The 1,153,433-nt window shown below is 43.6% G+C and overlaps 5 protein-coding genes, 2 long non-coding RNA genes, 1 other non-coding gene and 1 pseudogene across 36 annotated transcripts; 3 read left to right on the forward strand and 6 right to left on the reverse strand.

Moving 5' to 3' along the window:
* Nucleotides 1-50,562: 50,562 nt before the first annotated feature.
* Nucleotides 50,563-718,491, reverse strand: AFF3 (ALF transcription elongation factor 3). Of its 7 annotated transcripts, XM_064268477.1 has the most exons (24): nt 718,331-718,490; nt 673,811-673,927; nt 562,731-562,805; nt 560,390-560,510; nt 559,053-559,365; nt 558,572-558,957; nt 382,779-382,826; nt 291,248-291,328; nt 279,685-279,721; nt 269,923-269,974; nt 203,695-203,746; nt 177,563-177,603; nt 117,554-117,740; nt 110,802-111,908; nt 104,552-104,676; nt 90,236-90,437; nt 86,132-86,259; nt 73,227-73,290; nt 69,371-69,507; nt 64,834-64,905; nt 63,058-63,151; nt 57,733-57,782; nt 57,362-57,585; nt 50,563-54,421 (listed from the first exon to the last, which is right to left on the reverse strand). In XM_064268477.1, the coding sequence occupies exons 2-24, from the start codon at nt 673,861-673,863 to the stop codon at nt 54,300-54,302; spliced, it is 3,771 nt and encodes a 1,256-aa protein (XP_064124547.1). In that variant the 5' UTR covers nt 673,864-673,927; nt 718,331-718,490; the 3' UTR covers nt 50,563-54,299. The 7 variants fall into 7 exon arrangements, with proteins under 7 accessions (XP_064124547.1, XP_064124548.1, XP_064124544.1 ...); XM_064268478.1 differs by lacking the exon at nt 562,731-562,805 and having other exon boundaries at nt 718,331-718,489; XM_064268474.1 differs by lacking the exons at nt 673,811-673,927; nt 718,331-718,490 and adding an exon at nt 566,512-566,770 and having other exon boundaries at nt 177,563-177,600.
* Nucleotides 695,030-695,131, forward strand: LOC111751585 (U6 spliceosomal RNA). Its single transcript, XR_002786719.1, has one exon. It is a non-coding gene; the product is annotated as a U6 spliceosomal RNA (small nuclear RNA).
* A 46,063-nt stretch (nt 718,492-764,554) lies between the features above and the next one.
* LOC135227763 (uncharacterized) lies at nt 764,555-777,420 on the reverse strand. The gene is made up of 3 exons (XR_010317891.1): nt 776,716-777,420; nt 774,015-775,915; nt 764,555-770,745 (listed from the first exon to the last, which is right to left on the reverse strand). It is a non-coding gene; the product is annotated as an uncharacterized LOC135227763 (long non-coding RNA).
* Nucleotides 777,421-788,399: 10,979 nt separating this feature from the next.
* On the reverse strand, nt 788,400-790,220 carry LOC135227729 (uncharacterized). The gene is made up of 2 exons (XR_010317854.1): nt 790,106-790,220; nt 788,400-789,473 (listed from the first exon to the last, which is right to left on the reverse strand). It is a non-coding gene; the product is annotated as an uncharacterized LOC135227729 (long non-coding RNA).
* A 56,585-nt stretch (nt 790,221-846,805) lies between these two features.
* LONRF2 (LON peptidase N-terminal domain and ring finger 2) lies at nt 846,806-893,224 on the reverse strand. The gene is made up of 12 exons (XM_064269064.1): nt 892,510-893,224; nt 886,492-886,610; nt 871,591-871,713; nt 869,117-869,295; nt 867,194-867,480; nt 864,760-864,853; nt 864,369-864,483; nt 859,746-859,864; nt 858,484-858,642; nt 854,760-854,922; nt 850,458-850,607; nt 846,806-850,134 (listed from the first exon to the last, which is right to left on the reverse strand). The coding sequence occupies exons 1-12, from the start codon at nt 893,222-893,224 to the stop codon at nt 849,943-849,945; spliced, it is 2,415 nt and encodes an 804-aa protein (XP_064125134.1). The 3' UTR covers nt 846,806-849,942.
* Nucleotides 893,225-894,046: 822 nt separating this feature from the next.
* On the reverse strand, nt 894,047-895,305 carry LOC135227764 (cytochrome c oxidase subunit 2-like; annotated as a pseudogene).
* Nucleotides 895,306-915,797: 20,492 nt separating this feature from the next.
* CHST10 (carbohydrate sulfotransferase 10) lies at nt 915,798-946,934 on the reverse strand. 21 transcript variants are annotated; one of them, XM_064268482.1, is made up of 10 exons: nt 946,798-946,933; nt 944,770-944,839; nt 938,740-938,827; nt 934,709-934,861; nt 933,424-933,555; nt 927,179-927,270; nt 923,194-923,428; nt 922,895-922,978; nt 919,452-919,557; nt 915,798-918,048 (listed from the first exon to the last, which is right to left on the reverse strand). In XM_064268482.1, the coding sequence occupies exons 4-10, from the start codon at nt 934,749-934,751 to the stop codon at nt 917,511-917,513; spliced, it is 1,230 nt and encodes a 409-aa protein (XP_064124552.1). In that variant the 5' UTR covers nt 934,752-934,861; nt 938,740-938,827; nt 944,770-944,839; nt 946,798-946,933; the 3' UTR covers nt 915,798-917,510. The 21 variants fall into 21 exon arrangements, with proteins under 21 accessions (XP_064124552.1, XP_064124550.1, XP_023408344.2 ...); XM_064268480.1 differs by having other exon boundaries at nt 944,752-944,839; XM_023552576.2 differs by lacking the exon at nt 946,798-946,933 and adding an exon at nt 946,271-946,539.
* Nucleotides 946,935-979,847: 32,913 nt separating this feature from the next.
* NMS (neuromedin S) lies at nt 979,848-990,640 on the forward strand. The gene is made up of 6 exons (XM_023552579.2): nt 979,848-979,923; nt 982,260-982,315; nt 982,617-982,667; nt 987,893-987,916; nt 988,018-988,071; nt 990,469-990,640. Exons 1-6 carry the CDS (start codon nt 979,848-979,850, stop codon nt 990,589-990,591), a joined length of 384 nt encoding a protein of 127 aa, XP_023408347.1. The 3' UTR covers nt 990,592-990,640.
* A 17,323-nt stretch (nt 990,641-1,007,963) lies between these two features.
* Nucleotides 1,007,964-1,018,743, forward strand: PDCL3 (phosducin like 3). Of its 3 annotated transcripts, none has more exons than XM_003413603.4 (6): nt 1,007,964-1,008,092; nt 1,009,895-1,010,024; nt 1,012,282-1,012,372; nt 1,012,777-1,012,920; nt 1,014,791-1,014,999; nt 1,018,361-1,018,743. In XM_003413603.4, the coding sequence occupies exons 1-6, from the start codon at nt 1,008,087-1,008,089 to the stop codon at nt 1,018,501-1,018,503; spliced, it is 723 nt and encodes a 240-aa protein (XP_003413651.1). In that variant the 5' UTR covers nt 1,007,964-1,008,086; the 3' UTR covers nt 1,018,504-1,018,743. The 3 variants fall into 3 exon arrangements, with proteins under 3 accessions (XP_003413651.1, XP_023408348.1, XP_010591855.1); XM_010593553.3 differs by lacking the exon at nt 1,007,964-1,008,092 and adding an exon at nt 1,008,264-1,008,532; XM_023552580.2 differs by lacking the exons at nt 1,007,964-1,008,092; nt 1,012,777-1,012,920 and adding an exon at nt 1,008,263-1,008,532.
* Nucleotides 1,018,744-1,153,433: the final 134,690 nt, after the last annotated feature.

A 1,153,433-nucleotide genomic window follows, 5' to 3' on the forward strand; every position in this document is an offset into this window, starting at 1 on the left:
CACAGTGACCCCATGGGACAGAGAGGAACTGTCCCACGGGGTTTTCTTGGCTGTAATCTTTACAGAAGCAGATCACCAGGTCTTTTACCAGGATCACTAGGAGCCTCTGGGTAATTTCAAACCACCAACCTTTCACTTAGTAGCTGAGTGCTTAACCATTGCATCACCAGGATTCCTTAGAGCATAGACTCATAGCGATGTATAGGACAGAGTAGAACTACTCCCATAGGGTTTCCAAGGATCATCTGGTGGATTTGAACTGCCGACCTATCAGTTAGCTTCCAAACACTTAACCAATGTGCCACCAGGGCTCCAGAGCATAGACTATGGGAAGTCTATTTGAAGAAACACTGAAATAGGCTTTAGCCCTAATCCTACGTGTGTCCTTGGGAACTTCACTTTCCTCTCTGAACCTGTGTTCTTATCTACAAAGCAGTAACAATAATAGCTACCTTACAAGGTAAAGTGAAAATTAGATGAAGATTTCTGTTTCTGGCAATATGGCAGAATAGATACCTTGACCAATTCTCTTGCTGCAAGCAACTGAAAAGGCTGCATTAAGTATAAAAACCATCTTCCTAAGTGTATTGTTGCACTGTTGAGTTGGCAAGGAATACTTAGAGGCCAAAACTGACGGAAGGGGGAAACCAGGGAGGAACGCAGAGTCTAATGCATGGTTCCTGTCACGCACTCATCACTGGTCCAGGCATGGCCCTTGTTTGTTTGTTTCTGTAACCTCCTGGAATGTAACCAAAAGGATTGAACTGTTCTCCATCCTCTCATCACACCCCAGGTCTGTGAGTTCCTGATGAGGTATTCTGTGTAGCAGCCCAAGACCACCTCACTGCTCCTCTGCTCAAGGCCGCTTCACTCCCTGCCCACTTCCATTCGGACATGGGCAATAAGCCACAATGCTGTCCTTAGATGAACTTCATGGGTCATACCCCCCAAAAAACAGTCCCCTAGCAGCCATATTGCATACCCACGCACATGTTAATTAGTTCCTGGGATTGCCCGCCTATTCTCAGAAGCTTCGTGAACTATGCATAAGTTCAGTATCCCCAGTTGTTTAACTGCCCTAGAATCCCCAGCCTCCACCCACCCATTGCCATCAAGTCCATTCGGACTCACAGTGATGCTGTAGGACACAGTAGAACTGCCCCCATAGAGTTGCCAAGGAGTGCCTGGTGAATTTGAACCACTGACCTTTTGGTTAGCAGCTATAGCATTTAACCACTAGCCACCAGGGCTTCCATCCTCAGGGAGCTTGATTTGAGACTTAGTCTCCAACCGCCTTGCTTGACCAGCTTACAATAAAGTCCACTTTCTCTTTCTTAAAGGCCTGGTTTCGTACAATTGACTTGAGGGGTTGCGCGCCAGGCAGGACCCACCCTCACCAGGTTACATTTCTGTTTTAAGTGATATTATTAATGCTGGAAAGCCCACAAAAATAACTTCCATCTGTATATGTACCCTTCCCCACTCTGTCCTGATTTATTTAGCAGCAAAGGAGAGAGAGAAAGAATCTGTAGACTAAAGGCTATCAACCACCTGCAATGCATAGAACTGATGCCGTCCTGATTCAAACAAACTGTCAAGAAAACATTTAAGATTATATGTCTGAGGCTTGATTCAAAATAATCTGAAGGGTGGGTGGAACATGGGTAAAGGCACGGATGAAAGATTTATCATGAGTCGATTTTTGAAGCAGGATTATAAGCACATGATTTTTCATTTTAGCATTCTTTCTGCTTTTGCATATTTTTAAACATTTCCATAATAATTTTTTTAAGTGTATTAGACATTTGGGGAAATTTGAATACCGACTGCTTAATAATACAGGTAGTCCCCTGATTATGACATATTCTAGTTACAAAGAACTGCACTTAGCACTGTCCTTTTTTTGTACATCTTATTGTTGGTAATATGTACTACATACAATATTGCAGCATGTAATTTGCTGATGTTATCCTATCTGTACATTTTTATGTAATGTTTCCGTCCCCCAAAGACAAATGAAGGTCAGTTTTATAAAGATACTGATAATAAAAATCAACAGTAAAACTAAAAAAAAAAGGGGGGGGTATTTGACTTACATTAGAACTGACTTACAATGGAGTCATCAGAATGGAGCCCTGCTGTAAGTCGGGGACTGCCTGTGTTAAGAAATTATCGTTATTCTTATGTCAAGGAGTAGCCCTGGTGACGAAGTAGTTAAGTGTTTGGCTGTTAACCAAAAGGTCAGGGGTTCGAATCCACTAGTTGCTCCTTGGAAACCCTATGAGTCAGCAGCTGTACTGTGTCCTATAGGGTTGCTATGAGTCAGAAACAACTCGATGGCAGTGTGTTTGGTTTTATGTTGAGGACCAGACACAAAGGGCCCACATATTGTGTGACTCATTTTTATGAAATGTCCAAATAAGCAAATCTAGAAAGTAGATTAGTGGCTGTCAGAGGCAGGCTGAAGAGGGCAATGGGGAGTGATTGTTCAGTGGGCATGGGTTTCTTTTTGGGGTGGTAAAAATGTTCAGGAATTAGTGTAATGACTGCATAACATTATGAATATACTAAAAACCACTGAATTATACACTTTAAGATGGTAAAAAATGGTGGATTTTATGTTATGTGCATTTTCTCTCAAAAAAATATTTTTAAGAGAATTTAACATTTTAAATAATTTTTAAAGTTGAGTGATATGTACACAGTGGCTTATTATCCTAGTTTCTCCTTTCATATATATTTGAAATTTTCCATAATAAACAAGTTAACAAAAAACATCAATGAACAAGTTTAATAGGATATTGAATATGGTTGAAGAAAGAATTAGGGATATGAAGAAATTATACAGAATAGTATGTAGTTCCAAAGGACCTACTTCAGGGAGAATGAAGGTCTGAGATACAAGAAGGCCTGATGAGCAAAACCCATAGAAAATATACGGCTAAATCTAAATAAACATTGACTGTTTAAATCAGTAATAATGTCCTGTGGGGTCCAAAAAAAAAGTATACAACAATAATAATATTGGGAGGCGGATGATAGAAATTAAGGACCATTCTGGAAACGGTGGCATAGCGGTTAAGAGCTATGGCTGCAAACCAAAAGGTTGGCAGTTCGAATCCACCAGGTGCTTCTTGGAAACTCTATGAGGCACTTCTACTCTGTCCTATAGGGTCGCTATGAGTAGGAATTGACTTGATGGCAACAGGTTTTTTTTTTCTTTTTTAAGACCATTCTGATGTCATTTTGATTCCCAGTTCTTTGTATGTGATTTATTTCTTGTCTCTAGAACTGTTTATTTCTGATGTTTTAGAATTTCACAGTGATATGCTGTGGTGTGGCCCTTTTTCTGTTCATTATGTTGGGTACTTAGTGGACCTTTTAGTGTGGAAGCATGTGTTCATCTATTTTGTAAATTTTTCTTGTACTTTTTTTTTTAGTAATTTCTTTCTTTTAAAATTTCTCTCCAGTTTTCTATTTGTATTGCTTTTTGAGAGATTGCCTCAACTTTATCTTCTAAAACTTCCATCAACTAAAAAAATTCCTACCATCAGGTTTTACATTTCTAAAAACACCTTTTTTTTTTTGTACCATGAATTTTTTTTTTTTTTTTTAATGCCATTCTATCCCTATTAGAGATTGTCTCTTATCCCTCCATGTCTATTATTTTGGAAAAAAGGTTTCTTCTGTTCCTTGTATGGCTCTCTCTCTTTTTTTCCCCCACTGTTTGTTTGATTCCAATCTTCCATACTGGTTACCTTGACTATCTGTTCATATTTAAGCGTGAGGTCCTAAAAGCATGGGGTGGTATAGTGGTTAAGTGTTCAGCTGCTCACCAAAAGGTCAGAAGTTAGAATCCATTAGCTGCTCCTTGGAAACCCTATGGGTCAGGGTTAGTTCTACTCTGTCCTATAGGGTCACTATGAGTCAGAAATGACTTGATGGCAATGGATTTGATGAGTAGGGGTTTTCATTTCCAGGCAATCAAGAGACCAGCTGGCTTTTTTGTTTGGTAACCCTGAGTATCAGTAACTGTAAGTCTTTTGGGAAGGATGGTTCATTTTCTCTAAAATGCTGGGAGTAGGGGAGAGACTAAGTCTGGCTCCTGCCACTATGGAACCATCGGAGTGGGAGTAGGGATGGGAAGGAACCTGGTCATCTCAATATCTGTGTGTAGGTTTCATACAATCCCCGGTTTTCATCCAGCCATCCCCACCTTCAACTCTGCTTTGTGCCTCCGAATTCCTCGTATCTACAGCCTATCTAGATCACTACTCCAGATAGTAAACTTCTACTCTGATGCTGGGATCCGGGAACTGGCACCATCTCTGATGCAATCATAGATGTGAGGCAATCTAAGGGAGTTAACTACTTCTTGGTTCATTCATTCAATTTCTGTTCTGAGAGCTAGAGACTTTCAACAGTCAACAAACTAGGCGAAGTATCTGCTCTTGTGAAGTTCACTTTCTAGAGAGTGAAGGTAATCAAGAAGTAAAAAAAAAAAAAAAAAAGAAGCTATGTAAGTTAAAACAACAATGAGTTACTACTACATACCTATTCCCAAAAACCCACTGCCATCAGGTCGATTCTGACTCATAGGGACCCTACAGGAAAGGGGAGAACTGCCCCATAGAGTTTCCAAAGAGCACCTGGTGGATTCGAACTGCCGATCGTTTGGTCAGCAGCCATAGCTTTTAACCACTGTGCCACGAGGGCTCCAATAGAACATTAGAGGAGAGGAAGTAGATGGATCCAGGAAGCACCTGATGGTGTCTTGATCTAGGTTGGCTCTGGTGGAGGTGGTGAGAAGTGGTCAGACTTTGGAGATGGTGTTGAGATTGAATCAATAAGATTTGCTGATGGAGTGCGTGTGGGGGGTGTAAGGTGTGAAAGATGGCTGCAGGTGTTTGGTCTGAACAACCGGAAGAATGGACCTGCCATGTATAGAGATGGGGAGGATAGAGAGGAGCAGACTTCTAACCAAGTGTCCTGTTTCCAATCTTACCCTCATCCCTGCCTTTGGAGGGACTTGGTGTTCCAGATTCCTGAGATTTGGGATATTCTACCACCCAGATGAGATTGCTTCTCCCCTTGATCCACTGAAGACACTTAGCTTTCAGCTTCTCTTGATCTGTCACATATCCTTCTGATTTCCAGATTCCAAACTTTTGCTGACATCTTGTTATAGATTGAATTGTATTCTCCCAAGAATATGTGTTGGAATCCTAATCCCTATTCCTATGGATGTAATCTAACCTAATGCAATGTAATTACCTTCTATAATGCAATCTAATCTAATTAATCAATCAATTGAGGTCATACCAGTGTAGGGTGGATCTAAACCTAATCTCTTCTGAGTTCTATAAAGAGCATCATAGACACAGGGATGGGCATATACACACTGGGGAATGCCATATGATGATCACCAAGAAACCAAGGTACCAAGGGATGCCTGGGCTACCAATAAGGATGGAATCGACATGGCCAAGACCTTGATTTGGACTTTTAGCCTCAGAACTGTGAGAAAATAAACTTCTGTTCTTTAAAGCCACCTACTTCTGTGTGGTATTTGTGTTACAGCAGCACTAGATAACTAACACACATCTCCTTTCATCTCTTATTCTCTTTATCTTTGTGACTTTAAGTCCTTTTTATCTAAAAAGAATTCCTTTATAGTCATTTTTATGAGATTTGGGAAGGGGTAGGGAAAATAGTATGTGTTCAATCCACTGAGTTTAATAGGAAGCCTCTTTGTCGGAATTTTTTTTTTTTTAATTAACAAATTATTATTTCCCTAGTTTGATCAAGTCAGTTTGTCTTTCATGATGCTTATATCAAATGCTCCTGAGCCTGTGTTTTCTGGGTGAGATAGATCAATAATCTTTTCTGAGTGATAGCTTTAATTCCCACCTTCCTCCTCTCTCTTTCTTTTAATTTTTCTCCTCTTGCATAAAGCAATGTATTTTATTTACAAGCTGCATGGGAACACTACCATCAGTCCCCAATCTGGAAAAAAGCCACAGTATGCCACAACCATTTAAAAGTATAAGAAGAATTTATATAGGTGAAGGAAATGTGAACATGTGTGAGTGTGTGTGGGTCTGTGCTTATGTTTGGATCTGAGGCTATGCCCTTGTGAATATTTATTCTTAGAGTAGACAGTCACAGAGAACCCTGAGACATTTAATTGCACCATACCTCAATTTATCGCGGGACTCAGCTGGTGGGTACAGGACCCACATAGGACTCTCTTCAGGGAATTTGGAGTCTGAACAGAGAGAGAGAAAAAATCTCCATGTGGTGTGTAATCTTGGGAGCTCTGAGTGAATTTATAGGCTGGGGGCCACCAAGCCTGTCTGTAGACAAAGGGAATGTGAAACGAAGCTGTGAGAGGTAAACAGAAGCCCACTGGGCTCCCTCCCAGGGGTTTTCCAGGCTCTACCGCCATGCTTTCTTAGCCCAGTCCCATTCTGCCCTGAGCTCTGTGGCACAGGCCTTTGTTCTTGGAGTGAATTTCCCTTTCCAGCTTGAACTGACTCAAGTTGGTTTCAATTACTCATGGTCAAGGAGTACTTATTAAGGTTAAAGATCTTGCGTTTCACTGATCTAGAAGACTGGTCAAATTTTCCACAGAGACTTAAAGCAGTTCATTGTTCCCTGTTGCTGTGTGCCGTCGAGTTGTTTCCAATTCACAGCGACTCTATCTATAGGACAGAAAAATAGAACCTCCCCAAAGGGTTTCCTAGGCTGTAGTCTTTACAGAGGAAACCCTGGTGGCATAGTGGTTAAGAGATATGACTGTTAACCAAAAGGTCGGCAGTTCGAATCCACCAGGTGCTCCTTGGAAACTCTATAGGGCAGTTCTACTCTATCCTATAGGGTCACTATGAGTTGAAACCAACTCGATGGCAATGGGTTTGGTTTTTTTTTTTTTTTTTTAATCTTTACAGAAGCAGATTGCCAGGTCCTTTCTCCCATGGAGCCACGGGTAGGTTTGAACTGTTGTCCTTTTGGCTAGCAGCCGAGTGCTTAACCATTGTGCCATCAGAGCTCCTTCATCTCTTTCTACTGGCATCATAAAGAACCAACTCTTTTCTCAACAAGTTTGAGCACGTCAAGGAAATTCCCATGACCTTGGACCATCTGTGGGGCTTTAGTGAGCTTGATCGCAGGAACTAGCATGTTCCACCATGTTCCTTATGTAGGGGCTAGCTGCATAAAGACATAGACCTAGTTTATCAGTACTACCCTTTTCTATCTTCATCAGAACAAGTAAGCAAACAAAAAGAAAATTCTAAATTGTACTAAATCCCGGGCTTAGTGTGAGAGGCTTAGAAATGTGCTCTTAACTAGCACAAGAGAGATGAGGATCAAATTTCTGTATTAAAAGTAAGTGTACTTCCCACCATTCAGCCAAAGGTTAGACAAGCCCATAAAACAAAAGAAAACTAGATGGGCACACCAGCCCAGGAGCAAAGGTGAGAAGGCAGGAGGGGACAGGAAAGCTGGTAATGCGGAAGCCAAGGTGGAGAAGGGGAGAGCATTGACATGTTGTGAGGATGGCAACCAAGGTCACAAAACAATATGTATGTTAATTGTTTTAACGAGAAACTAATTTGCTCTGTAAACCCTCATCTAAAGCACAATAATAATAATGGTCTAACCACATGATGCCAAGCATCTGGCAATACGGACTTATGTGTGTTTCTAAAGACTATATATGTTTTTTCTACAGGTATTCTGTCTTGTGTGGACAGTTATGGTGTCAGATTTTGAACTACATGTTTTATTTGTGGAATAATAAAAATATATGTGCAAAGGTAAAAAAACTAACAAAAAATAAGTGTACTTCCCCAAATTCAGTGTCTTAAATGATGCCGTATATCTTGTTTTTAGACTGTCTTTAGACAAGGTCTTTTATAGGGTCTGACTATAACTGGAATCCAACACATTAGGGAAGCCCAAGGGAAAAATATTCTCAAAGTTATAGACCAAATCAACAGGAGAACTGAAAATAAAGCCCAGAGATTTTCAATGCCCACTATATCAATAACAAGCCTGGGGGCCTGCAGGGACATTGAAGAATGGAGTCTGATTCTGGATTTTATTGAAATAATTCTCTTTTGTGGGAGTTCGAAGTCCAAATACTGAAAGAAAGCAGATTAATACACATGGTGTGAAAATAATGACTTCAACTGATGGCATTCAAACGTAAATGACACAAAACGGAGACATAGTTCTGTGGTAGGAACAGCATTGAACGGGAATTTGGGGACCACGTCTCTGGTTCTGATTTCACCACTAATGAGCTGCTCAATTTTTGGCAAATTGTTTAACTTCTCTGGACCTTAAAGTCCTGGTCTGTAAAATGAAAAGATTGTAATAAACAGCTTCTAATGTCTTCCTTAGCTCTGAAATTCTTGAAAACCTTTATTTTAAAGGTTTAAAAATGAAACAGAATGAATTGGAATGACAATTTTATCATGTAGCACTGAAATATTCAAAATGGTGCAATTCATTTAACACAATTTTAAAAAGCTAAAGTGGTCACAAAAAATATACTCACTTAAAGATAGAGAGAACGATATGAAGAAAGAGCTCTTGTTTGTGCCTTTTTTTAAAAGATACTAGGAAGCCAGAATAAAGATGAGGGAATTGTAAAAGACAAGCAATATTAATCATCATATGAGTTTAATCAGGGAAAGGTTAAAAAAAAAAAATCAGGAGGCTCAACACTGCAAGCAGCCTTCATAATCATCAGCTTTTAAACCACATATACAAGACATCAAATGTCATCCCTGAATGAAAAAAAAAAAAGGATTCAGAGTACAAAAGCAATAAAGAAAGACTAGGTCCCGAAAAGACAATTTCATTACTCACAGAGGGAGACGGTGGAGAATTGCCAAAACGTAGTCCTGTATCTCAGAACCATGGCTGATGTTCAGGAAACTGAGTTAGAAGGTAGGAATAGTAGAAATTCTTATTAACAGGCAGAATGCACTTCAGCTGAGCAAGGCACCAAGCTCAAATATTATTGTCTCAAGGTGTTCAGCAAATAAGCAGAGATATAAGTGAACCTTGAAAAAAAAATATGAAAAAATAAAACACAACGACTGTGATGGAAGATTCCAAAGTAGGAAGAAGCACAATTGTCTTGAAGAAAACAACAACAATAACAAAAACACCAAAAGATGTACGCAGAATAGACAATAGCTCAGGCAAATGAAAAATCTGTTGTGGAAAAAAGGCCAACAAGAAAGCTATGGGAAAGTAACGGGAATTTTTAAAAGCACAATTTGGTCTTACTTCTAGGGGCAAGCTAGTCACACTTAACCACACTTCATGTGTTCCTCGAGGTCATTGCTATGATTATGAAGGAAAGCTGGTGGCTGGGCTATTTTGCACACACTGCTTTTTTAGTAAGCATTATTTGCAACTTCCAGAGTTGAGTATTAATTTAACAATGCTGAGTTAGAAGCTAGGAAGTTGCCCAGTTTAGGAGCCAGGAAGAGAGAGGAAGGTGGCTCATCTGTAACCTGGATTAGACACCACTGCACAGAAAGCCCAGACATCAAGAGGGGACCTCGGGTAGGGCAGCAGGAGAGGAGACAGTAGTGAGGAAAGGGCTTTTGAAATGAATGACCTGAACCCACCAATCTGGTTCCCTACTCAGCAAAATTTTTATCTTGACATTCAGGACTCTGTGATATCTATCCCTGCTTCCTCTCCACCTTCATTTTATTCCACTCTCACTTTGTCTTACCACCGTTCAACTAAACCTTGTGCCTTTTCTTGACTTTGCCTCAGGGCCTTTACCTTTCGAGTGCCCTCTGGAATGCTCTTTCTTGGCTCTTTGCTTGATCAGCTCATGCTTCTCATTTAGGTCTCAGTGCAGTGACCTTCCCTGACCAACCTGTCTAAAGAAAAACACAACCCTTTATTCACTTCCCATCACATAGACTTTTCTGTTTCCCTCTTATCATGTGCCCAGATGGTCTTTGTCATCACCCTCTCTCGTTGGAACACGAAAAGAAGCACTTGGTTATCTTGTTCAGCATTGTTCCCCAACACCTGGCATGATCTGGTTATATGATTGAATTGATAATCATTAATCAATTCCTACTAATTCTTCTTCCAAAATGTCTCTTGGGATTTTCCCTCCTCTCCATTCTCATAGCCTTAGTCCCTCATCTGTTTTTTTCTAGATAGGCACAAATCAAACCCGCTTCCGTTGAGTCTATTCTGACTCATAGCAACCCTCTAGGACAGAGTGGAACTGCCCACAGGGTTTCCAAGGCTGTAATCTTTATGGAAGCAGACTGCCACATCTTTCTCCCACAGAGAGGCTGCTGGGCTCTAACCATTGACCTTCAGTTAGCAGCTGAGCACTTTACTGTGCCACTAGGCCTCCAGATAAGCACAACCACTTCCTAAATTGCTATCCTGCCTCTTTCTTTGGCCCTTCTCACACATTACTTTCAGGTGATTCTTTCTAAAACGCCATCTTTGTTGTGACTCTTTCTTTGATGGATTTGTCAATGTCCTTCAGCCAAAGGTCACTAAGAACACACTTGTAGCTGAACAAGTTGAGTATATTACTCATTGCAGTGAGTAATGGGGAATCATGGGGTGTCTCAGTCAGAGGGCGTTAGAAAGAACCTGCTACATGATTTTGCCTTTCTTTGGATGATTTGGGAGAGGCTCTAAGGAAGCGGGGATTCATTGTAGATTGAATGTTGTCAGAACACAGCGGCAATTCTATTATTGGGTATTTCAATGAGTCTTATCTGTAGTGAGAGGAGACTAGAACAAGAATAAAGTTGTAATTGGTAGAAAACAGAAAAGAAAAGAAAAACTGCAGCCACCCATTTGCCTGAGAGAGGAGGTATTTGGTACTTTGTGAGTGGCGTAGTGACCTTGTTTTTCTCTGTGCCCGGACAAAATTATGAAGTGGCTTTTCTCTGTGTCTTAGTTATCTAGTGCTGCTATAACAAAAATACCAAAATGGGTAGCTTTAATGAAGAGAAATTTATTTTTTCAAGTTAGGAGGCTAGAAGTCTGAGATTAGGGTACCAGATACAGGGGAGGGCTTTCTCTCTGTTGGCTCTGGGGGAAGATTTTTTTTTTTTTGGTTTTTTTTTCAATTGTACTTTACATGAGAGTTTACAGAGCAAATTAGATTCTCATTAAACAATTAATACACATATTGTTTTGTGACAATGGTTACCAACCCCATGACATGTCAACACTCTCCCCTTCTTGACCTTGGGTTCCCCATTACCAGCTTTCCTGTCCCCTCCTGCCTTCTCATCCTTGCCCCTGGGCTGGTCTGCCCATTTAGTCTCATTTTGTTTTATGGGCCTGTCTAATCTATGGCTGAAGGGTGAACCTCAGGACTGACTTCAGTACTGAATTACAAGGGTGTCCGGGGGCCATACTCTTAGGGTTTCTCCAGTCTCTGTAGGACTAGTAAGTTCGGTCTTCTATTTTTGTGTGAGTTAGAATTTTGTTCTACATTTTTCCAGCTCTGCCCAAGACCCTCTATTGTGATCCCTGTCAGAGCAGCTGGTGGTGGTAGCCAGACACAGTCTAGTTGTGCTGGACTCAGTCTGGTGGAGGCTGTGGTAGTTGTGGTCCATTAGTTCTCTGGACTAATCTTTCCCTTGTGTCTTTGGTGTTCCTCATTTTTCCTTGCTCTAGATGGGGTGAGACCAGTGGAGTATCATAGATGGCTGCTTACAAGGTTTTATGATCTGGGGGAAAGTTCTTATCTCTTCAGTGTCTATCCCTTGGCTCTTGGTGATCTTCATGTGGCATGACACCTCTCCTCCCTCTTCTCTGCTTCTCACTTACATGGACTGGATGGCAATGGGTTTGGTTTGGCTTATATCTCAAAAGAGCTTGACTTAAGACACAACCTATGCTAATACTGTGTCATTAACATAACAAAGAAAATCCATTCACAAATGAGATTATTACATTGGTGTAAAAAAAAAAAACATTGCTGTCAAGTCAGTTCTGACTCATAGTGACCCTATAGGACAGAGTAGAACTGTCCCATAGAGTTTCCAAGGGGCACTTGGTGGATTTGAACTGCAGACCTTTTGGTTAGCAGCCATAGCACTTAACCACTACACCACCAGGGTTTCCAACACAGGTATAGGGATTTAGAGTTACAACACATATTTTTGGGGGGACACAATTCAACCCATAACATTGTTTCATTTCTTCATGGTCTCAGAATTACCTTGTCTGAGGTTAGTGTTCTGTGAGATTATTTACATCTATGGCCTAATATGGCCTAGCTGTGAGCGTTGGGCCAGCTTTTGAATGTCAGGGGCTTATTTTTTCTTTCTTTCTTAGTCCTCCCTTTTGGCCAAGGGCAAATGAAGTCAGGCTGCAGGACATTAATGCATGATGTTCAAATTTTCACCAATACCAAGAATTTGTTGTTAGAGATCAGAAGACTGTTCATTGATTGCAGTCTTCGGTTGATCCAGGATTAATCTTTCCTTCTCTTTCTGTTGTAGGATGAGTTGTTGAACCTCTGATGTGGCAATGGCTGTGCAGAAGCATTTAAGACTCCAGACAGGATACAACAGTCAATTGTAATGTAGGCAATTATCAGAAACAAAATAACAATTAGTTTTTGTAATAGGTTTTGAAGCCAAAGGACTGCGTTATGACACCCAGATGATGAAAATATGTCCAAAAAATTCACCTGAATCTGCTTTAGAGAGCCAAATGGTTTTTTCTTTTAGCTTAGTTATAGATTGTTCTGTTTACCTTGTAGTGTTTAACATAGGTAAAACAAAAGTTATTTGCTATAGCACAAACTCCCCCTTGGCTGGCTAAGTGGAAATCAAAGACTACATGATTGTCCACAACAACTCTAACTAACAAATTTAGACTTGTGTGTTGGGTTTTCAGAGTAGAATTAGTTTTATTTATGACTTTTGTTGAAGTCAGAGACAAGTTATGAACCACCTTTTAAAAAAAAAATTTTTTTTTTCTAACTGTAATATTCCCCTTATGGGAATTGTAGTGTGCAGAGTATGCATGAAGAGGAAATTAGTTATCCTTCCCTTTTATTGTCCCTTCCTCCAAATAATTTGCACTTGCCTCATTTTGGAGGCTTCTGGGCATCCTTCTCAAGGGAATAGGATTCAATGGAGGGTTAGTACTTTTAAATATCTGAAAATCTCTAACAATTACTCCAATACACAGGATCAGTGTGTGGTAAAGTAGTATAAGCCTGTTGTCCAGTAGCATCCTAGTCAAGCACCAATGGAAATGGGAGTATAAGTATCATTTGTTATAATAGGAGTGATCAATGTGGTGTCTATCAGGATGAACAAATTCCTTGAGTGGAATTAAACAGTTCATGCAAAGTAGGCTGAAGTAGCTTTGAAGAGAACAAACTGACATGACTATCATAGCCAGAACAGCCTCAGTATGAGTTTCTAGTCCTGACTGGGAAACCCTGATGATGTAGTGGTTAAGAGCTACAGCTCCTAACCAAAAGTTTGGCCGTTCAAATCCAGCAGGTGCTCCTTGAAAATCCTATGGGTCAGTTCTACTCTGTCCTATAGGGTCACTATGAGCCAGAACTGACTTAACAGCAGTGGGTTTGGTTTGGTTTTTGAAGTCCTGATTGACTAGGCTTATCTGATAGGATCGTAATGATCTCCTGGAAGAAAAAAAAAAAAAAATCCATTCCTGCAGAGTCAATTCGGACTCATAGGGATCCTATAGGACAAAGTAAAACTGCCCCATGGTGTTTGCACAGAGTGCCTGGTGGAAGCATTTTGTTGATGTAAGGTCAAAGTACAATTTTTGCAAGATTGAGGTTGAGATTAGCGATGTGAGGGAAGCCTAAGTACCAGAAAGGAGTGAGTTTTCCTTCTTACGTATTTAAAGGAAGAGCTATTAAATTTTTGTCAATGGGATCATTTAAGGGTTTACAGATTCAGCAATTCATGAGATGTAAAACAGTAGCTATGGTCTAGGAAAAAACATATAGGAGAGTTTTGTTTTTCCTAAAAGGGTAGAAGGAGATCATGCTGTTAGTTGCCATTGATTTGGCTCCAACTTGTGGTGACCTTACACAAGACAGAATGAAATGTTACCTAGTCCTATGCCACATTCATGATCGCTGATATGTTTGAGCCCATTATTACGGCCATTGTGTCAATCCGTCTCTTTGACCCTCCTACTTTACCAAACATCGTGTCCTTTTCTAGGGACTGGTCTTTCCCAATGATGTGTCCAAACCAAGCAAGAAAAATTTTACCATCCTTGTTTCTCAGGAGCATTCTGGTTTTATTTCTTCTAAGACTGATTTGTTTGTTCTTCTAGCAGTCCACAATACGTTCAATATTCTTTGCCAACACCGCAATTAAAATTCATCAATTATTCTATCTTCTTTTTTCATTATCCAGCTTTCCTGTGCCTCTGAGGCTCTTGAAGATACCATGGCTTGGTGAGGTACACCTTAATCAGCAAAATGATATCTTTGCTTCTTATAACATTAAAGAGAACTTTTGCAGCAGATTTGACCAATGTAATACCTCGTATGATTTTCTAACTGATACTTTTATGGCATTGATTGATGATCCAAGCTGAATGGAATCCTTGACGACTTCAAGATTTTCTCCACTTATCATGATGTTGTTTATTGGTACAGTTGTGAGGATTTTCATTTTCTTTATGTTTAGGTGTAAGGCAGTAATCTTTTACCTTCTTCAGCAAGTGCTTTAAGTCATCTTCGTTTTTGGCAAGTAAGATTGTGTCATCTGCATATCACAGGTTGTTAATGAGTCTTCCTTTAATCCTGATGTCACATTCTTCCTCATATAGCCCAGCTTCTTGGAGTATTTGTTCAGCATACAGATTGAGTAAATAAGGTGAAAGGATACAAACCTGCTGCACACCTTTTCCAGGAGCTATGGGAGCCAGAAACAATAGGATGGAGATAGAAGAGGTTAAAGTGGAATAATAGGCAACATTTTGTTGTAGAGTGCAGAGACAGGAAAGAGTGTTGCAGAATCGGAAAATCAGCCTTATTTTTTATATTAGGTGAAAGTTGTCCATCTCTGAAGTTGGAGATTTCTGGAGAATTCCTAAAAATCCTCAGTTTAAGGTCTCAGATGGAATAGATGTCCAATAGTTGGGAGGAAGCGATGTATATCCTTTGTGCTGGAAAACACAAATCCAAGGATCGATAGCTTGGCATTTTACTGGTGTGCTGTTTATTAACAATATCTGATAAGGCTCCTTCCACTGAGGCTTAAGGGCCGTTTTTCTATGGTATCTTTTCCAGAAGACTAAGTCTCCAAGTTGCTGATCATGCATAGACTGTTTAGGTGGGTGTTTTAGAAATGTAGCTCTTACCCGATGATGTTAAATCTAGAAGTATTGTACGTGTTCTTTGCATTAATTAATCATATTTGCTTGTAACAGGGGTAGAATCTACAATTGGGTGTGAGATTCCTAAATGCATGAGCAGCCTGTTATTAATTCATGAAGGGATAACCTGTGGGTTTCAGAGTGGGTTAATGTTATAGACATAAGAGCTAATTGTAATACTTTAGACCATGGAGTTCAAAGGTTTCTGAGAGCTTTACTGATTTTATTTTAGAATCCATTAGTTCTCTCTATATTTTTCTAAGAATTGTGGATGATAAAGATAGTGAAGTTTCTGAGTAAAAGGCAAAAACTTCACAGTTCTTTAATAGCAATACTAGTAAAATAAACGTCCCTGTCATTAGAGAGATAATTGAGAATTCCCCAAGCTGGAAGAACAAAAGCAAGCAACTTTTTTTGGTCACAGTTAGGGGCATAGCTATCTGGCCATTAAAAGATTCAACCTACCCTGAGAATAAGTAGACAATAAGCAGAACATATTCATAGCCTAGTACAGAAGGTATTTGCGTAAAGCCTAACTGTAAGTATTCAAAGGGCCTTTGAAGTTTGGCTCCTGTCCATATTTTGTCTTTACAGTTTTACCAGAATTGCACCATTGGCAGGTAGGACTATTTTGGAAACATCCTTGGCAATATCTCTAAAATTATCCCACCAATGTTGGCTGGTCTAACACTGTTGCCAATTTATTTTTTCTATTATGTGCAAAATCATGAAGCACTTTTGCTAAACTCCATTTTAAATTTTTTGGCACTAACAGTTAACCATCATGAGAGCACCAAATACTATCTTTTGCAATGTGAGTATCCTAATTTTTCCCGTTTGCCTTTTTTATGAACCAGGAGCTTGTCTCTGACAGTTGATAACAACCTCTTTGAATTCCTCCAAAATCTCTCTTTTCTGTGTGATTACAGAAGCAATCATCTCGGTTAATGCTGCCTTTTCTAGCGTAATGGTCAGCTAAAGCATTACTATGCGATTCATGGTCTTTGCGTTTTGAATGACCTTCATCTTTTATTATAGCTATTTCCTTAGGTAAAAACAAAGCATTTAAAAGTTCTTTGTCTTTCAGCTTTTATTGGGAATCCTTTCAAGATAAGGAAACCTCTTTGTTTCCAAAGCATCATAGTCATAGACTACCTCAAAAACATATCCACTACTAGTACAAATGTTTGCTCTTTTATTCTTTTCCAGTTCATAGACAGGGGTGAGGGCAATTGATTCAGCCATCTGAGCTGATTTGATATCTAGGTGTGGTTTATATTCCAAAGGTGAACTCAGTTTGTGGCAGCTTAACCTGCTGCATAATTTCAAGTTTCTGTTTTTAAATAGGAGCCATGCACAAATAAAATTAGGTTGAGATCATCCAGGGGAATCTCTGACAGATCTATATGTTACTGTTGTTAGTTGCTGTCAAGTTAATTCCAACTCACGGTTACCCCAAGTGTGCAAAGTAGAACTGCTCCAAAGGGTTTCCAAGGCTGTGGCCTTTTGAAAGCAGATCACAAGGCCTGTCATCCAGAGAACCTCTGGGTGGTTTTGAACCTCCAACCTTTTGGCTAGTAGTTGAGAGATTAGTCATTTTTGCCACATAGGGACTCCAGATCTATATGGAGGATAGATAATTGTCTAGCAGAGACTAAACAAACATGAGGTTCTTCTTCTTCAGGAAAAGGAATTGGTGTGGCTAGATTTAATGTGTTGCGGTGATGGGTAGCGATATTTAATAGGGAAAGCATAAGATTTCATAGGATGTCAGGCGACTAGCCAAAAAAGCTGAATATTTTTCATCTTGCCTGTACACCACGGAGAACCATTAATTTTAGTGAAGAACCTAGAACTAAGTCAGGAGAGACTTCCATAAGCTTTGCTGCTGCAGCTACAGCTCATAGACAGAGTGAATATGCTTTAGCTGCTGGATTTAATGAAAGGCCGAAATAAGCCATGTGCCTCTGACGACTCCTGATTGAGTCAGTACTTCTAGTGTTCGTTCAGATCGTGAACAAAAAGGAAAAGCAGTTTATGATAGTAAAACACAGGGTTTGGGGTTATTGCAGGGGTTTTTTTGGGGGGGGAGGAGCATTTAAAAGCCTTGTTCATGTTTGTCTTCCCAGGTAGAAGTTCAAGGACTGAGGATGCAGTTCACAAAAAAAGGAGAATTGAAGTCAAAAACTTTGGCACGCTGTATCTGCCACATTCCATCAGCCCTAGGAATTCTCAGCGTTCTCTTGTAACAATTGGTCTTGGAAAATTCTGAGGAGTTTATAATATTTACATAGCAAAAGCATTGCCTTTTTGTGACACTTTAAATTATGAACTTTTTGTTGTTGCAGAATTGTAATTTCTCTTTGAAAGTTTTATGTCCCTTCTGAGATAAGGTCTTTAATAAATACAAAGAATCAATCTTAGAGATTTTCTCATTTTTTGAACAGGGTAAAATATCATCTACATACTATGTTAGAACAGAATGACAAGAAAATCTCAAATCCTTAAGGTCCCAATTAAGAATTGGTGAGAGATAAGAGAGAAGCTTCAGTAAATCTCTGGGGCAAAACAGTCCAGGTATGTTGTTGATCTTCCCATGAGAAGGCGAATAAATAATGATTGCCTGGATCTAATGGGATGCTAAAGAAGGCAGAACGTAAGTCCGTCTCAGTGAAGTGGGTGGCTTTATATAGTATAGAAGGCAAAATAGAATTTGAGTTAAGAACCTTTGGGAAATGAGGAATCATGATCTTATTTATGCCTTTACAGTCTTGCATAAATCAACATCTATGCCCATGAGTCATTTTAACAGGCAACTCTGGAGTGATTACAAGGATTAGTGCAAGGAACAGTGAGTCCCTGTTTTACAAAATCTTCTGAAATGGGTCTTAACCCTTCCCTACCTTCAGGCTTTAAAGAATATTGAGCAAGTACAGGTCAGGGTTTAGCAAAGTCAGTTTCTGTTTTGGTGGCTTTGCCTGCTAGAATCCTTCTTATATCAGTAGAACTGTTGTCCCAGAGAGAATTAGGGACCTCACTTGAATCCTCAGGTTGAGACTGGGTCAAATTTTTAGGATAGGCAAAATGAGGAGCCCTGGTGGCATAGCACTTAAGAGCTCAGCTGCTAACCAAAAGGTCATCAGTTCAAATCCACCAGCTGTTCCTTGGAAACCCTATGGGGAAGTTCTACTCTGTCCTATAGGGTTGCTATGAGTCAGAATCAACTCAGTGGCACACAACAACAGCAGGCAAGAAGATAACTAATTGCACTACTAAAGGATAGCCTCACATGGGAGAGTCTTCAGATGTTTCCACAAATAGTCCCTTTGAGGAACATTTGAATTAGTAGTTCCATTTACATAAAATATCTCTCCCAATAAAATTTACTGGTGGATCCCTAGTGATGCAGTGGTTAAAGTGCTCAGCTACTAACTGAAAAGTCAGCAGTTTGAACCCGCCAGCCACTCTACAGGGGAAAGATGTGGCAATCTGTTTCTATAAAGCTTTACAGCCTTGGAAAGCCTATGGGGCAGTTCTACTCTGTCCTATAGGGTCACTATGAGTGGAAACTGACTCTATGGCAGTGAGATGGGTTGGTTTGGTATCACAGAGAAGAAATGCATGTTGACCAGTGAGGTGATTGAGAGTTACAGTCATAGGGTGTGTGATGGGAAGAGTTTGAGGACTGTTTGAAATTTCTACCACCCAAATAGTTTAATGGCTCCACGGAAGTTGGGTAGAAACCGTGGTAGGATTTACAGTTGACAGAGTAGTACCTGTGTCTCTTGGAAAGATTTGTTTTTATCCTGAGTTGGAACTGATTCAATGGCAATGGGTTTGGCTTTTTTTTATTATTAAAGATAATTCTCCTTGTTGACTTAAGAAAAGCGTTGAAAATTGGGTACTACAATCCATTTGGAGTCCCTTCTTCCTGTTTCGAGTGACTGTTTCTTTTCAGTTAAGATGGGACAGTTATTTTCCAGTGTTCTCTCCCCCCCCCTTTTTTTTTTTTACAATATTGGCAAATGTCTTTGTCAAAGGCAAAGTTTTTATTGTCTTTTAAGGGAAAAGAGGATTGATTAAATTGTAATGCAATGTGCTTAGTTTTTTGTTGTTGTTGTTTTGTTTTTGGTGTCTAAAGCCTCTTCAAAATATTCAGCCAAACGCATTCAGCCTTTCACCGTTAATATGATATTAGCTGTAGGATTTTATCCATGCTCTTTATCGAGATGGGGCAATTCTGCTTTACTCCTAACTTATTCTTTCCTCTTTTGAGAGTTCTCCTTTGGTTACTTTTTGCATTGTTTCCAGTGTTTATAGTTGTATTTAGCTGGGAGGAGCAGGGAAAGATGTGTCTACAGCATCTAGTCTAAACCAGAAGACTATTCTAACTTAATTTTAACAAAATTAGGTAAAATAGAAGATCCACAATGTGTATATTACAAGAAAATGCAACTTTCAGTCAGAAGATTGGAGAGAATTATTTTCATTAGGAATTAACGAAAAGTAACTTTTTTTTTAACTAAAAACATTCTAGACTCCCACCACCCAACACTTTTTATCCATAGTGCTGCTCCCAAATGCAAGAAATGAAAGTTCAAATGCATTACATAAATAACAGAGAAATAATAAAACACTTTGAGCGTTGGTTCTAAGCTTAAAAGACTACTACTGGAGACACACAGATGAAGGAGAACATTACTGAACATCTGAAAGTCCTTCCCTTTATCCTTTTCTCTAGAATAGCACAAAAAAAAAAAAAAAAAAAAAAAAAACATTACTGTCACATCAATTCTGACTCATAGTGAACCAATAGGACAGAGTAGAACTTCCCCATAGGGTTTCCAAGTAGTGGCTGCTGGATTTGAACTGCTGACCTTTTGGTTAGCAGCCATAGCTCTTAACCACTGTGCCACCAGAATAGCACTGTCCAGTGGAAAAACAATTGAAGCCATATATATAAAGTTTTCTAGAAGTGACATTAAAAAAGTAGAAAGAAGCAAGTGGAATTCTTTTTTTAAATAATATTTTAACTCAATATATCTGAAATATTGTCATTTCAACATGTAATCAATAATGAAAGTTGTTAATGAGATTTTTTTCTCTTTATTTTTTCATACTAGGTCCTTCAAGTCTGGAGTGTATGTTATACTTACAGCATTATCTAAATTCAAGTTAGCCACATTTGAAGTGCTTGGCCAGTGGCTCCTGAATTGGACAGTACGGTTCCGGAGTAATATATTAAGGCAGGACTGAAGATCTGTTGTTTGCTTCTCTTCAAATCTTAGTTTCAAGGATGGTACATGGTTTGTTCTCTTCCAGCCAAAGTTTCTACCAACTGCTAACCACATCATGTAGGACAATTTAGGGTAAAAGGTGACCTATATAATCACATGATTTAAGTATGAAATGGCATATGAAGTGTGGATGCATAACTTGGGCTGCGTCTGTTTACGAGTTAGCTTGAATGATTACTACAACACAAAGAATCTGTTTGCCCATCTTCTTTTTTTTTTTTTTTTGGTAAAATAATTCTTAGTATTTTTTTCTTATTACAGAAGAAAAGCACCATCATTATGGGAAATTTGAAAACAGTGGGTAAGCAAAAGGGGAGAAAGAGAGAACAAATAATCACCCATGATTTCATCACCCAGAGATGGATTAAATTTTCAGTGTCTGTTCTATTCTTTCTATTCCCCCCTTCTTTAAAACAGCAATGCTTTTTCCAGCCTTGATACATATTTACTGACTTGACTTAAAAAGATGAACATCCAAATTAAGCTTCCAAATTTCTATTCCTTCAATTTACCACTTCAGATTAAATATAAAGCTTTGGCCAAATACTAGATTCTGCTAAAATGCATTTAATTTAAGTGATAAGTTATTAAGAAAAGACAAATGGAAAAGTTCTGGCCAGTTATTACAAGATAAGTAGAAGCACCTAATTAAAAGTAGGGAAGTATAAATTGAGGCACATAATCAAGAACAGTCTACAATTTGTCTTAGTAGTCTAGGAAATAGCTGGACCTCAAGAACCCAGTAAAAATCAAGAACAGTCTACAATTTGTCTTAGTAGCCTAGGAAATAGCTGGACCTCAAGAACCCAGTAGGTTGAGGTATTAAAGATCTCTTTCTTCCACCAGAAAAGGGCAAGAAGGATTTCCATGGCCCCAGGTTAATTAATACATATGTGTACATTCTGTTGACTTTTGCTGAGACCTACTGGTGTACTGATTTATGCAGGGCTCAGTACCAGGTTGGCTGCTGCCCCATGTGGTTCTGAACTCTGGGCGTTTACCATGAAATGCCCCCACACCTTGCCATATGGAGTGGTGCAGCCCCACTCTCACACAGCCAGCTGTGGGCTCCTTGTGCCCCCCCCCACCCTCCATCACTACTGCTATCCCCACCTCCAGGAATGGGCCCTTGTGACCAGGGGATATTCCTGGCTTCAAGCTGAATGGCTCAGTGGAACCAGTTGAGAACCGAGTGTTAAGTCATTTGGCTTCACTGTTTCCTGAACGTCTCCCTTTTATATGCATCAGATCAAATTTCTCAGATCCCATAAAATATCTCAGATCGCAAACTTTAAAATAAGTAAAGATATGATTATTTCTTTTTCCATGACTGATTGGATGTTTCCAATTTGGACTTTAGAAAGAGTTTATATCATAAGAGAGGAGCTCTGGTGGTGCAGTGGTTAAGTACACTGGCTGCCAACCAAAAGGTTGGTGGTTTGAACGCCCTAGCCCCTCTGTGGGAGAAAGATGTGGCGGTCTGCTTCTGTAGAGATTTACAGCCTTGGAAACCCTATGGGGTCACTATAAGTTGCTATGAGTTGGAATGGACTCAGTGGCAGTGGATTTGGTTTTTTTTATATCATAAGATTAGAATAACATCCAACTTAGAAGCCCTCTTCTCTGAGCTTCCAAGTTCCCTGTTCCCCCCTGCAAATCTGCCTTAGGCACTACACCATACTACAATTATTCTTGTCTGCCTTCTCCAATATCTGTAAGTCCCTTAAAGACAGGGACTGAGTTATATTCGGCTTTATATTCTGCACACTTAGTACAGCTCTTGGCATTTAAATGTTTGTTGGATGAATATATAATTGAGTTGCACTTTGTATTTGTATTGGGCAAATATGCTGCAAAAGAACTTTTTAAAGTGTTAAAAAGGAAAGATATCACTTTAAGGACTAAGGTGTACCTGACCCAAACCATGGTGTTTTCAACTGTCTCATATACATGTGAAAGCTGGACAATGAATAAGGAAGACTGGAGAAGAATTGATAACTTCGAAACGTTGTTGGTGAAGAATATTGAATACACCATGGACTCCCAGAAGAATGAATAAGTTTGTCTTGGAAGAAGTAAGGCAGAGTACTTCTTGGAAGCTAGGATGGCAAGACTTCATCTCAAGTACTTTGGACATGTTATCAGGAGGGACCAGACCCTGGAGAAGTGAAAAAGAAGAAGACCCTCAATGAGACAGACTGACACAGTGGCTGTGATGGTGGACTCAAGCATAGCAATGATTGTGAGGAGGTGCAGGACCGGGCAGTGTTTCATCCTTTTATACATGGGATCACTATGAGTTGGAACTGACTCGATGACACCTAACAACAACACTTTCTAAATGCTTGTTGAATGTATATATTTATGTATACATACCCGAGTTGGGTAGATAAGACATAGAATAGTAGCCTTCAATGATTTCATGCTTTTTTTTTCCTAGTCATATACTTTCAAATACTGGAAAGTTTTAAATGGATTCAGAAACTTAAAAGAACACTGAACAAGCAGCAGTGATTGCAAGTCAATCCCTGCTACAAGGTAAATGATGTCCCCATGCTGACAGATGCATTCACTGTTATCTTACTCATCACAAGACCACCTCTAGCACTGCACTGCTAATGGATCAGACCTGCTTGATGTCCTGAACCATCCTACCTAGTCAGGAGGCCAAGTTCTAACCTGTTCTCAAAGGACATCTTTTTGGTACTGGCTTGGAGTCAAGCCAAGCTTCTCATGTCTCACTCTAAGCACGCTGTACCTGGTTTTAGGCTGTGTGGCTGGACCTGTTCCTCTCAATGCTTCATCCAACAGAGTGTGTGCAACTGAATATGTACATTCGGATGAACCAAAAATAAATTTGAGCTCAGCTGCTAACCAAGAGATGGGCAGTTCAAATCCACCAGCCGCTGTTTGGAAACTCTCTGGGGTAGTTCTACTCTGTCGTATAAGGGTCACTATGAGTCAGAATCAACTTGATGGCAATGGATTTTTTTTTTTTTTTTTTTAACGTGGATCAGAACTGTGAAGGGTCCGTGGCACTCCTAGGGGCTGTGGCATATTCACTGAGAACTCCAACACGGGAAACTGAAAGGCTTTCCAGCACTACATGCCAAGAGTCAGTTGAGTGGAATAAAGTGGCAGAGGCTCAGAAGTGGCAACCAGAATTACTTTCTGAAAGCTAATGTCTCTGGAGAGAGAAACTCAGTCCGTCCACAACTCGTGAGTAAAAAAAAAAATCACTGTCTTTAGTTCCTCTAGATCAGCATACTTTCATCTCCAAGTACCCATCTTGCAAGGCTGGTGGGAAATTCCTCCTCAGTCCTTACTGGGAAACCTTTCCTTTGTCAGAGTTACACAAGACTCCAAGGCTTCCATGCTCAGAAAACTGGGAAAGGAGCTCTAATCCTGGCTGCAGCCCTGAGGGCCCTTGACCCCTATTGCTGTCTGTTTCCATGTCTGGTCTGAGACCTACTCTAAGGTTGGATGAACAGATCTCAATTCCAGAAAAATGGACATCCTGACATTACCACACTGTTAAAATAAATAAATAAATAAAACCAGTTTCGTATCTGCATGGCAAAGGAGAACAGTTTGAGCTTTCTGTTGACCACTGTGCTGGGCTCTGCCCAGCATGGCAACTTGGAGGACTATGTCTCCCAGCCTCCCTTGCAGCTAGATGTAGCTACGTGATTAAGTCTGGCCAGTGCCATTGAGTTGGTTTTCTATTCATAGTGGCCCCAGATGACAGAGTAGAACTTCCCTGTAGGGCTTTCTAGGCTGTAATCTTTACGGGAGCAGATCACCAGGTCTTTTCTCCCGAGGAGTTGCTGGGTGGGCTCAAACCACCAACTTTCTGGTTTGCAGGTAAGCACTTAACCATTGCCCCACTAGGGCTCCGTAGAGGAGTAGTTACAGAACCTTAAAAAAAAAAAGAGTGTGTGCTGTCTTTGCAGCTAGAATGACTGATAAGATGGAAACCACATGTTAAAGATAGCAGACCAACAAGACAGACACTTAGGTCCTCATGGCTTTGCCCAGGAGGGCCAGATACCTGCCTATCACGGGATAGAAGAGGAGCCAGCTGCACAATCAAGACTTCTTTCTTGTTTAAACCATTGTTAATTTTTGAATTTCTGTTACAGTAGCCAAAACAATATCCTTGCTAATTTAAGTTTTGCATCACCTTTCCCTTGGGGGGACAGAATTTCCATCTCAGTCAACTTGCTTTCCCTTGGTTTTGTCTCAGTTCTGGAAGTTTCCATGGAGCCAGACATTTCAGGGGCCTTGATAGCATCCTTTCACACAAGGTGAATCAGCCATCATCCCATCCTGACCACCAGCCCTCCATGTCATCCCCATGCCTGCACACCACTATGCTTTTCCTCTCTGGAGTGTGCTGCCTCCCAGATGCCCTGCCTAGAAGCAAGGCACAGCTATGCTCTGCTTTTCACTCCCACACATCTGTTTGGAGCTTTCACTGACTGCAAGGCTCTGACCTAAAGCCAGGTTGCAGGACCCTCTCTCTGGAATCCACTTAAGCTAACAACCATAATTTCTTCTCAGTCATACTTCACTGAGATAGACTGGGATAACTTCCTACTCTCCAGTAAAAGCAATCACTTAAATTCCACCTGTTTCTCTGGCTCTTCTTAGGGCTATGCCCTAAGTCTTCTCTATTCCCCTGGGGAATTTCGCTTTTTTTTCCCCACCTCTTTTGTCTGATAAAAAGACGAGGAGCACAGAACAGTTTAGAGTGCTTGAATTCTATCTAGACTTGGGGCATGTCTTGGGCTGGGTTCTCTAGAGAGAAGCAAAACCAGCAAAACATATGCGTGTATATATATATATACAGAGAGAGAGATTTATATCAAGGAAATGGCTCACACGGTTGTAGAGGCTGAAACATCCCAAGTCTTGGCTCAGGATAGAGACTCCTGGTTCATGTAGCTGCAGGGGCTGGTGAACCCAAGATCAGCAGGTTGGAGAGCAGGGCTCTTGCTCACAGGCTGCGAAGATCAACGAATCCCAAGATTGGCAGGCAAGACCAAGGTAAACTGCTAGCTCAAGTCCCGAGAACCAGCAGTCAGATGAACAGGAGCCAGCTGCAGGATCCAGAGCAAGCAAAAGCCATGATCCTTGCCACAAAGTTTACCCGTATTTGATGCAGACCACACGCATATGGAAAACTCTCTTTCAACTGATTGACTGCTCACAGCAGATCCCATCAGAGAGATGATCACATTATACCAAATCTCATCATGAAAGTGACCACAACATTATACAACTGCCAACAAGTTAACACACAACTTTAACCATCACAAGGTAGGTGACAAGGAAAAAAGGTGGGAAAACAACTGGCAAATATCCCAAAAAGTATTATTCTAGCAGAAAAGGGGACAGTTATTCATTTTAGGCCCTCTGCTGATTTTCTGTATACTCTTTGCCTTTTTTTTTTTTTTTTACTTATCTATGTTGACTTTTCCATCCTAAGTACAGGGCCTGAATTTATTTTCATTAGGCTTTGTACTACTTTGCTTCCAGGAGGAAGATGGACCCAGGATTCAGGGAAGCTGGGGATCCAGTGCTTGTTTTCTGCTCAGAAATGCATCAGCTCAGCCACTCTGGAGCCGCCTCTGCAGTTCTCCTGGCAGGATCTGGTGTGCAGGGTAGAGGAGGAGGAACTCTTTGCAGTGTTCAAGGAGTCTTAGTCATCTAGCACTGCTATAACAAATACCACTAGTGGATGGCTGTGGCAGGGCACTAATGGGCCCCACTCCCAACCCAAACTCAGAGACAGCTACAAGGCTCGTCACTGCTGGGAGTGCATCAGGCAAGAAAGGACACCCAAGCAAGGCCAGGGTTTGAGCAGGGGCCATCTGAAATAAGCTGAAATTACCTAAGAAAGGGTAAAGTACTTAGCCAGGGACCAAAACACAAAACAAACAAAAAAACAAGATCCAGCAATTGATCTAAGTATTAAGGACCTCTAGTCGCTTTATTGCCATATATTGCTTTTATGAGCAACCAGCATTTATTTTTATGGCTGAGTTAGGAGACTTCTAGAAATAAAAATTGAATATAGAGAGCGGCATTTACTACTCATGTAATATTAGAAAAATCTCATAGTCTTTCTTCTCCCTTTCCTTCCCCTTGCCTTCCCTCACTCCTTCCCTCTCTCTCCCCTCTTTTCTTCCTTCCACATTCATTTACTGAGAATCTGCTGTGGGCCAGACACTGTAACACCCACTGCCATAGAGTTGATTCCAACTCACAGAAACCCCATAGGGTTTCCAAGGCTGTAAATCTCTGTGGAAGCAAACTGCCACATCCTTCTCCCATGGAGCTGCTGGTAGTTTCCATTTGCTGACCTTTTGGTTTAACTGGACATCCTATACTTTTATTTGCTAAATCTGGCAATCCTACTTCTGTGTTGTAATTTTCAGCATAAGCAGTTGGTTAATAAAGGAAAGTAACAGGAATAAGGAAGTATATGTTAGGGTTTCTTGGTAGTTTGCGTTTCTTAGTATACCATTGCCTCCTTTCTGCATTCAAAACAAGTTCTGGGTAGAATGGAAAGCCTCTTGTGGCTGTCAGAGCAGCAGACTTTATGAGCTTCTCTTGTTCTTGCTTTGGTTCTCACTGAGCTCCCATACATTGTGGGTTGTTATGGATTGAATTGTGTCCCCCTCAAAATGTGTGCCAACTTGGCCAGGTTATGATTCCCAGTATTGTGTGATTGTCCACCATTTTGTCATTTGATGGGATTTTCCTATGTGTCGTAAATCATATCTCTATGGTGTTAATGAAGCAGGATTAGAGGCAGTTATGTTAATGAGGCAGGACTCAATCTACAAGATTAGGCTGTATCTTGAGTCAATCTCTTTTGAGATATAATAGAGAGAAGGGAGCAGAGAGACAGGGGACCTCATGTCACCAAGAAAGTAGAGCCAGGAGCAGACTGTGTCCTTTCGACCTGGGGTCCCTGTGCTGAGACACTCATAGGCCAGGGGAAGATTGATGACAAGGACCTTCCTCCAGAGCTGACAGAGAGAAAAAGCCTTCGCCTGGAGCTGGCACCCTGAATTCAGACTTCTAGCCTCCTAGACTGTGAAAGAATAAGTTTCTGCTTGTTAAAGCCATCCACTTGTCGTATTTCTGTTATAGCAGACTAGATAACTAAGACATGGGTCCACTGGAATGCTGTGCTCATGAGCTATCAGGAACACCATAGAGAATGGGCAGCAAGGACTGATGGATGTGCACACTGCATATATCTGCTCTGTTCACGCACATATTCCAATGTCCCATTGGATTTTAGTTACAAAACACAAGTTTAAAGATCCAATTATTAAGAATTTCAAGATGGTGACTGCAGAGCATTAAACCAAAACAAAACCCAGTGCCGTTGAGTTGATTCTGACTCATAGCGATCCTATAGGACAGAGTAGAACCGCCCCATAGAGTTTCCAAGGAACACCTGGCAGATTCGAACTGCTGACCTTTTGGTTAGCAGCCATAGCACTTAACCACTATACCACCAGGGTTTCCGCAGAGCATTAAGCCAACCTTGATTTGAGTAGTCAAAACTCCTCCATCTTCCTCTTTGAACACTTCTCTCTCATGGTTTCCATCTTGCTCTTAGCTAGTCACCAATTCCCATGTGGTGGGCAGAGTTCTAAAATGGCCCCTCAAGATTTCCCACCTTACTCACTGAGATCTTGAATATGATGAGATAATCTGCCCAGGATTATTATGGTATGTTTCACGGCAAAAGAGATTTTGAAGACGTAATTAGGTTAATAATCAGTTGACTTTGAGTCAATCCAAAGGGAGATGATCCACGCCGACCTAATCTAATCATATGAACCATTTAAAAGCAGAGAGGTTTCTCTGGTTAGTGGAAAAAGAGGAAGTCAGATTTAATCCAAGAGAAGGCTTGGTGAGCCCTTGCTAGCTTTGAAGAGAGATAGAACCCCATGCAAGGACTGGAGAGCAGCCTCTCGGAATTGGAATGGCTCCCAGCAAGGGCCTCAGTGCTACAGCTGTAAGGAATAAATTCAGCCAACAACCTTGAACTAGCTTGAAGGTAGTTTCCTCTCCAGAGCCTCCAGGTAAGAGCCCAGCCTGGCTGACACACTGATTTCAGCCTTGTGAGACCCTAAACAGAGAAGCTGGGATTTCTGCCCTACAGAGCTCTGAGGTAATAAACGGGTGTTATTTTTTTATTTTAAGTCGGCAAGAATATACCCCATTAAGAGGCCCATTAGTCATTCCCTAAGTCTTCTTCATTTTAATTAAGGAGCTCTGGTGGTGCAATGGTTAAAGTACTCGGTTGCCAACCGCAAGGTGGGCGGTTTGAACCCACCAGCCACTCTGTGGGAGAAAGGCGTGGCAGTCTGCTTCCATAAATATTTACAGCCTTGGCAACCCTGTGGGGCAGTTCAACTCTGTCCTACAGGGTGGCTATGAGTTAGAATCGACTTGATGGCAATGGGTTTGGTTTTTTTGGTTTAGCTCAAGAGGGATGAGGGAGATATTTTGGGTTGAGGGGTATGTCTACCCACAAAGCTGGGACTAATGATCTGGGAGGGTCACACATCTCATATGCATGTGAAAAGAGTAAGACCCTCTTCAAAATTGTTTGGTTTGGTTTCTAATAATTGCCAAAGCTTTTAAGATCATCTTTGTTTGCTGTATTCACAAGCCCTGGAAATTCACCTGCTTGCAATGAAATATGTAAGAAACGTCTTAAATCATGGAAGTCAATTACAACCAGCTCTGCGAATAGGTGCATGTAACCCTGATACATGAAGGGGTCTGATAGAAAAGAGGCCAATGAAAAATTTGTCATGAGCTGCTCAGTGACCCTCTTAGAGGCCAAATGTGGCATTAGAAGCTGAATAACTTAAATCTTTATAAAATACATATTTTCAAGCAATGTATTTTAGATGTGTACAAAGATAGTTTTTTGTTTTTTTTTTTAATGTAAAGGGAGAGAGAAATATATTTTTATTACAGCACTTGCAGTACCAGATTCTCCCCATGAGGGTTTGCGTTTCTCTTTACCTGAGTCTATAGGCAGAATACACGAGTATCACAAAGAGGAGTGTTGAGCCCTCTCCTGGTCAAACGCTGCTCTGAGAGGAAGTGTGTTGCCCAGTTACACGTTTAAATGAGCCCCCAACAGCATGTACAAAGTTATTATCAGGGCCTCAAGAAGCTGGAAAAGGTAGCTTTTGACCTGACACACTCTGATCAGGATTGCTTTTGCTCCTGAATGTATCAATGACCAATTATTTGTCTTTATTTGCTTCTTGTACATTTCCCCCCTTTAATGTTTGTATTATTAACTTACAAGGCAGCAAGTGGAGCCTTTTCAAAAGTCTCATTTTTCTGTACTGTTTCCATGAACCAAGAAAGCTAGAACAGCTCATTGTGGCAAGAAAAAAATGTTATTTCTCTAGGTATTAAGAAAACGAAGGGTGGGAATATCTACAAAGTCATTCCATCATTTATTCATCAAAGAGCAACAGACGCCTGCACACTTTGCAGACCATCAATCCAACGCACCACAGACCTTAACGTTGGCTTGGAGGTCAGAGTGGTTCGTGGTAGTCTCTGGATCACCGTTCCTCATCTGTGAGTTCATTTTTCTGGCAAATCTTGTTTCTTTTCAGAACCTTCCCTGCATCTCACCTTTATGCATTCTGGGTGTACAGCTATTGCCTCTTTTTTCTTCCTAATTATTGACCTCAGAGACAGAATTTCAATCCATGGCAACTATTTGGAGATTCTCAGACCAAATCTGTACATTCTCAGAATGAGTGTCTCATAGAAAGATGCTATGATTGACGGGCAGAGGCAAGGGAGAGGCGTGACTGGCAAGGACTCAGGCTCTGCTGCCCTGTCAATGTCGTCAGGCTAGTACAACAGGTGGGAGGGGATCCTTGAAAGCTGGAAATAGCTTTTCTGACATTATATCCTCTGATATTCATTTTAGCATTGCCGGTGTCCCTTCCCCAAGTCTTAATGAATCTATATGGACTGAAAGAAATTCGGCAGATGTAAAGACTTCATTTAACTCTCCCTCTCTTCCTCTCCTCTCCTCCTTCATCTAGGAATCAGGTGTGCAGGACAGTCTTCAGATCTCTCCTTCTGTTACCCCAAGTTGTAGGCAAAGAGGCTGGGACCACAAAGAGGGAGAAATGGGAACAGGTCACTGAAAATCTCTTCCAGCCCTCATATATACTGCACCAGTTTGAGGCTGGGTTTTGTGACTATAGAGCAGTGAGGAGAATGAGTAGAACCCAGAACCGCTTTTCTTAGATTTTTGTTTATTGTGTTCTGGAGCCATTTGGCACCACTGTGAGATGAGTAGAAGCATGTGGCTGAGAAGACAGACTGTCACTCTCCACCTAGGCTGCCACGGAGAAGTTGTGCAGCCCTGATTTCCCCATAGGTCTCTGGGTGGTGCAAATGGTTCGCACTGGACTTCTAACCTGAAGTTGGGCAGTTTGAACCCATCCGCCATCACTGTGGAAGGAAGACCTGGAGACCTGCTTCTGTAAAGATTACAGCCAAGAAAACTCTACAGGGCACAGTTCTACCCTGGAACACATGGGGATCACCATGAGTAGGAATTGACTTGGAGGCAATGGGTTTGTTTATTTTAGTTTAAACCAACCTCAAACAAGGTGCAGAGCCCTTAGCTCCGCGTCCCACAGGTGGTGAGGGCTCAGTAAATGGTAGGTGTGTGCACAGGAGTATTACAGGAAGTGCCAACCCTGGAAGGGATTGTGGGGATCATCTAGTCCAACTTACTGGTCTTCAAGATGTGGAGACCACAGCCCCAAGAAGCTAAGTACTTATTCAAGGTCCCCGGTGTTATTTAGTGGCACCACACCAAAGTCATCGGATGTCTCAGCTGGAGTTCTTAGTGCCTTCTAAACCCCTCTTGAAGTGAATAAATCAAAACTATTAAAAATACCTGCATTCACTTCTTTCATGCTTTCTTTGGCATGTGTACTGGTCATTGCTGAATACAGGGTTTGAAATGATCATTTTCCCACCAAAAGAAAACAAGCCATTCAAGATGATTTACAAATTGAAGGCAGCTCGTAATAACACCTTGCATTTCTGGAGAGCTTTTTATCTGCAGAGTGCTGCCCAGACAGTAGCTAATGCATTCCCCAGCTCCCCTTAGGAATGTAGACACACGCGTTCCCACATGCACCAGGAACTTAATTTACATGAAATGAAGAAAAAGACATTACGGAGCAGCATTGCACTAAATCATAGTTACAACCTCAAACACAAGATAAACGTGTTGAACTCTTCCAGGGAAGATGCCACTCTTACCCATTGGGGAGTTTCCCCTTAGGTTTTAGCGCTGTATGTGTGTGAAGGACAGACCAAGAGTGTTCATATAGAGTCGACAGTGTCTATGGTCAAGGTCCCATTTTAAAGGTAAACAACTTCAGGCAAATGAGTTGTTAGGGACCAAGTGCCAGAGCAGAGGTTGGATTTGACTGTGGCCTTCCCCTCTGCTGGGCCTCTCCCCTTCTCTCAGGAAGATCGTCCTCTCTTTCTGTGGTCTCCTCCTGCAGGTCAACGAGGCCCAGCAAAACCCAGCAGCAGAGCAGAAGCCTCAGGAGATGTGCAGGCCCTCGCCGCAACAGCACGAAGCTGGAGGCAGGGGCCACCTGAACACAGCTTCTGACCTGAGCCATGGTGCGCTTGCCCAGCGACATCAGAATAAAACCAAACCAAACCCATTTCCGTCCAGTGGATTCCAACTCACAGTGACCTTACAGGACACAGTAGAACTGGCCCATCGGGCTCCCAGAGCTGTAAATCTTTACGGAAGCAGACTGCCACATCCCCGTCTTCCTCCCGGGGAGCAGCTGGTGGGTTCGAACTGCTGAACTTCTGGTTAGCAGCTGAGCACTTAACAATTGCACCACGACAGCTCCATATTCTGGAAACTAGACTTTCACGAGATATACGATATGCAATTATTTGCTCCCATTCTGTAGGCTGTCTTTTTACTTTCTAGATGGTGTCCTTTGAAGCATAAAGGTTTTTAATTTTGATGAAGTGTGATGTATCTATTTTTTCTTTGATTATATGTGCTTTTTTTTAGGTATCATATCTAAGAAACCATCATCTAATACAAGGCCACGAAGATTTACACCTATGTTTTCTTCTGAGAGTTTTATAGTTTTAGCACTTCCATTTAGGTATTTGACCCATTTTGAGTTAACTTTGGTCTATGTTGTGAGGTAGGGGTCAAAATTCATTCTTTTGCATGTGAATATCCAGTTGTCCCTGTACTATTTGTTAAAATATTGATTAGGTTTTTTAAAAAAGTCAATCTGGTACTAAAAATTCCAAAACCATACCTAAATGAGAGGTTGAGATGGAATAGCCCAGTGAATTAAGGTTTGTTTGTTTTTTTTTCTTTTTGGGGATTTAGATATTGATTGTAGAAATCAACAGAAAAATGTACATATATGTTTTGATGTTAAGATGTAAGGGCAACAACTTAGAAGAAACCCCTTAGAGGAAAAAGTGGAATAAATAAATAAAACTTGATCAATCAAAAAAAAAAAAAAAACTGAAAAGGAAAAAAGAGAAAGCAACTATAAGAAACTGTGGCAACAATGGCAAAAGATGGAAACAACCCAGCTGCCTATTAACAGATGAATGGATAAACAGACTATGGTACATATGCACAGTGGAGTACTACACAACGATAAAGAACAAGGATGAATCTGCAAAGCATCTCATAACATGGATAAGTCTGAAGAGCATTATGCTGAGTGAGATAAGTCAATCACAAAAGGGCAACTATTGTATGAGACCTCTACTGTAAAAACTCAGGAAAATTTTTACACACAAAAAGAAACAATCTTTGATGCTTATGAGGGAGGGGAGGGGTGAGTATGGAAAAACACTAAATAGACAATAGATAAGTGGTAACTGTGGTAAAGGGTAAGACAGTACACAATACTGGGGAAGCCAGCAAAATTTGTGCAAGGCAAGGTCATGGAAGGTCCATAGACACATCCAAACCTCCGAGGGACTGAATTGCTGAGCTAAGAGCTGTGGGGACTGTGGTCCCAGGGAACATCTAGCTCAATTGGCATAACATTGTTGATAAAGAAAATGTTCTACATTCTACTTTGGTGAGTAGTGTCTATGGTCTTAAAAGCCTGTGAACAGCCATCTAAGATACTCCACTGGTCTCACCCCTTTGGGAGCAAGGAAGAATGAAGAAAACTAAATATATAAGAGAAATGTTAGTCCAAAGGACTAATGGACCATATCTACGATGGCCTCCACCAGACTGAGTCCAGTACAGCTAGAAGGTGCCCTACTACCACCACTGACTGCTCTGACAGGCATCACAATAGAGGGTCTGGGTCAGAGCTGGAGAAAAAGGTAGAACAAAATTCTGACTCACAAAAAAAGAACAGACTTACTGGCCTGACAGAGACTGCAGAAATCCTGAAAGTATGGCCTCCGGACACCCTATTATCTCAGTAATGAAGTCACTCTTGAGGTTCACCCCTCAGCCAAAGATAAGACAGGCCCATAAAACAAAACAAGACTAAAGGGGCATACCAGCCCAGGGGCAAGGACTAGAAGGCAGGAGGGGACAGGAAGGGAGAGTGCTGACATATTGTGGAGCTGTTAACCAATGTCTTAAAACAATATGTGTACTAACTGTTTGATAAGGCTAGTTTGTTCTATAAACCGTCATCTAAAGAAGAATAAAAAAAAAAAAGTGCGGCAAACTAACATGTGATAAGATAGCAGGACAAGTCAAACATATCCGTAATGATAATAAGTGTGGCTCTGTTAAATTCATCTATTAAAAATACAGAGATCCTCAAAGTGGGGAAAATCCCAACTCTAAGCCAATGCTAATTGTAACCATACGTAAGAGACAAACCTAAAGCAAAACCAGATAGGGAAGTAGATGTAGGGATGGAAAAAGATACAGGCAAACTAATGAAGGAAGCAGGCATAGCAATTTAACATGGGACAAAATAGAATTTAAGGCAAAAAGCTTTAAGAGGGTAATGGAGCACATTTCGTGTAGATAAAAGAAATGAACTCTTAAGAAGATATTTAACAACTCTGGGTCCCATACATCTAAAACATGGCTTAAAAATAGGTCAGCAAAACTACAGAAAATCAAGGAGAAATCAACCAGTTCACAATTGTGGGACAGGTTTTCATATACCTCTGAAGTTGGAAGATCAAACAGACAAAACCATGTAGGAGTTCCATCAACGGAGATGGTACCTTAGGAGTGTTTGTTGGTGAAAGACTAGTTTGGCAGGATTCCACCCCCTGAATGCTTGGTCTCCAGGTCTGCTGCTGCGGCTGCTGCTGTCCCTTCTCAGGTGCCCATCTGATGCTCCAGGTAAGAGTATAACAAGTGCATAACCCATGCCACTGTCAGAAGGTTCTCATTTTGACGTAGGCGAGTTGGCAGTCTCCACAGGTGTTTGGTTTTAGAAGACTCTTCCTGTTTCCTCTCTGTTGCCATAGGCTTATCACAGACCAGATTTCTGTTGGCTATTGGGCCACAAAGGCTGGGCATGTATCTTACCCTACCAGACCAGTTGGAGGAGTGGCTCTGAGGGGCACAGTCTCAGATTCTGAAAAAAGAAGGCAGTAAATACGAGGTTGATAAGACAGGCTTCATTAGGGAACTTATATCCAAAACCCAAACCTCTTGCTGTTGAGTCCATCTTGACTCATAGCTACCCTACAGGACAGAGCAGAACTGCCCCATAGGGTTTCCAAGGAGCAGCTGATGGATTCGAACTGCTGACCTTTTGGTTGGCAGCAGAGCTCTTAACCACTGTACCACCAGGGCTCTGGGAACTTAAAAAAAAAATTGTTTTTTTTTTCATACCCCAAAACCCAAAGTCGTTGAGTCGATTCTGACTCATAGGGACCACACAGGACAGAGTAGAACAGCCCCATAGAGTTTCCAAGGAGCGGCTGGCGGATTTGAACTTACAGACTTTATGGTTAGCAGCTGTAGCTCTTAACCACCGTGCCAGCTCGGTTTCCGGGAACTTACATAGGAACGAGAAATCTCGCGATGGACAGCCAGGCACCAAGAGTCCTGTGGGCAGAAGCAGGTGCGCGATAGTGAGGATTGGGTGTTTATATCCCCAATCATCTAACGCTAACGTGTGGGGGAGGAATGTGTCTCCATGAACAGGGGAGTCTAAACACTGATTAATGGGGCTGTTTCTGTACTAGCAATGCGCTTCAACTGACGTTACTACGGAGTCAGGTGTTGGTTGGTTGTTTTCCTGGCTCAGGTCACTGCTCCATCAGGTACCCTGGTTCTTCCCCAGAGTCCTTTGTAGGCAGGATCCATCAGGTATTGTTCAGGGCCCTCTCAGCATGGCAGGGAGTGGAAGGGGAAGTGGGAAGGGGGCAGGTCCAGGCGGCAAAGGCTAAGGAGGTAAGGGCGGTGAAGACCCAACCACAGATTCCTGGGCTCAGAGCCAGGGGTCTCACATGGAAGAGCATAGAGAGATAGGTTGGGATTTGGCCCAGGAGCTGGAAAGTGAAGTCACACCTGGGAAGTTAAAAAATACTGTGGCCTGTTTCTACCTCAGAGATTCTGACTGGAGTTGAAAATGGAATTCTAAAAGCTCCACAGATGATTCCAACAGACAGCCAAAGTCCAGAACCACAGACAGAAAGAAGTTAGAAATTAGGGAGTGAAATTCCACTGTTACAGATTCATTTTTTTTGGGTGAAGCTTTGACTTTTCTAATTTGTCTATAAAATAAATTGCTTTTTTTATAAAACAAATTCACAATAAAAAAATCTAGAATGTTATTAAATTAAATGAGATAAAACAAAACAAAACATTTCTTCTTTCCCACCTCTCTTCCTGCTCCACACACTCAGCCCTACTCCTTTCCTTTTTTACTTGTTCAGATGTCCAGCATCATAGCTCTAAATAATGGGCGTATGCCTTATTTATGGATTCATTAATTCTGGACATTATCTTTTGTTTCCTTCTATGGAAGATGGAGAATTGAGCACTTATATTTATTCTCCCTTTCCTTGGCTTCTGATCAGTTTTGTTGGTTATGTTATTTTTACAAATTATTTTATTGGTTACCTTCATATTTTAAATACTACTAAACCTTTATTTTGGTTTCAACAGCCTTAGAATGTGTCTGCTCCATAGATGAGGAAACTGGGGTCTCCTCCATTAACTCCCACCTCTCCTTTCCTACCTTCCCCCTCCCAGCTTCTTAGTTTATGTTTCCATTGTGTTTCCATTGGTAGGAAGTAGCCCTTTAAGGAACCTGTAACTGAAGAAACAATGTTTCTATATTGTATCTAAAGTATTTTGCATGCAGAGAAGGAAATGGAATGCTTTGTCACCAAATATGTGCTTCTCAAAGGACAGTGATCCATGTGAGTGTGTATGTGAGTGTGTATGTGTGTGTGTGTGTGTGTGTGTGTGAGTGTGTGTGCAGGGAGAGGAAAAGTCTCATTGATCATATGCCAGGAATTGTTTTAACAATATGAAACATTTTAGTTTGCTTCATATATGAGTCTTAAGTTTCTTGAACAGCTTTGGGTTTTTTTTCTGGGGTTTTTAATTGCTTCTGCTCCTTCTTGTTAACAGAGGACACATACTTCTCCCTACCACCAAGTTACCCAGCTTCATCATTATCTTATTGATTGTAGATTACAGCCCGGGAGGACTGCTTTCTCAGCCTTCTGCACACTCTCACTGTGGGGGCTGTTCTCTTCACGTTTTCATCCATGGCTCCCCTCCCCCCCAAGCCAGATCTCCTACTTCCCTAATTTCTTTCTATTTTTTTGGAGTATACTTTGAAGCACATTTTTTCCAGAAAGGGTGCATGGAGAGTGTTCTTCACAGGTTTTAAAATCCCTTTGTTTTGCCCTCACGTCTTATGGATAACTTGAGTACAAAATTATATTCCCTCCAAATATCAGTTTCTTCTAGCACCTGGTGTTGCTGATGAAAAAGTCAGGTTCCAGGTCTGCTTTTCATCCTTTTGTGGATATCCTGATCTCCCTGGCAGTTTAAAATTTCACCAGGAAGTTTGTAGGCATGAATCTTCCTGCCAATATTCTGCTTGTCACCTCGTGGGCACTTTCATTCTGAAGACATAGCCTTCTTCGTTCCTAGGATATTCTTTCTTTCTTAAAGGAAATAATCATTTTTTTCTCCCCTTCATTTTTTCTATCCTCTCTTTTTGAAGGTTTTACTACAGGAATGTTGGATCTCCTTTTTTAATTATGTTTTCTACCTTTTTGATTCTTCCTCAAGAACTTTCCTCAACTTTCTAACAGCCCTTCAATTGAACTTTTTTTTTGGCAATCATAATTTTAATTTGCAAAACATCTTATTCTCTGATTGCTGCTTTTCCTATCAGCTTGTTATTGTCTTTGAATTCAACCTTCTGAGGTCTCTCACATGTACTTATTAGAATTCATTTAAAGTTCTACATTGTTCCCTTAATTACCTCTGTTTCCTTCAGGATCAGTAATTCTGTTTGTCTTGGTCCTTCTCCTTCTCACTGCTGGTTTTCCTTCATTGCCTAGTGATCCTTGGTAGTTTGGTTTTACTTATGAAATTAAGCCTGATTTGAGGCAGTAGGTGCTGTTGGTGTCCCCTCCCCCACCACCATGGCACAACATATGGATGACCTCAACCAGCAGCACCTGTATTTCTCACTTGAAGAGCTTCCTCTGGCCCCGGAGCCTGCTCTGCATACAGGTGGGGTGGGGGCGGCCACCTCAGAGGCCTTGGGAATTAATGCCCTCCAGGAAGAATGGGAATTCCAGAACACTTAATTGTGCTCATGAGGAATCTTTACATAGATCAAGAGGCAGTTTAGACAGAACAAGGAGATACTGATTGGTTTAAAGTCAGGAAAGGTGTGCATCAGGGTTCTATTCTTTCACTATACCTATTCAATCTGAGTGCTGAGCAAATAATCTGAGAAGCTGGACTATATGAAGAAGAATGGGGCATCAGGACCGGAGGAAGACTCATTAAGAACCTGCGTTATGCAGGTGACACAACATTTCTTGCCGAAAGTGAAGGGGACTTGAAGCACTTACTAATGAAGATCTAAGACCACGGCCTTCAGTATGGATTGCCCCTCAAAATAAAGAAAACAAAAATCCTCACAACTGGACCAATGAGCAACATCATGATAAATGGAGAAAAGATCGAAGTTGTCAAGGATTTCATTTTCCTTGGATTCACAATCAACAGCCATGGAAGCAGCAGTCAAGAAATCAAAAGACACATTGCATTGGGTAAATCTGCTGCAAAGGACCTCTTCAAAGTGTTGAAGAGAAAAGATGTCACCTTGAAGACTAAGGTGCGCCTGACCCAAGCCATGGTATTTCCAATCGCATCATATGCATGTGAAAGCTGGACAGTGAATAAGGAAGACCGAAGAAGAATTGACGCCTTTGAATTGTGGTGTTGGCGAAGAATATTGAATATACCATGGCCTGCCAAAAGAACGAACAAATCTGTCTTAGAAGAAGTACAACCAGAATGCTCCTTAGAAGCAAGGATGGTGAGACTGCGTCTTACATACTTTGGACATGTTGTCAGGAGGGATCAGTCCCTGGAGAAGGACATCATGCTTGGCAAAGTACAGGGTCAGCAGAGAAGAGGAAGACCCTCAATGAGGTGGATTGACACAGTGGCTGCAACAGCGCGCTCAAGCATAACAACGATTGTAAGGATGGCTCAGGACCTGGCAGTGTTTCGTTCTGTTGTGCAGAGGGTCACTATGAGTTGGAGCTGACGGCACCTAACAACAACAACAAGAACAATCCTTGGGCAGAATAACTCTGAGGTGTTCTACATTGGCTCCCAGAGTTGCCCAGAGGATTTAAGGTCTCCTTGTCCACAGTGGTTACTTGTTTGCTAATTAACTCCTCATTGGCTGTTTCCCTGCTGCATTTCCTCTTTCCCAACTGGAGATTCCTGGGAAAACCAAGTAAACCACGTGTACTCAAAAACCTTGTATTATGGTCTGATCCTGGGGGAGCTTAAGCAAACACAGAGAAGAGAAGTTAAGGGGGGCAGTGAGTCTATATTAATGGGAGTGAAACAACTAGAGCAGAAATAAGGTGAACGTTGACAGGATGTAAAGAATGTTAACAATGTCACTGAACAAAACGTGCAGACATTTTTGAATGGAAGCATGTGCATATTTCCACCAAAAATTAAATTCAACTAAAAAAAAAGGACCTGAAGAGTAGGTCAGAGAGATGTGATGGCAGAAGAAGAGGCAAGAGACAGACACAGACACACAGAGAAACAGACAGAGAGAAAGAGAGATTTGAACCCTTGTTGCTGACTCTGAGATGTGGGACGCTGTGTGAAAGGACCTGAGAAATGCCTCTAGGAGTTGAAGTGGCCACCTGCTGATAGCCAGCATGGAAACAGAGACCTGGAACTGAACCTCGCCAATAGGTGACAGAGTCTGGAGGTGGAGTCTCCCCTAGAGGTTACAGAAAAGCACACAGCCCTGCTGGTCCTTGAACCCTGACTTCCGACCTACAGAGCCCTAAGATAATAAAAGTGAATTGTTTTAAGCCAATATGTATGTTTTTCATCACCATGGGTTGTTTTCTGTCATTAGGTAGGTCCATTTCCCCAGTGGTTCTTCCCCTTGAGTGCAGGATGGGGCACTGACTGAGGGTCTGTACAGTGGCTGGAGCCAGTCCAAAGGAGACTTTATGGTGCATGGTTAGGGACAATTCTATCTTAGTCATCTAGTGCTGCTGTAACAGAAATACTACAAGTGGATGGCTTTAACAAAGAAATTTATTTTCTCACAGTCTAGGAGGCTTAAAGTCCAAATTTAGGGCATCATCTCCAGGGGAAGTCTTTCTCTCTCCGTTGGCTCTGGAGGAAGGTCATTGCTATCAATCTTCCCTTGGTCTGGGAGCTTCTCAATGCAGGAACCTTAGTTCCAAATGACGCGCTCTGCTCTCAGCACTGCTTTCTCGTGGTTTGAGGTCCCCCTGCCTCTCTGCTTGCTTCTGTCTTTCATATCTCCAAAGAGATTGGCTTAAGACAGAGTCCAGTCTTGTAGACTGAGTCCTGTCTCATTAACATAACTGCCAATAATCCCGCCTCATTAACATCATAGAGGTAGAATTGACAACACATAGGAAAACCACATCCGATGACAAAATGGTGGATAATCACACAATACTTGGAATCACAGCCTAGCCAAATTGATTCACATATTTTTGGGGGACACAGTTCAATCCATGACACCCTCCCTCCCAAAATCTCCCAGGAAAGGAGGGCTTCTCCCTGAGGCACCCCTGAAGCCCCAGCCCTTCTACAAACAACTTCTTTAAAAAGCAAAGTTGCTTTTAGGCTGGGGCAAATGGTTGTTGATTTTCTTTATCTGCAGGGGTGGAGTATAGGAGCAATGAGCTCAGCTTTTAATAAACAGTCACTTAATTAAATACCCCTACTACCACCTCACAACTAGGAGACTTTCCCTCACCTCTGCCTCAGTTTCTCCAGTAGTGTGGGAACAGCAGGGGTTCTTCCTCCATTTGAATTTATCCATTCCTGTGATTCTCTCTCCACTTCCCAGAAATTGGGTCTGATGTGCTGGTGACTGTCTTTAGTTCTCTGTATTTCTGTAACTTCTATAGAATTCAGGGATGGGTGGGATTTGTATTGGCTCAATCCACCACCTTGAACCAGAAGCCAGTCCTCCCTCTTAAAATGTTCCTGGGAAGTCTCTTATATCTTTGTTAAAAATTAGATTTTTGAATTAGTTTCTTCCAAAGTAGCATGTGAATAAGAGATTGGAATAAAAAGATGGCAAGAAAAAGAGAAAACAAAGAAAGAAGGTGTGCAGGGTAATGAAATCCAACTCTGCCTGCTGTAGGATTTCAGATAAGAGAAGCCCCATCATGCTGACTTAACAGCACTGGCTGTAAGATCCCATGGCCCTTGAGTTGATTCTGACTCATGGCGACCCCATGTGTTGCAGAAGTAGTACTGCTCCATAGGATTTTCTTGGCTGTAATCTTTATGGAGGCAGGTCTCCAGGCTTTTCTTCTGTCATGCCACTGGGTGGGTTTGAACCACCAACTTTATTATTTTTTTTAGGTTAGTAGCTGAACACACACAATTTGTGCCACCCAGGGACCCGTGGCGAGGTTTCTCACAAAGGCAGGTGCGGAGGTCAAAGCTGCCTGCAGCAGCAGAGAAGGGGGCCACTGTCCTGCTGTCATCCCTGGATCAAAGATGTGTTATGTGGACCGATGAGGCCACTTGAAAGAGAAAGCCATCCTGACCTTGTCTTAGAGCCTGGCTGCTAGTTGTGTGCAGGACATCTCATGGAGGGATGTGGAGCCTCCACAGAGAGAGGGTGGGAGTGCCCCGTCAGCCACTCAGGTACTCAGAAGGCTTTGCAACTCCTTTGATGTGTGTCCTCTAGAGGGACCTCTGGTGAGAGACCTCGGTGATGGGAGTCGGGGAGGCAGAGCTGGGAGAGGAGTGTTCTTCCAAAAAACCCTCACGCACGTCCCAAGGCAGAGTCAGCACCAGGCAGAGGAAACCAAGACCAGGGACAGGAGGGCCAGTAAAGGAAGAGCCTCTGCCCCCCTGCTTCAGGCTGGGTGTGTTGGAAATCACGATGGCCCTGCCAGGTGGGAAACTGAGAAGAGACTGACCACACCCTCTGCCAACTGCCCACTTTCCACCTAGAGCTGAGCAGGGAAAGCCTTAACTTCAAAGGGCACCCAGAATCTGATTGCTACATTAACTGGGCTGTTTAATGACTAAAACGAGAGAGCTCTTGTGACAGGATGAGAAGATGTTTTCTGAGGGTGCCTGGAAAAGTTATGGGATTAAGCATAGGCAAGGGTCCCAGAAGAACAGGCCCTGTAGAGGTACTTGAATGAGCAATGGGAGAGGGGAGGTAGAGCTCACAAGAGACTGTAAAGAAAGCAAACCATATACTTATAAGGGTCTGCTGTGTTAGTGTTGTTGCTGGGTGCTGTTGAGTTGATTCCGACTCAGAGTGACCCCATTTGATAGAGTAGAGCTGCCCCAGAGGGCCTTCTAGGCTGTTACCTTTATAGAAGCAGATCACCAGGTCTTCCTCCCGTGGAGCTCCTGAGTGGGTTTGAACTACCAACCTTTCAGTTAGTGGCCCAGCACTTCATTGTTGTGCCACCAGGGCTCCTTCGTAAAGGTCTGGTATCCAGAATATGTAAAGAAATCTTACAACGATAAAAAGACAAACAACACAGTTTAAAAGTGGGCAAAGGATTTGAATAGACATTTCTCCAAAGAAGTTACATAAATGGTCAATAAGCACATGGAAAGATGTTGAATGTCATTAGGGAAACGCAAATCAAAACTCCGGTGAGCTCACGTCATACCCACTAGGATGGCTACAATAAAAAGGCTGGACAATAGCAAGTGTTGGCCAGCACGTGGAGAAATTGGAACCCTTGTACATTGCTGTGGGAAAGCAAGATGGCACCGCTGCTTTGGAAAACAGTTTAGAGGTTCCTAAAAGTGAAACAGAATTACCATATGACCTAGCAATTCCACTGCTGTGTATATACCCAAGACAATTGGAAACATAGTTACGTAAAAACGTGTACCCAAATATTCATAGCAGCAATACTCATAATAGCTAAAAAGTGGATACAACCCAAAAGTCCATTAACTGATGAATGGATAAACAAAACGTGGTATAGCCATACAGTGGGCTATTACTCAGCTGTAAAAAGGAGTGATGTACTGATACATGATGAAACATTATGCTAAATGAAAGAAAACCAAAAACTAAACCCACTGCCCTTGAGTCGATTCCGACTGAGAGCTACCCTATAGGACAGAGTAGAACTGCCCCATAAAGTTTCCAAGGAGCGCCTGGTGGATTTGAACTGCTGACCTCTTGGTTAGCAGCCATAACACTTAACCACTATGCCACTAGGGTTTTCAGATGAAAGAAGCCAGACACAAAAAGCCATGTTGTGTAATTTCATTTATATGACATGTCCAGAACAGGCAAATCTATAGAGGACTAAGGTGCGCCTGACCCAAGCCATGGTGTTTTCAATCGCCTCATGTGCATGTGAAAGCTGGACAATGAATAAGGAAGAAGAATTGATGCCTTTGAATTGTGGTGTTGGCAAAGAACCTTGAATATACCACGGACTGCCAGAAGAATGGACAAATCTGTCTTGGAAGAAGTACAGCAGAAGCAAGGATGGCGAGACTTTGTCTCACATACTTTGGACGTGTTGTCAGGAGGGATCAGTCCCTGGAGAAGGACATCATGCTTGGTAAAGTATAGGGTGAACGATGGGCTCCAATACAGCAACGATTGTGAGGATGGCACAGAACCTGGCAGAGTTTTGTTCTGTTGTTGGAACTGACTCGACGGCACCCAACAATAACAACACTTTGTTAGATTATACTATGGAAATGCAGTGAAGGTGTTAAAAAAAAAATGAGGTAGATCTTTATGTACTGATGGGAAAAGATGCCCAAGAAAAGCAAGTTATAGAACACTGACAGCTTGTACAATGTGATCCTATTTGTGTTAAATGTGTGTGCACGTGTACATACACACACACACACTCACAAATAAAGTGAGTATGGACGGCCACCTATTACATTGACAAGAGTGGCTCCCTCTGGATGGAACTGGGTGGAAATGAAGGGGAACTTTTGGCTTATTTGTATTGTATACATTTTTAACGGCAAGAAAGTATTCCTGTATTACTTGTTTGATCGAAAATAAATTTTTCAACGAGGCGAAAATAAAAGCAGTGAACAAAAAAGGGCTTAAGTTAGTGTTTAGCACTGAATATATTAAATGGTTGCCTGCTTTTGAGTTTGAACTCTGTCATAGTGTAACAACTTACATTGTGTATTGCTCTACAGTAAACAAAGCTTTGACATGCAAAAAAACCAAAAAAACACAACCCTTAAAAACGCTCTTAGCAAGAACATCCCAGACTCTATCAGAGGTTGTTGTTTCATGTCTTTTTCATTTTAAAATGACATTAACATTTTATGCCAAGAGCATTCTCAGATTGATACTCATTTCTTTAAAACGCTGTCTTTCGTTCTAGCAGTTGAGATGGATTCACACTTTTGTAGAGGAAAAGAGTTTAGCTTATGACTAGTTGGTTATGTTTATAACAAAATATGGAAACACGAGAAAAAACAACGTATTACTCGGAAAGGAATTCAAGAAAGAGACAGTGGGACATTTCTGAGACAGTGATGTTGATCTCAAGGTTTATTAAGACCTTAAAAAAGTAATCTCACTGTGATGAATTAATATTTACCTTTAAATATAAAAGTGCTTATTCTCACAAACCCTTAAGGCTTATTCTGTTACAGTCTAGTAGGGTGTTTCCCCATTCCAGAAACTGTGCTGGGTGGGTTTCATAGGAATTATAGAGGCAGCAAAATCTCCAAACAGGAAAACAAGTAGTCGATGATTCCATCATCTTTGTACACGTAAATTTTACCCTCAGACAAAATTCCACCATCCCCTCAAACAAATCCTTAGTATCAGATGTACTCTCCACTCCTCCCCTAACATCTTCCCAAAACAATTCACAGTTGAATTAGTCACAGTTGGCACGTGGAGTTCTGTCTATCTGCAGTCTATCTCTTATTCTTATACAAGATAGAGAAGGAAGCGAAAGGGGACCAGCACTGCACTTCCCTGAGCAGGTATGAGCACCCGTGAGGGTGAGGCACACTGGGTTCCAGCCTCGAAGACCTGGTAGATGACCTGGGAGATAAGAGCCCTACGGGAGTAAGAGAGCTGAGTGCTTAGTGGGGAGCCATTGGAACGTCCTTGGAAAAAGGGTTCATGAGTTTTGAGAAGGAAAGCTGGAGGAAGGGATCCTCAGTGAAGTCACTGGTCTTTATTAATTTTCTTGGGTTAAGATTTTCATTGCATATTTAAATATACTGATATTGTTAGGTGCCATTGAGTAGGTTCCGATTCATAGTGACCCTACGGGACAGAGTAGAACTGCCCCATAGGGTTTCCAAAGAGCTGCTCGTGGATTCGAACCGCTGACCTTTTGGTTAGCAGCTGAGCTCTTAATCACTGTACCACCAGGGCGCCAAATATACTGATAAGAGCACACAGCGTCATCATTGGTAGTGTTAATAATTTCGATGCTTAATAGAACCAGTCCAACTACTTTGATTAAAATAGTGCCTGTTTGCACAGCTTCTGGCCTTTGACCATAACCATCTGAATGCGTTAACAAGAAGCCCAAAATGAATATCATATAACAAAAATGAACTTAACCTATTTTGATACAGAATAACTAGACAAAAAAAACAGAACAAAACGAAACTGGTAGCAGGCCTCATAAATACAGCACTTTGCTCAATCCTACAGTATGTACATTTTTATAGCATAAATTGCCATACAGAGTTGTCCTACTTAAAATACTTTTCAATTCATGAGATAATCCTAAAACCACTTCCTGTAAGAGGAGAAGAAGGCCCTACAATTTGCCTTGGTGGTAGCTAAAACTGGATCAGAGGAAAATCCTGGTGGGAGATAAGCAGGGTCCTGAGTCGCTGGCAGCCTTCCGAAGACCAAGGCGCAGACTCTGAAATGGTGCTGGACGGGAGTTACCAGGCCTTTGATGTTGGATGTTGAGTTGAAGTCGCCGGCTTCATGAATAAACATCCAAGATGATACAGAGTAACAGGAACGGCGGGATTTTAAGTACCTGCACTGATTGATGCTAACTACCTGGAAGTGACTTTAAACTTGACCCCACAGAACCACAGGACGAGGCCCTATGACACCGTGACACCGTGCCAGGAGCATTGGTTTCTTTCACATCCTGCCTGAGAAAAAGTGAAATCCAAGCGTTGAGCTGGATGGAGTCTTCCCTCCTCATTCTAATGGGCCTCATGCTGCCACTGCAGAAATGTTACCTAAATACCAGGGTCTTTTGCTCCGGTGTGGGTTGAAATCTGGCTGGATGTCTCACGATCTCTGGCTATCGCTCCTTGTCAACAGAGAACGATCAGGAAAGCGATTCACAGTGAGTGTGAAAAGAAAGGGTTCTTTTGAATGAGTATTTCACAATTATTTTGATTAAAGGCCAAAGCACTGGCTTTGGGGACACAAGGAATCCTGACTGACCCTGCGTCTAAATAACGCAAATATTAGATGAAGCCTAAACATGTCAGTACATCACTTAGGGCTTGATCTCAGTGGTCTAAAACAGCCACATCGTTGTTTGAATTTTTGGTCTTTGGGGGTTTAGGGCTAGAATGTTGAGTCTCTGGATGGGCATTACAGAAGTCACTGAGTTCTTACATTAATTTTCCTCACTTCTGATACACTGGCTAAAGTTTATTCTACAATTAAGTGATCAGGTTGAGGCAACCACCTAACCCACTAGAAAAAAAATTCATCCATTTTCTCAAGAGAGGTTTCCTCTTTCCCGAAGCTCATGATCTACCCAAGTCCCTGATGGCAGATCTCCTTTCTCAGGGACAAACCTCCCAGAGCAGCTGGCCTCCACCTCCCCCCGCCACCCACACACACACAAATTATCATCAGAGGCACAAGGTTCACAAGAAGAAAACTCAGCCTCATGGCGTTCAAAACTGCAGGCAGAAAGACCATGAGAGCTCAGGAAATGAGACTGTGTGTGGTCCTCTGGCTCTATGATGATGTCTAAAGCATGGAGTTCAGTAGGCAAGTTATTTTCTCATAGAAGATAGGAGACATTGGAAGCTTGGACTCAACGTTGCTTTTTCCTCTTTCCATACGCATATTCCTTGATTTCTTAAGTCCAAGGATGGAGAAGAAAGTGGAAGGTGGGATTATACTACCAAATGTGGGGGCAATTAGCAGCCTTGTTGCTCCTGGTGAGGATGGAACCCTGGCCTTTAGAGCTCTGCCTATAGTCAGGATGGACTCAAAGTAGTGACAGCCAAGGCGAGATGCTCCCTGGCCATCGTCTGCCCTTGCTGTCCCTGTCACCCTGCCCTCCCACGGAGGGGCCTGTGGCTGCCCTGCTCTTAGCTTCTTGGTCCTCCAGATCTTAGTCAGGGCTGGAGAAAGCACTGTTCCCCGCACTGCACACCTTTGCACCTTGGTACCTGCAGATGCAGTGTATTTCCTCTGCCACTGCTCTCACCCGCGAAGCTGAACCCATGTTGAGTAGCTGGCAATTGAGAATCTCAAAATGCTTGCCCAAATCTGCTAATCCTCACACTCTCTTAGCAAGGTAGTCGGTGTTCTGAGTTACATTTCACGTACAGGAAACTGAGACATGGAGAGGAGCTTTATTCAAGGAACAGGTGAAGCAATGAAAAGAGGGGGAGTATGAGGGCACCCCAGTTATTGTCCTGGCTGCTCATCCCCACCATCAATGAGTTCTTATTCAAAGCTTTGCTTCCTTAAGGCCTTCACTGTCTCTAATAACTCTTCTACCAAGAAGTCAAGGTACTAAATTGCATATATCGAACTTACAAAGAAAAAACACCAAAGGAACGCAAAATTGACACAGCTCGCAGAGAAGGACGTTTTGGGTTGAGCGGGAAGCCCTGGGAACTTCAGAGAATTGATACCCAGTTTGCAAATCACGTGAAGTGTTAATATTGCTTTTTCACCACACAAACAGGTCTCAGTGATACTTGCTGAAGCTACAGAAAGAAGTATCTACAACTAAGGATAAGTGTGTTATATGCTTCGCATCATTGGCATCTCAGCTACACAGCTATGCACGAGGCTTTATAATCGCTCATGCTGTAGGACTAAGGTAATAAATGAGGCTCAAAGGATGTCCTCAGGGAGCCCTGGTGGCGCAGTGGTTAAGAGCTTGGCTGCTAACCAAAAGGTCAGTCCTAGAGGGTTGCTATAAGTCGGAACCAACTTGATGGCACCTAACAACAATGACAGTGGACAGAACGCTGCTGAGTCCAGTAATGCACGTTCCTCTGTGTTAATGACTTTCTCTCTGCTATTTGGGCACCTAGAAATAAAGACCATAAATACTGGGGGAAAATCAGTTTTGTTTTATGAAAAACTGAAAAGGTGTTGGGGAACATTAAGGAAACTAGAGAATCATAATTATTTTTATAACCGAGGAGCACTGAGGTTTAGGAAGATCCTACTTTAATGCAATTTCACATCATGTCTGGATATAAATATTTCTTCGTGAGCTTTTCCTATTTTAAAAAGGAGTCGAAAACAAGTACTTCATTCAGTTTTTCAGGTCTTATCAATACTTCCTGATGCTTAAAGACAAACGCTGATCCCTGTGATGACTCACAGCCAGTACCTTGTGCTCACCTCCCAGATTGATGGCTCTAAGAGGTGGGTTTTCAGGCTAACGCAGAGGGATTCAATCCCCTGATTCCCATTACTGCAAGAGCTGTGGGTCTAAACCCCTCGCAGCAGACCCAAATCCACCCCTGCTGCCCCAGAGTGCCAATTAAATAATAAAAACCCAAACTGCGGTTAGGTGTAATTAGTTTGAGAATGGAGTTTTATAATTTTCCTCATGCCAAACAAACAAGTGTCCCCCTGTCCCCCGATGACATATACAGAAGAATTCAGTGTGGACAAAGAGAACCCAAATCTCAAGGTGAACATTTCTTGTGCTATGAGGAAATAAATTCTGGTTCTAAATTGTTGAAAATGCAGTTTTTTTTTTTTCATTGAAAAAAATGTTTTTCAAGACTCCATTTGATTCAGGTTTCAGCAAAAACGTATTACTTCTTAAAAATACGATTCTGTGTAGCTGGCAAAACTGCATACAGAAAGACAGTTCTTGAAAGACTGCTGGGTGTGTCTTAGCCCAAACTAGCTCAGAAAGGGCATCAGGCTCAGTGGTGCCTGGTGCAGGGGAGACACATCCCCTCTCCTGGCCACTTGTGGGTGAGGCGGCCTCCATGGTGACCTGGAGCCAGGGCCCTGCTATGTCCCTCCATGTGGTTGATGGGGACTCAGCTGAATTGCACGTCTGAATTGAATCCTCTCTGCAGTTTCTCTCTAGACATGCATGAATGTGTAAGACGGTGCTGTGGGAAAAGAACAGGGGGTATTTGAGTCTGAGGATAAAGTGAAGTCATAGTTTTTTGTTTTGCCGTCGTTTGTTTCTTTGTTTAGTTTAGGGAGAGAGGGAAGTGAAAAGTGTGGGAGAAGAGAGTAAAAATGAGGTTAACAAAAAAGCCACCCACATGGAGGGACATATGATGTCAAGCCACCGGCCTAATATCGGCATCTACCTCATTTCAGAATTCCCCGAATCAGCCAAATATTGCAAACATTATTGCATGTTGGCTTGAGTTGGAATGGACAGTACACATAAGTCAGGGAACTTGTTTCATCAAGACATGCTGAGTAAAAACGTAACCCACGGCTAGCTTGTTGAATAGGTGTCAACGTAGCCATCAACGTGAACTTCTCAAGCTTCCCGTTCAGCACTTTCTGGGACACTGATGTGTGTGTGTGTGTGTGTGTGTGTGCTGGGAAACTGGACAGACAAGGAGTAACTATAATTGTAATGAAGAAGAACATGCTTCTTTTCCATGAAAAAAAAACCAGACTTAATGATAATCTGTGGGAAATACATAAAAAAAAAAAAAAAAAAAACTCGTGAACCAACATGGTTGCTTCTGAAGAGATGGTGAATTGGGAGCCCGGATACGGGTCTGAATGTATTTGATCATGAGGTGCCCTTGTAAGAACAGTCACAGAAAATAGTGGACATTTTTTACGTACAACTCCATCTCTCTCATTTACAACATAAATCATTTAATGTAACATTTGCAACCTTAGAAAGGCAGACATATTTAATCCAAGTCCGTTTATAAATTCCAATTCCGCATGGATTAAAAACTGCAGATAAATTAAGTCACAACAGGATCCTGTACATGCATTAAGGCTGGTGACTGCTGAGTCTCTGGGTATCTACAGACGGAGAAACCACACACAGATTACTGGGTCTGAAGAGTGTCTACATCGTTAAAAAAATCTTGCCTTTTTTTTTTTTTTTTTTTGGTGATACAGGTTTCAACAGTAACTCTGGAAAACTGTGAAAAATGTTATTTAAAAATATATATGTATATACTACTGCACAGCTTCAAAGATGTGACTCATAAATAATGGTTGGCTGCACGGATAAGTTTTATAACAATTACTGCACACCCAAGGTGATATGAACACGCAGCGACTTACACTCCATATTAGGCACTAGAAATATCCTTCAGGCTTACTACAGTCTTATGTTCGCTGTATTGTACATATATATTTTTAAATGTATGCATTTATACAAACTGTGTATATCATGGGTGGGGTGTCAGAAATGTACACGTCACATCATATATTACACGTATCATTGTTGTACACCGCATGATCGGTTTTAGTGCAGCAAGTCTCACTGCATTGTATTCCATGTGTGCCATCTGGTACACAATTTATCAGCTCTTCAAATGACCTTTCCAGTACACTCCTCTTTAGAGAGTGGGTCTGAGTTTTCCGTTTGCAATTTGAAATTTTCCAGAAATATTTGTTTTAACCAAATCTCTCTCTCCAGGCATAACTCTGCGTATGAGTCTGATCTGTGTAGCAATAACCAATGCCAAAATTCTGATCTGGAATATAGTGGGGTAACTCTCCTTCCCCAGCCAATTCTAGCATTGTGACAAAGGGAGACATCCATTCCAGTCATGGAAGGACAAGGTCAGTTAAGGTCATGTGGAACTTCTGAGGAAAGAATATGTCTTCACATAGAAAGAAACGATAATAAAAGTGACAGGTTTCAAGGGAAACATCTTTGGAAGGATAGACATCAAACTGCAAGCAGAGGTTGTCTATCTAGGGGGATGGGACCACCGGGGACTTACACTTTCTACTTTATACATTTCTGTATTGTTTGAATCTCTACAATGAGCCTGTTTCTTTTATAATCAGAAAACACAAGGAAGATGTTTCTACTTTGAACAAAACTAAACGAAAGGGGCAAGTTATGAATGACTTTCACGAGCAGCAATCAGAAGGCGGTTCCTTGCCAAAATCACCTGTATTAAAACCTAGCAAAAACTTCTGTCCCCACCCGTTCCACAGATGAAGCCAGAGATGGTGACAGGTGATAGGAAGCCAGGGGTGGTGACAAGATGCTCTGATCATCCCCCCAAATGTCCAGTTTCAAGAAGCTTGGTTGGGAAACACCAACAACAAAACACTGCTGGGACAGTTGGCCGAGACCACCAGGTGTTTAAGTGGGTGTCGTAGGTAAGCACGCCACATAGATGCTAAAACAAAGCCTTCGACTTTAACGATGGGCAAGACCAAAACAGCACCCAGGGATGCGTGACGGACCCCGAGGTCACTCCTTGATGAGAGTTTGAATACATCATCATCAGATTTCACCAAGTAAACAGAACTAAGCCTCAGTCCTTCAAAAAAAAAAAATTTAAAAGAATTTGATTCAAATTTCTAAAATAGGAATGGATTATGAAATCCATCAACAACTAGTGAAAGCACCTCAGTTGGATAAATATAAACTAGAAAACTGCTAGTATTTCCAGAATTCTTGAAGGCCAAAGCCAAATGCAAATTTAACAAGCGCTTCACTTGCTCATTTTAAATCAACAAACTAGTTTGGTCATTTGCAGTTCTGAGTCAGTGCTTAGCGTTAGGGGATTACAGCAATCTCATTGTCCGCACCTCGAGATCAGGCTGACAAAGTGTGAACGCTGCAACCAGACCAAGAGAGCATCAGACAGAACGTGCACCAACACCTGTTATGAATACCTTGTGCCACGATCACCGTGAAAACGGGATAGCCCCACATATCGCACCGCCTGTCTTTTCAGACCGTCCTGATGCAATTTTGTCAAGTGAGAGGCCTCGAGGGCATTCCTATTATTATTTTTAAGGTGTGACAAGGTAAATTTTCTTTTTTAGGAGTTTTTTTGCCTTCTCAATATTCTCATATCCACACATATTTAGCAAAGAGACTAAATCTAGGACATGACACGACACTAGAAATAAGTTTCAGACAGAAACTAAAAAAATGAAAATGTAAGGTTCAGGAAAAGAAAAGAGCCAAGGACAAGAAGTAAACACATCGGATGTACAGGATTTACTCAGGATGCTCGGGTCGTTGCTGCCCCAGACAGAATTGGGACCAGTGCGGGAACAGTGCTGCCCTGTGCCGTAAGCAGCTTGGGAATCAAAGCCGGAAAAATCAATCAAAATGCACAAAGGGCCGGCAAGGGCACCCCCCGCATGAAGAGTGAGAACATTGCACAGTAATACGATGGCAAACAGTTCTCAGCCTGATAAGCAATGGGCACTGACTCTTAGTGAAGGGACATTTTAGGCAATGTCCTAATTTGGCCAAGGAAACTTGTGAGAAAACTACTGTGGAAAGAAAACCAAAACCAAAAACCAAACCTGCTGCCGTCAAGTCGATTCCGACTCATAGCGACCCTACAGGACAGGGTAGAACTGCCTAACAGAGTTTTCAAGGAGCACCTGGTGGATTCGGACTGCCAACCTTTTGGTTAGCAGCCGTAGCTCTTAACTGCTATGCCACCAGGGTTTCCGTGGAAAGAAAAGACTTGAAAAATGTTGGCTGACAAATGCCACATGGCTCTAATGCCACTGCGTCATGGGGGCAGGAAGAAGAAACTGGCTGGGTCTGTGGTCACGTATGCAAACGATTTCAATTTTTAACTGAGCTCCAAAACACAATCATCCCTTGAGTGTTTGTTAACTTTCAGAGACACCGGTTTTTACCAACTCTTAGTGCCATTTTCACGCTAATCTGGGGGTGGGTCAGGCAAGGCTTGTGGGAATGGATCCATTTGCTTGTTATGTATTTAGTTGATAACCAAGTTGGATGGAATGGGGCGGGTATTAGAAGGAGGACAGGGTATTTGATAACATGCAACCTATTAAACTCCTGGCACAAAAATAACTGACTTATTTCCATTATTCAATTATCCATTAATACACACCAATCAAAAACATAATTGGGAAATAGTATATTAATACTGAAAGAGATCAATAGTCTAAAAGCTAGGTTCATCTTAACTGGCAGTCAAGCTTTTGGTGTGCTGTATTACACCTGGTTAACCAACTCACGAGATTTTCGTTGAATTTTCTAACAAGTCATGGTTTAGCATTGGAATAGAAAATGTGTGTGTGTGATTTTGTGTGTGTGTGTGTAACTCTTCTAACCAGAAACCTCTGATCACTTTGTCTAGTTTAAGATTATGGAAACCAGACAAAGGAAACATGTCCTGAAGAGCTGCATATCTTGAATGTACATAAACAGGCAGCTTCTTATACACCCACACATACAAACACACGTGCTCTGGGGGAAAGGCCATCGTTTGATGCTGAGGAAACATTCGCCGCAGTTGGACAAATGCTGTGGCTGGGAATTTCAGAGGTACAGTGTCCAGTAACATTGAGCTGTCCATGGAGATGAGAGCGCAATCTGGCAGGGGTGAGGTCCCTACGACAGGTGGGTGCTGTTCCGTAGCCAGTGCAGGCCCTGCTGGGAGTACTGGACCAGGTGTTCCATGCTGCTGTGCAGGGTGACAGGCCCCATCAGCAGATCCAGGTCGTTGAAGAATTCTAGAGGACAGAGAGAGGTGTTAGAGTGGCCCGTATGCTAATTACGCTACCTTGAGAGACTGACTAGAGAACAAATTCCACCCGTGGCTTCTATCTAATCAAGCATTCTCTGTCCCACTGTGTGGCTTCAGAATCAAATTGCAAAAATGAAACCCAAAGGTGGCCAACTCATCCTATATACAAATAAATCATTCTATCGGCCATTTCCAATTTAAATAGCATTTACTTAAATGAAGCCTGGTGGTGCAGTAGTTAAGAGCTACGGCTGCTAACCAAAAGGTCTTCAGTTTGAATCCATCAGCCGGTCCTTGGAAACCCTATGGGGCAGTTCTACTCTGTCCTTAGGGTCTCTATGAGTTGGAATCGACTTGATGGCAATTGGCTTTTGATGAGTCAGAATCGACTCGAGGGTACTGGGTCTGGGTACCAAATGGCAAAGAAAATCGATTTCCTCAGATGTCATTGTCCCAGTGCAGGGGAGCTTCCCACCCTGAGTGCGGAATGCGGCTCTGTCATCCGGTAAGCTGTAATCAAGTGCAGCCACGTACGGAGCCCCTGGAATGAGCCCAAGTGGGGAGGCTCCAGGTTCCTGGGGCAAATCAGAGATGGATCCTGAAACATCTCCACTGTCGTCACCTTCTAGTCTCTGGGCACTGTCTGGGTTTCCTGGTGGGCATGCTGACCTTCCAATAACCATTTATTACACACGGCAAGACACTCCTGGGTGCAGAGGGGTAGTGGGAGGGTAAGATACAAAGATCCCAGGTCAATGGCTGACGGGAACGCACTCTCGACTGCAGCAATCTGGTTGCTATGCTGTCAAGATGTATCACTGAGAAATGGTCCTTGAAAGTAAGTGTCTGGGAGAGGGCTTTCAAAGGTGCTCCTAGGAAATGTCAAACAAAGTCCTGCTGGGAAGGGAGGGGAAGAGTCAGGAATACTCCAAGTTCCAGGTGCCATGGCAGGAATCCAGGAACAGAACAGGAGAAGCGGAGCAGGCCTGGGGAGAGCAATGCTGAATTTGCCCTCGACATGTGACACTGAGACCTTGGGCAGCGGGCAGCTGACAGCTGGCAGTGCAGCCTGGAGCCAGACCTGCTCAGTGTCTCCCAAGCTGGCCGCGTACATTTTAATACATTTGTCCCTTCTGTTTCATCTACGTGGGACACCACTCTACTTATTTTAGCCGTTCAATTGCTATTTACTCTTCAAAGCCTTGTGTAATGCCAGCTTATCTGGCAGACCCCGCCTAGTGGCCTCGGTCCCCTGGCATCTGACTTCCCTGGAATTCCTGTTAGACTCAGAGTGTGCGCAAGCTCTCTGTTGCATATTATGTACTATCTGTTGCTATTAACAACCCGTGTACTCAGGGTTCGTCTGCCTATTGGTGCCGTAATTCCTTATCTCACTGTAGGCTCCCTAATACCCTCAGAGGTTTCTGCTGTGATGGGGATGTAATTTGCTTTTAATAGTCAGAAAGTAAATGCACTTATTGCTGGAGGGAAAATAGTAAATTGGTATAATGCTTCCGGAGAAAACAATATGTATCAAAAGTCTTAAAAGAATCTGCACCCTTTGACCCCAAAATTCTACCTCTACAACACCCTTCTAAGAAAATAGTCAGAAATGTGAATAGTGGTTTATAAAGGATAATTACTGCAATGTTATCTGTAGAAGAAAATTGGAAGTAACTTAAATGTCCAAAAACAGGGGAATGGTTTGAGAACTCAGGATATTTTATGGTGATAGAATAATTACACGACCACTTATGATAATATTATAGAGGGCTACAATGGAATAACATCGTAGACGCTGTCTGTGAACTAGTTAGTGACATGAGAAAATGCCTGAGATCACGTTGAATGAAAAAAGCCGGGATAGAAAACTCTATCTGCAGTGTGATCTTAATTTGGTAAAACTAATGTATTCAGACAAGAAAGACCAGAAGAAGCTTCTGTAGACTGTTCACAGTGGTTATTTCTTGGTGATGAGGTTACTGATGATTTAAAATCTTTGTCTTTATATTTTTCTGTACTTGACAAATTTACCACAATAAGCATGCATTACCTTTATAATCAGTAAAAACAAACATTATTTAAAAAGAAATATAGCTTACTGCTGCAGGTAAAGCTCTCTTTCCAGGTGTAAGCAGCTCACACTTAGACTCATTTACTTATTCATTTGATGTTTCAGAGTACCAGCTATGTCTAGGCACCACGTCAGGTCGTAGGAATACAACAATAAATAAAATATAACCCCTACCTTTAAGGAGCGCACTGTTTAGAGGGAAAATATATAGGTGTATATCTGTATCTATTTAGTTTTATCTATAAAAAGCCCATTGCTGTCAAGTCAATTCTGACTCATGGTGACCCCATCTGTGTCAGAGTAGAACTGCACTCCCCAGGGTTTTCGGTGGCTGCAATCTTAACCGAAGTAAATCACCGGGTCTTTTACTCATGATGTGGCTGGGTGGAGCCCTGGTGGCGCACTGATTAAGAGCTCGGCTGCTAACCAAAAGATCGGCAGTTCGAATCTTCCAGCTCTCCTTGGAAACCCTATGGGGCAGTTCTATTCTGCCCTGTAGGGTGGCTATGAATCGGAATCAACATGATGGCAACAGGTTTGGTTTTTTCAGTGGGTGGCTGGGTGGATTCGAAGTGTCAACCTTTCGGTTAGTACCCGAGCACAGGCTGTTTGCAGCACCCAGGGACCTATGTCTATATCATCTTTACCTATACGGATCTCACATAGAGCGCCACAGTAAGGATAAAAGTAAGTAAAGCCACAGGAGGTCCCGAGTGAGAGAGAGGCCAGGGAAGCTTCACACAGGAGGTGACCACTACTGCTACTCTTCTCAGACACAACGATGGCCAGCGGCCAGGCTTTCTCCCAGAGCCGTGTCTCGCCATGCTCGCCGCTCCCCGGTGGCACACACACCTCTGTTCTCCTTGGCCAGGTTGTCGGCCATCTCCCAGTAGTCGTAACTGTGGAGGATGCTGTTGGTGATGCTGACGTGATTGGCTGCCATCTGATGGATGCGCTGGGGTATGCTGACGATGGGTGACGGGGACAGGGCGCTGCTGGTGGAGAGGCTCCCCTGGGATCCCACGGAGCTGGTGGGAGAGGGGTTGGGAGATATGGGGGATGGGGTCCCAGTGCTCCTGGAAGGGGGGAGCGCAGAAAAACAAGAGTAGAGAGGTTGGCACCAGGCAAAGTGGGCAGCCCCTCGGCACGGAAGCAAAGCATCGCGTCGCCCAGCGTCATGCAGGGTCCCACTTACTGCGTTGACCTTGGAGAAGGGAACTTACTTTCCACTGGCCCCCCACGGAGATGGGGCCTGGGCAGCTTTGGAAGAGTTCTGCAGGAAAGGAAAACATCGCCCATGAGTGCCATCTGCTCAAGGCCCAAGGACCGACAATAACACGCTCTCAGGTGACTTGCAGACATTGCAAATAAGATGCGGGTCCGCAGGAACTGGGTCAGGGAAGTTACAGTTATTGGGCTGTCTGCTCTCTCCCCCACAGCAGGCTAAACTGAAGGGCTCGCCCCACACCCTTGGTTTTTATATACTAAAATAAATCGTAGTCCCCATCTGGTCTAATTTTTCGATCTTAAACTAGGCTGATTCTTCTGAAAGGAAAAAGGAACGGGAACCCTCTCTCTGCCGGCCTTATATATTTACTGTAGGACATATTCGCAGAAGTCTTTGACACACATTTCATGCCTGGGAATACCAAGTTCTATTGTTTTAACTTACGAAGTTTAAACATATTTTTCTTATAGGAAGTTGCTCTTGAATATTTTGGAAAAAAAAAAAGATTTAAACACATTGCCTTAACAGAATATTCAAACATTCTTAATCTGGCTGAGGAGGTTATGTTGTGTGAGCCAGATGTTTCCACCAGGTGTTTAAAAGTTTTGCGTTTCCCAAGGTTGCTGGAGAGCCTCTCTGACAGCCCAATAATGCTTTTTTAGACAGAAGTCTAAAGGATTGTTATAGAAACAAACAAACAAAACAGGGACAAAAACCAGTCTTTGTGATGCAGATGCGAACGTTCCCTTCCAGAGACAAAAAGCAGCCTCAGCTTGCTTCCCCAGGACCAAGTCTTTCTTTTGATTAACAAGCACTTTATGAGGTGGCAACTGATTTCTTCTGTTTTTAATGGGAGTGTTATGCAAAATGGTAAGAAACAGCTGGCCCTGTCAGGACTCAGGCGGTCCAGCCACTTCAGTGTGTAAATACAAGGAAAGAGTTGCAAACTGTGCCAACTTTTACTGAGGTCAGGGGATGGAATGATTCCAGAAACCCTTCCTAATGGGTGAGCTGTTCTTCCCTTTCCTGGCTGCAGGCTACTGACCCTCTCCTCCATCTGGAACCACCCCACTGATCAGCCTGCTGCCACAGCTTCGTGAACTGGCTCTACAAATGTGACCTCTATTGTGGGTGCCTGTGTACAAGAAGAGCACTAAGAAGGGGCAGGGAGAGGGGAGTTGGGGTTCTGGAAACAGTCCAGAAAAGGGTGATGAAGGGAGAGAGAAGTCTTCAGGCCTCTTCCCCTACCAGTAAGCTCCGTGACTATAAAGAGACATAGGCACAATGAAGTTCCTGCTTCAGAGAAAACTCTGTACTGCTAAAACCCATGGTCGGTAACTAAACTGTTGTTGGTACCTGCAGGTTTCAGAGTCTCTGAGCTTTCAGCACCGTTTAAACAGGCTTTACTTTAGGGTTAATCATTGTTGTTGAGTCAGTACAAACTCATAGGGACCCTATAGCGCAGGGGTTAAGAGCTACGGCTGCTAACCAAAAGGTTGGCAGTTCAAATCCACCAGCCACTCCTTGGAAACCCTGTGGGGCAGTTCCACTCTGTTCTATAGGGTTGCCATGAGTCGGAATCGACCCAATGGTAACGGTTTTTTTTTTTTTTTTTTGGCTTAGGGGTAACAGATCACAACTCCTGGAGGAGACATTCTTGTTAGCTAGGCTGTGTCCTCTCCCTGCTCTGTGCATACTCATGGACTGACGGCATACGTGCTTCAAGAAATTCTCGATCCCTTAAAAGTTCTGTTGTGAATTTCAAATTCTCATGGAATCCAGACCTTCTGGAACCATGGAGGCTGGATGAACCACCGATACTACTGCCTTGAGATAATCTTTAAACCTTAAGTCAAAAATATCCCAGTCTTCTTTGAACCAAACAATAGTTGAGCTTATTTGGTAAAGAATGTCTGCCTTGAGCATTGTATTCTTTGAAGGAACTGTCTACATGGTTTAAAATCGACAGCATCAACTCAAAAGGTTAGACAGAAAGCTTGGGGCCAGTGAGTTTAGGTTAACGAGGGAGGAACAATTTGGAAAAGGAGGGTGAGAATGGCTGCATGACTTGAAGAATGTAATTAGTGTCACTGAATCGTACATGCAGAAATTGTTGAATTGGTTATGGTTTACTGTGTATATTTTCAACAACAAAATTTAAAAAACAGATGGGAGGTGAAAAAAGAAACTTCTATTGTAATTCCTTGTGGCTTAAAGAATTCAACTGTCTTCTCTATTCAAGCATTTTTTTCTTGACTCTAATAACTCTCCTTAGTATTAGCTCTTGTTGTTGTTAGGTGCTCTCGAGTCGGTTCCGGATCATAGCGACCCTATGCACAACAGAACGAAACACTGCCAGGTCCTGAGCCATCCTTACAATCGTTGTTATGCTTGAGCGCGCTGTTGCAGCCACTGTGTCAATACACCTCGTTGAGGGTCTTCCTCTTTTCCGCTGACCCTGTACTGTGCCAAGCATGATGTCCTTCTCTAGGGACTGATCCCTCCTGACAACATGTCCAAAGTATGTAAGACGCAGTCTCGCCATCCTTGCCTCTAAGGAGCATTCTGGCTGTATTTCTTCTAAGACAGATTTGTTCGTTCTTTTGGCAGTCCATGGTATATTCAATATTCGTAAATTCTTCTTCGGTCTTTCTTATTCATTGTCCAGCTTTCACACGCATATGATGCGACTGAAAATTCCGTGGCTTGGGTCAGGCGCACCTTAGTCTTCAGGGTGACATCTTTTCTCTTCGACACTTTGAAGAGGTCCTTTGCAGCAGATTTACCCAATGCAATGCGTCTTTTGATTTCTTGACTGCTGCTTCCATGGCTGTTGATTGTGGATCCAAGTAAAATGAAATCCTTGACAACGTCAATCTTTTCTTCGTTTATCATGATGTTGCTCATTGGTCCAGTTGTAAGGATTTTTTGTTTTCTTTATGTTGAGGTGCAATCCATACTGAAGGCTGTGGTCTTTGATCTTCATTAGTAAGTGCTTCAAGTCCTCTTCATTTTCAACAAGCAAGGTTGTGTCACCTGCATAATGCAGGTTCTTAATGAGTCTTCCTCCAATCCTGATGCCCCATTCTTCGTCACATAGTCCAGCTTCTCAGATTATTTGCTCAGCATACAGATTGAATAGGTATGGTGAAAGAATACAACCCTGATACACACCTTTCCTGACTTTAAACCGATCAGTATCCCCTTGTTCTGTCTGAAAAAAATGCCTCTTGATTTACGTAAAGGTTCCTCATGAGCACAATTAAGTGTTCTGGAATTCCCATTCTTCACAGTGTTATTCATAGTTTGTTATGATCCACACAGTCAAATGCCTTTGCGTAGTCAATAAAACATAGGTAAATATCCTTCTCGTATTCTCTGCTTTCAGCCAGGATCCATCTGACATCAGCAATGACATCCCTGATTCCACGTCCTCTTCTGAAACCGGCCTGAATTTCTGGCAGCTCCCTGTCAATACACTGCTGCAGCAGTTTTTGAATGATCTTCAGGAAAATTTTGCTTGCCTGTGATATTAATGGTATTGTTCTATAATTTCCACATTCAGTTGGATCCCCTTTCTTGGGAATAGGCATAAATATGGATCTCTTCCAGTCAGTTGGCCAGGAAGCTGTCTTCCATATTTCTTAGATTCTGAATTTCTGAAAATGTTGGATCTTGACCATAAGGGCTCAAAGTGCAGAGAAAGACTCAGTGCCAGTTCTTGTCATTAAGACACACAATGGCTGTGATGGTGAATTTTATATGTCAACTTGGCTAGGCTATGGGGCACAGCTGTTTGGTCAAAGACAAGTTACCATGAAGGTATTTATTTTGGTGATGTGATTAACATTTAAAATTATTTGACTCAGGGTAAAGGAGATTACCATCCATAATATCAGAAGCCTTGGTGGTACAGTGGTTAAGAGTTCACGCTGATAACCAAAAGGTTGGCAGTTCGAATCTACCAGCCACTCCTTGGAAACCCTATGGGGCAGTTCTACTCTGTCCTACAGGGTTGTTATGAGTTGGAATTAACTCAATGGCAATGTGTTTTATTATTATTTTTTAAATACAGGTGGCCCTGATCCCATCAGTTGAAGCAAAGCCTAAGGTTTCCAAGAGAAGAAGGATTCTGCCCAAGACTGTAACACAGATATCTTTCCGGAGTCTCCAGCCTGCCTGGCCTATAGATTTTGGACTTGCTGGCTCCCACAACTGCATGAACCAATTCCTTTAAGTCTCCTTCTCTCTAATCTGTATGTGTGTACGTCTTGTTGGCTCTTCTTCTCTGGAGAACCCTCGCTTGCACAATGACCGATGGGCCATGAAAATTATCCTTGGCTTGGCACCTGGTTACTCTACATGTGTGACTAGGAGGCAGAATGCTGGACAAACCCAAGGGACTCCCAACAGTTTGGTCATCAGGGGTCACCTCCAAGAAGTGGAGGTTGAGGATTAAAGGAATTAAAATGATGAGTGTCTATCTGACAAAGGGCTGGTGGAGGTAGAGATGCTAAAATTGTATCGCTTCTATAGATAAATAGCAAAGAGGCCCAGAATTCTTATTTCATGTCCACTTCACGACAGTACATCAGAGAAGGTTTTCTTTTTTAAATTTTCTTGGTGGCATAAATGCCTAACTGCTTGACCACTAGCTGGAAGTGCCTCAGAAGACAGGCCTGGTGATCTGGTTCTGAAAGGTCACAGCCTTTGAAACCTTATGGAGCAGTTCTACTCTGCATACCTGGGGTCGCCAGGAGTCGGGGTTGACTTGGCAACTAACTACAACAACAACAACAATTAAACATTAAGTTTGCTACTAAAAAAAGAGCTCCAAGTAGCTACTTCTAAGAGGAAGAAACTTTAAGTAAACATGAAGACTTTATGTTAGCTGGAAGATGACCTTCCTAAGACACCGGAATGAGTAACTGGATCTCTGGTCTCTTGATGCCTTAAAAGCATTTGGACGACAAGGTAGCAGGACAAATCAGGTGGGCTCCCTGCTCCCCAAAGTACACAGAAACCCAGAAAAACCCCAAACTGTTGCCGTCAAGTCGATTTTAATTCTGACCCTATAGACAGGGTAGAACTGCCCCATAGTGTTTCCAAGGAGCTGCTGGTGAATTTGAATTGCCGACCGTTTGGTTAGCAGCCGTAGCTCTTAACCATTACGCCACCAGGGGTGCCATAAATGGGGTTAGTCCCAGAGGAGTCCTGGATTAGCCCCCAAACATTAGATTCTACCAGACTCCTCAAGAATGTCCTTGGCAGAGAGACGTCTGAGTACCAGGAACAATGCTACCCATTAGCCAGACAGTACCTTGAAATAGTCGATAAGTGCTTTTGAATACTTTACAGCGTGGTCCCTTTTGAGCCGAAACATCCGCCAGTACAAGAGAGCCAGGCATCGGTAACTGCAGCAGAAAAGAGAAAGGGCCGTGAGGACCATGAGTGGATCCCTCACAAACGAGGCTTTAAAAAAATCTTGTGGTTTCAAGGCATTCATATTTATACCATGATTAATATAACACACACATACACACGCACACAAATCTTCCTCTATGAATGTCTTTTTGTGTGTATCTGACCTTCCCTTTGTTCCAAAATACATAATTCAAAATCCCAAGGAGTTACTCTGCAAAGAAATTCACGCTAAGTCATTTTCTAGTACTAACTTTATAGCTGCTTCGTTGGGCAGTGGGGCTGGCCATTTTCTTCTCCGGCCATTAGAGGGCAGTGTCTCTCCATGACAGAAGTGAGGCCGCACCACACAGGGTGCTGGCTGCCTGCACAGGTGAGCCGCAGAGCAGCGCCAGCTTCCTCTACCTACCCTCTGACACCTGGGCGTCCCGCTGGGCAGGGTCAGCATTGCTGAAAGAAGGGCCTGTGCATCTGTTTTCGTTCCCTTCACTGTTTAATTACTTCACTGGTCTATAATCAGTGGGAATAAAGTAGCATATATGACCGTGCTTTATGAACAATAAAAATCGATGGTGAGAATGGTGACTTTATGATTTTATATAACATGTATTTATTATTCACACGTTACATGTGATATATTATCACATATTTACTAATCCCAATAGAAAACTTAAAAAAAGCTGGAAAAGAACACAGAAAGCGTTTCCTGAGACTCACTCCCTCTTCCCTTGGTGTTTTTCACTCATAATTATTTGCTAACTCAGGTCTGCTGCTGACAGGCTACAATACCACCGTAAACACGACACAAACAACGAAAACACAATTTAACTGTCTGTTCTTAGCATGCCAAACTCCAGGTGATGCAATGCTCCACTGAGACCCTCTCTTTGATGTCTAGTGCTCAGTTTTTTTTTTTTTTTTGGAGACCCGATTCTCTGATTTGCAGACCAGGTTCTAGAGCAGAAATGTGGCAATGAGCCTTCGGAGGAAAGGAGCCTTTGGTAGTGAATGTGAACATAAAATCTTGAATCTCCTTCTCAAGAAGAACCAACACAGAACGTTCCCTCTTTGTGATTTTGGCGAGGGGGGTGAGGTGCCCCGAAGAGATACGACGGGGCAAATTATTATTACAACCACATCATCATTACTGTAATCATCATCAATATAAAAAAATCTATTACACATCGGTTCACATTCGGAAAATAAATTATTTTATTATCAAAGTATAACGGATTGATCCTCGGTTTAATGTGTGGAGAACTTAAGTGCGTCACTGTGATTCAGTTGGGCTAATCTCGCATTTCACGCAATAGATGATTTATTTTGATTGCACCTAAAATGTTAAACATGAGAGAAATTACATTTGGCATAATTAGTATTCAAATTACTAAAACAGACTTACCTGATTTTAAAACACACAGACACACACACACACACACACACACACGAAGAAAACATATCCTCGGGTAACGGACCCATCCACGTTCATTTGCTGGGAATTCCCAGCGTGCACCATCCAGCAGCAAGGAACAGCCTGGGCCCCCCTTGCCGGAGAACTGCGTTCGGCTTTGTACGTTAGAAGACACGGGGAAACGTGACACATTTCAGCACCTGCTTTGCCGGTGAAGACACACGGTGGCAGGGATATTTCTTCCAGCTGCTGTCACACACTCACCATAATGCAGCCAGTTGTTTGTCTTCTGGTGTGGCATTGGGGCCTGAGTGGGTTTTTAGTCTCATGGCGTACCTACAGAACACAACAAAAACAACAAAACAAAAATGAGAAAGGAAAACAAAGGAAATATAAAAAAAAAGTGACCTTATTAACAACAAGCATTTTCTATGATGACACCTCTTTCTGCTCGACACTCCGTTGTTAATAGTGCTTGCTGATAGTTCTCTCCTAAAAAGCTAGCTGAAGCTGCCCCATTTTCCCCAGCTTCACATTATTGTGATGTCTAGACTAACATGACTTTAATGACCATCTAGCTACTTTCTGCTTTTAACAACACCAGTTCAAACGCTACAGACAGCCTGGAGTGCTACCAGTTCACGAATTATCCATGTGTATGGTAACATATCCATTTTTACAAGTTCTGATTTACGGCTGAGCGGCAGACAAGTGGGAGGCAAAGTTCAATCCTTGCAGGGCCACCTCCAGGAGCATTTTTCATCTCTCGCACGCTGATGAATGCTTGGCTTCACCCCTTTTTCTTTGTTACGGAACTCTCACTTTGACAGCAGCATGAGTGTCCTGGATACGTTTTTAATCTATAGTTGCTTCTATAGACATGTGTTATGAGAAACTAGAGGCTTTTATGACTACACTTCATTCCATTTATTCTTCTGAACCAGGGAGGCTGTGGCCATTCTTTTGGCTCAGTAACATACCAAGTTACACACAGACTTTTTGAAAGAGCTGAGGTGGTATGTGTAACGGCCAGAGTCGTGGGTTCAAACCCACTCACGAGTTGTGAGATCTTAGACACAAATATTGACATCTTTAAGCCTCCATTTCCTTGTTGATAAAATGAGTCTAATCCTGCTGGTTACACAGCACTGCTGTAAGGGGGAACAAGACAGTGTTTGTAAAGCTCTTGGCACAGCAGGCTAGCTCACTGCAGACCACCCAAGAAACAAGGTGTCATTGTGACATTATCTCCATAGCCGCAGACCTGTAGTGCTCGGAGTGCATCCCTCTGGATAGTTTTTATAGTGGTTACTCTGAGTGCTGCAATATACATACGCAACTCACCACAATTTACTGGTGTCAACGTTTCATCACTTGGAGCAAAATGCAGAAACCTTACTTCCATTTAGGTCCCCACTATTAAATACATGTTGTTTTGAGCACCAGCAAAAACAAAAAAAAACAAAACACCCGCTGCTGCTGAGTGGATTCCGATTCATAGCGACCCTATAGGACAGAGTAGAACTGCCCCACCGGGTTTCCAAGGAGCGGCCGGTGGATTCAAACTGCCTTCGCTTTGGTTAGCAGCCAAGCTCTTAACCACTGTGCCACCAGGGCTCCATCAGATGGTGGTATAATTTTTGTTTTAACCATCAAGTATGATCTACAGAACTCAGGATGAGGGTAGTTTATTCTGTATACATCCATATCTCTGTTCTTCCTGGTGTTCTTCCTTCCTGATGCTCTGAGGGGTCTTCTTTTGCCATTTCCTTTCTGTTTGAAGAGTTTCCTGTAGACAGTCTTTAATGGTAGGTCTACCAGCAACACATTCTTTTAGTTTTTATTTGTCTGAGAATATTTTCATCTCCCCTTCATTCCTGAAGGATAGTTTGGCTCAATATAGAATTCAAGGTTGACAGCTCTTTTCTTTCAGCATTTGAAAAATGTGTGCCACTTCCTTCTGGCCTCTGTGGTTCCAGATGAGAAATCCACTGTCATCTGAATTGGTGCCCCTGTAGCTAATGTGTTGTTTCTCTCTGGCTGCTTTCAAGATTCTTTTTGTCTTTAGTGTTCAGAAATTTACTTACGATATGTCTTGGCGTTGATTTCATTGGGTTCATCTTATGTGGGCTTTTCTTAGCTTCTAGAATCTACAGGCTTACATCTTTGGCCGTATTTTGGAAGCTTCAGCTTTTATTTCGCTTTCTCCTCTGTGTCTGTGACTCTTGATGACATAAATGTTGGCTCTTTAGTTATTGTCTTTGAGGCTCTGTTCATGTTTTTCCCCCAGTCTGTTTTCTCTTTCTTGCTCAGATTAAGTTCTATATTCTGCTCTCAAGTTCATTGGTTCTATCCTCTAAAAGATTAAAAAAAACATTTCTGCTATATTTTTTAAGTTCTATAATTTCCAAAAGCAAACCAAACCCAATGCCACCAAATCAATTCTGACTCATCGTGGCCCTGTAGGACAGAGTAAAACTACCCCATAGGATTTTCAAGGCTGTAACCCTTACAGAAGCAGACTGCCATATCTTTCTCCCTCGGAGTGGCAGGTGGGTTTGAATCGCTGATCTTTTGGTTAGCAGCTGAGCACTTAACCACTGTGCCACCAGGGCTCCTTCTGTAACTTTGAGTTGGTTCTTTTTAAAAACTTTTAACTGCTGAGATTAAAAAAAATGTTTTATTTGTTCTGAGAGAATCTGAAATTCTTTGTTGAAGCATTTTTATGATGGCTGCTTTAAAATTCTTGTCAGGTAATTCCTGTGATGGTTAAGATTGTGTGTCAACTTGACTAGGCCATGATTCTCAGTGTTTCGGCAGTAGTATAATGTTGTGATCACTTTCCTGTTAAAATCTGATATGTAATCACCCCCATGATGGAATCTGCTGCGTGGTACCGGCAGGGGTGGGGCCTGTGGCAGCTCACCACCCCCTCAGCCTTCATCTCTGCATCTTCCGCTGTCTACTTCCTTTTTCCTGCTTGCCTTGCCAAGGTTGTTGGCTTGTTCTAGATCCAGTAGCTGTCTCTTGTCTGACCTCTGGTTCTTGGGACTTGAGCTAGCAGCTTACCTGTCCATCTTGGGATTTGCTCATCTTCACAGCCTGTGAGCAAGAGTCCTGCTCCCCGACCTGCCTGTCTTGGGTTCACCAGCCCCTGCAGCTACATGAATCAGGAGAAACCTTGTGGTCTTGCCTGCCGACCCTGGGGATTCCTCAACCGTCACAACCTGTGAGCGGGAGCCCTGCTCTCCAACCTGCGCATCTTGGGTTCATCAGGTTCTGCGGCTCCGTGAATTGGGAGAGGACTCTATCCTGATCCAAGGACTTCAGACGATGTTCCAACTCCTACAATCGCATGAGCTGTTTCCTTAATATAAATCTCTATATATTTATATGCGTTACTGGTTTTGCTTCCCTAGAGAACCCAGCCTAAGGCAATTCCAACATCTGATTCATCTTGGTATTGCTGTCAGCTGATTGTCTTTTTTGTTTAGGTTGTGATTTTCCTGATTCTTGGTGCGACCAAACCAAAACACCAAACCCGTTACCGTCAAGTGGATTCCAACTCATAGCAACCCTACAGGACAGAGGAGAACTTCCCCATGGGGTTTTCAAGGAGCACCTGGTAGATTCAAACAACCAACCTTTCAGTTAGCAGCCAAGCTCGTAAACACTACAACACCAGGGCTCCCTTGTATGACCAGTGATTTTACATTGCATCTCCGACATTTTATCTGTTACATGAAGAGATGTTGGGTCCTATTTAAACCTTTTCTTTTCTTCAGGCAGTTACCCTATATAGATTTAGTATGCAGATCCTGGTGGGGAAGGGAGACTCAGGCCCAGCAGACAACAAATAGATTTAAGTGACAAAGTGTTGTTTTCTAAATTAAGTAAGAAAAACTTTTGTCTCAATTTTCTGGGTAGTTAAAGGGATCTATTGAGTCTAAATTATCTGGAAGATGGAGTGAGTTCCCCATCCATGAAAGGCTACCTGTGAGTCCCCCACTCATGCAGGGCTACCTGTGAGTCCTCCACTCATGCAAGGTTACCTGTGAGTCTTCCACTCACACAAGGTTACCTGTGAGTTCCCACCCACACAAGGTTACCTGTGAGTTTCCCACCCATGCAAGGTTACCTGTGAGTTCACCACCCACAAGGTTACCTGTGAATTTCCTACCCATGCAAGGTTACCTGTGAGTTCCCCACCCACGCAAGGTTACCTGTGAGTTCCCCACCCACGCAAGGTTACCTGTGAGTTCCCCACCCACTCAGGGTTTCCTGCATCAGTGGGCCAACCAGAGTCATAGCTCTGGTGCAGAGCAAGAGTAAGCACCCCCGCACCTCACTTGTATTTAGCTGATACAACACTTTTTTTGTTGTTAGGGGTTTTTCGTTTGTTTGCTTTTTTTGAATGCCTTTAAGCCAGCCATGTGTGTGCCAGTTCACCACATATCTCCTGAATAATTTACTGATAGAAGTAAGATTTAGATTATACCAGCTTGAACCACAGTGAAAAAGCAACTCAGAGGTGGAATGAGTTAAACATGAGTAGGCAAGTGTTGGCATCCTGAAGCAGTCAGGGTTATAGCAGTTGCCCTGTCTTGCTCACAAAGAGACCAAAGGAGGCAGGGTGTGTGAGAAAGTGCCTTTCAAAATCTCAAGTGCCTGGATTTTGGGATGCACGCTGGTTAGTGGTGGCTGATGGTGCAGGTTTACATTCTCCGTATTCTCTGTACTTACACATATCCCTTGCCTGCTCCCCCACTCCCGAGTCCCAGCAAGAGGACACAATGCTTACCTGATGAGTTCTACTGTTTCTGAATACATAGTATAAGGAGACTTGGATTCCATTGGACCTTGTTCCATTGCATTTCCACACTCAATGAATGACAAGGCTGCTTCAGCGTAGTTCAAAGCTTTTCCAAACTTTTCCACCTGATCAACAGAGTTAATACAGTGTTTTCCTTAAGAATTGCTTTTTTTGTTAAACAGCATTTTCACAAAGGTTATACACTTTATTTGAGAAACCCAACTTTTGAGTTCCAAAATCCTGAGAGAAGCAAGAAATGGAATACTTGCTTCTCAGTTTTTTTCACAAAGTGCTACTGGTTTGGAGTGAGTGAGTGATTACACATAGGACTGTACCAAATTCATGTAACAACTGCCACTTGAAGCGAGTAACACTTCATGGGTGCCCTAATGTCTGTTTCCATCTGTCTCATCTCAGATAGTTTGGGAACTTCACTCTTCATCCCTTGATGCTACGCCAACCGTGCACCGAAGTTGATAGGTCTGGTCCCATGTAAGAGTTTTCATCCTTTTTTGCATGTAGCCCAACTTCGATGGTTTAAGACCTCGATGTTTATCTTTGATATCATTATTATTTTATAATTTTTATTGTTGTTGAGAATATACACAGCAGAACATATACCAATTCAATAATTTCTACATGTACAACTCAGTGACATTGATTACTTTCATCAAGTTGTGCAACCATTCTCACCCTCCTTTTCTGAGTTGTTCTTCCCCCACTAACATAAACTCACTGTTCCCTAAGTTTCCTATCTAATCTTTTGAGTTGCTGTTGTCAATTTGATGCCATATAGACATTAAAAGCATCTTTTATGTTATTTGTGACATTTACATCTTCACACCTTCCTCTTTTCACATGTGTTTGGTTATTCTCTGGATAGTGAGGACCTCACTTAAAGGTAAGAGTGAGGAGGGGTGAGGAGAGGAGGTGAAACTCGAGGTATCAGCTTTGCTCTTCCAGCTTGGCTAATACGGGACACCAAATTGAAAATAAAAAATAAATGGTTTTTGTTTGGATTATCTGTAGCTGTCTAAACTTACATTAAAATGTCCCCGCATCAGAAGGGTAACCAAGAGTAAGTTTTATATTTTTAAGTTCTCATAAATCTAAACTTATACATCAAGTTTTTGATTCCAGATACTGCTACTCTCTATGGATAATTACATATGGTGACTTCGGATTGCACAATCTCTTCAATTTTCGAACGACTCATTCATCAATCAGAAGTGACAGAAATACTCTAACCACGACTCTAAGCCTTGTCATTTAAAGCCCCGAGACCCAAATCTTCATAGCAGTGACATATTAGAAGACGGACACGAAGAGCAAAGCTCCCGCCTCATCAGCACACAGGAATATTAGAGCATGTGCAACCCCAACAGGCTACAAAGCAATATTTCTTGATAGTGCTTTTGTCACCAAATTTTTATTTTTTAAGAAAAAATTTTGATGACATGTGTTTTCAGTATTGGAATGCATGCTTATTAATTAAAATAAAAATTTTGGTTGGTAATATAGATTTTGATAAATATGAGCTTGTAAAGCAAGCCACCAATAAGGTGAGTGGCATTCTGGTGCCACCGATCTGCGGTATGACAATATGCCAGTGAGAACTAAATACAGAATTTATTGAATTTAGGTTACATGGGGAACCTCTGGTTTTCCAAATACGACACAGAAAGACCAAAACCAACCCAACAGGGCTCCCTAACTATCACACAAGAAAACAATAACTATGCATGCAAGCCTTATCTCGCAGACATAAAGGAAAAAAAAAGGCAAAAGTTCACAAAAATTTACAGAACTAACATATCCAGGGAGCATCATCTAAGAGAATGCTCAACCCACACAACAGTAAGGCTCCAACTCCTGTCTGCTGAGCTTCACACATTTCAAAAGGGACCTGTCTAGATGCTAAATGTATGAACCAGAGCCTGGTGGTGCAGTGGTTAGGCGCTTGGCTGCTAACCAAAAGGTCGGCAGTTGCAGTCCACCAGCTGCTCCTTGGAAACCCTATGGGGCAGTTCTACTCTATCCTATAGGGTCGCTGTGGGTCGGACAATGGGTTTTACGAGGTCCAGAGGCATAACAAGTAGCTGGCACACCGTTAAGCCAATAGTAACTAAAGCATTAAAGAAGCCATTTCATTCAGCAAGTACTTTCTGAAGCACTTGCTTGGGTGCTATGTGTGCTCCACACACAACAGCTTCTTTCAAGATGTGATACATTTGGAGAAAGGAAACGTGTACCCACGAGGTAGTTCAAAGTGCAGGGCAATATGTGCTTGAATGACAAGATAAAAAACAAGTCAAATGCAAATGAGATGGGAGGAAAGGAGGAAGTGATGTCCTGCGGTACTGGGAAGGAATGGTGTAACTTGTCCGGATTTGGGAGGGTGCTGAAGGTCTGTGTGTGTGAGCAGTTGTGAGTTTGTGTGTGAGTGTGCGAAGCTCTGTGGGGCAATGACCTGCTGGCTGTAGAAGCACAGTGTGTTTAGGGGCTGGTAGGGGACCAGCCTGCCTACAGCACCATGTATTCCTCTTGGGGAATAATTGGTAGAAAGGTAGTGTTGGTTTACGTGACAGTGAATGAATAATCCCGTAAACTGTGGACGACAGATGCAGGCAGAACACTTCATTCTGCTTTAAATCTCAATGCTCTTCTCCAAAAATGGCCCCGCGCTGTGCTCCACAGAAGACCACAACGCTCCATTAGACTGTGGGATTGTGAGGATAGGGACCATGCTTTCCGTTTCCCTTCTCTATTCTCTGATACATACGCCACACACTGGTTGCCATCAAGTTGATCCCGACTCATGGTGACCCCATGTGTGTCTGAGTACCTCTGTGTTCCATAGGGTTTTCAGTGGCTGATTTTTCAAAAGTAGATCATCAGGCCTCTTGTTGGGTGCACTCAGACTTCCAACCATTAGGCTGCAGCTGAGTGTGTTAACCATGTGCATCACTGAGGGACTCCTAGTCTTTGGTCCTCAGTGGTTATTTCCTCCTGTCTCCTCATGTACCGAGACAGTGATCTTCAGACAAAATAAATGCTCGAACAGTGAGATCTGAACGATTGGGAGGGGGGCACTGTTGTGGTTTAAGCATCTCCAGGGCTGTAATGAGGTCGTTTGAAACGCCTTATTCATCTCAGCATCCTGATCTCAGTTATGAATGCTGGAGGGGACCAGAGCTGGAATTACTAGGTGGGAAGGAGCCCTTTGGAAGAGACCTAAAGATGGAAGCACTATATGATCTCTTTTGGAAAAAAAAAACAAAAACAGAAAACCCAAAAGTTTTCTATCTCTTGTCTGAGAGCTTCAAGCTTTCCAAAACAGGAGATTATCCGAATAAGAAAAGTTACTCTTTGAAAACATCCAATCCTGTGCAGTATAATAGTTTCTGTGGTCATGCAGTTTCAGATGAAGTACTCCTTTTGGCAGATACACATGAAGAACACTACAGTCTTTATGAAAAGGATTTGACCCTGGGACCAAGCCAAGGGTCGGCCAGGGTAACAAGAGAGAAAAATGCAAACCTAGATTTTTTATAAAGGAAAAATATACTACCTCCCACTGACTCCATTGGTTCTGGTTACTATTCAAACCTCACAACGAAATAGAAATATCCATTTACCGAGGGCTTTCTCCCAGTCAGACATTATTGTTGAAGTCATAATTTACTGGGCTACGAGCACTTGATTATATAAACATTTCTCCATTTCACAGGCCCAGCCATCCTTGTAATAGATTTTATAATTACCCCAGCTATATTGCCCCGGTGATGAAGCTGCAGTACAAATGTAATTGGGAAGAACATATCTGGAAAGAAAAGGGTCTTACCATTGCATCGGCTTTATGCTTCATCCGTTTAGCTTCTTGCATAAAATAATCCGCACTGCGTGGCCTACAAGGAGAGAATGATATTAAATGTCATTATTGCTTAAGTGCAAAATCTTGTGAAAATATTCTTTCCTTTTGCTGAAATGTGAAGCATGATTTTATAACCTTGCTTACTACGGCATCAGGCATTTTTTGCATTTCCAAATTACTGCCTGTATGTAAAACAGCAGTTGCTTTTCTCCTAAGTTATCAATTCAAAACACACCACATACATGCAGATAGTCTGCACTAACAGTGGCCCTCACGGGGGCCCCCATGAGTAATTTGTGAATCAGATTTTTATTGCATGCTTAAGAAAGCAAGTGAAAAAAATCTTATTTCACACAATATTTACACAAGCCCTTTTTGGTGTAAAGATTGTAATCATACCTCAGAATAATTGCACGGATATGCACGGGGGAGTATATTTATGTCTCCTTAGGAAAATAAGTGTTATTTCTATGCAGAAAAGGCACCTATAGTTGAAGGTATATACATTTAATTATTTGAAAGGCTCACAGTGAAGAATGAAAAGAGGTGGTGCTGTCTGATTACATCCCGGTTGTAATGAAGCTAATTGTAAAGTGATATCTACCTTGTAACAATGCAAACGTGGCATGCATTCTGGAGAGTGATGATCAGCTAGCTGGTAAACATTAACGACAGACGTGCACATTATTAAAGCAATAACGCTGGCCAGCACCAGCTCTGCCGGGAGATAAAGGTAATTCATCCGCAGACTGATCAGAGCAGGTGTAATGGCCCCAAGCTCCACTAAGCCGCTCACCAGGCAGCACCTTTAAATGCTTAGTCTGATAGATTTTTTTTTTTAATCTACATACTTTAAGTGCCATCTGCATAAACTTTTTTTGTATTATGGTTTTTTTGGTAAGCAATACACCTGACCTATCCATGAATATCAACTCCAGATCAGGATATATTTGATGTATCTCCCATCCTGAACGGGAGAGAGGATGTGGGCAGTGATGCTAACCACGGACGGTTTAACCTACTGTTTTACAAGCTCATTTTCCACTGCCTTATTTTAGATTCTCATGGGTCTCTTCCCTTACTTTACTACTTGGTAGTCAGAGCATGTCTTTATCCAAAGAGGTCAAAATGCTTAGGGAAAAAAAGATGCCCGCCATGACAATGGTACTGTAATCCAGAACGATTACCCTCACTTTAACGGTTTTAATGAAGCAAGTAAACAAACCAGAATCGCAGTACATAATTACTCTTGGTTCACAAGTCACTAAAGCAAGAAAAGGACCTTGGTTTTCTGCCTCTTACTTCTCCATTAAGTATTGTCAGTGCCATGGAAACACGCTGAGAACATTTCACTTTTCCAAGGAAGAAGCGAGGAACACAGCTGTGGCATTTCCTTCATGTCTATAATTAACCCCCGTCTTTGGCTCCTCACTCCCTCACCATTCTTCCTACCACTCAGGGCCCCCCGTCTTTGGCTCCTCACTCCCTCACCATTCTTCCTACCACTCAGGGCCCCCCGTCTTTGGCTCCTCACTCCCTCACCGTTCTTCCTACCACTCAGGCCCCCCCGTCTTTGGCTCCTCACTCCCTCACCGTTCTTCCTACCACTCAGGGCCCCCCGTCTTTGGCTCCTCACTCCCTCACCGTTCTTCCTACCACTCAGGGCCCCCCGTCTTTGGCTCCTCACTCCCTCACCGTTCTTCCTACCACTCAGGGCCCCCCGTCTTTGGCTCCTCACTCCCTCACCATTCTTCCTACCACTCAGGCCCCCCCGTCTTTGGCTCCTCACTCCCTCACCATTCTTCCTACCACTCAGGGCCCCCCGTCTTTGGCTCCTCACTCCCTCACCGTTCTTCCTACCACTCAGGCCCCCCGTCTTTGGCTCCTCACTCCCTCACCATTCTTCCTACCACTCAGGGCCCCCCGTCTTTGGCTCCTCACTCCCTCACCGTTCTTCCTACCACTCAGGCCCCCCCGTCTTTGGCTCCTCACTCCCTCACCGTTCTTCCTACCACTCAGGCCCCCCCAATCTTTGGCTCCTCACTCCCTCACCGTTCTTCCTACCACTCAGGCCCCCCCGTCTTTGGCTCCTCACTCCCTCACCGTTCTTCCTACCACTCAGGCCCCCCCGTCTTTGGCTCCTCACTCCCTCACCGTTCTTCCTACCACTCAGGCCCCCCCGTCTTTGGCTCCTCACTCCCTCACCGTTCTTCCTACCACTCAGGCCTGCCACCTTCCATTCGTCTTTCACTGGTGGGTGAGGCCTGAGGTCTCCTTCACAGGCAGACCCTCCTCCTCCCAGGTCTGCTTCCCCGAGTTCATCTTCTGGGTACCCACGGTTCCTCCATTTGAGTGTCTTCTTAGTCACCTTTCCATGGTGGGTTTTCCTTCTTTGTCCACGTATTGACCTTTGTCCACACGTATTTTCTATTTGCTCTGATTTAAACTCTGGCAATTTACACTATTTACACTTTTGCTTCATACCCAAAAGTGGAAGACCAGACCCCATCTCTAGCTCAAGCCCAGATTTGCCCCTAAACTGTGGTTTGGGTCCAGGGGCTAATTTGTGTAGGAGAGGAGCTCAGGTACCTTCATCTGTTCTTAACCCCCGTTATCAATGTTATGAAAGCTTCCTTCCAAAGATTCTCCTCTTCTTTCTCAATGACCACGTCTACCACCCAAATCTAGGCTTTCCTCACTATTCATGACCCTTCTCTAGTTCCCTGGCCTCCAGTTTACTGCCCCCTCCAATCTGCACGGAGCTTTACCTGTTGACCAATGTTTATAAAACATGACTTTCATTACATCATCATCCTGCTCAAAGGCCTAAAACCAATCTCTAGGGCCTATGAGATCAAATCTCAGCTCAAGGCTCCCAGTAATCTGGCCTGATCCTCTTAACCTCATCAGTTGCTCACCAAGAGCTTCCACCACGATCCGGGAGGCGTCCTCACTGTCTTAGTAACATGCTATCCCTCTCTGAGGAGGTCTCCTTACCCTTTTCCTCCAGCCTGGAACACTCTCCTGTCTGCTCCTTTATTAAAACCAGTTGCCGTGGACTCAACTCCACCCCACGGTGACCCCATGTGTGTCAGAGTAGAATTGTGCTCTAAAGGGTTTTCAATGGCTGAGTTTTTTGGAAGTAGATCGCCAGGACATTCTTCAGAGGTGCACATGCAGAAAGGGTAACGTGCACATTATTAAATGGGTGAACCCGAACCTCCAACCCTTCTGATAGCAGCCAAGCATGTTAACTGTTTGTACTATCCAGGGACTCCGCTCATTCATTAATTGAACATATAGTTATTGAGTGTGTCTTAGTCATCTAGTGCTGCTATAACAGAAATACCACAAGTGGTTGGTTTTAACAAACAGAAGTCTATTTTCTAACAGTCTAGTAGGCTGAAGTCCAAATTCAGGGCATCAGCTCCACGGGAAGGCTTCCTCTCTCTGTCGGCTCTGGAGGAAGGTCCTTCTCATCGATCTTCACCTGGACTAGGAGATTCTCCTCACAGGAACCCTGCATCCAAAGGATGCACTCTGCTCCTGGTGCTGCTTTCTTGGCGGTATGAGGTCCCCAACTCTTCGCTTGCTTCCCTTTCCTTTTATCTTTTGTAATATAAAAGGGGGTGCAGGCCACACTGCAGGGAAACCCCCTTTACATTGGATCAGGAATGTAACCTTAGTAAGGGTGTTACAATCCCACCCTAGTCCTCTTTAACATAAAATTACAATCACAAAATGGAGGATGACCACACAATACTGGAAATCGTGGCCTAACCCAGTTGACACAATTTTTTGGGGGGACACAATTCGATCCATGATAGAGTGCCTACTATGACCCAAATGTTACCCATCCTTCAAACTCTATCACCATGAGCCCTTCCTGGTAATGTTGGTTCATGCTCCTCTCTGTTCTCCCTAATCTCACATAGCACTTCTCGTTTACAATACACTTCGGGGCATTTAATCACCTTCTGAGCTGTACAGAGCTACAGTCATTGCATGTGTGCAACTCTCCCAACCATACTTTTTCAGCAGGGACCATGTTCTAGACCTCTTTGATCTTCCTCACCCTGTAGTTTCAGGTGAATGGTAGAAGGTAAACAAATCCGCCTTTAATGGCACTGAATTCATTTTGGGCTTAGGGAGGAATGGTGGCTTCTGATGGGATGCAGCATCACAGCCAATGAGCCAGAGAACGTCTCCATGGCAACTTGAAATTCTCCACATCATTATCTGTTCCACACTCCAGTATATGAGTTGGGTCATTTTCTTCTCTTGTCCTGTTTCACGGACCTAGTCACTAACAGGTCACCACTTCAAACGCATTTCATTTTCGTGCACGGATTCTCCTGGCAATAAGCGTTGGCATCGTAGGTTTTACTAGCCCTTCTAAGTTAGCCTTATAGGTGGTAAACCCCGCCCCCTCAAACCAAACCCGTTTCTGTCAAGTCAATTCCGACTCATAGTGACCTTATAAGACAGAGTAGAACTGCTGCATAGGGTTTCCAAGGAGTGGCTGGTGGATTCGAACCGCCAACTTTTTGGTTAGCAGCTAAGCTCCTAAACACTGCACCACCAGGGCTCCTTATAGATGGTACCCGTTGCTGTCAATTCTGAGTCATAGCGACCCTAGAGGACAGAGTAAAACTACCCCATAGGGTTTCCACGGAGCAGCTGGTGGGTAATATAGATTCCTTAATTAATATTGTTTTTATCTGCAGCATATGAGTGTATCTTTGAAAGCCTGACATGGAGGATGAGTCACGCATTCTCATACATGGATAAATATCACATGGTTTTCTGACTGTACCACAGTAGCTACAATAATAACCTGAGAAGTTGGGGAAAAAAAGAAAAGGTACCATCCAGACACCTATCACGGACACATAGTCAGAGTTCTCCTCTCTGCGTATACCGGCTGGATATCTCTTTAGACTGAGTCGCTGCAGACTCCTCCATGATGACTGGTCTGTGTTTTCCTTTCAGGTGATTTCTACCGCCACTGTCCTAGGCAAGGACAAGGAGACATGCCCAGATTGTCCAACAGTGCAGGCGACACTTACTACCGTGAAGCCATTGTTTCCCACAGCAATATCTAAGTCAGTAAACCAGTTGCCATGGAGTTGATTCTGACTCACGGTGACCTCATGTGCGTCAGGGTAGATCTGTGCTCCACAGGGTTTTCCGTGGCTGATTTTTTGGAAGTAGATCACCAGGCTTTCCTCCGAGGTGCCTCTGGGTGGACTTGAGCCTCTGACCTTTTGGTTAGCAGCTGAGGGCATTAACTTTGCGCCATCTAGGGTCTCCATACAAGCAGAAGGAAGGTAAAATTATTGTTGCCATTGTGGCGGTTATGGAATATCACACAGCAAAGCTACTAAAACAAAATCGAATTCCCTGTTTTCAGATATTTTCATCTAACCTGCTACATATATATATATATATATATATATATATTTTTTTTTTTTTAATAGGGAAAACCTTGAGTTTTTGTTTCATTTACACAATAGAATTCTTCACACTGTTTCTCACAACATGGTGCTTTGGGATGATATATGCACAAACTTAAAGTTCTATTAAATATCCTAAGTGTAACTAACTGTGTATCTTGGGCTCTTCAGAAACTGAGCTTCCTGAATGATCTAAAAGCCAGAGCGCATCCACGTCTGCCTTTGTTATCAGAATTCTCGGCAACAAAAACAATCTTGAGCACTTGATCCAAGCGGAATGTTCTCTTGTCTTCTCCTCACCCTCCCACCTACCACCCCCACCTACAAACACATGGCCTTGGCTCTCAGTAGCAGCAGCCTTTCGTTACCTCAGAATTTCTTCTGGCATGGGAGGATTAAAGCAACCTTTCTTTTTATTCTCCTTTGTGGCTGAGCTAGAGTTGAATGGTCTCCCACAGAGAGGCTGGCAGACTTCTTTCTGTAATTCCTACCTTTGTGAAATGCCGCCCCTCAGCAGAGCCACCCCGCTTTGTGAAAACTGGCAGGGATGAGGGCTCAGTGCGTTTGAACAGGGTCCTCGGCACAGCAGACGTCTGGGTCATTTTCTTAGGGAAGTTGAAATCCAGATCAGAGAAATACACAGCTACAGACAACTGGATCCATCATCTGATATCCCGTCAGCTTGTCATTTGATAAGCCCCAGAGGTGTTACTGTGTCCCAAGCCTCGAGGTACTTTTTTTTCCACAAAGGATTATTGTAAGAAGTTAAGGGATTATTTTTAATACCCCGAGTAAGTGATCACAATTGATGAGGGCCCTCTGGGTCAGGGACTAGAGGACTGGTGTTGACTTTATGTCACCTCCTGGGCGCTTCCTGAGGGAAGAAGGCAGGTGGCATGAGGCAGCCAGGATTCAGACGCAGCTTTCCTTTGTGCAACCTTGATGTTGGCTGGGGCCCCGGAGTCCCTGGAACCTGGTTTCTCAGACGTGCACACGCTCATTCATTGCTTCTTTAGGCCTTCAGCCCCTGCAGACGGCTGCTTCTCTCCTGGCCAGAGAAGGCAGCGTGTGCTTTTCAGGACACACAGGTGCAAAGTGGCAGATTTCTGCCCTTCAGTCCAAAGCAACTTTCTTTCAAAACAGAAAATTATCATTTTGATTATTGTTCTTGTCCGGGTGTGATGTTTAGAAGAAAACAGTTTTATGAAGCCCTTAAAATGATCAGAGGTCAGGAAGATCTGAAAAGCCTTGTTCCCCACCCCCCCAAAATAAAAACACACTCATTGCCATTGAGTCGATTCTGACTAATAGCGACCCTGTAGGACAGAGCAGAACTGCCCCTCCACGTTCCCAAAGCTGTAAATCTTTACGGAAGCAGACCGCCACATCTTTCTCCCTCAGAGCGGTTGGTAGGTTCAAACCACCCATCCTTCAGTTAGCAGCCAAGCTCTTAAGCACTGTGCTTAAGCATGGTACCAGTTGCCATCAAGTTGATTCTGACTCATAGCGACCCTATAAGACAGCGTAGAACTGCCCCATAGAGTTTCCAAGGAGCGCCTGATGGATTTGAACTTTTAGGTTAGCAGCCAAAGTCTTAACCACTGCACCACCAGGGGTCCTTTTTGTCCCTCACCTCTCTCACATCTCCAAGCCTAATACTTCTCTCTCTCTTCCTGCTGTAGTTAGAACAAAATAAGGACCTGGTTGAGAGAGGGATTTCATAGTGGAAAAAAAATCCATATAAAGACCAATAAAAGCACCACCGATGGCTTGTCAGGAAAACAAAAAGTGGGGTCCAGCTTTGAAGCGACTGCGAAGGGTGACCATCAGGAGAAGGCAATGACATGACAAGCCCTCCATGGGGGCATCCTGCTGTAATATCAAGGATTTCAACGTTGTCCTTTGTCTCCATCACGCTGCACGAGAGCCGACCTTTTACATACGGGAATCTTCCAGTCCTCCATAAAATTAAAATCCTTTTAGCTACGAGACTGCTGAGCGTAATTACATTACAAATGTCAAGTCCCTCTTTCTTCCTCCCGTCACATTTTACATGCTGTGGCCGTCAGCTCCGAGGGCGTCTTTCCTCAATGTCAGGAAGTTTAGGTGGCTTGGCTCCTGTTATCTGGGCCAGAGGGACAGATGGGAGGTTTGGTGATTTGGCTGTGTGTGATGATCGTGACCGACTCTTCCGTGTGAAATGTGGCCAGGAGACAGCACGGTCTTCAGGGAGCAGCAGGGAGTTCTGGCACTCGGGGCTCACTGGCTTCCCAACATGGCAATATGGCTGGCAGAAACGAGTGGCTTGATTCCCAGCCAAGCATCTCACCACTTAGTTCTGTTCAGGACTTCTGGACCGAAGCTTTCACAACACAGTTGTTCTCTTTAGATTTTCTCTGGCCCAGACTCTCGTGTGACTAACTATGACACCAACCAGTGAACAGCTCATGGCTCTGCACTCAGAAGATGAGTTTCCAGCTTCAAGCTGCATTAAGTCCTGCCACTAGCTGACTTACATCCTTACAGGTTTGTTTTTTTTTTTCATCCGAAGTTGGGTAATCATATCAAGCCCTTACCATCGAGTTGATCCTGACTCATAGTGACCCCACAGAACAGAAAAGAACTGCCTCATAGGGTTCCCAAGGAGTAGCTGGTGGATTCGAACTGCCAACCTTTTGGTTAGCAGCTGGGCTCTTAACCACTGTGCCACTAGGGCTCCAGTAACCACACCAGTGTCACCTTAAAACTGTGGGTGTCAAGGCAGGAGTGCTGTGCACTGCCAAATGTCAGAGGAGGAGATGAAGTCACGTTACCAGCCACCTGAGCCGGCAGCTTACGGAAAACAAGTTCTGCCTGCGCCCTGAAGACATGAACTGGGTGCTTATTTAACTGGTTTTTCTGGTGGCATGGTGGTTAAGAGCTCAGGCTACTAACTAAAAGGTTGGCAGTTCAAATCCGCCAGCCACTCCTTGGAAACCCTATGGGACAGTTCTACTCTGTCCTATAGAATCACTATGAGCCGAAATCAGGTTTTTGAGGTTGGGAAGCCCAAGAATTTACATTTACCTACTTGCAGATTCTTTACATTCATGGAAGAGGAAAGAAAAAGTGCAAGCATCACCCTCTGGGAATGTTATTTTAATTGAGCTGGGTTCATTCAGCACTTCATATGGGGCGCCCACTATATTCGGCTGTTGTCTGCATTGTGTGTTTATTCAACCATCAACGAGTATTTACAATACAAAAAGACGAGTTTATTTTTTTACAAATTAAATGACAGCAAGGCACATCTGTTACTTGTTGGGCCGCGATTGAGGGATTTCAATCAACGCTAAATGACTTGGGTGTGAACGGCCTGGTTGTGGCTTCTGCTAGGCCCTTCTTGTCTCCTACCTGTGACCCTTCTTTGGTCATTTCACTGCTATGGACACCCTCAGTGAGGAGAAGTCAGGGTTAGGGATGAGAGTTGAGCTCCTCATCTGTCCAGGGAATTGCTGGTGGGGAAGATGGCAGAGAACTGATAAGGAGGAAGAAGAGGAGCAGGAGGGGGAGGGGAAGGAGGAAGGAGCTGAAACAGTGGGCACGATGGACTTTTCTGGGGAGTCCATCCATGTGCCCACCTCTGAAGAACTGCAAATTGTTATACTCCTAGCTCCAGCCATTGTGCCTGGCACCTAGTAGGTGCTCAATGTTTACCGAGTGAAACTGGGGGATATTTTACACAATTTTAGGTGGCTCCTGGGCTAGGCGTTTTGGTTCCCGACCCAGTGATATCTTGAGGGACGTTTATTTTTACTGTTTGAAGGAAGAGACAATACCTCTTTTTGCTTTTCAAGCTTGAAGCATCTTCCTACAACTTTCTTAGTTTAAGTGGTTGAATGGCTGTTTGTGTTGCATGTTAATTTTACTGTTATGGATTTGAAATCCATCGGGACACATGGCAGTTGGAACGCGACATCTCTCTCTCCGTATGATGGATATGTAAGCGTGCCTTTTTATTTTATCTATATCCATAAAGGAAAAACAGTCTCATTGTAGCTGTCAGCCGGAAAAATTATACATCTTGCTAATGGGAAGAAGCAATGATAACAGCCTCTTGGTTGACACAGATAGTGACAAAATTATATTAGCCACAGACTCAACAGATTGAGAAACGTTTCCCCTTGTAAACAGTCCAAGAAACTGCAGTTGGAAGTACAACCATTTAGTGGTTGCTGTATCTGACTTAGTTTCCTGGTCCACACGTTGGAAAACTCCTTGCATTTTAATTTTCCATCCACACTTACATGTACATTTAAATACTAGCCTCTTAAAACAACCCAATGGAAGCGCCCAGTGTTTCGAGCACCTTAGTGTCTGCTACTCTTTATGTATGATCATGTTGGTTGGTTATGACCTCTGAATGCAAATTTCCACCTTATCCTTAAACCCAGTTCTAATCTCCCGCTTTTAGACATGGCTAAAGTTCATGTGGGGGGGCCCCGGTGGCCCAGTGGTTAAGAGTTAGGCTGCTAATCAAGAGGTTGGCAGTTCCAATCCATCAGCTGTTCCTTGGAAACCCTACGGGGCAGTTCTACTCTGTCCTATAGGGTTGCTATGAGTCGGAATCGGCTTGATGGCAGCAGGTAAAGCTCATGCAAACAGTTTACACTGCTCAACCCTAACTATGAGTTTTGTTGACCAACTGATTGTAGTGCATTGAATGCTCTCCTAGGGGATGGATTACGACCAGGTGGCGAGGGCCAGGAGGAGCTTGTGAGTGGGGCTGAACGGAGTTGCAACAGCCATGGAAAGAAGAGAAAAACATGCGTCCTCCTGCGTCACCCTTAAACTTTTGTACCTCCAATTACCATGGAATGTGTCCATCAAACAAAACAAAACAAAATCATGGATTGGCTCTCAGCTCCAAAATTCTATGCCCTCATTAATTTACCAAAATCCAAGCAGTACTTGAGGACTACAACTTAGTATTCTCATTTCTCAGAGAAGTCTATACAAGTGAACACACAGACCACGTCTGTACTCTGGGTGAAAGTCAGGAATGGAGAAAAGGATGGTAAGAGGGTGATGATCGGATAGTAATCTCTCCTGCACAGTGCTCTAAATTCTCCAGATGCCTGAAGAGATATCATCACATTGGATTGTAGAAGAGCCCCATGAGGCAGGTAGGACAGGTGTCATTATCATTATTTTCTGATAAGGAAGCAGGGACTCAGAGACATTTGTTGTTAGCTGTAGTTGAGTCAGCCCCATGGCGACCCCACGCACAACAGAAGGAAACACTGCCCAGACCTGCACCATCCCCGTGTGATTGGTTGTGAAACAGATCCTTGTGATCCATAGGGTTTTCAGTGGCTGACTTCCAGAAGTGGATTGCCTAGATTGCCAGGCCTTTCTTCCTAGCTTTTCTTAGTCTGGAAGCTCTGCTGAAACCTGTTCAGCATCATAGCAACACACAAGCCTCCACTCACAGACGCGTGGTGGCTACGCTTGAGGTGCATCGGCCGGGAACTGAACCTTGGTTTCCTGCATGAAGGCAAGGGTGTTATCACTAAACCACTACTGCCTCATCAGAGACATTTAACAGCCTTTTATTTTCCGTCTTTCAGTAGAGACAGTAGTGTAGAGTCCTGTTTCCTCAGCTGGACTGTAAGCAACTCAGGGCAAATGAGGCAGGAGACAAACTCCGTTCTGCACATTGCTCTACCCTCCGACTTAACACACTGTGCCCAAACAGGTGTGCACTGGATGCTAGTCAAACAGCTCAAGTGAAAAACAGGATTCAAGCTGAAGTCTTGAAACCGTATCTTTTGCCTTCCAGGCTTGTCCTTGCCACATCTATTTTCCCCTAAGAGTTTTGTCTTAGCTTTCTAGTGCTGCTGTAATGAGATCGCACAAGGTGGTGGCTTTAAAGCACAGAAATCCTTGTCTCACAGTTTTGGAGGCCAGAAGTCCAAGTCAGGGCGTTGGCTTTATGGGAGGTTCCGTCCTTGTTGGTAGCCCTGGGCAGTCCTTGGCGTTCCTTGGCTTGTAGGAAGTTCCTCAGGTGGTCTCTTCCCCCCTGTGTCTGTCTGTCTGTGTCTGTCTGTCTATGTCTGTACTACCCTTTATAAGGCACCACTCAGAAAAGATTAGGGTTAGGGCCCGACCTACCCCTGCATGACCTCAATAACATAACAAAAGAAAAACCTGATTTTCAAAGATCAGAAAGGGATTAGGACTTCAACATGTATGTCCGAAGGACATAATTCCATCGACAACAAATCTAAATACTTTTCAGTGCCAATTTATCATTCATCATTTGTCATTCTCAGCCTCTCAGGAGTATTCCAGGATGTTATTTTTATTCACCTTCTTCTCTTGTTTCTTCTCCTTTTAAACTGACGTTGGGAATGGAAGTAATATTTGGGTTTCAGGTCTAGGATTGGATAAAGGATGACGGGATTTTTTTTCCTATATAAGAACTGCATATACTGTTACATAGACTATGACATTTTTGTGGGGGGAAGGCTTTCAGGAGTGAATCACTATTATTCTTTGTCGGTTATAATTTACCAAAACAGGAATACTTCACTTTCGGTGGCATAAAACTGCCAACAGCCCAGAATACAGGTGTTTAGATACGTCAGGCTCAGTAAAGCCATTTGCTTTCTGACTAAATTTCCTGGATGCCAACTCCATTCACACTGGCTGGTCTACTTGCTGTATTAGACCAGCCCCACCAGGACTCAGAGCTGCATTCAATGTTAGGGCTCCAGTTCCCTCAGAGAGGGGAACATTTAACTTACTGAGTCTTTTGGATTGAATTGTGTCCCCCAAATTTTGTGGCCATGATTTCCAGTATTGTGTGGCTGTCCTCCATTTTGTAATCTGATATAATTATCCTACAGGTTGTCCTAACCTCTATGATGTTAATGAGGCAGGATTAGAAGCAGTTACATTAATGAGGCAGGACACCACCTACAGGATTAGGTTGTATCTTGAGTCAATCTCTTTTGAAATATAAGAGAAAAGCAAGCAGAGGGAGAGGGACCTCATTACCACCAAGCAAGAAGAGCCAGGAGCAGAGTGCATCCTTTGGACCTGGGGTCTCTGCAGTGAGAATCTCCTAGACCAAGGGAAGGTTGATGACAAAGACCTTCCCCCAGAACCCATAGAGGGAGAAAGCTTTCCCCTGGAGCTGGCACCCTGAATTCGAGCTTCTAGCCTCCTAGATGGTGAGAGAATAAATTTCTCTTTATTAAAGCCACCCACTCGTGGTTTTTCTGCTACAGCAGCACTGGATGACTAAGACACCAAGCACGTGATAGGACATGGGCCTCCTACCTGTGGAGTTTTAATTTTATCTTGTCCTTCAACATGTTAACAAAGACTCCATACTTACTTTTTTCAACATGTTAACAAAGACTCCATACTTACATATCATCGAAGACTAGCTTCTGCCTCTTGCAGTCCCTGTGTCCGTTGGAGACGGGAGACCATGGCTCCGTTTGTAGCCGTGACTTGTTGTGAAGGAGAACGTTGTCAGAATTGTTGTGTGCAGCTTTCTAAACAACAAATAACACATGGGTCTTTGAGAAACTGGCCACCTGGCTGACAGATCAGCTCACTGAACAGAATATCTTTTGTTCTATATTATAATCGATGGTGCTTTTTTTGATTAAATAAAGAAAAGTAAATGCATGCATGTTAGGTCTCAACCTGAGGGGTTTTAGGTATGTGGTCCAATAGCATCTTCACACAGTATCAAAAAGGAAGTCTTATTATGCCAACTCTCACAGATGCAGAAACTGAGGCTTGGTAAAGTTAAGTAACTTGCCCAAGCTCAACTAGCTACTGCAGGGGGAGGCTTGAGGTTAGGATTCAGGCCCCTGCTTTTCCCAGTCTGATAGACCATTGGTTCTCCAATGTCACTGGGGATCAGAGTTACTCAAAGGGCTTGTTCAGATACTGATTGCTGGGACCCTCCCTCAGAGTTTCCTGTCCAATAGGTCTGGGTTGGGGCCTGAGAGTCTACATTTCTAACAAGTTCAGGAACCAAGCTTTTGAAAACACTGCACTATATACTCTTCCTTCTCAAAAGAGGCGTCATTCAAGTCACAAATTAACTGGCTCTCATTAGCTGTCTGGGAAGAACATGAAAAACCAAAGGGAAATTAGTAGGAATTATTTAAAATGTGTTAAAAAAAATAAGGAAGACCATTGATCTTTGGAAAAATTAAAAAATCGTATTCCCTGGGGATATTTATTCCTTCTGCAAATATTTACAGAGCACCTATTGTGTTATATTTGGTTAAGAAATGAAAAGTAGCCCTTGTCTCTCAGCCACTCCCCTGTGCTTTCTGTGCTTCTCCTTCATGGGACGGTCTTCAGCTCTCCCTCGGGACCTTCACACATGCTGTTTCCTCTTCCTGTAACACCCTTGATGCCTTACATGACCGCTACTTAGAGATATCTTAGATCAAGAGTCAGCAACCTACAGCCTGCGAGCTGGACCTGGCCCTTTTTATAAATAAGGTTTTATTGGAAACCAGTCACGTCCATTCATTCATGTATTCTATGGATGCTTTCATGCCACCATCACAGAGCTGAGTAGTTGTGACAGAGATCGTGTGGCCTGCAAAGCCTGAAACATTATCTGACCCTTTACAGCAGCAGTTCCTACCAGGGGCAATTCAGCAATGTCTAGAGGCATTTTGGGGAGCCCTGGTGGCACAGTGGTTAAAAGCTCAGCTGTTAACCAAAAGGTTTGTGGTTCGAATCCACCAGCTGCTCTTTGGAAACCCTATGGGGCAGATCTACTTTGTCCTACAAGGTTGCTATGAGTCAAAATCAACTCAACCGCAGCTGGTTTTTTTGGTTTAGAGGCATTTTGGGTTGTCATCATGACTTACATGTATGTGGCGGGGGTTTGCTACTGGCATCTAGTGGGTAGAGGCTAGGGATCCTACTAACCATCCTACAATGCACAGGACAGTTTCCCACCACAAAGAATCACCTGGTGCCAAATGCCAATAGTGTTGAGACAGCCCGGTTTACAGAAAAAGTTTGCCAACCCCTGTCTTAGACCAAGACTGTATATTATCCTGCCTTAGATCAAGACTCTACATTATGAGAGCACCTTGTCTTTGGTGCATTCCTTTTTGGCGATTTTTAATTATGGACGTGTGTGCTCCTTTGTCTGAGTCTCTCTCCCTGACTAGACTGTAAGCTTCACGAGAGCACAGAGATCATCGCAGTACCACCGGTGCTTACAATGCCTGGCACATAGTAAGTAGTTGCTCAATAAATATCTATTTAGTGGAAGAAAAAGACTACCTAAAATCTGTAACTGGTTTACAGTTCTCTGTATCATAAATGCTTGTGCTATAAGGATCTAGAACAAAAAATTAAAAAAAAATTGCAACTGTTAGCTTCTCATTCCATGTTTTTCTAATATGGACTTCTCAGATTCTTTCAGGGTGGTGATGTTGTTAGCTGCTGTCGAGTTGGCCCCTGACTCGTGGCAGAGAGGGTTAATTTCCTGATGATGTAGCAGGCACTAGGCACCTGCAGAGTCTTCCATCAACATTTACATCTTTAACTCATGAAATCAGGCATTGAATACTGCCTGTCCCTTCTTTCTCTGCATGGACTTTCCCCATACCTTGGACTCCTCTCACTTCCTGGTATCACAAGGCCCCACTGGTGGTGGTGGCACAGTGTGACCTGGGAGAGGAACTCAGTGGAGAGTGTGGACTGAAGTAATATTGTCCAGAGGATGAGGGGTGTGAGCCAGTAGCTGTTGGAGAAGAGGGTGGCAGCGAGGAGGAAATGCCGTACACTGACAGTTCCACAGGGGGTGGGTTCTTCAGATATTGTCTCATTTAAATCTTTTTTTTAAATTAATTTTTATTGTGCTTTAAGTGAAAGTTTACAAATCAAGTCAGTTTCTCTTACAAAAACTTATATACACCTTGCTATATATTCCTAATTGCTCTCTCCCTAATGAGAAAGCCCACTTCTTCCCTCCACTCTCTCTTTTCGTGTCCATTCCACCAGCTTCTGACCTCCTCTGCCCTCCCATCTCCCCTCCAGACAGGAGATGCCAACATAGTCTACTTGATCCAAGAAGCCCATTCTTCACCAGGATCATTTTCTATCCCATTGTCCAGTCCAATCCCTGTCTGAAGAATTGGCTTTGGTAATGGTTCCCATTTTGGGCTAACAGAAGGTCTGGGGACCATGACCACCTCATTTAAATCTTATTATCACCATTCTCCAGGCCAAGAAACAGGCTCAGTGAGATTAAGAAACTGGCTCGGAGGTCACATGGTGGCCAAGGTGATGTTCATTAGCGGCTGGGACCACAAAGAGGGGGACATGGGATTGGAACGGATGAAAATCTCCACCAGCAAGGAGAACGAGTAGAACCCAGAACTGCTTTACTTAGATTTTTGTTCCTTGTGTTCTGAAACCATCTGGCACCACAGTGAGAGGGGCAGAAGAGGGTGGCTGAGAACATAGACTGCAGCTCCCTAGCTAGGCTGCCATGAAGAAGTTAAGCCAATTGTTGTCGAGTTGATTCTGACTGATGGCGATCCCATGTCTACAGAGTAGAGCTGCTCCATAGTGTTTTCAAGGTTGTGGCCTTTCAGAAGCAGACTGCCAGGCCTGTCCTCTGCAGTACCGCTGGGTGGGTTCAAACAACCAACCTTTAGGTTAGCAGTGGAGCACAAATGCCACCTAGGGACCTGGTGGTTAAGGTAGGAGGCCAGATGGGAACCCAAGTTGGCTGTCTTTCCACAGGGGAGTCCAGGGCCCCTGGGCATCACTCCTCAGACCCCAGAAAGAAGGAGTGGTGGTGGGGAGCTGCATGTGACCACGTTCCTGGTCAACAAGGGCAGAGGGGGAGCCCCACGGATTTGGGCTGGGGATTCAATCCCAGGTATAACCAGGTATAACTCTGCCCTAGGGCATGGACTCTCCAAATAAAGGGCTTGGTTGGTTCAAAACTTCCAGTTTACTTTATCCCAAGATGGTATTACATTGAGTCCTTTTCTTTTCAGGAGGGGAAATAAAATCCTGCAAAAAGGCCTCTGCTGAAAAGCAGAAGAGACTTAAAAAACAGCCCGTCCAATTTCTTCTTCCTCAGGCCCTCTGTGGGGAGGGTGAGGGCGCTCTCTTTGCCAGGCCTCCCCAGAAGCAGCACTTAGGGATTCTTTGTGAGACCCCAAGCATATGTTTAAACTGTGCTAAGCTAGAGACAAGGAGCCCTGGTAGTGCAACGGTTAAGCTTTCGACTGCTAACTGAAAGGTTGGCAGTTCGAACCCACCCACTGGCTCCTCAGGAGAGAGACCAGAGACCTGCTTCCATAAAGATTACAGCCTAGAAGACCCTATGGGTCGTTCTACTCTGTCACATGGGGTCACTATGAGTGACTTGAGGGCACCCAATAACAATAAGACACTGGAGGTGAATGAAGTAGAGGTGTGTCTCAATGTCATTTTAACTTTGATTGGGAAGGAAGAATATAAACGTACCGCGAGGTCTCCAGCGTGAGAGAGCAGCTGGTTCTCGGCCTTATGCTTTTTGGTGGAGGAGGCAGAAGTAAACAGCCCATTGCCGTTAGGCCTGCTGGATGAGTTTAAGTCCTCGTTGGAGTATTTGTGTTTAGAGGCATCGGAGAGGGGTGAGATGGGTGACCGGAGCATTTTTTCATTTTTATTTATTGGTATTGCCAAGCTGAAAAAGGAAATCACAGTAATGGAACGTCACATGATCGGCACAAAGAAAGCACAATGTATTATTTATGACCCAAGCCTCCCACTGAAAGCCTGCTGGTAGGACAGAGCTTACTGGGAATTATTATACCAGGAAACCACTTCATGGCATTAGCACCACAGCAACAATAAACAAATCGCACTCACTGTTTCTTTTCTCTTCCTATCAGGATGAAAGGTAATTCTGGAGTCAGCACCAAAGTAAATAACTAAGAACAACAATACTTACACTGAATTTTCATCCAAGGATCTGAAAATACCTAACAAACCACTTCTGTTTTCCTAACAAAGCATAAGCAGGAAATAATGGGAAAAAAACCACTTAATGACGATGAACAGGTTCTTCACTTCTAGAAAGACTCTTGGTAACATTTGAGCTTGTACTAATTACACAGAAAATAACAGAATCGCAAAATAAGCTGCAAAACATGACGCCAACTTTTAATTGTTTTGTTTCTGAGTTAACCAGATCGAAATAAATACACAATAGAAAAACTGTCATTAGAAGCTGTATTTTCTGATTCTTAGTTGCTTCTTTTATCTTCCAAGTTACCATATGTGCCTGAATACAATGCTCCCAAAAATGAACCATCAGAGAAGGGGAAGTATTTACATTTGAGTCTTTATAATATACAGCGTATTGTTAGAGCTCCCTCAATTCTTTCGGGGGGAAAGAAGTATCATTTGAGGAAGACACATTAGTTTTAAATAAACTCAATGACTGCTAATTTGGGATGCTTCCTTTTTTTATTTTTATTTTATGGGGGTCACCAGGAGCCCTGGTGGCACAGTGGTTAAGCGTTCAGCTGCTATCCAAAAGGTCAGCAGTTCGAATCTACCAGCTTCTCCTTCGAAACCTTATGGGGCAGTTCTACTCTGTCCTATAGGGTCACTATGAGTAAAAATTCACCCCACAGGAAGGGATTTTTTTTTTTTTTTTAATAGAGGTCACCTGGTAGAGTCAGTTAGAAAAGGTAAAGACATTTAATAAAGATTTACTCATTCCTAGGGTTATGATCTCTTAATTGCACTGTTGGTTATCACTGCAAACAAACCATTAAAAGTCACTTCAAAAAGCAATTTTCTCAGTTGGTGGTCACAGTGCAGAAATCACAAACACAGGCCTCTAGAACAAATGGTAAAACCAAGGTTTTATTATTTTTTAAAATTTTTATTGTGTTTTAAGTGAAAGTTTACAAATCAAGTCAGTCTGTCTTACAAAAACTTATATACACCTTGCTACATATTCCCAATTGCTCTCCCCCTAATGAGACAACCCACTCCCTCCCTCCACTCTCTCTTTTCATGTCCATTTTACGAGCTTCTAACCCCCTCTACCCTCTCAACTCCCTTCCAAGGAGGAGATGCCAACATAGTCTCAAGTGTCCACGTGATCCAAGAAGCTCACTCCTCACCAGCATCCCTCTCCAACCCATTGTCCAGTCCAATCCTTGTCTGAAGAGTTGGCTTTGGGAATGGTTCCTGTCCTGGACCAACAGAAGGCCTCAGGGCCATGACCACTGGGGTCTTTCTAGTCTCAGTCAGACCATTAAGTCTGGTTTTTTTACGAGAATTTGGGGTCTGCATCCCACGGCTCTCCTGCTCCCTCAGGGGTTCTCTGATGCGTTTCCTGTCAGGGCAGTCATCGGTTGTAGCCGGGCATCATCTAGCTCTTCTGGTCTCAGGCTGATGTAGTCTCTGGTTTGTGTGGCCCTTTCTGTCTCTTGGGCTCGTAATTACCTTGTGTCCTTGGTGTTCTTCATTCTCCTTTGATCCAGGTGGGTTGAGAACAATTGTTGCATCTTAGATGGCCACTTGCTAGTGTTTGAGACCCCAGATGCCTCTCTCCAAGGTGGGATGCAGAATGTTTTTTTTTTTTAAATTAATTTTTATTAAGCTTCAAGTGAACATTTACCATTCCAATCAGTCTGTCACATGTAGGTTTACATACATCTTACTCCCTTCTCCCACTTGCTCTCCCCCTATTGAGTCAACCCTTTCAGTCTCTCGTTTCGTGCCAATTTTGCCATCTTCCCTCTCTCTCTATCTTCCCATCCCCCCTCCAGTCAAGAGTTGCCAACACACACTCCACCGTCCACCTAATTTAATTGGCTCACTCTTCATCAGTGTCTCTCTCCCCCCCGCTGACCAGTCCTTTTCATGCCTGATGAGTTGTCTTTGGGGATGGTTCCTGTCCTGTGCCATCAGAAGTTCTGGGGAGCATTGTCTCTGGGATTCCTCTAGTTGCATTCATATCATTAGGTATGGTCTTTTTATGAGAATCTGGGGTCTGTATCCCATTGGCCTCCTGCTCCCTCAGGAGTTGTCTGTTGTGCTCCCTAGCAGGGCAGACATCGGTTGTGGCCAGGCACCAACTAGTTCTTCTGGTCTCAGGATAATGTAGGTCTCTGGTTCATGTGGCCCTTTCTGTCTCTTGGGTTCTTAGTTGTCGTGTGGCCTTGGTGTTCTTCCTTTGCCTTTGCTCCAGGTGGGTTGAGACCAATTGATGTATCTTAGATGGCCGCTTGTTGGCATTTAGGACCCCAGGTGTCACAATTCAAAGTGGGATGCACAATGTTTTCATAATAGAATTATTTTGCCCGTTGACTTAGAAGTCTCCTCAAACCATGTTCCCCAGACCCCAGCCCCTGCTCCGCTGACCTTTGAAGCTTTCATTTTATCCCGGAAACCTCTTTGCTTTTAGTCCAGTCGAATTAGGCTGACCTTCCTTGTATTGTATGTTGTCTTTCCCTTCACCCAAAGCAGTTCTTATCTACTGATCGATCAATAAAAAACCCTCTCCCTCTCTCCCTCCCTTTGTAACCACAAAAGTATGTGTTCTTCTCCATTTTTTCTATTTCTCAAGATCTTATAATAGTGGTCTTATTACAATATTTGTCCTTTTGCCTCTGACTAATTTCGCTCAGCATAATGTCTTCCAGATTCCTCCATGTTATGAAATGTTTCAGAGATTCGTCACTGTTCTTTATCGATGCGTAGTATTCCATTGTGTGAATATACCACAATTTATTTACCCGTTCATCCGTTGACGGACATCTTGGTTGCTTCCAGCTTTTTGCTATTGTAAACAGAGCTGCAATAAACATGGGTGTGCATATGTCTGTTTGTGTGAAGGCTCTTGTATCTCTAGGGTATATTCCGAGGAGTGGGATTTCTGGGTTGTATGGTAGTTCTATTTCTAACTGTTTAAGATAACGCCAGATGGATTTCCAAAGTGGTTGTACCATTTTACAATCCCACCAGCAGTGTATGAGAGTTCCAATCTCTCCGCAGCCTCTCCAACATTTATTATTTTGTGTTTTTTGGATTAATGCCAGTCTAGTTGGTGTGAGATGGAATCTCATCGTAGTTTTAATTTGCATTTCTCTAATGGCTAATGATCGGGAGCATTTTCTCATGTATCTGTTGGCTGCCTGAATATCTTCTTTAGTGAAATGTGTGTTCATATCCTTTGCCCACTTCTTGATTGGGTTGTTTGTCTTTTTGTGGTGGAGTTTTGACAGAATCATGTAGATTTTAGAGATCAGGCGCTGGTCGGAGATGTCATAGCTGGATATTCTTTCCCAGTCTGTAGGTGGTCTTTTTACTCTTTTGGTGAAGTCTTTAGATGAGCATAGGTGTTTGAATTTTAGGAGCTCCCAGTTATCGGGTTTCTCTTCATCATTTTTGGTAATGTTTTGTATTCTGTTTATGCCCTGTATTAGGGCTCCTAGGGTTGTCCCTATTTTTTCTTCCATGATCTTTATCGTTTTAGTCTTTATGTTTAGGTCTTTGATCCACTTGGAGTTAGTTTTTGTGCATGGTGTGAGGTATGGGTCCTGTTTCATTCTTTTGCAAATGGATATCCAGTTATGCCAGCACCATTTGTTAAAAAGACTATCATTTCCCCAATTGACTGACACTGGTCCTTTGTCAAATATCAGCTGCTCATACGTGGATGGATTTATATCTGGGTTCTCAATTCTGTTCCATTGGTCTATGTGCCTGTTGTTGTACCAGTACCAGGCTGTTTTGACTACTGTAGCTGTATAACAGGTTCTGAAATCAGGTAGAGTGAGGCCTCCCACTTTCTTCTTCTTTTTCAGTAATGCTTTGCTTATCCGGGGGTTCTTTCCCTTCCACATGAAATTAGTGATTTGTTTCTCTATCCCCTTAAAATATGACATTGGTATTTGGATTGGAAGTGCGTTATATGTATAGATGGCTTTTGGTAGAATAGACATTTTTACTATATTAAGTCTTCCTATCCATGAGCAGGGTATGTTCTTCCACTTAAGTATGTCCTTTTGAATTTCTTGTAGCAGAGTTTTATAGTTTTCTTTGTATAGGTCTTTTACATCCTTGGTAAGATTTATTCCTAAGTATTTTATCTTCTTCGGGGCTACTGTGAATGGTATTGATTTGGTTATTTCCTCTTCGGTGTTCTTTTTGTTGATGTAGAGGAATCCAAGTGATTTTTGTATGTTTATTTTATAACCTGAGACTCTGCCAAACTCTTCTACTAGTTTCAGTAGTTTTCTGGAGGATTCCTTAGGGTTTTTCATGTATACGATCATGTCATCTACAAATAGTGATAGCTTTACCTCCTCCTTGCCAATCTGGATACCCTTTATTTCTTTGTCTAGCCTAATTGCCCTGGCTAGGACTTCAAGTACGATGTTGAATAAGAGTGGTGATAAAGGGCATCCTTGTCTGGTTCCTGTTCTCAGGGGAAATGCTTTCAGGTTCTCTCCATTTAGAGTGATATTGGCTGTTGGCTTTGCATAGATGCCCTTTATTATGTTGAGGAATTTTCCTTCGATTCCTATTTTGGTAAAAGTTTTTATCATAAATGGGTGTTGAACTTTGTCAAATGCCTTTTCTGCATCTATTGATAAGATCACGTGGTTTTTATCTTTTGTTTTATTTATGTGATGGATTACATTAATGGTTTTTCTGATATTAAACCAGCCTTGCATACCTGGTATAAATCCCACTTGATCAGGGTGAATTATTTTTTTGATGTGTTGTTGGATTCTATTGGCTAGAATTTTGTTGAGGATTTTTGCATCTATGTTCATGAGGGATATAGGTCTAAAATTTTCTTTTTTTGTAATGTCTTTACCTGGTTTTGGTATCAGGGAGATGGTGGCTTCATAGAATGAGTTGGGTAGTATTCCGTCATTTTCTATGCTTTGGAATACCTTCAGAAGTAGTGGTGTTAACTTTTTTCTGAAAGTTTGGTAGAACTCTGCAGTGAAGCCGTCTGGGCCAGGACTTTTTTTGTTGGAAGTTTTTTGATTACCGTTTCAATCTCTTTTTTTGTTATGGGTCTATTTAGTTGTTCTACTTCTGAATGTGTTAGTTTAGGTAGGTAGTATTTTTCCAAGAATTTATCCATTTCTTCTAGGTTTTCAAATTTGTTAGAGTACATTTTTATGTAGTAATCTGAAATGATTCTTTTAATTTCATTTGGCTCTGTTGTGATGTGGTCCTTCTCGTTTCTTATTTGGGTTATTTGTTTCCTTTCCTGTTTTTCTTTAGTCAGTCTAGCCAATGGTTTATCAATTTTGTTAATTTTTTCAAAAAACCAGCTTTTGGCTTTGTTAATTTTTTCAATTGTTTTTCTGTTCTCTAATTCATTTACTTCAGCTCTAATTTTTATTATTTGTTTTCTTCTGGTGCCTGATGGGTTCTTTTGTTGCTCACTTTCTATTTGTTCAAGTTGTGGGGACAGTTCTCTGATTTTGGCTCTTTCTTCTTTTTGCATGTGTGCATTTATCGATATAAATTGGCCTCTGAGCACTGCTTTTGCTGTGTCCCAGAGGTTTTGATAGGAAGTATTTTCATTCTCGTTGCTTTCTAAGAATTTCCTTATTCCCTCCTTGATGTCTTCTATAAGCCAGTCTTTTTTCAGGAGGGTATTGTTCATTTTCCAAGTATTTGATTTCTTTTCCCTAGTTTTTCTGTTATTGATTTCTAGTTTTATTGCCTTGTGGTCTGAGAAGATGCTTTGTAATATTTCGATGTTTTGGATTCTACCAAGATTTGTTTTGTGACCTAATATGTGGTCTATTCTAGAGAATGTTCCATGTGCACTAAAAAAAAAAGTATATTTTGCAGCAGTTGGGTGGAGAGTTCTGTATAAGTCTATGAGGTCAAGTTGGTTGATTGTTGTAAGTAGGTCTTCCGTGTCTCTATTGAGCTTCTTACTGGATGTCCTGTCCTTCTCTGAAAGTGGTGTGTTGAAGTTCCCTACTATGAATGTGGAGGTGTCTATCTCGTTTTTCGATTCTGTTAAAATTTGATTTATGTATCCTGCAGCCCTGTCACTGGGTGCGTAAATATTTAATATGGTTATATCTTCCTGATCAATTGTCCCTTTTATCATTATATAGTGTCCTTCTTTACCCTTTGTGGCGGATTTAAGTCTAAAGTCTATTTTGTCAGAAATTAATATTGCTACTCCTCTTCTTTTTTGCTTATTATTTGCTTGATATATTTTTTTCCATCCTTTGAGTTTTAGTTTGTTTGTGTCTCTAAGTCTAAGGTGTGTCTCTTGTAGGCAGCATATAGATGGATCGTGTTTCTTTATCCAGTCCGTGACTCTCTCTTTATTGGTGCATTTAGTCCATTTACATTCAGCGTAATTATAGATAAATAAGTTTTTAGTGCTGTCATTTTGATGCCTTTTCATGTGTGTTGTTGGCCTTTTCATTTTTCCACGTACTTTTGTGTGCTGAGACGTTTTTCTTAGTAGATTGTGAGATCCTCATTTTCATAATGTTTAACTTTATGTTTGTTGAATTGTTACGTTTTCCTTGAGTTATGGAGTTGATATTCCTTTTTGTGGTTACCTTATTATTTACCCCTATTTTTCTAAGGAAAAACCTAACTTGTATCGTTCTATATCGCCTTGTATCACTCTCCATCTGGCAGTTCAGTGCCTCGTATATTTAGTCCCTCTTTTTGATTATTGTGATCGTTTATCTATTGATTTCCATGATTTCCTGTTATGTGTATTATTTTGTTTATTTATTTATTTTTTAGAATTAATCTTACTTTGTTTGTTTTTGTGCTTTCCCTATTTGAGTTGCGTTGATATCAGGACGTTCTGTTTTGTGACCTTGTATTGTGCTGGTACCTGATATTATTGGTCATCAGGCCAAACAGTCTCCTTAAGCATTTCTTACAGTCTTGGTTTAGTTTTTGCAAATTCTCTAAACTTGTGTTTATCTGTAAATATCTTAATTTCTCCTTCATATTTCAGAGAGAGTTTTGCTGGATATATGATCCTTGGCTGGCAGTTTTTCTCCTTCAGTGCTCTGTATACGTCGTCCCATTCCCTTCTTGCTTGCATGGTTTCTGCTGAGTAGTCTGAACTTATTCTTATTGATTCTCCCTTGAAGGAAAACCTTTGTTTTCTCCCTGGCTGCTTTTAAAATTTTCTGTTTGTCTTTGGTTTTGGCAAGTTTGATGATAATATGTCTTGGTGTTTTTCTTTTTGGATCAATCTTAAATGGGGTTCGATGAGCATCTTGGATAGATATCTTTTCGTCTTTCATGATGTCAGGGAAGTTTTGTGTCAGGAGTTCTTCAACTATTTTCTCTGTGTTTTCTGTCCCTCCTCCCTGTTCTGGGACTCCAATCACTCGCAAGTTATCCTTCTTGATAGAGTCCCACATGATTCTTAGGGTTTCTTCATTTTTTTTAATTCTTTTATCTGATTTTTTTTCAGCTATGTTGGTGTTGATTCCCTGGTCCTCCAGAAGTCCCAGTCTACATTCTAATTGCTCGAGTCTGCTCCTCTGACTTTCTATTTCGTTGTCTAATTCTGTAATTTTATTGTTAATCTTTTGGATTTCTACATGCTGTCTCTCTATGGATTCTTGCAACTTATTAATTTTTCCACTATGTTCTTGAATAATCTTTTTGAGTTCTTCAACAGTTTTATCAGTGTGTTCCTTGGCTTTTTCTGCACTTTGCCTTATTTCGTTTCTGATGTCTTGAAGCATTCTGTAAGTTAGTTTTTTATATTCTGTATCTGATAATTCCAGGATTGTATCTTCATTTGGGAAAGATTTTGATTCTTTTGTTTGGGGGGTTGGAGAAGCTGTCATGGTCTGTTTCTTTATGTGGTTTGATATGGACTGCTGTCTCCGAGCCATCACTGGGAAACTAGATTTTCCAGGTAATCAGCTAAAAAAAAATGCAGTCAGATCCCTATCTGAATTCTCCTTCTGGCTCAGGGTATTCGGATGTTAATGGAGCCGCCTGGGGAGGGTCAGGGAGGGATCAGAGAGCTAGGCGTGTAGCACCACAGAATATAGAGCTGATCCCCGCGTTCACGCTCCACCTCCGTCCACCAGAATCCCGGCAGGACGGCTCCCTTGCTGGGACGCTACTCTCCCCGCTCCAAGATCAGTCACTTCCTCCCGGGGATTTCTCCCTCCGGTGCGCCGCACCGCTCGCGCGAACTGAGTGGGGGTGGCCCTCACGAACAGCTGGGCCCGCCCCCGGGGTCTATTCAGGGGAATGCGCTCACACCCCGCCCGCTCTCGCCAAGATCCCAGCGGGACGGCTCCCCGGCTGGGACGCTGCTCTCCCTGCTCCAAGACCAGTCACTTCCTCCCGGGGGTTTCTCCCTCCGGTGCGCCCCACTGCTGGCGCGAACTGGGTGGGCGTGGCCCTCACAAACGTCTAGGCGCCCCCCCGGGGTCGCTTTAGGGAAATATAGGTGATCCCCACACTCGCGCCTCGCCCGCCTCCCGCCAAACTCCCGGCGGGACGGCTCCCCGGCTGGGACGCTGCTCTCCCCGCTCCAAGATCAGTCACTGCCTCCAGGGTATTTCTCCCACCAGCTGCGCCGCTACGCCGCCCGCGCCAACCGGCTAGGCTCTCTCCCGGGATGAGTTTGGGGGGTAGGGCTGGGCCCTTTGTCTGTGCCGTCTGCCCCCCTGGGCTCTGCCCCAGCCCGGGCTCCGAAGGTCACCTGCCTGGTACTCTGGCTCTTAGTTCTGAAAACGATCGCTGTCTGCCTGTATTTGTTCATTCTCCGTCTCTAAGTCTGTGTTTGTTGTTCAGAGTTCGTAGATTGTTATATATGTGATCGATTCACTTGTTTTTCCGAGTCTTTGTTGCAAGAGGGATCCGGCGGTAGCGTCCACCTAGTCCGCCATCTTGGCCCCGCCTCAGAATATTTTCTTAATAGATTTTATTATGCCAATTGACTTAGATGGCCCCTGAAACCATGGTCCCCAAACCCCCGCCCCCGCTATGTTGGCCTTCAAAGCATTCAGTTTATTGAAGAAACTTCTTTGCTTTTGGTTTAGTCCAATTGTGCTGACCTCCTCTGTATTGTGAACTGTTTTTCCCTTCACCTAAAGCAGTTCCTATCTACTATCTAATTAGTGAATGCTCCTCTCCCACCCTTCCCCCTCTCATAACCATCAAAGAATATTTTCTTCTCTGTTTAAACTATTTCTCGAGTTCTTATAATAGTGGTCTTATACAATATTTGTCCTTTTGCAACTGACTAATTTCACTCAGCATAATGCCTTCCAGATTCCTCCACGTTATGAAATGTTTCACAGATTCATCACTGTTCTTTATCGATGCGTAGTATTCCATTGTGTGAATATAGCATAATTTGTTTATCCATTCATCCGTTGATGGGCACCTTGGTTGCTTCTGTCTTTTTGCTATTGTAAACAGTGCTGCAATGAACATGGGTGTGCATATATCTGTTCGTGTAAAGGCTCTTACTTCTCTAGGATATATTCTAAAGTGTGGGATTGCTGGATCATGTGGTAGCCCTATTTCTAGCTTTTTAAGGAAGCGCCAAATTGATTTCTAAAGTGGTTGTACCATTTGACATCCCCACCAGCAGTGTATAAGTGTTTCAATCTTTCCACAGCCTCTCCAACATTTATTTATTTATTTAGGTTGGCGTGAGATGAAATCTCATTGTAGTTTTGATCTGCATTTCTCTAATGGCTAATGATCGTGAGCATTTCCTCATGTATCTGTTAGCCACTTGAATGTCTTCTTTAGTGAAGTGTCTGTTCTTATCTTTTGCCCATTTTTTAATTGGGCTATTTGTCTTTTTGCAGTTGAGTTTTTGTAGTATCATGTAGCTTTTAGAGATCAGGCGCTGATCAGAAATGTCATAGCTAAAAACTTTTTCCCACTCTGTAGGTAGTGTTTTTACTCTTTTGGTGAAGTCTTTGGATGAGCATAGGTGTTTGATTTTTAGGAGCTCCCACTTATTTAGTTTTTCTTCTGCATTGTTAGTAATGTTTTGTACACTGTTTATGCCATGTATTAGAGCTCTTAACATTTTCCCTATTTTTTCTTCCATGGTCTTTATCATTTTAGATTTTATATTTAGGTCTTTGATTCATTTTGAGTTAGTTTTTGTGCATGGAGTGAGGTATGGGTCTTGTTTCATTTTTTTGCAGATGGATATCCAGTTATGCCAGTACCATTTGTTAAAAAGATTGCCTTTGCCCCATTTAACTGTTTTGGGGCCTTTGTCAAATATCGACTGCTCATATGTGGATGGATTTATGTCTGGATTCTCAATTCTGTTCCATTGGCCTATGTATCTGTTATTGTACCAGTACCAGGCTGTTTTCACTACTGTGGCAGTATAATAGGTTCTAAAATCAGGTAGAGTAAGGCCTCCCACTTTGTTCTTCTTTTTCAGTAATGCTTTACTTATCCGGGGCCTCTTTCCTTTCCATATGAAGTTGGTGATTTGTTTCTCTATCTCATTAAAGAATGTCATTGGAATTGCATAAAATGTATAGATCGCTTTTGGTAGAATAGACATTTTTATAATGTTAAGTCTTCCTATCCAGGAGCAAGGTATGTTCTTCCACTTAGGTAGGTCTCTTTTGGTTTCTTGTAGAAGTGTACTGTAGTTTTCTTTGTATAAGTCTGTTACATCTGTGGTAAGATTTATTCCTAAGTATTTTATCTTCTTGGGGGCTCCTGTAAATGGTACTCGTTTGGTGATTTCCTCTTTCATGTTCTTTTTGTTAAAACCAAGGTTCTTAATGCTACTCAAATAGATACACGTAGGAATGGAACTTTTGGTGCAAAACGCACTGTGCATCTGACAACTTAGGAAGAACTGAGAAGACAAGCTCTGGAAAACTGCCCGAGGCGAATCAGAAAGCGATGACGAAGTTGCCGAAACTGAAGATGGATGTGAACAGTCTGAATATGACCGTTTCTTAATATGTGAGTGAAAAAAGCAGTATCTCTAAGTCTGTATTGTTTTACATGCCATGTGATTTTAAATGTGCATGTAACACTAAATTATTAAATTAAATATTGTAGTAGATATATGGGCGTCCCTGGGCAGCACAAATGGTGAAGCATTCAACTGCTAACCAAAAGGTTGGCGGTTCAAACCCACTCAGAGGCACTTGGGAAGAAAGGCCTGGTGATCTGCTTCTAGAAGGCTACAGCCTTGAAAACCCCACGGAGAGTAGTTCTACTCTGCACACACAGGTTCTCCATGAGTTGGAATTGTCTTAATGGCAACTAGTTTGGTTTTCTGGTTAGTAGCCATGATTGGAGCCCTGGTGGCGCAGTGCTTAAGAGCTTGGCTGCCAACCAAAAGCTTGGCAGTTTGAATCCACCAGCCACTCCGTGGAAACCCAATGGGGCAGTTCTACGTTGTCCTATAGGGTCGCTATGAGTCAGAATCAACTGAATGGCAACAGGTCTGGTTTGGTTTTAGGCGTATGACTACCCCATCACTAAGCCCACCGCCGTCATCTATATATTCAGGTGGACAAAGAGCTTTATTTGGATCTTCTCTCTGGGATGGGACTGGGCTTGTGTTATCACCCTGGTAAAACCTGGCTAGTAGTAACCACAATTCCAGGTATACACAGCTCACCTTTCCTAGAAAGAACTCAAAGCACCTTTGCGTGCATTGCGTCATCACCTAACCTACGTAAAAAAATCAGGGTACAAGGTGCTGCCAGACAAAGGCTCTAGAGCAGGAGTTTGTAACCTGGGGTCTGTGAACTTGGGTGGATAAAGTTCCTTCTTCATGGTTACTAACCTCTAACTGAAGTTTAACATTTCCCTCAATCGTGAATGGAGGCAAGAACCCAGGGCAGTGGTTCCGCAGTAAAAATATTGGCATCACCTGTGACTATGTCACTAACAGAAATCAGACATTTTCTTTTCATATTACAGTGGTTGCAGACATCTTGAAATATTTTTTACATTCTTCACTACTTAGACATTACGGTAGCTACTAGATCTGCTGGAAATACTGTTTAAGGAGGCTTGGTGGTGCAATGCCAAACTGCTCGGCTGCTAACATAAAGGTTGGTGGTTTGAATCAGCCCAGTGGCCCTGCAGGAGAAGACCTGGCGATGTGAACAAAACCTGTGGCCGTTGAGTGGACTCTGACTTGTAGCGACCCTACAGGGCAGAGCAGAACTGCCCCACAGGGTTTCCAAGGAGGAGCTGGTGGATCCAAACTGCTGAACTTTTGGTTAGCAGCCGAGCTCCTAACCACTGCGCCACCAGGGCTCCCCTGTAAAGATTACAGCCTAGAACACCCTAGGGGGCAGTTCTACTCCGTCGTATGGGGTTGCTATGAGTTGGAATCGACTCAATGGCATCTAACAACAGCAGAAATACTGGTTGATGCATTCACAAAGAAACACATATATTTCTACGTCACACACTTCAAAATATCTGGGCACCACCCCTTCCCATTCACAGAAGGGCCTGCTGCTGGCACGTTGTCACTCTGCACAGAGGGTCTGGTGCGGGGGTGCTGGTCCGGTGCGGGGGTGCTGGTCCGGTGCGGGGGTGCTGGTCCGGTGCGGGGGTGCTGGTCTGGTGCGGGGGTGCTGTGCGCGTGCCTGGCTCTCCCGTGCAGACCTTCTGGAGCCCTCGCCCCACTTCAGAAGGTGACTGCCGGCAGCGCGGGGGGTCCCTGCCTGTGCGCCCTCACTTTCCAATTTCCTCTCTGAGTTTTAGGACGGTTCTACATCTCTTCCTAACCTTTCCGCTTACATTTTTATGTGTTGTGCTGAGCATTAATCTCCTCTTAAAAATTCTTACGCGTACAGTCAGTGAGACCGAGGAGCGCCTTCGCAGAGGAAAAGAGGCTTCCAGGCCGTGGTATTTCTAAATGGAAGGAACACCTATGACTGATGAGAAGCTACCAGCTTATAATAAATACCTGGGACCTTGCCTTGCTGTAAAGCCATTTATCACATCGGGGATTCAGTGCCACGTGAGGCCATCTGAACCCCTTTAGAGGAGGGGCTAGAAGACCTTGCGGCGTGGCAGTTTAACCCTGGATGTGCAGACTGTCTGGCATCACAATTCTAGTCCATATCCAAGAACTCTGGATGGGTGCACCCACGGCCACTCCTCTCACGGTACCTTTTTCTTCAGTTGTATCATGAGTTTTCTGTTCTTATGGGTTTTGCTGTGTTGCTGGATGCCGCAGAATCAGCCTCACAGCGATCCCACGCACAACGGGACAAAACGCTGCCCAGTCCTGTGCCATCCCAGGATCAGTTGTGGATGGGACTACTGCAATCCATAGGGGCTTCACTGGCTGATTTTGGGCAGTAGATTGCCAGACCTTTCTTCCTAGTCTGTCTTAGTCTGGAAGCTCTGCTGAAACGCACAAGCCTGTACTGACAGGTGGTGGCTGCACGTGGGGTGCACAGGCCAGGAACTGAACTCGGGGACATTGAGAATTCTACTGCTGGACCACCAATGTCCCCCTTAAAATTAGCTGCTACTGTTAAAAGAATAGTTTGAAAATTCAAGTTTTTTGGGGAAAGGGTGTGTCCTTAGGGAGTGCAAAACTATGTGTTTAAAATAATGCTTTTCGGGCAACAAAACCGGTCTTTGATTACAAAGGAAAAACTTATCCAGTGACGTGGGGCTATGACGGGAGCTGCACCCCCAGGCATAATTCTAACCCTTTGATTAAACCGAGAGAAGCAAGTCTGGAGATCTGGATTGAGGCCACTCATTAAAACCTTACGGATCACCTCCACCTGCGAGGGCACCATGTACCTGCTGACGCTCGTGTTGCAGTGATTTGCAGACACAATATTGTTGGTGGAAGTGGTCAGGCGGGAGGTGGTCTCCTTCTCTGCCTGGGCCTTCTTGATCTCCCGGTAGTCATCTTCGTTGTCACACTGTGTGGAGATAAGAGAACACCGGTCAGCTTGGGCTTCAAGGGGTCATAACACGCTCAGGGTTACTGACTTCCCCAGAGAAAGGCCTCCCAGAAGACTCGCTCATCAACTTCTCCCCAGAAGTCAATGCAATCCAGCACTCCTGCCCGGGAGGTTCTGGTCAGCTCCTCAGAGGAGGCTGACGTTCTGTCAGCTTGACTACTGACAGCTTATGGAGAAGAAAGCCTGGCTCCATGATCAAATTCCAGAGGGAACACTCTCAACTAGGAAAACTGCCCTGCCATCAAGAGGCCCAGGGTTCAACCCTCTAAAGACCTGTCCTGGAGTCACGCTGTAGATTCAGCGCCACCCATTTCGGCATCTCCTGGTATCAGAATATGGTGTGATGAGCTGAACGGGGGTAACGCTAGTGACAAGCATGGGACTTTCTTTTGAAATTCATGTCTTTTGTAAATTTCAAGCCGAGGTTGTCCACGGCTAGTGCCTCATGCCTAGTTAACAATCACTGTCCCATGACACCCGAGAAGCCTTCAAGTGCTTTTGCAGAAAACTATACTTTGGATTCTCATTTTGAAGATTATGTTTAGCGTCAGGTGTGTACAAGTGCACTGCAAATACGTTCCATAAAATTCCATTTTCCGTGAGACAACAGGAGCCCGGCAACAGCCTGGCCAGGCGCTCTGAGGCCTTTTCCAGGATACGAGCCCAGCATCCAAGATAGGAGACGCTGACCTTCTCTCTCTAGATGGATCGTATGACCACACCATCTGTCACAGGGGTCCCCGATGCTCACAACGGAACAGGGATCTGGTGGAGGGCCCGCCCCAAAGCTCTGAATCCCCCACTCCTTGGCTCCACAGCTCCCGCAGGGTGGACTCTGCCTGTCTCCCAGCCGGTACTGTGGTCTTAGCACCCACGATGCCCAGTAAAGAATGCTACAAAAATGTCCTCTCACTTCCCTTGTGTCTGTGTTTGCTGATGAGTCGTTAGATTTTATGAGTGGAGCTGGGTGTCAGGCTTACAATGAAGCTTCATAAGTTAGAATAACGAAGGCCATGGATCAAATTTTTCAAATACAGAATATTATGGGATTTATATGTATGCTTGTCTGCATTTCTCTCAATATGTACATGTCCATACAGCTGTATTTCCAATCTACATGTTTACCAATTTCTATCTTTGTCTACATCCCTTATTTCTACATGTATGTGTACATACAGATGTGTATGTGTGTATGTACACAGATATTTCCATTAGCCTATCCATTTATCCGGAGCCCTGGTGGCGCAGTGGTTAAGAACTCAGCTGCTAACCAAGGAGCTCAGCTGCTCCTTGGAAACCCTGCAGGGCAGACCTACCTTGTCCTATGGGGTCACTAGGAGTCAGAATTGACTTGATGGCAAAAGATTTTGCTGGTTTATCCATCAATTCCATAGGGAATATCTGGACTCATTCCCAAGTGATTGATGGATTGATTCATTGAAGTACTTACTAAGTGCCAGGTAACGTATTAGGTTCTGGGGAGAATTTAAAAATCTGGTAACATCCAGTTTTGGCCTTTAAGGAGGTCGAGATCACGTAAGCGATTACAGCAGGAAAAGCAAAGATGGAGAGACAGCACAGATACTGCGGAGACGGGGAGGAAGCAGCTGTAAGCTCTGACGAGAATTCGAATGGCTTCCAAAAGTATCTGCCATGTTTCTACAGCTTCACCATCTCCAAGCAACATCTCTTGATGGGCATGAAGCTCTGGCCAGGGGCTGTCCTGGGGCAGCACACCAATGGCTGACCTAGCTGCCAGGCCAGGGAAGAAACAGATCCTGGCCAGGTCATCAAATATTCATGCAACAAACACTTATTGAGTGCCTACTTTGTGCCAGGCACCCTTCTAGGTACTAGCATTATATCAGCAAACAGCCAACCAACCAACCAATCCACTGCTGTTGAGTCAATTCCAACTCACAGTGACCCAATAGGGCAGAGTAGAATTGCCCCATAGGGTTTCCAAGAAGTGGCTGGTGGATTTGAATTGCCAACCTTTTGGTTAGCAGCTGAGCTCTTAACCACTGTGCCACCAGGGCTCCATCAGTGCACAAAGGACATAAAGCCCTACTCTTAAGAAGCTTGTATTCTGGTGGTCCATTTGCCTCCTTGACCCCTCCTCCTCAACAGGGGTTTCTCTGGGAATCTCAAATTTTGCTGTGGTGTTCCTGTGTGTCTTAATCTGATAATAAGTCCAGACATGGAGACCTGATGTGGATTTCATCACCATGCAGGGAAAGGAGGCACCCTCCAAATGCCACCAGAAAGGACACTTTACTCCTTTCTTTACACTCCCTTTCTATAGTTAAATTTAATTAGTATTTCAAGGCCTGCAGGCTCCCTTAGTGGTAAGTGGGTGTGGAAGAGGCCACTCTCAGGGAGTGGGACGGTGTGCTCTCCTCCCTCTTCCTGTTTTAAAATCCCCTTCCCTCCCATTAGGCTACCCCTGCTTTGATCTGATTCTCTGAACACTGACCTATGGCCTGAGTGGTTTTAAAACCACAGAGCTCTGGGGGAGTCGCTGGCGATGCTAAGAGACTAAGGAGATTCTATGCACAGGTCACTGGCAGACGGCTGCACCTTCTACCCATTCAACGTTTCTACACACATGGAAAACAGACCCTGAGAGTCAACACAAGACTTAGTCCCCGTAAGGGTGTGTCTGGAGTCCCAGATGGGACAAAGTTTGTGGGCACGTCTGATGTGGAAGGCAGGACATGGAGCTCACCCATCTCAGCAGACGAGGGCCATCAGCAAGTAATGAGGGTAGGGCGCCTAGAACAGCAGAGGAAGGATGGGTAGGGAGCAGGTGGGCTACGATGGGTGACTACTCCATTACACTGGCTGAAGGTGCCGTCTAACCTACAGCACTGCTGCAAGGATGTCACCATTACAGATGAAGAGACTGAAGTTCAGAGAAGCTAAGTAGCTGATGAAGGCCAGGGCTGACTATAGAGTTTGCGGGGTCCAGCATAAAATGAACATGTGGGGTCCCTTGTTCAAAAAGCAAGAAAAGAATGACGTTATAAAGTACCAAAATAGGAAACATTTTCCTTTCTTTTGCAATTTCTCTCTTGACTTGTCATGGGGCTTTTTATTTGCTAATTAATATGGTTCTCCCCGGGGCATGAGGATATTGTGGGGTGAGGGTAGACTCCCTCAAACACCTGGGGCCCTTCCCTGGACTTGGTTCACGTACATGACCCCACCAGTTGCTGGGTTTCCCCTTCTGCCAGTTGTTAGACCCACGTGGCTTGCCTCGATGGGCGGAAAGTTCATTTGGGCATCTCCCCTTCCCATTGCCCAACTCTTGCTGAACAGGTGACCCCAAATAACGGCAACCTCCATGCCTGGATGCCTCAGTACCTGGATGGCTGTTGGGTGAGCCACTGACCCCAACCCTGACCCTCCCTGTGTCTATTTGTAGGCTTCTGTTGGGGGCATGAAGTACCTACCATTGGTCGCTGGGTGGAGATGGGGCGGGAGAGGCCCAGTGAGGCCTGGGGTCACAGGGGGCAGAAGAAGGGGGAGCAAAGAGCCACCCGTCCTGCCAAATCAGGGAGGAGGTAGGAGATGGGGCACATATGAGTCAAAAAAAACCCTCCCTCATGCTCTATTGTGCTATCAGCCTTCACTCACAGAACAGAAGTTCAAAGGTAAGGTTCAGAATGTCAAGGCCACGACGACCACGTGTACTGAACTCCAAGCATCCAGCCCTCTGGGCACAGGGTCCCGCGTGGCTGCACTGATGGCATGGAACCCATGAAACTGGCCTCGCAGGAGGTAAATGGTAAAGTCGGGAATTCAAAGTCAGGTCTGACTGGTGTCACCATTCACCCTCCTTCCACTATATGCAAGCACTCTGAGCAGCCATGGGGAATTCAGCCACGGGGGCCACTAGAGGTTAACAACTAATGGGAGTGGAAAACCACCCTGGAGCCTCCTTGTAAGACTGTCTTTGCACATACACCACGAGGAAACGCCAACACCTGACCTTGGAAGCTATTTCATGAATTTGCTTGCAAGGGATTTGAATTCTACTCTACAGGGATAGGTTTTCTAAGGCTATAATGTGAAGAAACACATTCCTTGGTACTTTAGAATACATTCCCTCGAGATGGGTGCCCTCCATTTGCCCTTGAGGTCACTAAGATGACTGACTGTCACAGGAAGGAGATGGTATCCTCGCTCTCTAAAAAAAAAAAATTTTTTTTTTTTTACACACTTGCAAAATGAGGAACATATTAGTCTCGGCCAGGAGAAGGCAATATGCCTGTTCCTCAACCCTCCTCTAACTCAAGAGTCTGAAACAGCTGTAAAACTCTTGTGTCCAGTCCAGTGTTTCTGCAGACAGACCAGACTGCCCTTGGAAAGCTGGAAAGCGCCACGTGCAACTTGGGCTGAATTCTTATTGAGAGGCTCTGGGGCCAGACAGCTGGGCTCATTCTTGGCTTTGTCTCTTATGACCTGCATGACCTTGGATGAGTCACATTAGCCTCTCTGAACCTCAGTTTCCTCACCTGTAAAGTGGGCATGATGATAACATTTGCCTCAGAGAGTTGTAAGGACTAAATGACTTAACACAAATGAAGTACTCAGGATGGCATCCTGCCTGGGGAAACACTGTATCCCACCTGGGGAAACACTGTATCCCGCCTAGGGAAACACTGAGGCATTAACTGGTGTTGTTAATGACTTTGTCCTAAATTTGGAACCATCTATGATTATTGCAATCTTTGGTTTGCCCCCCATTGTGTTTTCACTGTGTCCAAATTACTTCTGAAGATGCAGTAACACCCCAAAACCAAACCTGCTGTTGTCGAGTCAGTTCTGGCTCATAGTGACCCTACAGGGCAGGGTAGAACTGCCCCATAGAGTTTCCAAGGAGCATCTGTTGGATTCGAACTGCCAACCTTTTGGTTAGCAGCCATAGCTCTTAACCACTATGCCACCAGGATTTCCATGCAGTAATAGGAGGGGATACAACTCCTCAAAATTGGCTTTAGTTTATAATTAAGTTATTCCTCTGCTCAAAAACCTTTAAAAATTGGCTGGGCTCTCAGCGTCTACTTCCAGACTCATCCCCAGCTCTTCCTGCACCTGAGCTGCCTTTCTCACACCCAGGTATCCACTCACCTAGGTGTGACTTCCTCCCTGAGCCTCTACTTACTCCAGCACTCCTCCTCAGTGCCCGTTCTCAGCCCCTCCCCACTGCAAAGCCCCCCCCCCCATCGACACTACTGGATGCTGTGGGCCAAGGTTACCCTTACCTGGCCCTGCTCACCCACTGCCTGGGGTTGGGGGTTTCTGTATTCATATTTCACCCCAGTCACAGGCCTCTTCGAGGCTTCGAATTCTTAGGTCCATGACGGATCCCTGCCATCTACGTCACCCCACACCTCCCAGCAAAGAATGGGGTGCAACACAGGTTCAGCTTTTTTTCACACACCCAGCATCCAGCTTGCATCTGAACACACTCAGTAAGTATCTTCCGTGACTATTTACACAGGCAGTGGAACAGGGCTTCATTATCTAAAATCATAAAGTGGGAATAATAATAGTAGTACTTACCTCATTAGGCAGCTCTAAGGATTTAAGTGAGCTAATCCATAGGGTTTCCAAGGAGTGGCTGGTGGATTCGAACTGCTGAACTTTTGGTTAGCAGGCAAGGACTTAACCACTGCGCCACCAGGGCTCCAATACATGTAAAGTACTTAGGACATTACCTGGGATTTTGGTATAAGACTGCTGTAGTCCCTGGATGATGCAAACAGTTAATGTACTTGGCTGTTAACTGAACGAGTGGAGGTTCAAGTCCACCCAGAGGTACCTCAGAAGAGAGGCCTGGTGATCTACTTCTGAAAAAAACCAGCCGTTGAAAACCCTGTGGAGCCCAGTTCTCTGACACACGTGGGGTTGCCACGAGTCCGGCTGACTCCCTGGCAGCTGTTACATCAGCCTCCAGTAAGGTAAATGAACTGCCTGCTGCCACGGACAACACAGACCGAGCCCACCTGTGTTCTACCACTTCGTCCATAAATTCAAGTCCTTCCTTCCCTCCATGCCCCCAGCCCCAGGCCTACCTTGCGTTTCCTCTTGGATTTTGGCAGAGTCTTTTCGGGGGGTGTGTCTGACAAGAGGCTGGTGGGAGGTGCGCTCTCTGCGTCCTTGGCTGCAGGTGTGCTCAGGACCACTGGCTCCTGGGGCAGGTGCTCTGGGATCCTGGACAGAAGGGTCAGGTCAATTTTGACCCAGAGAGACCTGACCTCATCACTGTCCTTCAGGGGGGAAAGAAGTTCGTTCCGGCCGAAGGGAACCAACGTGTAGAACTGCTCCTCCAGCTCCTTGGCAATGTCACTGGTGGTCCTGGCGTTGATGGAGCCAACGGGGGCCCGGGGGCCGCCCCCACCGCTGATGCTGTTTGCAGCCTCCTTCAGTCTCTGGTCACCGCCAGAGGACAAGGATGAGGGGGGCCCGGCCTGAGGCTTGGACAGAGGGTATTCCTCTTGCTCGGACTCGAGGTCAGAGTCTGAGGAGGATGAGGAAGACGAAGACTCTGTCTCAATGAACTCCTTGGATTTGGGGACGATCCTGCTCAGCCCCCGTGTACGTCGCTTCTCACAGGTCACCGAGGAGCGGAGCTCCTTCCTGTGGCCTGTCCTGCTGTTCCCGCAGGGCCTGCTTTTGGTGGGCTCTGGGGGGACCACCACGCTGGCTCCCAGAGCATCCCCGGCCGGGGGCTCCTCGGGCCGGTGGCAGTTGGCACTGTCGCCCGCCGAGGTCCTCTCTGTGCGCCGCGTGGGCTTCTTGCCTGCTGCCCTCCGAGCTGGTGCAGGCGTGCTCTCTGCAGGCGCACTGGGCACTGCGGGCAGAGGGGCGGTTGCGGTCACGGCCACAGCAACTGCCGCAGGTGGGGACTTCTGCTTCACTCCCTTACTCCCCGGGGCCTTGTTGGCTGTCCGGGGCCTCTGCTCCTCCTTGCAGGCGCTCTTGATTTCCTTGTCTCTCAGGCTGGTTTGGCAAAGATCCGGGAGTTTTCCACACTCCTGTGTGTCGTCTTTCACTGGAGTGTAGTATTGATTACCCTCTGGCCCCTGGCTCTCATTCTGGATCAGAATAGCAGGCTTGTGGGGATTGACCTTGTTCAGCCATTTATCCAGCTGCCACTTGTTAGAGGATGCTGGTTCAGCCTGAAAGCAGAAAACCAGCGACAAACAAAACATCTTTTATTAAAGGCTCACTTAAAAGGGGCCTGACTGTTTTTATCTTGACTTACTCCTCTGGGTGTATGCACAGAAAACTAAATGGGCTTGAAGCAAAAGACACACAGAAGCAGCAGATGTGTGTACCAGCTCTGCACCCACGTTTCAGGGAGGCAGGATGGCGCTCCCTTACTGGCCGACTGCATCTTTCAGTATCGGTGAGTTCGTTTTCAGGTCTATTTGGAAACATAAGTGAGGTGGCACTTTGCCCCATTACAATCCATTTTGAACACTTTGAAGTTGTATACAATGTATATACAATGTATGTATACTCTAAATAACTACACATAGATACATAAACTTGAGCTTCTGTGAAGCTTAACTAGACAGTATTTTGGCAGCCCTGGTGGAGCTCGGCTGATAACCAAAAGGCTGGCAGTTCAAATCCACCAGCCGCTCCTTGGAAACCATATGGGGCAGTCCTACTCTGTCCTATATCTTACAGCAAATCGTGTCCATCATGGGTTCTTAAACACTGGTCCAGAGATGGGCTCCAGGGGATTACTGCACCCCGAACCAAGACTCGAGGTGTCGTAGAGGTACCTGTAGCCTTCGGTAGAGTCTCTAAGGATCTACGTCTCATAAAAGGTTAGGAACGTTTTGATTTTACAGGAAGTAAATACTGATTCCTAATAAAGGTCCATTTATCCACCATCAATGATTATCAATAAAAAAGAGGTACATTGGTAAGTGTCGAACTTCAACCAGAGTATTTTTCAATTTGAGACTAACATGAAATGGGGAAAATATTTTAAGTGATCAAGGTTTTTTTCTTCCCTATGGTCTCTGACCCACTGAACTCATGGTTTCCATTGTTTCGGGGTAGACCAGAGACCAGCCTAAAGCAAAGCAATCAGGCTTGGCTCTGCATTTTTAATGTGTTGCATTTCTCATACCAAGTGGCCACTGGCACGTCAGTGACATCTGGGCTTTCAATTTCCTGAAACAAACGAGACATACTGAGTATAAATGGATGCTGCAGGGGCCCCTTGCAGAAAGCTGACCCATATTGGCAGAGCCCACCATCCACACCGGCCCTCCCGCTACGACAAACGCTAGCTATCGCTCAATCCCCACCATCCTGAGCCTTCGCAGCTCACGTCTCGTTTGAGAGAACACAGAAGTCAGCCTGTAGCCGAAACATGGCTGCACACATGGAGATTCATGTAGCTTAACAGTGGGAGTGTTACCAGTGAAGGGCAGTATTTAATAAATTTAGCCTGGGCCCGTTGCCTGATGTGATCAGGCTCATTTTTTGCACTTCATCGCTGAAGAAATCAGTCTGAAGTACCATTTCAACATGTCACTAAATCACTCCCTCTCCCAAGGATCTACAATGACTCCTACTGCCTCTCAAATGAAATCCAAATTCCCAGAGTGGTGTTCAAGGCATCCATCATCTTACAATCATCTTTCATAGATGGAACACCTCCAGTATGCCTCCCACTTTACGTCTATTATCTCGTTTAGTCCTCAAAGATAATAAGTATTATCAGCCTTATTTGTAGAAGAGGCTCAGACAGGTTAGCAGGTATAGCCAAAGCTAAAGGTCGGCGGTTCGAAGCCACCATAAGCAACTTGGGAGAAAGATGTGGCAGTCTGCTTCTGTAGAGCTTCATAGCCTTGGAAACCCTAGGGGGCAGCTCTACTCTGTCCTTTGGAGTCTCTCTGTCCTTTGGGGTCACTCTGTCCTTCGGGGTCACTATGAGTCAGAATTGAGTTGATGGCAGTGGGTTTGGCAGCTACAAGACACCACATCAAGACTAAACTCACGCTGGTCTAGATTTAAAGACCAAATTCTCTCTACTGCTGTTTTACCACCTCTCCCACTGCCCTCTGGCAACGCCTCATGAAAAAACCAAACCAAACCAAATCCAGTGCCATCGAGTCGATTCCGACTCATAGCGACCCCATAGGACAGAGTAGAACTGCCCCATGGGGTTTCCAAGGAGCACCTGACAGATTTGAACTGCTGACCCTTTGGTTAGCAGCCATAGCACTTAACCACTCCACCACCAGGGTTTCCAACGCCTCATGAAAGTAGGATCTTAATCCTTTGTAAAATGTCAGTCTTCAACCTAGAAAGACAGAATCACAGCTCATCTTGGGTTACACTGACTTTATCCCAGCACTCCGTAAACTGACATGACTGGACTCTTTTTTCCCGTTTAAGACTTATTATTTGGAGGGAAACAGTGATCTAGGCAACTCTGTGCTAGTGTAAACGTGCTAGCCGAGTGGGGGGCAGCTCTTGCCACCTATGAAGCTCTGGCGTGAGAATTCACAAAGCCAGCAAGGAAGATAAACTCTAGAGAGGAAAATGAGGCTGCGAACAACTGAGCAAACATCAGGTGTCAGAGGGAATTTGTTGCCCTGGAAGTCACGTTACAGTGGATCTCCGTGTTAGCGTGCGTACGTGATATGATTACATATCACTGTGCTTCAAGCGAAGTGAGGTACCTTTTAACAGCCACAGCCGTGAAGAACAGTGCACGTGAAACTTAGGTGAGGCCAGTGGGTTTGCCAAGTGCTGGCCCTCGGCAGTGAAATGCAGGTGCCTTGGAACACAGGGAGCATCTCCTTTCCCTCACGCATCAGGATGCTGCCGGGAGGGGAAGTGAGGGAAGTGAGGGCCAAACAGGTTCTCCTTCAGAGCGGCATAAACCAGTCTGCGCAGCGGCATGTCAGGTGTGTGACTATAAAGCAAAGAGCCCCGTCGTGTGTGGGGTTCATTGCTCTTTGTCAGGGGATCTGGGCCAGCTCGGTCAGAACTCAGCAGAGGTGCCATGGAGCAGGGACGAGCAGGCTCATGCTAGCTTCTGTTGTTGTTGTTACTGGGTGCCATCAAGTCAATTTTCAACTCATATTGACTCAATGTGACAGAGTAGAAGTGCCCCATAGGGCTTTTTTTTTGGCTGTAATTGTTACAGGAGCAGATTGCCAGGTCTTTCTCCAGCAGTGCTGCCAGGTGGGTTCAAACTGACAACCTTTTGGTTAGCAGCTGAGCACTTAACCATTGTGCCATTGGCCTGCGAACTCATTTTATTTCTAAAGGATGTATGTCTACATTAACCTGGTGGAAAATTAAGAGGAACCTTATTTTAGTTCCAACTAACATAGTATTTTCCAGCAGAAAGAAAGAACATGCAGTTTGGTTAACACGGCAGTTGCCACTTCTGCATTTCCTATGTGTAGAGAAGCAAGGAACTGAAGATGTGGGTGGCCTCGGGGGGCTTAAACAGTTAGGCCTCCTTTAGTCAACTTAAGAGTCCTGGTGGCTCGGTGGGTAAGCGTTCGGCTTCTAACCAAAAGCTCGGCAGTTTGAACCCACCAGCTGCTCCCTGGCAATCCTATGGGGCAGTTCTACTCGGTCCTATAGGGTTGCTACGAGTCGGAATTAACTCGGTGGCAGTGGGTTTGGTTTTTGGTGTTTAGCTGACTTACGGTCTTTCTCCGTAGCTAGAGCCTCTTTGATAGCTGCTGGGAGAAATGACAAGAGCCTTCTTTCATTAGCGAGGACTGTAAGTCTTTTTAATTATCTCAGTGACATTTAGAAGGAATTTGCTGAAAGCGTCTTATAACTGTACTTCTTTTAGGCCAGGTTTCAGCCTCACTCAAGAGCTCTGGGATTCACATTTCGTCATGAAAATAAGATTCAACATTCATGAATTTAACACGAAAAGTCACAAAGAAAAGCCTGGACGTGTGGCCTTCACAGGGTACTAACACCTCACCTACCCCGCCCCCACCAGACCCTGCACTGCCGCTGGGACTCAGCTCTTCCAACTGAATATTCTAGAACCTCTCTACAGATCGCAGCAAGAAGCAGGCTTCGAAGACGCCTGCTTAACTCCTCTGCTTTACTTTATGTAACGCCCGTGTTTTTTTTTTTTCTTTGTTTCAAATTATCCCCATTAGAATGTCAGCTCTATGAAAACAAACACAGGGGCTTTTCCTGTCTATATGCTGTATCCCAGAGCCAAGCACAGCGCCTGTGGCAGATACTCAAGAAATGTTGGTTGAACAAACACTGACTGACCAAAATGATGAAGAAGGAGTGATAATTTCCTGGTAATAGCCAGGGCTCCATCAACCTATGGCTTTTATAGGTTAATGATGCTGAGGGCTTCCCCCCTACCCCGCTGCCTGACGGAGGGAGAAAAAGAGAGAGACACAGAGAGAGACAGAGAGAGTGGAGAGACAGAGAGACACAGAGAGAGAGAGAAAGAGAAGGAGGAGGAGGAAGAGGGGAGAGAGGAAGAGAAGGGGGAGGGATGGAGGAGGAGAGGGAAGGAGAGGAGGAGGGAGGGCGAAGGAGGGACGAGCAGGAGAAGAGAGCAGAATCACGTGAACAGCACAGCCAAAGGCAGGAGCAGTGGTTCAGGAGGGAAGAGTGGTAGGTGCAGAGCAGAGAGGTGCTGAAGAGGAAACCAGGGCTGTGGGAACAGAACTTCCCTGGATTTCTCAGCGCTCTTGCAAAAACTCTTAGCCTCCTGGGAGGAGAGGCGAGTGGAGAAAACCTGAGGGGAATTTAAGAGTCATTCCATGAACCTGAGATAAAACACAGTCACTCTTTGCTGGAGGCACAGGTACAAATGGCTGGAAGTTAAGTGTTGTGCCAGCCACTAACAGTGGTGCTCTCTCACCGCTGTGCGTGCATGCAGACGTGGGTGGGCGTGGGTCCCTTTCAGAATCTATTTACAAATCCGGTCCCTAAAGTGATGGAGAGGGTTGTAAGTACAAAATTAAAACCCGCCATCCATGGCAACCCCAAATGTTCATATGCTCGAGAAGAAAGTGCATTTTATCCCTCTAGAAATCAAAGCCTACCCTTGCAGCCCCACAGACTTGAGAAGTTTATTCTCAGTCCTCTCCCAAGAACCTTCATGACTATTTAATTCTCCCTTTTCCACATGAAAGCAGAAAAAGCAATGGCTTTTATTGGTTCCTTAGAATGTTTACATGACAGACACCTAAATCCTTCACCCAGATGCTCCACATGGCTGTAAAAAGTCTATTATTCGTATTTTTTTGTAATTTTTCTGTTCATATTTTCACAAAGGAAACACCACTAAGATGGTTTTATTAATATTTATAGCCTTTGTCCTTCTAACCCATGACAAACTGCAAAAAAGCTAAGTTTCTAACCATGTCAAACCCCTAAAACTCCTTCCCCTGTGATTTGTGGGCGCTCGCACTTCCCAGGTGGTGAACTTCCCTGTCTAGTTATGGCTTTGGCTGACCCCTAGGGAGACCTGATCTGCAGGTTATTCCCCGTCAGTGATGTTTACGGCACGCCTGGAAATTTCTGGAAGTCAACATAGAGATTTCTGGACAATGAAAGACGATGTCTCTGCAACCTCCAGGGAAGCCAGGTGATTAGGAGAACTGCAAGGAGGAGACACGGGGAACGAGGCGTCCAGACGGCCTGCAGTGAGTCTGATGTCACAGGACTGTGGTTTGGGGGACCCTGGGAGGAAGGGGTGTGGGCCTGCGAGGGACTTGGCCCCAGGTCTTACGACACTTGCAGAGAGAGGAGCCCAGCAGAGGGGGGACACCGGTGCCGCTCTTACCTCGGGGCTGGGATAGTGCGGAGGCTTGCTGCCCTCGCTCTCGCTGGAACTGCTCTCGGTCTCCGAGTCGGAGCCAGAGCTGCTCTCGGAGTCGCTGGAGGAGCTGCTGCTGCCGCTGCTGCTGCCGCTGCTGCTGCCCTTGCTGGACGGCACGGAGGCTCTGCAGTTGCTCTGCTGGACCACGGTGCTGCTGGCCCACGAGGCCCCGGAAGGAAAGGGCAGGAAAACCCAGTGAGCAAACACCAACACACCAGCAAGCTCCCATTCAACCAGGGCCAAGAGGAGGCACGCAGTCCACACATCCACTGTTGACCATGAACCAGAACAAGGAGAGCAAGAGCCAGGGTCAAAGGCATCCTAATGGTTTTTTAAAAAAAATTACAAAATTGGGAATGAAAGTTGGTGTCCCTTGGTTGTCGGGCATGCGTTGTGTGGCCACTTTAGAAGGGAAGGTGGTGTTACTTCTGAGTGACTGCTTCTCTTTTGCTGCTGCTCTGGGGATGGCTGTTTAAACGCATCCCCAAATCCAGTCATCTACAAAAACGCAAGGAAATCCGAAAAGTTTAAAACAGTTTTCAAAGTGTGAAAGTGACTGTTTGGCTTCATTTCTGCCCCCGAGGAAAATGCAGAGAGACGGCAGGGATTAGGATCGGGGCTGCTAGGAGGGACGCTGCATTCTACTCCGTGTTTTTGGGGCTGCTTGAAGGTTCTGGAGACCACAGAGCATTTGAAGTTACAGCCTCGCTTACCCCCCTTTCCTGCCCATACAGTCGAGTGCTGCAGACTTTACAGGAGCTTGTCTTTTTTGCTTGCTACAGAAAGGCTAACCTTCTTTTCAGCCCTTACCGAAGTTGATCACTCACTCACACTTTTTACATATTCCAAACTTTACACTTCAACCCCAGCGCAGTGGCTTACAGAGACAGCCTTTAAAATACACCCAACGTTCACATCTATGCTGGAATTTGCCAGAAAGTAATTACACACTCAAAGACAACAGGAAAGATTGATGCTTTCCAATGGCAATTAATTAACTATAAAAATCCAGATAGCACACATCCAGCCAGAGTGTTCGAGCCAAGAGGGAAACTTCAGCACTTACACAACATTCACACCTCCAGCGTCCTTTATTGACTGAACTGCTACGTGCGTTCTTTTGAGCGCAAGTTTTAAATCCCGGAAACGGAGTGATCACTTTAAAAAAAATGTTGAGTCAGCAAATACCTGCTTGCCACTTCTTTTGGGACAACTGCTTTGATGGGCCTGAGCATCATTGAAGATCAGGGGCCGGGGAGCTATTCAGGGCTTATGGTCTAAAGTGCAAAGCAGCCTGAACAAGGGAAAGGACCCTTTTCGCCCCCCCCCCCTTAAATCTTCCACAAATGCTTTCCCCAAGGACAGATTCTCATAAGTCAGTGGTGTGTTGGAGGAGGAGAGGGAGGGAGACTTACACTGATTGGAGCCTTGCTTCTCCTCTAAGTATGATAAGACAAGAAGCTATCCTGCAGGAAATTTGAAAATAAAAGCGCCTTTTTGAACTGCAAGGTTAGGGGGAACCAGAGCTTGAGCGTACCCTCCCCTAGTGGTTTTGATTTCTTCCACCAATGTCACGGTCAATACCTACTGTCTGACCAAATTCTTCAGCATCAGACAACATCTGCACAGTCATGCCCTGCCCGGGCTGCAGCGGGCTCTTTTGCAACCTATCATTTGTGTCTAGTGTTGAGTGAGGAATCCTGGATCCTGAGACAGTGGAGGGGAAGGGAAGGTGGGTGATAAAGGGGCTGTAATATTTCTCTCCTCCCTTCTGAACTACAATCCATTTTTCCTGTTGGCTGAACAGAAACAGCTACTATCAATGGAGTCATGAAGAAAAAAAAAAAAAAAAGCCTCTTGGACTCTGACTGAACATGAATATCCAGGGTCTGTGTGAAGAGTTGGGTGGGTGGGCCCTTAAGCCCTGGGAATAAAAACACATGGCTCAAAGGCGTCCTGTTAGAAGGACGGTGGGGATAGAAGTGTAGGGGAAAGATGTGTCTCCCTGCCACACGCTGGAAAGACATTTGCTGAAAACTGGACAACTAGGATGAATCAAGAGCATTTGGACTGGTTTTGTATGATAGTCACTGGCTTTGACCACCGATCAGTACATTCTACCTGCTTTAATGCAGACAAAAAAGAACACGAGATGCTGGTTCCCTGTGTACACAGGCTTTGAACGCATAGCAGGAGCAGCAGTGTGGAGGAATTCCCCGGGGCTTATACCACAGAGCCATTCACGGTCTTTTGGAAAGCGGCGCTTTAATTTCTGGGAAAATGTTCATTAAATGGTTACCACGCCACCTTTCTTTTATGCCACCTTTCTTTTATGACTGCCATCCTTTCGTAACGAGACACACTAGCCCGAGGAGAAAGAACCTCAAATCAGAGTTAGATTGGCAGAAAAGCCTCACGCTTTTATGTTTTCCTTCCTCGAATTAGGAAACTCACTTAAAATGACAGTTTTACAGGCACAATTATTATTTGTTTTTAAAATGGTTAAGAAAGTCAAGAATCTGAGGTTGTTCTTCATGTTTTGCTTGTAAGGGCTGTGAGGCTCAAGATGCATCTGGGATAAGAATTGAGTATATTCACGTTTCAGTAGTCTGGGCAGAGGATATACAGGCAGGAAAAAATCCGTTTCAGGCATGGGGACAAGCTTGCATGGGAGGGCTCTGGTCGCTCCAGTGTGGGCTCAGGGTCGCTATCCTGATCTCCTGTGAAGGCAACACTCCATAAACTAGGCTTTGTGCAGATCCTTGGGGACAACTGTCATTCTGGCCTCAGCATATGGGTGCACACAGCTGCTCTGCCCTTGTTGGGAAGCTGCGGCAGTAAGAGGGCAGAATACAGAGAGAAGACAATGAAGCCAGTAACAGGATGGGCTCAGTGAAGTCAGGAAGGCTCTCTGGAGTCAGAGAATCAAGAAGATAGGAAAAGATATACCAGAAACACCTTTAAAATAACACTTTAGGCCTTATGTATTTAAAATTTGTTGTTGTTTTGTTAGCTGCCATTGAATCCACCCCAGAGTCATGGCAACCCTGTGCCCAATGGGGTTGTGATCCATAGGGCTTTCACTGGCTGACTTTTGGAAGTAGATAGCCAGGCCTTTCTTCCTAGTCTGTCTTAGTCTGGAAACTCCAGTGACACTTGATCAGCATCATGGCAACATGTAAGTCTCCACAGGTGTCAGACAGGTGGTAGCTGCACTCAAGGCACACTGGCCGAGAATCGAACCTACATTTTCCACGTGGCAGGTGAGAATTCTATCACTAAATCACCACTGCCCCCATATTTAAAATTACAAACTGAAAATTTTAATGTGCGAACTGATTGCCATGTTTACACAGCAAAGATAACTTAAAAAAAATTGAGTTAGCAGATTCTTTTCCCGAAATGATAACACGGACCAGTTGACATGATGGCACAGCCTTGGACAATTTTTAGGAGACTGCCTACTAAGTTCTTGGCACCTAGGACGTTTTACGAACATGGTGCTATCAACTCTGCAGGCATTAAAACAGCACTGAGATCATGGAATAAAAGTCTTTCGGTCATCAAAGCCTAGGACCGTGACTGGCATGTTAATAGGCACTGACATATAATTATTTAATTTAAAAAATGAAAAAAAATAATCCATTGTTGGATTCATGAGCTTAAAAAAAACGGACTTAACCTTTCAAAGAGGTTATAATCTCTCTCTTCCAATCATATACATATGTATTTATTTATGGGTACTTCAGCACCTCTTGTGGTGACCTGTTCCAATATTAACAATTCTTCCTTTCGGAGAATATTTCCTTAAATGTGCTCTAAATTTCATCTGCTATAATTTAAGCAGAGTTCCCTCCTGGGTGGAGTGAAGATTAAGGTTATGCATCAACTTGGCTAGGCCATGATTCTCAGGGGTTTGGCAGATCTTACGTAATCACCCTCCATTTTGTGATCTGATGTGAGCCGCCAATCAGTGAAAAGGCCAATCAGCTGAAAGTCAGTCAGTTTCCTGGCAGGGGTGGCCTGCACCCAACATACATGGAGGTTCTGGCAAAGCTCCCTCTGGATCCTGCATCTGACTCATCATCCTCTGACCTCTGGTTCTTCCGACGTGAGCCAGTAGCCCGACACCAGACCTGCCGACTTTGGGTTTGGCAGCTCCCGCAACCCTGTGAGTCAGGAAAAGCCTCCAGCCTGACAGCCGACCCATGGATTTGGGACTTGCCAAGCTCCACGACTGCATAAGCCATTTTCCTTCAGATAATCTCTGTGTGTGTGTGTGTGTGTGTGTGTGTGTGTGTGTGTATACGGAGCTCTGGTGACACAGTGATTAACGGCTCAGCTCTAACCAAAAGGTCGGCAGTTTGAATCCATCAGCTGCTCCTTGGGAGTCCTAGGGGGCTGTTCTACTCTGTCCTATAGGGTTGCTATGAGTTGGAATCAACTCGATGGCAATGGGTTTGGCTTTATCATCAAGTCCACTGATGCTTTCCACTGTTCTCTCCGCTCCACTGTGCAGCTCATCCACTGAGCTTTATCATTTTGGTTATTAAATTTTTCAGGTCTCAAATTTCCATTTGGTTTTTCTCTGTATCTTCTACTTCTTTGCTGAGACTCTTTTTTTTTCATTTTATGACGGATCCTTTAAAATCCTTGCTAGATAATTCTGACATCGGGGTCGTCTCAATGCTGGCATCTGTTCGTTGTCTTGACATTTTCCTGGTTCTTGGTATTTTTTACTGTATCTTGGACATTTTTGGCATTACGTTATGAGACTCTGAGTTTTAAAAAATGGTCTGTTTTAGCAAGCCTTCACTGACACTACTCCAGTGGGATGGTGGAGGGTTGCCTCAATATAGCTGGGTGAGAGTGGAAGTCTAGGCTCCCTATTTGGCCTTTCCTGATGAGGCTTGGGGATGGTACCAGTTTTTTTTTCCCTGTAAGTTTTGGTTGGAGTAGAGCAGTTATTTCTAAAGCTTTTCTTCCTAGCTAGGTAAACCATTTTCTGGTCCTTTGGATAGACAGAACAAGCTTTACTGAGGCTTATTTTTATCTGTGCTTGTTGGCATTTCTGGGTTGCTGGCTTCTCAGGAATATACGATGCAAAAAGAACAAAACAATGAACTCACTGCTTTCCTTGGGCCTGAAGTCCTTCGCAAATCTGCCTTCTCTCCACCTTTCGCCCTTCTAATGTTCGTTTTATACATGATGTCCACGGATTTCAACTGTACTCAGCAGGAGGAAGACAGAGAAGTGGACCTACATCGTGTCTCAGAAACAGAACCATCCACGCGATATTTAACAAGTGAAAAGAAAACCCCTCTCAATACTTCTGTTCTTCAGCCCTGGTTAGCTGCATCAAAAGATGATGAATGAAATTAACCACACGCCTCTGCTACAGTTCCTACCCATTTTATCAGCCATCCATTCATTCCTTCACCATAAAAACAGGGAATTAAGCTTAAATTTTAAAAGAATGTGTACCAAAATGGAAAGAGCAAGTCACCAAGGATGTTTACAGCTTTGTGAGACAGTGCCTCAAATAAAATGAGATTTATCAGATATGTGAAGGACGAAAGTGTGGTTACTTTAAATGTTCAGAGTAAATGTCATGGGGGTAAGCGATGGTATTGATAGTACATTTGTTGAGAGTTCACACTGTGCCAGGTACATCAGCCATAGAACATGTGTGTGAGAGTGTGTGTGAGTGTGTGTGTGTGTATTTGGGTGTGGAGAGAGCTCTCTGTTGCAGCCTGACAGACAGCCTGTACCAGAGGAATTAGAGCTACTCCCAATTCTCAGAAGAAAAAACTGTGACTGCCAGAAACAGTATAGAATCACGAAAAGCAGACGAAATCAGCTATGCAAACTGTGTAACAAGTTACAACACTTTTTGTCGGCAATGTAAAAACTGCAGATATCTCCTTAAGCCGGAAAAGAAAACTCTACGAGTAAGCCAGAATGAGCAGCCAGCATCCAGTGTGCAGGAAACGGTGGCTCAGGAGGTGGGCAACACCTCCTCCAGACCTCACCTAGCACTTTACCTTTTCAGTTCGTCCTGGAAAAGTTTTAAATAGTATAATGATTATCTGTTCCTTAAAAGTTTGAAACAGCTTACCACCAGGAAAATCATCTGGTCCTAAAGTCTTTTAGGATGACAGTTCTTTGATATCTTCTATAATTTATTCCTTGGTTTTTGTCCATTTTTTCTTCTGTCAATTATTTTTTTTCCAAAAAGTCTATTTAATGACATTTTCAAGTTTATTACCCTAAAATTTATATAATATCATCTTAAAATACAAAACATAATATCTACTGTATCACTGATTCCAAATTGTTTTCTCTTCTTTTCTTCTGCATTAAATTGGCCAAAGGGCTGCCTGTTTTATTTTCAAACAAACAGCTCTTGATCTCGATAGGAATTTGAGTATTTATTTCCTTCTGCACTTTCCAGGTTTATGTTATAGTTCTTTCACAAGCCTCTTCAGTTGGTGGCTTATTTCAGCTCTTTGTCTTCTTTTTTAATAATGGAAGCATCTGGGACTCCCACTTGGTGTCTGTGGTTGTGGGGATCATCCTTGTTAGCCTGTTCTCGTTTTCTTCACTTTCTAAGCCGATCGTTGTAGTCGTTTTAAACCCTCCTTTGAACAAACCGATTTTAGAAATTGCTTTTTAATACAAGATGATATTTAAGAGGCATAAGCATTACACTTAGGTCCAAAAACAAACAGGATGGGACTATAGCTTAGCATATGTGAAAACCTCAGGCAGGATGGGGGCTAGCCTGCAGGGAGAGCCTGATGGCTCAGGTAAGGCAACCTAGAGAAAGACAGAAGAAAGGGCCAGCACACCTCATTTATACTGAACTAGGAATGGTATGGAGCCCTGGTGGCACAGTGGTTAAAGCGATCAGATGCTAACCAAATGGTTGGTGGTTTGAACCCACCAGTCACTCTGCAGGAGAAAGACGTGACAGTCCACTTCTGTAAAGATTACAGCCTTGGAAACCCTATGGGGCAGTTCTACTCTGTTCTATAGGATTGCTATGAGCTGGAATCGACTCGATGGCAGTGGGCTTGGTTTTTGGTTTAGGAATGGGATAGATCCCTGGGTGATGCAAATGGTTTCGCTCAACTGTGCACCTAAAGGTTGGAGGTTCAAACCCACCCAGCAGTACCACAGAAGAAAAGCCCTGGAAATCTGTTTCCATAAAGAGTCCTTATATAGGGCCAAGAAAACCCTATGGAACAGTTCTACTCTGTAACACATAGGGTCGTCATGAACCAGAATGAACTCAATGGCGACTAACAACAACAGGGATGGGCTGTGAGTAGGGAATGATCTAGGGAAGAGACTAAGACCATACAGAAGACACATGCAGCACTGCATACATCCCGAAGGTCCCAGGCACCTTCTGCTGACGTCACTGTTGTTGTGTGTCATCACTGAACTGATTCTGACTCACAGTGACCCTATAAGACACAGCAGAACTGTCCCATAGGGCTCCTTGGCTGTAATATTTACAGGAGCAGATGGCCAGGTTCGAATCGCCAAGCTTTCAATTAGCAGCCGAGTCCTTAACCATTGCACTGACACTGACATTAGGGAAGGAAAAAAGTCAACAATATTTAGCAGAACAGGAATTCAGTAATATAGTATGTCCATAAACTTGGACATAAATTACGCTTCTTATTTCATGGCTGGTGCTGTTCATAACATCTGGAATTCTTTCTGTTGCCAACCAAAGAATCTAGAGATCCTTGTGATCAGCCAATTGGACCATTTACATGGCAGTGGTTCCGAGCTAGAATTCTCGCCTTGCACGTGGGATACCCGAGTTTGATTCCTGGCCAATATGCCTCACGCACAGCTACAACCCTTCTGTCTGTGGAGACTTGTGTGTTGCTATGATGCCGAATAGGTTCCAGGGGATCTTCCAGACTAAGACAGACTAGGAGTAAAGACCCGGTGGTCTACTTCTGAAAATCAGCCAGCGAAGGCCCTATAGATCACAACAATATGAAACGCAACTGATCACGGGGATAGCTCAGGACAGGGTAGCATTTCTTTCTGTTTTCATGGGATCACCATGAGTTGGGGGACACCCAGGGAGTAAGTAGCTGATGCTAAAATTCCAATTTTATGAGGAGCTTTGGGCCACAAAGCTTGGTCACCAATCTCAGTCACCAGAAAGCACTTGGTGTGGCCCTTGCCATTTCCTGGGCTTCCACCCTTTATGACCCTGAATGTCAGTGATGACGACAGCCATTGATTCCTACCCAGTGGTCTGATGCATTGCTCCCTACCCTCGATGGGTGCCATGGCCTGGGGAACCTGCTCAAACAGCACCAAACAATCTGGACTTTCAGATTCCCGAGCTCACAGCATGGCCACCTGAGTAATGATATTTGCTAGGGTACATAAGGGCTTTCGTCCTGGGGCCAGCCCTGCTCTTGAATTTACCAGATTTTCTTTTTTTGGATGGGTGAACAATGTTCTCTTCTACATGGGACCAGAGAAAAGGGTCATTGCTTGGAGCTGCAGGAGGTATCTGGACCAACTTTCAGTTGGATAAAGTACCAGATATGAACCAAGGAAAAAGACATTTAACAAAGGAAAAATATAATAATGTGCAAATATTCATTTGTTCCCAAATATTCCTGGGCTTGTTGACAGTTTTTTTCCCTTGTTTCTTTGTTATATATATATACATATATTTTTTGTGATTCAATACATTGAATCACAAATAATTTTTTGTTTTTTCTCTTTTCTTTTTTAAATAAGGCCATCAGGGAACAGTTCCCACTCAGCTGATTTCACTGGACTGAAGACTTAGGAGCCCTCTGATCCTAATGGAAGAGTTCTTGAGGGTCTATAAATATCACTGGGAACAGAGAAGTGTTTCCACATCTTGTTTGTGTCATGGACGTGCTTTAAGCTGGGAACCCTGATGGGTGAGGCCCTGGAGGAGGTTGGGTTTGTCCTCATGTATAAAGCTTCTCTGAAAGCCCGCATTGGCTTGGCCATGCCATCTCTGTACCGCACAGCTGACCCCTTATGTCTATCCTGTCCGTGGCACCGTGTGAAGGCCCGTGCCCAGGGGCAGCTGCCTTTGGTAACACAAACTCGCTTTCCTTGCAGAGTTGGAAGGGTGGTCCCACCAGTGACAATAAGGTGAAAACTCCTTCTTGGCCCAAAGAGCACTTCAAAGCAGGAAGTCTAACACTGTTCTCCTGACGATGGGGATGGGAGCTGCAATGGAGCACCAGCTCTGTAGAGCCTGAGCCCCACTCTTCGAAGGCTAGAAAACCCACTAGTACAACCACTCCCATTGCCAGAGACAGCTAGAAACACGGACTGGGGTGAAGGCCACCCAGGTCTTAATGGAGCTCTGGGTGGGAGTGTGGGGAGTCAGGTTCTGTGAGAGGGAGAAGCGCTGGCCTGGGCTTGTGGCGGAAGGGGCAGGCTGACGGGTGGGAGGGCCTGTGCCAGGTGTTGCTGGCCATGTTCCAGTTGCCGTGGGCGTGCTGGCCCCCAGATAACTAACAGCCTCAGCAGTGCTTCATTTGACCCGCTCACAAGACAACGCAGCCCTGCTGGTTTCCTCAGCATGCCTGGCCCTGGCCTCGCAGCTGCTGATGTGGTGGGCGGGGCTGGTTAGCATGGAGTGCCTGGCTCTGACGTTACTGCAAAGATGCAGTGCCATGAGCTTTCATGATACTCGACTGCTTGTCAGCCACCTGGCGCTGCAATGAGAGATCGTGGGCTGCAATAATTTAATGCCACCCCGAGCTTCTCCCTAACCCTGTCCTTGGGGTCTATATCCCCAGGGACTGCTTTTAGAGGGGAAATCATGTTGTGAGCTAGTCTGCAAAGCTGTTCTCCACCGAGTTCCTTGGTTCAGTATGGCAGTCCTGGAAGAAAGAGCTTCTTTCACTGTGTAGGGCACCTCTTATAACTTCAAGAAATTTGAGTGTTTTAAAGCATTAATCCCAGAAAACATTAGAGATCCTGTCACCCACACACTTACTTATGAAGTTCCTGCATTTATTTATACATATTCACTTAGAGTCCTTTAGACTGTGCAGCCCCAAACTGCTGCCGTCATGGGAGCTCTACAACCTTTGTGGCAATAAAAATATACTTGTGTGGCTTGATGACATTTAAAAAAAAAAATGGCTTTACTGAGACTTAATTCGATACCCTAAATTCATCCATTTCAAGCGCACGATTAAATGATTTTTGTATATCCATGGAGCTGCGCAACTGTTAGCACAACTTAATTTCAGAACAATTTTGTCTACTTAAAAAAAAAACAACCCATAACCATTACCCTGACTTTCCTCACCCAGCCCTCAGCAACCGCTCATCTACTTTTTGTCTATAAATTTGACTATTCTGAACATTTCATATAAATAGAATCATATAATATATAGTCTTTTGTAACTGATTCTTTCACTTAACATAATGTTTTCATGGTTCATCCATGTTGTAGCATGTACCTCATCTCTTTTAATCATTCCTTTCTGTTGATGAATAATATTTCATTGCATGGCTATACCACATTTTATTTATCTATTATCAGTTGATGGCCATTGGGTTGTTTCTACTTTCTGGCCACTATGATTTTTATGATGTTATTTGTACTGCTATGAACATTCATGTACAAGTCTTCGGGTGGCTGTATGTTTTCATTTCTGTTGGGGTATATACACAGGAATGGAATTGTTGGCTCATTTGGTAACTCTACGTTTAAACTTTTGAGGAACTGCCAGACTGCTCTTCAAAGTGGCTGCACCATTTTACAGTCTCACCAGCAATGTATGAGGGTTCTATTTCTCCACATCCTCTCCAACACTTGTTATGGTCTATTTTTATTATAGCCATCCTAGGGGGTATGAGCGGTCCCTGCGTGGTGCTAGTGGTTAACACACTCGGTTGCTAACTGAAAGGTTGGAGGTTTCAGCCTGCTCAGAGGTGCCTCAGAAGAAAGGCCTCGCGATTCTGAAACAGCAGCCCCTGAGAGCCCAAGGGAGCACAGTTCTGCTCTGACACGCACGGGGCTGCCATGAGTTGTAAGCAACTTGACAGCGATCAGTTTTTTTTTTTTTTCCAGTACGTGTTAGGAGGTATTCCTTTTCTTCCTTATAGCAGTTTTGTTTATAAAAGCCAAAAATCAGAAACAACCCAAATGTCATCAAGGGTAGAATGGACAAATAGATTGTGACACATTTGTGCGGTGGAATATCATGCAGCCATTTAAAAAGAACGAATTTTAGCTACACTGAACAATGTGTGTCAGTCTCATGAACGGTACTGGGCAAAAGGAGCCAGGTACAAAGGAGTAAATATTGTGTGCTTCCTTTTTAAAAAAAAAAAAAAAATTTATTGTTGTTTAGCTGACAGTTGACAGAGAAAATTAATTTTCCATTCAACAATGTAGGTGGTTCTGATTTGCATTTCCCTAGTAACTCGCGATGTTCTGCACATTTCACTTGCTTATTGGCCATTTGTGCATCTTCTTTGGGGAAACATCTATTAAAATCCTTTGCCCTTTAAAAAAGTTTTTATTACTGAGTTATAAGAATTCTTTATACACTCTGGATACAAATCCCTTATCAGACATCTGACTTGCAAACATTGCCTCCCACTCTGTGAGTTCTCTTTTCACTTTCTTGGTCTCCTTTGTAGCACAGAAGTTTTTAATTTGGATGGAGTCCAAGTTACCTATTTTTCCTTTTGTTGGTGTTTACTTTTAATAGGAATAGATATTTGGCTTTATATGGTTCTTTAAAAATTTTCAAAGCAATTTCTTTTCAAGGGCCTCCTCTGAGCCTCACAATAAACCTATGAAGCAGGAAAGCCAGGTGTAGGTGTCTCCACTTTACAGAGGGGTTACCTGACCTACTCAAGGCTGCATGCCTAGTTAGTGGAAGAGGGAGGCGGGAACCCAGGTCTCTGGCTGCAAGCTCTTTGGGAGCAGAACTTGCCCAGTGTGCGGGACAAATTATCAGTGTTCTGGGACCTCAGTCAGGCACATCCACAGAGTTTTGCCACGTGAGGCAGACAGTGTGCAGGCTTTAGAATCAGATAGGCACGGATGGACAATTTACCTCTTCTACTTGATGGCTGTGTGACTGCAGGGAAGTTACTTAATCTCTCTGAGCTCAGCTGCCTCATTGTTATTAAGCAGGTAACCTCATACGGTTGCTGGGAGAAAACCCCTGTAATGCTCTTAGCACAATGCCTGGGATATAATAAGTGCTCAATAAATATTAGCTAATATTATTCTTTGATTTTTAGTAACTGTAATGTAGGGTTTTGAACCAGTTCTTCCCGGTTCAGTCATGGCTGAGGAAGTGATGCTGGATCAGATCCAAATATTTAGAATTTGGATGAATTAGTACAGTAATTTGAATGGGAAAAATTACAGGTTGAAGCCCTGCTAGAAACTTAATCTCCCTTTTAGGAAGCAAGGGCAGCATACGTGTTGCATAGCAACCAAATCTCTTACCCAGCAGATTTTGAGCGGAGTGGGAGCCGTGACCTGCTCAAAGACGGCGGCCAACCATGCTGCTTTGGATGTGGGTCACTCTCCACAGTCCTGTCAATAATCCAGTCTCATGCCTCAGGTTCCCGAAAGGGCTTACTACGCCTCTTCCAAATCTCCCATTCCAGGGCTTTGACCCATAATTTTTCCTAATGATGGTTACTGTTTGGGATCACCCAAATTGTAAAAATTTGGATCTGTTCCAGTTTTGCTTTGTTGGCCATGACTGAACCAGTTCACGCTGGTTCGCAGCCCTGCTGTAATACTTCTTCTTCTAACGTAGTAGCCCAACCAAGTAGGAATTCCTCCAGTTTACCCGCATTCTTACCTTGTGTTACTCATTTGGTCATTTTATAGAATCATAAAATATTTGATTAGGAAGGAACCTTAGGGATCAGGGTGTCTGACTTCCCAGAAAAAGCAAATGGCATGTTGTGTCCAAGATCACCCAGCTGATGAAATTTCCAACACTACCTCTCTTCCCATAAACTTGGCTTCTTTAGTGCAAGCTCCAGACAGCTATGATCTTGAACAAGGTCAAAGGAAGCTTCTGAGAGAGACTGAAGGGACCCAGAGAGACGGCAATGTCTGATCTTAGCCTGGGATCATGTTTGGCTCCTGAAAACCCTTCTCCTCACCTGATCTCTGTCTGAATAAAGCGATTCTATTTCTCTCCTGTGTTTAGAGCAAATAAAGCGAGCTTCTGAATGTCAGCACATGCGGTGTTTAATATGCATCTCACCAAGGAATACATGCCTTAAGGATGATGAGCGAAAGGGGCTTTTATGGAAACCAAATTATAGCATCAGAGACACAGAGTTGTGGCCATCTCGGCTCAAGCTGTGATCTTGTCAGCCTCCATAAACCAAGCTGGGTTTCTTCCTTGGTTAAGGACTCTTAGGGCAGATGTGTAAAATAGTATTCCAGTGTTTCTGTGGGAAGTGCCGTTCGCAAGGGCCTTTTAAGAAGCCTGCGTAATACAGCAGATCTAAGAGACTGTGTCTAGCTAGGAAACGGGTCCACAACTAAAATAAGCACAAACACAAAGGACGTGCATGTTTCATAATGAGAAGTCCCACGGAGGGGCGTCTCCTGGACTGGCTCATTCGGAGGATCAGTGGTCTCTGATATCAAAGGCTCAGGTTCTTTGCATCTTTTCCTGCTGCCATCATGGCTTGTCTTTCATGCTCACCTTCCTCACTGTCCTTAGATGGCTGCTACAGTCCTCGCGTGCAGATGACAACGTCCACAGAAGGGGTATTCCCATCTGGTCTTCCATGTTAAGACCACCCCTCATGTGTCACTGCCTTGAATTGCAACACATGCCCAAGGCCAAACCAGTCCCATAGCAAGGGTCATAAAACCACTGAGACTGGCTTAGCCCAATCAATAGTCAGTCCTTGTGGATGGAGAGAGACCAACCTCCCTTAAAGAACATGGACACTCAAGCTAGGATGAATGGAATAGAGGTTCAGCTTGCAAGGAAGTAGAGGGTTCTGTCTGTTGGTCAGGCAATCAGTGGTGTCTTCCACATGCAGAAAACCTGCTCTGTTAATGAGATCCTGGGCATATGTGACAAGCCAAATTAACCAGATATCTGCTACCTGGCCAACAAAGTTAGCTGGATAGGTCATTTCAGCTAAGATTTAAGGAGTGAGTCCTTGAGTCTAGGACCCTGGACACCTGGGTTCTGCTCATGGCTGTGCTAGTAACTTTACGGTGGGTCTCAGCCTCGTTAATTATTATACAATAGGCTTGCTCTAGATGAGTACTAAGGTCCCTCTCACCTCTGATATCTTTTGATAAATTATAGATAATTAAAAAATAAACAACCTATGACCCTCATTTTAGTGATGCATCGGTAGTGGAATTCTCACCTTCCACGTGGGAGACCTGGGTTTGATTCCTGGCCGAAGCATCTCATGTGTTGCAGCCACCTGTCTGTCCGTGGAGGCTTGCGTGTTGCTATGATGCTGAACAGGTTTCAGCAGAGCTTCCAGACTAAGACGAACTAGGAAGAAAGGCCTGGTGACCGACTTCTGAAAATCAGTCAGTGAAAACCCCATGGGTCACGACGGTCCAATTCCATTGTGCATGGGGCTACCAGGAGTCGGAGGTGGACTCTGTGGCAGCTGACAACGACATCCCTAGAAATGCCTCACACCAGAATTTCTAACTGGGGGCTACATTCATCTCAATTTTAATTCTCTTCATTTTCCCCTTTCAGACTGATGTGAAGTGGGGAAGCCAAGACAAGATTACAGAATGCTGGGACCAGAAGCCACAGATGAGTCATTGACTACTGGGTAGTTAACTATAACATGGGGTCTTGCACTTTCTTTCCAAATCACATACAGGGTTGCTGTTTCACAGTGGAGAATGTGCCAGGTTCATACCTTGTGTCCCTGCAGGAGTCTAGGCAACCACAAGCTTCACTCAGTTACGATGTGCCCAGCTCCTGCCTCTGATGGGCCTGGTGCTGTGCTGGGGGCTGGGGATGTCTGTTCTTGCCCTGTGGAAAGCCAGTCCAAGGGTGAGCCAAGGAATACCATCTTCCTGAAGCCAGTCATATCCACAGCACTTCTGAGTTTGGCTTCAGGTCAATGAGGATTTTTCTACCAAGAATTTTTGGTGCCACTTGTCTTGTACTGTTCTCGGGGGTGGTGGGGGCACAAAGCACAAGCTTAGTGCCTGTCATCCTAGTAGGAGGGCCTAGAATAACATTCAAGGGAAAACCGTATGTCTGAAGTGTTAAATTCTGTGATAAAATCCTCAGTCCTAAGAGTTTAGAGGCCCACGAAATAACGAGGGCTAGAATTTTCAAGCAGGGGTCTCTGGAGGAGGTGGCCTGAGCAGGGTCCTGCCTTCAGGTAGTATTCAGATAGGAGGAGTAACAAGGGAGCAAGCTCCAGGTAAAGGGGGCCGGATAACGTGTGGAGAGGCCCAGAGGCTGGCTAGGAGGCTGGGGCTCACAGGGGATGGGTGTGGAGGGTGAAGTGAGAATAGGCTCAGACCAGAGGGTGGATCCATGTATCCCTACTTTCATTTTGGAAAGGAGTCCCTGGGCGGTGCAAAGGGTTCAGTGTTCAACCATTAACTGAGAGGTTGGTGGTTCGAACCCACCCACAGGCGCCTTGGCAGAGGGGCCTGGTGATCTGCTTCCAAAATATCACAGCCTTGAAAACCCTGCAGAGCACAGCTCTGCTCTGCAACACATGGGGTCGTTATAAGTGGGAACTGACTCAAAGGCAATTGGTTTGTTTATTGTTTGTTTCCAGTTTGTAGAGTCCAGCACCAAACAGCCCTTCCATTTAGATATGTGGGTGAAAAGTCAGAAGAGTAGACCAGGATTAACTGATTTCCTATATTTGTATGAAATTGAAATACTAGAAGCAAACATACATAATTTAAAGTAATAAAACTATTCTGAGTGGGCTGCTCTGAGAAAAACGCTGGACCAGAGGTCTCCGGCCACATGGTGATGCAGCCCAGCTGGTCACAGTGCTGCTGGGAAGTGGGGGAGGTGAGGCTGGGCTGGGGGGCTCTCTTCCAACCACTGCTGGCCCACTTTGTAATACTCCCCCGAGGCTGTGTCCCCAAAAGAATATTCAGGGAGATGTTTGTGATTGAAAACGACATTCACACACAAAGCTGAGAATGAGCTGAATCTGTGAGGGGCCAATTTTACTTAAGAAACTTTAAGCCAGGCCTTTGTTTCTTTAAGGCTTGCTGAAAATAGCACGGCTGGTTTATGGGCAGGCTGAGGAAGAGGGAGACAGAAAGAGCAGGGGTGGTAAGGAAGGGAAGGGGGAAATGAAGCTACAATGTGGTCAATATAATTTTATTTGCTTTATTATTCCTGAGTGTGGAGCCAACAAGTCTGGGTCCTGTGATTTCCCTGGCTCCGCTGTCACAGAGAACAGGAGCCATCCCACTCCTAGAAATGAGCTGCCCACTAAAAGGACAGACAGCACCAGCATCAGACAACAGGTCGACAGAAATCTCAGCCGCAGGCCTGACACACTTTGATGGAGTTTCCCTGGCAGCGTCTAAATGGCTCGGTGCATCAAGCCTGGTGACAAGCCGGGCCTGCCTGTGGCACACGGTTCTCCCATGCGACACACACACAGCTGGGATCAGGAGAGGAAGGGCCCTGACAGAGCTCTGGGGGACAGTGGGGAGGGTGCGAACACGAGCCCGAGATCGGCTTTGCTCTAGGATCTCCCGGTCCAGACTTAGGCTTCGGTCGGCCCTTCTGAACAGAATTGGTGGCCGCTATGGGGTCTCTTCCAACTTACGGTGACACCACGCTTGCTCCAGAGGATTTTCAAGGCTGTGCCCTTTTGGAAGCAGACCACGAGGACTTTCTTCCAAGGCACTCCTGGTTGGTCTGAACTGCCAACATTTCAGCTCAGGAGTCGAGAACGTAAGCCCCTATGCCGCCGATTACTCTGATTCAAATGAAGGTACTAAACGAAAACAAAGAAACTCATTGCCCTGGAGTCCATTCTGACTCACAGTGACCCCACGGGTAGTCCCAGTTTTTTTCCAATGAGGAGAGAATTAGGAAGTTTATAGGAGATTTGACGGCAGGAGGAAGAGAGGGCAGGAGGAGAGGATTCAGTAAGACTCCAGAATACGCCTGGCAGTGCGTGCAGCCATTAGTGGCAAGTGGTCCAATGCATCTGGGGCCTCAGAGTGTCACATGAGGGGTGGATTTTAAGGAGAAGCCCCCAATAGGACCTTAAAAACTTAAAGGTGGGCCTTTCCTGATAGCTGGGTAGTGACCATCTCCCCCGGACCCTGGAGCCAAGACCTGCCACATAAATTGCCGGGCCCAAAGCCAAGGCCTGCCACTTAAATTGCTGGGCCCATATAAAATGACGATGTGGGCCCCTTGGTCAAAAAGCAGAAAAATGGTGCCATTATAGGTACCAAATTATTAAGCTTTTTCCTTTCTTCCACAGTCTTTCCATTCATCACTGCATGTTGTTATTTGCTATTTAATGTCCTGCTCCCTGGGAATAGGGTGTTCGTGGGGTAATGGACCCTCACAGGCACCTGAGGGTCTTGTCCTGTAACTCAGGCGCCTGTGCTGCTGGGTTTCCCATCCTGCCAGCCCCTTCCTGGGGGTAGTGAAATCCAGCCAGGCATCTCCCCTTCCTACAGCCTGCCACTCCAACTAACAGAGGTGGAAAAACGACCCCACGGATATTGTAATCTCTGTGTTGGGATGTGCAGGGTGCCTGGATCAGGGTGGGTGAGAGGCTGGACCATGCTGAGTAGCCTACTGAACATGCCAGGGTGCTGCCAACTCGGGGCGGGGGGGGGGGAACAGCCATGGTCATGCCCCACCCCCAGATGCTGCAGGCATGGGTGCCCTACTCTGACCCTACCTGTGCCCATGCTCTGCCGGGGGTGAGGATAGCGGTGGAGAGAGGGAGGCTGGCTGGTGCCAGGGGGCAGGGGAACAGGTGGCTGACAACCCATCCAGGGAGGCGGGATCACACTTGAGCCAAGGCCCCAAGCTGAGGCGGAATGCTCCACTGTCATATTAGACTTCCTGGGTTGCTGTTAGGTGCCATGGAGTCAGCCTCGAACTCCTAACAGCCTTGGACTCATGGCGACCCCATGCACAATGGGATCAGACTGTCGTGGCCCACAGTGTTTTCACTGGCTGATTTTCAGGAGTGGCTTGCCAGTCTGTCTTAGTCTGGGAGGTCCGCTGAAACCTGATCAGCATCTTGCAAACAGTGACTGCCCCTGAGATGCACTGGCCAGGAACTGAAGCTGGGTCTCCCACGTGGAAGGTGAGCATTGTGCAATTGGTGACCGCCCCTGAGGTGCACTGGCCAGGAACTGAAGCCGGGTCTCCCATGTGGAAGGTGAGCATCATGCAAATGGTGATCGCCTGAGGTGTACTGGCCAGGAACTGAAGCTGGGTCTCCCACGTGGAAGGTGAGCATCGTGTAAATGGTGACCACCGTGTAAATGGTGACCACACCTGACATGCATTGACCAGGAACTGAAGCCGGGTCTCCCATGTGGAAGGTGAGAATTCTACCACTGAATTACCTCTGCCCTCTAGACTTCACTTACAAAAGCCAAATTCAAAGATAAAATTGTTAAGACTTTCAAGATGTTCACTGCAGATTATTAAACCAAGCATGGGCCTGTCTAAGGATGGGACCTATGAGACTGTACAGGTTGATTGCCCATGAACTAGGTCCTGCCCGGACACCCAAGACTCTTCTACCTTGGTCCTCCTTAAAAAGAAAATGCCCAATCAGAGGTATCTTCCATGGCCCTGGGATGGAGGTCTTCTGATGTGGCCCTGGGACACAGGTCCTGCCTACAATCTACCCAGCTGCCTATTTGCATGAACTCCCCTACTTGCTCACTAATGTAAAGGTGGAAGAAAATTTCGAGAACTATCTCTGGGAAGCCAAGGTAGGGACAGTCTTGGAAGCTCGCAGAGGCTCTGTGGAGACAGGATTTTAAATAAGTTGGAGTCCCATGTAATTAAAATAATGTTGAACTAAAACTGTCACTTCAGTAATAGCTTTTATATTTACTATCACTGACATTTGTGTGACTTATCACATTAATTACTGTTGGAAAAGAAAAGTCAGGCAATGAATAATTAATATGATTTGATAACCAAGGGAGTCCTAGTGCATAAGAAACAGAGCTTGAAAGGAAGCGTCAGCCACACGCAGACCTGTTAACGTCTCGCAGCCAACAGCCATGTGCTGGGTGGGAATGTCCTTGGCCTATCACCTGCTGCGACTAGGGCTCAACAGGAAAATCTCTTTGGCTGTGCCACAGATGTGGGAACAGGTCAGGAATTTTTCTCAGTGGCAGCAAGAAAAAGCTTTCACTTTATCAAAAGAAACAGTCCTTGGCACAAATAACTTGGCAAAATACAAACTGGAAACAGCACCAAAAGGTCAGCAAAGTGTGGGCAGCAGCCCAGGCTTCCCAGAAAGTGGAAGCTGATGTTTTCCATCAGGACACAAACTAACGGAGGGGAGGGGTCAGGGGCTCGGCCAAACGCCTGCAACCTGCCAATGGCATTATCCCCACCCAGATGTCCACACAGGCCGGACACCTGGAGCAAGTAGGACACACACTATACTCTGCACACACAAACACACACCAAAAAGCCTATTGCCTTTGAGTTGAGCCCTAGAGGTTTCCAAGGACAGCTGGTGGATTCGAACTGCCGACCTTTTTGGTTAGCAGCAGGACTCTTAACCACTGAGCCCCCAGGGCTCCCAAAGACACGCAGGCCTGGAAAATCGAGAGGGATGGCTGAGCACTGCCTGTACTGGATGGGAGAGGGCTACACTTTACCATTTGAATAGAGAGAAGATTAGTTTTCAAAGATGCTCTTTTCAAGAGTGAGGGTGAATTTTGATTTGAGTTGTATAGTAATTTTTATCCTAATGGCCCTCCAAGCTCTTGATGTTTCCTTACGTTAATTTCCAACAAAGATAAAATACTTTTAGAGAACGCTTTTCTTAATAGTCTTACAACAGAAAAATGCAGTGTGTGTAGGGTTGCCAAGTAAAATAGAGGGAACCCAGTTAAATTTGAATTTCAGCTAAATGACGAATGAAATGCCATATTGGGGACATACTTGTACTAAGGAATTATTTAGTATTCTTGCATGTTTATTTACTGTATTTGACAACATCAGGTTTGTGACCTTTCTTATCCATCCGACATAAAAATGCATGGTGCCAAGCACAGAGGCAGCACTGCTAAGTGTTCGTGGCTGAATGTCTTAAGGAAGATGAATGAAACCTAGCAAAAGAGCATCACTATTAAATAACCTGCAGGTGATTTCCTGCTTGAAATTCTGCAAAGTGTCTTCTGGGTTCTATGACAGGATCCTAGATGAGATGACAAGTGAGAGAATTAATTATAATTAATCACAGATTGGGAGGTTTAGAAACCTGGGGATTCATATTTCAAGACACTAATGCTATATTTTAAAAGCAATGTAATACAGCGTAATACAACAGACACAATGATGGAGGAACAGTGGAAAGATAAAAGCCGAACGGATGATACAGCACCATCTGAGTTTGCTACAAAGTCACAAAATCCAGGGCTACAATGTTGCCTTTTTGGCCTTTTGAGTAAGAGGAAAGGGATAAAAGGCAAGCCTTATGTAATCATTTTACCCAAGAAACACACCTGTCTACATCTCAGCAAATGAAACACCCCCCAGCTAGTTTAAAATCCTAGAGTTGCCCAGTGAAGAGACTGGAATTTCTGTAAAAAGACAGGAGTTGCCTCCAGAGCAGGAGCAGACAGTGCGGTCACCGAAGGCCCTCAGCGCGGCAAGCGGCCGAGTTCCACCCACCCGAAGCTGCGCTCTGCAGCCTTTAGAGGACAGAATATTGAAGGCGGTATTTTACCCTATTTAATTCAACAGAACAGGCTTGGCAAGAACGGAGTTAATAATGGCATGCCCCCCTCGCAGTGTGTCACTGAAAGACAGCAGCATCTGCAAATCTGGAGTCCAATTTCCAGGCTCACTGTCGTTTGTGTTGTTGCCGGTTTTATTCTCATCTACAGAACAGGTATAAAGTTCCACTGGGAAGCAATTCTCCTCCTTCAGACCATATTATTTAGACCTCCTTGCTGCGCACAGGAAACCCTGGTGGCGTAGTGGTTAAGTGCTACAGTTGCTAACCAAGAGATCGGCAGTTCGAATCCGCCAGGCGCTCCTTGGAAGCTCTACGGGGCAGCTCTACGCCGTCCCATAGGGTTGCTGTGAGCTGGAACCGACTCGACGGCAGTGGGTTGGGCTGGCGGGTGTGGCACGTGTGGTCGCCCTGAGTCGCAGACGACTGATGGCAACGAGTTTGTTTTTTTTAATTAGTTGCACTAGATGCAGCTTACTCTTTCCAGAACATTAGGGTAGGAAGAGAAGGGGCCCTGGTGACGCAATGGTTAAGCGCTCAGCTGCTAGCCGAAAGGTTGGTGGTTCAAACCCACCCAGTGGCTCTGCAGGAGAAAGACCTGGCAATACGCTTCCAGAAAGATTACAGCAAAGAAAACCCTATGTGGCAACTCGACTCTGTCACACAGGGTTGCTTTAAGCTGAAATCGACTCGACGGCATCCAGCAAAAACAAAGGTAGCATGCAGAGATGGATGAGTTTGGCCACATGAGCCAAGTTTGAGTTTAGGCTTCTGTTTGGGGGCTGCTCACTAGAGCAAGGGACCCCAAGACTTCAGAAGTTAGATCATCACAGAAGGGAGAGCTTAGAGGAGGCGGGGCCAAGACGGCGGACTAGGTGGACGCTACCGCGGATCCCTCTTGCAACAAAGACTCGGAAAAACAAGTGAATCAATCACATACATAACAATCTACGAACCCTGAACAACAAACACAGATTTAGAGACGGAGAACGAACAAATACGGGGAGGCAGCGACTGTTTTCAGAGCCTGGAGCCAGCGTACCAGTCAGCGGATTTTCTGGAAAAACTAGTTTTCCAGTGATGGCTCGGAGACAGCAGTCCATATCAAACCACTTAAAGAAGCAGACCATGACAGCTTCTCCAACCCCCCAAACAAAAGAATCAAAATCTTTCCCAAATGAAGATACAATCCTGGAATTATCAGATACAGAATATAAAAAACTAATTTACACAATGCTTCAAGACATCAGAAACGAAATAAGGCAAACTGCAGAAAAAGCCAAGGAACACACTGATAAAACTGTTGAAGAACTCAAAAAGATTATTCAAGAACATAGTGGAAAAATTAATAAGTTGCAAGAATCCATAGAGAGACAGCATGTAGAAATCCAAAAGATTAACAATAAAATTACAGAATTAGACAACGAAATAGAAAGTCAGAGGAGCAGACTCGAGCAATTAGAATGCAGACTGGGACATCTAGAGGACCAGGGAATCAACACCAACATAGCTGAAAAAAAATCAGATAAAAGAATTAAAAAAAATGAAGAAACCCTAAGAATCATGTGGGACTCTATCAAGAAGGATAACTTGCGGGTGATTGGAGTCCCAGAACAGGGAGGGGGGACAGAAAATACAGAGAAAATAGTTGAAGAAATCCTGACACAAAACTTCCCTGACATCATGAAAGACGAAAGGATATCTATCCAAGATGCTCATCGAACCCCATTTAAGATTGATTCAAAAAGAAAAACACCAAGACATATTATCATCAAACTCGCCAAAACCAAAGACAAACAGAAAATTTTAAAAGCAGCCAGGGAGAAAAGAAAGGTTTTCCTTCAAGGGAGAATCAATAAGAATAAGTTCAGACTACTCAGCAGAAACCATGCAGGCAAGAAGGGAATGGGACGACATATACAGAGCACTGAAGGAGAAAAACTGCCAGCCAAGGATCATATATCCAGAAATATGAAGGAGAAATTAAGATATTTACAGATAAACACAAGTTTAGAGAATTTGCAAAAACCAAACCAAAGCTACAAGAAATACTAAAGGATATTGTTTGGTCAGAAAACCAATAATATCAGATACCAGCACAATACAAGGTCACAAAACAGAATGTCCTGATATCAACTCAAATAGGGCAATCACAAAAACAAATTAAGATTAATTAAAAAATAATAATAATAATACACATAAAAGGGAATCATGGAAGTCAATAGGTAAAAGATCACAATAATCAAAAAGAGGGACTAAATACAGGAAGCATTGAACTGCCATATGGAGAGTGATACAAGGTGATATAGAACGATACAAGTTAGGTTTTTACTTAGAAAAATAGGGGTAAATAATAAGGTAACCACAAAAAGGTATAACAACTCCATAACTCAAGATAAAAGCCAAGAAAAACGTAACGACTCAACTAACATAAAGTCAAACACTATGAAAATGAGGATCTCACAATTTACTAAGAAAAACGTCTCAGCACAAAAAAGTATGTGGAAAAATGAAATTGCCAACAACACACATGAAAAGGCATCAAAATGACAACACTAAAAACTTATTTATCTATAATTACGCTGAATGTAAATGGACTAAATGCACCAATAAAGAGACAGAGAGTCACAGACTGGATAAAGAAACACGATCCATCTATATGCTGCCTACAAGAGACACACCTTAGACTTAGAGACACAAACAAACTAAAACTCAAAGGATGGAAAAAAATATATCAAGCAAACAATAAGCAAAAAAGAAGAGGGGTAGCAATATTAATTTCTGACAAAATAGACTTTAGACTTAAATCCGCCACAAAGGATAAAGAAGGACACTATATAATGATAAAAGGGACAACTGATCAGGAAGACATAACCATATTAAATATTTATGCACCCAATGACAGGGCTGCAAGATACATAAATCAAATTTTAACAGAATTGAAAAGCGAGATAGACACCTCCACAATTATAGTAGGAGACTTCAACACACCACTTTCGGAGAAGGACAGGACATCCAGTAAGAAGCTCAATAGAGACACGGAAGACCTACTTACAACAATCAACCAACTTGACCTCATTGACTTATACAGAACTCTCCACCCAACTGCTGCAAAGTATACTTTTTTTTCTAGCGCACATGGAACATTCTATAGAATAGACCACATATTAGGTCATAAAACAAACCTTTGCAGAGTCCAAAACATCGAAATATTACAAAGCATCTTCTCAGACCACAAGGCAATAAAACTAGAGATCAATAACAGAAAAACTAGGGAAAAGAAATCAAATACTTGGAAAATGAACAATACCCTCCTGAAAAAAGACTGGGTTATAGAAGACATCAAGGAGGGAATAAGGAAATTCATAGAATGCAACGAGAATGAAAATACTTCCTATCAAAACCTCTGGGACACAGCAAAAGCAGTGCTCAGAGGCCAATTTATATCGATAAATGTACACATACAAAAAGAAGAAAGAGCCAAAAGCAGAGAACTGTCCCTACAACTTGAACAACTAGAAAGTGAGCAACAAAAGAACCCATCAGGCACCAGAAGAAAACAAATAATAAAAATTAGAGCTGAACTAAATGAATTAGAGAACACACAAACAATTGAAAGAATTAACAAAGCCAAAAGCTGGTTCTTCGAAAAAATTAACAAAATTGATAAACCATTGGCTAGACTGACTAAAGAAATACAGGAAAGGAAACAAATAACCCGAATAAGAAACGAGAAGGACCACATCACAACAGAACCAAATGAAATTAAAAGAATTATTTCAGATTACTATGAAAAAGTGTACTCTAACAAATTTGAAAACCTAGAAGAAATGGATGAATTCTTGGAAAAACACTACCTACCTAAACTAACACATTCAGAAGTAGAACAACTAAATAGACCCATAACAAAAAAAGAGATTGAAACGGTAATCAAAAAACTTCCAACAAAAAAAAGCCCTGGCCCGGATGGCTTCACTGCAGAGTTCTACCAAACTTTCAGAGAAGAGTTAACACCACTACTACTGAAGGTATTTCAAAGCATAGAAGATGACGGAATACTACCCAACTCATTCTATGAAGCCACCATCTCCCTGATACCAAAACCAGGTAAAGACATTACAAAAAAAGAAAATTATAGACCTATATCCCTCATGAACATAGATGCAAAAATCCTCAACAAAATTCTAGCCAATAGAATCCAACAACACATCAAAAAAATAATTCACCCTGATCAAGTGGGATTTATACCAGGTATGCAAGGCTGGTTTAATATCAGAAAAACCATTAATGTAATCCATCACATAAAGAAAACAAAAGATAAAAACCACATGATCTTATCAATTGATGCAGAAAAGGCATTTGACAAAGTCCAACACCCATTTATGATAAAAACTCTTACCAAAATAGGAATTGAAGGAAAATTCCTCAACATAATAAAGGGCATCTATGCAAAGCCAACAGCCAATATCACTCTAAATGGAAAGAACCTGAAAGCATTTCCCTTGAGAACGGGAACCAGACAAGGATGCCCTTTATCACCGCTCTTATTCAACATTGTACTTGAAGTCCTAGCCAGGGCAATTAGGCTAGACAAAGAAATAAAGGGTATCCGGATTGGCAAGGAGGAAGTAAAGTTATCACTATTTGCAGATGACATGATCTTATACGCAGAAATCCCTAAGGAATCCTCCAGAAAACTACTGAAACTAATAGAAGAGTTTGGAAGAGTCTCAGGTTATAAAATAAACACACAAAAATCACTTGGATTCCTCTACATCAACAATAAGAACACCGAAGAGGAAATAACCAAATCAATACCATTCACAGTAGCCCCGAAGAAGATAAAATACTTAGGAATAAATCTTACCAAGGATGTAAAAGACCTTTACAAAGAAAACTACAAAGCTCTACTACAAGAAATTCAAAAGGACATACTTAAGTGGAAAAACATACCCTGCTCATGGATAGGAAGACTTAACATAGTAAAAATGTCTATTCTACCAAAAGCCATCTATACATATAACGCACTTCCAATCCAAATTCCAATGTCATATTTTAAGGGGATAGAGAAACAAATCACCAGTTTCATATGGAAGGGAAAGAAGCCCCGGATAAGCAAAGCATTACTGAAAAAGAAGAAGAAAGTGGGAGGCCTCACTCTACCTGATTTCAGAACCTATTATACAGCCACAGTAGTCAAAACAGCCTGGTACTGGTACAACAACAGGCACATAGACCAATGGAACAGAATTGAGAACCTAGATATAAATCCATCCACGTATGAGCAGCTGATATTTGACAAAGGACCAGTGTCAGTTAATTGGAGAAAAGATAGTCTTTTTAACAAATGGTGCTGGCATAACTGGATATCCATTTGCAAAAGAATGAAACAGGACCCATACCTCACACCATGCACAAAAACTAACTCCAAGTGGATCAGAGACCTAAACATAAAGACTAAAACGATAAAGATCATGGAAGAAAAAATAGGGACGACCCTAGGAGCCCTAATACAGGGCATAAACAGAATACAAACATTACCAAAAATGATGAAGAGAAACCCGATAACTGGGAGCTCCTAAAATTCAAACACCTATGCTCATCTAAAGACTTCACCAAAAGAGTAAGAAGACCACCGACAGACTGGGAAAGAATTTTCAGCTATGACATCTCAGATCAGCGCCTGATCTCTAAAATCTACATGATTCTGTCAAAACTCCACCACAAAAAGACAAACAACCCAATCAAGAAGTGGGCAAAGGATATGAACACACATTTCACTAAAGAAGATATTCAGGCAGCCAACAGATACATGAGAAAATGCTCTCGATCATTAACCGTTAGAGAAATGCAAATTAAAACTACGATGAGATCCCATCTCACACCAACAAGGCTGGCATTAATCCAAAAAACACAAAATAATAAATGTTGGAGAGGCTGCAGAGAGATTGGAACTCTTATACACTGCTAGTGGGAATGTAAAATGGTACAACCACTTTGGAAATCTATCTGGCGTTATCTTAAACAGAAATAGAACTACCATACAACCCAGAAATCCCACTCCTAGGAATATACCCTAGAGATACAAGAGCCTTCACACAAACAGATATATGCACACCCATGTTTATTGCAGCTCTGTTTACAATAGCAAAAAGCTGGAAGCAACCAAGGTGTCCATCAACAGATGAATGGGTAAATAAATTGTGGTATATTCACACAATGGAATACTACGCATCAATAAAGAACAGTGACGAATCTGTGAAGCATTTCATAACATGGAGGAACCTGGAAGGCATTATGCTGAACGAAATCAGTCAGAGGCAAAAGGACAAATATTGTATAAGACCACTATTATAAGATCTTGAGAAATAGTAAAAACTGAGAAGAACACATACTTTTGTGGTTACGGGGGGGAGGGAGGGAGGGAGGGAGAGGGTTTTTTATTGATTAATCAGTAGATAAGAACTGCTTTAGGTGAAGGGAAAGACAACACTCAATACATGGAAGGTCAGCTCAATTGGACTGGACCAAAAGCAAAGAAGTTTCCGGGATAAAATGAATGCTTCAAAGGTCAGCGGAGCAAGGGCGGGGGTCTGGGGAACATGGTTTGAGGGGACTTCTAAGTCAATTGGCAAAATAATTCTATTATGAAAACATTCTGCATCCCACTTTGAAATGTGGCGTCTGGGGTCTTAAATGCTAACAAGCGGCCATCTAAGATGCATCAATTGGTCTCAACCCACCTGGAGCAAAGGAAAATGAAGAACACCAAGGTCACACGACAACTAGGAGCCCAAGAGACAGAAAGGGCCACATGAACCAGAGACCTACATCATCCTGAGACCAGAAGAACTAGTTGGTGCCCGGCCACAATCGATGACTGCCCTGACAGGGAGCACAGCAGAGGACCCCTGAGGGAACAGGAGATCAGTGGGATGCAGACCCCAAATTCTCATAAAAAGACCATACTTAATGGTCTGACTGAGACTAGAGGAATCCCGGCGGCCATGCTCCCCAGACCTTCTGTCGGCACAGGACAGGAACCATCCCCGAAGACAACTCATCAGACATGAAAGGGACTGGTCAGCGGGTGGGAGAGAGATGCTGATGAAGAGTGAGCTAATTATATCAGGTGGACACTTGAGAGTGTGTTGGCAACTCTTGTCTGGAGGGGGTATGGGAGGATAGAGAGAAAGGGAAGCTGGCAAAATTGTCAGAAAAGGAGAGACTGAAAGGGCTGACTCAATAGGGAAAGAGCAGGTGGGAGTACGGAGTAAGATGTATGTAAACTTATATGTGACAGACTGATTGGATTTGTAAACGTTCACTTGAAGCTTAATAAAAATTAATAAAAAAAAAAAAGAAGGGAGAGCTTAAAAGGGCCCACGTTTCCTTTCGGGGCTTTACCTCTATTAGGGTTTTAGCACTAAGAATCCAATGGATTGATTGTCATGGTATCCTCATTACCAACAGGAAAGATAACATAGGAGACATGAGGATACATTACATTTTTCATGAAGTTTGAAAAGGGGCCAGAGTACCAAGGATTCCAGTCCTGGGGTGGTGGTTGGGGGGCGGTGGGAATCCATAGGGGAGCTTTCACATGGTTGGGATAAGGAAAGAGAGAGACCCGCTGCATCCTGGGCTCACCTCATAGAGGAGCTGGCCTTTTTCAGAACACAGGGTTTTTTTTTTTTTTTTTAATTTTTATTAAGCTTCAAGTGAACATTTACCATTCCAATCAGTCTGTCACATGTAGGTTTACATACATCTTACTCCCTTCGCCCACTTGCTCTCCCCCTATTGAGTCAGCCCTTACAGTCTCTCGTTTCGTGCCAATTTTACCATCTTCCCTCTCTCTCTATCTTCCCATCCCCCCTCCAGTCAAGAGTTGCCAACACACTCTCCCGTGTCCACCTGATTTAATTAGCTCACTCTTCATCAGTATCTCCCCCCCCCCCCCCCCCCACTGACCAGTCCTTTTCATGCCTGATGATTTGTCTTCGGGGATGGTTCCTGTCCTGTGCCATCAGAAGTTCTGGGGAGCATTGTCTCTGGGATTCCTCTAGTCGCAATCATACCATTAGGTGTGGTCTTTTAATGAGAATTTGGGGTCTGTATCCCATTGGTCTCCTGCTCCCTCAGGAGTTGTCTGTTGAGAACACAGGGTTTTGACAATGCAGGGAGAATTGGGGGCTGAGATGGAGTGTATGTCAGAAGGAAACAGCTATTAGCTAAGGCTTGAGGACAGGAAAGTACCATGGGCTGCCACATGAAAGCCGGCCAGAACAGGAGACTGCCACCTGCATTCGGACTGGACATGGAAGAGGGTTCCATGCAGGTGTGGTGGCACAGGGAGGGCTCCTGCTCCTGGGAGCGGTCTTTATGCGTCATCTTCCCCTAGTGACCTCCAAAGTCCTGGGAGGGACTGGTGCCCTAGAAATGGCACTGATCCCTTCTGCCCCCCAAACCCCAGCTCCAAGTCAAAAAAGGCTTAAATTGGATTTCCCGTCTCTGGTAGCCTGATTCTTGTGGGAACCGCCATCATGGCACCCGATCTGAATAATAGGTTAGACTTCCATGAGAAGAAAGGCTTACAGTGAAAACGTTTTCTTGAGTAACACGCTGGCTGGCATCAGTTCAGCATTAGTTATGACCAGGGTGACCATGTAATTTATGGTGTAAACCAGGACACTTTGAGGAAGGGAGAAAGCACTACTCCTAATCACGCTGGAGCACAGGTATAACTCAGATGCACAGCGACTACAACTGTAATCAGCCAGTCACACGGGGGAATGCTGATGCTGTGGGATCCCAGTTCTGCTGGGGGTGGGACACTGAATCCGAGAGTAGCCCAGGGTCATCAGCCATGACAAAAATGGGGGTAAAGAGTTAAGGCTAAAAGAACGGTGACAAGGGTTGAATTGTGTCCCCCCCAAATATCTGTCGACTTGGCTAGGTCATGATTCTCAGGATTGTACGACCGTCTACCATTTTGTCATCTGATGTGATTTCCCTACGTGTTGTAAATCCTATCACTCTGATGTAATGAGATGGATTAGTGGCAGTTATATTGATGAGATCTACAAGATTAGACAGTGACTTAAGCCAATCTCTTTTATGAATTTTTTTTATTGTGCTTTAAGTGAAAGTTTACAAATCAAGTCAGTCTCTCGTGTAAAAATTCATAAACACCTTGCTATGTGCTCCTAGTTGCTCTCCCCCAGTGAGACAGCACACTCCTCTCCACCCTGCATTCCCCATGTCCATTCAGCCAGCTTCTGTCCCCCTGTGCCTTCTCATCTCCCCTCCAGACAGGAGCTGTCCACCCAGTCTCATGTGTCTACCTGAGCCAAGAAGCTCCCTCCTCACCAGTTAAGCCAATCTCTTTTGAGATATAAAAGAGAAGAGAGCAGAGAGACAAGGGGACCTCATACCATCAAGAAAGCAGTGCTGGGAGCAGAGTGTGTCCTTTGGACCTGAGGTTCCAGTGCAGAAAAGCTCCTACACCAAGGCAAGATTGATGACTCGGACCTTCCTCTAGGGCTGACAGAGAAAGCCCTCCCCTGGGGCTGACGCCCTGAATTTGGACTTGTAACCTACTATACGGTGAGAGAATAAATTTCTCTTTGTTAAAGCCATCTGCTTGTGGTATTTCTGTTATAGCAGCACTAGATGACCAAGACAAATGGAGAGAGGCATTTTGACTTTACCCTTTATCACTCATCAAGGGTACAAAACGGGTAATAGGTATCAAATTGCTTTTTGTTGTTTTTTTTAGTTAGCAACTGTTGTTGCTTGCCATTAACTTGATTCTGACTCATGGCAACCCCACCTGTGCAGAGTGGAACTGTTCTGTAGGGGTTCCAAGGCTGTGACCGTGTGTAAGCAAATCACCAAACCTGTCTTCTGTGATGCCCCTGGTTGGGTTCCAACCAACAACCTTTTGGCTAGTGGTTGAGTGCTGAACCATCTGCTCCACCAACGGATTCCAGTACCAAGGGTACTACTAAGAAATAAGTACTATTTGTAATCAGCTTTAAAAATTTTTAAATTTGTTGCTGTTGTTGAGAATATACACTGCAAAACATACACCAATCCAACAGTTTCTACATGTACCATTTAGTGGCATTGACGACATTCTTCAAGTTGTGCGACCATTCTCACCTTTTCTAAGCTGTTTCTCCCTCATTAACAGAAATTCACTGCCACATAAGGTCCCTATCTAATCTTCTGAGTTGCCATTATCAATTTGATCCCATATAGATAGTTCTTAAAAGAGCACAATGCTCAAGGCAGACATTCTTTACTAAAAAAAAAAAAACCCAAAAACCAAACCCACTGCCGTCGAGTTGAGTCTGACTCATAGCCACCCTATAGGACACAGTAAAACTGCCCAATAGAGTTTCATTCTTTACTAGTTAAGCTAAACTACTGTTTGGTTTAAGACGACTTCAGGGGATATTTTTGGTTTAAGGTTTAAAGACTATTTCTGGGCAATAGTTTCGGGGTTTATCCAACCTTCATGGTTCCAGGAAGTCTGGAGTCCATGAGAATTTGAAATTCTGTTCTGTATTTTTCCGTTTTTGATCAGAATTCTTCTATACAATTTTAGATCAAAGTGTTCGGTAATGGTAGCCGGGCACCATCCAGTTCTTCTGGTCTCCTGGCAAAGGAGTCAGTTGTTCATGGAGGCAGTTAGCCACACATTCCATATCCTCCTCCCATTCCTGACTCTCCTTCTTCTCTGTTGCTCCAGGTGAAGAGACCAATTGTTGTGCCTTGGATGGTCACTTACCAGCTGTTAAGACCCCAGGCCCTGTGCAGTGAACTAGGAGGTAGAACAGAAGCACTAAATATGTTATTAGGCCTATTAATTGGGATGTTCCATGAAACTATGACCGTAAACCTCCAACCCAAGGAACCAAATCCCATGAGGTTTTTGGTTGTACATAAGCAGCCTCGGCAGCAGCTCTTTTTTTTGTTGTTGTTGTAAATACGAGGGTAAGTCAAAAAGTATTACTCTAGAGTTCCAGTTTATACGTAAACGTGTACGAGCTTATTCCAAACAAAATGTGTTTAAACATGTCTCCGCCATCAGTGGATGGCTGCAGACCAGTTCTTTCAGTAATACAGTTGTCTTAGTCTCTTTGGGATGCCTTCAAAAAAATGATTTTGAGGTCAGGGCTAATAACAAACTTTTAACAAAACAAAAGTGGGCATTTCCCCAAATCAGTGAAACTTTGCCGCAAGTTTATGGGAAGGCTGCCCCACATAAAACAACAGTTTTGAGATGGATTGAGCATCTTAAGGAAGATCAGGAAGACCTCAAAGATGAGCCAAGAGAGGGAAGGCCACTCAGAAGGCTATGGTGACTGTTTTGGGGACTTCAAAGGGGGTAATCTCGATAGCAAGGGACACAGGATGATCATGGAGGCCTGTAATGAAGATGTTTTAAGAAAACTGAAAACCGCATTGGTGAGGAAAAGGCCAGGAAAGTTGTGCCAAGGAATTGTTTTCCATCACAACAACTCGCCTGCTCATTCTTCGAGGGTAGCAAGGGCTGTCCTATGAGAATTTCCTCAGGAAACCTTACCCCTTCCACCCTAACGCCTTGATCTTGCCCCTTCAGACTTCTTTTTTTCCCCAAAACTCAAAGAACATTTGAAAGGAACACGTTTTGAGTCCCTTGAGGATGCCAAAACCGCCGTTTGGATGTGGTATAAATCAAAGAGCGCAGAATTCTTCGAGGAAGGGTCAGAGAGATGGAAACACTGCCTTCAGAAATGTATAGACCTAGATGGAGGATGTGCCAAGAAACAATAGCTTCATATCTTGATATTTTTGTTTAATAAAGGCTTTTTTTTTATGATTTTGTAACAATACTTTTTGACTTACCCTTGTATATCTATCACAGAACTTCTGCCAATTCAACTTTTTACAGGTGCACAACCTATTGACAGCAATAACAATAATCGGCTGTGCAACCCTACCCTTAACTAATGCAATTTTTCCATCAAACCCCCCTTTCCCTCTTCCTCCTGCCCCTGCCCCTGGTACCTACTAATAAATTAGTAATAAACTTTGTTCTCTATACACTTGCCCTTTCATATAAGTGAGGTTATATAATATTTGTCCTTCTGTGATTGACTTAATTTCACTTAGCATCATGTCTTCCAGCCCCATCCATACTGTAGCATGGATCAAGACTTCATTTCTCCTGCTGGCTGAGTAGTATTCCATTGTATGTATCTACCACATTTTATTTATCCATTCATCTGCTGATGGGCATTTAGGTTTTTCCACCTTTTGGCTATTGTGAATTGTGCTGCAAAGAACATTGGTGTACAAGACTCTGGTTTCAGGTCTTTTGGGTATATACCTCGGAGTGGAATCGCTGGGTCATATGGTAGTTCTATTTTTAGTATTTTGAGGAACCGCCACACTGTTTTCCACAACGGCTGTACGTTTGTCATTCCCACTAGTAATGGATAAGTGTTCCAATTTCTCCACATCCTTACCGACATTTGTTATTTTCAATTTTTTTTTTTTTTTAATCTTAGCCATCCTAGTGGGAGTGAGATGGTATCTCATTATGGTTTTGATTTGTATCTCTCTGATGCCTAATGACACTGACCATCTTTTCATGATGGCCATCTGAATGTCCTCTTTGGTGAAATGTCTATTCAAGTCCTTTGACCATTTCATGACTGGGTTGTCTTTTTGTTAAGTTGTTGAAGTTTTATATATATTTTGGCTATTAGATTATTGTCAGATACATGGTTTCTGAAGATATTCTCCCAGTCATACCTTGTCTTTTCATTTTTTTTGGTAAAGACGATGAACAAAAGTTTTTAACTTTTATGAGGTCCCATTTGTTTTGTCTTTTGCTGTTTGTGCGTTTGTTATTATATTACACAATCCATTGTTAAAAGCTAGGCCTGATAGCACTGCTCCTGCATTTTCTTCTAAGGATTTTATGGTTTTAGTTTACACATTTAGGTCCGTAATCCATTTTGAATCTGTTTTTGTGTATGGTGTGAGGCATGGATCCTGTTTCACTTTTCTACATGCGGAAACTCAATTTTCCCAGCACCATTTATTGAAGAGAATCTTCTCTCCCCATTGAATGGACTTAGCATCCTTGTTGAAAATCAGTTGACCATAGATATATGGGTTTATTTCTAGACTCTCGATTCCATTCCTCTGGCCTATGTGTCTACTGTTACACCAGGACGAGGCTGTTTTGATTATGGTAGCTGTACAGTACGTTTTGAAATCAGCAAGTGTGAGTCATCCTACTTTTTTTTTTTTTCTCTTTCAACACCGCTTTAGCTATTCGAGGCCTCTTGCCATTTCATATAAAGTTGAGAATTGGTTTTTCTGTTTTTGTAAACAAGGATGTTGGAATTTTGATTGAGATTGTGTTCAATCTATAGATCGCTTTGGGTAGTATTGACATCTTAACAATATTGTCTTCCAATCTATGAACATGGAACATCTTTCCATTTATTTAAGCCTTCTTTAATCTCTTCCAGCAGTGTTTTATAGTTTTCATTGTATGAGTCCTTCACATCTCTGGTCAGATTTATTCCTAGTTATTTTATTCTCTTAGATGCCATTGTAAATTGAATTGTTTCCCTAATTTCCCTTTCAGACTTCTCATTGCTGGTGTATAGAAACCTAGCTGATTTTTGTTTGTTGACCTTGTACCCTGCAACTTTGCTAAATTCCTCTATTAGCTCTAGATATTTTCTTGTGGACTCTTTGGGATTTTCTATATATATAGGATCATATCATTTGCAAATAGAGATAATTTTACTTTTTCTTTTCTAATCTGGATACCTTTTATTTCTTTTTCCTGTTTAATTGCTCTGGCTAGGAATTCTAATACATTACTGAATAGAAGTGATGACAGCAGGCACCCTTGTCTTGCTCCCAATTTCAAGGGGAAAGCTTTCAGTATTTCTCCATTAAGTTGGCTGTTGGCTTTTCATATATATCCTGAATCACACTGTAGAATTTCCCTCTGTTCCAATCCTATTTAGCGTTTTCATCAAGAAAGGGTGTTGGATCTTATCAAATGCTTTTTCTGCATCGAGAGATGATCATGTGGTTCTTTTCCTTTGTTATATTGACATGGTGTATTACGTTGATTGATTATGTAATCGACTTTTTATTTTACATAGCACTTTCACAAAAATTATCTCCTAAGGCCTGACAATGATGCTGTGGGGTGAGTATTATTGTCTTCACTTGACAGATAATGAGGTCAGTTCAGTAAATATTAAGGTCATGTACTGCACACTGTACTAGACACCAAGATTTGACAGGAACAACCTGAAGCTTGTCTTCATGAAAAGCCTGAAGTTAAGCTGATCATTACAATCATTACGATAGTGATGTCACCAAGAGGAAACTGGGGGTGGTATGAGAAGGTATGGCCTCCTGAGGGACAGGACATATAAGCTGTGCCTTGACGTATGGCTCACAGGCTGCAGAGGCCAATGAGTCCTGAGATGGCCAGGTAAGGTGGCAGGCCGCTGGCTCATAGGCTGTGGAGGCTGATAAATTCCAAGATCAGTAGGTAAGATAGCAGGCCGCTGGCTCACAGGCTGCAGAGGCTGACGAATCCTGAGATCGGCAGGTAAGATGGCAGGCCATTGGCTCACAGGCTGCGGAGGCTGATAAATTCCAAGATCAGTAGGTAAGACAGCAGGCTGCTGGCTCACAGGCTGTGGAGGCCAATGAACCCCAAGATCGGCAGGTAAGTTGCTAGCTCAAGTCCCAAGAACCAAAAGTCAAATGACAAGCCAGAAGCAGGGTCCAGATTGAGCAAAAGCCAGGCAGCTTTGCCAGAAAATCTACATACATTGGATACAGGCCACACCCCCAAGGAAACTCCCTTTCAACTGACTGGCTGCTCATAGCAGATCTCATCATCGAAGCGATTACATTATATCAGATGTCATCATGGAGGTGATTACATCATAACATAGCTGCCAAACTACGTCATAACTGCCAAACCACAGGGAATCACGGCCCAGCCAAGTTGACACACAACCATAACCATCTCAGGTACACAACTGCTGTAGAGATGTAAGCAAAATCTGGCTTTCATTTCCAAATGTTAGTGAATCTCTTACGCTTCTCCAGCCAGTTAGAAGGGAGAAAAGCCTTCAAGAAATATAAATCTTTGGAAATAACATTGGCTTCCCTCTCCCCGCCTAATCATATAAATCTGTCTGAACATGACCATTGCAGTTTTCAAGTTTTTTTTTTTTTTTTTTTCTACTTTAAGTACCAAACACAGAAGGAGGGGTTGGAAATCCCTAGATCTACTTCCTTGGATAGAACAGAATTTACTAGAAGAAGAATGTTCTACCAAGCAGGGCCCCAGCAGAATCCTTCCAGGATGCATATTCATTCCCGTTTTATGTTCAAATGTGTAACGAATGAAGAGCGCTCCATCTGAATAAATGTGATTATGCTCTGACAAACGGGCCAGGGAAACGAGCAGCCTCTGGCCTAGTGGTGTTCAAGCCTACACTGAGAATGTGAGCCTCAGGCAGAGGTGGAATTCAGCATGAGAGATTGAACAGGCCTCTGGCAACCAGGGGCCACCAGTTCCATCTGCCAGGCCCTTCCTGCCCAGGGCCACACTGCCACCAGCAACCCTGTGCTCTAGCTCAGCTCTGCCCCTACCTGTGTCCATCAGCCTTGAGCAAGTGACTCTGATGCTCTAAGCTACAGTTTCTCTATGTGTAATATGGAATCCCTGGCTGGTGTAGACAGTTAACGTGCTTTGCTGCCAACCAAAGGGTTGGAGGCTTGAGTCCACTTAGAGGTGCCTTGGAAGAAAGGCCTGGCAACCTACTTCTGAAAAACCAGCCATTGAAAGCCATGTTCCATGCGGAGCACAGTTCTACTCTGACATGCATGGGGTTGCAGGTGTCAGAGTTAACTTGAAAACAACTGGTTACAATGGAGATAACGACACTTACCCAAGGGGGTGCTGTGCGGGTGAAATGAGGTCATGACATAAAGCTCCCAGCATAGGGTCTAGCATAGCAGGTACTCCACCAGGAGGCCACAGTGGTGACAAAAGGCCAAGACGACCAGGATGCCTTTGTCAGAGAGGGGCCTTTGTGGTTATCTTCCAACAACGGCAAAGGCGCACGCCTATATTCCTTTTAGAATTACATTAAATAGTTCAGGGCCTGGGGCAACGACTCAAAGAAAATAGGGACTTCCTTCACATAACCGTCAGATGACTAACGGTGGAACTCACTGTGTTTGCACAGTACCCATAACCTGCTGCCGTCGAGTCGATTCCAACTCATAGTGACCCTATAGGACAGAGTAGAACTGTCCCACAGGGTTTCCAAGGAGCGCCTGGTGGATTTAAACGGCTGACCTTAACCACTATGCCACCAGGGTTTCCTTTTGCACCATACTCATGGATAAACACCTTTGCAGGTAGGATTTCTTTCTCTCCTCCCAGCACCAGGGTTAGGCAGGCTGAATAGAGTTATGTTACGGTCTCAGTAAGAGCCCTGGTTTCGCAGTGGTTAAAGAGTTCAGCTGCTAACCAAAAGTCAGCAGTTCGAATCCACCAGCCACTCCTTGGAAACCCTATGGTGCAGTTCTACTCTGTCCAGTAGGGTCACTGTGAGTCAGAATCAACTTGACGGCAGTGGGTCTCTAATTAGGGTGAAGAGTTGTGGCCTGAAGTGTCTTCCTGACTCACTGGCTGCTAACAGGGCAAACAGGGCCAGTGCTGGGTGAGTAGGGAGCGGCTGAGTGGGAACTGCCGGGCTTCAGACACTTGGCCCAGGCTGGGCTTCCTCGAGGCCTTGTCTAATTATCCAGATTGGGTCAGACAGGCCTGGTCTGTGAAATGGAAAAGGGGCCACGGATTTTCCCTTCACAAGTAGTTGGTTTGGCTTCAAACTTCTAACTGTAGTGCCCCATGACTCATGACAAGGGGACCCAGAATGCTGTCTCTCCGGAGGACAGCAGCAGTGAGTAGACTGTAGCATGAAAACTCGAACCCAGGGCTGTGGAGAACCACAAAGGAGAGGAATAAGGCTGAGGACTCACCTGCTCAGAATTCAGGCTTGAAGGGCTGTCTGTCCCCCACTCACAGGCTTGCAGATGGCAGCGTCTGCTGCTGGCCGGGGGGCTGGGGTCTGAGTGGGTCTGTGGCTACCGGGGAGGGACGCAGGGACGTGGCGTGGCCGTTGGCCCGCCTGTCACTTGCCTGGGTGCCAGCACAGGGGAAGGAGCTGGATGCCAGACGGAGTCGGCCAAGGTCAGGCTTTTCCAGTTAATACTGAGCATGTTAACCTTTCAGCAGCAGCCGGGGAGCTGGCTCTTCCTGCTCCAAAACGTGGTCACCAAAGGCCACCTGCCTGGCACAGCGCAGCCGATACTTACCCAAGGCTGCCTCGGGGAGCAGGCATGGAAGTGGGTCACAGGGAGTGGGGGAGAGGCGGAGGCCGGCCCCTGACCAGAGTCAGCATCTGGAGGGCGGCTCTCCAGCTGGCTCTGCAAGCTGGGAATGGCCTGGGTCGGGGTGAGTGGGAGGCAGTTTACCAAGGGGGGGTGGGAATGGGTCGGGAGTGGAGGTGAAAGGCAGGGGGTAGAGGAGAGAGCTGGCCCGAAAGGCCCTCAAAGTGAGAGAAAGCAAGTTCCCTGGGCTGTGGGCAGTTTTCTCCACCAAAAGGAGATGAAAACAAAACAGAAAAGCATGGATGTCACAATTTAAATAAACTTCCATCAAAAGTAGCCAAGTGGTTTGGTTTAACAAAACAAAACCCAAAAAACTCAGTCTATCCATTGGCTTTAAAAACCTCCCACCAACGTGTTTTTCCAGCTGGGCCTTCCCTTCTAAGGGGGCAGACGGAGAGACATTTAGGGATACGGAGCGCTGAGACACACGCTTGTGCGTTAGAAACACAGCCTTTTCAATCTTTTTTTTTTTTTTTTCTTCTTTAACATATGTATCTGTTGCCTTCGGCTTTCTTTTAGGTTCAATTCAATTTCCTGGGTCTGGATCAGTAAGAATGGTGATCACATTTGTAAATTTAAAAAATGGATAAAAGGGAGCTACAGATGGTATCTTCATATGCAATCAGTTGAAATGTTTTACCAGAATTGACCCTCAGTCAGTCAGTCATTGGCACGTTCACCGTGGGGCCAGCCAGTTGCTTAATTTAATATAAGCAGTTATTCAGGAAGGTACAGGTCTACTCCTGCTTCAGAAATACGTATTTTTAGAAGGAAGAGGGTAGACAGCTGCCACAAATATTGAAAATGCTAACTACACAGTATTTTTATTTCTCTTAATTTCAATTTCAAGATGTCTTGTGCATTGGATACTTACATAAAAAAAAAAAAACTTACATATATACACAGAAAAAAAACCTTTTGGATGCAAATTTAAATCAAAATTCAGTGAACAACAAGCACTGGGTATACAGTATATAGTTGTCTGTGGCCTAGAAGGGACAGAAAACCAAACCTGGTGCCATCAAGTCGATTCTGATTCATAGTGGCCCTATAGGACAGAGTAGAACTGCCCCATAGGGTTTTCAAGGAGCAGCTGATGGATTCAAACTGCCCATCTTTTGGTTAGCAGACAAGCTCTTAACCACTGCACTACCAGGCCTCCAGAAGGGACAAAAGCATTCAAAAAGAGTACAGCATAGTAACAAAGGCTTCAAGTAAAAATAACTAAGTTTTGTCATTTAGATATTTTACCTTCTGTAATTTTTTTTCTGCTTAGTTTGAAAGAATGAGTTCAGAAGAGAGGGAGCACGGTGTAGAAGGATAAACTAGTAACGCAGAAGGCAAACTAGTAACATACAGTGTAGGCCCTTAATTTCTGTGCCGCTCCATCTACAGGGAAGTTTGGTTTGGCTTTGTCTGGCCTCTTTCCTGATTGAGCAGACCAGAGTGAGGCTGGTTAATTCATGGGTAAAGGGCTAATGGTGCCAGGCAACACAAACGGGGGTGCATGCAATTTGCAAGGAGCTTCTGGGTGGCCCAAGCGGGCTGAGTGCTCAACTACCAACTGAAAGGTTGCTGGTTTGAATCTACTCAGAGGTACCTCGGAAAACCCACTGATCTGCTTCCAAAAGGCCATAGCCTTGAAAACCCTGTGCAGTTCTGCCCTGACACACATGGGGTCGCCACGAGTCGGAGTGGACGTGATGGCAACTGGTGGTTTTTCCAGGGTCGCAGACGCTCGGGCTATAGGAGTGTGGGGGGATGGTGAACCGGCTGTGCCACTTGTCCCAGCACAGGGGACCAGGGTCATCTGCAGGAGGCATTCCCCAATAGCAGAGAAGGTAGGGAAGAAGGAAGGCCTCTTCAGGCTAGAACTTCAGCACCTCAAACCTGAGCAAGAGAGAGAGAATGGCTTCCTGCTCTCAGCATATGAGAAAGGGGACCATCCTGAGGAGCCTGAAATACTAGTACGTGCAGAGATGCATATTAGTTTGTTAAAAGGTCAAAAGTCTTCTAAATACGCCCTAGCTCAAGTCAGCCGGCTGTTCCATAGGCTTAGGCGACTGGGGTCAGGATTAACTACAAGAGGCCTCTCCCAGCGCGTGCTCCTCTGCCAGACGCCCCGCATCAGCCCAGGTTAATCCTCAGATATTCCCCCAAACCACTAAACCCTCTTACAGGCCAATTAGTGGCTTTACACAACTCATGATTTATTTACTCAAAAGACTGTAACAGTTTCTTCTGGGCTCCTATCTTCCACTGTGTGAAATACATGTTTGGGACCTTTTCAAATCTGTGTGATTTACCCGATAGAACTCAATGGCTTCTCTGGAGCTACAGTTTTACTGTGGACATTAGTACTGGGAGGCCTTTTAAAAAGCTGAGTTTTAGACCTGACAGCCTGTGTTTGCTCATGTTGTTCACGTGGCCGACTGAATGAACAGCCAGCAAAGGGCTTCTTACGTGACCTCCACAGAGGGTCAGTGAAGCCCAGATTCAGTGAAGACCGATGGGTGTTGCAGGGCCTCATCAGAGACAAGGGTGGGCCCGTGCGTGTCAGAGCAGAGCTGGACTCCATAAGGGTTTTAATGGCTGACCTTTCAGAAGTAGATCACCAGGCCTTTCTCCTGTGGCACCTCCAGGTAAACTAGAACCCCCCAGAGTGTTAGCCATTTGCACCACCCAGGGACTACTAAACCTAACAAAAAACCAAAAACCAAACCCAGTGCCGTCGAGTTGATTCCGACTCATGGCGACCCCATGGGACAGAGTAGAACTGCCCCATAGAGTTTCCAAGGAGCACCTGGCGGATTCGAACTGCCGACCCTTTGGTTATCAGCCATAGCACTTAACCACTACGCCACCAGGGTTTCTGAAACCTAACAAGGAAGGCATATTGTCATCTTCTTTATGCAACTGAGAAAATTCAGCCTGAGATTCCAGCCCAAGTTCACGGATTCAAAATCCCACTGGAGAGGAAGGTGCCCTTAGAACAATCAATTTTATGAGATCAAAAGGGCACCGTCTGCCCAAAAGCAAAGTGAGAAGGCAGGAAGGGTAATCCAGGACGGACCCGGCGGGAGGGGAGGCACACTGGGGGGAACGGAACCAACATCACGGAGCACTGTGTACAAACTATCGAACGGGAAACTAATTTGTTCTGTAAATTTTCACCTAAAGCACAATAAAAAAATTAAAAAAGAAAAAAAACCAACAAAAAACCAAAACGTATGCTTCCTGCACTTTGTTTTGCAGGAAGACGACAGATTAGGGAAAACTGGGCTGCAGGGTTTTTTCTCCTTATGCCTGCAAAGGTGAGCGGCATCATTTGCGCTCTTGGTCCGTCTCATTGAGTGAGTCATGATTGTGGAGTCATTTTGTATGAAGTGCTACCTAATATTCAAAAGAGGAGACAGATGTGGTTCCTGCTCTCAAGTCAGCTGTTGAGACCACAGTACAGTAAATACACCAAGTAAGCCGGGAACAGAAGCAGGCCTGTGCCGGCAATCACAGGGGGTGCTCATGGAACAGGTGCTGTGCACGTTGACACGTTGGTTCTTCTTTAAGCCTTCTGTGGGAGATGAGGCTTGGTCCTAGGTCTGAAGGAAGCAAGTCCAAACCTCCTTGCACTGGGGCAGCTACAGCTGGCTCCCAGACACCTTTCCCATGAGACGGGCACCCCAGCAGACCGAAGCACTGGTTGCTCCCTCCCACCGACACAGCTTGTCCTTACACATGCCATCTTCCCACGGAGAATGCTGTTCCTTCCCATCTCTGTCTCTGGGTCATCTGATTCTCCCCAACCTTCAGATGCTCCCTCCCTGCTCCCCTTTCTTTGTGGACTCAGAGGTGTTATTGTTGTTAGCTGCTGTCAAGTTGACGCCAACTCATAGTGACCCCAAGCACAAGGGAGTGAAATGCTGCCCAGTCCTGTGCGGTCCCCATCATCTGCGGTGGACTGGACCCTTGGGATCCATAGGGTTTTCAACGGCTGATTTTTGGAATTAGACTGTCAGGCCTCTCTTCTCACTCTGTCTTAGTCTAGAAGCTTCCCTGAAACCTGTTCAGCATCACAGCAACACACAAGCCTCCACCGACAGACGGGTGGTGCCTGTGCTTGAGGTACGCTGGTCAGGAATGGAAACTGGGTCTCCCTCGTGGCGATTTCCTTGTAACCTTCCAATGAAGTGCTACTGGAAACCCTATAGGTGTAGTGGTTAACCGCTACGGCTGCTAACCGAAAGGTTGACAGTTCGAATCCACCAGGCACTCCTTGGAAACTCTATGGGGCAGTTCTACTCTGCCCTGTAGGGTCACTATGAGTTGGAATCCACTCGATGGCAATGGGTCTTACAGGAGGCTACGGAAGCAGCTAAGAGCATTGGCTGTGGAGTCAGACAGACCACTCCGGGACTTCATGGCTGTGAGATTTTGGGTAAGTTATGAGAGTCTGGAAATGGAGACTCACTAGTATTTACAGGAGAGTAGTTTAGATCATGAAACGAAACAAAACTTTACCAAAAGTACGGTCTCTTTAAGGACCTAATGGTGAATCCTTTTTTCCTAGCTGAGGGGACTGCCGTGAGGAGTAAATGAAGTAATCCATGTGAAGAGCTCGGCACAGTGCTTGGCAAGTGATTGTTCTAATCAGACCTACAGTTACTCATGTATATGTCTAGACTTTAATATACCCATTATTTATGCACATGCCTACATTTTCTCCTTTACACTGTAAACTCCTGGAGCCTAGAATCCACGTGCAATGAATTTTTGTGTCTTCCATAGAGACCAACCCAGCGCCTTACGCATTGTCAGGGCTCAGTACCATCAACATTGACAGAATGAATGAAGGGCTAGGTGTTTAGGGACTGCTGGTTCTCTGGCTTTCAAAAACTGATATTTAATGTTATGATTAGTTAAATGATACATAATCTTTAATTTATAATTCAGTAATAGCCTGAACAAATGATCAAGTGATATTTTATAACCTGTGTAGTAAGAAACATTAAACTCTAACCCTTCAACGGACTCTGTATTAGCCCTTTCAGGCCCGGCAGTATATACAGTCACCACTTTCTGTACCTCTGGGGTTCGCCGGGAAGCTCCTGTCCCACTGGCAGGACGTGCTGCTGGGAGGCGGGGCCCTCTATAATAGCTTGAAATGGAAAAAACATGCGTGTGGTACAAATCACTGTTTTTACAAGGTTATTGTATGAGGTGCTGCTGAATCATTGAACTTTTGGTAGGAAAAACGTGAATTTTGAAATTTTAAAAAATTTGGTACACTTATGTACTTCTGGACTCTGAGGGTATGATTTGTGGGATGAGGTATAAAACAAAAACCATGTTACCTACCAAAGATTTAGACACGCTCAGTGATTCAGCATGCCTCCCACATCTGCACACACATAACCTGTTACCGGCAAGTTGACTCTTGACGCGGACTCACAGCAACCCCGCAGGATACAGTAGAACCGCCCCATAGGGTTTCCAAGGAGCGCCTGGTGAATTCAGACTGCCGACCTTCTGGTTAGCAGCTGAGCTCTCAACCACTGTGCTGCGAGGCCTCCGAAAACACATAGTATCAACAAAAAATAAAAAGGAAAAGACAATTGGGTCACGAAGTGTAGACTCTGCCAGGATATACAGAAGGGAATATCTTAGCCTGGGGAAGAAGGCCAGAAAAAGTGGAGAGGTAGTGGTCGCCTCATCTGGCCTAACCCTCACTGGGTACAGAAAACTCCTCTACGGCATCATATCACCCATTTCTGTCACTGATTTCTAATTTAATTGCACGGGGTGATTTCAATCCTGTGATCTTTGTTGAGTCTTTCTTGCTTGCTTTTGGACATTTTTTTTTTTTTTAAATCATCCTATTTTTTCTCTCCCCACTAGTGTGGCAGATAATAGTGGATTTTGGTTCTGTAGCATCTTTACAGGCAGGTGTGGACACCTGTTTGGACCTCTTAGTGAGGAGCCCCTGGCCACCTGTGCTTTCTGAGGTCACCTGCTGCAATGGTTTCAGAAAATTATTTTCTATTTTAAGTCCAAGGTTGCCATCGTTGAACCATGAAACATTGGTCCTAGTTCATTCATTTTTTTCTTTCACTCATCACATACTTATTGTGTATGCTAATTGCCAGGCACTGTGCTAGGTGTTACAGATAAAAAGGTAAACAGGCCAGAAATAATGCAGTTGGCCTCATGTGCTGTCAAGTCAATTCCAACTCATAGTGACCTTATAGGAGAGAGTAGAACTGCCCTATAGGGTTTCCTTAAAATTTTCAAAGCTCAAAATTTAAAACTTTCTTAACCCCTTCCCCCCCTTTTTTTTCTTTTTTTTACCCTTAAAATAAGAAGGAACCAGGCGGAGCCAAGATGGTGGAATAGATAGACGCATCCGGCGAGCCCTCTTTACAACAAAGACCCCAAAAAACAAGTGAAACGAGTATACTGGTGACAAGCTGGGAGCCCTGAGCATCAAAGGCAAGCTTAGACAACGAACTGAGGGCCAGGGGGAGGAAGAGACCGTTTAGAAGTGGAGAGGACTTACTGGACCTGAATCGCGGGGAGCACTCAGGCACCATTCCTGGAGTGGTGGCAGTGGCAGCAGTGGACTGGTACTAGCGTTTGGCCGCAGTTTCCTCAGGGAGAAGCAGCCAGCCACACAGCCCACTCACACCTCCAGAACCTGAGGAGAACGGTGCTCTCGGCAAAAGCTAAGTACTTGTGTATACTTTACTGTGTTCCCCCACCCCCAAGCTGGCCTCAGTGGCTGAATCCCGGGGGCTGACACAGGCCCTGTTGAGCACCTAGAGGCATCCTCCCAGCCTTGGGGAAGGAAAAGATTTGCAACGGGGGCGGGGTGGGGGGAAGATAATTTGCTAGCTCCAATAACCGGGAGAGCTCAGGACAGAAGCGGCTCCTGTCCAGGCATAAACCGTCCGTGGACCTTGAGCACCTGTCCCTTCTGCATGGACCTGTATGGGCCTATTTCGGGAGAATAGGCCCTTGTTGGCAGACTCTAACCATTTCAGCTGTGTGGTGGAGAGGTGGGTGTTTGATATTTGACGTTGTTTTGCCTAGTAAACAAGGTCCTCACCTACCCACGTCAGGGATCTAAGGACTGGCAGCTCCACTCAGGTTACCCAGCCACCCGCAACAGGGGTCCAAAGATAACTGGTACCTCCCAGTCCTTACAGCCAAAAACTTTGCGTGCCCATGGTCTGTCTGCAGAACCCACCCACCAGTACGCTCTAGGGAACAGGGACACGTTTTCCTCGGAGACACTCAGGGGTTGGTTCTCAGCCCCCTGCCTTGTTCAGAGCATGACCCCCTGCTGCAATCAGATACTGGTATATACGCCAATCACCCCTGCCCCTCTAAGACTGTAGGACAGAGCCTGTACCACACACTTGATGATCAGCTACCTGGAAACCTGAGCTGAATTCATACAAGAAAACTGAATGGACTCCTAGACTGATATACCGTATAACAGCTATAGTCATCTGGGGACAGGACATCAGAGCTCTAAAGGCAAAAATAATCAAGCTAGCTCACTTAAGCAACCCACTGGGTCATACCAAAACAAAACGAAGCAAGAAGCTATGACACAGTAAGCAAGCATAAACTAATACAATAACTTATAGATGGCTTGGAGACAACAGCCAAAATCAAGTCACATAAACTGACCATGATCACCTCAACAGGCTCTCAAAACAAAGAATCCAGGGATCTTCTAGATGAAAGTGCATTCCTGGAATTACCAGAGCCAGAATACAAAAGTTTAATATACAGAACCCTTCAAGACATCAGGAAGGAAATGAGGCAATACGCAGAACAAGCCAAGGAACACACAGATAAAGCAGTTGAAGAAATTAGGAAGATTATTCAGGAACATAATGAAAAGTTTAATAAGCTGGAAAAATCCATAGACAGGCAGCAATCAGAAATTCAGATGATTAACAATAAAATTACAGAATTAGACAGCTCAATAGAAAGTCCCAACCCAAGACCCAGTGCCATCGAGTCAGTTCCGACTTACAGTGACCCTATGGGACAGAGTAGAACTGTGCCATAGAGTTTCCAAGGAGCGCCTGGTGGATTCAAACTGCTGACTCTTTGGTTAGCAGCTGTAGCACTTAACCACTATGCCACCAGGGTTTCCAATAGAAAGTCAGAGGAGCAGAATTGAGCAAGTAGAAGCTAGAATTTCTAAACTCGAAAATAAATCATTTCGCACTAATATATCTGAAGAAAAATCAGATAAAAGAATTAAAAAAAATGAAGAAACCTTAAGAATCATGTGGGACTCTATCAAGAGAAATAACCTACGAGTGATTGGAGTACCAGAACAGGGAGGGATAACAGAAAATACAGAGAAAATTGTTCAAGATTTGTTGGCAGAAAACTTCCCTGATGTTGTGAAAGATGAGAAAATATCTATCCAAGATGCTCAACGAACTCCACATAAGGTAGATCTGAAAAGAAAGTCACCAAGGCATATTATAATCAAACTTGCCAAAACCAAAGACAAAGAGAGAATTATAAGAGCAGCTAGGGATAAACAAAAAGTCACCTACAAAGGAGAGCCAATAAGAATAAGCTCGGACTACTTGGCAGAAACCATGCAGGTCAAGAAGGTAATGGGATGACATATTTAAAAAACTGAAGGAAAATAACTGCCTGCCAAGAATCATACATCCAGCAAAACTGTCTCTTAAATATGAAGGTGAAATTAAGACATTTCCAGATAAACACAAGTTTAGGGAATTCGTAAAAACCAAACCAAAGCTACGAGAAATATTAAAGGGAGTTCTTTGGCTAGAAAATCAATAATATCAGGTATCAACCCAAGACTAGAACACTGGGCAGAGCAACCAAATGTCAACCCAGACAGGGAAATCCAAAAAAAACAAAGCAAGATTATTAAAAAAAAAAAAGCCCAAAACAGGGTAACAGCGATGTTATTATATAAAAGAAGACGACATTAAAATAGTAAAGAGGGACTAAGAAATGTAATCATACACCTTCCATATGGAGAGGAAGATACGGAGATACAAAGAAATAAAAGTTAGGTTTAAATTTAGAAAAATAGGGGTAAATAATAAGGTAACCACAAAGGAGCCAAACTATCCTACTCATCAAAATAAAATACAAGGGAAAAATAGAGACTCAGCGGAAACAAAATCAACAACAGCAAATATGAGGAAAGGACAGTATATAAAGAAAATCTCAGCACCTAAAATCAAGTGAGAAAAAGAAACTCAACAACACACAAAAAAAGACATTAAAATAATAGCACTAAATTCATACCTATCCATAATTACCCTGAACGTAAATGGACTAAATGCACCAGTAAAGAGACAGAGAGTGGCAGAATGGATTAAAAAACAAAATCCATCAATATGCTGCCTACAAGAGACACACCTTAGACTTAGAGGCACAAACAAAAACTCAAAGGATGGAAAAAAACATATCAAACAAACAACAATCAAAAAAGAGCAGGAATGGCAATATTAATTTCTGACAAAACAGACTTAAAGGTTAAATCCATTACAAAGGATAAGGAAGGACACTATATAATGATTAAAGGGAAAATATACCAAGAAGACATAACCATATTAAATATTTATGCACCCAATGACAGGGCTGCAAGATACATAAAACAAACTCTATCAGCATTGAAAAGTGAGATAGACAGCTCCACAATAATGGTAGGAGACTTCAACACACCATTGTCAGTGAAGGACAGGACATCCAGAAAGAAGCTCAATAAAGACACGGAAGATCTACATGCCACAATCAACCAACTTGACCTCGTAGACATAGACAGAACACTCCATCCAACAGCAACCAACTATACTTTCTTTTCTAGTGCACATGGAACATTCTCTAAATAGACCACATATTAGGTCATAAAGCAAGCCTTAGCAGAATCCAAAACACTGAAATATTACAAAGCATCTTCTCTGACCATAAGGCCATAAAAGTGAAAATCAATAACAGGAAAAGCAGGAAAAAGAAATCACACTTGGGAACTGAACAATACCCTGCTCAAAAAAGACTGGATTCTAGAAGACATTAAGGATGGAATAAAGAAATTCACAGAATCCAATGAGAATGAAAACACTTCCTATCAGAACCTTTGGGACACAGCAAAACAGGTGCTCAGAGGCCAATTTATATCAATAAATGCACACATCCAAAAAGAAGAAAGGGCCAAAAGCAAAGAATTATCCCTACAACTTGAACAAACAGAAAGAGAGCAACAAAAGAAACCCACAGGCACCAGAAGAAACAAATAATAAAAATCAGAGCTGAACTAAATGAAATAGAAAACAGAAAAACAATTGAAAGAATTAACAAGACCAAAAGCTGGTTTTTGGAAAAAAATCAACAAAATTGATAAACCACTGGCCAAACTGACAAAAGATAAACAGGAGAGGAAGCAAATAACCCGAATAAGAAATGAGATGGGCGATATTACAACAGACCCAACTGAAATTAAAAGAATCATATCAGATTACTATGAAAAACTGTACTCCAACAAATTTGAAAACCTAGAAGAAATAGATGAATTCCTAGAAACACACTACCTACCTAAACTAACACAAACAGAGGTAGAACAACTAAATAGACTCATAACAAAAGAAGAGATTGAAAAGGTAATCAAAAAACTCCCAACAAAAAAAAGCCCTGGTCCGGACGGCTTCACTGCAGAGTTCTACCAAACATTCAGAGAAGAGTTAATACCACTTCTACTAAACGTATTTCAGAGCATAGAAGAGGACGGAATACTACCAAACTCATTCTATGAAGCGACCATACCCCTCATACCAAAACCAGGTAAAGGCACCACAAGAAAGGAAAATTATAGACCTATATCCCTCATAAATGTAGATGCAAAAATCCTCAACAAGATTCTAGCCGATAGAATTCAACAACATATCAAAAAAAAAAAAAAAAAAAATTCACCATGACCAAGTGGGATTCATACCAGGTATGCAGGGATGGTTCAACGTTAGAAAAACAATTAATGTAATCCATCACATAAATAAAACGAAAGACAACAATCACATGATTTTATCAATTGATACAGAAAAGGCATTTGACAAAGTTCAACACTGATTCATGATAAAAACTCTCAGCAAAATAGGAATAGAAGGAAAATGCCTCAACATAATAAAGGGCATTTATACAAAAGCCAACAGCCAACATCAGCCTAAATGGAGAGAGCCTGAAACCATTCCCATGGAGATCCGGAACCAGACAAGGATGTTCTTTATCACCGCTCTTATTCAACATTGTGTTGGAGGTCCTAGCCAGAGCAATTAGGCTAGATAAAGAAATAAAGGGCATCCAGATTGGCAAGGAAGGAGTCAAAGTATCTCTATTTGCAGATGACATGATCTTATACACAGAAATCCCTAAGGAATCCTCCAGAAAACTACTGAAACTAATAGAAGAGTTCAGCAGAGTATTGGGGTACAAGATAAACATACAAAAATCAGTTGGATTTCTCTACACCAACAAAAAGAACATCGAAGAGGAAATCGCCAAATCAATGCCATTTACAGTAGCCCCAAGAAGATAACATACTTAGGAATAAATCTTACCACAGATGTAAAAGACTTATACAAAGAAAACTACAGTACACTTCTGCAAGAAACCAAAAAAGACTTACATAAGTGGAAAAACGTACCTTGCTCATGGATAGGAAGGCTTAACATTATAAAAATGTCTATTCTACCAAAAGCAATCTATACATTTAATGCAATTCCAATCCAAATCCCAACGACATTCTTTAATGAGATGGAGAAACAAATCACCAACTTGATATGGAAGGGAAAGAGGCCCTGGATAAACAAGGCATTACTGAAAAAGAAGAACAAAGTGGGAGGCCTTACTTTACTTGATTTTAGAGCCTATTATACTGCCACAGTAGTCAAAACAGCCTGGTACTGGCACAACAACAGATACATGGCCCAATGGAACAGAATTGAGAATCCAGACATAAATCCATCCACATATGAGCAGCTGATATTTGACGAAGGCCCCAAAACAGTTAAACGAGAGAAAAGACAGTCTTTTTAACAAATGGTGCTGGCATAACTGGATATCCATCTACAAAAAAATGAAACAAGACCCATATCTCACTCCATGCACAAAAACTAACTCAAAATGGATCAAAGACCTAAATATAAAATCTAAAATGATAAAGATCATGGAAGAAAAAATAGGGACAATGTTAGGAGCCCTAATATATGACACAAACAGTATACAAAACATTATTAAGAATGTAGAAGAAAAACTAGATAACTGGAGCTCCTATAAATCAAACACCTACACTCACTGAAAGACTTCACCAAAAGAGTAAAAAGACTACCTACAGACTGGGAAAATGTTTTTAGCTATGACATTCCTGATCAGCGTCTGATCTGTAAAATCTACATGATACTGCAAAAACTCAACTACAAAAAGACAAATAACCCAATTAAAAAGTGGGCAAAAGATATGAACAGACACTTCACTAACAAAGACATTCGGGTGGCTAACAGATACATGAGGAAATGTTCACGATCATTAGCCATTAGAGAAATGCAGATCAAAACTACAATGAGATTTCATCTCACTCCAACAACGCTGGCATTAATCCAAAGAACACAAAATAATAAAGTTTGGAGAGGCTGTGGAGAGATTGGAACACTTCTACACTGCTGGTGGGAACGTCAAATAGTACAACCACTTTGGAAATCGATTTGGCGCTTCCTTAAAAAGCTAGAAACAGAACTACCATACGATCCAGCAATCCCACTCCTTGGAATATATCCTAGAGAATTAAGAGCCTTTACACGAACAGATATGCACACCCATGTTCACTGCAGCACTGTTTACAATAGCAAAAAGACGGAAGCAACCAAGGTGCCCATCAACGGATGAATGGATAAAGAAATCATGCTATATTCACACAATGGAATACACGCATCGATAAAGAACAGTGAGGAATCTGTGAAACATTTCATAACATGGAGGAACCTGGAAGGCATTATGCTGAGTGAAATTAGTCAGTTGCAAAAGGACAAATATTATATAAGACCGCTATTATAAGAACTTGAGAAATAGTTTAAACTGAGAAGAAAACATTCTTCTGTGGTTACGAGAAGGGGGAGGGAGGGAGGGTGGGAGAGGAGCACTTACTAATTAGATAGTAGATAGGAACTACTTTAGGTGAAGGGAAAAACAGTTCACAATACAGGGGAGGTCAGCACAATTGGACTCAACCAAAAGCAAAGAAGTTTCTGGAATAAACTGAATGCTTCAAAGGCCAGTGTAGCAGGGCAGGGATCTGGGGACCATGGTTTGAGGGGACATCTAAGTCAATTGGCATAATAAAATCTATTAAGAAAACATTCCGCATCCCACCTTGGAGAGAGGCATCTGGGGTCTTAGATGCTAGCAAGCAGCCATCTAAGATGCATCGATTGGTCTCAACCCACCTGGATCAAAAGAGAATGAAGAACACCAAGGACACAAGGCAAATTACAAGCCCAAGAGTTAGAAGGGCTCCAGGAACCAGAGACTACATCATCCTGAGACCAGAAGAACTAGATGGTGCCCGGCTACAGCCGATGACTGCCCTGACAGGGAACACAACAGAGAACCCCTGAGGGAGCAGGAGAGCAGTGGGATGTGGACCCCAACATCTCATAAGGCCAGACTTAATGGTCTGACTGAGACTAGAAGGACCTGGTGGTCATGGCTCCCAGACCTTCTGTTGCCCCAGGACAGGAACCATTCCTGAGGCCAACTCTTCAGACGTGGATTGGACTGGACAATGGGGTGGAGAGGGATGCTGGTGAGGAGTGAGCTTCTTGGATCAGGTGGACGCTTGAGACTATGTTGGCATCTCCTCCCTGGAGGGGAGATGAGAGGGTGGAGCGGGTTAGAAGCTGGCAAAACAGACATGAAAAGAGAGAGTGGAGGGAGAGAGCGGGCTGTCTCATTAGGGGGAAAGTAATTGGGAGTATGTAGCAAGGTGTATATTGGTTTTTGTGTGAGAGACTGACTTGATTTGGAAACTTTCACTTAAAGCACAATAAAAAGTATATATATATAAAAAAAGGAACCAACTATTAGTGGTGAATGGCAACTGAGACTTTCTGCGAACTCAAGGACTGGGTTAAAACATTGTCTAGAAAACTACACTATGTGGTAGTGTTATCGTTAGCTGCTGTCTAGTCGGCTTCCACTCATGGCAACTCCATGTACAACAGAACAAAACACTGCCAGGTCCTTCGTCATTTTCACAATCATTGCTATGGTGGAATTTATTGTGGCAACCACTGTGTGTTTTGAGTACCTTCCAACTGAGGGGGTCATCTTCTAGCACTTTATCTGACAATGTTTTGTTGTGATCCATAGGATTTTCATTGGCTAATATTTGGAAGTAGATCAACAGGCCTTTGTTCTTAGTCTGTCTTAGTCTGGAAGCTCTGCTGAAACCTGCCCACCATGGGTGACCCTGCTGGTATATGAAATACCAGTTGTTATGGATTGAATTGTGTCGCTCCCAATAACGTGTGTCAACTTGGCTAGTCCATGATTTCCAGTATTGTGGGACTGACCACTATTTTGTCATTTGATGTGACTTTCCTATGTGTTGTAAATCCTACCCCCATGACATTAATGAGGTGGGATTAGCAGCAGTTATGTTAATGAGAAAGGACTCAATCTAGGTTGTGTCTTAAACCAATCTCTTTTGAGATGTAAAAGACAGAAACAAGCAGAGAGACAGGGGGACCTCATGCCACCAAGAAACCAGTGCCGGGAGCAGAGTGTGTTCTTTGGACCCAGAGTTCCTGTGCTGAGAAGCTCCTAGACCAGAGGAAGATTGATGACAAGGACCTTCCCCCAGAACCGACTGAGAGAAAGCCTTTCCCTGGAGCTGACACCCTGAATTTGGACATCTAGCCTCCTAGACTGTGAGAGGATAAATTTCTCTTTGTTAAAGCCATCCACTTGTGATATTTATGTTATAGCAGCACTAGATGACTAAGACACCAGTGGTATAGCTTCCAGCATCATAGCGACACACAAGCCACCACACACAGACAAACTGACAGATGGGCAGTGGCTGTACTGGTAGCTCCTTCCAACACACTCTCCTCCGCTCTGCTGACCTCGGGCCACATAAAGGCGACTGCTGAAGTCTGCCCACGTTGCGGCCTCTGCTGACGTCGGCCGACGTTTTGGCATCTGTTGACGTCAGCCCACGTAATGGCGTCTCCTGACGTCGGCCCACGTAATGGAGTCTCAGGAGGACGAAGCTGCAGAAAGCCCCACCCCGCCCCTCAGCCGCCGGCCCTGCGCCCCCCTCTTCCTCCGGGGCCGCTTCCAGGCCCACCTTATGGCACAGACCACCTCCCACTCTTCCGCCTGCGTGGAAGTGAAACCCTCTTCATTTCAGGCGCTTCCTCGTTTGCTTAGTTTCGTGACATGCACCCGAAAGAGATTTGACACGTGAGATTTATTTGAGAGCAGGCCAGACCGAGGGCCCGACCTACAAGCCGGCGACGCCTTTGTGCCTGCAAAGCCGACGCCCCGGGGCTGGGAAGCCAGAGCCGAGGCACCTGCTGCCTTTGCTCCAGGTTGTACCCCCGCCACAGCGCCTGCCCGAGCACGCCGCGTGTGCTCAATAAATATTTGTGGAATAAGTGAATAAATCAATGCCAGTTGTTTGGATTTCAGTACAAATGGATCTTGGCCTGAGAGATTGCCAGATGGGCAGACAGGCTACAGTCTGATCCCGCCTCTCAAAGGCCATAAAAACGCAGGCTTTTGGCGTGGCGGGCTGACGTTTCATGAGACGATTACACGCGCGATTTAACCACACGGCTATTCGTGCCCGCGACTGTCATCGCTCTAACGACTGTTTTCATGTGGCCATGCTTGCTGGTCCTTTTTTTTTTTTTTTTTAATCAGGCAGAGTTTTTTCCAGCCTCTCATATTTCTAGGGGAATGTGATTTATTCATACAAAATTATGCTCCATTTTTGTAAAACCCAAGTTACAGCAAATGAGGCCTGAGGTTTCACAGAAAATATTAATTCCTGATCTGCTGCTATAAAGCATGCCTGCTGGCTTGGCTGCAGCTCTGTCGCTGAGACAGATGGGAGCAGTCCAAGGGTATGATTAACTTCCTAGGCCTGGCAATTTCCTGGAGCTTCTCTTGCCCTAGATTTCAAGATTGACCTCCAGCTTCTCTGCAGATGCAGTTGCCCAGCTTGATAAATCACACGAATCCTTTCTTTGATCACCGTTATGTCCTACCCCCGTAAAGATTACGGCCTAGGAATCCCTATGGGGCAGTTCTACTCTGTCCTGTAGAGTCACTGTGAGTTGGAATCAACCTGATTGCACGCAACAACAATCTACTATTTACTACTTATGATGGAAGTTAATTGTATTCAGAGGCGTGCCGCACACAGATCCTTCCTCCTTCCTAACAGCACTCTGCATATTTCCCCATTACTGGAGAAGCGGCAGCTTTCCCAGCACGTCTACAACGGACACACCTTTAGAAATGAACCTCAGGCCCATTTTTTCCTATTCTTCCCCTGCCTCTCTCTCTCTACTCACATCCAAAACAATAAGCTGTAAGAAGAAAAACATTGGAGAGGCACATTTCAGGGATGAAAACGTAAGAAGGATCATGCCCTTTTGCAAACTGAGATTTTCTTGTAGTTGGCTTGTGTGCCTTACTGTCATGGATTGAATTGTGTTCCCCCAAAACATTTGTCAACTTGGTTAGGCCATGATTCCCAGTATTGTTGGCTGTCCTGCATTTTGTGATTTTCGTATGTGTTATAAATCATAATCTCTGCCTGTGGTTAAAGAGGATTAGGGTGGGACATAACACCCTTGCTCAGGCCACATCCCTAATCCAAAGTAAAGGGAGTTTCCCGGGGGTGTGGCCTGTACCACCTTTTATCTCACAAGAGATAAAAGGAAAGGGAAGCAAGCAGAGAGTTGGGGACCTCATACCACCAAGAAAGAAGCACCAGGAGCAGAACGTGTCCTTTGGATCCAGGGTTCCTGTGTGGAGAAGCTCCTAGTCCAAGGACCTTACTCCAGAGCCAACAGAGAGAAAGCCTTCCCTGGAGCTGATGCCCTGAATTGAACTTCTAGCCTACTAGACTGTGAGAAAATAAATTTCTCTTTGCTAAAGCCATCCACTTATGATATTGCTGTTATAGCTGCACTAGATGACTAAGACACTTGCCAAGAATGTGGCCATCTCCTCCTGCCCTGGTCTTCTGTTTTTTTTGGGGGGGGTGGGGGGGGGAGCATTAGCAGGCCTCTGGTAGGTTAGCTCACTCTCAAAGCCAAAACCCATTACAGTTGAGTCGATTCCACCTCATAGCGACCCTATAGTGGACAGAGTAGAACTGCCCCATAGGGTTTCCAAGTCTGTAAATCTTTACAGAAGCAGACTGCCACATTTTCTCGCGTAGAGTGGCTCTGAGTTGGAACCACCAACCTTTTAGCCAGCAGCCGAATGCTTAACCACTGTGCCATTAAGGCTCTTGAATAGATGGACGCAAAAATTTTAACAATCAGGAGGAGAAAAGAACAAAAAAGTGCCCTTCCCATCCTCAAACAACACTTCTCCAATCATCGTAGGGCACTCTATTCTTCAGCAAAACCAACTGGTACAAGTTAGCCTGGTTGAAGCCCACAGTCTCACTTTGCCTTGCCACTGTGATGCAGTTTTGATCTGAGATACACTTTTTTTTGCCCTGAACCATAAAATAATCCCATTTGTCAGGCAAAACCAAACAAGACAAGAAGTTTTCCTTGGTTGTGACCAAAGATGATTAGTTTAATTTAGGTAACGGAAATAACTGGTTTTAATTTACCAAGATGGTGCACTGAGTACAGAAGACTCACTGAGATTTCTAAAAGCATACAGTCTTAACTGTCAAGACACGGGATTTCCACTGTAATATCTAATTAGAAATAAACAAGGAAATTCTGGGGAAATGAAAAGATAGTCAAGATTGACCTTAAAAAGATTGCTAGACATTTCCAACCTCTGATACCCCGGAAGGATGAGATTTCCATCTGCCCTCTAAAAGGGAGCAGGAAACGCGATTCCTTTTTCTTATAATGGTTTCATCAGGTCAGGTCTCAAGGCCTTTAAGGTAGAATTTCTTATGGAAAAACAGACAACAGCTGGCTTTCAACAATGTAAACTCACATCCTCCCACAAACCACCAAGTCAGCAAACTCCTGTCTCATCAAGTCATACATCCTGAAACAAAACAGCTCTATCCTTGAATAGAACGTTCTTGTGATCACGGGGTATTCAAGGCAGTTTTGAGGCTAAATGGAAGTGACATGGACCCACAGATGAGCAAACTTGGAGGATACTGAAGCTGTGAAGGACGGTACCCAAGAGGGGGCACGCTCTGATCAAGGAACCCGTAGTGGTATGGCTAGGGTGAACACAGGATTTTCCACCCAACTCCAGATTTGTGGAACCCAGGAGCATGCTTTGAGGTCTGAAAAATGCCTCCCCCACCCCTCAGGATAAAAATGAAAATCCTGCTTAATCTTTATGGAATTTTTTTTTTTTTAATCAAGGGTTAATAATAGGCTGAAAATAAAAATAGTTTAGGAAACCAGGATAGTTTATATAAATGAATGTGTAATAGATTAATATCAGGCTATAAGAAGCCAGAGATATTGGGGTGAGGTTCCCACCTTGGGAAGGTCATAATATGGGGGAATCTTTACTTGCGTCCATTCCTACCCGTGAGCTTCCACTGACAGACAGAATATCGGACTGGTCATGCAGTGGTCTGATACAGACAATCACTGATCATTTTTTTGGAAAATATTGGGTTATTCATAGGAAGAAGTTATCTGATATAAAATGGCATCTGTTGCTTGATAAGTTAGCATTCTCTAATTTAAAAAAATTAGAAAATGGGAGTTCAATTTTTAGAGCTCTTTATTTTGAAGAACAGGGCTCTAAATCGTATCTCCCAATGATAACAAATGCTTCTCATTTACAGAAAATACCCCTGTGGCCCAAATTAGTGTAAAGTGGAAAATGTAGAATTGAAAAAACCCAGAGAAAGTAGATTTACACAACTGAATTACTAAAATAGTACGACAAAATAAACTCATTACTTTGAAAACTCTTTGTGGAAAAAATCCCCACAGTTCTGAACAGAAAGACGATTAGATTTAAGAGGAAGTGCCCTATTACATGTGATGATGAGTGATGTATAAGCAGAGTAGTGACAATGGGAACTTTGGTGTCTGGGTAGGGAATGGACTTTTTTTTTTTCTCACAGTATTCACCACTTAAACCCACTGCCATCAAGTCCATTCCAACTCATAGCAACCCTACAGGACAGAGTAGAACTGCCCCATAGGGTTTCCAAGGCTGTAATCTTTATGGAAGCAGACTGCCACGTCTTTATCTCTTGGAGCAGCTGGTGGGTTTGAACTCCTGACCTTTCGGTTAGCAGCCAAGCACTTTAACCATTTTGCCACCAGAGCTCATTATTCTGAACTTAGCAGTTATATAATCAGCAGGTGTTACAATGCTAATTTACTAGACAACTAACTAATTGGACTTGGAATTTTGGAGACAACATTAGAGAAAAGTCACAGGGACAGTATTGCTCATCATTAAAATCCATCCACATTTCCTACTCAGGACAGAACTATGCATTTTTTGGGAGGAAGCCTTAGAATATATAAGTCCTAGTTTAAGATGACTTGTCTTTGTGTTTGCAATCATATCTTCAAGCAGAGTCTATATTTTCCTAAAATAGGTTTTGATCCATTCTACTATAGACATAATGACTACACATATATGACGTTATATATATATGTATATGTGACGGCACAGGGTTGTTTGGGTACACATATACATATATATTTAAACAGATTTATTTAAATATAATTTATATACCACAAAGTTCACCCACTTAAAGTGTACAATTCAAAGGCTTTTTAGTATACTTGCAGAGTTGTGCAACCATCACCATCATCTAATTTTAATACATTTTCCTCACTGCAAAAAGAAATCTTGTACGCACTAGCAACGACATAATATTTTAAAGCAAGGGCTTTCCCTCGCTTCTCAGTACATTTTGTTGAGGGAATCACTTACTGAAGAGCAGGCAAAGGGGAAAAAGAAATATGTATGTGAAAGGAATTACTGTGTCAGATTCTGAATGTGTTTTGATCCAGAGTCTCTCCTCCTTCTACCAACAGACTCAGAAGCAGCACTGTTACCAGCTTTTGTGAAAATCCCAGAAGCAATTCCAGAAGATCACGTGGCAGCCCATCTCAGAGTGTGCAGACTTGTGTGGTTGTCACGGGGAAGGCTTCTCAATTGAAATAAAAATACTCAGGCTCAGCCTGTTGCCATAGAGAACAGGCTCTTCACCCATGCACACCTGATAATTCCTCTTAAGTGACAAGTTTTACCTTGGAGAAGCACTGAACTGAGCTGGTTTACACAGTCAATTACTGCTCATTGCACAAAGAAAGGACTGAGGAGGAAGGGAGGAGGTGAAGGTTAGCTAGACAGTAGTGAGGTGGCTTCCAGCCAGGCACGGGGAACGTTTCCCCCAGCTGTTTCTAACACTGTAAATACCTATTTGTAGAGAGAAACTGTGGCTTCTGACAGTTCTTCAACACACACGCACATGCCTATACACGCATGCATGTGTGCGCGTGTGCACACCACACACACCCCCCCCCAACCTTAGTATGTGAAAAAACGAATACCAAACCAAAACAAATAAGGGTCTGTTCTATTCTACAAAGTTAACATTATCTCTCCCTGTTCAACTATCTTCGTACAACCTTTTAGGCAAAACAGGATATGAAATACAGTTTGACGTCTGTGTTCAGTGATTAGGCTTATGCATCTCATTCAGTTACACAAGTCAGAAGAAACAAGCCAAAGCAAAGAGCAAAAAGTCAGGCATGCAGGGCCCTGAATTGATGGGTTATGTGCATAAAGTATTTCAAGAGAGAATCTCATCAAAAGAGAGATAGCTCCCAGTGAAATGATATGGAAAAAGGGTGAAGAAAACTCCTCAAAATAAATGAAGTATTTATTGCTGAAAAATGAGCTCAGATCTCAACCAATTCTAAAGTTCAGAATTTACTGTACCACTCAGGCCTTTTCCTCCAAGTTTCTTGTGTCTTATTTCATTGCACAACAAGGGATTCTTCATACTTTATGCGAAACACAACAAGGCGATTTTTGCAGTAATAAACCCCACACATGCATGACAAATCCAAGCATGCAAAATGTTTAACATCCCAGTTCACAGATACTTTAGGAACAAAATCTGATTATGAATTATATGCCACAATAAATAGGGCTCAACGTTTCATAAAGCAATTTATAGTTCATAAAAATGACAAAATGTACCTGTCAGATAGAGTGCGGAGAGCAGTTCTCTGTGCTGCCTGCTGGAAGAAAAGGCAGAGATGTTTATTTAATATTCTGACTTTTAAATTATGTGCTCAATCAACACTTTAAAGGAACCTGTGTTACACATAGTTTTGTCATGTGGCCAAATTTTAAACTACTAGCAACATAGTAAAGCACATGTCATGCTAGGAAATGAACATTCTGGACAAGTTAACTGAAGACTTGGTGCACACCTGCCTCCAGCGGGCAAGCCTGGGGAGGCCCCAAGTACGTGACAGGTGAGACACAGGTGATGCTTAACAAGTCTCAGGAAACCCAGCAAAGATCAGAGCTATTTTGTTTTAATCCCTCAAATACATTTTACTATTGCTTTATTCTATTTTCTTGTATGAAAAAAAAAAAATCTGATTCCCTTGTAGCTTTTTTCCCATTGAAGGTGTAATTGGTTTTCTTGGTTTTCAGATTTATTGAAAAAGTCTCCACAACTGGAAATACGAACAGTGACCAAGAATCTGGAGATATTTCAGAATTACTGATTTGTTTTAGGTATACTAATGATCGATAGCTCCAAACCCTTGCTAAAGGTACTCCAATATGCCCTACAAACAGAGACAAAGGAGGGACTCGCTCCAATCATACAGGGCTTCCTGGCTATCGGGCTCTTCATTCCATGTACTATCCCTTGTAACACTACTATTTTTCCAGTATGGAAGGCAAACAACAGAGGTTGGAGATCTGTTCAAGATGTGTGGGAAATTTACCACATTGTAGTCCCTATATTCCCAGTTGTTCCTAATTCCTCTTTGCTTTTACCTAATGCCCCCTTGACAGTGATCTATTTTACTCTAGTAGATCTATGCAGCACTTTCTTTAGCATCCCAGTGTATCCAGATAGTCAGTATTTTTTTTTTGCTTTCATTTGGTGAGACCACCAACACAATTGGACGGTCACGCCCCAAGGGTTCACCAAAAGCCCCAACTACTTCTCTCAAATTTTACATGCTGATTTGCAATCCCTGCAATTCACCCATGGTTCTACCTTGCTTCAATATGTAGGCAATCTACTTGTATGTTCCCTGACTGAGGAAGTCTGCCTAAAGGATAGCATTATCTTTTTAACTCATTGGCTAATGGAGGTCACAAGACTGCTAAGGAAAAGCTCCAACTGGCCCCACCCTCTGTTAAATACTTGGGCCATATCATATCAGCATATGGTATCTCAAAAGATCCAAAGCAAAAGGAGGCTTTTCCAATGCCACAGAGAAAAAGACAATTGAGAGAGTTTTTGGGTCTTTGTGGATATTCCTGTACTTGGATACATAATTTTTCTCTGATAGCCCAACCCCTATGTAAATATTTGAAAAACTCAGAAACAAAGCCCTTTCAATTGTCAGACAAAGGGGAGGATGCTGTCCCCAAATTAAGAGAATCATTACTGCATGTCCCTGTACTGGGTTTCCCTAATTATGCACTTGACTCTTCCCTTTTTGTTCATGAAGTGGATGGCAATGCCTTGGGATTCCTTACCCAAAAACAAGAGGGACAAAAGAGGCCAGCTGGATATTACCGTGTCCAGTTGGACCCCATAGCCAGAGGGTATCCATCTTGCAGTTGCAGCCGCTGCCCAATTGGTGGAAACTACTGCTGATATCGTATTGGGTAACAAACTGGATGTGTATGTCCCTCATGCAGTTTCTGTCATCCTTAACTCTTGCTTAACCCAACATCTTTCCGCCAACAGAATGACTTCTTAAAAGGCTTCCCTGCTGGCTGCTCCTTACATACGTCTACGCACTGCTCTGGCATTAAATCTTGCTACCTTTTGCCTTTGCCTGATGAGGAGGGAGGACCACCTCATGACTGCATTGATTCAACAGATCATTTTCTAACTATCAGGCCTGACTTACAGGAAACTTGACAATGCAGATTTACATTTGTTTGTTGATGGTTCCTATTTAAAAACTAATTATCATTAAAAAAAAAAAAAAAAAAAAAAAACTAGTGCCAGGGTGGATATGCCATGACTACCTCTACTGAAGTCTTTGAGAGCTGCCCCCTCCCTGAGGTCACTTCTGCCCAACAGGCTGAATTGATCGTGCTTGCTCAAGCCTGCAAGTTGGCTTCTGGACAGTCAGTAACTGTTTATACAGATTTGAGGTATGCCCACGGAGATGTGCATGACTTTGGAATGCTTTGGAAACACAGGGGCTTTCTCACCTCGTCTGGGACCCAAATCAAAAACGGTCCCTTAGTGGGCAATCTCTTGGAAGCTTTGTTGCTTCCTTCTGCAGTCACGGCAATTAAAATACAGGCCCATCAATCAAAAGGAGTCTCTCGGACAAAGGAAATAGTTTAGCTGATAAAGTCATCAAACAGGTGTCCTCCACCCATTTCCATGCTGTGTCTATGTCTGATGATGGTCATGAATGCCACAGTACAGATTTAAGGGAGGAGGGTGACACTTTTGTACAAGACAATACTGTTAATACGGCTATGTGGCATAACCTTGTAAGTCATCAAAACGTGGCCCTTGAGGAGGAAAATGACCATTGGGAAAAGGAGAGATGACATTTAAATTGGGATATCAAGATTTGGGAAGAGCGATTTGGGTCATATCATATCAGGGTTTTGGACACCATATCTACAAGCCGGTCCTCCCAAAATCTTTGCATGTTCCCTTGGCTTGAACTCTCCATGCAAACCATCATTGCGAAGAGACAAACTAATTGACATTTTATCAAAACATTGGTGGGGACATTTTTGGAGCGTTGCCAATCATGTTACAAAGCATTGCTCAATCTGCTTCAAATTTAATTCCAGCAGAGCATATAAACCGCTTCCTGGAAGGTTCCCTCTGCCTGTTGGACCTGTGCTGGAACAGCAAGTTGGTTTTATACAGCTTCCCCCTCCAAATGGCTATAAATATGTTCTTATGGAGCCCTGGTGGTGCAGTGGTTAAGAGCCTGGCTGCTAACTAAAAGGTCGGCTGTTAAAATCCACCAGCTGCTCCTCGGAAACCCTATGGGGCAGTTCTACTCTGTCCTATAGGGTCTCTGTGAGTTGGAATTGACTTGACAATTTTTTTTTTTTTTTTGTGATGATTTGCTGTTTTTCACATTGGGTAGAAACTTTCCCTAGTTGAAATGCAACTGCCTCCTTTGTGGCTAAGAAATCAATGGTGGATATGAATCCTATTGGGGTGCTCCAAAGGTTTTTGCAGTGGTCGAGGTGCTCATTTAACAGGACAGATTATAAAAGACCTATGCAAGGTTTTTCCTATTTTTCAGAGACTTCATTGCCCACATCATCCCCAATTGTCTGATCTAGTTGAGAGGACAAATGGAGTGATTAAAGGCCAATTAGCTAAATTGTCCTCCTCTTTACATTTGTCTTGGACCCAAGTGCTTCCATTAGTGTTACTGAACTTAAGGTCCATACCATTTGGCCCACATAAACTTACCCCCTATGAAATTATTACTGGACAGCTTTTGGCTCTCCATTATTGGTCTGCTTGGACTAATTCCAACTTTTTACAAAGCAGTTTTCTCAAATATTGTTGAGCTTTAATACATCATGCCAAAATTTATAACTTTTTAGTCAAGGAGGCTTTTGACTTAGACAAGCCCATAGAAGCTGCTGAAGCAGCCGTTCAGCCTGGATACTATATATATAGGAAAAGACATCAACTTAAAAACTCTCTTGAGCCTCGATGGAAAGGACTAAACCAGATGGTTCTCACTAATTCTTGTGCTGCAAAATTACAGGGAATTAAGGCTTAGATCTACTTGTCACAGCTCAAGAAAGCAAAGGAACCTAATTGGACCATCCAACCAACTGAAAGACTCAAATTAAAATTAAACATCACCAGGATCAGAAGCAGACAGCGTCTGGCACAGTTGTTCTCAAGATCCCAGGACCAGGCCTGTATGTAATCTTTGCTAATGTGAACTTCGGAAATCATTGGACTTGTCTCTAATAGTTTGTAGAATTGCTATTTAATTCAGATATTTTATATGTGTTTTATTCCTTTTTTAAAAAATCTTTTAGTCTTCTTCTCTTAGACAAAAGTTACTTTGACATCATTGCCTTTCTGTTCATATTACAGCGGTTTGGATATTAGCTGTTCTAATACTTTATTGTCTTATGATTCCCTGCTTTCCCATGCAAATAACAGTAGTTTTGATAGTAACACTTACCTGTCTCTAAGATAACTTTATTTAAGCAATCTAGGTATATCATTTTTATTTGAAATAGCCTTGCTTTATATACTTAATAGCAATTACTTAGATATTTTACTAACAGAATATAATCATTATACTTGTCAACCAACTCCCATAGACATAAAAGCCAACATTGCTGCTATCTACTAGGGTCACTATGTGTCGGAATCAACTTGACGGCACTGGGTTTTTTTTTGTTGTTGTTGTTTTACTGACTAGTAAGAACTTTCCATGCATACTATTCATATCGTTACAATTTGCTTCATACTTTTTGCCATTCTCATTTTGGTGGCAATATTGTCTCATGGTGGTATTATTCCTTGCTTTAACATTTTTTTTTCTTAAAGTTTTATTTTTTATTGTGAAACTAAACCCCTTGTTTTTAATGCAAGTTATTGAAATTATCACTCTTTGCATAATCCTTATTGTCTTTGAGGTAGTTTTGTTATATCAATTAGATTTCTTTCCCTGGAAACCAAGTTTTGCATTATGAAATTCTTTTTAAGTTCTATATTTCTGCTTTCAATGCTTCGTATTAACACTTGGGCAAACAATGCATTTGTTAAGTTGGCTCAATCAGTAGCCAGTACCGGAAATCTTACTAACGGTTGCGTTTGTCATCCTTCTCCAACATCTTTTCTTGAGAATTCAGATCCATTAGCTTCTCCCATACTAAACTATAGCTCTGTACTCCATATTATCATTAACTCCAAAATCACCTTTAAGTGAGCCATAGGTGTCAGATTATGGCATCCTCTTGAATTATTAACCCAACCTCAAGTAAAAACAAACAAACAAACAAACAAGTACCATGCTTTAATTTAATCCAACCCATAACAGTCAACCCGGTTTTAGAAAGCTTGAAGGCTTGCCTCATGCAGCTCCAAGGAGTAAGATGCACAGGAACTCCACCTCCCATTACTTGTTTAACACCATCCCTTCACCAAGCCTAAAAACACCAAAGCCAGTCAGCACTCAGGCTATGTACAGAAGTTCAGCTTCCCCTTACCTGTCAAACTCGCTATTACCATCATAGAAAATTCCCTGGATATTTCCCTACTCTTTGTTGTCTGTCAAGGAATGACGCAGGATACCCCATTTGTGGTAGAGTCCTAAAACCTTTAAAGGTGGGACAATTGTCCATTCGTAATAACTCTTTAACAGAACAATGGCTTGAAAAGGCTAATCAAAGAATTCCTTTTTCTTCATTTAATTCACATAATTATGCAAGGGATAACATGATTTGTCCCCCTCATGGAGATGTATTCTTATGTGGAGGATTGGATTGTCCCACAAAAAAGGAACCAAAGCGTAATGATGAGTTTTACACCTGGGCATTACCCTGTTTAAATGAATGGTACATGATGGGTGAATGCACCCTAGGCCTTCTAAAAGTCCCTTTAGACATGCATTCTTATGATGAAGACCAACATTAGACTAATGATCTAAATATCCTGGTTAGAAATTGCAGAGGAATCAAAGGCACTTATGGATATTACAACCCCATAGGGAAACACGCTAGCTTTGAATATGGATTTCTAAGATCGTTTTTCTCTTTCATTGGAGTAGTCCAATTAGAAACAGCTGTCCGAAACATGTCAGCCACTATAGAACAGTTAGCTAATGACATCTCAGGTAATCTCTAAGCACAGCAAATATCTTTAGCATCTTTAACTGATTAGTCCTGGACAATGGGATCGGTCTTGACTTTATATTAGCACAAGGTGCTAAGCACAACAATGTGCCATTGCTAACACCTCTTGCTGCAGCTGGATAAATATCACTGGAAATGTAGGACAGGGCATAAGGAAGATTCACCAGAAGGATTCTTGGCTCCACATAGAAGACATAAGAGCCCTAATGATTGGTTTGACATTTTTAGTTGATTTTTTTTTTTTTTACCAAATGGCAACAAATCCTGGTTTATTTCTCTTGTAAAAATTGGTTTAGTCATCCTCCTTTTTATTGCCACTTTCCTCTGCCTAACCAAATGTTTTTTCTTGTGCCACCTGGCTTTGTGCTCAAGCAGCCACCCCTACTTACAAACAACATGTCATGTACTTTGAAGAGATTGTCAAGATCTCTGTGGACTCACCTGAACCCTGACTTGAGCCCTTGCACAGGTCAAATAATTCCCCTCTAACCTGGCCTTTCTTCTGTCCAACCCTCTAGGTTTCAACAGTCATAGCATGGTGTGCGGTTACCCCTTTAGCTATACGGCAAACTGTGTACCTTGCCTACCCAGGGAGTTTTTTTTTTTAATTAACTTTTATTAAGCTTCAAGTGAACGTTTACAAATCCAATCAGTCTGTCACATATAAGTTTACATACATCTCATTCCCTACTCCCACTTGCTCTCCCCCTCTTGAGTCAGCCCTTTCAGTCTCTCCTTTCGTGACAATTTTGCCGGCTTCACTCTCTCTCTATCCTCCCATCCCCCCTCCAGACAAGAGTTGGTAATACAGTCTCAAGTATCCACCTGATATAATTAGCTCACTCTTCATCAGCGTCTCTCTCCCACCCGCTGACCAGTCCCTTTCATGTCTGATGAGTTTCTTCGTGGATGGTTCCTGTCCTGTGCCAACAGAAGGTCTGGGCCCAGGGAGTTTTTGACCTTGGGTTTTAGTTAGAAACCTTTTGTCTATCAAGTTGTTCCTTCCAATTTGGCCTTGCTCTGTTCATGTCCGCAATACAAAGGATCACTGAAGCAGACTGAGCCATGGCATGGTGAAGAGGAATAATTAGATGATGTCCAACTATAGTGTCTAGGGTTTTAAAGGCCTGAGAAAGGCCATCTAAACCACCCCCCAAAAAAAGTCCTTGCAGAAGACAAGTTACTTCTTTGTGGGCAACATGAGACCTGCTCACCCTGAAGATGAGCCTCCACATATAGCAAGGAGGAGAACTGGTAAGTCCACAGAGGAAGGCACGCTCATAATGGTGATCAACAAATTTCTATGGGATTCTTGATCAAAAAGGAGGAATGACAAAGAGCATTCTAATATTTAAGGCATTTGACATGACTGAGGCTTCTGGCTGCTAAACGTAGGCCTGCCCCCCATTTTGTCAGCTTGACTATTTCTCAGATTTGCTTCTGCTTGTAATTCTCAGAAAGTTTGCTAATTAGGTGGTAGGTTAGTAATCACAATAAGAATCATTTAGCTTGCACAGGTGTTAGACATGTGATTTTAGTGTTTAAGCTGATTCTCAAAAGATGCCCCCTTTGCTCCCTCTCAATAATGTTTTTCTGACCCCCTTACAATACTTTGTACTTTTCCTTAACCTTGTTCAGCCTAAACCCAAGGGGGATCTAACCCCCTAAGACTTGTGGTCAGCCAGCTGCCAACTCAGTAAAGTGTCCAGCAATCAAACACTGTACCCTTTCTATTGGTTCCTTTGTGGTATTTACCTTTATAAGCTTTTGTAAACAAACTACTCCTTGGAGCACTGGGTCAGGAGTTTCGTGACTCTGTTTCTCCACAGTTTGAAAATTGTCCTCTCACTCAATAAAACTTTTGCTTTTACTTCAAGCAGAATTTTGATTGTTTTTTGCTGCAACAAGTACGTGCTCAATAAATATCCACGGAACAAATGTTAAATGAATGAATCACTTAGAAAATACTTCCCATGAAATATGAGCAGAATTTTAAGGACAAGGAGGAATATGGTCAGGAGAGAAGGGGTGTTGGTAGTGTTAGAGTAGATGGTAAAGCATGAGCCTATCCAAGCCTCTAGCAGCGGTTCTCAACTGGGGCATGATTGCACCCCTCACCCTTTACTCCCAACTGCAGGAATGTTGGAACTGAGTAGCAGCATTTCTGGGTGTTCTTATCATAAAGGGGGATTGTTATTGGCATTTAGTGCCTGGGGCCATGGGTGCAAAGAGCAAGATGATCCCTTCATGACACGAAACTCTTTCCTTAAAATGCCAATAGTGCCTCTGCGGAGGAATGCTGCAGAAAAGCATGAATGAAAGGCAGATCTGAAAGGAGTGACACAGGGAATATGAGCTTCTGGGTCTGGCAAAAGGAAATAATATGTAGACTTAGACAATTTCCACTTAGATAATCAGTGACAACCACACTAATTTAGGAAAACACATAAAATCTATTGAACTGGGAATTGAGTCTTACATTCCGGGACACGTTTGCCATTAATTTATTACAAACCTTGAGTCTGTCCCTCAACCTCCATCGCAGTTTCCAAACTGCTCCTTACTTCTTTGAATGGGATGATGAGGAAGCCACTCGGTCCATGTACAGGCTATTTTGGATAATCTAAGGGTTAAAGTCCCTTCCTTGTTCCCTGGATTCTAGTGAAGTAAGGCTCCAATGTTTTGGTATTCCTGTGTTACATAATTACTTCTAGAGAGGAAAGAATAATCTCTATAGGTCCTTCTGTTGGTGAAGACACCTGAAGGAGTAGAATGAGGCAGGCAAAAAAAGGTGAGAAGCCTGAAGAAGACATGATGACCAGGAGCCTATGGAACACCTCAGAAAAAACAACGCAAGCCAGTCGCCATCGAGTCAATGACTCATGGTGACCATATGCGTGCAGAGTAAAACTGCACCGTAGGGTTTTCATGTCTCTGACTTTTCAGAAGCAGATCACTAGGCCTGTCTTCCAAGGTGCTTCCGTGTGGGTTCAAATGACCAATCATTGGGTTAGTAGCCCTGCGTTTAACTGTTTGCACCCCCAGGGACTCCTCAGTACCTCAGAGGGCTCAGTATTTCCCTCTCTTCTTTTATTTCTTTCCTGTGCTCTCCGGGAGAGCAGACCAGGAGCCCCTTTACAAAAAGCACTCAGCAGGTGACAGGCAGCCATGATTCCTCCGGGTTTGTCTTCTAAACGGTTCTCTTAGCACTCAGCAAGATGGCTTTCACGTGTGGCAGATATACTTGAACTTTAACTCTCTACTCCTGACTCTGGCTGAATATACAAGAAGTGTTTCCAGCTACCCAAAAGAAAGGTGGAATATATTATTATGTTCTCTTAATATCATCTCAGCGGAAAACATTTCTTCCTGGAATAAAAAACATCTTAAAAGAAGTGACTAAAATTTAAATAGAATCTTCTAACAACCACTTCTGAATTTTTCCCAAGCCATGAACAAAGACTGAGACTGTCAATATTTAAAAGGCCTGTTGACTCTTTTCTCTCCTGCCTCCAAATACTTCCTGCTGACTTTTGTGATAGGAAAACGTAATGCTTGTTGATGTGTAGTTTGTAAGAAAATGATTTAAAAAACAAAGCAAAACAAACTAACAAACAAGAAACTCAGCCTTTCAGCCATCACTGGGGTGCCTACAAATTCATGCATTCCGGGTGGCAGGACCTGTCGAAAACAACTTGATAAGTTAATGTATGCCAAGTCCTCTAAGCTGGGTCTGATGCTTGGTGTAGGCGTTGCTTTCCTTTAACAGACTACTGTGATGCTGGGAGAAAAAGGTCTTTCTCAGCTCAGAGACTGGCAGCCCACCAATCACCAAGCAATGTCCTTCTGTGGTCCATGTCACCACACACTCCACACCAGGGTACTCAGCACCATCGACTGACCATTCCATTATTTTTTAATGACTGATTTTGACTGTGTTATTTAATTTGCATTATTCCACATCATTAAAATCTTTACAGAGGACAACTCACTGATCATCAAGAAAGAAGATGAGAATGTGTTAAATATTCTAAATAATTCCTTGAAATAAAAAATAAAAAAGCTTATGGCATTAGATTAAAATTATACATCATATACCAAAGCAAAGACCCCCAAATTTTCAATTGTTTCTCTTCTAAAAGACAAAAACAAACAAAAAACCTTTGGCTTTTGTACATTATTTTACGTTACTGTCGGAAAGTAGTAAAATAAACATTGGAATTAAATAGCAAAGAAAAATTACTTTGGTGACTCATGAAGTGAAAGCTGAAAAACCACTCATAGTAAACTAGATGAATTGTCCAATTTCATTCTTTCAAGTGTTGTACATTACAGCAACCAAATTTTTCTCCTAAACCTCTCATCATGCTCGCCTCTCAAGTTTCCTTTTATTCATTTCTCAGCAAAATAGGCTGAGAGGGCTAAGAGAATGCGGTATTGATCTGTCCTGAGTTCATTCCTCATTCATGAATGATGCTGAAGGCCAAGCCTAGAAGACAAAGCACCTTTTCAGCCAGAAATAGTCATTTTCTACGTTCACCTCAAGAGATGATATCTTTTTTCTTTGTCTCTATTGTAACAGGTTTGGTGCTTGGGAACGCAATAAAATATTCAGGCTTCAGTGTATGCTAAGTGAACAACCAAAATGCTGTGTGATACAGTCACCATCTGCTCTTGAAGGGAAATCAACAAGGAAATGAAATGCCCCGAGTATAATTAGATCAAGCAGCATAGAACAAGCTCATAGACATTGGAGTGGGGAGGAAAATGAAGGGAAGAGGCTAAAATTCAGAGGGGTCCTGGACCAATCCAATTTCTTACTTGATAAAAACAGAGGTAACACCTGGGCCACTCTGTAACTCAGCCTACGTATCTACTGTGTGCCTGGCACTGGGCTTGGCTTGAGCCACAGCCAAAACAAACAAAGCCGTTGTCATAATTGTGCTTAGTGTTTAGAAGGTGAGGCAGACATGGCAAGTTAAACACACATAAAACATTCTAGATTGTAAGTGCTACGTCTGAAGAGAAGAGGGTCTATGAAATGCAGTAATGAGGGGGCCCTTATGGAATGAGTGCTCCAGGAAGGCCTAAGTAAGAGCTCACAAAGCTGAAGGATCCATGAGACTCAGCGGGTCAGAGAGATGGAGGGTGGGGAGGAGAAGGAAAGGCTCCAGGCATGGAAGCAGTTTCTGGAACAAAGGCTCTCAGAAGGCCCAGAGGTCAGCTCAGTAGAAGAACTAAAAGGAGGTGCTGTGGCTGCAGTTCAAGAGTGGTGGGGAGAGTGGTTGACCATGCTGAGGCCGTGGCAGGAAGGCCAATGCCACAGGGCTTTGGGGGCCAAGTTGAGAATTTTGGATTTTGTTCTGAGGGCTGGAAGAAGTCACTGAAGGGTTTACATTACGGGAAGCTGGGCACACGGTGCGTGGGCTCTCCTGGTACATTCATTGCAGCTCCCTGTGAATCTATAATTATTTCAAAATTTTTAAAAAGGAGTCAAGAGTAAGGTGCTATGACATATTTTTCAAATACAACTCTGGCTTTTGTGTGGTGAATGGATTTGGGTAGTAAGGGACAAGGTTAGAGATTATTGCAGGAATTCAGGCAAGAGAAGACCTGTGGTGGCAGTGGAGAGATTTTGCATTATAGCTGAGAGCTAGAATTGACAGAAATTGGTGACTGGAGATGGCAGTCCGGAGAAGGTGTCTGGAATGAGTCCCAGGTTTCTCTGGCTTGAGCACCTGGTATGGGTGGAGATCCACTGAGATGGGCAAGGCAGCTGCAGGAGCAGGGGTCAAAGATAGAGTTAGTTTTGGCCATGTTAGGTTCAAGTTGCCCACAGGATGTGCAAGTAGAGACATTGAGTAGACAGCTGGATATATGGGAGTGAAGCTATTACGTGCCAGTTAAATACAAAACATCAATATATTTTTGGCAAATAAAAGTAATAAAGAAGAGGTATATGACTTGAGGTTTCTGGATCTGTATTTTGTTATTTTTCTTCCTTTTTAAAAATTTTATTTATTTTGTTGTTATACCAATTTAACAGTTTCTACATGTACCCTTTAGTGACACTGATTACATTCTTCGAGTTGTGCAACTATTCTTACCCTCCTTTTCTGAGTTGTTCCTCCCGCATTAGCATAAATTCATTGCCTCCCTAAATTTCCTTTCTAATCTTTTGAGTTGCTGTTATCAACTTGATCCCATATAGGTAATTCTTTTTCTTTTTTTTTTAACATTTTACTGCTTATTAGGTGAAAGTTTACACAGCAGATCAGTTTCCTATTCAATAATTCATACACAAATTGTTTCCTGACATTGATTGTGGTCCCTGCAATGTGTCAGCACTCTCCTCATTTCCACTCTGGCTTCCCTGTTTCCATCCCTCCAGTGTCCTTGTCCTTCTTTGCCTTCTCATCTTTGCTTTTGAGCAAATGTTGCCCGTTTGGTCTTGTACAGTTGATTGTTCTAATGAGCACATTCCTTACAGGTATTGTTAATTATTTTATACGCCAATTATTATTTGGCTGAAAGGTGACCTCTGAGAGTGGCTTCAGTTCCAGCTTAAAAGGGTTTCTTAGGGCTAGAGTCTCGGGGGTTCCTCAAGTCTCTACCATTCTGTAAGTCTGGTCTTTTTTATAAATTTGATTTTTGTTTTATATTTTTTCTTCCATTCTAACTGGGACCTTCTATTGTGTCCCTGCTCAGAGTGGTCAGTAGTGGCATCTGGGCACCATCTAGCTCTTCTGGGCTCAGGCTAGATGAGGCTGCGGTTCATTAGTCTTCTGGACTAATTGCTTTCTGGAGTCTTTGGTTTCCTTCACTCTCTTTTGCTCCAGATGAGAAGAGACCAATACTTGTATCTTAGATGGCTGCTCACAAGCTTTTAACGCCCCAGATGCTACTTGCCACACTAGGATGTAGAACATTATCTTTATGAACTATGTAATGCCAGTCAATCTAGATGTTCCCCGAGACTATGGTCCTTAGCCTTCATAGCCAGTAACTCAGTCCTACAAGGTGTTTGGATATGTTAAGAAGTTTCCATTATAGATAGTTCTTAAAAGAGCATAATGTTCAAGACAGACACTTTTTACTAGTTAAGCTAAACTACTGTCTGGTTTTAGGAAGGCTTCAGGGGATTTTTTTTTTTTTTTTTTTACTGTACTTTAGATGAAAATTTACAGAACAAACTAGTTTCTCATTAAACAGTTAGTGCACATATTGTTTTATAACATTGGCTAACAACCCCACGATATGTCAACACTCTCCCTTCTCAATCCTGGGTTCCCTATTACCAGCTTTCCTGTTCCCTCCTGCCTTCTAGTCCTTGCCCCTGGGCCGGTGTGCCCCTTCAGTCTCATTTTGTTTTATGGGCCTGTCCAATAAAAGGGTGAACCTCAGGAATGGCCTTATTAATGAGCTGAAAGTATGTCTGGGGGCCATACTCTCAGGGTTTCTCCAATCTCTGTCAGGCCAGCAAGTCTGTTCTTTCTTTTTGAGTTAGAATTTTGTTCTACATTTTTCTCCAGCTCTGTCTGGGACCCTCTATTGTGATCCTTGTCAGAGCAGTCAGCGGTGGTAGCCAGGTACTATCTAGTTGTACTGGACTCAGTCTGGTGGAGGTCGTGGTAGATGTGGTCAGTTAGTCCTTTGGACTAATCTTTCCCTTGTCTCTTTAGTTTTCTTTATTCTTCCTTGCTCCCAAAAGGGTGAGACCAGTGGAGTATCCTAGATGGCTGCTCACAGGCTTTTAAGAACCCAGATGCTACTCACCAAAGTAGAATGTAGAACATTTTCTTTATAAACTATGTTATACCAGTTGAGCTAGATGTTCCCAGAGACCATGGTCCCCACAGTCCTCAGCCCAGCAATTTGGTCCCTCAAGGAGTTTGGATGTGTCTATAGAGCTTCCATGACCTTGCCTTGTACAAGTTGTGCTGGCTTCCCCAATACTGTGTACTGTCTTACCCTTCACTAAAGTTACCACTTATCTATTGTCTGTTTAGTGTTTTTCCATTCCCACCTCAGGGGATATTTTTGGTTTAAGGTTTAAAGATTATCTCAGGGCAATAGTTTCAGGGGTTCATCCAACCTTCATGCTCCACAAAGTCTGGAGTCCATGAGAATTTAAATTCTGTTCTGCATTTTCTCCCTTTTGTTCAGGATTTTTTCTATGGAATCTTTGACCAAAATGTTCAGTAATGGTAGCCAGGCACCATTCAGTTCTTCTGGTCTCATGGCAAAGGAGGCAGTTGTTCATGGAGGCTGTTAGCCACACATTCCATATCCTCCTCCTATTCCTGACTCTCCTTCTTCCTCTGTTCCTTCAGGCAAATGGTGACCAACTGCTGTGCCTCGGATGGCTGCTTGCTAGCTTTTAAGACCCCAGACACTACGAAGTGAACTAGGAGGTAGAACAGAAGCACTGAACATGTTATTAGGCCAATTAACTGGTATGTTCCATGAAACCATGACCCTAAACCTCCAAACCAAGGAAACAAGTCCCACGAGGCTTTAGTTGTACATAAGCAGCCTCAGCAGCTACTCTCCTTCTTCTTTTTTTTTTGTTGTTGTTATAAATATATCTATCACACAACTTTTGCCAATTCAACTTTTTACAGGTGTACAACTTATTGACAGCAATTACAATAATTGGCTGTGTAACGCTATCCTTAATCAATTCAATATTCCATCACCATTAACCCCCTTTCCCCTCCCTACCACCCCTGGTAACTGCTAATAAACTTTGTTCTCTATACATTTGTCTTTTGTCTTTTTATGTAAGTGAGGTTATACAATATTTGTCCTTTTATGATTGACTTATTTCATTCAGCTTCATGTCTTCCAGCCCCATCCATACTGTAGCATGTATCAAGACTTCATTTCTCCTACTGGCTGAGTAGTATTCCATTGTATGGATGTATCACATTTTGTTTATCTATTCATCTGTTGATGGACATTTAGGTTGTTTCTACCTTTTGGCTATTGTGAATAGTACTGCAATGAACGCTGGTATTCAAGTCTCTATTTGAGTCTCTGCTTTCAAGTCTTTTGTGTATATACCTAGGAGTGGAATTGCTGGATCACATGTTCTACTTTGCTATTTTTCTAAAAGAAGTATATTCGGGATTCAATTAGTTAGTATTTGGAGTCCCTGGGTGGTGCAACGGTCAGTGTGCTTGGCTGTTAACCAAAGGGTTGGAGGTTCTAGTCTACCCAGGAGCACACTGGAATCTCACAGGACAATTTTAGTGCAGGCAAGACCTTGAGCAAGAGATGTGATGTAAAGGGTTCGCTCAGCAGGTCTAGGGTGTGCAAATCCTGCACATTCCAAGGAAAAGTCTAGAGCTGGCCCAGATCCTAGGAGATAACCTCTAAGCCCTTGAAATATCCTGCCTAATAACAGTGTCTGGGGTCTTGGGACATGCCAGATACTTTATGCTAGTGATGTGGTTTATGGTAGAGGCCTTGAGCCAAGCTGTATTAATTTGACCTCTGGGAAGGGGTTGTAGACTGAGTAACTAAGGTTAGCCACGCGAGTGCTCCATGCCCACATGACTGATCTCCCAAAAAAACCTTGGACACCAAGGCTCAGGTGAGCTTCCCAGGTTGGCAATACTCTGTGTACATTGTCACATATCTTTGCCGAGCAAGTTAAGCACTGTCTGTACAACTTCTCTGGGAGAGGACAACTGGCAGCTTGTGTCTGGTCTCTCCTGGATTCTGCCTGATGTGACTTCTACCTCTGCTGATTTTACTCTGTATCCTTTCACTGTTATAAACCATAACCGTGAGCATAACACCATTTGACTTCTGTGAGTCCTTCTAGCAAATCACTGAATTTCACGGAGGTCTCCAAGACCCCAGCTCAGAGGCAACAATGATGATGGCCCATTTGTGACTCTTATGTTTGGCATAGCAAGTGAATAGTGAGACTAGTCACTTCCCACTTTGTTGGGTTTGCCAAATGTCTTTTTTGGAGCTTTTAAAAAAGCCCTTATACTGCCTCGGTGTGATGGTTTGGTGGAATCCCATACAGTTTTCCACTTGCCTTAGGAACCAAAAACACACCACACCCATTGCCATTGAGTCAATCTCAGCTCATAGTGACCCTATAGGACAGAGTAGAACTGCCCCATAAGGTTTTCAAGTCTGTAAATCTTTACGGAAATAGGCAGCTACATCTTTCTTTCATGCAGTGGCTGGTGGGTTCAAACCACCGACTTTTTGGTTAGCAGCTGAGCACTTAACCACTGCACCAAATGTTACTTTGTTCTTGTATAAAGAAAATATGAAAGTAACATACACGCTTTGTCAATTTTGTTAAACGCAACCTATGTTTGAAGAACCAAATTCGAAGTCTGGCTTTCTGTCTCATTTATGCCTCTATTTAGTCAAACAAAATAGCCATATTTAAAGGTAAAATAGATTTGTAATGGCTAGGAATGATTCTCAGAATTGTACTTTGCAAACAAATGATACAGTGTAAGGAAGAGCCGAACCAATTCCGATGGCGTTATTATTGGTGTGAGTATTTTCACCTCTCAAGTGAACCCTGCTTTATAGTTTGTATGTGAAACTGCTTTCACATATAGCATTTAATTGCCACACACTCTTTCTTGAATTGCCTTGGACTTTTAAGAACAAAGTTCAGGTTGAAGGACAAGGTACACAGACCTCCCTGGAGAGACGTTCTGGCTAACCTTTACTCCTGCACTTTGCCCGTGTGGAGAGGACCATTTGTGGTGGCCTGACATTTTGAAAACTGTGTGGTCTGCTTCTTAAAGATGGTCTTGTTTCACTGGACATAACCTGTTGGCTGCAGATCTGGTTAGGATGTAAAGGGGAAGTGCCCGGGCCATTGAATTATCACAGATGATTTCGTTCCGTGTAGAAACAACAGGCTAAGAAAGTCTCCTGAGAAACACTGTGCTTATGAGATAACCAAACCCGTTTAAAGAATAAAAAAAGAATACGGGAGGAAAAAACTCAAACAACTTTCCAAGCACATATCTGGACTGAACGCCTGAATGATTTTACGTAAACCCATTACTGTATGAAACCTCCCAAGCCTGGATATGAGTGATAGTATATACTCCCAGGAGTAACCACTCTTGAGTGATTACACCTCTGAAGAAGCCATTGAAGAAAACACCATTAAAGTCACAGGACAAAGGGGTATTCCTCTGAGCTAAACTAGGGCTGTCCTCTGGAGGGAGAAGCCTGTGTCCGCTGCCAAGCAGCAGGCCTGCCGAAGCTGGAGGCTGCATTTGAGAAGAGCACATACCAGCTAACGATGCGTGGCCCCTCTTCTGTGTGCATAACGGAGCTTCTATTTTGCTGGTATTGATATCCACCATTAATAAAAACTTGGCTTCATTTCAGAAAAGCAGCTCCCTCTATGAATGCTTTGACTTAACAAAGGGATGGTTCTCTGCTTTTGTGTTAACTGTATGTTTGCCCCAGTTTAAGGGACCATCTTTTCATTTTTATATAATATTCTCATTTTCCAGCTTGACATTCAGGGCCCGCAGACTGAAATTCGGCACTTTGTATGGCCTGGGTGGTTGGACACAGCTAAATGTATATAAATCTCAGCTGGGACTCTACAGGAGGTCTGAGGAAATATTTTAGGAAACAAGAGTTATGGGCCTTTGTACGTCTGTGCTCAGCGACATTTAAGTCGGCTGACTAGCTGAATTTTGGAAATTACAGTCAGTTAACATGAGGAAAAGGCGATTACATTTTAATGTATCTGCACCTACGGCTGCGCTTTTTCATAAAGAGTGGCAGATACTGGAAAACTGGCCATCTTAGAAGAAGTTTGCATTTGTTCCTGGTGATGGTGAAATTTTCCTTAGGAAATATGATTACTTGACTAAGCTTTGTGTTGTTGTTGTGCCACTGAGTTGATTCCGACTCACAGTGACCTTACATGACAGAGTAGAACTGCCCCATTAGGTTTCCAAGGCTGTAATCTTTACGGAAACAGGCTGCCACATCTTTCTCCTGCAGAGTGGCTGGTGGGTTTGAACTGCCAACCTTTTGGTTAGGAACTGAGTGCTTAACCACTGTGCCACCAGGGCTCCTAGATTAAACTTTAGGACTGTTAAAAAACAAACAAAAAACCCTCCTGCAGAGACATTCGAGGTTCGCCGACTGTAACCGAAGTCTCGAATATATGATGACTTCATATACAGAGATGAGAAAGCTCTGAAAGGCAGTAGTTTTCTATGAAAGTTATTGCCCTTTTGCCATATTAAGAAGAAACCAATTCGGCAGGATGACCAAACTAGGTATTTAGCTTAGGTACGACACTAACGCAAGGCTAAAAATAAAAACAAACCACTCTTTTTGTTCGTTTGTTTCTCTTTTGCTACTAGGTTTAACATACGTAAAATATGCTTATTTTTGGTAGTCTTTAGAACAGAACAACTCCTGACACTTAAAATATACTTTAAAGGCTTCTCGAGTGGATTCTCGGAGTCAATGAGCACACTGAAATATTACTAATATGCAATTCATCAAGGAGCTCGTGTCTCACACTGTTTGGTGCTTAGTAGGCATTCAAGACTTTGGGGATGACGTTTATATAAAAATTTTCTAGCTCCTGTTTGACTGTAAATAACATTGACAAAGCAGATTGTTTCTAACGCAGGAGGTATTTGATTTTGGAGCCTCTCCCCCCAAAGCTGGTCCTGATTACTGAGTCAATTCCTGTTTATATAATTCTACACAATTTTGGCAGAATTCAAGAGCACATACCAGGGCGTGGGCTTTTATGAATCTCCCGGGATGTGAATGTCAAGCTGACTGGATGAACTCTGGCCACAAATCCCAGACAAGCACAATGACTCTATTTATTCGGACTTGGCCGCCTGAATGCAGATTGATTCTGTTGAGTAATAAATTTTCACAGGCCAAGAACTTCAGCACCAACCAGGCTGATCCTGAGAAGAAAAATGCACCCAGGGAAGTGAAGCTGGACTGCAAACATCTCCTCTGTTATTACTCCACATCGGCGGGTCATTCATCAAATTTATTTGGTCACTGATTGACATGCACTGCCAATGACTCCAGAGGTTCTTGTCCAAAGCACTGTTTTCTGTGATACAATTGTCACATTAAAAAGGAACAAGGGAAAAAATGAACAGCTGCCATTACAATTGGCAATCTGCTTTTAATATGACACCCCAAACTGATGTGAGTTATCCAGTGACCTCTGCAGAGAAGAACAGAGAACCCGGATGGGAATGCTTCCTGTGCCAAGCTACGAGAAACCCAAGGGACCAAAAAGCAATAAAAACTGCGATTCAGGGTTCAGAGGAATCTTACTTACAGGCTGGGCATCTTGATGCAATGAGGCTTCAGATTTTTTCTGAGAGAACTGATTATTACCTTATGCATTATAAATAAGAAAAGAATTGGCTCTTTAACTTGCAGATTTATGTTAACTACCTAGATATCTGTTAAATTAATTGTGTGCTCTCCAAATATTGATTGGAGATTAAAAGGTAATTCTTCTTCAATGTGTGAGAAGTAAATTATGCTGATAGGAAAATTTCTCTCTACAGATTATATCCAATGATCATTGCTGTAAAATTAAAATTGTCAGCCTTAAGTGGATAAACCATGCTCATTTACAGAGAAAAATGCAGTTATATGATTAAAATGAAAAGACTGCCTAATATGTGTGGATAACGTAATTACTGGAAGCTGCAAGCACGTACGAACCCATTCAGTTCTGATCCCTGCTCCTTTGCTCTCCCCAAGCCTCCATATTTTTCATCTCTGAAGCACCATCTGCAGATGACATGATCTTCGCTGCTCCTTGCTGGAAGTTTTAATCATGTGTCTGTCCCTGTCCTTCTGCCTTGGCCACAATAATTTCATCTAGATATTTGTTTGTGTCCAACCTCCCAAGGCAGAGCCCATCTTTTTACCAAACAGGAAGATGGGCAATATAATTCATCTCTCCCTTCCAATCCATTTAAACACTCCTGTAGAATTTAGTGCTTTTAGGAACAATCTTCACTTAAATCCTCTAGTTCCTTCACATTCTTCCATGGAAACACTGGCCTTGGAAACTGTTAAAACCAAGAGTACGATCCCACAAATTGCTATGTGTATCACTTATCCTTGATTTACCCGGACAAACAAGGAATCAGATTCTCGAATGATCTGCCCCGTTTCTAGTTTGATCCTCATCCAGAATTAAAACTATTGGAGCAACCAAGATAATGTGCTTCCATATCAATTATCTCCTCAAGTTTTCTAAAGGCTGGCCTGAGTGACCCTGTCACAACTTCAGCTTTAGATCCCAGGGTCGAAATTTCGTTATCCTTGAAACAGAAGGGTATGGAGAAACCCATTTCCTTGGTTTTGGAGGCTTCTGTTTGAGATAACTATGAAAACTTGTAATCTCAACATGGCTTGATGTTAAGTCTCTTTAAGATGTGGCTATAGACATATCTATGGAAATTGGACAGATTGGTTATTTGTACTTTAAATGGTAGCCAATTTAAGATCTTGGTCTTAAATTTTTGTAATTTCCGTCAAACCTTTGGTCTCTGGATAAGGCTAAATTGAAAAATTCTAGCGTTCAGTGTAAAAAATAAAGGTAGAGCAAAGGTCATCTTTGATACTGGACAATGAATTCAGCTCAACATTATGCATTTATTCATGCATCCATTCAACAAATATTTAGCACCTTTGCTGTGCCAGACCCAATCCCTGATCTCAGAAAACTTCCAATCTAGTTGGTAGGGACAGATATTTAAAAAATAAGCATATGAATACGTAATTAAATTTAGGATATGACTTAAGAAGAAAGATTAAGGTTGCTGTGAGGAAGACGAATGGGCTAGGTTAGACAAAGGTGAGGCCCCTCTGAGGAGGTGAAAGTTACGGTGCACGTACAAGGTGAACAGGTGTTCGCCAGGCAAACAATGAGAGACAGTAGGGGCCTACAGAGGTCCTGAGGCATCTGAGCTTGGTTTGCTAGAGGGGCTGAAAAGGGTCCCATGGGGATGAAGTGCAATGAATGAGCTCAAAATGAAATGAAGAGGAAGAAACAGGAAGCCTGACTATGCAGGGTAGTGGCTGCCATGTTATAGGCTCTGAATTTCATCCAAAGTGTAATGGGAAACCCATTTAAGATCTTAGGTCAAGGAAAGACTTGATCTGATTTATGTTTTTAAGAGATCACTGTGAAGAGTGAACAACTAGACAGAGAATCAGCAGGTATATAGAAGAAGTCCACAACAATATCTAACAACGGAATCTAATTGACATTGACAGAACCCTCCACCCAGCAGCACCCTGTGAGGAGGTTATGTCATGGGGAGAGGGCGGAGTGGGAATATGGGCATTTATACGAGAGTGGTTTAGACTAGCCATGATGGAAAGAAGGGGATGGACTCATATTTAATTTTAGAGGTTGAACTTATAGGATTTGGAGATAGAATGAGTATTTGTGTAAAGAATAAGGAGTCATCAAGGATCAGTCTGATGTTCCTAATTGAAATGCTTGTGAGATACTCAAGTGGAAAAGTCAAGTAGACCTGTAGTTCAGAAAAGAGTTCTGAGTCGAGGATATAACTTTAGAAACTGCCAGTATATAGAAATTGAAAGTCATGGAAATGGTAAGATCACTGAGAAAGAGTGGAAGAGGAGAAAATCCAGGACCAAATGCTGAAAGACCCAACATTAGAGATTGGGTAAGAAAGAGACGTTAGCAACGGAGCCTGAGAAGAAACTGCCAGAGAGGCAGGACGTAAACTAGGAGCGTGGCGTTAGACATCTCAAGAGAAGGGCATGTTTCAAGAAGAGAGTGAGCAACCGTTTTCAATGCTGTACGTCTTATGGTAAGATGAGGGACGGCAAAAAGCCAACACATGTGGTTTCATGGAGGTCACTGGGGACCCAATGAGTAGCAGGAGTGGTGAGGGAGAAAAGAGTCAAAGGAGCAAGTCCCCAAGAAACTCAGCTGAAATGGGATTTAGAGAGCCCCAGCTAGGGATGGTCCCTTGACAGTAGGAGGGCAGCTCTTGTAACAGGAGGGAAGAAGGATGGGTGAAGACAAAGACAGTGGCATTGATCTGGTGGTGAGAAGATGAGGCTTTCCTATTAGATGCTGGTAAGCCACAGTATGCACTAGGGAAACAAAGACAAATAAGATACAAACTAAGCTTTGGATTCTCACTTGAGAAGTTGGAAGGACAGAAAACTAAATCCCACATTATCCACATGTTTTCAGTTCTGTGATGGAGGTAATTATGGGATATTAAGGGATCCCTGGTGACTCGACAATGGGCAATGGGTTTGGTTTGGCTTTTTTATCCCCAACAACAGCAGAATACATATTCTTTTAAGTGACCATAGAACATACACCAATACAGACCACATTTTGGGCCATCACAAATACCCAATACATTTACAATGAGTGAAATCAAACAGTGTGTGTTCTCTGACCACAATGAAATCAAGCCAGAAACCAGTGAAAGTATTATCATGATATCAAAACCGGAAAAGGACAGTATAAGAAAAAAAAAAAGAAAACTTCAGACTAATAGCCCCCATGAACATAAACAGGCAAAGGTGTGGTGAGGATGTAAGCAACTGGAATGCACTTACATTGTTGGTGGGAATGTCAATTGGCACCACCATTTTGGAAAATGGCTTGGGATAATCTACTAAAATTGAACATGCACATACCCTATGGCTCAGCATTTCTGCTCCTAGTCATCCATCCATTTCCACTGAGTAAATTCTGACTCATAGAGACCCTACAGGACAGAGTAGAACTGCTCTATAGGGCTTCCAAGGCTATAATCTTTTCAGAAGCAGACTACCACAGCTTTTTCTCACACAGCAGCTGGTGGGTTCGAACCACTGACCTTTCAGTAAGCAGCTGAGTGCATAACTACTTCTCCACCAGGGCTCCTTGCTCCTATGCACAGACTCGAAGGAAAGGTTCCCATTTGTTCACTAAAAGATCTGCACAAGGACGTTAATGATGGCACTATCCCATTAGCCCTATATATCCACAAGCTTAACAGCAGTAGAATCGCTAAGTATGTTATATTCTCATAATGGAATATAACACAGCATTGAAAATAATCAAATTTCAATTACATGCAACAACATGGATGGATCTCACGATCATAATGTTGGGTGAAAGAAGCCTGACACTAAAGAGTATATGCTGCATGATTCCGTTGACATGAAGTCCAAAAACAAGCAAAATTACTCTATGTGGTTAGAAGACAGGTGAATGGGTTCTCTTCTGGGGATGGCTGGAAGAGCACGTGGAAGTAGCTGGACAGCTGGTCTGTTTCTTGATCAGGGTGTTTGATCTGGTTACCTGGGTGTGCTTGGTTTGTGGGTATTCATCAAGTCGTCCACTTGGGATACATGCATTTGTCTCTATGTATTTTTTTTTTTTTTATGCTGTATTCAGTTATAAGTTGACTAAAAAAGGCCAAAACAAAATAGAAAATGCCCTTTGGATCTGGCAGCATGAAAATGATGAATGTCACAGATGGAACTGTGTCCCCCAAAATGTGTGTCAACTTGCCTTGGCCATGATTCCCAATATTGTGTGATTGTCCACCATTTTGACACCTGATGTGATTATCCTATTATGCTCTTGTAGACATCACTTTGTTACAGTGCCCATACAGCATAGCAAGTAATAGTCACAAGAAAACTGGGCATAGTGTAAGAAAAGTTAAAGATTTTAGTATATCATGTCTGCTGAGCCAGGGATAGGTACCACACCTGTACCAGCGACATTTTTTGAAATATTTTGGGTTAACGGAAAACTGTTAATAATACCTGGAAAAATCACTTATTTTAAACATTTAATTACAGTAAAACCTGCAAAAGCCAAAAACTGTGTAAGGTGGAAACCTGTCAGAGAAGGAAAACTCAAATATTTTCCACTAATAAAGAGTGACAGAAAAGCGGTAAGACTGCACCCAGTCAAAGGTGGAAAACAAGACAGTGCCTCTGAGTTCGGCTCTTATAGGCTCCACTGTATCTCACAACGCCAGAGAAATGGAGTGTGTGTGTGTGTGTGTCTGTGTGATGCATGTGTGGACAAGCTCTACTCTTTTAGGACAAAATCATATTTTGGTCTTGGAGAGAAAAAATACCATGTCATTAGTCTTTTTTAAAAACATGGGAATTACCATTTTGTGATTAGGCTAGGGTATAATTACAGGCCAAAGCAGGATAACTTAATATAATTAGTGTTGAAGCAATAACTTAGACTACCATATACAAAACCATGTCTGGAGCCTTAATTAGGTGCAAGGGATTACTGTATAAAAATCTTTCATTCTGTCAGCTCCTTTAATTGCAAAAGATAGGGAGGTATGGTGCGTGCCCAGAGGAACCAAATGCGAGAAGAATCTGACCTAAATATTCACAACACAGTATTACCAACGGCCACAGCTGAAAAAGAACAGCTAATAAGGCAAAAAAAAGAAGTCAAATAAAAGTTCTTACTGCCTTAGACAGCATGTTTATCTTTAATAATACATTTTTTTCTTGAATTTTTGGTGAAATATTTCCTGGAAATAACTCAGGAAATTCTTTCCAAATTAAGAAAGGCTTGCTGAACGAAAAAGTCTATGAAATCTTTTTCAAATATAAAGTACACACAGTTTACAAAGTTGATATGATTAAATCCACAATGTCCCTATATGAGCCTCTCAATGGGAAAAAAGTCACAAAGAATTAGATCATTTGCTTATAGTCACATACAGGAACCCGACAACCATTTGCTGTTGAGTCGATTCTGACTCATGATGACCCCATATGTGTGTCAGAGTAGAACTGTGCTCCATAGGGTTTTCACGGGCTGATATTTTGGGAAGTAGATTGCCAGGCCTTACTTCTGAGGTGTCTCTGGGTGGACTTGAACTTTCAACCTGTTGGTTAGCAGCTGAGCACATAACTGTTTGCACTACCCAGGGACTCCAGTCGCATGCATGAGGAATCAAAATTAGGAGTGAAGTTGTACACTTCTGCTAAGGTTGCTGGGTTAGAGACATCTGACTGCCGTCATGTGTACACTTAGAAGAAAATTAATCATTCTCTAAAAAACTGGAAGCACAAGAGGCCACCCCTTGCTAAAATAACCTCCCTGCGCTTGGGGTTTCTCCGCTTGCCAACCTAGCTCCTAGATTCCTTGGTTCTGTTTCACACCCAGCTCCTTCTGTGGTGCCTTGCCTTCTCTCAAGAGACAAACACCTCCTTCTGCAACCTCACGGCCACATCTGCTCAGATGCTCTTCCTGAAAAATGTCCCTTGCCTTTTACTTACCTCTGCACTCGCTCCCTACGTTATTCGTATTTGCATGTCTAGACGGCAGAATCGCCTTCATAGCATTTCGCCATACCTTCCTATAAAACACATTACTCCAAAATCAGTTGGATCCTAAAGTATTTTGGACTGCATGTAAAAATGACTAATAAAAAAGCTCTCTGAACTGTCTTTGTACCTATCACATTCATATCAAGTTCACAAAATACAATACAGGTAACGAGAACAAAGAAAGAGAAGTGTAAGAAAAATCTGTCTTTAGTGTTTTCAAACTTGTCTTAAAATACAAACATTTCCTGAAATGCAGATGGGAAAGTGATGAATACTAAGTGGATTTTTTTTCATGTTAAATGACTGATCAGAAGACTATTTATAAACCCCTGACTGTTGTCTCGAGCTGATAAATCAACACCAGGGGAGAACATTTCAAGCACATTTATCGTTTAAGACAAACAGCCTAGACAGAGTGTGATTATTTTTTATTCATCATCCTAGCTCACCTCTACGTTGGCTTCTTCTCAGTGTTAATAGTGTCTGTGTAGGGCTTCTCAATATTTAATGTTCCAGCTTGCCTGTTGCATGCTGATGCGGTTAAGGTCACACGTGTGAGCTGGCCCGTCAGCTTCGCAAAGAAGACAGGCTCTGTTTCACAGTCAAGCCTGACCCTCATCTACTTCCTCATAAACACCTGTGGTTGGTCTCAATGTCATAAAGAATTACAGTTTTAAGGGAAATTAAATCCAAGGTATTTTAACAGACTGGCCCAAAGAAACAGAAGCTAGTAATTAGCAGAGGACAACCCAGCATCCTGGGCCACCACGACTCTGAGTTTTCCTGACACAGGTAACACCCAGCAGAGCCCGTGACGCCAGCAGCAAGCATGTCACATTCAAAGATGGCTGAATAAAAGAATGTCCTACCTGTTCATTCTCCTCCTCGTCACTACTTAGCTTGAGGTCATCTTCCAGCATTCTGAAAGAAGGAACAGATAGGTACAGATAATTAGTCGGACCAAAATAACTTAGCAACTAAATACAGTGAGACCCGTGAGAACCGGAACTTGGTGGGACTGCCTTGTTTTTCTGGGTCTCGAAAGCTGTCCACCTTTGACCAGGTGCAGTTTACCACTTTTCTGTTGCCCTCCGTTTAGTGGAAAATATCTGAGCTGTCCTTCTCTGACAGGTTTCCGCCTCGCACAGGTTCTGCCTTTCGCAGGTTGTACTGCGTCATCTTCATTGGAGCAGTGCTTCAGGGATAAGTTATTCGATTCCCTAACACCTGTTTTCTTTTCCTTCTAGGTGATTTTCCTCTGATGCCCGTGGAAACAACGGTTATATGATAAGATAGGTTGGTTCAAGAATATGTTTTTTTAAACTAACAGAACCAAATTGGGCCTTTTCCCTGTAAAGTTTTAATTGTACGATCAGATCATTTGTTCAGTGTCTTCCGCGTGTCGGGTGCTGAGCTATATACCCTTGCTGACCTGGGGGGCCTTCACGGTAAAGAGAAGGAGAGAACAAACAGAATTCTGTGGAGGGCCTAAAACAATAAACTTGAGTTGTGAGCAATAGCTGCTTATGTCTTCCATCAGCCAAAGCCTGGAGAAGACATCTGCCCGGAGAGCCTACTGTGTGAGCAGCCTTCACGGTTAGCAGAAAACCAAACAGGAGGGAGCTTTCTCGGAAGACTGTGAAGGTAGTTCCCCAGGTGACCCTCGACAGGTATAAAAGGAAAAGGAAAACAAAACAAAAACCCAATCTTTAATCCCTACTATTTCCGATGATGATAAAATTGTATTCTTAGCAGAATTGCTAAACTGCTTCTTTACAGAATAGGAGTTTTCAGATTAATTCATTTCAAAAGAAATCTTACTCAGAGTCACAATGCATCACACAGACAGAAGGAGAACAGGGGGGCAGTCTGCTTCCGGTGAACTTTGGGGCTCCACAGATCAGTGTGGAAACGGCTGAGTCAGAGCTAGGAGACTTCACTGTCTTTCCTGAAGTCAACTTCCAAAGCTTATCTCCTACGATGTGCCTGGTTTCCTTAAAAAGCCAGTTACAGGCCTATCATCAATATATTCCTCTGACTATTTTTATAAGTAATTTCAGTGACTTCTGGGGTGAACTGAGGGTAAAGACCTAGCAGGGAGGTCATGGCCCCAGTTCTGCCCCAATTGTCTGTGTGTTTCAGGCGAGGCACTTAAGCCCCCACCCCATTACCCTATCTGTAAAATGAGGGGTTATGCTGGGCAATCCCACAGAACTGTTCCCTACTTTAGATTCAATGAGTCTGTAAAATACCCCCCACCCTTAATTTCGTAAAGTAGAAAAACTCTTCTATTTGCGCCAGAGAACACCACTGAGAAATTTCTAACTAATTTTTGGCATATCATTTAAGGCATTATCACAAGGACACCAAAGCTGGTTCCTCATGGGTTACTGCTATTCTGTCAGTAGTGTCAAGGACCACTCTCCTCTTGTTTAAACCATAAACAAACAAATTTAAAAAAATCAACAAAATGGCGGAGCTTCGCTCCCAGTTGCTCTCTACATCTGGCTTGCTATTCATTTCCCTTAAACTCAGAAACTGTAACACTTGGCTTCAAAGAGAAGAGATACCCTAGTGATTTATTCCAGCATTGTTTGGGAATAACCTAGGGCAGCGGACCCTGTTTTCTCTGTCTCTGCCTCCACAGTCACCTGTGCGGTGATGACACAAAATATGACACCAGTTTGTGAATTAAGCTGAGGCACCTTCCCTAAGACTGTGTTCCTCCCCAAAGGCACAAATGCCTTTCTGATGAAAAGGATCAGAAAAGCAGGACAGTGTCTTGCCTCCACCCCTCACTCCTTTCAGGGTAAACAGCCAGCTGCAATTTGGTTTAATGGCAGGGACTGCCCTGCCAGCATTTGGGTGGTCCTGCCGGTGGGTGGGAAAAGACATACATAATCATGTTGAACAACCCCTTGCTGTTAGATCAAAGTCATGTCAAGGGTGACCGGGAAGTTTCATCTTTACACAGGCAACAGTATGCACAGATTTGACAGCCACTGTCAGTCAGGGCGAGAAACCCCAACACCCCCTAAAATAAAGCATCTCATCTTGGCTGCAAACCAGCCTTGTGAGTTGGTCACCACATGAGGCTGGAGTTACTGAAGGTACCACGATAGAAAAAACGGCGTGTGAAGCTGTCTTCTAAGGTAGGAGTACAGCTTATTTTTGTTTATTTTAAGCATGTGCTAAATGTGGGTGATAGAAACGGTTAACGTGCTCAGCCTACTAACTGAAAGGCTGGAAGTTTGAATCTGCCCAGCGGTACCTTGGAAGAAAGGCCTGGCAATCTACTTTGAAAAGTTAGCTATTGAAAACCTTCTGGAGCACAGTTCTATTCTGACGTATACGGGGTCTCCATGAGTTGGAACTGACTCAACAGCAACCGGTCCTCGAGATGTGGAAAGGGGTGTCTGTGTGAACTCACGCTGCCTTGCCCACTTCCTGATCCTGGGCAGGTCACGCCTTTGGTTCTTGGCTTTGTCATTTCTAAGACGGGACTCATCTTGCCATCATTTACAGAAAAAAGGCAGTCAGAGACCCACCTTGCTTTGTGAATAATAATTATTCTATTACTGAAATTACCTCTCTTGTATTTAAAAAAGTGAATTTGTGGTACTTCTGTCTGAGGGCTAAAAACAAAGGATCGGATGTAAAAATTCACTGCATTCAAGACAGATATCAAGAGAAGTTAAAATCCAGTGAAACTTCAGAATATCTTGGAAAAGGGGAACACGGTCCTTACCCCTTGTGGCAATGGAAACACTGTTAGAAGCCAGCTTAGACACATCTGCACAGCAATCCTGGGGTGCTCCTATTACCAAAACGTAAATCCACAGGTCCAGAACAATCGCTGTTACACTGCACCCCCAGCCGCCAACAGACACCTGAGCATACTGGGGTAACCAAGGCTCAAAGCCAGCAAGGAACAAGCACCCCACCTTCTCCTTTGTTCTGAGGGTCACAAGCAGAAGCCCCGAGACTCAACTTCCAAAGCAGAGTGCTGCTTCCTTTCACAGCATGCTGGTGTCTGCCAACTTCACACCTGGTTTAACATTCAAAACATGCTCCATTTTTAATGCTGGAAATATCTGAGTGGACTCTTAGATAGTCTGAGGAGTAGCTGAAGAATGTTTGAGATTATACCTGAACAATGAAACGTGGTTAAAGAAAACTTATGATGCCCTCAAGGGCCTAAGAACTGTCAGTATTTGGCACGTGGTAAGCAAATGCCTCCATCTAAACACACAAATGGCAAAGCTATCGTCCCAGCCCCACTCTAGCCCACTTCAAACATTTTTATCATTTGTCTGTTTCCAAAAGGAAATAGATTGGTATACAAAAAAAAGGTACTGGTATATTAAACAAAAATAAACAAAAGCATTAAACCAAGAGTAAGACGATGAATGGTATAAACAGTTAACACGCTCAGCTGCTATCCAAAAGGCTGGCAGTTCCAGTCCATCCAGGGGCACCTCGGAAGAAAGAGCTGGTAATCCACTTCTGAAAACTCAGTCATTGAAAACCCTACGGAGCACAGTTCTACTCTGACACACATGGGGTCACCAGGAGTTGGAGCTGACTGACAGCAAACAGTTAGTATGAAAGGATAAATGCAAGGGGCCTTGGAGAAGGACCTCCTTCCACTTTGCTTTGGGAAAAAAAAAAAAGGCAAAGACTGATGCCCTAAAGGGATGCAAACAGAGTTTGGGATTGGTCATCTGCATGTAAGTCCAGGACCTCTGTTGTGGCACCACACTTGGCTTGGTACCATGTGCCCGCCACACCCCTATACCCTGAGCACCACGAAGCCCTCCCAGAGCCACACCCAAGAAACTCCCCTTTCGTGTGCCCTCAGCAATCCCCCTTCCCATCTCCCAAGAGCCCTAGTAGGTGACTAACGCCCAGGTGATAATGGCAGCCCCCCCGGGCTGGATAGATGTTAACATCCAGCATGCTGAGCGCTTTCCCAACGATGTTACCTCATTCAGTCTCCACAGCCCTTCCTCTGAGGTGGGCACTGCTGGCAGGCAGCGGGCTGAGGGAGTCAGACAGCCCAGGGTGAAGCCTAGCTCTGCCACCCAATGGCTGAGTGACCCGATACCTGCCTCCGAGGGTTTTCCAGAGAAATAATCACAGAATCCTTGGAAAGTGCTCAGCAAAGTCCTGGCACAGAATGCACATTGAATCAAAGCTCGTCTTTATTAATAATCCCCTTTTACCTAGGAGGGAACTGGGTCTTAGACACTCATGCAGGTAAACAATTGGGGAGATAAAGATGTTTCTGTAACAACGGCTTAAAACTAAGCCATTCGCTCCACTGATCAGTCCATTTTTGAAAAGAGAAGATGACATTCTCTAAAGACTGTGGAGGTTGGAATGTGCTTCAGGTTATAACTGCAACCGCGGTTGAGTCTGACGTGGCTTTACGCCTCACAGAGGGCAGAAAACATGCCCCTCAGCCTCAGCACGCCTTCCTCGGTGAGCCAGGGCCTGATAACAATGGGAACACGGAAGGACAATCAGATAGACCTTTGTGAATTAAGGCCAGAGAGCAGAGGTGCAGCCAGCGGGACAGAGAAACCTGTACTTTATGGCCTCACCACCCCAGGAAGGGCTGTTAAAAAAATGCTGTCGGGGTGCTCCCAGTTAGTACCTAATCACGACTTCGCAGCAGAGTCTGAACCAGATAATTGAGAACTGCAACGTGTAAAGGACTCAAAGAAGATTTTAAAAAATGCAATTAAGTGACTGAAAGTCTGTCTTTTTTTTTTTTTTTGCTTAGGAATTGTGCTAGACACCAGCTTCTTAAAACCACTGTCCCAGGCATGGTGTAATGCACTCTCTGAAGACCGGCAGAAGGGGTCAGAAGGCTTTGTGCCACCTGCTGAATGGCACCAGGCTTTCATCCTGGCAGAAGGGACCTTACCAGAATGAACAGAGGAAAGGGGGTGATGCGAGTTTAGCTCAAAACCCAGAAGAGGGAACCAAGTGCAACTGCTTCCCTTTGCAGTTTGCCAGCTATTACCCCCAGTGAACCCTTCATTTTCTGAAAGTGAAAGACAAATGGAAACGTTGCCTCACCACTAACCGTAAAAATCGGTAGCCGAATTCCAATCATTTATTTACTCATTCACTGACTCACACACTCACTGCCTGGAGAGGCCCTATCAGAGGAAAGCATGCTGTCTCCCAGGGCTGGCTCCTTCATACATAGCACTCTCATTTTAACCATGTTTAAAGTGCTTTAAAATTGTGACGCTCTGGAATCTTTAACTCTAACAGAACCCCACTGCCTCATTTCAAAGGATCTTTAGCAGCTCTCAGAAAAGGAGGTATTCAATACAACCCATGCGACTTTAAGATTTGGTTATGGTAACTTCCCTGTATATTTATATTTAAGTTGAGTGGGAGACCAATTCACTTTATAGCTGGTGCCGACATTTTTGAGGCCCCAAATTCATCAGGAAGTAGAAACAGCAGCCTACCCTTAACAGATGGTCAGCGGCTTCTCCGGCTCGTCTGTATCTTCCGCAGGTATGCAAACGGCCACATTAACCACCACCAAGTGGAACGGCAGCCATTTCACAGAGCAGTGGTTTTTAATTAATAGGATTTCCCCAGAATTACTCGTCATTTGGGGCCCTTAACAGACCCAAATCCTTTAGTCCTTTAAAGTTCATTTCATTCATTATGTCTTAATGGGTTTTTAAAAATCTGAGTTTTAATTGAGCTATATGATTTTCAGATTTGTTTCCACAGCCAGTGCCTCTACTATCTCCATCTATTGGAGATTTAAAGCCAAAGGCAAATGTTTATGAATCCCATTAAACATATTCATATATGCAAATATCTATTCTAGCAATTAGCACTGAGTGATAGTCTATTCATTATGCAAGCGCACACCTTTGCAGGTATTCCCCCAGCCGTCATCTCTGCGGCTCAGAACACTGTGGGGAAAGTCCTAAAACTCATTTCTTTCTTTGTGAAGTCCACTGCTGGTTCAGGGTCAGTGCTGCCACCTGCCTGAGGTTATTTTCCTAAACAAGTGACCACCTTCCTCTCCACATTTGTTCAGAAGAATTTAGCTCATGCCATTCCAGTTCTCTGCAGTGTTTGAGAGCTACGGCTCCTAACCAAAAGGTCAGCAGTTCGAATCCACCAGCCACTCCTTGGAAACCCTTTGGGGCAGTTCTACTCTATCCTATAGGGTCACTATGAGTTGGAATCGGCTCGACGGCAACGGGTTTGGTTTTTATTCCAGTTCTCGGGAAACCACAGGCTCACGCTGGGGTTGGGTAGTTTGGTGCATCCAAGGCACAGGAGAAGTAACTTAGCCTGGAAACAAATGGAGGAAATCAGGATCCAGAAAGGGTGGTCGAGATGAACTAAGAGTTCTTCCAACTCGGATGCTCTAATATCCGGGGGTCCCTACATCTTTCGAAGCAATTTTGCTTCATGGGGAGATGATGTTTCCTCACACGTATCCTCTTCCTGGACTCTCTTCTTCCCAGGAATTGTTCTGGTTGTCAGTGAAACCACAAATGCTCTTCTGATTCTGCCATGTTCAACCTGAGGTCATGGTGCATTTCACCTGACTTTTTCTTAAAGATAACTACTTCCAAAGGCCCTTTACTCCCACTTACATGCTGAGCCCCCCTGCCACCTTCTACACAAGCCTGTCTTCCCTGATGGACATTGTCTCATCTCCTACATTTTAGACCCTCAAAGAAGTCCCTGGGTGGTACAAAAGTTTAACATGCTTGGCTGCTAACCCAGAAGCACTTTGGGAGAAAAGCCTGGGGATCTACTTGTGAAAAATCAGCCACTGAAAACCCCATGGAGCACAGTTCTACTCTAACACATACGGGGTCATCATGAACTGGAATTGACTCAACAGCACCTGGTTGCTTTGAAGACCCTCATAAAAGCCAACCTCATTAGGAAACCTGGCAAATCTTGGTGAGATGTGTGATGAATGTCTTCAAAATCTCAATTAACCAACTGCCTTTCCTGGTAATATCCACATTTAATAAATTAGTATAGAATAAACCAAAATCAAAGAAAAATGAAAGTGAACACTAATAAGAGTTGGTGACAATGGGGTATGGTGTGATAGAATGAATCCTGAAATGGCACCTGGCAGGCAGGTCACCATTTTACTCTGAATTCTGTCCCCAACTAGCACTGAGATCTTGGGCAAATTATTTCATCTCTCTGGGCATCATTCCCACATCTCTAAAAGGAGACTTGGATCCAGTGGCCTCTATATTACCTTGTTGCTCTGAATCTCATGGTTCTGTGTCATTGCCCTGGTGGCAGAGCGGTTAAAGTGATCGACTGCTAACCGAAAGGTTGGTGGTTCAAAACCACCAGTGGCTCCTCAGGAGAAATGCGTGACAGCCTGCTTCCATAGAGATTTACAGCCTGGGAAAGCCTATAGGGTCGCTACGAGTCAGAATAGACTTGGTGGCACTGGTTTTCTTTTGGTGTCATTGTACCAGTGGATATAAAATCCAGGAAGACTGTTGAGAACTAGAAGGGACCCTGGAGATGATCTGATATGACTTAGTTAAATGTAAAACTAACACGTTGGAATTTGAGTAGATGGCCCAAGGTCCAACACTGGAAGCCAGGAGCCCGGGATGAAGTCCAGTTACTTCTTCAAGGGCTCATTTCCTCATATGTAAGGTGAGAACTTTCAAATGGCTGTTTTAAGAATTAAACAGAAAATGGATGTGGTGGTGCTTTTAGACAGTGGAGTATTAAATATAGGATGTTTGACTACTTTATGGAAAACGTTTCCATGGAATACAGGGTGAAGGATAAAGCCTCACCCTCAGGTTTTAGTCCCATAAATATTGAAATGCCAAAGAGGTTTCCCTGAGGCCAGGAACAAAGACAATAAGACAATTACCATACTGTACCCCATTTTTTTTTTACCCCAGTGCTACCTCACTGTGGGGGGTTGATGACTGTCTTAGTTATCCAGTGCTGCTATAACAGAAATACCACAAGTGGACAGCTTTAACAAACAAAAGTTTATTCTCTCACAGTCCAGTAGGCTAGAAGTCCAGATTCAGGGCATCAGCTCCAGGGGAAGGCTTTCTCTCTCTGTCGGCTCTGGAGGAAGGTCCTTGTCATTAATCTTCCCCTGGTCTAGGAGCTTCTCAGCACAGGGGCTCTGGGTCCAATGGATGTACTATTCTCCTGGCTCTTATTTCTTGGTGGTATGAGGTCCCTCTGTCTCTCTGCTCACTTCTGTCTTATATCTCAAACAAGATTGGCTTAAGACACAATCTAATCTTGTAGATTGAGTCCTGCCTCATAACTACCACTAATCCCATCTCATTAACATCATAGAGACATTATTTGCAACACATAGGAAAATCACATCAGATGGCAAAAGGGTAGACAGTCACACAATACTGAGAATCATGGCCTAGTCAAATTGATACACATATTTTTTGGGGACACAACTCAATCCATGACAATAACTGAATTGGAAGATGGTGCTAGTTTCTCAACTGTTCTTGAGACCTATAAGTTTTCCTTCCTCTGTTATAAACCAACCAAATGGCCTTAGATACTCTTTAGACTCTTCCCCTCAAGCACACATCTAAAATCTTTTGGGTAGCTTAAAAAAAACTATATATGTTTTTTTCCTTAAGAGGATCTACAAATAACATCACATGGCATATAAGAAAATGATGAACAGACCAAGGGAGTAATTGCCAAGGCCCTCAAGGAGCTTTTTCAGAGTTCTCTAGGCTCTGTTCCACATATCACCAGAAGTATGTGTCCTCTCAAAAATTCTATTTCTACATGCACCTTCAGCTCTTTCAAGAGCAACCATTTGTTCCAGAACTCTACCATGAAGACACATTTAGAAAGGCAAGAAGTCACAAAAAACTGCTGGCACTAATTGAAACAATAAGTTGGGTAGGCTGGAAACAAAAATGAAGTCACCCAGTATGAACATATTCAGCATTTCTGAGGAATGCACAGAACTCACCAATTAGACACAGAAATTACCAAAAAGAGATGTTCCCCGCAAAACTACATGGCAACAGCTTGGACAATTTTAAAGAGAGGTGACTGCCCTAAAAAATGAGGAATTCTCTTTTGATTTAATCTTCTGAAAATAGTCCATGCTTCTTTGTCTTTTTCCAAATCAATTCAGTTGATTAAATGTATTGATACGTTTCTCACCAGAGCAGTCCTCTGGGAAGTAAAGACTCAGGGTGGTGTGGGGACAATGTTTACAATGGAACAAATCCTCAGGAGGTGAGCTGTGCTGACTGCTAGTTATTGGGGTGAGTAGAAAGCTCCCCAGGAGCTTCAAACATAAAAGCTAGGCCAGTGGTTCTCAAACTGAAGCATACATCAGGGTCATCTGGAGGGCTTGTTAAAACACAGGCTGCTGGGCCCACCACCAGAGTTTTGATTCATTACACTGCTGAGGCCAAAATTTTGCATTTTTAACACACTGCCACATGCTGCTGATGCTGCTGGTCCAGGATCACATTTTGAGAACCACTGGCTAGGTCATAACCTCCTACCCAGAAGAGGTGATTACATCTGGGGTCATCAACTGGAATCTGAGAGCCTGTGGGATGTCTTATGCCACCTCTGAGGGCTATTAGGGCTTATAGTATGGTGGGGGAACTAGGGCCTCCTGACTCTCAGGCACTACTTTGGTATATTCCTAATCAGATCACTGACACAATGTTCACCAGGCCCACAGGGTAAGATCCCAAAGAGAATCAGGGGGCCCTCCTCCTACCTCCACATCTACTAAGGAAAACTGCTATTTCTTTAATCAACTGAGCCTGAGCCATTGGAACACAAGTTCCAAAAAGGAGATGTACCTGCCTTCAAAGGGCTTCAGGGTTAGCAGACAAACAACCCATGATTTTAACATGGCAGGATAAGCACTATCGTAGAGAGATGCTCTTGGAGACCACGGGGCCGCCTGGAAGAGGTAGTACCTGGGCTGTCTTCAGGGCCATGGAGGAGTCAGATGAAGTCAGGGACATCCTACCAAAGGACTACAGCCCTAGAAAGGAAGGGGGACTGCCAAGTGTAGAGTGCTCGGGGAACAGAAATAGGTTATTTCCTTCACTCCCATATAGTCTTTCTTCTTCTTTCTTTCATACATATGGCTCAAAACTCCCCAAGGAGAAGGTCTCCAGTGAAATGTCTCCCTCCCATCCTTGTCCCCATCTGCTCACTTCCTACTCTTGCCCTCCAAAGTCACCACTGCTTGTAACTTCTGACGTATCATTTCAGTTTTTTTTATGCATGAACAGGCAATCATGAATGCAGCACATCAGACCCATGAGAATAAGAACATGATATTAAAGAGCAACCATGTGGTGGATGAATTCAATATTAATTTTACTCTCATTATCCGCTTATGGTAGGCAGCTTCAGAGATGTTGCCCAGTGACCCCTGACTCCCAGTGTTCATACGCTTGCATAATCCTCTCTCCCGAGTGTGGGCCGGACGCAGTGACTTGCTTCTATAGAATAAGGCAAAGGTGAAGGCAGGTCACTTATGAGGTTAAATGACTTCCGTTTGCTGGCACACGTTGACGAACAAGCCACCATGTTGTGAGCTGCCCAACAGAGAAGCCCATGTGACAAGGAATGAGGGAGGCCAAGAGACAACAATCACGGCGGATCTGAGGCCTTCAGTTCAACACCCTGGAAAGAAGTGAATCCTGCCAACACTACGCCAGTGAGTTTGGAAGCAGGTCTTTCCCCAGTCAGGCCTTGAGACGACTATAGTCCCCGTGACACCTTGATTTCAGCCTTGTGAGAGACCCTGAGCCAGGGGACCCACCTAAGCCATATCCAGATTCTTGACCCAGAGAAACTGAGATAGTAAATGTGGTTCTTTTAAACCACCAAGGTTTGTGGTAATTTGTTAAGCATCAATAAGTAATCAATAAGCTGGTGGGTGGTGTTAAACATGTAGTGTGTCTCTTCCTCAAGATGGCTTCTGCTTGAGCCAAAGCATCAGTAGCCACTGTCTAAGGTGTCCAACAGACATATAATGTGAGCCATATAAGTAATTTTAAATTTTCTAGTAAACCAAACCAATTGCCGTTGAGTTGATTCCAGCTCATGGCCAACTCATGTGTCACAGAGCAGAGCTGTGCTCCACAGGGGTTTCAAGGCTGTAAGATTTCAGAAGCAGATTGCCAAGTCAGTCTTCTGAGGTGCCCCTGGGTGGGTTCAAACCGCCAAGCTTTTAGTTAGCAGCCGGGCACTTAACTGTTTGCACCACCAGAGAGGCCAAATTTTCTAATAGTTTCTTTAAAAAAGTAAAAAGAAACAGGTGAAATGAGTCTTAATCATACATTTCATTTAACCCAATAGGTCATTTGAACATAATATACACATTTCAAGTGCTCAACAACCATGTGTGGCTGCAGCTACGTCGTTGGATGGTGCAGGTCCAAACATGTGTTAGAAGGTGAGGGGTGTTCAAATCTCCAGGAAGTTTACCGACGCGCATCACCCAACCCCTCTTTGCTCTTTTTTTTTTTTTTATTGTGCTTTAGACGGAGGTTTACAGAGCAAATTAATTTCTCGTTAAACAATTAGTACGCAATGTTTTGCAACATTGGTTGTCAACCCCACAGCATGTCAATGCTCTACCCTTCTCGACCTTGGGTTCCCATTACCAGCTTTCCTGTCCCCTCCTGCCTTCTCGCCCTTGCCCCTGGGCTGGTGTGCCTCTTTAGACTCATATTCATGGTTGAACTATGTGTGTTCTTGTCTGTTTCATGGGTCTGTCCAATATTTGGCTGAAGGGTGAACCTCAGGAGTGACTTCAGCACTGAGTTAAAAGGGTGTCTGGGGGCCATTTTGCTCCTTTTTCAGGTGTCAATCTTCTCTGTCCTTATTCCCTAATCCAATGCACTGGACGAGCCTGTGAAAGTAGGAGACCCTGGGAACTTGGAGCGCGGAGGAGGCTCAGAGGGAGGGAGAAAGGGCAGGCTTTGGTCAGAACTGATGTGAGTACATACCCCTCACTGACAGTTCTTGGTGAGGACTGGGATCCTAAAGGTTCATTTGGTCCCAATAAATTTGTCAGTGACTGATCTCGCTCCTGGAGCCCTGGCAGCACAGTAGTTAAGAGCCTGGCTGCTAAGCAAAAGGTCGGCAGTTTGAATCCACCAGCCATTCCTTGGAAATCCTATGGGGCAGTTCTACTCTGTCCTACAGGGCCACTGTCAGTCAGAACGGACTCAACGGCTACGGGTTTTATTTTTTGGTTAATCTTGCTGCTGATTCTGATGCTGCTATTTACTCATGGTGTGGCACTCGCCATGCACCCGTGAGCTTCCGGCTTCACAGAGGAGCTGGAAGACATGAGCTGACACATAGAAAACGGGGCATGCTCAGGGCAACGCGTCTAGGAGCCACGTCCTAGGAAAAGTGAACAGCAGGCAGCCCTGTCAATGCACCTCATAAAACTGACCATCTGGCAAGAGGAGACTGTAACAGAGAGTACTTTGATTTACCTCCTCCCCACTTCTCTTTGATGTTGTGAAGGCTCATCTCACTAAATTTATCTGAAATTTCCTAGGTTTTTTTTTTTTTTTTTCTTAAATTGTGTATTTTGAAAAGTGTGCTGGCTGCTCTTTTCACTTGGAATTGCAATTCTAGCTAGGGCAATGGAGTGACCGGGAGGGAGCTCTTTGTCTAAGAGAACTGGAATGCTGGACCCCCTTGCCTTGAACAACCTATGACTCTTTCCACCCAGAAAGCAGTAAGTGCCACACACAGCTCGTGTGACTGTGAAAATACGAAATCGCTCCATCTTGTCCATTTAGGGCCACGTAGGCCATGGTTATAAAGTACCATCCTCTGAACATACTAGACATTAAAATTGCTTCCTCCTGGAAGAATTACAGGGAAAGAGGGCCACGTGTACTCTATCATTTCTACCAAAAAAACAACTGAGGCTTTAGAAAGAGCACTTTAATGGGGAATGCTTCCTCCCCAAAGATGGTTTTAAAACCCTTGTCTTTCTTTGTTACGATGATGTCTAGAAAACTAGTTTCTGAACCTGATATTCTTGGTATTGAAGGATGTAGTTTTTAAGGCTGAATAAGTTCAACAGCAAAGAAGTACAGTGTGTGAAAGAACACGGCCCTTTCCTGGTCGACGCCAGAAGAGAGGTCAGAAGATCCTGCCTGGGAGCAGAAAGCTTTCTCGGTGACACAGATCCGAGAGGCATCTCTTTACGGGGACCTCTTTGAGGGGGAGTTTGCCCCTAACAGAAGGAGAAAAGAGACGTGTGTATTTGACCCAAGTCTAGGGTGCCAAATATTAATCAGCTGTCAGTAGCTTAGTAAACTGGTTGCCTATTCTGTTAGCAAACTAATGGTTTACTTATTTAACCAGTAACTCCTGACCTCAAAGACGTATCGAATCTAGGAGGGTCATACATGTATGAGGTTAAGATGTGTTCTTTGGTGCTCAACACCAATTTCTGCATTTTCATGGCTGTTGTTATCGACAAGCTAGTTGCTAATAGACAAGTTAGTTATAAGACAGCTCCTAGGATAAAATGCGGGGATTAGAAAAGAGAATAAAACATCATCTCCTATGTAGCAAATTTGTGCCCTTTAAGCTACAGCAACCTTCACGAGCGTGCTTGAATGTGGTATATCAGAGGTTTCCAAACTTTGCCGCATACTGGAATCACTTGGGGATCTTTAAAAAATATGGGCTCCTGCACCCCCCTGTACTCCCAAATTCTGATGCAGTGGGTTTGGGGTGTGACCTGGGCATCTGGATTTTAGTGAGCAGCAAAGTTCGGAGACCTTTGCATAACAGAAAGAGAAGAGCTGAATGTCCTGAATAGCTCTGGGCCTTGGATAAAATCCCAGACCCTGAGTTTCTGTTTGTCTATTAAATGGGATGATAGGTGTGAATCAAACGAAACGATAAAGGTGAAAGCACACTACAAGCTGTAAAGCCTCATGGGGTTCTCAGCCATGGGGTTAGCATCACCCAAAGTACTTTTACTGATCCCTGGGCCTCATCCCTAGAGATTCTGATTTAACTGGTCCTGGGTTGGGCCCAGGCATCGGTATTTAATCAGTATTTCTGAACGCTACTCTAGACGAATCTACTATGAGGCAGGGGTTGAGAGCCACTGCCTTAAATCCAGTCACCTTTTCATTAAAACCACCTCTAATCCACAGGGCAGAATTAGCCACTTTTCACCTCATTTTGTCCATGATTAGTGCATCATATTAGGATTACCTATGAACTAGTCTGGCTCCAGCGGTTATTGACTAAGAACGCTTCAAGGGATGGGATGCGTTTCTTCAATACCGAGGATAAGGCATAACCGTATCACCGCCAGAAACGAAGCTGCCTTCGGGTTGATTTCAACTCACGAAGACCCAGGTGTGTCAGGGCGGACCTGGGCTCCACAGATGAAGACCCAGGTGTGTCAGGGCGGACCTGGGCTCCACAGATGAAGACCCAGGTGTGTCAGGGCGGACCTGGGCTCCACAGATGAAGACCCAGGTGTGTCAGGGCGGACCTGGGCTCCACAGATGAAGACCCAGGTGTGTCAGGGCGGACCTGGGCTCCACAGATGAAGACCCAGGTGTGTCAGGGCGGACCTGGGCTCCACAGATGAAGACCCAGGTGTGTCAGGGCGGACCTGGGCTCCACAGATGAAGACCCAGGTGTGTCAGGGCGGACCTGGGCTCCACAGATGAAGACCCAGGTGTGTCAGGGCGGACCTGGGCTCCACAGGGTTTTCAGTGGCTCATTTTTCAGAAGTAAATCACCAGGCCTTTCTTCTGAGGCTCCCCTGGGTGGACTTGAACTTCCAGTTTTTTGGTTGGCGGTCAAGCACATTAGTTGTTTGCACCACCCAGGGACTTCTCATTACTAATAAAAACCAAACCAAACCCAGTGCCATCGAGTCGATTCCGACTCATAGCGACCCTGTAGGACAGAGTAGAACTGCCCCACAGAGTTTCCAAGGAGCGCCTGGTGGATTCGAACTGCCCACCCTTTGGTTAGCAGCTGTAGCACTTAATCACTGCACCCCCAGGGTTCCCTCATTACTAATACTTTAAGGAATCATCATTACGCCTTTTCAAATTATTCAACAGTTGTTTTCAGAAAGCCTGGGCAGTGCTGGGGGATCTGAGATCCTTTCCTGGTCTCCAGCCTCTGGGAGGAAATACAGAAGATTATATAGATTACCTGGCCTTTAAAGCTCTTTGAGGAGCCCTGGAGGCACAGTGGTTAAAGAGCTCGGCTGCTAACCAAAAGGTCGGCAGTTGGAATCCACCAGCCGTTCCTTGGAAAACCTGTGGAGCAGTTCTACTCTGTCCAGTAGGATCGCGATGAGTTGGAATCGACTCGAAACAGGGGGTTTGGTTTGGTTTTCGGTGTAGCTCTCCAGAGAAGTCCCCAAACTTCCTTCAAGACAGTAGAGCGCAGTAGGCTGGCTTATCTACCAGTGAACTCAGAACCACGCCCCCTCTAAAGCGCTCTCCTGCATCACAGGGGCTAGAGGCCTAGTCTCTAGGATCCCTGCCAGCAGGAGTTTGGTTAGACGTCACCACTGAGAGGCACTTACATGGGATTTGGAACGTGGATGGGTAATAGAAGCCATTGTTGCTCCCAGGGCACTGAAAGCAGGTGTGTGAGCTTTAGCAGACGGCAGATGGAAGGTGCTGGCCAGGGGCTTCTAGGCTTCCTCCTGTGACTAACACCTGGTGCTGCAGACATCTGAGATCACTGCTAGCGGTCTTCTGCAATTCTTGTACTTATTGATTTCCTGAACTGATTACTGATTCCTGATGGCTCCCCCGACCTTAGCTTCCCTTGGCCTTCTAATGATTGGGGAGCCGCTAATTCCCTGGGTTAATTGTCTTTGAGCTTGAGATACCTAGAATGGTTTCTCTTTTCAGATCAAACCCTGACTGTACATACAGTGACTAAGAACATGGGCTCTGGAGTCATAAACCAGGCTCTTCCATATGCTAGCTGTGTGTCCCTGTGCAAAGAACTTAAAGTAACTCTGCCTCGCTTTCCTCATGTGCAAAATGGAAAAATATGAACATTTATTTCCTCAGGTTGGTGAAGAATCATGTAGGGAAAATGCATAAAATCTATTGTACAGTGTGTGGTATACAGTAATGATTCAATAAATATCCAGTGTTGTTATTATCATTACCCTTTCTGTCTTGGAACAGTCACTACGCTATAATTTTTGTCTATTTCACTTTTGATAACAGAGAACATAAACTTCTTAATTAATTTGCCACCTGCAATGAGCCAGGTCCACTCTAGGTGCTACAGATATGAAGTTGAAAAAGGCTTTGCCCTTGAGTAATTCACTGTTTATTGGGGGCGAGGCAGGAAAGTTAACCTAGTGAGGTGATAAACATGACGGGAGAAGAAGTCACCAGCTTTTTTCCTTGTCAGACAATCCTGGCCCCTTTTATCTTTCCTTACAGATTTTATTCTTCGGTCTTTTAAATATCACAGTAGTTTTCTTTTATATCTACTACACGTTCTTCTCAATTTATAGGGTCTTATGAGATGGCAATGGGTTTGTTTGTTTGTTTTTGGTACGTGGGACACAGTTCACTAATAGGCTGTATCAGTATTAACTGTTGTGGGAAATTACCTTTTTCTGTTTTTTGTTGGAACTCAACAGTTCTGAGAATTAAGGCCCAAGTTTCACAAAATAAAACCTTCTCCACTGTAGCTCATTTAGTTGCTTCCGGCCATCCACAAGGTCATTTCCTGTGCCGTACGGACTAAGACGACCATCCCGGGCTCTGCAACTGTGGCTGGGATTGAGCTGGAACTGGCCATTCTGGTAACTATTCAGCCACCCCTCCATCCCTAAACTCTCCCTGCAACACATGGCCTCAGGACCTAGGCTGCTTGTGACTAGGTGGAGGTGTTTATACTAATCCCCTAACCCGCTCCGCCACAAACATAACAAGCTGATCATTTGAATGTAAAGAGGAGGAAAAGACTTGTATGTCCCATGTTAAAGAAAAAGCATCCAATTAGCCATTCATCGGACTGGGGAGACGGCTACATTATCCTCGAACCAAGGCATTTCCATGAATTCAGCTTCAATGCTACCGTCTTTATAGCGCTTAGCATATCATCTCTGATACTGCCAGAATTTTCATTACGAAACTAATGCGGGTTGGTTGACTATGTAAATCAGATAACTCTAATCTCAAAAGTAAAATCTCATACATACCAGGACTAATTCCCCACCTTTTTGAGAAAATGGGGTGGGGGGTGGGGTGGGTTAGGCCAAACATATTAACTATTCTAAACCCGTTTTCAGGTGTACCCAACTGGCTTTTGCAATAGAAAACATGATTACCCAGCCAACATGCATCCTTATCCATCCATTACATACTTTGGGAGTTGCTCTGCTCACGGCAACACAGAATATTGTCAAACAATTTATGTGAATCAAACCCTCTCATATCCATAGCCAAGGAAGGCTCCAGTTATATGACTGGAAACAGTACCACCTGCACTGTTAGGGCTACTCCTCAAGAAAACGTCAGCATTTCCTTACGGTGTTACATCAGGTGTATTTGTGCTTAAGAAGAATAAAGCTGCAGAATCAAGTTATTTGCTGCTTATCCAACTTTTTACATATTCATCTATTTGACTTCCAGGTGTCAGAAAGGAATCTCAGTGCAAAGTAAATAATTCATGTGAAAGATTTTAAAATGGGAGCGCATACTTCTGCAATGAATCTCACTGCAGAATAGTGCTTCTTGTACTCACTGCTTAAGAAAATAATCAAGACAATCAAGGCAGATTTAGCTAATATCATGGAATTCATGGCTGTAAATCCTGTCTGTGCGGGTCTATTCATTGTGGAGGGCAGGAGAGTAGGGATGAAAAGAGACAGGATCCCACTTCGATGCAGATATTTGGATTTTCCAATTTTAGATGGGTTAAGAGTCCTGGTGCACAGTTTTAAATTAAAATGACAGAAAATCAACTGACTTCAGGGCCAACACTGTAAAGCTGGCGAAGTTTATCTTTGAACACCCTCGAAGTTTATCTTTGAACACCCTACAATTTCTGTTGTGCCCACTCCCACTCCAAGGTTCATCCCTCCATTCACACTTCTCCTTTCTCATCCAACAAGAAGCTTCTCCCCATGGTCTGGAATGGTACCTGCCCATCTAAAATGATCCTCCTCTATATTTCACACCCTTGGGACTGGTTATAAGCTAGACACATTGAATGGTGAAGGGTTAATATGTTATTCCTTCTAGTGGGTTCGCAAGTCCTTGCAACCTGTAATGACTTCTCTCAGTTATGTGTTTTATCGACTATTCAAAGATATTCGATTGTGTGGATCATAACAAATTACAGACTACATTGTGAAGAACAGGAATTCCAGAACACTTAACCGTGCTCACGAGGAATGTGCACACAGATCAAGAGGCAGCTGTGCGAACAGAAGAAGAAACTATTGACTGGCTGGTTTAAAACTGGAAACAGTATGCAGCTGGGTTGTATCCTTTCACCATACCTATTCAGTCTGCATGCTGAGCAAATCTGAGAAGCTCAACTATTTGAAGAAGAACATGACATCAGGATTGGAGGAAGACTCATTAACAACCTGTGATATGCAGGTGACACAACCTTGCTTGCTGAAGATGAAGATGGCTTGAAGCACTTACTGATGATGATAAAAGACTACAGCCTTCAGTATGCATTACACCTGAATGTGAAGAAAACAAAAATCCACACAACTGGGCCTAGAAACAACAACATGATAAACGGTGGAGAAATTGAAGTTGTCAAGGATTTCATTCTACTTGGATTAACAATCAACGCCCACAGAAGTGGCAATCAAGAAATCAAATGATGTATTGCACTGGGCAAATCTGTAGCAAAAGACCTCTTTAAAATCTTAAAAAGCAAAGGTCACCTTACCCAAGCTATAGTCTTTTCAATTACCTAATATGCATTTGAAACCTGTACAACGAAAAAGGAAGACCGAAGAAGAACTGACACATTCAAATTATAGTGCTAGTGAATAATATTGAATGTATCGCGGACTGCCAGAAGAATGAACAAATCTATTTTGAGGAAGTACAGCCAAAATGCTCCTTAGAAGCGAGAATGGCAAGACTTTGTCTTGCTTACTTTGGACATGTCATCAGGAGGGACCAATCACTAGAGATGGACATCATATTTGGTAAAGTAGAGGGTCAAGGAAAAAGAGGGAGCCCCTCAATGAGATGGATTGCCACAGCCATGATTGTGAGGGCAGTGCAGGACTGGGCAGTGTTTTGTTCTATTACACATACGGTTGCTATGAGCCAGAGCTGACTATATGGCACCTAACAACGACCACCACCACCACAATAAAAATGACCCTTAATGAGTGACATTAATGGTAGAAAATTTTAGGTACTATGGCAGGCCACTGAAGACAGTTTTTCCCCCTCAGATGGACCACTTTGCCTTTATCAAATCTTTGTGTTTTCAGCTGTCATTGAGTTGGTCTCCGACTCACGGTGACCACATGTACAACGGAATGAACTGCTGTCCAGTACTGCACCATTCCCACGACTGGTTGCAGATCAGAACTTTGTGATCCATAGATTTTTCTCATTGGCTGATTTTCAGAAGCAGATCACTAGGCCTTTCTTCCCAGTCTACCTTAGCCTGGATGTTCTGCTGAAGCCTCTTCAGCCTCATGGCAACATGCAAGCTTCCGGTGATGGACGGGTGGTGGGTGTGCATGAAGTGCTTCGGCCAGGAACCGAACCCAGGTCTCCCACATGGAAGGTGAGAATTCTACCACGGAGCCACCACTGGACAAAAGCAGGCATTCCTCACTAAGACCGCTGGTGAGGGCCTGATAGAATCACGGAGGTGAGACAGTGTCTAGTCTACACCAGGTAGCATTGCCCTTAATGTACCCCCCACAACTGAAGACCTCCCCCCCACCTTTTCTGGAGTAACAGCACAGCAGTAGCCTCTATAATCTATATTAAATATATTAATTTTTAAATCATATTTCACTTATTGTGGATATGTGCCAGGCACTCTGCGAGCCAATGGGGCGTCAATGATGAATAAGAAAAGGACTTTGTTCTCATGAAGCTCCTGTCTGGTAAAGGATCTCAGGCTTATGGAATTTTCTTATCCAGCCAACAAATGGTCACAGTATCTTTTACGAAGTCCCCCAAGAGTCCCTGGAGTGCAGTAGGTGACATGAAACTTAGGACATTAACAGAAAGATGCAACTTTCTATTTGATCGAGAGATGTGTTCCTACCACAAACTTATCCCTCGATTCTGCTGCATGTTTACCATTGTAGCCCACAAAGCCATTTTTATACCAAATAGATAAATATACAGAGATAGGTACTTTAAGGGGCGGTGGTGTTCAGTGGTAGAATTCTTGCCTTCCATGAGGGAGACTGGGGTTCAATTCCCGGCCAATGCACCTGAGGTGCAGCTACCCCCCACCTGCCAGTGTAGGCTTGAGTGTTGCTATGATGCTGAACAGGTTTCAGCAGAGCTTCCAGACTAAGATGGACTGGGAACAAAGGCCTGGCAATCTACTTCCAAAAACCAGCCAATGAAAACCCTATGGATCACAATGGTCCAGGACACAACCCATCATGGGGATGGCGCAGGACCAGGCAGAGTTTCCTTTCACTGTGCGTGGGGTCTCATGTGCACGGGGTTAACAACAACAACAAGGAATTCTGCAAGTATTTGTTGATTTGATTTGGCCAGTCTCAGGGTTGGAAAATGCTACCTCCACCGCAACAGCGGAAGAGGCGTGCTGCAGGACAGCAAGGGGCTGTGAGGAGGATCGGTGTCATCAGGTCAACTAGGTGGGCACTGAGAGGGAGCACAGACTTCAAGCCATGAGGTGACAGACAAGTTAGAAGGATAGTTCAGAGTTCCCATATAACCACAGCCAGTTCCCCCTATTGTTAATGTCTTACATCAGTATGGTACATTTGTCATGACTAATGATATTGATACTTTATTATTAACTAACGCTCATGCTTTATTCAGATTTCCTTAGTTTTCACCTAATGTTCTCTTTCTGTCCCAGGATCCCATCCAAGATATCATATTTAGTCATTGTAAATAGCTATGGAGTGAATAAATAATCTCCACTTGGTTGTGTCTCTACCTTGATATGCCCCAAACCAGAGCTCATTATCTCCTCACCAAACACCAATGCTCATTCCTGAATTCTGTATCCAGGTCAGCAGCACTGCCACCCAGCTGGTCATCTGACAAGGTCTCTGACTTCCTCTTTCTCCTCCTTCTCCCTGTTATGCCCATCTTATATCTTAAGCTTTCTTTTGAACCCATCTCTTTTTCTATCCCTGTGACACTGCTTTAATTCACACCTTCCATTCCCACTGTACTAGCTTGCTAACTCCCTGCCTCCAGCCGTTTCTCAGATTCTTTCTACCATCTTGCTGCAGTCCATCTAACATTTAAATTCACAGGCATACTCACTGAAGTTGCTACTGCTGCCCTTTCCCTTGAACTTCAGACTGTTATCAATGCAAACTATTGTTGTTGTCGTCAGGCGCTGTTGAGTCAGCTGACTCATGAGACGTGAGGTATAACCGAATGAAACGTTGCCTGGTCCTGTGCCACCTTCATGACCATTGGCCTGTTTGAGTCCACTGTTGTGACTGTTGTGTCAATCTGCCTCACTGAAGGTTTTCCTCATTTTTGCTGCCCCTCTAATTTTTTTTTTTCTACTTTACCAAACATGATGTCCTTTTCTAGCGACTGGTCTTTCCTGATTACGTGTCCAAACTAAGGGAGCCCAAGTCTCACCATCCTTGCCTCTAAGGAGAATTCTCGTTGTATTTCTTCTAAGACTGATTTGTTCATTCTTCTGGAAGTCTATGGTATATTCGATATTCTTTGCCAACACCACAACTGGAATGCATCGATTCTTCTTCTGTTTTCCTTTTCTAGCTTCCACATGCATATAAGGCAACTGAAGACCATTGCTTGGGTCAGGTGCACCTTAGTTATATAGTTCCTTGAATATTCTGAGCAGTTTCATTTCTCTGAATCTTGCCCTGGGTAATTCCTTCTGTCTGAAATGCCCTTCTCTCTGCTCCTTGTCTTCATCTATTACTCACCCTTCAAAGACCACCCCAAAGGGTACATCATTCTCATGCTCAGTGACCTTAAATTATCACCCTCCTCTGTGCACATTTCCATTACCACATTCACCATCCTATGCTATAATTATTTGTGTTCAAGTCTGTGTTGCCCTTACGAATGAAGACCAAAGACCACAGCCTTCAGTATGGATTACACCTCAACATAAACAACTGGACCAATAACCAACATCATACTAAATGGAGAAAAGATTGAAGTTGTAAAGGATTTCATTTTACTTGGATACACAATCAACGCCCATGGAAGAAGGAGTCAAGAAATCAAACAACATATTACATTAGGCAAATCTGCTGCAAAAGACCTCTTTAAAGTGCTGAAAAGCAAAGACGTCACTTAGAGGACTAAGGTGCACCTGACCCAAGCCATGGTATTTTCAATCCCCTCATATGCATGCTAAAGCTGGACAATGAATAAGGAAGACTGAAGAATGAATGCCTCTGAATTATGGTGTTGGCGAAGAATATCGAATATACCATGGACTTCCAGAAGAACGAACAAGTTTGTCTTGGTAGAAGTATGTTCAGAGTGCTCCTTGGAAGTGAGGATGGAGAGAGCTTGTCTCACATACTTTGGACATGTTATCAGGAGGGACCCGTCCCTAGAGAAGAACATCATGCTTGGCAAAGTAGTGGGTCAGCGAAAAAGAGGAAGACCTTCTATGAGATGGACTGACACAGTGGCTGCAACAACGGGCTCACACATAGCAACGATCGTGAGGATGGTGCAGGACTGGGCAGTGCTTAGTTCTGCTGTACATAAGGTAGCTATGAATTGGAACTGACTACACAGTACCTAACAACAACAACCAAGTCTGTGTCATCTACTTGACTAATGGGCTCCTTCAGGGAAGTATCTGGGGTCTCACTGCATTTTGTGTCCCCAGTGCCTTGGGTATGTGGGTACCTATTTAATTGATAAAAAAGAAGTACATACCCCTACCAAGTAGGACACAAGACCTGCCGCAAGGCGCAGAAAAGCTTGATTCATGACCCCAAGTGGAATGGAATACATTTAAAACAATTGGCTCTTTTAATCCTAAAAATAACCTGAAGAACTTTAGAAGTGAAGAGGCTTTGGTGATAATCAAGACCAGTGGCGTATAAACTTCTTGCTGACACCTAACTTTTCCTCCAAAGGAAACTTGTGCTAGAAGGAGGTATCTCAGGTCAAATCTCACCAGCTACTTATCTCCGCCATGGGGAAAGAGCCCCGTGGACAGAGCAAGTCATCACACTGCCTGGGAGGCAAAGGACACGGGTGGGGGGGCACCCCGCAGAGCCCAGGCATATTCGCTAGGATCAGGAGAAACATTAATTTAAGAAAAAAAGTTTCCCCAATAGGGGAGCCGTTGCGTAGAAGGCAGAAATTCATCCTGAGGAAGGTCTTGTTTCAGAAGGATATTCAATTAATGGCTAAGATCCTAGGTGGTGCAAACGTTCAACATGCTTGGCTGCTAGCTAAATGGTTGGAGGTTCCAGTCCACCCAGAGGCACCTCAGAAGAAAGGCCTGGCAATCTACTTCTGAAAAATCAGCCACCGAAAACCCTAGGGAGCACAGTTCTACTCTGACACACGTGGGGTCACCAAGAGTAGGAAATGACTTGCCAGCAACTGGTGGTGGTAATGCTCAAGGAAGGACAAGGTTCATGTAATTAGCTAATGTGATCTAAAATATGTAAGGCTTTCGGGACATTTCTGAACAGCCTTCTCACCCTCCTTGCAGGGACCGGTAGTCGCCTCTAAGGTGTGGGCAGGTGCAGTGAGCCCAGGAAAGTGTTGGTTAAGCACAGGGAGGGCGTGGCTGAAGCTCCCTGGCTACACCCTTGGTCTGGAACAGGCCTACATCCTCCCAGTCTGGCCTGAGGTGCTCCTCCTGTCCAAATCCCGAAAGGACTGTAAAGCTTCCCCTGCACAACTAAGCCCCAAGACACAGGACAAGAAAAAGTCACAGCCACTAATTTGGCTGTGGTCCTCCCTGAGGGTCTCCTTTGGGCCTGGGTGGCCCCTGCGGGCCAAGAGAGGACAACGTATTCTGCTTGTTCCTTGGGCTTGCCTCTTCTTCACTAGCACTATTCTTTATTCTTGCTTTTCCATCTTATTATACAGAACCCTGGTGATGCAGTGGTTAAGAGCTCAGCTCCTAACCAAAAGATTGGCAGTTCGAATCCACCAGCTGCTCCTTGGAAACCCTATGGGGCAGTTCTACTCTGTCCTACAGGGCTGCCATGAGTTGGAATTGACTTGATGGCAATGTGTTTGGTTTTTTTTTTTTGGTGGACTAATGGGTAAGTCCCCCATGTATGCTGGGAATGACAACTTGAAGAGGAATGGTGTTACATTCATTGTCAAAAAGAACGTTTCAAGATCTATCCTGAAGTACGATGCTGTCAGTGATAGGATAATATCTGTACGCCTACAAGGAAGACCAGTTAATACGACTATTATTCAAATTTACGCACCAACCATTAGGGCCGAAGATGAAGAAACAGAAGATTTTTATCAGCTGCTGCAGTCTGAAATTGATCGAACATGCAATCAAGATGCATTGATAATTACCGGCAATTGGAATGTGAAAGTTGGAAATAAAGAAGAAGGATCAGTAGTTGGAAAATATGGCCTTGGTGACAGAAATAATGCCAGAGATCAAATGATAGAAGTTTGCAAGACTAATGACTTCTTCATTGCAAATACCTTCTTTCACCAACATAAACGGTGACTATACACATGGATCTCACCAGATGGAACACACAGAAATCAAATTGACTACATCTGTGGAAAGAGACGATGGAAAAGCTCAATATCATCAGTCAGAACAAGGCCAGGGGCTGACTGCTCATATACAAGTTCAAGCTGAAACTGAAGAAAATCAGAGCAAGTCCACGAGAGCCAAAATATGACCTTGAGTATATCCCACCTGAATTTAGAGACCATCTGAAGAATAGATTTGATGCACTGAACACTAGTGACCTAAGACCAGACGAGTTGTGGAATGACATCAAGGACATCATACATGAAGAAAGCAAGAGGTCGCTGAAAAGAAAGGAAAGAAAAGACCAAGATGGATGTCAGAGGAGACTCTGAAACTTGCTCTCGAAAGTCAAGCAGCTAAAACAAAAGGAAGAATCGATGAAGTAAAAGAACTGAAAAGAAGATTTCAAAGGGTGGCTCTAGAAGACAAAGTAAAGTATTATAATGACATGTGCAAAGAGTTGGAGATGGAAAACCAAAAGGGAAGAATGCACTCGGCATTTCTCAAGCTGAAAGAACTGAAGAAAAAATTCAAGCCTCGAGTTGCAATAGTCAAGGATTCTATGGGGAAAATGTTAAACGACGCAGGAAGCATCAAAAGAAGATGGAAGGAATACACAGAGTCATTATACCAAAAAGAGTTAGTCAATGTTCAGCCATTTCAAGAAGCAGCATACGATCAGGAACCAATGGTACTGAAGGAAGAAGTCCAAGCTGCTCTGAAGGCATTGGTGAAAAACAAGGCTCCAGGAATTGATGGAATATCAATTGAGATGTTTCAACAAACAGATGCTGCGCTGGAGGTGCTCAGTCATCTATGCCAAGAAATATGCAAGACAGCTTCCTAGCCAACTGACTGGAAGAGATCCATATTTATGCCTATTCCCAAGAAAGGTGATCCAACTGAATGTGGAAATTATAGAACAACATCATTAATATCACACGCAAGCAAAATTTTGCTGAAGATCATTCAAAAACTGCTGCAGCAGTATATCGACAGGGAACTGCCAGATTCAGGCCGGTTTCAGAAGAGGACGTGGAACCAGCGATATCATTGCTGATGTCAGATGGATCCTGGCTGAAAGCAGAGAATACCAGAAGGATGTTTACCTGTGTTTTATTGACTGTGCAAAGGCATTCGACTGTGTGGATCATAACAAACTATGGATAACATTGCGAAGAGTGGGAATTCCAGAACATTTAATTGTGCTCATGAGGAACCTTTACATAGATCAAGAGGCAGCTGTTCGGACAGAATAAAGTTTAAAGTCAGGAAAGGTGTGCATCAGGGTTGTGTTCTTTCACCATACCTATTCAGCCTGTATGCTGAGCAAATAATATGAGAAGCCAGACTATATAAAGAAGAACGGGGCATCAGGATTGGCGGAAGACTCATTAACAACCTGTGTTATGAGGACGACGCAACCTTGCTTGCTGAAAGTGAAGAGGACTTGAACCATTTACCAATGAAGATCAAAGACCACAGCCTTCAGTATGGATTGCACCTCAACATAAAGAAAACAAAAATCCTCAAAACTGGACCAGTGAGCAATATCATGATAAACGGAGAAAAGATTGAAGTTGTCAAGGATTTCATTTTACTTGGATCCACAATCAACAGCCATGGAAGCAGCAGTCAAGAAATCAAAAGACGCATTGCATTGGGTAAATCTGCTGCAAAGGACCTCTTTAAAGTGTTGAAGAGCAAAGATGTCACCTTGAAGACTAAGGTGCACCTCACCCAAGCCACGGTATATTCAATGGCATCACTGAATGTGAAAGCTGGACAAAGAATAAGGAAGACCGAAGAAGAATTGATGTCTTTGAATTGTGGTGTTGGCGAAGGACATTGAATATACTATGTACTACCAAAAGAATGAACAAATCTGTCTTGGAGAAAGTACAGCCAGAATGCTCCTTAGAGGCAAGGATGGCGAGACTGCGTCTTCCATGCTTTGGACATGTTGTCAGGAGGGATCAGTCCCTGGAGAAGGACGTCATGCCTGGCACAGCACAGGGTCAGTGGAAAAGAGGAAGACCCTCAACGAGGTGGATTAACACAGTGGCCACAACAATGAGCTCAAGCATAACAAGGATTGTGAGGATGGCTCAGGACAGGGTGGTGTTTTGTTCTGTTGTGCATAGGGTCGCTATGAGTCGGAACCGACTCGACGGCATCTAACAACGACAATGGTTAAGTGCTTGACTGCTAACCAAATGTTTGGGGGTTGCAACCCACCAGCAGCCCTGCAGAAGAAAAGAGCTGATGATCTGCTCACATAAAAGATTATAGCCTAGGAAACCGTATGGGGGCATTTCTACTCTGTCGTAGGGGGTTGCTATGAGTTGAAATTGACAGCACCCAGCAACAACAATGGAGCTCCCACCATCTTATACTGAATTCCTTACTCATGAGCCAGCCTCGTTCTCTGCTAGGTGAAATTCTTTTGAGCAGGGACTGTTTGGTTACGGTCATAAATTATTTGTTGCTGTCACTGCTCCATTCTGCCTTTTTAAATACCGTGGTCAATATTTTCTTCACAAGGCTTGGATTGGGGTATGGTTCAGATTTTTAGTTTAGCTGGTAAGATTTATTTTGGCAAGTCGCTGAGACCAGCAAGAAAGATATATTTCTGGGCCATTGCATCCATACCTCTTCAACGACCTTCCCATGCTGACTCACTGACCTGAGAAAAAGCTCTGAACCCCTCAAGTTACAGTCAGACAGGACGTAGCTGGCTCCTATAATGGAAAATATGCTGAATGTGGAGTTAATTTTTGACTTTTTGCTTTTTCACTTACTAGCTCTATGACATAAGTAATTGATCAGCCTTTTTAGGCCACTACTACTGAATCTGTAAATTGGGAGTGACACGGTGGTTAAGAGCTATGTCTACTTAACCAAAAGGTCGGCAGTTCGAATCCATCAGCTACTCCTTGGAAGCCCTATGGGGCAGTTCTACTCTGTCCTATAGGGTTGCTACGAGTCAGAATCAACTTGACAGCAACGGGTTTGGTTTTTTTCAACTTCGAAGGACTGCTGGGGAACCGAACAAGATGATGCATACAAAAGTATTTTGCTAATTTTAAAGCACAGGACAGATCTGAGCCGTTAGTAACAGTGCCGACTCAGCCCTGCATACTACACCTACTCGATAAATGGAAACTGAATCAAGGTCCTACCAAATGAACAGATTAAAAAAAAAAACAAAAACTCGTTGCCGTCGAGTCGATTTCGACTCATAGCAACCCTATAGGTCAGAAAAGAACTGCCCCGTAGAGTTGCCAAGGAGCAAGTGGGAGGCTTGAACTGCTGACCTTTTGGTTAGCAGCTGAGCTCTTAACCACAGCGCCACCAGGGCTCCAAACAGCCATCACTAATCCCACTGGCAACCTGACATCTCACATGCACAGCGTGATCCAGGTGGGAAGTGGGAAGCAGAGCTGGCAGACTGTATTTGGGCCACAGCACTCCCCCGTCAGCGTTCCTAACTGACGCAGGGATCAAAACAACAAACTTCAACATCTGGCTATGTGGCTCTAAGGAATCAGTTCAAATGACAAAGCAAACTGCCCTCTGATGGGGAACACATTTCATTCTAGAAGGAGGTATCCATCAGGTGTTCCCTGGGCTCACTGGGAAGACAGGCAACAGGTCAACCCTTGTCGACTATCTGGAGAAGGCCGGGCATCCAGCAGTGAGAAGCAGGCCACTGCATCCAGCTTTCCTTCCTGCTCCTGGCCCTGCGCTGGCTCATCCCGCCATCTCCTCAGCACGCCTCCGTCTCCAGGTTGGGAGCCCACACTGCTCTGTGCTCTTGCGTCTCTTTCTGCTGGACCTTGGAGCCAATTTCACTCACTTTTGCACTCTCGTAATCCTTGCATTGCTCACTGCGGTGCCTGGTGTTACATCTCCCTGTCTTTGAGTTCAGAGGTCATATTTCAAGCATCTACTGAGTTCTCCTGAAGCATCCACCTGAGTGCTGAGCCCACCACGGTGATAAATAGTTGCTGATAGGGAGCCTGGACACGTTCAGGGGCTTGAACTTGATCTTGTAGGCTGTTGGAGAATCCTTCAGAAGCTTGAACACAGCCCAATCATTTGATCTAATCTGTCTTTCAGAAAGACGATTTCTGAGGCAGCATAGATGAAAGGCTGACTGAAAGAAAGCAAGATTTTTCAGGGAGGGAAAAATTGCTTCAGGTTCAGTCACAATGCCATATCTAAAACACCTGAGTTTGGGTGTGTTTCAGAATTCAAAATTTCTTTTGTAGTTTGGAAAGGCAAACTCAAACTGACGCCTGTACCATACATTATACGACACTCTCAGCAGGGTCTGTTAACTGCTGCTGTTAGATGCCGTTGAGTCAGTTCTGACTCATAGCGACCCCATGGACAACAGAATGAAACACTGCCCAGTCCTGCACCATTCTCACAATTGTTGCTGTGTCGGAGCCCATTGTTGCAGCTACTGTGTCAATCCATCTCATTGAAGGTCTTCCTCTTTTTTGCTGACCCTCTACTTTACCAAGTATGATGCCCTTCTCCAGGGACTGACCCCTCCTGATAACATATCCAAAGTATGTGAGACAAAGTCTCACCATCCTCGTTTCCAAGGAGCATTCTGGCTCTGCTTCTTCCAAGACAGACCTGCTCGTTCTTCTGGCAGTCCATGGTATATTCAATATTCTAACACCATAATTGAAAGGCGTCAATTCTTCTTCAGTCTTCTTTATTTATTGTCCAGCTTTCACATGCATATGAGGCAACTGAAAATACCATGGCTTAGGTCAGGTGCACCTTAGTCCTCAAAGTAACATCTGAAAGAAATTTTTTTTGCAGCAGATTTGCCCACTGCAATATGTCATTTGATTTCTTGATTGCTACCCTGGTGGTGCAGTGGTTAAGAGATCAGCTGCCAACCAAAAGGTGGGCAGTGTGAATCCACCAGCTGCTCCTTGGAAACCCTATGGGACAGTTCTGCTCTGTTCTATAGGGTTGCTATGAGTCGGCATCCACTTGCTGGCACTGGGTTTACTCACAGTAAGTGGGATCAAAGCTACGAATAGCCTCAAGTCAGCTTCAGTCAGGTCAAGCTTAGCTGCCAAAGGAGTTTTGAAAAACTTCAGGTGTTTGTAGGTTTAAAAATTTCTGAATTGAGAGAGATTGTGGGTCAGTATCTTAAAGGCAAGCCTTCTAAGGAGGACCAGTCTTGTTAACCGAAGACTCTTCTGCTGAGCACCTGGCAGGACTAGGTGGAGGGGGAGGGAAGAGGCGACCCCAGGTATGTCACCATACAACTGTGCTCCATAGGGTTATCAGTGGCTGAGTTTTGGAAAGTAGATTGCCAGGTCTTTCCTTTGAGGTGTCCCTGAATATACTCAAGCCTCCAACCTTTTGGTAGACAGCTGAGTGCTTAACTGTTGGCACCACCCAGGGGTTTTTGGCAACGAGGATATCGAATAATCATTTTGAAAACACTTGCATTTTGTTGATGTAAATCCCCTCCCTGATCACCTCACGTGCTGACTGATTCTCTAGGACAGCTAACAGAAATGGAAGGTGAGTCACACATGTAATTTTCAATTTTCTAGTAAACAGGTTAAAAAAGTAAAAAGAAGCAGTCAAATTCATTTTAGTAATATAATTTAACCCACTATGTCCAATATTATCATTTCAACATGTAATCAATACAAAATTATTAATGAGACGTTTTATTTTATTTTTTTTACTGAGTGATCAACATCTGACATATATTTGATACTTAACAGGATGTCTCAATTCAGACTCACTACATTTGGGGTGCCCAGTAGCCGCATGGGTCCGGCAGTGCCTGTGCTGGACAGCGCACTCTAGACTTCTCGGCTGGGCTAGTCTTTCATGCCTCAGATGGCTTGGTCCCCACTCTCAAATCACTGGGTGAGTCTCCCAGGGTGGGGCCTTCGTAATGCTTTTAACTGTGTTCAGCTTGATTCATTTAATTTGTTACCTTTCTAACAACTATGGCATTTACTGCTACGTATCTACATCTCAGAGCCCTGGTGGCGCAGTGGTTAAGAGCTCAGCAGCTAACCAAAAGACCGGTAGTTCGAATTCACCAGCCGCTTCTTGGAAGCCCTATGAAGCAGTTCTGTTCTTTCCTAAAGGATCGCCATGGGTGGGAATCGACTCGATGGCCATGGGTTTTTGGTTTACCTCTATCTATAATGTAAATGGTTAACGTGCTCGGCTGCTAAGCAAAGGCTGGAGCTTGGAGGCCACCTAAGAAAAACGCCTGGTGATTACTTCTGAAAAATCAGCCACTGAAAACCCCGTGGAGCACAGTTCTAGTCGGACGCGCATGGGGGTGCACTGGGGTTGACTTGATAGCAACTGGTGCTGGTCACCTACACCTACGAGCAGAGACTTCATCTTCTTTTCAGTCAGATCTCTTGAGATACCCAGGAAGCGTGCTCTTAAGCTGCAAGGACAAAAATCCCAGGAGGTGCATCTTCCATCAAAGCTGTCACTTCATAAGTGTGCCCAGAGTCCCCACCACGGCCGCCTCACAGGATGCAGGCTGTGGGGGGCTACTTACCCCTCCTCACTTTTTCTCATTCTAGATGAATACGTTTAGCCCCAACGGCTGTAATAAACAGAAGGTTTCTCAAGCTAAAAACACAGCCACAGCATAACATTTCCACTTTCTGGTAAATAGATAGGACTTCATCTGTAATGTATAATTCCAAGTACTCATGGGTACTTGTAAGCGCTGTGATGCCATAAAGTGAGGAGCTGATTAAGAAGCTGAAATAAAGCGTCTATAGAGACAAAGATGATCAATCACAGAGTTTTCCCTAACCAAAGGACTCTCTAGAATCTACGAAAAGATTACTGGAGAGGGGGAAAAAAAAAACCCCAAAAAACAAAACCCAACCCCAACCCCAACCCCACACCAACAGGGCACGTACTGCACATTAGTTACCACCTTCCCAGTGACAGCACGCTCTCTTCCCAGCCTCGGACAACAGTTAAGCATGCAAATTCATTCAAACAAAATTGATTCTGTGTGTGTATGTGTGTGTTGGGGGGGTCGCAGATAAAAATTTCAAATGAATTGCCTGAGCAGTCCATTTGACATAATATCACATAAAATTTTAGCCTCTTGGAAGAACTGTAAAAAAGTTTCATTAGAGAGCTTCATTCCTTCAGCTCTGCACGCCAATGTTCCGACATATTACAGCATCCGGCTCCGGTGATTTACACACAGAAATATAAAATCATTGCCTCCCTGCGGAATAATTTCCAATTTTAAGCCGGTTTATCTTACACTTCTATTATTTAAATGTTGTGTTGCATGGAGTATTTGCAAAGTTCTTGTCTAGGCTATGCAACCTATGTGGTTATATCTGCCCTCAGTTTTCAACAAAATGAAGAGAATCAAGGTATACTTATTATCATATTATATTTACTGCTCTTTCTTCCTCTTTCTCCACTTGATATACAGTCTCTGGAAGCTCAGAGCATAGACTAATGAAGGCTTTGTGTATCTTATAACACACTATATTCTCTCTATTTAATGATGAAATTCTTGATGGCCATGGACAAGCGGCCAGCCAGCCCTGTTTTTCCCTTTGCTCTCCTTTTCTGCTATCTAGGAGTCCCTGGGTGGTACGAATGGTTAACACATTTGACTTGTAACTGAGAGGTTAGAGGTTTGAATCCACCCAGAGGCACTGGGGAAGAAAGGCCTGGTGATCTACTACTGAAATATCAGCCATTGACAACCCTGTGGAGCACAGTTCTATTCTGACACACATGAGGTTGCCATGAGTTGGAGCTGACTTGATGGACACTAGTTTCTACCATCTATTTCTCTGAAAGGAGTTAGGCCCTTGCCACTGCTGTGAAGTTTTGAAGTCATCAGATCTCTCAACCCAACTTCTCTTTCTACTGAGGACTTCAGACAAGGGAAAAGATCTACCTGGTTCTTCATAAGCAGAGACTAGAGAAAGGAGGCAAAAGCCGGCAAGACAGCGTTTTGCAAGAGTTGGATCAGGTTTCCTGCCTGCCTTCAGCCCATCCCTGCTCTGGGTATGTGAGGCTGTTGTGTGGGGGAGGGTGGGATGTTGCAGAGGTGAAATCAAGGCTATCCTACCTTGAAAAAGCCTTTCCAACTCAAAGACTGACTGATAAGAGCCCACGGTTTTTGCAGAGAAAAGAAATAATGCAAGTTTCAGGTCTACCAAGCAAATGTAGCAATAAAGAACAACTAGTAAAATGATGACTTAGGATTTTGTACACACTTCAGTTGTTAAGTCTAATTCTTTGTTTCAAGTAAGCAAGGCATTTTGCTGTTGTTGAAAGGCCCTTGGGATCAGAACAAGAGAAAAATAGGTCATAGCAAGGACCCAAACCAAACCCATTGCCATTGAGTTGATTCTGACTCATAGCAACCCTACAGGGTTTCCAAGGCTGTAAATCTCTGTGGAAGCAGATTGCCACATCTTTCTCCCTCAGAGCTGTTGGTGGTTTTGAACTGGCAACCTTTTGGCTAGTAGTCAGTCACTTTAACCACCGAGCTACCGGGGCTCCTCTAGTAAGGACCCAGGTTCCAACACCACATTTCAGGGTCTGACAGCTCTGCCAGGTGTTAAGAGCTGAGAATCCGCAGATCTGTTCTGATTCTGATGTTAACTATGTAGCCATAGTCTTCCTTGTAGTTTCTCTAAAACAGGAATAATAAGACCTCTCCCTTCTTCACAGGTTGTTATGGAAGACAGAGTGATATGATAGAATTAAAAGTGCCTTGAAAAACATTGTTTTATGAACGAAATAGGGTAGTAAATAAATACCTGACTTTATGAATTTGCATGCTGCCAATATATTTATTGTCTGCCTGTATCACAAAGTCTTGAATAGGGTCACTATGAGTTGGAACTGACTCGATGACACCTAACAACAACAACAACAACAGTGATGTCAATGGAACCCTGGTGGTGCAGTGGTTAAGAGCTTAGCTGCTAACCAAAACGTCAGCAGTTGGAATTCTCCAACCAATCCTTGGAAATGCTATGGGGGCAGTTCTACCCTGTCCCACAGGGTTGCTATGAGTTGGAATTGACTCACTGGCAACAGGTTTGGTTTGGTTTTTTAATGATGTCTATAGGTCCCTGGGTGGCACAAACAGTTTGCGACTGGCTGCTAACCTAGAGGTTCAGCTCCACAGAATAAGGGCCTTGAGATCTACTTTCATAAAAATTATAGCCAAGAAAACCCCCTGGAGCAGTTCTACCCTGTAACACATAGGGTCACTATGAGTCAGTCAACTTGACAGCATCTGCTTTTTATGATGTCCATGTCTCCCCGCCCCCCGTGCCCCCAAACCTCCCTGTATACTCCCAGGCTGTTCAAAAGATAATTCTCAATTCACATCATCTGTAGGACTAGGCAGAGGCTGGATGCTATATTGTTCCTGGACCTAACTCAAAGTTCCAAGAACTAGCTGATTTCTAAACTTCCTTCCAGTTCGAGAATTCTAATCCAAGCTGTGCAACCACCATGGTTAGCCAGGCATCTCTCATCCTCGCCTTTAGACTATGGTTTTAACAGTTTTATTTGTGTCTTATAAGTCCATTCCTCCACCCCTGGACAGCTACACTTCTTCCAATACCACAGACTATGGAATGCTGAGGACAAGCTGGGCATCTCTGTCCAAGAGACTCCACTGATGACTCACACTGTGGACTGCCCAACTTTAGGGTGCTGTGTTGTTGTTGCCATAAAGTTGGCAGAACTTAGAAATTCTACCCCAAGCTGGACTCCGAGGGTGTTGATCCTGGCCGATGACTTTTATGCAAAACAATCCAAGCACTCTGACTCACTTCGGGAATCTGGCATTCTTGAGCCTTTGATATTGAGACAGTGGAAAACTTGTATATCAATATGGGTACAGCCAATAATTTTTATCCACTTAAGCACTTGATCTTTTTACATATTTACCTAGCAATTTACAAGGCTCACCATGAATCAGAGTAGCCACTCTTCTGCAAAAAGAGAGACCGCTCCACAGGGCTGACAGACATGCATTCCAAACCAAAACACCACTGCCACTGAGTCGATTCTGACTCATGGAGATCCTCTACGACACAGCAGAATTGCCCCGTAGGGTTTCCAAGGCTGTAACCTTCAGGGAAGCGGACTGCGACATCTTCTCGCAGAGTGGCCGGTGGGTTCGGTTAGCTGCCAAGCTCTTAACTGTTTTGCCACCAGGGCTCCTTAGATATGTATTAACAGGTGGCAAATGAGAACATTTTAGGCATAAATTTCATTTTTTTTTTTTTGCACATTATAGAAATCTTATATTTTTGAGTTAATTACAGCTGATTATTAGTTAATCAAAGTAAACATAAACATAACCAAATAATAACCCAAATATTATACTTTAATTGTACTGAATACTACAGAAATATGATTACCCTGTCTGGCTTTATTATTCTGTGGTTAATATTTATATTTAAATACAAAAATAATAATGGAAAAAGCCTCAGTGTAAGAAAGGTATATGGTCTCATCAGAAAATACAACACACTTTGGTAAACAGGGATTTTTTAAAAAACTCTAATACCCTTAAAAAACCGATTTTTAAAACTCTAATTCTTTAAAACACTAATGGAAATTTCTTATAGGGCTGCAGACCTAAGCAATAACACATGTTGCTTCTGTGAATGAAACATTTAAATGATGCAATAAGTTCTGAATATTAATTATGGGGTATAAAGATCTCACATGGATGTGGCTACTCGTGTTCGCCAAGTTTCCCTACCAAGGCAGCCCTATTTGCAGGTGCTCTGAGCCATGCCTCATCAGTGGGCTCCCCTCATCCCTCTCACTTAAGGCTCCCACTGGTTTCTAAGGAGTGCCCTTTGGTGCTTTGATCACCTCCGTTTGCTGGACCATGGAGTCATGGACAGGGCACAGAATGTGATGTGAGAAGAGGGGTCATGTGGCTTACTTAAATAAAGTTCATTTACCAACAACACCAAAATCCCTGGTGTGTGATGACCTGTCTCCTGGGAAGAGGGGAGAGCAAGTCTCTCATCTACGATTGTATTTAACAATCTTTGCCTAAAGCCGCCTGGGTTATCCAGTCAGTTTCTAGGGAAAAAGCAAACTCTGGGAGAATTTATACTATGCTTACATCGGGCTCTCACATCGTAATGCCCACGGAGGTGGGCAACAATGACAGAGTCTTCCTGGAGCCTGGGTTCCAGGTTTAAAGGCGAACTCTTCTCCCATACATACATGTGAAAAGGGGGATTATGGCCACAGAGAAAGGGGGGATTTTCATTCACAGCAGTGCTGACCTCTTTGCCTCACCATTTGGCGTCACCATGACGCATTCTTTCTATTCAGAGCCATAATGGGTCTTGTTTCTAAGTTATTCATGGACAACTGCTGAAAAGGACTCACCAGGGATAAGTAAGATTCTAACCACTCCCATCCTGTGGTGATCACAGGCTTTCTAAGACATGGAGAACCTTCCAGAGTCTAGCCTTGTGGAACTGGATTGCCACCAAGAGCTCCTGCTCACCATTTGGCATGCAAGAACCTGGCTTTCCAAGTAACTTTCAGTATCTTATTTGATCATGAGGCGAGTGAGGAGTTCAAGATGGATCGCTCAGCAGTCGTGACTTGAGGGGCATCAAAAGGCCCTTTGCTCCAAAGCATCTTACTCATTGACCCTTCTTTGGTGTTCAAAATCACTATACTTTTTTGGGTTGAGACAGTCATTAAAAACTCCAGTTGAGACACAAATGGTGAGGAGGTGGAGGTAGAGAGAAAGAGTAGGACTAAGAAATTATATCTTTAAATGTCATCGCCACTTCATCAGTTATTAAAACCTCAGTTAAATTAGTTTGTCAATTCAGTTTACCAAGAAGTGCCCTGAGGGAACAGGGCACTGGAAAAGAAGCTTGGAGAAAAAACAAAGTACCAGGAGTTGGGAAGTTCCAGAACCTGAGACAATGTCCAAAAGACAGACTTGCAATAATGGTGGAGAAAGGTAAATGGCTGCCTGGGGGTGGAAGACCAGGGAAGCGGAAAGAAGCTAGCATAGAAAGAGGGACAGACAGGAAGTCTGTCTGCTTTGCAGGTTAGCTGGGGGCTGGCCTCAGTCTCACCAAGAGTGGGTTGTCTGAATAGCCATGAGGCATCCATGTGAACTCTCAGAGCTTGAGTCACGGCAGTGCATTTCACACTCCTGAAAACTCTCCTGGCTGATTTCAGGAGAGCAAACAGACAACAGGGTGCTGACTGGCAGTGTCTCCAGTACCAGAGACTGCCCAACTTCAGCGCCAGTGGGAAGCTTTCACTCAGGCTTCCATAGCAGCCATGGGGCAAAGCTGGCCTGCCCAACAGCTTGGCAAAGGGCGGAGAGTTTGACTACTGCAGAGAAAGGAGGTGTGAGTGCATGGGTGGGTGGGTGGCGTGGGGCAGGGATAATTTTAACACTCATTATGTGCTCCAGTGCATTTTCAACTCAGGCTGCAAATGAAAAATGGCACACCAAAAAGGGGAGTGGTCACGCAAGCAGAGAGAGCACAGACTTGACAACGCCAGGAAACAGAAAGAAAGCCCAACACCTCTAGCACCTAGGAACTCTCTATAACCAATGCTTGAAATCTCTGCAGTGTAACTGGTGCTCTGGCAACTGTTTGTATTCTCAGCAGAAATTTTGTTTCGTTAACAAACTAAGACTGGAAGAAAAGGCACAAAAATATAATAATAGCGGTCTCTTTGGTGGTTGTGGTATTTTTAAACTTTTTACTTTGAAATAATTATAGATTCATAGGAAGGTGCAAAGAAATGTACAAGAAGGTTCTGTGTACCCTTCACCCAGCTTCCCCCAATGCTAATGTTTTCCATAACTATAGGACAATATCAAAACCGGTAAACTGACATTGATACAATCCACAGAGCTTATTCAGATTTCACCGGTTATATGTGCACTTGTGTGTGTGTGTGTGTGTATGTGTGTGTGTGTAGGTGTTGTTGTTGTTAGATGCCATTGAGTTGGTTCCGACTCATAGTGACCCCACATACAACAGAATGAAACACTGCCTGGTCCTGCGCCACCCTCACAATGGTTGTTATGCTTAAGCCCATTGTTGCAGACACTGTGTCAATCCATCTTGTTGAGGGTCTTCCTCTTCTTCGCTGCCCCTCTACTTTACCAAGTGTGATGTCCTTCTCCAGGAATTGGTCCCTCCTGATAACATGTTCAAAGTATGTGAGATGTATCCTGCCATCCTTGCTTCTAAGGAGCATTGTGGTTGTACTTCTTCCAAGACAAATTTGTTCATTCTTTTGGTGGTGTATGGTAGATTCAATATTCTTTGCAACACCATAATCCAAAGGCATCAATTCTTCTTCATCTTGTGTATGTGTAGCTTTATGCAATTTTATTACATGGGTAGTCATGTAACCACCACCACAATCAAGATACTTAATTGTTCTATCACCACATGGCTCTTCTGTTACCCTTTAATAGCCACCCCTCAAAACCCATCCCTAATCCCTAGTAACCACTAATCTGCTCTCCATTTCTGTAACATTATTTCATGAATATACATTATATTCACATACATAAATATAAACTATGTATCTTTTTGAAATGTTTTTTTTTTTTTAACTCAGCATAATTTCTTTGAGGTTCATCCAAGTTATTGCATGTATAAATAGTTCATTCCTCTTTTTTTTATTGCTGAGTAATATTCCATTATTCCATGGTATGGATGCACCAGTTTGATTATATTCATGCATTGAAGGAGATGAGGTAATTTCTAGTTTTTCGCTATTATGAATAAAGTTGCTATGACCATCATGTACAAATTTCTATGTGAAAATAAATTTTCATTTCTCAGGGATATACGACAAAGAGTGGCAAATCTATTTTTTAGTTATAAAAGGATTTGCCAAACAATTTTCTGAAGTGGTTTGACCATATTACATTCTCACCAGCAATATATCAGTGACCCAGTTTCTCCACATCCTCACCAACATTTTGTGTTACCATTATCCTTTAGCCTTTTTGATAGCTGTGTAGCAATAGCTATCTCACCATGGCTTAAATTTGCATTTATCTAATGGCTAATGATGTTGACCATCTTCTCACATCCTTAATGGGCTACCTGTATATCCTCTTTGGTGAAATGTCTGTACATGTCTTTTGTCTATTTTCGAACTGGATTGTTTGCTTCTTTAATGTTGAGGCTGAGAAATTGTTTATATATTCTAGATACAAATCATTGGTTGAATAGTGATTTACAAATATTTTCTCTCATTGTGTAACTTCTCTTTTTAACAGGTCTTTCATAGAGCAAATGTTTTCAATTTTGATGAGGCCCAATTTATCAATTTTTCATTTTATGGATTATGCTTTTGGTGGCAAGTTTAAGAACTCTTTGCAATGCTCCAGGTCCTAAAGATTTTTTGTGTGTGTATTAATTTCCTATTGCTGCTATAGGGCTTAAAACAACACAAATTTATTATCTTATAGTTCTGAAAGCCAGAAGTCCAAAATCAGTCTTACTGGGCTAAAATCAAGGTGTAGACAGGGCTGTATTCCTTCTGGAGGCTCTCGGGGAGAACTAGTTTTCTCGCCTTTTCTAACTTCTAGAGGCCAGTTAGAGACCTTGGGTGGTGCGAATGGTTAAGCACTCAGCTACTAACCAAAAGGCTGGTGGTTTGAATCCACCCAGAAGGTCCTCAGAAGAAAGGTCTGGAGGTCTACTGCCAACAGATCCAGTCATTGAAAACCCTATCGAGCAGTTCTACTCTGACGCACATGGGGTCTCCGCGAGTCTGAACTGATTTGATGGCAACTGGGTTTTTGTTTTTTTTGATTAGAGGCCAACCACATTCCTTGGCTCATGGCCTGTTCTTCCATCTTTAAAGTCGGCAGCGCACCATCTTTAAGTTTCTCTCTGATTTTGAAAAGTCCTTTTCGCTATGTAGTAACACATTCACAGGTTTTGGGGATTAGGACATGGATATCTTTTAGGGGTCATAATCCTGCCTACCACTGTTTTTTTTTTAAGTTCCTGATACATTTTGAGATAACTTTTGTATAGGGTGTGTGAGGTTTAGGTTGAGGTTCATCATGGATGTCTAATTATTCCAGCTATGAGTCGGAATCAATTCAACGGCACACAACATACATACAATTATTCCAGCATAATTTATTTGAAAAATCTAACCCTCCTCCATTGGATTGCTTTTGCTCCTTTGTCAAAAGTTAATTGGGCAGATTTTTGTGGGTCTATTTCTGGGTTATCTGTTCTGTTCCACTGGTCCATGTGTCTATGCCTCCATTGTCATGATTACTGTAGCTATATAATAAGCTTTAACACCAGGAAGAGCGATTCATCCCACTTAATTTTTCTTTAAAATTTTTTTTGGCTGTTATAGGGCCTTTCTCTTTCCATATAAATTTTAGAATAGCTTGTCTATGTCTATAAAAATTCTCACTGAGACTTGGAAAAGAATTGCATTAAATGTACAGATAATTTAGGGGAGAATTGACGTATTTACTAGGTTGAGTCTTCCAATCCATGAAACAGTATGTCTTTCAACATATTCAGGTATTCGTTCTTTCATCAGTATTTTGTAATTTTTATCAGATAGATACTATACATATTTTTTAAATTTATGCCTAAGTATTTCATAACCTTTGGAGAAAATGTAAACAGTATTCCATTTTTATTTTGGTTTCCTCTTGTCAGTATAGGGAGCTGCAATTGATTTTTGTTAGTTGATCTTATATCCTGTGATCCTCAGAACTCATTTATTTAGTTCTAGGAGTTTTCTGTAAATTCTCTAGGATTTTCTAAGTAAACAATCATGTTGTCTCCAAATAGACACAATTTGATACCTTCTTTTCCAATATTTATTTTTCTTCCCTTATTTTGGTAGCTTAAAGGTCCAGCATGATGTTGAGGAAGAGTAATGAGAGTGAGCATTCCTGTCTTGTTTTTGATCTTAGAGGGAAAGTGTTAAGTCTCTCACCACTAAGTGTGATATCAATGGTCTTTTTTTTTTTTTCTTTTTTAGATGCTTTTCATGAGGTAGAGGAAGTTCTTCTCTATTCCTAATGTACTGAGAGTTTTCATAATGAATGAGCCTTGACCTTTGTTAAATGCTTTTTCTGACGGCACTAGGTTGGTTTTCTTCGTTAGGCTGCTGATATCATGGATTACGTTGCTTAATTTCCAAGTATTGAACCAGTCTTGCATACCTGGAATAAATTTCACTTGGTCATGGTACATTTTTTTTTTTTTTTAAATACATTGTTGGATTTGATAAAATTTTCTTGAGGATTTTAGTTTCTAAGTTTATGAGAAACATTGATCTGTCATTTTTTTTTTTTTTTTTTTGCTATGTCTTTGATTGTGACATCAGGGTAATGTTGGTTTTACAAAACTGGATTAGGAAGCGTTCCCTGCTCCCCTACGTCCTTTGCTTTCTGGACGTGAGTGTGTAAATCGCTGTTAATTCTTCTTTAAATATTTGGCAAAATTCTCCAGTGAAACCACCTGGGCCTGGAAATTTCTTTTTTAAGGACCTTTTAAAATACAAAATCAATTTCTTGAATAGTTATAGGGTTAACTATTTCAACTTGGCTGAGCTTTGGTAGTTTGTGATTTTCAAGGAATTGATTGAATTTGTGAGTGTAAAGTTGTTAATATTCCGTTCTCATCTTTTAAATGGCTCGAGGGTCTGTAGTGATATCCCATTTCATCCCCCATATCAGTTATTTCTGGTTTCTCTCTTATTATGTTTAATCTCGCTAGAAGTTTATCAATTTTTTTTGAAGAACCAGCTTTTTGTTTCATTAATTTTACCTGCTGTTTTTCTGCTTAAATTTCATTGACTTTTGTTCTTATCTTTACTATTTCTGTTCTGCTTTCTTTTTATTTTGCTCTTCTTTTTCTAGTTTATTGAGGTAAGAACTTTGATATGATCTGAGAACTTAAAAATCGATTTAAGATCTTTTCCTATTTCCAATGTCAGCATTTAGTGGTACAAACTTCCGTATCGGTGTTGCTTTAGCCGCATCCTACATACTTTGACACGTTATGTTTTAACTTTCACTCAGTTCTATGGATTTGGCCATGGATTATTTAGAAATGTATTGTTTAATTTCCAAGTCTTTGGAAATTTTCCTGTTGTCTTTTGCCACTGATTTACAACTTGATTCTGTTATGGTCAGAGCGCATACTGCATATGATTTAAATTTGTTAAGGTTTATTTTATGACCCAAGATATGGCCTATCTTGTTGAGTATTCCACATGATCTTGAAAATAATGAGTATTCCGATGTTGTTGGGCGAAGCGTTCTGTAATATCAATTAGATCCTGTTGTTTGACGATATTGTCCAGTTCCTCCACATCATTGCTGATTTTCTGTTTAGTAGTTCTATTTTTTTAGTTCTATTAATTACTGGGGCGTCGAGGTCCCCAACTATAATTGTGGATTTTTCTATTTCTCTTTCCAGCATTATTAGTTTTTGCTTCATGTATTTTGACATGCTGACATTTGTGCATGCATATTTTAAATTATTATATATTCTTGGTGGACTGATCCTTATATCAATACATAATTTCCCTCTGTCCCCATAATTTTTTGGCTCTGAAATTTCCTTTGCCTAATATTAATATAGCTATCTTTGCCTTTTTTTTTTTTTGGTTAATGTTTGAATGATTTATCTTTTGTTATCCTTTTATTTTCATCCTACCAGTGTCATTATGTTTGAAGTGAATTATTAAATTTGGGTCATGTTTTTTACCTTTAATTTTAATCCATTCTGTCAATTTTTGTCTTTAACTGGCATATTTTGACCTTTTGCATTTAGCCATCATTGATATTTATGGTTTAAGTCTGCCATTTTTTATCTGCCCTCCCCTCTCCTCCTGATTTCTTTTGCCTTTTTGTTGGTTACATGGACATTTTTTAGAATTCCATTGTAGTTTTAATGTTTTTGAGTACATTGCTTTGTATAATCTTAGAGGTTGTTCTAAGTGATACTACATACATACAACATATATCCACCTACTCACACACGCACACATCACAGCCGACTGGTGCTGATATTTCACCACACGGAGGGAAGCGTAAGAGCTTTATCTGCATTTAGGTCCTTTGTCCCTCCCATATATCGAATACCACATCAGATGGGGTTATAATTCTTGATTCAATCGTAAAATATGCTTAAAGAAATGCATGAGGGGAAGCATAGTTTAGCATGTTCACTTCTATTTTTATGTTTTATTGCTCTTCTCCTTTTTCCGGAAGTCCCAGCTTTCTTCTGCTAGGAACGCAGTCTTTTAGTTTTTCTGCAGCTGTGCTGGGGAGTTACATGCCTTCAGTGCTGGATGGCTGAGCCTATTGGATAAGTCCCAGCACGTAGCAGGTGGTAGGAACTAGTATGAAATACTTCAACTCCTGATATCCCTTAGTGCTGGCTTCAAGCCAGGTGGCCAGGCCCAGGCTAAGCTCCTGTAGTCCACGTGTGGTCATGGGTTCAGGGAGGTGAAAGCAGTTCCCAGGAAGAATTCTGGACTCTCTTCTGGTCTGGAAGAAACTCTTGTTTCTGAGTATCCTGTGGTGGATAAGCTAGTTTCTCCTATTTACCGGGGTTTTTGTAAGTACAGAAGGAGAGAATCAGAGCTCAGGTATATTCTAGAGAAAGACAGAGCCCTTAGGAGATAAGTCAAGGTCAAGAGAGCTGTGGAAATTATCTTCAATAGCCACCTGGGATCAGAAGAGTTTTAGAAGGTTGAGTGGCTTGAGGTCTCAGAGCCACTCCTCCATCCAGTAAGTAATACACTATTGGCACAGGCACCAGGCCACAGGGGACCCCACACCACACACCCTCCATTATGCCCATGAGCGTACCTTAAAGGAACATAGGAATATAACCACAGAGCTTGGATATAAGACAAAAGCCCTAGGCAGAAAGTCAACATCAATATATTGTATCATATCTGTGGCCACCACTGGGCAAAATGAAGTACTGAGTACAGGAAGGTGTGGACTCCATCATGGAGAGGCATTCAACTTTCAAGACTTGGTTTCTATATGACCTCTGAATTCTGGGCATTAAAACCAACAAGCAACTGTGGCCCTGTTTCCTGTCTTTTATTTGCTTTTCTAGCTTTCATTCATTATGTTACTGGATTAAAGGACATAGTTCTGGATCCAGGGAGGTATTATGTTTCTGGGTCAGTGTTCTAATACCTGGCTAACCTGAATTTCAAAAGGTTCAGACTAAGGTGAGCTTCCATTTTGTAGAGATTTTATATGCCTGCTATATATGTGTTACGAATGCACTCATTATGAGTAAATACAATAGGGGAAAATCAGGTCTTCAATATGTTTGATATAACGTTAAGAGGCAGAAGCTAAACTGGGAAAACTGGGTAGGGTTCTCATAGGAGGACCAGAGGGACCAGTAGAGAGTCTCATGGAAGAACGAGGAGAAAGCACTCTGAACAGAAAGAATGACATGAACAAAGGTGTACAGGAGAAAAATCTCAGGGCATGCTAGAGAAATAGTAAGTTTATCAGTTTGGCTGGTGCTTTGGGTATGCGGGAGTAGGTAGCGGGAGATGAGGCTAGAAAAATAAATAGGGGCAGATTGCAAAAGATCCTAAAGGTCGGGCTGGGGATTTGAACTTGGTTCAAATATTTGATACCAAACTTATCAAATATTTTTTGAGCAGAGAAGCAGTATGATCAGAACTATCCTTTGAAGAAATCAATATGGCATCATAGATGGAATGAAGAAACTGGAGGCAGGGAGATCAGGTCTCTATAGAGGGCAGGGGATGAAGCAGGGAAGCCCTAAAGTAAAATGTGGTCATAGACAATTAAAGGGAATTATCTAAGAGAAGCCATGCAAATAGACATTGATAGGGCACATCAATTGATTCAATTTTGGAGCAATGGAAGGGGAAATATCCTACAGTTAGCAAAAGTGGGCAATGTAAGAGGAAGAGCTACAGCAGGAGTGAAAAAGTATGTTATATTTTGAACATGTAGGGTTTGAGGTCTCAACGGATGGCTGAGAAGGCTAGTTAGGAGCTCAAGGAAGAGGACAGAGTTAGAGATCTGGACTCGGGAGGCATCTGAACGGATATGAGACTTAAAGCTATGAAAATAGATGAGATCACCATGAGAGAATGTAGAGAAAAATGAAAGAAATGGACCAAAGACTGAATTTGATAAAACAAACAAACAAACAAAAAAAAACCCAAGAGGATGTGTAGGGTGGCAGCTAAGGATAGGTTTGCACAGGGCATGATCAATGGGGTCGCATGCTGCAAAGAGAACAAGGATGTTAAGGAGTACGTAAAGCCACAGATTCGGTCCAGTAGGTCATGGTGGTCCACAAAATGCAAATCCTAGAAACCAGCTGTGGTGGACAGGTGGTGAAGAAGGAGAACCTATGAAAGGTTAAAAGGCTGTAAGCAAGAAAGAGGAATCAAGTAGTTACTATGGTTGATGAATGTGGCTGTTTTGTTTTGTTTGGGAAAATACAAACACGTAGGGGGCAGTGATGGTTCAGTGGTAGAATTTTTGCCTTCCATGCAGGAGATCAGGGTTTGATTCCCGGCCAACCTACCTAAGGTACAGCCACCACCCAACTGTCAGTGGAGGCTTGCATGTTGCTATGGTGCTGAACAGGTTTCAGTGGAACTTCCAGGCTAAGATGGTCTAGGAAGAAAGGCCTGGCAATTTACTTCTGAAATCAGCCAGTGAAAGCCCTATGGATCATAACTGTTCGATCTGCAGCCATTCATGCAGATGGTGCAGAACTGGGCAGCGTTTTGGTCCGTTGAGCATGGGATCCCCATGATTGGGGCGACTCGATGGCAACTAAAACAACAAACGGCTGAGGAGGGAAGAACAACTAAGAAAAGAACAAGAGGGGCTTGGAGAGGGAGGGAACGGGTGGCGCCAAGAGCACCAGAGAAGAAGGATCAGGCATCTTCCCTCTCAGCTGGGAGAAACTAGAAAGCACTTTAAGGTCAAACAAACAAACAACCGGAAATTGAGGCTGTTGCTCCAAATGCGCTGTACCTACGATGACATCATTATTATTTTAATCAAAAAAACCTTTTTTTTTTCTTTGCTGAAAATAATGTGATTCAGTAAGGGCAATGGTTTCCAAATCTTACTCACCATCAAAATGAGTTGGGAAACTTTTTAAAAATACAGATTCCTAGGCCCAAACCTAGCAATGCTGAATCAGAATCTTTGGCTGAGGGGCCCAGGAATCTGTGTTTTAAAGTCTCTTCAGTGACTCTGATGAGAAGCCACGCCAGGCTCCCCCTGAGCTATGGTGTTTAACTAAGAACGTAGGTCATAACCATGAGGGCAGGCATTTTTTGACCAAGACTCCCCAGAGCACATGTGTTAATATTTTATAAAGCTCCTCAGTTGATACAATGTGCACCCTGGTTAAGAACCACAGTTAGGAGACTGGAATGAAAAAAAATAAACAATTTGGATACCAAAAAAAACACAAAAACAAACCAAACCAGTTGCCATCGAGTCGATTCCATCTCATAGCGACCCTAAAGACAGAGTAGAACTGCCCCCAACAGGTTTTCAAGGCTGTAATCTTTACAAAAGCAGACTGCCCCATCTTTCTCCTGCAGAGCAGCTGGTGGGTTCAAACTGCCAGCCTTTGGGTTAGCAGCCGAGCACTGAACCAGTGTACCACCCCGTAAAAAGGGCTCCTTTACTATTTGGATCAAAAAAACAAACAAACAAACAAACAAACCTGTTGCTGTCAAGTTGAGCAGAACTGCCCTATCGAGTTTTTATGAAGTGGATGGTGGATTTGAACTGCCAACTCTTTGGCTAGCAGCCATAGTTCTTAGCCACTGTGCCACCAGGGCTCCTCTACTATTTGGATAGTTTACTTCAATCTACAGTAGCAACGGACGCTGTGTTCTCTATGTCACATGAGAATTTCCTTCGGTCATTTCTCCTATCTCACCTGTCTGTCACGGGTGACATGATGGGGTTCTCTGTGGCTGCAGAGTGCAAACCCACAGGTAGTCAGCCCTGTGAGGACAACAACTCTGGCTCCTTGGAAAAAGACTGGCTTTGGAATTTTTTGAAGACTCTTTAAGGAGAAGCACACAGAACAGCCTTTTTCTTTATCTGAGGTGACCACACAGTGTATCCCACAACAGACACAGTAAGTTGTAGAATGGAGGGAAGAAGACAGAATGAGCAGCGAGTTCTGTAATTCAGTAATTTTCAACAAAACATTATCGAGCAGATTCATAATTAATTTGGCCAGGTAACTTCTTGCACCACTAAGTTGAATTTTTCTTTTTTTTTTTTGAAGCAACAACACAACAATAGCAACTACAAAAACGACTGTGAGGGGAGCTGTTAAGTCTAGCACTTCAAGTGCCTCTCACAGAAATAAAAAAAAATTTTATTTTATCCAAAATGATGGCGGGATCTATGTCCTGCTCCTGCAGCCCCAAACCCTCACCTGCTGGAATCTTTAAGGTAACAGCACAGACAGAAACAGCACAGATGGAAACTGTCAGTTTCTGCCTCCTTTATAGGACATTCGCATTTGCATACTCGACAGCACAAACCTCAAAGGCCATACTTCCCAAAACGTAATAATCCTACTCTGGAAATACGAAATGATATAATAACAACATGAAAATATTCTTACCCCGATGAAGGCTGGCTCCAGCTGTGGCTTAGCAAGTCAAAAAGTAGTGAACTTGCTTGCAATACCATCCTACAAACCCCAGGAGTTATTTTTCCCCATCCACGGTTAGAGTCGTCTCTTGCAGAATAGTGCCACGTCTGTGACGTGTCCAGTATTAAGGCAAGAGGCTTCTTGCTTATAGTAACTTGTCTGCTTAGAGATTAAAATAAAAATTTGTCTTGAAGCTCTCAGTTAAATATTAAAAAAATTTTTTTTTTTAAAAATTTTTCAAAGAGCTATTTTCACTCTTCATAGCAGAACACTGTAAATTCTCCATAGCAGGTATCTGGTTTTTTTTTTTTTCCTTTCAGCACAACACAAACAAAAGGTTACCACACTATTTCAAATGCGTTTTAGTAATCTAAACTGAAATTAGCTAGCTTTCTTTGATATTGAGCCACTCATGTATCTCACTGAAAAAAAAAAAAAAAACCTCCTTGCAATGAATAAACCACCGTGGCATTCTAACAATATTCTAACAGAGTTGAAAGCTAGGAATCTTCAAATTCCAAATCTTTCCATTCCTGGATGAACTCTGGAATTCAGATGTTAATAGGATGCCTGCATCAAAAAAAAAAAAAAAAAAGAAGAAAAGAAAAGAAACTGGCCAGTGGTCGGCTACAGTCTGTGAAGTGGACTTTTTCCATCCAATGACCTCAGCTTTAGAGCTTCTTCCTTGCAAGCCGTTGGTTATTTTACATGGCAGATTGCCAGAATTCATCCTTGCTTTTCTCTCTTTCTCCTGTCATTTCTTCTCTCTCTTTCTCCTTTTTTCTCTCCCTCGTTCACTTTATTTTCTATTCTTCTACAAATTATAGATTTAAATTAAAGTCCACTTGAACCTACATTTGTGGTGTTGGGTAGGGTTGCCAGAATTAGCAAATAAAAATACAGGATGCCCAGTTAAATCTGAATTTCAGATAAGCAAAGAATTTTTTTTTTTTTTTTTAGTCTAATCATGTCCTGAGTATCGCACGGGACATTAGACAAAAAAAATTATACTGTCTTCATCTGGAATTCAAGTTGAACTGGGCGTCTCGTATTTTATCTGCCGATTCTAGTTTGGAGGTTAAACTGAGGGGATAAAAAAATAACAAAGGCATCAGTTTCCAACCCCTCGAAGAAGAGAATTTCTATTCCTACCCTAAATGCTTTTGGTCTCCATGTAACGTTCTCTATGGCCTTGCTTTAGTTTACTTTTTTTTTTTCCCACCTTTGTTATACATATAATTAAAAAAATATTTTATTGTGTCTTAGGTGAAAGTCTACAGGGCAGATTCATTTCCCATTCAGTGAATTGTACACAAAGTGTTCCATGCCACCTGGTGCAATCTACAAACTGTGTTAGCACTCTCCCCATTTCTACCCTGGGGTCCCCATCTTCTTTCATCTGGTTTTCCTATCCCTTCCTGTCTTCTCACCTTTACTTTTGGACAAATGCTGCCCTTTTGGTCTCGTACAATTGTTTGTTCTATGGAACACGTTCTTTTTGGGTGTTATTTTATTGCTTGGGTAGAAGGTGGTTTCTGGGAATGGCTGTAGTTACGAATCAGAGGGGTGTCTTAGGGCCATAGTCTCGGGGGTTTCTCTAGTCTCTATCAAGCCAGTAAGTCTGGTCTTTTTTTTTTTTTTTAAAGAATTTGATTCTTGTTCTATGTTTCTCTCCCGCTCTGTGTGAGACCCTCTATTGTGATTCTGGCCAGAGTGGTCGGTAGTGGTAGCCGGGCACCATCTAGCTCTTCGGGTCTCAGGGTTGTGTCGTCTGTGGTACATGTGGTTTATTAGTTCTTTGGACTAATTGCTCCACTGAGTCTTTGGTTTTCTTCACTCTCCTTTACCCAATATGGGAAGAGTTCACCAGTTGTATCTCAGATGGCTGCTCGAAAGCTTTTAAGGCCCCAGACGCTACTCACCAGAGTAGGATGTAGAACGTTGTTTTTACACACTATGTTATGCCAATTGACGTAGATGTCCCAAGTCTATGGTCCTTAGCCTTCAAGCCTAGTATCTTCCTCATGGGGGTTGTTTGGGTGTACATAAGAAGTTTCCATGACTGTGCCCTTTGTGTGCTCTATTGTCTGTATTAGTAGACATCCACAACCTAACCTATATCTGCAGGTGGGTGCCTGATCCCTTACACTCTCCCACAACTCTTTTGCATACCTATCTACTTGTGTATCCCTTTGTAAATTATTGCTTGTTAATACTGTTGTTGCAGGATTGTCTATGTTAGACTAATTGCTGTAGTTGCCCTTTGTTCTTGTGTTCCTCTTAGTGTCTTCCTTTTACCTTTGTCATGTTGTGCTGATTACCCCATATAGTGTATTGCCTTTCCCTTCACCAGTATTACCACATGTCTTCTATTTAGTAATTTACCCTCTCTTCCCCTCCCTTCCTTGGTATCCATCAAAGAATGTTTTTTATTGTTTGTAAACCTTGTTTTTTTATAATAGTGGTTGCATACAATGTTTGTCCTTTTGTGATTGGCTTATTTCACTCGGCATAATGTCCTCCAAATTCATCCATGTTGTGAGCTATTTCGTGGATTTGTCATTATTCTTTATCATTGTGTAGTATTCCATTGTGTGTAAGTACCAGAGTTTGTTTATTATCCATTCACCTGTTGATGGGCACTTAGGTCGTTTCCATCCTTTTGCTATTGTGATTAATGCTGCAATGACCATGGGAGTGCATATGTCTATATGTGTGACAGTTCTTATTTTTCTACAGTGTATACCTACATGTGGGACTGCTAGATCATATGGTATTTCTAGATTTTTAAGGTAGTGCCATATCATTTTCCATAGTGGTTGTACCATTTTACATTCCCATCAGCAGTGTTTAAGAGTTCCAGTCTTCCCACAACCTCTCCAGCATTTGTTTTCTTTTTCTTTTTTTTTGATTAGTGCCATTCATGTTAGGGGAGATGGTATTTCACAGTAGTTTTAATTTGCATCTCTCTAATGTCTAATGATAGCAAGCATTTCTTCATGTGTTTGTTAGCCATGTGAATGTTTTCTTTGGAAAAGTGTCTGTTCATGTCCTTTACCCATTTTTCAATTGGATTGTTTGTTTTTTTATCGTTGAGGTGTTGAAGTTTTCTATATATTTTAGATATTTTCGAGATTAACTCCTTGTCGGTTATGTCATGGACAACATTTTTTTCTCCCAATCTGTAGGTTCTCTTTTTACTCTTTTGGAGAAATCTTTTGACAGGCATAAGTACTCAATTTTTAGGAGGTCCCATTCATCTAGTTTATCTAGATGAATTGTTGGTATATATTTTTAGTTAGACCATGTACTAGGGGGCCTAGGGTTTTCTTCCATGTTCTCTATAGTTGTAGGTTTTATACTTAGTTCTTTGATCCATTTTGACTTAGTTTTTGTGTATGGTGTAAGATATGGGTCCTGTTTCCTTTCTATAGAAAGATAGCTCCATTTGTTAAAGAGACTGTCTCTTCCTCATTTAATGGACTTTGGCCCTTTGCTGAAGATCTGCTGTCCATAGGTGGATGGATTTATTCCTCAGTTTTCAATTCTGTTCCATTGGTCTATGTGTCTGTCATTGTACATATACCAGGCTATTTTTACTACTGTGGCTGTATAGTAGATTCTGACATCAGGAAGTGTGACTCCTTCTACTTTGTTCTTCTTCAGTAAAGCTTTACTTATGGATGGCCTCTTTCCTTTCCATATAAAATTTGTGATTAGTTTTTCCATCTCGTTAAAGAATGTGTTGGAATTTGGATTGGGGTTGCATTATATTTATAGATTGCTTTCGGTAGTACTGACATTTTCACAATGTTGAGTCTTCCTCTCCATGAGCATGCTATGTTTTTCCATTTATGTAGGTCTCTTTTGGTTTCTTGCAGTAGTGTTTTGTAGTTTTCTTTGTATAAGTCTTTAATGTCCCTGGTTAGATTTATTTCCAAGTAATGTATTTTTGGGGCGAGGGGGCTATTATAAATGACACAGTGGCTGCAACAATGGGATCAAGCATAACAATGATCATAAGGATGGCACAGGACCAGGCAGTGTTTCATTCCATTGTACAAAGAGTCACTATGAGTCAGAATTGACTTGATGGCACCTAACAACAACAATTATAAATGGTATTGTTTTCCTCATTTCCTTTTTGAAGTTCCCCTTGTTGGTGTACAGGAATCTGACTGATTTTTGTATGCTGATCTTGTGGTTCGAACCATCAACCTTTAGGTTAGCAGCCAACGGCAAACTGCGCGTAGTAAAGGCTCAGGAAAATCTGGGGTGAGGGTTATACGACTTAGCCCAATCTGTCACTGGCAAAACAAAACTCACAAAGCCGAGAATGTTTTCAATTTTACAATTGGCTCATGAGAGAAAAGATTTTTTTCCCCCTGTTAAAACAGATGATAGATATTTTTCGAATTACAAATAACAATGTATTTTTATGTATTGACCAAGTGTTTAAAAGCATCTCTTCATTTTCCAGAGTCTATAACTTCCAGGGTTGTATGAAATTAGCATCAGGCTGTTCCAAGAAGTGCAGCTATGTGGTTATCAGCTCTCTCCAACTATTGTTCATTTTCATTGTCTCACTCAGCTTTTGGGTTCACTAGGCTTATTATTCTGTTTACTCTTCAAAACTCCAGAAAGAAAATGAGTAACACTCTTTCTCTCCTCCACTCCCAAAAGCCCATAAATCTAACCCAATCTTTTAGCTTTAGTGTTTAACCAGACTTTCAGATGAAACAGTTCTGAGTCACTGGGTTTCCTGCCATCTGGACACTTTGAACTTCACTTGTTTATTTATGCTTTTAACCAGCAATGGAGCCCACTGGTGTCCGAGCAACACAGTGGCCCAGCTCAGGTCTCTGCAGTCTGAGAAAGGACCAGAGCGTGCCTTACAGTCAGACACCTCTATGCTAAAACCCCAGCTCTACCACAACTGTCTGCACAGTGTCTCTAAGCCTCAGTTTCTTTACCAATAAAATGGGGGATTCTAATGCTGTCCGGAGCCCTGGTGGCACAGTGGTTAAGAGCTTGGCTGTTAACCAAAAGGTCAGCAGTTCGAATTCACCAGCAGTTCCATGGAAACCCTATGGGGCAGTTCTACTCTGCCCTATAGGGTTGCTATGAGTCGTAATCGACTTGACAGCAACGTGTTTAATGGTGTCTGGGAGTCCGTGGGTTGTACAACTGGTTAACATGCCCAGCTGCTAAGTGAATGGTTGGACGTTTGAGTCCACCCAGAGGCACCTTGGAAGAAAGCCCTGGCAATCTACTTCTGGAAAGTCAGCCATTAAAAACTGTCCCCCATGGAGGACGGTTCTACTCTGAACTACATGGGGTCACCATCAGTCTAAACAGACTTGACAGTAGCTGGCAGTAGAACTGGTAATGCTATCTGCTTTTTTGAGTTGCTATGAGGATTTAAGGAGCTGATTCACCCATTGGGTGAGCCTGTGTTTCACTTTACGCCTGTTATTCCTGCATCAACCTTATCTCAGATTATGTAGCTATCCTATTTATAGACAGCACTTAGTACAGAGGTTACACTCAGTATTCAGGGTCTGTTATATTTTGATTAAGAACTACTAACACCTGTACCACGCTACCTAAATGCTTTAAATCCCACCAAGTCCTCAGTTTGAAAGCAGCATCGCCTTTTTGACATCAAAGGTGACTGCACGCCTGTGTGTGAAAGCTTGGACATCTGTCTGCTATCCCTTCATTCCCTGTCTCTCTGTATTTGTCAGCAAAGAAGTTAAAAGTGGAGCTAGAATGCTCTGTGGGAGAACCTTGGAGGCAGAGGCTAAAGTGTTTTACATGCTTTGGTGGGATTATGTGAACGGTCCTTTACCGCAATGTGCTCTGACACCGTCGGGAGGCCTTCTGAGCTGTCATCTGACTTCTGCCAGTGCCTTGGTTTGCTGGATGAAAACCAGACTCCACCTAGGCTACTTCCAAGACCTCCATCACCGTGTAGAAATACCACGTTCGTTCACTGTCCACCACCAGGCTTTCTCTTGCTTCCTTCTCCCCTCCTCTCCCCGAAGCCTCCTCGCAGGCTCTGTGAGACACGATTCTCTTGACAATATGGAACACATTACCCATTGCTGTCGAGTCGATTCTGACTCATGTGGAAGGAGGCCAGATACTAAAAGCCTTTAGGAAAAGACCATGGGTGGCACAAATGTTCGTGTTCGGCTACTAACCGAAAGGTTGGCAGTTCAAAGCCACCCAGGGGCACCTCTGAAGAAAGGCCTGCTGACCTGCTATGAGAGCTCCCAGCCTTAAAAACCCTATGAAGAAGAGTTCTCCTCTCCCCACATGGGGTTGCCGTGAGTCAGGATCCACTCCAGAGCAATTTTTTTTTAGGGAAATAGTGGCCCCTTTGTTCAGAAAGAAGGATTTCTTCCTTACATATCTCCTCCATTTCAAATGCCCTCTGGGCCACGTCGTCACAGACGTGTGCTTCGAAGGGACTTTGGAGGCAGGCAGACTCAGCCAGAATCCTCTCAGCTCTCTGACTGCCAGCTATGAAGCCTCTGTGAGCCAATTCCCGTCCCTGAGGCCTCATTTTTCTCTCCTGTAATATGAGGATAATAATACATGTCACTGGAACTCTCATGAAGGTTAAATAAGACAATATGTCCAATGGAATGACTGGCCCCAAAAAGACATCTAAGGCTTAGAAAGCATCATTAGAGTACCAGGCTGCTGGGGAGGCAACCAGTTAGTGCCTTAGGGGTGTGAGGAGAACCTGTGGCCTGGGGAGGAATTTTTGTTGCTAAATACAAGCTCTGCATGTTGGAGGTTTATATCTTAATTAGGGGTCCTTGGGGGGCGCAATGGTTAAGCACCGGACTATTAAACAAAAGTAAGGGGTTCAGACCCACCCAGGAGTACCTCAGAAGACAGGCCTGGTGACCTGCTCCGGAAAGGTCACAGCCTTGAAAACCCTATGGAGCAGTTCTACTCCACACAACACGGGGTCGCCATGAGTCAGGATCAACCCCGCAGCAACAACAACAGAGTAATTGGAATCAGTAGAGAAGGAACAGGAGCGCCAGGGTACAGTGGTTAAGAGCTCGGCGGCTGACCCAGCGCTGTCACTAGGCTTATGTCACCCAGTGCAGTACCCAGTGGTATCACCCCTCTTCCCTCCCCTGCACCACATCATACAGAATCCTTGGTAATGTTTCTTGTGCTAATATCACCTGTAAATCATAAACCTCGGCAGCAACGAAAACAACCGTGCATGCTTGTGGTACACGCAGATGAAGCCACATGACTCAAGGTGTCACTGTAATTGGGTAATAACGACAGCTCCGACTGGAGGGCATTAAACTAAACAACTCATGGCCGTCAAGTTGGTTCCAACTCCTAGTGACCCTACAGGACAGAGTAGAACTGCCCCATAGGGTTTCCAAGTAGCAGCTGGTAGGTTCGAACTGCCGACCTTTAGGTTAGCAGCTGTAGCTTGCTATAGCTCTTAATCACTTCGCCACCATGGTCTGGACCTTAGAAGGTTCAAAAGTAAGTGAGCATAGGGTTTTAGCCTTGTAGGTATATCGATATATGTAGACTGGACTTAGGAAAAAGTTTTTATTATAACTAACTACAGCAATATTTTTATACAAAATAATAAATATCTGCTGAAAGACTGCACAAAAATTTTATAGACAATCATCCTGGTGTCACTCCCTCTGACAGTGTCACCTGGTGCGATCTGTACCCCCCGAGCCCCCCGGTAATACCATTGTGCTAACTAAAAGTTGGCAGTTCAAACTCACCAGCCACTCCATGGGAGAAAAGACCTGGTAACCCGCTCCTACAAAGATTGCTGTTGTGTGCTGTCGAGTTGATTCCAACTCACGGTGACCCCCTAAGTTACAGAGTAGAACTGCCCCAGAGGAATTTCTTGGCTGTAATCTTTACAGAAGGAGCCCTGGTGGTGCAATGGTTGAGCATTTGACTGCTAGCTGAAAGGTCAGTGGTTTGAACTCACCAGCAGCTCTGCAGGAGAAAGACTGGTGATCTGTTCCTGTAAAGACTGGAGCCTAGGAAACCCTATGGGGCAGCTGTGCTCTGTCCTGTAGGGTTCCTATGAGTTGGAATCGCCTCAACGGCATACAACAACCACAAAGAACAAACCAGCTGGCGGTATTTCTTCAGGAGATGCAGAAAATGCGCAGCAAATGCATTCTAAGCACCCTTGGTGTTATTCTCATTCGTTTATTCACACAAAGTTTTTTATGGAATAAACATTACGCTCTAAATGCTGAGCAAGGCTTTAGCAAAAGGACAGGGAGAAGCTTCATGAAAGATGGTATTTGGAGGAAGTATCATCAGCCTGTTAATGTCAGGCAATACTTATTGATTGCCCACTGCAGTCAGTAAAGCTGGCGATGTGAACCACACCCCCTCGTGGCCTGCGTGACTGCTCACAGAACTTCGCCATCTGCTAAAGCCGCAGTGAATATACAGTAGTGGCTCAGCGAGTCTCTGGGTGGTGCAAAGGAGCCCTGGTGGTGCAGTGGTTAAGCACTTGGCTGCTAATCGAAAGGTTGGTGGTTCAAACCCACCAGCAGCTCCATGGGAGAAAGATGTGGCAATCTGTTTCTGTAAAGATTACAGCTTTGGAAACACTATGGCACAGTCCTACTCTGTCCTATACGGTATCCGTGAGACAGAATAGACTCGAAGACAATGGGTTTTTGGTTGGGTGGTGCAAACTGTTAACATGCTTGCTGCTAACTGAAAGCTTGGAGGTTTGAGTTCACCCAGAGGCACCTCAGAAGAAAGGCCTGGCATTCTACTTTTGAAAAACCAGCCATTTAAAACCTTAAGGGCACAGTTCTACTCTGACACACATGGGGTCACCATAAATTGGAACTGACTCGATAGTAACTGGTTTTTAAGGTTTATGAATTTATATCTCTGTGGACTGGAAGAGGTAACTTCAAAGGTACTAAACTTACTTCTGGGGACTGGGTCCACCTTAACCATCAGTGAACTATGCAGCTGTTTACGCGGTTCAGTGAGGAGTCACTGAGAAATGTCTCCCTTCTGCCCGAACATACACTCCAAGCCTCTACTTCTTGAGCCTGTGAATGGGCCGTAACATTTTCAGAGTTGTCAGTCCTTTGGGTTAAAGTGTTTCTAGGCCCTATTAGAATGCTCAGGAGCCCTTGTGGTGCAGTGGTTAAGCACCTGGCTGCTAACTGAAAGGTCGGCAGTTTGAATTCAGCAGCCACTCCAAGGGAGAAAGATGTGGCAGTGTGCTTCCATAAAGATTATAGCCATGGAAACCGTATGGTGCAGTTCTACTCTGTCCTATAGGGTCCCTATGAGTGAGAACCGACTAGACGGTGCCAGGTTATTAGAACCCCCTCAGGCAGGAAGTGGAATGCGTTAGTCAAGTTCTGGCAGTGTGGCCAGAGAGAGAACACACGGCAGAGTCAAAGAGCAGACCTAAGTGAGAACACTCATGGTTGCAGATCTTTGGGTGAGTTTCTGAAACAATTTGAGCCTTGGTTTCCTCACCTGTAAAATGTGGAAAGAAAGCCCCACCTTTCAAGGTCATTGGGAGGACTGAGGAGATCATTGACATAAAGCAACCGGTCTGGGAATGAAACATGGCAGCGCCCGTTACGGTCATTGTCTTTTCTTTTCCCAATGCTCTGGTACACACCTATCTGTTTATTGGTCAGCGTTACGGGTTAAACCGTGTCCTCCCCAAAATGGGTGTTGGAATGCTAACCCCTATACTTGTGGATGCAGCCCAATTTGGAAGCAGGCGTTCTCTGTTATGCTAATTAGATCATACCCAAGGAGGTGGGTTCTAAATCTAATCACTTCTGAGTTATCAAAAGAGCAGATTAGATAAAGAAGTGTGGGCGCACACACACACCGGGAAAGACAGACGCTATGTGACGGTTGTCAAGGAACCAAAGAATGCCTGGAGCTATCTACAAGGAAAGAATTGACATGGCTGACACCCTGATTTGGTCCTTCGGCCTCCAGAACAGTGAGACAATAGATGTCTGCTCTTTAAAGCAACCCATATATGGTATTTCTGACATACCAGTACTAGGAAACTGAGATGGTCAGTGCTTTGTTGACAGTGGCAGAAAAAAGTAGATTGGTGAGGTTGTACCTGCATTTAAAAATCTGAAATCTGAACAGAAAATATCACAGTAATGTTAGGTAATGCTCTGTGGCACTTTTGTTTCCGGGCACACGTTCTCACAGGTTAAGTCGTAAAATGTATTTCTGACTGTGTCGGTTTTGTTAAACATGTTTGAGAAACTCTGACTTAGAAAACATGGAAAGGAGAGGAAAATTTGGATGAAGAATGGGCACAGAGGAAAGAGAGCGTGAGAACCTGGGACCCAAGCAGAGGACAGGAAACAAACCCTTATTTTCATCTTAGAACCCTTCTGCACTCATTCTGGACTACAGGCCTTCGAGCAGGGAAGACAAGGAAGACAAGGTTTCCGGTCTCAATCTGTGATGGCCTAATTTCTGACCCACATTCCTGGGTTAACTTTGTGTTTTCATCTGACAGTACAACCAAACAGCAGTAACTTCTAATCTCCCTCAGGCAGTCTGACACAGCCTCTTCATAACCTCTTCTTCACCAACGCCGCTCAGTCCAAAGCTGATTCGCTGGTCCCTGAGCACTGGGTGAAGGTCCTCCTTTCGTGCTTTGGCTAAACCATGCTCTTCTGCTTCAGTCGAGCTTCTGCATCTCCTATTGGGGGCCCCAAGGATCCCCAAGTGCCTTTCTTTTTATTCTTGGTGTCTAAGAGTTGAAGTGACAAGGTCTGGCAGCCTCTCTCTAGGGAAAGGCTATGTTCTAGGTTTCTCATTTTCTTAACAGACACAATCCTGGCAAATCACTTCAACAGATATGGAAAAGAGGTCTCTGGGGACAGACACCTCATAGACTAAAAGATCAGCCACAGTTCATCATTTTAGACACAGATCACTATGGCGAAAATAAATTTCAGGAAAGTTTCAAGTTTCTTTGGAAAAAAAAAATCGACATCTTTCAGAAGAATTCTTAAATCAACTTTGATCTCTCAATTTCCAGAACCTTATATGCTCAGGCTGTGTAACCTGCTTATTAAACGCACATGTGCAGATGATAAATATCTTTATGTATTTAACATATGCTTGTTCCTCTGTATGTTTTTTTCTCCATGTTTAATGTTTTCTAAGACAGCTCTACACGGGCATAAGATATTTTTAATGAAGTTTTTTTTATCAGTGTGAACAGGTGACACCTTTTGCCTTTACAAATGCACATTATACACCTGGAAAGGACCTCTCTTCCTGCAATCAACACTCCCATCTTCCAAGACTATCTCATTTTAAAACAGAAGTCAGTAAAGCAGGTGAGTTCTTTAGCCTCCTTCAAGCAATGCGGAGTCTGCTGTGGAGCGAGGTAAAGCTGCCCACCCCTTCCATGGTTCTATCCCGAGAACGTGGAGCAGAGCGTGTGCCGGCTGACCTCTTCGAAGCAACTGACCGCTCAGACTTTCTTTCTCACAGTCCCAGGCTTTTACTAGAAGACCCTCTCAAACTTTCTAATCACATTTATTTTTACCACCCTTAACTCTTTCTAGGAGCCCTGGAGGCGCAATGGTTAAGAGCTCGGCTGCTAATCAAAAGGTCGGCAGTTTGAGTTCACCAGCCACTCCTTGAAAACTCTATTGGGCAGTTCTACTCCGTCCTATAGGGTCGCTATGAGTCCAAACTGACTGAATGGCAAGGGATCAATAGTGCCAAAAGGAGCCCTGGTGACACAATGGCTAAAGCGCTCAGCCGCTAACCCTAAATTTGGAAATTAGAACTCACCGGCTGGCGATTGCTCCCATAAAGATTACAGCTTTGCAAACCCTGTGGGGCAGTTCTTCTCTGCACTATAGGGCTGCTATGGGTCAGAATAGACGCGACGGCAAAGAACAACTTATTATGCACAGATATATATAAATACTAAGTCCTGGTGGTGCAGAGGTTAAAACACTCAGCTGTTAACCAACATGTCGGTGGCTCGAACACACCAGCCACTCGGTGGGAGAAAGATGTGGCAGTCTGCTTCGGGAAAGATTTACAGCCTTAGAAACCCTAAGGGGCAGTTCTATTGTGTCCTATATGGTCGCAATAAGTCGGAATCAACTCTTCAGCAATGGGTTTTCTTTAACCCTTTCTGAATTTTTTTTTTTAAAGGAGAGGTTAAAAATCTGATAAAGTGCCGATCACTACCAACCACAGAGACAGGGTTGTTTTCTAGCTATTACAAGTCACCAATCCTGATAACAACTATTTACGGAGTGTCTACTAGGGAACAGGCCCTTCACAGGTACTAATTCCAATGACTGTATTAACTTTCGAAGGAAGAATATTTCACAGGTTGTTCTAATTCGGTTTGGGTTCGTAATGATTCCCAAGTCTCTTATTGTTCCATGTAGACACCTGACCGAACATCTTCCTTTTGACTCTTTTTTGCTGTTGTTATTCTTAAAAGTAGAATTTTTGTGTTCGATCTCATTTCTTTAATTTAAGATCATCACTTCAGACCTTCATCTATTCTTTAGGGTGACACTTAAACTTTGCTCAGTTGAGGCTCATGTACAAATTCAGAAGAGTACTCCCTTGGGGTCTTTCTACAAGCCTGTGCTGTAGGGATCTGACCTCAGTGGTGGGCAAACCTAGACCGAACAAGCACTGACTCTTCCCAACTGTGTCTTTCACAGAATCTCAGAAATCTCCAATTGCGCATTATTCCTAGAATTTTTCTAGTGTAGGTGACAATCTGGCAGGATTTGGGCCTAGTCCTCCACTTCAGGCATTACCTTCATTATTTGCTCTTTTTGGGGTGGCTCTTGTCTCCAAGGGAAACCACAAAGAGATCTGAGGTAGCAGCAGAATGGGGCTGTGGTTAAGAGCTTGGGGCTTCCAGGGTCTGATTCTGGGTTCAAATCTCAACTTTGCTACTTCAAGGTATATAAATGTCATTTTTTCTCTGGCCACTTCCAAGGTTTTCTCTTTATCTTTAGTTTTCATCGATGATAAATATGAATATTAATGGTTTTCACCAAGTTTGGGAAGTTTTCAGCAATTATTTCTTTTTTTTCTCTCTCTTCTCCTTTAGGGACCCCGATTACATGTATTGCTTTATATTGTCCCAGTGAGGCCCTGCTCATTATTTTTTAATTTTTGTTCCCACTGTTCTTTACACTGCATAAATCTTATTGATCTGGCTTTAAGTTCACTGATCCTTTCTTTGGGTATCTCCACTATTCATTTAAGGCCACTCAATCAGTTTTTCATTCCAAATATTGTAAATGTCAGTTCCAGAAATTTTATTTAGTTCTTCTTAATAGTTTCCGTTTTCCTGCTGACATTCCTCTTCTGTTTAGACATTACGAACATTTTCTTTTTAACATCCTTGAACATATTACAATTAACTGGTTTAAAGTTCTTGTCTGCAAATTCTAACACTTAGTCACCCTGGGTGTGCAGTGGTTAAGCGACAGACTACCTAAATGGGTTGGCGGTTCAAACCCACCCAGAGGCATCTCAGAAGACAGGCCTGGTGATCTGCATATGAAAGGTAACAGCCTTGAAAACCCTATGGAGTGGCTCTACTCTGCTCTATGGGGTCACCATGAGTCAAAATCAACAGCAAGGCAGCCAACAACGACAGCAATGACAGGTCACCTCAGGGTCTTCCATGGTGAATACTTTTTCTCTTGACTGTGGGTCTCACTGGGTCTGGGTGGGTCTCATTTTCCTATTTCTTCATGTCTTTTAGTTTTTTATTAGATAATGGACATTATGGATAATGTTATAGAAACTCCAGATTTTTTTTTTCTCCTTTAAATGGTGTTGACTTTTTTTTTTTGGTCCTATCAGGGAATTAAATTACCAGCTGATCACCTTGAGCTTATGTATACTTAACATTACACTATTTAGGGAGTGGAAACTCTGGTGGCGCAGTGGTTAAGAGCTACAGCTGCTAAGCAAAAGGTCGGCAGTTCGAATCCACCAGGCGCTCCTTGGTAACCCTATGGGGCAGTTCTACCCTGCCCTATAGGGTCACTATGAGTCGAAATCAACTCAACAGCAATGGGTGTTTTTTTTTTTTTTTTTTTTGGTGCCACCGTGGTTAAAGTGTCTGGCTTTGAACTGAAAGATTGGCAGTTTGAACCCACCAGCTGCTCTGCGGGAGAAACATGTGGCAGTCTGCTTCCATAAAGATTACAGCCGTGGAAACTCTATGGGGCAGTTCTACTTTATCCTACAGGGTTGCTGTGAGCTGGAATCGATTAAATGGCAACGGGTTTGGTTTGGTTTATTTGGTTTTGCCCTTAGTTTTAGAGTGAATTTTCAATGCTGGGGCAGTCTTTACTCCTAAAGCATTGCTCTTCTGGGTTTTCAATGGAAAACCCAAGGCATTTACCAAGCCCCTCTAACTTGGGTGGGATTCAAACTCCAAACTCTTTCCCCTTCAGTAGGCAGCGTTTAAAATCTCCAACAAGCTTTTTTAGCTTTCTAGCTATTGCTTTCCTCTGGGCTTACTGATACCTCCCCCTCTACATGTGCAGTTTAGGGATCATCCAAGGATTGAGGGGAATTTATACACAGAATGAGGGTTTCCTTGCTATCGTCCTCTCCTTTCTTGTATTTCCTCCCTTAGTTCCCAGCCACTCTGGCAGCCCTGAACCCCATCCTCTGATACCTCATGCCAATAAGACTGTGGCTTTCTTCATGAGTTCTAGTTGCTCTTTCTGGACTGGGTAGTATCTCCATGGGGGAAGCTGTATAAACATAGATCTTACCCAGTCTAGTTCTCTTCTTTCAAGGATCAAATTCCCTATAGTCTATGCCTTCTTTTAGTCAGCCTCTAATGCCTTCAAAGAATTAAAAAAAAAAAAATTGTTCAGCGTTTATAAGTTATTTGCAGGAGAGTTACCCTAATAAGTGCTATCCTGTCATTATTAGTGCTGAAACTGTCATAGAAATGTAAATTTATGGGTTTTCTTTTGTGTGTATATGTATTAAGAATAAATTTCACCTTTCATCTTTATGAATACTTATGAAATTATGAAATAATATATCCTGAAGAGTTCTTCAGGTGTTATCTAGAACATTGGTCAATGATGTCTAAAACCTATAAAGATTAATCTCCTTCTTTTAAAGGAAGCTAGTGAAGGAATCTCCTTTTAAAGGAAGTTAGCTGGCCTTCTTCGGGAAATGATTTTCTCTCTGGAGACTCTCTCAACTTTGTATTACAACTTAAGCCCGTATTGTGTTTTTAAACGATTCAGTGATTCATGGAATTACAAAGATAGAAGGGCTATATAGGCATTACTGAAGCCACGTGTATCCCACCAAAGCCATGAGTACGAATCTTTCTGAGTGTCTATTGTATGTTATCTCTTGTGTTTGCTCTGTCTCACCCCTTCAGCTTCCAAGGACCCCATAATTTTTGGTCTGTTTTACTTAGGCTCTCCCCCTTATTTCATTTTCTGGCATCTGGGTACTCCTGGTTCCACCCACATGGTTCCGGAATCATGCCGATCGCGCTGACCCTTACCACTTAAGAAATAACCTCAGCCCAGGTTTTCTGCTTGATTCTGACTCATGACTTTGTTTTATTTCCTGCAACTTGCTCACCTCTCAGAATGATAAATGGGGAAACAGCAAAATCTCAGAACATTTATGTCCTAATTTTATCCCTTAAGCTGATCCATTCAGCTTTCTTATCTGTAAAATGGAGATGCCGTCTCTGCTCTACATATCTGTCTACCTAAACTACGTTAAAATGAGGTGTTGTATATAAGAATGTAAGATGCTAGGAAAATCTAAGGTATCCTGAATCCTTGTTCTGTACTCGTAACATGCTGTTGCTCTTGCTGAATTATAACAGAGGCACGGTTAGAGGGCTCTTCAAGTCTTCCTTCTCTTAGTCTTCAAGAGGCTCGGGTTTAGAACTCCATTTTTAACAGAGTCCTCAAAACCTCAAATATTCTTTATTTCTCTGTTCTTTCTAGTTCAAGAGGCAGGAAGTCAGGCAGATGACTAAGGATCTGCTTTCCTCAAAGGCAGGAACATTAGGCGATGCCCAAGCTCCCACTGTTCTTATCTAGAAGTATTTCCTCATACAACTTATTTATTTTTATATACGCCATATGAAATAAGGAGCCCTGGTGGCGCAGTGGCTAAGAGCTCTGCAGCTAACCAAAAGGTCAGCAGTTCAAATCCACCAGCCACTCCTTGGAAGCCCCGTGGGGCACTTCTATTCTGTCCTATAGGGTCACTATGAGTCAGAATTGACTCGACAGCATTAGTTGCTTTTGGCTTTATAGGAAGTAAGGAACTGAATTATGAAAAGCAATTCTTTTTTGGGGGGGAAGGACCTTTTAGAAAACTTTAATGGCACATCGAATCTCATGAACAAAACTGGTATCTACTGAAAGTGATTTCAAAACATGTAAAATTCAATGTAGGATGCTAGTAGTTTTCCAACATATTTTGTATATTCCTTTGTGTGTCTTCAAAATAATTTTATTATTAAGAATTTGAAAAAAGAGAAGCTACAACAATTAACAGTTTCAAAAAATAATTTGTAAAAAAATATAACAAACCCTTAAATAGTTTACATTCTAGGAGCATCAATTCTTATCCAGTCTCACAAGTTACTCAAAAGAACTGAATTTTTCAGATTCTACCCTTTTCAGTTCTCTAGGATGCCTCCAGATGGCATTAAAACTCTTTTCCCATTATAGTTTGCAACAAAAAATTAAAAAAAACTAGCAATTATTTTAGCCATTTAACACTAGTCACATTCATTATATCATCAGAAACCATGACAATCAAACTATTTAGTTTTAGGATATTAGGTCATATCCTAAAAAAGACAAACATGTTATTTTTATGTTCATTATGAAATATCTAAGGAGCCCTGGTGGCACAGCAGTTAAGCGCCCCACTGCTAACCAAAAGGTTGGCGGTTCGAACCTACCAGCTGGTCCACGGGAGAAAGATGTGGAAGCATGCTTCTGAAGAAATCACAGCCTTGGAAATCCTTTGGGACAGTTCTACTCTGTCTGGAAAGGTCACTAAGAGAATCAACTCCACGGCAATGAGTTTGTTTTTTTTCTGGTTTTATGAAGTATCTAGCCATCCTGTGCAAACCAAAGGATCTTCCTAGGCTAAAAAATAGACCTTTGACAAAGTAAGACACTTAGTAATATTTTACCACAGTGACTTCTGATGAATAGCACTTTCAATGCCTGATAATAAGAGCCCTAGTCTGCATGTAGATAGATTCACAAATCTCTCCTATGATGAGAAAGCATACCTCACCCCTGAGAAGAGAGAAAAATAAAAGATTTTAGAGGCACAAACCAGTTGCTGATTCCTGCAGAACTAAAATAAAGTAATTTGTTAGCATGCGAATGATTTTATTTAAACCTTGGTATTTTTTTTTTTTATAACAACTTAGCATCATTTTCATCCTTAAAAAACATATATGGATTCTTTGAATATTGAGAACCCAAACCAAGCCAAACTCATTGCTGTTGAGTCGATTTGGACTTACAGCAACCCTATAATAAAAAAAATTAAAGTACCCCACAGGGTTTCCAAGGAGCAGCTGATAGATTCGAACTGCTGGCTTTTTGGTTAGTGGCCAAGCCCTTACTCACTGTGCCGCCATAAACATTAAGAGGAAAAAGATAAAATGCAGAGTGAGAAACACATGCTTTACAAGTGTTTTTTCTTATCTTTGTCAAACAGATTTTGTTAATTCAAAGATACCAGTCAAGTCTAGAGACTCTGGAGATACCAATCACTGTATTTTTCATGTAATTGAGAGGTAAGGGTGCAGATGGCAGGCTTTTAAATGACCTGAGCCCTTCACAGGTGTGTGGGACAGACTATCTCCCAGGACTTGTGAAAAGGTCTGCGTTTATGACGACAGGACTGAAAGTCTCCAACCAGACTCTGAAGAGTTTCCTTCTTCCCTCCGCCCGCCCTATGCATACCCTCGAATTTCATTACGCCTCTACCTTTAAAAAGAAGAGCATTTGCGTTTCCAAGATCACTGTCACTCAGGAGGCTAAAGCAGAAGAAAGAACAGAAAATGCGACGGCATCCAAGAGCATTTAAAAGACATCATCGTGAGCAAGGAGAGCCGCAGCTCTCTTCAGTTATCAGTACTGCAGTTGTCACAAGACACTCACAGGTCTGCACCTTACAAAGCATAGTAAACAACAGTTGTCTGACGGAAACACAAAAGGGACTTACGATGTACTTGCTGGACCATTGTCTGGGCTCTGTGGTTCAGCATCGCTTTTCTCTTAAAAAAGAAGAAGAAAAATACCAACATGTGAGTGTTACGGTCTGTAAGATTTGAGAGAGATTAAATAAATTTCCATGCTCGTAGTAACAATCTTTTGCAATGTGCAACAGGAGGCTTTTAAAACATCTTTTATTGTCTGAGAACCTGATTTGCAAAATAATTTCTTCTGTGCAACACAACTGCCTGGCACGGGTCTATGTGTGCGGACGAAAGAGCTGTTTACCGAGAACCAGAGGCTGGGAGTGAAGGCCGTGCCAAGAGATGAGCATCTCACAGTGGAACTTGTTCCCTTCTACTGTATGTTACAGAAAATTTACAGAAAGAAACTCTATTAGCATTCTACCTCCAAGGGACTTTGAACTTTGATCCCATCTGCTAACACAAGCTAAACCAGGTCAGGCTGAATCAGAACTTGGAGGACAGAATATTACAGAGCACTGAGGTCACACCACATGTCATGAGGTCCCCAGGAATGACACCCATGGACCCCTGTGTTAATGGAGAATAAGATGTAAACCAGAAATCCTCCCTGACTGCCTGAAAGGCTTGTTAAAGAGATGTTCTCTGGTCTGTAGACATCAAGGATTTAATGAGTTTTAGCTAAGGGAACCTGGAGCCAGTTCACTTTCTAGAGTTTTAAAGGGCAAATCCCTCTTGCAATAGGCACAGTGTAATTCTTAGATCATCATTTAAGCATGGTTTGAACCAGGCACCCTTCCTCTGTAAGGAGCTTCTTTTCATTCCCTCGACCTAGGGGCTGGAGGAAGGGCCATCACTGAGAACGTGAGTTGGCTGGGATTGCTCATGGCTGCGCAGTGCTAACAGCTGAATAAGGTCCTCTAGTGGCGCAAATGGTTAAGTGCTCCGCTACTAGCTAAAAGGCTGGCAGTTTGAACCCACCCAAAGGCATCTCAGAAGATGGGCCTGGCGACCTGCGTCCGAGAGGTCACAGCCTTGAAACCCTATGGAGCAGTTCTACTGTGCACACGTGGGGTCGCCATAAGTCAGAGGCGACTCGATGACAACTGACAGTAACAACAGCTGAATAAACTCCAGCGAAGGTTGAGTGGTAAGAAATGGACCTGATGGTGGCAACTGACCTCCTTCAAGTCAGGCCTTGTGGTCCCACAGAATCCCCAGGTTTACCGTTTAGGGCCTCAGGCCCACGCCCTGTACCACAGCCACTTCTATTAGCTGCCGACATGAGCTTGTGGCCCTTATTCTCAAGAACAACCCCCTTGCTCACAAAATGAATGCATTCCTACGATAATTTCCAAACTGAACTCAAAAGAAACTTTGTAGTTTCTTCTCTTTTTCCTATTGGAAATTGAAGCATTATGAAAAAAAGAAGACACTCAAATCTATCTCAGACATATCTCTAAGCCTAAGGGGTGTCTACACAGTGCCAGAACAATCACGAGAGACAGCCACTTTGTCAGAGAGTGGGCCAGTTTAGTGAAAAACAGAAAGCCACAGAATCAATTCTAACTGCCTTGATAACCAAAAACCAAACTCGCTGCTGACGAGTCCATTCCGACTCATAGTGACCCTAGAGGACAAAGTAGAACTGCCCCATAGGGTTTCTAAGGAGCAGCTGGTGAATTCCAACTACTGACCTTTTGGTTAACAGCTGAGTTCTTAACCACTGCACCCCCCGGGCTCCAACTGCCTTGATCAAACCAAAAAAACCAAACCTGCTGCAGACGAGTCTATTCCGACTCATAGTGACCCTACAGGAGAGAGCAAGACTGCCCCATGGGGTTTCCAAGGAGCAGCTGGTGAATTTGAACTGCTGACCTTTTGGTTAACAGATGAATTCTTAACCACGGCATCACCAGGGCTCCAACTGCCTTGATCAAACCCAAAGAACCAAACCCGTTGCCGTCAAGTCCATTCTGACTCACAGTGACCCTACAGGACAGAGCAGAATCGCTCTATAGGGTTTCCAAGGAGCGCCTGGTAGATTCAAACTGCAGCCAAGCTTCTTAACCATTATGCGGCCAGGCTTGCTAATCAGGCAGAAAAAATCAGGCAGAGAGAGCCCAAATACACATGAAACCATGCTGAAATAAAAGCTAAGGAGGCAACTGAATACATGTTCTTTTTAATCATACTCTTATATTTTATCTTCCAGACCAGCTCTGTGGTGGCCTCATTTCGGAGATGCATAAGGCCTGGTCAACTGACTTCCGTGCTGGAAAATGACCCAATTTACTACTTTCCAGAACCATTTCACTACCGAGCAATCACAATTCCTGCCATAATCCCAAGAGAGGGAGTTGTAACATCTGTGTTAAAATAACACAAAACTATGAGGAGGTTTAATTTTTCTCAAACAAATCAATCATTTCTCCCCCCTTTAACTTGGGGAAATTGGTCCTCTGCCCCAGTCGCCAGCCTTCGGCTGTCATCCCTCGTGCAGCCATAGTCGCCGGCTTTCCATAGTCACCCCACATGCAGTCATAGTCACCAGCCTTCCACAGTCACCCCACGTGCAATCGTAATCAGAAAAGTAGGTGAAACAGGACACTCGGCAGCAGCAGGCAGGATTGAACATTTCCAAACAACTTATGTCAGAAAGCAGGAAATCCATAATAAAGATGAAGATACCTTGCCCAGTAATTCTGTCCCATAACCCGTAGGTGGAGAGCAGGCAGGCCTGGCTGCGCGTGGGATCTGGGGTCTGTGTGACCCGCTGGCTGGACTCAGCGCAGGGACTAGGCTGCAGCTGACTATCTCTGCTCTTAGCAGCACTTATGTTGTGGCAACATGGAAAACAGAATAGGTCCTGGCACTCAGGAGAGGTAGAGTGGGCCCAAGCAGGACGTTTATGAGCAGTCTGGCCGCGAGGGGGCGCAGCACCTTCAGGGCTGATAAGGAACTAACTTTTCCAGGGAAAAGTCAGCTCAGAATGGGGGTGGGATTATTTCTGTCCCACACAAAGACTACACACAAAATTCCTCCGAACATCTTGGAAGTTTCGGTGATGCAATTTCTGAAGTTAGTGTGAAACATTTATATGCATAAGCCGTTGAGAGTTACAGTCTCTGTCACTAGGACCCAAGGGAAAATGGTGGATGCAAGCTAGAAAATTCTCAGTCAGGGATTTTTAGTTGGGAGCTCAAGAGCTGTCTCACTAAAGAGGACGTTGGGGTTTGGGGTTGTTCTGGTTATTTCCGCCTGGTGGTACAGTGCTTAAGCACTCAGCTGCTAACTGGAAGGTCAGCAGTTTGAACCTACCAGTCGTTCCACAGGAGAGAGATGGTGGCTTTCTGCTTCCGTAAAGATTAAAAAACAATAACAAACCTGCTGCCATCGAGTTGTTTCTGACTCATAGACACCGTATAAGGCATAGAAGAACTGCCCTGTATGGTTTCGAAGGAGCGGCTGATAGATTTGCACTGCAGATCGTTTGGTTAGCAGCCGAGCTCTTAACTACTGGGCTACCAGGGCTGCCGTCTGTAAGAATTACAGCCTTGGAAACCCTATGGGGCAGTTCTACCCTGCCCTACAGGGTTACTGTGAGTCAGAATTGACTCGATGGTGGGTTTGGTTTTTCATGATGGATACCACACTGATCTTTTTTCAGGGGAATCTGTACTGATCATTAAGAGGCTGGAAACAGACTGGCTAGGGTCATATTGCTTGTGGAACTACAATTACAGAGAGAAACCAGGGAAAAAATGAGCCATGGTCCGTGTGTGCTGGCCACGGTGCCTGCACTAGGCGCTCACTGTGTTTCTTCTCTTCTGACTAACATCGATGCCAATGCCGTAGCGGAAAAAGAAAGGTAAGGTCCACTTACCACCGAGATGAACGTACAATATGAGGAATGCCATTACTTGATGGCTCCAGCAGGTGACTTTTAAAAAATTACAACCGTCTCATTTTTAATTTAACAAACATACTCAGCACTTGGATGTCCTCTGTGTGGTGTTAATTCCTGCCCTTTAAACCCTCACGGTGACTGAAGAGCTGGAGTCCATGCTTCCCATCAACAGTGTTATGATACGTACGAAAGAAGATCTTTGAAAAGGGAATCAAACTGGACCTGCGTTATGCTGAATTCTGCTGCAGGGACAAGTTTTTGCTGTACTACAACATTTTTATAATTTATATTAAAATAACCCATGTACACAGTCAACAGATTTGAGCAGCAGAGAAGAGGTAATGACTTTTCACTGCTTCTGTTTTGAATTCTGTTAGCTCTTCAACCATTGTTGCTGTTGTTGTTAGGTGCCATCAAGTCAGTTCCAACTCATAGTAACCCTATGTACAAAGAACCATTACTCTAAATGATATGGTTATGTTTTTATTTCTAAAAACACAAATCCATTGCCATCAAGTCAATTCCAACTCATAGCAACCTTACAGAACAGAGTAGAACTGCCCCATAAGGTTTCCAAGGAACAGTTGGTGGATTTGAACTGCCGGCCTTTTGGTTAGCAGCCTGAGCTCTTACACATTTGGCCACCAGAAGATTTATCAATATTAAACAACAACAAAAAACCCCAAACCCGCCACCAAATCAGTTGCCATTGAGTTGGCTCTGACCCAGGGTGACCCCATGTGTGTCAGAGTAGAACTGTGCTCCACAGGGTTTTCAATGGCTGATTTTTTGGAAGTAGATTGCCAGGTCTTTCTTCTGAGGTGCCTCTGGGTGGACTCAAAACTCCAACCTTCCAGTTAGCAGTTGAGTGTGTTAACTGTTTGCACCACCATGGACTCCTCATCAATATTAGATGGTGCCTAATGATTTTTAATATGAAAGGTATAATAGAAGGTATTCAATGTACTCCCATTACCACTGTCCCTCACCCTTTCAGTTATTAGTTTTTAAAAAATTTCTTTTAGTGCTTCTAGCAGGTATTTATAACTTTAAATATATTTAATCTTTTATTTCTTCATTAATCAACCTCTGACAGTCTCTTCTTTTCTAGACTATGCAGAATGAGAATTCACTCATCATTCTTCCCTTCTGCCTTTTCTCCTCCCTCCCCGTCACCTACATCTGTAGAGCTACACCTTTTCTTTTATGTAGCCAAGATCTAAGATGTTTACATTCTGTTAGTAATTCTTAATGAGTCCTCTTCATTAACAGTAATTTAATTAACAATTTAATTTTTAGATATGTCTACTAGAAAAATTATAATCAGAATTTACAATATTATAGCAATACAAGTACTAAACACTAGAGAATAAAGTAGTGTGACTTGACTTGTACAGAAGTGTTATGGAAGAACTGTGTCCCCCAAAAACTACGTGCTGAATTCCTGGCCTTTGTACTTGTGGATGTGATTCTGTTCAGAAATAGGGTTTTTCTTTCGTTATGTTAATAAGGTCATACAGTGAAGGTTCGAACACATCTGTCTTGGAAGAAGTACCACCAGAATGCTCCTTAGAAGCAAGGATGGCGAGACTTCGTCTCACATACTTTGAACATGTTATCAGGAGGGATTAGTCCCTGGAGAAGGACATCAAGCTTGGTAAAGTGCAGTCAACGAAAAAGAGGAAGACCCTCAGCGAGATGGATTGACACAGTGTCTCCAACAATGGGCTCAAACATAGCAATGATTGTGAGCATGGCTAAGGACCAGGCAGTGTTTCGTTCGGTGGTACACAGGGTTACTATGAGTCAGAAGCGACTCGATGACACCTAACAATGTAACAGTGTAGGGTAGATCCTAAACCTAATCAATTCTTGCTTATAAAAAGACCAGGACACACACACACACACACACACACACGTGGGAAGACAGACACCACCTAAGGATCTTCTACAAGCCAAGGAAGCAAGGAAGCAAGGAACGCCCAGGACTCCCAACAAGGAAGAAATCAACATGCCAAGACTCTGATTTGAACTTTTAGTTTCCAGTAATGTGAGAAAATAAATTTCTGGTCTTTAAAGCCACCCACTTGTGGTATTTGTGTCACAGCAGCACTGGGTAACAGACAAGAAGTAAATGCCATCAAACCTGAACGAAGGTAAACGTCCCCTTTGTTTATATCTGATGGATTCTCATTCTCATAATTCACCGTGCTGCAGTGCAGTTTATTTAAAATAAGAGCTATGCCTTTCCTAAAAAATTGTTAAATGGAAGGACATACCCATAATATATATAAAAAGGTACATGCATATGGATGAACACACACACACACACACACACAGCTTTAAGAGAAGTAAAATGCGTAACTGTGGAAACACCTCCCAGGCCAAGAGCTGGAGCTCTGTTGACAAGCACCCCAGTAGCTCCTCCTTGCCTCCGCCAGGGAGCATCCTCTCCCAGCCTTTCCCACCAGCTACCAGTACACAGCATTTTGTGTTCATTGTTCCTTTCTCGATAGTTTTCACTATCCACGTGTGTATTAGTATACAAAAGTGTTCTTTAGTTTTTCATGTTTTGAGCTTTATACGAATGAACCAGGCTCTATACATTCTTCTGAGACTGACTTCTGTCACTCAATATTGTGATCTTTTGATTCAGCTAATGGGGCACGTAGCTTTGGTCCGTTCGCCCTCACTGTGTGGTACCCCAATGCATGCATGCGCCACAACTGTCTTATTCACTCTACTCCTGATGGGCGTTTAGTTTTTCCACCACAAACCATGCTATTACAGACATTCATGAACATCCTCCCTCCTACGCTTGTGTAGGAGTTTCTGGGTCTTAGGGTCTGCGTGTGTCCAACTTAATATTTAAATTTCTCAATGCTTAATAAGCTTCCATTTTATAATAGTAAATTAAATTGACCAATGATTCAGCAAACTGACCAAAGTATCTACCTTGTAAGATAACTGGATTGAAAATCACTTCCTGTTTAATTTACACACTCTTTTCCCTTAGTATCTAAATACTATAGTTTTTCTAATTTCAAAAAGAGACCAAAAAAAAGCAATGACCTGAAGTACTGAGGGCTGGTCAATCAATCCACACACACTCTACAGAGCACATGTGAACAGACAGGGTTGGGTTTTCTGGAAGTTCAATCTTTCTCTATTCCCTACATGTTTACTGGCGTCGTGGCTTAATGAATGCAAACCAAGCACAAGAGACAGCGTGGGAAATACCAGCAGGATCAGCTCTCCTAAAGCTTCAAATGTGCTATCATCTACAGAGAAGTTTCAGATTTTTAAAGAGTAATATTACCTTTTTATATATGTGTTTGCTTTGGGGGAAGATTTATTTGAAGAAAAGACCAAAATAAATAAATAGATAAAAGAAAATCCCACACCCAGGATGGAGAAAGCCAGTCAAAACTTGCCCTAGACAATGAGATGCCAGAGATTTTTGTACCAAACAAAGCAGGTATAACTTCATATTCCACAGAAGATGGGCCTACTAAATTGCAGTTTGAGCATATGAATATTACGACATGCTATGAAAACACTCCAGATGCATACAAAAATTGCAGTACATAACTCTTAGTCAAGGATTCAATCTCTGAGTGGAATGATAGAAGCAACCTTCTTGGGAATCAAGGTAGTGGAATGGAAAGTTTGTTGGCTTTGGGGCAGAGACCCCTGAGTTTAAATCTGAGCTGCAATTTTTTTTAGCCACATCACTATAAGCTAGTTACTTAACCTCAGAATTGCATTTTTTTTCATGTGTAAAATTGGGATAATAATGCCTACCTCCCATAGCTATTTCGAGGATTCACTGAAGTAACATAGGCCAAGGCACTGGCACATGGTAGAGATCAAACAACTCTTTCTTTTGCTCTTCTTTCTGTCAAAAACTCCAAGCAAAGAGAAGGTGATCTATTAAATCCTCCTTCTACCCTGAGCTATTTAAATTCAAATGGAAATGGTGAGCAAAGAAATGGCAAGTCTTTAGTATCTGTCTTAGTCATCTAGTGCTGCTGTAACAGAAATTCCACAGTGGATGGCTCTAACGAACAGGAATTTATTCTCTCACAGTTTAGGAGGCTAGAACTCCAAATTCAGGGTACCAGCTCTGGGGGAAAGTTCCTGTCTCCCGTCAACATCTGTAGGCTCAGCATTTCTTGGAGATCTCCATGTGTCTTGGCACCAATTTCTCCTGGGTCTAGGAGTTTCTCAGTGCAGGGACCTTGGGTCCAAAGGGTGCACTCTGCTCCTGGCTCTTCTTTCTTGTTGGTAGGAGGTCCTTCTCTCTCTGCTCACTTCTCTCTCATCTCTTGTAATATAAAAGGTGACGCAGGCCACATCCAGGGAAACTTCTTATATTGTATCAGGGCTCTGACCTGAGTAAGGGTGTTGCATCCCACCCTAATCCTCTTTAACATAACCTAATCTTGCCTCATTAATCACAGGCAGAGATTAGGATTTACAATACATAGGATGATTACATCAGATCACAACTGGAGGACAAACACACAATACTGGAAATCATGGCCTAGCCGAGCTGACACATATTTTGGGGGCACACAATTCAATCCATGACAGCACCCTCTAGTCTTTGGCATAGGATGCTGATGTCTGCACATCTCGTGGACTTAACCATGCACTTTTTCTGATTCCATTTCTTGTTACTGCATTTATTATTTCCCCCAGGTTTCATCTCCCTTGGCATTTCACCTCTTTGCTGGTGCCTGTGCTCACAGCAAATTCCAGCAGAGGGTGGGATAATTAACACTGCCCATGCACCCTTACAGCATCGTTTCCCTACACTGACTGCTCTCTAGCTGTGCATTAAAAGCCTGCGGCTTCCTAATGTCAGCATTTGCTTTGGATGTCTTTTCTCCCCAGCCCTTCCACCCTCACAGATGCCCAGTGGGTGAACACTTAATTCTAAAGACAGGTCTACTAGCTCACAGGGATTTTCATCCTCAAATACAGCTTTGTAATTGACAAGGGGTGCTCTCAGCTGACTGGCCACGAAACTAAGAAAAGACAGTCTTATGGCTGTGCCTATGTGACATGAGCGGGGCAGGTCATGCATTTTTAATGCCCGAGACAACATTTGTACCAGTTATGCCAAAGAAGTGAACTGCAACACTACTTCACGGAATGGTAACCTCCTCTCTCTGACAAAAAAGCCCACATGTTTTATTAGACACTTGGTCCAATAAGAAGCCCTGGTGGCACAGTGATTAAGAGCTTGGCTGCTAACCAAAAGGTTGGCAGTTCAAATGTACCAGCTGCTCCCTGGAAACCCTATGGGGTAATCCTACTCTGTCCTATAGAGTCACTATGAGTTGGAATTGACTTGTCAGTAACAGGTTTGAGTTTTTTTGGTTAAATGCAATAAGGTTACTCCTTCCTCAGTGCCCATTTCTAGAAGAGGGTAAGGTATACATACTCAGCAAGGTGTGACTTTTTTTCATGGATTATATGCTCATTTGTCTTGATGTCTTTTCTTTGGTTGGTTTTCTTTTGGGGGAGTCATTCTTTTCTTTTTTTTTTTTTTTTTTAATTTAGACCATGCATTAGCTGCTGAATTTTTTTTTCTTCCACATACACTAAATCCTGCTGCTCCTTTCTCCTAGGACTGTTTTCAAAATTCACCATTCTATGTTTTGGTCCTTCTTCCTTTGAATAAAGACACATGAGCACTCAAGGTCCCCATGAATCTGATTATCCGTTTGGGCAGTATTTGAACAAATGGCCTTCTTTTCCCACTTGATTTTAGCTTTTTTTTTTCATTTTAACATACTGTCTCTTGCATGTTCATCTCCCCTCCCCATGCTCTGCGCCATATACAGCTATAGAGAGAAGCCTTTCTTACTTGGATTATTGTGTCCGGAGGATACAAGTTGAGAGTCCTAAAAGAACAAGAAATATCAGTTAATTTTCTTATTTTGACTTCAAAACCTAGGTTGAACATGAGCTACATTAGTGGTCATTCAGAACCTAATCACTGATCATGCTCTCTACCAGCTATTGTAATGAGAAACACTTACATAGATGCGCTTGTTAAGCAGTCCAGGGAATACAGTCCAGGAAGACTTCTATTTTGTATCACTGACTTTTAGTTGAACCCACTTCCCATTGAATATACCTTGATTCCAACCACCTTTCTGCAGATAAGGCTGGTAACCAGCCCACCAGGGACACTCTACTGAACAAGTGTTATCCATCTCACATTGGTAGAAACATAGATTATTCCAGATTTCCACTTAGCTGAAATGGCAGAAAGCCATGCTACACAGTATTTGGAGTTTAGTTACTGCTCAGGTAAATGGAGATTGAACTTGATTTATCCACATTAAAATGAAATGCAAAGTTTTGTCTGGAGAATTCACCTCCTCTTGCCTTCCCAAATTCCCATTTAATGTGAAACATAAGGGAGATTTATAAAACAATGAATTAATTGAAACGGTAAGTACATAAAAAGAGAAATACTGACATATCCAATCTGGCAAAACTCCTTTATAATTCTGGTGTGTAGAACAAAAATCCAGTGGAATGGAATTAACTCCTGTTAGACGGCTTAATGTATTTTACCAGATTTTTCCTACGTGAAGTATAGTTGTTATGGGAGGGGAGTGTCATTCAATGTGGTGTCTTGGAGTCCCTGTAATAATGTCTGTTTTTAAAAGGAATTCTAGTAGAATTAGCATATAATGAGCCAACCTGGTATGTAGAAGGTTGGGTGGGAAGGGGAAGGGGGGAGGGGGAGGGGGAGGGAGGGAGGGAGGGAGGGAGGGAGGGAGGGAGGAAGGGAGGGAGGGAGGGAGGGAGGAAGGGAGGAAGGGAGGAAGGGAGGGATCCTATACTGTTTTAAGCACAAAGATTCACACACAGATGCCTAATCAACTTCCTTCATGTTGGTAAGGATGAGCGACTCACCTGGAGAAAAGAAACGAACTCCACTATAACCCTAAGATTCAGCTTTTTGAAATGGTATATGAAAATAAAATATTGTTCCTAAAAAGATGGGCTAAAACACAATCTTCAAAACTTACTTTGGCTGATTTTGAATAAATGCTGTTACCAAGCAGGTGTGCACAGGTAAAGCTTCAAGTAGATTAGTATTGTTCTTCTTGTTTCTAAATAATTCATGTTTTTATACTGTTGGCCCTCCGAATCCTTGGGTTGCACATCCTTGGATTCAACCAACCGTGGATCAGAAAATGTTCGGAAGACAAACTTCTTTTTCTTGTCATTATTCCCTAAATAATACGGTATAATGACATTTCCATTGTATTAGGTATTGCAAATAATCTAGAGATGATTCATCCCAGAAGGTGTGCACAGATTATATGCAAATTAAGCACCATTTTATATAAGGGACTTGAGTATTTGCAGATTTTGCTCTCCTCGGGGGCCCTGGACCCATCCTCCAAGGATACCGAGGGACAACTGCATCAGCACATAAATTACGTTTAGCTTTGATACATGGAAAACACTTTTAGAGCCCTATTTAGCTGACTGCTGTGTGCCATCTGTAGGTTTTGGCCCTTTGGAGGTATCCTGGACTAGAGTGGTGAAGACTGGGTCATCATCAAACAGACAAGAATGGTAACTGGGACAGTTTTCAGTACTAAGTTCATTCTGAAAACATCAACATTGAAAACCTATGGAGCACAGTTCTACTGTGACACACACGGGATCGCCAGGAGTCAGAATCCATGCGAAGGCAGGTGGTAGATGCCTTCGTGGTAGAGTGGTTGGTTCTAAACCAAACCAAACCTGTTGCCATTGAGTACATTCTGGTGGTCACATGCACAGGTTTATCTGGAGTAAAAAAGAGGAGGACCACTCCAGGTTACTTAAAAGAAAATCTAGAGGGAAATTTATTCTTCTCCATCTTTAAATGCTGAAGTCCCAGCACCTAAACTATTCTTTGGTTCACGGGGCTCCTAACAGCTGAGAAGTAGAGCTCATACAAACCATTTTGCTGAAGACAGAAATGACCAGCAGTCTATTATGTGAGAAAACCCTTCAGTGAAACACTGCCATAAATACCATATTTTATCAGGTGTATTTTTTTAACATATCATCAAAATTGTAGGAGGCCCCAATATTTTATGTAATACTATGAAAGAAAAACACTGCTCATTAATTGTAAGGTGCCATCAACTATAAAACAAATTCTGATTTTAGGGAACTTCAAATGTGAAAAATTGAGATGCCCTGGTGGTGCGGTGGTTAACAGCTCGGCTACTAACCAAAAGTGGGCAGTTAAAATCCACCAGCTGCCCCTTGGAAACGCTGCAGGGCAGTTCTACTCTGTTCTATAGGGTCGCTAAGAGTCGGAATTGACTCAATGGATTTGGGTTTGGTTTTGGTTTAGAACCAATGAAATACCAGTATTTTTAAGCCATATCTCTGGTGGAGGGCCATATTCGTACTGTGAGGGCACTATTTAAAAATGGCTTTTTGGGACCAGGTAGGACCGTTCTACTCATTTATTTCATTGCTTGTCTATCGGCCTATCATTAGGACGACAAAAGGCACAAAATAGAGGTACAGCTCCCGTACCTTCAGGCCCCAGGTAAGGCTGCAGGAAAAGGAACCTCCTGACTTGGTTGGGCCTCCCCTCACCCCACCAACGATTTCCTATCACTTTTATTCTTCAAAGCTTAAAAAAGCTGAAAAGTAGTTTATAATTAATTTAAATGTTTACTTTGAGATAGTGCTTAATATGAAGTTTTATTCCAAACATTTTGTGATAGTTTTTGAAGCGTGCTGGCAAACCAAAGAGGAAGAGTTACAGTAAACTTTCCAACTTCAAGGTAGCTATTTCACACTTGCTGGCTTTTGTTCTTATTCTTGTGTATAAAGAGAAAGGCAATCGGATTCTCATTTCTGTAATGATGTTAGGATCCTTCTGTATGATGCATTAAAAATCAATCAGCAAGAATCTTTTCAGGCCAGGTCTGATCCCACCCAATGCAGCATCTGTCGCCACGTGAAATGCTTGTGAAATGCCATTAGGTTTGGAGGTCTGTCTTCTGCGGATGGAAAAAAGCTCTACAATTTTGAGTTCTTTATTTGCATTTTAAAACTTATGAGATTGCTGCAGAAATGAAAGGAAAAGGGCAAAGCAAATTCATTTTCGTCTCTCTTGGCTGAAACACCTGATAATGGCAGCCAATTTAAAGGAGTCATGCATTCTTTTCTTTCCCAAATTCAATTACTTTTGAGAGTTGAAGAATGAGGCAGTTTGTCTAAGGAATTACGGCTCCAAATGAAGTCCTCAGAGAATAGGAAAAAATCCAAGCTCAGTATCAATCGGCTTTACTATATATTATGCCCTTCAATACCCAGACAAAATGGGGGAAGTTCTCGGAAGTACTTAGCTAATTAACTTCGTGGTTCTGGTAACTCAAATGCATGGTTAACTCGACTTTCCTTGGGAGGTCAAACTGCTCCCTTAATCTTAATGAGGGCTTCATTTCATTGTTTATTAGCCTTTGTGGAGATTTTGCCCCTCAAATTCCGTAAATAACTCTAGCTCTTACACACTAGTAGTAGTGACAGTCTGAAACATTAATAGCTTAATTAATAAATTGCAAGTCTCCAGCTATCAGGGCACTAATTAGTTAAGACAGAGGTGAAAAGAGACGCACTATGTGAAAATTAACAAGAGTCTGGGTGGAAGGCAGGATAAGGCGCCTCCCAAGTATCCATGTCCTAATCTCTGGAATTTGTATGTCACCTTACACGCCAAAAGGGACTTTGCAGCTGTGATTAAGTTAAGATCTTGAGATGGGGAGATTATTCTGGATCGTCTGGGTGGGCTCAATGTAATCACCCATAAAATCCATTGCCATTGAGTTGATTCCGACTCATAGTGACCCTAGGGGACAGAGCAGAACTACACCATAGGGTTTCCAAGGAGGGGCTGGTGGATTCAAACCGCCAACCTTTTGGCTGATAGCCAGGTTCCTAACCATTGCACCATCCTTATAACAGGGAGGCAGGGGTGTCCGAGAAGGAGACGTGGGGCTGGAAGCAGAGGTGAGAGTGATGCAGGACCCCGAGCCAAGGAATGCAGGCAGCTTCTGAAAGCTGGGAAAGGCAGGGAAACAAATCTTCCCTTAGCGCCTCCAGGAGGAACATGGCCCTGGCGGCATCTTGATCTCAGCCCAACAAAACTAATTTCAGATTCCTGACTTCCAGGATTGTAAGATAATAAACTTGTGTTGTCTTAAGACAGCAAGTTTATGGTAATTTGTAACAATAGTAACAGGGAATTAATGCAGTCTTATTTCATTTGTACAGGATAAATTAACAGTATATATTTACTGTGAGTTTTTTTTTTTTTAAAGAAAGGCATTATTTAAAAAACGCAATGTTCCTATACTTTGTAAAACCCTTATTCTTTTTCTCTTGGACAAGGTAAAATGATCTCGAGGTGAAATAGTGCCATAAAAATTCTATGGTACTCTTCAGTAAGACATTTTTTCTTTTAATATAAATTTCAAATCCTGTGCTCTACACAACAGCTAATAATACATCTTTCTGAGCTACTTTTAACCTTCTTTGAAAGACGAATTTTTGCACTAATGATTTGAGGTCTTAATTTCATGTCAAGACTTAAACGTAAGTATCTACATTAAAAACAACACAAATTTGCACAATCCTTTTGGACAAGTCAAACATGCTTTGGTGTGTGCTCAGTTATATCAGAAATTGTGCTTCTACCACAGACATGTTTATATAACAAAAATGTTTATTTGATTGTATTTTGGGCCAAGTCATTATTTTGGCTAGATTGTATGTAAGGATTGCAAAGATTTTGCATTTTATTCTAAGTGTGGCAGGATGCCATTGAAAAGTTTTGACTATAAAAGAGATGGGATGTGCTTTACGTTTTAAAAGTACTGCTGAGGCTACTGTACAGGAAGAGACGGTGTGTTGGGGGCAAGGGTGAATGGTTGGAGAATTGTAATAGTCCAAGCTAGACGCCGTGGGCCTTGGAAAGACGTGTTAGGTTTGGGCACCAGGAGATCAGTTAGGACACTGTTGGAAGCGATGGTGGTTTTGACCTTGGTGGTAGCTGTGGGGGTGGGAAGTGTTTGGATTCAGGATATATTTTGGTGGAAGTATGGTGACTATGATTTAATGAAGGGCCAGATGTGCACTATGGGAGTAAGAAAATAGTCATTGATGGCTCCAAAGCTTTGGCCTGAGCCAACTAAAAGAACAGAAATACCACTCATTGAGTAACAGTCCTTAGAAGAAGGATTGTGGGGGGTGGTGGGGAATTAAAATTTCAGTTTTACATATGTCAAGCTTGAGATGTTTGCTAGATATTAAAGCTAAATATTACCAGTTGTCATTAAGTCAATTCCTATTCATGGTGACCCCATGTGTATCAGAGTAGAACTGTGCTCCATAGGGGGTGTTCGATGGCTAGTTTTTCAACAGTAGATTGCCAGGCCTTTCTTCCAAGGTGCCTCTGGGTGGCCTCAGACCACCAACCTCTCAGTTTGCAGCCGAGCATGTTAACCATTTCTACTACCCAGGGAGTCCTAAATCAAAGCGAACAACGCAAAAAGCCAATTCAAGGTACAAGTATGAGATGAGCCAAAGAGGGGTGTTCCACGTTGATAAAGATTCTACTTTCCAAAAAAATCTTAATTCAGTGAACTGTCCCAGAGTTCAGAAAAAGATAGAAAGCTAATGCATTCCTTATAAGAGACTATCGTCCTCCTGATATTCCTGAATCCTGATATCAAAACTGAACAATACACAAAACTGAGCCGAAGAGTTAACTAGCCCAAGCTTACTTGTGAACGTAGGAGTTGTTGCGTGCTGTTGAATCGGTTTCCAACTCACAGCACCTCGTGTGACAGAGCAGACTGCCCCACAGGGTTCTTTAGGCTGTAATCTCTGCGGGAGCAGATCACCTGGTCTTTCTCCCACGGAGCTACTGGATGGGTTTGAACTGCCAACCTTTCGGTTAGCAGCCGAGAACTTAACCATTGTGCCACCATATTAAGTCCAAAAATGAATTAAATGAGCAATATATCATAATCAATGAAATTAATAATAGGAATGTACACATGATTAAAAAATAAGACAATCTATTAATGTAATATTCTGCATTAACAGATTTTAAAAAAGCCATGAACATGAGAATACATACTGAATAAACTATTTGATTACCCTCTAACTTATTCCATTTATATGATATTATGAAAAACAGACCAATGATTGTTAGGGTCTGGGGGCGGGGTGATAGAGTACATTATCTAACATGTATATTTTACTGCTATTCACTCTTTTTTCCTCCCACTTGGAAAATGTAAGTCCACTAAAAACTCTGTCAAAACCAAAAAGGGTTCAGTAAGTAGATATATAAAAGTCAGCAGCACTGTATATAAAACCCAGCAACCCTTCACACTACCAATAACTAATTAGAAAACATAAAAACTAAAAAAGAGCAGATTCAAAACAAAAAACAAAGCTAATACCAACAGATTCCAAGAATAAACTAAACAAGCAAAGTGAGAGACCAATAAGTAGATAAAAATGTATGTTTATAAAAGGACATGAAAGAAGACTTGAAAAAAATGAAGAGCTATTATAAATTCCTGAACAAGAAGACTCTTATAAGATGGAAATTCTCCCTTAAATTAAGCTAGAAATTCAATTAAATTCCAATCAGAATTCTGAGAGGATTGTTTGAAAGAGCAACATGTAGTTGAAATGACCCTTAAATTGATCCAGGAGAGCGCAAGTGCAACAGGCAGGAATTCCTGAAAAATAGAGAGGGACGTGCCTGGCCACACATATAAACATGCTAAAAATCAACAATAATTTAAATTAGGAGTTGGCCAACCATGGCTCACAGGCCAAATCGAGCCCACCACTTTAAAAAAAAAAAAACAACAACAAAAAAAGATTTTTAGTATATTCACAGAGTTTATCACTGTGATCGGTTTTTGTAACATTTTCATCACCTCAATATGATATCCCACATTTTGGACACATTATCAGAAGGGACCAGTCCCTGGAGAAGGACATCATGCTTGGTAAAGTAAAGGGTCAGTGGAAAAGAGGAAGACCCTTGACGATATGGCTTGGCACAGTGGCTGCAACAATGGGTTTACGCATAACAACGATCATGAGGATGGCGCAGGAATGGGCAGTGTTTCCTTCTACTGTACATAGGGTCGCTATGAGTTAGGACCGACTTGATGGCACCTAACAACAACAACCCTTTAATGATTACCCCTCAATGTGGTAAAAACCACTAGTCTACTTTCCCAGATCCTAAAAACAAACAAACATTGCCGTTGAGTCGATTTCGACTCATAGCAACCCTGTAGGACAGAGTACTCTAGCAAACACTAATCTACTTTCTGTCTCTGTAGATTTGCCTTTTCTGACATTCCATAGAAATGGAAATATATAATATGTAGTCTTCTGTGGTTGGCTTCTTTCAGTTTTAACGTTTTAAAGGGTCATCCATATTGTAGCTTGTATCAGTACTTCATTTTTTTTTTATGGTCAAATAATATTCTATCATGTGGAATCAGGGCCACGATACATGGAGCTCGATAAAACCAGAGAAAAACATGAAACAGAACTCAAATTCTTAAAAAGCTCAGATTTACTGGACGAGCTGAGACTGGAGGACTCCCTGAGACTATCGTCCTGAGATAACTCTTTAAACCTTGAACTGAAACTATCCCCTGAGGTCACTTTTTAGTGAAATAATAGATAAGTACACAAAATAAAGGATATTACCCGTGAGTATGGGGCTCCATTTAAAAAAAAAAAAATCTGCAGGAGACTAAAAGTTCAACAATTACTCTGAAGCTAAGATGAGAAGACAAGGGAGGCAGGGAAACCAGAGTACTGGAAACAGAATAACCAGAGGGCAACTAAAGAGAATGCTGACACATTGTGAAAAATGTAACTAATGTCACTGAACAACTTGTGTAGAAATTGTCAAATGGGAATCTAATATTCTGTGTAAATTTTCAGCGAAAACACAATAAAATATTATTAAAAAATTCTATGGTATGAATAGACTATATTTTATTTATCTGTTCATCAGGTAAAGAGCCCTGGTGGTGCAGTGGTTAAGGGCTCGACTGCTAACCAAAAGGTTGGTGGTTCGAATCCAACAGCTGTTCCACGGGAGAAAGATGTGGCATTCTGATCCTGTAAAGATTACAGCCTTGGAAACCCTATGTGGCAGTTCTACCCTGTCCTATAGGGTCGCTATGAGTTGGAATCAACTCAAAGGCAAAGGTTTGGTTTTGGTTTATTTATCGGTTGATGGGCTTTTGGGTTATTTCCACCTTTTGGCTATTACGACTAATGCTTTTTATAACATTTATGTACAAATTTTTGTGTGGACGTATGTTTTCATTTCTCTTGGTTACATACCTAGGAGTGGAATTCCTGGGTCATATGGTAATTCTCTGTTAAAATTCTACGTTTAACCTTTTGAGGAACTGCCAAGCTGTTTTTCAAAGCACTGTATCATTTTACAATCCCATCAGCAATATATGAGGATTCTGATTTCTGCACATCCTTGTCAACACTTGTTATTGCTTGTCTTTTGATTTTTGCCATTCTAGTTGTGGGATGTGGTATCTCATTTGGTTTTGATGTGCATTTCCCTAATGATTAAGGATCATGAACATGTTTTCATGTGCTTATTGGCCAATCGTAGATCTTCTTTAGAGAAATGTCCATTCAACTCCTTTGTCCACTTTTAAATTGGGTTATTTGTCTTGTAATTGTTGAGTTGTACGAGTTCTTTATATATTGTGCTACTACCCATTTTTGCAAATAAAGTTTTATTGGAACACAACCTCATTCATTTGTCTATGTATTGTCTGCAAAGCCTAAACTATTTACTATCTGATCTTCTACAGAAAAAAAATTTGCTGACTCCTGATTTAAACAATGAGCTATTGAGAAAGAAATAAATAAATCGGGGGTCCTGAAAGAAATCCATGTATTTACAGAAATTCATGTAAATAAATTGTCTATACAAGGTGTAAACCGAAAAATGAAACCCACTGCTGTCGAGTCAAGTCCAACTCATAGTGACCCTACAGGACAGGGTAGAACTGCCTGATAGAGTTTCCAAGGAGCGCCTGGCAGATTCAAACTGCCAACCTCTTGGTTAGCAGCTGTAGCACTTAACCACTCTGCAACCAGGGTTTCCATACGATAACCAGTATAAAAAATATGTTATTAAGTTGATAGTGCTATAATAATTTACTATTGGAAAGAATAAAAGTAGAATCCTGTGTTATATAATACATGTAAAATTTTTATAAGATAAAAACAAAAACTATAAAAGAATTAGGATAAAATAGAGAAGAATTGCTAGAATGTTGGGGCAGGGAAGACTTTTTCCCTCTGACAGGTTTGATTACGTAAGAATTAAACACTTCATTAGTACAAAAGCTTCATGAATAGAGTTACAAGCAAATAATTGCAACATATATAATAGACAAATGAATAATATATAAGAAGTTCCTAGGAATTATTTTTAAACAGTAGCAATGAATATGAATGGGCAATTTGCAAAAAGGAAAACAGTCAATGCTTGAATTCAACAGTAATTGGGGAAATACAAACTAAAACAATGAGATATCAATTTATCACCCATCAGACAGGCACAAGGATAAAACAACAGATAATATTAAACGCTGGCAAAGATACAAGAAAAAAGCACTCTTGAAACAGAGTTATGGGTAAACGTGGCTTCAGATGCTTCCAAAGGGACAATTCCTGTTCTAGAGACATTCACGAGCACGCTTACAAAGAGGTGTTGACAAAAAAAAAAATGGTTTGTAATAACAATTCATAAACAAAGGGCACCAAAAGGAGTTTTATCAAATAAACTGTGGCAAATTCATACTGTGAAATGCTTTGCTGCCACAAAGAAGCATGGATAAAACCTCTAGATAGTTACGTGGAGGAGCTCTGGTGGTGGAAACAATTAAGTACTCAGCTGCTAACCAGAAGGTTGGCTGTTCGAACCCACCCATTGTCTCCATGGGAGAAAAGACCTGAAGATCTGCTCCCATAAAGATTACGGTCTAGGAAACCCTATGGGGCAGTTCCGCTTTGTCACATGGGGTCACTAGGAGTTAAAATCGACTCGACAGCACCCAACAACAACAACATATTTGCTTGGAAAGAACTTCAATACACCATGTTAAGGGAAATAAAAACGAACTCTTAGAAAAATGCTTTTATTTTTATGCCATTTATAGTTTTAAGAAATGGAATAAGCATATATATTTACATAAATGCACAGGAGAAATGACTGAGATGATATATACCGAACTCTTGAGAGTAATCTCTGGGTAGGAAAATGAGATCTGGACAAGGATACCCAGGGCTTTTACATTCTGCTCTTTCATTTGCATAGTTTGATCTTTTATAGTGGTTTTTTTTTTTTAATGTAGTTGTGTGGTGTTGTAGCTGATTTTTTGGTGTGCTTTTCCTTAGAAAATATGGAAGTACTTTTCATTAAAGTCCTAGAAAATACTTTCAGTGTTTAAAACAATATCAAGGAGGAATAAGTATCATATTTCCTCAATTCTAAGGCACATTTTAGAATTCATAATTACTTTAATAATAATTTTCCAGGAAAAAAACAAAACATACCATCACACTGATGTATACAATGATTGTAAGATGCACATCAATTTCACAAATGTTAAACTGTTAAAAGTGTGCATTTTCGAGTCTAGGAAATACAATGTATACATTGTATATATACAAATATGTATGTATATATACAAATACACATACACACATGCATATGATATATAGCTATATAGCTACATAGATGTAAAATAAAACATGGTATAAAATTAAAACAGAAAATAAAATTACTAAATACCCTCAAATCATTTCTATATGTCTCTCTTTAGCAAAACTTAAGTAAGTTCTAATATTTATATATATTTATATATTAGCACAGGTAATTTTTATTAATACAAATGTCTCATATACAAGTAGAGAAAAACCAAATTTAAATATTAAGATTAATGCACAGTGCATGTAAACATTTACATGAGACTCTAGATTATCAAGTTTTTCTAAAAATATCAGTTTACTTCTAAGAAGTGTTTCTTTAAATAATATTTGAGATTAACTTTTTATATTTAATGATAATCATGGTATGTATCACATTTTGCAGAGAGTGTAGGTAATCAGGGTTCCAAGCTTGGTCCCTGCCCCCCACCCCAAGACGAATAAATACGTGTTTGCGAATTGTTGAAGATCAGGTCCATGTGCCTCTGGCAAGAATATTCACAGAGAAAAAGACAATCAAGGATAAACCTACTGTCCATTATAAATGTCTGTACTCGTAAAGCATATTCCTCCAGACATATGCAAGGTCTCACCTTATTTAGAAATGGAAATTTGCTTGGTTCCACTTTCCCAGGTGGCTGAATGGCAGAAAGTGGTGGAAGCCAGGTCATCTCCTGAAGGGGAGACGAAAATCAATATTGTGATACAGACAGTATTTAAAGTCAGCACATACAGAGCTTTACGAGCATGCCTCATGTTGGATAAGGAATGAAAGGAATGTCTTTAAAAGATGTGACACCTACTTTTATGATCTTGTTCCCTAATTTTACCAATTTTGGTTCCACACCCACCCTCACTCCCCCCAAAATTCACAAGCTAACAAATTCAACCTTTATACCTTAGTGAGATCTACAAGGCTGTCCTATTTTCCCTTGATTTAAGCTCCTGAGCAAAGGGACAACTCAGTAGTAAAAGCTCTATTGAAAATGCCACACAAAGAGAGCTGCTTCTTTTGGACTCCATCCCGTAAAATTCACAGGGTGTTTTTAAAGGAATGCACACCATACTTTCAACTGTAAGAATCTTTATTAGAGGAGTTATCTACACTCTTAGAGATAAAGTATGAGCTTCCAGTAAGCTCTACACTCTACTTTGGTCTTCATAAAAATGTCATTCATGGAGAAGACAAAAAACAAATCACACGTATGAAATAGAGAGAGAGAAATGGTGTCATTGTTACGACACAGTATTAGGATACAATTTTAGCTCAACGTGCAATCATTCGTCATATCCTTTTTGACATACATTTTCACTAAGCTGTGAGAATGAGGAGGAGGGAGGGGTTGTTTTATTCACTTCCAGTATTATTCTTCAGTTCCATCACCTGGAATATATGTAGTTACATTCTACGAACGACTGTGGAATTACACTGATTGACCAGGGGACTCCTGCTTTACAAATAGGTTCTGAATCTTATTTCTTGGTTTCCTTCCACTTCCAAACCTAAGCAGGCATAGAAGCAGTGGTTGATCCATTTTAAGAAAGTGAGAAATTCTCTCTTTTTAGGTGAAGACATTTCCTCGTCTCCCTTTATGAGGAAGGGGAGGATGTTGAAAAGGGATTCCGAAGTGACACAGTTTCTTAAGGATAGTCTTGTGTCTTCTCTCCTTGAATAAAACTCCTCCTCCAGCACCTCAGATGGTACAGAACCCACCATCTGGTTCTCCCAGAACTCAGATGGAACAGGGAGCTGAGGGAAGAGGCGCGTGTTCAAACCCACCCTGGAAGGATTACTGATTTGGCATTTTCTCTCCCCACCGTGACACATGTGCTGTAGGTGGGTTAAGCAGCCTATGCATTGGCTGTGGCCCGTCTCTATTCTTCTGTTACTGAAGTTTTCCTACTGGGAAGCAAAGAAGGATTCAGTGACCTCTCATATCCCTCTCTCCTCCCACTTCTGCTCCTCATGCATTGGTATCTGCCAGTGATCAATTGTCCCTTTGGAGGAGTTTCTTAAGCAACACTTTTGAGTTTGTCTCAAGCATGGTAGCTACCACTCGTTATTCTCAGAGTTGGGCCATCCTTGTCTAGGAACTGGTCAGGTCCTACCTAGATTGTTGCTACCCTATTCTGAAGTCTACTGGTACTATACTGGTTGCTGTCAAGTCTATCCCAACTCATAGTGACCCTGTAGACAGAGTAGAACTGCCCATAGGGTTTCCAAGGAGCGGCTGGTGGATTTGAACTGCTAACCTTTTGGTTAGCAGCTGCAGCTCTTAACCACTGTGCCACCAGGGCTCCACATTAAGAAGGCTATGAAGACATAAATGGTTTTTCTTTGGTTTCCTAACCCTTTTCTACAACTTGGCTCACCCATAGAGCTCTCTCTTCCATTTCCTCCATAGTTTCTGATTTTCCTCTTTGCATTATATTACTGGCTAGTATATACGTGTGTTTTTACTATAAGTGGCCTTAAATCTTATGTAGAAGGAAGTTAGTCATCAGCTATCAACAAGCGAACTGATTGTTCTTCTCCTCCTTCGTCGATTGTCTGTGTGTCCCTTCCTTGTCCATGGTATCCCACCAATCACCCACGCAGTGGCTTCCTCTGCAATCAGTCTGTGGCTCACACAATTCAGACTATATGATCCAAAAAAACAACTGAACCCGTTACCACTGAGTTGATACCGACACATAGCGACCCTACAGGACAGAGTAGACAGCAGTTGGTGGATTCGAACCGCTGACCTTTTGGTTAGCAGCTGATCTTTCAAACACTGCACCACCAGGGCTCCATCCTTAGGGGCCAAAATTGATAAACACAACTAATTACTCAAGATTAGACATCAGACTTGCACATACGACCTCAACCTATCAATGTTAACTTTGCATATATTATATTAGTGATTCCATCAGAATATTGGAATGCCTTATATACGCAGCATTTTGTGCTTGATTTTGTAAAAAAAATTTTTTAAATGTACAGTTTCTGTGTGTCCTACAGCTACTCAAGAACAAATAAAAAGTCCACAAAAATGTAAATAAGAGAACTTAAAAAAATCACTTCTTAGAACAACATCTTCTTATAATGAACACTTTTAGGCTAAATGTGTTTAATATACAATTTATCCAAGAGTGGTAAATTAGTAGACAAGTTTATGCAGATTCCAGTCCACTCACTCTCAGCACAAACATTTCCTGAAGACTCACCATTAGCCAGGCCCCCCGGCTGCCTTATACACACCAGAGGCTCAAGTGAGTATCAACTGAATCGAAAGTTAGGATAACAGTGCTGGCTGTGTCCACTATACATTTTTCTTCTTTAATCCTAGTTATATCCTCAATGCTTATAGTCTCATTTTTTTCTTTCCTTGCTTCCTTCTTTCTTTCCTTCCGTCGTTTCTTCCTTTCCTCCCTCCCTCCGATCTATCCATCTATTTATCATCCACTCAACCTCAGAAGCAATATGACAGAGGCAGATGCCACATTCCTTTAGTTCCCCATCCTCATGCAAATACCCCTTCTTCTTTGAGGCTTTTGCCATGAGGTTTTGGATTCTCAGCTCCTTTCCTCATCTCATTAAAAGATGCACTATCTGTGAGGCATCTTTCTCTCTGGCTCTTTCTCTCTGGCAACCAGCCAACCAACAACCAACCAACAACCAACCAACCAACCAACCAACCAACCACCCAGCCACCCACCCACCCACCAACCACTTGCTGTCAAGTTGATTCCTAGTCATGGTGACCTCATGTGTTTCAGAGCAGAAATGTGCTCCATAGAGTTTTCAGTGGCTGAAAGTAGATTGCTAGGCCTCTTGTGAGCCACTTCACCCCTTTAAACCGGTCTAATGGCTCCCTTCCAATCCTCACTCTCTCCACACACATTATTCCCCCACTGACTTTTAAGGGGATGTTGTAGATATCCCAAGCAATTCACTAGGCCTTCCTGACCTGTTCTTCTGACCTACCTTTGCTCCACCTTCTTGACCTGTTTTTCTGATCCATCTTTGTGTCACTGTGAATCTTTGGCTCCACAACCCTGACTTTAACTTTGGCCTCTGGACTACTGACTTGAAGAATCAGAATTTGGGCTCTCCTCAATCTACTCTGAGATGGCTCACTCTTTGGGGTCTCCAAGCCCTATTTCTCTCAGGTAAAAACTGGCATACTAAATCACTTTTGATATCCAACTCCCAACTCTAACCACCGAACAGACATCTTAACTGGGCTTACCCAAGGCCCTCCACATAATGGGAATCAGATACTCTTAGGTCCTCTACAAATCCCCTTAAAGTTTTCTCCACTTTTGGAGCAAACTCTCATTGTAGTTTCTCTGATCCTATGGTTGGGCTGCTTAGGAAAAGCTGTGCCCATTGGTGAAAATACAGAATTAAGACACTGGATTCTCCCAGCATTGCTTGGGCAACCCTAAGTCTCTAGTCTGTTCCCCTGCCAGGTCTCTCAGACATTATTCCCACATTTTGTCACCTTTCTTGAGCCTCACTTTGGTTCTCACCCCATCACAAAAGGGAAACTTGACTCCTATGTCTTCAAAAACAGCAAAGGTTATTAGGTTTAATGGTCCCCAGGGACAAATCTGTATTTATGCCCACCCTTCTTTCTTTCCTGCTGGTCTGTCTGGAAGAGGCTTATTTCACACTAGCCCAGACTGCTCTCCCGTCTATGCCCTCTATCTTGTTTCTTTCTCTGTCCTTAGGGAGCTAGTTCCATCGATATCTCTCCTTCTCCATTGGCTTCTCCCGAAAACTATAAACAGTCTCAAGCTTCAAAGCCTCCCTGACCCTGCATCCCTCCATCAAAAAAAAAAAAAACCAAACACATTGTTTTGAGTTGATTTCGACTCATAGCGACCCTATAGGATAGAACAGAACTGCCCCATAGGGTTTCCAAGGAGTGGCTGGTGGATTTGAACTGCCGAACTTTTTGGTTAGCAGCCATAGCTTGCTGTAGCTCATAACCACTGCACCACCAGGGCTAACCACCAGGGCTGGCTACTCTTTATTTCTCTATTTCAATTGCAATAACCAACTTTCTCAAAGAAGTCCCTGTATTTACAATTTTGACATTGTTACCCATCATTCACATTTTTGACTTACCATTAATGTTTGTGTGTGAATTATAAGTACCAAAAAAACAAACCCACTGCCATCGAGTCAATTCTGACTCATAGCAACCTTATAGGATAGTACAGAGCTGCCCCATAGAGTTTCCAATGAGCGCCTGGCAGATTCAAACTGCCGACCCTTTGGTTAGCAGCTGTAGCATTTAACCACTACGCCACCAGGGTTTCTGAATTATACATACAGGGATGCATATAATTTGTGTAGGTAAAGGCCTGGAGATCTGCTTCTGAAAAGTCACAGCCATGAGAAACCCATGAGGCAGTTCTACTCTGTAACGCATGGGGTCACCATGAGTCAGAATCGATATGACCACGATAGGTGTTTTCTTTTTTTTTAATTTAGTTGTAAGAATAATAAAGAGTAATAAAATGGATACCTGTTGACTCACTACCCACCTTCACATTACCAATAATTTATCATCCGCTATTCAACAGAACCACTAGTTTTTTTTTTTTTTTTTTTTTTTATTCAACAGAACCAGCTCTGACAAAGGTGCTTCTAACTGACAAGTTTGCTGGAGTCTATTGAATGTTTGTTTCTTCCTGAAACCCTCTACTACCCAGGCTCCTATGTTGTCGTGCCCCCCCAGATCATCTCTCTGAGATTTCCTACTCATTCTTTTTTTGCCAAACAGTCTTTCTCTCACCGTTGCTTTAACATTTAATGTTCAGTCTTCTACTCACCACCTCCCTTCCCTGGGTGATCTTGGGTATTCCCAGGGCTTTAAAAACCATCTGGTATGTGGGTGATGCCCAGATGCATATCTGGCTCTTAACTTTCCACTCTAAAGTGTCTCCTGAACCTTTCCACCTGGGTGTTCTACAGTCAATTCAAACCTAACACGTTTAAAATGGAATTTCCCCACAAAACCTTTTCCTTTTCTTGTATTTTATACCTCGATTAATGTCATCAATATCTATTAAGTTGTCAAGTTAGGGACCTTGGAGTCATACTGGTTTCCTTCTCTTTCATCTCCCTCCCAATAATAACAGTAACTTATGGGTACTGGGTTTTATATTTATTAAGTGCTTAAGATGTACCCTACGCTGTTTTAAATGTTTTATTTAACGTAATTCTCCTAACAATCCTGAAAGCTAGGATTTATTATTTCCTTATTTTATACATGTCACTTAGAGGTTAAATAGCTTGGTAGAGGCCACCCAACAGTCTGATCTACCATATCCTGGGCTGCCTCTAAACATTTTGGAAGTGCATTCAAGACCTTGTATGTCCTAGCCAAGGCCTCCTGCCTCACGGCTATCCCAAGCTGAGGTCCCCTGAATGCATCACGCTTTTCACACGCAGTTAACCTCCCCGACCCTCTGCTCACTTGCTGGGTTCTTTATTCCCCTGTCAAGGCCCAGTTCCATTTCCTCCTCTTCCATGAAACCTTCTTTAGCCAACTCCTTTGGCTTAATCAAGCCACTGTTGATCAGACCTTCCTTTATGCCACATTTCCCTTGGAAAACCAAAACCAAACCTGTTCCCATCGGAAAAACAAAACCGAACCTGTTCCGTTGAGTCGATTCCGACTCATAGTGACCCTATACAACAAAATAGAACTGCCGCATAGGGTTTCCAAGGAGTGCCTGGTAGATTCAAACCGCTGACCTTTTGGTTAGCAGCCACAGCTCTTAACCACTACGCCACCAGGGTTTTCTTTCCCTCCATACATATACCTATTAGAATACTTGTCTCCTGTGTTGCGGTTACTTGTTGTCTTAGTTATTCAGTGTTGCTGTAACAGAAATACCACAAGTGGATGGCTTCAACAAAGATAAATTTATTCTCTTACAGTCTAGGAGGCTAGAAGTCCAAATTCAGGCTGCCAGCTCCAGGTGGAGACTTTCTTTCCTGTCAGCTCTGGGGGAAGGCCCTTGTTATCAATCTTCCCTAGATGAGGAGCTTCTTGGTGCAGGGACCCCAGGTCCACAGGACAAGCTATACTTCTTGCTCTTGATTCTTGGTGGTATGAGATCCCCATGTCTCTGCTTGCTTCTCTCTTTTATATCTCAAAAGAGGTTGGCTTAAAACACAACCTAATCTTGTAGATTAAGCCCTGCCTCATTAACATAACTGCCTCTAATCCTGTCTCGTTAACATCATAGAGGTGGGATTTATAACACATAGGAAGATCACATCAGATGACAAAATGGTGGATGGCCACACAATACTGGGAATCATGGTCTAGCCAAGCTGAGAGATATTTCTGGGGGATACCATTTGATCCATTATACTTATTGACATATCTATGCCTCCTCTGTAGACTATGATGAGACCTTCAGGACTGAGACTCTCACACTTTGCCTGGCGGCCCCAGCAGCTAGCACAGAGCCTGGCACAGAGGGGATGCTCAGTACATTGTTGAATAAATGCTGACCTAAACAGCTTCTCTGCAATGCCTCTACCTTTCCTTCCTGTTATCTGAAATATCTTCCTAATCACATCCGTAGTACTTCCAATCCAGATTACTTTGATAGCTTCCTAATTGGCCCTTTTTCTTCCATTATTATCAATCTATCCTCCAAACTGCTGCCAACTTAATTTACCCAAATGAAAAGCTTTGCTGCTCCAAAATCTACATCTATAGATGTATAAATAAAGATAAATACACATATTAACAACTACAACAATGGTGATGATGGTGACGGTGATGCCTCCTTTTGTGCTTTACAGTTTTTAGACTGTATTTTCTCATTTACACCCGACCTTTAAAGTAATTATATTGCCTCCATTTTACAGGTGCAGAACAAGAAGTTCAGAAAGTTTAAGTGATTTGCCCAAGGTCACTCAGTTCATAAATCCTATAGCTGAAATTTGCACATATATCTTCTTACTCCCAGTCCAGTATTTTTTTTTTTTTCTATTCTATTGCATTTATCTTCCCCTGGTATTTGAGACTTCTACAATAAGGTCCTCCCCTAATACGCAAGGTCTTCTACAATAAAGTCCCAGTTATCGGTCTCACCTCCTTCTATTGCTCTACAAATGCCCTAGCTGCCAGAAAACCACTGTCTCTGCTTTTGCTTACGCTTGCTTACCTTTTGGGTATGAATGTTCTCCCTCCATATGCTTTTTGGAACTTTATCCATGAAGGCTCATCTCAAACATAATTTATGTCTTGAGGCTTTGCTAATTCCTGTCTATTCCCTTCTCATGTTTCTCCAAAGCACTTACTTATAATTATTTTCTCATACAGTAACTTCTATATTCTGTTTGGTTATAGTTTGAATGAGTATGCAACTTAGCCTATACCCAAAACATCCCTCCCTCTTGTGATGCCCTCCCCCAATACAGAATAAAAATCATACTTAGAAATACTGATTATCTCTTTTGAGAGAATACAGTTGTACTAGATACAATCCCCTAAGGGACTCCACAGTTCTTCCGAGAGGGATAGTTCTACTCATCTTTGTGTAGACTGGAGCACCTTGGACGCAGTAAGTGCTCAATATTTATTTGTTGAATTGAACCAAACACCTACACTTCAATGCAAAATGACTTCCTTACATTGCTCTAATACTAGCTATGCATTTCTATGTGATTTTTCCATCTAATGAGTCCTGCTAACTACGTGAAGGAATAGTAAAGGCCATATGGTTGCTTAAAACATTCAAGTCAATTAGAATTTCTAAAAATATAAGAATAATAATTTATGTAGACTGTTCTAATATATTTGTTTTTTAATGAATATGCAATGACTATACAAGATTTTATACAAGATAGATTATCCAAACCCAAAACAAAACAAAATAAACCCATTGCTGTCAAGTCAATTCCAACTCATAGTTACACTACAGGACAGAGTAGAACTGCCTTATAGGGTTTCCAAGGAGCGGCTGGTGGATTTGAACTGCCGACCTTTTGGTTAGCAGCTGAGCTCTTAATCACTGTGCCACCAGGGCTCCATCAATTATCCATTATATTAAAATTTCCCACTGCGGTTGTGTGGGAAAATTAAGGGCAGATAGACTATCTCCATTTCTTCTCTGTCATTTGCTTAGCCAAGTCACAACCTCAGTTAACTGTAGTGATTTCAAGCTGTAGACTTTGGAGTCACTCAGATTTCAGCTTGTGGCATCTTAGAGCGGGAGGAAATAAGGATGTTAAGATTAAATCAGGTGATACATATAAAGAGGGTGGCCTGGTTCTTTCCATCCTTAAGCATTCAACAAAAGACAGCAGTGATTAGTATCAAGCTGCCTTACCATATTCTTGTCTCTAAAATGAGAAATACAACATCTCTCTGAGCTTCAGTTGTTGGGAGTCTGAGATGAAAGGCTGTATGGGAAAGCACTTTCATAAAAGAATAAAATATTATACAAATGTAAGCCATAATTATGCTGGAAATTATTAATACAAACTACATATTACTAAAACAGAAAGTTATCTGAAGAGATTATCATGATTCCCAGGTATGATCTGTACTCAATATTGGAGAAAATGTCTCCAATTTTTCTCATGGGAACAGACAGACCTCTGACTAATAATAGTAGTCAAGCAAATAAGGCTTGACAAAAATGTATTTCATTCATAGTTTACTTTTGGTAATGATTTAAGATGTAAACAAAGGCAAATTTTGTCAGGTCTGCTCAAACTTCAGTGAGCTTGCCTTGCAATATTTTCTTCGTAAAAAAGAATGCTATTTTGTTACAAGGTCCTCAGTCGCTGGCCACTGTATCCACTGTCTGCTATCCCTGCCCTTGCTTCTGACATGCCTCTCTGGCCTTGACTGTTCCTCCATCTCTGCTTTGCTTCGATCTGCCCCAACCTGGCCATCTCTGACCACTTCCTAGACCACACGTAAAGACAGGAAGAGAAATATGAGGTTTAAAGCCATTTATTCCAAAATCTAGTTAGCTATATCCTGAACTAACAAACTCCTCTGCCACTTCTTTGATCTGTCTGCCTTCCTTCCGTTTGGATTTTCTTATCATTTAGGAATAAGGTCACACTCTGTCCCCAGCACTGAGAGGTTTAAAAGGTCTGTCAGTCTTGAGCTCCTTAGTCTTTTAGATGTTTCAACTAACGGGGTTAAGAATCATCATAGCTGTTTTAAGATAGCCTTGCCAGTCCCATCTCATTAAGCAGATGTCTAGTTATCCAATGAACATATTTGAGGGTGACTTTCTACTTCTTGGATGGGCTTAAAATACCGAAATCTCTTAATAGCAAATACATTCACGTTGCACTTAAAACCAAAGAAAAGATGATCAAATGATAAAGGTATAGAATACTGCATTCATTAATGGTCTAATCTTTTTCTCTGCCTTCCATATACCAATTTTGGGGAGGCCTTGGGGACCTGTGGGCTGCTTTCAATTCTGATGTCTATCGTACACAGCAAGAATGCTCACAGTCCCACGAGACTTACTGGCCTGACAGAGACTGAAGAAACCCCGAGAGTATGGCCTCTGGACACCCTTATATAGCTCAGTAATGAAGTCACTCCTGAGATTCACCCTTCGGCCAAAGATTAGACAGGTCCATAAAACAAAAAGAGATTAAATGGGCACACCAATCCAGGGCAAGGAATAGAAGGCAGGAGGGGACAGGAAAGCTGGTAACGGGGAACACAAAAGTCGAGAAGGGAGAGTGTTGACACATTGTGGGGTTGGCAACCAATGTCGCAAAACAAGATGTGTATTAATTGTTTAATGAGAAACTTGTTTGTTCTGTAAACCTTCATCTAAAGTACAAAAAAAAAAAAAAAGTAATACAAAAGGCTTCAATAAAAAAAAGGATGCGCAGTGTCCCAAGATGTGATGTGACCCTGAGTAGACTTTCATGCTCTCGTTCTGCACGGCCCCCTTTCCCTCCATGTAGCTGCCCACTGGCTCCCACGTCACCTGCACCAGCCCGTCCCAGGACAAACGGTGGGAGGTTTAGGTCATTCACTGATTCATCAGTATAGCTCTTTGTTATGAAAGGAGGGAAGAAACAAATGAAACCTCCCCACAAAAAAGGTTTTTAGCCTGAATTCTAATCTTAAGAGTTAAAAATATATAACCTATAAAGACCTGAAAAGTATGTTTTATTTACAAATAAGCTAAACTAAAAAATTTAAAACAGAATAATTTTCCTCTTAAAATAAGTGAAGAGAAAACCATTTTCCTCAGTCTCCCTCCCTGCTACTGTCTCCCCACTGCAATCTACCTCGGTAGTTGCCACAAAAGTGTTTTGTCTAAAACGGCCACAGGTGCTGTGGCTCAAAAGCCTCAAATGACTCCCAACCACGCAGAGAGTTGAGTCCCAACACTCAACATGCCCTGTCATACGGATCCACTGAGAACTTCACACTATTACTGCCTGCGAGTTGTGGTGCAACAGTTGAGCGCTCGGCTGCTAACCGAAAGGCTGGCAGTTTAGAACCCACCCAGCGACTCTATGGGGGAAAGACCTGATGATCTGCTTCCGGAAAGATCACAGCCCAGGAAACCCCATGGGCAGCTCTACTCAGTCACATAGGGTTGCTGTGAGGCGAAACTCAACTCGACGGCACCTAAAGACAACAATACGTTTCTGGAGAATCCATCCACACGCTAGCTGGGTTTACCTCCTGTCCTGCCCTAGGGTTTGCTGCCCCCTACATTTTTGCTTTTCCTTTCACGTTATTCCACATTTACTTACCTCTTGGTTCTTTCTCATCCTGGCCCTCTCCATGAAGCTGACCACGGCTATCCTCCACAGCTATAGCCTCTCACTTCCATGGACAAATTCAACAATTTCACTTATTTAGAGTCACTTACTTAACGTTTACAACCTGCCTGGTGTTGTGAGTTTTCATTTCTTGGGTTGCCACTAGGTTATAACACAGCAGCCCTGGTGGCATAGTGGTTAAGAGCTCAGCTGCTAACCAAAAGTTGGCAGTTCAAATCCACCAGGTGCTCCTTGGAAATTCTATGAGGCCATTCTACTCTGTCCTATAGGGTCACTACAAGCCAGAACTGACTTGACAGCACCTAACAACAGGTTATAACACAGAAGCCCTGGTTATACCATGGTTAAGCACTTGACTGCTAACCAAAAGGTTGGTGATTCAAACCTGCCAGCAGCTTCTTTGGAGAAAAGACCTGGTGATCTGCTCCCATAAGGATCGTAGCTTAGGAACCCTACGGTGCAGTTTTACTCTGTGGTATAGGGTCTCTGCAAGTCTGAATCGACTTGGTGGCACCTAACAACGACAACAGGTTATAACCCAGGGTCTCTGGGTGGTGCAAACAGTTAATGCGCTCGGCTGCTAATTAAAAGGTTGAGAGTTTGCATCCACCTAGACATACCTCGGAGGAAAGGCCTGGTGATCTACTTCTGAAAACTCAGTCACTGAAAATCCGATGAACACAATTCTACGCTGACACTCATGGGGTCCCCAGGAGCAACTGGTTAGAGTATAGCCCACCACCTAGCTGCCACTTCTGTCACATTGTGGTGGCTTACGTATTGTTATGATGCTGGAAGATATGCCAATGGGTATTTCAAATACCAGAGGGGTCACCCGTGGTCGATAGGTTTCAGCAGAGCTTCCAGATTAAGATAGATTAGAAAGGAAGGCCTGGTAATCTACTTTCAAAAATTAGCAAATGAAAACCCTGTGGATCAGAGACTATTATTGGAGACTTTGACTCACTTACTTTGGACATGTCACCAGGAGGAACCGATGGCTGCAGAAGGACATCATGCTTGGTAAACTGGAGGGCCAGCAAAGGCAAAGGAGACCCTCAATGAGATGGACTGGCACATCGGCCACAACAATGGGCCCAAACATAACAACGATCACCAAGATGGCGCAGGACCGGGCAACACTTTGTTCTGTTATACATAAGGCCTCCGTGAGTCAGAGCTGACTGGATGACAACTAACAACAATGGCAACAAGATTCTAACGTCTTTGAGGAAAGGGATCATGTCTTATAACTCCCTGTAACTCCCCAAAGGCTGAGCACAATGGATAAAGTGAGAGGAATTCATTTAACCTCCCTGGCACTCTCTTTTCTCTCCTGTGAAATGATGGGAATGATAAATTATACCTGTCCTACCAAGCACACAGAACTGTTGTCAGGACACAGAGAGATTAAATTACTTCCTTCTCCTTCAGCAATGTCTCAGCATTCTCTGCCAACCAAGAGGTCTGCTGGAAAGGGCTGTCTGTCTCCAAGGGCCTGGGAAGTGACCACAGTTAACTCCAGAATTCTTTGTGTTGAGAAACTTACTCTTTTCAAAACAGAACACTGGACTAATTCTGTCACTCGGGAATAGAAACGTAAAATGTCAGCGCTGGTTTTTATGTGTGCCAGTGGCTGCCGCAGATCACAGTATTATTTCGTTTTCAGCTTCCATATCAGAAGAATCACTCAGCTTTTCAGTTCTTTTGCAAGTATTATTTGTGTCATGACACTCTTATCAGACAAGCACCACCGACAACAGAACAGGGTAATTTTCCTACGCTGCATGTCCCTTAGATGTCAGCCGTGCACAGAAGCGCTGTGTCTGGAGGGGAATCACTGAGGCAGTCCTGGGCTCGGGAGGCCGAGCGCTTTCAGGAGAGACCAGCCTTTGAATAAGATGAAGTGGGAAAACACACTCCTTGGGGTTGCTATGAGTCGGAGTCGATGGCAATGTTCTTTTTTCCCCCCTAATGTTTTTTTGGAATGGGTGGATATGTTATTGGGACTAAGAGTAACTCCTAATTGTCAACCCATCCCTGGTATCCGTAGGGAAAGACCCTAGATCAGCCTTTAAACTGGCCAGATTTTGGTTCAGAACAAGGAAATCACAGCCAAAATCTAAATTGGAGGATTCCCTAAATCAACAAAAATGCAAGAACATCCTTATTCTTCTGTTCTCCAGTAGAAGGCCACACGCGTCTGTCAGTTTGTCACACAGTGGTGGCTGGCATGTTGTTACAATGCTGGAAACTATGCCACCGGTATTTCAAATACTAGCAGGGTCACCCATGGTGGACAGGTTTCAGTGGACCTTCCAGACTAAGACAGACTACGAACAAAGGCCTGGTGATCTAATTCTGAAAATTAGCAAATGAAAACCCTGTGGGTCAAAACAGAACACTGTCCGACTAGATTCAAACAGGGGCTCTGGTGGCACAGTGGTTAAGTGTTCAGCTGCTAACCAAAAGGTCGGCAGTTTGAATCCACCAGGTGCTCCTTGGAAACCCCATGGGGCAATCCTACTCTGTCCTATAGGGTTGCTATGAGTCAGAATTGACTCGATGGCAACTGGTTTTGGTTTGGACTCAAACATGTCAATGATTGTGAAGATGATGCAGGACCAGGGCACATTTTGTTCTGTTATACACAGGGTCACATGAGTTGGAGCTGACTTGACAGCAGCTAACAATAACAACAGTAGAAGGACCTATAGTTCAAAAAATAATATGAAATACAGTGCATTCATGCCCATTCATAACAACTATTATTTTGATGGAGATACTGCTCACGAAAACCTTTTGGAAAAACAGCAGCTGCTGGGGGAAAAAAAAAAAAAGATGACTTCTCATTGTATAGCATCATCTTCTAAAATGCCAGAAACCAAAATTACAACTAATTCAAACACAGATACAAATAGGCAAATAACCAACGCTGTTGCTACGTACCGTCAAGCCAGTTGTGACTCACAGCAACCCCACATACAACAGAATGAGACGCTGCCCGGTCCTGCGCCATCCTAACCATCGTTGTTACGCTTGAGCCCATAGTTGTAGCCACTGTGTCAATTCATCTCATTGAGGGTCTTCCTCTTTTTTGCTCACTCTCTATTTTACCTAGCATGATGTCCTTCTCATGAAATAACCAATAAAAATCTGTAAAAACAGGGTCACCCAAAAGCACAGTGAAATCTCATTTCTTTAAACTGAAAACCCAGGAACATGTCCAATGTGAGCCAAAGTTGGCCTGAAAAGGGGATTCCCAGGAGCGAACATGTATTTTCAGCTAAGAAAGCTGATCTGGGTCTCATATGCATCCCCCGGATGGAAGGGTCTCAGACTAATTCACGACAACACCAGAGCTTTCTAACTTAGTGCTGCTCTCTGTTCTCAATGAGGTTAACTGTGAAAAGGTAAAATGAAGGGGTGCCCCACATGAATACAGATGGACAGAATCAGTTAGACAGCAGCCTTCAATTCAGGGTTCATGGGCCAAATAAGACAAGGACAACACTTGCACCAAGTACATGCATTAGATAACAATATGACCCTGTTAGTCTATGGCAGGAAAGCAAATATTTGGTGTTGACAAATACAAAAACAGACCCTCAAACTGGAAATGCAGATGGTGCCTTAGACTGTGCATCAAACTTTCTCTGTAGTCCTTAAGATGCATATTTATCAAAAAGCTGAAGCCATGGTACCTGGCTACCATGACCAAGGGATGGATCCTGAGCAAAAGGAGGAAAACTGTGGAACAGAACTGTAAATTTACATGGAAAACAGACTTGCTGGACCCATTCAGGCTGTGGGACCCACCAAATCTATTGTCTGGAAATAACCTTTAAGCCTTGAACCAAAACTATTCCACAAAGCCATCATTAAAAAACTGTTTAGCTCAATTAATAATGTCTGTCTTGAGCACTGTACGCTTAGCAAGGAGTATCTATCTATATGAGTTCAAACTGACAACAGTTAATCTAAAGCACAGATGAGAATTTTAAGGGGCAGACAGTCTATGGTTATGAAACAACACAGGGACAGAATGATGACACAATGTGAAGTATGTAACCATTGTCAAGGAATGCTACGCGTAGAAATGATAAATGGATATATGTTTGGTTGTGTGTACTGCCAATAAAAACTAAAAAACAAAACAAAAGGCTGAGGCCCCATGGCATCTGGCCTTTCATTCCTTCTTTCTCAGAGTAAAGAATGTTTCTCAACTTTAAGGAAATCAATCCCCTGTCACAGAGACCCCACCTCTGACCTCCTGACTTCAGCTGTCCCTGCAAACCTTGGATACTCTGTCGAGAGGATAAGAACATCGACTAAGCCAATATGCAGCCCCCACCATTTAAAATATTTTCACAGTACAGAAAACCAAAACCAAACTCACTGCTGTCGAGTTGATCACGACACATAGTGTCCCTATAGGACACAGTAGAAGTGCCCCATAGAGTTTCCAAGGCTGTAAATCTTTATAGAAGTAGACTCGCCCATCTTTCTCCCACAGGGCAGCTGGTGAGTTTGAACCACAGACCTTTTCGTTAGAAGCTGAGCACTTTAACCACCGCACCACCAGGTAGATCCCTTAATTTTAGATTTCTCTGAAGATTTTTTTTTTTTTTGAAGATTTTTTGTTCTAGGTTCAGTTTTGTTGCTTTACAGTATTCTTTTGGGGCAGGGTAATGGAGTGAACTGTCTTATATTCTTGACCCTTTGGGTTACTTGGAACCTTGTAGAACAGTAAACACTATACATTTCTAAAACTTATTTTCAGACTTACTTGGCTTTCAATGTTCATTTTATTACTGTGTTTAAACCCATTGTCATCGAGTTGATTCTGACTCATAGAGGGCCCTATAGGACAGAGTAGAGCTGTCCCATAGGGTTTCCAAGGAGTGGCTGGTGGATTTGAACTGCTGACCTTTTGCTTAGCAGCTGTAGCTCTTAACCACTGCGCCACCCGGGTGTTTAAAATGTACCGTCATTCTCATTCTTTGAGGATTTTCTTTTCTAGAAGCTAATACTGCATTAAATACCAAAAGTAGGAAAACCTATACTGAATTTTCAGAGTTGAAGAAGATGATCCTGACGTTGGGTGTCCTGAGCAGCTGTAACGACTCTTGTTATGTGCAGACGACGACAGCTTCACACTGAGCTCCTGCTGCAGCACACACAGATAAATACCTGATACTTTCTGGCACTCCTGCAAATTGTGGGCTCCTAAAGATGTCTACTCTTCACTTAAAACAAACAAACAAAAAAACAACCTTTTTTTTTTTTTTTTAAAGAATAAAGCTTTTGAGGGGAGTAAGAGGATTTTAAAAATTCTGAATCTCGCACCTTCCGCTATCATTTCTGTGATCAAATCACATTACATCTATGTTTGTAAGAAGTGAGCTAAATTCCAGGCCAGCTGGTGAGAACAGGTCATGTTCTTTTTTTTTTTTTATTGTGCTTTAAGTGAAAGTTTACAAATCAAGTCAGTCTCTCACAAAAATTTACATACATCTTGCTATATACTCCTAGTTGCTCTCCCCCTAATTAGACAGCATATTCCTCCTCTCTACCCTGTATTCCCCCTGTCCATTCAGCCAGCTCCTGTCCCCCTCTGCCTTCTCATCTCCCCTCCAGACAGGAGCTGCCCACATAGTCTCATGTGTCTACTTGAGCCAAGAAACTCACTCCTTACCAGTATCATTTTCTGTCTTATAGTCCAGTCTGATCCCTGTCTGAAGAGTTGGCTTTGGGAATGGCTCCTGTCTTGGGCTAACAGAAGGTCTGGGATCCATGACCTCTAGGGTCCTTCTAGTCTCAGTCAGACCGTTAAGTCTAGTCTTTTACGAGAATTTGAGGTCTGCATCCCACTGTTCTCCTGCTCCCTCAGGGATTCTCTGTTGTGTTCCCAGTCAGGGCAGTCATCGGTGGTAGCGGGGCATCATCTAGTTCTTCTGGTCTCAGGCTGATGTAGTCTCTGCTTTATGTGGCCCTTTCTGTCTCTTGGGCTCATAATGACCTTAAGGTCATGTTCTTAATTATGCTGCTGTCAATCTATTTTGCACTCACACGATGTGTTTCAGCAGTAGCACAGACACCCAGAAATCAGCCTTCCTAATAAACATACAGATTATAATTAATCTTTGAACTAACTGGTGTGCAATATTCAAACTGTTCTCTCACATGCACCTAAAGGTAAAGATGGCATTATTTGGGACAGAGAGGAAGACTGCGGAGGCTGAGGGGGTGGTATGATAATTATATCCTTGGCCAGGTTCTCCACAACATGTTTCTGAAACACTTTCTACAGATGGATAAGCTGGAAACGTGCGTTAGACAACACTCACGCCTCAGTTACAGAAAAGCAGGATGGTATATACCAGAACGGGCTTGGAGCTGGCATCAGAGAAATCGTGCTTCATACTGGCTCTGCCATAAACCAGCAGAACAACCTTGGGCAAGGGTACTTTTCTGAGCATCAGTGTCCTCGTCTGTGAATTGGCAGACAACTCTATCTTGAAGGATTACGGAAAGGGTTAGAGAGAAACATACAAACGTACATATTAGGTGCTCAAAAAAGGTAATTCTTGCTATATTATTACCTTTATAATCAGTATTGGCAGCTTTTGGCTTGGACCTAGTGATGGGAGGGGATGAATACAGAAGACATTTATGAGTTTATTTTTTAATCTGTTTCATTCAGTTAATTATTTAACTGGTTAATTATTCCTATTCAAATAGAAGGCATAATAAATGCATGGTTGTTAAACAGTAACTTGCTTCCCTGACTCGCCCTGCCACTAGAGCACCATGCGCATAAAGGGAAGATGGGATACTCTCTCGATGCCTGATATTTTTCAGAAGAGACAATTACTTGTAATCAAGATCCATCCTCTTTCCAAAAGCTGGTTTGGGGTTCCTAAGCTCTTAGAAACCTGCCTTCACACACAGATTCCTCCAGGTTTTTCCCATCAGATGACCTGAAGGAAGCCATGGGGTAGATGCCAACGCAGAGGCCAAAAGCTACTCTGCGAAGCTGTCAGGGTTTACCAGCTAGGCAGGAAGCAGAGCAAGAACGGCAAGCCAAGGCAACAAGAAGCCCTGGGAGCCACAGGGCCAGGCATAAAATCCTGGTGTGGTGAGACCCATGGTTCACCAGCGGGAAGGCAAGCCTCAGCTGCTGTGGAGTCGTTAGGCCTGCTGAAGGGACATGTCTCTCCCTTTCAAGCCCTTTCCCAGTTAACCTCTTCTGAATATGCAGGTTTCTGCCTATTAACTTCACCCAAATATGTCTTCGCCATTTGAGAGGCAATTTATAAACCCCTGAATGGCATTACTCAGGCCCAGCAGGGATGCTTTGGAATCTTAGAGACCAAGCGAAAAGCAAGAGGAATTCACAGGAAACAGGAAATGCCTACTGAATTAGCCTACTGAATTATCCCAAGTGCTAACAGCCAAGTCCAGTGCCCCAGCCCCCGCTTTTTTTTTTTTTTTTTTTATAACCATGAGGTTAAAGTAATCTTAAAAAGGAGAAGTCAAAGATCAAAATGTTCCAGGGATAAATTCATAGGTCTGCAAGAAAAAAGAAGTTAGGGCCAAAACACAAACAGGATGACAACTATTTTTACTAGAAGGAAAAAAAAAAAAGCAGAAAAGAAGACTGGGTAAACATAGCCCGATAAAGAGCTTAGCCCTTGGTGAGAACAAAGAAATAAAGATAAAAGGGGCAGACACCAAATTAATGATGTCTAAAGAAGATTAAAAAAAAAAAAAAATTTTTTTTTTTCTAAAGAAGATGAAATTCTAAACTCAGCACTAAATGTGTCTTTAAATGGGGAAAGAAAGAAAAGAACTTAAAGAAAAAAAAAAAATCAGAAAGCAATGGTGACCTTGCCAACGTCTCTATGAGAAGAGGTGAGAAGGAAGATTCAGCATACCTGAGGGCAAATGATTGGCTGTTAATCAAGAGGTCAGCAGTTCGAATCCACCATCTGCTCCTTGGAGATCCTGTGGGGCAGTTCTACTCTGTCTGTAGCACTTGATCACTGCGCCGCCAGGGTTCCAATGTCCAGTGTGACTCAGTGTAACGCCATATGATGTAACAAATAACCATTAAAGCTGTCCATCAACAAAGTGGTCATTTCTTAAAATGGTCAGCTTCTTTTCACAGGAAGCATTCTCGATCACAAGCAGGAGTGGTGGGGGATACCTAAGAAGTCCAAGTCTAGAGCAGCTGCTTCCTTGTGACTTTGGTGAAGCCACTTTGGGAGTCCAGGGCAACCCCTGCCCTCTCTTTATTCTTGACTCAGTGAAGTTCTTAACTGTACAGAGTTTCTTTTCTTTTTTGTTATATAAATTAAAAAAAAAATTGTACTTTAGATGACGGTTTACAGTACTAGTTTCTCGTTAAACAATTAGTACACATATTATTTTATGACATCGGTTGACAACCCCACGACATGTCAACACTCTCCCTTCTCAACCTTGCGTTTCCCATTACCAGCTCTCCTGTTCCCTCCTGCCTTCTTGTCCTTGCCCCTGGGTTGGTGTGCCATTTAGTCTCATTTTGTTTTATGGGCCTGTCTAATCTTTGGATGAAGGGTAAACCTCAGGAGTGACTTCATTACTGAGCTAAAAGGGTGTCTGGGAGCCATACTCTTGGGGTTTCTCTAGTCTGTCAGGCCAGTAAGTCTGCTCTTTCTTTCGGAGCAAGAATTTTGTTCTACATTTTTTTGCAGCTCTGTCCAGGACCCTCTATTGTGACCCCTGTCAGAGCAGTCAATGATGGTAGCCAGGCACCACCTAGATGTACCAGACTCAGTCTGGTGGAGGCTGTGGTAGTTGTGGTTTTCATCAGTCCTTTGGACTAATCTTTCCCTTGTATCTTTAGTTTTCTTTCTCCCTTGCTCTGGAAGGGGTGAGACCAGTGGAATATCTGGGGACACGGTTTCATTTTAATTTTTAATTTAGTAATTGAACAAGTCTCTTTTTTTTCCTTTTTCCTCACATAAATAATACATGCTTCTTGCTCACAAGTCAACCATTACAAAAATACAAAATGAAAGCAAGTGTCCCAGGGTCCTAACACCTACAGATAATGCCCACAGTGAACAATATTAAGCACCGGCACGTACCCAGTTTTTATACACATACAATAACATGAGGTTACACAGATATTTGTAATGAGATTATAGCTTTTTTTTTTTTACTGAACACTTTTTCCAACATAACACGTGTATTTATCTTCTTTTTTTATTTTAATTTTTTTTGTGGTGAAAATCTACACAACATTCACCAATTTAATAGTTTTTACATGTACAATTCAATGACATTGATTATACTTTCTGTTGTACACCTCCTATCACTCTTTTTCCTAATTATTCCACCACTATTTTTTTTTTTTTTTTTATTAACATAAACCCAAGGACCCCCAAGCAACCTCCTCCTTTTCCCCTCCTTCCCAGCCCTGGTAACCACTAATAACCTTTGGTCTCCGTAAAACCAAAACCAAACCCGTTGTGGTCAAGTTTATGATTCATAGTGACTCTATAGGACAGAGCAGAACTGCCCCACAGGGTTTCCAATGAGCAGCTGGCGGATCTGAACTGCCAACCTTTGGTTAGCAGCCAAGCTCTTATATATTTTCTTATTTCATATAAGTAGAGATCATACGATATTTGTCCCTTCACGACTGACTTATTTTGCTCGGCATAATGTTTTCAAGGTTCATCCATATTGTTGCATGTATCAGGACTTCATTTTTTTTATGTCTAAGTAATATTCTAGTGTATGCATATACCACATTTTCTTTATCCATTCATCTGTTGATGTACATTTGGGTTGTTTCCACCTTTCAGCTATTGCGAAAAGTGCTGCAACGAACATCGGTGTACAGGTTTCTGTTTGCATTCCTGTTTTCACTTCTGTGGGGTATATGGCTAGGATTGGGATTACTGGGTCATATGGTAGTTCTGTGTTCAACCTTCTGAGAAACTGTCAAACTTTTCGCGAGAAGCTGTACCACTTAGCATTCCCAGAAGCAATGGATGAGGGTTCCAATTTCTCCAAGCCTTCCAACACCTATTGTTTTCCATTTCTTTGATCACTGCGATTCTAACAGGTGTGAGGTAGTATCTCCTTGTGGTTTTGATTTGCATCAGCTGCTCACTGACAGGTAGGCAATTTGAACCCAAAAGCCACTACATAGGAGAAAGATGTAGCAGTCTGTTCCCGTAAATATTTACAGCCTTGGAAACCCTATTGGGCAGCTCTACTCTGTCCTTTAAGGTTGCTATGCGTCAGAATTGACTTGAGGGCAGTGGGTTTGGTTATTTGGTTTTTAATGGTTAATGGCATTGAGCATCTTTTCACATGCTCTTTGGCCATTTAATATGCTCTTTGTTGAACTGCCTGTTCAAGTCCTTTGTCCATTTTTTGATTGGATTGTTTGTCTTTTTGTTGTTGAGTTGTAGAAGTTTTTTTTTTTTATATATATATTTTGGATATTAGATCTTTATCAGATATATGATTCCTGAAAATTTTCTCCCAATTTGTAGGCTGTCTTTTCCCTTTGTTAATAAATTCCTTGGATGAACAAAAGTAATTCATTCTTATGAGGTCCCAATTATCTATATCATCTTTTGCTGCTTGTGCTTTTGTGGTCATACGGTTTATCTTCTCTTTAAGGACTGCATAGAATATCTCACTGTCTGGAGGTACTATGGTTTATGTAATCATATGATAAGAGATTTAAATTGTTTCCATTCTCGCATTACCATAGCCATGCTCTAGCAAAAATCCTTGTACCTTGATCTCTTCACACTTCTGTATTTCTACAGGGTTCGCTCCTTGAATAAAATTTCTAGGTCAAATGACATGAATACTTTAAATTTAAATATACTGTCAAATTGATCTCCAAAACAATTCTATCAATTTATATCTTCTCCAACAGTATGACGCACCCCTACGAGAGGACCTTAATACTGCTTTTTCAAATTATTTTTTATATCCTTGCCAATCATATAGGTAAAAAAATGACTTGTTTTAATTGCATTCCTCAATTATTAGGGGAGTGTATTTATTAAGGGGCCCTGGTGGTGCAATGGTAAAGAGGTTCAGTTGCTAACCAAAAGGTCAGCAGTTCGAATCCACCAGCTGCTCCTTGCAAATCCTATGTGGCAGTTCTACTGTGCCCTATAGGGTCCCTGTGAGTTGGAACTGACTTGATGGCAACAGGATATTTATTAAAGAAGAGCCTGGGTTGTGCAAATGGTTAAGCTCTCAACTCTAGCCAAAAGGCTGGTGGTTCAAACCCACCTAGAGGAGCCTGGAAGACAGGGCTGGCAATCTGCTTCTGAAAAGTCACAGTCTAGGAGATCCTATGGGGCAGTTCTACTTTGCACACGTGGGTTTGCCAGAGTTGGAATGGACTCAATGACAATTAACAACAACAAGAACAAATTTATTAAATGTATTAATTTCCTATTCGTGAAATACCCATTCACATGCTTTGCCCATTTCTTTATCAGAATATTTATCTTTCATATTATTGTTTGAAGAGTGCTTCGGTATTTAGAAAATTAGCTCTGTTTCACCTGTTAGCTTGTCACATAAATATATTTTCCATTTACACATATTATGGAAAGAATTCCATATATAAAAATGGGCAATAAAACTTGGAAGAAAAAGGAACTCTGGAGAAGAAAAGGTGATCAATAAAATTTTACCACTGAAAAATATGCGACATAATTATCAATGTATGTGGTATGCAAAAAAAATTTTTTTTAATGGGAAAAAACTTCTTTAAAGCTTGAACCAAAGAAACCTGATTGTTAAAAATATTTGTTATAATAAAAGCCTATGTAATAATATTACTGGATGGTCTAATGTTCCAGTTGAACCAAAAGGTGTGTGTGTATGTAATGCACACAATTATTTTTTATGGACTCAGCACTGTGTTAACCATCAAAAGAGATAAAAACATCAAAGATGTGATTCCTATACCCAGGCTAGCTATTCACAGATGGGAAGCAAGAAAGATCGAAAAGCAGAACCAAATCAAGAGTGATGTACGTACGGGCCATGAGGGTTCTTACTGGAGTGAAGAAAATGTTCCCTTGTACATTTTATATTGCAGTGATGACCGCATAACTTCATAAATTTACTAAAAAAAAAAAAAATCAATGGATTGTATACTTGAAATGGGTTAAGTTTTGATAGGTAAACTGTACCTTGGTATAGCTGATGGGTTCGAATCTCCAATCTTTCAGTTAGCAGCTGAGCACTTAACCAGTGCACCACCAGGACTTCATAACTAGCACATAGTAGAAACTAAGCTGATACCCCTTGACGTGCTTTTATTTCTGTTTGTGGCAGACCACTAGTGTGGTCTGTACAAAAACATTTTAAGATAAATTTGATGTTTCAGAAATACCAAACTTAAAAAAAAAAAAAAAACAGTAAAATCATACAACAGTGGGAGACACGTGAAAAGGCATGGCTGCCTCTCAGGGGAAGCAAAGTGTGGGGAACTTTAAAAACACAGTTCTCAGAGGGGTTTCAAATAACACGGGGGAAGAAAGGAACGTACTAGATGTTTCTGGAGCTCTTTATAATTGTGTCCTTTTGGCTCCTAACAAAGAACCTGCAGCAGAGTCAGCATTATTTTGGGCAAATTTCAAGAAATTAAAACAAAGATTAAAAAAGAAAAAAGAATAAGGGTCAGGCTGTTTACCTAGCACAGACAGATGGTTATATTTATGTAGTCAAAAGAGTAATACAGAAAGCCTTCCAAAGTTCCACATGAGGTGTATTTGCCAAGAAAATGCTTCAGGTTGGCAGAAGGTAGAAATCCCGTATTGGGTAAATATTTAGCAACATTTAAGAATTTTTATACTAATATCTCATTTGTAGTAGAATATGCTTTATGTTCTGAAATCTCCTTCTCTACTCTGTTTTATATGTGATGATAAAATCAAAACACAATCACCTGTCAAGGATGAATTCTGCACCTGTGAAACTATATTTCAAATGAGCTGACTTCCTAATTACAGTGCAGGGTGGGGACTGGCAGGAGGAAGCCAGCTGTCTCCATCAGTATGGTCTCCAGCAACGGACTCCAGGCTCTCAAACAGAGTATGGTCGGTACAACCACAAAAAACCGCTAAAATGATCTCGCATTATTCCTGTCTGCACGATAAATAGCTCAGTCTGAGGCTCGATGGTAGACTCCAGCAAAAATTTGAGAGTGTTCAGCTCTGAGGCATCCTGTACCAGCCCTGCCTAAGGCAGAAAGGCAGACCACCATCAGTATCACTGTTACCATCTACAGATGTCCATGGAGAGCTTACTTTGTGCAGGGCACTAGGCTAAGCATGTTAAGGGACACAGAAAATATAAATCCTGAACTTAAAGGAGCTTACAGTGCAGCTGGGGAGGTGGGAATTTACAAATACACAAGCGCAGAAACAAAACAGTCCCTGGGTCACGCGTACAAACTGCAGATGAGCGGGACAGACAGCGGGCAGTGCTCTGAATTGAGGCAGGGGAGCACCTACTGTGAGCAGAAGTCCTCAGGGCTACACAAAGCCATGGACTTGAGCAAGTAGGTTAAGGAAGGTGAGATTTAGATAATCCCAGGAAAGGGCTGGTGGAGTAATGTGAGCTGCAGGGGCAAGGGGCCGAGAGTAAGTTAGTTTGCTCAAGGGGAGAGTTGTTATGGATTGAATTGTGTCCCCCCAAAATTTGTGTGTTGACTTGGCTAGTCCATGATTCCCGGTATTATGTGATTGTCCACCATTTTGCCAGCTGAGGTGATTTTCCCATGCGTTGTAAATCCTGCCTCTGTGATTTTAATGAGGTGGGATTGGCAGCAGTTGTGTTGGTGGGGTAGGATTCAATCTACAAGATGGTGTTGTAACTTTGAGTCAGTCTCTTTTGGGATATAGGAGACGGGGGTGAGCAGAGGGATGGGGGTGGGGACCTCATAACACCAAGAAATTAGTGCCAGGAACAAAGTGTATCCTTTGGACTGAGGGTCCTTGCACTGAGAAGCTCCTAGACAACGGGAAGATTAATGACAAGGACCTTCCTCCAGAGCCGTCAGAAAGAGAAAGACTTCCCCTGAAGCTGACCTGAACTTGGACTTCTAGCCTCCTAGACTGTGAGAGAATAAATTTCTGTTTGTTAAAGCCACCTATTTGTAGTATTTCTGTTATAGCAGCACTTGGTAACTATGACAAAAGTTGAGGAGAGTAGTGAGCATGGTGGGTGTGGAGCTATGAATGCTGCACTCAGAAGCCTGAAGGGTATGAGTTGGCAGTGGGAGGCCATTGAGGGTTTGAAGGTGGGGAGTCACACACACCAGGTGGTGTTTTAGGTGGAGCGACTTGTCAATACCGAGTGGGACAGTTTGGATGGAGGAACTGAAGGGAAGGTGGCTTTCTGGGCAGAAAAAAGCTTTTTAAAAAAGGTTAAAAATTGACTACCTACAGACTGGGAAAAAGTTTTTAGCTATGACATTTCTGATCAGCGCCTGATCTCCAAAATCTACATGATACTGCAAAAACTCAACCACAAAAAGACAAATGACCCAATTAAAAAATGGGCAAAAGATATGAACAGACACTTCACTAAAGAAGACATTCAGGTAGCTAACAGATGTCTGAGGAAATGTTCACAATCATTAGCCATTAGAGAAATGCAGATCAAAACTACAATGAGATTTCATCTCACTCCAACAAGGCTGGCATTAATCCAAAAAAACACAAAATAATAAACATTGGAGAGGCTGTGGAGAGATTGGAACACTTCTACACTGCTGGTGGGAATGTCAAATGGTACAACCACTTTGGAAATCGATTTGGCACTTCCTTAAAAAGCTAGAAATAGAACTACCATACGATCCAGCAATCCCATTCCTTGGAATATATCCTAGAGAAATAAGAGCCTTTACACGAACACATATATGCACACCCATGTTCATTGCAGCACTGTTTACAATAGCAAAAAGACGGAAGCAACCAAGGTGCCCATCAACAGATGAATGGATAAATAAAGTATGGTATATTCACACAATGGAATACTACGCATCGATAAAGAACAATGAGGAATCTGTGAAACATTTCATAACATGGAGGAACCTGGAAGGCATTATGCTGAGTGAAATTAGTTGCAAAAGGACAAATATTGTATAAGACCACTATTATAAGAACTTGAGAAATAGTTTAAACTGAGAAGAAAACATTCTTTTGTGGTTACGAGAGGGGGGAGGGAGGGAGGCTGGGAGAGGGGCATTCACTAATTAGGTAGTAGATAGGAACTACTTTAGGTGAAGGGAAAGACAGCACACAATACAGGGGAGGTCAGCACAATTGGACTAAACCAAAAGCAAAGAAGTTTCCTGAATAAACTGAGTGCTTCGAAGGTTAGCGTAGCAGGGGCAGGGATCTGGGGACCATGGTTTCAGGGGCCATCTAAGTCAATTGGCATAATAAAATCTATTAAGAAAACATTCTGCATCCCACTTTGAAGAGTGGAGTCTGGGGTCTTAAATGCTAGCAAGCAGCCATCTGAGATGCATCAATTGGTCTCAACCCACCTGGATCAAGGGAGAATGAAGAACACCAAGGACACAAGGCAATTACGAGCCCAAAGAGACAGAAAGGGCCACATGAACCAGCAACTATATCATCCTAAGACCAGAAGAACTAGATGGTGCCCAGCTACAGCTGATGACTGCCCTGACAGGGAACACAAAAGAGAACCCCTGAGGGAGTAGGAGAGCAGTGGGATGCAGACCCCAAATTCTCATAAGACCTGACTTAATGGTCTGACTGAGACTTGAAGGACCCCGGTGGTCATGGCCCCTAGACCTTTTGCTGGCCCAGGACAGGAACCATTCCCAAAGCCAACTCTTCAGACATGGATTAGACTGGACAACGGGTTGGAGAGGGATGCTGGTGAGGCGTGAGCTTCTTGGATCAGGTGGATACTTGACACTATGCTGGCATCTCCTGCCTGGAGGGGAGACGAGAGGGTGGAGGGGGTTAGAAGCTGGCAAAATGGACATGAAAAGAGAGAGTGGAGGGAGAGAGCGGGCTGTCTCATTAGGGGGAGAGTAATTGGGAGTGTGTAGCAAGGTGTATATGGGTTTTCGTGTGATAGACTAAGTTGATTTGTAAACTTTCACTTAAGGCACAATAAAAAATACAAAAAAAGGTTAAAATTGTAATTACGATAGACTGCAAATGAGGGGGTGGCAGGATATAGGAAAAATCTGGGAGATATTTCAGTGTGAGAATGAGGAATTCTTCGCAGAGGGTAGAGGGTCTACAGGACAGTTTTAAGACCATACTATGCCCCAGGTTCCGACAGGCAACTGCGGTAGAACCCTTCCCCCAGCCCCGCCAATTCCGAGACCCCTGCTCAGCCCTGCCCAGGCACTGGAGGGCAGCAAGAGCTCCTCTTTACTCTCCTGTGTCTCCTTTTCATCACTGGGAATAGGAAAGGACCTAGCCATTTGGCACTTCAGTTACACAAAAAAATATAAACCAACCTATGTGAGTTTTTTCAACTCCATTTAGGGGCGCAGTATGCTCTTTGGCTGGCTTTTGCCCGTGCAAAAGAAATATAAACCGTAGTCTTTCCCCTTAGGGGATTCACATTTCAAATCTGGAGACACAAAGATACATCAGTTAGTGAGCATCACAAAATGATATGTGATTTAGGGTAACATTATGGATGGTAGATCATAGGAATTCAGAGACATTTAGAATCAAAGGTCAAATAGCTAGAAAAAAAAATAAATGGCCTAAAACAAGCATCTTTTTGCTTAAAAGACTCTTCTCTTTCCTTATTAAAGATAAGACTTTAAAACAGAGGAAGAGTTGGGCTTTAAGAAAGAGGGAAAACATCCAAGTTGATGTATGAAGGGTAAACACAATAAGAAGAACCACCAGTACACTCACTGAAAGTTGTTCGTAGGTGCTATCAAGTCAGTTCCCACTCATAGAGACCCTGTGTGCAACAGAACAAAACACTGCCTGGTCCTGTGCCATCCTCACATTCATTGTTATGTTCAAGCCCATTGTGGCAGCCTCTGTGTCAGTCCATCTCATTGAGGGTCTCCCTCTTCTTCACTGACTCTCTACTTTATCTAGCATGATGTCCTTCTCCAGGAACTGGTCCCTCCTGCTAACATGTCCAAAGCATGTGAGATGAAGTCTTGCCATCCTCACTTCTAAGGAGCATTCTGGCTGTACTTCTTCCAAGACAGATTTGTTTGTTCTTCTGGTAGTCCATGGTATAGACTTTTGGGGGATTACTGAACACTGGCTCTGAACTGACACTAATTCCAGGAGACCCAAAACATCACTGTGGCCCACCAGTCAGAATGGGGTTGTAGAGAGGTCAGGTAACTAATGGAGTCTCAGCTGAGTCCATCTCACAGTGGGTCCAGTGGGTTTCCAAACCCATCCTGTAGTGATTTGGTCAATTCCAGGATGCGTGATTGGAATGGACATACTCAACAACTGGCAGAAGCCCCAAATGGATCCCTGACAAGTGGATTAAGGGCTATTATGGTACGAAAAGCCAAGTGGAAGCCGTTAAAACTGCCCCTGCCTAGGGAAATAGTAAACCAAAAGCAATACTGCATTCCTGGAGGGACTGTAAAGATTACTGCTGCCATCAAGGACTTGAAGGATGCAAGGGTGGTGAGTCCCACCACATCCCCATTCAGCTCGCCTATTTGGCCTGTGCAAAAAGCAGATAGATCTTGGAGAACGTTAAGATCATTGCAAACTTAACCAGGTGGTGACTCCAATTGCAGCTGCTGTTCCAGGAGTGGTTTCATTGCTTGAGCAAATTGATACATCTCCTGGTGCCTGGTGTGCACCTCTTGACCTGGCCAATGCCTTTTTCTTGATTCCAGTTTTGAAGGACCACCAGAAGCAGTTTGCCTTCAGCTAGCAAGGCCAGCAATACACCTTCACTGTCCTATCTCTGGAGTATATCAACTCTGCAGCCCTATGTCATAATTTAGTTCGCAGGGACCTTGATCACCTTTCCCTTCCACACGTCACCACACAGGTCCATTACACTGATGACGTTATGATGACTGGGCCTAGTAAGGAAGAAGTGTCAATGACTCCGATCTTATCGGCAATACATTTGCGCACTACAGGTGGAAAATTAATCCCACAAAAACTCAGGCACCTTCCACCTCAGTGAAATTTCTAGGGGTCTAGTGGTGTGGAACATGTCAAGATATTCCTTCTAGAGTGAAGGATAACTTATTGCATCTGGCCCTTCCCACAAGTAAAAAGAAGGCAAAATGCCTAGTGAACCTCTTTAGGTTTTGGAGGCAACATACCTCTCCATTTGAGTGTGCTACGTCAGCCTATTTATCAAGTCACTTGAAAATTGGCTAGTTCTGAGTGGGACCCAGAACAAGAGAAGGCTTTGCAATGGGCTCAGACTGCCATGAAAACCACTTTGCCACTTGGGCCATATGATCTGGCTGATTCAATGGTGCTTGAAGTGTCAGTGGCAGATAGAGATGCTGTTTGGAGTCTTTGGTAGGCCCTAATGGTGAATTACAGCACAGACCCTTAGCATTTTGCAACAAAGCCCTGCCATCCTCTGCAGATAACTACCATCCTTTTGAAAAACAGCTTTTGGCTTGTTACTGGGCCTTAGTAGAGACTGAACGCTTAACCATGGGACACCAAATAACGACGTGGCCTGAGCTGCCGATCATGAACTGGGTGTTGTCTGACCCACAGAGGAAGAGTCACCTTTAATTGGAAATTCTACAGATAAAATCATTATTCAAGGGAGGGCCTAGTAGGTTCAGCTCCTTGGGCTACCACTGATCATAACATGGATATAGGCTATTTTTTTAAAGGTACCATACGATGAACACTCACTGTGTGTAAAGAGCAATGCCAAGCAACTTCTCATACTTTAGCTCATGTAACCCTGGAAATGACTGTGAGATAAGGATTACTGTTCCCATGGTAAAGACAAGGAGACCAAGGATTTGAGAGGTTAAAAAGAACTTGCCCAGGATCATGCAGCTAGAAAGTAAAGGAATGACTCCTACCCTAGCTCCTGTCTCAGCCACACTGTCTCTGTGCTGACCTGCCCATTTCCTCCTGAGCTCCACTTCTAGTGGTTGATGGGATTGCCCAGGTCCCCACCTGGAGACAGTGTCCTATGAAGCTGTCCCCACTGCCCCGACAGATGGCTTCCGCTTCTGACAGGTGCCCTGGATGCAGCCGCAGAGCAGTGGGGTGGGGAGGGTTTAAGTAGAGGCCCCCATAGCAACCCCCTCCAGAGCCCTGTGCTGCCAGCCATCCTTTAGAAAACAGAGAATTTGACTTTCCAGAGAAAATCTACTTTTCTTTACTAAATGTACAAGCATGGTTAATTGCAGAAAACTAGGTCCTTTTGGATACAGACTGTTGGTAAGGGGGTCTGTGAAGGCTGAATCCCTGTGCATAAATTCACCTTTGGGCCGAAGCAATGGATTACTTGAGACAATTTTTCTTTGAAAAAACAAGTAGGCCCTTCAGAGTAAGGTGTAGCTTGAGTGCTTCTGTTATGAAGCTATACATTTATGGAGAACCTCCTAGGTGTGAGGGACCACGCTAAATTCTTTCACACATCATTTCATTTACTTTCTTTCTTCCCAGAAATATCTCAGCAGACGGTTACTGGGAGTCCCCAGTTCTTCCCTTACAGAGGAAGCCTTCTATTCTTTCGCAAGCATTGTCTTGGTCCGGCGTGACTCCAGATCCAACACTCGGGTCGCTGGCCCACTGGCTTTACAACAGCTGACACCCAACAGAGGCTGGCACAACTCTGAGGGGTGGACGTTCAAAGCATGAAGTCTCCACTCCATGGGCAACTGAGGTCTGAACGCTGCTGTGTCCAGAGCCTCGGATGCTGAGTCCTGGGTCCCAGCCTGGCAGCTCTCCTTAGAGGAGGGAAGATGCAGCACCAGGTACCTGTGTCAGGCCAAAGTTCCCATCTGCCAGGCCTCGTAAATTCTTCCATCTGGCTCCTCATTCACAACTCTTAAACTACCGCAGGTAAGGAGTCCTAGCTCTACGCCTGCCTCTTTTGGAAACAGGCTTTACCATGACTTTCAGCCAGCTTGGCCAGCATCCGACAGGCTTCCACTCAATTCCTTTCCTTTCTGCACCCATAGGATGCCCTGAAGAACTGGTACAGGGCAGCCTCCCTGCAGGCCCTGCCTTCATGCACACAGACCAGTCAGCAGCCTTTTACCAGCTCCCCGTGGCCCCATGGAGCAGGTCTGCCTGCAGGCTATGTCCTGCTGGGGCCTGGGCCTGGGAGCACTGGCCAGGCTCCACAGCATTACTTAAGCAGGCCCTGGCCACTTGAATAATAACAATAAAACCTGGGAAAATTAGTTCCAGCACCTCCAGTTCGAATGGGCAGCCTGCATGTCCATACGGCCTGCCCTGCAGGTCTGACTGTAATAAAGCCAGGTCTCAGCTGGTGAGCTCCAAGACTGAGAGCCAGAAGGCCGAGCTGCCTCTGAAGTACCAACGCCAGAGTGATCACCGCTCTTGGGCCCTTTGTCAGGCGGCTGGCGTTCTCTCTGCCTGCAGCACACTCTCCTTCCTCTTCCTCTGGTTCCCTCCTGCTAATCCTCAGGTCTCACCACCCCCCGCCCCTCCCCAGAGGTCTGGGTTGGCCCCCAGCACTTCCAGTACCAACACGGAATGAAGCTTGACAAGTATTTGCTCAATGGATAAAAGAATGCACAACTGACCAAAGGCATGAATAAAGCAGAGACCGGACTGAGGATGAAGGAACCAGAGGCAATTAACAGCAGACTAGCAAGCAATCCAAACATCCACGTTCATATAATCCCACATGGTGACACCCGACTCACAGAACAACTGGCTAGAACAAGGACTGAAAGCCTATCTGTCTCCTATTCCCGTCTCCATCTTCTTGTTTATGTCAAAGTTTATGTATCTGTGGAGCCCTGGGGGTGCAGTGGTTAAGAGCTCAGCTGCTAATCAAAAGGTCGCCAGTTTGAATCTACCAGCTGCTCCCTGGAAACCTTACCGGGCAGTTCTCCTCTGTGCTCTCTGAGTCAGAATTGACTTGATGGCAACAGATTTTTTTTGTTTTAAATCTATTAGGAGCCCTGGTGGTGCGCCGGTTAATAGTTATGGCTGCTAACCAAGAGGCTGGCAGTTCAAATCTACCAGCTTCTCCTTGGAAACCTTATGGGGCAGTTCTACTCTGTCCTATAGGGTCGCTATGAGTCAGAATCAACTCGACAGGAAAGGGTTTTTTTTTTTTTTTTTGGTATGTATATATACGCACACACATATACATATAGAATGGTGCTCAGCTGCTAACTGAGAGGTTGGTGGTCCGAATCCAGCCAACACTTCCACCAGAGAAGCGAGCTGCTTTCATAAAGGTTACAGCCAAGAAAACCCTACGGGGTAGTTCTACTCTGTCACATCACATGTAGCTGCTATGAGTCTGAATCAACTCAACAGCACACAACAACAACAACGTGTGTGTGTGTGTGTGTATACACATGGAGGATATATGTATGAATTGACCTCTAACGACACACACGTACACACACAGACATCATGGAGCAAGTGGGAGATTAGAAAAGCCATCACAATTTGAGCAGGTTCTTTCTGTCTCAGTAACAGGCTGCCTTTCCGAGGTCGGAAATTTGCAGACCTGCAGTTTTAGAAGTTGTTGACCAGGAAACGACTAAAAAATTACATTAAATTCAGTGGCGCCTTTAAATGAACATTCTACGTTCAGTAATTAAGGGAAAAGAATACATTTAAAAACAGTCTATCCCTTCTTTAGCGGTCACCTGGAATTTAGTGACAAGAAGAAGCAGCACTGAGACAAATTCTCACTGGGTCTCATCTATGAAACAGTGAGCTGAACTATCAACTGACAGCTAAATTCAGATGTCCAGTAGTGGCGATATTAAGAATTTCAGTCATTTTCAATTCTAATTGCTACAGAAAAACACGTTGACTCATGACTCCCAGAGTCTGAAATTTAAATAGGCTTTGGGGAAAAAATGACGATAATGAGACGCTGAGACTAAACTCACCACACATGGTTGAGGCAACTGGCACCTAGTACAGAGCTCCCCTTTACTCCCAATGTTAAAGGTCTCTGTTTTTTTTTTTTTTTTGAACTTGTATAGACTGTCTACCTTCACAATTAGAAGGAGACAGTAGGAAAGAAAGGACTTCTGGGGTTTGTGTGTGTATGTCTATCAGAATGCTGGCATTTAGGAGAGGCCTATCCTGGAGAACTGGGCTACAGACTAATGAAGAATACGCTGCAGTTGTATTTTTCTGGCACCTCAGATCCTGAAATCTCTATTGTGTTCTTTTTACTGGGAACTAAAAAATAACATTTTTTATTATTGAGATAAAATTCACGTAATATCAAATTCACCATTTTAAACACAATGTTGTACAACCATCACAAGTATCCAGTTCCAGAATATTTCCATCACTCCAAAAAGAAACTCTTACCCATTAACAGTCATTTCCCACTTCCCGTTTCTCTCAGCCCCTAACCAAAAAACCAAACGTGTTGCCATCAAGTTGATTCCAACTCATATCGACTTTGTAGGACAGAGTAGAAGTGCCCCATAAGGTTTCCAAAGAGTGGCTGATGGATTCCAACTGCCGACCTTTTGGTTAGCAGCTGAGCTCTTAACCACGGCATCACCAGGGCTCCTCTCTCAGCCCCTCCCCAGAGCTCTCAGCCCCTCGCCACCGCTAATCTGCTTTCTGTCTACAGCTTTGCCTAGGTTGGGTGTTATATATAAATGGAATCACACAATATGAGGTCTTTTATGACTGACTTCATTCACTTAGCATATTGTTTTCAAATTTCATCCACGTTGTGGCATTTATCAGTCCTTCATGCCTTGTTATTGTTGAATCGTATGGATCTACCACTTTTGTTCATCCATTCATCAGCTGATGGACATTTGGGTTGTTTCTACTTTGTGGTTATTATCAATAAAGCTGCTATGATAATTCCAGTTTTTTTTTGTGAACATATACTTTCAAATCCCTTGGGTATATACCTAGGAGTGGGATTGCTGGGTCATATGATAACTCAAGTTTAACTTTTTGAGGAACTGCCAAACTGTCTTCCACACTGACTGTATCATCGTATATTCCCACCAGCAATGCATGAGGGTTCCACAGTTTCTCCACATTCTTGTCAACGTTCATTATCTTCCTTTAACTCACTGTGGTTTTGAATTGCATTTTCCTAATGACTAATAATCGTCAGTGTTTTTTCATGTGATTATTGCCATTTCTAGATCTTCTTTAGAGCAATGTCTATTCATAGCCTTTGTCCGTTTTTTAACTGGATTTTCTTTTTGCGTTGTGAGAGTTCTTTATATATGGTGGATGCTAGGCTCTTATTGGTATGATTTCCAAATATTTTCTCCTATTCTGTGGGCTGTCTTTTCACTTTCTTGAGAGTATCCTTTGAAGCACAGAAGTTTTTAATTTTAATCAAGTCCAATTTACCTTTTTTTTTCTTTTTTGCTTGTGCTTTTGGTGTCATATTTAAGAAATCACTGCTTACTCTAAGGTCATGAAGACTCACCCCTATGTTTTCTTCTAAGAGTTTTAGTTTTGGCTCTTACATTGAGGTCTTTGGTCCATTTTGAGTAAATTTTTACGTACAGTGTGTAGTATACTGCCATGTAGCTAGTCAGTTGTTGCAGTACTATTTGTTGAAAAGTCTACTATTTCCCAACTGAATGGCCTTATGACCCTTGTAAAAAAATCAACTGATAAAAAAAAAAAGACATGGGTGTATTTCCGAACTCTCAATTCCACTCCATTGACCTATATGCTTATCCTAACGCCAGTACCACAGTACCTTGATTACTGTTGCTTTGTAGTAAGTTTTGAAATCAGGAAGCATGAGTCCTTCAACTTTTTTCTTCTTTTTCAAGGTTCTTTTGGTTATTTGGGGTCCCTTACATTTCCACATCAGTTTAGGATCAGCTTGTCCATTTCTACAAAAAGGGAGTTGGAATTTTGATAGGGATTGCATTGAATCTATATGCCAATTCAGATAATGTTGACATCTAAATAATATTAATCTCCTAATCTATGAATTCAGATGCTTTTCCATTTATTTTAGGTCTTTATTTCTTTCAACAATATTTTGTAGTTTTCAGCACACAAGTCTTACATATTATTGGTTAAATTTATTCCTAAGTATTTTATTCTTGTTGATGCTATTATAAATGGGACTGTTTTCGTAATTTCATTTTCAGATTGTTCATTGCTCGTGTACAGAAATACAACTGATTTTTGTATACTGAGCTTGTTTCATGCAACTCTGCTAAGCTCGTTTATTACCTTTAATAATTTTTTGTGGATTGTTTAGGGCTTTCTATCAAAGATTGTGCCATCTGTGAGTAGATAAAGTTTTACTTCTTCCTTTCCAATCTGGATGCCTTTTATTTCCTATTTTTGCTTAATTACTCAGGTTAGAGCTTCCAGTGCAATGTTGAACAGAAAGGGTGAGAGCAGAAATTCTTGTCTTCTTCCTGATCTTAGGGAGAAAACTTTGTTTTTCACCATTGAGTATGACGTTAATTGTGGGTTTTCATAGATGTCCTTTACCAGCTTAAGAAAGTTTCCTTTTATTCCTGGTTTGTTGAATGTTTTTTTATGAAAGGGTGTTGAATTTTGTCAAATGCTTTTTCTGCATCTATTGAGAGGATCATGTGTTTTTTTCCTTTATTAATATAGTGTATTACACTAATTTTCATATACTGAATCAAACTTGCATTCTTGGAATAAATTCCTCCCCACCCACCCCCCCCTCAAAAAAAACCTCTTAAAAGAACTGGAAAGATGATCAATATGCTAATGTTATCACACACTAACTTGGTGATTCAGTTTCCAGGGAACATTCACAAATAATAACCCCAGGAAGGTGACCACACAGTTATTATTAATTTTCATTTACAAATGAATAAACTGAAGCTCAGAAACTTGCTCAAGGATACAACATTGGCCAATGGTGGAGCCAGGACCAGGATTCAGGTCTCCATTTTCGGTCTATACATTAAGTGATGCATAGATGGAAAAACGTCTTTTAATCATACTAAAGCGATAGCCACAGCATCATTAAAAAAAAAAAAAAAAAGTAACACATCTTGTCCAGAACTAGAACCGCAGTGTCTAAGTTCCACTGAAGCCACTGAAACATTTAATTATCATTTCTTAACGACCATTCTCAAGAGGTCATTCCTATCGTTATAGGAACAGCAGAAATATCTACCACGTCCCAAACCCTCATTTTACCTCACCTCACACTTGAGCAACTGTCCCATTTCTCTGCTCTCCTTTATGGCAAAACTCCTTGAAAAAGCCGTCTATACCCTCCAATTCAGCTTTCTCTCCTCCTTCTCCTAACTCCAGTCAGCGCCACTGCGTTGGCCCTCTCTGGCATTCCCAGTGCGCATTCTTAGTCTTCATCCTTCTGGAATTCTTAGCACTCTTTGGTTCGATGGATAATTCTCTCCTTAAACTTCCCCCTTTGGCTACTGAATCACCTTCTCTTGATTATCTTTCTGCTTCAATCACTGCTTCTACCCAGACCTTTAAAATATCCTCTCACCTTAAATGACTGTGTAACCCCAGGCTCAGTTCTATAACCATTTCTCTTTTTCAAATATAATTACGTCCTGGGTGATCTCATCCTCTCCAAATGTATACTGCTCACCTGTACCTTTCCCTGAATTCCAAACATGTGTATCTAACTACTTCCCATTGCCTCCACCTTGCTGTCTGGCTAGCATTCCAAATTTAACACATTTAAAACTGAACTTAATTTCATTTTCAAATTGTCCATTGCTGGTTTATAGATTTTCCCTACAAGCCTGCTTTCCATGGTCTTCCCTATTTTAGTTAATGGAAGCTTCATTCTTCTAGTTGTTCATATCAAAATCTAGCATCATTTTGATTCTTCTTTCTCTCACATTGCATATCTGGTCTATTAGCAAATCCTATTGGCCCAACATTCAAAATACATTCTGAATCTGTTATAATCTCCAGTGGTATAAACCACTCTCCACATCTTTTATTTCACTTTTACTAAGGTCTCTCTGCTTCAACCCTATCCCCTGAAAAACTGCCAGAGTGATCTTTTAACAACACAAATCAGATCATGTCAGTCCTGTGCTCAAAAGCTTCCAATAGCTTCCCATCTTCAGGAAAATTGAACCTAAAGTCCTTACTATATACCTATTAGGTCCTACCGGCTCTGACGACAGCTTCCTCTGTGATGTAGCTGTTACCAGGCTCCCCTCTTACCATGTAACTGTTGTTACAATGGCTTCCTTCTCCACACATGGCAAACAGGCACCTGCCTCAGGGCCTTTGCACTTACTGTTCCCTCAGCTGTCTATCTACTTCAAGAGAGCTATACTGCCCACTCTCTCATTTGTCAGGTCTCTGCTTTAATAGATGGGTCATCTCCGTCCATCCTACTAAAAATAACACTTTCCCAATCACTCTCTCTCACCTCAATCTGCCTTATTTTTCTTCGTAGCACTTACCACCTGACATTTATATATCTGTTTACATGTTTATCATCTCCCTCTACTAATATGTAAACATCATGAGAATAGAGACCATTGTCTGTTTTGTTTGTTGCTATATCTTAGGACAAGGGTTGGCAAACAATGACCTGTGGGCCAATTGGTCTGCCACCTTGTTTTTTTAAATTAAAGTTTTATTGGAAAACAGCTATACCCATTTGTTTACTATCATTGTCTATGGATATTTTTATATTACAAAGGCAGATTTAAGTAGTCATGATAGACTGTATGGCCCACAAAACCTAAAATATCTACCATCTGGCTCTCTACAGAAAAAGGTTTGCTGATTTTTGTTTTAGGGCCTAGAAAACAGTGCCTGGCATGTGGTGGAAGCACTGAGCACACTTGTTCAGTGAATGAATGAAGGGGAGGGAGGAAGAAACAAAGAAGTGGGGTTAGGAATAAAACGCATTGCCGTCAAGTTGATTCTGACTCATAGTGACCCTGCAGGACAAGGTCAAACTCCCCACAGGGTTTGCAAGTGGCGGATTTGACCTGCTGAGCTTTTGGTTAGCAGCTGAGCTCTTAGCCACTGTGTCACCAGAGCACTGGAACAGTACATCAAAAGGACACTTGAATTTGTTGCTAGATTGATCAAGTATAGTAAAATATTAATAGAGTGATTTGGACTCAATAAAATCCAAATATAGGTAAAAGATGCTTCATAATTCTATTTTCTGCAGAGTTGGGCATATATTTTCTTTGATGTGATGGAAATGCTGAGATGACAATCGCTGACATATGTGACATTTCAGTCCACAGAGAACTTTAATATCTGGGGGACCGCCGTCCAAACACACCCCCCCCAAAAACGGTTGCTTCAGAAACCGGAAAGGAGAGTTGCTCTTTTTCTTCTTTAAGTTATTCAAGCACTTGTTTTGATTTGCCATTTCCCCTTCTACATGAAGACAGCCCTCTTTGAATAGAAGGTACTCACGTTGTAATAATTGTAAACAGAGTGCACTTGAAAGGCTCCACGCAGACGTTACCAAAAGTCCTTTGGCCCAAACATCTGTAAACGCTAGTGAATATTATAAAAAGAAAGAAAGAAACAGGATTCCCTTTTCATGATCTAACTTTTTTATAGGCACTAATTCTGCCAGCATGAGAGGGAGAGAGAGATACAGAGGTAGAAACAGGACTCAAAAAGGGTCAGGGTTAGAATTGTAAAAGGTGGTCTAAAACCAGCCGCCGGAGACTGAAGAGGTACACTGCCTTGGCCCTCACCTTTGCTGCTGCTGTAGGACAAGGGTCCTACACCAAACCTGCAAATGTGTTCCAGAGTAATCCGTTTGAAGCTGCTCTTGAAATTTTTTTAACCTTGATCTCCAATACTGGTTCTCAAGAGATCCAACTTGAAAAGCATTTGCTCAATTCCTTCTGTGCTTCAATTTTTAGTGTAACTTCAAAGGGTCAGGTCTCTCATGATGTCTGACCATTAAAACTGGTAATTAGGTTTGGGGAAGAACACCCCACCACCACCACACACACACACACACACACACACAATACACACACCATTCGTGGCGAATGCAGAGAGAAGACTTCTGAAGATAAAATTCATGTTCCAAAGCCCATAACACAGACTCAAAATATTTTAAACTCATGATATTTAGATATCCAGACGCAAAAAAGACACAAATGCTTATTTTGGCCCATGAGTGTACAGAAGGATCTGTTTTCTAAGTTTGCATATTTTCCAGACGAATCATTTAAACATTCAACGAGTCTGTCTTGTCTTGCTGTTTTACCAAAGCTGCTATAATTTCAGAGACTTTAATAGGGAACGGGGACAGTGAATTGTTATTTATTTAATTTGTTTTTGGTTTTGCTTGGAACCTCAGGCCCGGGTTGGCCTCCTCTTCTCTCAGTATCATTTTTGCAGAGGACAGTGGTAGATAAAATCCCTCACTCCCAGAAGGAAGATAAATAATAAGCAGAGATTTAAATTAGAAAGTTTTATTATTCACCCAAATTCAACGTCGCAATAAAACCTTTGCTCTACCCCAGAGCTTGATAATTGCCATGCCTTGCCAACCTGTATTTGGCAAATTCTCTTTAATGTCCTCTTCCAAGCAGGAGGGGATGGAAATACACACCTCCAACCCTGCAACCCTGCAACCCTGGAGATTCTGAAAAGCTGTTGCAAACCATTTCCTTCTCTGGAGGTGGCATGCTCTGAGGTGGCTTGTGTGCTGTCAGTGGGTAGCAATGTGAAAGTGGAGGGCATTATGGATTGAACTGCATCCCCCCAAAATATGTGCTGGAATTCTAATACCTATACCTATGGATGTAATGTAATGTAATACAATTACCTTCCATAATTTCATCAGATATGATGTAATTGCCTCCCATAATACAATCTAATGTAATTTAATCAATCGGTTTCTTGAGGTCATACTAGTATAGGATGGATTCTAAACCTAGTCACTTCTGAGTTATATAAAAAGCGTGAACACAGAGAAACGCACACACACAGGAGAAGACAGAGGACTCGTGAGGACCCTCCACAAGCCAAGGAACCAAGAAATACCCAGGGCTACCGGCATGGAAGTCATCGACATGGCAGAGATCCTGATTTGAACTTTCATCCTCTAGAACTGTGAGGAAATAAATGTCTGTTTTCTAAAGCCACCCACGTGCAGTATGTCTGTTAGATCAGCACTAGGAATCTAAGTCGGGGGAGTACAAACTCTGAGATTTCTGTCATACAGCCATGCTGCTCACGGTGGGAGAGAGCCCACCCTACTCTCAGGATGTGTGCCCAGGCCTGTCTCCTGAGAGCACTTGAGGTCTACTGACAAGAGATGCCACGTGGGGGCAAGCATCGAATAACACAAGAGGAATGACTGAATCGCGCACTGTCTTAAGGACCATGTGAAGCTTAATCACTGATAGATAACAATATTTGTTCTTTTCTCAGCTAAACAACATCTTTATCTATGTTGAATCCACCCACAGTGTATCATTTAACCCAACTGCCCTTCTAGAGTCCAGATCAGAAGGGAGAGGACAGATGCGCTGCAGGGGCCATGAACAAAGTCAGAGCAGAGGATTGACCAAAAGCAAATGGGCTGGCAAACAAAACTGCACATACTAGAAAATGACGGACACCCTGGTGGCGTAGTGGTTCAGAGCTACAGCTGCTAACCAAAAGGTCGGTAGTTCGGATCTACCAGGCGCTCCTTGGAAACTCTTATGGGGCAGTTCTTCTCTGTCCTATAGGGTCGCAGTGAGTTGTAATCGACTTGATGGCAACAGGTTTGGTTTGTTTTTAGAAAATTATCGTATCATAAAGCTTTGTGCAGTTTTCAAATACTCTGCTTCTAAACTTTAAAATCTTAGACTGTCGGCATGCGGGGAAGAAGCTCTACATGGTATTGAAACACAAGAGCAATTGCCGTCTATTGAATGACGTGGACATAAGTTGTTAACCACCTTTTATTTCAGGATCCCAGGTAAGGATATTCTAAACATAATCATTTTGCCCTAAAATTCAGTTGTCCATACCCTTTAAATTTCATTTACAGGCTGTTTCTGTCACGAGACATCCTCAGTTATTAGGGTTTAAAATTCATAATGATCCGATAAGGAGGCGGTATTAGCTTTCCTCTTTGCCGGTATGTTCTCACGGTTCTTTTGCATGTTTTCTTACCTCTTCACTTCAGCGCTGAAATTATCTACTGAGGGAGTCCTAACTGTAGTTTACCCTGACACAGCTTGTACCTTGTTTAGCACTTAGGCACCATGGAGGTTGGGACCCTCTGAGATTTTATTCACTTTATCCTTTCTCATTTACACACCTGCTTGTGTCTTGACAGTCAAGAACAGAGGTGGGAAGAGCAGAAGAGCGAGTTAGTACTGCCCTGAACTGGTTTGTCCACTCTAATCAAACTTGGGCCAAGTCATTCCAAGTCCTAATCTGTGTGCATCTCTGTAACGGGAAGACAGTAAAGTAGAGAACAATTAAGTAATGGTGTCTATGAGTAATGAAATTATGTATCACTACCTCAGTACTGGAGCCCTGGAGGCGCAGTGGTTAAGAGCTTGGCTGCCCACCAAAAGGTGGGAAGTTCACATCCACCAGTCACTCCTTAAAAACCCTATATGGCAGTTCTACTCCATCCTGTAGGTTTGCTATGAACTGGAATTGACTCGATGGCAACACTTTTTTTTTCCCTTTACTTCAGTGCTACCTGCGCATTAAGCGGCCATTTTTAAATCTAAATTGATGGCACAGAGTCGATTCTACGTGCCTATAGAAGGACAGCGCTAATTCAAAAATTATATCCAAATCTCAAAAAATTACCTGTAAAGGTTAGAACTACCAAAGACTGGAAGACTAGCTTAGAAAGAATAAAACTTCACTCTTTTCCTATTCTTTTTGTTTTTACAACTGAATCCCATCAGAAGTGGTAAAAGGGCAATAAAAGGACTTTTTTATTTTACTTCAGATTCCTGGTAGATGTTTAAAACAAAGGTTCTAAAACATAGATCAAAGGCTTTTCTGCTGCCCCTTCTTCCACTGAATATTTGGAAGAGATTAGAACTCTTCAAAGAACTTCCACTGATTTCATATATATACTCAAGATATTCTGGCAGTTAGAGTCAGTATAAATTTTTAAGTTATTTAAGAAGAAAATGTGAACTCTAATTTACTTACCCATTGCCATTAAGTCAATTCCGACTCATAGCGACCCTACAGGACAGAGTAGAACTGCCCCATAGGGTTTCCAAGGCTGTAATCTTTTACAGAAGTAGACTGCCACATCTTTCTCCCATGGAGCAGCTGGTGGGTTTGAACCACAGACCTTCTGGCTAGCAGTCAAGAGCTTTAACCACTGACCCACCAGGGCTCCCCTAACTCGCCTAGCTCTGTGCAGTACATCTCTCACTTACATAGTCCCTGTACTACATTCCACGTGTACTCACTGAGAGCATACTCTGTGCCTACTCTGAAATTTGCTCTCATCTGGCACAATGCCTGCTGCGTCACACCAAAGAACCGCACAGAGGTGAAGAGTCTGGGCTCTGAAATCTGAAAGGCTGGGCTTGAATTCCAGCTTTGCCATTTTTGGGATGCGCCCTTGGGAAAGTTATTTAATCTCTCTCAGGCTCTGTTTCCTCATTTGTAAACGGAGACTGGTAATCATAACTGACTCAGGGCCAAGGAAGCTCAAAGGAGATGCTAGAGCTATACCCACTGTCTAAGTCGTCTATGCTGCTGTAACAGAAATACCACAACTGAATGGCTTAGCAATGAGAAATTTATTGTCTCACAGTCTAGTAGGTTAAAGTCCAAATTCAAGGTGTCAGCTCCAGGGGAAGGCTTTCTTTCTTTTGGCTCTGGAGGAAGATTCCTCGTCATCAATCTTCCCCTGGTCGAGGAGCTTCTAAGGCGCAGGGACCCCAGGTCCAAAGGACACACTCTGCGCCTGGTGCTGCTTTCTTGGTGGTATGAGGTCCCCAACTTTCTGCTTACTTCCTTTTCCAGGGAAACTCCCTTTATAGTGGCTCAGGGGTGTGACCTGGTAAGGGTGTTATAATCCTACCCTAATCTTCTTTAACATAAAATTACAATCACAAAATGGAGGACAACTACAGAATCCTGTGAATCATGGCCTAACCAAGTTAATACACACTTTTTTGAGGGGACATAATTCAATTCATGACAGCCATCATCAGCACAGTAACTAGCTCATTAAACCCTATTTAAAACAAACCTGTTGCCTTCCAGTCGATTCCAACTTACAGCAATGCTATAGGATAGAGCAGAACTGCCCCCCCATAGGGTTTCCAAGGAGTGGCTGGTGGATTTGAACTGCCGACCTTTTGATCAGCAGCCAAGCTCTTAACCACTGCACAGTTAGGGCTCTCACTGCATGTCCTTAAATGTTAGCTACACCTATTATATTTATCATTAAAGATCAACATCGTCTCACCATGAAGGGTATGATACTGAGTAACCAAAACCGAACCCACTGCCATTGAGTCGATTCTGCCTCATAGCGCGACCCCGTAGGGTTTCCAAGGCTGTAAATCTTTATGGAAGCAGACTGCCACACATTTCTTCCACGGACACACTTTCAAACCGCCGACCTTTCTGGTAGCAGCTGAATGCTTTAACCACTGCGCCAGCAGGGCTCCTAAATAATAATACTGGGTATTCGGATAGAATAATGTTTCACCTTCAAAATGACAAATATTTTTTAAAATCAAGATTTTCTACACTCTGTTTCTTGGCCAAGAGCGATAAAAAACCCGAGTATAACTCAGAATGAGGTTTGGAATCAGGCAGGTAAGTATCTCTCAGCTGACAATAGCAACTCGGTCCAGAAATCAGGGAGCCAGTAAATAGGACAGATACCAAAAAACATTTGTGGTTTCTATGCCACAGTGCTATAAAGGAAGAGAGTAAAAAATAAACTATAACTTCGGATTAATCCTTCTGTGCCAACTTTCTGTAGACATTTAGAGGATTTGGGCTGGCTTTAGTGATAGATTCAATGTGCCATGCAGGGCTGTCCTTTCCCATATTTCACCTCCAATGGCTGGATTCCCAGCTTGCCATCTGCTTCTGACACGTGGTCTCATTAGGACGACTATTTTTATTGATACACCCAGTAATGTCTCTCATACCATCTTAGCTAAGCATTATTTATTGTATCTATATATACAACAATATTAACACAGTCAAGCACCAGGCTCAGGACTTGAGGGCATCGTTAAAATCAGCCCGTGTTCAGCGACAGATTTAATGATGGATTTAATAGCATTAAATGGGAAAAAATGCCCTTGGCCTTTACATTCTCATTTAAAAACATATAAAAGAGCAGTAATTCAGGCACTTATATTTCTCTCAAAGATTTTGCTTTAAATCACAGATGGCAACAGGGAGGCCATGGTCGTGTGCTGGCTTGCACTCCGCTCTCTGACCGCAGCCAGAAGAGCTTCATTGGGTCATAATCAGCAAGCAGCCGGCAAACCCAGCATCTCTCAATCAGGAGCCAGTGAGCACTAGGCTAAATACAGACGGTAGAAAACAAGCAAGAATGACAATCTAGGCCTTCTCTGATGGCTGCGTTCTCTGAAGACTGTAACCCCCACGTGTCAATGCCATTACACAGTGTAACGCCTCCACATGCTATCTGAAGCACTGTATGTACTTTGCTTCCTGAGAAAGGCTCATGGTTTGGCTCTCTGGTTCACAGGGCATTAAGGCAACACGTGTACCCACCAGCCCCGGCCCCTGGCCAGCTCCTGCCTGCCCCTACTCCTTACCACAGGTCCCGCTGCCGCTGAGTTGATTCCAACTCCTGGTGACCCTATAGGACAGAGTAGAACTGCCCCATAGGGTTTCCAAGGAGCAGCTGGTGGATTTGAGCTGCTGACCTTTTGGTTAGGAGCCGAGCTCTTAACCCCTGCACCACCAGGGCTCCTTGTCACAAGTAGATCGGAAATTCATTTTTTCCAAAACACATCATTTAGCTAACTATCAATGCCCTATGATGTATATCCTGAAGAGATCTGAGCAGGGGCTGCTGGTCTGAATGTTTACGCATTTCTGACTGGAGACCATCTGGTTGGATTTCAAATTTAGATTGAGGTCGTTTTTGGTAGAGCAGAAAAATTCTGGACCTTAGTCAAAGGCTTGGCTTTGACCTTGCTCTGTGACCTTGGGCCAGCCATCTTCTGTATCTGTTTCTTCATCTGCATAATACTTGCCTCCTAGTCATGAGAATTAAATTAGACAACATGTATAAAGTGCTTATTAGTACAAAGCCTGGCATTAATCATTTTAATAAGAAGTTGTTTAGGACTTGGAGCACTATTACTGCCTTTTCTAGATTTTCCACATTCTGTTTCTTGGTCATGAACAATAAAATCACGAGTGACCAGAATGACAATATGGCTGCTCTCTCTCTGAACTTCCTCCAGGCCTCTCTTGATTCCAGTGGGGATTACACGCAGTGGGGGACAGTGTCTTCTTCCCTCCGGCATCAAGAGAGACCTTCGTTTTGGAAATGCCAAAAATCAGTTCTGAGAGAGTCACATCAGGAAGAAGCTGGTTAGAGGTATTTTGCTCAAGGTCTCTGACGCTATTTCCACAAGGAAGCAACAGCGCCAACTGAGACCTTCCACACTTTTTTTGGTCTTGTCAGGAAAAATAAACATCAGTGGCAGAAGTACAAGCTCTGCAAATGAAAAGATAGCTACAGAATGATTTTCTTTGCATTTAAAGCAAATTACGGAATCATTCAACTAATTTCAACAATGAAATGAACGAGAATCCAGTCAAAATTACACGAACCCGGATGCTGGTGATGACACCTAAAATTAGATCCTCGGTGGCAGCTTGGGCGAAAAGAAATGCGAAGTGATTGCTCATCAGAAAATACATACGTTACGTCTGAAACCCTTGTGTCTGTGATAAATTCTTCCAACAAAATGACTACTCAAGCATTTACCAACCTGCCTTAGAAAATATTGCAAGCTAATGCTTCTTGTCCAAAAATGTGTATCTAGCATAGGCAGGGGAAAAATGTGCAGCAACATAGAGTCTTAACTGTCTGAAAAGCCTCTACAATAAATGAAGTGCCACAAGAACTGCCTAAAAACATGATTAAAATCCTGGTAAATGTGGCAACTACAGTATCTAGACAGGAGCACTGATGGTACAGTGGTTAAGAGCATGGCTGCTAACGAAAAGGTCGCCAGTTCAAATCCAACCGCTGCTCCTTGGAAACGCTACAGGTCAGTTCTACTCTGTCCTATAGGGTCACTATGAGTTGGAACTGACTCAACCACACCTAACAACAACATAGTGTCTAGACACCCACTGCACTCACTGCCATTGAGTTAATTCTGACTCATAGTGACCCTATAGGACAGAGCAGAACTGCCTCATAGAGTTTCCAAGGAGTGCCTGGTGGATTTGAACTGCCGACCTTTGGTTAGCAGCTGTAGCTTTTAATCACTACGCCACCCGGGTTTCCAGTGCCCAGACAGTAGCACCAAGACCAAAACAACCGAAATTTGTTTAAAAAAAAAACTACCTTAAACGCTTTCCAACATCTAGATACAATGCACCTAATGCTTTGGAATTTTTGAATAAAATTCACTAACTAGAACCTTCCATGAACGAACAAGAGATGTAATTTTGTTTCTCCCTGGTAAAGGGACTCTAACAAGTACTCATGCATGTGAGGATAGAACGTTTGCTTTATTGAGAATAACTTGTTTTTACAATTTTATTATCAGCATCCACTAAGTGGCTGCCCGATTCTATGGTGATTCTCAACCAGAGGTAAAGTCTAGAGACATCTGTAGTTGTTACCACTGACAACAACCATTGAGGTGATTCCAACTCACACTGACCCAGCGGGACAGGGGAGAACTGCCCCATAGGGCTCCCAAGGAGTGGTTGGTGAATTCAAACTGCTGACCTTTTGGTTAAGAACTGAGCTCTTAACCACTGTGCCACCAGGGCTCCTGAAAAGGCCAGGGGTGCTGCTAAATATCCTACAATGCACAGGACAGTCCCCCCATAACAAAGAATTATCTGGCTCACAATGTCAATAGCACTAAGTTTGAGAAACCCTGATAAACACACAACCCAGCAATTCCACTTCTAGGTATTTGCCCAAGATAAATGAAAACATGTGTCCACACAAAACCTTGCACACAATAGCAGCTTTATTTATTATAGAAAAAAAAAAAAACCTAGAAAGGCAACTATCCATTGACAAATGAATAACAGATAAACAAATGATGCTACAACTATTCAATGAAAAAAAAATTAACTGAGATACACAAACATGGACGAAGCTCAAAAACGCTTTGACGGGTGAAAGGTGCCATGTGCCAAGAATGCATACCGTTGGATTCCATATATGTAATATTCTAGAACTGCCTAAGTAAAACTAACCAACGGTGATTAAAAACCACAGCAGCGATGGCCTTGGGCTGGGGCTGGGGGGTAAGGGTAAGATTCCTGTTTTTCATATGGGTATCCAGGTGTTCCAGCATCATTTTCTGAAAAGACTACCCTTTCCCCCCATTAAGTTACCTTGGGAAACACATCGGCAATCAGTCGATCACGTACATGTGGGTCTTTTTTTTTTTTTTATTCCACTTGCTTCCCTAAGTGCCACAGTATCTCTCTCCCTTTATTTAGGTCTTTATCTCAGGAATATTTTATAGTTTTCAGTGCATAATTCTTACACATGTTTTGCTGAATTTATCACTAAGTACTGACACTATTCTATTTTTGGATTGGACCTGGCTTATACGGAAACTGGCAAGCATGTAGATCCTTACCTTGTTCAGTATCTTAGGAGAAAAGCGTTTGTTCCTTTATCACTAAAGTATAATGTCACCAGAGGGTTTAGGTGGATGCCTTTGATCAAGCTGAGGATGTCCCCTTATATTCCTCGTTTGTTGAGTTAATATACATTAAATTTTGTCTAGTGCTTTTTTCTGCATCTAGTGTAATGATCATGTGTTCTCTTTATTTTGTTAATACAGAAAATTAAAACAATTGATGTCTGTATGTTAAACCTTCCTTGTATTCCTAGCATAGTTTCTGCTTGGTCATGGTATAACCCTGTCTTAGTCATCTACTGCTGCTGTAACAGAAATACCACAAGTAGATGGCTTTAACAAAGAGAAATTTATTCTCTCACAGTAAAGTAGGCTAAAAGTCCAAATCTAGGCCATCAGCTCTAGGCGAAGGTTTTCCCTCTCTGTCAGCTCGGGAGGAAGGTCCTTGTCCTCAGTCTTTCCCTGGTTGAGGATTTTCTCAGGCACAGGGACCCAGGTCCAAAGGATGCACTCTGCTCCTGGTGCTGCCTTCTTGGTGGTAGGAAGTAACCTGTCTCTCTGCTTGCTTCTATCTTTTATATCTCACGAGATTGCCTCAAGACACAATCCAATCCTGTAGGCTGAGTCCTGCCTCACTAACACCACTGCTACCCATACTCCCTCATTAACATCATAGAGGCAGGATTTCCAACATACAGGAAAATGACACAACACCGGGAATCACGGCCCAGTCCAATTGATACACACATTTTTGGGGGGACATGATTCAATCCATGACAGACCCTTCTTAAGTATTTCTGGATTTGATTAGCAAAAATTTTTTTTCTGGTGATGCGGTGGTTAAGAGCTCGGCTACTAACCAAAAGGTCGGCAGTTTGACTCCACCAGGTGCTCCTTAGAAACTCTATGGGACAGGTCTACTTTTGTTTTCTGGATAATTTTTTATATGATTAATATTACTCCTTCCTTAATTAATTGGTTGACAAAATTTACCAGTGAAGCTATCTGAGTTATCAATCACTTGTTTTAGTGGGAGATGTTTGAGTTTTCCCTCCCTGACAGGTTTTTGCCTTACACAGATTCTGGCTTTAACAGGTTTTACTGTAGAAGTTTAACTAGTAGAGCCTGGGAAAGGTGCAGTGTTAATTAGGCTAAGTTGGCTGATAGTGTTTTAACATCTTCAAAATTGACTCAACGGCAATGGGTTTGGTTTTTTTTTTGGTTTTATAAACCTATCAGAACTCTGGTGGCACAATGGTTAAAAGCTCGGCTGCTAACCAAGAGGTCAGCAGTTCAACTCCAACAGGTACTCCTTGGAAACTATGTGGCAGTTCTACTCTGTCCTGTAGGGTTGCTACAAGTCATCGACTCCACAGCAACGAGTTTTTTTTTTTAAATAATCCTACCTATTTTTGTCTTTTAGTTTTTTTTTATTTTTGTCTACTTGTTCTACCAAATGGTAAGAGAGGAACATGAGAGTCTCCCATTAAAACTGTGAATTTGTCTGTTTCCCTGTTTTTGCTTCATGTAGTGTCAAGCTTTCATTACATGCATGTGTATTTAGGATCATTGTGCATTTTTGATGGCTTGACCTTTTTATCATCATAAAACATACCTCTACATTCCTGGCAGTATTATTTGTCCTGAATTCTACTTTGTCTGATATTAATAAAGCTCCTCAACCTTTCTTGAGGTTATTTGCATGTATTTTCCATCCTTTTACTTTACCCATCTCTGTCTTTATACTTAAAATAAATTTCTTATAGACAGTACTTAGTTGATTTCTGCTTTTCTTGTATCAACCATCACTGTCTTTTAATTGAGTGTTTAAACCATTTACATTTAAAGTAATATGCCATATATTAATATGGTTGGATTTATATCTACCCTTGATAGCTCTTTTCTATTTGTCCTGCCTGCTCTTTGTTCCTTTTCTTCTCTATTCCTGCCTTCTTTTGTATTAAATGAATCTTCTTTGTATTTAATTTTTCTCTCTGTTTAATTTTTAAATGGTTGCACTCCAGTTCACAACATGCATCTTAGTTTACCAATGGTCTGTCATCAAGTAATATTATATCACTCCCCTTATACGGTAAGACATTTACAACTGTGACTTCTCTTTCCCACTCTAGTCTTTTGTACTATCATTCCTTTTAATTCTATCCATGTTATAAAACTTTCGATAAAATATTTTTGTTTTAGAGTGCTAGTTATCTTTAAAATAAAATTGAAAATAAGAAAATTATTTTATTCATTAATATATTTATCATTCCTGCAGTTTTTCATTCTTTTCTGTAGCCCCAAGTTTACATCTGGCATTATTTCTTGGAGCCTAAAGAACTTTCTTTAACATTTTGTTGGTGCAATTTGCTGGCAATTAATTCTCTCACCTTTTGTTTGGAAAAATCTTTGCTTTTATGTTTGAAAGATAATTTGCTGGATATAGAGTTCTATGCTGGCAGCTTCTTTTTCTTTTAACACATTAAATATCGTCATTCCACTGTCTCCTTGATTTCACTGTTTCTTATAATAAGGGTGTAATTTTTATGTTTATTCCCATGTATGTATTTATTGTCCTTCTTTCTTTCTTTTCCTGTAGCTGCTTTTAAAATTTCCTTCTTGTCCTCATTTTTGGCATTTTGAGTATGATATGCTTTGCTGGGATATTCTCTGCGTTTACCCTGCTTGGGGTTTGTTGAACTTTCTGGATCTGTGGGCTTATAGTTTTCACAAAATATGGAACACTTTTGGCCATTCTTCAAAAAAAAAAAATTTTTTTTTTTAACTTCTTCCTCTTTCTTCTCCTTCTGGGATACCAATCACATATATGATGGACCCTAAGATATTGTTCCACAGATTCTGTCCTTTTTATTTTTTAATTCTCTATATTTCATTTTGAATAGTTTCTATGGCTATGTCTTCAACTTCACTCACTTTTTTCTATAGTGTCCAATTTGCTCTTAAGTCTATACAGTAAACTTTAAATTTCACATAGTATACTTTCCAGCTCTAGAAGTTCCATTTTTATGTCGTCAATTTCTTCATTGTGATCATCTTTGCCTCTAATCTTTAAGCTCATTTATATTACCTGTTGTAAAGCCTTTGTCTGATAATTCCATCATCTCTTTAATTTCTATGTCTGCTTTTATTGACCAATTTTTTAGTTGTTGTTTTTATGGGTAACATTTTGCTGCTTCTTTCTACATCTTTTTTTTTTTTTTCTACATCTAATAACTTTGGATTGGGTGCTTGACATTAGGAATGCTATGCTGTTAGTTCTCTTAATTGGTTTTCTTCCTTCAAAGAATGACAAGTTTGTTCTGTCAAGCAAGTGAGGTTATTTGTGGGTCAGGTTTATCCTTCTAAGGCTTATTTTGAAAGTTTGTTATGGTGGGTCTAAAGCAGCCTTTACTTTAGGGATATTTTAGCTTTTTTACTAAGGCATAATCCTTCTGTTATCTCTACTTGATGCTCTGGGTTGTTAATGAGGTCTTTCCACTATGACTTGTGAGAATTCAAATATACCCCCACCCTACATGAGCTCTGGGAATTGTTCACCTAATAGTTTCACGGCAATTTTTACTTGCCTGGCATTGTGCGGTTTCACATTATGCATGCAAAGATTAGTATTCAGTCAAAGACTCCAGGGGGCCCCCTCTTCAGATTTCTGGAGATCCTTCTTTGAATATTTCCACTTCTGTATTCTGCCTTGCAAATTCCAGCTACCTAGAGCAACATCATGATAAACAGAGAAAAGACTGAAGTTGTCGAGGATTTCATTTTACTTGGATCCACAATTAACAGCCACAGAAGCAGCAGTCAAGAAATCAAAAGACATGTTGCATTGGGTAAATCTGCTGCAAAGGACCTCTTCAAAGTGTTGAAGAGCAAAGATGTCACCTTGAAGACTAAGGTGCGCCTGACCCAAGCCATGGTATTTTCAATTGCGTCATATGCATGTGAAAGCTGGACAATGAATAAGGAAGACCAAAGAAGAGTTGATGCCTTTGAATTGTGGTGTTGGCGAAGAATATTGAACATACCATGGACTGCCAAAAGAACAAACAAATCTGTCTTGGAAGAAGTGCAGCCAGAATGCTCCTTTGAGGCAAGGATAGCGAGACTGAGTCTTACATACTTTGGACATGTTGTCAGGAGGGATCAATCCCTGGAGAAGGACATCATGCTTGGCAAAGTACAGGGTCAGAGAAAAAGAGGAAGACCCTCAATGAGGTGGATTGACACAGTGGCTATAATAATGAGCTCAAGCATAACAACGATTGTAAGAATGGCTCAGGACCGGGCAGTGTTTCGTTCTGTTGTGTGTAGGGTCGCTATGAGTTGGAACTGACTCAATGGCACCTAACAACAACAACAACAACAGGCACCTCTAAACTTTGATCTCTTTCCGCACAACTCCATGAGACTTCTAGGTTCTGTTTAAATTCCCCTTTCCGCATTGTAGTCTAAAAAGCACCTCTGAGTGTAAACATGAGGTAATTGCAGGAGCCATCTAATTTATTTTTCTTCTCACAATTCTGTACTGACAATTCTATGTTTTCCAAGATCTGAAAACAGGTTTTTCCCTCTATATATTTTGTTTAGTTGTCCAGGAAAGCAAATTTTATGCCATTTTATTTCTTCATCATAGGAACCAGATTAAGTATTCAAAAGTGCACACTGGATGATGTCACTCCCCAGCTTAAAATCCTTCAAAGCTGGCCATCTAATTTATTGTCTATACCAGGGTATTTTTGAAGTGCTCAGATGCTAATCAGAAAGGGTGCCGACAATCCCAGTAAAACTGGAATCCCTGCCAATGCCAAATTCCATATTTATTTGTAATCGTCAAAACTGGAAGCTACTCACATGTCCTTAGGTGAATGAGTAAACACATTGTGGCCTAACCATGCAATGGAATATTATTCAACAATAAAAATGAATGAACTATTGATAGATGCAACAGCATGGATGAATCTCAATAAAATTATGCAAAGTGAAACAAGACAGTCAAGAAAGAGTACATACTGTATAATTTCATTTCTATAAAACTCTTAAAAATGTGAAATAATCTATAGTGATAGAAAGCAGAGCAGTGGTGGCGTGCAGACAGGTAAGGCACACAGAGGGCAGGAGGGATGAGTTACAGAGGGGTATGAGAAAAATTGTGAAAGTGATGGAAATGGTCACGATCTCGATTGTGGTGATTATGCCACAGGTACATACATACGTCAAAGCTTATCAAGATGTCGCTGTAAATATGTGCAGTTTATTGTATGTCAACTATACCTCAACAAAGCTGTTAATAAAAGAAATGTAAAGATAATGTTTGCTATTGTTATGAACTGAATTGTATCCCCTAAAATATGTATTGAAGTCCTGATCCCTATGTACCTCTGGACGTGATCCTATTTGGAAATAGGGTTTTTCTTATGCTCTGTTAATGAGTAGGGTGGGTCCGAAACCTCATCACTTTCGAGTTATTAGAAAAGCACACTAGACATGGAGACCCACACAGGGGGAAGAAAGATGCCAACGAACGCCAAAGAACACCAAAGATTGATGGAAATCACCAGAAACTAGGAGAGAGGCCCATGGAAGGAATCAACATGGCGGAGACCTTGATTTGGACTTTTATTTAGCCTTTGTGACTGTGAGAAAATAAATTCCTGGTCTTTAAAGAAATTTATTAAAAATTTCTTAAAATAAATTCCTGTTATGGCAGCACTAGGTAACTAAGACACCTCTTAACTCCTGATTCCTTGAAATTTAAGCCTCATACATGTACTACTTTCAGTAAGCTCCCACCCATTACCCATTGCCGTCACAGCAATGTAATATCTCTTTCATCAAAATCAGCTAGTTTTTTTTTTTTTTTTTTTGGAGAAATTTCTAAGTATGCAAACTTCAATCACTTGTAATTTTGTTGGTTAACTTTCTTCTCTAAACTTCATGCAAACGTGCCCCAGGACATTTTGTCATGTTTTCATTAACGCAGTCTTCAATGTTGTAGATTTTGGTAATTGTGGATATTTATAGAGTCAAAAAGTTAAATCAATAGCATTGCTAATAGGAAGGGCAGGGGTGGAAACATAAGCAAGTTAACCAGGAACCAGCAAGAGGCTGTCCTGTGTAGACATGTCCCCATTCTAGAGGGAGTGGGCAGTTCCTGCCACTGAAACACATAAACTGTTCTTCCAAGGAAAATCTGGGTTGGAGGTGCCTGGTCTGCTAAGAGGTTTTCAGAAATAATTTTGCTACTTTTAACTTCTAGTTATAGGACCTACATTCTTAGTCGGAATCCTGAATTTCGGCTCCTCAGCTCATGCATTAAACTCTGACCAGAAAACCTAAACAGAAACTGTGAACACAATTGTTATAGCCTTAGTACTTACATTTAATTGTATGTGGGGTTCTGTAACATTTCAAGTCATTAATTAATGAGCTGAGTTCCTTTATTCTTTTGTTGCTCTTTTCATAACCACCTCCCTCAGAACTCTTTTCTTTGTTAAATACATGCTTGTGCAGGTTTTTACATGTGTATTATGTATCAATTATCATATAATTGCATAATTACTGTAATTGGATTTAACTACATAATTAGAATGTGTAATTACATAATTAAAACATGTAATTACCAAGTTTAAAAAGTTAGGGAAATTATTTTTTTAAATGAATAATGTATGCATGAGTAGGCAACCTTTGAAGTTCACTATTTAGGCCTTTTAAAAATCATTTTAACAGGAAACACAACTTAAAATCCAGTAAGCCAGCTATTTCACTTGGTGTGCTAAATATCTTCAAAAATTTTAATGGCTTTTTATTTTGCTAAAATATTAAAAATCTCCAAAAGCTCTGCATCTGGATGCAGGAGAAAGAGAAAAAAGGCAGATCTCCTTAAACGCACGTGAGGTCGGGCTGCACAGTCCATCTGGTTCCATTGTTGTTACTGTCGTTAGGTGCTGTCGAGTCGGTTCTGACTCATAGCGACCCTGTGCACAACAGAACAAAACACCGCCCGGTCCTGCGCCATCCTTACAATCGTTGCTATGCTTGAGCTCATTGTAGCCACTGTGTCAACCCACCTCGTTGAGGGTCTTCCTCTTTTCCGCTGACCCTGTACTCTGCCAAGCATGATGTCCTTCTCCAGGGACTGATCCCCCCTGACAACATGTTCAAAGTATGTAAGACGCAGTCTCGCCATCCTTGCCTCTAAGGAGCATTCTGGCTGCACTTCTTCCAAGACAGATGTGTTTGTTCTTCTGGCAGTCCATGGCATATTCAATATTCTTCACCAACACCACAATTCAAAGGCATCAATTCTTCTTCAGTCTTCCTTATTCATTGCCCAGCTTTCACATGCATCTGGTTCCATACATGTATTAAAAGTTGTCCTAATAAGACCGCCTGTAACTAATAAGTCGTGATGACAGGTATAACAGTCTGGTGTTTTGGTAAATTCAGAAACATTACAACCAATTCTTCCAAAAACATCGAGGCTTGGCCTTAAAGGCATGATGTTAACTTTAAAAACAAATAATAAATGTTGATTATATTTACTTCCTAATAAGAAAAATGCTGTCTCTATTAATTTCATTTCAATTTAAATATTAAAAAAAAATTTTAAGTTAAAAGTGCATTAGCTCAGGGGTAAGGTTACAGTAATAGTACAAACGTGCTGGATGCTAGAGATCAAAAAAAGGAATCAGACGTTCTCTGGCCTTAGGTTGCTCAGACAGAAACGTGTGCCAATAAATAAAACATAGGAAGGATTTAGGCAGTGGTGACTCTTGAAAAAGTTTTTCTTTTTTTTTGTTTAAGAAGTCATTATAATCTGCACCTGAGGCAACAGCTCTCATTGTCTATGCCAGCAATCAATTATTTGTTTTTTCTGACCACAGTCAATATAACAGCTGATTACTCTCTACGCAGGATAATCCCTGCTCTTTGGGAGCCGCACGACGCTTCGTACGTACTTACTAATACAGCACGTGTCACATTGTCTCATAATCACGCATCTCCTCCTTCTCTAGAATGGGAGCTCTGGGAGGGCGATTTCTCAGTGCTTGAAACTTTCCTCACATGAGCTAAACACCTGAAGGAATCTTTTATGTCCACACTCACACTGATGCACACACACACAGACTCACACTGACATAGACTCACACTGACACACACACAGACTCACACTGACATAGACTCACACTGACACACACATGCTGACGCACATGCTGATACACACACTGACACAGGCACACTGATACACATGCTGACACATTCACGCTGATACACACAGACTCACACTGACACCCACGCACCCACACTGACACACACACTTTCACACTAACACACACACCTACACACTCACGTTGACACACGCTCATATTAACACACACAGAGACATTGACACACATGCTGACACACAGACAGACACACACTGACACACACACTCTCACACGGACACTGACACGCACACGCTGACACACTGACACACATACAGATGCACACTGACACACATTGGCACACAGACTCACGCTGACATACACACATTGACACAGACTCACACTGACACACAGAGACTCACACTGACACACTCACACTGACACACACAGACTCACACTGACATACACAAACTCACACCGACACACTCACAGACACACTGACACACAGGCTCACACTGACACACAGGCTCACACTGACACACACATACACATTGAAGGAATATTTCTCTGCCCTTTGCACACATTACCAGCACATCTTTGAAAAGTCAACAGTTGAACTTGCAAATACTCATAAAGATCATTCCGAAATTACAGCCTATTCTTGGACCAAGTAAGAAATACACACAGAATGACAGAATAATATGCCCCACAGGGATGGCAGAAAAAACACACACAGAACAGTTATGATCAACTGCAGGCTAAATCCTCAAATCATGCATCACACCAGCCATGACAAATAAGGCCTGCATCTGTCAGGGCCAACCAGCCTGCTCTCAGGGGTGGCCCAGTTTCAGCAGACTGGGCCAGCAGGAATCTTCTCGTGAACTCGTCTGCAGTAGGTTAATTTTCAAGTCATTAACTAACCACCTCCATCAACATTTACTGAGCTTCTGTGTACTATATGCGAAGCAGGGCACTGGGCATGGAAGATACAACAAAGAGTGGGAGACGGTCCCTGCCCTCAGGGAGTTTATGCTCCAGGGATAGGGCAGACACAGAAACAAACATCACAGCACTGCTAGCACTGTGGCAAGAGTGTGTGCCAACTTCTTAGACGCTTGGAGGAGGAAGGCGACCACGTGACAAACCCAGTTGATTGCTCCATTTTTTTTCCTTTGGGTAACCACTCCAGACTTGAAGGGGAAATTCCAGCTGAACCTCCTATGATAGAGCGAGTAACTGTAAACGACTCTAAAGCCCCAGAACCTAGAGTAGCACCCCAATGAGTCTCAGGAGTCTTCGTCCCCTCAACACACACCAGTTCCCACTCACCCCACTCTCATTCCAGATAAAAGTTCACCAGCATTATTCTTATTGCTTCTTTGCTAAGAAATGACTTGGTAGCCCAGCATCAAACAAAAAAGCCAAACCCGTTCCTGTCGAGTAAATTCTGACCTGTAGTGACCCTATAGGACAGAGTAGAACTGCCCCATAAGGTTTCCAAGGAGCAGCTGGTAGATTTGAATTGCCGACCTTTTGGCTGCAGCTGAGCTCTTAACCACTGCGCTACCAGGGCTCCGAAGTTAGTGCTTTCTACATGCCAGGTACTGGGCCCAGCACGGTGCCTGGCAAACAGTAGGCACTAGATGTCGAATGCTGAATCCTTACATGATGGTCACATGTAATCAGTGGTGTTAGTATTTAGCTTTGTCTGCTGCAAAAGACGTTGTTAAAGTGTTTAAAAAGCAGCAACGTCACTTTGATGGCTAAGGTGTACCTGACTCAAGCTATGGTCTTTTTAATCTCTTCGTATGCGTGTCAAAGTTAATAATGAAAAAGGAAGACAGGAGAAGGATTGATATGTTTGAACCACGGTGTCGGTGAGGAATATTGAATATACTGGCGAATGCCAAAAGGATGAACAAATTTATCTTAGAAGAAACACAACCAGAATGTTCCTTAGAAAAGTGGATGGTAAGTAAGACTGACTTACTTTGGACACATCACCAGGAAAGACCAACCACTAGAAAAGGACATTCTGTTTGGTAAAGCAGTCATCCAGTGAAAACAAAGGAAGCCCTCAGTGAGATGGATTGATGCAACAGCCAGAACAATGGACTCAAACTGACCAAGAAGCATGACGATGCCAGGACCTGGCAAAGTCTCCTTCTGTTGTACGTAAGGTCATCGTCAGTGGGAGATGACTTGACAGCCACAAACAACGTAATACATTTGGGTGTCCCGTCGTTTCCCCCCCACCCCCCGCTGCTGCAATACATTTTCATCATTCCATTTCTAATGGAATGTGGTAGTACATGGAAACTTCATGATTCATCTGGAGTTTATCATGACCTCAGGAGTTTATCGACGCCACGTTTATGGCCTCAGTGCTTAGCTAAACCTTTTGGAGAACTGAGAAGGGTAGCGCAAATCTTAGGCCAACCCTCAAGAATTCCCTGTCTTGCTTGCGTGGTATTACCTTGCATAACTCAGCACATACTGATCGAAAACCACAGTCAGCTTGTGTATGAAATAAGTTAGTCATCCATGAACACGAATTTGGTTCTTCAGATTAGCTGGAAGGGGATGGAGTGTAGGAAAAGGGAAGTGAAAATGTCCTGGTGTATGGGTTGCTACCTGGTCTGTTGGTTCTTGAAGCCCTGTAAGACCACAGACTCTTTGGTCTGGGAAGGACCCTGGACTAACCATGTGCCTAATGCATGAATCCCTTCCAACACACCCAGTTTTTCTTCCTCCCAGGATGGCGATTTGTTAAGTCTGCAAATAAATCATTGCGTTTTCTGTTATCTCCGCTGGTAGAAAGGTCTTCTTGATATTGAGCTCCTCCCTGGTCCTGGTCTTTGCCCCGAGGTCAGAAGAATCAGTCTAACTGTCTGCTGCATATTAGTAGAAGGACCTGCCAGCCTGGGAGGAGTGGGTCAAAGAGAGGCCAGAAGATCTCTGATACTTGGCGAGAATTTAAAATTCATATGTCCTCACTCTTTCCACCTCTTCCAAACATCACTACTAAGCTTTCTAAGGACTGTAGGTATGGCTGCTGATGTAGCATAATGGCAGGAAACAAAGGCAAATGAAAAGAGGCAGAAATAAAAGACTCACACTTCAGGAAAAAGAAAACAAATATTCTGGGGTCTCGAGGCCGTAGGGAGGAACAGGAAGTTTATTCTAGAAAAAATGTATAATTATTCATCTACTCATCAGCAGACTGCCCACACTGTACTCTGATCTTTGGCTCTCGCATCCCAGCATCCCAGGGGACCACAACTCTACCTGTCTGTATGGAAACAGAGAGTGTGAACAAGACAACTAACGATTAGTACTAATGCATGTATATTCTAGTTACAAACGCAAATCTGCGCCCCCTCCCCCAAGCTAATGGATGAACCTCTATCAATACACTCTGGAAAGACCACAAAATCAATAACAGGGCTAATTTAACAGGATTAAGAAGTTGTTTTTCTCTTTTTCCTTGAACGAGAGAGCAGACACATTTGCAACAACCACATCCTTAAATGTTGCCTAGCAACGAGATATAAAAATGACGTACAACGTCAGTAACTTATCTCGCAGACAAAACAGTCCCCTGCCTTGGCATTGCTATAGTGCACCTTTTCCCAACTAGAACTCCACGGGGACTATTAATGCGGCCATTTCCCATAATACACTCTGTTAAACACTCATGTGTTTTGTTAGTGGACTGAAACACTGAACTTACTGAATGACTACCCAGTGATGCAGGCGCTACAGGGAAGGGAAGAGTTTCTCTATTTCTGTTTTAAGCCCCCAGGTTCACTACTGGGGCGGAGAAGTCAACAGGCAGCAGTGGTAATGAACCCAGCCATGGGAATCCAGGTAGGAAAGGTGAGTGGATGGGGAAGAAGTGGTTCTGCGTGTGTTTAAAGGAAAGGCAAAGAATGGAGTTAAAGGGCAACATTAGCGCTTCTTGATGATTTTAAAATTTTTTCTTTAGAAGATTCAAGATGTTTCCAAAAGGAAGAAAGCCTTAGAGAGGCTAAAGTATGTCCTTAGGCAAGGAAGGAAGGTTTGCCGAAGGGAAAACGAGAGCAGAGAGCTTTAGCCGAGGGGCTGACAGAGAACAAGGGAAAGCAGTGAGGCTCCAGGGGCAAGGGGCAAGCCTTCCCCATGACCCTGAGTTTTCATGCAGGCTGCTGCTGGGGCAGGTGGGAAGGAGGCAGGGTGGCCCGTGCTAGGGGCTCTGCACACATCTCATCTCATCCTCATATGACTTTGTCATTGTTGTTGAATGTCATCGAGTGGACTTTGACTCCTAGCCACCCCAAGTCACACTGCACAACTAGAAACTCATATAGGGTCGCTACGAGTCAGAATCAACTCTATGGCAACGGGTTTGGTTTTGGTTTTGGTTTAATCTTTATGGGGGCAGATCACCAGGTCTTTTTTCCTATGCAGGTACTGAGCCACCGACCATTGGGTTAGCAGATGAGCTCTTAATCACTGGACCACCAGGGCTTCCTTTTAGTCTAAGGCCATGTATATTACATTAAAGAAACAAATAAACAGTTTTCTGCTGGATAGAGCATTTCATTCAGGAGGCCTTCAGGAAGTATCGATGGACAACTTACAAGGCAAAGGACACTCAGGTTTATGAAATCCTTGGGGGAGTGGATCTGTCTTATTCATAGTGCTATCTTCGATACCTGTGTTGGAATACAGGACATGCTTGGTAAGTATTAAGATCAATTTTAAGGAGGCCTGGTGGCGAAACGGTTAAGCTGTCAGCTGCTAATCAAAAGGTTGGCAGTTCAAACCCACCCAGAGGCTCCTTGGGAGAAAGACCTGTCGACATGTTCCTGTAAAGATTACAGCCTATAAAACCCTACGGGGCAGTTCTATTCTGTCACATGAGGTCACTATGAGTCAAAACCAACTTGATAGCACCTAACAACAACAAGATCAACTTTATGCGCTTAGGAACTTCTAGGTTTCCCTAGTAGGCTGACTGATTAGTGGTTTTTACTCAGGATCCTTTGGGACTTGAATCAATGTCGGTACCTGTAAAACAGCCTAACCAAGATGAGCAAAAGGACAGATCCATTCCTATTTGATGCTAGTCTGAAGTGGAGTGTGTCGTTTAGCAGTAAGTGCAGGGGGTTACAGACGAAGACTACTCGATGGCAGCTGAGCAGTCTCCTGGTTGCTATGCAACCCCAGACAAGTTCCCTCATCTTACCCTGGCCCTCTAACCTCGCCACACCTGTTTTCTCATCTAGGAAATAATTACAACCCTTACACTGTCAGGCAGTCAACAAGTATTTATGGAATACCCACAGGGCACAAAACAATAAATGTATTGCTTATTTAAGTCGGGAAATAAAGCTAGAGCAAAGCAGAGGATTACGTGGGTAAATACTTGGGCAAACCAGACGCAAATAGAAGCATTAAACAACAACAACAAAAAAAACACTCGTTGCTGTTGAGTCGATTCCAACTCATGGCAACACTATAGGACAGAGGAGAACAGCCCCATAGCGTTCCCAAGGAGTGGCTGGGTGATTCAAACTGCCGACCTTTTGGTTAGCAGCCGTAGCTCTTAACCACTGTGCCAACAGATGCATTATGCCCTTAAAATCTCCAAGTGTGGCCATATGCAGTCTTGACTGCTGTATATTTTTTAAAGTAGTATCTGAAAAATATGGTCAACTGCCACACAGTTATCTGAAAAATACAGTCTACCCACTTCAGTGAAAATGTGTATTGGTTTTCTATTGCTGTTGTAACAAATTACCATAAAGTTAATGGCTTAAAACAACACAAATTTATTATCTTACACTTATGTAGTTTAGAAGCCTGAACTGGTTGAAAATCAAGTGTGGGCAGGGCTGCCTTCCATTCTGGAAGCTCTAGGCAAGAAGCCCTTACTTGCCCCTTCCAGCTTCTAGAGGCTGCCCACATCCTTCACTTGTGGCCCCTTCTTCCATCTTCAGAGCCAGCAATGCAGGGCAAACTTTTCTCACCTGCCATCTCTCTGGTTCTTTCTCTTCTGCCGTCCTCTTCCATGTATAAAGGCTTCTAGGATTATCCTAGATCATCTCCTCATTCTCAAGGTAAACTGATAAGCGACCTTAGTTCCATCTGCAATCTTAGTTCCTCTTTGCCTTGCAACCTAACTTACTCTGGGGATTAGAACATGGCTGTTTTCTGAGCCTTTTTTCTGTCTATCATAGTGTGTGTCTGTGAGCAATTATGTATCTACAGAGAGCAAAGATGGGTCGTGATGTCTATGGGTACATCCAGTGACCTGTGTAAGACTGTCTATTGCCTTTAAGACTTTATGTTCTAAGGAAGATAAAAAACCGAAGATGTTGCTGTCAAGTTGATTCTAACTCACAGAGACCCTACAGGACAGAGTGGAACTGCCCCATATGGTTTTCAGGGAGCACCTGGTGGATATGAACTGCTGACCATTTGGTTACCAGCTGTAGCACTTAACCACCACACCACCAGGGTTTCCAAAGAAGGTAACATATGCATGAAATTAACTACGACCAGAAACAGCCCTGACATTTATAACGTGACTTACAGTTTGCAAAGCACTGCAACATCCATTCTTTTCATTAGACTCTCATACCCACTTTGCAAGACAGGTTAGGAAAGTATTAGCTCTGGTTTATAAATGAATAAACTGAGGCTCCGAGAGATTTTCTTATGGCCACAAAGACAGCAGATTCAAACTGAAGTATGTAAACTAGTCTGGTGCTCTTGCCACTGCCCGCACTGCACAAACCTTACAATGTGTGTCCTGTCAATAAATACATATATCGCCAAAAGAAGCAGGAAGAGATCTTGTTTCTCTTCCATGAAAGGAAAAACAGATGTGAGGTTGCTCAGAAACTTCATAAAGAACGTAAAGCCGGCCCCTTGCAGGCCGAGCAGAGGCCGCGGGTCCCTCCCCGTCAGCCGAGTGCTCACCGGCGCGTCAGCCCAGCGCTCACCGGCGCAGGCTGTGGGCCCAGGCAGGGAGAAGGGACCCTGCGGGCAGAGTCGCGGTGTGGCTGAGGAAGGACACAGCGAGGTGCGCACTGCACACGCACAGCTAAAAGACGCTGCCACTTTCGTGTCTCAGTTGTCTTTATAGTAATAAAAGAACGCAGCTGTGGCATGACCTGACCCTGTGTGCACGCTGGGAAATATGCACATAAACACAGAGAAGGTCGGTAATTTTGTTAAAATATTTCACTTGTGTTGGTTATGGAGCCTTTTTTCTTTTTAATTCTCTAAAAAGCAGCATCATTTTAATGGGGAATCCACGATCAGAAATTTGTTCATTCTGACCCCGATCTCATAGATTTGTCCTGATGTCTTACCTTAAAAAAAAGGCAACAATTCTTGTGTTCAACCCAAAGAGATGTCCTGATGGCTGGGCTGGACCTCCAGAGCGACCAGACCAGTGAGACAGGGGCTGCGTGTCCCTGCTCCTTCCATCCTCTCCTTTCCCCTGACTGCAGGTCACAGGAAAACACCACTGCCTTCCTCCCAGTGACCAGCTGCTATTGAGTCCATTCCAGCTCATGGCGACCTCATGTGTGTCAGGGTACAACTGTGCTCCACAGGGTTTACAGTGGCTGATTTTCTCAGAAGTAGCCTATCGGTGAGCAGCCGAGTGTGTTACAATCTGTATTGCCCAGGGGCTCTACTTTCCTCCCAGTGGCTTCTAAGGAAACCTCTGAAGGGGAAATGCTAAGCAAGAGAAGCTGAAAAGCCATGATCACACGCTGTTGATGCACCACAAAGGCACAAGGGACACGATGAGCAGCATCTCTGGAGGTAAGGCACCTTCCAGGCCCCAGAACCCCCAGAGGCTCGCTGTACAAGACACCCGGATGGGACTGGGTGCTTCGGTCGGTGAAAGACAAGGAAGGAGACAGTCACTGGAGTAATTGCAGAACACACACACACACACACACACGTAAATGCATAAAGGGAAGTCAAGTGTGACTCCCGTTCCTAATTGCCTGACACCGTTCCCACTAGATGCATAAATTACAGACCTTATTAACAGCGCTACGAATAATAATCGGTTTACTTTCTGACTTGTATCTAAATATACTTTCTATATGATTTCATCTTTTATTCAGCTGTTTAAAAGCAGAACATCTAATTACAGTTCCTATTAGTCAACATTAATTTTTTCTTTTTTGCCATAGAGTATGTGTGATGACTGATTTTCTAAAAACAGAATTCTTTAGCATACGGAACAAACTGCGTTGTTATTAACGCGTTCCCAGATGACTCTGCATTTCAATTCCCTTAATTATTTAGTCATTGCTGATTACGTCTTTTTACAATTCATTATCCCATTTCTTGCAACATGGGCATTTTATTCATTAAGTGTCAAAATGAAGGGCTTGACCTCCCCCCCATCTCCCTGCAAAAGACAATCAGGAAATACTAACATATTTCTAAAAGTCTGTGTTTACCTTATGGGGTCATTCTTTGATATGTGATAACACGTACTAAACAATGAGTTTTTCAGGACATTGTTAAGGACCAATGTTAATCTGTATGTTGTGACAGTCACTGCTGGCAGAAGTTGGAAGAGTGTCAACAAGGACAGGTAGTGTGGACTCACAGGAGACACAGCTAAAGGTGAGACTGTACCAGCTCCAACTCCGGCTCAATGACTCGGTGAGGTTCCCGTTTTAAACAAAAATACCATTAGGTAGGAGACTGCTGTACTAGCATTATTCAAAGCGGAAACAATCTTTTAAAAATAAAATACGGTAGATCTTTAAGTAGTGCTGGGAAACAAAGGATAAGAAACATTTACTAAATTAAAACAGAACTAGTTCTCAATAAGGGTTCATTTTGGTCCTCCGGCTGAGCCAACTGGAGTTATACAGTCAGATTCTGACCAAGAATGTTTAATAAGGCCTGGATACTACCATTTTTATGCAGATGTTGGCTCATTATTTCAGTGAGGTCTGTGTACCTTATCTGAGATCATATTTATTGTAAAAATTAAAAAAGCAAAGAAAAAATATAAAAAGATTTAAAAGGTTGAGAATGTGAGGAAATTATTGTTGTTGCTAGGTGCCATTGAGTTGGTTCCGACACATAGTAATCCTGCGTATGACAGAACGAAACTCTGCCCGGGGTCCTGTGTCATCCTCACAATTGTTGCTAGGCTTAAGACCATTGTTGTTGCCACTGTGTCAGTTCACCTTCTTGAGGGTTTTCCTCTCTTTCACTGATACTGTACCACGCATGATGTCCTTCTTCAGGGACTTCTCCCTCCTGACAAAGTACATGAGTTCAAACTACATGAGACGGAGTCTCACCATCATTACTTCTAAAAATAATTTTGGCTGTACTTCTTCCAAGATTTTGTTCATTCTTAAATCACTTGGAGTGATTTAATACTTTTGGGATAATGTGATGGGGTGAATGTGTTTTGCGTATGGGAAGTGACATACATGGTATATTTAATATTCTTTGCCAACACCAAAATCTAAAGGCAGCCAATTCTTTGGTCTTCCTTTTTCATTGTCCAGTTATCACATGCATATTATGTCTGCCACTAATTTTGGAAATTCTCAGCAATCATTTCTTCTGCTCTGTTCTCTTTTTTTCTCTTTCTGGGATTCCAATTACGTGAATGCTAGTATCTTAGTTATCTAGTGCTGCTATAACAGAAATAACATAAATGAGTGGCTTTAACAAACAAATTTATTTTCTCACGATTTAGGAGGCTAGAAGTCTGAATTCAGGGTGCTGTACCTAGGAGAAGGCTTTCTCTCTCTGTCAGGTCTGGATGAAGGTCCTTGTTTCTTTGAGTTTCTGCTCCTGGACCATCTTCATGTGATTTGGCATCTCTCTTCCTCCATCTTTGCTTCTAGCTTGCATTTAACCTCTTTTATATCACAAAAGAAATTGATTCAAGATACACCCTACACTAGTCTTGTCTCATTAACACAACAAACACAACCCTTTCCCAAATGGATTAAAATCACAGGCATAGAGATTAGGATTTACAACACATATTTTGGGGGTATACAATTCAATCCATAATATTCGTTCTTTTGGACTCCCAAAATCCAAATCCTTCCCACATGCAAAACACATTTACCCCATCACATTATCCCAAAAGTATTAAATCACTCCAAGTCCAAATCTCATCTTCTGAATCACCTAAATCCAATATGGGTGAGATTTTGGAGATATTCCATCCTGGGGAAAAATTCGTCTTCATCTGTGAACCTCTGAAATCTAGAATACAAGTTATCTGCTTCAAAAATACGATGAGGGAACAGGCACAAGAGAGCCATTTCTATTATAGATGGGAGAAATTTTAGGGAAAGAGGGATTAGGAGCACCAAACAAATCTAAAACCCAGCAGAACAATTAACATTAGCTCTCCAGTCTTGAAAATAATTCTCTGTGCTTTGGAACCCTCTAGACAATGGTTCTACCCTCCAGATTCTGGAAGTTGGCCACATTCTGTGGATTCTGGGTAGAAGCCCCTTAGCCCTTGGCTTCAGTTCTGCCTTCTAGGCCCACTGGGACAGCAACTCTGCTCCCTTTTGGATGGGCCCATTCTCCTAGTCCATCTGATTGGTGACTCCACCACCTTGACCCCAGTAGGCCCCATTCTTCTGCCCCTTGAGCATGATAGCCCCACCCCCTCAAGCTTTGGGCAGTGGCTGTATTCCCCTGGCACACCTTAATGGTAGTCCCACGCTCCAGAACCAAGTGGGCAAAGATCCAGTTCTTTGAAACCTAGGAGACTGTGGCCTATCCATTGAGATCCAGGAGACCATGGCCCCACCCACTGAAACTAAGAAGGCCCTGCTTCCTGAGCTCCGTCCAACAGTTTTGCTGATCTCTGAGCTGCTCCAGGGATGGCCCTTTTCTTTTCTTGGAGGACAACAGATGTAGCTCCTTTGGCCTGTTTCCTGCCTGTACAATTCCAAGAGGCAGAGAGCATTCCATACTTTCATTCTTTCTCTGTCCCCTTCAGTCTAAGCTGACGAGTTTTCTGCTGTGGTAGTTGGTTAGATCCATCAGTCACAGGCTTAATCTCTTTAACAAAAGATTGTGTAGCCACACCCTTGGTGAACATTTTAGGACATGTGTCCTTAATTTCTACAAAAGAATTTCCCAAATCTTTAAGTTTTGTTTTCATTTTGCAAAGTTCATTTTTAATTCCATCTCTTTCCTCTCGCATTTATCATAAGCAGCAAGGAGAAACCATATGACCCCTTTAAGATCTTACTCAGAAATCTCCTCAGGCAGATATCCAAGTTCATCACTTACAAGTTCTACCTTCCACCAAACATTTGAACATAATTCAGACAAGCTCTTTGCGTCTGCACAAAAAGTGTCATCTTTCCTCCATTGTCCAATCAAGTGTGCATCATTTCCTTTTAAAGCCTCAGCAGAAGCACATTTAATGTCCACATTTCTAGCAACATTCTGTTGCTTGTGCCATAAGTATTCTCTAAGGCGACAGAGACTTTCTCTTTAGCTCTCCTCACTTCCTTCTGAGCTCTTACCAGAATTGCCTTTGACGTCCATAATTCTTACCAAGAGTCTCTTCAAGGCAATCTAAGCTTTTACTATTAAGCACCTTAAAACTCTCCCAGCTTCTACCCATTCCCTAATTCCAAAACCACTTCCAAATTGTATGTATTGTTAGAGCAGCATCCCACTTTTCTGGTACCAAATTCTGTCTTAGTTATCTAATGATGCTACAACATAAATATGACAAGTGAATGGCTTTAACTTCAGTTCTCTTGTGGGGTTAATAAATGTAGTTAATTTGCTGCCTGTTCGCCTTTTTTCCTGCTGTAAGAGTGATGTTCTTTCCAGCTTTCTACCTCCTCTATCTCTGAGCTGAAATGTTGCTGTTTTGAACATCACTTCATCAAGTTGTGTGAAATTCTTAATCTCTTATGAGCTATACAACCAGCTTGGGTCTGCCACAGGCAGAGAATAAAATCGGTTAGAAAGTTTACTATTTATTATGCTGAATACGTATGCCCAATTCTTCATTTTCCAATTATCGTAGCTATCATTATACACTCCTAGTTTAGTCAAGAATGAATTCCTGTCAGAAGTAAAAACAAAGTTTGTAATTTCAGACGCCTTTGGGTTCCCACAAAGACGAATCTTCTGCATGTGAAATTCCAGCTTTCACTCATTTCTAGACCCTAGAAATCCTGGCTTTTTTTTTTTTTTTTTACCAGTAATAACTCAAGGCATGGAACACAATTTAACAAGCAATATGTCCCACACTTGAATGTATATGAAATGTATTTAAATGCTGAATGGGACAGTTTTTTCATGAAGTTGTATTTTTAATAAATCATCTAAGCACTGACGGAGACTATTAGCTGGGTGCCACAAAAACATACAGAAATTTAGGCAATATCACTCTCACTGAAATTAAATCTGGACATCAAAGAAAAATACAATATGAAAGGAAAGAGACAATAATACCCACATGGTACAGGAACGTCAAACCATTTCACTTCTGTGTCTTCTCTTAAGGGTCTACATGAAGATTGCAGGTTTCTGGAACCTACTTCTTTGATAACTTCGACTATTTTAATTCATAGTCCTTTTCAAGTTCAAATAGAACTTCTTATTGCTCTTCTCAGTTGGATAAGTCTTTATGTAGAAAGGACTTATATTTAAGCAGGAGAGTCTATGTCACTTGCCCACAAGTGGGACAGCTGTTCCAAGCAATCTATCTACATAGTTTATTTCAACACGGAAGTACTGCTATCAGTTAGAAATTATGCAGGATTTTTAATCCTTGGTGAGCTCTCAGAAGGAATCTTTAGAAACACAGTAGACTAGAACATATAAAAATTACTTTGCCTGGGTTATCTGATTCCTAATATGGTATACTTAGTATAACCATATACTTATAAAAGCAACTTATAGGCAAGCTCTGACATAAATGAACATAGTTTTACAGTCAACCAAGAAGGCACAGTCATTTAACTAGGCATTTTAACTGTACTTAAAGAGATAAAAAGCTATCAAACACCTATCAAACAAATGTTCCACCAGGTCGTGTAGTCTGTATTTCCATCCTTTGCAGCCACTTTACATAGTGCACGTACTTGAACAACTATACAGTAAGCTATGTTTTTGTAAAGTCATTTGTAATGTCCCACTGGTTTTCATTTTTATTCCAAGGAAGCTTTGCCATTATACCTTGTTGTTTGTCAATCAAATTCAAAGTGATTTCTAACAATCTTGTTTTTCTATTAATGTCATATTATAAATAAAGTGTAAGCAAATATCTAGATTTTCTTAGGCGAGCATGCTATTAACCTTGGTTAATCTCTTCCTAGAACCAAGAATCCTTTGGCAAAACAATTGTTTCTTAGCAATAAAGACAACCTCACAAATACCCTACACCTGGATTTTATAAACTGAGGTTTCTTTAAGTGAACCTCATCTCTAACGAATTTGAAAATACTCGATTATCCTAACAATGAGAATAATAGCAGCCAATAGTTATCAGTTCCAAGATAAATGTTTATTTTAATCACAGATTTACAAAATTGGTTTACCTCCAGAACGGCATTTGATGAACGAAAACATTTTGTTAGACATGTTGATTCACTAAGACGTCTGTATTTAAAAACTTATTCAGCAGTAGGTGTTAAAGCCTATAAAATAATGCGTGAGAACAACAGCACTGTTCCTTGCAAAAGGTGAACTGTCCTGAGACTGACATTGGTTCAGGGTCACCCAGCCACGAAAAGGCAGAGTGTTGCTGTTGGTGAACCCAGGAGTGTACGCTGTGCAGGCACAAGCTCCAGGGAATACTCACGCCTGTACATTCAGGGATACGGGAGCTTCCGCCACCAGCAACTTATGGTGCTCCCTGACTCTCCGTCTTTATGGAACCCCTCTCCAAGAGGGGGGCAGCTTGGACTGTTGTTGGCTTTTCTTAGCTGCCATCAAGTTGGCCCCCGACTCATGGTGACCCCGTGCACAGCGGAACAAAACTCTGCCCAGTCCTGAGCCATCCCCATCATAGGTTGGGGATCAGACCAATGTGATCCACAGGGTTTTTACTGGGTGACTTTCAGAAGTAGATTGTCATGCCTTTCTTCCTAGTCCATCTTAGTCTGGAAGCTCTGCTGAAACCTGTTCAGCTTCCTAACAACACACAAGTTTCCAATGAGGTGCAGCGGCTGGGATTTGAACCTGGGTCTCTAACTTGGAAGATGAGAATTGTACCACTGAACCACCACTGCCTCCCTGCTGCTGCCTTTATTGGGGGTAATGTGGGCAAGAGCCTCCATCAGGAGGTGCGAGTCAACACAAAGCTCCATAGGAGGCAGCATAACACAGGCTGATAAAAAGAGAATCTAACATCTGAAGAATGCACTACTTATCCTTACGTACGTACACGTGAATACGTACTCCAAATCAATGTGTACGGAGCTATCAGAAGTGTTTTTAGCTCACAATGCACCCTTCATGTCACAGGTAGCAGGCATCAGTCCTCAGTCAATTCCTCACGAACCCTTTGCAGCTTCTTACCATTGCAGTGACAGATGCAGCCAAACACATCCCTCAAGGCTACAAGAAAAAAGTGGTACAAACACAATATTCTTTTTTGTTGTTGTTGTTTTTTAAAATAATTTTTATTGTGCTTTAAGTGAAAGTTTACAAATCAAGTCAGTCTCTCACACAAAAACCCATATACACCTTGCTACACTCTCCCAATTACTCTCCGCCTAATGAGACAGCCTGCTCTCTCCCTCCACTCTCTCTTTTCGTGTCCATTTCCCCAGCTTCTAAACCCCTCCACCCTCTCATCTCCCCTCCAGGCAGGAGATGCCAACATAGTCTCAAGTGTCCACCTGATCCAAGAAACTCAATCCTCACCAGCATCCCTCTCCAACCCATTGTCCAGTCCAATCCATGTCTAAAGAGTTGGCTTTGGGAATGGTTCCTGTCCTGGGCCAACAGGAGGTCTGGGGGCCATGACCACCAGCGTCCTTCTAGTCTCAGTCAGACCATTAAGTCTGGTCTTCTTATGAGAATTTGGGGTCTGCATCCCACTGCTCTCCTAGTCCCTCAGGGGTTCTCTGTTGTGTTCCCTGTCAGGGCAGTCATCGGTTGTAGCCAGGGACCATCTAGTTCTTCTGGTCTCAGGATGATGTAGTCACTGCTTCATGCGGCCCTTTCTGTCTCTTGGGCTTGTAATCGCCTTGTGTCCTTGGTGTTCTTTATTCTCCTTTGATCCAGGTGGGTTGAGACCAATTGATGCATCTTAGGTGGCTGCTTGGTAGCGTTTAAGACTCCAGACGCCACTCTTCAAAGTGGGATGCAGAATGTTTTCTTAATAGATTTTATTATGCCAATTGACTTAGATGGCCCCTGAAACCATGGTCCCCAGACCCCTGCCCCAGTACGCTGGCCTTCAAAGCATTCAGTTTATTCAGGAAACTTCTGTGCTTTTGGTTTAGTCCAGTTGTGCTGACCTCCCCTGTACTGTGTGCTGTCTTTTCCTTCATCTAAAGCAGTTCTTATCTACTATCTAATTAGTGTTTTTTTTTTTTCCTCTTCCAGCCTCCCTCCCTCCCCCCTCTCGTAACCACAAAAGAATGTTTTCTTCTCAGTTTAAACTATTTCTCAAGTTCTTATAATAGTGGTCTTATACAATATTTGTCCTTTTGCAACTGACTAATTTCACTCAGCATAACGCCTTCCAGGTTCCTCCATGTTATGAAATGTTTCACAGATTCCTCATTGTTCTTTATTGATGTGTAGTATTCCATTGCGTGAATACACCATACTTTATTTATCCATTCATCCATTGATGGGCACCTTGGTTACTTCCATCTTTTTGCTATTGTAAACAGTGCTGCAATAAACATGGGTGTGCATATATGTGTTCGTGTAAAGTCTCTTATTTCTCTAGGATATATTCCAAGGAGTGGGATTGCTGGATCATATGATAGTTCTATTTCTAGCTTTTTAAGGAAGCGCCAAATCGATTTCCAAAGTGGTTGTACCATTTGACATTCCCACCAGCAGTGTATAAGTGTTCCAATCTCTCCACAGCCTCTCCAATGTTTATTATTTTGTGTTTTTTGGATTAATGCCAGCCTTGTTGGAGTGAGATGAAATCTCATTGTAGTTTTGATCTGCATTTCTCTAATGGCTAATGATCTTGAACATTTCCTCATATATCTGTTAGCTACTTGAATGTCTTCTTTAGTGAAATGTCTATTCATATCTTTTGCCCATTTTTTAATTGGATCATTTGTCTTTTTGTAGTTGAGTTTTTGCAGTATCATGTAGATTTTAGAGATCAGGCGCTGATCAGAAATGTCATAACTGAAAACTTTTTCCCAGTCTGTAGGTAGTGTTTTTACTCTTTTGGTGAAGTCTTTGGATGAGCATAGGTGTTTGATTTTTAGGAGCTCCCAGTTATCTAGTTTTCCTTCTACGTTCTTTATAATGTTTTGTATACTGTTTATGCCATGTATTAGGGCTCCTAACATTGTCCCTATTTTTTCTTCCATGATCTTTATCGTTTTAGATTTTATGTTTAGGTCTTTGATCCGTTCTGAGTTAGTTTTTGTGCATGGAGAGAGGTATGGGTCTTGTTTCATTTTTTTGCAGATGGATATCCAGTTACGTCAGCACCATTTGTTAAAAAGACTGTCTTTTCCCCCATTTAACTGTTGTGGGGCCTTTGTCAAATATCAGCTGCTCCTATGTGGATGGATTTATGTCTGGATTCTCAATTCTGTTCCATTGGGCCATGTATCTGTTGTTGTACCAGTACCAGGCTGTTCTGACTACTGTGGTGGTATAATAGGTTCTAAAATCAGGTAAAGTAAGGCCTCCCACTTTGTTCTTCTTTTTCAGTAATGTCTTATTTATCCAGGGCCTCTTTCCCTTCCATAAGAAGTTGGTGATTTGTTTCTCCATCTCATTAAAGAATGTCGTTGGGATTTTGATTGGAATTGCATTAAATGTATAGATCGCTTTTGGTAGAATAGACATTTTTATAATGTTAGGTCTTCCTATCCATGAGCAAGGTACGTTTTTCCACTTATGTAAGTCTTTTTTTGGTTTCTTGCAGAAGTGTACTGTAGTTTTCTTTGTATAAGTCTTTTACATCTCTGGTAAGATTTATTCCTAAGTATTTTATCTTCTTGGGGGCTACTGTAAATGGCATTGATTTGGTGATTTCCTCTTTGATGTTCTTTTTGTTGGTGTAGAGGAATCCAACTGATTTTTGCATGTTTATCTTGTATCCTGATACTCTGCTGAACTCTTCTGTTAGTTTCAGTAGTTTTCTGGAAGATTCCTTAGGGTTTTCTGTGTATAAGATCATGTCATCTGCAAATAGAGATACTTTGACTTCTTCCTTGCCAATCTGGATGCCCTTTATTTCTTTACCTAGCCTAATTGCTCTGGCTAGGACTTCCAGCACAATATTGAATAAGAGAAAACACAATATTCTTGACACATCCCGACAGAAAGAGTTTGCTTAGTAAACAAAACTTACGTTATGAAAATATTCATATTTTTAAAAATTAGTCTGTAAGAAGCTTAAGAACTTGTGCTCTGGAGTTTGGGGGACCTAACTCCCAACTCCCAAGAGAAACAGTTAAGGTTTAGATAGAGTTTAAACCCTATTTCTCTTACTTATTGTATTCACCTCTGTAATCTCAGTCTTCTCCTCTGTAGGATGGGGATGATATCACAGGGGGTTGTCGTGAGGATTAAAGGAGATAATAGATGGTAAGGGCATAGTTAGTGACCAGTACACAGTAGTCAGTGATGTCGTTGTTATTGTTTCCATTGCGTTAACTCACAGAGCTTGCTGTAGTCTAAGGAAGCTATTCAGATCCCTACACTTCAAAGGAAAAGGCTATCACGCAATAGTGATTTCACTGGTGTTCTTATCATTTTAATGTTGACAAGGTCCACCACATATCCTGCCTGGGACTCCAAGGTTTCCCAGGGCTGCGAAGACACTGGGGTGGGGGTGCTGATGAGGGTGGAGGCATGCATTCAAAAATGCTCAAGCCAGAAGGATGGCTGATCTGATTTCCTCAACATTTGTTCTAGTTTCCCAAATACTCTGCTCCCTGCTTTTCTGTCTGATTTTCCTTCAGTTGCATGTGTTTGGCTTTTGATGTTGCAGACACTTTAAAAATACATTATTAGACAGACAGTCCCATCACCCCTGGGGCTGGTACTCTGTGCCCCGCTCACTCTTAACAAATCTCCTTTTGTGCTGAAGAGATTAATCATTTCAAATATCTAAGGGCTGCTGACGAGCTTTCTAGAGGACTCCAGCTACCATGACCCGCCATCTGCACCGCTTTTCCATGCTAGGGATCTGCTCCTGGGCCTTTATGTCATTTCACGGTGGGCTCTCTGTGTTTCAGACAAGAAAAACTAGCTCACGTCCAAAAAAGACTTGGTTTTCATTTCTTGCCTTTTTTTGGAGTTCAGGGTTCGGTACATATATGAAGGGGGTAGTGACAGGCTTCAATGAAGAAACAAAGAAATGGAAAGTCAGAAAGTCAAAATGATAAATGCTAATTTTGCAGACCAAAGGAGAGTGTTTTTTATCTCACAGTCTGGAGAGAACTTGTTGCATCTCGTTTTTCTTTGCAACATCACCTTCTTCAGTGCACCTTAGCTGGCTTTTCTCTCTCTCCTTTTCTCTGCAATGGAGTTCCCAAATAGATTTCCTATCTGCAGCCCAGTCTGCCTCACCAGGGTTTTAATCTGTAGCTTGCTTACCAGAGAAGCTGCCTGGGTAGCTTTTGGGGGTTGATCATTTTTTTTTTTTTTTTAATAAGCCAAAACTAACATTTTTAGCTAACCTTAAAGGTCCTATTTTTCAAAGGCTAATCTTCTTCTCCCCTCTCCCCCCTCCCCATGGATATACTCTGCTAAATTGAATTCAAAAACACATTTGCAAATGGACCAAAAATACTATTAGGCCACAAGCGATTGCTAGTGAAAGGAAAGCTAAAATGGTTCCTAAAGAAAGTATGCAGATACGAAGACCTTGATAATGTTAAATTAATATAGAATCCCAGGGTTTTTTTTTTTTAATAGAAAATATGTACTTTATATTCATAAATAAAACCATATTTAAAACTATTTAAAAATATATTTATAAGTAGCTTAGGAATAGTGTTTTAAATTAATGCATAATAAGTCAGTAATCGGCATGTTGACCTTAAGATTCTCAATCAGGCTACAGAAGCCTAATCAATATTCATAGTTAGATACTAATTCAAAAATGAGGAGTAGAACATAAAATCCTCAGTATTTTTAATTCCATAGGACCAAGAGACTCTGTTTAGAATTGCAATGATAATAAAAAAACAAACAAACAAAAAAAGCTGGGCCCTAAAATGAAAACAAAGTTGTAATAAACAACGCACCGTCCATAGGGTACGACCTTTAGAATTTTCTAGGAAATCCAAGAGAGAGAAAAAGATATACATTCTCACAAATAGGCACACCTTTTAAGGGGGAGAAAGCTATAATAAATTAATTAGCCACTGTTAGCATATGACAGTTATTTTCAAACCCCAAATCCAGAGACACAGGAACGAGGCCACACTTCCCAGTTTATCGATGGGAACTCTAAGTATTTAGGAAAACAGTACTTGGCAGAGGTATGGTCTCCAGAGAGCAGAGGTGCTGGGCTAGGGTACTAAGCAGACCATTTCTTTAGTACTTCTCAGGCCGGGGGGCCCAGGGATAGAACTATGCACAAATAAAAAACTCATGTTCAAAAAACAGCCAATCTGGGAGGCTAAACACCCTGATAAGGCAGCAGTGGTTCGGTGGTGGAATTCTCGCCTCTTATGCAGGAGAGAAGTTAGGAGGTTGGCTGCTAACCAAAAGGTTGGCAGTTTGAATCCTCCAGCTGCTCCTTGGAAACCCAATGGGGCAGTTCTTCTCTATCCTATAGGGTCACTATGAGTTGAAATCGAATGGTACTGGTTTTTTTTTTTTTTTATGTGGGAGACCTGGATTCCATTCCCGGTCGGTGTACCTAAGTGCAGTCACTACCCATCTGCCAGCGCAGGCTTGTGGGTTGCTATGATGCTGAACAGGTTTCAGCGGAGCTTCCAGGTGAAGACCAACTAGGAAGTAAAGCCTGATGATAGACTTCTGAAAACCAGGCGGTGAAAACCCTGTGTGTGGATCACGAGGTCCTGTCCACACTGACCATAGGGATGGCACAGAACTGGGCAGCATTTCATTCCATTGTGTGTGGGCTCACCACGGGTTGGGGCCAACTCCACAGCAGCCAACACCGCCATCACCACCAGGAAAGAGCCCTTGGCACGGGGCTACCTATCCTGAAGTTACAGCCCGTGCGGGCAGCCTTCCAAATCGGAGCCCGTGCGGGCAGCCTTCCAAATCGGAGCCCGTGCGGGTAGCCTTCCAAATCAGAGCAAAACCTCACCCGCAAAGGAAACTAAGAAGAAACAACCCCAAATTAGAAATAAACTCAGAAGGACGTGGTGTGAGAGACGGCAAAGGCATGAGTGTTTTAAAATGGAGTATGTGGTCATCAGAATCAAATGCTCCCCAGGAGATCAGATGAGGAACACGAATAAACACAGAAGCAGGTTAGGAAACTCTGGAGAACGTCTGAGTCCAACCCCTGTATTTTTTAAACGCCTAAATTTCATCGTATCCAACAAGCGTAAAAACACAGGGGTTGTACACCTGTGAAGCAAATTTATCAGAACGTATACAACAACATATAAATGCAATAGCAATAATAATTCAATTTACGATAATCTAAACAAACTAGTCGTAATCATGTCTGATTCAAAATACATGATTATTTTCCAGATGTTCTAATTTTTCAAGGCTTATATCTCCTCAATACGCAAATTATCATATTCTAACTTAGAAGTTATTTCAGTTTCCTGTGTGTGTATCATAGTCATTTGTAGAAAATCAGCGTCATTTCCTAACCCTCAATTTGGAAAAAAAAAACAATGGAGAACATTGTGTGTGGTTTTCATGATAATAAATACAATTTTAAAATGTGTGTCTTGAGTTGATCACTTTGGATAGATTTAATTGTTTCAAGAACTGTTCTATACAGAACATATTAGCGATGGGAATAGCTTTGACTTCCAGCCCTTGATGCTACAAGCAGCAATGTGGTAATTAACCAAATTAGCCCTGCAAATTTATTATCTTGATTTCTTCAACTTGTACATCACATTCATTATCTATCAACAAAATGAAAAGCTCAGCTCGTGAAAGATAAGAACACAAGTGGCAGATACGAAAGGTGTGAGCTTTCCTGAAGCGACACCAGCAGTAGCTACTGGACTCCTCACTTCTAGCCCGCAGGCGTTAATAGGTAAATGTTCAGTTATCTTGTGCTTGTGCTAACTGTAGAACGTGCACAAATGGTCCAAGGGAACACAACAGTCTGGGCAGTACTTAGAAAGCTGGCGTGTTAGGGGGATGGTACCTTGACTTTTTTCTTACAGGACTAAAAGGATAACAGAGTAGAGAACAAGAGCAAACACTGAGCAAAAGGTCATTCACTCCTTACTCTTTATCCATTCATTATTCAGTATTTAAGCACTCAGCTGCTAACCAAAAGGTCGGCGGTTCAAACCACCAGCCCCTCTGTGGGAGAAAGACATGGCAGTTTGCTTCTGTAAAGATTACAGCCTTGGAAACTCTACGGGACAGTTGTACTCTGACCTGTAGGGTCGCTATGAGTTGGAATTGATTCCACATCAACGGGTTTGGTTTTGGTTTTTTATTCAGTATTAATTGAACCTCCATTACAGGCTAATGGAGGTTCAATTAATTGTGCTAGCCCCTGGAGATGGACGGTAACAGCCTAATGGGGGATACGACCATTATGACTCAGCATACTAACTGTTCCAACAAGAATAAAGGGTGCCTGGGGAACACAGAATAAGAGCATCTCAGACTCAGGGAATCAGGAAGCCTTCCTGGAGGGAGTGGCATCTCAATGAGACTTGGAAGATTAACAGGAGTCAGTCAGCTGAATTTGTGGTCGGGGGTTGGCAAGGCATGTTGCAGGGGCAGGAGAGGACAGCATAAGTTCAGAAGCCAAGGAGAAAGCAGGGGTAACACCTTGCAGAATCGGCGTACAGATTGTGAGGTGAGAGTGGAGACAGATGGAACTGGAGCCATCAGCAGGGCTGGGGCATCTGGGCCTCTGCAGATCTTGTCCAGGAATCCGACTCCGTCCTGAGCACTGTGGGGAGCCACTGAAATGCTGGAAGCAAAGTGGTGCTTTGGAAAGCTGATTCTGCCAGTACTGTGGAGGGCAGGCTGGAGGCGTGAGGCTAGCGAGGAGGTCTCTAATACAATCTAGGTGGGAAATGCCGGTGGGCTGAAGAGGGTGGTCACGTGGGAATGGAGAGAGGCGGACCAGTTTGAGAGAGGTTCTGGAGACAGAGCTGACAGGTTTGGTAAGCAATTGAATATGGAGAACGTGAGGGAGAAAAACTCAACAGCCTGGGCACCCAGGTCAATGACAAAATCCATACTGGAGGAAAAGCAGATGGTGGCTCGAGATGAGGTTAGGAAGCCATGAGACTTCCAAGTGGAGACATTTTGGGCAGTTAGACATGTGAGTATAAAACTGAGGAAACAAAGCAGGGTTTTATTTTCTTAATGCTCTTCATTTTTTCACATGGACTGTTTTTTTTTTCTTTCTTAATTTAATTGTTGTAGATACACATGCACACATAACACAACATTTGCCAGTCCAACGTTTTTCATGCGTACCATTTAGTGACACTAATTATACTAAGCACGCTGTGCAACCATCAGGAATATCCACTGCCAAATTTTCCATCACCACAAATAGAAACTCAGCACTTCCTATACAATGGCTTTCCTCCCACCCGCAAGGCAGGGCTTGAGACATATTCTTGACAGCCATCTCCACACAGATGTTAACAGAATCATGGGGGTAGATGGCAATCCCCAGGGAAAGTATAGCATGTGGGAATAGAACAGAGCCAGGACAGAACCCTGAGGAACACCAGGACTTAAGGGATAGTTATAGAAAGAAATGACCACAAAGAAATGACCAAAAAGGTCAGGAACAAACCCAGGAGGGCGTGGTGTGAGAGACGCTGAGGGCCTGAACATCTTGGAATGGAATGCGTGGTCATCAGAACCAATGCTCACCAGGGGAGGAAGTGAGCAGGGGCCTTTGCATTTAGTGACAGCAGGCTTGGGGTGGTGAGCTTGGGGACCGTAGTCTCAGACAGCAGCGGGCTGAAGGGAAAACAAGGTGTGAGTGTGCAGAGACTCTGGTCAGAGAAGTCTGCCTAGAAGGAATGTGGCGCTGGAGAAAAAACTAAAACGTTTCAAGATGTGAATAACTTGTACACCAGGCAGTGGGGGTTTGGTGGTAGAAATTCTCGCCTTCCATGCAGGAGACCTGGGTTTAATTCCTGGCCAGTGCACCTCGTGTGTAGCCCCCTCCCACCTGTCTGGCAGTGGAGGCTTGCATGTTATTACGATGCTGAACAGGTCTCAGGGGACTTCCAGGCTAAGACAGATTAGGAAGAAAGGCCTGGGGATCTACTTGCAAACATTAGCCAGTGAAAACCCTATAGATCACAACAGTCCAACCCCTCTCACGGGGATGGCATAGGACCGTGCAGTGTTTCTGTTGTGCATGGCAGTGTCATGAGTCTGGGGCCCAACTCAATGGCAGCTAACAGCAACAATCTGTACATGTTCACCTCTGAGGACAAGAAGCTAGTAGAGAGATTGAGGTTAGAAGAGACCTAAGAGAGAGGTAGGTATTTACTAGCTCCTGAGAAACCCTGGTGGCGTAGTGGTTAAGTGCTACGGCTGCTAACCAAGAGGTCAGCAGTTGGAATCCACCAGGCGCTCCGTGGAAACTCTATGGGGCAGTTCCACTCTGTCCTGTAGGGTTGCTGTGACTATGAGTCGGAATCGACTTGATGGCACTGGGTTTTTTTGGTTTTGGAGGAGGCTGTAATTTTTTTTGTAATTAATAGTGGCTGCGATTCCAAAGACCAGGAAGAGGAATTCACCCGAAGCAGGTTTTTTTAGAGGACGAATGCTTCTTTTCTTTTAGGAAAGGGGGCGGGGGTGAGGTGAGAGCCAGGTAAGTTTCTGTGTCAGCAGACTGGAAGGTAAGAGCCCCTGGAGGCAGAATCCATGCAGTTCTGTTCACTGCTGTATTTCTAGAACAGTGAGTAGCACACTGAATGAGTGAAGCCAGCAGGCTGAGGGGCTTCCCACTGGATAGCACCTATCTCCTCGGTAACAATGTGGGTGAAGCTCTTTCCTGAGAGTGAGAAGGAGGTGCTGGCGCTGAGGTTTGAGGCCAGTGGAGATGTTTGACTCAGCGTGCATTCTCAATGGGGGCTCTAACACTCTTGGAGGCATGAAACACTCTTACTCTGTCTACAGACAAAGCACAGATGTACATACAGCACAGACATGGGATCACTGCCTATCTGTGTCACTGAAATGTCAGGGGGGTGGTTAGAAAAAAAAATCTACAAGAGCTCTGTGGGGGTTGGTAATGAAAATGGCTGAGAGACAGCAGACTCGGCAAAGGAGAGGCCAGCAGGACACACTACAGTCAGAGTGCCTGCTGAGGTCAGTAATGAGCTCTTAAGGGGAGGAAGTCCCTTTTTAAGGAAGATAGTACAGTCTGCCCACTGAGATCCTGCCCTGGAAGTGGGGTCTCCAAGAGCCTGGAGTGGTCCCTGACCCAGCCAGCCTTCCAGCCTGGGCTGCAGGGGAGGAGACAGCCCTGGTACATCCCGGGAACTCCTGGGATAACACAGGAGTGGGGTGGACTCTGAGCTGAGTAGTATGGCACTGAGCATGGATGCGTTACGGCTGGAGAAAGCAAGCAAAGATAACTCCAACAGAGGGACCCAGCGCAGAGGCTGGCAATGCCTCAGGCCCCGCTGTGCCAGCCACAGGTTAAACCTGGACACAGTTTCTAGGAAGGAAGATGGGGGTGCCCTTAGGGAATCTGATAGGGCCAGTAATGGTACTGTGAAGTCTTTGGTGACCTGTACTCGATGAGCTGCTTGCAAGGAGAGATCTCTCAACTGCCTGATAGAATTCCTAGGTCAGGGTGAGAACCAAACAAGACCAAAAGAAAAAACATGTAGAGGTAAAGAAGGTCAGTGGCCCATTCATGCTAGAAATTTTGTGAAATGAGGGTCACACACACACTCACACACATACTCACAGGCTCAAAAACACACACACTCACATACAAGCGCACACACACATACACTCGCATGCACTCACACTCACAACTCACACTAACACTCTCATGCACACTCACAATACACTCACACGCACTCACACACATACACACACACTCACACACACATATACTCATAGTCCAAAAATACTTTTGAGAACAAGTCGACTCTTACTTGCCTTCAGATAATATCTTAATGTCTACATGCATCTTGGAAACCTTAAGGGCTACAGCTGCTAACCTAAAGGTTGGCAGTTCAGATCCACCAGGCACTCCTTGGAAACCTATGGAGCAGTTCTACTCTGTCCTATAGGGTCACTATGAGTAGGAATCAACTTGATGGCAATGGGTTTGGTTTTTGGTTTTTTTAATATGCTTCTTAATTCCTGTTGCCGTTGAGTTGATTCCAACTCATAACGACCCTATAGGTCTGAATAGAACTGCTCCATAGGGTTTCCAAGGAGCGGCTGGTGGATTAAAACTGACAACCTTCTGTTTAGCAGCCAAATGCTTAACCACTGTGCCACAGGGCTCCGCTTCTTAATTGGCACTCCAAAAATTCCTTATTAAATGACTTAAAATATAGTAATCCCATAAATAATTCTCACTTCTCATCTTCAGTAAGCTCTTCAAAGTCTGATGAATATATAGCTTATATTATAATTATATTATATTATAATTAAGTAGAGGAAGAGGAAAGAAAAAGTAAAATGGCACTGGTTCTATTAAATAAATTTAGTTGAGGACACAAAGCAAGTTGATTGGCTAATGCTAAACACTAGTGTTTCACTGTTGGAAGACAGCATTCAAATGAAACCCAGATGAAAAATAAGTATGTCCTTGGGAGTTTACACATTTGAAAGTATTATCAGATAATATATTACTACCTGCATTAATATTTTCAAGTCTATACAGTATTAAAAAAAAATGCAATGGCAAACCTTATTCATTGATAAAGATAAGAATTAGCACTTTTCTACATGATTCAAGTTTAAGCCCTTATTTTTCTGAAAATGGAGACTCGCTCAAACATACAGGAAGGGAAAAAGAAAAGGTAAAGCAGGAATGAATGGAATATAGATGACAACCTGTAGTCCAGGGGAGCACACACAGTGCCAGCCACCTTGGCTTCAATCCCCCCTTCTTTTTTTGTGTGGCTGGGACCGGACTCTGCAAACCACCTTTCAAGGAAGTCATGGCATCAGAAGGAGCACGTCTATCTTGTTTTTTCCCCTCCATTCTTCCTCCAAATCACTTATCCGGTAGCATCAGCCGAGCCCCTCCTGCATGCCTGGCAGGCGTCTAAGGCATTGAGTAAACCTACCTCTTTGTCTCAGTCACCTAGTGCTGCTGTAACAGAAATACCACAGTGGACGGCTTTAACAAAGAGAAATTTATTCTCTCATAGTCTAGTAGGTTACAAGTCCGAATTCAGGGTGTCGGCTCCAGGGGAAGGCTTTCTCTCTCTGTCGCTCTGGAGGAAAGTCCTTGTCCTCAATCTTCCCCTGACTGAGAAGCTTCTCGGGCTCAGGGACCTTGGGTCCAAAGGATGCGCTCTGCTCCTGGTGCTGCTTTCTTGGTGGTATGAGGTCCCAACTCTCTGCTTGCCTCCCTTTCCTTTTATCTCTTGAGAGATAAAAGGTGGTGCAGGCCACACCCCAGGAAAACTCCCTTTACTTTGGGCCAGGGATGTGAGCTGGGTAAAGGTGGTGTTACAATCCCGCCCTAATCCTCTTTAACATAAAATGACAATCACAAAATGGAGGACAACCACACAATACTGGGAATCATGGCCTAACCAAGTTGATACACATATTTTTTGGGGGACATAATTCGATCCACGATACTCTTTTTGAATTATTTTCAGTCATACCATTTCTTAGTTCTGTTGATGTACTTCAGGCGGCGAGAACAAGAAAAAACATTCAAAAATCAAATATCTTAATACCTTCATCCTCTAATGCAGTACTGAATTTTCCAACTATCTTCACGAGAAAGTGTGAAATCTCTGTCTTGAGACAGTCAGAAACCCAGCGCATCACACCATCTGGCTAGTGGACACGTTTTCCTTGCATCTCTCCTAGTCTCCACTAGCAAGGCTGCAGCTGGAGGCATAGAGCACCATTCACGTCCACAGCATCCAGTGACAGCTCACTTTTGTTAACACTCATCTGTGTAACTCTTCCTTTCTTCTGGAGCCCTTGTGGCACAGTTGTTAAGAGCTTGGCTGCTAACCAAAAAGTCAGCAGTTTCAATCCACCAGCCGCTCCTTGGAAGCCTTACGGGGCAGTTTTACTCTGTGCAGTAGGGTCGCCGGAAACCCTGGTAGCATAGTGGTTAAGAGCTATGGCTGCTAACCAAAAGGTCAATCCAACAGGCGCTCCTTGGAAACCATATGGGGCAGTTCTATAGGGTCGCTATAAGTCGGAATCGACTTGACGGCAATGGGTTTGGCTTTTTTTTTTTTTTTTAATAGGGTCACTATGAGTCAAAATCGACGACTTCCAGCCAGCACCTTCACGGCAAAATATTGATGAACAGCCATGAAAAGATGTTGACTGAGGTCTCAGAACTCATCCATTACTATTAGGGCAGAAAATACATTACATGAGCTTCAGATACTTGGGCTGCTAACATTCCCTTGGTCTTGTCCCCACAGTTCTGTAAACACCTTTGTGATTTCTAACCGTGTGTGTCAGAAGGAGACAGGGAAGGGTACAAAGCCATTCACAACAACAGAAGCCTCCAGATCTCTGGTGTTTCTCTGGCCATCATCCCAAAGCCTCTGGGTCTAGGACAGACTCTGAATTAGAGTGGGTCTCTTGCCCCACCGCTGTTAGACCTGAACACCTGGAGAGTCATCACAGAAATCTCTAGAGTGTAGACCACACCCCTGAAACGTCAGAGCAGGCTGTGGGCTTCACCTCACAGGCACCTGGCAGGCAGGGTGGACCCATCCAGGCAGGGCTCTCGGTTTCATCCAGAAGAACAAACAGTTTCCATTAAAACGCATCTACAGATCCAAACCCCAAACCCAACCCAACCCACTGCCGTCAAGTCGATTCCAACTCACAGCGACCCCACAGGTTTCCAAGGCTGTGAATCTCTAGGAAAGCAGACTGCCACATCTTTCTCCCACCGAGCGGCTGGTGGTTGCCAACCGCCCTTCAGTTAGTCACTGCACCACTAGGGCTCCTTACAGATGCAAAATAAGATAAAAAACTGTGGTTATCTTTGTCTCTAAACATCCAGATGGCCCCATGCAAACAGAAAAAAACAAAACTAAGCAGAACACTGCCCAACAAAGCTAATTTATCTCGGATAAGTCTTGTAGGTTTTGCTTGGTGAATTTCTCCAGGCCTACATCAGGTTTACATTGGTTTTGATCTTATTTTACTACAATGAGTAATGGGGATGGGGTTTTTCTATGGTTATGCCTGGATTAACTTTGCCATATGTGGGCTTATTTTTGTCATTACTAAAACTTTGCAGTTTAAAACAAATGAAGTAATTTATACTGGAAACTGTGTGAGCTGAAAAAGCCTGTCTAGTCTGAAGCACTGGAGACCTGACCTATGGCCAGCTCTGCAAATGACCCAAGTGGGTCACATAAAACAGGTCACCTCGTTGTTCTCTGTGTTCTAGTGGGAAGGAGCGACTAAGCTATTCTCATCCGGGTTAAGGTGCATGGGGACAGGTAAGCACCAGGTTCTCTTGTCCCACCAGCTGCAGGTGTGAGGGAGCCTAACATACCGCATTTCATCTGTCTGTGCTTTCAGCTCGCTTCTCGCTTACACATCTCCCAGCACCACACGCGGAAATCCTGTCGAAGAGGCTACTTAATTTCTGGAAAACCAAGGAAAAAGGAGTTCCCTTTATCTCCTAGAAGTCTGCTCAATTACAGTGTCAGGAAACTGGTTTGGGTCTCCAGAATTTAAACAAACACCACTCATTCCCTTCACATAAATAGAAACACAACTCCATGTAAATATTCACTGTAAATATTTCACAGGAAATTGGAATTAAATTAATGAGGCAAGATGAAAGCCAAGAAGGTAATCTGCTCAGACGTTACACTGAGAAACGGTCTTTCAATTCATCCCTTAAATTCAGACCAGAATCTCAAAGACTGGTCTCTGATTACAAAGGCTCACTATGTTATGAGTAGCGTCCCTCAACAACAAAGCTGTTGCACAAAACTTGTGCATCTTAGAGTCCAGTCCTGCACAACCCCATTAAATTGTAACCAGATTTTATTTGCCGAGCAAATGCTAATGCCGTTTTATGTTAATGGATAGTACCACGAAAAGCACGTAGGTATTACAATGCTGGAACATTTAAAGATGAAATATAGGGTAACTTACAAAACTGTCTGTTGCAAACATGTCAGCCATGAGGGCTTCCAGCTCTTACCGCCCATCTTCACAGAACTCAGTTATAATTTCTCCCTTGGTTAAGTGAATTTTGCAACAACACACAGATTTATTAGGTCCCAAGATTAAAATGCTCTGAGTCGGAATAAAAAAATAATTACACTTTAGAACAGTGCAATATTCAAATGATTTGAAAGTTGTCACCTCAGCAAAAATGAGAGGGGAGAAAAAGAAGGTAAGGATGAAGCTGAGTAACTGCAGACATAAAACCGCTATGAGTTCAAGTACATAAATGCATGACCAGGCACTTCCAAATCATAAACACATGGGAACAGGAAACCTCCCTTTCACAGCAAAATGCCTGAGTGGTTCCATTAATGAGCCAGAGGGACTTCATTTAATAAGACTGCCTTGTGGTTATGAGAGACGGCTCTGGTACCACAGTGCCTTCATTAAAACTCCAGCTCTAACACTATCTGTGTGACCTTGGACGAGTTGGATTGAAGGTCTCTGTGCCTCAGTTTCTTTATTTGTGAAATGGGGATGATAGCAGTGCCTACCTCGTGGGGACCTGTGAAGGGTCAATGAGTAAACACATACAAGGAACTGTGAATAGTTCCTCACACACAGTAAGTATTCAATAAACATCAGCTTTTCATTATTTGGTAGTTGCTATTACATACATGGAAACCCTGGTGGCGTACTGGTTAAGAGCTACGGCTGCTAACCAAAAGCTTAGCAGTTCGAATCTACCAGGCGCTCCTTGGAAGCTCTATGGGGCAGTTCTACTCTGTCCTACAGGGTCACTATGAGTTGGAATCAACTCGACAGCAACGGGTTTGGTTTTTTTGGTACTGTTTTTTTTTATATACAGATAGCCCTGGTGGCACAGTGGCTGAAGTGCTTGGCTACTAACCAAAAGGTTGGCAATTTGAACCCACCAACCACTCCTTTGGAGAAAGATGTCGAGGTCTGCTTCTGTAAAGATTTACAGCCTTGGAAACCCTATGGGGCAGTTCTACTCTGTCCTACAGGGTCACTGTGAGCTGGGGTAGTGGGTTTCGTTTTTGGTTTGTTGTATATAGAATTTATCGTAAATGAAACAGGAATTGAATGGAAACCCTAGCCTTTCCTCACAAGAGGTCTTTAAACTCACTGACTCGTTTTCTCATCTGGATTCTGCCCCCACCCCTTCACAGAAATAGCACTTACTAGTTGACCTACAGCCTTTGTGTTCCAAATCCATTGGGTGGTTTTCATTCTCATCTTCCTTGTCCTCTCAGAAACATACAACACTGTTGACCTTGCAACTCTCTTTCCTTAGATCCTAGGACCTTTCGTTTTCATGATTTTCCCTCAACTTCTCTGGCCACGCCCTCTCACTTTAATTTGTCAGTGGATCTTCCTCTCCCTGACCTTTAAAAAATGTTGGAATTTAGGATCTCATTGCTGCTTGGTCTCTAGTCTGGCCCCAGGCCAGTTTACCCATTTCCATGGTTTTATTACCAATTACATGTTGATTAATCCAAAATGTTGGTCTGTATCTGAGCTTCAGACCCATGTACTTAGCCACACTTTTCATATTTACTTGAACGTCTCAAAAGCACTTCAAACTCGACATGTCCAAAAACTGATTTATGATTTCCTCCCTCCCTCCCAAATCTAGCATCTCCCCCAGTGTCCCCCATCTCGGCAAGGGGACCACCACTCACCTCTCACGCAGGCTTCTCCAACAGCCTTTCACCCATTCTGGCCTCTTCCATTCTTCCTCTCTCCCATCCCCTGCCCCCTCCATCTCCACCCCCCATCCCTTTTCCATAACAGCCAGAGTGGTCACTCCCTCCTCAAAATCCTTCACTGGTCCCCAGTGCTTATAGGATCTTGAACATGGCTTAGAAGGCACACCATTAACTGGCTCCTTCTTACCTCTCCCGTCTGCCTGCTTCTGCCGGTTCTCTAGCCACTCTGGCCTTCACTGTCCTCCCTTTGGGGCTTTCAACAGGCCAGACTTTCTCACATCCTCTGCTCAGAACTCTCGCCATTCTTCTCCTTTACCTGGTTGATTCCTATTCATCCTCCAACTATCAGTTCAAATGTCACTTCCTCAGAGAAGCTGTTCTTAACCCAAAACTAGGTCACGTGTCCTATCGTAAGCGCTCATAACATCCTGAGTACTTATACCGTTAACACGGTACATTTATTTCTTATTTTTCAAAATCTACTATCTATCTCTTCCAGCAGACTGTCTGTTCCAATACAGCAAGGGACCATGTTTGTGGGGCCCACCATAGTACTCCTAATACCTCCCACACAGAAAGGGCATTCTAATACTTGTTAAGTGAACACCTAAGTTTTAACCCTTTTAAGGCATTTTTTCATGACCCTCCTCTTCCTCTACAACAAGAGAGAATCATACCTTCAACACGATGGCTGCATGTAGCAAGTCCCTCTGGTGACCCTGACAGCATTGTATTTCCCCGGACTCGTCACAAGGGGAGAGAAACTGACAAAGAAAATCCGGTTCCATGAAGACTACCCATGGAACCCTGGCACTAAAATGGCCAATACATGATTTGTAGCAAATGGAATTTGTTTGTGAGTCATCTAAATGATATTCACCAACTTCCTTTAGAGGATCTTTCTCTCTCATTCATTTATTCATTTAACGAAATTACCAACTTCTAAATTCCAGATACTGGGGCCACAGTCTGGGAGGAATACTGACGTGTGACAGATACACGATGAATACAACAGAAAAGGAGCACTGTGCTTGTGTTTTGAGGAAAAGACACGCTGAGGATAAGAGGGGAAGGTGATCTTGGAGACGGCTGATGTAAGTCAGAGAATAGCCATAAACATTCCAGGCAAAGTTTGGAACTCTAGAAGCTCCCCAAATATCAACTATTAATAATAACACCTTAGGCTGAGAAGACAGAAGAATTGATGCCTTTGAGTTGTGGTGTTGGCAAAGAATGTTGAATATACCAGGGACTGCTAGAAGAATGAACAAATCTGTCTTGGAAGAAGTACAGCTAGAATGCTCCTTAGAAGCCAGAATGGAGAGACTTTGTCTCATGTACTTTGGACATGTTATCAGGAAGGAACAGTCCCTGGAGAAGGACATCATGCTTGGTAAAGTAGAGGGTAAGTGAAAGAGAGGAAGACCCTCAATGAGATAGACTGACACAATGGCTGCAACAATGGGCTCTAACATGGCAACAATTGTGAGGATGGCGCAGGACCGGGCAGTGTTCCATTCTGTTGTACACAGGATTGCTATGAATCGGAACTGACTCAACAGCACCTAACAACAAGCTGAGACATGGGGAGAGGGAGTAAAAGGCTCAATTTGACACTAATAGTACCACCACGATCACTACTTCCTCCAAGGGTTTCCTAGCTCCGCTCCTGGACCACCTCCTCCAGGACTGTAAGAAGACTGGATAGTGAAGAGCTCAGATGTTTGATAACAGCATCTCCACTGCCATCTGGCACGTGGGTGGGAACTTCAACTTTGCATATGCATCTAAATCATTGATCTTCTCGGTCCCGGTCTTCCCTTCATCCCATGCCTGCCCCACCTGAGTTTTAATTTGAGGTGGGTTGTGATGGTGGAAGTACCAGTGGTGCAGGGTTGTGGTCACTGTTGTTACTGTTGTTGGGTTATTAGGAGTCAAGATTGTGGGAAGGTAGGAGTGGGCTGAGGAGTTTGAGCCTGAAGAGCAAGACAGTTCTGATCACATAAGTAGAAGCCTGGTAGTTCCACAGTTCTCAAGGCCTAGATTCACTGGCTTGGTGGGAAGAAAACAGAAAGAACAAAAGAACAAACAGCTTCTATAAGTTCATCCTGTGTCCTGGGTATCATACTCTGGGGCTCTTTTTTTTTTTTCTTTTTAAATAAATAAAGCTATAAAGTCTTGACTGGAGCATTCAGTTTTCTTTTCATAGAATTTCACTTTACCTAAATAAACTATATCCTTTTGGTGAGGATATTACTCAACCCCTCATTCAAACTTCAAGCCCCGCTTGGAGAATGGAAAAGAAAAAAAGATTCTTCCATGTTCTTAGAAGGGCCAAGAAACGAAAAGACAGAGCAGGATTTTTCTAAGTATCAAAACCAAAGAAAGGGATTTGATACACTCTAGTATTGTCATTTTGCAGACAAAACACCATTAGCAATTAAAGGAAGATGGCTTAAAAATGGAATATTTGGAGCACTAACACAAAAGAATGTGGAAAGAGAAAAAAAAAGATTATATCAGCATCTTAACCCTATCTGTTGCATAATCTAAAGCAAAACCCTAGAACAGAGATGATACAGCTATAAAACACAATATGTATTTATTTAGCATAAACTTAAATGCCAGAAATGAAGCAACCTGCTTTGACAATTGTTTTCTATGTAAATCTCTGCCAGAAAAAAAAAAAAATCATTATGGATTTAACAAATCAAGCTTCAATTAATTATTATGGTCAACTTGAGAGTTAAAAGATTTATTTAATAAAATAATACTTCCTGGGGGTGGGGGAGGGGAAGACCCTGCCTTTGAGAAAAGCTTGATTGTTAATGTAGAATTTTCAGCCAAATAATGATATTACTATAATTCACTAGCAATTCAAGAAAAAATGTATGGGGTGTTCAAAAGTTAGGAACATATGTAAATAAAGTTTTTGTTTTTTCAGTTTTACAAGGAATTGACATGCCATCTGGTCTAATTTGTTTTGGTGTTTTGCCCAGTGTAATATCAACTTTCTGATCAATGTAAATTATTAGAAAAATATGAGTGAAGAGGAAATATGAGTTAAAGATGACACCCTGATTATAAGTTTGAATACTCAAGAAAACACCAATGTGGCAGAGAAGCCCACCCTAAATTAATCTGGGCATGAGACTGGTTCACAGAGGAAATCCAGGTAAGAAATGCCAGTGATGAAAAGAGCAGGCAATAAAGAGAGTAATAGGGAAAATAATAATATGCAAAACAATACAGAAATAAATTTTCAGACACTGAGCATTCTCTCCTTGCCAGAGTGCTTCTGATCCTAATTAAGTTTAGGAGAAAAATAACAAGGCAACCCCTGCCTGACTTACAAAGTACGGACCATTAAAGGATGCTTTTAAATCCATGGGTGATAAATGGGGACATCCACATGTGAACACGGCCATATTTTTCATCTAAATTCTCTTCTCCATCTTCCAACAGATCGCTTTAATACAGAGGCGTCTCAGCCTCTACAAAGACCCCAGCATGGGCCGCGGCTCAACCGGCTGTCTCCAGGATCTCTCAAAGAAGCAGTTTTGTCAAGTGCCACTTAGGCAACTTATGTGATTATCCTCAGAAAAGGTAAACATCAAGCAACGAACAATGGTTCACGTTTATAATGCATTCACAGGTGAAATGGATACGCCCAATGAACTGATAAGTTAAAAAGAATATCCTTACCCGGATTATTTCTTCAACACAGCTGTTGCTTTCTCCAGCTCTACTCTCCTGAAAGCAAAGAAAAAACAAATTGAGCCTAACAGCATAGATTAGTGGTTACAGAGAGAACAGGCAGGGATGGCAATAGGTGAGCTTCCAAGTTAGTGAGGAACAGCTTGGTGCAGTTCTAGACTGATGGAATGCTAAACGGGAACTTATTAATAGCCTCTTTTTCCCTTAATGGAATCTGAGGACTCTGGCTCACTGCTGGGACAGTCTTGGGATTCAGGCTCCCACTGTGGCTATCATCGTGACTACCGCTCCTTCTTACCCCACCATTGCAGCACTTTGGACAGGCCAGCCTGAACCCACACATGCCCCCAGATGCTCTGCTCTGGGGTCCCCCAGCCACACGGACTCTAAGCACAGACCGTGGCCTGCAGGTGTGAGTTCCATCAAAATATGGCAACCATGGCCTCTGCTGCAAAAGTGGACCCGGCTTCGCGTTCCAGTTGACCCACAGAATATGTACAGCGGCCTGAAGAGTGAAACAGTTGTGATTGCTTAAGCCAACGCCTGGTAATTCCACAGCCCTAGAAGCCTAGATTCACTGGTTTGCTGGGACAAAAACAGAAAAAAGGGCAACATCCTCCAAAAGTTCATACAACGTCCTGGGTATCATACTCCAGGGCCACTTCATCTGTCACTCACACGGCAACCCAATTCTGTGGAGACGTAAAGGAACATAGAGGTTTGGTGGCCTCAGGCCACAGCCCACTCTGGGGAGCACTTTCAGTTCCAGAGATGCTGTTTAGTAGTTGCTCGTTTTGTAGCCCAGAGCTCAGGCGGTGGTTTTGTGGGGACACAAAAGCATTGTTGGCAGGCAGAGATTTTTATCTGTGGTCTCCCAAAGATAACTTTTCTTGGCCCTGTAATTCGAGGTCATTGACCACAACTCTGTGACGTCCCAGAACGAGGGTTCCTTCACCAGGTCTTTTCAAACCGACATTGCTTTCTTCCTCCTAATTCCCCAATAACCAGGAATGCTCTCTGTACCTGTCTTAGTCATCTAGTGCTGCTGTAACAGAAATACCACAAGTGGGTGGCTTTAACAAAGAGAAGTTTATCGTCTCACAGTCCAGCGAGCTAGAAATCCAAATTCGGGGTGTCAGCTCCAGGGGAAGGCTTTCTCTCTCTGTCAGCTCTGGAGGAAGGTCCTTATCATCAGCCTTCCCTTGATCCGGGAGCATCTCAGTGCAGGAACCTCAGGTCCAAAGGACGTACTCTGCTCCTGGCGCTGCTTTCTTGGTGGTACGAGGTCCCCATGTCTCTCTGCTTGCTTCTCTCTTTTATATCTCAAAAGAGATTGGCTTAAGATACTATCTGATCTTATAGATCTCATCAGTATAACTGCCACTAATCCAACTCATTACATCATAATGATAGGATTTACAACATACAGGGAAATCACATCAGATGACAAAATTGTAGACAATCATACAATACTGGGAATCATGACATAGCCAAGTTGACAGATATTTTGGGGGGACAGAATTCAATCCATGACAGCACCTTTCCCGGCTTTCCTAGTTAATCCCAAGTCATCCTTCAGATCACAACGTGAGCATTACTTCCTTGGAGCAGCTTTCCTTGGCCCTGCAGTGCTCTCTCCCAGCACCCTTTCCTTCTTCAAGGCACTCGCCACAACTGTAATTCAATAATTAACTCTTCAACAATACCTCCGCCCTGTAGAGCATTGACTCCATGAATTCCAAAGCTCCGTGTCTTTCAGCACTGTGTTGCACACAGTACTGAGTGTATGCAATAAATACTTGTTGGTGCATAATGCATGAAGAAATGAATGAGTCCATTGCCTGTAGTTCTCAGGAATGTGAAGCCTAGCAGAATCAACTCTGGGGCTTTTAAATAGTGAAAGGCTGTACCTTCTCCACCCTTTAGTTTACGCCACTCCTATTACTCCTTTTTCTGCTAGTAGAACATTCTGCTTGAAATATTCTACAGGATGAAGGAAGGTGAGACCTGAAAAGATCCCACATATGACTGAGACCTTCCCATACCTAGAAATAGGGGATTTGTCCAAGTCTGCCTACTGGGCCCAGAAAATATACATGACTTGTTACTTTTATACAATAACAGAGCCAAGACCAAACACAAGTCTCATTCCTGTACATTTTCTGTCCTAGAAGCGTTCCCCAGTCCTCTCAAGGGCTATGCTCGAGATATATCCGCTCATTTAGCAAACATGAGCTTTTCTGTTTGTCAAAGGTATTTCATTACCAGGGTTTCTGTAAGTTTTATATAATTTGGGAACTTTGTGTATATGGGGGGGGGAGGTAAAATCCATATAACATAAAATTGACTATTTTCAAGTATACTTGAAAATACTTTAGTGACATTAAGTATGTGTACAACATTGTGCAAACATGACTATTTATTCCAGAAATTTTTCATTACCCCAAATGGAAATCATGTATACATTAAGCTGCCACCCCCATTATTCCCTATCCCCAACCTCTGGCAACCACTGATCGGCTTTCTGTCTCTATGGATTGCCTCTTCTGGATATTTACATAAGTGAAATCATACAGTATGTGGTGTCTTATCTCTGGCTTCTTGCACTTAGCCTAATGTTTCCGTGTTGTGGCATGTATCAGCACATTATCCCTTTATATGGCTGAATAATACTTCCTTGTGTGGATATACCACCTTTTGCTTATCCATTCATTGGTTGAGGGACATCTGGGTTGTTTCCATCTTTCGCTGTTGTGATAGTGCTTCTAGGAAGCGTATAAGTTTTTGTTTGAACACCTGTTTTCAATTCTTTTGGGTCTATGCCTGGGACTAGGATTGCTGAGTTATACGGTGATTCTATTTTTAACTTATGGAGGAACTGCCAAACTGTTTTTCATAGTAGCTGAACCATTGTACGTTCCCATCAGTAATGTACGAAGGTTATAATTTCTTCGCATCCTCACCAACACTTGTTATTATGGCCATTCCGTGGGTGTGAAGTGGTGTGACAGTGTGGTTTTGATTTGCATTTTCCTACGGAATCAACTTGATGGCAATGGGTTTGGTTTGTTTGTTTTTAGTGACTAATGGCACGATCATCTTTTCATGTGCTTGTTGGCCATTTGTATATCCTCTTTGGAGAAATGTCTATTTGAATCCTTTGCCCATTTTTAAATTCGTTTGTTTGACTTTTTGTTGTTAAGTTGTAAGAGTTTTTGGCATAGTCTGGATACTAGACCCTTATCAGATACACAGTTTGCAAACTTTTTTCCATTTTGTGGGTTATCTTTTCACTTTCTTGCTAGTGTCCTTTTATGGACCGAACATTTTAATTTTGATTAAGTCCGACTTATCTATTATTCCTTCTGTTGCTTACGCTTTTGGTGTCATATCTAAGAAACCACTGCCAAATTCAAGATCATAAAGATTTACCCTTATGCTTTCTTCTAAAAATTTTTAAGTTTTTATCTCTTATATTTAGGTCTTTGATACAATAATTTGGGAACTTTTAAGTGAAGTTTATTTTCTTATCAATTATTCGATAACTTATAGTTAAAATATGAATATTTATCTTTGTGTAACTTATTCCATTCTAGTTTCATTATTAAAAGATGAAAAACAAAGCATTAGGCATGGCCACTGTTGCTAATAGTGCTTGAACATAACATACGTGTCTCTCCTTACAAATCAAGGAAAAGAGTGGTAAATAACAGTATCAGGAGATACAAATGCTGTTGCTAATATTTCAGTGCCCTTTTTCATACACTCATCCCTCCTCCTGTTTTCCTAATAGACGCTCTAGTTTGGCAACACACAACTTATACGCCCCAACTCCCATTCCCAGTGTCTTACTCCAGGATTGCTCTGGAAACTTCACCATGCTGACACTCCAATTCAGCTGAATCTGAGAGCTCTTCTGGAACCTAACCCCACACCTGTGCCCTTTCAAGGGCAGCCTAGAACCATCACGACGGCTGTATGATAAAGCCTTGGTCAGTCCAGGGTTTGATGGTCCCTTGGAATGAACTCCTTCAGCTTTCAGTGTTCAGCAGAATGTGTGGTTTCAACTGGAAAATATATCCTCAAACCCACGACAATTTCTCTTACCCTACATCCAATTCCCAACCCATCCCTACTGTATAACATGCTGACAGAGCACGTGCTAAATTCTTGATGTATTTTCTTTTTTCCATCTTAAAAAAAATTAATCAATAAAAACTTGACCTCATATTTTCATGGTGGAATTACCCAGGTACAGCTACATACTAGATTCTGTAAATTAAACCTTGGGGTTTGATTCTTAAAGCTAAACTCCTCTCAATATTAATTCATTTGAAGTGATTTATACAAATGACAGGTTCCCTTTATGACTACCTCTCCCTATAACCCTATACATTTCTAATACCCTATCCTGATAAGGGGGTGCATTGAAGGAGAAAAGCAGGCTAGATTCTCTGTTAAATACTTCCCTTGTTAGTACAGATGGGGTACATAGGATTACTAAGTTGGGTCATCCTGACCGCAGCACCAATCATGAGCCTTGAGGTCTGGGCACAACTAGGTCATTCCCTATTATGAAGGCCCCTTCTAAAGCTGATGAAGTTCCGGAAGTGAGGCCAAGACAAGGGACTTCCAACAATAGGCTCAGGAAGTCCCGGCCTTATATTACAGCACAAGTAGTCTCTGGCGGAAGAAAATCTTGGGTCTGCTCCGGAACATTTCTGACTCCTAGAAACCCAAGATGGGTACTACCCTGATTTAAGTCTCCAAGATCCCATCTGGATGGGGGTTGATCCATGGGGCACAGTATCACAGAATGTTTCAATTGGAAGGAACTTGGAGGTCATTTCAAGCCAACCGAATGACTTTAACAGACAGAGAAACCATGGCCCATAGAGGTAGAAAGGCTTTGTCCAAAATCGCTCTGGCCACAAGAGGCAGTCAAGTCAAAACTCACATTTCTTCAGCACCAGTTCAGTGAAACTCCTACTATCTCGTGCAGTCTCCCTACACTCAATGCTGTTACCCTAAGCTCAACGCTAGGAATGGCTCAGGCTGAGGTGACTTTAATGCTTAAAGAGGAAAAATAAAAGAATTCAGATAATATTTGTGAAAGTTTCCTCCTTCACTCCCATGCTGCCAATTATCTAACACTTAGTCACTCTGTCTTTCATTCACTAACCTCTAACGTTCCCTGCGCAGACCAAAGGGGGTGGAGATGGGAGAAGAAGTGGGAAGAGCGGGTCAAAGCTACCATCCCTCCAGGGTATTAACAAGAAAGAAAGAAGGATTTGTGACCTCAAAAACTGGAGAATGGAATTCCCCCTCGACTTATCTAAATACACAAAAGGTGATGGATGGGTAGGCAGGGTGCTGAGGACAGTGGTGGCTCAGTAGTAGAATTCTAGCCTTCCACGTGGGAGACCCAGGTTCGGTTCCCAGCCAATATACCTTGTGTGTAGCCATCACCCGTCTGTCAGTGGGGGCTTGTGTGTTGCTATGACGCTGAACAGGTTTCAGCAGAGCTTCCAGTCTGAGATGGACTAAGAAGAAAGGCCGGGCAATCTAGTTCCAAAAATCACCAATGAAAACCCTCTGGACCACAAATCGATAATGGTGATGGCATAGGACCGGGCAGTGTTTTGTTCTACTGTTCCACAGGGTCACCATAAGTCAGGGCCACCTTGAGGGCAGGGAACAATAACAACAAAGTGGGTAGGGCACGGGGGGACTGGAGGGTCTTTGGCCTCCTTGAGCTCTTTTCAAATCTGGTTTCGGCTGCAGTCGTATACGCTCTGATTATATTTACGTTTTAAAAACTGTCAATGTTTATGAACAAGGTTTGAAACATGCCTGTAATTTATATCTCCAAATTTGTGTTTGTATTTTTCACAATAAAGTTATTGGTTTCCTTGGAAAGGCACCTACCGAGAAGGAAGTCTGAACAATGTAAATTTTAATTACTCTGTATTTTTTTGAAGGTTTGTAGCTGTTGTTTCATGCTGAGTTGCTGAGCTGTTGTTCCGTATTTACCCGGCTTTGATGAACCCACCTCGTTTTCCTATCGCTGCATTTTGAAATCTGTCTTAACAGTCTCACCTCATTGAACTTCCAACTAAACTTCAATTAAAAGCTAGCAACCCCAGCTGTTTCCACCTCTGCACAGCCTTGCCTCTCACTGTCTCTTCTCGCGTAACTGCTTTCCCCAAATCCTACCACTTAAATATCCACACCACACACTCCGCCAGAGAAACCTAAGGAGCTAAGCTGTGGGGAAGGACAGCTCAAGGAAGAGCCAGCAGCAACCTATCAGTGAAAGCAAAGGCCCTAATTATCATGCCAAGCACAGAGCAGTGGAGGCAGCAAGGCTTAGGAAAAAGGCTGTATCAAAATCAGAGGGAAATGGCACCTCACTGCAGAGGAAACGAAGCTACACACTTCTATTCTTCAAAAATAGTTTAAGTCTTCATCAGACATTTCATTCTCAAATATTACTAGTTTAAAGTACAATGCTTTGTTTGATCGCAAACACTCAAAGGGCCCACAAGCATTTATAAATTGTTTTTCACATAGACACTTAAATACATCCATGTCGCTGTTGTCGTTGGGTGCCATCAAGTTGATTCCGACTCATAGCGACCTTACAGGACAGAGTAGAACTGCCCCATAGGATTTCCAAGGAGCGCCTGGTGGATTCAAACTGCTCACCTTTTGCTTAGCTCTTAACCACTGCATCACCAGAGCTCCAATGCACCACCAAGGCTCCTTAAATATTTCCATAGAAGTATTTAAAAATAAATCATACTATTCTTGATTTACAGGGAAAAAAACTGAGATACAAAGAAATTAGGTGTGACATTCAAAGCCACAGAAGCAGATCCTTAGATTAAGGATCTAGGCCCAAATTCAGGGAACAATGTAATTTATATGAAGTCTCATCCCTACAACTGTGTTCCCCAGCCTCTCCTTTGGGGGCAGGGCCATCCTTGTGGACAAGGAGACAGGCAGCCAGTTCTATCTCAAATTCTGCCTGTCTTACATCTAACCTAATGTCTTGGTCATCTAGTGCTGCTATAACAGAAATACAAGTGGATGGCTTTAAGGAAGAGAAATTCATTCTCTCACTGTCTAATAGGCTACAAGTCCAGACTCAGGGCATCGCCTCCAGGGGAAGGCTTTCTCTCTCTGTGGCTCTGGAGGAAGGTCCTTGTCATCAGTCTTCCCTTGGTCTGGGAGCATCTCAGTGCAGGAACCTCAGGTCCAAATGATGCGCTCTGCTCCCAGCACTGCTTTCTTGGTGGTATGAGGTTCCCATGTCTCTCCGCTTGCTTCTCTCTTTTACATCTCAAAAGAGACTGGCTTAAGACACTATCTAGTCTTGTAGACCTCATCAATGTAACTGCCGCTAATCCATCTCATTCCATCATAGTGATGGAATTTACAGCACACAGGGAAATCACAGCAGATGATAAAATGGTGGACAGTCATACAAGGGAATCATGACCCAGCCAAGTTGACAGGTATTTTGGGGGGACACAATTCAGTCCATGACACCTAACACCTCCCCTTCCAAGGGCCACACTCTGCTCCCGATCACCCAAGCTGGACATCCAGCATCAACGCTGGCCAGTCCCTCTCCTCATCCCTCGAGTCTGCAAAGCCCGTGTTCACCTTTTACTGTGCCTCTCATACCACTGTTTCCTTTCTGCTCCTACTGCCAACCAACATTATCTAGACATAAAAATACTGAGAGGAACAAATAAGCAAAAAGAATTTTTAGAAGCATGAGTAAAGGTATATTATAAAAGTACAAACAAAATGCTGATGGTGGCAGTATTAATATCAAATAAAGGACACTTCATAACAAGAATATTATATGAATTGGAGAGTGTGGGCATTAATAGAGCATCAAAATATGGCACGCCAGGAAAAAGACAGAAGAATAGAATTACTATGGTTGGAAATCTTTAATCCACCCCTATTTTTTCTAAGCAATAATATACATATACACAAAACACTATAACAGAGATAAGACTTTCAACAACAAAATTAAATAAGGCTAAATTAGTAGAGATATTAAACTGAAAAAATCTCTACTTTTCAGTAGAGACAGTTACTAAAGTCATCATATACTGGGTAGCAAAAAAACTTCAAAAAATGCCAAAAAGTAGTTATGATACATCCCAGACTCTTTAACCACAAAGCATTCAAAACTATTAAAGTATGAATTAAACATAGTGTAGAACATAAAAATTCCTTAGAAATTTTGGAATAAGCAAAACCACACGTTTACAAATTACTCTTTGTATTTACAAAGATATATGATTAAAATACTGCCAAACATTTTTTGAAATATGAAAAAAACACTCAAAATATCAAGAAAAATAAATGAGGAATAATTTTTTTTTAAATGAGGAATAATCTTAACAAGAAATGTTTAAGACTTACATAAAAAAAAAAAACAGAATTCTACTAAAAGACACAAAAAGTAATGAAAGGGATGTGGCTAGATGTTTCAAACACCTCCTAACACTACTATCGTATAACATAAAGTCAAATAAATATATAGAGAGGAACAAACCACAAGCAACATTAACTTTTTAATATGATTTTACTGTATTAACAAATACTATGCTAATTTGAAAAGTACAAGTTGAGAAAAATGTTGATGGCTACTATTTACTTGTATTAGTAGATTTTAGAAGTCTTTACAGTAGATACACTATCTCTCATTTATGTGTTTTCTTAACAGTTCCTAGCAGAGTACTTGGTACAACATAGTAGGCACTTGTTATGGATTGAATTATGTCCCCCAAATATGTGTGTCAACTTGCTTAGGCCATGATTCCCAGTATTGTGTGACTTGTCCACCATTTTGTCATCTGATGTGATTTTCCTATGCGTTTTAAATCCTACCTCTATGATGTTAATGAGGCAGGATTAGAGGCAGTTATGTTAATGAGGGAAGACTCAAATCTATACGATTAGGTTGTTTCTTGAGTCAATCTCTTTTGAGATATGAAAGAGAAGAGCCAACAGAGAGGCTGAGGGACCTCATACTACCAAGAAATATGTGCCTGGAGAACAGCGCATCCTTTGGACCTGGGGTCCCTGTCCCGAGAAGCTCCTAGGCCAGGGGAAGATTGACGACAAGGACCTTTTCCCCAGGGCTGACAGAGAGAGAAAGCCTTCCTCTGGAAGTGGGCCCCTGAATGTGGACTTCTAGCCTCCTAAACTATGAGAGAATAAACTTCTGTTTGTTAAAGCCCTCCCCTTGTGGTATTTCTGTTATAGCAGCACTAGATGACTAACACAGCACTCAGTGAAGTTTATTGAATGAATGAATAAATAAACGGTCAACGTACTAAAAAAAAGATTTTATAAGCAATGAGGCTGCTCATCTATATAACAAAGGAAAAAAAAAATTCACCGGAGCTACCTTAAAGGCAAATTCTAGAAAATCAAAATTTATTTACTTAATTAAAATTAAGCTTATAGACACTACTACAGAGACTATTAGCTAGTAACCTGTCATCTCTAATCCCAACCTTGGAAGCTATGAATTATAGAACAAGTATTCACCTTCTATCAACACGCAATATTATTACGGAGTTAATACTCAATTTTCTATCAGATTCTTAGACACAGAACAAGGTCTTTCAATTATGATTACTATTTTATAACAAAAATTAGTGATCTCAATCAGAGCTTGTAATTAAAAGTGCATTTGTTCTTCAGAAAATTAAGTAGTCATGCACTGACCTTGTCAAAAGCCTATCGATGCCATACAGAGATTAGAATCTTACATAATACTGATCACTAATTGACAGTGAGTGCTTTTCCACAGGATCATGTCCCAGTAAAGTGCCCCCGTACTGTCTGCTGGGGTCATCTCCCACACTGTCCAGTCAATGCTGCATAATGTTACTACACAACAGTGATAATGAACACGCGCTTCCCGCCTGTAATCTGACATTGATAAGAACACTCCAAAACCTCCACGTTCTCTCATCCTAACTGTGCGGACTTTGTTTTTGGCACCAAGGAGATCACGTGGGCTCAGGCAGGAGTAACGATGTGACGTTATTTAACCCTCACAAGACAGGCTGGTTTCACTGACACTTCTGAAATGTGGCATTTCCTTTTTAACATTTTCCTGAGTCTTACCCACCCCTCCACCATCTATTTCTGGTATGTTATCATAGCAAGGAGCCCTGGTGGCACAGTGGTTAAGCGTTCACCTGCTAACCAAAAGGTCGGCCACTGGAATTCACCATTCACTCCTTGCAAATTCTAACGGGCAGTTCTACTCTGTCCTTTAAGGTCGCTATGAATCGGAATCGACTTGACAGCAATGGGTACTTACATGGCTTGCTAATAGGACGTCACCCATAACATTTCCTTTTTCTCCTAAGTGATGGAGTAAACATACAGGAAAACCTCATTTGATTATCATTTATAGGCAGGAACATGGTTTTCTCTTTGAATTCTTTGGAAGCTCAAAAGCTTCCAAAAATGGGGAGAGTAATCCAATGTGGCTGAAGAAATTAACCAATTAAAGACGCTCTGAACACCTGTAATTTGTAGGGAAGATAATTTGTTTTTAAACCTGGGGAGAAATGAAAAAGTGGTGTTATGTACTTGATAATACTCTATTTGGCACATTCTATTAATTTTACTCCAGCATTTTGCTAAAAGACATAAAGGGCATTCACAAATACCCCTTTATACATCAGATTTTTCAAGGATGGTTTACCTCCATTTATCATCTGACCCCCGCCCCCAGCAGGAACTCAGGTCTGCCTGACCCCAGAACAGAGCTTATTTTGGGTACCCAACATCAACTGTTTCTAGGTTTGCTTTCTGCGGAGTTATACTATAAACAGATGCTGAAAAGATAAATCCAGCTGTAATCAGCTGGAGGAGAAAGTTTACCTGGGAGGTGGGAGTAAGTAGTCCTGGAAAATGTGGATGAGAAACTGGTACATATTTTTCTTGGCTTGTGAGACTTTTTTAAGCTTCAGCATTTTATATTTTTATGTCTACCTACAAAGGCATATTTAAAGGGATTCTCTCCACCACCCCTCCACCCTTTGTTTTTTTTTTTTTAATTTGTGAACATTTGCAGCACTTTTATTCTTGACTCTGCCAGTGTGGCTCTACCATTACTCCTATAAAATATTTACAAAATATCGAGAGAAGAGCTGTTACAGCTGTAATGGATTTTACCTTTTCCTTTATATTCCTATAAAATTATCAGTTCCTTCAAAAAAACAGCCTCTGCGACCCAGTGCAAGGCAGAGGGAGTTTGTTTGCTTGTTGAACTTGGGGTACCTGGGGTTGAACCTGGCTATTAATCCAAGCATTAATCAGGACAAGCCTCTCCTATCAGGACAAGTCTCCAATGCCCTTGGTAGTGCCTCCTGGCACTGAATTCCCATGTAAAACGTCATCAAATTAAGCAATCCTCTAAAGATCTTCGCCAGGCAACTCAGGAAGGGAAGAAACACTTCAGCTCCCTATGTCCCTTCTGTTAAGAGACCAGAACTGTTTCCCACAGCTCTTCCTCCAGGTAGAGTGGAGCAACCTCAATGCCTCTGGGGGGCCTGATGAGAAAAAAAATCCTATCATTTTTATCTGTTATGTATGCTTTCTGTGATGCTTTCAAATCATCTATGTAGAAGTCACTATTATGTTTGCTACTATAATACTTTTTACACTGTTATAATGCTTTCTAAGGAGCCCTGGTAGCAGTGGTTAAGTGCTCGGCTGCTGACCGAAAGGTCAACGGTTTGAACCCACCAGCTGCCCCGTGGGAGAAAGATGTGGCGGTCTGCTTCTGTAAAGATTACAGCCTTGGAAACCCTATGGGGAAGTTCCACTCTGTCCTATAGGGTCAGCATGAGCTGGAATCGACGCAAAAGCAACAGGTGTATGATGATTTCTATAATACTTTTAAACAACTACATATAAGTCACTTATAATGTGAGGCTTTCAGTAGAAAATCTCTGAACTTAGAAACAGAAACATGTATACTTCTTTGATGCTCTCTAACCATTAACTGTAAGTTGTTAGAAACTATAAGTCATTAGAAAGTTGTTCTACCCTTGGGAACAGGTAATGGAACTATGATAAACAACCTTCCTAAGATAGCTGTGCACCTGCACACTGTGATAAAGAATTGTAACATTAATCAAACCTCTGTAATTAGCCTTGAGACATAAATATGCCATACAACAATTCCCTTAATTGGCAATAAAACGTACTTATCTTGATTAAACACGGCAGCACCTAATCTCTATCTTGTGAAGTGAAGATAAAGAAATTGTATATAAACCCTCGATTTCTGCTCACTTGTTGGAGAACAAGACAGTGGCGGCAAGAGTTCTCTCTGACTCACTCCCTCTGAAGACTGAAAGGCTGCTGAGATACTACCCACCACAACTGACCTCAAACCCTAGTAACGAGAACCTACTCTGAGTTCCAGAGGTGGTCAAGTCCTCCTGAGACCACTAGTTAAAGGTAAAAGCCAAGTCTAAAGATTTGAACTCTAATCATTGAACTAACATTGTATTGATTCTCCCATGCTAAATGAATGTCTTGAAGTCTTACTTGCATGCCTTGCCATGACTACCTTGCAATAAACTAGTTTATGCATGAAAAATCTGAGCATTTATTTATTTTTAAAATAAAATCCTCTAGGACAGTATCACAAAACTCATGGAGTTGCAATCCAAAGGGAAAAAAGAAGTTCTATAAAATCAAAAGGTTGATAAAAATAACACATTTTAAATATGCTGAGATTATTATGGTTAAGATTCTATTTGGACAGAATGTAGACCTTTTCTCTAGAATGCTGTCAAACACCATGTGTAAGATATTCCAAACACGGGGAACAATTGGGAGGAAACCATTTGTGTAGGTAACTTTTGGGTTTTACAACCTTGGGCTTACTTGGCTTTTCGCAAGAGATTGTTTTATTACAGAATTGATGATAAGACAAATTTGTTGTCAAGAATACCCCTTTCCAGGGTAACACATTCTAACTGTATTTCTTGAAAAAAAATTAAAAGCTTGAAATTTAATTAAAACACACCCAATATTAAATGCTGTTTATATTATCATTTGATGAAAAATGGCCATTCTGGGATAAATATCAACAAGAAGTCAAATTAAGTCAGAAAGTGTGAATGAAAATTAGTCAAGGTTATTTTCTATCTAATACCATAGCAGAAAAGCCTAAAGGAAAAGCAAAAAACATTAAAAATAGAAAAATCATTTATCTCTCAACCTTCGTTCCAAAATAATACCAAATAACATGCTATGTTTGATTATGGACACAATTTCTAGCAGTGAAAATAGATGATTCTTAGAAATGACTTCCTTTAGGCTGTAGAAAAAAAGACACCCAGAAACTCACCAGGAATAACAGAATAAATGATACAGAGCTTTTAATAATGTAACATGCAACAAAAGGGAGTACATAAAAAATCCAGGCGGTAGTCTAAAGAGTAAGACTAGGAGGAGGCTGCCCACTGCCTAGGTAGATGGTATCATGTGGAATTGTACAAAATCAACAGATGACAGAAAAAAAAAAAAAGCACGATTTGCCTTCTATCTTTACACCAAGAACCGTCTTTCAAGTTAGAAGGAGTAGAACAAAAGTGGGTAGGTGGGAATTCAAACCCCAGTTAGGCGGCAATACTGAGAGAATGCTTTTAACCACAACATGTTGTACTTAATATCATTGAAAGAACTTGCTGATGTGATCACGGAACCAGTATCTTAAAGAAACCATAGAGAGGCCAGGAAAACGCAAACGCTCTAACTTTTTCTAAAGTAGAACCCAAAACTACAGACATCTAAGTTTGTTGCAGGTCCTAACAATCTTGCCCAGTGCTGCCATTTGTCACACGTGTCCCCCCGGGGAAAGTTACCTAAATTCTCTGAACCTCAGCTTTCTCATTTGTAAAGTAGGTATAAGAAAAAATAAATAAATAAAATCCATTGCCGTTGAGTCGATTCCGACTCATAGCAACCTTCTAGGACAGAGAAGAATTGCCCTATAGGGTTTCCAAGCAGCAGCTGGTGGATTTGAGCTGCCAACCTTTTGGTTAGCAGGCAAACGCTTAATCACTGTGCCACCAGGGCTCCTCGCTATAAGTAACGTACCAGACCTCTATAACTCTGTATAATGTTTTGTATTTGGGTACTTTATTAAACTTAGCAGCTAACACAGAGACCACTGACATTAGCAAAGGAACTTAAGTTCTTCCAATCTGCTTCTGTTAAGATTACAGCCAAAAAAGCCCTATGGAGCAGCTCTACTGTGACATGTGGCATCACCATGAGGAGTCAGAGTCGACTCAATAGTTTTGTTTTCTTTTTTGGTATGAGTTATTTGTGAAGAAAATCTCTACAAAGAATAAAAAGAACGCTCTAAAAGTACCAATATTACAGTATGAAAATAAGTTATTACAGCATTCTATAAATTAAGTAGATTAACTGGGTAGATTTGAGAGCTTTTAATGAACTATGATAAATCAATAAAAGTCTTCAACATGAAAATCTATTACAACCCTGTTTACATTATTTAACTTCAAGCATTTCAGTTCTGTGTACTTCTAATTAGCAAGCTAGGAAAGATGCCACCCACAGGAACCGAACGAGAACTGTGTATAATGATAATATGTAGGCATTCTCTCAGAGAGAAAGATTTACAGGGCTACAGGTCACAGCAAACCCAGGGTTAAACTCATTATTGATGAAAATAGTACACTTAGGCAGTATCTGTTTTACTTTTAACCCTGCAATGAAAAGACTTCCCTTAGAAGATACATCATAAATGATGCTTCATACGAAAACAAGAAAGATTTTCCGAAGCAAGATAGCAAGTACAGGGAGTCTATGACATTCCATAAATACGCCAGACATGACGAATCCCACTTCTACTGGTAATAATGAAACTCCAGCTGCCGGCTTTCATGTCCTCTTCTTTCTGGTTTCTAAATCATGCTCGGTAGAGGGTCAGCGAAAAAGAGGAAGACCCTCAACAAGATGGATTGACACAGTGGCTGCCACAATGGGCTCAACCATAATAGTGATTGTGAAGATGGTAAAGGACTGGGCAGTGTTTTGTTCGGTTGTACACAGGGTCTTGATCAGTCGGAACTGACTCAACGGCACGTAACAACAACAGCAAACTTTACTCACACAGATGTTTTACAAAAAATATTTTATGCATTGTGAAGGCCATGAAATTTTTTTACTTCTCATTCCTCCTTTGTACATTGTGAAGGCCAGGAAAACATTCTTTTTCATTCCTGCCTTTGGGCTGGAGTTTGCTTCTACAGAACTTTATCATCTACTCTGAGCGCTGCTGGAGGCTCCCATCAGCTTGCCAGAGGCAAAATCTAGGCTCAGAGGTGGGAAATATAAAGACTTTTGCTTTTTAGGTCTTTTTGTTATTCTGGCTTCAGAAAATCAAAGATTTCATTCAACAGAGATGAAGCTCCTGCCCCCTTCCACTGAAGCTTTAATCTCTATAAAGACCTACTCAGTGAAGCTTAAAATGTGTTCTAGACACATGGTTGTAGCAACACAAGTGTGTTTTCACCTCCCACTGTACCTCTAAGCTGATAGATGTAACTTAGGTTACTGTACCAACAAATATGGAGCCCTGGTGGTGCAGTGCTTAAGAGCTCAGGCTGCTAACCAAAAGGTCACCAGTTCAAATCCACCAGCTGCTGCTCCTTGGAAACCCGATGAGGCAGTTCTACTCTGTCCTATAGGGTCACTGTGAGTAGGAATCGACTCGACAGCAACGGGATTTTGTTCTATGTAGACGCTTAAGACTCAACAAATCTTAAACATTAGTCTGAGGTCATGGAAGCACTTAACACAGGTCACAGGCAGGGAGCAGCAATGATCAAGGGTAAACCCCAATAAACACAGACCAGGATCCCAGCAATCGGGCATGATCTAGACTGTAAACCACCCACCTTTTGCACCAAGCAGGTACCCGACAAGTCCTCATAAAAAAAAAAAAAAAAAAAGAATCTTAATAGAGGTATTTCATCATCACGTGCCTTTAAAAGGAAAGGCCCATGGTCAGCTTTGATCAATACAGCCTCTCCTGCTTCCTGGGTCTTTTCAATCTGTTAAGCAAGAAAATGTCTTTCTCGTTGGCACTAATCCCATCACGCCCCAAATAAAAAACGAAGTCTCCAAGGGACTCCCTGTTTAATAGTCACACAGACAGTTTTTAGAAAAAAAAAAAAAAATCCAAAGACATGAGGATTCTCAGGAGAATACCCCTGGAGAAACTACCTTGAATACATACCTGGCACAGTCAGTAAGATCCTCTCACAGTAGCATTATATCATTGTATCTGTATCACAAAGGTATAGCGTGTACTTTCAGTCCTTTGGGTAAGAGGGGCTGTTTGAGATAAGACCGTATACTAATAATAAAAAATAATAATAATAATAGTAGGTATAAAAAAAAAAACCAAAAAACCCACTGCTGTCGAGTCGATTTCGACTCATAGCAACCCTATAGGAAAGAGCAGAACTGCCCCATAGAGTTTCCAAGGAGCGCCTGGTAGATTCGAACTGCTGACCTTTTGCTTGGCAGCCACAGCACTTAACCACTACGCCACCAGGGTTTCCAATAGTAGGTATAAAAACTAAAAATATCACAACGTAAAATTGAAACGCAGCAGCAGTGTGCAATCGCAATCTCTATCCCAGGCCCAGGACCCTGGAGAGAGCCGATTCACGCTTTCATACGGCCATTCTGAAAAGGTAGAGAAAAAATCACAGGTTTCTGAGAAGGAATTTTGCAAATAACATGGCAGTATCGCAGAATGCAAATGTAAGTGCTGCCGAACCATCTGTTAAATATTACAGCAACATGGGGGAAAGGCTCTGAAAGAAATGATGTTTGAAATCATTAAAAAAATAACATGTCAAGTTTAAAATACTCAAGAATCTTAAAGCCAGCATCAACACATTCAGCAACCATATGGCCCTACAGCAGGTTAAAAAAAAAAAATTCACCCTGCTTGCATTTTCTCCTTCAACCTGATGGTTTCTAAAACATATTTCCTTTTCTCATTTGAGTACTCTTTTTTCTTAGTGGATCCCTTGGTGTTTACAGCTTCTTCAATTATACCAATAATCATAATACTCATTTACCTGTTTCTGAAGTAAGGGACATGGGAGTGTAGACGATTAAGGGTCAACTGTTCCAGAAAAAGGAACACAGAAGCGACATATATAACTTGCTGAACACATCTTTCAGGTGTGCTGATTTATCTGTACTGATCTCACAGCCTCAGTAATAACAGCTAACTCCACTGAGTCTCATAATTTTCCAGGAACTCTGCTAAGTGCTTTCCATTCATCGTATCAATTAATCTTCACAATTTTACCAAGTAGATGCCGTTATCATCCACATTTTTTAGATGAGGAATGCCTCAAGGTTGTACAGCTAGCATGTGACAGGGCCAGACATAATCCAAACCCAACCGCATGGGACCACGTCTGCGTTCTTATGTGTTAAAACATGTAACAGCTCAGTGTTCAGATGTTCGTGTGGACAAATCTGAGTGACTTCTCAAGGTAAGAAATGGGCAGCGTATGCTTGTGAGCAGAGCCAGCTCCCTGTCTCCTTAAGAACATCGTGGAGAAGGGGCTTAAACTCAATTCTAAAGAACAGAGATAGTAACCAAAAGAAAAACTCTGCCAGAAACAGAACACAGAACTCACAGAGCTGAGAAGCCAGGAAGAAACTGGGGAAATTGAACGAGTTCATACCTTCAGTAAGGTTTTAGAAAAAAGGAATTAAAGAGGATTAAGATCTTTTTTTTTTTAAGATCAGAAAAACTCACTCTTCCCCCCATAAATTAGATTTTTCAAAACCCAAAAATCGAAAACCACTGCCACTGAGTCGATTCCAACTCATAGTGGCCCCATAGGGTTTCCAAGGCTGCACTTCTTTGTGGAAGCAGACCGCCACATCTTTTGCCCTCAGAGCTGCTGGTGGTTTCGAACCACCAAACTTTCAGTTAGCAGTCGATCACTTTAACCCCCAGGGCTTCTTAGACTTCTCAAACTTAAGCCTAATTTTTAAAATGACATTTTGAAAGTCCGCATTACATTACCATTAACACATGATACGCCCTACTGCATAACCAAAAAGAAACCAAGGAGAAACTACTTTTTCTCAATCATAGAAACAGTTTCTGTTGACATCCCTTTTCAGCAACCGTCCAAGAATAGGCGAATTGCACCTAACACAGTGGCTGAAAGGTACTGCAGAGATGGGTGTCTGGCAAATCAAGTAAAGAAGTTGCGATTAATATTTCGAACTGTGAAATAGAGAAGCAACCTGAAGCCCACTGGTCATGTTATACAGGCAGTCCCTGGGTTACGAATGTCCGTACTAACCTGTAGTTATAAGCCAATCCCCGTAAAACCTATTAAAAACTGGAGGTATATACAATGATTCATAATAACAAACGGACGCTACTTTGTGTTGCTCACCAAAACACATTATTATTATTATTACTGTCTCATTATGTTAAACATGTTTTAGTGTATCTGGAAACATTTCTTTAATGTTTTTTATGCATAGAAAGGTACACTATATAATAAATACTAACATAAGCACTTGACTAATTGATGTTAGATACGTATAGAGTCACTATGAGTTGAAATCGACCCGACAGCCATGGGTTACGGGTACCTAACTGTTTTACTTATAAATTCAACTTAAAGACAGATTTAGGAAGAGAACTCATTTGTAATCCAGGACCGCTGGCTGTTCATAACTCATCTCATGAGCCAATCCCAACGTCTGACAAAAATTTATAAAGGTCTAGATAATTACGAATTGATAATGGAAATCCCTGGGGTTTCAAATGAATTAAAAACCTAGTTTCATTTGACTTAACGTCCCACAGTGTCCTGTGGATACAGTGGGAACATAATACATGCTTATTGATTAGCAGTATGAATTCATATCTAAAAATCAATATTACCTCAAACGTTCACAGTCTGGCACATAAATTTTAAATGCTAAAGTTGTTTTTGTATCTTGACCATAAAGAGACTTTCTAAAATAAAGCTTATCTCAGCAACTTGATGAATAGTTTAGGACGAACCTGTAGGAAGTTAGGCAATAAGAACATCTGCCCAACACTCAAGTTCTCTAAGTGTAGAGATATAAATGAAATTATATGGGTGACATCTAGCTCAAGTGGCATAACACAGTTTAAAAAGAAAATGTCCTACATCCTACTTTGGTGAGTAGCGTCTGGAGTCTTAAAAGCTTGAGAGCAGCCATCTAAGGTACTCCACTGGTCCCAAGCCGTCTGGAGCAAGGGAGAATGAAGAAAATAAAAAACACAAGGGAAAGATTAGTCCAGAGGATTAATGAACCACAACTACCATAGCCTCGACCAGCCTGAGTCCAACACAACTAGATGGTGCTTGGCTACCACCACTGACTGCTCTGACAGGGATCACAACAGAAGGTCCTGGACAGAGCTGGAGAAAAACGGAGAACAAAATTCTAACTCACAAAAAAAGACCAGACTTACTGGTCTGACAGCGAAACCCTGAGAGTGTGGCCCCTGGACATCCTTATAATTCAGTACTGAAGTGAAGCCTGAGGTTCGCCCTTTAGCCAAAGATTAGACGGTCCCATAAAACAAAACAAGACTAAAAGGGCACCCTAGCCCAGGGGCAAGGACAAGAAAGCAGGTAGGGACAGGGAAGCTGGTAATGGGGAACCCAAGGTCAAGAAGGGGAGAGTGTAGACATGTTGTGGGGTTGGCAGCCAATGTCACAAAACAATATGTATATTGTTTAATAAGAAATTAATTTGCTCTGTAAATCTTCATCCAAAGCACAATAAAAAATAAAATCATAACTGTAACCATATCAAATGCAAAACCATAGAGGGAGTAGAAGTGCACTGTAGCCACTGATTTCCAAAAATCTGCAAAGCTACATTGCTCTTTGGTTGCGTCTACAAATCAGCCAGCAAAGGAGCTACGGACACATATGGCCACGGGCATGGGTCTCAGCGCTGGAAGCTACCTGGTCTTCTAAAGCACCTTACCAAAGCTTTTATTTCACGTTCACCTGTCTATTGCTTCTAAGCATTGATTTTTACCTCCTGACTGGCCCGCAATTTTGAGTGTCTTAAGAAAACCTTCAAATTCCTCATGGTCAAACAACAAAAGAGAAGAATAAATGAAAAGAACAACAACAAAATTTGGGTGAAATGATTCAGCATGACACGCAGTTGTGGAGTTACAAACCTACTACCGAAAAAAATCCATATAAGCAAATCCACGTGTACACATAAATGTTAACGACGCTTACAGCCTTCTATCACTGTTCCCTTTTGTTCCCTAATTCAAGACCTTGGTAAATCCCTGGCCTATAGTGGCATTTTACTTTTGCAGATGTCAAAGATTAGTAATTAGAGTGTAGTTGCCTGTTGCTAGAACTTGGTCCATTCCGTCTCCCATCAGTGGGGAGTTCTTACGAGCAGGATGCTGAGGCTTAGGGATCCAGAAATGAAACTCAACAAGGCATTTTACAATATTACAAAGAAATTTAAATGAAAGTTAGGAAATAGACCTGCATATATGTGGTCAATTGCTTTTTGATGGAGGTAATTTGTCAAAAAGTAATTCAGTGAGGAAACGATAATCTTTTCAACAAATGGTGCTGGAACAACTGAATAGCCACATTCAAACAGATACACACTGACCCCTGCCTCACACCGCATACACAAATCATCTCAGTGTGGATTGCAGACCTACACGAGAGCTAAAACACAAAATCTCAAGAAGAGAACATAGGAGAAACTCACAATGATCTTGGTTTATGCAAATATCTCTCAAATACAGCACAAAAAGCACAAACTACACTAGAAACAACATAAATTAGGCTTAGCTGAAATTAAAAACTTTTCTCTTCAAAAGGCCCTGCTGAATTGAAGATATCAAGGACCCAGAGTTTACTTCTGAGGTGAAAAAAGTGTTCTAAAACTGGTTGTAGGGATGGGTGCCCAACTCTGAATATACTAAAAGCCATTGAATTGCACATGTTAAATGAGCGAACTACATGTTATATGAGTTATATCTCAATAAAGCTGTTACAAAAAAATGAAGAGAAGCAACAGTCTTGGAGATAATATTTGCAAGACATGTATTTGACAGTAGACATATAACTGAAATAAAAAGAACTCTCTATTAATAATAAACAAACAGTTCAAAAAATGGGCAAAAACACAATGATGGGGTATGTCAGAGGGATACAGGAGACAACTGACAGAGCTCCTAAAAGCCAAAGCTGAAGAATTTGGGCAAGAGAATAAAGTAGTACTGGATGATAACTCAAGTATAAAATAAATATTTACAAGTCCATACAAATATAAAACTAATTTTTTTTTTTAATGGGCAAAGATTTGAAGAACTATCAACATTTAGGAATATTTTAAATTTTAGGAATATGACATTGGAACACACACATACGCACAAATCCCCGCTTGGACTAGATCAACTGTCTCAAGAGGATGGGGCAAACTCCCATGTACCATTGCAGGAAATACATGGAAGAGTAAGACAAATAAAGTCACAGCTTTCTGGCTGCAGGTCTAAGAAGAGGAGCCCCAGGAAACCAGAAAGTAGCAGGGAGATTGTGGAGATAAAGGAGGAGATTGGCAAATTGGCCCCATAAACTTCGTTATGATCTCCTGGACTCACCTCTGAACTGCACGTGCTTAGATCTAACTCTAAACAGCATACCACAGACTTTGCGATCTGAAAGTCCGTAGGATAGACTACTACTCACATACCGGTCTGGATCCTGGAAGGTGCACATAAGGAGCCGATCTGAACTGCATGCAAAGGATTTGAAAAAAAAATGACCTTGAAACTAGAACCCCCAGAATCTGAAGCCTAAATCCAGCCAGGTCAATTGCTTGCTAAAATAAAAATACCAACATTCTCCACAGATTTAAACAAGATGTAGTGTCTCATTTACATAATATTCAAAATGTCCAAAATACAATCCAAAATTACTAAGTACCCCCCCAAAAAAACCAGAAAACCTCAAATCACATGGGGGAAGGTCAATCAACAGATGCCAACAGCAAGATGACACAGATGTTAGAATTATCAAAATTCACTGACTCGTCCATTTAAAACTTGTGTATTTTATTATAAATTGTCTCAATAAAAAGTGAATAAAAAAAAAAAACCATAATAAAAATGTTAAAAGGAGGTCACATTACAGTAGCATTACTTTGGCTGTAGTGTGAGCTAAACTGATTCTTCTGGGCTGTTGTGGAACTAAACCACTATTTATAACATTCTTTGATAAGTTACATTCTTTGAGAAATTATGTTTTATGTCTCAAACAATCAGCTTACAAAAAGTCTTCAAGCACCTGGTCCTTCCATAAGTTGATGACCAAGCACTTTAGAAAATACGGTACTATACAGACCTCATCTTAAACACAGGAATATGAAACTTCTGACTACTTGGATATCAAATTACAGATAAACATGTCTTAATGCTATTAACATCTCTCAAAGAATTCTGGAGATTTGGCGGGAGGGTAGATTTTAGAAAAGTCTCCAAATGATGGCTCAGCTGTGGTGCAGACATGGGGCAGGTAGGAGAGAACTATTAAACTCAGTCCCTTTCTCTGGCATTTAAATGACTGTTAGTAATTAATGAGCTCTCTGTTTATGTTCTTGTTGTTAGGTGCCGTCGAGTCGGTTCCAACTCATAGCAACCCTATGCACAACAGAACGAAACACTGCCTGGTCCTGAGCCATCTCTACAATCCTTGTTATGCTTGAGCTCATTGTTGCAGCCACTGTGTCAATCCACCTTGTTGAGGGTCTTCCTCTTTTCCGCTGACCCTGTACTCTGCCAAGCCTGATGTCCTTCTCCAGGGACTGATCCTTCCTGACAACATGTCCAAAGTATGTAAGACGTAGTCTCGCCATCCTTGCTTCTAAGGAGCATTCTGGTTGTACTTCTTCTAAGACAGATTTGTTCGTTCTTCTGGCAGTCCATGGTATATTCAATATTCTTCGCCAAAACCACAATTCAAAGGCATCAATTCTTCCTCAGTCTTCCTTATTCTTTGTCCAGCTTTCACATGCACATGATGCGATTGAAAAAACCATGGCTTGGGTCAGGCGCACCTTAGTCTTCAAGGTGACATCTTTGCTCTTCAACACTTTGAAGAGGTCCTTTGCAGCAGATTTACCCAACGCAGTGTGTCTTTTGATTTCTTGACTGCTGCTTCCATGGCTGTTGATTGTGGGTCCAAGTAAAATGAAATCCTTGACAACTTCAATCTTTTCTCCGTTTATCATGATGTTGCTCATTGGTCCAGTTGTGAGGATTTTTGTTTTCTTTATGTTGAGGTGCAATCCATACTGAAGGCTGCCGTCTTTAATCTTCATTAGTAAGTGCTTCAAGTCCTCTTCACTTTCAGCAAGCAAGGTTGTGTCATCTGCATAACGCAGGTTGTTTATAGTCTCATTAAATTATTCAGTCTTTTCCTAGAAAGAGCCATGGAGACAAATGGGGCACTAATTTCTATCTTTACACGTTGCTAACTATTTGCAGAGAGGTCTTTGCACACATAGGAACAGAGGTTTCAAGATGATTGTCTAGGACGAATATTTATTTTCCAAAGGGTAAAATCTGTGAAATTAATCACTGTTCGCTTTAAATAAATGAAGAATCATAATTGGTATCTATGCTTGGGAGCTCATTTATAACCCTTCCTGTAATTGAGCCACTCATTTTCAGGCACAGTAGAGTCAATCAGAACATAACACAGCACCGAACTCATCTGCATTAATTGTGATCGACTGTCAGGGTTTGTTTATGAGACTGAATAATTTTTAATCCTAAAATAATTATGCTGATTATCAAAGGATTCTGAATTACTTAGTTTTTAGAAAACGTTTAATATAATCATTGCATTCTCCTATGTTGAACTACAAAGGCTTCTTATCTCACTGCTTGCTATTTTTTTCTGAGAATTTAGGGTTTCCCCAAGTTATTCTGTCAAAAACCCACTATAAAAATAAACCATGATTTTTATGCATAATAAATGTTAAGTTATATGTAGGAAGATAAAACTGGAACACATCCACACGCAAATCCCAATTTGGATCAAATCGACTTTCTGATTCTGATAGTGAAAGAGCACAGTTTCCACAAATCCTACTCAATTCAACCTTCCTGGATGGTCCGAAAAATAATCAACTATTTTCTTTTATGTCCTTCCAGAGTTCTTTATCTGTATCTCCATTACCGCATTCCTCTACCTTTAGCTAGAGACTTGGGCAAATCTTTCTCCTCAACTTGACGTTGAACCCATGAAATTCAAGATCTCATCAATGGATTTCTTCCCGACACAAATTATCTTACTGTGCTAGTTTGGATTATTGCTCAGAAAACATTCCTCTCCCCTGCCCACTGTGGGTGAAATATTCTTCCCTGCCCCTGGACTTCTACTACCCGCCTGTCAGTTTGTCATACTGCAGTGGCTTGCATGTTGCTCTGATGTTAGAAAGTATGCCACCGGTATTTTGAATACCAGCGGGGTCACCCATGGTGGACAGGTTTCAGTGGAGCTTCCTGACTAAGACAGACTAGAAAGAAAGGCCTCACCATCTTCTTCTGAAAATCAGACAATGAAAAATTTATGGAACACAACAGAACATTGTCCAGCTCGCTTGCATCGGACACATCATCAGGAAAGAGCAATTGCTGGAAGGGGGCATTATGTTTGGTGAAGCAGAGGGCCAGTGAGGGTGACAAAGACCCTAGGTGAGATGGATTGGCACAATGGCCACAAAGATGGACTCGAACATGCCAGCGACTGTGAGAGTGACACAGAACCGAGTATCGTTTTGTTCTATTGTACATAAGGTCTCCACCACGAGTTCGAGTCAACTTGATAGCAACTAACGATAACAACCCCTTGACTTTGGCTTGGCCATAGGACTTGCTTTGGCCAATGGGATGTTGGTGATATGCTGTGAGCAACAGTTTAAAATGGGCTCTCCTGAAATCCTGCCATCACCATGAAAATGACACATCCCAGGTAATATATAGTTGAAGGAGGATTAACATGTAGAAGAGATCTCCATTCTTCAGCTTGGAGCCAAGCCCAGCCAATTCCAGCCTAGACTGCAGGCGCAGGTGTAGTGGCAAGGATAAATGACGGTCGCGTTAAGGCACTGAGTTTTGGGGGGTGGTTTGTTCCTCAATGACAGCTGACTCATACACTTAGCTTATTAATGTGGGTTTTCATCTTCCATGGATATAACCCAAAACCCACAGCCGTCAAGTCGATTCCGACTCATTGTGACCCTACAGGACAGAGCAGAACTGCCCCCATAGAGTTTCCAAGGAGCGCCTGGTAGATTTGAACTGCCGGCCTCTTAGTTAGCAGCTGTAGCTCTTAACCACTACGCCGCCAGGGTTTCCTCCATGGGTGGAATCTAACTAGGTTAAATTACATCCTGAAGTAACCCCAAAATAAAACAGCTCTGCTTTTCGTATGTCCTAAATACACGGCTAAATCGAGTTCGGACTGCTCTCCTCTAATTGCGTTATCTCCCACTTGCCTACATTAAAGCACTATTTCTGTTTTCTAACCACTCAGTCTTTCAAGATTTTCCTGTGATTTACCCTTACGACTTGGTACACTGTAGTGCTTTTTAGAAGAGTTGGAATTACCTGAAAACATATCACTCTGAGCCCTGTCTTCTAGAATAATGTCACTATTAATATAGACTTCTTTAAAAAACATTTTATTGGGTTTTTGGTGAAAGTTTACAGAGCAGATTCGGTTCCTATTTAACAATTTCTACATTTTCTTTTAGCAATATTGGTTACATTTTCCATGTTGTGTCAACATTCTTATTATTTCTGTTCTGGTTGTCATGTCTCCATTATTCTTGCTTCCCTGAGCCCCACCCCGATGTTCTCATCTTTACTTTAGGGTAAATGTTGACCATTTGGTCTCATATAGATGAATGTCTGTTTTTAAAGAAACGCAGTACTCACAGGTGATACTGTTTATCTTATGAACCGATCTGTTATATAGCTGAAAGGTGAGCCCTGGGAATAGTTTTGGTTTAAAGGATACGTCAGGGTGAGAGTCTCAGGGGTTTGTCTACTCTCTGCTGGTCCAGTAAGCCTGGCATTTGTATAAGGAGTTTTTGTTTTGTTTGTGATTCAGGACCACTGCAGCACAATGACCTAGAACTCCTGCTGAAAATATAAATTGCTGGGCCCACTCCAGACCTAGTGGATAGAATCTCTGGGTTGGGGTCCAGGAATTTGCATTTTAACAAGTTCCCTAGGAAATTCTTATACTACAACAAATTATACAAAACATGGATTTGTGAATATGTTAACTAGCCAGATCCTAAGCCAATACCTAGTCCTGGAGGATTTAAATGATTATTTATTACCATCCAGAAATATATCTGCTTATCCCTTACTTTGTTTTCTATATGTTCATTTCCTCCTCACTTAAATACATTATTATTGCACCCTCTGCTTTCAATCATGACAGCGCAATTTTTTTTAGCAACCCTGGTATAGAATGTTTTCAAAGGCATTTTGATAATCTACATAAGGTATTTACATGCCTTCTCTTTATGAACAAATGTATATATTCTCTCAAAAATGTGGTACTTAGATTAGCCAGGTGTTTTCCCTACAGAAACACTCTCTCCAGTCCTCAAAGGATTGTCCTTGCACTTTGTATTCAGTGGCTCCCTCTCCCTCCTTTTTGATGGAGTTCAGGTCTTGCCTCACATGGGGAGTGACTTACAAATCTTAACTCATTGGGCTTCTTAACGGAAAGACATCTTCTGATGGCAGGCCAGGTTTTCAGCAGTGTTGTCATTTAAATGCCGGGTTTTGGCCAATAGCTCTGACTACATTGGATCGGAGGCTGCCAACCTCTCTGATTCAAAAGACAATCTGATCTTTTCTATGTAAGAGCTAAGGAGCCTGGTGGCACAGTGCATAAGCACTCGGCTGCTAACCTAAAGGTCCAGTGGTTCGAGCAGACCAGCTGCTCTGCGGGAGAAAGACGCGGCAGTCTGCTTCCATAAAGATTACGGCCTTGGAACCCTACGGGGCAGTTCTACTCTGTCCTGCAGGGTTTCTATGAGTTGGAATCGACTCGATGGCAATGGGTTATGTAAGAACCAATGCTAGTTTTACTTAGTTTCTTTATTACTATATGGGTAATACAGAAAAGTGGCCAGGAGCACGGGCTTTGGAGTCAAGCTGGCTGGATTTGTGCCCTGGTCATACACCATCATGTTTCTTCTACTGCATAAATGGGAATGACAACAACCTTTTGCACAGGCCTATGTATTAGGTGAGTTATTACACAAAAATGTGCTTAGAACAGTGCAGCGCCTGATTTATTAGAAGTAGGCAAGATTTGCTAGTTATTATTATTACTATTAAGGAGCCCTCGTGGTGCAGTGGTTAAAGAACTTGGCAGCCAGTCAAAAGGTCAGCGATTTGAACCCACCAGCTGCTCCGTGGGAGAAGAATCTGGCACCTTGCTTCCATAAGGACTGTCAGCCTTGGAAACCCTACAGGGCAGCTCTACTCTGTCCTGTAGGATCGCTACAAATCGGAATCGACTCAGTGGCAGTGGGACGTTATTATTACCTTGAAATCCTTGGAGTCCTGGGGTGGCATCAACAGTTAAGTGCTCGATTCTAGCTGAAAGGTTGGTGGTTCAAATGCACCCAGAGGCACCTTGGAAGACAGGCGTGCCGATCTGCTTCCGAAAGGTCACAGCCTTGAAAGCCCAATGGAGCAATTCTACTCTGCAAACGTGAGGTTGCCAGGAGGTGGAATCGACTTGACAGCAACTAACAGCAACAACGCTCTTTGCACTGTGGTAAATCCTCCGTTGGGATCTTTTTCTTTAATCACTTCCTATTTCTGTTTTCTTAAGGTATCATATATACAAAAGTGTACATAATATATGTGGACATTTTAAAGAATAGTGGTAAAATAAACGTTTGTGTGCTCAAAAAGCTAGCATCCCATTGGCTAAAACAAATCACAGGGCCAAGCCAAAGTCGAGGGAGGAGGGAAGACGGGGGTGTAACAAACCCTTCAGTTACTCCATCTCCCCACCTCTGCTATCCTAAATGGTGTATCTGTCATTCCCTTGCTTTTCTACTTCTACTATACATTTGTTTATTGCTATTTTTAAAGATACTTGCAAGTCGCTCATAAATTCTTTTATGACCATACCGTTAACCCTTCCCATCTGCCACCTTTTTGTCTCAGCTTTTCCTGTTCTCTTCAGTTACAGAACTGTCCCCAGATTCTGAAAGATGTTCTCACTCCCCATGCTCATTTGTTTTTTCTTCTTAACTGTCAAGTTAAGAAGAACTGCTCAGGTTTTGAAGGTGTCCACCCCTCCCCCCCCAATACCTGCCCTTGGCAGCTGGTGGTGGTTTTAATGTTTTCAGACTTTCTTTTAATTTTTACACTTTTTATTTCCTTCCGGAAACCCTGGTGGCATAGTGGTTAAGCACTACAGCTGCTAACCAAAGGGACAGCAGTTCGAATCCACCAGGTGCTCCTTGGAAACTCTATGGGGCAGTTCTACTCTGTCCTATAGGGTCGCTATGAGTCGGAATCGACTTGACGGCAATGGGTTTGGTTTTGGTTTTGGATTTCCTTCCATTTTCTTTTCCAAGTTGAGCTGTATTACATTGCTTGTTTAAACCATCCCACCAGGTGATAGGCTCCTTTGGTTTCGCTGAGCCGACCAGAATGCACAGTGTTTCACCCACACAGCCTGCAGCGGTACTGTCTACGGCTGGGTCAATGTCTGCCAGTCTTTATGGGCTCTAAATTTCACGTGCAGTCATATGACTACCTGAACACCTTACACCAGGTGACAGCACTTTTCTCAACCCCCGGATAACTGAAACACTCCATTTTTACAGCCTTATCTAATTTTCAGTGTCTGCAGTCATGTTTAAAGACAATACTCAGCATCATTAGTCCAGCCAGGTGTTCCCAGGTGTGGTTCTAACACAGGTGTGCACTACTTAGACAGGAAATTTTCACAGTCCTATCCTGTTCCCCTGGTGGTGTAGTGGTTAGGAGCTACAGCTGCTGACCACAAGGTCGGCAGTTCAAATCCAGCAGGTGCTCCTTGGAAACCCTATGGGGCAGTTCTGTTCTGTCCTACAGGATCACTATGACTCGTAATTGACTCAATGGCAATGGGTTTTTGTTTTTTTGCTTGTTTTTCATTCTGTTCTTTATGCTTTTTACCCTGTGCAAAAGCTAAGTAGAAAATAATGAATATTTTAAAGACATAAAAGGGATCTTTGAAACCTATTTGATGTGTCAGTATGCCAGAGGCTATGGTGTCACAGAAGGGACCAAATGAGGTTGTGATTAAACTCATTCAGTTTGCTCTTCTAAATTAAAACCGAGTACCAGGCACTAAAAGGTTTCCTCTTTCTGTCCTTCTCCTGTCCTTATGACAGCAATTATAAAGCCCCCTCTGGTCATTTTACACTATTCTGTCTTCCAACTACCTCCCAGCGTCTCGCAATACCACTCTGACAAGCTACTATTAAAGAGTTTTTTATTTTTTATTAAAATAAGTATAGTTTTAAATGGAACCAGTCAATAAAATCTCTCGACAATTTTTTTCCCCCTGCAAGGGCAACGACACCACAGAAATTCAAAACTAATTCATCCTTGTAGAGGGCTGCCCGCCTTGTTCAATAAAGACTCCCCTGGCCACACGGCAGCCACTGACTTCGGCAGGTGACAAGGAGAGTTGAGAAGAAGGCAAGCGCGCGCCGTTTACAGGGTGGTTGTTTCTGTCGTTCACCAAGGAGCTTCTGCGGTGTCTATTTCAGACACAAAAGCAAAACTTTCTCTTGTGTAACAAGGATAACTATTAAAAGTAAAACTTTTGAGTTATAAGGATAAATATTTCAGTGTAAACAAACACGTTCTTCTGGGTTATGAAGTCAGAGGATGACTGATTTAAACCATACAAACATCAGGAGTTAGGCTGTTCTGTTTATTTTAAACCTTGTCTTTAAAAATAAAGAATTCACAGAAGAGTTCACCAAACCCCAACCCTAATCCTTTCGTCACTAAATAAACTATCTTAAAGTATGACTTAGAGACGCCAGAAAATAATTGGATTTATTTACCATTTATATTTTTTACATGCAATGATATAGAAGACACTTTTGAAAGTTAGCTACTAGTGTGCACTTTATGCTTTTGATCCCAAGATACAACAGTTGCTATTTAATGGAGACTGATTTATCCACACGTCCGACTTTATTCTTAAAAGGTTATCCTAAAGTTATTGCAAAGAGTATGGCAAAAGCATGAGTTAACAGTTAACGTCCTGCCCGAACAGCCCTGAGCCGGATTAGAGTGGACGCTCGGAAGGAAGGAACATGGCAGGCTCACGATCCATTTTCACTTGAAATCCATCTGGCACAAGGACGTTGCTTCTCTAACAACGGTGGAGTGAACACTCTGAGTTGGAAGTCACAAAAAAAGGAGCAAAAGGCAGATACTATGAGGACCTTCTAAGCCATCGGAGTATCAGGGAAGTGAAGTAGATATCAACTATCTACTTGGTGCTTTAATTCCACAGGATCACCTTCTAGAGGGAAGCTGAGAAAGCCAGTTGTTACCCTGGGCCTGACAGGCAGCTCACTACTTCCTACTGCCAACATCTCACTAAATTAGCTGCCTCCAAACCTCGCCCACTGGGGCCGGTGGTGGTTCACCACAGAATTCTCACCTTTCACGTGGAAGACCCTGGTTTAATTCCTGGCCAGTGCACCTCACGTGAAACCACCACCCATCTGCTCAGTGGAAGCTCGCATGTTGCTGTGATGCTGAATGGGTTTCAGCAGAGCTTCTTGACTAAGACTAGGAAGAAAGGCCTGGCAATCCACTTCCAAAAACCCTGTTTATCACAATAGTCCAAACTGCAACCAATCATGGGGACAATGAAAGACTGGAGTTGCCATGAGTTGGGGACTAACTTGATGGCAAGTAACGATACCCTCATCCACTGTGGTCTTAGAGAATTACAGTTCACAAGGCTTTTCCTTGCTTTATGATACAAGAATCTCGATGGATGGCTGCACAATACAGACCAGAAACAGATGGGGGAAAGAACCCAAGTCTCTACTCTGGCCCTGTCACCTCTTACATAGAAGGTCCATGTTATGGACTGAACTGTGTCCTCCAAAAGATATGTCGAAGTCCTAAACCCTCGTACCTGTAAATGGAGCCCTGGCAGCACAGTGGTCAAGAACTCGGCTGCTAACCAAAAGGTCGGCAATTTGAATCCACCAGCTGCTCCATGGAAACCCTATGGTGTAGTTCTGCTCTGTCTTAAAGGGATGCTCTGAGTCAGAATTGACTCCACGGCAACCAAACACCAAAACTGAACAAAACCCATTGCCGTCGGGTCAATTCCGACTCATAGCGACCCTGTAGTAAATATGACCCTGTCTGGAAATATAGTTTTTCTTTTGTTATGTTAATGAGCAGAGTATGCACTAAATCTAATCTCTTCTGAGCAGTCTCTTACAAAAACGGAAAACAGGCCTGGAGAGACACACACAGAGGGAAGAAGCCATGTTATGAGACAGGCAGATGCATCTACAAGTCCAGGAACGCCAAGGACTTCTGGGAGTCACAAGAAGCTGAAAGAAACAAAGAAAGCCCTTCCCCTGGTGCCAATGCCCTGAATTTGGACTTTTGGCCTCCTGAACTCTGTGACAACAGATTCCTGTTTTCTAAAGTCGTCATCCACTTGTGGTATTTTGTTAAGGCAGCACTAGGAAATGAAGACAGTCCTTTGCCAAAGGTCTGATAACTACCAGTGGACTGGGACTCTGGACCTCTGATAAGTTTGTATGCTGATAAAAGTCCACACAAGTACCACCTAATCCCTTTCCATGACAATAAGCCCAGGAGTGGCAGAAAGGTCTGAACAAATACTGTCCCCATTGTGACAGGAGTGAAGTAGAGTTCCATATGGCTTCTGTTTTGTTCAATCTATTTTACACAGTCACTTTTATAAACACAAAAACAGATCTGTAGACTGGTATAACTATATATCCAGTCCTTTGGGAAAGGCTCTCGAGTTAATAGGAAGTTAATAAACTTCCATAAGGTTTCAGGAAACATCGTGAAAAGCCCTTAAGGCCAGCCATTCAGGAATGGCTTCCTGCCCGTGGCCATTCTGAATGAAGCCTGCCTTCCAGACACCACGGCCGCTCTGCTACGAATGCACTTTCTGAACTAGGAAAGAGCATCAAGAAGCCTGAGGTTAATACATTAGCCACCATCAGAGAACACTACAAGCAACCAAAGAGTTTTTTCAATGAACAAGAACTGAAAGCTTTGCTGAATTCTACTTCACAGTCCAAGGTGTTTACCGGGTTCCCTGCTCAAGATATGAAATATTAATAATAAATAATATTAACTAAGGGCTAAAATCTGTTCTTGGGGATTATGGTCGAGACAGTTGAGCACCAGCAAGGCAGCACAACTCCAGATCAAACAAAAGGGCAAAGAGTCATGCCTTATTTGCAACACGGAACTTGGAGGTGACATGGATGTCGCATGTTGCTTCTTGGGCCGTTTAATTAGTATCCCCCATGAACCTTCCGTAAGCGCCCTGGTGGTGCTATGGTTAAACGTTTGGCTGCTAACCAAAAGGTCAGCAGTTCAAATCCACCAGCCGCTCCTTGGAAACCCTATGGAGAGGTTCTACTCCGTCCTACAGGGTCGCTATGAGTTGGAACCGACTTGATGGCAACGAGTTTGGTTTGTTTGGTTTCTGAACCTTCCTTAGCATTACACAGAAACTACAGAGATTCTGGAACAGAGCCAGTCTGACAACACAGGAACAATGTTTGCGGAGACCACTCAGCTGAGAACACATTGTGGATGCATGGAAATTAGACAGTTAAGCAAAGCTATGTGAGATGCTGAACAGAAGCAAATGTAAGCTGAGTAGACAGAAATCTCTAAGGGAACAAAAGTATGGCTCCAATTGTAGAGGATCAGCCACCAAGCACCAGGGGGGCAGCAACAGCAGACCATTCTGGCCAGCGGAAATGGGAGACTTTTTTGGAGCAGACTCTTTGGAAGCTTTCAAAGAAAAATATAGGCAGCTGTAGCGATAGGCCCTGGAAACAGAGTGCAAAAGAGTAAACCAAAGAATAATCCACCTGAACAGAGAAGGGCCTGTCAAACTGCTTATTTTAGTCACAAATGGTTAATATGCTTGGTGATAGAATTAGACTCAGAAAGGTCTCATTAGGCTGGATGGGCCAAATCCAACAAGATGGAATTTAATAGAGATAAATGAGTATTATATGTAGCTCCAATGACACAACTCCAAGAACAAAGGGGCTGGAGCTTTGCAGCACCATGTGCGGGACTGAGGTGGTGTAGTTGGGAGTCAACAATGAAGTGTCGCTGACCAAAAAAAAAATTAATCTGCTTAATGATCCGGAACAGAGAAGGGGAGAACCCTGTTTACAGACCAGACAGTGCACTGTGCTGGATTCTGGACGCCATCTATTAGAAGGTGTCCAAAAAACAGGAACACATATAGACCATAAAAATACTCACTCTGAGGATGTGAGGACTCAAGGACATCATAAAGCCCTCACATTTCTGAAGGGTTATCATGTGACAAGAGATTAGAGTTATTCCATGAAGCTGCAGGGCAAACAAAACAAACCAAAACCAAAACCCAGTGCCGTTGAGTCGATTCTGACTCATAGCGACCCTACAGGACAGAGTAGAACTGCCCCATGGAGTTCCCAAGGAGCACCTGGCAGATTTGAACTGCCAACCCTTTGGTTAGCAGCTGTAGCACTTAACCAGTATGCGCAAAGTCAGAGCCAAATCACGGCCACTAGAGTTCAATGATTCATTCAACAAGTATTTGTTGAGCTCCTACTATCCATTAGGCACTGTGCCAGGCAGTAGAACTGCAAGAGAAAGGAACCTTTCCCAGTGCTCAAGAGATTTCCAGCGCTGCCTTCTGGAGACAGTGAGTGCAAGGTTGCTGAAGTTATTAAGCAAAGGTTGGAAGCCATATTCAGTCTTAGACTGGATGGGAATGGAACAGATGGACTTTTGCTCTCTGCCTCCAAGTGGTTTACGATCATCCATGAGTTACACTGCTTACCTCTTTTTCAGTTCCCAACACTGTCAGGAAGATGCTAACTAGCTCAACAGGGTTTTTCAGTAGAAAGCAACGGAAACCAACACTGGCGAAGCTAAATAGAAATGACATCTATGAAAGAGGATGCTGGCCAGTTTCTAACAGACTCTCTAGAAGACCCGCAAAGCTAGGATTAAAGATGGTGGTACGCTGAAAAGATGCTGAGCCAGTACATGGCGGAGCAGCTCTGGGCAAGACACCTCTGCTGTGAATCATGAAAGCACATTACTAGCAATGGACTCTGGGTGGTGCTGCAGGAAAACAGCAGCCTGGAAACTGGGGGAAACTGATGCCACTGTCACCATACTCACGGGATGGATTCCATGCTTTCCCTGTGTCTTTCTATCATGAGCCTCGAATTTAAAGTCTGGAGGGAGTGAACTGGACTGGCAGAGCCTGGATCGTGGGCCTGAGTTGTAGCTTTATGAAAAATCAAGGGTCTGGCATTTTCAGCTTCTACAGATGGGTTCTCCTTCATAAGGCAGGGGATTTTACATGAGTGTTCAGATGCTGAGAATTCCACCGCAAAGCTAACAAAAACATAAAAATATTCAACAGAAGTTTTGGCAATTCTCCCAATAACAATTTGACTAAGCACCATAACTGAAACACAAGGTACAAGGTGAGAAAAATGAAAGTTGGCAAAATAACTTTCCTAATATCACAGACAGATGGGTAGTGAGTCCCAGATGATAACCAAAAGATTGGAGGTTTGAGTTCATGCACAGGTGCCTTGGGAAAAAGGCCTGGTCATCTATTCCCCCCAAAAATCAACCACTGAAAACCATATGGCACACACAGCTCTACTCTGGCACACATGGGGTCACCAGGAGTCAAAGTCGACTGAACAGCCACTGGCATTTGCTTCTATGAATTGCTTTTAAGAAGCATCCTGACAGTCATCGTCCCTCCCAAACGTGGTTAACATTCACTGGGAATTGCCAGAGCGGGTTTGAGGTGAGGCCATACTCTCCACTGAAGGGTACTGATAGCAGGGGAAAAGAAGAGGAACCAGGGAGTTTCAGGTCATATTACAGCAGATGAGTCGTTAAATCTGCCTGTTGGGAAACAAATCACCCCAGCAGTGACCATGAATAACTTAACTAGTATCACCGGGCTGGAAGAAATCTCCAGCAGTCAAGTAATCCATCATCCCATCTCCCCAGGGCCTGCAGTTTCAAAAAGATGGCTGGCCACCCTCTTCCTTCAAAAGCCTCTAGAGAAGGTCATTTGATGACCTCCCCAGATCAGGGAGGGCTGCAGCTGTTTTACTCCTATCGTCAGAGTGTTCTTCCACAAAGTCTTCCTTCAGCCCTTCATGTCTCCCTCCCCTAGCAGTGAGAACAGAGGAGGGGCTCACCATCTCTTCCACCAAGTTCACTGGGGTTTCCAGAGCACGTTGCTGGGGGGTCAGAGCCAGAGTCACCTCAGACGCCAGGCGGTAATGCGCCCACTGGGGCATTCTGGGCTCTGGTGACACTTGGGGATGTCAGACTTCCTTCAGGAAGTGTGAGCAGGCTAATGGTGCCCCGGGACAGGTGGGCACGATGGAGACAGAGCTTGGCTTCTCCCGCAGCTGTCACACAGTACCCTCTCATTAACACGCACGTCTCTGCTTTTTTTTTTTTTTTTTTAGGTCCTTTCACTGCAGCTTGTGTACTTGAAGTTTGTCATTGAAAACGGCACAGATGGGATCTACCAGAACCGGAGAACGCTTTTGCAGCTTTTCTAAGTGTGCTGGGCTTCTTCAGCAGAAGAAGAAAAAAACAAAAATCCTGTATTCTAATTTCTAACCATTTCCCACTCCCTACCTTCTTTAGGAATAAACACTTACAGACACCAATGTTCCAAGTAGTGACCACCACAGGGCAATAATTAAAATCTAGCTCTTCTGATATATGTTTCTTTGTTTGTTTTCAATCCTAAAGCAGATAATTGTGTCTGCTAATCACGCCTTCCATAGTTCACGGAGAGGGCGCAGCACCTGAAATACACTCGACAGTAGCTGCCACCGACTGAAATTCAATGTTGGGCCAGAAGGGGAGACAGCCCGGCAGACCAGAGAGGAGCCTGTCAGGGGCTGCCTTGAGGGAGGATGTGACCTGAGGCAGGAGGAAGTGGTTTCAGGGAGGACTCCTTTATCTTGTTACGGAAGTTCTAGAGAAGAGGCTGGGGGTTTTGAGTGGAAGCAGCAAGGCTATGAGAAATGGAGACAGGTTGCCCACAACTGTGACTCTGTCTTAGAAGACCATGTAGCTGACTGGACATTTTATCAGTATCATCTCTGGTCCTCTCTTAGCAATATCCAAGAGGCAACAGGGCACAGTTAGCATTCTTCACACTGTGGTCTTTGTATGAAGTCATCTCTTTACATGAAGAAGAAAGGAGCCGTGCAAGGTCCAACAGTCCTATTTTTAATATAAGTCCCTAGCTCTGCATTCCAGGTGGCCCCTGCCACACCCTGCTGACCCCAATCTTCATACTTAACTCACACACAAATGGATATCAAGCAAAGCTGGCCCAGGTAGTCTGGATACAGAGCGGGTGTGGACTATATATTTCACACATGCCTGGGAAGTCGGAATTGACTCCATGGCAACGGGTTTGGTTTTTCAAGATTAACAGTATTCCCAGAGAAGAATCAACAGAACTTACTCGTAATGAATGACTTTGCTGATAATATTATGAAAACCTGTTGCTGTCGAGTCAATTCTGACTCATAGTGACTCTATAGGGCAGAGAAGAACTGCCCCACAGAGTTTCCAAGGAGTGCGTGATGGATTCGAACTGCCAGACCTTTTGGTTAGCAGGCGAGCTCTTAACCACTATGCCACCAGGGCTCTGATAATATTATAGTGCTTCTTAAGTCTCATCAAGGGCTTTCCATATCTAGAAGGCTGATTAAGAATTTCTTCAGTATTTACTGTGCTTATACGTCAAGTACAGGGCCAGGTGGTGAGGGTGGGAGAGAGGAAGAGACTCAAAGATGACAAAGACATACTTTTTACTGTGCAACAATAACAACCAGGCACCGTCCAGTTGATTCTGACTCATCAAATCCCCACGCATGTGAGAGTAGAACTGTGCTCCACAGGGTCTGCAATGGCTGATTTTTCAGAATTAGACCACCAGGCCTTTCTCCCAAGGTACCTCTGGGTGGACTCAAACCTCCCACCTTTCAGTCAGCAGCCGAGCACTTCAACTCTGCGCCACCCAGGGACTATTCCTACTGTACAGAATCCCACAATCTAAAATGTCACTTCCATAATCTTGGAATTTATAACATCTGTCCTGGGGGAGGGTTGGAAACGACACAGGACTTTGTTGATTAGTAAGAACTGTTGAAAAAGCAGCATTCAAATGTGTCAGTTTATCTCCAGCCCTGCAGGGCCACCAACGAGCGTCCTTTCAAAGGCCTGGATGCAGCATTGTAACATAGCTTATTACCACCGGTCTCATCAGAAAAGCCACTCAGTGTTTAAGGGACAGTCATTGTCAGGCTCCTGGTGGCAAGTCTAAGTTTTCCTAAAATTCTAATTTTTGGCTTAAAAGCTCAAATTTAACATTAGCAACCAACACTGTCCACTGTTTTCATTGACGTGACGACAGTTTCACTTCATCCGTTATTGAGAAAAGGCCTGTCAAATACCCCAGTGTGAAAACCATAGTTTGTCTGTCAACCATCGTTTCAAGTACAAACAAAATTCCACGGAAAAAAAAGGCTAGACCAGCCCACAACTCCAGCAAGACAACCGTCCTATCTGAGCTGGCAGTAGAAGTGCCTTAGATACATTTCTCATTTACCCAGTATTAGAAAGACATGTGCTTAACTTGCGAGATCTAATAAAAAGATAATTTTTATGGCTTCATTGGGACATCCTGGTATTTATTTTTCAGCTGCAAGTACGTGGAAAAGAGAAAGCAATGACCACTAATACAGTTGGGTGGCACTGCTTTCAGCCATGCTAAGGTGCCTACAGTTTTTGTCTCCACTGCTTTTACACCTGGTGTAATGCCAACACTGAGAATAAACACAAATAGTATCTTCGTATTGTTATAAACTAAGAAGGAGCAGAACAGTCTTAGAAGAGATACAGCCAGAATGTTCCTTAAAAGCAAGGATGGCGAGACTTTGACTCGTTTACTTTGGACACATCATCAGGAAAGGCCAATCCCTGGAAAAAGACGCCATGTTTGGTAATGGAGACGGTCAGCAAAGGAGAGGAAAACCCTCAGTGAGATAGAGTGACACAGTAGCTGAAGCAACGGACTCAAACATACCGATGGTCATGAAGGTGCAGGACCAGGTGACAGTTCATTCTGTTAAACACAGGTCACCGTGAGTCAGAGCTGCTTTACAGCAAATAACACACTGACATCGTCGTGAAGATGTCGTCTTGCGTACCCACTGTAAGGGTCTCGAGACCTTCAGAGACTACACTTTGAGAATTGTTCCTTAGATAAATTCCTTCACCTCCCTGGCCCTCAGTGATGCTGTCTATAAAACGGAGGTAACTCATAGTAAATATCTCATAAGGTTGTCATGAGACTAAACGGAATAGCTCACATAAAGAATGAAGAACAAAGCTGGCCTACAGCAAGTGCCGTGTGAGGGTTAGCTAAGCAGGGGTTCTGGGTCACTAGAGACTCTTCTTGGTTCACTCACGTGTGATAAAAGTTGCCATCTTAGTGATTTTGTTTTGCTTTGTTTTAAACGGTGAGCACTTATCAGTCATCTTCATTGAAAGCGTTCTCGCTTGAGTATGTTCCTGAGATCAGGAGAGGGAACGACAGGTCAGAGACTCCTGCAGGTCACCAGATGACCCACCAGATGACCCACAGCTACAGCCGTCTTGAAGAAGCTCCTATCCCCGTAACTTGCCCTGACGGCGGCCTGAGAACCCTACCCACCCGGCACAGCGCTCCGAGTGTCTCTTCCGAGGCATTGCTTAGGAATCACTCAAAACACTGGAGGAAAAAAGTTTACATTTATATTCATGTATTTGTGTGAGTCCGGGTTCCAAAAATGCAGTGACACCAGGACAGAGACAAGAAATTGCCTGGACCCTGAGCCCGATGTGCAATGTCAGCTCTTGTCAGTTGAGCGTGGTTTTCAAAACTGACAGACTTGGGACAAAAAATGGCTGTCCCTGTAGCCAAACAGACAGCGAACTGATGTTGGGGCTGTTCTTCCCGATGGTGCTAACTTGAAATTTTCTCTTTTTTAGTTAAAGCAGACTTGGATGTATTGTGTAGTAAAATACAAATCTGCAGGATTTTCTAAGATTATGTGCTTTTTGCTTTTGTTTTGAGCACTTACTGATGACATTGCTGAAGTTTGTCTCTCCAGCCCCATCTTGTATCGTCTCCCCTTGGGCTCACTGGGCTCCAGCCACGGTGCTCTCTCCCCTGATCCTCAAACATGCCCAGATGATTCCTGCCAGAGGTCTGCTGCTCTGGATGTTCTCTAGGTCAGAAACAGCCCCCCAGGCTCTACTCTGCCCTCTGCTGTGCCTCCTCAGGAGCAGGACTCAGCTGGGGTACCGCACCCTCAGAAGGCTTTTCTGACCATCTTACTTAAAGAAGCCCCCTCACCTCCACTGCAAGACACTCTCTCTATCCATTTCCCTCCCTTGTAGTCACAAACCTTATCACTTATCTGCAATTATTCTATTTTCTTATAGTTATCTATCTTCCTCCACTGGTGTGACCATGGTGGTGCAGAGGTAGAATTCTCGCCTTCTATGCAGGAGACCCGGGTTCAATTTCCAGCCAACGAACATCAAGCACAGCCACCAGCCATGGTGGAGGTTTGTGTGTTGATATAATGCTAAAAAGGCTTCAGCAGAGCTCCCAGGCTAAAATGGGCTAGGAAGAAATGCCTGGGGATCTACTTTGAAAACCAGCCAATGAAGAGCCTGTGGATCACAGCGGTCTGATCTGCACCCAATCATGGGGATTGCACAGGACTGGGCAGCTTTTTGTTCTGTTGTGCGTGGGGTTGCCATGAGTTGGGCACCAACTTGTCAGCAGCTAACAACAGAAACATCTTCCTCTGCTAGAATTTTCTTCCATGACGGTGGAGACCTTGGCTTTATGGCCACTATTATTTCTCCAGGTCCTAGGATAGTGCCTGGAACATTGTAGGTACTCACTAAATATTTGTTGGCTGAATAAATAAACAGATGCCCCCAAGACCTTCTGGCAATTGACATTCAAATTCTCCCACCACTGGGGTATTGGACTTGGTAAGTACCTGGTATATACTTGTTGGCTGAATGAATAAATAGCGCATCTGACTCAAACAAGGACTAGATTCTGGAAGGCTGTGACCTTACTAATTATACACAGAAACCCACACGCAGCTCTACTGGATACAGTCTGCCAGGCACTCTGTGACATTTACTTTTCAAACAACTCCAGTCTGAATTTTTCCCCATCTTTCCACAAAAGTTATTCATGCTAAGGTCACTCATAACCTCCATGTTGCCAAAACCAACGAGCTTTTTCGATCTTCATCTCTAGAAGCAGCATTTGAAAGCATGAGTCCACGCTCCTTAAATGACTCTCTTCTTTTGGCTTCCATGGCATCAGTAACTTCAGGTTTTTCTCAAACTTTTGTTTTCCTTTGCCAGCTCCTCCTCAGTCAGTGAATATCAGTAGGGGTTACCAAAGACTCAGTCCTGGGCCTTCTTCACCTCTCACTTCACACTCATTCCCTAGGCAATGCCATGTACTCATGTGGCTTCAAACATCATTTATCTGTTGATTACTACATTTCTGTCTCCAGCCCAGATCTGTTGCTGAACTCCAGGCTTACTTATCCAACTGCCTAGTTGACGCATCCACCTGGATATCTCACAGAAAGCTCAAAATGTCTAACACTGAACTCTTGATCTTTGCTGCTAACCTTCTCTTCTTTCCATCCTTCTCACTTTAATGACTGGCCACCCTGTAGACCTACTTGTTCTCTTATTACCACATCCACTTAGTAAGTCATGTCCACAGCACCTCCAAAACGATCCACCTCCAATGCCACCATCTCAGCTTGAAGTATCGTGATCTCTCCCTTCTCACCAGTTTTCAGCTTCCATTCTCACCCAAGCCATTCTTCACATAGAAGCTAGTGTATTCTTTGTAAAAGAGGAATCAGATTACCCTGCCTAAAACCCTTCAACGCCTTCACCTACAGGAAAAAAACAAAATTCATAAAACACAGCCTTCTTGTTGTTGTGGTTAGTTTCCGGCAAGTCATCTACAACATGTGGCAACCTTATGTGTAACAGGATGAAATGTCACCTGGTCTTGCATTATCTCTATGGTCTTTGATATGGTTTAGCCCATTGTTGAGCCCATTGTGTCAATCCATCTCATTGAGGACGTTCCTTGTTTTTGTTGACCCTCGACTTTATCAAACACAGCCTAGTTGGTCCTGTATGATCTAGTTCCTCCCTACCTCTCCACTCTCATTGCAAAACATTCTCCCCTCGGCTCACTAAGCACTAGTTAAACTGGGTTTCCTTCAGTTTCTCTAAAGTATAGAGATATTTCCCATCCTAAGGCCTCTGCATGGGTCCCTGGGTGGAACAGTTTGCACTCAACTACTAACCTAAAGAAGCCCTGGTGGCACAGTGGTTAAGAACTACAGCCGCTAACCAAAAGGTCAGCAGTTCAAGTCCACCATCTGCTCTTTGGAAGCTCTCTAACCTAAATGCTGGCCATCAAACCGTAAAGATTACAGCCAAGAAAACCCTATGGAGCGCAGTTCTACTCTGTTGCACATGGGGTTGCCATGAGTCGGAATCAAGTTGACAGTGTTGGTGAGAGCTTTACACATGCTGTTTCTCAGTCTGCAACATTTTTCCTCCAACTTTTCATCTAAGTCATCATGGGGCCTCAGTTACAATGGGCATTTGCTGAAAGACTGCAGCAGGAAAAGCGCTTAAAATCAAACTTGGATTTTATAGTGACCACCCCAGCAAGAGAACAGAAGATAACTTGGGGTGGTGTAAGATACAACAGCAAGCCAGCAGAGCAGCAGGGGTATACTAACGTTGTTCAAGAGAGATGGGATAATGGCAGCCTAAACTAACAGCATTTCTGGGATAGTGAGGAATAAACGTGTTCTTGAGAGGATTAAAAAAAAAAAAGATAATGAGAACCAAGAAGACTCGATGGCAGAGAGGAAATACTACAGACGTCCTGTGGGTTTCTAGTTTGGATGAGTGACTGGTTGGACAGTGACGCTTTGAGATGGGGCGTTTAGGAGGAGATGCAATTTAGACACGAGGTCGGAGGAAGATAATGAGCTGTTTGGGGCATGTATTTGGGATGTAAGTGGGACATCAGGTGAAAATGTCCATCACCTGCAGTGACAGGGGCTTTGAAAAACATGAAGAGGCTGGAATCGTCAATCACCAAGGAGAAAGGGAAATGACTAGCAACGTGAAGGAAGAGACACGGTGAGCCCATGGGTGGCAGAAGCCATTACACAGGCAGGGGACCTCCTTCATGGTACAGTTGTCACAGGCGCTTTATTAAAGACCATTATTCCATAGGCACACTTTCCATGCCATGTTCACAAAATACATGAAGCCTAAATACTATTTTTGGAATGCAATAAAAATATTAAGTGAACACACAAAATTATTCTATGAGCATATTACTTTGTTTAGAAGCAAACTATAACTTTTGCTTGTCCCTTAATATGGACATTGCTGTGGCGCAGTGGTTAAGAGCTTGGCAGCTAACCAAAAGGTTGGCAGTTCAAACCCACCAGCTGCTCCTTGGAAACCCAATGGGGCAGCTCTACTCTCTCCTATAGGGTCACTATGAATCAGAATAGACTCAATGGCAAAGCGTTTTTTTTTTTTTTTTTTAAAACAAATACGAGACACTAACATCCAGGTGCTAGGTATTAATTTTCTTCCATTCAAAACAATACTCTTCACTCTTCATTCATTCCACAAATACTAAGCATCACTGTGAGTGCCTGGGTGGTGTAAATGGTTAAGCGCTTTGCCTAACCAAACGGTTAAGTGATCAACTGTTAACTGAAAGACTGGAGATTCACCCAGAAATGCCTCGGAAGAAAGGTCTGGTGATCTATGTCTGAAAAATCAGGCATTGAAAACCCTATGGGTCACATGTCTCCTCTGACACACATGGAGTCATCATGAGTCAGAATCAACTTCACAGAAACTAGTTTGGTTTTTACCATTATGTGCCAAACACTATTCTAGGTGCTGAAGATAAAATGGTTCAAAAGACATACAGAAGGCACTTAAAAAATGTATGTTGACTGACTGAATGAATCAACCAATCAATCAAATCTAATCACACTATCATTGTATCACACCCTCGCACTGCTTCCCAACTCCACAGATGTGATACTGTAGGCCATTTTAACCCCTGCCGTTGAGTCAATTCTGACTCATAGAGACCCTATAGGACAGAGCAGAACTGCCCTATGCAGTTTCCAAGGCTGTTATCTTTACGGAAGCTGACTGCCACTTCCTTCTCCCAAAAAGCAGCTGACGGACCTACCTTTTTAGTTAGCAAACAATCACTGCGCCACCAAGGCTCCTTGTAGGTCAACTTACTTCAATCAGTTACCATTTAACATTGTAAAAGTACCTAACAGTTAAATTCTGTGTTGAAATAGACATCCTATAAAATGCATTTTTATAGCAAGATGTAGGAGGAAACAAGATGGCGGGAGAGGAAGTTTGCACATCCTTGAGGGCAACATTCTATTCTCCAGGTCAACAGTGAGTTTTGCTTGAGTTGAGAAGAAAAATCAAGGCAGGGCAATTTGGCCTTGGAACTAAATTCTTTCAATTGAATGCTAAGTGGCTAAATTACAACTTTTGGGAGAAATAGGTCTGCTCTGGAAGGCTCAGCCCTGTGTGATTTGGCTTAATCGGATTTTTTTATACTTCAGAGTCAGAGGAAAATTTCAACCTATAATCACCTACTTATTGGGAAATCCTAAGGAGTGGTTTTACCCATTCACGATGGAGTTTGAAACACCCAGAGCCTTCCTGGTTGAACCAAATTCTCAGGATTTCTCCTTTATGTTTTACTTTACAAAAAGTGGATTTTACTAAAAATTAAGGAAAAAACGCCCTGGAGTTCTGTCAGTGGGCACCAGCTTGCTTCTTCCTATTCCCACGCTCTTTAAGGCAATACTAATATGAAGATTGATAAAATCTAAAAAGAATAAGTGATGAGTGTAAATTTAAGATCAAACAAAGCATTTCAATGAATTAGTTAAGACAGCTATCACTAACCTCTCGGTTTGGAAGAGCTTAAGTCTCCCAAATAAAGGGATGCTGAATGGGAGACTCCCAGTACCTGTGACTAAAGCTTGTTTTAGAACTCCTATGTAAACAGCATCCTAGTCAATAAATAGATTCCTTGGGTGGTGCAAACGTTTAACGTGCTTAGCTGCCAACCAAACGGTTGCAGGTTCAAGTCCACCCAGAGGTGCCTGGGAAGAAAAGCCTGGGAATCTCCTTATGGAAAACCGGCCATTGAAAACCCTGTGGAGCCCTACTGTTCTACTCTGACACACATAGGGTCAGCAGGAGTCAGAATCGACTAGACAGCCACTGGTACTGGTTAGTCAAAAAACGCCACACAGATTTAAAGGAAAATTCTTTTTACATACCTCAATTCTTTATATCTGTGGGATATTTTTCAAACATCTGAATTAAACAAAAAAACCTAAATGGTCCTAAGGCCACCAAGTTAGGTCACTTCACAGTAAAGACATCCATTTTCTTTGTGTGCACAGGGTTATAGTCACCGGCACCCCAGGAATTTGCTGGGAAAAGGCAATGAAGTGGTAGCTCAGCGGGATGAAAAAAAAATCCCAGAGCTGGTCACGGTGACAGAAACGTAAAACACGAGTAGGCATTCGAAAGCTGTTTTCCAGATTGTATTCCTTAACAAAGATACCTATTATTTATGCTTTTGAAAAAGTCTGTGATATCCCTACACGGCCCGTAATGAGTTCTGCAGGTTCATAGAATTCCATTCTTGAAATCATTTCCTTTCCCTGACTTTTTATGTTTATATTTCCATCTCCAAGCTTATTTAAATTCAGATTGTGAACAGGGATTATGCTTAAATCTTCGGAACCACACTCATCAACTTCACAGAAGCTCCGTAAGTGTGGAAAACAATGACATTTATAACATTCATGACACACTCCATAAACACCACAGGCTACGGATCAGCTTTTCCTCCGCGTCCTCGATGAACAGCCTTTGTATGAATTCTGTATCACTTGGCGGTAAGGGAGTGGTCACGGGTTCCTTGTGAAGGTAATTCTGAACTTCCGGAGAGTTGACTCAAAGTCAGCTAGATAGAAACAAGTGATCTTTATTCTCTCTTGTTCACGTCAAAGGCAGCCAAAGAAAGTGATCATCGTTTCACATGGGGCCAGGTTCACAGGTCACTGGGGCTTGCCCTTGTTCCCAGGGACCACGCCGGTGCTCTGTGCCCCAAATACGGAAGCTCTGGCCTTAACGTCTTCACCTCTTTCTTAAGTATTTATGTATTTTTTAATTACTAATGTCCTTGGGAACTTCTTTGGGAAAAAGCACAGCCAGGATGCTCCTTAGAAGGGAGGATGGTGAGATTTCATCTCATGTACTTTGGACATGTTACCAGGAAGGATCAGTCCCTGGAGAAGGACATCATGCTTGGTAAAGTAGGGGGTCAGCAAAAAAAAGGTAGACCCTCACTGAGATGGACTGACGCAGTGGCTGCAGCAATGGGCTCAAGCATAACAACGATTGTGAGGATGGCGCAGGACCGGGCAATGTTCTGTTCAGTTGTACAAAGGGTCACTATGAGTTGGAACCAAATCGACAGCACCTAACAACAACAACAACGTGGGAACAGATAAAGCAGCTAAGTACTCCGGTGGTGTAGTGGTTAAGAGCTACAGCTGCTAACCAAAAGGTTGGCAGTTCAAATTCACCAAGTGCTCCTTGGACACCCTATGAGACAGTTCTACTCTGTCCCCATGGGGTCGCTATGAGTCCAAATCGACACAAGGGGTTTGGTTTTTTTTTTTTTTTTACTCCATCATCAACTCTCATTGTAACTTTCATTAATATAAAAGTAGTTAAGGACAAAATAGAAATAGTATCACTCGCTAATATTTTAAATAACAATGAATGTGGTAAGGTGGTCTTATGTTCACTGAATTGCTAATGAAGCCAGACCAATAACTCAAAGTTGGATTTCCTCCAGAATATCAATTTAAAGTATTAGCAGCAAAGATCGTCTGATAAGAGAGATTTAAAATTAATATCCGGATTTTTACTTTCATAGAATTCACTCTTGTGTTACTGGGTCCACCCTGGCCCCCGTGCGCCACCCTGCTAAAAAGTAACATCACTTAAGCAAGTAGGAGTGACTCTGGAATGAGGAGAGAAATGACGATGAAACACTTGGACATCCTATTAAAGTGAACGGAACCAAGCCACGTCGTCTGGTTTTTGTCATGTGCCCTCGGGAAGCCCTACTGCGCTGTGGGACCTGCTGAGGTGACCCGCTCCCTCTGAGCCTCTGACTCAGTGCCTGAGCTGTTTTTCTCCTCAAGAAAGAGCAGACAGACACTTGCCCTTTTATGAAACCTCCAGAATGAGTCACAAGTAAAATTAGTTGGCATTCTGAGGTGGGGGGTGGAAAATAAGGCTGGAAAGGAGACCATGTGATGGGCAGGATGGTCCCATGGGCTGCTTCCCGGCAGCGTGGGCTGGGTGTGCTGCTATGCCACATGGAGCACCCCTCGCTCTAGGATTCCTGGTCTGCATTGCATCACGCATACAGAACTCCCACGCGATTTCAAAAGGGTGCTACCCGCCCTGGGAAAAAAAAACCTAACCCACTGCGTGGATGCGAAAATACACAGCCCAGGAACCAGCCAGCCAGGGCAGAAGCAATCTGGGATAATGGGGGGGTGTGGCAGCCGGCACGTAGGTTTGGTGAGGGGCACAGAGGGAAGGAGTGGGCATGAGGGTGTGGGGACAGACGAGCGTCGTTTGGGGTGAGTAGGCAGGGGAAGCTCGGGAAGTGGAAGTGCTGCACTTATTTATAAGGGCTGTACCATAATTAGGAAAATTCCCCTTCTGCCTACTCTGGGAGCCCGCTCGTTCAGACAGAGGCCGTCAGCAGCCAGCCAGCCCTGGCTTTGCCGAGGAGGCAGAGGTTGCACGCTATCCCAACAGGCTTTCCATTTCTGATGGAAACAAATCCAAACTGAGCTGATTTGTGTACAGCTGCAGGCATACAAACATGGCTGGACAAGTCTTCACAGAGTACAGGCCTTGGTACTACATCATGCTTCACGGAAGTTAATAAGTAGGTGTCAAACTCTGAATTAAAATGCCCAGAAGAGGACACAGCATAAAGGACAATGAGAATGATTTCTAAATAATCATAGGGATAAATACCACTCACTTCTGACAAATGGAAATGCTGGTATAAAATGTTATTAGAGCACAGAGCTTGTCTTTTGTTCAGGAAGTAGGTTTTATTCTCCAGTCTCGTCATGCATCATCCTAATGAGCCCTCAAAATGTAAATTAAATAGCAAAGATGGATTCATTCGAAAAGCATCTCTGTGCTAGGTGTTGAACCATTTTTCTATTTTTATTCTTAAATATGCTTTGTTTTTACTGGAAAAAAAAAAAGCCCTTAGTACTTGAACGCTTTATGGGGGTAAGTCTCTGCAATTCATATTTTTAGTAAACAGTTCATTGATTCTCCAGTACTTACAGAATCTATGATTTAAAAAAAAAAGAAAATGAAAGCCACAAAAAAAATCTTATTTGAAAACGATGTGCCCTGTAAATTATGTCTGAGCCAGAAAATCTCAGAAACCTGTCCAGGCATTTGCTTTTCTGTTTGACTCAGGAGTGATCTGGTCCAGGGAAACCCTCAGTGGGAAAGGCTTAGTGAAAAGTCCAGACAGCTTCAGTTTACTGAACTGAATGCATTAACGGCAAAGCAAACGCTATTTCAACCATTAATGATATAGGAATAAGGTCATGAGCCAAATGAGCTGCGATTTCGTGTTAGGTATTGATAAGCAGGTTACTCGCTCCTATGACGAATAGAGAAATCAGGGTTTTGTACTTGACCTGAATTTATGCACGAGCACACACACCACAGCAGGAGGGAAGCAGGCACCCAGGAAAAACACACCAAGAAAGGAAAATAGCAGCAAATCGCGTCTCATTTTGGCATGATTGGTCCTCAGTTGCTCTTCTCCCTCTCTCTTCCTCTCCCCCGCCCCCCTCTCCTTCTCCCTCTCCCTCTCTTCCTGTTGACCATAAATCATTCTGTGGCTGGCCCTTCCTATGTGAGAGCTCAGCTCACCCATGTGTTTCCCTAGCTCTAAGCTCAGTGTCAGTGAGCAGCCATAAAATGAAGATACAAATAATTGCAGTATTGAGGTTTGCCTGATGTCCAGGGAATAGCCATTAATCTGAGCAAGGGTTTTTTTTTTTTAAGCCCCAATCTGCAGAATAAATTATCATGAACAAATCTAGGCATTCTAAAGACATTATATTTTTTATGAGGTCCAAATGGAGAAATATCACAGAGAGAAGGCTAAACCACCCAGCAGTGTGAGCAGCATCACACCTGAGCTCTTATAATCACTAGAAACCAAGTGCTGACCTGGCTCTAGGTAAACCTCAATAAACCCCCTGCCGCTGAATGGATTCCAACTCACAGCAACCCTATAGGACAGAGCAGAACTGCCCCATAGGGTTTCCAAGGAGCGGCTGGTGGATTCGAACTGCCGACCTTTTGGTTAGCAGCAGAGCCCTTAACCATTGTGCCACCCTAACGGTCTGTCTGATTCACTGGGATAGTTTGATTTGGGAAGCACCAGGCCCTGGGTGGCAGTGACCAGTGAGGGTCCACACTCAGATGAGTGGCATCTCTCCTGGAAGGTTTGGCTGAAAACAAATGGGAGCTCCCAGCCTGTACTTCCCACTGGCTGTCCTGTCCCAGTTTATTTTTAATGGAGAATCTTCTTTTCAAACATGATCAAGTTGAACTAATGAAGGCTCAGTGCTGTCATCATCACAGCTGGTCACATCAAGAAACTCTGTGATCTGAACCCAAGCCACGGCCACTTCACTTCTCCCTATCAAGGTCCCCGGGTGGGGCAAACATTTTGGACTCAGCTACAAACCTAAAGGTTGGTGGTTTGAACCCACCCAGTGGTGCAGCAGAAGAAAAGGCCTGGCAAGCTGCTTCCATAAAGATTACAGCCAAGAAGACCCTATGGAACAGATCTACTCTGCACACATGGGGTCGCCATGAGTCAGAATCAACTCGACGGCAACGAACAACAACATTTCCTGATGATGCACATTTTCACAGGCACAGTGACTGTTTTATTGTTTAATTAGAACAAATCTACTTGGAGAAGCCAATGTCACGTGCGGATGGGCCTTTGCCGTGTACTGGTGAAAAGGGGGCAAGAAGGCAGGGAAGGGGCGGGGTTCAAGTGATGAAGTCAATGTCAACATGGACAAAGAAAATCAAGGTATTGCTGTTCCATACAAACCAACTCTGAAGAAGCCTCATACAACGAGAAACATACTATTTTAAAGTGGAATTTAAGACTCATCCAGCATCTGGGGAGAGAATTGGTTAGGATATCAATAAATCATTTTACATTTGGCCCCAAGCAGGAACAACAACGTACAATCCAGGGATGGTTAGTGCCCTACTGTGAAGAATGTGCGTTTTAACCTCTGCAATATGTTAATAATTAATAAAGAATTCACACCAACATCGTAGAGTCATAAAAACACAGAACGCTCATACATAAAATCTTCCGAGTATAAAAGAAATACGCTACCCCCTAAAGGTATTCTGAGCAAATTCCCAATGAAGAAGGATCTCACAGTTTGACTGTACAGACTTTGAACCAGATCTAAAATTCCTGCAAACAGGCCCCATGCCAGATGGCTGACAGTGCCACCAGAAACTACACAAAGTAAAATACACGCTTCGTTAGTCTCCCAGCTGAACCCAGGATCCTCTGGCTCAGAATAAATCTCATTCTTTAAAAATAAATTCTCTCCTGAATTAACATCTCAGGATCATTAATCTTTGGAGTGACCCTTCAATTTTACTTGGAAGAGAACTACTGCATTTCACAAAGGTCTTTCTTCTTTTGGTGAACCACCATTTCACAGGGGGAAGGAAAACAACGTGCTCTGTCTTTAATCATCCCTCCCCATTCTCACCCAAAAGGTGATTTCTTTTTCCTTCTCAACTGAAACATCCTAAATGTAAAATCAACAGCCAGCCAGCTACTGAGTCAAGAAGGAACTAAAATTCAGCTTTATATGAAACTAAAAACAAGGGTAGGCTGAATTATTATACATTTCAAGAAAAGAGGAAGCATCCTAGTTAATAAAATTTTGCCCAACTAAAAATGGTCAGGACTTTATTATTCAGAGCACGGGCCTTGTTGTTCAAGAAGACACAAAAGTCAGCTTTATTACCCCAGAAAGTAATCATCAAACATTAATAATGTAGATTCGATTAATCAACCAAATGAAGAGATAAAGTCTGACACAGTCAAGATACATGTTGCCTTGTCTTACCCAATGTGGGTGTTACCGAAGTACAGACATCATGTTTTAAATAATCAGAACTGCTTGATCTATAAAGTCATTCTATTGCAATTCTTTATTAAGAAGACAACCATTTTGAAAAGCAAAAATTATTGCAAAATGGTATTATTTACTAACCTGATTTTCAAAATTAGATTCTTACTTAAAGCAAACTGTGTCAATAAAGTCAATCAATTTTCACCATGAAGAACACAAAAGCCAGTGGCCAGAGGAGACCCATCCTGGCTCAGAGGGGGGTTCTTCAGTCAGTAATGGCCCCCTAAACCACCCTTTCCAAATAACTCTACACTATACTACCAGGTTCAAAAAACCAAAGAAAACCCATTGTCATGAGTCGATTCTGACTTATGGCAACTGTATAGCGCAGAGTAGAAGGGCCCCATAGGTTTCCAAGGAACCGCTGGTGGATTTGAACTGCTGACCTCTTGGTTAGAAGCTGAGCTCTGAACCACTGTACCACCAGGGCTCCACTACTAATATATACTAGCTTTACCATTCAGTTCTCCATGCTCACCAGCCTTTTAAGAATGACTCCCCGTCATCTATAGGATAAATCTAAACTCCACAGAGCCAAGTCCTGCCCCCAACAAAGCCTTCCTGTCTGGCTTATTTGGACATTTCCTTCTGAACATTCTATGGGAGTTCTGCTGTGGGCTCTGCTCATTCCACCCCCCAACCTGTGAGTCTCTCTCCCCTCCTTTCCTACCATTCAAATTCTTCCTCTCAGCATCTACTCAGACCTCTCCTCACAAAGGCTTTCCCTCACCTTTCTCCTCAAAATCCAGGATACTACTCCCTTCTGTATTACCAAGCTATCCAATGTTTCACTTTTTACGTTTTACCAATATCCTTCAGATAGCAGGAATTATACTCTCATATACATAGACTGCATAGGACATACTGCCCTATCCATGGTAAGGACTAAAAAAAAAAAAAAAATACTAAACATTCAGAAGATGTTTTCTGGCTTCTGTTTTCAATTTAAGGAAGTATGAGCCTGAGGAAGATCCCCCCAGTCCTTTAAATGTGTGTTTGTGCCCAGTAGTTGCTTGTGTCAAGGGCGGGAGCTATGGGGAGAGGGTGCAGGGACACCGTATTTTAAGCCCTAAGAATTCCACCCTTGACCCCCTGGAAGTTTTGGAGGCAGTAAAAGATGCTGAGCCCTCCAGAGCCTCTTTCAACAACCACAGACTTGTTTGTAGTGGATCCATCCGTTCATTGTATCACACTTCTGGTTGGGAGGGGAAGTCACTTGGGCCTTCTGAACAAGCTCATTTAGATGGTAGACCTCACTTTTTGGACAGATCGAACTCACAGGGAGAGCTTTGGTACTGCTGTGTGAGGGAGCTTCTCCATCTAACCTCTCTGGCTACCTTATAGATAAGGAGAGCTTGCCTGTTATCAACTAAAATGTATTTCAGCCCCTCCTGTCCAGTGACTACCAGGAGCCACTGGAACAAGAAGCATGTAGACAGTGAAAGTTTATTGAGCCAATTCACTCTTGGTGATGGATCAGGAGGAAGGGGGAATAATCCCTGAACTAGGTGTGCAATTCTTTCTTAAATCCCCAAAGTACATTATTAACAAATCTTTTTTAAAGATACCTCTTCTGTATGTTCAGCGGGATACTCAACCCTGTTCAGAATTTTTAACTGCCTTTCAGTTTTATTGTATCTTCCCTATTTCAAAAGGGCTGACCTGACCCTAGGGTGGGTACCAAGCCTCACCACCACTTTTCACCCAGATATTCCAAAATGGGTGAGACACTCATCCCGTCCCTGCCCAGCTCCTGCTGTGGCACCTTTCTTCCGATTGGCCCTTAGTCTACCCCAACACACGGGTGCCCTGAGATGCTCCTGCCAAATTAAAATTAACACACGGGAGTCATTACCAAAAAAAAAGATCGAGAACAAAGGAGGTCCAGGCAAGGTCAGACAGCCCCGTGAGGCAGGCTGGACACGTCTGTGTGAGGTCAGGCCTGGACATGGAGCTAAAAGTGTCAGCAGTCCCCTGCTACCTCCCCTCCCTGATGGAAAAATGCAGAAAAGGCAAGTTTGCCATCAGGAACAACCCTCTTGCCTTTTGGACTATTTTAACTTCAAGTGCATTGGATTAAAGCCATTTAAAAAGGCTCCGTATACCATGCTTCGTGGAGAAGATTGTATTAACCAAATGAAAAAATTCATGACCATAAGGCAGGCATGTATCACGTCAAAATGACCGCTGCTAGAGAAACTCCATTGTAACATCTGATTTGTAGGTTTCTTGAATGGATACGAAGGAGCCCTGGCAGTGCGGTGGTTAAAGCACTCCGCTGCTATCCCAAAGGTCAGCAGTTTGAACCCACCAGCCGCTCCATAGGAGAAAGAGGTGGTGGTCTGCTTCCATAAAGATTTACAGCCTTGGAAGCCCTACAGGGCAGTTCTACTTTGTCCTGTAGGGTCACTACGAGACACAATCGACTCAATGGCAGTGGGTTAGGTTTTGAAAGGATATGAAAGAACAAGTGTATTAATAAAAAATGTGTTTTAAGTATTTATTTGGGTTTTTTTTTTTTTTTAAGTTTTAAATTTTAGAACACTTCAACTTAGAAAAGCCATCTTTAAAATATCCTCGACTTTAACTTGTACCTGGTGGTATAGGGGGAACGCTGGTGGTATAGTGGTTAAGAGCTATGGCTGCTAACCAAAAGGTCGGCAGTTTGAATCCACCAGGCGCTCCTTGGAAATCCTATGGGGTAGTTCTACTCTGTCCTACAGGGTCGCCATGAGTTGGAATCAACTTGACAGCAGCGGGTTTGGTTTGGATTTTTTAATAATATAGAAAAAAAATCTATCTTAAAGTTCCGGTTACTCCTGGTTTTTTAAAAATATTCCATCACTTATCATCTTTCAACTTCCCTGAATGGAATGTCTGAGCTATCTCATTTACCTGAATCCAAACACTAGTCAGTGTTTGAAATGAAATGGAGAAACACTGGTTAGCCCTCACAAGTCTCTGCCACCTGCTGGCTCTGGCGGGGAGCAGGGCTTCCAGAGGCGTCAAATGCACTCATGGGAGACCACTGAGCTCACCGGCTCATCCGCACCTCCCAGTCACGTTCAATTTAGCCTCCGTCTCTAGAAACACAATCTATGATGTGCAAAACCACCAGCAACTAGCAAACACAGTCTGAAGTCAAAGAACCTCTCCTTGGATCTGATGGAAATATAAAAATACAGTGCTTGTTGCCTGCCAATTCTCCTTTTGAAAGCACAAAAGTAGAAACAAAAATCCACCCTCACTGGGATCATCTTTAGGTAAGAAAGACAATGAATTTTTCCAGAAGCCTGGGCCTTTTTCTAACTGATGATTCAGGGTAGTGTTAGCCATGAATTTGTTAATTCAGAATCTGTTTAGCTTATGAAGTTAACTTTTTCTGAAGCGACATACTATCCTTGCTCACAGAATATCATAGGATGAATTACTAATAGTGTGTAACAAAAAACCATAGTGTGGTTACTATCTTATCATTATCACTTAAATACATGTGCCCTTACCAATGGCAGGGATAATGATCTTTTCTATTGTTTTTAATCCCAATCTACAATATAGTACCTGGTACGTGGTTAACACTCAGCAGATATTTATTTTTTATTACTGTCGTGGTTATGATTAAATGATTTTAACAGTTATCAATTACTGAGTGCTTTTTTATTGTAAAAGGCACTGTGCTGCACTCTTGCCATACCTCACCTGATTAAATCCTTGACTGCAGCCCTCTGAGACAGGTATTACTACTCTCTCTTCACAGATAGGAGCCCTGGGGGCACAGAGGTTAAGAGCTATGGCTGTAAACGAAAAGGTCGGCAGTTTGAATCCACCAGGCACTCCTTGGAAACCCTAATCTGTCCTATAGGGTCATTATGAGTAGGAATCAACTCCATGGCAACGGCTTCTGTCCACAGATAACTAAACAAGGTTTAGAAAGGTAAGTAACCTGCTCCAGATCACCCAGCCTTACGGGGAACACTCAGGCTTCAATCGGGGTTCACTCAACTCCAAGCAGGCATGTCGCAACTGCCGCAACTAAGAATCAATGAACGCCACAATTCTAAGAGCTAGCTCTCTGCACTTGCTATCTGTAATCAAATTCAGCAAGTGTCACATCAATAGCTTCACAAGTACTGTCATACACAATTAAAACGTTGCATCCAATGCTGCAGTAAGGAAACCTGATATTCAGAGTACTACTTTAGACAATTCCAAAACAAGGGAAGAAAACATAGTCATACTACTAGAGAACATTAAAAATTCCCTGTAAAACACTGGGATGGGAAGGCGTAACTCTAAAAATAACTTACAGTAAAACTTCACCATAATTTGAGTCTCTAAGCAGGAAACCCTGGTGGCACAGTGGTTAAGAGCGATGGCTGTGAACCAAGAGGTTGGCAGTTCAAATCCACCAGTTGCTCCTTGGAAACTCAATGGGGCGGTTCTACTCTGTCGTATGGGGTCGCTATGAGTTGGAATCAACTTGACGGCAAAATAGGCTTGGTTTTTGGTTTTTTAAAGAGTAAACTTAGGCACAAGCTAGATCTTTGCTAGGGAATAAAAAGAGAATAGAAGATGGAGTATTGGGATGAGTTAAAGAGATCACACCTGTATACAAAGCACAGCCATCCAGAACTCCAGAACAGCCTTACATCTAATTTCAAGTGGATAAAAATGATCAGTTAAACAGAAGCTGTAGCATTTGTATAAGTTTTGAAATATGCCATTTTAAAATAGCATTTTATTTTCTGTATCATATTAAAAATATATTTTACACACATTCAGGATTTCACTGGTACAAGACTGGGAAATGTTCACTCAAATGAAACATTATCACTCTAGTGTCTGTAAATATATTATCTGTCCCTTTTATTTTTTCCCTACTTCAGCAATTTCTTCTTAAAAATTGTTTAAGTCGTGCCATCTTTGACAATCACCATCTTAACACTGATTTTTACTCAAGTACCTCAGATAGACATTTAAGCCAACATCACTTTAAGAAGTCTTTCACATATTTCAGTCAATCACTCCTACTTCTGAAAAGACTAAAGCACGCACATCAAAACTGTATTTTTTTTTAAGGCACGCAGCTGTCTTTGTCAAAGCATTGCATCTTTTCAAGAAAATGTCAGCAATGTTTTTCTTGGGCATCCCTCTGCCCAAGGGGCCAATGAGGGCTGAACAATGAAACCAATAGGCTGGTTAATCAATAGCAGTCACAGCAGTCTTTCATCCTCCAAAATCTTCGCTTTCAATGAGGCTTCCATCATTAGAGACAGACGACAGGAAGCCACCGTCCACCTCCGCTGGTTTCAAGTGGTAAAAGAAAGAATTAATTTGACTGTCATAACGATAATGATGCAACTACTTGCCTCAAACCATCAAGAATTAGTTTTTTGGTTTAAAACCTAGGAGGAGGACAAACATATCACCTAGAAATAAAAGCAGCAATATACCAATTCCTTTTTTCTCACAGCCAAATAGATTCCTAACAGAGCTGAATCTTGTAAAGAAAAAAAAAAACAAAAAAAGATTTCAATACAAGTCCTCAAGGTGTCATGAATAATACGTTTGAAATATATTTATTAGTACTGGTACCAGCGCCATCGTTTCTGAGTGATGTTGACACATGTCCCCTCGACATGTGTTCTCAACATGACAGATTTATAGGAAAGGAGTAAAAACATCACATGAAATCCACACAGCCCCTTCCCAGGGCAGAGGCCGTTTTTGTGGGGCCTGAAGGCTAGAGAGTTTAACGGGTTCTCCTTTTAAAAAAGAATACAAAATTTGAGTACAAAATTAGAGCAGGGCCTTGGAAGAGGACCATGGGAGTAAGGGGCCTCAGAATTTAAGCCTGATTAACCTAACGGCCAATCTGCCCCTGCCTCATTCACTGAAGAACTTCAGTATGGTTTTCTCTGTGCTCGGGCGATTCTGCGTGACTGGGGCCTTCTGTTTTCATGTTCTTGTGTTCTGCAGCGGCCGCACTAATGTGCACAGATACTCCATGTTCGTGAAGCACAGGCGCCAGAACCAGCAAGGGCCGGCGGCTCAGCCCACTAGTGTCCTGTGAACACACTGGGAAACCGCAGTTGTGACTTCCGCTCAGTAAAGCGGAAGTGAGGGAGATGTCAAGTCAGGTGAATGACTGCCTTCTGTTTTTACACAATTTAAGGAAATGACGGGACTGTTATTAGGTGTATGTTCTAAGTCCCTTGGTAGTGCTAATGTGCTCAGCTAACAGAAAGGTTGGAGGTTCAAGCTCCCCCAGAGGCTCCTTGGAAGAAAAGCCTGGAGACCTACTTCCAAAAAAACCAGCCACTGAACACCCTACGGAGCAGAGTTCTATCGTGACGCAGGTGGGTTTGCCATGAGCTGGAACTGACTCCATGGCAGATGGTACTGGATATGTCCTAGGTTTTAATAACGAGCTTTATACATTTAAACGTTTCGCTTTGACTCTTATTTTTAGTTGTAATTTTCAATTGAGAATTTATCAGAAATGTAATAAAGAATGGAGGCATGAAGGAGGCAGAAGAAATAACAGACTTTTAAACAGTCTGTGAAGAGAAATATTGAGGAAAAAAACAAGCCCTGTCCAGGACAGCCCTGATGCCTGGCCAAGCAAACTCAATGCTCACGGGTCGAAGTGAACAGAAGACCTTGAACGGGAGGAGGCACCTGACGTTTATCGGTGCAGCACTTTCTCACAATCACGTTCTGATACTATACAGGAGCCACCCCCTCCCCCACCCGCTGTCTGTCAAACAGCATGGTGCCGGAGGACAGGCTTTGGTGCACCCTGATTCTGCCTGGGTAGCAGTGACCTCTGAGCGCCCTGGCCTGCCTGGTGCAGGATCAAGGGCCCATTGCCCATCTTCTCCACGTCCATCACTGGGACCCAAGCGGATGGCAGAGTTAGTTTTTTTGCCTGTTCCCACCTGCTTTCCCCAGGGCTGGTGGGTATCTTTCTGATAGCCAAACTGAGGGGTGGGAAGAAAGAGCAGAAGGCAGATAAGTGTGTCATATCCTACAGCAGAGACAGCCCCAAAGTCACACCCAGTTTCCTTGGGACGCTGAGGCAGGGGAAGAAAGACCTCTTTCCCTATCCCCTGCGTCAGGTGACAGGTACCAGGAAGAGGTGTTGAGAGCTACCAAAACTTCTGCCCTGGCCAACATGACAAATGAGGACAGTTGTAGGTAGGTGGATGCCTCACCCAACACCAAGACAGCAAGCACGGCCTCGTTGGGACAGACCCCCATTTTACAGATGAAGAAACTAAGGTTCAGTTTTTCCCAGTGTTGCACACAGAACTAGCAGGTGGTAGAGCCAGGGTTTTGTACTGGTGCTTCGAACTGGTTCATTCCAGTTTGAATCCTTGCATTTCCACCCCCAGATATACTGAATCAGAATCTACATGTTAAGAAGTATATGTGATTCTTTCACATACCTAGGGTGGAAATGCAAATTCTTATCAGGGGTTTGAAACCAAATGAGCTGGTTTGATGCCCTGGTTCGTACCCAGGTGCACAGTCATTTTATCTCAAGACTTAGAGCCTGCCAACTTTGTTTGTTTTTAACACTTTATTTTTTACGGTTTGGGTGAGGTTTGGGTGAATGTCTACAGGGCAAATGAGTTTCCCATTCAACAATCTATACACATTTTGTTTCGTGACATTAGTTGCAACCCCTCAATGTGACTTGCTTCCTGAGTTCCCCATTTCCAGTCGCCTATCTTTCCTGCCCCTTCCTGCCTTTCTCAACTTTGCTTTTGGGCACATCTGCCCTTTTGGTCTCACGTGATTGATTGTTCTGAGAAGCACGTTCCTCACAGGTGTTACTGTTCACTTTATAGGCCTGTTTATTGTTTGGCTGAAAGGTGATCTCCAATAGTGGGTTCAGTTCCAGGTTTGAAGGATCTCTAAGGGCCTAAGTCTCAGGGGTTCCACCAGTCTCTATCAGATCAGTAAGTATGGTCTTTTTTATGACTTTGAATTTGGTTCTGCATTCTTCTCCCACTCTGTCTAGGACCTTTTACTGTGCTCCCACTCAGCGCAGTCAGTAGTGGTAGCTGGGCACCATCTAGTTCTTCTGGTCTCAGGCTAGTGGAAGCTGTGTTTTCTGTGGTCCATTTGTCTTACGGACTAATTGTTTCCTTGAGACTTTTCACTATTCTTTGCTCCATGTGGCAAGAGACCAATAGTTGTATCTTAGATGGCCACTCACAAGCTTTTAAGACTCCTATCATCACTCACCAAATTAGTATGTAGAACATTGTCTTTGTGGGCTATGTTTTGCCAGTTGATGCAGATACCTCTCCAAGACCATGGTCCTAAGCCCTCGTGCCCACTGACTCAGTGCCTCAAAGTGTTTGGTTACGGCTAAAGTTTTCATAACTGTGCCCCCTGTGTGCTCTGCTATATACCTGGATATATTTGCAGCACATACAAACACCTATGTAGAAATATCCTCTGCCAAACCTATATACAGAGCCTGCCAACTTTTTAAGGTTTCACAAAGATGTGTAAGACTTGAGTAGGAAAAACAATATGGGCTCCAAAATCAAAAGAAAAAGCTATAATGTCAAAATTAATAAATGTTTAATTAAATGTCTGAAAACCATATTGTCATTTTTACTAATTGTTACATTTAGCATTCATACAAAAATGCATCATATTCAATAACATGTAGGTTAGATTTTTTTCACATTCTAAGAATTCCTGAGTATGCCTGATGATTACAGAGAAACCAATTATAAATTAAATGAATTATTCATAGCCAAATAACTTCATAGGCAAAATTAAAAAAGCAGTTTCAAAAGTTTCGTAGCCTAAAAACCTAAAATCCTAAATGGTACATTGAATGTGCTCAGCTACTAACCAAGAGGTTGGAGGTTCAAGTCCACCCAGAGGTACTTCAGAAGAAAGGGCTGGCAATCTACTTCCAAAAAATTAGCCATTGAAAACCCTACTGAGCACAATTCTACTCTGATACACATGGGGTTGCCATAAGTCGGAGTTGACTCTATGGTAAACGCTTTGGTTTATGGGTGTATTTTAATATGTACGTTTGAAAGAAGGGGGTGGAGGCTCTATAAGGAAGCAGACCTATTGCCTTGGAGATCTTAAAATGGCTCTCCCCTAGTGGGCCACTCCAGAATCCAGGCTCCTTCTACATGCAGTAGGAGCAATGGCTTTTTAATAGTCCACGGGGAAATGAACACCCTGAGGGGAATGCATTTTGTTCTAACACAGCCACACTCATTCATTCACTCACCAGGCTTCACTCACTGTGGCATTTAACCTACAGTGCTGCAGTACGTAACCTCCACTGCTATAAGGGGGTGAGATGAAGCAAACACAGGGAGATTTCAGATAGAGTGTTTAGGGTGTCTGTCAAGAGTGCCTGCATGGTCTGGGAGTCAAAAGACCAAGTCGTCCTGTTAATGCCATTACTCCCTGGCTACCTGGGCAAGTCCCTGTACTTTGCCGGCTCTTATTTTCCTTATTTATGAATTATAGGACTTGATTTATATGAGACTGAATGATACTTGGCCTTTAAAGTTCTTTTATTCTATACTAAAAACAGACACACCTCTTTTTGAAAGGGCATGATTCTCAGAACCAAATGGTGAGCTTCAATAAGCTGATGATAACAGTATCTTAAGGTTCAATTTAAAAATAAAGAGGCCGTAGTGGGTAGCCATTAAGAGCAGACTCGAGCCAGACCGTTGTTTTGAATACTAGTAACTGAGACTTTTGGGTGACTCACTTAACTTCACCTTCTTTGCCTGTAAAATGGGAATAACAGCTCCTATCACTGAGAGTTGCTGCTATAATTAATTTGAAACATTTACGGTAATACCTGGCACATAGTAAACTTATAGTAAAGGCTGATGTTACTGTTTTTTTAACTTTTAAAATCTGTGTGAAAATTTCAGAAGTTCACTTTCCTCCAATAAGGCCTCGTGTCACTGAACAAAAGATATAAGCTAAAGTTTAAATCCAAAGACTTTTTGAATCTGAAGGCTTTGTGATTGAAATCGTTCCTGGATTTCAAATAACTATAAATTAAAACTCCCTGGTCAGATCTGGCAACTAAATCAGTGTCTCCAAAATGTAGTAATATTCTTATAAGTTTTTAGAACATCGTATCATCTACCTGGAGTCAGGGAAATGCTCAACTCTGCCATGGTAGAGTAGGGGGAAAACAGCCATAGACAATATATAAATGAATGAGTGTGGCTGTTCTAATAAAACTTTATTTACAAAAACCAGCAGCAGGCCTGATGTGGTCCATGAGCTGTAGTTTGCTGATATAGAAGACTAGTTAAAAGAGTGAAGTAACAGGATTTTTTCAATTTCTTAGTCTCTTAACCATTTGAGATTATGATAGACATCATAACGTATATAGTTCTGTGAGTTTGTTCCATGGTTTTATATTTCCCTGACTCCATGTTAATTAGATCATACCAAGAAAAAAAAAAATTATGTAGAGTCAGTTCTGACTTAGCAACCCTGCAGAGTGGGTTCTCAATCTGATCACTTCTGAGTTAGAAAATAAGCAGATGAGACACAAAGATATGCACACCCAGGGGGAAACAAACATCTGGGGGGACTGCCAGGTGAACGCCTGGGCTACCGAGGAAAAGGAATTGACATGGCCAAGACTCTGATTTGGACTTTCAGCCTTCAAAACGGTGAGAAAACTAATTTCTGTTCTTTAAAGCCACCCATTTGTGGTATTTCTGTTACAGGACCACTAGGAAACTAAGACAGGATACAAGTGACCAAGGAAAGGCTGCTCCGGTCATGGAGACAACATGTTCCCTTGCTTCTTGCCATCCTAAGGCTTCCACAAACTGCCTGTGACCCATGAGGAGGACAAACGCTGCCACCTAGATACACATCACAGGTTCACCCATGACTACGACCAGCTTTGCAAAAAACAAAAAAAATCTATATAAAACAGCTTTGGGACCCCTGGTTGGGCCTGCCTGCTGCCTGGGCGGCTGAGGTCTTCCATGCAGGACTACAGTGGTCACACCTTCTCGACACCTTCCACAACAGGAATAATTTCTCTTATGAAAATGTCTAAGTGCTCCACCGAGTACGCCAGCAGAGCAAGCATTTAATAATGCAGTAAGTGTTCCCGGCCACTAGAAGTTTGGCAGTTTCTATTTAGACACTTTTATGGGCTGAGGACCACCACCCGTCTGTCTGTCAGTTTGTGCGCTCTGGTGGCTTGTGTGTCGCTGTGACACTGGTATTTCAAATACCAGCCAGGTCGCCCATGGTGGCAGGTTTCAGTGGACCTTCCAAACTAAGTCAGACTAGGAAGAAAGGCCTGGCAATCTACCTTTGAAAATTTACCAGTGAAAGCCTTATGGATCACAACAGAACACTGTCTGACTCCCTTGCTTTGGACCTGTCATCAGAAGGGATCAATCACTAGAGAAGGACATCACATTTGGTGAAGCAGCAGGCCAGTGAAGGTAAGAGACCTCCGTGGTGAGATGGACTGGCACAGTAGTCACATGATGGTCTCAAACACGATGGCGATGGTGACGATAATGATAGCGAGGCGGCATTTCATCCTGTCGAACGTTAGGTCACCAGGTACATCAGGTGACTCGAGGGCGACAACAGCAACATGGGCTAAGGAAGCGCACTAATCACCAGTATCCAATTTTATAAATTCAGACAGAGGTTCTACGCAGAAGATACAAAACTGCTAAACATCTTTACCATCATCCCCAGAATATCTGACACTTTTCCTGGTCGGTGCGACTCGATAAGTAAGAGATTCAGAAGCTAAGAATCTGGCTTCAGGCTACCTGAGCTCGTATCTTGTTCGGCCACTTTCTACCGTTTAAGCCTCACCTCTCTGAACTGCAGTCTCTTCATCTGCAAAACGGGGCTAGTCACAGTACTTCCCTCATGACATTGTTGTGAGGGTTAAACGCGGTAGTCCGTATCAAGCGCTTAGAGAAGTGATTGAGCCCGTGCGTTGAAATACAATGCAGCTGCAGAAACGATCAGGCAGCTTCTAGAAAGAGATCTCCAAGATAAATTGTCAAGAGAAAAACAGACAAAAACAAGGAAGGGAATAATAAAATGAGATGGTGCCTTTTTGTATAAAACAGGGGTGGCGGGATGAGGGTATATTTATTCCTATGGTGGTGTAGTGGCTAACAGCTATGGCTGCTAACCAAAAGGTCAGCAGTTCAAATCTACCAGGCACTCCTTGGAAACCCTATGGGGCAGTTATATTCTGTCCTACAGGGTCGCTATGAGTCAGAATTGACTTGACGGCAGCTGGTTTGGTTTTTTTGGTTTACTTGCATTTGCCTAAAGAAAATCCTGGAAGGATACCTGCCAAACCCCGTTGCCGTCGGGTCAATTCCAACTCATAGCAACCCTATAAAACAGAGTAGAACGGCTCCATAGGGCTTCCAAGGAGCAGCTGGTGGATTCGAACGGCTGACCTCTTGGTTAGCAGCCATAGTTCTTAATCGCTACACCACCAGGGCTCCTGGAAGGATACACAAGATATAATAAATGTGGCTATCTCTGGTGAATTGAGAGTTGGAGCCCCGGTGGCGCAGTGGTTAAGAGCTCAGCTGCTAACCAAAAGGTGGCAGTTGTAATTCACCAGCTGCTCCATGGAAAACCTATGAAGCAGTTCTACTCTGTCCTATAGGGTCACTATGAGTCAGAATCGACTCAACAGCGATGGGTGTAGAGTGGGACAAAGAGAATGAATGGGGTAGGGGTGCAAGTGAAATTTCATTGCACAGTTTTAAAATATTGTTTTAATTTGAAACCTTACTTTTCCTGGAAGGAAGAGAGGGAGGGCACGAGGAAGGGAGGCAGTCAGGGGAAGGACGACCACATCTGTCTGGTACTCTGTAAGCATTCCATGATGCAAATTACTAATTTGGTCACTTGACATTTTTTCTGATGAATGTCAGGAAAACGTTTAAAGAAAACAAAACAATTATATAATATATAAGAACATGCTTTGAAAACCTTTACACAGTACAAGAGTGTGTAGATTTAAAAATAAAAATCCCTCTCTGCACCAGTGTATTCCTCCTTCAAAATTAACCAATTATTAATAGTTTTATGTGTAATTATTTAAAAATAAAAATGGGATCATATTATATATTGGGTGTGCAACTGCTTTTCATTTAAAATTTCTTGATGCTCTTTCAGCATTTGCACACCTACGTTTCCCTTATTTTGTGTAGTGGATACCCGGTAACCTGGAATATGATCACACCACAATTTATTTAACTTCATCCCTATTGGCGGCCATTCGGGTTGTTGATTGTCTTTCTCTTTGTGTGTATGGGTGGGTATTTCTATCGGGGATGTTCTTAGAAGTGGATCTGCCAGCTTGAAGGGTACATACTTTAAATGTTCACTTTGTTGTTGTTGTTAGGTGCCATCAAATTGGTTCTGACTCATAGCAACCCTATGCACAACAGAATGAAACACACTGTTCATACCAAAAAAAACCCAAAAAAACAAAACCCCAAACCCACCGCTGTAGAGTCCATTCCGACTCATAGCAACCCTATAGGACAGAGTAGGATTGCCCCATAGGGTTTCCACAGTTTGCAGACACTACCAAATTGCACCTGAAGATATTAGTTTACAATCTCCCCAATAAAGTATTTCCCATACTTCAGAAGAGAAATAATATAAAAATCGATTTAAAATTTTTAAATGTGTTTCCAAAGTTAAATCACATTTCAGGAACACAGTATAGAAACATGCCTTTGATTTTAAAAAGATGACATGTTGAAATTCATATACACTGAAGTGCCAAGATGCTCTTGTGGAATGGGGATCGGAGCCCTCAGTTATATATTACTTAACTGCATCTTTGCATGTAAACTTTGAAGTCAGTTTTATAAAGAGGTCACAGTACTCACTGCAGAGGGGGTCCTTAAACACGGATAAACCCTGGCCCCTAACAAAGGCACACGGCACCTCCCAGTTGTGATGCCAGCCATAACGAATGTGTGGACTCTGCACTGCAGACATGGTGACGAAATGGAAACGGGAGTGTGTCAATGATTTCGTGTCAATTATTTAAGGTGAAATGATTAAAGTAACAAGGCAATGAACCATATTTCTATATCCTCAGTAGCAGCTTCTACAGTTTTTCCTTCTCTTCTCTGTTTCTCTCTTCTAAATCCAGTTGAGAAATTATCTGGCAATACTAAACTCAAGAAAACTCTATTCATCTTAAGTTTTTGAATAAACAACTAGGGAGACCTAAGTTGGTTGTATAATATTGTTGTTGCTGTGTGCTGTCAAATCAATTACAACTCACAGTGACCCTATACGACAGAGTAGAACTGCCCCACAGGATTTCCTAGGCTGTAGTCTTCATGGGAGCAGACTGCCAGGTCTTTCTCCCATGGAGAAATGTTTTCTACTGCATTGAATCATTAAATCATTACCCCAACTCAAAAAGGAAGACTGCAAGATTGATGCATTCAAATTGTGGTGTTGGCAAAGAATACTGAATATGCCATGGACTTCCAGAAGAATGAACATGTCTGTCTTGGAAGAAGTACAGCCAGAATGCTTCCCAGAAGTGAGGAAGGCGAGTCTTAGTTTCCCTTACTTTGGACACATCATCAGGAGGGACTAGTCCCTGGAGAAGGACATCATGTTCGGTAGAAGATCAGGGAAAAAGAGGGAGACCCTCCATGAGATGGACTCACAGTGGCTGTAACAATGGGCTCAAACATAGCAACAATTGTGAGGATGGCACAGGACTGGGAAACGCTTTGTTCAGTTATCCATAAGGTCTCCATGAGTCAGAGCCAACTCTCTTAACAATAACAAGAGACAGGTACTCATATGAGGATGCTGAGGTACAGAGACGGTGAGTACCTTGGTGGTACCTCTCCCACTGTCTCCTTCACTCCTATGCTTCCACCAGCAGCCTTCCCTCACTTCCTGCTCTCCTCAAAAAAAAAAAAAAAGAAAGAAAAAGGTTGCTGTCAAGTCAACTAATTCATGGAGTCCCTGGTGGTGCAAATGATTAACATGCTTGGCTGCTCACCAAAAGGTGGGGGGTTCGAGTTCACCCAGATGTACCTCAGAAGAAAGGCCTGGCAATTAACCATTGAAAACCCTATGAAGCACAATTCTCCCCCCTCTCCAAGCCTCTGCTTATGCGAACCCCATCTCCAAAACCATGACCAATTCAAGCGCCATCTGTGGCCTTCTCCCAGGGCCAGGCACACAGAACGTCGTTTGTGAGTACTTCAGAATCTGACATCCATGGATTTGGCAACACAAAAAATGATGCATAACACTGAATACTTAAGAAAACAAACAAACAAAAAAATCTCACTTCTGGGAGAAAAAGACATACCCTCTTCTTGTTTTGTTTTCCTTCTTTCAACCCACATTCGCAAATACATACAATCCTTCCAACACCCCCAATCTTGGCAAGTTTAAACTGCAGTTCTCTGAGACAAAGGTCACTTGCTCAGCTACAGATAAATAAAAATTCACAAGCATCTCCAGGAAAATCAATACAGGTACTAAAAATCTAAGTTGATAATAAATTTTGGTTCCCTTTTGCACATAGCTCAGGAATGTCACTATTTACTGGAATCACTGTAATACCAGCCATTTCAGAAGGGTATTGATTTTGCCACTGAAGTGTGACTAAAGAGATAAATAAACTGCTCTTGGGGTCAATCGATCCATTTATCTTCACTGTTATTTTATAAAAAGTCAAAGTAGCATAAACTTTGATAAATAAACGTTATCATGAAAGAAACACTGCTGATGTAAGGATTTGAAGGAAAAAAGAAGAGACAATTCTGCTACCTGAAAGCCTCATAGCTGGTTTAAAAATTGAACACTTTTTTTTAACATAATTTTTTTTAATTGTGCTTTAGGTGAAAGTTTACAGAGCAAATTTGTCTCTCATTCAACAATTTATACACAAATTGTTTTGTAACATTGGCTCCAATCCCTGCGATGTGACAGCATTCTCCCCCTTCCCACCTCGGGTTCCCCGTTTCCATCCGTCCAGTTTTCCCGTCCCTTTTCACCCTCTCCTCTTCGCTTTTGGTCAGGTGTTGCCCATTTGGTCTCGTATATGCGACTAAGAAGCAATTCCTTGCATGTGTTATTGTTTGTTATCTAATTTTTGGCTGAAGGGTGAACTTTGGGAAACGTTTGAGCACTTTTAATAATTTTACCAAAGTAAAAACATTCTTTTTTCCCCTGCTCTACGTAATTCACAGGGGCCTAAGTACAATTCTGAGTCAGGAAAATCAGGAGCATAAGTCGTTGTGAAACAGAAATTTAATCTGTTTAATCTATTTAATCTGAAAGTAACTGCTAAAGTCCCTAAGGCAGACAAATGTCCTCTGATATTCTGAAGGTGTGTTTGGAAACTACAGGGCTATTTGTTGTTGTTAGGTGCCATCGAGGTGGTTCCAACTCATAGCGACCCTATGGACAACAGACGGAAACACTGCCTGGTCCTGCACCGTCCTCATAATCGTTGGTATGTTTCAGCCCATTGTTGCAACCACTGTGTTAATCCATCTCTTTGAGGGTCTTCTTTTTCACTGACCTCTGGTGGCACAGTTGTTAAGAGCTTGGCTGCTAACCAAAAGGCCAGCAGTTCGAATCCACCAGTCGCTCCTTGGAAACCCCATGGAGCAGTTCTACTCTGTCCCGTAGGGTCACTATGAGTCAGAATCCACTCGATGGCAACGGTTTTGTTTTGGTCTGTCTACTTTACCAAGCATGACGTCCTTCTCTAGGGACTGGTCCCTCCTGATAACATGCCCAAAGTACTTGAGATGAAGTCTCGCCATCCTTGTTTCCCAGGAGCACTCTGGCTGTACTTCTTCCAAGATAGAGCTAGTTAGACTTTAAAAATCAGAATGGGTATGCCCTGAGGCAGTTTTTAAAGCTTTATTGTTAAACCATGCTACACCAGTAACCACTTAACTGCATCACAATGATCCTGCAAAGATTTCAGTGCAAAGCCACAGAAAACCGGCGACGTGGTGACTGCACTGGGGTCTGCAGGCTTCAGAGGGATTTTGATTCGAGTGGAGGAAAACTGGGAACCTGGGAAGACGCTTTAACTCCCCACGAGGACTGTGTCACAGTCGTGTGGAGGCTGTATTGCCACCTCATGACGAGACAGAACAACGGTGAGGAAAGCTCAGGGACTGAGCCAGGAATTTCAGGACAGTACCGACTTCACATAAATGACCAGACCCAGGGACACACACAGCTCTTGCGATGCTGAGCCTGATGACAGACTGGAGATTCGGTTTAGGTGATCTCTGAAAGGGCTGCCAAACTTTAAAAAAAAAATTTCTAATCCAAATCTGCAGCTCCTAGACACCAGCCCCTTCCTCTCCTCTTTGGGATGAACTACCAAGGGCCCATTCAGGAGCTCCGTCTTCTTCCTCTTTGCTTCATACAGACCACTGCTGCCTTCAAAGACCCCTGCCCAGAGAGAGTCTTTGCAGGGTCCAGTTGGAGAAAAGCCTGCTCGCATTTGGTGAGGCAGCAGAAAGAGTGGCTCTCCTACTGGCCAGTGCAGCGCCCAGCAGGTCACAGCAGGCACTTGATACAATGTTATTTATCGAATGAAAGCGTCTGGGTGGCCAGACCAGGCTTGGGATTCACTGAAGGTCACAGGATGTTGGCAACGCGGTTCTAAGCTGCTAAAGCGACCCTGGGCAGGCAGAGAGTGGTAGCCAAGAGTACAGTCAAAGGCTGTCTGGGAGGCTTGGACAAAGCCCATGGAATAGGCCTGGCACAGTCTTGTGGTGCCAGGTCACTAGAAAAGCCCGTGGAATTTACAATGCTACTTATTTTATTCCTTCTCTTAAAGACCTAAAAGTGCCGGATTCATCACAGACTGACACAAACGTGTGCCCCCTTCTGTGGGCAACGTCCCTGCATTTCATTTGAAGAACCAGAACTTGAGTGTATGCGTGTGTGTGCACGCATACGTGTGTGCTCGCATGCAATCCAGCTCTGAATTTACTGCAGTAAGTCTCCCTGGTATTATGACACTGAAGAAATCAGGGATTATCTCTGATGGGTTTTTCGCCTCTGTTTCCTTCTGGGTACCGTAGAATTGTCCTCCCAGTGCACTGGCTCTGATTATTTCAGCCCCTCATTCTTCCACCTTGGATCTCATCTACGTGTGGGCTCCAGAGCACGCCTAGAGGAATTCTAAACAAACCCAGCAGACAGGGGCTTCGTCTGGACGGCCGAGCGGCAATCTCTGCTCCTCCGTTATGCTTGTGGTGTTGTCAGCTGCCATGAAGTCGGCTCTGACTCCTAGTGACCTTATGTATAACAGAACGAAACGCTGACCAGTCCTGTACCATCTTCATGATTGTTGGTGTGTTTGAGTCCATTGTTACAGCAACTGTGTAGTGCTTTCCAACCTCAGAAGCCCATCTTCCAGCACTATATTGAACAGTATTCTGTGATGACCCATAATGTTTTCCCTGGCTAATTTTCAGAAGCAGATCACCAGGCCTTTCTTCCCAGTCTATCTTAATCTGGAAGCTCTGCTGAAACCTAGCTACCATGGTGAGTCTGTTGGTATTTGAAATACCGGTGGGACAGCTTCCGGCACCATAGCAACATCCAAGGCACCAGACTACAACGAACTCACAGATGGGTGGTAGCCGACTTTCCAATAGGATCTGCCAAACCTTGTTGGCTCTGCTAGACCCTTGACTCCACCCTCTACCCCTGGCCAATGGGACATCTCCACTTGGATGCACAGTAGGTGTTTCAAACTCAACAAACACAAAAATGAACTCATTGACTTGACGTGTGTAGATCTGCAGTAATTCTCCTTGGTATCTACCCTGCTTTTCTTCAAATGCTCCCTACTTCAGGAATGGAACCACCATGCCGGAAATCTGGGAGTCAACCTCAACTCTCCCTCACTCCACCTCCCCATCCAATTCATTGCCAAGTCTTTCCAGATGCCTTTTTTCTCTGGATACCCCTCTCCTTTCCTGCAGTATCTAGTCTAGCTCACGATTCCCTTATTTCTCAACTCATCGCGGCAGGCCCTGCCAACATGGCTGCCTGCACCCAGTCCTCCTCCAGTGGATTCTCTTACTGCAGCCATAGTGATCTTTCTAAAACACCCATCTGATCACGTCACTCCCCTGCTTGAGACATCTGGGCGGATCCAACTGTTTGCTACTGCCAAAGCATTTCACGATCTGCCCTGATTTATCTCTCTAACCTGCATAACAACGCCACGTCCCAGCATCTTTCAGTTCTCACCGACACTTCCAGGTTCTGCACATTTTTCCCTCTGCTCCCTCTCATCCTTTAAAGTCTCCGCTTGGATATAATTTTCTCCTCAAGTCTGAACAGAAGTTCCTCCTACGTGCTCCTCTCTGTGTTGGTCATTAATACTGTTGGTGTGTTTGGAGGTATAGTTGTTTAAACTGGAAGCTCATGTACTAAAAGAAGTATGAACTTTAATAAACAGTATAAATAATTTATGGCCCTATAAATTTTTAAAATCTGGAAATCATATGCTACAATTCCTACTGAGTTGTAATATAATGGAGGAACTATCTTTTCTCTTTTTTAGACATAGAACTTGATCACTGGCTTAAAATCAATGAATGGTAAATTTTAATTCCCAGCTGGTCACTCTTCCCAGTGATAAAACACATTTTAAACTCATCGCTATTAAATGGCTTCTTAAATATGTGCAGCTTGCTACTTACTTGAGTATGTTCCACTCAATTGTTGAGTCAGCTCAGCAATGCAGGTGTATCTCATTTTGCATGACAGGCATATTTTTTAAACTGCATGCAAACTGAATTTTTTGTGAATCGAAGTTGATTTTAAATGTCCCATTTGAGGAAATTCTACAGTAATTCCATGTTCAAAGGGAAGAATCACCTCCTAATTTAACTTGCTTGAATAATCCAGACTTTCATAGTTGGATTTAGTTATAGTGATATTATAAAGTAATTAAATTGACTTTAGTCGTAAAATAAAACAGGGAAGAAAACTGTGATATAAAATGTGTACATACACGTTGCCACCATCCTATCTCATGTAAATACTGAGACAATTAAGCTGTCGGCAAAGCCTCTTGTGCATAATGAGGGAGAAATTTAGGAAAGTTTAGTATTTTTATTCTTCTCAATCCCATTTTATCTACTAATCCCATTTTTTTTTTAACTCTCAATTTACAACTCCTAAGGATATACAGTACATTCTATATTAAGGACTAGTTTTAGAGGCACAAAAATGAGTTTCTTGGAAAAAGATAATCGTAATTTCCCTGAATAAACATGAATAAGTAGGAAGTTGCTACGGCACGTCAGCATATGTTGCTGCTGTGTGATATCCAGTCGGTTCTGACTCAAAGCGACTATATATATACATACATATATATGTTTTTACAAACTTTCATTAAATAGGTAACTATCAGGTTTAAGACATGCAAATAAAATCATGAACAAATTTGATGAGATATTCTTTTAAAACTAGATTTTAATATATATATTAATATTACACATATATGTATTTTATATATCATAACACCAAACCCATTGCCATCAAGGTGATTCCTACTTATAGCAACCCTATAGGACAGAGTAGAACTGCCCCATGGGGTTTCCAAGGAGCTGCTAGTGGGTTCGAACTGCTGACCTTTTGCTCAGTGACCAAGCTCTTAACCACTGGGCCACCAGGGATCCATATGTATATATGTGTATATATATATAAAACTGTATGTGTATTTCAGCCTATTTCAATGACTCTAAGATGCTATCAATTGTAAGATGAATCACTATTTTGTATACTAAAAGAAAATATTCTGCCAATTAAATCATGACACATAAGAGACTTTAAGACATGTTTCAGAGATGATAAAATACGGGGGAATATGCGTCTTGGCTGTTTTCTGCTGTATTCCCAGCATTCGACACTTGACAAGAGTAAACACAATAAATATTTTTGGGTGGATGAAAGAAGAATTACTAAATATATGAAATATAATGAAGAAATCTAAATATATTAAATATATTAAAATAAAAAAATTTAAAAAATATATTACATATGGAAAATTATGAAAACAGTGGGAAGAAAAATAGTGGTTGCTTTTTTTATATATATATACCAAATTATCTCTTCTTTTAAATTACTGCTCAGGAAATTAGAATCTAAATATTAATAACCTTTTTACAAACTTCCATTAAATACGTAACTATCAGGTTTAAGACATGCAAATAAAATCAAGCACAAATTTGATGAGATTATTCTTCTTTTAGAACTAGATTTTATAGCCACTGTGCCTTCACGCCATTCTCACACAGCTTGTAGTAGATTTCCCCTCGAGTTTCACATGAAGCACATTACTCACATCAGACTTTTGTCACAGATTTGGGGCATTTTAATCTGACTGAACAAACATCCCTTAGGCTTATATCTTGAGTCATGTCATTTGAATGGGAAAATGCCCTGTTTTACAACTGCTAACAAGCTGCTGATGCTGCCAATTACAAATCTGCTCTCTAAATATATTCTATGAGCAGTTTTTCCTCATTATATTTATCTTCTCTAGCTGACATCATTTCAAGATACTCTCAACAGAGAATACTTTTACAAACAGAGAAAGAACTCAGTAACGTCTGGTGCTTAAATTTGCTAAGTTTTAGTCATCGTTTTACATAGCGTCTTTGCTAATTTTATCCTTCATTTGAAAACTCTCCCCTTTCGTTCCTCACTCGGGCTGCCTTCCTGCGCTCGTGATTACAAAACTGGAGGTTGGTTATGTCGTCTCTGACAGTCTTTACCACCTGACCTACTGGGAATGGAAGCTACAAGCTTCCCCAAGCTTTGATCTGCGTGCACGAATATCGGGACTGAGATAAATCTGTATCTTCTCTGTATGCTCAAACCACCCATTGCCGTCAAGTCAACTGCAACTCATAGCGACCCTATGGGACAGAGAGATACTACCCCATAGGGCTTCCAAGGCTGTATCTTTACAGAAGCAGACTGCCACATCTTACTCCTGTGGAGCGGCTGGGGGCTTCCAACCATTGACCTTTTGGTTAGCAGCCAAGCGCTGTAACCACTGGTCACCAGTGCACCTTGTATGCTCAGTGCACAACGCAAAATAGGACCTGCACCTTTGGAGCGTAACTAAGCCAGGACATCGTGTCCTGTCCTTACAATAAAATGCTCATCTCCCATGAAACGGCAAATCCTTCATTTCCAAAGGCTGAAAGAGGACAGGTGCTTGTAAATGGATTCCACTTGGTTGAATTTAGACTGCAGGGAAAAGTCCTACCCTAAACACGCTCCAGCTCCGGTGTCTTCTCATCTAATTTTGAATTAATTTATTTTATACTCTTTCCTCTCAGTAGCCTGTGAGACAAGCACCAGTCGATATGATGATCTCAAATCTAGAAAATCCGAATGATCTAACTCGGTTGTCTCTTGTGGTAGTTAACTGAAGGAGGGCTTTCCGTTTATGGACACACTCTCAGTGCAAGCAATGTTGATAGCCCTGTTTTGACACCTTTGGTCATTGTTTCTTCAAGAATCAACTCTGCCTTTGCCTCTTTCCCCAGACTCCCCTGGAGTCCCTCCCCACCTTTGGGGAGGGAAAGAAGGTCCCAAATGAGCACAGCCAATTCTAGGAGCTTGTCACTTCTAAGACTCTGTCTGGGATGCCAACACATTCTGCTTGGTCCCCTTTTTCAGGTGGCTTTTAGGTCTTGGTCACAGCCCTTCCCACACAGCCAGTGCTCCCCAGTGTCACTCCCTGGGTCTGGGCTCTGACTTGCTTCAGGACAATCGATGCCTCAGTGCCTGGAGCCCTGCTGTCCTGCCTCCCTTTGCTCTGCTCCCCCTCTGCTGCTGAGCTGGGTTCTTCCCTCTCTCTCACAACCTCCTGGGGTCCCAACTGGGGGCCATCACTCTCCTTCATTTCCCCCTCCCACATCTCTGCCCCCTCGGTGGAGCTGTGGCAACCCAGAACCACACTACCCAGTGAGCAGGATTCAAGGGAGGAAGCTGTGTTGCCTTCAACTTAGTGGGACATCCAATGACAAATGAGAAAAGCTTCCCACGGCAACTTACCTAACAGCTTCTGGGTAGTGGTGACCTTCCACACACCTGTCACCTATGTCAGCTTCCCATTCTCCGCCCAACAGCTCTCGCCTGCCCCTCCCAGCCTCCCTTCCTCTCTCTCAGAAATTAAGAACATACCATCAGTTTCAGTCTGCCATCTTCGATGCTGATTATTACAGAACGCGAAGAGGGAACCACATTGGCTTCTTGACCCTTCGCTCGCCTGTATTGACCCCTAGCTTCAGGCCACACAGAGGGTTGGCCCGTGCATTTCAGTGTACTGGTACAAACAATAATGCAGAGCTTTTGTTTTGATTTCAAATTTTAAAAACTATAACTGATATTCATGAGTTTAATTTAACTGTCTACTTACGAGCAGCCTTGCTTGTTAAAGGCTGCAATAAACCAACTGAAAAATTAAGCACTCCACTTCCTCACATCCTAAGTAATACATTATTTTAAGAGCCCCGTCACTAGAATCCGGCCGGTACTCCTGCCCGCAGCGCTGTCCCTGATGAATCCATTTGGTAGTCGCACAGATGTTCTAACACAGCATGCCCTCCGCTGCCATGGCACCCATTCGCATTGAGTGTATTTGTTATTGCCTGCATTTGATTAATAAACTGGTAATCTCTGCTCTTTGAAATAGAAGAATATTAAAATGAATAAATAAAGAATCGAAACCCTGGTGGCATAGTGGTTGAGAGTTATGGCTGCTAACCAAAAGGTCGGCAGTTCAAGTCCACCAGGCACTCCTTGGAAACCCTATGGGGCAGTTCTACTCTGTCCTACAGGGTTGCTAAGAGTCGGAATTGACTTGATGGCAACGGGTTTTGGACCAGCAGTTGCACTCCTAGGTGTATACCCAAAAGAATTGAAAGCAGGAAACTCAAGCAGATATTTGTACATCGGTGTTCGTTGCAGCACTACTCGAAATAGCCAAAAGGTAGAAACAACCCAAACGTCCATCAAAAGATGAATGGATAAACAAAATGTGGTACATACATACAATGGAATACTACTCAGCCGTAAGGAGAAATGAAGTTTGAAACAGGCTACAGGTTAAGCAGAGGGCTTAACCATTTGTACGACCCAGGGAATCCTGGCTAGGCTATGTTGCTGTTGTGTGCTGTCGAGTCAGTTCTGACTCATAGCAACCCTACAGGACAGAGTAGAACTACCCCATAGGGTTTCCTAAGCTGTAATCTTTATGGGAATCTTTTAGGTCTTTTCTCCATGGAGACGCTGTGGGTTCAAACAACTGACCTTGCAGTTAGCAGCTGAGCACTTAACCATTGGGCTAGTAGGACTCCTGGCTAGGCTATAATACCCAGTTAGTTATTCAATCAAACACTAATCTAGGTGTTGCTAAGGAAGTATTTTGTAGGTGTGGTTAACATAGAAGCTTTGACTGCATATAAAGGAGTTTATCCTGGCCACTCTGGGTGGGCCTGACCCAATCATTGGAAAGGCATTCAGAACAAAACTGAAGTTTCCCCAAAAGAGAAATTCCACTTGTGGACTGCACCGTCAGCTCCCGGCCAAGAGCTTCGGGGTGTCCTTCCTGATGGCCAGTCCTACGGCTCTTGGACTTGCCTAGACAGTCCCACAATTGTGTAAGCCAATTCTTTGGAATAAAGCTCTCTCTCTCTCTCTCATGTGCGTGTGTATCTCCTACTGGTTCTGTTTCTCTGGTGGAACCCAAACAGACACACGATTTAACAACTGATGAGCCTGCGTCACATGGCAATACAATGCCAAGCGCACTCAGCTGTCAGTCGACAGCAAGTCAGTAACACACTGCACGCCAGGCAGGCACTGGACGCTCAATGTCTTTCAAATCAGCCTTGTTCAATTGAACTCTAACAATACTCTCAACTACACCCTCATATCCTGCCTTTCTTTTTTTGTAACTCAGGCCTCCTTTTATCCTTAACCCTTGCAGGACCAGTGATATACATAGCTATCACTTTCTGTTTGTACCTCTGGGGTTCAACAGGAAGCCACTGTTCCACTGACAGTGCTGCCAGCAGGCAGGGTCCTATATACCAGTTTGAAATGGAAAAAAAAATGTATATGCCACAAATTACTGTTTTTACAGGGTATTATAGGAGGTGGTACTGAATCACTGAATTTTGGGTAAGAAAAACATAAATTCTCAAAATTTTTATTTGATACATACATGTACCTCTGGACTCTGAGGGTACAATCTGTAGAATGAGGCATAAAACAAAAATTATATTACCGACCAAAAATTGAGACACACTCAGTGATTCAGCATGACCTTCACTCCTGAAAACACAGAGCATCAACAAAAAATTAAAAGGAAAAAATAACTGGGTTACGACAGGTAAAACAACCTTCTTCCCTCCCCATACATTTGAAGTCACTCATATATTTATCACGTCACTGATAAAAGGGTGTTAACACACCGTGTAAGATCTGTGTAAGCTGCCTCACGCCTGCCCAACTCTGTCGCACTGGATATGATTTCATTATTTTACATACTTACAATTTTATCATTTTACGTAATTAACAAGTTTATGCAAATCCCAGTCATTCTATGTATAAGATTAAAGTGAAGTATTTTGAGTAGGACCAAAGTATTATTCCTTAGATACTAGTTTACAAATGTCTATTCTTCTATTCAGGTTAAATAACTCAAGCTCCCTGAGTGCTTCACCGTAAATCATGTACCCAGTGCTGCAATGACTTCACTTGCCTGCCTGTGGGGCTTTTGCTATTTACTCATTTTTCTTACCCTCAGTTGCTAAAAATTGGTGTTATGGATTGAATTGTGTTCCCCAAAAATGTGTGTCAACTTGGCTAGTCCATGATTCTCAGTATTGTGTAACTGTTCACCATTTTGTCATCTGATGTGATTTTCCCATGTGTTGTAAATCCTACCTCTATGATGTCAATGAGGTGGGGTTAGCAGCAGTTATGTTAACGAGGCAGGACTCAATCTACAAGATTAGGGTGCGTTTTAAGTCAATTTCTTTTGACACATAAAAGAGAGAAGCGAGCAAAGAGACATGGGGACCTCATACCACCAAGAAACAAGAGCCAGGAAAATAGTGTGTCCTTTGGACCCAGGGTCCCTGCGCTGAGAAGCTCCTTGACCGGGGAAGATCGATGACAAGGACCTTCCTCCATAGCGGACAGAGAGAGAAAGACTTCTTCTGGAGCTGCAGCCCTGAATCCGACTTCTAGCTTCCTAGACTGTGAGAAAATAAACTTCTCTTTGTTAAAGCCATCCACTTGTGGTATTTCTGTTATAGCAGCACTAGGTGACTAAGACAATTGGGTTCAGTCCTCTAATATGAAATTCTGAAATGCTGAGGAAAGCTGCTCTTAATACGAAAAAAATACTACTTCTTACCAACTACATTCAGTCTTGGGCTCAATATACCATCCTTACACCCCTTACAGTCCACGCCCTCATTGTCCTTCCAGCCAGAGGGAATGTGGTTCTTCACTGTCAGTGCTGATCTGAGTGGGTGAGTACTTGCTTTGTGACTATGCAATGCTTACAGCTTATCTTAGGTCTTTTACAAAACTGTCTTGTTTCTACTCAAGTTGCTTTCTTATGCTTTCCCATTTTCTCCCCTTTTCCACAAGAATTTTGAATCTGCTTTGGCTATTTTACCTCCTGCCTACTGGCCTACCACCAATAATAGGTCACCTGTGTGCTACGGAGCACTTTTCGACCTTCACTCACGTCACTGATCAAAAGATGCTTAAATTTTTTCATTCATGCATGGTAGCCATTTGAGGTGGACTTGGAAATACAAAATTGTGATTTGGATTGAAAAGAGCATAACTACACGCTACGCCCTGCCACAGAAAGGACTCAGTAAATGCCAGTTACATTACAATGACCACTCAGGAGGAAAAGCTCTCCTAATGCCTGGCTGGAAACAAATATGCATCTGTTCAGGCAATGATAGAAGACTCACTGGTAGTTAACATTTTTATTCTTCATTTGTTTTCATTCCCAGGTAGATTTTTTAAAACCAGACTTGATTAATAATTTAATATACTGCACGATGTAGTCGCATTTTAATATTGCATTAAAGAAAGGTCTAGAGGGGATAGGTAACCTAGCAGTGTGTTCCCCCTTCCCTGTCACTGCACTGTACTGCAGCATTTTGATCACTGTGTGCGCAACAGGAGGCAACAAAACACCTGGGTGAACCTTGCTAGTTATTGCAGGAGCACAGTAAACAATTTTGTCTTGTTCATCACTGTCTATGGGGACCAGCAGGAGTAATGTCTCTTGAACCACAGTGTGAGGAAAATTATTGCTTCTCCTAAGCAGCTGATAAGTTTATACCTGAGGACAACATGACTCTTGAAGCCCTTTAAGTTTCCCTTTTTACTCTGGCTGCCAGGAAGTTCAGAGTCTATTTACAGACTACTTTTAACTACTATATAATAAATGTATGAATTTTGATAGGTCAGTTTATATCTTTTCCAAACAAGAAATAGATGAGTAGCAGTGTGGCTTGGTGGACTAAGTTAAATGTGGTCATTTTAGGAGCGGCAGCTCTGCTTGATTGGACAAACCACTTAATTAGAGTTAATATCACATAGTTCTTCACATACTGGGTTAGGGATTCCACAATTCCTTCCTCCTTAGCCAAGGTTACTCTGATGATTTTTGAAGTTTAACTAAAGAATCATAAAAGAAAGCTTTTACATAAATGCTACCCAACAAAAAACCCAGTGCCATCGAGTCGATTCCGACTCATAGTGACCCTATAGGAGAGAGTAGAACCGCAGCATAACAAATGCTCTTGATTTGTACATACAGTATAACAGCACAGCGCAGTGTCTGAGTCAAAGCTGCCGGGTGTGGACTTTCTGAGGTGGAACACAGCAGCTCACTTATTCTGCCTGCTGTCAGAAGCTTTGTCTCTGACAGTGGACCTGCCTGTATTCCAGGAGGCATGGCATCAAGGGTCTATGTGGTTTTATGTGTCTTTTTCATTATTTGATTTGTTATTTGTACATGCAATGTTTGTAAGACTAAGTGTGTACCAAGATTTAGAAACCCTGGTGGCACAGTGGTTAAGAGCTATGGATGCTAACCAAAAGGTGGGCAATTCAAATTCACCAGGCTCTCCTTAGAAACCCTATGTGGTAGTTCTACTCTGCCTGATGGGGTCGCTATGAGTCGAGATTGACTTGATGGTAATGGGTTTGGTTTTTTGTTTTTTGTTTTTAATGCCAAGATTTAGTACAAAAAGAAAATTTTTATAAGACAATGATTCTTCTCAAAAATTCAGTAAAAAAATAAAATTCAGTAGAACCTGGAAATTAAGGACTAGCTGCCTCAATAGATTCAACTCATTTTGCCAAACTTTTACACCCATTTAAAGAGTTTCACTTTCTATGTTTGCAGGCAGGCAGGGCAAAGGCTCAGGATGTGGGTCTGGTTGGACGGTACCGGCCTCTCTAATACGACAAAATTCTAGATAGGCAGGTTAGTCTCGTTAGGGGCTTACTGAAGACCAGGCCCAGGGTTGATACCAAATATTATTGATCAATGCCTGAACGATGTATCAAAGCCGACTGTAAATATGGCTTTTAGGTATTATTTGCAAGCTATTCCTCTAAAAACATAAGCCCCTGTAACAGCAACAGCTGCCATCCTCCGACTGAAACAATGCTCGTGGTGACTGAACCGGGGGTCTGAGTTTTGGCAGCTGCGGGGCTGGAAGGAAAGGCCTGTGTGCCTGGGCAATGTGCACGCACCACGGAGAGAAAAACTCAGTATCTGGGCCAGTCTATTAAAGAACCCGGTGCTATTTCTGCTGAGATGCCAACTTCCAAGAAGAACTTGGTGTTAGAAAGCAACTCAGCATTTTAAAAGCTCTGATGATTCCTCAGGACAGTCTTACTGAGAGTGGCACAAAGCAGAATTTACAGGCACAAAATATTAACTGGCAGGGAAAGTGTCCCGATGAAGAAGGAAGAGGAGCAGAATCCATCGACAAGCAGGAACCAAGCCTCAGAACAGGATTCTTTGGCAAGTGGAAGTTGTTCAGAGATCAACGGGTATGGCGCGCTGCTCCTTAGCCCACTTTACCGAGGAAGAGTCCTGATTTCTTCCAGTAATTAGCCCATAAAAGGAAGACCTCTGTTTATTACTGACAGGACCTGGCATTCTAACAGGCTCAGGGCAAAAATCCACTGTGACCCATGGGAAAATATTTGCCCATGAAACTAACGATCAATAGTTGTCCATTTAGCTAAAGTTTTATGCTTGATGACAAACACAGTCCATAAATGTCACTTGGTAATTTGCATGGGTAAAAATTATTAGCCAAAAGTCACACGTAGGGCATATGTGCTTCCTAATACCACATAACTTGTTACAGCATGTCCTCAAATTTATAACTATGCTGTGTGTTCCCATTAAGACCCAATAAATAACTTCTCTGCACCATTGATTATGAAGATTTTTCTTCATTAGGGTGCCTTCCAATCACACAGGGCTTTCAAAAGCTCATATTTTTAACCCAAATAAATGTAGCCATATTTCTCACCCAATGAGCCCTTCAGATCAGAAATCACTAGGGTACGAGAGAGATGCATATTCAAGCAGAACACCATAAATTTAATGATTTCACAGGGTCAGGCATTCCCAAAAGGTAACAGAAAACAAAACAAAAAAAAATAACTGTTGCCATCAAGACACTCCCAACTCATAGCAACCCTACAGGACAGAGTAGAACTGCCCCATAGAGTTTCCAAGGACTGCCTGGTGGATTCGAACCGCTGACCTTTAACACTTAACCACTGTGCCACCAGGGCTCCAAAAGATAACATAGGGAAACAAATTCTTAGCTTACTGTTTCTGTATCAGTACTAGATTTTTGCATATTCGTGAGGAAAATAAATTATGGTTGTTTTAAACCACTATGTCTTGGGGTGCTTTGTTATGTAGCAATAGCTTCCGTAAACACCCCCTAAAAGGAAAGTAAAAAGATGGGCCTGAGGGGCTGTCTTCTTTGCAGAGATAAATAATCACTAGTACCAAAACAGGGAAGAGACAAAAGAAAGCTCCATCAGCGCTCTCAACACCTAATCCCCCCAACCCTGCTCGTCATCCTCATCATGACAGCCTATCTCTCTAGGCCTCTACTACGTTCTGATTAGATGCTGGGCCAAAACCACTTCCTCTCACTCCTTGGAAACCCTGGTGGCACACTGGTTGAGAGCTACAGCTGCTAACCAAAGCGTTGGCAGTCTGAATCCACCAGGCGCTCCTTGGAAACCTTATGGGGCAATTCTACTCTGTCCTATAGGGTTACTATGAGTCGGAATTGAGTCAGTGGTAACGGGTTTGTTTTTTTTCCTTACTCCTTCAGCTCACAGGAAGGAGAAGACAGAGGAAGATTTTAAATAATTTAGTGAAAACAGCAGTGTCTTATTCAGCTATACCCAATACTGTGCCTTACATACAGTAGCAAGCTTATATAAATCAAACCTAAACCACTGCCGTCAAGTCAATCCTGACTCTAAGCGACCCTACAGAACACAGGAGAACTGCCCCACAGGGTTTCTGAGGCTGTAGTCTTTACAGAAGCAGACTGCCACACAGAGCAGCTGACGGGTTCAAACTGCTGACCTTTCGGTTAGCAGGTGAGTGCTTAACCACTACGCCAGCAGGACTCTTTAACCGTAAAGTACAAAGAATTACATTAGACAAATATTGAATTCCAGGCAATAGATCTGCTTTTCACAGCTGTATGTATTAGTAATATGAATCTACTTTTTGTGTTTTCTAATATTAAGACAGACTAGGAAGAAAAGCCTGGTGATCTACTTCTGAAAGTTCACAGCCAGTGAAAACCCTTTTTCCCATGTGCCAGCCTTGTTTCCCTCAGCTAGACACTAAGTTCTTCAGGCAAAGCAACCATTTTTTAATCATCAGTATTAATTTGTATCCCTTAATGAGCTTATTAGGAGTAATTATCCCTGGACGGTACAAATGGTTGGCAACGGTTTTGGTTTTTTGTTTTAAAGAGCTTATCATGTGTACCTCAATAATTAGAGGTTATATGAGACTACTAAACAGTCTGTCTGATATTAAAAATGTCTGAAAAGTATAAAAATTTACAATACTATGACTGTTTGTGATAGAAATGAGTTTCTGGCTCATTAATAGGAGCTGAGTTTGTATACCAACTAATTTACATGTCTATACAAGACACTGCGTTGCCTCAGAAAAGTAAATGATGAAAGCAGTTTGCCATCTGACAAGGAAACTGCATTATCCATCCCACAAAAAGCACACAAAAAATTCCTGTGGGGTATTTATTACCGAGTCATTCTATGAAAATATTACAGAAATAAAAACCTTAGCAAGAGTAAAAAATCCTAACAAATCCTTATAGGACCGAATGATAATACGCTAACGTAAAATCAATTCTGATACCAAAAAAAAAAAAAAAAAGAAAGAAAGAAAGAAAAAAACAACTTTCCATTTCAGTGTAGTTTTCTAAAGGGAATAAATAATTTACACTTCCTTCTCCTATTATTCAAAAAATATATCCTGGTTGCAGTCACAAAACAAAATACAGTCCATTTTTTTTTCCTGGCTTACCCTTTACATTGCTGTCTATCTTTTGATAATGAGCATGAGAGCACAGAAGTCATAAAGAAAAGTTTTTTAAAAGCACCATCCTGCTCTGGAGACTCTGAAGAAAGAGCCATCAGTCAAAAATCGACAATCCTGTGAATATGTTGAGTCATTTAAAATAATGTGAAATAATTTAAAATTAGACTACTTTTACATCGTATTTCATATTATTAAAGTTTTTGATAATAAACATCCCCATTCCTAGGTCCTGGTTTGTCTTGGAAGTCTGAATCCCCAGCAAAGTTCCACTCCCACCTTCCACAAAGATGGCAACGCAAACAGAAACATGTCTGTTCCGAGGTCAGCGTCTGTGACATTCATGGCTCCAATACTTCACTCATTAACAGTCTGAGCTATTGCATACTTTTACCGCATTCATTCTTCTGATAGCAAATATTTATGAGACAAGGTTTACAGACAAAACACAAATACTGTACTTTTACACAGATAATGTGTGTCTTCTATGTTTGTTTGCCAACTGTGCCCTCCCCCCATGAGGTCTTTTCATAAGTGCCACTGTGCCAGTTTTTTTTACACGTTAGTACTAAAAAAAAAAAAAAAAAAAATTAACATGGTATGCTTACGAAAATACCTCATAGGGAGAGGGCGCAGCTGGCAAACAAACATAGAAAGAAGGTACGTGTTATTTGCGTAAAAATACGGTAAGTACTAAATAAGTGTCATAACCAGTGATCAGGGGCCATCAAGTCAGCTCCAACTCATGGAAACCCCATGTGTGTCAGGGTAGGACTGAGCTCCATAGGCTTTTTGGTGGCTGATTTTTTCAGAAAGAGATCGCCATACCTTTCTTCTGAGGTGCCTCTGGGCGGACTCAAACCTCCAACCTTTTGGTTAGCAGTCGAGCATGTTAACCATTTGCACCACCCAGGGACTCCAAATAACTGTCACAGTAACTGCTAACTTAAAGGTTACCTCACAAAGTAGTATTTAAGTGCAATATGAAGGACGAGTACAAGCAGTTACTTGAAATCAAAACCTAAAAGCAGCAGCCTCTAATGGCAAACCTTCTACATTTTTAGCCTCATTTTCAAAGATCATTGTGAAAAAGAACAACCACAACAACAATACAACACGATAATACAATCTAAAGACAGTAGAAAAATTTTACTATGAAGAATAAATTTTGATACCTTAATCCCTTTTTTGGAGCCCTGGTGGTGCAGGGGTTTAAGCGTTTGACTGCTAACCAAAATGTCGGCAGTTTGAATCCACCAGCCGCTCCTTGGAAACCCTATGGGGCAGATCTACTCTGTATTATAGGGTCGCTATGAGTTGGAATTGATCCAAGAGCAATGGGTTTGAGTTTTTGATTAACCTCTTTTTTTATCATTCAAACCCACCTTGCACGAAGCCATTGTATCCCCTTTTGGCTCTACAGCAAAACTGATTTTCACCTGGGGCATGAAAATGCCTGTCCATCATGCCTTGAAAGGCAGGAGGTACTGTTAATCCTAATTATTATTATTATTGCTTTATGGTACATGCTAGGTTACTGTCTGGTTTTTATGAATATAGACAATAATAATTAATTCCCCTGAGTGGTGGTATAGAATCATTTCCCTTCACTGTAATGTTCTCTCTCATAAAGGACATGAATGGAAAACATTGGGTGCAGCTAATTTTTCTTTTATGGATGATCCATGAGCATGAAACTATTAATGTTTATCTCTTAAGTGTCATTAGCATATTTCCCACATCAATGCCCATGGCTGAATACATCCATTAAAACTAGATGCATAATTTTCACATTTCAAATGAATCTAATTGTGTGAAGAGGATTTGCTGTATGCCCTCTTGTATATAAGTATATATCTGGAGGTGTTCCTTTGCCATTGCTAGAATGGGTTGTGAAATATGGGCTGATTCTTCCTAGGAACTATGAACTAATCTAATTCTAGGTATCTGCCATCAAGACAAGGGCAGTCATGCACATCCCGGTTATCTTAGGTCTAATAGGTGAACTTCATTCATATTTAGAAAACTGAAATCAAGTTCTACCTACCTACAATATTTTCTATAAAAAATTATTGCTTATTAAAAAGTATATCATACTAATTAATCTTTTTCCTTACTAACCAACTAGCAGCCCCTATAAGGCATAAGGTGAAGTACTACAGGTCCACAAATTATGCCCAAAGTAGAAGAAAGAAAATAATAAAAATAAGTGAGCCGATCAGTGAAATAGAAGACTGACAAATAATAGGAACAATATCAACAAAGATTAAACTTATCAACAAAGATTAATAAAATTGTTAATCACCTAATGAGAGTGATCAAGATAAAAAGAGAGAAAAACATAAATTAGCAATATCAAGAATAAAACAGTGGACTTGACTACAGATTAAACAGAAATTAAGAGCACAGTGGGGATATTATGAAAAGCTTTATGCCAATAAATTTGATAATGTAGATGAAATAGACCAATTCCTTGAAAGATAAAGCTTACCAAAACTGACATGAGAAGAAATAGAAAATCTAAGTAACTTCAGATCTGTTAAAAAAAATTGAAGTTATAATTGAACAACTTCCCACAAGAAAAAGTCCAGGGCCAAATGTAAATTTGGTAAATTGTTCCAAGAATGAATAAAAGAAATAATACCAATCACACGCTCTTTCAGAAAATAAAGGAAAGAACACATCCCAGCTCATCCTATAAACCATTATAATCCTGATACCAAAACCAGTGGTTAAGGGCTTACCTACTAACCAAAAAGTTGTCACTTCAAACTCACCCAGTGTCTCTAAGGGAGAAAGGCCTGGCAATCTGCTTTCCTACAGCCTAGAAAACCCTATGCGGCAAGTCTGCTCTGTTACATGGGGTTACCATGAGTTGGATATAGACTCAACGGCACCTAACAACGCCACCCAAACCAAAGACATTATAAGAAAATTATAAACCAAAATCCCTCATGAACATAGATGTAAAAATCTTTAACAAAATACTAGCAAATCACCTAGAAATATATAAAGTGGATAGTATAATATAATCAAGTAGAGTTTATTCCAGGAATTAAAGGTCAGTAATCAATTAATATAACTCACTGTATTAACAGATTAAGGGGGAAAACTCATATGATCATTTCAGTAGCCACAGAGAAAGCATTTGACAACACTCACTTATGCTAAATACATAACCCGTTTAAGTTAAAAGACTCTCCGCAAACTAGGAATAGGAGAGAAATTCCTGCGATGGCATCAACAGAAAATACACAAATAGCAACACTGAACACTGAAATATTAAAAGTTTCCCCCCGAGGTCGGGAATAAGAAAAAATGTCTGCTCTCATCACTTTTATTCAACACTGTACTGGAGATTCCAACCAGTGCAACCAGACAAGCAAAAATAAATAAAGGGCAAAAGTTTGCAAAGAGAGAAGTAAGCTCTATCTGCAGATGACATGATTGTGTATGTAAAAAAAACCTGAAGAAATCTCTAAGAAAATAGGTTTAACAAGTAAACTAAGTAATGTTACAGTATAAGAAAGGCAATATACTAGCAATAAAAATTTAGAAAAGTACTATTTAAAAGAGTAACAAACAATTGGGAATCCACCAGCCGCTTCTTGGAAACCCTATGGCGCAGTTCTACTCTGTTCTATAGAGTTCCTATGACTTGGAATCGACTCCATGGCAACGAGTGAGTTCTCTCCAAACTGATCTAAAGATTCAATACAATCCCAGTCGAACTCCCAGCAGATTTTTTTTTCTAGAAATTAACAAAGGTGATTTAAAATTTTAGGTGGAAAAGCAAAGATCCTAAAAAAGCTGCAACATCCTTAGAAAAGAAAAACCAAGTTGGAGAACTTACCCCACTGGATTCAAGACTTAAAACAAAGCTAAAGTAATTAAGACAGTGTGGCTCTGGTACAAGGAGAGAAAACAAATCAAATGAACAAAATAGAGTCCAAGAATAGATCCACAGATATACAAGGATTTTCAATAAAGATTTCAAAGAAATTTCATGGGGAAAAGAAAAATACATTCAATAAATGGTGCTGAAACAATTGGACATCCATATTGGATGGAGTGGGGGAGAAATCTTTACACTATACACAAAAATCCATTTAAGACGATCATAAACCTAAACATAAAAGCTAAAACCAAAAGGCTATTAGAAACAAGGGCAGAAGCATGTCACTTCAATAGCATTAGTTCTTCCCATAAATCCACAGCCTCAGTTTAATCCTGGGAAAACTTTCAGACTCACCCATTCTGAGGGCTATTCTACACAATTTCTGGACTGTTCTTCAAAAGTCTCAAGGTCATGAGAGAGAAGGAAAGACTGAGGCACTATCACAGACTGAAGAAAACAAGGAATCACAACAACTAAACGCAATGGGGTATCCTGGCCTGGATCCTGGAACTGGCAAGGACACGAGAGCAAAAGCGAGTAAAATCCAAAGAGTGCCTGTAGTTGCTTAAGATACCAATGCTCATTTCCTAGTTTTGATCATGGTACCATGGTTATAGAAGATGTCAGCATGGGGGGACAGGGTGAAGGCTACACAAGTACTCTCTGTGCTGGCTTTACAACACCTCTTTAAATCTTAAATTATTTCAAAATAAAAAGGCTTTTAAAACAATATTAAAAGAAAGCATAGGAGATACATTCAATATGAAGGTGCAGTTGGCAACGCTTTCTCAAAGAGAACACAGAAATAAGCAGAGATTTGAAGGCAGTTGCTAACTTAACTCTAAAAGCACCATCAAGAGAATGACCAGGTAAGCCACAACTGGGAGAAAATATTTGCAATGCATGTATCTTACAACTAACTTGCACCCAGAAAAGAAAAAGTACTCTGATACTCGACTAGATGTGCTCACACACTCGCACAATAAAAATGGGCAAAAGACTTGAACAGACACTTCGTAAATGAAAATGTACAAATGGTCAAAGCATATGAAAAAGTGCTCAGCATCGTTTCCATCCAGGAAATGCAAATTAGACCCACAGTGAGATACCAATTCTCACCCACTAGAACCAACAAATGGAAAAGACTGGCGAACTGAACACTGAAGAAAAGACTGGCAAACTGAACACTGAAGAAAAGACTGGCGAACTGAACACTGAAGAAAAGACTGGGGAACTGAACACTGAAGAAAAGACTGGGGAACTGAACACTGAAGAAAAGACTGGGGAACTGAACACTGAAGAAAAGACTGGCGAACTGAACACTGAAGAAAAGACTGGCAAACTGAACACTGAAGAAAAGACTGGCGAACTGAACACTGAAGAAAAGACTGGGGAACTGAACACTGAAGAAAAGACTGGGGAACTGAACACTGAAGAAAAGACTGGGGAACTGAACACTGAAGAAAAGACTGGCGAACTGAACACTGAAGAAAAGACTGGCAAACTGAACACTGAAGAAAAGACTGGCGAACTGAACACTGAAGAAAAGACTGGGGAACTGAACACTGAAGAAAAGACTGGGGAACTGAACACTGAAGAAAAGACTGGGGAACTGAACACTGAAGAAAAGACTGGCGAACTGAACACTGAAGAAAAGACTGGCGAACTGAACACTGAAGAGGCTGGGAGTAACCAGAGCTCTTACATACAGTACAACATGGGACAATCACTTTGAAAAACTTTGTGTCTTAAAAATTTACACACACAAGTCCCCTATGGCCCAGCAATTCAACTCCTAGGTATTTATCCAAAAGAAATGAAACCTTATGTCCACACACACACACACACACACACACACAAACCACTGTACTATAATAGCCAAAGTTGTTTTATTCCTAATAACCAAAAAACTAGAAATAGCCCAGATTTCCATCAACAGGAGACTGAATCAACAAACTGTGGTACGTTTGTGAAACGGATTACTACTCAGCATTTTTTTCAAAAGGAACTACTGATACAGGCAACAATATGGAAGAATCTGAAAAATATTATGATGAATGAAAAGAGGCCAGAAAGAAGAAGTTCACACGGTATGATCCCATTTCCACGAAACTCCAGGGCAGGCACAGCTAACCTGTGGGGACGGAAACAGACCAGTGCTTGCTTCTGGGGCAGGAGAGACTGAAAGAGGCACAGGGGAGCTTTCGGGGGTGACGGCAATGCCCCGTATGTTGACAGGCATCATCAAAAGGTACACTTCATATCTGAACATCCCATTGTATGTGAATGACATCTCAGTTAAGGAAAAGGTAATACAAAAAATCCAAAACCAAGCCCGTTGCCGTCGAGTCGATTGCGACTCATAGCTACCCTACAGGACAGAGTAGAACGGCCCCATAGAGTTTTCAAGGAGCACCTGATGGATTTGAACTGCCGACCTTTTGGTTAGCAGCGTTTGCTCTTAACCACTATGCCACCAAAGTTTCCAAGGAAAAGGTAATATAGTATCTAAGAATTAAAATGAGGCAATGGTGTTTTGGTAGTAGAATTCTCGCCTTCCATGCGGGAGACCCGGGTTCGATTCCCAGCCAGTGTACCTCATGCACGGCCACCATTCATCTGTCAGCGGAGGTCTGCGTGTTGCTATGATGCTGAACAGGTTTCAGTGGAGCTTCCAGGCTAAGACAGACTAGGAAGAAAGGTCTGGCAATCTACTTCCCAAAATCAATGAAAACCTGAAAGTCCTATGGACCTCACAGATCACTGGGATGGTGCAAGACTGGGCAATACTTCATTCAGTTGTGCGTGGGGTCACCGTTTATTGGGGCCCACTCAACAGCAGCTAACAACAACAATTAAAAAATCCTTCTAAGTTCTCAAGTTAACATGTATTTTCCTTTAAACCTGGAATCTAACCTACCTTTGGGACAGATGGGAGCCTTTTTCACAGTCTTTTGGCTACCTTTTTTTTCTTCACCCAGCCAGTTGGAGCTCTCAGTCAGGGCAGGCTAGTGCTCTGTCACATGGTCCTGAAATGCTTCCCAAAATACTGTATACAACATGGATGCTGTGCGTTCATTCCCAACGTACCCGTCCAGGGCACCAACCTCATAAATGTTTCTCACTTTATAAACTTTAAAGAAGAACAGAGATGCCGCAACCTTTGGAAGAGTTTAAAAAGGCCACACGAAATACAATGTGTTTGAAGCAAACTCTCTTCTCCACCCCGTGGGACGCAAGGCAGTAAGCAAGCTCCATTCTAGACAAGGTAACACAGGGGAAAGGTGACGATAAGACAGTGCTGGGGTTCTGTTTAACTTTGATCCACAGGGATCTTCTCACAACCGCCCTCTCTTCAGACCAAATGCCAAGTTGCTCAAAGGTAAATAAATGGCTCCTTGGAGGCTACTGGATTGTGTGCACAGACAGCTGGTAAGGACTGTGGTCTGAACCACAGTTGTGACAGTTGTGAGAGCACAGACTGACAGTTTCTAGATAGAAGCTTTCAACGTTGAGACACACGGAGTAGCTGGAAAGAAACACGCCTTGGGCTTAAGAATCAGCCACTACTGTGTTCCACATACTATCCAAGTGTTCTCATGAGTGCCAATTACAAGTTCCATAAACTTAAGAGATAATTTGTATTTTTGCAAAAGGAACAATGAAAGATGACTAGGATCTTCTGAATTCTAGCTGGGTGGAGTCTGAGGTCCAGTGAATTCATTCAGATGAACTAAAGCACGGGTGACAATGGCTCCTCAATGGTCTATGGGCATACCTACGATGCTGACTGTGCACATCACCTGAATCAGATATTATAAAAAAGACTTGTTCCATAGCTACTATGCAATAAAATTTCAATTTTTCTTTGCGGCAAATAAAAACCCAAATAGAATATTTCTGCTTCCTTGGTTTCTGACATTTATATGGTTTTAAAAAAAACAGCACAGAGAATGTGCTATGGCCTACCCTAGAATGCATGTAGGCACTGAACATATGAAATGTGTTTGCTGCTCTGTGCAGTCACATCACAGAATTCATTTTTACCTTGTAATTCGTACAACGGTTAAACCAAGGCAAAGAATATGAAATCTATAGCAGCTACGGGCAGTCCCTCAACTTAAAACATACTCGAGTTACAACGACCAGCACTAAGGAACCACGCTCCATTTTTTTTATTTTGTACACCAAGCCTTCAAGGATTTTGAAGAGGAGAGAAATCCTGAAGAATAAAGAAATAATGAGGAAGAAAGAGAGAAGTTTTCAAAAAATTTTATAGTGAAAGGATTAGCTGAAGTTTCTTCTAAACTAAACCAGGGGCTTCAGTTGCTTGAAAACATGGACCCAAACCCTGATCGCTTTGCTAAAGACTAGGCAGATTCAGGAAGCAGCGAGATGTTACTGCGAAATACGTGAAGAAAAAAATAAAAGGACCATGTAGACAACTCTCCCTAATTTTCTGACTAGAAGCGCCTCCCCCATTCCCATGGATAACCCACATGATCCAGAATCTTCCACAAGTAGAGTTATTACCACAACTGACAAAATGCCAACATCGTTCAACTCTTCTTCGTCAGAGAAAATTGTTATATATGTATACGCGTATTTAGGAGCCCTGGTAGCATAGTGGTTAAGAATTCAGCTGCTAATCTAAAGGTCAGCAGTTTGAATCCACCAGCCGCTCCTTGGAAACCCTATGGGGCAGTTCTACTGTGTCCTATACGGTTGCTATGAGTCAGAATCGACTCGATGGCAATGGGTTTGGTCTTGATATACATGTATTAAAATATATCTGTAAGTTTATATGTAGTATTTCAAACCCCCAAAAGACAAATAAAGATTGGATTTATAAAGATACTGATAATAAAAGGCAATAATAATGAAAACTAAAAAAAAAAAAAAAAAATGAGGTATTCGACTTACATCAGAACTGACTTACAACAGAGTCATCAGAAGGGAATCTCTCATAAGTCGAGGACTACCTATATATAAGGAGCCCTGGTGGCACAGTGGTTAAAAGCTTGGATGCTAACCAAAAATACGGCAGTTTGAATCCACTAGCCACTCCTTAGAAACCCTATGGGTCTGTTCTACTCTGTCATAAAGGGTTGCTATGAGTTGAAATTGACTCACCTGCAATGGGTACCTGTATATATAAAGGATAGGAAAGTCCCACTTTAAGAAACATCTCTGCTTTCTGACAATGGGATGGGCCAGGGAGGACTGGAACAGATGGCTTGGTGCAGGTCTGCTGGGAGTAAGCCTACCTATGAATCAGTCCACCAGGTGTGACTCTCATGAGAAGCATCAGACGTTTATCTAACTTCAGCTACTTCCTGTAAGTTTGTTGTAAAAATTTTTCCCCCTTGAGCTTCCCTGCCCTGTCCTTCTTCCAACAACTTCCACTGCTCTCCATTAAGCTGGGTGTTGAGGGCATTTTCCCCCCAAAAGATATGGTCCCTGCCCTAGGGGTTTCAGCTCTTTGGGAAAACACACACACACACACAAAGACAACAATGTATTTCCTCTCTTCTCAGCTAACAAAAATCTAGATTGCATGCCATCTCCTTTGAGTTACTTCCCCAGAGTCCTCAAAGGAGTTGATTCTGCTACTCACATCAATGAATGGACAAAGAATAAGGAAGACCGAAGAAGAACTGACGCCTCTGAATTGTGCTGTTGGTGAAGAATATTGAATATACCATGGACTGCCAGAAGAACAAACAATCTGCCTTGGAAGAAGTGCAGCCAGAATGCTCCTTAGAAGCAAGGATGGCGAGACTATGTCTCACATACTTTGGACATATCATCAGAAGGGATCAGTCCTGTAAGGAGGACATCATGCTCGGTAAAGTGGAGGGTCAGCGAAAAAGAGGAAGACCCTCAACGAGATGGATTGACACAGTGGCTGCAACAACGGGCTCAAGCACGGCAACAACTGTTGAGGACGGTGCAGGACGGGGCCGCGTTTTCTTCTGTGGTACAGAGTCCCTGCGAGTTGGAACCAAATCAACGGCACTCGACAACAACAATTCACATCCCAATTTGCATCTCTATCATGGCTCTTATTTGACTCTGGTTGTTGCGACTACTAGTCACTAGTTATGACTACTAGTCCAAGTAGTTTAGTTCCAGGAAGCAGCAGACAACTAGCTGGGAATGTAAATAGCAGAACATCAGGGCCACGAGGAAATACCACATGAGTGAAACCACTTCAGAACCGAGCACGTCTTCCTCAGCATTGCTTAAAGGGCCGATTCACAAGAGTCACAGCTCAACGCTGCGAAGTGACTACAGACGATCAAGAAGAAAGCTGCCCAGAAGAAACTCAAGGAGAAACGTGGCCAAATAGCTTTTTATATCATCTCTTAACCTAAAGGCGAATGTTGTTGAGAGTGCAGTCTGCCTCTGCGCCTCCCATCCAGGCTGCCTGATAAAGGCCTCGGGTGAAGGGCATTTTCTGATAAATCAGCTGGTATCTGAACTCTCTCTCTCTCAGTTCCTCTCCTTACTGGAGAAACCTTCCCCATTCTGGGCACACAGTAACTTTCTCTGTCTCTTGCACACGCACAGGCCCCATATGGCACCTGGCCAACCCCGCTTCTATGTCTGTTCCCGGAGGGAAGGAATGGGATCTCTAGACCACGGCACAAGAAGGATGAATGTAGACATCTGCCCTGCACCCGCCACACGTGGGGTGGTCCTGCTGTACACAGGAGACTGGTGCCTACTGGTGGAGCTGACCTCACTCTGTTTCTTCTCTGTGTGAGTAGAGCATTTACGCAGGCACTGTGTGTGTGTGTGTGTGGGTGGGTGGGTGTGTGTGTGTGGTCTTTTGTTGGTGACCTCAACCCTTGGTATGACAAAAATCTTATTAGGACAAAAACTGTAATGTACTGTAATTCAATAAAAATATTCATTATATATATAAAAAGAAGTGAAGACAGTATGCAAAAATCCAAAGCTTCCAGTACTTGTAAGCTGCCTTCATCAGAGGTCAAATCACGGAGATGGTCAAGGTGGAGCCAACAGTTTAGAATTCAGGCACAGAAGAAGGGGTACGGGTGGTACACACAGGGGGCATGGCTGCAGACCTCAGGCCCTAACATCACACGGGGGGCATGGCTGCAGACTCCAGCCCCTCACATCACACAGGGACATGGCTGCAGACCCCAGCTCCTAACATCACACAGGGGCATGGCTGCAGACCCCAGGCCCTAACATCACACAGTGGGCATGGCTGCAGACCCCAAGCCCTAACATCACACAGGGACATGGCTGTAGACCCTAGGCCCTAACATCACACAGGGGCATGGCTGCAGACCTCAGCCCTAACATCACACAGGGACATGGCTGCAGAACCCAGGCCCTAACATCACACGGTGGGCATGGCTGCAGACCTCAGTCTTAACATCACACAGGGGCATGGCTGTAGACCCCAGGCCCTAACATCACACGGTGGACATGGCTGCAGACCTCAGTCTTAACATCACACAGGGGCATGGCTGTAGACCCCAGGCCCTAACATCACACAGGGGCATGGCTGCAGACCTCAGGCCCTAACATCACACAGGGGGCATGGCTGTAGACCTCAGCCCTAACATCACACAGGGACATGGCTGCAGACCCCAGGCCCTAACATCACACAGGGGCATGGCTGCAGACCTCAGGCCCTGACATCACATGCGGGGCATGGCTGCAGACCCAGCCCCTAACATCACACAGGGGACATGGCTGCAGACCTCAGTCTTAACATCACACAAGGACATGGCTGCAGACCTCAGTCTTAACATCACACAGGGACATGGCTGCAGACCCCAGGCCCTAACATCACACAGGGGCATGGCTGCAGACCTCAGGCCCTGACATCACATGCGGGGCATGGCTGCAGACCCAGCCCCTAACATCACACAGGGGACATGGCCGCAGACCTCAGTCTTAACATCACACAGGGGACATGGCTGCAGACCTCAGTCTTAACATCGCACAGGGACATGGCTGCAGACCTCAGCCCTAACATCACACAGGGGCATGGCTGCAGACCTCAGCCCCTAACATCACACAGGGGGCATGGCTGCAGACCCCAGGCCCTAACATCACAAAGGGGGCATGGCTGCAGACCTCAGCCCCTAACATCACACAGGGGGCATAGCTGCAGACCTCAGTCCTAACATCACATGGGGGCATGGCTGCAGACCCAGCCCCTAACATCACACAGGGGGCATGGCTGCAGACCCCAGGCCCTAACATCACACACATCCAAACTCCCTGAGGGACCAAATTGCTGGGCCAGGGGCTGTGGGTACCATGGTCTCAGAGAACATCTAGCTCAATTGGCACAATAGAAGTCAGGATGACAATGTTCTACATTCTACTTTGGTGAGTAGTGTCTGGGGTCTTAAACCCTGTGATTGGCCATCTAGGATACTCCATGGGTCTCATCCCTTTGGGAGCAAGGAATAATGAAGAAAACTAAAGATACGAGGGAAAGATTAGTCCAAAGGACTAATGGACCACATCTACCACGGCCTCCACCAGCCTGAGTCCAGTACAACTGGATGGTGCCCATCTACCACCACTGATTGCTCTGACAGGGATCACAACAGAAGGTCCTAGACAGAGCTGGAGAAAAATGTAGAATAAAATTTTAACTCAAAAAGAAAGACCAGACTTGCTGGCCTGACACAGACTGGAGAAACCCTGAGAACATGGCCTCTGGACACACTCTCAGCTTAGTAATGAGGCTACTCCTGAGGTTCACCCTTCAGCCAAAGATTGAACAGGCCCATGTATCAAAACAAGACTAAAGGGGCGCACCAGCCCTGGGCCAGGGACTGGAAGGTAGGAGGGAGCAAGAAAGCGGGTAACAAGGAATCCAGGGTTGAGAAGGGAGAGTGTTGACATGTCCTGGGGTTGTTAACCGATGTCATACAACAATGTGCGTACTGTTTGATGAGAAACTAGTTTGTTCTGTAAACCTCCATCTAAAGTTCAAAAACAAAAAAAAATCTAAATATACAGGCCTGAGAACAAAACAGAGCTCCTGAGAGCAAGAGAGGAGATCGCAGGAGTGCGAGAGACCTGCCGTCTCTACCGCAAGCACGTATGCCCAGGAGTGAGTCTGGGATGGAGCCGGGAATCTGCCGTTCCCACAGCAGGCTCAGGCTCCTCACGCTTCTCATTTCCCAAGCTAAGTTGGATTCTACTGTTCAACAAAGCCCCGACACCCAACCCACCTATTTCCCACATTGTTAATTTGTACATATATGAGTATACAGAACCAGACATGTAAGAACGTGCACAAAGTGTTATTTATGGGAGATTGAGGGCATCTCAAGCGTAATTTTGACTAAGTGCAATTTTCGCCTCATATAACAACTTTGAACCTAATGGCTCCATTGAATGTATGAAGTGCTTCAGACGTCCAGGACCTGGACAAGGAGACAAGACTGCGGCACCTGCAGGGCTGCCGGGGATTGAGGATGATGCACGCTTTACTAGAAGGCAGTTGGGGTTCACTGGCAGAATTCTCGCCTTCCATGTGGAAGACCCAGGCTAATAATGTACAGCCAGTCTCCAGGTTACTGATAGGATCTGTTCCCGTGTCTTGGAGTTGCATTCACAGGTAAGTTGGGACAGGTGCACACGGTTCTTATTAGCCTTACTTTATGCAAGAAACCAAAGCCTGGGTGGCACAGAGGTTAAGAGCTCAGCTGCTAGCCAGAAGATGGGCAGTTCAAATCGCCAGCTGCTCCTCGGAAACCCTATGGGTCAGTTCTCCTCTGTCCTATAGGGTCACTATGAGTCGGAATTGACGCGATGGCAATGGGTTTGGTTTTTTTGGTTTAGTTCAAGAAAAGGATCAAAGCCTTTTCAACGATTTAAAACCTGCACGTGCAGCAAGTGAAGGTGAGAGTGATGAGGACCTTGTTGGGGGCAGAGGTCAGTCCAGTCCCTTCAAAGTGCGGGCACATTGATACGACATTAAAGGGCAAGCACAAGCCGTCCATGACTCAGGGACCTACTGCACCTTCTGCATGAGCACCACCCATCCGTCCGGGGGGCGCCACACATGGCTACGATGCTGAACAGGTTTCAGCTGAGCTTCCACACTCAGACAGACTAGAAAGAAAGGCCTGCCAATCTACTTCCAAAAACCTGCCAGTGAAAACCCTAAGGATCACAATGGTCCGATCCCACTGTGCACACAGTCACCACGAGTCATTGTGCAGGGGGTTGGCACGAGCCGGGCAGACTCAACGGCAGATAACAACACCAACAGACTTTTATTATCCAATGGCGTCTTCAAAAACGCCGTACACACTTAACGATTCCTCCATCGGCCTCCTTCTAGAATCCTGGTTTCTTTCCTCTGCTTATATTATTTTTTTTAAAAATTTTTTCTCAAGTCAAACATAATCAGGATTTTGCCTATGAATGTATAATCTCTAAGAAAAAAAAACATATATATATACACACACACACACACACATATATGTATGAACAGAAGCACCATGACTAGGGGATGCCAACCCTGGTCAATTTCTGCTGGGTCTGCTACCCAGTCCTGTGGCCCCACACAGGCTCAGGGCACGAGTTCATGTGCAAGGTGGTACTAGAACCCTTCAGGAGCGGACTCAGATCTCCTTGAAGGAAAAAAACAAAAAACAAAACCCATTCCTGTCGAATCCAATCCAACTCATAACAACCCTTACAGGACAGAGTAGAACTGCCCCACAGGGTTTCCAAGGAGCGGATGGTTAATTTGAACTACTGACCTTTTGGTTAGCAGCTGGGCTCTTAACACTACGCCACCAGGGTTCCTCCTTGAAGGAAAGGACGTGAAAACTCTACACCTCTCCAATGATCGTTTCATGCTTCAGAGTCCATAAGGCTGCCATGGGACAGATATACTAATATGCGACAGGAAATGAAAATTTAAGGTGAAGTAACTTCACGCAAACTTCAAAATGGCAGGTACAGCGCATTATGTGAGTCTTTTTAATACATACCACAGGAAGCCAGGGATCTCCCCTTGAACACAAGTTGCCTAAATCTCCTTCTCCTTACAGACATTCACAAAGTGGAGGCTGATGCTCACAGGTCATGCACACAGCACAGATTCACCTGATTATACTTACACAACTAGAACAAATTGGACATTGCTTGCCAGTATCAGGCAGAACTTGAAAGCTACTGAAAACTCTTCCTTTAAAGCTCAGTAACTGTATCTACATAAACTAAGTTGGGTTCCTCTTTTTTTATCCTATCACTTCAGGTAAATAAGGCCAGTTCTACTCATTCTGCAACGGGAAACACAGACAGAAGCCAGAAAACAAGACGCAGTTCTTCAGACAGCTCTTGACAATCTGCTGGGCAAAATGATACCTCCACCATGGTTTGTGATGGCCTCAACCTCAATTCACTTTAACCAAGAATCTTATCATCTCAAATCTAAGGAATCTGTGAAATTAGTCCAGAGTAGTCCAGCCCATCTCTCCTGGAGTTCAACAGTCTTTGACTGTAAGAACTCTGATCGCGAAGCAACTGTGCCACAGGTAAGTGATGGAGTTTGCTGCAGGAGCCAACTTTACCATCTTCGATTAAATGTGGCACATGAAAGCTACATTTTAAAAAAGTACAGAAAACTTCAGGTTATGATTTAAGAAATGTCACGGGTAAATGAAGGCGAAAAAAAGCCTGTGATTATGAGAAAACTCATAATTAATAAAACCTACGGAGCAACTTGGAGCCCTGGTGGCGCAGTGGTTAAAAGCTCAGCTGCTAACCAAAAGTCAGCAGTTTGAATCCACCAGCCGCTCCTTGGAAACCCCATGGGGCAGTTCTAGTCTGTCCTATAGGGTCAGTATGAGTCGGAAGTGACCGTACAACTCAGTCCAAGGAGATGTCTGAATGGCTGCCTTCTTCAGCTTCATTTTATGTTGACTTCCATTTTTTGTTTTAGTTTTTTTTAAGGAATCTCCTTTCTCACTTCCCTGGACCACTTGTATCACTGAAAACATTATCTTCTTACAGAAAAATGCCTTCTTGGAACAAGCGCATCCTGACATCACACTGACTTGTCGTCACTTGACTCAGAATCAAGTTAACAGGGCAATAAAGTAAGAAGCAACTCAGAGATTTTAAAATAAATGTGTTTTGGGTACAACACTTTACAATCAAAATAGCATCCCTAAACGTCTGAAGAGGCCAGAATGCCAACAAATATCTGAGAATGAGTACCATTTTACAACACCATTTGTAAAACCAGGGGCAAAGGGACTGTTATACATTTAAAATTTTTATATATTTTTAAATGGGCACCTGGCTTCTTTCTATGTTTTCAAATTCAGAAAAGCAGAAGACCTCAGGATATTAAAATAGATAAAGTATTTTAGGATTAAAAAGAGGTTGCCACAGCCTTGCACGCTAGCATCTCTCTAAGCTTAGAGTAAAAAAAGAAAAACTGACTCCTGGGTGCAGAGAGCATTAACTGCACGGGGGAGGTTTACAGGATAAACTCGGTTCACCCAAATCCTGCGCCTTCCAGCCAAGAAATAAAAGAATGGTTCATACGTGAAGAATGAAACAAAAATCCATATTTCTTTTTCCAAGGATTGCAGCCTGTTAACAAGAAAGACAAGCTGAGCTGGAACAAACAGCTGGCCCCCCAGGAAAGGGCTGGCTGTGCTTGCAATAACATGGATTCAAAGGACAAGATGGGCCTGAAACCTCTACGCCATACGCTTCTGAGTGTCTTCACCATGTTCCCTGTGGGTTGGTCTCCTTAGTCCCCAAATCCAGACTGTGCCCTGATGTCAGCCTTAGACACCACGTGGTCATCTGAATGTGTCAGCAACTTATGTTTGAAAAGAAAGAAGAGGATTCTCTGGCAGGTGAAATAGACCTCCCTCCCTCCATCTCTGGCTCTCTTCATCTTTCTCTCCTCCTTCCCTCCATCTCTACCCCTCCCTCCCTCTTTCAGGGAACTGTAACTGCTACATTTCTGCATTTGGTGACAAACCAAGCTTCTGATCAAAGGTGATGTGTGACTGGGCTTCAAAAGCTTGGATTAATTCTTGCAGTCGCTAGGGGATGCAGATCCACGTGGAGGGAGAGGGGCTAGCCCAAAGGCTTTTCTAGATCTTTAAAACATCAGCCCCTAATGGGCTAAGTTTACCCCGGGAATGAGAAGCTTGCCCTAAGCACATGCTCAAATGTATTTATTTTCCAATCTATGGTTTTCAGGGACGTGTACCATCCTAAGGTTTGTGGTGTGCCCTCTTCTGCCCACGGAGCCCTAAAGAACAAGACATTAAACAGCCCAGTCTTTCTAACAATAAAAATTTAGGGGCATTTATATTCCTTCATTTTGCCCTACAATCAGAGGCTCCATGGAACAGCTCACACTGTTCATCTTTCTCTGAGAAAGAGCACTTCACAAGGCATTCCTCCTCACTTCAGCTTTATGCTGACTAAAAAAACAAGACTGGCAAACAGAGCATCCTCCAGTTATCTGAGGTGAATAACAGTCATCACCAAGGGAATTTTCTACTCCACAGGCATCACCTGTGTGAACAGCCTTTCCCTACACTACATCCACCACAGCACAGCTGGCAAACTGAGCCAGGGACCAGTCAGGCAGCGCTGTCTTTGCTGGCTCTCAGATGGCACTGTACTGGATACACGCCATCACCATGCAATCTTCACTGCAATTCTGTGTATCTTTGTCTGCCTTGGAGGATAGGGACTGCATCTTTAATTCATCTGTCTGCACAAAACACTCTTCAGTGTTACTTCCCTACTCTTAGCTGCATCTGCAAGGGCTTAAAAGGCACAGAGAGGCAGCAAAATAAATCATTTCCATGTGACCCTGTGGACTTGCTGGTTAATCACAGTTTCCAGTAAACTTCTTCAGCCCCTGATCACAATGTACTGTCTCACTAATGTGGCCTTTCTTTTAATTGATGTTAAATACTCTCCTGGAAGTCGTATGGCAATGAAGTAATTTCATAGACAGGCAAGCTGGATCTACTTGTCAGATAATAAATAAGTACGCTCATAATAAAAGCTGATTTATATTTCCAGAAAGCATAGTATATTTCTGCATAATGGAATGAGGAAGGTGGGCAGAAATTCTGAGCCCTAACCACCCACTGGTGACACATTTCACCCAAGATCTCTTTTTGCCAAATACAACATTACAAAAATTTTAAGGCTCAGGGACCACTTTTTAGAAGTTCCTTTGCAAACCGGTTTAAATAATGAGCTTAAACTAGAGGTGGTGGTATTTAGGGTTAGGAATTTGAAAGAATCTCTTAAACAGGAGACCCGATAGCTGGTCAACAAACAAACAAACAAAAAACACAAAACAAAATTGTAGCTGTTGAGTAGATTCTGACTTCATGGCAACTCTATGTGTTACAGAGTAGAACTGCTCCATAGGGTTTTTCTTGGCTGTGATCTTTACGGAACCGGATCACCAGGCCTTTCTTCTGTAGGGCAGCTGGGTAGGTTCAAGCTGCCAACCTTTAGGTTAGCAGTTGAATGCAAACCATTTGTGCCACCCAGGGACTTTCTTCGATAGCTGGTAGGACAGATAATTAGAGGAGACTAAAGATATTTAGAAGCCCTAGTGGCGCAGTAATTAAAAGCTTGGCTGCTAACCAAAAGGTGGTCAGTTCAAATCTACCAGCTGTTAAGAATAAGCTAGGCCAGGGACGGAAAACAGGCTTCAGTTCTAGTGCCCAGCCCCACTACCTGCCTGGAGTCTGGACCTGAGCAGAGTCCTGTGGCTCCCTCTGCATAATGCCTGTCCTCCACTACAGATCAGAGGCGCACCGTCCACATCACTAGGTCGGCTAGTCATCTGTCTGGAACGGGTTAGCCTGATGGCACAAGGAACTGGAAGGGGCCTTAATACCACACGATACGGCAAGAGAGGAGCAGAATCTTGCCCAAAGTCGCCACAACAGAAGCAAAGCTGGGCATGAACTCAGGTCCTGATACCTGGCCCACCACACCACTGGAGGGGATAGTTTTTCCACGGTGATGTCTAGGTCGAGTGTGAGATCTCTTTTAGTCCTGGGATTTTACATTTGACACTGACGTACCAATCGGGCATTTTCAAGTTCAGAAGGTGAATATGTTATGTGAGTTTTCAGAAAGTTCTGAAGAGCCAACATATAAATAGCAACAAGGGTGATTCCCTAATACAACAGACCGAGGTAAAGGGCTTTGATGGTGCTGCACAGGCTTCCTTTTGTGTATCAAAGACAGCTAGTAATGATCAAAGCCGATCACCTCTCTGGGAGGTAGAGGTGTGGGATAAGAAAAAGAGAAAGAATGTCCTACAAAACCCCAACTACAAGATGGGGAGACGGATCCTAGGGCTTAATCCCAACAGGGAGGGGTGCATTGGACCTAGAGAGAACGAGAGAACGGACACAGATGACATTCGAAACAACTTGCCTTAGAACAGATATTTACATGTACCTGGTTACTGTTTCAGTAGTCTCTTCTCATTTTAGCCAGAGGGAGGAACGCTGCACTCCATGCCAAAGGGGCCAGTTGGGAAGGAGTCCTCAGCCCTCTCACTCACAACTCCTCCCCTGGGCAGGAGGGAGCTTAGGGAGAAGGACTGGGTGCGCCTGGCACAGCCTCATCCCGTGGATCTTCCCAAGCAGAAAGCGGGTTCTTGTCTGCCCTCCTATCACACAGGAAGCATAGCTGGGCAGATATGCCCCTCAAGGGGAGCCGCAGTTGTACAGCATCACCTGAGACCACAGGGACGAGCATATTTACTTCTGGGAAGAAGAAAACAGATCAAAGGGCACTTTCCCTACTCTGCTCCAGAAGTAATAAAGCCAAGATTCCTGTCTACATTTGGCTGTCACTTATGTCTTATTTCTCAGTTTCCGTAGTTCTAAATTCAGGATGGAAGAAAGGGTTGTACGTATAAGCCATAACACCCAATACTGCTGTACGTGTGAAAAGGGAGCCCACCTGAGCTTTAGAGTCAGTGCGTGGACAGAGAACTCTAGGTCAAGTGTGAGGCCCTCCTCCGGCACCAGCATCACCCTGTCCCCTGGAGCCATGTGTCACCTTAGAATCCCTGTCAGCATGGTGCCCCTGGCAGCCACCACCAGTCAACTGTCATCGCAACATGAACTACAACCTACTGGCTATCCCTGGGCATTGCATATTGGACACTGGCTTGTGTTACTTCCTAAACAATTCTTTCTTACTCTGTTTAGCCAAAGGGGTTATTGTGGCCATTATTCTCATTCACTCATTCTACAAATATTTAATAAGCAGTTTATAACTTTAATGAAGGTAGGGCAACAGAAACACTTTAAGGTAGCATCTTGGAAATTACATAAAATACAGGGGATAAGATCCCATGAACCCCAATGAGAAGACATATCCTTACTACACCAGTGTGTAAAATGTAGGAATAAAGGATTGAACTGCTCAGACTTCTCCAGAGATGGAAGGCTATTCTCAATCTGTGACATCCTATGCTCCATATCAAGGCCAAAGCTTCCTGAAGTCTTAGCCCCATCATGAATCCCATCTAAAGGCCTACAGTTTGTCCCAAAACTCTGCCACCACTTCTATCCTGCAAGTGTATTTTGAATACACTCACAATTTGAGCACACTTCAATTTTCCTCCACTCCACTTATGAGTATCAGGAGACTAAGTTTTCAGAGCACACAACATGTAGATGAAGGAACTGAGAATAGCTACGTGGGACAATGAGATTTCAAATAAACAGTTCTCCTGATAAGTAACCCAGTTACTCACCCTCAAAAAAGGTTAGTCATAGGTGTATGACGAATCATTCAACAACAGCAAAAAGAAGAAAGGAAGGAGGTGGGATATAAAAATCTGAATTCAAAGAAAAAGAGACACAAAAACCCTCCATTATGTATACACCAAAATCGGGAGAGGAAAAATACCTATATATATTAGACACTGGATGGATGGACAGACAGACGGACAGACGGAGACAAGGAGAGAGCTAGTGCTGATGAGAAAGATTAAGAGAGAGAAAATTCTCTTACAAGTAGGGAAAGTAATTGGTAGCCCATAACCCTGGAGCCCTGGTGCCACAGCAGTTAAGAGCTCAGCTACTAATCAAAAGGTTGGCATTTCAAATCTACCAGCTGCTCTATGGAAACCCTATGGGGCAGTCTACTCTGTCCTACAGGGTCACTATGAGTTGGAACGGACTCGACAGCAATGTGTTTGCTTTGTTTTTTTTTTTAATATAACCCAACATTCTCAGCATTTTTTTTTTACCCTTCTGCTTCTTCCTTTCTAACCCTCAGAAACTACTGCCTTTGGAGAAATGGGCTGGTATTAGCTGGGTGTTAATTAGAGAATCTAACTTGGCTAGTGTAGAAAGAGGAGGGATGGCTTAGCCACACGATGCCAGACTAATCCCTCATCCAAAGCTACAGGAGCTGCCGTGTCCTGGGGGTGCCTTGTGGGCAGGGGCCCTGAGGAAATCTAGAGGCTGGCTTCCTGACAGCTTCAGGTGCTGCATGTCAGTACCTGGCCTGCTCTGGTGATGGGCGGTACCCTAACCAGACCACCCAGGCACTAAAGGGACAAGGAAGCTAGCTCAGTTTCAGAGCAATGTCCAAGAAGCTAGGGGGATTATAGCACAAAGCCGTCCTTCTTCTTTGTCAGATCCATATACGCTGCTACACAGGCGGAAGGGAATGCTGTTTGGGGTCGTGTGTTACATACGTGTGCTTACAGGCTGTAACTTCGTCTTCTAAGTTTCTAGAACACCAAGGAGAAATTACACAGTACTAAAGGAATAACAAAGTCCAACTACAAACTCCGAAGTGCCCAGGAAGAAAAAAAAACTTTTTTAGAGTACATAGAATTTGTCTGGAGATACTGGCTCACTGGCAGGAATTACTGGACTTAGGATATATTAACACTCTTGTGAGAGGGCCAAACACACTTTAAAGCGCTCATGGTCTTCATCAGGACAATGCTGCTCACTTCAGTCATTGTTGGCATGGATTTTCTTCCATCGGTGAGGGCGCACCAACCAGCACGGTCTTTGAGGAAAATACATAGGGCAAGAAGACATTGCTCAGCCAAGTTAAACTGGTTATAAAACCGTGGGCATGTTGTTTGGCCTCCCTGACTTCAACTTTATCACCTGTAGGAGTCACTACCTGAAAGGTTGTGCTGAGCACTCAATCAGTCAACACAGGTAAAACACAATGAGTCAACATATGTAGAGTACTTAAAATAGCAACCCACATGGTTAAAAAAAAAAATGACTAACAACATGGAGCTACTGCTGAAGGGGTACTGAGCTTCGGCTTGAGGCAATATAAAACTTTTAAAGAAATGGAGAGCAGTGATGGTAGAATTCATGCTGCTGAATGGTGCATTTAAATTGCTTCAAAGAACAAACTTTCTGTTTATATCTATTTCTCCACAATAAAATTAAAAACAACAGCAACCAGTAAGAGTAATTAGAAAGCGTGTGGTAAGCATCCGGTGAATTGATACATGTAAAGTAGTTAAAATAGCACACGGTTAAAAAAAAAAAAAGGCAGTTCAAAAAAAACAGCAGCATTGCTGTTGTCTGTTGCTGTTGTTGTTGTATGGCTAAAAACCATGAGAAATCTGAGGGACTAACAGTACAAGCATGATCTGAGCTTTGTCAACTTTTTCTAAGTGGCCTTGCAAGGACCATCGTCTTTGTTCCCTGGAGAACACTCACAGTGTCCAGTAGAGGATTTACTTAATCATTACCTAGTTATGTCCTTCCTATTAGAAGATAAACACAAGTGTTTCATTAAGATAACCTTAAGTAACATGAAACCCTCCTGATGATGCCACAGGGCTGCTGAGCGTCTTTACACTTAACTCAAGTAATCACATAAACGTAATGGCTCCATTCTTCGACTTAGAAGAGAGAGGGGGCCTCCGTTAGGGTTAGTCCTGTTTACTTTGTTAAAGAACATATCGACTCCTTTGCAACAGACTGGTACATTTCAGTGTAGGTTGACAGTGTATCTAAGGAACATTAAATACTTGCAACAAGTTTAAACAAATTACCCAGGATGAAACATTCAACTTCTACAGACAGCTTTAGAAAGGCTATGATACACTAGAGTAGAAACTAACAATGATCTTTTTTCTCTTAACTTCTCACAGGAGCAAATATGGCTGTCCGTTAAAACTAAGCTTCCTGAAACGCCTGATACTCTCCTGGCTTCTGTCAGATTAATGAAACACTTTCAATGTAAGTAGTGAAATCTGTAGTTCTCTCTTTGTTTAGGGCACTAATAAGAACTACGTTGCTAATTACTCCATTGTCAGTTTTCTACTGGGATAACTCTGTTCTAAGGTTTTAAGAGTACATAAACGCTTTATATTTAAAGTCTTCTCCTTAATGATGACTGTATTGTTCTGGTGAGGCCAAAGGAATTAAGATTATAGTTCAATGTATTGTATTGGAGTAAATGCTAATTTAGGGGAAAATTCACCTCAACAAACACTGACATCTTAGATTTCTCAATTTTTACTACCAAATTTATACGTCTGATGTGGCAAATGACTTGTGCTGTAACTTTAAATTAGGAAATGAGGATGCTCCATGGTGTGTGTGTGTGTACGCGTGCACATATATACGTGTGTGTGCATGTGTGCGTACACGGTGTATGTATATGCTGCTACATTTAATCTTCCCTATGAGTTTTCCTCTGAGATTATACAGTATTTTACATAAATTAAATAATTAGAACAATATCTGTCTGAAGTGGATAGAATTTCCCAGTTTTCCAAATTATTTGCCCAGTGTCAAAAACCAAAGCAGGCAACTGGAATCAGGGTACAGTTCTGGGTCCGCTGTAAAGGGGGTCAGGAAAGGTTTGCAGGGGCTGGCGAGCTATTCCCAGGCGGCATACGCTTTGCTTCGGAAGCTCCCGAAGGGGAAACGAGCTTCTGCAGCTAGTGAGAACAAACCAGGAATGACCAAGTCCTACCAAGAAGGAGAGTCCTGCTGAGGGTAAGTCAGCAGGTTATGGACAGAGACCATAAAGGAGAGTTTCTTTGGTAATTAGAGAAAAAGACGCTGGTTCAGCACTGCTCTAAGCCTGCAGAGAGTGAGAAGGATTCCTTCGAAGTTTCAGCAGCCACCCCTGCCTGCTCTGAGAGGCTTTGCCTGAGAGCTTTTCTTGAGAAAATGTCTCAGGGGCAGTCTAACAAACCACATTTCCCAATTTCTGCTGTGACTGTAACAAAAAAACCAAACCCCTTACCATTAAGTTGATTCTAACTCACAGCAACCCCATGTGTTTCGGAGTACAACTGCGTCACAGGGTTTTTCAACGGCTGTGACCTACAGAAGCAGATCACCAGGCCTTCCTTCTGCCGTGAAGCACAAACCATTTGTGGTACCTAGGGACCTGTGATGACTACGCCTGTGACTGAATTCTTTCAAGTGAGATACAGGCAGAAGTTATCTGTTGGAACTCCTAAGAAAGCGCCTTAAGTAGGGTTTTACTCAGCTAGCAACCTCTCTTTTGTCTTTCTCTTATTTTCCCATTTCTTATCGGGAATAAAGATGCGATGGCTGGAGCTGCAGTAGCTATCTTTTGACACTGAAGCAACTGTGAGGATAGAAACCGTACGCTAAGGATGGTAACAAAAGAATGGGCTGGGGCACTGATGACATCATGGGCTGCCTACCTCCGGACTTCAGGGTACGCAAAAGAGAAATTAATATTCAACTTGTTTAAACCATTGATTTTCAGGACACTGTTACTTGCAGCCAATTGAAATTCTTAACTGAAAAACATTCTTAAGCAGCTTGTTGAGCTCAACCAACCAATCAATGTTTTAAAGATTCACACAGATTATCTCCTGGGTAGCTGCAGTCACCCCTTTCTCTTGGCAATAATTCAACATTTACTGGGTGTCTTCTATGAGCCAAGAACTGAAGATACAAAGATGGATGAGACACAGGTCATGCCCCAGGAGTGGACAGTCTACTTGGGGAAACAGTCAGGTACACAACGGGGTACATGTTATGTTACAGTAAGATACACATTATTCATTCATTCAACAGATGTCTCTTAAGGACCTGCTTACTGCTAGGTGCCCTTCTGAAAAAAGAAAGAAAGAAAAAACCCATTCCTGTGGAGTCAATTCTGACTTACAGCAACCCTACAGGACAGAGTAGAACTGCCCCCACAGGGTCTTCAATGCTGTAATCTTTATGGGAGCAGACTGCCACACCTTTCTCCGGCAGAGCAGCTGATGGGTTCAAACTGCCCACATTTTGGTTAGCAGCTGAGCACTCAACCACTGTACCACCAGGGCTCCTAGGTGCTCTTCTAGAGATACGATAAGGAGTTTATGTTCTAGGCAGCATGAAGAAGAGCAAGTTGACAGGAGGAAAACAAAAGTAGTAAGAAAATTAATAAACAAGACAATTACAGAGAATATGTATGATGTGACACGGAGTGGTAGGGTAGTCAGACAAAGTCTTTCTGTAAAGGTAATATTTAAACTGAGATCGTGAATAAAAAGAAAGGAAAAAAAAAAAAAAACAACCCACCCACGTGAAGAGCTAGGAGGGAAACATTCCTGGCAGAAGGAACAGCAAAGCGCCAAGGTCCTGAGGCCGGAATGACTCAGCATGTTGGAGGATGGTGCTAGTGATGCATAGAGAAGCTCCCAGCCCTGACTGGGGAAAGGGTGAAACTAAAGAATGTTTCCCAAACTGACCTTAGCTGAAAGCATGCCCTCCCTCCTTTCTAGAGCTACGGGAATTCTAACCAGGAAGATTAACAACTGATTGAATCCCCTCTCCACCAACCCAACCTCATACCTGGCTCAGCGACATCACTATCTATGCCACAATCCCAACATTTTCCTTCCCTGAGAAGCAATCACACATGAGATTGGGGGAGAAAAAAAAAAAGAAGAAATTCCTCCTCCTTCTTCTTCTGTTATTAAAACCAAAACCAAACCCAGAGCCATTGAGTCAATTCCAACTCACAGCAACCCTATAGGATGGAGGAGAACTGCTCCATAGGGTTTCCAAGGAGTGGATTCCAACTGCAGACTTTCTGGTTAGCAGCTGTATCTCTTAACCACTGTAGCACCAAGCCTTCTCTTCTGTACTAGAGGACAGTACTTCTCAGCAGCACTACCACCCCAAAAGCAGTTGTCATGAATAAGACCCAGCTTGTTCCCAGATCTATGGCCATACAAAACCTCACTAAAACACTATCACTAGTCAGCACTTGTCTAGTACTTCAGGCCAAAGAGATCAACCCCATCTTCACTGATCACATGCCAAGCCAGTGTAGAGGGGAAACAGTCCCCAGTACCTCAGAGCTGCAGAAAGCAAAAGAGGCAAGAGAAACCAACGCAACTCATTCCCCTTACTCCCAAACCCTAAATTCGTCCCATGTGAGGGAACACGGACATGCCAGAGTACACTGGACACTCTGCAGTCCTCCCCATCAATGGCTTCGTGACAAACAACAAAAAAGACAACCACCTTCCTAATCTACCGATTTTGTTGCTGTTGTTGTTAGTTACCGTCAAGCTGGTCCCTGACTCATGGCGACCCAGCACACAACTGATCAAAACACTGCCTGGTGCCGTGCCATCCTCATTGTTGGTTGTGGATCAGACTCACTGTGATCATAGGGTTTCCACTGGCTGATTTTCAGAGGTAGATCACCAGTCCTTTCTTCCTAGTCCCTCTTAGTCTGGAAGTTCTGCTGAAACCTGTTAAGCATCACAGCAACATGCAAGCCTCCACCGGCAGCTGGGCGGTAGCTGTGTATGAGGTGTACTCCCTGCGACGGAACCCGGGTCTCCTGCACAGAAGGTGAGAATTCTACCACTGAACTACCACTGCCCATACTTTGGGTTTAGTCATAATTATTCAGCCATCGAGAAATGCAGAAATACACGAGCCCACTGACCCAACTTCAGAAGGCTTCAGAGGTGATACAGCCAGTTTTCAGTGGGTGACGATGCTATCATACGGGCAATGATTCTTTGATCAGTAACAGAAAATGAAACACTGCCCTCTTCCCAATCCAGAAACAGCGCCTTTCCCCTGAAAAATGAAAGTTCATGGAGAGAAAGGGGTTTTCCTCATTTTAATGAAGATCCTTTCTCCCTTTTCCTAAATTTACTGCACGCAGTAATTGTAAATTATTAACTGGTGATCAATTTCTAATTAATTTTACCTGGTTAAAATAAAGCAACTATAGAATTATAACTTATCATCTGATGTCTACTGTCCCTCCGCTCGTTTTTCACGGTCTCCCATTGAATAATGGAGCTGATGACCGTTCTGCAGAGTCTTTCAATGATTTTCTTGTGTTTCTCCCAAATTAGTACTTCATTTAAAAATCAGACCAGTAGATCATTTTTCCTACTGAAGTCTCTATTTGCAATTTTTGTCTGCATATTCATCTGCGTTAGCTTGAACACGGACTTTCAACACAAACCCACTTCCACGAGTTATCTATGTTCAAAATAGTCCCATTTATATTGACTTTTGGTTCTTTTTTTGGTTCTAATTGCCAAAGTTGCATGTATCCTGGGAGTTGATTTCATTCTTTCCATTGTGCCACAGTGTGACTATTTCTCACCGCAGAACCGAAACTACTGAAATGTGTTATCTTTTCCCTTGAGTCGGGGCCAACTCGATGGCAGCTAACAACAGCAACAACAGTAAAGTCAACCAGAAATGACCATAACCAGTTTGGACCAGACCCAGGTGCTTCCACATAAAAAACCTTGTAGTAGTTGTGTGCCATTGAGTCAATTTCGACTCATACTAGAAGCACCCCATAGAGTTTTCTAGGCTGTAATCCTTATATGAGCAAATCGCCAGGACTTTTCTCCCACAGAGCTGCAGTGTGGGTTTGAACTACTGACTTTTTTGGTTAGCAGCTGAGCACTTAACCATCGTGCCACCAGGACTCCTTAACTGGTATTTCCCAAACCTACATTCTCTTGAGACTTCATCATAGCAAAGTCAAGAACCCGTGTGCCTATTACAAATGAAAGGACATGTGGCCCAATCACAAATTTGCAGCCCTCCCCTGGAAAGAATCCATCTTTGCTTAAATGACAACTTTCCAGAACCTTCTTTTCCCAACTAACTTCCTCAAAACTCCCTAGAAAAGGAGACCACTACTTTTCTCAAACTGAAGTCTTCGGTGTCTCCTCTGGAATGACAGGTTTTTCACTGCAACATTTCAGTTCACTCCCAAATAAAATTTTCATTAAAGTGTTCACAACTCAACTCTAGAATCTGTCATTTAACAGTTAAAACATCTATGTCTAGCAATGTCCTAATAAGTAAACTTGGGACCGATATGACAAAGACTCAACTAAGGCAAAGTAGAGTGAAAAGCTACTGGTGGAGAACCCGCTCTCCTCCTTCTTCAGAACACAGAAGTCCATCAATGCTTCCGATTGGCATCAATTTAACACTGCCAGGGGCTCTGGCACGGAATGAGACATAGAAAGAGACAGCCCCTTCTTTCCCTGCAGGTCAAGAAGTTTACACTCGAAGGAAAAGTCAACAGGGCTCTACTATTTTCTTTTACTATTCTTCTTCAGCATTTATGTGCTATGAAGCATGCTGGGCCCTGGAGGTCCAGAGAAGGATAAGACAAGGCAGCCGGTGACAGGGCTGCCAAGGAGTTCCCTTCCAGCAGAGGTAACATAGAACTGATGGCCCACAAGACCCATGTCCAGAAAGAGCACCCCTTATCAAGCTAAAACGTAATAACCAAAATCTAAAATATTCATTATTTTCCTTTCAATTAAGAAAATAAATGGACCTTAAGTGGCGTAAGAGATTTACAGAAAATGGTGTCACGAGGCGTTTATGTGACTCTCCGACTGGGATTCACCCATTTAGGGGGTCCACATATTTTGGACACCTACTACCTGCAGGCACAGTGCTCATGCTGAGCTAACAAAGGTGAGACATGATTCCTGTTCTTGAGGAGACGGGTGAGTATACGGAGAGAGAACTCAAAAGGCAGAACAATAAGGGTCAATGCAGAGATGTGGACCAAGCTCCACGGAGCCACAGACCAAAGAACAGCGTTTAGCTGGTTCTCCTTTGCTCGTTCTCTCTTTTCTATCTCAAAAGAGACTGACTTAAGATACAGTCTAATCCTGTAGATTGAGTCCTGCCTCACTAACAAAACTGCCTCTGATCCTGCCTCATTAACATCATAAAGGTTAGGATTTACAACACACAAGATAATCACATCAGATGACAAAGTGGTGGACAACCACACAATACTGGGAATCATGGCCTAGCCAGGTTGACACACATTTTGGGGGGACGAAAGTCAACCCGTAACATCAACAGTTCAGCATTTATCAGAACAATAGCGAAGCATGTGGCAGAGGGATCCACCACGGACAAGAAGCCTGGCTGACATTCACAATATGCTGGCCGCACAACTAAGTATAAATGACTGTGTACAAAAGCCAGTTAACCAAATTTTGACAGAAAGTCCTCACTTATTTTATTGATTTTTGAAACATTTTTGGGGTGGGGGCGGCTGGACAGCAGGAACCCAATGACTGGGAGTTTGGAACGCAGAAGGATGTTTCGGAGGTGGGGGAAGAGATTGAGAGCCCTTACCGCCTGCTTCTAAACAAGGCAGCTTAGCAGCCCATTTTACATCCTTCTTTCTAAGTCCTTCTCAGAGAATTCAGTCAATTCCAGAGTTGCAGAGAAAAGCTAAAGTCACTGTAATGTGACAATACTGACTAATGAAATGACCATTTATAAAGTCAGTCCCTAGTCAAATATCCCTCCCTTCCTAACCTTATACCTATCATACCCATCCATTCTATTTGTTTCTCACCAATAGATGCTGCAAATGTCTGACAATACATTGCAAATAAAATGCAGTTTGGATGTGTGACATGCAGATCTTACGTGGAATTTCATGGTATCGGTGAAAGTGACGTTGAAGAACTGCTCAAATCGCAGGCAGAGCCCCCGATGAACGAGCATTTGACAGAGTTATGCAAGTTAGTAATTAAACGGGAAATCCATCAAGATGATAGCACAGCAGATATTTCAAAAGAGAAGAGAAACTCTTGGAAATGTCAGGTAAATTCTCAATTATTTTTGCAGAAATGATCCTTTTCTACAATCATGAACAAAAATCAGAAAGATGTTCTCAATGGTAATACTTTTCATCAGAAAATTGTGCTGAAGAATATCATGACTGGATTTATTCTTCATTTAAGAATGCGTGTACAGTTACAATTATATCAAACAAAATTTAAACTATAAGATAAACTTTCCTTCATAATTTTTGGAGCAAATAAAAGCTTATTTTGCTATTTAGCACAGAATTTTGGGCTCCATCTTCAGTGGATTCATTTTAACTGGCCCCGTTTGGGCACCTAAACAGATAATAAAGGACATGTTTGGAAGTAGGCATATATACTCTTATTATCTAATTTCTTGAGCATGAGTTTTCTCTCCTCAAATGAAATTTTATTCCCCTTCAAGATAGAGAGTATGTCTTAACTTCTCAAGGGTTTGCCTCAATACCTGTAAGTTAAGAAACATAGAAATAATAAACCATTTTAAATTAACATATTGTTATGTGAGCTTGATTTTCCTCTTGTGATGTTGTTGTTGTTAGCTGCCCTCCAGCAGGCTCGCCCTCATGGTGACCTTATGCAAAACAGAACAAAACGTTGCCTGGCTTTGGATCATTTTCATGATTGTTGATACCTCTGAATCCAAACATTGTTGATACAGTTGAGTCCAAATGATTGTTGATATCTTTAAGAAATATATGCTAAATGGATGGATAAAGTCCCCACCCATGAATTTGGAATGGTAAAACCTGTCCAGCTTATCTTGAGATTGTAAGATAAAATGAGTTCATAAATATGAAAATTCACTGAAAAAGCAAAAAAAAAAAAAAAAGCAAAATTTTTATCAGGCCATGTTATTCTCATTATTAAAAAATGAGTTACTGTGATAATTAATCCAAAGAACCAACATTTAAATGTCTCCCATGTCTTAGGCACTGAGATACAGAATACAGCTATTTGCAACCCTTTTATCAAATGAAATACTCAAATTCAAAGCATTTTTTACTCTCCTTTTCCTGAATCTCTGTCACCGACGTACTTACTGACTGCCCTTTACATTGTTCCACCCTTACTTTGGACAGGTTAAAAAAATATCTAGAATCCCAGGCAGAAATGCAGAAATAACACGGCTAAGGGCGATGTTATGGGTTGAACTGTGTCCCCTCAAAATATATGCTGGAATCCTAACCCCTTTGCTGTGGATGTCTTCCGTTTGGGAATAGCATTCTCTCTGTCAGGTTAATGAAGCTACAGCAATGTGGCGTTTGCCTAAAAGCAGTCACTTCTGAGTACAGAGGAGCAGATGGACCTAGAGACAGGAAAGCACAAACGGGGAAAACTCCTAGGCCTGCCTGCTACCAGAAGCTGAAACAGACCAGAGCCTCTCCCTGCAGCCTTGAATTCGGACTCTGAGCCTCCGGAACTGTGAGAAAATAGATTTGTGTTCTTTAAAACCACCCACTGGTGGTATTTCTGTTACGTCAGCATTAAAAAACCAAGACAGGAGAAGTAGAGAAATAATCTTTTTAACCTCACATTTAATCTTACTCTTGTATTTTCTGTGTGATTAATTGTGCAGTTATTTGGCCAAACTGAACTGATGAAGTTTTATACGTAATTAACATCCAGCTAAAGTCAGTCTGTTAGTAATGTGTCGTCTGATGTTAGAGGTGTGATTTTTTAATTTCTTTGTAACAGCCAGGGGAGATACAAGAGATGGAGTGCTTTTTTAAAGAACCCAGGAAGAGTGAAAAATCTCGTTTCATGGTTACTGTGTGATGATATGAAAAGAAATTTTATTCCACCACTTGATGTTTGCAACATTGTTTCGAGTATTATAGAAGATATAGGTAGAGGCCTAAGAATGTTCGAGAAATTCATATACTAATGGATTTCACATTATTTCCCAGAAAGTTTGTCTTTTTTTTCTGCCTTTAGGGGAACCAAAAGAAAACAAATACTTAAGGAGATGGAATCGGTTAAATAAATAAGGCAGCTTAATACAGGAATGTTAGCAGCAATAAAACATTCTAAATGGATGTGTTAAGTACTTTCAGATGCACGATTTCACTTGGTTTTTGACAGCCTCATGAAACTGGTACTATTATTTTCCCATTTCACAAACGAGGATTCTGAGGTCTAAGCAACTTGCTCAGTGTCACCTTTGAAAGCAACATAGCCAGGATTTAAATCCCAAGTTGTTCTGACCCCCCAAATTCATGGACTTGTCAAATAGCAAAAGCATCAAACCAATTTCCTGAAAGAAGAAATCATAGGCACTACGTGAAAACACTATTGGCAACTTGAACAACAGCCTTTCCGTTCTTTATTCAAAGAACTGACTAATGAAAGGCAGCGTCACCCTAGTGGTTAGGAGTGTTAGTGTTGAGGGCAAGCAGCCTAGGTGTAAATCCTGGCTCTCTAACTTAGTAGCTGTGTGATCTCGGTGAGTTACTTAAGCTTTTCATGCCTCAGTTTCCTCATCTGTAAAATGGGGGTAATAATAGTACCCTAAAACTAGTATTCTACTTACTCCATAGAGGCAGTAATAGGACTAAGTAAGATAATAAATGCAAAATGCTTAAAACAGTACCTTGAACCCAGTAAGCAGGAGTTCCTGGGTGGCCCAAACAGCTAAGTGCTCAACTACAAACTGAAAGGTTGGTGGTTCGAACCCACCCAGAGGTACAACAGAAGAAAGGGCTGGTGATCTACCCCCCCCCCCCGAAATCAGCCACTGAAAACTCTGTGGAGCACAGTTCCACTCTGCAATACACTGGGTCACCGTGAATCAAAATCAGCTGGACCGGTACCGGTGGGACCCAGGAAGCACTAAATAATTGTTAGTCCTGGTGCTCAATAAATACCAGGCCTCGTGCTGGCGCCCTGCCCCTGAAATCTGAAAGGGGACTATGCTACAAAAACTGCAAAGACACCTTCCCATTCACAGGCTGTGTGATGCGAAGCTGCAGTGAGGCTGAGACAGACACTCGAATGTGGCTCCTCCTCTTGGCAGCTGGGTGACTACAGAGCGGACATCTAAGCCTTTAGACCTGAGTTTCCCCCACTGAAGAAGTGGAGACAGCACCCCCTAACGCACACGGTTTGGGGAATGATGAGATAAGACACATCTGAAAAACCACTGAGCACAGACTCACATGGGTACTCAACAAATGTTCATTTCTCTTCCATCTTCAGAGAAATGACCATAAATTCAATTTTGCAAATACCTAAAGAGGATGTGCCATTTAAACATAAAATTGCTTTCTGATTAAATTTAAATCCTGCTGTGTCCAAAGTACAACACTTAAAAGACTGAGGATCAGTTAATAGCTTGTAACTTCTCAAATTCAGCAAAGTTTATTATTTCATCTTGTACCAAAGAGACAAACCAATGAACTGAAAAAGTTATATTGTAATACATTTTCCGGGGCCATGTTTTATACAGAAGAAGAGAAAAAAGACCTGCTGTAGAACAGACAGAAAATCATATGAAAATGAGAGACAAGGTGACAGAGGTAAAAACTGTAGACTTAACACTGAAACCCAAAAACCTGTTGACGTTGAGTCAACTCCAACCCACAGCACCCCTATATGACACGGTAAAACTGTCCTGTAGGGTTTCCAAGGAGCGGCTGGGGGATTTGAACAGCTGACCTTTGGTTAGCAGCTAAGCACTTGACTACTGAGTCACCAGGGCTCCAGACCTAACAGAGTGAACTGCAAACATGGGAGAGAGAGTGAGAGAATAGTGCCAGAAGAGCCGAAACCTGGAGCTGGGCTTCCCTCACCACAGCTCTGACTCCCGTGATCCTCCACTTCCTCCAGGGCTTCTCTAGAACATTCCTTTGTTATCAGTCATTGTGGAAGACGTACAGCTCTCAACGATACAACTGAGCTAAGTCACTGGAGAGATATAACAAATGCTGAGTAAGTACAGCTTGGTTTGCCTGCCACACCAACATCATAGCTTAACTTGCTATAAATGCTAATTCACAGGCTCCGTGTAAATGTCTGTGAATGGGGTCATACAGATTCCTCACTACTATTGGAAACAAGCAGGCGAACAAAGCCTCAAAGAATAACCCCTACTGACAAGAGGTCAGGGATGTGTTCTGTATACATGAAGGACAACATTATATAAATATGCCCAGAAACATAAGTGCTACAATACAAAAACAAAACACAAATTAAAAAAGAGCACTAAATTAACAATTTTCCATTCTGATAATTACACATAAAATGCATTGCTTAGGTTTTTCTATCTTCAGTCACATTTTAGGGCTACTCTGACACACAAGCATAGAGAAGATGAATTTCATGTATTTTTCAAAAAATGGTCACATACATCCATAAAAACTGAAACTTTGTAGAAATATTAACAAGACAGCAATATACATACACACAAAGTGCTGTCTGCAAGAATGCTTAGAGTATCACCAAGGTAATGTAGTAAAATAAGGGTAATAAAGTATAATTAAACATTAATTACAGAAACTATCAAAAATAATTGACTTGTTCAAAGCCCAGCACTCCCATTAAAAAGAAACTGATGGATAATAAAATATATATAGTAGTCTGTCCTCTAGACGTAATCATTTCTAGGCAGCAATTAAATTTATTGAAAACTGTTAAGTTTCTTCTGTGACTCTTTACTACCATGAACTCAAGAAATTTTGACTGAGAATTGCCTCTAAAAAATTCTTATGATTGTTTAACATCTTAATAGGAAACACTGCCATAAACTCAAAGACGTGTGTTGTAAACAAATAAAAATAAGCTTTAACACAGTTAGGATTCTGCTATGCCTCTCATATTTCAGGTGCCCAAAGGACAAACTTTTGCTGCTTTTACAAACGTCTATGCTCACACAGCCAACTCTTTCTTATATACTGTGTCTGGGCACAGTTTAATACACAGAAAAAACTTAAAGGCCTGATTTTAATGCAAAAATGATATCCTGCAGAAAGGCTGGCAGAGGCATATATTTTATTAGCAGGTATCATGCCAAGTTTTTTATACTAGTCTGTTTCTCCATCATTTAAGGAAGGGGCCACCATTACATCAAATCATTCCAGTGCCCTTATGGGAAGCATTAAGTTTTTAAAAGGGTATAAAATCTCCCCTTTCAGCCTTTTGACAGCACACTCAGGGAAGCCAGTCTTATCTCAGAGAATTCTTCACATATAAGCAGCTGTAAACATAAACTGGAGTCCCGGGACAGGGATATGAATGTTTAACGTCTCACTTGGCTGCTAACCAAAACGTTGGAGGTTCAAGTCCACTCAGGGGTGTCTCAGAAGAAAAGCCTGGCAATCTACCTCCGAATGATCAGTCACTGAAAATCCTCAGGCTCACACCAATAATCTGACACCCTGGGGTCGCCGCGAGCCAGAATCGACTCCGCAGTCGCTGGCAGTGGCAGAGACGTAAACCGCTTTACACCAGTAGGGTGACGGTTAAAATTTCAAATGTTTTCACACTAAAAAACTTTTTTAACCACTCAGAAATGAGGACTTTTTAGTCAAAATAGTTGTGTATAGGCACAGCAGCCGGCAAAATCAAAGCAGTAAATTTGAGAACTGTATGTTGTTATTGTTGGGTGTCCAGTAGATTCTGACTCAAAGCGACCCTACAGGACAGAGTAGAACTGCCTTTAATCATCCAATTGTATAAAAATTGTCCTCCTTATTTACTTTTTTTTTTTTTTGGGGGGGGGCGTCCATGAAAGACACTTTTAAAAACAAAAACAAAAACATTGTTTTAGTTTGAAGATCCCCTCAGCACAAATGAAGCTTAAGATGACAAGGGAATTAAGATAAAGAAAATATTGACTGGTGGATGCATATTGAGAAAAGAGCCATAGAGGGAGAGGCTGGAGGCAAAGAAGGAATACACTGTCAGCAAGCACCAGAGAACTCCCTTAGGCATCTGGGTTTACATGCCTACATCCCAGAGTGCCTATGTCCTGAAGCAGAGCTGAATCGGGACTGGTAAACTACTATCTTAAAAGCCACTAAGTTGGGGGTTATTTCTTACTGCAGCACAACTTAACTTAAGCTGACCAACACAAAGCCTACCATCAACTTTTTACTGCTACAATACTACAGTAGTAACAGTTATGGTTTGAGGATATGATTTTTATATGAATACAAAACCTATCCCTCCCCTGCAATGCCTTGTTTTCATATTAAAAGAAATCTGAATGATCTGTTACACCCCTTAAATATGCCTAATTTCTGACAACTCAGAATTATCCCACTGAAGTAATTTTAGAGGCATGTGTGCTCACCATTAGTCTCTATTCAGGACAGAGCATTTCGGCATCACTGAACTGCAGATGATATATTATACCTGGAGTGTGGTGACAGGCAATTTTGGCAAGAGGTTTCTGAGAGAGGAGATGGAATAGAAAATAAGAACCTGCTGATATTGTACGATAATTCACCTTTGTTGCCTTTGACTGAAGATGAAATGTCAGCTCTATGCCTTAAAATCACAGTGTAAAGTAGGTTAAGTATAAAACAAAATAAGATAAGTGCCTGCCCACAAAAATTACAATCTAAGGAAGATTCAGCAGAAACAGCTGACAATGGCTCTCAAAAAAAATACCAGATTCCACGCTAGAGCCTTGGAAAACAGAGATAATTCACGTTCCCTCGTCCCTGAAATTTGAAAAGGGGTTTGTACCGTAAGAACTTCAGAAGCACCATTACTTTCTCGGGAGGGAGGGAGGAAGAAAAGGAGGGAAGAAGAGAGACAGAGAGAGACGAATGTTAGTGCTGTTGTTGTGTACTGCCAAGTCAATTCCGACTCACAGCAACCCTATAGGACAGAATAGAACTGCCCCATAGGGTTTCCTAGGCTGGAATCTTTATGGGAGCAGATCACCAGGTCTTTTCTCCCTCAGAGCAGCTGCTGGGTTTGAATCGCCAAACTTTAGGTTAGCAGCCGAGTGCATAACCATTGTGCTACCAGGGAGGGAGGGATGGATAGGTGGGTGGGTGAATGGATGGGTGGATGGATGGATGGATGGATGGATGGATGGATGGATGGATGGATGGATGGATGGATGAACAGATATCCCTCATCATTGGATAGAGACTAATTATATATGTAATTAAACACAGATTTCTAAAAATTTGGGTGGGGGCCCTTCCAGTGTTATTTTTAAACAATTTTATCACACTTTTACAAGAAAAGGAATAACTCTTAACATCTTAAGAGTTCTACACAGAAACAGATTAAATTCAAAGGACAATAACCCAGCATGTCATTTCACTTAAATTCACCTTCACAGCCCATCAAACTAGAAAATTCATTTATACGTATGTGTGTGTGTGATGTAGAAGGAGAAAGGAAAAAAAAGGAAGTGAGTTGGTGCATTTCTTTACAACGTGATAAAGATACAGCAGAGTTACAAAAACACCAAATCTGGTTGGGTTCTCAACAGAGTGCCCAAAAGGTAGCAGTATCTCCAAAGACTGGGTGAAGGTTTAAAACTGGCCACTGCAGCTTAAAAAGATCTTTCAGATAAAATGGTACACAATCGGCAACAGAGAAGACTGTGGGGCTGCCGGCATTTGTGGAAGATAAAGTCCGCATGTTACATCATTTTCAGAGGAAAGTCCACTCACTTCCTGGAAACAAAGGGTATCTCAGGTAGGTTCTGTTATATTTTAGAGCCCTGGTGGCACAGTGGTTAAGAGCCCGGCCACCAGCTCCTCCTGGGAAACCCTATGCGGCAGTTCTACTCTGTCCTATAGGGTTGCTATGAGTCAGAATCTACTCAACAGCAAGAGCCTGTGACGTTTGATATATTTTTGGCACCTAAAGCATGGAAGGCAAGTGAGTCTTTCGAAGGTCAACCAGTAGGCTCAAAGCAGATTGCAGCAGAATTAACTAGGTTAATGTTTAGTCATTGGAGCTGCCTTGGCCACAATACGTAGCTGAGTGACTCATGCTCATTAGGCGCTCAAAGAACTCTTGGTTGACTTGACTTTGCCACAACAGTTAAAGCAAGATGATTCTCAGACTGTGCATAGACTCTCGCCCACAATGAGGAAGTTGGCGGTTGTGCTGTGCTCTGTCTGCCCCCGTTAGAACGCTGCGTTCAGTTCTGGACGTATCTGTAAGACGGACAATGCCAACGAGCGCAAACAGAGGGCCAGAGGCTCTTAAAAGAGACTACAGATGTACAGCCTAGAAATATCAGTGGGACAGAGTAATTATCCTCAAATACTTGAAGGTCTGCTATACAGTTCAACTTGGTAAATGTTTACTGAGCAATTTCCTTGTGGACAATCAGATGCCAGGCACCCTGGAGTGGTATGCAAAGGTTGGTAAGGCACAATCCCTGTCCTCTGGGAGTTTGCAATCTGATGGGTAGACCCATTGCCATCGAATCGATTCCGACTCACAGTGACCCCAGAGGGCAGAGAACTGCACCACACAGCTTCCAAGGAGCAGCTGGTAGATTTGAACTGCCGACCCTTCGGCAAGCAGCCAAGCTCTTAACTGCCAATGGAGAGGCAGGGTTATAAATAAACAAGTAACCGCCACATAAGGAGGCAGAAGGGAGCAGAGTATTATGGTGTCTCACGGGAGGAAAAGATCACACTTTCCTCTAGAGGGCAGTTTTGAGGGATGAATAGGAGTCTGACAGCCAGAGATATTTTTGGGCGGGGGGAGAATAAGGAATAAGAACATTATCAGGAATAGTATGAGCAAATGGTTGGACAAGGAAAATAAAATAAAAATAAAATGTATGGACTTGGGGAAATATCAAGAAAAGCCTAGTTTTGCTTGGAAGATAAGGGCATGAAGGGGAATGTATACTGAAAGATCGGTATGTCTAATACATATTCATTTCCAAGGCATATTTATTTTTAGAGAGGATTTTTATCACATTAATATAATGTTCTTGTTTCAATAGTTAGGAAAAAGAAGCACCAAACCATTTTCCTTACCACCCCTCGGTTCCAAGCCATACATTTTAGTCCAACACACTGTCACCACTCAATAATAGATGGCTGAATTAAACAGGAAGATGAACTCAACACTTCTTTAAAAAAAACAGTGTACGAAAAAAAAAAAAAAACGGCATAAATACATATTAGATTATTAGTACTTCTTCCAAAATCAGTCATATATTTCTCCCCTTTCTATGTTTGTAAACACAGCCCATTCTTATGAAATGCATGTCCACAATCTGTCCCCAGTTTTTCACTCTCTATTAGCGTCCTTTTGACACCCAGCATGATTTATGGCTTCTCCCCCTCCCCCGCTATGAACCACCACATCCCCACTTAGGCAAATGTTCACAGACAGGTTAGCAGCATACCAAACAGAGTAAGCAAGCACAGAGGTTTTTGTGTGTTCTGTTCACTGTTATATGCCCAGCAATTTAAAAAGTTGTTGTTGTTGCCGTGAGTTGCCGTGGAGTCAATTTTGACTCACGGTGACCCTGTGTGTGCAGAATAGGACTGCTCCAGGGCTTCCAAGGCTGTGACCTCTCCCAAGCAGATGGCCAGGCCTGTCTTCCAGGCAGCTTCTGCGCGAGCTCCCCCGGCCAACCGTTTGGCTAGGAGTTGAGCGCTTAACCTTTTGCACCAATGGGGAACTCCCCGCTTAATATAATACCTGGTACATAGTTTGCAATCAATAGATATTTTGTTACTGAATTAAATAAGTAGATTTTTGTTAATTGCAGAGAATAAGCCAAAATAAAATTATATGGTTTTTTGTTTCTTTGTTCTGTTTGTTACTTAAGATTATATGTAGTACTAATAACAGAAGGGCACAATCAAGGTTTTAAACTACATGCACTTTGAAAATGTATGCTTTTACCCTTTTCTTTCTTTTACGGTACTGGTGTTAACATCTGAGGAGCCACTCCCCCCACCACTCATCTTTGAATTATTAATTATGCTTAAATAATAACAGTACTACTACTACTGACAGTGCAGTTTGGTCTCTGCTGTGATTTTTAGACTCAACCAGAAATTTCTAGTCACATGTAACTTCACACTTCTTAGCTGTGACAAGGAGAGTGTCTTTCAAATGCTTCATTCAATATTACTATTTACAATTATTTTTTGTGTTTACCGAGAAAACCACTAGCACCATATGGGCTAACTCAGAGATAGCCCGCTGGGATTAATACTTTATTAACAATATGCTAAATGTTGTTATCCTTATACTAACCCCCAAACACTTTCCCTTCTATCAAATGCTGTGCTTCTTTTTACAAGCCCTTTTGAAAAAAGTCAAGCTTGCCATATGTGTCACGTTATCTTTCATCTTTGCCTCTCACCCTCCCCCTCCTTTTTTGCCTGCATATTACCTAGTACAGGGACCCTGCAAATAGGACTGAAAGCTTGGAGCAGTTGGGGGAGGGGTGTTTGCAGTTTCCAAGGTGGGACAGGGTGTGAGTTGGAACTGACAGCAGCAGTACACATCAAAGGGGACAGCCTTCCAAGGGCTCCCTGGTGCTGCTAGATGCACTTAATTCAGGATCCAGCCCTCCACCTTTGGCCAGTCACCATTAAGCTGTGCTGCCTCCTTCTGCACTGTCTTGATGGAGCTGTCAAACCTGTGACCGACTTTCACACAGCCCCGTGCTTCCGGCTTTCACCACCATCACACACGTTCTCACATGGTGGCCTTTCTACCTGTTTTCTCAACATTGGCAACCACACCGAGCCAGCCAGGTACCCTTTTAGCTTTTTAGTCACCATGTGTAGGCATTCTGAAAGTGATTCTCCCCAAGTTTTCCCCAGCACCCAACTCCCATTGAGATCTCACCATTCTGGCTTCCTACGCCCCAGCATACGGTGAAGCTGGCACTAGGCGATTTGGGGAAAGCTAGCCTGTGAAAGCTGGACAATGAATAAGGAAGACCGAAGAAGAACTGATGTCTTTGAACAATGGTGTTGGCGAAGAATATCGAATATTCTGCCAAAACAGCGAACACATCTGTCTGGGAAGAAGTACAACCAGAATGCTCCTTAGAATCAAGGATGGCGAGGCTACGTCTCGCGTACTTTGGACATGTTATCAGAAGAGACCAGTACCTAGAGAAGGGCATCATGCTTGGTAAGATAGAGGGACAGCAAAAGAGAGGAAGACCCTCAGTGAGATGGACTGACACAGTGGCTGCAACCATGGGCTCAAACACAGGAACGACTGTGAGGATGGTGCAGGACTGGGCAGTGTTTTCTTCTGTCGTACACAGGGTTGCCATGAGTTGGAACTGACTTGCTGGCACCTGACAACAACAACAACATCTTGTTTTAGGGGTTCCCAGGTAGCACAAATGACTAACAAGCTCAGCTGCTAACCAAAAGGTTGGAAGTTTGGGTGCACCCAGAGGTGCCGCAGAAGAAAGGCCTAGCAATCGACTTCCAATAAACCATCCCTTGAAAACCTCATGGAGCACAGTTCTACTTTGACACACACGAGGTCACCACGAGTCAGAATCAACTCGGTGGCCACTGGTTTGGGGTTTTGTTTGTTTTTTTTTTTTTTTTTGGTTTATATTGTTTTAAGACATTACTTTCTAGTTTTCCGTTCCACACTAGAGCTAAAGGGCTCTTTAACCTGAAGATCATAACATAGGCATCAGACCTGCCGAGAAACGTGGTTATTAATTGTTCAGGTCAGGCTGGGAGAGGCATTGATCCTTCCTCCCTCTGAGTCACCAGCGTTTCTTGACCGTCTCACTCACTTGACAATCATGTTTTGCCTTGAGACATCTTTGGTTTAACTCTTGAAATTTCTTTAGCTCTTTGTGGATTACTGCCTTGTGTGCCCAACTGGAAGGAGCCCTGGTAGTACGGTGGTTAAAGTGCTCAGCTGTGAACTGAAAGATCAGTGGTTCGAACCCACCAGCAGCTCCGTGGGAGAAAGATGTGGCAGTCTGTTTCTGTAAAGATTTATAGCCTTGGAGACCCTATGGGGCAGTTCTACTCTGTCCTGTAGGGCTTGCTTTGAATCAGAATAGACTCGATGGCAATGAGCTTGATATACAAAGGTTGTGTAAATTGTAAGTCTCTGCATTTTCCACAAAACCTATACAAACTGGTTAAAAAATATTTGTGGACTGACATGTGGACCTCTGGTCCAGACAAAATGGTGTAGACGTGTTGCTCCCTGCTCCTCCCTCCTAAGTACAACTATAAACTTGGGAAATAACACAAGAGAGATGCAAAGAAAAGATCTGAAAGGTGGAAAGAGTAAGGTGAATTGGGACTAACAGAATACAAAGTTGCAGGGCACCTACAACCACCCTACCCAAAAGGAGAAGGCAAGTCAGGCCTGGCATTTGCGAACCCACAACCTACAACAGAAGGAAGCCCATGTAGGCTCCTTCCCTCTGCAGTTTGAACAGGAGTCCCTCCAACAATACCAGGTGATCTCAGAAAAACTGGCAAGGGGGATTGATTGGATACCCCACCAACAAAAGGTGGCCAGAGGAAGCATTCTCCTACCTGGCCAGGTCTGAGATTCCCCTCCTCAACCCAAAGACACCACACAAGGGGGAGCCCACCACCACAAGTGCTCAGCCAAGAAGTGCTCTTCTTCTCGACCAAGCCCAAGACTTCCCTTCACCCTCCAGAGACATCCCTCAGCCAAGGACACCAGAAAAGGGAATCCCGCCGCGACAAGTGCTTGACCCAGGAAGTGCTCTTTATCCACAAGGGCCAGAGACTCCCTTCCCCCACCTACAGGCACAAGGGGGCCCACCTGGGGAAACTCTTTCTGCCCTCTCAAGCAGCACCAGTCTTACAAGATAAACCAAGCAGGTCAAAATTGTCATCGTAACCACATCCCACAAAAGCAGCCTGTCTGCTAAGTCTGAAAAAAGAGACTCTTTACACAGTAACAGGATAAAACTAAAAGTCACCTGTCACATCAAGAATCAGGAAAATCACAACTTGAAAGAAAAAAAGACAATCAGCTGATGCCAGCCCTGAGATAAATCAGGTGTTGAGGTCATCTAACAAGGATGTGAAAACACTCATAGTTAAAGTGCTTCAACGATCAATTGTAAAATTATTTTTAAAAAACGATAAAATTTCTTGAAACAAATGACAAAATAGAAAATCTCAAGGAAAAAAAGAAGCTATGGGAAGAACAAAAAGTGAAATTATAGAATTACAAAATACTATAATGGAAATAAAAAGCTCACTGGATAGGTTCAACAGCAAAGTGGAGATAACGGAAGACAGAATCGGTGAATTTGAGGGCAGACCAACAGAATGTACTCAATCTGAAGAAAAAATCTAAAGGAAAGAAAAAATCCACAGAAGTGAATGAAAATGAAAATATGATTTACCAATATACACGCAGCTACAGCAGTGCACAGACGGAAGTGTCTATCATTAAATGCTTACATTAGAGAAAAGGAAGGGTCTCTTGTACTTAGATGCAAAAATCCTCAACAAAATACTAGCAAAGCAAATCCAGCAACGTCTAAAATCCCACCATGACCAAGTGACATTTATTCCAGGGATGCAAGGCGAACATGAGGGATCTTTGTGGTGATGGAAGTCTTCTGTATCTTGATCATATCAACATTAATACCCTGGATATGATACTGAATGCTATCATGTTGCAAGATGTAGAAAAAAGGTACGGGGACTCTCTAGATTATTTCTCACAACGGTATGCGCAGCTACAATGATCTCCAAATTAGAAGTTTAATGGAAATAGCTGTGGATGCCAAATAGAATTTCACTCAATCATTTAAATTATCTGATATTATGGAAGACTGAGAATGTTGTGATTGTTGGTTTTTAGGGGTTAGTTAGGTTTCCTCAAAAGTAGGGTTTGAGGTTGTTCTCTGAGATTTCAATTTCATGAATAGCACAAAATGAGTGAAAAATGAAGTATACAATTTAATTTTCAAAAACACTAAGAATGCTAGACCTATAAGACTAGTCTGTAACCTGACTGAAGTTTCCTATCCTAACAAAGGTTATGGGGCCCAAAAGGGTGGTTGACGCAAGCATGCCAGCACAAGGAAAAAAAATAGATTACAGCATCCATCCTAGCTTTTTGCCAGGGAAGGAGAAGCCTGGTCCAAAACTACTACTGCCCCCTGCTAGTGAGGCATTCGTCCCATTGAGATGAAAGCACAGAACTGCATTTACTGGACTTCAAATATTCCAGTCCTCCTCTCACTCCTGGGGTGCATGGTAGATAATCCAGTATAATTATAAATCCACAGTAAATCTGCACTGGAAACTGATGACAACTAGCTAAGCTATTGTTGCCTACATGCTACTTTGTTTGTTCATTTTCCTCTAAACCAGCTAGATCTCAATCCTATGCTCAACCCTATACCTTATTTCCTAAATTTTTAGTCCTTTTCCTGCTTAAATTAATAAACTGATATTCTGGTTTCTTACATCAATCTTGTTCACATTCAGTTAATGTGAGCTCATCCTGAAGAGTCTGGTGGCAAAATCAGCATGTTGAGCCCAAGGTCCAGCCTATGGGCTGTCATAAGTTCACCAAATTAGTAAATTCACATAAATTCTTTTTGAACCTACTAGTCATTTTTTTCAACCAACATCACTGTTAAGGATTGAATTGTGCCCCCCGCAAAATACATCAACTTGGCTAAGCCATGATTTCCAGTATTGTGTGGTTGTCCTCCATTTTGTGATCTAATGTAATTATCCCCCATTTTGTGATGTGCTGTAAATTCTAACCTCTGCCTGTGGTTATAATCCCGTTTGTGAATGGGTCATGTTTGTTACATTAACGACTGCACCACCAGAGCTCCAAGACAGGGTTAGCTTATGTTAACGGGATTAGGTTATGTTTGTTATGTTAATGAGGCAGGATTAGGGTATATTTTGAGTCAATCTCATTTAAGATATAAAAGATTTAACAAGGAAGCTAAGTAAAAGAGATGGGAGAAGAGAGATGCCAAGCCACATGAAGACTGCCCAGGAGCAGAAGCTCAGAAGAGACAAGGACCTTCCTCCAGAGCTGACAGAGAAAGAAAGCCTTTTCTCATGGAGCTGGCACCCTGAATTCAGGCTTCTAGCCTCCAGAATTGTGAGGAAATAAATTTCAGTTTGTTAAAGCCATCCACTTGTGGTATTTCTGTTATAGCAGCACTAGATAACTAAGACAGTCATCAACTTAGGCATGAAGGTTTGTTCTTTGACCATATTAACACAATTGTCACAAAATGATCAGGAGTATGCATGATATTTTATTATTATTTTGACTATCAATGGAAATAATTTGGTGCTTTTGTTTATTTTAAAGCATTACAAAATGTTAAGATTTTAAAATTATTATTATAATACAGAGACAAAGAAATTATTTTCTACCATACCAGACTTTGATTCAGATCTTTATCAATAAACTATATTGAGTTTCTGATATGGAAAACTAGAGAAAGGCCTCTCAAAACCACCTTTATCTTTTCCCATCAGGATTCCCAGCTAGTCTCTTAGTATCCTGTGCTCAAGTGACCCAGTAAAAGTAACTAAGCTTGGTGGGCATAATGGATTTGTATTTTAAAAACAAAGTAAAATTTACATGGCTATTTTGACCACAGATTAAAATTTATACAGATAAAAACACTTTCTAAAGGATCACATGCTGCTAACGGCCAAAAAAGAAAAAAAAAAAAAAGACCCAGGAAACTTGGACCCAGAAAATAATGGCTGAAAAGAAACCTAATATTGGCAGAGACTATAATCAGTGAAATTCAACAGAGATTTTCAAAACATATTGATAAATCAAATCTTCATCACATTGATGAGGAAAATGGTTGATCCTGATTTAAATAATTTCATTAAGATAAATACAAAAATGGGGAAATTGGAAACAGATTAACAGTGCTCCATGGAAAATCGATTATGGGAAGGAATTAAACTGGCTTAATGATGTCCCCTCAGGAACTTCATGAAAATTAATTCATGCTGTGACAATTTTGATTAAAATGTTTAGTCAAAACATCATATACTCCTGGTGACATCACTCTGTTTCTTGAACTCTTGCTGTGTTAGATATCCTTCCTTATGCTGACTCACATCTTATCTATTTCTTTCTCTTCCTCAATGCTCTAGTTCTATGCTTTTTCCACATCTCGCCCCTTATACATAGACTGCATTCTCAGCCCACTTCGATAAATTCTATACCCTTCTTTCTCTCCTTCTCCTTGTCCCTTCCCTCTCCTTCTCCCTCCCCCACCCGCCCCTCACCACTTTAATGCTGAGGACTTCCATCTATATATCCTGCCCTGCCCTTTCTCCTCAGGGCCACCTATAAGCTCCTAATGCCTGCTAGATACACTCTTTCCTCAATGGGTGTTCCACGGATGGATTACATTCAAAACGGGGCCAAGGATCGCTCTCCACAACCTACTGGACACAGTGGTGTGCAGAGCTGGCTCACACCAGCTAGTGAAGGATGACGGGGGTCTCTTCCCAACTCCACATTCACTGACACCAAGCAGCTAACTAAAATGGGCTTTGGCGGGAGTATTTACACCACAAAAATCGGCAAACTCTACAAATCAGAGGCCAATTTTTCTCTGCGGGAAAAAAAAAAAAAAGCACACCACTACTTAGAAGGCACCACCATTCCTTCCGTTATACAGCGCAGAAATTTGAAGAAATCTTTAGCACCTCACTGATCCTTAACCTTCACATTCAACTAATTAATCACCAAGTTCTCTGTATTCAAATTCTGAAATGTCTCTCATATCTACCACTTTCTTTAATTGATAGTGCTTTAGTTCTATCACACATGGAGTCACCGTAGGTAGGAATCAACTCGTCAACAACTGGTACGGTATGGTGTGGTGTGCCGTGGTGTGGTGTGCTGTGGGGTGGTGTGGTGTAGTATGGTATGTAGTGTGCTGTGCTGTGGCCTGGTGTGTGCTGTGCTGTGGTCTGGTGTGTGCTGTGCTGTGCTATGTGTGCTGTGGTGTGGTGTGCTGTGGTATGGCATGGCACAGCGTGGCATGGTATGGTATCACCAGTGTGTCCCTGGACTATTGCAATAGTTTCCTAACTGGTCTCCTGGCTTCTGCCTTCCATCATACAATCCATTCCTCACACAACCACAGGATTCTCTCCCTTAAAATATAGCTTGGAACATACCATTCGGCTTCAATGTCTCACCAGTTTCTAAGGAATAAAGTTCAAAATCTTTCTGGCCACAGTCAATCACTCTGTGTTCCCTGAACACGACACGCACCCACACACATCCATCTGTACCTTTTTCTCCTGCTATTCCCTTACCCTCAGGTGCCCCTTCCCTTATTCTCCCCTCCAGGCCACCTGGCTGAGGAGCCCCTTTCTGATCTCTCCAACAAGAATTTATTTTTCCCTCCTGGACGCCTTCACAACCTTGTTTGCAGCACCATTGTGTTCTTCCAGCCCTAGGCTCCAGCGTCCCACCTGTGCCAAACACGGTGCATGATCAACCTTATTTTCACCTGCTTTTAAAACCTCCTTTAGCCCTTAAGTGATGGAGTTTCTATTTTCCCTCTCACTGTGCATTTTCTTTATTTCTGCTTCCCTAACCCAGTTTTAATTCTCCCAAAACCATACACATTCACAGAGTTAAGAATGCCTACTCTGCCTGTCACACTCCTGCAAGATGAAAGGATATTGAACCCGAGGCTGGGTGTTCCAAGTGCCTGCAATTAAAGGCAGTATTTCTTCCCCTTTGGTTGACTCTATGATTAAAAAAGAAAATGATTTCATTAAAGATAATTTAGTTGACATTTCTGCTTTGGTACAACTTGGAGCTGAGACTGCTTTCACTGCCCTGAAATAATTTAGCATGCAGAACATGAAGAGTCAAGAATCAGGGATGCTCTCAGCAAATATGAGTAATGGGTAAAGCATGAAGCAAGCAACAAGGAGACAGGTGGCCTAGGGGAGGTTTGATTTGTCATAAAATACATAGGGGAAGCCCTCCAGCCTCTGGCTAGAAGGAGGTTTTAGGTCTTTTCCCACCGCCCTTCTTTCACCTTCAAGCTTTACTTCTCTCTACCTATAGGGTTGCTATAGTCAGAATCAACTCGACAGCAATGGGTTTTTGGGTTTTTACCTCTTTGCTCCCTACTCCTAAAGCAGCTGAAACAACACCAAAATGGTACCAAAATTTAGCAGTGTGCCATTACAAAGGAAGAGGCTGTGCAGTACGATTAATTACGGATTGGTTACTTTTTTGTGTAGCCTTTCTAGCCATGGTCTGGTAACTTACACCCAGGTGATTGGACAGTACTGTGTAGGTAATTGTGGGCCACCAAGGAGATTGGTCAGTCTTGCCTTAAAAGAGAACCAATTCCAGAGCAGAGAGAAAGAACCCAGCACCACCAAGAAAGGAGAGACCAGCAGGAGAGACCCAGCAGCAGCAGATGGTGTGGTGGCCTTCCTGGCCCACGAAGAGAGAAAGCTGAGCGCCTTCGGGCAGAGACTGAGGACCAGGGAGAGGCATGCTTGCAAACATGGCTGGGAAGAGGCTATCCTGATAGAAAAATTGTATCTTAAGTGTTCCTGAGCCTGAATTGTAACTGATAATTCCCTAATAAACCCCATAACTGGGAATATGGTCTGTGGTCCTGTGTGGCCATTGCAATGAATTATCGAACCCAGGAGAGAGTGCTATGGGACGGCGGTTGGTGTCAGAAATGGTAAAGATGCTGGAAAGAGGAGGCATGTCTGACCTCCGCCTCATAGGAATCAGCCTTGGGCTGTGGATCTTGATTGTCCTTCCCCCTTGTGGAACTGGAGAAGGTCAGACATTACTCCATGCCATTTTTACAGGGTCTTAAGTGAGATGCAGTAAACAAGAAACAAAAATGATTGTGACCGTAGAGATAGCACAGGCTTAGGAATCAAGAGTCAACTAGCTGATTTCCACCCTCCACTCTTGCTATCTACCAGAGATCCAAGAAGAGGGAATGGAGGTGGGGAGAGGTTCTCTGATTTCTGCTCTCCCCTTTTCTCAGTACGCAAGTGAGTTGATAGCCAAAGTGCACTTCTTGAGTGACCATTCAGGGTCTCTTATTCATGCATGGCTCTCTCTTAGTCATCTAATGCTGCTATAACAGAAATGCCACGAGTGGATGGCTTTAACAAACAGAAATTTATTCTCTTACAGTCTAGGAGGCTAGAAGTCTGAATTCAGGATGCCTGCTCCTGGGGAAGGTTTTCTTTCTCTCTAGGTCTGGGGGAAGATCCTCGTCATCAATCTTCCCTGGTCTAGGAGCTTCTCAGTGCAGAGACACACTCTGCTCCCAGCGCATCTTTCTTGGTGGCATGAAGTCACTCTCCTCTGCTTGTTTCTCTCTTTTATATCTCAAGACACTGACTCAAGATACAACCTAATCCTGTAGATTGAGTACTGCCTCATTAACATAACTGCCTCTAATCCTGCCTCATTAACATCATAGGTTATGATTTACAACACAAAAGATAATCACATCAGATCACAAAATGGTGGACAACCACACAACATAGGGAATCATGGCTTACCCAAGTTAACACACATTTTTGGGGGACACAATTCCATCCATAACACTACCCATGGATGTCCGGTGACAAGGCCAAACACACACACTAACTCCATCTAATACCTTTGGAGACAACACTGATACTCATTTTTTCTTTTGGTGATAACCAACTCCAGTTCACCCTGAAAGAAATGTCCTAATTAGTGGAAAGATCCACAGTTGTATACCACCACCTGCATATGTGGGGCAGCCTGAAGTCCTTTATCTATGAACACAGACGATTTTTTATTAAAGGAAAACTATTAACGTATTTTAGGATTTCATCATCTCTTTTGTAATTAGGACCTTTGAAATTTTACCCTGAATTATCACAATAAAACCATTCATTTATATAATGTTTTCCTCCTATGAAACAAAACATTAACAACTATTATCTGTCTTAGTCTCATAACAGTTCTCTTTGTCCTGCTCTTTGGACACTGCATGAGAGCAAACACAGTCTCACTTAGTAGTGTACGAATGGTGTATCTGCTCTGTGGGAGGTAAATACATGTTCTGATAACAGCTAAAAAGGAAGAAAATGGCAAAAGGCACAGACATGAAGGATGTGATCCATAGTTCTTCTCTGGGGCTTTTATTCTACAGCTGACAATAAACTCTGGTCATTTTCCTACAGTCCTGTAAGAAGGTGTCCCCATCTTCTCTAGGTTAACCCTCCGCCCATGACCCAGAGGTCACCCTTTCTCTTTCTTGCCCACTATCTTGACTCTCTTTCCTGCCAACACTTCCTTCCTTCCCCCTTCAAAGGATCACAAATCTTCCAGGTCTTGAAAAACCCACCATTGCTTTTCTAGAAGCCATCCCCTCTCTCCCTCCCTTCCTGTCTACCTTCCTTCCTTATTATGAAACTTGGTTTAGATGCAAAATCCCTATTTCATCATCACCCACCACTCACTTTGAAATCCTTCACCATCTGGTTTATGTTGTTATCAAACTACTTTTACTGCTCTTAGAAAAGTCAACATTGACCTTCTTTTTCGCCACATACGCCTTCTTCATAACCTCTGAAGACATCCAACACTACTGAACCAAGCCCCTCTCCTTCTTGACACACTCCCCTCCCTTCACTTCCAAGACACTGAGATTCAATGATTGTTTCATGGGTTTCATTAAGATACCTAGAACTTCTGTCTCAAGCACCTTATATCTCCAAATACTTCCTCAGTATTTCAGTTGGATTTTCTACCATCAGCTCAAATTCAAGATTTAGACAAGAAATTATCACATATCTAGACCAAGCTCCAGAGACCTTAGGATCCATGCCGGTTTCTCCACTTGTATGGGCCACGTTCCTTGTACTTTCTAAGCAGCATCCCCATCTGTAAAACAAAAGTCAAAATATCCTTCCTGCCTGATCCAGGTGGTTGCTGTAACAATTAAATGGTTTCTAAATCTAGAGAAGGCTATAAATAGGCAGCGTCACATCAATTCTTTTACCATCCCCTTCCGCCCCTTCTATTATCGAGTCACAAGATCAAAATCTTCTCTAATTTATTCTCCCTTTTTTTTTTTCGTGCCAGGCAGATGACGCATCTCCAGATCCTACAGCCTGCCCTTTGAAAGGTCTCACATGTCCTTTCCTTCCTGTTCCATCCTTCTCTGCTCTTCCTGCCCACATCTTCATCCACTCTGCTTGTTTCTTGCAAGTTTCCTGGTTTAGACATCTCCCGTTCCTCCCTCTTCATGCCATTCTACTACTCCCAGAATAATCTTCTAAGGCTTAACTTCACCACAGCTTTTCCCATTTCCTGAACTCACTGTGGTTCTCATTATGCCCAGGAAAAGATCCAAACCCTTCTGGCTCACTTCCAAACCCTCCACAATCTAACCCTTTCCTTCTAGCCAAGTGTATCGCCGACTAATCTAAAACCGTAACCCACTGCTCCTAAATGTAAATGTCGTGCCTCCCCTCGAGGCTGAAAGCTCCTTGAATGTTACTTAAAAAACAAACGTCTTCTGTTTATTTTGGGTAATTCACACTCTTATAGTCCACTGCTGACTGAACATGTTGTGTTTGCTACATGTTTGTATTGAAAACTACAGGCAGGGTAATACGATCATAAAGTGTAATTCGAAGCTCATTTTGGTTTAAAGACTAACTAATCATGTAGGCCTGTACTGGGGAGTCAGGCCCGGTGACAAACCCAAAGTGAGCAACAAGGGTCGATGTATTAGTTGGAGGTTTCAGCTCAGTCTGGCTGGTCTGGAAGGGTATCCTGAGGCTCAGTTAGCAAAGCTCTATGGTAGAAGAAAAAAAGAATGGTTTGCATTGATTTCCACTGTCTAAATCATGAGAAAAAAACAAAAGAATCTGACATGCCTGTGCATTTTAAACATAAAAAAAAACAAAAACCCACTGCTGTTGAGTCCATTCCAACTCATAGCAAGCCCATAGGACACAGCAGAACTGCTCCATATGGTTTCCAAAGAGCACCTGGTGGAGTTGAAATGCCGACATTTTGGTTAGCAACAGCTGTCGCTCCTAACCACTACGCCACCAGGGTTTCCTTTAAAGACAGAAGAACCCTAAATCCATTAACAGGTGAAACACTCAAACTGGATTCCCATCAAGCCAATGTCCTTCCCAGAGGCACAGAAATCTTCCAGCCTAGGGCCAGCTGACCACCTTCCAGACAGCCAGCAGTTCTCATAAGTGCACTGAGAACACAGAACTGTAACATTGGGTATCACCCAGAATGTGTCCCAAGTCCTGGCTCTGGGGTCAATAACAGCTTGATGCAGAGGCTCCAAGAAGCATGTCACACTAGGAGATGCGGACTGGCATCAAGACTATCCAGGCATCCACCTCTGATCCTAGCTGCTACAAGGAGGACAGAAGGCCTACTTAGCAAAAAGATCTGGATAGGAACAGTACAAGAGAATTATTTGGCTCCGCAGCTGCTACAGTTGGTAACTCTTGATTCAGGTAAGCCTCAGGCAGTGTCCTCTCCTGCAGGGTCTGCTCAGGGGCAATTTTATGAGAATTGCCCTGGAGTGTCAGATAAAGACAAAGAGTGACACCATGCACAGTTTCATAGAATATCCCTATTACCCTGCTTTTCATTATGGATGATATTTTACTCATTAGTTCATTCATTCAACAAATAGCTTCTATTTCAAATAGTTCACTATATAGTAGGCACTGCTTTAGGTGCCAGGAATACAGCAGTTTAAGACAGACACAGCCCTTGATATACTGAAGAGGCAGAAGATAAGCCAGTAAGTACATAATAGGATTGCAGATGTGATAAGTCATATGGAGAATTTCTAACAGGCTGAAAAGGATGGGGTATGACTGCAGGATGGTCACAATCAATGAAATCTCTGGAAAAAGGCATGGATATGTTCCAAATTGGTTTTTACCACTTGCTGACTGCTAACCAAAAGGTCCACAGTTCAAATCTACCAGCTGTTCCTTGGAAATCCTATGGGGCAGTTCTACTCTGTCCTATGTTGTTGTTGCTAGGTGCCGTCGAGTTGGTTCTAACTCATAGCAACCCTATGCACAACAGAACGAAACACTGCCCGGTCCTGAGCCATCCTTAGAATTGTTGTTATGCTTGAGCTCATTGTTGCAGCCACTGTGTCAATCCACCTCGTTGAGGGTCTTCCTCTTTTCCGCTGACCCGGTACTCTGCCAAGCATGATGTCCTTCTCTAGGGACTGATCCCTCCTGACAACATGTCCAAAGTATGTAAGATGCAGTCTCACCATCCTTGCTTCTAAGGAGCATTCTGGTTGTACTTCTTCTGAGACAGATTTGTTCGTTCTTTTGGCAGCCCATGTTATATTCAATATTCTTCGCCAACACCACAATTCAAAGGTGTCAGTTCTTCTTCGGTCTTCCTATTCATTGCCCAGCTTTCACATGCATATGATATGTTTGAAAATACCATGGCTTGGTTCTGGTGCACCTTACTCTTCAAGGTGACATCTTTGCTCTTCAACACTTTAAAGGGGTCCTTTGCAGCAGATTTACCCAATGCAATGCGTCTTTTGATTTCTTGACTGCTGCTTCCATGGATGTTGATTGTGGATCCAAGGAAAATGAAATCCTTGACAACTTCAATCTTTTCTCCGTTTATCATGATGTTGCTCATTGGTCCAGTTGTGAGGATTTTTTGTTTTCTTTCTGTTGAGGTGCAATCCATACTGAAGGCTGTGGCCTTTGATCTTCATTAGTAAGTGCTTCAAGTCCTCTTCACTTTCAGCAAGCAAAGTTGTGTCATCTGCATAATGCAGGTTGTTAATGAGTCTTCCTCCTATCCTGATGCCCCATTCTTCGTCATATAGTCTGGCTTCTCATATTATTTGCTCAGCATACAGGCTGAATAAAAAAAAAAAAAATTTTTTTTTTTTTTTTTTAGGTTGAATAGGTATGGTGAAAGAACACAACCCTGACGCACACCTTTCCTGACTTTAAACCAATCAGTATCCCCTTGTTCTGTCCAAACAACTGCCTCTTGATCTATGTAAAGGTTCCTCATGAGCACAATTAAGTGTTCTGGAATTCCCATTCTTCGCAATGTTATCCGTAATTTGTTACGATCCACACAGTCGAATGCCTTTACATAGTCAATAAAACACACGTGAACATCCTTGTGGTATCCTCTGCTTTCAGTCAGGAGCCATCTGACATCAGCAATGATATCGCTGGTTCCACATCCTCTTCTGAAACCAGCCTGAATTTCTGGCAGTTCCCTGTCGATATACTGCTGCAGCTATTTTTGAATGATCTTCAGCAAAATTTTGCTTGCGTGTGATATTAATGATATTGTTCTATAATTTCCACATTCGGTTGGATCACCTTTCCTGGTAATAGGCATAAATATGGATCTCTTCCAGCCAGTTGGCCTGGAAGCTGTCTTCCAATATTTCTTGGCATAGACGAGTGAGCACGTCCAGCGCTACAGCTGTTTGTTGAAACATCTCAATTGATATTCCATCGATTCCTGGAGCCTTGTTTTTCGCCAATTCCTTCAGAGCAGCTTGGACTTCTTCCTTCAGAACCATCAGTTCCTGAACATATGCCACCTCTTGAAATGTTTGAACATCGACTAATTCTTTTTGGTATAATGACTCTGTATTCCTTCCATCTTCTTTTGATGCTTCCTGCATCGTTTAATATTTTCCCCATGGAATCCTTCACTATTGCAACTCAAGGCTTGAATTTTTTCTTCAGTTCTTTCAGCTTGAGAAACGCCAAGCGTGTTCCTCCCTTTTGGTTTTCCATCTCCAGCTCTTTGCACATGTCATTGTGTCATTATTGGCCATTTTGAATCGGACAATCATATAGTCTACTATGCTGGGAATGACAACTTGAAGAGGAATGGTGTTGCATTCATCATCAAAAAGAACGTTTCAAGATCTATCCTGGAGTACAACGCTGTCAGTGATAGGATAATATCCATATGCCTACAAGGAAGACCAGTTAATACGACTATTATTCAAATCTACGCACCAACCACTAGGGCCAAAGATGAAGAAACAGAAGATTTTTATCAGCTGCTGCAGTCTGAAATTGATCAAACATGCAATCAAGATGCATCGATAATTACTGGTGATTGGAATGTGAAAGTTGGAAACAAAGAAGAATCAGTAGTTGGAAAGTATGGCCTTGGTGATAGAAACAACACCAGAGATCGAATGACAGAATTTTGCAAGACCAATGACTTCTTCATTGCAAATACCTTCTTTCACCAACATAAACGGCAACTATACACATTTTATACACATGGACCTCGCCAGATGGAACCCACAAAAATCAAATTGACTACATCTGTGGAAAGAGACGATGGAAAAGCTCAATATCATCAGTCAGAACAAGGCCAGGGGCCGACTGTGGAACAGACCATCAACTGCTCATACGCAAGTGCAAGCTGAAACTGAAGAAAATCAGAGCAAGTCCACAAGAGCCAAAATATGACCTTGAGTATATCCCACCTGAATTTAGAGACCATCTGAAGAATAGATTTGACGCACTGAATACTATTGACCTACAACCAGACGAGCTGTGGAATGACATCAAGGACATCATCCATGAAGAAAGCAAGAGGTCACTGAAAACACAGGAAAGAAAGAAAAGACCAAGATGGTTGTCAGAGGAAACTCTGAAACTTGCTCTCAAACATCGAGCAGCTAAAGCAAAAGGAAGAATTGATGAAGTAAAAGAACTGAACAGAAGATTTCAAAGGGCATCTTGAGAAGAGAAGGTAAAGTATTATAATGACGTGCAAAGAGCTCTGTCCTGTAGGGTTGCTATAAGTCAGAATCGACTCGATAGCAATGGGTTTGGTTATTGGTTTTTGGTATCCAACTCTTGGAGGTGGGCAGCACCTCTGAGCTGCAGCTCTGTCATCACTTCTGCTTCAGAGAAATCCTGCATTGCTTTTTCATGCCTTTGTTAAGCCTGACCCCATCAAAAGAAAGCTCGCCTTCTCCACCGGTGGTGCTTCGACATTGATAAATGGTAAAATATAAACAGACACCCAAGCTTTTGTCCTGTGGTAATTTTATTCAGCAGAATAGTATGCTTTTTGACACACTCTGATTTAATCAGAAATGGATCCTAAAACACATGGGAAACCTTTAAATTTTTCCTGATTTCCCTTGTGTAATTTCCAAGCACTCAGATTCACGTGGCTCTTAGCTGTTCTCTGTGGAGTGTTCACTGTAAGTAAAGTTGTTCTTCCCAGCATTCTCCAGTAGCACTTACCCCTTGCTTTTTCGGGTCCTGTGTCTTGTTATCAAGGCACAGATGCCATTGAAAAGCAGTCTTCCCCTTGCTGGAAAAGCACTTCTTTGTTAAGATTTGAAATGAGGAGTAAAAATGCAGAGCCTTAGGACTCCTACTCTGTTGAGGCGGCAAATGGGAGCAGATAGGCAGGTCTTCTGCTGGCTCCATCTTCCCACCAGCTACATCTATTCAGAACATTTCCTGCATAGATACACCCGTAGATTCAGACACGACACCAAAGATGGATGCTTGTGTTTTATTTTATGCAATCTTATTTATTTTATATATTTCATTTCATACGATCAAAATTGACCCAAATTTCTCCTAAGTTTGATACCCCCTAATGTGTGTTGCGTGGAATTGTAATTACAAATTCAAGTTCCACTGAAATAATTCTCTCCATGTCAACTTGGGTATACAAAACTGCAGAGCCCTGGTGGAGCAGAGGTTAAGAGCTTGGCTACTAACCAAAAGGTCGGCAGTTCAAATCCACCAGCTGCTCCTTGGAAACCCTATGGGGCAGTTCTACTCTGTCCTACAGGGTTGCTATGAGTCGGAATCAACTTGACAACAACAGGTTTGGTGTATATAAAAAAAAACTGCACTGCAGAAGCGCTAACTGGCTAATTCGAATTCTCAATGTTTTCCCCTTTCTAGGTATCTCCTTTTTTGTTTTTAAGAAATTGGCCTTTAAGGAAATTATTCCCACTCTGTCCATTCTGCCTCTGCGGCTACTGTTTTAATGAGTCGGCCTTCTGGTAGCTGGCCCTTTGGTGTGGCCTGCTCTGGGGTCAGGGTGTCTGCAGAGGGTTCCTCTCCTGGAAGGCAGGAGCTAATGAGCCATTCCAGTCAGAACAGCCCTGCGCTGAGCCAGGAGCCAGAGCACCCGAGACGCCCAGAGCAGCCGACACATTCATGAATTTCTGATGCTGCCTCTCTAATTTGCATTGAAACAAAACTCCTGAAGAAAAACAATTGCACCCGTGATTTTCTCATCTGGGGGGTGAGGGAGTTTAGGTGTTGAATTATGTACAAATTATGCTAATACAATGGCGGTAAACTAAAGGCAAACGCATTGTCATGTAAGATTTAAACGCCTTATCTCAATGTCTATTTTCTGCCAAAGGTTGTTTTATTTTTTCCCCCCTTAGGTGAAATGTGATGGAATTTTTTTTAATTAAATGAATCTTTATAATTCCTATTTGATCATTGCTCACTTTTCCGTAACCTGGACTTCAGAAGCCTTGGCGAGAAGAGCTAGTCGGTGCCTGGCGACTTCCCACAACGGATCGCAACCAACCTAAGTTAACACCTGTGTGCTCGTCAGTACGTGCACTCGAGCACACACGTGAGTGCGGTGTTGGGCAATTTGACACTGAGTGCATGACAACCAGAGACTCTGTATCCAAACACTTGCAGACAAGAAGCTAATTGCAGTGATGAAAGGTGCACCGCTAAACGTGTGAGTCATCGCGGCCTTGATCCAGACAACCTGCCTCTCCCTTAACACCAGCGGTTAGTGCGTTTATCTAAAATCTGTCTCTGCCCAATCTGACAACCTTTTGTCTTTCTGACCAGCGAAAAAAGGAAATGATTTTCATTACTGCTCCTGTAACAGCAGAGTGTTTCTTCCGAGCTTGGAGACTTAGTTCTGTCGTTGAGTATAAAATAAAAGCAAAGGTTGACACTTGTCATCACTCTGCAGAAATGGAAGACTAATTAATGAGATCTGAATCCCTTCTCCCCAAAGCACCCTTTGGTACCCATGGAGACGACCAACACATTTGCCTTCCTCAGTTGTGACACACGTAACCAGCTCTTCACGTTGTCAGGGCAAATGACGATAAGGTAAATTTATCATGACGCGGCCCTGCTGTGTGGTAACACAGAGAAAAATATTTTCAGGTTGCAGTCCAAGCTAGTGATGCTTAATTACATGCTTCCTGAAATACACAGCTCAACCACTAAGGGAATATTAAGATTCTCCACTTGATTTGGAACTTGAAATAATCAAGAGTATGAGGGCCAACCAAGAAGAATGCGGAATTAGAATGCAGCCTAATGTGACGCTCATTCGTCTACTCATAAGCCCAGGTAAACTTAATTTTGTGTTTCACCAAGGCTTTTGGGTCTTTTCTCTTGATAGCCATTAAGCTAGTGAATAACACACAGGCTAGCGTGAAGCTAGAATCCACCCAGACTCACAGAAGCACTGACTTCTCATTTTACCCAAATGAACTGGGATAGAATTGGATATTGCAAAGTATTACACAGAGCAGAGAAAACTCAGACATTTATCTGAATTATCCAACTATCTGAACTGGACAATTTTACTTGGATAGGATATACCTGCTTGTGAAATACAACTGGTAATACCACCTGTGTGTCAGTTTGTCATACTGTCGTGTGTTGTTACAATGCAATAACACTGGTATTTCAAATACCAGCAGTGTCACCCATGGGGGACAGGTTTCAGTGAACTTCCAGACTAAGACAGACTAGGAAGAATGGGCTGGTGATCTACATCCAAAAATTAGCCAATAAAAACCCCGTGGATCACAACAGAATATTGTCCATATAATGCTGGCAGATGGGCCCCCTTGGTTGGAGGACACTACACAATAGCTGTAACGATGGACTCAAACACGGCAACAAAATGGTGCAGGACCAGGCAATGCTCCATTCCGTTGTTATCCATGGGGCCACCATGAATCAGAGCTGACTCAACACCAACCAACAACAACTAAGGTCAAATGATAATAGCAGGGAAATCTTCTAATTTCAAAATCTGTAAGTGTCAACGTTCTATGTATGGTTATGGAAATATATGCATGTACTAACTGTGTGAAAATCAAGTCATTTCCAATGGCATTTTGGTTAATTAAGTGGGAGTGAAATGAAGACAATTGTTTAGGAAATCTGGACTGTCGTCACAATTCCTTAAAAGTGTGCCTGTGTGATGGACAACGATACTGGTGAAGAATGAGCTTCTCAGATCAAGTAGACACATGAGACCATGTTGGCATCTTCTGTCTGGAGGGGAGATGAGAGGGCAACGGGGGTCAGAAGCTGGCTGAATGGACATGAGCAGAGAGAGTGGAGGCAAGGGGCGTGCTGTCTCATTAGGGGGTGAGCAATTAGGAGTACATAGCAAGGTGTATATAAATTTTTGTATGAGAGAGGGACTTGATTTGTAAACTTTCACTTAAAGCACAAAAAAAAAAAAAAAAATGTGTGCCTATAGGATGGGAGGTAGAAGCCATTTGCAGTCCCTTTTTACCGCCCCAACGTTTGAAGCCCAGCAGGCTGTGGTAGGGTTAGTGACACATTGCTGTGGTGGAGTTAGTGACACATTGCTGTGATGAGCAATTGTGGATACAGTCCTGTGTGCCAACATCTCATTGCCACACACACACACACACATTTGTTTTTGGGGACTCATCCCACTAGATGATAAAAGTACTGCATCCAAGAAGAGCTCATTAAATTCCTGTAAAGCACAGTCATGGAGATGGAAAGCTAATGTATAGAAAAGCAAAGCTAAGAAGCAGATTTTGACCCCAGCAGTTTACTGCAAATAAGGCCCAGGAAGGTGAAGGATGTGCCCAGGTCTACCCAGACAGCCAGCGACAGAGCCAAGAGGAGAGTCCATTTTTCTGGTGCCCATCCAGATTCTTCTATCACAGATCACTGCATCCCAAGGAAGAAGTTAAAACTGACACTTACTCAAAATTAAATTCAGTTAGATATTACGGATTTCTGGTGGGAATACTTCAGAGATGAAAAGGCATTTTCAATTTAAATTAAATTATATTTTGAATTAAAACTCAGAGAATTATACTTCAATAGGAATCTGTTTTACTTTACCCAATAATAAAAAAAAAATTAACTTTTTTTCTTTCTGGTCATAAATTAAAAGTCTTATGCAAAATGATTCATTTTAACCTCTGATTAAAATGCAGTCTATTATAGGTTTGGGGGATTTAAAACTGAGGTCCAAGGACCCAGTGAAACTATGGACTAGTTCCTATCTGTACATATACATTTTTTTCTAGGGAAAAGGTTCATCGCTTTTATCAGATTTTCAAATGGGCTGTGTGTCTCCATCCCAGAGGACCTGGTGGCACCGTGGTTAAGCATTCGGTTGCTAACCAAAAGGTCGGCAGTTCAAATCCACCAACTGCTCCTTGGAAACCCTATGGGGCAGTTCTACTCTGTCCTATACAGTCACTATGAGTTGGAATTGACTCAACAGCAATGGGTCATGGCCTCCCAAAAGATTAATAAATTCCATTCCAGATAGAGCTAAGCTTTTGGCAAAAGTAAGGAATCCTTACTCCAGAATCTTATTTCTCTCAATAACCCCTAAATATCTCCAACTCACAAAATTTCTTTTAAATTTACAAAGGAAATCCGTAAGACCTACAAAGAAAAGTATATTCCAGCTTTCACTGGAAAGGGAATGGGCAGCAATAGATTAATTCTGCAGTGACGAAAATTTAATATAAAACTTTCTACTTCATTTCAGGTAGCCTGCACTTCAGAGGGGAAATTGTCAGCAATGAAACCATTTCTTTTTACTCTCTTCACTTTTTTTTCCTAAAATATATATATATATATATATATATATATATATATATATATATTTGCTTGATTTGAATTTTCCTTGCAAGTTTTTGCCTCTGAATTCAAGTCACTGGAACTGAAATTATTCCACCTGGGGAGAAGAGAAAGCTGAAAGCCAATTTAATATTGGTTTTCAGATACATGAGGGGTGCTCAGGATGAGAGCCAAAGGAAATGGTCTTTGAACTACACTATGAAGAACCTGAGTTTGCTCTAAAGCTACATGTTCTGATGTAAAGAGTTCACAGCGTTAAATGAAGAAACTGGGGATCTTTTTTTGGAGACTTTAAAAGTAGGATAGATTCTCAAATGTTTGAGATGGCTTGGATGTGGTCCATTCGAAGTCAGGAGGACAAATCTTACCACCAGTGGTCCCTCCTGACGCGTAAATCTAAGAGCATGATTGACATATCAGAAGTTAGAACACTAGCCTCCAAAGCCCAGAGACTCATCTGCCCAATGGCGAGTAGCAGTCAATCCATAAATCTCATAAGCTGACCATCTCTCAGCTAGCTGCCCCCACCACAGTGTAAGCTGAGGCCTACCTGTCAGAGGCTGGGAAGGAGTGTCTGTCCAACAGGAAGAAAGCTCACTCCCTACCTCCACTCCCAGCCCACACTAATCCCCTGGAGATCCTGTTTTCAAGGAAAGCAAAGATAGGTCTTAGGGGCTCTAGTAGAAATTACATGAATACGGTTTTTTTCCCCTAAATTAGCATTTAACTTTGCAGCACTCCTTTACCTCTCTTGAGGGAAGGTAGTAGTCCCTCTCTACTTCCAAAACAGAAGTCTCTAAGATGGGGCAGCCTTGGCCTTCCTTTTGCTGCCTCTGGGGAATCACCAGCTTAGAATGGAGGAGATGTCTACAGCCTTGGACCTTCAGATTGGGCTCAAAAGTCATGCGGATCCTAAAAAACAAAAATCCACACCACTGGACCAATAGGCAACAACATGATAAATGGAGAAAAGACTGAAGTTGTCAAGGATTTCATTTTACTTGGATCCACAACCAACACCCACGGAAGCAGCAGTCAAGAAATCAAACAATGTATTGCACTGGGCAAATCAGCCGCAAAAGACCTCTTTAAAGTGTTGAAAAGCAAATAAGTCACCTTGAAAACTAAAGTGCACCTGACCCAAGCCATGGTGTTTTCATTAACCTCGTATGCATGTGAAAGCTGGACAATGAATAAGGAAAACCGAAGAATTGATGCCTTTGAATTGCGGTGTTGGCGAAGAATACTGAATATACCATGGACTGCCAAAAGAACAAACAAATCTGTTTTGGAAGAAGTACAACCAGAATGTACTTCAGAAGCAAGGATGGTGAGACTATGTCTCACATATTTTAGGTATGCATTTGTCAGGAGGGATCAGTCCCTGGAGAAGGACATCATGCTTGGTAAAGTAGCGGGTCAGTGAAAAAAGCGAAAACCCTCAACGAGATAGAGTGACACAGTGGTTGCAACAATGGGCTCAAACATAGCAACGATTGTAAGGATGGTGCAGGGCCAGGCAGTGTTTTGTTCTGTTGTGCATAGGGTCAATATGAGTCAGAACCAACTCGACGGCACCTAACAACAATAGAGAGAACTCTAACGGAGACTTAAGGAGCTGGATGCTCAGTTCCCACCTCCCGTTGATCCTATCTTCACGTGCTCTGAGAGGATGAGTTTGCCAGGGATCCTGGAAAACATCTGGTCAACTCTTATCTGCACTGCCTTCCCCTCAGTCACAGCTCAGCAGCTGATCACAGGGCTCCTCCAGAGGAAGGCTCGCATTATCTCCATCAACCCACTCCAAAGCTGTCCTGCTCCACAAATTGAAGAAAGACCGTAGCCAAAATTGGCTTCTTGTTCATGTATTTCAAGTTCACACCAGCCTGTGAAACTCTCGAAGGTCTAAATGAAGGGAACATTCACCTGGTTGGTAAATTTCAAAGACAGCTGCACTGCCCGTTCCCTCGAGGTTCAGGAACAGAATTCCTATTAGTTAGATTGATGCCATTTTCCCTTGTTTAGAAACAAAACGATCTGAAAAAAATGCCCGAAAACGCTTTGCAACAAGTTAAGATTGCCCACATGCCTCCAACCTCACAGGCACTACGAATCTACATTTGGTAAACACGTTGTGTATGTGTGGGTGTGGATTTTCAACCTAAAAACCTAACAGAAGCCAAAAGAGGCTAATATTCTTAAAATTGTGGGAAAAAAGGACAGTTTTATTAATATTGCCTATGTTTGAATTACTTATTGGTTAATAAACTGAAAGCATCAATGAGAACTACATGAAAGTGGAAGTCACCATCCACTTCTCGCTGAGGATACAGGCCCAGCAGTCAATACGACAAAGAGAAGAGCTGGATATTATCAAGAGTGCAAGGACATGGTCCTCTCCTAGATAAAGCCGTGGTGCCGTGTGTATGCAGGCTCGTCACCTCATCTGAAGCAAGACATGGACAGGGAAGAGACAAACAACTACTCTGATCAAGAGGTGGGCAGTATAAGGCTGGAGTAAATGAGGACTCTCCAACTGGGAGAGACAAATACAATGAGGGAATACAATTTAAGTCTGTCCAAAATCCAGAAGGGCATAAACAGGGAATTTATTTTATTAATAAACTCCTTTGTCTTCCCCACTGGTCTCTTCAAAGGCATGGGCTGGCACTTTGGTAAGTGGCGTTTGGGATCTTAAAAGCAAACAACTGGCCATCTAAGATGCATCAATTGGTCCCAACCCACCTGGAGCAAAGGAGAATGAAGAAACACCAAAGACACAAGGAAAACATGAGCCCAAGAGACAAAACGGGCCACATAAACCAGAGACTCCATCAGCCTGAGACCAGAAGAACTAGATGGTGCCCGGCTACCACCAATGACCACCCTGACAGGGAACACAACAGAGAATCCCTGATGGAGCAGGAGAAAAGTGGAGTGCAGAAGTCAAATTCTAGTAAAAAGTCCAGACATAATGGCCTGAGACTGGAGGGACCCCAGAGTTCATGATCCCAGGACTCCCTGTTAGCCCCAAAGCAAAACCATTCCTGAAGCCAACTCTTCAGACAAAGATTAGATTGGTGTATAAGACATAAAATGATACTGGTGAAGAGTGTGTTTCTCAGCTCAAGTAGACACAGGAGACTAAATGGGCAGCTTCTGTCCAGAGGCAAGATGAGAAAGCAGAAAGGGACAGGAGCTGGTTGAATGGACACGGGAAATACAGGGGGGAAAGGAGGAGTGTGCTGTCACATTACAGAAAGAGCAACTAGGGTCACATAACAATGTGCGTATAATATTTTTGTATGAGAAACTAACTTGACCTGTGAACTTAAAGCACAAAGAAAAAAAAAAAGGCGAGGGCTGGACAAAGGTGTCCTATCACTCAGTGACCTGCAGTGCCTTTACACAGTATTGTGCGTTCAATACAGTTTAGCCTGAATTGGAAGGTCCCTACTAACTGGAACGTTGGCGGTTCAAGTCCATGCAGCAATGCCAGGAAAGAAAGCCCTGGCAATCTGCTTCCATAAAGATTAGAGCCAAGAAAACCCTGTGGAGCACAGTTCAACTATGTGATGCACAGAGTCACCATGAGTTGGAAGTGACTTGATGGCAGTGAACTTGTTTTGTTTTGTTTCTTAAATATACGAACTTGAACTGCAATTTCTCATGAGAAAAGTTAGCTCCTGGACTAGACCAGTTTAGTAAGAGGTATTCCCCGAGAGGTCTTGCTTTGTGGAAAGCGGGTAAGAAGCCTGATCACAAGCAAAGAGCAGCTACAGAACTAAGGCTGAATGAGAATATTTAGATTACGGAAGAAGCCCCTCAAATCACAAGAAACCACAGTTCATGGAAAGGAGAAAAAAAAAGTCTTTTTTTTTTTTTTAAGTTTTTTTTCTTTCTTCTCTGCTGTAAACATACACACTCGCTCTAGTTGTACTACCCCTATATGCACCATTTTCCTTCCCACTGCAAATCCACCGTCTGCCCCTGAGTATCACTAAAAGGGTGCATTTCATGAAGTGCAGGCAGTGTGCATAAGCAAACACCACTGCGAGTCCCTCATGGTCTACGCTTCTCGCTGTGTGTGGTTCTAAACCACGCTGCTGACCGTCATCACGTGCCCTTAATTAAATATAAGCTTCTAGTCCGTTTTCTTTTAATGAGAAAACTCATGACAATGTCCTTGGGTTTACAGCATCATTATTGTTATAGCATGCTATTCGACCTTAGCTATTGCTTGACTTAAGTTAATAGAGGGTTTTGTTTTCCATATTCATAGGAGTAGCGTCACTTATGGAAGTCAAGATTCTGCCATTTGTGTTTCCCCTGCTGCTCAGCAATCTCATTCCAGCCTTGAGGGCTGCCTGGCACACTTGGCTCTTGTGCCAGGACGAGACACAAGATAAGCCTCATGGTCACAAGGTCCAGCTCTCTCTCCTCTAACTGCAGATGGAACGATACTCTGGCACCAGTGTGCATGAGGCGCAGTTAGAAAGAGGACACAAACCATCGCGGAAGAAGGACAAGAAAAAAGGCTGTGATGTCTCTTTTCCAATATGTGGCCATTTGCAGATTTACAAGGAATAACAGACGGATACACACTCTGAAAAGGTCTGAATTGTGGCAATCGCTTTTCTTTTCCTGATTCCATTAATGCCAGGTTCATAGCTCTTAAGCACAGGTATTTTCTTCTTATTTACTACTCCCTGGGCAGTTATCTGTATCAGTTTTCTCCTATCTATATCAATTTTATAGGAAAAAAAAAAGTGTCTTTTAGTTGCCAAATTTTATTTAACCAAAATATTTGTTGGCATAACATGGATTTTACAGTCACTCTAAGGCAACCTGAAGCAATAGAAAACTTGTCGCCATCGAGTCGATTCCGACTCATAGCAACCCCACAGGACAGAGCAGAACTGCCCCATAGAGTTTCCAAGGAGCGCCTGGCGGATTTGAACTGCCAACCCTTTGGTTAGCAGCCATAGCACTTAACCACTACACCACCAGGGCTTCCTAAGCAACAGAGTTATTGTTAAATTATGTGAGTTGTTTCTGATTAATAAAGAAATCCAGGGTTGTTGTAAGGACAAATCGGAAAAGTGTAAAAAAATTTAATAGTCCACAACACCTCCAAACCAGAAACCCTGGTGGCGTAGTGGTTAAGTGCTACGGCTGCTAACCAAAGGGTTGGCAGTTTGAATCTGCCAAGTGCTCCTTGGAAACTCTATGGGGCAGTTCTACTCTGTCCTATAGGGTCGCTATGAGTCAGAACTGACTCGACAGCACAGGGTTTGGTTTTTTTTTTTTTTTTTGGTTTGCCTCCAAATCAGATGATATCTGTTAATAGACTGTCCATTTACAAAATTGAGATCACATTCACTACACTGTTGTATATGCTGATTTTCAGTAGCATATCACGAAAACTTTCTCATGAAACCTCTTACAAAAACATGTTTTAATGTCCTCTAGGGTATTTAGGGTATATGGATTTTTCCCAATTCCTTCGATGTTTTAAACAAAACTATCACACACACACACCTGTACATAATATTTTAAATTTCTGCATTCATCCCCCAAAGGGTTCGTCAGTAAGTTAACAATTATAAACCTCTACAAGGATTCTAGTGATTCAGAGCTCAGGCTCCTCACCAAGGTCGGCAGTTCGAATCCACCAGCCGCTCTTTGGAAACCCATGGAGCAGTTCCACTCTGTCCTATAGGGTTGCTATGAGTCAGAATCAACTGGACGCCAATGGGTTTTCATACAAGGATATGAGAAGAGCCCTGGTGCCATAGCGGTTAAAGCACTCAATGGCTAACTGAAAGGTTGGCAGTTCAAACTCCCAGCATCTCTCCGGGAGAGAGAAGCGGCAGTCTGCTTCTGTAAAGCTGTACAGGCTTGGAAACCCTATGGGGCAGTTCTACGCTGTCCTACAGTGTCGCCAGAGGTGGAATCAACTCGACGGCAGCGTGTGGGTTTTATAAGGATATTACAGGAACGCCTGCTTCCTCATGACCTTTACTGGTTTTACATTTTTGTCAGTTTGACAGGTAACACGATACTTTAAACACTCATATTTTCACCTGTGTATCTTTACTCTACGCTCATTTTTTCCATATGTTTTGTGGGCGGTTGGACATCGTCTTTCATGAACGACCCGCTCAACTCTTTTGCCTGATTTTCTTTTGCAGCATTGTTTTTTCATTTGTTTGTTTTTTCTAACTGGTTTTTTTAAGAGTCCTTTATATTTTACAGATATTAGCAGTCCACAGATTTTTTCCCTCGGCCATTTGTGTTTTTGAGGTCAAGTTAAAAACTCAAGTGTATACGAACTCCCGGCTATGCCATTTCTCATATTAAGTTCCAGGTGTCATTAGAAATTATTCCACTTACAATTCAGGTGCATTTTATGTTCTGAACTTGTCCTCTGACTGCTCTCTTCCTAAAAGGCAAAATCACTAGAACGTTTTGAAAAAGAGGGGCCTCAGTCACCCACTGCAGGACAATAAAAATGGCAGGACTTTCTGTGGTGCTCTTGCTCTTCACCGTGCCAGGGCCCAGCAATGCCCCAAAGATGTGATGTCAGCAGACACTCATTCTCAATCCAGGCAAGCCGAGGCAGGGTGGGACCAAACTAGCATCTTCTGGGATCCAGTGTGGAGTTCTAAGGTGACAGAACCGTAAGAACATAAACAAAGCAGAAAAACGCAACCCCGCCTGTGGCACCACAAACACCCACCAAGTTAGCTGAATTTCTGAATCTCCCTCTGTCACGCTAACTCCTGGAAATATTCCTTATGACTCTCTGGTTCTACTGTTCCGACTTTCCTCACACTGCGGACTCGGGATGTTTTGTTTACAAGAAATTTACAGAAAACTTTAAACACAGTGTATTTAATTCAAAATGAAACTGAAAACCCAGCAATCAAGAGAGCTAAGAGGAAAAGTGGAACATAGAAAATCAGGAAGGATGGGGAAAAAAACAACAACATTTCAAAACCAAAGACAGGGAAGACGGTCAATAGTAGAGGAAACCGACAACACTCCCGTGCTTTCTGCACTGGGTTCCCGCACCGACAGTTTCCCAGGTAACTGCCACATGCATGTAACCTCCCTGAGGGATGGGACATAGTCTCTGTCACAATACATAGTACTCATTTGTACTTCAAGTAACTAACCAGGAGTTATGGGTTGAATTGTGTCCCCCCCTCTCCGCCCGCAAATGTGTGTCAACTTGGCTAGTCCATGATTAACAGTATTGTGTGATTGTCCACCATTTTGTCATCAGATGTGATTTTCCTATGTGTTGTAAATCCTACCTCTATGATGTTAATGAGGTGGGATTAGAGGCAGTTATTTTAATGTGCAAGGACTCACTCTACAGGATTAGGTTGTGTTTTAAGTCAATCTCTTTTGAGATATAAAAGAGAGATGCAAGCAGAGAGACTCAGGGACCTCATACCACCAAGAAAGAAGAACCAGAAGTGTGCATGTCCTTTGGACCTGGGGTCCCTGAGGTGAGACGCTCCTAGACCAGGGGAAGACTGATGACAAGGACCTTCCCCCAGAGCCAACAGAGACATAAACCCTTCCCCTGGAGCTGGCACTGTGAATTTGGACTTCCAGCCTACTAGACTGTGAGAGAATAAACTTCCCTTTGTTGAAGCCATCCACTTGCGGTGTTTCTGTTATAGCAGCACTATGTAACTAAGACATTAGGCACAGAAGAGAAAATTCACAAACAGTTTAATAAAGACAAAAGTCACACCCTCCTAAAGAATTATCATGTGTCTGTGGCTGATTAGACTTTAACCGTAAGAGATTGGAAATACATGAGATGAAATCTAAGTTCTGCTTTCTGGGGCGGTGGTGGTTCAGTTGTAAATTCTCACCTTCCATGTGAGAGACTGGGTTGGATTCCTGACCAATGTACTCCATGAGTAGCCGTCACCCATCTATCAGTGAAGGCTTGCATGTTGCCATGATGCTGAACAGGTCTCAGTGGAGCTTCCAAACTAAAATGGACTAGGAAGAAAGGCCTGGCAATCTACCTCCAAAAATTAGCCAATGACGTTTCATTCCACTGTGCACGGGGTCGCTGGGAGTTGGGGACTGACTCCATGGCAGGTAACAACAAGTTCTTTTTAATCGGAAGATCCTGGCACACGCATGTGAATTTAATTTACAGTTTTACTTGAAAAGAACAGCCTCACCAAGCCATCAGTCACCAACATCCCCCATGTCAGAGGAAGCAGGGCCATTTGCTCCAGGGCGTACAACTTTCCAATAATTCACATACAGGATAACGCCCATATATCTCGACCACCTCCGTTTTGTCCTTAATCCAAGGAAATGCATGAAACAATTCATTTTTGGTAGATTACTTGTAAATTGTTTTTCAGTAAGTCTTTGTTATGACTATCACTATTATTGTTATCAATACTTCCTGAAATGATGTCAAATACTAGGTAAGCTCCCTGCTAAGCAGGCAGAGACTTGGCCTTCAAGAGTATGGAGCCGTTTGCCATCTGAGGAGAGAGGCTGAACAGCAGCGGGACCAGTTTCTTTTATCTCCTGGTTTTAGCAGGGCCAGAAGGCAAAAACACAATTATCTGCGCAATCCAGATGAGAAAAGGTCACTTTTCCCTGAATTCTTTGGGTAAAAGAAGATTAAATGGACTGAATTACTCAGATCATTGTTCTGCCTTGGTCTGAGTTTCATTAAAATAAAAAAAGCAGAAATAACGCTGCCAGGGAAGCAGTTTTTCAAAAGGCAGAGACTGTGGGCACTCCAGAGGTTTCAGGGCAGTAGTACACAGAGCTGCGGAAGCGTCAGCGAGACATCCCAATGCATCTAATCCACGTTGATTTTAATTTCACAAGAAATCCACCGTAATAATGGTGTATTACAATTCAAAAAGATTACAAAACACTGGTTTTCAAGTGTGAGAAAGAAAAGCTCTTTGTTCTTTCACATAAAACAAAACACAAAAGTGTTTTCTCCCAGAAGAGTAAGCTTTGTTTTTTTCAATTCTGTTTTTGTCTTTTTTTCCTTAATTTTACGATGTAGTGTAATTGTATTTAGAATTAAAAATGGCAAGCTTCAAGTGTTAAAATGCTTGTGGCTCGACTGGAAGTAATATGGAGACTGAACAAATGCATGATGTATCTAAAGTGACATACGGGTATCAAACACCTCCAATTAAACAACTCATTGATTTCCGTGTATGAAAAGAATGCACGAACCTTTTAAATTGAGTCCAGCATGGAAATTTTTAATCATGAAAATTCTGATTTACTCAACTTCCACTTCCAGTTAACACAAAGTCCCTCCCTTAGCGCGCTATGAAACACCTCCTCAGAAACCCTATGGGGCAGCTCTGCTCTCTCTTACAGTTGGAACTGACTTGATGACAACGGGTTTGGTTTTGGGTTTTTTTTCTGTAGCGGCCCGGACCAAGCATTATGGTTACTTACGAACTCACTCAAAAGATGACTCAAATGTGTCCTGCTTGGTTTGGGTAACCTACAGGATCCTAAGTGTGCTCTAGTTCCACAGATGTAAAGACAACGCAATAGAAATAAAAAGGGGGACATTGATAGATCCACAAAACTAAAAACAAAATCATATGTTAATACCATCTGTCCCAGGTCTGTGCCGTCCAACTCTGCCCCACCTCAGAAGGACACGGTGAATTTACGCTAACTGCTGGCTGCCTGAGATTCCTGCCAGAACACTCAACAGCCCCCTCATTTGCTGGTTGGTTTTATAGGGCTCTGGGGCTGAGCAAAGGTAGGACGGCTTGCCTGTATGTGAGGAGGAGAGATACCACCACCCTGCTGGGCAGATTTAGTCAATTCGCAGCGGCTCTCAGATAGAAAACAAATGGCAAGCTCACCAAGGATCCCTCCCCCAGCCGCCCGCGCCCTGTCTGCACTAGCGACCCTGAAAACGCAGGCAAAAACGAATAAATCAGGCAGCTTCGCATCCCAAGGGGAAAAAGATGGCTAGCACTCATTCCAACAGCTGCTCTCATAATCAAGAACAGATTTCGTCACTGAACTCTTGCTGGTTACGGCTGCAGCAAAACAAACACACAGACGTGAGCAGGTACATCCTGAAAATTCTGTCCTGGGTACCCAAACCCGATCTACCTCTGCTGCTTTACAGTAGCCCCTTAAAAGCCATCATCAGACAAACCACGAGGCAATGGCCAAACCTAGGCAGAGCTGTGTTCCTGTCATCATCTTGTGGCACAATTTACTTTGGGATTCCGCCAAGTCCTCTATCTTTTCTCATATTCAGAACTGCAATGGATGCCACGGATGTGACGGCTTTCAAAGAATGGGAACGCGCTACTAGTTTCTTTTACTCGTAAAATTGCTAAATTTATGGCCGTCTCATTTCTCCACGCTTTAAAAGGCTGTGTGGCACGTGCCGTAAAAGGAATAGCATGTGACCTTTTTAAAGGTAAATTGGTGTGAAGTTAAATCAGAGAAATAAAATTAATGACATGAAAGATTATAATAAAAAAAGGAGAGGTAAAGGTGAATTAACGGAGCACCACAGTACCACAATGAGAAAGAGCAATCTGTAACTCACACACTGACAGGGACCTTACAAACGTAATGCTGGGCAAAAGAAGCCAAGAATATAAAGTACAAAAGTGGGCAAAAATAATCTTGCTGTTAGAACTTAGGATAGTTTCACTCTTGGGTGGCTGCGTAGTTACTGGAAGGGGACACCAGACAGCTTCTTAAGGATTGGCAATGCTCCACTGCTTAACCAGCCCAGGGGTGTTCAGTTGTGGAAATTCTCCAAGCTGTGTACGTAGTCAGGATCACTTTTCTATATACAGTAAAACCTGCGAAAGCTGGGACCTGTGTAAGGTGGAAATCTGTCAGAGAAGGAAAACGCGAATACTTCCCACTAAAACGAACGATAGAAAAGTGCTAAGACTGCACCAAGTCAAAGGCGGAAAACTTGCAAGACCCAGAAAAATAAGGCAGTCCCACTGATTTCAAGCTCTCACACATTTCACTGTATAAATTATGCCTCCATTAAAAAAAAAAAAAAAAAAACTCACTGCCATTGAGTCCATTCCGACTCATAGAGACCCTATAGGACAGAGGAGAACTGCCATGTAGGGTTTCCAAAAGTTTCGAACTTTTGGTTAGCAGCCATAGCTCTTAGCCACTACACCACCGGGGCTTCCATATACCTCCAAAGGAAGTGAAAAATAAAAATGGGCAATTCAGGGAAGTTTAATGGTGACAGTTGAACAACATGATTGAGGAACATGGTTGAACAACGCAATGAGCCCAATTCATATCAATGGACTGTACATGTAAAGATTGCAGAAATGGAGAATGTTTACTTACCTATATATTTACAATTTTAAAAAACCCCACCAAAAGAAAAAAAAAAAAAGATAGGCAAGGCGCTGAATTTCCTGATTCTCAATGGTAGCCACAAGCACTTGCCCAGCACATCTCTGAATTTGACACAATCCCTCAAGTCCTCTGGAACCTTCCTGACACTACAGAAATAGTTTCCTTATTAGCAATCGTCATTGTATCATAAGTTTTGTTTGTTAAATGACTAAACTGGCCAAATGTTTAAGCTTAAATTAATAACACAAAGTTCTAGGTGAGTCCCCCGTCTAACACTTTAAACTGATAATCCTCCCAAAAGGTGTGGGGGCTAAATACATTCGTATTGTATACTGCATTATCACTACCATAACTTAAAGGAAAGGAACAGTTTTCAACCTGTAATTTTCAGTGCAATGTGGTTCTCAGTGCATTTTTAAAGGAGCTCTTGTTACAGTATTTGACCTCCAGGACAATGACAGCAATCTGTACGGAAATGGATCGAAGTAAATAAGTCGCTACAAAGGCTGACTATGCAAAACACTGCCTACTCAAGTTGACCTAGATACTTCAAAACAGATTTAAAACACTACCACCAGCAAAACAGCCAATGTGTCATTCAATCATACTTGATTGCAGTTTTAACTCAGAACGCACTTTCAGAAGCTGAAGCTCTGCTGTAAGTAAACACCAGGACTTTAGAGCACCTGATGAAGTGAACTTCCCAAACAAGTTGTGGTAGATGACGATGATGGCGGTGATAAAACACGTAAAAAGTGTTCTCCACACTCCCTGCCCAGCTAGATCTTGGCTGAACTAAAAGGCTGATAGTTACAAACATAATCACACACACTTCAAGTTAAGTGGTTTCCCAGCTGCACTTCTCAAATGGTGACCATAAATGCATGAACCAGGGGTCAAAGGCATAAAGAGACTTTCTTTACCCAAAGAGGAGGGCTTCTCTGACCTCTCCCTTTATGTTTGTTCATCTATTTCAACACTGTTGCAAAGGCTGAATTCTCTTCTGATATCTCAATGAGTCTCAATCGACTTGTCGGCAACCGGTTCTGGTTTTTATCTCGATCTACAAAGTACTTAACGTTTACACTATTGAAGCTAAAAGAAAGGGTATAAAAAACTTTATCCATCATCTTTGCGTTAATCTCTTTGGTGTCCACATTTATACAGGAAATCCCTAGAGAACGTGCACCTAGCACAACAAAACCCTTCACAAACTGGTGTTTGTTGAAGTGAGCTGAACTAGCTCAAAATTAGCTTTTGCTTTCACATGCCATGAGACCACAAAGAGATGGACATACAAGGAGCTGGGCCAGTAAAAGCCAATGTGAGTTTAGATCCACCCACAGACTCTTGTGTTAATGTCAGGATGGGATATAGCTGAGGGTCCAGGGCAGTACAGGGCTCATTCGGTTTTTTAATCAATTATCCACTTTAGGTGGAATAAGCAACTTTGGATGTTTGTAGCACTTATGCCAGGCAGTGGGCATTTATTTTTTAAAGAATAACTCTCTGGTAGCCAGAACCTGAGGAAACTTGAAGTTAAGAGCTCAGCTGCTAACCAAAAGGTCAGCAGTTCGAATCCACCAACTGCTCCTTAGAAACCCCATGTGGCAGTTCTACTCTGTCCCACAGGGTCGCTATGAGTCCAATCGACTCGATGGCAATGGGTCAGTTTAGGTCTGTATACTAGGTGAAACTGTATCATTTTAAATCTCTGTTCATTCTTATAGGGTCGACACTTTTCTCTTGATCTTCTGGTACCCCCAAATAAAGGTTTTTTTACCCATGATCTTACTCTCTCAATACCCACACTTATAAAAAATATATTCTCTGGTGTTTAATAACTTATAGTCTCGTCAGAACTGAGAGAATGTAAGATACGAAGCATATTCTTTTTTCCATCTCCAGCCTGGGATAATGCTTGCTTATAAACCTCTTTGAGCCCTTTATAAAAGAACTTCCACATGATTTATTATTATTATGGCAAAATGTATATAACATGAAGTGTGCCATTTTGTACATTTTTAAATGTACAATTCAGTGATACTAATTATATTCACAATACTGTAGAATGATCACCACTATCTATTCCCAGAACTTTTTCATAACCTCAAACAGAAAGTCATTCCCCATTAAGCCGTAACTCCTAGTTATCCCTTCTCCCAGCCTCTGGTAACCTCTAATCTACTTCTGTCTATGTGTGTGCCTATTCTAGATATGTCATGTCAGTGGTATGGCACAATATTTGTCCTTTTTGTGTCTGACTTTTCACTCAGCGTAATGTTTTCAAGGTTCATCCACGTTCTCGCGTGTATCAGGCCTGCATTTCTCTTTACGAAGGAATAATGTTCTGTTCCGTTTATCTACCGCATTTGTTGACTTGGCATTTTGCAACTTTGCCGAATTCACTTACTACTTCTAACAGATTTTTTCTGTGAATGATTTAGGGTTTTCTATATATAAGATCATGTCATCTACTAATAATTTTACTTCTTTTCGAATTTGAATGCCTTATATTTCTTTTTCTTGCCTTAGTTGCTCTAGCTAGAACTTCCAGTACTAGGTTGAATAAGAATGGTCAGAGTAGGCACTCTTGTCTTGCTCCTGACCTTAGGGGAAAAGCTTTTAGTCTTTCACTATTTAGTATGATACTGTTGTTGTTAGGTGCCGTTGAGTTGGTTCCGACTCTTAGCGACCCTATGTACAACAAAACCGAACACTGCCCAGTCCTGTGCCATCCTCACGATCGTTGTTATGCTTGAGCCCACCGTTGCAGCCACTGTGTCAATCCATCTCGTTGGGGGTCTTCCTCTTTTTCGCTGACCCTCTACTCTACCAAGCATGATATTATCTCTGAGTTCTTCACGTACGGCCTTTATCATGTAAAGGCTCCACTCCTAGTTTTTTGAGTATTTTTATGATGAAAGAGTGCTTTGTCTTGTCAAATTCCTTTCCTACGTCACTGAGATGAGCGCGTGCTATCTTCTCCCCTTCATTCCAGTAATGTGGTGTATTACACTGATTTTCATTGTTGAATCACCTTTATATCCCTGGGATAAATCCCACTTGGTCATGGTGTATAACGCTTTTAATAGGCAGCTGAATTTAGTTTGCTAGTGTTGTGTTGAAGATTTTTGCATTGTGTTTATAAGGGACATCAGGCTGTGCCGTATCTTATATTTGCCTTTCAGATATTCATATACATTTGGTATTAAGAGGTCTGAGAAATATGGCAGCGAAGAAACCAGTTACGTGACCACCATTTTCACAGAACTCTTAGCATCCATAAAAGCCATGTTCTTCAGAACATACATGGGGGATATGGAAAGCTACCCCAGGGAGGGAAGTTTTGGAGCATGAATGGAACATGATCAGATTTATTTTTTATTATTACAGAAAAAAAGATTTGTTAGGAGCGTAGGTCTGGTAATGATGTGAAGGCTGAACTAAATTTGGAAGAGATTAATGGCAAGAAGCCAAGTGTTCAGACAGACATGAGGAGTCTCACTCAAGAGACTTTCACAGATAAACTAAAAGGAATTAATGATGGTGTAGAGGTGGAATGATGGCAGCACAGCAAATGAGAACGACTGCAAAGTTTCTAGCTTAGAGACGGGGTGCAAGCCATCCATTCACCAAGACATCGCAGCATTCAGGAGAAGAAGCTGCTTTGCAGACAAGGGTGTGTGTTCAGTGCTGGCCATTTTAAGTGTGCACGTCTACAAAGTCATCCAGATGGACATATCAAGAAACACCTATGATTCTGCAACTTAGAAGGAATGCCAGGGTGAGAAACCCAAATAGTAATCATGTAGATGGTACATGAAGTCATCTGAAAGGATAAAAATCCTTAGGGGCAAAAAAGAACACAGACTCCAGGAGAAAACAACATTTCGATTAATTAGCTTTACGGACATGCAACATTGATTGATGTTGTTAATTAATCTTACATTCTCCACATTATCCAGAACATAATATAGTGGTTGGGTTTGACAATGTTTTATATTATATTTTTAGTATCGGCAATTGGTACGTAATATAAAGCAATCAAAATATGTTTGCAACAGAATGGAGTCTAATTAAATACACCTGAAGATATGGAGATACGGAGAGTTGTCCAAAGCCTTACGACTAGTTAGTCTGACTTGCAACTAGTCCAATAATGATAAATAAAATTAAAGACTCATGGCTCAAATCTAGAAAAGAGCCTTGAAAGATCCATCTGAATTTTAATCAAAACTACATTTTTTAGTCTTACAAAAAAGAGAGTTGAAAATTACTCCAAAATAGGATGTTCTCTTAATTTTACTTGTTTGTAGTACATTTGAGAACACAAAAAAATCAGATTACGCACTTGGAAAATTACATCATTTACAAATATTAGAAAAGCATTGTGCTGCGTTAACCTGTTCTTTTTAGTTTTAATTGCTGTGATATGAGAGTGGTGGACAATATTAGCTATTTTTTTCTTAAAGTAGCTGAATTGTTTCATTGGAACATTCTGGGGATTAGCCCATATTTCTGGAAGGGTGGTCAAGAAAAGCAGAATCTTAGATCAACAATGGACTTGTCATTCTGCCTAGCCACTCCACAAACAGCAACCAAGGGCCTTGCGTGAGTAAGGCACAGTTCTTATGTAGGGAACGCAGAGGGAAAGAACCACCAGAACTGAGCTCAAGGAATATTCCAGAAGATACAACTTAATTGCATATAATGCTTTCAACTGACTGACTCTTAAAACATTTTACTATATAATACTTACAGACCTTCATTAGATGTAACAGGATTTACAGTTTTCTTTAGTGAGGAAAAGAAAAAAAGACTCAAGAAGTATCAAATTATCTTTTAAAAAAAACTTACATTTGACCAAAATATGCTGTTTTATACCCTACAGGGATGGGACCTTACCAATTTTTTTGAGCTGGGGAAGAAAGAGCTGAACCTGAGGTTTTAGAATGACAAACCAGATAATGCCACTCAGGTCTATTAAAGAGAAGTAGACTAGACGGACAGTAAAAAGGTAGAAGAATGCAAGCTTGAAACAGGGAGGCAGCACTGTGACTGGAAAGAATGTGAGAGACATTTGAAAAGAGAAATCAGTAAGGTATGGTACAGACACAGAAGAGGAATCCAAGATGATTCCAAGGTCTCAAGTTTCACTTAGAACATGGTACATGTTGCAACAGTCAACTCGAGTTTAAACCACTAAAATGAAAATAACCAGGGAGCAGTTGGAAAAAGAAGGCTAGACTACAGCTTGGATGTTATTTAACCACCAAGGTCCTCCAAGACTCCAATCTATGGTACATACCAGAAACTTAAACCAGGAACTCAGGTGAGCCCCAACTGAACCAACCTTTACATAACCATTTAAGCTATCACCTTTTTCTCCCGGAGAGGTTACCCAACTTACCCTACGGATTCTTCACTTTACCCAGGGAGGAGAAAGGACTCACACAGAAAGGTAAAAATCATGTCACTTCAAATGTGATGGAACTAAGGAAATTTTAAAGTGTCTTTTCTAAAAATCTGCCTTGCTCTAGGGAAAAAGAATAGAACTGAAAAAAATTAAACCTTTTACAAATGTTATGCCCTTCGGCAATCCTGACAATTGTTGATCTCCCTTCCATTCTGGATCTTAGTATTTTAGTACTTGCAAAGCAACTCAGAACCTTTCTTGCTCTGATTTGTACAGCCATTTGGTCTTTCCAGATCAATCTCTGTGTTGTTTCTTTCACTAAAACAGCAGAATAAATTAATCTTTGCTGTTCAACATTCATAAGGTCTGAAAGTATCTCCTCTCTCCATTCCAGCATTTGGGGAAAATAAAGCTGAGTCAGAATGTCATGTTGGTGTTGGAGACTCTTACTGTAAAGCTTTTTTTGTTTTAAAAGAAAACTCAGGTTTTTAATTAAAACCTTCAGAACCTTATCACAAAATGTTCCAGCTTTTGCAGTTTAAATGGAACTGTTCCATTTACAAGAAGCACCGTTTCTAAGGGGGGAAAAAAAAATAACAGCCCTTGGAAATGCAAAGTAAGTTTGTTTTCACTAGACTGTATATATTTATATTACTTTACCTATCTCTGGTCTTTAAATTTAAGCCTAAATTTTCATTTAAAAAAATAGGCATGTTTTAATTTCTAATCTAAGGGTATTACGGTTGACTAAATAATTTGTTTTATTTTTTAACTTCTTCTAGCTATTTAATCTGTAAAATACAGCTCAGGGAAAAACAGCAGTCATGAAATCTGTTGGTATAAAGATAAGCAGTTTATTTAATATCTAATTAAATGTGGTCACCAGAGAAATCACAGCTTATGAAACTTTATCAGAAAAAGATTAATCCAATTCAGGCTTAACCCAAATGTCATACGAGAACTCATGAATTTAGATAGGAATCCACTTATTATCCAAAGACATTTTCACAGTAAGAAGATCCTGTATTGCTGGCTCTATTTATACTCACTTCAATCAAACTTACATGTTCTGCAGCTATCATTGATTTCAGGGGCAATTATCAACCTAGAATAGTATAATAGGAAGCTTTCTCTGTCAAAGTTTTCTAGAATGTTCTAAAACACTTTATAAATTCACAGACTCCATTCTTTCAGAAATTCAAAAAATTACATTGTCATTACAATTCACAAACAACTGAACAAAAAACTACAGAACACCTATTATGCGCGAGGCTCAGACAGGCACTGAGGAAATACGGTGGGGAGAAGGGATTCCTGCCTTGGAAGGGCTCACAAATCCATGAAAGAGCTAAACTCTTGTCAACAAGTAACCACTGATACAAAGTAATAACTACTATGGAGTAGAAACTACTTCTTTTCCCCCAGTATCTTTTCTTGTTTTCTTCCATAATAGTAAAAATTGTATCTAGACAAGTTGGTGGCCCAGCATAAAGACTGCATTTCCCAGGTGTCTTTGAAGCTAGTTATAGCCAGGTGACTAATTCTAACCAATGGCATCTGGGGAAAGTTATGTGTGCTCTTTCCAGGTTGTACCCTTAAAACGCAGGCCATGCCCTCCCCTTCTCCTTCCCCTTCACTCTTCCTAATGGCTGGATCACATGGATAAGGTGGTACCACTCATACAGATGCTATAGCAACAGGACGAAAGGAACCTGGGTCTGTAACAGGATCTCATACAATAGCACCAGCGTATCGCCTCAGACTTATAAGAAAGAAAAATAAACTTGTGTCTTGTTTTGAAGCCACTTTTATTTGGAATCCATCACATGCAGCACACCCATGCTCAAATTAATATATAACAGAGCTGCTTCGTTCTCTGTGGATTATTGGTGCCAGAAAATGTCCCTTAAAAAAAAGAGCCAAAATTTAATAAGTCTGATCTCTAACTTTCTTTCTGATGAAAAATAAAACAGTGAATTATGACAATAAATAAATCTTAAAATTAAGAATACAGATTATGACTAAAATTATGTAAATTATTATAAAGAAATGAATTAATCATCAGGAGGCATAATTTTTTCCACAAAAACATCTGATCATATGATAGAACTGATAAAACAAATTAGAGACAGTAAGGAACAGAATGGACCCCAGAAATTGAATACTGACAATACAGGAAAGGTTTGAAAAAAATAACATTGAATATAGATGAAAAAGACACGGGCCAAAGCACTAAGAAAGGAGGTAACATATATAAAAGAAAGACAGAAATCATTCAACACAAGGATAACTGGTATTCCTAAGAGGTTAATCGAAGACAATGTGTGTAAACAATGTGTGCAAACACTACACACACACACACACACACAATTGCCTGAACTAAAAGAAAAAAATTGATTCCCAGATTGAAAGATAATTTCATGCTTCAGGAAATGCTAAATTGTGAGGTACCTTTTGGTTAATTAGCAGAAATTTAAAGATAAAAAGAGGTTTTTGTTTTGTTTTGTTTTGTTTAGGTATTCAAGCAGAAAAAGGAAGTTACCTACAAGAAGTCACAGAGTAGGCATACATACATCAAAGATTAAGAGATGCTCCAAATTCAAGGAAACTAAAGAAATACAGAGAGTGAGGGAGGTGAAGAGAGACAACGTCACCTAGAATGATCTTCATCTCCTGTTTGTGGTAAGCGTTTTGGTGGATGGGATTTTATTTGATTTTTAAATTTCATTTTTCTAAATTATTTATATTATTTAAATCAGTATGCCTCGTGTTAAAAAAAAAAATTAAATTAACCAGAAAAAAATATAAAGAATAAGATAGAAAGTATATATGCCAGAATATTAATAATGATCAATTCTGAGTAGTCACTTTCTAATTTCCAGAGATGATTATTACTTTTTAAAAGAGAAACTGACCTTGAAGGAAGAATTCAGCAAACAAATTAGAAAAGGATGACACTCCACGCAGAAACAAAAACAGAAAATACGGGGGAAAAAATAACATGCTTAAGAAATAGCAAGAAATCTGGTAAACAGATGGAGATGCAGCCTGGGTCAAATTATATGCTATGCTTGAGCTTCATTCTAGTCTTTATTGTTTATTTTGTCACTGATCTACCTAATCACTCAAACCAATGACACCAGGTTTGTCTTCCTGCTTTTCAGGAGCAAAAACTCAACGTCCAGACCCCAGGGACAAACTAAATCAGTCCTAAATCCAGTAGGAGTCCTGGTGGCCCAGTGGTTAAGAGCTATGGCTGCTAACCAAAAGATCTGCAGTTCAAATCCACCAGCTACTCCTTGGAAACCCTATGGGACAGTTCTACTCTGTCCTATTGGATCACTATGAGTCAGAATTGACTTGACGGCAACGGGTATGTATGCTAAATCCAATAGGATCCTATTCTGGAAGACGATGGTACAAAGATAAATGGGATCTGGATCTTGTCCTCAAGGTGGTTACAGTACATTTGTGAGATCAGACAGATACAAAGAAAAACAAATAATAATATATGGTAATACCATACAGGTTGACACTAAAGGAAATTAGAAGAAAAGAAAGCTCTTTGATGGTTAGAGCAGGCTACAGAAGTGGTAGGACCCGAGCTAAGCCTTGAAGAAAGGGTAGAGCATTCTGATTTAAGACTTCCAGTTTCACAAGAAATTCTATTACAGGATCTCTAGCTATAGCTACATAATAATCCCATAAATATGGACCATTTGTCTTTTTTCTTATCAAAATTGTAAAGAACACATGAACTAACAAATACATTATGCTGGTATTCCGCTATTTGGAAAAACAAATATGTAAAGCCTTATATCAAAATAAAGTCCAGACGGATAACTTTTCACCTGCTTTTTTCTACTTCCTTTATGGTTTAATATTTTAGATTTAACTCTTCAATGGATCGATGGAAACAGCCTTTCCAGCCATAACAAAAGAAGAGATCAAAAAGGAAGACAGAGAGATAGAAAATTTTAATTTCTTCACTAAACGAATTGGAGAAGCAGCTGCTTCCCATATATTCAGGAAAGGTCAATTTTCTTAATACTTGAAGAGCTCTTATAACTTCAATAGGGAAATGGTGAAAAAGATGAAATGAAAATTCAAAAAAGATTATATATGATAATCTTTTGCTCATCCTGGAATTATCAATTAGATCTCTAAGAATTTTTCTTAGGCATATCTATATATTTATACTTATAAGGTCATTCATTGCAGAATAACTCATAGTAGTGAAAAACTGAAAACAGCATAAACGCCCAACAACAGGATTATGTAAATAAATTATGGCCCCTCCATAGGATAAAACCAAGTTCCCCAACCCGATAGGAGGCACCGCTAAAGACTGTTCATTGACAAGGTGAAATGCTTATGACATGTAAACAAAATCAATGGATTAATAACCATAAGGAGTCCCTAGGAGGTACAAACTGTTAAGCCCTAGGCTGCTAACAGAAAGGTTGTTGGGTCGAGACCACCAGAAGGCATCTGGGAAGAAGGGCCTTGCGATCTTTTTTTAAAAAGCCTGCCACTGAAAACACTGTGGAGCACAGTTCCACTTTCCACTCTGACACACATGGGGTCAGAGCTGACTCGATGGAAACTGTGTTTTTAACCGTATGCAACAGCTTTCTCACGATTCCATAAGGAAGGAAAACCAGGTGCCGTCAAGTTGAGTCTAAGATCAGAACACTCCCTTGTTCTAAACTCTTCACTGGCTTCCCAGTCTTACAGTGAAGCCTAAGTCCTTACTGTGGCCTGCAAGGCCCACGTGGTGTGGACTCCTCTCCTGTTTCTTTCCTCCTGTATACTACACTCTGGGGTGCTGGCCTCGTTGCTCTTCCAGGTCAAGGAAGTACTTTCCTGCTTGGGCTCGAGCTCTAGCTCTTCACTCTACTGAAGCTTTCTCTCTCCAGGTAGCTTCCTGGCTAGCTCCCTTGTGTCGGTACCTAACCTTCTTCTTGCTTGAATCTCACTTTATCAACGAGAATTACCCCAACTACCCTTTCTAATACTGCAACCTCTTCCCTACCCTCCAGCCCCACACGCGTCTCCAATCCTCTTTACCCTGCTGGTTTTTCTTTTCTCCACAGTACTTATAACAAACCACAGAAAAGTAGAAATCTAAATGTAAAAAGAGTGTTCTAGATAGGCTATGGTGAACCAAAAAAGGTCACTCAGAAAATTCACGCTTAAATATACTTTAACATCTACGTGGAGAAGGGTGGCAGGACATCTGTATGACGTAACGTCCAGAAGGACACAGTCAGGACATAACCAGTAGGTATTCATAAGCAAAGACAAAGAAAACCAAAACAGCCAGCAATTAGAAACCCCAGGGGCACAACTAAAGCTATGAAGCATAAGGAAACATAAACTATGGAAAAGCTGATCTGTAAGTCAACACAAAGACGAGGCAGAGCCATCCACAGGTGGGAAAGGCTATCCCAGGAGGTTGTAAGTTCCCTTTAGTTGTGGGGTTTGAGCATGGACAGGACGACCCTTAGTAGAGACGTCACGGAGAGGTGTCCAACACCCAGCAGGGAATTTGGAGGAGATAACTCTTAGAGGCTTTCCATCTCGAACGTCCCCTATGAGATTTTCAAGACTTCCAAGAATGGAGGCTGGTTGAGCTGATCTATATTAGTTGTCAGCACTTGTATAAACAAATAGCTGAACAACTACATTTTTCTATTTCCCACTGTTTATCCTTAAGAGCACAACAATTTACTACGTGTTAAGGTCACGCCGCAGGCTATGTGGACCCAAACCCTATGTAACCAGCAATATTTTTCAAGGACATGTGTATAAGAAAACAGATAAATAGAGCTCTATATAAATGTGTGGCTTGTGTTTGCATACATTACGAAACAATGCATTACCACGGATGGCTGAAATAGGAATCATGAGGAAAACAGGACCAATGAGGCAAAAATAACACAGAGAGAAAAAGGGCTGAAGGACATCAGGGACTAAGTGCCCCACGGCATCAAGGGGAACCTCTAAGAGCTCCGTGTCGCTTTAAGTCCAGTAACTGAACATGTGGCGGGAAGTTGGGTTCCTGCCTCCAACTCTCCCACTTCCCCTCTCCCCCCTCCTCACCCCACACCCTTTCATGGGGCTCCCATCATCTGGCACAAGCATCCGAGGCACCACATACAGAAACACCCACACACACTTCCCCCAGAGCCAGGGCTTCAGCTGGTAAAACACAACAAAGGAGAAAGCAAAAGGCAGAGCTCATAGCTCCCTTTTTAGACCCACTGCCTGCTCTAGCTTTTTGTTCCTGAGGCCAGCGTATAGCTCTATGATTTATTTTCTATGTGCTGTTGTTTACATACATCAGTAAATATGGCTCCCATTCTCTTTCTAACAGCCGCTATAAATTATACGTTGGAAGCGCTTGGCTCCGCTCTTCTCATGAAAGATCTGGCAGCAATTTTGAGGGCCCGATGGGAGGGGACCTTTGACTAGAGGTGAGTGACTTCCTTCACTCCTGTCCTTAAATTAACGAACTAATTCAACAAATATCTATTGAGCACAAACTGCCAGGGACAGTTGGGGATGCCTCAGTAAACAAAGCAGTAAGCAAACAAAACAAAATTAAAATCCCTGCTCTTATGGAGCTTATATTCCAGTGAAATTCATCCATCCCATCTTAGTTTCTGGATTCAGAGCTGTTGAACCATCTAAGGTTGATCATGTTAGAAGGTTAATGCAAATGGAGCTGCCGTAAGTAATTATAATCGTAGTAAATTATTCTTATTGTGATTTTTTGTTGAGTGCTTATTATGTGCCAGTCACTGTTCTAAGCACTATACAAGTATTAAGTCATTTAATGTCATAAAAACATGCCATCAAAAAGACAGATACTATCATGATCCCATTTCACAGATAAGGCAAGTGAAGCACCAGGTCATCCTGCTAGCAAATGGAATGAGCTTCAAACTCAGTCTTGCTCTAGAAACCACCCTCTTTGTGTGTGTGTGCACGCTCTTTTAGATGAAGGTTTACAGAGCAAATTAATTTCTCTTTGAAAAATTAATACAACCATTGTTTTGAGACATTGGTTGCCAACCCTACAACGTGTCAACACTTTTTCCTTCTCGGCCTTGGGTTCCCCTAGAAATCACGCTCTTAACTCTGCTCTAGAATCAGGCCAGCTGCTGTGGGAAAACAGGTCCTGGCCAACATCACTTCTGAAAGCATCTATGTGATCCTGAAGCCTGACTTTTGGTCAAAATAGAATGACTGGGGAATGTTCAAACCCAAAAAACCAAACCCATTGCTGTCAGTCAGTTCCGACTCAGGGGTGGTCAAGTCTGGCTGCTCTTCACACATGCAGCTGCTGAGTGGAATCTGTAAATAGTACCAGGGAGATAAAGCTATTGCTAATGCTGGTTAATCATGTAGAGACAAGTGACTCTACAGCTCAGCTCAATTAAACATGCTATGTAATGCTTCGTGGCTTCAGACAAGTCTGTTTCATGAGTCATTCTAAATATTTACTACCTGAAAACTTCAATATTTTTCCAAATTCAAATCCTGTTGACTCGGTACTTTAACTGAAAATAAAACTCACATGTTATACGTTCCACTATAGGTAATAAAATTTCAAGGAAAAAAAAATCAAATACACAGCAAGAGAGGGCAAATCTGATGCCAGACTTGGCAATAAAATCTCAGAAAAAGTCAAAGCACTAAATAAGGGACAGTCATGTCACTCAAGCTTTGCTAACCCATGATAATCTCAGTCTTCAAGATTTCAGTTCCTTCTAACAAATAATTACAGAAGAACTTCCAGAATTCCATTTTTTGGCTCTATCTCGGCCTCTCTCTCTCTCTCTCACACACACACACACACGCACACACACCCCAACTCTAATAATATACCCATTTTTTAATTGGGGTTACTCCAAGTAACAATAGCATAGCTAATATTTGCCAAATGCTTACTACATTGTCATGGTGCTAAGTCCATTACATATTCATCTCATTTACTCTCCCCCCTAGTAACTATGGGAAGCAGCTATTTTGATTTTCTCCACTCTACATTTAAGGGAACTATAGCTCAGAGAAGAAAGACTACACATGATTTCTGACCAAAAAGGATGAAAGACAAAAGAAGTGGCTTTTCCCACTGGACTTCACTGTGATGCCCTTTTCTAGGTGGGAGCGATGCTAGATCACGCATCATCTCTCCCACGGACTCCAAACACAGAGGTCTCCGGCTCTTGGATGGAGGTCTAGGGGCCCAAGAACCTCACAACAGGTTGCAGTTTAGGGAAAAGCAGCCCTGTAATTTGTCCAGATGCTTCCCAGGAGAGGAAAAATTCGTAAGAACTGAGAAAACAGACAGGGAAAGTGAAGAGAGGCTTTCCAAGAACCTCCTTCTACACTCTTCTCTTAGTGCCTGCTCTCTCAGTAGTCCTTGCCCACCCATCAGGCTAGAAACCTCGGCTTTATAGTGTAGATCTGCAGGAGCCCAGAGCTAGAACCCTCGGCTTTATAACGTAAATCTGCAGGAGCCCAGAGCTAGAACCCTCGGCTTTGTAATGTAAATCTGCACAAGCCCAGAGCAGGAAGGGGAAGAAAAACGACACCAGTACCATCAAGTACCATCACATAACAGGACACATTTAATGTGCTTTCTTCAAATTTTTCAATAAGGAGCTATGGAAACGGAAGTTATTTTCAGTTTTTATACGTCTTAACTTTTAGAGTCCTGCTGGCTGAACATAAAAGTACCTGAAATGTGGAAACGCTTCCACTTGCCAACCTTCATTATGACCTCCAGGGGGGCCCATCCGTAATATGAAAAGTGAGTGCTTCCATCCACCATCTGAGCTCAAGGTTGTTAGGCTTTACTCCTCCAAGAGTGTCCAGTCCAAGTACTCCATGTCCTTTCTGAGCACATGGAGGTTCTCCCTGACACACAGAGGAGGCAGGGCAGAAAGTAACCCTTTCTGCTGCCACAAGACCATGCTGTCCCACAGGACATGGTCTCCTTCTGCAGTGGGTCAGCCAGGGTGGAGGTGATGACGATGGGGAAGACGAGATTACGACAGGTAGGGAAACTGAGTCTCCCCACTAGCCACACACCATCATTTCATCAATGACCAATCAGATCTCATCCTTTGATTTAAAAGCCTTACACATCTCGAATGTAATTAAGAAACACAGACTGGCATGAATGTGTGACACACACATTGCTTTACAGATACCTTTTTCACCCAACAGGCTGGTGCCAACTTCAGTTCAGAAGAAATACATTTTCATACAAAGGTAACCAAGAGTGACAGGAGATAGGAAGCCTACATCATTTATCTTTTGTGAGCTTAAAAAAAAAGAAAATCAGTTAACTGCTTTTCTAGGAAGCTGTTTTGTAGAACCCCGATGGTTCATCGTTCTACTCTTATCTGTGGTATAAACAGTGACTTGAAAATGTCCATTATGAAAATGCTATGATTCATCAATGTATCTTAAATTATTGAATCACTTAACAAATATAATTTTGATAAATCAAAAACGGGTGCTCTGTCCTTGTGGGCGTAGCATCAACCACTACTAAAACCATCCCAAGTCTAGTCTTTGACTCTCAGCTTTTGGTGTTGCTCTCCTCATCACCGGCTGACCTCTACGGGCAGCGGTCACGGTTTCCTACACTTCCCTTGCTCTTCCAATGTCTGCTATTGCCAGCCATTAGAACCCTCTGCAGCAGCACCTTCAAATCATTGCTATTTATTAATATGAAACAGAAACTAAAATATGTATTTTTGGGTACTGCAGCTGAACATGTAACTTGCCAAACACATCAATTTTATAGCCTGTGAGACAGATGTTTTGTTTCAATGGCACTGAAACGTATTAGGCTTTCCCATGCTGTTACTGCTAGCTGCCGTCCAGTTGGGCCTCGACTCAAGGCAGCTCCCTGCACAACGGCATGAAACCTTGCCCAGTCCTTGCCATCCCCAAGATCAGTTCTGGACTGGGCCATTGTGGTCCATAGGGTTTTCAATGACTGATTTTCAGAAGCAGATCACCAGGCCTTTCTTCCTAGTTCATGTTAGTCTGGAAGCTCCGCTGAAACCTGTTCAGCATCACAGCAACACACAAGCCTCCACTGACAGACAGGGGTGGGGCTTCTCTTCAGGTGCACAGCCAGGGATCAAACCTGGGGCTCTTGCCACGGAAGGCAAGAATTTTACCACTGAGCCACCAATGTCTGTTACAGATTGAACTGTGTCTCCCCAAAATGTGTGTCAACTTGGCTAGGCCATGATTCCCAGTATTGTGTGGTTGTCCTTCATTTTGTGATCTGATGTGATTTTTCCTATATGTTGTAAATCCTAACCTCTATGATGTTAATGAGGCAGGATTAGAGGCAGTTATGTTCAAGAGGCAGGACACAATCTACAGGATTAGGCCGTACCTTGAGTCAATCTCTTTTGAGCCATATAAGAAAGAATCGAGCAGAGAGACATGGGGACCTCGTACCACCAAGAATAAATAGCCAGGAGCAAAGCATGTCCTTTGGACTCAGGGTCCCTGCACTGAGAAGCTCCTAGACCAGAGGAAGATTGATGACAAAGATCTTACCCTGGAGCCCACAGAGAGAGGAAGCCTTCCCTTGGAGCTGGAGCCCTGAATTCAGACTTTCAGCCTCCTAAACTGTGAGAGAATAAAATTCTGTTTGTTAAAGCCATCCACTTGGGGTAATTCTGTTACAGCAGCACGAGATGACCAAGACACTGCCCCAGGCTTTCTCATAGTACTGTCTTATTTTTGCCTTGTTCATGTCATCTAGCATGTAAGTATGTATTTTAAAGTTCAAACAAGCTTAAGCAAATAAAAAACTTTTCTCTCCAAATCTAAAACTATCATTTTAATAATAAGTTCTTATTCCATGAGCCAAAGGCAGATATACCATGAAGCTAATGACATTTAAGCTTTAGGGTCTCTCATGGGCAAGGGCTCCTTCCAAGGCTGCAGGAGGAGTCCTAGCATTGTGTAGTATGTTGATATGTTTTTGTAAAAATTGCAAGTGTAAGATATTTTTCTATTCTCTTTTCTTAAAGAGGAGCCCCAAAACTCTGTACAATTTAGGTCCCACCACTAGGTTAACAGTACCCCAATGTCGAGATCTTGAGTTACATTTTAAGGGCAAAACTGATTTGTAAACCCAAATAATTTACCTCAACTGTAAATAAAGTTCAGTGCACCTCGTCCCTGATGCTCTTGGATGTGTGCCTGCCCATGCGCTAAGTCTCTTGTCTTTCACCTAAGAGTGGACACCTTTCCAAATGGCACTCCAGGGGAGATACCCTTAATGAGGGGTGGCGTCAAGAATAAAAGACTCCAGCTATAACAACAAAAATACGTTTTTCATTAAACACAAAACTGAGCCAGAAAAACCAGCCAAGAGGCAGGTGTGTAAGTTGACAAATTCCCTTGAGGTCCTTAACTTCCTCATCAAACTGCACTGAATTTTTCTACACTAATTACCCATTACTGAAGACGACAAAGAGTTATAACAGATCATTCGCCGTGGCAGCAGAAAGAGTACAGATGTTGCAAGGGAGACAGTGAGGAATTTATAAAGTCGGGCAAAAGAGATTCACAAATTCTCAATTTTTAAAAATAACGGAGAACATTTTTCTACTAGACAGATACTGAAAGTGAGGGAGCTTTCCTAGGGCTAGAAGGCCAATCTTTTAATTTAGTTTGGACCATCAGTGAGAGAAAATGGAAACTTAAAGCTAAGCGTTGGAGTCTAATTTATACACGTAAATTTTCTTGGAGTCAGAGATTTCATCTTTGAATTTTTTTAAATCTCTCACCGCACATTGCACCTAGTAACTGATTTGATTTTCTTACGAAGAGTGGACTTACACAATACCAAACAAGTCTCCCCATTCCCTTCATATTATTTTCACCTAGCACTTCTCATTGGCCCCCCAAGGTCAGCAGACTGTCAGGATTCCTACTCTACAGCTAACGTCATGAAAACCTGTGGGCAAGGAATGTGCGTTCCCGTCAGGCCATTTCCTCTGTAACATACATTTTCCTAACCCCCCCCCCAAAAAAACCAAACCCAGCACCGTCGAGTCGATTCCGACTCATAGTGACCCTATAGGACAGAGTAGAGCTGCCCCATAGAGTTTCCAAGGAGCGTCTGGCGGATTTGAACTGCCAACCCTTTGGTTAGCAGCACTTAACCACCATGCCACCAGGGTTTCCACATTTTCCTACAGATGATATAAATGTAAAAAAGAAGCAGAAGAATTAGTATTTTTGAAATTGTGTGCCACATTAAATTGTTTTATCCCATCAAAATCAATCAATCAAGTATTCCCTCAGAAGCAAAATTCCTCAGCTTTCAATAACTGTGGATTTTATAGGAATGGCCGATAATTATTGAATATGTACCTTCAAAAAGGTGTTCATAATCTTTTCTTGGAGTACTGTTAAAAAAAAAAAATTCCTACTGAGTTTGGAGGATGAAAAAACTCATTTACAGGTACCACTTTGCTGCTACATGGGAACCGTTTTCTTATTGTGATACCTGTTGCTGAAAAGGCGATTCTGACTCGTAGAAACCCTACAGGACAGAGTAGAGCTGCCAGTTGGGGTTTCCAAGGAGCAGCTGGTGGAGTCACACTGCCGACCTTTTGGTTAGCAGCCGAGCTCCTAACCACTGTGCCACCATAGCTCCTTACTGTGACAGCGCACTGATTAAACAGACGAGTGTTATGAGATTCAGGTTACAGTAACTTTTATAATACGCAATCTTTCTGCTAACAGAAGGACTCGCATAGTCTTCCCCCCCTCAAAAAAAAAACCCCACCAATTATAACTTAGTTCTATGAATAACACACTTTTCTATCAATGCATGCTTGCCCTCTCTTCTATCAATGCAGGCTTGCCCTCTTTTAAGTGTTCGGTATGCTAATACAAGGAAGACAGCAGGCTGACTGAATGACATTACAATGTAACATCATTATATTGTAAGGGAAATAAAACATTTCCTGTAAAAACGTTCTGATTTCTCTGGGTTTGACTCTCTCTGTTTCAGGCATCCCTCTCTTTGTGTGATTACTGGACACCATACAGTGTGTCATTCCCAATCTGGTATCCCTGAAGGGCATCATGAAAAAGTCCATGTCACTAATGACATTCCCAAAAGCCTAATGAAAACTTCAGTTGTCTGCACAAGGCTGGAATGGCTTTGGAAAATATTAATCCTTTCCTTTTAAGGAGAGTTTTATCAACTCACCAGTGTCCAAAATAAACAAACAAATATATTATTACCTAATAAATGTGAAGTTCCTTTGGCTGACAAAAATCATTTTAAAAAGGAATCAATTGGGATTCAATTTATAAAGGAATTCTTGGTGGTTAGAGGAGTTAGGCACACTAGTCGCGGATAAACCATGCCTCTTTGCCAGTGTAAACGGACATGTGACAATGATGACAAAAATCAAAAAGCTTAATAAAATTCAGTTTTCTAAGGTAGTATTTATGTGTATTTCCTACAACGTTTAAAAACAGAAATGCCTGTAGAAATTTAAAGTTATATTTTGCCTGTATTCATTGCTAATGAACACTTTCTGCAATCCATCATAAATTAATAATCAAAGGAAGTACTTCGTACACACGTCACTCAATTTCCTCATTAGAAACTATGTGTGGTAAAATGAATTCCTTTATATGGCCTTTTGCCTTCGTTCTTTGTAAAAACAGCTTGAGAAGTATTTCCCCTAAGCCCTGAAGAGTTTTCATCCCAAAGCGTTTGTTACTTTTGTCCAGGTTGATTGACATTTCCTGGGTAAGCTGTAAACAAGGATGTTTGATACTATCTGCCTGGCGCTGGCCTGTAGCCTGCCCAGTGACTGGTACGCACCTTGCAGGGATTGGTCAATAGACTATGCAAATGAAGTGAGTTGTAGTCTACTATGCAAATGAAGTATCTGTGGCCTACCGAGAGGGGACTGGTCAGTTCATGGCCCTGCTGGGAGTGCCATGCCTTGAAATTGACAAGGAGTTTGTGTATTTAAGCAGCCAATCCCACAGTGGTTTTCCAGACAGAAAGAATCAGGGAGACGAGCAGCAGGAAGCAGCAGAAAGAAGAGAGAATAAACAGAGAGAGAGAGAAGGCAAGGAACCCCATAAAAGAGCTGTAACATAGGCCAAGGGCTGTAACACTGAAGACAGAGACAGGCCTGGAAGGTGCCCAGCGGTGGAGCCAGTGGCAACAGACAACAGGGTCAAGAGGAAGCTGTCCTTATAGGGTCTCGAGGAGCCTATCCTCAGGGGGCAGAGAGAAGGCCCAGAGGGGCTGAGAGTGCTGTCCTGCCCTAAGAAGGAAGACTGCCTACATGCTCCCTGATCCCAAGTTGTACCCTGTTCCTTAATAAACCACTTAACTGTAAGCATGGTCTGTTAGTTCCCTGTGGCCACTGCAATGGATTATTGAACCCAGAAGAGAAGTAGAGAGTGTTGTGAGAGAAATGGTTTGTGTCAGAATTGGTAAAAGGGTTGGAGGGTGGAGAAGATATGCCTGACCTCCACCTCATGGCCATCAGTTTTGGGCTTATCTTGACTCACATTATCCTCCGTGAAGTCAGACAGGTTCTGATGCTACTACTATTTCTACCGCCACCATTTTAAACTATGTAAACATCTCACAGAGTCAAAAAGATGTCTTCTCTAAGGGTATTAATAGGTTGATCTCCCAACTGGTCCAAGGTGATTGGTCCAAGGCGATTTCTAAAGATGATAGCTCAGAAATGTTTAAGCACAGCCTTGTCAGGAACACAACAAGAAATGTCAAATCATTTGTTTCACTGTTGATTAAATCAGATTAAGACACATAGAATATCCTATTCATATCATTACTCAGCCTTTAAAGAAGAGTATGCCAAAAAAGAAAAAGAGGTCAGTTGAACAGTTTCTAAGTACATTTTTTTTTTAGTTATTACAACTCTTGCCACATGAAATCAACCACATCGCTGTAAAAATGAAACACGGAAATTGAACTTATATCTGTCAGGTCGTCGCTCAGAACTACTAGGTTGTGTGGGCGTGGTATTGAGAAGACTCACCTCTCCTTGTTTGGGGATGCTGAACTTGGAAAGCTTGGCCTTGGTTCTGGCTGACTCTGGCTTGGTGGCCGGGACTCCCCTGTATGACGTGCAGTGCACACTGGTTTCCGTAGATGACTTCAGCTTAGGAGACTCATCGGGAGCCTGATCTTGGCCGTCCATTGGCCGCACGTATGCAGTTGGCTTCTGCTGGACCAGGCTGGGTTTGGAAGCCAGGGATGGAGGAAAGTTTTGAACACAGTGTCCGCCACTGCTGTGCTTGGCCACCATAGCAGGTGGCCTGTCCTGGGTCTGAAGACCCACCTCCACATTGCACACTTGTTTGGCCCGTGGCTGCTGTCTGCCGACACCATCTCCGAGCAAGGTCCTGAGAGAGCCTTGTTGTGCTGAGTTGGAAGAAGAAGGAGAAGATTAGGTTTTTTATTACCCTTCTTTGACTTAGCAGATTTGTGCAAATTAAGCAATCCATGTCCATGCTTACTTGCCCTCTGTGGGCCATCAGATGGTGGGTGCCCAGCCTTTTGCCAGCCCATGGTGCCCCGCTTACTCTGCTGCACCGGGACAGCCGCTGGTGTGGAAGGTGCAGAGCTACAGACGGACGAGGCCTGGGTCTGGGCTCTGGAATCCGCAACGGAATGCTCACCCATCTCGCTCACGGGAGTCTGCGGAACCCCAGTTTTGGGAACGCCCACAAGATGACTCTGATTGGACCTATCCGTTAAGAAGTCTTTCATTTCATCATAATTGCCTAAAGTATTCTGGATCCGGCTGGAGAGCTCATCTCCCTTGTTAGTCTGGAGAAAAGGAAACAAAACATGCTATTAGGAAAGACAACAGCAGCACCTGCAGTCAAGGAACGCTGCCTCCACTGACCACAGAGCCAGGTCCCCACATTCAGAACAAGAGCTGGGAGATGGACGCAAGGCCCTCATGGTCTCTGAAGACATCTGCCAGTACTCTACATTGCACCAGAATGGGGGAGCTGACGCTGCCTTAGAGCACACAAAACAGGAATCTATCCTTGGTGTCACGTTGCAGTTAAAATCTATCCCCTGGAAATCAGAAAATTTGCTATTGCAACTTCGCAAACTGGCCTGGATGAAGCCTTTCCAAGATGTGGATTTTCTTTTCTGTGTGGTACTACTGGAAGCTTTTGTTGAAAAGCCAGATTTGGCTCACAATTGTTCTGCTTCCAATTTCTAAATGTATAATTATTCTTGTCAGACATCCAGGGTTGACAGGCACGAGAAGCCAGAGGGAAGCTCAGAAAGGAACAGAGGACATTTGCAAGGACCTACCAGCTTGAGGTAGCCATAGCTTCACGACGCCTGAGGGGCAGTGAAATCCAGCAAGATTATTTGGTTTTGGAAGAGAGATTATTTTATGGCATTTGACACAAATGCAAAATCAGTGTAGCTGTTTCTTTCTTATTAGCCCTAACACTTACAAATATGTAATTCAACCACTTCTCAATAGTGTTTGTTTTCTGAAAGCTTAGAAAGTAAAACAAATGGAATTCTCTTTTAAAATTAATGCAAAAATCAAGTCTATGTTACTGATAAAAATCACAGCAAACCGATCTAAGTATTAAACAAAACTTTCATTTTGTGGAAGGAGAAGCAACTAGAGACATGTGCAACAGATGCCAGGAAGCAGGGGGGAAGGCCCCATGCCTAGTGGCTGAGCCAGCCTCCTCGGGCTGAACAGGTGGCAACTTAACTGATGTTTGGTTGGTCAACAATTCTAGCCAAGGCTGCCATCACATGGGGCTCAGAGGTGTGGAGGGAGGGCGGTGATGAACAAGTGAAAACCATCTACCTTGTAGGGCTCACTGAAGAGGGAGTAACTAGAATTAAATGTGCCATCATCCTGTTGAGTTTCCTGATTTCTTCGCTCCCGTTCTTTCCTCCGCAACACGTTTCTATCTGGCTCATAGGCACTGCATCAGGAGAAAGAAAAGAGAACAGACCACACACCAAAAAATTAAAGGGTAAAGCCCAATGCAACATGCATCTAAGTGCAGAAGTCTGGCTCATGGACAAATGGTGATGATAACAAGAACATGAATTGGATTAAAGCCGGTCTAATCAGGCAACGTGAGCTCGAAGGCCAGGTAATTACATTCTTCATTGGGGGAAGTCCTTAGGACAAGCTCCAACCTGTAATAGACATCTCTGCCTGGTATGTGAAAGAGGAAATATCTAAGCAGCTCTGACAGGAGAAGGCTGAAAATAATCGTACAGCAGACGGTAATTACGGCGATGTGTAAATAGAAATTATGAGCATATTTCCTCTTATGACATAGGCTCTGAGTGTTATATGGGAATGTCCTAGTTTTTTTCTTTTTTGTAAAGCTATGTTTCTGCAGTGATTCTTTCATTAACTAGCTCCCTAAAGAGCTGTTAAAACTCCATGCTGCAGTGGGTTTCACAGTTATGAGCCTTCTTCTGATCTCCGTTAATCAGTCAAGTCATCAAACTACTACTGAATCAATTCTTCCTTCTGATATATTTGACACAATCACTCCTCCTAACTATGAAAAATGTGCCAGGAGGAAGGGGCACAGGCAACGAAGGGAGAGAACGGAAATTGAATTATGTCATGTCGTCAAGGAACTGGGCCTTTTTGTTGAAGAAAATTAATATCTATGCTCCCAAAATATAATTATAAAGTGCCCAGACACCAGCTAGCTGGAAGAACTAAGGAAGAAATAATGTGTTCCTTCCTCTAACAAGGAGAAAATGAAGGGGCTAATTCAACTAATGGTAAGGAATTGAGCTGTTTACTGAAGGAAGGAAATACACCTGCTCGTTCAGCTCCCTGGATGAAGAAATCGCCTCTCCTGTGTAGAGAACAGAGCTAACCACTAGCAATTGGAAAGCACGAACAAAGCCCTCAAAATCAGGCCTGGACTCATTTTCCAGCAGAAGGATTTCGCTTAAGGCACCGTTTCATCATTTTGCACAGAGCTTCCACGCGGTTCAGCAGGCAGACGCCTGAGCTGGGAGTCTGGGCAGCCACTGCTAACTGGTTCTCCCCAAGCCAGCTCCGTGCTGACGGAGAAGCCACACAATCTCTCTGTCCCCCAGTGTCTTCGTTAGAAACCAGGCATGTTTTACGGTGTTGCTGTAAGGTTTAAATGCGAAGGTAATACATAAAAGGGCCGTGGAACACTTCTAGGTGCCATAAAATCCAACGTATTGCTATTAAACCATTGTTGGCAATAAAAAGATCTGTGGGTTTGAAGAAGCTCATCAAAGTGGTGATTTTTATTTATTTATTTTTTAGCTAGGTGGCTATCTTTAATAAAAGAGAGGATTTATGCCACGTAGCTGTAGGGAACACAAATAAAAGAAATACAGCTCATTCCCCTAGCTCTACCCGTTTGATCAGAATGTATTTTACGTTCGCTGTCTAAGGGGTGAGCTGAACGTCCTTCCAGCAAAGCTGGTACAGCACCTGAGGCGCTGCATTTAAATTTAAGATGAGGGAATGTTAAAATACCCAGAACGTGGGAACCTATTAGCATTTTAACGCATCCTTAGTACATTACCCTAAGTTATTAGATTTGGAAGTCCAACCAATGACCTTCATGTAAAAGGAGGCTGCAGTCTGAGAGGCTCGCAGCTCTCTGGGCGGCTGCGTGACAGCAAGCAGCACAAGGGAGCAGGAGGTGGCAATGGCACCCTGATTCACGGAAACAGGCATCAAGCTCAAAGAAATGGAGCGTGACTGTGCCGTCCAGCTGACGGACATGTGTAATAAGAAAGCTCAGCGTTCATGAACATCACGTGGATTTAACACGGACACGAGACTCATGCATGAAGCCGGCTTTAACCCAAAGGCCAATGCTAGGTTTACTATGAACTTGTATGTGCTAACTTTTGGACCAAGACCAACATTTGTAGTTTAAAGAAAAAAAAGCTTGTACTGTACGCATCACGACTCTTCCCTTCTCCAGTACAGAAATCACCTGCAAAGAACCCACGGCCCTGAGCTTCATACACAAGACCTCCACATACAGGCTCGCTGTCCTCAGGCAGCTCATGCCAACCATACAGACAAGACCAGTGGGATGTACGAATGGAGCAGGCAAGTGATCACTGCGGATGATTTCTGCGCTTCTGAGAAGCTCCCCCAAACGTGCCCCAAATAATACCTCCTGCATCTGCTGGCTGACGACTGAAACTCCACAACTAGAGAGTCATTCCTCTGGTTTAGGATGTCTTCACCCCTGTAAGAAATATAAGCACCACAAGAAGGGAAAACTCTTTAAACCTCTTCAGCCTCTGTATCTTAGTGTGAATGAGTTTTCAGCATGTTCCCCAAAAGCCAAAGGGAAAGGGCACAAGAACACTGGGGTACAAAGATGATAGGGACCAATTTATACACTCTACCTGCTTTGCAATGTGGCTTAGATGTTCAAGGCAAAGGCAGCAGGATAAAAGCCAATATCAACAAGGCAAACTTCATGCTCATTGCATTCCCAGGGCCAGGGAGTGAGAATCACTCCACAATTTGGAGATTTTGGAGGTGAGGGGGAGGTTGTTCCTCTTTAACTAAACCTGCCTCACTCTAAACCCCCTTAAGCTGGAAGATGACCAAATGCATTCCACTGCAGACCACTGCAGGATAAAGTTCTCCAGTGAGGTCCTGGCTACATAGCTGGTCTAGGTTTCTAATACTATCAAAGACAGAAAACCCTCAGAATCACATAGACGTAATCTATAAATAGAAATTTCTGGACATTCCTTATGGGTCTATCATAATGCTGTGTCATGCAGTACCCTCCATATCATCAGATGAAACCAGAATACCTAAAATGAAAATTATGTCCCTTCTACAAAGGGAACCCAAAAGGAGAAGCAATACTTCCTTGATGCCTTTCCTTTGGTTTCTCTCCTCCTTCCTTGGTTGGCAGTTCTGCTGTCTCTATTGAGCATTCAGTCCCTCCTAACGGCGACCTACCCGCTCCTTCTCCTTAACTAGAACCACCACTCCTCACATGTCATCTCAGTCCTGAGGAGCTAAAATGTCATGGTAAGAGAACATTTGGACTTCTATCCCCCATCCCTAAACATCTGAACTTTTACCTCTTCTACCAACACCAAGTGTTTTGACTCATAAAGACAGTACCTTCTCTACAGCGAGCCCACCATCCCCTAATTACAAGTGAAGTTTGTGCAGCCACTCACAAGCCCAGCAAGTGCCTTTCCCTTGCTCTTTCACCATTAAAACTCAGCCCTCCTTCCTACTCTGCCATTTAAGCCATGCAATGATGCAAAGAACATGCCATTTGCTTAGCAGCAAAAGGACCTTTCCCCTGTCATCCTGAAAGCTAGGTCAGCTTCTCTGGGGATGATTGACTACAGTTTTAGAAAATTTCAATTTCTGGCATACCATTATATCCATGAAATTCAGTAAGAGTCACATGTTATGAGCTATATTTCTTTGTTACTAGCAGATGGTAGAATCTCCATCATCTGTAAAGTTGCTCCTTATTTTCATGAAAATTACAAGAATCACATTCCTTAAATGTATGTCACCAAATGTATTTATTTATTTTGCATAAAAGTGAAGGCAGCCAACTGCTACAATATTATTTACCACAGATGCATGCGTAACATTCTCAGAAAATAAATCTTTTTAATCAACTCCTTTTGAAAGATTGATTTATTTTTAGAAAAACAAAAACAGCAAGTAAAAAATGTAGTAAGAAGATTTCTGATAATTTCCCTTTTATTTGTTTTTAATCTATACATTGAGGTATCTTGTAGGGTTCAGGCCAAAGCATATTATGGTACTTAGTTAAGAAAAGAGGAAGGCCCTCAATGAGGTGGATGGACACCGTGGCTGCAACAATGGGCTCAAGCATAACAACAATTTTAAGGATGGCGCAGGACCGGGCAGTGTTTCGTTCTGTTGTGCATAGGGTCTCTATGAGTCGGAACTGACTCGACGGCACCTAACAACAACAAGGTAGGAATAGATGCCAAACATGAAATTACCATCATTTCCAAAATTAATTTATTCTTGATCATCTGGTAACAGCATGGAACGAAATGACAGTATTATCTATGGGTGAATTCACTACCTTTCACACATAAGTTCCTTAATTATCCTTGTGATGTCTCTTAGAGAAAGATAGGGGTGGCAAACATTACTAGGTTAACTTTTTTAAAGACCAAGGAACTTAGGATAAGAGTTTAATCATCAAAAGACATCATACAGCAGACATCAGTCGCCAGCATAGCAATGTTCAAAGTCCTTTACTCGTCTCTACCCAGGAGTTACCCATGAGCCAAGAGGTTGCCACTCTTCCTAAAAACCTTATGTCTATAAGCCCAGTATTACTAAAGAGGGAACATGAGCCCCACAGAAGCAAAACAGTGCAAATGAAACAAAAGGAAGCTATTTCCCATTCAGAGAGAACTCTAAGGAGAATTCTGGAATAAAGGCTTGGCTGTTATAATTTGCTTTTTTTTTTTTTTTAATGTACCCTAAAAATAAAACCCCTAGATACAACGGAAGACAAAAATCAGTCTCTGCACAATATGCAAGAAAAAAGTATACCCATGTAATACAGAATTGTGGACTAGAGGGCAGATGAGTGGATAAAAACATTGTAAGCTACAGAGAAAACCAGCTAAGCCTCATGGTACCAACACTTTCATCAAATCCTACCCATTCTCCAGTCTGCTCAATCTTTCCCCAAGCTGCCCTACTGGAGGAAAAGGTGCCGAAGCTCCTAGAGCCCGCCCCCTCGCTGAACCTGTTTAGATCTAGCAGTTCTGGCCAGAAGGGACTGCTTTCTTCCTACTGCACTGATCCAGAGACAGCCCTTTTTAGGCTGAACAATTGGTCCAGAGACACCACACTTTCCATGGAGACTTTCAGCCAAGAGTTGTTGGTGTTGTTACCACTGAGTCGATTCTGACTCACAGTGACCCCATGTGACAAAGCAGAACTGCCCCATGTGGTTCTCCTGGCTGTAATCTTTCCAGGAGCAGATTGCCAGGTCTTTCTCTCACAGAGCCTCTGGGTGGGTTCAAACCATCAACCTACTGGTTGGTAGCCAAGGCTCAACTGTTGTGTCACCGGGGCTACTTTCTGGCAAGAGTATACGCAGCACTCCTTGGCTATGATCATCAAAGTGTTTTATTCTTTAAACAAAAAAGTAATCCCACCTACTGGTATGTGTCTGAGATTGGGATCCAGAGACAATTTAAGCAGAAGGGAATGAACAATCTTTCACCAGTCTTTTGAAGAAAATACCATGTTTTCCATGCTTAAAAAACACTGTCCTCTTCAAAGAGCAAAAATGCAATTTGCTTTTGTCCAAACATATTTATTGAATGTCTTCTGAATGCCACTGCATCAGATGCTGGGGAGACAGTGCTCTGGCCTGTCCTGCTGCTGAGCAGCTAACGGTCTAGGGGAGAGAAGAAGGGGGCCCACTGATAAGCAGAAAACATTGACATAACATGGTCAGAGCATTGGTAGACAGAAGCGCAAGGACTCAGGATGGCTTCCTGAGAGATAGCAGCTTTCAATGGAGTATTGAGGAAAACGAAAAGTGGAGGAGAGGAAAGAGGTAGGGGTCAAGGGTACAAGATACATAATACGCTATTGTTGTTGTTATTAGCTGCCATCGAGCTGATTGAGACCCATGGTGACCCCATGTGTGCAGAATAGAACTGCTCCATAGGGTTTTTGGAAACAGACTGCCAGACCTGTCTTCCAAGATGTCTCTAGGTGGGTTTGAACTACCAACCTTTTGGCTAAGTGGCCTTTAAGAGTATTTGGATAGGTGACCCTTGCTTTCCCTGAACCACCTTACTTCTTTAAAAAGCTGAAATTCCATATGAATTTAAAGTTTCATTTTTTTGGTTTTCTCTATTGCTAAAATGTCACCTTTCCCTTACTGTACACACGCTTACCTGATTCCTTCCTGAAAACAGGTTTGGTTTGGAGGTACGAATGGAAAGAAGAATCCCAGAACGGGAGCCCAGAGACACACTTCCCCTTTCTTAACAGTTTGCTTCAAGGCTGGCCCTGAACAGCCTGGCCAAAGAGGAGACAGCATTTTCAGGTATTTAGAGTCCTGGACAACATGCTAACAAGCCCCCTGGACTTGGACTGGCAGCCATGAGGGCAAACAGAAAAAAAGGCACGAGTTAGAGAGAAGCACATTCTGTAGACACTCTCTTTATCTTTGGAACAGCAGCAACAGTAACTCTGTATTAAAAAAAAAAAAAAAGCTTAATCACTCTAAAATTATAACAATTGCTTTAGATTTAATGAGTCAAGCTAATTAACATCCCTTGTTATTTATAAAGTAAATAGTAAAAGATTGGTAATCCCTTCCTAACTTAGAGAAAAAGAGGACTGTTGAAGTGTACTTGCAAATTTCCTCTTTAGGGCACAAACAGAAGTGATGGCCTGAAAGGCAAAGAGATGTACAAGGAGTGAGCAGGTGACAGAAGCAATTCAGACAGAGAGAGAAGGTGCAGCTAGCGTTAGGTCTTGGCAAAGAGTCAAGAATCCTCCCAGCCAGATTCCTTCGAGACCCTGTGCTGCTGTTGTGGTCATGGCAGTGGTGATGGTGGTGGTGTTGATGATGGTGAGGGTGGTGTTATTGAGTATGGCGGTGATGGTGAGGGTGGTGATGGTGGTGAGGGTCCTGAGGGTGGTGATGGTGATGGTGGTGGTGATGGTAAGGGTGGTGGTGAGAGTGGTGGTGGTGGTGAGGGTGGTGGTGGTGAGGATGGTGGTGGTGAGGGTGGTGGTGGTGAGGGTGGTGGTGGTGAGGATGGCGGTGGTGGCGGTGGTGATGGTGGTAAGGGTGGTGAGGATGATGGTGGTGGTGAGGGTGGTGAGGATGATGGTGGTGGTGAGGGTGGTGAGGGTGGTGGTGATGGTGGTGGTGAGAATGGCGGTGATGGTGGTGGTGGTAGTGAGGATGGTGGTGGTGGTGAGGGTGGTGAGGATGGTGAGGACGGCGGTGGTGGCAGTGGTGATGGTGAGGGTGATGGTGGTGAGGGTGGTGGTGGTGAGGGTGGTGGTGGTGAAGACGGCGGTGGTGGCGGTGGTGATGGTGGTGGCGGTGGTGGTGAGGGTGGTGATGGTGGTGAGGGCGGTGGTGGTGAGGATGGCAGTGGTGGCGGTGGGGATGGTGGTGGCAGTGGTGAGGGTGGTGATGGTGGTGAGGGCGATGGTGGTGAGGACGGCGGTGGTGGCAGTGGTGATGGTGGTGGCGGTGGTGGTGAGGGTGGTGGTGGTGAGGGTGGTGAGGATGGTGAGGACGGCGGTGGTGGCGGTGGGGATGGTGGTGGCGGTGGTGGTGAGGGTGGTGATGGTGGCGAGGGCGATGGTGGTGAGGACGGCGGTGGTGGCGGTGGGGATGGTGGTGGCGGTGGTGGTGAGGGTGATGGTAAGGATGGTGAGGGTGGTGGCGATGGTGACGGTGGTTAAAGATCGGCTGAGGAGTGAGAATTGGTCGACAGTGTATTTAACAAAACCGTAAATCCTGAAGAACATCACCATGTCCCCCACTTACTCTACCGGACTCTTCTTTTTGAGTAAATTCATTGCAGTTCCCTTGCTTGTTCACTTGGTTTTTCTCCAACATCCTAATGCCCCTGGTGCACCACCATCTTTGTAACTGTGATTCTCATGGACTATTTCTCCCATGAACACCTTGATAATGTCCGCACAACTTTTTCTGTTTTTTCTCTCACCACAAAGTTTATCTCAATTTTAATTCAATCTTGAAAAATATCTCCTGAGAGTATCTGCAGATCTTTGATCTGACCTGTTCTAGCAGAATGAGAGTGGGATTGTGAGGCGATTCGTGCCATAATCATAACTTCTTCTGCTCTGTAACTTTGACCAAACTACGGCATTCAAGGGAGTAGCAAAGAAACAAACACCCATAGACAAATTTAGCCCAAAAATATTCCAAAGGAAAGCAACCTTTTTGGATGATCTATGCCATCTTCCAACACCCATCTGGCCCATGTGAAATTCTGCTAATAACAACAACTATTGCTTATTACAAAATGTCAGCCACTGACCAGACGCTTTACATGCATTCTTTTATTTAACAGTCATTAAGAACCCCAAGAGACGTCATCTCCACTTTACAAGTGAAGAAATGGAGACTCTGAGGCTAACTAACATGTCCAAGTCACACAACTAGTAAATGACAAAGCTTGGATTTGCAACCAGGCAGTTTGTCACCAAAGGCTGAATTCTTAGACTCTACTCCACTGCCTTCTGGGGAATCTGCTCAATGATTAGCTTTGACTAATGTTTCCCCCACCCCACCTGCTCAGTAAATGCCAGACAAAACGGTGTTAATTTTCAAATCATAAAAATTTCAGTTTATTCTTCTAAGATTTTCTAAGCCTCCTTGGTTGACATATGTTAACTTACAGAATTCTTCTAAAACGCATGTATAAAACATAGGTACATAATTAAAATGAGTCAGGACTAGCAATTAAGTAATACACGAGTACTGATTTTTTAAGCAGAAGACTACAAGAGTTGTAAGGCAAATTAATGCCCCATTTTATCCATTTTTTTTTAAGTGTGGAATTCTGCACACAGAATTCCTTAAGAATTACAGATAACCACAGTAAGTGCACTTTATAACAGAACTAACGTGGACAAGCCACTGCTGCAATCTGGTATTAGACACATATCTCTTCTTCACTGATCATTTACTACCTCCCAACTCCACTCCTAAGTCGGGGGAAATGATTACTGTTTCAAATCTCTCGGTAAATATACCCTAGCGAGTTTTTAGATAAATGACAGAAAAGTGACAGCTCTGCATTTCCAAGGGTTAAACACTTTTCCTGAGGGATCCCAAGTCTTTGTGTCATGAGAACAAGTGTCAGACTCCAGTGGAGTTGTTGCATGATAAATACAACACCAGGCTGTATAACAAGTGGCTTTCAAAGAGGCTTTCCATGCAGTGTGAACAGCAGAAATTAACTTGAGTTTCTTAACAGGACCTTTTTCCTTTACAATATAAAAGTACCTTGGGATGAAGCCATTACTCTGATTTACCATCTGCTCCTTGGTAGAATATAAAGATGCAACAGAGCCTCACAAAAGCAGTAACTTAACCAAATGGGACCCATTCGCAAAGTCCCTACTATGCTGTTTCCAAGAGCTCACTTCCAGGCGGCAGCACAGAGCCATCGTCAATCTAGGCGTCCAGGATGAGAATGATGCTTATTCCCAGGGCTTCCAAGTTAGAGCCAATAAATTACTTTTCCCCCATCAGATGTTCAGTTAAATTTCATTTTCACTTCACAATATCAGTTCCTAAACTTCAGCACAAAGGAATTTTAAAAGCCATATACATACATGTCATATTTTATACAGCATGCCTAAGATATCTGCTTTAACCATCAACCCCTCCCATACAATCCCTTCTGTGGCCCCAGGGTCATGGTTGTGGTGCCGTAAGTTATAAAGCAGAAAGGTAGCCGAGTCCTGTCATCTAACTCCCTGACACTTCAGTCAGGTCAGGCTCCTGACACAGGAAGCTCTGAACCTCAGAAAATTAGCCTCAAGAATGGCTCTTCCTAAATCCAACTCCTCAACTTCTTTACCATTCAAAACCACTAAAGCACTGACTGGTTCAATAGGATTTCTGAAAAGGAGTAAGAGTCACTTTTCGTGGCTGGTATCTGCTGACCTGAATTAATTTACCTGTGAGGTACAGGGCTAGCCTTAGGCTACACTGAAAACAAATAGAAGTCGAATTAAAAGGACATGCATGGCCTCAAATATCTTCTGATATCTAGTCAACCTGACAAGCCAATCATTAGGGTCTTCGATGTTGACAACAAAGATGCAAACTGCTATAGAGACTTATTAATTTACCTGGGAGGAAAGAAGGCCCTGCTTTGAAGATGAGAATGACTTTCTTTGGTACAGAATATTTTATCAGCTTAGCTAGAGATCTCAGTGAGTAAAGAGGGCAGAGAAGAAGGAAATAGACAATAAAAATGCGTCAGTATCTGAAAGAGGAAACAGAGCAGCCACTGAGAAGGTCAAGATTCTGTGGGTCACCCAGAAAGCGGTATTAAGGCATGAGGCCAGGGGCTCGGTTCCTCCGTCAAAGGGGAAACGGAAGCCAGTGAGCAGATTCTCCCTCAACTTCCTGTCCTCCAACCTTTCCCCATCTTACCTGCAATCTCATGTCTTTAAACCCCTTCCTCCTCCTCATTTCTAAGGAGCTGTCCTTCCTCCTCCTCTCCAGGCTAATTCTCCCACCTGAGCTCTGACCCCTAAGCCCTCCCACCTCCCAGAGATGCCATTTTTTCCTGTTGGGTCATTGATTTGGTCTCAATCGACCCTCTCTCATCAGCAAATAAACACATTTTCTTTAAAATAAAGAGAATGATAAGCCTTCCCTGGCCCTCTGTCCTTTGCTTGCTGCTGCTCCTTCTCTTACCAGCCAGAGTTGTCTGCAGAACTACCTACAGAACCCATGTGATCTTCTTCTTATCAAGGTCGCAACTTCCTTACGGTGAAATCAACGGACATGTTTCATTCCCCAACATCCCACGCTGCTAACAATGACTTCTTAGAAGCTTTCTTCCCTAGGCTTTAAGGTACTGTACGCACATTGTCTCCCTCCTGCCTCTCCAGCTATTCCTGTGTTTGCCTTGCACGTTTATTTTTCTATGCCACTCCTTTAAAAGTTGTCGCTCAGAGTTCAGTGCAAAGCCTCCTATGTAGGACTTGACTCTTCTCACATCACAGTCTCCCTGGGTGATGTCATTCATTCCTTTCCTGTAGGTGCCATCTTTATGTTGATGATGTATGTGCAAGGCTCCAAGCTCCACCGAAATCTCTCTTCTCAGCTCCAGACCCAAATATCCATCTGCTACTTGGCCTTCTCAAGTCAGGTTTCCCACAAAGTCCAGCAAATCTATACTTACTCACCACCTTCTTCCACTCCAGCCTCCACCTCTGCTTCTGATGCCTATCTCAGTGGATGGCACCACCATCCACCTTATTGCTCAAATCAGAAAGCTAGGCATCATCTTGACTCTGCCATTTTCTATACAACTGTCCCCATCATCCAATCAATCCCCCAGTCCTGTCAACTTTACCCCTAAGTATCACTCAAATCTACCCTCCTTTACCCTCCATCATGACCACCCCAGTCCAGGCCACCATTACCTCACTCCCTGATCCCTGCAGTGCCTCCTACTGGGTCCCCAAGTTGTTCTTCATGCCTTAGTCCAACTGTCCTGCCCCATTAAAGCCAGAGGGGAATTTCTAAAACAGCACTGTGATCACGTCACTACCCTGGCTCCACCTTGCCCTCAGGATAGAATCTAAATCTGCTTTCCATCCCAAGGACTTGGCCCTTGCTTATCTCTCCAATATCATCCCTCAATTTCCCCAATCTCTATGCCTGCCCTCTTGTGAGCCAAGGCATACACTTTTCTCTCTGCCTGAAAACCTCTGCCCTGCACCTGCCTAACTGCTGATTCTAAAGGTCTCAGCTCAGTGCTGCCTCTCTCTGGGAAACATTCCCTATCTGCCCTGAACAGATCCCATGATGCCACCCTTGACTGAGGTACACTTCCTATGTCCTACACTGTTGCTGTTCTTGGGTGACATCCAGTCGGTTCCAACTCATAGCAACCTTATGTACAACAAAACAAAACACTGCCCAGTCCTGTGTCATCCTCACAATCCTTGCTATGTTTGAGCTCACTGCTGCAGTAACTGTGTCAGTCCATCTTGTTACGGTCTTCCTCTTTTTCACTGACCCTCTACTTTACCAAGCATGATGTCCTTTTCCAGAGACCGATCCCACCTGATAACATGTCCGAAGTATGTGAGACATAGTCTTTACCATCCTCACTTCTAAGGAGCACTCTGGCTGTACTACTTCCAGGTAAGATTTGTTCAATCATTTGTACCATGAGAGCCCATAGTATACTCAATATTCTTCACCAACACCATAATTCAAATGCATCAATCCTCAGATTATTTGCTCAGCATACAAATTGAATAAATATGGTGAAAGGACACAACCCTGATGCACACCTTTCCTGATTTTAAAACATGCAGTATCCCCTGTTCTGTCTGAACGACTGCCTCTTGGTCTATGTACAGGTTCCACATGAGCACAATTAAGTGTTCTGGAATTCCCATTCTTTGCAATGTTATCCATAATCTGTTATGACCTACATAGTCAAATGCCTTTGCATAGTCAATAAAACACAGGTGAACGTCTTTTTGGTATCTCAGTATCTCTGCTTTCAGCCAAGAGACATCTGACATCAGCAATGATATTCCTGGCTCCACGTCTTCTTCCAAATTGGCTTGAATTTCTGGCAGTTCCCTGTAGATATCCTGCTGCAACTGTTTTTGAGAGGTCTTTCGCAAAATTTTACTTGTGTGTATATATTAATGATATTGTTCAGTAATTCCCACATTCGGTTTGATTACCTTTCTTTGAATGGGCACAAATATGGATCTCTTCCAGTTGGTTTGTCAGGTAGCCATCTTCCAAACCTCTTGGCAAAGATGAGCGAGCACTTCCAGCATTGCATCAGTTTACTGAAACATCTCAGTTGGTATTCCAACAATTTCTGGAACCTTTTTTTTTTTTGCCAATGCCTTCAGTATAGCCTGGACTTCTTCCTTCAATTACATTGGTTCTTGATCATATGCTACCTCCTGAAATGGCTGAATGTCGACCAATTCTTTTCGCTACAGTAACTCTGTATTCCTTCCAACTTCTTTTCATATCTCCTGTATCGTTCAATATTTTCCCCATAGAATCCTTCATTATTGCAACTCAAGCCTTGAATTTTTTCTTTAGTTCTTTCAGCTTGAGAAATGCCAGCATATTCTTCCCTTTTGGTTTACTAACTCCAGGTTTTTGCACATTTCATTAAAACACGACTTTGTCTATTGAGGCACACTTTGAAACCTTCTGTTCAGCTCTTTGACTTCATCATTTCTTTCATTCGCTTTAGCTACTTCATGTTTGAGATTGAGTTTTAGAGTCTCTTCTAACATTCATTTTGGTCTTGTCTTTCTTTCCTGTCTTTTTAATAACCTTTTGCTTTCTTCATGGATGATATCCTTGATGTCATCTCACAACTCATCTCGTCCTCAGACGTTAGCGTTCAATGCATCAAACCTATTCTTGAGACGGTCTCTAAATTCCGATGTGATACACCCAAGGTCGTACTTTGGCTCTCGCGGACTTCTAATTTCCTTCAGCTTCAGCTTCTACCTACGTATGAGCAACTGATGGTCTGTTCCACAGTCAGCCTCTAGCTTTGTTCTGATGATATTGAGCTTTTCCATTGTCTCTTTCCACAGACGCAGCCGATTTGAATCCTGTGTATTCCATCAGATGAAGTCTATGTATATAGTTGCCATTTATGTTCTTGAAGAGAAGTATTTTCAACGACTAGGTCTTTGGTCTTGCAGAATCCTGTCATGCGATCTCTGGCACCATTTCTTTCACCAAAACCATATTTTCCAACTACTATTTCTTCTCCTTTGTTTCCAGCTTTCACATTCCAGTCACCAGTAATTATCAATGCATTTTGATTGCATGTTTGGTCAATTTCAGATGGCAGAAGTTGGTAAAAATCTTAAATTTCTTCACCTTTGGCATTACTGGTTGGTCTGTAAATTTGAATTATAGTCATATTAACTAGTCTTCCTAGTAGGCGTATGGATATTATCCTATCACTGACAAGGTTGTACTTTAGGATATATCTTGAAATGTTCTTTTTGATAATGAATGCAATGCCATTTCTCTTCAATATGTCACTCCTGGCATAGTAGGCCATATGATTGCCTGATTCAAAATGGTCCGTATCAGTCCATTTCAGCTCAGCAATGCCTAGAATATCTACCTTCAAGCATTCCATTTCATTTTTGACTGCTTGCAATTTTCCTAGATTCATACTTCGTATACTCCATGTTCCAATTATTAATGGATGTTTGCTGTTTTCTTCTCATCTTGAGTCATGTCACATCAGCAAATGAAGGTCCTGAAAGCTTTACTCCATTCACATTATTAAGTTGGACTCTACTTTGAGGGGGCAGCTCTTCTCCAGTTGTATTTTGTGTGCCTTCCATCCTGCGGGGCTCATCTTCTGGCACTATATCAGATGAAGTCCCGCAGAGGAGACGGGTTTCCCACTTCTGGATTCAGAGTGCTCACCTCTCAGAATTAGCTGAGAACACTGCCTGGCTCACAGTAGGCACTTAATCATCATTTGTTGAATGAATGAACAAAGGAATGAATCACCAAAGTTCTTTCTCACTCAACCCCTTCTTTCACTAAATAGGCAGGAACGATCAGCAATACTGTAAATAGATTGCTCTTCCCAAGACAGTAAAGCACATGCTATGTATGATAAATAAAGTCAGATGCATTCTGAAAGAAGCAACTTCAAGGAGTTGATAAAGCTATGTTTTACCTTTTTTTTTTTTTAATGACTGGCACAAAGAGAAATGTATCATGTCCTTTGGCAATTAAAAATCTACATTTTTAATAGAAGACACTCTAATAGCCCAATGGGAAACACTGGAAAATTATGAAACTGGTAAATTGCTTGAACAAGAAGCAAATGATTCAGAGTCAAATGAGAATTACAGAAGAAGAAACAAAAAGAATATTTCCTACTACTGGGCCATAACTTCTAAGGGCCATCCCTACCTTCAAAGATATTAGCATCAGGCCAGGAATTAGGGGACACAGGTCTAAGGCCCAGCTGTGGACAAGTCAGCATCTACTCTGTGTGGTAGGCCTTCATTTCAAGCAGAGGTAATAAGCCAATCCATACATTGATCAGTGCCTATAAAAGCAAATGAGGCAATGAACAGGGATGTGTCTGAAAATGTTAAAGTGCTCTGCCAAGGTGAAGTAGTACTAACTGGACAGAAAGTGGCTAAAATGCCCACAATGCAGAAAGAAATCTCACTCTTCACCTATCTTAGGCAGGTGTCCTGAGCAAGCCTGTCATTAAATACTGACTCTGACCCTGTGAGTTCATATTTATTAAATACACCATTCACATTTAGAATTTCACTGCAGCACTATTTATGGTCGCAAAATCAAACCTTTAAAACCAATTAAATATACATTCTTAGGACACTGGTTAACAAATTATGGTACTTTATGGGATGGATGGCTGTGTAGCCATCGAATGGAGTAGATATAAACGTATATTAAAAAAAAAAAAAAAAACACAGTTCCCATCAAGTTGATTCCGACTCATAGCGACCCTATAGGACAGACTAGAATGACCCCATACGATATCCAAAGAGCAGACGGTGGATTCAAACTGCCAACCTTTTGGTGAGCAGCCAAGCTTTTAACCACTGGGCCAGCAGGGCTCCATAAATGTATAGATATGGAAAAATATCCAAGACCTACATATTAAATGAAAAGAATAAGCTGTAGATGAGCATGAATGATACCATCCCTTTTGCATAAAACAATATATGGTTTATTCAAACATGAAAAGTTTAGCTCTCCTTGAGCTGAATGACGGAGTGGGAGGGAATTCATATTCTCCCACCTTACGTAGACGTTTACAAGCACATATTGCTTTTTTAATACAAAGGAGTATATATTTTTTTAATATTAACAATGTAAGTTTTAATTTGTTCTTCCCCTTCTGACCTATCGATAAACATGCAAAATTTAGAATGAAGGCGATGACTGTGAGTACAGCACAGGAAGACTGTATGTGTCACACCATAGCGGGATATTAGCTTTCCTCACCAGGCCAGGTCTGTTTTCTCCCCTCCCCACCACCCCAAGAGGAGGAACGAAGCCAATCTTTAACAAACCTCACCTCTGGACTTTAATTCCAGCCAAACTCCACATTGATCAAGCACTTTCAGAATCTCTCAACAATTACCTTGTACTTGGCGAAGTAAAAAAAAAAAAAAAAAAATCACTGCATTTGTCCTGATAGCATCTACTTGCTTTCCCAAGGATAACTCAGAAGACAAGCAGGTCTTCTGATACCAGGCTGGGAGCTTCTCTTGATGAAGTCAACTTCTGCTTCTTCCAAAGGATACACAGCTTCAGGACTAAGACCCTGAATACAGAGGCAACTGGATCTTTCTACTCAGAGCAGGGATAACAACTTACATCAGAAAGGGTTAACTGAAATTCCACCCTCCAGGTACTCTAACTCCTGCCCACAGGTTTACTAACCATCCACTCTGCTCCCTTGCTCCTTGTCCCCCACATGTCTCCAACCTTTATCATTTCACCAGTGCTTTTTTTCAGTTTTTGCACGACACTGTGTCATGGATTGAATTGTGTCCCCCCGAAATATCTGTCAACTTGGCAAGGTCATGATTCCCTTGTATGATTGTCTACCATTTTACCATCTGATGTGATTTCCCTACGTGTTGTAAATCGTATCGCTATGATGTAATAACATGCGTTAGCAGCAGTTATGTTAATGAGGTCTACAAGATTAAATAATGTCTTAAGCCAATCTCTTTTGAGATATAAAAGAGAGAAGCAAGCAGAGAGACATGGAGACCTCATATCATCAAGAAAGCACTGCTGGGAGCAGAGCGCATCCTTGTGACCTGAGGTTACTGCGCTGAGATGGTCCCAGACCAAGGGAAGACTGATAACAAGGACCTTCCTCCAGAGCCGACAGAGAGAGAAAGTCTTCCCCTGGAGCTGATGCCCTGAATTTGGACTTGCAGCCTACTAGACTGTGAGAGAATAAATTTCTCTTTGCTGAAGCCATCCACTTCTGGTATTTCTGTTATAGCAGCACTGGATGACTAAGATACACTGTCTCCTTATCTCCTAACTAGTCAAAATTTGTTTGCTGTTTCAGGAATACTATTATTTCTTTTTCAACAAATCATAAAATTGGGTTTTCAGATAAAAAATGAATTGTTCTTTGGATTATGACTGTTTCCTTTGTTCCAAATATTGACATTTTAAGCAGTTGTTTCAAACTAATATTTATAAACCTTACATATCAATAAAATTATCATTAACAAAGAAAATGCTCTCTCTGAATATAAATCTTAAACATATTACATTTTCTTCAACATTGAGATCCAGTAGTTACAGCTCACAACACATTTAGGCAAAGTGACCACATCTCCTTTAATATTTCCCGTTGACCTTTTAATATTATATGGGCTATTCAAAGGGAGACTAGACCTCATTCCCAGTAAGACGGTTTCACTCTTTTTAAACATCTTTTTTTATTGAGATATAATGCACATACCATAAAATGATTTCACATAAAGTGGTTTTTACTATATTCACAAAGTTGTACAACTATCACTACTATCTAAGTTTAGAACATTTTTATCACCCCTGAAAGTACCTCCGTATCTATCAGGATCCTTCCCCATTCCCTCTACTTGCAATGTCTGGCAACCACTAACCCATTTTTTGTATCTACAGATTTGCCTGTACTGGACACTGAATAAAAATGGAGTCATACAATATGCAGTCTTTTGTGATTGATTTCTTCCACTTAGCATAATGTTTTTCGAAGTTCATCTATGCTGTAGCAGGTATCAGTGCTTCATCCCTTTTTACTGCTGAACAATATTCCATTGTATGAATATTATGGCTTAACCCTAGAACATTTCATTAATATAGTCACGAAACTGCTCAATGTGAGCTGTGCTATGTGCCAAGGCACCGAAGATTCGATTTCCATTATGAAGATGATCATAGCACGAATACACCTCAACACAATACCATTTGTTTCCTGAATTACACATTTTTGCCTGAAATCAACTACTTCTGTGCTGAGGCTGGGTATTTCATTTTTCAAATATTATGCCATTTTCCAGATGGGACATTTAAACACTTAATTACATTTTGGGAACTAGAATACTATATTTATACATTTAGACCAATGATTTTCAATCTTATCTTGAAACCACCTGGGAAGCACAATAAAATACATTCCCAGCTCCAACCTCTAACCAACTGACTCAGAATCTATGGGGATGGAGCCTGGGCATCCAATTTTTTCGAAGAGTCTCCCGGTGGTTCAAAAATGCAGCCAGGTCGAGAACCACTAATTTAAACCTTAACTATTCAGGCTGTGGATTGAATTGTGTTCCCCAAAATAGGATGGAATCCTACCCGCTATTCCTGTGGCTATGAGGCCCTGGTGGCACAATGGTTAAGCACTTGGTTACCTGGCAAGGGGGAAGACAGATGCTATCTGATGACAATGGAAGCGGATGAATTTACAAATCAGGAGCTCCAAGGTCTGCCAGACACTAGAAGCTCAAAGAGACAAAGAAGAATCTCGCCCTATAGCAGCACTCTGAATTCGGACTTCCAGTCTTGTGAACTGTGAGAAAATAAATTTCTGTTCTCTAAAGCAGCCCTCTTAGGGTATTTCTGTTACAGCAGCACTAGGTAACTAAGACACTACAGCCTTTGCAAGCTACATCCCATTGTAAAGAACAGCCATTAGCTGTGTAAGAATAGAATTCGCATTGTTACGCGCACTTCGGACGGTATGTCTACCTTTATTCTCCTGCTACAATATTAATATTATTATCATATACAAATATTTAGCTAGCTCAGTACTGTTTTAACCCTAAGTCAGATGAAATAGATATGAATCCTAATTTTCAAAACTGCCAATATGAAGCCAAAAGAAGTTCACCCAGAATCCTCTTGATGTCCATTTGATACTCAACTATTTATCACTATGAAGTACTATACAGTATAAATAAAGTCACCAGTCATTTCCTCAATTATTTCCTTTGGAATCGACTTTTATTCTTTTCAAAGAGAATTCCAAACATATAGAAATCTATATTCCTCTAGTTTATTTACAAAAATCTTAAATGAGGGAATCCACTGGGAAAGTTATAACTCACTGAGAAGAGATGACAACTCTGAGTATTAGTTTCGATTCAACTGTCCAGAGTTTAATTTGCGTCTGTTTTTAAATTAAAAGTAGAAATTAAAGTGTGATGATTTGGGTAAGAAATCTGAATCAGCAAACTGAAAAATAAACTTGCTTATTTTTAAAAAGCCTTTAAAAACACAGGGTGAGAAGAGAGAAAACTAAATGGAAAGTGGAGCCAGTGTTTTCTGAGCACTTGTCTATGCCCAGTAATGAATACCCTGCAGACAAACGCGAATCTAGAGAGTGAAATTCTGTGACCTTCCTTAAACTATCATTAAATCTTTTAAAAAATTATCGTTAGAATGCTACATTTCTTTAGCATTTGTTTTCCCGCCAATGCTTTTGCTATTAATTTTTAATTATACATTACTTGAATATACTCTCATTTTTTAAAAAAGAAAGAGAATATTATTGTATCAGTTAGGGTCCAGTGAGAGAAACAGAAGCCATTGTGAGCAGCTGGAGCAGAGGGAATTTAATGCAGGGTATTAGCTAAACAGATGATAAAGGAGCTTCGAAGCCAAAAGAGATAAGGGAACCCACAGAGCAGCAGGAAACTGCTGGCACCTTAAGCCACAGGCATGTGGTAGATGCTATTGTCTCCTGCCCAAATGTCTCTTCAGGATCAAGACATCACTTTTCCATCTGCTGGGAGTATTATCTGGTAACAGACAGCTCGCAGTTGAACCCTTCACTGGGAATTGCCCTTGGCAGAAGGGAGCAGTCTTGCCAAAGTTATGCCCCATCCCCAGGGGAAGCCTCCCCCCAGTGACTTGTCAACATGGAGTACAAATGCCAGGATCCCTTGTCTCAATTCTGAGTCACTCTGAAGAGGCATCTCAGCTCCAGAGCTCCCTATGAGCTCTGCAAAAAAAGAGCCAAACCAAACCTGTTGTGTCAAGTCAATTCCTACTCATAGTGACTCTACAAGACAGAGTAAAACTACCCCATAAGGTTTCCAAGGAGCAGCTGGTGGATTCAAACTGCCAACCTTCTGGTTAGCAGCTGAGCTCTTAAGCACTGGGCCACCAGGGCTCCACGAGCTCCGCATCACAATTCAACCTCTCCCTCTCCCCATCTTCTTCCTTCTGCTCTTTCACAGGTGATTTCCCTACTCAAATCCTGCCTCTATAATGTTAACAAGGTGGGATGGTCAGCAGTTTGAAGCCACCAGGCGCTCCTTGGAAACCTGATGGGGCAGTTCTACTCTGTCCTATAGGGTCGCTATGAGTCAGAATTGGCAGCAATGGGTCAATACATACTGAATGTAGCCCTGGTGGTACAACGGTTAAGGGCTACGGCTGCTATCCAAAAGGTCAGCAGTTTGAATCCACTAGCCATTCCTTGGAAACCCAATAGGCTGGTTCTACGCTGTTCTATGAGGTTGTTATGAGTCAGAATCGACTCAACAGCAACAGGTTAATACATACTGAGGGAGTCACTAGGTGGTGTAGATGGTTAATGTGCTCAGCCACTGATGGAAAAGTTGGAGGTTCGAGTCCATTGAGTTGATTCTCACTTACGGCGACCCTACAGGACAGAGCATCACTGCCCCATAGGGTTCCCATGGCTGTAATCTTTAAGGGAGCAGATTGCCACATCTTTCCCCCATGGAACAGAGCACCTGGTGGGTTCAAACCAACGACATTTCAGTTAGAGGCCAAGCAGTTAACCACTGGGCCACCAGGGCTCCTCTAGACAATCAGCTGTTGAAAACCCTATGGACCACAACTCTAATCTGACACACGTGGGATTGCCATGAGTCACAGTAGACTCCACGCGACTGGTGCGAACTACCTCGTCATTTTAATTGTTACACAGGATTGCCACACCAGGCAACAGTCCCCTCTGTTACACATAAGGTTGCTGTGAGCTGGAGCTACCTCCACCGCACCTAACGATAACCCTGGGACGCCATGGTTCATTCTGTTGTTCGCCTTCGTCAGATACTCAGGCAATCACTTCTCTTTCTCCATTGCCCATACACATTTCCGCAGGATAGACAACGAGAAGAGACGCTCTTGTGACACCAAATACACGTTTTAAAATAGATACTGTTAAGTTTGCCGCCAAAGTTGTTGTCAGTGCCCCACCCATAACCTCTGGACCTTAATCAACTATTTCCACGTGCTCACGTGCTTCAGCTGACTTCATGTACCTGAGAGCTTTTTTTTTTTTTTTGGAAGCAAGAAAGGCTGCTGGGGGAGATATCTAGGTCAACTGGCATGACAGAGTTCATAAAGAAGATGTTCTGCATCCTACTTTGGTGAGTAGCATCTGGAGTCTTAAAAGCTTTCGAGTAGCCATCTAAGATACATCTATTGGTCCCATCCTGTGTGAAGCAAAGGAGAATGAAGAAAACCAAAGACGCAAGGAACGTATTAGTCCAAAGGACTAATGGACCGTGCGAACCACAGCCTGAGCCCAGAAGAACTAGATGGTGCCCAGCTACCACCAATGACTGCCCTGAAGGGGATCACGATAGAGGGTCCTGGACAGAGCCAGAGAAAAATGTAGAACAAAATTCAACTTCACAAAAAAAGAACAGAAAGCCAAAACCAAACCCATTGCTGTCCAGTCGATTCTGCCTCATAGCCACCCTGTAGACCCTGCAGGACACAGGAGAACTGCCTCCCAGCGTTTCCAAGGCCATAAATCTTTATGGAAGCAGACCGCCACATCCTTCTCTTGCGGAGCAGCTGGTGAGTTTCAACTGCCAACTTTCAGTTCGCAGCTGAGTGCTTAACCATCAGGTCTCCACTCTCTACCAGTGGCCTCTGCACCTCCAAAATGAACTACCTGCACTCAAATCCTTGTCTCAGCATCTTCTTCCAGAGAAAACCCAAATGAAGACAAATGCCCTGCCAACCGCTCTCCGAAGCAGCTGTGCAGGCCTCTCAACGGTACACAAAATCTCCCGTTTCCCCACGTTTCCATCAATATGTGATATTACATTTTAATTTTGGCACAAGTGATTATGTGCAAAAATTCAATTATTTAATTATACTCACCTGATGCTTTGAGCCACTGCTTTATGTGACTTACATGCACCTTGGGCCACAGTGCCCTCTCATGCTGTGGGCCTCTGGTTCAGCATGGTATTGTTAGCCTTTTGAAGTGAGTTGGCTAGGTTCTCCTGCTTGGTTTGCTTCATTCCTAAACCATTTAATAACTTGCAAAGATGGCAACTGTCAGTTCTTGAAAGTTAGGTAAAACTCACCATCGAATTGCTCAGGCCTGGTGCCTTTGGGGAGCTACAGAAAATTTTGAAATTATTCTCAGTGTAATGAGGGCCATATAAACCACTAGTAGATTTTTACATAGCAATCAGGAATTGGCGTTTATTGGGTTTTCTTGTTGTTTTTGTTGTTATTTTTCTAAAGAAGGAGGAATCTATATCTATACAAATAAATACATGTTTGTTTAACGAGTAAGGTCTTGAACATGTAAGACAACACATGTGGTAGAGGAAGGCAAAGCGGCAAAAGACACAGGGTCAAGCGGTGACTAACAGCGTCTCATTCTTTTACTATAAAAAACCTTGGGTCACTTAAAGCACAATAAAAAAAAAAACTCTGGGAATTCTGCAAACTCAATGTGCCGTTCCCACCCATCTGAATTATTTTATCAGGTACATTAAGCTCACAAAAGAAAGGCCAATAAACATGTCAAAAACTATATATCCTCACTAATAATCAGGGAAATGCAATCCAAATCAAGATGAAACTTACTCAACTGGAAAAGGTTTCTAGAAAACTAGTCAGTCTGAGAGATGCTCTTCAGTGCTCGGAAGTGCTGGTGACTACAGCGTTCTTCTACGGGGGTGGGGAGTATTCACCGGGACACACTTCCTGAAGACAACGGGCCCATTTGGTAACGCATATTCAGAGCCTTTGAAAGGGCTCTTTTCCCTTGTGAAGCTCCTTCTGGGGATCCTTCTAAAGAAAATGGTCAGAAATCCAGATATAGATGCACGTGAACTCTCATCAGAGAGCCGTGTATCAGAGGAGGAACCAGAAACAACCTAACGTACATGAATCAGAAAATAATTAAACTACTACTATACAGCCACTGAAACTCATGTATTTCAATAATATTTAATTACATAGGAAATGCTCATAATGGAATGTTAAATGAAAAAAGATAAAAATTACATTAAAAAAATTGTCAAAAATATACAAAGGTGCGTATGTATGTATAAACACACAAAGGACAAAAATCTAAAAGAACGCAAAAGTGTTAACATTGGTTAACCCTGAGAAAGAGAATAGAATTTTATTTTTCCATTGTTACTTTTTATGTCTTTATAATTAGTATTTATTATTTTAGAATTGTAAATCTGTTATAAATATTTAAAACAACAAAATACTATGCATGTCATTTTCCTCACCAGTACTCTGAAATAAAATAACAGTGTTCTTTAGTTCACCCCAGATTTGTTCTCCATGTACTCTCTCCTGTCCCAGTAAATGGCAACTCCATTCTTCCAACTGGCCAAAACACCTTGGAATCATCTTCTTTTTTTAACATCAGGGAGCCCTGGTGGTGCAGTGGTTAAGAGCTTAGTTGCTAACCAAAAGATCAGCAATTCAAGTCCACCAGCTGCTCCTTGGAAATCCTGTGGGGTGGTTCTCCTCTGTCCTATGGGGTTGCTATGAGTCGGAATTGACTCGAAGGCAATAGGTTTGGTATGGGTTTTATATCCGTTAGAGAAAGTCCTGTTGGCTATGCCTTCAACATATACCCTATCGCTTCTCTCCACCTTCTCTACCAACATTTCATTCCAAGCCACCGTCATCTCTTGGCTGGGTTGGTGCATCACCCTTCTAACTGGTATCCCACACTTGCCACCCTTCACTCTGTTCTAAATTCCAAGAGCCAGGGTGACCCTTTCAAATTGTAAAAGTATCACTCTTGGCAAAAATCCTCTAATAGTTTCCGTCTCACTCAGAGTAAAAGCCAAAGTCCTCGCAATGGCCTACAAGGCATAGCTGATCTGCACACCGCCTCCCCTCCCTATCAGCTCTGGATCTTGTCTTCATGTATAAATTTTTGAAAGAGAAACTAAAACCCTATCATCTCAGGGCTCCTCCAAGATGGAGTAGCCCCATTCCTCCCAGGCCCTCCCTGTTACAACTAAACCACCTTGGACGTAACACGACAAGCACTCATGGGACGCTCTGAAAGGTAGAAATAAAAATGCCTAGAGATCTCAGGGCTTGAGCAGCGAAAGAACTGTGAGTTCCCCGCTTTCCTCGTTGCCTCCCACGTATCCTGGACAGGGCATTCCAGAAGCTTCCAACCTGGAACCATCAACAGGCACAGGCCAAAAAAAAAGGCCTAGGAAAAGCCTTTCTGCCTCGCCAAGTGACCAGGAAGAAGGTGGCCGAACAAAGAAGGCCCTTTTGGCAATACTGGGTCTATTCCAGCCAAACACCAACGGGAAAATCGCAGCCCCCAACCCTGCAGTTTCGGTGGAGCCGAGCAGAGAGCTGATCTAACGCCGCCCCGCCCACACCAAGGAAGCAGGTCGGGCATTCAAAACTCTCCGCCCCATGGTGTCGGTGTCAGTGGGTCAAGGCAAAACCGGTCTTCCACCTGTTGGCAAAAACAGGAAGTGTCAGTGTGATTCCCTGCCAGGGTAGTATAAATAGTATGGCACCGGCAGAGCAATAGACACACTGACCAATGGAACAGAGAATTCAGAAATCCCTACAAATAAGCTCATCTGATTTTTGACAAATGTGCAAAAGCAATTCAATGGCAGAAGGAATAGCCTTCTCAACAAATGGTGCTGAAGTGACTGGAATCCATGGGCAAAAAAAAAAAGAAAAAAAAACCCATCAACCTAAACTTCACATTTTATATAAAAATTAACTAAAAATGGATCACAGACTTAAATGCACAATGTAAGACTATAAAACTTTCAGAAAATATCAGAGAAAATCTTCAGGACCTAGGGCTGGGTAAAGAGTTCTTAGATATAACACAAAAGCACAACCCATAAAAGTAAAAAATAATAAACTGGACCTACCTAAATAAAAAGTTTTTGATCTGTGGAAGATCTTGCTAAAAGGGGAAAAGATAAACTACAATATACAAAGAACTCTTAAACTCAACAATAAAACAAACAACTCAATTTTTTTTTAGAAAGGGCAAAAGACCAGGACACCTTATGAAAGAAGATATGCAAATGGAAAATAATGTTATAAAAAGATGCTCAACATCATTTGTCATTCCAAAAAAACCTGTTGCCATTGAGTTGATTCCAGCTCATAGCGACCCTACATGACAGAGTGGAGCTGCCCCACAGGATTTCCAAGGAGAATCTGGTGGACTTGAACTGCTGACCTTTTGGTTAGCAACTAAGCTCTTAACCACTATACCACCAGGGTTTAGGGAACTGCAAATCAAAACAATGAGATACTATTATACAACTATTAGAATGGCTAAAACTCCCAAAGCTGACAATATCAACTGTTTGCAAGGATGCAGAACTGGTTGGAACATAAAACGATACAGCCACCTTGGAAGGTAAGCTTGGCAATTTCTTACAAACTAAATGTAATCTCACCGTATTACCTACCAATCACTCTTCCAGGTATTTACTCAACTGATTTAAAAATGTATGTCCACACAAAAACCTGCACATGAAACTTTATAGCCCAAAGTTTATGGCCCAAAACTGAAAGCAACCAAGTTTTCTTCAATAGATTAGTGGACGGGGTATTAATCAGCAATAAAAAGAAATCAGCTGTCATGCCACGAAAAATATGGAAGCAGCTTAAATCGTATTGCCAAGTGAAAGAAGCCAGTCTGAGAACACTACATACTATTTGATTCCCATTATCTGACATTCTGGAAATGACAAAGATAGAGTCAGTAACTTTTTAAAGTAAGTGTTTTCCTATTGTTGAGTTTAGGATCACTGGTTGCCAGGAGTTTGTGGGGTTAGGCAGGTTGAGTAGGTGAAGCACAGGAGATTTTTTGGGGGGACAGTGAAACTCTTCAGTATGATATTATAATGGCGAATATATTAAGCATTTGTTAAAATTCATAGAACTTTATAATACAAAGAGTAAGCCTTGAATTTCATCTAGGAGGTCAAGCGTTACCAGGATGGAATGCAGAACACGGCAAAAGCATCGAAAGATAGTTCAAATGTATGAAACAACCTTACTGAGAGCGATGAGGGAGGGTGCTGGCCTAAGTAACAATGGAAAGGAGCAGAGTCTATAGGGATAAAGATGAACGGAACTCCACTTAAGGACTGTACTGTAGTTGATAAAGTTGTTTCTTAACGGGGGCATGGGTTAATAATTCGGAAATCACTAAAATGTATACTGGAATTGAAGAATTAAGTAAATAGGCGGTGGGTGACAGCAGTTGTTTTTCTCACTGTTGACACTGGAGGCTACAGAGAAGCAAGAGAAGGAAATTAGAATGATTCACGTGATAATGGCCTAGGGTTGGCGACAACAGTATAAACTCTTGTTTAGCTTAATACAGATATGGGTGGTTACATATAGAAATATTTATAGATTTGCACCTACACACAGGTTTGTGTACACACATATATTTCCTTGGTCTGTCAACTGAGAGGGCCTAGGGACAATGATACCCTAGTAACAACAAGTACAACTAACACCCACATCTTGGTTTCTAATTCCATTCTCCAATGAAAGAAACCAGACGTTCTTGGAGAAATGAATGGGGTAGAAAATATACAAGATAAGCCCGGATCATCTTACAGTGCCAGGAAGCAAGAAAGTGCTAAAACAAACAAAAACAAACACACGAAATGACAGAGTATGTCAAAAAGATACAGAAACCAATTGAAAGGGCTCCCAACGGCCAAAGCTGGAACAATTTGAGAAAAAAATAAATGAAGTTGGATTGTAAACTGGAGTAAAACTAAATACCCATGAGTCCATACTGATATAAATAAATGATTGAAAAAATACATAAATGGGGGAAAATAGACAAATCTCCCATGCAGAAGAATTCCAAGTATTTTTTACAGACACTCCAGGAGGTGAGGCATAACTCCCTACTTTTTAAGAACTGTAGCTATCTGCAACCACATAGATTCATTTCGCAAACATAATATTGAGTAAAAGAAGCAATACAGAGAAGAAAACTTATGATTATGATACCTATCTGTAGAAACAAAGAAACAAAGCAGGACAGTTTAAACTATAGCGTTAGAATTCAGGACAGTAGTTATCTCTGGAGAAAAGGGAAAGAGTAACAATAGGGATGCGGCCCAACCAAGGTTTCTGGGGTTCTGGCCGTCTTATTGAGTCCCTAAAAACCTGTTTACGGTCAAGTCGATTCCAACTCATAGCGACCCTATAGAACAGAGTTGAACTGCCCCATAGAGTTTCCAAGGGACGCCTGGTGGATTTGAACCGCCGACCTTTTGGTTGGCAGCCACAGCTCTTAACACTACGCCACCAGGGTTTCCTCGAGTCTCTGGATGGTGCAGGTGGTTAACGTGCTCACCTCAGAAGAAAGGCCTGGTGACCGACTTTCAAAAAATCAGTCACCGAAAACCCTGTGGAGCGCAGTTCTACTCTGACACATGGGGATCGCCATGATTGGTAGCTGACTCAACGGCGACTGGTTTCGGGCAATGTTCTACTAAGGTTGATCAATAATTTATGTTCTGGCAAAGTTCTAATTAATTTGATCAATTAAACTTAATTCCTCCTACCTCATACTATACTCAAAATCAATTTCAGCTCAGAAAAAAAAAAAAAAACTGAAATTTATTTTGATGTAAAATAGTAAACTAGTTTAACTTGTTTCTATATGGGGGCCAAATTAACCCAGCAAAACCCTGGAGCCGGAGTGGTTAAGAGCTATGGCTGTTAACACAGAAGTTCGGCAGCTCGAATCCACCAGGCGCTCCTTGGAAACTCTATGGGGCTGTTCTACTCTGTCCTGTAGGGTCTCTATGAGTCAGAATCGACTCCATGGCAATGAGTTTGGGTTTTTTGATTAGCTGAGAAGGCCATTATTTTCCCATTGCTCTGCAGTGTCAACTGTTGCCATCAATCAACCCTTAGGACATATGATTCTGTTCCTGGACTCTTTTCAATCCCATTTATTTATTTGTCTATCCCTGTGCCAACACTATGTCTTAATTACTACAGCTTCATAAGAACTCTTGATAACTGGTAGTCTTACAACCTTCTTTTTCGAGATTGTCTTGGAATCCTTGGTCCTTGTATTTTTCACACACATTTTAGAATCAGCTTACCAATTTCCACACCTATGCGCACACACACACACACACACAGAGCTGTTAGGATGCAGTTTGTAAGTTGCCATCTCCCTTCTTCCTCCCTGGAAACCCTGGTGGCATAGTGGTTAAGTGCTATGGCTGCTAACCAAGGGGCTGGCAGTATGAATCCATCAGGCGCCCCTTAGAAACTCTATGGGGCAGCTCTACTCTGTCCTATAGGGTCGCTATGAGTCAGAATCGACACAACGACAATGTTTTTTTTTTTTTTTTCTTCCTTCCTTGGCAAACGCAGGTCCCTAAATGAGGTCAGTGTAGTGAGGAGTGCCCACCCTCCACCCTCACTGATGCATTATGAAAATGCAGCACGAGTAAGAAATCAATTTTAGTTATTTTTTTTTTAATTCTATGGCCCTAAAGCTTGGAAAAAGAGGAGGACTTAGAAGAGAAAGACATAAGATTAATTGCAAATTTATTTTAAATATATGAGCTATGATAAGCTTATATACATACATATATACACAAATGTGAGCTACATGAATTGTTAATTCTGTAAGGAACATCTGAGTTACTTGCAACTCTCTGAAATTAACTCAAGCCATTTACCAGATGGTAAATTATGGAAATAAATTTAAAATATGCAAAACAATACCATCTAGCTTTTATATGAAGCACAGGGTACCTAACTACAACTTCATATTTTAATTTTGAAAAGAGAAAACAATATAAATTTTTTTTATTTCTAATATTAGCTTCGAATCATCATTGATTCTGATTTACAAAAAGGTCTATGTTTTGCTAACAAATCAGTATTTCCAATTTGGACAATAAAAGCCATATGGGCTAAGAGTTCATCAGGATTAATAATTTAAAAAAAAAAAGATGTAAATTTTTATAACATAATGTTCACTAAACTTTTTAAAAACCTCTCCAACAGCATTCTAGGTATATCAAATTAAGATCTACTACATAATAAAATTATGTAGTCATGCAGCACCTTTATCTGAAGTCATATAATTCTTCAACATTTATCCCCTGCTACGCTGTAATCATCAATCATGCAAGGGAATTCTTCCCATACACATTACACAGGGCACAGGGTTATTCTGACTTCATTCCCTGGAACTAGCCAAGCAGCATGTTGTTACTGGGGACCAGCAAATCAATATCAAATGCTTGTTCTCAGATTGCTTATCGCTTTAGTCACGCAAGTAGCTGGAAAAACTGACATACTAAGCACTGACAAAAGGATTGCTCTATTTGTTTTCCAAAGGCTTTGCTGCATTATGCTATACTTAGTTTTATGCCAAAGAAAATCAATTTCTTTATTCAACTTGTCAGTCAGAAACAATGATTTTATGGCAACACTTAAAAGTTCATTGAATAATAATCTAAGATAAAATATAAATTTAAAATGGCATTAAATACAAAATATACAAATATAATAGAATTAAATATGAATATAGACTTAAATGTAATAATAGTTAAATGTAGAAATTAAAACTAAATAAATGTATTCCCATCCTTAGTTTTCAAATACATCAATCTCTTTCCAGTTCAGGATTTAAAAAAATACATAGCTTCTTCCAAAACAATGCAAGTCCCCAGAAACCTGATTTTCCTTTTTCCTTACTTGCAAACACTAAAGTTCTCAGAGGGAACGTTTGGATCAGAATATCAATGAAGAAAATATTTCTCTTTTAAAACAAAGATTTTGAGTGATTCTAAATTACACTTCATGTAACAAAGAATGAAGAAATATAAACGTCTGGTTATTGATCTAGGACCTACACAAAGAGCCCCTAAAAGGTACACACTGGATACCAAGGTAGAAAGCAACATAATATCTTGCTCTAATTACCTCCTAAGTTCCCTCACTCCGTCAAGGTCACTCAAGCTCCCCGTCCATGAAGTATTAAATGTCACCCACATTAATTGCCTCATGAAGGTTTTCTTTTATTTTAATGGATGCGTATTGTCAAGCCCCAGGGCCCGGCTTTAAAGTGAAGTCTAATCATGAAAAGGAGTCAGATTCTTCCCTGTTCCAGTACCCGTTTTTCTGGGGATCACCACCCAACCCCCACCTCAGTTCCCCTCATCCCCAAGCCCACCAGCAAGGCAGTGCACTGTTCCATACCACCAAGTCATGAATACGCCTGCGACCAATCTGCCCGTGCTGGCCACGGCTCTCTTCACTTTATCTTCAGCATCTTTCAATCACATTTCAGTCTTCAGGCACCTGCTGAACCACAGACATGCACAAAGTGGGAAATGCCTTGAGGATGCTCAGGCCAAGAGCCAACCGTACTTTACCCCAGATCCGTCAAAACAAGGGTGCCTGTGAAGCGTATTTAACGCAAGGATCGGCACACTATATCCAGCTTTTTCTTAAGCTAAAGGAATCTTCAGTGAATTAATCAATCTTGATCCCTATGCAGGAATACTGCAGGTGTGCAAGGAGCCTCCCAGTGTGCATGGATCACTTACTAAACAGGAGTAACCAGACCATACCCGCTATGAATAAAAATGGCTGCTGCAGAGTGTGATGCCTCTTCAGAGGACTAAGGATGACCATCAAATCCCTATAAATGAAGCAACCTAACCACTTTTTGGCAAATCTCAACCAAGAAGCTTACTGCATATACCAAAAAGTATGGTATAGCGCCACCACCCGTCTGTCACTTTGTGTGTTGCTGTGGTGCTATGAGTCGGAATCAACTCAACGGCAGTGGGTTGGGTTTGGTGGTGCTGGAAGGTATGCCACCAGTGTTTCAAATACCAGTAGGGTCACCCATGGTGGACAGGCCTCTGCAGAGCTTTCAGACCGAGAGGCTAGGAAGAAATGCCTGGCAATCTACTTGTGAAAATTTGCCAATGAAAACCTTATGGAACACAACAGAACAGTGTCTGACTCACTTGCTTTGGGGACATCATCAGGAGGGATCAATCACCAGAGAAGACATCACATTTGGCAAAGTAGGGGGCCAGCAAGGGTGAGGGAGACCCTTGGTGTGATGGATTGGCACACAGATACAACAATGGACTTGAACATGCCGATGACTGTGAGGATGATGAAGGGCCAGGTAATGTTTTGTTCTGTTGTATATAAGGTCACCATGAGTCAGAGTCGACTTGGTGGCATCCACCCACCCATCCATCCATCCACCCACCCACCCATCCATCCACCCATTGTATAGAGGAAGAGCACTGGATTTAAAGTCTTAGAATCTGGATTCTATTTCCAGCTCTGCTCTTACTTTACTTAAGCACTTGCTGAGTAAGGACCTTTCTTTTCATCTGTGTCTGACATACTATGGGCCCTCAGTGAGTATCTGAAAGAACAAGAGAACATACAGGTAGGTAGTCCCCGACTTACAACATATTTGAGTGAACTGTACTTATGACCATCAGTGTATCTAGAACACGGCATCTTTCTGTGAGGAAGTTATAGGAAAATGCATGCAGGCGATTTGGAAAAAACTGCTGACTTATGTGAACAGGCTCCAAACATTTGATCAGAGTAATATGATAGACTGATGGAAAAATCATCCATATGACAAGAATGCTGAATTTGGAATTTGATATAGCTGAAGTGAACAGCTCATAGATCACTAAGAAGGGGATTTGACGGATCAGGATTTAATGGATTTTGAAGAGGAAATAAATGCTGAAGAAGAAAGAAATAATGAGGAAGAGGAAGGAGAGAAGCTGTCAAAACACTTTACAGTAGAAGTATAAGCTGGAATTTTTTCTAAACTAAATCAGGGGCTTTAGTTGCTTGAAAACATGGACCCAAATGCTGATTGCTTTACTAAAGCTAAGAGGCAGATTCGGGAAGCAGTGAGATGTTACCTCAAAATATATGAAGAAAAAAAAAAGGATCATAGAGACAACTCTCACTAATTTTCTGACAAGAAATGCCATCCCCATCTCCAGGGATAATCTAGAACCTTCCACAAGTGGAGTTATTACTGCAACTGACAAAAAGCCAACGTCATCCAACTCTTCTTCATTGTCAGAGTACATTGTTATGATTCCTGTATTTTTTATGTATGTATTAAAACATATCTGTAAGTTTATATGTAATGTTGCCAACTCCCAAAGACCAATACAATCCGATTTATAAAGATATGATAATAAAAGGCAATAACAGTGAAAACTAAAAAAAATTGAGGTATTCAACTTACATGAGAACCGATTTATGACCGGGTCATCAGAACAGAACCCTGCCCTAAGTTGGGGACTACCTGTATATTATTTGTGTTACCTTCACCTAACGTCTTTGGGTATAAGTTTCCAGATCTTGAAAAACAGGACAAATGTAATGCATGCCTGGCCTTCTACATTGGCTTGTCGTGAAAACCAAGTGAATTTATATGAAAGTTATTTGTTAACTATAAAGAACGTTACAAAGGTAAGTAGTAAGTACAGACCACAAAACATTCTTGAGGGTAGCAATACGGGGACTTCAAAGAACATGGTCTTCAAAAGTCCAAGATTCCCCTCTGTCCCTTGAACCACTTAATCCACCAGGTGGCTGGCAAAGACGTTCAATCCCTTGAGAAAGACAAGCTGATATGGCTCTAATCGAGATTGAAAGTGTGTGCAGAGATCTGAACAATAAGTGTTGAGAAAAGCTATCAAACTCCTTCCGGATAACAGTGCTCCCTGATGCATTTCCCTAACATGGATGGCACCACCATCCTCACAACGCCCTGTGTTTGCAGTGTGTGCCCTTTACCTTTCACAGCCCGTTCCTTATATTCACAACTTTAATTGCCCCTTTCCTCACATATTGCCCCAGCTCATTATTATCGCCCCAACTTTTCCAAAACTCAACTCCATATCATTACAGATTCATGAAGGAAAGTGGGCGACTCACTAAATAAACTTGGAATAATGGGTATTTAGGGGGAAAAAAAAAAGTTTTGATCCTACCTCCTAACATATTCAAAAAGAAATTCCAATGGATTAAAGAATAAATTATTTTAAAATAAAACTATTTTGTAAACCTTAAACCAAAAATATCGCCTAAAGTCTTCTTTAAACCAAACAATAGTGAAACTAGTAAACAATGTCTGTCTTGAGCACTGTGCTCTTTTAAGACCTATCTATATGGGATCAAATTGACACCAGCGACTTAAAAGATGAGAGAGGAAGCTTAAGGGGCAGTGAGTTACGTTAATGGAGAAGGAACAGCTCAGAGAAGGGGGGTGGGAATGGTTACACAACTTGGGGAATGTAACCAACGTCACTGAATTGTACATGTAGAAACTGTTGAACTGGTGTGTGTTTTGCTGTGTACATGTTAAACAATAATATTTTATTTTTCAAAAAAGGACAGGGAGTTAAACAACAAAATAAATCCATTAACAACCAAAAGCAAACATAGGTAAATATTTATGTGATCCTGAGGAAGGGGTGGCATTCCAAACCACTGAAGCAATGAAATAAAATGAAAAAAAAATTTTTTTAATATATTGGACCATACAAAAATATATACTTCTATACATCATAAAATGCTGACAATGTTAAAAGGATGAAGGATAAACTGGAAGAAAGATATATAACATACAGGATAAGGAAAGGGATTAAGGGACAGAAAAACAATCTAAAGATATTGATTTGGTGACTCAATTATTTTCTGCTTTGAATTTTTTGTAGCTATCACGTGTTTTCACTAAAGGAAGCATGCTGAATCATTGAGTGAGTCTGAATTTTTTTTTTATTACGGATTTTTTTCCTTGCCCCCTCCCACAAGCTTACAAGTGTTTAGTGGTACACGTGAAGTACCACTAATTATACCCCAGAGTCCCCACCCAGGTCTATTGGTACATATGTGTAACAAATAAAAATTGTCATAATTTCTATTTTTCCTACCAAAAATCCAGAACCCTCATACAATAGCCAGTAAAAACACTAATCTGCGGCACACACCCATTTCTTTGGTTTCAGCTGTCATAAAGGCCCCTGCCTTGCAGCAGCGTGCAGTCAGTGGTACAGCAGCTTCCCAGTAAACCCCAGAGCCTGAAAAAGTCCATGGTCGCGCTGTATGTACCACCAGGCACAAAGGGGTCGATAACCCTCCAAAACAGTGCAGGAATGTGTAGACATCAAGAAGGAGAGAGTTGCATGGAGCAGAAAGTGTTTTACAGAAAGATACAGAAAAAAGGCTCAACCATTTTCTGAGTTAGTAATACAAAGAAAGCTTTGATTTTATTTCTCATACGTTTTCCAAACACTGGAGACGGGAGCGAAAGACATCACGCGGCCTGGAGTTGGGGGGGAAGAGGCTGGGCACCAGTCCAAAATCTTCCCCTGATTTTACCCGTGACACACATATATGCACAAAAAAGACTGCAACATCATAAAACATTAAAATGATTTAATTTTTATCTATGGATCATGGGACTATGTGACATGTTTATTTTCTTAATAGTTTTCCTCCTCTTGAAATTTTCTGAAATTAATATATTTTACTTTTATAATCAGAAAAAGCCATTATGAAAGTGTTTAAAATTTTACTTAAAAAAAAAAAAAAAACCACCTTCATTATGTCACTTTCTTGCTTAAAAAGCTCCGGTGGCTTCCCAGTGGCTCTCCTTCACACTCCTTCCTGTATCTTCAGCCAGACCTGACGATGTCCAGAAGCCTTAACACAAACGTTGCCCCTGGCCTAACCTGCCTCCTCTATCAGCTCTATCCAAGTCACTGTCCTCCAGGCGTCTGTATTTGAGACACCCAGGACTGCTCCCCAAGTTGCCGTGTTCCTTTACATTGGAACGCCTTTTTGCCGTGTTCCTTTACATTGGAACGCCTTTGATAACCTCACTTGGCTTGAAAGTCCCCTCTGTGCCTGCCCCCATGTCCCACTTATCGTCAGGCTCTGCTGGAAGTCCTCAATCTCTCAGACACATTCCCTGACAGAGCTAGCTGCTGCCGCATCCTTGTTCCCGGCTACACTGTGTTCTCATCTTGCAGAGGTTATTTTTCATTTTCTCTATCCCCCCCGAGGCTGTGAATTATTGGGCAGCAGCTAGCTCAATGCCCCGGTTAAAGAGGTATGGAAGAAATGTTTGTTAAATTGAGTTTTCTTCCTAACCATCCTATTTCTCATAAATATCCAACACAGATTCATAATCTGCAGCCCAGCAAACATCTGCCTCAGACATCACCTATCCTTTCCAATCCCAACGACTAGCTACGCCAGGCTTCCCACCTGGAATTGCTTCCGGCCTAATAATAACCCTGAGGAGTCCCTGGGTGGCGCAGCAGTTAAATGCTCAGCTGCTAACCAAGAGGCTGGAGGTTCGCGTCCACCCAGAGGTGCCTTGAAAGAAAGGCCTGGAGACCCTCTTCCAAAAAATAAGCCATTGGAAGCCTTGTGGAACACAGTTCCACTGTGACACATACAGAGTCACCATGAGTCAGAACTAACTCGACAGCAACTGCTTTAAGGACCCCTAACCTCCACTCTTTTTAAGACCATGGACACTCTCTCATGGGCAGCCTTCTCTCCTGGACCACACTCTACCTGGTCACCCCCATATGCTCCTCTGTCCTTTTACCCCTACTGGACCTTTCTAAGTCTGGAGTCCTGTGGACCCTGTTTGTCCAACATTATTAAATACCATGATAATTATTAAGGACCCCTGGTGGTGGAAGAAGGACCTGGCGATCTGTTCCCATTAAGATTAAAAAAAAAAAAAAAAAAAATTTTTTTTTTTTAAGATTACAGCCTAGAAAACCCTAAGGGGCAGTTCCCTCTCTGTTACGTGCGGTTGCTGTGAGTTAGAACTGACTCCACGGCCCCCAACAAAAACATGATAATTACTGCTTAATCCTTCCCCATTAGACTGTAATCTCCTTAAAGAAAGAAAATGTGACCAATTGCTTGGAATTCCATCTCTCCTGAGTGCCTGATACAGTATTCCTCACAAAGAAATACTGCCAAATCCACCGGAAATATTTCTTCAAGCAAAGGAATGATACAGCTGAGATACAATCGTTCTCCTAATTCAGAAGACAGACAGCATTGAGTTTCAAAAGCTCTGAGCGTTCCTAAGCATTTCCCTTTTGCCGGCAAGGGGAAGAGGGGGAAAATATTCTAGTCATTAGTAGTTGGAGAAATGAACATGTTCAAGTTTTACATCCTTGTCAATCCCATCAGGAGGACTGACATCAACCCCCAACGGGAGGAGGATGCTGGAGGCAGCGGCTGTGGCTGGTGTATCCGTCACCAAGCATCTACTTCATCTGCTCCATGAAAGCAACACAGAGCAGGGACTGTGAAGCCCCTGCTTGGTTCATCTCACACTTAGAAGCCTTGTTTTTCTTTATTTTCTCATGGACCATCACAAATGAAAACACACGTTCAGGGCTTGGGGAAATATTGTTTTGCAGACGGGCTGGGAAATCAGATGGAATAGATTCCCTTGACATAAGAGAGCCGCACTCGGCTGAACCCTCCGAGGAGAATGAGGAGGTGGGACTACACGGTGGAAACCTCAATCCGCTGGGGGATATGCTTTGTGACTGGAGTCAAACAGACCCGTGTCCTAGTTGCACGCTGTCACATACGGAGGCATGTTTCTTAACCTCATTATTTTTTTTTAATCTCTTATTATAATTTCAAATGGAAAAAATGAGAATTTCTAGTAAAAAATAAAAAGCATAGATGTATAAGAAAAATTTTAATTTATCTTTACCCTTTCTCTCTGTTACCACCCCGTCCAATTCAGTCATCTTTCTATATGTCCTTGATTCAAGAAACTAAATCTTATCAAATTCTAGTCTATCAATTCTAGAAAAGACATACTTTCTCAGTAGAAATAGCTCCTAATTCTAAAAAGGACCATATCATTCTTGGTCACTTTGAACTCCAAAATAAACCAGTGGAAAAGAAATCTTAAAACATTCATACTCAGCCGCTAGTTGAAAGGTTGGTGGTTTGAACACACACAGCAGTGCCACAGGAGAAAGACCTGGCAATCTGCTCCCATAAAGATTAAAAAAAAAAAAAAACAGCCAAGAAAACCCTATGGAGCTCAGTTCCCCTCTGTAACACACGCAGTCACTATGAGCTGGAATTGACTCAACGGCAACAGGTTTGGCGTTTTTTGGTTTTATGTCTACACTGTAAAGTGGAAAGACTTCAGCGTTGTTGACTTTTGCTTTTAGCAACTTCTCCCTGCACATTCCGAAGGCAGCGGTGGAACAGCGGTGGACGGTCCAGGCTAAATGCCAGCATTCCTGGGTTGTGGCCCAGATCCACAACTTACTAGATACCTATCTTACAAAAACTTTTAGTCTCTTTGTACAGGGTTGCTGAGCTAGAATTGACTCGACAGCAAGGGTTTTTTGTTTTTTTTTTTTAATTCATAAAATGGGCATAATAATGTCTATCCTATGCACATTTTTGGGACTTCAAATATCAGCAGGGTTACCCATGATGGGCAGGTTCCCACAGAGCTTCCAGACTAAGACAGCCTAGGAAGGAAGGCTTGGCGATCGGCTTCTGAAACTTAGCCAATGAAAACCTCATGGATCACAACAGAACACTGTCCAACTCGCTCGCTTTAGAGATGCCGTCAGGAGCAATCAGTTGCTAGAGGTGGACATCATGGTGAAGTAGAGGGCCAGCAAGGGCATGGGAGACCCTTGGAGAGATGGACTCAACATGAGGGCCGTTGTGAAGATGACGCAGGACCAGGCAGTGTTTTGCTCTGTTATGTACGAGGTCGCCATGAGGAGTCAACTGGACAGCAGCTAACAACAACAAGCAAAGATTACATATGCCGGGAGGGGTGCGGCCAATGCTTATCTAAAAGACAGTGCACTGCTAAGCAAAATATCCTGCTAAAAGGAAACTTGGTATCACAATTTTGATTCTAGAGTGTTAAGTCATGTAATCATCACTGTTTTGTGCTCGGATGACAGGCAGGCAGCTGAAGCTAGGACTTCTACGCTTGTCCAATTAATCCAATAACCTCCATGCTGCTTGCCCTTGGAATCGGCATTAGAAAAGCCCCCACACGCCCCCAAATCATATAAATTCCATGGTTTCCTATTCATTAAATCCAGGTTGGCCTATGCTGATATGTCATATTTTGACATGTAGCCACAAGGGATCCGCAATCAAAATTAAGAGGACCTTCGCTAAAATTGGCATGCCCTACTGGAATGAACAATTTATGCCCACACTGAAAAAAAAAAATGCATATATCTTCTCCAAATGATGACTATTAAACTGTGAGAAACAGAGAGAGATATAATTCATGTACTCATTTTGCATAAAATATTTCCTTTAGCGTTCAACCAAACATACAGAAGAGAGATGTGCATCATAGCAGGCACACAGGCTAGTATTAGATCAAATTACATACAAGCTTTTCATACTGTCGCCATCATGATATTTACTGAATAAACCCGGAGTGTTAATCTGATCCCATTTTTCCCTGCTTCAGACCTGCCCCTGGCCCCTCTCTGTGTTAATGACAAACCCCAGCCATTTCCTCCAAGGCTCCATGTGATCCTGCTCTTTCCTGCTTTTCTGAGCCCATCTTCGGCCACCCCCGCACCATTCCACACATCTCCAGGCTCCTGGTTCTGCCTCATCCTCACTCATTAAGCCCCTGCCACACTGGCCTTCTTTCTTTGTTCTTTGTCCCTTGCACAAGCCAGGAAAAAGGCTCTTGTCCCTGCTGTTTCTTTTGTTTGAAATGTTTTTCCCCCAAGACCCTTGCACAGCTAAATTCTTAGATCTCAGATCAAGTGTCACCTCACCAGTGGCCTCCCCCAGCCACCTAACCGGTGATGCCGTCCACCTGCAATCACTCTATCGTGTCACCCACTGTATTTTGTCTGTTTGTTCCATTCCATTGCTGTGGAGGTGATTCCAATTCATAGCGACCCTACAGGACAGAGTAGAACTGCCTCATGGAGTTTCCAAGGAGCGCCTGGTGGATTCGAACTGCTGACCTTTTGGTTAGCTGTTGTTAACCACTACGCTACCAGGGTTTCCATTTTGTCTGTAACTCCTATCTGAAATGTATTGTTTACTGATTATCTGGTCCACAGAAACATAAACTCCAATAGGAAAGGTCCTCTTCTATCCCTTCCACTGCACTGTCTAGAACTGGGACTGGCACGCAGTGAAAAAAAAAAACCGGTTACTGCTGAATTAGTTCTGACTCATGGCGACCGCACGCGTGTTCAGAGAACTGTGCTCCACAGGGCTTTCCATGTCTGTTATCTTTTGGAAGCAGATCACTAGGCCTTTCTTCCAAAGCACTTCTGGGAGGACTCAAACCAAAAATCCTTCAGTTAGCAACTGAGCGCTTAACCATTTGCACCACACTGGGACTCCCTGAAAACAGCAGGCACACAATAAATGTTTGCTAATAAATGAATACTGTACTAGAAGCTGGATAAAGCAAGTTATAGACACAGAGACCTGCCCCCTTGAAACCATCAAATAATTGAGAAAGTAATGCACAAATAACAGCCAAGAAATGTAGAAAACGACTGGAGGAAACTCCAAGACTATGGCCTCCGGACACCCTGCTAACTCAGAACTAAAGCCACTCCCGAAGGCCACTTTTCAGCCCAAGATTAGACAGGTCCATAAAACAAACAACAACACACTCAAGGAATGTGCTTCTTAGTTCAATCAAGTATACAAGATCAAATGGGCAACACCTGCCCAAAAGCAAAGCCGAGAAGGCAGGATGGGAAGGAAAACCAAACGAATAGACATGGGGGACCCAGGGTGGAAAGGGAAAGGGGGAGAGTGCTGACACACTGCAAGGATTACAACCACTGTCACAAAACAATGGGTGTATAAATTTTTGAACAAGAAACTAATTTGCACTGTAAACTTTCACATAAAGCACAATTTAAAAAAAAAAAAAAGAAATGCAGACAACACATTTAGCAGTTAAAAAATTACTATTAATGTAATTTAATAGTGATGTGTATAAGTTACTTAATAAAATAAAGTCAGCATGAGAACACAAGGGGCCTGGGCTGGGAAGGCTCTCTGAGGTTTCAAAATGAGGGTCCTTCCAACATGGTGTCCCATATGGCACCTAAGGGCTGGCACGTCACAACTGAATACCAGCTGAATTCTTAAATATTTAAACTAAGAAAACCTTAGAACATTATTTTAGTTTTCCTTGTGAATATTTTTAAAGACCACTTCTTTCTAATCCCTATTTTTATCTTTCTCCCCAGCTAAATATCAGCTATGTTGCTATTAAAATTGTTGTTGTTATTAGTTGTCATCGATTCCCATTCGTAGTGACCCTATGTGTATAGAGTAGAATTGCTCCATAGGGTTTTCAAGGCAATGAACTTTCAGAAGCAGATTGCCAGGCCTATTTTCCGAGGTGCCGCTGGGAGGATTCGAACCACCAACATTTCAGCGATGAGTTGACTGCTTGAGCAACTGTACCACCCATGAACCCCTGATATTAAAAACAGGCGGTAGAAAAAGCATCCATGAATTTAGGTAGACATAACTTAAAAGAATTTTTTTAAGTCAAGAGGATCCTTTTTAACCCCGCAAGTTTTGGGGAGGTGTTTTTAAGTGCAAGCGGACTTTAGCTTTCACGTTTCTCGTGCCCAGAAACTGCGACATTAAAATGGCAGGAAGCCTTAAAATCTCTACACCGTGTGATAAACGGGGAAGAAACTCTCAGCTTCCAAGATAACTGCCTGCGAAGCCGCCAGAGAGCCAGATGCTTCTTTCAGAAGAATATCGATTTGGCTTTGACAAAACCTGTGGCGTCAGCCTCCGCCGACCAGCGAGGGCGGGTGCGTATGTTCCCATCACCCAGCGAGCACCTCCCCCTGACGGCAAAACTTGGTTTCTGCCAGGTGTGGAGGTATGTGCAAAACTCGGCTCTGCCACCCATGAGGAGAGGAGCTGAAAGGCCTTGTCTGGGGCCGTGCAAAACGAACACTGCGCAGTTATATGGAAACAATGCAATATTAAAACACACACACACACACACACACACACACACACACAAAGAGCTTCACCGCACTTGAAATTTTTATTTTCAGAGAAAATAAACACAGTTGAAGAAAAAAAATTGCTGCATTTTTTTAGAAGCATCATGATACAGGATACTGCAAAATAAAACCTTTTTTTTAACCAATAGATACAACAAGGAGCAATTGTTTTTTTTACTATGGCCATCACAAAACTATCAACTGTGTGGTCTTTTCTCCTTAATCATGTGCTTTTAAAAGGTCCTATTCTTGTTCATTCATTTTCAAGGACTCTTATGAAACTAGCGTGGTAACCTGGCTTAAATAATACAGTCAAAGGGTTTTTGGTGCTGTCGTCAAGGCTTTCAGAGTTTTCATATTTTTTTATAAGAAAGCCTAGACTCCATTTCTACATCTGCAACTCCTCACAGGGTTCAGCTGAGTTTAAATTTGCTGCCAAAATTATTTTTTCCATTTTCTGTAATACCGGTGGCCTCAGGAGAGCCTCGTGTGCCCTGGGCTTTCATAACGAGTTGGCTGGCACCTGAGCTTATCTGTCTCTGGTAATTAGATCTCAAGGCGGCAGCCTCCTTCCCATCCAGCCACGGGCTGGGGTGGGGTGGAAGTGAGGGGTCTTTAGAAACGGCCGCTGTGGGCAGCATGGCCATCTGCCCTTCCTCTCCACACTTACCTGCCACAGAATGGCCGGTTCTTCATTACACCCCAAGGGCCTGAAGGGCAGAAACGGCACCCTCCATTTCTGCACTCTCAGCACCTACAGAATCCTCTCAGCCGCAAGGCTGATACACATTAATTTAGGAGCAGTAACAATATCCAGCTGGTGATCTGCTGCCATAAAGATTACAGCGTGGGAAACTCTATGGAGTTCTACTTCATCACATGGGGTCATCGTGAGTGAGAACTGACTCAACGGCAGCCAACGACATCTATGTAGCCATGGACAGCCAACAACATCTACGTAGCCATGGACAGCCAACGACATCTACGTATGCGTGGACAGCCAAAGACATCTATCTATCCATGGACAGCCAACGACAGCTATGTAGCCACGGACAGCCAATGACATCAATGTATCCATGGACAGCCAACGACAGCTATGTAGCCATGGACAGCCAATGACATCAATGTATCCATGGACAGCCAACGAAATCTATCTACCCATGGACAGCCAACGACAGCTATGTAGCCATGGACAGCCAACGACAGCTATGTAGCCGTGGACAGCCAACGACAGCTATGTAGCCGTGGACAGCCAACGACAGCTATGTAGCCGTGGACAGCCAACGACAGCTATGTAGCCGTGGACAGCCAACGACAGCTATGTAGTCGTGGACAGCCAATGACAGCTATGTATCCATGGACATCCAACGACAGCTATGTAGCCATGGACAGCCAAAGACATCTATCTATCCATGGACAGCCAACGACAGCTATGTAGCCATGGACAGCCAACGACAGCTATGTAGCCATGGACAGCCAATGACAGCTATGTAGCCAATGACAGCTATCTACCCATGGACAGCCAATGACATCTATGTAGCCATGGACAGCCAACGACATCTATCTACCCATGGACAGCCAATGACATCTATGTAGCCATGGACAGCCAACGACAGCTATGTAGCCATGGACAGCCAACGACAGCTATGTAGCCATTGACAGCCAAAGACATCTATCTATCCATGGACAGCCAATGACAGCTATGTAGCCATGGACAGCCAACGACAGCTATGTAGCCATGGACAGCCAACGACAGCTATGTAGCCATGGACAGCCAAGGACAGCTATGTAGCCATGGACAGCCAACGACAGCTATGTAGCCATGGACAGCCAAGGACAGCTATGTAGCCATGGACAGCCAACGACATCTATCTACCCATGTACAACCAACGACAGCTATGTAGCCATGGACAGCCAACAACAGCTATGTATCCATGGACAGCCAACGACAGCTATGTAGCCACGGACAGCCAACGACATCTATCTACCCATGGACAACCAACGACAGCTATGTAGCCATGGACAGCCAACGACAGCTATATAGCCATGGACAGCCAACAACATCAATGTATCCATGGACAGCCAATGACATCAATGTAGCCACGGACAGCCAACGACAGCTATGTAGCCACGGACAGCCAACGACAGCTATGTAGCCACGGACAGCCAACGACAGCTATGTAGCCACGGACAGTGATTTGTTTTGAGTGAGACAGCACTTCCTGCTTCATTGGCCACTGTCCACCGAGGCTCAAAGATTGGAGATGGTACAAAGAGAGACACTCATATAAAAATTCTGCTTTTATTTGTAACTAATCCCCTTCTCTCTCTTCCAATATGTTTGCCTATATGAGCCACAAAGGGCCATGACTCTCAGTGTCTTTTTTCAAGACATCTTTTGTTCTCAACACCCAATATGACTTCACTTTCCTGAGCCAATGCAGTAGCCAACAGCTAAAAAATTCCCCCAGCAATGAAAAGAAACATAATATCTCATTTTTTTCTCTGTGGGTTGGCCTGCTCTTTGCTAGTTCACTGGCACAGTGGTTAGGGGCTCAGGAAGCTAACCAAAAGGTCGGCAGTTCAAATCCAATAATTGCTCCTTGGAAACCCTATGGGGCAGTTCTGCCCTGTCCTATAGGGTTGCTATGAGTCGGAATTGACTTGACAGCAACAGGTTTGGGGTTTTTTTGGGGGGGGGGGCAGTTTAAAAAAATAGATCTATGCTTTCTGTTACAGTAGACACCAGCCACATGTGGCTATTTTAATTTCAACTAATTAAAACTGAATTAAATTAAAAACTCAGGTCCTAGCCATGCTAGCCACATTTCAAGTGCTCCACAGTCATATGTAACCAGTGGCAACGGCACTGGATGGCTCAGATCCAGAACATTTCCATCATCACAGGACGTTTCACTGGACAGGCTGAGGCAATGTACTGTGGACAAATACGTTTTCCCTTAAAACTGCTCAACGGGCTGAATTTAAAACATTAACTTCTTACAATATTTGGTAAACCCATTGATGTCAAGTCGATTCCGACTCATAGCGACCCCACAGGACAGAGCAGAACTACCTCATAAGGTTTCCAAGGAGTGGCTGGTGGATTAGAACTACCGACCTTTTGGTTAGCAGCCAAGCTCTTAACCACTGGGCCACCAGGGCTGTCATATTTGTTACTACTGAATTAATTTGAATAAAGACACCAGCATCCAGTCTCCATCTGTCTGACCTCAAATCCCAAAGAACAGTGATTTGCTCCTTGGCTCTTTCTTCGCACTGACTGCAGAGGAATATAATGGCTGATTTACTTCTCTGGTCCCCCAACAGCTTAGTAGGTGCTGAGTCTTTACTTAAAAATTTCCAAGTATTATTAAGCACCTGCTATGTGCTCTTTTAGCAGGGGCACCATACAGACCCTGCCTTTATAAACCTTACCATTCTAGAATAAATCTTACCATTCTAGAATAAACCCAAACATTCTAAACACACATACAATTCGGAAATTAAAAATCACTGGAAAAAAAAATCCATAGTAAATGTATATCCTGACTCTGTTTAAATACATTTAGAGCAATTAAAATCGAGTTAAAAAAGAAAACATCAACTATAAAGCTCTATGCCACGGTTTATCAATGAGATAATGCTTAAGTTCTTCATTCTATCATTAGCGCATTGATGAGATTTTCTGTAAGGGGTAAAACATGTCTTTTGTGATAAATTAAGCTGCAAGGCTCTTTTCCCTGTCCTCTGGTTTCTGGCTTTTATTAAGTAGCATCATAAAAGACAGGCTCTAAGATAATATTTATTTGCAGAAACAAACACTGATTCAAAGCACTTAGAAGCCCATGTGTGCGTTGAGGGAACACTCAAGAGAACCCTAATATTTTATCACGTCGTAGATATTATTACCATTGTACCTGCCTATCTCCGTATTCAACCCACTCTCAATATTTCATGTTGAGCTGTACCTCCGACCAAAGCCATGGGGGTAGCCCACCCGCATACAATCCGCAACTACCACAGCAGTAAATACTGTGTTTTATCCTTTGTCAGAACCGTCTAGCACAACATAAACATGACATATTTTAAGAAGGAATGCGTGTCTGCTGTTTACAAGTTAACAAAGATAAGGCCAAGACAAATACCAGAGGCTATAAATAAAGACATCTACCATTGTACGGCACTTATTCATCTCTGGGTTGAACAAATGTTAATTATAGAGAATTTAAAAATGGGACTTGTTAATGTCATTTTTAATTTAGCATGTTACAGTGTCAATGTTTTCCATTGTGTTAATTTACACCTGTTATCACAAGCTTCGTTATTAGGTTTATCGTGGAGCAGCTCTCTGTGACTCTGAAATTCACTTAAAATGGCAGAAACAATTGCTAATTAGAAGGGCATGTTTACTTTAATTATATTTATTTCCTAGTCTAGTTTTATACGTAATGTACTAAGGAAGTGTATGATTTAATTAGTCAGACCCATTTATCTCCAGCAATTTCTCAACTGAGTATTGCCATAGGAAGAAAATGGGTTCTTTCAGTGTTTCATAAATTCCTTAGATGGTATTTCTACGTAGAGACACCTAGATAGAGACGGTTCACTCAGGATTCCAGGGCTTTTTCCCACCTCTCTTTCAAATACTGCAGTCATTACCAACAACAAGAATTCAATCCTAAGAATTTTTAACATAAAGTTTAAGATGTAAGTGTACAAAATTTAGGAACTTACAAGTTCAAAATAAAAAATACCTCCATTCAAAATTAACACAGGTTTTTATTTATTGATATTCAGACTCAAACTTGTAAATTCCATGTAAAAATCTATTTTAAATATATAAAACAAATTCCATTTATTTGTTTTTTACTAAGTAAAAAGTTCGTATCTTTATTCTGTATACAGTCATTTATCTGGTACTCAAAGTACAACTGACCTTTTTTATTTTTCCAAATACTGGGGCATGGTAATCACCAATGCCATAATGGATTCAGGCAAAGGTCATTAACCAAAACCAAAACCAAACCCGCTGCCACCCAGTGGATTCCGACTTATAGCGGCCCTATAGGACAGAGCAGAACTGCCCCACAGGGTTTCCAAGGAGCAGCTGGTGGATTTCAACTCCACGCCTTTTGGTCAGCACCCGAACATTTAACCACTGTGCCACCGGTGCTTCAAAGATCATTAATAGAGTTAAAATTTCTAGGAAGGACTGTTGGAGAATGGGATATTTACTTTGTCTCAGGAGATCACCTCACAGGCTATCTATTAATCACAAGAGCAATAAAATACAACGGAGAAATCTGGTGGACATTTCCTTAACCAACTGACCAAACCCGCCATCTCCATTAAGGGCACAGACCAATGTGTACTTCCTCAGGAGCTGCAGCAGGAAGTCGACTCCACCCCTACGGGACATTCTTGAATCTGGTTAGTGGCAACAATTGGACAGATACAGACTGCAGAACACTCCACAAGACCATTAGCCTGGACTTATCAAAAACACCCAAATTAAATGAGACTACAGGGTCACTTTGAGTTGGAATCGACTCAGGGGCAACAGGTTTGACTTTTTTTTTAAAGAGATATGGTGAGGGAAGTGGCAGTTCAGTGGTAGAATTTTCACCTTCTATGCCAGAGACCTGGGTTCAAGTCCTGACCAATACATCTCATGCATGGCCATCACTCATCTCGCAGGGGAGGCTTTTGTGTTATGATGCTGAACAGGTTTCAGCAGAATGTTCAGACCAAGACAGGCTAGGAAGAAAGGCCTGCCGACCGACTTTGAAAAATCAGCCACTGAAAACCCTATGGATTGCAACTGTCCGATCCACAGCTGATCATGGGGATGGTACAGGATCAGGCAGGATTTCCCTCCACTGTGCATGGGGTCCCCATGAGTCTGAGCTGACTCAGTGGCAGCTAACAAACAACAACAGAGGCATGACAACTAAATACAACACGTGATCCTTGATTAGGCCCTGGATTAAAAAAGAAACAAGGAAAATTACTGAAAGAATTGAAAGAATTTAAATACAAGCTGCTTACTAGATAAAATGATTACATCAAGGTTAAATTTTCCCAGTATTTTAATGATATTACATAAGAGAATAAACTAGTCCTTAGGGGATACACCTGCTGTGTTCAGGGACAGGTTACCATGATCTGCAACAATCTTTCAAATGTTCAGAAAACAAAAAGAGAGCAACAATGTAGCAAAATGGTTGGCGACTCAGGGTGAAAAGATTTCCAGGGTTCAAGGCACCATTTGTTCAACTTTTCTATAAGCTTAAAAAAAATTTTTTTTTAACGAAAGTTGGAGAAAAATATACGTAATCCAATGGGTGGGGTGGGAAGCCAAATTAGGAGACTCTTCATAAAAGTTGTTACAAACAGATTTTCAAGACACATTCCTATACTACTGCGAATCTAAGCTGTGTTCGCACTAATAATAAACCCATTAAAATGGCAGTTACACTTGCAAGTGGCCTCACAGTTGTTTCAAAATATTTACTCACAACATTCCCAGACAGCACATTCTAACAGCCTTACATTTTTAGTCCCCAGAAAAAATTCATGCCATAGACCAGCCAAGACATTTCCTCACAAAGATACATACACTACCCTACCAGCCCGAGGGGGTCCCTGAGTGGTGCAAACGGTTAAGCGCTCAGTTACTAACTGGAAGTTTGGAAGTTAGAGTTCACCCAGAGGCACCTCAGAAGAAAGGCCTGGAGATCTGCTTTGGAAAAATCACCACTGAAAACCTGGTGGAGTACAGTTCTACTCTGACACACATGGAGTCACCATGATCGAGGCTAACTTGATGACAACTGGTTTACCAGCCTGGATGAGCGCTCCAGTCCGTGTCTTTTAGAAGAGATCTATAGAGTGCTTAATTTTAAAATGCTTACTGTGACTTCCACGGCACAATGTGCATTTTTTTAAAAGAAAAGCGAGCATTAGTGACTCCACCCCATGTGATGTTCTTGAATGGATCTTGCTGGACCAATAGAAGTCCCCAAGAACCCTCACGCTCAGCGCTTGCTGCCCTTCTCCCCCAGCAGTCCTGGGTTTGTACTTGCCTGCTGCTTGTACCGACGCAGAGCACCTGGACCGCGCTCACTAATTCACCTACAGCAGGTGTTGCTGCAGGCTCCTCTCGGGGGGGGGGTGCCCCACTGCAGTTTGATGGATGTGGATTAGCAGTCACCCAGAGGACAGGCCCACTGACGGACAGCTTGCAGGGAAGATGCTGCAAACCAAGACCCTTGTCTGTCCAATCTTCCCGCTTCCCAGAACAGAGACGCCCGCATGCTATCTAGTCCTCCTCTGCCTTGGGCACCCAGGTTTCTGGCAACTTGTGTCGTTTTTAAGAATGTTGGGAAAGTTGATTTTGTTTTGTTTTTTAACTAAATTTCTATTTTCTCTCCAGGACAGAGCTTATTCTTCCAACTCAAGCAGTCACCCTGGCAAAAAAAAATTTAAATATGGTCGTCTTGATGGTTAGGGTAGATATCAAGCTACCTTGTTTAATGTCCCAACCCAGCCCTGGATTTTAACCTGCAGGGTAAAGAAAAAAATAAAATAACAGCTGTCATTGAGTTGATTCTGACTCACGTGCCCTCGCGTGTGTCAGACCAGGCCATGCTCTGCAGGGCTTTCAGTGGCTGATTTTTCAGAAGCAGATGACCAGGGCTTTCTTCTAAGGCCCCTCGGGGTGGACTCAAACTGCCAACCTTTCGGTTAACAGCTGAGCGTGTTAACATGTGCGACAGCCAGAGACTCCAACCTTCAGGGCAGACAAGGCCTAACTCAGGACGGGTGACTTTGTTTTGAAAAGAAGCTAGAAAATCCAAGCTGAGCCCACTTAATGCCCTCTCTGGAAGGCATACAGGACTGCTAATTAAGAATACCAGGGAAGGCCTGACCTGGATATCAGAGCTGCAGGTAAACCCGTAGCCCAGCCATTTTCAACAGGAGTGCACCTGCAAGGTTCGGCACTGAAAATAGATCTATCTGTAGAAAACGAGAGCAGCAGGGTGAGGCAGGCTTGTCATGAGAAACAAGAGAGGTGGATAGTCAACCAGGTGAGACAAGCAGCATCTTCCTCCTCCCCCGACCAACCTGCAAAACGCTGAAAACAAACATGACTCACATTTCTTCTCTACCATTTATTTACAGAGTCAAGATCAAAAGCCAGGAGCTTTCCAGGGCAAGATTATTTGTGTGTGTCTGCGTGTGTGCACCTCTAATCTTATGTGCCTGCAACATACTCTATACCAGCGAGTTTCAAGGGAGGAAAAGAGGATAAGAAGAGGCTGTCTGAAGCAGGGCAAGTTTCTCTAAAATGTAACTATCACCTTAGAAACCAGGAACCAGAGTAATTAGATTACAATCTATCCAACACTGTGGGAAAGATCTGATCAATTAGAGACCAGATCAGTTACATTATTTGGTTTACCTAAGTAATGGACCCTTAACTGCAATCAATACTTCTCCAGGCAGCCAGTCCTTAAGACCTGAGATACCTTCAACAGAAGAAGGCAAATAGATTTTCAGACGGCCTCAGAATTTTTATTCCCAGACTGTGGAAAGGGACTGGAGAGGATAAGGGAAATAAACAGACTTTTAAGTCTGCATCTGGTCTCTTCACTTCCTTCCCTCGTTTGTGCTATTTCCATGGTTTCTGTGTTGTTATGTTTTGTTTTGTTGGTGGTGGTGGTGTTTTGGGGCAGGGGGGACAGTTCCCATATGAATTAAATTTTTTTTTTTTTTTACCAAAGGGCCTTAATCCAGGGGTACACACTGACATCATTCAACTTCTTTTTAAGGCTTCAATTTACAGAGGAAGGAATAATAAGATTAAGATTTCTATTGATACGTTGTTCTGAATACACAAATGTAAATTGTGAGGTTATGAAGAAGGGCAGAAGTAGCTCCAGACTCATCTTCTCCCATGTCTCACGCCTTTCACATCATGGATTTTCAGAAGGGCATTTTTTTTTGGGGGGTGGGTCAGATACAGTTTGTTTTGAGACTGTTAGAGCTGACCTTGGAGTCCCTAGAGGTACAAATGGTTGACATCCTTAGGCACTAACCGAAAGGTTGGAGGTTCGAGTCCACCCACAGGCACCTAGGAAGAAAGACCTGATGACCTACTTCTGAAAAATTACCCACTGAAAATTCTGTGGAGCACAGTTCTACTCCGACACACATGGGGTCACCATGAGTCCAAATCAACTCAACAGCAACTGGGTTGGTTTAAGAGCCTGACCTTATCCTGCCTTCTAGGACCACCCTTGCTTAGAATGGATCCACGCTGACAGCAAACATCCAGATATTCAGGCTGCCCAGACACCCATCGCCTCTCTCCTCCCACTCTGGGGCTAGGTCTAGAGATTGTCATTCAACTTGGCGGATCAATTTACCAATTCAAAGAGTTTCAAGCCTTAAAGTAACGTATGTGTACATCTAGATGGAACACTCCCCGTAGCGCTTTTTCTGAATCCATTCACTATCAAACAAAACCCTGGTGGTGCAGTGGTTAAGAGCTACGCCTGCTAACCAAAAGGTTGGTGGTTTGAATCCACCAGGTGCTCCTTGGAAACCCATGGGGCAGTTCTACTCTGTCCTTTAGGGTCACTATGGGTCGGAATTGACTCGGCGGCAACGGGTTTGGTTTTTCGGTTTGGAGGCACAGGCCAGGGATAGGGGCCCCTGCCCACATTTCCTCCATCAGCAACCTTCCCCATGCATTCGCTCAGGCACGCGCATCTATGACGGGCAAGGCTCCTACCGGTGATGTGTTTAACACACTTGTAATAATTAGAAAGTTAAGCAACTAATTCCCGACTTCCCCAAGAGCAGGACTCCAGTTAAAAGGTACTGGAAATGTGACAAGAGAGGAAGTGGTAAGGGGGAATTCATATCCAGAGTTTATTCTGCAGACTGTGTCGTCTCTGTGGTAATGATGAAGAGAAGCTGAGGTAAGCTAAAACAACAGGTAATCAAAAAGTCATTTCTATTTACCATTTACCATCAATTATCTTCCTCTTGGCAGCAGCTAAAAAATTACGTTTTACTTAAAAGTCAGCCCGATGACTCTACTTACACAACACCTGAACTGTGCTGGGTGGCAGTGTGCTAGCCACCACGGAATTTCAAATTCTGCTGATTGACAGTAATTGAGAGTTGACTCTGAAAGCAATCTTCTGAGTCACTTTATTCTGGTCCTCTAAAATGGGATGTCCTCGCTGCCAACAAGGTGGAAGCATGATAGGGTATTACACCGGAAACTTGGGTCTAGGCTGCCAGTTCAAGCCATCTTCCTCCAAAACGGACAACACACTTACCAAGCTCTGGCTTCTCATCTAGGAAGGAGGGATAATAACATGTAGCTGGAATAGCCGTTTAAAGGAAAAAAAAAACTGCTGTGGAGTCAACATCGGCTCATGGCAACCCCACGTGTGTCACACTGGAACTGTGCAACCCCATGTGTGTCACAGTGAAACTGTGCTCCGCAGGGTTTTCAACGGCTGATCTTTTCTGAAGTAGATCATCAGGTCTTCTTCTGAAGCACCTCTGAGTGGACACAACCAGCCAACATTTTGGTTAGCAGTTGAGCACGTTAACTATTTGCACTACCCAGAGATGCCCAGCTGTTTTAGGGCCATGGAAAAAAAATGTATCTGAAACACCTAGAATACTCCTTGACACACGGTAGGTGCTTAGCCTGTTATGACGGTTTTCAGAAGAAATATTCTAGAGGAAGAGCTTCTCTTTGCGTGTCTAGCGCCTTTCTGGCCAAATTATCGGCTATTTCAGCAAGAGGGACCATACGCTGAGAACACATAGAGCACGTCTCCCGTGGAGCTTCTGATGGTGGCCTTCCACTGAACTCATCATGCATGCCGACATGGAATCCTGCCTGAAGATCCCTCTTCCTCATCCTCTTGACAGCATTAAAGGATTAACTAATATTTGGGGCTCCCTGAAAGGGCCTGAATGATGTTTATGTATAAAATGAAGAGATTAAATTTCAAGTACATAAGCCTACAGCAGTCAGCTGGGTTTATTCTGACCACCTCTGTGTCTAGTCGGTGAATGACCTCCTCAAAACGAAGCACCCCACTTTCCAGTGGCCGCAGGTCTTTGTCCCAGTCAAGGTTCCCTACTCCTAGGCATTACTTCTTCCATTCCTTTTAACATGGTCAGTCTAACCCTGAGAGTTGGAGAGAACCCAATAGGGCATTAACATGGTCTCTACACCTGCTGAACCCAGGGCCGTGGCATCAGGAGACCTGAACCCTAGACTCACCATGTTAGCCGCTGTTATAGATTGAATTGTGTCCCCCAAAAAATATCTGTCAACTTGGCTAGGTCATGGTTCCCAGTACTGTGTGATTGTCTACCATTTTGTCCTCTGATGTGATGGTCCTATGTGTTGTAAATCCTATCTGTGTGATGTTAATGAGATGGGACTAGTGGCAGTTATGTAGACTCAATCTACAAGACTAATCTGCAATTTAAGGCAATTTCCTTTGAGATATAAAAGAGAGAAGGGAGCAGAGAGACAAGGGGACCTCATATCAGAAAGAAAGCAGGACCAGCAGCAGAGTGCATGATTTGGACCCAGGGACCCTGCACCTGAGAAGCTCCTATAGTCCAGGGAAAGACTGAAGACAAGGACCTTCCTCCAGAGACAAGAGAGAACGGCTTCGCCTAGAGCTGACACCCTGAATTCAGACTTCTAGCCTACTAGACTGTGAGAGAATAAACTGTTTGTTGAAGCCATCCAGTTGTGGTATTTCTGTTACAGTAGCACTAGATGACCAAGACGGCCACCAACCAAGCTGCAGCATGTAGGAAACTCACACCCTCTGAGATGCTGCTCTCATCCACAAAATAAGCAAGTTGGACTAGGATATTTCCAATTCTAACCTTACCAAGGTTAAGCATTCAGATGCTAACAGAAAGGTCAGCAGTGTGAATCCACCCACTGGCCCCACTGGAGAAAGACCTAGAGATCTGCTTCCGTATAGATTACAGCCTATACAATTTATGATTGCGCTTTCAGGGAACACAACAGAGAATCCCTGAAGGAGCGGGAGAGCAGTGGGATGCAGACCTCAAATTCTTATAAAAAAACCAGACTTAATGGTCTGACTGAGACTAGAAGGACCCCGGAGGTCAGGGTCCCCAGACCTTCTTTTAGCCCAAGACAGGAACCATTCCCAAAGCCAACTCTTCAGACAGGGATTGGACTGGACTATGGGATAGAAAACAATACTGGTGAGGAGTGAGCTTCTTGGCTCAAGTAGACACATGAGACTATGTGGGCAGCTCCTGTCTGGAGGCGAGATGAGAAGGCAGAGGGGGACAGGAGCTGGCTGAATGGACACGGGGAATACAGAGTAAAGAGAAGGAGTGTGCTGTCTCATTTGGGGGAGAGCAACTAGGAGTATACAGCAAGGTGTAAATAAATTTTTGTATGAGAGACTGACTTGATTTGTAAACTTTCACCTAAAGGACAATAAAAATTACAAAAAAAAAAAAAAATTACAGCCTAGAAAACCCTACAGGGCAGTTCTACTCTGTCACGTGGGGTCACTATGAGTTGGAATCAACTTGACAGCACCTAACAACCACCTCTGCCGAACAGTCATCCAATCTCTGCTTAAGTACCTCCCAGAAGCGAAAGCTCACCACCTCACAAGGCATCCCATGCAGCTTCAGGTACCTCGGTAAGTACCACCCCTAGGTAAGACTCCAAAGCTGAATCAGACACGTGAGCTTACAATCTAAAAGATGTGTGATCTGACCTGAGCGGAGTGAAACTGACATCCTTTTTTCTCGTTTTGATCATGTGGATGTACATTAACATTGCCTGGGTTGTTATTGTTTTGTCATTTGTTTGTTTCATTTTGGTTTTCCTGGTTATATCGTAATGTTGGAGCCCTCGTGGTGCAGCGGTTAAAAACTCAGCTGCTAACCAAAAGGTCGGCAATTTGAATCCACCTTGGAAACCTTATGGGGCAGTTCTACTCTGTCCTATAGGGGTCCTATGGGTCAGAATCAATGGTTTTTTGTTTGTTTGTTTTTTGATATCATGATGTTGGCTACTACTGAGTCTGCAATGAATTAAACCCTTAGCTCATTTTCACATGAATTGCAGTGAAGTCCAATCGTGACCCGATACTTCTGCTGTGGACGTTGGGTTTTAAGTGCAGGGCTTTGTATTTATTACTAACAGCAACATCACCTTGTTGGCCTTGGGCCAGAAATTTTGTAATTCTTACCCTGTCATCCAGAGGTCCACCATTTCCTCTCACCTCTGTTGTTCAGAGATTGGGTTATGTATTACTAACACTAATAAAAAACCTTAGATGGCAGCTGGCCTAGGGCAGAGCAGCCTACTAACACCCTCCCTCCAGGCCCTGGATCTCTAGCCCTGACTGCATAAGACAGTCACCTAGGGGCTTTTTAAAAATATCTGTGCCAGGCCCAACCTCAGAGATTCCGGCTAAATTTGGGATGGAGGGGTGAGCTAAGTCATTAGTAAGAACTTCACGTGTGATTCTAAAGAGCAGCCAGGCTGAGAACCAGTGTTCTGTAGTCTAGGCCAGGGGCTGGCAAACTCTCTCTATAAAGATCAGATCTCAAAATATTTTATGCTTTGAGTGCCGTGTGGTTTCTGCACAACTACTCAACTCTGCTATTGTGGCATGAAAATAACCATAGACAAAACGTAAACAAATGGACTTGACTGTGTTCCAATAAAACTTTATTTATAAGAACAGCTGGTGGGCTGTATTTGGCCTGAGGACCATAGTTTGCTGATGAATCTATTCATCATTTCAGTTTTAACATGTTTGCTGCACCACATGTGCACTCGCCTAACTGTATTGTCACCCAGCTGGCATCTCTCCATCTTGTCCGTGTGACAGAGTCCTAAGCAGCTTGTTAAAATCAACAGTCACTCTCTCTCTGGCATTCCCTTCATGTATCAGAGAATCCCATCCAGAAAAGGAACCAACTTGTTCTCAGAGAATCCATTTTGTCTCCCAGTAATCACTGCTTTTGTTTTGTGTGTTCACAAATATCTGCTTAACATTGTTTCTAAAATCTCATCAGAAACCATCCATAGTTTATAAAAGATGCTTCCCCCCCCCCCGCCCCTTGGAAACTGGAACATGTTCGTTGACTTCACATACAATATTCGGGCATCCCATTCTCCTGGATCCACAAAATATCATCTAAAGGGGTCCCACAGTCACATCTGCTAGTTCCTTCAGGCCCAGGAGACCCAAGTGCATTTTTTGGCAGCGCTGGTTCTCTCTTCCATGTTGGGCTTTAATTTCTCCTAAGAACTCAACGGCACCTAACAACCGTGTTCATTGTACCCTTTCCAATTTGAAAATCACTCTTCCTGATAAAGATGATAAAATCAAAACAGCATCAGGCAGTTCTGTTTTCTCCACGACATCTCTTTACACTCCACCATCGGCCCTAATAAGACTGTGTATTCTTTTCTTTTTGGGTTCCTACTGTAATTGTTTTTCCACCTCTGTATACAGGTGTCTTAGTTATCTACCTGTTGCTGTTGAGTGGATTCTGACTCATACCGACCCTACAGGACAGAGCAGAACTGCCCCATGGGGTTTCCAAGGAGCTGCTGGAGGATTTGAACTGCTTACCTTCTGGTTAGCAGCCGAGCTCTCAATCACTGTGGCACCAGGGCTTAGTTACTGAGTGCTGCTGTAACCAAAAAGCCACAAGTGGATGGTTTTGACAAAAATTTACTTTCTCACAGTTTAGGAGCCTAGAGGTCCAAAGTCAGGGTGCTGGCTCTAGGGGAAGGCTCTCTCTGTCAGCTCTGGAGGAAGGTCCTTGTCTCTTCCGCTTCTGCTTCTTGGTTCCTTGGAGATCTCCGTGTGTTTTGGCATAATCTTACCCATCTCTGCTGGCTGGCTTGTTTGTCTAACCTGTTTTATATCTCTAAGAGATTGGCTCAAAACACACTCTACACTAATCCTGATCATTAATATAACAAAAACAGCCCATTCCCAAATGGGATTATAACCACAGACATAGAGGTTAGGATTTATGACCCAGATTTTGGGGGGACACAATTCAAATCATAACAACAGGTGACCATACGTTCCGGCTTGCTTGGGACAGTCTGGTATATGTCTGCTGCCTGAGGTACATGTTAATAGAGCCCCTTTGCTCTGAAAAGCATCCAGTTTGAACAGCTGATTTCACGGGTAAAGCTGAACAGAGGTAGACAGTGTTCCATAGATTTGATAGGTTCACGGGTCTCTCACACATTCAAGAAAAAAGGAAAAATAACTGAAGTCTCTAAGTACAATGGGCTCATTTCCTGGATCTGCCGCTTCCTAGTGTACCCTTAGAATGACTAACTTCACCTCTGTAACCCTCAGTTCTCCTCGACAGGATTCTTGTGCCTGTTAAATAATAATGCATAATTAAAGCACTTAGCACCATATACATACCCATTGCCAACAAGAAGATTCGGACCCTATAGGACAAAGAGAACTATCTCACAGGGTTTCCAAAGAGTGGCTAGTGGATTTCAACTGCTGACCCTTTGGTTAGCAGTTAAGCGCTTAACCACTGCGCCACCAGGGCTCCTATAGTACACATATCACATAGTAAATACTCAGTAAATGCAACCTGTTATTATTAATAGTATTAGCAACGTCCTCAACCCCCTCAACCCCCTCCACAGGTCTTTGGCGTGTCTCCTCTCTGTGGGTGCAGTTCAACCTTCTCTTGGTTTTAGCTCACGTTCTTTTTTTCCACCCATCTCTCACTACTACTTTAAACTAAACTCTGTTGTTGTTGTTAGTTGCCATCTAGTCAATGTCCGAAACATAGTGACCCACTGTGACAGAGTATAACTGCCCCGTAGGGTTTTCTAGGCTGTGATCTTTATGGGAGCAGACTGCCAGGTTTTTCTCCCCCACTGCCACTGGGTGAGTTTGAACCACCAACCTTTCAGTTAGCAGCCAAGCTCTTAACTGTTGTACCATCAGGGCTCCTTAATGCCCCAGAATCCTGTAAAATCGCCCTTATCTTATCAAAGAAATCTGAATCTTCACTAGAAAGGTAGAGTACTCAGAAGCTTCTCCTTTGGCAAAGGAGCAACCTGCATTTAGAACCTACGTAATTTGTGAGTTGCTTTGGCAGGAAGGCAAACATATAATCCATGAACCTCTCAGCATCTGTACCTCCTGGAATCAAGATAAACCACTCTCCTTCATCGTTCCCTCGGGAACACACCCTGAAAACTTGAGAGATTTCTCCTCTCAAATAGCTCCAGTAAATCACATTAGCCAGAAAGTAAAACCACTATGTTAACTTTCTGAGAAAAGGACTGACCTAAGGCATATTCAAACATGGCATTACAAAAGGGACCACACAGCAAAAAAACAAGTGATAGTTGGGGTTTAGTATCAACCACAAAAACAGCAGCCATTTATTGAGTGGCTGATGCCAAGAAACGACAAACTCAGCCTTGCGTAAAAGCGGACTCGTGTATTCTCTCAATTCTGCTGGAAACTGAGGCTCAGCAGAACTAAGGAAATCGCCCGAGATACATAACTAGCAAACGGCAAGATAGGATTCACCACAGGTCTTCTGTAATCAAAGTTCATGTTCTTTCAGATACACCACACTATTTCTTATGAAGATCCAAGTCTGTTTTTAAACACAGTTACAAAATAAAAAGCCTCCATTTGTTAAGATACAGATAAACCCAAAAACCAAACCCACTGCTGTCGAGTCGATTCCGACTCACAGCAACCCTACAGGACAGAGTAGAACTGCCCCACGGGGTTTCCAAGGAGCAGCTGGTGAATCTGAACTGCCGACCTTTTGGTTAGCAGCCAAGCTCTTAGCCACTGCACCACCAGGGCTCTACAAACACTACAGAAATAACATTTCCCTGAGCTATAGGGACATTTTTAAAAATTATTTATTTATTCATTTATCTATCTACCTATCTATTTATTTTTAATTTAAATAAGCCGGTTACTTTATAATAGCTTTATATTTACAGAAAGACTGCAAAGTTGTACGGGTACAGACAGTCCCTTGCACAGCCAGCACCCAGTTTACCCTCCTGCTAACATCATATGTTACCATGGTAGCTTGGTCACAACTAAGAACCAATATTGGAATGGTGTTAACTGAAGTCCACACGTCACTGGAATTTCACTACTTCTTCCCTTAATGTCCTTTCTCTATTCCCAGATCCCATCATGTTACATTTAGTCAACATGGCCCCTTCGTGTCATCCAGTGACAGTTTTTGACTCTTCCTTGATTTCTGATAACCGTAACAGTTTTGGGGAGTACTGGTCAGGCACTTTGTAGAATATCCCTCAATTTGGGTTGGTCTGATGTTTCTCTCCTGATTAGACTGAGATGATAGGGTCTGGGGAGAGAGACCCCAGAAGTGAAACACCCTTCCTATCACATCGTAGCAAGGAAACATACTATCAATGTGACTCATCACACTGGTGTTAACCCTGATTGCCTGGCCCAGAAAGTGTCTGCTGGGTTTCTCCCCTGCAAAGGTGACTTTTTTCCCCTTGCCATACTCCCCTCTTTGGACATAAACCACATAATGCTGGCGACACTGAACTCAAATACATGTAAAAAGACCAGACTTAATGGTCTGACAGAGACTGGAGCAACCCCCAAAACTACGGCCCCCAGATGCACTGCGTTAACCCAGAACTGAAACCATTCCCGAAGCCCACTCTGCAGACAAAGATTAGACAGGACTGTAAAACAAGAAATAATACACATGAGGAATGTGCTTCTTAGTTCAATCAAATACACGAGACCAAATGGGCGGCTCCTGTCCGGAGGCAGGATGAGAAGGGAGGAAGGCACAAGAACTGGTCAAATGGACACAGGGAACCTGGGGTGGAAAGGGGAGTGTGCTGTCACATTGTGGGAATTGCAACTAATGTCACAAAACACTATGTGTATAAATTTTTGTGTGAGAAATTAACTTAAGCTGTAAATTAAAGCACAATAATAAAAAATGCTGCCCACACTCAAGGTATAGGGACCTGAGTTCCACCTCCTTGAGGGAAGGAGTATCTACATAAATATATTTATTAAAATATTCTAATATTATTAACACAAATGTTGTTAGATGTCATAAAGTCAGCTCCCACTCATGGTGACCCCATGCACAATGACACAATAACACTGCCAGGTCCTGTGCCATCCCCATAATCAGTTATGGCTCAGACCACTGTGATCCATATTTTTCATTGGTTGATTTTTGGAAGTAGGTCTCCAGGTCTTTTTTCCTAGTCTTTCCTAGTCCAGGAGCTCTGATGAAACCTGTTCAGCATCATAGCAACACGAAACCCTCCACAGACAGACAAGCTGGTAGCTGTGGACAAGGTACACTGGCTGGGAATCGAACCTAGGTCTCCCACATGGAAAGCAAGAATTATCCAGTGAGCCACCAATGCCTCGATACAAATATATTGTATTAAAAACATAAATTTTTAGCAAGTTATTGATGATGGATTTTAATGAAGCTAATCTGACATAACTTAAAAAAATAATAACACAGCATGCCAAATAACAGTGTACTGTATCCCCGCCTGCCTTGTTCTTGGTGGCTGAGGGCTCACTGTTCATTATTATGTCTCAGAATTACAGGGGTAGGGTGCGTAAGATGTACATTCTGCAGGGTACCATAAAAGTAAACCGGCTGGCTTGAATACAAAGTGGGAAATCCATTCTATTCTAGAAGAGGCCTAGGGAACAACCAGAGGCGGGAGGAGGGAGAATTATTATCCCGTGCTGGCGGAGACACCACATGCTGCGTATGTTCCTACAGACAAATACCAAATGGGAAGTTCCAAACGATTTGCCAAGTTACAACAGGCTTCTCAAAGGAACTTCTCAAAGGAAATACGTCACACCTTATTTCATGACTCCTCACGTTCTTCATCCAGTCTGGGTGGGGACCAAAAAAGGACGTAGAGAGAGAACTTTGTATTTTTTTTCCCCCCTTGGGGGGAAAAAAAAAAAAGCTGTGTTGTGATTACCCCTACCACTACCAGTGGGGCTGCAGGTAGGATGACGGGGTCGGGATGCCTACCCTGATTTCGAGTCTAGCGAGAGAGGCTTCAAAGTACAACAGCGCTTGATATGAATCCCCTGGAATTTGAGAGGAATATCCGGCTGGCAGCTGGCGCACGCCTAGAGAGTAAGAGGCTAGCTAAAACTGCATTGGAAAAGCACCTGCACCCCATCCCCCCCTCCTTCCAAAGTGGAATAAAAACCAAAAAGAACCAAACACATTGCCTTAGAGTCAATTCCCACTCATAGCCATCCTAGAGCACAGAGTAGAACCGCCCCATACGGTTTCCAAGGAGTGGCTGGTGGATTCAAACTGCCGACCTTTTGGTTAGCAGCCATAGCTCTCAACCACTGTGCCACCAGAGCTCCTTTGAACACAGAACAACAGACAGGGTTCTGCATGGCCTTTAGGAGACAGACCTCGTGGTCAGGTGGGAGAACTGAGCTGAAACTCTTGTACTACACTGGGGCACCGGGAAGGGAAGTCGACAGGTCTCAGGACACAGCAGACACGATTACTAGCAGAAGCAAAACCAAATACCCTCTGAAGGGAGGCATCTATGCTTTAGACCCTAAGGTTTTATTTATAGAATAAAATCAACAACCGATGTTTACAAAATACACAAGGAAACAAAACACCATGAGTGAGAGTCAAAACAAAGAGCAAACAATAGATTTAGACTACCATAAACCAGAGAGTCCATTCCAACTCATAATGACCCTCTAGGACAGAGCGGAACTGCCCCACAGGGTTTCCAAGGCTATAATCTGTACGGGAGCCGACTGTCACATCTTTCTCCCATGGATTGGCTGGTGAGTTTACACCGCCGACCTTTCGGTCAGCAGCTGAGCGCTTAACCACTGCGCCACCAGGGCTCCTTTAGATTACCATAAATCCACTGCCGTCGAGTCGATTCCGACTCATAGCAAACCTATAGGGCTGCATAGAACTGCCCCATAGAGTTTCCAAGGAGCGCGTGGTGGATTCGAACTGCCGACCTCTTGGTTAGCAGCTGTAGCACTTAGCCACTACACCACCATGGAGCTCAGATATTTCAATTATCAGATACAGAATACAGCTTATGAACCTACATATGAAATATGAAAGAAGTAAAAGATAGAATTCAAAAAATAAGCAGACAAACTGTGATACATACACACAATGGAATACTATGCAACAATAAAAAACAAAGATAAATCTGCGAAGCAGCTCACAACATGGATGAATCTGGAGGGCATTATGTTGAGTGAAATAAGGCAATCACAAAAGAACAAATATTGTATGAGACCACCATTATAAAAACTCATGAAAAGGTTTACACCCAGAAAGAAACAATCTTTGATGATTACAGGTGAGGGGCGGGAGTGGGGGTGGGCGATAGAAACACTAACTGGACAATAGATAAGTGGTAATTTTGATGAAGGGTAAAACAGTACAAAATACTGGGGAAGCCGGCACAACTTGAGCAAGGCAAGGTAACAGAAGCTCCAAAGACACGTCCCAACTCCCTGATCAACCGAATTACCAGGCTGAGGCCTGTGGGGACCATGGTCTCAGGGAACATCTAGCTCAGCTGGCATAACATCGCTTATAAAGAAAATGTTCTACATTCTACTTTGGTGAGTAGCGTCTGGGGTCTTAAAAGCTTGTGAGAGGCCATCTAAGATACTCAACTGGACAGTTCCACCCCACCTAGAGCAAGGGAGAATGAAGAAAACCAAAGACACAAAGGAAAGATTAGTCCAAGGGGCTAAGGGACCACAACTACCACAGCCTCCACCAGACTCAGTCCATCTCAACTAGATGGTGCCTGACTACCACCACCAACTGTTCTGACAGGGGTCACAACAGAGGGTCCCAGACAGAGCGGGAGAAAAATGTAGAACAAAATTCTAACTCACAAAAAAGACCAGACCTACTGGTCTGACAGAGACTAGAGAAACTCCAAGAGTATGGCCTAGACATCCTTTTAACTCAGTACTGAAGTCACTCCTAAGGTTCACCCTTTAGCTAAAGATTAGACAGGCCCGTAAAACCAAACAAGACTACATGGGCACACGAGCCTGTGGGCGAGGACTAGAAGACAGAAGGGGACAGGAAAGCTGGGAATGGGGAACACGAGGTCAAAAAGTGGAGACTGTTGACATGCTGTGAGCTTGTTAACCAAGGTCACAAAACATTGTGTGTCTTAGCTATTTAACGAGAAACTAATTTGCTCTGTAAACCTTCACCTAAAGTACAATTAAAAAAAAAATTTTTACCTAAAAAGTAACAAGTGACTATCAAAATGACCAGGCAGATTTAAAAAGAGCCAAATATAACTTTTAAAAATTAAAAACTATAATTATTGAAATAAAAAAAACCTCACTAACAAGATTATACAGCATACTGGGCAAAACTGAAAAGAAAATTAATAAACTTGGAGGGAGAGCTAAAGAAATTACCTAAAAGGCAATACAGAGAGACAATGTAACAAAAAATACAAAAGAGGTGTTAACCAATATGGAGAACACAATTGGGAAGTCTAAAGTAGGTCTAATCAGAGTCCTGGAAAAAAGGAATAGAGAGAATGAAGGAAAAGGGAACATTTAAGGAGATAATAATTAAGGATTTTCCAGAAATTTACAGCTATAACAAGCAGGGTAAATATAAAGTAACCTAACGTAGACATACTGTAGTAAAACTGAAAAACACCAAAGATAAAGAGACGGCAAAGAGCAGCCTGGACCAGAACACACAAAGCCAGCTTATGACCAGACCAGTCAAGTAGGTAATTCTCTCTACCTCTTACAATTAAGTTCTTTCTTCAATTCTTTTCCCTCCCAACACACAGTGTACACTAGACTGCTAATCTAAAGGTTGGCAGTTCGAACCCACCCAGTGGTACCTCAGAAGGAAAGGTCTGGCTGTCTGTTTCCATTAAGATCGTTATTGTTATTGTTAGGTGCCGTCAAGTCAATTTCAACTCATACCAACCCCACGTGACAGAGTGTAATTGTTCCACACGGTTTTCTAGGCTGTAGTCTTTACAGGGACAGGAGCCCCTGTGGCACAGTGGTTAAGCGCTCAGCTGCTAACTGGTAGGTCAGCGGTTCACACCCACCAGCCGCTCCACAAGAGAAAGATGTTGCAGTCTGCTTCTGTAAATGTTGTTAGTTGTTGTTAGGTCCCATCGAGTCGGTTCCGACTCATAGCGACCCTATGCACAACAGAACAAAACACTGCCCAGTCCTGCACCATCCTTACAATTGTTGTTATGCTTGAGCTCATTGTTGCAGCCACTGTGTCAATCCACCTCATTGAGGATCTTCCTCTTTTCCGCTGACCCTGTACTCTGCCAAGCATGATGTCCTTTCCAGGCACTGATCCCTCTGGGCAACATGTCCAAAGTATGTAAGACGCAGTCTCGCCATCCTTGCTTCTAAGAGCATTCTGGTTGTACTTCTAAGATAGATTTGTTCGTTCTTTTGGCAGTCCGTGGTATATTCAATATTATTCGCCAACACCACAATTCAAAGGCGTCAATTCTTCTTCGGTCTGCCTCATTCATTGTCCAGCTTTCACAGGTATATGATGCGATGGCTTGGGTCAGGCTCACCTTAGTCTTCAGGGTGACATCTTTGCTCTTCAACACTTTGAAGAGGTCCTTTGCAGCAGATTTACCCAATGCAATGCGTCGTTTGATTTCTTGACTGCTGCTTCCATGGCTGTTGACTGTGGATCCAAGTAAAGTGAAATCCTTGACAACTTCAATCTTATCTCCGTTTCTGTAAGTATTACAGCCTTGGAAACCCTATGAGGCAGTTCTGTTCTGTCCTATAGGGTCACTATGAGTCAGAGCTGACTCAACAGCACAGAGTTTTTTGGAATATTTACAGGAGCAGATTGCCAGGTCTTTCTCCCACAGAGCTGCTGAGTGGGTTCTGGGTGGGGTGGAAGTCCCAATCTTTCGGTTAGCAGCGCCACCATGGCTACTTCTATGGAGCAGTTCTTCTCTGTAGCACATGGGGTCACCACGAGTCAGAACTAATTGGAAAGCAACTAACAACAACCCAGTGAGAGAGGGCCAAAGTTGGGGGGGGATGAAAAAGACATCACAGAGACCTGCTCCCCCAGACAAGCTGGATGCTTACAACCATGCCTTAGACGGGGAGGGAAAGGCCTCCCTTTGAATGAGAGGAGTTTCTGAAGCTTTCCTTCACACATTAATGTAACTGACGGGACATCCTAATAGCTGCTAAATTGAGACTGTGTGTTTTCAACTGCACACGACTGTCCGGTGTAGGAAGCAAGGACCCAGGAGTTAGTCTTCCTAAACACAAAGCTTGTGGGAAATTCCTGTTACTTACATACTGCAAGCTGTAGAGGAAAACAGGAATACCTCCCACCGTTTATCTTCCCAGGGTCAGAAACCACACTTGGCTTGATAAATCTGCCTTGTGCGAATACAAAAAGATACCATTACACAGTGTTAATTTCCAAGCCTACACTAACTTCCACCCCCATTTCCAACGTGCAAAGTATGAATCTGCCAAGGCATTGTGACATGCAGCTATGCGGCTCTCACGTTTATAAATCCTATAGACGCATTATCATGAGACACTCTCCTTATATGTCAGCCAGCCAGAAAAAAGGGTGAGATAATGAATAACACCCAGGGGAAGGAAGACCCCTTTTTCAGCTGGTTTAAGTCACGCGATAACGTGCACACAGCGTTCCGCATTTACCATAAAGCGCTTCAATTAGTGCACAGACAAGTTAACCTTCTAACTCCCAGAAAATGTAATTCATGCAGGTTTTATACCATGCAGCATTCTGCTAGCTATTATCCATCATTTACAAGTGTTATTTGTCTATAAAAATGACACTAAATTTTTGAAAAATGAGACTGCTCTGCCTGCTTCTGGCTGTGTTTTAACAAATGGTACCAACGCAAAAGGCTTTAAGTCACATAAGGAGCATTTAGTCAAAGGAGCCATAAATATTTTTTAAAAGGATATAAACGATTGCTTGTCCAGATAGCAAAATGGCTAAAGGCTGATACATAATAAGGGTTAGCATCAAAGAGTACACTTCATTATTTATCGTTAATAAAGCTAATGAAATTCAGGGCTTCGGATTCCTGGGTGCACTGACACAGAACCTGAGCGGAATACGCATATTTAAGGAAAAGAGCCCGAAACATCATTATCTCTAAAAGAAAACCCAGCAAAGAAAAGGATGTATAAAATTCAGTTGTTATCCTGTTACAACATAAATGGTTTTGCTTAAAACACAAATATCCGGTTTAATTAAAACTATTAAGGTAAATAATATTTCCCACAAGCGACAACCATGACTACAACATGAATTCCCAGATTCGTGGTAAAATAATTGGGGGTGGGGGGTGGGGGAGACAACAGCATAGTCAGAACCCTTCCCTTTTCCTTTTTCTGGGCCCTTATCCACCTGTCCTAGAGTATTTTTGTTCTTCCACTCAAAAATCTATTCTCAAAAGACAGAGGAGAATCTTTTTAAAACACAATTAGGTAAGCAGCGGCTCGTCAGTCGGCGGTTTCTAAGCGCTTTATCTTCAAGTGGCTTGGTCTTTGATGTCACTTATCTGCTTAAAATTAAGTGTAAAAGAGTTTCCAAGAAAAGAAGATATAAAATTAACTTCATTTCATAATAAGTTCTCCGATCATGCCGGCAGACAGCTGACATTCTTACAGCTCACACTTATAAATCAGCCATTACATACACTAGTTAAGCAAGAAAAGAAATGAAGAAGGCAATTACATAGTGGTGTCATTTCCCAGAAGCACATTTGTAGTCAATGTTGCTAAACAGGAGTTCCCTTGTGGTTAAAATAAAAGGTCCCCCAGAACTTTGGGGGGTAGCAATTTCCAAGCAGAAGAACAAAGTCTACGCAATTTGTCTTGCCAGTAAAAAAAGAAAAAAAAAAAGCCAGCAAGACATCACTAAATTGTGACTTTAACTCATTTTAGTTTATTCTGAAGTCAAATTCTAAAGCTTCTATATGTCATTAAGCAATAAAATAGTAACTGAATCAAACTGAGACTAGAAGACTTTCGGCAAAGGAGCAATACCTAAAATCCCTGCAGACATCTAGTAAGGAAAGCTTGGCGGAGAGAGGAGACACAGGAGGTGAACCGAGCTTGGTTTCCACACCCTCATCTGCTCCACGCCACCTGAATAAGGGCCAAAATGCCACTTCTGATCTTATTTTCCATTTCTTAGATGGGTCTTATTAAGTCCTCTTTTATTGCACAGTTAAATATTCTAACTGGAGCCCTGTAGACATACAGCTCCTAGATGCTGACGAGTCTTTAACGTGTTTGTGATGGTCTGCAATACCAAGGTTCTGGCAGACCCAGTGCAGTCCCGCTTAGCTCTTCATTTATAACAACTGCCTGATAACACAGCCTTGGTAGTGCTTCAGAAGGAAGCCATCAGTATCACTGCACCAAGACGAATGGTCTCTCTTCCACCTTCTTTAAATTGCTTTGCAGAAATGAGATACCTTACTACTCACTCCAAATGGGAAAGAGCACGACACCTATCCTTTCTGAAGTACCTTCTGATTTTCAAAGCATTTCATGTAGCTGTTGTTGCTAGCCACCATCAAGTCAACCCCACCTCATGGTGACCCCACGCAAAGTGGCCCTCACCAGCCCCATGATCAGTTGCAGATGGGACTGTTGCGCTCCGTAGGGTTCGCAGTGGATTTTAAGGTGCAGATCGCCAGGCTTTTCTTCCTAGTCTCTCTTAGTCTGGCAGTTACGCTGAAACCTGTTCAGCAACATGCAAGCCCCCACTGACGGACAAGTGGTGGCTGCACATGAGGTACACTGACTGGAATCAAATCTGGGTCTCCCACACGGAAGGCGAGTATTCTACCAACGAACCACCACAAGTGTTTCATAACCACCACACCGCCTTTGCAAGGGAAATTAAAGGAAACATTGTCCAATACTGACATTTAAAGGGGGGAAACAGGAACAGACATTCAGAGGCCTTGGCAAAGGCGTGAGAGCTTCTCCACAGTGGAATCTGGAGAAGGTGTCCCTTACTCACATCTTCAACTCTCGTGGTATGCCCTGAAGGAAACACTACTTGTCATCACGTGATACTGCAGGTCATTGACACGCAGGTCCATCTAAACTGTCCTTCCCTTAATTATTTACTTCCCTCTTGTAGGGTAATGTTATTCAGCTATAGGCATCCCCTCCCTAATGGAGTCAGCTTTGCTCTTCCCTGAAGCATGCTGGGGATGAATTCGGGATGGACTCAGGCTAAGGTACAATGCTGGGAGTGGCATGACTGGGCCAGCGGCCAAGGCTGAAGAATGCCTTAGCGACAAGAAGGAAAACATCTGGGCCTGGACGTGAAGTCCCTGGGAACACTGACTGCCCAAGGACGTGGGAGAAAAACAACGAGCCTTGGTCCCAGCTGGAATGGCATATAAGCTTGGGTCCCTTGCTAGGTGGTTGCGGAAAACCCCAGCTGGCCGCCACTGGAGAAAGCAGCTGCTTGCCCGTGTCAGTAAGTTTCCCTGAATAAACTCATGAATCTGCAAAGGGCTAGGTGTCAGTTCTTTGGATCATCTGCCAGGACGCACAGCGAGGGTCTTCCCTTGCTGGGGATGTCCCCCGACACCTCTCACCTAGCAAGTTCAAGATCTGTCCACACTTCCCACTTCATAAAAAAAGGCAGGTTGTTCAAAACGCCACACAGATGACCATAAACCTACCCCAAACCAGTTGCCATCAAGTCGATTCCGATTTGTGGCAAACCCACCTGTGTCAGAGTAGAACTGTGCTCCACAGGGTTTTCAATGCTCATTTTTCAGAAGTACATCTCCAGGTCTTTCTTCTGCGATGCCTCTGAGTGGGCTCAAACCTTTTGGTTAGCGCTGCCAGGTGCAGTAACCACTTAAACCACTCCCATACCCACTGCCGTCAAGTCGATTCTGACTCCTAGCTACCCTTTAGACAGAGCAGAACTGCACCACAGGGTTTCCAAGGAGCAGCTGGTGGATTCGAACTGCCGACCTTTTGGCTAACAGCCAAGCTCTTAACCACTGTGCCACCAGGGCTCCTAACCAACTTCCCCCAGGGAGACGTAGAAAGTTTATTTCTTTCAGCAGTCTACAGCCAGAGAAAGAGCCAGATAACCTGTAGGGGAAGCCTCTTATCTGTTTCCTTCCTGAGAACAAATGGGACACGCACACGAATCTGAGTGCACATGTGTGCACGCACACCCCTCTCAAGACTCATCTAAAGTCAATTAAGAGAGTCATTTCTGATTGTTCTGTCCCTTGAAAAGTCAGAATTTTCCGGCAAATATCTTCGACAACTCCACCCTGTCTACATTAACAGCAACAACAAAAGAAAAAAAAAAAAAACCAAAATGGCACGTTAGAAAAAGAGCGTAAAGTCCACTAATAAGCCAACAGTGGTGATAATAATGGCAATTAAGAATTCACAACAGCGTCACGTTGTTCCATGAACGAGATTTCTCTGGTTATCTCAGAACAGTGGGTGGCCAATATCTTTGGCATCTTTCTCCACGAGTTAAGGTGAGGGCGTTTATTAACCCTAATTCACAGAAGAACCTTGGCCTAGAAGATTAAGAGACCTGTCTAAGCTCTAAACTGGTGACAAGGTGGAGACATGAACTCATGACTCCAAACTCTCTGCTAACTAAATAATGGCCCAGAAGAGACACAGAAAAGTCAACACAAACAGAGTGTCAGCTGTTATTTACAGTGCTCACAATAAATGTTTGTACCAGAAAAAAATAGTTCAAACAAGCTGGGAAACAGTTTAAACACAAAAGGCTGAAGGGTTCAATATAGGAGAAAAATATGTTTGCTTTTAATACAGGGGAGGAACAGTTCAAGAACAGTTTGTTCTTCTCCTGTAAAGGCTGGCCTTGTTGTGTGGCCGAGATCTCCAGCTATGTGGAATTGAGACAGACGCCCGCCTGGTTCAGCACATCTAAACTTCTCTCTCAACACCCTAAGTTCCTGTTCTTTTAAACTCTTTGTATCTTTGACCTGGAGCTTGAGTCATCTTTTTCCATTAACAAAAATATAAATATGTGTAATAAGCAATCACCAAGTGCTCTAATTCTGACACAGCTAAATGATAAAAAAAAGTCAAAAGAAAATGATCTGGGGATCAGGGAGGCTAAGACATGATAAGATACTGGGGAGAAACGGCAATGACCTGTGCTTCCTGACAGGCTAGGGAGTTTTTATGGTTGATAATAGGGTCATTTGTGGAGGCTGTGGTGAGATTTCTTTGAGTAGGAAGATCCTTTAAGTGATTTGAATTTGCACCTGACACAATTAGCCTTGAATTAAAAAGCCCCACACAGGAAGAAGCTAGGAGCCCTGGCGGCACAGCCGCTAAAGCGCTGGATTGCTAACCGAAGGTCGCCTGTCTACTATTGGCCCTGCAGGAGAAAGATGTGGCAGTCTGCTTCCGTAGAGATTTATAACCTCGAAAATTCTATGGGGTCGCTATGAGTCAGGATCAACTTGACTAAATGCAAAAAACCAAACTCATGGCCAAGAAGCCATTCCGACTCACAGTGACCCTACAAGACAGAGTAGAACTGCCCCATAGGCTTTCCAAGGAGCGGCTGGTGGGCTCGAACTGCCGACTTTTTGGTTAGCAGCTGTAGCTCTTAACCACTATGCCACCAGGGTTACAACCTTGGAAATCCTATGGGATCGCTAAGAGTCAGGATCAACTTAACGGCAGTAGGTTTTTTAGGAAGAAGCTAGGTTTCTTCAAATAGCACAAAGGCTGTCACGCAAAAGAAGGGTGGGACCTATTCTGAATAGCTCCAAAACGGTGGGCAGGAGTATCTCTGTGCCCAGAGTAAAGAAGAACTTGCTAGTAATCAGAACTGCTCAGCAACAGAAAGGGCTTCGTGGGAAAGGTGGAAGTTCATCTTCTCTGAACAGCCTCCAGCAGAGGCTTGGATGGCTGCTGTAAGGGATGCTGGGAGGGGAATGCCACCCTGAGAAAGACATCAGACAAGGTAAACGCTAGGATTCCATGATGATTTTTAGGTCATTTACAGACCATGTGAACACCATGAAAACAGTGGCTCTTCTAACTAAGTGTGGCCTCCAAACCTAGGCATTGTTAGGAATCAACGGGGAAAACTATTTAACCTTAAGGAACTCCAGTCTACACCCCAGAACTTCTAAATCTCAATCTCCAGAGGTGCGTCCAGAAATCTCTGTCTTTAGAAAGCATTCCACATGACTTGTTCACAGGCCAGTTTGGAGAGCCATTGATAAGATGTTCTTAGTCTACATCTTCATTTGTAAAATAGGGTTAGCGATCGTTTCGGCCTAAATGAGCCACAGAGATGTTTAAATAAGAAAACATACATAAAATACTTAGCAATGTCTCTGTATCTAGTAAACACATACATTCCCTTTAAAAAAAAAAAAGTGTTCTCAGCAGTAGATAACGTGGCTTAAGAGCACCGCTGTTTAAACCCGAGTACAGCATGGCTGCTGCGGCCTGAACATTCCACCGCCTCCTATTTTCTTATCCTGTGTTCTTCAGGCGATGTGGGCAAAATCTGATGCAACGTGATCTGAACCAGTTGAACAAAATCTATTATCTATGTGGATATTACCTTAAAATTAATTTAACACAGAGATGCATTTACAAGTTGAATGCAGTACTACGTAACGCTTGTGAACGTTCGCTCTTTTATGGTAATTAGAAGCTCTAGGTATAAACCCCTCACTCAACAGAGTCCAAACTCCATACTCATTCTTGCATAATCAGGTAAAGACAAAAGAGCCTGCTTCTTTCTCTGTATGGAGAGGGCCCACTGGCCCATTTAAAGCCCCGCGAGGCACTGAAACAAAAGGACCGCCCTGTTCTGACATTTATAGCCCAGCAAATGGCTTCAATTCTTTAATTACGAAGTTGCTTCTAGACACTCAGGTGAGTGTTAAAACTCCCCCAGACAGAAAGAACAGAGGTAACTGGAGCAATTTATATCAAATGAAGGAAAAAAAAAAAAAATGTCTCCTAGATTTCTGTATTCCTAGTTGCGAGTTATTAGGCTGCTTCTGTTTGGGTGGTTTTCTACAAAAACAAAAAAAAAAAATTGTAAAGCATGGTTTCTTGAGCACAGCTAAAGGTTAAACCCCAAGCAGCTAATCTGTATGTGAGAACAAGGAACCGTCAAGCACTTAACCTTTTGCAGATTAAAACCGTCCGACTAACAGATGTGAAATCATCGCGGCTGTAATTGTTGTAAGTAGGAATCTGGGCATTTCTGGAAGAGACATTGCTTTTTGGAGCAGTCACTTTACGCCTCAGGTCAGCTCTCCTGTTCATGACAGATAAAAATGACTGCCTTTCATTTATGCTCAAATCCCGGTTCCCCGGAATGACTATACAATGCGCGTCAATATATTCTGCCGGGATGTTCTTGATAAGTTGTGAGCTGAATTCTAATCACCAGCTACATTTTTACGTTGTTCTATACTTTATGGAAACCCTGGTGGCGTAGCGGTTAAGTGCTACGGCAGCTAACCAAAAGGTCGGCTGTTCAAAGCCATCAAGGACTCCTTGGAAACCCTATGTGGCGGTTCTCCTCTGTCCTGTAGGGTTGCTATGAGTCAGGATCAACTCGACAGCAATGGGTGAGGTAAGATACACATTACAGTTTTAGAAATGCTTTATCTTCGTTTCTGGCTGATCTTAATTGGCCACGGCTCCTAAGATTCTCTGCTCCCTCCCACTCCTCTAGGCCCATTTCTGTTTCCTGATTAGACATGCTGGCTCCTAGGAAATGCTCAACAAAGATCTGCTGAATGAAGAAATTATCTTTAACACCTAAAGATCTACCTCCTGAAGACTGTTTTCAGTCAAGAATCAAGTCGCCTGTATTGTAAATCTCCATCGCTAATGAACTTGTTACATAACTTTTAATTTTAATAAACGAGATTGTCTTAAAATAGAATATATTATTTCTGCTTTTCAGTATTAGAATTACGGATTGGAATGAACATTTTCTAACATATGAAAGTACACAACAAAACCGTAGTTTACATTCTTGTCCAACACAGTGTAGACACTCAAATATTTGCTCAAAATGGCTTTACGTTTTAGAAGCTGTAGCACAAAACATCTGACTTCAAACACACTGCAATTTAATAATAAAAATATCTTCCTGCCCACAATGGTTTAATAGAATACGACTTGTTTCCTAAAAGAAAGCAGAACGTGAGTAAAAGCTTTTCCTTTAACCCTGGAACCGCCATCATATAGAAGAGAGAACATTTTACAAAATAAAAATAGCTGACATGAGAAGAATCTGAGGTATCTTTGAAAGAAAGAGATAGGAGGGATTCAAATATCCAAATTCTGAGTTTTTCTGTGAAGAGTGTACAAAGCACGAACTGCGGAATCTGCACCAGGCTGGCAATGAAGTAACTCCACAAGGCCACACTTTCCAAACGTACTGAGGCTTGAAGAAAACACACATCCCATTTCATCTGCTCCTGAAACACATCTGGAGGGAGGACACGTGGCTCTGTGATACCCCTGCTGGAAGAAAGAACATCCAGCCTCTGGCTCCTGCCTGAAGCTGGACAAATGAGGAGACTCTTGGTGTCTTCCTTTACTGGTGCGGGTGTTGGCCTGGGTGTTTCAAGGAACCAGAAGGAGCATTCCTTAAAAAAAATACTTCCAGATAAATACCAAACAATGAAGTAAATGGGCTGGCATTTTCTTTATTGTTGTATACCGCCGAATCAATCTCGACTCACGGCCACCCTGTATGACAGAGTAGATCTGCCCCATAGGGTTTTCTAGGCTATAATCTTTTCATCTTTATGGGAGCAGATCACCAGGTCTTTTCTCCCACAGAGCAGCTGGTGGGGTCAAACCGCTGACCTTTCAGTTAGTAGCTGCGTGCTTAACCGTTGCACCGCCTGGCTTCATTGTCATTTCTTTAAAAACCTACAATCATGGCTTGCCTTTCCTTCTTCTGTCTGCCAAGCGTCTGAATCTCTCCTGTGAAGATACTCTACCAGTTCCAGACTCTTAGGAATATCTATTCAAGGCACACGGTGCACAGCAGTCGTGGTTATCTACAGCCTGCACATATAGCCCTGCTCCCTAAACAGCATTTACCGTGTGTTTTTATGCCTTCTGATGCCTGCTGTTAAATAGAAACAAGGGAAGAGCCACTAAAAACTGGAGGTTTCCACTCTGTGAGATGATGGTGGCCAAAATCACTGCCATTTTAGCTACAGAATGAGCCATGTTTTCCCCCGGGGTCCGTGTCTGCAGACTGTCCTCTAAGTGACCCTTGACCTTCAAGGGAAGATGCTGGAGTCCCTGGGTGGTACAAATGGTTAACGTGCTTGGCTGCTAATCAGAAAATTGGAGGTTCATGTCCACCCAGAGGCACCCTGGAAGACATGCCTGGCAATCAAGTTCTGAAAAATCAGCCGTTGAAAACCCTATGGAGCACAGTTTCACTCTGACTCAATGGGGTCAACTGCACGGCAAGTGGAAGAGGTTCTGTGGACTCAGAACAGACCCTACAGAGCGGAATCTTCATGGATATCGCATCACCCTGGACAGCCAAGACCAGACTGGGACGGGGACAGGCTTGTGAAGGGTCTGTCCTGCTGGCCAAGCCTGTCACTCGCAGGAAGGTGCCACTCCTGACTAGGTAGGAAGTTACTAACCATGAACTGAAACATCTCCAAAGTAAAGCTGACAGCTGCACGTTTGTTTTTCTCCTTTAAGCGTGGGATGAAAGCCACAAACGCTAGAAACCCACAACAGCACAAACACTGACCTGTTGAGCGTTATTACAGGAAGATGTGTTTGGAATACTTCATCAATTTTCTCCACTGAGAAAACTCCATCTGAAACATGCCCCCAAAATGACCATTGCTGCTGTCTCTTATTTGTGTTTTCTTCATCTTTGCCATTTTATCTTCATTTCCCCACTTTCATGCCAGCCCCTCTGGCCTTGACTGAATTCCTTTGCTCCCCCTCTCGGTACCCACATTACCTGACTTGGATAATGAATTTATAGATTTAAAGATGAAGAAATTAATGTTGGACTTCACTGAAACGCCGTTTTCAATGAAATGCAAACTAAAGTGGAGCAACTTTAAGTCAAAATATGGCGGACAAAACTCCCTAACTTCAGTCTCGGTGAATCTTAACTCCATTAAGTTAAGACTTGTCTGACCTCATCTATGTAACACGCCATCATTTTCTCTACTCGCCCAGAAGCTCAACAAGATATCTTATCTGATCAAATAAAATGAAAGAGAGTCAATAAATAACACTAGCTGCAAATAAGGACACGTTCCCACACTGTGGTCAGAAGTTAAAAATGAAAAGAATAATTGCTGCTGCCTGTAATTCAAAGGTTGTCGTCAGGAGCTTTCAGACAGCCACTGCATAGAAATCAGATTTATTTTTTGCATTTAAACTTTAAGTGTCAGACCCAAATTTAAAATTGTAAATCAGAAGCTTCATGTGCAAAAAGCAACACTTTATAAGTGATATGTTTCCAGTAAAGAGACCAGGCAAATGAAAAAATTTTTAATTCTGAAAAATTAGAATATTTAGCTTCTAGAACAGGGAGGCACAAGAGGTTTCTCACTGGCTGCTAACCTAAGGGCTGTAGTTTTGAACCATCCAGCGGCACCTCTGAAGATAGGTCTGGCGATCTGCTTAAGTGAAGATTACAGCCAAGGAAACCGTATGTGGCAGTTCTACTCTGTAACACGTGCAGTTGCCGTGACCTGTAGTGGACTCAATGGCAATAGGTTAGAACAGACTACTAGAAACAAGTCATGTCAGAACAGCCAGTCTCTCACCAGCAGGATGGAGACGCTGGGTAGTAGAGGATGCTCCGGCAGGAAGGCCACTCCCAGGACGGTCATGGCTCAGCACTGGATTGGACACTTGATCATGTGAGCCGTGGTTCCCCTGCTTGTATCTGTCAAATGTTTTGGGCATGGCCCCCCAATCCACGGGATGCTTTCAGGTGTGATTTTGCTGAATTCTGCTGTATTTTGCTCTGTTGGCACCTCGCTCCTTGAAATTTCCCACTTCCTGGGTGTTATGGGTTGAACTGTGTCTCCCAAATATGTGTCCACTTTGCTAGGCCATGATTCCCACCAGTATTATGTGGTTTTCCACCATTTTGTAAAGTGATGTGATTTTCTATGTGTTGCGAATCCTAGTCTTTATGATGTTAATGAGGCAGGATGAGAGGCAGTCACATTCATGCAGCAGGACACAATCTACAGGATCAGGTTGTATCTTGAGTTAATTCGAGCTGTGAAACAGAATCGAGCAGAGAGGAGAGGGACCTCACAGTACCATGAAAGGAGTGCCAGGAGTGCAGCACATCCTCTGGACCTGGGGTCCTTCTGCTGAGAAGCTCCTAGACCAGGGGAAGATTGATGACAGGGGCCTTCCCCCACAGCCAACAGAGACGGAAAACATTCCCCAGGAACTGGCACCCTGAATTCAGACTTCTAGCCTCCTAGACTGTGAGAGAATAAATTTCTCTTTGTGAAAGCCATCCACTTGTGGTATGTCTGTTATGGCAGCACTAGATGACTAAGACACTGGGCTTCTGGAACTTCTCCCCCTCCCACCGCTCTGTCTAGTCCTCCTCCATCTCAAAGCCATTGCTCAGCCCACTCTCCTTGTCACTCTCTGTGCTCTCCCCAAAGGAGCTGGCCCACTATTTCCTAACCTGTATTTCCTACCCTAACCCCTTGCCTAACAAGCAGAAATCTCTAGAAAATAAGTATATTAATAATCATAATAACAGGCCTTGCATTTGTATGTTCAAATGGGTAACACACTTGGCTGCTAACCAAGCAGTTGGATGTTCAAGTCTGCCCAGAGGTGCCTTGGAAGAAGGGCCTGGTGATCTACTTCTGAACATTCAGCCACTGAAAATCCCATGAAGCACAGTTCTACTGACGCACACGGGGTCTCTAGCAGTCAACACTGACGACCACTGGTTTTGTAAACACTGTGTAATTTTAGTTGATCCATGCAGTATAAAGAGATCAGATGGCCTGAAACCAGTTTATCAAAGACTGTTTGTTAATAGTTTAGTCTCTTAAGGAAGGTAAATACAGCTTACCATCTTGTTTACCATAATATCTGGCTTGGCAAGTGCTTTTATCTCATTTTATCTGGTGAAGAGTTCAGCGTGAAGCCCAGTTTCCCTCTGAATTCTGAATTAAGAGGGATATAAAATAAGCAAAGTGTGTCCTGCAGCCTCCAACCCAAGGTTGTGCAGGTCCCTCTTAAGACTGAACAGCTGGGAGGAACTAACGGACAGAGGCCCTGCAGAGTCCTTCTGACCCTGTTTATCTGGACCATACAAACTCCGAGTTCGGAAAATGAAGGAATATTTTGGAAACAGTCACCTCTGAGTGCTGGTAGAGGGAAGGTAAGGAGAGGTGGCAGGAAGCCTAGAGAGGTTAAAAGTTTTCTAACTTAAATGTACAAAAGGACCATTACAGGATCTCCATTCCTTCCAGTAAAGAGCATATTTCATGATATGACAACGAGCTATAAGCAGAACCCCTCAACACGGGTTAGAACCCTGCTCCAGGGAGCAGCCCCTAGCTTTCACAAGCGTAACCCAAGCAAACTCCTCGTGTTCCTTGGTGGCTGTGATAAGTGTGGAGAAGGCCCACTTAGAGAGACAACAGGCAAACAAAAGCAGGCCATGGAGTGAGTTAAAATCCAAGGCCCCCAAGGAAAATACGGGAAACTTCCCTACCTCCCCAGCCACCTCTTCTAAAACTCTCTGAAGAAATACCATGATCAATGTTTTCATGTAGTAAACAAGCCCTTCAGAACCACATGACTGTTTGAGGCAATCACTGTGCCCCTCGCTAAGGGGACATGCCTTCTTTATTGGAGAGTCCTGAGGACAAAAGGAAAACAGTGAACAAGTCAACAAAGAGCCCTGGTGGTGCAGTGGTTAAGAGCTACGGCTGCTAACCAAAAGGTTGGCAGTTCAAATCTGTCACCTACTTCTTGGAAACCCTACGGGGCAGCTCCACTTTGTCCTATAGGGTCACTATAAGTCAAAATCAACTCGATGGTAATGGGTTTGTGTGTGTGTGTTTTAAGAGGAATAAATTTTTCATGCTGGTTGCTATTTGCTTCCCCTTTCAAAACATCCTATCAAGATTCTTCACTCAAAATGCCCTTCTATGTAGACAACCAGAACAGAGCCTGGAGGGCAAGCACTTAGATGTCCTAGAAATTGTCACACCAGATTAATCTTATTTCCAGACGTGGCAATAACAGCAGCAAAAACTGTTAATTAAGGAAATAATTAAGGAGATTTCACTATAATTAGGGAAATTCTCAAATTCTATATTTTATAAATGTTTCCAGCTTTCACTTTTCCCTATAGGTTTTGGCCAAATGCCCAGCAAGCCTTTATCTGATCACATCTCAAACAATGGCAAACACGAAACAGTGTATTCCAACTGCTCCTCCTGCTTGTTTCTCTGTGGTCCTCTCCTCTGTAAGACCGTTTGTGCCTTTGGGAACTCCTGCACTGTAAGGATGCTAGGGGGCTGGGAGTATGCAGCACCATACTACCTGGCTAACTGGGAACACCAATGCCCAAACCCAGCTAGGATTCTCTTTTTAAGATATAAGTCAGTGTTTCTTTGCCACTCACCAGGTTCCGTTCTATCTGGTCTAGAGGCACCTTAGCATGCATCTATCAAAGCAAATTAGGTCCCTGGGTGACACACACAGTTTGCGCCCAGCTAATAACCGAAAGGTTGGTGGTTCAGGCCCACTCAGTGGCACCACTGAAGAAAAGGCCTGACAATCTGCTTCTGTAAAGATCACAGCCAACAAACCCTAGGAAGTACAGTTACACTCTGTAACACGTGGGGCAGCCATGAGAGGGAATTGGACTGACTCTGGTACAACACCACCACCATCAAAGCAGATTAGAAAGTGGGCAGGAGAACTGCGGGTTTCATCAGGAACCACGTGAAGGCCTCCGTGAAACTGGGTATGAATATGCAAAGTTCCCAGAATCTGTGGTGAGACAGATGTAGCTTCAGTGTCACTGGTCGGCTCTCCAGGACTCTGCTTTGTTCTTAGTCAATTATGTCTCTAAACACAGCCGGAGACACCTTCTTATCTAAGGCAATGGCAATTAAAACAGCCCCCTTCTTCCTGGCTTCTGCCGCAGAGAACTATAAACAATGTCAGTGTCACGTTCAAGCTACATAAAGGCATGTCTTTCCCATAAGAGGATTTGGTAACTTCCCAGGGCTTTAAAAAAAACGCCCTACGACTTGAAAGTAAATAAATGTTACCTCAGCATCGAATGCAATATGCCTGCTGCAGTTGAACTCTCATAGAATTCAAAACCTAACATTCTACCAAATTTCCTAAGAGACGGCATTCAAAATGCCTGAATTCTGGCCCTGGGAACCCACCTGCCTTTTCCTCTGCACAACTGAGCCGGAGTATATAGTGCTCTCTCCTTCCGAAGGCCTCGATGTTGACTCCACTGAGATGATAAAACTCCTTCCCAACTGAGAAGTTCTTTTCCCATTTTCTCCCCTTTTTCATTTTAGTAAACTCCCTGCTAAGCACAAGAGACCTTAGCAGTGAGGCTGAAGGTCCCTCACGAATGGTAAAAATGACTTACTCTTAAAGCAATATTTCTTTCAAGAAAGGAAAGGGTGGTCTCCTGGGCCAATACAACTCTACCAACATTATGTGCCATAAATAGAAAAATGGCCCCCCAAAGACACCCATGTCCTAACCCCTGGATCCTGTGAATACGTTATCTTACATGGCAAAAGGGGCTTTGCAGCTGTGATTCAGTTAAGGATCTTGTGATTAGAAGATTATCCTGGATTATCCCCATGGGCCCAACGTAATCACAAGGATCCTCACAAGGGAGAGAGAGAGGCAGATGAGTCAGAGGAGGAAATGTTACCACGGAAGTAAAGGCCAGAATAACGCAGTGTGAGAAAGGCTTGAACGGCCATTCCTTGCTTTGAAGATCGAAGAAGGGGTCCATGAGTCCAGAAATGTGGGCAACCTCTGGGAGCTGGGAAAAGCTAGTAAACAGACTGTCCCCTGGAGCCTCCAGAAGGAATGTAATCCTGCCAACACCTTGACCTTAGCCCAGGGAAACCCATTTCAGACTTCTGACATCCAGAGCTAAAGAATAAATTTGTTCTGTTTTAAGCCACTTAGTCTGTAGTACTTTGTTACAGCAGCAACAGGTAACTAATACAGTATGTTATTTCCTTGCTCTTGATCTAATCCAATCTAGGAGCTTTGGGAAGTAAGGGAGTGGAAGGGGGGGGAAACCTAGCTAATTCCTAGACTAAAAAAACTCTATTTCTCCTACCACCTCAATTCCCAATTATCAATTTCAGATCCAGAAATTAACCAGGTGAAGCTCCCTTTATTTGATAAATACCCAGCATTGTAGAATTCTTAAAACTGGATAGACTGGAAGTCATTTAAGCAAAAGCTCTAAGAGGAAAATAAGAACCCAGAGAGCAACAAGGAATGCCCATGGTCACCCAGCTAACTAGTGACGTTGGCTGGCATTCTCACCCCCTCCCCCCGCCAAAGTTGCTGTCAAGTCAATTCATAGCAAACCCATAGGACAGAGTAGAACTGCCCCATTCCCACGGGTTTCCAAGGAGCGACTGGTGGATTTGAACTGCCGACTTTTTGGTTAGCAGCCGAGCTCTGAAGTGCTGAGCCACCAGGACATCCTAACCCTGTTCTCTAAACTTCTCATCTGGTGCTTGTATTGGTAATAACACTTCCCCTCAGAAGTACATTCTTCCCTCCCTCTAGAAGCTAGTTCACTCTGGCACATTTTCCTTTGAAATAAATACTTCGATTAGTAAAATGTGCATGTTTAGGATATCCTAACTACGAAGGAGCACAGACTGGCCAACAGGTCCACGCCAAACCAGGCTAGCTCAAAAAGCTGCCGTTCTCATCCCAACTTCAGTTCACGGGCTACGGCAGGGTACTAGGTTGCCAAAGTCTGAAAACTCGAAGCCAGCTGAATTCAGCTTCTGTTGAAATGAGAAGATATGAGAAATCGATGTATAGGTTTATCAAGTTTCTGTGAACACCACCCAAAAAGTTAGGAGAGTTTTTAACCACCCAAACTCAGGTTGGAGGAGACCTCAGAGAACATCACTAGTTCAACCTTCATTTAGTCAGGGACTTCCCTCTGCAAGAGGAGCTATATATGACTTGGTGTTGAACCAGAAGCAAATACCAAACAGTTATCACACCATCAAGCATTGTTTTTAATCAGTGACTTGAACGACAAAGAGAACAGACTCATTCCGCTGCAGGCTGAACTGAGTTAAGTGGACTTGCAAAAACATCTCCAAATGAAGGAACAGAAAACCGAATTAAGAAAAACACTGTGTCAGACGGAATTAAATTTTATTTAAGTCATTATAAGGGAGTATACTTAATCTAAAAAAAAAAAACGCTGGAAAACAGATTTCAACATTCTCAACTACACTGCAAACTCCCTGAGGGCAGGCACTGTCTGAACATGCTTCTCCTTCTTGCTTGCTACCCCTTATTTGAGGGAATTGACTTGACAGCAATGGGTTTGGTTTGGGTTTTTTGTTTTTGTGGTTCAGTGGTAGAATTCTCGCCTTCCATGCAGGAGACCCAGGTTCAATTCCTGGCCAACGTATCTCATGCAATAGCTACTATCCCCTGTCTGTGGAGCCTTACAGGCTGCTATGATGCTGAACAGGTTTCAGCAGAGCTTCTAGACTCAGAAAGACTAGGAAGAAAGGCCTGGCAATCTACTTCTGAAAATCAGCCAGTGAAAACCCTATGGATCACAACAGGCTTATCCCATTGTGGGGTCTCCATGAGTTGGGGCTTGACTTAACGGCAGCTAACAACAACAACACAGTTTATTTAGTAATGGGTGCACGAGCTGTGGGTGTTGGATTCAACTGGAAGATACAGCCCGTGCTTACTTCTCAGAAGTGGTGAGACTGCCTAAAAAAGTTGACAATCTGAACTGTATTTTGTTCCAGCCCTTAAATGGAGCTCACAACTTCATAAATCCTTGTGGATATAGTTTCAACCTTTCCTGATTGCCCTGGTTCCTGTGCCAGTATTTGCTCCCCGGTTTGAAGTTCATCTTCCCCCAGGTCCAAAGCAGGTCTGAAGGCTGCATGTGCTGAGTCTGAGCGCTGAGTGAATGGGGCGCTACCAGACTCACTGTAAGAAAAGATAGGAAGTCGGCTTCCCCAGTATTTGGTGTTCCTTGACCTCCTGGCAGTGAGGACAGAACATCCTGGTCTCATTTCTCTTTGCTTTTAACCAACCACACATTCGCTTTGGCTGCGGTCACCACCATTTAAACAAAATACAACACACTGTGGCACCGCAGTCTTCCAGTATGTATACCCAGCAAGCTGACCAAGGATAAGGACCATCCTTTAAAAGGCAGGAAGCCCTGCTGGCGTAGTGGTTAAGAGCTATGGCTGTTAACCAAAAGGTTGGCAGTTTGAATCCACTCAGCCACTCCTTGGAAATCGTATGGAGCAGTTCTACTCTGTCCTATAGGGTCACTATGCGTTGGAATCAACTCGACAGCACTAGGTTTGGGTTTGGTTTTTAAAAAAGAGGGTGCACTTGCTTTGCTTTAAAATCAAAATGGCATGGTAGAAGACATTAGGCATAATTGGGCTTGAACTCAACTGTATCTTGGTTTCCTCATCTGTTCAGTGGTAGTAACAACGCTTGCTGTGATGTAGTACTGTGAAGACTAGAGAGAAAGTACACAAAACAGTGTTAATTATTAGTAGCTCTGAGCTAGTATTCCATGGATGTTTACTGCACTTTGTTAGTTCTATCAGATTACTTCTGCTTGGAAAATTAACATAGTTCATCTCGAAGATTTTCTTTTCCTTTACACTTTCATTGGGGGCCTTAGCTGAAGCTCAAAATCTCCATGCAAAAATCCCTTTTCACCTTTCTTACACAGTAAAACCTGCAAAAGCCAGAACCTGTGCAAGGCGGAACCCTGTCAAAGAAGGAAAACTCAAATATTTTCCACTTCCCACTGAGAGAGAGTGGTAGAAAAGTGCTAAGGCCGCACCCTGTCAAAGACAGAAAACTTGTGAGATCCAGAAAAACCAGGCAGTCCCATCAAGTTCCAGCTCTCACAGGCTTCACTGTAAATCATTTTCCCGAAAAGTAGAGGCAAGAAGCAAAAGTACGACCTACCATCTCAGCTACGCGAGGAAGGAAGGGAGGGAGGGTGGAAGAGGAGGAGAGGGAGAGGAAGAGAGGGAAGGAGAAGGCAAGGAGGGAGGGAGGAAGGAAAGAAGGGACTGTAAGTCAGCAAAAAGGAAGACTTCAAAAAAAAAAAAAAAATAGGTGTGCAGCAAGCACCAACCAGTTTGCCTCAGATGTTCTTGTTAAAAGAAATAATTTGTATTATTTGAGACAAATGACCAATTTATAGATAAAGACTGAATTTTGGAGGATTCCCAGTGAAATTCTTATTTCCAAATGTGAAGGCACTTCTTGTCCTCCTTTATGGACAAAGAGAAAAAAAGCCATCACCCATCAGAGAGAAGAGGGATCCACCCAACTCCACCATGTACTGCCCACTACATTGAGGCACATATTTAACCCTGCAGCCCCGTTTTCCATCTGCCAGGTGAGATAAGAATGCCTCCTACACAGAGCTAACAGGTATATAATTCCTAAAATCCATTGCCATCGACTCGACTCCGACTCACAGCGACCCTATAGGACAGAGTAGAACTGCCCCACAGATTTTCCAAGGAGCCACTGGTAGATTTGAACTGCCCACCTTTTGGTTAGCAGCTGTAGCTCTTAACCACTATGCCACCAGGGTGTCTGGTATACAATTAGTATTCAATAATTACTAATGATGGTATTAATAAGGGTTAACACATATCCTATCAGCCTAGGCCACCTACCCTCTGCCTCTGGGAAAACATACAAATGCCACCCCCTCCCCCAGGATGCTGCAAAGAACTCCCTACTGCTGCAAAGGAAGCCCTGGTGGCGCAGTGGTTCAGAGCTCAGCTGCTAATCAAAAGATCAGCAGTTCAAATCCACCAGGCGCTCCTCGGAAACCCTATGGGGCAGTTCTACCCTGTCCTGTAGGGTCACTATGAGGCAGCATCGACTCGATGACAATGGGTTTGGGGTTTTTTTTGGACTAGTACAAAACAGAATGGCTCCAAAGGGTGGGGGAGGAGGGATCCTATGGTGACAGCCCAGAAAGTCCAGGAACCAGAGGGGGTGGCCTTTGCTGGTCTAGAAGCAGACTAGGGGGTGGGTACTCAGAAGCTGGCAGTCAGGATCAAGGAGGAGGCTAAAATGTCAAGTAAGCAGTTGAGACCTGGGACCTACACCGAAGTCAAGAAAAAGCCCGGGCCCAGAAACCAGAAGCGCAGACTAACAGCAGACAGAATGTGTAGCCACAGCAAGGCCATGTACTTGTAAGTTTTCTCTTAGGGACAGGAGCCAACCACAGGGCAAGTCAAGCTCAGAGTCTGCAAGTGGAACCAGGTAAACTGTTCTCGGGAAGTAGGATGATTAGGGATTGTCTTAGCCATCTAGTGCTGCCACAACAGAAATACAATAAGTGGATGGCTTCAATAAAGGGAAGTTTGTTCTCTCACAGTCTACAAGGCTAGAAGTCCGAATTCAGGGCACCAGCTCTAGGGGAAGGCTTTCTCTCTCTGTTGGTTCTGGGGGAATGTCCCCTGGTCTAGGAGCTTCTCAGCACTGGGATCCCAGGTCCCAAGGACACACTCCACTCCCAGCACTGCTCTCTTGGTGGTATGAGGTCCCTTCTCTCTGTTGGTTTCTCTCTTTTATCTCAAAAGAGAATGACTCAAGATATAATCTAATCTTGTAGGTTGAATCCTGCCTCATTAACATAACTACTCTAATCCTGCCTCATTAACACCATAGACTAGGATTTACAACACATAGGAAAATCACATCAGATGACAAAATGGTGGACAACCACACAATACTAGGAATCATGGCCTAGCCAAGTTGACACACATTTTCGGGGTACACAATTCAATCCATAACAGGGGTGAATATAGAAAAGATCTCGATACAGATGCCCGTTTTTTCTCTAACCATCAAGGAGTTTTCTAACTACAGCAAGGAAGTTCTTCCTAAAAGCAATTCTCTCCCCTTCATATCAGATCTGGAGACAGGTAATAAAGTCTCTGGACACAAAACAGGGCCAGCAGGAAACCCTACCACTTCAGTGACCACCACCTGCTCACACTCCGACAGACAGGCCTGCTGAGTTTGCACTCCTGCCTTCTACCTTTGCAAATTTCCACCAGCCGCACCCCTTTCTCTCACCTAGATTATAAACTGCTTGGCCCCTGTTCCACCCACATTCAAGACTCAGGGATACAAAACCAATCGGGAGAACTTTAAGATAAGAGGAGCTCTAAAATTGACTCCTGTATACCTACAGCTCCTTCTGAGGTACAGAATCACTGGGAAAGTAGCTGTGATTTCCCGAGTGCTGAGTGTAAGACACTGTCCTGGGTATTGGCATGAATTCATTTAATTCTCACACAATCCTATGAGGCAGATAGTATCAGCATCCCCATTTTATAGATGTGGAAACAAAATCTCAGATTCTAATGAATGGTACTCGAGCCCTGGTGGCACAGTGCTTAAGAGCTACGGCTGCTAACCAAAAGGTCAGCAGTTCAAATCTACCAGCCACTCTTGAAAACCCTATGGGGCAGTTCTACTCTGTCCTGTAGAGTCACTTTGAGTCAGAATTGACTGGACAGCAACGGGTTTCTAATGAGTGTTCTGGCCAGAAGGAAGGCTGCCTTTGGCCTCTCATCGTTTAAGTGCTCTCTCATAACGGTCAGTAGGCAACCTTCTATGGAGGAAGTCAACTGTTAAGAAAAAAAGTGAAAAGTACCCGCACAGAAAGCTTTTTTTTTTTTTAATACATAGTTTAAAGAAATAAATTCTTATCGACAATCTCTGGTTTCTTAAAAAAAAAAAAAAACTTTTAAGAACGTTTTTACCAAAGTACATAAATCCTTCTAATTTTTTTAACTTTAATTTTTCATCGCGAGTTTTTCTTCTCAAAAGTAATTCAAATCCTTCCCCAAAAATCGTATAACATGTCATGAGATGTGATCAGATTTGTTCGCCACATCAATAAATGAATGAATGAGTGGATGAATGAATGAACAAACATGCCCCAGAACAGACAGTGCACCACTGTCCTACGTAATTAGATTATCTAACTTCACCAGGCACTGAAGGAAACTCTTACCAATGACAGCCGCATAGTGGTTTCTGGATGCTAAATATAGCCCAGGCCCAAACTCCCAAGGTCTAAGTCTGGCTTTATCATACATACTTGGCAAAAGAATGCTATCCTGATAAAGCCCTCCTGTCTAGCCATGCTTAACTGAATGCCCCCAACTTGTACTGTCTTCCACCTAACTTCCCGGGGAGAAATGAATCACTTCTGTACTCCTGGTGTCTAGCCAGACAGACTATATTAAAGAGCCCCTGATCCTGCCATAGCAACAAACAGTGCATTGCCATCGGTTATGTTAAAGTTGTGAGGTTCCTTTGAATACTGCATAATGGAGAAAAAAATTGAGGGCTGCATTACAGCTACAGAAGGGACATGTTGAAGCTATCTGGCCACCACGTTACCGCTGGGTAGTGGCCTTCAGGATAACTCAGACTATAGTTAATTCCTGAAAAGCCTTTTGGGATATAGTGCACGCAACATGCCTTTTAATAGAATGGCTCTTATAAGATAGTAATGCATTTGGATCCTGACATTATCATATACAGCATTGGTCCTCTGAATTTGATTTTAAGCAAAACAACGACAGTTTTATTTTAGCAGTTATACCTCACTATGAAAAAGTCTATCAGCTCATTTGCAATCAAGATAAATCTAAGTCACCTGACTCCCACCACACCAGAAGGAAATGACAGAAAAAGAGAGAACCCTGCAGGCCCTGAATTCTCACTGACTCACTTTCCAAACCACGGCCTGCGCTGTGCTGTGCCCTCGTACTGCGCTGGCCATATAACGCCAAGCCTCCTGTCTGTGTAGGCAGTCAAGAAGGGATTCAACAATGTCTTCACGATAAAATCACTTCTCCTAGGCGGAATGGCTTATGCAAAGCATCCCTGTTAGTGCCCGTTTTTTTCTCTGAGCTGGAGACACTAACAAAGAAATAGAGTTCTTACAATTCTCTGCCTTCCACCTCAGTGCCTGCTCATAATGAAAACCTGCTGCTGCCAGGGTCACTGCACCCCTTTTGGAAGAGGGGTCATGGATGCCTTTGGGAGACTGATGAAAGCTGTAGGAAGGAAGGAGGGAAGCACCACACATAAGATGTGAGGGAACCCTCTAGGTTAAGAATCCTGGCTCCGCAGGGCTAAAAGCAGAAGAACGGGATTGATGAGGCACCCAGAGAAGAAGTGACTTTTCTCCTCTTCCCTCCCAGCCTGGGAATCAGGTAGTCTGGATTCTGGCCCAGGCTCTGTTACTCACTTCCTGGGTAATCGTGAGCAAGTTCTTAGAATAAGACCCAGATTCCTCAGTATGTACAATGTGGGGCATTGACAGGATGATCTCAAAGTTTCTTCTAATCTTAGATGTAAACCCACTGCCATCGAGTCGATTCCAACTCATAGCGACCCTATAGGACAGAGTACAACTGCCCCATAGAGTTTGCAAGGAGCGCCTGGCAGATTCGAACTGCCAACCTCTTGGTTAACAGCCGTAGCGCTTAACCTCTACGCCACCAGGGTTTCCATAATCTTAGGTCTAGGAGTATACTAGATCTAGGAGTATATTATTTCCAGGGTTCTAAAGCTACTAACAAAGTTAGGTAACTTCGCCCAAAATCTCCTCTTGCCCAGATGCTATTAGGTATTCCATGTGCCCATATAAGTCATTTTGAACAAATTTTCATTCTCATTGATAAAACTACGCTACTACAAATCACTACTGCCTGTTACGCATATCCATAATGAAATAGCTTAGGGGGAAAAAAGGAAAATATTAAAATTTTAATTGGTTCATTCACTCATTTATTCAATAAACACTCCATGATCACATGTTATATGCCAGGTAATATGCCAGATAAAATTAATAACAACTACTACTACAACAAAAATAATATCTAAATGTTTATCGAGCACTAACTATGTGCCAGGCACAGTCCTAAGCCCTTTACATACATTGCATCATTTAATCCTCACATCAAGTGACAGAGCGAGGCTTAGAGCTCAGATCATCTGGTTCAGAGCCGGTGCTCTCAACCACTGCTATGTGGTTCCTGCCTTCAACCAACTCACAGACCAGGCAGAACCGTTTCACTGAACCAAAACCAAAAAAAAACCTTGTGCCTTTGACAGTTTGACAGCAAGATGAACAGACATAACTATAAAATATACAAAATACACAAAACTATAAAATGGACAGATTTTTTACCAGAAAAATCTGTTGGTGTCTTATTATACACACCAATTAAATACATTCATTTACTCGTTACGAAGCATTTGTATAGATAGTGTCAAATTTCATGTATCTTAACGACATTTAAAGAGCCCTGGTGGCACAGTGGTTAAGAGCTTGGCTGCTAACCAAAAGATCAGCCGTTTGAATTCACCAGCCGCTCCTTGGAAACCCTATGGGGCCGTTCTACTCTGTCCTATTGGGTCACTAATAGTTGGAATCGACTTAACAGCAATGGGTTTGGTTTTTTTGGCTTGTTTTGATGACATTTAAAATACCATAAAAACAACTTGCTTCCTTGAAAGAACAAAATTATTTTCAACAAAGAAGAGTCTATAAATGTTCGTGTTTTCACTGGTTTCCCAGCGTACACGTCTTTCTGTAGACATATCTCTCAGCACATCAACTGCTTTACTACCAGGAAATACAGTCACAGTCACATAAAATTATCAGTTTCTACTGCAGAACAATTTTGGGAAGGCATTGAAGGTACTAAGCATCACGCTGATAGATTCAACTAGAAATAAAAATCATGTCTAGTCAAATACAATGAACTTGAGATTGCAGAATTCTAGTAATAAAATCAAATACGTTTCTTAAAACCTTGGGGGGAAAAGAAGTCAAGGTGATTATCAGGACGTCTTCAGCAGTCACATACTCGTAACCGCTTTTCAAAGCAAAGGTACAAAACCCTCTGCCGCTCCTTGCCATCCGAGAGAGTCATGGGATGCAACGCATCGTCCACACACCTCGGCTGTGCCCATTCCCGGCTCCGCCCTCACCTCCTGGCTCTTCCTCAAAGGTCCCAGTGCCCCGTCTTACCCACCCTTCCCTGCCACGTGCAGTCCTCCATCAGGCCCTTTCTTGGCCTTTCTTTCACTGAGGCCCCTTCACCCTAAACCTCAAAACCACTCAGGGCCTGACTTACCATTACCAAATCCCAAAAGCAAACGGGCTGCACTAGAAATACCCCGGACTGTGGATCTTCTCTACTGCAACAGAAATTCCTGGGCCCCAGGCGCAGAAAGCTTAACCTCCAGGTGACTCTGATAAGCAGTCAGGTTGAGAACCCCTGAAGACACCCTAGAAATTTGCATTTAGTTATAGGTATCAGTTTCTCTGATGTGATGTAAAATGAGGGAGCTGGGCTGAAAAAAACTATTTCCTAGGTCCCTTCCACAGGTCCAGATTCTATAGGTATTTCATGGATACTGGTTTCTCTCTAGCCAGACTTCAGGCTTCTTCAGAACAAGGGGCAGCCTACCTCGTTTTGTGATCCCATGCCAGCACAATAGTTTGAGCATAGTTTTGTTGTTATTTGACATCAAGTTGATTCTGACTCATGGCGACCCCAAGCGTGCAAAGTAGAACCATTCCATAGGGTTCTCAAGGCTGTGACCTTTTGGAAGCGCCTCTGGGTGGGTGTGAAGTGCCAACCTTCCAGCTACTAGTTGACGGCTTAATGGTTTGCACCACCCAGAATGCCTATAATAGGATCAGCATCATAGTAGGGGGCTCAGTAAATCCTCACGTCCAGCCTTTATAGGGCAGGACGCTCAATAAACTTCTGATTTCTGAGTTTCCATGACTACGCCTTGCTGACTGGAAAGAACGCCATAAACTGTTCCAGGCACTGCTGTGGTGACTACGAGGCACATCTAGTACAGACACCGGGGTCTGTCTTACTCTCAGAGACTTGCCTACAGAGGCTTCCAGATGTCAGTGCCTGATTTACTGCTGTCATTAAACTGCAGAAGTCAAACTCTTCCAAACAGTGGGGTGCCAAGAAGGTACAAGTTCTGACTTTCTGTTTATTAAGGAAGCCACATACAGATAACACATCCGGTCTGTGAGAATTATGAAACATACTGTTGTATTGTCAAGAATTCATGTTTTATCTACTACAGCCTACTGGTTAGAGGACAATGGTTCTGTTCACTGGAATGACACTGGGATGATCCAGGTAACAGTTTAAGTCCAGGAAGTCAAGTAAATGAGTTTGTGTCTACTACCAAGTTCATTCCATTGAAAGGAGATTTTTCCTAGCTGGTCCTTTAGAGGTTTCTAATATCTGGCTATTGAACCTTCTAACAATAAAAACACCTTTGTTGGAAAATTAAGACTCATTGAAACACAGAAACAACACTACTTACATTTATGTAGGACTTGAGAGTCCTCAAACCACTTCCATGTCCATTTAAGCCTCTCACAGCAGCCCTTGAAGGTAGGCAAGGAGTTTATTATCTGCATTTTACAAATAAGAAAATGAAAGCTTGGGGAGGTTAAGAATCTTTTACGTGTTGGAGCTAGAACTGGACCCCAGGGCTCCACGCTCTATCATTGGCTCCCTGAATCAGGGACCCACAGAGGAGGCAGATGTGTGGGGTCTGGTCAAGAAAATGAGGGTTTGGGTTTATTTTATTTTATTTATCCTACCTTGCATTTGAATGTTGAGGCAAGATTGTGCAGCTTCTTCCTGGCTATAGGCCCTATCATACTCAAGTGTACTACTTACTGCCTCAGACATTTACTTGGTAAGAGGCTGGCTGCCAACCAAAAGGTCAGCAGTTCAAATCCACCTGCCACTCCTCGGAAACACTGTGGGGCAGTTCTATTCTGTCCTACAGGGTCGCTATGAGTCGGAATCAACTCAGTGGCAACCGGTTTTTAACGGGTTACTTGGCCCCTGAAGATATCTGAACTTGTGATTCCAAAGCTATGTGCTTACATAAATATGAATAATTACATCATCTTACCATCATGGAATATCTTCTGAGTACTTTCACACACCATATTTCATTTGCTCCTCATATTTCTCATTTACTGATGAGGAAACCAAACTAAAGAAAACTGAGTGACTTGCATATGGTAAAGACCTAACATTTGAACGTGTGGTATATTAAAAAAAAAAAAAAAAAACTAGGTAGACACTTCTTAAGCCTGTACCAAATAAAACGCTATAGGTAATGATTACATCAAAGTTCCCAAGCTTGTCAGTGAGGTAGGTATATTCTGAAATTTAATCCTCCTTACTGAAAGGATAGTCAGGATTTCTCATTTACATCGTGTGATGAAATGAAGCTTTCGTATCTCCAAGGGGAAGCCCTCGGAAAGCCATGCTCCTTCATTTTTCTTTCAAGTGTTCAGGAGTTTCCAAAATAGCATATTATATCAAAGAAGAAACTGAAAAGCATAAGGCTGAGCACAGACATAGACCATATAAGCCTGTCGTCTGAGCTGCCTCCACAGATCAGTGAACGTTCCGGTAATTGTTCTATATTTCAAAAAAAGGAAGTTACTCAACAAAATACTAACAAACTGAATCCAGCAACATAGGAAAGGATTATATACTGTAACCAAGTGAGATTTATCCCAGGAATACAAAATTGGTTCAATACACGACAATCAGTCACTGTAATAGGCCATATTAGCAGAATAAAGGACAAAAACCATGCGATCATCTCAACAGATGCAGAAAAGGCATTTGATAAAATCCAGCACTCTTTCATGATGAAAAGCACTAAACAAACTAGGAACAGAAGGAGCCTTCTTCACTTGATAAACGGCATCTGTGAAAAGCCCACACCTAACACCTTCCTTAGTGGTGGAAGACTGACGGCTTTCCCCCAAAGATCAGGAACAAAACAAGGCTGCCTGCTCCTGCCTCTTCTACGCAACACTGTGCTGGAGGCTCTAGCCAGAGTGATTAGGTGAGAAGAAGAGATGAAAGGAACCAGACTGGAAAGGAAGGAGCAAATCTATCACTATTCTCAGATGACACTATCATATTTTTTTTTTTTATATATGATATAGTCAAAAACCAAAAACCAAACTGAGCATTGTCGAGCCGATTCTGACTCAAAGCGACCCTGTAGGACAGAGTAGAACTGCCCCCATAGAGTTTCCAAGCAGCGCCTGGCAGATTCAAACTGCCGACCCTTTGGTTAGCAGCCATGGCACTTAACCATACATATATATATCACTAAGGAATCCGTAAAAAGACCTATTAAAACCAAAACCAAACCCATTGCTGTCAATTCCGACTTATAGCAACCCTGTAGGACAAAGCAGGACCACCCCATAGGGTTTCCAAGGTGGATTCGAACTGCCAACCTTTTGGTTGGCAGCCAAGCTCTTAACTACTGTGCCACCAGGGCTCCAAAAAAAAGACCTATTAGGACTAATGAATACGTTCAACAAAGTTGCAGGATACAAGATCAACATACAAGAAGCAAAGTAAAAGTGTCAGTGATCTATGCTTCCATCACTGAATAATTAATAGCCCCTAAAAAAAAAAAAAAAAAAAACTTGCTCTTAGAATTTCATTAATATAAAATTCAGAATGTAATGAATATTTTTAGCTTTTAAAGAATATCTACAATATTGGGTAAAAAGAAATGCTTCCTGGTGTACACACAGCTCTGAAAAATATGGTGGGAAAGATCCCTTTGTTTATATAGCCCAGAAGGGTAACTGATGAGAATGAGAACTAAGATTGTGAAGCATCAAAAGCCCTCCGCTGGGTCCATGAAAGAACAGCTCATCTGTTCAAGTTTTCATTCTCTGCTAATGGCTTCTCTTCAAAGGGCTTTACCACAGTTGCAATCAGTTCAAAATATTGCATCTTGATGCTCATACAAACTAGGAAGTAATGACTATATTTTCACTTATTTAGTTTATACTTTTTCCTTTGGCCCAATCTCCAAGAGATTTGAAATACCATTAAAATCCTCACAATATTACTGGGGACTGTTTCCTTCTTCAATTTCTTTAGAATTAACACGGAAGTGGTATCTTATGAACGTGCTATGTAGGTAATATAACCCAAACATTCACAGAAAGGAAAACTCTTCTATGTTTCAGAATAGCAGTATATTTCTTTCTTTTCTGAAGACTTGAATACAGACCCGAATTATTCTAAAATTCATGAGGCATAAAGTGGGTCAATGGTAAGTTTAGGCTCAGAGGGCTCCTGCTACCTTCCAGGAAAATCCTTTCATAACCTTTTATCTCAGGACCTCATTAAAGACACGCTCATTCATTTGCATCAACGCTGAGTTATCATACCCTACTGATTTGTAGGAAACCTTGGTGGCGTAGTGGTTAAGTGCTATGGCTGCTAACCAAAAGGTCCACAGTTTGAATCCATCAGGTGCTCCTTGGAAACTCTATGGGGCAGTTCTACTCTGTCCTATAGGGTCACTATGAGTTGGAATCAACTCGATGGCAATGGGTTTGGGTTTTTTTGTTGTTGTTGTCGTTAGGTTTTCATACATTCCTTTGTTGTTTTAACTTTTTGCAAAAATTAAAAACAGTCTCAAGTTATAAGTAAATCTTTGGCTAAAGAAAGCATTACTGAAAATTATTTTTGCTGTAAACCAGATAGTTCATTACCTGGTTTCCTCCTAATTCATATATGGATTTTGTTCTTCATTCCCAGTTTGATTCCAATCTGTCAGCACCAAGCAAAGTTGTTATTAATTTGTTGGAAGGATCAGGACGTAATAATTGAGTATCTACATTCTTTATACAGTAAAGGCAAAATTTTAGAGATGAAATATTAAGTAAACACATACAATTTAAAACAATTCCCCTAATGTTTTAAGCCTAAAACATGGAAACTTTGGCTTTTTGGCTGAAAACATTTCACCAGCATTTTTTTTTTTTTCTTTTATCAGTCCCCTTTTTTTGCCATGCAAACTCAGAAGAGGTGATAAATGCAGTGAAAAGAGAACTAGAGGTCAAAGGCAGAGGTCTTCTGAAATATGAAAGAGCGTGCTACTGGACAGCACCATAAGCTCTTTTAGAATCTTTCTGTTTCCCTTTAAGAAGGCTGTGTAAGTGTGCAGTAGATTGTACTCTTCTTCCGATTATTCAAAGCCTTCCCTATAAATGGCTACACATCCCTGTTTTTCAATATACGACTTGCTGGACTGCTTCAAAAAAGAAGGATATTTCCCACTCTACTGATGTCAAGCTTGGCTGATGACTTATGGGGCCAAAGACATGGGGACAGTATGACATAGGCCACATCCAGCAGAAACTCTCTTCCTTCCACCAAGAGAATCACTTGTTCCCAAAAGGGGCACTCTGTCAACCCGGGCTCTGGAATGAAAAGGCAGCAGAGCAGAGCTGACCCTCAATGGCCACATGATACGAATCATATGTAATTGTTAGCCACTGAGATCTGGGGCTGTTTATGACAATAGCATCACCAGGCAGAAGCTGATATAAACTGCAACCCTGATTCTTAGCTCACTTTGTCATTTTAATTTATCTACAAGTAGACAAACCTGATAGATGTCATAAACAATCCTTAGGGGGTGTTGATTTCCCAATTCAGTATGAAATAAGTACATAATGACTCATCTCCAGGTTTGACAGAAGACAGCCATTTGATGTAAAGCTATCCTATGCTCTCTATCAGCAATTAAAAATGTGGTGATGAATGAAGAAGGGAATCAATAGTCCAGAAAGCACCCAATTCTGAAGTCTAGAGAAACACAAAATACATGATTCAGGTTCACTGTACCTAGACCACAACGTGCTATAATCCGTCTGGAGGATATGGGGTCATACTAAGTCCAGAAACTGGGGAACAGGCATATGGGTATGAATCAAAGTACAGAAAAGTAGTAAAAGGATAGTCATCACCTAAAATAGTACAAAGACCTCTGCTTGGTAATGAGAGGAAAGAATTACTAGAGGCTACATCGTCTGGGTAATCAAAAGCCACTGTTCCTTAACTTCATCTAAACTAAAGAACACACTTTAATAACATAATTGTTTCAACAATTTGCAAGGTCTGTGTTTCAGTTGTCTTTTGATTTTAATTAAAAATACATAATAAAAAAATCAGATATTTCTAAGCACCAACCATGCCTATGACTGATTACACTAGCACTGAGGAGGATTATGAAGTCATATGAAAGTATCCTTGCTCTAAACGGAAGAAAGCTATTAGATCATCTTCTATACGTGGCTGCTGGAGCCATTAAATCAGCACAGGCTGGTACCTAGAAAAAAGACACCAGTTTGAAAAAAAAAAAAAAATAGATACGAATTGAAAAAGTGACTCACCTAAGCACTTCTAAACATCTTTGAGCAACAGAATGAATACTGTCATTGGGTCAAACTGCTAATTAAGAGATTTAGTAACCATAAGACCATTTTTTTTGAGGACTTAGTATGCGCCAGGCTATTCACATACAATATTTCATTTAATTCTTAGAACAAATCAATGGCATTGGCATTATTACCTCCATTTTAAAGATGAGGAAACTGAGGCTCAGAGAGATGGAGTAGTTTGCCCAAGATAGCACAGCTAGTAAAATGGCACAGTCAGAATTTGAACCCAATACATTCTGGCTCCCAACCCTTCACCCTTCCCATTATTAAATGGGGCCTTTCCGGAATTTTGTCAGCCAAGTAGTTTTTTTGTTTTGTTTTTAACCTAACTTAAAGTTTCATTCGTTGGATTCTCAAACAATTTTAAAGAAGACAATTCAAGCTCCTTTCATCATTTGTTTCAATATGCCACAATCCCTTAAGCCAAGAATCTATTAATTTTACTTAACAGATTATCTATTATCTCACAACATGAATTAAGCCTATTGACACTTTCCATGTCATGAAATCTACATTCTTTATGGAATCAGAGTCATACAGGTAGAAGGGACAGTCTGCCTTTAGGCAGAAGCTAGGAAAAGAACCGCAAGATGACGTACATGAAAAAATCACCTTACAGCCAATTTCAGATTACCTTCATAAGGCAGTTCTACTAATTTTACTGCTACGCTGTCATTATCGTTATTAATGGTTACAATTAAGTGTTGTGGTAGATTTAACTGCTGTGGCGAACAGTTGTTACCATTTTCTTCATCCATAAAACTTGTCCAATCCGTGGTTTTATGGGTATACAAAAAATTAAGAGGAAATATGTAGACAGTATACTTTTATACATTTCAAATACTAACCCAAAAAACTGTATCTAAAATGACAATCCATCACCCATCTGTCACTTTGTCATACTGTGGTGGCTTGTGTGTTGCTGTGACGCTGGAAGCTATGCCATGGGTACTTCAAATACAAGCAGGTTCACCTATGGTGGGCAGGTTTCAGCAGACCTTCTAGACTAAGACAGACTTGGAAGAAAGGTCTGGTGATCTACGTTTGAAAATTAGCCAATGAAAACCCTGTGGATCAGTATAGACTATTGTCTGATACAGTGCTGGAAGGTGAGCCTACTAGACTGGAAGGCACTCAAAATACACAGTAGCCGCAACAATGGACTTGAACACCGATGATCGTGAAGAGATGCGGACGGCACGTTTCATTCTGTTGTACGTGGGATCGCCATGGGTCAGAACCAGCTCCACAGGAACTAACGACAAAATACCAGTGAATTGCAGACAACCCATGCACAGTGAAGTCTTTCTAAATAACAAACGAAAACCAGACCCACTGCCGTCAAGTCTATTCCGATTCATAGAGACCCTACAGGACAGAGGAGAATCGCCCCACAGGGCTTCCAACGAGACCCTACAGGACAGAGGAGAGCTGCCCCACAGGGTTTCCAACGAGCCGCTGGTGGATTCAAACTGCCGACCTTTTAGTTAGCAGCTGAGTTCTTAACCACTGTGCCACAAAGGCTCCCATTTTTAAAACAGAATTTCAAAATACACAGTAACATGAACACGGGATATCATTCATTCTGAGTTAAAAAATTTCAAAGTAAATCTCCAGATGTTTTTCGGTACACAGCTCACTTGTGGTGCCTACTGGAGACCACTGCTATGAAAAGAAATACATCAAATCACAGATATGCTAAGGTTGGAACCGAACTCAGAACTCATTTCTGCTTTTCCACCTCTCATTCATGCTTTCACGCCTACTGCCAACTCCAAAAACCACTTCAACGTTCTCATCTTATGGGACGGCTGGCTCTAAAGCATTCGACCATGGACCGCTCCTTCAAGCAACAGCCTTCCCTTTGCTCCTGCGACCCCACTCTCTCGTGATCAACTCCTTCCCAGCCATTCCTTTTCAATCTCCTTCATGTGCTGTCCTCAGCCTTCTTCTCTCCTCACTCTTCTTGGACAATCTTGCCCAATATCTTGGCTTTAACCAGCTCCCATACGCTGATAACTCCCAAATCTTTATTTCTGACCTAAACTTCAGAATCACACAGCAAACTCTCTCCAGCCAATTCTACGTGATGGCCCACAGGCACTCTAAGTGCAACGTACTAGCAGAAATAGGAAAACCATGGAGCCCTGGTGGCACCGTGATTAAGAGCTGGGCTGCTAACCAAAAGGTGGACAGTTTAAATCCACCAGCGCTCCCTGGAAACGCTACGGGGGCAGTTCTATTCTGTCCTTCAAGGTTGCTACGAGTCGGAACCAACTCGACGGCAACAGGTTTAGGTTTTTTTGTTTTTGGTATGGGAAAACCACATTTCCAAATAACATCCGTGTGTACTAGCCTTTTCTTCTTGATGTAAACTCAAAATTATTTCACATTGGCCATGGTATACCAGATGTCTCTCAGCTGGGTAACTTACCTAGGATGAAGCCTTTGGCCTGGCTACATTGTCTGATTTAAACCAAACTCATCTTTCCCTCCTCAACTTGCCTGTCCTCCTCTATTCCCCACCTCATCACACAAGCTAGAAATCCTAAAAGCATCTTTAGCCCCTCCTTCTTCCTCATTTCCGCACATCCCGTCAACCAGCAAGTCACCAATCTGATTCCCTGAACACCTCTCCAGTCCATCTCCACTGTTCTACCCCCACGGGCCTGGTCTCTTCTTAGCTGACCTCCTGGATCCTCCAGACTTAGCCCTAACAGCCACCAGACTCATCCATGTGAAACGTCATCTAGAAACAATGATAAAATGCAAATGGCCATCTTGCTCCTCTGATCAAAGCCCTCAACAGCTGGCCACCATCTACTGGAAGTGTTCAAGTTCCTGTAAATGCCAAACAAGGCCTGCAAAGGCCTGGTCCCTGATTTACTCCTCAATCTCGTCTCTGGTCACTCCTTACCCTGAAGGCTACAGACCTGTAACCTAACTACATCAGTTATTGCTATTGTTCACAACATGCTCTTTTTCACCTCTCTGCCTTCCTTATACTACGGCACCTGCCACATCCTCCTTGCCCCCAACCTACTAGCCGCCGACTTACAGCTGCCGACTTACAGTGATACCGTGTATGTCTGAGTGGAACTGTGCTCCATAGGGTTTTCAATGATTTTTCAGAAGTAGACTGCCAGGCCTTTCTTCCAAGGGTGCCTCTTGAACCTCTAACCATTCAGTTAGCAGCCATGCACATTACCCATTTGTACCACTCAAGAGACCCCACCTCCTAACCTGCCTTACTCCTATTCATCCTTCAAGACTCAAATCAGACATCACTTCCTCCAGGATATCGTCCCTAAAACTCCATGCTGGGTAGGGTACCCTTTCATGTGCTCTACAGCATCCCCTATTAGAGCGTGTAAAAACTCTACTGAGATTACTAATCATGTGACCTGTTCTAGGCCAAAGTACAAATGCTTCAAAGACTAGACAGTTTCAATAACTGGTTGTCCATCTGGACCCAGACATCTATGGATCCGAAGGACTGATGTTACCAAGATCCTCTTAAACATTCACACTGTGTTGTTACATTACTACATATAATACTTCAGGACTCTAAAATATTATTTTCTTCTTACTGAGGAATAACAGTAAGGAAAAGAACAGAGATTATATAACTAATTTACATAGCTAATTACCTACCTAGATAGTAGAAATGGAAATGCCACACTTCCTTTCAGACTATAAATATTTAATTTCCATACTCAGACCATGTTAGCTCAGCCTTGGAGTTCTAATCCAAGTGGGAGGAGAGGAGGTGGCTGGGAAGAAGGTAAAATTTACCACCTTTTCACCAAAGACTTTTTCCAGGTATTCTGCTCATACTAAATGAGTAAAGTCTATTTACTTTAAAAAAAAAAAAAAAAAGAGAGAGAGAGAAAGAAAGAAGGAAAGCTACCTGAAAGGTTTAGTTGTCAGAGAAGAAGCTGTATCATTCTGGGGAAGCAATTCTCTTTAATGAAAGCAACACAAGCAGGAGAGTCCACGCTGTAGCAGGTGAGCTGCCTTTTCCTGCACATGGATGTGACTCTGACAGAGGACTCAGCAGGCTCCACAGGTAATGTCTGCCCTGGGCTCCCACACATTCCCCAGCATGGTGCTCTGGTATGTACTTTATCTGCATCCCCCTGACCTGAGCCCGGACGACCCAGGCCAGACCAAAGAGTTCATCCTAAGTAGTGACACAGCTAGTCATCTGGTATACCATGGCCAACTACTAAACAGCTTGACTTTACGTCCAAGAGGGAAGGATGTTGCATACGGATGTTAATTGGAAGTGTGGTTTTCCCATTTCTGCTGATGCTGCAGTCTAGTTCCTCAGGATCACTGACAGCTCTTATCATTTTGCTCTCTTTGTAAAGCTAAACCCTACCACCAGCTGAGTCCGTACCTCCACTATCACCACGGAACAGGAGAAGGGCTAGACGAAACAGTTCAGAAAGTAGAAGGGCCAAAACATTAGGGATTCTGAGGAAACTGAGAAGGCCTAGTAAGAAGGGTTTACTTGCTCTGCTCCAGGAAACTCTAAGCTTCTATTTCAGAAAACTGTAGAGTTCTTGGCCAGTGAAGATACCTGCCTCTCAGCCAGAGGTAAAGTCCTCAACCTCAAACAGCAATTTCCACCTCAGCAGTTCCGAGAAATGACACCAACAGGCTCCCTGCCGTGAAACACGGTTGGTAGAAAAAGGAGCAAGCAGCGCCATGCTGACTGCCTAGCTTCTCAGCCAAGGCAGATGCCCCATGCCAAAAACCTGAATAATGTAACCAAGTTCGGGATTTAGCTCAAAGTCTTCGGTTGCTTTTTGGTTCTTAAGGCGCTCTTGGGGGTTTCTTCTTAGCACCCAACACTGCAAACTGAGTCTGAGTTGTTTTTTTTTTTTTTTTTCTCCCAACAGATGTCTAAATTACCTGACTATCCTGCTATTTGTACCATATACTGATAGCTAGTAAGTCGTATTCTCTCCAATGTGAATGAAAGGTCATTAACTGGATGGCACTAGTACAAACTGAGGTGCCCTGGTGGCACAGTGGTTAAGACCTCAGCTGCCAACCAAAAGGTTGGCAGTTCAAATTCACCAGCTGCTCCTTGGAAACCCCATGTGGCAGTTCTACTCTGTCCTATAGGGCTGCTATGAGTCAGAACTGACTCGACGGCACCTAACAACGGCAACAATAACAATACAAACTGTCTCCATACTTGAGGGCAGTGGTCTCTCTTTCCCCTCCCTCCCGTCTGAAGGAAAATTTAAATTAGTGGAAAGTAACGTGGGATAGTACAAGAAACAGTTAAATACAATCAGTCAGATAACGTAATGGGCCATAACCCATAAGGCAGTGCCGTGGCCGCTAGGAATTATAATAGGAGCCCTGGTGGCGTAATGGTTAAGAGCTACAGCTGCTAAACAAAAGGTCAGCAGTTCAAATCCACCAGCTGCTCCTTGGAAACCGTATGTGGCAGTCCTATTCTGGCCTATAGGGTTGCTATGACTTGGAATAGGCTCAGTGGCAACGAGTTTGATTCTGGAAGCATAAACAAGACATGTTTTTGTTAGTTGCTGTTGAGTCGATTCCGACTCATGGTGACCCCATGTGTGCATATTAGAACTGCTTCATGGGGTTTTCCAGGCTGTGATTTTTGGAAGCAGATTGCCAGGCTCATCTTCCAAGGCACTTCTAGGTGGGTTAGAGCTGCCAACTTTTCAGCTAGTAGTTGAGTACTTAACCATCTGTGCCACCCAGGGACTCCAAATAAGAAATACCAAAAGCCAAACTAAACCCGTCACCATGGAGTCAAATTCCAACTCACAGAGATCCCAGAGGACAGAGCAGAAGTGCCCCATAGGGTTTGCAAGACTGTAAACTTCACCGAAGCAGACTACCGCATCTTTCTCCCAAAATAAGAACTACCTCCCCGCAAAGAGAGGGTAAACATTATTGCAAGCACTACTGTCATTTCACTGTCCCCCAAAGCCCGTCAGATATAAATTTACACTATTCCTACAAACTCGGCTCTCTTTTCCATTCCTGAAACATCACAAAAGTTTTTATTAAACCTGCAGTGTGACTGATTACTGACTGATTACTCTTGTGTGGCCTTTCTAGCCATGGTCTTGTAACTCCCACCCAGGTGACTGGGCAGGACTGTGTGATAGGGTAATCCAAGGGGATTGGTCAGTTTTGCCTTCAAAGAGAGCCAATTCCAGAGCAGAGGAGAGGAGCCCACCACTACCAAGGAAGGAGAGATCAACAGGAGAAACCCTACAGCAGAGACCCTACAGCAGGAGATGGCAGAGTGGACTTCCAGGCCCACAGAGAGAAGATAAAGCTGAGTGCCTTTGCAGAGACGCCTAGGGCTAGGGAGAGGTATGCCTGCAAGCACGGCTGCGAATAGGCTGTCCTGATGGAAGAGGTGTATCCTGAGTGTTCCTGAGCCTGAATATAAATGTTACTTCCCTTATAATAAACCCCGTAATCATGAGTGTGGTCCGTGAGTTCTGTGGCCACTGCAATGAATTATCGAGCCCAGCAGAGAAGCAGAGAGTGCTGAGGGAGGACGGTTAGCGTCAGAACTAGTAAAGACGGCGGAGAGAGGAGGTTTGTCTGACCTCCACCTCATGGGCGGCAGCTTTGTGTTGTTGATCTTGTTTCTCTTTCCCCTCATGGAGTTGAAGGGGGTCAGACACTGCCCCCAAGCTGTCTTTACAAAACCCAGTCTGGCTTGCTTTTATCAGCAACAAGCTTCTACGCCTAGCTCTCCCCATCGGTTGATGTTCAGAAAATGGAAATTAATTTGTGTGTGCACGCATGCAAACCCTCGTTAGAAAGATAAACAAACTTCACACCAACCTCATGATGAATTCAAGATGAACTGCGCTACATCCACGCAGTGCTATCTGCACATGTCTTTCCAACGGAATAGGTTTGGAACTGCAGCGAAATCTGACAGCCTCCTGGACTCAGGGTACTCCAGGTAACAGCTGAGTGAGAGGGTGGCTGGGAGTGCTGGGACAGGGGGCGCGGCTAGGCTTCTCCCTAACTCTAACGGAGTGTGGGCTCTGACTCTCAGGACACCAGGAAAGGTGCACTTTGCAGCTCTGGTCGCAGGGTAGGGAGTAATTCTGCAGATGGCTGCCCCTCGCTCACCATGAAATAACTAACCCTTGCCTTTAAGTTGGTTCCGGCTGGTAGCAACCCTGTAGGACAGAGTAGAACTGCCCCATAGGATGTCCAAGGCTGTAATCTTTACAGAAGCAGGCTGCCACGTTTCTCCCGCGGAGCCACTGGGGGGTTTGAACTGCCGACCTTTCAGTTAGCAGCAAGTGCTTAACCACTGGGCCACCAGGACTCCTCCCTGCTTACCACCACCACTACCACCCCCCAGCCCCCTCCTAAAGAGAGAAATATCGTGCCTAGAGGAGAACGGGAACATTTGGAGGCTGAGCACCTACAGAAGATATCTGAGAATCCCAACAAATCCAGAAGTATCTGTAAGACTATCCAGTCCCCTCACCGTTGACTTCTGTGGCAGAATGACTCATCCTTTGAAGGGCTGATAAGAATTGAAATGCTGTAAAAACTGATTAGCCTATTTATTACAAAATTTGTTTACTTAGGTTTTTATGTTTACTTCCCACTATATCCCTACCAGGATACAATTAACCGCCCCCTCACTCATCAGAATTGTATCTGAAAGGCTCACAAAAATAAAAAATTGCCGCATCTAAATGTAACCTTTGGTGCTGTGGAATTTTAATGTTATTATATTATACAAAGCTACCCCAAAATAAAGAGAAGAAAATATAGTATTTTGACAGAGCTTTTTTTCAAAGGAGTTTATTCTTTTAGTCCTTGCTGTTCAAAGCTTGGCTGCTGGATGAGCCCCAGTATTATCTGGGAGCTAGTCAGAAACGCAGAATCATGGCTCCACCCTGGACCTATTAAACCAGAATCTACAGTTTAACAAGATCCCCAGGTGGTTTGAATGAGAGTTAGAGTTTGAGAAGCATCGGCCTTGGTGATAGTTAAGTATGCTGACCTTAACTAAGTATGGTGATTGTTTCACAAAACAATTTCCTGAGCCCTTTTCTCCCTCTGGAGCCCTGGTGGTGCAGTGGTTAAGAGCTTGGCTGCTAACCAAAAGGTCAGAAGTTCAAATCTACCAAGCTGCTCCTTGGAAGCTCTATGGGGCACTTCTACTGTGTCCTAAAGGGTCACTATGTGTTGGAATTGACTCGATGGGTTTGGTTTCTCCCTCTACATACATCCTATACAAAAACATACATTTTTTTGAAATTTCAAAACAAAAACTGATTATTTCCCAGAACTAGTGTTGATCCTAGTATAGTAAAGTTTTTCTATCAAAACTGCCAGGTAACTAATTTAACATGTCAGTGAACATTGACAGAAAATGTGTTCTGTCACTTCATAACTCAGGTAAACAGTACAGGTATGACAAGAAAAATTTAACTAAGACTAACAGACTCACATTACAGCCCTCCAGAGGATTTTTGAAAACTAATTTCCTGTCCATAAAAAAAGAAAAATAAAATCATTTTCAGTATCAAGTTATACAAGTATCAAGTTAAGCACGTATCTTGTAACCTGAACTGCATGTTGGAATGGTCTCCACATTACGGTCACTTTGTTTACACATTGGGGTGGTCTCCACATTACGGCCACTTTGTTTACACGTTGGAGTGGTCTCCACATTACGGCCACTTTGTTTACACGTTAGAGTGGTCTCCACATTACGGCCACTTTGTTTACACGTTGGAGTGATCTCCACATTACGGCCACTTTGTTTACACGTTGGAGTGGTCTCCATATAAAGACCACTTTGTTTACATGTTGGAGTGGTCTCCATATTAAGACCACTTTGTTTACATGTTGGAGTGGTCTCCACATTACAGCCCCTTTGTTTACGTCTGCTAACAATGAGCCTCCTGGGGAGAAATTCTGTGAAGACGTTTAAGTACCTACTATTCCTTCTCCACATGTGAGCAGAGAAATTGCAGCGAGAAAAATACACAGGTGAATACAATTAATGACTCGTGCACTCTTGACTCCTGCTCCCTAAGGGGAATGATCTTGGATGGAGCTGTGGACTTGGAAGGAATCTGAGATAAGCCACTGCTGCTGGTCCAGGAATCTTTCTACAAAGTATGTGACAGGGGTTCTACAGCCTTCTAAACCATAAAGCAAACTAAAAAAAAAAAACCCCCGATTGCCATCGAGTTGATTCCGACTCACAGCAACCCTATAAGACAGAGTAGAACTGCCACACACGGTTTCCAAGGAGCTCCTGATGGACTTGAACTGCCAGCCTTTTGGTTAGCAGCCTGAGCTCTTAACCACTGTGCCACCAGGGCCAAACCAGTTACCCTCAAGTCTTTTCCGACTCTTGGTGACCCCATGTGTGTCAGGATAGAGCTACACTCCACAGAGTTCTCACCTTTCTTCTGAGTGAACTCCAACTGCCGACCTCTGGGTTAGTAGCCCAGCTCTTAACCCTCTGTGCCACCCAGGGACTCCTCTACAACCTTCCGTTGTTGTTGAGGTGCCATCAAGTCGATTTTCAACTCTTAGCAACAGCAGGTGCCAGAGCAGAACTGCCCCATGGGACTTCCCAGGACTGAAGACAAAATGACACCTTTGAATTATGGGTTGGCAAAGAATACTGAATATACCATGGACCGTCAGACAAACATACAAATTTGTCTTGAAAGTACAGCCAGAAAGTTCCTTAGGATGGCGAGACTTCATCTCACATACTTTGGACATGTTATCAGGAGGGATCAGTCCCTGAAGAAGGTCATCGTGCTTGGTAAAGTAGGGGGTCAGCAGGAAAAAAAAAGAAGCCCCTCAACGAGATGGACTGACACAGAGTCTGCAACAACTGGCTCAAGCATAGCAACTATTGTGAGGATGACACATAACCGGACAGCATTTCATTCTGTCGCACACAGGGTCGCTATGAGTCAGAACCCACTCGACGGCACCTAACAACAGCTACAACTGCCTTTAAGTGAGATGATCATCAGGCCTTTCTCCCTCAGTGCAGGCTGGGTCTAAATTGCCAACCTTTAAATTAGCAGGCGAACCCTTAACTCTGGAGCCACCAGGGATCCTTACAACCTTCTCCAAAACCAAACCCATTGCCGTGGCATCAATTCCGACTCACAGCTTTCTAGAGACAGGTAATCGCCACCTTCTGAGGCAGCCCGCTTCACTGTTAGATACACTCACAAGCACTGATTGCGCTCATTCCTTTGAGCAACCCAGAACAACTCTATTCCCCCTTCCTGAGGGCAATCCTTCACACAACCGAGGGCCGCTAGCATGTCCCCTGGCGTTAGCGTCGGTAGACCAGATCCATGTGGTTTCTTGGATGTTGTGGCTTCATTTTACCCTGATCTAATTGTGTATTTTTGTTTCTCTTGAAACTAAACGATGATTAGCTTGACATAATGAGACCCACAGTGCCAAATGAAGTCACTGGATGTTAACAGTTGGTAACAGAGTGCATTCTCAGTGAAATGTCAAGGATTATGTAATGGTTACCATATCTACATATGTGAGTGCAACTGGAGGGTATGTCTGTCCACTAGACCACGATGTACATGAGAGCTACCAAGCTGCACTCAGGAACGTCCCCGGGTCCCACGGCCAGAGACAGAACTCTTCTCTGGATCACTGGTCTCACCCAATGTGGCCTCTCTGTATCCTTCCTTGTTTATGAAGAGAAGTTTTTAAGGAAGAAAGTGTATTAAAAAAAAACTACGTTTGGCATTGGCAGAGCAACTGACACTGTTATTACTTAATGTCACAACCTCATGAGGTAGGCCAGTATAAACGCTGTCATTTTATAAGTGATTAAACCAAGACTGAGAATGGGAAATGGGAGAAACTGTAGGCCGTCCAGGGTCCACCAGAAAGCAAGGCTGGAGCCAGCCAAATCCAAAAACCTCAATTAAGTTCCCAGACAAAAGGGACTAGCCAACACTGAAAATAAATTTTACAGATTTCACTTTAAAATAAAACAAGGAAACATTATGCCACCATTAAACGATATTAAAACCATCTATTATGGCCCTGGTTTTGCCACCAAGGTTGTGTTCCCAAGATAACGAAAATTTAAACAGACAAATTTATTCCAGGTTAAAACAAAAAGAAACTCCATTCTGAGAGTCTTTTTTTTTTTTTCCCCTGACGGGGCTTCATTTGACTGTTACTTCCATACATGTTATGCCTCCTTCAGGTTGCTAAATCTCAAGTGTCATCCATTGGACCCATTTTGGTTCACGGGGATTATTCTCCAGAAATAGATTCTTAATATTTTATAACCCTCCTACATTTTCACAAGAACCTGGAGCACAGGACATGGGCAGATTATCCAATAGGTAAGGTAAGCACGGGCTTACTCATGCTTACTTACTAATCTACGGTGAACAATTTCAAATGGGTTACACCACTTCAGTGATACAAAACCCCGGTGTGAAACTGTTCACTGCAGATTAGTAAGCGAGCCCATGCTTACCTTGCTTACTGGGTCATCTGCCCCTGCCAGGTATTGTAACTTTGAAAAGAGGCTTTGATTACACAGGAAGGTGCTGTGGGTTTGGGACAGAGACAGATGTCAGCCATACCTAGAAGTAGAATCTTTGACGTGGTTAAAAAAAAAAAAAGTGAAATTGTTCACTCCAAATGATCTGGTAAGGTAAGCACCGTGCTTACCTTGCCTATTGCGTAATCCGCCCCGCCCTAAACTAACCAGTCGCCCCACTGACTTTCTCCAAAACACTCTACACACTATTCAGGGTTGATACTGCCCATGAGTGGATTCATCACGCAGCTCCCTGTTCTCAGCATCCTTCCATTAACTCCTCCTTGCCTCTTCCAGGCTGGCCACGGCCCCTTCACCGCTGCAGCCCTCAGCTGCTAGCTTTGGAAGCCACTCTTCTCTGAAATACTTCCATCCGTGCATCTCCTGAGGTATTTTCCCACATTCTAGGCACCTCTGGGTCTCTCGGCCAATGAGAGCTGTCACAGCCAACCATACAGCCATGCTTAGCCAATGAGAGTAGCACAGCCAACACACTGGAGCTACTCTCCACCAATCAGACCTAGAACACCTCAGGCTCTGCCCACACCCCCACACCAGCACCGAAAGTTGAACAAATGTGGGGCCCGAGCTTTTGACCTCTCCTTCTGACCTTTGTGTCTTGGCGAAGAACCGTTTTGACCCACTACCAGTTGCCATTGCATTGATTCAGACCATGGCGACCCTGTGTGTGTCTGAGTAGAACTGTGCTCCATTGGGTTTTTAACGGCTGATTTCCAGAAGTAGATCTCCAGGCCTTTCTTCAGAGGTGATCTGTGTGGATTCCAACCTCCAGCCTTCTGTTACCAACCAAGCACAGTAACCAACTGCATCACCCAGGGACTTCATTTTGATCCACAAGGGTTGACAGAAGGGACAGTGCTAGGCCCCGAACAAGTTTGCTTTACTGGGGCTAGAAGAAAATTGGTCAAGGCACTTGAAGTCAAAATCAGGATCTGTGCAAGTTTCCTGACACTATGAAGGGTCTCTATAGCACCTGAAAGAAGCCCTGGCCTGAGACATGTCCCAGTGGCAGTTGAAGACAACTACGGGTGCCAGTGGGCACTCCTTGAACACATCCACATGGAGACTCAGCTGTCAGTGGCTCTGCCTCACTGGCCCTCCCACCTCCAGGAGTGCAGTCCGTCCCACCATTCATTAGTTAATAACTTTCTCTTCACCAACAAGCTCTAAACTTTATTCCCTGCATATTTCTGTTCAGAGTCTTCCCTCTGGGTTGACTGTGCTCCCTTTTATTTCCTCTTTTTAAAATTCTACTCGTCCAGGATCCGTTTCAAATGAGGATCTCTTAATCTCCCACCAGGACGGGCCGCGCTCCCCTGAGCATGCTTTGTAGTGCAGTTATTTATGTGCACGGCTTATTCTCCCAGAAGCTCCCCACAGGGGCACTCTCTCCTGAGCATCCCCTACAGCAGGGTTGTTTTTTTTTTTTTTTTTTAATACTTAGGGTCTTAACCCATGGATGGGAAAATACGAAAGGAAAAAAGAGCATCACACCTAGTAAACTTCTGAAACTTTTGTTTTAGTTATGAGCGTGCCCGTGTGCGTAGACACGCACAAACAGTAGGTTGGAATGTTGAGTGTATTTGTCACTGTGGGTCATGCCTGAAAATCTGAAAGCCACCACCCTACTGCACCTCCCCTCTGGGGATGCCGCATGCTCCACGAATGCTGACTGAGCTGAGAGACACGGATGAGTATGAAACAATCCACTGATTGCAACCTCAAAGGTTCCAGTTGGAAAGAATGTATAGTATAGTGCCCATTTTAACAACAGTAAGTGGATTCTGGCTTATGCGACGCTACCGGGGGCAGTGTGGAGGATCTGAATATTTACTACTGGGGGTTGTATTTCAATAGACCCTCCCCCCACTCACTAAAATGTGTTCATATTTAAAGTAGATTAAATACAATCTTGGTCAAGTGCACAATGGAAAACTTTTTTCATTGACTGAAACCACTTCGTGATTACAAAGTTCTGAGTCTTTCAAACACTTGGTATAGGTAATTCTGCCATGATTCATAAAAGGATCTTTCAGTGACACCAGGAAGCCTTTGTACCAGTTCTTTCTTTGCCCAAGATGCCTCTACGTCCTCTCAATACCCCCACCCCCACTGTCTGTAAAAACCCCATTCATCTTCCAAGGCTTAGTTCAAAGGCCCCCTTTCCATGGAAGCCTTTTTTTTTTTTTTAAGCTCAATTTTTCCTCTTTCCTTCCCCCATCACCCACCCAATCTCAAACATGGTCTTTCTCTCTTCTGAACCACCAGTGCTGAAAACTTCCTTTCTGTTTGTGTATGTACTTGTCTCATTTTCCAGCTAGACAAGAGCATGCACGCCCATGTTTTACTCAGCTTTGTATCCCCCATGGCAACCAGAAGTACAGTCATCTTCTACTTAATAGATGATCAATACTTACTTAAGTGAATACATGATAGCAATGATTAACCTGTTAAAAGTGGCTGGTCATTATTTTCAAGGCCCCAAGGAAGGGCTTCCTGTCTCTTAGCTGACGGAAGGCTGATGGAGACCAGGAAGAAGAGCAGGTGAGTGAGGTGGGAGGTTTGGAAGAGGCACTGCTCCTCCTCATCTCCGCCCTGGCCTGCTTACTGAACCCCTTGACTCTGCTGGGATTTGACTCTACAGAACAAAGCTGGGTGCAGAATGAACACCTTCGCTTTGTTCCAAGTTCTCCATACCTGCTTCAAACAGGGAACGGGAAGTAGGATTACAGGGGGAAATTTGGACTACCCTTCTCAACTTTAAGGTATGGCTTAAAAGTTGAAACAGCAATCTGGATGATTCAGGCTCAAAACACCCACCTTGAGAATTAAGTACAGGTGTTTTTAAGTGGCAGGGGAGGGGGGAACTGGTGCGCAAGGCGGTAGAGGAGGTGGTTCTTGAATTATCAATTGATTGTCCATATTGATTATATTCGACATTATTGAGTTTTTCCTTTAATGCTGTCTATACGGTCATTTGGAGACATTTTCTGAGTAAGCTGCCTCAGGTTCAAAGCCACATCACAACAAACTGCAAATCTATTGGTAAAGAATGCCCGCCAATCAGAAAAAGTTTTTAGGAATTAAAATATCATTCCCTTTTTCTATTAATCTGTAATCCCCCTCAACCACCCCAGCACCAAAAAAAAAACTTGCCTAAGACGAACTAAAGGGAAACATTTTTAATGGTCTTTATTTAAAGTTTATGTTTTAGTTAATGCATACAGGGCAGACATTGTTTCCTAAATCATGGTATTTTGTTTTCATATGCTAAACTTCAGATCAATACAAGTTTAGGCCTCTGACCTTTACTTTCTTTGATATTTTAACAGAATCGTAACTACCAGTCCATCAAAGTTTTGCTGAGTAATTTCACAGTTGCTGTCATGAACTGACAGGCATCTGCAGTGCTCTGTGTGAAATACTGGATGTGAAGCCAGATCAGGCACCTGGGCTCAGAAGCTAACTCTAGCTGGAATATGGCTCTTCCATTTCTAGACCTATGACCTTGGGCAGGTTACCGGCCTTCTCTGACCCTCGATTTCTCTATATCTAAATGAGAACAATAATAGTTTTTGCTTCATAGGGTGGCTGAGAGGGTTAAATGAGCTAAAATACGTAATGCACTTACAACTAAAAAAAAAAAAAACAGCTGCCATCAAGTCAATTTCGACTCATCATGTGACCCTATAGGACAGAACAGAACTGCCCCACAGGGTTTCCTGGGAGCAGCTAGTGGATTTGAACTGCCAACTCTTTGGTTAGCATCTGAGCTCTTACCCACTGTGCTATCAGGGCTCCATGCTTGGAATGGTGTCTGAGTAATAGTAAATTTTCAATAGCTGTGAGTTTGAAAAAAAAAAAAAAAAAGTGATCCTCATTCATTTAACAGTTCAAGCCCTCCGTTTCCTCATCTATAAAATGGGGACACTACCATTTACCACCTCCAGGATTGCTATGAAATTCCAGTGAGGAAGCTATAGATATGAAAATATCAGACACACAGAAAGCCCTCAAATTGTAGTTGCTCTGCACCACTTACAAGCTTAAAAACTAAACCAGAAGCTTACACACTTACAAACAAAGTTAAGTTAGAAAATACCATCCAAAAGCTCATCAATCTAACAGAAAACATGCCTGTATTAGAGATCCACGCACAGGGATTGGCTTGCCCTTCACTTATCAGAAATATGCAAAAAAAAAACCCAAACCCCTTGCCATCGAGTCAATCCCGACTCATAGCAACCCTACAGGACAGAGTACAACTGCCCCATAGTGTTTCCCAGGAGCGCCTGGTGGATCTGAGCTGACCTTGTGGTTAGCAGCTGCAGCTCGTAGCCGCTACGCCACCAGGATTTTCCTTATAAAATGTAAATTACACATCTGCAAAACCAGAAACACTCCCCCAGTCGTGACAAAGTGTCCTACGATGCTGTAATCAGCAATGCCTGCACACTTTCAGAGGCTAAAAACACTGACGCATTCATTAAAACCTGACTGCAGATTTACAAATAGTGCTTTTCATTTTTAAAAATAATACAAATGCTGCTGTCGATAAAAAATATCAAGTCATTTGGACAGGCATTTCTTAAATGACTGTGCTCAGGTAACTCAGCTGGGCACCAAGGGCGTAAAGGGGTATAAAGCTCCAGCCCTGTGCTGGAAGAATGTGAAAATTATGACTGATAACCTCCCAACACGACTTCTGAAAAGCACGAGGGGGTTTTGATTTGAGTCTGCAAGCAGAGAAGCAGTACAAAAATATCCCGAAAGAAGTAAGTTCTTCCCTTCGACTAGAGAAATGCCTTTTAAAAGCAAAAGTCATTCTTAAAGTACAGTTTCTGTCTCGAAACCTATTGAACTTATGCCAGAAACCAACATTTCTAATTGTAAACCCGTAAAATAATAGGTATCTGTAAATGAAAGGCTGAAATAACCCCAGGAGCAGCAACACAGTAATTAGCAACTTTTATAGAGTAATAACATGTTTCATATTCTTTCCACACTGGCTCTTTGAAGTTTCCAGTGTAATATATAAAAGTTTTATGACATTAGGGCCCATCCTTGTGTGTTTTATAGGCGCCAGCATTATGCAGAGCAAGCTGTACTTACTCATCGGTGGATCTTTTATAAGAAACGGCTCGATAATGTGCTAGCTTTGTGTCCGGTTTATTTTGTTACACCTGTCTTTAGAAAGATAAAAGTCACTGGACGCCTAAATCACTGAAAAAATCCACATATCATCTATATGGTCTACAAGGCATAAAGCAGTTTAGCTTTAAAACTGTACGTTGCATATTCACGTGCACAAACCATTTGCTGTTTTAGACACATGTGAACTCTTTACTGAATTAAAGCAAAAAAAAAAAAAAAACCCTCAGTTCCACAAATAAGCGATTACCAGAGGCAGAACCGAGTGCAGTTAATACGCCTGCTTGAGCAGCTGTTCACCCCGTAAATATTAAACGTCACACAAGTTCCTTCAGGAAAACGCAGGCTGTAATCTCACCACCTGAATGCGCTGGCTGGAAATATTTAGGAGATATGGGAGGGGGGGCACAGATAAGGGGGATGTTGAAGCAGCCAACGGGATTTTTAAGACACCCGCAACGGGAATTAAACTGCTTCTAGGGGCGATTCACCTACAGCAGCCCCTCAATGTGAAAGCCTGAGCAACAGACGGGGAGGGCTCGTCCAGCCGTCCGCTCCCCACGCCGCGAGCTGCGAGCGTGGCCTAAGGAGAGCCCCCCAGGCTCCGGGGTCGGGGGGAGTGGGGTGATCGAGGAGTACAACCGTGGCGAGGTGTGAACAGAAGGGCCCAGAGGAATTGTGAACCTCGAGGAAAGGAGTCTCCCTAAGCCAAGGCCTCTGGAATTCCGGCACTGAGAAACACTCGCCTTGTGCCCCGGGTGCTGACTTTTCCATCTTGGGTGGAAGTGGGTGGGTGAGACAGAAGGGATGCAGCCGCCCAGCCCCAGCGCAGGCAGGGAGGAGGCTGGAGCAGCCTCCACGGGCACTTCGCAGCAGCACAAACTCCAGGGGGCCGCGGGTGGGAACCAGAAGCTCTTGGAGAAGCGCGAGGGGGGGGCAATCGGAGGGACAGTAGCTGAGAGGGGGTACGGGACTGAGGGGTGGATCCCCAGGCACTAGTGACATGCTCTAGAAATCGGTTCTTTTTCTCTCCACGGCTGCGCTTTGCCTCTGGCTACCCAGATCACCAGACCCTGGGCTGGTGCGGGCAGCACCGGAGGGAGGGGACAAAAAGGGGGGAAGAAGACGGGAAGGCGCCGGTGCATCTACCCGGGGGAGGCTGGAAGGAGCCGGCTAGGCGGCCACCCCGGGCCCACCCCACCCCCACGGCGGCCGGGCGCCCAGAGCCCCCGGCCCAGGTGAGGGCGCGCGGGCCGCCGCGGCCGCCCCTCGCCGCTCCCGCCTGCCGAGGCGGCCCGGGGACTCACCACAGCGACTCGAGGTCCCATTCCTGGAGCAGGGCTAAGTCGAAGCTGTCCATGGTGGGAGGTGTCACCGCCGCCGCCGCTGCCGCCGCCGCTGCCGAAGCTCGGGCCGCCCGCGCGCTGCAACGAAAGGCGCCGCTCAAGGTGCATCCCGGCCTCGCCGGGGCCGCCACCCGCCCGCCGCCCGCCGCCCGAGTGGGGGCTCCCGGCGCCCGCGCCACGACCCCGCGTCGGCCCGGCCGGGCCCGGCGGCGGCGCACTCACCCGCTGGCCGGCTCGCGCGCAGCCACACTCTCGAGAGCGGCGAGCTCGCCGGCCGCCGCCTCGCCCCCAGCCGGGCCCTCCGCCCGCCCCTCCGCCCGCCCTAGCGGCGGCCCGCTCGCTGCAGCCGCCGCCGCCGCCTCTTTCTCCTCCGGGAGGCGCGTGTGCGCGGCCGAGGCCGAGGCGCGCGCGCGCCGTGGTCCCCGCGCCGCGCCCGCCCCGCGCGCCCTCCGCGCCCCGCGCGCCGCCAGGTGTCCGGCCCCGCCAGCAGGCCGAGCCGCCTCGCCGCCCCGCGCCCTGAGCCCCCGCGGTCCGCCCGCCCCCGAGCAGGCCGGGGTGCCCGGGGCAGGCCGGCGAGCGCGGGGAGAACAGAAGAGAGGCGACGGCCGAGCGGAGGGGGATGCTGAGACATTCCCGGCCTTTCGCATCTCTCCGCCTCGCGCCTCCGCCCGGCCCCACCCGTGGCTGCCCGGTCCTCACGCACTTCTTTGGAGAAACAAAATTCCCTTGACCTTGGTAGATGCTCCCTCGCGCGGTGATGAGACTCCAGACCTGGAGTGGGTGCTGGGAAATTCCCTGGCCGCCGAAGGCGCAGTGAGAGTTAACTGCAGCCTCTGCCAGCGCCGTAAACAATTTGTTTAAAATATCTGGAGTCAGTAAGTTAAGTGAAATCGAGGGGGTGGGAGAACCACTTCCAGCAGGTCCTGCTCGCAAGCTGCAGTTTGGCTTACACTGGGTTCCCACCATCCGCCAGCTGTCAATTCCCTGCAAACCAACCCCTTTCTTTTTCTTGCAAGAAGGGGAATAAGGCCTCTGGGTGTCGACTGCAAACTTCCCGCCCCTTCTCCTCTCTGGAAAGTGGCATTCGTCAGTTGGAAGGACGATAGAGTATCATTTTGGCTCCTTAAAAAATCAGCTTCTTATTATTTCCCTGATTTAAAAACAAACATTTCTACCCCCCACATAGGACAGCATCAGGGCCCTGTTTCTCCACAGCTGATCTAGAACCTCTCCTCCATCCCCTGGCTCCTCTCTCCTCTGGGCCACAGCTCAGGGAGCCTCACTCAGGAGAATTCCAGAGAATTCCTGGAGAGAGCAGCGCATAATAGAAAAACAAAGTTCTGTCTCACCGCTTGCACCAAACCTCCGGTTCCCTGCCATAAGTCAGGCCTTTACAGTCCTCTCCCCTTTGTTTCTCCTCCCACAAGAACTGCTGACTAGGTCCCCCCCGCCCCAATAGCTAGATCCTACCGTAGAAGTCACAGGAGGGCTCCAGAGCGCCGTCCTTAAGCCTAGGGGTCACCCTTCTCAACTCAACAGCCTCTGAATGTTGTTGTCATTGGTACTTGCCAGTCAAGATGATTCTGACTCGTGGTGACCCCACGTGTGCAGAGTAGAGCTGCACTCCATAGGGTTTTTCAGGATGTGACCTTCCAGAAGCAGGCCAGACCTGTCTTCCGAGGCGACTCGGGGGGGGGGGGGCTTGAACCTCCAACCTTTCAGCTAGTATTCCAGCTCTTAACCGTTTGTGCTACTTAAGGGTTAACAAGCTAAAATCTGGACATTTAGCAGAGGAAACGAGGAAACCCTATCAGGGGTTGAATTACAAAAATGTTCCACCGCCTGCCCCTTCAAAACGATAAATGAAGGCAGAGTGGGCGTAAACATAGTTGAGAAAACTGAATTGTTACTTTAGAGGTGGCCAACTCCCAGCCCCTGAAAACCTCCCTGGTTAATTGAGAGTAGTAACAAGACTACAGAAGAACAAAGAGAAAGTTAATATAGGAGTAAGCACAGGTGGGAAGGGCTGGCTTCCCAAATCCCAGGCTACTCTACAATGCATTTGGAGAGAAGAAAAAAAAATCTATCTTCATAATACCTTTTTAGCATAAGCCTTGCTTGCTAATGTTTGCTCTGGCAAAAGTGAGGTGCCTGAGACACTGAGACGGCACTCCCAGAAACAAAGGATCGGGGTGGAGGGTGGAGGACAGCGAGAACAGCCCCTCTCTGGAAGAACTGCAAGTTCCTCAGCCTGAAGGAGAAACGTGTCCTGTTCTTGTGCTCAGGGCTGCAGCCAGGAAGCTTCTCTCGAAAGGACACCTCCCTGCGGCTAATGAGGATCTGGCGTTCCTTCCCTTCCCTTCCCACCACATCTGTTTACATGGAGAAGGGCAGCTGAAGAACAAACAGAACTGTGTTTGCTGTGAGTCCCATACTGGCCTTGATGCTCAAGATACAGACTGGCTCTTACCAGGAGGCTGAAGATAAATAGACGGACCCACAAAAAGGAAGGAAAAGGCCCTCGTGGCATAGAGCTGATTGAGCAGTCTACTCACAAAAGAGCCTCTCCGTTACTGCCCACCTAGTAATGGGTGGATAAAGCCTTGAATTTAAACACGGTGCCCCTGTGCACATGTGAGAACACTGGAGCCTAAAGCAATGTCATGGTGCACGTTGTATACTGTTCTCCAGAAAGAGCTGTTATTTTCCGTTTGAGGCCTCTTGGACATGGGGGCAAGTGTCATGAATGCTTTTATTTCTAGCCTACGCTTTTGTGTATGGTACCCATTTGGAGAAGGGGAGCTTTTGAGGAAACCCAAATAATAGTTGTAGATTCCATTTTTACTACCATGTCGCGGCAATAAATCTAAATTAATAGTTTTTACAGCTAAAATAGAGAACAGTTAATGAGAGCCTTTATGTGGAGATCTTTTTATTATTGTTATTAACCTGGTTTCTTAAGATGTTCCCATTATCCTCCAGCTCCTGGGTACACCTACAAAAACAAATGCTTAATCTAGTTGTCAAAATTTTAAATCCTTAATAAAAAACAAAAGGGGCGGGGGCCAGGCTTGGACTTAGAGGGATTAGAATGTCAGAACTCAGAAGGTTTTTATAAAGGAGTAACCAAAAATGAGGAAACCCTAGTGGTATAGTGGTTAAGAGCTACGGCTGCTAACCAAAAGGTCAGCAGTTCAAATCCACCAGGCATTCCTTGGAAACCATATGGGACAGCACTACTCTGTCCTGTAGGGTCACTATGAATTGGAATTGACTTGACGGCACCAGATTACAGGTTAACCAAAAACAAAACAAAACTCATTGCTGTCGAATCAATTCAGACTCATAGCAACCCTATAGAACAGAGGAGAATGACCCCATAGGGTTTCCAAGGAGCGGTTGGTGGATTCGAACTGTTGACCTTTTGGTTAACAGCCTGAGCTCTTAACCACTGCGGCACCAGGGCTCATAAAGGAGTAAGAGACTACCTAAATTAAAACAAACAAACAAAAAAAGGTGGTTCCTATGAAGCTGATGTAGCTTTTGTGCTTATTAAAGACCCATGACTTGAGGGAGCTTTTCTCCTGAGACAGAGGCAGCAACGCCATGGCGAGCTGGGAGCAACCACCCAGCTCCTGAAAAGGCGGCCTCGGGGCAGGGGGCGGCTGAATGAGAGGGCTGCTCCTAGCTCAGGTTGGCTTGTTCAGGCTAAATAAATGAAAGAAAGGAATACAAAATGGACCCTGCTCAGTCTGGGCCAAGGGCCATGAGTGTGTTTAGCAAGGCCCCTACTCACATTCTGCCAACGTGGGACAGGAAGCCTCCTAAATAGACCAAGAAGCAAATCCGTGGTATCAAACTAAGGCCGCCTTCTAAATATGACTGGAAACATTGTGTGGCTTTATTCATGAATGCTTTATTCTGAAGACAGAGCTGCAACTCAGAGGTCACTTTTGTGACCAGGTGGGATTTTTCCTCTCTTTCTAATCCCCCCAGTTCCCCCAGAAAATGAGCTGGGCCAAAAGCCAACTCTGCAGATGGCCTTGCTGGAAGGTGGTGTGAGCCTCCTAAACCCTCCCAGCCCCTTCCTCCTGTCCCCGCCGTGGGGTGGGGGCTGCAGCGTTCTCTCCTGCCCCAGCAGCGCTGCAAGCCATCCCTCCGTTTCAGCTTCCTCCTCCAGAGGCTTCTTGGGTGTTTGTAACTGTCCAGGGGTTGGAGAATAAACCCTGTAGGCTTTCTGTTTGCACATTTCAGGCGAATACCTGGAGCTCCAGGACCAGAATGGGTTTTAAATCCACCCTGGAGCTCTAGGGTGTTCAGGCCTTTTCCTCACCACAGGTATCTCAGAGTGGTTCTTGCCTACGATCCGAGGTGCCTTTCTTTTTCTATTTTTTTTTTTTTTTCGTCATTCACCAGGTCCCGAGCAGATGGTGTGGCTGTGCTGGCTGTCATCAATCCTTCTATGTTTCCATGGAAACATGGGGCATAGGGACCATCTCTGCCTTGGGCTCTCTGACAGTCTCCTCTGGCGGAGAACTTCAGCACTCCAGCCCCCTTCCCCCCGCCCCTTGCCTGCTTGCCATGTTGGAGAGTTTGAGAACATTCTGTAGCCCAGCAAGAGGGTCGTTTCAGAGATCCATCTAAGGGCATGTTGTTTTTATTGTCAGGTGCCATGGAGTCGATTCCGACTCATAGAGATCCCACGTGACAGAGCAGAAGGTACCCTTAGGGGAATGCTCTACTCTTGGCTGTAATCTTTATGGGAGCAATCACCAGGTCTTTCTCCCACGAAGCTGCTACGTAGGTTTGAACAGCCAACCTTAGCCTAGCGCTTAACCGTTTGCACCACCAGGGCTCCTTATCTAAGGACATGCTCCCACAAATGATTGTGAAGGAGCTTGAAAAGTGAGGGAGGTAGAGAAGGGGAGCAATGTGGGTCTGGTGGCTGAGGCCTTTTGCGATGGTGATATACTGGGGCAGTCTATAGGTCCCTGTGTGGCACAAACAGTTTGGGTACAGCTACTAATGGAAAGGTTGGCGGTTTGAGCCCACCCAGCAGTGCTGCAGAAGACAGGCCTGGTGATCTGCTTCCATAAAGACTACAGCCAAGAAAACCTGATGGAGCTCCGTAACACATGGAGTCATCATGAGTCAGAACTGACTCAACAGCAATGGGTTTGGTTTTTTGGTTTTGGCCTCCTTGGCCAACTTCCATAATGGCTGATTGTTGCTCAGATGTGAAAAGGGATGCCCTGAGCTTGTCTGCTCATCAGGCAAAAGGTGCTCACTGAGCATACGTCAGTGACTGACATTTTACGCTTTGCTGACATTCCACCCTCTGTGTTCACTCTTCAGGTGGCTTTTGTGTGTGTGTGTGTGTGTGTGTGTGTGTGTGCGCAAAACTAGGTTTTTCCCTCAGGAATGCACCTTCCTCAAAGTTTCCAGCTTCCTCCGGCCTGCATAATTCACTTATACAGCTGCGAAGACATTAATTAGATTCAGAAGTCTGTGGAAACAGCAGAGCTGAGCAGGGTCAGAGGACAGGGAGGGCAGAGAAAACAGAGGGGGAAATGACCCCTGGGAGAGGGTAAGGAAGTGGGAGGAAGTTTTCATGCCATTTGAGTACCAAGGAAGGCAAAGATAATTTTGCAATATGGCCAACAACCCTACTACCATTGTTTAGAAAATTAAAGAATTATCACATTAAAAAAAAAAAAAAAAAAACCAAACCCGTTGTCTTTGAGTCGATTCCAACTCATAGCGACCCTATAGGACAGAGTAGAACACCCACAGAGTTTCCAAGGAGCGCCTGGCAGATTTGAACTGCTGACTCTTTGGTTAGCAGCTGTAACACTTAACCACTACACCACCAGGGTTTCCTATCACATTAAAGCAACCCTAAAAAAAAAAAAAAATGTTGGCTTGGCATGAGGATCCTGTTCATGTTATGCTGTTGTTATCAGTTGCTCCTTGTACCATTAGGCCCACAAATTAAACTGAAACAAAAACCTGGTGTATGAAGCGTACCACGTGTATAAAAAGAAAAGGAAGCAAAGCAAGCAAGCATGCTCAACATGAAAATGCAGCTGGAAAAGTCATGGGCTAGTCATAAAAGCAGATCAGGAACATGTTTCTTATCACAGATCATGTATTCTGTACCATGCTGATGCCACCCCCCTTTTTTTTAGGGGTAATCCCATTATTTTATGATATGAAGATTCCTTGGTGCTGGTAACAAGAACTAACCATCCTGACTTAAAACTTAACACCACCCCTGGCTCTTTGTAGTGCTTCTTCAAGACGTGCCTGGCTCTTGGTGCAAGGTTCAAGGACTCTGAGCCTGCTGAGAATAGGAAATAACCAATGGCAACAATAGCAAACATTTCTGTACTACTATGTACTGGATATTGTTTCAAGTATTAGTTCCGTTTACTCCCCTCCAAGACCATAGGAGGTGTGTTACTATTGTTTTTATTTCGCAGGTGACTAAGCTAAGAAATATACAGGTATCATAAACTAATGCATGGCAGACCTGGGACTGGATCACCTCCCATAACTGTTGCATTTGAAATTTCTCATGCCCACAGGTGCTTAAATAATGAATGTAATGCAGACGCAGGCACAAGGCCAGAAAGAACCCACTCCTTCCCATTTTCCTTCCTCAGTTTTGACCCCACGGCTCTGCCATACACACTCCTGGAGTGAAGCGTACATTCTCTCTGGACATCGGGGTCCTCCTTTGCAAAATGAGAAGGCTTGACTGGATGCTTTTTGTCTCTGACAGTTCTAAAATGTTATAGTTCTGTTTTCAGTTGTCCTTCCTGAGCCCTGCCAGACAGGAATCCCTGGAGGATGTCAGGCACTCCATAAACTTCTTGTAGGACCTCCTTCTTGGCTGAAATGAATCTCAAGATGCTGATTTTCTGAAGAAGAGTGGTGTGCTGTCTGTTAAGTGTTACAGACAGAAAGACCAAGGAGAAGGAGACTTAGGTCTGGGTAGACACGTTGGAAAGAAGTCACAACAGGACTGTGGGTGCCAGGCCCTTTCCTCTGTGGCACCGGAGAGCATTCAAGCATGAGGTTGCTGATCTCCATGAAGCCCCGGGAGGACACTAAAGTTATAAGGGGAGCAACCTTGGCTTACAGCCAGGAGACAGAGAATTTCAAAATTATATCTCAATGGGTTAAAAATTGAGAGAATAAGGGCAGTACTGTAAGACCCTCACAAAGTCCTTCAGGTTGAGGTATCTCCCACAGCTTAGAGTCCACACTGGACATCCTCGAGGCAAGGAAAAGAAGATACAGAGAGAAGAGCCTTCCTCATCAGGAGCTTGAGACAATTTATGGCAGACACTGTGGGTTGCCTATCCAATACCCATCCCCCTCTTGCTCGGTAATGAAACCTAAGTTTTCTTTGGGAAAGCAATGAGCTCCGCTGGGAGAACAGTATTTTCCAGTCTCTCTTGTAGCAAGAGTTGGACACGTGACACAGTTTGGGGGCAAGGAGACATAAATTTAAGTCAACTGGAATTCCGAGGAGAGTTTTGCTTGCCTGGATTAGGCACCACCCCTTCCTCTAGGTCATTTCCTCCTCCTTCCTGTCCAGAATGCAATCAAAGGGCTGAGGTGGAGCTGCCATCTTGGACTGTGAGGCCAAGAGCCACAAACTAAAGTTGGTTGAACTGGAGTTAAAAGGAGGCTAGGTCCCGATAACTTCTTCACATAATTGCACCATCTTTGAACTAACTACCTAGCTGTGGACTCTGGGAGATAAAATAAGACACTGTTTGGCTCAACCACTGCAGTCATGTTTGATTGTTACAGCTAAACTGAATCCTAGCTTATAGAGGTCACCCCTCCCCCTTACGCCCTACCCATAGCCTCACACAGCAGTGAGTCCTTCCTGATTTCTTAGCCTATGTCTCCCAAGCAGGGGCGGCACTGCCAGAAGGACTAAGTGTGGTTTTGAAAAGCCAGTGTTCAATTCCTTAGATGTAATCTTGTATTCTGGGTTCACTCCAGTCCTAAGAAAATCCATGTCCAGTTGTCCAAAGACTGGTTAATCTGGCTCCTATGTTTTTTGAGTATTCCATATAAATAATTGTTTCTTTGTTTGCATGTTATTTGTTAACTTGGTTACATTACTCTTACGTCCTCAAAGGAATACTAAAGATTTCATTTCTGGAAAATGGTGTAGGAATAATAACAGCCGTTCTTTCTTGTGTCCTCACCACATACACAAAAAAATGCGTGTTGCAGACCCCGTCATTGTTTCTACCGGTAAACTAATTACCACTGTATGACGCTGGTTTACTTCAGAAGGAGTTTAGAAAAACAACTAATTAAGTAGAGTATTTTGAAATATAAACTGCATTACAGGATTAGAAACCCTATAATAAAATCACAGAAGATTAAAAGTCAGGAGAAACCGTAGAGACTGTCTTCATCAAACCTCTTACATGATACAAGGATTTCCTCCCTACTAGCCCTGGTATGTTCAGCCTCCACGTGAACATTTCTAACGGTAGGTAGCTCTCTTCCTCCGAAGGATTCCTATTGCCTTCTCAAGAGCTCAGCTCTGACTAGAATAGCCCTCTTCCTTATATTTATGAATGTCGAATTGATTGTCCTGTAACTAGCTTATTGCTATCTGGAGACCTTGTGGCACAGTGGTTAAGAGCTCTGGCTGCTAACCAAAGGGTGGGCAGTTTGAAGCCACCAGCGGCTGCTTGGAAACCCTATGGGGCAGTTTTACTCTGTCCTGTAGGGTCGCTATGGGTCGGAATCAACTTGACAGCAAGGGGTGTGTGTGGTCTGGTGTTTTTGGCATCTTGCTAGCTTGCAGTAAGCACTTAATTAGAGCTCACTTTCACCAAATTCCATCTATGGGTCCTCCCTGTTTTGAGACTGTGGGCTCAAACAATTTGCTTAGCACCTTGTTCAGCTGGGAGAATGCACAGATGAGAACATGGGCAGAGGGGTGAGAGAAACCACATGTTCTTCCAACTGGTAGTTGGTTTCTTGCAAGAACCAATCAGTTGCCATCGAGTAGATTCTGACTCATGGCAGCCCCCTGCATGCTGGAATGGAGCTGTGCCCTATTTTCAGAAGTAGATGGTCAGACCTATCTTCCAAGGCATCCCCAGGTGTACTCAAACCTAGAATCTTTCAGTTAGCAGCTGAGTATATTAACTGTCTGCACCACCCAGGGACCCTTCTTGGAAGAAGGGAGCTTCAAAAAAGAAATTGGAGCTGGTCATAGGGAGGAAAATAGCTACCAAACGCAAGGGATGCTGGGGACTCCTGGAGAGAAAGATACTTCCCTGCTGATTCACAGTACAATGGGATGTCGAAAACAGGAGCCCAAGATCATGGGAAGAGGATGAGAGTGATTTCAGTAAGAATTTGGCTGCTAACCAAAAGGCTGGCAGTTCGAATCCACCAGGCACTCCTTGGAAGCTCTACGGGGCGGTTCTACTCTGTCCTGTAGGGTCTCTATGAGTCGGAATTGACTCAGTGGCAATGGGTTTGGTGTTTTTTTTTTTTTTAAGGTATAAGATTAAGGGTCTGGCCCACCCTTCATGAACAAGAGCAACTCTTTCCAGTGCTTTTTCAAAGCTCCAGCTCTCCTGTGAGGCTTATTATAATTCTATATACTTGGCACAGTTAGATTTTTATGAATTTAGCATTACTTTCTGTCACTCTCTAGACAATGGTATGAGGTTTATTACAACATAAAGGGAAATTTACTCTGTTGGGCCTGAGTGTCAGCCCAGATCCACCTGCCGTCAGCTTTGTCACCCTCCATGGAATGGAGCTCCATCAGGGATGAAGTCATCGAGGACACCTGTACAACCCCAGCCCTCAGGGCCAGGCCCCAAGAGGACAATGTCAGAGATCACGGAAGTCACATCCGATATTTATTTACGGAACAAACATTGTGGACCTCCTAGCACACACCAGTCAGTGGGTTAAGAAATGAGACAAGGAAGAAGTAAAAAATCCAAAAGATCAGACTAAGGGATAACGCAGGTATATCTTCATTCACTTCCAAACCAGAAAACCGAACCCATTGCCCTTGAGTTGATCCCACTCATAGCGACCCCAGGACAGAGTAGAACTGCCCCGACAGGGTGTGCAAGGAGAACTGCCCCGACAGGGTGTGCAAGGAGCGACTGCCCCAATAGGGTGTGCAAGGAGAACTGCCCCGACAGGGTGTGCAAGGAGCGACTGCCCCGATAGGGTGTGCAAGGAGAACTGCCCCGACAGGGTGTGCAAGGAGCGACTGGTAGACTTGAACCACCAACCTTTTGGTTAGCAGCCGAGCTCTTAACCACTGCGCCACCAGGGCTTAACCAAAAAATGAAACCCATTGCCGTCGAGTCAATTCCGACTCATAGCGACCCTATAGGACAGAGTAGAACTGGTCCCATAGAGTTTCCAAGGAGCGCCTGGTAGATTTGAACTGCCGACCTTTTGGTTAGCAGCTGTAGCACTTAACCGCTGGGCCACCAGGCTTTCCCACCAGGGCTTACTGAGTCTTAAATTTAACAAGTATTTATTGAGTGCGTTCTGCGCTCCGAGCTGCACCAGCCATGGAGCCTACCACTGCAAGTGAAGCAGACGTGGTCCCGGCCTCGCCGAGGAGGGGTACAGATTATGGTATTATGTGATTAGTGCTAGGATGAAGGACGTGCGGGTGTTTACTGTCTAGATCTTTCCGGAAAGAATGACTGGCTTCTACTCCTTTTCAAGACCTGACATCTTCAGAATAAGGCTGTGGGTGCCATAGCCATAATGTGTTACCTGCTACGACAGGGCAGTGTCTACAGAGCTATGGGAGCAAGAGGAGTGGGCAGCGACTCAGCCTGTGGCACCCTTAGTGGGCAAAATACAGAAGCTAGCATTTGTGTTGGGTCTAAGAAAATGAGTGCTAGAGTGGCAGTGGGGTGGCAGCTTTGGAAGAGCATCCAGACAGAAGGAAAACTCATGATAAACACAGAGGCCAGAAGACGCGTGTCGTGTTCCAATAACAGGGACAGCTCAACGTGGTTGAAACATTGCCTTGCCGGCGTTGGTTTGTAGAAGTCAGTGGGTCAAGTGTGGGGCTGGAGAAGGAGCAGAATGAAGGAGGAAGGAAAAAGCACCAAAGCCTGGTCAAAAGATTGTGAAGAACCTTGTTTAGCTATTACAAAAATCATTTTCAGTGAGCCGGAAACAAACATTAGAGATTTAGTAAACCAGCAACTGAACATCCAGCTGCCAAACCCAAGGGGACAACTCAGAGTTGAAAAGAGGAAATGGATTCTGAGAAGCCGGAGAGGCTATTTCACAGAGCATTCAACCCAGAGGCTTTTTTTATTTTATTTTTTTAACTCAAGCAAGCCTATAACCCCTTCTTGTGGCACGGTGCTGGCCACATAACCTGTGGGACCCAGAGCAACATGAAAATGTGGAGCTCGTGGTCATAAATGGTTAAGAATTTCAACATCGTGAGAGCAGAGCATCAAACCAAGCACCTTCTAAGCTCAAGTTCTAAGGTCGGGGCCCTGAACAGCAGCACAGGTCACAGGCCCACGCAGCTGGCCCTGCCTCAGCGGCCTCCGGAACGTCACTGCGCTGCCAGGCTGTTTGGCTAACAGAGCAGGTGGGAGCTGGCTCCTTGGACCCTGGGGTCTGCAGGAACTGCTTCAGCTGTTACAGCACAGTGTTGATCTCATACAGCCTGCATCCTGCCAAGCCCTGGCCCTTGAGTTCATTCCAGAATGAAAAGGTCCTTTTTGTTCTACTCTGCTAGCAGCTGGGTTAGCTTTCTAATAAACTGTATTGGCAACTAGAGCCTGTTGTTTTTAAGATGATCTTGGCTATTCCTACCCCTTTGCTTTTCTTGATCATTTTAGAATCAGCTTTTCAAGTTACACACGCACACACACACACACACACAAAAGAAAACCTATTGACATTTTGACTGGAATTGCTTAAATATATGGATCAGTTTGGGAAGAACTGACCTGTCAACAATATTGAGTTTTCCGATACCTGAACATAGTATATCCATCCATTTATTTAGATTTACTTCTATTTATATCAATAATGTTTAATATTTTTCTGTGTAGAAAGCTTGTATATCATCTGTTAGATTTCCACCCTAAGTGTTGACTGATCTGTTCATTCTGATAATTTTTATTTTTATTTTCTGTGTTCACAATAATACCATCTGTGAATAGTGACTGGTGTTTTTTGTTTTTTTTTTTCTAATCCTTACACCTTTATTGATGTTCTTAACTTGTCAGCGAGAACTTCGAGCCCTATGTTGGCTAAAGTGGCAAAGGTGGGCATCCTTGTCTTCTCATCTCAAAAATGTTGGGAATTTTTTGTAGACCCTTTATCAGATTAAGAAATTCCCCATCTATCCCAAAATTATTAGCCTTCTATCTATTCATTCGTTTATTTATTATCATGAATTGATGCTGAATTTTTTAAATTTATGACCTGCTGAGGTGATTATATTATTTGACTCCCTTTTTCTATTAATGATAAATGTGGTGGCTAATGATTAATTTTCAAAAGTTAAACTAGCATTGTACTCCTGCAATACACACAGCGTGGTGGTGATAAATTACTTTTTTTTTTCTTTATATATCCTACAGGGTCGCTATGAGTCAGAATCGACTCGATGGCACTGAGTTTGGTTTGGTTTTCATTGTTATATATCTATTGTTAGATTCAACTTACTACTTTTTAAGGATTTATCATCCATAAGATTGGCCTCATAATAAGTCTAATTTTCCTATTTTGAAGTCACTTTGTCAGCTTTGCTAAGAAAGTTTTGCCATTTCTTGAGGACAAGTTGGGGGGTTTTAACCCTTTTTTTAAATTCTCTAGAAAAGTTTTTGTAAAATTGGCATTATTTCTTCTTTAAAAATTTAGTAGCACTCACCAGTAAAGCTATCTGAGCCTGAAGTTTTTTGAAGGAAAATTTTAAATTACGAATTCAATTTTTCAATAGTTTTCTCTCAATTTTGGCAAGTTATATTTTTCTACAAATATATCCAGGTCAACAAAATTTTCAAATTGATTGCCATAAGCTAATATTCCTTCATATATGCAGGATCTGTACTTACCATTTTTCATTCCTTGCATTGCTTTTTAGAGCTCTTTCCTCCTCCCTGTTCTCTTGTTTGATATCAATCACACCAGGACTTAAACAACTTTATCATTATTTTCAAAGAATCACTACTGGCTTTTTTGATCTTCGCTGGTATATATCTGTTTTCTACTTCCTTCATTTCTGCTCTCATCTTTATCATTTCTTTTATTCTAATTATTTGGCTTTGATCTGCTGTTCTTTTTCTAATTTTTTGTATTGGATGCTTGGCTCATTGATATTCATCCTTCCTTCTTTTTTAGTATATACATTTACTGCTACACCTTTTCCTTTAAGCACAGCTTTAGCTATATTCTGCATGTTTTGGTATATAGAATTTTCATTATCATTCAGTTCAAAATATTTTCTAATTTCCAGTGTTCTTTCTTTCAGTAATCATTTAACACTGCATTTCTTAATTTCCAAATGTGTTGTTGATGTTGCTAGGTGCCTTTGAGTCAGTTCTGACTCACACCAACCTTATGTGCAACAGAACAAAACACCGCCTGGTCCTGTGCCATCCTCAAAATCATTGCTGTGCTTGAGCCCATTGTTGCAGCCACTTTGTCAATCTATCTTTTTGAGGGCCTTCCTCTTTTTTGCTGACGCTCCATTCACCAAGTATGATAGATATCCTTCTCCAGAGACTGGTCTCTCCTGACAACATGTCCAAAGTACATGAGACATAGTCTCGACATCCTTGCTTCTAAGAAGCATTCTGGATGTACTTCTTCCGAGACAGATTTGTTCATTCTTTAGGCAGTCCATGGTATATTCAGTATTCTTCACCAACACCACCATTCAAAGGCATCAGCTCTTCTTCAGTCTTCGTTGCTCATCATCTGCATCTGCTTTCACATGCATATGAGGCAATCGAAAACACCATGGCTTGGATCAGGTGCACCTTAGTCTTCAAGGTGACACCTTTGCTCTTTAATACTTTAAAGATGTCTTTTGCAATCGATTTACCCAATGCAATGTGTCTTTTGATTTCTTGACTGCTGCTTCTGTGGGTATTGACTGTGGATCCGAATAAAATAAAATCCTTGACAACTTCAATCTTTTCTCCATTTATCATAATGTTGCTCACTGGTCCAGTTGTAGGACTTTTGTTTTCTCTATGTTGAGTCGTAATCCAGACTGAAGGCTGTGGTCTTTGACCTGCATCAGTAAGTGCTTCAAGTCCTCTTCACTTTCAGCAAGCAAGGTTGTGTCATCTGCATAACACAGGTTGTTAATGAGTCTTCCTCCAATCCTGATGCCACATTCTTCTTCACATAGTCCAGATTCTCTGATTATTTGCTCAGCACACAGGTTGAATAAGTGTGGTGAAAAGATACAACCTTGACGCACACCTTTCCTGACTTTAAACCATGCACTATCCCCTCATTCTGTTTGAATGACTGCCTCTTGATCTATGTTCACGTTCCTCAGGAACACAAATAAGTGTTCTGGAATTCCCATTCTTTGCAATGCTATCCATAATTTGTTATGATTCACACAGTTGAATGCCTTTGCATAGTCAATAAAACACAGGCATTCAACTGTGTGGATCCATCTGACATCAGCAACAATATCCCTTCTTTCATGTCCTCTTCTGAATCCAACTTGTATTTCTGGCAGTTCCCTGTCAATGTACTGTTGCAACCACTTTTGAATTATCTTCAGCAAAATTAACTGGAAGAACAGTTAATACAACTATTATTCAAATTTATGCACCAACCACTAATGCCAAATTTGAAGACTTTTACCAACTTCTGTCTTCTGAAATTGATCAAATATGGAATTAAGACATATTGATAATTACTGGTGATTGGAATGTGAAAGATGGAAACAAAGAAGAAGGATCCGTAGTTGGCCTTGGTGACAGAAAAATTGCTGGAGATCACATAAGAGAATTTTGCAAGTCCAACTACTTATTCACTGCAAATACCTTCATTCAACAACACAGGCAACTATACATGTGAACTTCACCAGATGGAACACACAGGAGTCAAACTGACTACATCTGTGGGAAGAGACAATGGAGACGCTCAATATCATCAGTCAGAACAAGGCCAGAGGCTGACTGAGGATCAGACCATCAATTGCTCATATGCAAGTTCACGTTAAATCTGAAGAAAAGTCAAACAAGTCCATGAAAGTGAAGCACGATCTTGAGTATATCCCACCTGAATTTAAAGACCACCTCAAGAATAGATTTGAAGCACTGAACACTAATGACCAAAGACCAGACGAGTTGTGGAATGAAATCAAGGACATTATACATAAAGAAAGCAAAAGGTAATTAAAAAGACAGGAAAGAAAGAAAAGACTAAAATGGATGTCCGAAGAGACTCTGAAACTTGCTCTTGAATGTAGAGCAGCTAAAATGAACGGAAACGATGAAGTAAAAGGGCTGAACAAAAGATTTCAAAGGGCGCCTTGGTAATGCAAAGTAAAGTATTAAAATGATATGTGCAAAGACCTGGAGTTAGAAAACGAAAAGGAAAGAATACTCTTGGTATTTCTCAAGCTGAAAGAACTGAAGTAAAAATTCAAGCCTCGAGTTGTAATATTGAAGAATTCTATTGGCAAAATATTAAATGATGCAGGGAGCATCAAAAGAAGATGGAAGAAATATACTAAGTCACTGTACCAAAAAGGATTGGTCGACATTCAACCATTTCAGGAGGTAGCATATGATCAAGAACCGATGGTACTGAAGGAAGAAGTTCAATCTGCACTGAAGGCATTGTTGAAAACGAGCCTCCAGGAATTGATGGACTTTCAACTGAGATGTTTCAACAAATGGTTGCAGCCCTGGAGGTAACCACTTGTCTATGCCAAGAAATTTGGAAGACAGCTATCTGGCCAACCAACTGGAAGAGATCCATATTTGTGCCCATTCCAGAGAAAGGTAATCCAACAGAATTTGGAAAATATCGAGCAATATAGTTAATATCAGATGCAAGTAAAATTTTGCTGAAGATAATTCAAAAGAGGTTGCTGAAATATTTCTACTAGCTATATAATTTTAGACAAGTTATTAAACTTTCTAATCCTCACTTGCCTCATTGGGAAAATGGCGATAACGGTTATAGCTCCTTTTTGTTGAAGAATAAATGAAATAGTATTACAAAGGATATTATTCACTGTTGGCATCTAGTATAAGTACTCAACAAATGGCAACTATTTTTATTTGATATGAACCATTTGTTGTTGCTGTTATTTGATGCAGTCGAGTTGGTTTTGACTCATAGCGACCCTATGTACAACACAACGAAACACTGCCCAGTCCTATGCCATGCCCACAATAGTTGTTATGCTTGAGCTCATTGTTGCACCCACTGTGTTAATCCATCTCATTGAGAGTCTTTCTCTTTTTTGTTGACCCTGTACCATTTTAATTAATAACGTTTGTCAAAGGTAACCATTTCAGATTTAAAATAGTATTATGAGATTTCTTCTGATGACCTATTTCATGAGGGAAGTTTCAGGTAATGACTTCGGGGTCCTGGCAGGGACAGATTACCCAATAAGCAAGGTACGCATGGGTTTACTTGTGCTGACTTGAAAAACAGGTGAAATTGTGCACTACAGACTAGTAAGTAAGCACAAGTAAGCCTTTGGGTACCTTGCTTGCTGTAAACCTGTACGTACCTTGCTTACTGGTTAATCCACCCCTGGGTCCTGGCTATATGAGCTTTGTAACTTTTCCATACACAAATCTCAGCAAGTTTTATGCTGTATAACTCAGGGACCTAGTGGAATGCTTCCTGACACACTGGGGTCAACTACCAACTCTACCTAAGGAAAAGTCTGGCTTAGCCTACAGATAGCCTTACAGTTTATCTCCACAGAGAGATGGATGAGACCCCTGATTATGTGTCTCAGTTTCTATATTTGCCCCAATTGACTGAATGTCCCTAATGTTGTTATTGTGGTTAGCGGCTATCAAGTCGGCCCCTGACTCACGGTGACTCCACGCACAACGAACAAAACTCAGCCAGGTCCTGCACTATCCCCATTGCTGGGTTATGGATTGGACCATTTTCATCCACAGTGTTTTCTTTGACTTATTTTTGAAGGCAGATCACCAGGACTTCTCGTCTGTCTTAGTCTGGCAGCATGCTGAACCCTGTTCAGCATCACCGCGGTGCCCCTAATAACTCTCTCTTAACCCACAGGTAAGACCAAAGGTGCACAAAGACAAAGTCCCTGTGATTATGCTCAGGGGTTCCATTATTAGAGCTCTCTTTTAAACCGTGTGGCCCTGTTTACCTGTCTGGAAACTATTCGCTCTATCAGGAGGCCATTCCTGCCAATCTAACTGTTGGGCTTTTGAAAGATGCAGGTTCATTTAAACATCAATAACTAGGAGTCTTGACCTCATGCTGCTTAATTCCTAACCTGATCTTGACTCAGAGTCAAAATCCTGCTAAAAGTCAATAAAAGCAGCAAACAATGTTATGCTACTCTTGACAGACTTTGTAAAACAATGAGAGAGTATAACAATAGTTAAGTATGGCTTAGTAGTATTGAGTGTTTATAGTGTGATAGGTAAATTGCACAGATTACCTCATTTGATCCCTTAACAACCAAACGCACTGTCATTACCCTTATTTTACAGTCAGAATGGACTCAATGGCGACGGGTTTGGGTTTTCTTTTTCTTAAACTGCAGTTTTCAGGGCCAAACTGTTTAACCCTAGGCCACAAACCAGTGTGACATACAACAGGATTCAAGTCAGCCACTTGTGGTGTCTGTGTGTTACCCGTGTAGATTAAACTGAGGAACTCAGACCCTCAGCTTATTGTGGAGGAAGCTGTTAGAACGTTTTCAAGAAAAGCTCAGCAAATTAATAAGTCTGTAGGAAACCCTGGTGGCATAGAGGTTAAGTGCTATGGCTGCTAACCAAAGGGCTGGCAGTTTGAATCCACCGGGCGCTCCTTGGAAACTCTATGGGGCAGTTCTACTCTGTCCTATAGGGTCGCTATGAGTTGGAATCTACTCGACAGCGCTGGGTTTGCGTTGGGTAGTTACTCTACAGAATTGCTCCGTTAGAATGGGGTAGGTTATGCTCTTAAAGACTACCCTGACAGAGATGAAGCCTGAAGACCTAATTAAAAATAAAAACAGCTTGGCAAAGATCAAAACCAACTCATCAGAACAGACAGAGCAAGAACGGCCTGGCAGCAGAAGGGTTTCATCTGGGCATTTAAGCAACGGTGTTTAATAAATAATCCAGAAAAGGAAGCATTATCAGACCTTGAGGAGAAGCTTCTTAGAGAAACTTGAAAAACAAAAAACCAAACCCATTGCCATTGAGTAGATTCCGACTCTTAGTGACCCTATAGGACAGAGTAGAAATACCCCATAGTGTTTCCAAGGAGTCGCTGATGGATTTGAACTGCCAACCTTTTGCTTAGCAGCTGAGCTCTTAACCACTGTGCTGCCAATGAAAGGCAACACTCCTGGAAGAATTGTTGTCATTGTTGTTAGGTGCCGTCAAGTTGATTCCGAATCCTAGTGCCCCATGCAACAGAGTAGACCTGTCCCCTAGGGTTCTCTTGAATAAGCCTGTGATAAAGTTACTTTCTAGGCACAGCTGGAATGTGTGTTTCATCGAGCTCTGAATAGACACATTCAGTGGGTAACCCTGTCACAGAATCTGCCACCATCGATGACTCTAACAGCCCTACCTAATGCCTCCCACAGAGGTCATTGTATCTGAGGACCATTTCTGAAGGTAAAATGAAATTATAACAAGGTAAAAATTGGGCAAGTTACTGCTGTCTTGCCTACTTAGACAAGGTTTTATTTTTGTTTGCTCTCCCTGTAAGTAGTTACCGAAACAGAAGCCTGACGCCTGCAGGATGAGGCTCACACTTACCCAAAATCACTCTAGTTACTCTCAGAAATCTGAGGGTAGGAAATGAAGAGGGGAACTACCTTCTAGAGGCAATTGAAATGGAGCTTTGGAAGATGGTCATGATATGGAGGGGTCCTTCACTCCACCTCAGCCTTTTAACTTCATCTTACCAGCCTAAGTATGGACAGAACTGGATTAGACCAAAACCAAACCAGCTGTCTTCACATCGGACTCACAGTTCCGCTGTGTGTTACAGAGTAGAACTGCGCCCCATAGAGTTTTCAAGGCTATGATTTTTTGGAAACAGATCACCACGCCTTTCTTCCAGGTGCCTCTGGGTGGATTTAAACCGCCAAACTTTCCGTTAGTAGTTGAGCCACCCAGGGTCAGAACTAGATTACGACTGCCAATGTGAAGGTTTACGTGTGAAGGTGAAATGGTCCAAAGATGGTGACAATAAAGGAAGAATAGCTACAGTTTACAGAAGATGCTTCTCACAGTGAAGACAGGTAAGTGAAGCTCCCTCGTGGACTGGCTCTTTGCACTGCCGGTTGGCAATCCTAGATTATACACAAAGTGCTCAATGAATGTTGGAGGAATCAATTGACTTAGAAATGCCTGAGCTGGTGGAGGCTTTGAGCTGACTCTTAAAGGATGGGTTTGGCCAGTGGAGGGGGAATCAGACCAAATCAGAGAGGAAAGCACACACACAAAGGTACCTGGGGTGAGAAGGACTTTGAATTTCCCACTCAGCCAGATACAATGGGCAGTGGGGCCATAAACTAAACAAGATGCCAGGTAGAAAAGGAGGTTTCAGTCAAATTAATAACCAATCATAGTGATTTGTCATAAATCAGAGAAATTAATGTGCAATAGACCAATGCATCTTGGTGATTCTCTCTGTGTAAAGTTGTCCTTCTCCATATTTGCAACGCTCGGGTCTTCCTACTGTCTTTTTTTATTGGTACATTGCGTGACTTTTGGTTTGTTCAAAAGAGCCTAAGTCTTTGTATACTTTCAAATTTGTTGGCTACCACAATGAGGTATCATTTTCCAAAGGCAGAAATGATCATGAGCGAAACCTCCCAAAGCAGGAACTTTATTTCAAATTTATTTGTTATTACCAAAGTAGGAAGAGCCTTCATGTAATAGGTAGGCCATCATTTTTATTCATCATTTCTCACTAAATCCTAATATGTTCATATGTCAACATTTTGTAGACCAGCAAGCAAAGGCACTAAAAGACAGCATCACTAAAAAAAATTGAGCAAGGAGGTGAAGGGAAAGACAACACACAATACTGGAGAGGTCAGCACAACTGGACTAAACCAAAAGCAAAGAAGTTTCCTGAATAAACCGAAAACTTCAAAGGCCAGAGTAGCAGGGGAAGGGGTCGGGGGACCATGATTTCCGGGGACATCTAGGTCAATTGGCATAATAAAATCCATTAAGAAAACATTCAGCATCCCACTTTGGAGAGTGGCGTCTGGGGTCTTAAATGCTAGCAAGCAGCCATTTAAGATGCATCAGTGAGTCTCAACCCACCTGGAGCAAAGTAGAATGAAGAACACCAAAGACACAAGGTAATTATGAGCCCAAGAGACAGAAGGGGCCACATAAATCAGAGACTACATCAACCTGAGACCAGAAGAACTAGATGGTTCCTGGCTACAACAGATGACTGCCCTGACAGGGAACACAACAGGGAATCCCTGAGGGAGCAGGAGAGCAGGGGATGCAGACCTCAAATTCCTGTACGAAGACCAGACTTAATGGTCTGACTGACACTAGAAGGACCCCGGGGGCCATGGTCCCCAGACCTTCTGTTAGCCTAAGACAGGAACCATTCCCAAAGCCAACTCTTCAGACAGGGATTGGACTGGAGTAATAAGATAGAAAATAATACTGGTGAGGAGTGAGCTTCTTGGCTCAAGTAGACAAATGAGACTATGTGGGCAGCTCCTGTCTGGAGGGGAGATGAGAAGGCAGAGAGGGATAGGAGCTGGCTGAAAGGACATGGGGAGAGGAGTGTGCTGTCTTATTAGAGGGAGAGCAACTAGGAGTGTATAGCAAGGTGTATACAAATTTTTGTATGAGAGACGGACTTGATTTGTAAACTTTCACTTAAGCACAATTTTTTTTAAAAAAAAGGGAAAAAATTAAGAAATGATCAGAGGTCTTGCTTTGGCAGCACATATACTAAAATCGGAACGATACACGGAAGATTACCATGGCCCCTGCTCAAGGAGGACATGACAATTTGTGAAGCTTCCATATTTTGGGGGAAAGTCAGCATAACTTGACCAAGGCAAAGTCATAGAAGCTTCATAGACACACCCAAACTCCCTGAGGGACAGAGTTACCGGGCTGAGGGCCATGGGGACCATGTTCTCAGGGGACATCTAGCTCAACTGGCATAACATAGTTTGTAAAGAAAATGTTCTCCACCTGGCTGTGGTGAGTGGCGACTGGGGTCTTAAAAACCTGTGAGCAGCCATCTAAAATACATCTGCTGGTTCTATCCCAGCTGGAGCAAAGGAGAATGAAGGAAGCCAAATACACAAGGGAAAGATTAGTCCAAAGGACTAATAGACAACAACTACCACAACCCCCACCAGACTGAGCCCAGAACAACTAGATGGTGCCCAGTTACCACCACTGACTTCTCTGGCAGGGATCATAATAGAAGGTCACATACAGAGCAGGAGAAAAATGTAGAAGAAAATTCAAATTCACACACACACACAAAAACCCAGACTTGCTGGTCTGGCAGAGACTAGAGAAACTCTAAGAGTATGGTCCCCAGATACCCTTTTAACTCAGTACTGAAGTCACTCCCAAGGTTCACCATTCAGCCAAAGATTAGACAGATCTATAGGGCAAACAATAAGTGAGGAATGTGCTTTGTAGTTTAATCATGCATATGAGGCAAATAGGTACATCAGCTGAAAAGCAAAGATAAGAAGGCAGGAAGGGTCAGGAAAACTGGATGAATGGAGACAGGGAACCCGGGGTGGAGAAGGGGAGAGTGTTGACACATCACGGGATTGGTGACCAAAGTCACAAAACAATTTGTGTATTAACTGTTTCATGAGAAGCTAATTTGCTCTGTGAACTTTTACCTAAAGCACAATAAAATTAATAAATAAAATGTATTAGACAAGTGGAAAAAAGGAAAGAAATGGTCAGAGCAGAGAGGCAGAGAGTGGAGGAGATCACGATAGTGACGCTATCCAACTCTGAGTAGTGGAAACTAAAAATGGCGCTGGAGTGGAAGACTACCTGTAGGCGCCCTGGCACAGCATTCGTAACTGAGGACAAGAACGTCTCTGGACAGGAGAGGGAAAAAAATGGCTCTTTAATAAACTACATCAAAGTTCCTCAGAATGTCAGTTATCTAAATTGAATGTTTCCCAAGATGTGCGTTCCCCAAATTATGAATCTTTCAGAGATCCACAATGCAAATTAGCAAGGAATGGCTCTGAGAAGGCCTACAGCGAAGGAAAGGATTTAACTTGCTTGACCAAATTTACTTGACCTTAGAATCTATTTTCCACAGAACATCTATGACTCCCTCCCAGGATTGTATGAGAAATGTTATTAAGAAACCAACGTTTAATTTCAGAGTGTCTGCTATATCCTAAAAAAAAAAAAAAAAAAAATCCTAGGTGGCCAATAAATGCTTACTTTTTCATTTTTAGCAATGGTTTTCTAATAGCTAGATCACTGTCATCAACAGTTTCTCAAAAAGTGGATTTTAAAAAAGGTGAGGTAGTCATGACCTTCAGAATCAAGACAAAACCTTAGAATTAGGAAGAATATGGCTTTCTTGATATCTACTAAAAATAATCCAATACATTTCTACTATCCCATGGCCTGCCCAACGCAGGGATAAATTATGCCCTCTAGTTCCACAGCACATGGTTCTTGTGAAACTGTTAATTCTACTTAGATGCCTTCTGAGTGTGAGGGGATTTTAATTATCTCATTTTCTTTAATAGCAGAGAGTGGATTAATTGCTGAAGAGAGAAAAAAAATGGCTGTTACATGGATGAAATGGTGCCGCGTCCCTGGTGTGTTGCTGGTGATATGACCAGCAAGGTGGAAGCTTAAACTATATGGTATACGAATGCCTATATTAAAAAAAAAAAAAAAAACATAAGGCTAATTATTCATAGAACACTATTTTTCACTGTATCTTGACGTTTATTTGGTTTAGTGGAATGAGAATACATATGTACATCAGGTGGACTTCTCAAATGCTGGTGTCATCACACACTGCCTATTTAACCACAAGCAAGACTCTGAACTTTAGTTCCCTCTTTGTAAAACGGCTTTAATTGTGTTGGAGTCCTAGAACAAAGCCCTCCTGATTTGGGCATTTAGAAGTCCCCAGGATGATGGTAGCTCACAATTATCTTACCGTAAAGCAAAACTTTCCAGAAGACACAAGCGCTGCGGGCCCCTCACAGCTCCTAGTCAAAGTTTTCCGTGAGGAGAAAGACTGAGCTAGAAAATAGACCTACTAACAGCAAGCGTGGGCAACACACACAGTCCTTCTCCGTTAGTCCTTTTCCCTTAAATAGAAATGCAAAACCTGAGGATTGCCAGGCATGCAAGCATACAGTAGAAACAGGAAAACGGACCCAGAAAAAAATAATGACAGTCAGGGGGCAGCAGACAGCACTAAAACGCTCTAGTTAACGCCCCAGGGAAATTTTAAAGAGATGTTGTACCCTTAAACTCAGAGCGGAGCCCTGGTGGCGCAGGGGTTAAGAGCTCGGCTGCTAACCGAAAGGTCCACAGCTCGAAGCCACCAGCTGCTCCTTGGAAATCCTATGGGGCAGTTCCAGTTTGTCCTAGAGGGTTGTTATGAGTTGGAACCGACTCGACGGCACCTAGCAACGACAACATAGGGTCACTATGAGTCGGAATTGACTCCAAGGCAAAGGGTTATACTTAGAACAAAACAATAAGAAAAAGAAAAAATTAGAGAATAAGAGATCCTCGCAGATTAAAAAATAAATAAAGAATGACTACAGAATTTGTTTAAAATCAAAGAAGGACTAGAAAATAAGCTCAAGGATTCTCCTCTTAGACTATGTGGGGGGCAGGGGAGGGGTGAAGAAATTGAAAAAGAGAAATCATAGAAGGCCAGTCCAGAAGGTTTAACGTACAGGATTGGAGATGAAAAAATTATCAAAGAAATACTTGAAGAAAAAATTTCCAAAGCCAAAGACAAAACTCTTCACGTGTAAAAGGGCTCCCTGAGTGCCCAGAACAATTAATGAAAAGAGAGACTATCCTTGATATGTCAGAACAACAAAGATAAAAAGTAACTTCTAAAGGCTGCTATACCCAGACGGCTCTCAGGCAAGTGTGAGGGCAGAATAATGATATTTTCAGACAGAAGGATCTCAGAAAGTTTATCTCCCATACATCCTTTTCTTTGGAGGTATGTGAAGTTGATATACTCCAGAAAAACAAGAGAGTGAAATAACAAGCAAGTCGTGGGGACAGGAGACTGTGGCTCTAATTCCAGGCTCCTTGTAATAGCCATAGAAAAAACTTGCAACATGGCAATTGCTTAGACACAACCAGTACAGACAGGCTTAGGAACAATTAATCATAAGACTACATACATAATGCCAATTCTAGCAGTGCCTGGTGGGTCACATTAAGGATGTCGATGAATTGTTTAAGAAATGTGATATTCGGCCAGAGACTCATTTGTATTTCATTATTACAGATGAGGGTGGGTATTCCCTGGCCCTGTGCATCCACTCTGGATTATAGATTCCACGTCTCTCTGTTCTGGCCTATCAAGAATGAACTGCACCCACTTACCTGAAATGACATATCTAGAAGAGGCAAATGCATAGAGACCAAAGCTTATTGGTGGTTACCCCAATGAAAACGGGAGCTGAGCTAGAAGAAGTATCAATGCATTCAAACTATGGTTTTGGTGAAGAATATCGAATATACCGTTAACTCCCAGAAGAATGAACGGACCAGTGTTAGAAGAAATACAATCAGAAGTGAGGACAGTGAGACTCTGGCTGGCTTACTTTGGACATGACATAGGACAGACCCGTCGCTAGAAGAGGACATCATGGCTGTGATAAAGTAGAGGGTTAGCAAAAACTAGGAAAACCCTCAATGAGACGGAGCGACACAGTAGTCACAACAAGGGACTCAAACATACCCCTGATCATGAAGATGGTTCGGGACCAAGCGACATTCGTTGTTATGCACAAGGTCACCAAGAGTTGGAGTCAGTCTGAGGGCAACTAACAACAACAACACAGGCTGGGAGGAGGGAGAAAAGGGAGTTACCGCTTACAGATTTCTGTTTGGGTGATGAAAAACTCTCGGAAAAAGATAGTGCTGATATTTGCACAACATGGTGGATATAATTAATGTCACTGAATTATACACTTAAAAATGGTCTAAATAGCAAATGTTTTGTTATATGTTTACATATATTCAAACAACAACAACAAAAGAATGGACTCAATTTTTTTTTTTTTTTTTTTTGGATTTGATTTTCAGTCTTTAATAACTTTGGGCTACCAAAGAAAAATAAAATGCTACCTATTAGATAACTGAGTAGAAGGTAGTCAACTTAGGCAAAATGTCTGGATTTTCTCATCACCCAGGCTGTGGAGCTTGTCAGCAGGTTGTGATACTGTTTTAATAGGGCGGCAGGGAAACATTATCAGGACAATTTGGGCATCGATCAGTGGCAAAGCACGTTCTAGTCAAGAAGCCAGAAGAGTGTTTACTAGGATCTCAGGAGCGTGGGGCTGGGCCAGTTGCCAATGATAATTGTAAAGATATGGTCTCTACCCTGAAGAAGTTCCCATTCTTAGAAGACAAAAATAGATATGGATGAAGGCAGATCCAGATTCTCACAGAGCACAAATGCTGCGTGGGGATTAGGCCTGAAGCTCTGGGAAGCTGAATGAACTCTTCCAATCCACTGGGGTCCTTGTTAGTGCATTGAAGCAGTAATTTACTCAATGACAAGAGTTTGTGTCGCTTTCTAAGGCACTTAACTTGCTCCCAGGATGTTGGTTGCACACCAGGGGACTCTGGCTCACTAACACTTGTCATCATTATTTTTCTTTCAATAATACTATTTTCCCCCTGAGAAACTCAAACTTATTACATGAGAAACATAGAAATATAAGTATGTGGTATTTTTAAATAACATGTAGTCAGTGGCCTCAGGGAATTTCTTTTGTAGTAAAGCCTCTCAAATTAATTATATTTTCTCATTTTTGGTTCTAATAATTGACTTTTTTATTTCTATATTTATTCATGTTCTTTCAAAATGAAGAGGTGGGTTGTGTTGACACACTGAGAAAGTATTATTAATTAAAGTTATTTAAAGTCTAAGATGAGCACAGTGCTGATGCGTATAAATCTGCTTGATTGAACTGTGAGATTAATGGAATATGGTGGCAATCCTGGGTGATTGTTGTTAGGTTCCCACGTTGACCCACAGCAACGTCATGTGACAGAGTAGAACTGCCCCACAGGGTTTTCTAGATTGCAGTCTTTATGGGAGCAGATTCCCAAGGCTTTCTCCCATGGGCAGCTGGGTGGGTTTGAACCACCAACCTTTCAGTTAACACCCAAGCATTTAACCGTTGCACCACCAGGTCCTGATCCCGGTGGAGGCACTACTGTATGCATCACCATGTCATCTCCAGGATGCCATTCGCCCAGAAGTTTAGTGCACATGACTCAGCTGTTTAGAAAACTAGGACTTACGGATGAATCTGCGTTAGTCACATTTTAATTAGCATATTCAGTCCCACTCCCTCTGTTGCATTGGCTGGGCTTTCATTGTCATTTATGTTCATGGTCTCATCCAATTCTAACACCACTGCAGGGCGTCAATGGTTGTTATTCCCCTTGAAGAGGTGAGAAACACAAAATTCAAAAGGTTTGATGTCACTTGCCCAGGCCCAGATTAGGGGGTCTTCTGGCTCCTCATCAGGCGCTTCACCGTCTTGCTGACTCCCTGATGTGAAAGTCTGTTTCTCCACACCCCTCCTCCACAAACACTGGAATGTTTGAATAAATAAGGGCTGAGAAGGATGGCCCCAAGAAGCCTCCTCCTCCCAACTTGATGCTGATGACCTACCCAGAGAACTATGCGGAAAATGTGCGTCCCAGGAAAGACCTGGCATTAGTTCAGGAAAGGACATTCGTGAAGCAGGTGGGTCTTCAGCCCTCTCCTGGTAGCTCCCTTTCCCAGCTGAGGCCTCCTTTAGGACAGCTATGAAAAATGTTAATTGCTGTCCAGTTGGCTCCAACTCATGACGACCCCATGTCAAAAGAGGATTAACCAACAGGCAGGGTGTGCACGGGCTTGCACTGAGCAAGATACCCAAGGGCTTAATCGTATTTACTTACTAATCTGTGGTGAGAATTTCACATGGACTTCAGCACATCTTTTACGTGGTGGGGGGGTCAGGTGAAATTGTACACTGCACATGGGTGGGAAGGCACACTTGGGCCTTGGTAACTTGGTTTTGGGGTAATCCGGCCCTTCCCTGTGTATAATAGAATGAAATGTTGCCTGGTCCTGCACCATCTTCATGATCACCGATATATTTCAGTCCATTACTGTGAATATTGTATCAATCCACCTCATGGAGGGTTTCCCTTGTTTTTGCTGACCCTCTACCAAATAGGATGTCGTCTTCTAGCGACTGGTCTTTCACGATGTATTGTCCCAAGTAAGTGAACCAAAGTTATGGCATCCTTGCTTCTAAGGCACATCCTGATTGTATCTCTTCTAAGACTGATGTGTTCCTTCTTTTGGCTGTCTATGGATATTCAACATTCTTTGCCATCACCACAGTTCTAACGCATCAATTCTTCTTTGGGCTTCCTTTTTCAATGTCCAGCTTTCACGTGCACACTAGGCATTTGATCAAACCATGGCTTGGGCCAGGTGCACCTTAGTCGGCAAAGTGATATCTTTGCTTTTTAAAACTTCAAGGAGGTCTTTTGCAGCAGATTTGCCTAGTGAAATACGTCATTTAGTTTCTTGGCTGCTGCTGCCATGGACCAACCCCAGTTTGAAAAATACCACCCCCAGGTTGCTCACTTGCACTCTGTCTTTCTATCTTTGTCCTAGCCCGTTCTCATGGGACAAACTCCCAAGACGCATCTAATGTTTATGTGGCTGGAAGGATGAGCAGAAGTGACCCACTTAAAGAAGGTTAATTTCAGAGTTCAAGGAATGAGTTTTCCAGAGCCTGTCTCTTCAAACCCATGCCACTGGAGATTAATACATGTTGGCTGTTGTTGTTTGGCCCAGAGGACACCTTGAAGATGAAGATTTATGATCTGTTTGCCTACGTCAATCTCACGTTCTTAGATTTATCCACTGAGACGCCAGAAAGCAAAACAGGATACAAAGGTAGAAGTTACAAAGAGGCTGACTTCAGTACGAAATGAAGGACTTTCAAGTAATCAGAGCTCTTGAAAAAGGAATGGCCATAAAAAGCGGCAGCAAGGTTTCTGCTGGCAGAGCAGCTAAACAGAATCGAGTCCTACTTATCAAAGCGTGTTGGAAAAGCAGAGTAACAGGCCTGGTGGAAGGTTAGAATAGATGACCTCTAAGGTCTCAACTGGAGATACTTTAATTTGTTTGTCTTTCCTACGGACACATTTCTAGAGTACAGAGGGAGGGGATGGGGTCAGAGGTCGGGGTCAATAGTCAGTTGCCTCCTGTCCATCTGCCATCTTTGCTAAGCCAAGCTGCTTGTCCCCTAAGTCCAGCCAGGAAGATGAGGACTGTGTCACCAAAGGCAGCAGCTGGCCAGAACGCAGTCCGTAATTAACAGGGTCTGACCATCCTCTCAGAGTCTCCCTGGTTCCTGCTCCATTGACAACCACCACTTCAAAAGAGCAAAAGATCTATCTTGACCAGATTCTGAAATAAGAATCCTTAATGATTGAAAAAAAAAAAAAAAAGCAGAATCATGGGAAAAGGTGACAGGGCTATCATCGTATCACTTGAAAGTGTGCCTACTTGCCAATTACTCTGGATTGATACTTCCTGATGTAAAGAACCAGCTGAACTTAAAATCTAAATCAGATAGTTGACATTTTATTCGACAAAAAAGATAGATCAGCTATTTACGCAAAAACATCTCCCCAGCAGTTTTCCAGGCAAATGTGCTATAACTAAATGTATACATACATAAAGCAGTTCACATTATGAGCAAGTAATGGTCAGGCCATTCCAATGGGCAATTTACTCTCCAGGAAGCCAGCTGGGCTGGGCTGCATACACACTTTTTCCCAGGTTACTCAGAGCCATTTAGAAAATTACTGTTGTGATTCACAAAATGGTCCCCCAATCTGAGGAATTAACCCTCTTCCCAACATGTCTAGTTTACTTTTTCTTCAAGGAATTGACCTGTTAAAGTTGATGCAGGTCCAGTGTCTAAATATTAAGAAGAGCTGATTTTTATGGAGGATTTAGCACGTTCCAATGGGGTCAAGCATAACAATGATCAGGAGGATGGTGCAAAACCAGGCACCGTTTTGTTCTGTTGTACGCAGGGTCACTGTGAGTCGGAACAGACTCGGTAGTACCTAACAACAACAACAGGCAGTCTAAATGCTTTACACAACCTCTTTAAATCCTCACAGCCATCCAGCTGAGACACACAGCTTTGAGTGCCTGGTGCATAGGCAGTGTGCCATGAATGGTCCTGAGTATTATTATTATTTTATAGGAGGCGGCACAGCTGGGATTTGTGGCCACGTCTACACTCAACAGAACCCTTTCACTTGGACTCTATGTGAAATGTATGCTGTTCCTGAGGCGTGTCATAGCCAAGGGTTGTCTCTGGCGGGAGTCCTCGTCTTAGAGGAGGCACGTTGTGTATGTCTCCATTTCAGCAGCTCATGACCAGCTGGGAGAGGTCAAGGGCATGTGGCATATAAAAAGTAGAATGATGAAGATAATAGTCCCCAAAGTCAGATAGGGTGCACAAAGAGTTTCTAGAAGCTCATTGATACAGTCAGTGTTAATAGAATCTATTGCTAGGTTCTTAGCTTGCAAATGTCATCCTTCCTAAAATGGATTGGCCCATGACTGTTCTACCAGCAAAGCTCCATGTCAAATCTCCATTCCCACCTCCCTGCACTACAGACTTTCCCACCCCAAGTACACCCCTCAGCCAGAGTCTGTCATATGTGCGCGTGTAAAGGGCACCCATGTCAGATGGTGCAGCCCTGCAGACAATGGGCTTAGTGAGATGCTGGAGCCTTTGTGAGAATTAGAAAAAAGATGTCCCTTATGAACAACTGCCTCCTTTGCCGTGAGACCAAAAGAACTGGATGGTGCCCAGCTACCATTATAAAACACTTAGATCAAAGATTCCATAGAAGAATTCTGATCAAAAGAGGGAAAATGCAGAACAGAATTTAAAATTTTCATGGAACCCAGACTTCCTGGAGCTGTTGAAGCTGGATGAACCCCTAAAACTATTGCCCCGAGATAATCTTTAAACCTTAAACCAAAAATATCCCCTGAAGTCTTCTTTAAACCAAACGATAGTTTAGCTTAATTAGTAAGGAAAGTCTGCCTCGAGCATTGTGCTCTTTTAAGATCTATCTCTACGAGATCAAATTGACAACAGATTAGATTAGATTAGATTAGATTAGATTAGATTAGATTAGATTAGATTAGATAGGAACCCTAGGGGGCAGAGAGTTTATGTTAATGGGGGCTGAGCAACTCAGAAAAGGAGGGTGGGAGTGGTGGCGCAACTTGAAGAATGTGATCAATGTCACTGAATTGTACAGGTAGAAATTGATGAATTGGTGTACGTTTTGCTGTGTACATTTTAAAAAAGGTATCCTTTCTCCAGTCTAGTAGAGCATGGACTAGATTTTTGGCCTCACTCACACCCTCAGCCAGGCTCCCTTGTACAGGTCACTGGCTGGTAAATCTTACATTGATGCACAGTGTGTTGATTACCCAAGAAATTAAAGCTTCCCAGACACCAAAGGGGAAGTTGCAAATGCTGATTTCCAGGGAGGCTCAGAGCACAAAGCTCTCTCAAGTTCTCTTAGGAGGTCTGTGAGCAAAATCACTTAGACGATACAGTGTGGGGTGAGGAGCTCAGAGAGCTGCCCCTGAGCATGTCTGGCCTCACAGGTCCACCCAGTGGGGACAGTGACAGGGTCACAAAAATCTCCGCTGGGATGAGAGAAGGATTTGCCAGCCAAGGAGCTTAGCCACTCACTCTTTATTTCTAAAAAAGAGTGTTGAGCATCTTCTAAAGTATAAAAATATGATTGCAGACCAGACAACAATAGAGTGAACAGTGGATTAATAAAATGAATGGCCAGAAATTTCACAGCAAGGTTTATGGCCCTGATCTTCCCTGACCCCAGATTATAAATGATAGCGACCCTTTAGGACAGAGCAGAACTGCCCGCATAGGGTTTTCAAGGCTGTAAATCTTTACAGAAGCAGGCTGCCGCATCTTTCTCCCCTGGAGCAGCTGGTGGGTTTGAACCGTGGACCTTTCAGTTAGCAGCCAAGCTTTTAATTGCTGCACCACCAGGGCTGCTACACCCATACTCTATTTGAAACCCAAAAAGATGGGCTCAACATGCCAGGTGGTCTTTAGGAACAGTGAAACACACCTACTCCTGTGAAATTCAGACCCCAGGAGCTGACTTCCTTGTTTTTAACCCACCTGAGGAAATGGTACTGAGTGCTGCATGGTGATTTCTCAGCCTCTGAGCTACTCGGATGAGTGTGATGTTCAGCTTTGTGTTACTGATATGATGTAAGCGCAGCTTTCCTAGGAGGAGCTGCCTTTTAAAATAGGTTTCTGAAGAATTAAAGAGCTCCTGTGACACCTTCTCTTCGTTGCATTTATGAGTCAAATGGTGGAAGAAAGAGGTGTGACAGGCGTATCGCAGGAAATGAAGAAGGAACAAGCGAAATATGGGACAAACGTTTTTAAAGCTCCATCTGTGTGTCCTACGTGGCATTAAAAAAGAAAAAAGAAAAAAAAACCCTGTTGCCATTGAGTCAGTTCCAACTCATACTGACCATATAGGACAGAGTAGGACTGCCCCATAGGATTTCCAAGGAGCAGCTGGTGGATTCAAACTGCCAACCTTTTTCTTAACATGTGGAATCCTTAGCCAGTGCACCAGGGCTCCTACATGGCAGTAGGAGATAATAATACCAAATCAACCTACTTATTTTATGTCCCTGAGTGGCACAAATGGTTACTATGCTCGGCTGCTAATCAAAAGGTTGGAGGTTTGTCATGGATGACTCTGGAAGGCATTATACTGAGTGAAATTAGTGAGTTGCAAAAGGACAAATATTGATGAGACCGCTAATATAAGAACCCAAGAAAAGGTTTGAACACAGAAGAAAACATTCTTTGATGGGTACAAGGGTGGGAAGGGAGGGAAAGGGGAATTCACTAACTAGATAGGAGGCAAGAATTATTTTAGGTGAAGGGGAAGACAGCACACGATACACGGGAAGTCAGTACAACTGGACTAAAGCAAAATTTAAGAAGTTTCCTGAACACAGCCAAACACTTTGAGGACAGAGTAGATGGGGCTGGGGTGTGGGGACTATGGTTTTGGGAAACATCTAGGTCAATTGGCATTACAAAGTTTATTAAGAAAACATTCTGCATCCCACCCTGGTGAGTGGCTTCTCGTGCCTTAAAAGCTTGAGAGCTGCCATCTAAAATGCATCAATATGTCCCAATTCACTTGGAGCAAAGGAGAATGAAGAACACCAAAGACACAAAGAAAACATTAGCCCAAAAGACGAAAGTGCCACATAAACCAGAGACTGCATCAGCCTGAGACCAGAAGAACTAGATTGTGCCCGACTACCATCAATGACTGCCCTGACAGGGAACACAACAGAGAGCAGGAGAAAAGTGTGCAACAGAACTCAAATTCATGTAAAAAGACCAGACTTAGTGGTCTGACTGAGACTGGAGGAACCCCAGAAGACATGGTCCCCAGACACTTTGTTAGCCCAGAGCTAAAGCCATTCTCAAAGCCCACTCTTCAGACAAAGATTAGACTGGACTATAAAACATAAAACAACACTTACGAAGAAGAGTGTGCTCTTAGTTCAAGCAGATACACGAGATCAAATGGGCGGCTTCTTTCTGGACGCAGGGTGAGAAGGCAGAAAGGGACAGGAACTGGTTGGCTGAACTGGAAAGGGGGAGTGTGCTGTCATATTAGAGGGATTGCAACTAATGTCACATGACAATATGTGTGTAAATTTTTGTATGACAAATTGAGCTGTAAGCTTTCACCTAAAGCACAATTAAAACAAAAAAACAAAAGGTTGGAGGTTTGAGTCTACCCAGAGGTGCCTTGGAAGAAAGGCCTGGCAATCTGCTCTGACACACATTCGGTCACCATTAATCAACTCAGTAGGAACTGTTATTTATTTGTTTGTTTTTGTATTCTAGGCACTGTTGTAAGAAAACCAAACCAAACCCAAACCCATTGCTGTCGAGTCGATTCGGATTCATAGCAACCCCACAGGACAGACTAGAACTGTGCTATAGGGTTTCCAAGGACCGGCTGGTGGATTCAAACTGCCGACATTTTGGTCTTAATCACTGGGCCACCAGGGCTCCTGTTCTAAGACAGGTATATACATTTGCTGATTGAATATGTACAGCTTCCCATTTTACAGATTGGGAAGCTGAGTAGCTTGCCCACCACCACACAACCAGTAATGATGGAGTCAGGGGCTTAATGTGCAGTCCGCCTGCTACGAGGGATGACTGTCCCAGCACAGCCTTCCTCCTTGGCAGGATGTTCTTGGGTCTGCATTTTGGGCCACTGGTTTTCAATCTACACCCAGAGACTGAACCTAGTGGTTCTGCTGTTAAAATGGAATGCTGCCTGTCTTTTCATAATTGAAAGGAAAAAAAAGAAATAAGTAGAATTTTCTGTTTGTCTTATGGCTCACATACATTTTTAAAAAACCGTTGGCTTCCCCTATTGATCGCTTGCAGACAGCAAAGCAAATTATTAGGTAACAAATGGCTTTTTTTTTTTTTTTGACATGAGTTTGTAACATTAATTTTTTAGAGTACAGCAGCAATATAGAGTCTTTTAAAACGAGGGAATCAAAAAGGAATGAAAATATAAACTGCATTCATTCACTATTCCAGCACTAGATAGAACCAGCCGCTGCTTGGAAAGCCTATGGGGCAGTTCTACTCTGTCCTACGGGGTTGCTATGAGTTGGAATCGACTCGACAGCAACAGGTTTGGGGTTTAGATGTGACCGCTTTAATGTTTGCATGTACATCTTCTGATACACATGCTTTAATGTTTGCATGTACATCTTCTGGTACACATGCTTTAATGTTTGCATGTACATCTTCTGGTACACATGCTTTAATGTTTGCATGTACATCTTCTGGTACACATGCTTTAATGTTTGCATGTACATCTTCTGGTACACATGCTTTAATGTTTGCATGTACATCTGGTACACATGCTTTAATGTTTGCATGTACATCTTCTGGTACATATGCTTTAATGTTTGCATGTACATCTTCTGGTACACATGCTTTAATGTTTGCATGTACATCTGGTACACATGCTTTAATGTTTGCATGTACATCTTCTGGTACACATGCTTTAATGGTTGCATGTACATCTTCTGGTACACATGCTTTAATGGTTGCATGTACATCTTCTGGTACACATGCTTTAATGTTCGCATGTACATCTTCTGCTACACATGCTTTAATGTTTGCATGTACATCTTCTGGTACACATGCTTTAATGTTTGCATGTACATCTTCTGGTACACATGCTTTAATGTTTGCATGTACATCTTCTGGTACATATGCTTTAATGGTTGCATGTACATCTTCTGGTACATATGCTTTAATGGTTGCATGTACATCTTCTGGTACACATGCTTTAATGGTTGCATGTACATCTTCTGGTACACATGTATTTTTTCACCAGAGTGCAGTCATACTCTGCTCTTGTTACTATTGTGTGCCATCAAGTCGATAAGGACCCATATCGACTCTACAGGACAGAGTAGACCTGCCCCATTGGGTTTCCTAGGCTGTAACCTTTGCAGAAGCAGATTGCCAGGTCTTTTCTCCCACGGATTGGCTGGTAGGTTTGAACCGCCAACCCTTCAGTTAACAGCCAAGTTCTTAACCATTGCACCACCAGGGCTCCTTAGCCATACCGTTCATACTACTTTTTAACCAGCTTATTTTCACTTAACAACATAAAGGATCATCTTTCCATCTCAAAAGAAACGTACATCAGGATTTTACATAACTATACATAGTATTTTGCCAGAGTTAGGCACTATCATTTATTAAAGCCATACCCTGTTTTGGGAATTCATCTCATCTCTGTTTTTTTGCTATGATTATACACATCACAGCAAATATCTGTGTGCGTGTGTGCGTGTGTGTGTGTAGAAATTACAAGGAATGAAAATGCTGGGTCACATAACACGCACCTGTGTAAGGTCTGTGATACCTGCAGGGGATTCTTCAATGTTCTCTGTACCGGGGACACAGCAGGGCACTTACACTCTGGAGGAGGGAGGCTGTGCGTGGAAATCCACTCCACAGCAACTAACAACGAAAACAAAAATACGTACAATAATGTGTTAGCCAACTGCCGTCAGGTCAGCTCTGACTCACGACCGCTCCGCGTGTGTCAGAGCAAAACCCTGCTCCACGGGGTGTTCAATGGCTGATTTTTTGGAAGTAGATTGCCAGACCTTTTTTCCTAGGTGCCTCTGAGTGGACTCGAACCTCCAGCCTTTTGGTTAGCAGCCAAGGACCTTGACAGTTTTCGCCACCCAAGGAATCCCTATAACATGTTACCCTTTGCGGTTGAGTCGATTCCCACTCATAGCGACCCTATAGGATAGAGTAGAACTACCCTATAGGGTTTTGAAGGAGCGGATGGTGGATTTGAATTGCCGACCTTCTGGTTGGCAGCCGAGCTCTTCACCATGCTGTGGACAGGGGGAAGCAGGGCTGGTGTTCAGGGAAGTCCTCTCTGAAATGGTGGCATTTGGGCAGAGACCTGAAGGAAGTGAGAGGCAACCCAAGCGTCCAGGAAGGGCATGCCAGACACATACTAAGTTTGAGCATGTGCGCACGTGTGTGTGTGCCTGCTTCCTCTCCTTTCCCATTGATACGTCCATCCATCCTGGAACCATGTGACGTGGGAAGCTTTCATACCTGACCCAGCAAGCACCCCTCCATCCCCATCCCCACTTGTCCTTTTTCACAACCATCCTCGGCATTCTTATCTAAAATTCCAAATGCAGTTTAGATACATTTTATCAAGTTCATTTCCTCCCAAATGCACTGGAATTTTGCTTTTTATGTATACGTTAATTTGTGAGAATTTATATTGAGTTTTCTTGTCTACCGTCTGCAAGGCTTGTTTCCGTTTGTACGTCTTACTTCCCTAAGTAGATTTCGTAGTTCTGTTTCACAAAGTTCTCTTTTGTTCCCTCAGTTCATTTCTAGATATTCAAATTTCAGAGGCCTTTGTGAATTATATCTTTTTTTTTTTTTCCACTGTAGTTTCTTACTGGCTATTTTTGCTGCAAGAAATCTGTTTATTTTTTATATTTTGTATCCAAACAAACAGAAAAAAAGTGCATTTTTTTTTTTTGGATACTGCAAGAAATCTGTTTATTTTTTATATTTTGTATCCAGATACCATAAATAATTCTTTTACTGTTTACAGAGATTTTAGAGTTGGTGCAAACATTTCAACACCTTGGTTCTTTTCATGGGCCTGGGGGCTCACAGGAGCCCTAGTGGCACAGTGGTTAGGGGTTCGTCTGCTAACTGAAAGGTCCGCAGTTTGAACCCACCAGCCACTCAGCAGCCTTTTATAAAGATTACAGCCTTGGAAACTCTATGGGGCAATTCTACTCTGTCTTAGAGGGTAGCTATGAGTCAGAATCAACTCGACAGAAATGGATTTTGTTTGTTTGGGGGCTCACTGCTATGCATTTATATAGCAGATGGATAAGGCAGTCCTAATTTCTGCAAGGAGAATCATTAGTAGTTTGGAGGGTGAGATTTAACATGTCAGTATTTCAGGGTGTTTTCCAAAGAACGCCATGAGTTTCAGGGCTCTGGGAATGATTGGAGCCTCACATTTTGAATTGCCCCAGATATTCCCAATTTCAACTATTCTTCTTTTTGTTAACCCCTGAGTCCTACCATATGTCCTTTGATCTTTGCTTCAGAAAATTTTGTCACGGTATTTAGAAATAGGGACAGGCCAGGCAAAGCTATAACATATGGGATGTTTTTCCTCTGAACCCCTAACTTGCCTCTTCCTAGTTAGCCAATCCTGGAGCACTCACGTACACACACACACACACACACATACACACACACAGAGCGGTTAATGGTTAATTCATTCAGCTGGCACCATACTCGCTGCTGCTGTGTCGCCTGGACTGAGCATAACCCTAAGGCAGCCTGGTGTGGAAGGTTTTAGAGTTGGGCAGTCAGGGTTTGAACCCCACATATAGCTGTGTGTCCTTGGGCAGGTTTCTTAACCTTGGTTCTCCATTTGCAAAATGAGTGCATAATATCTACCTTACGAGTCCCTGGGTGGCGTATTGGTTAAACGCTCGACTACTCACCAAAAGGTTGGTGGTTCAAACCCACCCAGAGGCACTAGAAAGAAAAGCCTGGTGATCTGCTTCCAAAAAGATCACAGCCTTGAAAACCCTGTGGAGCGCAGTTCTACTCTGCAACACATGGTGTCGTCACCTTGAGTCGGAATCGGCTCGACAGCAACTGGTTAATATCTACCTCGAAGGGCTGTTGTGAGAGCTTGGAAAATGTCTGTAATAGCCCAGAACAGAACAGGAGCTCGGGAAATCGTACCTATTACTATGGTTTAGGGTTCGGCATTACTGCTCCAGTTCTAAGGAATTTCCTTGGTCTCCTACTCTACTCCCAGTGTAGAAGCAGAGCAATGGGAAAGGGAACAAAGAAAGCAGTGGAGAAGCCATTCGCCTGGTGCTCCCTTTTTCACGCGTCTTCTACATGAACAAACCCACCAGGGGCTAGTCTTTTCATTTATAACAAGCCAGCCTCCACTCAGAGTCTGCACAGCAGCCATGGACTGCGTGGAAGACATTTGTCAATTTGGGAGCTGTCATCCTCCAACCGTCCATCTCTTCCTATTACCCCTCCAGTCTTCCCTTCTGAGACGTCCTGCTGTGTAGAGTTCTGGGAGGCAGTGCCTGAAACCAAGGATCTGATCTGCCCTTCCCCAGTGGAAAATGAGAAAAGAAGGCAGCTCTCTCACCACAGTCAACATCCAGGACTTCAGAGAACGACGAAATCTCAAAACACAGCACTCGATGGGACGTGAAAATTGCGTTACAGTGAGCCACCCTCACGTTAAAGAGGATTTTGGAGTAGAAGGCCTTTTCTTTTGTAACATGTCAGTCAAAGGGGGCAGAGGATGGTCCTACGACCCAGCAACCCCAGCGGTAGGTATATACCCAGAAGTGAAAGCAGCAGCGCAAACAGAAACCTGCACACCACTGCAGCGCTCTTCACCATAGCCAAAAGGTGGAAACAGCTGAAATGTCCGTCAACAGATGAATGGATGAATAAAACGTGGTGTATACACACATGGAATAAAGAAAAACGAAGTTCTGATGCATGCCACAACGTGGACAAACCTTGAGAACACCATGCTGTGTGAAATAAGCTAAAGGACAGATACTGTACAATTTCACTTACATGAAATATGCAAATATATAGAAATTGGAGATTATTGGTGGTTACAAGGGGTAGGAGGGAGGGAGAAAGGAGGAACTTATGATTAAAGGGCATTGGTGTTTGCCCTCAAGTTGATTCCGACTCATAGCGACCCTATGGGACAGAGTAGAAGTGCCCCACAGGGTTTCCAAGGAGTGGCTGATGGATTTGAACTGCAGACTTTTTGATTAGCAGCCCAATGTTTCACCACTTAGGTTTATGTCAATGGTGGTGGAATGATTTAGAAAAGGGTAGTGAGAGCCAGTGCCCAGTATGAAGACCATAATCAATGTCACTGAATTGCACATGCAGGGATTTCGAGATGGGTTGTTTTTTAAAACTATTTTCACTACAGTAGAAAGAGCGAGGGACACAGGATGACGCAGGAGTGGAGGAAAGGGTGAAAATCAACAGACTCAAACAGGAACTCTTCACATGTTTTTGGAAGTTGGAAGATTTCCTATTCCAGGAGGGGCAGTTAGGTGTACAACTTGCCCTTTCTCTCTCGTCTTCATCCACCGTGTGGGTACGACCCCCCGGGCCCTGAGGAAGCTGCCACGAAGTCTTTTGATTGTCGTCCTACTTAACATGTCCCGTGGTCTGCTGGCTGATGGTAGTTTAAGCAGGATCTAATTGGTACCATATTGTCGATTGAATTAAGTGCCATATGATAGAAATTTAAACCATGGTAATTTTTCCATAAAGAAAAATCTGTCAACAGACTATAGCAGAGACGCAGCAATAAATCAGGTTGTCGTGTTTATTAGTTATCTCAGGAGTCTAGTTGTCTTGTGTTCATTATAACCCCCCTATTTTATCACCGTTAAAAGCTATAAAGAGGAGCATTTGTACAAGGTGCTTTTTAATAGGGTTATATTTGTACCCAAACACCTGCTTGTTTTTAATCAGGAGAAAATGGTGCCGTTTCACTTGAAAACGAACATGTATTTTGACTGTTTTCTGGGTGAGGGGTAATGTTTTTGGTTTTTCAGAAAGCTGTGTTTTAGCACACTGAGACTCGACTCATGACTAATCAAAGAAAAGCCAATAAAAACAAAAAACGATATAGCACCGTTTGCTTATTAGATCTTCTGAAAGTAAAAGAACAGGTAGGATGGTTTCACCAAAGAATCCGTAAAAGAACAGTACTGCAGTTTGGTTTGTAATACCAAGAAATTGAAAATAATTTTCCACTTATGAAGATTGGTTAAACCCGTTACGGAATATCAGTCCAAGAGAATACGGCGTGGCCATTGGAAGGAATAAGCTGAATCATTCTTAATGACATGCCAACTAACCAAATTTAACTCCCATTTCTGCCCTTTTGGAACGTATAGACCGAGAGGTCCAAGCGTGGGTGGGAGCTGGGACTGCGGATTTTTACTCTAATACTTCTGTATCGTTGTGAAATCTCTACATCACACTTCTTAATTTTAAAAAAACAACATTATTTAACTGTCATTAAGAACCAACACCAGTTGTGCTTTCCCTTCCTCTTTAACTTGCCTTTACTGAAAGTAAGTTTCAACATTTCTTATACGAATCAGAAAGATTATAGTAGAATTCTTAGATATAGCATAATTGGAACCTCATAAAACCCTGTGAGCCCTGCAGGGCAGGTTATTATACCCACTCTGCAGTAAACACGTGCAGCCACTAACCAAAAAGCTGGCAACTCGGGCCCACCCAGAGGCACCTCAGAACAAAGGCCTGGTGATTTACTTCTAAAAAATCAGCAATTGAAAATTCTTTGGAGCACAGTTCTCCTCTGATGCACTTGGCGTCGCCATGAGTCAGAATCGACCTGACAGCAGCTGGCTTAAACAGATAAAGAAACTGAAGTGAGGAAGAGAAAGTGGTTTAGTGAAGGGGCGGAGGCAGGATGCCCGCCCAGGAGTTAGAGCTCGGGGCAGCAGTGCAGAATGAAGGGTCTAGAAACGGGAGGCCAGCATCCTGCTCCCCACCAGGCTGTTAATTCTCCACGTGACCTTGAAATCATTTCTTGAATTCCCCCATCCGTTACGTTTCATTGCCATTCAATCCTTATTCTAGTGGTGATACGTGGGGTTAGGAGCACGGGCTCCAGAGATAGTCAGATCCCAACTCCACCACTGCCCAGGTCTGCGCTCCAAGGGCATCTCCAGCTCCTCTGTACAGTAGGGGTGATCACAATGGATCTCACACACTGAAGCGAGAGAAGGCGTGTAAGGCACTGAGCACGCTGCATTAGGCACGTGTTTGCTGTTATCTGGGTGTCATGGTTACATGGATCCTCTGTCTAAGGTGCTGTGCACACGAACATACAAGTTGTGTACTAGCACTTGTGATCCAGTCCACGGAGTGCCAGGTGCTTACTTCTCTCACATGTGTGACCTGTGGTTAGGAGTGTGGCTGTTCTCGCTCCCCAGCCTCCTCTACGGCTCTGCAGGGTAACCCGCACGGGGCTGTTCCTCTGACCTCCTGTGTCTCCTCCTAAAGCCATTTTACAAACTCCCCACCCTGCCTTCAATCTTTCCCAGCCTCCTACCATCTCCCTTCAAGTTTGACAGCTTAATTGAATAAAACTAAAAAACCCGTTGCCTTGAGTCGATTCCGACTCATAGTGACCCTATAGGACAGAGTAGAAGTGCCCCATAGGGTTTCCAAGGAGCAGCTGGTGGATTTGAACTGCCTACCTTTTGGTTAGCAGCCTTAATGCTTAACCACTGTGCCACGCAATAATAATGGTGGAGCCCTGGTGGCACAGTGGTTAAGAGCTCAGCTGTGGCAAAGGGTTTAATAATAATGGCAGCTAACATTCACCAGCCCTTTCAGTGTGCCCTGACACTATTCTAAGCACATGTGTTATCTCATTAAACCCACACCTGAGAAGCTGTTACGTTGTTAGCTGTCATGGAGTCTGACCCTGTCTCGTGGCCATTTCAGACACAATAGAACAAAACTCCGCCCAGTCGGGTTATGCCTGTGATCAGTTGTGGATCAAACTGTTGTAGTCCATACGGTTTTCAGTGGCTGATTTTTGAAGGAGATTGCCAGGCCTTTCTTCCTACTCCATCTTAGTCTGGAAGCTCAGCTGAAACCCAAACCTCCAGTGACAGACAGGTGGTGGCTGCACATTAGGTGGAATGGCTGGAAATTAAACCTGGGTTTTCCACATGGAAGGTGAGAATTCTAACACTGAACCACACCTGGCCTACTCAAGAGGTTGTTGGGTGCTGTCAAGTCGATTCCGACTCACTGCAACCCTATGTGACAGAGTAGACCTGCCCACAGGGTCTTCTGTCTTTCTGGGAGGAGATCACCAAGTCTTTTTCCCATGGAGCACACTGGGTGGGTTTGAACCACCAACCTTTTGGTTAGCAGCCAAGCACTTAACCATCATGTCACCAGGGCTCCTACTTAAGACATTTGTTATTGTTGTTGTTGTGTGCCATCCAGTTGATTCCAACTCATAGCAACCCTAGATGTGGAAACCGTTACTGTACCCATTATACAGAAGCAGGAACTCTACACAGATAGGTATGGTGACTTGCCCAAAGCCATAGTAAGTGGTAGACTAGGTTTTGAATCCAGAAGTCTAGTGAATGAACAATGTACATTTTTTTATTTTCTAAATGCAAAGAAATGTAAATATATGTGGTAGGGGTTGAATTGTGTCCCCCCAAAATGTGTATCAGTTGGCTAGGCCGTGATTCCCAGTACTGCGCAGTTGTCTACCATTTTGTGATCTAATGTGATTTTCCTGTGTGTTGTAAATCCTAATCTCTATGATGTTCATGAGGCAGGATTAAAGGCAGTTATGTTAATAATTTTTTTATTATGTTAACAAGGCAGGACTCAATCTACAGGATTAGGCTGCATTTTGAGTCAGTCTCTTTTGAGATAATAAAACAGAGAATCGAGCAGAGAGGAGAGGGACCTCATGCCACCAAGAATGAAGAGCCAGGAGCAGGGCATGTCCTTTGGACCTGGAGTCCCTGTGCTGAGAAGGTCCTAGGCCAGGAGAAGATCGACCTTCCCCCAGAGCCAACAAGGACAGAAAGCCTCTCCCTGGAGCTGGGACCCTGAATTCAGACTTCTAGCCTCCTAGACTGTGAGAGAATAAATTTCTCTTTGTTAAAGCCATCCTCTTGTGGTGTGTCTGTTCTAGCAGCACTAGATGACTAAGACAACTTGCATCACACAATTAAACACTAAATTAGACAATGCCCAGGGCAAGGAAACAGCAGGTGCCAGAAACAAAATCAACACCCCCCACCCCAGAATATTGAGCGTTTGTGTTCCTTTCACCACAACAGCTGGAGCAAGGTGGGAAACCTTGGAGAAGAAAAGGAAGGAGCTCCTGCAATTAGAGAATTCCTAAACTTTGCACCAAGGAAAAAAATTCTTTTGATAAAAGCAGAGACTATAATTAAAAAAAAAAAAAGTTGCTCATTTATCCTGTACAATTGACACTCAAGGAATGGGTTTGCTGCTGCTTCTTTGCTCACGTGGTTCTGAAGTCACATTGGGTCTTTAGCTATTCTTGTTGTAACATCAGACCCCAGACTACCTGAACAGTCCTCATCCACCTGAATCCCTCATGGGATTCCCGCCCCGCCCACCAAACAAAAGGAATGATTGAATGCGTATCTAAACATGATTTAGGAGCCCTGGTAGCACAACAGGTAAGCATTTGGCTGCTACCTGAAAGGTTGGGAGTTCAAACTCACCCAGCAGCTCCTCAACAGAAAGACCTGTCCATCTGCTCCCATGAAAATGAAAGCCCAGAAAACCACCGGGGGCAGTTCTACCCTGTCACATGGGGTCTCTATGAGTCGAAATTGATGGCACCCAACAACAACAACAGAACGTGATTTAACTTTTATATTTTAAGACCTCAATAGCAGGGAATTCATGTACTAGAAAAAATCCTTTGTAATACTACTGGTTCCCTGTAGCTTCAAAAGTGTGGCCACTGTTGTAGTTTTATATGATGCATGTGTTGTGTGCATGTATGTATGTGTATATATACACACAATGTGCTGTGTATATATACATAATATATATTACGTGTGTACACACACACACGCACTGGTACCCAAGGCATACAAAGATAATGCTGTTACCCCTGACGATGAGAGGGTCGTGCCTTCTGATCTATTTCTGCAGGAGTTGTGGTGGACTTAGGATGAACCACACACACTGTCTCCTTCCTGTGACCAAAGCCAGGCCTCTGTGAGGTCACTCACTGAGGTCTTCCTTGTGGTCCAGTCTCTGGAAATGTCATGGGTTCTTTTCTCGAGATGAGGGTTAACCACCTAAATGAAGAGCAGACATGTTTTCACAAGTACCCATGGGCCTAGCTATCATCATAAGTGCATGTGAGCACATTCGGACCTCAGATGTGTTTTCTTTACATGCTACACACACGTGCATCCTGTGACCATCTCTGCCTTCTCAATCTGCCGGCCATTCAACCAGGGCTGGAATACCTCCATGGGCAGAAGAGGACATCCAGCCTGAGGAGCTGAGGCCAGGCTACCTTGAGCCTCATCTCTCAGGGCACACAGTGAAGGTCACTTCTTTTCTACCCAAGTCAACCCAGACGGCCCAGACATGGGGCTTCTTGGTCTTACCTCTCAACTCACGGGCTCCTTTTCTTTCTCTCCCAAATTAGCTGTCCAGCTTCTTTCCTCTGAGGCTGAGCGTGGAGCTCCCTGTCTTGCTGGAAAGCTTTCTGAATTACACTTCCTGTATCAACAGGAAGAGTGTGTGTGGCCGCGACTCAAGCGTGCAGGTGTTGATAGAGGACGTGAGAGTGTGGAGGCAAGTGACTGAACCACCCAGTGGTGTTCCTCTCTGCCAGGCACCCAGCCAGCCTTTTCTCACCAACTAGAAGGCCAGGTCTACCAGAGGGGTGGAAGCAGAAGCCTGGGGTCACCCTGGGCTTCACTTTTACAGCTCCACCACTCCCTAGCTCTACATAGGCTCCTTATCAAGAATCCCAGCGAAATACTGGAGTCTATTAAATGTATTCTTATCATCAAGTAGACTGATTCAAATGGAGTAGTATGCGGGCAGCAGTGGTTTTGTGATACAATTCTCACCTCCCATGCGGGAGACCCAGGTTTGATTCCTGACCAATGCACCTCGTGCACCCGTCTGTCACTGGAGGCTTGAGTGTTGCTATGATGCTGAACAGGTTTCAGTGGAGCTTCTAGACAAAGAACAACTAAGAAGAAAGTGTTGACAATCTACTACTGAGAATCAGCTAATGAAGACCCTATGGATCACAACAGTTGGATCCCCTTGTACATGGGGTCGCCATGAGACAGGGGCCAACTTGATGACAGCCAACAACAGCAACTCAACTTATTAAAGTTCTGCTGGTTCCTAAAACTGCCTAATATCCAAGAGATCAGAACCAAATGCCTCATCCTGTTTTTGGACCATGTCTTAGTTACCTAGTGCTGCCATAACAGAAATACTACAAGTGGGTGGCTTTAAAGGACAGAAATTAATTTTTTTACAGTTTAGGAGGAGGGAAGTCTGAATTCAGGGCGCCAGCTCTAGGGGAAGGCTCTCTCTCTGTCCGCTCTGGTAGAAATCCTTGTCTCAGCTTCTGCAGCCCCAGCGTTCCTTGGTTTCTTGGTGATCTCCATGTGGCTCCTGTCTTTTCCCCATTTGTACTTGCTTCTCTGTGTCTAACTTGCTCTTTAAAAAAAGAAAATTTATTGTGGTTTGAGTGAAAGTTTACAGAGCAAATTAGTTTCCCATTCAGCAAGTTCTACACAACTTGTTTCATGGTATGAGTTGCAGTCCCCTCAGTGGGACAGTACTCTACCCACTTCCTCCCTGGGTTTCCCATTTCCATTCACCCATCTCTCCTGCCCCTTCCTGCCTTCTGAGCTTTGTTTTTGGGCAAAGGCTGCCCTTCAGTTCTCGTATGGTTGATTATTCTAACGTGCTTGTTCCTAGCAGGTGTTATTCACTTTATAGACCTGTCTATTGTTTGGCTGACAGGAGATCACTGGGAACGAGTTCAGTTCCAGGTCTGAAGGGTGTCTAAGGGCCACAGTCTCGGGGGTTCCACCAGCCCCTATCAGACCAGTTAGTCTGGTCTTTTTTATGAATTTGAATTTTGTTCTACATTTTTCTCCCACTCTGTTCAGGACCTTCTCTTGTGATCCCAACCAGAGTGGCCTGCTCTTGGGAACCCGGAAGTGACTAAGTTTAGGGCACTGATGTGGCCTCATTAACATAACAAAGAAAATCCTCTCTATATATCCCCATCCACTTGTATAGGGGTCAGGACTCCAACAGATATTTTGGGGGACACAATTCAATCCATAACTGATCGTGGTAAGTCTTCTAGACCTATTCTAGGACAAAGCTGCACCAAGAACAGAGAAGAGCACAGGACGAGGAATCAGACAACACCAGGCTGCTGTACTTGAAGGGTGCTTACCTCCTCAAAAGGAGCCCTGGGGATACAGCGGTTAAAGCACTCATCTGCTAACCGAAAGGTCAGTGGTTCAAAACCACCAGTGGCTCCACAGGAGAAAGATGTAGCAGTCTGCTTCCATAGAGATTTACAGCCTTGGAAACCCTACGGGGCAGTTCTACTCTGTCTCATAGGGTCACTATGAGTTGGAATCAGCTCAACAGTAGTAGCTTGGTTGTGGGGTACCTCCTCATCTCCTATTCACTAGTCAGCCCACTGCAGTAGGGCTTCTATCCCATACCCATTCCGTCCTGTTCTTCTCTGGGGAGATTTCCTTTAATGCCACCAGGGAATTTATCCAAAGGACATTTTTTCTGTTCCTGTCTTCTTTTCACTCCCTGTAGCATTTGTCACCAGTGACCACTTTCTCTTTGAGGCTTCTCCCTTGGCCTCCGTGACTCCATACTCTCTTGATTTTTGTCAGGTGATCTCTCTTTCGTTGTCAGGCTTCCATTCCTCTGCCAGCTTCTTAATATTTGTCCTTCTGCAGGGTTCTGTTCTCAGCCCACTATTTGTGATACATGCTCTCCATGGTGGTCTCTCTAGATGTTTCTTCCTAGCCTCACATCCACAGAGTCACACATCTGTGCTGCTCCCCTGGAATGTCCCATGGGCACTTCAGATTCAACCAGTCTAGTGAAACCCCAGTCTGTGACTCATCTAACTCATCCCCTTACCATATGGCTTGTGAATTCCTCTTGCCTCACTTCTCACCTGCTTCTTGGTTCTCACAAGGAATTTACCACCTTTTGGGCTCTGACTTTGCTCTCTGCTAATAAAATGTCTTAGGCTAGGTTCTCTAGAGAAGCAAAACCAGTGAAGCTTATAAATATATACATAAAGAGAGATTTATATCAAGGAAATGGCTCACGTGGTTGTTGAGGCTGGAAAGTCCCAAATCGGTGGGTCAGGCTGGAGGCTTCTCCTGACGCGCGTAGCTGCAGGGGCTGGTGAATCCAAGAGTGGCAGGTCAAACGGCAGGCTGCTGGCTCACAGGCTGTGAAGGCTGGCAAATCCCAAGACTGGCACATAAGACAGTAGCTCAGGTCATAAGAACTGGAGGTCGGATGAACAGGAGCCAGCTGCAGGATCCAGATTGAGCAAGAGCCAATGAGTTTTGCCAGGAAGTCCACCTATACTGGGTGCAGGCGACACCGCCAAGGAATTTCCCTTTCAACTGATTGGCTACCCACAGCAGATCCCATCATGGAAGTGATTACGTTATTACATAGGTACCAAACTATACCGTAACTGCCGAACCACCGAGAATGATGGCTGCACCAAGTTGACACACAACCTTAACCATTGCATAAGGCTTCTTCAGATTTGAGCCTTTTTTATCCTTGTCTTATCCTCAGACTGGATTAACTCCCGGACATACCTAGAAACTGTCTTGTTCAATCCTATCCCAACCACTAGGAAATTATCTCAGTGTTGGTTACATCAGGTCCTCAGGAAGGGGAGAACTTGTCTTTCTCCTATATCCAAACCAGAAATTAGGAGTCTTCCAGGATTCTTCCCTTTCCCTCATACTCCTCAATCTTTAGTCTCCAAGTCCTGTCAATTTAACCCCTTAAATCACTCCTCAAATCCTTTCTCTCTTCTCCATTCCCACAGCCAGTACCCTAGTCCAGAACTCGTCATCACTGCCCTAGTCCCCAAAGGGGGTATGTGCACTCAGGGGATGCAAGCAAATTCCCTAAGGCGTGGAAGGAAAACTTTGTGTATCTACTCACATTTATTTTTATGTCCTCTTTTTTTAGTGTTTACTTTTTACTGGTGTTCACTTTTTGTGCGTGTTTTCATGCACGTACACATTAACAAAACTGCATCGAATACAACCTGTGACTGATTCGACGTCTACTGGGAATACACTGTCAGAGTTTGTCTTTGTTTTTTTACTAGAAAGGGTTCATTATCAAAAATTTGGAATCACATGGCCTCTTCACTGAGCTCCCAGGTGACAGGCTCCAGAGAACTCTACAAATTTCCTCTAATTTTCCTTTGTAAAAGTTCACAAAAACAACAACCTTACTCTCTCCCGTTCCCACTCCTGGTCCTTAAACCCACTAACGGCTCTCCATCACCTACAAAAAAATCTCAGAGTTGCACAGTTGGGCTTACAAGTGGTTATTTAAATTGAACTGGATAATGTACATACCAAACCAAACCAAACCTGTTGGCATCAAGTCGATTCCGACTCATAGCGACCCTATAGGACAGAATAGAACGGCCCCATAGGGTTTCCAAGGAGCGACTAGTGGATTTGAACTGCTGACCTTTTGGTTAGCAGCCTGAAGTCTTAACCACTGTTCCACCAGGGCTCCAGTGTATGTACAGTGCTCAGGATATAAATCTTCAGTAAGTGGTGGGGATTCCTATTGTAGTATTTTGTTTGTTTACCTAACCATATTATTAATTCCTTGTAAAATCTATAAATTTTATACCAAGGAGAGTTACTTCTGGTAAGGCAGGGTGCTTTCATTTTTTTTTTTAAAGCGTTAATTATTTAGTGGATAATTGTAGCAGAAATTCAGAGAATGGCTTTTCCAGCAGCTCCTTATGCTGAGGCCTCTATGAAGCTCCCCAGCCACGCATGTCTCCTCCACTTTCCCATCCAGTCCCCCCCCCCCACCACCACCACCACTCACCTAGCATGTTTCAGGTCACTCTGGGCTCTGTCCACTGGGCTGGTGTCCAAGCTCTTCTCTGTCCCTCTCCTGTCAGGGAGCATCCCCATCTGCCCACACAGATAGCCCAGCCCTGGGTGAACGGCTGGATGGCCAGAGAAAGCAGACATGCAATGTGAGCAGAGACACGTCTCTGGAGGCAGGACTGGTCACAGATTCATTCCTTCAAATTTATTTCCAGCCTCTGGCAAAATATTTAATAAATGTATTTCCTCTGCCAGGATACTCACCACACTTAATTGTAACCAACTCCTCAGATGTGTGTCTTCTCGGGGAGACTTGAGGCTTTCTGAGGTGGTGGTGGAGGCTGCCTGGTACACGTCTGTCTCCTTGGAGCCTGCTGCACATAGTAGGCTTGTTAAATGAATAAACGAGTGCAAAGGTAATTAGACAGCAGTTGGGTAAAACCAGCTTTGACCCCGAATGCCATCATGTATTTGCTGTATGGCCTTGGGCAAGTTGCAGGTTCGCTAAGCTTCAGTCTCCTCACCTGTAAAATGGGCAGCACAATACCCACCCTTCCAGAGAGACAGGGTTGTTACAAAACTGTATTTGGAGCCGGGCATGGAAAGTGATGATAATGGGTAGCTGAGGACCAAAGGGGGGAAAAAAACCAAATTAGTCGATGTCAAGTTGATTCTGACTCATAGTGAACCTATAGGTTAGAGTAGAACTACTCCCATAGGATTTCCAAGGAGCTGCTGGTGGATTTGAACCACCGACCTTTTGGCTGGCAGCCAAGAGTCTGGGAAAACGCTCTGTGCCTAAGCTGGTTCGCAGCAAAGCGCCCTGCTCTAAACACTTCCTGCCACTTCGGCATTTGAAAGCCACTGGCTTGACCTCTGCCTCTAGGAAGGCTTGTTTGTGGGACTGCTGTTCCCCTGAGCCATTTCCCTGTTTGCTCTGAGAAGTTCCTGTGACCCCCCTGGAGTGAACAGAGGCACCTGGCAGCCATATCAAGCCCTATTATAGGGAAGAAGACCAGGGAAACACCACTGTTGCGTCCACCAGGACCAGGCGCCCTCAAGCCGTGGTGACCCCACGTGCCTCAGAGTAGAACTCATCTCCTCCTCTGCAGGGTCCTTGATGGTGGATTTTTTGGAAGTAAATCATCAGACCTTTCTTCTAAGTCACCTCCAGGCGGACTTGTACCGCCACCATTTTGGTTAGCAGCTGAGCACACTGTTTTGTCTACCAGGACCCCGAAAACAAGCCCAATGGCTGGACTCACTGGGCATGCGGATGGTAAGGGCACTGTATGGCCACGTGAGCCTCTTCATGAGACTGCGACAGAGAAGTGTGCATGGAAATCCTGCAAGATCCTATTGGGCAAACGGGACAGCTAAGCTGTAGCGCGTGAGGAAAAACTGATGAATGCTGACTGCAGCCATTTGTAAAGATCCTGGAGGAGAAGACTAAGGTCATTGTAATTCCCAGCTGGGCTAGGAGTGAGGGGCTTACTTCATGAGGGTGCTATGATAGGTACAGTGGGTAGAAAGAGGGAGGAGGCCCCACTGGAGCCCAGAAGGACTGGGCAGGAGAGTCGATGCACTTTGAGAGTGGTGATCCTCCATCTTCACGTCCCCTGAGGGCTCTGGCAAGGTGGCTGGCACTCAGCGGGTGCTACACATGCTGGCTGAGTGAATAGGTAGATCTAATCTAATTGACGTCTGCTGTGTGTATATGGTCCATTGCTGTCGAGTCAATTCTGACTCCTAGTGACCCTACAGGACAGGACAGGGCAGAACTGCCCCTTGGTGTTTCTAAGGCTATGAATCTTTACAGAAGCAGACTACCTCATCTTTCTCCCTTGGAGCGGCTGGTGGGTTCGAACCTCTGACCTTTCAGTTAGCAGCCGAGTGTTTAACCACTGTGCCACCAGGGCCACCAGGGCTTGCTGTCTTAGTCATCGAATGCTGCTGTAACAGAAATAACACAAGTGGATCGCTTTAATAAAGAGAAATTTATTCTCTCCTAGTCTAGAAGTCCAAAGTCAGGGTGTCAGCTCCAGGGAAGGCTTTATCTCTGTCAGCTCTGGAGGAAGGTCCTTGTCGTCAGTCTTACCTTGGTCTAGGAGCTTCTCTGCGCAGGACCCTGAGGTCCAAAGGACGCGATCTGCTCCCAGTGTTGCTTTCTTGGTGGTATAAGGTCCTCACATATCTCCGCTCGCTTCTCTATTTTGTATCTCCAAAGAGATTGGCTTAAGACACTAATCTTGTAGATCTCATCAATATAACTGCCGCTAATCCCTCTCATTAACATCATAGTGATAGGATTTACGACATATAGGGAAATCACATCAGATAACAAAACAGTAGACAATCATACAATGCTGGGAATCATGACCTAGCCAAATGGACAGGTATTTTTTGGAGGGACACAATTCAATCCATGACTCTCCCTATCTTTCTTTCTCTCTCTCTCTCTCTCTCTGTAGTGTGTGTGTGTATCATCCCATTAATAATAAAAATAGATGACATTTATTGAATGCTTGTTATGTATAGAGAAATGTTCTAAGCACTTTATATGTATTTATTTAATCTTTACAATAACCCTATGAGATAGATGCTATTCTCACCCTCATCTCAAAGATGAGGAAAATGAGGCAGAGACGTGTAAGGAATTGCCTGAGGTCTCACAGATAATTAAAGATGGATACAGAGCTCAAACATAGGCATTACCGTTCCAGAGCCCATGCTTGTACATAACCACCACGCCATATAGCTTCTCTCTCTCAATCTCTCTGTCTCCACACACACACACATACACACACACGTACCTGTGTAAAGACAGGTATGCACATTGTGTTCGTATTTGTATGTAAACCGGTATGTGTGATGTTTAGTCCTGGTATGACTGTCCCATATAAAATTTTCATTAGATTTCTCCATCCTTACTGAGCCGCCCAAAACATACATACGTGCATAATGTAATTTTAAGTATTGCATAAATCAAAACCTGGGAGGGAATTGGAAAAGACTAAGTTAGTTAGTTGAACAACCTACCTCCATTAGAACCAAGACTTGCAGTTTAAAAAAAAAAAAAAAGAGGAAACAAACAAAAGGAAAAAGGAAGAAGCCTCAGAAATTCAGTTTAGAAAGACACCTGGTAAGTGGGTGACCCGTTGAAGGGCGGGCTGTACAGCCTGCCCATGAACCAGAAGTAAAATTGCCACACCAGCCACTCTGTAATTCCTGACTGCAACAAGAAGCAGGGCCTGCCACAGTGATATAACAAGTAAAAAACAGGGTAGACCCAGAGAGAACACCATTACGAAGATGCTCAATCTGTAGCCGCATTGACCAAAGAATAAGTTGCATGCAAGAAAATTTGCATACAAATGAGTTGCTGGAAGCACAGTAACTGGACAGTGATAAGATCTACAACTTACTAAAGCGTGTCAGTAGGAAAAACAACAAAAAAAATTGGTACCCAATGTTGGTCATTACTAAAATAAATTTAAGGAGGCACAGCGAGCTTTAAAATAGATCGTGGACTCAATTCAGGATGGTGACTAATTTGTGTGTGTGTTCTCATTATTTTTATTGCTCTACTTTATGTATTTGAAGTATTATTTTATGAATTTTTTTTTAAATAAATGCTACATTATCAATTCTCACTTCTGCATATTAAGTGTAGTCACTCCTCTTTTTTTTTTTTTTATTTCCGTGGAGCCCTGGTGGCACTGTGGTTAAGAGCTCAGCTGCTAACCAGAAAGTCAGCACTTCAAATCCACCAGGCGCTCTTTGGAAACCCTATGGGGCAGTTCTACTCTGACCTATAGGGTCGCTATGAGCTGGAATCGACTCAATGGCAACAGGTTTGGTTCGTTCGTTTGGTCGGTCGGTCGGTCGGTCGGTTCCATGAACATTACTTTCTAGTCTATTATACGCTACTTTTTTTTTTTTTTTTTTACAATTCCTAGCTAAGAGTTTTTAATGATAATTTCCTCAAGTGCTTCATCATTAGCACTGACAAAAGCTTTGTTTGCACAAACAGGTAATAACAAATTTAAGCTTTAAAAACTAACCATTCAAAACTTTACAACAGATAAGATTATATTTAAGGAATCTAATAGTTCTTCCTTTACATTTCTTAACAAATGCGTTGTTGAAATAAATTGTGAAATGAAGATGGATTTTGTATCTAATTAAATTTTATGTCAATATTTTAAAATAATGATGAAGCTAGCTCTCATTTGCAAAGACGTCACTTTGAGGACTAAGGTGCGCCTGACCCAAGCCGTGGTGTTTTCAGTCACCTCATATGTATGCGAAAGATGGACAATAAATAAGGAAGACTGAAGAGGAATTGATGTCTTTAAATTACGGTGTTGTCAAAGAATAGTGAATACACTATGTACTGCCAGAAGAACAAACAAATGTGTCTTGGAAGAAGTACAACCAGAATGCTCCTTGGAAGCAAGAATGGTGAGACTTTGTCTCATGATCTTTGGACATGTTGTCAGGAGGGACCAGTCCCTGGAGAAGGACATTGTGCTTGGTAAGGTAGAGGGTCAGTGAAAAAGAGGAAGAACCTCAACCAGATGGATTGACACAGAGGCTGCAACCATGGGCTAAAACATAGCTGCAATTGTGAGGATGGTGCAGGACCAGGCAGTGTTTCGCTCTGCTGTACCCGGGGTTGCTATGAGTCGAAACCAACTGGACAGTTATGAGACACTATGAGTTGGGAACTGAGTCAACAACAGTTCTCATGTGTGATGCGTGCAGGCCTTCTTAGAACAATCACATTGCTGCTAGCGTGAAAGGGCCCATCAGCCACAATGGGACTGAAGTATCCAAAATATATCCTAGAGACAGAGGGCTGCAGCCTAGACAGGCCGCTGCTCATCCTCCAGCCCATCTTAGCTGCCCGACTTGTTCCCCAAGTGCCTCTACAGGAGCTTTTCAGCAGCTACATGAGTCTTCTGTTCATGACAGGGCACAGCAGATCAATGGTGTCACCCAGCGCGGTAATGACTGGCGTCACCCCACTCATGCTAATTACCACAATATTGTAGCTAAAATACCAGAAAAAATTGACAAAAGCAGTGACTATAAAAACACCGGCAGCAACAAAAACGACAGCAGCTGATCGTAGCCCGTGCAGACAAAACCACGTGATTCGAGGCACCGTTGTAATTAGGCGCTAAAGACAGCTTTGAGCAGAGCACATTAGAAGCTTCAAAAAGTAAATTAACATAGAGTTTTAGCTTCGTGGGCATATTGATACGTGTAAGCTGGGCTTATAAAATATGTTTTTGATTTTATAACGAACTACAAGGATGTTTTTATTTTAAAAAATTTGTCTTCTGCTGAAACACTGCACAAAACTGTATAGGCAGGCATTTTGGTGTCACCCTTCCGACAATGTCACCCGGTGCAGTCCACGCCCCTCCAGTTCCCCCTGGTGACTCCACTGCAGAAACCCCTGTTCAGGTGGCTGCCGAGTCTGAGGCCCGGGAGGTAGAGCACTTCCTGTCCCTGCTTACTGGGTGGTGGTGCAGAGAGCGCCAGAAGGAGCGCACTGAGTTCTCTGGGTTCAGCGACTACGGGTCATGCCGCCAGGCTCTACTGCTCAGGCCGTTCCCTGCAGAGTCCCAGAGGAAGCTGCTCAAGGCTGGACGTGGCCACCCTGAAGTTTTCAGCAGCTCTAAGCGCCGTGACGGAACCCAGGTGGCGCAGTGGTTAAGAGCTTGGCTGCTAACCAAAAGCTCAGTGGTTTGAATCCACCAGCTACTCCGTGGAAACCCTATGGGGCAGTTCTACTCTGTCATGTAGGGCCGCTATGAGTCAGTACCGACTGGATGGCGATGGGTTTTAAACTCCATGAGGGAGCCCTGGTGGCATAGTGGTTCAATGCTCAGCTGCTAACCAAAAGATCAACCATTCGAACCCGCCGGCCATTCTGTAGGAGAAAGATGTGGCAGTCTGCTTCCTTAAAGATTTGCAGTCTGAGGTCCTCTATGGGGGCAGTTCTACTCTGTCCTACAGGGTTACTATGAGTTGGAATCAACGTGACAGCAATAGGCCTGGTTTTTTTTGTTTGTTTGTTTAAGCTCCATGAGAGACCCAAGGCTCAGGAGATTCTACAGCACAAGAGTGCTTATTGTTTGGGAAACTTTATTATAAAGTACAGATGTGAATATAACAATTATTATAAAGTGCAGATGTGAATAGGTGGTTTTTATTTCCGTACTCAATATGCAATTGGCTGATACATGTGTTTCAGTATCTCTGCATTTGGTTTTTGCTAATTGCCCTTTGATTATCTTAAAATGTTTGTTTTCTGTATCTTGATGCCATGTTTTTGGGCACATAAATGTTCCTGCCTGCTTTGACTTTGTTACTGATTGTAACTTTTACCAATTTATAAAAAGATTCCGTTTCTCATTATAATTAAAACGTGTTTTACATTGAATTTGGCTTTGTCTAAGTAGAAAAGCCATAATCCTCCCGTCCTTTATGCTTAGTGTTTGCCTAATAAACCTGTTCCCGTCGAGTCAGTTCTGAGTCATTAGCGACCGTATAGGACAGAGTAGAGCTGCTCCATGGAGTTTCCAAGGAGCGTCTGGTGGATTTGAATTCCCAGCATTTTGGTTAGCAGCCATAGCACTTAACCACTATGCCGCCAGGGTTTCCATTTGCCTGATAGTCTTTATTTATTCTTTCAATCTTACTCTTTGTAATTTTGATTTATATATTAGTAGCTTAATAGTTGATACTACTAATTGACATAGTGGCTAAAACAATGGTCTCAAACATGGCAATGGTTGAGGATGGTGCAGGACCACCAGGCAGAGTTTTGTTCTGTTGTAAGCAGGATCACTACGAGTTGGAATCGACTGGATGGCACCTAACAACAACAACAGCGTAATAGTTTAGTCAAGGAGTCCCTAGGTGGTACAAAGGGTTAATGTGCTCTGCTGATAACCAAAAGGTCGGAGCTTCAAAGCCACCCAGAGGCACCTCGGAAGAAAGGCCTGGCAAACTATTTCCAAAAATCAGCCACTGAAAACCCTGCAGAGACCAGTTCTTCTCCTCTGATACACAAGGGGTTACCATGAGTCAGAACGGACTCAATGGCAACTGACTGATAGTTTAGTTAGATTTTATGTTTAAGCAAGTACTTACCCTTTAGAAAGGAATTTTTTTCTCATTTACTTTTATTGTCTTAATTAGTTTACTATGTTTTCTTCTTTTTTTTAATGCTTCTTCCTTTTGATCTTTCTTGCTCCTTCTCTTGTGCTGATATTTCTAAATGAATTATGCATTATTTCCTTTGAAAGGTAGAGATCCTGTTGTAATTCCACTAACCTTTTAGCCTTTAAATATAATCATTTTGAAACATAAGTAATATTTATTGTTTGAAAGTGTTGAAAACCTAAATGCACAAACATCAAAAATTAGTGTAACAGAATATGTTTACTGTGCATGGACACCATTCGTATCACAGCATCGACCTGAAGGTATCAGGAAGGCGCTCTGAAGAGGAGATAGTAAAGCAGGTTATATAGGCAGGTCTAGGCAGGGTAGTCTCTCAAGGGTCATTGTAAATTCCTTTCATGCTGGTTTCTCAGAGCATGTGCAGGGCTTCAGGTCAGTCAATTGTAAAAGCAGAGTCATAAAGGACGTGCCTTACATCCTAAAACACAGCTTCCAGGCAGACCCTGGAGTTCCTGCTTCTCTAAACTGGCTAAAAAAAAAAAATTTTTTTTTTTTTTTTAAGCACCGATAATTCTAAGTGTGTAATTACCTAAGGCAAAATGGTCTCCACTAAGCTGCTTACTTGGTTTTTGTTTGGCTTGAAGGTGGCCCCAGGAAAATCAGTTCTTTAAAGACTCAAGGTTTAAAAGGACACCTAAGGGCAAATAGCCTGGGTGGGTCACCCCAACTCCATGAACCCAGAAATATGAATTCCAGGAGAATTGAAATGGTTTCTCAAAATTTTTTGTTGTTAAAAAGACCAGACTCACTGGTCTGACAGACTGGAGAAACTCTTAGAGTATGGCCCCTGGACACCCTTTTAACTCAATACTGAGATCACTCCTGAGGTTCACCCTTCAGCCAAAGATTAGACAAGACCCATAAAACAAAATGAGACTAAATGGGCACACCAGCCCAGGGGCAAGGATGCAAAGGCAGGAGGGGACATGAAAGCTGGTAATGGGAAACCCAAGTTCGAGAAGGGGAGATTGATGGCAACCAATGTCACAAAACAATATGTGTATTAATTATTTAATGAGAAACTAGTGTGCTCTGTAAACCTTCATCTAAAGTATAATAAAAAAAAAATTTGTTGTTGTTGTTAGGTGCCATTAAGTCAGTTCCAACTCATAGCTGCCCTATGTACAACAGAACTAAACACTGCCCAGTCCTGCACCATCATTGCTTTGTTTGAGCCCATTGTTGCAGCCACTGTGTCAATCCATCTCATTGAGGATCTTCCTCTTTTTTGCTGACCCTCTACTTTACCAAGCATGATGTCCTTTTCCAAGAACTGGTCCCTCCTGATAACATGTCCAAAGTACTTGAGACAAAGTCTTGAAACCCTTGATTGCAAGAAGCACTCTGGCTGTACTTCTTCCAAGACAGACCTGTTCGTTCTTCTGGTAGTCCACGGTATGGTCAGTATTCTTGTCAACACCATACTTCAAATGCATCAATTCTTCTTAGGTCTTCTTTATTCATTGTCCAGCTTTCACATGCATATGAGGAAATTGAAAATACCACAGCTTGGGTCAGGTGCACCTTAGTCCTGAGAGTAACATCTTTGCTTTTTAACACTTTAAAGAGATCTTTTGCAGCAGATTTGCCCAATGCAATACATCATTTGATTTCTTTACTGCTGCTTCCACGTGCATTGATTGTGGATCCAAGAAAAATGAAATCCTTGACAACCTCAGGCTTTTCTCCATTAATCCTGATGTAGATTATTGGTCCAGTCATGAGGATTTTTGTTTTCTTTATGTTGAGTTGTAATATGTACTGAAGGCTGTGGTCTTTGATCTTCATCAGTGTTTCAATACCTCTTTGCTTTCAGCAAGTAGGGTTGTGTCATCCGCATATCACAGGTTGTTAGTGAGTCTTCCTCCAATTCTGATGCCCTGTTCTTCTTCATATAGTCCGTCTTTTAGGATTATTTGCTCAGCATACAGATTGAATAAGTATAGTGAAAGGATACAACCCTGTTGCATACTTTTCCTGATTTTAAACCACATGATATCCCCCTGTTCTGTTTGAATGACTGCCTCTTCATCTATGTACGGATTCTGCATGAGCTCGATTAAGTGTTCTGGAATTCCCATTCTTCGCAATGTTATCCATAAGTTTTTATGATCCACACAGTTGAATGCCTTTACATAGTCAATAAACCACAGGCAAATATCATTCTGGTATTCTCTGCTTTCAGCCAAGATCCATCTGACATCAGCAACGATATCCCTCATTCCACCTCCTTTTTTGAATTTGACTTGAATTTCTGGCAGTTCCTTGTCAATGTACTGCTGCAAACTTTTTTGAATTATCTTCAACAAAATTTTACTTGTGTGTGATATTAATGATACTAATACAATGTTTCACAGAACAGTCTATCACACAGAATTACAAAGGGAACAAAATTTCTAATAGTTTTGCTAAGAGTTAACATAAACTGGGTGTTTACACGTGCCAGACACCTGGGCTAAGTGCCCCAAATACATAAGTCAGTGATAGGGTGACCTAGGCTGAGTCCTGGCCAAAACCTTAGGGATAGCAGGGGATGGAGCTGGGGTCTGAATGCAGGCTGTGTGATTCCAGAGGCCAATCCCCAAGTCCAAACAGATAACCTCAAATTGTTTAAGGAAGAGAATTCCTGTTCTCCCTCAGTGGCCCACAGCTCCTCAAAAGATGTGCAGAAGGTTCTATTAAACCAAAAAACCCGTTGCTGTTGAGTCGATTCTGGCTCATAGCTACCCCAAGGACAGAGAAGAACTGCCCCATAGGGTTCCCAGGAGGCAGGTGGTGGATTTGAATTGCCCATCTTTCATTTAGCAGCTGAGCTCTTAACCACTGAGTCACCAGGGCTCTAGAAGTTTCTATTAGCCGAAGATAATTTGTCATGGAAAAAGCGCACTTAAAGTGAATCTACCTAAAAGCGGGACCACAGTTTCACACTCAACAGAGGAATAAGAAGCTTGACGATGACTTACCTTGAAAAATAAAGTGGAAAATTATGAAAGTAATTTTATCTTACATTTATTAAAATGTACATTATAATTGGAATTACATGAAAGTTCTTAAAATAGAAAAAGAATAAATCAAATAACAATTGGATACCTCTTGGCTACAATATTCCTGACAAAATGGTAGGGTATAGCCTATCAGGATATTCTTTACTTCACATAGGATTTTATGGCACAGCATAAAGAAAGTGTCTCTTATTAAATAATTTTTTTAAAAAAGATGCAAAGATTCATATATTTGGCTACTGGCCTCTCTTAATCCTTTCACATTAAAATTACTCTCTTGTCAGGTGACTACGTGCTGATTTTCTCTTCAATTTTTGACCCGAGGAATGCTGCCAAACCTCTTCAGTTAATGTTTTCGCATGTGTTTGGAACAGTCCTCCACCATCACTCTCACCAGCTTCATGGCGACCCACCATCTTGGAACAGTCCTCCACCATCACTCTCACCAGCTTCATGGCGACCCACCATCTTGGAACAGTCCTCCACCATCACTCTCACCAGCTTCATGGCGACCCACCATCTTGGAACAGTCCTCCACCATCACTCTCACCAGCTTCATGGCGACCCACCATCTTGGAACAGTCCTCCACCATCACTCTCACCAGCTTCATGGCGACCCACCATCTTGGAACAGTCCTCCACCATCACTCTCACCAGCTTCATGGTGACCCACCATCTTGGAACAGTCCTCCACCATCACTCTCACCAGCTTCATGGCGACCCACCATCTTGGAACAGTCCTCCACCATCACTCTCACCAGCTTCATGGTGACCCACCATCTTGGAACAGTCCTCCACCATCACTCTCACCAGCTTCATGGCGACCCACCATCTTGGAACAGTCCTCCACCATCACTCTCACCAGCTTCATGGTGACCCACCATCTTGGAACAGTCCTCCACCATCACTCTCACCAGCTTCATGGCGACCCACCATCTTGGAACAGTCCTCCACCATCACTCTCACCAGCTTCATGGTGACCCACCATCTTGGAACAGTCCTCCACCATCACTCTCACCAGCTTCATGGCGACCCACCATCTTGGAACAGTCCTCCACCATCACTCTCACCAGCTTCATGGCGACCCACCATCTTGGAACAGTCCTCCACCATCACTCTCACCAGCTTCATGGCGACCCACCATCTTGGAACAGTCCTCCACCATCACTCTCACCAGCTTCATGGTGACCCACCATCTTGGAACAGTCCTCCACCATCACTCTCACCAGCTTCATGGCGACCCACCATCTTGGAACAGTCCTCCACCATCACTCTCACCAGCTTCATGGCGACCCACCATCTTGGAACAGTCCTCCACCATCACTCTCACCAGCTTCATGGCGACCCACCATCTTGGAACAGTCCTCCACCATCACTCTCACCAGCTTCATGGTGACCCACCATCTTGGAACAGTCCTCCACCATCACTCTCACCAGCTTCATGGTGACCCACCATCTTGGAACAGTCCTCCACCATCACTCTCACCAGCTTCATGGCGACCCACCATCTCTGGGAAGATGTATAACTTCACTGTGCTGCTGACTTCCCCTGCACTTCCATTGTTTGTATCGTCTCGTCCTGCTTGCGTCTGGCAAGTGGGGAGAGACCAACTCTCCAGCCTGGTCATTCAGAAAACATCACGTACTTACACTGTGTAATAAAGGAGTGTTTACTAAAGAAACTTTCAAGTTTTTTGTTGAGCAGGGTTAGGGGAGACCAAGAAAGGATGCTGAAACATATCTGGGTTAGTAACAGGAGGAAGCCATTACCATCCACCCCCACCTGTGACCCAGAGAGCATAATTGTAGCCAGAGGGAAGCTGCCTCAAAGGAGCTATGGCTTAGGTAGGGGACACACCGTTCACAGGAACCCAGCAGAGAGGAGCTGGGAGAATAATTACCCTGACTTCACTTCTTCCCTCCTCTGGTCTCCTGCCAGGGCCTCCCATTAACCAAATCCAAATGGAATTCAAACAGCAAGGAAGCGTGCTGATTACATTTATAAAGTCCAGCCTAACAGTACCCAAAACAGGGTAGAGAAGGGGGAGCTTGGACTGAGAGGGACAAACACAGTATCTGTTATCCTGATCAAACACACGCTAATGTGGTGACCCAGCAGACACTGATGTTAAACGGAAAGGGATGTTTAACTGGGAACAAATTTTATGGGTTTTCAATTTATTATGGACTCCTGGATTTATAACTTGTCTTTCCTACATCGTCTTATAACGGTAGTGATGTGGGTGACGAACACCAGATAATGTGGTCTCCTGTATTTTTAATTCTAAAGGAATGCAGAAGAAAGTTTCCCTTCTACACTGAAGAGAAAAGAAATGGGATAAGGGGTAAATTGAACATGTGCGTGTGTGTGTGTGTGTGTGTGCGTGCATATAATATACGGAACCCTGGTGGCCTAGTGGTTAAGTGCTATGGCTAACCAAAGGGTTGGCAGTTCGAATCCACCAGGTGCTCCTTGGAAACTCTATGGGTCAGTTCTACTCTGTCCTATAGGGTCGCTATGAGTCGGAATCGATTTGACGACACTGGGTTTGGTTTGTTTGGTTATATGTGTACATACGTAATATGCACACAGATAAATGTCATCTACGTAGCATGGGTGAATTTACTGAATTATCTAGCAATAATGAACATTTCAGCTGCTAGAAAGCGTTTTTTGGCATTTCAAAACCAACAGTCCAAGTTAGGCTTTCAAGCCTTAAACACAAGTCTCACAATCTCACCTGACTTACAAGGCTTCGTGAGCAAAATAGACGTTTCAGAAAGGAATTAAGTTGGAAATCACTCTATTTTGTATCATACTTGTAATAACAGAACGAAAATAATGAACATTCTTCCTGGTTTCTTTGTGAGGCCTGTCAGAACATCCGAAATAAATGTTATCTAGAATAGTGATTAATGTCTCCTTGCTTCTCTGCATTTGGGATAATTTCATTGGGCTTTTTTTTAACAGTCTGATGGTTTGTACAGGACAGATAAGAGACAGAGACACAGAACACATCATCCCCATAAAAAGCTAGCTCAGGCTACACTTGGAGAGAAAGCTGTTATCGTTAGCCATCACTTATCCCTTTCCAAGACACAGCTCACCACTTCCCACCCAATGTGGAAGCAGAGTGCTCACTAGTATAAAGGGGTCTTTTCAATCTAACACCTTTCAACAAACATTCATGAGAATCTCTGTGAGGGTGACCGTGGCCCATGATCCAGAGACCCCGTACATCCTCAGCCGTTCATTTCTGGAGTTTCCTGGTCTCCCCTGATGGTTATCTGGGAGCCAGATCGCTGCATCTACAACTAGACTAAGCCATATGTCTTGATCTGGGTTCCCCCAGAAGTAGACCCTGAGACAAAGATTCTAGTACAAGTAGTGTATCTGGGGGCTGAAGGAAACACCAGCAGGGAAGTTAGTGAGAGAAATAGGAATGATAGGCAGCCAGCAACAGTGTGTTATCAAGCCGGTTACTACTGTGGCCAACTGGAGCTTAGTCCTCTTGGAAAATGACCTGGGAGCTAGTGTAGAACATACCATTCAGTTATCCAACCCAAGTGTCTGGGGGCTATTTATATGCTACCTTCTATCAGTCATTGGTTGAAGGTTGCTTGCTGGAGGCACTAAGTCTCTGGCACTTTCAGTTCGCCACAGATAAAGACCACAGATAAAGATGAAGTGGGGTTTGGAGGACAGAGAAACACTTAGGTAAAGTAATGCAGGTATTGGCTGTTAAAAATCAGATGGACACACTCTAAAGCAGTTAGATCCAGGGCTGGGGCAGGGCATGAAGAGCACAGCTCTCTCATCAGTCTCTCTTTTTATTGACATCAACTCAGAGGGATTATATTCTTGACCTGGAGTAGGTAAACCTCTACTCTCTCCACCCTGCTTCTTTCATACATTTTTTGGAGGTCTCAAATTCTTGAAATCTCCTAAAGGCTTATGGAACACTAAAGTTAGAGATTTACAGGGCTTTTTGGCCCTCTGTTCTATCATATTCTCATATGGGAAAATGGACACAGAGCCAACTATCTGTTTAAATGGACAAAAGGAAAAGTTGTAAATATTGGGGACTTAATAATATCTAAAAGGAGATCTGGCGGCACCATGGTTAAGAGCTTGGCTGCTGACTAAAAGATCAGGAGTTCAAATCCACCAGCCTCTCCTTGGAAAACTTATAGGGCAGTTCTACTCTGTTTTTAGGGTAGCTATGAGTGAGAATCGACTCAACAGCAACAGGTTTGTTATTTGTTTTTTTTTTTTTTTTTTCGGAGGGAGAATATCTAAAAACTTTGTCCTTCCATAGAATCTACTGTATTACTACCAACACTACCAATAGTTATTTCATTACTGTGAGCACACACACACAAAAAAGTTATCATTAACCAAATTCTAGTTTATATACCCAGCAGAAATGAAGGCAGGAACACAAACAGAAACCTGAACACCAGTGTTCATTGCAACCCTTTTCACAATAGCCAAAAGGTTGAAACAACCTAAATGTCCATCAACTGATGAATGGATAAACAGAATGTGGTATATACACACAATGGGATACTATTCAGCCATGAAGAGAAATAAAGTACCTATGCATGCCACAGCAAGGATGAACCTTAGAAACACCAGGCTGAGTGAAGCAAGTCAGTCACAAAAGGACAAATATTGTATGATCTTACTTATATGAAATAAATGCATGTATAGAAACAAAGATTATTAGTGATTACCAGGGATGGGAAGGAAGAGCAAAGGGAGAGTTTTTGCTTAGGGGGCACTGAGTTCATGGTGGTGGAAAGACTTGAAAAAAGATAGTGAGAATGGTTGCACAACCTGGAGAATGTAATCAATGTTACTGAATTGTGAATGTAAAAATTGCTAAGATGGCATATTTTTTATGTATATTTTCACCACAATCAGATTTTTTTTAACATTATGATAAAAACACTCATGAACACTAGTTCTGGTAAATGTGGGCACTATAATCAATAAAAAAATAAAGCACAATCTATGACATTTGAGTGCTCACGTTTCAAGTATTTTTAAACCTATAGAGTATTTCTCTTCAAACTATGATGAAATGATTTGTATCAGACTAATGTCCCAGCTTAAACAAGTAGAAAACAAAACTCATTGCCATTGAGTCACTTCCGACTCATAGTGACCCTATAGGACAGAGTAGAACTGCCCCATAGAGTTTCCAAGGAGCGCCTGGTGGATTCGAACTGCCGACTTTTTGGTTAGGAGACATAGCTCTTAACCACTACACTACCAGGGTTTCCACAGAAAAGCTGTAGTAAATACAAAATACGTTTGTTTGAGGGCATCAGAGAGATGCTGGAACAGCTGTCACGGCTTGAGCAGCCAATGTCCTTCAGAAAACGGAAGCTCACTGAGGTTAATTCAACTATTTTTATTCCACTCCTCTACTTAGGACATTTGCTGATTCCTGGCAAAGAGGTAGAAAGGTTGAACTAGGCAGAAAAAGAATCGAATGAGCTAGAAGAATTTGAAAATCTCACAGGGTTGGAGAAACAAAATAGGAGTTTGTGGCTGCCAAGGTAGGCAAGACTTGAAAGGCCAAGAACTCAAAGAGAAGAAAAGTTCAGGAAAGTGAGCCTGACGCTCCACACCAATTTTTCCCTTGAGGTATTTGCTGATTTTTAAGTTGTACAATACAAGAGGCTCAGATACCTTTAAAAAAAAAGCTAGAAAATCTAACAGATTTCAGTGGTTGTGCCTAGCTGGAGAGACAAAATGGGAGACCAACTGCCTCCAAAGGCAGCTCTCTGTTGAGAACCTGGAGTGTAGTTATGTACTGGAAATAGGGTCAGTCCTACAAAGGCTACAACATATCTGTGAACCAGAGGTTAAGGTAAACTGCTATATTGACCATCTGCCAGAGGATAAGGTTAATCTTCTCTGGAGGAAGATAAAATTATTCTCGCCTCTACAATTTTTCATATATAACATTTGACAAATTCATTAAAAATATCAAGTATATAAGAAACAGGATGAAGAGAAAAAATAGGTGATAGAAATAGACACAAACGTGATCAATATATTTCAGTTTTCAGACACAGGCATGCATGCACCTATGATTAACGCTTGTGAAAACAGATGACAAGTTACATAATTTCAACAGAAAACTGAAACATGTTAAAAGTATTAAATAAAATTCTAGAAATTAAAAATATAATAACTGGAATTAAGAACTAAATAAATTGGTTTAATAGCAGATTGAACACAGCTGAAGAGAGGATTACTCTACTAGAAGACAGGTCAGTAGAAAATATCCACATGGGGATAGAAAATAGCTCCCTACCAGTGCTGAGACATAAGAATTATAATAGAAAATAGAAATATAATTGAAAAGGTCCTAGATATGTTCAACTGGAATTTCAGAAGGAAAAGATAGTGAGATAGGGAAAGAAGCATATTCAAAAAGATAATTTCTGAGAGTTTTCCAAAACTGACAAAAGGCATGTAAAGCATAAAACTATAAATTTCTAGAAGAAAAGCTTCATGACCTTGAGTTAGGCAAAGATTGTTTATACATAACATTAAAAGCAGGATCCATAAAGAAAAAAATTGTATATCATCAAAATTGAGAGATTTTCATTTCAAAACACACTTTTAAGAGATGAAAAGACAAACTAAAGACTAGAAGAGAGTATTCGCAAATCTCATATCTGATTAAGGACTTAGATTTAGAATATATAAAGAACTCTTAAAATTTAATAATAAGAAAACAAACGGTTCAACAGAAAAATGGATAAAAGATTTGAGCAGATACTTCATCAAATATGATATATAAATGTCAATAAGCACATGAAAAGATGCAAAAAATTATTAGGCAAATGCAAATTTAAACCATTACACATACATTAGAATGTCTAAAATTAAAATATGTGACCATACGAAGTGTTGGAGAGAATATGGAGCAACTACAACTCTGGGGTGAATGTAAAATGGTACAACCATTTTGGAAAACAGTTTGGCAGATTTTTTAAAAGTTAAACATATACCTACCATATGGCCTAGCCATCCCACTCCTAGCTGGAAAAGAAAAGAAAGTATATGTCCACACCAAGACATGTACACTAATACTCATAGCAGCTTTGTTGATAAGAGCCCCAGATTGAAAACAATATAAATGGCCATCAATAAGTGATTGGTTAAATGAATCCTGGTATGGCCATACAATGGAATACTGCCCACCTTTAAAAAGAATTATCAATATATGAATAACGTGGATGAATCTCAAAAAAATTAGGCCATGGTCCCCAGACCTTCTGTTAGCCCAAGACTGGAACCATTCCCAAAGCCAACTCTTCAGACAGGGATTGGACAGGGCTATAAGGCAGAAAATGATACTGGTGAGGAGTGAGCTTCTTGGCTCAAGTAGACACATGAGACTATGTGGGCAGCTCCTGTCTGGAGGGGAGATGAGAAGGCAGAGGGGGACAGGAGCTGGCTGAATGGAAATGGGGAATACAGGGTGGATACAGGAAGTGCACTATCTCATTGGGGGAGAGCAACTAGGAGTGTATAGCAAGGTGTGTATAAATGTTTGTATGAGAAACTGACTTGATTTGTAAAGTTTCACTTGAACAACAGTAAAAAAAAATTAACCAAAAAAATGTATATATATATCATTTCTCTTCAAGTTGGCCTATTGATTCACTAAATTTAAATGGGAATTCAAAGAGCCAAGAATAGTCAAGACAATAGTGAAGAATAAGAAGAAAACTGAAGTTCTTACTCAGCCGTAGGTGAATTCCTGTGGAACACAGCACCGAGTCCGGAAACTGATCTGCACATACATGGTCACTGATTTGTGATCAAAGTGACACTACAGCATGGTGGGGAAATGATTGTTTTTTCCAAAAGCCAGTACTGGACCAACTGGATATCCACAGGGGAGGGGGGAAATTAAATCTTGATTTGTAGCTTACACCATACAAAGAACCCAAGTCTAGAGGAATTGTAGATCTAAATATAAAAGGTAAAAATAAAAGTTCTAGAAGAAACATTGGAGAATATCTTTGTGACATAGGAGAAGGCAAAGTGTTCTTAAAGAGAACACAAAAAGCACTTCTCATGAAAAAACATGTGTAATTTAGAGAGTGTTAAAATTAAGAATTTCTGTTCATCAAAGGACACCAGTAGAGAGTTAAGACACAAGTCACTAATAGAACAAGATATTTGCAATTCATATCTGACAAAGAATTTGATAAAGAACTCTTACCACTCAATAAGAAAAATCCAGACAAACCTTGGGTAAAGCACTTGAGCAGCCGAAGGAATATGCAAATATTCAATAAACATATGAAAAAGGACTTAGCATTTCTAGTCTTCGGGTGAATATAACCAAAAAGCCACAAGGAGATACCGTTACACGTATACCAAGATGTTTAAAATTAAAAAGACAGACAATACCAAGTGTTGACAAGGATGTGGAGCAACTGGAATGCTCAGTCACTGATGGTGGATGTGTAAATTTGTACAGCTTTTTGGCAGTAAGTATCTACTGGAAACCCTGGTGGGATGGTGGTTAAGTGCTATGGCTGCTAACCAAAAGGTTGCCAGTTCAAATCCATCAGGTGCTCCTTGGAAACTCTATGGGGCAGCTCTACCTGGTCCTATAGGGTCACTATGAGTTGAAATCAACTCAACAGCAATGGGGTTTTTTGGTTTTAAGTATCTACTAAAGCTGAACATATGCATACCTTAACTTATGCCCCCATAATTCTGCTACTGAATATATATCCAACAGAAACGTGTACACGTGTGTATCAAAATACATGTGCAAGAATGTTTCTAGAAACACTACTTATAATAGCTAAAAATGGACAACAACTCAAATGTCCCCCAGAAGTAAGATGAATAAATAAATAGTAGTATTTCCATATAACAGAATACTCTAGCAGGGGCCAGCAAACATTTTCTCTGAAGGGCTAGGTTGTAAATATTTTAGGTTTTGCAGGCCATCACATATTCTTCTTTATTTTTTACAAGGCTTTACAAACGTAAAACCATACCAAAAACAGCCCATGGTGGGCTGTGGTTTGCCTGTCCCTGCTCTATAGCAATGGCAATGAATGTACAACGGCCACATGCAATAACATGAATGAATTTCACCAACATAATTTTGAGTGAGAGAAGTGATTCACCAAAAAGCGCCTACTTATAATTCTAGAAAAACTAATGATGACAACAGGGGTCTTGACACCGGTCACCTTTCAGGAGGCAGTGATGGAAGGGGGAGCCAAGAGGGCTTCTGAGGTGCTGGTTATGTTCTGTTTCTTGATCTATGTGGTGGCTACATGTGTATACTCATTTTTTGAAAAGTCATTCAGTTACACACTTATTATTTGAATAATTTTCTACATGTATAACCCATTCCCGTTAAGTCGATTCCGACTCAGAGCGGCCCTGTAGGGCAGAGTAGAACTCCCCCACAGGGTTTCCAAGGCTGTAATCTTTACAGATTGCAGACTGCCACGTCTTTCTACCAAGGAGTGCCTCGTAGGTTCTAACTGCCAACCTTTCAGTTACCAGCCGGGCACTTAACCACTGCACCACCAGGGCTCCTCTGTAGGTATAAAACCAAAAAACCCGTTGTCATCTAGTCAATTCCGGCTCATAGCAACCCTATAGGACAGAGTAGAACTTCCCCATAGAGTTTCCAAAGAGCACCTGGTGGATTCAAACTGCCAGCCTCTTGGTTAACAGTTACAGCACTTAACCACTATGCTCCCAGAGTGTACAGGGTACACCAATAAAAATTTTATTTAAAAAACTTATAAAATCACAAAAGTCCAGTTTTCTTCGTTTCTTTCCCCCCTATTAATTACATCCTTCTTACTGACATTTTATGAGTTGGAATCACCTCGACGGCACTGGGTTTGTTTTGGGTTTTGGTTCTTTTCAGTGATCCTAATGGTAACGACCCTAGCCCACCGAAGTTTCTACCTCCATCTAAAAAGCTTGCAAACAGCCCAGAAATTTGTGTTCCTGACTTATATTCACTGTAATGTTATTAAATGACAGTACCCAAAATATTAACTTTCCTTGCCACGAGTCAGAGAGATAGATGGAGAAAGGGAGACTGAGAGAGAAACAGAGAGCCTAGCGCCTTGAGGCAAAGTCACCCAAGTCCAGCAGGACAATGGCTTTGGCATCTGGACCTGCAGCCGTTCTGCTGGCTCACACAACACTTGCATTTGAGTAGAAGAGAATTAGGAGCACAGTTTAGTTAGAGACTACAGGCCTCGTTGCACATGTTTTTCTCATTTGTGCTTATCCTAAACATTTGTAAAGATTTAGCAGCTCACCCAGGCAAGCCTTTTTAATCCACATTCCAGTAATAGAGATTTCACAAATGCTTCTCAAGGACGTTTTTATTTCCAGGCTTCAACAGAGCCAAGTTACCTCATTCATTTATAGGTGGCTCTGCGAAACCTTGAGCTCATGACCGACGGCATTACAGTGCAGGAAAGCAGGGCAATTCCTGCAAGTGTGGTGGTCTCATACCAGGTCCAGCATTCCACCAGGGTGGGCTGGGAACCAGGGGGCAAGCCCTGGGCTTTGGGCCTGAGCAGAAAAGTGGTACAATTTGTCTTCCCTTGGCAGGCAACACTGCTGTTTCTCAACTCTGGGAAGACAGATACATACTGACTTTCCTTTCAACTTGTAGTTGAGCTTAACATACAACAGGATTAGGCTTTTAGAAAATGAGAGGCTTTAAAAGGAATAAATGTGGGGTATTAAGAGGGAGCACAGCATCAGGGAGCTTGTGACCCCAGAATAGGCTGGAGAATGTTTAAAACTATCAGAAGTGGGGAGTCCCTGGGTGGTACAAATGGTGAAAGTGCTCAGCTGCTAACCAAAAGGTTGGCAGTTCAAGTGCACCCAAAGGTACCTCGGAAGAAAGGCCTGGCAATCTACTTCTGAAAAATCAACAGTTGAAAACTCTGCAGAGTACAGGTCTACTCTGAGACACCCAGGGTCCCCATGAGTCAGAATGGACTCCATGGCAACTGGTTATCAGAAATGGAGAGAGGCTTTCAGAGGGTCAGATCTGTGTGGGCAGACAGAATAGAAGCAAAGAAGGTTCAAGTCGGATATGGACAGAAAGAAATAGAGAGTAAAACAGAGAAGTGGAAGGGCAGAGAAGGCAAAGGAGTGAAAGTGTGTCCAGAGAACATAGCAGGGCTAGTACACCTTGACCTACGCTAGCCCCCTTGTCAGCCAAGGCAGCAAGAGACAACCTCTCTTCAGCTGCACATGACACTTCCAAGGAGCCTCCGAAGGAAAGAATCACCACTCTTTGACCAAGTGAGCCAGGCCCCTCCCCACATTTCATTTACAGTCTACCTGTGCGTGGGAGAAACTCTGGAGGCAGAAAGGGAAGAAATAACAAAAATAACACGTGCAGATTCCAAGGAAATAGACAACAGAGTATCTCATGACCTGCCCAAGGCTATTCAACCAGGAGTGGTATAGTTGGGATTTTAGGTCTGCAGATTAAAAAAAAAAAAAATTAGATTCTACAAATCACCAAAATTGATGGGCTACTTAGGAGGTCTTTTCCAAAGCACACTCCATTCTGACCGTGGTCCCATCTAATTCTACCATTAGAGATTCCTTCTGGGAAGATCTGTCACAAAGAACTCCTACATAAACACATCAAGCCAATGGTTTGGAAACATCATGTGCCGTGAGTGAGCGGAGGCAATGACCAAGCAGATTCCGAGACCCTGAGCAGGATTCGGAGCGTTAGGTGTGGGTGAGCCACGGGGCAGCACCCCTCAGTGATGACCTGTGGTAGCATAGGCTTAAGAGCAGGTAGGGCAATGTGACCTGCAGCCTCTCCACAAGACCCGGGCTCTTCACAGTGTGATTGTTTGCTTCTAGGAGGGAGCATGCCGGTCATTTCAAAGTCTAGGCCTAGACTGGTACAGGGTCACTTCTGCCACATTCTTTTGGCTAGTCAGTCACAGAGTCAGTCTAGTTTCAAGGGGAGGAATTGACAAAGAACCTGAAGCCATGTTTAGTCCACAACAGATATCAAGGGACTTTGCCGTTTGAACTGGCTATCATAAACGAAGTGTTATTTGATCCATCAAATCACAAAAGAAGACATATGCAATAGCATTCCGTTGTAAAGTGCAAAATAGTAAATATAAAATTCAGCTACAGCAGATCTGGAAGACATGAGTAAATTGCCCAGTATAATGGATTGGATTTCCATGGTACCAGCTCTTCCAGTTTCCCTCTTCGCCCTCAACCTATGGTCTGGTGGAGTGTTCCTTAAGATCACTGAGGGATGCTAGCAAAGCCAGAGGTAGGAAGCCCTTGCCCCTACTTCTTGCAGTATACCCCACTTAGGATGGACCTGAAAAACAATGGCGAAGGGAAATTCTTTCAGTGAGCAAACCTTCAGGCAGTGCATCTGGTTGTCCACTTCATGTGGAAAGATACATGGCCTGAAGAATAAATCTACATTTATTGAAATGCAGTGGCTAAATTGGTTGGCTTCCATTAGGATTAGAAGACTGGTGCAATGATGTTTGAGGGAGAGGTGATGAACTTCTTCGAAGACAGCCATGCCCCAGTGGGCACCCAATACAGAGGAGGCTGTCAATAACCAAGTACATAAGACCCATCCTGAGCATGTCATTCAGCCTCTCTCACCACCATCTTAGTGCTTGCTCAGGGGCATGTTTCCAAAGTGGCTATGGCATCAGGGAAGAAGGCTGTGCATGGTCTCAACAATGGCATGTGCTTCCCCTTACCACGGCTGATCTGGCTACTGTCACTGCTGAGTGCCTAACCCGTCAATCACAGAGCCAGAGCTGAGGTCCTGATATGGCACCATTCCGTGGGCAGATCAGCATTCACTTGGTGGCAGGTTGATTATATTGAACCATGAAGGGGCGATGACCTGTACTCCCAGAGACAGGGTTACCACCTTTACCTGAAGCACTTCCGCCACTACCGCCATTCATGGGTGGAAACCGTGATGGCGTAGTGGCTAAGAGCTGCAGCTGCTAACCAAAAGGTCGGCAGTTTGAATCCACAGGGTTTTCAATGGCTGATTTTTTAGAAGTAGATCTCTAGGCCTTTCTTCGGAGGTGCTTTTGTTTATTTATTTTTTAATAGTCCTTTAGGTGAAAGTTCATAGAGCAAATTAGCTTCTTATTAAACAATACAAAAGTTGTTTTGTGATATTGGTTGCCAACCCCTTGATGTACCTACACTCTCCACCTTCTCCGCCCCAGGTTCCCTGTCTCCATTCGTCCAGTTTTCCTGTCCTTTCCTGCCTTCTCATCTTTGCTTTTGGGCTAGTGTGCCCTTTTAGTCTAATACATATAACTGAACTATGAAGCACGTTCCTCATTGGTGTTATTGCTTGCCTGATTGGTTCGTCTAATCCTTGGTTAAAGGGTAAACCTCGGGAGTGACTTCACTACTGAGTTAAAAGGATGTCAGGAGCCAGACTGTCTGGGTTTCTCCAGTCTGTCAGACCAGCAAGTCTGGCCTTTTTGTGTGTGTGTGTGAAATTGAATTTTGTTCTACACTTTTATCCCACTCTGTCCAGGACCCTCTATTTCTGAGGTGCTCCTGGGTGGACTTGAACCGCCAACCTTTTGGTTCGCAGCCAGGCATGTTAACTATATGCACCATCTGGCGACACCAATCATTTATGTTACACTACCCTAAGCCAGTTACCCTGATATTAGTTAAAAGAAGGGCAACCAGCCGTTCTGGTTTGTCCAAGTCTGAAGAGTTTCCCAGGACTTGAGATTTTCAGTGCTAACATTCAGAAAGTACGGGGGCAAACTGGGGTTGTTCGTCATCCCAAAAGGTATGATATTTAAAAGGAACTAATTTACCTCTATCAACTTTGACCAGTTTACTTTGCTTTGGCAACAAAAACACCACAAGGGGAATGTCTACATTTTGTCTCTGGCATCCAAGAATAGGATAGTTTAGGTATAATGACCCTCATTTGTTTTTCATCAAACAGTGGCTTTCTTCCCAGGAATCCTGGGGTGGTTTCATTTTGCTGTTTAGTTGGGGAGAGTGGGGGAAGCCATCCCAGGCTCCTTAAGCCACTGCAGGTGGTGGAGTAGAGGCCCAGCTGGGTGGAGGCAGTGCTCTCCCACAGAAGGGAAAGGCCTCTTGGAAGGCCAGAGATCATCTGGGCTGTCCCAGACTCTTCCTTCCAGGAAGTCCAATTTTTCTGACCTTGCAGGAACCCCCCACCCCACCTCCACTATGTGACTTTGCCAGCTCAGGCCTGGAGGAGGACCCTGCCTGGTCAGGAAGGATATCAGTAAAGCCCCAGCTACCCGCACATGTCACCACATTCCCATCAGACAATGCGTGCTGGGTTAGCCTCTTCATTCACCGAGTCACTCAAGCACCCAGTGCCAGGTGCACAGCTACCACCTTTGATTTTTGTCACAGTAATGGGGCCACTGTCAGCACCTCTGTCACCTCTCCATGGTGAGGCTCAGAGGGTCTTTGCCATCGTGCCTTTGGCTTTGTCACTTGGCCTCCTGCCACCCCACTGGAATCTTTCCTTTAATTTGAGTGACTTGGGAGACACACATGTATGCCAGCCTCTCAGTATGATCTGACTGCCTCGGCCCAGCCTACTGTCTCACTTTATTCAACAGTTCAAACATCCTGGGTGGGAGGAAAGCCCCACTTGCTGGCTTGCTCTGTTCTATCAGACCAGGCGACAGTCAAGGAGCAGTGACAGGGCTGCAGTGTGCTCACTTCCTCGGCCTCAGCTGGCTCCAGTTAATGAGCTGCAATAGCTAGGCCCAGGACGGAGAGCCCCAACGAAGTCAGTCAGTCAGAAAGGGGGTATACAGGGGTGCTAACTGCATGTACAGCCCATAGTGGGGATGCTTCTGAACTCACTTCTTGCTTAAAAGTCAACTGTAAACAATAGAGAGAGGAATAAGGTGGGATGTGGGATAATTTGTGTCAAGTCCTATGTGCATGAGAAGGGCCAACGGAGCAGAACCAGGACCTCCGGTCGTCGTGGGAGACTAAGTCACCCTGAGTCGTGATCACTGAACAGAACCCCGTGTAATTTCCTAGCATTCCCATATCTCCTTCACGTGAGAAATCAGTTCTGAAATCCAAACAGAGCCTCAGAAAAAAAAAGTATTAGAAATATGAAGTAAGCATTCTTTTCTTCCCCATCTCTAGAGATGAAGTGGCACCACTCCGCAAGAGGAGAACGAAGTGGCGTGCAACCCCAATCCTAAGCCATCATAACGTCGTAATAGCACGATTCTTCCGGGAGGAAATCGGAGCCTGGAGGCCCCTGCTTGTAATTATCGTACCATTACCAGCATAGCCATATTTCCAAAACCTGGTGTTTACTCTTCTGATCTATTTGCTTCACCCCCAACCATCAGCTGGTTCCCAGTTACAAAAATGAGCCTGGAAGGAAATGAAGGCCTTTCTAAGAACTAATAAAAGACCGTCTCTTCCGTGAGCTGTTTGTGTTGTGTTTGGCATCGCTCGGCTGGAAGAGCCTTGAGGAAGTGGAAAGGAGATTATTACACAAGAATACATATTGTAGGGAGAAATAAAGATGTGCTCATTAATTCTGTGTCCTCTTCCAGAAATTGGGCAACGTGGATCCAAGATGCTCAGTGATGCTCATTTATCTGCTTCTAAACATTGAGAGAGAGAGAGAGAGAGAAACAGAGAGAGAGAGACAGGGAGAGAGAGAGAAAAACAGAGAGAGAAACAGAGACAGAGTTAAACAGAGAGAAACAGAGAGTGAGATAGAGAGAGAGACAGAGAGAGAGAGGCAGAAAGAGACAGACAGAGACAGAGACAGAGAGAGCAAGCGCTGGTGCAGAGCGTGAGTAGGACCACTGGGGGATATTTTGTGGGTTTTCAGGCCCTTTTGCCGATCACCACTACAGTGTTCTTGTCCTTGTTAGGTGCACTCGAGTTGGTTCCAACTCATAACGACCCTATGCGCAACAGAACGAAACACGGCCCGGTCCTGCACCACCCTCACAATCGTTACGCTTGAGCCCATTGCTGCAGCCACTATGTCAGTCCACCTCGTTGAGGGTCTTCCTCTTTTTTGCTGACCCCATACTTTACCAAGCATGACGTCCTTCCCCAGGGACTGGAATGCCACTACTTTACCTTTCCCTTCTGTTGTTTGGAAACCCTGGTGGCATACTGGTTAAGTGCTATGGCTGCTAACCAAAAGGTTGGCAGTTCAAATCCACCAGGCGCTCCTTGGAAACTCTGTGGGGCAGTTCTACTCTGTCCTATAGGGTCACTATGAGTCAGAATTGACTCGACAGCAACGGGCTTTTGGTTAGCTGCCATCAGGTTGTCCCCCAACTCATGGCAACACCATGTGTTACAGAGTAGAACTGCTCCATAAGGTTTTCTTGGCTGTAATCTTTGCAGAGGTGAGTCCCTGGGTGTTGCAAACAGTTAAGCACTTGACTACTAGCCGAAAGATTGCCAGTTCAAACCCACCCAGAGGTACCTTAGGACACAGGCCAGATCTGCTTCCGAAAGGTCACAGCCTTGAAAACCCTATGGAGAAGCTCTACTCTGTACACATGGGGTCCCTGTGAGTCGGAATCAACTCGACAGCGGTTAACGACAACAACAACCTTTACAGAAGCGGTCTGCCAGGCCTTTCTTCTGCGGAGCCCCTGGGTAGGTTCCAACCACCCACCTTCAGGTTAGCAGCCATTTGCAAACCGCTTGCCCAACTCAGGATCCTGCACCTTTCCTCACTAAATAAAAACTTCCCGCGATACCTGCCCTGTGTTCCTGTGGCCTTCCAGCTGTGAGGACTTGGCCCTGTGCTCCCAAGGTGGCTGAGATGGACGGCTGTGTCCACTGACTCCGAGGAGCCAGCACTACTGTGCTGGGCCCTGGCAGGGCACTGAGGATCTACAGGAAGAGCTCACAATTATCTTATAATTAAAAATATGGTCAGAAAAGATGCTGGCACTGCCTGGCCTGGCAGAATCTCCAGCCTGAAGAGGACAGGGTGGTTTCCTTTCTGTCAAGGTTTGCTCAGTGGGCCAAGAGAAATTGTATCACAGGTCCAAATTTAAGGGGTGTTTAAAGTACCTTGCCTAATTACATATCAACCTGTGACCTTCTTTATTCCCTCTCTCTCCTCTTTCATTAACTCTTCTTGACTCTGCACAGGACCAGCAAGGAGGGGGGACAGCTGTGGGAGACGTGAGGGTGCCACAAAGTCCGGGGGTGGCAGTGGGCAGAGTGGTCCCTGGTCACCTCCAATCCTCCTTCCCTCATGGCAGCGGTTGTTGTTGCCACCCCAGGTGCCCAAGCAGGACTGCTCCATGGGGTTTCCCGGCTGTGACCTTTCCAGGTGCAGATTGCCAGGTCTTTCTCCTCGGAGCCACAGAGTGGGTTTGAACAGCCAGCCTTTCCATTGGCAGCCAAGCACTTAGCCATCGCACCACCACGGCTCCTTTCCCTTCCCCCTCCAAGCAAGCGGAAATCCCCCACACACACATTTTCTTCCTGACACCATGAACCCACCATGTTGACCTATTGGCGAGTATATTGTTGTCATTAGTTGCCATCGAGCTGCTTCTGACTCCAGATGACCCCGTATGTGTCAGAGTAGAACTGGAAGAACTGGGCTCCGTGGGGTTTTCAAGGCTGTGACCTTTCAGAAGCAGTTCACCAGGCCTTTCTTCTGCGGCACTGCTGGGTGGGTTCGAACTCCCAACCTTTAGGTTACCAGCCAATCACAAACTGTTTTCACTACCCAAAGACTCAGACATTAGGAGAGGCCAAACTTAACTCCATTTCCAACATCCCATACTAGGCAGCCACCACCTATGTGTCAGTTTGTCGTACTATAGTGGCTTGAGTGTTGCTATGATGCTGGAAGCTATACCAAATACCTGCGAGGTCACCCATGGTGAACAGGTTTTAGCAGAATTTCCAGACTAAGATAAACTAGGAAGAAAGGTCTGGCACTCTACTTCCAAAACTTATCCGGTAGAAACACTATGGATCACAACAGACTATTGCCCAATGCACTGTTGCAGAATGAGCCTCCCACGCTGGAAGGTTCTCAGAATACACAGTGGCCACAACAATGGACACGAGCATGATGGTAAAGGTGGAGCAGGACTGGGCAGCGTTTCATTCTGTTGTACGTGGGGTTGCCATAAATGAGAGCTGACTCGGTGACAACTAACAACAACAACATACTAGGCAGCAGGGCTGACAACCTTCCCTGTGACTCTGCTTCCTAAAGGCCAGGCAAGACATTGGTCATTGATTACCACACTCTGAGTCTCTGGTCTTTCTCAACACAGCTCTCCAGCTGACCGCTGGCTACTGGTGTGAGTTAGCAAACAAGATTGCTCAGCAGGCAGGTATTTGTTGAACTCTGTTATGTCTCGGGTACCTATTCTATGCACTGGGGGCACAGTAGAACACAAAACAAAGCCCATGCACTCAGAAGTCATGTTAGGTAGGGAAAACCACATTAGGAAGAAAAGTTAAAGCAGGGCAAGGGGATGGAGTTTTGTGGGGGAGCTATTTTGACAAAGGTTGATGGTCAGAGAAGGCCTTCTGAGCAGGTGACATCTGAGTAGAGAATTGAAAGAATTGTAGGAGCCAGCCCCCAAACACCTGGGGGAAAGCCATCTAGGCAGAGGGAAGAGAAAGTGCAAAGACCTTCAAGTGGGAGCTCCATAGGGTCCTGCTTGCCATCCCTGCCCCAGAGCCCTGCCCTATCCCATTGTCCACTCCTGCCCAAGGCCAATCATCCCACAATCCTTGCTCACACCTGCAAGAGTTATTCCCACTTTGTCCCTTCCTGACAGCCCGTGAGGTTACAATGAAGTGCTTCAAAAGTCTTGTTTAGATAGATGGCTGAGATCCCTCCCAGAACCTCCAGGAATTCAGAGGCTTGTACATAGCTTAAGGGAAACAGCCCTCGCCTTGCTTTCTGTCTAAAGGTTGACTGTCCTTTCTTACAGAAGGAGATGAACTGGTCACGGAGGAGACGTCAGCTGACCTTTTGAACACTTTCCCCTGAACTATTTAGGGACGAGAGAAGAATTGCTCTTTATTTAGGAATTTTAATAAGCTTCTCCAGTCAAGTCAATACTTCTTGACTGGCTGTCCTTCTGTCCTTCCTCCTTTCCCTCTTTTATTCCTTCCCTCTCCACCTTCTGCTTTCCCTTCTTTCTTCCCTTCCTCTCTATCCCTCCTCCCAACAGCCTACCTTGAGGTCCCCAGCATAAATCCAGTAGCCCAGCTCTGAGACGGGGGATCTTCCCAGCAGTGCTTGGTGGAGACGGCTCCTCCGTAGCCTAATGCTGCCTGGTAACTGCAGTGTGGGGCCCGGGGAGGAAGGAGGTTCCTAGTCTTCATGTTTGCCTCCTTCCTGGGAGGCCCCTAGCAGGACTCATCTTTGGGATTTCTTTCACCCATGCTTAGTCCCTGCTCTGCATCCTCTTCTCTGTTTGGGCTTTCTGGCTCGTATTACTGAAGATTTATTAGGTTCGCTTTAAAAGCCAGCGCCTGCACAGTTAGCATGCTCGGGCTGTACATCGGTGTGGCTTCTTTATGCGGATGCAAATTTTGTTTCCATATTACTGGATCCATGTAGAGTCATTTGCAAATTTCTGGTGATACTATTGACGATGGAGAAGCTTTGGATAAGGGGCTGGCGGCATAGAGGTGGCTTATAACACCCAATATTCATCTCCAGCTTTCGGAACAAACCAGATCCAAACCACTAAATTCTTAATCCTCACACTCCTGCCAGGACAGGGATGTCCCCCACCTTCGTTTTTGTCTGTGCCTTATGGTTCCTGTCAAAGACCTCCCCTTGAGTCTTTCTCACATCTGAATTCTTCTTGAACACATACTTTGCTTTTTGTTTTATTGAGGTGGCTAATTATTCAAACAAAAACAGAACAAAATCTGAGAGGTTTAAATTGATGATGTAATTCCTGCTCACATCACAGTCCAAGTGGGTTGAGGCAGGCCCTCTCTAGCTAGCTGGGGACCCTCAGCGAGATGGGTTGGCACAGCACCCTCAGCGATGGACTCGAACATGCTGGTGGTTGTGAGGCTGATGCAGAACAGGGCAACATTTTGTTCTGTCGTAGGTAAGGTGGCCATGAGCTGTAGTAGACTTGAGAGCATCTCCATCTGTCCGTCCGTCCGTCCGTCCGTCCGTCCATCTATCTATCTATCATCTATCTACCTATCATCTGCCTCTCTCTCTCTCTTTCTCCAAAAACCGCTGGTGCTGGCCCGTCAGCTGGTGTTACTTTTATACAGAGTCAGGCTACTTTTGACTCGTGCTTTGAGATATTGCCAAGTGCCTCTGATTTACCACCTCCCCGACCTCATGCCAGCAATCACTTAGTTCTTAGGAGTTAAAATGATGCTCCATTGTTACCGCTGGGACTTTCCTCCAAGCCACTGATCCCTGTTCTGCTGTGATGCTGGTGCTTCTGATAGCAATACCTGCATGGGCAATGGCAGCTAAGCCGTGACGGCTGACAAAGAACATAAGAAAAATGTCATTGATTGCAAGGCATATCTTAATTCTAGTAGGGTTAAAGGGGAAAAAAAAAAACAATGTTTTAGAATTTATGACATGTATTGCTAAAAACTTTAGTTATTGATAAAGCAGGTCCCTGGGTGGTACCAACAAATCGCCCCCAACTAACCTAATGAAACCTGGTGGCATAGTGGTTAAGTGCTACGGCTGCTAATCAAAAGGTCGGCAGTTCAAATCCACCAGGCGCCCCTTGGAAACTCTATGGGGCAGTTCTACTCTGTCCTATAGGGTCGCTATGAGTCGGAATCGACTCAATGGCACTGGGTTTGGTTTTTTGGTTTTACTAACCTAAAGGTTGGTGGTTCAAACCCACCACAGTAGAAAGGCCTGGTGAGTGGTCTCTGTAGAGATTGCAACCAAGAAAATGCTATGGAGCAGTTCCACTCTATAAGGCATGGGGTCGCCACAAGTCAGAATCGACTGGACAGCAGGGAGTTTGGTTTGCTTTTTTTATTGATAAGGTGGGGTAGGCAAGTGTCTCAGTCTCCTGGGGCTGCTGTGATAAAACACCACAAACCGGGTGGCTTGTAAGAGGAGAAATTTATCATCTCACAGTTTTGGAGTCTAGAAGCCCAAGTCAGGGTCTCAGTCATGTCCAACGTGACAACAGGGCACGCACGTGGGCATACGAGATACACAGGAGAAAGGACGCAGCTTCATAATTCAGTGTAACCTGGTGGAAACCCCAGGTTCTTGCTTGAGATGACGTGTGTTGGCCAGTAAACCGAGGAGGGAGACCAGGAACGGCACCTCTATTTCGTTGTACAAGGAAATGGAACAGTGGGAGCTGCTGCTGCCAAGACTGCTCGCCAAGGGCAGCCAGGCAGGTTGCTTCTAAAGTTTACAAGCAGGGAGTTCATACGTGTTACTTCAGCAACATTCTTAATCATACTACACAGGCACCATGGGGTTTACATACAACCTCCAAGCAAAAACAAGATTCAGATGCAAAGCCAAGAGTCAGGGAGCCCAGCAAAGGAAGCGATTTTACAATACAACATTGCAGGGGAGGAACCCGGGTAAAGAATACAGCCCTGTGGGGGCTCTGTCTCATTAATCTCTTCAAAGGCAAACTTCCTTATTTTTAAATAAACAACAGGCCCAACATATTCATCTTTCACTGGTGGTGTAGTGGTTAAGAGCTCAGCTGCTAACCAAAAGGTAGGCAGTTCAAATCCACCAGCTGCTCCTTGGAAACCCTATGAGGCAGTTCTACTCTGTCCTATAGGGTTGCTACGAGTCGGAATCGACAGCGACGGGTTTTTTTTTTTGTTGTTTGCTTTTTTAATAAATCATGTAGCTCATTCTGGCTACGGGAATACTGTGTGCCTCAAAAAAAAAAAAAAGGAAAAAGTTAACTGGTGATTCTTGGCAAGAAACCTATAAATATTTTAGATGTGACACAGCTGGAGGCTGACCTCCAACTGTTCCCTCAGTGAGGAAAAGAATGACCAGTCAGCAATTTATGTCATTCACTGAACAAAAACTGCGTGCCAATCCTGTGAAAAGCATCATGACAGATTAATGAGACGCAATTCCCTCCCTCAAGGAACTTAGAGTTTCTTGCGGGAGATGAAAGATGAATGTTTCTGTCTGCCTCTGTTACTGTTGTTGTGTGCCATGGAATGGATTCCAACTCACAACAACCACATAGGACAGGGTAGAACTGCCCCATAGGGTTCCCAAGGCTGTAATCTTTACGGAAGCAGACTGCCACATCTTTCTCCTGCAGAGTGGTTGGTGGGTTCGAATTGCCGACCTTTCAGTTAGCAGCCAAATGCTTAACCACCGTGCCACCATGGCTCTTTCTCCCAGCTTCTCAAAAAAGAACCAAACCCACTGCCGTGGAGTTCATTCCAACTCATAGCGACCCTAAAGAACAGAGTAGAACTCCCCCATACAGTTTCCAAGGAGCAGCTGGTGAATTCGAACTGCCAACCTTTTGGTTAGGAGCCGAGCTCTTAACCACTGTGCCACCTGCCTCTCCTGGTGCCTAACTCCAATCATTTATCTTCACTGCAGCCAGAGTGATCTGAGAGTTAAATCTGAGTATGACACTTCTCTCTTTCAAACTCTTCAATGCATTCCCAGTGCTCTCTGGATAAAGTTCCTCCTCCTTAAACTGGTGTTTCGCTGTAATTGCCAGACAATACAACTCACAATGGGCCAACACTAAGAAAATGTAACACCTCACATTACATGAAGTCCTAGGAAGAGAGGCTTTAGAGCCGGCTAATTCATACTTTGGCATGTTGTCAGGAGGAATTAGTTCCTGGAGAAGGACATCATGCTCGGCAAAGTACAGGGTCAGCGGAAAAGAGGAAGACCCTCAACACGGTGGATTGACACAGTGGCTGCAACAATGAGCTCAAGCACAACAACAATTGTAAGGATGGCTCAGGACCGGGCAGTGTTTCGTTCTGTTGTGCGCAGGGTCGCTATGAGTCGGAACCGACTCAACAGCACCTAAGAACAACAACAGTAATTCATCGTCCCGCTGACCTCATCATAGGTTCAGGGTCTCCTGTCTGCTCTGCTTGTCTAGCATGTCCATTTGTCCTCTGAGATTGGTTGTTCTTTTACTATCAGTAACGCAGTCAGGATACAGTCACAGAAAAGAAAGCGTTTTTTCTTGTGACTCTTTCTATCAGCAGGAAAACCTCATAGAAAGCACTCTTCCCCCATTATCTCACTGACAAGTATTCTAAACCAAACCAAACCAAACCCATTGCTGTCGAGTTGATTCCGACTCATAGCGACCCTATAGGACACAGTAGAACTGCCCCATAGAATTTCCAAGGAGTGCCTGGCAGATTCGAACTGCTGACCCTTTGGTTAGCAGCCATAGCACTTAGCCACTACGCAATCAGGGTTTCCAGCCAATGCTAAACTAGTCCCTGGAAAGGCAATGGGATTACCGTGATTGGCTTAGACTCTGGAGGGGGAGGGACCTTCTCTTCTCTCAGTCACAAGCTGTCTAGTAGCTAAGTGACATACAGATTCCATAGCAAAGAAGCATGGCTAGTGGAACAAGGCACTGGTGGCTCAGGGGGAGAATTCTTGCTTTTCACGCAGAAGACTTGGGTTCGATTCCCAGCCAATGCTCCTCACATGTAGCCACCACCTATCTGTCATTGGAGGCTTCTGTGTTCCTATGATGCTGAACAGGTTTTGACAGAGCGGCCAAAGAGGCACTAGGAAGAAAGGCCTGGAGATCTACTTCCAAAAAGCAGCCAATGAAAACCCTATAGATCAGAGTGATACGAGCTATAGTGCATGGGTCGGAAGAGTTAGGGCTGACTTGATGGCAGCTGACAACATGGCTAATGGGAAAGCTACCAGCAGCGCCACTGCACTTGACCTACGAGACTCTCTATCCTCTGGCCCTGCGTGTCTACCCAGCCTCATCTACTGCCTTTTCTCCCGCACGTTCTGTTCTTCAGCTGTATTCAATTCCTCTTCATTTCTCCACCTGCCAGGCTCTGGCTCACTTGGGCGTCTGCCCGTGCTATTATTTTTACATGGAACCTTCTCTCCACTGAAGTACCATGCCTGCAACTCCACACACACATGCACACACGTGGACGTACACGCACACACACGCACGCACACACACGCACGCGCACACACACACACACGCACACCTTCACCTGGTTAACGTCTCCTTACCCTTTTGACAAGATTAGGCCAGGAGCAGCGTCTGATCTACTTGATAAGTTTTATTTCGTTCCCTCAGCATTCTTATATTTTTTAATTTATTTTGGACATTTAAAAACAAAAATCCAGATTTTTTACTTCTCTTGAAAAATGGGGACAGGCACTGGCCCCCCATGGCCACGGGACCCCATCTGCCCCAACAGAGGAGCAACAGCCTGCTATGGACCTGGCAAGCTCTCCCAGGCTCACTCAGCTCCCACCCAGCAGGGTGAAGTCATTTGTATTGCCGGCCTGGCCCTGCAGGCATTCGGGGTTGCTGACCCTGGCTTAGACTGACCCTGGCTGCCCACTCCCAGTCTGGATCGGGTCTTCCTGGATGTTGACAAAGCACTCTGTCCTTCCCTAGTCGAAGCACTTAGGATGCTCTGTTGTAAGCACCCATTTTCTTGTTGGCTACTGGACACTCCCCTAGATTACAAATTCCTTGAGGGCCGTTGAGTGTGTCTGCTTTGTATTTGTTCATGGTTCTGTCCCCATCACCTGGAACACTGCCTGGCATGTGGTAGGTGCTTAATCAATGTGCAGACAAATGGGAAAAGCAAAGCAATTGTTGCTTTTGTCTCAGAAGAGCATTCGGACTGTTTGTTTAACCTATGTTTACATGTTCATTCAAGCAGTATTGATTAACTGTCTGTTAGAGGCCTGCCGGTGTCTCCATACTGGAGTTGAGAGGTAGGTAGGTCAGCCATAGCTCTCTGTGAGCCCATAGTCTAACGGGGACACCAGCAAAAATGTAGCGATTAAAGTAGAGATATAAATGCTATCAGAGAGGAATGTAGAGAGGGCAAAGGAGGGCAGCTGATTAACAGATCCTGGGCAGTGAACGGTCTCGGTCCCACCAGGACACACAATTTACCCCAGATGGACGGTTCAAGTTAAGAGATTTTAGTAAAGGGACCAGACACTGAGCAGCGGGCAGGTTAAAGAGACGACAAGGAACATGTTGCAACCCTGGGAAGTCATTACTAGTCCTGGGGCTAAAGGAGCACGAAGGGGAGAGAGATGAGGGAGCAAATGAGAGCTGGAGTTGTGGGACCCAGTTACCGTAAGACACCTGGCACCAGAGTATGGCGGGAAAACAGAAGAAAGTTTGTCGTTATTGTTAGCTGTCGTTAAGTCAATTCTGACTCATGGCGACCCCACGTGTCCATGGAGAACTGCTCCATGTTTCCAAAGCCGTGACCTTTCAGAAACCCATCGTCAGGCCTGTCTTCCAAAGCACATTTGGGTGGATTTGAACCACCAAACTCTCGGCTAGTAGTCGAGCACTTAACCATTTGGACCACCCAGGGACTCCTGCAAAGAAATACCCAAACCTCTTCCTCTTTCTCCCTGGCCAGTATCTTCAATTGACTAAACCCAAGAAGTCAGCCAGATAGCATGCGGGTGATGCACTCCACAGAGACCAGCTTTCTGGGACACCAAGCAGGCAGAGGAGGGGAGGGAAGAGCTGGGGACAAAGGGAAAACAACTAGTGCAGAGTCTTCACAAGAAGTCACCCTGGTTTAAGACCACTTTTCTCTCCAAGACACGGAATAAGCACCAGGCACAAAAGGCACAAACCAGGCTATACAGGGTTTGGGCTCTGTCCTGACCTTGCAATGCTTTTGATCTTGTGGAAGTATGTTCTTAAGAATATTCCAGTGGACATACTAAGCTTTTCTTCAGAGAGTAAAAATCCAGATAGCAGTTAAAGGAAACCAGAGGTTAGCCCAGCGCCTGGCCCGTCACGCTTCGGGATACTGCCACCCTGCTTGTCTAGACTCAGGTATACAAAGAATAGGAAAATGAATTTAAAAAATAGAAATCAGGAAACTTAGGGGGCAGTGAGTTTATGTTACTGTGGAAGAACCATTCAGAAAAGTAGAGGGAGAATGGTTGAACAACTTGAATAATGTCAACCATGCCACTGAATTGTGCACTTAGAAATTGTTGAATTAGCCTACATTCTGCTGTGCATATTCTCAAGAACAACAAAATAAAATAAATTATAAATTATTTAAAAAAAAAAAAAAAAAAGGAAGAAGTCACCCTGGAGCTGAGGCTGAAAGAGAGAGAAGAGAATATTTTTATCAAAATTTTTAGTGCCATTTATTTTGGAGTTTTCGTTTGTTTGGTTCGTTGATTGATTTGTTGGTTATTACTTTTTATATATGTGGAAGCTTTGTCCTTGTGTGCTGAACCAGCTACCCTTGTTAAACCACCAAGGCAGAAGATCTCCACTTAAACCATTAGCCTTGGGGACAAAAAATCTAAACAAAATCGCTCAGTACTTTTCGGATTTTACTTGTTTGTCAGTTACTGAGTACTTTAACTGCCATTCAGGCATCAGCAACGGCACATGTATCAGGCATTCTTGTCAACACCACAGGAAAGGCTGGAAACTGCTTTTGTGATCAGCCTGCATTTCCCTGTAGTTCAGTGTTACACAGAAAATTTGCATAAACGTCTTCAACTCAAAATATAATTCTCTTAAAAACAGAGATCTGTACTGGCTTGGCCCTTCTATTTCGGTTATATAAAAGAAAGAATGTTTACAAAGGATTTGATTTCTGGACACACCACAGGAAGAAAAGTAGGGGGTCGGCTTCTTCCCTTAAGGGACAGAAAATGGTGGTAGATTCGGAGACTCCGTGCTCATTATTATCCAAACTGTGAAAATTTAGAAGGTAGAATTTGGAGCAGATTTCTTAGTGTGATTTAGTTAGAAAAATCTCAAAGCAGATGTCTAGTCTTCCATTGTCGTTGGGTGCCATCGAGTCACTTCCAACTCGTGGAGACCCCATGCACAGAGGAGACCTGCCCCATAGGATTTTCTTGGTTGTAATGTGCACCAAAGCAGATGACCAGATCCTTCTCCCGTGGAGCCACTGGGTAGATGTGAACAGCAAATCCTTCTGTTAGCAGCGAGCACTTAACCATTGCACCACCAAGGCTCCTTATGCCTACTCTACATGCCAAACATCTGGCTGAAAAATGAGACTAAGACACCAATTGTGCAGCTTGTTGCCTTCCCAGGACCAGCAGACACACCCGGCAACCACATCGAAGGGGCTTAGGGTGATGCTGTTTATGCTTCAAGTGCAGTGAGAAGACAAAACCATTTAAAGAATTTATAAAGCTTTAAGGGAAGCTTATAGTAAAGTGTTCTGACCAGACAAACTGATTGATTTCCAGCTCTCTCTCTGTTAGTTGGTGCCGTCAATAAAGTGCAGTCTCGTGGAGGATATTCTCTGTGTGGTGCAATCATGCTGTAGCTTTTAAGCTTATGGGGATAAAAGAAATGAGATAGGCTATTATAAATAAGTTGTTCATACTCATGCCGAGTACATTCCAAAATGATATTCTTAAAATCACTCCAACAGGATGCCTGTATTCCACTGGATAGGGTGGGGGCGTGAACAATCCATCAGAAGAGGGGTGGAGAAACTTGTGTGCTCTTGTTGGTGGGTGCAGTCAAGGTGACTCTGACTCATAGAGACCCCATATGACAGAGTAGAACTGCCACATAGGGTTTTCTTGGTTATAATCTTTATGGGAGCAGATCGTCAGGTCTTTCTCCCAAGGAGCTGCTGGGTGAGTTAGAACCTCCAACCTTTCGGTTAGCAGCTGAACACTTAACTGTTGCGCTGCCAGGGTGTAACCTGACCTACAAATGCCAATAAATTTCCATTAGTCCTTAAACTAACCTGTTGCCATCGAGTCGATTCCGACAACCTAGCCCAAGCCATATTATTTGGCTAGCCCCACACTCAAAGAAGGCCCAGTTGTGACTGCTAATTGATCTCAACAGAGGACGAAGCAACAGAAGGAACCAATCAGAAGGAAAATCATCACCCAGACCCTGTTCTGAAGCAAGAGGTCCAACAAGAGCCACGTCACCTCCTGTTTCCTGGCCACCTTCTAGAATTTTCCCTTCGCAGTATGCCTTCGTGGCTGCCATCTTGCTGCCCAAATCACATGTAAGCTCTGCTTCCCTGTAACTCGGGAAGTCATATCTGAGGAACTTTCTCCCAGCTCCTTGCTCTGCACATTGCAATAAAGGTACTTTCTCTTTCTCAAAGAAAGGTGTCCAGATAATTAGCAATTCTGAGCCCACTGGACAAGGACCTACCTTCTAGGGTTCAGTAACAAGGGCTCCTTACCTGTGTTCTAATGTAGGGTTTTTTACCCTGGCCAAGTGGCTGAGCTTCTTTGTGACTTGATTTCTCAGTGGGTTAACTAAGCGAAACTTCGTTTTATGTGCTTTGGACATATTATCAGGAGGGACCAGTCCCTGGAGAAGGACATCTTGCTTAGTAAAGAAGAGGGTCAGCTAAAAAGAGGAAGAGCTCAATGAAATGGACAGACACAGTGGCTGCAACAATGGGCTCAAATCTATCAACAATCATGAGGATGGCACAGGACCAGAAGTGTTTTGTTCTGTTGTACACAGAGTCGCTATGAGTTGGAACCGATGCCACGGCACCTAACAACAACAAAGATTAACATCTCTGCCTCACTTATCTCATAAAGGGACAACAGGGACCGAATGAGAAAATGTTTAGGTGCTTATCAGATGCACAGAACACCATCAAAGGCACAAGGCTGCTCGCCTGTCTTATTGGCTGTTTGCCAGACACACAGGGGTACGTGCAACATAGCTGGCCCCCCGGGAAGGGAGGGTGGGAAGCACAGAGCCACTCGGCAGCAGCACAGAGTGCTCACTACATTGTGTCGCAGCCGGTTTGGGTGATTCAGAGAAGCCAGCTTAGGGTTCACTTGCTACATAGCAATGTCAGCAGCTCCCTGGTCTCTGCCTGTTCACTAGTGATGGCATGGTAGTAAGAACTGGGGGGCCTGCTGGTCTACAGACAACCCGTGTGATAACACTTTTCCTTCATTACAATTTTGTTGCCCTGACGCTACGATGTATGGGTGCGGCTCCGAAGCCACTGCAGCCTGAGGGTGTAGTCGAGGGGATGCGGGTCTGCTGGATCTTTAGCTTTTGTCGCCACCCCCAAGCCCTCCTAAGTCCCTGGCGAGCTCACCTGTACACCCACTGGGAGCATGTGATTTTAGGATTGGCCATGACTTTGGCTTCCCTGGTCGATGAAGTCCAACCAACCACAGGCGAGCAGCCTTGTGCCTTTGATGGTGTTCTGTGCATCTGATAAGCACCTAAACATTTTCTCATTCGGTCCCTGTTGTCCCTTTATGAGATAAGTGAGGCAGAGATGTTAATCTTTGTTGTTGTTAGGTGCCGTGGCATCTGATTGCCAGCATTGGGTCCTCTTCTCTCACTGCAGGTAATCCTGGCCATGGCCTCAGGGTAAGGGCAAGCTCTCCTTCTGTGTTATGACTTAAAAAAAATTAATTAAATCCTCAAGTAGGGAGGCATAGAGTCTTACAGTGACCTAGTGCTACAACTCTGTTCTTTTACTCCAGATTCCACTTTAATATGTCCCCTCTCCCGCCTTCATTTAAATTCCCTGGGAACTGAGTTCAAACTCACCCCCGCCCATCCATCCTGACATCAAACTAGTGTTCCCAGGCTCTCAGTGGGAATTTTATCCCCATCTGGTCTCTTTGCAGGAAAGCCGAGGGGAAGTCCCTTCCTTCCCCTCCCTGGACATGTTTGAGATCCCCATTCAGGAGTTGCCGTAATGCCCAGGGTCCTGTAAACCTCGCCTCTTGAGGAGCCTCGACAGATAGCATCGGACAAATACGCTGCCCTTTAAACTTATCCCATAGCTTTTACTTCAGACCAAGACAAATATGGAGCTTTGAGCCCAAACCTATTAAATGGATTTATGCGCGACTAAAAATAGAGAAAAATTCATTACATTCTTTTCTTGTAAGAAGCTAGATTTACTTTGCCAACTGTGTCTCAGAATGTGCATCTTTTCCCCCATGTCAATAGCTGTATTTGCTGCTATTCCCAGCAGGGCAGATTGTCCATTCAATAATCAGAATTTAAGGGAATCCTCGATAAAGGATAACCTTAGCTCAGGAGTGCATGCATGTGCCTTTCTTGCAAGAATAGAGATGACCTTCAGAGTGAGTTTTCTGATGCCAGAGACATGCCATAAGGGAAGTAAACAACATGGCTCTATCTCCAGACGAGGTGTGAGTGGGGGCTGGGGGATGCAGGACAGCAGCCTGGGGCTGGGGCTGGGGCACAGCTTGTGCCTCAGCCTGGCTGGGGTAGGAAGCCTGCTGTTCTGTCTGGAACTGTCTGTCGCTCCAGGAGACGGTGTCTACTCAAGGAAGGCCACCACCAGCCACGCCAGGAACTTTTGGCTCCTGTTCCTCGCCCCCGCTCTTCCTCGCCTGCTTTCCACCGTTATCAGCACAAGGCAGAAACAGTACAAGCTGGGAAGACGCCTTGGAGGTGCTCATAGAGCCGATGGGAAAGCTGCCTTGGCTTTGTGGACAATTTACAGCAGCTGCCTGAAGCATGGTTGCTTCTGTAATGCAAGGTACAATGGGTTCACTCTGAGCAAAGCATTTATGTGCTCGAAATGTTCTGTGCTGAGCTTGAGAAAGCTGTCTTTTAGGCACACAAAGTGCTTATGTAACTCAGATGTCAGCTGGGGCCTCTTTGCCCCTGGGAGCTGAGGTAAACTTGGCTTCCCAAACCTTCAACCTCTCAGCCAGTGAGAGTCCAGGGGCCTTCTGCACACCCCAGTTTACTCCCCATCTGGATCCCACCCGTTGTGGACTCCCGTGTCCTTGCCTTGACTTCAGGCATCCAGATGGGAACTCCCTCTGGGTTCCCTCCAGTGGAGCCCACTCACCCAACAGCAATATTGAGCACCACAAGGACTTGCCCAGGGGTGGTGGTGGTGGTTGGAGGGGGCAGGGAGGATTTATAGTGTATACTTCACACTCAGTTCCCAGCGGTGCAAACGTTAACGAATTCTGCTGCTAACCCAAAGGTTGGAGGTTCAAGTCCACCCAGAGGTGTCTTGGCCTGGTGATCTACTTCCAAAAAATCAGCCATTGAAAACCCTGTGGAGCACATTTCTACTCTGATACACACGGGGTCACCGTGAGTTGGAGTTGACTCAATGGCATTTGGTTGGTTCACAGCTCACAACTTCCAAAGCTCCCCTCACGAGGTCTTCTTTGGGGGTAATGAAAATGTTTTGGAGCTAGACAGTGGTGATGGTTGCACACCATTGTGAGTGCCCCAAATGCCACTGAATTGTTTGGAGTCCTGGTGGCGCAGTGGTTAAGAGCTCGGCTGCTAACCAAAAGGTTGGCAGTTTGAATCCACCAGCCACTCCTTGGAAACCCTATGGGGCAGTTCTCCTCTGTCCTATAGGGTTGCTATGAGTCAGAATTGACTCGATGGTAATAGGTTTGGTTTGGTTTTGGTAATCTTGTGTTAATTTTACCTCAGTAAAAAGCCAAAATCAAAACCCTCCCCTTAGGCCCTTCCCTCAGGCAGAGCCCAGCCTCCCACCTGAGTCAACCAGTCTTCTCTCTCCCAGGCCGAGCCAGCCCTCCCCTCTGTCTGAGGCACCCCAGCTTGCACTCAGAAATCCCTCAAGAGGATCACCTTTTCGGGGGCTGACCATGGACTTGACCCACCCCTCATGAAGGACAATCCAAGTGGAAGAGTCCCACTTCTGTCTGTCTCATTAACATAAAGGAGGGATGCAGAGGCAGGTTTATTTTTAATGAGTGGGTGACCTCTGTAGCGGTGCCATACCCCACAGAACTGGACCCCAGAGGGTAGAACACAGAGCTCTCCCAACCCTACAAAAGCCCTAAAGCTTTCTCAGCTTACAGCCAGGTGATCCTTAGCCCCCAGGTCAGGGGTGTGGACTCAGCAGGTAGACTTCACTAGTTGGTATCTAGATGCTCCCTTTCTACCTCCTTGCTACCTGACCTAGAGGAAACCCCACAGCTGCCGTACACTTCAGTTCCTTCAACTATAAAATGGGGGAGAATAGTAGCACTTACCTCACCTGGTAGTGAGAAAGGTCTGGACATGTGGCCAGCACACAGTGAGCAACAGTTAATGTTAGAACTTCCAGTTCCTGCCACCCCAGAGGAGGGCCAGCTGAATACTCAGCTGTGTGGAGTTTTGACTTGGAGTTCCTTTAACATTTCCCAATCATCTTTATCCTCAACCTTCCCAGGGAATGTGCCCAATTTAGACTCAGAAATTGGGGTCCCTAGGATGACAAGGAGGCCTGGGCCAGGGCCTGGAGTATCTGGAGGTCTCTGCAATTCCTTTCGACTGGAAGTTGCTTCCTTGCTTATATTTGTAATAATTACAGTTTACAGAACACTTTCACAATAATTTTCTCACTTGTTTTCACAACCACCACAGGAAGCAGATTTTGTCTTCATCTTTAGAGACGAGAATGTGGAGACTCAGACAGGTTAGGTGACTTGCCTAATGTCACTCAGCCAAGAGCAGAGCCAAGTTCAACCAGGTGCTCTGACTCCGGAATTGACCTTGCAAGCTGGTACTCTCTTCACTGAGCTAGCATCTTCCTCAGCTGAGCACTGCCATGTGCATGACACTGGGCTAGGGGCTGGGTGGGAATGATAAAATGAAGGTAAACGTGTGTCCTGTCCCCCAAGGAGCTTACAGTCTACAGGGGACCACTGAAGTTCTATAGTTCTGATGCCTGTGATCATCAACACGTGTTCCCCAAATCTCCAAATTCATTATTTGGTAAGGAATGCTTCCTCAGGAGTCTTACTTGTAAAAATGGTTTGGGGGCGGTGTCTGACCGCCTCTAGCTTCCCAAGGCGGAAGGAGAATCAAGATCAACAGCCCAAGGGTGATTCCTACGAGATGGAGGTCAGACATGCCTCCTCTCTCCGCCATCTTTACCAATTCTAACCCCAACCATTCCTCCCATAGCACTTTCTACTGGGTTCGATAATTCTTGGTGATGGCCACACAGAACTCACAGACCATACTCACAATTATGGAGTTTATTAGGAAAGCAACAGGTTACAATTCAGGCTCAGGAACACTCAGGATGTATAGTTTTTTCATCAGGACCACCTCTTTTCAGCTGTGCTTGCAGGCACACTTCTTTAGGCCTCTGCCCCGCTCAGGCGAATGTTACAAAGCTCTTTTAGCCCCTGCCAGTAAGTCCCCAGAGACATCCCAGGCACTCAGCTTTCTTGCTCTGTGGCCTGGGAAGCCCACTGCAAGGTCTCCTGCCTGTCTCTCCTGCCACTGCTTCTCTCTGTCTTCAGGGTTACAGCTCATTGTCTCTCTCAGTCTCCTGGGTCCAGGAGGTTCTCAAAGCAGGGATCCAGAGTCCAAAGGACGCGCCCTCTGCTCCTGGCCATTCTTCCTTGGCGGTGGTGAAATCCTGTCCTTCCCACCTCTGAGGTGGCTCATTTCAAGCTCAGTGGGGTGGCAAAACAGACCAAGCCCCTTGGTGGGCCACAATTACCCTATCTGCACAGTCCCGCCCAGTCACTTGGGTGGGAGTTACAAGACCATGACGAGAAGGACCGCACAAAAGTGATCCATGACACTGCAGTATTGTGGTGAGAAGCTGTGATTTCTGGAGAACGTGTACCTGGCTGAAGTGAGAAGAGCAGCCTGGCCAACTCTCAGCGTGGCAAGACAGGATGGCCCAGTGGAGAGGAGCTGGGGCCCAGCTGGAGTCAGGAGACCAGGCTCTATAGCTGGGCAGCCCTGGGCAAGGTGCCCAGGCTCTCTGAGCCTCAGCTCAGTTTTCTCATCTGGCAAATGGGGATTGTCATCATACCCACCTCATAAGTTTACTAGAAGGATGAAGTGAGAAAAATCTATGTAAAATATAAGCACAGGGTCCAAAATTACCACCATCATCCACTCAGGCAGGCTCTGCTCCACTTCGACCATCTTTGATGACAAGCAAGTTTGACATTAGCCGATCCTATGGATTTTGAGCAACGATTGTGTCCTATGTGATTAAGTACTTTGTGTGCAAATTAACAGCTCAAAGCTGAATGTTCTTTCTTCTTATGTATGCCTCTATGCACAGGTCAGAAACCTATTATAAGGTGCTTGAAACGACATCATAATAAACGGCAGACTGCAAAATTACACTTCGAGAGTTTTTTTTGACCCTCAGGCACAAAAGAAATTTTGGGGAGAAAAATCTAATTGAAAAGATTTTTTTTAAACATCTAGTATTTCATTTAAATATCTGATTGGGGAATAGACTTTAATTTATGGTTTTTAATAAGTATGCTTGATCTCTATTTTATTTACATATATAAAAAATATATATTATATTCATAACCCATTGCTGTCGAGTTGATTCTGACTCATAGTGACCCTGTAGGACAGAGCAGAATTGCCCCATGGGGTTTCCAAGGAGTGGCTGGTGGATTGAAACTGCAGACCTTTTGGCTTGCTTAACCATTGCACCACCAGGGCTCCCTTATATATACATATATAATGTATATTTATGTACATAAACACTTTGTATATATACACACACAAAGTTTTCAAAAGCTACTAAAACACAGCAACACAGATTAAGAAGTAGAATAACACGTTCCTTTTAAAGAAAAATATTGAAGAATATATAAAGAAGGACAATCTCCCACTCTTCTTACTCATTATTCACACCTGTTCTATGGGGAAAAAATTAAAATTAAAGGATTTCAGAAGACAGTCCTCCCCACGCAGATGCTGAAGGTAAACCACCTTCACGTGTAATAGCAAGTTGGGTCAGTCACCATTTTTAATAAAATTGGTTGATGACTAAGTGTGAACAAAACAGGGAAGTGAGTAATCAGATGGAATTGATGGTATCCCACAGCTGGAATAAAAGTCTACGAGATGGAAAAAAGCCTTTCGGGGCTTGGCCAGGCTCCTGAATAATGGGAAGTCTGAGTAGGTCTCAAGAACTGGTGTCCAGTTGCACAGACAGAGCATATTAAAAATTAACAAAATAGTTCGAGATTACTATTTTAAGTGTTATGAATTGGAAAATTATATATATCTAGCTGAACAGATGACCGGTTTTGATTCTTAATGGCCAATTATACAGGAAATGGGCCACAACAGGCTTTCAGACACAGAAGCGGCTGTCAGCGCTGACCGGGGTGTGGCGGTCATCTAAATTTAAGGATCAGCAACTCCGCAGGGAGCAGACATGAAAAGTCCAAGTCCAATTTCCCATCCATCATCGAGTGTTTTCTAGTCAAATTAAGGAAAAATCAGGAAGGGAAAGGGTGGAGAGGGAGGGCCGGTGTGGGGGAAGAGTCTGCATTGTCTTTGGAAGGGAGGAAGCCCAGCAGCCAGCAACAGTAAGGCTGACCGTTGTAGGCCTTATTTAATAGTTTAATGATTTGGACTTTTTTGTCCTTTAGGCCATGTCAAACGTCTCCAGCCCATCAAAATGCCATGTACCCAGAGAAGGCAAGGCTGAGAACGTGAGTTTGGGCTCCACAATCCTTCATGTGCCTCCATGAGGCACCCGTACTTCATTCCATGGACAAGGAGCCTGCAAACTCTGGAGCAGCAAGGACATGGTAGTGGCTGTACCAGAGGGAGCGTGGGCTGGCGCTGGCCTGCAGGATGCACCGTGAGGCAGGGAAACCCAGGAGGAGGCTGCAGCAGCAGCCTAGGCAAGGGGACCAGCCCCAGGACCGCATGGAGAGAACGGAAAGGACACTGTAGACCAGGCAGTGCAAACGGTTTGCACTCAGCCACTAACCCGAAAGGTTGGTGGTTTGAACCCACCCTGTGGTGCAGCAGAATAAAGGCCTGAGACCTGCTTCTGTAAAGATTACAACCAAGAAAACCCTGTGGAGCTCAGCTCTACTTTGAAAAACATGTTAGATGGCAATGTTTTTTGTTTGTTTTCTTTTTTTTGGTTTGGTAGGCCAGGAAAATACGGAATATGACAAGCAGTGGAAGAAAGAAGAATCAAAATGACCCAGAGCTTCCAAACACACACCCCTTCAATGATGAAGGTAACAGGGACAGAAATCAGGAGGCGTGGAAAGAAGATGAGGTGGTTTGGCAGTGCCGGGGGGGTGACGGCCTTCTTACTTTTCTCCTTTCAGATCTGAGTGACGGCAGTCATCATGTGTCCCTTCATTCATGGAGTGTTTGCTGAGCACCTCCAGGCCCTGTCCTAGGTGCTGTGGGGGAAAAAGACGGTCACCATGGAGTTGATTCCCACTCATGGGGACCCCATGTGTGTCCGAGTAGAATGGTGCTCCATGCTTTTCAACAGCCGATTGATTGCAAGTAGATCACCAGGCCTCTCATCTGTGGGCCTCTGAGCGGGCTTGAACCATCAGTCTTTCAGTCAGGAGCCAGCCACCGAGCTGAAGACGAAGCGGTAAACAAACTAACAAGGCTCCGCACCGCACAGAGCTGATATTCCGACGGAGAAGATGTGTGAAGACGTTGCCTTTTCTTTAGAGAGCACTAAGAACCCAGAGTTGCAGGCCAGGGGCTCACCAACACCCCTTCTGCAGCGACTTTCTGTCCATCTCACCCTTGCAAGTACACATGCACCTTCATCATCAGCCTCACTCACGCTGACGTGAAGATACCATCAGTGCTTTTTGCAGACAAGCCGAGTCTGCTAGAACTGGCTTAGAAATCTGTATTTATTTTTCCCTTCAGATTATCAAATACGTAAAAAAAACTCGTTGCCATTGAGTTGATTCTGACTCATAGTGACCCTATAAGACAGAGTAGAACTGCCCCATAGGGTTTCCAAGGAGCGCCTGGTGGATTCGAACTGCTGACCTTTTGGTGAGCAGCTGTAGCTCTTAACAGTTATGCCACCAGGGTTTCCCAAATACTTAAGTGTTAATAAAAAGAGGTGAAGGAGTCATGTGCCAACAAGACAAGGTTGAGGGAGACTCATCCTTCAGGGTGAAGGGGAGCAATTTTTCAGTTGTTACCTCTTCCCGGCACAGAGGCTAAGTCGCACTCTCACCTGGCTCCAAGGACCTCTGCTCATTTATATTGTGTTTGCTGTTCTTGTTTTCCTTCCGTTGCTGTCCCTTTTCCGACACGGAGCCTGGGAGTCACAGGCCAGGAGCAAAACCACAGATTAGGAACGAAGAGAAAGTCACCGAGGGGCAGAAGCCTGTTCAGAGTGCTAAGGGTAGGAGGAGAGGCTTTCCAAGTGTTCACCCCTGCGCCCTGCCCCCTGGCCTCTGAGGCTGGACGCCAGCGCGTCCTTTCTGGCTGTGGGTAAAAGCTTCTGTATTCCCCAAATGCCATACACCCGTCCTCTAGGTTTTCTTGTTAGGGATGAATCTGGGACGATGAGAGACAAAAAAAAAAAAGAAAAACAAGCAGAAGCTGGAAGGTTTTCATCACTTAATAGTACCAATTCCATCACGACTTCGCATAACTTCTGCCAATTTTATCACCACTTAGAATAACTTCCATCAAGGTAATAAGGTATTAAGTGTATATTGATTGCAAATAATCTGGTTACATTCACTAATTATATGGAGACTGATTTTTCCCCTGTTTAAAATGTAATTTTAAAACATCTCTAAAAATATGGGATATATCAAAGTAAGGAGACACATGCTACAGAGATAGAAAATGAGATTTTTGTACATTTGGCAAGTGCTTGATTATGAGATGAAAATAAATGGAGAATTCATCTTCAGAAATATGGAATGGAAACGGCTCGCTCTGGTTGATAGGCTTCCACCTTCTCTCCCTTGGGGCCAAATTAATATGTTTACTACTGATAAGCCATTTTACAGAGCTGAAAAATTTGCAGCTCACATACCATCTCATAGAGTGAGGATTTCTCCTGAATACACACTCTTTAAAGAGATTAAGCATAAATTGCCAGGCTCGGAATTTTACGAGTCTTCCAGAGCTGTGGAGTGCTAGTTTAAGCAAAGGCTAGAGGACCTTTGGATGGACACAGTGTCATTTAGCGCTGCTGTAAAATTTTGTTGGCCTGTCCATTGCAACCGTGGCTTTCAGGTGGCTATCAAAACTCAGTGCAAATTATACTAACACTGATAATGATAATAATAGCAACAAACTGCTACTTGAATATTGGCATACGCACACTAGATACAAATTATCTCTTTCCAATATGACACTACACTCTTGGTTGTTTTCAAGTTTATGAGATTATAGATACCCTGAACGCCCCAAGTTGGATTTTCAGAGTCGCCCTTTTTGGGACTTCTGGAATGAAAATGATTTTGTTTTATCCATGGAAATTTTCTTGACCTGTCTGTCAGTAATATATTCAGATCTTTTGGGCTCTGAGGGAATAAATATAACTCAGATTTCAGTTAAAAAAAAAAATTGTAATGATACTGATAGTTTGTCCTGGGTAGTGTCTTCAACTACGTGTATAAAAACAATCTCACAGCTATTTTCTCACCATCTCTTTAGCACGTCCTGGGTGATAGGAGAATATGTGTCAGTTAGGGCACTTTACAAGTTAGGCAGGTGTTGCTCCATTTTACAGACAAGGAACTGAGGCTTAGGGAGAGCACGCGACGTGCTCACGGTGACACAGCAAGTGTCAGCATGCAGATCAGAAGGACCCAGGCGTCGTCATCAGCAGTCTTCCAACCAGAGACAGAAGTGCACACTATTTGCTGATAACTTTTTTTTCTTTTGAAATGCTGTCCTCTCCATCTCCTTGAGCACGGGCCTTACATGAGCGCACAGCTCTTAGTGCCAGACCGGAGCCTGCTGTGCCCGACGCAGAGGAACTGGCTGCTTGCAGGGTATCTGTGCGGTTTGCCCATTATCATCAGAGCAAATGTGGAGAGGTGGCCGAGACAGCTAAAGCCACCCTGCCCCTGACTGGGGGAATGGGGCACTCAGAGCGCCGCAGGGACCCCAGACGTGTCCACTGCACTGGCCAAGCTGGCGTTAAAGGCTGTCTGCTCAGAGGCTGCTCTCAGTCGCTGTTGTTACTTCCTAAAAGTAACTAACAGTTGGCATAAGTTCTGTCTCCCTGAAAGTTTCCAAAGAGCAAGTAAAAAACTTTAGTAGAATTCAAAGTCTAATGTTCTCTAAGATATGAGCACGAGCCCTCTGATTGCAAACCGCTGCCCCAAGGACGGAAGTCCCCAGATGGCACAAAAAGCTAAGGGCTCAACGGCTAGACAAAAGATTGGTGGTTCAAACACAACCAGGGGCACCTCAGAAGAAGGCCTGGCAATCTGCTTCCAAGAGGTCACAGTCTTGAAAACTGGACAGTTCTACTCTGATTCACACGGAGTCACCACGATTTGGAATCGACTTGGGAGCAACTAACAGCCACCCCCCTGAGGGCGTATTAAACCCCACTGACACATTGCTGTACCCTTGAGATTTTATTGGGGGTTAAAAAGTCCAAGAAAGTTTATCCTAAATACAAGGTCTTTTATATTGGTCTCTCCCATCTGTATATACACCTTACAATTAGGATCGTACATGATAGGTCCTTAGGCAATTCCAGAGCAGAGGGAAGCAAGGCTTCCATATTGCTGGGAAGAGCGCTCCTAGCCTGAATTTTAAGATGCTCCCAGCCATAACATTTTACTCCTTTATACTGCAAGTTGCATTTCTTAAGCTATAAAAAGGAATTGCTCGGCTCGCCTCAGTGTAAAATCACCAAGGTGAGATTACTTTTCCTTGCTATGCGTTGTCTTGGGGAGTTTAAAGGTTGTAACAGAGCCATCCTCACCCCCTCCATCAAGACACCGAGTGGAGCAGGGTTTAAAGGGACAGACACAGCCCTGCAGTCCCAACCTGACAATCTTTATATTAACAAGAACATAGGTCAAATTATTCCAAGCTCTGCTAAAATTAGGCTCAAATGCTCAATTTTCCACGTGCTCCTATTAATTAAAAATGAAATGAAAGAGAAAAAGAAACCATCAAAATTATATAAATAAAAGCGGATGGAATGCAGTATTGGAAATCTCTTCTAGAATCCCATTCTCCTTAATAAAATTCATTGGTTAATTTGGTTGATAAAAGCAGTGTTAAAATTAAATAAGAATTAACAAACACATGGGTAAATATTTGTAGTTTCCTGCATGTGCTACCATGATAAAGGTAATTTAGCTTAAAAGCACTCGTCATCTTTCTCATAACTGATAAAGCGTTACTAATTGTGTGTGTTAATATGGCACAACATGGAATTGAACAGAGATTTTATCTTAATAGCATCTCCGTTAAATTAAAGACAGTTTCGTGTGACAGGAAAGATGAGTCTGTTTATTCTGACCCTTATACATCAAAAGAACAACTGCAGAGAAGATGCAGTCAGTAACATCTTTGATACTATTCTAGCTGACAACACTACATTTACAGTCACTGTTGGAAACAAAGATTTTGGGGGATAATCTAGAGAAAAGTGATACTTTAATTATGATGTAAAAGATACTAATCTTTTCATTTCTGTATCCGATAAGATATTTCTAGAAACAAGATGCTGGGTGGAAAACAACCTGACGCTGCTGTCATAAAATCATTCTTCTTCACGGCGATTTCATCACCGCGAGCCTCTGCTGAGGTCGTTGGTGGCTGAGTGGTACAACTCTCACCTTCCGTGCGGGAGTCCCAGGTTCCGCTCTCAGCCAGCGCACCTCGTGCACAGTCATCAGCCGTCTGTCAGTGGTGGGCTGCTTGTTGCTGGGATGCTCAACAGGTTTCAGCAGAACTTCCAGACTGAGACAGACTAGGAAGAAAGACCTGGTGACCTACTTCCAAATATTAGCCAATAAAAACCTTATGGATCACAATGGTGCGATCTGCATGCAACCAATCACGCAGATGGCCGGGACAGGGGCTTCGTTCCACTGTGCGTGCGATCACTGTGAGTTAGAGGACGACTTGATGGCAATGGTTAAGAGCTGGGCTGTTGGGCTGCAAACTCAAATGTCAGCAGTTCAAATCCACCCGTGACCCCTTGGAAACCGTATGGGACAGTTCTACTCTCTCCTATAGGGTCACTATGAGTTAGAATCGACTCAACAGCAAGGGGTTAATAACAACAACAAAGCCTCTGTTAATATGGTCACAAGTGGCCAGGGATTGCCAAGAAGGGAACTACTCTCCCCCTTTATAGGAATAAATAACAATGCTTTAACAGGGGGCAAGGAGGGGAGATGGCATCAAAGGTCCACTTCCTTCCTCCAGACGGAGCAGCCTGTCACTTTGTGGGGCTGTGCTCTGCAGAAGTGCTCACCTTCCAAGGTGGCCTCTCAGGGCTGCCTCTGCTCTGCTGGAAGGACAGATCCCATCCTGCATGCTAGCAGAGGGTCCCAGGCCTGAGAAGGAGGAGCTCGGCCCTGCAGTAAAAGGATGAACCAGACAGAATCAGAAGCCCAGCTCCCTACCCCACGTGGGTGTTCGCTGCTTCACCCTGCTTCAAGCACGGTGTCACTGCCCTGGAGGACAACGAGACAGTTGGAATGTCAGTTATTTTGCCTGCTAATTTCTTTGTTTTTTCAAAGCACTCACACAAACTCCCGGTTCTGAGGCTTTGGATTGGCTGTGAACGTGAGACTCCGTGTACCACATGATGACAGCTCCTGTCTCATCTCCAGGCCTCTGGGGACAAGCGTTCCAGCCCAAAACATGCGTGCAGAGCCTGCGAGGACCTACCTCATTATTGGTGACTTTGACCACACACGATACGCAGACATGTCTGATAAGAGGCAGTATTTGTGTGAACAGCCAAAGCAGATATTAAGTATTGGCTAAGAATGAAAGCACTTTGGGAATAATTATAAACCTCCCCCAAAATATCCTGTTCAAAGAGTCAATCTGCAGAAGCGGATGCCAAGCCTATTTTTATACCAACCCGGTTGAATTCTTAATATCAGACAAAAAAAAAAAAAATCATAGCTTAACCTAAAGCAGGAGCTATAATAAATAACGAACTGCACTAAGGCCTTAGCTTCATAAGAACACAGATGGAAAGCTTCTCTCTGGAGATTGTTGCTTCCAGAATTAGAGAAATGGCCTCTGGACAGAGTTTGGGGTGGACAGTTCAAGCCTGAATTACAATGAGGTCAGACCACTTTTGACTGTAGATGTAAGACTCTCCTGCCTCCCTTTTAGAAAATACAGAGATCGTGGCATTGGTTGGTTTCCCTCAGGATGTGAACACTGACCTGAGCCGCCTCCGGCATGGCTGATTCAACAGACAAGGGAAGATACTACGGAAGTGCTACAATGCCATCATCTGTCCAGGAAGAGGTAGGAACGCCGTCCAAGTGTTAGAAGTCGCCAGAAAGCCAGAGTGTCAGGAATAAAGAATGAGGTACTGTGGTTCAGTGGTAGAATGCTCACCTTCCATGCAGGAGACATGGGTTCCATTCCTGGTCTCACGTGCAGCTACCACCCATCTGTCACTGGAGGCTTATATGATGCTATGATGCTGAACGGGTTTCAGCGGAGCTTCCAGATTAAGGAGGACTAGAAACGAAGGCCTGGAGATCTACTTCCAAAAATCAGCCAATGAAAACCCTACAGGTCACAACGGTCTGATCCACAACCTATCATGGGGGTGGTGCTGGACCAAATAGTCTTTCTTTCTGTTGTGCACGGGGTTGCCACGAGTTCAGGGCCAACTTGATGGCCATTAACAACAACAACTCGGCTTATTAGTCTGTGCCAATAATATGGGCCATTGCTATAGACGGAGCCTTGGTGGCACAGCGGTTAAGAGCTCCACTGTTAAACAAACGGTCGGCAGTTCGAATCCACCAGCTGCTCCTTGGAAACCCTATAGGGCAGTTCCACTCTGTCCTACAGGGTTGCTATGAGTCGGAATCGACTTGATGGCAATAAGTTGTTTTTTTTTTTTTTTTTAGCGCTCTAGAAAGAGCCCTGATGGCGCAGTGGTTAAGAACTTGGCTGCTAACCAAAATGTCGGCAGTCGGAATCTACCAGCGGCTCCTTGGAAACCCTATGGGCAGTTCTACTCTGTTCTATAGGGCTGCTGGGAGTCGGAATGGACTTGATGGCAACGGGTTTGGACTTACGGGTTTATTGCTATAGATAAAATAAGGTTGGAGATCATCCATCCACCCCTGTCTTTGACCAGTGAGGCCTCTTGGACCTCAGCCAGGTGAATGCCATTCCCAGGTCATACACTTGGCCAAAGCAGAGCCCGGCTCGAACACCTACAGTGTCCTAGTTTGCTTCTGCCCATCGTGGCCCTCTCATCAGGACTGTTGGTAATGAGGTGCCAAAGAGATTCCTCTCCTTAACAGAAGAGTTTTTCTAAAGACTCACCTGTGACTTCCTGAGTGTGGCTTGACACGGGGAGTCATTCATTCTGACCCAAGCCCGCACGGGCAAGCCTTTCCCACACCGTCGCTCATGGGCTTTAATGAAAAGCCACCAGCTCCGTGATGCAGGGTGCCAGGCACAGTTACACCCCGCACCCAGCAACTGGCCCTCTTGATTCTGAGTACGCACTGCTGGTTCACATCAAATCCACGATGACAATGCTTTCTTGACTGTTCACTGTTTGCAGGCCGCTGTGTTCTAGGGGCTGCCGTGATTCAGGGAGGGGCAAGGTCCCCATCTCTGCCCCGAGGTTTTCAGTGTCTCCTGCACTGAGAGAGTAAGAAGTAGTAGCGCTCCTTCCTTATTGAAAGTAATAAGTGTTTTTAAAAAGCTAGTTGTGATACAGCTGCAGGCTACTGAGGCCTCCCTCTAGGCCGAATCCCGTGCAAACTCCTTCTCTAATCACCCCATCAACCTTGCAAGGAAGCTGTAATTGTCTCCCCATCTTTCAGATGGAAAATCTGGGGCAAAAGAGAGTCCCCAATGTCACACTAAGTGTGTGGAAATGAGGAGCTGGGAGCCGAACCCTCGTCCACTGACTCAGAATCAGAAACACCCCCTTCACAGGGAGGCAAAGGACATTTATCGGTCAAAAGGTTGAGGTGAGGGTGCCTGGTCACTCACTCTTCAGCTCCTCCTCCCCCCACCCCCCCCAACCCCCGTTGGCCTGGGTTCCCAGGAGGGCAGGGCTGTGGTCCTCCCACCACACACCAGTCTCCTCCTCTGCTCTTCCCCGCCCCCGGCCAGCCTCAGGCATGTGGGCTCCCCAGGCCAGGCCCAGGGTACCCTTCCCACCGTCAGTGGCATCTTCATTGGCTTCCTGCCTCCCTGAAAGGACTTAGTTCCAGCTTTCAGTTTTTAAATCCCAGAAAATGTTTTGGCAGGGCCAGCCTGTAAATGTCCCGAGTTTGGCTGAGACAGACAGGAAGTTGCAGGGGAGGTTTGCCTTGCTCGCTTTGGATTTGTGCCCGGGGCCACTTCTAAGGGACAGCCTGAGCGTATAGACGTTAGTGTTATGCTCCGGCAGTCTTTTTCTGGCATCTTTCCTGGGGAACACTTACCTTACCGGGCAGCACCCACCGATAGAAACAGAAACCACTGCTCAGGGTTCTCTTGGGAGGCCTGCTCAGGCAGTGGTGTCACCAAGGGGTGCGGGGGTGTGAACCACACCAGGTGACACCGTCAGAGGGGGCACACCAAAATGACTGTCTATAAAGGTACCCCTGTAGTTAGTTATAACAACACAAACATTTTTTCTAAGCCCAGCTTACGTGGATCAACATACCTACAAGGCTAAAACTCTATGCTGACTTACTTTTTGAACCTTCTAACGTGCTCTGGTCAGAGCTCATCATGACTCAATTACAGTGACGTTGCGAAGCACGCGGTTTCCTCTGCACCTACAAGCACGCGCTATTGTTTTCCTTGCTGGTGTTTTTATAGTCGCTGTTTTTGTCAAATTTTCTGGTGTTTTAGCCACAGTATTGTGGTAATTAGTATTTGTGAACCTACGTCAATAGCTTTTTTGATATGAAGTAGTAGTTAAAGGAAAAGAAGGAGTGATATACGGAAATTAAGATTTGCGAGTAACGTTAGTACAGAAAACGTTACCATGGATTCTGTATGGTCTGGTCCGGGAGGAGCCCATGGTGGGGTGACACCAACCCTAGGGTCACCACTGTGCTCAGGGAAATTTATCTGAAAAACTGTGAGCAAGCAGTAATTTCCACTGTGGGGCCAACATTCAAATAAAAATGTTTTAATGACTCAAAACGGGCAGATACAGGGGTTTGGAGGAACGATTAAGAGGCTCTGGAGTTTTTTTTTTTTTTTTTCTCATTCAAAAATTTCTGCACATATTATTTGGTGACATTGGTTGCAATCCCCACAATGCCCCTATTCTCTGGAACGGAAACGTCACTGCTCCCAGCAGCCTTCAGGCCTTTGCTCAGACATCTCCCCAGTTGTCTAGGTCTCACAAAACCATGGAGGTGAAAGTGCTTGTAAATGGAAAGTGGTTTTCAAACGTCAGAGGTTAGGTAAGTCTTGCTTTTCTAAGGTTTTGTCCGCATGCCACATCCTCCAGCTCAGCGGTTCCCTCCTTGGTTGCGTATTGAAATCAAGTGATAAATTTCTTCTTTTTTTAATTGGGGTAAGTATATCTATAACAAAGCATTTGCCATTCCAACTTTTTTTTCCATGGACAATTCAGTGACATGATTGAGGAGTTCTGAAAAATGCAAATGCCTGGACTCTACCACCAAGCAATTAAATCCGAGTCTCTGAGGCCAGGGTCCAGGCATTGCCGTGTTCTCTAGGTTCCCCAGAAGATGCTACTCTGCAACCAAGGTTCTAGAGCTCTTCTAGAAAGCCATCTTGGGCCCCAGACCCTGTGCTTCTGAAACCCTGGACTATCAGCCTTTGTCCTTCACTTGGTGCTTCGCATTTGCCGCCTTGTACTGCGCTGCTTCTTTTCTTTTGTTGTTTTGATTCTCCCTCCCAGAATAGGTGGTGAAGACCTTCATAGCCTTCTCCTCCTCCCATTCCCCTCAGGAATTTGTTGATGTCCTTGGCAGCCACTGAGTCAGCCCCTGACTCACAGCAACCCCGTACACAGTGGACTAAAACACTGCCTAGTTCTGTCCCACCCCAGTGATCAGACTGTTGGTTCATAGTAGGATATTTATCCGATGATTTTCAGAAGTGGACTGCTGGGCCTTTCTTCCTGGCCTGCCTTAGTCTGGAAGCTCCACTGAAATCTGTTTGGCATCATAGCAACAGGCAAGCCTCCACTGACGGATGGGTGGGGGCTGTGCTTGAGGTGCACTGACTGGGGATAAAACAAGGGTCTCTCTCATGGAGGCAAGGACTCTACCACAAACCACCACTGCCCTCATATACAACCCCCCCCCCAATAAAAACCCCATTGCCGTCACGTTGATTCTGATTCATAGCAGCCCTATATATATGCCTAAAATTGTGAGAGGGGGATGTAGCTGGCTTATTGTGTACCCCTGTACAGCTAATCCCCCTGAGAGATGGAAGAACAGTGACCACCAGCCCCTACTATGTGTCAGGAGCTTTACCCTTTCATCTCATGTATGCCCCATAAAGAACCTGCAAGGCAAGGAGTTTATTTGCCCTTATTTTACAGGTAAGGAAATAACACTCAGAGAAGTCAAATAGCTTGCCCAAGGTCACAGGGCTGCCCAGTGCTGGAGTGGCCTGCACACCTTGGCCATGTCCCAAAGGCATGCTCTTTCTCTGCAGCGTCCTGCCTGGCCCCAGTCCTGTTGAAGCAGGGACTGACTAAGAAAGTGGGTTTGGGTCCATGGCTGGAGGGCTGCTCAAGCGATGATTCACAGAACTGTAGCTGAGACTTGGTTTTCTCACCGCACAGCCTCCTAATATGATTCACACTCCCTTTCTGTGGCCAGGGTTGGCAGTGAGTGGCTGGCTCAGCTGTAAAACGTAGGTGCTTTCCTGAGATCCTGGTGAAATAAATTAATAATAATGGGACCCATAGATATTTAATGCATTTTGTTTGTTCTGTTTCGTTTTGCTCTTTTTTGGCTGGGAATTGACACCCTTTGATAATTGCATATTTGAAAGCTGCAAAAAATTCCTGACCGTCCAGCTTTCCCATCTAACCTGTGTACATTACCACTTTAAAAAAAAAAAAAAAATCTCTCCGGAGTAACAGGCCTGGCAGGAAATACAAAGAGCAAATCCAGTCAAAGTGAAAGAACCAGGAGGTCATTTCACTCTGAGAATGTGGGTACAGCCTGCTGGACCAAGAAGAGGTAGGCAGTGCCTGCTATGTGTTATCTTAAAGGGGTATTGAATCTTTTAAAGATGTATCTCCAGACCCGGCTCCTTCCTCTTCCTTTATGCCCAGAAAAGCATCCATCAAATCCTACACTGACCCGACAACCCTGAAGGAACTTACCTGTCTTGCACCTGTTGCTGGAACCCAGAGCACAAGCTGTACCTTCTAAGGCTACTGTTCTCAGTGCAAGCAGGGTCCTGGGGGCTTGTTAAAAATGCAGCTCAGTGGGTCTGATTCCGTGGGACTCTGCCACATTAGTGAGCATCCAGACCACTCGGCAGCTCTGAGCCACACTTTGTGAAACACAGAGTCGGCATCACAGGCTCCGGACGCTCCTCCTTTGTGTCTGATCCCCAATCCCACTGCCATCATCAGCAGTTCTGTGGGCTCTCCTCACACTGGGGTCCTGGGAAGCTGACTCTGAGGTGCAGGTTACCTGGCAGGAGGTTTAGCGGGGTGTCCTCCCAGGATCAACACCCACGGAAGGGAAGAGAAGGGAGGAGCACTGGGCAGGAGGAGAAGCTGGGTTCCAAAGCAGTCTCAATGAAGGCCTCAGCCAACAGCCCAGGAGCTCTGGAGCAGAGGTGGCCTTCACAGGAGTCCCTGGTGAGTCTACAGCCTGGGCCTCTATACCCCTGCATTGATCAGTTATCACACATAGGCTGCCCCTGAGAAGGTGTCTTAGTCATCTAGTACTGTTGTAACAGAAATACCACAAGTGGATGGCTTTCACAAAGAGAAATTTATTCTCTCACAGTCTAGGAGGCTAGAAGTCCAAATTCAGGGTGCCGGGTCCAGGGGGAAGGCTTTCTCTCTGTGTTGGCTCTAGGGGAAGGTCCTTGTCATCAATCTTCCCCAGTCAAGGAGCTTCTCAGTGCAGGGATGCTGGGTCCAAAGGATGAGCTATTGTTTTTTCTTGATGGTATGAGGTCCCCCCCTCTTTCTCTCTGCTCGCTTCTCTCTTTTATATTTCAAGAGAGATTGACTTAAGACATAACCTAATCTTATAGATTGAGTCCTGCTTCATCAACATAACTCCCTCTAATTCTGCTTCATTAACATCGTAGAGCTAGGATTTACAACACACAGGAAAATCACCTCGGAAGGCAAAATGGTATACAATCACACAATACTGGGCATCATGGCCTAGCCAAGCTGACAGATATTTTCGGGGGACACAATTCAATCCATGACGGGGAGGGGGGTAGGACCTCGACGAGGTGATTTTCTGCAGCCAAGGCAATTCCTGAATGGACTGACTGTAAAGGGCTGTCTTCCATCAGCACTCCCAGAATGGGGGGGGGGGGCCGGGGGACAAGTCCTGTATTCCTGAAGGGGATCTGGGTGGCCTATCATCGTGTCCACCATGCTTCTCATGACTACCCAACTCTCATCCCATCCCAGGGCCTCTCACAAATAAACACCATAACCTCATCCACATGCCAAGTGGACATGCACCCCAGGAAATCCATAGCCCTGCCTGCGATCTTTAATTTTCCGAAAGGACACAGAAAGGACCAAATGATCCTCCCAGATAATGGCCACACAAATATTTGAAGGCCTGTAGTGCCAAAGCCAAGACCTGTCCAAGGAAGTCCCGAAGGTCCCTTTGACCTGAAGTAGCCGCGAAGACTCTTATTGAACAGATGCCTGTATGCCAGGCCCTCTGTGCCTTTAACCCTCACAACAAACCCATGAAATAGACTGTACGAGCTCATCCTTCCCATTTCACCAAAACAAGAGACTTGGAGACATTCGGGGAAATTAAACAGGCCACCCAACATCACCCATGCAGTTGGTGGTAGAACCTGAACACAAAACTCGGGTCCCTCTGGCCCCAGAGCTGCTCCACTTATTAGAAATAGTCACTTTGGAAGCCGGGCTCCAAGCCCCGCTTGTAGAAGGTAAGCCCAATGCAGTAAGCCAAGTTCTTATTTGGGAAATGACAAGAGAGTACGCGCGATGTACTTGGCAGCAGGACTTCAGATGGCTTTGCCCTCAAACACAGAGCCCCCAAGTGTGATCATGTATAAAACCTCAGCAGAAGGTCCTGACCGTTCCACTCTGACACCCTCACACTCCAGGATTTACTAAGCAGGAGAGGGTCCTCAAAGAACCCTCCAGCTCTGAGATAACCAGCCCAAATCTTCCTCTTTTTACTGGTGAAGAAACTGAGGGCCAGAGAAATGAAGTCAGATGGCCAAGATTACTTCATGTAATTTTTCTCTTCCACTCCTTGTACTATGGATTGAATTGTGTCCCCTCAAAATATGTGTCAACTTGGCTAGGGTACGATTCCCAGTATTGTGTGATTGTCCAGCTTTTTGCCATCTGATGTGATTTCCTTATGTGTTGTAAATCTTACGTCTATGATGTTAATGAGGCAGGATTAGCAGCAGTTATGTTAATGAGGCAGGACACAATCTATAAGATTAGGTTGTGTCTTAAATCAATCTCTTTTGAGATATAAAAGAGAGAAGTGAGCAGAGAGACAGGGGGACCTCATACCGCCAAGAAAGAAGTGTCAGGAGAGGAGTACATTCCACGGGCCAGGGGTCCTTGTGCTGAGAAGCTTCTGACAAGGGGAAGATTGAGGACAAGGACCTTTCTCCAAAGCGGACAGAGAGAGAAAGCCTTTCCCTGGAGCTGATGCCCTGAATCTGGACTTCCAGCCTCCTAGGCTGTGAGAGAATAAGCTTGTTTCAGTCCATCCACTTGTGGTATTTCTGTTACAGCAGCACTGGCTAACTAACACACCTCTGAATTATGACTCTTTTTTAAATTATTATTGTAAAAGTATATATGACACAATATTCGCCAAGCCAACGTTTTTCATGTGTACAAATCAGTGATACCGATGGCATTAATCATCTTGTGAAACCATTAAAAAAGTATATATGACACGATATTCGCCAAGCCAACGTTTTTCATGTGTACAAATCAGTGATACTGATGGCATTAATCATCTTGTGAAACCATTACCAATCATCGTTGCCAGATTTTCCATCACCATGAACAGAACTCACTGCTCCCTAAACAAAGGCTCCTCCACCCCCGTCCCTCCCACCCCTGCTAACCACTACAGAAACTTTGGTCTCTATGCCCTTGCCTAGTCTGCATATTTCACCTCAGTGAGATCAGACGATACTTGTCACTAGAAGTACGACACCTTTGCTTGCCAGAATGTCTCTTCTCTAACTCGAATGTCTTCATAGAAGCAGGCAGGAAACCCCAAGATCACAGAAAAACTAATCAGCAAGTGTGGAGGCGACATCTTTCACCCCATCTGGCGTCCTCACCGTAGGAGCCCCAAGTAGAGTGGAGTATCCCAGGGCTCCAATGTGCACAATGCACAAAGATTCCAACTTCCAATTCTAAATAATTGTGCACAAGGCTCAGTTAATCCCTCAGCAATGCCCCCCACCCCCCACCCCCACCATCCATGCATACAATTCCAGCCTCAGTGTGGACCTACTCCTGGCCAGAGAAGGATGAAGGGGTGCCCAGGGCCTCCCATGATATGAGGGTACAGCTCACGTTTACACATGAAGGCTTGGGAAGTTCTGCCTTATTCAAAGCACCTTGTCTTGTGGGCCCTGGGTCAGCCAGGTAGCATGTTCCAAGGCTCCTCCCTGTCATAGACAGGACCCAGCCAAGTCACGTTCTTCCTCTCTTTTTTCCTCCCATCCTACTCCGTTGCACCCCCGTCCACCAGATCAAATGCAGCCACCTGCTCAGCCACCAAAACGTAGGGTGACGTAAAAACACATACATCCACCCATTTCAGCTTCAGCACCAGCCGAGCCCTCAGGAAGGCAACGGCCTACATGGTGTTCAATACGGAAATACAAGGATGTTCCTCTTAAAAAAAAGAAAAAAGCTCTGGCCCACTGTCAGACCACCAGCACAGGTGCTCTTGGGTAAGGCAGGCTCCTACGGACTCGGAGCAGCACAGATGCTAGTATCGTTAACTTTTCTCCTAGGATTTATATCATTCAGTCCGAGCCCATCCCAACAAGGACCAGCTCTGAAACCTGCCTTAATTCATCTGTCAGAACAAGGCTGCTGTACCGAGGACCTAAATTAAAATCACAAATTCTCAAACACAGCCTCCTGACAGAACCATTTCACACATCTTCTATAGGACACAGCTTTCGGGGGCAGGAAGTGAGCAGAACCCTTCTAATGATGAATTTAGAAAGGGAGGGCTTGTCATTCCTTGTTCCTTAATTTATTAGTTGATCTAAGAAAAATCCTTTCAAATTACTGTTTAGAGGATTATTTTACTTACAGAAAGGTACTAGCTTCAATTTAAATTCTGTTCGGTAAGAGTAGAAAAACCCCTTCCATGTTAAAAAAAAAAAAAAAAAAAATTGTTTCCATCAAGTCGATTCCAACTTATGGCAATCCTATAGGACAGAGTAGAACTGCCCCACAGGGTTTCCAAGGAGCAGCTGGTAGATTCGAACTGCTGAACTTTTGGTTAGCAGCCGAGCTCTTAACCACTGCATCACCAGGGCTCCTCCTTCAACATTAGTGTGGTTGAAAAAGCACAAGGTTTGGAGTTCAGAGAACTGGCCTTAAGTCCTGGCTCTGCCCTTTAAATAGCAGGGTGGCTTCAGGTGATCATTATCTTTATGTTCTACTTTCTAACCCCACTAACGGGAATCACGTTCACGCCTACTTCACAGAGTTATTCATAAAGACCAAATAAGATCAGGCACGTACTTGTTCAACAATAAAACTTTAGCCAAGGATAAAGGATCTTTCCTTATTTTTGATTCGCTATTAACTAGCGGCTAACGGTCTGTTCCGACTCACGGGACCCCGTGTGTGTCAGAGCTAACAGGTCTACTCCGACTCACGGGCCCCATGTGTGTCACAGCTAACAGGTCTACTCCGACTCACGGGCCCCGTGTGTGTCACAGCTAACAGGTCTACTCCGACTCACGGGCCCCGTGTGTGTCACAGCTAACAGGTCTACTCCGACTCACGGGCCCCGTGTGTGTCACAGCTAACAGGTCTACTCCGACTCACGGGACCCCGTGTGTGTCAGTGCTGACAGTCTATTCCGACTCACGGGGCCCGTGTGTGTCAGAGCTGACAGTCTATTCCGACTCACGGGGCCCGTGTGTGTCAGAGCTGACAGTCTATTCCAACTCACGGGACCCCGTGTGTGTCAGAGCTGACAGTCTACTCCGACTCACGGGACCCCGTGTGTGTCAGAGCTGACAGTCTATTCCGACTCACGGGGCCCGTGTGTGTCAGAGCTGACAGTCTATTCCGACTCACGGGGCCCGTGTGTGTCAGAGCTGACAGTCTATTCCGACTCACGGGGCCCGTGTGTGTCAGAGCTGACAGTCTATTCCGACTCACGGGACCCCGAGTGTGTCAGAGCTGACAGTCTATTCCGACTCACGGGGCCCGTGTGTGTCAGAGCTGACAGTCTATTCCGACTCACGGGGCCCGTGTGTGTCAGAGCTGACAGTCTATTCCGACTCACGGGGCCCGTGTGTGTCAGAGCTGACAGTCTATTCCGACTCACGGGGCCCGTGTGTGTCAGAGCTGACAGTCTATTCCGACTCACGGGACCCCGAGTGTGTCAGAGCTGACAGTCTATTCCGACTCACGGGGCCCGTGTGTGTCAGAGCTGACAGTCTATTCCGACTCACGGGGCCCGTGTGTGTCAGAGCTGACAGTCTATTCCGACTCACGGGACCCCGAGTGTGTCAGAGCTGACAGTCTATTCCGACTCACGGGGCCCCGTGTGTGTCAGAGCAGAGCTGTGCTTCATGAGGTTCTCAGTGGCCGAGTTTTTTGGGAAGTGGATCACCAGGCGTTTTTTCCAAAGCACCTCTGGGTGGACCGAAACATCCAACCTCTTGGTTCGCAGCTGAGCTCATTAACAGTTTGCACCGCTTGGGGACTCTGCAAGCAGAGAGGTTGAAGTTAATACTGAGAATCAAGAAAAGTTAAATTTCATCACATTTTGCTTTCCAGTCTCTCTCTTGATGCCCAGCGGAACCCAACCTTCTTCCATTTTTATCTCCATGTATGGTTTCTTCTCTTTAACCATGATCAGGTATGAATGGACTATTAATTCATTCATATTAAAGTGTAAATGTCTCTCCCAAGGACAGTTTTTGGTTATAGGAACCAAAACATTGGCCTTAAATGTTGACGTTCTCCAAGTAAGAGACTGAGGGACTACTTTTGGTGCAGGGAGACATGTTCGTCTCCTTGAATTCCACCAACAGGCAGCTGTCTGCTTTAAGGCCAACCCTATGTGTGGCAGAAATATGATTTGAAATAAGTGACTTTCTACAAAAATCAATCTCTGAACCCCTTCCCACCACACACACCCATCCCAAGATGACTCAACCTGCTAGGTAACCATGTCATCACCTTAATGGGGCCACGTGCAGTTGAGGTCTTGTCTGCAGCTTCTTTCCCTAATATTCGCATCTGAACTCTCAGAAGACAGAATGGGAGGGTCCTCTTTTTGATGCTGTCATGAATTGTTTACTTAATTTTATTTTCAGATTGTTCCTTGCAAGTGCATAGAAATACAATTGATTTTTGTATACTGATCTTTCATCCTGCAAACTTGCTGAACTCATTTATTCTAATAGTTTTTTTAGCGGATCCCTTAAGATTTTCTACACACAAAATCACGTTATCTGCAAATAGGGAGTTTTCCTTCTTTCCAATCTGGATGCCTTTTATTTCATTTTCTTGCCTAATTCCTCTGGCTAGAAGCTCCAACACGATGTTGCAAAAAAGTGGCAAAAGGGCACAGGCTTGCCTTGTTCCTGATCTTAGTGGAAAGCTTTCAATCTGTCACCAGTAAGTACGATGTTAGCTGTGGATTTTTTGTAGACGTCCTCTATCATGTTGAGAGAGTTCCCTTTGTTACAAAGTGGTGTTGAATTTTGTCAAATGCTTTTTCTGCATCTATTGAGATAGTCATGTGGTCTTTGTACTTTGTTCTATTAATATGGGGTATTACATTGATTGATTTGTGTATGTGAAGTCTACCTAGAATTACTGGGGTAAATCCTACCTGGTCATGGCCTATAATCCTTTTATATGCGGCCTGATTCAGTTTGCTAGTATTTTGTTGAGAATGATTATTTTCATCTGCATTCATAAGAGATATTAGTCTCTGTCTTTTCTTGTGATGTTCTTACCTGGTTTGGGCATCAGGGTAATAATTGCCTCATAGGATGAGTTGAGAAGTGTTCTCTCCTCTTCTATTTCTTGGAAGAGTTTGTAAAGAATTGGTATTAATTCTTCTTCAGATGTTTGGTAAAATTCACCAGTGAAGCCACCTGGGCCCAGACTTTTTTTTTTTTTTTTAATATTTTATTGTGTTTTTACTGAAAGTTTACACAAGAAATTAGGTTCTCATTTAACAATTTCTATACATATTATTTAGTGACATTGGTTACAATCTTCACAATATATCAGCATTCTCCTTATTTCCATTTTGGTTGTTCTGTTTCTATTCATCTAGCTTCCCTGAGCCCCCTTGCCTTCTTATCTTTGGTCTAGGGTAAATGTTAACCATTTGGTTTCATCTAGACAATTATTTTGAGAAGCACAGTGCTCACAGGTGATTTTTTTTTTTTTTTTTTTTTAAATGGGTCAATCTGTCGTTTGACTGAAAGATGATCTCCGGGAGTAGTTTGGGTTCCAAGTTTAGACAGTATCTCAGGGTGATAGTCTCAGGGATTCATCTAATCTCTACCAGTTATTATATATCTATCCAGATTTTCTCTCTCTTTATTGAGCAGGGTTTTTTTTTTTTGTAATTTTTAATACATCTTTTTTTTTGGAGACGTTTTAGTTTTACAGAAAATTTGCACAGGAAGTACAGAGAGTTACCCTATGCCCCCTCCTCCTCTGCATGTAATTTCTCCTATTGTTAGCATCTTACATCAGCGTGGTGCTTTTGTTACAATACATTATTATTAACTAAAGTTTATAGTTTACATTAGCCTTCTAGCGTTCGCTCTTGTGTTGTACAGTCCCGTGGGCTCGTCTGTTTGTTTAATTGTGGTGAAAATATACACAATACTGAGAGGATCTTCAAAGAATCAAGGCACCAGTAAAAGCCAAGTGAAGAACCTCAAAGACCCCCACTGAGGAAACGCTTGCAGCTGAGTCTCTTTCTTTCTTCCAAGCAACTAGCCTGTGGCTATAGCATTTAGACACTTTTCTTGAACACGTTTAACCTCCTGAACCGTTTGATCCAAAAGACGGACTTGCAAATGAAAGTGTGATGAAATTAAACTCTCATCATCTTGCAGTCCAACACGAAATGCAGCCAGATGGCCCTGGAGGCTGGGTGACATTACAGGGCTTCTTAGAGATGGTCGCCCCTCCCAAAGAGTATGAAGAAATGTTCTTGTCTTTCCATCCCCTTAGGCAGTTCAGAGGCCTCTGGAGAATTATCAACAATAGTCTTCTCCCATCCCACAGGCCCAGAGCTGTTCAGAGTCTTCACTGCAGACCTGGTTTCTTGGAATTTCTCCTCCACTCTAGCCTGGCTGCCCGGCAGCTACAGTTTCCTTCATTTCCTCATGTCTTGCTCTCTCTCAGAGCCATTTTCTTTGTTCTTGCTGATCATTACATAGAAATAGACTGAGGGTGCAATGTTAATAAACATGGAGAAGTTGTAAGACTCAAGAAATCCAACCAAGTTCTCGTGGTCATTCTTGGACTAGTTATTGACTTTCTTCTTCATGGAGCCCAGACGCTCTCTGCTGTTGTTGTTCTCCAAGTTTATTTCTGAAAGGAGTGCTTGTCAAACTCTCCCAGTTAATATTTCCCCATATCCAAGTCGTACAGGCTCCTTTATCCATGGGATCTGCAAGGGTAGAGTGGAAACTGATCAAGAGAAGTAAATGGCTAGTGTGACTTCATCCCTGGTCCAGCCACCTGCACTTCTCACCTGAGTGCCTGCAGGAACCTCCTCACTGCTGTCCCTGCTGTTGCCTTTGAACCCTACAGTCTGTCCTCATTGTAGGAGCCACAGCATTCTTCTTAAAACACAAGTCAGACCACGTTATTCCTCTGCTAGGATTAGCCCAATAGCTTCCCATCTCACTGAGAATAAAAGGTAGGCCTTGCTATGACCTAAGAGGCCCTACCTGGCTTGGCTCTCCACCTACCTTTCCTTCCACTCTTAACCTCTACCTGCTCCAGTTTCAGTGGTCTTCTTAAATGTACTAGGAACACTCTTGCCATTACATTTGCTGTTTCTTCTGCCTGGAACATTCTTCCCCCAGAGAGTCAGTCACAGGCTCACCCCTTTACTCCTTTCAGGTCTTTACACAAATGTCACATTCATAGTGAAGCTGTCCCTGACCACTCTATTTAAAATTTAATCCTCATCCCCACTCCTAAAAAACTCCATCCTCTTTATTGCTTTGATTTTACTTATTTATCATGTTGTTAAGGAGCCCTAGTGGTGCAGTGGTTAAATGGTCTCCTGCTCACCCAAAGATTGGCAGTTTGAACTCTCCAGCCACTCCATGGGAGAAAAGACTTGGTGACCCGCTTAGATAAGATGCTCGTCCCCTGCAGATTATCTGGCTCTTTCTTCTTCAGCCGTAGACTGCTGAAAGAAATAAACTTTTTACATCTCAGTGGGGTGGGGTTGAATAGGAGTCCTGGTGGCACAGTGGTTAAGAGCTCAGCTGCCAACTAAAAGATTGGCAGTTGGACTCCATCAGCTGCTTCTTGGAAACCATATGGAGCAGTTCTATTCTGTCCTATAGGGTCACTAGGAGTTGGAACTAACTCAACAGCAACAGGTTTGGTTTTTGGGGTTTGGTATAGGTCGCTGGAGCCCTGGTGGCACAGCAGTTAAGAGCTCGACTACTAACCAAAAGGTTCATAGTTCAAGTCCACTAGCCCCTTTTTGGAAACCCTATGGGGCAGTTCTACTCTGTCCTATAGGGTCGCTGAGTCGGAATCAATTCCACGGCAATGAGTTTGGTTTGGTTTAATGGATAATGGTGTTCAACATTTGGATATCCTTTTTGGTGGAATATCTGTTCCAGTCTTCTTAAGGAACCTTTCTCTTCTCCATTCCCATCTCTCTCTGGGTGATCTCACCTACTGCCACAGCTTTAAACTCTAGCCATGTGTCAATGACTCTCAATTAGACACCTCTGGCTCTGTGTAGTGGTTAAGTGCTACAGCTGCTAACCAAAGGGTCGGCAATTCAAATCCACCAGGCGCTCCTTGGAAACTCTGTGGGGCAGTTCTACTCTGTCCCATAGGGTCGCTATGAGTCAGAATTGACTCGACGGCACTGGGTTTTGGGGGCTCTGACTCCCAGGCTTATTTATCTAACTGCAAACTTGACGTGTCCACATGGATACCTAACAGGCATCTCACTGTCCACAACACAACTCTTGCCTTCCCTCAGACCTACTTCTCCCCCCAGTCTTCTCACCTTAGAGATCAGTATCCTCATACACCTAGTCACTCAAGCCAGGTTCCTGGGAGTCATCTTGGATTTCACCTTTTCTTCTCACATCCATGCCGTGTCCATGACCCAAATCCACAAGCTCTGTAGACCCAGTTACCTAAACACCCTCTCCTCCCTGCCACTTTAACCCAAGCCACTGTCACTGCTCATCTAGACTACAGCAATAATCTCCTAGCTGCCTTCCCTGCTTCTGCTTCTCTCCCTCCAATCTATTCACCACAGGGTAGAAAACCATTTTAAAATTTACATCACATTATGCTACTCTCTGCTTACAATTTCTAGGCTTCCCAACACACTTAACATTTCTTTACTCATTTATTTTGTCCACTTCAACTAGAATGTGTATTTTATGAGAGATGATACCTTTCTATAGGAGCCCTGGTCACGTAGTGGTTAAGAGCTGTGGTGCTAACCAAAAGGTCATCAGTTCGAATCCACCAGCCACTCCTTGGAAACCCTATGTGGCAGTTCCTCCCTGTCCTATAGGGTTACCATGAGCCAGAAGTGACTCAACAGTAATGGGGATAATTCCTTTCTGTCTTATTCATTCCAGTTTTCCCAGGATCTGTCAAGCAACAAGGGACTCTATAAAATACCTGTTGAATAAATAAGTGAATTAATGAATGAGTTCCTGCAGGGCAACAGCAGCCATAATAATGAAACAAATTGTTTCGGGACTCTGTATCAGCGTACATTGACATGACTGTTAAACGTGCATATAGTCCAGTCACAACAATGTACAAAGAATACGTATACGGAAAGATTGGATGGAAAGAAATAAAAATGTTAATAACGGTTGTTTTGAGGTAGAGAGATTATAGGCAGATTTCCTCCTCCCTCCTTCTACTTTGCTGAATTCTTCATATTTTCAGAATTAGCATGAATACCTTTTATAATAGAAAGAACTTAAATGAGTTTTATTTTTTATGTCACCCACTGGGGTCTTTCTCCCAGGCGAAATTATTCCTGTGATTCTGACCATTCCATTTCCTTACACCAATCATCTTTGGGCCCTTTGCAACCCTCTTCTCAAGAAGCACAATCTCTCCTCACTGGTCACAACCCTCAACAAGTTTTCATTCAGATTTTAGTCCAAAATATTCTCCTGCAGGTCTGAAAATTCAAGGAAACGGAATTTTCCTTTCATAGTAGGTGTCATGAAGCAAATGTGTTCAAAAGTGGTAATAAAAAGTCTTGATTTTAGGAGTGGCTCCTCAAGGGACCTGGCAATTAATTCCTGAATGAATGCCTGAGACAACTCTAATGAGCTTCATATGCTTCCTCTTTTTATAAATGGAATTGAATGAGTTATGTTATTCACACTTTCCAAGTGTGAATCTTAGCTGAAGTAGGCTTAATTACGTGTGGGTAAAGTACTATGAAAGCAACATGGTACTCAAAGCTAATCTACGGGAATTAAAGAAATACATGTCATGCTACAAAAGTGAGCATTTTTCTTTTTTTTAAAAAAAACCCAATGTAGTTGCCAGGTATCCGGGCATGTGTTGCTTCACCCTCCATCAAGCAGTGACCCCAGATATGGTGCTGACATGTTAATTTCAGGAATGCGTGTCTGAGAGGAGAAACATAGGACATGTTTTACGACAAGTTTCACTCAGGAGCAGAGTCCCAAGCTGGCTCTGGGGGTGGTCTTGTGGCCACCCGAACAAGTCAGGTTTCTTGCCAGTCCTGAAACTGGCTCATTTTCAGGAATCATTAGAAGAAGCTAAGTGTAGCAGGTAGAAGAGAGGGCATCCAAACTGCTCGAAGATCCTGGACAACGTGGACCCCCATGCACCCCAGAGCCCATCAGATTCAGAAGGGAGTCACAACCCATCCGCCACAATTTCCTTCTCATGACCACTGACTCCTGCCATCAGTGAGGCTTTTGATGTTGGGCACGTATGGGGATAAGATCTGGTCTTTGCCCTTAAAAATTTTACCGTCTTATTGGAAAGCTACAACCCACAGCTGAGAAGAGAAACTATTTCAGCCAGCACATGGTCTGTGAAGGAGCCCTGGTGGCTCAAAGATTAAATGCTTGTCTGCTAACCGAAAAGTTGATGGTTCAAATCCACCCGGTGGAGAAAGACCTGATGAGCTGTTCTTGTAAAGATTACAGCCAAGAAAACCCTATGAGGCAGTTCTACTCGGTCGCATGGGGTCGCTATGAGTTGGAGTAGACCCCACAGCACGCCACCACAACATGTGGTCTGAGCCGAGACGGGAAGGGGTTCAGTAGGTCAGAGGAGGGAGTGGATTATCAAGGACCGAGGTGGCAGCAGACTAGCAGAGCTGAGGTGTCACAGCCAGACCTCCGACCTGGCAAGTTTAAGCTGATATGGGACATCATTGTCTTGAGAGCTCGCAGAGATGTCGCCCGCCAAGCTTTCTCAGGAGGCCTGACTGGCTGGAGAACAGGCATCTTTCTATGGAGCAGAATCTTCAAGAAGCGCCTTCATCCTGTGGCTATAATCCTGCTGTGCAAAGGCAGCCAGAAAAGGAGCTCCTTCAGGGGGTCTGAATGTGCTTTACTGCCGATGAGCTGGGCTAGTGGAAGGAAGCCTGTGACAGAACCTCTATCGGAAAATTGCTTAATCTCTCCTCTAAACGTAGGCTGTGAATTTGCCTTTCTGGTTATGCTTTGCTTAGGCGTCTACTAAAATGAGTGAGCACTTCCCACTCACATATGTGTTAACAGATGAGGAGAGAGTGGGAAACTGACTGGGCAGGAAGGGGAACTGAGCCCAAGTGGGAAGACACTGACTTGTGTGCCGAAGGGTATAATCAATAAGTGCAAATTAGCGACAATGACAGTGTTTCATCTATCAGACTGACAAAGACTAAGGGGCTGACAAACTTCAGCACTAGTGAGGGTGTAGGCAATAAATGGGCACACAAGTGTATTATTGGTGCAAGGGTAAATCAGGACACCGTTTTGGCTTGCAGCTTCACATTTACTAAAATGTTTAAGTTCATACCTTTTGACCCAGAGTTTCCACTTCTAAAATCTAAGCCTCCAAACCTTCCTGTGGTTGTTACTGGGTGCTGTCGAGCTGATGGCGACTCATAGCAACCCCACACGGCAGAGTAGAACTGCCCCATAGGATTTTCTTGGGTGTAATCTTCACAGGAGCAAATTGCCACGTCTTTCTCCCTCAGAGCCACTGGGCCAGCAGTTGAGCACTTAACCATTGTGCCACCAAGGCTTACTTAAAACCCTCCTATACATGCACAAAGATTCAAGAATGTTCTTTGCAGCATTATCTGAACAACTGAAAGTATTGAAAACTTAGAAGTAACCAAAATAAACCCTGAAAAAGATTACATAAATGTTGTGATACCTACATGGTAGAATACAAGTCTTAACAAGAAGGAGTTAGACCTCTTTGTACTGATGTGAAAAAGTGAGAAGAGCAAGCTCAGAACACCATTAGGGTGTGAATCTATACCCCAAAGAATCACCAACGACAGTAATAAAGTTAATACCCTTATAACAGAGAAGATAGAAAATGATATACTGATCTCTAGCAGTGTGTCTCTAGACGTGAGACTATGTACGTTCCTGTAAAATCTGGAATTCTGCATAACTCATTTTTTTTTTTTTTTTTCATACCATGTAATCAGGGAAAAGGTAGGGCATATTTCAGTGTAGTCCTGAAACACACCTCCACTCCACTGACATCAGCAGAGATTATTCATGACCAAAAGGAGCCCTGGTGGCTCAGTGGTTTAGCACTCAGCTACTAAACAATTGGTCTACTGTTTGAACCCACCAGGCACTCTGTGGGAGAAAGATGTGGCAGTCTGCTTCCATAAAGATTACAGCCTTGGAAACCGTATGGGGCAGTTCTCTATGTCCTATAGGGTCGCTATGAGTCAGAACCCGCTCAGCGGCAAGGAGTTTTATTCCCGACCTTTGTAAACGTGGGGGCGTAGGAAGTGGTATTTCACAGAGACCATAGGAGACAAAATTCCCGTGTGAATAAACGAGCCGTGTGGACAAGTCTACGTGGCAAGGCTTCTTTAGGTACCCACGTCAAGAGTTTCAGCTGGTTGTGTGTTTTTGAACAAGTAACTTTTAAGTCTCTTGAAGCCTCAGCTTCTTCATTTGTAGCATGAGCTTAGGCAAAGTATCCCTTTTCAGGCCCCCTTCACTTAAGATGGGATCAGTGCCCAGGTAAGGGAAATCTGTGTAAATGGTTCTTCCCAGCAAATGGCAGTGATCTGAGAGCAGACAGACCTCCTCTGAGGTAGCCAAACATAGACTTTTCCAGAACAACCTTGGTGGCCTTGCCCTCTGCAGTAGTTCTCTCATTCTTCCCAGGCCTTGTGCTTCCCCGTCTCCACGTGACTAAATAGAGAGAGGAGAGAGCAAGGAATGATTTAGGAGAAGAAGGATGAATGATGAGGGGTCAGTCAAGAGAAAGGGCAGTTAACGATGAGTTACTGGAGGTGTAAGTCACATTAACAAAAGTTTGAAAAACAAACCAAACATTTGGAGGCAAGGCCGGCAAGGTGATGACTAACACATAGCCAACAGAGCCTGGCATTCCACTGCAGGCTGCCCCAGAGGCCCGGTTCCACAACGTGGCCATTGATGCAGCCCAGGTGTTCGCAGCCTCTCCACCCTTCTTTCCTCTTCCAACCCACCGCCCTCCCCTCTCCTCCCCGCCTCCCTGCTGCTTCAGGCTGGAGGCTGCTGGCTGCACAGGAAGCTGTGTGTGCAGACCCTGCAGTGGGTCAGGAGCCCCGGAGGGCTAGTGGCTCCCAACCTGCCCTCCTATGACAGCAGATTGGTTTCCGACATGCTGTCAGGCATTGAGTCCTTTGAAGTACCCTGCAGAACGTAAGCCTTTACTGCCAGCAAGGCCTGGGCCCAGAGAGGATGATGAGGAATTAACAACGTTAGAGCAGTTATATCCACCTGATAACAGCACAGTACACGTTCTTCCCCAGTGCACATGGATCATCCTCCAGGACAGACCACGTGTTAGGTCACAAAACAAGTCTCAATACATGTAAGAAAATGAAATCATATGAAGTATTTTCTCTGACTACAGTGGTATATGAAGCTAAAATTTAATAACTGAAAAAGAAGACTGGAAAATACACAAACATGGAGATTAAACAACACGCTATTAGCCAACCGACGGGTCAAGGAAGGAATGAAAAGGAAACAGGCATCACCATTCCACTGAGCGGTGGGGAGGTCAGGGAGGCCAGACCACCTGTCCAGAGTCACCCAGCCAGAAAGGAACAGAATCGAGGCTCACACTCAGGTCTGCCAGGGCCCTCTCGCTCTGACAGGCTGCCTTTGACTTTTTCCTTCTGTCTTTCCCGGTACATCTCCCACCCCTTCCTCCAGTAATCTGACTATGTCCCACAGCATCGTTACAGAGCTTCACACACTTGCCAAACCTTCCGGTTGGAAAGCAAGACCTGCCAAAAGCAGGATGTCTCCACCTCTCTCTGTTCGTGGTGTGTGCCCTTGAATACACTAACATCCAAAAATCCATTGAAAATCTCGGCAAATAATTACAAAGTCATCGCTACCTCAGTGTGACATTACGCCCCAGTGTTGAAAACCCTTTGGTGACCCAATGACTTTCTCCTTGGAATTTTTGGTTGTTTTTTTTACCATGTGTTTTCACTAATGGAAGGCATGCTGATTAAAGGATCAATTCAGAATTTTTGTCACGATTTGTGGCTTTTGATACCTATTACCTGTAGTCACATATGTCCCAGTGGGTGATGAAAGTAGCCAATCCTACCCGTATGTGCCAAAGATAAAATCTTTTTTTGTTTTTTTAAATTTCTCAAAAATTTGCAAAACACGAGGTAAAGCATGAAGGCACCCGGCAAGAACTGCACCTATGTTTTATTCTTGTCTCCTCCTTTCAGCCTTTTTATTATTTTTCATGAAACTTTCCAAAACATGGTACGATGCATTTTTCTTTACTGCTAAAGCAGTACTTAACAGCCTAAATAAATAAAGCCAAGGGATTTTTTAAAATTATCACTACAGTACCTTCTTCATTACTGCAAAAGCGGCACTCACAGCCCAAACACGTAAAATTAAAGGAACCTGACTCTCAGAAGAATGACCACTACTATGTATTCTTCACCATGACAAACGCGGTCCTAACAGCTAAGAAGCAGGAACAGCTGCCCTGGAGCTCTGCAGGCCTGCTCCCAGCGGCACGTTCCACCTGCTACACGTGGAAGCAATGGTTGGGCCCTAAAATTGAATGCAGGTAAGAATGCCTTGCCTCTTGAAAGCTAACATTGCACTGCATTATTTCTTATTACAAAGGTATCACTTACTGTTTAGAAGCTAGAAAAGCAGTCCTGAAAGATCGCAGAGCAAAGAATCAAAGCAGAGCCGGGAGTCAGTAACACCTGGCAACAGCGAATGGTGTCTGGGAGAAACAGCCACTGGGACTGAATGAAGACCGGCAACTGGGAATTCTCACTTAAGTATATTCTCAGGAGACCTGGGAAACAGGGAGGAGGCTTATCTCCCAGAATTAAAGGCAAACCTGTCCGAAGCTTACAAAACTCACACACTCAGGGGAGATCACCTAACACAAGGCTCGTGCTACACAATAATGACGCTCTAAATCAGGGTGCTTGAATCTCACACATTTTAAAAGGCTCGCACCTTGAGGCCAAATGTGGTAAAATCAGACGAAGGCCTTTGCCGTGGCAAAGAACTCCAGAGGCATAAACAGTGGTTGGAATACCGAATATCCCACTAGTCACCGAAGGGTTAAAAGACCATCTGTGGTTATCGGGTTTGCAGTTATGTCTCTGGTCACCTATTGAGCAGGATGGTGGTTCCCGTCCTGAGCTCACTGTTATACCTTCAGGAGGCTACCAGGCAATGCCCAGCCCTCCCCACGTGCCAGCCTGGTCTGCTGGTGGCTCTCACCTCCGACTTCCTGTGAGCTACACGCAGCACCCACCACACTGCGTGGCCTGGCCAAGCCAACATCCATTCTGATAGACCTCAGGGTGATAAGATGTCTGCTCAGTTTCATCAAACATAAACTGTACGCATTGACCCAAACTTGGCCGCGATGGATTGTAGCACACAGGTTGAAAGCTGCTGTGTGAAAGAGCTAACTGAAAATGGCTGTTCAGAGCTACTTCCCCTCGGCATGACTGCTGCTGGAGTGAGATCCCTGAAGACTCGGCTGTCTTCACCATGCAAAGGGTAAGTCAGAACTAGTGTATTTCAGAGGCCCGCAGGGGAAAAGTTCGGGAAGAGGCAGGGAGGGCGGTGGGTGAGTAGAGGGTGTTCCGCAGTCTCTTAAATCACCCACAGCTTGTTGTCCAAGTTCTGCTGAGAGAAAGCTGGAGAGTTTACAATGGTTCTCCGATGTAAGACTCCACCTTAAAATACGGCAAGGGCGGAGTTTATGTGTTCTTCCCCCTGAAGAGGGCCAGGGGCCTTCTGTGACATTTCCCTCCCTTCCCAGGAAGCCTTCCCAGAGCCATCCCTGTCCTGAGGGCAGTGCTGGGTTGTCTGCAAGAGCTATTTCCATCTTAATTGGCAGATCTGAAGTAAGCCCGAAAATCAGGGAGCTGATAGCCCTAAGCACAAAGTCACCAGTGAGGTCCCTAAGAATGAGGTGGTAAAATGATGGTCAGATGCATATTAGCTACATTTAACCACATTTTATCCTCCATGTAATTGCCCGGGGAAACCTCTGTCTGACAGAACACCCGAACTTCTCAGTCACCATCCTTGCGTGTTCACACTACACTGCAGAGTATGGGCCTCAAAACAAGTGAAATCTAACCAAGGTGTTCTTGTTTAAGAAACAGATCCTGAATTAGAGCCGTGAGAACATTCGCAATTTTACAAGATACGATTTACTGAACGTGTGGCAATTTTACAAAATATGACTTACCTTGCTGACATTATAAAGCTCCACACCCTAATTTTACCCACCAAACCAAAAAAACCAAACCCGTTGCCATCGAGTCAGTTCCAACTCATCGTGACCCTATAGGACAGAGCAGAGCTGCCCCACAGGGTTTCCAAGGAGCAGCTGGTGGATTCCAACTGCCAACCTTTTGGTTAGCAGCCGAGCTCTTAACCACTGTGCCACCAGGGCTCCAATTTTTACCTATATTCTAATTGTTCTGTAATCTGATAGGCATTTTACTGAAAGAAAGCATAAACGTGAATTCCTTTTTGTGTCTTTTCCGTCACTGGTGTATTTCACACAATACCCAACAGTAAGGCAGGTCACTGCTTACCCAAGGCCAGTCTGTGTGGCACTAGGCCAGCACAGTCGCCCATGCACAGCGACCCCACATACGTTCAATCATTCTGTCGACAAGCACTTACTGCCCTCCCGTGACTGTGTTCTGCACTCGGTATGGTTAGGAAGCCTGCAAGATGGAAGGCGTGACTCTTAGAAAGAAAACCCACCACGTGTCTGTCAATTTATCCTACTGTGGTGGCTTCTGTGTCCCTATGATGCTAGAAGCTATGCCACCAGTATTTCACAAACCAGCAGGGTCACCCATGGTGGACAGGTTTCAGCAGAGCTTGCAGACTAAGACTAGAGAGAAAGGTCTGCTGATCTACTTCCGAAAATTAGCCAATTAAAATCCTGTGGCACCTGCCCAAAAGCAAAAACAGCAAGGGACAGGAAAAGCAGATGAATGGACTCAGGGAACCCGGGGCGTAACGGGAAAGGGAAAAGCGGATGAATGGACTCAGGGAACCCGGGGCGTAACGGGAAAGGGAAAAGCGGATGAATGGACTCGGGGAACCCGGGGTGTAACGGGAAAGGGAAAAGCGGATGAATGGACATGGGGAACCTGGGGTGCAACAGGAAAGGGATAAGCGGATGAATGGACAGGGGGTACCTGGGGTGTAATAGGAAAGGGAAAAGCGGATGAATGGACATGGGGAACCCGGGGTGTAGCAGGAAAGGGAAAAGCGGATGAATGGACTTGGGGAACCCGGGGTGGAACAGGAAAGGGAAAAGCGGATGAATGGACATGGGGAACCCGGGGTGTAACAGGATAGGGAAAAGCGGATGAATGGACTCGGGGAACCCGGGGTGGAACGGGAAAGGGAAAAGCGGATGAATGGACATGGGGAACCCGGGGTGTAGCAGGAAAGGGAAAAGCTGATGAATGGACTTCGGGAACCCGGGGTGTAACGGGAAAGGGAAAAGTGGATGAATGGATATGGGGAACCCAGGGTGTAAGAGGAAAGGGAAAAGCGGATGAATGGACATGGGGAACCCGGGGTGTATCGGGAAAGGGAAAAGCGGATGAATGGACTTGGGGAACTCGGGGTGTAACAGGAAAGGGAAAAGTGTTGACACATTGCGAGGGTAGCAACTGATGTCACAAAACAATTTGTGTATAAATTTTTAAATGAGAAATAAAGTGCACTATAAGCTTTCACCTAAAGCACAACAGAATGAAAAAAAGAAAGCCCTGTGGATCACAGCAGAACGCTGTCTGACTTGTTTGCTTTGGACACCTCGTCAGGCAGGCTTGGTCGTGGGCGGAGGACATCACGTTTGGCGAGGGTCTGGGTGAGCCTTGGTGACATGGATTGGCACAACAGCCACAACGACGGCAGACATGATGATGATGGTGAGGATGATGCAGGACTGGGAGACACTTCACTGTGCTGCGTGCGAGGTTGCAGCTAACATCAACAAGAAAGTAACGCGGTCATTTTCTTCTTTGTATGCGGACGTGGTCTATATCTGCATACATCTACCACCTCATTTAAGACGATTTGGGCAACCCCGGCAGGCCCGTCTTCCACTTGTTCTCTGAGGGTCCTGTGAGGTCCACATGGCAGTGGCCACACACAGTCAGGTCTTGTCAGGACTTTCTAGGGATCCCGGCCCAGGACAGAGGACAGCTATAGTGTGGGATGTATTTTCTAGTTTATTGCTTTTGACTGAAATAATAACATTCACCCTGACATGATGACTTCACCAATTAGACCTGGGCAAAGAAAAAAGTCTGATGGCATAGATTTAGCTGTGGAAAAAGAACCCTCTCCAGTAGTCCCTGCAGTGACAGCTTGGATTCTCTCAGGGAGGGGTAGCAGGAAGGCACAGAGCAGAAGTCCACAGGGAGGCCCGAGCCTCCTGGAGCAGCTGGCCGCCCCTCCACCAAGCCCTCCGGGAATGCTAGCAAGGAGCAGACCACCTGCTGGGCATTTCCTCTCCTTTCTGGTACTGCACACCCAGAGCAGCTGGGGGCGGGCAACAGGCAGGGCTGAAAAGCAGGGCCTGGGCAGCAGGGGGGCCCCACAATCCTCAGGCTGAAGATGTTCAGACCTGCCTTGGATGGAAGCGCCTGAGGGCAGGGCCTCACAGTATCCAGCTGCACACATACACACACACACACACACACACACAAATAGAAAAAGCTAAATCCGTTGCCATCGAGTTGATTCCAACTCTTAGCGACCCTATAGGACAGAGTAGAACTGCCCCATAAGGTTTCCAAGGAGCCACTGGTGGATTCAAACTGCAGCCGTAGCTCTTAGCCGCTGCACCACCAGGGCTCTGGCTGCACACATAGCAAACGTATATTGAATGCTTTCAATATATATTTGAAAATGACTGGCTCCAAGTCCAAGGACATTAAAGCCCTTCTTTGAGGAGCCCAGGTCCTTTCTTGGGGTGTTGGCAGGCCTTCCTCCAAGCCAACACCCCTTTGTGTACAGGAGACCTCAAGCAGGGTGTGGGGCTGTTTATGTTACCATCTCTTGGGGGGTATTGAGTTATAAATCAATAGACTTTAGGCATTTTCCAGGGAGTCTTTAAAAACAAACAAAATAAAATGGAGTTTCTTTAAAGAAAGTAATTTTGAGTAATTGTTTAAAAATATGACTGTCACTCCGCTAAGGCCCACAAGAGTGAGTATTTATTCTGTTTTGGTTTTGAAATTAAACCGTCAGCCAAGTTAAAAAAAAATCTTTTTCATCCCTGGCTGCTGCCTACAAGGATGAACGGGGCCGGCAGACACTCGCCAAAGCTTCGGCTCCTCCCGGGGGACGCTCTTAGTGTCCCGGGTTCTTACAAAAAGAGGGAGACATGAGAAGCTCTCAGGTCAGCAGCAAGGCCCCAGGTGCCTGGGAGCTGACATCACCAGGTGAATAAACGGGCATTTACTATAGGCCGAGTACATTCTCATGTCCTGTGAAGGGTAAAGCATGAGGCTGCACCCATGGCTGTCTTGTGGGAAATGTCTCCAGCCCTTGAAGTGCAGGGGATCCGCTTTGGTACAATGTAATTTATTGTTTCACGTCACTTAGCAGCCCCTCCCATCCCTAACATCCTTAGCAAACAAGTTGTGGACCTATTTGCACCTAGCGCTGGACCACGGAGATGGGTGGCAGCCCTGGGCCTGTTCCTCACTTCCTCACTCCCTTCTTGGGTGATGGCAGCTAACCCCTCAGAGCCTCCCTGTATGGTGAGGTTGTCCACTGGCCAGTAATGCCTGCATCAAACAACAACAGCAAAGCCATTGGCTATGTGGCTTAAGTAAAATTAACTTAGAAGGCTTTATAATAACTTTGTTGTTGTTAGCTGCCGTCGAGTGATGCCAACTCAGGGTGACCTTCTGCACAAGAGAGCAAAACGTGGCCTGGTCCTATGTCACCCTCCCAACTGCTGTGGCTATCGTACCAATCTATCTCACCCAGGGTCCCCCTCACACTCACTGGCCCTCTACCTCACCAAACATGATGTCCTCCACCGAAACCTGTCCATCATGGGTGACTCTGCTGTTACCTGAAATACCAGTGGCACAGAGTCCAGCATCACAGCAACACACAAGCCACCGCAGTATGATAAACTGACAGATGGGTGGTGGGTCGTAATAGTAGCCCTTTCTGTACCCTGGGGGATGGCCTTCGTATTCATCATTTCACAACAACCTCATGAGTCTGATATTATCCTCTTACAGGTGAGGAAACTGAGGTGCAGAGAGGTGAAGTAACTTGCTCAAAGTCACACAGCCAATTAGCGAGGTAGCCAGAACTCAATCTTGATTTTCCTGACTCCAAAGCCCAAGCCTTTGACCACTGCCCCATCCAGCCTCAGGGTAGACAAAGCACCTAAAAACGAGGTTTACACATTTATTCTTTCCCCTGGCTTTCCTCCCCTCCCTGGTAAACACTAACACACTCCATAAAGTTGTGTAATGTGGTTTCTCAGTCACACACATATTCACTTTTCCTTAGGTATCAACCCAACTTTTATCTAAAAACCCATCTTAAAGTGAACTTGCAAGGAACTGAAGGGGCTGTGTTAACAGTTCAGGGCCTTCCCTGGGGATTTCTGCTGTAAGACTAAACCTTGCCATATAAATCTTGTCCAGGAAAAGAGAAATACCTGGGCTGTGGTGGGACAGAGTTACAGGAAGACATCTACAGCGGCCGGGACCCCCTGCTCACAGACTCCCGGGAGATCAGAGGGCAGTCAGGCCTCAGGTTTCCCAGGAGGGACAGTCGGTGGAGGAGCCCTGAGTGCTGAGGCTGCAGGATGAATTCTGCACCGTACAGCTCCTGAGATAAGTTACGGGCGGCAGACTGGATAACCAGCCAGACCCCCTTCTAGCTCAGATAAGATTCGGGTGCTCTGTCTCCAAATGTGTTACTAAGACTCTGCTCGGTCTGTGCCCAGGCGGGGAGACCTGCAGAGCTAGCGCCAACAGAGACAAGGGACCCCTCCAAGGTTATGGGGAGTGCGACTATTGTGAGAGCCCACGGCCGGAGACTGGGGGTCTCAACAGGCATCGGGGGGCGGGGAACTCCGCTAGTTCAGCACCCAGCCACTGCTTTAACTATCTTACTCTCAATGTAATCACATTTGATAAAACATGGATGTTTCATAATAAATACTGCGTTTTCATAAATCTGTCCATGAGATCAAGTAGCGTGCCAGAAAACACTATGAAATATGTATCAAAATCTGTGGGAGCCTCCTCTGAGTGTTTTACATAAATCTTTACCTGTGAGAACATTTCAGGGAGAGAATTGGGGCTCTGAAGACATGAAGCCTTTTTCTCCATTGCAGTAAGGTACTTATTAGCACATTTGTAGAAATGCAAGTTCACAGTGGGGATTTCCACACTCGGTGCTGTCACCCAGAAGTCCCCCAGGCTTGGCTTTTTGGTTTTGGAAACCCTGGTGGGGTAGTGGTTAAGAGCTACAGCTGCTAACCAAAAAGTTGGCAGCTCAAATCCACTAGGCGCTCCTTGGAAACTCTATGGGGCAGTAAATGTAAAGATACAAGGAACATGGCGGGGGGACAAGAGGCAGGGGTTGTGGCACATACTGACCCTCTCCGAAGGAAGCATGGGAGCGGTCAGGAAATGAGCCCTGTTACTGGTTCTGGGGGACACTGTTGATCCAGGAGAGCTTGCTTGCTGCCTGACAGATGGGGCTGGGCTGGAGGGCATGTGCAGTAATTGTTCACATGAACGTAAAACATGTTCCTTAGAGTGACAGTACCATTTTTTTCCAGTTGCCTTTAGTCAGTTTCAACTCCAGATGACCCCATGTGTGTCAGAGTAAATCTGTGCTCCATAGGGTTTTCAATGGCTAATTTTTCAGAAGTAGATTGCCAGGCCTTTCTTCCAAGGTACCTCTGGGTGGACTCAAGCTGCCAACCTGTTGATAAGCAGAGGAGTGCATTTACTGTTTGTACTACCCAGGGCCTCCACAGGGTAAGCTATACCAAAAAACGGGTGGATTCCGACTCGTAGTGACCTCATAGGACAGAGTAGAACTGCCCCATAGGGTTTCCAAGGCGGCAATCTTTACGGAAGCACATTGCCACATGCATTTATTTATAACACTCTTTCCATAGAGAATCGTGGTCTAACACTAACCAGTTCTCCTCTACCACTTGAGCACACAGCCTGTATCTGGCACGTCACCTCAGATCCTGTCAGCCTCATCTCTTATTCTAGCTGCTGATTTGGGAACCAGTTCAGGGCAGGTTGCAACCAGCTTCATGCAGGTGTGAGCTGGCAGCACCTTGCCTCACCACACCTGCTTCAGAACTTTTCTGATGCTGAGGTGTAGAACACCTGTGGGAACTGTCACAGAGACACACACACACCCACACACCCCATCTGAAAGTGCAGGAGAATTAACACCCTGGGTGGTGGCCTTTTACCTGTGAGATACGGGAGGGGGAGTCAATGCCTTCCCTTCATTTCTCAGGTGGGAGATACCAAGTCTTACTCCAGAAGACACCCAGGCAGTCCCAAGGAGTGAGCATCCAGTGACCCACTGGGCCTCTCAAATCCATAATGTATCTCTTCCTTGCTGGCTGTCCCTCACTCCTTCTCCCAGGGATCACACCCCTGAATAAATCTTAATTAAATCGCCCATCATCTTGGGCTGTACTTCTGAGGGAATCCAGACTGAGACAGCTGTTTCTAAATGTTATCTGCTTCACATGAGTACCACCTGGAGAGCCAGACAGGCCTGAGGCTTCTTGGGGCAGCATTCTGTAAGCGTGACTGTTGACTAGTTTTATCTCTCTGGGCACCAGCCGTGCCCATGATGCTCAGTCTAGGTGCATTTGACCAGGAGCACATTTGTGACCCATAAGCCCAGAAGGATTTCGTCTAACATGGGTGTCTATAAAGACAAAGGAATACTTGCTTCTTGCTCTAGAGAGAGGATGTCTTAGGCTGGGTTCTCCAGAGAAGCAAAACCAGTAAAGTGTGTAAATATGTATATAGAGAGACTTATATCAAGGAAACGGCTCACGTGATTATAGAGGCTGGAATGTCCCAAGTCTGTGGATCCGAATAGAGGCTTCTCCCGATTCATGTAGCTGCAGAGGCTGGCAAACCCAAGATTAGCAGGTCAAAGAGCAGGGCTCTTGCTTGCAGGCTGTGAAGATCGACGAATCCCAAAATCGGCAGGTAAGCTGCTAGTTCAAGTCCCAAGAACCGTAGGTCAGAGGAACAGGAGGTTGTCGCGGGATACAGAGAGAGCAAAAAAGCCAGAACGTTTGCTTATATTTGGATGCAGTCCACACCCCCAAGGAAACTCCCTTTCAGCTGATTGGCTACTCACAGCAGATTCCATCATAGGAGTGATCACATGTAAACCCTGAGAATCATGGCCCAGCCAAGCTGACACACAATCTTAACCATGACAGAGGACAACATACAGTTTATTATAGAGTCAATTTAGAAAACTATCTCTAGGTAATATAGAAAATTTCTGATAGTAATTTTCAATTCCTCATACTGACATGCATGAGAACACCTTTAATCACCCGTGGAAAAGAGACTGTATATATGCTCTGATCTGGTCCAGGTTTCTTGCCTTTTTTTCATTGCCCAGTCCTGAATTTTCTCTTTTCCGGATTTTTTTTTTTTTAATTTTATTGTGGTAAAGTAAAACAAAAACATCTGCCCTTTCAATCACTTTGACATGTACAATTCAGTGACATTGATTGTTTGCCATGTTATGTAAACATCATCACCATCCATTTCCAAATTTTTTTTAGCACCCTTTACAGAAACCTAATACTCCTTAACCAATACCTCTCCATCTCCCCCTCCCAGCCAGCCCTGGCAAGCATTACTAACTAATAACTTTGGTCTCTGTGCACTTGCCTATTCTGGACATTTCACATAAGTGGGATCATGCAATATTTGTCCTTTTGTGTCTGACTTATCTCACTCAGCATGATGTTTTCAAGGTTCATCCATGTGATAGTATATATCAGAACTTTGTGTCTCGTTATGAATGAATAATATTCCATTGTATGTATATACCACATTTTGTAGTCCATTTATCCGTTGGTGGGCACTTGGGTTGTTTCCACCTTTTGGTGATTGTGAATAATGCTGCCAACAGACATTGGTGAATTCTTCTCTGGAATTTGTTGTCCCACAAAGCCCGTGCAAGGATATCATTTCTAGGGTCAGGTTCAAAGCAGGGCTTCGAATCAGTTCTTCCTGGTTCAGGCATGGTTGAGGAAGAGAAACCAGAACAGACCCAAATTTTTAAAATTGGGGTAAACTAGAATGGAACCGAAATGGGGAAAACTATAGGCCCAAGCCCTGCTAGAAACTTAATCTTCTTCTTAGAAAACAAGGGCAGTATATGCGTTTCATAGCAACCAAGTCTCTTGCCAGTAGGCATCATGGAAGCTCCATAGACACATTCAAACAGCCTGAGGGACCAAATTACTGGGCCGAGGACTGTGGGGACCATGGTCTCTGGGAACATCTAGCTCAATTGGCATAAGATAGTTTAAAAAGAAAATGTTCTACATTCTACTTTGGTGAGTAGTGTCTGGGGTCTTAAAAGCTTGTGAGTGGCCGTCTAAGATACTCCACTGGTCTCATCCCGTCTGGAGCAAGGGAGAATGAAGAAATTCAAAGACACAAGGGAAAGATTAGTCCAAAGGACTAATGGACCACAGCTACCACAGCCTCCACCAGACTGAGTCTAGCACAACTAGATGGTGCCCAGCTACCACCACCGACTGCTCTGACAGGGATCATACCAGAGGGTCCCAGGCAGAGCTGGAGAAAAATGTAGAACAAAATTCTAACTCACACACACAAAAAAAGGCTGGACTTACAGGTCTGACAGACTGGAGAAAACCCAAGAGTATGGCCTCTGGACACCCTTTTAGCTCAGTAATGAAGTCACGCCTAAGGTTCACCCTTCAGTCAAAGATTAGACAGGCCCATAAAACAAAATGAGACTAAATGGTCACACCAGTCCAGGGACAAGGATGAGAAGGCAGGAGGGGACAGGAAAGCCGATAATAGAGAACCCAAGGTCGAGAAGAGAGAGTGTTGACACGTGGGGTTGGCAACCAATGTCACAAAACAATATGTGCATTAATTGTTTAATGAGAAACTAATTTGCTCTGTAAACCTTCATCTAAATTACAGTTTTAAAAAAAGATATAATACACCCTAAAAAAAAAAAAAAAAACCCTACAGGACAGAGTAAAATTGTCCCATAGGGTTTCCAAGGGTGGATGTGAACTGCCGACATTTAGGTTAGCTGCCATAGCTCACTGTAGTTCTTAACCAGTGCACCACCAGTGAGAAAAAAAATCTCTTGCCAGTCGGATTTTGAGCAGAGTGCAAAACAGCTTCGGTGCCCTGCTCAAAGATGGCAGCCGACTGTGCTGCTTTGAATGTGTGTCACCCTCCATAGTCCTGCCAATAATCCAATCTCACACACCAGGCTCCTGAACAGGCTCACTATGCCGCCCCAGTGATCATTCCGGAGCACCCAAATTATTAAAATTCGGGTCTGTTCTGGTTTCACTTTGTTGGCCATGACTGAACAGGTTGAAGCATGGTTCAAAGCTGAGCCCTGTAGGTTTATTAGCAGGATTCCTGAGAAGCTTAGTTCCCCTCCAGTACACTCTGGAAGGTGCCTTCCTCGGTCTGGAAAGGCCCGGCCATGGCACCCCTGCAGCTTGCCCAGCTCTGCGCTCCGTGCTGGGATTCTCTGATACCCTGCTCTGGCGTTGACCCGCTGCCAAGGCTAGCGGGGAGGCTTAACCCCTGCCTTTCTGGCAGAGAAGAGTCACTTCCTGACTGGGGCCTGAGCTGAAAAGGAATTCCCCCACTGAGCCGAAACAGGGCTGTTATCTTGCTTCTTGAACTCCAAACGCCCTCTCTCCACGCAGTTCCTGGCGGGGTTCACTGCTTATTCATTTCCTCCTGGAAGTAGTGTGTGCTTCCAAAGGCCAGGGAAGCTTAGCTGTGCTGGCTGTATGCTCAGACCAGCCAGGAACCACGTGAGGTAGTGAGGGAAGGGATAGTAAAGAGGCAATCCTCAAGACAGCCATTCCCATCTTCCCTGACTCTGAAGAAAGCTTTTGTCCAGGTGTTATAAAATGTGACAGGGGTGGGTGCGCCCCAGGCCTGACTCTTTTATAAATATCCTAGTTCCACTGACTAGAAAGAATTATTCTGAACTATTTCACTTCAAGAGAAAAAAGCCCAAATGCAGAGCTTCAGTTGTGGACTCTGACTGGAGAGGGTAGGCCGCTCTCTTATCCTTTCTTCACCTCCTTGGGCTGAGCAAGGATGGTTGTAATTGCCCAAGGATAGGCATTAGGCACTTGCTTTGCACCCAGGCTTCTGGGAGAGACCTACTGAAGGCCTGGTGGGGTCACTACTGTTGTCAGATGCTGTTGAGTCACTCCCAACTCATGACAACCCAGAGAAGCAAGATGGTGGCTATTGAGTGCCACCTGGAGGTAGAGGTGGCCTAAATACTCAGAAGGACTTGGGCATTTGAAGGCTGGAGAAGCAGGTTGAGTACCTTGGGAGGCCTGGGAGGGCCGGGATTAAAGTGAAGCCAGTGAGATTTGCCTTAGGTGCATAAATTAATTCATTGATTTTAAGTATTTCATAAAACACACCCATCTAAAGGCTAGGAACATATAGCTATCAATTAAAAAAAAAAAATTAAACAAAGAAGGCCAAACTATCCACACCCAAAAAGAGCTCAACCATGTCTTCCATTGCTATGAACAAGCCCATCAACAGAAAGTCGAGGAAAGACAGATAACTTACATTAGCCCCCTTAATGAACGTTGGACACCTCAGTGCCCCTGTCTACGTGGTTCTTTCCAAAGTAGTTTTTTTTTTTAGTCTAAGCCTTCTAAGGGCTCACAGTCTAAGAAAGACCACAGGACACAGTCCGATGAGGCTCCCTAGCACACTGAACTCATAGGAAGTTATTTTCAAAATACATTAAATCTTTTTTTTATTTTCTTTTATCCTGCTCTGAATTTGCTCCTGAGATGAGTGTGTCCCTCTCCTCACCTTACCCCTGGCCCTGGGCCACAAAGCCTGGGCGGACCTGGACTTGTTTCTCCCTCCCTGACTTTCTTTCCCCTCCCACCCCTGAGAGGGAATTCAGCCTGAAGAACCTGGGCTCCCTGCACCCTGTGGCCATTCTTATTGTCCTTGCTGTTGGTGGTGAGTGCAGTTAGTCCCTAATTTCTTTCTTTACATTTGGGCTAGAATCCTTCGCTCTTGAAAGTAACTGGGGACCAAAAAATATATACAAGTCATGTTCCCTGGGGCTATGTGTTTGCAGCCACCTGGGAGCCAGGTGTGTGGCCACACCTGGTCTCCTTCCACTTGCGCAGGTGCTGGTTTAAATGAAAAAGGCACACCCACAGACTACTCACCAGGGAGGTGAAACACAAGCTAATAGGAGGCATAGGAACAGCCATTCTTCCAGCTGCCAAGGGCAGACCAAGCCGTCTACCTTCTCTGCCATTCTTTTGCAATTTGATTCTGCTACTTCTACAAAAGCTCAGCTGACTATTTTTCAGCAAGCCAGTGTGCCCTGCCACCTGCAAACTCGGAAAGGCAAGATCCTTTGTCAGCTCACCCCCTTATCAAACATGCAGACACTTGCTGCTCTCCTGCCACTGAACTTTGTCCACTGGGTGAAAGCGTCCCACTTACAAGACCTTTGTTGTGTTAAGTGCCACAGAGTAGAACTTCCCCACAGGGTTTTTTAGGCTGTATCTTTACGGTAGCAGATCACCAAATCTTTCTCCTGTGGAGCTGCTGGTTGGGTTTGAACCGCCAACCTTTCAGTTAGCAGCCAAGTACTCAACTGTTGTACCACCAAGGTGCCTTTTCAAGAACCTAGAGAATGGAAGAACTGCTTCCCTAAAGACGGAAATGTCCCAGTCTTCTATCTGCAGTATTTTGTGACCTTAAGGCCAGATGCTAAACAGTGGGTTCTGGAGGTTTCGGTTTCCTGTCTTTGCATTCCCAGCACCCAGCATAGTGCCTAGCACCCAGAGGGCACCAAGTGGATGTTTCTGGAAGCTTGGCTGCAGCATAGCAGCTGGTTCTCCAGGGGTCATGAGACACCATACCACATACCAGATTGCACATAAAATCCAAAACCCGTTGCCTTCAAGTCAGTTCTGCTTCACAGCAACCCTACAGGACAGAGGGTTTTCAAGGAACCCCATAGGGTTTTCAAGGAGCATCTCGTGAATTCGAACTGCTGACCTTTTGGCTAGCAGCTGAGCTCTTAACCACTGCGCCACCATGAATTATTTGCCAGAGAAGATATACACACATATATCCTCACACACGTTCATTTCAAATTTCTTTCCTAGTACTGTTCTTACCAACATTTAGTGGAGTTTTAGTGTCTAACAGAATTCACACCCTGGTACTGTGAGCATTCTCTCCAATGCCTCCTGGAGCTCAGACCTTCTCTCAACACCCAGAGAACATGGAAGGTGGGACATTTACTCTCTCAAGGCACCAGGGTCAGCTCAGGACGTAACCTAAGGCCTTTGAGACCAAGACTGATATGACCATCCTGTTTCTGAGACCAGGAAGAGAGCTTCAAGTTGGCTTGAAGGGTGTATGTGTTTGTGTGTTACCGGGTGAATGTTTGTGTTTGAGAGTGAGTTTTTGAGCGTATATGAAGGTGTGAGTGAGCGTTCAAGTGTGTGTGAATGAGTGTGTATATGTAAATGAATACTGTCTTAGTTATCTAGTCCTGCTATAAGAAATACCACAAGCGGTTGGCTTTAGCAAAGAGAAATCTATTCTCTGACAGTCTGTTGTTAGGTGCCGTCGAGTCGGTTCTGACTCATAGCAGCCCTATTTACGATACAACAAAACAGTGCCCAGTCCTGTGCCATCCTCGTAATCATTATGCTTAACCCCATTGTTGGAGTCACTGTGTCAATCCGTCTCGTTGAAGGTCTTCATCTTTTTCACTGACCCTCTACTAAGCATGATGTCTTTCTCCAGGGACTGATCCCTCCTGATAACATGTGCAAAGTATGTGAGACATAGTCTCACCATCTTTGCTTCTAAGGAGCATTCTGGTTGTACTTCTTCCAAGACAGATTTGTTCTTTTGGCAGTCCATGGTATATTCAATATTCTTCGCCAACACCACAATTCAAAGCCATCAACTCTTCTTTGGTCTTCCTTATTCATTGTCCAGCTTTCACACGCATATGATGCTATTGAAAACACCATGGTTTGGGTCAGGTGCACCTTAGTCTTCAAGGTGACATCTTTGCTCTTCAATGCTTTAAAGAGGTCCTTTGCAGCAGATTTACCCAATGCAATGCATCTTCTGATTTCTTGACTGCTGCTTCCACGGCTGTTGATTGTGGATCCAAGTAAAATGAAATCCTTGACAACTTCAATCTTTTCTCCATTTATCATGATGTTGCTCACTGGTCCAGTTGTGAGGATTTTTGTTTTCTTTATGTTGAGGTGCAATCCATACTGAAGGCTGTGGTGTTTGATCTTCATCATTAAGTGCTTCAAGCCCTCTTCACTTTCAGCAAACAAGGTTGTGTCATCTGCAATAACGCAGGTTGTTAATGAGTCTTCCTCCAATCCCGATGCCCCGTTCTTCTTCATACAGTCCAGCTTCTCAGATTATTTGCTCAGCATACAGATTGAATAGGTATGGTGAAAGAATATAACCCTGACGCATACCTTTCTTGACTTTAAACCATTCAGTATCCCCTTATTCTATCCGAACTGCCTCTTGATCTATGTACAGGTTCCGCATAAGCACAATTGTTCTGGAATTCCCATTCTTCGCATTGTTATCCATCATTTGTTATGAACTCACAGTCTAGGAGGCTAGAAGTTCAAATTCAGGGTGCCATCTCCAGGGGAAGGCTTTCTCTCTCTGTCGGTTCTGGCGGAAGGCCCTTGTTATCAATCTTCCTCTGCAGGGAAGAGCTTCTCCATGCAGGGATCCCGGGTCCAAAGGACATGATCGGCTCCGGTCACTGCATTCTTGGTGGTATGAGGTCTCCCTGTTTCTCTGCTCGTTTCTCTCTTTTAAATCTCAAAAGAGATTGACTTAATACAACCTAATCTTGTAGATTGAGTCCTGCCTCGTTATATAACTGCCTCTAATTTTTTTTTTTAATCCTGCCTCATTAACATCTTAGAGGTAGGATTTACAACACCTAGGAAAATCACATCAGATGACAAAACGGTGGGCAATCACACAATACTGGGAATCATAGACTTGCCAGGTTGACACACACTTTGGGAGGACGTAATTCAACCCATGACAAATACTGTATGTGTGGGTGCAATGTGTGAGCCTGCAAGTGTATGTATGAGAGTATATGTTAGTGTGTGTGTGCGTGTGTAAGTGAATGCGAGTCCAGTGTTTTGAACTTGAGAGCCTGTGAGCATGTATGTGCAGGCATGAGAGAATGTGTTTGCCTGGGGCGGGAACAGGTAACACCAGTCCCTCCTGGAGCGTCAGGTCTTGGTGACACAAGCTCCCGTTGTTGTTGTGAGGTGCCGTCAAGCCAGTCCTGACACATAGTGGCCCTGTTCTCCTTCCTCACACCACGTTGAACCTCGCAGCCTACCACCTCTGCTCCTTACTCTCCCAAGGAAGATGGAGTCTACGGGACCAGGGTCTCCAGGTGTGGCACAGTGCCAAGCCTCATCGCTGGCTTCCTCACGAGAGCCTGGGTGCAGCACAAAGCAGTCAAATATTTTCCTTTTCTGTCATCACTAACTATAGCTCCACAAGTTCCCAGATGATCATGTTAGCTCATTGCCGTAATTAGCAATTTTCTGATATCATACTAACACTAGTTAATTATTCCCTCAGAGACAAAGCAAATTCAAGGGATGCTGCAAGTAAATTGGCAAATTCTGCCCCCGAGAGAAGCCCTAACCCTTGCTGTGTGTTTCGTTACAGTGCCTCGTGGTCCTGTGGGTAAGGACCTGGCCTGCTGAGAAAAGCAGGAAGACCGGGGTGGTCCTTACGTGTGTCTGCTGGATTCTGGTCTCAGCTGGCCTAGTGCCTCCTCTACTCAGAACCACGGATGCTTTGAGAGCATGACCTCTCGCTGGTCCTCCACCAATGCTGCCACTGCGTCCATCGCAGCCCCAGCCTGAGGCCTGGGTGTGAAGAAGCGAAGACTGTCACCTCCTTCCTCTTCAACTTGCCGGTTGCCCCCCAACAGTACCCACCCTCTCTGGGTTCCAAGGAAACCAACAAGTTTTCAGTCTCAAATCCTTAAAAACCAGTTACCATGGAGTCTACTTCAACTCATGCCAACCCCACACGTGTCAGAGCAGAGCTGTGCTCCATAGGGTTTTCAATGGCTTATTTTTCAGAAATAGACTGCCAGGCATTTCTTCCGAGGCACCTGTGGGTATACTTGAACCTTCAACCTTTTGGTTAATAGCCAAGCATGTTAACTTTTTGCACCACCCAGGGCCTCCCCCAAATCCTTAGGGCCCCACTTTGTGCCTGCCGACTGATTAATCGGGGAAACAGATGGATTGTCAGTTGCTTCTCCGCTCAAGGATGCACTGGTTTACTGAAATACCTTTAACAACAAGGTTACTTTTACTTTCTGCAGGCAGGGCCTGGGGGTGGGGGTGTTAGATGCAGAGGCGGGAAAGGTGAGAGGTGTCTGGGGACAAGTGTGGCTCCTCACACCACCCTGTGCAGGTGGCTCTTTCTCCTCCCAAGCCGTCTCCATTTCCCACTGAGAACGAAAACAGGAACTGAGAGTTGTGTGTGCATCTGTAGGTGGGACGGACCACAGACCCTCTCAAAGACTCCCTTCATAAAGAGAAGAAAAACAACCCACAAGGCTATTTCTGTCTGAGCTATTCTAGTGACTGAAGCAGACGATGCGTTTTCTTGCCTGATTTACTCAAATAATTACCCCAGTTGTGCTGTCCTTACTTAAGTGAGAAAGTCCCTTCTTGGTAGAAAGTTCGGGCTTTTACCTCGAGTTTCTTCTTAGTTCCCGAAATGAAGAGGGGGCTGCAGGAGCGCTGTGGGAATGCGTTCAGGTGGGTGAAGCTTTACTACAGCACCTCATGAGTTCCTTTTGTTGGACATGTCCCACTGGATTCGGGTTACCTCTTCACCACTGAGCTCTGCCATCTGTAACCCCTCTTGAGACACCATTGTCTGTCTTGTGAGGGCACATGTCGGGCTGTGGTTTGACATATTCTGTACGTCCAGGTCACTTACTTTGGACATGTCGTCAAGAATGACCAGTCATTAGAAAAGGACATCATGTTTGGAAAAGTAGAGGACCAATGAAAACGAGGGAAGCCCTCAGTGAGATGGACACGATGGCTACAAAGATGGACTCAAACTTATCAATGATCGTGAAGACGGTGCAGAGCCGAACAGTATTTCCTTCTTTTACAAATGGAGTCACCATGGGTTGGAGCTGACTCCATGGCCACTAACAACAACAACAACAACGGTCCAGGGAGTTGGTTGGGTGGGACAATGCGACTATAGACCCCAGTTTGCTGGGAGGGTCCCAGATTATACCTCTTCTCCTGGGTGCTTGTTAGTTACTCCCCAAAGTGTCTCAGTTTAGACAGTTAAGTATGGTCACCCTACTTGGTGAAGAACATTTGAGGGCCAACACCATCTCCTAGTCCTCTGATATCTGGCCAGTTTGAGTCGTCATCACCCCTGCCAGAGAGGCGTCAGGCTTGCTTACCTGTAGCTCTGCCAAAGCCCACGCTTCCATAAGGCAAGCGAACTGTGAAAAGAGGAGCTGCTGGGACGAGTGGCTGCCCTGTCTCTATGGAGAGATCCAGGAGGCCCTAGCTTCACACTCCATGTCTGTTAATACCTAGCCCATCCTTTTAAAAGCCACCAGCTTCCTGAAGTCTTTCTGCATTTCTGCAACCAGAGGTATTCTCTTTCTGTGAACCCTCAAATCTACCCTGACAGTCTCCCTCCACCCTTTGCATATTCCCTCTGAAATATTAGGGAGGTAGCACAGAGCACAAATTGGGAACGTATCTGCCTGGGCTCAAGTCACAGCTCTAACATGTAGCAGCTGTGTGGCCCTGGACATGTCACTTCACCTTGTGAAGCCTCAGTTACCCTATCTGTGAGATTTGAGGGTAACAGTAGTGACTGCCTCATAGTCACGTGGAGAAGTCAGTGAGTCTATACATGCAATGTGCTTAGAAGAGTGTCTGGCACAGAGTAGGTGCCAGGTAAATGGTAGCTATTATTTTAAGCAACACATCTTACATTCTCTTCTAGATTGTAAGCAAAATTCAGGGTTGTTACTTCCAGGTGCCTTCACACCCACTGTCTCACTAATCCTCACTTCAGTTCTGAGAGCTGGGGGTCACTGGCCCCACTATGGAGCACAGGCAGAGAGAAGAGGCTCAGAGAGGTTATCTAGCTGGCCCAAGTCACACAGTTTAGTAGGTAAAAGACCAGAGATGATTTCAAATGTGAGCCTTTCCTCCAGCTTGTCTGACCCACCACCTCCCTCTACAAAAATCCCCCAATGACAAATAAACATTTGTTCTGAAACATATTGCCAGTTTGTCCATAGACCTTCATAACAGATGACATTTAAAATCAGTTGTATTATTCAGGAAAGGTTAAATGGATTCCAACCATCAATCCAAGAAAAAAGAAAAAAAACCCAAACCCGGCATCTGGGGTCTTAAACACTTGCAAGCGGCAATCTAAGATGCATCAGTTGGTCTCAACCCACCTGGAGCAAAGGAGAATGAAGAACATCAAAGACCGAGGGTAATTATGAGCCCGAGACAGAAACGGCCACATAAACCAGAGACTACACTAGCCTGAGACCAGAAGAACTAGATGGTGCCCAGCTACAACCGATGACTGCCCTGACAGGGAACACAACAGAGAACCCTTGATAGAGCAGGAAAGCAGTGGGATGCAGACCTCAAATTCTCGAAAAAGACCGGACTTAATGGTCTGACTGAGACTAGAAGGACCCCAGAGGTTACGGTCCCCAGACATTCTGTTAGCCCAAGGCTGGAACCGTTCCCAAAGCCAACTCTTCAGACAGGAATTGGACAGGACTATCGGATAGAAAATGATACTGGTAAGGAATGGGCTTCTGAATCAAGTAGACACATGAGACTATGTGGGTAGCTCCTGTCTGGAGAGGAGATGAGAAGGCAGAGGGGGACAGAAGCTGGCTGAATGGTCACAGGGAATACAGGTTGGAGAGAAAGAGTGTGCTGTCTGGGAGTACATAGCAAGGTATATATAAATTTTTGTAGGAGAGGCTGACTTCATTTGTAAACTTTCACTTAAAGCACAACAAAAAAATAAAAAAGAGCCCCATATTCAATAGTCTCCACAGCTTGCACAAAATGAGGAGTTGGCCAGGCCAGAGGAGGCCTTGTACACATGTGTACGCACATGTCTGTGTGTAGGTATGTGTCTGCCTGCACACGTGCAAGCTTTGGAGGGAGAATACACCAGTACTCCAAGTACTCTATTACCTATATAATCTTTTGCTTCTTAAAAGTTCAAATATGGAAACATGTTAGGATTTGATAGAATTGACAATGGAGCCAAGGGCGTGGATTATATTCTTAGTATCTTTCTGCATGTAGGAAATACTTCATTTTATAATTCTGTCCCTAAGCCCATCAACGTTCCATTTTCTACCTCAAGGGGTTACTAGAACTATGAGTCTCTAAGAAGTTGCCAAGATTCTCAAACTTTTGTAAATCGACCCTGTTTTTACTTTCTAGGACCCCGTTCCTCCTAGTAGGGATTGTCAAAGCAGTTTTTAAAACAAGAGTCCTTTTGGGAGTTGGAAGAAGAGCACGGAGTGCCGGGAGCCCAGACCCCGCTCTTCAGCCGGGCTTGGGGAAGGCAGCCCTGCAGACGAAGAAGGAAGACTGCATCTCCAGAAGCTGCAGTGCCGGGGATTTAGAGTTTTTGGAGCAGGAGCTTAGGAATCTGTGTCTTATGGAGCCACCAAAAAAAAAAGTTACCATTCTGACTCCGGGCTACGCCATGTGTCTCAGAGTGGAACTGCGCTCCATAGGGTTTTCAACGGCAGATTTCTCAGAATTAGATCCCCAGGCCTTTGTTCTGACGCACTTCGGGGTGGACTCAAATCATCAACCTTTTGGTTAACAACCAAGTGTGTTAACCATTTGCACCGCCCAGGGACTCCTATTGGCACCCCAAGGGGTACTTATACTCACATGAATGAGAATACCTGATTGTCACTCTGAGATCTGTGGCCAGATGGCTCGCTGCCTGCCTGGGTCGGTAGCCCCTCCCTTTTTTGGCCAGCAGGTTCAAAAATCTCCCATTCACTCCTTTCCTTCTTCCCAGAGAGAGCGGGACTGCAGTCCTCCAGGAAACAACTTCTGAGTTTAGTCTGAGCAGGGCAGTCCAGTCTGGGGGTCTACTGATCTGGTTCTACATTCAGGTGGAAGCTCTCAAGTGGACAGGTAATGGATGGCTCGTCTCTGAAAATGAAGCCTTGAAGCAACTTCTAGAGGTTGTTTTATTATTTACCAGAGTGTGCAATAACTAAAATCACCTCTCCAGGAACGCTCAACCAAGTGGTAACATATCAAACCGTGAAAACCATCCAATATTCCACGCTGGCTCTTAGTGCTTGGTTTACCAGAGCTAAATGCTCTCACCCTCCCTGAGTGATTGATTTCCTGTACTCACAGCTGAGACCACCACCCACGGGATTACGATGCTCACATCTATCCTAACAGGACAGGTTTCCCTCCCAAGCGCCCAGGTCCACAATCCTGATGCCTCCTATATATTTTCCACCTGGGCATGTATTCATTCAATGAATACTGGCTTCCATACTATAAATCCTGGTGGGTAGAAAGGGCCTCCAGGCTCTGGACACTGTCTTTCATGCTTTGGATTGTTCTGTGACCCCGTGCATTTGCCCATGCTGCTCTTGCTGCTCTCTCTGCCTGGAAGGCCCCCACTCTATTGTCCATCTGGTTAACTCATACTCACCCTTCAAGAACAAATGTAGGCATCATGTCTTTGCGATGACATGTCAACAGCTTGAAATTGGCCATGATCATACATGAATACTTCAGCGTATGTGTATATTCACACAATGGAGTACTACACAGCAGTGAGAAAAAGAATGAACCCCTGGTACATAGAGCCACACAGCTGAATATCACATATACTGTAGTGAGTGAAAGAAACCCAACACGGAAGATATGCACCCTGTATGATTCCATTTATATGAACCTCACCTGCCTCTTTCTTCAAACGTTCTTACTTAAGAATGCTCTATAACACCCTAACCAAGGTTATAACACCCTATCCAAGGTCCAGGGTTCCAGGCAGTTTGCAGCCACCTCCAGGGGTATCATGAATTTATAATCCCCAGACATCAGAGGCAAGCCCTCCTGTGGCAAAAGGCCCCTGGAGAAAGATCTAGAGGAGTGCTGAAGTCAGCCAGCAGCAGGCATCTGGACAAGAGAGTGCCACCTGCACTCCCAAGACAGAAGTCCAAGTTCGAGGCCAAGTGCCCAGTTGAGGCGACCAGGATCCTGCTCCTGTCCTGCCTCCTGTCCACCTCTTGGACAGAGATGCCCAGGCCAGGCCAGCATGGGTCAAGCCAAAATGGCCAATAAATGACGGCTGGAGAACATTCTCCATCTCCCCATTCCTGAATTTCATCCCAGAAGGAAGGTGGAGGACAATGGAAGGAGACCCAGGCAGCAAGGTGCTTTCATGGGTGGTTCTGATCACGTCCTCTCTGAGCCAGGGCAGGTCATCAAATAAGTGTTTTCCAGACTAGTGAGGGGGCTGAGCAAGTGGGCTTATTAGGCCCCTCACTCCCCAGAATGTTCATTCTTGGGGGGTAGAAAGGAAGAGGCCACATGGTCACATCTCTCGTCTAACCGTAAAGAAGTGAGGACATGTCTTATTGCTGCCCAGAGGCTCTGGTGCCATCTTGGGAAAATGCTGTCCTCTGACGTATGAAGGGGTTGCGTTCAATGTTCTCTAAGATCTCTTCTCAGGAGCCCTGGTGGTGTGGTGATTAAAGCGCTCAGCTGCTAACTGAAAAGTCGACAGTTCAAACTACCAGCTGCTCTGAGGGAGAAAGATGTGGCAGTCACCTTCCGTCAAGATCACAGCCCTGAAGCCCACCTTCCAGGCAAAGATTAGACAGGCTTAGTTGATTCCAACTCAGAGTAACCGTATAGAACAGAGCAGAGCTTCCCCATAGGGTTTCCAAGGAGTGGATGGTGGATTTGAATTGCCAACCTTTTGGTTAGCAGCCTTAACTCTTGACCACTGCACCACCAGGGCTCCATAAAACAAATAAGTATATGAGACCAAATGGGCAATGCTTACCCAAAAGCAAAGACAAGAAGGCAGGAAGGGACAGGAAAACTAGACAAATGGACACAGAAAACTGGGGTGAAAAGGGGGAGAGGGCTGACACATTGCAGACTTGCAACCAATGTCACAAAACAATTTGTACATAAATTTTTGAATGAGAAACTAATTTGTGCTGTAAACTTTCACCTAAAACACAATTAAAAAAAAAAAAAAAAAGAAAAAATTACAGCCCTGGAAACCCTATGGGGCAGTTCTACTCTGTCCTATAGCATCTGAGTGGGAATCGACTTGACAACGGGTTTGGTTTGAAATGTCTCTTCTAGAAGAAACCTTCTGTGCTCAGTAAAATGAAGTTGTTTATAAAGCTGTTCGTTCCTGCAAAACCTCAGGCTCTATCACAGCTGACCTTTAGGTGGGTTTATTATTGTCCTTAAATTCTCTACAGACAAGGCATCCCTTACCGCCCACACACGGGGCAGATGCTACCACCAAAGATCCACTAGAGCTCTTTTCCTTTGCCATTAGGACTGGCTCCTTTACCGAAACGAACCTGTGTAACCTTTAGCGGTGAACAGAGAAAACACAAAAAGCAGAGCGATGGGCACCAGCAGCTGAGTGACTGGGGAGGAAGGTAACGGCCGTCTGGATGGGCCTCCTCACTCCCCAGGGCCTTCGGCCTTTTCCTTCTCCTTTGCTGGGTGGCAGAATCAGACCTTTCCATTACAGGCACCTAGATGAAACAGGGAAAGCGCCTCTTCTCTCTGCACTTTCTCTCTACTCTGTCTTCAAAAAAAAAAAAAAAAAAACACCCACTGCTGTAGAGTTGATTCCGACTCAGCGACCCTATAGGAGGATAGAGTAGAACTGCCTCGTGGAGTTTCCAGGGATCAGCTGGTGGATTCAAACTGCTGACCCCTTTTGGTTGGCAGCCACAGGTCTTAGCCACAAATCTCCAGGTGGTTCTTCATTTTACCGAGATCCCAGATGATTCTTATGTATCACCTGGAGCTCTTGTTAAAATACAGATTCTGATTCAGTATATCTGGGGGTGGAAATTCAAATTCTCAGCAGAGGGTTGAACCAGAAAGAGCCAGTTTGAATCCCTGGTTTGACTTAGATTCCTTTAACAATGAGTCCGGGAGGCCCTGGGTGATGCGAATAATGAACGCGCTCCACTGCTAACTGAAAGCTTGGGGGTTTGAGTCTGCTTATGGGGTCGACCTGAGGTAACTGATTTTGTACATAGTGCTCAGTGTGTCTGGCTCTGTCTCAGCATCTTGCATGATTTATATTAACTCTTTTAATCTTCCCAACAGCCCGGTGAGGTAGGTACCATTATTCATTTTACTAGGGGGAAACTAAGGCACACAGAGGGTGACCAAGGTCACACAATTAAGTGGCAGAGCTGTGGTTTGTTCCTAGCCATCTGGCTCTACTTATTAATAAAAAGTTAGAATGCAATACTAATCAAAAATGCAACCCTGAAGCATGGACCAGGCATAGTAGAGGCATAAAGCAGGGAATTCTGCTCGGATGGTCACAAAGGGTTTCCCAAGGCCCTGAGGAAAGGGTAGGAGTTTGCCAGCAGGTGATGCCGAGACGAGAGCCACTGCTTCAAAGCGGAGGCAAGAAACATCATGCCAAAGAGGGACACCTGAGCAAGAAGACCCAACTAGAAATGGAAACCCGCAGGATGGCTGGGTTACAGGCAGAAAGGAGACCCTCTGGGTGGTACAACAGTTAAGCATTTGGCTGCTAACCAAAAGGTTGGAGGTTCGAGTCCACCCAGAGTCAACTTGGAAGAAAGATCTGGCAATCCACTTCTGAGAAACCAGCCACTGAACCCCCATGGAGTACAGTTCTACTCTGACACACGTGGGGTCACTATGAGTCGGAGTCAAGTCGACGGCAACCGGTTTAGGTTTGGTTCTGGCCACTTGGACCCAGAAGGCCACCTGTACCGAACCAACAAAGAACATGACCAGTAGTTACACCTGAGGAACTGCACGGCCATCTGTGTAGGGGCTCCCCAAGCTGAGGCATTTGACCCTAGTAAAATGGCTAGCCTGGGTCTGAGTCCAGACTCCACTGTAATGCTTGCTAACTTCTCACATTCTGTGACCTTTGTACAGATTTAAAAGCCGGTAACTAGGAAACAGTTTCTCTTTGTGGTTAAGCCAAGGATAAGGGAAGAATGTTCCGGCAAGGTCCTGACGTCCTGAAGCTTATCACACATGTCCAGAGCTGACTGCCCTCAAGAAATATATTGTTCTTTTAGCTATTTTTTAAACCAAACGTTCAAGAAGAAGCGCTCTGTAATCATCCTGTAGCCACCTAGGACAACCCTGTAGTCACTGCTTCTTGCAATTACCTGGATAACCAAGCCCCTTCACCTTCGGTTCCCCCTGCCTCACCTCACCAGGCACCAATCCTAGATTCTGCACTGTTAGTTCCTGATGTTGCCATAAAAGTACCCTTTCCCACCTCCCCTTGTTGGAAGTGTTTTTTTCCCTTTGTGAAGTCAGACGTTTCCCCAGTCCGGATTGTTTTCAACCCTTCAATAAATCTTTGCTTTGACTTCAGTAGAGTACGCGTTTATTACTCTTGGACATGTCCCACAGGGCTGCATCTCCTCAGCCTAGGGAAACGGAGAACAGAGACAGGGATCCTACAGTTTGGCCCCACACTCTGCTTTGGGCTTGGATCAGTGGCATACCTGGGCCGAGGGCAGGAGTGGCTCCCCAGGCAGGGAGGAGTAATTTATCACTGGCAGCGTTTACAATTGCTGGCTGACGGAGATAATAAAAAGCTGACTGACCTTTAGTTGGGTTTATTATTATTATTTTGAATTCCCTACAGACAATGCATTCCTCACTGCCCACACCTGGGGCAGACACTCCCACCGCCCTTGGCAGGAAACACGTGGAAGAGCCAGACCATAAAGGCCAAGTATCTGGTTTGGTCATTGTTATTTTGGTTATTGTTTTTTTTTTTTTTTTTAATTTTAAGCCTGGCTTCCTTTGGCAAGATTTCCTTTGGCAAGACTACATCTCACATACTTTGGACACGTTATCAGGAGGGACCAGTCCCTGGAGAAGGACATCATGCTAGGTAAAGTAGAGGGTCAGCAGAGAAGAGGAAGACCCTCAATGAGATGCACTAACACAGTGGCTGCAACAATGGGCTCAAGTGTAACAATGACTGAGGATGGTACAGGACTGGGCAGTGTTTCGTTCTGTTGTACATGGGATTGCTATTAAGTCAGAACCGACCCAATGGCACCTAACAACAACATATCTGTATCTATATATACGAATACATATATAGATATATATGAATGTATATACAGAACTTAAATACAGAATATACACACCTACTTCTCGCTTACTGACTATTGCATTTACCTGTGGCATTTACAATGATAGTGAAAAATCTATTTTGCATGTTAACAACGTAAGTCTGGCAGTAACAAATGCGAGACGCAAGACAAGAGTAATGCTGGCTGTGATGGTTAAGGTTATGTGTCAACTTGGCTGGCCCATTATTCTCAGTGGTTTGGCAGTTATGTAATGATGTAATTTGACAGTTATGTAATGATATAGTCATCCTCCATTTTGTGATCTGTTGTGGTCACCCTCCATTTTTGCATAAGGTCCTGGTCTTTGGAACCTCACCATATCAATAAGTGAGGAGTGGGTGTATACTGAATACCGCACCAAAAACCAAACCCACCACTGTCAATTCCAACACAGTAGAACTGCCGCATAGGGTTTCCAAGAACCGGCTGGTGGATTTGAATTCCCAGTCCTTTAGTTAACGACCAAACTCTTAGCCACTTGCACCACCAGGGCTCCACACAGAATATATAAATATATACAGAACCATCCATGATGTGTTATATATAAATATATATTATACACATACATATGGTGGCCCAGTGCTTAAGTGCTCACCTGCTAACCAAAAGATCAGCAGTTCAAACCCACCAACCACTCTGCGGGAGAAAAATGTGGTAGTCTGCTTCCGCAAAAGATTTACAGCTTTGGAAACCCTATGGGGCAGCTCTACTCTGTCTTATAGGGTCACTATGAGTCAGAATCCCAGCTGGTGGACTCAAATTACCAACCCTTCGGTTAGCGGCTGTAGCTCATGGTAGCTCTTAAACACTGTGCCACCAGGGCTCCTTTAAAACAGTTGAAATATAATGTGACCCACAACTGGCCGTCACACATGTATAATCTAGTAGCCATATTTTTAAAAGTATAAAGAAAGACGTGAAATTCATTTTAATAGCACAGTTTTAACCTAATATGTCTAAAATATTATCACTTCAACTTATAATCAATATAAAAATTACTAGTGAGCTTTTTTTCTTTTTCTTTGAAATCTAGTGTGTATTTCAAACCTAGAGCACATCTCAATCTGGACTAGCCATGTTTCAAGTGCTCCAAAGCCATATGGGGTCTAAACTGGACAGGGCAGCTTGGAGCCTTAGACCCACTGTTAAAACCAGCTGCCGCCGAGTGGACTCCGACTCACACCGATGCCAAGTATCAGGGTAGAAGTGTCCTCTGTAGGGTTTCCAGCGGCTGATTTTTTTTGTAAGTAGGTCACCAGGGCTTTTAGCTGAGGTTCCTCTGCGTGGACTTGAACCTCCAACCTTCCGGTTAGCAGCTGAGCCTTGATCGATTACACCACTCAGGGACCCCTGAGTACTAGGTGAGGGCTAACTATTAACACGATACTTGTGTCTTCCTTTGAGGGTAGGCTGTGCTTTGTTCATTCTTCCATCCCCAGAGCCTAGACAAGGGAGGTGCTTAACAGTTGTTTTCTGAGTGGATAAAAGGCTGAAAAAAACAGCAAGGAAGGAAAGCTACAAAAGGTCGGCTATGCCCTAGGGCTGCCTTTGGGGTACTCAGGTCCGCCTGCCTCCCACCTGACCCCTCCCGTGTGACACACAGCCTGCCCGACTTCTGAGGTGGCCAGCAGTGGCGAGGGTGGGGATCAGCCGAGGGCCCACTCTGGGCTGTATCCTGACATACTCTCTACTTTTACCAGGCCCTTCACTGGTCCCCCAATTGCTCTTCCTCAAGCACTGACCCCCCTCACCCCAGCACCCTGCCCACTCCTCCAGCCCTCCTCAGGGACTACGGGGGAAAAACGTTCTCCCCAGGGGTGGTGGGAATGCTACGCTGGCGGCCACGGACTCCAACATCTTTGAGTGTCCTGGGCTGCAAAAAGCATAGAACATCGGAAAGGTTCCTTACAGGCTCCTTCCAGGGAAAAATGAGAAAAGGAGTCACTGCCAAGATCATGTATAACTGTGGTCAATTGTAGGATTCAAGTCCTTAGCTGTACCACCTAGCAGCTGAATGAACTTGGCCTCTCTGCACCTGCGTCTTCACCTAGGAAGTGGGGACAGTGATAGCACCTGCCTCACAGGTGGCACATGAAAAGTGCTTGGGACTGTACCTGGCAGAGTGTAGGTGCCGTCATTGTCAACTTTATGATGTGGTTGGGACTGGGACCCTAGAAACAGGGAATTCAGAGCAAGGAAAAGATTGAGGGGGATAAGCCAGGGAAGGCCCCTGAGAGCAGGCGTGTGGGCCAGGGTGACATTGATTACACTCAAAATCACTTCCCGTGGCTTCGCGGCTTATTTTCTTTTGTCCCATTTTAGCTTTTGAATTTAGAGCCTTTTGAAGGGGAAATTTCATCAGATCACAAACACATGTACAAAACACGCTGTTCCTGGACTAAATATACACACGTGGATCACATACCAGGAAGCCCAGAACCACGTCCTCTCCAAGACCACAGGGCTTCCTTCACGGCCTCCGCCTCCGCCTCCGCCGGATTCCAGGTTCTCCAAAGCCTGCATCTATGCCAGGGGAGCTGACTCCAATTCTCCTCCCCGCTCCAACCGGGGCTTGTTCCGGCGGAGGTTTCAGGTGATTCAATAGCACTGAAGCGCACAAGAATTGAAGCTAAAAATAGGCACCGTTCTAAGGGCAGGAGAAAACAGAGATCTGAGAAACCGACCGCAGAGAAAACCACACCAGAGACCCAGACCCGGTGGGTCGGGGAGATGAGCAGTCATTGATCCAGTATGTATTTACAAGCACCTACTGCATTTTTTTTTTTTTTTTTACTGCATACACGAAGCCCTGGTGGTGCAGTGGTTAAGAGCCCAGCTGTTAACCAAAAGGTCAGCAGTTTGAATCCACCAGGCACTCCTTGGAAATCCTATGGGCACAGTTCTACTCCGTCCTATAGCATCACTATGAGTCGGAATCGACTCGACAGCAGTGGGCTTGGTTTTTTGGTTTAATGCACACATGGTGTTGGGGGAGAACCCTGGTCTCTTGTCCCATGGCTCAGACAGGAGGGAGTTTCCCATCTCCCTCAGACCAGGGGAGGAGCGGCCCCTCATGGGCGGGACTGGTTAGAACTTAGTCCCTGGTCGGTGGACTTGCAGGCAAAGCGCTTCTGCTCCCTCTTCTATGCGGAGCTCCGTGCTGGTTATGCCTCATGGGACCAGGGACCCAGGGCAGTGTCCCTGCGGAGAAGGGCTGGCACTCCATTCCCAGCTGTCCTTCAACCCACGTGGCCGTGTAGCCCAGGAAATGGGGTGGGGGGCACCTAGGAGCTTAGTGCATTAAATCCACAGCAACTGTAGAAAGCAGGAACTGTTACTATCCCCATTTTACAGAGGAGAAAACCGAGGGATGGAGAAATTAACTGTCCCCGAGTGCTGGGGAACCAGGGGTAATACAAGACCCCTGCTTTGACTCACTTGAGCTCTGCCCCCTTAAAACGATAAGGAAATTCAGAACCAGCATTGACTCCTTCGCCCATCTGAGCGTTTAGTTAGGTTGGATGTTCATTTGACAGGCCGTGTCAGACAAGTTGGAATCCACTGGGCGGCAATGGGTTTGGTTTTTTCGTTTGACACATCTAGGGTATTACACCGGCCCTGGGCACCGGGAGCCACTGAGCAGTTTCTACTAACACCTAGGGCCCATCACCCTTCCTCAACCACAGTAATGTGTTAATTAAAAGATTAGCAAGCTTGACTTGTATTTTTGAGCTAATATTATGGTAAAGTTATTTAAAATAGGGGAGTCAGATGGTTGGATGGGGCCAACAGGCAACTTCAGTGCTTGCCTTAGGTGCCATTTTCCCTAGATCCACTGCTGGCCGCCCCAGGTTACTCCTTCAATTACCAGAGGTGTGAAGGCAGGTAAGGTCACTTAGGCCTTGCACGTCCAACTTCCCTCCTCTGTGAAATGGGAGGATAGTTGTGAGTACCTCATGAGTGGTTGCAAAGATTGAGTGAGCTAACACAGACTACAAAAAACCTCATGAGTGGTTGCAAAGATTGAGTGAGCTAACACAGACTAAGTGCCACAAATTCAGCTCTGTGGCTGTTGGTGTTGACGTCATCATTACCACTCTGATGATGGCTCAACAGGTCGGGGCTCACTGGCCACCTGACAAGTATCCAAACACCACAAAATATCCCGGCATCATATCCAGGCCTGTGGCTCCTACCTTCTTGCTTCTTACAGCTCTGCAGGAAGTCAGGGAGGGACCCTCACTGTCCACCCTATAGGGGCAATAGAAATTAGCGTATCTAGTTAACCCATCACAACCTGCTGCCAGGTGTCAGAGCAGGGGAGCAGAGAGATGGGTGAGCCTCCCCTGGATTTTGATGAGGGGAGATGGGAAAGGCAGGGGTCAAGAGGAAAGACCACTTGAAGGAGAATGATGGGAGACCGAAAACAAACTTTAATGGTGAAGTATGGACTTGCAGCTCCACGGTCGTCTAGAGCAGGGCTTCTCAGACTCTAGTGGGCAATCAGACTCACCTGCAGGGCCTGCTACCCGCCCCCGCCCCCGCCGCCCCCAGATGGCTGCTCTCCACCCCCAGAGTTTCTGATTCAGTAAGTCTGAGAAGGGATGCAAGAATTTGCATGTCTAACAAGTTCCCAGAGCCCTGGCGGAGTAGTGGTTAGAGAACTTGGTTGCTAACCAAAAGGTCAGCAGTTCAAATCCACCAGCCGCTCCCTGGAATCCCTACGGGGCAGTTCTACTTACTCTGTCCCACAGGGTTGTTATGGAGCCCTGGTGGTACAGTGGTTAAGCCTTCCGCTGCTAATCAAAAGGTCGAGAGTTCAAATCTACCAGCCGCTCCTTGGAAGCACTATAGGGCAGTTCTGCTCTGTACTATAGGGTTGCTATGAGCCGGAATCAACTCAACAGCAAATGGTTTCGTGTGTGTGTGTGTGTGGTTGTGTGTTTTGTGTTGTTTTTTTTTTTTTACTACCCCTTCAGGCTTGATAATTTGCTAGAATGACTCACAGAACTCAGGAAAATCCCATATTTATGATTACAGTTTTGTTATAAAGGATACTAGTTAGCCAAACGAAAAGACACAGAAGGCAAAGTCTGGGAGGGTCCCAAACACCAAGCTCCCAGGTCCTCTCCCCATGGGGTCAGACTGTATCACCCGCCCGGCACATGGACATGTTGTCAATTGGGAAGCTCAGCTGAACTTGGGTGTCCCGAGTTTTAACTGGGGCTTCATTACATAGGTGTGATTGATTGAGTCATCAGCCCTGGAGGGGCCTGCTGTGACCCATCTCGCAGTGCTGCTGCCCCCAATCAATGAGCCCTTTCAGCTGTGTGGCCATTTTTGACAAATCCTAATTTTTTAAGTGTTTTCTTGCATTTCACTTCATTGTTTTTATTTTAAAAATAAGTGGAAGATGAAAGAGCTGATGCTAATTATACGGAACAGGTATAAAACTGAACGCAGTGAGAACAAAGCGAACATCGTGAGGCACACTGAAACTTTCTAGCCTCAATCAATCCATTAGCCATCCAATTATAACAGAAAACAACGAAAGAATGCATAAGAAACCAAGAACATGACACCGATTTTCTCGCTGTGCACATAACAAGCTAGAGTATATTCCCAGAGCTGGCATGGCGGCTCTGGGGTGACATCTTCAGCTTTATTGGATATTGACAAACAGCTCATCAAAGTGGTCGTTGGCAGTTGGGATGTGGTTAGTGAGAAAAGGAGCTGGTCAAGAGTCTGGAGTACAACTCTCTACAGGGAAAGGTGCCCAGGTGGAGAGTGTGAGGGCGTGGAGATAGGTGTGGAGGTGAGGAAGATACCTGCTCGCCCTGTGGTCCCCATGGTCCAACTCTTAGCTAAACGACTATGCGACATGTCTGTTGTATGTGGGTCTAGGTGCGCGAGGTGTATGTGAGGGATGGGGCTGTAGCTGTGCATATGCTCCCTCTGTCCTTCCATCCCACCTACCCAGGTTCATCTTCACTCTCCTTCCCCAAGCCTCTTCCAACCTAGCTTCTGGGTTGCAACCAAGCTTGGTAGTGTCTGGCTCACAGTTACAAGTCCTGGCTTGGAGCTGCTGACTCTAAAATGTGTAGGCACGTTTACTGGGGCCAAGCAGTGTTTACACTAAAGAAGCATTAGGTAATTTCAAGTTCAAGCATCTCGTCTTAGTCATCTAGTGCTGCTGTAACAGAAGTACCACAAGTGGATGGCTTTAACAAAGGGAAATGTATTCTCTCACAGTCTAGTAGGCTAGAAGTCTGAATTCAGGGCACAGGCTCCAGGGGAAGGCTTTCTCCCTCTGTCAGCTCTGGAGGAAGGTCCTTTTGATGTATCAGTCTTCCCTTAGTCTGGGAGCATCTCGGCACAGGAACCTCAGGTCCAAACGATGCGCTCTGCTCTCAGTGCTGCTTTCTTAGTGGTATGAAATTCACAACTCTCTGCTTGCTTCCCTTTCCTTTTATCTCTTGAAAGATAAAAGCTGGTGCAGGCCACGTCCCAGGGAAACTCCCTTTACATTGGATCAGGGATGTGACCTGGTAAGGGTGTTAAAATTCCACCCTAATCCTCTTTAATATAAAATTATGATCACAAAATGGAGGACAACCACACAATACTGGGAATCATGGCCTAACCAAGTTGATACACACATTTTTGGGGGGACATAATTCAATCCATGGCACCCCACTATATACCAGTATTAATGCTGGGAACCATATTTTGTCAAAACTGAATAAGTCTCATTACTCTGACAGGCTTCTCTCCCCACGCCTCCCTGGGAAGTCTGGTGACCCACGGGGTTACATACTAGACTCTCAGTCCTTAGTCTCTGCATTCTTCCTGGTGATCCAAACCCTTGTTAGTCACAGCCTACAGTAATTTCAACACACCAGGGATCTTGTTAGAAATGCAGATTCTTCAGCTCCATCCCAGACTTACTGAATCAAAATCACGTTTTAATAAGATCCCCAGGTGATTCAGGAGCACAGAAACGTTGAGAAGCGTCCTACACCGATCAACCAAACCCACTGCCGCGGAGTCCGTTCTGACCCACAGCAGCCCTGTGGGATACAGCAGAGCCCCGCCACGGGGTTTCCAAGGCTGTAACCTTTGCGGAGGCAGATGGCCACATCTTTCTCCCGTGGAGCAGCTGGTGGGTCCCACTGCCAATCTTTTGGTTCGCAGCCGAGTGCTTTAACCAGTGTACCACCAGGGCTCCTTCACTCCACATCACTGGTTCTCAAATCATGATCCCTGGGCCAGAAACATCGGCACAACCTGGGAGCTGGTTAGAAAGCAAGTACTCAGGCCCCATCCCAGAGCTGACTCAGAAATTGGGAGAGGGGTCCAGTAATCTGTGTTCAAGAAGCCCTGCAGGTGATTCAGGACCTGTTAAAGCTTTGGAACCGCACTGATTTACGTCACACCCCCTGATTCATTTCGGGCTGATCCCCCACACCAGAGTGTCACCCCAGGGGCAGCCTCAGCTCTCCTGTCTCCCTGCCCGGCGCTCTTCCACCTACAATTTCCAGGCTACTGGCTACACCAACCAGTATCCAAACCACCATCTTCTCCCCAGGCTTGCTCTCTTCCTGTACTCCCTAACTTGGGAGTAACACGACCATTTACTCATTGTTCACCACGTGGCTACCACCGACGGGTGCTTCACAAATCAAGGTAGAGATTACAATTCCCATATTTTAAACGGGAAAACCAAGGCTTAAAGAAGTCAGCAGCTTGCCCAAGGTCACCCAGCCAGAGCAGGAAAGACCTTGCAGTTGTTTTACACCCCACGCTGCCTGGCACTCTCCGCCCAGCAGATGGCGCTAGAAACTGACTTTCCACCAGGGACTCCGGTCCACAGGCTGTGGCCTTGACTTACAGCAGTAGGTGCCTGTATGAGCTGAAGCAAGTGGGTACGTGCCTTTTTCAGAGAGCGACTCTATAGCTTTCATCAGTTGTAAGCCAAAAAATATTACGTAGGAATCCCAAAATCCTATGATAACAATGAAAATAATAATGTTTTCGAAGACTCTTTTCTGGATCAAAGGCTGACACTAAGACCCTTCCCTCCTGACTGTGGGGAGGGACATGAGTGTGTCCCAGGCAGCTTAGCTTTGCAGAAAGAGGAGTCCTCCTTCCTTCTTTCCGCGGGCAGCTCCTTTTTGAAATCTAAACATACTGGACAGAGACCACCCCATCCAGTGTCCATTCATTCCTGAGGACACAGTGACCCCGCGTGGCCATTCCTGAGCATAGTCACTTGCTGGACTGGACCAAAACCCAGCGCTGTGGAGAACATTCCAACACACAGCGACCCTGCAGGACAGAGTAGAACTGCCCCCAGGGTTTCCAAGGCTGTAATTTTTTTTTAATCTTATCAGAAGCAGACTGCCACATCTTCCTCCCGTGGAGCGGCTGGTGGGTTTGAACCACCAACCTTTTGGTTAGCAGCCAAGTGCTTCACCACTGCGCCACCTGGGCTCCTGCGACCCTGGACTATGACTGCTAACTCCATTTTTCACCATTAAAAAATCATCCAATTAGTGTTTTTTGTTCAAGTTTTGCTTCTACTCCACTGAGGAGGAGGAGAGGCCAAAGCAGCTGCTTTGACTGAGAAGACAGGGCTGAACCCCAAGGAACGCTGTCCTTGTAACGGGGTGACGTTCAGCTCAGGAAACCGACTGAGACTGTCCACTTAAGGCACCAGTGGAGGGGGATCACACGGGGATCAGGACAGCTGACCTAAGGTTCCACTTCAGCCTCCATGCTCCTCCACGCGCCCCTCAGCCGGGTTACCCCATCTGACAGAAACGGCAAAGGCAGCATGTACCCTCAAACCAGGAGGTGGAAACAGAGCTTGTCATTGAGAGTTGGGGGTCCATAGGCATTATCTAAGCCACCCCCTCATTTTATAAATGAAACAGCCAGAAGTGTTACAAGGGTTTTTAAACTCACCCATCTAATACATGTGAGATCAGTGAGGAACTTCACATGGCTGTTACTAACATGAGGTTCCTGTGTGGCCCAAACAGTTTGCTCTTGGCTATTAACAGAGGTTGACAGTTCAAACCCACACGGTAGTGCCGTGTGAGAAAGGCTTGGTGATCTACTTCCGTAAGATTAAAAAAATAAATAAAAATAAAAATTACAGCCATCGAAAACCCTATGGACTAAGTTCTACTCAGTGGCTACGGGGTTTGGTTTTTGTTTTGGGTACTAAGACATGCTGAATCATGTTGGCTTAACTAAGGTAAGGGTTATTTTTCCTCTCAGACAACTGGAAATCCCTCAGGGGTAGGTGGCTCAGGGTACTATGGTGGCCCCACGATGTCATCTGGGACGTCAGCACCTTTTGTCTTCTGCTCCACTAAACTTAAGGCATGGTTGCAGTCCACAAGGTCACATCCTGGTCTCTATATGATGGCTGGAGCTCTAACCATCACTTCTGGGTTCCAGGCAGAAAAAACAAAGGGGGAAGCTCAAAAGGTCATTTCCTAGGGGAATGAGCTCCTCTGGCCATCCCTACCTGCAAGGTAGGCCTAGAATGTCCTACTGTAAGCTGGGCAGATCCCTCAGAAAGGAGGGGAAGAATGGCAATGTAGGTGTAGTGGCCAGAAGTCTCCCCCATAGTCAGTGGTAATAGCCACTGTTTCTTCAGTGTTTGCTATAGTAACGGGCATTATCTCATGTATCCTCACAATAACCCTGCCAGATAGTTTGTCACTCCCATTTTACAGGTGAGGAAAATGAGGCTTAGTGAGGTTATGTTACCTGTAAAACTAGTTAGTGATAAAGAAAAAAAAAACAAACCCATTTGAACCAGGGCTTCTGTCTGGTTCCAAACCCTGCTGAGAAGTTATCTTTCTAACACAGTTCCCTTCTGAGAATTTGTATTTCTAACCTGTTCCCAGGAAATTATAGTAAGAATCACCTGGGGGATCTTATTAAAATGTAGGTTCTGATTCAGGCTATCTGGGGTGAAAATGCAAATTCTCAGCAGGGGACTTGTTAGAAATGCAAATTCTCAGCAGGGGTTGGAGCCAGAACGAACTGGTCCAAAGCCCTGATTTGAACACATGACTTCAGACTCTATGATCTTAACCTTATATTGAGGAACCCTGGTGGTGTAAAAGGTTAAGTGCTCAGCTGCTAACCAAAAGGCTGGTGGTTCGAACCCACCCAGTGGCCCCAAAGGAGAAAGCCCCGACAATCTGCTCCTGTAAAGATTACAGCCTAGGAAACCCTTAGGGGCCATTCTACTCTGTCATATGCGGTCACTATGAGTCGGAATCAACTCGACGACACCTAACAACGTTACACCTCTCGTCCAAGGGGTAGAACTGCACGACTTGGTTCATGTTTTCTGCCCTAAAGTCAATGTTTATTATGCTACATTACAAAGCTGCTCTCTTGGGGGTAGCTGTCCGTGCTTCTTACTTGTAAACAAGGGAAACCATACTACAAATATCTTCTTGAGGAGGAGGGCCTTCTGCAGCAACTGCTGTTGGGAAAGGGCATTAAAGACAAGAGTTTGAATTAACGTCACTGAACCCTACATGTGAAGACTGTTGAATGGCTAATCTTTTCTTAACTATATATTTACCACAATAAAAGTTTTTTTAAAAGATAATGGTTTGTGCATCAATAAGCAAGTTGATCCAAGAGTCCATTTCACCTGGGTCCCTAATTCTTTCCGCGCCCTGATGCTGACTTTATAATCTCAGCGTGCAATCTTCCTTATGGCTCTCAGCAAATTTTGGTTATGAGCCTGTTATTTTTTTACTGTTTGTACACTTGTGCCCATAATTTTTTAGAACTATTTGAATTTATAAATAGATGAATTCTTTTACTTTGTAAAAAAGATTTGGACTTACTCTAAACAAACAAAAAACCCATTGCTGCTGAGTCCATTCCGGCTCATAGGACTCCTTCTATGATTCTTTTAAATAGAGGTCTCCATATTTTTAAGCATAAAATATTTTGAGTATTAACTATTGGACAAAGATCATATATATATGATGGGGGAATCAAGGATATCATTGCTGATGTCAGATGGAGCCTGGGTGAAAGCAGAGAATACCAGAAGGATGTTTACCTGTGTTTTATTGACTATGTAAAGGCATTCCACTGTGTGGATCATAACAAATTATGGATAACACTGCGAAGAATGGGAATTCCAGAACATTTAACTGTGCTCATAAGGAACCTTTACATAGGTCAAGAGGCAGATGTTCGGACAGAACAAGGGGATACTGATTGGTTTAAAGTCAGGAAAGGTGTGCATCAGGGTTGTATTCTTTCACCATACCTATTCAATCTGTACGCTGAACAAATAATATGAGAAGCTGGGCTATATGAAGAAGAACGGGGCATCAGGATTGGAGGAAGACTCATTAACAACCTGCGTTATGCAGATGACATAACCTTGCTTGCTGAAAGTGAAGGGGACTTGAAGCACTTACTAATGAAGATCAAAGACCACCGCCTTCAGTATGGATTACACTTCAACATAAAGAAAACAAAAATCCTCACAACTGGACCAATGAGCAACATCATGATAAACGGAGAAAAGATTGAAGTTGTCAAGGATTTCATTTTACTTGATCCACAATCAAGAGCCATGGAAGCAGCAGTCAAGAAATCAAAAGACACATTGCATTGGGCAAATCTGCTGCAAATGACCTCTTCAAAGTGTTGAAGAGCAAAGATGTCACCTTGAAGACTAAGGTGCGCCTGACCCAAGCCATGGTATTTTCAACTGCAATCATATGCATGTGAAAGCTGGACAATGTAATAAGGAAGACCAAAGAAGAATTGATGCCTTTGAATGGTGCTGTTGTTGAAGAATATTGAATATACCATGGACTGCCAGAAAAACGAACAAATCTGTCTTGGAAGAAGTACGACCAGAATGCTCCTTAGAAGCAAGGATGGCGAGACTGCGTCTTACATACTTTGGACATGTTGTCAGAAGGGATCAGTTCCTGGAGAAGGACATCATGCTTGGCAAAGTACAGAGTACACCCTCAACGAGGTGCATTGACACAGTGGCTGCAACAATGAGCTCAAGCATAACAATGATTGTGAGGATGGTGCAGGACCGGGCAGTGTTTCGTTCTGTTGTGCACAGGGTCACTATGAGTCAGAACCAACTTGATGGCACTGAACAACAATTGGACAAAGAAACTTGAGAACAGAGAAACTTAAAGCTAGATTGGGTGGCATACAGCCAATTAAAGATCAACCAAAAATTATGATACATCATAATATAGATCAGCAGAAAATTTTATAACCAGAATTTCCCAACGGATCCCCGCTGTAAAAGTCCAGCTCTGCTGACGACTTCGGATAAATGTTTGTGACCGGGCCTATGGAAACACTTTGCTCTGCAACCAATTAGCCAGTGCGATGCTGGTTGTGCTTTGTTTTCTTGAAACCATTTGTTGGCCGGATCTCAGCAAGGCTTGTCCTCGTCGCTGGTGTCTCCTTCATCCCTGGAAAATCGACAGGGATAGAGCTGTAGCTCACATCCCCGCCTTTCAGCCCCTTGCAGTACTGAATAGTTCCAGAAGATGGCGCAAGACACGGTGACTCCCCAAACCCATCACCCATCCTTTACAGTGGAGCTTGACCAAAATGACTTCTCTCTTCTCCATTCCTTTCCACCTTTCTCTCTCTCTCCTTTCACTCCGCCCCCTCCCTTTCTTCTTTTATTCATCGATTCATCAAACAGCTATGAAAGCCTAATGCTGAGGTCTGTGCAAAATACTGCGGAAATGAATTCAGAGGGGGTCCATGCCTTTGCAGACACTGGAGTCTCATAAAGGCGAAAAGTAACGGACACTTGATATAGAGAAGGTTGGTCCAGGAAGCTGGGGGAGCAGTGTCATCTCTGAGGTGCACTGTCTAGCTTATGGGGTTTGGAGTTAGACAGGCCTGTCTTGCCGGTCTTAAGGTCCCAAATCCACATTTCTAGCTGTGACCTTCTGCAAATGCCTTAATCTCTCTGAATCTGTTTCCTTACCTGCAAAGTGGGGATAACATTCCTTCTCCCCATGAAGTTTTCATGAAGTGGGTATGAGGATTGAGTCTGTGTATGCAAAGCCCTTAGCACATACAAATCCCTCAAAAGTGTTACAACATGTGACTCGTTCGTTCTCTGATGCATTATCCTGTAAGCATTTTTCGTAAGACAACCGTGGAACTAGACTGTCCTTGTTTCCACGTGAGGTGTAAAATCAACATTAGCAATACTCCTCTGCTCTAGAGCTTTACAGTCGGGTGAATACTTGTTCAGAATCTTTTCGAACACCTTTCCGAGTGAAAGCATTGAACCTGTCCAGGACTGACGGAGTGGGGAATCAGCTTGGACTGAAGAGGGAATAAGGCCGCTGTGCCATTCGTCAGGCTGCGAGAGTAGATGCAGACAAAGCCAGCAGCAGGAATCACTGTTTCTCTCAAGGTCCTGCTGCAGTTTAAACACCTAACCAGCCCCTCTTGGAGTGACTTTTTCCTTCCCAATGATGACCTCAGACCCTCTTTGTTGTTCTCACCAGTTGCCTTCAAGTCGATTCCAACCCGTGGCGACTCCACCTGTGTCAGAGTAGAACTGTGCTCTGCAGGGTGTTCAGTAGCTGATTCTTCAGAAGTAGACCACCAGGCCTCCAGGTGGACCGGAACCTTCGACCTTTAGGTTCGCAGCCAAGCGAACCATTCCCACCACCCAGGGCTATCCAATTGCTAAGCCACCCTGGTCTTGTGACAGCACCCTATCCCTAGTGCCTTCTCACTTCTCCTAATCCCACCTTGGAAATTGCCGCCTGTGCAGAACTGATCCCTCCTTCCCTTAGACCCTCCTCGGAACCCTTCAGTGGGAGCCCAAACCTTCCAAAGGACACTGGCCTCCTCCAGGGGCGGGTTAACCAGTAAACACTATGCACAGGCTTGCACTGAGCAAGATACACAGGGGCTTAGTTGTCTTCACTTGCTAATCGTGGTGAGCAATTTCACTCGGGTTTCACCACATCGTTGCTATGGTGGGGGACAGGTGAAATTGTGCACCACATACTGGTGGGAAGGCACAGTTGGGCCCTTGCCTACCTTGCTTATTGGGTAACCCAGCCCTGCCTCCTCCCTCTCTGAGAAGCACTCTGTGGACCTACGACAAGATGCACCTTCCTACATCAGTAACTCTGATTTTGTCTCTTGGTCGTTGGCTGATTGGGGTTCCACACCAGAAAACTCACCTTGTGGCCTGCCTTACAGCTGGGGCAAGGGCAGTGGCCAAGTTCTGTGATTCAAAGCCCCCACTTGGAACTCCAGCAGGGAAGGGTGCAGGAGGAGGAATGGGGCACCAGTGTGGAGCCGTACTGTCACAAACATGGTGGAGGAAGTTTAAGGCCCTTCAGGAACAGCACTGGCAGGGCTGCAGATATCCAAGCTATATGGCCAAGTGCCAGGGCCCCTTGTGTCACAGCACGGACCTAGAGCAGGTCCCTTTCCTGCTCTGGGCCCTACCCACAGCGGGAGGCCTTTCACTTTACCCATATACAGGCCATTACCCTGTCAGTTTGTCCTACTGTGGGGGCTTGCATGTTGCTGTCATGCTGGAAGCTATGCCACCGGTATTCAGATACCGGCAGGGTCGACCGTGGAGGACAGGTTTCAGCTGAGCGTCCAGACTAAGACAGACTAGGAAGAAGGACCCGGCAGTCTACTTCTGAAAAGACTTAGCCAGTGAAAACCTTATGAATAGCAGCAGAACATCGTCTGATACAGTGCTGGAAGACGAGCCCCCCAGGTTGGAAGGCACTCAAAAGACGACTGGGGAAGAGCTGCCTCCTCAGAGTCCACCTTAATGATGTGGATGGACTCAAGCTTTTGGAACCTTCATTTGCTGATGTGACACGACTCAAAATGAGAAGAAACAGGTGCAAACATCCATTAATAATCGAAATGTGGAATGTGCAAAGCATGAATCTATGGAAATTGGAAATCGTCAAAAGTGAAACGGAGCCCTCCTTCGAAGCAAGGATGGCGAGACTACGTCTCACTTACTTTGGACACGTTATCAGGAGGGACCAGTCTCTGGGGAAGAACATCATGCGTGGTAAAGTAGAGGGTCAGCGAAAAAGAGACCCTCAACGAGATGGGTTGACACAGTGGCTCTAACAATGGGCTCAAGCACAACCAAGATTGTGAGGATGGAGCAGGACCAGGCAGTGTTTCGTTGTGTTGCACACGGGGTCACTATGAGTTAGAACTGACTCAATAGCACATAACATCATCATCATACAGGCCTGAGCAGTACTCCCGGATATGTAACATGCTGCCTCCAAAGCCTACAGCAGCTTCCGACATAGCGTGCTTCTTTTTTCATGGTGGGAAGTGCAAGATGGAACCATTTGTCCTTTACTTTGGGTGGGGTGTCCTGCATGCCCCTCATCACCTCACCCCTAAACATTTTACTGAGGTGGCAAGCACCTGAATCTTTGTAGGGTTTATCTCCCATCCTCTGGGGTGTGTTTACCTATTCCTTCAGTCTGCTGGCCACATTCTGTTCCCCCAGTTTGATTAGCATGGTATCAGTAATAGGCTGGATTAAGGTGATGTTCTAAAAAACGTCTAGATGGGCCCAATCTTTTTAGACTATTTATGACAGAGCAGGAGAGTCAACGTTAGCAAAATCTGTGGATTTTTTGTTTCATGTGAATGCAAACTGTTTTCTGTTCCTCCTTTCTGGTAGGAAATGCGTTGGTGAAACCAGTGGCAGCAGGCCGTCTGCCTCGGTCCACGTTACCGTGTTCTGATAAAGCTGGCACACCTGGCCTGGCAGGCTGTAGTCACGGCTAACATGCAATTGTCTGCTCTCATTGTCCCAGATCCACCAGGATTCTGCAAGGCCAGACTAGTAAATTGTATGGAGAAATGACGGGGCCACCTACCTCGCATCCTTTAGATATTTAAATGGTATTAATTTCTACTACCCCTCCTGGGATATGGTGTTGTTTTAATTCACCCTCATGGCTGTGAGAAGAAGTTCAATTTCAGAGGTTTCCACTTGACCCTCTCCACTGTGATAGTTCTTCCTCCTCAGGCCAAGGACCCTGAAAGTATGTCTATTCTGATTATGTATTCTAGGACCAAGGAAGTGAATACTGGCTGGTCGGTAACCCAGTGGACCTGCAGTGAACGGGATCTTGACCAGGACTGCATTTATCACTCGGTCCTCATATTGTTACTAGTTACTATTGATACCCACTCACAACTATCCCATGTGTGTAGAGCAGAAGTGCTCCATAGTGATTTCGAGGCTATGACCTTTTGGAAGCAGATGGCCAGGCCTATCTTCTGAGGCACATCTGGGTGGGCTTGAACTGCCATCCTTTTGGCTAGTAGTCGAACACATAGCCATTTGTGCCACCCAAGGATCCCTTGGCCCTCATACCCCACTCTAACAGGGGTGCCCTGATGATGTTTTCTGTCTCTGGACAGCAAAGTTGACTTGGATCAGGTGTTTAAGATTCCTTGAAAGGTTACAGATGCCTCTTCCCGCGGAGCACTGTCCCCTCAGTGAATGGCTGAAGGTACCTTTGGAGAAGACTGAAACATGTATTCCCATGTACACTTGCTGTGATATTGTAGGGCCCTTCCTTCTGGGGAGCTGATCTCGCCTTTAGTCAATCGGTTCTGGGTCTGCAACTGGCTCAGAAATGGAAACAGAGCGAGGAAACATGACCTTTTATTGGGGCAGTGCCCCTTACCCCCCTAATTGTTGATCCTTAATTCCTTTCAGTGATTCAGACTAAGTAGTGCCTTGTTGACTGTCTGTGTATCTTGCCCCCACGATACCTTGTTTCGGTATCCATCACTGCACCCACCCATGGCTGAGCAGCTTTCCCACTCCATCCTTCTAATCCTGCTACTCATTGCCTCACTGGGTCCACCCAGCTTCTGCCATCAGGCTCTATTATTCCAGAATCCTGTGACCCCAATCTCAGCTATCAGTGAGCTGAACTCTATGACGGCTTTTCCCAGCATCAGCCCTGGCTTGGATTTCCTAGTGTTGCTGGTGCCTTTTCACCAGGGCACGCTTTCAACTGCTGGGGTCCTTGCCAGTGTGTTAAATGCTGAGCTAGGCCCAGGAGAGTGCTCCCAAATCCATCTGCCCTCCCTTATTCAACCCTGTACTCCAATCCCCTTGACACACCTTCAGAATCCCATCCTGACCAGTCTCCTGGCTTCTGCTGATACGTGCTGGCTGTTTTAGAACTGCTTTGGGATATAGTGCTTCTCCCCTCTTATCAGGGCCAGAATGTCCCTGGATGGGTTTGTTTTAATTTACCCTTAGTTTTAGGCCTAGTGACCAGGAGGGGCATTTTAGGCCTGGTGGCCAGCTCCTAAACCTCATCTTGTCGCCTGATTTCTCAGCCCATTCCTGGTACTAACTGTTGCAGCCTGGCTCTATGGAAGCAAAATCTGAGTTTTGCAGGCAAGATGTTTATCACAGTGTGCCCTTGAGATAACACCTGTGGGATCCATACCTGGGGAAGGATGCAGGAATGTGCACAGACAGGTGCCCAGCTCTACTGCAGGCCCAGCCAACAGCTTGGGTGAGCTTGCAAAGAGCTCTGGAGCTAAAAGGGTCCTTCAGAGTTGTTCCCAGTCGGGCTGAGGAGATCAGGCCTCGATACTATCACTGGATCAGCCACTCAATGTGAGCCTCCCCAAGAGAGGATGTGGCTTTGGGTGCGGTGGCTCTGAAGACCCAGCAACCCCCGAAGGGGCTGAGAGCTGAAAGCCATTCTCAGCAGCTGGGGCAACTAGTCCTACATTGGAGGGGATCTAAGCCATGTACCACACATGCGAACCACAGATCATCACGTGAGTCAAAAATAAACCTTTGTCATATGAAAACACAGATTCTGGGGGATGCCTGTTAGTATAGCACCACGAAGCCTATCCCGACTGGTGCACTTGACTTCACGCAGAAAAAAGGGAAAATCTCTCTCAAGTCTCAAGAACAGAAAGAGGAACCCGTCCTGGAACTACGAACCTTTTGTTTTTTTTAACATGTCAATTCTGTAGTCATTCTGAGCACACACGGGTGGGTGAGTGAGGCAGACTGTTACAGTAAGTGGCCCCTAATTTTTTCCTGCCTCTCTGCCCTTGGTTAGGCCTCTCCTAACGCGCTCAGGCCCCATCCGGCTAAGATCCGCTGAGCTTGGAGGGAGGCCCAGGGGAGGGCACTGTGGGGGCTGCAAGGCTGGGAGTGGGCAGCTTTGGGTGAGACTCCAAGGGTTAAAGCTATTATCCTCATGTGGCACGCTTCTTACGAGTACTCTACACTGGGGTTTCTCAAACTCAGCACTATTGAAGCCAATCACCTCAGCTCACTTAACCACGGTTTGGATCTATGTGGCCAGATAAAGAGGAAATCCATGCAGTAGTTCTGGGAGCTAAAGGCAGGGATGACCAAAAGAAGGCAGGGCTGGGGACGAAATTGGGTATTGAGGTCATTCACCCTCCCAGCAGAAAGATCTCCCTGTAGGGATGCCCCATTGGAGGTTCTGGGTTAAAGAAAGGATTTCCCTTCCAGTGGCCAAGGGAACCAGAATGACTTCTCTGCTGGGAAGGCCCCAGGCAGCTTATAAGCAAAGGTTACAGATAGCAGTGGGCCCAGGCACCCCAGCTTCCCTCAGCCCCATAAGCCACACCCACGGAAACAGCTTTCTTCCCACTCCGGCTTTTTCAGCCTCAGGCAGGCCCACTTGGTCCTACCACCCCAGTACACCGATCTATATACTAACAAGCAGTGGTAATCTTATTTCAACACACGGTTACATGAGAAAGAATCCCCAGCTGTAGTGGGGGATAGTGTAACTCCCCAAGAAAATATTCTTGTCACTTTAGGGGGGGTCTAGTTCAGGCTAATTGGTCACGGAGGCAACACTGCCCCCACATTTTCCTTGCTTATTGCTGTCCAGAGCTTCCAGGACCACGTCGAGTAAGAGTGGGGACAGCAAGCAACCTTGCCTCCTTTCTGGTATTTGGCAAAAACCATTCACTGTCACCGTTTAGTATGTCAGCTGTAGAATTTCTGCACTCTAGTTTGCTCATGGAGTTTAACACAAATGAATGCTAGATTCTGTCAAGGGCCTTTTCTGTGTCAATTTTGATATGATCATGTTTTTTCATTAGCCTGTTATGGTGGGTTACATGAACTGATCTTCAAGCATTCAAAGTCTTGAATACTTGCAATAAATCCCAGTTGCTCATGATATGCTAATTTTCTACACACTGTTGGATGTGACTTGCTAATATCTTAAGGATTTTTCTAAGTCTTTGAGGAATATTGCGAAGTATTTTTTGTCTTTCTGATTCTACTGTCAGGGTAATACTGCCTCATGAGGTGAACAGTGGTCTATTTTCTGGAATAGACTGTGTACTGTTAATTCTTTAAATGTTTGGTAAAATTCTTCCAGGGAACCGTTGGGTCCTAGAGATTGCATTTTTAGCAACTGTTGAAAGTTTATTTTTTAAATAGTTATAGTATTCAGATTGTCTACTCCTGGTTGAGTTTCATACTTTCCTAGGAATTGGCCCATTTCTTCTAAATTGTCAAATCTATGAGCGTGAAGTGGTAATATTCCCCCATAATCTATTGGCTACAAGATTTGAAGTATTTTCCTTACTTCCTGATCTTTTACTTTCAACTGACGTCCCACCCCATCCTGCTTTACAAACCAGGCTTCTCAAGAGACACTAAGTGGGGAAAAGTCTGCAGATGAAGCTAATAGAAGGGACTCCATCCTCACTCCCTAGGACGTTTACTTTTATGTGATCCAGGAAATCTCTCAAAGGGAAACATAGCAGCAAAATCACTCCCAGGTTTTAAGCTTTGAATCCACCAACAACTCTGTTCCACTGCCAACTACAAATATTCAGTAACGTGTAACCGGTAGGCACAAAGTATTAACACAAGAACAAATGAAATAACTATAGCTACTTCTAACGAACCGATGATACCAGAGAACCCCTACCGAACGAAGTACAACTTCCTGTGAGCTTAGGAAGGTTAAGCTTCAGGCTCAGAGTCCCTGGGTGGAAAGCTTGTCGGTTCAAACCCACCCAGAGGTGCCTCAGAAACGGGCTTGGCAACCTACTTCCTGAAGGTCAGCCCTGAAAATTCTATGGAGCAGTTCTACTACTCTGCACACATGGAGTTGCCGTGAGTCAGAACGGAGTTGAGTGTAACTTTTTTAAATGCTTCAGGCTCCCTGACGCAGGTCCCCCTTTAAGGAGTGCGTGGCGGGGGGGGGGGGGAGACGGGGAGAGATGGACTAGCAATGTGTTTCCATGGTCATAGAAAAAAAAAAAACCAAAACCACTGCCGTCGGTCGAGTCGATCCTGACTCACGGCAACCCTCTAGGACAGATGAGAACTGCCCCCATAGTTTCCAAGGAGTGCCTGGTGGATTCCAACTGCCAACCTCTTGGTTGGCTGGCATAGCTATTGTGGCAAGATCTGCCATCAACAAGACTTCCCTCTATCACACCTCCCCGCGTGCAAGCAAGCAGCTGTATTTCCTTTAGAGAGTGGAGGGGAAAAAAGGCATGATTGTGAATTTTAGGGATTTACTGAAATCACGCGCGGTCAATTCTGGTTTCTCTGGTGGACGAGGAAGGATTAAACATCTCACGTTCAGCAGCAGACCACTCTCTCCTCCTCTGAGGGAAGGTGAGTCTGCGTTTCTAGAGCCGTCGACGAGGTCAGACGCTGATAGCTTCGTTCGGAGATTACTCACATCAAGATGCACCTCTTAAACCTTCAAAGCATTGGCCCAATTCAACAAGTAGGTAAATCTACAATACAGACTTCGTTTGCCAAAGAAGATTCATTTTAAATATTGTATCTAAAAAATCAGACTTAAAAATTTAGAACACAGTATTTCAAACACATTTGACTGTGTTTTTTTTTTTTAAAAAAAAAAGTCCCTCAGCTGCACTAACCACACGAAGTGCTCAGCGGCCGCTGTACCGGGCGGCACAGACACTGAAGGAAAGTCCACCTGGACAGTGCTGGAGGGTTTACGGTTAGTCACTGAGAAATCCTGAGGAACGCCTGAATCTTACAAGCTTATAAAAGACATCTGAGGTGCTCCCAAGTTTTACAATAACCCTAACATAAATGGCATTTAAAAATGAAACCTCTAACTACAGAAAAACAATGTTTTTTCAACCAGGCTAGTTCAACTTAGCTTTGTCTTTAGAAATGACAAAATTGTCCTAGGAACAGGTGATCAGTCTGCAGCCACAAAAACGAAGGAAAAAAGATGAGAAAGATGTCAGGCAGTTAACAAAAACAGCTTCCTGTATTTTGTGGAGTGGGGTATATTGGCTTTTACAACTTACCTCTTAAAATTCTAAATATGCACTTGCACACCTAATTCTGTAGTTGTAATTTTGTATTCTTCAAGCACCACCCCTGCCCCTCCAAGCAAACCGTACAAGCTCTGGTTCCTGTGACAACCTGTATCTGCCCTGGACAGAACTTACCTTAGAAAGCGAGCCGCTGACAGGTTCTGCCCTGATTTTTCTACTACTGAAACCAGACGGAACAGTTCCGTGTCCTACGCACTGATCTGATCTAATCTCTACGCATTTTAACCCTATTATCTTGGTGTGATTATTTAAAAAAAAAAAACATTCACATCGTTCAAGTTCAATTATTTATTCCAAATAGCACACATTAGATAACAATTCTAATGGAAATGAACAGTACAATACATGAAATAAAATTCGCAACATTTAAGGGTAGCCTCACATAAGCAACAAGAAATGCCAAATATTGTTATTATCTCTTGAGCCCTGACTGGAATTTAGGAAATAAATGGCCAGGCGGATAATCGGTATTACATGAATGTGGTAACACACTGCTTATCTCCGAACAAGTGAAGCTTGACTTTTATCTATCGTCAACTTATCTGTTCAAACCTGCTCTTCTAATTATGGGGGGCGGGAGGGAGGCAGCCAATTCTTATTTGGTAAAATCATTTCACAACAGTAAAGCACGATTTCCACTATGCTTGAAACCACTACAGGAACAGCGCACACGGCTTTCAAACCTATTCATGCTTTCTTCCAGAGTGAGCCCATCACTTAGTGTAAAACTTGACAAAAACTATTAATGTTAAAACAGTATGGTAAATGACGACGACCCCAAAGCAACATTCTAGAATGATCCCAATGAACGGCAGAAGGTTAGAGAAAACATCCCGGCTGCCAACTCCTTTTCCTTTTTAAAAGGACTCCCTTGACTTACACAAACTGTATTACTGTTATTATTATTCAGGTCCCATCTACCCACCTGGGGAGTTACCACAATGCCAAAGGAGCCTCACAGGGCTCTCCTGGCTCCCTCCCTGCTCTGTGGCACTGAATGAGGACAGGTGGTTCCATTGCTAAGTTTCTGCACACGCGAGCAGTGTGCAGACCCAGGTGTGCACCTCTGCAGAGAAAGACCCATTCGAACCTTTTCTAGATGCTGTAGGCAGAAACGCTACACTGAGCTAACTTCCCCAACTCTGCTGAATGCAACGGTGGCGTTTTAACTTCTTTATTCTTTCACACTACCGCAATGTTCTAACATTCAGACTCACCTAAAAGCAAAACCACTGTTAAGACTATTTTAAAAGACTCAGCAGACTTTGGTGATATCTCTTAGTAGTTAAATTGAGAGAAAACTTTGAGATGAAGGAGTCAGGTGAAAAGACCTTGGCTTCGGAGTCAGAATTAAACAGCTGATATTTGGCAGCATTCAGAGTGCAGCTTTCCTCATTCCACCTGCAACGGCCACCCTACCCATTCAGATCTAGCTCCCTGGGAATTAGGTTCTGGTAGACCACAGAATCACCACAGCGCCCTGAAACAGGGATGGAGCTAACGCAGCACCACCGACCGACCTCAGCTGGCTGCCGCCCTCTGTGTTTAAAAAAAAAAAAGGCAAAAGGCGGGGGGGGGGGGGACGGAGACCCCCCCCCCTCCTTCCCCCACAGCCATAACAAAACCTTACACTTTAAACAAACCACCCACGTTTATTTTTCTTCCTGGTTGTTATTAGTTTTCATATCTCATGTTTCTTTTTTCCCTTGAAATTTTTTTTTTTTTTTAAGAGACAGCATCTTAAAAAATGGTATTTACCCGAGCAATTTAAGTGGGGGGAGGAAACACAAAGAAACAAACCAGTGCTTTAAAAAAAAAAGAAAAACAATGAATTCTATACAACACAGCTAGGATAGGTAACAGTTTGATTCTGACAACTGCAGATTTTCAAATAAAACCTGAAAACCAGAATCTATAGGTTTAATCTTGCATTGATAATCCAAAGTCCTGTGAAAGTCATGACACATTTAAGAACTGAGTTCTACACTGTTGGTAGTTTGCGTTTTCGTGGAATAGAGGCGTTCAGAGGAGCCAGGACACCTGTGATCCTAAAAATGGGATTAACACTAAAATTTGGTGTATTAGCTGGTTTCTGGGATTGCAAAGAGAGGCCTTAAAACTTAAAATCTGTTTCCTCATTTGGAACTTAAGAACACTCTAGCTTTCAATTCTGAAGATGAGGACGGGGACACTCACAAGATGTGAGATCCCCAAAACCTCGCATGTTCGGAACACCGTCAGTCAGGATCTCAGCTGCGTTTCAGGGGCATAAGCAGATGGGTCAGCCCACCTGGAGGTCAACGGAAAATAACCTAACACAGCATACTGAACTTCAAGAAGCAACATTACTCCCTCACGCACTATGACTACAGCGAGATTCCGCTTTTGTTCCAATTTAATGAGGGCATTCTTGTCACAACACATTCAGTAAAATTAAACTACAGCGTCCTAACTCTGAATGGGAGATTACACGTTATTTTCTGAGAAACCCTTAGAAATGACTTTCCTGATACAAAAGAGCCAGAGGGAGGACTGCTCAGCTTCAGCTAATCTGTAGCAAACTGAAGTTTGGTTTTTTTTTAAAGCTGGCCAAAAGAAGCTTCTTTATACCATGACTGGGGCATAGCATGACCATGGTCGGGATTCCCGATAAACGATGTCATCCGGGTGCACAGCACCTACTCCATCCTCGAACTATGTGGAGGTGTGAAGAGAGCATGGAGTGATCAACGTTCATTTCCTCTTGTATAAAGAACAAAGACTTGTGTTGCTGTACTCTGCATCGCTACCCGTTGAACAGGCTTTTCACATGAGAACACTCAGAATGAGAAGACTCAGAGGTAGAGAGAAACAGGAAGGAACGTTTCTGGTTTTAAGAACAGAGTTACAACACGTAAGGAGCGAGGAAGAGAAACGATAGTTTCCAACTGTTAAGAGAAAAGCAGTAATACAGAGAAATCTTTTTATCATTCTCAATACAGAAACAACTTCGGGAAGGCTCCTAGAAAAGTTACAATACACTGGGGTTCATTAGACACCCCAAACGGAAATAGCAATTTTAACTATCTGAACACAGATGCAAGAGAGAAAAAGCCTCCCCAAAGGAGAACTGAGAATGGTGAATGCCTAGCAGTTTCCATAAACTACTTCTAACAAAGGCCTTTTGGCATATCAGATGCAGTTTTAACTGATCAGGTGGGGATTTTCATGGCTAATAAAGTTAAGCACCATTTTTAATACATGAATCCATGCAATCCTTTAGAAACCACTTGGATAAACTGCCTTTAAACCATGTTGAGGATTGGCGATTCAAAATACGTGAGGCACTTGAAAATTCTGATTGGAAAATGCCTTCAAATTTTCTCTTTATACCTATGTTAATAAAAACAGTGTTTTCTAACTCCCACAAGAAACTAAGCTTTAGCTGAAGAAAACTACAATTAAAAAAAAGTAATAGAATAATGTCTAATATAATCCTTGATGGACTGATAAACCACCAACATTAATATTATAAGATATATTTCCTAAAACTCGAAGGCCATACACTTTGACCGAATAAAGCAAAACCTCCAGCTGTGACTTGCTTTATATTCTAGTCTCTGTCTTCTTTCCGGTTAAGAACATTCACCTCACAGACCAAGAATCAACCACACAAACCATCTGGCTAGTCGGGCAGAATGGTTCAGTCCTTCAAGTTAAAACAGTTATTCTAATCAATACTTTCAATATGCATTAGAGGTTGGAGATTATACTCATCTTTCTTTAATATATAACACCGGGTCTAGTAACATTAAAACTTTTGTTTAAAAAAACAAAATTTTTACCTTAGTGCTGGAGAAAACCTTGCTGAGTATTTATAGTTTATGCCAGCCTCCCTTCCCGTCCTATATTCTTTTGGTGTATTTTCCTGGGACAGAGTTCCATTCCACAGTACCTTTCTAACATCTTCCCCCATTTTTGGAAGAGTGAAGAACTCTGACTGACTCACAGGTCTATTTTCTAATGCAAATACTGGCAGAAAAAACTAAGATTTCCTAAATGCTTAGTACCCATTGACTCAATGAAATAATGCTTTCAAGATTTTCTGTGGACTGGTTTGATTGTACGTTGGACACCTCAATACATATACAGCGTTAACTCACTTCTGTTCACATTTTACTGAGTGTTTAACTATTTACCCTCAAACCAACTACACTATTCTGACAGGCATCTTCTTCAACTCTGACATTTATCTGATGTCAACGTGCAATTTACAACATCTGGGATTTCTATGGGATAATAAGCACCGCTCTGTTCAGTAGCCATTACTTCTTGGATAAAAACTAATTACAATGCCTTCAGTGAACACTGGTTTGGTTTCTCCATTTTGCAAACAATTTCCCAGTGACATACAAAGATCAAGAACATTTTCTGTTAGCCTGTGCTCTGAGAAATCTGCTTCCAGATAAAAAATGTGGTTTTCCTTTCACTGGCCATAATATGCTGTTCCCACCTGGAATAACAAGATACTTTGCTGTGAAAGCAGCCCTTTCTTGCCAAACCCAAACCATGTGTAAACCATCTGTGATGTTCCACTGTTTGCAGACACATCTGCTTTGATGAGATTTTCTTAAGCTGTTTTCCAACCAAGGGCTTCAAACTTCAGGCTAAACGTACAGAGGGTCAGATTCCACCAGGCAGTCTTTTAACTTTTGAGTTGGAGTCAACCTTTGGTAAATGTTTCATTTTGTAACCCTATCATAAAACATTTTTACAAAGCCAAGACGGGATAGCTACTAACCTGTGCTTAAAAATACGAGGGCTTCCAGCAGCCTTAACAGAAAAAGAAAATCAATTATTTCCCCAACGGGTGTTAGCCAGCTCTTCACTACTTCTCGTCCTAAGTGTGACCCGTTGGATGCGTCGAATGATAAGGAGACGCTCTCTCAGTGAGGTCATGCCCAGGAGAGCCACCTGAGCCTTTTGTTCCAATGGCAACACTGCCAGGACCCACCAGGACCAAGCAGGACCATTAAGGTGACTCTGCAAAATAAACAAAATTATTGCTTAAAATATAAGCCTCTTCCCCAGGTTGGCCTCTTGTTTAACCAAAAGACACGTGCCCAAGAATTAAATGCAGTTTCTCTTTTACACCTACCTCACGAAGCATTCAGCCCTCAAAACACCAGTTTAGTTTTACATCATACATTTAAAGGTGGGAAACTCACATAAGGTCCCTCTTTGCTCTGTTAATAAGTGGTTCATAAGCCATCGTAATGGAATATAAAACACAGTCCTGGCAATAATGTTTCCTAGTACCCTGCAGCAGGAAATGATGGTATTACAGAAGAAAAAAAAGACTGTACCTGTGGCTCAGAGTCCTTGTCTGGCATTGACCCAAAATGACTTATAAGTTGTTCTCTCCTGCGATCCTGAAGACCAGCAAACCAGGAAACAGACTGTTGGTAAACTGAATCATGAAGACTGACGAGGTTTGCATATTCCGGACCCTCCACCTTGTCAAGGAAAAGGAGACAACCATTTTACCAATTCACCGTTAAACAGGACACAAAGCAGTGACCTCTGCTGCTTCTGCTCAGTGGCTTCTCGGCATTTATTACTTGGACACTATTATCATTTCCTACAACTCATAACTGTTCCCCAAAAATGATGTACGCTCAGCACACAAATTTAACATAGTTGTGATCTATCAACGACCACGTTAGTATTTCTCTTAACAGCTTATCTCCCACACTATCATGAATCGTGTTCGATGTCTGCACGCAATTACATATCTGAGATGCACTGTAATTTACTTAACTGTTCATGTAGGATATTTTTTGAACGTTCCCAACTTATTTTTAAGAGTAACATAACGACACAAATATTTATGCAAATGTGTTTTTCTTCTCATGGCAGGGAAGAGAATTATTTCTCCCAAATAGTTTTCCAGCAGAATCACCGAGCAGAGTTAGGTATTTAAAGGACCGTATTCCCCGTCACCAAACTACATCCCAGAAGATGTGTTATGGCAACTATACCTCCCATCACCTTACCCTTCTGCTGATCAATCTCAGCGAACCGTGCGCCCTCACACCTCAGAGGTACCACTCTCTGCTTCTGAGTCCCCACCTCCTCACAACTCAGAGGTACCACTCTGCTTCTGAGTCCCCATCTCCTCACACCTCAGAGGTGCCACTCTCTGCTTCTGAGTCCCCATCTCCCTGTAAGTAGTTTTAAGTTATATCTCAGTCCTACTTAGGAAAACCCATCAGAGGGGAAAGAACACTGAACTGGGAATCAGGGAACGTAGTTCAGTTGTGGCTTCACCACTGATGCGTGTGTAACACAGCCTCGTTAAGATGCCACTTTCTCACCTATGTAGCGAGAAATACACCATTAATGTCCTTTCTGGTTGTGAAACTCCAACACCTGTGACACTTTTTTTAGAACTGAGAAACTACATTAGAAAGCACAGAATCATCTTCAGCTTTTAAAAGGCCGTTGTAGCTGTTAGGTGCCGTCCAGTCGGTTCCAACTCATAGCGACCCTATGCACAACAGAACAAAACACTGCCCGATCCTGTGCCACCCTTACAATCATTGTTATAGCCACTGTATCAATCTACCTTGTTGAGGGTCTTCCTCTCTTCCGCTGACCCTCTCTCCCCTCCCCTTTACCAAGCATGATGTCCTTCTCCAGGGACTGATCCCTCCTGACAACATGTCCAAAGCACCTAAGACGCAGTCTCACCATCCTCGCATTCCGGCTGTACCTCTTTCCAAGACACGTTTGTTCGTTCTTTTGGAAGTCCACGGTAAATTCAATATTCTGGACTAACACAATTCAAAGACATCAATTCTTTTCCAGACTTCTTATTCATCGTCCAGCTTTCACATACATATGATGCAACTGAAAATACCATGGCTTGAATCAGGGAGCACCTTCGTCTTCAAGGTGACATCTTTGCTTTTCGATACTTTCAAGAGGTCCCAGTTTGTTTTTTTAATTAACTTTGAGCTTCAAGTGAACATTTACAAATCAAGTCAGGCTGTCACATGTAAGTTTATATACACCTTACTCCGTTCTCCCACCTGCTCTCCCCCTAATGAGTCAGCCCTTCCAGTCTCTCCTTTCGTGACAATTTTGCCAGCTTCCAACCCTCTCTACCCTCCCATCCCCCCTCCAGACAGGAGATGCCAAGAGTCTCAAGTGTCTACCTGATATCATTAGCTCACTCTTCATCAGAATCTCTCTCCTACCCACTGTCCAGTCCCTTTCATGACTGCTGAGTCATCTTCGGGGATGGTTCCTGTCCTGGGCCAACAGAAGGTTTGGGGACCATGACCGCCGGGATTCCTCTAGTCTCAGTCAGACCATTAAGTATGGTCTTTTTATGAGAATTTGGGGTCTGCATCCCACTGATCTTCTGCTCCCTCAGGGGTCCTCTGCTGTGCTCCGTCAGGGCAGTCATCGATTGTGGCCGGGCACCAACTAGTTCTTCTGGTCTCAAGATGATGTAGGTCTCTGGTTCATGTGGCCCTTTCTGTCTCTTGGGCTCTTAGTTATCGTGTGACCTTGGTGTTCTTGATTCTCCTTTGATCCAGGTGGGCTGAGACCAATTGATGCATCTTAGATGGCCGCTTGTTAGCATTTAAGACCCCAGACGCCACATTTCAAAGTGGGATGCAGAATGTTTTCATAATAGAATTATTTTGCCAATTGACTTAGAAGTCCCTTTAAGCCATTGTCCCCAAACCCCCGCCCTTGCTCCGCTAACCTTTAAAGTATTCAGTTTATCCCGGCAACTTCTTTGCTTTTGGTCTAAGGTCCCGATTTTAAATATAAACTAAACATTCATGTCTATGTAAGATCTTCTTAAAAAGAAACTAATATTACCTTGTGTTGTAGCTATGTAAAGCGCCCCGTCCTAGAACAAACACGTTCAACATGAAAAGCCCTCACCCACGACAAGAGGCAGGAAAATCCTCACCAGGCTTGTTATCGGTCAAGCAGAAGACCCTGAGAATTACCTCATTTAGTTATACAGTCTTAACACCTAACTCTCTGGTCTACAGGCTTTGGAGTCCAAGCTGCCTGTGTTGGCCTCCTCTGCCCCAGAAAGCTGTGTGTCCACAAAGCCTGAGACCACCAGAAACAGTAAACAGGAAGAGGGGCAAAGACAGCTGGTGCTGTAGGTACACTACTCACAAGGATCACAAACATATGTCACTGCCCCCACCCCCCAAGTGATTTCTAGCGTGAACTGTGGCTCATTATCTGGTGTGGCTGAACGTTCTCACTTCTGCATTTCCAATATACACCAAAGAAATTAGAAAGAGGGGCACAATAATTCCAAAGATTCCCTCTTTCTAAGCATTTTTAACTTTTTGGTGGCGGTATAATTTATATGCAGGAAGATGCATACACTATAAATTGTTTAAAGAGTTTTGCCAACTGTACATATTCACGTAGACACTGAACAAGACAGGGAACGTCTCCTAAAAACATTCCTCAACCCCCTTCCAGTCAATTGCAATGCCCAGCCCACACCTGACTTCATCGCCAGTTCCACCTGTCCTGGAAATCATTTCAACGGAGCCATACAGCATGTGTTGTGTGTGTCTGGCTTCTCTTGCTTTGTGTACTGTCTACGAGAGGCACCCGTGTAGTCTCACCTAACAGCATTTCTTCCTTTTGACTTGCTCGGTAGTATTCTATTGCATGAATATACCAGCTTATCTACTCACCTGTTAACGGGCATCTGGCCTATTTCTGGAGTTGTGGCAGTATAGCGGTTTCAAGAGCTCATCTGCTAACTAGAAGGTTGGCAGTTCAAATCCGCCAGCCCTTCCTTGGAAACTCCAAGGGGGCAGTTCAACCCAGTCCTATCTATAGGGTCGCTAAGAGTCAGAATCTACCCAGCGACAATGGGTTTTTTTTTTTTTTTGCTGTTGTTGGGGTGTTTCTAATTTCTGGATATTGATTAAAAAGGCTACTATGCAAAATCTTACGAGTCTTTTTGAGGATCTCTTTGAATTATCTGTTCTAATATCTGGTAGGCACATAAATAATTCCTAACAGATAGAGTCCAAGTCTTTATTTAACTTTAAAAGGTATTATTTAAGCACAGCTTCGTATTACTCCTCAATATTAACTTGTTTCAATATCTAGAACAGGGATCAGCAAACTACTACTGCTTGCAAGTCAAATCCTGCTAACTATGTGTTTTTATAAAGAAAGTTTTGTTGGAAACCAATCACGCCCATTTGTTTACATCTTGTACGGCTGCTTTTGCGTTAAAACAGCAGGGCTGGGTAGTCCTAACAGAGGCCGTATGGGGCACGAAGCCTAACACGTTTACTATCTTCCCCCTTTATAGAAAGGTTGCTGAACCCTGGAGTAAACCCAACAATAAATCACACCACACATTCTGCAATGTGCAGGTGGACATGTGCTCTGATAATAGTGAGGTGATTTTCTTTAAGGAGAAATTTTCTCCATCAACTCCAGGTCAGTCAAACATCCACTGAGGTAAATTCTTAAGCTTAAGAATTAAGGAGAAAATAAGCAATCTGATCAATAAAAATCTGACAAAGTTTTCCCACAATGCCGAGGGAAGCAAGGTGACTGACTCCCATTAAATGGGTCAGTAAAATAAACGTTACCTTTTCATCTCCAAAATACTCAATATCCGCAGTGTTGTAACCATCTCTGCGACGATAGCGCAGGACTCTGAACCGACTAGCTCTAAGAGCATCTACGTCGATACTCCCATCGGGCAAACTTCTGACGTCCTGGATCTCCATCGTGCAGCCGAACTCTGAAATCCTGCAAGGACACGTAAGAGAAAGGACAGTGGTTTCTGAAGTGCACGAGGCCTTTTTTTTTCTTCCTGCGATGAGTTTGGGTGAGAGAGAGGTGGCTGTAGCCATAAGATGGTAGCAGAAGGAGTCCTTGGGATGGATCTGTTTTGACTACTGTGATTTCTGCTCTGATCTGTATTTTGTGGTGATTGTGGTGGTGGTCATGTGTTAAAGTCGCGGACAGACGCACACACTACCTACACATACTGATACCAAATACACTAACAAAACCTAAAAATCCAAACCCGGTGCCGTCAAGTTGACTCAGACTCATAGTGACCCTATAGGACAGAGTAGAGCTGCCCACAGGGTTTCCAAGGAGTGGCTGGTGGATTCGAACTGCCAACCTTTTGCATAGCAGCTGAGCCCTTAGCCAATGTGCCACCAGGGCCCCAAATACACTAAACACATACTAAATATACACACTCAACGCAAGCTGGTGAAATCTCCATAGGGTAAGCAGATTTTTATCAATGCCATTTAAGTCTTGATAGTGATGGTATACTCTAGTTTCCTTAAGTAAAGGTACATATAGCATCTCTCTGTATTATTTCTTAAAATTATCTCAAAAAATTCAAAACGGATCTCACCACAGTCATGATTTGGAATGGTGCACCAGGCAACACAACAACCGGTGTTTATTACATGTTAAAGAAACACAGGAAGACAGTAACTTATAGACAATGGGATTGTCTGGCTATTGCTAAGGGGCACTGCTACCCTAGAAAAAGACAAAAACATGCACAACAAAAATACAGAAATCCACGTTCAAAAGTTAAGAGACTTTCAAGCCGCAATGCATTAAACAGAGTATGGGGCCCATTTGAGTGTGGGGTCCCTGTGCAACTGAAGCCAGCCCGCGGCACAGGAGCCAAGGTTAAAGGGCCTTTGCTCTCATCCGTAGCCCAGTCTCAGTGGGTTTTGACCCTTTCCCTCAGGTGAGAGTTTGATCGCCCACCCCCAGGGCCTTAAGACTTTTACTTAAGGAATAGGGTCCTGGCAGGGCCTTTCCCGCAGCCAATGCCCTGCCCTAGCCCAACTCTTCCTCGTGAGCACCTGGCAAGGTGTCTGTGGAGAAGAACCTGTGAGGACAAACACCCCTCTGTCTATACCTCCCGGGAGACCTATACACTCACACTAGCCCCGGTGGTCATTAGTAATTTCATAAAAAAGAAAAACTTAGTCGAATTCTTCTTACACACATTTGTCTCTTTCTCCTGGGGTACGCCCCAGGTGAGCCAGTGCCTCATCTAGTCTCCCCTCGGCAGGGCTCTCTTTCCTTGGATTTCAAGCTACCAGTTTACCTGAGCACCCTTCAAAACACTCATGATTCTGTACTTTATCTGTGTGGTTTTTGTTTGTTCTCTATCCATGGCGAAAGTGAACTCCTGTAGCTTGTTTCTTCCCTTTTGCTGACGTTCAATGAACAAAGTTTTAATAGTCAGATTTCTTGGCCTCTTCATGGTCTATGCTCAGTGTCTTGTGTAAAAAAAATCATCTTTTCCTATTCCCTCACTACAAAAATAGCCCTCAATATGCCCTCTCAAAAGTTTCTGTATTTTGTTTTCCACATTTCAAGTCAGAATAGTGTACGTGTTATCCTGTGAATAGAATGTCAGGTATGGAATAGATTTTTTCCTGTTGGGACTACCTACAAAGTTTCTCGGCCCTTTTTACTGACATTTACTTTTTTTCACAGAAATTATACAAAGATCTCAAGTTTATATATGAGTGAACCTGTCTCTGATCACTATTCTAACTAATCTACGCATCTACCCCAACCTACCTTAATATGATTTCTAACCTTGATCTTCTCCCACCTTGCTCAGTTTTTGTTTTTAGAACGCCCATGGCCTAGGTCTTCCACTTCTCTATAACCCATAACAAACCAGACCTGTTGCTGTCGAGTGAATTCTGACTCACGGCAACCCTACAGAACACAGTAGGAACACCCCATAGCACATCCAAGGAACGGCTCGTAGATTTGAACCGCCAAGGTTTTGGTAAGCAGCTGAGCTCTTAACCACTATGCCACCAGGGCTCCTGCTTTTCCATACTGATTATAAAAATCAGCTTGGGAATTCCACAAATAAACTGCCTTGGGATGTTGAGTGGGAATTACTTTAGATTCATAGACTAATTTGGGTAGAACTGTTATCTCTAAGACATGGAGTCTTTGCATCCATGAACACACTTATTTCTCTCCATTTATTTAGGCTTAATATTTCTCGATAAAGTTATAGAATTTCCTCCATAGAAGTCCTATGCGTATTATAAAGATCTATTCCTAAGTATTTGTGGCAGGAACTGCTGGACGGCTCTAAAAAGTCATTCTCTACTTCTTCCTGGGCACATAGGTGGACTACATTTCCCAGGCTCCCCTGCAGATGGTCGGCAAAATTAATGGGTGCTCTCTTCTGCCACGTGTCTGCCTCTTTCATGGTCTTAATCATGCGCCAGCTACAACATGAGGTAGTCACCTAGTCATGGCTGTGCCAATGCTGATAAAATCCTAGGGGATCAGGAAGCCAAGTGATAGGAAGGATGCTATGTCCCCAAACCAGATTCACCACTCACTTGTCCGTCTGTCATACTGTGGTGGCTTGTGGTGTTATCAGGAGGGATCAGTCCCTGGAGAAGGACATCATACATGGTGAAGTAGTCAAAAAAAAAAAACACCCAAACCTGCTGCCATCGAGTTATTCTAACTCAGAGCGACCCTGTAGGACAGAGTAGAACTGCCCCGTAGAGCTCCCGAGGAGTGGCCAGTGGATTCAAACTGACAGCTCTTTGGTTAGCAGCCAAGGTCTTAACCACTACACCAGCAGAGCTCCTGGTGAAGTACAGAGGGTCAGTTAAAAAGACGACCTTCAATAAGCTGGACTGATGGACTGGCTGCAGCAATGGGCTCACACATACCATCAACTGTGAGGATGGCACAGGACCAGGCAGTATTTTGTTCTGTTTTATGTAGGGCTGTTATAAGTCAGAGCCAACTCGATGGCACCTAAGGACAATGACGACAAACCATCAGGAAAGATGCCTTCTGACTTGGAACACCTTCCCCTAGGATGAATGATGTGAAACCAGGAGACTTTTTTTTTTTTTTAAAATGCCATGAGTTTTGTTAAGAATGAAACTTTTCTGACTGTGGAGATACAGAGAGGATTCATGGAGCAATATTCCTGGACCTTGAAGGCCGAATGGGATTTCTCTGCATACAGAGGAGCTGTGAGAAAACTCCAAGCAAAGGGACATACGTGATAGAGGCACGGAGGTAGGAAACCCATAAGCTGTATTTAGAAAAGGGCATGTCATACAGTAGCAGCCTCACAAGTTATGTTTGAAAAAAGGAAGCGGGAGATGGGCTAAAAGCCAGGCTGAGATTAGATCGTGGACAGCCTGAAACGTATCCCGTGTCACATAATGGGAGCCACTGGAGATTTTCAAACACTTCCTAAACTGTTTGAGAAATTACGAATTACACCACTTAGCTAGGGCCTCTGGAATACCGATTAACTCTTACCCTCTATTTTCAGTAGACAAACACATGCCAAACCGCTTGAGGCCAGTTTCCATGCATCTTCTTATCATAAGCTGATACCACGGCTCAGAGACATGGAGCACACAGGTGATCACAGGGAAGGCCGCGGAACACAAGAAGATGGGAATGTCTCTGGTCAAACTGGAAAGTAAGGAAAAACATTAGCCTAGAAACACAATCCACTGGAGACACAATGAAGCGCAAAACCAAACCCACTGCCACCAAGTCCGTTTCAGCTCACAGCGACCCTATAGGACAGAGTAGAACTGCCCCATAGGGTTTCCAAGGAGCAGCTGGTGGATTCGAACTGCCAACCTTTTGGTTAGCAGCTGAGCTCTTAACCACTGCACCACCAGGGCTCAAACTACTTAGTCCCTGTAAAATAAATCTAACCAACCTCAATTTTCTCATTTATACAATAAAACCCTCAGAATGAAGTATTAAGTGGGAGAACAAAGCCAGAGACTATAGCACGAGGAAGTTCTGAGTTCGTCTGGGGTCTTCTGCGAATCCCATGTTATTAAGTTTACTAAGAGAACATGCCATGTTATATGACTACACTTACAGACAAGTTACGTCTTATGGCAGCTACAAGTTTCTTATAGAAGGAAAGCTACGTAATCGTCAAAGGTAATGAGTTCTAAATAGAGAAGCGTGGAAGAGGTATCTCAGTAGTTAAAGGTTACCATGACACAAAACTTTAACCACGTTAAATGATTAAAAAATGACTATTATTAATTCTGCCTTGGTGGTATTAGTGGTTAAGCACTCAGCTACTAGCCAAAAGGTTAGTGGTTCAAACTCACTCCGTGGCAAAAAAATGTGTCAGTTTGCTTCCATGAAGATTTACAGCCTTGGGAACCCTATGGGGCAGTTCTACTGTCCGACAGGGTCGCTATTAGTTGGAATTGACTCGACAGCAGTAGGTTTCTGTGAGCCACAATACTAGGTATTGCTTTCTCTATTTCTGAATACTTAACTTTCTTGATTCCAAAGAAAACTTTAGTTATCACTTATCTAAATACAAAAAGCAACTACGTAAATTCTGCTAAAACACTTTAGAAACATTTTCTGGAACTTCTTGCAATTAAGTTTCCATAAACTCTTTGTACTTAATTTTCTCCCATTTACAGGCTTTCTAACTTCTCTGCCAAGACAAAAATCTGAGATAAAACCGTGACGTTAATAATTTTCTTCTTTAATCTCAACTCAAATCCAAGTACGTACAGCATATGAGCACTTACCTGGGTAGATTCATTTCTTCATCGTAAATTTTCTTCCTGTTGTACAAATCATCTGACAGATATCGGGATATTATTTCTTCGATCAGAGGAGTTATAATAAGATTTCTTCTTAACAAAAACTACAACCAAAGAAAACATTATATTATTGTTACTGGGGAAACCAGCACAACTTATACAAGGTAAGGTCGTGGAAGCTCCATAAACACATCCAAACTCCCTAAGGGACTCCCTAAGGGACTGAAGCGCTCCCTAAGGGGCTAAGGGGGACCATGGTTTTGGGGAACATCTAACTCAATTGCATAACGTAATTTATAAAGAAGGTGTTCTACACTCTGCTTTGGTGAGTAGCATCTGGGGTCGTAAGAGCCTCTGAGCGGCCATCTGGGATACTCCACTGGTCTCACCCCTTCACGAGGAGCAAGGAAAAATGAAAAAATCTAAAGACACAAGGCAAAGATCAGCCCAAAGGACCAATTAACCACAGCTTTGACCAGACGAAGTCCAGTACAACTAGATGGTGTCCAGCTACCATCACTGACTGCTCTGAAAGGGATCATAATAGGGGGCCCCGGACAGAGCTGAAGAAAAACGAAGAACACGATTCTAACTCAAAAAAGAAAAGACCAGACTTGCTGGCCTGACAGAAACTGGAGAAGCCCTGAAAGTCTGGTGCCTGAACACCCTTTCAGCTCAGTAATGAAGTCACCCCCGAGGTTCACCCTTCAGATGAAGGCTGGACAGACCCATAAACCAAATGAGACTGAACAGGCACACCAGCCCCGGGGCCAAGGACTGAAAGGGAGAAGGGGAAGAAGAAAGCTGGTAATAGGAACCTAAGGTTGAGAAGGGAGAGTGCTGACACGTCATGGAGCGGTTAACCAATGTCAAAAACAATCTGTGTATCGTTTAATCAAAAACTAGTTTCTGTAAACCTTCACCTGAAGTACAATAAAAAATTATTGTTGTTATTAGTTCCTATCCACCATACAGTACTGTTTTTTGTCTCCACATATTCCATGACATTTATAATTGAATGAGTCCTAAACACACTGCCAAGTTTCCCTTTCTACACCAGCTAAGGGTACTGCAGCAACGGACTGGGAACTACACGTTCAGCCTTTGGAGACAACTGTCATTTGAGAATGACAGGTAACAGAGTAACTGCTAAAAGAAATCTTTACTTAATTCACGATACAGTCCGTCCCTCGGAGATCATGGGGGATTGGTACCAGAACCCCCGTGGATACCAAAATCCATGGATGCTCAAGTCTTATATAAAATGGCATAATATTTGCATATTAACCTATCCACAGCCTCCCTTTACTTTAAATCATCTCTAGATTAGTTGTAATACCTAATACAATATAAATGCTATGTAAATAGCTATTACACTGTATTTTTTAGGAAATAATGACAGGGAAAAACTTGTTTCCCCCAAATTATTTTCCCTGTATGGTTGGCTTAATCTGTAGATGCAGGATCCACAGATATGGAGGGCCAACAGTACTGCCTCTTAATTGTTGTTATTGAAGACGTAGGTATTTTATGAAGTATCAGTTTATGACAACCTTTCATTGAACAACACAGAAAAGTTTCTTTTACTTGGCATTATAGTAACCAAGACATCTGTATGTATATATAATGTAATTGATAGTTCACGTTCATAATAACACGTATGAGGACACATAAGCTCACGAAGTAGCTTCTGAATTGAAGATCAACTTCTGATTTGGCATTTTAGTTCATTTTATTATATTCCGGTTTCTGGAACACTGGCAATCCATGTATACTGTAGTTTCCACGTAACCATTCATCCATTCAGCAAAGATCTCTTGAACTTCTGGTATGTGTCCTGGTCCCTGGAGATGCAGTGTGTGTCCTTAAGGAGCTTATACTCCAGTGACAACCTCTAGGCACTGCCTCGTCACACAGCCCTTTACAAGGCAAAGTCGAGCAGAGAAGTGAATAAAAGGTTCTGTGCTACCAACATTGGGCACAAAGATACAGATTTTACTCCTGTGTGAACTGGCAACAGGTCACATACTAAGTTATTCTGTTAGCGGAAGAGACAGCAAGCATTGTAGGGTAGAACACAAGAGCCACCAAAAAATTGCTATACAGACTACGGAACACATGGGCTTATCTACCCACCATCATGACAGCATATAGGGTGATAACTGATATTCATGATGATAAAAATTGAGATCCAGTATATAATTTAACAAAGCAAATATGTATACACAGCATTTCAGAAAGGTCTAAATCATACTTAAGAAGTCTTGCCAGTAAAGGAAAACCATATTTAAAAACCCACATGTAACGACTCCTCTTACCATATCAGATAAAAATATTAGTTCTACTGTATTGGGTTGGGTTATTTAAAAAGAACTTACTTAAAACACATATGCAGAGTTCAATATATTATTACTCTCATCTTACGGATAAAGGAGGAAACAAAAACCCAAGAGGTTAAAAATAACTCAAATTCCTTAAAAAGACCAGACTTACTGGACTGACAGAGACTAGAGGAGCCCCAGAAACTATCACCCTAAGATACCCTTTTAACCTGGAACTGAAGCCAATCCTGGAGACCACCTTTCAGTCAAGAAATAGGTTAGCCTATAGAATAAACAATTAACACCTGTGAGGAATGTGCTCCTTTAAACAATCAACTATACGACACCAAACAGGCAACACCTGCCCAAAAGCAAAAAGATGAGAAGGCAAGGAAGGGCAGAGAAACCCCACGGCTGGTGAGACAGGGCAGGGAGGCTGGAAATGGCTAGAGTACTGACCCACTGCAGGGATGGTAACCCATTTCACTGAACAATGTTGTGCAGTATGAACTATCGAATGGGAAGCTACTTTGCTGTGTAAACTTCCACCTAAAACACAATAAGCCCAATACCCGTTGCCACAGTTAATTCCGACTCAGAGACCCTACGGGACAGACTGGAACTACCACACAGTTTCCAGGACTGTAATCTTTATAGAAGCAGACCATTACATCTTCCTTCTGTTGAGCGCCTGGGTGGGTTTGAACCACTGACCTTTTGGTTAGCAGCTGAGCACTTTAACCACACCACGAGAGCTCCTCGAATAACAGTAAAATGTTCAAAATAACTCGTTAACCAAAAAGTCAGCGGTTCGAATCCACCAGGCACTCCTTGGAAACCTTCTGGGACAGTTCTAACTCTGTCGTTACAGGATTGCTTTGAGTCAGAATCAATTTGACTGCAATGGGTTTGGTTTTTTTTTTGGTTATACTTCAGTAAAAGGAGGAAGCCCTGGTGGTGTACTGGTTAAGTGCTACAGCCGCTAACCGAAAGGCTGAAAGTGTGAATCCACCAGGAGCTCCTTGGAAACTCTACAGGGCTGTTCTACTCTGTTCTACAGGGTCACAGTGAGTCTGAAGCCACTCGACAGCAATCGGTTTGGTTTTAATGGAAAAGGATTGAGTAGTTTACATCTGGGTTAAATAAACGTAACAGATCAGCTTCCCTGCTGAGTTTAGGTTTTCGTGGTTTTGATTTCAGATCAAAGACAGCACCATGGAGGGTGCACTAAATGGACTCGGGCGGTCTTCAGCAACGACCTAGTCTTCCGTCCTACGGAAACTGAGCAGTGCGGTGTGGCTGCACCTTGAGGTGAGGTCAGAGCCCCCATGGCACATGTTAAACACAGTTACATTTATGTCCCCCTAAAAATGTGTTTATCAATTTGACTGGGCCATGACTCCTGGGTATCGTGTGATTTTTCTATGCTGTAAATGTAAACCCCGCCTCTATGTTAATGTGGACGGATGGGCAGCAGTTGTGTTAGTGAGGCAGGACTCAATCTACAGGACTGGATTGTGTCTTGATGCAATCTCGAGATATGAAAGCAGCGAGCAGAGAGACAGGAACCTCACAGCACCAAGAAAGCAGTGCCGGGAGCAGAGCATGTCCTTTGGACTGACCCAGGGTGCCCGTGCAGAGAAGCTTCCAGTCCAGGAGACGACTGATGAGAAGGCCGACGTAGACAGAAAGCCTTCCCCTGGAGCCGACACCCTGAATTTGGACTTTTAGCCTACTTTACTGTCAGAAAATAACGTTCTCTTTGTTAAAGCCATCCACTTGTGGTTATTTCTGTTACAGCAGCACTACGTGACTAAGACACACACACCATAATGTCATCTCGACCATTTACGAACAACACACAGTAAGGACTTGGTAATATTAACCATTTTCAGCATATCCCAAGTATAATCTGGTGTAGTGGTTAAGGGCTACGTCTGCTAACTGAAAGGTTGGCAGTTCAACTCCACCAGGTGCTCCCTGGAAACTCTACGGGGCAGTTCTACTCTGTCCTACAGGGTGGCTATGAGTTGGAATTGACCTGATGGCCACGGGTTTGGGGTTTTTTTGTTTGTTTTCAACTACAATTTATACCTGAAAATTTCCTTGAAATTTAGTTATTTCTGTCTCTACTAAGCCTTCCTGTTGAATTTTTTGAGCAAACACAGGAAAAGGATCCATCTACGGCTGGAAAAACCCCACCTTCTTTAACAGGGCAGAAGAAAACAAGCCAATGAGGTGTGGATCAGAAGAAGAACCGTCTTGCTGTTTCACAGAAACTACTTACTTCAGGAAACGTTTCTCCGCACAATGGACAACGTGGGGCATGGTTGAGGCTGCGCTCGAAGCATTTTAGGCAAAATGTATGTCCACAAGGAGTAGTGACAGGCTCAAAGAACAACCTGGGGGGAGAATGAGTGTTTTCAGCAAGAAAGGTTCATGAAAGACTTCCAGTGATCCTCTATTTTTTTAAATAAGGATTCTTTATGCAATCTTCTTGTCTAGAATTCACTGACACCATTTCCATTTCATAATCTCCCTTATCAACGTTCTGGAAAATAAATCATAACTGAGATATTAACCAATTTCTGTGATAATAAAACATCCCTTATGTGTAGGTACAGAATTCAGGAAAGCTGAATTTTTCAGAGAGCTGCATGGATTCTAGGTCACCCTACCTCATGCAAAAAGAACACCGGAAGTCAGTCACATCTATGGAGAATCCAGGACTTCCTCTCATTTCTAAGTCCACGCACCCTTGAGGTAAGAAATCTGCATCTGAAAAGAATTTAAATGCTGTTATTAACAGCTGACCATCTGAGTGATAGCATGTAATAAATATGCTTCCTCTGGAGATAAAATGTGTTAAATTAATGTAACAGAGGACACTAGGGAGGAACAGTTCCTGTTTGCTTAACAGTATACCGTAATAACTTGGATGGTAAGCGTGAGCTAGTTACAATTCTACCTCAATTGTCTGCTATCTTTGACTCTGAAGTCACCGCAGCACCACCTATAGGAAGCATTCTATGACTTCACTATCAAAGGGCAAGCAGTAGAAAGTAAAGGACTGGGATTTGTTCACTATGGTAGTTCTGGTCAATGTTCTGTTGGCCCGTTGGATAATAAATGGAATCTTGTGACACAAAGAATGACTTCATGGGTCTTAAACGTTCAATATTTTAGTAGGTATAAAGATTGTATGTACTTCTTATAGAAAACGACAATGGCATTTACAAAACACTTTTACATCCTATAATTCTAAAACATACACAAATAATTTCACTAACTGATACATCCCTATGGAGTCTATTACATTCAAAAAATCAACTTAACATTGGTTTATGTACCTACATATACCACATGACAAAATTTTAATTTCTAAGAAATCAGCTTGACAGCTCTATTCGTCTCTGTTCTCCCCTTTTTCCATCCTTTTCATCACTTAAAATGCCGTTTTCCCCCAAATGAACCAGACACTCCACCAGCCTGAGACCAGAAGAACTAGATGGTGCCCGGCTACTACCAACGACAGCCCTGACAGGGAATACAACAGAGTCCCAGAGAGAGCAGGAGGAAAATGTAGAGCAGAACTCAAATTCACATCAAAAGACCAGACTCAGTGGTCTAACAGAGACTGGTGTACCCCCAGTACTACTGCCCCCAGAGGCACTGTCAACCCAGAACTGAAACCACCCCCAAAGCCCACTCTTCAGACAACGAGTAGACAGGACTACAAAGCAAAAAATAAGTCACATGAGGCATGTGCTCCTGCTTAGTTCAATCAGGTGTTATGAGACCAAATGGGTAGCACCTGTCCAAATGCAGGATGAGAAAGCAGGAAGGGACAGAAACTGGTTGAAAGGACACAGGGAGCTCAGGGTGGAAAAGGGAAACATGCTGTTGCATTGTAACGATTCTAACTAATACCACAAAATAATACGTGTATAGGAAGCCAGCACAACTTGTACAAGGCAAGGTCACGGAAGCTCCATAAACACATCCAAACCAAGGGATGGAATTGCTGCACTGAGGGCTGTGGGGGCCGTGGTCTCAGGGGACGTCTAGCTCAGCTGGCCTAAGAGGTGATAAAGAAAATGTTCTACATCCTACTTTGGTGACTACCATCTGGGGTATTAACTTTGCTGAGTACCAGCTAGGGTATTAAAAGCCCGTGAGCGGTCATCTAAGATACTCCTTCCGGAGCAAGGGAGACTGAAAAAAACTAAAGACGCAAGGGAAAGATTAGTCCAAAGGACTAATGGACTACATCTACCACAGCTTCCACCAGACTGAGTCCAGTACAACAAGGTGGTTCCCGGCTGCCACTGACTGGTCTGACAGGGATCACAAAGGAGGGACCCAAACAGAGCTTGAGAAAAATATAGAACAAAATTCTCACTCACAAAAAAAAGACTAGACTTGCTGGCCTGACACAGGCTGGAGAAACTCCGGGAGTATGGACCCCAGACACCCTTTTAGCTCAGTAATGAAGTCACTCTGGAGGTTCACTCTTCAGCCAAAGATTAAACATGCCCATAAAACAAAGGGACACACCAGCCCCGGGCAAGGATTAGAAAGGAGGAGACAGGAAAGCTAGTAACAGGGAACCCAAGATCTCGAAGGGAGAGCACTGACATGTTGTGGGGTTGTTAACCCATGTCATAAAACAACATATGTACTAGCAGTTTAATAAACTAGTTTGTTCTGTAAGCCTTCATCTTTAGTACAACTGAAATATGTGTATACATTTTTGAGTGAGAAATTAACTTGAGCACAATTAAAAAGTTTCTGCAAGCAAATCCTACAGAGAAAAAAAAAATTCCCATTTTCCCTACCCACCCTTTGCATTCTATAGAAGTCACCCATAGCCACAGGTCAGGCTTTTTCAAAGTTTTCATCTTTTTTCTCAAACTTTTTTTCCTCCCTCTTCCCTTCCCCTTGTTGTAAAGTTCACAAAAATGGAGTAATGTCTTAGTAGTACCAACTGTGGTAAACACATACTCAAATACTTTAAGTTTCCTGTGTTTAAAAAACAAAACCAAACCAAATATTGGCTAGCATTCTGTCACCCTGGAGTCATACGGCTCTGTGACAGAAGGGATTACTGACCTTTCTTGGGGGTTTTCCCAGGGGTGTCCACGTCGGGCACGTCCTCCAAGCCATCTGGAAACTGTCTCTTTAAACCAGTGCTGGGTTTTATTGAGAGGACACTGTCTACCATTTTTTCATCTTCTTTGTAGTTTCGACCCATTAGAAAATACAGAACCGAAGAGTTGATATCTCTAAATACATAAGCTTTACTGGATGGATTCTGGGTAAGGAGGAAAAAAAGAATCCTGAATATTAAAGAAATCTCATCAAAAAAGAGAAAAAAATCAATAACCCATCTTAGAAATCTTTAGAACAAAGAGGGTTTACTCTTCCTTTATAATCGGTGTCGTATATTAGCTTCTTCTCATGGTGAAATACAAGATACTTTCTCCCTAAGACAGAGCAGTTCAACACCAATCTACACAGACACACACAGACACAGACACACAGACAGACAGACACACAGACAGACAGACACACAGACACAGACACAGACACACAGACACACAGACACACAGACACACAGACACACAGACACACAGACACACAGACACACAGACACACAGACACGGACACACAGACACGGACACACAGACACGGACACACACACACGGACACACACACACGGACACACACACACGGACACACACACACAGACAGACACACAGACAGACACACAGACAGACACACAGACAGACACACAGACAGACACACAGACAGACACACAGACAGACACACAGACAGACACACACACACCCCGCCCTGGTGGAGCAACAGTTAAGAGCTCGGCTGCTAACCAAAAGGCTGGCAGTTTGAACCCACCAGCCACACCTTGGAAGCCCTCTGGGGCATCCTACTCTGCCCCATAGGGTCGCCGTGAGTTGACATCGACCGCACAGTAACCGGTTTTGGTTCTTTTGCTGTGTATATACTTACGCACTTATACAAGCAGTCCACGGGTTACGAACGTCAGACTTATGAATAACTCGTACTTATGAGTGGACTTTCATAAAATATATATTAAAAATGTGAAATACAATGGTTCATAATAACGAACGCACGCACTCGTGAAAACATTTCAGGGTTCAAGTGTTTTGTGTTTTATATGCGTGGACGTAGAATATATAGTATGTACTAAGACAAACACTGGACTGACAAATAACTGTACGTAGTTGTTACGACTTAAACCTACAAATTCGACTTAATGACAGACTTAGGAACAGAACTCATTTGTGACTCGGGGACTGCCTGTGTGTGTATATATACATATATATGCATATATATATACAAATATGTATATACACATATGTATATATAACCTGTTGCTATCGAATCAATTCCAACTCACAGCAACCTACAGCAATGGAACTGCCCCAGAGGGTTTCCAAGGCTGGCTGTCATCTTTATGAAAGAAAACTGTCACATCTTTCTCCTGTGGAACAGCTGGTGGGTTCAAACCACTTACCTTTCATGTTTAGCAGCCAAGCGCTTAACCACTGCACCATCAGAGCTCCTTATATTAATGTATGTGTGTATGTAAAAAGAAATTGTTATACATATTACACATCCATATATACGCAACGATGTACGTTTTTGTGCACGTATACACATGCATACACACATACTGTATACGTGTACATGTACATGTGTGTATAAACAAACTTCACCTATTCAAATAATTCCTCTATTTTTCTCTCCAAGCCAAAATAAATGCAGATCTCCTGATGTTCTGGGTTCTTAGGAGGTGTCCTAAAGTTCCTTTTTCAATCTTCACATTCACTGTCTTAGCCGACTTCCTTTAAAATTTCCAGCTCTCAGATTGAGAAGCACCAAACTGGTCATGAGAAACACTTCTAACTAAACTAATGCCACAACGTCTGAATAACTTGGAAAACATTTAAAATAAAAAATTACGTAAAGCTTAATCCAGGTCATACTGACGAACATGAACTCCACACCTTAACACACTCTGCACTGTGACCCCATTCCGGAGAAACTGAGGCACTCGCGTGGCTGCTGGACTGCGACATTAATCCGGTGTTCAGCGTTCCACTTGGGATGGAAGATGCTGAATTTTGATGCACATTTCTTGAATTTGGAAAAAGTAACTCACATATCACCTGAAAGATTGAGAAGAAAAAAGTATTTTAAAACATGTTTGAAAAAACATATGCCTTAAAGATTCCGAGGACACTATGAGGCCAAACAGGCTTAAGAAAGTGAAAAGGTCTACCATATCCCAGTCTTCAGCCTCGCAAAAATTCAGAGGTTTTTGAAACCGTAGTCTTATGTTTTAAGCATTCTGGCTCCCCATCTCCTTCCATGTCACTCTTTCTAAAAAAAAGCCCACTGCCATCAAGTCGATTCCGACTCACAGCAACCCTACAGGACAGAGCAGAACTGCCCCCTAGGGTTTCCAATGAGCAGCTGGTGAGTTTGAACTGACCTTTTGGTTAGCAGCCGAGCCCTTAACCACAGCACCACCAGGGCTCCTATCTAGGTTGTAGGGGTTTCTCAAGTTGCAATTTAACCTGTGATCACCCACAGGACTGAACTATCTCTAAAAGACTGCTCTAATTCGTAAGAGCCAGAACAGCCACTTAACAAAGAACTTTAAAGGAAGGAAGATGATGGGCCATGATTCTGGCTAAAAATAATGAAGGGCACTGACTGCCAGTAAGCCATTCTGCCTGTCGCTGAGATGGTTGTCCAAACCTCAAGGACCCAGGAGAATCCAACAGTCTGAAGGAGACAAAAAGAGAGTAAAGCTCAAGTCTTTTTCTCCCTCTGTTCTTCAAATGTCAATGTGACTGCCCTGGAATCCATGGCTTACTGCATCCTCAGACTTCTGTGGCCAGCAGATGTGCTGGTGGCTAACAAGAATGGGACCACGATGGGTGGCCATCAACAGGCTGATACTGCTTTTGGCATCATCTGTGACACTCAACTGGCGACCACCCATAGGATGCTGGAGGGAAAGGACACCACTCTGTAAAGGCACCAGACATGAGTCTGCAAGGCCTAAACCCTGGTCTTGTGACCATGGTCAACACACTGCTCATCTTCCTGACATTGGACTGAATTACTCACAACGCTGTCAGGAGGATCAGCTGAGATGTGTTCTAAGATTCCAATGAAATTTTCACACGGGACAAAGCAGGCGGGGATAGTCAAAACAGTAGACTCAAGACTCAGTATTATTTTGACAAGTGGAAACGATGGCCAAAAACCAGTAAGTGAAAATCTAACGGGATTAATAAGGACCAAACGACTGCCTAACAGTAAGGATTTGAAATTGTTTACTGAACAGTTCTTACAGGGAAAAAAAAACACCTAGGTATTTTGGCTCACTGCATTTCTAGTGAGAGTCAACACTTCCTATATTGCCAGGCTAAAAATAAACACATCCCAAGATGTGGGCCTAAGAGAAAACAAAAGTTCACTACCTGTAGCTGGCAGACCCGGCTGCTGAAATTTGGGGGAGTAGGGTGCCCCCCAAGGAGGAAATTCTGAAAACCTGTTCTATGAGAAAAGGATGTTCGGCCCGAACAACAACTTAACACTGATGTAACAGCCGTTCTCAATGACCTGAAGGTGGTCTGAAAAGTAGGAGCTGGAACTAACCCGTGTTCTGGTGCTCAAGGAAACAAATCTGGAGCTGTTACGTGGAAATTATACAGCAGATGTACCGTAGAAGTTGATGACAAATAACGTTCAATCAGAAAAAAAAACTAAGGGCCACTGGAAATGCTAAGATTGGGTGACTAATGTACAGGGTTCTTTAGAGCACAGCTCCTACACTGAGTGTGACTCAATGACCCCCATGAGTAAGACTCGGCTAAACAGTTATACATTAGAACACGTTATGAGCACCATGCTGGCAGAGCGTTGCTGAAAATTTCAAGTCCACCATACAGCTGGGTAGCGTAGTGGTTAAGAGCTCAGCTGCTGAGCAAAACGTCAGCAGTTCAAATCTACCAGCCACTTATTGGAAACTCCATGGGGCAGTTTTCCTCTGTCCTATAGACTCACTATGAGTCAAAACCAACTCGACAGCAAGGGGTTTGGTTTGCGTATACTAACTGTAAAACTTGAAATGACAACCTCTAGGAAAAGTATTTTTTTTGCTCTCTCAGACTTACACATCAACCTTGCCTCACTTAGTACATTTCATTATTTCAACCAAATTGTGAATATGTATGCTGTCTCGTTGAAATATCCTGCTTCATTTGTGGGCAAATAAATACAGCATCTAACTGGTCGTTATTAAGTAAACTTTATCATTACTATGTTTTTAATTACACAGTCACAATCAGAACTACATTTCTTGATTATTTTACACGTGAGAGTTATTCAATATGGACACGAAGATTATCGACATGACTTCTGAAGAAAAAAGTTAAAGGATATCATACCTTCTGTGTTTCTTCCTTCACTGGCTGAAATTCAGGATTTAAGGCAAGGCAGTAGATAAACTCCTTCAACATTTCTTTAGTTCTTCCCAGTCTAGAAAGAGCTTCAGCTTTAATGTGATGTCCCTGGAGTCACCAAAATACAAGGTATACGTTTTAAAAGACTGCATTCAAACAACCCCGACAAAATCATTACAACTACTTGTTTGATTCCACATCAAGTAGGACCAACACAAGTTCACCAAGAACTAGTTCTACTACCAACTCCCTGCCTTGAACATTCATTAAAACCTCAGTGTCTCACAAATGCCATCTGCAGTCACACACGCGTCACCATACCTGGAATTTGCTGCCCGAAGCAGCTCCAAGTGACACCCTAACAGAGAACTGCCTGCCCACCAACACGAAATTCATCCACTAGTTACAGGTCAGTATCACATCGCTGCCTTCAACAAGTTTAGTCTTGTGGAGACAGACACGTCCAGAAGTTACTATAATACAAGGCATATCACACTTAAAAAACCCAGTGCCGTCAAGTCGATTCCTACTCGTAGTATACTTAGGTACTATAATAGAAAGGAACAAAATGCAATCTGGATCACTGATTTCCAACGGCGTTTTGTTTTATAAACGTAGTATCTCCTCAAATCATTGAAAATTCAACTGTTTTTCACTAGTTGATGAATTCTATTTCCATCGGCGTCAGTTGCTCTGGTTATTTATCTTGCTCCTTCTCTTTGGTGCTATTCAATCTCCAATCCCTGGTGATCCTGGTCGTTTGCTCACATTTAAGACAGATGAGCTGCTTTTCTTCTAGGTTTTCTCTGTACTAAGTAGGTAAGACCATTTTCCTCATAGGCCTCATTGTCTGGGACCTATTCAGGAGGTTTCATATTCAGGCGTCTGGGAGGGGAGTCAGGCCTTAGGCTGGGAGCCCCAACAGCAGGACGTAGAGGGCTTTACTCTGGGGCCCTACCTCACGCGTTTGCAGCCATGCGTTTTTCCTAAGGCCGTTTATTCAAATTCTTGGGAAAGGAGGCTATGCTTTTTCTCCCCCACTCGCTCCTGCTTGGAGGGTGAATCGGCACGGTCTAGCAAACCTCATTTCTTACACTCTGTCCTCAGAACCTGATCCTCTCTGGAGTTTCTGCTCTTCCATCCATTACATATCCACATTCCAGAAGTTTGCCGAACTCTAATTCAATTAATACTTCCCATTCTCTTCAGTTATGTCCTAACGCTGGTTTACACTGTCACATTTTTACAGGTGTCATTTTCCTACAATAACGTTCAATAATTTTAGGTGTACAACATGAGAAATTTCAGCAAACGGATACAGTCATGTAGCTACCACCACAAGCACTAGACAGCACGCTTCCATCACCCCAAAATTTTCTCATGCCGTTAAATCACTCCCTAAACCCAGTAACCACTAATCTATTGCTATAGTTTTGCCTTTGAGAATTTCACACAAATGGAAAAACAGCACGTGGTCTTTTTTGTCCCTTCCTCAAGATTGATCCATGTCGTGGCACACGATCAACACTTGATTATATTCCATCTCCAAGTAGAATTCCACTGTACGGATACGGACGCTTTGCTTATCCATTCACCTGTTGAGGGGAATTTGGGTTATTTCAGTCTTCGCCTGTTATGAAGTAAACTGCTTCGAACGTTTGTGTACACGTTTTTTGAATGCGTCTAGGTTTTTTCCCTCTCCTGGGAAAATACCTAGGACTGCAACTGTCTGGGTCACACCGTGAGCACATGTTTGGCTTTAAAGAAACTGCCAAACTGTCTTTCAAAAGCCTGTCCCATCCTGCATCCCCATCAGCAACGTATATAGAAGTCCCAGTTGCTCAACATCCTTGTCAAGTCACTGTCCTCGTGTGGTCTCTCTAAGCCACTCTACAAGGTGTGTGGTGGCATTCACTTCATTTCCCTACGGACTAATGACACGGCGGATTTTCCTATGCTTGTTTGATATCTGTATGTCTTCTTTGGTGAAGCACGTACTCAAATCCTTTATTCATTTTTTAAATGAGCTGTGCAAATTATTGACTTGGTAAGAGTTATTTTCGTATGCCAGATATGAGTCCTTAAACAGATACATGCCTTGTGTCATGCATTCAATTGTGCCCCCCTAAAATATGATTCAACTTGGGTAGGCCATGATTCCCAATATCATGTGGTTGTCCTCCACTTTGTGATTGTAATTTTATGTTAAAAAGGATTAAGGTGGGTCTGTAACATCCGTACCCCGCAGATGACATCCATGATCCAACGTAAAGGGAGTTTCCCTGGGGTGTAGCCTGCACCTCCTTCTCTCTCTCAAGAGAGAAAAATGAAAGGGAAGCGAGCAGTGACAGATTGGGACCTCATACCTCCTATAGAGCAGAGCCGGGAGCAGAGCATCCTTTGGACCGGGTCCCTGCTCAGAGAAGCTCTTCATCTTGGGGATGATTTATGAGAAAGCCTTCTCCTGGAGCTGACGCCCTGAATTTGGACTTTTAGCTTACTTTACCGTGAGAAAATAAACTTCTCTTTGTTAAAGCCATACACTTGTGGTGTTTCTGTTATAGTGGCGCTAAATGACTAAGATACCTTCCAGATATTTTTTCCAATACTATGTTTGCCTTTTTTTTTAATAGTATCTTTTGAAAAGCAGAAATTTTTAATTTTGACGAAAATCAGTTTACCAGCCTTTTATAGTTTTTTGTGTTCCAACTAAGAAATCTTCACCTAGCCCAAGGTCACAGTCTTTCCTCTGTTTTTTTCCAGTTTTGTAGTTCTCACTTAGATATTTATGTCTATGGTTCACTTTAAATTAGTTTTTAAATATAGTACAGAAAGGGTTGAGGTTAATTTTTCCAAGTTTGCAAATATCCAAATATCCTAGTACCATTTGTCGAAAATATTACTCCTTTCCCTACTGAAATACCTTAGTACCATTGTAAAAATGAATTGACTACATTTGTTAGAAGGTTGTTCAGGAATAGACTCAGTTTCATTGCTCTATGTTGATCCTTAAGCAAACACCAGAGTCCTAATTACTTCAGCATTACAGTAAGTCTTGGAATCAGGTAGTGTATTTCTTATAACTTCATTAATCTTTTTCAGAAATTCTTTTGGCTCTTCTATCCCTTACATCTCCATATTTATTTTAGAACCCTATGTCAACTTCTACAAAGAAGCAAGCTTACTTTGGTTTTGGTTGAGGCTGTGTTCAACCTACAGGACAATTTAAGGAGAGCTGATACCTTAATATTGATTTTCTGACCCATAAACATGGCGTATCTCTGCACTGATTTAAGGGCTCTTTAATTTCTCTAAGCAATATTTTGTAGTTTGTAGTTTTAAGGGCTCTTTAATTTCTCTAAGCAATATTTTGTAGTTTTTAGTGTACAGGTCTTGCAGGTATTTTGTTAAGTTTAGAACTACTACTTAAATTTACGTTATCAATCACTAATGCCAAAGATGAAGAAACTGAAGATTTTTACCAACTTCTGCAGTCTGAAATTGATCAAACATGCAATCAGATCCACTGATAATCACTGGTGATTGGAATGTGAAAGCTGGTAACAAGGGTTAGCAGTTGGAAAATACGCATTGATGAGAGAATTTTGCAAGACTAACAACCTACTCATTGAAAATACCTTTTTTCAACAACTGACTATACATGTGGACCTCACCAGATAAAATACACAGGAATCAAATCAACTTTAACTATGAAAAGAGACAGAAAAGCTCAATATCATCAGTCAGAACAAGGCCAGAGGCTGCCTACAGAACAGACTATACACTGCTCGCATTCAAGTTCGAGTTGAAGCTGAAGTAAATAAAACAAGTACACAGGTGCCAAAAATTCAGATGGGATATCCAACTCCTGAGTACATCTCACTTGAAGTTAAAGACCATCTTAAGTACAGATTTGACACACTGAACACTAATGACAACAGACCAGGTGAGTTGTGAGATTACATCAAAGACTTCACACACGAAAAAGTAAGAGATCATTAAAAAAGATGGGGGCGGGGGGAGAGACCAAAAAGGATGTCAGAAGAGACTCTGAAACTTACTCTGAAACACAGAGCAGGTAAAGCGAAAGAAAAAATGATGCAGAAAAGCTGAACAGAAGATTTCAAAGGGCAGCTCGAGAAGACAAAGTATTATTAATGAAATGTGCAAAAACCTGGCGTTTGAAAACCAAAACGTAAGTACACGCTCAGCATTTCCCAAGCTGAAAGAACTGAAGAAAAAATTTTAGCTTTGAGTTACAACACTGAAGGATTCTGTGGGCAAAAAAACTGAATCACACAGGAAGCATCAATAGAAGACGAAAGAGAGTCACTGTAGCAAGAAGAACTGGTCAACACCCAACCACTTCAGGAGGCAGCATACGATCGAGAACACTGGTGCTGAGGGAGGAAGTCCGCGCTGCACTGACGGCATCGGCCAACGACCAGGCTCCGGGAACTGACAGGACGCCAGCTGAGACGTTACAAACAGATACAACACTGGAAGTGCTCACTTGTCTACGCCAAGAAACTCGGCAGACAGCTACCTGGCCAACTGGCTGGAAGAGATCCATACATGTGCCCGTTCCACAGAAAGGTGATCCAAGAGAATGCACAAATTACTGAAGAATATCATTAATATCATGTTGAAGATAATTTTAAAAATGTTCACAGCAGTACACTGACAGGAACTGCCAGAAAGTCAAGCCAGGTTCACAAGAGGATATGGAATGAGGGATTATCACTGCTATCAGAAAGATCCTGGTAGAAAGCAGAGAATGCCAAAAAAAATGTTTACCTGTGTTATACAGACTGTGCAAAGGCACTTGAATGTGTGGATTCTAACAAGTTATGGGTAACACTGTGGAGAATGGGAATTTCAGAACCCTTAATTGTGTTCCTGAGGAACCTGTACACAAACTAAAAGGCAGTTGTTTGAACAGAACTGCGTGGTGTGAAGTCAGGAAAGGTGTATATCTGGGTTGTACCCTTTCACCATACTTAATCTGTACCTATACCCATTGCCATCAAGTCTATTCTGATTCATAGCAACCCTACAGGACAGAGCAGAACTGCCCCATGTGGTTTCCATGGAGCGCCTGGTGGATTCGAACTGGCGACCTTTTGGTTAGCAGCCACAGCTCTTAACCACGATGCCACCAGGTACGCTGACCAAATCTGAGAAGCTAGACTATACAAAGAGGAAAGCAGCATCAGGAGTGTAGGAAGGCAACCTACAATACACAGATGACACAACCTTGCTTGCTGGAAGCGAAGAGGACCAAAAGTACTTACTGATGAAGATGCAAGACTACAGCCTTCAGTATGGACTACAAACCCAAAAACCAAACCCACTGCCTTGAGTCGATTCCATCTCACAGTGACCCCACTGGGTCTGCAAAGTTGTAAATCTCTACGGAAGGAGACTGCCACATCTTCCCCCGCAGAGCCGCTGGTGGTTTCAAACTGCCCACCTTCTGGTTAGCAGCGGATCGCTTTAACCACTGTGCCACTAGGGCTCCTTAACTATGGTTAACTATGGTTACACCTCCACATAAAGAAAACAACCCTCACAACTGTACCAATAAGCAACATCATGATAAACAGCGAAAATCCTGAAGCTGTCAAAGACTTAATTTTACTTGGGTCCAAATCAGCACCTACGGTAGAAGCAGTCAAGAAATCAAAACAACTCACTGCGATGGGCAAATCGTATGCAAAAGACCTCTTTGTAAAGTATTAAAAAGGCAAAGATGTCACCTTGAGGATGAAGGTGCCTGACCCAAGCCATGGTGTTTTTAATCACCTCAAATACAACTGAAAGCTAGACAATGAATAAAGAAGACTGAAGAAGAATTGATGCTTCTGAACTACAATACTGGCAAAGAATACTGACTATACCATGGACTGCCAGAAGAACACACACATCCGTCTTGAGATAAGTACAGCCAAAATGCTCTTCAGAAGCAAGAGACGAGGCTTCTTCTCACGTACTTTGGACTTGTTATCAAAGGGAGTAGTCCCTGGAGAAGGACATGTTTGGTGAAGCAGTTCAGTGAAAAAGAGGAAGACCCTCAACAAGATTGAATGACACAGTGGTTCAAAGAATGAGCTCAAACATAGCAACAGTCCTGAGAATGCCACCGGACCAGGCAGTGTTTCATTCTGTTGTACACAGGGCCGCTATGGATCAGAACTGACTCCATGGCACTTAACAACCCCTGAATGTGACATATTAAAAGTTTTAACAGTATTATTTTTTAAATTTAGTTTACAACTCCTTCTTGCAAGCTAGTATATAGAAATACAATTGGTTAATTGTTTGGGTTTTTACATATTTACCTTGTATTCTGCAATCTTGCTAACCTATTAGTTTCCAGAGCTGATTTGTCCATTTCCTAGGACTTTCTGTATTTTTTCTGTATAGACAATTATGTATCTGTAAGTAAAGACAGTATTACCTTTTCCTTTCCCATCTGTATGCCTTTTAGTTCTTTTTTCTTGCTTAACTGCACTGGCTAGGATGCAATGCTGGTAACCAGTAAGAGTAAACCTCCTTTGCATTTTCTTTTCTTAGAAAGGAATGTAGTTTTCTTCCATTAAGTATGTTAGCTCTTAAGTTTTTCAAAGATACTTACCAAACTAAGATAGTCCTCTACTATTCCCAGTTTGGCCAGAGTTTTCACCACAAAAGATGTTGAGTTTTTTGTAATTATCTTCATTTCCTGTATTTTTTCCAGCCTGTTAATATGGACAGATTTTCACCTGAGAGGTTTTTTTTTAAACTTTTTTTTTTCCCTTGGTTTTATCATCAGGAAAAGACTGGCCTCATGAAATGAGCTTTCTCCTCTTGTATTTTCTGGAAGAAGTTTTGAAGAATTAACATTATTTCTTTTTTAAAACACGTGGTTGAATTCACCGGTGACAGCATCCGGTCCTGAAGGTATTGTGGGGGAGGGGGGTACTTTACAAAATTCAATCCTCCCCTCCCCCCCCATAGAGGCAGGGCTACTGAGGTTCTCTCTCCTTGAGCACTGGTAGTTTGTGTCTTTCAAGGCAATTTATCCATTTCATCTAAGTTGCCGGAAATGCTGCTATAAAGTTGTTCATAATATTCCCTAATTATTCTTTCAGTAGCTATAGGATCCGACCACAGTGGGTTAGTGGGTAGGATCTGTAGCGATGTCCCCCTTTTCACTCCTGGAACAGTAACTGGTGTTTTTTCTGATCAGTCTGGCTAGAGGCTTATTTTTATAATCTCTTAAATGTCTTTAAAAAACCAATTTTCTCTACGGACTTTTGCTCTAACATGTATTATTTCCTTCTCACCTTATCTTTCATTTGCTCTGCTCTTTCTAGTTTTAAGGTGGAGCTTAGATCACTGCTTTGAGAACTTTCTTTAATAAGCATTAATCCTACAAATTTCCCTCCCACTTTAGCTCCATTTCACAAATTACATGTAATGTGTTTTTGTTATCATAGATTTCTATGTATTTTCTAGTTTCCTTTTTTATTCTTCTTGGAGCCACGGACTGTTTAGAAGTGAGTCGAACACATTGTAGGTATTTAGAGGTTTCCTAGATGATTTTTCTTCACTGCTTTTTTAATTCTGTTATAGTCAGAGAATGCTGTTTTGAAACCCACTGACTGATACTGGGTTTACCAGAATTATAATTCCATAAGGATTAAAAATAATGTGTATGCTATAGTCGAGGTAGTGTTCTGTAACTGTCAATTAGATACCAACCAGAAAGGATGGCTGGTAGTGCCATTCAGATTTTATATATGCTAGCTAAAATTTTTTGACTCTTGTCCGTCAACTACTGTAAAAAGTGTGTTTTAATTCACCATTTACAACCAAAAGTCAAAACCTGGTGCCATCAGTTGATTCTGACTTATGGTGGCCCTGTAGGACGAGTAGAACTGCCCCACGGAGTTTCCAAGGAGCACCTGACAGATTCGAACTGCTGACGTTTTGGTCAGCAGGCAAACTCTTAACCACTATGCCACCAGGATTTCTGATTTTATGACTGTAGGTGTATTTATATTTTCCCTTTAGTTTCTGTTAGTTTTCCTTTCACATGTTCTGATACTTTATTTGACACATATAACCAAACCCACTGCTGTCCAATCGATTCCGACCCATAGCGACCCTATACAGGTACATACTTAAAGTTCCTATATCTTTCTGACGTATGGAGCCCTGGTAGAGCAATGATTAAGAGCTACGGCTGGTAACCAAAAGGTGAGCAGTCTGAATCCACCAGCTGCTCCTTGGAAACCCTATGGGGGCAGTTCTACTCTGTCCTAAAGGGTCACTATGAGTCAGAAATGACTCAGTAGCACCAAGTTTTGTTTTTTTTTTTAGTTTGTTTTTGGTTCCCGATATACAGATTTCCTTGTCATTATAAACTTTTCCTTTTTGTGTCCAAAATGTTCTTACTTCATTAAGTCTCTAGCAGTACCCCTTGTCTCATATTAATACACCCATCTCACCTTTTGTTTGCTTTTTATTTACTCAGTTTATTTTTACAGCCTTTATTTAGAATCTATTTGTGTCTTGGTATTTAAAGTACATTTTTTGTAGACAACACAGTTGGTTCTTTCTTTAGTATGCAGTCTCATAGTCCATGAGTTTTGGTTGGAGGGTTTTATCTACTCATGTTTATTGTAACTATCAATGTGGTTGCATTTATTTATCTCTATTAATTACTATTTGTTTTTTATTTGACTCATCTGCTTTTTCATTCCTCTGCTCTTTATTCTTAATGACATTGTTTCATTTTAATACCCCCGTGCGTGATTTTTTTAGTGGATGTTTTAAGTTTACAATATCCATCTTAGAGTTATTCCAATCTACTTAGAATTAAAATTGAATCGCTGCTGGATGCCGTCAAGTGTATTCCGATTCACAGCAACCCATGTGACGAGGCAGAACTGCTCCACAGAGTTTTTAAAACTATAAACTTTATGGAAGCAGATCTCCAGGTCTTTCTCCCACAAAGCTGGTAACCTTTTAGTTAGCAGCCAAGTGCTTGACAGTTGCACTACCAGGACTCCTTAAAATTCTCAGTTATTTCAGGCCAAACAGAAACCCAGAAACAGTATGTCTCCCCCCACTTCCTATTCTTACTGATATCGTTGTCATCCACATCTACATGCTTTATAAACTCATCAATATAGTATTGTCTTTGCTTTAAAACTCAATTCTCATCACTTTCATTTGCAGGATTTTGAGATTAAACTTTTCTTAGTCTTCTGTTTTGCATACTTTGCAGTGTGATTAACCTGGTTTTTATTTTTTTTTAATCCAGTTTTTGTAATTGTTATCTTCTAGGGGTTCATACAGCTACTTCGCTCCCCTGCCATTAACCACTAACGCCAAGTGTAAAAGTTTATTTTTAGGTCGATGTCTTAACCTGGGAGCCCTTGTGGCACAGTGGTGAAGAGCTCAGGCTGTTGGCCACAAGGTCAGCAGGTCAAATCCACCAGATACTCCTTGGAAACCCTATGGGGTAGTTCTACTCTGTCCTACAGGGTCACTATGACTCAGAATCGACTCGACAGCAGTGAGTTTGGTTTATCCTAGCCTGATTTTTTTCTCTCTTGATTTATACCACGAATATGCTGATGATGACTGCGTTCTAACTCCAGCACTAACATCTCTAGTAGTACTTGCTTTCTACTCACTGTATCCCTTATCTTTCAGCTTTCCAGGAGAACAGCCATGTCAAAACGTTCTCAACACCTCACTCATTTCAGCCTTGCTATCCCTTCCAAGCCTCAGATACGCCTAAGGTCATCAGTGATTCATCTACGGAATGCTTTGTGTTTGTATGAAATATTTAAGTTTTACTAATTGTCTTATTCTCAAGAGTGCATCCAGGTTTTACACAGCCTAGAGCTTACAATCTGGACGTCGTCTTTAAATAAAAAATCACCAATTTTTGGTAGGACCTGTCCCAGGCCTTGTGCAAGTAAAAAAAAAAAAAAACCAAAACCAGTGCCGTCGAGTCAATTCTGACTCACAGCGGCCCTACAGAACAGAGCAAAACTGTCCCATAGACTTTCCGGAGAGAACCTGGCGGACTTGAACTGCTGACCACTTGGTTAGCAGCCACAGCACTTAACCACTATGCCACCAGAGTTTCAAGTAAAGAACCCTGAAGTCTAAGCCTCAGCAGCTTCTAAATCTGCTTTATCTGATTTTCCAGAGTTGTAAGAAAATAACACACTGTCTCATATACACAAAACACTGCATGGTTTAAAATTTTTCACATGCAGTCTCAATATTTGGATTTTTCATACCACAGTGTTATCAATAAATGTTTATTAACTTTCATTTTTCAGTTTTACAGAATCCCTGTTTACACAAAATCAAACTGATCACACACCTATTTATATTTCTGCATATGGGCAAACATTTTGCTGGCACTGGCTTGTCTTTAATCAATTCGATGGCAACAGATTCAGTTTTTTTTTTTTTTTTTGGCGGGGGAGGAGCTTGTCTCTAGGAACCCTGATGGAGCAGTAGTTAAAGCACTTGGCTGCTAACCGAAAGGACAACTACTTGAACCTATCAGCTGCTCCACCAGGAGAACAATGTGGCTTCTGCTTCATGAAGATTACAGCCTTGAAAACTCTACGGGCAGTTCTACTCTGTCATACAGGGTTGCTGTGAGTTGGAATCAATTCGCTGGCAATGGGTTTGGCTTATCTCCAGTTTTACTAGACGCTTTCTATCAGTATCAAGTGCTGATTGGCTTGCTTTAAAGCGTCATTTTGCTTGGGTAAAATGTACTGGTGTAACATCCTCCAACCTGGAGCCCGGGGCTGGTTCTAAAATCAGAGTCTACCAACGGAGTCCTCCCCTCAACCCTTTCAACCTACCTTCCTAGTAGCACATTTTCCCTAATTCTTAAGTTTTAACAGTTAACCTAGGCATTAAGTTTCTATCATTTACTATATTTAATATGGTACATTTCTGCTGAAGATGGGCTTCACTAGGCATCCGTCAAGAACTGAGGCCCCAAAACTTACAATAAACCCTGAAGACATGGCCAAATTCCAAAAGGCTAAGGATTCATTTGCTGCCTCCCTTACAATTTTTGTTGCTGTTAGGTGCCATCAAGTCGGTTCCAACTCATAGCGACCCTACGGCAAAACATAACGAAACACTGCCCGGTCCTGCACCATCCTTACGATCGTTGTTACGCTTGACCCCATTGTTGCAGCCACTGTGTCAATCCACCTCGTTGAGGGTCTTCCTCTTTTCCGCTGACCCTGTACTTTGCCAACCATGATGTCCTTCTGCAGAGACCGATCCCTCCTGACAACGTGCCCGAAGTATGTAAGACACAGTCTTGCCATCCTTGCTTCTAAGGAGCATTCTGCTTATACTTCTTCTAAGACAGATTTATTAAGTTTTTCTGGCAGTCCAGGGTATATTCAACATTCTTTGCCAACACCACAATTCAAAGGTGTCAACTCTTCTTCAGTCTTCCTTATTCACTGTCCAGCTTTCACACGCATATGACGCAATTGAAAATACCATGGCCTGGGTCAGGCGCACCTTAGTCTTCAGGGTGACATCTTTGCTCTTCAACACTTTAAAGAGGTCCTTTGCAACAGATTTACCCAATGCAATGAGTCTTCTGACTTCTTGACTGCTGCTTCCATGGCTCTTGATTGTGGATCCAAGTAAAATGAAATCCTTGACAACTTCAATCTTTTCTCCGTTTATCATGATGTTGCTCATTGGTCCGGTTGTGAGCATTTCTGTTTTATGTTGAAGTGCAATCCATACTAAAGGCTATGGTCTTTGATCTTCATCAGTAAATGCTTCAAATCCTCTTCGCTTTGAGCAAGAAATGTTGTCTCATCTGCATAATGCAGATTGTTAATGAGTCTTCCTCCAATCCTGATGCCCCATTTTTCTTCATATAGTCCAGCTTCTTGGATTATCTGCTCAGCATACAGATTAAATAGGTATGGTGAAAAAATACAACCCTGATGCACACCTTTCCTGACTTTAAACCAATCAGTATCCCCTTGTTCTGTCTGAATAACTGCGTCTTGATCTATGTAAAGGTTCCTCGCGAGCACGATTAAGTGTTCTGAAATTCCCATTCTTCGCAAAGTTATCCAAATTTGTTATGATCCCACACGGTTGAATGCCTTTACATAGTCGATAAAACACAGGTACACATCCTTCTGGTATTCTCTGCTTTCAGCCAGGATCCATCTGACGGCGGCAATGATATCCCCGGTTCCACATCCTCTTCTGAAACCGGCCTGAATTTCTGGCAGTTCCCTGTCGATACACTGCTGGAGCTGTTTTTGAACGATCTTCAGCAAAACTTTGCTTGTGTGTGATGTTAATGATATTGTTCTGTAATTTCCACATTCAGTTGGATCACCTTTCTTGGGAATAGGCATAAATATGGATCTCTTCCAGCCAGTTGGCCAGGAAGCTGCCTTCCGTATTTCTTGACATAGATAAGTGAGCACCTCCAGCGCTGCATCCGTTTGCTGAAACACCTCAATTGATATTCCATCAATTCCTGGGACCCTTGTTTTCACCAATGCCTTCAGAGCATCTTGGACTTCTTCCTTCAGTACCATCGGTTCCTGATCATATGCTACACCTCTTGAAATGGCTGAATATCGACTAACTCTTTTTGGTAAAATGACCGTGTGTTCCTTCCATCTTCTTTTGGTGCTTCCCGCGTCTTTTAGTATTTTCCCCGTGGAATCCTTCACTATTGCAACTCGAGGCTTGAATTTTTTCTTCAGTTCTTTCAGCTCTCTGCACATGTCATTATAATACTTCTACTTTGTCTCAAGAGGCCCTTTGAAATCTTCAGTTCTTTTACTTCATCAATTCTTCCTTTTGCTTTAGCTGCTTGACGTTCAAGAACAAGTTTCAGAGTCTCCTCTGACATCTACCGTGGTCTTTTCTTTCTTTCTTTCCTGTCTTTTCAATGACTTCTTGCTTTCTTCATGTACCGCTATCCTTGATGTCATTCCACAACTTGTCTGGTCTTCAGTCACCACTGTTCAATGCGTCACGTCTATTCTCCACGTGGTGTCTAAAGTTCAGGTGGAGTATACTACTCAAGGTCATATTTTGGCTCTCGTGGACTTGCTCTGGAAACCCTGGTGGTGTAGTGGTTAAGTGTTATGGCTGCTAACCAAAAGGTCTGCAGTTCGAATCTGCCAGGTGCTCCTTGGGAACTCTATGGGGCAGTTCTACTCTGTCCTATAGGGTCGCTATGAGTCGGAATCCACTCGACAGCAGAGGGTTTGGCTTTGGTTTTTTTGGACTTGCTCTGATTGTCTTCAGTTTCAGCACGAACTTGCATATGAGCAATTGATGGTCTGTTCCACAGTCGGCCCCTGGCCTTGTTCTGACTGATGATATTGAGCTTTTCCATTGTTTCTTTCCACAGACGTAGTGAACTTGATTTCTGTGTGTTCCATCTGGCGAGGTCCATATGTATAATCACAGTTTATGTTGGTCAAAGAAGGTATTTGCAATGAAGAAGTCGTTGGTCTTGCAAAATTCTATCATTCGATCTGCAGCATTGTTTCTATCACCAAGGCCATATTTTCCAACTACTGATCCTCCTTTGTTTCCAACTTTCACATTAAAATCAACTGTAATTATCAATTCATCTTGGTTGCATGTTCAATCCCTTACAATTAGCCATGTATTAACTGTGTTTTTTGTCAGAGACACACTGCCAAGTTTTAAGCTTAAAGATCGATGCTGTGGAAAAAAATCTAACTTCAGAGGGTAATACAGATCTATTTTCAGTCAGAAACACTAGTATTTCTGACTTACAATCCACCAGAATTAAGGCTCAATCATTACTGACAGAAATTACCTCAGAGTATACCAAGAATAGAAGGTCTCAGAACAGCAAAAAATGTTTTTAGTGAGTAAGTGACAAAGTAATTTCTAAGTTTCGTCCATCCTAGCTTCTCATCCTTGGGACCTGCCCAAGTACAACTTTATACTCAATATGAAAACATTGTGTTTTTAAGAATTTCACTGAATTAGGAAGAAAAGATGGAGGGCTACACCTGTCTCGTCTACTCCTCTGGGTTAATCCATAGATGCTGCTTCCATGTTTATAACACAATGATGATAGTAATACGCCAGGGGAAAAAAGTATTTTTAATTATTAGCTAACAGAACATGGTATAGCTGTTAATTTCATCACAAGTTATTTAAAACTTCAAAATCCTTTATGGAGTTCTAAAATTCAAAAAGAATCAGGAAAAAGCTGCAAGTCTTATCTTTTGGCTTACTAAACCTCTTCAAGTACAACGTTAAGACGCCACCATTAGATTACCGAGACTTATTTTGTATTATCAGAAGGAAAATCATTGCAACCAAAGCACAAAACTAAGATTAGTATTAAAAAAAAAAAAAAAAAAACACAAAATACCAACTCTCGCACTAATACCGTGAGTATGCTCACAGACGTATTAAGACGTAGCTGCTAATTATGATAATTATGTAATCTCCCTATTTAACTGCAATTTTAAAACACTTCTTTTTTACACATAATTTTATAAAATTCAATCATTTTATCTGTATATTTGTACATTGTATAAGGCATATTATTTCTTCATTTATTATTTAATTAAGAATCTACTAAAAATAACCTAAGTCAGTGTTTCTTATCTAGATCCAGTTAGTCTCAAATTGGGTTGTTTTAATACACAGCGGATTGCTGTATTTAGACTCCTGTTTTTTTTATAGTTTGAGGAAAACGGACACTGTCTGTAGGTACCTAATCACACTTTATTCTAAAAAGGGCTACTCTTTATCAAATCCCATAGACTTCCGTTTATTATCCCCGAAGTCAACAAATACCTCAATCCAGAATGGTTCATTCTGAGAAACTTCACTGGTGTCTTGTAAAGCCTGCTCAAAGTTCTCCAGGGCTAAATAGATCTCTGCTCGCAACAGCAAGACAGAATTGTCATCAGGAACTGAAAGACAAGAGGAACGCAAATAAAAAAACATTTAAAAACGAATTCTCAAGTTAATTAAAATTAGAAATACTAAACTAGAAAATACTAATTCCTCTTTCCAATCATATTTAGAGTCTGGTAGTTTAAGTACATCTTACAGAACTTCCCTCAGGAAAATAGCACCAAGAAAACCAGACTGCCACTGAGTATTCCTGCATCCACCCCAGCTACAACTTAATCTCCAGTACTTACCTGAGCAAATGCTAAATCATCTCACTACTACTAAAAAAAAAAAACCAAAAACCAGTGGCTGTTGATTCCGATTCATGGCCACTCCTCATGTTTCAAACAGGGCTTGGAACCCATTCTTTCTGGGATCAATCATGGCTGAGAAAACAACACTGGAATAGATCGGAGTTTTTAAGATTTGGGCAAACTGGAACAGAAAAAATTATGGGAAGAGGCCCTGCTAAAAACTTAAATCTCCCTCTTAAAAAAGAAGGCACCTTATGCATCACATAGCAACCAAAACTCTTGCCCATCGCACACTGAGCAGAGTTGGAAACAGCGCTGCCCCACTCAAACGTGGTAGCTGACCGCAGCTCTCTGAATGTGTCACCATCCTCAGTCTTGGTGTTAATCCAATCCCACGCTTCAGTCTCCCGGAACGGCTCACTACGCCTCTTCTGAGTCCCCCATTCCAGGGATTTGACCTATAATCTTTCCCGTTGCAGTTATGGCTCCTGATCACCAAAAAATTCAAGTCTGTTCTGGTTTGCTTCACTAGCCAGAACTGAACTAGTTCAAAGGCAGGTTTCCTGGTGTCAGAGTAGACCAGTGCCCCATAGGGTTCTCAATAGCTGGGATCTTTCAGGGAAACCCTGGTGGTACAATAGTTATGAGCTATGGCTGCTAACCAAAAGGTTGGTGGTTTGAATCCACCAGGTGCTCCTTGGAAACTCTATGGGGCAGTCCTACTGTGCCTGATAGGGTCACTAGGAGTCAGGATCAACTTGATGGCAGAGAATTTGGTTTTTTGGAGGTGATCTTTCAAAAGTAGATTGCTAAGCCTTTCTTCCAAGGAGTGTCTAGGTGGATTCAAATCACCAAGTCTTTGTTTGGTAGTCGAATACCGAACTGTCTGTGCCCCGCCCCCCCCCGACTCCCCAATGCTTCAGGTACTGAAGGAACGCTGGTGCCACAACAGTTAAGCACTTGGCTGCTAACCAGATGGTCGGCAAAGCCCACCCACCGGCTCTGCAGGAGGCAAGACCTCGTGATCTGCTCCCATGAAGCTTATAGCCTGGAAGACCCTATGGGGCCATTCTACTCTGTCACATGGTGTCACCATAGGCCAGAATCAAATCGACAGCACCATCATTATTAGGTATTTAGGAAAGAAAAAAAAAAAACCTAAAGTAACATTTTTTGAAGTACAAAGGAAAATTCACACTCGAGAAACTAAAAAATGTTTTTTAACACAACTCTGGATGCTGATTTACCCCCACAATTGTACCTACAGCCTGTTCTCTGATGAAAGCAGAAAAAAGAACCTTCTTTTTCCCTAGCTTCCCCAACAGAGGAACACCTGAGAAATACGCAGGTGTTCCCACCAACAGAACACCAGCTCTGTAAAAGCCAAGAATGACTTTAGGAAATGATTTATAATATATGAAGTGGTGACTTGGCAGGGCACCGTGGAGAAGTGACAAAGCTGGAGCACATCAATGTGGCACCACTGCGGCAGGACCTGGCTCTCTCTAGCCATACGGGCTTCAGAGCTCTGTAAGGGGGCTACAACCATGCAATTTAGTTCATCAACAAATACTGTGAGCAGCCAAGCCGGAGTCTCATCTCTGTACCTAGTCAACATTTTCTTTTATCAAATTCTTTGACTCTTTCTCGAACTAACAACTTCAACTTCTCCAAATGCTAGTACTTCTGCTCTTCCTTGACGTAGGGACTTAGCATGTGTGCAGAAAAGAACACACGCAGAAGAATGTTATGTAAAAACCTGGTGAGCAGGCAGTACTTTTAAGTGTCCTACCGCAAACACCTGAAATAGAAGACAGGACAGGGACAAGGGGGAAGGCGAAAAGAGCAGCGAGAATGAGGACTGAAGTAGAATTTTCCAAAAGTCATCATTCGCTACACTAAGACTCAGCAAACTTTTTCCATAAAGGACCGGATGGTAAGTTTTTTAAAACAAAAGGTTTTACAAGAATTTTATTTAAAAAATTTAAGGTATAGTAATTGCCACGATTTTTTTTTTTTTTTTTTTTGGTATTTTTTGTAACCCAGATCTACTAAGAATGAAGTTCTTTTTGGAAGAATAGCATTTTTCTCAGAGTCCAAAATTAGTGTTTACTATCGTCAAAATCAATTACAAATGTTCATCGATTGGATTTTACATATTCCATCACTGAAAAAAACATAGGTACTGTAAGATACTAATGTTAACCTACAAGTATGATTTTTAGTTAAACATTATTTATCCCTAGGAGGCCATTTGTAGAATTTCCCTGGATTATTCTATCTCCCGATTTAGTATACCATCCTACCGCAGATTAATAATCTTCAATTGAGAGTTAGATGGCACCTACTCAATTGCAGTTAAATGTATTTTTGGAATACGATGCTGTTCGAATTGTAGTTAAAAGCCTGGAAGATACAAAACAACCCTAACTCGCTGCCTGGAGTCAACTGCCACTCAGAGCAACCCTATAGGACAGAGCAGAACTGTCCCATAGGGTTTCCAAGGAGCACCTGGTGGATTCGAACTGCCAACCTTTTGGTTAGCAGCTGAGCTCCTAACCACACCACCAGGGCTCTTTGGAAAATACACCTGCTGCAAAATTTGGGTGGGAAAAAGATCTCACATCTGGTTCCCAGTTTCTGGAAGCAAAACTAATTTCCCACTGAAAACCATAAATACAGGAAAAAAAAATACAAAAGAATAGTTTAAAGGCATGAAAGGACAACTACTGCAGGCAGTACCTGAGCAGCTTAGCTCCATGTTCCTGCAGCTTTTCCCTAAGGCCATTCTCCAACTCACAGTACGAGGAAAACAGAGACCACAGAAAAAGGTACAGGAGACAAAAGTTTGAGGCTACTAACAGTTCAGATCTGTAGACTTCCAGAGAGGAGACCCTGCAGAAAGCGAACCCCAAAATTACAGGAAACCCTAACTTGCTGTGTCAGTTTGAACAGACTAAATTTCACCGCAGTCACTAACAAATCCTAGAAAGCTTATAAAACTTCCATTGACATCCTATGTTCGTAACAAGCCAGGCAGTAAAGGCTTTGATCCATGTCTTCTCACTCCTGGATCCACGTTCTAATTTTGTTTTGAATTTTGCTGATTAAAATATATTTTTTAAATCAATTCAACCTGCTTCTTTTCACCTTTTTCAATGTGACTACAAGAAAACTTAAAGTTACAGATTTGCCTGTTGGACATGACTTTATATTGGACAGCGCTCCTCTACACTACATATAAATGAAATAGTGGGAAACTCAAAAGCACAAGCCTGTTTTTGAGTATGGATTTTTTGCTTGTAAAAATTGTACATACTGTTACAGTAAGCAATTTAATTATTCCATCAGAGAATTCCCCAACTTAAGATACAGCTGATTTACCACTTTAGTACTGAACCACAATTTATTTTGATATAAAACAAAACTGAACTTGAATCACTTTGAAGTAGCACGTGTGCCTTCACACACAGAGGACCTCAAATCTAAGTGTAGGATAAGATGCGTACTAACAGCACACGGGAAATGCTGAGTAACAGAACTCACTCAGAGTGGGCAACGCAGCAGACAAGGGATATACACAGAGAAGCGTCTCTGGGTGCACCCGGTGAGTCCTAAAAGCTGGTGGTTTGAACCCACCTAGCAGCGCCATGGAAGAAATCAAGAGGAAAAAACCCATGGAGGAGTTCTGCTCTGTAACACGTGGGGCTGCCAGGGGGCAAAATCAACTCCACAGCACCAAGTGTGGTTTTTGGTTTACAGACATATTAAAAGAAAAAAAAAAGTTGCTGCGTAGTGGACTCTGACTCACGCACGTCCTAGCAGAACTGCGCTTCAGTCTTCAATGTCTGGTCTCTGGGAAGTAGGTCACCAGGCCTTTCTTCCTAGAGTTTATGAGGACTCAAACCACCAAACTTTGGTTAACTGTGAGCACGTTTACCCACTGCACTTACAGACTTCTAAATCATATATAGCCAGTTACCACCCAGTCACCTCTCGGCAACTCCATGAAATCATATACGCACTACTACAAAACCAGTGAATTCAGAAAATAAACCACCCTCCACACACATACCCCCTCCTCTCTGAAACCCTCAAGAGACTCTTCTCCAGGAGGCTATGAATTGAAGTCAGCCAGACGCAGGGCTGGAACAGACAGGTTTATTCACGGCTTGCAAACCGGGACGCTGGCAGGGTCTCTGACCTAAAGCAGCCAGCTCCCTTAACCAGGGCGTATTTGCTCCTTTTGTTGGGAGTGACATACATACGCATGAACAGTGAGAAGAAATCTTTCCTCTTGCAATGCGTGGGCAGCCCACGTTATCTTTTGTGAATGAGTTTTTGCTCACAGTTTTAAACGCTGCGCACAAGGCTAATCAAAAAAAAAAAGGCAACCGCCGACTACTGCCACCCCAGGAGGGTCACATAGCAGGTAGATTCGAGTCAGTGCCGGGCCTCCTGCCAGGAGAAGAAACCTGGGGACTCAGCCAATCACGGTGAAGTGCTGCAAACGCTGTAACAAAAATGTAGCAAGGGTACACTTCTCTGAAAAACAACTATTATGGGATGGTTAATAACCCTTTCATGACTGCCTGTTTTATTCCACCTAAAACAATTGCCAAAAGATTATACCCAAGTTACAGACGTTTGCTCTTATTTTAAACTAAAACCAACTGCAGCCCTGGTAGAACAATGGTTAAAAACTAGTGCTGATAACCAAAATGTCGCGTTCGAATCCACCAGCCGCTCCTTGGAAACTCTACGTGGCAGTTCTTCTCTGTCCGTAAAATCGCTAAATCCAAATTGACTCTACCACCAACGGGTTTTCTTTTTTTTTTTTTTAACACCAATGAGTCGACCCTGACTTAGGGCGACCTCGTTTGGTTTTCAAGGGCTGATTTATTGCAAGGTAGATTGCCAGGCCTTTCCTCCCAGGTGCCTCTAGGTAAACTCCAAGTTCCAACATTTTTGGATAGCTGCTGTTTGCCCCACCCTGGGACCGCCTGGAGTAGAGTAGACTGGACAGCATCTGGAGTCCTTTCAATTAAGTCTTAACAAGTGGTGGTTGGGGGCGGGGAAGGGTGACGCTGCTATTTTTATTTAAGCCTATGACCAAATAAAATAAGCCATACACACTAGTTAGCATAATAAACTACGCCATAACAAAAATTTTCATGCCGTTTGAGACAAGAACATATAGTACTATCAAATGCTCTAAAGCCCCGCAGAGTGGAGGAATTCCTTACACTAGCTGAAACCCCAAAACCAATCCTGCCCCTATCACCCACAAGGCACACACTCCATTCTGCGTCTCGGTGCTGGTTAGCTATCCGCGTGTTCCTGCAGGACTCACAAAACCCCCTAGCACCCTCTCAGATCCCAAACAGCTAAAACAAATTTAAAAGACATCTTGGTCATACAAGACCGCGAAGCGCGGCAAGGCAACGCTGCGGAATACTTTCCTAGTTCCTGAAAGACACAATCAGTGGGGCGCACCGGCCTCCCCCACCTTGGCTACAAGGTGTGTCTGTTACCGAATTTCCTTCTGTACCCGAAACAAAGCTTTTCGTAAAAAACCCTTGGTCACCCAGGCACCTCCCAACTCTGACGCTCGCTCAACAGCTAGGCGCGCAGGGGGCCCAGGTGCCAAGGCGGCACTTACCCAGGTCCAGGGCCTGCTGGCACGTGAGCAGCGCTGCCTCGGTTTGCTGCTGGCGCTGCAAATCCCGCGCCTGGCTGTCCAGCCTGCGCGCGACGATCTCGGTCGGGAAGCACTTCTCCAGCAGGTTGCTGAGCACCGCGTTGACCTGCGGCTCCCGCGACGGCTGCACCGCGCCCGGCTCCACGCAGGACTTACACACCGTGCGCCCGCACAGCAGGGTCACCGGCTCGTAGAGCAGCCGCGGGCAGCGCGGGCACCGGAGCAGGGCGCGGAGCGTGGCGGGCGTGGGGGCCGCCGCGGCCGGGGGTGGGGAGGGCGGCCGCCCCCAGCGCAGCTCCACGGCGTCGGCGTCCGGCTGCAGAGGCCGCAGCACCCACTCGCGCTCGCGGACGAAGCGCGCCAGGCCAGTGGCCAGGTGGCCCAGCTCGTGGGGCTGCAAGGGCTCGAACAGCGCCGCCGCGCGGAAAGGGCCCATGGCCTGGTGGACGCGGCCCCCGCGGGCCAGCGAGTTCCCCAGCCGCAGGCAGAGGCCGCGGTCGGGCCGGTCCACCCGGGGCAGCAGCATGCAGAAGATCTCGGCGGCCAAGCTGTACTCGCCCCTACGGAACGCCTCGTCGCCTTTCTCTATCCGCACGGGGATCGAGTCCCCGTAGTCGCAGCCGAGGCACTGATGCGGCGGGGAGTCCGAGCCGGCTCCGCTGGGCGCGGTGCTCATGGTCGCGAGCTTGCGGTGATGTCGCCTCGGAGGAAAGCAGCGGAGAGAGGGTCCCAGAGCCAGGCAGCGGAGGAGCGACAAGCTGCCTCGCCACGAGCCGCAGCGCGTTTGGCACCGACGCGCGAGGACTTTCAAGGCCGCGGCTGGGGGCGGGCCAAGGCGTGGGCGGAGGGACCCTCCCCCGCGGGGCGCAGCTCCCCCCGAGCCGGAGGTGGGGTCAGGACCACCAGGCGCCGTCGGCGCTTGGCACCACCGCGTTCTCCCGGGGCTAGCCCGAGACCTGCCCGCGTGCACCTCCCCCCGTTTCGCTTGCTTCTGTATCTACAGGCGGTTTTCTGGACGTGCCGACCCCTCCCCCCGTCGGCGTGTCCCCGAGACCCTCGCCCTGCTGGTCCCGGGCCGCCTGGTGCGTAGGCGCGCGCTCGCTTGGACGCGCCTTTCTCTCCGCGCTTCTGCCGCCGAGGGCGCAGGCCGGGCTGCGCGGGGAACAGGTGTGCGCGGTGGTCGGGCGCCCACCTTGCCCAAGTCGCGGCAGCTGCCTGCCACCGAGGCAGCGTGTAGGCTATTGTGATTACCAGCTGCCTTTTAGTCGGTTCCGACTCGTAATGACCTTTGCACAGTTGAACAGCTTGTGGCTCTGGTTAAAAGAGAACCCAGGAAAAGTTCGCAAGCCTGTCAGGTATCCCTAGCTTTGATGTAGGAACTTGCCCTAAATGACTGGGAAGCCGGGGGTAGGCTCTGAACGGAGCTTCCATCAATTTTCTGTTAGGGGAATTCTAGGACCGGTCTGCTTATTAACCTATTAATGTGGGAGTACCGGAAGAGGCAAGTAGAGTTTCGTTCATTTTGTGTTTCCAGGGGCTGAGTGTATAGTTAAATGTTTTTGGTGATGGGTTCAGTGGATAAGCAATTTTAGAAACTTTAATTTGTAGCTCGATAAATAGGATGGTAATTATGGAAATAATTGTGATGAGTCATGGCGCTGTGTCTAGTTGTGGCATTCATTGAGGGGAGGGAGGGCTCCCAGCCTTTGACTTGAAAAGTTAACGCAAATACAGCTTCTCAGTGACGTATTGTGAAGATGGTGATCAATCCTCGAAATATTTAAGTGGGACGGATTCTAATACGAGGGGCGCGAAGCTGAGATTGGATCCGCAAATTGCGGGGCACCGCCTTAAAATAGGCCTGGTCGTGTTAATGATAGCCGTCCTGGAATTCCATCGGTTTTTAATCCCAACGATGGGACTGCTCCTGAGTGTAGAACATCTGATGAAATTAGAATTCGAATAGGTATTTCCATTGGCAAGCCGACTCGGTTACCGACTTCTAGCCGTCGTGGCTCTCCGGGATTACAGTCCTCAGTAGGAATCATGTAGGAATCGAAATTTAAGCCTTCATTGTCAGTATATTTGTAGCTTCAATATCATTGATGACCTGTGGTTTTTAGTGTTAATAGTGGGTTCTTCCGGAAACCTTGGTGGGGTAGTGGTTAAGTGCTACAGCTGCTAACCAAAGGGTCGGCAGTTCGAATCTGCCAGGTGCTCCTTGGAAACTCTATGGGGCAGTTCTGCTCTGTCCTGTAGGGTCGCTATGAGTCGGAATCAACTGGACAGCCCTGGGTTTGGGGTTTTTTTTTAGTGGGTTATTCGTCAGTCATGTAAAGAATATGTAAGGAAGGCAGAGCAATTAAGACAAGGATAGAGCTGGAAGGATTGTTGGAATTGTTTCTACTTTTTGAGCATCTTTCATGCTAGTATGATATAGCTTAGTGGTGAGCATTAGTGAAATAATATATACGATTAAATATTAATAAGGAAAACTCTTACTAGGGTGTGGTCTTGGAAGTGAAGAAGTTCTTCCGTAGTGGGCGATGTAGCATCTTGAAATCCTAGTTGACATGGGTATGACATAGAGGTTTAAAGGGTTTCAACCTATAAGTTAACTTGGACAAAGTTAGGTGATTATTTTACTAACACCTCGCTTATTGAGAAAGTCATAAAGGTTATGAGGTTGGCTTGAAGCCAATTGTCAGGTTCGATTCATTCCTTATATTAGATTCTGACATACGCTGGCTCTTCAGATGTGTGATAGGGCGGTGGGCAGCCGTTGAGTCATTCAGCGTTAGCTGTTGTAAGTTCAACTGTTGACACCTCCCATTTGGAGGAGAATGCTTCCCAGATTACGAAAATTATTAAGGATCACCGCTGTGAGAGAAATGAATGACCCTACAGAGAAAACAGTATTTCATGTCGTGTAAGCATCTTGGTAATCAGGATATCGGCGTGGCAGTGGCATGTCTGATACACCAAGAAAATGCTGAGGGAAAATGTTAGGTTAACCCCAACAGATATGATTGTAAAACGAAATTTTAGCTCATGTAGCATTGAATGTGTATCCTGAAAATAGGAGGAATCAGTGAACAAACTTTCCCCTGATAGGGAAGACTGCACCTATAGATAACACACAGTGGAAATGTGGTACAACCGTGAGTATCGTGTAGAACAATGTCTAGTGAAGAATTGGTAGGTACGATACCTGTTAAGCCTCCTACTTGAAGTAGGAAAATAAACCCTAATGCTCCTGGTATGGCTGGTGATTATGGAATATTACCGCTGTGAAGAGTGGCTAACCAGCTAAATACTTTTATACCTGGCAGGATGGAAATAATTCTTGTGGCTGATGGAAAGTCAGCTCAGCTGTCTACATCTATACCAGCGGTGAGTATGTAATGGGCTCATGATGAAGCCGAGGAAACCCATTGATGTTATAGCCTCTGTAGCCAAATGGTTCTTTTTTTCCTGAATAATATGTAATGATGTGGGAATTATACCGAAACCTGAAAGAATAAGAATATAACTTCCAGGTGACCAAAAAATCAGAATAGATACTGGTATAGGATAGGATCGTCTCTTCCCGCTGGGTTACAGAACAGGGTGTTAGGATTATGGTCGGTTAATAGCATAGTAATCCCTGCTGCTGAGACTCAGAGTGATAGCAGAAGCAGCTCGGCAATAACTAGGGCAGATCAGACAAATGGAGATGCTTGGTAATAAGATATGGCTGGGGGTTTCATATTAACAATTGTAGTAATAAAATTAATGGGCGCTAGAGTTGAAGATACACCTGCCAGGTGGAGCGAGAAAATTGGTAGGTCTACAAAAGCCACTATGTGGGCCAGGTTTCCTGCTAGGGCAGGTAGACTGTTCAGCCGGTGCCAGCACCTGCTTCTACTATAGAAAAAGTTAGTAAAAGTAGAAAAGGGGGGTAGAAGCCAGAAGCTTATATTGTTTATTCACAGGAATGCTGTATCAGGTGCTCCAGTTGAGAAAGGAACTATTCAGCTTCCGAATTCTCCAATTATAATCTATATCACCGTAAAGAAAATTATTATGAAGGCCTGGGCTGTGACGATGGAGATTTGGTCGTCCTGACCCCTGGAAGAGCACCTGGTTGGCCTAAATCAGCTCGAATTAAAATACTAAGAGCGGTTCCTGCTATTCTGGCTCAAGCAGCGAACGATGTCTTTATGATTGGTTGGAAATAGTCAACAATTGAGGAACGTGGGTAAAATGGCTGAGTAAAGCATTAGATTGTAAATCTAACACAGGACTCAGTCCCCTTTTTACCAAGCCCTGTGGTATAAGAACTTGTCAAATTGCAAATTCAAAGAACCAGCTTCAATTCTGCCAGGGCTTTTCCTGTCTTTTTCTTCTAGGCAAGAGAAGTAGATTGAAGCCAGTTGTCTAGGGTATTCAGCTGTTACCTAAAGTATCCATGGGCTCAGCGCCCACCAATCTAGGACTTAGCTTAATTAAAGCATCTGGTTTGCATTCACTTAAAGTAACCTAGAGCCTTGCAGTCCTTATTTCAGGGATTAAGTGTAATATACTTGTTCAGGACTTGGAAGGAAACCCTGGTGGTGTAGTGGTTAAGAGCTATGGCTGGTAACCAAAAAGGTCAGCAGTTCAAATCCACCAGGCGCTCCTTGGAAACCCTGTGGGGCAGTTTTATTCTGTCCTATAGGGTCGCTATGAGTCAGGATTGACGATGGCAACAAGTTTGGGTTTTTTTTTTTTTTTTTTTTTTGGTTTAGGGCTTTGAAGGCTCTTGGTCTTTACTAACCTAAATCCCTATTCTAGGATTAAGAGGATTGGGGTGAGTAGGAGAAGAAGGTTAGACAGAATGATGAGAATAGATAGGGTTATTAGGTAGCGGGCGCTTATGAACTCATTTTTGTTATTTATAGATGGAAACATGGTGAGTAAGGAGGAGTCGATTAGTCCTATGTAGGAGAGCTTGACTTAGTGCTAAGATGCCATGCAAAGTGGCAGGATAATACCGTGGTTTTTAGTCAATTCTTGAATGTTCAATCATTTAGGCATGAAGCCTGTGAGTGGAGGGAACCCCCAAGTGATAGTAAAGTGGTTATAGGTAAGATTATTGCCTTCGGAGTTGTATTTCATAGCAGGGGCAGGGATGATGTTGAGATAAAATTATATTAGTTAGAATAATAAAAATGGAAAGTGTCGTTTAGATGTAAATGACTAGGTTAAGGAGTGTGAGAGATGGATTACTATCTAGGATAATTAGTATTCAGCCTATATGGGTGATGGAGGAGTAGGCTAGAATTTTTCACAGTTCTGTTGGGTTCAGGCCTCCCCAGCCCACTACTCAAATTGATAGTAAGCCTGGTAGTAGAATAAGGTTCACGTTGTTGGAGGGAATAATTTGATATAGAATTGATAGGGGTGCTAATTTTTGTCAAGTTAATAGGATTATTCCTGAGGTTAATTTGGCTCCTTGAGTTCCTTCTGGCACTCAGAAGTGGAATGGGGCTAAGCCTAGTTTATTATTAATGCTGCCAAGGCTATGCCTGAAGCTATGGGGTTAAATAATTTCATAATTGTCCTGAATATACGAAGTTAATTATAATGGCTGTTATGAGTATTATGGACTCGGTGGCTTGGGTTAAGAAGTATTTCTGGCAACTTCGGTAGATGGTGGATTATAGGTTATGGTTAGGATTGAGGTGATAGCAAATATATTTATCTCTAGAATGCTAGAGGTGATGTTTTTGGTAAACAGGCAGGGTCTATGTTTGCCAAGTTCCTTTTACTCTTTTTAATCCTTCTCTTTATGCATACTTGTGTTGGGCTAACAATTAATGGAAAAAAAATAAGGTATTAATTTGTGTATTGAGTTTATTGGGTTGTTAACTATCAGCAGTCATCCGTTCTGATACAAGCTTATGCACGGAGTAGTTGTTCTTGTTACTTACATTAATATTATTTCTTTTATTTTATATAGACGCCCTGGTAGTGCTACGGCTGCTAACTAAGAGGTTGGCAGTTTGAATCCACCGGGCGCTCCTTGGAAACTATCGGGCAGTTCTGCTCTGTCCTATAGGGTCGCTATGAGTCGGACTCGACTCAATGCCAGTGGGCTTTTTTTTTTTTTTAATAGATTAGTCCAGTATTGTGTCTAGGAGGTGGTTAGATTTTTGTTTGTTTTAGTATTTTTAGAATGTGTAGTTGAGCTTTGACGCTTTCTTAATTGATGGCTGCCTTTAGGCCAACTATTTTTTTTTTTTTAGGCCAACTATGGAGTGAAACATAGTCTGTAGCTAAAGTGGTGTCCTGTGTCAAAAGAGCCATATCTCTTTTGAATAACTAATAAAATTTACATGAGGATTATTATTTCTTCAGTAAATTTTAGGTAGAACTAAAATTTATTCTGGACAATCAGCTGTCACCAGGCTTGGTTGGCTTTTCACCTGTACTTAGAGGTCTTCTCGCTATTTTGCTGCATAGATTAGTCCTGGAGACTGTGGGTAGGTAGGTCCTCTGGTTTCAGGGTCTCTGGCTGCAGTTGGCTATGCCAGACTATTCTAGTTAATTCATTATGCAAAGGGTAGAAGAGGTAATCTTTGCTATTTCGTTCTGTTCATTTATCTTTCTAGGTTCCCTTGTGGTACGATCTCTATAGCACCAGAGTTAAATTTCCATCTCCTATAATTTTATTAGGGATTAAATGTTTTGATTTAGGTTATTATGTTAGTCGAATCTGGGGTTGGTTGGGCTATATTTAGTTCAAAGTGGTCAGTGTTAAGTGAAAGCTTCTGGGTGTAGGCCAGGTGCTTTATATTAAGCTACACTTTAAGTTATCCAAGCACACTTTTTAGTATGTTTAACTTATTATGACTTGTTTTCTTTCATATCTGATTAAGTTTAAATATGAATAAATGGCTAAAAAATATTTGAAGATGGTAACGGCGGCGTGTGTGTGCTTCATGGCCTGATTCAATTAAGCTCTCTATTCTTAATTTACTGCTAAATCCTCCTTCAGTCATTCCTTTCATAATGACATTCCTTAAATAGGATCTTGAAGAGAAAATGTAGCCCATCTTAAACCACCACATAGGCTACACCGTGACCTAACTTTTTTATGGCAATTCTTGAGCTTACCTTGATGCCTTTTAAGGGTTTGCTGAAGATGGCGGTATGTAGACTGAATTAGCAAGTGGTGGTCAGGTTTATTGGGGTTTATCGATTATGGGGCAGGCTCCTCTAGATGGATATAAAGCACCGCCAAGTCCTCTGAGTTTTAAGCTTTTGCTAGTAGTCCTCTGGCGAATACCTTTGTAAATAGTTATTAAGGTTTAGGGCTAAGCATGGTAGGGTATCTAATCCCAGTTTGTGTCTTAGCTAGTGTGTATTCAGAGCCACTAAAGTCACTTTCATGGGTTATTTTTATCTAATCTTTGGCTTTTTATGGCTTAGACAGGATTTAACTTTATTTTATCTTACATGGTCTATGCCGGTGTTTATTAATTTGGGTTAATCGTGTATGACCGTGGTGGCTGGCATGAAATTGACCAGCCCTCTATTAGTATAACTTAAACTTTCATTAATAGCTCAATTTTTGTTACTGCTGTATCCTGTAGGGGTGTGCTTGAACAAGGCCTTATGAGCTGCATCGGTGTGTGCTTGATACCAGTTCCTTTCTATCAGCATTCTTACTGGGGGCAGATACTTGCATGTATAAACTTACTAAAAACTAATAAAAAAGGCAGGACCAAACCTTTGTGTTAATGGAGCAAGGAGAGGGCTCCTCTAGGAGTTTTCAGCGCCTTGCTTTGTATTTAAGCTACATTAACCAGGCGGGGACCCGGGCGGGGGGGCTCTCAGACGTCTTAGTTATAGAAAACGGTGGGGGGTGATAAGAGCTAGTTTTAAGCAGATTTTAAGATCTGGGGACATAGCTCTTAAAAGAAAATTAAGTGGGATATTAGTATTAGAGGTAAAAGAATTACCTGTATTGGCTGGTGCATAAATAAGCGAATTTACTAGTTCATTCATACCCTTTGTCTATAGTATAATCTTGTTTTTACGGTTTGACAAGATGAAAAAATATAGAAATTAAGTCAAGGGTAATTAAGGGGGAGGAGGGTTTGCTTTATATAGCTTATGCGTTTGTGCAGCGCGTTCACTGGGAATTGGGTTTAAAAAATTTTATGTCCTGGAGCATTGACTGAATAGCGCGTTATGGTTGGTACGCTAGCGCGTACTACTCAATTTAAGCTCAGCTACAAGTTATGTGACTGTTAGGGCCTGAGACGGCCACAGCTGCGTCATACCATCCCCAAAATTAAAAAGATAACCAGATGCGTGACACCACAGTTATGTTTTGATCATAGGCTGATTAGGCACTAGTCCATCGAGATGTCTTATTTAAGGGGAAGAAAGAACCAGATGCCAAGTATAGATTCAGAATAGAAACCCCCACAATTGATGGGCCCGGAGCGAGAAGAGAGGCATAACCGAGCGGGTTGCTGGTTTCTCGTTTCTCGGAGATAGGTAGTTAAGAATAGATTACTGGAGGTGATAAGCATGTTGGCAAGGACTTTCATGGAGATGTGTTATGTACGATGAAGAGTTGAATACACTGTGCAATTCTGTAAATTACATGGGATGAGAATATCCATGATGTATTTAACAGGGGTAATTAGTGTTTTAGCATGAATGGTACGTACTTGCTTGTATGCATGGGGCAGATAATGTACGACTATACAGTATGGGGTGTTCGAGATTAAGCATAAATAGTACAGTATAGTTGGGGTTATATACACAATGCACGACGTACATAGTAAATGTTGATATGAGCAGAAAATAGTTTAAATAGAATTTCAGCTTTGGCTGTTGATGGTGAATCGGAAGGCTTCTTCCCTGAATGTCCTTGGAAGACGAATCTTCATTTATGGTTTACAAGACCATGGTAGTGTGTTACACAACGAGGACCTTCACTTAAGGAGATTGTTTTCAGTTAGTCTGACAATTGCCATAAGGACTAAGATGACAGAGAAATACAGAATTGACGCTAGTTGACCAATGATGATATAAGGTTGGCAAACAATTTATTTGAGTGTAATTAAATCAGCTACTAAGATGCAAAATAGACATTGGCTGAATGGTCAGAATATTAGGCTTCGTCGTTTGGACGTGTATAGGAATGGCAGGGGTGCTGCAATAAGAATAGAGAGTACGATGGCTAGGATTCCTTGAAGCTTATTTGGAATGGGTCGTAGGATGGTGTAAGCAAATAAGTATCATTCCGGCTTGACATGTGGTAGGGTGCTTAGTGGGTTGGCTGGAGTGTAGTTGTTAGGGTCCCCTAATATGATTGGGGAAAATAAAGCCAATAGGAGTAAGAATAGAATAAGAAGGAAGAAGCCTAAAAGGTCTTTAATGCTGTAATAAGGGTGGAATGGGGTTTTGTCTGGGTCTGAGATTAGCCCTGTTCGGTTCCTGGAGCCTGTGTCATGGAGGAATAGGAGATGCCCTGCTCCTAGGGCAGCTACAGTGAAGGGTGGAATACAGTGGAAAGCAGAGAATCAGGTCAGAGTGGGTTTGCCTACTGGAAACCCTCCTCACATTCAGCGCAGTCTATACCGATGTCAGGGATTGCTGAAAGGAGACTGGTAATTACGGTTGCACCTCAGAATGATATTTGTCCTCATGGGAGCACATACCCTATGGAAGCGGTAGCTGTTACTGCAAATAATAGGGCGAGTCCAGCGTTTCAGGTCTCTAAATAAAGGTAAGAGCCATAGGAGGTTCCACATCCTCTGTGTACGTACAGGCAGATGAAGAACACGGATGCTCCGTTAGCGTGTAGATATGGAATGAGCCAGCCACAGTTTACGTCTCCACAAATATGGGTGACAGGTGGGAATGCGGTTATTGTCTCTGATGTGTAGTGTGTCACTGGGAATAGTCCTCTTAGGATTCGAATAAAACTCTTAATTTAGACAGAACTCTGACTGTAATAGGACATAAGGAAATACCAAATTTGGGTGCTGGGACAAGGAGGAATTTGAGAAACAGGGAACTGTATTATTTTTCCCTTGATAAAGCAGAAATAAAATCTTTTAGAATTTCTCCTGAGGTGGAGTACTGCAGACAGAAGTTTCTAGAGAACAGGAGTTAAAAGCTTCCTTTGTGTCCAAGCAGCAGTTAAAAGTGATCTTTCTGTGCTTATGAACCAGTTTTGAGAATTTCTCCTTGTATGTAGTCTGTTTTCCATTCCCCGTTGTTCTGTTTTAGTCTCTGTATTTACAGTAAAATGTATTAAGATATTCCAGAATCTGTACTGTTCATTTTCTCAGACTGAAATTTCTTATTCTAAATTTGTTAGTTTTTTGTCCATCTAAAACTAGTGGCTAAAGAAAATACGAAGTACTTGGAATAAACCTAGCTTTGGGAAAGAGGAAATCCTTAGTGAGGAGAGAAGAATTTAGACCAGTTTGGAAAAGGGAAAGAGACAACTTTGCCAGCCCTCTAGTCTAATAATAAAGAAACAAGCCCAGAACAAGCAACCCCTCCCCCTTTCTATGCGTGGTTTTTACCCCCAGTTGTCTATTTTGACTGATAACGGTTGTAGTCCTGGTAGGTTTTGGTCTGTCTCATTACATGATTCTTCCAAACTCCCTTTTTAACCACATAGTTCAGCTCCTAACCAAAAGGTTGGCAGTTTGAATCCACCAGCCACTCCTTGGAGACCCTACGGGGCAGTTCTCCTGTGTCCGATAGGGTCACTATGAGTCATAATTGACTCTGCAGCAGTGGTTTTTTTTTGCGGGGGGGGGGGGGGGAGGCGGGAAGGGTTAGGTTTTTATCTACTTTATTTAGTAACAATTCACGTGTGTTTTAAAGTTGTTTGTAAAGCAAATTCACAGTGGAGAGGAGTGTGCTGTTTCATTAGGGGGGCAGGCAATTAGGAGTGTGTAACCAACAAAACAACCAACCCACTGCCACCGAGTCGATTCCCACTCATAGCGACCCTATAGGACAGAGTAGAACTGTACCATAGAGTTTCCAAGGAGCGTCTGGCAGATTTGAACTGCTGACCTCTTGGTTAGGAGCTGTAGCACTTAACCACTACACCACCAGGGTTTCCTAGGAGTGTATAGCAAGGTATATATAAATTTTTGTATGAGAGACTGACTTGGTTTGTAAACTTTCACTTAAAGCACAATAAAAATTAATTAAGAAAAAAGCAAATTCACAACCAACGACCAGGAAGCAACAGGAAAAAAAGCATCCAAGGAGTTAAAATTGGTGCAAGGAAGACAATAAAGATTATGAAACCGTATGATCTTAAGCCAAAAAATAAAAACAAACCCATTGTCATCGAATCAATTCCAACTCATAGCAACCCTGCAGAGTAGAACTGCCCTGTAGGGTTTCCAAGGAGGGACTGGTGGATTCAAACTGCCAACCTTTTGGTCAGCAGCCATAGCGCTTAACTACTATGCCACCAGGGCTTATTTATTCTTATTTTAGACAACTTTCTAGCAAAAGAGCAGAAAGGAGAAGCTTGCTGGAGGTATAGCTACTGGGAGCAAGAAGAATTTAAAGCAAAAAACTACAGAATGTATTGTGAGATTTATAACAGAAATACGATGTCTGACAAAAATAGCACAAAGAGGGAAGGAATGGAAGTGTACTGTTAATAGGGTTTATATTACATGTGAAATGGTCTGTCACTTGAAGGAAGATTGTGATAAATGGAAGATGTATACTCTAAACCCTAAAGCAACCATCTTAATAACAAAGAGCTATCGCTAAAAAGGCAACAAAGGAGATAAAATGAAATTATTTAAAAACAAAAAAACTATTCATGCAAAACTCAGCAGAAAATGAGGGGAAAACAGATCGAAATATATGGTGCCTACCAAAAAACCCATCTTAAATATGAAGATAAGTTCAAGCTAAAAGGAGGGATAAAGATGTCCATTTCATTTTTGACAAATTCCAAATTTTCCTTGATTCATAATTCGTACATTGCATGTTCTGATTACCAATGGATGTTTGCAGCTGTTTCTTCTCATTTTGAGTTCTGTCACATCAGTAAATGAAATAGAATACTTGCCGAATCCTGAAGTACAGTGCTGTCAGTCAAAGGATGATATGCATATACCTATAAGGAAGACCACTTAATACGACTACTGTACAAATTTATGCACCAACCACTAATGCCAAAGATAAAAAAGTGAAGTTTTTACCAACTTCTGCAGCTTGAAATTATCAAACATGCAATCAAGATGCATTAATAATTGTGATTGGAATGCGCAAGTTGGAAAGGAAGAAGGATCAGTAGCTGGAAAATACGGCCTCGATGATACAAATGACGCATGATAGAATTTTGTGAGACCAATGACTTATTCATTGAAAATATGTTTTTTTCCAACAACATAAATGGTGCCTATACATGTGGACCTCACCAGATGGAATACACAGGAATCAAATTGACTACATCTCTGGAAAAAGATGATGGAAAAGCTCAGTATCACCAGGCAGAACAGCACCGGGGCCAACTAAAGAACAGAGTATCAACTGCTCATAAGCAAGTTCAATTTGAAGCTGAAGAAAATTAAAACGGTCCACAAGAGCCAAAGTACAACTTTGACTATATACCACCTGAATTTAGACACCATCTTAAGAATGGATTTGATGCATTGCACACTAATGACTGACGACCAGATGCATTGTGGTATTACGACAAGGACATCGTACATGAAGAAAGCAAGAGACCATTAAAAAGACAAAAAAAAAAAGAAGACCAAAATGGGTATCAGAAGAGACTCTGAAACTTGCTCTCGCACGGAGCGTAGCCAAAGTGAAAGGAAGAAATGATGAAGTAAAAGAGCTGATCAGAAGATTTCAAAGGTTGGCTCGAGAAGACAAAGTATTAAAGTACTATAATGGTATGTGAAAAGACCTGAAATTAGAAAACCAGAAGGGAAGAACACACTGGGCATTTCACAAGCTGAAAAGCTGGAGAAAAAAATTCAAGCCTCGAGTTGCAGTATTATAGAATTCTACAGACAAATAAATTGAAATGATGCAGGAAGCATCAAAAGAAGATGGAGCTGGTTCACAATAAAGCTTTGTTTAAGGCTTCGATTTCATATTTATGGAAGAAATAAGATGCAACCACAGTTCTTCTTTCTTAAATTTCATCACTGTTGATTTGGTTCTTTTTGTGTTGACAACAAAAAAAAAAGTGCAACTATCAAAACTAAAAAATTATAGAGTGATATTACTGCTTGGCTCATTTTAAATATACAGTACATGAGTCATGCTTTATAATTTATACGGTACATGAGTCACACCATTTAAATATACAGTACATGAGTCATACTTCACAAACAGGTGAAATGAATATAAAGTTGGAATCACAAAAGATGCAAATGACTTTTCAAAATCAACACAATGTGTTCTGAAACTTTTTATGACTAATAACATACGCTTGTGATCGATGGCCTGGGTGGTTTTGAATGGGACATAGACCATTAGTACTGCTACTTAGCTAAACTTCTGCATGGTTCATAATTTTTAAAGTGTGTAGTTAAAATGCATGTTATTGTTCTTTTCTTCCATTCTTACAAGTAGGTACCCATTTGCAAAACAGAAAGCTGATAATCAGTAATCGCCCTATAAAAGACGCTAACTATGCTTAGCATTGACTGATCTTGCTCTAACCTTAAAATATTGTGATCATTGGCCTCTGCTGGATTATTCTAAAGCTCCCCAAAATTACCTAGCCATCTTTAATAGTAACATTACCATGGAGCTCTGCTGGCACAGCGGTTAAGAGCTTAGGCTGCTAACCAAAAGGTTGGCAGTTCAAACCCACCACCTGCTCCTTGGGAACCCTATGGGGTAGCTCTGCTGTGTCCTACAAGGTCACTGTGAGTTCAAAGCAACTCGACAGTGATGGGTTGGTTTTGTCACTACTGTATGCATTATTATTCTTTGTTGCTGTTTTATGCCTTCATATTAGCAAAATATGAAATTCTGTATAGAAAAAAAAGCAACCTTTGATCTTAAAAAAATGAAAAACCTACTCCCCCACCCCCACCCCAGCAAGAAACAAATTGCTTGTTCTTAAGAACCTCCCCACCTAGTGTTTTTTAGTACAAGCAGGTATACTGATAGCGTTAGGGACAGAACAGCTAAAATTTAAGAAAACCCCATAAAGTAAAACAGGGAAAAGGAGAAAACTGCATGTGCAAAACAGAAGAACCCGCTCTTCTTTCCATCTAGGTTGTGTCCCACAATAGGTTGTGTTCGACAGGGACTCGAACCAGGGGAGCCGGAAAGAGCGCAGGCATGGCACCTCACAGCGCATCCGGCCACCTGTCCCAGAAGGCTCCAAGGCGGAACCATCTGGGAAATAGCTGCACACACAGCACCAGGAAAGGAGGAGGTTACCTGTGCCTTAGGGCCCAAAAAGGCAATAAGCAGAAAGGGCAACCCCCACTGGCCAGGAGAGCCCCTTCCACATCCGTCTCCTGTGTAAACTGTTCAGCCTGCCCGCCCTTCGGGGCTTTTTAACCTTTCAGAGTGGGTAACATCCCTGGGCTGGCCCCCTGTGCGGTGCTTTCTCAGTAAAGGGGATTCTTTTAATCTCATCCCAGCCTCCTGGAAGAATTCTCTCTCTAGGAACGGCAAGAACCTGGGTAAATCCGGGAACAAGGTGGTGGATTTGAGCTGGTGACCTTTTGGTTAGCAGCCAAACTTGTTAACCACTGAGCCACCAAGGCCCCAATATACTACATTAAAAAAAACACAGTTGCCATGGAGTCTGATCGGACTGTGAGAACCCGACGTGTGTCAGGGTAGTACTGTGCTCCACAGGGTGGTCAGTGGGTGAGTTTTCATAAGCAGATCACCAGGCCTTTCTTCTGAGGCACCCACTGGATGGACTCAAACCTCCAACTTTTAGCAGCCAAATGCATCAACCGTTTGCACCACCCAGGGACTCCAGAGTGGTACGCAAAAAACGAAAAACCCACAGCTGTGGAGTCAATTCCGAATCATGGCGACCCTATAGAACAGAAAAGAACTGCCCCGTAGAGTTTCCAAAGAGCACCTGGTGGATTTGAACTGCCAACCTTTTGGTTAGCAGCCATAGCAATTAACCACTACGCCATCAGGGTTTCCTCCAAAGGGATAGGGCTAGGTAAATCACCAACTTGTCTTCAGAGAGAGGAGGTAAGACGGGGCAAAGGCCCTGAGTTTGCAGGGTACCTGTTTGAGAAATATCCAAGAGACTGATGTGGTTAGAAGAGAAGCAAGTAAAAGAGAAATAGACTAAACTATCAGGGAGGTAATAGGGGGTTGAGTGTGGAACCAAGACAGAGAACAGAGAGGGCCCCAAATCTGCAAGACGGAGAACAGAGAGGGCCCCAAATCTGCAAACAAAGTAACAAGAAATGGGCCAGGGTGCAGAAACAGAGATTCCCCAGAACAATGGGGCACGGGTATCTAAAAATAGCCTGCAAACTTCTTCAAAGTTGCCTTTCAGAAGCAGCTGGAGAAAACCAGACCCAGGGACATGTGCAGAATATCCACCTGTGACCGCTGTGTGACCTTCCACCAGGGGCAATGAGGGGCTACAGCCCCAGCCAGGGAATGGGACCCGGGGTGAGAGACTGTGCAGGTGCAACACCCCGTAATAAGTCCTGCTATGAATCCCAGAGGCCTCTGGGACAGGAGCCATCTTACAAAGGTGCTGCATACACACTGTAGTTAACATATCCCTGCCTGTGCCTGTGAATAAACGTGAAACTTTTCTCACCCAAGAACATTTAAAAACTCCAGGCTCCTCTTTTGTTCTGTGAGATGGGGGTATGCGTTGCTCTATGCCTTCCTCGTCTCTGCTTGCAAGCCTCTTCAACAAAGCTTTGCTCGTGTGGAAAACTGCGTGCCTTATCTGCTCGTTCTTGACCAGTGAGAGGCAAGAACCTCATCCCTGTAGCAGAGGGAACAGCGTCAGCGCCCTTGTTTGGATTATTTGCGGAATCTCTATGCCCTGCGTGTGCGACATCTTTTCTCTCCTCAGAACATTTCGTACACAAGAACCGCTGGCCCCTTCCTCTCTAAATCCTTCTCTGCGAATCTCCAAAGGTTAGGGTGTTCATAGCTGCTCTGAGAGATGCTAGGTGATTACTGCCTACTGGAGTGACTTCGGCTTAGTCCTAGGCCTGACTCCTGTAAGAGGATATTCATATTTAAAAAAGGAAACTAAAATGCATGCACGCTGCTCTGTCATTTAGAAACTCATTTCTACCCACCTGTGTGCAGCCCACCCTCTTCACTTTGTCAGGGCAGTAAAATACTGACTTCATAGTCACCACCCACCCACCCCACCCCCATTCTCATATTTACAAACAAAGCTCAATTAACACACCCCTCATTCCAAATTAGCAACTTGCCATAGTCTAACCCAACAACCTGTATGCTCTGGCTAGAGGTTGAATACCCAATAGATGTAAGCCTGAACCAGCTTACTTTTTTGGAGTGAATTCTTTAACAAATCAATAGTCTAAAACCACTTAAATACTTCAGAAAGATAAGTGAGATGAGCCATTAGCCATCTGCACAGGTGCCAACTTAAAAAAAAAAACCGAAAAACAAACTCATTGCTGTGGAGTTGATTCCAACTCCTAGCCACCTTATAGGACGCAGTAGGACTGCCCCAAAGAGTTTCCAAGGAGCACCTGCTGGACTCCAACTACCAACCTTTTGGTTAGCAGCTGTATCCCTTAATCACTACTCTCCCAGGGTTTCTGTGCTAACTTAAAGAGCAAAGACCTGATTTGTAATCCCTCACCATCAGCCACGTGTGCAGGTTTGAGTCTGTCATGAAACTGAGTTCTTAGAAGGGAGTCATATCTTTCCCCCAACAGCTTTTAGCATGGAGCCTAGAATGTAGTTTGCACCTAGAAACAATACCAGAATGAATGTATCTCACCTCTTAAACCCACCAAGCCTGGGTAGCCCTGGAGCTGTGTGGCTGGTGCCAAAGAACATTGCTGAGGGCCTGGGACCAGAGCATGACCAACTCAGATGCTTGCTTGCTCCAGAAGAGTGGCCACACCAGGCTTTTTCTTCATCAACCTGCCTTTGGCCACCCCATTACACACACCCCAGCCCCCACCCCCAGACTTGCTGTGCATTTCAAAGTTTACCAAGCAAACTAGAGTCCCCATTCAATAGTGTGTACGTGAAGTGTTTCATGGCCTTGGTTTCATTCCCCACAGTGGGTCAGCACTCCCCCCATTTCCGTCTTGGGTTCCCTGTTTCCTTTTGTCCTGATTTTGTACCCCTTCCTGCCTTCTCATCTTTGCTTTGGGAAAAGATTGCCCCTTTGATCCCGCACAGTTGACTGTTCTAAGGTATATATTCCTCTTAGGTGTTATTTATCTTATGGGCTTCTCTACTGTTTGGCCAGGACTTGATCTTCAGCAACGACTTCATTTCCAGATTAGAAGGGTATCTTCCAGCCATAGTCTTGGGGTTCTTCCAGTCTCTGTCAGACCAGTGAGTCTGGTCTTTTTTGTGAATTGGATTTTTTGTTCTATATTTTTCTCCCACCCTGCCCGGACCCTCTGTTGATCCCAGTCAGAGCAGTCAGTAATGGTAGCTGGGCACCATCTACTTCTTCTGGGCTCGAGGTCCTTTAGGCTGTGGTTCGTGTGATCCATTAGTCCTTTGGACTGATGGCTCCCTTAAGTCTTTGGTTTTCTTCACTTTCCCTTGCTTCAGATGGATGGCGCTCTTTAGAGACCTGCAGTTTCTGACTCCCTGTGATGAGTCGCTATGAGTAGGAATAGACGGCAACAGGTTTTTTTTTTTAATGACAAAACGTAGTATTGGAGCCCTGGTGGTACAGCGGTCAAAAGGTTAGCAGTTGGAATCCACCAGCTGTTCCTTGGAAACCCTATGGGGCAGTTCTACTCTGTCCTATAGGGTCACTAGGAGTCAGAATGGACTCAACAGCAGTTGGCTTGGTTTTTTGGCTTAGGGCTAAACAAGTGGCAAAAGCGCTAAAATGTATATAAATCCTGCTGAAGGTGGTGTAAAAAAATTTATGAAATACGTTACCAAAAAAATGCCCATTTACTCACATGTCGGTGGATAATTCTGTACTCATTTCTAGTTTTTTTAAAAATCATAGTGAAATATACGTAACAAAACATTTCAACCGTTTTGACGCGCTCTGCAAGAGCTCCAACACTGAGATGCTTGACTTAGTAAAATGGCTACTTAGGCCTGAGGCTGGACTCCATGTCAGAGCAAAGGTTTAATTCCCACTTTAAGAAGGCAGCTCCTGACCTTCTGTAACTTTTTACTGTACCCTGCAAAACAGCATTTCAGCCTGTAGCTCAGGAAATCTTTATCGCCACGGTTAGGGGATCTTGATGCAGGTGGCTTCAGCAAAAATCACCTGAGGAGCCCTGTGCCAAGAAGTTTCTGTTAAGACTCGCTCTTGCTGGCCACACTTAAAGGGTCAATCAATCAATTTAAGAAAAAAAAATTCAAAAAACAACTTATTTTAAATGTTTATGGTTTTTCCCGGCATTGCTTAGCATATAGACCCCTCCCGTCGGCACTTGAACCAATCCAAATAACACACATATGTTTTGAGCCAGTCTTTGTCTACTCCTGCTTTGATCTGTCCTCCTTCCCACTTGCCAATCAGAAAATTGTACTTTTAGTCCCCGATTTCACTGTATGCCTGTGTACCCTCAATTCTCCAGTGCTTGGGTTCACTTTGTGAATGGATCGTTTCCCAGTTGGAACCGACTCAGGCCCTCAATAAATCTCTTTGCTTTCCTTCTGGCAGAGTTCCTGGTTTTTTCCTCTTGACAATGTAGAAATCAATGACGTTAATTATATCATCATGTTGTGTAACGATCACTACCATTTCTAATTTGTTTTCACACCTAAGGAGACTAAGGGGTGACATCGGGGAAAAATATCACAGTAAGGTCCTTAAAAACCCTCTCCTCCATAAAAGCAATGAGGAAACTGGCAAAATTTGGCAGGATAAACATTTTTAGAAATCTGGAAATGAAACAAAGGCTTGCAGCAATCCAGGGAGAATTTGTTTAGGAAAGACAGTTGAATCTTGGTAGGGACGGTGAGTTTGGCAGTGTTTGAAGTTCCCCGCTTCCCCTCTCTTCAGCCTCACAGCAGTAGCCTTTCAAGCCAACAGCCCACAATCACAGTGAACACCAGCACCTGGCAGTCACTGGACAAGGTGGAACAGGGTTGGAGCTCCTTAAAAGCCTCACATCCAGAGAATAGTAGGTATTTGACCTGTCTAGTGGGTCACTGGACCCCTGGTGGTAGTGATTAAGAGCTCAGTTGCTAACCAAAAGGTCAGCAGTTCGAATCCACCAGTTGCTCATTGGAAACCCTATGGGGCAGTTGTACTTTGTCCTATAGGGACACTATGAGAGGGAATCGACTCAATGACAATGGATTTGATTTGGTTTTTGGTAGTATTTTACTGGAGCCCTGGTGACGCAGTGGTTAAATGCTTGGCTGCTAACCAAAAGGTCAGTAGTTCAAATCCACCAGCTACTTCTTGGAAGCCCTATGGGGTCCTACACTGTCCTTTAGGGTCACTTTGAGTCGGAATCGACTCAAGGGCAACGGCTTTGGTTTTTTTTTTTTTCAGTCTTTAACTGGGGCCCTGGCAGTGCAGTGGTTAAATGCTCGGCTGCTAACTGAAAGGTGTGTAGTTGGAGCCCACCAGCTGCTGCTCCACAGGACAAAGGTGGGGCAATCTGCTTCTCTAGAAAATGCAGTCTTGGAAACCCTATAGGGCAGCTCTACTCTGTCTGAAGGGGCCACTATGCGTTGGAATCAATGGAAGTGAGTTTCAGAGGTTCCTTGGAAGACCTCGCCTGCAAAGCTGCCTTCGTTTGACCTGACTCAGCTGAATCAGGGCAGAAAAGCCTGTTCCCTGGGGGAAGTTTAAGAAAACATTTAAGTTTCATCGAAAAAACCAAATCCAGTGCAGGGCCTTTGACCACTCTATGGAGCAGGTCTACTCTGCACACATGAAGTTGCCAGGAGTTGAAATCTACTTGAAGGCAACTAACTACAGCAGCCTTTGCTTGGGAAAGCCCTCAGAAGACCCTAAGCTCTCACCATAAATATTTATAATACCCTCTGTAACCTAACTCTCACCTGGGTTCACCTTACCCCCCTTAAGATCTACCTCTATCATTTTTCTATCTTAAGGTGGAGATCTAACTGCTCTTGGCCCCTTCTACGAGCTGAATAGGAAGATAACAGACATTTTAGTTTGATAAGGATTTTCTTATCCACGAAACCAAATATTAACCATAAAAAGCCTGACCCAAATTGCAAACAAAAACCTGCCAGAAACTGCTAACAACGTAAATGTGTCTTACCCTGCTAGAAAAGAATAGTCATCAAATGAAACCCATTGCTGTGGCCTTGATTCAGAGCCTTAGTGACCCTATAGGACAGAGTAGAATTGCCCCATAAGGTTTCCAAGGAGCGGCTGGTGGATTCCAGCTGTTAACCACTTCACCACCGGGGCTCATTATCTTCTAATTTAAATCTTAAGTCTTCTGGCCAAAGGTGGGTAGAGGGCCAAATTATTACCAGCCAGGCCTGAAGTAAACTGGTATCAGTGGATCTCAGCCAAGGGGGGAAGGCAGAGTTCAATCATGGTAAAATTAGCCAGTGGTTGATCTATGTTGGAAACCCTGGTGGTGAAATGGTTAAGAATTTGGCTGCTAACCAAAAAAGGCGCTCCTTGAAAACCATATGGGACTTGATGGCAACAGGGTTTGGTTTTTTTCCTTCTCTTTATAAACCCCATTGTCTACCTTCTTCAAGCCATTTGCTTTTTCTGGAATCCAAACGGCCTCCCTATAGACATACAGAGTAACTCTTCAGAATAAACCTTATTTTCAAATTTCAGGGAGTTTTAATTATTTTTAACATATGGAATTAGCTTCAGGTCCCTTTGTACATCCAACCCCATCAAGATTCTCAGCTGAAAAAGTAGTCCTTCTTGAGATTACTTCCTTTATACGAGGTTTAATTTCTCTAAAAATTATACCAGTCTTACTTACCTAAAAAAAAAAAGGATATACTAAATTACCAGTATTCTGAGTGCACACTCCCAGGAGATAGAGCTCCTCATTGCTATACTGTAAGCTCTTTGTGGATCGCATATTTCGAGCCCTCCACGGGGCTTGCTATTTGATGGTAACGAGGAAGAGGAGGGTGATGCCCTCCTGTTTACCAGGGGCACCGAGTGACGGTGCTCTGGAAAAGCCTGGTGGTGTCCTTTACAACCTCAAAGTGGAGAATAAAACCAAAATGTTCTTTCCTTATTAAATTCTATAGCTGTTAACAGTCTTCTTGATCTTACATGTATCGTTAGCCTGTATCACCTCCTCAGCACTAACACGGAGCAAGTATTACATTCTGTAGCACAACATCCCAGTGTGGTAACAGCGAAAATAACACCAAACCCGTTGCCTTTCAGTTGATCCTGATTCATAGCGACCCTACAGGATACGAACCATCGACCGTTTGGTTAGCAGCCTGAGTTCTTCACCACTGAGCCATCGGGGCTCCCAGCGTGGTAACCCATTGCCGTCGAGTTGATTCCAACTCATGGCGACCCTATAGGGCAGAGTAGAACTGCCCCATGGAGTTTCCGAGGAGCATCTGGTGGATTTGAACTGCCGACCTTTCGGTTAGCAGCTGAACTCTTTACTACACCAGGATTTCCCCCAGCATGGTAGGCAGTATTATTATTCCTACTGGAAAAAAAAAAAAACTAAGGAAAACACAGTGGGTGATTAATTATATGCCAAGACAGCGAAAGGACTAGAATGAGATGTACTTCCATGCACGTCTACACTACACGTACCCAGTACTACCCGGCAGCCTCTGATGCCAGCCCCTTGATAGGCACTTACTTTCATAATTATACATACACTCTAATTATGTTGAAAAAATGTGTTGATGCCCAAATAAGTAAAACGCTCTAAGCACAAAAGCTGGGGTCGGATAGCAGTTCCCACAGGCTGGTGGCCTGAGAGCACAGCACCATAGCTGACATCATGCCCTGTGGTGGAGACGTTTTTGAAAACCAGGCAGACTTTACAGGTTCACAGAGCATAAACTATAGAAAACAGTCAGACTGTGTGACACAGATGCACAGTGAGATCGTCACCCATTCATCAAGCTTGGGATTTGTTACCCAAAGTGTAAACAAGCCATCGTTAGCCTTAATAGAGTTGTATGAGGCTACTGATCCCGCAAAGGCCTGTGGCTTTTCCCCTCCTTGCAGCACCCTGATCCCCAGCATGTATGGCATCACAATGGAAATGTCTCTCCAACACTCCTTCCGTGACGTCCTAGTAAACTTCCTTCACAAAACAGTACTTAAACATGTAACTGCTCATATTGTTTTTGTTGTTGTCACTTGCCATCGAGTCGCTCTGACTCATGGCCACCCTAGGTGTTATGGAAGGAAACACTGCCCGGTCTGGTGCCACACTCCTGATCCTTGACACGTCGGGGCCCATCATTGTGGCTGTCATGTCAATCCATCTCACGGCAAAGCATATCAGGAAAATGACTGTCATGGATTGAATTATGTCCCCCCAAAAATGTGTGTTATCAACTTGGTTAGGCCATGATTCCCAGTAGTTGGTGGCTGTCCTCCATTTTGTGATTACAATTTCATGTTAAAAGGATTAGGGTGGGATTGTAACACCACCGTCACTCAGGTCACCTCCCCTGATCCAAGGTAAATGGAGTTTCCCTGGGGTGTGGCCTGCACCACCTTCTCTCTCTGAAGAGATAAAAGGAAAGGGAAGCAAGCAGACAGCTGGGGACCTCATACCACCAAGAAAGAAGCACCAGGAGCAGAGCGCATCCTTTAGAGCTGAGGTTCCTGTGCAGAGAAGCTTCTAGGTCAGGGGAAGATGAGCGAGAAAGACCTTCCTCCAGAGCCGACAGAGGGAGAAAGCCCTCCCCCGGAGCTGATGCCCTGAATTTGGACTTCTAGCCTACTACACTGTGAGAAAATAAATTTCTCTTTGTTAAAGCCATCCACTGTGGTATTTCTGTTACAGCAGCACTAGGTGACTGAGACAGATCCCAATGCCAATTTTCCTTCACGAAAAAGAAAGAGGGAAGAGAAAACAACACGAACAAAAAACAGGTGACCACAGTTTTGCCTTCCAGAGGAAATGGTTTTTTTTTTTTCTTTTAATTAGGACTAACTTTAAGGCCTTAAATTCACATACATTAGCCACACTGTTACATGTCAAATAGGAAATCAATCTGCTCATTAGGTCTGAAATGATTTAATGAGACTCCACTAAAACTTCATATAAAAACAACTCAAGTGTTACATCCTTCAGGTGTCAGTTGGGTTCAGGTGTCAGTCGGGGACAAGTGGCCGTGACAGTAACTGCTGCTTCACTGATGCTGTCACCCGGGCCTCACCTCCTCACCGCTGCCCAGCGACCAGCAGGCCTCCTCGCACCTGTCCCGTCTTGAGGCTTTCGGGGTCCTGCGGAGCCGTGAGCACCTTTCTCTGAGCTGCAGCACAGTCAGGTTTGGCACGTATTTTTGTTTTCACATTTACAAACTCAGAAAGCTTTCTTTCCACTGCTACTCTGAGAAAAATGAAAGGTCGAGAGGCTGCCCAGAAGGAACGCTCAGCTCCCGCCCCTCAGCCCTGGGACCACCTGTTCAAGGCTGAGATCTCAGGGCTCCCCACAGGGCAACTGCCCCCTCCCTCAGGGGCCCTCGCTGTCAGATGGTACCTGTGGCTGGCTCCTCGCTGGGGCCTGGTGGCTGCGTCGGCCCAGGATTTTATTGCTGGTGAACTCAATCACCCAACTTGATGGCATGATGAGAAATGGCTGGGGGTGACTATAGGCTGAGATGAACGGAAACTGAAGTGTGTGAACCGTACCCAATTCTGCAGTGCTGGCATACTGCCCATGCTTGCCTTCGGTCCTGGGGCGGGTGCCTGGAAGGGGGTGGTGGAGACCTCCCCCGTGCCCCGTCCAGAGAGGGGAGACCAAGAGGCCGCACAACTGTCAGGACAATGTGCCCAAATCCACGGCAAACATCCTCAGCTCCGGAACCCGCCAGGCCTTCGTGTATCGTGCCCTGTTCCCTTTAAGGCCCCCGAAGACGTTCCCTTTCTTGGGTGGAAACATATACCCCCTCACTTTCCAAAACTGTGATCTCTTGGCTGGAACCAGATAACGGCTTGGCAGGCAGAGGTTCGGAAGCATGAACTAGCGTTATACAGGGATGTATTCTGAGAAGATGCTCTGCCTGCAACTGCCCTTTGGTCATTACTGAAATTCAGAAGAAAACACTAATCCACATGGAACGTCTGCTTGGCCTCCGTGATCCTAGCAGCGCTGAAACGAACGCAGAGGCGCCGTCTTATGACTAGAGTTTGATCTGGTGTTAGCTCCTGCGACTTCTGCCGTCCACTGGCTTCTCCTATTCCACCTGGACGTGCTGGGCGCCACGGCTGAGGTCCACCTGTGACAGGCAAGGCCACCTCCTGACCATCATGGATTGCCACAGGCTGAGCCCACCTCTCGGAGTGAACGACTCCCGACATGGTGCCATTTTTCTTCCCGGTCTGTCAGGCTGCACATTTTTAGTCTTTTTCTTCCTCTGAGGAGGGCAAACATAGTGGCATCCTAATGACACCAGTCGGGGTGGAATGGGGGCCGTTCAATTCACCTTATGCCCAGACTAAGTGATAACAGTCGGGCCCCACTTCACAAGCCAAGGTGCTAACAGGTGTGTGGGAGACTGGCTGTCCTAACTCAGATCTCCACCTGGTCAGCCCCTGGTCCAACAAAAATACTAGAACGCACAGGTCCCAGGTGTCAGTTTAGCAAGAAATCCGGTTTCTGGTACCCAAAGAGCTTAAAGTCCCCCTCAAAACGTGCATACAGGCGCCGGATGTCTCGCTTGCTTATCCCCAGGAAGTAGTGCTCCACCTTGGTTCTATTGTACACGGTGATGCCTGGAGGGATGGTCGGGTAGGACACAAGATGGTCGATCCCGGCTTCTTTTAAGATGTACGGAGCATCGTCCTCCAGGGTCTCGTGGTGTCCGATCACGCTGTATGTGATCTCACAGGGGGCGCAGAGTTGTACGAAGGTCACCCAGTGGATGATGTGGTCACCGAACTGAAGATCCAACCATCTGTGGTTCGGATCACCCAGGTAACGCACAAAATCTTCAAACTGGATCCCCCGGGTCTCCGTTCGATTCCGCCGGTATTTCCTGATGATGCCAGGGGCGATCTCATGCCTGTACCAAGGCTCAAAGCGAGGGTTGTGAACGAACTTATCCTTAAATGCAGAAATAAGTCTTTCAAATGGGTCTCGGACAATAAAAAACTTGAAGTATGTTTTCAATCTAAGGAAAAATAGGAACAAGTAGTTAGGCAAGGCATTGCAGGTGGTAATGGTCGTGGGGGCCGGACAGTGAAGAAGGGAGGCAGTGGCCAAACGGCTGCTATTTCTCGCCTCCTCCCTCGTGCCAATCACTGCGCTAAGTGCTCTGCATGCATCTCTTACTTAATTCACTCAACAAGCCTGTTATTAACCCATTTTACAGGTGAGGAAGCAGGCTGGGAAATCGGAACTTGTCCAAGGCCACAGTATCCATCCTAGGGGCCAGCTGCTGCAAGGAACTCTATTTAACCTATGTTTTATCTTTTTTTTTTTCTGTCTTACTTGAATATTTCAGAACGCCAAGAATGCTTAAAAGTTTTGTTCCTGGGGAAGAAAAGTGTTAAGTGAAGGTACTGTGAGTGAGTTAGGAACAGCTGAGGCCAGAAAAAGTTACTTTAAAGGTGTACCTTTAAAAATTCAATTCAGAATTGCCAGAGGGAAGGGGAGAAAGAGAGGGGTGTGGTAGGAGAAAATGGCGAGAAGGCTTCACACTCCAGCTGGCAGGAAAGACGGTGCGAGCAGAGCAGGGTTAGTGGTGTGAACTGCTTGCAGGAGCAAGGACAGTAACAACAACAGCATCACGATATTTACAGAATGTTTACGTCTTAATTTAACCTCACAAAACCCCCATGCGATAAGTGCTTAAGGGGTGAACAGGACAGTCCTCACTCAGTAGAATCTCTGATCTGGTATTTATCATTTGCATTTTAAAGGTTTTGTCCAAGTTGGAGAGACTGACTTAACCAGAATTGGAAGCAATGAAAACATGGGAGGTCAAAATTCAGTGGGTGACCTGCTGTTTACGCACTACAGGGCCACTTCACGGCTGACGAGGAGAGCTTTTCCATTCATTAGCTACGTGATTGTTACAGTGTATGTCAAAGTATTGAGCGCTCCCATGCCAGCTGTGATCAGTGAGGTCTTTCTGCTCTGCCAGCCGACGCCATCACTGCCCAGTGGCTGCCACAGGGGAGGCAGGTACACGCCTTTGGAAAAAAATGAACAACGAAATGGGGTGTCCCTACAGCCTAGGTCTCTTTTTTAGGAAGACAAGATCATATTCAGTAAGGAATCACAAAGCTTAACAAAGCAGAGCAAAAGTGACCACTTATTCCATTAATAAAGAGATGTCATTTCCATTTTAATGGCCTGCCTAGAGGTGGTTCTGAAGAAGAGCTCTCAAGTTCCCACCAGGACTCAGGGATTTAACTGCACTGGCACTGGGTACACTCTCTGCTGCCCTCGCCAGCACAGACCCACCGCCCCAGGAACCCGTGGGCAATATGGAACGCGTGGCAAGTACAGATCTAAGCCTCGGGTTTTACCACAGTGTCGGCTCCCTCCCCGTGGGACACCTGCTCTGACCGTTTCTGAATCTCTGTGTCGCTGAAGGAAGACAGACGGGGAAGGCCGTTCTTCTCGTGGTCATGGACCACATTTTCAGGGATGTCTTCAATGGAAGGAAAAGCTCCTGGGAAGTAAACAAAGAGAAGGCTGCCAGCCTCAGTACCACCCTTCAAGAAAGACGCCCATCTCTTCTAACTCGGACCTCATGCTCCCCATGGCACGCATGACAGACCTGCCTTCGACATTGACCTTTAGGCGTCTGAATTCCAACCGCTTCTTCTGGCAGGATCAGATGATGAAGAAAAACTTTTGGCAATCCATACGCCAATGAGAATTCACAGGTGAGTTACAGGGAGCAAGAAGGGAGTGGGAACGAGGGGTAGAAAGACACACTGGCAAAAACTACCTCTGGCAACGCACCGAAACTGGCTTAAATCTGCCATTAAAGAAAGATCACCGTACGCAAGCTGAGCATCTAAACGAGCGGTATTTATCCTACTCTGAAACTGGGGGGAAATGCCAGAGGAACAGGACTGTAAGCACACTGCTAACTGGCCACAGACAGCGCCACCACGGTCACCCACACTACTGTCAGGCTGAACTCTCACAGCAGCCACGTCCCCAGCCCAGGGCGCTTCTCAGGTGGCCTCACGGCATCCCACACTGGCCAGCAGCAAGGGGTTTTGATGCCAGAAAGATCTAACGTCCTGGGAGACCTGGGGTACATTTGAAGCAGGATTCAGCAGAGGACAGCCAAACCGAAAACACCAAGCCCGCTGCCGTTGGGTCGATTCCGACTCACAGCAACCCTGTCAGACAGAACAGAACTGCCCCATGGGGTTTCCGAGAGACGGACAGTGGATTCCAACTGCGGACCTTTTCGTTAGTGGCTGAGCTCTTCACCACCGCGCCACCAGAGGACAACAGGCCTCTAAAGCAAGGCAGGCCAGTGTGCAGAGCCATGGTCTGTCCTCTGAAGCCAGTCCCCCGGGGCCAGGCTGCTGACCAAACGTGGGTGGGATACACCCCGAAGGCTGGCAGGTTGGGCAGGTTTTCCACTCTTTTCTAAACTTACACAAATGGCAATAAATAGGCATCATGTGGAGAAGGCCTCACCAAGCCTCTGCAAACCCCACCATCCCTCTTTGTGCTGACCTATGGCACTGAGCTTGCAGCGCTGGCAGGGCCGAGTCTCTGCCTGGCTCTACGAGCGGTGGCTACAGCCTTGTCTGCCTTGTCCACTCCCTCTGATGACAGTTCTGGAGCACCAGTACAGGACTCTGTGCTACATGCTATGGGGGGTGGCTGTACAAACAAGAGAGACGAAACCTTCACTCTCAAGAGGGATCCCAGAAAAGGTTCTGTGGATTTGCCTCTGGACTGCCCAGGTGCATCTAGGAACAACTGAAGACAGCCACAGGGTCCAGTCCTTCTGCTATTAAATGACTCAGCATTAAGCGGGTGTTCACTTCTTCCCTAAGGTGTGACGCTTCAGGCTGCATGCAGACTTGTGAGAACTTTTTGTATACTCCTTGCCGTAAACTTATTTGCAACCTCATTCTCCAATTTACAAAAACCAACTACCACCACGTTACTCAAGAGGGCTTTAATGAAACGTGTTCTGTGCATTAGTCATAACCCTGATGACCAGAAGATGAGGTGTAGCTTTTTTCTCCTCCAAACAACCTGTGAAAAGGCCAAATGACAGCAAAGACCGACCAGCAACCCTGAAAACAATATCACTAACCGTGCCTGGAAGAGCTTAGCTGCTAACCAAAAGGTCAGCAGTTCAAATCCACCAACAGCTCCTTGGAAACCCTATGGGGCAGTTCTACCCTGTCCTGTAGGGTCGCTATGAGTTAGAATCTGCTAGACAGCAATGGGATTGGTTTTTGGTTTAAAGGTGCCTGGAGGGTGGAGAACCCAAGGGCCTCCTGGTCCAGGATTCACATGGCTGTCAATTTGAACTATGTTCCTTCTGAAGCTGAATTTAACAGACAAAGGCCATAATTATCTTGGATTAGTTCAGAGCAATTGAAATGTAAACAAACAAATATGGTGCCTGAAAAGAGCTGTGAGTAATCAAAAAGTGCAGCGCGTGAGGTCACTTCCCACTGACTGAATGTGCTCCCCAGTAAGGAGCCCTGAGTCGGAATTGACTTGAAGGCAGCAGGTTTGGTTTGGGTTAGGGAGCCCTGGTGGCGCAGTAGTTAAGAGCTTGGCTGCTAACCAAAAGGCTGGCAGTTCAAGTTCACGAGCCACTCCTTGGAAACCCTATGGGGCAGTCCTACTCTATCTATCCTGTAGGGTTGCTATGAGTCGGAATCGACTGGACAGTAACGGGGTAAATATTAGATCTCCTGAAGCAAGTGGATAAAAACCTCTGAACATAAATGCTTCACGTAAAATGGCAACAATTCCTTTCTACGCAGCTGGGACGGGAAACTCAGATGAGGAGCTGTGCTGTCTCTGGCTGGAGGCCCCAATGGCAGGGCCCCCCTCCCAGGCACTGGGGAGAAGGGCAGCTGTGTGGGGCAGTTTCCTGGTGGCTCGGTGACCTGGCCTTGAGTAATGGAGCACAGACTAGTGACTGGTAAGGGTCAGTGCAATGAATCTGATGAGAAGAAGGAAAGGGATGGATGGGCCGGGGCAAGCTGCCTGAATACGGATTCCAACGTGCACAGCAAGGGGAACCTGGCCCTGGCTGTGCTCAATCACTATCTAATCCCACTGAAGTAGCGAAAATGCATTTTCTTTAGTGTTTTAATATTAGGGAGAATATATTTTCTCATTTGTTTTTAAGCTGTGATTAATCTCTAGTCCTTGGAAAATGGCGCAGGCTCTGTTCAAAACATAGCTGAGCAGCCTGTTCCACCCTTAAACATAACAAACACCCTAATACCTCACAACAGGTTCTCCCCTACTCTAAACAGGTGACTGAAAGCTTGACATGACGAGTGCCATAAGGATGCTCTAAGTAATCTCTAAACATTTTTTAATTGCACCAGCTGCACCGGTCTCTTCCAAAGGGGTGTGGAGCTATCTCAGCTCCCGTGGCTTTGGTCTCTTTTCTTCTTTCTTTGTTCTCTTGAGAAATGGCCTTCAGCCTGAGAACCGATGGGAAGGCTTTCTTTCTTGCTCCCTATCTCAGCCACAGCGGACTTGGCAAAACAGCTCCACTAGCCGAGAGATTCTTAGGAGAGTTTTTCAGCCTGTTACAAATATACTAATTAGAGTCCAGACCCCTGACATGTTTATCTTTAGTTTAAAAAAGAGTTTTTGTAGTTGTTTTGTGATGTATAAAACCATCTGTGGACTACGTGCTCAAAACATTACGTAACCCTGATCTTTCCCATATAAAACCGTCCCATCAACCCTCTAGAGCAGACAAAATTTGGGAGAAACTTAACCCCCTCTGTCTCTTGAATACTGGTATTCAATAAAGCCGTCTTACTGGTTACCTCCTCCTGTCTCAGTAGTGGCTTTGCGGCAGGCGGCTCGAACCCGTGATTTGCGGTACCACCACCAGCTTGTAAAGTACAGCACTAACAGGTAAAGAAAACAACAAGGAGCAGCTTCAAGGTGACCAGTCCTTACACGGAAACCATTCCTTCCTGTACCAGTCCTTACACAGAAACCATCCTCCCTGGGACTCCTCTGCTGTCTTCCTCACCTACCCCGCCCTGGGACTCCTCTGCTGTCTTCCTCACCCACCCGCCAGCTTCCGCCCGCGCAGACACGCCCCGGGCCCCGCACGCACCGTTCAGGACGATGAGCACTTTCTTCCACTGGGTGTTGCCCACTTTGGGAGTCTGGCAGAAGAGAATCTTGTGCTTGTCACAGACAAATATTCGGTCCAGGACAAACTTGGAGACAGCAGTGTGCGAGAGATTCTTCAGGGCTTCGTCTCTGCAGACGTTTCGGATGAGTTCCAGGCGCTCCGTGTGGACCAGGGGCTGAACGAGCCGGCTCTCCGGAAGCATTTTTCCAGTTGGCTGGAAGCAAAACAGACACGAGGGCTTCGTTAGGGGCGAAGAGCATGGAGCCCCAGCAGGAGCCAGCCGCTCAGGGAGGGCCTGCCCTAGTCTCCTCCGGGCCTTAGGATGCGGTGGGGAGAACCATGAGCCCCCCTCACGGAAACGCCAGGACTCCACGTAAGTGATTCCCTGCCGGGGGCTGGGGATTCAGGCTGAGTGGACAGGCTGAACCGCAGCTTAACCAGAGAGACAGCTAACCCCCTGGCTCTTCATTCTTGGCTCAGACAAATGGGTAAGGCAGGCAGGCCATTTCTCTATTATGTGCTGATGACATTATGGCTCAGAATTTCCTGGAAAGAGCAAGAAACTTCAGAAATTTTGGTGAAGGCAAGTTTCTCCCCCAGTTAGTCTCCTCAGCATTTCTCTTCATGTGATTGAGTTCAGAATGTACACGTAGAATCCACCTACAGACCAGCCATCTGTATACACAGGGGCTATCGTGGAGATACTCTGTTACACGGGCAATTCCCGTTACAATAAGTAAATCTCTAACAAAAGGATTTCTCAACCGGAGCTGCTGGCCTACCGGTTTAGGTCACAACCGATACAATAAAACACCAGCAAGACAAGCCGAAACATGGAGCCTGAGCTGTACTTAAATGCCCAACTTCAGCAAAAGCCTAGGTACTGGAACACCATGGGTGAAGGGTTTTTTTTTTTTATTACGTATCTTCTTGGTACCTCTGCAGCTGACATGCATAAAACGAGGTGGCCCAATTTCTCCCCACTCGTCTCCAGTGCATGTGACGACTGGACCTCTGATCAACGTACTGTTATCAGCAACGATGGGCTTTTGTGGAAGGATCTGTAGTCCTTCGTGAACCAGACAGGCCGCCCCCAACCACAAGGGTCTTGTCCAATAAACGGTCTATTTCCCACAGGGTCTGGCACAAGCGTGTGCTCTGTAAACAGTAGGTTTCAATAAAAATCTGATTGTTAAATGACGACGATGATGAGAAAAAAAATCCTGCTCTTGTAATGTCTACTACCACCTTTAAACGTTTGAGCTATTTTACTGTAGTTTTTATTTTTAAATTCATAGGGAAAAAAAGAACAGTATAGAAAGGTAAGTGGGAACCCTAGTGGCGTAGTGGTTAAGAGCTCAGCTGCTAACCAAAAGGTTGGCAGTTTGAATCCACCAGCCGCCCCTTGGAAACCCTATGGGGCAGCTCTAGTCTTTCCTATGGGGTCACTATGAGTCAGAATTGACTTGATGGCAGTAGGTCTGGGTTTTTTGGTTTTATAAAAAGGTAACAGATGCAAATTCCTAGCGGTACTGACCATTTAGAGGAGCCCATTAGCAGTTTATTTATTGTCTATACATCCTCATGTTTAGGTTCTTTCATATCACAACTTCAATCCTAAACAAAATAAAACCCAAACCTGTTGCCGTCCACTCTGACTCTGACGCATGGTGACCCTATAGGACAGAGTAGAACTGTCCCATAGGGTTTCCAAGGAGCGGCTGGTGGATTCGAATTCCTGGTCTTTTGGCTTGCAGCCAAGCTCTTAACCACTGCACCAACCAGGGCTCTCCATCCTGGGTAGGGAACTTTTAAGTGCAAAAGGGATCTAAAGAGAAAGATCCCACTGAGGTGGACATCACGAGCCACAACGTCATCCCCACATAATAGAGAAATGGCCTGCCTGCCTTACCCATTTGTCTGAGCCGAGAATGAAGAGCCAGGGGGTTAGCTGTCTCTCTGGTTAAGCTGTGGTTCAGCCTGTCCACTCAGCCTGAATTCCAAGCCGGAATGTTGAGGATGGTGAGTGCTGGGTAAGTCAGCAGACTTCGGCTCTGCCAGCAACTCTCACAGGACTTTGGATAGTTAAGGTCTTTCCTAGCTCGGTTCTCTCATCCATACAACTAGGAGGGTAGATTAGCTGCTCTGCTGCCCAAGACCCCTTCTAACTCTAAAATTCCATGATCCTGGCTCAAAGATCTTTCGTGGCTCTCCTGGTTGCCTCCTGACCTTACCCAGCAAACTCCAGTCTCTCGGCAAGGCTCATTATCTCAGCGGTTCAGGAATTCATCATGACCAACATTTACAGAGCACCCATGACGTACAAGGCACTGTGAGGGACATAAAAATAAATGTGTCCTGTGCCTCTTCCAAGCAAAAGCTAAAAAGATGAAGAGAGATGTGCAGAAGTAACAAAAGCAACTATGGTAAGGCAGCTAAGTGGTGATAAAGTGGAAGCACACTTCAATGAAAGCACCAAGAAAGGGGAGGATGCTTCCTATAAAAGGGAGGGGGAGCCACGGAGGGCTCCTTGAGGAAAGGTGTCTCTGCCTTGGGGCTGGGGAATGGATAAGGCAGGTGAGAGGGAGACACCACAGGTGAGACAGGAAGTGGCAAGAAGCTGGCCTGGCTGCAGAATGGCAATGGTTGAGTCCAAATGGTAACAAGCATTTTAAAGGGTGTTTGCATTTTAAAGGCGAAGGTATTTTGGGGAGAGGGGGAACTTTCTGGTGACTTTTTGGGGAACAGGGAAGCCCAGCTAACTAGGCTTTCTATGAGTCTGGAAATTCCTGACAACCCCAGGGCCCTAGCAACACCACCCTGACTACACCTGGGGCAGCCCCTGTGATGACTCGCTGGGACCAGTCCTCTAAGCTCCTGGTGGAGCTGTCTAAGCTCCCTGGCCACCTTGGCCCCATGCCCGCATGAGACCCGGAGCTTGCTGGCACCCTCCCCATCTCCAGCCCCTAGCTGTCTTCACAAGAAAGGCAGGGCACCACTGACAGGGCTTGGCTAGCTCTTCCCAGACCATGAATTATTTCATTCATGTTTTTCTGCTCCTGCTGCACAGCTGTCTTCTCAACTCAGCTCGACTCCACAGTTCTCTCCTCCAGCTCACAGCACGGTTCTCAGGCTGCTGCCAGGCTAGACACCCACGAGGAGGCAAATCAACGAAAGAACTGTCCTCTCTGAATTTTGCACCTAAGGCTCAAGCACACACGCTCTTCCTCCTAAGTTCCCCGTGCAGTTACAGCACAAGCTATGAGAAGATAAAGTTCATGCCACACACCTCTTCCGTATTTCTCAAAGATCTTACCACAGGCTCACGGCACAGCTGAATTAACATACAGCGGATTAACTGAAAAGTTATTATTTTATTTCGCTGAGAACTGTTTCTCTGCAAGGCCCAATCCTGCTTTCTGTGGTGGCCCTTCTCTTTCACACCCACGTCCCTGTTAGTTGTGTTCCTGCAAAAAGGTGCTCGTAAACTGTAATAAATATTTTAAAGTTCTGATGAGAAAATATCCTCTGAAGGTATACTTGCTTCTAGAAGGATCTGCTCACACCCACCAAGAAAGCCTGGTATTTTTATAAATGAACAATGATCCAGTGTCTAGGCTTAGGTCCTCCCAGCAAGGCAGACTCGCACATATGCTGGAGGCCTGCCAACCCCTCCAAGAGGCTCCCGGTGAGTGATCTTGGCAATACTGGGGTCACAGCCCTCGCCGTGCCATGACGACAGAGTCGCACTCCATCTCACTCTTGGGGATCCCGCCTGCACAGCACCTGCCAAAGCTGGTCTCTGTTTGAGACCCAGCCAGCTGTCAGAGCATCTGTTGAGTAGTGCTGTGCTGGGCAAACAAAGGCCCCTGTGTGACTGTCCTCCTCATGAGGTGCCAACGGTCCTGCTCTTCTGCTGGCCATCGTGAGAGGGGACCAGGGCCCGCTGCCTTGCTGTGCCTACCTTCAGTTCCTCAGGAAAGTGCTCCTCCTCTGGCAACTTGCCCACGTCCGGCACGGTTGTCAGGAAGAGAAACTCCTGTTTGGCACCGTACACTGGAAGACAGAGAGGTTAAGAGTCTCCTTACACACACTTCAGTGGGACAGAACGTTCAACCTGGGAACAGATCCACGCAACTGTGTCCGACTGATATTTTACAAAGGTGAGAAAGCAGCCGAATGAAAGGATGCTAGCCTTTCAGCAAAGGGTGCTGCAGCAGCTTGAATTCACAGGCAAAAAAATAAGCCTCAACCCAAGTCTCACACCTTATACAAATATTAGCTCAAAATGGTTCACAGACTTCAGTTTTAAACATAAAACTTTAAGACAATATGTGAGAAAATCTTCGGAAAATGTATAAATTAGACCTCATCAAACCTCTGCTCCCTCCTAGGAATACCCTGCGAAGGTGAGGAATGACAAGCTACAGGCAGTGGGAGAATATTTGTAAACCACCTATCTGACAAAGGACTAGTATCTAAAATATATAAAAGAACTTTCAAAACTCAAGAGTAAAAGAACAGTTCAATTAGAAAATGGGCTAAAGACATGAAAAGACATTTCATCAAAGAGATATACAGATGGCAATTAAGAGCACATGGAAAGGTGTTCAACATCAGCAGCCATCAGGGAAATGCAAATTAAACCACCATGGGATATCCCTATATGACTATCAGGAAGCCTAGAAGAATAAACAGCGACAATACCAAATGCTGGAGACAATGTGGGGAAACCGGCTCACGCATACACCGCTGGTGGGAATGCAAAATGGTGCAGCCACTCTGGGAAAGAGTTCGGCCGTTTCTTACAAAACTAAACATGCAACTACCACAGAACCTAGGAACTGCATTCTGGGAATTTACCCCAGAAAAATGAAGATGATGTTCACATAAAAACCTATACACAAATGTTTACAGAAGTTTTATTTTTAATAGTCCCAAACTGGAAACACTCCAAATGTCCTTCAATGGGTGGATGGTTAAAAAAACAGTGTTCCATCCATACCACGGAATACTACTCAGCAATAAAAAGGAAGGAAATATTGATATGGACAGCTACTTGGATAGATCTCCAGAGAATTATGTTGAGTGAAAAAAGCCAATCCCAAAAGGTCACACAGCGTATGATTGACATAATTCTCACGTGGCCAAACTATGAAGATGGAGAACAGATTAGTGGTTGCCCAGGGAGAGGGGTCAGGTACAGGGGAGGAAATGGGAACGGGGACTGGGAGAGGGAGGCTGTGTGGCAGCAAGAGGGGCCTGTGGTGGTGGAAGGCTTCAGGACCTGAGCCTCTCACTATCACTCTCCTGGCACTATCGTTCTTACAACATGTAACCGTTGGCAGAAAACAGTAAAGCGCACAAAGGAGCTCTGTATTATTCTTACAACCGCGTGTGAATCTGCAATTAACTAAAAAAAAAAAAATTTTTTTAATTAAAAAAAGAAAAGCCAAGTCAGCAGTCAAGTTAGCACTTATACATTAGTTTAAAAGAAAAAAAAAGCTACGGGGATGGAGGTCAGGCTGCAGCAATCTTAGGACGTGTGTGCCCCGTGCCCAGAGTAGTCATTTACAAGTCTTTTCGGAAACCTTGGGGTAGAATCTGAAGATAACCTTCATCTCTCTTTCCTGTCTCTGCAAACCAAGAAATATTTACTTTCAAATCGTCGTTAGAAAAAGCAGACGTCAAATAAAAGCGTGAAAGTCAGTTACACAAAGGCATATTTCACTTCTTAAAAACTGTTAGATCAAAACCTGCTCTTTTGGGTTGGAACGTTAGCCCTCTGCACCTCTGCTGCAGCTCCCCGGTCCCTGTCCCCAGTCAGGCAGTTGGACTGAACATCCTTCCTCCTCAGAGAGCAGTGGACGCCTGACCGTGCAGCCTGGATGTCCCTCCTCCTTCCTCCCCTGCACGAGGATGACTTCACAACAATCTTACAAATGCCCTGACAACAACAACCATCCCGTCTCCCTTATCTCTTACTCCTTAGCATGATTTGATCCCAGTGAGCTCTCTCTGCCACACACCTTTATCAACCCCACCAAGATCTTTTTCTTTTTTTCTATGTTGTGAGTCAAAGTGCAATTCTCATTAACGCTGCGTACGGGAGCTGTTCTGGACCTTGAATAAGGACGAGAATGCTGTGTACTATGTAAAAGTAGGCAGAACATCAGTGCCGTTGGCCTTCAACACTCCTGAAGGCACCACCAGGCCTCTGAGGCTGTCTGCCCTCCTCCTTTCACCTGGTCACCTTTGAGCACTGACAGGCTAATAAATAATTCTCATTCCATTCTTGTTTGGTCGCTAGCATTCCAACGATGCTTTCTGCTACTCCTGGTGCAATGCTTAGCTCCGTCACAGGCTGAACGGGTTTCCCAGAAACCTAAGTGTCCTTAATAACATTACAGATAGAGACATGTAGCCTGCATTCTAGGCAACCGACTTAGGAAGGAATTTTGAACGGCAACCAGTTTCACACACTAATAAGCATGACAACGAGCTTTGGCAGCTGTACAACGTCTTACCTTCCAACACCACACATGCTGGAGTAGCCACCCCCAAATTTAACATTTTCATTATTTTAAAAAGAAGCCCTTCTGGTGCTACAGTTAAGCGCTCAGCTGCTAACTAAAACGCTGGAGGTTCAAACCCACCCAGCGGCTCTGTGAGAGAAAGACCTGGCGGTCTGCTTCCGTAAGGATGACAGCCAAGAAAACCCTACGGGACAGTTCTGCTCTAACAGATGGGGTCGCCGTGAATCAGAAACGACCCGATGGTACCCAACGACAACAATGTGATTTTAAACTTCCTGGTACCTGCTCCCCAACTCCCCCAACCCTGAGCCAACTAGATTTAAACAAAACTCAGAACACAATCTGCGTTTCGTTTTCCTTTTCCACTGGTTTGCGGGCAACCATTTGTCTTCATCATCATCTCCACTATGATCCCAGAGTGGTGTCTCTCTCTCTTCCCACTCTAGCCTCAGGAGCAAGTCTGCAGCGTCAGGACCAATGACTCTGACCCTCTAGGCAGGACTAAGTGTTTTCATAAGGTATTAGTTCATGTTTGTTATAAGCATCATTATAATTTTTTCCAAAAATGTTTGTAGATTTACAAGTGATGTACTGCTTTGTTTTTCTAAAAGTGATCATTTCCACTCAACTTCATGACGACACTTGGCATCCAGTCAGCAGGAGTTACCAATCCGTCCCATGCATGTCCTCTGTACCCAGCATTTGCTGAGAAAGCTGGACAATTAATAAGGAAGACCGAAGAACTGATGCCTTTCAATTACAGTGTTGGCAAAGAATACTGGATGTACCATGAACTGTCATAAGAGGGAACAAAGCTGTCTTGGAAGAAGTACACCCAGAATGCTCCTTAGAAGTGAGGACGGTGAGTGTTCATCTCACGTACCTTGGACACGTTATCAGGAGGGACCAGTCCCTGGAAAAGGATGTCATGCTTGGTAAAGTGGAGGGTCAGTGAAAGAGGGGAAGACCTTTAACTAGATGGACTGACACAGTGGCTGCAACGATGGGCTCAAACATAAAACGACTGTGAGGATGGCGCAGGACTGGGCAGTGTCTCAGTCTGTTGCACACAGGGTTACTACGAGTTGGAACTGGCTCCGCCACACCCAATAACAACGAGGGCATATGAAGCCATTTAAGTCACACGCTCTGCCCTCAGAGTGGCTTATAATTAAGTTGAGGAGCTGAGACAAGGCAAAGATTGTGAGAATAAAGTCAAACAGAGAGAGAAGTCAGGTTGTACACACGCATACACATATGGCACATTCACAAGGATGGACTATATATGTGCCATCAGATTCCAACACTGAGGAGCCCTGGTGGCACAGTGGTTAAGAGCTTGGCTACTAACCAAAAGGTCAGCAGTTCGAATCCACCAGCCACTCCCTGGAAACCCTATGAGGCAGTTCTACTCTGTCCTATAGGGTTGCTATGAGTTGGAATAAACCTGATGGCAACAGGTTTGGTTTTGGTTCCCACCACTGAAGGCATTTTTTCCTATGATAAAGTCTAGTTACAACACCTAATCCTAGTCTCAATGTGACACTGAGACTTGTTAACCAAGAATTAGTAACTGCCACAAGTGTCATTATGGTTCCGTTGCTGAACTGAAGAGAGACCAACTATTAAAAAAAAGAAAAAGGTAAATGTTGCTCTCGACAGTAGCTTAAGAAAAATCTTTTCTTCCTATCTGCTCGAATAGCAGGGAAAAATCATTACAAAAAGGTACATGAGAAAACATACCTGCCCACTGCCTTCGGTTCTAGAGGACGGCCCCATTTCCCAAAGGGCAGAGCCAGGCCGGCAGCCCCATGGACACCCAAGTCATCACCGGCTCACTCTAACACGGAGATCAGTGATACTCCATCTTCCTTACAGGAAATGAAACGTCACCCTATCGGCTACCACTGTGCTCTAAGGTCATTTCCTTGTAACGATACTTCAAAACCCCTTCAGTTCAAAAGCAAACACACTGTGACTACGAGGGAAGTAAACTCCACCTCGTGAGAAAGCCCCTTCTGGCCATGTGCTGACATACCCCTTTCGGTTTCCTGTAGAGCTCCAGGATCCACCAGTGGGCTGACCATTTGACAGACAAGGGTCCAGCCAGGTGACTGCCCTCACTAAACCATAGCGCAGTGGGGATGAGAACCACAGCTCTAATACAAGGGGGCTCTGTTATCAGTAACATGTAATTATGCCGGGGCAGCTGGAGAAATTTCCTAGTTGTCCAGTGGAGACCGTCGTCTCAGATTCTAACAACCCTGTAAGAGTCAACCATCACTCCTCTGACAGAGCCGAGGCCCTGTCTAAGCTGTGATTATCTGGGATGCTCCGGCTACCCTAGATACTGGGAGGTATAACCCCACCTTCCACAGGGTTTCTCACCAGGTCTTCTGGAAGATGAGCGTGGGACTTCCAACGACAGCCAGTCAGCCCCCAGCGCTTAATGCCTAATAAATGCTACTGAGTGGAGGCTGTGAAGCCAAGAACCCCCACTGGCTAATGTCAGCATCTCCCCCCGTGCCTGCACGACAGCATTCCGATGGATCTTGCCATTTCTTCACAGGCAGGCATGGAATAGAGAGGAAGGGAGCAGGAGATGGCACTCGGAGCAGCCCTGGGCACAGCAGGTGGACGCCCTCAGGAGCTTTTCGAGGCAGAGCAGCAGTGGGCAGCCCACATCCCACGCAGGTGGCACAGGTCTGCACAGCCGCAGGAGTAGCTCGGGGAAACTGCATTGCGGGCGCAAACCTAACCATCCCTTCTTCCTAAAAGTCGTGACCAGTAGGAGGACGCAGGACACGCCGTTCAGGATACGGAGGCTGCGCTCACCCGCATTCACAGATATCCTTCTTATCAGGCAGAAGTCTCATGCTACCAGCGAACCATTTCAACACCATCTCAACCCCTCCTGTGGGCTTGGATTGTATGGAATGCCGACTTCACCACTGACGTCGAGTCACCACCACCTGCCTCCTTGCCCAGACCCAGCACTTCACAGATGACAAAGCACCACACTGCACTGCCATCAATCTTGGGAGATGGTCAGCACAGGTATTATGCCAATGTTTTAGGGGAAAAACAAACAAACGACCCACTAAGGCTCAGGTAAGCAGATGACAAGAGCGCGTACCAGAAACCAGCTCTCCCGAGCCCCAGTTTGGTGCTCATTCCACGTCCTCATTTCAACGCCTGTGTTCAGTAAAGGCAGGCCAGAGGTCCTCAAGGACAACCTGACATACGTATACTCAAACGGCCTTCCTTCCACTGCACCGAAGGTGACCTTCCAACACGTGGCCACCAGTGCAAAGTATCGGGGTACAGACGACCCAAAGCACAGTGAATTCCCAATCCAGGAGCCTGTGACGCACCGTGACAATGCAACTGTGGGGAGGAGACCCCGCTCCCCTGCCAACATTCAGCCCAAAAAGAACGCAACTTCTGCCCTCTAGAGGAGGTCCTGGGAAGTGCATCCCATCCCTCTCCACTTCCTCCCTTGGGCCTCTCTCTGTAACACTGAGGATTTGGACAACAGGCACAGCTCCAAGCTCCCCTGTGGCATTCCAGTCCTTTGATTCTGCGATAGAGGTCATCTCTGCACGTATCCAAGAACGACAGCGCAGCAAGGCCCTGATTAACAAAAATCCACTCCACTATGAAGCACGCCTACCTTCAGGGTCTTTAAAGGTCAACGTGATAAACTTGCTGGCCACCATGAACATGAAAATCACCCAAAAACACGCGGCCAACAGAAGCCACTGGTGGTGCATGTTGCCAGACGTCAGCCATTCAGGGACTCTTCCTGGAAAACACAAGTGAGACACCCCCACTACCGTAAATAAATCATTACACGAAAGGTAGAAAAGCAAAAAAAAACAGGTGATTTCAGTTAACACTAAAAACAGCAAATTCATTTTTTTCTATTGATACAACAGTATTTAACACTTTATTTTTAATTAATAATATTCAGTTATCAATTAAATCATTAAATCAAGCTTAAAATATCCTAATAGAAGGGAACAATACTGAGATCAGACCATTCCTGTTTGTTTCTGGCATATATGACTTTGTCGTTGTTGGGTGCTGTCGAGTCCATTCTGACTCACAGTAATCCAATGTGACAGCAGAACTGCCCCCACAGAGTTTTGCAGGCTGTAGTCTTTATGGGAATAAGGAAGACTGAAGAACTGATGCCTCTGAATTATGGGGCTGGTGAAGAATACTGAATATACCATGGACTGCCAGAAGAATGAACAAATCTCTCTTGGAAGAAGTATAGCCAGAATGCTTCTTAGAAGCAAGGATGGCAAGACTTCGTCTCACATACTTTGGATGTGTGATCAGGAGGGACCAGCCCCTGGAGACGGACATCATACTTGGTAAAGTGGAAGGTCAGTGAAAAAGAGACTCTCAACGAGATGGACGGACACAGTGGCTGCAACAATGGGCTCAAGCGTAACAACGGTTGTGAGGATGGCACAGGACCAGGCAGTGTTCCTTCTGTTGTGCACAGGGCTGCTAAGTTGGAACTGACTCGACAGCACCTAGCAATAACAATCTTTATGGGAGCAGATCACCAGGTTTTTTATCCCAAGGAGCGGCTGGCAGGTTTGAGCCTCCAGCCTTTTGGTTAGCAGCAGAGCACTTAACTATTGGCCACCAGGGCTCCTTTATAAGACTTTACCTCTTCTACAGCTGTGCCTTCTGACCCCTTTCAGGCCTCAAAATTAGTTTCGGCAGCCAGCACACACCAGGGCCTGGAAACTGGGGGGCAGGAGGAGGCTGGCCAAGGATGAGATCTTTGTTGTAGGTAATTCACAGGGTCAGAAGCTATATGTAGGCAATTAAAAGCAGGCTATGTTTAAAATCCTGACTTGCTGGGAAGACAGAGTCACACCTAGAGAATCTCTAGAAAAGTAAAGAACACCTGACAGTCTCTGTCTCCACTCACTTGCCTGCAGAGGGCTGTGCACGGCCTTGGTGGTGGGGGTTTTTCATGCTACCACTCGCACCTGGGGGGAGGCAGGGCACTTTCACCCCTCAGCGTGTCACAGAGTCACACTCTGTTGCCGGGGATACATAAAGAACCGGGAAGGCTCAATCAATTCCTGGCAAGAAAAACAGAAACACATGTTTCACCTCACCTTTAACACAGTGCTGCTTCAAGCCGAACCAGGCCACTTGAAGAGACCACGCCGGTGGGGTTGGTTTCCACCAGCTGATGGAGGCCATCCATCACTCCTGGGCAGCAGGTTCCACCAGCTGATGGAGGCCATCCATCACTCCTGGGCAGCTGGGGGAGGGGGGGGGACATGGCCTTCCCAGCAGGGCACTGATGGGGAGTGATTTCAGAGGGAGCTTTTGAACTCTGGATAATACAGAGCTTGGAGAGGGCCCACATCAGCAATCTCCTGCTGTCTCCGCAATGCTTATCTCCTAGGGTCTCACTGGAACCAGACACCTTAAGCCTGAATTCCTTCTACAACATCCCCACTAAGTGCTTATCCAGCCCACACTTGACGCCAGACGGCAGTGGGGACCTGCCAGCCTGAGGCGTGCCTTTACAAGGTGGATCTGGAGCCGGCCTGTCACCCCTGGGGCTCCCAGCTAGGGCTGCCAGCTTTAACGAATGAAAATATAGAATGCCCAGTTCAGTCTGCATTTCACATAAACAACAAATAATATTTTAGTGTAAGTATGGGGAAAAAAAAATTTTTTTTTTTTTTTTTTTTTATGGGGCAGTTCTACTCTGTCCTATAGGGTCGCTATGAGTCGGAATCGACTCGACGGCACTGAGTTTCTGGGTTATGTTCCAGATATTGCATGGGACATACTTATACTAAAAAAACTATTGGTCGTTTATCTGAAATTCAAATTGAACTGGGTATCCTATATTTCATCTAACAACCCCACCCAGAAGACCAAAAAACCCGTTGCTGTCGAGTTGATTCTGATTCATAGCACCCTAAAGGACAGAGCAGAACCGCCCCATAGGGTTTCCAAGGAGTGGCTAGTGGATTCGAACTGCCAACCTTTTGGTTAGCAGCTGAGCTCTGAACCACTACACCATCAGGGCTCCCTACCCAGAATGGGCACGCCAAATCCATCCTCCAACTGCCCAAAACCAGCTATCCTGCATCAGCATGCTGAGTTCCCTTCTCCTCTGCCATCCTTCACAGGGGCCGCCCAGCATGAAGTGAAGAGCACTAGGCTCAGTTCACACGCCTGCCCCACCACTCATCAGCTCTGTGACTCAGCAAGTCACTTCCTGTCTCTAAGCCCTGACTTCCTATCTCTAACCCAAGGTCTTGCTTTGTCATGCGGGTGGTCGAGGGCATTAAAGGAGATAATGCACTTAAAGGACTAGTACCAACCTGGCCTGCAGCAGACCCTCAATAGACCTAAGCCGGCTAGGCCCCTCAGTAAGTACGCTTGGTGCCTCTCAGGGTAATTGGGGGGGCCAGAAGTGAAGGCCACAGGCCTGGCCTGGTCTATTCCAAGAGAAGGAAGAAACGGTAGACTCTCGTGTCCTGGGGACTCAGACCACTACCCTTCCCTAGAGACAACTGAGTCACAGCCTGTCCCAGAGGATGCAGAGACCTGCAGCCGAGTCCACCTGTCCTCTGAGACGGGGACACTCGGCAGGGTCCACCCCTGTCGGTCACGGCAGAGCGCCCCACCAAGAACTGAAGCTGCAGGTCTTTTCTAACAGAGGGGCAGAGGGGCCAGTGTGGGTTGGGGAGGGAGTAAAGAGCGAGACAAGAACCACGCAGGCTGTACGCAATCTGAACAGGGGTACAGGTTCCTGTATGCTATTTCTCAGACTCAGGTCCAGGAGGAGGCTCGGGTTCTGAGTGGCCTGGGGCTTGCAATCTACCCTCCCCTAAGACCCTCCCCTAAGACGCCAAACCAAAGCCCATTGCCATCAAGTCAATTCCGGTTCATAGCGACACTACAGGACAGAGTAGAACTGTCCCATGGGTTTCCAAGGCTGTAAGTCTTTACGGAAGAAGACACATCTTTCTCCCAAGGAGCAGCTGGTGGGTTCAAACCACTGACTTTTTGGTTAGCAGCCGAGCACTTAACCACTATGGCACCAGGGCTCCTTCCCTTGATAAAAACCCATTGCCATCCAGTCGACTGTAACTCACAGTGACCCTACAGGACACAGCAGAACTGCCCCACAGGGTTCCCAAGGAGTGGCTGGTGGAGTCAAACTGCCAACCTTTGGTTAGCAGCTAGCATTTAACCACTGCACCACCAGGGCTCCTTCCCTAAGTGCTGGGGACAAGTGACCCCTTCAGGGGAGCCACCTGGCCTCTGCCTCCCTGACATGCACAGACGCGCTTACTCTGGAGGGAGGAGAGCAGGAAACCTGTTCTTTTCATACCTGGCGCACCTCCATACCTCCCAGGCTTCCTGGCCCCTGAGGGCCCCTGCCAGCATCAGGCTGACTCTCAGGAGGTTTTTACTGTTTAAGAATCTCATCTTTCCAACAGGAACTAGACTTCTGCAGAGACTCTGAGTCTGCCCACAGAGCTCGCCCTCAGATGACGCAGGAAAACAATGAATCAACAGCCTCATATGAGTACGAAGATCACATACTCTGCTCTCAGGGTGGCCAGGTGGCTTAGGGGTAGGATTTCTACATCTGGGCAGGTTGAAAGTGAGACCTGCACTACCATCGTGAAGCCATGCCTGCCTTCCTAGCTCTTGAATTTCTACTTAAATTCAGGAGCTCTTAGCTTGTTTGGTGGAAACCTTAGTGGAGTAGTGGTTAAGAGCTCAGCTGCTAACCAAAAAGGTTGGCAGTTCAAATCCACCAGCCTCTCCTTGGAAACCTTATGGGGCAGCTATACTCTGTCCTATAGGGTCGCTATGAGTCAGAACTGACAGAGAGCGATGTTTTTTTTTGTTTGTTTGTTTAGCTTGTTTGGAGGATGGGCGAGGGCAGGGTCCTATCTATGGAAAATGGCGGCCATGGCAGTTAGTATCAAATTGCTGAACGATCTCTCACAGCTGGCGATGGAAACTGCACGGCCAACAGCATCATTAGCGCCCCTCCTCACGGGACGCCCAGGGCTGAGCCCTACCTACCGTACCTTCGTTACGCTCCAGTGGAGGGTCCGACTCAGAGCGACCCTACATGACTAAGCAGAAATGTCTACCCCATAGGGTACTAGAAAATAATAATAAAATAAAATAAAATAAAAAGCTACTAGGAATTCAGTACTATTTGAAAATAAAATTGTATTTTATAAGTTACAGCATTCATACACATTTGAATAGACACACAACTTAAAACACACTGATTTGGGACCAATAAACTATGCCAGAGTCCAACAAAATAATTTTTAAGTATAACAAAATTCTTTACTAAAAGGCAAACCACCTGAACAGATCTAGCATGTCCAGACAGATCAGTAAAAAAACGTAAGCTGCAGAGTTGTATACATGATCTTATTTGTTAGAAAAGTGTATACGTGTTCATATACGTGATTATACACACACACATATGTAATGAATAAAAAAATCTTGAGAGGACAAGGTGTAGTCGGTTTTAACTTTACAGAATTTTGTAGTTTTCGAAATCTTTTGCAATTAGCAAAATAAAAGCATATTAAAAAATGGTAAAATGCCACCTACATATATTTCCCTTGTTCTCTTTTTCCTGCTGTTGAATCTTTCATCCTCGCTCCTACCAAATGCGGTGTCCCTAGCACTTTGTAAAGGAGGGCAAATACTTTTCCAACAAAGACAAACGTGGTGAGCTGACAAAGTCAGTGTCTACCTGAATATTCAGTAAACTTATCTTTTATCATTAACGAGTTCTTAGTTTTTAAAAAATGATTAAATATTTAAAACATTTTTTTAAAAAGTACAGAGAATAATATAAACCACAACCCAATGCCATCGAGTTGATTCTGACTCATAGCCACCCCACAGAGTTTCCAAGGCTGTAATCTTTAAGGAAGCAGACTACCACCTCTTTCTCCATGGAGCAGCTGGTAGACTCGAACAGCTGATGTTCTGGTTCGCAGCTGACTGCTTTCACCACTGTGGCACCAGGGCTCCTTAGAGGATGATACAACAAACGCCTGTTTACATACACTCAGCACTAACTGGAGCTTTTCTGTTTGTTATTTTTAGGGAAATTAAGTGTTACAAGCATGGCTGGAGCCCCTCCATCCCCAGAGGTGGCCCTCATCTGGGTGACTACACTCTCACTACGTATATTACACCTCCTTTGACAGAAGCAGCAGCAGGGGTTTAGGAAGGTTCTCTGCTCAGATAACGGCCAGGCAGATGGGGAAGCAGGCTGACCCAAGGCCTGCACAGAAGCATTGCATCCCATAGGGGTGTTTTCTAGAGAGGATCCCACTAGGTGCTAAACCCCTGGATGGTGGCATGCACAACTTTTCAAGCACTTAAACGACTGAAAAACCGAACCCACTGCCATCGAGTAGATTCTGACTCACAGTGACCCTAGAGGACACAGTAGAACTGCTCCACAGGGTTTCCAAGGGGCAGCTGGTGGATGCGAACTGTGGACCTTTTAGTTAGGAGCCGAGCTCTTAACCGCTGTGCCACCAGGGCTGAGCACTTAACAAACTAAACACACAGACTCAAATGACAAAGCTGTCAAGGTAACCTTCCTTGATAAAAGTTTAGATAGACAGGGAGTTGTTGTCCAAGCCTCAGCTAGGTTTTAAGCCAAGCTGAACCATTAGGGTTGAAAGTCTGGTCCCCTGCCAAAATACCAGCTCTTCTCAGGTCCAATATCTTACACGGTTTACAACAGATGACACACAGATACAATTAGGTTTATACTTGCATATGCCTTTAAGTACAAAATAACCTAAAATAATTTAGCAAGTTTGTAATGAAAAGGCACACTCATTCGTCCAACAAAGTAGATGCCGGAAATACAGAGGCCAGTTCCGTGGAGATAACTCCGACTCGTGGGGACCCTGTGCATGTCAGAGGAGAACTGTGCTCCACAGGGTTTTCAATGGCTGATTGTTTGGAAGTAGATCAACAGGCCTTTCTTTCGAGGTGCCTCTCTGGGTGACATGAACCTACAACCTTCTGGCTGGCAGCTGAGTGAGTTTACCGTTTGCACCTCCCAGGGACTCCCAGGAATACAACTGTGAGCCCCAAACACACACACATATACACACAGAGTTCCTGTCCTTATGGAGCCTGCAGTCCAGGGAAGGGGCACACATGAACCAGAATATCTATCCAAGAAGCGGTATGAGAGGGAGACATGATGCTGTGGGAGGGGAAAATGAGGGGACAGGACCTAGGTAGAGAGGTCAGAGACAGCAAAGCTAACAGGTGAAGACGCAATGCTCCAGGCCAAGGCACAGCTTCCTGTAGACATCCTGGAGTAAGCAAGTAGGAAGAAGCTGGGGGCTCTGAGTATCTGAAGGAGGCCAGGTGCCTAGAGCTTCCAGAGCACGGGCCGGGTGAACGTTTGAGTGTGGTTAGAGACATGAGTTGGATGACACAGGGCCTTATAGAGCTGTTAATGAACTTAGTCTTTACCTTAAAAGCAATGGAAAAGGACCAAAGAGTTTTAAATGAGAAGAAAGGTGGCAATGTTGTGATCAGGCTTAAATTTTGAAGCTGCTTCTCTGGACAACAGATAAGGAAGACTGAAGAAGTGATATGATGCCTCTGAATTACTGTGTTGGCAAAGAATATTGAATGTTACCATGGACTGCCAGAAGACTGAACAAGTCTGTCTTTGAAGAAGACAGTCAGAATGCTCCATAGACACAAGGATGGCGAGACTTAGTCTCATGTGCTTTGGACATGTTCAGGAGGGACCAGTCCCTGGAGAAGGACACCATGCTTGGTAAAGTGGAGTGTCATCGAAAAAGAGGAAGACCCTCACCAAGATGGACTGACACAGTGGCTGAAACAATGGGCTCAAGCATAACAATTGTGACGATGCTGCAAGACCGGGCAGCATTGTGTTCTGTTGTGCACAGCGCTGCTATGAGTCCAAACCGATTGGACGGCATCTGACATCATCACCTCTGGCAGCAGCGGAAGATGTAAAGACCAACTGTCCACTCAGTAGTTCCCCAGTCTCGAGGTCGTTCTAACATATCTAATTAGAAACAAACAAATCCAGCTAGGTGCTCACCAGATCACTGTCCGTGTCTTCAAAAACCAACAAATGAACTAATAAGATCCGCAGCATCTGATGTGTTGGGATTTTTTTGAATCCTAAAGAGTAGCGCCTCCAGTTAACTGTAGCAGACTCGTGTGTTGCGATAACATGCGTTCTGAGTCTAGGCATCTACCTAACGATGTCTGACTTCATGTCCAGGGCAACGGTTCCCAGCCTGGCTGGACATCAAAACCACGGCTTTAAAAAAAAAAAAAAAAATATATATATATATATATATATGTATTATGTTAATGTCCTGGATCTCAAGAACACCTGAGCCAATAAAACAAAAATCTTTGGAGCTGAAGCCTGGGTGTGTTTTAGAACCTCTGCAGATAACTCTAATGATCCGTTAGGACTGAGAACTGCTGGTCCAGGGCTGCCCCCAGCTTCTCAAATGTCAACGTCCACACAAATCCCCCAGGAATTCTTGTTAAAACGCAGATTCCAGGCAACCTAGCCGAATACCCACTCTTCCCACCACCTCCTCCCACTTCAGGCAGGAAGGAAAATTAGTGACAAAGGAGCATCTAGTCAACTAGGGACTAGCAATGCTCTGAATCAGGTGTTCTGTCTAAACTGCTTGAGGAGGTTTGATTAGAATCGAAGTCCTCCCATCACCGCTCCTATGTCACTCTCTTTTCTAAGCTCTCCCATCTATAGGTACTAAACTCTGCAGAAACATGACTTGTCTGACCTAGGAAAAGTCACAATAATTTGCCATTTGTTAAACAAACAAACAAAAAAGGCCTTCCAAATTCAATGAGCTCCAGGTCCTCTAAGCTTGCCGAGAACAGGGAGCTGTGTTGCCTCATCCCCAGGGCCCAGGGCAGCCCCCGGCTCAGAGTCGGAACTTGGTAAACTTTCTGCGTTGTTCCCTTGAATACAGGGTTGTCCACGGGCTGGCCTCTTGCCCACAGGTGACACTATCAAGGCTCACTGTTTTTGTCTGCGGAGGGTCTGGAGGCCTGACATCATCAGTCCTCTCCCCATGGCTCTGCTAAAGGCTACCGCTCTCCCGGCAGCCAGGTGACAAATGGCTTTATAAAAGCCTGACATTTTCTGTAATTAACTCCCTTTTGTTCAAGGAGCCAAGACAACTCCCACAGTGCCCCTTCTGGCTAATGGCAGCAAGCCTGGGTGTGCCCTGGGCCCCTCTGGTCACCATGTATACCCTGTACATAGCACCCCAGCCTCCCAGGAGTCAGCACATCTCTCTTTCGGGCTCTCTTATTTCCATGGATTAAATGGGATTTTTACCTGTCAAGATCTGAAACCAAGACAGAGGGTGCGACTCTTTGAAAACCCTCAGTGCATAACTGATGGGTTAAGGAACTTTAGACCTCATGGGGAAAACAGGGTCAGGGAAGCAAGAACGTAATTGAATCTATAAGAAACCCAGGCGCTCTGATCGGCTGCTAACCAAAGGTTGCAGTTTGACTGTACCAGCTGCTCCCTGGAAACCCTATGGCGCAGTTCTCCTCTGTCCTATAAGAGTTGGAATAGACTCGACGACAACGAACTTTGGTATAAGAAACCCTAATCGTTTGTATTCCCCTCTAAAATAAAAGACAGTACACATTTCACATGTTTCTAATTACTAACATCGGGTCTGTTACTATTACCATCTTTTGATGTGCGTTCTCCCTCCCCCGAATTTCCAAAAAGATGCCTATGAATTCATATTGCTCAGCCGCAAATAACATTGCTGCCAAGCAGCTTTTCTCCCCCCGTGCCTGAGCTGTCAGCCAGAAGTACAAAGCCTTTCTTGCTTTGTGCTTAGGAGTTTGACTCCCACCAGCATGGCCTACATTAACATGTACAATAGCTTACTGAGGGTTCTGAAAAGTTCTGTGGTAAATAAGCCCACGTAACTCTGTTTAAAACAGCTCTTTTCCAAACCATTCATTCATTCAGCAAATATTTAACAAGTCCCTACTCTGAGCCAGGGAGTGTCCTAGGCCCTGGGAGGGGAGGGGGGGCACACACTCCCAGCTCTCAGGGTGCTTCATTGCAATAGAGGTGGTGGTGGTGGTAGGTGCTGTCGAGTCAGTTCTGACCCTATAGGCCAGAGGAGAACTGCCCCATAGGGTTTCCAAGGAGCACCTGGTGGATTCAAACTGCTGACCTTTTGGCTAGCAGCCAGGCTCTTAACCACTGTGCCACCAAGGTTGCCTGTAACAGAGGTAGACAGGCCATAAAGAAGTAGACTGGCCAGTGTCTGTGATCACTAAGTGTTATGAATAACAATATAGAAGGGCAAGGGACAGAGCTGAGGGCCCCTGGAAAGGGATGACGCTGAGAAGAGGCAGAACAGAGCGAGGGAGCAAACCACGCAGACACCTGGTGAACTGCTTAGTCTAGCTCTTAGAATTCCAAAAGTAGCAAGGCCAGCGTGCAGAGTGAGCAAGAGGGAAAGCGGTCCAGGTGAGGAGGCCAGGTCAGCCAGCAGCTACGGGCAATTACGTGGAAGATGCTGAGACTGGTTCCTGGGGGGAGTTACTGGGGGTGTGAGAGATGGGGGCAACATGGGGCTTGGAGCAGAGAGAGATGTGTGGTGCAAACTCTGTCTCGTGTTCCTACCAGCAGGCCAGTCAAAGATGTTATCTCCCTCTTCATTATAATCTCCGGTTAACATGACCTTGTCCCAATTACATACATGAAGGCACATTCAACAGTTTGTAAACATTCCCCTAGGAACCCCGCTCTGGGATCCCCGCCCCAACTTTCTTTCAGTGATTTACTGACTCCCTACCTGCTGGCCCTGGTGGGATGTGACTTTACTCACACTTCAGTTCCTTCAAGAAAACCACCAGCCTCCCTCCACCTGGGCCCATCAATGGCCCTTTACTGAGATGGGAACTCCTGGATTTCCACCCGATCACACAATCGCTCAGTGGGGAAAGGATCAAGGTCCAGCGTTCAATTCTTAAAACATCTAACTGTTTCTTTCAAAACATATCCAGGCACTAAAGAAAACTTCATGGGGGAAAAAACAAACCTTGGTAACACACAGGGACTGGTAAAGCTGGAGGGTTACCAGACAGAACGGAAACTACACAGCTGAGGGTGGAGTAACGAGGGGTATTTTACCATCGATCCTTTCATATCTTTTGAGTTTGAACTATCCTTGTATATGGTGTAACCAGTTAACATGCTCAGCTGCTAACAGAAAGGATGGAGGTTCGAGTCCACCCAGAGGCACCTCAGAAAAAAGGCCTGGCATTTACCTGCAAAAAAACCAGCCATTGAAAACCCTACTGAGCACAGTTCTCGGACACACACGAGTTGGAACTGACTCGATGACAGCTGGGTTTTTGGTTTAAAGGTATTACCTAATTGACAAAATGATGAAATGACAATGTAAATAACATATGGCATATGAGTTTATGTTATATAAATTTCTATTACACTGTCTTTAAGATTTTTATATTCATCGTAAGTTTTTCTCAATATAAATTCAGAAACTTCTTTTGTCTACTCTGTTGTCATTGTTACAATTCCCTCCTAAAACGATTATCAGGAGTTACCAGAATAAACACACTCCTACCTCTGTCCAGCTGAGGGACACACACGAGGTTAGGAAAGAGAATCGTGAATAATGACAATAACGAATAGCTAACCCCTATATGAGACTTAGCAGGTAGCAGGTCCTGAGAGGATGCCACCATTTTTACACTTAAGAAAACATTTCTAAATATGTGTGTATGTATTCCTACTCAAGAGTTTTAAGTTTCCTAAAATCTCGGTATGAGCAAGAAAGGAAGCAGTAAGAATACCAAGTGACAAGGATCTCAAATAACTGGTGAGCACCTGTTTTCCTTCATGTACCTTCTGAGGCCTGGGGTTTCCATTTCTTTGCTGTATTTGCCCAGCCTGTGGCTCTTGGTTCCTCTTGTCACTGTACAGAATAATTAAAACAACAATAAGAATCTTTAAAATTTATATGATCAACTTACTTAATGCAACTTGTTTTTATACTTTGAAAATAACCACTTTGATTATTCAAGTGTATTTTATACAACAGATCTTATAAGAGATGGGGTATATTTGGATTTCTTGGTAAATATTCTAAATGTACCAAAAAAAAGCTAACTGTTTAAAAGACTCTTTCACGTAACTTATTACGAATAAAGAAATTCTTTTTTGTAACAAATGTAATGAAATCCTAGTATATGCGTTTTACATGTTTGATACTTGGGAAAGGGGTTCTATGAAAGAATATCAATTTTTCCAAAGCGAGATGTTCTCTGGGTTTTATATTTTTTCAACCTTCAGCACTTGGCAAATTCTAGTCAAATGTCATGTAATGAGTAAATCACTGGAAACAAGCCAGTTAAACTCATGGAATCAGAGAGATGGCAGATTTAACAGAATTAGCTGGCCAAATAAACATTTAACACACAACACAGCCCAAGCTGCCCTGGATGAACGTAGCACAGTCTGGCTGTGCTTTCTTTTAGGAACTGACCGAGGCAGGCCAACATTCGTATCTCCAACGCTAAAATCAAACACATTTCATATATGCAGACTGAAAGATTAGGCTTTATGTAGGGTTGCTATGAGTCGGAATCGACACAATGGCACTGGGTGTCTGGACTCACATCCAGACTGCTGCAGACCTGTATCAAGAGAAAACAGGCTCCCTGGGTCTCTGCAATCTCTAAGGCCTGGCGTCTGCCTCTCTCACCTTCTTTATTGTACAACCTTCTCAGTGAAAAATGACGTGGGTGTAACTGCAAATTGTCCATAGTTACTAACTCTTTCCTTTCTCTCTGTTCACTTTTGCAAGCACTCCAGTTTTCATTCCAGGAAAGGAAAGAATTTTTCTCTCAGGCATTTCTTTGAGATTCTATTCTTCAGGGTCAAGAGCAAAGACAGATTTTTCTTTCCATCTAGAAATTCCAATTCTGAGCCAAGATGGGCTCTGCCATAATTATAACAGGGTGGAGAGGGGAACATTTGTCTTTTTTTTTCTTTAAAAAAAAACCTAGTCACTGAAAAAGGGAATAAGTGGGTGCTGAAGATCACCAATAGCCCCTCTTTAGAAAGCTGGGACGATATACCGAGCTAGTTAGTTTTCTTTTACGAAAATTGAGACTTTTCACATCCTGGCATTTAGAACTGACCAAACAAAATCCCCAACTCTTTAGGGCGAAAAGCCCCAGACACTGGGTGTTTCAGACACACAAAAAAAACCCTTTATGACAGTCCTTCCACTTAGCTCTCCAGAACGGGGCTGCCCAGTCCTTTCCTAGACTCGGAAAACAAAAATAACAGTTTTTGGAAAACCTAGCTCATCTTCCCAGCCTGACGTGCAGGAATTATTTACCTCAACCTCCAACTTCTGACAGGCCTCTCCACGGGCAGAATCAGAGGCTCAGAGCGCTTTGGAGTGTATCTCTCAGAAGAAGTGCGTTTACAACGACGCCTTCCCCTCTCACTCCCCAAAGGCGTGTTTTCTTTGTGCGCTTGGGAAAGGCTGCACGCGTTTTCCTCCTTCCCTGCCCTCGCTCCCTCTCTCCCTGACAGGCTCCTAAAAGCCAAGTGGAACAATTTCTTCCTCTCCCCGCCCCCAATTACAAATTCTTAACCCGGGATGAGAGGAGTAAATTATAGATCACCTAACTATCAATAATTCCACCCATCACAGCATCCCGCAGCACGGACCCCCCCCCCCCTTATTGCATGACTGTAACCAAGGGTCTTGCCGTTCATCCCACGAACGAGGGAGGCTCCCAAGTCGCCAAACCACGAGGTTTCCCCCGCATACAGAATCCGGCTCTCCTCTCCCTTCTGTCCTCCCCGGGGCGAGGTCACTGAAACCCATCCTCCCTGGCTGGGTCCCCCGGAGCTCACCCTCCGAGGAGCCTGGGATCGCCGGGGTCCTCGGGCTCCTCCCACGTTCCTCTGGGGGCGAAGCGCGCGGGTCGGGCCTCGCTGGGCCCGGGGGCGGAGCGGGCGGGGTCCCGGCTTCCCGGGGAGACCGCGCCCGCCCTGCAGGCCCGTGCACCGCCGCCGGGGCCTCGTCGCTGAGCCCCGCCGGGCCCGGGATGTGGCGGCGGCCGGAAGGAGGAACGTGGCGCGCGAGGCCGGCTCCGGGGGACGAGGCCTCCCCACCCGGCCTGCCGCCGCCCGGCTGGCCGTGCACGCGCCGCCCCAAGTCGCCTGGCTGGCCGTGCACGCGCCCCCACGTCGCCCGGTCGAGTGTGCGCGCGCCCCCACGCCGCCCGGTCGGCTGTGCACGCGCCGCCCCACGCGGCCCCACGTCGCCCGGTCGGCTGTGCACGCGCCGCCCCACGCGCACCCACGTCGCCCTGTCGGCTGTGCACGCGCCGCCCCACGCGGCTCCACGTCGCCGGCGGGCTGTGCGCGCGCCCCCACGTCGCCCGGTCGGCTGTGCACGCGCCCTGGCGCGGGTGCGCCCCCGCCGCGTTCCCGCCCGGGCCGTGGGGTAGCGGGCGGCGCGCGGGGACCGGCGCGCGTAGAGGGGCTCGGCGCCGACAAGGCCCCAAGGACCAGTCTCCGCGGGCGCGTCGCCGCTGCCCGACACCTCCCCCTCTGTTCCCCGTCGGTCACTCGCGCCTCCCTCCCCCCAAACTGGTTACATCCCAGGAAATTACCCAAATACAGCTGGCCAAATCAAATCCCAGCAGGCCTCCCTCCAGAAAACAGGTTTGGTGCTTGAGAAGGGTGGAAAAAAAATCCCAAACTTGGAAAAAGGAAAAATGATAATTATTTGAGTTTGGGGGTAACTCCCAGCATTTTCTAGTAAGCCCACCTGTGTAAAATCAGAACTTTCTATTCTTTAAAGAACCGCCCTTGGCTGACACTCTCTTTGTCGTCAGGATAGTGTTGATGAACCATACCCAAAATAGAAAAACCAACCCCCTTATGGTAAAATTATTCCAACTCCCATACTGGTTCCAAGAACCCCTGGTGCACTTGAACTACCAACCTCTTGTTAGCAGCAGTAGCTCTTAACCACTGTGCCACCAGGGTTTCCGATGAACTCTCTACAACTGATAAAGGCCAGGACAGTTTACAGACCTATCAAGTTATAACTTCTTAACCTGCGGAAGTGGGTAAGGTGTTAGGATTTCACAGCCTAAGAGAGAAGTCAACTCCAAATGTGTTTTATTGCCCTCAAGAAAGTAAAATAGTTTTGTTTTGGTCTAACCTACCATGTTTATCTCAACTGTATTTAGCACACCGATAAAAGAGGGGTGTGTGTGTGTTGTGTGTGTGTGCCACACACAACACACAACACACACATACACACTCAAGTACACATAAAATTTTCCTCCAGCATTCAAGGAACTAGCTTTTTTGGTCTTCCGTGTTGGTTACCTTTTTAATGAGTTAAGTATAATATTGATGGGGCTTACTGAGAATTTCACTTTTAAAGTGATTACTTCCATCATGGTTTAAAGATGGCAAGGCAGTTCACTGCAGCTTTTGGTTGCTTGTTTAGTAGATGTTTACTGAGCCCCTTCTTTGGAAAGCAGTTTTTGTTGTTTGTTAAGTGCCATCCAGTTGGTTCAGATTCACATGTACAGCAGAACGAAACACTGCCCAGTCCTGCGCGATACTCACAATCGTTGCTATCTTTGAGGCCATTGTTCCAGCCACTGTATCAGTTCATCTTGTTGAGTGCCTTCCTTTTTTTTGCTGACCCTCTACTTTACCAAGCATGATGCCCTTCTCTAGGGACTGATCCCTCTTGATAATACGTCCAAAGTAGGTGAGAGAAGTCTCGCCACCCTCACTTCTAAGGAGCATTCTGGCGGTACTTCTCGCAAAATAGATTTGTTCATTTTTCTGGGAGTCCATGGTATATTCAATATTCTTTGCCATATGATTTTCTCCATGGGAGAAAAGCAATAAGTAAATTTTAGAGCTTAGATGTGGCAGAGTATCATGCAGGGTTTAAGCATCCAAGCTCTGGAATCAGACCAGGAAGACTGAAATCCTATTCCAGCATTCACAGCTTGTGACCTTGTCAAGTTCTCTCATCTCTCTCTGCCCCTCATTTATAAAGCGATGCTATTAGATGGTATTTTTTACCACACAGTTTGATGCTAAAGAAAAATGAAGATAATGCACTTAAAGTACATAGCACAGTTCTCACCCAGTAGTAAACACTGAAATAAATACAGACTATTGTCATTATTATTGGAGTCCTGGTGGTGAAGTGGTTAAGAGCTCAGTTGCTAACCAAAAGGCTGGCAGTTCAAATCCACCAGCCATTCCTTGGAAGCCCTATGGGGCAGCTCTACTCTGATCTTTAGGGTCACTATGAGTTGTTTTCAAAATTATTCTAGTTCCTCATTTTGTTACTGTAAATTAATTTCCAGGAAAGTATTGGTATTTAGTATTTATAGCACACACCCAGCATTTATAGCAGGAGGATGTTTTCTAAAGCAGCAATTCTAAAAGTCTGATCTGTAGACTCCTGGGCGTTTCCAAGATCCTTTTTGGAGCACTGCAACATCAAAATGGTTTTCATGATAATGCTAAGAGGTATTTCTTTTTCACCATGTAGATACTTGCTCTGGTGGCAGGTAAACCTGATGACGCTTAGCACAAATCTTGTCAGTGAAACAAAACTGTACTCATCATTGCATTCGTCATCACCATGCACTTTCTGTAAAAACAAACGAACAAAAAGTTTCATTGGAGAATGTCCTCCTTGAAGCAGTCTTGCTCTTTGTGAAGAAATGGAGAAGAAAAGCAGTCCTGCTGGATACTGAAGTATGGGGACTGTCTCAAGGCAAAGCCCTTGGACGAAGGCTTTCATTGCAAAACAACAACAAAAGAGAAACAAAAACTACCTGCTTTTTTTCATGGAACACCATTTTTACTTTGAAAGAACAACTGACAAACTATGATTACTCAGATTTGGGTATTTGGAAGATATTTTCTCAAAAAGGAATGAAGTGAAACTCACTTCAAGGAAAAAACTGAGGTATTTCTTGCCAAGGGTAAAATTCAAGTTGTCAAGTGAAAATTCAAACTTTGGAAAACCTGTTTTCACCACTGTGAATGTGATGGCAACCCAGTATTTAAAGATTTTTCTGATGAGATCAGTGGTGATACAACCTTTTTTTTTTTTTTTTTATTGTATAATGAAATGTGTCAATCTTTGGAAGATCTACATTGCTCAGTGAGCCAATATTTTCCAAATAACTGAAGTCTGATGTTATAAAACTTTGCATGTGAAAAGGTTCATTCAAAGTGCAAGACAGATCAATGGATTTTAATGTCAGAAAGTATAAAATTTTTTTTTTTTTATGGGATTTCACATGCCACGCTGTACTAACCCTTAAGAAACTACCACTTGTTGAGTTTTGGTGTAATATCAAAGAAAAATATCCACAATTACCTAAAAATAGTTATAAAAATACTTCTTCCCTTTTCTGTTTATCTGTGTGAGGAAGAATTTTCTTCATATTTTTTAACCGAAATAGCATATTGCAAGAGATTGAATGTAGAAGCAGATATAAGAACCTAGCTATCTCTGTTAAGCTAGACATTAAAGAGATTTGCAAAAAGGCAAACAAAGCTACATTTTTTCTTTTGTAAAATATAGTTATTTTCCATAAAATATTTATGTTAATATATATCTTAAATGAGCTAATAAATATTGTTTTAAACTTCTCAATATAGTACATATTAATACATGTTTTAATTTCTAGTATGGTATATATAGATAGACCTAATCCCGGTTAACAAACGCTCTATGAGTTCCTCAATAATTTTTAAGAGTATAAATAGGTCCTCATACCAAAAAGTTTGAGAACCGTTGTTTTAAAAGAAACACAAGTTCTTAATGGTAAAAGGAAAATGTCCCAGAAAAATTTGCCCTCCACAACTGCCTACTGTTTATTTTTAAAGTCAAGGCTGGAGGTGCCTGGGCTGGAGGTGATGCTGGAAGGTGGTACAGGTTAACCACTGAGCAAAATCTGTTGCCGTCCATTTGATCCAAGGTCCTTCCTGAAAGTGGAATAATAGAATAGATGTATCTAGAGAAGCTAGGATGGCTGTTACAGAGGTGGGGTAATGTGGAGACCCCTTATCCTACTCAGGTAATTTGCTAGTTCCTCTGTGCATTCTGTAGTATTAAGATTTTATAAATGTATCTCTTATTCTTCATTGTGGATAAGTATGTATGGATGCAGGATCCTTTAGGTGCTAGAAACTGACATTATTTTTTTTTTCTTGCCTCTTTCCCAACTCCTAGCTGTGCCACAGACAGGCTCATGCAGATGCCGTGTCACAGGGGGTAGGGGATGATTCCCAGAAGACTTGCCCTCCTGCTCCCGAACTTTCATCTCAGTGATACACCGCAGACGTCAGTCACTCACAGATTTCCTCGGCATTCCTTTAAAAGAAGTGGGCTGAGAAATTCTTAGCCACTGTTATGGATTAAATTGTGTCCCCCCAAAATGTATGTCAACTTGGCTAGGACATGATTCCCAGTATTATGTGGTTGTCCATCATTTTGTGATTTAATGTGATTATCCTCTGTTCTATATATCCTAATCTCGGTAATGAAAGCAGTGCCGGGAGTGGAGCACGTTCTCTGGACCCGGGGTCCCTGCACTGAGGAACTTGTAGACCCAGGGGAAGATTGATGACTTTCCCCCACGGTCAACAAAGAAAGAAAGCCTTCCACTGGAGCTGCTGCCCTGAATTCAGACTTCTAGCCTTCTAGACTGTGAGGGAATAAATCTCCGTTGAAGCTATACACTTGCAGTATTTCTGTTATAGCAGTACTAGACAACAAGACAGCCACTCCGGACTGTTAAGGTAATGGAGAATTTCGTACAGAGTGCATTTCCTAGTCTTTTTTTCTCCCCCCAAGCGCAGTGAATATATTCACATGGTTCCCTTGGTGGGTATTTAAGGAGAAGCTTTTCAGATTTGAAAGGAAATTTTGTCCAGGTTAAGGCTTTAGGAGGGTTGCAGTGGTGTGGCACAACCAGGCGTTTCTATGGAGCCCTAAAGCTGCAAAATGTTGAGTTAGTTAGAGGCTTCTTTTCAGTAGACATAGAGTTGAAGGCAGGAAGTACATGAACCCACTCAAACTGATTTCTCTTTCCTATTTGTACACGGCCTTGTAATGAAAAGATTTTGGACCAGGATGTGACTGAGTGAAACAGGCTGAATTCTAGGCTCTGGCCCTCAGAAAGTGTCTAGTGAGTTTATTATGGTCCTTATGGGGCTACTTTGTCTTGTTAAGAACTTCTCCTAAATTAGTTAAAATATGGTAGGGCTGCACGTTTTGAGAAATTCACCAAGAAGATTCCTTTTTCTGTCTTAAATCTAATAGGCATTTTCAAAATTACATTTTGAATTGTTGAAAATATATTTTTAAAATTACTGAAATGAGAAACTCAAAGGGGTGCTAAACTGTTTAGATGGGAAGAGACCAAGCACACCACACTGTCGGGTTGGACTGTATTCCCAAAGCAGTTGGATAAGGATGTTGTTGTTGTTAGGTGCTGACTCATAGCAAACCTATGTACAACAGAACAAAATACTGCCCAGTCCTGCACTATCCTCACAATCGTTGAGGGTCTATAGATAGAGTGTTCTGTAGATGTCTGTGAGGCCTGATTTTTACAGAATAAGAAAAATAAGATTCAGATCAAATACCTAGCTATTCAAAGAGTTGGAACTATTGGGGTGACTAATGAGAAATTGCCATTCTTGAAGACCCAAAACTATTCGCTATCAGCAACGTCTTATAGTTCAACCTCATAGAAACTAAGTCTCCTGCCTTTCAGTCCAGTGTTATTATCCCTGCGTTAGAATGCCACACTAGTCAGGATAGGATCGGCTATGCTGCGTAACACGTGTCCATGGCCTAACACCATGAATGTTTATTTCTTGCTCACGTCATTTCATGTAGGTCATGCAACACTCCTCCAAGTGATGACTCAGGGATCACAGTTGCTTCCATTTTGAGTGTCTGTCTTCTAGAACACATGACATACCATCACTAGAAGAAAACTGCAGGATCACATGACCTGTTCTTAAGGTACAGCCTTGGAGGTGGCTTAGATCACTTTTGCATACATCCTATTGACCAGAACTCAGTCACATGGTCCAAAGGTACCCTTTGTGGTCAGTATGCTTCCAACATTGCTTTGTATCCTTATTTCACAACTGGACCAATAAGCAACATCATGACATATGGAGAAAAGATTGAAGTTGTCAAGGATTTCATTCTACTTGGATCCACAATCAACACCCTTGGAAGATGCAGTCAAGAAATCAAATGATGCATTGCATTGGGCAAATCTGCTGCAAAAGACTTCTTTAAAGTGTAAAAAAGCAAAGATGTCGCCTTGAAGGCTAAGGTGTGCCTGACCCAAGCCACAATGTTTTCAATGCCTCCTATGTGTGTGAACGCTGAACAATGAATAAGGAAGCCTGAATAAGGAAGAATTGACTCCTTTGAATTATGGTGTTACAGACTGCCAAAAAAAAAAAAAGAAACAACAAACAAATCTGTCTTGGAAGAAATACAGACAGAATGCTCCTTGAGGCAATGATGGCAAGATTATGTCTCACTTACTTTGGACATGTTATTAGGAGGGACAAGTCCCTGCTTGGTAAAGTAGAGGGTCAGCGAAAAAGAAGAAGACCCTCAATGAGATGGATTGACACAGTGACTACAACAATGACCTGAAACATACTAACGATTGTGAGGATGGTGAAGGACCGGGCAGTGTTTCCCTCTGTTGTGCATAGGGGCATAGGGTCGCTATGAGTCGGAACTGACTTGATGGCATCTAACAACAATATCGTATAAGGGACTTGTATGTAGAATATATGAAAACTATTGCAATTTAATAATAAAAAGACAACCCAATAAAAAAGTCAAAGGTTCTGAAGACATTTTTCCAAAAAGGATACACAGTTGGCCAATCAGCACGTTAAAACATGTTCAACATCATTAATTAGGGAAAAGCAAATCAAAATCACGATGTGATACCACTTCACACCCACTGAGATAGCTATGATCAAAAAGAGAAACAATAACAAGTATTGACAAGGATGTGGAGAAATGGAACACTCGTACACTACTGGTGAGAGTGTAAAATCTGCAGCCTCTTGGGAAAACTTTTTGGCTGTTTCTCAAAATGTTAGTTTCATATTACCCAGCAATTTTACTCCTAGGCATATACCCAAAAAAATACCCAAGAAACTGAAAATGTGTCTACAGAAAAACATGGAAATAACTGAAATATCCATCAAATGATGAATGAATAAACAAAATATTGTATGTCCATGCAATGGAATATGATTCAGTAATAAAAAGAGTGATGTACTGATACATGCGACAATAAGGATGAACCTAGGAGGTAATATGGTAAGTGAAAGAAGCCAGTCGCAAAAGACCACATATTCTATGATTCAATTGATATGAAATCTCCAAAATAGGCAAATATATAGAGACTGAAAGGAGATTAGTGGTTGCCTTGGGTTGGGGTGGGGGGGGAGGGCGAGAACCGGGAATGACTACTGATGGGTAGAGGAGGGTTTCTTTTGGGTGTGTTGAAAATATTCTGAAGTTAGATGAGGGGACGGTTGTACAACTCTATGAACATACTAAAAACCGTTGAGCAATACACTTTAAATGGGTGAATATTATGGTATATGAATTTTATCTCAGTAAAGATGTTAATAAAAATGTGGGCGGATGTTGTTGTTGTTGGGTGCTGTTGAGTCAGTTCTGACTCATAGCAACCCCATGTACAACAGAAGGAAACACTGCCCGGTCCTGTGCCATCCTTACAGCTGTTGCTATGCTTGAGCCCATTTTTGCAACTACTGTCAATTCACCTCATTGAGTGTCTTCCTCTTTTCCGTTGACCCTATACCAAGCATGATGTCCTTCTCCAGGAACTGATCCCTCCTGATAACACGTCAAAAGTATGTGAGACATAATCTCGCCATCCTTGCTTCTAAGGAGCATTCTGTTTGTACTTCTTCCAAGACAGATGTGTCCGTTCTTCTGGCAGTCCATGGTATATTCAATATTCTTCGCCAACACCACAATTCGAAGGCATCAATTCTTCTTCAATCTTCCTTATTCATTGTCTAGCTTTCACATGCATATGAGGCGATTGAAAACACTATGGCTTGGGTCAGGAGCACCTTAGTCTTCAAGGTGGTATCTTTGCTTTTTAACACTTTAAAGAGATCTCTTGCAGTCGATTTGCCCAGTGCAACTCGTCTTTTGATTTCTTGACTGCTGCATCCATGGGTGTTGATTGCTGATCCAAGTAAAATGAAATCCTTTACAACCTCAATCTTTGGATGGATGATTTTAAAAAATGCCCTCACATACTATAGTCCACTTTATTGTGTGTGGATCCTTTTTTTTTTTTTTAAGTGAACAACGTGATAGGTGGAAAGAAGGCCCAGCTAATGGCTGGGAGATCTGATTTCTATTCTGGCTTTGCTGTGGACCTAGGCAAATCATTTAACTTCTAGGCTTCAATTCTCTAATTTAAAATCAGTCTGCTATTTGAGTAACTGCCATGTTCCCTTTCAGCTCAAATAGCCTATTCTATGAAAAAAAAGTTAGACCTAAATCTGTGCAAAGCCTCTGTAGGGGATATACATTTATACCTGGGTGTAAGCCCTGTGACAAAAGCGTGGAAAGAGAAATGCACAAGTAGAAAACATTTAAGGAGAAGAAAGTAAGAAACTAACAAGCAGATGTGTGTGTGTGTGTGTGATGATTAAGCCGTCCTGTAGGCTGAAGATTTAATTACTATTTCCTCTCCAATCATGGATGAATGGAACCTATTTTTATAAGTTTCTTAACTTATACTAAGAGAAATGCTGATTTAAACGAAATCACTATCTGTTTTTTTTTTTTTTCCCCTCATCAGAGTGCAGCCATGGGATCACCTTTTACAGTAAAATAATATAATGCCACTTTGGCACTTTGAAAAATCAGCCTTATCTCTCTTTTAATATTGAGGTCAAGTAGCATGGAAAAAGTTATTCCTCTCAGGTAAAACCTATTAATAATGAAGCCTGAATAGACCGTGAGGACTAAGGAGTATCACGCCTGCCGACTACTGCTAAAGCTTGTGGTAGATAGGACAGCTGTCAGAAAAAATCTCCATCGAGGGAAGGTTGGAATCCCACCCTGCATGTGTTCTAGTTTCTTCATTAGCTGCAGTGCAGGGGCACTGACTCTTTCACACCTCGAGGGAACCACTGGGTTCCCACCTACTATTGATTCTCAAACCTGGAAACCATCCCCTGATATTGTCAGGGGAGTATGTAGAAAGATACTGATCCATAAGCCTTGATCCCTAGAGATTCTTACTCAAGTAAGCCCTGGGGCTGGGGTGGGGGTCAAGAATTGGGAATGACTTGGAGGTGAAGTCCAGGTAAAGCTTGGAGACCCTAATTTTTTTTAATTCCTCGATGATTCCAATAGACAGGCAGGTTTGGGAACATTGATCAAGCCAAGATCCTAAATTAGTGGATATCCTCAGCTCTAAGATGCCACTAGCTGTAAAATAATATGTTAATTTAGGAACAGCTGTTGTAGGGAGAGGGCAGAGAAACACTACACTAAATGTACTAAAACTCTTTTTGTTAAATGAAAATAGGAATCATATACGCACACAATGACATACCCTTCTTTTTCCGTCCTACACAAAATGTTAATCTAAGTCTTCTTTACTTTCAGAGCCTAAAGATTCCCTAGCAATAACACACAGCATTGTGGAGACAAGCTGCCATCAGTAGCCCGAGTACACGACCTCGATAGCTTTAGCACTTCGAGAACTGAGAGAAGGAGCCCTGGTGGCACAATGGTTAAGAGCTGGGCTGCTAACGGAAAGGCCTGCGGTTTGAACCCACCAGCTGCTCCAAGGGATTAGAGACCTGGCAATCTTCTCCTGTAAAGATTACAGCCTTGGAAACCCTATGGGGCAGTTCTGCTCTGTCAATGTAGGGCCACTGTGAATCAGAAAGAACTTGATGGCACACACAAGGACTGAAGGAGTGATTCTGAAGCACATCAAAGAATACTAACATTTTATCTGTATTTCCCACTTGGTCAAAATCTGTTTAGTTTCCTTCTCATCATACCCCTTAACTGGGTCTGCTGTTACCGAAAGTTCAGCAGCTCTTCTTCAAAGCCGGCTGCCAGCTTTTGACAGGATGTATTTCAGCGCATTGGGGTAGACCATTGCAAAGTATGTATTGGTTATGATAACCACTCTTAACTTTGGAAACGCCGTGATCTGAGAGGTGTGATAACGTCCCCTGGCTTTGATTGCCTTGCTTTGTATGCCCAGTGACCAGGTTTCAATGCTGCATCTTAAGCCTTTTCTTTATTAACATATTTTATGTGACAATTAGGGATCCAAATTCAAGCTAAAATTCATGCACAGACTCATACCATCAAAGTCACTTACCTAAATGAAGTGACACTGTGAGGAACAGAAGCCTTCCTGACATGAGCAAATTTGCATACATGCAGGCAGTGACACCTGCTCTACGGCCTGGTGGCTGACGATGTCCCTAGGTGGCACAAATGGCTAAACACTGTATTACTAACCTAAAGGCTGTCAGTTCAAATCCACCCAGAGGTCCCTCAGAAGTAAGGCCTGGTGACCTGCTTCCAATAAATCACAGCCTTGAAAACCCAGTGGGGTGGTTCTACTCTGCACAGTGGTGGCACGATTATTAAGTGCTCAGCTGCTAGCCAAAAGATCAGCAGTTTGAACCCAGCAGCTGTTCAGTGGGAAGAAGATGCGGCAGCCTGTTTCTGTGAAGACTACAACCGTGGAAACCCTGTGGTGCACTTCTATCCTGTCCTGTGGGGTCCTTACGACTCGGGATCAACTTGCCAGCGAAGGGTTTTGCTCTGCCCTGGGTATTGTCTTGGTCAAAGTAGTTTGAAAAACCACTGGTCTGGAACATCATTACAGGAAGTATTAACGGTTATTTTTTCACATTTTTAACTCCTCTGGAATCAGTACGTATCTTACATTATAATAAAGGAAAATTGCAGATCAGTATTTCTCAAAAACAGATGAAAAAATCCTCAGTAAAATAATCAAATTGAATCCAGCAGTATATGAAAAGGATAATCATGACCATGAGAGGTTTATTTCAGGAACACAAAGGGCATTTAATATTTGAAAATCATTCAACATAACTAACCACATTAACAGAATAAAGGAGAAAATAATAATATAACTTCTGAATAGGTGCAGAAAATAAATTTAATAAAATTTGATACCTCTTCTTGGTAAAACCCTCAGGAAATGAGGCATAGAAGGCAATTTTCATAATCTGATAAAGGGCATCTACCAAGAAAAACAAAACAAACAACCCCCACCAAAAAAAAAAAGAAAAAAACAAAAGAAAAATCTTATAGCTAACACCATACTTAATGGGTAAACGAATCATAGATATGTGCTACCATCACGTCTACTCAGCATTGTACTGAAGGTCTTAACTTGAAAAAAAAAATTTTTTTTTCAAGTAAAACTATATTTATTCACAGATGAAATACTTGTGTATATAGAACATCCGAAGGATTAAATATACGGATTCATTTAATTCTCACAACAAACCTAGGAGGTAGGTAGAGATTTTTGAAATAGTTATGTCATGTCTTCCTTTAACGTTTGGAAGGCCTCACTAGCAAAGCCATCCGTGTCTATGTTTTCTGTGAGAATGTTTTTAATTATGGATTTCATTCTTTAACCTGTATAGGACTATATGGAATTTTTATTTTCTTTTATGTAAGTTTGATAAGTTGTGTTTGAAAGGAAATTTTCCATTTCATCTACATTTTCAAATTCACTCGCATAAAGTTATTCATGATATCTTCTTATTTTTGTTAATACCTGTGGAATCTGTATTATGTTTCCCTTTTTATTCTTAATATTGGTCATTTGTGTTTTCTCTTTTTTTTCTTGTCTAGTCTTGTCAAAGCTTACAATTTATCAGTATTTTTCAAAAAATCTACTTTTGATCAATTTTATTGATCTCTGTTGCATGTCTGCTTTCTGTTTTATTGATTTCTGGTTTTAGCTTTATTATTTCCTTCCTCCTATTCTTTTTATTTATTTGCTGTTCTTTTTGAGACAGACGCTTAGATTATTTATTTTCAACATTTCTCTTTTCTAATATTTGCATTTAAAGCTTAAACCTCCAAGTTTGAGCTTCTCTGTTCTAATGAATCAGCTTTGGGGCTGAGGTTCAGCAGGCCATGGCAAACTGGATGCTTCCCCCGGCACCCACCAGAGTTCAATCTGAAAAGCACAAGTCCTAGCTGTGATACAGAAGAAGGGATTTGTTATGGGAATTTGGCCTTATGCCATCGTGGGAGCCAGTTAAACTGCTTATGAACAGAGGTTGTTCCTGCATCTGATGCTGAGCCTGGAGCCAGTAGAGCAGAGTCAGGAAAGAAAGACAGACGTGAAGTGAGGGAGACCAAAGACAAACTGGAACCTACAAAGACAAGCTAAAACCTACATCATTTTCTCACTGCTTCCAAGTCTCTGACTTGGCTGATGCAAGTGACCGGAGTTTTCCTCAGCTTCTTGAATCTGTAAATTTAGGTCTCTTGCCAAATGGCAAATTTGACCATTATTTTTTTAATACTTTTTCAGACCCACCATTTTTCTTCTCTCCTTCCAGGACTCCAGTGACACAGTTAGGTCTTTCCTTGTAGTCTCACAGGCGCTGGGGCTCTGATTTTTTTTTTTTTTTTTTAGTCTATCTTCTCTCTACTGTTCAGATTGGGTGATTTCTATTGTTCTGTCTTCCAGCTCACTGGTTCTTTCCTGTTATAGACTGAATTTTGCTCCCCCCTCCAAAAAAATGGAAACCCTGGTGGCAAAGTGGTTAAAAGCTACGGCTGCTAACCAAAAGGTTGGCAGTTCAAATCCGCCAGGCGCTCCTTGGAAACTCTATGGGGCAGTTCTCCTATGTCCTGTAGAGGCTCTATGAGTCAGAGTTGACTCGATAGCAACAGGTGTTTTTTTTCCAAAAAAATTAAGTGTTTTGGAATCCTAACCCCTATACCTATAAATGTAATCCCATTTGGGAATAGGATTCTCTTTGTTTGTTAAGGAAACCCTGGTGGCAAAGTGGTTAAGTACTACGGCTGCTAAACAAAGGGTCAGCAGTTCGAATCCACCAGGCGCTCTTTGGAAACTCTATGGGGCAGTTCTACTCTGTCCTATAGGGTGGCTATGAGTTGGAATTGACTCTACGGCACTGGGTTTTTGGTTTTTTGTTTGTTAAAGAGGCCATGTCAGTGTAGAGCGTGCCTTAAACCTAATCACTTTTGAGATATAAAAAGACCAGATTTGGCACAGAAGCAAGCACAACCTGGACACTCTCTGAAGACGACAGAAGCAGGCCAGTCTACCAGCCCAGGAACTCCAAGATTGCCGGCTACTAAAAGCTGGAAAAGGAGCCCTAGTGGCTCAAAGGCTAAGTGCTCGGCTGCCAACCAAAAGGTTGATGGTTAGAACCCACCAGTCACTCTGTGGTAGAAAGATGTGGCAGTTGGCTGTAGAGATTTACAGCCTTGGCAACCCCACGGGGGCATTCTACTCTGTCCTATGTGTTGCTGTGAGCCAAAATCAACTCGATGGCAAAGGGTTTGGTTTAGAAGCTGAAATAGACAAGAAAGTACCTCTCTCTACAGCCCGTGCCCTAAATTTGGATTTCTAGCCTCCTAAACTGTGAGAAAAAAAATTTCTGTTCTTTAAAACCACTCACTTGTGGTATTTCTGTTTTAGTACCTCTGAGAAACAAAGACAGAATTTGGTGCCGAGAAATGGGGGTACTGCTCTACTAAATACTTATAATAGAAGTGGTTTTGGAATTGGCTAATGGGTAGAGGCTAGAGGAATTTGTATTTGCTTCGTATTAAGGCCGTAGGTTTCCTTGAGGAGGCTGTTGATAGAATTATGGATGTTCAGGGTGATTCTGATGAGGGCTCGGAAAGAATTGAGAGCTGTGGGGATGTTTCTACTGCCATTAACAGAACGTCACTGGAAATGTGGACATTAAATGTGCCTCTGTCAAGACTTTAAAAGGAAATGCTGAAAATGTGAAAGGACAAGTCGGGGGAGACAGATACCGCATGGAGATAACCACCAGAAGCTGAAAGAGGGAAAGATCTTCCAACAGAGAGAGAAGGTGCCTTCCCATAGAGCTGGTGCCCTGAATTCAGACTCCCGGCCTCCCAACTCTGAGAAAATAAATTTCTGTTCATCACAGCCACCCACTTGTGGTATCTCTGTTACAGCAGCACCAAGAAACGAAGACCATTTTGTTTTTCCCTTCCATTCTGCTCTTGACCCATTCATTGAGGTTTCTTTTTTTTTTTTTTTAATTTTGACTACTGTATTTTTCTGTTCTAAAATTTCTATTTGGTTCATCTCTATATTGTCTATTTCGTTGCTGAGACAATTTTTTCACTTCTTTCAAGCATGTTTGTAATTGCTTCTTAAAGCATTTATATGATAAAAACCAAACCCATTGCTGCCAAGTTGACTCCAACTCGTAGTAACCCTACAGGACAGAACGGAACTGCCCCACAGGGTTTCCAAGGCTGTAAGTCTTTACAGAAGCAGACTGCCACATCTCTGTCCTGCAGAAAGGCTAGTGGGTTTGAACTGCCAACGATTGATCTTTCAGTTAGCAGTCCAGCACTTATCCCCTGCACCACCAGGTAAAGGTGCCTTTAAAATCTTTGCCAGATAATTCTAATATTTTGGTCATCTTGGTAATGATATTTATTTCCTTTCCTCATTCAGGTGAGATCTTCCTGGTTCTTGGTATAATGAGTGGTTTTCAGTTGAAACGTGGACCTTTGGGATATTATGTTATGAGGCTCTGGATCTTTTTAATCCTTTGTTTCAGCTGTGGCTTCCCCTGGCTTTGGCCTGGGAGGGGAAATAGGAGCACTGCCTCTTACTGCAAGGACGGGGTGGAAGTCCAGGTCCCCTCCTTGGCCTCCATTGACATCGAGTAAGGGTGGCTTCTCATTTCTGCTGGCTATCTATGGGAGTTGTGGCTTCACGTATACCTCCCTGGCTGGGAGAGGCAGGAGGGCTTTGTCACTGCTCCAGTGACACCATACGGCAGGGCTGGCCTCATTACCGTTAAACAAAAAAACTAAACTCATTGCTACCAAGTCGATTCTGACTTATAGCAACTCTACAGGGCAGGGCAGAACTGCCCCATAGGGTTTCCAAGGCTGTAATCTTTCCAGAAGCAGACTGCCACATCTTCCTCCTGCAGAGCAACTGGTGGGTTAGAACCCCTGACCCTTCAGTTAGCAGCCCAGCACTTTAACCACTGCACCACCACACCACTATAAAAACCAAGCCCACTGCCATTGAGTCTGTTCTGACTCATAGTGACCCTATAGGACAGAGTAGAACTGCCCCATAGGGTTTCCAAGGATCAGCTGGTAGATTCCAACTGCCAACTTTTCAGTTAGCAGCCAAGCTCTTAACCACTGTGCCACCAGGGCCCCCTTAATGACACTAAACCAAAAAAAAAAAAAACCTATTGCCATCAAGTTGATTCCCACTCTATTCCAAGTCTGGGCTCCCCACTCGGCCTGGCTTGTGGAATGAAGGTGGGGCCACAGTGTTTGCTGTCATGGAAGGGCACCTAAATGTTGGATGGTCTCAGCAGCCCTGCGTGGAGGGAAGTCTGTGAGAGGAAGCAGAATCAGACAGGTTGTCGTTTACATCATTTTGGAGGTTGGCGATGAGGGAGTAGAGTCACATCAACAGTTGAAGACAACCCTATGGTTTAATTAAAGAATCAGTACAACCCATACCTCCCCCCCTGTTTCTTACTGTCCCAGCTCCATTTATTGACTAGTCCACTCTTTCTCCATGATCGGTAACACCTCCTAGGCCAAATATCCCTAAAACCTGGGGTCTCTCTATGAATACGATACGTAATACAATCTTCTATGTAAGATCTCACTGCTGTGGAGTCGATTTCAACTCATAGTGACCCTATAAGACAGAGTAGAACTTCCCTGTAGGGTTTCTGAGGCTGTAAATTTGTATGGAAGCAGTCTGCCACATCTTCCGCCCACAGAGGGGCTGGTGAGTTCGAACCGCCAACCTTTTGGTTAGCAGCCAAGCACTTTAACCATTGTGCCACCAGGGCTTCATAGACAACTTCAAACTTTGGCCATCTTGATTTTGGTTTGTGGACTCCATACATCCAAAGGAAATAATAGTCTGAAGCTGAAGAGAAAGAAAAAGGAAATTCTTATTTTCCCTTTGATGACATGCTCCAGTTTTTTAAAGATTCATAAAAACAGTCCAGAGACCTTTCATACAGATGCTTAATGGTCTGACATGAGCTTCAGAGTTGGGTTCATGCTTTCTAATAAGTATGGTGGTGTCAGATATTACAGCTGGGTAGTTATAATTGCGAGAATTCACACAGTAGGAAGGTGAGTCAGCCTATGAATTGGTCAGCAAACTCTCCAAAAGAAAATCACTGAAGTGAGAAATGGGGGGTCGTGGTCCAGTTCCATTTCCTCTGAACCAATTGCTTTCTTGGTAGTAGGAGGTACATTCGCCTCAATGCATTCTGGGAAGTATGCTTCCATAGTGTTATGATGGATCATAAAAAACTAGGTTTCCAAGGAACAGCATGATAAATGGTATTGAAGTATGGCTCTCGGATGAAAAGCTGAGTTTGTGACATCTGACTAATAGCGAGATGGAGAGCTGTGAGAAGTATTCATGGTAGGTTGTAAAATGAAAAGGCCGGGGTGCCCACGACGTGGAGCAGGCAGCAATACTTGGATGTCATTTGCAGACCACTTCTCTAAACGGCAAATTCTAGTCATAAAAGCCTTCTTGGAAACTTTCCATCCACCAGGGCTGCTTAGGAGAGAGGGAGAACGATACTTAACATGGTCAGATGGCTGTGATGGAACCGGCTATGGCAAAAATAACCTTTGGCTTCAGGGGAGCCCCCTGTCTTATTTATTTGTTTTTGGCATAAGAAGCATCTTTGTGTTTTTCCAAGACCGACATTAAATAACTGCGTATCCTGTGCACCCCTAAGGCAATGGCGAGAGGAATGTTCCCGAGCATGCTGTCTAGAGAGAAAAGGCAGACAGGGTCTGAAACAGGCTTCCAATGAGCGCTCAAGTGAGCAAGAGAAATTGCCTACTTTGTCTGAGCTGAGATTCTTTTTTTTTTTTTTTAATTGTGCTTTAAGTGAAAGTTTACAATTCAAGGCAGTTTCTCATACAAAAACTTATTATACACACATCAAGTGACTCTAGTTGCTCTCCTTACAATGTGACAGCACACTCCTCCTCTCCATCCAGTATTTCCCGTGCCCATTCAACCAGCTTCTGTCCGCTTCTGCCTTCTCATCTCACCTACAGACCAGAGCTGCCCATTTAGTCTCATGTATCTCCTTGAGCCAAGAAGCACACTCTTCACCAGTATCATTTTATGTCTTAATAGTCCAGTCTAATCTTTGTCTGACAAGTTGGCTTTAGGAATGGTTTTAGTTCTGGGCTAACAGAGAGTCTGGGGGCCATGTCTTCTGGTGTCCCTCCAGTCTCAGTCAGACCATCAAGTCTGGTCTTTTTACTAGAATTTGAGTTCTGCACCCCACTTTTCTCCTGCTCCATCAGTGACTCTCTGTTGTGTCCCCTGTCAGGGCGGTCATTGGTGGTAGCTGGGCACCATCTAGTTCTTCTGGTCTCAGGATGATGTAGTCTTTGGTTTATGTGGCCCTTTCTGTCTCTCGGGCTCATGTTTTCCTTATGTCTTTGGTGTTCCTCATTCTCCTTTTTGAGCTGAGATTCTTAACCAGTGGTTCTCAAACTCAGATTGCAAAAGAATCCCCTGGGAAGCTTGTTTACAATGCAGAGACCTGTGTACCACAGGCAGCACGATTCTCATTCAGAGTCTCCAATGGAGCCCAAGCACCTGCATTTGTCTTAGGTGACCCAGGTGTTTCTAAAGCAGGAGGTCTGGAGACCTCATTCAGAGAAACTCTGTCCTAAGGATGAAGTGGTTGTTTACGTTAGGGGGTTCATGAAGAGGACCATGGAAAGAAGCATGTGCCTGAACTCCTGAAACTCTATGAAAGATTGGGCACCCATTTTCAAAGATTGGAGTTTATAGCTTTACTCGCACACTCAGAGGGATCCATGTTCCCCCTAAAAGTTACAAACCATGATAGCATGTGGTCTTTATGAAGTTAATTTTAGGATTTCTGATTCCATAGGGAATATTTAACTTTTCTCTGCTTCTAGCTTCAGATGGCTCCCTGAAGTCCATCCATTCATCTCACAGAGCCATGTTCTTGGGACTGAGAGGGTTCTGGTCAGAGAATGATTGGGTCCCTGTGGCTCCATCATCACCATTATAAAGTACTCAAAGGGGACATCCTCCTGAGGTTGGCTACCCAACTTGTCTCTACAGATAAAAATAGCAGTGCAGTTGTGTGCACCAGGCAGCCTTGCTAATGGCTTCAAAAGATAGCAAAAGGAGCATAAAGCTTCCCTAGGAGCTGGTTCCTTTCAGTCCTGTTGACTCTGCTCCCTAAGAAACAACTCTCGAGGTTGCTGAAGACTTTCCATCAAAGATCTGATTAGAAAGAAGAGGCTCACTAGCCCTTTGGCTTCAGTTTCAGATCCCCCTCCATGACTCCTTGAGCTTCCAGAACCTTCCTCTTCTGCCCCTTGGCCTGTGCAAAACTGAAGAGCTGCCCACAGCTAAATGGGGTGTCCTCGTTGTCTGCCCTAACACGAACCTTAGCCCTTTTCTTCAGTCCCCACATTGGCTTCCCAAACATTTATTACCATTAATTTAAATGGATTGTTCTTTCAAACTTGTTTAAATAAGATATCCAAAAGAGTCATACGCTTTAGTTTATTATTGTTATTTTACCTTTGGGCAAATGGGAGATAAGGGAAGTGTCCATAGCACTCTTCAGATTAAAACAGAGAAAACTCTCCAGTATACACACCTTTCAGAAAACAGACCTCAGATGGAACATTACCAGAAAGCAACATGTCTTAATCCAAGACCACCAATTAGAATTATAGCCTTCATGAAATCTACAGGTTATTTTCATAAACCAGAACAACAATCCCTGAAGTCCAGATGAAAAATAAGACTACTAAACAAACAATAATACACGTAGCTCCACCATACATATATATGAGACTAAGTGGGCACAGCAGCCCAGAGGCAAGGACAAGAAGGCAGGAAGGACAGAAAAGCTGGATGAAAGGAAATAGGGAACCCAAGGTCAAGAAGGGGAGAGTGTTGACACATCACGGGGTTGACAACAATGTCACAAAACAATACGTGTATTCATTGTTTAATGAGAAACTAATTTGCTCTGTAAATCTTCACCTAAAGCACAATGAAAAAATGAAATACTTGGGGTATACTAAAAAGTATTCTTTATTTATCTGAAATTAAAATTTAACTGGACAGAAAAATAAGACTCTTGTGTTAGAAATAACATTTACAAAAAAAAACATTTACAAGCATAGTTAAATGATGTAGAAGAACATTTCTTAGTGTTTTCATTTTGATTTGTTTCAATTAGGAAAAGAGGGATATATTTTCTTCTTAACTTGCTGAGCTTTCTCTCACCAGCAGTTAGGAAGCCCTGCCATTTCAAAGCCTGAATTTCCATTCGTTAGCACTGAGAGGCATAAAGCATGCCTGTGGAGCTCAAAACTTAAAATATAGATGGAAGGGAAAGTAGAAAGAGAATTTAACTAATTGAACTTGAGACATGTGACGCTTTCCATCTAAACTACCCTTTCTAACTCTCTGCTTCTTTCCCCCACCCTCTGTCTAGGCAACGTAGCTTCATCATTCCACAGAAAGTATAGACTATCAGTCATGCGAGGACAGTGGTGATTCAGGGGCATAATTCCTGTCTTCCATGTGGGAGACCCGGGGTCAATGCACCTCATGGACAGCCTTGACCCAGCTTGTATGTTGCTAGGATACTGAACAGGTTTCAGCAAAGCTTTCAGACCAACTAGGACTGGGAAGAAAAGCCTGATAATCTACTTCTAAAAATCAGCCATTGAAAACCCTATGGATTACGACGGCCCAAGCCTCAACTTATCATGAGGATGGTGTAGGACCAAAGAGTATTTTGTTCCCTTGTGCATGGGGCCCCTTGAGCAGGAGAGGGGGTGGCCGTAAAGCAGCTAACACAACAACGTAGGGTCACATGACATGGCTGGAATTCCTGCCTACCATCTCCAGATCTATTTGTGTCTTCATCCACCCTCCCTGCTGTTTCAGAGACAGAAGAAGACTCATCCTTCCTCTTGGCTTGTGAATCTATCTCCTTTCATGACTTCACAACTTTGCTTCCTCAGTTTCCTTTCATCTCCCTGTTTCCAATTCCTTCTCCTCATCCTACCTACATATTCATGTCTTCCTCACTCTAGATTTAATAAAACAGCTTTCTTTGTCCCCAGGCTCTTCATTTCCCATCCTTCTGGAAAGGAAGTCTTCTATACAGCCTGGCTTCTCTCTGTTCCCCACCCTGCAGCCCCTGATGAAACGGTTCAGCAGTAACACTCTAGTAAGTCCAAAGTCTTCTCTCCGACTCTCAGTCAGCTCGGAGTCTCTTGGCCCCCTCTCATCGAAGCACTCTTCTGCACCAGACTCTCTCCCTGAAAAGTCCTGCTCTGACCTCTTTTTGGCTTCTGTTTCTCACCTGTCCTGGAGGCAATGACACTCCTCAGGGTCTCCTCGCTGGTCCCATTGATCTTCATTCCATTCATTCTCCCCAAGTGTTTTGTCCTTCTGGAGTAACTTCAGCCACTATACATGTGCCGCAAAAACCAAAAACCAAACCTATTGTCATCAATTCCGGCTCATAGAGACCCTGTAGGACAGAGTAGATAGAGTTTCCAAGGAGCGCCTGGTGGATTCAAACTGCTGACCCTTTGGTTAGCAGCCACAGCGCTTAACCACTATACCACCAAGGTTTCCCATGTGCTGCTGCTGCTGCTGGTTAAATTTATCTGTGGATTAAATCTCTTTCTTAAGCATAAGGCATTCATTTCTAGCTACATCCTACCTCCTGCCCACCCACCCCAGCCACCTGTCCAGAAGATACAGGCTAGCGTTAGTGCCTTATGTCACTGCCAGACCTTCTGTTCCAATCTCCTGAGCCTACCTTGGGGTATGTGAGTTGTTTAATTCTGTTCCCAGCCTTTTTGTTTCTCTGTAATCTGTGTACTTTGTTGATAAACCAGTTTAGAGTTCAGCACAAGCTACACATTTTTTCTTGCCTTCTACTATACTCGTATTCTAATTGGCCCCCACTGAATCCCCTTCTCTTATTCAAACTCTTCTTTGGACACCTCACCATTCTATGTAAGCCATTACCATTTCTACAGATTGTCATTTCTAGTCACTCTTTCTTTCTTCCTAGATCAACTGACCTTGGCCTTCATCTATACCCTGCCGTTACTTTGTCATTTACTCTTCTCTCCTACCCTTAGGTGTTTCCCATTCAACACGTCTGAACTTTCCTCTATGTGTTTGCTCAGAGATTCTTTCCTTGCTTCTCTTTTGTGTCTGTGCTTCAGATAGAGTCTTCAGGTTCTCTTTTTGCCATAGTCAGTTCCTGCCTAGCCGTCATTCTTGCTTTCTCATCCTTTCATAGCCTGAGAGCTTTCTTCTCAATGAATCATTCGTTCATTTATTTAAAATGTATTGAGTGTTAGCATCCGACTAGGAAAAAAGAAATCATTCTAGCATTTTAAATAGCAGAAACAAAACCCTGTCACCATCGAGTTGATTCTGACTCATAGCGACCCTATAGGCAGTGTAGAACTGCCCCATACGGGTTCCAAGCAGTGCCTGTTGGATTCCAACTGCCGACCTTTTGGTTAGCAGCCAAACTCTTAACCACTATGCCACCAGCGTTTGCAGCATTTTGCATACAGAGACTTAAGTTTAGGGAGTTGGTTACAAAAGTGTTAAAAGAACTAGAATGACTAAAATTAAAAATATTAACCATACCAAGTGTTGATAAAGATGTGGAGCAACTGGAATTCTCATACACTGCTGGTGGGAATATAAAATAATACAACTTTGAAAAACTATTTGGTGTTTCTTAAAAAGCTAAACTACCAAATGATCCAGCCAGTCCAAACTCAGATACTTACCCAAGAGAAATGAAAGCAGATATCCACAAGAAGACTGGTAACCAAATGTTCATAGCAGCTTTATTTGTAATTGCTTCAAACTGGAAATGACCCAAATGTCCATCAAGAGTGGAATGGAAAAACAAATTGTGATGCATCCATACAAAGAATATTATTCAACAATAAAAAAGAATGAATTATTTAAGCATGAAATGACATGAATTAGGGAAATTATGCTGAGTAAAAGAGTCAAATAAAAATATATATACTGTGTGGTTCCATTTACATAAAATCCTAGAAAATGTGAACTTTAATGACAGAAAGTAGACCAGTGGTAGGGTAAGGAGTGGGAGAGATTACGAGGGAGCACAGGGAAACGTCTGGCAATAATGGATGTGTTCATTATTTTTATTATGATGATGGTATCATGGTACATATTTATGTCAAAATTTATCCAATTGTACAGTTTAAATATGTTTAGTTTATTGTTCATCAGTTACACCTCAACAAAACTCTGAAACATATATATATAGTGCTGGAAGGATATTGGAAGAGCAAAATAGTAAGAGGAGACATCACCCAGAGATTAGCAACTGCAGAAAGCCTCATCCACTCCTTGGGCTGGTGGAACATAAGGAAAAATGGTGTCACAGAGCCCATGTTTGCTTGGCCACCAAGACTAATGGGACCCCTACTGGTGTTCCTGTTTCGATTGCCATCTCTACGTCCTTTCAGGAGGCCAGGAGCATGCATTCTCATTACACTACAAGCCTTGGGGAACCTGAAGTCTCGCATAAGTGATGTAGCTATTTCTGGAGCTGGAGCCCATGGGTGCTGCCTCTGCTGGAGGCACCCCCTCAAAACAGGAGGTAAAAAAAGGACTTCTCTCTTCCTTCTGGAGTCCATGCATGGAGCAAATGGTTAAGCATTTCGCTGCTAATCGAAAAATTGGCTATATGAGTCCACCCATCAGTGGCACCGCAGAAGACAGGCCCAGCAATATACTTCTGAAAAATCAGCCACTGAAAACCCTACAAGCACGGTTCTACTCTGACATGCACGGGGAAGCCGTAAGTTGGAACTGATTCGACAGCTATTGGTTTGCTTTTTGTTTTGGCCCGTTTCTTCTATCTCCCAAACTCCTCCCAATCCCCTCTGCTGTTGACAAAAACTAACTGGAAGCCAGCTGGAAAGGAAGTTTGTTGTTGTTAGGTGCCATCAAGCCAGTTCTGATTCATAGCGATCCTATGTAACCCAAAAAACCCAATGCCGTCGAGTCGATTCTGACTCATAGCGACCATATAGGACAGAGTAGAACTGCGACCCTATGTACAACAGAATAAAACACTGCCCTGCCCTGCACCATCATTGCTATATTGGAGCCCATTGTTGCAGCCACTGTGTCAATCCATCTTGTTGAGGGTCTTCCTCTTTTTCACTGGCCCTCTACTTTATAGAGCATGATGTCCTTCTCCAGGGACTGGTCCCTCCTGATCACACATCCAAAGTACATGAGACGAAGTCTCGCCATCCTTGCTTCCAAGAAGTATTCTGGCTGTACTTTTTCTGAGACAGATGTTTGTTCTTCTGGTAGTCCATGGTATATTCAATATTTTTCACCAAAACCATAATTTAGAGGCATCAGTTCTTCATTGGTCTTCGCTATTCACTGTCCAGCTTTCACATGCATATGAGGTGATGGAAAATACAAGGGCTTCGGTCGGGCGCACCTTAGTCCTCAAACTGACATCTTTGCTTTGTTAACACTTTAAAGAGGTCTTTCGCAGCTGATTTGTCCAATGTAATACATCATTTGATTTCTTGACTATTGCTTCCATGGGTGTTGACTGTAGATTCAAGTAAAATGAAATCCTTGACAACTTCAATCTTTCCTCCGTTTATCATGATGTTGCTTATTGGTCCAGTTTTGAAGGTTCTTGTTTTCTCTATGGAAGAAAAACTTCTCTAAGGAAGTTTAAGAAATGCATTTTACAGGCTTCTAGCCTTGTGTGATCAGAGAAGAGTAAAGAAAGGCATTTATGGAGCTGAAGGCCAATGAACAAAGTAACTGGCACAAATGTCTGATATACTATTACCCCTGACAAAGGAAAATATAAAATAGATGAAGCATGATTTTTTTTTTTCATGAAAAGTAACTAAATTTATTACAATCGTTGTTATGCTTGAGCCCACTGTCGTAGCCATGGTGTCAATCCATCTCTTTGAGGGTCTTTCTCTTTTTTGGTGACCCTCTACTTTACCAAGCATGATGTCCTTCTCCAGGGACTAGTCCCTCCTGATAACATGTCCAAAGTATGTGAGACAAAGTATCTCGATCCTCTCTTCTAAGGAACACTCTGGCTGTACTTCTTCCAAGGCAGGTTTGTTTATTTTTCTGGCAGTCCATGGTATATTCAATATTCTTCACCAATACCATAATTCAAAGACAATCTCCTTTGGCCTTCCTTATTCACTGTCCAGCTTTTGCATACATATGAGGTGATTGAAAATACCATGGCTTTGGGTCAGGTGCACCTTAGTCCTTAAATGACATCTTTTCTTTTTAACGCTTTAAAGAGGTCTTTTGCAGCAGATTTGCCCAATGGAATATGTTGTCTGATTTCTTGACTGCTGCTTTCATGGACGTTGATTGTGGATCCAAGTAAAATGAAACCCTTGACAACTTCAATCTTTTCTCCATTTATCATGATGTTGCTTATTGGTACAGTTATGAGGGTTTTCGTTTTCTTTAGGTTGAGGTGTAATTCATACTGAAGGCTGTGGTCTTTGATCTTCATCAGTAAGTGCTGCAAGTCCTCTTTGTTTTCAGCACGCAAGGTTGTGTCATCTGCGTATCACAGGTTGTTAATGAGTCTTCCTCCAATTCTGCTGCTGAGTTCTTCATATAATCCAGCTTCTCAGATTATTTGCTCAGCATACACACTGAATAAGTATGCTGAAAGGATACAACCCTGACACACAGCTTTCCTGACTTTAAACCACGCAGTATCCTCTTGTTCTGTTCTAATGACTGCCTCTTGGTCTATGAACGTTCCTCATGAGCACAATTAAGTGTTCTGAAATTTCTAGTCTTTGAAATGTTTCCATAATTTGTTATGATCCCCACAGTCAAATGCCATCACATAGTCAATAAAAAAAGCAGGTAAACATCTTTCTGGTATTTTCTGTTTTCAGCCAAGATCCATCTGATATCAGCAATGATATCCCTTGTTTCATGTCCTCTTCTGAATTCAGCTTGAATTTCTGGCAATTCTCTGTGGATGTACTGGTGCAGCCACTTTTGAATGATTTTCAGCAAAATTTTACTTGTGTAAGCACCATAGAGGTTAGGATTTACAACACCGGAGATAATCACATCAGATCACAAAATGATGGACAACCACACAATACTGGGAATCATGGCCTAGCCAAGTTGACACACATTTCAGGGGGACAAAATTCAATCTATAGCAGTTGACATGGAATTGACTCATACCCCTGGCGACCCCATAACAGCAGAGTGAACTGCTTCATAGACCCTTCAAAGCTGTGACCTTTCGGAAGCAGATCACCAGGCTGTCTTCTGAGGCGCCTCTGGGTTAGTTCAAACTATACCCTTTCAGCTAGTAGTTGGGTGCTTAATGGTTTGCACCCCTGGAGGGACCTGTTAATTCCCATTCCCGCATCTTAATTTATTTCAGACTCGAGCATTCTTGGGGAGCATTGGGTGCCACTGCCAAACTCAGGAAGTTATTCTTTGAACACAGAAACTTATAATCGATCTAGAAATTCCTCCTTGAATGTCCCACACATTAAAGTTCAGCTCCTTGGAACCCTGCTGAGTCTTATCATAAAAACCATTTACAAAGCGGAAGCTAATTTAATGTGAGAAGAAAGAAGAATTTTTAGTGTAATTCTCTGGCATTTGCTTATGTTTCAAATGGTGTAGGAACTCCATATAGTGAGTTCAGCTGTTTAAAAAAAAAGATTAAAGCTCATTAAATTGGCTTGGCACTGACAAATTCCCTGGTCACAATCTTTTCAGTAACGCCTAACAAATGAAACACTTTGGAAAAAACAAATGGTATGAAATAAAGAACAGAATTTCAGAGTTTATTAAATTTTTAAAATTTGGTATTACTTATGGAAATAATTCATAAAGAGTCAATGCAAAAATTCAAAAGTATAGATAATACAAAAAGTTTTTTATAACTACCTCACAGGCCTATTCCTCTAAAATCTCCGCTATTTTTTTGGTGTGTATCGCCCCACCCTTTTTCTTTATACATACAAATGGAATTACCTGTTTCATTTAGGATAAACTTTTACGTAAGTGGAGAGTAGTGGATTGCAAAATTGGCCATGACACTTTTCAGCAGCTGTTGTGGAGAGGTGGGATTTATTTTTTCCACTCCTTGAATCTGGGGTAGCCTTGTGATTTGCTTTGACCAAGATAATGCAGGCGAAGGGATGTGCCAGTTCTAAGCCTAGGACTCAAGATGCCTTGGAGCTTCTACTCTCATGGTCTTACAACTCTGAAACCAGCAGGAGAACACGTCTAGGCTACCCACCTGGAAAATCAGAGACGGCATGGTCCCAGCTATCCCAGTCAATGCCATTATAAACCACCCAGCTCTGGACTACCCACCAGATGAAAGCAAATGCATAAACGAGTCCACCTCCACCTGAGGTTAGCTGAACTCAGCTCAAACCGTAAGAACTGCTCAGCTAAACTCATTGCCGTTGAGTCAATTCCGACCCGCAGCAACCCTGTAGGACTCAGTAGAACTGCCGCATGGGGTTTCCAAGGCTGCAATCCTTACAGAAGCAGATTACCACATCTTTCTCCCGTGGAGTGACCGGGGGGTTCAATCCGCTGACCCTTTGGTTAGCAGCCAAACGCTTAACATCTGCACCACCAGGGCTCCATTATAGATATACCATCGTTTATTTAATATTTCCTCTTTAATGAGCATTTTAGGGTTTTTTATTGTTGTTTTTGGTATTATAAAGAATGTCATAATAAGTACCCTGTAGTTGTCACAGATAATCTACTCTGTCTTTATTAATATTTTTACTGTTTTTTATTATACAGAATTTTAAAAAATATAATAAAGTGTATCTTTTTTTCTTAATGGCTTTTTTAATGGCTCTCTATTTTGAGGTTTCCAGTTTTCTAATCCAATACATTTCCAAGAAAATACATTGCTCTAATTTTGTGTAATAAAGCATTTCATAGAAGTACAAGTGTGTGTATGTGTGTGAGTTAGGTTTAGTTCATTAACCCTCTAGAATTAATTTTAATTTATAGTGTGAGGTAGGGTTTTATTTTATCTTTTTTGCCAAATAGATAAACAACTGTCCCAGATAACACTTATTCACTAGTTGATTATTTTTCACTGATTTGAAAAGCCAGCTTTATTCAATATTGAACTGATCTGCTTCAAGTCAATTTATTTATATTCCATTGGTCTGTTTGCCTGTTACTGGATCAGTAACAAGACTGCTACTGCAATACTACAATTACTAATGCTTTATAGTACATTTGGACATTGGTAAAATGTTGTTTTTCTTTTTCAAAGATATTTTGAATATTCTCTAATGTTTTATCTCCCAAATGCATTTTAGAATCAACTTTCAAATTCCATAAAAAGTCAATTTTGGAATTTTGTTTGAGATTACACTGACTTTACAGATAAATTTTCCATCAGTTGAACTTTTAACAGCAGGGAATCTTATTATCAAAGATCAGGATATGACTTTCCATTTATTCACGTGTTTTCTTTGTGTTCTTGAGTTAAGTTTTGTAGTTTTCTTTTTTGAAATAATATTTTCTTGTGCTTAGGTGAAAGTTTACACAGCAAATTAGGTTCCCTTTTGCCAATTTTTTTATGCAAATTGTTCTGTGCCATTGGTTACAATTTTTATAGCGTGTCAGCATTCTCAGTTTTTTCCCTTCTGTTTGTTCTGTTTCCATTGATCTAGCTTCCCTTCCCCTCCTTGCCATCTCATCCTTGCTTTTGAGTAACTGTAGACCATTTGGTCTCATATAGTTAATTGTTTTAGGAGCACATTACTTACAGGTGATAGTGTTTAATTTATAAGCTAATCTATTATTTGGCTGAAAGATGGCCTGCAGAAATGGCTTCCATTCCAAGTTCAAAGAGTATCTTAGGGCGATAGTCACGGGGGTTCCTCTAGTTTCTATCGCTCCAGTAGGTCTGGCTTTTTTTTAGAAATCTGAGTTTTGTTCTACATATTTCTTCTTTTCTATTCAGGACCTTCTCTTGTATCCCTGGTCAGAATGGTCAGTAGTGGCAGCTGGGCACCATCTAGTTCTTCTGGTCTCAGGTTTGAAGAGGTTGTCTTTTGTGCGCTAGTTTCTTCTTTGAATTTTTTATTTCCTTCATTTTCTTTTGACCCATATGAGTAGAGACCAATAGTTGTATCTTAGATGGTTGCTCTGTAGTTCTCTTTTTTATGTATTACCTATTTATTCTTGGGTTTAGTCCTTACTTTTTCATAGTTTTTAAAAAATTTTATTGTGCTTTAGGTGAAGGTATACTGTGCAAATTAGTTTCTCATTCAAAAACTTATACGCAAATGGTTTTGTGACATTGTTGCAATCCTTATTATGTGTTAGCAGTCTCTCCCTTTCCATCCCAGTTTCCCCGTATCCATTCACCCAGTTTTCCTGTCCCTTCCTGCCTTCTCAGCTTTGCTTTTGGACAGGTGGTGCCCATTTACTTGATTGAACTAAGAAGAACATTCCTCACGTATATTATGTTTGTTTTATAGGCCTGTCTAATCTTTGGCTGAAAGGTTAACTTCGGGAGTGGCTTCAGTTCTGAATTAGCAGGGTGTCTGAGGGCCAGAGTTTGGAGCTTCCTCCTGTCTCTGTCAGAGCAGTAAGTCTGGTCTTTTTTTGTGAAGTTGAATTTTGTTCTACATTTTTCTTCTGCTCTGTCCAGGACTCTCTATTGTGATCCCTGTCAGAGCGGTCGGTGATGGTAGCTGGGTGCCGTCTAGTTCTTCTGGGCTCAGGCTGGTGGAGGCTGTCGTTCATGTGGTTTGTTAGTCCTCCGGACTAATATTTTCCTTGTGTCTTTGGTTTTCTTCATTCTGCTCTGCTTCAAATGAGAGAGTTTCAATAGATGTTATTTCATAGTTTTAAAGCTCTTATGTTTTCTTTTTCACTTTTATCTAAGAAAATTACTCCTGAAGATAATTGTCTTAAAGTCTGGATGTTTTCTAGCCTCTTATTAGCGCTAATAATTTGCCAGTTGATTGTTTTAGATTTTCTAGGTACATAATAATATCATTTAAAAACAAAAAATTTCAATTTTTAACTTCGTATTTCATTATTTTGTTTTTATCTTTTTGTATTGAATTGGCTAAAACTCCCTGTATGCTGTTGAATAGTTATAGTGCAGATTTTTGTTTGTATTTTTTCCTTTTTCTCATTTATGGATTAAATAAAATATTTTTATTTTTACTCTGAATATCTGAGAAATAATGTGAGCAAAATAGGTGAAGGAAACAAAGTGTATTTGATACACATCAGTGCTATCAAAGAGGATTATTTAAAAAAATGCATGTTTGTGTATATAGCACCTAGTTCACTGGTGGACACAGACCAGATATTCAAAAAGTACTCATTAATTGACAACAGAATTGCCACAAACCTTTGATAGTGTGTGTGTATATGTGTGTCTGGGTGAGTGTGAGAAATGTCTATAAGTAGGCGTATTTAATACCATGGAGGCAAGTGGTTCAGTACCCGTGACAGTGCACTGGTCAAAGCACTCAGCTGCTAGCGGGTCCCCAGAAGAAAAGACCTGGCGATCTGCTCCCGTAAAGATTACAGCCCAGGAAACCCTATGGGGGCAGTTCTACTCTGTTCTATACGGTCACCATAAGTTGGAATCTACTCGAGCACACCCAACAGCAATAACAGGCAAGTGATTTATGTTCAACACAGTAGTCATTCATTTTTTTCCTTTCAGTAAAGGTTTTCTGTCAGGCAGTGGGTGTATTTCAATACAAAAGACGCAGTCTGTGCCTGTTGTTTACAGACCTTAGGCTATTCTTCCTAAACGAAAGTGATAAATATTGTAATAAATAGAAAACTCTATTTCTTACTTGCTCCAGAAAGTGGGCAAAATTTTATGTCTATGAAGTAGCTTATAATCTCTACTCTGTTTATGAATTAGATTTTTGGGGCGAAATACCACATTTCAAGTTGTAGGTCTACAGTTCCTTCTGAGCAACTCCTACCCAAAATTATTCTAATTTTAAAAGTTCATTCATTTAAAAAATTAAATGAGATTACTTAAGTAAACCACGACTCATCTGTCAGCTTGTTCTACTGTGGTGGCTTGTGCCTTGCTGTGATGCTGGAAGCTATGCCACTGGTATTTCAAATTCTAGCAGGGTCATCCATGCTGAGCAGATGTCAGTGGAGTTTCCAGACTATGACAGAATGGCAGAAGGACCTGGCAGTCTACTTCTGAAAAAATTGACCTGTGAAATCCTTATGAATAACAGCAGAATATTATCTGATAGAGTGCCAGAAGATGAGCCCCTCAGATTGGAAGGCACTCAGAATATAACTGGGAAAGCTTTACTCCATCCATGTCGTTAAGGCAGAGTCCACCTTAATGACATGGATGGAATAAAGCTTTTCTGGCCTTCATTTGCTGACGTGGCATGACTCAAACTGAGATGAAATAGCTGCAAACATCCATTGTAGAGGGTCAGCCAAAGAGAGGAAGACTCCCAAGGAGATGGATTAACACAGTGGCTGCAGGGGTGAGCTCAAACATAGCAACAATTGTGAGAATGGCACAGGACCAGGCAGTGTTTCCTTTGTACATAGGGTCGCTATGAGTCGGAACCAATTCGACGGCACTTAACAACAACTTAGGTAAAATATTAACATGTTTTAGGCATACAGTAAGCATTAAACAGTTTTTAGCTACCTGCCAACCTTCTTAAGAGAAAAATTAAAGGTATGCAAAACGAAACAAAAGCTAGAAATATTTATTTTATATTTGCCACATACAGCAAAAAATAGCAGATTTCATTCTTTTGCTTTATCCCTTCTATCCCATACCTCGGAAACCGTGGTGGCGTAGTGCTTTAGTGCACAGCTGCTAACCAAACGTCAGCAGTTCCAACCCACCAGGCACTCTTTGGAAACTCTACGGGGCAGTTCTACTCTTCCTATAGGGTTGCTATGAGTTGGAATGGACTCGACGACAATGGGTTCTTTTGGTTTGGTTCCCATATCTCATCTCGAGGAAGTTTTCAGAAAGAATTAACTATCAACTAGAATTTCATACTTTTACAGGTGAGGCTGGGATCAGATGTTCTTGGGTCCAGGTTCCTGCTCTACTTTCTTGATAGCTATGTGACCTTAGACCATTTCCTTAGCTGCCCCTGGACTCAGTTTCCCCATTCATAAAACATGAAACACCAATGTGAAATGCCAGCAACAGATCCCAACATGTAGATGCCCGGGGGACGGAGTCACCTTGACAACATCTCCATGTTTTCTTGAACAGAGATTTAATTTGAAATATTTAACTTGTTCATGGAAATGAATGTGAACAAACCTTAAAGAGGCTAATTTATTTTTCTTATTTATGGTTGCATTTTTTTTACTGTGCTTTAGGTGAAAGTTTACAGAACAAATTTATTAAAAATTTTATATACAATAAATAAAAGAAAAAATTATACACGAATTGTTTTGTGACATTGATTGAAACACCCACATTATCTCAGCACTCTTCCCCTTTCCCTTTCCACCCTAGGTTCTCTGTGTCCATTCGTCCAGTTTTCCTGTCCCTTCCTATCTTTGTTTTTGGCGGGTGTTGTCCATTTGGTCTCATATACCTGATTGAACTAAGAAACACATTGCTCATGTGTGTTACTGTTTGTTTTATAGTCCTGCCTAATTTTTGACTGAGAGGTGAACTTCGGGAGTGGGTTCAGTTCTGAATTAGAAGGGTGTCTGGGGTTCCTCCAATCTCTGTCAGACGTGTAAGTCTGGTCTTTTTTGGTGAATTTAATCTTTTGTTCTACATTTTTCACTGCTCTGTATGGGACCCAAAAAGGCTAATTACTAACAATGATTTTAAAAAATAATGAACTGAATTTTGGGGTTTTATATCCAGGACTCCAAATTTTATCCTTCTCAGATACACCAAAGGCTACAAACCATCCTAATGGTGGAAAAGAAACATTTTCTTAGGAAACAAGACTTCATCATGCAAGAGTTTATGTATTTATGTCCAGTTCTTTGATTAAAAAAAGAGAAAAAAAACATTTTTGAGTCATAACTGTTTCTCAAGCCACTATAGAATAACAATTACGGCTCTCCACCTTTTATTTTTATCGCCGAGTTGGAAAAGATGACTCTCCACAATGCCTGCATCAGGAGGATATTATTCCACAAATAAGGGCCCAGCATGACATTTATCAGAAAGCCAAGGTCCTCCTGCGCAAAGCTGATTGGTGCTCAGCCACTGGGCTCCGGGGCACTGCGACTAAAGGCACCCAGTTCACTGGGGCGGCCAGACGCAGCGCTAAGCTTGCCTCTGCCTGTGAGACTTGGGGGGTACTCAATTCCTGTCCTAACTGCACACTTCTGTGGCCATAAAAGAGAAACTGGACTAAGAAGATGAAATATTTTCCTCCCCAACTCACCTCCATCTTGGCCATCTACTGCTTCTGCATGCTACCAACTCCCTCCTCAGGTAAGGGGACCTCCTCACCTGGCCCCACCTGGCCTGAGCTCCTGAGGAGGACTGCAGCAGACCTTGACCCCCTCCCAACCCTTCTGGAGAGTCAGACTTGACTCCCCCACCTACCCCTACTTCCACTCTCTGGCTTCCTGGATTCCCATTTGTCTCTAGCCTTTATGAGAGAGTGGACAGAGCGAGAAGCCTAAGCCTTTTACCTAAAGAGACGTCTTTCCCCCGTGGGACTGTCTTTAAACAGCTCCTGCCCCAGGCTGTGCTGCTGTGAGGAGTGAGGCGCAGTCATGGTAGGAATCAGGGGACAATCTCAACTTCTTAGCCATCTGTGGTTCTGAAGAGATAAGAGCACAGGTGGGAAAACTGAGTTTACAGTCCAGTGGCTGAGAATTGAGAGGCGGTTAGCAAGGGGAAGGGGTGACGCGTGCACAGGAAAAGGGATCTTTTCAAAGCCTTTCCCGTGGGCTTCCCGGAGGCAACAGCCCGAGAGCGCTGGCGAGGCCCCAGGTCTGCGTGGCTGGGGCGCTGTCCGAGGTGCTGACCCGGCGCCTGGCACCGCCTCAAGTTCTGAGAGTCGAAGAGTTTATAGTGAACCAGGGGTGGGGTGAGGGATGAGGGGTCGGAATGCGTTACCATCATCTCCAGATAACTCACCGTAGGACGCAGGGAAGAGTGTGGTAGCAGGAATTATGGTTGGAAACACACACTTTCAAAGTTTTAGATTTTCCGTTAGCATTTTGATTTAGGAAAAGTAGAAAACCTTTGAAAATATATTTCAAACAGAGAACATATGTTTGTTTTTTCCTGTTGTGGAGTGTAATCACAGAATGTAGGCATTGCAAAGAACCTTAGCAGTCATCTAGTTTAACCTCTCACGGAGTCAGGAATCCCTTCTATGGGTTCCCTGCAGAAGGTAGTCCAGTCCACAGGCTACTTTGAGTGACACCCCACTGTCTACCAACCTGAGACAGTAACTACACTTTCTGGACTCCAACAGAACCTTGTTTATGTTACACTTTCGGAAATCAATTATTAACTTTTGTTTATCTGTCCATATATTTATATTCACCTCCCTCTTTCTCCTACTTGATTGTAAGTTCTTTGTGGGTAAGATACCTGTAGTACTTATCTTTGTATTGTTATCAGAGAAATTTAGATAGAGTGGGTTCTCAATAAATTCACATATTTGAATTGCTTTATGTTTTTGAATGATGCCAATCATCAAAAACTTCTTTACACTGAGCTGAAATCTGTTCGTACGTAACTTCTAACCACTAGACCTAATTCTGGTATCTCTTCTTTATGACAGTTCTCAAAATATTTGCAGGCAGTCAACATCCACTTCCTAATTTTTCTCCTTGCCAGAGAAAACTATGCTCAGTTCTCTTAACTCTACATTATATCTTGGCATTTCAAATAGGACTATTACAGTTCAAGATTTGGACGCTGTAATTATTTGACTGTAGCATAAAATTCCCTTTGCTTTTTCTTGGGTTATAGAGAGTTTGCAGGGGGCAAAAACAAAACAAAAGCGAACAACTGAACACAAGCAAACAGTGGGTCTTTATTATTATTATTAAACTACTCTTGAGCCAGAAACCCTCTGTACCATATTTTTAAAAACCTAAGTTCAAGATCTTATATTTATCCCTTTTTGACTTAATCTTGTTAGTTTTTACCTATGCAGTTGCTTCCGTCAGCTGCAGTATTGTTTATTCCTCTGAGTGTTACATCACATGCAAATGAGATGAAGTCTTCTCTTAGGTCAGATAAAGGTTGACTGGCACAGGAGCCAGCTGCATGCTGGGAGCAACCTCCTCCAGGACCCCATCCCTGGACAGTCTGATTCACCAGAGAAATAGTATCCGTATTTCTTCAAAGTTCCAAGGGTGATTCTGACACACCTGCTTTGTTGACACCATTTCCTAATATTCTGTCCTAATTTCCGTCAAAATACAAACTAAATTGTCACCTAGGGTTTTTCTTTTTCCCTTTCTTTCCTGATTTGCCAATTCCTGTACTGAAAGCTCCTGGTAAAACAAAACAAAACAAACAAGAACATGTCTTTTAAGATTCATTTTGGTTCAAATCTCTGACTTACCAGTGGTAGGTGGAAGTGTGTTTTCTTTGTAAATCCTCTCTTCCTCTTAACTTTTTTGTATGATTCTTTCCTGATTTATTGTAATAATTCATTAAATATTTTTATTACTGCATAAAATACTATTTATTAGATAATACTGTTTTAATGTTTACCATGATCTTCATGGCAAAGGTTTAAAAATAAATGCCATGGCCCCTTTTCTCCTAACTGATGTTTTTGTGGTTTCTTACCATAGGATTTCCTCAACCTTTAAGTGATCCTCCGGAAGCCTTGGCTATTGTGCAGCTTGAGGTACACCGTTTATGTGAGATTTTTATTATTTAGTCAGTGTGGCCTTGAACCTGTCCTGTGGGTGATGTTCACATAAAACTGTGTCTTAAGATCAGATTCTTGGCTGCAGCAGGAGCTCACTGTGGCAATTTTCATGGCCTCATTCAAGGCCACTGCCACTGCGTGAGAGGTAATGCAAGATTCACAAAGGGACAATTTTAGAATTTTAAATGTGTTGTAATAAAATTCTATTCATTAAAGAGGGTATTACCTATCTTTCATTCATTTTCCTCATTTATTCTTTTCTTCTTCTTTTTTTTAGCAACTGGCATATTGTCTGAATCAGTGGGCAACTCTTTCTATCCAAAGTAAGGTAAAAAAAATTAGTATACATATGGTAATTCTTTTACACTACAATTGATATCTGTAATAAACACTCTTTTGCTACCAAAGGAGGATGCTATGTGTGTGTCTAAGACTGTAGTTCTAGAAAATATAAGTGAATCTCTTGAATATAAATTACCATAAAAATATCAGGAGTTCATTTTATTCTTATAATTATCATAGAAATATAAAAAACCAAACCCATTGCTGTCGAGTTGATTCTGACTCATAGCGACCCCACAGGACAGAGTAGAACTGCCCCATAGGGTTTCCGAGGCACAGGTGGTAGACTCGAACTGCTGATCTTTTGGTTAGCGGCCGAGCTCTTAATCACTGTGTGACTACGGCTCTGTAGTTTTTATATATATATATAATTAATTAAACATATACATCAGGATATATAAAAAATACAGCTTATCGTATATTACGTATAGATACTATGATACAGCAGTTCTCTAAAACCTTAGCAGAGCTAATGTAAAGGTCCTAACTAACTATGGGAACCACAACAGAAATATTCCAATGGCTACTAAGTAAATGCTGATTCAGTAGAAAGTGCAAAGTGTGTCTCAGGATAGAGCCCATTATCCCCGAGCCACATTTCTTCTCTGTCTCTCACCTCCACCCCCACCGTAGTATTCCACATTCCAGGCATATGGAGCTTCTCACTATTCCCCAGATGCTCAACGCCCTTTGTATCTCTACACATGCTTTTTCTTAGCCAGAAGTTCCATTGACTCCTTCTGGAGTTGACAGCTCAGGCTCTGAAGCTAAGCGACCTGGGTTCTAAAATCCAGCTCTACCATCAACTAGACACCTACCTTTGGAAAGTTTCTTAATCTCTCCATGCCTCAGTTTCCTCATCTGTAATATGGGGATAATAGTTATGTTGTTGTCGAGTCAATTCTGACTCATAGTGACCCCATAGGACAGAGTAGAATTGCCCCATAGAGTTCTCTTGGCTGTAAGTTTTACACAAGCAGATTGCCAGGTCTTTCTCCCACATAGCTGCAGGGTAGGTATGGACAGCCAACCTTTAGTTAGCAGCCAAGTGTTTAACCATTTAAGTGCCAACAAGGTTCCTTATAATAGTCATAACCTGTTGCCATCAAGTCGATTCCAACTCATAGTGATCCTACAGGACAGAATACAATTGCCCCATAGAGTTTCCAAGGAGCGTCTGGTGGATTTGAACTGCCGATCATTTGGTTAGCAGCCATAGCTCTTAACCACTATGCCACCAGGGTTTTCTATAATAGTCATAGTAGTCTCTTAATGTTATTGTGAGAATTGATTGCTTTAATATTTATGAAGTGCTTTCAACAATGTCCAGAACATGGTAAATGAAATAATTTAAGTGTTAGCTATTACCATTGACTCTTTTTTTTTTTTAATTTATTATATGGTAGTGAAAACATATACGACAAAACATGACCATCTCAACAACAGTTGCGAGTTGTGCAGATATTCTCACTATCCTTTTCCAAATCATTCCACCACCATTAACATAAACTCAATGCCTCCTGAGCAAAAACTCTACTTTTCCCCTCCCTCCCACCCCTGCTAACCACTAATAATCTCTGGTTTCTATATATTTGATTATTCATGTAAGTAAGATTATACAGTATTTGTCCTTTTGCAGCTGACTTATTTGGCTCAGCATGTTTTCCGGGTTCATCCACGTTGTGGCATGCATCAGAGCTTCATTTCTCTTCCCGGGTCAGTGGTATTCCGTTGTGTGCGTAGACGCTACATTTGGTTTATCCATTCATCTGTTAGTGGATATTTAAATTGTTTTCAATTTTTAGCTATCATGAAAATCTCTGTAATGCACGTTGGTGTACAGGTTCTGCTTGCTTTCCTGCTTTCATTTCTTCTGGGTATATATGTAGGATTGGGATTGCCAGGTCATATGGTAGTTCTATGTTCAACTTTTTGAGAAACTGCCAACATGTTTTCCACACCACTGTACCATTTTACATTCTCACCAGCAATGGATGAGTGTTCTAGTCTCTCCACAAACTGGCCAACGCCTGTTGTTTCACTGTTTTTGATCAATGCCATTCTAATAGGGGCTATGTAGTATCTCATTACAGTTTTTACCTCTTAATACAACTAATTCTCACTCTTCAGGACTCAGGTGCCACTTTCCCCTTATCATGCCTCTGTCCCCGCATGTGCAGTTTACCATCATTCACAGGGTTGAAGACAACTGTCACCTCTCATCTTCAGAAATAGTCTGTACAGCCTTGGAACCTGCAGCAGAGATTCCAGGTGAGAACTCAGAGTCCTCCATCTCCTGGCCATTGCCTCCCACTTCACTCTGAAGGGCTTTCCTTGTCCCTCACATGAGGCTGTGCAAGGATCCCCGGCATCAGCTGAGAAAGTGGAAGTGAGGCGTCACACGTGCTACCTGCAGTGTTACATGGGGCTCTGAGGGTCCCCCAAGTGCAGGGCCAACCTGGAATGAATTTCCCCTCCCCTGTCTCCATTGTCCCAAATCTGATCACATTCATTATTTCCAATCGCAGGAGAGCAGGGCTTGCACAGGGAACAAAACTACCAATACTCTTAAGCTATTAATAGACAGACTGTGGCCTCTCTTAGCCTAGCTGCTGCCTCAAAGCGTGACTGTGAGCAAGTCACTTCCTGTCTTGGGACTTTGGTTCTCTCATTTGTCCAACCATGGGTATGAGTCACCAGGGCTCTCAGCGCACACCTAGCTCTGGTCTCCGGAATGGTACAGATCGGTGACATGAGGAACTTTATCTCAAGGCAATTCAGAAAAGAGTTACATTCTGCTGAGAATGCCCTATGCAGAAGCTCTCTGTGTTTCGTGTTACTACATGGGACTAGAAGAAGTCAGGAAAAGAGTCAATGGGCTCTTACAAACAGAGAGACCTACTCTTTATTCATTAAAAATATATGTATATACATATATATTTAACCAGAGCATGCCGGGGCCAGGTGCTGTGGGTACCGAAGAGATCAAAACAGACAAAGACACCTGCTCTCATCAAACAGATATTCTAGAGTGAGAAATGAGTAACAAAGAAGATCTATATGTAAAATTTTAAATATTTTTTTTCTAAAGAGAAAAAAAGTAAAGCAAGGAAGCTGTATAGGAAGTGTAGAGAAGGGTGTTTAGCACCAAGAAAAACATCTTCACGTTTACTGTTATTTTTTGGCCTGAAGTCACAGTGTAAAGTTGCAGAGCATGGTACAAAAGACAATTATTTGCCCTAGAAGGGTCCATGAACACAGACGGACACGGACAGACACCACTGTGAGCGGATGCTGACAGGAAAAGCGGGAGCTGTGAAAACAGTGAATACTTTCTGCTGGTTTAAAAATGGTGATTAAATAGTCAGTCTGAACAGAGCCTCTACTATTATAAATGTTAATTAATTACAGTGCGTGTGTGTGTGTGTGTTTACAGCTGTGCAAGTGTGGAGTAGAGGAAGAGGAGAAAGAGAGGCAGGGACAGGAGAGAACGCAAGGTGTCACCTGCTTGCATTGCAGAAGCTCTCCACAAAGCTTGTACAAATAGGTATTTATATTTGCAGCCACAAAATTAGGTGTCTTAGTAACAACTTTAATTTCTCTTTGGATTGACGCTTGAGATAATCCAAGAATGTCTGAATGGGAATGAGATGGCAATGATCAGTGTTAGCAGACCAGCATATGACAAGGTCTTTCACAGTGATCCTCTCCAGCAATTTTGTAAAACTCAGGCATGAAGACGCAGACTGGGGTTTCGTGAGACGACTCCACACGCTCGCGTTGCAGGGTCCTTGGGTCAGATGGGCTGCGCGTAGCGTTTCCCGATCATCATCCACAAACAAGGGCCAGGCTGGGTTCTAACAAGGCCTTAGAAAATAAAAGTTGGGCTTTCTGAAAGAAGAGTGAAGATTCATGAGAAAGGACACATAAAAAAAAAAAAACAATAAATTGGTGAATTTGAACTAACCCTAAAAATCTGAAATCTGAAGGACATCTAGCAGCAATTAAAGGCTTTAATAATCATTTTATTCGTGTCTTAGTCAGAAGGTGATCTGAGACTGATTTGAGTATCGCTAAAACCTTATGAAAGGGGCCCCGGTGGCATAGTGGTTAAGAGCTCGGTTTGCTCTGTGGAGAAAGATGGGGCAGTTTGCTTCCATAAAGATTACTCGTTGCAATGCGGTTGATCCCAACTCATAGTGACCCTGTAGGAAAGAGCAGGACTGCCCCCATAGGGTTCCCAAGGCTGTGGGGCAGTCGTTAAGAGCTTGGCTGCTAACCAAAAGGTCGGCGGTTCCAATCCACCATCTGCTCCTTGGAAATCCTACGAAGCAGTTCTACTCTGACCTACAGGGTTGCTGTGACTTCAGGATGGGCTCTACCACAAAGGGTTTGATTCTTTTTTTGTTTAATCTTTAGGAAGCCTACTGCTAGTTCTCCCTTGGAGCTGCTGGTGGTTTGGAACCAATCACTGACCTTTTGGTTAGCAGCCCAGTGCTTAACCACTGCACCACCAGGCTCCTCCCATAAAGATTACAGCCTTGGAAACCCTATGGGGCAGTTCTACTCTGTCCTAAGGGGTCGCTATGAGTCAGAATTCACTGAAGGGAACGTTTTTAACTTTTTTTTAAAGCCCTGTGGAGCATATTTCTACTCTGACATGCAAGGGGTCGCTGTGAGCTGGGTTGGACTCCACTACAACCGATTTTGGAGTCCCAGCATGGCTCAGGTGGTTCAGAGCTCAGTTATTAACCGAAAGGTTGGCAGTTCGACCTATGCAGAGGTGCCTTGGAAGAGAGGCCTGGTGATCTGCCTCCAAAAGATGACAGTTACTGAAAATCCTTTGGAGCACAGTTCTGCTCTGAAACACACTAGGTCACCGTGAGTCGGAATCAACTTGACAACAGCTGATTTGGTTTTTTTGTTTGTTTGTTCGCTATAAATCATAGAGTATGGTTTCCCTCCCAAAGATTGAGAAGATGAAATGAAATGAATTTAAAGAAAAATTATGGCAACTTTGTTTTTTATAAAATCCCATATCGACCATAGTCTTAAGTTTGTATAATGGAGCGATTTCTTTTTAGATGGCCAGCTCATTCAATAGTACTCAGGTTAACCAGGCTAGGCCACGGTGTAACAGACTGAAGACTCTGTCAGTTGCTTGTCCCAGTAAAATCCCACATAACGGACTCTCGCAATTCTTTGTCCAAGGTTAATCAAGACATACACAAAAGGGTGAGTACCTGCTAACCCAGAAATAAGTGCGTGCAACTTCCACTGTTAGAGCAAGCAGGACTTAGTACTAAAATCGCCTTTTTTTTTCTTCTCTTATTTAGTTTTTGTTTCACTACTCCAGATCTCAGGAGCCAACACATCCAGTTAAAACAGAGGTCAGTATTTTATCGTAATAACTTTGTTGGAAAAGGGACCCTCCCCTGCACCCCTTTTATTGTGTCTTAATTAATATCCACGGGCAAATAGAAGAGTAGGGGGCGTCCATAACCCCTCTGGGTGAAGCTTTTTAGTGTTCCCCCCCGACCCCAGCTCCAGGGCTGCAGGGATTATCTTTCTCTCTGGGGTGGGGGTGGTGGGTGGCTGACAGGTCTGCAAAGTTAGAGAATAAAATTACAGAAAAGGGAAAACAAGAATGACCTTTTTTTACATTATGCACTTAAGCAGCTGCACAGAGAGGAGCCTGGGGAGCTCTGCGCTTTCTTTACGCTGTTTATTACCTTCGGAAACCCTGGTGGCACAGTGGTTAAGAGCTAAAGCTGCTAACCAAAAGGTTGGTGATTAGAATCCACCAGGCGCTCCTTGGACACTCTATGGTGCAGTTCTACTCCGTCCTACAGGGTCGCTATGAGTCGGAATCGACTCAACGGCAGTGAGTTTGTTTTTTTTTTATATTACCTTCTGTTTTTAAACGTTGGAAAGTGCTTGGTGAAATGTAAAGCACCATACCCCCAAAAGTGATCCATCCGCCTGCATTTTCCTGTGCTACGCGAAGGACAACCGCCACCTCTAGCTTTTTTCCTATAAGCCCCGGGGAGCCAGTTGCAGAGGTAAATTTCTGCAGGGTTCTCACACCACAAGACTTGAGGAACACTGGGATGGTCGTACAACATGATTTATAACTCAGGTGGCCTGTTCACGGCAACTGAAATTTCGCCTTTAGAAAACCATTTATAAGGGGGAGTCACTGTTTAGGAAGCACCAAGTTTGTTTATGGTGACGGAAAATTTGGCAGTGGATGTTGGTAATGGCTGCACAGCGTGATTAATGTAATGGTGTCACTGAAAAATGTTGTGTTATATACATTTTTACAGCAATAAAAAAGTCATTTATTTATGTAATTAAGGCTTCTCAGATCTTCAAGAGTGCCTTTTAAAAAAGTAAATACCCAGAGAAGCATTGCCTCCAAAGGCAGCAAAGACTCACAGGTAGTGTAAGACTGGGAATGGGGAGCAGATAAGGACAGGGATAGCCCTGGTGGCTCGAAGGTTAGCACCTGGCTGCTAACCGGAAGTGTGGCAGTTTGAACCCATGCAGCCACTCTGTGGGAGTAAGACCTGGCAATTTGCTCCTGTCAAGATTAAAAAATCAAATGAAACAGATTGCTGTCTAGTCAATTCCGACTCATAGCGACCCTGTAGGACAGAGTAGAACTGCCCCACAGGGCTTCCAAGGCTGTAATCTTTACAGGGAGGCCTGGTGCCGCAGGGGGTAAGCATTCAGCCCCTAACCAAAAGGTTGGCAGTTAGAATCCACCAACTGCTTCTTGGAAACCCTATGGGGCAGTTCCGCTCTGTCCTATAGGGTTGCTATGAGTTAGAATCAACTTGATGGCAATGACTTTAGTTGTCAATCTTTCCAGAAGCAGACTGCCACATCTTTCTCCCATAGAGTAGCTGGTGGGTTTGAACCACTGACCTTTTGGTTAGCAGCTGAAAGCTTTAACTTCTGGACCAGCAGGCCTCCTCCTGTAAAGATTACAGCTTAGAAATCCCTATGGGGCAGTTCTACTCTGTCACATGGGGTCGCTATATGAGCCAAAAACAGACTCGATGAAACACAATGACAGTTATCAAGAAGTGGCAGGGACACCCCAAAGGGAGAAAGAAGGACAGTGAAAAAGAAAAGATAAACTGTCCATGACACTAGTTAGCTTTTACTCTGGGCCCGAATACCCAGAAAGGATTCACAGAAAACTAGGAAATGCATGAGTGTGCATGCCTGGGTGTGTGTGGGCAATCACAGACAACTATAAAGCCGAAAAAAACCCAAACCCATTGCCGTCAAGTCGATCAGACTCATAGCGACCCTGCCTCTCCTATGACAGTCAAGTATAGGGCAATAAAAACGAGTCAGGGTGGGAGGTGAGGAAGCTGCCCTTCCTTCCACCTTGTCCCTCAGACAAGACCAGCAGGCAAGGGAGCCAGAAAGAACCTGCAAGGAAGGTGCTTCTCTGCAGCAAAGCACTCCACCCTGGAGGATGAAAGGCTTGGGGTTAATGCAGACACAAGTCTGACTTAGCCCTAAGCGAATATTTTGAAGTGATGGGTTGAAATTGAAACCTGGTAAGTGGTTCTTTATTGAAAACATAAAATTTCAAGCTTCGGCTCTGGAATGGATTTTACTCTGAAAATTAAACCCATTTGTAAGGGAAGGGAGTCAAAGGAATACATATAGCCCTGGGCTCCCGAAATGCTCTGCTGGGGTTGGTGTCTGCGGCTCCTGTCTGACCCTCTTGGGACACCTCTGCCCTCATGGCGCCTCTTTTTTTGCAGTTTCCTCCCGTGCACCCTTTAATGCGCCTAGCTGCAAAGCTCGCCAACCGGAGGCTGGAAAGGTTTCTGCAGCCAGTAGGTGCTCTTTCTCTTTCTACCCCGCCATGTTTTTTAGGCCAGTGAAAGTTCCAGGTGAATGCGTGCTGTGGTCTGGGGGTGCACTTGTATTCTTTCCCTGAATCGCAGTCTCCACCTGGGGAGAAAGCTCTGGGCCACAGCCACTGGCTGTCGACCTTGAACAAATTCCTCAACTTCCCAGAGCCTCAGTTTCCCCGACTGTCACCCCACAAGGGGCTATAGGGCTGAGGGAGGGATCGCATGTGGGCAGCCTTGCCCACCATAGCCTTTTTCACTCTCCTCAGCTCCATTTTTTTTAACTTTCCCTGTGCCTACTGGTGGCACAGTGGTTAAAGCGCTCAGCTGCTAACCAAAAGGTTGAGAGTTGGAACCCACCAGCTACTCTGTTGGAGAAAGATGTGACAGACTGCTTCCCTAAAGATTACAGCCTTGGAAACCCTATGGGGCTGTTCTACTCTGTCCTATGCGGTTGCTAGGAGTCAGGATGGACTCAATGGCAGTGAGTGGGTTTTGCCTACATCTTCCTCCTGATGTGAACATTTTACCTTGGTGGGATCCTCTCTGCTTCCCCTATTATTCTGTTCTTTATCCCCATCTCAGAGCCTTTCGTGTTTGTTTTCTTTCTTAAGTGTACAAATATTTTTTGTTAAAATGTTAAAGATTTAGTGCATGATAGCAAAAAAAATTTTTGTTTTCAACACTGTCAGGACAGGTAAGAAAGAGGACCAGCTTGTCCCAGTTTGCCCAGCACTTTCCTGGTTTTAGCTCTGAAAATTCCAAGATCCCCGGGAAACCCCTCAGTCCTGGGAAGCCCCGGTGCGGCTGGTCACCCTAAGCCCAGGCAGCAGTTTGTTGGATCCCCAGCAGATTGAGGCCTTCCTCTGGGTGAGTCTGACTTCATTCTTATGTCAGACCCATGAGGCAAAGAATGAACTTTACTGAAAAGATGAAAATTTGCCTAAACTGTCGGTCAATTTGGATCCCTGGTGGCACAGTGGTTAAGAGTTCAGCTGTTAACAAAAAGATTGGCAGTTCAAATCCATCAGCCGCTCCTTGGAAACACCATGGGGCAGTTCTACTCTGCCATATAGGGTCGCTATGAGTCAGAATCGACTCTACGGCAATGGGGTTTACCAGTCAATTTAAAAGTTGGAGCTGTTGGGAAAGGCAAGCAAAACTAACATTGCCCTGGACAACGTACAACTGAGAAATCAAATCAAGAAAATAGGCTACCTTCCAGCAGGAGCTTGTCATTAGCTACATAGTTAGCAGTTCACTTAACTGCTTTTTAGCTCCTTGCTTCTGAGTTGTCTTAGTCATCTAGTGCTGCTATAACAGAAATACCACAAGTGGATGGCTTTAACAGACAGAAATTTAATCTCCCAAAGTCTAGGAGCCTAGAAGTCAAAACTCAGGGCGCCAACTCCAGGGAAAGGCTTTCTCTCTCTTTCTGCTCTGGAGGAAGGTCCTTCCCTTGGTCTAGGAGTTTCTCAGCACAGGGACCCCAGGTCCAAAGGAGGTGCTGTGCTCCAAGCGCTGCTCTCTTGGTGGTATGAGGTCCCTCTCCCCTCTGCTTGCTTCTTTATTTTATATCTCAAAAGAGATTGACTCAAGATACAACCTAATCCTGTGGATTGAATCCTGCCTTACTAACATCATAGAGGTTAGGATTTATAACACATAGGATAATCACGGCAGATCACAAAATGGAGGGCAACCACACAACACTGGGAATCATGGCCTAGCCGAGTTGACACACATTTTTGGGGGACACAATTCAGTTCACAACAGTCCCTTAGAATGGAACCAGGGCAGTACGGGATCACAGGACAACTACTCCTGGCCTCAGGGATGTGGTTTATGTTAAATTAATCTGTGCCTCGTTCCCTCACAGGATTCGGGGGCTGCTGCTGTGGACTTTACCAAGAAGAAGGTATGTAAGCCCTGTGGAGATCATAACCCTCAAAAAAAAAAAAGGAAAAGAAAAGAAAACACAACCTACAAGAGAAGCCAGGAAAACGCTTGCAGCGTGGCCACCTTGCATCCCCTCTAGACTATTTCTGGCAAGAATTGATCTCAAAACACGATTCTGAATGTCTGCTCTGAGGCTGAGCATTTAACCGGAGGTTTCCTCTGGCTTCCCGAGGGGCAGCGCCCCTGACTGTTAATGTTTCGTCTCCAGTTTGCAAATGGATCCCTTGGAAACATCCGCTTCTAGGAATTTGCTTTCTGTGGCTTCTGGGCCCAAATTTGGGGAGAGGATTAGAAGTGGGCACGTACCCTATACGCCAGGGGTTATCAAACTTTAGTGTGCATCGGAATCACCTGGAAGGCTTGTAACAACAAAGATTTCTAGATCCCACCCCTAGAGATTCAGTAGGTCTGGAGTGGGGCCTGAGAATTTGCGTTTCTAACCAGTTCTTGGTGTTGTCGATGCTTTTGGACCAGGGCCCACACTTGGAAAACCACTGCCGCCATATGCATTTCAGAAATACCTTGGTTCAAGTGATTGCATCATAGTTTATGTTTTTATGTTGCAGGATTATGCTGCCACCTTGGGACGACCATTTTTCCTTTTCAGGGTATGACACATTTTGATAGACTTTTTCTCTTTATTTTCTAACCCTGATTCACCCCTGCACAATCAGCACAGCCAGTGCCCAATGATGAACTGGTGAATAAGAGTGGGCATTCTCTCACCCACTTACTTAGGGCATGACTCAGTCAAAATCTCCTCGCCAAACCTGATACTTGCAAAGGTCACAGGTTGGACAGCACCGTCGCTCTGGGAGAGCAGGGGATGGGGCCAACCGGAGCCTGAGTCCATGTTCCTGAGCATTAAGGTGGTTCAACAGTGGAATTCTTGCCTTCCATGTGGATGACCCGGGTTCGATTCCTGGCCAATGCACCTTATATGCAGCCACCACCCGTCCATCAATGGAGGCTTGTGGGTTGCTATGATGCTGAGCAAGTTTCAGGAGAGCTTCTAGGCTCGGATGGGCTGGTAAGAAAAGCCTAGAAATCTGCTTCTGAAAACCAGCCAATGAAAACTCTATGGAATCACAGTGGTCCAATTCACAACCAGTCATGGGGATGGCACAGGACTGGGCAGAGTTTCCTTCCAATGTGCATGGGGTCTGCATGAGTCAGGGGCCAACTTGACGGCAGCTAACAACGACAACAACAAGGTCCATGCGTGGCCCCAAAACACCCTGACAAGAGGTGTCTGGGCCCCACGCTGTTCTCCTTCCCAGGCGTAATGGTAGGGAAGTCATGAGAGTTATAGTTTAGTTTTTAATGTGCTCCTCACCAGCTAGGTCCGCGCCACAGATCCTCAGTATTTGCATTAGAAAAAATGTGAGCACTGGGCTCGATCTGTATTCCCCCCCCCCAACTCTATTCTTTGGATCACTGGTGCTAAGAGATTCTTTGCAAAAATCAAATAATGTTGGAACACTGTGCCTGATATTCTCCAGGATTTGCAATGCACACAAGCACATTGCAGGTTCTGAGAAGCCCTGCAAGCAACAACCTTTGTTAACCTGGCTTAAACTTACTTGACCTTGGAAACTCTTCCCACCCTGTCTCCTGCCCGTCATACACTTCTTTGGTCTGCGGGACCTGTTAGTGGGTTGTGCTTTTGTAAGCACTTTGAGAAAGTGTGCTCTATGATCTCTTCTGGATCAGAAGTCCTGTGTGGATGATTTGAGGATCTTCCTGCCAGACAAGGGAAGGCTAAAGGTGGAGGTGGTAGAGTGGAGGGACACTGTCAGGGCCCCTGAAGCAGCAAGGGAGCCTGGAGTATTGCACGAGGACCTAGGACAGCAAGGTGCTAGGGCTTACTAGGCGAGGCCCCACCGGAGGCTGCTGACTCCAGGCTAGGACAAGGCTTTCAGGTCCAGGGGAGAGAGGATCGGAAACAAAGAAATACTATCCAGGCAGTTCCATCTTAATATCTGTAGCTACAACTTTTTTTTTTTTCTTTCAGCCAAGGAACGGCAGGAACACTGAAGACATGTGCAATAGACTATTCCAAAGGTTGGTTTCATTGCAGCTTTTCTCTTCCAAGCAAATGTCATGTATCTAATTGGGTCCTCCTTCCCTGGGGAGGAGAGGCAGCCAGAGGGGCCATTGTCTGAAGAAAGGGGACCATGTAGAACCACTGAGAGCCTTTCTTTCCTGCCCACAGCACCACATAGGCCCCCACCCGGCCTGGCAGAAGCAGGTTGTCCAGGCACAGGTAACAGCCTTTGCTTCCAGGCCCAGCTCTTCGTAGGTGTGTTGTCACCTCCCGTGATGGGATGAAGCCTCCCCACAACCCAACCGGGTCCTCCATGACATTTCACCTGGCTCCTTTGATGAGGAAAAAGCCATTCTGACATGCTTTGGGAGGGCACCAAGGAGCCCCTGGGTGCTACGAGGGTCCCTAGTGGGGGTGTTTCTGAGTACAGCCAGACAAGGCTGTTCCCTCAATTCAATGGTGCTTTGAGACCCGGAGTTTAAATCTGGGCTAACCCTGTGGCCTTTGGGCCTGTGGAAGAGGGGGTCCAGGCACAAAAGCAGCTCTGTGCCTGCTCTGCTTCTGGTGGTGCTCTGGTCCCGGGAACATGACGACATGAGGTCACTGCCTCGCCAGTGTGTCTTGTCCTCCCTCCTGGAGCCCAACCCAGCAGGCCGGCAGCCCAGGGCCTCAGCAGGTACCCCAGAAAGCTGTCCAGGTGCAGGGGAAACGTAACCACCCAGGAGGAAGCGGTGGGAAGACGTTCCCTGAGGCCACAACACTCACGCAAACCTACTGGTCTCCTTAGATACAGCAGGAACAAATCTTATAAGCACTGATTGTGGGGAAAGGAACCTGGGCACTTGCGACACGTCAAACTGAGGTGTAATTTTAAAAACATTTTATATAATAGCATGCCCATGGGCCTTGTCTCGAGCCTGAGAATGATTTGACCTGAGCTCTACGTTTTTTCTTTTCTTTTTCAGAATTCAGTGGCACAGGAAAGCTGGATCTGATACGGCAATCTAGTGATTATTTCGGATTTTGAGAAATGTCAAATTTCTTTCCGTGAACAATATTTAAAGATATTTTTCTTGCCCTGAATTCACTAGAATATCCCATTGTATAAAAAATAAAGTGGCATTGACACGTTTTAATTTTTATCGGAAATCTTGAGGTGGTTTGCGTGTATTTTTAAAACGCCATTTTTGGTATTGCTTTAGCCCTCTCCAACTGTCTTGTTATTATTGAGAAGTAAAAGTATGGGCTTGGGATAGACTGACTGGCTTCGAATCCTGACTCCTCCACTTTTTAGCTGGCCTACTGTTATGGATTGAATTGTGTCCCCATCCTACCCTCCAAAATATGTATTGGCATCTGTTAAAATAATCAAAACCCAAAGAAATTGAAAGATAAGGTTTGCCCTGAGCAGTTATTCCATGTGCATATAGGGAGACCATTCTGATTCCAAAAACTACCAATGGCTCCAAGCAGGCTAGTTACAATGAAGCTTACAAAGAGAAGAGAAGGGGGAAGACTAGGAAACCAACCATTGGCTAATCTAAATGTGATTGATTGAACCCTGCCTTCTCCCTTTTACTGAGACCAGGTGATATCGGTTACGAGGTGGTCTGGCCTGCCTGCTAAAATTTGGCCCACCTGCAGCCATGAGACCTTTTGAAATTTAAGTAAGCCCGCAGTCTCTTTTATTAAATCAAGAGGTAACGGTTTTGTTATGTGAGCTGGAATCAACCTGATGGCTATGGGTTTGGTGTTTTTTGTTTTTTTTTTTTGGTTTTGAGCTGGAAAGAAACAAGTTTAACCAGGCTGTAAAGTCGATTAGCAACTTTGAGTGAAAAGAATAGGCCCTCGACACCTGTCAAGATCAATTTTGGGTCAGATATTTTTGAGATTCATGGGTAAGAAAAAAACCCTTAAAATCAAAGCAAGATGCTTATTATTAATTTTTTTCTTTGACAAATTCTAACCCCTATATCTGTAGAGAAAGAGCCCTGTTGGAGCAGTGATTAAAGTGCTCAGCTGCTAACGGAAAGGTCAGCAGTTCAAATCCACCAGCCACTCCGTGGGAGAAAGATGTGGCAGTCTGCTTCCGTAAAGATTACAGCCTTGGAAACCCTATGGGGCAGTTCTACTCTGTCCTATAGGGTCACTATGAGTTGAAATCCACTGGATGGCAACAGGTTTCGTGTTTTTGGTTTTCTATCTATAGATGTAATCCTGTTTGGGAACAGAGTTTTCTTCGTTATGTTAATGGGGTCATATCAGTATAGGGTGTGTCCTAAATCTAATCACCTCCAATTTATTTAAAGAGCAGCATAGACCCAGAGAAAAGCATAAACGGGGAAGGCAGTGCCACGTGGAGATGGCCAAGGAACTGAGGAACACTAGGAGACAAGGGTCTTCCTCTGGAGCCAACAGAGAGAGGGCCTTCCCCTAGAATCGGTGCCCTGAATTTGAACTAGCCTCCTCAACTAAGAACATAGATTTCTGTTCTTTAAAGCCACCCACTTGTGATATTTTTGTTACAGCAGCACTAGGTAACTGAGACAGTTTACTTTGTTACCTTGGATAGGTCACTTCACGTCCCAGTGCTTCAGTTCCTCCATGGTAAACTGGGGCTGGTAATAGTAGTACCTACTTCATACAATTTTTGTGAGATTAAGAAGATAGTCCATAAAGGGCTTAACATGGTGGTATATACAGTGAACACTCAATGTTGACTATAAAAATAATTAAAAGATGATTTTCGTTATACCATGGTACCAAAGAGACTTGCCCTAATGAGAGAGATGCTTTTGTATTGTCAACCAGAGGCTTGAGTTAACAGCATTAACTCATAACTCCAGACTCCTCACAAAACCATGAGGCTCAGCCCTTTACCTTTTTCGGTTTTTCCTCCATAAATAGTACTTGGTTTCCAGGCCTCCTGGGATTGTCCTAAGGAGTAGATCGTGCGGAAAGGCAAGGTGAGAACCTGTCACAACACATTAGACTCCAGTGACACACACAAGGAACCAAAGCTTCACCGAATATGCACTCCTTTTTGAGGCAGACAGCCTCAGAGCCCAACCCTTCTGAGAGACACCTGCTCCGGCTTATCCTCCTACACCCAGCAGAATAAGCTGCACGTTCTTCTAAAATTGTCCTTGACAAGAGAACCACAGAACAGGCCATAGATGGCCTCAACCCACCTCTGGAAAGACTTAACATCCTAATAAAAGAAAATCAACCTCTTCCTCCATCCTGGGGGATCCCCAAGCTGCCTGTGAGCAGTCTTGGAGGCAGCAGCCCAGATTCCTCCTTTCCTTGCACAAGGAAATAAAGGCTTCTTTCTGATCTCCCACCCTTGCCTCTTTTTTATTGGCTCTAACAAGTTACGTTCAGCAAAACCTGGGGTTTTCACTTGGCAAAATTTCAACTTCTCAGGTTTCTTGCCAAATTTAAAGGTCCTCCTCTTTTAATATTACCATCATATCACACTTCTAAATTAGTTTTTAATTTTAATGTTTATAAGCTTTTGTAGTAAGTCTTAAGCCTATTTTCTCAAATAAAATAATTTAAGACCCCATGGTAGATCCTGGTAGTGCAGTGGTTAAGAGCTATGGGTGCTAACTAAAAGCTTGGCAGTTCAAATCCACCAGCTGCTCCTTGAAAACCCTATGGGGCAGTTCTACTGTGTCCTATAGGGTCACTATGAGCTGGAATCAACTCAACAACAGCGGGTTTGGTTTGGTTTTTGGTCGGTAGATCTTACCATGTGGAAACGAGATGACCGAACTTAGTTCTGCCTGACATTTTGCTGCGTGCACACTGTGGGTGGTGGGATCATGCTGCTGGCCTGAGGCCCTGCGGCAGGTAGGTGCTACCCAGGTCCTGTGAGCAAATGTAGAGCTAACTAGGCCTCACATCCCCTTGGAGGGGTGAGCAGAGTACGTTAGTAGTGAAATGTTACTCAAACGATCTCAGATTTTGAGGTGGAACAAGGATGGCTATTTCCGGGCACAAAAGTGGGATGAGTTGAAAGTACAGGGTTGAGTTGTACAAGAAGTTACGAAGCTATAATTCCTATCATCTCGACCCTTGACTCCTTAGTTAGAGGCGACACACTTAGACAAGGAACACATTAAGGCAAGAGTTCGCCACAAGCCAAGTCGTCTCGGGAAGTGGAAGAGTTGGAGCAGGAGAAATCTGGTTGGGCTGCCGAGTTGGGGGGTGGGGAGGGTTAAGCAGGAACCCTCCCCCACCTTTGCTTGAGGTTTCAGACTCTTCCAATCCAATGTGTTTCAACACTCTCCCTTCCTTAGTCTTTATAAAGTTATTAATCTTGCGAATCTCAGTACCTGAAAGAAAACAAACATGCTTGGCCTCAACCTGCCCCTTTGCAGAGTTGGGAAAATTCCACTTCCGGACAATTTTATTTTTGTTCAATTCTCTGATCCCTTTGCTGACTCCTGGTATTTCAGCTTACTACTAAAACCATCAATTTGGCTCAGGAGATTGTTACAATCAATCAAAACCCTGCAGGAGAAGGTGGTAGGGCTTACTTTATTTACACGTTTTGTCTTCCAGATGCGGTGAAATGGAACTTAGGGAATTGCTCTAATAAAGCAGTGCTCAGGAAAAGAGGCGTTCTGTGCACGGCAGCTCCAAGGATCTGGGGCAGCTGAGCAGCCTGGTGATTGATCATGTAGCTGTGGATTTGGAAGGGGAGGTGGCCGAGGGAAGTGCTACCATTTGTAACCATTCCCCGAGGAAGACTCACCACGACCTCAAGCAGGTGAAGAAGATTAAGGGCTCTATGTGGCAAGGAGAGCAACAGGAGAGTTGTCATTCTGTGCTTGTGATGGACATGATACTAACTGTACCTTCTTATCAGGGTATGAGGTCCACGCCCACTCAGCTAGAAAACAAAAAGGAACATTTTGGTAAGGAGATTTGTATTACTTACATAGGGTAAGAGCCCCAACAGTACAGTGTTTTAAAGAACAAGTAAGTTATTTTTCTCTCCAGCTTACAGTCCTGATGTGGATGACCTAGACTGGTGGAGGAGCTCTTTGAGCTGTTTAGAGGTAACAGTAACAGATGCCATTGAGTCGATGCTGGCTCATGGCGACCCCATGTATGTCAGAATATAACTGTGCTCCATAGGGTTTTCAATAGCTGATTTTTTTTTTTAATTTTTATTGTGCTTTAAGTGAAAGTTTACAAAGCAAGTCAGTCTCTCATACAAAAATTTATATACACCTTGCTGTATACTCCTAGTTGCTCTTCCAGTAATGAGACAGCACACTCCTTCCCTCCACTTTCTCTTTTCGTGTCTATTCGGCCAGCTTCTGACCCCCTCTGCCCTCCCATCTCCCCTCCAGCCAGGAGCTGGCCACATAGTCTCATGTGTCTACTTGATCCAAGAAGCTCAATTCTCACCACTATCATTTGCTATCCCATAGTCCAGTCCAATCCCTGTCTGAAGAGTTGGCTTTGGGAATGGTTCCTGTCTTGGGCTAACAGAAGGTCTGGGGACCATGACCTTCCGGGTCCTTCCAATCTCAGTCAGACCATTAAGTCTGGTCTTTTTACGAGAATTTGAGGTCTGCATCCCACTGCTCTCCTGCTCTCTCAGAGGCTTTCTGTTGTGTTCCCTGTCAGGGAGGTCATTGGTTGTAGCCAGGCACCATCTAGTTCTTCTGGTCTCAGGCTGATGTAGTCTCTGCTTTATATGGCCCTTTCTGTTTCTTGGGCTCATAATTACCTTGTGTCTGTGGTGTTTCTCATTCTCATTTGCTCCACATGGGTTGAGACCAATTGATACATCTTAGATGGCCGCTTGCTAGCGTTTAAGACCCCAGACGCCACTCTCCAAAGTGGGATGCAGAATGTTTCTGAATAGATTTTATTATGCCCATTGACCTAGATGTCCCCTGAAACCATGGTCCCCAAACCCCCACTCCTGCTACCCTGGCCTTCAAAGCATTCTGTTTATTCAGGAAACTTCTTTGCTTTTGGTTTAGTCCATTTGTGCTGACCTCTCCTGTATTGCGTGTTGTCTTTCCCTTCACCTAAAATAGTTCTTATCTACTATTTAATTAGTGAATACCCCTCTCTCACCCTCCCTCCCCACTCTCATAACCACCACAGAATATTTTCTTCTCTGTTTAAACTGTTTCTCAAGTTCTTACAACAGTGGTCTGATACAATATTTGTCCTTTTGCAACTGACTAATTTCACTCAGTGTAATGCCTTCCAGATTCCTCCATGTTATGAAATGTTTCACGGATTCATCATTGTTCTTTATCGATGTGTAGTATTCCATTGTGTGAATATACCATAATTTATCTATCCATTCATCCGTTGATGCACACTTTGGTTGCTTCCATCTTTCTGCTGTTGTAAACAGTGCTGCAATGAACATGGGTGTGCATATATCTATTCCTGTGAAGGCCCTTATTTCTCTAGGACATATTCCAAGGAGTGGGATTGCTGGATTGCATAGTAGTTCTATTTCTAGCTTTTTAAGGAAGCACCAAATCGATTTCCAAAGTGGTTGTACCATTTTACATTCCCACCAGCAGTGTATAAGTATTCCAGTCTCTCCACGATCTCTCCAATATTTATTATTCTGTGTTTGGATTAATGCCAGTCTTGTTGGAGTGAGATGGTTTCTCACTGTAGTTTTGATTTGCATTCTCTAATGGCTAATGATCGTGAGCACTTCCTCATGTATCTGTTAGCTACCTGAATGTCTTCTTTAGTGAAGTGCCTGTTCATATCCTTTGCCCACTTTTTGATTGGGTTATTTGTCTTTTTTTAATTTTATCAATAATTTTTATTGAGCTTTAAGTGAACGTTTACAAATCAAGTCAGTCTGTCACATATAAGCTTATATACATCTTACTCCATACTCCCACTTACTCTCCCCCTAATGAGTCAGCCCTTCCAGTCTATCCTTTCGTAACAATTTTGCCAGTTTCTAACCCTCTCTACCCTCCCATCTCCCCGCCAGACAGGAGATGCCAACACAGTCTCAAGTGTCCACCTGATACAAGTAGCTCGCTCTTCATCAGCATCTCTCTCCAACTCGTTGTCCAGTCCCTTCCATGTCTGATGAGTTGTCTTCGGGAATGGTTCCTGTCCTGAGCCAACAGAAGGTTTGGGGACCATGACCGCCAGGATTCCTCTAGTCTCAGTCAGACCATTAAGTATGGTCTTTTTATGAGAATTTGGGGTCTGCATCCCACTGATCTCCTGCTCCCTCAGGGGTTCTCTGTTGTGCTCCCTGTCAGGGCAGTCATCGGTTGTGGCCGGGCACCATCTAGTTCTTCTGGCCTCAGGATGATGTAAGACTCTGGTTCACGTGGCCCTTTCTGTCTCTTGGGCTCAGAGTTGTCGTGTGACCTTGGTGTTCTTGTTCTTCATCCTCCTTTGATCCAGGTGGGTTGAGACCCATTGATGCATCTAGATGGCCGCTTGTTAGCATTTAAGTTATTTGTCTTTTTGTAGTTGAGTTTTTGTAGTATCATGTAGATAATGGCTGATATTTTGAAAGTAGATTGCCAGGCCTTTCTCTCGAGGCATCTCTGGGTAGACTCAAACCTCCAACCTTTTGGTTAGTAGCCAAGTACATTAACCGTTTGCACCACCCAGGGACTCCTTTTAAAAAGCCCAAAACCAAACTCATTGCCATCGAGTCGACTGTGACTCATAGTGACCCTACAGAACAGAGTAGAACTGCCCCACGGGGTTTCCAAGGAGCAGCTAATGGATTTGAACTGCCGACCTTTTGGTTAGCAGCCTAAGCTCTTAACTACTGGACCACAGGGCTCTGTTTAGAGGTTCAGGACCCTGAAAATCGAACCTCACTATACCCTGCATCTTCAAAGCTGGAGGCATGTATGCACAATGTTCTAAGGTCCAGGCGTGGAAGTGGCACATGGTAGAAGGTTAGAAGAATAATATTTATAGTAAACCAAAACCAAACCTGTTGCCCTCAAGTTGATTCTGACTCATAGCAACCCTAGAGGACAGAGTAAAACTGCGCCGTAGGGTTTCCAAGGAGCGTCCGGTGGATTCGAACTGCTGACCTTTTGGTTAGCAGCTGTAGCTCTTAACCACTACACCACCAGGGTTTCCTAATACTTATAATAGCTAACAATTATTAAATATTTAAGTGCCAAGGACTGTTATAAGCCCTTTGTGTGCATTAGCTCTTGAGGAAGGTACTATTATTTTCACCCCTATTTTACAGATGGGAAAGCCAGGACCAGAGAAATCAGTAGCTTGCCCAACACTAGGGGAAAGCATTTGAGCTGGAATACAAACCTCGGTATTCTTGCTCCAGAACTGGTATTAGAATCATTTATGCATGCATGTTGGAAGTTTCATTTTTTGAAGCCCTCACCATATCGACCAACCCTACCCAACCCATTGCTTTCGAGTCACTTCCAGCTCATAGTGATCCTATAGGACAGAGTAGAACTGCACCACGGGGTTTCCAAGGACCGGCTGGTGGATTTGAACTGCCAACCTTTTGGTTAGCAGCTATAGCATCTAACTACTATGCCACCAGGGTTCCGTTCAGCATAGAGATGGCATTCCTAACCAAAAGACTAATTGCGATCACCCAAGAAGAGAATTTAGATGGAAAAGACAGCTGAGAACTGAGCCATTGTGAAATTCCAAGGTTAAAGTTTAGGAAGAGAAGAAGGATCCAGCCAAAAGAACTAAAAAGGAGCAAACAGTGAGGTAGGAGAATCTAGAGAACATGGGTCCAGGTAGTCAAGCAATGAAACTGTTTCATGAAGGAGAGAGGGAGCAATCATGTCAAATCCATTGAGAGTAGAGGAAGACGTGCACTGAGATTGAGCTGTCGGATCTAACAATGTGAAGTTCATGGGTGACCTGAACAAAAGCCTATTCAGTGGGTAAAAAAAAAAAAAACCTGACTGGAGTGAGTTGAATAGATGGGAGGGGAGGAGGTGGAGACAGTGAGCATAGACAGCTTTCTCAAGGAGCTTTGTTAGAAAGACACAGAGGAACGTGTCTGTAGGGAGAGGGTCTTGTAGGGGCAAGGAAGGGTTTTGAACATTCAAAGTATTTCAGTACATCTGTATGTTGATAAGAATGAGCCAGTAGAGAGGAAGAAACCAATGGTACAAGAACAGGAAAAGGAATGATTGCCAGAACAAAGTCCTGTAGGATGTGGCAGGGGGGCTCCAGGACACAAATAGGGGTGCTGCCCTTTCTCAGTAGCACAAAGAGAACAAGCACGTAGCAGGAAGACGGTAGGGTCAATGGATCCAGATGTATATGGGCTGGTACAGTCAGGGAAACATGTAGAAATTCTCTTCTAATTGCAATAATAAAATACTGTTAGTGATGTAATAAGATGTAAGATGATCTTCTGAGAATCGGAGAGGGAAAGGGAGGAGAAGGTTTGAAATTGTCCTCTAGGACAGGAGAGTGAATAAAAGAGGGCAGTAGATAGAAGCTCCCTTGAAGTGTGTGGTCATAAATTTAAAGTAAGACCAGTCAGGTTGGTTGTATGTGTTTCCATAGCTGCTGTGAGCTGCACCAACGTGGCATGTAACTAGTACTGGAGTATGACACGCAAGCTTGACGAAAGCAAGTGAGCCTAGTGTGATCATAGCGAAGGGCTGTGATACGAATCCTTACCTCTTCCTTATAACTTCAGGGGAGTGAGCAACAATGAAAAGATGCTGGGCCAATAGATTGGAGGTCCCAGTAGGGCCAAACTTACTTAAAGTGAAGATATAAGAGAAAAAGGTAGGCACTGGTGTTCAGACAGTGGGGCTTGGTGGAGCCATCTCAGATCTTGCTTGAGGCTGAGGTGGGGTATACATGAGGGGCTATACTGGTCTCCTAGGCTGCCGAAACAAAATGCCACAAAGAGGGTGGTTTTAAACAGCAGAAATTTGTTGTCTCACAGTGTTGGAGGTTAGAAGTTCAAATCGACATGTTGGCTGGGTCATGCTCCCTCTCAAAATCTTTTCTCGTTTCTCCCAGGTCTTTCTAGGCCCAGGTGTTCCTTGGCTCATGGATGTATTTTCACATGGTCTTCTTTCCTCTGCCTGTGTCTCTTGTCCTCTTTTATAAAGACACCACACAGATTGGGTTAGGACTACCCTACACCAGGATGACCTCATGTTAACTAACAACATCTACAAAGACCCTAACTCTAAACAAGGTCATGTTCCCAGGTAACAGGAGTTAGGACCTCAACAAATCTCTTTGGGGGACACAATTCAACCCATAACAGGGGCCATCTTACCTGAGGCAGATGAAGCTCTAAGCATGCCCTTCAACCCTGTGCAGACCAGTTGAGGCTAAGAGCCTCCGATGAGACGTTCCACTTGACGTTTACGAAGTACTTGACTTCTTTTACAGTTATGTAAAACCTGTAGGAGCCCTAGTTCTATAATGAAGTCCAATAGCCAGCTAACTTTCTGGGAAAAGAGTAGTCTCAATGATCATTGCTTACCAAAACCCTCCCCTAAACATTTCTTTTATAGTGTTTGCCTCACTGGGTTCTGTAGTCATCAAGGCTCCAAAAGCCCCTTCCAAATGCTTTTCACTTTAGATACCATCTCAGCATCGAATCGTACCTGCCACTTTGTCTCTTAATCACTGTAACTTCCAGCTAGCTTCAAAACTGGCAGAGACCTACAGCCATGCAATCACCTCCTGTAATAACACAACCAGTCCATGTGTCTTATTTTTTTGGCTTTGGGTAAGTGGGGATGGAAGACAATTAGAAGAAAGGGAGATCAGTGTAATTTCTCACTAACTGAGAAATTACACGCAAGCTGCAAAACACCAGAAGTCTCAGGAAGATGGCTGCCTCAAAACCAAACATAAATCATACTTGGAATATGGAATTTTAATTTATTTGGCAGCAGCCCTGGAGTCCCAAGCTGAAGGACAGCTCATTAAAATTGCTGCTTTAACCATGGTCACTCAGCTGAATCTTTACATAAGTGCCTTTTGTCTTAAAAAGAAATGAATGTTTGAGATCAGCTCAAGATGTGAACCCGCTTGCCGGCTTTCCCTGGGAGGAGAAGGAGTGATGGGCAAATAACATCATTTCTGTATTTATGATCCTATAAAACTGACAGTCATCAAATTTTAATGCCAGCGGTAGCTTTTCTAGCAATTTCAACAAGAGTCATCAACACCTGGCATTTTGCATAAAGGAACAGTAATGGCCTATGGAGCCGAGCTTCACGAAGAATCCTCTGTGAAGTGTGTCTAAGCCCAAGTCACATTTCTGTGGTCACATTCCCTCAGGCTAAATGCAGAGATTTTTTCCTGTACTTGGTGTTAAGAAATCCACACATTGTGTATACCTTCAGAGTTCGTCTCCCTCTCTCTTTTATTAAATGTACCCCATTAGCACCAAGAATAAAGAGCCAGAAGTGAAGCGCATCATTCGGACTCAGGGTCCCTGCACTGAGAAGCTCCTAGGCCAGGAGAAGATTGACGACAAGGATCTTACTCCAGAACCAACAGAGAGAGAAAGCCTTTCCCCGGGAGCTGGCGCTCTGAATTCAGTATTTTTATGCTTTCAATTTTGATTCTGATATACGCAGTGAAGCATGTACCCAATATTCTCTACTTTCAAATGGCTATCTGATTGCCCCAACACCATTTATTAAAAAGCCTGTTCCCCTCCCCTAGTGGACTGAGATGCCACCCTAAGCATACAGGGATGTTCATTGTTACTTGGCTCTAATTCTGGAATTGCTCTGAACTTGCTATGGTGTTCTGTTGATCTGTTTGTCTACTCATCCAACAACACCACATTGTTTTAATATCTGGTAGGACTAGCTCTCCCCCCACCCTTTGATATTCTTGCATGTTTATTTTTCCATTTTTAAAACAAAAATCCTCTTAAGCCAACAATATAAATGGATTGAAGTCTACTGAATACACGATTCACAAATCGGGGTAACTTTCGACTAGAGAGTCAGAAGTGTTCTTAAAATGAGAGAACCTTGAAACCTTATTATACCAACTCTTATTGGCATTGCCTTGCAAAAAGGGCTGGAACAGAACTGATAAACAATTTGTGGTCAGGAAGGATTTGATACAGCATTGCCTTGAAGAACAATTAATTACTGATTTACCCTAAAAGAACTCAGTCTGATTTTTGGAGCCTCTGTTTCCAGAGACTGTCCAACTTCTTCAAAAGAGCACAATGCCAGGGCAAAAGTCTTACTGTTTCTCTAGCCCATTATCTGACTCAAAGGTGACTTTTAGAAAACCAGTTTCTTCACAGCTCAAGGTTCAAAAGGACATCTAAGGGCAAATGGCCTGGGTGGGTCACCCCAACTCTGTGAACCCCAGTAATCTGGATTCCAAGAGAATTAAAACTGCTTCTCACCATAAAAGGAAAACAAACTTTGGAATCAGTCTAGTCTCAGAAAGTAATTTGATGGGTTTTAAAATTGAAACAAAGCTGTTAAATTTTGCATATTAATTTGAGGAAAATTGACATCTCTATAATGTTGAGTCATCCCACTCAAAAACGAAGAACATTTTTGCTTTTGTTCAAGTTCACTTTTGGATCTTCAGGAAAGTTCTGTAATTTTCCTCACGTAGATTTTTGTGAACTTAAGTTTATTCCAAAACGCTATTTTTTTTCTGTTATTGTCACTGGGGTCCCATATACCTTCTTGTTTTTTATTGTAAATATATATGAAAGCTACTTTTTTGCTTTTTTTATGTCCTGCTCCCATTCTGGACTCTTGTATCGTCAGTATGCATTTAAGACTTGATTCTCCTGGCTTTCTTCAGGTACATTATCAAACCATGGAGGCCTGGTGGCACAGTTGTTGAGGGTGCAGCTGCTAACCAGAGGACCGGCAGTTCGAATCCACCAGGCGCTCCCTGGAAACTCTATGTGGGAGTTCAACTCTGTCCTACAGGGTCCCTCTGAATTGGAATCAACTGGACAGCAACGGGTTTTTTGGTTTGGTATCCGCAGAGCCTACAATACTGCTTGGTACACAGCAGGTACTCAATAAATATTTATGAATGAGTTGCCTTATCCGGTACTGAAAAGGTAGTGGGTGATTCCAGGCAACCTGCATCATTTCTATTTCTGACTTCTTAGTCGAACCGGGCCTTTCCCAAGGCGGAGCTGAGACTTCCTTATAGATTTGGGGCTGCTGCTGAGAAAGCACCGCTGGGTCGGGGCACCACCGCCCAGCCCCACAATCCCTTCGCCAGAGACCAAATAAGGTAGAACTCAGATCGCCTACGGTCACGTGAGCGCCCGGGCCCCGCCTCGCGCACGCGCAGAGAGCCCACGCCGGTCGTCAAGTAGCGGGCGCAGCCTCAGAGACCTCGGCCTCGTCTCTGGCTCCGCCCAGCTCGCTCCTGGGGGCGGGGCCAAGGCCCGGCCGGGAGAAGAGGCGGGGCGGTGGCTGCGCGCGTGCGCGGAAGCGAGCTGAGGGGCGGGAGGGGCGCAGCGGCCGGCCTGGCTTGAGCGATTGGAAACGAGATGCAGGTGAGCGTGGTGGGCGGTGCGGGGTCTGGAGGCCGCGGCGCCCGTTTGTCCAGCTCGGCCCGAGCCGGCGGCGGACGTCCCGACCGGCCTACGGGAAGCGCCGGGCGCCAAGGCGCGGGAGGAGCGCCAGGCGCATCGAGGCCCCGCGCAGGCGCAATGCGGGAGGGCGGGCGTGGTCCCGCGCCGGACCTGCGGGCTGGGCGCCCCGTCGTAGGGTGACCCCCCACTTAGTGCCCCGGCTACATCGCTTCTCTTGGGCGAGGTCGGCTCCTCCCGGGGCCTGCGAAGGACTCGCCAGATCCCACCTGACAAAATGACTTCCTGTTCGTTAACTCCTGTGGTGGCCTGAGCAGGTGTCTTATGGACCCATTGTACAGATGTGGAAGCGGAGGCTCAGAGGAGTGAAGGATCTCGCCGGAGGGTCCCACCACTTAAAACTGGTGAAACTCGTGGTCTTGTCTCCCTCCCCACCCCGCCCCCAGTGTTGTTCTTCCGATTGGGGTGCGCCCCCTTTTGAATACGGTTGTTCCAGCGCGTCAGTATTTTTCTAAATGCATGTGTGTCCTAGGCTTGTGGTAGGGATTAGGTGAGTCGTTGTTAGGTGCCATCAAGCCGGCTCCGACTCATAGCGACCCTGCGTACCACTGAACGAAACACTGTCCTGTCCTGCACCATCCTCACAGTCGTTGCTGTGCTTGAGCCCTTCATTGTAGCCACTGTGTCAACCCATCTCGTGGAGGGTCTTCCTCTTTTTTGTTGACCCTTCTACCTCACCCAGCATGATGTCATTCTTCAGGGTAGTGGATGTGGCAAAAGAATTGGAAGAGTGCCCAGCACCCAGTGTGCTCAGTGTTAGCTGTTGTTAACTGCTGCACGGGGTCTCAGATCTTCCTCTCAGGTTTGGCCCCTAGAGAACTTGGTCAGCCTGGTGTCAGGCTCTCCTCGTCCGCTTTGAGTCTCCAGCAGCCCCTCAGGGCTTTCCGATGCTCAGAATGTCACAGTCTCTCTGCTCTTGGGTCCTTGCACCTGCTGCTCCATTTGCCTGGAAAGTTTTTCCCAAGCCCTCAACCCCGTAATTGGTTCCTTCCCACCATTGGGTGATGGTTAAATGTCACCTTTGCTAAGAGAACTTCTGTGGAATGAGAGCCACCTGTAACTCTTCAGCAGTGTGGTTGTTGGTCGTTGCCCTTGCCGCACCCTGTAAATATATATCTTTTGGTTTATTTGTTCATTGCCCGTCTCTCCTTCACTGTAACATAGGTCACTTGGATTCACCCCACTTCCCTACTGCCTAGTGCAGTAATTTATGTATAAAACTGTTGCTGTGGAGTTGATTCTAACTCATAACGACCCTACAGGACAAAGTAGAACTGCCCCACAGGGTTTCCCAGGCTGTGAATCTTTATGGAAGCAGACTGCCACATCGTCCTCCTGTGGAGCGGCTGGTGGGTTCAAACCACCAACTTTTTGGTTAGCAGCTGAGTGCCCCCAGGTCTCCATTATTTATAAATATCTGTTGAATGAATCACTCTGAGTCATTAATAGAAATAGTGAACAGAAGCTAGGCTGATGCCCATCGTATCCTGAGTTACCCAAGATAAGCTACTCCTTGGGTGGAGGGGAAGGAATGTAGGAGCAGAACAGACGCTATGGGCATTTGACACCTTCTCAGAGAGAGGCTGCAGAATAATTTGGCTTGCATTCCTCTCTTCCCACCACCTTTCCCATTCGACCCCTTGCCCAATATGGCGCCCTCCACACTGGGCTTTGCTCTTATGGTATCCTTGACTTTCCCCTTCTAGGACCCCAATGCAGACACCGAGTGGAATGACATCTTACGCAAAAAGGGCATCTTGCCTTCTAAGGAGAGTTCGAAAGAATTGGAAAAGGAAGCAGAAGAGGACGAGCAGCGAGCCCTTCAGCATTCAGTTGGTGAGCTTGCTCATGGTCTTCATTCGCTGTCTGTCTAGCTTAGGGAGCAACTTTCTAAACCTCTGACTGGTTTGGTTAGGATCCTTTGAGCAGGAGTCAGGAGACAGGGACTTGAATGCTGGCCTGGAGACAATCCATGTGGCCTCAGGCGAGTCACAGGATGTTTCTAGCCCTTGCCTTCCTGGGCTGTGGAATTAGGGGGACTTGAGAGGCTCCTTTCAGTTCCATAGTTCCTTGTCTGTGTCAGGTGAAGCGTATGATGACCTTGAAGAAAATATATCTGCATCTGACTTTCTCGTGTGAGATTCACTGTGCATAATGGTAGAGCCCTGGTGGCGCAGTGGTTAAGAGCTCGGCTGCTAACCAAAAGGTTGACGGTTCAAATCCATTAGCCGCTCCTTGGACACCGTATGGGGCAGTTCAGCTCAGTCCTGTAGGGTCGCTATGAGTTGGAATGGACTTGACAGCAATGAGTTTAATGGATAATGTCATGAAAATTTGTTCAAAAGAAGTTTTTAGTGTTTGTATTCTCCTGAGATTATACTTTGCTGTCTCTGTGGTTTGACTAATAATACTGAATTAAAATAGCTTAATTTGGGAGACATGAGATGTTTGCGATATGTGGGGTGGCCATACCACCTGGATTGGAATCCATCGGGGTGCTTGTAAAAATAACTCCCAGTCCCTACTGAGTCAGACCAGAGATGGGGCTCAGGAAGCTCCATGGTGAACAAGAACCCGAAAGGATTTCTGATGCATGCCAGGGTTTGAGATCAGTCGATCACAGGGGCCAGTGCTGTTGTCCCCTGTTCCCAGCTGATTTAGAGAAAGATTTATTGAGGGAGGGATTTATTGCCAAGCGTTTACCCAGCAAATGTTTATTGAATGATTACTATGTGCTGCGTGCTATTGTATGGAAACCCTGGTAGTGCAGTGGTTAAGAGCTTCAGCTGCTAACCAAAAGGTTGGCAGCTCGAATCCACCAGCCACTCTTTGGAAACTGTATGGGGCAGTTCTACTCTGTCCTGTAGGGTCGCTATGAGTCGGAATCGACTTGATGGCAATGGTTTTTTTTTTCCTGTTGTAAGGGTATCTGGTGGTGCAATGGTTAAAGGGCTTGGCTGGTAACTGAGAGGCTGGCAGTTCTAACCCACCCGCCGTTGCATGGGAGAAAAGACCTGGTGATCTGCTCCCGTAAAGATCACAGCCTAGGAAACCCTATGGGGCAGGATTTGTCGGTGGGTCTTATATGGGGTGTGAGAGGAAGATGAGCCAAGGATGACAGCAAGGCTTTGGGCTTGAAGAACTAGGAGAACAGAGTCACCAGCAGCTGCGATGGGGAGAGCTGAGAGACAGCGGGTTTGGAGGTAAAAGCAGGAACTCAGTTTGAGCCATCTTCAGTTTGAGATGCTTATTAGACAAACGGAGATGTTAGGTGGGAAGCTGGGTCTGGGCTAGAGGCATAAATAGTTGTCAGAATATTGATAGTATTTAAAGCAATGAGTCAGTAATTGATAAAGAAGACAAGGAGTCCCCCAGGTCTGAGCCCTAGGAAATACCAGTCAGTGAAGGGTCAAAGGAGGGCCAGCCCTAGAGGCTAGAGGAGGGGGTGTCCTGGAAGCCAGGGTAGGAAGGTCTTTCAGGGAGGAGCAGTAATCGTTTGGGTCTAATGCTGCTTATCGGTCAAGAAGGACAGGGACCAGGAATTGCTGGAGACCCTTGTGGACCTTGATTAGAGCGGTTTCTTGGAGTTGATGAGGGGGACAAGAGCCTGATCTGATGGCCAGAAGCATGAGTGTGTATAGCAATAAGAATAAGCTACTGGTTTTATAGTTATTGGTTAGAAAAAGATAGACTGCCTAACCCTCATAAGAAAAGACCAAAAAGTAGTGTGATAATCCCCTTTAGCTCCAGGAAGGGCGTGCTCCGGGGGTGGGGGACACTGACTAGGTTCCTTGTCTCCTTGGTTGTGATGAGAACCGTTGGCACACCCTACCCATGAGAACCTCCTCATCCCTGTCCTTATTACTGTGCCGAGGTAAGACAGTCAAGCCTCTAGGTGTCGACATAGTTACAGCTTTATAAAACACCTCAATTTCTTTCTTATTAGCGTAATGCTTTAAATACTTGGTTTTGGTGGGCTGGGGATCTTCTGATGTGGCGTGTGCATCTTGAGGAGAAAAGTGAAGACAAAAACAAAGTGCACGCTTATTTGTCTTTTAAATGTTCTGCTTTTTGCTAACGTAACTATTTCCAGTGAAAACGTATGAAGATATGACATTGGAAGAGCTGGAGGATAATGAAGATGAGTTTAACGAGGAGGACGAACGTGCTATTGAAATATACAGGTCAGTGCTGCCCAGAGGGACCGTTGGGTTTTCTGCTGGGTAATACAACGAGTGTCCTGTGAAAAATGAATTTCCTGGCTAAGATAGCATTTGGGAAGGACTAATTAAATAATAATATAGCAGATTACAGTGAACTGGTCTTAGGTTTTGTCATGAGGCAAATAAACCTGGACCTTTTACAGAGGTTGCTGTCTGAAAGATAGATGTGTGTGTATACGTGTATGTGTGCACATGTATGTGTGTGCACATATATGTATGTGTACATCTATGTGTGTACATCTGTGTGCGCATGCATGTATGTGTGCACGTTTGTGCGTGTACATGTATATGTGTACATGTTTGTGTACATGTATGCGTGTGTACATCTATGTGTGTACATAAGAAGTTTTTGTCCTGTTGTGCAGGCAGCAAAGACTGGCTGAGTGGAAAGCAACTAAACTGAAGAATAAATTTGGAGAAGTTTTGGAGATCTCTGGAAAGGATTATGTTCAAGAAGTTACTAAAGCTGGTGAGGGCTTGTGGGTAGTCTTGCACCTTTACAAGCAAGGGTGAGCGGCTCTTACGCGTTGTCTTTAAAAACGTTCATTTGCGTTTATGTCTTGAACACCTTGAGCTTAATCCGGGTTGTCGTTTATTTTATTGGTGTTGTTATGTGTTTTCTTTAAATTGGGCTTTAAGCGAAAGTTTACAGTTCAAGTCAGTTTCTCATACAAAAACTTAACGTACACATTGCTGTGACCCTAGTTGCTCTCCCTGTGATGAGACAGCACACTCCTCCTCTCCATGCAGTATTCCCCATGACCGTTCAGCCAGCTCCTGTCCCCTCTGCCTTTCCATCTCCCCTCCAGACAGGAGCTGCCCGCATAGTCTCACGTGCCTGCTTGAGCTAAGAAGCTCATTCCTCACCAGTATCATTTTATGTCTTATAGCCCAGCCTAATCTTTGTCTGAAGAGTTGGCTTCAGGAATGGTTTTAGTTTTGGGGTAACAGGGATCCCAGGGGCCATGTCTTATGTGTTTTGATTACTCATTTTCACAAACCTTATTTTTTTTTTTAATGCCTAATTTTCATCTTGAGATTTTCAAGTTACTATCTTGTAACTAACGTATTATATTCATGTCTGTGTTGACATGTAGTAATAAAGACTTTGTTGGAAGGGAATTCCTAAGTTATTTACCCGTCTGGAAAAGGTCTGGCTTTTCAGAATTCAGTGTAATTCCTCACTCTTGTAGATGGCAAGGGTGACCTTTATAATAATTTTCTGTGGGAACTGCTGCAGCTGTTCTCTGTTGCTTCCCACCTGCCTGGTCTTGTTCTTCTGCGATAGAGTCGTCAGTTGACTAGGAGTTTCTATAAAGCAGGAAATGCCTTCTGACCTATCTTGCACATTCTAAATCTTTTTTTCTTTTTTAAATGCACTTTAGATGAAGGTTTACAGAGCAAATTAGTTTCTCATTAGACAATTAGTGCACATATTGTTTTGTGACACTGGTTGCCGGCCCCACCACATGCCAACACTCTTTTCTTCTCAACCTTGGGTTCCTTATTACCAGCTTTCCCGTCCCTTCCTGCCTTCTCGTCCTTGCCCCTGGGCTGGTGTTCCCGTTTAGTCTCGTTTTGTTTTATGGGCCTGTCTGATCTTTGGCTGAAGGGTGAGCCTCAGGAGTGACTTTAGTACTGAGGTAAAGGGTGTCCGGGGCTCATACTCTTGGGGTTTCTCCAATCTCCAAGACCAGTAAGCCTGGTCTTGCCTTTTTTGTGTGTGAGTTAGAATTTTGTTCTACATTTTTCTCCAGCTCAGTCTGGGACCCTTTATTGTGCTCCCTGTCAGAGTAATCTGTGGTGGTTGCTGGGCACCATCTAGTTGTGCTGGTCTCAGTCTAGTGGAGGCTGTGGTAGTTGTGGTCAGTTATTCTTTTTGGACTAATCTTTCCCTTGTGTCTTTGGTTTTCTTCATTGCCCCTGGCTCCAGATGAGGTCGGACCAGTGGAGTATCTTAGATGGCTGCTCACAAGCTTTTAAGACCCCAGATGTTACTCCCCATAGTAGGATGTAGAACATACTCTTTATAAACTGTGTTATGGCGATTGAGCTAGATGTCCCGAGACCTCACACATTCTAAATCTTGAATGTTCTCTTATTCAACCTTACAGAAGGGTTGTAGCAATTATTTTTTACATTTAAGTTATTCTTCTGTCTTATGATTGAGCTAGATTAAATCGGACTTTGATTTTGAGTTCTTAATTTTTCCTGAATGCATTAGAAAGGTTTTTAAAAATGCTAGTTATCTTGGCCTAGAGTAGCATCATATGTGATGCTAATATGAGGTTTTACACAGGGTAGGAGGGTAGTTGAGCTTTCTTTTGTATAAATGCAGGATCACAACAATTCCTTCTCTTTTTTCGTTCTGTTTTATAGGATCCCCCTCTGTGCCCTGATAAACCAACACTTCAGTGGACTTGCAAGGAAGTTTCCTGATGTTAAATTTATCAAAGCCATTTCAACAACCTGTATACCCAATTATCCTGATAAGAACCTGCCCACAATATTTGTTTACCTTGAAGGAGACATCAAAGCTCAGTTTATTGGTCCTTTAGTGTTTGGTGGCATGAACCTGACAAGAGACGGTAAGGGGGTCTTACAGATGGAGGGAGGAATAATACTACTGAAGAGAGTACCCACTCCTAAACATGTGTTATGAGGATTTGCTCAGTTCATCCTTCCTCTGTGTGAGTGGTGGCTAAAAGGGAAGAAGCACATTGAATCCCTTATTTTAGACTAGTAATCAGAGCAGTGGTTAAGCGCTCGCTTGCTAACCAAAAAGATTGGGAGTTTGAATCCACTAGCTGCTCCTTGGAAACCCTGTGGGGCCATCCTGGTCTGTCCTCTAGGGTTGCTATGGGTTGGAATTGACGACCGCAACGGGTTTGGTTTGGTTTAACCAGGGCAGTTAAAATGAGGTCTGATAATTTTCAGTTAAGGAAGGCACAGGGGATTTAAAGATAGGTCTTTTCTATATTAATATAGTTTGTTTCCACAGTTTAATGTGTTGTGTTCTGAGTTGTAGCTCAGCGTCACATCATTCATTTTTTATTTCATTTTCATGAACATGTTAGTCACAAGTGCTGATACACACACGTTAGCTTTTTCTATGGAAATATTTTTGCAGTTGAATGTCTTAGTAGCTTTTCAATTTAAATTAGAAGTGTATTTAATTCTGCCTCTTAACTCCCTGAAGGATATGTTTTTTTATTCCTTTGCACCTGTTACACCTGGAGATGTCAGTATACATGTGTACACACAATGTGTGTACATACAATGTGTGTATATCGACCCAAGGCCAGAAGGCCTCCCACCAAGTTAAATTCTTTATCTCCTTATTGAAATATTCTATCCATCTATGCTTACTGGTCTTTAAAAACATAATTTTAAAACATGACTTTATTTACTACTGCGGTCCATTGAATTACTAAATATGATCTTTCTAGCTGTGCATGGGGCCCTGGTGGCACAGTGGTTAAGAGCTTGGCTACTAACCAAAAGGTCGGCAGTTCAAACCCACCAGCCATTCCTTAGAAACTCTATGGGGCTGTAGGGTCACTATGAGTTGGAATCAACTTGACGGCAACGGGCTTGGTTTAATTTTGGTTTAGCCGTGCATGGTCTTGTAACTCCCACAAAGTGATTGGGTGGGACTATGCAAATACAGTGCTTGTGGCCCACCAAGGGAATTGGATGGCTTACTAATAATGCAAACAAGGTACATGACGCCCTTGCTGGGATGAGACCATGCAAATAAGGTGTATGAAACCCTAGCGAGGGGATTGGTTAGTTTTGCCATCCCACTAGGCTTAAAAGAAGCCAATCCCAAAGGCTGAGGAGAGGACCTTACTACTATCAAGGAAGAAGAGCTGGGAGTAGAGTGTGACCTTTGGACCTGGAGTCCTTGTGCTGAGAACCTCTAGACCCAGGAGACAGAGAGCTGTGACACTGGAGAAGGCGTGAGAAGTGGCAGCAGAGAAATGGCAGCAGCAGAACCAGGAGACTGGCATGAGGAGGTGGAGTGAGAGCTGGGTGCCTTTGGGCCAAGGCTAACTGGTGGAGTAGCTTTCTGTGGGTACTTGTTGACAGAAGTAGAGAGCTTTGGAACACTTGTCTGAGTAAGGCAGAGGCCAGGCTGAGGGTCCAAGAGCCAGAGAGAGGCCTGCCTGTGGGCACAGCTGAGAAGAGGCTGTTCTGATGGAAGAACTGTATCCTGAGTCCTTCCTGATCCTGAATTGTAACCTTTTACTTTCCTAATAAACCCCATAACTGTGAGTTCTGTGTGGCTATTGCAACAAATTATCGAACCCAGCAGAGAAGTAGAGAGTGTCGTGGGAGGGACGTCTGGTTTCAGAATTGATGAATAGGGTCGAGAGGGGAGGTTTGTCCGACCTCTGCCTCATGGGGACCTGCCTTGGGCTGATGCCCATCTTTCTTGATTCTCTCTCCTCCCCATCATGAAGTTAGAGGAGGTAAGATGCCACATTGCTGCCATTCTTACAGCTACTAAGATACTCATCTTTATACACACATGCACAAATATGTATATAAAATACAACAATTTTACAGTCATTTTTCTATTGTTCAAAGGCATACAACATTTCAAACTAAATATTTTGCATTTTATTTTGACCTTTTTGAAAGTACCATAAGTGCAGAAAGATAGGTATACAATAGTAGTTACAGTCTTTGTTTCTAGAAAAAGTCATATTTGAGGATTAGCGAAGTTTATATTAATAATGATTATAGCTTATAAATAAACAGTGGCATTAAATACAGACATGTATCTCCCTGGTGGTACTAGGCTGCTAACTGAAAGACTGGAGGTTTAGAACCTAGCCAGCCACTCCATGGGAGAATGACCTGGCGATCTGCTCCCGTAAAGATTACAGCCCAGGGAGCCCCGTGGGGCAGTTCTGCTCTGTTACACGAGGTCACTATGAGTTGAAATCAACTCGACGGCACCCAACAGCAGCAACAATGTGGATATGTATTTTTTGAGTCAAGAATCAGAAATCTTAAAGAGTTTTGAGAAATCTGTTGAATTTTCATAACATTCAACCACGCTACCTAGTGCTGAAAATACTAGTGTTATTCACATCCCTAGAGCGGTTTGCAGATTAATATGGTTTCAGTAAAACCGGTTGTCAGATTTGTGCAGAAGCACCTCATTGGCAGAGTGTCACTCGTTGACGCATGTTTAAAGCAGGTGTAACTAAAGCCCAGGCTGTTGGTTTTACCGTCTCTTGGCTAGTTCTCTCCTTCTGCCAGGGTTCTCGTCTACAGGAAGAGAGCCCCCCAGCTGATTTTGCTTCACGAACATCCCGCTCCCTTGGTGGTTCCACTGAGCGTGAGAGAGAGACGCAGGATCTGAGCCTTTAGTTACTGACTCTTTACTCTCAGGCACTTTTTAAGTTATCATTATCACTTGGTACAAATAACGCAGTTCCAGTGTGTCATGCATTTGTCTTTTGACTATAATAGACTGAGATACTGAGTGTGAGGCTCAAGAATTTCCTCTTTTTAACTAAAATTAGATATAATTAGATGGCCAGCAGGACTGTGAAAATTATTTCCTTTAAGTGTGCCGTGCTGATTTCTTTCCTTTGTAATTGTCCACACTGAGAAACTATAGTCATTAGAAAACAGGTTTAGCCTTTGTATTTTTTAAAAAATCTCCACAAAGTTTCCAATTTCTGTAATTCTCATTTGATCTCATCTTTTAAAAAAGTGTTTGAAAGTATTTTCCATCTTCCTTTCCTAAAGGGCTGGCTTTTTTCCTCACTTCTAGTCATCTTAACATTATGGCACAAGATTCAATTGTCCTGAAATCTTGATGATTTAGTTTTTTTTTTTGGAAAAAAATGTAACTTGGTGAACTTCAGGGTGTGAGGGGCCCCATCCAGGACCGCTCTTTAGTCGACTTGCTTTTTCTTTATCACGTAGAATTGGAGTGGCAGTTATCTGAATCTGGAGCAATCAAGACGGACCTGGAGGAGAATCCCAGGAAACGAGTAGAAGACGCGTTACTGTCGTCGGTGCGGAGCTCGGTCCCCACAAGGAGAGGCAGTGATTCCGAGGATGACTGAGGCGCCAGCATGATAACCTGCCGGATGTTCTCGGTGTGACACGTTACCTGGATTTTTTAAAAAGGAAAATGCAGAACTTAATCCTTTAGTTTTTAGCCTTTTATATAAAATTATGTTGAAAATCTTATACATCTCAGAAATAATCATTGCTGGGAATCTTTTTAAATTTCATTGCAGCTCTCTTTTTAAATTAATGACATTTCCTTAATAAAAATAAAAACGAGATACTGGTATGGTGAATGTCTGTGTTTTCCTTGCGTACCTTGTAAGTAAGCCGTAAAAGTCTGTTCACTGCCTGTTGACATGCACTATATAAAAAGGGATATGGAGTTTTTCAATGTGAACAAATTATACAGTGGAAAAAATTGTGAATCCGACTTTATAGTTACATTGTTGTTTATTTTCCTTATTCTTTTATAAAGGTAGGAACAGTACTATTAGCTCCAATAATACATAAGAATGACATCTGGCAAAAACAATCTTAGTATTCTATTTAGAAGAAAGGCAATAGTTTTATTGTGCTTTAAGTGAAAGTCTACAAATCAAGCCAGTCTCTCATACAAAAATTTATATATACCTTACTATGTACTTCTAATTGCTCTCCCCATAATGAGACAGCACACTCTTTCCCTCCACTTTCTCTTTTCCTGTCCATTTGGCCAGCTTCTGACCCCCTGTGCCCTCTCATCTCCCCTCCAGACAGGAGATACCAACATAGTTTCTTGTGTCTACTTGATCCAAGAAGCTCATTCTTCACCAGTATCATTTTCTATCCCATTGTCCAGTCCAATCCCTATCTGAAGAGTTGGCTTTGGGAATGGTTCCTTTCTTGGGCTAACAGAAGGTCTGGGGACCATGACCTCTGGAGTCCTTCTAATCTCAGTCAGACCAGTAAGTCTGGTCTTTTTATAAGAATTTGAGGTCTGCATCCCACTGCTCTCCTGCTCCCTCAGGTGTTCTCTGTTGTGTTTCCTGTCAGGGCAGTCATTGGCTGTAGCTGGGCACCATCTAGTTCTGCTTTTGGGCTGATGTGGTCTCTGTTTTATGTGGCCCTTTCTATCTCTTGGGCTCATAATTACCTTGTGTCTTTTGTGTTCTTCATTCTCCTTTGCTCCAGGTGGGTTGAGACCAATTGTATCTTAGATGGCCACTTAGCTAGTGTTTAAGACCCCAGACGCCACTTTCCAAAGTGGGAAGCAGAATGTTTTCTTAATAGAATATATTATGCCCATTGACCTAGATGTCCCCTGAAACCATGGTCCCCAAAGCCCCACCCCTGCTATGCTGGCCTTCGAAGGATTCAGTTCATTCAGGAAATTTCTTTGCTTTTGGTTAGTCCAGTTGTGCTGACCTCTCCTGTATTGTGTGTTATCTTCCTCTTCATCTAAAGGAGTTCTTATTTACTATCTAATTAGTGAATACCCTCCTCCCTTCCTCCCTCCCCCCTCGTAAGCATCAAAGAATATTTTCTCTTCTGTTTAAACTATTTCTCGAGTTCTTGTAATAGTGGTCTTGTATTTGTCCTTTTGCAGCTGACTAATTTCACTCAGCATAATGCCTTCCAGATTCCTCCATGTTATGAAATGTTTCACAGATTCCTCACTGTTCTTTATTGATGTGTAGTATTCCATTGTTGAATATACCATGATTTATCCATTCATTTGTTGATGGGGAAAGGCAATAATTTTTATAAAACATCATTTTATCAAAGCCATAACTGAAAGATTCCAGTTACTGCCATCTTTCTTTTCTATTTCTTTTGTAGTTAAAATAATTATTGCCTCAAACTGTTAAAATGTCGGCTAATCTTGATTATCGTAAAAGGCCACATGAAATTCTTTTTGGAAATGAGATATTGTCTTAGCTATCTAGTGCTGTTATAACAGGAGTACCAGAAGTGGATGGCTTTAACAGTTTTATTCTCTCACAGTCTAGGAGGCTAGAATTCTAAATTCGGGGCACCAGCTCCAGGGGAAGGCTTTCTTTCTTGTCAGCTCTGAGGAAAGGTCTTTGTCGTCAATCTTCCCCTGGGTCTAGGAGTTTCTCAGTGCAGGGACCCCGGGTCTAAAGAATGCACTCTGCTCCCATCTCTTCTTTCTAGGCGGTAGGTGGTCCCTCTCTTCTCTTCTCATTTCTCTTATATCTCAGAAGAGATTGATTCAAGATACAGTTTAATTCTGTAGGTTGTGTCCTGCCTCATTAACATAATTGGCTCTAATCTTGCCTTATTAACATAGAGGTTAGGATTTACAACATGTAGGGTAATTACATCATTACAAAATGGAGGATAAGTAATACTGGGAATCATAGCGTAGTCAAGATGACACACATTTTGGGGGAACACAGTTCAATTCATAAAGGATATAAACAAGTAGATAAATTATACATCAATCATAAAAAAATAAAGTTTTCTGGACCAGAATCCTTGGCATTTAGCACTTTCTGACAAATTGACATTGATAAAAAAATTTGGGAAGATATGATTTCCTAATATTTGTGCTGTATGAGGTAATGCTTAGTTAATGTTGGTTCGAATCTTAAAAATACAAGTCACTTTTTTTGGACTGTATTATAAAATTTGTTTTTGCTATGATTTAAAGAATAGCAAGCAGCTGTGACCTTTTTTTATCGGTCAGAAGTGGCTGTGTTAGTGAATATTTTTTTCTTATGTAAATGAGAGCCAGTGCTGTTGATGAGAATATAGCCTATGTAACAGTTTGCCTTAAAGGGTTTTTCATGAAAGTTTAATTGCAGGGTTGAAATAAACTTGGTCAGTGCTGTCACTTGTATGCTGGTTTCAAGGGTTTTGTAGGAGAGCTTCTTCCGTTGATTTTCTTTTGGTGGCTGACATTAAAATGAAATGCCACGGGAGAAACACAGGTGGGAAGCTCAAGTACTGCATCTGCTTGAGAGCTGTAATGCCCACACCACAGAGAGAGAGCTGTGTCCCCAGTGGTGGAGAGTGGCAGGCGGCATTGTGCTGTGGAGCCCGTATTCACTCTGCCACTTTGATCTGTGTGTGTGACAACTGCCTCATCATCTTCCTTCCCTTCACACCAGACCAAAGCCCTTCGTTGAGCTCATGAGAAGATTAGGAACTAGTGAGGTTGGCTAATGAGCCCTGACCAACAGAACACCCAGGACAAAGGCAGTTTTGTAGTCGTGTTGACTAAAACTTGATTTAAAAAGTTAATGTCATTGGTATCACTGAATTGTACCCTTAAAAATGGTTAGAGTGGCAAGCTTTATGTTGTATATATTTTACCACAATGAAATTCTAAAAAAGAATCATTTCTATCCCAAAAGTAGTGTTGTGATTAAGAGCCTGATCTTTAAGTTTCTGTAGTTTAATTAATTCTGGGAGACTTCCCCACTTCTCATTTCATTTGGAGGATGATTAACGTGACGTTGACAATAAGACTTGGCTCGTAAGCATTGAGTTCATCTAATTCCACAGCAAAAACGCATAGTAACCAGAGGAAAACAGACAGGAAGGATGCCTATAACCTGTCTTCTGGTGTTCAGTGGAAAGGGTTATGAGGAAGGGTTTTAGTCCTTTCTTAAGTGGGACTTAAGTGCTGGGTACTTCTTCCTTGGAAGTTCTTTCTTGGTAGTTCTCTGTCTTCGAAGAAGTACAGCCAGAGTGCTCATTGGAAGCAAAAGATGGTAAGACTTCTTACGTACTTTGGACATGTTATCTGGAGGGACCAGTCCTTGGAGAAGGACATCATGCTTGGTGAGGTAAAGGGTCAGCAACAAAGAGGAAGACCTTCAACGAGATGGACTGACACAGTGGCTGCAACAATGGGCTCAAGTGTAACAACAACTGTAAGGACAGTGCAGGACTGGGCAGTTTTTTATTCTGTGGTACATAGAACCGAATTGACAGCACCTAACAACAACGAAACAACAAAGCTACACTATTGTTTGGTTTTAAGATGGTTTTAGGGAATGTTTTTGGTTTAAGGTTTAAAGATTATATCAGGGCAATAGTTTCAGGGGTTCATTCATCCACCAAACATGGCTCCAGAAAGTTTAGAGTCCATGAAAATTAGAAATTCTGTTCTGCATTTTCCACCTTTTGATCAGGATTCTTCTATGGAATCTTTGTTCAAAATGTTCAATAATGGTAGCCTGGTACCACCCAGTTCTTCTGGTCTCATGGCAAAGGAGGTAATTAGCTACACGTTCCATATCCTCCTCCTGTTCCTGACTCTCCTTCTTCCTCTGTTGCTCCAGGTGATTAGAGACTGATTATTGTGCCTGGGACAGCTGCTTGCAAACTTTGAAGACCCCAGGTACTATGCAACAAATTAGGAGGTAGAGCAGAAGCACTAAACATTATTAAGCCAATTAACTGGGCTATCCAGTGAAACCATGACCCTAAACCTTCAAACCAAGGAATCAAATCCCATGAGGTTTTTGGTTGCACATAATCAGCCTCAGCAGCTACTCTTTTTTGTTGGTGTTGGAAATATACATGTTATGGATTGAATCGTGTCCCCCAAAAATGTGTGTCAACTTGGCTAGGGCATGATTCTCAGTATTGCGATTGTCCACCATTTTGTGATCTGATGTTATTGTTCTATGTGTTGTAAATCCTGCCTCTATGATGTTAATGAGATGGGATTAGTGGCAGTTATGTTGAGTCAATCACTTTTGAGATATACAAGAGAGAAGCGAGCAGAGAGACAGAGGGATCTCATGCCACCAAGAAAGTAGTGCCAGGACTGGAGCGTGTCCTTTGGACCTGGGATCCCTGTGCTGAGAAACTCCTAGACCTGGGGAAGATAGATGACAAGGACCTTCCCCCAGAGCTGACAGAGAGAGAAAGCCTTCCCCTGGAGCTGGCACCCTGAATTAAGACTTCTAGCCTCCTAGACTGTGAGAGAATAAATTTCTGTTTGTTAAAGCCACGCACTTGTGGTATGTGTGTTATATCAGGACTAGGTAACTAAGACAATATCCATCATACAACTGCCACACAACTTATTGACAGCAATTTCAATAATTAGCTGTGCAACTTTACCCTTAATCAATTGATTTTTCCATCACCATTAATCCCCCTTACCCACCTCCCTCCCACCCCTGGTAACCACTAGTAAACTTCGTTCTCTATACATTTGCCTTTCCTTGTCTTTTTATAAAAGTGGGGTCATACAATCTTTGTCCTTTTGTGATTGGCTTATTTTGCTCAGCAGATTGTCTTCAAGCCCCATCCATACTGTGGCATGTATCAAGACTTCACTTCCGGTACTGGCTGAGTAGTACTCCACGGCGTTTTTGTACCATATTTGGTTTATCCATTCATCTGTTGATGGGCATTTAGCTTGTTTCCACCTTTGGCTATTGTGAATAGTGTACAGTGAACATCGGTGTGCAAGTCTCTGCTTTCAAGTCTTTTGGATATATACCCAGGAGTGAAATTGCTGGGTCAAATGGTAGTTCTACTTTTAGTTTTTTGAGGAACTGCCACGTTATTTTTCTACAATGGCTGTACCATTTTGCATTCCCACCAGCAATGAATAAGGGTACCAATTTCCCCACATCTTTGCCAACATTTGTTTTTTAATCTTTTTTTTTTTTTATCCTAGCAGGAGTGAAGTGGTACCTCACTGTGGTTTTGATTTGCGTCTCTCTGATGGCTAATGACACTGAGCATCTTTTCATGTGATTGGTGACCATTCGAATGTCCTCTTTGGTGAAATGTCTATTCAAGTTCTTTGCCCATTTTATGATTCGGTTATTTGTCTTTTTGTCATTAAGTTGATGAATTAGACTCTTGAGCTTCCATTTCCAATGTGTGAAGGACTAGATATCCTAAGTAACCTACCTGATGAAAACTCAAAATGTTCGATAAAACATTTTTTTTTTAAAGTTCTAAATGTGTCACTGAGCTGTCAAAAAAGGAAAGCATTCTCAGAGGCAAGAAAACAAAATGAAAGCAGGACTCCAAAAAAAGATAAGCAAGTACTGAAATAGTTTTCTCCCCAGGGGCATCTACCACACCTTGGTGCATTGAACTTCTGTGAGCTGGTGAGAAAAGTCAGAGCACCTACAAGACAACAACAACTAGACTGATTTCTCAACAGCATCAACAGAAGCCAAAGGACAGTGGAATGGTACGAAAAAAATAAATATAAGCAAGAATTGTTAATACACAGTGGAGCTATATTTTAAGAATTATGATAAAATAGATATTTTCAGACACAGACTGAACAAGTTTACCACCAATGGATTCTCATTAAAAGAAATCTAAAGGATTTACTTTGTGTAGAAGGACAATAAACTCTGGTGGAAGGTTTGAAGTTCAAGAAAGCATGGTGACCAAAACAGAAAGAAGAAAAAATAAAGTGAATCTGAACAATCATTAATTTTTCAAAACAATACAAATAATATCTTATTTGTGACGTTAAAAGGAAGATAGAACTGAAAAATAAAAAAAGGGACAAAATAGCGTGCACACTGAAGGGAGATTAATTGGAGTTCAAGTGTTCTTAGATCCTTAAAAATCACTCAAGATTGGCAAAGTCTTTAGACTTAAATATTTATGTTAAAAATATTTTAGTTAGCAATGAAAGAGAAAAAAATAGAATATAACCTTTAAAGTATTAAAAAAAACAAACCCGCTGCCGTCAAGTTGATTCTGACTCATAGCAACCCAATAGGACAGAGTAGAGCTGCCCCATAGGGTTTCCATGGAGCGGCTGGTGGATTTGAACTGCTGACCTTCCGGTTAACAGCCGTAGCTCTTAGCCACAACACCACCAGGGTTTCCTTTCAAGTATTAGGAGGGAAAAAATGAAACAAAACAAAAAAACGTCAGTTAATTCAAGGGACCAGAAAGGAACAGAAAAGACTGGGCCTTGAAAAGTCCAAAGTAAGAAGTCAGAAATAAACCCAAAATAGTAATCACAAGAAATCAAAAGGCAAAAATTATGAGACTGAATAAACACACAAACCAGCTATGCTGTTTACATCTGAAACACGGGCTTCTGAAAGACTGAAAGTAAAAGAATGGATCTTATATATCAGGCACATAATAAGAAAAAGAAAGATGAGAAAAAAAGAATCGAAGGTACATTCACTTCTATAAATAAAAGGGCTCACTGTGTGCTTAAAAAATGCTTTTACTTGCCGGGAAAGCAGGAGAGTCCTAAATTTGCATGTACCTAAATACCCTTTTTTTTTTTTACCCTAGCCTCAAGCTATATCCGACTTCATTTGCCCGAATTTCAAGGAAAGATTAACATCCGTTATTAAAGTGAGAGAGATTGACATACCTCTTTCAGAAATCAATAGATCAGACAGACAACAAAAGTAAATAGTACCTCTATGAAGACTTTAACAACTCAGTTAACAAGCTTGATTTTTTGTTGTTCTTGTTGCCCTTGAATTGACTCCAACTCATGCTGACCTTATGGTGACCTGATGATGTATAAGGAGAAAATGTTGCCTGGTCCTGTGCCCTCTTGGCCATAATATGGAACATTACGCCTAAGACTGAAGAATACACATTCCTTCCAAGCACACACAGAATATTTATGATATTAACACAGAGAAGGATATAAAGCAAGGCTCAAAAAATACTGAAGGATTTGTATGCAGAACAAGGTCTCAGATCACAATACCGTTAAGTTAGAAATTAACAGATATAACTAGAAAAATAGAAAACAGATTTAGAACTAGGCCATGAGGAAAATTCTAAGTATCAAAATTTGTATTAAACAATGTTAGAAAAGTAGAACAGCTGAAAATCAATCCACTAAGCATCCACTCGAGTTAGAAAAAGAACAGCAGGAGAGTCAGACTTCTAACCCCACCCCTCTTTGAAACTGCTAAACACTAAATTTAAGGGCCCCTTCTTCCTCCTCGTCCTACTGGGCTTCAGTACAACTTCCCATACACTTGACCATTTCTTCTTTCAAGCTCTCATTTTGGCTTCTTTAGCTTCTCCACTTTTGGGGATTCTACTCTCTGACGATTCTCTTCCTCTTTTTTTTCCTGTCCATTCACAAATTAAGTTCAATTTAGTCTAATTCATCAAACATTTATTCATCACTTGATATGTGCCAGATGCTGCCTGGGGTTGTTAAGATAAGACTTTGCTTCTAAGGAACCAGCATTTTATCTGGGAAATTCAGAGCATAAAGTGGTAATCGTTGTTAGGTGCCTTTGAGTCAGTTCCGACTCTTAGCGACCCTACGTACAACAGAATGAAACACTGCCCGGTCCTGCGCCATCTTCATGATCGTTGTTATGCTTGAGCCCATTGTTGCAGCCATTGTGCAGCCCATCTCCTTGAGGGTCTTCCCTTTTTGGCTGACCCTCTACTTTACCAAGTATGATGTCCTTTTCCAGGGATTGGTCCCTCCTGATAACATGTCCAAAGTTGTCGTTGTTTTTAGGTGCCGTTGAGTCAGTTCTGACCCATAGCAACCCTTTGTACAACAGAAGGAAACACTGCCCGATCCTGTACCATGCCCACAATTGTTATGCTCGAGCCCATTGTTGCAGCCACTGAGTCAATCCATCTCACTGAGGGTCTTCCTCTTTTTCACTGACAATCTTCTTTACCAAGCTTGATGTCCTCCTCCAGGGACTGATCCCTCCTGATAACATGTCCTAAGTATGTGAGATGTAGTCTCGCCGTCCTTGCTTCTAAGGAGGATTCTGGTTGTACTTCTTCCAAGACAAGTTTGTTTGTTCTTTTGGTAGTCCATGGTATATTCAATAATCTTCACCAACACCACAATTCAAAGGTGTCCATTTTTCTTCGGTCTTCCTTAGTCATTGTCCAGCTTTTGCATGCATATGAGGCGATTGAAAATACCATGGCTTGGGTCAGGCACACCTCAGTCATCAAAATGATATCTTTGCTTTTTAACACTTTAAAGAGGTCTTTTGCAGCAGATTTGTCCAAGATGGTATGTAGTTTGACTTCTTGACAGTTGCTTCCATGGCACTCTCTTTCCTATCTTCCAATTTTTCTGTAAATCTGAAACTCTTCTAAAAAATATAATTTATTTAAAAAAATATGGTGGTTCAAGAATCACATCAAGATGGAAATTGTAACTAATGCAGGAAAGGCTGTGGTCAGTTCTTGAGCGCTGTGACTAAAGGACACGCGTCTCACCTTGGGTTTGCCCAAATGCAGAGCCTGAGACAGACTTGGGTGCAGAGCTTATCTGAGGTGAGATTCCAAGACAAAGGCACAAGGGAGCTGAGGGAGGGAGGCAGGGAAGAGGAAAGGCCAATATAGCCCTGGTAGTGCAGTGGTTAAGTGCTCAGCTGCTAACCAAAAGGTCAGCAGCTGGAATCTACCAGCCACTCCTTGGACACCCTACGGGGCAGTTCTCCTCTGCCCTATAGGGTCGCTATGAGCCAGAATTGACTCAACGGCAACAGGCTTTTTTAATCTAAGGACAGCGTTGTATACACTGAGAACTCAGGCCCTCTGGGACCTTTGAGAAGAATGAAGAAACAAACCTCACTGAGTCTCTTCTGACTCAGAGCAACCTCGTGTGTGTCAGAGCAGAACTATACTCCATAAGGTTGTCAATGGCTGATTTTTTGGAAGTAGATTGCCAGGCCTTTCTTCTGAGGCGATGCTGGGTAGATTCGAACTTTGCGTTTAGTAGCTGAGAGCACTAACTGTTTACACCACCGAGGGAGAGTCTTAAGAACTACCAGTAGGTCTACCAGAATTGTCCACCCAACACATGGGAACCTGGGTTATTTATCCCCCTGTCCTGGTGCCCCCTGCTTGAGGGCTGCTTCCAGAGGACAACGCCCCTGCTCTTCTGGGATCTGTTTGTACAAAGACTGAGCAAGTACCTGTGCCTTGGAGGGACTCGGTGTGCCCGTGCCTTGGAGAGGGACTCGGTGTGCCCGTGCCTTGGAGAGGGACTCGGTGTGCCCGTGCCTTGGAGAGGGACTCGGTGTGCCTGTGCCTTGGAGAGGGACTTGCTCTGCCTGTGCCTTGGAGAGGGACTTGCTGTGCCTTTTAGGTGGGATGCTGGTGGCTCAACATGAGTGTGAACTTGCATGGAACACAGCTCTGTTTTATACATTTGAAGGAGCTTGCTCAGATGTATCCAGACACAAATTCTTGTCACATCACTCCGGTGTGTACATAAAAAAGTAAAAAAGAGGTAAAATAAATTGGTAAGGTGTTCTTAAAATATCCTCTCATTAGGAGTCCAGCTCTGATGCCCTATTCTCCTAGTTTTGGTGCTGGCACTTCCCAGATCCTCCCGGAAGGTGGCGAACAGTCACATCTTTATCACAATTGCTGCCTGGGTGACAGCAATTGTGAGACGCACCCTGAGGTCCAGATGTTAAAAATGGGGGGGGGGGTGCTAAGGATTGATGAATTGAGACAGTTATTTTCCGTAGAGGAAGGGGGCACACTGGGTTATTTTTACTTGACCATTATAGCTTTTAGTTTTGAAGGCCAGTCACGAACTGTCTGAATCCATTTCTCACCAACAAAAAACGTCGCAGGCGCCAGTTTCCTAATGTGAACGATGCTGCTACTTTTCCCTGTGTCACTAAGAAAGTGAACGCGGTTTTTTTTTTTTTAAAAAGAAGAATTAAAAACCGATGTTTCGTTTTTGTAAATTTCTATGAAATGGTAATTTTAAAAATTTAGGGAAACATTTCAAAATTATATATATTAAAGAAAAAACCAAACCCATTGCCGTCAAGTTGATTCTGACTCACAGGGACCCTAGAGGACAGAGGAGAACTGCCCTGTGGGGCTTCCAGGGAGTGGCTGGGGGAGTCACACCGCCGGCCTTTGGTTAGCAGTCGAAAGCTTAAGCACTGCGCCACCAGGGCTCCGTATAGGACTTGAACTACCGACCTTTTGGTTAGCAGCCTGAGTTCTTAACCACTGTGCCACCAGGGCTCCAATGTAATACATACATATTACATGAGAAAGTTGTAAAGGTGAATAATGAACAAATAAGTCCCTTGCCTTTTAAAGAAATTGTTATAGGAAAACGACTTTGTGTTCTATCCTGGGATTTGAGAAACCCAGATGGTGTGCGCGCGTGTGCACATGCACGCACGCACACACACACGTCGACAAGCTATAAAACGCAGAAACTAAATCAAAGTCAGGGTAGCTCTTTAGCACCCCATTACTTCCCTTTGCTGACTGTGGGCGCCAAAGACCTTCTGATTCTCATTTGCTTTCCCGATATGAGAGGCCCCGACCACGTGGCAGTTACCTTTCTTAGTGTGAATTAACGTCGCAGTTCCCAACCTGGGCCTGAGTCGACCCAGGCCCCCACAGCAAATTCACAGGAGCAGGATGTTTTAAGTTTTCCGGGGAAACGCATCAATACTGCGCATTTATGGAACACCACGTGAACTGCTCTCTGGAAGCAGCTCAGGGTCTCAGTGTTGGAGGAGGCTGCTCTAATTCCCATGAGGTCATACTTCCTGAAGCTGGGACTTCGGCGGTCGCTGTGATTAAGGCATGTTTGTCACAAAAATAAGGGTGGTGGTGTCCCATCTAATTTTAGGGTTGGAGAGATCGTGCAGTGCCCAACAAGCACACACGTCACGTTAACAAGTAATACAATAAATATTTTTCTTTTATATTTGTATATATGTATTTTCAGACAGCTCAGTGTTGTTAGGGCATAAATACTTATTAAGTGGTTTGAATCTAACTACTTAATAAAAGGAAATGTTTTGTGTTTTTTGTTCGTCGCTGTCAGGTCGGGTCCAACTCGTGGTGACCTTTTGGATAACAGAACAAAAGGTTGCCCCGTCCTGCGCCATCTTCAAGGTGGTTGATCCGTTTGAGTCCGTTGTGGCTGTTGTGCCAGTCCCTCTCCTTGAGGGTTTCCCTCGTTTTTGCTGACCCTCTACCTTACCAAACACCATGTCCTTTTCTAGCAACTGGCCTTTCCTGATGATATGTTCAAAGTAAGCCATCATTCTTGCTTTTGAGGAGCATCTTGGTTGTATTTCTTCTAAGATTGATTGTTCATTTTTCTACAATATACTCAATATTCCTCACCAACACCACAATTCAAAGGCACTAATTCTTCTTCTGTCTTCCTTTTTCACTACCCAACATTCACATGCATATGAGGTGATTAGAAAGACTGTGACATTTCTTCTGGCCTGGGGCATGGTGATAAAATTCCTGAGTCAAAAACCAGCGAAGCATGGGAATGTCTGAGTTAGTAGACTGATAACTCTGACTTACAATTAAATCTGAAATTACATTAGCTGGTACAAATAAATCACCGGAACTTGATTACCTCCGAGTTAACTCGGCAAAGGGTATTTTTCAATATGCCAGGCTGGGGACTAGGCCCTGACACCTGAGGCGACTCCTCCAAGTCAACCCAAAAGGACCAACCTTCATGGAGCAAATTGCTGCATCTTTTTCTTTATCATCGCTTACTGCAGCAGAGCTTGTGAGCATCTCCTGGTGTCATTAGAGTGTGCTCAACCTCCCTGTGCCCTGGTGTTTTCATCTGTGAAACGGGAATAATAAAAGTATCTACCGCATATAGTTATTGTCAGGATTAACAGAGTTGGGATTTGTAAAGTACCTAGAAGACTTTGCTCATGTTTTGTTGTTGTCCCTGTTGTATAATAAGAATAGTATTCATCATCATTGTCATCCTAATTTTTGAAAGCATTGAAACTTTGACATCATGATAGATTTTCTAATTTGAGATTAATTGCTTGGCCCTGGTACTTAGAATTATAAACAATCTCACGTGAGTCAGAAACTATTAAGGTAAGTTTGTCAGTCCAGTTTAGGAAGGGTCTTAAATCATGTCTTTCAAAGTTCCGTCTTAGTTATCTAATGGTGCTATGATGGAAATGCCACAAGTGGATGGCTTCAACAGACAGAAACTTACTCTCTCATAGCCTAGGAAGCTAGAAGTCTGAATTTAGGGCATCAGCTCCAGGGGAAGTCTTTCTCTCTCTCTTGGTTCTGGGGGAAGGTCCTTGTTATCCATCTTCCCCTAGTCTAGGAGTTTCTCAGCACAGGGGTCCTGAGTCCAAAGGACACACTCAACTCCTGGTGCTTCTTTCTTGGTGGCATGAGGTCCTTATCTCTCTGCTTTCTTCTCTCTCCTTTTATCTCTTGCACGATAAAAGGTGATACAGGTCACGCCCCAGGGAAACTTCCCTTATATCTGGATCAGGGATGTGAACTGAGTGAGGGTGTTACATTCCACCCTCATCCTTTTAAACATAACCTAATCTTGCCTTATTAACCACAGGCAGAGATTAGGATTTACACAACATAGGACAATTACATCAGATCACAAAATGGAGGACAACCACACAATGCTGGGAATCATGACCTAGCCACGTTGACATATATTTTTGGAGGGACATGATTCAATCCATGGCATGCTCCTATCAGGGAAACTCCATATAATCTTCTTCCCTTTTATGTTGCCATCATTACATTACCCTCTTTGTAAAATCTACTTTTTCCTATACTATATTTCATTTTTATTGGGATGTTAAAGAAATACCCATCTCTCTCTAGCTCATTGTCCTTTACTTTGCTGGTGTCCTACCAACCAGGAGTCTCTCCATATAAAACCCACAAGGCCTTGGTGTTCTCACAGCATGGCAATCATCACTTCCCAAGACAAGCTCCTCTGCATGGAGTAAACGCTGTTTTTTGTGTTGATTTCTCTCCACCAAGAGTTTCCATGTGGAGGCTGATTGCGTTACCTCAGAGTAGTTGTCAGCCCTCTCAATGGGTGACTCTCTAAATTACAGGGCTGGTGTCAACAGGGACAGAGAAAGGACTCTGTGCACCATCAGGGCCTGTACTGTGCTGTGGAGTACACAGGCCGTCCTTGTTACCTTCGGGGATTCTGAGATTTGAATTCTTGTCGAACAACGTGCAGCCGTGGAGTCCTCTGAAAACATCCAGAGACAGTAAGATGGAGATCACTGGGGTTCAAGGTGCATTTTCATCTCTCAATGTGTTAGAATGAGTCTGAGAAAGAAAAATAGAACCGACAGGTATAGGAAATGAAGCAGGATAGACGTTCTCTGAACTCCAGAGAGTGGCCTCCCAGGCATCGGGTTTAATCTTTCCTAACTCGCTTCAGCAGATCTGGTGCTTTTATTCTGTCTGATATATTCTTGGCAATGAGAGGTCTTTTAGGAGTGAACTTTCAGGATTCGTGGATACAGTTTTATGCTTCCATCAATAAATGATGGAGGGGGAGCGAATCTCTATTCAGAATGAATTCTGAGTCATATAGGATCCGTGTCTAATGATTTTGTAACTGTTTGGCTTGTGTCAAATAGATGCAGTTCCTCCCACCACTTTCCCAGAGTCCATTTGTATTCATGACCTGCCATATTTCTTACCCTGAACCCAACAAGCACATAGTTTAAAAGAAAGAAAAATGGAAGGCAGGAAGGCAGGTGGGAGGGAGGAGGGAAAAAGAGAAAGACAGAGAGAGAGAGACAGAAAGAAAGATACAGAGGTACAGAGAGAAAGGGAGAAAGAAAGAAGAAAGAAGGGGAACAGGGAGGGAAGAGAATCAATAGTGGCTGGAGGCCCTGTGTTGGCAATTAATATTTAAGTTAATGAGTTTGTCTCTTCTCTTCTGCAAGTAGAACAGTAGGTGGGTAAGAGGATATGTCTTTTTTATTCAAGGGTTTTTATTTTGTTTGGAAAGGGTCAACTAAAGGGAAGGTTTTGTTAATTCTTGACTGATACATAGAATGGAGGAGAATTCTGTACAAGACTTTCGCAGGTTTAATGGTACCCCAATCATGGCTTTAGGGAAAACTTTTAAATGGCAAAAGTAGACTTAGGAAAGAGGCTACAAACATTATCCTTCATATTTGACCAGACTTTGCTAGAGGATGTATATAAATGTTTACAGAAGCAAGGAAATCTGGCTGTGGAGAGCCCCTGAAGGCCCTGAAGGCCACGGTCATGCCGTGCCCTCTTTTAGAGACAGCAGGCCTGCTGAGTGAGCTCTCGAGAACTCGGGGAACTTGATGCGTACCCAAATAAAATGACGGCTAATCGAGGGCTTGCAGCTCAAGAAGCAATCTATGGCTGCACCCATGGCTGCAGCTGTACAAATTAGTCCCTGCCTGGGGCCCAGAAGAAATCAGGTCAGGAGCAAGTCATCAAGCGGCTAATCTGAAGGTGCATAATGAACGCATTTGCCGTTTCCTAGGGCGATTAAACAACAACAACCACAGCCAATGCCGCTGAGTTCTGACTCACAGCAACACTATAGGACCAGGTAGAACTACCCCATAGGGTTTCCAAGGAGCGCCTGGTGAATCCAAACTGCCGACCTTTTTGGTTAGCAGCCATAGGTCTTAACCACTACACCACCAGGGTTTCCTAGGGAGATAGTACTTTTTATAATATTTTTTCTTGAAGTATACAAAATATGTAGGTTTCCCTGGAGTCTCCAATCATGTCTTAGCAAGGCAAGGCAGAAATGAAGAAAGGATGCTGAGTAGATCCTCTCATCTGTAGGTGGAGTCTACGCATAATGTGGGGGCTAAAAATATTTGACGAGGACCAAAAAACCAACAACCAAACCCTCTGCCGTTGAGTCGATTCCAACTCATAGCGACCCTAGAGGAGAGGGTAGAACTGCCCCATAGGGTTTCCAAGGAGCAGCTGGTGGATTCAAACTGCCAACCTTTTGGTTAGCAGCCTAGCTCTTAACCACTGTGCCACCAGGGCTCCAAAAATATTTGAGTAGAACTGAAAAAAAAAAGTACCTACCAAATGGTTTGAAAGCATGCGCTTGGGAGCTAGGGTGCCTTGTTTGGAATCCTACCTTTGCCACTTGGTAGCCATGTGACTTTGGGCAAGTAATAGTTGTTTCTCATTATTCCCTGTAATTATTTTCTATAGTTGCCATGAGCACTGCAGTAGGGAACACTGAACCATTGCTCCTAGGGGGGGAATAAAGGAGTAGGTTCCTGCAAGCCTCTGGTCACAACATATTCATCAACTGATCAATCCATAACCTTGTTTTATGTGGGTTTTCTTAAAGACAACTTATTTAATATGTACTGTTGACGCATTAACATTGAACTCACTGCCAACGCTATAACTCATGCCTGAATGAAGCTCATCTAACACATGTGTTTTCTCCGTAATGCATGTCACAGCCTTCTTGTGCTTAGAAACACTAGACAGCACTTGAGCGCTATGCTTGGGGCCCATTCCTCCCTCCCCTTTTGTTTTTAATTGTGCTTTAGGTGAAAGTTTATAGCTCAAGTTAGTTTCTCATATAAAAATTTATACACATATTGTTATGTAACACTAGTTGCAATCCCTGTAATGTGACAGCACACTCTACCTTTCCACCCCAGTTTACCCGTGTCCATTCAACCAGCTCCTGTCCCTTTCTGCCTTCTCATCCTGCCTCTGGACATTTAGTCTCGTGCATCTACTTGAACTAAGAAGCATACTCTTCTCGAGTATCATTTTGCGTCTTATAGTCCAGTCTAATCTTTCTCTGAAGAGCTGGCTTCGGGAACAGTTTTAATTCTGGGTTAACAGAGAGCCCAGAGGCCATGTCTTCTGGGGTTCCTTCAGTCTCAGTCAGACCATTAAGTCTGGTCTTTTTACATGAATTTGAGTTCTGCACCGCACTTTTCTCCTGCTCCATCAGAGATTCTCTGTTGTGTTCCCTGTCAGGGCAGTCACTGGTGGCAAACAAGCACCATCTAGTTCTTCCGGTCTCAGGCTGATGGAGTCTCTGGTTTAGGTGACCCTTTTATCTCTTGGGTAAATATTTTCCCTGTGTCTTTGGTGTTCTTCATTCTCCTTTGCTCCACGTAGGTTGGGGCCAATTGACTCATCTTAGATGGTCACTTGCAAGCTTTTAAGACCCCAGATGCCACTCACCAATAAACTTTGTTATGCCAATTGACATAAATGTCTCCCAAAACCATGGTCCTTGGACCTCTGCTCCTGCTACTCTGTCTCTCAAAGTGTTTGGTTGTGTTCAGGAGACTTCTTGCTTTTGGTTTAGTCCAGTTGTGCTGACTTCCCCTGTATTGTGCGTTGTCCTTCCCTTCACCTAAGATAATCCTTGTCTACTATCTAGTTAGTGAATTCCCCTTTCCCTTCCCACCCTCATAACCATCAAAGAATTTTTCTTCTATGTTTAAACGTTTTCTTGAGTTCTTATAATAATGGTCTCATACAATATTTGTCCTTTTGCAACTAATTTCATTCAGCATAATGCCTTCCAGATTCATCCATGTTGTGAGATGTTTCATGGATTCATCATTGTTCTTTACCGTTGTGTAGTATTCCACTGTGTGAATATACCATAATTTGCTTATCCATTTGTCTGTTGATGGACACCTAGGTTGTTTCCATCTTTTTGCTGTTGTAAACAGTGCTGCAGAGAACATGGGTGTGCATATATATCTATTTGTGTGAGGGTTCTTATTTCTCTAGGATATAATCCAAGGAGTGGGATTGCTGGATCATATGGTAGTTCTATTTCTAGCTTTTTAAGGAAGCACCAAATTGATTTCCAAAGTGATTGTACTATTTTACATTCCCACCAGCAGTGTATAAGTGTTCCAGTCTCTCCACAACCTCTCCAACACTTATTATTTTGTGTTTTTTGGATTAGTGCTAGCCTCGTTGGGATGAGATCGTATTTCATTGTAGTTTTGATTTGCATTTCACTAATGGCTAATGATCGTGAGCATTTCCACATGTATGTTAGCTGCCTGAATGTCGTCTTTAGTGAAGTGCCTGTTCATATCCTTTGCCCATTTTTTAATAGAGTTGTCTTTTTGTTGTTGAGACTTTGTAGTATCTTGTAGATTTTAGAGATTAGACCCTAATCGGATATGTTGTAGCCAAAAATTTTTTCCTAGTCTGTAGGTGGTCTTTTTACCCTTTTGTTGAAGTCTTTTGATGAGCATAAGTGTTTGATTTTTAGGAACTCCCAGTTATCTACTTTCTCTCCTGGCCTTTCTGCATTGTTAGTTACGTTTTGTATTCTGTTTATACATGGGTATTAGGGCTCCTAGCATTGTCTCCATTTTTTCTTCCATGATCTTTATCGTTTTAGATTTTATATTTAGGTCTTTGATCCATTCTGAGTTAGTTTTTGTACACGATGTGAAGTATGGGTCTTGTTTCATTTTTTTGCAGATGGATATCCAGTTATACCAGCACCATTTGTTAAAGAGATTGTCTTTTCCCCATTTAATGGATTTTGGGCCTTTGTCAAATATCAACTGCTCATATGTAGATGAATTTACATCTGGATTCTCGATTCTGTTCCATTGGTCTATGTATCTGTTGTTGTACCAGTACCAGGTTGTTTTGACTACTGTGGCAGTATAATAGGTTCTAAAATCAGGTAGTGTGAGGCCTTCCACTTTGTTCTTCTTTTTCAGTAATGCTTTATTTACCTGGGGCCTCTTCCCTTTCCATATGCAGTTAGTGGTTTGTTTCTCCATCTCATTAAAAAATGCCATTGGAATTTGGATTGGGATTGTATTGTTTCTATAGATCACTTTGGGTAGAATAGACATTGTCACAATGTTAAGTGTTCCTATCCATGAGCAAGGTATGTGTTTCTAATTATGTAGGTCTCTTTTGGTTTCTTGCAGTAGCGTCTGGTAGTTTTCTTTGTATAGGTCTTTTACATCTCTGCTAAGATTTATTCCTGAGTATTTTATCTTCTTGGGGGCTATTGTAAATGGTATTGGTTTGTTTGGTGTTTTCCTCTTCGAAGTTCTCTTTGTTGGTGTAGAGGAATCCAACTGATTTTTATATGTTTATCTTGTGTCCTGGTACTTTGCTGAAACCTTCTATTAGTTCCAGTACTTTTCTTGTGGATTCTTTGAGGTTTTCTGTGTATAAGATCATGTCATCTGCAAATAGGAATACTTTTACTTCTTCCTTACCAATTTGGATGCACTTTTTTCTTTTGCTAGCCTAATCGGTCTAGCTACAACTTCTGGCACAGTGTTGAAAAAGAGTGGTGATAAAGGGCATACTTGTCTTGGTCCTGTTCTCAAGGGGAATGCTTTCAGACTCTCCATTTAGGATGATGTTGGCTGTTGGCTTTTATAAACGCCCTTTATTATGTTGAGGAATTTTCTTTTTATTTCTATTTTGCTGAGAGTTTCTATCATGAATGAATGTTGGAGTTTATCAAATGCCTTTTCTTCATCAATGGATAAGATCATGTGGTTCTTGTCTTTTGTTTTATTTACGTGATAGATTACAGTGATTTTTTTTCTGATGCTGAACCATCCCTGCATACCTGGTATGAATCCTACTTGGTCATGGTGAATTTTTTTTTTTTTGATATGTTGTTGAATTCTGTTAGCTAGAATTTTGTTGAGGATTTTTGTGTCTATGTTCATGAGAGATATTGATCTGTAATTTTCTTTTTTTATGGTGTCTTTACCTGGTTTTGGTATCAGGATTATGTTGGCTTCATAGAACACGTTCAGGAGTATTCCATCTTTTTCTATGCTGTGAAATACATTTAGTACTAGTGGTGTTAACTCTTCTCTGAAAGTTTGGTGGAATTCTATAGTGAAGCCATCAGGGCCAAGGCTTTTTTTTTTGTTGGGAGTTTTTAAATTCCTTCTTCAATCTCTTCTTTTGTTATAGGTTTATTTAGTTTTTCTACCTTGGCTTGTGTTAGTTAAGTAGGTAGTGTGTTTCTGAAATTTGTCCATTTCCTCTAGGTTTTCAAATTTGTTCGAGTACAGTTTTTCATGGTATTGTTATGATTCTTTTAATTTCAGTTGGGTCTGTTGTGATATTGCCCCTCTCATTTCTTATTTGGGCTATTTGCTTCCCTTCTGTTTTTCTTTTGTCAGTTTGGCCAATGGTTTGTCAATTTTGTTGATCTTTTCAAAGAACAACTTTTGGTCTTGTTAACTCTTTCAATTATTTTTCTGTTTCATTTATTTATACTCTAATTTTTATTATTTCCTTTCTCCTGGTGCCCGTGGGCTTCTTTTGCTGCTCTCTATTTGATCATGTTGTAGGGTTAATGTTTTGATTTTCGCCCTTTCTTCTTTTTGGATGTGTGCATTTATTGCTATAAATTGACCTCTGAGCACTGCTTTTGCTGTGCCCAAAAGGTTCTGTTAGGAGGTGTTTTCATTCTCATTTGATTTTATGAATTTCTTTACTCTGTCCTTGATTTCTTGTATAACCCAGTAGTTTTTGAGCAAGGTGTTGTTCAGTTTCCATGTATTTGATTTTTTTCTCTTGCTTTTTCTGTTATTGATTTCTACTTTTATGACTTTATGGTCAGAAAAGATGAAGATGCTTTGTGATATTTCTGTTTTATATTCTGTTAAAACTTGTTTTGTGGCCTAATATGTGGTCTATTCTGGAGAATTTCGCATGTGCATTGGAAAAGAAAGTATACTTGGCTGCTGTTGGGTGAAGTGTTCTGTATATGTTATAAGATCAAATTGGTTGATTGTGGCATTTAGATCTTCCTTGTCTTTATTGAGCTTTGGGGGCTATTTTTAACAGTGAAATCACCGCGACCAACAACAAAAAGCCCCACAAAAATGTGAAAAACATGCCAATAAATAGACCATGAAAAGAACACTTGTTTACGATACGAGATGAAACAAGACGGCAGATTACTGCCTTGTTCAATCACAGCTGGGAACGTGGGCATCAACTAAAATTTTTCACTGCTCTGGGAATGTCCACAAATAACTGTGAAAACATTGTACAGTAGCTTCCCCACCCTTATCCTCAGTTTCGCTTTCACGGTTTCAGTTATCCACAGTCAACTGTCGCCTGAAGATGTTAAATGAGTGACATGGTGAAATTTCATGCCCTCCTGCTCCATCTCACCCAGGGACCACATTCACATAATTTTATTTACAGTATGTTGTTATAACTATTCTAGTTTGTTATTAGTTATTGTTGGTAATCTCTTACTGTATCTAATTTATAAATTAAACTTTATCATAGGTATGTATGTATAGGACAATACATAGTATACATAGAGTTCAGTACTGTCTGAGGTTTCAGGCATCCATGGGGGGTCTTGGAACGTATCCGTCATGGATAAGGGGGGACTACTGTATTGACTTTGGGATCACAAATAAATTTTAGCAAGTAGGTGAAATCACTAATATGAAACCTGTGAATAATGAAGATCAGTTGTACTTAACTTTTCTGAACCTCAGTTTCTTCAACTGTAAAGTAAAAATAATAGTAGTATGAGCCTCACAAAGCTGTTATAAGGATGAAATGAATTGTCATATTTATACCGTGCTTAGAGCATAAAATAAGCTCTAAGCGTTTATGTCACCACCTGCCTGTCAATTTGTTGTACTGTGATGGCTCCTGTGTTGCAGTAATGCTGGAAGCTATGCCACCGGCAGGGTCGCCCATGGTGGGCAGGTTTCATCAGAGCTTTCAGACTAAATGGACTAGAAAGAAAGGCCTGGCTATCTGTTTCCAAAAATTAGCTAATGAAAACTCTGTGGATCAAAAGAGAACATCGCATGAGTCACTTGCTTTGGATGTGTCATCAGGAGGGATCCAGTGCTGGAGGGAGACACCATGTTTGGTGAAGCTGAGGGCCAACCAGGGTGTGGGAGACCCTCAATGAGATGGATTGGCACAACAGCCGCAGTGACAGACTTGAACACGTTGGCAATTGTGATGATGCAGGTCCAGGCAGCGTTTTGTTCTGTTGTACATGAGATCACCGTGAGTCGAGTCGAGTCAACTCTACTGCAGCTGTCTATCTGTCTGTCTCTCTGTCTGTCTATCTACCTGCCTACCCACCTATCCATCCATCCATCCATCCATCCATTTATCTACCTATGTTTCTACCTACTTATCATCTATTTATCTATGAATCATCTATCTGTTTATAACATAAACTCGTCCATCAGACCTTCCTAAAAAACCACCACAAGTCTAGTGGCATCGACAACAACCATTTAATTATGCTCACAAATTCTGTGGATCAAGACACAACAATTACACCTTGCCTTTGCTGGGTAATGCCTGCAGCCTTGGCTAGGGAAACTCAAAAGGCTGGGAGTGACTCCAGTGACTGGGCTCTGGTATCATCCAGAGGCTTCTTCACTCACATGTCTGGTGCCAGGGTTGGGTGGCCCCAGTGGTGTCACTAAAGGGGTATGAGGGGTACAGGCCATACCCCCGATACTGTTAGAGGGGGTGAAACCAAAATGACCCCAGGGTCTGTGGCAGTGGGCTGGCTAGTGCTTCTGGGGCAGGAGCCGCCAAGGCAGTGGCGTCATCAGAGTTGATATCCTCTTGTCACTCCCCCAACTCCCACCCATCGCCCACCAGTCAGGGTGCAGGTGGTCAGACCACAGTGCCCGCCATTGGGTAGAGAGGAGGGGGAGCCACAGGGAGTAAGGCCAGGAACGGCGGGTCACAAAGCCCTGTGCTTGGCCCAATGTGGGGGCAGGGTGCGGCCTGGCCACTCCACCCACCAGGGGGTAGTTCGCCGGCCCACTCTGCCCATGGGGGGTGACACTATGATGTACCACACTAGATGACACCAACTCTAGTGATACCACTGGATGGCCTGAAGGTTGGGCTCAGCTGGGACTGTGGACCAGACCACCTACTATATTTTATGGAAACAATGAGCACTTTTTATGTTTGTTTGCCAACCATACCCTACCCCACCCCAAGGTATTTTTGTAAGTACACTATGCTAATTTTTTTTAGCAATATGTAAAAAAAAATTGGCATAGCAACACTTTCAAAAATACCTCATGGGGGGAGGGCATGTTTGGCAAACAAACATAGAAGGTGCGTGTTATCTGTGTAAAAATATGGTTTATGTGCCTCTGCGTGTCTTGAGCTTTACGCATCGTGGCTGGGTTCTGAGGGGGAGTGTGTCAAGAACACCTGTATGAAGAGAGACAACGGAACAGCGTGGCCTTTTGTGACCTCATCTCAGGTGTCATGTAAGGGTCACATCCACTACAGTCTATTGTCGAAGCTGTCATGAGCCATCCCAGGTTCAAATGGAGGGAACGTAGACCACACCTCCATGATATTTGACAGGAGAGGGAGAGCTCCCATGGCCCCATCTGCTTTGAAGACCCATGTCCACTGTTCAAGAGGGCAGAAATGCTACCCCAGGATTCTTCCAGAAAAGCAGAAATCCCCAGTTGGCTTTGGACAACACTGCTGACTGAAAAGAATCTCAGAATGACTGCCCCCTTTCACAGGGACTGCAGTGCAGGAGTACTAGTGGCGCAGTGGTTAAGTGCTCAGCTTCTAACCAAAAGGTCGGCAGTTTGAACCTACCAGCCACTCTGGGGGAGGAAGATGCGGTAGTCTGCTCCTGTAAAGACTGGAGCCTTGCAAACCCTGTGGGGCAGTCCTATTCTGTCCTATAAGGTCGCTATGAGCTGGAATCGACTGGACAACGAATTTGCAGTGCAGAATTCAGAACTTGGAAGTGACTTGCAAAGGCCACAAAGCCAGATCAGAGCCTTCGCCTCCATTTCCTGTCCCTGCACAGCTACATCCCATTAGCTGAATTTGGTGCTGAGTTGCCATTCCTATCCTACTGAGGTTGCCTGCACCCCATTGTCTTAATTACAGACTGTTATTTCATTTAAAAAGTTGTGATGGATTTGAGAGTACTGTCATTTTAAAAGCCCAACTCCTGGCCTAAAAACTTGCCCGTGAACCGGAGGACCAATGTTCCGTTGTGCTGGTTAAAAATAGAAGCCATGGAAAAAGTGACAGGATGAGATGAATGCCATTAAAGCGTTATTACATTTACTGTAAATGTGAGCTTGGGGAAGAGTCTATTATGGGCAGGGAAGCGTTACCAGAGCACGCGCGCGCCGTGGAAAACCCAGAGCCCCAGCTGACGACTGCTTTTATGTTTTGAATTTTTATAATGTGTAATGTTACTGATTGCTTGTCCATTGGCCTTATTAGGGGTATTTGAAAGAATTGTGTCACTCCAAAGGAAAGCAAGAACCGCCTCATCCAGCTGGAATCTCAGAATGTAGGATTTCTGTTGTTCTCACGAGGCTCTGAGCCTTGGTTTCCGTGGATTTCCTTCCTGTTCCAGCACTCCACTGTAATAGCTGGGTGGGACATCTTTGAAAGGCAGCAAGGCAGCACTTAATTTTTAAAGCTGAAAATAGCCTCTTTTTTTTTCTAATGAAAATACAATACATTCTCGCTATATTAAAAAAAAAAAATTTTAAGTCTCTGATGAAAGTGAACATGAGCCGAAATCCAGCCACCCACAGAAAGTTAACATTTTGGTGAACAACCTTTCAAACCACAATTTTTACATGGATTTACTGATATTTCTAACTCAAAAAAAAAATTTTTTTTTTTGGTGGTTAAGGTTCAGCAAGATATTCTGAACCGATTTTTATAATAATAAATATAGAGCTACATTATCATGTTGGATGGCTGATAGTCATAGGATCAGTATATCGTAATGTATTTTCACAGCCATGGCATTGGGGTGTCGGGGTGAGTCATGTAACATTTTGATTTATAGCTGAAAATTGTTATTTTAATTTATTTAAAGACAAATTATTTTAAATTAAAAAATAGGTAATACTTTGATGGGCATGTTGTATACATATGTCTTTATGTATTTGACTAATTACTTTCTTACAATATGTTCCTAGAAGTGGAATTGTTGTGTAAAAAGCTCTATAAATTTACTATTTTGATATCTATTCCCAAACTTTCCTCTGGGAACGTTCAAGTTTACACTCCTACAGATACCGTCAATATTAGGTATTATAAATCCTTAATCCTTATCAGCCAAGCCGACAGTTCCATTTTAATCTGCATGTCTTTGACTGACGTTGAATACCTTTTCATACAATTGACCACTTGCTTGTCTTTTGGAGAATTGCCTGTTCTTTGCCCATTTTAATAAAAAAAAAAAATTTTTTTATTCCTCTTTTTATTGATTTATGAAAAGATATTGTCACATGTTAACTATTGTTTTTTTTCTCAGTTTCTTTGTGTTGTGAACTTTCTTATGTTGTTTTGCTTTATTTCATTTTTGCCATATAGAAGTGTTGCAGAGTTAAATGTTTCAGTCGTTCCCTTTATGGCTTCTGGCAGTACTTAGGACTTGCCTAGGCCCAGATGAAAAAATACTACCTATGTTTTTCCCGATAATTTAATGTTTTTGTTTTGTTATTTTTTTTTGATACAAAAAACCCACATTTATTTTGCTTCCCCAGTGATTATCCAATTAAGGCTTTTTTTTTTTTTTCAAGTTTGATTGGAGAGGTAGAGGAAAGAGACTGGAGAAAATAGAGGCCGAAAGGCAGGACAGGGCTTCCTAGCTGATCCTCCCCCCGTAGCCTTCTTTCCCCACAAAAGGTGCAGGGATAAGAAGACAGTGTGGCTTTCGGTACCGAGTTTCTAAGAACGTTGCTAGAGCCCGGAATCAAACTGATACAATCCCCTCAACTCAACTCAAGTTAGCTTTAAAGCCAATGATAAACAGGATAATGTTATAAGTTGTTGCTGTTGTTAGCTGCCATAGACTTGGCCCCCAACTCATGGCAACCCCATGTACAACAGAACAAAATGCTGCCCACCCTGTGCCATCCCCATGATCGGTTGTGGGTTGGACCATGGCAATCCATAGAGTTTTCATTGGTTGATTTTCAGAAGTAGATTGCCAGGCCTGTCTTCCTAGCCTGTCTTAGTCTGGAGGCTCCAGTGAAACCTGTTAGCATCACAGCAACATGTAAGTTTCCACGGACAGACACGTGGTGGCGGTGCATGGGACGCACTGGCCGGAACCAGACCCCAGTCTCCTGTTAGCTTCACGCATCACACAAAATAGCTTCTTGCAACAGAAGGAGGGTTCTCTCGCCCTCAGAGGCCGCTCTTCCCCCTGCTGGTTGTATGACCATCACCTGGAGCCTAAGTTTCCTTTAATTCTTTCTAAAATGGTGCAATATCAATGCTGACACTGACTCTACAGGGTTTGTGAGGCCTGAAGGGAGTTTGAGGAACCAGGAGCGGCTTCCTGAGATAAGTGACTTTGAAGGTGAGTTCCAGATGACAGATGGAAAGGTCAGTGTGTTATCTTTAAATGCATTTTCTCCTTGGAAGTTAAGGACAGAATGGTGGCCTGAAAGCCGGCACAGCTTTTGTTCTTGTTAAAAGCTGAGCTTTTAAACTTGTTGGGAAGCTTTGGCAGAGGTTTGCTTCTAGTGGTTAAGAGCTCAGCTGCTAACCAAAAGGTCTGCAGTTCAAATCTACCAGGCGCTCCTATAGGGCAGCTATACTCTGCTCTGTAGGGTTGCTATGAGTTGGAATCAACTCGACAGCAACCTTTTTTTTTTTTAAATATTTGTGGCAGTTCACAGTTTAGACTTCTCAGGGATTCAAACCCCCAATAAGACTAAATTAAAGTTTACTTCCCTGGGCCCTGACCACTACTGGGAAGCGGTGGAAGTTGGCTGGTTTTGAGGGTGGGGCATAGTTGGCGGGGTCTGGAGGTCACTGCTGGGTTTGACCTCAATCCTGGTCAGGGGCTGAGACCAGATAACCCCGCTGGCTCTTAACCAGGGGCCTGGTCACAGTTGTGATGTCTGCAGGCCTAGATGCAGCAATGCTAGGAACCAGAGAGTGAACAGGCAACCCAGAGGGTCTGGGAGTCAGGCCTGAGCCACAGAGCAGAGGAATTCACTCCCGGGGGCTCTGCTAATGGGGGAGGGCCCGCCAGCCAGCACACCTTCTTCCAGGTGGACCGGAAGCCCCCTAAGGCAGCTCCTGCCCAGCAGCCCTGGGTGTCTCATTCTTATATGAGAGGCCTCACTGCTTTTCTTGGGTGGAGGCTGAGTCCTTGGAACTGGACAGCCTCTGCTCTTCGGACTCTTCCTTGGGAATGAGTTCCACATTGGTTTCCTGAAAGCAGAAGGTTTGGCCAGAGTTGTAAGAGGCCCCAAGGTATGCTACCTCTGACAGGATACTCACCTGGTCTCTGTGGGAACCTTCTCAGTAAGGGAGGAATCTCCAGAGAGGCCACTCTGGTTCTTTCAGCTGAGCTGAGCCCCAACGCCCCGCAGCTTCCAAAAAGCATTCCAAGTCGGGAGTTCTGGAGCTGTCCCACCTCTGGACTTTGCTCGCAACTATGCCTCGTGGCGTAGTGGCTAAGTGCTACGGCTGCTAACCAAAGGGCCGGCAGTTCGAATCCACCAGGCACTCCTTGGAAACTCTATGGGGCAGTTCTACTCTGTCCTGTAGGGTCGCTATGAGTCGGAATCGACTCGACGGCACTGGGTTTGGTTTTTGGTTTTTTATTACTTGAAAGTGCTCCAGGTCCATCTGTGTTCTGTTGGAAATTCCTCAGGTCTGGTTCTGGAGAGCCAGAGGTAATCTGATCTCTTCGCTGTTTTCCTTGTCCTAGATACTTAAATGTTTCTGCAAAGTTTTCTGGGCACCTGTAGGCTCACAGGGAGCTGTATCAATGAAGCTGTACAAGCCTTTAAACAGGGGCTGCTGTTAGGCCAGGTAACTCCCCAACCCACCATTTCCTTTTATTTTAATGGGATAAATAATATTTGATATATACAGATGTGTGTAACATGTAACATATACGTAAGCTATGAGGCATGGTAATAAAATGAATACTCATGAACTCGCCATCAACACGAGAACTAGAACCTGACCAATATGTTTGAACTACCTGTGTGCTCCTCCCCATCCGCTGTCCCGCCTCACCTCTAGAAGTAACCATTGTCCTGGATACTGCTTTTTCATTACTTTCCTCTTTAAAAAATAGCTTTACCACATACGTACATTGTTGTTGTTGTTAGGTGTCGTTGAGTTGGTTCTGGCTCATAGCGACCCTATGGACAACAGGATGAAACACTGCCCGGTCCTGCGCCATCCTCGCAATCGTTGTTATGCTTGAGCCCATTGTTGCAGCCACTGTGTCCATCCATCTTGTTCAGGGTCTTTCTCTTTTTCGCTGACCCTGTACTTTACCAAGCATGATGTCCTTCCCCAGGGACTGATCCTTCCTGATAACATGTCCAAAGTATGTAAGAAGAAGTCTTGTCACCCTTGCTTCTAAGAAGCATTCTGCTTGGACTTCTTCTGAGACAGATTTGTTTGTTCTTTTGGCAGTCCATGGTATATATAGTCAGTATTCTTCGCCAGCACCATAATTCAAAGGCATCAATTCTCCTTCAGCCTTCCTTCTTCACTGTCGAGCTTTCACATACGTATGAGGTGATTGAAAACACCATGCCTTGGGTCAGGCACGCCTTAGCCCTCAAGATGACATCTTTGCTTTAAACAACTATATAATGTCGTTTTGTTTGTTCTTAGATTTTATAAATATGAGCTACACCATATCTTATCTTCAGCAACTTTTCCCCCCACTTGACCTGATGTTCTAAGACTCACCCAGGTGGTTGTGCGTGGCTAGAACTCACTCCTTTTCACTGCAGTGTACTATTCCTGTGTATGGCTCCACCACATTTCATGTATTTACCCATTTTTTATAGATGGATATTGGCTCGTTTCCAGGTCGGGCTCCTGCAAACAATGCTGCAGCAGGCTGTCAGCGCATTGCACCCCAGCCCAAAGCCACACTTTTGGGTCTGCTTGGTGATCCTGGAGTTGGACTCTATAAACATTTCCCTTTTGCCGGCTTCTGCAACACAAAGCTTTGACAGCAGAAGGTGCTGAAGGGACACGGCCGAAGGAAGAGACTCCTCTTTCTGGCTCTGGTGTCCTTCCTCCCCCTTCTGACTCCTCTGGCACAGCTGCTGGTGGCGTCGGTAGCCACACCCTCTCCAATGAGTGCTGGGCCCAGCGCTGGGGTGAGGGCCTCTCTTCCAAGTCTGTTCCTTCCTTGGGTCTTCTCCCTCAGCCCCAGTGTGTTCTTTATACCAGTTGCCATTGAATCAACCCCAACTCACGGCGACCCCATGCGTATCGGAGTAGAACTCCGTAAGGTTTTCAATGGCTGGTTTTCTGGACGTAGATTGCCAGGGCTTTTTCCTGAGGCACTTCCAGGTGGACTGGAACCTCCAATCTTTCAGTAAGCAGCCGAGCACATTAACTGTTTACACCACCCAGGGGCTCCAGGATATTCTTTATAGTTCTCTTTTATCCCTTCTTAGTAGTTAATCCCTTGTTACTAGTTAATAAATCTTTATGTTACATTTTCCCTGTTCAAATGATTGATGTGGTTCTGTCTCCTGGCTGCTCCCTGGTGGAGACAATTCTTACGTATGCCTTTTGGTGGTGCGTACGTAGCTACGTTTCTTTTGATCGGGACAGGGCTGAGGGAGGTAGGCTACAGCTGGAGGTGGCAGCTGGGGTGGTCCTGCGTACATGGGGTCAGACTGGCTGTCTCCCCTTCTGTGTCATTAGAACTGACAGCTGAACCAACTCTCAGGCTGGTCCTTAGCTCCCACCTCTGGCTTTTAGCACCGATCTCTCAGGAGGGACATGTTTACTGTTGCCTTCTTTTCCTTCAGTCATTACTGCAAAAACAAAACTATCTCTGTGATAATTTTATACTTTCCAATATTTAAAAATACCCACATGTGTAGCTAATGTCTGAAATCCATGACTCACTGGGCTTTGATGAGTAATGGTGTGATTAACCATGAGGGGTTGAATTCTTGAGAAATCAGTAAGGGTGGCCAAGCCAGGCTCAGGCTCCATTATCTTCTGAAAGGTGGTAATGATGCCACAGTGGGGATACCAAACAAACTCTTCTTTCAGGACAGCTAGGGAGACATTCTTCTGGGCCGCAGTTTCCTCCCACTTTGCTTGGGGTACTGTTCACTCGGAGGTCACCAGCAGCTCTTGAAATCTTCATTCACCCAGATTTTTTTTTCTTTGTCAGCTTAAACGCATGGGCTTCTTACTTGCAGCCCAATATCCTTTTAGAAACTATCTCCGGTGCCCAGGCTCTGGTGTCTAATGGGACTGAAGCTGCATCCCAGCTCTGCCACTTACACCTCGAGCAAGGCGCTTTGCTCTCTGAGACCCGTTTCCTCTCAATGGGGATATCTTATAACCTGTCTTAGTCATCTAGTGCTGCTGTAACACAAATACCACAAGTGGACGGCTTTAACAAAGAGAAATTTATTCTCTCACAGCCTAGGAAGCCAGAAGTCCGAATTCAGGGCGCCAGCTCCAGGGAAAGGCTTTTTCCCCCTGTCAGCTCTGGGGGATGGTCCTTGTCATCAATCTTCCCCTGGTCTAGCAGGGACCCCAGGTCCAAAGGATGTGTTCTGGTCCTGGCACTGCTTTCTTGGTGGTATGAGGTCCCCCGTCTCTCTGCTCACTTCTTTCTTTTATATCTCAAAAGAGATTGGCTCAAGACACAACCTAATCTAGTAGATTGAGTCCTGCCTCATTAACATAACTGCCTCTAACCCTGCCTCGTTAACGTCACAGAGGTAGGATTTACAACACACAGGAAAATCACGTCAGATGACAAAATGGTAGACAATCACACAGTACTGGGAATCACGGCCTAGCCAAGTTGACACATATTTTTGACACACTTTTCAATCCATGACACTGTTTTATGGTTGGGGCAGTGGTAGCTCAGTGGCAGAACTCTCGCCTTCCACGTGGGAGACCAGGGTTTGATTCCTGGCCGGTGTACCTCGACCGAAGCCATCTGTCAGTGGAGGCTTGCGCGTTGCTATGATACTGAAAAGATTTCAGCGGAGCTTCCAGACTAAGATGGCATAGGAAGAAAGGCCTGGCAATCTTGCTTTCAAAAATCAGTCAGTGAAAATCCTAAGGTTCACAACAGTTCCATCTGCAGCCAAGTACAGAGATGGGGTGGGACCCAGCAGCATTGCGTTTCATTGTGCATGTGGTCACCGTGGGCTGGGGACTTACTCGAAGGCAGCTAGCATCAGCAACCTTACAATAACTGCAAGCAGTGAACAGTGAATACAAAGTGCTGAGGTAGCCAGGGCCTGGCTAGTGTCTGGCCCCGGCTGGTCTATGGAGGGCCCGGTCAGTGACCATTGCCCAGTATCAGTGAACAGAATTTGGCCAACTGGGAAATTCTGCCTTGGCTAATGAGTTCCTTCGACGTGAAAATTTTTATTTTTTAAAAAAAAAGCTTCTCTACACGATGACGCTCAGATTTGTTAAACGTGGATGGTAGATAAAATGTCAGGTCATTTTGTTACTTGTTCTACTTCTCTGTATGTTTGAAATGTTTTATAATAATAGAATACAAAAATAGCTTAAAATGAGAAAAATTCACCTGAAATTTGCCAGTTCTTTTCATTCCTTTTTCTTTTTTTTAATTTTTATTGTGCGCTAGGTGAAAGTTTACAGAACAAATTAGTTTCTCCTTTGATAGTTTGTACGTGAAGTGTTCTGAGACATCGGTTCCATTCCCCAGAATGTGCCTCCGCTCCCCCCATTTCAGTCCTAGACTCACAGCTTCCTTTCGTCCTGAATTGCTGCTCCTTCCTGCCTTCTCATCTTTGCTTTTGGGTAAGTGTTGTCCTTTTGATCTTGTGTAATTGATTGTTCTAAGGAGCACGTTCCTCTCGGGGGTTGTTTATTTTCTGGGCCTGTCTAGGGATTGGCTGAAGGGTGGTCTCCGGGAATGGCTCCAGTTCCAGTTCAGAAGGATGTCTTAGGGCCATAGTCTCAGGATTGCTCCAGGCTCTATCCGACCAATAAGTCTGGTCTTTTTTATGGATTTCATTTTTGTTCTACATTTTTCTCCTGCTCTGCCTGGGGCCCTCTGTCGTGATCCCAGTCAGAGCCGTCTGTAGGGGTCACCGGGCACCATCTAGTTCTTCTGGTCTCAGGGTGGTGTAGGCTGTGGTTCATATGGTCTATTATTCCTCTGGACTAACTGCTCCTTTGGGTCTTTGGTTTTCTCCATTCCCTTTTGCCCCAGACAATAAAAGAATGATCATTTCTTTTTCTTACATTAAAGTCCATGAAAACTACATTTAATGCTTTTACTGCTCAAAACACTGCATGCTAAAATGTCATTTTATGTAGTTATTGCCAGCAGTCTAATCTGAATATATAAGTTTGGAGGGGCCCTGGAGTGCAATTCACAAAATTAAAAAAAAAAAAGTTATTTCTGCTTGGTGGGCTACTGCCTTATTTTTCAAACTTTCTATTTTTTTCCCCCATAATTTGAATAGCTTGACAGAAACAAAGTTAAATTCCGTAAGCACGGAGGGAGAAAAAGAAATAACACCTTTCCTTTTGTGCAGGGTGAGTTTGGGGGCTTGTGGGTCCCAGGGGAAAGCGGGAAAGGAGAAAAGGGAGGCTCAGGGTGGGTGCTGAGGTGGTGACCAAGGTGGCAGCCCCGAGCAGGGGCGGTGGGGCGAGGCCCCGGGACCCTCTGTGAGCGCCTACCACGTGCACATCCTGGACCAGCTCTGCAGCCCTGAATCCCATCCTTTCCATCCACCCCCAGAGCACGGGGGTGGAGCTGTCACGCAGGAAGCGGCCGCGCGAGGGCGCCATCCACCAGGGAACCGCACCCTGGCTCAGGGCGACGCGTCTTCTCCAGCCAGATTCACCCTTTGAAGCAGAAGGAGGGCGTGCAGCCGGGTGAAAAGCTTGCAAGGCACGGGAAGCCGGGAACAGCATCTCCAGAGGCTTTTTAATGCATCCTCCTTTATAGGAGCTCTTGATAACCGGGTTTTTTCCCTACACAAATTGTTCATAACTTGCTAAACCAAAAAACCAAACGCGTTGCCTTGAGTCCATTCCGACTGTAGGGACCCTAGAGGGCAGAGTACAACTGCCCCATGGTGTTCATAACTCTCTAGTCATCCACAAAAGAACTGTTTTAACAATGACATCCTGTAATCATATCAGAGAAGTATAGCCAGAAGGCTCCTTAGAAGTGAGAATGAGGAGACTTCGTCCCCTGTACTCTGAACGTGTTATCAGGAGGGACCAGTCCTTGGAGAAGGACATCATGCTGGGTGAAGTATAACCAAAAACCAAAATCAAACCCTTGCAGTCAAGCCGATTCTGACTCATAGCGAGTCTATAGGACAGAGTAGAACTGTCCCATAGGATATCTGAGTAGCAGCTGGTGGATTCGAACTGCTGACCTTTTGATTAGCAGCTGAGCTCTTAACCACTGTGCCACCAGGGCTCCTAGCAAAGTATAGGGTCATCGAAAAAGAGGAAGACCCGTAACCAGGTGGATTGACACAGTGGCTGCAACAGTGGGCTCAAGCATAACAATGATTGTGAGGATGGCGCAGGACAGGGCAGTGTTTCGTCCTGTTGTACATATGGCTGTTATGAGTCGACACCAACTTGTGGACAACTAACAACTTGAAGCACTTACTGATTAAGATCAAAGACCACAGCCTTCAGTATAGATTACACCTCAACAACATTCTTAAGGCACTGAGAGTGCCTTCACGGTGGTTACTACCTTTAACACAGTGTCCCTGTGACCTAAGTATGCACCGTTTTGCAAGACAGGAAATTCAGGTTTCAGAGAGAGAAAACGATCCATAGAATTTTCATAGCAGAAGTAAATCTAGAGCCTATAGGGTCGCTATGAGTCAGAAGTGACTCGATGGCAACGGGTTTGTTTGTTTTCGATTCAAGCATATGACGAAACATTTCTCACGTTGAATTTACTTCTTTAAACCTTTTCTTCTCTCTGTTTTCTCTCCTTGGAACGTTCTCCATGCATTTGTCCACTAAATTCTGCCTGCTTTGAGGCCCACCTCCTGTACACCAGTCGCTCTGGCCTCCATCTGTCTTGGAGTTAGGTATCTGCAAACTGAACGTGCGTCGAGGTTCTGCCTGCTAACTGTGTGGGTTACCTAACTTCTCCCAGCTTCAGCCTCTCCTCCAGAAAATGGGAAGCATGTGTCTACCTCATAGGCACAGGGAATGCGCGACAGACTAGCAGCCAGCAGGTTATACAGCCACGAGCCAGTCAGAACCTCCCTGTGAGACACCAGAGGGCCTCATCAGGTCAGCCCCAGCCCTGCTCAGAGCTGGGGGAGCCCCAGGAACTGCTCATTCCTTTCTGCACTGCTCAGGTCTTCATCTTCTTTTTATCACTTTGCATTAAATCCCTTTATCCTCAATTGTTTCCCTAAGCAGATAATGGAGTCCCTGGGTGGTGCAATGGTTAACTCCATCAGCTGCTAACTGGAAGGCTGGAGGTTCAAGTCCACCCAGAGCCACTATGCAAGAAAGGCCTGGCGATCTGCTTCTGAAAAATCTGCTTCGGAAACCCTGTGGAGCACAGTTCCAGTCTGATGCACACGGGGTCGCCAGGAGTCAGAACTGACTCAGGGGCAAAGGGGTTTTGTCTTTAGCCGATAATACATCCCCTGATGGGAGGACCGGTTACGTTCATCTCTGCTGCTTGGAGGCTGGTAAACTGATTCCGCGTGTTAAGTAATCGTGGTCATGTACTTCGTTTTGTTTGTTAAAGGACACATTTCTTATGCTGTCTCCTAAGTTCACGAGCTCTTCCATTCTCCAGAATAAACCATACCCGTCAGAGTCCTTTTGAGTGAACTTGGAACTAGGCCATAATAAAATATATGTAGGAGTCAGAAGGGCCTTTCGCACCGCGTGCAGAATAAAGCTGTGCACCACGTCAGCCTCCGTCTAAACGCTGATGGTTCTTAGAGCGCCGGCTGCTCTGATGATCCCCCTTTACCATGGCAACCTCTTTGTGGTGGCTGCTCGAGTGGGAGGACTTGGCTTCTCCTGACCGCCACAGCGATTTCCGATTCTTGTTACCTCCGTGTGTGGAGGAGGGGCAGGCGGGGCCCACAATGCTGGGAGGCAGCCACAGTGGGTGCTGGTCACCCCCAGGGCAGGGTCCAGGCTCCTGAGAGCCAGCTTGAGGGTCACACCACCAAGGCTTAGGGTCCTGTTTAGAAAGCAATACCAGCCCATGGAATTTATTTATTTCTAGAACTTGTGAAGAGGCCCGGAAGAAAACCTTCAGACTCCATTGGTTTATTTAACTCCTAAATCTTAAAAAAAAAAATTTTTTTTTAAACATTTTATTGTGGTTTAGGTGAAAGTTTACAAAGCAAATTAGTTTCCCGTTCAACAATTTATACACAGCTTGTTTCATAACTTTGGTTGCAGTTCCCTCAATGGGACAGCACTCTACCCACTTCCTCCCTGGGTTCCCCGTTTCCATTCGCCCAATTTTCCTGCCCCTTCCTGCCTTCTGAGCTTTGTTTTTGGCAGATGCTGCTCTTTTGGTCTGGTATCATTGATTGTTCCAAAAAGCATGTTATTGTTCACTTTATAGGCCTGCGTATTGTTTGGCTGAAAGGAGTTCTCCAGGAGTCGCTTCAGTTCTAGGTTTGAAGGGTGTAAAAGGGCCACAGTCTTGGGAGTTCCACCAGCCTCTATCAGACAAATAAGTCTGGTCTTTTTTATGAATTTGAATTTTGTTCTGCATTTTTCTCCCATTCTCACCAAGAACTTCTATTGTGATCCCAGTCAGAGTGGTTGATAGTGGTAGCCGGGCACCATCTAGTTCTTCTGGTCTCAGGCTAATGGAGGCTGTGTTTTGTACAGTCCGTTGTTAGTCCTTTGGACTAATTGTTTCCTTGAATCTTTGGTTTTCTCCATTCTTCTTTGTTCCATACAGGAAGAGACCAAGCCCATGGAGTTTTGGGCTAAGAGTCTGGAGGGATTCTACCTCAGCTTCACAGAGGCTCCTACAAGACAGAATTGCTTGATGAGGTGGGGAAGTTGGCAGAGTGGAGGATCCGCCCATATTACAGATGTGCCTGGGAGGCACCAGCCTGCAGCCCACCACAGGGGCCTGGGAAGGAGAGGTGAGGTGGGAGCTGGATCTGTTGCCAACCACCAAAGCCAAGACCAGTTGAGAGTGCTTTCTCCTTTGGGTTGGCTAAAGAGTTAGGGGATGAAACTTTGCATCCCAAGCCCAGAAACTCTGACCGTGCAATGCCATGGGAATACTGCTTGAGAGGACAAGGCCAGGTGACGAGGGCCAGTGAGCTCCCTAAGGCCCAGTGTTGTGGACTGAAATGTGTCCCCCAAATATGTGTTAAATTCCTGGCCCTTGTTCCTATGGAGGTGATGGTGTTAGGAAACAGGGGTTTTCTTTTTTTATGTTAATAAGTTCATAACATGTACAGTGAGTCCTAAACCTAATCACTTCTGAGTTATACAGAGACCAGAACAGAGACACACACAGGAGGGAGAGGGTTCTGACCCAAAGTGAGGATCATCTACAAGCTGAGGAACCAAGGAAAGCTCGAGGCTGATGACAAGGAATCAACACGCCAGAGACCCTGGTTTGGACTTTTAGCCTCCAGAACTTTGAGAAATTAAATTTCTGTTCTTTAAAGCCACCCACTTGTGGTATTTGTGTCACAGCAGCACTAGGAAGCTGAGACACCCAGGCTTTCTAGATTCGTTACTTTCCTGGACTCATGATAGATTATAACCGGGGGCACCGAAGGAGTCATTTGAACAGTCTTCCCTCCTTTAGCAGTTGACGACCCAGGCTCAGAAAGGTGCAGTGGCTGGCCTAGGTCAGACAGGGTGAGCCAGGGCTAGAAACCCAGTTTCCTCAACTTCCCATCCACTTCCTGTCTACCACAGCATGCGTGCTCTCCCTTCACTCCACACCCCCGCTTGGCCCCCTTTCCTGCCCTCCTTGTGTTCCATTTGCCTCCAAGGTACAGATCTCACTGCTAGGCATGTGTTGGCCTGGGAACAGATGGCTGCAGAGAGCAGGCAGTGGCTGTGGAGGCCTGGAGGTGCTGGGGCCAGGCGGCCACCAGGTGGATCCTGGGATCGCCGTCTCCTGGGCAACAGCACGCTGCTTTGTCTCCGGGATCTCTAGAGCCACTGACTGTTGAGGGGCCTCGGAAGCCATTTTTGTACAAACTGACTCTCAACACATGGCGGTACCAGCAGCCGTTGCCGTTGAGTCTGTTCTGACTCACGGTGACCCCGTGTGTATCAGAGCAGAATTGTGCTCCATAAGGCTTTCATTTTTCTTCTCATCCTAATCAATTTATTTTATTATTATTTTTAAGTTTATTGTGCTTTAGGTGAAAGTTTATGGTGCAAATTAGTTTCTCATTCAAAGATTTGTACACAAATTGTCTTGTGACGTTGGTTGCAATCCGGCAATGGGTCAGCACTCTCCCCCTTTCCACTCCAGGTTCCCCGTGTCCATTCGCTCAGTTTTCCTGTCCCTTCCTGTCTTGTCAGCTTTGCTTTTGGGCTGGTGTTGCCCATTTTGTCTCATATACATGATTGAACTGAAGAGTACATTCCTCATGTGTTATTGTTTTATGCCAAAAAAACAAAAAAACCAGACCCGTTGCCTTCGAGTCGATCCTGACTCATAGTGACTCTATAGGACAGAGTAGAACTGCCCCATAGAGTTTCCAGGGAACACCGTAAATCACCAGAGGCCAGAATATCCATTCTGGTTGCCTTCATCAACTAGAAGAATAGATAAGCTCATCAACCCAGAGCCTCTGCTTGTGAGGGGACTCCCCGATCTCTAGCCTAGACCATCTTTCAGGTTCCCAACTGACCATCGAAGGTGCCTCTCAAAGTCAACACATCCCAAACTGAGCTTCCTCATCCCCATTCCCACCGACTCACCCTCTGGGATGAGTCTCCCAGGGAGAGCCACCATCCACCAATGCCCGGGGCAGCCTGAGTCTCACCACCTGTCACTGGATGAGAGATGTCACTTCTTCAACATCTGTCATATTTGCTTGCCTCCTCCCATCCCCATGCCTCCAAATTCACTCTCGTTCTCATAGTTCTTTCCTGGTTTGCTGCCGTCTTCCCAATTTTTTCCGGTCTTGTCCTATTTCACCTGAGTTCCCACAGGCCACAAAGCTATCGGTATAAAATACAGACCCGACTATATGGCTCTCACACTCAAGATCCAACTTGGCTCCAGGGTCTCTTCTCTGGCAAGATCATCTGCCTCTGCACCCCAGCCCACCTTGCCATCTTTTAGTTGCTTCCCTGTCCTTTCCCAGCTGGGAGGGCCTGGAGAGCAGAAGTGGGCCTTTCTCTTGTTTGTGCCCGACACAGTTTAGCTGCTCAACGAATGTCTGCACGAGCACCTAGAACAGGCTCTCTGTCAGTGGGAGCCCAGAGTCTTTCATGGGGTCCTGCCAGGCTTCTCTAGTCATTCCACATGGGGCCAGTATGTCCCTTCCTTCCTTTTGGCTTCTTCCCGGACAGGGCAGCCTGTCCTGTCATGGTTTTAAGCACATATTTTTCAGCATATTATAAAAGAAAGGAAAGGAGGGAGAGAAGGAGGGAGGGAGGGAAGGAAGAAGGAAAAAAGGAAGAGAGGGAGGAAAGAAGGAAGGGAGAAAGGAAGGAAGAAAAGTGGGGGAAAGGGATAAAGGAAGGAAGGAGGGAGGAAGGGAGGAAGGAAGGAAGAAGGCATTTCTGTGCTCTGGCTTTTCAGCTTCTTGAGTGTTTACCCCAGTCACAGGGCTTCAGTCTTTAGGGTCTTATGACTTCTGCAGGCCCTGGGCACTTTTGCCTTTGTGGGGCCCTTCCTTTATAAAAAAGCATTAAAAATTACATTTTATGGCTGCATTGGTATAAAGACAAGTACAATCCAGGTTGGATTCATTGTTATATATGAATTAGTATTTTACTCATTTTTTCTTCTTATTTTAAGATAAATTAAAACATTTTCATGAACCCCTGACAGTATCGTGGACCATATGTACTGCCTCCTGTGCCTAATGGAACCCTTGGCCCTGCACGTCTTGGAGTCAAGTAGTGTTTGAGCACCTTCAGACCATGTCCGGGACCATGTCTGCAAAGCCCTTCACTGAGGAGGGTTCACCTTTCCCTGGAATGGGAAAGGGCAGGGCAGAGCAGGGAAGGGCCCCCACAGCTCTGAACATAGACTCACAAAACGCCAGGGCAGGCTTGCACAGTGTGTGTGCTACGTGACAGAGATCTAGACTCACAAGCAGAAGCCCCCACGAAGCTTGTCCATGTTGTCTTTGCGCTCCCCTCCCAGCCATGGTGTCTCTGTGCTCCTGTCCTCTGCTGGGAGATCGAGCACCCCAGCAGTGGCTATCTAGGGTATTGTATCAGCCCTGGGCACATGGTGCCACTGAGGAGCTTCTATTAACCTGTTACGGCCCAATGTCCTTCCTCAAGCATGGTAACGTGTTAATTAAAAGATTAATGAGCTTGATTTGTATTTCTGACCTAATATTATGGTAAAGCCATCTAAAAGAGGGGTGTCAGATGTTTGGATAGGGTGGCAGTATCAGTGCTTGCCACAGATACCATTTTCTGCAGACACACTACTGGCCGTACCGGGTTAATAGAAACCGCTCAGTGGCGCTCTGCACCCAGGGCTGGTGTAATACTTGCCATACATGCCATGCCTAGTTACGCCTCTGCCGAGCCTCTCTTTCTGTCTTTAAAGCGGGTCACCCACGCCCGGTGCAAACACTGTGCCCAGTGTCTTCTGAGGATGCTCTCAAAGCAGTTGGTGACAAGTTGTGAGTCACCGATGAGCCCAAACCACGTAGATCCAGTCACAAATATGGAAAGGAATTAGTGATGCAAGCTGCTTTAAATACCCTCTGGAATAAATCAGGGGAAGAAAGCAAATTAAAACGAGGGGTGCACAGATGCAGCAATTGATTCGCTCTTACGAATCAGTTTACTGAAATTATAGCTCCAAATCTGTGAATTCTGGTAGGGTGTCCGGAGCCAACCACTTGACTTGTTGCAAAGGATTCGTGCAGAAGGAATTCCGTTTGGAAAGATGCACCTTGGATGAAAGGAGAAAGGATGTCATCATGGAACATTCAGGTGGTTTTCTCAGGTGGAGGTGGGGGTCTGCTATCATCCATCCATTCAGATCCCTACTGAGCACAAACTAATTATGCGCATGTGGGGTGGTGGGACCACCTCTGTGGTAAAGCTGGAGGGTCTAGAAGTCAGAATTCCTGGCGAGTTTTTTGCTTTGCCACCCCTCCCCATTTCAAAATCCAAGATGATTAATGGCAGTATAAAAAGGATTTCTGGGGAGATAAAAGAGGAAACAAAATTCGATAGAGCGATTTCCCCAATTGTCTCATCTTTTGGTTTCAATGAAAAGCTGCAAGCCTCAAACTGGCAAGCTTTTCACCTTGAAAGTGGCAAGTTCAGCAAATCCAAAGGGCTGGCTTTCCCCACAGAATGATGTAACCTACATCTGATTCCAGATTCATGGTTTGAACATTTCCATGAAAAGAGAATAGGTTTTATGATGTCTCCTGCTGTCTAAAGCCCCTTAGAATGGAATCCTCTCCATGAAGCTCCACATTGAGGAGACTGCCATGAGAAAGAAGTCTTCAGGATCCTTCCTCTGCCCACAGCTCCACTCCAACACTGCCACGCCAGAGAGTGCAGAGTGCCAGCACAGACCTGGAGTGCCAGCCTTGAGTCAGGCTGCCCTTCTCTGGGAACTGTATGAAGGGTCCATGTGATCCTTGGGAGTATCTAATGAATCACACAAGCCCCTTGTTGAAGCCAGGGGCTTATTTCACAAGGTGATCCCATTGCTCCTTCGCCTAGCCTAGTGAAGCTACTCAAATCCCCATATTTGCTCTGAAATAAAAGTGGCTCCTTTTTTCACTGAGCCTGAGAATCAGTTGGTGCTTGGCTCTGCCCCACGGCAACTGCCCGGCCTTGGCAAGTCCTCATCCACAAATGTAGATGATGATGACACCACCTCATGGTCATTACCAGGGCATCTCAGATCATGGAGCCAAGGGAGACCATGCCGGGGGGAGGGAATTGAACTGAGCCATACAGGTCCCTGGGTGGCACGAATAGTTTGCACTCATCTACTACTTAAAGGTTTGAACCCACCCAGTGCCACCATGAGAGAAAGGCCTGGCAATCTGCTTCCATAAAAATTACAGCCAAGAAAACCCAATGGAGCAATTCTACTCTGCAACACGTGGGGTTGCCATGAGTCAGAATCCATGCAATGGTATTGTGTTTGGTTTTTGGTTTCACTGACATTGCACCAACCAAAAGCTTAGGACCTGGCCAAAATCACGAGATTCACAGCAAAAGAAATCACAGACTTTCTGAGAATCTCATTCCAAAGTCAGCAAGTTGGCCAAGCTGGTGGCGAGGCTTCTTTTCTTTGTTTGACATTAATAGAGGTGTATATCCAAGGCGAATGAGACCTCTCCCTGAAGCTGGGTGAGGAAAAAAAGGGTCTTCCTCCAGAGCAGTCCCTTCATTTCCTTCATCTTCCCTTCAAGACACATTGTAAATTCCATCTCGATTCCTGTATCGTAGCTGAGCTGGGTCTGCTGTCAGGTCAATAGGTGTTCCTCCTATTCAAGCTTTATCAACAGGATGGAATCTCATTTGTTCACACTTGGTCATCTGTGTAAATGCTCTCTGATTTCCGAGGACAAGGATACCTGGATCTACTACCACAGTTGTCTGCTAACATTTTGTAGGAGAGAGGACTTGAGCCAATGAAGGAAGTTTTATTGTGAATATTGGGCTTATTTGGATCAAATCGCTTTCTAACAATGTAGGAGTGCTTTACCTCCAGAAATCGAAAGCGTAATAAGTCCTTCCCTTGATTCGGTGATTCTCCAGTGTAGGTCACACGTCCACTCAGAGCCTGGGGTAATCAGGTCCGCCTAAGCCATATGAATTGAGAATGGGAAAGAGATGGTGTGTCACTGAAAACTCAGGGTGCTCTTGCCCAAAACAGGTGGAGGGGATGCTGGTCAGGCCAAACCAGCAGATAGTGTGTTAGTTTCCCAGTGTTGCTGTAACAAAAATACCACAAATGAGTGGCTTTAAGGAATAGTTTATTGTCTCACAGTTTTGGAAGCTAGAGGTTAAATCAAGGCATCTGCTCTACAGGAGGCTCCCTCCTAGTCGGTAGCCCCGGGTGTTTCTTGACGTTCTTTGGCTTGTAGACAGCTCCTCACACAGTCTTTTCCCTTGTGCGTGTTAAACTAGTTGCCGTGGAAGTGATTCCGACTCATGGAAACTCCATGTGTGTCAAAGTAGAATTGTTCTCCTTAGGGTTTTTGATGGCTGATTTTTTGGAAGTAGATCGCAAAGGCTTTTTCTGAGATACCTCTGGATGGACTCGAACCTCAAACCTTTTGGTTAGCAACCAAATGTTGAGTGAGTTAACTGTTTATACCACCCAGGGACTCTGTTTGTTAACTATGTTTATTTCACTCTTTTTATAAGACACTACTCAGAAGGGACTAGGTTTAGGACCCATTCTATGCTGGTATGTCCTTATTAACATAACCAAAAAAAACCTTATTTCCAAACAGGATCACATTCACAGGTACAGGTGTTAGGATTTCAACATAATTTTTGAGGGGACGCAGTTCAACCCATAACAGATGGCCCCTGAAGTTGGGAAGAGGCAGAGTGGGTTTCACTCCCTGTGTCTTACTCTTAACCCCACCTTTCCAAGCTTTACAGGCCTAGGCTGTTGTGCCAGAGTCTGAAGACACTAACTCTGTTCACTTATTCATTCACTCAGCAATAGTTTATTGAGGACCGACTCTGCACGAGGGCCTGTGCTAAATACTACCGAGGGTACAAAATAAGTAAGATGTGGTTCTAGTTCTTTCCACTGCTCGTACGCACATCCTGTGCGTTTGTTGGAAAAATGATGCCTTGCCCCTTTTGCTGGAATTCATTTATTTCCTCCTAGCAAAGGAGGATAATGTTTCCTCTCCTGACATTCACTGAGACAAATAAATTCTCCTCGTGACCCTCGTGGAAAGGCGATTTCAATCATAGTTGTTATTTTTTTGTTGTTATTATTAGTCTCCCAGGGCCGCTGTAACAAAGTGCCATGAAGTGGGTGGCTTAAAATGACAGAAATTTATTGTCTTATAGTTCTGGAGGCTAGTGGTCCAAAATTGAGGGTGTCAACAGGGCAACAGGGCCATGTTCTCCCCCAAAGGCTCTAGGGAAGATCATTTCTTGTCTGTCCCAGCTTCTGGTAGTTCCAGGAGTTCCTTGACTTGTGGCTACATCACATCTCTGTCTCCGTCTTCACACGGTCACCTTCCCTGTGTCTCTGTGTGTCTTCTCCCTTTTCACAAGAGTGGAGCCCTGGTGGTGCAGTGGTTAAGAGCTTGGCTGCTAATGAAGAGGTTGGCAGTTTGAATCCACCAGCAGCGCCGTGGAAACCCTATGAGGCAGTTCTACTCCGTCCTATAGGGTCACTATGAGGTGGGATCAACTTGATGGCAAGAGTTTTTTTGTTTTTTAATAAGGACACCAGCCATACTGGATTAGGACCCACGCTACTCCTGAACAGCTTCATGTTAACCTAACTGATGACATCTTTGAAGACCTTATTTCCAAACAAGGTCATGTTCACAGGTACTGGGGGTTAGCATTCAACATCTCTGTCGGGGAACACACCATAACAACAGTGGTCACTGTGGTCATCATGGGCGTGACAGGGCACAGGGTAGCAGCACACAGAACCTGCCCACTCATCTGGTCTCCTGTCCTCTGGAACCGAGGGCCATGCCTACCCCTCCTCAGCCAGAGGACCAGGTGGGCCCAAACAACGGGTGACTCTTGCTAGACCACAGCTGCATTTTTTCCTGATTCCTTCAGTTTTGAGTTCCCTTGATGCCAACCCTATTTTGTATTTCTTAAGGAGAGAAAAATCAATTTTTTGTCCTCCAATAAACTTATTCATGCTGTTTGAACTTCAAGATGGGAAAATCAAAGTCAGAGTCAATAAGTCTCCCAGGAGCTCCTGACCTACTTTTGGGGCAACAACCAATACTTTTTTTTTTTTTTTGCTTTAGATGAAGGTTTACAGAGCAAATTAGTTTCTCGTGAAACAATTAATACACATATTGTTTTGTGACGTTGGTTGCCAGCCCTGTGACGTGGACATACTCCCCTTCTTGACCTTGGGTTCTCCATTTCCACTCATCCAGCTTTCCTTTCCCCACCTGCCTTCTCGTCCTTGCCCCTGGGCTGTTGTGCCCATTTAGTCTCCTATACATGGTTGAGCTATGTGTATTATTGTTCATGGGCCTGTCTAATCTTTTGCTGAAGGGTGAACCTCAGGGGGGATGTACAAACAGGGGTGCTGCTTTCCAAGGTTTCACACAACGTGTTATCAGAAGAATAGTGGAAGCTGGGTACTTTGCAATCGCCCTCTGAAAATCACTGCATAGACGGTAAGGTTTAGGTGAGGTCCAGGTAAGGTCTAGGTGAGGCCCAGGTGAGGTCCAGGTGAGGCCTAGGTGAAGTGCAGGTGAGGTCCAGGTAAGGTCCAGTTGAGGTCCAGGTAGGGCCTAGGTGAAGTCTAGGTGAGGTCCAGGTGAGAGCTGGCGTACTCTGTGCTGGCTTTTACCCCAGGAATTGTCCAAACCAGCAGTGGAGCACCTGCCAGGGTGGCTGTCTTCCCAGCCCTGCTCCCAGCTCTCCCCACTGGACCTGCACCTACAGCTCAGCCTCGGGCTCTCCCCACCTGAGTCAAGACACACTTGAGTTCCGGGTTTGGAGATAGGGATGCAGTGTCCCATTCATCTTGCTCTGCCCTTGTTACTCAGTCCTAGCCACTAAGCTCCTGCCTCTCTTCTACCAACTTCCCACCTGCCTGCCAGCTAGCCAACTGGGTCCTGGTGCCTGAGCCCCTGCTGGCTCTCCTGGCTTGGGACCCTACACTGCTCTCACCCCTGGCCCCTGAACTGGAGAGCTGCTCCCGCCCCTCTACATTTGGGGCCATGCCTATCACCCCAGCCACACACTGAAGCCCTGCACGTGACTGGCTCTCAGATGCCCGCTGGGGCACATCTTTATTCTTAGGGCTCCTTCCTACATTCCAAAGCCAGCAACCTGACCTCCTCCCACATGTTATTCCATTAATGCACTTTCTAAATCCCAATGCCTCTCTCCTGGAGAAAAATACTTAATTTTCACATTTTGTGATTTCTTTCGATAGAATAATATTCACGTCACACGTACACGCAGGAACATGTGCATACATACACACAATTGGAAATGGAGGAGCCAGGAAATAAACTGGCCAGAAAGGCTCATACTTGCTCAGAACTCACAATTGAAAAGCCTCCCTGCCACCTCCCTTGGCCCATTGGCCCACTGGCAAGAATTTTTCCCACTTGATGCTCAAACCAAAAAAAAACCTAAACCCGTTGCCATTGAGCCGATTCCAACCCATAGCGACCCTATAGGACAGAGTAGAACTGGACCGTAGGGATTCGAAGGAGTGCCTGGTGGATTCAAACAGCTAGCTTTTCAATCAGCAGCTGAGCTCTTAACCACTGTGCCACCAGGGCTCCACTTCGTGTTCAGAGGTGGTTAAATTGCTACCTGGAGCTAGAGAACATTCTACCTTTAAGAAACTTCCGGGCTTTGGGTCACATGTATGACGTTCATGTGGCTAGGACTGCGGTGTAGGGACTCCTACATGTTTCCATATAACACCTACCTCCCGGGGTTCCCGTGAGGGCTAAACGAAATAGCTCAAGCAAGACACCAAACTCAACAGTAGTGCTGAATATTTCCATAATTATTCACAAGGTAAGGATCCCTAGTGACACAACCATTAAGCGCTCAGCTGCTAGCTGAAAACTTAGCAGTTTGAACCCAACCAACTGCTCCATGGAAGAAAGACCTAACGATCTGCTCCTGTTAAGACTACAGCCAAGAAAATCCTATGGGGCAGTTCTACTCTGTCATGTGGGGTCGTAATCAGTTGGAATGGACTCAATGGCACACAAGAACAATAACACTCACAAGGTAGGCATCCACTTTCCTAGCATGGTGGGCAGGGCATGAGTAGGTGTGGGCTCGACTTGGGCTAGTCTTAGATGGACACTTCTGCAAAGCTGACGTTCCCTCTTGCCCTGCATCTCCCTGTCTATAGCTCCTGCTGCATTGTGAAAGCAAGGCTTCCCTTGGTGGGCCATTCTCGGTCTTTTCATGCCTGAATCTCCAGTTTATTCTACAGGACTGTTGAGAGGTGGCAGGGAGGGGCAGTTAATCACAGTTATGGGCTGCAGGAAGCCCTCTTGTTCTGACTATGCTGTGGTGCCTGATTGCCTCCAAGCCCAGGAACTGGTTAAGCACATCTGCCCTGGAGTTGGAGAGACCCAGTTCAAATCCCAGTCCCAGCCCTTTCCAAATGGGTGACCTGGAGGAACAGATTCATCTCTCTGGGTTCCAGTTTCCCCATCTTTGAAACTGTGAGAACAGTACCAGCCTTATTGGTTTTCTGGGGTGAAGAAATGACTGACAACGCATGAAGCATTTAATCTCAGCTCAGGGAGCCATGGCTGTGGCGTCTGGGGTATTAAGTGGCTTTGCCCCACACGTGCCTGTCAGCATTGTCACTGTGACATCACTGTAAACCTCTTTGCTGAGGAGAAAACAAAAGAAGCCCTTGAGAGAAACCAATATCAGGAGGAAGGTTATAGAGTTGTCTTCAGAGGTTTGTCTGTAGCCAAGTCCCACACCTCGTACGAGTCGTTCTGCATTTGTATAAACAATCACTGAGGCTGCACGCTGGCCCCCGAGACCCCTCCTCACCCCCACCTTGGGGGCTACAGCTCTGTTCTGCTCACATCTGCTCCTGGGTGTCTTATTTATTTCCTACTGTCCTTATCTTGTCGAGAAGTGTCACGTTCCCAGTAGAATGGAAGACTTCTGGAGAACGGGATACTTTGTGAACATAGCATCCCAACATCTCCACGTCATTTGATGTTCTCAGTGTGACGCCCTGCGTGAACTGTCCTCTGTGCACAGTGGAGCTGAGTGATGCTGAGGGTGAAGGTGCCTTGAATATTGGCTCAAAACCATGTAGCTCAAGCCTGCACGCAGGGAACCCTCCATGCTCCTGTCTTGCTTCCTGTCCCTGCAGTTCACCCCTGCCTGTTTGTGGTTGTCATCATCCTCATCGTTGTCATCATCATCCTCATCATTGTCATCGTCATCCTCATCATCGTTGTCATCACCACCACCATCATCATCACCATCATCTCTTGATAGGATGACCATATCATTTGTCATTCAAACTGGGACACTTTTGAATGTGAGAGTGGGCGCTATCAATAATACTTCAGGACAAAAGATGGAACAACTAAGATTATCACCCTATTTACTGAACGCATACTATGTGGAAGCCTTCCTGCTGAGCACTTTACATACCTTCTCTCTAATCCATCAAAAATTATCTTAGGTAAGTGTATTTATCCCCGTTATATAGATCAGAAAACTGAGGCTTGAGAGATGAAAGAACTAGACCAAGATCATATCACTCATTAAGTCTGGGATTAGAATGTCTGAGCCCCAAGCCTGAGCCCATGACCGCTTTGCTGACTTGCTATCTGCCCATTTAGCCCTTCATGTAGGCGGTCACCAAATGTCTTTGGAGCATCTACGTTATACTGGGCAGTTGACTAAAAGTACAGCAGCTGTAAGGGTAGTTCAGAACTCTCGGATCCCTTGCCAGGCTAGGTCAGACAGCTATCACTATTCTTTGTTTACCTGGCTAATTCACCCACGCAGATGTGAGATGAGGGACACTAGGCCCGGGAACTGTCTGTCTCTGGCCCAGCTCCAGGGCTGAGAGTAGGAGATCCTTGTTAATGTTCCCAGCCAGGGGAGCTGGAAATTGTTGGGGCATTTCTCATTCTCATCCAAAGCAGGGATCAAGGCGGCTGACCACAATGGCCTTCTGTGGTGTTCGAAGTTTGTCCATGTCCACGGACAGCACAGACAACTATCCCTGCACAGCCCATCACACGGTGAAGCTGGAGGCCTCCATGCACTGGTCCAGACAAAAGGCTCCTGGCACCTGTATCCTTCCGCAGTCCACCTGCCGTCCATCCTGGTCAGCCTCTGTCCAGCCCTCCTCCACACAAAGCGTTCCTCTGCTATACCAGTAACCAGGCAACCAGAGGACTTGTGCTGCCCAGAGTGGGGTCCTTGGGGGCTGTGTGCTTCAGAGTGGCCAGAAACCCCTGGATTTTCTGAAAGTGTCAAGGTAGCATGACAAAAACAGAAAAGAAGACACAAAGAAATGCCACCATCGAACTTAGAAAAGGACCGGGTGTCCATTTTCTTCCCATTTACACTTCTGGGTAATTGAAAAGGCATCTGGTATGGTAATTATTTTTTTCTACTCCATACTCCATTCCTGTCGTCTGGGCACAAGCTTCTAGTTAGTGTTCTCTGGAGCTTTCTGAGTAGGGTACACTGCTTTAGTCATCATAAAGAACATTCGTTACCAATGGTGCAGTCAAAAATATCGTCTACTTTTATATTTTGTATTGCCAGGCAATTTTGCGTTAGCTGGGCAATGGCGCTGAGCCATGGGCTGGAAAGTAGAAAATGCCACATGTTGTAAAAACTCATTTATACCACCCCCAAAAATAAAACCAAACCAAACCAAACCCCATCGCATCGATTCCAACTCATAGAGACCCTGTAGGGCAGAGTAGAACTGCCCCATAAGGTTTCCAAGACATGGCTAGTGGATTCCAACTGCCACTGACCTTTTGGTTAGCAGCCTTAGCTCTTAACCACTGTGCCACCAGGGCTTCCTTGTTTATACAGACGTTGAAATAGACCACATGGTGTTTACACACACTTTTCCTTCCCGATTATACGATGATTTTTTTCTTCTTATTTCTGCCATCGTTGTTTTTGTTGTTAGCTAACATGTACACAGTGCTGACTCTGTGGAGGCGTTGTCTTAATGGCTTCGTATTTATCAACTCATTTAATGCTCTCAGCACCCTGTGGGAAACCCTGGTGGTGCAGTGGTTAAGAGTTTGGCTGCTAACCAAAACATTGGCAGTTGGAATCCACCAGGCACTCCTTGGAAACTCTATGGGACAGTTCTACCCTGTCCTATAGGGTGGCTATGAGTTGGAATCGACTTGATGGCAACAAGTTTGTTTTTTTGTGGTTTAACACCCTGTGAGCTGCGGTTCCAGTCAGAAAGAGAGCCAGAGCTGCAAAGGCTGCAGCCATCTCGGAGTTCCACGTGACAACCTGAGGTCCACGTGAGAAGGCAGCATGGTTAGGCTGATGGCTACTCTGCCATTGCCTACGTGTGGCTTCCAAGATCACGCTGGTCACTGCGGTTCGAGCATCCAGAAGTAGAGAACCACAGTGTGGAGATGGCACACCTGTTGCTTTAAGGCCCCGCCTGGAGATGGCAGTGTTATTTCCAGGACATTCCACCCGAGAGGACTGGGTCACATGGGCACACTGAAAGGGGGGCTGGGAAATGTGGTGTAGCTGGACAGCCAGGCCCCAAGTCTGCTGCTATAGAGAAGGGAGAACAGAGTTTGGTGAACAGCTAGCATTCTCTAGCACAGAGAGCGTGATGGTCAGTGCTGTGTGTCAACTTGGCTAGGCTAGGCTTCGCAGTAGTTTGGCAGACACTATGTAATCGCCTTCCATTTTGTGATCTAATGTGAGAAGCCCATCCATAGAAAGGGGAGTTTCCTTGGGAATGTGGCCTGCCTCCAGTATATAAATGGATGTTCTGGCAGAAGTCAGTCTCTCTTGACCCTGTGCTCTTCTCCCACCTGATCTCTGGTTCTTGGGACACAAGAAGCCTTCAGCCTTCTGCCTGACCTGCAGATTTTGGATGTGCCAGCCCTGCAACCACGGGAAGCAGCAGAAGCCTTCAGCCTGCCACCTGATCCAGGAACTTGGGACTTGCCAGCCCCCACAATTGCATGAGATATTTCTTCACAACTGTGAGAGGCATTTCCTTCAAGTAGATTTCTCTCTGCAGGAGAAAGCTGTGACAGTCTGATCCCATAAAGACTACAGCCTAGAAAATCCTATGAGGAAGTTCTACTCTGTCCTATAGGGTTGCTATGAGTTGGACTTGACTGTCTAACAACAACAAATTTCTCTCCGTATATATCTATATGTGCTTTCCTGGTTTTGCTTTTCTAGAGAACCGAGACTAAGACAGAGGTTATTGCCATTTTATAGATGATGAAACTGAGGCACAGAGAGGTTAAGAAATTCCCCTAAGAACACAGATAATAAAAGTGGAACTCAGGTTGTCTGGCTTCAAGTTCATGGTTTCCATCATCATCATTATCCATCCATCCATCCATCCATCCATCCATCCATCCATCCATCCATCCATCCATCCATCTTCTATTTATCTGCCCATCTATCTATATGTCATACATATGCACGTGTACATACATGTTGTAGTTAGTTGCTGTCAAGTCAACTCTGTGTCATGGTAATCTTATGATAATAGAACAAAGCATTGTCCAGCCTTGCGCCATCTTTGTGATCATTAATTGGTATGTTTGCATGTTTTAGCACTGTACTGGGCAAAGTTCTCTTGTGATCTATAAGGTTTTCACCGGCTGATTTTTGGAAACAGATCATCACACATTTGTTTCCAGTCTGTCTTAATCTGGAAGCCCCAGTAAAACCTGTCCACCGTGGGTGTCATTTCTGGTATTTGAAATAGCAGATTTTCCAGCATTATAGCAACACGCAAGCCCCACGGGATACAGGTGGTGGGTATACACATGTAATTATCATGTGTTACTGTAGGATGTTCACTGCAACAGGTAATCAACACAAATCTTCAAATTCGACCGCTCCTGTATCCTTTTACCCCAAAGCATCAAAACTGCCACGTGCCAGCTAAGCTCTTAAGATATTCAACATTGAGTTGGAGATCTAAATGTCCCCCCATATGCTTAAGTCCAGAGTGAGGGCCAGGACTCAGCTGTGGTTCTTGCCACCAGAGCCCTGAGGGAGTGGGTGATGGGTCCTCCCACTCGGCTGGCCGGTGGCGAAGCCATGGGCATGACCGGCTCATTCCAGGCCAGTAGGAGGACCTGCTGCTTAAGACTTTGTATGGAACACAGCTCCTCAGCCCTGCACAGAGGTGCTCCTTCCAGGTGCCTTAACAAACCCGATTCTTGCAGCAAGACCTGCTGAGGGTACGGAAGAACCGGCAGCAACCCAAAGCCGCACAGTTACTATTTCCTTGAGCAATGGAAGGGTCCAGGAGGCATCCTCCTTCCTTGGCAGAATTTTCAGAGACTTTTTGCATCTTAAATTGCTTACTGCTTCTCTCATCAACTTCACCTCATCATGGTCCCGTTTTATATTTCTCTCTGTTCCCTCAGTACAGCATCGTGCGCACAAGATTATGAGACGGAGAACTTGGAAAGGAAGGAAAATAAAACAGCACGCGTCGTTTTATGGGATCTTACAGCTTCAAAGGCATTTCCCATACACTACTTAGAGGTTGTCGTTGTCGTTGTTGTTGTTGTTGTTGTTAGTTGCCATCAAGTTGATTCTGACTCGTGGCAGCCCCATGTGTGCAGAGTAGAACTGCTCCATAACGTTTTCCAGGCTTTGACCTTTTGGAAGCAGATCGCCAGGCCTGTCTTCCGAGGTGCCTCCGGGTAGGTTTGAACTATCCACCTTTCAGTTAGTAGTCCAGCACCTAAACATTTCCGCTACCCAGGGACTCCCAGATATCTTTAGGCCCATGCACAGGAGGGAGCATAAAGGCCTGTAAGGTTTAGAGGCTGCCGTAGATCACCAAGGAGTAGGGGCAGGTCTACCTGCCCCACCTGTGGCGTCCTGTTCCCAGAACATACTCTTCAAAGCCTGCATACCGATAGCTTTTTTCTCCTAAATTAGTTGAGTTTTCTCTAGTAGGGGTTAGCAGTACCAGCCTAGTGGACAGCCTGAGTTAGTTTAAGCAAACATCCTGAACCGGTGATTGATAACTTTTAAGAGTTTAAGAAACCAGTATTTCCCAGAATCAATCATTTACACACTCATTCACATAGGCAACCTCACATACACTGCTGAGGTTCACAGACACCTTGAAACCTAACCCTGGGTTCCCTACGTGATGGTAAGAGCTGCCCTCCTAAAGGTCTGTACTTAATTTATTTCTTAATCACACCTCTTAGAAGGGATCAACTCTGTTGTTTATCAGTAAGGGAGCAGTTACATCCGCGATGGCAGATCCATGCAATGGGTCAGAAGAGTTTCAAAGAAAGAGAGAGAAATTAGAGATATTATGTACCAACCTGGAACAACTCCCAAGACAGATGGAGACTTTTCAAACAAACACAGTTAAGTAAAATAAAATCTATTTAATTAACGAATATATAAAGAGCAAATATAGGTATATATAATATATATAAAATATACATAGAGAGAGAGAGAATCTATTATGTGCTAAAGACAAAGCAATGAACAAAACAGAGAACTCCTCAGAGTCATGGTAGGAAATAGAATCTAAAGATGGGATAGAAAAAGATGCTCAGTGTCATTAGCCATCAGAGAGGTACAGACCAAAACTACAATGAGATAGCATTGCACTCCTACTAGGATGGCTAAGATAAAAAACAAAATAACAAATGTTGGCGAGGTTGTGGGGAAATTGGGACCCTTATTCATTGATAGTGGGAATGCAAAATGGTACAGTCATTGTGGAAAACAGTGAGGTAGCTCCTCAAAAATCTAAAAATAGAACTACTGTATGACAGAGCCATTTCACTCCCAGGTATATACCCTAAAGACTTGAAAGCAGAGACTCAAACTGATACTTGTACACCAATGTTCCCTGCAGCACTATGCACAATAGCCAAAAGGTGGAAACAACCTAAATGCCCATCAATAGACCAACGGATGAATAAAATGTGGTACATCTGTACTATGGAATACTACTCAGCAGTAAGAGAAATGAAGTCTTGATACACGCTACAGTATGGTTGGAGCTTGAAGACATCGTGCTGAGCGAATAAGTCAATCACAGAAGGACAGCTATTGTGTGACTTCACTTATGTAAAAAGACAAGAACAGGCAAATGTATAGAGAGCGAAGTTTATTAGTGGTTACGAGGGGCGGGAGGGGCCAAGGCAGGGTTATTACTTATGAAATACCAAGTTTCAGTTTACTGTGATGGAAAAATCACATTGATTAAGGGTATGATTTCAGAGCTGATTGATGTAACCACTGTCATCAAGTTGCACACCTATAAAAATTTGAATCGGCAAAAGTCGTGTGATGGATATATTTACAACAACGACAACAACAACAGAGCAGCTGGTGACGCTGCTGATGTACAGCCAAACACCTCGTGGGATTTGGTTCCTTGGGGGTTTAGGGGCATATTTTCATGGAACATTCCAGTTAATTGGCCTAATGACATGTTTAGTGCTTCTGTTCTACCTCCTAGTTCCTTGCATAGTGCCTGGGGACTTAAAAGCTTGCAAGCTGCTATCCAAGGCACAATTGGTCTCTGTTTGCCTGGAGCAACAGAGGAAAGAGAGTCAGGAATAGGAGGAGGAAATGCAATGTGTGGCTAAGTGCCTCCATGAACAACTGCCTCCTTTGCTGTGAGACCAGAAGAACTGGAAGGTGTCCAGCTACCATCACTGAACACTTTGATAAAAAATTCTGTAGAAGAAATCTTATGAGAAAGGGGAAACTGCAGAACAGAATTTCAATTGCTCATGGAATCCAGATTTTATGGAGCCATAGAGGCTGAATGAAACTGTAAAACTATTGCCCTGATTTAATCTTTAAACCTTAAACGAACAACATCCCCTGAAGTCTTCTTAAAAATCAAACAATTTTTTAGCTTAACTAGTAAAAAAAAGTCCGCCTTAAGCATTGTGCTCTTTTAAGATCTCTATGTGCAATCAAATTGAAACAACAGCTTGAAATATTAGATGAGAAACTTAGGGGGCAGTGAGTTTACATTAATGGGGAGGAACAACTCAGAAAAGGAGGGTGAGAATGGCTGCACAACTGGAAGGATGTAATCGATGTCGCTGAATTGTATATGTAGAATCTACTGAATTGGTGTATGCTCTGCTGTGTATATGCTCAATAACAACAGCAAAATAAGTTAGTTAAAAACAATCAAAAAACCAGGTGGGATGGGCTGGGACATGCAGGGCTTTTGGTTTTTATTCCGAGCATGATGGGGCGCTGTTGGAGGGTTTTGAGCAGAGGTGTAACTTTTTAAAACCTCACTGTCTTAGTTACCTAGTGCTGCTGTAACAGAAATACCGCATGAGTGGCTTTAAGGAACAGAAATTGATTTTCTCAGAGTTCGGGAATTCAGGGTGTGGCTCTGCGTGGGGGCGGCGGGGGGCTCTGCGTGGGGGCGGGGGCGTCCTTCTTTGTCTGTTTCACCTCCCAGTAGCCGGGAGTTCCTGACGCTCCTGGGCTTGCAGATTCATTTGCCTCTGTTGTCATCGGACAGCTTGTCCTCCCTCCCCATGTGTCTGTTGTCATCGGACAGCTTGTCCTCCCCATGTGTCTGTTGTCATCGGGCAGCTTGTCCTCCCCATGTGTCTGTTGTCATCGGGCAGCTTGTCCTCCCCATGTGTCTGTTGTCATCGGGCAGCTTGTCCTCCCCATGTGTCTGTTGTCATCGGACAGCTTGTCCTCCCCATGTGTCTGTTGTCATCGGACAGCTTGTCCTCCCCATGTGTCTGTTGTATTGGCGTCTCTGCTGCTGTTTAGATAACTCAGAAGTGATTAGATTTACGATCCATTCTATACTGGTATGACCTCAACCGATTTGATTACATTGCATTATGGAAGGTGATTACATTATGTTAGATTAGATCATATCCGCAGGTATAGGGGTTAGGAGTCTAACACTTATTTGGGGGGAGAGGGCACGATTCAATCCATAACGCTCTGTCTGCTGTGAGAACAGTTGCCCGTGGCAGGTGATCTGTAGCTGAGAGAGCAGTTTAGGGGACTAACACAGTCCTTCAGGTGAGATATGATCGTGGCTTGGACCAGGGCATAGGGGCAGTGGTGACGAGAAGTGGGCAGATTCTGGGTGTTCTGTTGAAGGTAGAACCCTTAGGATTGTTATAGATTGAATTGTATCTTCCCAAAACATGTGTTGTTGTAAATCGGAACCCATATACCTTTGGTTAAAATCCCATTTGGGAATGGGTTTTCTTTGTTAAGAGGCCATATCAATGTAGGGTCTGTTTTAAGTCAGTCACCTTTAAGGTATAAAAACAGCAGATTAGGCACAGGGAAGCAAGCAGAGATGGAAGAAGGTAGATGCCATGTCACACAAAGGTCACCAAGGAGCCAAGGAACAGATGCTGCCAAGAGACAAGGACCTTCCCCGCTCAGCTGACACAGAAGGAAAGGCTTCCCTTAGTGCTGGTGCCCAGAATTCAGACTTCTAGCCTCCTAATTTTGAGCAAATAAATTTCTGTTTGTTAAAGTTAGGCCCCTGTGGTTCTTCTGGTACAGCAGCACCAGATCACCAGGACTGGAGTCAAGACGGATTCCAAGTGTTGGGCCAGTAATTGGTGGTGCGTTTATTGAGGTGGGAAGACTAGGAGAGGAGCAGGTTTGGGAGAGACATAATCAAGAGTTCTGCTTTGGATCAGTTTGCATGGTGTTTTAGAGGTTCAGAATGAAATGTCAAGCGGATGGCTGGTCCAACTTCAAACTGGAGGCTTATATTTGAGAGAGATCGTGTTCTAAACATTCTTGCATGTAGTAGAACTGGATGAGATCAATGAGGGAAAAGAAGTGGCCCAGGAAGAGCCTGGGGCCTTCATTTCTAGGTTACTCATATGAGGAGGACTCAGAATGGGAGGTGAAGAAGGCAGGAGAAGAGTTGATGAGGTAAGGGAACCCAAAGAGAGTAGAGCCCTAGAAGGTGCTTCAAGAGAAAGGGAGTAATCACCTCTAACAAATGCTGCAGGTACCATGTACACTATCTACCTACCTATCCATCCATCCATCCACTCACCTACCCACCCATTCATCCATTAATCCATCCATATATCTATCTCTCCTACCTATCTGCCCTACCTATCTATCCTATCTACCCACATATATATATATGATTTATATGGGATATATAATATATTTCAGCTCAACACTAAAAATTAAACACATGAAAAGTTCTGGAAGAATACACACTAAAGGTTTAGAAGTGGCTCCTCTAGGGCAGCAATTGGGATTGAAGAGGGTAAAGGGAACTGCCTCTTCACACTCCTGTACCAGAGCTCTGTGCATTACTTGTGTAAATAAAAAATAAGAATAATGAATTAAAAGGGGGCGACTGTTTCCCGTGAAGGGAGTCCCTGGGTGGTGCCAATGGCTAACGCACTCGGCTGCTAACCGAAAGGTTGGCGGCACCTCGAAGGAAAGGCCTCATGATCCACTTCTGAAAAATCAACCATTGAAAACCCTGTGGAGCAGAGTTCTACTACGTGAGTCAGAATCCACCTGATGGCGACTGGGTTCATTTATTTATTTTCTTTCTCTTTTAAAAAAAATTCATTATTTTTTTTGTGCTTTAGGTGAATGTTTACAGTGCGAATAAGTTTCTCGTTAAAAAATTAACACACAAATTGTTTTGTGACATTGGTTGCAACCCCCATAATGTATCAACACTCTCCCCCTTTCCACCCTGGGTTCCCCATGTCCATTCATCTGCTTTTCCTGTCCCTTCCTGCCTTCTTGTCTTTTGGGCAGGTATTGCCCATTTGATCTTATATACTTGATTGAACTAAGAAGCACATTCCTCACGTGTGTTATGTTTGTTTTATGGGCCTGTCTAATCTTTGGTTGAAAGGTGGAATTTCAGAGTAGCTTTAGTTTTGAGTTAGCAGGGTGTCTGGGGGCCATAGTCTCAGGAGTTCCTCCAGTCTCTGTCAGACCAGTAAGTCTGGTCTTTTTTTGTGAAGTTGAATTTTGCTCTACATTTTTCTCCTGCTCTGTCCAGGACCCTCTATTGTGATCCCTGTCAGGGCAGTCAGTGGTGGTAGCCGGGCACCATCTAGTCCTTCTGGGCTCAGGCTGGTGGAGGCTGTGGTTTGTGTGGTCCATTAGTTCTCTGGACTAATATTTTCCTTGTGTTTTTGGCTTTCTTCATTCTTCTTGGGACCAGAAGATGTATCTTAGATGGCTGTTCACAAGCTTTTAAAACTCCAGATGCTACTCACCAAATTAGGATGTAGAACATTTTCTTTACAGGCTATGTTATGCCAATTGACATGGATGTTCCCTGAGACCATGGTCCCTAGCCCTCGGCCCCAGTAACTTGGTCCCTCAAGGTGTTTGGATGTGTCTAGGAAGCTTCTATGACTTTGCCTTGGTCAGGTTATGCTGATTTCCGCTATACTGTGTGTGGTCTTTCCCTTTACGTAAGTTAACTTATCTACTATCTAGTTAGTGATTTCGCCTCTCCATCCCTCCCTTCCCTTGTAACAATCAAAGATTGTTTTTTTCTGTGTGTAAACCTTTTCCTGGGTTTTTATAATAGTGGTCTCAAAGGTTTTTTTTTTTTTTTTTTTTTTAAATCTTTAATGAAGAGAGGGCCTCTCCTTACTGGGGCCTCCTGTCTTCAGCACCCCTTCCTGTCAGGTGGGCACTAAGGCGCCCCAGCCCTACCTTCCCTTCAGTGCAGTGAGTGCTCTCCCTCCACGAGCAGGCACCCATCCCTTTCTCTTTCCTGACCTGGGGCTGACTATGCGATCCCATTCTTTGAGCACATCCCCGCTCTGAATCCTGTCATGCCTGCCTTCCTTGTCAGCTGTCTTCTTCCTCCAAACCAGCAAACATACACAGGAAAAAGAAATTCCAGAATTGGGTGCAGTTTTTCATGGAGGTATAAATATTACATGACACTGTGACATTTGTGACGGACTGCTACGTTCGTTTGGTTTCTGTCTTGATGGTTGCTGTATCAATAAGCCTTTTCCTGAGCAGTTTCATATTCTGTTTTGTGCAGACGATTGAAGACATTCTGGAAATTTCTTTCTTTTTGAATGATCCATTGTGCCCAGATATCGCAGCCCTTTGAAGCAACACACACACATACACTTTTTCAATCTCTGTCCAGCTGAGAGTCTTAGGGTTAATGAGTCAATTTGTTTTCCATTTAAATATGAAAGTGGGAGAAGTAAACCTAAGGGGCATTCCTGAGAGAGCACAGAGCTGTAAGCTGGGGAAAAAAAGATAAATGTGTCACGTCTCTCATGATAAATGATGCTTGCACAATTAAACAGAGCCAGGCTGGCCACACTGAGCACCTTGATGTGTGATATTTTTATCTGCCAGGCCGTTCCCCTCATGTTTCCTGTCACAGAAGCTAAACATTACAAATCTGTGGAGGAGGGGTGTTTTCAATTCACAAGGCAGTTATGCCAAGCAGATAGAGAAAAGTAGGTCAGTGGGTCACCCGTGCAAACCTGAACAGAAGGGAAGTTTGTCCGACCGGCTGCTAGGCTCAGCGCTCAGGGAGCCCTGGCAGTGGCTGATGGAAACCCTGATGGCTGGCTACAAGGCAGCTGCAAGCCAGGGGCAAGAAAGCCCTAGGAACACTCGGGGTCAAGTCAATGGGAGCTGGAAGCAAGTGGAGAGGCAGGGAGAGAGGAGATGGGGCTGGATGGGTCCCTCTGGAGCTATGCAGTGCAAACACCTGTGATATTCATGCATTTATGGGTGCCCGGAACAGTGGGGTGCCCACATTTAAAAGGCTCACTCCCTTAGAGCAATTTGAGCTTACTGAGGTCCTATAGGGTCGCTATGAGTCGGAATCGACTCGAAGGCACTGGGTTTGGTTTTTTTTTGGTTTGAGGGACAAGCGGATGGATATTTGCTTAATGAAGCCTTTCAGGATTTAGGAGGCCCTGGGTAGTGTGAACAGTTAATACACGGGGCTGCTAACCAGAAGGCTGGCGATTCGAATCCACTCAGAGGCACCTCGGGAGAAAGGCCTGGTGATCTACCAAAAAATCAGCCACTGAAAACCCTGTGGAGCACAGCTGTACTCTGACACACATGGGCTTGCCCCGAGTTGGAGCCGACTCGATGGCAAGTGGTTCAGAGCTGTAAGGGAGCTAGGAGGTTTATTTGGCTCACTTTCCATCCAGAGTAGGAATTCGCTCCCTAGACAGAGGGCCTGAACATCGAATTCGTCCAAACTCAGGGAGTGATGGATGCTCAGTGGTGTGGGTTCCGTGACTCCTTGGCATTGCAGGGGTTCTTTCCTGCGTCATGTGGGGGAGGCTTGTGTCTGCAGGGTGTGTCGCCCCACTACCCACGCCTTGAGGGGACCTGGCTGACCCACTGGACCGAGCAGAACTCCCTTCATGTCTCGTATCCCTTGCGTGTATCTCCAAGCTAGCAGCTTTGTGGACAGCCTTCCACATAGGGGCAGCTCTTCCACAGCGTGTGTGCAAGTGACCGCCCTGCACTGGCTCAAGGTCCACTTATGGGACACCAACATCTACCCCCCAGCCCCAACGGCCACTTGTTGCTCTTACTTCTGCCCTTTTCTCTCCCACACAACAGCTCACAAGCCTGAGAGTCCACCTGCCAGCACGCCCCTCGGTCTTCTCTCGCCCCATCTCCACTAGTGGTTTCTCCTGCAATGTGGTTTCTGGAACCTTCAGCCTCCTGCTCACCTCCTGGTCTGACTGCCTCCCTTTAACTTCCCGAGCGACCTGTCCAGGGAGAGGACAGGACACTCATTGCCTTATCTTATCACTACTCACCCAACTCTAGGAACACGGATTATTATTATTATATATTTTTTTACAAACTGGGGACATTTAAGTCTTCAGAATGGGACTGGACTGAAGCGACATAAGCGACTGCACTGATTTTCCCAGGAGGTAGAGTGCGACCGTGCAGATGGCGAGAATGGCTCCTGGGCGCCGATCCCAGTGGAGGGAGGAAGGCCTGGGGACATCCAGGGCCCAGCAGCTGTTTAGCAGCAGGGAGGCCCAGGCTTACCTTTGTCCTGGCTTCAGCCCCTGCCCTCTACTTGGGTGCTTCTCAGGCTACCCTTTCATCATCAGCACAGTCTCTAGACCTGGGGACTTTGGCTAAAGAATAGAAGGGAGTTACTCTCTCTGAAGAAGGAATATTCCTTCAGACCTGGAGAAAATGTTCCCGGTCTCAAATTCCTTGCTTCAGAAGAGCTGGCAGGCTAGTGGCTTGGGGCGGTGTGAGAACCCAGAGCTGACATCTTGTTTGATTCCATTGTGGTTGCAGAACACACTCGATATCACTTCAATTCTTTTAACTTCGTTAAGATTTGTTTTTTGACCCCATGACGAGGTTGATCCTGGTGAATGTTCCCTGAGCATTTAAAAAAATGTGCGTTCTGCTATTGGTAGAATGTTCAACATACGTCAGTTGGATTCTGTTCATTGATTTTGTTGTTAATATCTTCTATATCCGTACTGATAGCCTGTCTAATAGTTCTACTAGTTGCTGAGAGGCGGTGTCAAAATCTTCAAAAATAAGCTGGACAGGACTTAAGGTACCTTTTAGGTGCCTGGGTGGTGCAAATGGTGTGCTTTCAGCTACTGACTGAAAGTTTGGAGGTTCAAACCCACCCAGTGGTGCCATGGAAGGAAGGCCTGGCAATCTGCTTCTGGAAAGATTACAGCCAAGAAAACCCTGTGGAGCAGTTCTCCTCTGTAACACATGGGTTGCCATGAGTTGAAATCGACTCGACAGCAATAAGTTTGGTTTGTTTAACGCCAGTACTGTAAGACTTTTCGTACACTTTCCCTGTTTAAAATGATTAAAAACCTGGAGGTGGTCTTTGCCTTGAACTACCTGCTATTTGTCTTATCTGTTGCCTGCTTGTGGATCAGAGTCATAGCCCACAATTGTTAAATGTTTTCCATAGGAGTTATGTTGAATGGAAGTTTCCAGGAAAGCAGAAATGCTGCTTTCTTGGACAACCTACGCAGTGATGGCCTAGGACACTTGTGTCTCATGGTAGGAGCACTTGACAAAGGGTGTGAGAAACACTGGACTTCCAGGGAAAACCTGATTCAGGCAAAGAGCCAGTTAGCAGAGCGAAATGCTATTTCAGCTTTCTCTCTCGCTCTCTCCTCCCCTTGTTCCCCTGTGAAAGAGAAGAGAAACGAGTTGTAGGAGATGATGCCTGTACACAGCAGGACACAGTGCTGATAGCCTGGCCTCCTTACCCCTGGGAGGTAAGAGCCACCTGAGCAGGCAGTGTACACACCCAGCCAGGGCTAGTGCTGACACCTGACACCCTGAGGCTAAACAATTGCCTTCTTCCTCCATCCCATCCTCCCTCCATCCCGTCCTCCCTCCATCTCATCCTCCCTCCATCCCGTCCTCCCTCCATCCCGTCCTCCCTGCATCCCGTCCTCCCTCCATCCTGTCCTCCCTCCATTATGTCCTCTCTCCATTCAGTCCTCCCTCCATTCCATCCTCCCTCCACCCCATCATCCCTCCATTACGTCCTTCTCCCATTCCATCCTCCCTCCTTTCTGTCCTCCCTCCATCCCATCCTCCTTGCGTTCCATCCTCCCTCCATTCCAGCCTCTCCATTCCACCCTCCCTTCCTCTGTCCTCCCTCCATCCCGTCCTCCCTCAATTCCATCCTCCCTCCATCCTGTCCTCCCTCCATTCTGCCCTTCCTCCATTCCGTCCTCCCTCCATTCCATCCTCTTTTCATCCTGTCCTCCCTCCATTCCGTCCTCTCTCCGTTCCATCCTCCCTTCCTCTGTCCTCTCTCCATTCCATCCTTCCTCCATTCCGTCCGCCCTCCATTCTGTCTTCCCTCCATTCCATCCTCCCTCCATTCTGTCATCGCTCCATTCCATCCTCTGTCCATTCCGTCCTCCCTCCATTCCATTCTCCCTCCATTCCATCTTCCCTCCACCCCATCCTCCCTCCATTCTGTCCTCCCCCATTCCATCCTCCATGTATTCCCGTCTTCCCTCCCTTCTGTCCTCCCTCCATTCTATCCTCCCTCCATTCCATCCTCTCTCCATTCTGTCCTCCCTCCATTCCGTCCTCCCTCCATTCCATTCTCCTTCCATTCCATTCTCTCTTCATGCCATCCTCCCTCCATTTTGTCCTCCCCTCCTTCACATCCCTTTTCCCCAGGGGGCCTTGAATCTAGCCAGCCTAACTTCTATAGCCTTTAATGACTTCGAATTATGGTGTTGGCAAAGAATACGGAATATACCATGGACTGCCAGAGGAACAAACAAATCAGCCTCAGAAGAAGTACAGCCAGAATGCTCCTTAGCAATGAGGACGGTGAGACTTTTTCTCATGTACTTTGGACATGCTATCAGGAGGGACTAGTCCCTGGAGAAGGACATCATGCTTGTTGAAGCAGGGGGTCAGTGAAGAGGAGGAAGACCCTCAATGAGACTGATTGACACAGTGGCTACAACAATGGGTTCAAGCATAACAATGATTGTGAGGATGGTGCAGGACCGGGCGGTGTTCTGTCCTGTTGTACGTAGGGTCGTTATGAGTCAGAACCGACTCGACTGCACCTGACCACCACAACAACCTTCTAACATGCTGCCTTGATCTTAATGTACCTTTTTTTCTTCTAAATATACTGATCTTGGTGTCCCCGGGTGGCGTGAACAGTGGACAGGCTCAGCTGCTAACCGAAAGTTCAGCGGTTCAGGTCCACCCAGAGCACCTCAGGAGAAAGGCCCGATGATCTACTTCAGAAAAATCAGCCATTGAAAACCCTACGGAGCACAGTTCTACCCTCACACGCAGTCTCTGTGAGTTGGAATCCACTCGACTGAAACATTAAAAAAGAAAAAAGCTCCTTTTAGCATCAAAACTTCCAACGTAGAGCAGATACGTGTCAGAGTGAAGCAAGCTGGAACGTTTCGTTCCAGGGTCTCGCAATTTCTGAGGCTCCTCTGGACATGGTCTGCCTGATACCATCAGCATGCCCTGAGAGAGCCTAGTCTACACAACTGTCAGATATTAACGCTTGTGCCAGAACCTTGAGGCCAAAGGTCAGAAAAGTGCTCATTAACATAGTAAAAATCTCTCTCCTAGGCCAAGACTTAACAGGGTGATGAGACATGCTAACATAATAAGGTTAGGACTTACCACGCTTGTGTAGTATGTTAGAAAATGTAAAAACCTGTGGTTGGATGACTTGTTAAGAACTTCCTCCTTCCTCAGAGTATGAAAGACCTGACCTGTGTAACACAAGACAGGCAGAATCTGAGGACTGCTTTCCGCTCTGCCTCAGCTTGCACACAAGCTCAGAATAAATCCTCTCTTTGTTCCTCACCCTGGTGTTGTCTTTATTGGCGAAAGTCACACCGGGCCTGAACCCAGAACCTGAGCAAGGTAACATGCCCGGCAGCTGCACTCAAGCCCTGGGAGGCGCGCAGTCCACAGAGGCCACCAAGTGGCCAGGCACACGTTTTCCTTCTTTTTCTGTCGGTTTAGGGAGCGTTGTCAGGAGTCCCTTGTTCCTATTCAGCAGAGGGTCCTCAAGGCAGCCTCTGCTGTATAGAACCTGGACCAAGAGGCTGCTCATCCCACAGGGCAGAATTATCTTTTCAAAATGGAATTCTGAAATCATGTGTTTAACATATGAAAGGCACAGAGCCATGCGTGAAAGCAGTCTGGGATGGCATTCATTCTTAAGACAGCGGTGACAGCGGCTGTCTTTACACCAAACATCTCCCCGTAAGAACTCATGCAAGTTCAAAATAGCTTTACACAATACTAGGGCTTCTCCTGAAGCTGGGTCTTTTGGCCTACTTTTTCTCTACGTGCAATATACCTAATGAGTAATAACGACTTCAGAGGGCAGCGCCAGAGGAAGTAAAGGTGACAGAATGCCGCAAGAGAAGGACTCTGAAACGCTGAAACTCGATGGGCTTTCTTCTGAGGGCAGAAATGAGGCATCCACCCAGACGGCAGGTTTGCTGAAGATGCTATGGCTGTCCTGTGCTCCTGTTAAATAGTCACGCGATTGAGGTGGCTGCGGTGGGGTTTGCAGAGGCAGGCAGAGGGCTGAACGTATACACACACACACACACACACACACACACAGCAGGGTGGATGAACCAGTACGCGTGATGTGCACCGGTTTGCATTGAGCAAGGCACGCGTGGGCTTAATTGTATTTACTTATCTATCTGTGATGAGCAATTTCACATGGGTTTCACCACATCTTTGACTTCGTGGGGGACAGTTGAAATTGTGCACTGTGGGTTAGTGGGAAGGCACAATTGGGCCTGTGCACACCTTGCTTATTGAGTAATCTGGTCCTGGCGCACACACACATGCACACATTCACACCCATTCACACACTTATGCACACACAAGCACACATTCACAGGCGTGCACACAGTCATGTGCACACCTATGCACACACAAGCACAAGTCACACTCATGCACACACTTGCACACACAAGCACACACACATGTACGCACGAGCACACACTCACAGGTGAGCACACAGTCGTGCCCACACTCATGCACACACTTGCATACACAGACATGCTCACACTCACACACACAAGCACACAGTCACACACACACGCACACACACGCATCTGCACAGACCCAGCTCACCCCCACCCGAGCTATACGGAGCTATAATGAGAACACTTCAGGGTCTGGAACATGAACTCCTGTCAAGAGCTGTTTCTTCAAACAGATTCGTCAAAGAAGTGATCTGCTCAGAGAACACAGACACTCCCCCGCCTCTGGAGTCACAGATCTGAACGCCAGAAGGTCTGTGGGAGGGGAGAATGGCCGCGGGATTCACTTCACTCATACACCCCTCGCCAGCCTGCGTGATGAAAACAGCTGCCGATTCTTCAAGCCTTGAGCAGTTCCTTTGAACGGGAAATCAAAAGAGAGGTGCCTTTCCGGCCTGGAGATGGAGATTCCCGAACATTTGGTGAATAACTGTCTCTTCTGCCCCCAGCACTTTTTTCGGCAGGACTTCTCCTGCAGAGCAGGCTGAGGGAGGCTCTGTGTGTGTGGTGGCGGGGGGGGGGGGGGGGGGGGTGCCGGTTTGCCTCCTGCCTTCCCAGCCTTTCCTCCAGGATGAAGGCAATGTACAGAGCCCCTTAACCCAGCACCCGTCAGGAACAGGCACGGGGCTGGGTGGCAAGAGGGGCAACTTTGGAAGCACTTAGACCCGGGTGTGAGTGCTACTTCCAGCAGCTATCTGCTGTTAGGTCTTGGGCAAATCACCTTCCTGTGACTCAATTTCCCCATCTGTTAGACGATGAAAAGAACACCTCCCCTCAGTTTTGTGAGGGTTAAAGATAACTGACAAGAAACCACTTAACACATGATCCACTCTCAATAAATGGTAAAAACAAAACAAAACCAGCTGCTGTCAGAGTAGAAATGTGCTCCATAGGGCTTTCAATGGCTGATTTTTCAGAAGTAGATTGCCAGGCCTTTCTTCTGAGGCACCCCTGGGCGGACTTGACCCTCCAACCTTTGGGTTAGCAGCTGAGTGTGCTAACCATTTGTACCACCCAGGGACTTCCAATAAATGGTAGCTATGACTGTAAGCAAGACGTGGCCCCTGCATTCACGGACAGGCAAGGCAGTGACGTTGAGTGCAGCTATGGAGCATTACAGAGTGCTGGGCCTGAATTGACTGTGAGGTTTTCTTGGGCACCAGGGCCAGGAGGCAATACTGTATGTAACAGGTATAGGGGGTGACTGTTAAGATGTGCTTTGCATTTGGCCTTCTACCCCCCACCCCATTCCCTTGCCGCACCCCTTCTTCTACCAGTCAGCTAGAAACCTTCCTGGCTTTTGTTTTTCTGGGAAGCCTGCACAATGGTTAAGAGTTCAGCCGCTAACTGAAAGGTTGGCAGTTCAAATCCAGCAGCTGCTCCTTGGAAACCCTATGGGGCAGCTCTACTTTGTCCTATAGGGTTGCTATGAGTCGGAATGAACATGATGGCAATGGGTTTGGTTTTTTTTTTTTTTCTGAGCGTCTCTAAGAGGGAGGAGTTGTGGCAGGAGGCCCCGAAAGAGAAAGGGTTAATTCCCAGGTCTGGGAAGAAATGGAAGTCAGATGCTGTCATGAGTGGTAACCAGGTCCAGCTCCCAGGAAGTGCTGACAAGAGGGCAACCTGAACGGAGAATGACTGTGTCCTTCAGAGGCTCAGCCACAGACCCCACAGGTTCCAGCATCAACTAAGAGCTCCTCAGCCCACATGGCCTGGGAGCAGCAGAGCCCCCTGCAAGGGGCCACGGTGCACGTGGATACTGAGCTTGTAGGGGGCAGTCGGGGCCTGGAGGGAGGCGGCCTCGCTCTTTTTTCCTGGCACAGTGTAAGCTTCCTGGTTCTTGTGCAATCTTGGGAGGTGGGAGGAAGCTTGAATAATGACCAAAAAGTAAATGTCGATTTGTTCAGCAGGCTGGCACCTCTAAATCGGATTTAACCTGCTTTACAGGAAATGAAGTAGAGCATCCTGCATCCCCAGGCAGGTGGTAAGAGCCTTACCTGCCACACAGGCCCTCGCCAGCAAGCCTTCGACTGTGGGCAGGTCTTCCTGACGGAGGGAGCTGCCACCTTCAAGGGCTCCTACCTTCTCCTTCCTCCTTCACAGGTAGGGGATGGTGAGGGTTACAAGGCCCTCAGTGGCTTGCAACACACTGCCTCAGCTGGTTCAAGAAAAATGACTCCTTTCCAGGCTTCATCTGCCTAAAAACTCTGACTCCTGTCTTCTGACGCATCAAGCACAGTTGGCCTCATCTAAACAAAGCAAGGCATCACCTCATGCACCCACATGCACCCACATGTGCTCTGTGTGATAAATAGGGGATGGCTGTCTTAGGCTGGGTTCTCTAGAGAAGCAAAACCAGTGAAGCATATATATAGAGGGAGAGATTTGTCTCAAGAAAATGGCTGACGCAGTTGTAGAGACTGGCAAGTCCCAAGTCTGTGGGTCAGGTGGCAGGCTGGAGGCTTCTCCTGACTCAGGTAGCTGCAGGGGCTGACAAACCCAAGATCAGCAGGTAAGACGGCAGGCTGCTGGCTCACAGGGTGTGGAAGGTGACAAATCCCAAGATTAGAGGAAATATATGCCAGGCTACTGGCTCAAGTTCCAAGAATTAGCAATCAGATGATGACTAGCTGGGTGCAAGATCCAGAGCAAGGGAGTGAGCTTTGCCAGAATGTCTATATATATATTGAATGCAGGCCACACCCCTGAAGAAACTCCCCTTACAACTGATTGACTGATCACATCATGGAGGAAGACTACATCATTGCATAACTGTCAAATTACATCATAGCATAACTGCCAAGTTATGTCATTACGTAACTGCCAAACCACTGAGAATCATGGCCCAGCCAAGTTGACACACAGCCTTAACTGTCACAGTGGCTATAATTGTGCTCTTCCCCATAGCTGTGCCCATCACTGACTGTATTGGCCTGGAGGCAGGTCCCCAGCTGGGGGAACCCAGAGCATGCCCCTGTTGGACCCTAGTTCCTAGCGTCACTGCAGATCTAATATTCAGGAGGAATTAACTGACAGGAACAAGAAAGCACAAGTTGGAAGAGGGGCAAGGGGCATGTGCACCGAGGCCAGGGATTTCCACGCCAAGAAACACGAACTGATCCTGAGGAGTACCACGGTTTCGTTTTCTTTGTGGAGAAAGAATTCAGGCCTTCTAGAAAGCTCTGCTTTTTGTTGTGTCAGTAGGGCAAACACGAGTAAGGAGAGAGACAGTGGGTCACATGTACCTATGCGTTTTCAGTAGACTTTTCAGCTGCTACTGAGTCAGCTCTGACTCATGGTGACCTTATGTACAATGATGTCACTGTGGGGTGCAGGGGGGTGCACACCCCACAGGGTGACCTTGCCAGAGGGGGTGATGCTGAAATGACTGTAAAATTGTTCCACAGTGTTTCAGCAGAAATTTATTATTTTTAATAAAAATATCCCTGTAGTTAATAACAACAAAAAATTTTCGTGAGCCCAGCTGGTTGATAGGTGCTGTTGAGTCACGTCTGGCTCAGAGCAACCCTGTGCACAACAGAAGGAAACTGCCCAGGCCGGCGCCGTCCTCACAATCGCTGCTGCGCTCGAGCCCGTCGTTGCACCCACTGTGTCCGTCCACCTTTGAGGCTAAAGCTCTACGCTGATTTACTTCTTGAGCCTTCTGATGCGCTCCGGTCAAAGCCGTCTTGACGACCCGACTAAAGCGATGCTTCGAGTCGCGGGGTTCGTCTGCACGCGCTACAGGTACGCGCTGCTGTTTTCATTGCTGCCATGTCTTTACGGTCACTGGTTTTGTCTAGTTTTCTGGTGTTTTAGCCACAATATTATAATTATCATGGAGGGGGTGACACCATGAGTTACCTCACTGGATGACACCAACCTAGTAGCCACTGCGTATGTACAACAGGATGAAAAGTCGCCAATCCTGCACCATCCTCGTGGTTGCCAGCAAGTTCAAGTCTATGGTCGTGGCTGCTGTGACGATCCTTCTCACCGAGGCCGCCTTTGCCCTTGTGGCTCCTTTACCTCACCAGACATGCTGTCCTTCTGTAGTGATTGATCCCTCCTGATGACGTGTCTACAACAAGTGTGTCAGACACTATTCTGTTGTGATCCACAGGGCTTTCATTGGCTAATTTTCAGAAGCAGATTGCCAAGCTTTTCCTCCTAGTCTGTCTTAGTCTGGAAGCTCTGCTGAAACCTGTCCACTACGGGTGGCCTTGCTGGTATTTGAAATACCAGTGGCAAAGCTTCCAGCATCACAGCGACATGCAAGCCACCACAGTACGACAAACTAGCAGACCTAGAAGAGGCCAATTAGCCCAACCAGGCTGTTTTCCAGCCACAGATGAGGGTGGTTTCCTGCCGACCCTCCTAGCGTGCTTTCTTTGGCCCACAGATGAGTGTCTCATCCTCAGTCCTCTGAGACCACCCTTCCCATTCTTCGCCCCTTTAGTCTTCGGCCACCCCACATCCCTCGTCACATCCACTCCTTTGGAAGATCCCCTTCCAGAAGCGAGGCCTGTCCCACTGTGGGAGCTGGTCCACATGAGGACAACTGACTTCCATACCTGCCTGGATTAGACTGTTTCTTTGTCTTCTTGTATGTCAGCATCAGCACAGCGCTCTCATCGGAAGGCAGCCCTGTAGTGCCAGGCCATTCGGGACCTATTTCAGAGACGGATCTGATCTTTGCGTCTGGGGGGCGGGCAATGAAACTAACATTTAGTGGGTTTGCTCCATGTTCTAGGCCTGTTGTTAGTGATTCTACATGTGTGCTCTCTAACCATCACACAGATCTGATACATGGTTGTGTATCAGAAAAAAACATTGTTATTGTCATATGTAACCCAAGCCATGCTGTTTTCAATTGACTCATATGCATGCAAGAGCTGGACGATGAATAAGGAAGACTGAAGAAGAATTGATGCCTCTGAACTATGGTGCTGGCAAAGAATATTGAATATAGCGTGGAGTGCGAGAAGAACAAGCAAACCTGTCTTGGAAGAAGTACAATCAACATGCTCCTTAGAAACTAGGATGGTGAGACTACATCTCACATACTTTAGACATGTTATCAGGAGGGATCAGCCCTGGAGAAGGACATCATGCTGGGTAAAGTAGAGTCGGCAAAAAAGTGGAAGACCCTCATCAAGATGGACTGACACAGTGGCTGCAGCAATGGGCTCAAACAACAATGTTCACGAGGATGGCACAGGACTGGGCAGTGTTTTGTTCTGTTGTACATGGGATTACTGTGAGCTGGAACCGACTCTATGTCACCTACGAAGACAACAACCCACCAGTGCTTGGTGTGCTCCACAGAGAGGATGGGGTGAAGACCCAGCGAAGCCTGATCTACAGAAGAAAGCGTGCTCAGATTTCACAAAGAACATGCTCTTTTTATTGGTTTCTTAGGGCTGCTGTTACCACTTACCAAAAACTGGGGGGCTTAAAACAGCAGAAATTTATTCTCTTACAGTTAAAAGTCTGAAGTCAAGGTGTTGGCAGGGCCATTTTTACTCTGAAGGCTCTAGGGAAGAACCCTTCCTTGCCTCTTCCTAGCTTCTGGTGGCTCCTGCCGCCCTCGGTGTTCCTCAGCTTAGAGCTGCGTCACTCCAATCTCTGCCTCGGTCTTCACGTGGCCATCTTCCCTCTGGATCTTCACATCATCCTCTCTTCTGTGTGTCTTCACGTGGCTTTCTTGTAAGGACACCCGTCGCTGGATTGAACAGACACTCGAATCCAGTATGACTTCATCCTAAGTAATTACATCTGCGGTGGACCCTATTTCCAAATGAGGTCACATTCTGAGGTTCCAGGTGGACATGCATTTTGGGGCAACGCTATCCAACCCAGTATATTGTTAAAGGCGGAGGAGGGACCCTAAAGTGGAGGAATCGAGGAGTGGGAAGACAAAACACTCACCTTGAGGAATGCAACTATGTGGCGAGAGTCTTACAAAGTCCTGTTGGATATTGCTGGTGTAATCTTCCCCTGCTGCTTCATTAGAAGACTCTTAGTAATGTCTCTTGGGAGTCAGATTTGTGTTTTCTTTGGAAGTATCAGGGTCCTGGCATGGGTTTGAGGTTACCTGCTATATTCAGGTACAGTTGTTATGAGCACCATTTTATAAATGAGCAAACTGAGGCTCAGAATAATTAAATCGTAGCTCATCAATGACCAAAAGAACCAGCTGACATTGAGTTGGTTCCAACTCATGGCGACCCCACAAGTGTCAGAGTAGAACAGGACTCCATAGGGTTTTCAGTGGCTGGTTTTTCAGAAGTAGATTGCCAGGTCTTTCTTCTGAGGTGCCACTGGGTAGACTTGTACCTCCAACCTTTTGGTTAGCAGCTGAGACCTTCACCATTTGCACCACCCAGGGACTCCTTCATCTTTGACAGACCCACAGATTAAATTTGGATTTGTCTGATTTCAAAGAGCACTTTGCAGCCTGGTACATAGTTGACAGTTAATGCTTGTTTGAATCTGTTTGTTTTCCCCATTTGGAAATTAGGAAACGGAGGTTCTGCTGATAATTTGACTTTGCCATGTCAAAGAGCTCAGCTGCTAACCAAGTTCACATCTACCAGCTGCTCACTGGAAACCCTATGGGACAGTTCTACTCTGTCCTACAGGGTCACTGCGAGTTGGAAACCACTTGATGGCACAAAGCAACAACAATATGGCCAACCGGCTTTCTAATGTTGTCAGAGGCCAGCCGGAACCGAGCCTGTCTCCGCACACGCCCATAGTTCTTCCCACTTGCTGCACCCTGCTTTGCACCGAGGGTTTCTTTAATTCCGTCTGTCTCCATCCTGCCCCCTCTTCTCACCTCCATCAACAAAGGGGACCTTCTAACTCTCAAGAAGGATTTGACACATTGGCTTTACACGGTACAATTCCTGATCTGTCACTTTGGGTTGGTTCATATTTCCCAAGTATTTCCCAGCTTGTGTTTTATCAAGAACAATTTAATAAGGCTCACTTCACTGGGCTCCGTTTCTAAGAAGAAGAATGGAAGCTTTGATTTCTTCTTGCAGCTTGGCCAGAAAAAACAAGCCCTAAAAACCAGTGTTCTTTAACTTCTTTGGTAATGATTCTCACTTCTTATTGGGTTTTCAAAAAAAAAAGCAAAATTGCTCCTACACCCAAAGAGGGTGCATTTCATAGTCCGAGGCCTGTGGGCAGGAAAGCCTCCTGGGAATGGATGATCAGGCCTCCTGCATTAAGGATGTTAAGCTAGAGTCAACGCTGCTAAGTGCTGCGTTCACCTCCAAGGGAAGGTGGACCTTTGGCTCTGAGCCCCTCCTTCCTCCCTCAGGGGAAGCAACAGGGGGAGAAATAAAACTGCCAGCAGGAAGCAGATTCCAAATGCCTCCCACCAGCACCAGGCTTACCTTTGTTTGTTGCAAAAGGGTCGGTCCCTGACTTGTGGGGACGCCATACACAACAGAATGAATTGCTGCCCAGTCCTGTGCCATCCGCACGGCAGGTTGTGGATTACATTGCCGTGATCCATAGGGTTTTCACTGATGGATTTTCTGAAGTAGATGGCCAGGCCATTCTTCCTAGTCTTCCTTAGTGTGGAAGCTCTCCTGAAACCTTTCTGGTCTCCTAGCAACACAGCAGCCTTCGCTGACGGATGGGTGATGACAGCACGTGACGTGCATTGGTGGGGAATTGAACCTGGGTCTCCAGGTGTCCTACGTGGAAGGTGAGAATTCGACCAGTGAACCCCCACTGTCCCCAATAGCACCAGATGATGAGTTATAATTTCAAGGGGGGCTTGGAAGATGCCCTCCCAGACCTAAAGTACCTCCAGGATTTCCGTCATTTGAAACCGACACTTTGGGTTAATGGGTTCTCTCCCATCGAAGTGCAAAGGCACCTTGGGAGGTGGTATTACTTCTGCCAAGGGAAAGCTCGTGCTTATTCAGGCAGGGTTTGGAATGAGACCTGTGTTCTCACGCTGACCCTTCCCATCCCGGCTGTGTGGTGGGGCACAGAGTATCTGCCCTCTCTGAGCGTGAACGGCTCGTTTGCACGCTGGGGATAAGTAGGACCAACCTCACAAAGATAATGGACTGAAAGCCCTCCCCAAAAATCCCAAACCCATTGCCATCGAGTCAGTTCCCACACACAGCCACCTTATAGGACAGAGTAGAACTGCCCCATAAGGCTTCCAAGGAGCAGTTGGTGGATTCAAACTGCCAACCTTTTGGTTAGCAGCCGTAGCTCTTAACCACTGCTCCACCAGGGCTCCTTAAAGCCCTTAGGACACAGTAAGTGCTAGCTAGATTAATACTAGCGAGTATTATTATCATCCCACAAATTTGATATGCTGAGTTTTTGTTTTCATTCAGCTTTTTTTTTTTTTTAATTTTCTTTGAGGTCATGTAGCAGTTCAGTTCAGCGAGTTCAGATCCTGAACACTGGAGCCCACCTGTTGGCATTTGAACTTCAGCTCCGTGTGACTTTGGGCAAATGAGTTACCCACACTGTGCCTCAATGCCTTCTCCTATAAAGTGGGATAAAAATTGTACCTCTCTCATAGGGCTGTTGGGGAGCCCTGGTGGCAGAGTGGTTAAGAGCTACGGCTACTAACCAAACGGTCAGCGGTTTGAATCCACCAGCGGCTCCTTGGAAACCCTATGGGGCAGTTCTACTCTGTCCTGTAGGATCACTATGAGTCAGAATCGACTCGATGGCAATGGGTTTGGTTTTGATTTTAGTGGGGATTGGATTAACGATTTGATGTAGGTAAAGCCCTTGGAACAGCACCTAGTACGTTCTATGCATACATTTATTACTTTTTAACTCGTAAGTCATTGACTCCTTCATATAGATTACCACATCAGCATATTTTCCCTTGTGATAATTAAGAAGAGTGTTTTAAAGAAAACATTTCTTTAGTGTAAATGTTAACTGGGCGAAAATTCACTTATCATTTTTCGATTCTTCCTCCTTAGATGTCTTTGGCATATGTTCTCCCAGAAAAAGAACAAAACAAAACTGGTATTGTTTACCCGTTAAAATGATTCAGCTTGTTTCGTCATGGAAGATAGGAAATTACCCAAGGCAAGAAAGCAAGCGTCACTGAGCTTTGATAATCTTCCAGCCTGCACACCTGAACTACACAGCAAGTTCTGTAAATTTTAATTTAACAGTGCCTAGAGGGGCAGAGTGGTAGATATTCCTGTCACCCACCAGACAATGTAGCAATGTCTGGGTGACACTCAGGATCATTTTCATGTGCTCTTATCTCCCCCCCCCTTTTTTTTTATCCCCTGGGTGCCTGTCCACAAAGATGTATATCAGAATTGTGAAAAAAATAAAAGCTTCCTGGCTGAGGGGGTTGGGGAGTACAGATTTGACCTAGTGTTAGTGTTTTCAAACTGTGTCCCTTGGGTCTCTATAGTCCATGGGATGAACTCAAAAGATTCTTGAAAACAAAGCCTGATGTGACAGCTGTGACACAGGTGTCCAATTTCACCACCACCAGACCCTGCCCCAGAGCTCAATCTACAAAGTAGAGAAAGCTTATCTTTGCCACATATACCTGTGCAATGGTTAAGGTTGTGTGTCAACGTGGCTGGGCCATGATTCTTAGGGGTTTGGCAGTTGTATGATGTTGTGATCACGTGCATGATGAGATTTGATATAATGGGATCACCTCCATGATGGGATCTGCTGTGAGTAGCCACTCAGTTGAAAGGGATCTTCCTTGGGCATGTGGCCTGCACTGAATGTAAGTGGATATTCTGGCAGGGCTTGTGGGCTTTTGCTCACTCTGGATCCTGCAGCTGGCTCCTGTTCATCTGACCTCCAGTTCTTGGGACTTGAGCTAGCAGCTTACTTTCAGTCTTGCCCGCCATTCCCGGGATTTGTAGATCTTTGCAGCCGTGAGCAAGAGCCCTGCTCTCCGACCTGCTGATCGGGTTGGCCAGCCCCTGCAGCTATGTGAATTGGGAGAAGCCTTTATTCTGATCTACAGACTTGGGACTTTCCAGCCTCTACAATCAAGTGGGCCATTTCCTTGGTATAAATCTCTCTCTATATATACAAATTTGTATGCTTTACTGGTTTGCTTCTCTAGAGAACGCAGCCTAAGACAGCATGGCTGCCACCTCTGAACAGAACACACTGTGGAGTTTCAGCATCAGCCTTCCCTCTCAGCGTAAGACAAAGTATAGGACACCCAGTGAAATCTGAATTTTAGGTAGGTAAGTGAGGAATAATTTGTTTAGCCTAAGTATATCCCATGCCACACAATATTTGGGACATACAATAAAAATTATTCCTAATTTATCTGAAATTCATATTTAACTGGACACTATTTTTATTTGCTAAATCTGATAGCAAATAAAAATAGTGTCCAGTTAAATATGAATTTCAGATAAATCTGATAGCCCTATTTCAGGGGACTTTTTCTCCCTACAGTTTTAACTAGCTGAGTGCTCAGAGTCTTTTTTTGTGGTAGTCAGGTCATGATTGGCTCGCCCTCTGCCTGGAGTGGGACAATGGGGGCTGGTGCATTTCACAAATAAAAGGCATCATTGCTTGCTTCCATCCCAGAATGGTTTCCCTTGGCCTCGGAGCTGCTAGTATTATTGCCCTCCTGCATTCCTCGTGCTTGGTCCTGCCTGGGTCCTGGCTCCAGGCCCAGGTTTGTCTCTTTCTAGTCCTGAGAGTCTTGGAGCTTTTGTTTGCTTCTATTGAGGATTTCATTCGGTGACCTGTCTGAAGTAGACCTGCCCCCCAGCTCGGGGTGGGGGGGTTGTGTTCAGTGACCCATCTAAGATAGACCTGCCCTCCAGTTCAGGAAGGGGGCTGCATTCAGTGACCTGCCTGAGGAATGACCTACCCCCCAGCCCAGGGAGGGAGCTGCATTCAGTGACCCATCTAGGGTAGGCCTGCCCCCAGCTCAGGGAGCCGACTGTGTACTGTGACCCATCTGAGGTAGGCCTGCCCCCAGCTCAGGGAGGGGGCTGCATTCAGTGACCCATCTAGGGTAGGCCTGCTCCCAGCTCAGGGAGATGGCTGCGTACTGTGACCCATCTGAGGTAGACCTGTCCCCAGCTCAGGGAGGGCGCTGTATTCAGTGACCTGTGTGAGGTAGACCTGACCCAGGGGTCACAGGACCTGCTGGGTGGAGATTGACCAGTCTAGGCACTCTGTCAGAGAATGACCTCTTTAGCCAGAAGACAGACAGTGGTCATCAGTGGAACATGAGGCCCTGAGGAAGAGAAGAGTTAACGTAGATGAGGGGAGTGGGGAATGGTGGGCAGGGGGGCCCATTTGGGAATGTATCCTGCTTCACCAGAAGTCCAGAGCACCCACAAACTGGATCACCATGCATCTGCTCCAGAAACTCTTCCTTGACAGGAGAAGGGGGTGCAGGGTCCCCCATTTATCTTCCCCACCTAGCTTTGTGTGTGAGCTGTGTCTGTAGGATTACATCATACACAAATATTCACCCTACATCAGTTGGGTTCAAAGCATCTTTACTGAGCACCTACTATGGGCCAAGGGGGTGGTGGTGGTTCAGTGGTAGAATCCTCACCTTCCCTGTAGGAGACCCAGGTTCGAGTCCCAGCCAGTGCACCTCAAGCTCAGCCACCACCTGTCTGTCAGTGGAGGCTTGCTGTTGCTGTGATGCTGAACAGGTCTCAGTGGAGCTTCAAGACTAGGAGGTAAGCCCTGGAGATCTACTTCCAAAAATCCGCCAATCAAAATGCTTTGGACCTGTAATCTATCGATAGCAGCCAACGACACGAACATGCCACGCACAGTGCTAGGCACCTGTTACAAAGATGAACCAGACGCAGTCCTGCCCTGAAGGAACTCTGTCCTCTTGTGGGAGAGACACACGCGCAAAGGGCGTTCCAGCCCCGCGAGGTGTGAGGTGCGTGTGGGGCTTTGCAGGAGTCCCAGACAGCAAGTTCAGGGACACACCGCTGGGCCGTTCTGCCTGAGGGTGAGGGATCTCGGCCCCCGTCAGTACGCGCCAGTCGAAACCATGAGACTGACGGAAAAATACTTTTTTTTAAAGCCTGTATTTTTCAGGAAATAATTTGGCCCAGACTACCACCCAGGGGCACCTTCTGCCCATGGAAATTCAACACAGGAAGCCGTTTATTTGAATGCTCATTAGACACAAGCACCTGCGCCTCCCTGGCCACACTTCCCTGGCCCATCCTTTCTTCTCTTCACCAGAAAACTCCGTCTGCCTGGGCTAGTTTGGGCTAATTACTGAGCAATAAAGTGTCAGATTTCTGCATAATGGTTCTGCTCAGAGCTGCCAAAAACATCAAGAGCAGGGCTGAGGTGGGGGGGAGAAATGTGTTTTTTCCCTGGTTATTTTACCTACAAGATTCATTTGAAGAAGAAATAGGCCCATTGCCCTAACTAGCTAGCTGGATGAGAATAAATTCCTCATTAATTTTAAATATGTCAAATGGAGAAGGCTATTAAAGTGAGGAAGACTAATGAGCGGTGTTCCTGGCAACAGACAAAAGCAGACACACAGGAAGGGGCAGGGAATCCCTGGCAGCTACTCGCATAAGTAGACCCGCCCTCTCTAGTGCTGCAAGAAAACTGGGCCCCTGGGAGCCATCCGGCAGGAGCATCAAGGGTTCCCCCTCCAAAGGCCAGAGTCCTTGGCTGCCTGGCCAGCTGGCGATTACCGCACAGTCATTAGGACTTTGATGAATTTGGTTCCTAGGCTGAAATACTGGAGGCTCTCGGATCCGCCTAAGTGGCCTTGGGAGGGCGTAGATGGCAACAAGCAGGAACATGTGCTACTTAGTGTTTACATACACAGATCTCAAAGCTGTTTGCCTTTATTAACTCATTTCTCTTCTCACTACACTTTAAAGCCTGCAGCTGGGTGTTGTATTTGAGGAACCCAAGCTGGTTGGTTGCTTTGGAGCAGGGTGGGCTTCCAGCTCCTTGTACTTATCATCCTCAGGTGCCCTGGTGATGCGGTGGTTAAGTGCTCAACTGCTAACCAAAAGGTCAACAGGAGAAAGATGGGGCAGCCTACTTCCATAAAGATTACAGCCTTGGAAACCGTTTGGGGCAGCCCTACTCTGTCCTATAGGGTCCTACAAGTTGGGATTGACTCCATGGCGATGTTTTTTTTTTTTGTATCATCCTCAGGTTGCTGTGTGGATTATAGTTCCTTGGCTTCTGAGACTGTGCTTCTCGCTGCAAAGTGGCAAGAAGGATGTGGGAAGGGGTGTCAGGCAGGGGAAGTGACCAATGTCAAAGAAAAGATGCATTATTGCCTCTTGATCCAGCCCTTTTTTAGGCAGACCTCCAATTTACCAGTGCGTCCTTGTGGGTCCTTTGCGGAGACTTTCACTTCTAAAGAGCATTCTGGTTGTACTTCTTCCAAGACAGATTTGTTTGTCCTTTTTGGGTAATATTCGATATTCTTCGCCAACACTACAATTCAAAGCTGTCAATTCTTCTCTGGTCTTCCTTATTCATCACTGTGGTGTTTTCAATCACCTCAATGCATTAACATCATAGAAGTTAGGATTTACAACACAATGGATAATTACGTGAAATCACACAATGGTGGACAACCACACAATACTGGGCATCATGGCCTAGCCAAGTTGACACACATTTTGGAGGGACACAACCCAATCCATAACAACCTCCTAGGAGTCGTTGATTGAGATAAGGGACACAGAAAGGAATTTGTATAGTTGTATAGGGATATTTTTCCCCCAGGTGTAAATGGCACTTTTAAACAATTTTACTTTGAGATGATTGTAGATTTACATGAAGCTGTAAAAGTAATACAGAGAAATCCCATATATCCTTCACCCAGCTTCCCTAATGGTATCATCTTGTTTAACTGTAGCATAGTGTCTCAACCAGGACACCCACATTGGTACAATCCATAGACTTTATTCAGATTTCGCCAGTTTTACCATCATCCGCGAGTGTGTGTGTGTGTGTGTGTGTGTGTATTCAGTTCCATTAAAATTTATCACATGTGTGGATTCCTGTGACCACCACTGTAGTCAGAATACAGGACAGAGGACTGACCCCTCATACTACTCTAATAATAACACCCACCTCCCTTTCCACATATCCTTAATCCCTGGCAACTACTAATCTGTGTTTAATTTCTATAATTTTCCCCAAAATTTTATAGTCTGTAGTCTTTTGAGATTGGCTTTTTTTCCAATCAGCCTATTTCCCTTGAGAATCATCCAGTGTGTTGCATGTATCAATAACATGTCCCTTTTTATTGCTGAGTGGCATTTCATGGTACGGATGTATCAGTTTAGCCGTTTGCCTGCTGAGGGACATTTGAGTTGTGTCTTAGCCATCTAGTGCTGCTGTAACAGAAATACCACAAGTGGATGGCTTTAACAAACAGAAAGTTATTTCCTCACAGTCTAGTAGGTTACAAGTCCAACTTCAGGGTGTCAGCTCCAGGAGAAGGCTTTCTCTCTTCGTTGCCTCTGGAGGAAGGTCCTTGTCCTCAATCTTCCCCTGGTTGAGGAGCTTCTCAGGCACAGGGACCCCAGGTCCAAAGGATGTGCTCTGCTCGTGGTGCTGCTTTCTTGGTGGTATGAGGTCTCCAACTCTCTGCTTGCTTCCCTTTCATCTCTTGAGAAAGAAAAGGTGGTACAGGCAACATCCCAGGGAAAAATCCCTTTACGTTGAATCAGGAATGTGGCCTGAGCAAGGGTGTTACGTCCCACCCTAATCCTCTTTAACCACAGGCCAAGATTTTGATTTATAACACATAGGAAAATCACAAAATGGAGGACAACCACACATGGCCTAACCAAGTTGACACATATTTTGGGGGGACACAATTCAATCCTTATTTACAAGTCGTTTCTAGTGTTTGGTTATCATGCATAAGCTGCTACGAACATTGTATACAGGGTTTTATGTGCACATATGTTTTCATCTCTGGAATAAATGGCCAAGAGTGGAATTGCTGGGTGGAATGATGAGTCCATTTTTCATTTTAAAAGGAGCTGCTGAGCTAGTTCCCATTTTCCATTCCAGCCAGCAGTGTATGTGCGATCCAGTTTCTCTGCATCGTTGCCAGCATTTGATGTTATGACCATTTTTGTTTTAGCAACCCAGACGGGCATGCAGTAAGTAACAACCCGTTGTAATTTTAACTGTCAATTCTCTAATGGTCAGTTATACTGAACATCTTTACACGTGACTATTTGCCATTCATATATCTTCTTCGGTAAAACGTATGTGCATGTCTTTTGCCCATTTCTAATTGGATTGTTTACTTTTTTACTGTTGAGTTTTGAGAGTTCTTTATATATTTTAGATACTATCCCTTTTTTTTTTGGAATCCTGGTGGTACAGCGGTTAAGGGCTCAGCTGCTAACCAAAAGGTCAGCAGTTAGAACCCACTAGCTGCTTCTTGGAAACCCTATGGGGCAGTTCTACTCTGTCCTGTAGGGTTGAGATGAGTCGAAACAGACTTGACGGCAATGGGTTTGTTTTTTTGGGGGGATGGGTTTAGCCTTTTTTGAATATGTCATTTGTAAATACTTTCTTCCAGGTTGTAATTTGTCCTTTCATCTTCTTTACAGTGTCTTTCAGAGAGAAAAAATTTTTATTTTGATGAGGTCCAATTTATCAATTTTTCCTTTTATGGGTCGTAATTTTGGTGTCAAATCTAAGAACTCTTTAACTAATCTGTATTTTACTAAGAGACTCGGGAAGATTGAGAAGGTTTCAAGTCACAGAGAAATGAATCTGTAAGTGTGGAGTTTCAGGCCAGTAGGAAAAACACTGCATTAGACAAAGGGCCCTTTTGCATCCAAACCATCCAGCGCAGGGCAGCCTTGCTGCTTCCTTGTGAGTCACCTCAAGGAGACAGATGCGTGGAGGTCACAATGACAACCAGAGAGACATGTTGTACTCATCACGTGCTGGTGCAAAGCTTGAGAGGGGGAACGTGGGCCCAAGAAAATGCAACTGCTCCTGGGGAAAATTACTCTCTTCTAAGTTTAATACTCTTTTCCACACCCATTATCACAACTGGTCCCCACCTCTTTGAGGTAAAGCAGCCTTGATAGCCCATTTTACAGAAGGGGCAACTAGGGCTCAGACGGGTCGATGGAAGCAGGAAGTCACTTTCTGTGTCTCTAGAGATTAGCTTCTGCTTTCAGGAGTAATAAAAAGAAAATCCTCCAACTAGTTAGAGCTCCAAAGGATCTTTACTGGGCAAACATTGAGATACCTCCTGGACTCCAGGGTGGAGGTCTCCTGGGCCTCACAGGGGTGGGAGCCCTCGGGGTGACAAATTGTCCCTGTCTGCTTCTCTCTAGCCCTTTGCTCCATTCACTGCACCACTTGCCAAGGACCAGTCTTGGTGCCCCAGGCTTGGCTCTGGAAGTGCCCAGGGCTATCCAAACAGAGCTCTGTGATGCAGTTCCTAATTCCTTATAGGGAAAGTGTGATTGACCCTGCTTGGGATAAATGTCTGCACCTGAGTCAAGCACCCAAGGCCAGGCGATGGAGGAGTTTGCTCATTCACAGCTCCCAGCACTTGACCGGCCCTCACGCGTGGAAATGGAACCAGATTGAACAGAACTGAACTGAGCTGTGCAGAAAGGGATAGAATGGAATTGAACTGAATGAAGTTGAACAACCTGCGAGGCTGGTACTGCTACCTCATTTTGTTGTTATTGTTAGATACTGTTGAGTAGGTTCCAACTCATAGCGACCCTATGTACAACAGAATGAAACACTGCCCAATCCTGTGCCATCCTCACAATTGTTGCTATTCTTGAGCCCATTGTTGAAGCCACTGCATCAGTCCATCTGGTTGAAGGGCTTCCTCTCTTTTGCTGACCCTCTACTTTACCAAGCATGATGTTCTTCTGCGGGGACTGGTCCCTCCTGATAACATGTCCAAAGTATGTGAGATGAAGTCTCACCATCCTTCTAAGGAGCATTCTGGCTGTACTTCTTCCAAGGCAGATTTGTTGGTTCTTCTGGCAGTCTATTCAATATTCTTCACCAACACCATAATTCAAAGGTGTCAATTTGCCAGTCTTCCTTATTCATTGCCCAGCTTTTGCATGCCTATGAGGCTATTGAAAACCCCATGGCTTGGGTCAGGCGAACCTTAGTCCTCAAAGTGATATCTTTGCTTTTCAACACTTTGAAGAGGTCTTCTGCCCCAGATTTTTACAATGCAGCAATATGCCATTTGCTTTCTTGACTGCTGCTTCTACGGGCATTGATTGTAAATCCAAGTAAAATGAAATACTTAACAACTTCAATCTTTTCCCCATCTACCTGTTTGTTTCTAGTAGTACCTTTTATTCCTTCTCTTACCCCACTGCCTCTCACAGAAGCATATAATAATAACAGTGATCATTATTAGTGGTCTAACAACAGCTGACAATTATCAAGCAGTTATTTCACCTTTTACTCAGTAAGCGCTTTGTTATGGTTGTTAGCTGCTGTGGATTCGGCTCCAACTCATCGTAACCCCATGTATCACAGAACGAAATATTCTCTTGTCCTGTACCATCCTTAAGGTGTGAGGCCATTGTTTGAGCCCATTGTTGCAGTTATTGAATCAATCCATCTCATGGAAGGTTTTCCTCATTTTTGCTGACCCTCTACTTTACCAAACATGATGCCCTCTTCTAGCAATTGGTCTTTCCTGATAACACATCCAAAGTAAGCAAGACAAAGTCTCACCATCCTCACTTCTGAGGAGAATTCTAGATGTACTTCCTTCAAGACAGATTTGTTCATTCTTCTGGCAGTCCACGTTATATTCAGTATTCTTCTCCAACACCGCAACTCAAATGTACCAATGCTTCTTTGATCTTTAAAAAAGGTCTTTTGCAGCAGGTTTTCCCAATGCAATATGTTGTTTGGTTTCTGGACTGCTCTTTCCATGGCATTGATTGAAAACACTTGACATACCTTGTATCATTTAATCTTCACATTATATCACTGAATCTCCCCAACAATCCTGCTAATCTCATTTTATAGATGAGGAAACTGGAACCTGTGGCGATTCAGTCACTTGCCCAAGGTCACCCAGCTAATGAGTGGCATTTAGTGTCAGAAAACCTAGGCTTGGGTCTGAGATCTCCAGTTCTGTGACTTTGAACAAAACACAACTTCTCTGAGCCCCAGATTCTTCATTCAAACCTTACGATGTTGTCATATGCATGAAACAATACAATGCATTTTCCAGTTGTAGAGAAGTGGGAGACATCGCTATTCCTGTAAAAAAGTAGCTCAGCTTCCGTTTATCAAATGCCTCTTTGTCTAGATGGATTCAAGGGCCGTGTATGACCAGGACTGGCACTAAATGTTGATAGGAGGTAAGGCCACTTACCTAAGCCAAAAATGAAACGTTCCTGTCAGTGGGAGAGGCTGGAGCCAATGCTTAGTGAAGGTCAGAGAAGTTGCTGGAAACTCTCCTGTAGCCCCCAGCAGGGACAGGCCAGGGGAAGGTCCTAGATATTGATTTGGTTCACCTAAACCCCTGGATGCCTGGCTTGTCCACCCTGGGGCTCTTTAAAGCAATGGCACTTTACCTTCTCGGGGATCACGTGCTATGGACCTTCTCTCCAGAACAATGCATGACCATGCGCAATCTCAGGGTCAACAGTCACCCTAAAGCCCCAGCACAGCCTCAGGTTGCGATCTGGGTTTTACAGGCAAGCAGATGGAACCTGGGTTCCCTGATCCGGGCTTGGGTGAAGCCTGCCCTGGGCCTCCTGGGATTGAGGACCTGCTCTTGCAGGATGTGATTTGCATTGGGCAAGCATATCTCGAATGGATTCTTCCCCTTAATTGCATTCCTTTTAAGTGGGTGTTGTTTTCCAGTCTTTGCCAGGAACACTTTGTCTCACATTCAGCATAATCATGATGCAGCCTAAATGGAGGGGGGTGGACCTCAGCAACTTCTGGTCGTTTCCAGCTCCCCACCAGCTTTGACTATCTCAGGGCACTTAACCTCCTCGGTGTACAGAACGTTCCACCTCGCAGTCCTCCTCCTCTGTTTCTCAACAAGCCTGTATTTGCTCCTGGCCAAGAGCACTTTCAGCTCTCAATCCCACAATCCCTTCGGCCTTTTGTCAACCCAGGCAAGGCTTAAACGAGCATTCTCCACTACGCCTCTCTTCGTCCCCTACCCTGAGGCAATTCTCTACAATGCTCCACAGGTCTCTCCTCAAAATTTTTCACTGAAGACTTAATTCAACACTTAACAACAGAAAATAGTGAACCCCACAGGGTGTGGGGATTTAGCCAAAGCAGCGCCCAGAACCTCAGGATTCTTCGACGTCTTCTGTTTTGTATTTAAAAGTCATTCATTGTTTTGCCTCTTATTCCATGACATATACAAGTTCGTTTAAACACTTTTTTAAAGTTTTCTATGGTTTACCGTGATGTATAATTGACCCTCCAGGAAGTTGCACTGTGTTTGCCTGTGGCATTGCCTGTGCTCCTATCCAGCAGCCGCCAGAAGGCCTGTGCCCAGTTAGCAGAAACTGCTGACTTGTGGGTAGTCTTTTGCTCATTCATTCATTTGGCACCTGCCATGTAGAGAATGGAAACCCTGGTGGCGTAGTGGTTAGGTGTTACGGCTGCTAACCAAGAGGTCGGCAGTTCAAATCCTCCAGGCACTCCTTGGAAACTCTATGGGGCAGTTCTACTCTGTCCTATAGGGTCACCATGAGTCGGAATCGACTCGACGGCAGTGGGTTTGGATGTAGAAAATGGCACAGAAGTTAAGTTCACAAGTTCTGAGTCAGGTAGACTTGAATTCAGGTCTTTAGGAGCACTGTTGGTATGTTGGTTAAGAGCTCAGCTGCTAACCAAAAGGTCGGCGTTTGGAATCCACTCCTTGCAAATCCTATGGGGTAGTTCTACTCTGTCCTATAGGGTCACTATGAGTCGGAATCGACTTGACAGCAACAAGTTTTTTTTTTTTTTTTTTTAACTCACTTACTAGCTGTGTGTCTTTGGTCAGGTTACTTAACCTCTCTGAGTTTTGGTTGCATTATCTATAGCTTGAGGGCTATAATAGCATCTATCACATTGGACTTTCTTGAGAACTAAATGAAACGATGCCTGTAAACTTATAGTATCTTTTAGTTCAGTACTAAACTTAAAGTACCCTTTAGTACAGTGTTTCATACAATACTGTATTGTGTCCAATATGAGGTATAAGATGGCATCTTATATAGCATTGCTTAAATTGAATTCTTAATTGAAGTGTTAATCAAAAAAGTTAAGTGGGATATCATAAAAACGATAACGACATTGAACTAATATACACTAATATACAAAGAAATACACACTGATTTGCCTGTCTTTTGAGGTAAGGTCAAGGCCATATCTGGTGTCTCATCTTTTTGACTGGAATTTCATATCCTCTTTCTTATATAAATCACAAGTATAATAAATGGGCTATAATTTCCAGCTTTGATTCTAAAAACGAAGTAAAGATTTACAGACATACTTTCAATAGTTGAATTTCTTCCAATCATGTACGGACAGCTGTCTTGCCCACACTCATTCCAATACCATTGTTTTTTAGAGGTTCGCCTTTATTGGGTCTTTTCAACAGCAAAGCTCTTTATTTTCCCACTCATCTTTTACTGATTTGTAAATATTGAATTAAAGTATGTAAATACGGTGGCAAGTGCATCTGCTGAGATGGGTTAGGACAGAATCCCTCCGACTCTGGGTGAGCAGCTCTTCAACAGGTGGAGGCAGAAGGGATGGTCTGGAGACTCCTCCCCTACCATCTGCATGATCAGCACCCCAGGGAGAGAGCACAAAGGGAGATCGATCTACATACCATGCTTCTAAACACGCAAAAGGTGCAGATCAAGCCGCTCTAACTGACAAAACGTTCTGTCTTCCTCTGTCGACAAGTTCAGAGACCAAATTTTAATATAGAATTCTTGGACTCCTTAGCCTTTGTCTTAGTCATCCAGCGCTGCTGTAACAGAAATACCACAAGTGGGAGGCTTTGACAAACAGAAATTTATTCTGTCACAGCCTAAGAGGCTAGAAGTCCAAATTCAGGGTGCCAGCTCCAGGGGAAGGATTTTTCTCGCTCTGTTGGCTACTTTCTTGATGGTATGAAGTCCTCACGTCTCTCTGCTTGCTTAGCTCTTTTATATTTAAAAGAGATTGACTTAAGACATGACCTAGTCTTGTAGACTGAGTCCTGCCTCATTAACATAAAAAATTAACATAACTGCTGCTAATCCTGAGTCATTAATGTCATAGAGGTAGGATTTACAACACATAGGAAAATCACATCAGATCACAAAATGGTGGACAACCACACAATATTGGGAATCATGGTCTAGCCAAGTTGACATACATTTTTTGGGGGCACAATTCAATCCACAACTACCTTCTATGTTGGAACACAGTGGCACAGAGGGGTCAGCTGGAGACCCCAGCCATGATCTACCGCCTTGCTCTCCCTCCATGATTTCATTACACTCCAAAGGGGCCTGGAAATTACTGCATAAGCTCCATCTACACTCCCTACAAACAGTCACTCACTGGCCATGCTAGGGAGGCATGGCCCACCCTCTAGAAGAAAACCCAGGGACAAGGCTGTGCAGATTCTGGAAGGGGGCTTAGGGCCATCTGGGCAGGGACTTCTGGAGTCCCAGGTACCTACCTGTAACATGATCTAAAACAGAGTTTGGCCAATATTTCTGTAAATGGCCACGTAGGCTTTCCAGGCATACAGTCTCAGTTGTGACTATTCAACTCTGCTATGCTAGCATAAGAATAAAAAAAAAAAAAATAGCAATAGATAATATGTAAATGAAGGAACAGGACCCTGTCCCGATAAGCTTGACCTACCGGCACTGAAATTTGAATCTTATGTAATTTTCACAGGTCATTCATTCCTTTTTTTTTTTTAATCATTTAAAAATGTAAAAATCATTCTTAGCTCACAGGTGAAAAGTGCCTTGGCCCACAGGTGGTAGTTAGCACACCTCTGGTCTAGAAGGTGAGATGGGGACTCTGGATGGACAAATCCCCGTTGTTGGCTAGATTCATTATCTTGTGGAATGTGGAGTAGGGCCCTCTGAGGCACAGGGCAGAGGGCAGAGGGCAGAGCCCCTCTTGCTCAGGTGTAGGCAATAATGGTTTTTTGCAAAGATTAATAAAGGGAATTGGTTGAGGGGAGCCAACAAAATCTATTTTGGTTGTGATTCTGGGCCAGGCCTCTTCAGCAGCATCTTGAGCCCTCACTCTACCACTCACTCTTCCTTTGCTTTTCTGACCTGCTATTGTATTGGTAATATTCCAGGCCTCCTCAAAGATGCAAAATGTGTGGAGAGTTTCATTCTCTCTAATAAATAGAGCCTCAGCTCAGAAATTACACGATTCCCAGAAAACTCACTCTGGGACCCACAGTGGGATGGGCTTCTCACCCCAACCCCACAGCCCCTCCCAGGGAACCTCTCCAGATAGGAACCATCACCACAGCCAGAGTCAGTCTTGAAGGACATCGGGCGCCATCTTCTGTGTATTGTCTCTCCCCTTCCTGCTCAGGCAATGCAGCCAGCGGCCTGTCTGAGGAAAGTAGCATCATTTTTCATTTCAGCTCAGTGGCTGAATTTAGGCTGTTGTCTTAGATGCTGGCGGATGTGGCTGCTGGATAATCTATTTTCCCTTTGCTCGCTTACAAGCAATTTCTGAGGCTCTTGTGGAAATCATTGTTAGTCATCCCTATATTTAGCCTTGAGCTGAATCAATTTGATGGCTTCAAAGTAGGGAGAGAGAGAAAAGAGAATCAGAGAGAGAGAGAGAGAAGAAAAGAGAGGGAAGCTATTTTGATACGGATACACTTTGCCACAATTTTCACTTTAAAAAATAGCTATATATACTCAGGAGGTGGGTGTCATTTTTGATAAGAGATGTAGTCAAAGGAAATGATTTAAAATCGCATTGTATGTCTCTAACTGACCATGCAGTGATGAGCTACCTGGGCTTGCAGTGTAACTCAAATTACCATGGGAACAGCCCGTATCTTCAGAGAGGTGCTTCAGAAAAAAACCGCATCTGGCAAGCTGTGGCTTCTACCCAGCCCTGCTTTCCCCTGAAGACTGGGCACATCCGTTTATTTTTTTGTCCAGGCTTTTCTATGGCTCTCAAGACCAGCCCCCACCCCTGTTCCTAAGAGTAGGGGCACTTTGGGGGTCCTGTCAGCCATCTTGAGGGCACAGGTTAGGTGCCAGCCTGAAATGGAGTGAGCACAAGGCTGAGCCAGGACTTAGCCTCAAGGACAGCCTTTCAGCCTCCAGATTCAGCTGGGTCTGAAACCATGCCGGGCCTCTCTTTTGTGGGAATCAATAAACCACCTTCTTTCTAAGCCAGATAGAGTTGGCTTACAAAAGATCCTATGGAAATAAATGAAGATAACGCAAGTGTGGGCAAGTAAAGACCATTTATTCAGAGCTGGCTATAGCAAGGAAGCCAACCACCACCACTTGCATTTGGTAGGCACTCAAAGACAGGCGGAGGGGTGGGAAAGCTTTTTAGGGAAGGATTCAGGTGTCCCCTGGTTGGGGGCTGTTTGCTTGGAGAAGCTGGAAGAGGGCCAGCTGTAAGTGGGGCATTCTGTGTGATTGATCGTTGTTGTTAGCTGCCCTGGGGTTGGCCCCAGACTCATGGTGACCCCATGCACAGTGGAAGGAAGTGTCGCCTGGTCCTGCACCATCCCCATGATAGACTCTGTGTCAGACAGACTACTGTGATCCATAGGGTTTTCATTGGCTGATTTTCAAAAGTAGATTGCCAGGACTTTCCTCCTGGTCCATCTTAGTCTGGAAGCTTTGCTGGCACTTGTTCAGCATCATAGCAAACGCAAGCCTCTGCTGACAGTTGGCTGGTGGCTGGGCACGAAGTCCGTTGGCTGGAGATCTAACCTGGGCCTCCTACGTGGATGGCAAGGATTCTACAACTGAGCCACGGATGCCCCAAATAACTGGTCAGAGGGGCGTATTTGGCCTTCTCCCCTCGGTACTGAATTAGAAGCACGGGAGAACTTAGGGAAGCTGGTAGTTATTGACGAAGTCTGGAGAGGTCGTGATTTGTCTTCCTGGGCTGGTTGTTGGATATTAGGGGTTAGAAATCGATTTCTATACATGGCCTGGCCGTTGTTCACTGGTATAATCAGTCTTTCAGTTCTAATGCAGATATTAGTGCCAGCATTGCTTTGTGCTAGGTGTTTAACCTCTCTGAGTCTCGGTTTTCTCCTCAGTAAAATGAGAACAATAGTGCCTACCTCACGTGGCCACTGAAATAATTAAATAAGACAGCTAATGTAAAGGGCTGGTAAACAGTAGGTCCACAATAAATGTTCGCTCCCTTCCTCAGTTCCAAATAGAAAACTAAAATCCCAATCCAAGGACCACAACATGTGACAAGAGTGAGAGAAGACATAAAAAAAAAAAAAAAAAAGACCCTTGCTTGTGGAAACAAATAAGTTGGCACAAAAAGTTTAGTCAGAAAAATCAGACCGTTGTTAGAAAATTAGCACATTTTGAGCCATCTTAGAGAAACCCCCACGACTTAAATGCATAAGTAGAATGCATTTACAACCTTACCCAGACTTTTATTTATTTATTTTTTGTGGTTTAGGTGAAAGTTTACAGAGCAAATTAATTCCTCATTAAACAATTAATACATATATTGTTTTGTAACATTGGTTGCCAACCCCATGATGTGTCAACACTCTCCCCTTCTTGACCTTGGGTTTCCCATTTCCATTCATCCCGACTTCCTGTCCCCTCCTGCCTTCTTGTCCTTGCCCCTGTGCTGGTGTGCCCAATTAGTCTCGCATACGTGGTTGAGCTACGTGTACTATTGTTTGTTTTATGGGCCTGTCTAATCTTTGGCTGAAGGGTGAACCTTAGGAGTGACTTCAGTACTGAGTTAAAAGGGTGTCTTGGAGCCATACTCTTAGGGGTTCTCCAGTCTCTGTCAGACCAGTAAGTCTGGTCTTTTTTTTGTAAGTTAGAATTTTGTTCTACATTTTTCTCCAGCTCTGCCCAGGACCCTCTATTGTGATCCCTGTCAGAGCAGTCAGTGGTGGTAGCTGGACACCAACTAGTTGTGCTAGGCTCAGTCTGCTGCAGGCTGTGGTAGTTGTGGTCCATTAGTCCTTTGGCCTAATCTTTTGAATGGAGACTCCAGTGATGTTTGCCTGCAGGGTGGGCGTCTGGGAAAGGGGATGAAGAGGGAGCAGGTGAGTTGTTACACCCTGTGTCTCACGTATTTCTTCAGCTGATTTCATTTCATTCCTTCTCAAGCAAGGCCTTCACCTGGTAGTGCTCCTGTAGGTTTTTTGTTGTTGCTATCATTCCTGTTTTAGTAATTTTGCTTTCATTCAAAAGTGCTTCCTTTTCTATCTCTCTGAAGATTAATACACTCCTCAATAACAAAATTGATGAGCTCTAGTTAATAAAATATCAATTTTGAATGAGATATTTTGAATTAATGAAAACCTTGAACTGGGCTTAACTGAGGGTATATGTCTCAGTCATCTGTGAAGGAGCTTACAAAGCAAATCAATGAAGACCTAAAAAGTTGCTTTAGTTTTCCTGGGTCAACAATCCATCACACCATCAGCTATCAGTGATTTATTGGGCATGTATTATATGGCCAAGCCCATCCTGGGAAATGCGGTAAAACAAAGGAAATATAACGAGTTTACCAAGGAAGACTCACAAAACAGATAACAATTAAGTATTTATCTGTGGGTTGCTAACTTTAAGTAGAGTACAGGGCTACCTGTCCATCACCTTGTCATACTGTGGTGGCTAGCACGTTGCTATGATGCTGGAAGCTATGCCACTGATATTTCAAAATCAATAGGGTCACCCATGGTGTATGGGCTTCAGTGGAGCTTCCAGACTAAGACAGACTAGGAAGAAAGGCCTGGTGATCTACTTATGAAAATTGTTGTTGTTGTTAGGTGCTGTCAAGTTGGTTCTGACTCATAACAACCCTGTGCACAACAGGATGAAACAGTGCCCGGTCCTGGGCCATCTTCACAATTGCAGCGGTGCTTAAGCTCATTGTTGCAGCCACTGTGTCAATCCACCTCGTTGAGGGTCTTCCTCTTTTCCGCTGACCCTGTACTCTGCCAAGCATGATGTCCTTCTCTAGGGACTGATCCCTCCTGACAACATGTCCAAAGTATGTAAGACTCAGTCTCGCCATCCTTGCTTCTAAGGAGCATTCTGGTTGTGCTTCTTCCAAAACAGAACTGTTCATTCTTTTGGCAGTTCATGGTGTATTCAATATTCTTCACCAACACCACAATTCAAAGGTGTCATTTCTTCTTTGGTCTTCCTTATTCGTTGTCCAGCTTTTGCATGCACATGAGGCAATTGAAAACACCACGGCTTGGGTCAGGCACACCTTATTCTTCAGGGTGACATCTTTGCTTTTCAACACTTTGAAGAAGCATTTTGCAGCAGATTTGCCCAGTGCAATGCGTCTTTTGATTTCTTGACTGCTGCTTCTGTGGGTGTTGATTAAAATGAAATCCTTGACAACTTCGATCTTTTCTTGGTTTATCATCTGAAAATTAGTCAGTGAAAACCTGTGGATCACAATAGAGCGTTGTCTGAAATGGTGCTGGAAAATGAGCCCCCTAGGTTGGAAGGCACTCAAAATACACAGTAGGGATTGAAAGAGAAAGTCAGGTCTTGGAAGGCCTTGAAAACAGGCTGGGGATTCGGGCTTACCTTAAGTAATAGGACACAGGGTCTCAGACTCATTATACATAAGAATCGGCTGAGAAGGGTGTTTGAAATGGGAATGCTTAGGCCCCACCTCCAGAGATTCTGTTCAGAAAAAAGGGGTGGGGCCTGTGCATCTGCTTGCTTAACAAGCACCCAGGTGACTCTGAAGCAGGTGGCCTGGTGGCTTTGCTTAGAGAGATACTGCAATAAGCAGGCCTTACAAGGTTTTGATCCTGATGAAAGCTCTGTCTCTGGGAGCTGGTGTGCTGTGATGGGCAGCTCTGAGTAGAGGCAAGGGGGCCCAACCAGAGGCTACTGCAATTGTCCAGACACGGCGAGGGCCTCCTAAAGGGTGACTGCAGTGGAGTGCAAGGGGAGAGTCTAAGATTATTCAAAGAAAAAAAAAATTTGTGGGACTTAGTGGCAGCTGAGATGTAGGAAAGGAAGAAGGCCAAGAGCAAGAGAAGATTCCTAGATTTCTAATCCAGAAAAATAGCATAGAGCTTCCCCTGGTAGCAACCACGTGGTTGAGTGTCAGGGCCCCTTGTTTCTTTCTGGGTTATTTCACAGGGAGAGACAGATGCTGTTAGCCCCCACCCAGAAGTCCCCAGGAGCAGTGCTTTTTACTGTCTCAAATGTCAACACAGAGAGGAGAAAATTGAGCTTCACTCTAATCTAAACATTTGAAGTGGTCAAAAGGAGTTAAAGAGCAACTTCCCCAAACCCTAATTTAAAACACAGACTTCACTAAGACTCTGCAGGTCAAGCCTTCCAACGGCAATAACAACAATAATTATTACAATCATAATTTATTAAACATTTACATCGAGAATGCCAGGCCATTTACGAGCCTTGGTAGTCCTATAGGCTCCCACATGTCTGTCAGTTTGTTCTACTGTGGGGGCTTTTGTGTTGCTGTAATGCTGGAGCTATGCCACTAGTATTTGGATACCAGCAGGGTTACCCATAGTGGACAGGTTTCAGCTGAGCATCCAGACTAAGACGGAGTAGGAAGAAGGACCCAGCAGTCTACTTCTGACAAGAATTAGCCAGTGAAAAGCTTCTGAATAACAGTGGAACCGTGTCTGATATGGTGCCAGAAGATGAGCCCTCCAGGTTGGAAGACACTCAAAATATGACTGGGGAAGAGCTGCCTCCTCAAAGTAGAGCTGACCTTAATGATGTGGAATGAGTCAAGCTTTCGGGACCTTTGTTTGCTGATGTGGGACGACTGAAAATGAGAAGAAACAGCTGCAAACATCCATTAATAATTGAAACCTGGAATTTAGAAGGTATGACTCTAGGAAAATTGGAAATCGTCAAAAATGAAATGGAATGCATAAACATTGATATCCTAGGCCAAATGGACTGGTGTTGGCCATTTTGAATTGGACAATCATATGGTCTACTGTGATGGGAATGACAATTTTAAGAGGAATGGTGTTGCATTCACTGTCAAAAAGAACATTTCAAGATCTATTCTGAAGTACAAAGCTGTCAGTGAAAGCATAATATCCATACACCTACAAGGAAGACCAGTTAATACGACTATTATTCAAATTTACGCACCAACCACTAAGGCCAAAGATGAAAAAAAATGAAGATTTTTACCAGCTTCTGCAGTCTAAAATTGATTGAACATGCAATCAGGATGCATTGATAATTACTGGTGACTGGAATGTGAAAGTTGGAAACAAAGAAGGATTGGTAGTTGGAAAATGTGGCCTTGGTGATAGATAGAAACGATGCCAGAGATCGCATGATAGAATTTTGCAAGACCAACAGCTTCTTCATTGCAAATACCTTTTTTCACCAATATAAATGGCGACTGTAGACATGCACCTCACCAGATGAAACACACAGGAATCAAATTGACTACATCTATGGAAAGAGACCATGGAAAAGCTCAGTAGCAACGTCAGAACAAGGCCAGGGGCTGGCTGTGGAACAGACCATCAGTTGCTCATATGCAAGCTCAAGTTGAAATTGAAGAATATTAGAACAAGTTTATGAGACCCAAGTACAACCTTGAGTATATCCCACCTGAATTTAGAGATCATCTCAAGAATAGATTTGATGCATTGAACACTGATGACTAAAGGCCAGACGACTTGTGGAATGACATCAAGGATATCATACATGAAGAAAGCAAGAGGTCATTAAAAAGATGGGAAAGAAAGAACAGACCCAAATGGATGTCAGATGAGACTTTGAAACTTGCTGTTGAATGTCAAGCAGCTAAAGCAAAAGGAAGAAATGATGAAGTAAAAGAACTGAACAGAAGATTTCAAATGACATGTGCAAAGAGCCAGAGACAGAAAATCAAAAGAGAAGAACACACTTGGCATTTCTCAAGCTAAAAGAAGTGAAGAGAAAATTCAAGCCTCAAGTTGCAATAGTGAAGGATTCTATGGAGGAAATATTAAATGACGCAGGAAATATCAAAAGAAGATGGAAGGAATAGACAGAGTCATTATACTAAAAAGAATTGGTTGACATTCAACCATTTCAGGAGGTAGTATATGATCAGGAACCAACTGTACTGAAGGAAGAAGTCCAAGCTGCACTGAAGGTATTGCTGAAAAACAAGGCTCCAGGAATTGATAGAATATCAATTGAGATGTTTCAATAAACGGATGCAGCACTGGATGTGCTTATTCATCTATGTCAAGAAATTTGGAAGACAGCTACCTGGCCAACTGAATGGAAGAGATCTGTATTTATGCCTGTTCCCAAGAAGCGATCCAACTGAATGTGGGAATTATCGAACGATTATCATTAATATCACATGCAAGTAAAATTTTAATGAAGATCATTCAAAAGCAGCTGCAGCAGTGTATCGACAGGGAACTGCCAGAAATTCAGGCCGGTTTCAGAAGAGGACGTGGAACCAGGGATGTCATTGCTGATGTCAGATGGGTCCTGGCTGAGAGCAGAGGATACCAGAAGGATGTTTACCTGTGTTTTATTGACTATGCAAAGGCATTCGACTGTGTGGATCATAACAAACTATGGATAACACTGCGAAGAATTGGAATTCCAGAACACTTAGTTGTGCTCATGAGGAACCTGACCATAGATCTAGAGGCAGTTGTTCAGACAGAACAAGGAGATACTTCATGGTTTAAAGTCAGGAAAAGTGTGTGTCAGGGTTGTATCCTTTTACCATACCTATTCAGTTTGTTATTTGCTGAGCAAATAACCTGAGAATCTGGACTCTAAAAAGAAGGGGACATCAGGATTGGAGGAAGACTCATTAACAACCTGCATTATGCAGATGACACGACCTTGCTTGATGAAAGTGAAGAAGAGTTGAAGCACTTACTGATGAAGATCAGAGACCATAGCCCTTCAGTATAGATTACACGTCAACATAAGGAAAACAAAAATCCTCACAACTGGACCAATAAGCAACATTATGATTAACGTGGAAAAGATTTAAGTTGTTGAGGATTTCATTTTACTTGGATCCACAATCAACAACCATGGAAGCAGCAGTCAGGAAATCAAAAGATACATTGCATTGGGCAAATCTGCTGCAAAAGACCTCTTTAAAGTGTTGAAAAGCAAAGATGTCAACTGGAAGACTAAGGTGCGCCTGCCCCAAGCCATGGTATTTTCACTCGCATAATATGCATGGGAAAGCTGGATAATGAAGACGGAAGACAGAAGAGAAATTGAAGTCTTTGAATTGTGGTGCTGGTGAAGAATATTGAATATACCATGGACTGTCAAAAGAATGAACAAATCTGTCTTGGAAGAAGTACAACCAGAATGCTCCTTAGAAGCAAGGATGGCAAGACCGCGTCTTATATACTTTGGACGTATTGTCAGGAGGGATCTGTCCCTGGAGTAGGACATCATGCTTGGTAAAGTAGAAGGTCAGAGAAAAAGAGGAAGACCCTCAATGAGATGGATTGACACAGTGGCTGCAACAATGGGCTCAAGCATAATGATTGTGAGCATGGCACAGGACCAGGCAGTGTTTCGTTCTGTGGTACATAGGGTCGCGATGAGTCGGAACTGACTCGATGGCACCTAACAACAACAACAACAGCCCTATGTGATACCATTCTTATTCCCATTTTTCAGATGAGGAAAGTGAGGGTTAGAAAGGTTAATTTACTTGCTTACAGACACAGAGCTGGCAAGTGCGTAGTTGGGTCTGAACTCTCGTCTATCTGATCCCAAATTTTTCCATGTTTAAAAGTCACCCCCGAAGAAGACCTTAACAACTTCTCCCACAATTTTCTTAGATGGCAACCAGTTCTCTATTTCTAAGATGCCATGATAGGTAAAAGAGAAGTTATTTTGTTGGTCAAAGAAAATAAATTTAGTGTTTTTTATTTTTCCAGAAACTATAGCTTTTCCCTTCCCCCTTTATGACATAAGGTCTTTAAATATCAGTTGATTGGAGACAGAAGAGTTTTCCAAGACCTCCTTCCCTAGGTAGTTGTTGTTATTGGGTGCCATTGAGTCAAATTCGACTTATAGCAATCCCAGGTGACAGAGCAGAACTGCCCCATAGGGTTTTCTAGGCTGTAATCTTTGTGGGAGCAGATTGCCAGGTCTTTTTCCTGTGGAGCTGCTGGGTGGGTTCAAACCAGCAACCTTTCAGTTAGCAGCCAAAAGCTTAATTGTTACACCACCAAGGCTCCTTCCTAAGCAGTTAGATATCCAGAAAGGACCAAATTCTGCTAAAGCATGAGCATGGTGCATGACTGAAATGGGTGGCTGATTGACGGTAATAGGGTTTCATGGCTAAGCAAGACAGACGCAGGTGAGATGGTAAGCCCTGAAACACAGTGTTTGTCAGGATGGAACACTCGTTTGTGGCAAGACTAAACCCACACAGGGAAGCTCCTGGTGGCCCGAGAGTGGTTGTGACCCTCAGCCTTTGGCCTGGCTTTGCTCTTCTGAGCCCAGGTGTGTCTGCAGCTCTCTCTCTTCCATTGGTACCTCAGAGGCAGGCAGCTTCCCAGCACTGCCTGCCATGTTACCCATCCTCCCTTCTAAGTGAGCTCTGTCTTACCTAGCACTTCGTTAATTACAGAACAGAGAATAATGGAGCCGGCAATTCATAACTTCATTGCTGACTTACATTTTAGTGAGGTAAGGGGGAAAAAATAACATAGCTAGAGGAAGCAAGTGCATTTATAGAAGACGCATAGTGATTCAGAGATATTAATAACACTAGGGACTCACCAAAGGCTGTTGCCTCAAGCTGCTTCGATCAACAAAACAACTCAAGATTGCCATGTGCACGGAGAGATAGACCACTGTTGATTAGTTACCAGCCCCCAGTCACAGGCTCACTGTGCTCACATTTATGGAGCGCAGTCTATGCCAGCCACAACGCTTAGCTCTGCACATTTAGGGATTGTAAACCCCGCGAGAGGGAAGTGTTTTCGTCCTCATTTTACAGAGAAGGAAATGAAAGTATGGAAATGAGGAAACTGGTCTAAGATCAACCAGCAGGTAAACGGAGGCTCTGATTTCAGCCCAGGTCTGCCAACCCACAGCCCCACCTGGTGCCTTTTACTATCCACAGTCTTCAAAGGGTTAAAGCACTAGCACAGGACACAGTAAGGAGCCCTTGTGGCCCAGTGGTTAAAGCACTCAGCTGCCAACTGAAATGTCAGCGATTTGAACCCACCAGCTGCTCCGTGAGAAAAAGATGTGGCTTCCGTAAAGATTACCACCTTGGAAACCCTATGGGGCAGTTCTACTCTGTCCTATAGGGTCAGTATGAGTTGGAACCTACCAGATGGCCAAGAGTTTAGTTTTTTTGGTTTATCGGATGCAGTACGGATAAGAACAGGAGACTTCCCAGTGCCTGAACTCTTGTTTGTCATGTATGTTGAAATGCGGTAGAGAGAAGCTTGAAAATAGAAGTAGAAATCAGAGGCCGGTCTGGATTCTGACACTTACAACCCGAGTGACCTTGATTGGGCAAGGCGTATGGGATTTCTAGGCCTCCATACTCCCATCTGTAAAATGGGAATAGTGGAGGCTACTGGGTTAAGGCCGTGATGAAATATTGGATATTGAACTTACCTTCTCACCATAAGCAACTATAAAACTGGAAAAAAAAAATTGAAGCAACTGTCTGTCAGACATTGGACGACAAGCGGTGTAGGATGGTAGTCTTTGACAGGAGAAGAACTCATGAAGTGACTCCGCATGTATGCCAGCTTTCTGCCTGACAGCACTTCCCATATCATAGCATAGAGGTAGGACTGAAATGGAAAGCAGTGTTCTCCTCGGGTAGAAAAAAAAATTAGAGTTTGGTGCTGCTGAGGTAGCTAGAATTGGAGAGGCAGGATACCAAAGCACAGGGAGCAGGGCAGGGGAAACAAAAAAGTCCCAGAAACCTGCATAAGCATGCTCTTGAGTCTATGGACAAATACTTCACATACACAGGGTGAGACTCTACAAGGCCTGGAAGAGAACAACTACTGGCATCTGTGAGTGGAATGGAGATTCCAGAGACGGCACTGTGCTGAGAAATGTTGGGGGTGCAGCTAGCCAGACACCTCGCTGAGCATCCCATCTTAATACAAAATTAGTACAAAGTAATAAATACAAATGATGGAATAAACAAAAGAAAACCAAAAGAGAAATAGTAATTCCTTCCCCATCTACCTTATGTGAAAATTTATGTGAACGCGCTTTGTAAATACTAAGTGCAGTACAAATGCACCTCTCCACGCATTTTTAGTGTTTAGGGAGAGGTTAACACTTTCAGAGAGTGCCAGAGCCACTCACACCGATGCAGAGTCAGCGTTATTGTACCTCCTTGAGAGTCTATAACCAACTACTTCTGGTAGAAGATAGGAAGAGCTAAGAAGCGCTGGGGTCCCAAAGTGATTATATCCACAAGTGCCTATCTCAGTGATACTTGAAGAAGCACCCCATCACATCCTACTAGGCTGGTGACTCTGGCTCCTTGCATCACCTCCCCTCTCCCCCCAATCTTTCTTGGCAAGCCTTCAAAATCTTGGAGAGATTACTCACAAGATACTTAATCTTGGGAAAAAATCACTTCACTTCAGTGATGCTTTACAGAGGGGGTAAACCAGAGGGTGCCTGGATTGTGTGGCTCTTTGCCCTCAAATCAGAGGACTGACTTATTCTCCTTAAACTCCCCCGAGTGCCTGAGTGCTGACTTCTACTTGCTAGTGGGATACTGGCCTAAGCACCTGAAGCTAATATTTAGTTGCTTCCTCTTTCTATACTCCACTCTCCCCAATAAAACACTCACAGTGAGTTAATCTTATATTCCCCTTAGCTTCATATCTTATCATAGGGTCATGGTGAAATAGGAAGAGCAGAAACTGGCAATGGTTTTGGGTGAGGAGAGAACCTAAGAGATTTTATGGTTCTGGTGTTTTCACGTGTATTTCATAAGCCTCTGAGAAGGGAGAGGAGGATTTTTGCAATCATATTTACTCTAAAAACCCTTAGCCATCCTGGGTGTGTGCTCACCTGCCCACTCCAAACAAGAGGGCCGGTATTTTTATTTCTTTCCATTCAGAGCCCAGGGGCCAAGCAGCTAACCTGGTAATGCAGCCTGTGTTGCTGTGCTAATGGAGGCTCTGGCAAGAGCTGTTGTTGTTGTTAGGTACCATTGAGTTGGTTCTGACTCCAAGCGACTCTATGTACAACAGAACAAAACACTGCCTGGTCCTGCACCATCCTTACAATCACTGCTATGTTTAAGCCCATTGTTGCAGCCATTGTGTCAATTCATCTTGTTAAGGGTCTTCCTCTTTCTCATTGACCCTCACTTTACCAACCATAACGTCCTTCTCCAGGAACCGGTCCCTCCTGATAACATGTTCAATGTACCTGAGACCAAGTCTCACTATTCTCCCTTCTAAGGAGCATTCTGGCTATACTTCTCCCAAGGCAGATTTGTTCGTTCTTTTGGCAGTCCATGGTATATTCAATACTCTACCCCAACACCATAATTTAAAGGCATCGATTCTTCTTCAGTCTTCTTTATTCATTATCCAGCTTTCACATGCATATGAGGTGTTTGAAAATACCACGGCTTGGGTTAGGTGCACCTTAGTCCTCAAAGCAACGTCTTTGCTTTTCAAAGTGTTGAGAAACAAAGATGGCAAGAGATAGATGTGCATTTAAAGTTCGCCTTCTAGGGCGCCCCTTCCCTTCGGTGGTTTGAGGTGTTAGAGTCACAAATGCTGGGGAGCTTGGGTCTTGGGAGTTGTTTAGGTGAAGGTGTGGTTCTGCTCCCAGATGGCCACTCACTGAGCCCGCTGACCTCAGGCAACCCTTGACCTACCACAAAAGCAGGGAGACAAAGCCCCTTCAAGGTGGAATTCACTCCCCAGAAAACACGGCACGGTAGGCTTCTGCCAGGGTAGCAAGGAGTATAATCAATGTCAGGAGAAAGCAAGACAGCCTGAAAGGAGCCCAAGAAGGAACAAGTTACAGAGTGGGGGTGGGGGAAGGCCCCTCCACATTCTGGGAAAGGAGGGGATTCCAGCAAGAAAGCCTGACCTGCCAAAGAGACCACACGTTCTTTCGCTAATTTTAACAAAACGCACAAGTCCATATTTTCAGGCAAGACAAATGAGCAGCACGTGGCTGTCAGAATGGAGCTCTCTAAAATATGATTTATTCGCCTACAGCCAACATAATTCACAGAGCAATCCAAATGCCAAGCTGGGAGCTGCTGATGAAGAATTTAGTGGAGTGGTTTGTGAGACTGTCCCAGTATGTGTGAGCCCGTTCGTTTTCCGATTTGTAAATTGGAAGATGTTGTGGGTCAGGTAGGAGGACTAAATCAGATGAGAAGAGCAGTGGTGTGTAAATGAAAACAAAATTTGCTGTCTGGAATTTAGAAACTCAAGTGTAAATTCAGCTTATCTCCCATTTCCTCCAACAGCAAGGAGCCTCTTCCCACGGCCCCTGGCTCTCCAGCTTCTCTGTTGTTCTGGGGATGGCAACTCTCATGCTGCAGAGATTCCTACAAAGACCCAGCAGGGCTTCTGGGCTCTGACCTCTGTGTCTTTAGGGTCCAAAGGTCCTGGCTTCTGTTCTGGGCTTCAGAAAGTTGGAGGGTCCAAGGCTTGTCATTACAGATTCAGGAAAGGCCAAGTTTGTAGGGGCCTTCCCACCCCGTAGGGGGTGGTGACGGTTCCGTGATTCTCGCTGTCCACATGGAAGGCTCAGGTTCGATTCCCAATCAATGCACCTTATGCACAGCCACCACCCGTCAGTGGAGGCTTGGATGTTACTATTTTGCTGAACAGATTTCAGAGGAGCTTTCAGACTAAGATGAACTTGGAGGAAAGGCCTGGAGATATACTTCCAAATATTAACCAACAAAAAACCCTATGGATCACAATGGTTGGATCCACAGACAATAATAGGGATGGCACAGGACTGGGCGGCATTTTATTCCATTGTGCATGGGGTCACTATAAGTTGGAGCTAACTCAACAGCACCTAACGACAGCATTCTCTAAGCCACTGTTTCACATTTCTTAGGGTTTTTGGCCCCAGGTTTCAAAGCTGCCTCTTCATTCCATCAGCGTCCACACTGGTGGTCCCTGCCAACACTCCAGCCTTATCATTTCTCAGGGTCCTCGATTCTAAGTTTCTTTTCCTTCTCCTCAGCATCCCACTATAATGGCCACACCCTGGGTCTGGTCCTCACCTAGAGGGCTTTATGACACTTCATCTTTTACCATGACTTCCCCTAATCTGACTGTACTTGTCCACCTCAGCACCGTTATCACTCCCCCACACTATTAAACCAGTATCACGGATTGAATTGTGTCCCCCAAAAATATGTATATCAATTTGGCTAGGCTCTGATTCCCAGTATTGTGTGATTGTCTACCATTTTGTCATCTGATGTGATTTTTATAGCTGTTGTCAATCCTGTCACTATGATGTTAATGAGACGGTTTAAAGGCAGGTATATTGATGAGATCTACAAGATTAGATTGTGTCTTAATCCAATCTGTTTTGAGATATGAAAGTGAGAAGCAAGCAGAGAGACGGGGGGACCCCATACCACCAAGAAAGCAGCACCAGTAGTAGAGCGTGTCCTTTGGACCAGGGGTCCCTGTGCCTGAGAAGCTCCTCGACCAGCAGAAGATTGAGGACAAGAACCTTGCTCCAGAGCCAACAGAAAGAGAAAGCCTTCTCCTCGAGCTGATGCCCTGAATTTGAGCTTCTAGCCTCCTAGATTGTGAGAGAATAAACTTTTGTTTGTTGAAGGCATCCACTTGTGGTATTTCTGTTTTAGCAGCCCTAGGTGAGTAAGACAACCAGCATCTTAGAAGAAAGAGTTCTGACAGACTGACAACTTTAAAATTCCTGGTCTAGGGAGATGCAAATCAAAACCACAATGAGACACCACACCACTTAACACCTACTAGGATGACTGCTATCAGAAAAAAAAAAAAAAAAAGGAAAATAACAAGTATTGGTGTGGATGTGGAGAAATTGGAACCCTCATCCATTGCTGATGGAAAGGTAAAATGGTGTAGCCACTGTGTAAAACAGTTTAGCAGTCCCTCAAAAACTTGAACATAAAATTACTATGTTGTTGTTAGGTGCCGTCGAGTTGGTTCCAACTCATAGCAACATTATACACAACAGAACAAAACACTGCCCCGTCCTGTGCCATCCTTACAATCGTTGTTATGCTTGGGCTCATTGTTGCAGGCACTATGTCAATCCACCTCATTGAGGGTCTTCCTCTTCTCCACTGACCCTGTACTTTGCCAAGCATGATGTCCTTCTCCAGGGACTGTTTCCTCCTGATAACATGTCCAAAGTATGTCAGACACAGTCTCGCCATCCTTGTTTCTAAGGAGCATTCTGGTTGTACTTCTTCCAAGACAGACTCGTTTATTCTTTTGGTAGTCCATGGTATAGTCAATATTCTTTGCTAACACCACGATTCAAAGGCGTCAATTTTTCGGTCTTCCTTATTCATTGTCCAGCTTTCACATGCATATGATGTGATTAAAAATACCATGGCATGGGTCATGTGCACCTTAGTCTTCAAGGTGACATCTTTGCTTTTCAACACTTTAAAGAGGTCCTAAAGTGTGGAACCAGGCAAAATTGGCTCAGCTATATCCCATAGACAACAGCTCCTTGACATCGCCCTCCCATCTTCTCTGTCAGCCCCTGAGCACACTGAGTATATTGTCCCCTCTCACTATCCTTAATTGACTTGCTTTCTCATCCCCGAAAGCACTGCTCCAAGCTTGTACACGTCCCTCACTCCCTCTAGCCTCTCCTCCTATCTTGGTTATCTAGTGTTGCTATAACAGAAATACCACAGGTGGATGGCTTTCCCAGAAGTTTATTCTCTCACAGCTTAGGAGACTAGAAGTCCAGATTCAGGTGTCTGCTCCTGGGGAAGTCTTCCTCTGTCAACTATGGGGGAAGATCCTTGTCATCAACCTTCTCCTGGTTTAGGAGCTTCTCAATGCAGGGACCCCGGGCCCATAAGATATAATCTATTCCCAGCGCTTCTTTTTTGGTTGCATGAGGTCCTTCTCTCTGCTTACTTCTCTCTTTTATATCTCAAAAGAGATTGACTCAAGATACAACCTAATCCTGTAGATTGAGTCCTGCCTCATTAACACAACTGCCTCTAATCCTATCTCATCAACATCACAGAAGTTAGGATTTTACAAAGCAAAGTATAATCACATCAAATGACAAAATAGCAGACAACCACACAATACTGGAAATCATGGCCTAGCCAGGTTTGAGTCATGTTTTTTGGGGACACAATTCCATCCATGACACCTCGTATTTCACGGAGGGGAAAATGTATAGATGCTTCCGTATACGCATTGGTGAGTGTGGGACTGTGTGCGTGCCTGTGTATGACAGAGATTGCTGGACAGGTAAAGAGAACAGTAGACCTTCTGATGCCTCATTTCCAGCAGGAGCCTCCATGCCCAGGCCAAGGGCTCGCGAGATGCTCCACTTTCACGCCACCTGCTGCAGGGAGGGAAAGCACAGGAGACTTGAACTTAAGCATGGCCTTAGGAATTTGACCTAAGAACTTGAAACCTTCATGTGAAGAATAGAAACAGCAAACCTGGTGAGAAGGTAAAAGGCTCAAGGGCCAGCAGCATGGTGTCTCTGTAGACCACGATTTCTCAAGTAATGACTCATGGCCACCTTATAGAAGAACTGAGTAGAACTGTTCCACAGGCCTTCAAGGAGCTGCTGGAGGATTCGAACTGCAGCCTCTCAGTTAGCAGCCAGGCTCTTAGCCACTACACCACCAGGACTCCATGTACATATATATATATATACACATAGTTCATATGTAAATATTGTGAGATGTGTATGTCTTCATCACATTGTTTCCTCCCTTCTCACTTTATTCCTGTTCATGTTTAAGCCCTCCATATACACACACATATCCATATACTAATATATACGGAAACAAATCACTCACACACACACACACGCCTGCATGCGCACACACCCTTCTGGGCAACCTGCTCCATCGTTATCCCACTCCTCTTATATTTCCAGTCTCTTCCACCTTTTGGCTACCTTGCCTCCCCCTACACATATAATCCAGGCTCTCCCATTCAAAGGTGATTGTCCATCAATATTTTCTTTCCATTGGGCTACTGCTCATCTCTCGCCTTCCCTTCATCAATACATTTCTTTTAGGAGTCTTCTGTACTCCTCCATCTCTCTGTCCTCAACCACTGTAGTCTGGTTTTTGACTCCAGACTGAAACTGCACTTCTCCTCCAAACAATCACAACCAACTCCAAGCTCCCATATTAGTGTTCTCTCTCAGTTTTTATTATATTCGACTCCTCAACAGCACTTGACTGACCACTCATTCTTGCAAATCCAGCCTCCTTCTGGTTATCTTTCTCTATCTGCTTTTTTTCTCTTCCTCCAGTTGGTCCTCAAATGGTTCTGTCCTGAAATCCCCTACAGAGCTTCTCACCTTCTTTCTCCACCTCCTCTCCCTGAAAATGCGTCCTCCCTCTTGCAGCTTGAAGAACCTTTGCCTAGAACACTCACTCTCAAACACAGCCAAGCTCCAGACACCAGGTTTCTAACTGCCATTTTTTCCTGGAGGCTGGGAATCTTTTAGGCACCTTAAATTCCCCGTGGAAAGCAGTGGGGATTCAGTGGTAGAATTCTCGCCACCCAGATTTGATTTCTGGCCAATGTCCCTCATCTGCAGCCACCACCTGTCCGTGAGTGGAGGCTTGTGTGTTGCTGTGATGCTGAACAGGTTTCAGCAGAGCTTCCAGACTAACATGAACTAGGAAGAAAGGCCTGGTGATCTAGTTCCAAAAATCAGCCAATGAAAACCCTCTGGATTGCAACAGTGCAATTTGCAGCTGATCACGGGGCCTGGGCAGCTTTCGTTCTTCCCCAACGGAAGCTAACAACAACAAATGCAACCTGTCCAAGATGGAACTTTTAATGCATCCTTCCCATTGAATATTGTGGTATAGAATAGAACCTCACAGCTTCCTCTCTCCTATCTCCAAAACGAGCACCCAGTTTGGGGCTATCTGACCATGTCACCCATAGAGCTCTTAACCAGAGGTGAGTTGAGCCACATGTTATACTACTAAACGTCATCCCAGCAATGAAATCGAAGCATTGGTAGGATGATGTTTTGCTTTGGTTGCCTAGCCACCATGTGTCTCCAAGAATGTGCAGAGATGAACATTGTACAATGTAAAGAGGGAAACCTGGTCCTGGTGTCACAGCAGGAAGACAGAATCACAAGGGTACACAATGTGCTTTAGAAGTAACTGAGCTGCCACAAAGTGAAAGAATGATTAGAACCGCTGGAGGGACAGGGAAGGCAGGAGATAAAAGCCATAAAACAGAGATTATGGGTTCCCAAAGAGAAAAGATAGACCAACCCAAGTTCACCACGGTACTACCTAACCCGTCTGCTCAGTCACTCCTGAAGAGTCAGATAAAACCAAACCAAACCCATTGCCTTTGAATTGATTCTGACTCATAGTGACCTTGGAGGACAGAGTAGAACTGCCCCATAGGCTTCTAAGGAGCAGCTGGTGGATTCAAACTGCCGACCTCTTGATAATAATTGTGACATTCCACTTGATGCAATCAGGGACCTAATTTTAGCACTTTAATACTAAGAAATCATGAATTATTTCAGGTTCATGCTCTTTCTGACAGTGGTTATGTTCTTCTACTGGTGTGGTCCACCCCAAATGTCATTTATGTGCAGGGCAGTTCTTGTTTTCACTCCCCAGTGCCTGAAGAGCCTAGCCAACCCTGACTGAGCCACAGAGTGTTAAGTGTCTTTCTTTTCCAGTGGAGACTTTCCCAGCCCCCAACTGAGCCCTTCTTTAAGGGCATTTGCCAAGGTGTTTTTGTTTAGTCAAAACCTTTCCTTTGTCTGAAGGAGAAGGAAGGGAAGTTCTTTTTGCTGTTACCCAGTGTCAGATAAGGAAAGGTGAGGTGTAATATTTGAGTTAGGGCCTGTTTTAACTAGCCTTTGCTCTGAATGGTGACCACGGTCATCCAGTTAACAGCCTGTGAGACTCGCTCCTTACTGACGTGCCCAGAGCCCTCATCCAATCCCACACCCAGTGCCTTCTCTTTCCCCCGCCTCAGATTCCTTCAAGTCCACCCACTGTGAGGGGAATTTAGAGGGACACTTGCTTCAAGTCAGGCTTCCTCAAACTGGAGTCCAGGAACCATTCACAACCTAATACTTTGGTAGCGTTGCTATGAACGGTTTCTGTCCGTCCAGTTGACCCCTCTAACTCATGGTAACCCTGTGCATGATGGAAGGAAACCACTGCCTGATCCTGCACCATCCCCATAATCAACTGGGTGCTGGACCATTGTGGTCCATAGGGGTCTCACTGGCTGATATTTGGAGGTAGATCACCTGGCCTTTCTTCCTAATCTGTCTTAGTCTGGAAGCTCCGCTGAAACCTGTTCAGCATCATAGCAACATGCAAACCCCCACTGACAGACAGGTGAAGGCTACACACGAGGTGCATTGGCCAAAACTCAAGCCTGGGTCTCCTGGATGGAAGGTGAGAATCTGACCAAAGAACCACCACTGCTCTCAATATCCAGACACTTGGTTTAAAGAAACAAACAAACAAAAAAGAGCAGATTCCTAGGCTTCACTCCAGATTGATGGAATCTTACTCCCTGGTCAGGGAATCTACATTTTATTCAGTCCCTGAAGCATTCTGAGACACACGAAGTCCGAGATGCCAGGGTGGGTGCAGCGCCTTCACTCTCCCCTCCAAGGCTGAACAGTGGAAATCAGACAGCCGAACCCTGAGGGAGGCACGAGGGGACAAAAGGTGGGGCCAGCTGCCGTTCCTAGGGCACGTGGCGTCTGTTTGGAGGCCTTTGGCTGAAAAGCCAGAAGGAAAACAATTCTCCCACTTTGCTGGAATTTTAGAAAAACTCTGTTTCAAACACCCTGAATTTTGAGGCCTGAAAATAGTTATTATGTTTTGCCCTCATGACTTTCTTTCCCTATTTACAATGTCGTCATTGTCAGAAGAAGACTGCAGCTATGCACATCTCTGCCTCGGCCTCACAATAGACACCAAAAATAGTGTCCGCTTCTGAGCTACGCGACATTCTCCAAAAGAAAAAAAATACATATTACTGGAGGTCCATCCTGTCTTGTCTACCGACATCTGTTTTGCTTTTCTTTCCCCAAAATAGCCTTCGATCCTTTGCTGAATGACCTCATTTCCCTGACGTGTGCTGACTCCAAAGTGCTGGTCCAAGGGGAGGGCTGTTTTGCCCCTCCCCGCTGCCAGCCACTCTTCTCGGGTTTTCTGTTTTGATTCATGATCCAGTCCCCACTGGGGACATGACAAACCTGGAACCTGCTCAGCAGACTTCTGCAGGTGTGCTGACATCATCCCTGCCCTGCCCACACTGTTGTTAGCCTGTGAGGTAAAAGCTATCAGAGATATGAATGCTGTCAGAGTTGGCAGGAGATGCCGCCCAGGGCTCCAGGGGCACACCTGGAGCTGAGGTACAAACCCCGGTGTTGAAGGGGGACTTGTAGGGGAGAAGACCACAGGCTGACTGCACAAAGGAAGCAGCCGAAAAGGCCGGATTACTAAATATGAGCTCTGGAGATGAAGCTCAGTATCTGGATAACGGGAATTTCGCATGAGCAAACATATTGCTGCCTTGGCATTATGGCAAATTCTAACACCCGAAATAGCACGACTTCTTTTAAAACTCCCCCTGGCATCTGTCCACAGCACCCACACCCAGGAAATGGTGGGTGGGGTCTGTTTGCACCCACTGCGGAGAGCTAGAACAAATTCACTCACTTTGGAGAAGAATGCCCATGAACCTGAGTGGCTGTGGCATCGCTGCAGTGAGGAAATGGCAGGATGTTCCATACATGCTGTCACTCTCTTTGGCTTTCTGTGCCTGTGGCTCTGCTGTGATAGTTGCATATGGCGGCACAGACCTGTGAGGTGGGCATCCCTGGCCTCCACTGATGTGAAGCCTTCTCCTTCCCCTGTCAGCTACTTAGCCCGACTCCCTAACTGGTATCTAGAAGCCAGCATGTCCCAGATCTGCTGTGGGCTTACTCCAGGGCCAGGGATCCAACGCTTCTGTAATCATCCGTATCTGAACCTGGGTTTCTGTCTTCAGTGCTGCCCTGAGCAGCTCGCCTGGGCACTGTGAAATGGGCAAGGGAGGGTTTGGTTGACTCCACCGTGGTGTTTTATTATCCTAAGAAACTGTCATCAGTCATATTAACCCAGGTTAATGTCCAGGATGGGAACCCTGGTGGCGTTATGGTTAAGAGTTTGGCTGCTAACCAAAAGGTTAGCAGTTCAAACCCACCAGACACTCCTTGGAAACCCTATGGGGCAGTTCTACTCTGTCCTATAGTGTTACTGTGAGTTGGAATCCACTAGTCAGCAATGGTTTTTAATGTCCAGTATGGCAAAGGGTCATTAAAAAACGAGGGAAACCCTCAGTAATGTGGATTGACAGAACAGCTAGGACTCAAACATATCAAAGATCTTGGGGTTGGTGCAGGACCAGGCAATGCTCCATTACACATAAGGTCACCATGAATTGGAGCTACCAACAACAGCAATGACAGTTGTCAAGACCTTTCCAGTGTCACCTTCTTTGGGCATCTGTGGTTAAGCCATCTCTTGGACAAGTGCCACCACACAATAGATGCATTCCAGGAATGTTAGGTGTGAGAGGGATCTTTTTAATCTAGCCTTGTGCCAGAAGCAAATAATTACTTTGGGAAATGAATGACCAGTCCTTAACTTAGCAGTTGTAGAAGTTTTGTTTTCAGGTCTAATTCTCTTAACCTGTGGCTTACCTGTGTGAATTTGCACTGAACTTCCAGAGACATGCATAACCAGGTATATACCGATTGTTTCAGACATCTACTGCTGTGTAAGAAACCACTCCAAACTTACTGGCTGGAAACAACAACCATTTTATTATTTCTCATGGTACACTGGGTTGACTAGGGCTCAGCTGGAAGTTTCTTCTGCTGTTCTTGCTTGGAGTCTTTCATGTGCCTACAGTCAGATGGCTGGAATATCCAAGTTGGCTTTGCTCACATTACTGGAGTTGGCCTTGCTGGATGGAGTTGGCTGGAAGGTTAGGACTTCTCATTCAATTCACATGGTCTTTCTGTGTAGCTAGCTTGGGCTTCTTTATAGCATGTCAACTGGCTTCTAGAAGAAGAATTCCAAGAGACGAGGCCCACTGTACAAGCTCATATCAAGCCTCAGCTTACAACATTTTTGCTAACGTCACTTTAGCCAAAGCCCGTCAATGACCAAGTGCAGAGACCCTGTGGGAAGGGACCATCATGAGGTACAATCCTGGCAGACAGGGTTCCTTGAGAGCTACGAATCATTCTACGAACGTAACCCACTTAGGGATAACTGAGTCCGGCACACATTAAACCCCAGGAGCAGATCCTGGTGTCTCTTTCTCAAGGAGGAAACTGGAACTGCCATAAAGCCATTCAATAGAAAAGGAAGAACTAGCCAGCTCTCCTTAACCGGCAAATTTTCATTAACACCAAGGGAAGTTTGAGTACTTTTTTTGGTCTTTCTTTTTGTTGCTTCGATTTTGCTAAATTTTTATAACATTTTAATTTAAAAAGTAATATATGCACATCATAACATTTCAGAACCTATAAAAGGTGTAAAATACAGTTTACCCCCGACTCCTGTTGTCTCTCCCCAGATGCAAACAAATGTATTCATGTAACAGATAATTTAAATATTCTTATTTTTTTCTATAGACACACAGAAATACATGTGCATATATACATACATGTATAAGCATGCATCACACACCCACACACACATTCCCTCTTTTTTTCACAGAGGTAGGACCACAGCAAACCCACTGTTCTACCTCCCCCGGCTTTTGACATCTCTGAGCACGTTAGCACCTACATAACTTATTTTCTAGTAGCTGCATAGATGTGGCAGTCTGCTTCCATAAAGATCTACAGCCTCAGAAAACCTATGGGGCAGTTCAACTCTGCCCTGTAGGGTTGCTATGAGTTGGAATCGACTGGATGGCAGTGGTTTTTTTTTTTGTTGTTTGTTTGTTTTTTGGTGGGGGGTGATCATAGTATGCCACCGTATGGTTGTACCAAGATTTTATTAAGTAGTCCTTTAGGGTTATGATTTTATTAACTAATGTCTTAGGGTACTGACAAATGCTTAAACGTACGTCCTGCCCCATACCCTTGTGTATGTGTATGTTTGTATGTGAGTGTGTGTATGATAAGTTCTCGCTGCTTAAAGGCATGGGTATGGAAATGTTACACAATATCACTAAACTGTCTTTCAAGGAAGTTGCGCCAAATACGTGAGAGGAAATCTCACCATCCTCATTTCTAAGGAGCATTCTAGCTGTACTTCTCCCAAGACAGATTTGTTTGTTCTTCTGGCAGTCCATGGCATATCCAATATTCTTCGATAACATCATAATTCAAAAGCATCAATTCTTCTTCCGTCTTCCTTATTCACTGTCCAGCTTTCATATGCATATGAGGTGATTGAAAACGCCATGGCTTGGGTCAGGCACACCTTAGTCCCCAAAGTGACATCTTTGCTTTTGAGTACTTTAAACAGGCCTTTTGCAGCAGATTTGCCCAATGCAATGAGTTGTTTGCTTTCTTGACTGCCGCTTCCAAGGGTGTTGATTATGGTTCCAAGTACAATGAAATCCTTGGCAACTTCAGTCTTTTCTCCATTTATCATGTTGTTGCTTATTGAGTCAGTTGTAAGTATTTTTGCTTTCATTACGTTGAGGTGTATTCCATACAAAAGGCTGTGGCCTTTGATCTTCATCAAAGCGATTCATTAAGTGCTCAGCTGCTAACAGAGGTCACCAGTTTCAACCCACCAGCTGCTCCGCAGGAGAAAGATGTGGCAGTCTGCTCCCGTAAAGATTACAGTCTTGGAAACTCTATGAGGCAATTGTACTGTGTCCTGTAGGGTTACTCCGAGTCGCAATCGACTGGACCACAATCAGCTTGGCTTTTGGCTGTTAGTTAGGGTTATCTGAACAAAAAACAGAAAAAAGGTATTAATAATGATAAAGGCAAAAGTCAAGGAGTTCAGAAAACAAAAACCAAAATGATGAAACCAGAGAGACCTTCTGACTGCCTAGGGAGGGTGTGAGTCCTGGGACCTTTGCACACTCCTGGGAAAGGGCATTCCACGAAGAACAGAGATGGAATTTCCTGGCGTCCCAAGGGGATGAGAATTTCCAGTTGGATTTAAGTTGATTTAAAGAATCAAATAAGATTCCTACCATGTACGCTTCTGTGCATAAATATCTCCGTAACAGAACATAAACTCACTGGAGCCTGGTCTTTGCATCTTTTGCCATCTGCTCCGTTCCTACTCAATTCTGAGTAATAAATTCTTAATAGAAGTTTGCTGAATTCTTTTTTGAACAACTTTATTGCTACATAATTTACATACCATAAAGCTCACCTGTTTAAAATGTACAATTAAATGATTTTTGGTATATTTACGATCTGTCTGGTGGTGAGGTCATGTATGCAAACACTCTTGAAAAAACTCTGTGCTTTAACTTTTTTTTTTTTTAACTTTGTTCTAGTTGCTGAGAATATACACAGCAAAAGATACACCAACTAAATGATTTCTACATGTACACTTCAGTGACACTGATCACATTCTTTGAGTTGTGCAACCATTCTCACCCTTCTTTTCTGAGTTCTTCCTCTCCCATTACCATAAGCTCACTGGCCCCTAAAGTTCCCATCTAATCTTTCAAGTTGCTGTTGACAATTTGATCCCATATAGATAGTTCTTGAAAGAGCATAAGGCTCAAGGCAGACGTTTTTTTACTAGTTAAGCTAAATTACCATTTGGTTTTAAGAAGACTTCAGGGGATATTTTTAGTTTAAGGTTTAAAAATTATCTTAGGACAATAGCTTCAGGGGCTCACCTAATCTTCATGGCTCCAGGAAGTCTGGAGTCTATGAGAATTTGAAATTCTGTTCTGCATTTTTCCCCCTTTGGATCAGAACTCTTCTATAGAATCTTTGATCAAAAAGTTCAGTAATGGCTGCTGGGCACCATCCAGTTCTGGCCTCACGGCAAAGGAGGCAGTGGTTCATGAAGGCAATTAGCCACATGTTCCATATCCTCCTCCTGTTCCCGACTCTCCTTCCTCCTGTTGCTCCAGGCGAATAGAGATGAATTGCTGTGCCTTGGATGGCTGACCGCTTACAAGTTTTGAAGATCCCAGGCACTACCCAAGGAACTAGGAGGTAGAACAGAAGCCCTAAACATGTTATTAGGCCTATTAACTGGAATATCCCATGAAACCATGACCGTATACCTCAAAACCAAGGAACTAAATCCCATGAAGTTTTTGGTTGTACGTAAGTAGGCACAGTAGCTACTCTTTAGTTGTTGTAAATATATCTATCATACAGTTTTTGCCAATTCATCTTTTCACAGGTGTGTGACTTAATGACAGCAACTACAATGACAGGTGTGCAATCCCACCCTCAATCAATGTGATTTTTCCGTCACCGTTAATGCCCCGTCCCCATGCTATGACTTTTAAAGTTATTTGTGAGTGATGCTATGTAAACATCGAACACTTTTTCCTATTTCTCTATACTTTATTCTCTTCTACTTTCTCATTGTTCAGTAACATTTTGGTGTTTGGCTCTGTGTTAGATTTAGGAGAGAGTTTTTAAAAGATCAAGTGAATCACCTCCCCCCCTCCCCCCCAAAAAAGAATGAAGACTGTAACAAGCAACCAAATCAATTATCCTTAACGGAATTTACTAATTTTGTAAATTGCAGAACTAAGTTCTTGTTTAAAATCTAGACGACTTCTTCCTCCAGACGTGACGCTGGATTTGATAATAACTATTTCATTTATATCACCTCTGCCCCGGGATTTTGCTTTATGCTTCTGACCTTTAAAACACTAGGTCACCAAGTGTGCCAGCAAATTTTTCAGTTCTCTGCACCCTCAGAGAAACCCTTGCCATCAGGGTGGTGATCTCACCTGCACAGCACCAATACATCCAGCCAGCTGGACATGGGTCTCATCTCCATGATATCTATCTGTGCTTTAAAAAATCAAATCAACAGGATATTTTGTTTTGTTTTTAAATAGAATTGTTCCACTGTTCTGAAGTCCTGCAGATATGATTGATGGTTTTTAAATCTTCAAAGAGTAAATTCAAGGACCCTTATTTTGAATGACAGTAACAGATAAGAATTCAAGACAAACCACAGAGCATAACGTAAAAAAGCATGAGAAGAGCAAGGTGGAATAGATGTTTGTTTTGTTTTTTATTTTCAGCTTTATCTTGTGGAAAATTTCAAGCATTTATAAAAGTAGCCAGAAAAGTATAATAAACTCACTGTGTCCAATATTTAGCTTTAGTAATTAGTCATTTATAACCAATCTTATTTAATCTTTACTGCCCTCCACCATCAAATAATTTTGAAGTACATCCCAGACATCAGATTATTACACTGGTAAATATCTCAGTGACTCTCAAAATAATTTTTAAATATTTCAGTGAATCTCAAAATAATCATGCTGAATGAAAGGAACTAGACAAAAAGAATATACACCTCTGATTCTAATTATTTAAAATTCTAGAAAGAAAGTAGATCAGCGTTTGGGGGGATGGATGGGCAAGAGGGAGGGATTATGAAAGGGCAGGAGAAAACTTTAGGGGGCTGATGGGTGTGTTCACTCTCCTGCTTTTGGCGATGGTTTCACAGGTGGGTATATACTTCATAAAAAAAACAAAAAACAAACAAAAACCTTGCAGTCCACTAGATTCCAACTCATAGTGACCCTATAGGGAAGAATAGAACTGCCCCCATAGGGTTTCCAAGGAGCACCTGGTGGATTTGAACTGCTGACCTTTTGGTTAGCAGCCGTAGCTCTTAACCACTGTGCCATCAGGGTTTCCATATATGTCATAGCTCCTCAAATTATATATTTTAAATATATACAGCTTGTTATACACCAAGTATGCTTCCATAAATCTATTTTAAAATAACACATTAAGCTTAAAGGTTGAGTTTAAAAATAATCAGGGTTTCAAGAGACAGAAAGGGCTACATGAACTGGAGACTACATCATCTTGAGACCAGAAGAACTAGATGGTGCCTGGCCACAACTGATGACTGCCTGACAGGGAACACAACAGAGAACCCCTGAGGGAGCAGGAGATCAGTGGGATGCAGACCCCAAATTCTCATAAAAAGACTAGACTTAATGGTCTGACTGAGACTAGAAGGACCCTGGCAGTCATGGTCCCCAAACCTTCTGTTGGCCCAGGACAGGAACCATTTCTGAAGCCAACTCATCAGACGTGGGCTGGACTGGACAATGGGTTAGAGAGGGGTGCTGGTGAGGAGAGAGCTACTTGCATCAGGTGGACACTTGAGACTATGTTGGCATCTCCTGTCTGGAGGGGAGATGGGAGGGTAGAGGGGGTTGGAAACTGGCAAAATGGTCATGAAAAGAGAGACTGGAAGGAGGGAGCAGGCTGACTCATTAGGGGGAGAGTAACTGGGAGTATGTAGTAAGGTATAAATTAGTTTATATGTGAGAGACTGACTTGATTTGTAAACTTTCACTTAAAAGCACAATAAAAATTATTAAAAAAAAATAAACAGAGTTTAAGCATGTCAAAAATTTCAGTGTACCCCAAGATTGAGATTTTAGACTCCTTCCATCTCTGGGAAGGCTGGGTGAATATTTTGCTATGCAAGAGCTGAGCAGACCCGGTTCTTATGAAATGTCCAGAATAAGCAAATATATAGGGACAGAAAGTAGGTTAATCGTGGCCTATGGCTTGGGTGGGGGGTGGTCCGGATTGGGTGGGGATGGGGATGACTGCTAACGGGCACAACGTCTCTTTTTGGGATAATGAAAGTGTTCTAAAACTAGATCATGGCAATGGTTGCAAAACTTTCTGAATATACCGAAATCATTGAATTGTACGTTTTAAATAGGTGAACTTTATGGTATGTAAATTATCTATCAATAAAGTTAAAAAAAAAAGAATTCGGTAAACTTCTATTAAGAATTTATTACTCAAAATTGAGTAGGAGTAGAGCAGATGACAAAAGATGTGGCGAAGACCAGGCTCCAGTGAGATTATGTTCTGTTATGAAGACATTTACACACGAGAGCTTACATGGCAGGAATCTTATCTGATTCCTTAAATCAACTTAAATCCAATTTGAGATTCTCATCCTCTTGGGATTCGGGGAAATTCAATCTCAGTCCTGGATGGGGCGCTGTTTCCCAGAAATGTGCAAAGGCCCTGGGACTCACACCCTCCCTAGGCAGCCAGAAGCCCTCTCTGGTTTTACTGTGTTGGTTTTGGTTTTCTGAACTCCTTGACTTTTTTTTTTTTTAAATCGTTATTAATACCTTTCTTCTCTGTGGTTTAGATAATTTTATTGGTCTTTGAGTCAGTAGTTTAAAATAATTTGTTTTAGTCTCTTTTATTTTTATTGGCTTAAATAACTAAGGCTATACATTTTCTTTTGAGTACTGTTTCAGCAATAACCCGCAGGTTCTGATATACCCACCCAAAAAACCCAGTGCCGTTGAGTCGATTCCGTCTCTCTATATATATATACATAATTTTTAAAATTGTCATTGCTTTCTAAAATTTCTGCAATTTTAGTATGTATTTCTTTTTGGACCCAAGCGTTGTTTAGAAGACAGTTATTTATCTTTTATTTTTTTAAATTTCAGATGGAAGGATATTTGTGTTTCCTCATTTTGTTAGTTAGGTATATCTTGCTTAATCGTATTATGGTTGGAAGATTGTGCCTGTACTATTTCTACCTCTGGGAATTTTTTGAAGATTTTCATTATAGCTCATTATGTGGTCAAGTTTCACACAGGTTTCATTGATCCTTGAAAAGAAGATAAATTCTCCACATTTCAGGACAAGGATTTTGACAAATATTGATCAGATCAACTTTCTAAATTTCTGCTTAAGAAGTCTAAATTTCTAATAGGAATTTTCTATTTATACTTGCTCTGGCATGAATTAATAGCACTGAAAAATTTCCTGCTCCAAGTGTGTTTCTCTTTCTCCTGAAATCTTTCTGCCTTATGAATATTGTTGCTATGGGACTTTACCCACAGATATTCATTAACTACCGCATTGTCACTGTGAAATGTTTCCTTTGGCTTTATAGCATTCCCTTCTTTGTCTCACTTAATGGTTTTTCTCCTCACTTCCGCCTTCTCTGATGGTAAACATTCAACACTTACTCCTTTTTTGTTCGCTTGCCGGTACACCTTAGCCCACCCTGTTCACTTTCAGCCTTTACGATTCACTTGTTTTAGGTGTGTGTGTCTCTTTTAAACAGCGTGGAACTGGATTCTGCTTTATTAAAAATGCGAAATTGCTCATTTTAATAGGTGAAGTAAGCCCGTTTGCATTTATTGATATTATAGACAAGTTTTATCTTAGATCTGCCATAGGATTTTGTTCTCTGAATACAGCTATTAAAAATCTTTCAATATGAGATCTGCTTGCTTTCTGAGGGGAGCAGGTAGAGAAGAAAAGAGGAGAGGAGAGAGAAGCTAGGAAGAAGCTCTGCGATTTAGGAGGATTTGTAATGTTGTTCTGGTGATTATAATTACACCTTTAAATATAACCCTTGGTCACCCGTTTTTAAACACTATTGACCCAGAAGACACGGGCCCCAGACTCTCTGTTAACTCAGCACTGAGGCCATTCCTGAGGCCAAGTCTTCAGACAAAGATTAGACTGGACTGTAAGATATAAAATGATGGTCGTGAAGAGCGTGCTTCTAAGTTCAAGTAGATACACGAGACCAAATGGGCGGCTTCTGTCCAGAGGTAGGATAAGAAGGCAGAAAGGGATAGCTGGTTGAATGGACATGGGAAACCAGGGAGGAAAGGAGGAGTGTGCTGTCACGTTGTGGGGATTGCAACTAGGGTCACATAAGAATGTGTATATAAATTTTTGTATGAGAAATTAACTTGAGCTGTAAACTTTCACCTAAAGCCCAGTTAAAAAAAAAAAAAAGTATTGAGTAATACAGCCAGAATTCTTCTTAGAAGCAAGGATGGAGAGACTTGTCTCACATACTTTGGACATGTTATCAGGAGGGACGAGTCCCTGGAGAAGGACATCGTGCTTGGTGAAGTACAGGACCAGCAAAAGAGAGGAAGACCCTTAATGTGATGAGTTGACACAGTGGCTACAGCAATGGGCTCGAGCATAACAGTGACGTGAGGATGGTGCAGGACTGGCTAGTGTTTTGTTCTGTTGTACGTAGGGTCACTATGAGTCGGAACCCACTTGCTGGCATCTAACAATTGAATAATAATAAAATCAGCTGGTATCTTCTTGCCCATACCTCTCCTCCATGTCCTGATTTTGTTCAATAATATTACCTTTATTAGTTTTTACTTTGGACTCAAATATGCTTATATGTCTTCTAGTTACTTTTTAGCTTTAAATCATTTTCTTTGTCTCCCTGATTTTATAGATGAGGCAAGTACCCCATTTTTATCCCAATATTTGTTAATGTATTGTTTCTTTGTTGTGAGGGCAGATAACATTTACATTCTGTGGCTCTAATCCCGACATGACTTTTAGTCTCAGATCTTCACCCAAATTCAGTCAATGTGTGCAGTCAGACTGTTGGCCGTAGTCCCCCTAGTTAACTCTCAGTTGGCTAAAGTTCATTTTCTGGTTATTTCCTCAAGAAGCATTCATGAGAATGATACTTTCTGAATTCTTGCATGTTCAAAACTGTTTGCTATAGCCACTATAATTGGTGAACAGCTTGGGTGATATAAAATTCTTGGTTTGCACTTTCCTGGAATATCTTCTGAGCATTTCTTTACTCTCTTCTCATGTGGAATGTTGCCTGGGTGAAGTCTGAGTTCAGCCTAACTTTTCCCCTTGTAAGTCTCTTAATCTTTTATGCTTCACTGCTGGGAGAATACCTTCTTTAAGTCCAGTAACTTCACTAGGCTAGCATGTCTCCTGTGGTGACTGTCCTGAATCAGCTTTCCCAAGTATATAGTATGAACATTCAAGAAGTGGATTTATGTTGTGTTTTATTTAAGGAGATGTTTTAAAATTACGTTTAAAATATTTCTTATACTCTATTGTTTTGGTTTCCTAGAGTGGAGTCCAATTTTTCGTATGTTGGCTTTCCTTTGCCTGCTTGTTGTTACTGTCATTTTCCCTCTAATCTTTTTTAACTCCTTGTGATTGCTGAGGTTGTGTGTCAACTTGGCTGGGCCATGATTCTCAGTGCTTGGCAGTTACGATGTAGTTGGGCTGTCGTATAGTGATGTACTCACCTCCATGATGAGATCTGATATAAATGATCCCTTCCATGATGGGATCTGCTGTGAGTAGCCAATCAGATGAAAGGGAGTTTCCTTGGGGGCATGACCTGCATCCAATATAAGTGGACTTTCTGGCAAGGCTGGACGGCTTGTGCTCACTCTGGATCCTGCAGCTGGCTCCTGTTCATCTGGTCTCTGGTTCTTAGGATTTGAGCTAGCAAAGGACTTGCCAGTCTTGGGATTTGTCAGCCTCCACAGTCCATGAGACAGCAGCCTCAGCCTTTCAGTTTACCTGCCAATCTTGGGATTTGTCGGCCTCCACAGCCTGTGAGCCAGAGGCCTGTTGTCTGACGTGCTGATCTGGGATTCACCAGCCCCTGCAGCTACGTGAGTCGGGAGAAGCCTGACCCATGGACTTGGGACTTTCCAGCCTCTAAACCATGTGAGCCATTTCCTTGATATAAATCTCTCTCTCTTTCTATATATAGATAGATAGGTAGGTAGGTAGACAGATATAGTGCTTCACTGATTTTGCTTCTCTAGAGAACCCAGCCTAAGACACTCCTATCACTGTTTTATTTAGTTTGCATTGCATATTTCTATCCTTTGCTTTCCTTACAGTGTTTCCAGTAATAACTTTGCTCCTTTTTTCTCCTTCCAATTTTGTCTTCACTTGTGTGATGGCTCTATTTTCTTCTATGTCTTTTCTGAGCCTGCTAGTCCTGTCTCATCACCTTCCATTGCCTTGTCATCTTTTATTTGAGCTCCTGCGTTGTCCTTTGTGATTTTTCTTTACAGAGACCGTTGTTTCTTTGGGGTTTTTGTTTGTTTTGTTTTTGCTTCTAATTCATGGTGAATATTTGAGCATAACTTTTGTCTGTCTTAGGACATATTTTTCTGGTGCATTTTCTACTGTTGACTCAATTTACTGATTTTGTGTCTTAATACATTTTTGTATCAAAATGATTCTATATTCCTTTTAATTACTCAGGGCACATAAGCGTTGCTCTTTTCTGTCAGCTTTCACGCAGGATTTTCTAACCAGGAGTGGGGAAAGGACAGCCTTTTTGAATTCTCTCTTTTCAGAGACAGATTGCCACCTGAAAATGCTGTATGATTCTTTATAGGGCTCTACCTCCTCAGCTTCTCTGAATCAAACAGGATTCACGAGAGCTTCTGCTGCCAGTGCTAGGACCTCAGTTCCTTCACCAGCCGGTGCGAACAAGGGCAGGTGCACACCTCTTCCTCCTGAGTGGAGTTTTGTGCACACCCTCTAAGCTCTGCTGCCATGGGCCCCCAAGACGGTCCTTGTACCTCTCCCTGGGAGGGTTCTGCTCTTGACACCCCTTACACGTGTTTTGGAGTTTTCAGATGACATCTGTCTCTAAGTCTCCAGGAAAAGGAGACACCTTGATTCTGGGTGTGATTTCCATGAAGCGGAGAAGCCACCACACCGTGTTCATTTCCACGCCTGGTCACTTTGGAGAATTGATGCTAAGCTTCCAAGCTAACCTTCCCAAGGCTTTTAGTAAGGTGCAATATGAGGCCAGATGGGGAGGCACGGTCTTCCTTCACCATCTTCCCTCCCCCCTCTGGCCCCTGCACTGCTGTTCCCTCAGGTAATGTGGTAAATCACGTCAGTGAAGAAGAGGGTCAGTGAAGACAACCAGGAGTGGTGGGAGCTGTAGCTACGTCAGGGGCATATGTGTCATCTAAAAGCATTCAACGTGTATTAAGGGGAAAGTGTACACACACGCACACACACACTGTGTGCCAAACAGAATGTATCTGCAGGCACCAGCGTGTCGCTTCGGCTCTCGCTCTTCTCTGAGGTCCATCTCTGCTATCTTGTGCTAAGGAGCCAGACGTCCTTCCCTCTCATGGCTCCATGTGGTCTTAGCAGATTCTCCATCCCTCTATCAATCCCAAGGGCGACCTTTGATGCTGACTTCATCTTACCACAACATGTTTGTGGAGAAGCACTGCTTTTTGAGTGTATCCCATAGCTCTTCTTTGGCCGTGTCCAGTGCGGTCTCTTTGCCTTTAACAGGTACCACAAGGCCTTAGCCCAAAACAGCTGCATGCAGGCTGGAGTGGGCCTGGCCTCATGCACCACACCAGGGGTTCTAGTTGATTCCAGAGTTAGACCTTTACCACCCCACCTCCCAGTTCCCATGCCTACCTACCACAGAGTGCAGACAGTGGGTGGGGCAGCCCTGCCTGGCGAAAGACCAGCTGATCAAGCTAAAAGGAGACCTCAGAGAAATGCCTTTCCCTGCCACCTTGTCCCAAAGTGGCGGATCAGGCTGGACAGGTCTAAAGAAGAGGCTGAGGACAGGCCCATGGGAGGAGACGTATGTCCACGCATGTCACTTCTGTGTGGAGGTTCCTGGGCTGCTGTGAAGGTCTCTACCATTGTGGAATGAAACTGGAATGTTGGGGCCAAGTGTTCTGGACACTTACCAGAAATAAAGAGACTGCAGTGACACAGATCAGGAATCCATTCCAGTTAGGACAGTTGTGTGGATTAAAAAAAAAAAAAAAAAAAAATTGTGAAGAAGGAAAGGGAACAAAATGCAAAAATCTGTTCCTTTCTTCCAAAAGATTTTAAGTAGCAAAGAAGCAAGGTGTCAGGGCTGGAAAGCCTTCTGTCTAGGCTCTCAGTAAATGAACTTGCCTTTTGGTGTAGAGCTTGAGTTAAAATTAATCAGATACATATGCATAGCTCACAGCAAGAGCGATTCTGCGTGCAACGCCTTAAAAAGCAATGTGAACGCTTTTCTCAATAGGGCAAGCGAAGAGGATCAGACAGCAGCCCCTCCTCCAGAAAGCCATAAACAGATAGCCCCTCTCCTTCCACAGCAAAGGAAATCTTCTCAGAGCAGGCTCCCAATCGTCCTCAGGGTCTGAAGAGAGACGGCTCCGATCTTTGGCCGGGCTCTTTTGGACAAGGGCACCTGGGGTGCCTCCAGTGACAAAGGCAGTGTTGGTTTAAAGGACTGCTCCCTCTGGTCGCCTCCACGTCTGTCCCACCCTCAGCGGAATCTTCAGAGTCTGCAGAAACCCCTTCAGTCCTCGTACCAATAATCTGTGTCAGCCCATTTTTAAGTAAATTTGAATCCAATTTTAAATTTAAATTTAGATTCTATGTTCTGGCTCATGGTTGATGTTATATATATATTGAATGAATGTGTCTCATGCCTCACTATCATAAGATTGAGTTGTGTCCCTCCCCAAAATATGTGTCCACTTGGTTAGGCCATGATTCCCAGTATTGCATGGTTGCCCTCCATTTTGTGATTTTCCTATGTGTTATAAATCATAATTTTTGCCTGTAGTTAAAGAGGAATAGGGTGGGATATAACACCCTTGCTCAGGGCATATCTCTGATCCAATGTAAAGGGAGTTTCCCTGAAGTGTGGCCTGCAACACCTTTTATCTTATAAGAGGTAAAAGGAAAGGGAAGCAAGCAGAGAGTTGGGGACCTCATACCACCAAGAAAGAAACACTGGGAGCAGAGAGCGTCCTTTGGACCTGGGGTTCCGAGCTGCTTGTCCGGGGGAAAATTGATGAGAAGGACCTTCCTCCAGAGCCAACAGAGAGAGAAAGCCTTTCCCTGGAGCTGATGCCTGAATTTGGACTTCTAGCCTACTACACTGTGAGAAAATAAATTTTGCTTTGTTAAAGCCATCCACTTGTGGTATTTCTGTTATAGCAGGACTAGGTGACTAAGATGTTATCACTCTTAGTCTTCTAATTTCCTTCTCTTTCCTAATTTCAACTTTAATTGACTCTTAAACCTGACCCCAAAAAAGTCCGTTTTTTTCCAATACAGCCACCGACTCTGCCCAGGCTAGTAACGACCTCACAACAGTTGCCGTCGAGTTGATTCTGACTCATGACCACCCTGTGTGTGTCAGAGCAGAACTATGTCCCATAGGGTTTCCAACGGCTGTGACCTTTCAGAAGTAGATTGCCAAAACCAAACCCATTGCTGCCAAGTCGATTCTGACTCATAGCTACCCTATAGGACAGAGTAGAACTGCCCCATAGGGTTTCCTAGGCTGTAATCTTTACAGGAAGGAGCCCTGGTGGCGAAGTGGTTAAGCACTCAGCTGCTAACAGGAAGGTCAGCAATTCAAATCCACCAGTCACTTGGCAATCTGCTTCCGTAAAGACTACAGCCTTGGAAACTCTATGGGGCAGCTCTACTTTGTCCTATAGGGTCACTGTGAGTTGGAATCAACCGGATGGCAACAGGTTTGGTTTTGGTTTAACCTTTATAGGAACAGATGGCCAGGTCCTTTCTTCCACAGAGTGGCTGGTGGGTTCAAACTGCCAACTTTTTGTTGCCAGCCAAACACTTAACCATTGTGCCACCAGGGCTCCTTGGGAGAATGGGACCAGCCTTTCCATTAGTAGTCCAGTGCTCAGCCGTTGGCACCACCCACCTCCTTAAAAAATTTGGAGTGCTTGGATGACACCCCCATCTTTTCACCTCTGCTGGGAAAACAGCTTGTGTCTAGTTTACTTTTGGGATGTTGGCAGATACTAGAAACAGCCTGACCAATGCAGATTCAGGAAGACAGATGACCAGGGGCTACCCCTCACTTTGAGAGTAAACTTGGCGCAGCAGACAAGCCACCTAGAAAGCTGTATGGAGAGGAGGTTTGTCTTTACCCAGGGCAAGTCACTGAGAGCGGACCACACTGTCTGTGTTTAACTTTTGCATACCTGTTTGTTCCATGGACTGCCAGAAGAACGAGCAAATCTGTATTGGAAAAAGTACAGCCGGAATGCTCCTGAGGATGGTGAGACTTCATCTCAAGTACTTTGGACATGTTATCAGGACGGGACCAGTCACTGGAGAAGGACATCATGCTTGGTAGAGGGTCAGCAAAAGAGGGGAAGACCCTCAGCGAGACGGACTGACACAGTGGCTGCAACAATGGGCTCAAGCTTAACGATTGTGAGGGTGGCGCAGGGCCGGGCAGTGTTTCATTCTGTTCTACATAAAGACACTGTGAGTTGCAACTGACTCGACAGCACCTAACAACAACAAAGAACCACCCCCCCCAGCTTCTCATTTATTGCTTTCCCACATAGACAGACCACCTGCACCTCACTGTAGGTGACTAGAGTCTGGACTAAGCCCAGGGCAGGGAGGTGCCAGGCACTGTCCCACACAGAGGTGAAAAAGGAGGGGCTTTGTGAGGGGCCCAGCTTTCTCCCTGAGCATCACTATGGAATTGGATTTTCCTCTGAAAATACACAACACAGGCCCCAAGAGATCTGCTACCCTGAGGCCGCCTGATTGACCCTAAGGTCCCCAGTGCTGTATTGTATGCCTCAGTCCATCAGCAAGGCCCCCAGGTGGCGCAGGCGGTTTGCACTTGACAACTAGCCGAAAGGTTGAAAGTTTGAACCCACCCATCAGCACTGCAGAAGAAAGGCTGGCTATCTGCTTCTATAAGGACTATAACCAGGAAAACCCTATGGAGCACAGTTCTACACTGTGACACATGGGGTTTCGTTGGTTTTTTGTCCGCTAGCAGCCTCATTCCTGCTTCTTCGCCCTCCCCCCACCCCACCGCCACCGGCATGATGCTGCCTCTTTGGGCATCTGACATTTTTTACCGGTAGAAGTGCCCACCAGGAATCACATTGTTAGTTGTTTTAGGTGCCATCAAGTCGGTTCCAACTCATAGCGACCCTTCGTACAGCAGAATGAAACACTGCCAGGCCTTCCCGTCCTCACAACTGTTGTTATGCTTGAGCCCATTGTTGCGGCCGCTGTGTCAGTCCATCTCGCTGAGGGTCTTCTTCTTTTTCGATGACCCTTTACTTTACCACACATGATGTCCTTTTCCAGGGACTGGTCCCTTCTTATAATATGTCCAAAGTATGTCAGACTTAGCCTCGCCATCCTCGCTTCTAAGGAGCATTCTGGCTGTACTTCTTCCAAGACGGATCTGTTCGTTCTTCTGGCAGTCCATGGACTATTCAACATTCTCTGCCAACACCATAATTCAAAGGCATCAATTCTTCTTTGGTCTTCCTTATTTATTGTCCAGCTTTTGCATCCATACAAGGTGATTGAAAACACCATGGCTTGGATCAGGGGCACCATCCTTACCACTTTCTTGCTGCTTCTGCAGAGTGGCTCATGGGATGGATTTCAAGTGTTATCTTTGGTAAACTATGAGAAACTCTGCAAGTATAGAGACTGCTCCCTAAGTGGTTGTGGAAAGAACAGAGGCAAACTTTTCCGCTGGCCATGCCATGCCAATCATAAATGCCTCTCCTTGGGAGCCATGTTATCATGTGCTGCTGGGGTGTGGTTTGGGAGCTGGGTGGGAGACATTAACAACTTGCAAGTTGTGTCCATTTCAGAGAAGCTACCCAGTAATTTTCAGAGGACTTGGCTAATTTCGACTAAGATTGGTTTTTGCTCTAAGTTCCATTCTATCTGCTGCCTTGTAATAAAATGTCCTACTTAGGAGCCTCAGAAGGGATTTTGAGTGGATTTAGGTGCAACCCAGCACACGGGCAACATTTCTGAGATGTTATTACACTGAAGGCAAGAGCTGTGGGTCTCAGAAACCACGTCAGCTGTGATGCACTCATCGTTTCTGTCATTAAACCCCACTCCGCGTCCTCATAGGGTGATCACTCAAACCTTGCTGAAAAGGGGATACAGGGTACCCTTTAGTCCTCTAAGAGAGAGCTGCTTAACTTGTATAACCCAGGCCCCTTCTTGTTACTATACCAACCTCACGCTGTTCCTATCCCACCCCCAATTCTAAAAGGCAGGGGCCTGTCAGCCAGGGAGCTGAAAATCACTCTATCTTTTACATATTTCCTTTGCCCAAAAAGCTTCTGTTGAACTTTACTTTCAGTAGTTCGTTCTATAAAAACGAATAATTTTTTACTTTTTTATACTAAAATTTAATGTTGAATATGCTTTCTTGCACTACCCATGGCTCAAGTGTCTCTGGTTGAAGGTGGAGTTTGCAGGTAGGTTCCCCTCCCTCTAAGGAGCCCTAGTGGCACAATGGTTTAAAGCGTTCTGATGCTCACCAAAGGTCGGTGGTTCAAACCCACCAGCCACTCAGTGGGAGAAAAGACCTGGCCATCTAGCCTCGTAAAGATTAAAACAAAACAGAACCCATTGCCCTCCAGTCAATTCTGACTCAAAATAACCCTATAGGACAGAGTAGAACTGCCCTATAGGGTTTTCAAAGCTATAATCTTTGCTGGGAGCCCCGGTGGTGCAGTGGTTAAGAGCTCGGCTGCTAACCAAAAGGTTGGCAGTTCCAGTCCACCAGCCACTCCTGGGAAACCCGATGGGCAGTTCTGCCTGTCCTGTAGGGTCACTGGGAGGTGGACTCAGCTCAATGGCAACTGGTTTTGTTTTGTTTTTTTTCATGGAAGAAGACTGCCAAGTGGTTTAGCATCTGAGTGCTTAACCACTGCACCACCAGGGATCCTTCTCACGAAGACTAAAAAAAAAACCCAACCCATCGCTGTCAAGTTGACTCATAGCGCCCTATAGGACAGGCTAGAACTGCCCGTCCCACAGGGTTTCCAGGGAGTGGCTGGTGGATTCAAACCGCTGACCTTCTTAGCAGCAGTAGCTCTTAAAGGCTGCGCCACCAGGGCTCCAACCTTGTGAGACAGTTCTACTCTGTCCTGTGGGGTCACTGGGAGTTGGAGTGGACTCCGAGTCACACAAGAACAACAACCCCTCCCGCTTAGACAATCACTGCCCTAGAGAAATGACCTCCTAGGGGCAAAAAACTTAGCGTTGTTATTGTTTCTGCAGACTCGTAACCGCCTCCACTTTCTGAAGAAAAGTGTGTGTTTTCTCAAACGGCAGTGTAAGAAGTCTCCTTCGGGGGCTCGACCTGTGGAATCTGCCGCGGTAGCACCATCCGGGATCGGCTGGACCAACGGGCTTGAGAAAATAACCTGCAAGTGGGGTGTGTCAGAATGGTGGTGAGTCATCTGGGCCTGCCCTGCTGCTCTCTGCTGCCTGGGTTTTAATTTCAGGGTAAAAGACGAGAAAATACGCCCGATATTAACATTTTAGTGGCAATCTCCTCATCGTCAGTGTCATCACTGACATTTGTAGTCATGAGCTGTTGCTGCGTGGCCAACTACCTCAGAACTCAGTGGCTTAAAACAACACACCTTCACTATTGCTCACCGTCCACAAGTCCACTCGGCAGCCCTTCTGGACTCAGGAAGGTGCCTTTGGTTAACCTTGAGGAGTCCTTGAGTGGCGCAAGCAGTTAAGCACTCGCCGACTAACTGAAAGGTTGGCAGTTTGAATCCACCCAGAGGCACCTTGGAAGAAAGGCCTGACGATCCATTTTCAAAAGGTCGTAGCCATTGAAAACTCTATGGAGCAGGTCTACTCTGAAACACATGGGGTTGCCATGAGTCGGAATCGACTCAACAGCAACTGGTTTTTGTTTTCTGGTCAGCCATGGGTCCCGCAGGAAAGCCAGTGAAACATACACAGATATAAAGAGGGAGATTTACTTCAAGGAAATGGCTCACAAAATTGTGGGGGATAGAAAGTCTCAAATCCATGGGTCAGACAATAGGCTGACGACCACTGGCTCACGCGGTTGCAGGGGCTGTCAAACACAAAATCTGCAGGTCAGGAGACAGGCTGGAGGCCCCTGCTGGTTTATGTCCCAGAAACCGGGGTCAGTCGAGAAGATTGCAGGGAAGAGAACAATCTTTGCCAAAACATTTGCTTATATCGTGGATGCAGGCCATACCCCCAAGGAAGCTCCTCTTCCAGCTGCTTGGCGGCTCGCATCAGATCACAAAATGGGAGATGATTACATCGTGTCTGCCTGACCATTGAGAATCATAGCCTAGCCAAGTTGACACATAGCATTACCCATCACAGGCTTACATCTATTTAGTGACCTGCCCAATGTTACTCAGGAGGTTAATTACAGAGATGTGATTAGCACCCAAGTCTCTGGCCTCTAGACCTATGATTTGGTATAAGAGGGGCAGGGAACTTCCATTCCTCTTAAAAGCATTTCCCTTCTGACTTGCTACAGTACGTGAAAGTCTCCCCATCTCTTCTTCAGTATCAGTGAGAGTATTCCCTGCCCATTTCTCAATCTTGCCACAAATCTAGAATCACTCAGGCACTGGGGAAATAGAGATATATTAGTGGGCAGAGCAGGGAGGGTGAAAATGGAACAACATACTGGCCTAAAATTTCATACCTTAGTTTAGATTGATTTATTCTATTAGTTGCTGGCTTTCAGTTTAGTTCTGGGGTGATATTGTTCACCCCTGGAGGAGCAAGCACTGAAAAGGGAGAAGGAAGGTATAAAGAACGGTCTCTAGAAAAAAGAGAGAGCAGATGAGCTGGAGTTGGGGCAGTGTTTGGTGGCTGCTTACCTGGGACCCACACAGAAGCACGGGGTGTCGTTGTCTGGACATTCCTGGTGGAAGTTGTATTGATTATCTGAATAACTTGCTTGAGTAGCTCTAACCTGAGGTAAAATTTGATTGGAAAATGAGAAAAATGGAAAGGCCTAGAGTGGAACGCTGGACAGCAGGGCTGGCCTGAGGCAACACAGGGAACTTACAGCTCCTCTCAGGCTCCCTTCTCTGTCCTTCCGTCCCAGGCCCTGGCCGCTCTGCTCAGCATGGCTGTCTACCGCTGCCTTCCCTAGCAGGCCCTGCCTCCCACTTATTGGGGATCTACTGTGTACCAGGGTTCACATATCTCTATTCCCCTGAGCCCTCACCATGTCCTACAAGGTGATAATGATACCTAGCATTTATTGTGTTCTTATCATGCACCAAGCACTCTTCTAACGGTTTAATAGATATCATCTCATCTAGGCTCTGAGAAGTGACCTATTGCAGCTAGAGATCCAAACCTACCTCTAACCCAAAGGCCACGCTCGCTCCTCTCTGCTGTTCTACGCAGCCTCTTGCTGTTTCTTACAAAATCATGAGCTGTGAAATCCTGGAGGATCTTAGCACTCACCTGTTCAACCCCCTTCATTGTACATGAGAAGAAACTGAGGCCCAGGGGAGTTGAGCCGCCTGTACAAGGTAACACAGATGATTGGTGGCAGGGTCAGGAGGAGAACCTAGATGTCCTGACTTCTAGGCTAATCAAGACTTCTATTCTAGGACAAGATCTGAATAGACTCATTTACACTATGGTGTCAATGACTGATAATGGCTTAATACCATCATCCTGGAATATTCGAATTTTTACAGACAAAGAAACTGTCAACTACAGGCCAAGTAAGGCATTGGAGTGTGGGAGTAAGGAGTTAAAGGAAAACCTTATTGGTTTTTCTGGGATCATACTGTTTAGGCAGTCTGCTCTTTCCTTTACGTACGCCAGAATTCACTCAACACACTGCCATAGGATCTGGCTTTTCCAGCCACAGAATGGTGGATAAAATCTTAAAATCATTGCCATGGACCATCTCATCCTGGAATGGCAAATCTATGGCACTCTACCACCCGTCACCTCCCACCTCTGTGGGAGGCATGCTAATCAATCCTCACCATTTCTTCCTCTTTCCTCCGCCTCCACTACCGCTGAGAAGGGGCTGGTTCTGCATCCTTCTCAACCCAGAGCTCTGCACAGTGATTACAGGAGGTTAAGGCCTTGGTGCTCAAAGGGTGATCGTGGAGCTGCAGCACGGGCATCGCCCGGGAGCTGGTTAGAAAGCTGCAGAGTGTCCACCCTACCCCAGACCTGCATTTTCACAAGCTTCTGGGTGATTCTCACACACATTGAATTTTTTTTTTTTAATTTTTATTGTGCTTTAAGTGAAAGTTTACAAATCAAGTCAGCCTCTCATACAAAAATGTATACACATCTTGCTGTGTACTCCTAGTTGCTGTCTCTAACGAGACAGCACACTCCTCTCCACCCTGTATTCCCCGTGTCCATTCAGCCAGCTCCTGCCCCCTCTGCCCTCTCATCGCCCCACCAGACAGCAGCCGCCCACACAGTCTCATGTGTCTACTTGAGCCAAGAAGCTCACTCTTCACCAGTATCATTTTCTATCCTATAGTCCAGTCCAATCCCTGTCTGAAGAGTTGGCTTTGGGAATGGTTCCTGTCTTGGGACACGCATTGAATTTTGAGGAGCACGGAGTTAAGTTTTCTCTCCCGCAAACACGGTGTGCGTAGAGCACCATCAGTCTTTCAAAGTGGCATCTCCGCCCTGCCTCCTGACCTCTTCAAGGGATCACCAGTGGATCTCCTCCAGGGAACTGAGCATCATTGGCATCCACGAGGATAAGTTCTCCTTAACGTTTTGGTAAAATAAAGGCACTGGCTTCTTGTGTAAACTACAGTCACAGATTGGATAGAAAGATACTTTCCCTTAAGCAAATCTAGGAGCTCGAACCAATATTTGAAAAGTTGTGGTTCTTATGCTCTTGTTGAACCAATAACATGATTGATTGGACAGGCATAGGAAAATATATATATATATATATATATATATAAAAGTATTGTTGCTGTTAAAAAAAAAAACACCTCGTGGTGACCTTGTTAGAACGGAATGAAGCGCTGCCTGGCCCTGTGCCACCCTCACAGTTGTCGGTATGTTTGTATCCATTGTTGTGGCTGTTGTGTCAATTGAGGGCTCTCTCATTTTCACGGACCCTCTACTTCAACGAACACAGACATCCTTTTCTAAGACTGGTCTTTCCTCATGATGCATCCAAAGTAAGCAAGATGAACTCTTTGCTCTTGCCGTTCTCACCTCAAAGGAGCAGTCTGGTGCTATTTTTCCGAAGAACGTGCTCTTCCTTCTGTCAGTCCACGGTATAGTCGATACTCTTCGCCGTCACCACGGTTCAAACGCACCAATTATTTTGTCTTCTTTTCCGTTGCCCTGTTTTCACACACGTGTGAGGCAGCTGAAAAGACTGTGGCGCTGCAAATACAAGCTTTTGAAATTACTCACTGAGTGACCTGGCTAGTTAACCACCAAGTAACCTGTTAAATTCAAAGCATTTGACAAATAAACCAACCAATCTGGGCAGATTTCTGGCCATAAACGTGCAGAGCTGGAAAGGCGGCCGTGGAGGGCTGAGCTCCTACCAGCCAGGCTTACAGGCATTGAAAAAATCAGGGTGGCACGGTGTTAGAGCTCGGCTGCTCACCAAAAGGTCGGCAGTTCGAATCCACCAGCTGCTCCTTGGCAACTGTATGGGGCAGTTCTATTCTGCCTTATAGGGCCACTCTAAGTCGAAATTGACTTGAGGGCAAGGGGTGTGGGTTTTTTTTTTGTGTGTGTGTGTGGTTTCCAGGGCACCTGAAAGCGAAACACCAGTAATTCTCAGCTGAGAGTAGAAGAGCCAGAAACCTACCTCCTGAACAATTCTGACGCACAGGTGGGCCAGGGAATGGGCTCTTCCAGGTGTGGCCAGAACTCCCTGGATGGCGCAAACGGTTTGCACTTGACTGCTAACCTAGAAGCTGGTGTTTCAAATCCATCCTGCTGTGCTGCAGAAGAAAAGCCTGGTGATCTACTTCCATAAAGACCACAGCCGGGTAAACCCTGTGGAGCAGTTCTGTTCTCTAACATGGAATCACCACTGTGAGTCAGAACCAACTTGACACCAAGTAGAAAACAATGACGGTTGTGGCCGGATGGTTTACTAAGATGCTAACTTCGAACGTGTTCTCATTACTGTCAGCACCAACACAGTTGATCTCCTCCTCCGCCCTCTTTTCTGGAAAAATAATCAGGACTTTGAGTCCTGGAGGTCTGTGCTGTCCTTGCCACAGGAGAGAAAGTTGTGGCCTTTGTTTTCTAGATCCCAGGCTCAGAGAGAAGTGAGGTTCTTTGTCTGAACTGGGAAAGGCTGCAATGGTTGAAGGACAGAGGGCAGAAGGTAGGGCTCAGTCTTGGGGGTGGGGTTGGGGGGCAGTTTGGGGGCAGTTCCATGTGTGCTGGAGATCTAAGCCCCAGTTGTTCAGTGTGACCCCTGTGGAGGGATGGCTTCCTGGTGTGCTGGACTCCAGGGTCTTGCTACTCCCTGTGGGGTCCACAACCAGCATCATCAGCATTACCGGGGAGCTCATGAGAAATGCAGACTCTTGAGTTCCACCCTAGATCCACGGAATCGAAATCTGCATTTTAACGAGACCACCAAACGATTCACGTGCACGTCGAAGCTGGAGAAGCACTTCTTTAGGTTTCGATGCTTGGGGGTCTCGACAGAGATGCCCACACAAACACAGCCCAGAGAAAGAAAGAGTCTCAACCTTCAAAGGCTCCACGCTAGCCTTGGGCAACGTGTGTGGAGCACCAAGCGTGGGCTTTCCGCAATTTTCTGGACTATGTGAGCACTAGCGTTTCCATACAACCCCAAGGGAGGGAGAGGGCCCCCACAGCATGACCGCGATGGAATTGCCCACTGACTCGAAAGGCCATGTCTTGAGCCAGGTTTAGTATATTTAGAAAATATAAAGAAATCCCATGTGTCTTTTACCTCAGTGCTGTGAAAGAAATTTATACCCTTTCCCTGGTTAAATAAATTTCTTGACAAGCTGTATATGAAATACCTACTCCTTCCCATCACCATGTACAATTGGCTTAATTCTTATTATTGAGAATCTCACCAACATACATGTAATTAGTGAGTTTTTGCAACATAACAAACAATGTCAAGATCTTAGTGGCGTTTAACAATAAACACGTCTTTTCCTTGCTCATGAATCTGCAGGTTGTCGGTGACTCTGCTGTGCTCAGCTGGGCTTGGCTCCAGGCCACAGGCTGAGTTCAGGTCTGCTCCACGTGTCTCATTGTTGTGGGACCAGCAGCGACTCAAGGCATTTTCTTCTCATTGCAGATGGCAGATGGCAGAAGCCAACCATGCAAGCCACAGCCTCTGCTGGCGTTATGTTCGCTCACGTTTCATTGACCAAACAAATCCCATGGCCAAGTCCACATCGGTGGGGAAGTTTGCTCCACCAGCTCTCCTAAGAGGCAATATAAGGCCACGTGGCAGGAAAGGGAAGAAATGGGACAGAAATCCAATCAGCCACAATGTATTAGCCCACTTTCCTGCCTTTGTAAATTGAATTGATCCAAGTAAGGCTGTCTGGGATGCTGAAGGCTCTGATTGCTCCAGGGTTTGCCCAGGACCCAAAATGCAGGCAGGCAGAAAATAAGTCTACTTCTCCACAGAATGCTGGGGCTGTCGTTTTAAACACATCCTTCTCACTTCTTCTTATCGTATTCTGAAGGGGACATAAAATGCTAGTTAATTGGCAAGTTAATGTATCAGATTCGGGATACTCAAAATGTTGCTGATTGAAGACCAAACCAAAAAAAGGAAATGAAAAACAAACCAAACAAGTTGCCATGAAACCAATTGCAGTTCATGGCGACCCTGTGCGTTATGGAGTAGAACTGCTCCATAGGGTTTTCCTGGCTATAATCGGGACAGAAGCAGGTCACCAAGACTTTCTTCCGTGGCGCCGCTATGTGGGTTTGAACCACGGCCCTTAGGTAAGTAGACAAGTGGAAACAATTTGCACCACCAGGGACCCACGTGATTAAATATGAGTGCTTTTAATTTTTAAAAAAACCTTATTCAATGATTTTGAGTTTATTCAAATATTTAGCATAAATGCAGAGCTTGCTTTCTTTTAGAAAACTTCAAAGAAATAGTGGATGGTAAAATAATAACAGTAAGGACAATGACAACATACACAGAGCCTCACTCTGTGCCAGGCAAATTAACATAACCCAGACCTAGGAGTTAAGTTTATGCTAGTATCCTCATTTTACAGATGGAGAAACTGAGGTTTAATTACTAATTAATTTTTTCCAGGTCAGATAACCACCCGGAAGCACCAAAGGATCTTGAACTGAACTTCTCCGAGCCTCAATTTTCTTGTGGATGAAAGAGAAACAGTGATAGTAACCCCCACCCCGGTGATTAATAAAGATAATATGTGTAACAGCTAGGTACCTTGCAGGCACTCTACAAATGATACCTGTCTTAGTCATCTAGTACTGCTGTAACAGAAATACCACAAGCGGATGGCTTTAATAGAAGTTTATCCTCTCACAGTCTAGTAGGCTAGAAGTCCAAATTTAGGGCATCAGCTCTGGGGGAAGACATTGTCTCTGCAGGCTCTGGAGGAAGGCCCTTGTCATCAATCTTCCTGTAGTCTAGGAGCCTCTCTGCATAGGGCTCTCAGGTCCAAAGGACACGCTCTGCTCCCGGTGCTACTTTCTTGGTGGTACGAGTTCCCCGTGTCTCTCTACTCGCTTCTCTCTTTTATATCTCAAAAGAAATTGGCTTAAGACACTATCTAATCTTGTAGATCTCATCCATATACCTACCACTAATCCATCTCATTGCGTCATAGTAATAGAATTTACACCACATAGAGAAATCACATCTGTCGTGGATTGAATTGTGTCCCTCAAAATACGTGTCAACTTGGTTAGGCCATGATTCCCAGTATTGCATGGTTGTCCTCCATTTTGTAATTGTAACTTTATGTTTAAGAAGATTAGAGTGGGAGTGTAACACCCTTACCCAGGTCACATCCCCAATCCAATGTAAAGGGAGTTTCCCTGGGGTGTGGCCTGCACCACATTTTATCTCTCAAGAGATAAAAAGGAAAGGGAAGTGAGCAGAGAGGGAGACCTCATACCACCAGGAAACCACTGCTGGGAGCACAGCGTGTCCTTTGGACTTGAGGTTCCTGGCTGAGATGCTCCCAGACCAAGGGAAGACTGATGTATCACAAGGACCTTCCTCCAGAGCCAACAAAGAGAGAAAGCCTTCCCTTGGAGCCAGCGCCCTGAATTCGAACTTCTAGCCTACTGGACTGTGAGACAATAAACTTCTCTTTGTTAAAGCCATCCACTTGGTTCCGACTCATAGCAACTGTATGTACCACAGAACAAAACACTGCCTGGTCCTGTGCCATACTCACAATTGTTGTTGTGCTTGAGCCCATTGTCGCAGTCACAGTGTCTTCCTCTTTTCTGCCGACGCTGTACTTTACCAAGCATGACGTCCTTCTCCGGGGACTGATCCTGCCTGACAACAGCATGTCAGGAGTTGGTTTCCAGGAGTTGGGAGAATGTAACTACATTGAGGTGGCCTGAGGGAGCTTTGGGTGATGGAACTGTTCTGCATCCTGACTGTGGTGGAGGCTACACAAATCTATGTTGTTGTTGTTAGGTGCCATTGAGTCAGTTCTGACTCATGGTGGCCCTATGTACAATGGAACAAAGCACTGCCCAGTCCTGGGCCATCCTCACAATCATTGCTATGGTTTGAGGCCATTGTTGCAGCCACTGTGTCAATTCACCTCATTGAGGGTCTTCCTCTTTTTTGCTGTCCCTCTAATTTACCAAGCATGATGTCCTTCTCCAGCGACTGGTCCCTCCTGATAACATGTCCAAAGTATGTGAGATGAAGTCTCTCCATCCTTGCTTCTAAGGAGTATTCTGGCTGTACCTTTTCAAAGACGGAGGTAGTCTACATTACATTCAATATTCTTCGCTATACCCGAATTCAAAGGCGTCGATTCTTCTTTGATCTTCCTTATTCCTTGTCCAGCTTTTGCATGCTTATGGGGCAATTGAAAACACCGTGGCTTGGGTCAGCTGTACTTTAGTCATTTTATTTAAAGAGATCTCTTGCAAGCATATTTGCCCAGTGCAATACGTCATTTGATTTCTTGACTGTAAATATGCCTAAACTCATGTCCCCACTGCCGTCAAGTCGATTCTGACTCATAACGACCCTATAGGACAGAGTAG

This window comes from Loxodonta africana, chromosome 15 (assembly GCF_030014295.1).
Source record: "Loxodonta africana isolate mLoxAfr1 chromosome 15, mLoxAfr1.hap2, whole genome shotgun sequence".
Taxonomy (NCBI): Eukaryota; Metazoa; Chordata; class Mammalia; order Proboscidea; family Elephantidae; genus Loxodonta; species Loxodonta africana.

Coding starts and splice junctions, on each gene's coding strand:
- CHST10 (XM_023552572.2), bottom strand. CDS start 934,985: ATGGCCTCCATCAGCTGGTGGAAACCAACCCCACCGGCGTGGTCTCTT. Junction 933,556..934,897: donor GAAGCAGCACTGTGTTAAAG/GTGAGGTGAAAC, acceptor TGTGTTTTCCAG/GAAGAGTCCCTGAATGGCTG. Junction 923,429..927,178: donor ACTTTCCTGAGGAACTGAAG/GTAGGCACAGCA, acceptor TTTTGCTTCCAG/CCAACTGGAAAAATGCTTCC.
- LONRF2 (XM_064269064.1), bottom strand. CDS start 893,224: ATGAGCACCGCGCCCAGCGGAGCCGGCTCGGACTCCCCGCCGCATCAG. Junction 867,481..869,116: donor AAGGTGTGGAGTTCATGTTC/GTCAGTATGACC, acceptor TTTGTTCTAAAG/ATTTCTAAGATGGGTTATTG. Junction 864,854..867,193: donor TGGGAAAACCCCCAAGAAAG/GTCAGTAATCCC, acceptor TTTCAGATGCAG/ATTTCTTACCTCAAGGGTGC.
- PDCL3 (XM_010593553.3), top strand. CDS start 1,008,470: ATGTGGAAGCGGAGGCTCAGAGGAGTGAAGGATCTCGCCGGAGGGTCC. Junction 1,010,025..1,012,281: donor AGCCCTTCAGCATTCAGTTG/GTGAGCTTGCTC, acceptor AACTATTTCCAG/TGAAAACGTATGAAGATATG. Junction 1,015,000..1,018,360: donor CATGAACCTGACAAGAGACG/GTAAGGGGGTCT, acceptor TTTATCACGTAG/AATTGGAGTGGCAGTTATCT.
- AFF3 (XM_064268473.1), bottom strand. CDS start 566,657: ATGCTGTCTCCTCTTTGGCCAGGCTGTTCAGGGCCAGCCTTGAAGCAA. Junction 291,329..382,778: donor GTGTTGAAGAAATAATCCGG/GTAAGGATATTC, acceptor TCTCCCCTTCAG/GAGATGACCTGGCTTCCACC. Junction 57,783..63,057: donor CACTTATCGACTATTTCAAG/GTACTGTCTGGC, acceptor CCTTTCCTGCAG/AACTCTTCCAAAGCTGCCCA.
- NMS (XM_023552579.2), top strand. CDS start 979,848: ATGAAATATTTTCCTCCCCAACTCACCTCCATCTTGGCCATCTACTGC. Junction 982,668..987,892: donor CTCTTTCTATCCAAAGTAAG/GTAAAAAAAATT, acceptor TCTTTGTCCAAG/GTTAATCAAGACATACACAA. Junction 988,072..990,468: donor CACATCCAGTTAAAACAGAG/GTCAGTATTTTA, acceptor CTTTTTTTGCAG/TTTCCTCCCGTGCACCCTTT.